Genomic DNA, 943,789 nt, shown 5'->3' with positions numbered 1-943,789 from the left:
TAGTAGAGAGAGACTAGATGTTCTGAAAAGCCCCGTCTCTTCAAAACACCTGGATACGAGACAAATCCGAGCAAACATACCATTCAAATTGCCTTGCTGAGCTCACAGGAAAGTGAGGGAAGTCCTCACGTGCCAAATAAGTGAGCAAAGCAGAAACCAGAGTGGAAAGCAAATGAAGAAATTAGGGCTGACTTGAGGGCAAATGTAGATGCCAGGAACTTGAAGCTTTGAGATAAATGGCCAGGCAAGGACTGAAAAAGTAAATAGCTGGACGGAAGACTCGCTTACCCCCTAAACCTGAAACCCTCCAAGGTTCACACACTCTCAGCGTGAAAGGGTGGGACTGAAAATATCTGCCTATTGACAGCGGGGAAGAGGCACAGAAATCTTACTTTCTTGATGCTTCTTTTTGGGGGAAAATAGTCTCCCACGAATTTGTAGCCGCAATCTAGGTCTAAGTTTTAAATTTATACTACCAGCCTGGTTGAGAAATCCCAAGACAAGAAACCAAGGTTGGCGGTACTCCATTATCTTTTACTTTATGTTCTTTTATTTGAGGAAGAAGAGTATAAAGATATTAATTTTAGACTTTATAAAAAATCAAGTACGCATAGCAAAATTTCAAGGATAATTACTATAAAAGTAATATAACCACCAAATCAGTAGAAAGGAGAAGAGGAATTAAAAGCAATAATGACACAAAACAACTTGATTGATCCAAAAGAAGGCAAGAAAGGAGGGGCTGGGGGAAGCATAGGGAAGGTGTTTAAACAACATGATAGAGGGGAATCCATATGTATCATATATGTATGTATGAATCCATATGTATCAGTAATCACAATAAAAAGGAAAGGTCTTAAACGGGCCAGTTGAAATACAGACATTTTCAGACTGGATTTTTAAAATATCCAGCCATAGGCACATCTGAAAAGACACAAGGACACAGAAAGTTTGAAGGTAAAAGGATATATGGATAAATAGGAAATAATAACCAAAAGAAAGTTGATGTAGATGTGTTAATACCAGATAAAAGAGACTTAAAGGCAAATGCATTGTTAGGAATACAGAGGGTCGCTACATAATGTAAAAGCTTCACTTCATTGGGAAGATAGCACAGTTCTCAATGAGTGTGCTACAGACATCACCACGCGTGAATCTCATGATGCAGGGTGGAAAAAGCCATATGTGGTTTAGGGTCACAAATATAATAGTACAAGAAATTTAATTAAAAGGAAATTATTATGCTTATAATGTAAGAAAACTATAAGAAAGAGCAAGGGGTGGTAAACACAGATTCAGAATGGCATTATCCTTGGTAAGGGAGGGAGAGAGATGTCATCAGGGAGACACAACAGGAGGCCCAGCACTATTGGTAATACTCTGTTTCAAGCTGGATGGTAGCTGCCTACATGTTTGGTTCATTATTTTTCTGCCCAAGTTTACATTATGCATTTTATCTGTATGTATGAAATATTTCATAATTTAAAAAATTATTGCTACGAGTTGATTGTTTCTGACAATTTTTCAATTCATTTTACCTAGCAAAGGACAGTGACTTATTTTGCTCATGTTGTCCGATATATATGTGTGGTAAAATATACATGACATAAAACCGACTACTTTAACCATTTTTAAGTGTACAGTTCAGTGGCATTAGATACTTTCATATTGTTGTGCAACTGTCACCACCATCCATCTTCACAACTTTTCATCTTCCCAAACTGAAACTGTACCCATTAGACAATAGCTCCCATTCCCCTCCCCCCAGCCTGGCAACCAGCATTCTACCTTCTGTCTCTATGAATTTGACTACTCTAGGTACCTCACATAAGTGAAATCAGACAATATTTGTCCTTTTGTGTCTGGCTTATCTCATTTAGTATAATGTCTTCAAGGTTCATCCATGTTGTAGCATGTGTCAGAATTTCTTTCCTTTTTAAGGCTGGATAATATTCCGTTGTTTGTATAGACCACAGTTTGTTTATACATTCATCTTTTGATGAATTGTTGATGAGTTATTTCCACCTTTTGACTATTGTGAATAATGCTGCCATGAACAGTATAAATATCTGCTCCAGCCCCTGCTTTCAATTCTTTTGAGTATATACTCAGAAGTGCATTGCTGGATCAGATAGTCATTCTAATTTTAATTTTTTGAGGAACCACCATACTGTCTTCCACAGCATCTGCATCATTTTGCTGTCCGAATATATTTTGACAGGACCTTTTTAGTTGTTGTGCAGTTGTTTGATTTCTTTTGTGAAGGCTCAGTGGCCTCATGTCAATGGAAAGATGGCCCAGCTCTAATTAAATAGGCTTCCTTGACAGCAATACCAATGATAACCCTTTGTCAGTATAGAGCAAACATAAGAAAGCCTTTGCTTCACCTTACTGGCTCTTCGAACAACTATTTTGTGATCTCTCTTCATTTGGGGGCAAAGAATATCTAGTAAGTTTTTCATACTTAGTGTTTTTTCTCAATGCTCAGTCCTTGTTTAACCTCTTGCAGCTTCTTCTGCTATCACCATTCCATTGGTCCCTTAAAGTCATCAATTACATCTATTAATTTCTTATCTGTGCCAGATTAGATAAAGTTACAGGGAAGAAATAAATTGGACTCCATATTAGATCCGCTTGTTTTACATTAGCCTTTGTATTCTATTGCTTTTGTTACAAGTATAGACTGTTACTTTATAGTCTAAAATATGCAGGGTAGCCCATTCTCAAACCTCTGACCTTTAAAGTTGCAGAACAGAGAGTAACATTTGCCTTGTTGGAGGTTTGCAGGAACATGGTGACCTGACCGGTGACCTGACCTATGTGGACAGCTGCAAGAACAAAAAGATTCTGGCACCAGGAAGTCTGCAATAACCAATAACACCCCCTCCCCTTTTTAGTATAAAAGAAGCATGAATTCTAACTCAGGCAAGGTGGTTTTTTGACAGACACGAGTCTACCACCTTCTTGGTATGCCGGCTTTCCAAATAAAATCGTATTCCTTGCCTCGACACCTCGTCTCTGATTCACTGGCCTGTTGAACGGCAAGCAGAGAGAGCTTGGACTCGGTAACAATAATACTGTGCTAAGTATTCTGTGTACATTTTTTCACTTAATCCACAAAATACTCCTGTGAGGTAGGTTGTATTATCACCATTTTACAGATGACGATGAAATTAAGAAAGATGATAAAACCTTTGAAATGACATGTAACAAATAAGTAACAGGCAGGAATTGAACATACACAACGTGAGGCTGGAGATGGCCAGTTAAATATGACTGTCATTCCTTTCTTGAGGCTTTCTCTTTTTTTGATGTCATACACATTTTCCTCAGCACCCCTCCTCTGTCTCCATAACTCTTCTTCCCCCTTCCTCCTGCTAAGCAAGACTTAGCAGTCTTCCCAAAGCTCAGTCTCTAGCATTCTGCCATTCTTGGAGAGCTCACAACCTCTCATGGCTTGCAGCCACCACAAAAGTGGTGTTGATTGCCCTTGTTGGTCCACCCCTGACCTCTGACCTGTGCTACATTTCACACTTCCTACTGCCTCCAGGACATCTCCACTAAAACTCCTTCTCCATCTCCCAACTAAGTCCCCTCTCCAGATTTGTTTCTAAACACGATGCCACCATGCCCTTAGTCATTTGGCCTCAAAGCCCTGGAGCCTCTATTCTCTTTAATTTGTTGAATCTGTCACTAAATCCCATTGATGTTTCCTTGGAAATGTGTCTCCAATCCATCCCTTCCTCTCTTTTTCCACCTCTTTTACTCTGGTTCAGCCCATCGCCTCCTTAGGGGCAACCCTGTCTTGGGTCATTCTCTGGTCTATTCTGGCCAGTGTCTGTCCAGATCTATCTTCTACTGTTGTTAAGAGGTCAGAGAGCCCAGCTGACAAAATGATAATCATATCCCGACTTTCAAAATTCTCCATGATTTATACATATAATTTTACGCTATAATTTTTTACTAGTATTTACCAACACAAATTTCTAATACAGAGTCTACCCTGGCCACGCTCCAAGAAATTATATATTCAAAGCTTCACACTTTCTTATCCATTGTTAGCAGTACCCTATCCTCAGTATGCTGCTACTTCTGGCTGGCTTACTTGGGGTGCCCTCCCTCTTCCTTTCCACCTGTTAAACCCATGAACACCGCCCCCCTCCAAGGTCCACCTTGAGTCCATACTATGCCATAAGCCTTCCTATAAAACTTGAGTGTCATCAAATATTATTGGTAGTGCACATTGTACCATTTCATCCTATGCTGCCTTTACAGATTTCTAAAGCTGAGCATCCCACAAGTGGTCATGGCAGGGTGGGTTACAGGTGAGCCATGAGAGACTGTTGGTTGTGAACTTTTCATAGTGATACAAAATTTACAACCATTTTACAACCATTCACAAATTTATAACAGTTGAAATTATATTTGGATACTGTTTCACTCAGTCAGTAGACTTCCAGATTTCAGTAATTATTGTTTTTGTGCTTAAGGTTTTATGCAGAGCACCTGCCAGCAGAGATGTTTATATAGAATTTCCCCCTTTAACCACCATGTTAAAACCATCTCTGTAAGTCTGATTATTGTTTAATTGCAATGTATTTATTGTCAGTGGCAATCTTTTGTGTATAAGTGTTTCAAATACTTCGTTCTTCCTTTCATTTAATTTGCTCCTATTTTTAAAATTATTTTCTCCCCAAAAAGGCATAGGTTTTCACCATCATCATCATCTTTTGTCTCTAATAAAATATAATTGATTTTGTTCATTTTTTAAAATTGTGGCTTGATATATATGTTTATTTATCCTTGGCTTTTGATGTAAAATATCCAAAATCTGATTCTGAATGGAATTTTATAATGACATTATTTGTTTATAGAAATAAAAAAAGTTTGCTTCTAAAAGCAAATAATAGTGGAAAATAATTTAATTGGTTCAGTAAAGGGACTGTAGGCTTTTAATATCTTATAAAAATATTTTTCATAATATTTTAACTATACTTGAGTATAAATAATATTTCTGTTTTGTGGAAAATTTAGCATTTTAACTGTTAAACTAAATGGTAATATTTCTAAAAATTCCCCTGATCAAATGTTTAATTTTTCAAGTTTTGTGATTTATTTAAAAATATTCTTAAGAAAATGAACAATCTTATTTTCTCTGAAAACTGATTTGTTGTAGTAAGAAAAGGCCTATAGTCTCCTTAAGTATTTTAAATATATGATTTATTTTCCCACTATAAAGTATAATTTTTAATTAAATATTAACATCTAATTATAGTTTAATACTTTTTAGAGATTCACAGGCATATACCCATAGTCCAAAATATAAATTTAAATCACTTATTAGGCAATATAGTGAGGATTATTTCAAATTTGGATTTGTTTCCTCTGATAATTTTTTTCTTTATCCAAATATCTGCTTAAATGTCTCATTTTCCTGGAAAAGTTATCAAATGAATAAAATGGCACCAGGTAAATTAAGCCAGAGCCTGAATAGAAAATATCTATATTATACAGATAGTCTTTTAAGAGATTAATTCTTAAAGTTTTTGATTTCAGCACCCGTTGCATTCTAAAAGTTATTGAGGACCCTAAAGATCTTTCATTAATGTGGGTTATATCTTACAATATCTACCATTTTAGAAATTTAAAAATATTTATTTTAAAATAAAAATAACTCCTTTATATGTTAGCATAAGTAACATATTTTTATGACAAATAACTACGGTTTCCAGAAACAAACAAACAAAAATCCTTAATGAGAAGCGTGGCATTGTTTTACATTTTCTGAAAATCTTTTAATGTCTGGCTTAATAGAAGACAGCTAGATTCTCACATCTGCTTTGCATTCAATCTGTTTGATTGACTTCAGTCACATATCATATAGCTTCTGGAAAACTCCACTGTACACTCTTAAGAAGAAAAGTGAGAAGGACATACAATGTCTTAGCATTATGACCAAAATAGTTTTACCTTCATGGATTCCTATCCCCTTAAAGTCTCAAGGATCCCCAGAAGTCCTTGAAACCACACTTTGAAAACCACTGTTTAATGAGACTGTTTCCAGCAGTGTTTACAACTACAAAAGTAGTGTACATCAGATTGGGTTCAGGAAGCTAATTAAAAGGTCGCATAATTAAGAACCAAAGCCAAAGTGTCTCCCACAATTACAGAATCACTCATTTTAACAGCCTGCCTTAGAAATGGCCATGTTGGGGGCCAAATAACGCAAAGGAAATATAAAAAAGGAATATTGCTATTGGAAGATGCATTGATGACAGTCTCCACAAGACCAAATCCAAGTGTTTCCTCAGAGGGTGAGGAATCTACAGATGTTAGTGACGGTGGTCAGTTAATAGCACTTGTTAGAATCCTGGGAGAGGAAGGCTCTGAAGCACACTGACTTGCCAGAAAGTAACAAACTGCTCAGGATCAGGTATTCGGAGCGCCACTGAATGTTTTAAAACAAATAAGATTTTCGGGATTATTCAAGCACAATGGTTTCTATACTGGTGGGAGGGCCATGATGACAGGATGGTGGGAAGGCTTTACATCATATCTGTTTTCCATGTTTTGAACACCTGAGATGCAAGTAAGTATTGTTTTGTTCACGTAGAGCTCTTGTCTATATGTTTGTCTGTAGATGTGAATTCCGTATGAAAGGATGTTACTAATAAAATCCAGGCTGCTATGGTTCTGTCTGTTTTCAGCTTTATGTGAAGAAACAGTCTGCTCTGCTGTTACCTATCAAAGGAAAAGCCTTTTTTTTTGGAGGTAAAAGAGAAATTGAAAAATGTCAATGATCCTTATTGCAGAGTTGTTGAGGAGAGTTTATTGTCTTCAGAAAATTGGCTTACTTGACATTTTCGAGCACCAAAGTGAATTTAATCAAAATCACAATGAATGTGTGAAAATATAATAAAGTATACCAACAATGCTCATGGATTCAAAGGAAACATGAGGTTAGAAGTAGTTCAGTGGGGAATTTAATAGTCTAACTTCAACCCTAAAGAAAATGGTAGCAAAACATCTGTTAGGTGTCACATTACATGGAAATGCATGATATGAAAAAGTTCAAGTGCATTAGAAATCCATTCACATTATCATAAGAATTTCAGTCAAAGACAGAAGAAATCAAATTATTCAAGTTCTGGTTAATAGTGAGAAAAGAGTTTCTGTCAATTGGAGAAAAATCAATAAATACCACCTTAACATTTGCTAAGACCCATCTCTGAGACAAACTTACTCACTGATGGTGACCATAAGAATTACAAGAGACCATCATTAAAAATTTTTGGTCAGGAATTCATGTGGTTATTTCAACACAAAAGTTTATATAAAGCAAAATCTTGGTAAGAAAGTGAGCTTTATTTCTCTTCAAAAGTTAAACATTTTTTTATTTGGAAGTTTTACTCAAAGTAAACATTTAATATCTTCACTGTCACTCTAACTTTTTATTGCAATTCTGTGATAAAACTATATTGAATTTTTCATAAGCTCCATATAGACCTCCCTAAACCCTATAGTGTACCCCACTGTGCATTACAAAGATATCTGTGTGCCACGATGTTGAAAAAGTTTGGGAAGCTCTGATGTCCAGTACTTCTGTTGAAAAATTTTGTTGTTTCAATGTTTTAAGATAATGTGTTATAGAAGAAATGCTGGTGATTATTGAGGTCAATTTCTGGTAAAAGCTGAGATTTATACGATTTATATATATATCTAATTCATATGATTTAAAAAGAATGCAATTAGAAAGTAAACTGTAAAAGTATTGGTTGTTAAGGCAACAATTAGCTTCTAAGTTAAATTACTCAACTAAAGTATTGAATAGAAGGCGGGAAGAAGGTTTGAGACAAAATAGCAAAGCAGATAAACTTCTTTTGGTAACAGAGAGAGAGTTCCCAGAATTTCACAAAGGCCAAAGACATCTGGTACTTTCTAAAGAAAGTAGGCATCAAGTGAAAGAAAGAGCAACAGCTAACACTGGCAGCAACACCCTTACAGAAGCAGCAGGATGAGGCAGTGTAACTAACCTGGCATTAGTTTATGAATAGGAACTGGGATTCCCTCAGGAGAATTCAAGTTGCTTTCTGAGGTTGGTAGAGGGAGGGGGTCTTTAAGATTTCTGACACCTATAAAACACCAAAGCGTGAAGAAAATTGTAAGATGGTCATGTGATTCTAAGATTGGGATAAACTGAGTGAGTTTGAAAGAACCCGAAAAGTAGGCTGGTATCAAGTTAGGCTTAATCTAATTGGTGATCACGTTCGGACCCAGGCAGTTCTTTAGATCTCACTCTATTTTTATTTGATAAGGCAATAACATCACAAAAGTCATCTTTGCAATATCATTCAGTCCAGCCTTGAATCACCTCTGCTCTCTGGCTCCTTCTCACCTGCTTCTGCATTGATCTTTGCCATCCTCCAAGAACGCATTTCTATTATTTAATCTCCAGGGAATGACTTTCCCCTCAAGCCCTACCTGAGATCAAGGATGCCAGAATGAAGTCACACTGCCGTCCTCTGCCACATCAGTCTACCTCTTTGACCTCACAGGCTTTCCTCTGCTGCTTGAGCTCTTAGTTCCTGCCTTGTCCAAGACCTGAGGAACGAGCATTTGACCCTCTATGTTCTCTAGAACCTTTCATCTTTTCCACCTCCCTGGCACCTTCTCTTCCATTAAATAAGCACTATCTGGCCTACTCTTTAAAACAATTTTTTTTTTTGCATTACTAACTTTGCCAATGGTCTAATTCTCTTTTTCACTGTCAAACTTCCCAAGGGCACTAAGCCCTTTCCTCTCCACATGATCCCTTCTCCTTTAATCTCTTATGAGGCTTCCGTCCTGATAACTGTCCTGATATAAATATCACCAAAGTCTCCCTGACTGCTAAATCTAGTGATTTTCCCACAACGCTTCTTCCTGGCTTCTGTGTTGCATTTGAGGACTCGATCCCTCTCTGATGAAACACCTCACTCCACTGGAAGATGGTTGTGCAGGGTCTTGCTTGCCCCAACTCTCCACTGTTCCTTGTTCATTTCTGTTCCCCACTTTTGTCTCCATCATCACTTTTTAAAAGTATTGCCTAAGGCTCAGTCCCTGGATGTTTGTGTTTTTCTCAAAATGTTCAAGAATTTTGGTAAATGTTCCATGTGTGCCAGAAAAGAACGTTTACTCTGCAGTTGTTGGGTGTAATGTTCTATATACGTCAAGAGGTTTAATTATGTCGTTCAAATCTTCTATCTCCTCATTTACTTTTTCTGTCTGCTTATTCTGTCAGTAACTGAGAGACGTGTGTTTGAAATCTCCATTTTAGAGGTGGTTTTATCTATTTCTTGTTTTAGTTCTGTCAATTTTTGCTTGATAAATTTTCAGTCTGTTATCGGGTACATAAATATTAAGGATTTAAAATTTTTCCTCTTGAATTTAACCTTTAATCATTATGCAATACCTCACTTTGTCTTAAAGTCAACTTCGTCTGCCAGTTTTCTTCTAATTTTTGCAAGATTGCACATTTTTTCCAAACTTTTCCCTTCAAGTTTTTGGTGTCTTTTTGTTCAAAGTGTGTCTTTTGTAAACACCGTAAAAAATACACTCTGAACATTTTGTCTATTAATTGCCTTCCCTTTTTTTTTAAAAGGACATAGTCACTGAGTACAGAGTTTCTAGGTTAGCAACTTTTCCTTTCAGCACTCTAAGTATGTAATCCTATTGTCTTTTGGTCTCCATAGTTTGTTAAAAATAAGCCAGATGTCTTTGTGTTGCACCTTTGGAGGTAATGTACCTTTTCCCCTCTGGCTGTTTTTATGATTTTCTCTTTAACTTTAATTTTCAGTAGTTTGATTGATTTGCCCAAGTGTTCCTGCTTGAAGTCACTGAGCTTCTTGGATCTGTGAGTTGGTATCTTTTACCAGTTTCGAAAAGTTCTTGAGGATTACCTCTCCAAATACTGACTGTGTCATTACCTTCTGGGACTCTAATTCTCTTTCTCTTTACCTTCTGGGACTCTAATTCTATTTCAAGCCATACATTCTGTTTTGCCATTTTTTAAAAAAATTTAGCTTGGATATTTTCTATAGAACATTGAATTCACTAACCATGTCTTCTGCTACCCAGGCTGCTGTTAAATCCATTTAACGAATTCTTTATTTCAAATACTATATTTTGAGTTCTAGAATATCTGGTGTTTTTATACATGCAATTTCTGTGTCGAAATTCTCCGTTTTCATCCATTTTTGCATCTTTTCCTTGATTTTCCTGAACATATTATTTTAGAGTTATTTTAGAGTCAATGTCTGATAACTCCAGTGGCTGAATCTACCTATGGATGGCCTCTTTTTTTTTTTTTAAGATTTATTTATTATTTTATTTATTTATTTTTGGCTGCGTTGAGTCTTCTTTGCTGCGTGCGGGCTTTCTCTAGTTGTGGGGAGCGGGGGTTACTCTTTGTTGCAGTGCTCGGGCTTTTCAGTATGGTGACTTCTCTTGTTGCGGAGCACAGGCTCTATGCATGCAGGCTTCAGTAGTTGTGGCACATGGGCTCAGTAGTTGTAGCTCATGGGGTCTAGAGCACAAGCTCAGGGGTTGTGGCGCATGGGCCTAGCTGCTCCATGGCATGTGGGATCTTCCCGGACCAGGGCTCGAACCCATGTCCCCTGCATTGGCAGGTGGATCCTTAACCACTGCACCACCAGAGAAGCCCCCCTATGGATCTCCTCTTTGATATCTATTTTTCCTCCTGGTTACTAGACACTTTTCCTGCTTTTTTGTATATTCAGTATTTTTTAATTGTATGTCAGACATTATGTAAAATCTAGTGTGTTGGGGTGCCTCAAATTTCTAATCTGTCATGTTGGTGCTGGTTGACTACCAGGCTTGCTGGTTTCTCTTTGCCCCAATGAAATATCTCTTCAAGGGCCAAGCACAATCTTGAATCCATATCCAAAGTTGGCAAAGGTGCTCAGAGAAGAAAATGACTTATCATCCGTTCACCTTGGAAGGGCTTGGCACTCTCCTGGAATTTTAATTAATTTAGTATTCATTGCTTCTAAAGCTCTGAGGTATTTACAATATTTTAAAAAACAATTTTTCTAGATTTTAAAATTTGTTGCCGTGGGTGGCTTGAGCTGCTGCAACCTACTATATTCTAACTGGAAGCAGAGGTCTTTTTTTGTGCCTTTAACCAGAGCTCTATGCTGATGACTCCCAAATCTGCAATTGTAAACGCTCAACCATGCTACAGTCATATCCACCAGCTACCTACTGCAGAGTCCCCCTTCCCCATAAAAGCATCCAAAACAAACTTCTTTTACTCTCTCAATTGCAGTAGTCTGATAGATCACAGCCAGTGTTAACTCATCCTTCTCTTTCATTCCCCACTTTAGTCCTGGTGGACTTTAAAAAAAAAAAAACTGTCTGGAAAATAACAAGGAATATCTTTTCCAAAAAAGGAAGGGACTTAATTTGACTTACAATATAGTTCAATATATTCAATTTACAAATGCATTGACATACAAAAAGGTGAAGTGATTGGCACAAGCTAACAGTCTCTGTTGGAGCTGAATCAACAACGGAGTCTCCTTCATTGCTCTCCCACACTATTCTGTACTCCTCTCAGAGTAAGGCAATTACACATCATGGATTTTCTCTAGGGCAATCCTAGTTTCAAACATTATGTTTGACTCTCTCCATAAATCACTGAAATATCCTGGATATTCCCATTTGCATCATGAAAAGTACATTTTTAGCACCTTGAAGTGGAACGAAAATTATTTGTCAGAGTATGTCCTAATTTTTTGTCCAGCAAATATGATTGTTGTCTTGTTAGTCATATTCCATACAGTTGCAAAGAATGGAAGGGTACCCAGTGTTAAGACAGCCTTGAAAGTCAATTGCACATTCCTCATCTCAGTTAATCCTTACAGCAATCTATAGGTAGGTTCTAACATTATAATCATTTTCCAATGCCAGGAAATCGAGGTTTAGTTTTCCCAGATAGAATGTGTTAATCACTCATGTTATCACATCACTTTAGTGGATCTTCGTTTCTTTTCTCATCAAAACGATGCCCTGTCTGACTTTCAAGCTCTCCATGATTTGTCTTATTCTTACTAGCTTGCCTCTCCAACTTTATTTCACAGAACTCTGGATCTTTTTCTACCCTGGGCCAACCCAGCATTTGGATGCCAACAGCAATGTTACTAAGAGCAGTCCTACCTGAACTTGTCTTTTTTTTTTTTTTGAGTAGTGGTTTTTGGCTCTGCTATTAGCAAATTTCTCCAAATTGCTTATATATCATGCCAGTACCACCTCTTGAAAGTTATGAGTTCCATGTGTTTATTATTTAACAAGTGAACAGCTATCTCTTTCAATGTGTGTCAGCCATGTTCGTATTTCAAAGATATCCCCCATGTTCATATCACGGTCCCCAAGCCCAGGGATACCATTTACAGACTGCTGTGTTAACTGTGCTCCCTAAACATAGTTACAGTGCATATAGAACCCACAAGAGAAGCCCCTTCCTCTTCCAGGAACACACCCCCTTGATTTGGGGATCCAGCATTCAAACCTGGGGCCACCTTAACCTTGTCTTTCACACATAGGAAAGTCTCCATTTCTTCAGAGTGAAGAGGCAGAATATCCCCCACGTCATTTGCATCCACTTACTTGTTCTCCCTCCTTCTGATTTCATCAGAGCATTCCTGTGATCCAGGACTCAAAGTATACAAGGGCTATGAGGGGTGAATGCATCATAGTTTTCAACAAAAGATCAGGGCTTTGTTTCTCTCCTCTTTCCACTACCATTCTGGATGATGTTTAATATTGCAGTTGGCTTTTTCTGACACAAAACACAGGGCTGCTGTCCTTCACCGATTTCATAGGGTGGATCAAACTCTAGTGAAGAAGCACTCTTGACCATGAAATAAGAGACCAGGACTCTGGTCCTGACCTATCTTTGACTAATTATGTGAGCCTAAGCAAACAATTAATCCAATAAAACCTTATGTGTCAGGAATAGCACTGAATAAATACTGGGATACAGAAATAAATGTCACACACCCTGCCCTCAGAGAGCTCATAGGGCAGTGGAAGAGACTAACAGGGAAATCAGTGATTAAAATAGGGTACAATAAGTGTCAAGAAGTCTGTACTAGATATAGGAGAATAGAAACGCCTAGATGAGGTATCTAACTCATCTGAAGGCTGGAGAAGGTGGTCAGAAAATACTTCCAAAATAGTGATGATATTTGAACAGAGACTTGGGGAAGCCTCGTTTGTTCATACCTGTTATTTCCAGCAATACACTGTTCCCAGAACAGTGCCAGGTACAGAGTAGGCACCTGGTAAGAGCAAGGGGGGAATTCTTTGTGGCTAGAACTACCTAGACAAAGGCGTGGAGGTGTCAGAGGACATGGAGAATTCAGGGACTTGTAAGCCCTCTAGCATGGAGGGCTAGAGTGGATCAAGATGGAATGGTTGGGCTTAAGGCTAGAAATATAGCCCAACACCAGAATATAAGAGGCCTGCTTTGCCATGGTAAGGCTTTTGCACTTTATCTTAAAGGCAATAGGGAGCCACTAGAGGATTTAAGCACTAGAATCACGCAATCAGATTTTGGTGTTCACTTGGTGCTCCAGTTGTCAATTGATTGCCTCTCTGCTCCAAATTCACCCTGCATTGCCTTCTCTGCAAAAACAGAACTAGGTCCCTTAGATACCTCTCCTTTGCCAGCTGGCATAATGTTAAGCTTTGTCAGTAGAGGGCGCTGAAGGGATACTGGAGGAGGAAGGGGCTTTGCCTGTGGGTTCCACATGCTCTTCCTGCTAGGCTCCGGAGGGTGCAGTTTCCCCAGTGCTGGGAGCCTGCAGTGCACAACTTCTCCAGCATCTGCAGTATGTAATCTCTTAAGTGTCCGATGGCTGCAGTGCACAGCAGTCAGCAGTGCCCAGCGGCTAGTCGCTTCCCCCACACCTCTCTTGGGAAGCCTTGCAGCAGAGTACAACCAGTGTACTTTCACCTTTACATGAATGGCCTGTTTGGCATCCCAGACAGTGGATTGCTGGCTGCCTGGCACCTCAGCAACTTCTCTGCCATCTAATGAGCTGTGGCTACACCCTCTGTGACACACTCTTGGGAGGTCATCTCTTTCTTGGATGATCTATCTTATGGGTAGTGATTACTTCCTATATCTGTGATTCTTGTATACTTTGGATCTTTACGTCTTGCTAACCAATCTTCCATTACTCCAACCCATCATACTTAAACATTTGTTATATTGAATTCTCTTTGTTAAATTGTATGATTTCTTTCTCTCTGCTGGACTCTGAAACACACATTGACTGAAAGCCGTGGAGATGGGCTGAAGAGAGTGGAGCGAAGCTTTACACAGGGAGCCTGGTTAGGGGAACATGGCAGCACTTTTAGCAATAACACTGGAGAGCATCATTGCCTTGAAAAGCAGTTGCAGTGGGAAGGGACAGGAGAGACAGGATCTATAGGGCTTGGTAACCACTGGGGGAGATGGATGAGAAGAGAGAAGAGTTTAGGGTGACTCCCCACTTTCAAGCTTTGATGACTGGCTAGATGGTAGCACCTCAGCAGAAATGGTGAGCACAGGTCAAATTCCCCTCCCACATCCCCATGGGACTCTCAGGACTTTATGTACTTTTGAGCCACAGAGACTCAGGATCATAAACTCCTTAGGTTGGAAAGGCAATGAATCCAAATGTTTTCTTTTTGGCAATATGGACATTTCTGATAAAAGAAGTGGGGAAAGGTCCATTCTATCTTAACATTCCATGATTCCAATGCTTTGTGAAGTTCTTCTCTGTTCTTAAAGCTCTCAGTATGGTAGGCCTCCCTCAATTATCCATCCATTCCAGCCCTGCCCCCCAAAATCTTAAAATTCAACAGATTTCCTCTTATGCCTCCCAATGTGGAAAGGCAGGCCAACACATACATGCTTAGTGCTGAAGAATATAGGTCTTTTTTTTTTTTTTTTTTTTGATTTTCCATTAACTATTTATTTCCATAAAATGACAACAAAAAAGTTTGGGCGCCTTTACATGCCAATTACTGTGTGGTGATGTGGAACCTTTCCTTTAGCATTGAGTCATGATAGTTTAATGAAATGAAAACTATATTGGGAACCAAAAGCCCTAGGAATTTAGACTCTTGTCACTAAATAATTTCATGTAGGTCTTATCAAATATGAAATATAGATTTGTTTCTGCAAATTCTCATTTGGTTTAATTGGTACGGGCTAAAGAGGGCCTCAATTATATAAACGAACGCCTGCAGTTACCTGAATGAAAGGCTCCAGACACCAGAATCTCAGAGGGAGTTTCTCTGAATGGCTCTTAGAACCAAGGACCAGTGCTTGCTTGGGTTTGGAATAGGAGATAATGGGTTTTGGACACACGGTACCCTTGTTTGGATGAACTCACCTTTCCATAGGTTTTTCAGGTCTCAGATCAGCTTTCCTTGACCTCTTTGTCAACTCCCTTATACCCTCTCAGAGCATCACTTACTCACCTTTCCTTGACAGCACTTAGCTCAGCTCTAATTTTACGTTATTTGTGTGACTTTTTGATGAACACCTGCCTCTCCCAACAGACAGTAAACTTGAGGGCAGGGACTGTTACTTTCTGCTTAGAAGAGAATCCCCAGTGCCTAGCCTGATGCCTAGAGTACAGTCAGTACTCAATATATATGAGGAAAATGAATGAATGATAGCAGTTTATAAAGTACTAGTCATGTCCTTTAGCCCTCATGGCCATCGCCCCATGGATATTCTTATATCCATAACAGAGACGAAAAAGCAGAGGTTTGGCTAGTCAATGGGAGGATCTGGTCCCAGATTCCGTTGTGCTTCCAAGTCACTGCCCCCCTACCCCTGTGTAAGAAATTATAAAATAGTAGTTCTAGGTACAGAATACCATATACTTCGGGCAGAGAGCAGTAATCATCCGTGGTTACGTTCTCTTAAAGATCACAGTCCCCTCCACTTGCTCTGTGAACACGAGGGGTACAGAATCCAGGTGGGCCCACCGGGCAGGATTCTTCGCTCTGACCCGAGCAGCCGTGGGGGCGCTCAGGGTGCTCTCCTCCCTCCACTTCCCCTCGGGGTGGCTACCTGAGGTTCGCTCCCAAATGGGCTATCCGGCACTTGGCGACACCTCGCGCCCGGCCCTTCGGCGGGAGGAAAGCAGCAGACTCTGGGCGGGAAGGGCGGCACCGGCCTCAGCCTCGAGACGCAGGCGAGGTGGGGCGGGACCGGCTTTGTTAGCGCTTCGCCTTCGTCTGGCAACGCCGACGCCGACTGCACTGCCTGGCAACCGGGCCGCCGGGGCGCTGCGCGACCTCACAGAGCCGCCCCGCCCCCCGCCAGAGGCTCCGTCCCCGCCCCGCGGCCCCGCCCCACCCCGCGGCCCCATGCCCCTCCCCCTCTGCCACGGCCTCCTGCGGAGTCTGGGCTCCCGAAGTTTCGCCCGGGGCGGGGCGGGGCGGGGCTGGGAGACGTAGCGCCGCTTTGCGGTTTTTTTGTGGCAGAAGGAGCAGAGGGCCTGGGGGGGTGAGGCTGGGGGCGTTGAGAAACCTGGGGGGATGGGTAGCAGTTTACAGTGGGCTTTGGTACATTAAGGAGCGCAAGTGGAGGCGCTTTCAGTGACCTTTCGGCTCTGTGGAAAGTGAGCAGGTGAGGGGAAGGCCTGGGGAACCACTGTCACGGCGCTTCTTGCAGTGCCTTTTTTTTGTTTTTGTTTTTAAACATATTAACTCGCTCAATCCTTACAATCACCCCGTGAAGCAAGTACCCTTATTATCTTCAGTTTTACAGGCGACAGAACAGCACGGAGCACTCAAGTAACTTGTCCAAGATCACAGCCAATGATAGGGTTTGGATTTGAACCCACATTTCGTGTTCCAGAGCCCTCACTTTTAACGTCCATGTTGCTGAGAAAGTGTGGATAGGAACGGAGCTCAAGATGCCAGAGGCAACAGGGAAAGAAGCAAAATATTCACGTGTAGAGTGACATACAAGTCTCACGGTAACTCTGGAGGTAGGTATCAATATTTACCCTCATTTTAGAAATGAGGCAGACTTCAAAGGTTGAGTAACTTGCCTATGGTCAGACAGTTGGCAGTGAGGCCAAATTTGACTCCAGGTCTTCTGATTTCAAGGTTTTTCTTTTTTAAGCTCCCAAGGAGGCAAGAAAAGCCCCCTCTTTCTTTGCTTTAACCCTTGTCACTTCATACCCATTTTTAAGGTGCCCATTGCATTATCCACTCTTTTGGTCCAACAGTAGTGTGCACTGGTCTAAATCAATGAGTTAGCTCATCCGGGGCCTTCAGAGGTTTCTGTAGTTGTGAGATGAAAGCTGTTGTCTCTCCTTAAAGCAATTTCAAGCATCAGTGAGCAAATGGGGGAGCGGAGTTTTGGGTTTATGTATGCAGAATGCTTTCAGAGCTTGCTGTCTGTTGGCATTTGTCAAAGTCCTGCAGGTGCTTGCACACTTGGAGAATTCTGGATGACCTGAGGATGGCCAGTTGTCCACAGGCAAGATTTGGGATTAAAAGAAGCAGAATCACTGGCTACCGCCCACCTTCCTGAGCCCTCTTTGAGGGGCCACCGGATGTTGGTGTAGGCATCTGCAGAGCAGTGTGTACCTTAGGGTTGGATGAGGAGGCTGGAGGTTTGAGGGCTACAGGTGCATCTTCCAGGATAAAAAGAATGCTGTGGTCCCTGGGGTCTGTTGTGTGTGGACAAGGGAAGAAGCTGTGCTGGGCCCTTCCTGCTTTCATGCAGGGTAAATGATACAGAGAAGAATGAATAATAATAATTTTTGTGCAGAAGAAGTGGTGTTTCAGGCAAAGCTAGAGACAGAAGATGAAAAATGGACTTTTAGTGTGGGAGGTTAGTTGTAAGAAGGTACTTGCATGTTACTGTCTGATGGAAGTGGTCTGACAGTCTGCAGGAAGCCAGGTTGAAGTTCTATCAGTCAATAAATACAACAGAATGTGGTGAAGAGAATATAACTTTACAAGAAAATGATAATCATAAAATTCAGGAAAGTTGCTTTCTTCTAAGAGAGAGGCGGGGGGGATGGAAGAGAGAAGAGCACCTGGATAAATGTGGTTGGTGGTGGTCTAGCTCTTGGTGTAGGTGGTGGGTTTGTGGGTGTTTATTTTGTTTCACAACTTACATATACTTTAAAAAAATATTTCAGATATTAGTCCCTAAGATCTTTCAAAGTAAACTCATCAAACAGGTCAGACTAATTTTGTCTCTTTTCTTGTGTAATTGAGAATTGACTATATATGTTTTCATCATTTCATTTTCCCTTTATTCCCATCAACATACAAATAACCTGTAATTTCTCCCATCATATTCTCCTCCAGCTTTGCCCCATTTCTCTGCTCCCCTTATTGCAAAGTTCTTTAAAGAGCTGTCTGTACTTGCTGCCTCTAATTTCTGTCCTCTCAGTCTCTCTTGAATCCACTTGAATCAAGCTTTCATCTCATCACTCCACTGAAGCTATTCTTGTCAAGATCTCAGACAACATGATGTTAAATCAAAGGTTGTCTCTTAGCCTTGGCTCAACCTACAGTAGCATTTGACCCTGTTGATCACTCTCTCATCCTTGAAACTCTTTCCTTGGTTTCAGGACATCACACTCCCTTGGTTTTTCTCCTTTCTCATTAGCTTTTCCTTCTCCATCTCTTTTGCTGGTTACTGTAGAATGAATGCTGTGTCCTCCCAAATTCATATGTTAAAGCTCTAAACCCCAATGTGATGGTAGTTGGAGGAAGGACCTTTGGGAGGTGATTAGGTTTAAGTGAAGTCAGGAGGGTGGAGCCCCATGACTGGATTAGTGACCTTTTAGGAAGAGGGAGGGACCAGAGCTGCTCTCTCTGCCATGTGAGCGCACAGCAAAAAGGTTTCAGTCTGTAAAAGCCTTGATTTGGGCTCTCACAGGGACAGAATCTGCCAGAACTTGACCTTGGACTTCCCAGCCTCCAGAACTATGAGAAATAAATTTCTGTTTTTTTAGGCCACCCAGTCTACAGTATATTGTCATAGCAACCTACTATTCTGCATCCAGTTTCAATGTGTACAGTTTTTCCCCTACACAACAAGCAATTCTCTGACACCAGCTGGGTGTCCTACAATTCCACTCAATTCTGACACCATGTACCCAGAGAGAGCATCAGATTCTACAGGTAAGGGCTTGGTCCCAGAAGACTGCCCTCCACTTCAGATGCTAGTTTCAAATCCAGGTTGTGCTTCTGACTGACTGGGTATAAATCACAGGTTCCACAAACCCCTCCTTGAGTTCAATTAATTTGCTAGAGCAGCTCATAGAACTCATGAAACCAGTTTACTCACTAGATCAGGATAATTACAAAGGATATTAAAGGCTACAAATCAACAGTCAGATGAGAGATACATAGGGTGAGGTCCAGAATAGAGGAACTTTTGTCCCTGTGCAGCGTGGGGCCCAGCTCCGTGGCATGTAGATGCCTTCTGGTTCATCAACCTGGAAACTCTCAACTCTGTCCTTTTGGGGTTTTATGAAGGCTTTATTACAGAGGCATGTTTGATAAAATTATTACCCACCATTAGTGATTGATTCAACCTCCAGCCCCTTTCCCCTCCCCAGGGGTCCGGGGAGCGGTACTGACATTTCCAACTCTCTAATGACATGTCTAGTTCTTCTGGCACCTAGCCCCCATCCTTAGGTGACATCCAAAAGTCACTTTATTAACATAACAAAAGTCACCTTTGTCATTTTCATTACTTAGGAAATTGCAAGGGTTTTAGGAGCTCTGTGCCAGAAACAGCAAAGATCAAATATATATTTTTATACATCACAATATCTCACAGCCCAAACTGACTAAGACACTGGTCCTTCCTCCCCTCCCTGACACCTTCCTGAATGTTGGAGTGTCCCAGGATTTACCCTTGGATTTGTCCATCAACACTCGCCCCCCCCCCCTTTTTTTAATCTCATCTGGTCTCATGTTTTCGATTCCAAATTTATATCTCCAACTCTAATCCTTTCCTAAACTCCATACCAGCATGTCCAGCTGTCTGCTTGATAGCACCACTAATAGACTTCTCAAACTTATCGTGCCCCACGCTGCACTCCTGATACTTCTTTCCAAACCAGCTCCTCCAGTCTTCCCAATATCAGCAGATGCAACTCCATCCTTCCAGTTGCTCAGGCTAAAAACCTTGGCATTATCCCTGGCTGCTTTTTCTCTCACACCTTACATCCATTCTGAGCAAATACTGTTAGCTCTACCTGTAAGAGATATCCAGAATCTGAGCACTTCTCTCTACGCTAGTTGAGTAAACCTCATCTCGCACCCGGACCACCGCAGTGGCTTCCCAACTTGATTCTCTGTTTCTGCCCTTGCCCCACTATAGTCCATTCTCAGTACAGCTGCCAGAGTGATTCTTTGAAAACCTGACTGATCTCGTCACCCTTCTTTTCAGAGTCCTCAATGGCTCCCACCTCTGCAAGGCCTTAAATTCTCTGAACCTGTCATTTTCTCCTTCCTCATTTCCCTCCAGCCACATGGGGTGTCTTGTTCTTCTTTAGCAAGGCTAGGCCGTTCACTGCCCCAGGACCTTGGCATTTGTATTTCCTTTGCAGGAACATGATTTGCTCAGATAGCCACGTGGTTCACGTCTCAGCTCCTTCGGGTCTATGTTCAGATGTCACCTTTTGAGGGAGACTTAATGGACCCCTCTATTTAAAATTGAATACCAGCCTCCCTTCCAGCTCCTTTACTTTACTATCACTACACGCTATGTATTTTTAAAGATTTGTCTTATCATCTTACCTATATTCTCTCACTGGAGTGCGTGGGTTTTGTTTTGTTCATGTGTGTTTCTGGGTCCTCGAATAGGACTGTACCATGATGGGCACTGTAGATATTTGTTTACTGAATAAAGTTCTCCTCTTCTTCCTCTCCTTCCACTTTTCTTCCTCCTCCTTCCTGTTTCCAAGAGGCCCTCCTGAAAAGTGATACTTCAGTGTCCATTCAGCTTTTCTAGCTCAGCATTTTAGGGGCTAAAGTTGTATTTGGCCAAGTAAGGACAAGTGTGTCTCAAGGGTAGGACTCCTGACCGGCCTTGTGTCACCACCATCTCAGCTCAGGAAGTAAGTTCTGCCTCTCCTGTGTGGCTTATACATTCCTAGACCTTAAGTTCAAGTTTGCCATTTCCATCCTACAGGCTGTTTGGGTCCCGGTGAGGCTGGGGCTGAGAGTGCTGATGGTTGCACCACAGTCTGGCTCTACTCAGGCCCCGTGTACTCCTGGGGCTCAGCTGTGTGGTGTGGTTGTCAGTCTCCTTGTGGAGCCCATACCCGCTGTGGACATAATTTCTCTCCATGAAGGCGTTTGTTTTCTTTTGTTGTATAACAACATATCACAAATGACACAAAGTTATGATCTCAGTGTCCTTGGGGCAGGAACCTAGGAAGAAGCTAGCTGGGTCCTCTGCCAAGGGTCTCATCAGGTTACAATGCAGGTGTCATCTGGATCTTGTGTGAGGCTTGGGGCCCATGCTCCCTGGTAGTAGGCAGAATTCAGTTTCTTGTGGTTGTAGGACGGAAGTCCCTGTGTTCTTCCTGGCTATTGGCCTGGGGTCTCTCTCCACTCCTAGAAGCCACCTTCAGGCCCCAGCTGTGTGGCCTCTGACAGCGTTTCACAGCATAGCTGCTGGCTTTCCTCCTGTCAGCAGAGAGCAGCTGCTTGTTTGTATTAAACACTCATCTGATCAGGTCAGGCTCATCCAAAATAGTCTCCCTTTTGCCTGAGTCAAAGTCAACTAATTAGGGACCTGAACTACATCTGAAATTCGCTTTTGCCGCATGACGTTACTCACGGGAGAGGTGTCCCATCGTATTCACAGGTCCTACCCACACTCAAAGGGATGAAACTGTACAGAGCACATACAGTAGGGGACCACAGGCTTGGGGGCCATCTGAGAGTTCTGCCCATCACAGATTGCATTTTGTGAGGAAAAGAAGTAAGAAGATCCATCACCTTTCTTCAGAGAACCACAGAGACAGACGAGCGCAGATACCCTTTGTGTTTCTGGATGCCCTGCTCCTCCTGCTTACGTCTGTGTGTGGCTTTATCTTCAGAACTCTAGGGGATGGTACGTCCTAGAATCACTCACTTATGAACAAACTGTTCATTGCACTTAAGTGAAAATGTCTACCATCAAAGTCCACTTCTTTACAGATTTGAGTGATTAAAAAAAAAAGGACCATTAACCACTGGGAAGGTGGGGCCAACAAGGCTTATCCCTCCTTGACACTTGTGGCTTCTGTGGGAGCTTCGGGTCTCCTCCGTGCCACCCCCAGCCTACATGGCACCTTTGTATATATTGCAGAAAGGTGGCTCTCGTGGCAGGCATAGTCCCTGGGACAAAGGAACTGACAAGTGGGGCGGGAGCTGGACTTCAGCCCATTTTCCCCCTAAGAAAACTGCCTGGTTTTCTTGTCTCTGGAGCCTCTGTTTCCATCCCACATTCTTCTTCTAAATAGGCACACGATTCCTCCCCACCCAAACCCGCCTCTACCCCTCCCTCCCCCAAAAGAAAACCTTAGTCCTTGGTTTTCTCTACTTTTCCTTCTATCCATAGGAAGATAGAAGTCTGTCGCTGTATGGATAAGCGACAGATTTACACCTCTAGTCCCAATCTCCCTTCTCAACTAAGTGCCTTGTCTAAACATCCTTGGGTTCCTTCAGATATGTTCACAAAAGATGCATCATCTTTCCCTAAGACGATCCTCAGGCCTTCCTTGCTCTGTGGAGACGTCATCCTCCCTGATATCCAATCTGCAAACCTGAAAGTTACCCTCGACCACTCCCCTCTCTCCTCGCACAGCCTGCCTGCTCCTCTTTGTCAGGGTCTGTGTCATTTGTCCTTCTCTTGTCCATCTTACTGTTCTGGATTGATCTAAGCCTTTAGAATCTCCTGTCTGCCCTGTGCTTCAACAGATTTCTGATTACAGTCTCCTTCCTTTCTTTTCCCAGTGCTTCTCAACTGGTGACAATTTTGCACCCCCTTAGAAGACATTTGGCAGTGTCTGAAGACACTTTCAGTTATCCTAACTGGGGGCGGGGGGCTACTGAGGCCAAGGAGGCTGCTGAACAGCCTGTAGAGCACAAAGACTTACTCACCCCAGCGTCCACAGTGCTGAGATCTAGTTCTCTGTGTCTGTTCCTCCAAGCTTCCTGAAGTTATAGCCTGCCTCATCTTAGGAAAATACACTTCACCCACATTCCTTGGCTGAAAGATAAATTATTTCCCATTTCCTATATGTGCGTGTCTTTCTCTGCCCAGGATGCCCTCTCCCTTCCATTTCTATGCCAAGCAATATCCCCTTTCTCTTAAAGCCCATAGTAAGGTGTCCAGCCTGTGTGCTGGGCTAGGCTGGATTTGCCCCCTGTGTCCACACTCCACTCTTGTCTCTCCTAATCTGTGCCCCACGGCTGTATCTCCCAGCTCCCACCGGTTTCTGGTTGGGCCTGTGGGAGGCAACAGCAGGTGACCAGAGGCTGGGGATTTACTCCCCAACCCCCATCCTGAGCTTCTGGCCTCAGCTCCTGTGGAGCACCCCCTCTTCCAGGCAGCAGCACTCGGTGGGGCTCCATGACATCGTTCCTCGCTTTGCCCTTCAGGCCAAGAATGGTACCGGCCTCCCACTGCTGCCATCCCTGTTTGCCGCTGTGATTGGCTGACTTAACTCTGCCCACACCCCAGTCAGTATTTCCTTCAACTCTGAGTTAAATCCTTTGCGTGTGCTGTCTGCTTCCTGCTGGATCCTCAGTGACACGTCAGTCCCTTGAGGATTCGCCTTTCAGTTGGCTCTCACACAGAGCTTAGAGGCAGGGCCGTTGCCGTGTGGTTGAGTGTGTATGCCTCAGACTGCTGTGATCCATTTACGTCTAGTGTTTCTCATGTTTCCCAAACACGTCGCAAACCCCTGTGGGCTGACCTGTTGAACACATCGTGTCTACCCTCTTGGCACAGGGCCGTGCTCTGTAAATGTTTACCAATGAAAATTACAATAAAATGTATTGGAAAAATCTCCTCATTGAATAAACTCAGAGTTTGGAATTTAAATTACTTATTTCCTTTTGTACCGCAGGTATTTGGGGTAATTTGAACTCAGTAACTTTTCCTTGATGTTTTAAAAATGACAAAGGCTTGGGCTCTGTGACTTGAGGTTGCCTGCTCAGCTGATCTGTTTTGCTTACTTCCTGGTACCTGATGGTGGTCCATTTATTTGTGGCTGCTGAATGAGGGACTCCAAGTAAAACGGGGTGGGGGTGGGGGGAATTCTGCCCTGGCTTCCTCCCTTGAAACCAATATTCTCTCCCTTCAAGTCTTCACTACATTGTTCTATTGCTGGTCTGCAAGGACCAAATATTCCACTGGCTCCCTAAGTCTGCATTCATGCTGCATTGTGCCCAAACATGTGCTTTGTAAGTGCCTTTTGGTCCCACAATTCAACTTGAGTTTTTATTTAAATATTAATGATGCAAAAATTGGTGTAAGTGCCTCCATAGGGAATCTTGGGAAAGTAAAGGGATGTAATCAAATGTTTTGCAAATTGTACTTATTTATTTATAACTCTAATTTGAAAAGAAGGACCAGAGTTATTGAAGGGGATGTTCACATTTTACAGAAACCTATCCTAAGGAATAAGGGATGATCATTCTTAAGAAAAGGGGGAAATGCCAAGTCATTTTCTAGAGTTAGGGCTTCTTGTCCTTCCTGTGTTGTAATGGTTGTTTGTGTGGGTAATTAAAAGACCTGTTTCTTCTGCTCTCTGCTAAATATGTCTCCATCTGCCTAATTCTGCTGTGGGGGGTCTCAGTCTAACCTCATGGCTCTGAGTATCTGTCATGCCAATTAGCCACACCCACGTTCTGTTTCCTTTGTACCAGAAAGATCAAGAGGATGAATAGAGAGCGATGGTAGGCATTCTGGTCCACAGTCCACCTTGGTGATTTCATAGGAGGGCCTGGAAAAAATGAAGCTGATATAGGCTGAGTGGGGCCACATTATGACTTGCATGGATTTCAGGTGCGTTTGCTTTTGTGGGTCCCTCCTACTGTTAAAAATATCAAAACTTATATTTCACAACTGTGTTGGCATATGGCAAATACATGAATATAATATGTTAAAACATTTTAGTGGACCCTTGGAAGTATTTTGGTCCCTAGACACTGTGTCTTCTGTGCCTGATGAATTAGTCAGCTCTGTGAGTGAGCAGTGGGAAAAGAAGGTAGCTTGACTGCTTCTTTCAGGGTCTAAAGATATGTGGTTCCAATCTGTTCTCAATGATGCCTTTGTTGGGAAGTTATGATCATAAATAAGGGGAATGAATGTTCTTCCTCCGAGAGGCTTGCAGAGGGGCGATGGGGCCTTGGGCAGCTGTGGACCACAAAGCTCAGCCACCTCCCAGATCTGGGCTGCTAATCTCTTTACCTTGTCCCCTATCCCTTCTGTGTATGATAGTGATGGTGTTACAGCCTCTGCTCTGAGAGGGTCCAGGGTGATTGGCCCATTTCGTACATGGAGAGCTGAGGCGTGGTGAGATGAGCCTGGGTGACGTGCTCTCCTGCAGCTGATCCACATTTTAATGCCTTGCTGCTTTCTTGGCAGCGCAAAGAAGAAACACTTAAAATAATTTTTTTTGAACTATAAAAGTGATACTGGTTTATTATGAAATTTGGAAAAAAAAAAAGTTAAGAGCAGATTTAAAAAAGAAAACTCCTTTTAATCCTGACTCCTAGCACCAAACACTGCTTGCTGCCTTGTGAAGTTGTATGAATGGGTGAACCCAGCGCTGGTGGGACAGGACTGGTCCAGCTCCCAGGAGCAGACCCAACCGTGCTGGTTGTTCTTGCCATTTCTGCCTGATACTCACCCTCAACTATAAGATGACTGGATTTTACCAAACCCTCCCACCCTCCAAGGCTTATAACTACAATGTTAAATGAAAAAGACAGATTGCAAAATGTATGTACACTATGATCTCAATTGCATAGAAACATGCATAAAAATTGAGGAAGGCAATAGATAATTATGTCAACAGTGGTATTGGTCCATGGAAATTCCAGTATGGGTGAGGGGCAGCTTTTTGGGAGGATGGTAGCTTTTCAGCATCACATAAGCCCTCCTCCACAGGCACTTTCCTATGCGTAGGAAATTTCCTATGCAATTTCCAGGCAGTTTCCCATGAATAGTGTTCTGCTGTTTATACTCCTAGAAGAGGTGAAGGGGATGGCAGTGATCCTTTCATGCGTAAACCCCAAACCTTTGGAGGTAGCTGTCCTCCTTCATGTCCTTTCTCTTGTGCCCACCCATGAAGCAGCAGTTTCTGCAGGCTCCTGTTTGTATTTGGGGCTGGCAGTGGGTTTTCCCAGCTATCCTCTTGGGAACATGATTCTATTCTCTACATAAAAGCAAGGATACAATTAAAGCTACGCATCAGAGAGCAATCAAGGGAACGAAAAACTCCACGTTACTGTGAAGAGGATGCCACTGAACGAGGATTAGTTTCTGCAGCAGACTCTTCCTGCTGTTACCGCAAATGCAGAAGAGCAGCTTCTGGTGCCCCTGCAGACCCTCAGAAGCAGAGCATTCCCAACAGGCAGGAATATGGCTCCTCCCGGAGAGATGGGGACCTGCATTTGAGATATTTTGTTTTCTTCAGTGGCCTGGTCTAGTATCTTAGAATGTTTCCTTTAGTTCTAACCTAAATCCTGCCCCTTAAGGTTTCATCCCATATCTGTTTTCCTTTATGAAAACAGAAACATTAGCTTGTGCGTCCCCATCTGATAACCCTCCGGAGCTTGATGCTGGGTTTCTTCTGACGTGCGTACATCCAGCCTGGAAAATTAGAATAATACCGGGTAAGGAAACTGAGTCTAAATGGCACATTCAATAATTTAATTCAACAGATATTTGTTTGAACACCTACTGTGTGCCAAGCAGGAAAGAAATAGACAAGGGGACACAGACTGAACCAGAAGTTATTAATTAGCATGTGCTACTTTAGATGGTGTGTTCAAAGACCCCATGTCCTCTTTCAGTTTTTAAAATGAGCTTTAAAGGCAGATAGACTTGGGCTGAATCCACTTAGTCTTTCTGTTACCTTGGCCAGACTGCCAACATGAGTCTCAATTTTGTTACCCCCAAATGAGGATAACAGTACCTATTTCAGAGGTTGTAAAATAAATTTATTTATATTTTTAAATTTTTATTTGTTTATTTTGACTGTATTGGGTCTTCGCTGAAAGCGCAGGCTTTCTCTAGTTGTCGTGAGAGGGGACTATTCTTCATTGTGGTGTGTGGGCTTCTCAGTGTGGTGGCTTCTCTTGCTGCCGAGCACGGGCTCTAGGCACGTGGGCTCAGCAGTTGTGGCTCGAGGGCTCTAGAGCACAGGCTCAGTAGTTGTGGTGCACGGGCTTAGTTGCTCCGCTGCATGTGGGATCTTCCTGGACCAGGGATTGAACCCATGTCCCCTGCATTGACAGGCAGATTCTTAACTACTGCACCACCAGGGAAGTCCCGGTTTTTATTTTTAAAATATGAATTTTAGTATGTATTGTTCACTTTGTGGATCAGCTATAATTCCAAATTGGCGTCCTACAAACTCAGTTATGACCTATTATTAATATGCCAACATTCATTCACCCACCCAACAAGTATTTCTTAAGTATCTTTTATAGTGTAGTCAGTGTATGCTAGGGGAATAAAAAACACCTTTAATGTAAGCTTGGTGCTAACATGATCAGGAAGTGAAATCTGCTAGGAAGAAAATCCTCTATTGAAGGAGTTTCCAGGACAGCAGAAGATGGGCTCTGAGAAGCACAGATGCCAGCAGAGACACTTCTCCAATGCTGGCAGCAACACTGCTAACAAATGCCTGCCTACAGAAGAATCCTGGGAGCCTGAACTTGCCGCTCATTCTTGAATTGCATTTATTCTGGGAACTAAGCAGAGTGCTGCGTCAATCTGCTAAGAAGGAGGCAGAGTTATAAATAGGATATATGCTGAAAATAGGAAATAAGATGAAAGATGGCATTTGGGGCTTTCACGGCTTCTCCCCCCGCCCCCTTGAGCAGAGGGAGGAAAGCCATCCATTTTGGTGGGGGCAAGAAATTCAGGGCCCATCATTCCAAGAGAAGTGGAAGGGAGAGAGGAAATGGGAAGTGAGTGGTGAAAAGTGGAGAGGTGGGAAGAAGTGAGTGAGATGTGAACAGAGGGGTGGGACGGTAAGCCATTCCCCGCACCCCCAGGCAGATGAGATGAAATTAAAGAGGAGAATCTTGTGCTGGGATGAAGAGTGGAGATTTACCCCAGCTGGAGAGAAACTTGAAATAGCAAGATAGTAATCACACAGGCCACAAAGGGGGATTGGGTAGGAAAAGAGTTAAAAAGCTTAAGCTATGAAAATGGAATTAGGTGGGAAGGCTGATATGATTGTGAGATGAAAGACCAGACTTGGTCAGTAGCGTTCCCAGGTAGTGCCATCTACCCTTTCCCCCAAAGCCGACCTTGACACTCAGCCCTCAAACTGAATATCTTCAAAGGCATTAGTGAATCAATAATGGGGTGTCCTCCCATCAGGGGTGGGCAATGGTGTTCTAGCTGTGGTTGAAGCAGGTTTAGAGTTGGACTTGGATTCTCGTCTCAGCATTGCCATCAACAGGACATATGACGTCAAACAAGTGACCTGACCTCTGTGAGCTAGGTTTGGGTTATAGACTCTGCCATGAACCGCCTTTTTGATCTTGATCTATTTACTTCCCTTCTGTAGACTTCCTTTTCTCTATCCATACAGTAATGGATATTAGACTGTGTCTTAAAAGCTGCTGCCAGGGGTAAAATTCTATATTTTAATACTTGGATGAATGCTGGGGGTGTGTCAGGGGCCACCGCAGTGTTAGCCCATGCAAGAGCGTTTTCAGCAATTGCCCACCCAGGGTAAGGTCGGCAGGAGACCTAGAGAGAACATAAAGCGGGGGCTCCTCAAGGAGGCCTTGGTGGAAAGAACGTAACAGCACTCTGCCAGCGAGATGAGGTGGACCTGTGCTTTGTTCTTTTACCTTCCGCGTCACACTCGCAGTTCACCCTGATGCAATCATGTGTCCTCTCGTTGGTCCCTGAACTCTACGAAGCTGGTTTCATTGGCCAGAGGTCCCTATCAAGATGATCCAGGTTACCTGTAGAGATGCTGTTGCTTCCTGCTGGTCTCTCCCCACCGCCCCAAAGGAGCTAGTATGCAAAAGCGTGACCCTGTTCATCAGATAACTTTGAATCTTAATCAGCCTTATTCCCTTCCCTAGGGAATCCTTAAATAGCTCACACCTTATGAATTTCTGACAATAGGTACGGATCCAGGTACTGGGTCACTGGGTCACGGTCTTGGGGGTGTCAGCCCTGGATATGGGAAGTCCTGGTCTAGGAGACAAGCGACTCACAATTATATCAAGGATTTTAAATACTCCATATCTAAGCATGAATTTGAGTCTTGGTCAGAAACCTTGGTGGGACACCAAGGCCATTACCAATAGGCAGAGTGTGCCCTCTGCCACAGGTGTTTTGTCAGTGACAAAGTGTGATGTTTGGCAAACTGATTGACTACCATCACCTCTTAGATGGAGGCAAACCCTTCATAAGGAGAGATTGATGGCAGGGTCAGACTGAGCATTGCTTAGGGTTAGAGCTTTGTTTGGGTTAGGGCTGTGCTCCTCCAACTGCTGACCTGGACGGGCAGCATCTGCACCGCCCAGGCGGGAGCTGGTCAAAAAGCAGAGTCTCAGGCCCCATGCCAGACCTACTGGATCAAAACTGCATTTGGCAAGATTCTCAGCTGTTTTGTATGCTCTTTAGAGGTTAAGAAGGCTGCTCCTTTAAAAAAGAAGGTAAACATCTCTTCTAGAAGGTTACCATAGGCCAGTCATTTACAATGTAATGAGAATGGTTTAAGCAGATTACTTCTCATTTATCCCTTAGCTAAAATAAGCCAGAATGGGAATTTTATTTGAAAGGGAGGGAGAAGTCATTAAACTCCCCATCCCTGACCCCTGCTCTAACCTCCGCTCTTACCGCAGGGATCCGGTGTATAGTAGGACTCAGCACAGTTTTGTTTGTTTTTGTTATTTAGCTGAGTAACTGACTTACAGTAACAAAGGGTATGTGGTTTTGTGGTTATCACAATTTGCCATATGCCCAGGTGTGGTAGGCAGAATAATGGAGCCCAAAATGTCCACATGGAACCTGTGAATCCCTGAAACCTGTGACTATGTTAACTTACAGGGCATTGGGAGTTAGACGATTTTGAGATAGGGAGATATTTCTGGATTATCCAGGTGGATCAGAGTACTCACAAGAGTCCTGAAAAGTGGAAGAGGGAGGCAGGAGAAAAGGTCAGTGTCAGAGAAGGACAGGTAAGAAAAACTAGACCTGCCTTTACTGGCTTTGAAGGTGGAGGAAGAGGGTCGTGAGTCAAGGAATGTGGGTGGTTCCCACATGCTGGGAAAGGCAAGGACACGATGCTCCTTTAGAGACTCAAAAGAGGAATGCAGCCCTGCTGACACTTTGATTCTTGCCCAGTGAGACCTGTGTTGTTAGAACTGTATGACAATAATTTATGTTGTTTTTAAGACAGTAAGATTGTGGAACTTTGTTTCAGCAGCAATAGGAAACTAATACATCACACCAGGGAACAGTTAGTTCATTCATTTTTGAACGTGAAAGGCAAAATCAATCAATCTATCTATCATCTACTTACCTATCACCTATCCATCTATCTCTAATTTTTTTTCTTTTTTGTATCCTTTGGGATTCAGGTGCACATGCTTGAGTTAATCCCATTCTCAGTTCATGGAATATCATCATCTATTCTTGGAATGACCCTCTCTCTTTTTAAAAAAATTTTTAAAATTTTAATGTCTTTTCCTTCATCTGCCATTTCCAATCTCCCTGCCCTCCTCGCATAGGCATCCACTCTAATATATATAATATAGTTCTTCCAGTCCATCTGACAGATGTTTATTTAGATACATGAGCACCCTTACAAAAATATACAAGGCTGTTTTATGTGAGTGTGTATTACATAAATGGAATTGGCTATAAATCTTAATCTGTTTTTACTTTTTTTCTCTCAACTCTCTTCTTGATCTCAAGCCAGGTTTCTGTACGACTGTCTAGTTCATTACTCTGCTGCATCCATACACCACGTTTTACTGTACGTGCCTTAGAGATGGACATCTAGGTAGCCCCCAGCACTGAGGCAAGGTACCTCCTTAGGCACATGTCCTTGTGTTCCCTAGGAAGAATTTCCCGGGGGTATACCTAGCGTGGGCTTGGTAGATTTTAAGGTACTCTTCTGCATGGCTGCACAGCTATGGGATAGGGTCCGATTTCCCCCCCTCCTTGCCAGTGCTTGGTTATATCTGACTCAAAAAGCACAAATAGCCATGGGTGACAACTAGCTGTGAGAGGAAGTACAGATGATTTAGTGGAAACCATGCTGTGAATGCAGAATGGCTGGGGATAAATTAGAAAATAATTCTTGGAAGAAGAGAGTCTCACGAGAAGTGATAAATGTGGTTGGGAAGAGGAAAGCCTTCTGGGCAGGAAGGATGTGAGTAGGGCTCACGGGCTAAGACTGATCACTGTCGAGTGGTCCTTATGGGCAGAGATGATTTTTCCTCCTCTGACTATAGTCATCGGGCCCTCAGTCCAGCCTGTTTCCAACCTCCCATCACCCTCCCACCCAAGGAAAGAGATCTTCTCCGAATTTCCCAGGGGATGTGAGGGGCTCTCAGCTTCCAACTCCCTCTCTTCCTTAACTGTCTTTGCCACTTTGAAAATTTATACAAGTTGATGCATTTTGACAGATGCATACTCCTGGGAAACCACCATCACAATCAATTCATAGGCGATTTCTAGCATCCCCGCCACGTTTCCTTAGACATATTTGCAGCCCATCTTTCCCTCTGCCCCTAGCCCCACGGAACCACTGATCTCCTTCCTGTCACTGTAGGGAAGTTTGCATTTTCTAAAATTCTACATAAATACAATTTTATACTATATACTCTTTTGTGTCTGGCTTTTTTCATCCAGCATAATTATTTTGAGATTCATCCATCCTATTGGCATATCAATAACTTATACTTTTTTATTGCTGAGTAGTATTCCATTGTATGAGTGCATGGCATTTTATCCATTTCCTTATTGAAAGACATTTAAGTTGCTTTCTGTTTGGGGCTATTACAATTAAAGCTGCTATGAATATTCATGTACAGACTTTCATGTTTGCTTTAATTCTCTTGGATAAATAGGAGTTCAATGACTGGATCAAATGACAGGTATATGCTTAACATTTTAAAAAATTGGCACATTCTTTTTCAAAGTGGCTGTCCCATTTAACAATATTTAACAGTAACTCTCCCAACAGTATTATAGGAGAGTTCCAATTAGTCCACATCCTTGTTAGCAGTTGATATGGTCAGTGTTTTAAATTTTTTGGCATCCTAATGGGTGTGTGATGGTATACAATTATGATTTTAATTAGCATACAACTAATGACATGGAGCATTTTTCATGTGCTTATTGGCCATTCATATATCTTCTTTCATGAAGTGTTGCGTCACGTTTTTTGCCCATTTAAAAATTGCATTGTTTGTATTTTTATTATTGAGTTGTAAGAGTTCTTTATATGTTCTGGATATAAGTCCTTTGCCAGATATATATATTGCAAATATTTTCTCCCATTCTGTGGCAAAACTTTTCATTTTTTAAACAATGTCTTTCAAAGAATAACATTTAAAAATTTTGATTAGGTCCAGTTTATTAACTTTTTGTTTTATCTTTTGTGCACACTAAGAAATCTTTTCATACCCCAAGGTTGCAAAGATTTTCTCCTATGTTTTCTTTCAGAATGGTTTAAGATTTTATAGCACTTGTGCATAATCTTAACTTCATTCTCTATTCTCTGATATCCTTGGGTCCATGGGTCTTTCCTGAAAAGGTCTGTAGCATCTCTTTTTATCTGTAATGGGATTAAATCCTAAGACCTGCCTAGAGTCCTTTGATTATATTATCAGTCATATGGGCTCATGGTCACACAAACATATAGAAGAAAATTTAGAAATTTCACTGAGTGGTTCTCTCCTACTTAGCTACTGTAATATAGAATATGACTAGTTGTCCCATCTGGAGCCTAAATGAATTTCATATCCCTCTGAAGAAAAGTGGGCAGGAGTACCAAGAGCTGTTTTGGCTAAAGGAAGAGGGAAGGTGCCCCTGGAGAGACAGGGGGATCAGAAGAAAGCAAGGTGTCTATCCTGGGTATTTATGATGCACCAAGTTCTTCAGACTCGAGCAGAAACTGGAAAACATGATTTCACAACTGATGCTGTGAGGCAGAGGAACACAAACAGATGCTACCTTGGCACCCAGGGGGAAAGTGCCCTACAGAGGTGGTCTTCTCCACCTCGCACAGACCCAGCATGGCTTTAACCAGGGAAAACTCTGGGAAGTGCAGGGCATCTTTGGCACCATGAGAATTTGCAGGTCTGGGAGCTCTGAGAGCCACCAGCCTTGGCATAGATGTCAGTGTGGTCACAGGAAAAAAAGAAGTGGGGACAGAGATGAAAAACAAGAGAGAGGTTCTTGAGTGCATGAGAGACTCGCCTGGGGAACTCTCCAAAATTTAGGAGTAGTGGGTTATTGCCAGTAACAAGACAGGAAAGGAGAGCTGGGTAAGCTTTAGGCGACAGTTACAATGGAAACGACTGGTCCAAGTGAGTGCTACAGGTTACTTACAGCCATTAGGAAGGAGGACGGGAAAGGTCAGGCATGGCATGATTTCTGCCTGTCGTGGCCATGGAAAAGTCAAGGGCTCAAAAGGCCAAGAGTTGTCTGCACTGCCCTCCCTTGGAGGATCGTGCATTCAAGATTTGACTCATTGATGATTATCCTTAGTGTTGATCTGTAGATGTTGCTTTCTCTAAGAGAGTTAAGAAGGTTTGATGATAATTTAAAAAGTATTCTGGTAAAAAGTATCATCTCACAAATTATTTGGAAGCTGCAAAGGCAAAAATATACTTTGTAATCCAGATATATGAAAGTTACCACTTTAACCAGAAGATCAAACTTAGCATCACCACTAGTGGAACAACCTGATGTTATATACCTCCTGCTGGGATGTATTATGAAGTACACAGCATCCTCTATAGTGTGTCCTTACCCAAAATGAATCTAATCAAGCTTTCAGGCCTGCACTGTCCAACAGAAGTATAATGTGAACCACATGGAATTTTAAAGTTTCTAGTAGCCAGCAATGGGCAACAAAAGAAAAAAATAAGTTGGACTACAGCCAAATTAAAAACTTGTATGCATCAAAGGATACAATCAACAGAGGGAAAAGGCAACCATGAGACTGGAGAAGATATTTGTAAATCAGGTATCTGATAAGGGATTGATACCCAGAATATATAAAGAACTACAACTCAACAACAACAAAAATACAGCTGGGTTAAAAAATAGTCAAAGAACTTGAAAAGATGTTTCTCCTAAGAAAGTATGCAATTGGTCTATAAGCACATGAAAACATGCTCAGCATCACTAATCATTAGTGAAATGTATATCAAAACCACACTGAGATCACACCCATTAGAATGGCTATTATTTAAAAAAATGGAAAATAAGTGTTGGTGAGCATGTGGAGAAATTGGAACCATTGCTGATGAGAATGTAAAATGGTGTAGCGTCTGTAGAAAACAGTATGGTACTTCCACAAAAAATTAAACATAGAATAACCACATGATCCAGCAGTTTCACTTCTGGGTATATACCCAAAAGAAGCAGGGACTCGAACACATGTTTGTGTGCCCAATATTCATAGCAGCATTATTTAATATAGTCAGAAGGTGCAAGCAACTAAAGTGGACGTCAGTGGATGAATGGATAAACAAAATGTGGGTATATGTTAAATGGAATATTATGCAGCCTTAAAAAGGAAGGAGATTCTTACATATGCTACAGTGTGGATGAACCTTGAAGACATTATGTTAAGTGAAATAAGCCAGACACAAAAGGACAAATATCGTATGATTCCACTTATGTGAGGTACGTAGAGTAATGAAATTGTATAGAGACATAGAGCAGAATGGGGGTTGCCAGGAGCTGGGGGAAGGAGGAGTGAGGAGTTGTTGCTTAATGGGAACAGTTTCAGTTTGGGAAGATGAAAAAGTTCTGGAGATGGATAGTGGTGACGGTTGCACAACAATGTGAAGGTACTTAATGCCACTGAACAGCGCACTTAAAAATGGTTAAAATGGTAAAAAAAAAACAAAAAAACAAAAAAACAAATGACATTATTGCAACAATTGGAGCTATTTGATATTATGGAATTATTATTAATTTTCTTAGGTGTAATGATGGTATCATGGTTGTATAGGACAATGTCCTTATTCTTAGGAGATGCACTCTGAAATATCTGGGGGATAAAGTGTCATGATATCTATGACTTATTTTCAAATGGTTCAAAACAAGAAAAAACAAAACCCCCCAAACATACACATGCAAACACACCATACATATAGATAAAGCAAATGTGGCAAAACATTAACAGTTGGTGACTCAAGGTCATGTTCAGCCCACCCTGCACTTCAAAAATACCTGAAACAGCTGCTCAGGAAGTAGGGGTACATTTAGCTTTCTTCTAACGTGGTTTTCCCATCTGAAAATATGAAGCAAGTAAGAGACACGGTGAGGCAGACAACACACATCTCTCAGGTTTTATCGTTTTCAGTGGGTTCCAGACAAATTCCAACTGCCAGTTTCTACAAAGTGATTCTATAAAGTGCTTGAAGACTTTATCTGGAACACTATGCCTAAGATATGTGGCAGCTCAGAAGTTCTGGAAATTTAATGCCCTCCCCCCACCCACCCCGAGCAGCTTTCAACCAATGAATGATGGGAGATGATGTGCCAATATCCCAGCAACCTCATCCCCTGGGTGGGATAATTCTGAAGTGTGTGTTTTATACTGTTTCCCTGTAGGCTTAAGCTATAGCTGTCCACTATGTAGTTGGCTTAATAATTCACTTTTTATTGGCTGTCTTCCCCTTCCTGACTCACTTCCTCACTCTCTTGCTGGTATTTCCTTGGATTAACTCCCAAACAAACTACTTGCTCTCAAAACCTTGTTTCAAGGTCAGCTTCTGAAGGACCCCAGATGAAGACGATTCTCTAGTGTAAGTTAGCATCATTAAACACACAGTGCTGAAGAGCCGCTAAATGGGACAGACACCCCCTCCTCTTCTTGCTCCTCTGTTTTTATCTGAGGCAGTGGGGACTGAACCCAGAGGTTTGTGGGGTGTGCTATATGTACTCTCCCCTGTGAAGAGCCTGGTATCATAACAACATGTTCACAGGCATTGGGGGTCTCCTCATTGTGATGTGTTTGATGAACATGGGTCCCGATGGGAAGAGAGTGATCCGATGCTGTGTTGATGGTGAGTGAGAGGGGCTGTGGTTATTGCGAGTGGCACACACTACACTGTCTTCCCTGGTGTTCTGGGAGATGCGTAATAAATGGAAACCCCAAAATAAAGTTCCTGTGGTCAGGTGCTTGGGAATCGCTGGATCAAGCAAAGACTATTTTATGGTAGGACTTCTCATGCCCTTTAAGACAAAGTACATTGTGATTCCCTGAGGGAGGGATCACATATGTGGTGTTTTTCCAAATCTCCCTGGCCATAGACTTTTTGAAGTACCATCTGTCAATACCCCATTGAAGACAGTTTGGGAAGTGATGGTAGAGAGACATGTATTTTCCCTCTCTCAGGTCTTGAGATGAGTGTTTTGAAAGGAGTCCTGGCCTCCATTGGAGTGACTGAAGTGTCTTCTGCCTTTTCCCTTGTCTGTGAAGCTGGGGTTGGAGAGGGGCTGTTCCTCTTTATTATATTTAAAGTACCATAATCATTATAAAACCCAGCAATTGCTTGGCCTTTGCAGTCTCCAGACTGCTTTCCCACACATTAATCCTCAGAACAACCACAAAGGTGGGTCATATAGATCCTTATTTAATAAATGAGGAAACTAAAGTTGAGAGGTTTCTCCAGGATTACTTGGTAGTACACCGTTGTAGGAAAACTGCAATTTGAAGCAAGCAACACAAGTGAGGGACTCTTATTCTCTCTACAGTGTCTGAATTTTGAGTAAATATTCAACTAACTTAGCAGATTTTTCTAAGACTTTGGGGTTTGAAAAGCTCTTTGGACCAGGCCAAGAAAGAGAAAGAGGAAAACACATCAATGCTCAGAGCATGATATATGGGATTCTTCCAGGTGCTCTGTGGGCTGGTTCCATTGCAGCCCAGAAGGTAGATGGCATTCTGGATAAGATCAGGGCTTTCCAAACAAACTCTGGGTTTGAATTTTTGCTCTGTCATTTACCAGCTGTGTGACTTGGGGTGAGTTACTTAAACAATCTGAACCTCATTTCCTCATCTGTAAAACAGAGAGAATAATATTTGTCATGGGGCTACTGTGAGGATGAAATTAAATAATGTACTTAAAGCTCCTCAGACAAGAGGTGCCTGGCATGTAGCAGGAATGATAAAGAAAAGTGAACAATCATTAGTAGCACAGTATCCATAACTTTTATGTTTTGGCGTGACAATATTTTAACGAAAACCAGAGATCATCTATGTTGTTACCTTACTGGAAACAGTGTTGTTTTCTAATGATTTCTGGCAGTAGTTTTTTTGTTTGTTTTTGTTTTTTAATTATTGTTGTTTGGTTTTGGTTTTGTTTTGTGTAAAAATAGGACTAAATGTGATAGGTCTTTGCAGTTTCTTTCTCTCCAACTAAATAACCCGTCAACACTCCCTAACACTCCACCTCGACCCCTGAAAAAAGGAAAAAAGAACAAATTGAGAACGCAAGGAACCACAGTTCAGAAACCTGAGCTTTTCGCATTTCAGCTTTTCTTGGAATAATTTGATAAAAAGCCTGTGGTGTGGTTTTAAATGGCATTGGGATGCCCATCTTCTGTTCTTACCCCTAAGCTCCTGAACATGATTTATGTTTCCCTATTTTAAGCTAGTGCAGATTTATGATACTTTAAACACCATAGTTGAAGTTATTGGAGGTTTAAAGGGATTAAGCAGGTCCAGCAGCACCTGGAGGTGTATAGGTGGTCAAAAAGAGTTATCAGCATTTCCATGTTAAAACCCACTTTTCAAGGATTCTCATAGTCTGGGTCTGAATGTGTTTATTTGGGCAGAGGGTTGAATTTTTAGGATTTCTCTCAGATTGAAAAGAAAGTCCATCCCTCTATTGCTTCCTGCTTTGTTTTTTGGGCTGTGCCTCTGCCCTCCACCTCTTCATCTTTCACGTCTAACTTGCTCTATCTTCTCAGGGGTTTCCCTTCTCTCTGGTCCTGTCTTCTCTTAAGCACTTGAACTCTTGGGATCCCTCTATGTTCATGTAGTCACAAGCTCAGCTCTGACCTGTGAACCTAACAGCAGCTGGAGGGAGCTGACACTCCAGGGCAGGGCTGTGGTGGATGATAGATGGCTGCGGGGGTGGGGATGCCTTGTGCCACGGGGGTGACAGATCCCTGTGTTTACACCAGAGGGTGCAATGACTCCATGGCTGAGAGGGGCTGGCTGGAGGCTGAAGTTTCCAAATAAAATGCCCATTCAAGGCAAAGCAGGCAAAATTCCCAGGCAGTTCGGTTTTGGAGAAGCCATATTGAGCAACACTGAAAATAGGGTCAGGGCACAAAGTGGGCACACGCTCTATGTCGTAGTCTACCAGTGCTGGGAAGAGCCCGCATTCTTCTTGTTGCCAGTAATGATTTTCACCAGCCTCTGCTTCTTACCTCTCAGGTTTCCTCCATGTCCTAGCTCTGCCCACCCTGTCAAATCAGTGTGGGTGCTGGAAACATGAACTCATTTTAATATCAGACTGAACCAGACATCACTGGGAAGGAAATCAGAGAAGCTATTCCAAAGTCAAGTAAAAATAACTTCTGTTGAGTACACACTCTCTGATTCCACTTACATGAAACCCTAGAAAAGACAAATCTAATCTATGGTGACAGAAAGAAGATTGGTGGTTGCCTGAGGCCAGAGTAGGGGAAGGCCGCCTGAGATGGGGCGCGAGAGAACACTTGTGATGCTGGAAATGTGCTTTACTTGGGTTATGGTGATGCTTGCACAGGTATATAACATTGTAAAAACTCATTACAATGTTAAGATGGGTGCAAATTCTACCTTGAGTTTTAAAAATGTATCTGCTGTGCATCCGCACTCCTTGTCCCCTCTGCTAGCACAGACAGTGGAAGCTGAGAACAAATCTTAACAGGAAGGCTCCCACATCCACGGAGGGCTGTCCAACCAGCCAAAGCCATGCATCCACACAGGGCACGGGGCGAATCCAGAGCAGCAGGTAAACACCCCATCGGTTATGGTTGACTTTGGAATGCTCTCCGTGCCTTCACGTTCCCTGAGTCCAACCTGACTCACAGGGGCAGGAGGGCGCAGGCAGCCGAGAAATGTGGCAGGGAAGCCAGATTAAACAGTTACCAGGGAGAGACAACAAAAGAGTGAGTGACCACGCAGATGATAAAGAAGTGTTGACTTTGTAATGTGAGCCCTGCATTGTGTGAAAGTGTAAAGGGGGTGGTGAGTTGGAGCAGATGCTCATTAGAAATCAAACCAACCACACTGAATGGTCTTGGCGTCTGGATAACAGGAGGTCTTCACCAGCTCCATCTTTTCCACATCTCTAATTAAATTTTTGGTCTTGCTTAAGTCAGGCACAGTGCTCTATTCTTTCTGACACCCAAATATCCATTGTAAAGTTGGCCAGGCTTACCCAGAGGACGATGTAATGAGATCAAGGATGGAGTTAAGATTTAGGACACTGGATTTTTGTCCCTGCTGTGTGACCTTCTAAAAAAATCACTCCATTTGTTCACTTATTCATTTATTCAGTAAAATTATTGAGTATCTGCCACAAATCAGGCTGTTGGCAAGACCCTGGGGATACATGGCTCTAGGCTTTGCTCGCCTCATTTGTAAGTGCTGTCCTGGGGCCCCTGCAGCGTCCTGTCACTGTACTGATGGAAAGGCACGGGTAGTGGTGTGGCCAGGCTCGGAGACCCACAGTGCTGTGCCTCAGTGACAGAGCGGCCCAGGAGGAACAACAGAGAGGACTCCTTAACTTCTCTGGTCTGTATCTTTCCAAAGGGTAATTCTAGGCCACTTAAAGCATCTTTGCTGTAAAAAGTTCCATGGAAATAAAATTAAGCATTTTAATTTTGTTTGTTGAAAAATATGCTCTTAAAACCCTCTAAGGTGGTTTTTAAATTAATTCCTTACTGCTTCAAAGCACAAACTCACAGATAGTTATAAATTAAGTTAACATTTGATCTAGTGCAGGGCACTAGACCGAGGCTTTTGTCCAGCCGTTCTCCCTGATTTGCAGTGTTCCCTGTTCCACACACCCTCTCCCCAAGCAAAATTTAGAGTTAACAGACACAAAATTGTTTCTCTTTTCAAAATCCTTCTCACATGTATCTTTAAGTGCACAAGATACGTTCCCTTTCAGAGCAGCAAACTAACTCTCAGAAAGGTCTGAGAGAGTGGGATTCAAGTTATGCTCTGTTCATTTATAATATGTGACCCAGGGAAAGTTCCCTAATCTTTCTGTGCCTTGGTTTCTTCATCTAGAAGTGGGAATAACAATATCTACTTTGAGTTGTTGTACAGTTTAAATAAGATAATGGATATAAAAAATACCTAGCATAGTGTCTAGCCAATGGTAGAAAACCAATTGGTGGTTCTAAAGCCTAACAGAAATGAAGTCTGGCGATAGGAGAGAGAAAGTTCACCATAGAGTAAGAAGTAGTCCACTGATTCTTGGAATGGAGGAACCAGGACTTTCAGCCTTTGTTGCATTGATATCTACTGTGGGGCATTGGACCTTCAGAGTATTAAACTCAGAAGAGTGTATTACAGTTGTCCTTGGGTATTTATGGAAGATTGGTTCCAGGACCCTCACAGACACCAAAATGTGGGGATGCTCAAGTCCTTTATATAAAAAGGTGTAGTATTTGCATTTAACCTATGCACATCCTCCTTTATACTTTAAACCATCTCTAGATTATTTCTAATACCTAATACAGTGTAAATATGATGTAAGTAGTTGTAAATATAATGTAAATGTGATGTAAGTAGTTACCAGTATGTGGCAAGCTCAAGTTGCTTTTTTTTTCCCTTTGTTAATTACGATCTTAGTCCTAAGGGATCTACAAGTTTTATAACATATTTTTTTAAATTCTATTTTTTATTCTATTTTTATTTTTTTGCCTTTTTATATACTTCTATTTCTAGCTAAGTTTTTGGTAGTACGGACAATATATCTCTCATACCTTCCTTTCATCCCTATCTTTTATACATTTCTATTCCTTTTTATTGCATGTTTCTAATCACACAACGCTCTTCTGTTCCCCTGTCTTCCATCCATTTTTAGTTTATTTTATCTTAACATACTTATAAGCAACACTATTGATCTGCTCAGACTCCTTGCTCTATTCTCCAGATGACGCACCGCCTTGGTATTTAATATTAGGTTTTTGTCTTCAAGTTGCTTTTTGAAATTTTTTCTGTAATTTTTTCTGAATATTTTTGATCTGCTGTTGGTTGAATTCACGGATGCAGAACCCACCGATAAAGAGGGTCTGCTGTATAAAGAAATATTTCCTTGCAGTGTGGCTGAAGCTTTTTAAAAAAGCCATTTACTTTACTTAGAATACTGATTTACACCTTGTTATAGGGGTGACCCTTCCTGTCATTTATGAGATACTACACTATACCTCATTTGGTGTATGTAGGCTCTTTTTTTTTAAACTTCTTTAATTTTTTTAAAAAATAGACTTCGTCCTTGAATTTCCTGTGGATACAGTGGGCTGTCTGTATCTACCTGGGAGAAGGGTTGACATTCTGAGAGAGAAAATGTCATCATGCGCCCTTGACCCGAGAGAGGGAGGGAGTTTTCTCTTTAATCCAGTCTCCAGCTATAGGAGGAATGCATATGCATCAATGCTGGAGGAAAAGCCGTGTCCCCACTAAGCTGCGATGGCTACAGCAGCAGATGCTATGTCAGTCAGATGACCTCCATGCTCTCCCAGGGGAGCCTGACATCTCCTGGCCCTTTCCAAGGAAGGCACTGTTCCACCCAAGAGGTCAAAATCTGTGTCACAAAGTGGGCTGAGAACCTGAAGATAGACTCTGCCTGCTGATCCAAGAACAACAGACGACTGGCTCAGACTGTGATTAAAGTTGGTTGGAATTCACAGCCGGCAGAACAATGACCACATTCACGCACTGAACTTCTGCTTACTCTCCTATTCTAAAGTCCTTCATCTTCCCGCCACATGAACAGCCAGCTGTGCTGAGAGATTTGTGGTGTTAGCACCTGGAAGTGTTGGATGGACTTGATGCCTGTGTAATAAAATCTAACTTGAATGACTTGAAAGTATAGTTAAAGGATGCAAACCTATTTGTAGTTACTAGGAGGCCCCCAGTAAAAGCCCCCTAGATTGTAGAGCTTTTGGGCAGCGACCACATCTGTTCTTTTTACTGCTTTATACCTGGTACCGAGCACGGAGCTTCTTGGGTAACAAACCATCTTGGTTTGCCTGGGACTCTCTGGTTTTAGCACTAAGCACCCTGCATCTCAGAAACCTCTTAGCACAGGCAAGTTGGGATGGTTGGTCTCTCTAGGCTTGGCACATAGTAGGTGCTCAAAAATTTTTTTGTCAAAGGAAATAAGCAGTAGAAGTGTAAAAGTTGGATTAACTGCTATAGATAAGGGTCTACCTTCAACAGATACTGCTTTGAGGTTGAGTTTGGTGAAACCAACATACTATTTTGATGGTATACAGGCCCCGTTTTGGGCTTCAGTTTATACATCTTCTTCGACTTCAGTTTATACATCTGGGCCGTTAGTCAGCAATAGGCTGTACAGTTTCAAAACTGTCCAAATATGGTCCAAATATGACTAGGATTTCTAAAGTCTGTTTTCCATTTGGTAGCTTTTCCACCCTATGTGCATGGAGGCCAGGTGTTTTAATATGGTGCGTAATAGGCCCTTGGGAAGGGAGGAACGTTTCTCCAACCGAAGTAATTCAGCAGTCCTTCACTGAGTGACTGCTCTGGGCAAGGTGCTGGGTGCTGCAGGGCATTCAGAATGAGGGAGGAAGATCCTTGCCCTTGGCAGCTCTCAATCTGGGAGCGGGGCGGTGTGTGTCTAAACATTCACAATTATTTATGACAGGAAGCAGGCTTGGCGTGTGCATGCTACTTTAATGATCTTGATTGTGCACTGTGTGACCACAGGAGAGAAGGAGATTAATCTTGAGACGTTACAGAATGCCTTCCTAAGGAGGTGGGCTTTAAGGTGGGTTTTGAAGGAAGCATAGATCTTTAAAAACTGGCTATGGAATGGGGGGAATGACTTCGCAGATAGAGGAAGGGTATTAATTGCGTTAGGCTACTCATTATGTAAACCTGACTATAGAGCCTTAGCTACACGGCAGCATGGTATTCTCACTCAACGAGAAGTTCAAGGCTGATGCAGCAGCTCCAAGGTGTCATCAGGGTCTCAGGCTCCTTCTCTCCTTCAGCTTCCCATCCTTAGCCTGTGGCTTTGCTGTCTCATGTTCCCAAGATGGCTGTTCTATCTCAAGCCTCCTGTTTGTGGACCAGGCAGAAAAAAGGAGAAAGGAAAGAAGGAAGGAAAGGAGAATGGAGAAAGGAGAGAGGCACGTGGACGGGAAAGGCAGGGCCTGTATGAGGAGGGCGCATACTTTCCCCAGCTCCCTAGCAGACTTTATCTGAGTCAGGTCTCATGACAAGACGTGGGTTACACGGCCACCCCTGGCTGCAGAGGAGTTGGGGGAAGGTGAACATTTTAGCTGGACACACTGCCCTCCTGGATGATGCTGCAGTTGTCTTACTAAGGAGAATGGATTTTGGGTAGGTAACCAGCAGTGTTTGTGCCTTTTGAACAGGAGCCTAAAAATGGGGACAGGGCAGGGCTTGCTGGATAATTGAGAGGATAAAGAGTAGAACCTTGTGCCTGGAGTCACGCGTGCGCGCACGTGTGTGTGTGTGTGTGTGTGTGTGTGTGTGTGTGTAGGCAGGACAAGATAGAGTGGTATGGCTTCATGGAGTTTGGGGAGGAGTAATCTGAAGAAGATGAGATTGGAAAAATATGAGCCAAAATGCAGGAGACATGTGGCTTTCACCTGGCTCTTTAGTTTCTTTGCAGAATCTCCAGAAGAGCCTAGATGACTCTGTTTCACGTTTCATAGGGTAGAACTCACCCTTTACTCCCAGCCTTTTTCTCCTCAGCCTCATGTTATCAAGCCCCTTGGATAGAGATATAAAAAAATACCACTCTCAAACATATACCCTCATGTTAATATCAGAAGAAGATAATGGAAACATTTAAACCATTTTCTTTCCCCAAGTTCCCCTGTTATTCATATCTCAATTTTACATTATTATTATTCATACAGTGATCAATTCCTTTAATTCCCTTGGGCACCAAGTTGTATTAATCTTTTCACCATGAAACCACTATGATTTTAGTAATGTACCAAATGTGATTTCAGCATTGCTAACATACTAATCAGGAAAAAATATATATACAGAAACAGTGCTTCTCAGAAATATACATATATATTTCTGTGTATAGGTTCCTGATTAGTATTTAGCACACACAGCTAAAATTATATTTCACACACATATACACATATATAATACACATATATATTTTCCATCCATAGCTATCTTTATGAGAGTCAGGTTTGTTCTTCAGCTTTGAGATTTGTCTTGTGTCTTGGTGCAGTCTTGCTTTGGTCACTCTTGAAGATACAGCTCAATGATTTTCCCATTGCTTGGCTCTCACCTTGGTTTCTTTCAGGATAATACTTTCTGAAGATAACTTTAAGCATAAAGAATGGTTGAAGAACCAGGGAGAGCTCACTAGTGTGAGAGGAAGTTGTGACATTATTGTTCTAAGTCAGGAGTCAGCAAACCTTTTTCGTAAAGGCCAGATAGTAAACTTTTTTGACTTTGCAGGCCACAGGTCTCTCTGTCACAACTACTCAGCCTTGCTGTCATAGCACAAAAGCAGCCATAGACACTAAGTAAAAGAATGTCATGGTTGCGTTCCAATAAAACTTTATTTACAAAACTTCTGCTCTAAGTGAACAGCAGGAAGACATTCTCTCCCTTTCTCTACATCTCTTTCCACCTCTCTCGTGCGCTCTCTCCTGTTTTCTTTTTTCTCATCATCATCTGTCATCCACCTTTGTCTTTATTCCTTTTCCATCCTGACCTGTCTGTTTCTCACTTTCTTTTTCGTATCTTGATTCCTTTCTTGTCACTTGCTGCAAGACATATATCACTGCAGGATGTTGGGCAGGTCCTCCTAGCCTTTGAGGCGGCACCAAAGAGGAGACTTACTCTTCCTTGAGTCCACTTAGTGACACAGAGAGGCTCCTGGGCTGACTGGATTGTGTCTCATCACTTTTTAAGCACACATAACTCTTCTTGGGTAGCTTCAGATATGCTTTGGTTTATTAGCTGTGTAATTTCTTCCGGCTTCCTTGGGACCTGAATCTCTGAACCGTCTAAGGAGGTCTTTCTCTTAAAATGTCAGTGGAAATTGAGGTATATTTGAATGTTCTTTTGTCTTTTTGAGTCTCGCCCTCTCTTCAGGGTAGGCAGGGCTGACAGGAACATGGGCATGGAGTCTGTGAGGGCAACTTCCTCAGGGTCTGGAGGAAATTCGTATTACTTTACCTGTTGCAGATTTCCTCATGCGGGCAGGCTTTTTGGCCACCACATGCTTTCCCCAAAGACAGGATGAGAGGGAATGGGCTTCAGTTGCAGCAGGAAAGATTAAGAGTAGAGGTCAGGAAGAACTTTGGTTCTGTCACAGCTGTATATCAAGCAAGGTGAAGACCAGGGGATGTTTTGGCGTTCCCTTGAAACTGTTAAAAGAACAGGACAGATTACTTCCTATGCTCATTCTAAACAGAAAATGGTGTGACAAAGGAAACAGCTTTGTGTTAGAAATTTCCTGTGCAGTATGGACGGAGGGCTGGGAATCAAGATTTGAGGTCCAAATATCTTCCACCAGCTTCCTCTATGCAGACCAACCCTCAGGATGCCAGCTGATCCCTGCAACAGGGAAGGCCACTTGCCCATCCAGTTTCTGTGATGATGCTTATAGCTTTCCAGCTTCAGAATTTTTAATCCCTCTAGTATTCTCTCAGCTGTGTCTTTCAACTAGCACAGCTAGCTCCATTTTGAAAAACAAATCGGAATAAACATTTGGACACTTGACCATCCTCTCTAGCTACTGTCCTAGTTTCTTTTTTCACTGCCCAAACTTCATGAGCAGATAATTCAGCTCTGCTCCTCCCATTGTCTCCACACACTGGCTCCTGTCCTGTCTGTAGTCGGGTTCCACCCTCTACTTTGCCCCCTCACTACATACTCTCTCCTGCAATCTGGTTCCAGCCTCCTTTTTCTCTCTCAAAAGTGCTTTGAAATCAATCTACCACTTACCCAAATCCTGTCTCCATGTCCCAGGCTTTGTTGCCCCACACTTATCTGTGGCATCTGCCATTTTCAACCCCCGTCTGCCTCCTGACACCCTCTTGTCTCTTGTCTCCAAAGCCAGCATGTTTCTGTGACTTGTCTGTCTTGTAGGCCTATCATTTCTTTCAAGCATTGGCTTTCCTTCCCCCCACCTTACTCGGGAAGCCAGTTGACAAGCTTTTGTGGAAGTTCAAGATTACAGAGCTGAAGGCTGGGCTAGGATGGCATTGGAGGGAAAAGGGGGCAACAGATGACATTTCAAAGGAAAACTCTGGCTTGATGATGGCATAGATGGTGGAAGTAGAAGAGATGGAGAAGCCAAGCAAGTGTCCCAGGGTTCTAGTCTGTGAGAATGGAGTAACAGGGTCAGGAAAGTCGGGGAGAGGTGCTGGTTCGAAGGCAAATTTGATTTGAGTGAAAAGCAGACATACAAGTAGATAATACATCTAAAAAGGAAAATTAATGGAAATGGATAGGAAACCTCTTATCTCATGTGCTCTGTGGCTTCAGCCAGCTCCTAGCTCCTTAATCAATATTTCCAACTCCTAACCCTCCCAGGCTCTGCACTGACAGTTCTAATTGCCGATTAGACATTACCACCTGGATGCCCATCATCACTTCACATCCTCAGGTAGGAGGAAATGTGTTACAGGGAAGCAGCATGGAAAACTGGCCTAGGAGGCATGAGTTCTAGCTTCTGCTGTGTGACTTTGAACAAGGTATTTTACTCTCTAGTTTTCTCAGTGATGAAATGAGGAGTTAGAATAAGTAATCTCATACTAAATCACGTTCCCATCTTTCCCTAGATCGGTTTCTCCTCTAGATTTTTTCTTCTGTCAGTCATTCTCTGTTACCTGGTGCCCAGCAGTGTCTTGAACTCTAGTGTGCAGCCTCTCCCTCTTTCCTGCCCACTCCTGCTCCACTCTACATATAAGCCAGCAGCACCTGCTGCTGCCTTTCCTTCCTGTTGACTTTCACAACTTTCTGTTTTCTTCCTACAGCCACACCCTCCTTGAGGTGCTTACCGCCTCGCTCCTTGATTGTTTCTGTGAACTCTGAGCTCCTCTTGAGACAGGCTGGGACCTGGGGCCTGGGATCCTTTGCTGCAGTGCTTGCACCTTGACAAATGTCTCCTTGAGCAACAAATTATAAAGAAACTATAAGGGACTAGAATTAACTGCATACATGCGCAGTTGGGGCAAATTATGAACAATAAGATACAAAAAGGCCAAAATCCAACTGCCACTTCTGAAGTGCCAGGAACAGAAGCAGGGTTCCTGCTCACAGCACCACTCAGGGGTGGGGCGGACCACCTAAATCAGCCCTCCGACCAAGCCCAAGATCCGCCCCACCCTCACCCCTGACCAGCTTGCCTCTGCCTCAGGGAACAAGCAAGGGCACATGTTACTTCTTCTCACTCCCTCATGCTGCAGCTGGAGTCCCAGTAAAAGCCTTGCCTGAATCCCTCTTCTGGCCTGTTATCAGTTTCTATTGATTAAAGAGTCCAAGAACCCAGTTCAGTAACACTCTGAAGTCTTTTGGGCACATTACACTTCATCATTCTTCCATCTAGTCTTCTGTGTCATCCTGTCCCCTTCCTCCTTAAATCTTCAAAGGGGTGGAGAGAAGGGCGTGTCTGTCAAGTTATTTGAGAGTTTTTTCTAAACACTTGGACCTGGACATCTCTCCTCCTTCCTCCACCCTGAATTCTTGTGCACCGTGTGAAAAAGTTTCCCCAGGTCATGATTCTCTCTCTCTTTCCTCACTGTAAAGAATTCATATTATGAAATATAAAATATATATATATATATATATATTATAGTCCATAAAAATCCCATATAATCCCCTCAAGATAATCCTTGTGTATAATAGCTATAGCTTTACCTTTTTCTTTTAAAAACTTGTTGTTTTTTTAAATAGCTTCACTGAGGTATAACTGACACTTGATAAATTGCATGTATTTAAAGCACACAATTTGACCAGTTTTGACATAAGCATACACCCATGAAACCATCACCACAGTCAAGAACATATCCATCATCTCCAAATTTTCCTTGTTCCACTTCATAACCCTGCCCTCTTGTCTCCTGCTCTGGTCATCTCCAGACAGCCACAGATCCACTTTTCTACAAGTATAGATTACTTTGCATTTCCTATAATTTTATATAGGTGGAATAATTTAGTATGGACTCTTTTTTTTTTGGTCTGAGTTTTATTCATTGAGCATAATTATTTTATCCATGTATTGTTGACAATTCATTCCTTTTTATTACTGAGTAGTATTCTGTATTGTGAATATATTGCAATTTGTTTATCCCATCACTTGATGAATTTTGTGATTGCGTCCTGATTTTGGCTATTGTAAATATAAAGCTGCTATGAGCATTTGTGTGCAAGTCTTTGCATGGATATATACATTTATTTCTCTTGGGTAAATATCAAGAATGACTGGACCATGTTACAGGAGCATGTTTATTTAAGAAATTGCCAAACTGTTTCCAGAAGTGGTTGTACCATTTAACAATCCCACCGGAAGTATAGGAGAGTTCCAGTTACTCCACATCTTCACCAACACTTGATATGAATGTCTTTTTATTTTAGATATTCTCATAGATTGTAGTGTCTCGTGATTTTAATTTTGCTAATGACTAATGATGCTGAGCATCTTCTCAAGTACTTATTTGCCATCCGTTTATCTGCTAGGGTGAGTGTCTATTCAAATCTTTTGCCCAATTTTTCAAAATTGGGTTGTTTTCTTGTTTTGAGAGTTGGGGAAGTCTTTATATAGCCTGAATATAGCCTTTCATCAGATATGTGACTCTCAAATATTTTCTCCCGATGGCTTGTCTTTTCATTTTCTTAACAATGAACTTCTTAATTTTGATGAAGTAAAGTTTATCATATTTTTCCTTTTAAGGATTAGGCTTTTGGTGTCATAGCTAAGAAATCTTTGCCTGCCAAAATCACAAAGATTTTCTTCAATGTCTACTAGGAATTTTATAGTTTTAGGTACATATTTAGGTCTATGATCCCTTTTGAGTTACTTTTTGTATATAGTGTGAGACATTGATCTAAATTATTTTTTTTGTATATGGATATTGTGATAGAATAATGCATTTCCCCAATGTCTACCTCCCAGAACCTGTGATTATGTTACGTTACATAGCAAATTACATGGGAATTAAGGTTTCAGATGGAATTAAGGTTGCTAATCAGATGACCTTAAAATAGGAGGTTATCCTAGATTAGAATTCTGGGTGGGCCCAGTATAATCACAAGGGTCCTTAAAAGTGGAAGAGGGAGGCCAAAGAGAGATGGCAGTGTGAGAGGCCTTGGGTGGTTTTGAAGATGGAGGAAGGAGGACAAAAGCCAAAAAATACAGGAGGCTTCTGGAAGCTGGAAAAAGCAAGGAAACAGATTCTCTCCCAGAGCCTCCAGAAAGAACAAAGTCCCACTAACACATTGATTTTAGCACAGAAGTCCATTTTGGACTTTTGACTTCCAGAACTGTAAGATAATAAAATTTGTGTTGTTTGAAGGCATTAAGTTTGTGGCAATTTGTTATAGCAGCCAATAGAAAACTAATACAGATTTTCAGTTTTTCAAGCACCATTTGTAAAGTCCATCCTTTTTACACTGCATTCCCTCTGATCTTTGTTGCAAAGCAATTGACAATACATATTTGTGTGTTTCTGTACTCCATTCTATTCTGTTAATCTGTTTGTCTCTCTTTATACCAATACCACATTGTCTTGATTACTGTGACTTTATAATAAGTCTTGAAATTGGGTAGTGTAAGTCCTTCAACATTTTTCCCCTTTTACTTGGTTGTTTTGACTTTTCTAGTTTCTTTGTATTGAATCAGTTTGTCAATATCCACAAAAAAATCTTCTGGAATCTTGATTGGGATTGCATCAAACCTGCTGATCAATTTGGAGAAAATCAATGTCTTAAGCATTTTGAGTCTTCTAATCATGACACAGTATATTTTTCCATTTACTTAAGTCTTCTTTAATTTCCTTCAGACTGTTTTGTAGTTTACACTGCATGGGTCTTGCATGTCTTTTATCAGATTTAGCCTTCATATTTCATATTTTTCCAAGCTAATATAAATAGTGATGCTTTTAAACTTCCATTTACAATCTTCATTACTAGTGTATAAAAATACAATTTATTTTTAAATATTGGTCTTACATCCTGAAATCTTGCTAAACACATTATTAGGCATTTTGATGGATTTCATGAAGTTTCTAAATAGGCAATCTTGTTGTCTATGCATAAAGACAGTTTTACCTCTTCCTCTTCAATTTGGATGCCTTTAATTTCTTTTTCTTACCTTATCGTACTGGCTAGAACATCCAGTACAATGTTGAGTAGGAGTGAGAGTGGATATTCTTGCTTTGTTCTGATCTTAGGAGGAAGCATTTATTTTTTTTGCCATTCAGTATAGTGTTACTGTAGGTTTTTTGTAAATGCTATTTATTCAGTTGAGGAAGTCCTTTCAGTTCCTAGTTTGCTGAGAGTTTTGATCAGAAATTGATGTTGTATTTGGTCAAATGCCTTTCCTGTATCTATTGAAATGATCATATGGTTTTTCTTTTAAAATGGTATATGAATTTTCTAGGGCTACCATAACAAAGTACCACAAATTGGGTGGGTTAAAAGAACAGAAATTAATTCTGTCCCAGTTTTGGAGGCCAGAAGTCTGAAATCAAGGTGTCAAGCAGGGCCATTCTCCCTCCGAGTCTCTGGGTGGAATCCTTCCTTGTCTCTTTGTAGCTTCTGGTGGTGGCCAGCAATTCTTAGTGTTCCTTGGCTTACAGCTGCATCATTCCAATCCCTGCCTCTATTGTCACATGGTGTTTTATCTGTGTCTCTGTCCTCACATGGAGTTTTTCTCTTCTTATTAGGCCACTAGTCATATTGGATTAGGGCCCACCTTAATGGCCTCATCCAAACTTTATTACATCTACAAAGACTTTATCTCAATATAAGGTCACATTCACGGGTAGCTCAGATTAGGACTTCAACATATCTTTTTGGGGGATCCAATTCAATCCATAACATATGGTAAATTACATTGATAGATTTTCAGATGTTAAATCCATCTTGCCTCCTTGGTATTAACCTACTTGGTCATGTTGTACATCCTTTTTATATGTTATTGGATTCAGTTTGCTAAAATTTTATTAAGGGTTTTGCATCTATGTTCAAGAAGGATAGCAGTCTGTAGTTTTGTTTTGTTCTTTTCTCTTACATGGTCTTTGTTTAATTTTGGCATGACAGTAATGCTGGCCTCATAGACATAGTTGGGAAATATTCTCTCTTCTTCACTTTTTCTGGAAGAGTATGTATGGAATTGGTATTGTTTCTTACTTAAATGTTTCATAGAATTCAGCATTGATGCCATATGGGTCTTGAGTTTTCTTTGTGGGAAGCTTTTAAACTACAAATTTAATTTCTTTAATTGATATTGGCTATTTATCTATTTCTTCTTGAGTGAGCTTTAGTAGTTTGTGTCTTCCAAGGAATTTGTCCATTTTAAGTTGTCAGATTTGTTAGGCATAAAACTGTTCATAATATTCCCTTATTCTTTACATCTATCTATAATCTATAGTGATGCCACATCTCTTATTTCTGCAGTTACTAATTTGAGTCTTCTCTCTGTTTCCTTATTGCAGTCTGGCTAGAGGTCTGTCAATTTTATCCATCTTCTCAAAGAACTCATTTTTAGTTTCACTGATTTTTCTCCTTTGTTTTTCTGTTATATATTTCATTTTTTTATGCTCTAATCTTTTAAACTTTCTATTCTTCTGCTTTGGATTTCATTTGCTCTTAAGGTAGAACAGGAGATCATTGATGTGAGACTTCAAAACAGGCATTTTAGTACTACAAATTTCCCTCTATGTACTGTTTTAGCTCCATTTCATAGATTTGTATATGATTTTTTCATCTTTATTCAGTTAAAAATTCTTTCTAATGTCTCCATTGAGTTCTTAGTTGATCATGGGTTATTTAGAAGTATTTAGTTTTCAAATATTTGGGGGATTTTTTCATATATTTGTTGTTAATTTCTAGTTTAATTCATTGCGCTCAGAGAACATTGTACGATTTTTTAAAAAACTACTGAGGTATAATTTGCATATCAGTTTGCATGGTGTTAATCCTCTTACATTTATCAAAACTTGTTTTATGGCTTAGCATATAGTTTATCTTGTGCAGTTGATACCCGTGCACTTGAAAAAATATATATTTGTTGTTATTGAGTGGAATATTCTATAACAGGCAAGTTGGTTGATAGCATTGTTCAAGTCTTCCATATCCTTACTGATGATCTGTTTCCTTATCATTTATTGTGCAAGACAGATGTTAAAATCCCTGACTATACTTTTGAATTTGTCTATTTCTTCTTATTTTGTTCTGTCAATTTTGCTTCATATATTTTGAAACTCTCCTAGGTACACTGATGAATTGAAATGTCCCTCTTTAGCTCTAGTAACAGCTTTTGCTCTGAAATCTTTGTCTGATATTAATATAGCTATGAACATTTAAAATCTTAATAGAAATTGCCAAATTTCCTCTCAGAAAAATCTGTCATTACATAAGGTTTTCTCCTATTCTGGTCCACATCTTTTGAAAATTTGATATGAACCTTTCTCTAAACATGTAATGTTTTGTCTGAATTTGGGATGAGCTAATGCTCTTGCCAGGCCTCTGGTTCTCTGTCTGCACAATGGTGCCAGTTAATAGCAGCCCTGCCACCATGTGCATGTGTGGGAGTGCAGGCCAGGGGTTTGGCTCAGGGTAAAGGGGAAGAAAGCAAAATTTAGAAAAGGCAAATGAGAGGTACTTTTATTGTCAGGGAAGGTGGTAAGAAAGGGGGCCGCTGGCTGCTTTAAGGCAGTTCAAGCTATTAGGCCCATATGAATTAGATCTCATGGCAATGAACTTATTTACTCTATAAATGATTTTTAAGAAATGGGGTCTGATAAATGTACCCAAGATTGGAGACCAGCAGCTGTACTTGTTTTTTTCAATGGATGAAAAAAAAAAAGTGACATTCAGTAAAGAAAGTAAGAAGTACAGGGAACCAGAAAGGGTTCACTAAGAACATATTTAATTAATCCTATTTGCTGTTAGAGTTAGCTGGTTAATAGATCTGGAAAGGTTCCAGGTGCTTTAACCTGGAGAGAGATGGAACCAAGTAGGTTGTCAGCAAATACAGATCCAGGAGATTCCGGCTGGTGGGCAGCAGGCCATCAATTTTACACTAGGACCTGGTTTTCCTACTAGGTGTGTTTTAACACATTAGGTCAGGCCACAGCCTCTCCATCTGTCTGGCTGAGGCAGCAACAACAGCCCCCAACACACCACATTAAGTACTCAGGTCTAAAGAGCCTCTGTTTTGTAAGCTTTGCAGTCACTAGGACTATAAACAGAATACTGGCTAATTATTGTTTAATTATTGCTTAAAAACCAATTGGCACAATACAATCACTGCATTAATTACCCCATACAGCATCTGCTTTCTTTTTTGAGGTCTTCCCCATTCCTCCCCGGCCCCTCTCCCCACTTTAATTGAAATTCAGCTTGCTGTAACACCTCCTTTCTCCTGGCCAACTGGATCTCTCCATTCACACGAGGGAGAAGAACAAAACAGCGAAGGCCCCAGGGATTAGGGAGTTCTGACAGCTGTCCAAGAGGAGCGCTGAGATACGGGCCAAGTATCCAGGCAGGACAGGGACAGATGAGAGACAGAAGAGAGTCACGGGAGGGAAAGATAGGCAGGGACACATCGCAAGAGGAATGAACTGGACAAAGACTCACAGAGACAGGCGGCGATGTTGAAAGGGGCGCTGAAAAGGGGAAAAAGGAAGAGAAGAGCTAAAAAAGAAAGGAACTAAGGAGAGTTGGTGAGGAAAAGGCGAAAGGCTCAGGAGGTGAAGGAGACGGGAGAGGGCTTGCCGGGAAGGAGAGGGAAGACGTCCAGCCTGCAGGGACAGGCAGCTCCGGTGGGGGTCACACACCTGGGAGCGGGGCGGGGTGCAGGAGACGGCCGCCGGGCCCGGAGCCCGGACCGCGCGAGGCGCGGGGCTGAGGCGGCGGGGCCCCCGGGGCGAGCGCGGCGTGCGCCCGGTGCCCGGGACTCGCCCGGCGGCCCCGCCCCCTGCCCGCCACCGCCTCCGCCGGGGCTTTTCCTGCCGGGCTCAGGAAGCCGGCCCAGTGCGGCCGCGAACAATAGCTCGGGGCCGGGCTTGGCTCCGGGAGGGGCCGGCGCGGGGAGGCGGGGAGGGGGGCGTCCGCGCTGCCCGCGGGGAGCCCCCGGCCCGGGCCCGAGCGACCGCGGAGCTCGGCGCTGCCCGGGGTCATTGTTGGCCGGGACGGAGGAGCGGGCGCCGGGGGAGGAGCTGCGCGGCGGCGGCGACGGCGGGAGCCAGAGGGGGAGCCCGAGAGCGAGCGAGCGAGCGAAAGAGGGAGGGAGGCTGAGAGCGAGCGAGCGGGCGGGCGGGCGAGCGAGCGAGGGAGGAGGTAGGGAGACAGGAGGGTGGGAGGGAGGAGGAAAAATAAAGAGCAGAGCCGAGCGGGGCTGAACAATAGAGACAGGCGGACGGGCGAGCGGGAGCGCCGGCGGCCGCCGCTGAGGGAGAGCGGGCGCCCGGGCGGCTAGGACCCCGGCCCTGCCACACCGCAGGCGGCCAGCGCCCCGGGGAGGGGGCCATGGGGGAGCGGGCGGCACGCGCCCCCAGCCCGCCGCGCGCCTCCGCCTGAGGCAGCCTCGGCGTCCTCCGCCCCGGCCCCGCCGCCCCGGCCGCCCTCCAGCCCGGCGTCCGCTGCGCCGCGCGCCCTCCGCCCGCAGCGCGCCCAGCCGCCCCCGGCCCCAGGCTTCGCCGGCGCCCGCTGCCCGCGCACGCCCTCCCCCAGTCATGAACCCCCCGGAGGGGGCAGCGGAGGAAGGGGGAGCCGCCGACTCGGACGTGGATGCCTTTTTCCGGACAGGTAAGCTGGGCGGGGCGCGGGGGGCCGCGGAGGGGGCTGCTGCCCCGCGGGCGGCGTGTCGGGCAAGTTTGGGGAAGGAGGGCTGTGGCTGGGGTGTGCGTGTGGGAGGCAGTCCCCCTCGTCGTCGGGCCGGAGTTGCCGAGGTCCCCGTCGTTACGGCAGTGCTGGCTGCATTTTGGGGAGCGGTGGGGGCTGGGAGCTCGGCGCCCCTCGGCCTTCACCCCACTTGCGGGAGTCCGTGCTGGGGCGGCGGGAGGCGGTCCCCTCGGGCCGCCCTCTCCCGGAGCGCGGGGATGGGGCGATGTTGGATCACTTTGCAGCGTGTCGCCCGCCCCTCCCGCGCTCCCCCATCCCCCCTGCGCCTGTCAGCCGGGCTCCCGCCGCCCCGGGCCGGCACCCCTTCCCCTGCCGGCGGCCCCGGGCCCCGAGGTGCCAGGGGGACGGTGGGGACCGGAGGCGCGCAGGCTGCAGACGGACAGTCGGGAGCGGGGCGGACCGAGGACGGTCGCGCTGGTGCGTGTGGGGAGCCAGCGTCTCAGACTTGAGAGGCAGACCCGGCTTGGGGGGCGGTGGGCGCCTGGGACCTCCTCCTTGTCCTCCTCTTCGCCAGTTCTGGGGACGGAGGAGCTTTTCATAAGCATCGCTCCTTGCTGGAAGTGTGAGTTAGCGTCCCCCTCACACACACCCACTGAACGTTTGCTGGCCTGTGGTGTGCACAGCCCCTCCAGATCTGTCTCCGCGGCTGTTTTCGGGCCCTGCCCCCTCCCAGCCCCCAGGTCTGTAGCTCCTCACATTCCTTGGCTACACAGCCCCTTTCCTGGAGCAGACACCGACCACCCTCATCTCCCACCACCTGTGGCCCTGTTTCTCTGTTGACCAGGATTTCTCCATCTCCTCTTTACCTGTGGCTTCCGCCACCTCGGTAGGTAGGGATCCCCATCTTCCATGTTTGGAACCATTTTGTCTGGAATCTTTGTCCCGAAGATTGCAGTAAATTATGGGGACCCTGGGCATCTCTCCCTCTTTCTGTAAATTGAATTGGAGGACCTGAGCTGGTGGGGTCAGGAAGCAGGTTAGCTCTGAAGACTCCCTGCACACCCATTTGTTTCCTAACCACTTTGCCTTGCCCTGGAGGTCATCTCAGGCAAGGGGTGGGGTGTTTTGTTGGGGGGACTTGTGGCTTTAGAAGTCAAGACTTGGTCGGCCCCTATGTTTATTTTCTAGTTGGTCTGAAGAGGAAAGAGCTGGAGGATAGGAGCTGATGCCACGGCCTAGAGAAAGCAGAGGGAGTCCCTGTTATCCTATCCTGCCTCTCAGGGCACAGCCTTGCCTCTCTCCTTCCTTTTCCCCAGATGAGGATTTTAATATACATCTTCTTCATCTCTCTCTCTCTCTCTCTCTTTCTCTCTCTCTCTCTTTCTCTCTCTCTCTCGCACACCCCCCCCAACCCCCCCCCCCCCCCCCCCAAAGCCTGAATTCTAAAGAGGTGCTTGATCTGAGTTTATAACCTGAGTTTATAATCTAGGGGAGAGGTTCTGGGGGCTAAGTGATACCTGGAAACATTCAGCAGGACATCTTCCTGATAGCCCCCCCCCCCCCCCCCCCCCCCATCTGGCACAAAAGTCTGTCTATTCTTAGCTCTGGGGAAAACTCTTGAAGTGTGAGCTTTCCCACCTTTCCTTTCTGGACCCACTTTTATCTTTTGACACCCATTCCTGCTTCCCCTTTTCTACCATCCAAACACTAGTTCCTGTCCATTCTCTGCCCCAGGCCCTTGGAGCAGATCTCAGTTTCTGGAGGAGTACTAATTTCTGAGGAATGAATTCACAGGGTGTTAATGGTGTTAATGGCCTATAATGGTCCAATGTGTTACTTTTCCCAGGGCCTTTCAAAGCACAACATGGGGCTTACATTGTCTCCCCTGGCTCAAATCACAGAGTAAATAGCAGATGGGGTCTGTCTCCTATGGAATCCTGTTGGAGATATTCACCTTCCTTCTTGGGCAGCCTTGTTGAGGGATGGGTGGGGGGGCACTTCAAATCAGAGAAGGGTGAAATCTTCAACGCATAAGGCTGGAAATGACTGCTGACCTGTGACAGGTTGTAAGAGGGGGTGCAGGCTGCCTGTGGTAGGATCTAGGACCACCACCCACCCTGAGTGGCCCTCTGTGCTCTGTTTCCAGATATTACCCCCTACTAGTCTTTAGCCTGGGCTTTTGCTGGGGATTCTTAAACCTGGAAAAGGCCATATTTCTTAACCGTCTCCCTTCTGATTCCCCATCTCTATGGAACATAGCACTATACCTGATAGGCTGGGCAAATTATAAATTTATGTAGTGGAACAACTGAGAAAGCTTTAAACACATTTGCAAAGTCCCTAGTACCAGGGTTACCCCCTACTTTCTGGTGGAAAATTTGGCACACACAAAGACCAGACTGGCAATAGCTTTGTCAAAACCCTGGCATACTGTGTGTCTATTTAGGCATGTTTCGAATAATTCTGTCAATTTGGTTCCTTACTTGTCCTCTTCTGAGTATTTTGGTATTTCAGTTCTTTTGACCACTGATTAAGCTACATTCCTTAAATCCTACATCCGTACGTGTTCAGGGACAGACAGACAGAAACACACTCCCACATCCCTATATCTTAAAGATTGGTGTATCCTATGTTGTCTTTCTGGGAATTCTCTGATGCAAGCCTGGGAAAGTGTGTCACAATAATTTTATTGATTATGATATGAGGCAGAGGAAGGGAATATGGAGGGGAGGGGAGCTGAGAACTGGGAATAGAAGCCAGTGGGTATAGAGGTCAGTTGGAATAGAAAACCAACAAGGACTTTTTAGCTCCAACTAGGAGCCTTCTGCTGTCCAGGGTGCTGTGGGATACAGAAGAAATACTCCAAGTGGTCTTTACCCTCCAAGAGCTTTTAAAAGAAGATTGACAATTACTGCTCAGTTGGGGTTTACTTAATTGCTGAACATTATGGTGCTATAAGATAAAAAGTTGGCAGAACTACAGAGGAGTGGAATTGAGGGTAGCCCTTGAAGTGGAGATGAAGGGTGGGAAGACAGCCATGGGCGAAAGCTCCAGGAGGCTGAGGCATTGACTCTGAGGATCCCAGAAGACCCAGTGGCAGGTGTAGCCTAGGGAGGAATGGGAAGCAGGGCAAGACCAGGTAGGGGGAAGCCCAAGAGAGGAGACTGGATCTGATTCAGGGTTGGTAGGGAGTCACTTTAAGTTCTTGAGCAAGGGCACATCCGGAAGAAAGTGGCATTTAGGAAGGTTCATCTGGGGGTCATGTGATGGATGAAGTGGAGAAGAGAGAGAATCCAAATGCAAAAGTGATCCGAAACTGAGGGAGAGGGGCTTGGTCTGGGTTGGTGGCAGAAAGGATGGGGACTCAGGGGCCACTCTGAGAGACATTGTCAAAGGCAGAAGTGTGGGTATTTGTTGACAAACTTGTTGTAGAGGGGATAGAAAATTAAGCCCATGAGAAAATGGGGGTAGCTGGATTGAAAGCATAGAGGACCAACAGTGTCCTCACTGATGCACTCTGGTTGAGGACAGGCGCTGGTTTTGCAGGGCAGATAATGCTGTTAGCTTTGGATGTGGAGAATTTAGAGGTGATTGAGGAGCATCCAGGTGGAGCTGGTTTGTGGAAGATATGCGACTCCAGACAGGAGCCCAGGCAGGAGGTTAGGGCTGGCAGGCAGCATGGCCTTGGAAGCCTCCTGCATCAAGGCACACTGCAGCTGAAGCTTTGTGAATGCATCAGCTCTCAGAGGGAGGGGGTGAAGGGAAAAGGAGAGGGCTAAAGTTAGAATTTGGGGGAGAAACCCTTATTTAGGAAGTGGCAGCAAAGGATACTTGATCTTGGAGACCCCAGGGAGTCAGCGTGGGTTCTGATGTGATGACAGGCTGCAGACAGGTTGAACAAGAGGAGCACGGGCTAAGTGTCACTGGATGTGATAAAAAGAAGGCCATTGTGAGCTCTTGGGAGCAGAGTATTAGAAGAAGCATTCAGAGTAGGGATTTGGGGGGTGAGTTTACCAGTGAAAGGAAAGAGTTTGGGTTCAAGTCAGACAGCATGTTAGTATCAAGAAAAGGAGTTTTCATTTTTTTGTCGGAGAGTCAGGACTCTGGATGTGGAAGGGAGGGAGCTTGTGGGCAGTAAGAAATGGGGATGCTAGATTGATGGTTGAGTTAGATCCCTGAGCTGGTGAGACAGGAGGAGGTTCCCTAGCAAAAGTAAAATCTTGACTTTGGTGAGCAGAGGAGAAATCTTTTTCTATAAGACTCAAAGAAGAAAATTCAGAGGATAAATTTAATGAGATTGATGGGGAGATAGCTTCTATCTTTCTCTTGAGCTTTGGTCATGTGAGTCCAAACATTTTTAACTGGACTGTTTGCTGTTACTTGGACTTTGGTCAGCCTCAAACTCAGCTCTGTCTTTCCAAGCCCCTAAGCTAGCTTCTCTTCTTGTCTTCCTTAATCCTGTGAGTGGCACTTTCCCTTTCCTAACCATGGTATTTAACACTTTGGTGTTGTCTTTTGAGGAATCTCTCTCTTCTAACAAACTCTATTGAGTTATCTTTCCTAGTGAGCCCATGCTGTTCATCCTCAGGGCCTCTGCCCTAGGCCAGGAGACCCATTATGGTGCCCATGGATCCCTTTAGTAGCCTTTATTCTTGGCCCTTGGAATCGGCTCTCTCATCCCCACTCCAAATTGGCATCTGCAGGCAGGTTGCACTTCCTAAAGTAGATGGCACTACTTTCATCACACCTGGTGTATGAACCTACAGTAACTTTTTAGTGCCTTCAGGGTCAAGTCTGTTGTTCACGCCTCAGCTCTAGCCAGGCTGCTCTTCTCACCATCCAAGAGCACTTTGACTCATGTTCCCTTTAAATCATCCACCCTGCACCCCTACTCTGTGAATGCAACGCATTCGTCAAGACTTGAGTACCACATTTTTCTGGAAGCTTTCACAGCTCACAAGACCAACTCTGTCCTCTGAATTCCTAAAACACTCACTTGTCTAGACTCATTTTCTCACTTCATCAGAGGTATTGTATTGTTTTTAGCCTTTTCATACAATGAAATGATTTGTTCTTTAAAAGATCTTTTTAAAAGCTTGCGATTCACCAAAACCAAACCAAAACAAACCATCTCCCCCCAGTGTAGATAAAGCAAACACAACAGAGCATAAGCAGTTGCTGAATCTAGGTGGTGATATATTGGTATTCAGTGTACAACTCTTTAAATTCTTCTCTCAGATAAAAACCCCATCCCACCTAGACAGAGAACGGGACATTGTCAGGTCCAGCTCTCACCTGGAATAAAAACCTATGTTGGTGTGCAGTTTTTTGAGTAAATATCACCACCCTGTCTGGGCATTGCCAGGCACCTGAAAGGGGTGGAGTCTTTTACCTCCTGAGCTCTCTTCTGCAGCAAAGGAAAACATCTCTTTTTGATGTTGTGTTTGATGCTCCAGAATGTAAACATGATGCTTAATTCAGTATTTAACATTCCTTCTTGATTGTCCTCCACTTCTACCCATCATGATTTGGGTTTTGGTCACGCCATTTCCTAAGAACATGTGACAGTATTGAGAGGACCTTGTTGTTCTGAAGAGGGAGTGTTGTTAATATTTCTAATACTGTATTTATATAGGCTGTTTCTACATTAACATATTTTGTAACATATCAAAAACATCTAGGCACACCTCCATAATATTTGGGAGGCTTTGCTTTATCCTTGTGCCACCAATCATCAGTAACTCAATTACTGGCATATTCTGTCCAATTGTATTTGATAATCCCTTGGGGATGGAAGAGGTTTTGGGATAAACTGAAGCTACAGAAAGAAATTAGGTGAGAAGTGAAAAAAATCTGGGTGAAATCAGAAGGCTGGAGTCTGGGCCTCAGCTCTTTTTCATTCATTCATTTATTTAATCATTTGTTTGACATATATGATCGACTGCCTCGTGCAGCCATGTACTGTGCTCTGGGAGTGTATAAAACCATTGCAAGAAAGAATGTAGAGCGGGAGGAAAATGAATATAATTACAATACCCACCCCAGGGAGCACGTGAATTTAAGGGGTGGGAAAGGGAGAAAAAGCCTGTGAAAGAGGCCAAGGAGGTCAGGCAGGAGAGCAGGAGGTGAACCCTCTCCTTTGCTCCATACTTATCTGCATGACTTGGGCAAGTGAATAACATCTGTGTAAGGCGAGGATAATGCCCCCCTCCCCAGTTTCCTTAAAGGGCAGTTGAGAGACTCAAATAAGATACTGTATGTGAAAGGTCTTTAGAAGTTGTACAATTCTATCCAAATATATGTAGATGGTTCCTTCCAAAAAGAACATTCTTTTACTCTAAGTACCTCTTCTGACAAGTATTATCTTATTTAATCTGACCTTCGTGGGACCTTTTCCAATCCTTCTCAATTTGGTTTCCCAAGGGGACTGGATGGGCCACCCTCCTTACAACAGATCAGGGCACTCCTGTTCTCTTCTCCTCCACAAAAGTATAAGGATGCCAGTCCCCCAGGCCCTGGGCCACATGGCCCCATGCCGTCTGGAGGAGCCCAGTGGGGGGGAGGGGTTCCTCCTCCCGCTAAGCCTCAGGTGGGTGCAATGAATCAGTCCCTTTCTGCTGCTTCTCTGTCTGTGTGCAGTTCAGATTCCTCCTGCCACTCCTTTGAGTGTGAATGACTGGCAGCAAAATAACTAGGAAATGATGACAGCCACAGGGCTGTTGGATCAATAGAGCTGCTTGAAATCGTGTCTGCTGAAGAGTGAGGGAACAGAAAGAATTAGCTGGGAGGACAGAGGAATTTATACAGGGAAGTAAAGAAGAAACTGTTGGAGAATTAGCTTTGTCTACTCCTCTTCTGTCCCATGGCGTTATTAGAAGGGAGCTGGATATTAGCTAGAAAACACAGATTCCAGGGATAAACAAGGAGAGTGAAAAGTGGCCAGTGAACTGTGTTCTCAAGGAAGTAGTTACTTCTTGAGTTGAGACTTGAAGACTGGGTAGGATTTGGATGGGGAAGACAGGAAGTGTTGGGACAGTGTTAGAAAAAGGTGTGACCATCCATGACATATTTGGGGGCAGTAAGTGGTCCAGTTTGTGTGACTTAGAGGATTCAGGTGGAAGACTCATGGGAGATAAAAGTCAGAAGGGGGTGGGGACCAAGTTGATTGATTGCTTCATGTATTAAACATTTACTGGACTCCTAGATAACCAAGGGCTTTGAATGGCAGGCCAAGGAGTTTGGTCTTTCTGCAGTTTGCTTTCAGGAGCCACTAAAAGTGTCTGGATGGGGTGGTGGCATGATCAGGAAGATAACTGTGGCAGCCCTGCACAGGGTCTGTTGGAATGGGAGAGGAATTGCTAGCCAGCGTTGGATTGGGAGACCACAGTGATAGGTTAGGAGGGCCTGAGCTTGAGACAGTACAGTGGAAATGGGGAGGAAGGGATGGATATGAGGGAGCTCGTGGATGTAGCATCTATAGGACTTGGTAACTTGAATGTAGAGGTGTTCAGAAAGAGGCAGGGCTCAAAGATTACTCCAAATCTTAGAGCTGGGTGACTGTGGAGGATGGAAGTACCCTAAATGAAAATTAGGAGTTAAGGAAGAGAAGGAGCAGCTGTGGGGAGGCAGGAGGAGAGGGAGGATTCAGGAATTTACTTTGGGACATGTTGCTTTTCAGGTGTCAGTGAAATAGCTTAGGGAGGTGTTGATTCAGTAGGCAGATAACGGAGGGAGTCTGGAGCTTTGGAGGAAGGCCAGGGACGGAAATACAGATTTGGGAGATATCCGTAAGAAGTTGTGGCTGGAGCTATCAGAATAGATGAGATAATAAATGAAAAGCATATACAGACTTAAGGGCAGAGGGCCAAGGACAGGGCTGTAGACTCAAGTGAAGAGCTGGAGGAGAATCAGGAGAGAGCAAGGCTTGGAAACAGTCTGGTCATCAACAGGGTCTAATGCTGCAGAGAGGTGGAGGGAGAGGGAGACCGAGCAAACTCTGTGGGTTCTGGAAACAGGGAGTTCACTGGTAACCTTTGAAATAACAGTTTCACTTGTGTATGGGAGGTGGAATTCACATTTCAAGGGGAATGGGGAGTGAGTGGATGGAGAGGAAGTGGTGGGAGTGCATATAGATGATTCTTTGGAAAGGTTTGGCTGTGAAGGGAAGGTTAAAAATAATAAGGTAGTTGGAGAAGGGTAGCAGAGTTGAGGGGAGGATTTTTTTAGGTAGGGAAGATCTGTGAATACCTAGGGATGGGGAGGAGGGAGAGGCAGGCTTGGGGAAGGGAATGGATATTTAGAAAAGAGGAGCAATTGAAGGAAGAAGATCCTGGATGAGCCTGCAGGGGTGGATCTCAAGGTTGGCTTGGGGGTGGGGGTGGGGGGAGGTGAGTCTTGGGCCAGAGGCGGAGACTGGGGGAAGGCAGACTTCAGTAGCATAGTAGGTCAACACCCTAGCACGGAGAGCATCGGCTGGCTGGCAGTCGCAGGGGCTTGGGCGGATAGCGCCGGCTGAGGACAGCTGTGAAATGGGTGGGCTGGGTTGGTGTGGCTCTAGAAGGCCCCTTGGGCAGAGAAGCTAGAAAGCAAGGCTGGGAGATCCCAAAATAGCGATCCTTTTAGAAGTGCTTCCTTTAGCAGGCTGAGGTAGGATTTGCTCCAGGCTGTGGAGGGGTCTGTGGAATCACTGCGTACAGAGTGTGAGTCAGAAAGGCAGGTTGCGGGGGTGAGGGGGTGGAGAGTGAGGGAGGGGAGGACAGAGGAGGAGGACTCAGGCAGGAAGGTGTAGGGGCAGCCTCCTGAGGAGGGGTCCGTGGCTGGCCATCGGGTGCTGTCTCTGTCAGGCATAGACTTGCTCTTGCATTTTCGGTTTCCTTAATGCCTCTAGAGGTTCTAGAAGAAAGAGGAAGCAGACCAGGCGTCATGCAGGAGCCTCCTGCCCATTCTTCTCCATGAAGAGGAACCCTTCACACCAGCGGAGAGATGCCAATAAGCACACCCGTTCCTTTGGCCCCAAAGCACTCCCTTCAGCTCTCATTTTAGGGGCAAACCCAAGAACGGTCATCAAGTGGGGTGTCTTACATGGCTCTCTAGGGGTGGGAGTAGGAATCCAGGGGCTACTCTCCCCAAAAGGTGGGCTTTGGGGGACTGAGTTTGTATTTCCTAGAGTAGGAGGAGGTGGCTGTTTCCTTAGGTGTCGCTCAGTTTCAGAATCATATAGTCTTGGAACAGGAACTTGCTATAGCTGTGTGATCTTGTGCAGGGTACAGCCTCGCTGGGCTTCAGTTTCCTCATGTGTAAAATAGATTAAAAAAAAAGTCCTTACTGATCAGGATTGCTTGATTTAGTAGATATAGGTTGTGATAGTTATATTCATATTGCAAATAGCACTAGAAATGGGATTATATTACTAGTAATAGAATATGGCTATATATATAATATTACTAGTAAAACTATATTACTATATTATGTATAATCATATTACTAGTTAGATTTTCCAAATCATGAAAATGATGCTTCAGTAGCTTGCTTCCTCCTGTCCCCTCCCCTCCAACACCCTCCCCATCTTTCCTCCCTCCCTTCCTCCTCCCCCCATCCTTCTTCCCTCACGTCCTTCCTTCTTTCCTCCCTCCCTCCCTCTCTTCCTTCCTTGTGGGTAGTTAGCTAGGGACATGATTTTTAAGCTTGCAGTTAGAGTTATTGCAGGGCATGGCAGACGGGACTGGGAATGTGGCTATACCCCCTGCCTTTTTATACTCTTACCCTGCAGCCCAAGGACAATGGGCATCTATGGGGAATGGGGGTGGGGAAACACAGCATTCAGTTGGCAGCTGGACAGTGGGCCTAGAGGGAGACCCAGGAGACTGGCAGATGGTTAATTGGATGTGACAAAAGGGGGCTGGGGGAGGGGTCTGGGGCTCCTGGGGGATTCCTGTCTCTGACTTCTTATTCTCCTGGAAAGGAGATTGTGGGGAGAGGAAGGAGTATCTCCAGGAGCAGTTGGGAGAAAAGACTGGCAGGACTCCATGTTGAGTCTGTGGCCGTGGAAGAACAGAGTGCCATTGGGAGTGATGTCACAGCTTTAATTTGTAGAGTGGGCGCAAGGTGTTGTCTCTTCTCTGTACCCCAGTCCATTGGCATATAACAGGCTCAAATACTTGGATATAAAGAAAACGCTTAACCAACTATTGGAACAGTATAATTTTCCAGTCATTCTTCATGATCCTAACCATTGAGTTCTGACAGCTAAATATCATGATTACTTTTGATGAGAACTGGACAAAGATTGATCAGTTTTGGCGAACGCTAGATTTCAGTGAGTGGATCTCTTCATTCATGCTTGCATTTATTCATTCAAGTGTCAGACAGCAGCTGTGAACCTAATAAGTGCCAAGCACTGGGGCGACACCAGCAAGTTAGAAACCATCTTTGGTTGCCTGACACACAAAGAGTTGCATGTTCTACATTGAGAACACAGAGGAAAGATCAGCAGCCTCACCTGCATGGCTGTTGAAGGGGTATTTTGAGAGTCCTGGTAGTCTTCTGTTTCTTGATCATAGGTGTGATCTGTTTGTGAACTTTCAGTGAGTTGTAGACTTAGGTGCAATTTTTTTTTTTTTTTTTTTTTTTTTTTTTTGGCACACGGGCTTAGTTGCTCCGTGGCATGTGGGATCTTCCTGGAGCTGGGATCGAACCCGTGACCTCTGCATTGGCAGGCGGATTCTTAACCACTGCGCCACCTAGGAAGCCCCACTTAGGTGCAATTTTATGCATGCAAATTATACTTCAGTAAAATTTTTTTAAAGGTTATCAGGTCCAGTGAAGTTTTGTTTTGTTTTGTTTTTAAGAGAGAGAAAAATCTTTGAGTGCTTGAAAAAATCACAGGAGGAGATAGTGGTAGACACTGAAGGTGATAGAAGGTGGTATGTGCAGGGGTGGGGTGCCACAGTGGGCACTAGCTTCTTCAGAAGTCAGAAGAGGATGAGCTTCCCAGGCAAAGAGGTTATCTCTGGCACGGAGGGACAATTCTTCCTCTGTGGCTATGGGAAAAGACCAGGTGGTGTTCAGGTCAGGTATACGGGTCAGGTGATAGAGCCCTGTTAAGCTCATTAAGAAGACTGACCTCGGGCTTCCTAGGTGGCGCAGTGGTTAAGAATCTGCCTGCCAGTGCAGGGGACACAGGTTCGATCCCTGCTCCAGGAAGATCCCACATGCCACGGAGCAACTAAGCCCATGTGCCAAAAAAACAAACAAACAAAAATAAATAAATAAAGAAGACTGACCTCAGTCTTCTATGTGATTGGGAGCCAAGGTCATCTGAAGGACTGAGGGGTGCTGAGATCCTATGAAGAGAGGAGATGGATTGGATCCATTCTCTGGAGAATAAGTGAGAATTGCATTAAAAAAATGATCTGTCCAGTTGAGCTCAGGGTGGGCTAGGTGTGCAGACTTCTGCATCTTGCTCAGCCCTGGAGCCTCTGGAGTAGAGTTGAAAACAGGATTCTTGAGTCCTTGTTTGGTGCTTGGATGAGATGTCCAAAGTGGAGGTGAGGTGTGCACCAGACATGTTTGGACACTAGTCTCTTTCCAGAATTTTACTCAGCATTGATGACTCCAAGACACTTTGGAAGCCCTGCCTTGGAAAATGGTCATGTCTCGTTTACCAAGTAGGCTGTACCTTTTCTTTTGGACTTACCTGTCTTCTTCTCAACACTCAGTTTAGTGCCTTGCAGATACTTGCTTGATTGGTATTTGTTGGCTTGATTTTTTTTTAAAGAGCTATTTATTGCTGTGTAGGTCATTTGGGAGTTTTACAGTGAAATGTTATGCTAAGGAAGTGAATTTTTTTTTTTTTTTTGTGGACAGGCAATTCTACCTTAAACAAAAAGACCTATGAAATCAATATTTACTGTGAAATGTAGCGAACAACTCTTGTTTATTCTGGATTAATTAGAGGGGAATCCTGTTTATTGCTTGTTTACAAATATTCCATAGGCACTGGAAAACTAAAGAAGTACCCTTCTTTTGCAAAAATCCGCAGAGGGAAGTTCAAACATTCAAATGGATCAACTAATCAATACTGACTACGTGTCTGCAATGTGCCTAGTGTTATGCTGGATACTAAGGGGGCTGTTGAAGATGGATAATAAATGGTCCTTGTCCCTGAAGAGTTCATGGTCTTGTTGGGTTAGGGGGAGACTGGCATAGAAAAAATGGCTAATTGGAAGTCAATCAGAAAGGGAATTTCAATCATTCATTGATTCATTTAATATGTGTTTATTGTCTATAAGCTAAAAGATAATTTAAGTAAGTGGTAAACAAAGTTTCATTTAGATTGATTTGATTTTCGGTGTACTTTCATAGAACATTTATTTAGACATTTAGGCTTTTTCCTAAATGAAACCATTTTCCCCAGTTAATTTAAATGTATGATGTATCAGAAGACACGTATCTATTGAGCAACATGAGTCATTCACAAGCCAATACCCTTTACATGGGGTAACGTAAGAAGACAGAGGATCTGTTGGTTGTCTGGAGGGGTAAAGGCATTGCCACTTACTGTTGTAAGAAATAGCTTTTTTTCATATTTTAACAAAAAAAAGAGAATCATACTATACCTGCTATTCTGCAATTTGTTTTTATCACTTTACAATCATGGACATTTTTCCATGTCAGTGCATATGTTCTCCTCGTTTGTTTGAAGAGTTGTGTTACGTTTTGGTGTGTGGATGTGCCGCATTTTATTTACCATTCTCTTAATGATGGGCATTTATAACCCAGCTTTTCTGAGGGCCGGTGTTTGTCCTGGGACATTATTTGGCACAGAGAGTAGCAAGAAGTGTCACCCATTATTTGATCCTTTTCATAGTTGACTGTGGGACAACTGTAGAATCAGGATGTTTCTTCTGCTTTTATCCTCAGGAGGGGGGGAGAACAGCCAGTCCTGTTCTCTGGAGGCTAACTTTCTGTGCAGTGTTTACAGATGCTTTTATTAATGACATTTAAGTAAACGGTAGAGCCCATTCTTGGCTTCTTTTTCTGTATGCCTTTAAGTGACTTAGGAGCCAGATTTGCAGACACAATTAGCCAAAAAAAAGCTACATATGTTTTGTGGGTTTGAGTGAAAGTTAATTCCAATACCACAGGTATGGAAGTGCTTTAGGTTGTGTGTGCAAAAGCCAGAGTCTGTGTTTGGCTAGAAGAATTCAAGGATGTGATTTGGGAGACCTCGGTTTCCAATTCTGCCCACCACTAATTATCTCTGTGACTTGGCCAAGCCAGTTAAAATGTCTGTTTTTACAGATGGGACCTGTCTTTCCTCATCTGAAGAGGGGTACACATACTTGCCCTGCCATACATCACAGGCGTAGTATGAGATAAAGTGAGCTAATAGAAGGAGAATGCTGCGGACAAATAAAATTGCTGACTCAGTGAAAAGGGTTTTTGTTTGCTGCCTTTCTCTGGGGTCTCCCTTGGTTTTGAGGTAGTTGAAAGCTGAGCTAGGGGACTTGAATGGGAGTGACAGCCATACCGCCTTTGAGGACTGTACATTTTTTCATGTCTGGTAGGAAACTGGCAGCACTAGAGTTGGAGTGAAACATTTCATGATATGTTCCATTTGCTTTTGGTAAAGAGACATGTGTGAGAGTGGAAAAGTGGTTCCTCTAACTGCCCAGGACGGCTGTGGGTTTCTTTCTGATCGGTGACTCTGCAGCTAGTTGCACACTCCTTATCACCCATACGTGCAAAGAAAATGTAGTTTTTAAAATTTTCTAATGTGGAGCTAATCTCCCTCCATCCCAGCTTGGCTACTTTATAGTATGTCATGTGTGGGCTTTTTTTCCCCCCCGGATCAGTCTTTTTGGATGACTGTTTCTTTCAGGTAAATTTCTCATTCACTTGGATTTTATTCTGTTCTCCCACTTCTCCGGGTCTGGGTGTGTAGAGGTGTGCCTGTGAACTTGCGGTGGTAGTGGCGGGGGCAGGGGAGGGGTGCCTGGCGCCGTGGGGTGATGGCCGGACTCCCCTGGCCTCTGCTTCATGGGGGCTGGGCTGCTCTGCTCTGATCCCTGTGCTGGTGTCTTGCTTTCTGGGCTGTCGTGCTGATACCCAGCACTAACGTTCATGTCTTGACTATTTGCCTGTGGGGTCAAAGTCTCTGCACGTGGCAGCCTCCTAGTCCTGACCCCAGGCTCTCTGAGCATCTCTGAGTACCGTCATCAGGGAGTGAAGGAATATGTGGATCCCCAGCTCACTCAGTGCCAACTGTGAAAAGACAGAACCTCTCCGCCTGGCTCGCCTACCTAGATACCCACTTGGCCAGTGCTGTGTTTTCACCCCGTCACCTCTGCACCAAGTGCATCAGGGTGTGGGACTGAATGGCAGCTGTTGTCCTAGAGGCCTGCAGCCTCCTCGGGAGTGACTTTAGGGTCCTCAGGTGACTTCACACCTGTTGAGGTGTTATATTCTGAAGCTGCCCCCTTCACCTCAAACCCTGGTTGGGCCTTGAGGTGCTGTGTCGGAGGAGGCTGAGACCCTGGTGTCCGATCTCCTGGACTGCGTGTTTGCCACATTCCCCTGATGCTTGAGGGAGAGGGCTTCTTACCCTTCTCTTGTAGCAAGGATCTCCTTCATGTGGCATCTGGAGTACTGTTTATCTGCGGTTTAAAGTGATCTCTGTGGTCAAGTCCCCCCATTTTGGGTCTTGATGTATTAATTCCCACACATCAAGATGTGTTGAGAATTCACGCTGCACACTAAAAAAATCCCATCCAGGATGTCAACAGCTGAACATGGACACTTTCTCTTTGTCTGCTACTAAAACTATCCTGAACTTCGCTGAGGCAAGTAGATGCTTCTGACAGAGTGAGGGGGAGGTCAAATGTATGTGAGGACATGCAAAAGAGAAAAATACATTGTATTTTTAAACAGCATTACCCTAGTTAAAACAATAATTTTGGGGAAAAATGTTTAGAAATGGGGCTTCTAAGACTGCCTTCACTGGGATTCTGTCTACATACGTGTACATGTTTACGTGCATGTAAGCATATGGGAGCATGGCAGTGATTCTTCCGGCAAGCACTTAGTGAGCACTTCTTCCGTCCCACGCACTGTGGTCCAGAGGGGAGCGTGGCATGGTCTCTGTCTGCAAGGAGCTCCCAGCTCTAGGAGGGTGATGGGTGGTGATGCATCACTTACAGAGCCGCACTGCTGACTCCTGTGTTTCTATCTGGTGAATATGACTAACGTTTGAGTTAGGGGCCTCTGGTGGGTCTGGGTTCCCTCCTACCTTGCTAGGATCTGCTTTCCGAGTCTCTTTAGCTTCCTAAAATGACCAGTTCCAGTCAGTTTTACTTTTTCCAAATAAAGCTAATTCCTTTAACATCAGCCTGGGTTTTAATGAACATGTATTCTATAGAAAGTATGTGTTAAATAAGATCAATTGAAATAGATAATAAATAAGTAGAAAAATGAAGTCCAGCTTAGGGCTATTGCTCTGCTTCTTTTGCAGTGAAATTGCTTATTTGCTGTTGTTTTAAACCAAAATTCTTCCACTTCTTTTAATATAGGAAGACTTTTGTGTTTTACATACTGTCTCACTCTGGGGCTCTGGAACTCAAGTAGCCGTAGTAGCTATCTATGAGCAGTGTTTCTCATTTGACTAGGGAAAATGAGAAATCTATTCCCTGTGAAGGTGGTCGAAACCGGGAGACTGGCAAACCAGGCAGGCCAGGAAGGTGCAGAGAAAAACTAAAGAAGCAGGCAAATGATGGAGCCGGATGGTTGGGTTCAAGTGGAAAGAGCGGTGGGCTGGGCATCAGCAGCACGGTGTTGTGACTGATGAGGTTGGTAAACCGCTTTTCCTCTCTGGGACCCGTGAGGGAGGTGAGCTAGGGGGTCTCAAAGGTATCTTCCATCTTCAGCATTCTGAGCTAACGCGACAGCAGTAAAGCCAGCAGGGATGGAAACCATGTGGTGAGTGGTCTCAGGACCCTTATGCCGTGGTTCTCTGAAGGCGTTCCATCCTTCTGAGGCCTTTGGTCTGAGCAGCTCTAGTATGCTTGGTCAGACCCCGATCCCAGAGCTCACAGGTGACCCCACATCCTTGCTCTGATTCCCTTGAGGAGAATCATTCTGATGGTCAGCAGTAGCTTCAAACTGTTTTGGCCCTTCGTACCTTTTGAAAGAAGGGCCAGGTTTATGGGACTCCTGGCTCTGTGTTGAAAAGCCTGCACTCCTCAGCCTGTTCCTTTGGACCCCACGTCTGTCACTCGGGATGTGTCTAAACGTTTACCCTAGAGAATGCGCTCACCAGGGCTCCGTCAGAGCTGCCCTGCCAGCTCTCTGAAGGCATGGGGAGGACTCATGTAATACTTTTCCTGCCAGCTCATGTTCTTGAACTTTTCTTCTTTTGAGTCACCCAGAGAAGATGGTGAAAGCAGTCCAAAATCTTCGTTTCCTAGGGCATGTGCAAACCGAGGCCAGCCACATCACCTCAAGAGGAGGCACTGGGTAATTGAGCTGCTGTCTTGGCTTTCTTTTGTATTTTCTTCTACCCAGAACTCCATCTCGTTGCCCTCACATTCTTTAGATCTTCAGAGAACTCACATTTTTTTTCTTTAGGATTTTTTGATGTGGACCATTTTTAAAGTCTTTATTGAATTTGTTACAGTATTGCTTCTGTTTTATGTTTTGTTTTGTTTTTTTGGCCGCGAGGCATGTGGAATCTTAGCTCCCCAATCAGAGGTGGAACCTGCACCCCCTGCATTGGAAGGCAGGAAGTCTCCCGAGAACTCACATTTTGATAGAGGGAAACAAATTAGGTTTTTTTTAAAAGTATATTGAAACATCCCAAGTATTTGATATGACTACATTCGTGGAATTCAGGGACGTAAACAGGGGAGTGGTGAAGCCTATTTTGGCAGATGTGGTAGTTGTTGTAGAGTAGGAGATGCTTGAGTGGCATTTGGAAGATGCGTTCATTATCCAGTGTGACAGGGTAGGGAGGGAATTCCTGGCGGAGGGAGAAGGGTGGGCAAAGGCAGAGGGTTGTGTGAGATCATGGGGAATTAAGAGGTTGTGGGTGCTTTCACCAGACCTGGCACCACAGGGATCACATTGGAATCACAGAAATATTTCACAGGCTGCTCCAGCTTCCACTTTAAAGGGGTTTAGCACTGCTCTGCTCTTCAGTCTCTTAAAGCATTTCGAATACAGAACATAAACAGAGTGATGGAAGCCTGGACAGTGATGTCCGCAGACGTGCTTTCCCATGAGGGTGGTGAGTGCGCCTGCCTGTGTGCAGGTGTGTGCTGCGTGCACGTGTGTGGTGCTGCTCATGCCTTGGGTACGAATGTGTGTGCTTCCTCCATCGTCCTGGGTTCTTGACACAGTATCATTTTTCAGCATTAAAATTCCTGTCACCTCCCAGAAGTGCTCCTTTTAGGGTCCATTTCTGCTTGGCTCCTTGTGCACAAACATTCCAGTGGGATTGATTGCTCGTGTCAAATTAATTCTTTTCCTTCCCAGGGAGAGTGTCTACCATGTGCAAAATGGGGAAATCCCCAGGCCTCCAGCCAAATGTAAGCTCAGATAGAGGAGAAAAGTCAGGTTTGGGTCAGGAATGGGTCTAGGGAACCCACAGAGACTGTACCTGGAGACTTAAGCTACCCTACCCAGCATGCGTTGCGACTGTTCCTAGGCAACAGGAAAACTCGGGGCTGGGTGGAGATGGCTGCATGTGAGAGGCTTGGGTCTTTTCAACATTAGCTGTGGTACCATTTCTTCTTCTGTGCCCCAGCTTCCTTTTACTGCTTTATTTAAAAGATTGCAGAAGCCTCTGGAAACAAGTGGAGAACATGCTGTCATTCTCCACCTGACTGTGTGCAAGCATCAGAGAGCTCCGGGGTGGTTTTCTTCTCTGCCTCCGTCCTGATGCTTCCCTGCAGGCTTTGGTGGACCCTCGTAATATACCTCTGAGGCCTTTCCTAATAGCTAACCCCTAGATTCATGGCGCCCAGGCCGCTAGCCTTACCACATTGTGCCTGAGTCCAGACACCAGACCAGGGACCTTCAGACTATCCTTTCAAACAGTCGGAACCATTGATTTACTGACCTGTGAACAGCAGGGTGGTTTAGACTATACTGTCCACCGATGAACTCATTAGTGTCTTGGCAGTGGGAGCTTTGTGAGTGTGTGTAAAGTCTCCCTAAGAATGGTGCTGTACTCTTCCCATAACCTAGAATTCTGGGTGTCCTGATTAGCACTTACTCACTTTAAGGTAAACGTTGTGGGCTATGATTATCAGTAGGTCTAGCCAAAGTTTCTCTCAGAGTTTATTGTCTATAGCCTAGTTGAAAGCAGCTCTTTAATTAGTGGGGTTATGGCAAATATCTTAGCTCACTCAGTTAACCATTAACCTCAGAACCTTTGAAACTTTAAGAAGAAGGCTAGTGACTTCCTCATCCCAAAGGGTAAAAATGCTACATTTCCATATTATCTGGTGTTACAATTACTTTTTTGGGAGGGAGGTGGGATTTGAATTCTAATTGCCATCAACTTTTATGTAAATCAGTAACAGAAAGGATTTTTAGCATTTCCCAACAGACTCCATAGTGCATCACTTCGGGCTTGGTTATACAATGTAGTTCTCTGTAATTCTCATAGAATCTGATTGTAATGTCTGATTTTGAGCTGGGACATCTGAGCTGCTGGAGAGGTGCAGGGCTCACAGAAGTCTGCCGACTGTTAGCCAGAATGCTTCCTCTGCCCAGCTCCTGATGCCACCCTGTATGTCTGTTGAATCCAAGCGGAGACCACCTAGTTTCTTCTCTCTGCTCTGGCCCATTTGCTAAGCTCTTATAGCCATTCAGTTGTTCTACCTAGTTTGTTTAGAAGATTTGTTTGATTTTGTTATGCATAGAGGTAATTCTTAGAGACTTTTTTCAGACCACCCTAATTATTCCATCTAGCACCAGGGTAGGTTTTGAATAAGCATGTTTGTGATTTCCCCTTAGGTTTTAGTTTTCCTCATGACAAAGATCAAGGCAGATTGCCGCTGACAGACCCATGGCCCAGTGTGCAATCATGTGGTGCCTTAGGTGTTGCAGGCCCTCGGGCCGCAAAGCTCGAGACTTGGCAGGATCTGACGGCAGGAGTGGCACCGTCAAATCCAACTCTAAATCTCTTTGAAGGGGTGCAGAGGGCCAGTCCTTTTAGGACTCTGTCAAGCACTCTGGCGGGTGTCACTTTTTTCCATGCCAAGACTTTTCAGTTCTTCTCCATTTAAATGGTTCTGCTTCCAGGTACACACTTTATTCATTCCTCCTAGGACCCTCAGTATATGCACTACCAAGGCTTTGTTCTCTGGAACTTTTCCATTTCAGGGCTGTTGGATTCAGTCTGATTTCCCCATAAGTCAGCTTAAATGGGAGAGCCTTGTGAATTCCTGGAGAGCCTTTGTGGAGGTTAAGAACAAAGGCGGTAATTTATCTCTTCAAGTGTCTGGACTTTTAACCCTGTGTTTTTCACCCTCTGCTTCAGGGTTGTTTACGCTTCCGCAGCCCCTTGCCTTGCATGTCATGTGTATTCTGTGGTTGAGGCTGCACTTTCCAGGCACTGCTCAGTCCTTGACATGAAACTTATATATGATTGTCTTTTTCTGGGGGTGGGTGGGAGGACTCCCCAAAAGTCTGATCAGTGGAAGTTGGCCCAGCTTTGGATGTCAGTGGAGATCTTCACAAGTCGTCTGGCTGGCTTGTGGCTCAGTGCTGGCTGCAGTGTGGCACAGAGGGGTTAGGAGAGCCACGTGCTGCTCTCAGCTCTGTGCTGGGCTCCCCTGTGATCTGGGGCAGGACACTCACCTCCCTGCCTCCGAGTCTCTTCCCTGGAGACGGAAGGTGCTGAAATGAGTGACTGTCATTTTGAAAGTCTACAGTGTCTCTCTGAGAATGTTTTTCAGGGGAGGGTCCTCATCTGCTTACCTCCGCTCTGAGGAAATGCCAGTCCTATAAAGCTTGCCTTGTGGTGAGGGGGGTGGGGGTGGGGGTGGGTGGGGAGGGAATCACACAAAATTCAGAATAAATTGTCACTGGCTGATACCTGTCCGCAGCCATTACAGATTCAGCAACGACAGACTCCCAGTCCTGCCCGTCTCTGGGTGAACTGTACAGGATACATTCTGAGCCAGTTATAGTATCCTTAGTCCATTCTTTTATAGGACCCGCCAAATATTTATAGGCTTCCCAACAAAGTGTGGTCAACAATTTTGGGGTAGCCGTAATCTATATGTAACAAGTACTCTTAAACATGATTTGTTTCCTCTCCTGGTCTGTAGAGAGGATTTTTGAAAGGAGAAAAGTTCTGTTTCAGTTTTCTCAGAGCCTCCAACTTCTTTAAATTGGATATTTGCAAATCTTCCCCAGAGAGATGTGTCTTGGCTGGCCCTGCCAGATCTTTCCCTCCCTAGTAGAGGGGGTTTTAACGTCCACTGATTTATCCTTTATCACATTTGCCTTGGTGAAGAGCTGGTGGGGAAGGTCATCCTCGGAGTGCTTCTTCCTCTGGAGATTAAGCCTCCAGGACCACTTCCTTTTCTTTTTCTTAGAGCTGCCTCTATTGCACTCCCTCTTCTGCCACTCTGTCTTCAGATAGGAGTAGTATTCTAGAAGCTGGGCTGAGGATAAGAAACTGGAATTGAGGAAACACAAGTAAGGTTTAAAGGTTAAGAAAGTCTCAAAGTTTATAGAATGACCAAGAGAGGGTGACCAGGTCAGAGTACACCCCCAAGCCAGATTCAGGACAGCAAGGGGCCAGACACAAGGAAGGTAGTTAATGGGCAAGAAGGTGAAATGGAGTAAGGTCAGTCAAGGAGAGTCGTGAAAGACTTACTGAGCATCTGGGCACCTGCAGAAGCTGAAGGGGCCGCAGGAGAGTGGGACACACGTGAGCTCTCGCCACCGCAGTCCTTATTGACTGAGGACTCTCCTTGCTTTGCCCCTGTCCCCTGGATGTGTAGGCACTAGCTCTCAAGCAGGAGGAGCCCAGTGAGAGCACCTGGCTGGATGTGGTTCTTGATGTCATCAGCTGCTGTCCCTATACTCCTGTCTGCATCAGGTCAGGCCGTGAGGTTCTGCTGTTTGCACTGCCCACGGATGTCCTCTCCATTCAGTGAGCCTGCTGGTGTCCAGGCATATCCCTAAGCCCAGGGTTACATGGTTCAAACCATTTGACAATATTAAGAAAGTGAGACACTGGGCATCCAAATTTCCCACAGAAGGTTATCCTTCAACCCTAGAGGGTCTTCATATATGTGAATTTCCCCTTCAGTTCATGGTAACAGAGCTACCTGTATGTCTTCCTCTGTCTCTTTGGCTGATGCCACATCTTGGTGTTCCTGAGGCCTTGGGTGGGGTTAAGTCATTTCGACAGGTGGGCCGGTTGCTCTTTCCGGCCACAAATAAAACAGGTTGTGACCCGAAGAGGCCCGTTTATCTTCAAGCTTTTGTTCTGTCAGCATGGAAGGCCCTGATTGCTTTTTGATCCAAACTCTTCTCTCAGTTATTTTTTTTCTTCCCTCTCAAGCTTGAACGTTTTGAAGTTGCCCATTTCCCTGTGGTGCCAGAGAGCTTCAGCCTTATCTGTGTTCTGGCTCAGCATTGCAGGCTTCATGGCCTTGACCTGCAATTGGGTTTTTCTGTGATTTCTTACTAGAATTGATCCAGCCCAGTTAAATCAATGAGCTTCCCTCTGGTCTCTGTCTTTGCATCCTTTACCTGTGGGTTTAATATCTCCTTCAGCCTTTTCCACATTGGACCATTCATCCTCCAGGCTGAAGATGAAAGGGTCTAGCTTTATTATGTTTTTGTTTTTAAACATCCAGGTTAAAGGTTGAACTTCGGGAGTGGCTTCTTTAAGTGTAGCGTGAGAAATGTCCCTGTGCCTGTTGTTGGCATGTACCTGGTTGAGTCTAGCTCTGGTTCCACTGAGTACGTGTGCCTCACAATCCTTGTCCTGGCTTCTCCTTCCAGAGACTTTCATTATATAAAAAAAGGGGTTGTGTAGCACAGAGGTTCCTGAACTTTCTCAGTTCATGCTTCTTTAACGTCTCACTAATTTTTCCATGGCACCCTTAGGCCACACAAGGACTTGATGGATCTGTTCATTAAATATTAGGTCCAAAAAAACTTAAGAAATACTTATGTCCTAACAGTGTAGTAGTCATTTGAAGAAGTAATACACATAAATTCAAAGAAAAGTCTATTTCATTCTTAAATAACTATGGTTACTTAATGCTGAGACGGATGTCCCTGTTGGACACTGCACAACTCTCAGAACTTGAAATCAGTTTGGATATTACTTTCTTCATTTCCTGTTCTGCATTTATTTTTGTGCTATGCTTGCTTTTTTCATAGCAACTGCCCCAAATCTAGTTTTGCAAAAATATGATGTTTTTGAAAGGAATGAAGTGTGATTTAATGCTGTAACTGAGAACTATTAATACCTTGTGCTGGTAGCTCATGTGGTGTCTGACAGATGTCAAGCATTGATGTATTTCCCTCAAAAATGTAAATATCTCATGGAACCCCTATGAATTTGCTATGGTGCTCCAGGGTACCTTGGACATACAGTTTGGGAATTGTGGGAACAGTGGCATAAACGTTGGGAAGTCTTTTCTGTGGATGATTTTAATCCTTTCTCTCCTCAGCCTAGTTGCCATTCTCTAGGTTGCCAGACATCTCCTGAGAATTCCTTTGCTTCCACGTGGCCTTGATTCTCAAGGGACTCCTCTTTTCCACTCTCCATTAGCTTTCCTGACCATTCTTGGGGCCAATTGGTACTTATCAGGGATTCCTTTCATGGAAAAGATCTAGGTCTTGCTCCCTCAACATGAGATGAGGGGGAGGTGAAAATAGCACCAGGTAGGGGAGTTGGGGCGGGGGGAGGTGCTGGAGACTGATAGAGGCGCTACATAATTTGCAGGACCCAATGCAGAAAGAAAATTCAAGGCTTCTTGTTCAAAAACAGGGAAAAAGTGCTATTACAGTTGTTAAAATATAAAGCCTTTCCTTTTCCCCAGTCTCTCTCTTGACCCGTCATGGTGTTTTAACTTTGCTATTTATTTATTTATTTATTTTAAAAAATTTATTTATTTTATTAGCTGTGTTGGGTCTTTGTTGCTGCACACTGGCTTACTCTAGTTGAGGTGAGCAGCAGCTACTCTTCGTTGTGGTGCGCGGGCTCCTCATTGCCGTGGCTTCTCTTGTTGCAGAGCAAGGGCTCTAGGCATGTGGGCTTCAGTAGTTGTGGCACACAGGCTCAATAGTTGTGGCACACGGGCTTAGTTGCTCCGAGGCATGTGGGATCTCCCTGGAGCAGGGATCAAGCCCATGTTCCCTGCATTGGAGGGTGGATTCTTAACCACTGTGCCACCTAGGAAGCCCTAAATTTGCTATTTATTTTATTTATAGCTCTTTATTGGACTATAATAGCTTTACACTGTTGTGCCAGTTTTTGCTGTACAACAAAGTGAATCAGCTGTATTTATACATATATCCCCATATCTCCTCCTTCCCACGACTCCTTCCCACCTTCCCTATCCCAGCCCTCTAAGTCATCACCCACGTGTTCCCTTAGCAGGGGGTACTCAGGGGGCCAGCACAGACTCTTACAGGTGCCTGGCCCCCTCCCTGCTTGTGATGGTTCATGTGGGGTTTCGACTGCTGGGACCCCCCCCTTCTACCAGCTGCAGGACTGACCCTTGGCCGGGGCAGAGAAGTTGAGTCAGGCGATTCCACTTCCCGTGGGCTCACTGCTTCAACCCAGAGTGGACGGGCAACTACCAGGGAGACTGCAGGCACAGGGGCATGCTGGCTCCCTGGACTGCAGGTGGAGAGATGCGTGCTCCTGTGGAGTCGCCCTCTGAGAATGCTGTGGTGCAGCCAGCCCAGGGGAGGGATGGCTCCCTGCTCTGCCTTGAGGCGTTGTGTGTGCCTGACCTTGACCCCTTTGTGTCCAGGCTTCTGCTGGGCGACAGGGATGGAGAGGCCAGACGAGACCCAGAGCCCCAGAGGGTGAGGGAATGGGGGCCTGAGAATCCATCCCTGGAAGGTGGCGGGAGGTGGACTGTGTGTAAGCCTGGGCCCCAACCCCCTGGCACGTGCTCCCTTTGCGCATCAGCCTTCCCTTACAGAACACATATGCAAAGATTAAAGTATTAAGAATTTCGAGACTGTGACCACAGAGCGTTAAATCCCAAGCACAGGGCCTTCTCAGTTTGGGAACCTGTGTGACTACATACTCCCGAAGCTGGCCCTGCTGATGGTAGGATTCCTAAGTGGGTAACAGGTACCCAGACATAGCCACTGATGACACATGCCCCTGTCACAAGCCATACTACCTGCACTCGAGATGCTGCAAGACAGATGGAAAAGACGGAGCCAGTAACTTTTTTTTTAAATAAATAAATTATTTATTTATTTATTTATTTTTTGTTGGCTGTGTTGGGTCTTCGTTGCTGCACATGGGCTTTCTCTAGTTGCGGCAGCGGGGGCTGCTCTTCATTGTGGTGAGTGGGCTCCTCATTGCGGCAGCTTCTCTTGTTGTGGAGTATAGGCTCTAGGTGTGTGGGCTTCAGTAGTTGCGGTACATGGGCTCAGTAGTTGTGGTGCACGGGCTTCGTTGCTCCGAGGCATGTGGGATCTTCCTGGGGCAGGGATTGCATCCATGTCCCCTGCATTGGCAGGTGGATTCTAACCACTGCGACACCTAGGAAGTCCCAAGGCTGAGCCAGTGATGTTTGTGTGTGTCTCTTTCTCCAGAGAAGGCTTGTGAGCCTTGGGGAGGCAGTACAGTAGACAGTTCTAGCTTGTGACTGATCAGGCTGAACTCCTCAGTGTTTGCGGAATTCGCTAGGCTGTGGTTCATTGGCAGTGCTCACACCTCCGGAGGTATTTATAGCCAGGCTGTGTTGAATGCTCACCATGTGCCAGGCATCGTGTCAAGTACTTAGTGCCTTTTCTTTCATACTTTACTGTAGCAACTCATTGAATGTTCATAATAACCCCATTTTACAGATGAGGAAACTGGGCTCAAATGACTTGCTCAACATCCCATGGTCTGTAAGTGATGGAGCCGAGTTCTGAGGTCAGACAGTGTGGTGCCAGAGGCTGCCTCTGAGTCAGGAGGCCATTCTCCTTCTGGGTGTCATCCAGTGTTGTTCATAGTAATGGTGCCCAAGTGCATCTTTATTTCCCAATTCCAAACAAAACCTTTTGTTCACTTCTACACGTATTTCCAGACAAGGGCATTTATTTTTAATTTGAAAGTTTTCTTTGAAATGAAATAATCTCCTCATTTTCTAAATATGCTTTCTTTTCTTTTTTTTATAAATTTATTTATTTTATTGGCTGCGTTTGGTCTTTGCTGTTCGCGGGCTTTCTTTTTTTTTTAGTTGCAATGAGTGGGGGCTACTCTTCGTTGTGGTGCGTGGGCTACTCATTGCCGTGGCTTCTCTTGTTGCGGAGCACGGGGCTCTAGGTGCGTGGGCTTCAGTAGTTGCAGCACATGGGCTCAGTAGTTGTGGCTCACGGGCTCTAAAGCTCAGGCACAATAGTTGTGGCACATGGGCTTTAGTTGCCCCGCGGCATGTGCGATCTTCCTGGAACAGGGATCGAACCTGTGTCCCCTGCATTGGCAGGCGGATGCTTAACCACTGCGCCACCTACGAAGCCCCTAAATATATTTTTAAGAAAACTACGTGGCTGCATCTTTTTAAATCCTTTTTTACATTTCGTCATCTCATCTCACTTTTCACCGTGGAAGTTTCAGTAACAGGGCTGAAGCTTCAGGAGGCTTGTTAGTCCCCTTTGTTCTGAGCTCCACCCCTGCTGGCTGTCAACAGGTGATTAGTGGCCTGAACCTGGAGGCAGCAATGTAGCAAGTCCATTCACTTCACACAGGGCGGCCCAGGGAATCCGAGGTACTCGGCTTTCTGTGGCACAAGTGCTCACTGTAAAGAAATAGACCATTTATTTAGAACAACAGGAGTGCAGTTATTTCAACTTCTAAGACCTTGCTCCTCAAAGGGTGGATCATCAACCAGGAGCATCAGCATCACCTGGGGCTAGAAGTGCAGGATCTCAGGCCCCCCAGACTTGCTGAATCAGATTCTGCATGTTAAAAAGAGCCTCATATAATTTATTTGCATGTTAAAATTTGGGAAGTACCATTTTGAGCTTGTGTTTGTGTGTGTGTGTGTGTGTGTATGCGCGCGCATTGGTGTACTTATTTTGTTTACTTCTATGGAGAAAAGACATTCTTTGTCACTTATGTTAAACACTCTGCCTTAGACTTGTGGCCTTGGGTAGGTAATTAACCTCCTCTGAGCTTCAGTTTTCCTTTGTTAAATGAAGGAGTGAGACCAGATAATTTCTGCAGTGTATCCTGGTTCTATGGTTTTAATAGAAATCCCTAAGCAACAGAGCTTTGTAACAGTTTATTGCTTCTATTTAAAGCCACCTTTGGGCATTTTACACATTTTTAGCCCTGTCATCTTTATCCTGTACCCAACTGCTAAGACCCAATTTTTCCCAGAATGTGACATGACTATTTGTATCAGAATCACTTAGGGACGTTGTTAAAATGCAGATCCCTGGGCCCCAGCCCAGACTTCCTGAAGTGGAATCTCTGGAAGTAGATCTTAGAAATCCACATCTTTAATTTCTGTGTTCCAGTGTAGGTGTTAAACACTTCCTGGCTACTTTCCAAGTATAAAAATCTCTACCGGTTCTCTATTTTCTCTTGTTTTTTTGGACATCGTACACTTCCTTGGTGCCTTAGAGAAATGGAGGCACAATGGAAGAAAGGAGGACGTTGGAAAGGGAGCTAATTTGGAGAGGGATGACATTTAATGTGAGGTGACAGCAGGTGATTAAAATGCAGTTGTCTAGAACATGTTGGAGGCTGTGGGGCTGAAAGTATATGGAAGAGAAGAGGGTTGAGCTTTGCATTTAGGAGTGCCTGATGTAGGACTGGGACACTGAGGGATGCAAAGGGGAAAGACTGCCAAGCATTTAAATGTGAGGAGGTGTTTATGCACAAGGCAGTGGAGCCTTCCCAGGAGTGGGAGTCCCCGGGCCATGTGAGGAGAGCGTTCACAGATGACTTCAGGACAGCTCAGATTTAGAGGGTGGGAGGGATTGAGGAGTCCATAAGACATCCAAGTAGAATTGGAGAGGCAGAAGGAGAGCTAGGACAGCTGGAGGGGAGGACTCCAGAAATGAAGAGTGTGGAAGTGGTCACCAAACACTGGAGGCCAGTCAATCTGTCTCCAGAAGACTCTTGCATTTGGAATGAGGGTCTGGTGTCTTTAAAGGTGTCATGGCAGCCAGATTGTATGTGATTTAAGAGGGCAACGGGAAGAGAAGCAGAGGAGGGAAGGGCAATTTGGACTGTGTTGGGGTTGGCACTTTTGTGGAGGGGTGAGCCACTGGGACACTTTGATAGCGGGCTTGTCCAGGGTACAGAGGCGGTGGCGTCACCTCCTCGGTGGGGGTGGATATTTGCCCTTGGTGCCCACATAATGCTTACATAGTGGTGCCTGTGAAGTTGCCAGCTCGGGAAGGAAGTGATGTGGATGCAGTGGGGGGAGATGGCTGGTAAAGACACTAATATTCGTGGCCAGTTGGCAAACATTGGGAGCAGCAAACTGGAGGCAAACAGATGTCAGTATTTAGAACAAGATGTTTGGACATTTTGGAAGGCCCTTCTCTCTGCTCACTTCCAGGAGGGATTGGTAATTTTCTTCCTTGCTTGAACTTTGTTGGCTATTTAACATGATTCAGACACACTGTAGCTGTATTTGGCAGATGGTCAACTTCTCCAGGGAGCTCAGATCATGGACATCATCAGGTCAGTTCAACAAGCGCTTCTTGAGGGTGTGCTGTATGTAAAGCTCTGACTCTGGTGTCGCAAGGATCAAAAAAGGCCGGGCCAAACCTTCAGGAGTCATGGTGTAAAAGGATTGACGTACAAAACACTAGTAAAGGGCAGGCTTACTTCTCTATATGTGCAGACTCAAGTTTTCAGGATGTGTGGTGTTTTCCAGTTACTTTGATTATCAGATGAGCTACTGAGAAGTAACTAGGAATTTTTTTTTAAGTAAAGAAAAAAAACAAAAAAACAAAAAACACCCTAGGAGGTGGTTTTGGGAGAAATGCTAGAATTCAGTACATTTTGACCAATACTTGTTAAATGATTGCTGTATGACAGGCCTTGTGTTAGGGACTGAGGGTACAGAGATAAGTAAGATGTGGTTTTAGCCTCAGGAGCTTGAGGCCTAGGAGGAGAGACAACCAAGGAAACAGATAATTACAGCTCATCATGATACATCCTGCAGTTGGGTCATCACAGGATGCTAAGGAGGCATAGATGAGGATGTCAAACTCAGGAGGTGATTTTGATTAAGCCTTAAAGAACAAGAAGGAGTTTAAACTGCTGAGGGATGGTAAGAGACTTTAAAAAAAAAAAATCAGTGAGTGAAAAATGCCATGATTCCTCTGGCAGGCCTTTGGAGGCAGGACCTACGGTTTTGGTGTTTAGAGGTATGTTGGGGACTTTAGCTCCTAAATGGTAGACAGGGAAGGCTTAGCTGATGCCCTCTTTTCTGAGCAATTCTTCCTCCACTTCTCTCCTCCTCATCTTTCTCCTCCATCAAAGAGGTCAGAAGCAGGATAAAAAGCAACAGTAATGGTGACCTGTTCTTGTCAACCCCCCCACTGCACACACTGCCCACCCGGGGTGGGAGAAGATCTGAAGCTTGTTGAGAGGGTGCCCAAAGCTGACATCTGACTAGGAACAAATTATCTGGGCCCTGGGGAAAGAGCGGGTGTGTGTATGAGGACTGCTTTTGGTTGGGGTCTAGACTCTCAGAGGCGGCCCTCTGCACCTGGAGTGGCCCAGCCTTGCCTTTCCTTTCCACCTGACACCACTTGAGCTGCACACACATTGTTTTCAGAACAAGAGTGACAGAGGCAAAGACCTGGAGCAAAATTTGCCAATTTCCTCCTTCTTGGCAAAAATACTCACCCCAGAGAGACCTCCACCCATCTCTGTAGGAGCCTCCCCACCTTAATCCTTTTCTTTGAGTTGATCACAGTGACGTAAGCAGTGCTGCGTCTTGTGCATGCTGTCTGTTGTTGCTCTTACAGGTCTCGGCTGCAGTGCAGCGGTAGCTAAATTGGGGAGGTTGGTCTTTTCCACCAGGAAAGACTGGTTTACACTAGATTCATACATGAACTGAGTGGAAGGAGAACTGGAGTAAGAGACAAGATTTTTCATTTTAAAAGACTATTTAAGGAAGAAAAGCACAGCAAGGAGCAGGTCGCATAGTGGTGGTAGGATTGGGTGCAGCATATGGACTAAAACTGGAATAGTTCAGATGAGATCCAGCCGATCCTGTGTGAGGATGACATGCAAACTCATGAAGAGTTCTACGTTTTGTGGGAACAGTTGGGGAAATTTGAATGTAGACCGGTTATTAGATAATATTAAGGAATTACTGTTAATTTTGTTACGTGTGATTAGGAGTATTGTGGATAAGAAAATGTCTTTATATCTAGGAGATGCATATTGTATTTATGGGTGAAATGTTATGATGTCTGCAAATCACCTCAAAATAGTTCTGTAAAAATTAGGCAGATGCGGCAACAAGTTAATAACTGTTATGTTTAGGTCGTGAGTATATGGGGACTAGTTATACTGTTCTTTCTACTCTTCGAGATGATTAAAACATTTCATAACAAAATATTTAAGAAAAAGAGTAAAGGGTCTGGAGCCAGACTTCACAGGCCTGAATCGTGGCGTGTGGCTTGACCTCCACGCCATTTCTTTTCCCTAAGATGGGGTAGGATGACAAAGGTACCTGCTGCATAGGGTTGTGTGAAGACTGAATGTATAACACACAACATGCTTAGATCGGTGTCTGGTACACAAGTACTCAATAACTGTTTTATTAATATTACTACTGTTATTATTAAAAGGAAACCATCTCAAGAAGTAGAGATGTTAAACTTAGACTGGGAATGAGAGAGAACATAATTTCTCCAGAGGTAAAAGGAAATCTTACCATTTGTGACAACATGAATGGACCTTGAGGGTATTACGGTAAGTGAAATAAGCTAGCTAGAGAAAGACAAATACTGTGTGGTATCACTTATATGTGGAATCTTAAAAAAAAGAAAAGTTAAACTCATGGAAACAAAGAGTAGAAAAGTGGTTGCTGGGGTTGGGGGTGGAAGAAGTAGGGAGAGGTTGGTAAAAGGCTACAAACTTTCAGCTATACAGTGAATAAGGTCTGAGGATCTAATGTACATCACAGTGACTATAGTTAACAGCACTGTACTGTGTGATTGAAATTTGCTAAGAGAGTAGAACTTTTGCTGCCTCATAAAAAAAGATAAATACATGAGGTGATGGATGCATTCACTGTATGGGGGGGTCCTTTCACATTGTATACATGCAACAAGTCACCAAGATGTAAATATCTTACAGTTTTATGTGCCAGTTATACCTCAGTATAGCCGAAATTAAAAAAAAAATTCTCTAGAGGCCAGACAGAAGCATTCACTTTGGGTTGCCTTCCAGCTTGTGGTGAGTCCACGGGGCAGAGGTGGAGCTGGGTTTGATGGGGATCCCGCATCCTTGATGACATCCTTTTCTATGGCAGGGTGGGCTAGGTGTTGTCTGGGAGAGGCTTATAAGTGGGAAGATGTTGATGTGAGGGGCAACGAGGCCATCTCCAGGGAGAGATGCTGAGTCACCAGATGTTGGGTGGAAGAGCTCATTGGACAATGACGTGAATGCTGTACTCCTCATCCACGCACAGAACTGAGGTCCTTTTAGTCATTGTGAAATGTTTTTCAAGCAGAGCAGGAAATTTTGCAGGTGGGCATGAAAAGGGCTACAGAGAAGAGAGGCAGCTCAGCTTGTGTCTGGGAATTCAGCTGTACCAGAGAAAGTCTGCAGTGTGCAATGTGCATTGCATAGGGCAGGGATTTTCAGCTTGAATCAGTCCTTCCAAGATGGGACTAGAGAGAAAATGTGTTCATTAGGGACACCAGTCAGGGACCCAGCAGGAAGCAGAGGGCCAGCCGTGCCGGATCATCTGAGGAAGGGTTAGTGAAGGGCTCTTTACGTAAGTGAGGGCAGAGACAAGTAATGAGGAGGGTAGTTTCCCTAGACCTGATGGAATGGGGAAGGAGTGGTGCCAGAACTTGAGGACAGAGAGTGTGTGTTGAGGGCTACCTGAAATGGAGCTGGGACTTTAGGTCAGGGGACACAGCCAGCCCATCAGGACCCCAAGGGAGGTGGAGGAGAGGTAGGGGATATCCCAGCCTCACTCTCCTTGTTTCTCTTGATCTTCTGCTAGGGCTTTCCAATGGCAGAACACAGCAGGATGCCGAAGGGCAAGAGAGCCTTGATGCAGCACACCGCAGGTCAGCCTCCCTGACCTGGAGCTGGCTAGAGAAGGGCAGAGGCTGACCTAGAACAGGGTGCAGAGTGGGGGAGGGTGGATCTGGACATCTTCATCTGGCCCACTAGGAGGATATGAGGCTTTCAGGAAAAAACTTTTTTTTTCCCAGCCTCACTCTCAGTGACTTCCCCATGGCTAGTGTGCAGAGGAGCCACGCAGCCTCTTGCACTCTACTACGTAAGCACCAGGAACTGTATGCAGATGCCAGTTTCTAAGGATGCACTGTTAGCTGCGGTGTGCAGGCTGGGAGCAGACTTTAAATCCCCAAATGGGAGCTCCGGAAGGGATATTAGAGATAATTTAGCCTAACTGCCTCATTCTGACAGGTAACTGAGTTTCTGAGAGGCAGAGTGATTTGTCTGCAGCTTCTTAGTGGCAGAGCCCGAAAGAGAACACTCACATCCTGGCTCTCAGTGAAATGGTCTTTCCTCCAGGACCTAATTCTACTCTGAGCTCAGACATGAAGTTGTCACACTTTCTCTCTTTCTGCATTCCCTGACCTTGACTCTTCAATGTCACCACCCCACGGGGCCTTCTTGTGATAGGAAATTACCTTGATGCAATGGTGGCCTCCAGATGTTTTACACATAGTTGGTGGGCTGTCCTGAGGTCGTAGGACTGAAAACTCACAGCCAAGGACACAGGTTGGGTTTATATACTTGGGATGGGGTGTGAATGGGTGGACAGACCATATCCCTAGCTTCTTTGTTATACAGAGTCAGAGGTCATATCTGTCTCTCTGCCAGATCAGTCTTCCCCACTGAAGATGTGGTTATGGAAGCCAGGATTGAGAGGTGAATGAAGGGGACAGTAGGCAGAAGGTGCCTGTGGCCAGCACATACTTGTTTTTCCTTTTTTTTTCTTTAAGAACTTTTATTGACATACAATTGACATAGAATAAACTGCATATATTTAAAGTATACAATTTGATATATTTTTTTTATTAGTAATGTACATATGGCAATCCACGTCTCCCAATTCATCCCACTCCAACCACCTCCCCCACTGCTTTCCCCCCTTGTGTCCATATGTTTGTTCTCTATATCTGTGTCTCTGTTTGTGCCTTGCAAACCGGTAGATCTGTACCATTTTTCTATATTCCGCATATATGCATTAATATATGATATTTGTTTTTCTCTTTCTGACTGACTTCACTCTGTATGACAGTCTCTAGGTCCATCCATGTCCCTACAGATGTCCCAATTTCATTCCTTTTTACAGCTGAGTAATATTCCATTGTATATATGTACCACATCTTCTTTATCCATTCATCTGTTGATGGACATTTAGGTAGCTTCCACGACTTGGCTGTTGTAAATAGTGCTGCAGTGAACATTGGAGTGCATGTGTCTGTTTGAATTATGGTGTTTTCTGGGTATATGCCCAGCAGTGGGATTGCTGGGTCATATGGTAATTCTATTTTTAGTTTTTTAAGGAACCTCCATACTGTTCTCCATAGTGGCTGTATCAATTTACCTTCCCACTAACAGTGCAAGAGGGTTCCTCTTTCTTCACACCCTTTCCGGCATTTACTGTTTGTAGATTTTCTGATGATGCCCATTTTTACCGGTGTGAGGTGATACCTCATTGTCATTTTGATTTGCATTTCTCTAATAATTAGTTATGTTGAGCAGCTTTTCATGTGTCTCTTGGCCATCTGTAGGTCTTCTTTGGAGAAATGCCTATGTAGGTTTTCTGCCCATTTTTTGATTGGGTTGTGTGTTTTTTTGATATTGAACTGGATGAACTGTTTATATATTTTGGGGATTAATCCTTTGTATGTTGATTTGCTTGCAAATATGTTCTGCCACTCTGAGGATTGTCTTTTCGTCTTGCTTATAGTTTCCTTTGCTGTGCAAAAGCTTATAAGTTTCATTAGGTTCCACATATTTATTTTTGTTTTTATTTCCCTTACTCTAGGAGGTGGGTCAAAAAAGATCTTGCTGTGATTTATGTCAAAGAGTGTTCTTCCTGTCTTTTCCCCTTAAGGGTTTTATAGTGTCTGGCCTTACATTTAGGTCTTTAATGCATTTTGGGTTTATTTTTGTGTATGGTGTTAGGGAGTGTTCTAATTTCATTCTTTTACATGTAGCTGTCCAGTTTTACCAGCACCACTTATTGAAGAGGTTGCCTTTTCTCCATTGTATATCCTTGCCTCCTTTGTCATAGATTAGTTGACCATAGTTTATCTCTGGGCTTTCTATCGTGTTCCATTGATCTGTATTTCTCTTTTTGTGTGGGTACCATACTGTCTTGATCACTGTAGCTTGTAGTATAGTCTGAAGTCAGTGAGTCTGATTCCTTCAGCTCCATTTTTTCCCTCAAGATTGCTTTGGCTGTTCAGGGTCTTTTGTGTCTCCATACACATTTTAGGATTTTTTGTTCTAATTCCATAAAAAATGCCATTGGTAATTTGATAGGGATTGCAATGAATCTGTAGATTGCTTTGGGTAGAATAGTCATTTTCACAATGTTGATTCTTCCAATCCAAGAACATGGTATGTCTCTCCATCTGTTTGTGTTGTCTTTTATTTCTTTCATCAGTGTCTTATAACTTTCTGAGTTACAGGTCTTTTACCTCCTTAGGTTTATTCCTAGGTATTTTATTCTTTTTGTTGCAGTGGTGAATGGGATTGTTTCCTTAATTTCTCTTTCTGATCATCCATTGTTAGTGTATAAGAATGTAAGAGATTTCTGTGTGTTAATTTTGTATCCTGCAACTTTACCAAATTCATTGATTAGCTCAAATAGTTTTCTGGTGGCGTCTTTAGGATTTTCTATGTATAGTATCATGTCATCTGTGAACAGTGACAGTTTTATTTCTTTTCCAATTTGGATTCCTTTTATTTCTTTTTCTTCTCTGACTGCTGTGTCAGGGACTTCCAAAACTATGTTGAATAGTAGTGGCGAGAGTGGACATCCTTGTCTTGTTCCTGATCTTAGAGGCGATGCTTCCTGTTTTTCACCATTGAGAATGATGTTTGCTGTGGGTTTGTCGTGTATGGCCTTTATTATGTTGAGGTAGGTTCCCTCTGTGCCCACCTTCTGGAGAGGTTTATCATGAATGGGTGTGGAATTTTGTTAAAAGCTTTTTCTGCATCTATTGAGATGATCATGTGGTTTTTATCCTTCAATTTGTTAATATGGTGTATCACATTGGTTGATTTGTGTATGTTGAAGAATCCTTGCAATCCAGGGATAAACCCCACTTGATCATGGTGGATGATCCTTTTAATGTGTTGTTGGATTCTGTTGGCTAGTATTTTGTTGAGGATTTTTGCATCTAAATCATCAGCGATATTGATCTGTAATTTTCTTTTTTTTGTAGTATCTTTGTTTGGTTTTGGTATCAGGGTGATAGTGGCCTCATAGAATGAGTTTGGGAGTGTTCCTTCCTCTGCAACTTTTTGGAAGAGTTTGAGAAGGATGGGTGTTAGCTCTTCTCTAAACGTTTGATAGAATTCACCTGTGAAGCCACCTGGTCCTGGATTTTGTTTGTTGGAAGATTTTAAATCACAGTTTCAATTTCATTACTCGTGATTGGTCTGTTCATATTTTCTATTTCTTCCTGATTCAGTCTTGGAAGGTTATACCTTTCTAAGACTCTGTCCATTTCATCCAGGTTGTCCATTTTTTTGGCATATAGTTGCTTGTAGTAGTCTCTTATGGTGCCTTTTATTTCTACAGTGTCCGTTGTAACTTCTCCTGTTTCATCTCTAACTTTATTGATACGAGTCCTCTCCCTCTTTTTCTTGATGAGTCTTGCTAGAGGTTTATCAATTTTATTTATCTTCTCTAAAAACCAGCTTTTAGTTTTATTGATTTTTGCTGTTGTTTTCTTTGTTTCCATTTCATTTATTTCTGCTCTGATCTTTATGATTTCTCTCCGTCTATGAAGTTTGGGTTTTGTTTGCTCTCCTTTCTCTAGTTTCTTTAGGTGTAAGGTTAGATTGTCTATTTGGGATGTTTCTTGTTTCTTGAGGTAGGATTGTATTGGTATAAACTTCCCTCTTAGAACTGCTTCTGTTGCATCCATAGGTTTTGGATTATTGTGTTTTCATTGTCATTTGTCTCTAGGTATTTTTTGATTTCTTCTTTGATTTCTTCAGTGATATGTTGGTTATTTAGTAGCATATTGTTTAGCCTCCATGTGTTTGTGCTTTTTACAGTTTTTTTTTTCCTGTAATTGATTTCTAATCTCATAGTGTTGTGGTCGGAAAAGATGCTTGATATGATTTCAGTTTTCTTCAATTTACCAAGGCTTGATTTGTGACCCAAAATGTGATCTATCCTGGAGAATGTTCCACGTACACTTGAGAAGAATGTGTAATCTGCTGTTTTTGGATGGAATGTCCTACAGATATCTATTACATCTAGCTGGTTTATTGTGTCATTTAAAGCTTGTATTTCCTTATTAATTTTCTGTGTGGATGATCTGTCCATTGGTGTAAGTGGGGTGTTAAAGTCCCCCACTATGATTGTGTTCCTGTCGATTTCCTCTTTCATAGTTGTTAGCACTTGCCTTATGTATTGAGATGTTCCTATATTGGGTGCATATATATTTATAATTGTTATCTCCTCTTCTTCGATGGATCCCTTGATCATTATGTAGTGTCCTTTCTTGTCTCTTGTAGCATTTTTTATTTTAAAGTCTATTTTATCTGATATGAGTATTGCTACTCCAGCTTTCTTTTGATTTCCATTTGCATGGAATATCTTTTTCCATCCCCTCACTTTCCGTCTGTATGTGTCCCTGGGTCTGAAGTGGGTCTCTTGTAGACAGCATATATATGGGTCTTGTTTTTGTATCCATTCAGCCAGTCTGTGTCTTTTGGTTGGAGCATTTAGTCCATTTACATTCAAGGTAATTATCGATATGTATGTTCCTATTACCATTTTCTTAATTGTTTTGTTTATGCTTTTGTAGGTCCTTTTCTTCTCTTATGTTTCCCACTTAGAGAAGTCCCTTTAGCATTTATTGTAGGGCTGGTTTGGTGGTGTTGAATTCTCTTAGCTGTTGCTTGTCTGTAAATCTGAATGAGATCCTTGCTGGGTAGAGTATTCTTGGTTGTAGGTTCTTCCCTTTCATCACTTTAAATATATTGTGCCACTCCCTTCTGGCTTGCAGAGTTTCTGCTGAGAAGTCAGCTGTTAACCTGATGGGAGTTCCCTTGTATGTTATTTGTCATTTTTCCCTTGTTGCTTTTAATAATTTTTCTTTGTCTTTAATTTTTATCAATTTGACTACTATGTGTCTTGACGTGTTTCTCCTTGGGTTTCTCCTGCCTGGGACTCTCTGTGCTTCCTGGACTTGGGTGGCTATTTCCTTTCCCATTTTAGGGAAGTTTTCAGCTATAACCTCTTCCAGTATTTTCTTGGGTCCTTTCTCTCTCTCTCTCCTCCTTCTGGGACTCCTATCATGCAAATGTTGGCAGCACTTACTTTTTTTTAGAGAGAAGCTGGGGCAATAAGCCTGGTTGGGGCAGTTCTGATAACAGCTCTGGATGTCGTGTGGGCAGAGGACTCATGGGGCCTGAATGGGTGTCATAAAACAGCAGTCGATGTCCAGCATAAATGTTAGGTGTCTGCTTGGTCCTTTCCTTGCTTCCTACCTTCTCTTCTGCATGTGCCTGCTTTTATCTTATCTGTGTCTAGTGTGCCTCGTGAGCTGCTTGCCTCCTTATTGCCTGTGCTTAGTTTTATCTGTTTTCATCTATCTTCATTTTGTTTGTTTCTCTTGTTTTCTGTAGAGAAGAATTGAACATTCTTAAATAACAATCACAAATTACACCCTCCATAGGTTTAAGAGGAATGTTTATATTTTGTACCTCAGTTTCTAGGATTTGGAGGTTAAAGAAACAGCCTAGGTCATGTCTTTAATTTCCAAAGATAAAAAGGGCAAGAGGGCCCTCAAGTGACTTTTCCTCCACTGAAGTGACCCCCATTTGCCAACCTCATGGATCTCAGAATTGGATCATTATCTCCAACTAATTATGACCTGTGAAGACACTGTCAGCAGGCTACTCCCATGGTGTCCTCACTACCCACCTGTCTCCTCGTGTCCTGCATGTATCTTCTCTGGAATTGTGCTGTTAGCTCAGCTGGTTAGCAGTGACCTTGAGGAGGCTAGCTATGGGTCTGATCCTGATAGGGCCCAGCTAGTGTTGCATGCAGAAAAACATGGCTTCCCCTTCATAAGTGATGCCTCCTTTAACCCTGGGCCACTATTCTGACAATCCCTTCACCAAGGGGGCAGGATGACAAAGTGTGGATAGTTCAACCAGATCCCAGTTCTAGGAATGAGTAGAAGTCAGGGAAGGGGCATGGTCTTCCTTCCAGAAGGAAACCACCCATCTCCATCTGTGGAACTCGAGGGCACTTGCGTGGGCCTTTGTCAGCCTCCACCTAGTGTACCCTGCCTTTCCATAGGTAGCACCCTAATGACATCATGCCAGGTCGCAACTCTGAAGTATCCAGATCACTTTGTGAAATTAGGACAAAAACCAGAAAGGTTAGTTGGCTCAGTGACACCAATGACAGCCCCAGACTACGCTTACATTCTAAGTTCCTGGGAGGCTCTTTTGCTGAGTGTGCTACAGAGTGAGATTTAACCTTTAGAGTCCATCTAGTACTACCCCCTTATTCCTACCAAGCATACTCAACATTTGTGTTTAGCCCAGAAACACAAATATGAGGCAGCTAGAAAACCCCTCTTCCCTGGCTACCTCCATCACAAACTAACAGTTCATTTTGCATCTGAACATCAGGAACCCCACCCCCTGCCCTGTCGTGTCTGGAGATGGTAGAGGAGCTGGTGGATTTTATGTATTTATTGATTTAGACTCCCCCCCCCCCCCCACAGTTGAAAAATGCTTATTGACGGAAGCACTTGGGACATGTTATTTTTACAAAAGGAAGAAAACATCATGGCTCTCAGAGGAGCTGGTAAGGGGTGAAGAGGAGCTTTCTCTGACTGGTAGTCTGAGGAAGGGACAGTGTGTCGTTTTCCACTTAATGTATGAAGAAGCAATGTGATTTGTGTTGTGGAAAAGGCCTCAGTCCCAAGCAGTACCTGTGTTGAGACTTGATACTGATAGATATCCAATATCTTGTAATAAACTATAATGGAAAAGAATATGAAAAGTAAATCAATAACTTTTGTGGTTCTCATTTTGAAGATAAGAAAACGAGGACTCAGAGAAGCTAGAAACTTGCCTAAAATCACACAGCTATTAAGTGGCAGAGCTAGGATTTGAACCAAGCAGTAGTACATATGTCGACTTCCAGAGCCTGTGTTCTTTCTATTGAATTTCCCTGGGGAAAAATAATTCATGGAGACTTAGGAGGATGCGGAGAAAGAAATACTGAGGGGACAAAATTAAAAAGACTGAGAGACTGGGCCTCTCCCAGAGCTGAGTGTGCGTGTGTGTCCATATTTCTGGTGTGCAGCCCAGGGACAGTGCTGGAGAGAAGTACACAGAATCTGCTGCTCGTCTTTTACTTTTAGCAAAGAACAGGGCATGCTTGAGGAAAAGTAGGCAGTTTGATCAGCAGGTCTGTAGGATGAAAATAGGAAATGAAACTAGAGGTATATGGGTTGTAAAGTGAGGGATTCCTTCACTGTGTATGGGGGGCCACTGAGTGTCTTTGAGTGAGGGAATGACATCATAGAGCTGCTTTTCTTTAAGAAAATTGTTATTATAATTTTTTAACAGTGTTTAGAGTGGTGTGAAATAGAGTACGTGTTATAAAAGGGTGGATACCACATGCAGTTGAAGCTCAGAGGGGAGGGAGGTGGGCTTTACCAGGAGGAGTTAGGGAATGGTTTGTAGGAAAGGTGACATGTGACTTAGGCCTGGAAGGATGGATTTGGAGAATCTGTGATGGGGGTGCCAAGGTATCCCTAGAGGAGAGACTGGAGAGCTTCTCTTGTTAGGCTGCTGTGTAAATGAGCTAGACCAGCAGGCATGCATTTAGATACCACCTTGCTTGAAAAAAGAGTTACAGCAGCTTATAAAAAATATGCACTACAACAGGATAAAGTAAGGAGGTGATGAAATAAGGACAGGGAAAATTAAGGTAAGAAAAGTGAAAGGAAGGTGGCCTTGAGGTTAGCACAGTTAACTGGACCCGTCCTCTTTTTTTCTGGGGACATATTCTCCACAGCTCACAGAGACTGGTTTAAAAGATAGTGTGTGTGTGGAGCAAAGGTACAGGCTGTGAAGAGGCGGTGGCAACACACACTTTAGCCCTGTGGGCAGCGCCAAGGATAGCTGGACAAGCCTTTGTGCAGAGCAGAGGTGAAGGCCGCTTCAGTGATGGGGTGGTCAGAGCCTGGTGGAGCCCAGATGAGAGTGGGTCATGGAGTGTGTAAGAAGAGAGAAATCTGAACAGCCGCCTCCATTGTCATGCATGTGTACATGCAGGTACATGTGTGTGTGCGAGACCTCAGTGTCATGGTGATTGCTGAAAAACTTGGAATCCTCAAGTCTTTGCTCTGCGTACCCAGCTCCGTGTTCTATGGTAAGAGATCTAGGAAGCAGCCAGGTAATAGTTTCCAGGTTCTTGGAGAACCTGTCGGAGGCTCTCTCTTCACTGGCTTGAGAACACATCACACTCGGGCTAGACTCCAAGACTCTGCTCTTGCTGGAACCTTTGCTTGAGGGTCCTTTCCATCCTAGCTATGGTCTATTCATAGTCTACCCACTTTGCGAGGCTCCAGCATTGTTCCACTCCAGATGGGGATGAAGTCTTCTGTGACATCATTCTGTTCCCATCTCTGCTCTCCTTGAACACATGCCAGGACCTGTCATCACAGACCTCCTTTCACTGTTGCTGTTGCACGTGCCAGGTGTTTTCTCCCCAGCTTGACAGATGTTAAGCTCCTGGAGGACAGCTGGAAACTTTTTTGAAAGTCTTAGTGCCTATCCCAGTGTTGTTTATGCAGTAGAAGCTAAATAAATACAAGCTGACATTCCCTTTCTCTGGTATCTTGCCTTGTGTGTCAGCTTCAGTGGGTGTGCAGTGCAGGACGGTGAGTGAAGACCTTGACCCAGTCAGGAGGTCTTGGTTCTAGGACTAATCTATCATTGATTTTGGATATCGATCTGTCATTGACTTGGATCTGTCCCTTGTCCTTTCAAGGTCTCAGTTTTCCCACCTGTAAAATGAAAGGGTTGCACTGAATGATTGCTAGGGTCCCTTCTACACATACACTCATGTGGTTGAAATTGCCTTAATTAGGGTTATTTTGTGCCCTGACTTGTTCTCTTCACACTACCTGTGTGTGTGTGTGTGTATACTGATGTCTGTCATTGAAGGGTTTCTGTTCCTGTTTGAAACTCTGGACCCAGGAAGGTAGCATTTCCACGTGAAGGATGACCAGAAAGAGAAGGGAGGCATCCTTGTGCCTGTTTGGATGCCGTGGGGGCATGGTATTCCCACTTGTTTAGGTATGCTGGGATGCTTGGTGCTCTGAGCCTGTCAGGTATTACTTGGTGGTGACTTCTCTAATGGTAATGTCTTTGCAGGTGCCAAGTTAGCCAAAAGTTCCTTGTAAGAAGAGCAGCCATTGATTAGGCACTTTTCAGATGTCATCTGTAGACCTCCCCAGACTCTGAAAGGTAGTATTTCCTCTTGTACTTTGAGAGATCAGGCTCAGAGAGGTTAAGTGATTTGTCAGAAATCGTCAAAACCAGGATCTCACCCAAGGCTGCCTTGCTTCAAACATGGACTCTTTTCATCAGCATTGCCTTGCAACCCAGTTAAACCCAGAAGAAAACAGAAGACGTCCATGCCACAACCACGTAGGAAGGCAAGAATCTCCCAACCAGCAAGGTGTCTCCTTTGTTAGAATTTTCCTCAGACACATCAGTCCTTGAGCCAGATGGATTCCTGAAGGACCTCTTGCATCTGCCTATGAAGTCAGTGATTTGTAGAATAACACATGTTTCTGTCCCAGGCTCCAAGTTTCTTTCTTCTGAGAGCTAAAGCTGAATGTTCTTCCATGGGCCGTTAAGACACCAGGGAAGGAAAAGAGGATGTTGGCCAGGATAAATGTGGTAGAAGATGAGCTGTTTCTTTCTAAGTAGTGAGTATCAGTTTTCTAAATACAACCCAGGGACATGTTATGCTTCCTTCTGCAAGTCCTTGTAAAGACAGCAGAGACAGCAGCTCAGTGTACCCTCTTCCTGGTCTTGTTCTGTTCCGATTTGCTCCCTGAATCTGCTCTCTCTCACCAGTGCTTGAAAAGTGGTCTCTTCCTGTTAATGAAAGCACATGTCTGCAGCGTCACGTAACAGGTCAATCAGCGCCATTGATGAGGTGCCTAGTGCTGATGAATTCTTGTTCTACTCACTAAAGAATAAACCGTGAAATAAAACAGAAGATGAGGATCCTGGCCTGGGGGAATTTTGGCCCATAGAGGTTTCATGGAGGTAACAACGAAGTCTCCCAGGAACCTGCAAATAATAGAAACGAAGCTGCCTCTGAGGGTTAAATTAGGCCCGTCCATCCATCCTACATGGTTGTGATCCATCGTCTGCAGCTGTGGACCAGGAGATGTTCTGTGAATGTGTGAAGGAAGAGAACAGACTCCATCAGTATGAGCTGGGAATAATCTCAGGGATGCTGGGCTGTAATTTAGTAATGCAAAGCCTAATTAATTGCACCAAGGGCAGCCCAGGGAAAGACTGCGTACAGAAGTTGCTAGTCAGCTGAGGCACTTCTGAAAGGCAAGTGATTAAAGAGACAGAGCTGGTAGTGCCCATTTGGGCTCTGACCACAGACAAGGAATCTTTGGTTCTCTGGCAGGTCTAGCTCTAATCTTGGGTTATATATACCAGCCCATTTTGGTCTGCTGCCCTTGGGCTGGGAATTATCCTGCAGACTCCTCTAGCCTTGCTTTTACTGACACATGCTCAGTAAGCAATTTTTGGGTGATGGTTTGGTTTCCCCAGTCCATCAGCCTCCGCAGACTGTGCTGACCTGAGCACTGCAGGTCCTGTCACCGTTGTGTTTTGTTGTTGTTTTTGGCACCCAGTGAATGGAGCTTCTGGCTTATACGTCAGCTTTGTGAGCTTGGTTAATGAGTCTTCACCAACAACGGATTTGCTCTTAAAGTGCCGACAAAGTCTAGTTTCAGAGTGCACCCCCTTTACCTCAACAGATTAATCAAAAATAGTGTCATATATAGACTCTTTGGAGGCAGCTAGTGGCCCATTACTGGTAAAACTAGGCTTTCTGCCTGTTTCCATGCACACTTTACCCAAGAACAGGCAGCAGTGACACTGGCACATGGAAGGCACTTCACAGTGCATAAAATGACACACAGACAGGTCTAAGCAAATACAGCACAAGAAGATGGCGAAGGGACTGCTGAACACCGAGGGGCTGTAGAACAGAGGCAGCTAGAATCAGTTGCCTCTTGAAAAAGCAGGCTTTTAAAAGCTCCAGTTAGACTGGGGAGAAAATTGAGAAGGGAATCGATCTGGTAGATCTGGAGGAAAGGAGACATTGTTAGTACCAGCTACATTTTGTCCAGTGTTTATTATGCACCAGCTCCTGTATCAAGCCCTTTATAAGCATGACCTCAGTTGATCCCCAGAACTGCCCTTTGACGTAGGTAAACATTATACCATCCATTTGACAAATGGGGATGTTGAGCTCTGAGTTACCCAACTAGTGATTAGTAGAGTTACGATTTGAACCTATGCGTATAGCCACTATATTACGTTAGAACGAGTTTTAGCAGGTGACACACTTTTGTTTTTGCCTTCTCCATGACAAAGCACTGACCTTAAGCCCAGAATGATAAAGTTTTAAGCTCCCATGATGCTAGGGGGTAACTGTGGGGAGAAGTTGTTTTGCCCCAGGTTTTGAAGGAATGAATGGACTTGGTTAAGCAGAGATGGATGCTGAGAAAGTGGGGCACAGCCTCTTACATGTGGCTGTCACTCATGTTAGAAGCAATGGGAGAAGCAGGGTAAGCAGATGAGATGGGTCACAGGGAATGGTGGGGCCAGTAAGAGATGCTGAGCTCACTCAGGTTTGCATTTCTCTAGTTAGCTCCCTGCTATATGCCCGACATAAGATACAATAACAAATGAATTCAAAGGAGTAGGTAAATCCAATTATACTCTTGTTTGTTTTAGAATTTTTAGTTCATATCATCAGAATGGCTTTCCAATGGATGTCTGCCTTGGGTTTATAAACCTGAAGTTCTGTACTGAATGGGCACTGCAGGTAAGGGAAGAAGGGCCAGCCCATGGTGAACCTGACTGGTCAGGGTTTAACCAAATGTGGTGGACGATCTCCCTGTTAGTCTAGCCAGAAGCATTTTCTGTGACTTAAATCTGGATTTGTTCCTATTTTCCAGGCATATGTAGGTTTTGGAGCCCACATTCATAAGGTCCAGGGGATGGAGCCCAGAATTCATCTTAACAAGAGAGAGGAGACTAAGGAACTGTCACGGGGCAGATAGATCCCATCACACTGACTCAGTCACCTCTCTCACATCAGTTCTTAGAACCTGAAAAGACCTTCCTATCGTTTTTCTGGATCAGCAGTTCTTTTTCTTGCCCGGGAGAGTGCAGACCTGTGGAGTAGCTCACCACTAACTCCTTCCAACAGATTATTTATGTGTTATATAACACCAGTTCTACTGTTCATGCCTTAAAAACTCCGCTTTTTTATTTCTTAATTTGAAGATGTGTCAATTTCCTTTTTTTTTTTTTTTTTAACTTGTTTCTGGTCTCTAAGTCAGCTTACTGAAAAAGTGTTTTTCCTGTGGCATTATTCAATTAAAAAATGTTTTTACTATAATCCCTTGCTAATAATTTCTTGGAAATTTATGTAAGTTACACCCACAGAGTCTCTTTAATTCACATTCATATTTAATCTTTTAAAAATTCTTAAATGCATGCTTTGCTGTTATGAGAACTGTCCTGTCTTTTCCTCTGCTAGGTCACACTTGCTTACATGCTTAGTAGTCCTGTTCTTCACATATATTTTGCTGACTTTCCTGGTTCAAAAATGAGAATTCTCCCTGGATTTTTTTCTTATGAATGGAGGCTACATGAGTACTCTCGCAGTTCTAGGGCACAAGTGACTTTGTAATAAGAGGTTACACATTTTGGCTAGCAGCTCTACAATTTCACCGTTGAATTCCTTTAGGACCGCCAGGTGGATGCCATATGGTCCTGGTGATTTATTTACATCTCGTTTGTCAGTCAGGTTCCTGAGCACATAACTGCATTTTCAGCCCTGACCTCACTCCTGTCAATGGAGTTGGGAAGGACTTTCTTTCTCAAGGATACTTCTTGTACCAGGAGCATCACCAACTTGTCTCCTTGATTCTCCATCTCATTGTGTCCCTTTGGTGGAACAAAATAACCTCTGTGATTGACCTTGACATCGGCATTCCTCAGTTTTATTTTTGGCTTAAGTTCCTTGGTTGTTTTGTGTTTATGTGCTATTTCTTCTTCTGTAGCCTCTTTGAAATTTCTGCCTAGTCATGCAGGGATGCTTTCCTCTTTGAGGGTCTGCTGTTGTGGTCCCTGACCTCATCCTATCCCTGCTGGGAATTCTAATACTATATTTTAAAATTGCCTTCAGGTTTCTGTGGACTTGTGACTTTATAAACTCTGCAGTCTCCCCTTACCAATGTGTGTACATCTCTCTCTGACACTTGGCACTTGGGGTTTAAGGTACTGCTTGAGAAAGGACCTGGAGCAGGAGCAAGGTGAGCTGGGCAAGGGAGGTACTGTGCATTCTACTGAGAGGCATTCTGTCCAGGGCAGGGCAAGCCCCACTTCCTGAGAGTTGTTCTCTGAGTCAGGATCTGTGCCCAGGATGTGCCAAGGCTGCCAGCCTTGCACATGGCCTGCAACATGGACTCTGTGCAGGCTTTCCGTCCACACCCCAGCTCCCAAAGAGCCAGAGAAGTGACTGACTGGAGCATTCTGGCCTGACTTGCTTCCTGTGGTGAGGCCAGGATCTGTGCAGGACAGACTCACAGACAATGGGCTAAAGCTGCAGTAGGTGAAACTGATTTTGGACACGGGGAGAATTTCCGAGGAGCTCAAGTGGGAGGCTCCAGGAGAAGGTGGAACCCCTTTGGAGATATTGAGAATATCTGTCTGTGTGTGCCGAGAGGCAGACCAGGGGGAAGTGAGGGCGGTGCGGGAAAGGACCTCGTGAGGCTTCTGGGCTGAAGCTGCGGCCGGTCAGGATCGCGTCTCTGCTCCAGCAGCAAGGGCCTGACCAGGGTTGTTAAGCTAATTGTTAAATTAGAGAGGCTGGGGAAGCAAATTGCTTCATGATGGGGTTTCTCTGACTGTGTCCAAGGCTGATGTCATCCGTGAGTTCCTCCTTGATGGGGTGGGGCTGGGGGGATGGTGGGCAAGCCTGACACGTGTCTTCATAAGCCTTCGTTAGCTGCAGCGAGCCCCTGCCTCTCCGAGAGGCCTGCACCTGCCGTCGTGGGGAGTCCACTGCCAGCTTCCCGGTGCTTTTGTTTATTGGGTGAGCCTCATGGTGGTGGTATTTTAGATCATCTTCCCAGGGGTTGTGAACGCAGGTGCCCAGGGGAGCCCGTCCATCAACCTAAAATATTGGAATGGGCCACGTGTCGATGGTGAGTGGAGACTATCAGGGAGCAGGAGAGAGTAGTGGGGACTGTGGCAGACTGGAGAGCGGTGCCTCATCTCGGGGGAGGGGGTGCAGCTACTCAGCTTCAGCTGATTGGTGCCATGTGGGAATGTGAGTGCTTTGTTGCCATATCTTCTTGTTTCAGAGAGGATTCAAATATGTATTTTCTTTGTGAAATAGCCTGATTTTTAAGTGTTGAAACTAATTCCATTAAGAGACATTGTGTTGGTCAAACAAAGTCCATTAGCAGAATGAGTTTGGCCTGTGGGCCTGCAGTGTGTAACTTCTGATTCTGGTCCAAACTGCTTGTCTGATAGATGAGGAAACTGAGATCCAGAGAGGTTAAGCCTTTGGCCCAAGGTTACAGGGAGTCAGGATTACTGCCTGGCACTCTTCTGCTTCTTGGTGCTGATTTGGGATCAGGTATTCTCTGTGCTGGGGCAGGCCAGCTGGAGGAGAGTAGACCTGGGTGAACATGATTAATGGCTTGTGGCGTGTTATTGCTTTTGTGAGTTGCTAGGGCTCAGATGCTCCAGGTGGGTGGGATGGTTAGGGGGAATCAGGGTGCTTTTGCAGGTAGCAGCAGTGCATAGTGAGAAGGGGGTGGGGTGGGGATTAGGCTGCCCCCTGTTTTGGAGCTCAGCCCATGCATGCACTCATTCCTACCCTTTCCCATAGGCGCCGCACACACGTGCACAGGCTCTAGGCAAGCAGGCATATGCCCCTCCCAAATCCCTGTCTTTTGTCACTCAGGTGTACACCTTGGGATCATCCTAGGCTGTCCCTACTCTTCCTCTGGATTCCTCAGCTTGGAACCACCTTTCCAGTCTTGCTGCTTCTCTCCCAGTTCAGGAGTTTCACGATACAACATTGGGACCAGCTGTCAGTCAAGCGTGACTGCCCCAAGCCCATTCTCCATTACTGTCTGATAAATCCTCCCAAGCACAAGCTTTGACCACGGCATATTCCTGCTCGGAGTGGCTCTGCATTGCCCATTGGATAAAGTAACAACTTGGCATCTCAGGCTCCCAAGCCCTATGGTACTGCAGTCATCGTCATCAGTCTGGCCTAGGTCTGGGTCCCAGCTCTGCCACTTACTGGCTCTGCCTCCTCAGGCAGTTTTCTTGACTCCTTGGAGCCCGTTTCCTTCTCTGTAACAGAAGGGTTTTACATAGAATCATTTCCAGAAATAAATGAAATCATGAATATAAAGCACTTAGTTTAATACACACTGATTATTTAATTGAAGGTGTTATTCAAGGGCCTCCAGCTCTGGTCCCAGTATTACCTGTCCCACAGCCTTAGCGCCGGCTGTGTTGAACAACTTGGTGATCCCAGTACCTTGGCCATTTTCTCATTCTCTATTATCCATCCTTCTTTGGTTTTGCTTTGTCTACTTTGTAGCATAGGTATCAGTGTACTTGCCTTGACTTCCCCCGTTGTATGCTCTTTGAGGGCAGAGCCTAGGTTTGACACATCCGGTACCACAGTGGCACAAGAGATGCTCAGGAAATGTTTGTGGAATGGATGAATATTATCCTCAGTTGGGCTCCACATTACGCAGTTAATTGATAATGTGTGTATTTATGATAGTTTCATGAGTATTTATTGCATCCTACTGTGTTCAGGGGATTCAGTTGTAAATGAAATGGATACAGTTCAGGTCTTTATGACTCCTGCAGTGTAACCAGGAAGTGGGCTGGTACAGAGGCCATTGAAGTAAGTGTGGTAAGGACGGTAGCCTGGCAGGGGCAGGGCTGTGGCAAGGCAGGTACAAGCTACTGTTGGTGCATATAGCACAGGCAGCCAACACAGTCCTGGCCTCCTGAGAGCCTCCTGCTAGAAGAAGAGGCATTTCACCTGAGACCAGAAGGATGAGTAAGACCTTGACTGAGGTACATGGTTTATTGTGATGAAACTGCTTTAAATCTCAGTTTTAAGAAAACCTTGCCTTGTTTTCATCACGCGCAAGCTCTTACAGAAATACTTTGTGAGAACCAGGTTGTCTGAAGAGATCTGTAACCAAGGCCGTGTTATAGTTTTAGGTTGCTAGGGACTGGGACAAGGGTTGTTGATTGTATTCAAATTTTAAGCAACACCCAAGCTGACAGCTGTGGCTAGAGGAGCAAAGTGTCTCCTTTCTTCAAGAGCTGGGTGGAAGATTATTGTCTTCTAATTGGGAAAAGATAATCATATACTTTCATGCCGTCAGGGTGTGGAGATTCAGCGACTCTGTTTATTCTGTTTTTGTTTGTTGCTTTCTTGTTTTGTGGCTTCAGCTGTGTGGATACAGGGGCAGGAAAGCTAGAAGCAGGAAATGGCTGGGGTGTTTCTCTGACCCTCCTGTTAGGTCTTCTGCTCGGGTCAGGAAGAAAGACTGTAGTAGCAGACATGGTCTGCAGCTGCAGAGGAAGCAGAGGAGATTTTTGCATTAAGAGGAGACTCAGGAATCTGGAAGTGTGTGCAAGTCAGGAAACTTGACACCAGAGAGAGGAGGCCACAGAAGAAGATAAGGTTCTCTTTGTAGATCCTGGACAAAGGAAATGTACAAGAGGAAAGCAAGTGATTAAGAATCATTGTGATAGAATAATCAGAAAAATTATGAATTATACTTACATGTTCCTTTGAAATGGGCTACTTTGGGGCTTAATGCTTGCATCTGTTCTTTTTGAAGTTTTATTTTAAAAATTATCATAAAACTGTGCTAATTTCTTTTTCACCACAGCTAACATTTAGGACCCAGAGTCCAAGGCATCTACTGCCACCTGGTGGCAGAGTACACCACCTGTGGGATTTGAAGCTGATGGGGGTACACATTGATTAAAAATTGATTCTGCAGGCAAAATATGGACTCATAAAATATTAGAGTTGTTAGAGATCTTAAAGATCATACAGTTTTGTTTCTAATGAAATCCAGTATGTTTTCATATAGAATCTCTTACTTGAATGCCTCCAGTAACAGGGAGCTCATGATCTTGCCTGACTGTTCTGTTGTCATTCATTCGATCAGAATGTTTCTTGTTTTTATTTATTTTTAATAGGAAGAATTACTTGTTTTTATTGATCTTAGTCTTTACCCCTGGAAAAACCCAATATAAGTTTGCTGTGTCACCGGCATTATAAACTTCAAATATTTGAAGCAACCTGTCTCCCCATGATCTTCTTGTTTTGAGATTTAAAACAGTTGTGGTCCCTTCAGTCTTTATTCTGAAGTCATGCTTTTCAGACTCCCCATAGCACTTCTTTCTTCTAGCTGCTTTCTACTTTGCCAGTGTCCCTGCCTACTTGTGCTGCCAGGCTTCGATCCAACACGGTGCTACAGACTTGATCAGCTAAGTGATTCCTGGTACTTGCAGGCTGCCTGGACACCAGACTTCAGATGCTCTCTGTGCAGTATAAGAGCTTTTTGCAGCCTTTACACAAGGCTGACAGCTCTTAGGTTTGTGGTAATGGAAACCCAAGAATTTGTGTCCTTCCTTATGTTTTCGAACTTTTTTTTTAAAAGCGAAAAGGAAGACGACTTTAAAACGAAAGCTGAGTCACACAGTTTAACAAAATACATTCTGAATTTCAGATGTTACAGGTAAAGTTAAAGGGCTTTTTGACTTCATACCAGCTTAATTTCTCCCTGGAGGTAGTTTTTGGTAGCAGATGTTCCAGGGACCTTCTAGACCTTTCCATGCATTTACATATGTGTATATGTATATCTATCTATCTATATATATATCTGTAGAAATTTGTAAATATCTCTCTGTGTGTGTCTGAGGTTAATATATCAGGCTTTTCATTTCATTTTGCAACTTTTTTTTTCATGCAGTGTCATGTCTTGAAAATCTTCTGGATAGTATTTCTCATTGTGGATATTCCATAGCTATTTTAGCAATTCTTCTATTGTTTCTGTTTCTTTTACTTTTATTTGTTATTCTTTTACCATTATAAACAGTGCTGCAGGGAACATTGGTGAACAAGCATGACATAAGTATTTCTCTAGGGTAGATACAAAGGACTGGAATTGCTAAATGAGTGATCGGTACATTTTTTTTTATTTTAAAATGTAGATCTCAGGCATTAAGCTTGCCCTTGTTAATTTTAACCTAGTGTTCAAATCTGCTGAGGTAAATTTACATATTGATTTTGGTCATCTCTTACAATATCAAGCTTACTATACCAGTTTTGCATCATCTGTCCATACTATAAGCATATCTTTCCTCTTGTCATCTTAGGAACATTTTTTTTTTTTAAGTCAAACACAGCAGTCAAGGGAAGAGCTTTGTGGCTACCACCAGAGCCACAAAGCTCAGTATATTGTCCTAATAAACACTCTTTGGGTCCTGTAATTTATCTACAGCAATTCCATTCAATTTTACTCGTATCCTGTTCATTTTTCACTATCTTATCTACAAGAATATTGTGGGGGGCACTTGCCAAAGGTTTAGCAGAGATTCAGACATACACTGTGTGATGTTCTCCTGCACGCCCACCCTCGAGTGCCTGCCGTGGAGGGAAATGAGGATGGTACACATTGCCCAAGATGAATGTCATTGAAAGTATATGCAGGTAACACTGTAATGAGCAATGTTTTTGTGTACCTCCACGGAAGTGTTCATTCCATCTCAAAGATATTAGGAAAAAATAAGCTATCTGTTCTCAAATTACCCTTATTACCTGTATGTTCCCAAACCAGTTGGTCTCCCAGGGAGACTGTGTCTGGTGGCAGAGACACAGCAGCCTTAGTGATAAGCTCAGTGCCTAGGGTTAGATTTCCAGTGTTATTCAGGCTAGTTTATGATATACAGAGATACAGTCACGTGGACACACCCACACACATAGGCGCATGGACAGGCGCATTGACGCACAGCCATGGGCAGTGTTTTCTCTGTCTCGTTCTCGTGGTAAAAGGACATTTTCTGAGTTACAGGCCTTATTAGCTTGCTCTGCCTTATCCGTAAGAAGAAAGGAAATGATGAGACAGATAATTTCCAACTCACTTTTATCTGGCTTTGAAATCTGTATTTATGACGTGCCACAGATGACCCTCAAAATGATGAGGATAGTGGGACCAGAGTCCTGGATGGGTGATGGAGGATGAAGGCACTACAACTCTTAAAATCCCGCGGGACAGATGTGCAGTCACATCACCTCAGCTGTGTAGGGTGGTGGTCCTCGGAGTCCGCCTGTTCCCCAGGCTGGGATTTGGGAGCTCTATTGCCCGTCTAGAGGTGGCCAGGCTTGGACTCTTCATTAAGGAAAAGAACCTCTGTTGCCTCATTTTTAGGGCATCTACTATGGAAAACATAACCTCAAGTATCTATGATGTAATCTCCAAGGAAAAAATTGCTTTGGCTTTTTCTTACTGTAAGTAGAAATTCTGTTTCCTTTTTTTCCTTCAGTGAGCCTGAGCTATCAAAGGCTTCTGGTAAAGTTACAGCCAAATAGATCTCCAAAATCCCGTAGCCGGCTTTATTTGCGGGATGGGATGGTGGTGGTGTCAGTCTGCTTCAGAATAGAAAAATAGAACAACAAAATATTCCTTTAACTCCTGATGTTTCTTTTTTCTTTTCCCTTAAGTTAATAAACAAAACAAACATAAAAACATAGAAGTGCAGAAGGCAAGAAATGATACACAATGAGTGAGCTGTTCCCCGTTTGCATCTGCAGTGTTCCTTTACCCTGGACAAGGCACTGTGCTAGGTGCTAGGTGCCTGTGGCAGGCCGGAGTGGAGTGGGACACAAAAAGGCACCAACTGTGGTCTCTGTCCGTAGGACTTTACAGTCTGGTGAAGACAGTCTGCAGACAGCATGGATGCAGTGAACTGACCAGTGTTTCTCTAGGAAGAGTTCGATTGATAGTACTTGGATAAATAAACCACCCTCATAAAGAAAAATCCACTTTTTGTTTTTCATAGGTCTTGCAAAGCTACATTTGTTCTTCAAATACAGGGAAAATAAACAAAGTCTTAGGTTCAGGGCTTCTGTTGATTGCTTTGAAATAAACAGACCCACTCTGGACAAACCTGTATTTCCCTCCAAGAACCACCCTTTCCCTCTGGGACCTGATGACCTCCTGTCTTGGGCAGGGCTACACCTACCGCCTATTTCTTCTCAAGTTACTGCTAGAAGGCAGAAACTCTGCTTTTCAAACTGAGTCCTTGGGGAGTCTCCTAGGTGTTCTTCTTTTTCATATACTTCCATGCATAGTCCAGGATATGACATAGAGTGGAAGAGATGAAAGCTTCCCTTTATCTATTCTTCATTCATTCATTCATTCATTGAACACATGTTTATTGATTGCCTTTTCTGTGCCAGGCCCTAGGGATACAGCAGTGAGTGGGACCTGGTTGAGGAGACATATAGACAGTTGGAATATAATATGACGTATAATGGGTTTAATATGATCCCAAGGAAGAGCAGGGTATGATGGGTACGTATGCAGGGATACCCAGCCCAGCTGGATGGGGCAGGGAAGGCCTTCTAGAGACTTAGAGAATTAGCACAGATAGCTTAGGTAATGACAGGCAGGAGACAGTGTAGGAGACAATGTTCCACAGCATGGGAAGAGCACGTGCAGCGGACCACAAGGAGGAGCGAGCTGAGCGTGGAGAATCATCATAGCACGTACAGTGTTCACTGTGTGCCAGGTGCTCCTTCAGGCCCTTTGTATTTCTTATTTAAATACTGTTCGTATCATTCTCATCCTGCAGATTGGAAAACAGGCACAGGAGGTGAAGGAACTTGAACAATCTCACACAACTAGTGAGGGGCGGAACGGGCATATGACGTCTTGGCGGTGGTGCGGCATGTGCGCCTGGGTGGGGGTGGGCTCTGACCCCCAGTGGGAATCCTGCTGCTGGATGTGGATGAACAGGCGCCCGCGGTAGCGGTCCGCTTGGAGCATGTCTGGCGCAGACGGTCAGGGCTTCTGGTATATCCTGGTCGTCCCGTCTGCCTTCATCAGACAGATGATGAGACTTTGCGTTTCCGCTGTAGCTGGTTCATTGTGTCTTGTCGTCTGTGAGCAGACTGCGGAGCAGAGTGTCCCCAGCCCCCTGGGGAGAGTGGACTTGGGACAACAAAGAACAGGTAAACTTTGGGCGACCGAAGTGCAGCCTCCACTGTGGATTTCCACCCCTAAATGGGGACGCGAAGAAGGAGAAGTGGTTTGAAGACCTCTGCCCCCCAGCTGGACCCCTTCTCCTGGTGCTAGGCCACTTGTTTGTGATTGTCAGGGCTACGGCTGGTGAGGGATGGGTGAGGAAGGAAGCGCATTTGAACTGATTGCCGCTGGGTGCCTAGAGAGTGGGCCTGAAAAGGGGCGGAGGTACTGGTTATGCCTTCTCTCTTCCCGTTCGGAAGTGAGTGATCCACCCCAAGGCATCAGTGCCCTCACTGCCTGGTACAGCCCCTCCCTGTGCTGGGTCACGAGCCTTCCCCCGAACCCCCTCAGGCAGACCCGGCTCAGAGGGTGTCCTTGCAGCCTCCTCACAGCCTGCTGCCACTCGCTCCGGAAAAGCGCAAGAACTGCACATTGGTGTTCGGAAAAATGAATGCTTTCAAGATGAGCTCCACACAGCCTTAGCACGTCTGTCTCTCTCTCTCTCTCACCAGCTGAAAGAAAAGAAGCATTCTTAGACAATTACTTCCCAAGGGAGCCCAAGGACTGGCTTTGTTTATTGAGTGTTTTTAGTTACAACACGTGAAGTTCTGAGATTTTTTTGGGCTTTGGGTTTTTTCAGGTTTTGGTTGTGGGGATAGAGAAGATGAGTGAATTCCCAATGAACAGGGTACTTGGACGGTTCACAAGTGTGAAACATGTTTTCTTATGTGGGCACAACTGTATGTCCTTGGGTTAAGGAACTGGCTAAGACCTGACAGATGGAACCTGGGCCCTGGGCCTGCACTGTACCCAGATGTTCAGAGCCTTCCATCTGCAGCTGTTGGGGGCACATCTCCACCTGTTAGTGGCTCCTACCCCTTTCTCAGGTTCTTCTCGCCTTCATTCTGTCTTCTGATGGACACTGCACTTATGATGCAGCCATGGTCCTCTGTCACCCTCCTTCACCCTCAGCCCCACCGCCTTTAGTCTCCACCCACCAAAGTAACAACAGTCGCAGTAGAGACAGTGGATTTGAGAGTATCAGTGATAGAGTCAGAGCCCACTGCTCAAGGCAGGGATGGCAGACTTGCCAGCCCACGTGCCATGGCTCTTCCGGCCGTGTCTTGGCAGCCGTCACTAATTGACGGTGCCACTCTTTCCACATCCGTCTTGCCTGTGACCTCAGGGTTGTTCCTCCCTGCCTGGCCATCCCCTGCATAGTCTCAAAGATATTTATTGATACAAAGGGGAAGATGGGAACTTTGTTTCACACAAAGCTCTGGACAATCAGTGCCCCTGATTAGAGTTGGAACTTGAGATGAAACATAGTCGCCCTCTCTGGCCAAAGTCCCACACGATGTTTAAGTGGCTCACGAGTGAAGGAGCTGAGAAAAGTTGGGTTTTACTGGGTGCTCCTTGAGGTCTCGAAGTGCCCATCCAATCCCATTGGTAAGCGAGGGGTAGAGCGCAGTGCAGGAGGAGCTGCCTTTGCTGGCCAGGGGACAGGCGCACGAGTCCAGGGACTGGTTACGATGGCCTGTGAGTTCTCTGGGGACCATCTCACATACCAGACCCTGTGAGTGGGAAGTGGAGAAGGAGCTTGCTGTCTTGGCGCTTGGGGACCTCTCAGTTTTCATAAGAGGCCTGAGCTCTACTTCAGTCAGCCTACAATGCTTTGAAAATTACCAAAGTAACACATGCTTATGGTAAAAACTATAACAACATAAAACTTTATTAAATACTGTTCTCTAACCACCTACCCTCATCTTCTAGGGATAACCATTGTTAACAGTTTGGTGTATGTCCTACCAGAACTCCTTTTCTATGCATGTTGAAATACATACTCAAAGTGTGTATATGTCTGTATTAATATTCCATATCTATTCTCACCAAAAAATGGAATAATACAAGTTATTTCAAATTATCTTGCAGATTGTTTTCTCCCACCCAATGATATATCGTGGACATCCTTAAATGTCACTACATGTAAAACTGCTTGTCCTTTATAATGGTTTCAAAGTATAATGTGGATTGTATCATAATTGTAGTGTAATTTATTTTACTAGTTCTTTATTGTTGGCTTTTTAGGTTGTCTCCAGTTTTTTTGCTTTTTTTTTTTTTTTGTAGAATACACTGAAATGTTTGTGTGAGTGCAGGAGGTGAGACTTTTATAAGTAGAATTGCTAGATTGAAGGCTATGTACTTTAGAAATGTTGATAGGTACTGCCAAATTGGTTTCTAAAAATGTTATATCAATATACTCTCCTGCCAGGTTATATATATACATTTTTCAATATGATAGGTAAAATATGCATGCTGTTATGTTTTAATTTGCAATTTTCTGATCATTAGTAGAGGTTAGTATCTTTTTACTTTTTATCAATCATTTGTGTTTCTTCTCTGAATTATCTATTCATATTCTTGACTCATTTTTATACTGGTTTGTTTCACTTTTTCTTACTGGTTTTAGGAGCTCTTTGTAAATTCGAGATATTAATCCTTTATGTGATATTTTATTGCAGTGTAGCAAATATTTGTCTCCTAGGTTATCTTTTATCATCATTCATATTTTTGCAATTTTATTCATTCATTTTTTTCACCTCTGAGGACTTAAAAAAATCCATGAATATAATACATTCACATTGTTCAAAAATTAATACAATATCAAATATGACCTTATGCCCATCAGTCCCCTCCTTCCATAGGTAACTATCCATGTTATTTTCTTGTGAATCCTTCCAGTGTTTCTTTTTGAAGATATAGGCAAATCTGAATCTATACTTATTTTACCACTTTCTTATCAACGCTGAGTGAATACCAACTTTATTGTTCTATGCTTGGAAGATGTTTTCACATCTGTGCAGAAAACCTTATCATTTTAACAGCTGCATAATATTCCATTGTGTGGGTATACCATACACAGTTCACTGGGCTTCAGACTTTTTGCTTATGTATGCCTTAAAAGAATATTGAAAACTATATACTCCCCTCACACATCTCAGTTGACATAAAACATTTTTTTTTTAATTTTATTTTTTTTGGGGGTACACCAAGTTCAATCATCTGTTTTTATACACATATCCCTGTATTCCCTCCCTTCCTTGACTCCCCCCCCCTCGAGTCCCCCCCCCCCCCCGCCCCAGTCCTCTAAGGCATCTTCCATCCTCGAGTTGGACTCCCTTTGTTATACAACAACTTCCCACTGACTATCTATTTTATAGTTGGTAGTATGTATATGTCTGTGCTACTCTCTCGCTTCGTCTCAGTTTCCCCTTTACCCCCGCCCCCTCCCATACCTTGAGTTCTCCAGTCCATTCGACATAAAACAATTTTTTAACCATAAGTTTGGTTGCAAATAAAATATTTTCTAGCATGTTGTATATCATATACAGGCTATAAATATATTTTCTTAAAAATCTTGGAGCTGCAAATTCAATGATTTGGAAAAAGCAGCTCTCATTGTCAAAGCAAGCAGCCAAATCAGACATATATACTTCCTGTCAGAGAAAATCTGACTTTTTAAAATTCAAACAAGCATGTTAATTAAACACCCCTGTGATAACTCTGTCTTCAGAACTCAAGTTGCAAGATAGGTAGATATATAGACAGATAGATATGGTCGTGAGACGAGACATGCTTTTCTCTTCTAGATGAAATGAGGTACAGTCCTTTTCGATACTTCCTGTGATCTCATCCAGTCTCGTGGCTTTAACTTCTCTCCATCCACCAACGACTCCCTGTTTCATTTATCTTTACACTGTGACACACCACCCCTGGTCTTAGTGACTTACAACAGTAATTTGCCATTTCTCACGACCATGAGGGTCAAGCAGGCAGTTCTGTTTCACGTGGTGTCTGCTGTGGTGCTGGGATGGCAGGAAGCTCCAAAGTGGCCTCACTCACGTGGACAGCAGTTGGTGTGGGTGGGGCTGGGACTAGCTGGGCTTCTCAGCCTGGATCCTTGGTTCTCCTTAATGTGGTCTTTCCGTGTGGCTTGGGCTTCTCACATCATGGCAGCTAGACTCAAACAACAGTTTTATTTATTCTTGACTGCATCATCTTAAAATGTTAAGTACATCTTTAGAAACTTAGGTACAGTCCAAGGGTCAAAATTAAAAAGTTGTAAAAAAATATCCAGGGAAAAGTATTCCTTTCAATGTCGTTGTCCATCCCCTGTTCTCCTTAGGTGACTTGTGTATCCCTCCAGAGATTTACAAAAATGCACACACAAGCTGGTATGTTGAGCTTTGTGTCTTGCTTAGGAAAACCTTCCCACCCTAAGACTGTAAAAGTTTTTCTTCTCGGAGTTTTATCATTGGCTTTTTCACATGGATATCTTTAACTAGGCTTTCCCATGTGCATATTTCGAGGCCAGGATTGATGGACTTTTAGGGAAGCTAAATCATTGGCGTTTACTGCATGGAAATTCCATCAGGGAACTCTGTAAAGGTTTCCATCTCCTCTGTCCTGAGGGTCATCCACATGGTTCACGTGGGCATAGTCAAAGGATTTCTCATAACTGAATTTCTCTTGGAACTTTGCAACCTGTGTTAGGGCCGAGGGAGGAAGCCAGGTGAGTTGGGGCAGTTAGGCAAGTAAGATGTAGGAATCTGCCCCAACTTAAAGGGCAGGTAGATGCACTGTTGGTGGGAATGTAAGTTGGTACAGCCACTATGGAAAACAATTTGGAGGTTCCTTCAAAAACTGCAAATAGAACTACCATATGATCCAGTAATCCCACTCCTGGGCATATACCCAAAGAAAACCATAATCCCGAAAGAAACATGTACCATAATGTTTATTGCAGCACTATTTACAATAGCCAGGACATGGAAGCAACCTAAATGCCCATCAACAAATGATTGGATAAAGAAGATGTGGCATATATATACAATGGAATATTACTCAGCTATAAAAAGGGATGAGATGGAGCTATATGTCATGAGGTGGATAGACCTAGAGTCTGTCATACAGAGTGAAGTAAATCAGAAAGAGAAGGACAACTATTGTATGCTAACTCACATATACGGAATCTAAAAATGGTACTGATGAACTCAGTGACAAGAATAAGGACGCAGATGCAGAGAATGAACTGGAGAACTCGAGGTATGGGAGGGGGCGGGGGGTGAAGGGGAAGATGAGACGAAGCGAGAGAGTAGCACAGACGTATATATACTACCAACTGTATGATAGCCGGTGGGAAGTTGTTGTATAACAGAGTTCAACTCGAGGATGGAAGATGCCTTAGAGGACTGGGAGGGGGAGGGTGGGGGGGACTCGAGGGAGAGTGGGGGGGGAGTCGAGGGAAGGAGGGAATATGGGGATATGTGTATAAAAACAGATGATTGAACCTGGTGTACCCCCCCAAAGTAATAGATAAATAAAATTAAAAAAAAAAAAAAAGAAACTTCATACCTATTATGTCATTCCCATCCCCCTGTCCCCCCCCCAAAAAAAAAAAAAAAATAAAGGGCAGGTAGAGAGCTGGGGGATTTGGAGTCATGACTTGTCCCTAACTCAGAACTTCACAAGGGCTACTTGGCTTACAGCTGTCCTCAGTGGCAAAGCTGATGTAGTTGGGGTTTTTTTGGTGTGTTTGTTTGTTTGTTTGTTTGTTTACTGGCTTATCTGTCCACTTAGATTCCCAGGGATTGAGAATTTCTGTCTGGTGTGAGCTTGATTTCTGTGGTAGGAGTACTCACTAACTTTATGAAGCACCTGCTATGCTAGGTCCAGTGCTTAGTGTTTTATATGTTTTGTGTTTCCCTCATGCAGGTTGTTCACATTTGATAAGGTCAGCCTTATATTCATCGAAAAAATAAAGACGCTGAGATTTAGGGAAGTTAAGTAATTTGCCTCAAGTTAGTCAGCTAGAAAAAGATTTGGTATTTGAACCCAGTTAGTCTGATTCAGCTCAGGTCCTTTCCCAACACCTAAAAGGCTTCAGATTAACTGGATAAACAGGTCATAAAGAGGTTAGTTATACAATTATGGGAATCAGTTATTTTTAAGAACCATAAGCAGAATTCATTTGCTGAAAAGCAAAGTGATCATGGCAATTGATTTTCTTTTTAAAAATAAGAGTCAAGGAGGAGAGAATTCAGACTGGCTCGTGTGCAGGTCCTCTGGTGTGTGTGTGTGGTGTGTGCGGGGTGTGTGTGTGTGTTGGGTGTCAGGGCGTTCAGGTGAGTCAGGTATTCTGTTTGCCTTATGGAACACACGCAAAGTATACCTTTTGCAAAAAAGGAAAAACCCAATAGTTATAGAAAAAACACGTTTAGTTCTAGACATATGCTAGTCAAAATTTAGTATTTCTTTGGTGGTGCAGGGGGCTCCTTTTGACCCTGTTGAGCTTCACATCTGTTACCATCAGCCATGTGCGTCACAGTCTGGTGCCTGATTTTCCCGGGCAGATGTGTGGGGTGAGGGGGAGGGCTGTTTGGAAACGCTTTCAGAGAAGATGGAGAAGGCGTGGGATGAAGAGACCAGGGAGAGGATTGTCCGCAGTAGGATTCCCCACGGGCTGAGGGAGGCATGAGGTTTCAGCTGTGGTGACCGACATGTTTTCCTGATTCTTAGTTGGTGAACTGTGGGACTTGTGAGAGGGGAGGAGCAGTTAAGAAGAGCCAGAGCTCAGGGGGGTGAACAGCCCCCAGACAGGAGGGCCCTTGGGTCACTGAGTCACACAGCCTCCTTTGATGGGTGAAGAAGCTACTGTTGGTGGAGGGGAGTGGGAGGCACCCCTTACCGGCTGTGGGGGAATCAGAGGAGGCGGTCATGAGCTCTCTGGGTTGCTGGGCCTCTCGGGTCCAGTTCTGAGTTGTCCACGCTATTGTTTTTTGTTTTTTTTTTTTTTTTTCCTTCAAGAAGAACTACTTTATAATTTAGGTATCTGGAGAGGGCAGCCAACCATGTTCTGGGTAGGAAGTGGGAGATCATGGGAGCGAGTGTGGGAGGCAGAAGAGGCACCAGGTCCCTTGCGTTGCCTTCATCAGGTCGCCTGGCAGGCAAATGCCCATGGAGCTTAGGGAAGAGAGCCATGGACCCTCTTCCTTGCCCCCAACAACCTCACCCCGCAACTGCTTATCTAAGGCCTGGATTTCTGCTCCCCTACTTTTATTTTTTAATGATTGAATAAACTTATCTGTCATTCCAGATCATAGTTGACACAAATTAAGCTCTTTGACTTAAGAATATATATATGTATGTATATATAATACATGTGTGTATATGTATGTATGTATATATAATATATATGTGTGTATCTATGTATGTATATATAATATATATGTATATATCTATGTTTGTATATATATGTATATGTGTGTGTATATATATGTAAAAATCCTCAAAATACAATGTTACTGTAGCACTCCTGGTGATGGTAGAAATATGCCATACAATTTTTTTTCCATTTCACTTTTAAAAAAAATTTGTGTATAGTTGACACACACTGTATTAGTCTCAGGTGCACAGCATAATGATTTGTATATGTTGTGAAATGCTCACCGCAGTAAGCCTAGTTAACGTCCGGCACCATACATAGTTGCAGATTTTTTTCCCTTAGATGAGAACTTCTGGATCTGTTCTCATAGCACCTTTCAGATATGCAATACCGTGTTATTAACTATAGTCACCATGCTGTCCATTACATCCCCGGGACTTATTTATTGTATAACTGGAAGTTTGTACCTTTTGACCCCCTTCACCCACCTGCCACTGCTCACCTCTGACAGCCACCAGTCTGTTCTCTGTATCTATGAGCTTGGTTTTGTTTTTCTTCTTTGTTTTCTTTCCTTTGACCTAAGGCACTATATTTAGCCAAAATGTAAATATTCCCTGAGGGTCTGAATATTAAGCTCTCATCATGAAAACCTTGGAGGGGATGAGATGATCATAATGCTTTTCACAGGCCCAGGAGGGGTGAGCTCTGACAAGGCAGAGCAAGCGGGGAAGGCTCTGGCTCTCGGGGCCCGCGGTGGGGGGTGGGGTGCTGTGCCACGGCTGCAGATCCAGGGCAGCCTGGGGGTTCTGGCGATTGGTGGGGGAGGAACAAATGCCCAGGGCAGGGCTCGGGGAGGGACTGCATTTCCCCTGCTTAGCAATTTGGTTTAGAGCCCAGTGTGGCGAAGGGTGGTGAGGTGTCTCCAGGCCACCCCAGCCAAGGGAGAGTTAAAGATCCCAGTGGAGGTCAGAGGTGAACAAGGGTGAAAGCGACACAAAAGCTGGGCAAGGCAGGCTAATTAGCTTCCGCCTTTCCCTCCCGCTGCCTGGCCTGATACGTGAGGTGACATTTCCAGCCTCTGTGCAGACGAATGCTCTCTGGAGCCTGTGGAGAGGTGAGCCTAGCCCTCCGCCTCTTGGCTGGCAGCGCCTCGGCCCTCCGTCTGGGGCCTCTGCTGGGCCTTGAGGGCAGGCGGGGCCTCCCTTTACCTTCCGGGAGACTCTTCTAATTCTGGACTCAGAGTCCTCCTCCCTACTGGACTCTGAGGGTGTGTGGGAAACGGGGTACATTCTAGAATTCAACCAAAATAGTTCCGTGAAGTAAGAGGCGAGCAGGGACAGAAGCAGATAGATCACCGTTTCAGACTCACCTGGGGAGCTTGTTAAAAATGCAGGCCTCGGGGACTGAGGCCTAGTTATCTGCATGGATAACCAACCCTCTAAGGTGATTCTGCTGCCCATTAAACTTTGAGAACCTCTGAGATAGAGAATGAACGAGGTTAGCTGGAAAAGGCCTCTTGGGAGAAGTGGACTTGAATGTCAGTGCGACAGGTGATACCTGTCTTAGGTGCCAGCCTCAGGTGTGGACCTAGGGAGCCTGTTCACCTGGGGACACCAGGCTTTCACAGGAGAGACTGGCCGGTGTCCTCCCATCCTTGGGTGGCGTCGCTGAGACTGTGCTGCCGCAGGGCTGCGCTTCACCACTTGGGCGCTAATCGCCAAGGGGACAGAAGTGGTGTGGGAGGTGGCTGAGGACGGTGTCTGCTGGAGTGTGTGATGCATGTTGCAACTGAAGCACAGCTTGCAGGGCAAAATGGCAGCCTGGTGGAGCCCACTTCCTCAGGCGGGGCGAGGCAGGACAGGGCGGGGATAGTCTCCTCCCTGCTGCGCAGACTAGTGACTGTACCGCCTCCCGTGTGGCCTTCCCTGGTCAGGCAGCCCTGTGTGTCTGAGAGCCCGCCGGCGCCGCTGCGGGAACAGTGGTCATTGCCCTGGGGGATGAGAGGGGAAGATTTGGGACACAATTGCTTCTCTCCTCCCTCCGTGCTGGTTGCCTTCTGCTCCGAACACTCGTGCTGGCTTTATCTGATCAGGAACACAGTGTTTCCGTGTTGGGGCGGGTGGAGAAAGGCAGAAAGAACAGCGCCGAGTGAGAAGAAGGAACAACGAAGAGAAGGGAACGCATCTATGTTGTGACACCGAGTACCCGGAGACCGTCCAGATGGGCATCCGCCCTCTTGCTGGCCTGGGGATGCTCCTGGCTCCTGCGCAAAGGTCCCCGTAGCCAGTCAGGTGGGTTGAAGGAGCCACGCCAGTGGGAATGGCCATGCTTGCTTTGACCACGATGCGAGGAGGGGCCGCTGCAGGAGCTTTGTTCAAGACAGAACAACGACAACAACAAAACCTAATAAAGCCCCTTCCTGGCCCATGTCCCGTCCATGCTAATTGCCCTGCAGCCAAATGGCAGCTCTGACAGTCTCTTGGAACATTTTATTCAACTTCTGCAGGGGCTGCGTTGAAAACATGGCTTATGAAGCTCTGTGGGAGTGGGAGAAATGAGCAGTGGTGGGCTGGGGAGCTCCCAGGAGCCCAGCTCGATGGATTGAAGCCAGTCTTTAGTAACACTGCTGGCCGAGTGGGCTCATCCTGGGCCTGACCCCCCAGGTGATGCTTATGTTCTTAGGTTCACAGTTTGTGGGGAAGTCCTTGCACCCGTGTTGTTCTTTGACATCTGTATTCTCTTTCTCTCTTTGAAAACGAGGCTGTGTGGAATGTTTGGCACTTGATTCCTAGAAGCAGGGACACGGGGCCAGCTTCCTTCTCCAGGCCCAAGAACGGGATGTGGAATAGTAGTATTAGCCCTGTCAGGGTACTCTAGTTCACAGGGCGTCCACACAGTCACTGGGACGTTCTGCTTCACAGACAGGTGCTCTTGCCAAAGCCCATCTCTGTCTAGGTCTCCTCATGGTGGGAGCCATGTGTGCGTCACTCCCATCTCAGATTTCTCCCGGGTTGGGTAGACAGAGCCATTTTTGGCATTCTTATTTGGAGATGCTCTCCCTCGGCAGCCACAAGCCAGGAGCTAAAGAAAAAGATGAAAGGCTAATTCAGTAAGAGGCCACAGGCAGGCCCTGTGCTGAGACTGCGCTCAGGGCTTGTCAGCACTGCCCTGGGGGTCCTGCCCTACTGTGAGTGCCTCCACCTCCCTATGAAAGACATCACAGTTCCCCAGGAAACAATGCAGAGCCCCAGAAACTGTCTTCAGCAAGAGACAGATGGCCCATATTTCTTCCTCAACCCAGCCACCTGCTAGATATTTGACCATAAGCAAGTTATTTATCCTCTTGGAACATGGGTTTTCCCTTCTGTAGACTGGGGAAAGTGAGTCCCATCCTACAGACCTTGCAGGGCGGCTCAGAGGCCCAAGGGAGATGATGGATGTGAACGTACTTCATGAGCTAAAAAGTACTGGCCACACCTGAGTGATGGAGCTTGTTATTCATGAAGGGAGGGGGAGGCTAAGGGTCAGTGCACTTCTCCCTGGAGAGGGAGGAGGAGGGGTGTGCATTCTTGTGTTAACTGCACACTGGAGTCTTGTCCATTTAAGGTAATAGTAAAATAACACCACTAGAGCCTGCGAGGTAGCTTTTGGGCAGTGGTGTGTGCTCAGTCCCAATGCTGCCCTTCGAGAAGGAACCACTGTGCAGTGGTGGAGCAGGGGCAGGGCCAGGCTGGTGGAGTCTGGCTCTGCTTGCTTTCTCCCTCTCCCTCCCAGCTCCTGCCCCAGGACATGCCTCCTCCTCAGTCTGAATTCTGTCAGAATCTGCAGCCTGTGTCATCTTGGAGGCCTAAGCCCCCAGGAAGAGCTGACGCTGAGGAGGCCTGCTCCCACCGGTTGCAGGAAGGAGACCAGAAAGCCTGGGATGCCAGCGTTTCTGTTGGGACAGCTGGAAGGCATTGCTTGCGTGGCCTGGGCTGAAACAGAAGCTGTGATGAATGTGCACCTGGCTGCTGGGTAGATTTTAGGCTTGGAGTCCAGAGTTGTTCCAGACCTGGGGTCCCCTCGATTTCACTTCTGTGAGCAGGACTTCTGGTCATCTGAGGGCACAGCTTCACTGTGTGGGTGGCCAGCACCCTGTAAAATGGGTTCCCAGCAAGGCAAGGCCAGGGCACCCTGTCATCCTTCTATAGGCCTTAGGTGGTGCCCAGGGACTGAGGCCTTTGCTGTCTGCGCCTCTTCCTGACTTAAAAGTGAAACCGTGTGGGGTGCACAGAGCCATTTGCCTCTTCACTCATTCAGTTAGTGAATACTTTAGCACTGGCAAAGTTCAGGATACTTCAGGGGAGGCAACAATGATCACAGCGCAGACCTTCATGGAGTTTGTGGTCAAGTAAGGGAGCAGAGTCCTATAAAAGGAGGGAGTGGAATGCAATGTGGAGGGGGAGAGGGACCAGGGAGGGCTACCTGATGCTGTGGCATTTGAGCTGTATGTTGGGAAAATCAGGAGGGTTTGGCCACGATGAAGTGGGGGAGTAGGGTGGCCGTTCTCTGGCAGGAAGGACAGGGGCAAATGCACAGAGGCAGGAAAGCATGGGGTGTGGGGGTGTGGGAGCTGAGAATCTGGTGAGAGGAAGAGGGGCTGGGGGGAAGGGGCACTTGAGCACCGCCGTTCACCAAGTGCTGGACCAGAGATGTTAGGTCCTTCCTTCCCTGGGAGCCTCACAGTAGCTTGGTGAAGCAGCCGCTGTTGTCTCTAGTTTCCAGAGGAGGAAGCTGGGGCTGAAGTAACTTGATCAAGGTAGGCAGCTGTTAAGTGGTATCAGGATTTGAACCCATGACCGTATGACTCCAGAGCCCGTGCTGTCTCCACTATAACAGAGGACCCACGAAGGGAGACGGGGTCTGTGGCCTTCTTCTGGCCGCATGGGTCCAGCAGCCTTGGGCAGAGGGTGAGTGTGGTTCCTGTAGAACAAGGCAGTGAGGCTCTGGCTCTTCTGGGCTGGCCTCGGAGTCCAGGGTGGCTGAGCTCCTGGTTTCCCACCCCTGTCCTGTTAGGGGAGCCGCTGGCCTCTGGCGTGGGAGGCAGGGGAAGCCAGGATGGCAGGAGATCCTGGAATGACTTTGAAGATACCGCCTTGACTGTGGGTTTTCATTCCCAAGACCACCTCTCCACTCCCTTCTTTGTGAAAGTGCTCCCTGGCCGCCCTCCCCTGCATCTGTGACCTCCCCTTGGGCCCGTGCAGGCTCGGTCTGCACAAGGCGGCAGTGTTCCGCACTTGTTCCTTTGTTGCTGTGAAACAGGCTCCCGGCACAGTCAGCCTCTGTGTGGGAGGACTGGTGGCTGTCTTCGCAGGCAGGCATTTGCTTCGAGCAGGCTGCGCGGGAGCCCAGCGTCAAGTAATTCCAGCCTCCTCGAGTCGGCGGTGGTGGGACGAGGCTCTACTGAGGGGACTGGCTGTGAAGGATGAGTTCAGGGGGGGATGACGGACCGCTTCTGGGACCAGTGGTATCTTTGGTATCTCCGCTTGCTCCGGCTGCTGGATCGAGGTATTCCTGGGGAGGGGGAGAGAGAGAATGAATATGAGAATGTGTGTGTGTGTATAAGAGAAACAGAGGGAGTTATGCACACATAGAGAGATTTCTGACACAGAAAGAGACAGAAACAGAGACACACACACAGACACAGTAGAGAAGGGAGCAGAGAAGAGGGAATGAAACAGGCTGGTAGCCAACCCACAGAAAGGAAGAAAACGGCTGTTTCTCTGGGGACATTTGTGACCCAGCTGGGAATTGGGAGCTCAGGGCCATTTGGGGAGCATGCGTGTATCAGGATCTCATTTCTTGTTGGGTTGATCATCAAGCTCAGTACTGTAGTCAGAGCCAAGTTAAGCCCTGTCTTGCAGGGCTCTAGGTGGAACCCTGAGCAGTGCAGCAAGGAGAATGGTCCCTGAGCAGGAAGCTGGGGGGCAAACAGATGTGGGCTTACATCTCAGCTCTGCCACCACCAGCTCTGTGACCTTAGGGTGATGTACGTGACCTTTCTGAGCTTGTTTCCCCATCTGTAAAATGGGCATGGTGAGACCTGTCTGCTGGGGTTGTTGTGGAATTCTTAGTTAATTCATACCTGTAAAACACAAAACATAATGTCTGGTGCATAGTAGGTGCTTTGTAAGTGTTCATTTCCTCCTTACAGTGCCCCTCAGCATCATGGAGCTATATAGTACCTGTCCGGAGGACAGCTGCCTTTGTGGGTTAGCTGTAGATAGAGCCAGTCCAGAATTTGCAGTTCGTGGAAAAGGAAGGGAAAGTCTGTTTTATTCCTTAGGTTAATCTGACCTTAATACATTTTACCATCAGATATTCATGTGATTTAAATCTCCTGGTAATGTGATGCAAATCCAGGCATTCTGTTGTAAGGAAAAGCCACTGTTAACTTGACTGAGTAATTGATTTTTTTTTTTTTTTTTTTTGCAATGTTGAGTGTTATTTTTAAAAGCTTTGGCTCCTTTAAGAGGTTTTGGCAAGAATGAGATCAAACCTCTGATGGAAAAGGTGGCCCAGGGGAAGCGCTGCTGCACAGCCCCAGGTGTGCTCCTCTTCACCAGGATAGTCTTAGGTTTGCCAGGCGGTCCATACCAGGTGGAAGCAGGGAGCTGCACACAGCAGGTGAAGCAGGGCTGCTATCGGGGAGAAATCAAAGATGGAGGAAGGCAAACCTGCAATTTTGAAAAGCAGTCTCTCACTAGCACTGAGAACAGGCCAGTGGGAACCCAGACTTGAGGCGAGATGAGAGTGTTAGGAAGAGAGCCAGAACTTGTTACTGGTGGAGATCATAGACCAGGGGAAGGAGAAGGAGACCACAGGTGTGAATCCCCCTTATCTGTGTGACCTTAGGCAAGTTACTCAACCTCTCTGTGCCTCCTTCATTGTAAAAGGGAATGATGATGACCGACCGTAGCACCAACTCAGAGGGCTGCTGTCGGGGTTCAGAGAACAACTGTAAGTGAAATACTTATCCCAGTGCCTGGCATGAGGAAAGTGCCCCTTCAATGTTAGTTTTCATTACCAAGGCAGTTACTCCTCACTGTCTTACTGACGTCTTAGAAAAGACAGGAACATGTGGCATCTAACAACCAGGAGTTGAGAAAAGTCCACTTAAGGGTTCTGAGAAGCTTACAGATAATTCACATTTATGTAAATTAAAACAAGATTCAGACTAATGTATGATGCTAATTGTAAAAAGAAACTAGATGTTAATGTATAAGCTATGTTAATATTAGCTTGGTTTTATTTTTTAGAAAATGCTTGAATCCATGAGTTGCAAACTTAGGTTCAAGTTTTGGTTGCATTACTTTCGAAGTGTCCTGGAATAAATGATTCATCCTCAAACTGACCCTCAATTTGTTAATCTGAAAAATGGGAATGTTAATAATAATAATAATACCTACATGGTAGAATTTGGGGGGGGTGGTTATTGTGTTTGTGCATGTGGAAGCGTCAGGCACTCTGAGAACTGTCTGGTTAACGACTTTGCGGATTGACTGATGAACCTTTCCCCTTGCGGAGCAAACGCTGGCTGCCAGGATGGTGTGTTCTTCCATGCGTGTTTTGTCACCGTGTGTGACTGTATTCGGAAAGCTTGTGGTCTTTCATAAACAGCGTCTCCAGGGTTTCCTTTAACATGAGGCTTTAGCCTGGCAGCTTCTGACTGCGTAGGGCAACTTGCTTCTGGGCCTTGGGGGTTGGGGCGTGGCTGTGCAGCCCAGTCCTGGTTCATGGGTATCACGGTGTTACACACGTGCGTGTGCGGTGCCCACAGACACGTTCAGGCAGGGTTCTAGGATGCAGCAACTTCCCTCTAGTAACTAACGTTAGCTCACTTTGTGTAGACAGCGGTGTGCTTTACTGTGGCGTGCTAGACAGAGCTAGCTCGTGGGAAATGCTCAGTAAATATTTGTTGAATGAGCGGATGAATGATGAACCCATCTTTCTGGGCAGTGAACAAAATTCCCTCGGATCTGTCTCTAGTGGAACAGAATTTAGCTCCCTTCATCTTTTTTAGGATTTTATGTCATTTTCCCCTTATCATTGTCATGCCTCGTGTCATTTTGAAAGTAACAGACCTCAAGAAAGTGAGCAGGGGATAAGCAATGGGAAGAAGTGGGAAACGATAAGTTTAGCCCAGGAAGTTGAAATAATCGACGAGCTGTGTGCCAGCCTGAGTCATTCTCTTGGCTGTAACTGGGGGATAAGTGAATCTATGACTTGACACACCTAGGAGAAGGGAGGAAGTGTTGAAGCACATCACGGAGCGGAAGTAAACTTTGTGAAGAAACGGCAGTGCGCGCTTGGTGATTGCAGACGAATCTTTTGTCTCCCGCATCATTGTTCATTAAGGGTAGGGTTAAGAAAATAAAAGCGGTTGTTTTCTAGGACTTAACTTTATGTGAGGATTTCTAAGATAAGGAAGGTTGCTCAGGCAGGATTATTTTGATGATTTCTTTCATTAATAGCAGATGCTGTTTTTACAGTGTTTCTTACTGGGCATTTGTCAGCTCTGCTGGTTGGGTTCTGTGCTTTCAGACAATGACTAAGGAGATGATTCCTGTGGTGAGGACTGTCTATCGAAAGAAATGTGCTTATATGGATCAGAAAGATGAGTGTGTGCATGAGAGGAGTGACGCTGCATATTGTTGTTGGGCTTTGATGTATCCATGGGGACCTGACAAGTGAGGTGGGGGTTTACATTTCTTTGTTTACATCTAATTTTTTTTTTTTTTGGTTGTGAAAGGGGAAAAGTGAAAGGACTGATGCTTTTTATTGATAGAGCATCAGGCAGTATTTCCCAGTGAGCTACCACTGGTAGCACATGAAATGATTTTAGGCAGTTTACAGGTGTCGCTGGACATTTTCTTGCCTGACACTGTGTGGAGGACACCCTGTTTTGTCCAGTGCCTGCTTCTGTTATGCTGTCCACCTCTGCCTGCCCCCCGCCCCCCATCCAGTGCAGGCCCTCCTTAGCCCCACCCATCCCTCAGATCTCCCCTCATTCCCACCTCTCGTCTCCCTTTTATCTTCCCACCAGCCCTACCTGGGCCTTCCACTCTGCCCTGCCTTCATCTCTGGCCCCAGATATCTGCCTTCTCGTGCCCCCCTGGTCCCTCAGTCCTCTTTATCTGTCCCTAGAGCTCCTTTAAAGCACGGCCCTGTGCCACCTGTGACCCCATTCCATGGCATTCTCTATTATTCTCTAACCCATCAGCAAGACTTCGTCCCTTCTCACCGCTATGCCCGGGCAACCTTGGCCCCATGGATCCTGGGCCCGCGCATCCCTGACTTCTAACTCTGTGTGCTTTTGCCTCTCAGGAGCCACTGTCTTTCCTTCTCTTGCTCCTGACTTTTTATGTTACCTTGCCATTACCCCCAGGCTACTAGTTTCTTCTAAAAACAAATTTAAGTAAAAGGTGGAATTTATTTAAAATGATATCAAGGAAATAACTGTAGGAGGTATGTGGATATGGTGAAATGGTAACAGAAGTACAAAAATGACTGGTGTGTGGAAAACTTAAGTGATGTGTTGAATTATATTACAGGCTTTAACTTCTTCTTGGTGCTTTGTCTGCATTCCTCTAGCCTACCACAAAGTGCTTTGGATTCTGGGCCGGAAACCAACTGATTCTCATCCCTGGACATGTACTAGAATCATCTGGGAGCTCTTAGAAAGCATGACTTCCAGCTCCTCCCTTCCCACCCCCCTGCCCCAGCCCCAGCCCCAGCCCACTAAATGAGAGTCCTTGGAAAGGGGACTGGACGCTGGCCTTTTTGAGGAGCTCTGCAGGTGATTTTAATGACAGCCACAGTTGAGAACTGCTCATTGCCATGCTTTCATATGGATGCCAGAGAGTAAAGGCAAAATGACTCTTCAGCAAAATAACAAATTAAATGAGAAAATCAGTCACTACGTGAGTGTAGTAAACATAAGAGTAGACATAGAAATGTACTAGGGAACAACATTTAGAAGAACACAATCTTCTGGATATAATTCATGCAAGTTTCTACAGAAATTTAAACTACAACCATTTTCTATCACTACCTAACTAAATCTTTAAAGAAATTAAAAAAAAATGTTGTGTTTAATTTTTATTTTATGTTGGAGTATAGTTGACTAAGTGTTGTTAGTTTCAGGTGTACAGCAGAGTAATTCAGTTATGCATGTACATGTATCTATTCTTTTTTAAAAAGATTTTTTTAAAGCTCTTTATTTCAATATTATTGCTTTACACTGTTGTGCCAGTTTTTGAGGTACACCAAAGTGAATCAGCTGTATTTATGCATATATCCCTATATCCCGTCCCTCCCGCGATGTCCTCCCGCCCTCCCTATCCCACCCCTCTAAGTTATCACTCATCATCGAGTTGATCTCCCTGTGTTATGCAGGAACGTCCCACTAGCCATCTATTTTACATTTGGTAGTGTATATCTGTCAGTGCTACTGTCTCATTTCCTCCAGGTTTCCCCTTCCGCCCCGCCCCAACCCCTTCCTCAAGTCCGTTCTCTACATCTGCATCTTCATGTATCTACTCTTTTTCAAATTCTTTTCCCATTTAGGTTATTACGGAAGATTGACCAAAGTCCCCTGTGCTCTACAGGAGGTCCTTGTTGGTCCTCTATTTTAAATATAGCAGTGTATACTCCCAATCTGTCCTTTCCCCCACCCTTCTCCCCTGGTAACAGTAAGGTCGTTCTCTAAGTGTGTGAGTCTGTTTCTGTTTTGTAAGTAAGTTCGTTTGTATAATGTTTTGTGTTTTAGATGCTGTATGTAAGCGTTATCATGTGATACTTGTCTTTCTAAACCTTGACTTTGCTTCATGTTCCCGGGAGAAACATTGGATGGGTGTTGTGTGGCCACAGCCTGCCTTGGGTGTGCTGCGCTCTGTTCTGGCTGCCTAGGGCTCTGGAGATAGGGACGGTGGTCTGTCACTGCAGATGTCAACAGTCTTTCCTTACTTGCCTAGACTGACTCCAGTAGGTGGGCACTGCCCATATTCAGCTATAAATAGAGAAGGAAAAATCCCTTTCTCTCTTCTGGATAGATGGGCCATGAGAACAGTAACTTTCCTCAAGCGTTCATGGTGTTGGGCTCTTCTTCGGCTGGGAATTTACTTGTCTTTCTCACGAACGTTCACCTCTCCCTGCGTGGCCACTCTCTGTTGCCACAACCTTGAACTCTCCCAAACGTTCTACCCAAGCATTGACTCTGCCCAGGTGTAGTGCAGGGTCAAGAGGCATCTGGCCCTCATGGCTGTGGCTCTCAGAGCAGCCTGATCTGTGGCCTCACCCTTCCTGTGCCTGCAGCCCACTTCCTGGCCCCTGGCTTCCCATCCGTGACAGATGCCCTGTCTTTGGCTTGCTTGCTGTGCAGTTACCTGCTGGCGCTGGCCACTGGCCGGGTCAGCATTGGTGTCTCTGCGTTGTCTGACCCTCGCTGGCCCTGCACTCTGCGTGCTCCCCTCGGTTTGGCTTGTCCTGTTCTTGTTACCTGTTGCCCATATGTGCCCAGCATGATATGTAGCTCCTTTGTGCCAACCTTCATGTCTTGTTCCTCCCTTTCTGTGGTTGGCAGGGAAAAAGAAAAGCACAGCACGTGTATGAGAAGCACATAGGCTGGTTCTCCTGTGTGGGAATTTTCTGATTAGAGATTAGGTTGTAATCACCTTCCCATCTGAGCTGAATATTCATACAGTATATAAAGAAGTTACCTTAACTTAGCTTTTAAGTCAAAATAGATATCTCTTATTCAGTTGGCTTCTGGCACAAAGCTACTTTCCTAAAGGGACCGGGCCCAGTTTGTGTACAGCACCCTTGAAGCACTGTCTCAGGACAGTTCCCTGTCGCCCCACACCACAGCCTCCCCAGCAGCCTGCGTATTCTCCTGTGCCTCCATTCGAAAGGCCTGAGCTTCCCTTGTTGCAGTTACTGCACATCCTTCCCCTTCCAAACCACCGAGCCCTCTTGTCCTCCAGAGAGAGTCCCCCACTTCACCATCCTACCTGCTTCTGTTCAGAGACACGTGGGCACTTAGGTGCGAGGCCAGCGTTCTGTGATTCATGATCTGCCCTTGTGGGTGGTAGAAGGACATGCCTCATGGGGTGGTTGTGACCATGAAGGAGTTAGTGTGTGTGGCCGGTGCCTGGTGTGAATGCGTGCTCAGTTAGAGCATGCTTCCCTCCAGATTTCCCTTGCTTTGAGGAGCTTAGTTGCTTTGGAGGGTGGGGGGTTGGTCCTTCTGCTTCATTGCAAGTAGAGCTTCCCTGAGGGCAGGTCCTTGTCCCCCCATCGCTTTGTGTTCTCACCCAGACACCTAGTTCAACGTTGTATCCTGTTAGGAAACCAGCTACACAGGGCTGACAGGACATCTGAACTCTCCAGGGAACTCAGAGACAGTGCTGGTTACCATGGAATTGTTAAGTGGGGGAGAGAGAACTGTGAGGATTTGACAGTTCCAGTATCTTATCTTCCTTGGTCCTCACTATGTCTCTCTGAGAGAAGTTACTTTAGTTCCCATTTGACAGGTAGGAAACTGGCTTGTAGAGGTTAACGACTTTGCTGTATCACAGAGCTGCTAAGGGCAGAATCAAGTGCAGGACCCCCGACTCTCATTTGGGATGAGTTCTCTCCTCTACCTGTTCTTGTACAGGTGGGGGGACTACCACCTTTCTCTCTCTCTCTGGAACACGTGTTAAACTGGGGTGTCTGCCCATCTTCCCTGTCAGCAGAGTAGAGTGTATCACCGGGATGCGATGTCTGCGGTGTGAGATCACTAGACAAGATATATCTAGGCCAAGTCCGGGGGGAAGGACACCGATAGCTGTGCTGTGAGGTCCTGGTGTGGTGTTTCTACCCAGTGGGGAGGAGGTGACTGTGATGTGAGAACAGTAAGGCAACACTTCCTGGGCATGGCATGGCCTCCTAGCTCCTGTTCTTCTGTTGTGGCATGTTCAGTGATGGGTCAGCGCTGGGGGCAGTGGGGTAGACGTGTCCCTGGATGATCAGAAAGCCACCTGTGGATTCCCAGTGCTGGTGATGGGCTTGGTCTTCACCTTGTGGATGGAGGTGGTATGTTACCAAAGAAACTGTCAAAAGAATAGATAGTATTGTTCTTATTAGTGGCGGTAGTAATACTATCTACTGAGGGCTCCAGGTATAGCAGGGAATGTTCGGGGTAAGAAGTAGGATTCCTGCCCTCAGGGAACTGATAATTCAAACTCCTGAAAGATCTAGCACCAGCAGTAACCTCTCTGAGTCTCTGTTGGCCCTTGGATCACATGATGGATTACTGATAAGAAGGATCCCTCCTAGCTGCAGTGTTCCGTGGTTCTCTGTGGACAAGACCTGTAATACCTGCAAAATAGTACACCTACAATACCTATAATATATCTGTGTGATCCTGCAAGGTATTTCATGTTGAATTGCTAAACGAGTGCTCTGCATTCACAAGGGAGAGAAATAGTTGGGTCTGAAGGAAAGGGGAAATGGTCACTCCTTCAACAAGTATCTTCTGAGGACCTGCTATATGCTGTGCCCTATTCAGAGGACTAGGAATACAGTGCTGAAGAAGACAGTGTTCTTGTCTTCACAGAACTTTAGGGTTTAGCAGGGGAAATAGACACTAGCAAATAACACAGGAAATAATACAATGGCAGATAGATTAAAAAGGAGAGAACTGACTTAAGCTTTAGTAGTACTTAGTGATAAGGATGGAAGTTGGAGAGTACAGACTGCCTCGAACATCTGTGTGGTAAGAGTTAAATTTGGAAAGATAGGGTGGGGTCACCTTGTGAAGATTCTTGCTTATGTATCAGGTTAAAGGCAAATAATGGTAGAGCCGTGACGTTTAATTTTTTAAAAATGTATTGAACAATTTCCATGTACCAAGCAGTAGACTAGGTGCTGAGAACACAAAGAAGTATAACATGGTGTAACAAAATGCACGCCTCCTTCATGCAACATGCCTATGTTTCTAGAGAGTTAGGGTAGGAGATGCATGGTTTTGAGTCATCTGCCTCCAAAATAATAGTGAAATTGAGAGACAGGAAAGACAGTAGAGGGGAACGTGTGACTAGTGTAGATCGGTTTTGGAAAGTGTGGACTTGGGGACACAGCATCAAAGGGGAGGGAAGAGTATTCCTAAGGTTAGGAGGAAGCCCGGATACAGTGTATTCATGGGAGTAGAGGATAAGGGGGAGTTAGGGGCCCCATCTGCAGGGAGATGGGGCAGTGTGAGGAGCTTGGCGACAGAAGGCATTGGTGACTACTCACAGCATTGTTTCAGCAGCCTTGGTGAAGAGGAACCAGATTGTGGTGGGAGGAGGTGGTGAAGATGAGGCAGCCGCAAGCACATATTGTTTGTTTGAGAAATATGCCAGAAAATGTAAGGTAAAAATAGAATGGTGGTTGATGGGACAGTAGGGTCAAGTGACGGTTTTGTTAAAGAAGGGAGGCTTGAACGTGTTTGAGGCTGGGGGAGGGGCCAGTGACGGAGAGAAGTTTGAAAATGATGAATCTATTAATCCATTCAAGAAATAGTCATTGAGCGCCGATGGTGCTCCAGGCACCATGCTATTTGCTGGGGATACAGAATGAATAAGGCATGAAATCTTCATGAAGTTTACATTCTGATGAGTGAGGCAGACAATACGTGAGTCAAGCAACAGTTGAATTTAGAGAAGAGCTTGTGATGAGTGCTGTAAAGTGCAGCAACAACCTGGAGGAGGTAGGGATGGGTTGACTAAAGAGTGCAGATGGAAGTGGAAGACTGGAGGAGGGAGGATGCTTCCTCTGCTGGAAGAAAGGAAGAAGGGGGTGCTTAGAGAGCTATTTTTAAGTAGGAAAAACGAGGAAATGCAATTCAGATGGCCTTGATATTCTTAGCAAAAGAGTAGGCAATGTCATAGGCTGAGACTGGAGAGGTGGGTAGTTCAAGACTTTGGATAGGTTCTTACCTGCTTCATTCAAGCCTCCAAGGGCTGTGTGTAGGGAGTGTTACTGTCATCGTACAGGTGAGGTAACTGAGGGGACTCAGAGGGACCTACATCTAGAAAATATAGGGGCGAGGAGTAGTCCGGCACCTGGATACTCAGCCATTGCATAGCTCAGAGGGGACTGCTAGTGAGTGGAGCCTGTCAGTGCCATCAGGAGATCAGCCCCTGCGCCCTCCTCTTATACAAAGTCCTGTACTGAGCCCTGGGGGAGACCGTTGGAGAGGAGATGACACCTGTGCAGGGACTGTGTTAAAAACTGATAAATCAAGCCATCAGCATGTACTTACTATTAAGCGCACTGTCCTTGTGTGTATTCGGATTTTTAAGGATTTGGATAGAGCAAGGGAAAAGGGCATTCAGGGTAAGAGGGAATGCAGTGCGAACAGTCTGGTGATTCAGAGGGAGATGTAATCAGAGAAGGCTGGGGCTTTATCAGATAAAAAGTGAATTTACTGGTTCAAGAGATGGTATTGGGTCAAATAAGATCAGCGGTAAGAAGAGGTTTTTATTTCTCATTCTCTTTGTCTCCATAGTTGTACCCCCCACAAAAGAAAAGAGAGAAGAGACCTCTCATTTAAGAGATAAGGAAACTGAGCCCAAAGAGATGATTTCGCTTCCTAAAGTCACACAGTTAGTTGTTGGCTGAGCCTAAATTTGAAGCAAGGACGCAAAAAGTCCTAGTTGAGGCTTCTTCATTATATTCCCCTGTGGTTTCAAATCAATTCTGCCCCTTTTACGTGCTCAGCAGCCCTGAGAGAAGTCATTGTATGTGGAAGAATGGGCAGACTGGAGAATTCATAGGTTTGAGGGGTGTCTAGTTTGGATTAGGCTTTTTAAGACTCTAGGAAAATTTTCTAAGAAGCCCCAAAAGCAGGACTGTATTTCTTTCTCTATCCTCCCTTGTTATTATTGTGAAAAATAAGCTGAGTGGAGTTGGAAGTGGCACCTCCTGGCTCTCCCAGTCTATTGCAGAATCACGCTCTGAAGAATTCAGCCCTGAGCAAAAGCAGAGGAGTGTCTTCCTTATAAACCCAGGCTAGGAGGAAGAACTGGCATGGGGCTTTTAATCTACATTCATGCCAAACGAAATCTGTTAGATGGGATAATGAGCTCCATACTTTATAGACTATTTTAAGCCTGTCTCAAAATAAAGTACAGGGCTAGGGGTGGAGGAAGGATGTAAGTCTTGGAGAATAAATGCCATGGCTTACTCATCAGTGTTTTCATTTTAATGATCCCAACCTCAGTACAAGTCCCTTAGTGACACTGTAATGGAAACCACAGTTTTCTTTCCTTCTGGAAGTTTCAGGATGAACACAGCCAAATGCTTTGAGGCATAATTAAGGTTACCAACTTCTATCCCCAGTAATACACAGACCTTTCACCCCAGGGGGCTCAGCTAGATACAGTGTGGTTGGAAAGCAGTTGAAATTATAGAGACATTTCTTCCGCCAATCTCTGGCTCACCACAGCTTCTTTTCTGTGCCCCCCCCCCCCCCCCCGCAACCGCTACCTCATCCCTGGGAAGGACTAAACCTACACATAAATAAATAAGAACCCCAAGGTTGACTCCTTCCCTGCTGCAAAGAGAGAATCTCAGGTAGATGCTGCTGTGTTTGCAGGAGGATGGACAGGGCTGGCAGAGGCAGGACACACATGGCAGCCAAGGGAGCTTGCCAGTAGGTGTGGGGTATGGGGAGGGCGGTGGTGCATGTGTCATCAGTAGGTGTGGAAGGAGGTAGGGAATATTCTGCACATTACGGCTGGAAAATCCACCTCATTGGAAGGTCTTGAGGACCCAAGAGAACAAGGTGGCCCCTTCTCCTGTGTTTGGACATGATGAGTTGAGAGCTCTCTCAGTTTGCATCTCCTTTGCCTTGGCAGGCTTTCTGAATCTATGTAGATCAAAGTTAAGAAACTTGGCATGGCTAACTCGGTTACGTGGGCTTATTTCTTCCCCCCTCCTAACCACATCTTGAACACCTGGAATATATAAGATAGTGGGAACCCTTCATGCATGTATACAAACTCTCTCTCTGGCCAATGTCAGTCCCACCTTATCCACGTAGCAAAGGCTGTGGTTAGCACAAGGAACAAAGGAAGGACTAGGATGTTTTCCCCCTGGCTGCTTTGGTCCCATACTCTGCCCCGACACTGGTAATTCTGGGATAGAGCATGATGAGACCCAACTAGGTACTTTGTTTGTCTCCTTATAGATCATATCACGTCTCCATTTCTCTTCTCACTACCCCCATCACCAAAGGGCAAATAGTCATGTTCATAACATTACCTTCAGAAGATGTATTAGTGTGAGTACATTCTCCATTCATCTATCTAACATGTATTAAATACCTCTCTGAGCCTCAGCTTTCTCATTTGAAGAACTAGGGTCATATCTATCAGTGATCATCGTAAGAACCACTCACTAAATATTTCCAGCTCTGCACCTTCCAGGCACACGATACAATTGCACTTCCCTACACCTTTGGCCGTGTGACGTGCTTTGGCCGGTGAGATGTGAGCAGAGTCAGGTTTTTCATTTCCACGTGGAAGCTTTAAAAGTAAAATACCGTTGACTTTATTCTCCCACTGTTTTTATCAATGATAGGAACTGCATTGGGTTTTAAAGCATCCGTCAGCCTGGGACCCTGAGTGACTATGAGCATGGCCCTCTCCTGAGCTATTTTGAAGATGTCATATGAACAAGAAATAATTATTTTTTCTGTAAAGCTGCTGAGATTTTGAGGTGGTTTGTATCCATAGTCTACCAAGCCTGTATTGGCTGATCTGTACTACCTCTTAAGACTTTGTGGGGAATTCCACAAAATTGAAATCTACATGTTGTGCATGTCACATAACAGGCCTTCAGTAAATGGTGGATACTTTATTCTTACTATGAATATCATTTAGGATGCTTTTGGCTGCAGGTAACTGAACCTAAACTCAAAATTACTTAGAGAGTAAATAATTCTCCTCCTCTCTTCCTACTTCTTTTCTCATGCTTCTTAACAAGAAGTTCAGAAGTTGGGCCATTAACCGGGAGGTGCAGTATAACCGGATTCGCTCTTATTTAGTCTGCTTGGGTTCATTAGATTTCTGACATCTACAGGTTATTGCAATTCATCAGTTTTGGAAAATTCTCAGCCATTACCTCTGTTCTTTCCTTTCTCTCCTTTTGGGATACCAATCAATTAAAATGGAAATTTCTTGAATTTGAATCCATTTTGAAAGTGATTGATATTGTATGTCAATTATACTCAGTAAAAGTTCTGAAAAAAAGAAAGTGATTGAAGTTGAAATTTCTCACCATATGTTCTGTATTTCTTATCATTCTATATTTTTCACAATCTTCTCTCTCCATGATGCATCCTAGTTTCCTCTGATTTCTCTTCCAGTTTATTTTTTGTTTTTTTTCTTTATTTTTATTTATTTTAATTGAAATGTAGTTGATTTACTATGTTGTGTTAGTTTCAGGTGCACAGCAAGGTGGTTTGTTTCCATTATAGGTTATTACACGATATTGAGTATAGTTCCCTGTGCTACACAGTAAGCCCTTGTTGGTTATCTGCTCCATATATAGTATGGAGTATACTTTAATCCCAAACTCCTAATTTATCCCTTCCACCCTTCCCCCTTTGGTAACCGTAAGTTTGTTTCCTATGTCTATGATCTATTTCTGTTTTGTAAATAAGTTCATTTGTATCATTTTTTAGATTCCTTGTATAAGCAATGTCACATGATATTTGTCTATCTTCTAGTTTATTAATTCTCTATTCAGCTGTGTCTAATCTGCAATTAAATTCGTGCATCGACTTTTTAAAGTTTTTTTATTGGAGTATAGTTGATTTACAATGTTGTGTTAGTTTCAGGTGTATAGCAAAGTGCATCAGTTATAAGTGTACATCCATCCATCCCCCCTTTTTTTCTAAGATTTTTTTCCCATGTAGGCCAGTACAGAGTATTGAGTGGAGTTTCCTGTACTATAAAGCAGGTTATTATTACTTAGTAGTGTGTATATGTCAGTCCTAATCTCCCAGTTTATCCCTTCCCCCCACCCCCTGGTAACCATAAGTTTGTTTTCTACATCTGTGACTCTACTTCTGTTTTGTAAATAGGTTCATTTGTACCCACCCCCACCCTTTTTTAGATTCCACATATAAGTGATATCATATGATATTTATCTTTCTGTGTCTGACTTACTTCACTCAGTATGACAGTCTCTAGGTCCATCCATGTTGCATTCATTGACTTCTTAATTTCAAGCACTATATTTTTCAGTGCTAAAATCCCTACTTAATTCTTTTTCAAATCACTTTAAAAAGTTTTCAGTTTAATAAAACATCTTTTAAGCTTGTCTTTTATTTCTTTGAACATGGTATATTTGCTTTATAGTCTCTATTTTATAATGCTAATATCTGAAGTCTTTGTGGGTCTGTTGCTATAGTCTGCTGTTTCTAATGGTTCTTGCTCATAGTGTCTTTTCCCTTGTGTTATCTTTGATTGTTTCCTGGACACTATTTTTGAAAAGGATTTTATGAGAATAATTGGAAGGCTAGAATGGTAACTTTCTCCTACAATGGTCATTTTCTTTTGCCAGACTCCTAAGGATACGACTAGTCCAGTTCCACCTTAACCCAAGTTGAATGCTTGAGGTTCCTTGGCAGTTGTGTTTCAAGTTGTCATGAGAGCTGACTTGTTTCTAGATTTCCTTTACCGTGAGGGTGAATCCCTCCATCTGCGAGGAAGCCCAGCTTAGTGTGGGGTATTGTTTATTGGAGTTCCTTTGTTGGGCTGGACCTGAACTTTGATTTCTGCTCCCCTTGCCCGTCCTGGCTGCCAAAAGCACACCTTAGTTTTGCCACTATTTCTTACAGATTGCCAAGTGCTCTCAGGGCATTGCTTTGTGTTTTGAGCCTATTTCTTTGGATTCTTATCTTCTTCAAGGTTTTGGCCTAGTTACTTGGCTCTTTAATACTTTAAGAAGATAAAGAAAAAACACCACAAACTTTCTTCAGTGGAAGGGTTGGTCCTAATTGCTCAACCAGCCGTTACAAGAAATGAAGGTCCCCTATTTCTCTGCACCCTTCCACTCCTTATAGTCCCAAGATGGCTGTCACAACTCCTTGTGTCTCATGGAGAACTCACAGCAACTGAAAGAGGCTGTTTATCAAGCATGTATTCCTAAACAAGTTGCCAGAAAGGGGATGCAGTTTCCATGATTGGTGTAACAGAGTTAGCATTTACCCTGTGGGGCTGAGAGTGTCTCTGCTTCCCCTGAAGCACACAGATACTTGATTCCTGAACAAAATCTAGGTCCTGTGAGCCAGGAAGGAGGTAAATGGCTGCTGGGCAGGAAACTAACTGTATCTATCATGCTCTGTGCTTAGCTGGAGTTAAGGGTTAAGAAGTGTAGCCATGTCTCTTGCCCTACTTGGGGACCTACACGCTCTGAATGATGCAGAAAAATGTAAAGTGAAACCCGAATGGAAAGGATTCAGAAGTGTTGAGGGCATATTTCTTGAAAACTCACTTTGAACCTAAAAACTATGAAAATTTGAGATAGCCTGCTATCAAAATATAATAATTTTATTTAATCAAAATATTAAAAGACAAAATTCTTAAGTAGAAACAATGGCCTCATGGAAATTTATTCACAAAATTTAATTACACTACAAATTACTTTTATAAATGCATATTGCATAAAAACTAATGCATATCATATGACTCCACTGGGTGAAATGAGTCCATCCAGGCATTTCTGGCAGAAATGGGATGCAGCTTGCAGAAGAAGGCTTATATTAAGGTTTAAGAATCCTCATAGACCTTGGGAACATGGACATCACTTCCCCAGCAGGGCTGGAGGGCTGTCCTTGCTCTAATACACCTGCCCTCGTTACCTAGGAGCAGAATTGAAGGGCACAGAGTGAGGTCTAAGGGCACCAAAGACAGCCTTTCTTGCAGGCTGCTTACTCCCTACCTTTGAGAAGCCAGATGGACTCTATATCCTCTCTCTGGGACAAGAGGACCCATAAGGAGGGACATTTACCCCCCTGCCCTGTCTGGCCCCTCCATAGTTTCCATTTGAGGAGAGGAGGTCTAATTCCTGAACCAGTGTCTCCTGCAGGTTCAGGATCCTCCTCTTTTCCATACCCCATGTCTATGGTTTGACCTCATATTAGAAGTTCCCCTTATCATTACTTGCCACAGGTTGCTAGCTCTTGGAAGTCCCTCAGAGAAAACACCCAAAGAAGGTGTGCCAAGCAGGTTGAACATGTACATATTTTGGTCATGGGCAGATGAGTGCAGCTGGGTTTTGGGCCAGTGGTTTCAAGTGGGGGGAAAGTGAATTGAAAGTAGGTTCTATCCTCTTATATCACCTCCATGCTCTTTCATCCTTAAACTATACCAGTTAAAGCTATTGATTTGCATGACCAGGCTCCTTTAAAAACCAAAGAAAAACCTGGAGCTTAATAAAGTTTGGAAGCATCAAGCCCAGTGGCCAGGCTGAGTTTGCTGATGGACTTGCCTTTAAGGGAGTATGTGGAAGGGTTCAGTGTGAACCATAATGGTTCAACTCTACCACTCACGACTGCGTAATGCTGGGTGTGTCAGTCAGCCTCTCTGGGCCTTAGTTTCCTCATTTATGAGATGCTGATAATATCAATATTTGCCTCATAGGGTTTTTGTGTGGATGAAGTGATGTTACACATGTTAAAAGCTCAATAAATGTTAGCTGTTAATTCTTAACCTGTATTGCCTAAAATTTAACTTTTGGATGAGCAGAGGATGGTGGAATGGTCAGGAGGGGATCTGGGGCCTAGCAGCTTAGGTGCGCAGGTTTTGAAGAGGTGAGGGGACCATGTGCTATGAGTGCTGAGTGCCGGGGCTCTGAGAGAGGGCAGTGGAGAGTCGGGTATAGGGGAAGGTGGCAAAGACCAGCCTCCACATGCCTGGAAGTTTGGCCTGAGGCCCTGGGGGAAAACTTCTGCCTCAGGCCGCCCTGTGCCCCTTGGTGTGACTGGGATGTTTTCCTGCAGGCGTGGAGCCATCCATCAGTTGTTCCTTTGAAGACCCTGCCTCCTTACCTTGAGGCTACCTGCCAGGCGGCTAAGCTGGGCTGCCTCCGAGGGGCAGCTCCCCTGCTCTCTCCTGCGGGCTCAGCCTTCAGCCCAAGGTGCTTCCGGCTGCACTGGAGTTCCTCCTCCATTAAGTAGATTAAGGGTTTGGATGACCCAGCCCAGAATAATGCACACATGAATTGGCAGGCGTAGAGAGCCCCAGCATTAATAAATCTTCAGGCCCTGGGCAGTATCTGCTGCAGTCTAATCTTCTCGACCGCTTCTGGAGAGAAGGACCTGGGCAGTGGTGAATGCCTATTGGAGGAAGAGAGGGAGGGGCTGAGGCAGCCGGGTCCTCGGAGGTGCAGGATGGGTAGAGTGGGCCCTGGGCAGAGGCATTGAAAGAAGGAGGAAGGCAGAGGAAGGGTTTCATGTTTTTAAATAGGAAAGGTGGTTGCAGTCAGCTCTTCCTCTTCAGCAGCACACACAGGGGGACAAAGAATGAGGCCTGAGGCAGCAGATTGGGGGAGAAGTTATATCAGAGACAAAGGTGCGTAGCTAAGCGTACACTGTGGCCACTGTGAGCACTTGGATATGTCCCAGCCACTTCCTCAGAGAGGCAAGCAGCCCAGTGCTGCCTGCTGATGTGATGGGTTTGAATGGGAGGAAGGGGGAGATAGGGTTTTGGAGAGACCACGCACTCTGTTTCCTAGACATGCATCTCTAGCCCCTCCACGGGCTGGCGTGTGAGCCCTGAGGGGAGGGGCGCTGCGCAGGAGCGGGAGGAGCTGCTCTCAGGAGGGCTCTGTGGGACGCGGGCGCACCACTGATGCTTGTCTCGTGGACAGAGTGGGGAAGGGGTTAGGTCCAGGGGCAGGTGGGGCTCCAGGGAGCTCACCCATTTGCACTTGAGCGTCGGGGACTGGAGAGCCTGGAGCCAGCACCCTGGGTCAGACGCAGGAGTCCTCGCTGAGGTCACCTCAGGCGTCCTCCAGCAGCAGGGGCAGCCAGAGCAGGAGAGGAAGACACCGCAGGTGTGGCTGGCAGGCCGCCTGGGGAGCACAGGCGAGATGCGAGTGCGACTCCTGGACACAATGGGATGAAACTTGTCAGGGGCTGAGGTGCCACATGAGAAAGGAAATCAGGCCAAAGCCAGTGGGCCTTGAATTGCCTCAGTTAACAGGGACTTCTCATCTGCTGGGGACTAAAAAACTGAAGTTACAGAACAAACGTCTTGGCACTGAGGGACTCCTTAAATTGACAAATATTTATTAAATATCTGCAAAGGTACTATTATGAGAGTGAACAAGGCAGGCAGTCTTTGTCTTCATGGAAATTACAGTGAGGGGAAAGGATTATTTATTTGAGAAGTGCCATGGGAGCAGGGAAGAGGGAGAGAAGAATTCCAGCTGTGGACTTGGCCTTGAGGGATGGGTAGAGGCTGGACTTGTGGAGATGGAGGAGGGCGAGACAGGAAAGGTGCCGAGCGGGAAGGTCTGGAGTTTGAGAGCAAGTCTTCAAGTGCAGTCGAGGGTGTGTGCGTGCGGGAGATTTGGCATAATGAGACAGAAAGCTGGAAAGGCTGCTCTGTGTTCCACACTGTGGAGATTTCGGATTTTATTCTGTAGTTTATAGGTAGCTATTGGGAGATTTTGAGCAAAAAAAGTAACGTGCTCAATCCTTTCCTGTCCCTGGCTGAGGTAGCTTACTAGCAGGGCTTCAGGCCGTGACTGCTTCAGTATGTTCTCTTCCTGGCTTTCTCACAGGGCAGCAGTCGTCGTTTTATTTTTACCCACGTCTCTGTTTTGGGCATGCGTCAGATTAGCGGCTCTTTGCCTCCGGTTGGAAGAGAGCTTCTGTTCAAAGTGCTGTGTGGGTGGAGTCCTTCCGCCACTGTCCGAGCCCTGCTGCCCCTCCTGGGTGTTGACCTTGGCTGTACAGGGTGTGTCCCTTGATTTAATGCCGTTTGCTTCCCCTGCTTTTTCAGCTCCTTCCGGGTGCTCCTGAATGAGCCAGGTTCCTGCAAGAAGGCGGAGCAAGGGGCAGCCTGTGGCTGGGGTGTTAGCTAGGGGCCGCGACCAACAACTGAACAGTCATCTTGGGAATGCAGATCTTTGCTTCAGCCAGATTTACTTCCGTTTTATCATAAATACAAGTGGCTTCATAAATTTAAATTGGTTTCCAGAAACAGACCCTGGTTCCAGGAACCTTTCTCAATATGGAAGGCAGGATTGTCAGCAAAGATGGGGATGCATTTTTAAAGATAAGAAGATCTGTTTACCAGGACATGATCTACAAAGAAGCAAATCTGGTGGCTTAAAACTTCTCTTCTGTATCCCGATGAAGGGGATGGTGCAGATTTATCTTCCAGTGACAGTGATGTTTTAAAATATCCTTATGGTGCTGTGGGCGCAGTTGGCCCCAACACGGTGTTCATGAGGGGAAGGCTGTGGCTCAGTTATCTGCTAGGTGGTTTCTCTCTGGGCGTAGCTGGAGATGACATCTTCCATTCCAGTAGTCTCTCAGTAGCTTTTTCTTAATCATTCAAGGGCCACCAAAGTACTATAGACAGGGGACAAAAATCTAGACCTTCTACTAGAAAAAGAACCCAGAGAGTATGACCTGTTGATAATGGTTGTGTTGTAATTTAGAGTTTTGAGACATTAAGTACTGCCTGTGTGCCAGGAACTGTCCTAGGTGCTTATCTCAAACCTCACAGTAGTATTGTCCCTATTTTACAGATGAGGAAACTGAAGCTCAAAGAAATATATGACTTGTCCAAGTCATTCAGCTTATATAATGATGAGTCAGGATTCTAACCTAGATTTTCTTATCCTAAGCCTCATGTTCTTTCCACTCCTCCATTTGAAAACTGATGAAAATACCTATACCCTAGATACCTGGAGGCAGAGTTAGATGTTGTACCATTCAGTGACATCTTGGGGTCTTCTCTGGCCACCAAGGTATATTTGGCTATGACCTTAGGCCTCTTCTTGCTTTGAAGGAGAGTTACATCTCTCCCACTGGGTTAACATCTGCCATTGCCAAGTGGACCCCTGGAGACCTCTCTTGCTCTATCTTCTAGCCCCCAGCCCCCTGCCAGATTGGGGAAGCGACAGATGGAAGGTCAAGTGGCAGATGGAAGATCAGATTTCAGACACTGCAGGCTTCATTCTGATCTGCAGCAGCTCTGAGGGAGAGGAGGGGGCACTGGCTGGTGTGTGGACAAGTGCATCCTGTTGACCTGCTGCCCTGAGCTGTGGGGTCTTTACTGGGGATTTCTTTTATGGAAAAGAAAAATGGTGCTGTTTTCCCCCTTGAGCATGTTGGGGAAAGAAAATCAGAAAATTATTTGATATTTAAATAAGTAAAACATTTATTAAGAGTTATCTCTGGGGAAGGCAGAATTGGTGTTATTTGAAAGGTGCTAGGAAAGTACTCCAGCTCAGAATCTCTTTGACCCTGGCAGTGCCTTGGCGCCCAGAATGGTTCATTCATTCTTTTGGGCTAATATCACTCAGCTAATCCTTTTATGAATGGGAAAATAATTCACCCTGGTGTTAATTTAAGATTCCTTGGCTCCGGAAGAAGTAGAGGAACATGAAGGATGTGTGTATGTGTGTGTGCAGTGGGGTGGGTGGTGTCTAGAGAGGATGGAATGACTCAGACGTGGTGGGAGATATTCTGGGATGGCTTCTTAGAAAAGTACTTAATATGATGTGGTGGCAAAGAGGATTGTTCTTTCAGGAGCTGTGGATTGGGGCATTCACCAGGTTACTGAACATCGGTTATAGTTTCTCAGATAATGGAATTAGCTCTAGTAATACAAGGTGCAAAGCCGTTATTAACTTATAAGCCTTTATAATTACTTTTCAGAAGTCCTTTTTTGCTTTGGCATAGTAAATCTTTCTCACAGTGCCAAGGATTTAAAAATTTTAGGAATGGCAATTAATGCAAAAGGTAAAATCTCTTTGGGTTTCAAGCTGCCTTGGAAATCTGCTCATTCTCCCTCCTCCCCCTGGGCTCACCCTTCTCTGTACCGTCCTGGGAGCCCCCCAGAGGGTGAGGGCAGGCCGGGCGGGAGCAGAGGCAGAGGAGAGTGCCTTCCCTGAGGATGACTGCTGCACTTTCCGAGCCCAAAGGAGGCACTGCCATCTGTACCAGGAGCCAGATTTTGGGAGGCTGAGTGGTGAGCTCTCAGCTGGGGTCAGGACAGAGGGACCACAGATGGCAGACGGCTCTTCCTGCCACTGGATGGGAACTGTTCTTGGGGCCATGGGGGTGGGAGTGGCTTAGACTATGTCCCCTGTGATGGAAACAGGGAATGCTTTTCTTGGTATCTAAGGAAGCTGTAGCAACTGAGCGAGGCCTGTGCCATCTCTGCAGGAGAGAGAGTATCTTGAGGAGATTGTGAATATGCATGTAAACGTGAACAGCTGAAAAGTGCAACACACACATACACAGCGACCCCCTGCCCCTGACATACGTCCTGGATACCTGCTAAGAGTTCCATATGTCTATATGTGGGAGTAATGGAAACATTCACTTAGGCAACATGTAAACAAGTTAGTCAGTGAGACCTCAACAGTCATTGAGCTCTAATAAAAGTAAGCAAATTTCACTTCTCATATTTTTGTAATAAGTTTGTCTTATTTGCGTATTTATTATATAGCAGGTTTGTCCTAACCACTGGAAATATATCTTTGTATTCAATCATCACAACCCTGCGAGGGAGCTATGCTTTACAGTGTGTGAAGGACCTCGGACATCTCACCTGATTCTTCCCACAATACGTATTTCCCCATTATACTAGTGGGGAACTGCCAGAAGTTGTGACATGGGAACTTGAACTCAGAGGTCTTTATTTCAATTCCATCCTCCTTTTTACCATATCATAATGTCCGGCACACCCCCACCCCTATTTTATAGAGAGTTTTTCAGGATTCTGTGTCTAGGAGAGAGGTATCTGAGCCGGGTGAGCTTTAAGAATGTATGTAGGGTTGAGAGAATGTATGCAAGGTGAGAAGGAGCAGGGAATGGAGGTGGATTGGCAGGGCTCTGGGGCATGTGCCAGAGACTGTAAAAGCATGGCACAGGCTCCCCACCAGGAGGGAGCCAGAAAGGAAAAACTCCCACTTTGGAGGAGAACAAGGCTCTTCTCAGCATCTTTGCATCTGCGAGGGGACTGATGATATGAAGACTCACTGATGAATGGGCAGAAATTTTCAGACCCAAGAAGATATTAAAATAAATATTTAATTGGAACAAATTGTGCTGTGAATCATTAAGACAAACATAAATCTCATGAATAAGGTTTCTCTTATTTCTCTGAAACTCAATGAAATATTTATTGAGGAAAATGAAGTCAGCTCCCTGCGTTGCATGAGTAAATGCCATTGCTGGCTTCCAAGAGCAGCTTCAGGATCCATGCTGGGTCCCAAGGATGGGGAAGGAGGCAGGAATACTTTCAGGCTGACACAGCATGAGCAGGGATCAGACTGCTCAGACCTGGGAAGGCTGAAGCAAAGCCTGGCATTGTCTGTGATCGAAAAGGGCATGTAGTTTTTGGTCATTTAATGTTGATTTTGAAGGCCCTGGGGCACTTTCTAATTTGGGGAGTGGGGAAGTTGGACTTCTGAGTAAATGGGTTGAATTTTCAGGTGGTAAATCCTGAGATGTCCTATGAGGATGTCCAGAACTTAGAACTTTAATGCCCCTATAGGTGACACACAGATGTCGTATGCCATTTCCAGGCTGGGTACGCTCTGCCACTGCTAATGATGTACTCATTGGTGGTCTAGATGATAGGACCCACAGATGCCCGTGGGGGTTGGGAGAGCATCATCAGTTCAGCGGATCTCAGCTAGGGTAGCAAAGGATAGGTCTGTCTCCTCACAGAGGTCAGCTCCATCCACTGACTTCTTTAGCTGCGGCATCCCTTAAGGGTTATCAGAACTGGGCTAGATATTCCAGAACATGGATTTCCAGAGACAAAACCAAAAGACAGCATAGGTACATACCCGGGGGTCTGGCCTCTGTGGATTGGTTTGGTGCAGCTGTACCCCGGACAGGGTAGGTGGCCCTGACTCCTGGGTTCATGGTCTTTTGGCAGGTAGATCCTCTGTAGGTCACATGATGGATGTTTCCATGGGTAGTCTTGTTGTCCAAAGTCAGGCTTACTGCTCCAATTTCATCTTGGTTTCTTCTTGCAGTGCACAGGTGGCTTATGTCAGTCCTCATGGATGAATGATGACTTTATTTCTTTCGCACAAACACAGTGCTCAGGTTTGAGAGACAGCTTAGCCAGCATGTTGGGAGATCGTAGGTCACTTGGACTGATTATATTGTTTTCCTTGGCCTTAGGCTCCCCGTTTTCTAAATCTAGGATATGATTAACAGGATTGGCATGGGAGAGGAACTCCCACTGCAGACAGCATTACCGAATTCAACCAACTATGTATTTGGAATGAGCCATGTACCCAGCCCTAGGTTGGGTGCTCTAGAAGAAACAGAAATGTTAACAGAGAAATTCTTGTCCTTGGAGAAGCTTACAAGCTAGATAGGAAAATTAAACATATTTATTTATTTATTTCACACAATTAGCTAACTATTCATTCCACATATATTTACTTAGCACCTTCTCTTACTACACCACAAAAGAAATCAGAAATGCTTTTACCTCCATGCTGCTTAAAAAGACATGTTCATAATTATTATCAGGTGGAGAGTAATATGAGTTTTGGGAAAATGCTCTCTGTGAAAGACTGTATTTGATGTAGGGGGTATAAACACTGCTTCTATGAATAGATCAGAGGATGGAGCCACCAGGCAGAGATTTTAACTGTTTATATTGTTCTACCCCCAGAACAGCATAGTACAGTGCCTGGTACACAGAGATGCTCAATAAGTAAATGTTGAATAAATGAATGAATGAATGAAGTTTTTCCAGGCTGGAGAGATCAGAGAAAGCCTCATGGAAGAAGTCCAGCTTGTGTTAGGTATTTATAACATGATAGAACTTGCGTAGCATTGGGGAGGGCATCCCAAATTTTTCAGGGCAAATCACTGCCACCTCTACAGCACGCTGATATTGATATCTTTCGTGTTTATAAAATATTGTCCAAGTCACTCATGAGCACTCAGCCATTTCTTACTTCCTTTATCAGACCATTAGGGGAGGGTTGACTCTGGGGCCTGTGGTAACCTGGTTGTACAATAAAGTGCAAGAAAGTGATTTATTTCTAGTTGAAGCATTTTTATAATTTGGGGATACCTTTGGAGCTCTGTTGAAAGAGGCCGTGGATTGGAATTCTCTGTAAGGCCATTAATTATTGAATTTGCTTTGTGTAAAACAAAGCAGCTGCTTACTGGTGTCAGCTGTAGAAGATGCAGAGCGAGTTAGTATCACTCTAAGAGCTTCTAATAACAGGCGAACCTGTTAGCAGACACTCAGGGAAGAAGGAAAGATGGGCAATTAGTGGCTTCAGGTGTCACATCGCATCCTTCTCCCTTTGGTCTCCCGGGTACTTTCTGTTGGGCAATCAGAGATTTTAGTTATGACTCTAAAAAAGAGTCCCAGTGAGAGAATTCTGGGCTATTAGCTAGCCAAATGGTGAGGTGAGTGGTGCCAGAGAGTTTGGCTGCAGTGGTTGTGATGTTGGTTCTGCAGGTGGTGGTGCTAAAGAGGAGATGAAATTCCTGGGTGCAGGGGCATGATTTGTCTCTGGGCGGCTGGGCTGGATATATCGCGTGGCCTGCAGTGCTGGAGGAGTGGCGGCGCTAACCTGCTGCTGCCATCACGTCCTCGAAAGGCTCTGAGGGATGGATCTGCTCTCCTGTCTCCTGTCTGGGGGTGCATAAGGCCGGGCTACAGCATCCTTCTCGGTAGGCATCTTTATAGTGATATGCATGGCTTCTGAATGTACATGGTAAAGCTGGGGAGAAGGCCCATGTTAGCACTGTGGGGACAAGGTGGGCATTCAGTGACATTTCAGCCAAATCTATGGCTGACCCTGCAGAGGGGGTGCGACCCTCGTCCAGACTCTGGAGTATAAGGAAGACGCATGGTCTCTGCATCACCCCCAACAGAAACAGGGTGCTTTACAATTTCCAGAAAGCTTTCACATAGCTTATCTCATTTGAAATCTATGTCGCCCTTTTCCAGAGACTGCAGCTCAGCAGGTGAAGAGATTTGCCTAAGGTCACCCAGCTAGCAAGGAGAAGCCATGCCTTGAATCCAGGACTGCAGATAGCATGCCTCTTGTTTTATTCTGTTATTTCACACTGAGTTCCAAATCATGAGAACAAAAAATATGCATGACCTGACTCAAAATGCTAGTACTATTGTGAAGAGGGAGATGCACAGTTAGAGATGGTATGGTGAGTAAGCAAGAGTTCTAGGAGCAGGTGATCTTGAGCTGTCATGCAAAGGACAGGAAGCCCTGGTTATGGTGGGCAGAGGGCTGTGTGTGGTGTTCCTGGCACTGCTGGCAGATGTTGTTATTCAGGCCCATTCTTCTTTCTTCCCCAGCGTGCAGGGAGCCTGGGGGGAGTCAAGGACACCGAGGGCCTAAATAATTGAAATCAGAGGAAACACAGATGCTCTTTTTAACTTACAACATAATCCCCTTTTCCTAGAAATTCTTTCAACACACTGCCCACAAACAATAAAATGCCTTGGAATGAATTTCTTCCACTCCTTGTCCTTGATTCCCCTGTGAGCAGGAAAATACTTGGGAGTGCAAGACGAGGAGATGTCAAGAATCTGGACAAGCCACAGTTGGGCCATCAGCCCCCCTGGTTGATTGGGCCTGGGCTGCACGGATCAGGTGTTTCCACTTGAGCAGTGGTGGCTCCAGCTTGTACCCAAAACTCAGCAGCTCACCTACACTCTCTTCCTCTTCTAGGGTGCCTTTTAGGGACGCCTCTTCTGCCTTCATGGTTTACCTTGATGTTCACGATAGAAAAGTTGAATGAAGGGGGATCATGGTTTTGGGAATTCCTGGCCAAGAATAAGGAGAGACTTCCTTGCTTTTGTCGGTCCTCAAGTTAATGATTCTGTTTTCTCTCTGTCTCTCTCTTTTTAAAATAAGTCATGAGCAAAAACTTCTGAACTTGAAAAGACAGACCTTAGAAGGATTTTTCAGCCAGTTCTCTTTAATTTTTTTCCCAAAATTATGTGTACAAATAATTACCCAAACTATTTTCCCAGCCACTAATGGTGAGGTTTCTTTCCTTCAACCATTGACCTGTTTCAAAAGCCTGATCAAATATTTGAGAACACTTTCCTGCTCCCCACCACTGCTCCATCTTAGGAGAGGCGAACAACAGAAGCTGGTCTCAGGACGTCCCCTGGCCACTCCTCTCCTTCGAGGTGATTTATCTCCCTGTTTTAAACTCAAGATAGTAGACAGGGATGGCATCCAATCACGACGTTCCCTTTCTAATTTGAGGGCACAACACAAGGATGCATGCTTGCAAGAATTTCTCAAGGTGTAACACAGCGTGTAAAGGCTGTTCCCTTGCTGTAACTTAGGTAAATTTTCTTGTGGAAATGGAACGGTCCCAGCCCTGTTGTACCATGCTCTCCGAGTGATAGTTTCATCAAGTCCATATGTTCGTGGATGAAGGAAGTGTTGTCACATGGCAGATGGCCAGGAGAGCTCCTGACCTGTTTCTGCAGGATTGTCCAAGAGTGCCTGGCACATTCTACTCCTCAGTTACTCCCATCAGTCGTGAACAGATGGGCACAGTACTCTTTAAGTCATAGTACAGTGACTTGGCCATTATCCAAGCAAAATGAAAGAAGGTACTGTTGTCCCTCTGGCTCAGCTACAATATAAGATTCATAGAATAATGACCCCTGATTTGATAATGACAAGAGTCCAAGGCTGCCAGGATAGGCGCTTTCGTGGCGGCTCTCAGAGACCACCATTCGCAAGTTTCAAATTGGTTACAGATTTGTGGGCTAGAGTTGCCTTGTTGTTGGCTTCCTTTAATTTCCAGCTCTATAGCCTCTCCATATTGCATCCACTTAAATACCTGATACAGTTTTCCCATTTCATCTTGATCTAGGTTAGGATTATCTGTCAATTTGGGAAGGTATCAATTTACTCTAAATAGACATCTCTGAGAATAGTACAAGGGACCCTAAAGTGTCCCTGACACAGTTATACAGGGTGATTGTTCTAATCCCCTCCCTTTAGTAAGGTTTCTGCGTCCTACACTCCAGGGCTCACAATAGCAACTAGACTAATTTGCTAATTCCATGTTATCTCCTTCCCAGTCTGACTCCAAACTCTCCTCTTCCAGGAAGTCAGCTTTGTTTGACTCTATCCACTTTTGACCACAGAGTTCTAGATTCACAGAATCTTAGTTATGAGGGAGACCTTAGAGTCCATTGAGCCTAGCTTCCACTTGAGGCAGAAATTGCCTCTGGACGATGTCTGAGTAGTGATGAACCATAGCTTCTTGACTCCACGTGACAACTCATTTTAGTGTTGTACAGAGCTAACTGTTAGCTATCTTATGTAACTGAAATCGGACTTTGTCTGATTTAGGCACGTTGATCTGAGTTCAGCCCTCTAAAGTAATACGGAGCGATAAAATTTCATTTTTACTTGCAATCCTTCAGATAATTGAAGACATCAGCTATTATTCCTACACAGTCTATGTGGAAGTGCTTTAGGCTTTTTGGTTGATCTTGTGTCTCCTTCATTTTGTTTTCTTTCTCTGATGCTGCATTACTTGATTACCCTTATTCCACGGTCTTACAGGCGAAACCTCTCCATAATTTTGTGTCTCTTCAGAATTTATGCCTTTGATGTGTACGGTATGTTTTAAATTACTGAATTATTTCCTTCATTCATGTGTTTCCTCAGTTAACATTTATTCAGTACGTTTGGGCAGGTCTGTAGTAAGTGCTAGAAAGACAGCAATGAGTAAGGCCAGCTCCCTGTCCTCAAGAAGCACTTACTGATGGGCACTGTCTGACTTTCCTCAAGCTGTTCATTGTACCTGTAGTCAGACTTATCAGTGGAATCAGATCAGTCAGTGATCAGAGAAAACAGAAGCCTGGAATGTTGAGAGATCAATGCTACCAACTAATGTTACGTTTGTCTAACTGATGGCTGTTACTTTTTGTATGTTAAAAGACACTTGTCCCTGAAAAAGATGTGTTTCCTACAGAGATTATTTAGATAACAAACGTGCAGAAGGATTGAAGCCTGAGGTGAAATAAACTTTGGGGGTGAGAATGGAAGTCTCAGGCGCATCCCCCTTTCCTGATTGGCTATTCAAAACTGGTAGTTTTACTTTTGCCACATCCAGAGAGGCGGTGTTCCCCCTGAACTGATAGTACAGGGAAGCAGGAAAACCAAATGAAAATTTAAACCAAGTGGCAAGAAGTAGATGGTCCCTCAAGATGGAATGAGACTACAGATTCCTGAAAACAAAAAAACAGAATGTGAATTAGGCCCCAGGGCTTCCCTGGTGGCGCAGTGGTTAAGAATCTGCCTGCTAAGGCAGGGGACGTGGGTTTGATCCCTGTGCTGGGATGATCCCACATGCTGCGGAGCAACTAAGCCTGTGTGCCACAACTGTTGAGCCTGTGCTTTAGAGCCCATGAGCCACAACTATTGAGGCTATGTGCCACAACTACTGAAGCCCACGCACCTAGAGCCCGTGCTCTGCAACAAGAGAAGCCACAGCAATGACGAGCCTGCGCAACACAACAAAGAGTAGCCCCCACTCGCTGCAACTAGAGAAAGCCCATGTGCAGCAATGAAGACCCAACACAGCCAATAAATAAATAAATTAAGTAATTTAAAAAAATGTGAATTAGGCCCCAAAAAGATATCTGGAGAAGTGAGCTTGATGGAGGGGAACATGGTGATTTAACCGTGTCTTCGTGTGGGTGGCTCTGGTGTGGTGTGATGTGTTCCCTCTGCCCCTACTCAGATGCTGTGTCCTCCCTCTTCACCGGGTCCTGAAGGGTTCTGGGGTTTAGAGTCACTTTGTGTGTCTCAGCCTCCTGTGCCTGTTCCCTGCCCCTCCCCCACTCCTGAGCGCCATGTCAGCGTGGTCACATCTCTGCACAGGGACAGAAGCAGCTTTCTGGTCTGGAAAAGCCATGGAGTTGTTCTCAGTCGTTTGCACTGGACGTCTAGAGAGCCATGTGAGAAACTGTGAGTTGAGAAACGGAGAGCTGTAGAGCCAGTGAGCACAGTGGTGCACAGCCGCATCCACCTGCTGACTGAGGGTGCTTCTGAGACAGTCCCCAGAGCTCTCAGCCCCTGTCTTCAGGCAGCTTTAGTTTGGGTGAGGAAGCTAGGCCCTAGCTAGGAGCAGTCGGTGCATCGTCCCCAGCATCATAGTGCTGTGGCGGTGTGGCAGGCCTGTCCTGTCTGTTAACAGACTCTCAGAGGCCCCTGCTTCTCCCTGCTTGTGTCCTCTGCTCTCCTAGAGGGCAGAGCACTTGCCACCATTGCGCCACTGCTCTTCCTTGTCTTGCCTGCACGAAGCACCAGCTCAGGGCCCTTGCGTTCTTCGCCTGCATGTGCCGTTTCACAGGGACGCCTCTTTAGACTCAGCCGTGCGTTTCGTGCTCATCATCGGTGTGTTCTTCAAGGTCGGTATATTCTGTAAGGTCAGGGAATATGTCTTGTCATGGGCACATACTCCCTGGTGGTGAGGTGGGGGCGGTGACACCTAGAGAGAGTAGCTGGGGAGAGAGAAGGTGGGCAGAGGTCAGGGGAGGAAGGGATAGATAGAATTTGATCTTGTTCTGAGAGAAGGCTATAGGTTACAGTCATCACCTTCTATCATCCATTTACTCTGTCACCCATTGCAGGACATTTGGTCCATGCCAAAAGATCCTTGATATTTGGTCCTATCCAAAACCATTTGGCATGGACCAAATATACTCTTGGATGTTTTATACAGGATCACATTTCAAGGACCTTTTGGCATGGGCCAAGTGCCTTATGGACGTTTTGGATAGGACCAAATACCTGCTAACCCCACCATGGCCCTATGGGCAGGCCCGTTCTCCCCTCTTCCAATTTTCATTCTCTTAAGACTTGCTTTCCCCTCCAAGGCCATCATTGATGTTTATTTTAACCTCATTTCATCTGTGAAAGAGTTTGTGTGGGTAAAGTGAGGAGGGGAAGGCAGATGATAACATTCCATATGACTTACCCCAGGGCTCTGGCCCTCAAGGGAAATGTTGATTTTCTTTGTGGCTTCCAGATTGTCTAGCTCAGTAACATTAAATACATGCTTTATAGATGTGTGTTGATTGATAACTGGGTAACATTTGCCAAGCCACATAAAAAGAAATGAAATGAATAATAACTCACTTATCTATTAATGGGGCAACCTTCACTATTCTAGACATAGAAATAGCCTTACAGCAGCAAAGAAGCCCAGGTACAAGGAGACTAGAACTTGCCAACTTATGATTATGCGTTAATTAAAATTCCTGATTGGGCCATCTTCAGTATTTCCTAGAAGAGCGGTTAGAAGAAGTTGTATGGTCTGCTGATGCTTTAGTGATGTCTAGCCATGAAGGAGGAGACAGTGAAATTCCTAGATATTTAATATAAGGGCAGACATCTCTCTGCATATCTCAGTATGGTTTGCAAGAATTAGGTGGTTAACTCTGTTCAAGAAGTAAAATTGTTAGAATTAAAAAGAAAAGCTGCTTTAAAGACTAAAATCAGTTATGTGGAAACCTAACTGGGATACCTCCTTCCCAGTGATACTTTATTTTATTTTATTTTTTTTTATTAGAAATCTTAACATACATTTTTTTTTTGGGGGGGGGTACACCAGGTTCAGTCATCTGTTTTTATACACATATCCCCGTATTCCCTCCCTTCCTTGACTCCCCCCCCCCCGAGTCCCCCCCACCCTCCCCGCCCCAGTCCTCTAAGGCATCTTCCATCCTCGAGTTGGACTCCCTTTGTTATACAACAACTTCCCACTGACTATTTTACAGTTGGTAGTATGTATATGTCTGTGCTACTCTCTCACTTCATCTCAGTTTCCCCTTCACCCCCCGCCCCCTCCCACCAGTGATACTTTAGAAAGGAGTCTTTACCAATAACATAAAATGGTGAGGATGTGGAGCTCCTGGAACTCTCTTTGCAGATGGATGCAATCACTTTGAAAACATTTTGATACTATCTATTATATATACCCTTATGATGCTCCAGTTCTGCTCCTGGATATTCCCAACTAACAGGAGGGTTTATCTTCATCAAAACAGGCACAAGAAGGTTCATATCAGCTTTATTCATAACAGTCACAAGTTGGAAACAACCAAAGCGTTTCTATCAACAGTAGAATGGATAAACACATTGTTGTATGGTATACTGATGCAACAGAATGTTATATACAGCAATGAGAAGAATCACTCTTGGCTTACAAACAGCATAGAGAAATCTTACAAACAGAATGTTGAGTAAAAGAAACCAGGTGTAAAAGAATATATACTATATTCTCTTATTTATATGAAGTTCAAAAACAAGCAAAACGTATTGTATGGGGTAGAGGTCAGAATAGTGATTATTCTTGATTGGAAGGGGGATGAGGGAAGCTTCTGGGTAGCTATAAATGTCCTAAGTCTTGGTCTGGATGGTTACATCAGTGTGTAAATATGCAAAAATTTACCTAGCTCTTCCCTTAAGATTTGCACACTTTATGGTGTGCAATTTATACTTTAATAAAAAAGCAAAAAAAGAAAAGAAAAAGAAATAAAAATAAAAAGGGCTGGGCATATACCCAGAGAAAACCATAATTCAAAAAGACACATGCACCCCAGTGTTCATTGCAGCACTATTTACAATAGCCAGGTCATGTAAGCTACCTAAATGTCCATCAACAGATGAATGGATAAAGAATATGTGGTACATATGTACAATGGAATATTAGCTGTAAAAAGGAATGAAATTGGGACATTTGTAGAGACATGGATGGACCTCGAGACTGTCATACAGAGTGAATTGAGTCAGAAGGAGAAAAATATCGTATGTTAACACGTATATGCGGAATATAGAAAAATTGTATAAATCAACTGGTTTGCAAGGCAGAAATAGAGACACAGATGTAGAGAACAAACATATGGACACCAAGTGGGGAAAGCGGGGGTGGGGGTGGGTTGGGGTGGGGTGAATTGGGAGATTGGGATTGCCATATATACATTACTAATAAGAAAAAAAAATCAAATTTGCACTTTAAATATATGCAGTTTATTGTATGTCAATTGTATCTCAATAAAAGTTCTTAAAAAAATAAATAGAAAGGAGGTATGACTGAAGTGTGATTCTCAGTAGTTTGCTCCTAGGCCCCTGTATCTTCTGTTTGCCTTCAGGTTAACAAACAATGTCCTTATGGCTCTTGCCCCTGAAACAACTTGTAAATTTTAGCTTTTTACTCCTACTCCCAACTTGCTCTGGAAAGAGCTTGGCTCTGGGAGTCAGGAGGGCTTTGCTGGTCTCTCAGCCCCACTTGCCAGCTGTTTACTGATGGGAATAATCAGAAAAGTCTATGAAATAGATGTCTCAGCCCTTTCACTACCTTTAACCCATGGGATTTGGTGAACAGAATGTTAGGTACAAGATGTCAAAGAATTTTGTAAAAAATCAAAAGGGCCACCCAAATAGTAAGAATATTATTTTACTTGAACTTGATTACATTGATAACAGCTACTGCTTTGAATCAGATAAGGTGCTGCTATGAAAGACCATGCTTTGATTTCAAATAATTGGGCAGTGATTTATGAATCATTTTGGTGCTCGACCTAGTGCAGTCAGTAGCACATGAGGGTGACTCTTGTGTAGGGAAATGCGGTAATCACAGAAACCGCCACTGCCAAAAGACCTGCAGGGTCCTGGCAACACACTCATCAGTATCAGGGGAATGATGATGGATGATGGTTCTTTTCCAGGAGAAGCCCTTGGACCATTGTGACCAAGTGAACAGGGCTCTGCTTAGACCATCCAGCTCTTGTTGTGGCCCTTCTGCCCAGTGGCTGTGTAGTATGAGGCAGTCACTTCATTTCCCCGGGCTTTAGTTTTCTCATCGGTAAAGTGGGGGCTAGGTCCCTCTCAGCTCTGACATCCTATGTGTCTTTCCCATGCAGTCAGTTCTTAGTTATTTCTGGATGTCTATTATATGGTCAGTTTTAAAGCCTGGACTGGCTTCCTCTTTTCACGTGGTTGTTTTCTATCCTTCCTAGTCTTTGTATTCAGGAAACGCAAATTCATTTTTGAACAAGTAGATTCTTTGCAACTTTGCTGTGAAAAGTCATGTTGTCTCCTAACAAACAAGGCCCGTGATTGTGGATTATCAGCTGTCCATGATTTCGGTTGTGCTGTATTTCTTTCCCCCATCAGTGCCGACGACTGCGTACCACTCGATGACACACCCTGTCCCTGTCCCTCCAGCAACCCTTTACCCATTGGAGCCCCAGCCTGGCGTGCCTTGGTGGACAGAGCTATGCATTGCTAATGGTTATGAGGGCCACTCAATTAGTGCTTCCAGAGCCCAGGGTCTGGCACCCCGGCCAGTGAGAATGCTGGGGCGAGGGGGAGAAACGCAGGGAAATCCAGCCAGCCCTGGGGAGGTGAGCACTGAGGCACAGCACAGCACACTTGCGGGCTTCTTGCCCGGCCAAAGCTTTTTAAGGCTGAATGAGAATGCAGAGCCAAGGAGAAAACATCTCATTCTCTTCTGGCCAGCCTGGGCTGAGGTCTTATTTTGCACGTGGCAGGACGTGGGCGGCGGGGGTGGGGGGAGTGATGGGGCCAGGAGAGGGTGACTTTGTGGTGTCTGGGAAGGAATCCGGCCCTCGTGTTCCTGCTCGGGGAACGGGGGAAAAGCTGCGTGGCTCTTTATTTTTCCTGTTTCTCCAGGAGAGTTTCTGCCTGGATTTTTGTTCCTGTCTCATGTTCCAGATTCTTCTGTGGGGGCTCTGTGGGTCAGGGGCAGGAAACGAGGCCAGCCTTTGGCTTCTGAAGACAGTGTCTCCCTGGCAGCCCACGCCTCTGTGAGGATAGGCCTGCTTCCTGCTTCTGGGTGTCTAGCCCGCTTTCTCTGAAGTCAGATCCCTCCTTGTTTCTTGTCTGCCTCCCACTCCCTCCGCTGGGGATGGGGATTTGGTTTCTAGGCCCCGTGTAGATGATGGCATGACGGATGCTTTACTGACCACCACCAACGGAGGGGGTGCTGCCTTCAAAGCAGGCCCCCTGAGAGGAGCTGAGGCCAGGGGCACCACCCATGTTCAAACTCTGTGGGGTCTGTTTCCCACTCTCATGGTTCAGGGGTTTTGTTGTTGTTTGTTTTAAATCATTCTTCATGGGGACAAAACTTTATTCTTCGAGTGCTGATTTGATTTTTGGAAACAGCCCAGCTTCATTTGAGGAAATGTAGGGAAGAGGAAACCAAATCTGGGCAAGCTGAGTGATCACGTTTTTAGTTTTTAAAAAAAAAAAAAGCAAGGTTTGCCTACGAAGTAATGACGCAATTTGCTTTTTTTTTTTTTTTTTTTTTTTTTCAAATGACAGTGGAGGCTGTTCTCAACAGGAGACCAAAAATGTTTTTAGCATCTGCTGGGATAAGCATAGAGCCCAAGGCGGCAGCTACAAAGACAACCCCCATGTCTCTGCTCTGTTTGGAGCCATGGGGCTGCCTGTGGGTCTGCAGGTCAGCAGCACTAAGGGAGGCCCAGGGTGCTCTCTGTGACGGCAGACCCACTCCTGTGCCTCGAGGGGAGGGAGGGGAAACGAACTTGGCTGCTTTGGCCAAGTCCCCAGTAGGCCTACATTCAGATGCTGCTGAGGAGGGAGATGGAGTCATGAAAGGTTCTACATCAGGGGGTCTGCCTGATGCAGAGAGAGCTTCCCCTGAGCCAGAAGACCTGCCTGGAACCACAGGCAAAACTTTGAGAGGGGGCAGGTGTAGGACCATATATGTTTCCCCAGTGTAACTCGAGAGGCCTTGGTCGAGTTGTTTTAGAGAGCTGTTCTTTGAAAGAGTTGGGGGTGTCAGAGGGGAGTCTGGGCTATGAGCAGCCCTCTGGGGACTGTCTGGTTTCCGAGGACCCAGGCTGTTTTCCAGGACAGCGACTGAAGCCTCTGGGCATGTTGAGATGGCTGCTGAAGAGAGGTCTTGTCCAAAGCTATGGCGAGCCAGGAGATCTCTCCTCAGTGGGGCCGGGTTCTTGACGATCGACTGATGTGGGGCATACTAAACACATCAGTCCCGCTGCTGAGCCCAGAGTCAGCAAAGGGCCTGGTCTGGGTGAAGGAGGGATTGATGCCGACACTTAGCATCTACTTTATACGTACGTCATCTCATGTAGGGTGGATGTCGCAGTCCCCATTTTACAGATGAGAAAACAGAGGCTCAGGTAGCGAAGCCACTTGCCCTGATCTCCTCACTGCCTTCTCCCTTCTCACGTGCCTGCACATGTATTCAATCTTTGCATTCAGCACATCGCATCATGACTATTTACCCATTCCTAGAGATTCTAATGGAATTGCTCTAGGATGGGGCTGGGCTTTGGTGTTATTTTAAAAGCTCCCCTGCTGATTTTAATGTGCGGCCAGGGCTGAGAACTGCTGGTCTAGATTGTAGGTTCTTCATTTTTGTGTATTTCTAGGGCCTGAATCAGTGGTCCTCAAATTTGAACGTGCATCAGAATCACTTGGAGAGATTGTTAAAACACAGGTTGCTGGAGTTTCTGATTCAGCAGGTCTGGGGTGGGCCCAAGAATTTGCATTTCTTAGAGTTACAGATGTAGAAAATAAACCCATGGTTCCGGGGGGTAAGGGTGGGAAGGAATAAACTGGAAAATTGGGATCGACACACACTACTATGTATAAAATAGCTAACTAATAAGGACCTACTGTATAGCACAGGGACCTCTACTCAGTACTCTGTAATGGCCTATATGCGAAAAGAATCTAAAAAAGAGTGGATATATGTATATGAATAACAGATTCACTTTGCTGTACACCTGAAACTAACACAACATTGTAAATCAACTACACCCCAATAAAGTTTTTAAAAAAAGAGCAGTTCCTGAGCCTACCAATCAGAAAAACAAACAAACCAAAAAAAGAATTTGCATTTCTAACAAGTTCCCAGATGCTACTGGTGCTGCCGGTGTGAGGACCGAACTCAGAGAACCGCTGATCCCTTAGAACAAGAGCAGCCCATCAGTAGATGCTGAGTGACGTGGGCACATCACCAAGTCACCCAAGGATTTGAACCCTGGACTGCCTGGTAGCAGAGCCCACGCTCCTATCGTGACACTAGGCCGACTCTCGGGGAGCTTGGGGGAGGATGTGTGGGGTGGGCCTGACGTCTACTCAACCTCCAGGAGGAGGGTAGAGTTCTTTGGTCTTTACAGTCTACTCACAGGGAGAGACAATACCAGTTTCCTGCCAGGAAACCCAGTGGCTGTTGGAGGCCCAGAAATTCTGGGTAGAGGTTAAGGTAACTAAGAGGTCCTGGAATTCCAACCCAGGACACAGATTCCTGGTGCTGGGTGTGACCTGGAAAAGATGGTCATGGATGTGCAAGTCCCAGGATGTGCATGTTTGTGACAAAGCTGGTGACGCTGCTTTTAAGTTATACCTAGTTTGTGCTCCACAGGAAATTCAGGGGCCTCTAGTGAGGGAAACATGGCTCGGAGGGGGTCAGTGGTGGGGAAGTGAGGTCCCGAGCCATCGCAGATGAGTGGGGGCGGGGTTGGTGGGGTGGGGCAGCTGTGAGAGTTTGGGCAACTGGAAAGGATGTTTCAGGCCAAGCAGGAATGGTGTGTTTAGGAGAGGAGGAAGAGAGCTGCGCTGGGAAGTACAGCAGAGGGTGTGAGGAACTTCCATTCTCCTAGAGGACACCTGGAGACGTGAGTCAGCTGGTTTTGTTGAACAATGAATAATTTTTAAAAAAACCTGCCCTAAAGCAAATATTCACTTAAGTGCCTACTACGTGCACAGCACTGTTCTAGATGCTGTGTGGGGCCTTCAAGACAGTGCTGATGAAACACAGAGTGTGATGTGTCAAATGATTGGTGTAGTCAGGAGTGGGGAGAAGAGTCCTCTGGGCTGTGTGGCTGGGAAGGGCTTTGGGGAGGTGAGTCTCCTGGTCCTGGCAGGATGAGTGAGTGTGAGATGTACAGTGACGATGGTGTGAACGGGGGTGGGGGTAGCTCCCAGTGGGTGAATGGCTTAGTCTGGGCACAGTGGCTACCTGTGGGGTGCGATGGTGAGGATGTGGAGGAAGAGGGGAGATGAACGCAAGACGCCTTGTCCTGGATTGCTGCTCCCTCCCTCACAGCATGAGAGCTGGGTCTCTGGGACTGCCTGAGGACCCCTGACTCCTGGCAGTGGGGCTGCTGGTACTGACCACTTCTTAAAAAAGTTTCTCCAAGGAGTCCTTACAGGCAAAATTTCATACTGTTTTAACCTTTTCCAGAAATATTAGAGGTTGGAAGGAGGAGAGGAAAGCCCCTTCCCTTTTAGAGATGGTAAGACTGAGATTCAGGGAAGGGAAGGGGCTAAAAATGATGCTCTGGGGTGGATTGGGTGCAGGAGATGGCTGAGCTAGCCCTCTGAATGGGATGGTATCTGCTGAGAGACAGTCTTCCCCGAATAGCGCTGGAACATAGATGCTTGATCCTAAGTGTCTTCTGTGTAGTCTGTGTCTTTGAAGGTCTGGGGAGAAAGTGTGAAGAACAAGGGAGGGCAGAACAGCCCTAGACAGAGCATAAGGCCCCAGAGGTCTCCCAGTGGCCCCAGCAGGCTGGTATCTCAAGCACCTGTCCTGGGTGCTGTGGCCTGGCCCTGTGGTTTCGGGGGTCCTCTCCCACAATTCATGCCACCCCATCCTCCAGCAGCCTTCCCTCTGTCCCTGTTCTACCTCTGCGCCCAGTGGGAGCTGAGCATTTAATCAGAGCCGCAGAACCCTGTCTCTCTCCTGGATGGCCCATTAGGCAGCAACTTCGCTGGTCTTTGGAGGGACCCACTCTTTTCCATTCCATCCCCCCGTCAAAACCATTAATGGCCCCCTCAACTCTGAAATCAGCCACACCTGTCTAAAGGAGGGGGAAGGGGAAGACGTCTGAGCTCTATTCCACCAGTGGTATCACCCACGAATATTTATACCAAAATGGAGTGTTCTGTTGCCTTGGCAACTTTTTGCATGGGTTCTGGTGCTCAGAATATCTGACAAATTTCAATGTTTCACACTCAATGAGCAGAGGTGGAGGAGCAGATCAAAGGGTAAATCTTAGTAATCAGGGCCGGGGCCAAAGATGACAAGGGTGACTAAGACGGGATGTAAGAAATGGCTGAGCTCACAAAGGATTCACTCCAGTCCTTCCCTCTCCTGCCTTCTCTCCTTCCACCTTTCCTTATGTATCCATATCTCCCTGCCTATGAAGTTCCGGGGCCTCTTGGTTTTCCTTGTGTATCTCTGAGTCACCAGCATGAACTGGGGGTGCTCGTATGAGTGGAGTTCTGCTGGGAGCTGAAAGGAAGCAGTGGGTACATAGGGAGGAAGAGTCAAGGATGTTGTGTGACTCGTGGTCACTTGCTGTGGTCCTCAGAGAGCTCCGTGCTTGTTGAGGGCGAGTGTGGTCTTCCCCTCCACGGCACTTCTGCTGGGAGGAGACGAAACACATTGGTGTGAGGGAGCCCAGAGGTTGGGAGTGTAGTGTTCTCAGATATTGTTCATCTATGTGTGTATCATGGGATGTATAGTACAGATGTGAGGTGATATAAAGATGGCGTCACAAAGAAAACTGGTGCAGCTCAGGCAAGGGTGAAGGTCAGGAAGGATGCCGGACACTCGCGGTGGGGGTGGGGAAGCTGGCCAGAGGAGAAAAGTCCCTTTGTGGCCAGGAAGAGCTCTTCTCTCACGGTTCCATCCCTGGAACCTTTTTCTATGGAGATGCGGTCCTCTGTGAGAAAGTCTCCTTGGATACCGGAGGCCAGAGTAAGGAGGAGGCAAAGGGCCCTGGGGTTGACAGCACTCCCTCTAAGTTGTTCTCTGGAGAAAACATGCTGAACAGGTGCTTGTGGGTCAGAGTCAGGGTGTGTATGTCGAGGAAGGGAAGCTCCCTCAGAAACACAGCAAAGTGCTGTGCCGTCTGTGGCTCACGTCCTAGGGCGTCCTCTCCTGCAGCCACACTCTGGCCAGCATCCGAGTGCAATGGCTTCCTTTGTTACATCTGCAGTTTACTATGCACCGGCTGTGTGCTCGGCCCCATGAAGGAGAGACTCTTTGGAACCACTCCTTACTGCTCTGCGCAGAAGTGCAGGAAGCGGTTCCTCTGCCTTGTTAGGGACAGGGTGGTGCAGAGGAGAAAGGCAGAGCCCTGGGGCAGATGAGATGGAATGTGAGAGTGATCACATCGGGGCACCTGGGGTGCCTTCACGGGGTTGGGGTTTCAAGGAAGGTGTGGGCATTGGCCTTCAATCTGCTGAGGAGTGAGGTAGAACCCTGGGGTTCGGATGTTAGGACATCATGGGTCATCGTTGAAGGAACAGTTTCAGGAGAGCAGTGGGGCACAAGGAAAGCCTAGCTGGGCACAAAAGGAGAATTTCTGTGTTACCTAGAAGTGCTTCCTGGCTCCGACCTCAGTTTCCCCTGGTGCACCTTGATCCCCTTGATTTTGCTTCTGTGGGAGATGGAGATAGCTTTACATGGTGCTGTGCCCTTTGGAGAGCTACAGCCCCCCTGACTCTCGTATTGTACCCTCAAGGTCCCACATGGTCACATAGTGATTTCAGTTGGCAGAGTTATCTCCACTGTGACCCCTCTTGTTCAGCAATCAGCACTTCTCCCTGGTGAATTTGTGAAACTCGCTTTGCAGCTCTACTCAGTGCTCTGTGCTGACCTAAATGGGAAGGAAATCCAAAAGAAGAGGGGATGTATGTATATGTATAGCTGATTCACTTTGCTGCACAGTAGAGACTTAACATAGCATTGTAAAGCAACTATACTCCAATAAAAATTAAAAGAAATAAAGATCAAACTGCTACCAAAAAAAAAAAAAAAAACCCTCGCTTTTGCTAGGTCCTTTTGCCCTCTGGCCTTTAACTCACTTCAGTGGCCTCCCCAAAATGCCCTCCTCCTTTTCTCCAATGCATCAAAACCTTTTGATCTGGGAGTTTGCTTCCATTCTCCTATGATTTCTCTTATCAGGACATACAGTTCCTAACTCACAGAGCAGGTGTGTGGCCACACACCCTGCCCCCTGCAGCTGATAAATTAATGCTCATTTTCTTAGTTGTGACTGGTAATAGCTCAGTGGGTTATTCCTCGTGGGAGAATTTGTTATTTAAAAGAAGCATGTTAGGCTAACGAAATCAATCTCTCATGGTAGAATTTCATATGCCCCTAACAGTCAGGTGGAGGTGACATTTTGGGGCCCTCGGGCTGCATTTATAGAAGAGCAGTTATAGCCCCTCTCTGCGCTATATCTGTCAGACTTTATCATGAGGATGGAATTCAGTTCAAGGTGCCCCAAATCCAGCTTCAGGAGAAACGTAATCAACATTTGACGGGTGGAAGGGGAAGCTGACTTATTTTTTGTGCTATCCCAGAGAGTATTACCAGGCCTTCTGAGTAGATATTAATGGAAAAAAAAAAAACTGTATCAATGAGACCGGATCGGTAATGGAAAGGCCTGCTCTGGAGTGGGGGAGGAAGAAACTAATACTTAACCGACACCATCTAAACGCCCTGTACTGTGCCAGGCACTTCAGCTTGTCTTTTTGACCCATCAGAGAGGTTGGGTAACTTGCCTGCCCTCACTCAGGTGGAGCAGCTGTGATTCTCACCCGGATCTTTCTGACTCGGAAATCTTATCCCCTGTGTCCTACCAGGATGCTGAGTGAGGTCCCCTGTGATTCCCTGCCCTGGCAAAGGCGAATGATCCCTCTCTAGAGCACAGAAGCGATTACTGCTTGGAGAGGGAAATGGATTCCATTCTTTTGGGCTTGACCCTGATCGAGAGCCTCACTTGCTCTGTTGATGGGAACAATTACGAGTTGGCTCAGGGATTTTGTTTCCATTCTCCTGTGATTTCTTTTATCAGGACATACAGTTCCTAACTCACGGAGCAGCTGTCCCGCCTTCCCTGGGGGCTTAAGGAGCACGGGAGGGCTCATCTCACCCTGGACGATGGGTGAACCCCCCTCCCCTCCCCCAGCCTAAGGTTTCCTTTTCCTGAGTTTGTGATTCACGATTTTGGATATCCTAAAGGGACCTTAGGCAGAATGTCTAAAATGGAACTAGTCAACCTCATCACCATCCTCCCCCAAAGTTTTATTTTTTGCTAGGCTTCTCTAGTTCTGAATATGGCCCTGTCACTCTCTTGGTTTGAAGTTTGGGTTAACTTTGATTCCTGCCTTCTCCTGCTCCCCATTCATTAGGACCTTTCCGTTCATCTTGAAACACCCAGGAAATTTGTCCTTCCTTGCCCTCCCCAGGGCCACCCCCCCATTCAGACCCGCCTCATCCCACCCTGGCTCTCTGAGTGCTGCTGGTTGCCTTTACGTAAACTCCTCTTTAGCCTGTCTTTCCCCTGCTCTAGAGTGGTCAGTGGTTTCTCACAGCCTTCTGGTTAAGGATCAGACTCTTCACTCCATTGGCCAGAGCGCTCGCGTCTTGCCCATCACAGCTGTTTCCCACTAGCCCTCTCTTCTGAGCAGAGAGCGCATACTTCCTGTGTTCCCCCCCCCCGATGAGATTTTTCCTGTTCCAGATGTCCTTACCTCTCTCCCCTTCTCCCCACTGTCCCCGCCGGAATCCTCTAAGGCTCACATCCACTTGCCTTCCTCCGCAGATGTCCTGTGGCTGCCAGAATCGGAAGCAGCAGTGCCCCCACTTACAGTGTACTGTGATATACTTTTGTACACCTTCTTTGGCACTTTTTGTAGCACTTCACTAATTGTCAGTTTTCACATTTTATCTCCTTGGTTGCACATTAATTCAGGGTAAGGACTGGTTTATGTACCGTTTTCTTTTCTGTAGCATTTAGCACAATGCACGGTGTGGGTGAGGGACTGCCCGGTTCTCATTCTTTCTGCTCACCACACGCTCCTTTCCCTCACAGCCCCTGGGAATCTTCCCTTGTTAATCCTGGGGGTTTTCAAGCTGTCAGTGTCTTTGTCCATCCTGCTTCCCCAGGCTGCCTCATACCTCCTTTCCCATCCACTTCCTACCATATTAGAGAAGCAGTGGGAGCCAGTGGCAAGTACTGGCTTTGAAGCTTGGGTCTGCTGCTTACTAGCTGTGTGGCTTTGAGCAAGTTACTCAACCTCCCTGAACCTTGGCTTTTCAACTCTGAAAACCCTTCATCCTTAGGTAAAGGTACATAATAGGCCCTCAATAAACATCAGCCTCCCTCCCCCCGGCCCCATCTTCAAATCTTCCCTCTTCCATGTAGTCCCTCCTGAGTATTTTGTTGCGTACTCAGCTGTGCTCCCTCTGATATCCTGTAGTGTTTTTAATGACAAACACTCAGGCATGTCGGAACTGGAAGGATTGCTTAGCTTAAGTCTCATTTTACAGATCGGGAGACTGAGGCTCCGAGACCTTGAGCGACTAGCTGCAGGCTGCCCAGAGCCCACGGGGGCCGAGTCAGGTCCAGCACTCAGAGCCAGGACCCAGCAGTGTCTATCAGCACGGTGTTGGCCTCTGCCCAGCCAACACGATCTGTGCCCTCCCTCAGCCCTGGGGCTGCCTCCGCCCCCACAGCATCCTGCACTGAGCAGAATGCACACGGAGGAGATGCTTAATAAATACTTGTTGATGGGCTGTTTTTGTGCACCTGTATCTCGCTGCCCCAGTGGACTGTATGTTCCCCCAGGCATGAAACATGCCAGCCTTTATGCTGCTCTTTGTCCCTTTTTGGTATTCAGTACAGACCTGGTTATAACTGAAGGTTAATTTCAGGCGCAAGAACAAGGGTTTTTGCAGCCGGGCAGGAGGTCCTCTCAGTGGTTCCTGGGGTTGTCCCCACAGTATTCTGACTGCCTCTGGTGCATGTGATTCCATGCAGTGTCCATTTGTGAGCAGCTCCCTGGGGAGGGGCCAACTCCCACTCCTGCGGCTTCCCCCCACCCACCCTGGCTCCCATCTCCTCCCCCACCCACGCCCTGTGTGGTGGTGCTGCTCTGCCTAGAATAAATCATCACGGTTGCCTAGCAACAAGTTAGGTTTCCTTAACTCCTCCTCCTCCTCCCTCAAAAGTGCCTCAGCTCTAAATTTACGGTAGTGTATCAAGAGATGCTGTTACCCCACAAATGCCTCTGAACCCCAGCATTGTTCCGCTGATAACTGCTAGCTTTATGAAGGCAGAAGCTGACTGCTTGGTTCACCTCTATCCCCAGTACCTAGTTCTTGGCACATAGTCGGTGCTCAGGAAATACCTACTGGATGGTGAATGAATGAATCGTCTTCTCAGAATCCCTACAGTTAAAAGGTGCCTCTGGGACACATAAATGTTATTATGGACTCTGGGGTGGTCAGTAACTCACCTCTCTTGGCTGGACGCCTCCCTTCTTCCTTTCTCCAGCCACCTAAGAAGCTGGTGTAACAAGAGAAGGCACGTATCTCTTCATATCTCACAGGCATGTGGATGGCAAATATGGTTTCCTCTCTTTACTGGAAGCTGATGTCAACCCACGTGGTTTATGGAGCCCAGTGGGAGAAGCCAGTCTCATGGGGCTTCGTGATTCTTGCCTTGGGAAGCCCCTTTAGGGCTCAGGGCAGATTATTCTTTCTGGTGACAGGAGTATGAGACTTGCTTTCAGGGGAGGATGATCCTCTGTGAGCACTGAAGTCACAAAGTACTATGTTTGAATCCCAGCTCTGCCTGTTGCAAGCTGTGTGACCCTGGGTGAGTCTCTTCATGTAGCTCATGGGTTAGAAGGATTGTGTGAGAGAAACCACAGACAGAGTCTAGCAGAGTGCCAGGCAACAGGGGTGCCCAAATAGTGCGAGCTTCTTTTTCCCCTTTCGGTAGGGAGACAGAAACATCCTAGAAAATGCCCGTTACTGGTGACGAGATGCCCCCGATGCACAGGTGGGCAGGGAAGGGGAGACCCAGGGGATGTCTGCTGTGGGGGGCCAGAGGGAGGTCTCTCCATGGATCTAATGTATTTCCTTTTTTTTTTCCTTCCTGGTTTTAAAAGTAAGTGTTGGATTTCACAACTGACCTCGAGGCCACCCTGTGTTCATCTCCCTCCAAACCTCCCCCATGCAGCCACCCAGACTGACTGTGTAGGCATGTAGGCATCAAGGAGGACTGGAAACTCAGGGTCCAGAGGGAGAGTGAAAGTTCAGCGGCTTCTCTGGGGTCATGGAAAGAGGTTTGAAGGGGAGGCTGGGGAGAGGCTGCTGTTCAGCTAAAAATAGCAGCGGCAGCAGCAGCTCAGGGAGCAGCCGGAGGTCAGAAGCCGGGGCAGCTGCAGGCGCACGTTCTCAGCAGAGAACCCGGAGCTCAGTGAAGCTCTCCCCTGCCCCTTGGGTGGGGTTGCAGACACGGCCCGATCCGTGTGTCGCCTGTGCCCGCCGCAGTGGGCCGCCAGCGCCTCCTCTCCCTCCAGGCCCACAGGTTGCCTCACTTCCTCCTCCCCCCTGCCCACCCCGTCACCTCTCACGCTGCCCGCTGCCTGCCGTCTTGCTCTCCCTCAGCAGCACAACAGCGTCCGTTTACTAGACTTTTACAAACCAGGCACTTGGTACGAAGTGTTCTAGGGCCTCTGTCCTCTGGGGTCTGGAGTCTGAGATAGCATCATGGTCCCATGGACTGCCAGAAAAACAATCGGGAAACAGCCATTAGATAAACACAAAATAGATGAGATAACACGTTCCCATCCTGTGTGAGGGAGGCCAGTACTCTTTGTGGGGGGCCTTCTGGATGTGTATTCTAGAAAGTCCTGGAGTTTCCTGCTTGACAAAGGTGAGGATGGGCTAAGTTAGTGCTTTTTTAGGGCCAGTAATCCCTGGGAGAAACAGGCCCTCCTCCTGCTAGGAAGAGGATGGAAGGGGGTTGTTTCTGGCTGGAGTTTAAGGCTGGACCTTGGGAGAAGATGCACACTGGCGGTGAGGAGTCAGGAGCATCTCCACATTTGCCAGAAAGTCATTCTTATCCATTCATCCACTCAACAGACATTTAAGGAGCATCTGCTAAGTACCAGTGTGGGAGGGAGGGTGTTCCAAATCAATGGTTTTTTGTCTCAGCTGCACATTGGAATTACCGATGGAACCTGAAAAATACTGGTGCTCACATTTCATCCCTGAACAATTACATTAAACAAATCTCTGGGTCTGGGAGGCAGGCATGAACTATTTTTTTTTTGAAAGTTCCCCAGGAGATTCCGCTGTGCGCCAGGGTAGGAAAGCACTGGTCTGAATGGCCCGAGGCTCCTTCCTGTAACAGCACTTATTGCCCCTTTTTGTCTTCTGAGTGACACGATGAAGATGTGACTTGCAGTCACTGAGATGTAGCTGGTGCTCCGTGGTCAGTTCGCATAAACGTTTATTGAGCAGCCGTCGTGGGCCCAGTGGTAGAGAGAATAACAGTATCCCCTGGAAGTATTAATATAAGCACTCCATTTCCTTGAATGTTTATCTGGTGAGCCAGAGCCAGCTTTTCTGATGAATGGGATTTTCTGTGATTTGTCCTATCTTGTCCCTCAGTGGAAGAGGAACAGTGACTATATCTGGTGCGTTTCAGTTAAATGGGGATGTAGCAGGTGGTGAAAAAGACTAACACAAATCGATGGAAGACCGGCACATAATAGGGAGGGATGCTACAGGGACAGAATGTGTTCATTTGGCGGGTTTTCAAGTTGTCTAAATTGTGAAAAAGTAGAATAAAATAATAAATAATATACCTGCTTAATATTTGGATTATCAGCAAGGATTTGAGCCCCTATGAGGCACCTGTTGTATGCTAGGCACAGTGAACATGACCCTGGCACTCAAAGAACGTACACGCTATAGATTCAGAACACAGAGCTCAGTGTTGCCCTTCCAGAAAGGTGCCTTACCTCCTAGGGAGGGGCAGGGTGTGGATGTTGATCTGACAGTTCTGCTCTCTTCTCCTTGATACTCATTTCCAGAAGTATTTCAGTAGCTGGACCCACTCTGGTTTGGGCCTTTTTTTAGAATCTGAACTGTGCTGTCAACAGCTTTGGCCAGTATCATCTCATCTGTCCATTTGTTTTTAAAGTTTTAATTTTGAAATAATTATAGATTCATAGGAAGTTGCAAAGAAACATACAGGAAGGTCCTTACACCCTTCACCCAGCATCCCCCACTGTTAACATCTCACACAACGATAGCACAATATAAAAAACAAGGAAATCGACATTGGTGTAGTCCACAGTCCACATCTGCTTTTTGTCTATTAATTTTTAAAAAAGACTTATTTTTTTAAGAGCAGTTTTTGGTTCACAGAAAAACTGAGAGGAAGATACAGAGATTTCCCAGTTACACCCTGCCCCCACACATGCCTACCCTCCCCCATTGTCAGCATCCCCCACCAGAGTGGTACATTTGTGACAGTTGACGAACCCACATCGACATGTCATAATCACTCAAAGTCCGTAGTTTACATTAACGTTCACTCTTGGTGTTGTATATTCTATGGGTGAAGACAAAAGTTTAATGTTATGTGTCTACCATTATAGTAGCGTACATAGTAATTTCACTGCCTTAAAAATCCCATGTGCTCTGCCTCCCGCCCCCTAACCCCTGGCATCCACTGATCTTTTTACTGTCTCCACAGTTTTGCCAGAATGTCATATAGTTGGAATCATACAGTATACAGCCTTTTCAGATGGACTTCTTTCACTTAGTTGGTTTTTTTTTAAGAGCTTTTATTGAGATATAATTGACATACAATAAACTGCGTATGTTTGAAGTGTACAATTTGATATTTTTTTCTTATTAGTAATGTGCATATGGCAATCCACGTCTCCCAATTCGTCCCATTCCAACCACCTCCCCCACTGCTTTCCCCCCTTGTGTCCATATGTTTGTTCTCTACATCTGTGTCTCTATTTGTGCCTTGCAAACCGGTAGATCTGTACCGTTTTTCTAGATTCCGCATATGTGCGTTAATATACGATATTTGTTTTTCTCTTTCTGACTGACTTCACTCTGTATGACAGTCTCTAGGTCCATCCATATCTCTACAAATGTCCCAATTTCGTTCCTTTTTACAGCTGAGTAATATTCCATTGTATATATGTACCACATCTTCTTTATCCATTCATCTGTTGATGGACATTTAGATAGCTTCCACGACTTGGCTGTTGTAAATAGTGCTGCAGTGAACATTGGAGTGCATGTGTCTTTTTGAATTATGGTTTTCTTTGGGTATATGCCCAGTAGTGGATTGCTAGGTCATGTGGTAATTCTATTTTTAGTTTTTTAAGGAACCTCCATACTGTTCTCCATAGTGGCTGTATCAATTTACCTTCCCACCAACAGTGCAAGAGGGTTCCCCTTTCTCCACACCCTCTCCAGCATTTACTGTTTGTAGATTTTTTGATGATGCCCATTCTAACTGGTGTGAGGTGATACCTCATTGTCGTTTTGATTTGCATTTCTCTAATAATTCGTGATGTTGAGCAGCTTTTCATGTGTCTCTTGGCAATCCGTATGTCTTCTTTGGAGAAATGCCTATTTAGGTTTTCTGCCCATTTTTTGATTGGGTTGTTTTTTTGATATTGAACTGGATGAACTGTTTATATATTTTGGGGATTAATCCTTTGTATGTTGATTTGTTTGCAAATATTTTCTCCCATTCTGAGGGTTGTCCTTTCATCTTGTTTATAGTTTCCTTTGCTGTGCAAAAGCTTATAAGTTTCATTAGGTCCCACGTATTTATTTTTGTTTTTATTTCCCTTACTCTAGGAGGTGGGTCAAAAAAGATCTTGCTGTGATTTATGTCAAAGAGTGTTCTTCCTATGTTTTCCTCTAGGAGTTTTATGGTGTCTGGCCTTACATTTGGGTCTTTAATACATTTTGAGCTTATTTTTGTGTATGGTGTTAGGGAGTGTTCTAATCTCATTCTTTTACATGTAGCTATCCAGTTTTCCCAGCACCACTTATTGAGGACGTGCCTTTCTCCACTGTATATCCTTGCCTCCTTTGTCAAAGATTAGTTGACCATAGTTTATTTCTGGGCTTTCTATCCTGTTCCATTGATCTATATTTCTGTTTTTGTGCCAGTACCATATTGTCTTGATTACTGTAGCTTTGTAGTACAGTCTGAAGTCAGGGAGTGACTTCTTTCACTTAGTAATAGGCACTTAAAGTTCCTCCATGTCTTTTCATGGCTTGAGAGCTCATTTCTTTTTAGCTCTGAATAATATTCCATCCTCTGGATGCACCACAGTTTATCCATTCACCTATTAAAGGACATCTTGGTTGTTTTCAAGTTTTGGCAATTAAGCATAAAGCTTCGAGAAACATCTTTTTGCAGGTTTTTGTGTGGATGCGAGTTTTCAACTCCTTTGGGTAAATACCCAACTTTAAGATGGTTATCTTTTTTTTTTTTATGTAATTGATACTCAACAATTTTTTTTTGAGGTACACAAAGTTCAGTCATCTGTATTTATACACATATTCCTGTATTCCCTCCCTGCCTCGACTCCCCCCCCACCCTCCCCGTCCCAGTCCTCTAAGGCATCATCCATCCTCGAGTTGAACTCCCTTGTAGGATGGTTATCTTAAAGCATCTTAAATTTGATGCTTTAAGAGAAGCATCAATAAGCCACAGTGTATCTGGAGGAGAGAGAGGGTAGGTAGTCTGGAAGCCAGGTCATATCCAGATTGGTCATAGGGACTAGTGTAGGAATCTTGTGTGTAGGTACCTTGCTTTATTTAGCTCTCCTGTCTTAGCCCCTAAATCAATATGAGGCATGTAGTTGACCCTCAGCAACTGTTATTTGAATTGAGTGTTTGATTCAGAGCAGAAAGTGTGCGTATAAACATAAAGGCTGCCTTCCGTATTGCTGGGCCTCCAATGTGGAGGATGGGTGAGATTTATCTATGCCCCCCTCCCTCATTGCTCTTGAGGGCAGAGCTAGGATTAGTGCATGGGAGAAGAACATAAGGGGAAACATGCCAGCTGGATTTATGGAGAACTTGACCAAGAATGGGAACAATGCAGGAGGGAAGTTTGTAGTCCTCACCCCTACACTGGAAGTATTTAGCCAGTAGCAGATCAACAGGGATACAGTAGAAATGATTCCTGCATTTTTTTGATATTGGGCCAAATGGCATTAATGGAAACCTTTCTAGTTCCTTGTTTCTAAGATTCTAAGAATATTCAGTCATGGACAGATATAGGAAAGTTGAGTAGGCAGACCAGTTTATGGGTAGAGGGTATTCATGGGGTTTGAGAGCAAAACATTCTCATGGAAGAACATCTGTAGATTTTGAATTTTTTTTCTTTTTAAAAGGAAAGTCATAGATAGCCAAATATAAGACCCTTTCTCTCAGCTTCTTTGGGTAACCTGTGGAATTTTCCCAGGAGATTGTCTGAAGTTAACTGGGCAATTGGATACTCATCTTTCTTTCAGGTGGCGTTTGGCAACATCAGTTCTAGAGAAAATTGTGGGAGCTGGAGTCTGACTACAGCTGACATGTTTTTGTCATGTTAATCATTTACTGAAATTAAGGAGAAGATTATTGCAATTTCTATTCCAGGAAATGAAGCAGGCGCTGAGTTAATCAGATTACTTCCAGGTGAAAAAGGAAAAAAAAAAATAGGTCAACGTTCTTAAATTAGGCCATCTGAGAAGGTTATTATATATTCATACATGATTATCCTGTAAGGTATGAATTTAAATGATTTATGTTTTTATTTCATTTTAGCTGCCAAGAAAGACACAAAATTGTCATATCATATGTTTTAAAAACTCACAAAAGAAAAGTAATCTTATCTATTTATTTTTTAAAGGAGGGAGCAGGGAAAGGAACTTTACATATATTATTTCATCAATTTTCACAATGATTCTGATGGGTAGGAATTATTGCTATTTTATGGCCAACGAAACTGAAACTCAGAGTTTCACTAGATGTGTCTTCACAAAGAAGAGTTGGAATTCAAAGCTAGGTCTGTTGGACTCCAAAGCCAGTGCTCTTTATGCTGTCCAGTACTGGGGATGTGTCATCTCTACCAGAATCAACCTCACTGTGTTTGTGAATGGATTTCAGAAGTATATGGTGTATATTTCAAGGCCACAAGTGTCAGTTCCATCTGCAGGAAAGCGTACCCGGATGGAATGTGTTTCCATCGTTGCTCTTGACCTTTGTGCAGTGGAGTTGGACTTAGGCATTCAGACCATTGCTACACTCAACAGCTAATTGCCCCAGTCTTGGCTTCTTCCTGTGCCTCTTCCCTTTCCTCCCAGTGCTTCCGGGATGCATGATCCTGAAGTTATGAACAGTGTTCTTGGGCTGGGGCACAGCTTCCAGCTCGCCTGCTGCCCAGTATCTAATAGTTCTACCCCAGTTTTTTTCAGGTCTTGAGATTATGTTCTCATTCTTACAAGCAGGCTTGGAGAGAAGCCAGGAGACCTCATGGTCGAGGAGACAGAGCACTGGGCCTGAGTGGCCTTATCCTTGCTGTGCAACTTTCTGGTCCTGTGGCTTTAAGAAGTACCCTTAGCTGGCTGAGCCTTTCTTTCATCAGCGAAAAGGGGGTAGTAATAACTTTTTTTAGGGTGAGCATAAGACTCAGATGATAGTAGTATCTTGGTAACTTTGTAAACCACAACTACTGGACAAATGTAGGTGTGGTGGATGGAAGAGAATGATTCCGTCTCCCGGAAAAGCTTTCCTGCAGAAGGAGCAGAAGCCAGCACATGGAAAACATGAGTTCTTTCTGGCCAGCCAGGCTCTGTTTCACCAGAGCAGCTTTGGCCTCTGTGGCCCCCTCTTTCTCCTAAACAGCATGGCTGTATTTCTTGGCTTGGATTATTGAGATAATTGCTCCCAATCTTCCCTTTCCAATGAGTGTGAGGCTGTTAGACCTGAACAATGGTCTCTGGCTGAAGCCTTCCAAAGATTCTGATTGGGTAGATTGTGTTCCACTCAACTTAATTTGCTTCCTGGTTATGTAAATACTAGGGTGGTTAATCTTCATTAGAGGGTGTTAGCCAAGAAAAATTGTATTTTTAAAAACTCATATGTTAACATGGGAAGAAAAGTAAAAGTAAACCAAGCAAAATTTAACAACTTTGACATCCTGAAAGCTTTCAGTGAAGACTAAAAAGCCTCTAGTGTGTGTTTGTTCAATAAATAAGATGGTGGCTTCGAATTTTTTCTGAAAGTGAGGCCTATATCTTAAATAAATAAAAAATCAAATTTCTGTTTGAGAACAGAATAATCTGAACAATTAGAAGGTGTCAATTTTGCTGTCATTTAATAGAATAGGTTTGAATTTGCAAGGCAGATTTTATGTTTCCCCCCCACATAGACTTTACGCCTTAAGTTTATTTTGTGTTTATATTTTCTCATGGTAAACTTTTTTTTTTTTTACTGAAATATAACATACATATGGTAAAGTGCTCAAATCCTAAGTGTATGTACAGCTCAATGAATTTTTACCCAGTGAGCACACCTGAGAAACCAGCATACAGATCGAGAACCAGAGCATTAGCAGCACCCAGAACACTGGCCCCCAGGGTCCCCTCCCGTTCACTAGTCTCTCCTCTCAAGGGCAATATCTAGGTGACTTCCAGCCACATAGATTAGTTTGCCTGTTTTGACACTTTATATAATTGAATCTTAAAGTATGTACCATTTTCTATGTGTCCTCTTTTGTTCAGCATTATATGTGAGAGATTAATCCGGGCTGTGTGTAGCAATTGTCTGTCACTTTCACTGTGATGTAATATTCTACAAATACTACAGTTTGTTTATTTTACTGTGTGTGGGATGTGGGTTGTTTCCAGTTTGGGGCTGTGGTGAATACAGCTGCTGTGAGCACCTTTGTGTAGGTCTCCCGATGAATGCATGTCCCGAGTGCTGTGGAGTACATGCCTGGGAGAGTAACTACTGAAGTCCAGAGGATGAGTATGTTTAGCTATAGTAAGCATTGCCAGATATCAAGTTTCCTAAAGCAGTTGTAACAATTCACATCTCCGCCAGGAGGTAGGAGGCTTCCAGTTGCTCCACATCGTCACTAATGCTTGGTGTTATTTGTCTTTTGCATTTTAGCTCTTCTGGTAGGTATGTGGTAACGCCACATTGCGGGTTGCTTTTTGTTTGTTTGTTTTCGTATTTCCCCGATGGTGAATGAGGTCTAGAACCTTTGCATGTGTTTATTGGCCATTTGGATGCTCTTTTTTGTAAAGTGAATCTTCATTTGTTTTGCTTAGTCTTTGCTGTTGAATGATCTGCTTTTTTCTTATTGAGTTGTAGGAGTTCTTTATGTATTCCGGGTACGAGTCCTTTGCAGAATGTGTGCGGTGTGAATATCTTCTTCCAGTCTGTAGCTTGGCTCTTCATGCTCATTATGAAGTATTTTGATGAAATACATTATTCATTTTAATGTAATAACAAGTTTTAATCTACCAAGTTTTTTCTTTTATAGTTAGCAATTTTTATGTCCTTTTTAAGAAATCTTTTGTCTACCCTAAATTTTTTTGTACTGAAAGCTTTATTGTTTTACTTTTCACATTTAGATCCAATTGGAAGTGCATTTTGTGTATAAGTAAGGGAAAGATTCTTTTCTTTTTCTTCCTGTTTTGCCATCCAGTGACTTAGCCTTTTGTTGAGAAGAGTTTTCTTTCCCCACAGCTCTGTAGGGTCACCTTTGTCATGAATCAGGTGATACATGTATGTGTGTGGATCTGTTTCCATGCATTAAAATTTGGAAGTGCCACCAAGTAATTGGTACTACTTTGAGTCTGATTTTATCAGTTAAGTGGCTAGTGAGATTCTTGGCACAGGTATGGATGGCTAAGAGAGGCCAGGGCAAGATCGGGGTCCAGCAAGTTCCTGGATGAACCAGTTGACTCACAGACTGTATTTAGGTATACTTCTCCAAATAAGATAACTCTAATAGACTCACTGGTTAACTATCCTCTCTATTAGAAGATTGATGTATCATAAGAAATGGAATTGGTAGGAATACGATACTTAGTTTCAAGTTAAATACAGTTTCTCACAAGATTCAACTGACAGTGATCGTTACTTTATCTAATGCCAGTTCTCTTCATAACAAGGGAATGCTTTCTCTCAAAATAGGCTTAGCTGGTGCTAATTCTTGGGGCTTATCACATCTGCCTGATTGTAGTGCTCAGGCATTAGATACCCAGAGCCTCTCATTGCTTGTTTATTTTAAAGACTCTGAAAAAATAAAATAAAATAGAGACTCTGTGGAGGGCCTTTTGTTTGTGTCCAGCTACCTCCAGCAAACCGAAATCTTCCAAGTTTTCTAACCCAGGGGCAGCTGGGTCTGAGGTGCTGCGGAGGGGTGTTTCCTCAGGTGGGTGAGCATCCCCTTTTCTAAAGGCCCAACCCGACTCAAGCTAGGGAGGATATCGGCCGCTGTCAGATTCCCCCGCACATCCAGATAATACAGCTCCTTTCCATCAGTGACACCCAGGGCGGTCGATGAAGTGCAGTTCTCCTTCCTAAGGGACTTGGACCTGATCCAAGCACACTTAAGCTTGGAGAGTTACCCCTCACTCCTGTTTCCCTCTCTTGGGTGACTTAGAAGTCTGAGCTGCCATGAATGGGAAGCATGGTTCAGCAAACAAGGGAGCAGTAGCTTCTTTGTATGTTTCTATTTGTCAAGGAATACAGTTGAGAATCTTCTCTGTACCGTCACTCAAAATCTGTTCCCAGCCCCGAGGGCTTAGGTGACTTCTGACTGTGTTAAATGATAGATTCTGCTTAAACTAAGGGCCTGACAAAAACCTTGCTGATGCTTGACCACAACTCTTGCCCACTGCTGTTCCCTGCCATGGCCAGACTTAGCTGCGTGTTTGGTGACAAGTGTCACTTGTCTGTCCCGGTATTATACCCCCCTTGTACCTTCATTGTGACTTCAGCTCATCTATGGCCTCTTAATCAGGATGACTCCAACTCCAACCTGATGTCAGATTTTGCATAGTAACATCCAAAGTGGGCGCCTGATGAAGTCCTAGTTGTCCTACCCAAGTTCTTAAGTATCTTGAGATGCTGCTCTGTTGCCCCAGGGTCTGCCGTGGAGCTGGGGAGAGAGCAGTGCCATTACTAAGAGAGAATTAATCTTTTTCGCATAATGCTGTCCACATGTTGGGATTCTGGGTTCCCCCTGTGCCTAGTGGCAAAAGGTACAACAGTAACATGGAGTTAGGAATGTGGTATAATGTCCCCATAATTGTCATGTCTTATTTCAGTCAGCAAACTGGCCTGATCACCACAAGTCTTTGCCACCCCAGATGTTGTATAGCTTTAATCTCATCTACTCGTTTTCTCTGTGTGTTGACAGAATGGCTAGATATTTTATTTTAGGCCCTTTAACTTCTTTTCTTTTAAAATGGGCATTTTAAAAAAGGCTCCTCTGTTTTGTTTGTTAAACATTTTTTAAAATTAATCTTTACACATTTAAAAACCATTGTATGTAATTGAATAACAGACTTTCAGAACCCAGAGATATTAGATATCATTAGTCCAGTCTTCTCATGACTAAATAATATTGTGAGATTTCTCTCCCTGGAGATATTTTTAAATGTCTTTTACAATCACAGGAAGTCAGAGCTGGAAGAGAACTGAGAACCGTGTGAGGCCAGCAATCTCATTCTACACATGAGGAACCTGAGACTGAAGAGGCAATGGCTGGATCACACGGATAGTGGTGTGATGAGATCCCGAGTCTCCAGACCCCCAATCTGGGGGTCTTTGCTTGGGTAGACAAGGCCACTTCCCACTTCCAATCCTGCTTCAGAATTGTTACCCAAAGACAGCTAGGAATCTATCACAGAATCTGTCAGTGTGCTTGTCATGAAACTTTAATCCATGCCAGGATTTAAGGCAACATAGAACTAGCCAAAATGTACCTTGGGCAAGAGCCAGGAGTCCCAGTGGGAGTGGGCTGGGATAAGTAGTTACATTAATAAAACCTTTCCACATCAAAAGTGTGAGTCAGATTCAATATATGAATACCATCGAGAAGTTACACACAGAGGGAATTTAATTTTAGTCCAAACAAATCATCCATTTGCATCTCCCTTCAGAAATAAAGGGGGTGGAAGTTATGTCTTTCAAGTTAGATTGATTGATGAAAAAGGGAAAACAATCTGGAGGAGGGTCCATTTCCTTGTGGACTGCTGTCCTGTGTACCATCTACTTCTGGTGGAGCCTGAACTTATAGGCCAATGGAGGCAGACGTGGAGAATGTGCCTTTTCTCTTCTTCGCCTTAGCTGCAGTCAGGAAATTCCACACGTGCCCCTTTTCCCTGTGGGTGCTTCTGCCCCAGGCTCTTTCCTGAGACCTGTTGAGCTGGGCTGGTTTACAGCCAGGCAAGGGTAGCTGTGGCTGTGGGGCCTGTAGGAGCTTCCTGTGATGGTGCACAAAACTTTTCTTAAGGAGAAAGGAAACCAAAGGAATCAGCCATCCTCCTGCTCATTTGTGCTCTCTTCTCACATTTCTCCAGGAAGGTCTAAGGCAAGAAAAGAGGCTCAGAGATGCGCCTTGAGGACTTCAGAGATTATTCTGCCCCCCACACTCTGGGCTTGCTCCTGCTCCATCCATGTTACCTCCACCCCACCCTCTGCTCCTTAAGGTCTCAAGCAGGGGAATTTGTGGGCAAATGAGGAGGATAGAGAAGGTGGGGGTGTGTTACAGCCTCCCCTGGGCTTCATGTCTGGTGACTGGAGGGACCCTGATGGAGCCTTATGGCAGAGACAGCTCACCCTTCCTGCGGAGCTCAGTCTCATGGGGAGATGACGGTCACCTGTCTGGTGGCCTCCTGTGCAAAGCAGTGCCCTGAGCTGGGGGTTGCTTCGTTACCTCCTGGATGCCAACACCAGTCCTGGGGACATGCAGAGGCGGGAGGAAGCTGGATCTGAGCTGAGATCATGATTCTGTCCTCTCTGGACAGGCTGTTGTCCATAAGAGGCATTCATGTGTTGATTTGCAAAGTACTCCTGAGCTCCTCTTTGGGGATTTTTGTCCGAAGGGTATCTCTATTCCCGGAATTCATTGAAAGCTCTCCCTGACGTGCCCTCTGCAACTCATCACGTTAATGGGAAGGGAGGGCTGGAGGGCGGCCAGGATGCCCCACCCCCCAGCCACATCGTGATGGCTGTATTGACTGCAGAGTCAGACGGAAGGTTGCGGCCACGGGTGGGGATTCACTGATAGCGGAGGAATAAAGCTCTGGCCCTAGAGCCTGTCTTCTTAACTGGGCTCCCAGCCAGTGTTTCCTTGCCAGCTCCCTACTCCCCCAAGCCTGTCATGCACACCCAACTAGATCTGGCTTCTCTGAACACCACTTAGTGAAATCCCCCAATTGCTTAGAAAACCTTAATGGGTCCTCTTGGCTTGGACTCAAGGCCCTACAGGATCAGGTGCACATCCACAAGCAGTTGCCTGTACGACTTTATCACTGATGAAGCCTACCCTTTGCAGCAGGTCCATCATCTAGTCAGATGGGGTCTACTCACAGCCCCCTGAAAACTCTAGGCTTGTTTGTAGCTTCCTGCCTTCTTCCAGCTTGTCCCCATGTCTTCTGCCCCTCCGCTACTCACATCCACTTCCTCCTTTGGTACCTCGCTCTCTTGCTTTGCTTTGCTCATGTAGCCATGCAATTGTCCATTTCTCAGCTGTACACTAAGTCCCCTGAGGGCAGGACCCCTGTACCCTCCAGTGCAATGCTGACTGTGAGGTGAATGCACACTAATTCTTGGGTGAACGGGATGAGATGAAGATGTGAAATAATGACCCCTCTGTGGGCAACTTTGTATTATTTGCTTCTTGACTTGGTGTTCGTGCACCCACTTAAAGTGAGGTCTGGAGATGTTGATTGAATGGGGTAGGGGTAGAGGAGGCAGATGCCTCAGAGACGGTTCCAACAAGGCAATGATCTAGAGTAGGATTGAAATAGAGAAGATGCTGGAGGCAAAAACACACAGAGAAAGAAAACAAGGAACTGGATTTAACATACCTTGGAGCTGGAAGGTGGGTATACTGGGTTGAATAAGTGTTCTCTGAAAAATTCATGTCTCCCCAAAAGCCTCAGAATGTGACCTTATTTGGGAATAGGACCTTTGCAGGTGTAATTGTACTGGATTAGAGTGAGCCCTAAATCCTGTGACTGGTGTCGTTGTAAGAAGAGCAGAGGATTCATGGAGAAGAAGCTCACGTGAAGGGGGAGGCAGAGATGAGTGATGAAACTGTAGGCCCAGAAATGACAAGAAGTCCTGGGATCTGTTAGAAGCAGGGAAGAGCCAAGGATGGAGTCTTCCCTAGAGCCGTCAGGCATTACCACCTTGATTTTGGACTTTTGGGCTGAACTGTGAGAGAACAAGTTTCTGTTGTTCTAAGCCATCCAGTTTGTAGTACTTTGTTGTGGCAGCCCTGGGAGAGGAATACAGTGAGGTTCACCATGCACTTGGGGTGTGTGTATCAGAAATTCAGGGGGTCAAATGCTTGGGTGCCAGTGTGTGTGTGCACTACTGTGACCAACGTTGTGAATCTGTTTTTGGTAAGAAGTCTGCACTTGTCATTCGTGATGCACTTTTGCCAAGAATTACACAGGGGTAAATTCACTCTCGGAAGTTCCTGGTCACCTGAATAGAGGTGGCCTGTGAAGCACTTGGGGCATCTTGAGCTTGATGGGACGTCATGGGCAGAGCCACCCCTATGAGGTACAGGAAGGAGAAGTCACATCAGTCAGGATCTCTTGGTCAGTCCCGTTTTTATGCAGAAGAAATCTGGCTAAACCGATCATCAGAAAAGCGACCTTCTCTATTCCTGTGTGTGGGAGGACCATAGAGAGAAGGGTGATGGGGAGTGTGTTATGGTGATTTTGTGAAAAAGTGGATGGGATGTGGGTTTGTTTTGATTCAAGTGAAAAAGGAAAGGAAGAGAGAAAGTGCTAAACAGCCAAGTTGGCGTTGGCAGTGGGTGCGGTGTAAGAGAGCTGCCTTCCTCTTCTGGGCTACCAGGCAGCTCTGGTTCTCTGTCGAGAGCAGTGAGACTCCCACAAAGCAAAGGGTGGGACGAGGGACAGGTCGGCCCTTGGAGGATGTCCTTAGGCACCAGGGCAGAGCCTTCTCACGTCCCCCTTCTCAGGTTAGAGGTGGTGAGGTGTCATGAGATGTGCACTGCAAGCCTAGCCAGGTTCCACCCACTGTCACTGTTTTGTTGGGGCAAGTCTGTCCCCCTCTCGGAGCCTTGGTCTTCTCCCTTTTACAGGAGGCAAATGAGGTTGGTGTGAGCATTGAGGAGGAACTTTGTGAACCTTAAAATGCTGGGTAATATTGTGTCTTAGGGTCCTCCCCAGGACTGAACAGGGCAACAGGTGGAGTCCTCTTCCTTTGGAGTTCTGGGGTGGCTCGTAGACTGTGTGAAAAGTAAGTCAGGTTTCAGCTGGGGAAGATGAAAGTGTTCTGGAGGTGGATGGTGGTGATGGCTGTATAACAGTGTGAACATACTTAATGCCACTGAACGGTACACTTAAAAATGGTTAAAACGCTACATTTTATGTTATGTATATTTTACCATGAACAGAAATCACAAGCACTTTCTCCCCAAAAACAAAAGAATACAGATACTGGAGAAAATTGATATTCAAGTAAACTTGACACTCTAGGTGTTACAGGGTGACCATTGCACTTTGTGGTAAATGCTCACTATTTACAATCATTGTGAGGAATTAGTCCTGTTTACTGGGACTCAGTTAACACAATCTACTATTATTTCTTTTGGATGGTTCTAGAAGTTCCCTTGGGAGGGGGTAAATCAGATCTCAGTGATTGGATTGACATGAACTGTAGACCGTGCTTAATAACAGATGATCTGAGATCACCTTGCTGGTTCTGCCTCTGTCCCCAAGGTCATACTCCCTCCTCAGCTCTACTCTTTCCTCTTTCTTCCTTCCCTTCGGTTCACAGTTTGCTCTTTATCCCAGGAGGTCACCGTGGACACGGGTTTGCATCTGTAGCACAGAAATATGTGTGTTATGTGGCCTCGTGCACTTCATCAAAAATGTCCTGTACTATCGCAGACCCTGGCCCTCTGGCCCAGACTTTGCTCCCAGAAATGAGAGCTGTTTGCACACATCCCAGAACATTTCATCCTCCACATCAAAACCTCACAGCATTTCCTCCCAATTTTCTCCTTTCTCCAGCTGCTTCTGAAGATCAGAGCCACAGGCACTGCCGGGTGGCCTCTCTGCTTCTGAGGAGTCTCCCACAGGCTGAAGGCCCAGAAAATAACCCAGAAAGGAGCTGAAAGATGGGCATCTTTTGGATTGAGAAACTTTTTCATTGTAGCATAAAATCAAATGTCTAAGGTTTTGTGTTCAGATGTTGGGACCTGGCTTGCGCCTCCTCCACATCGTCTCTAACAGTGGTGCAGAGCACTGCTGAGTGCAGAGCTGCCCATGGCACCAGGTGCCGTCAGGCATGCACGGAGCCAGGCCCGGCGCTCAGGCGTATGGTTGCACGCGTTTCTATCTTCAGGGCAGGCAGCCCATCTACTAAGGGTGGGTTGGGGTAGGAAAAATCAGTGCCTTCTTTGTGGGCTTCTTCTTGTTGAATTTTGCTCCACAGGTTGGAGGGCAAGTCCAAGTCCTCCTAACTAGTCCTTTAGAGTCTGGGTGACGCGGACGCTCACTGCAGGCTTGGAGGCTACAAAGCAGGGAGCTTCCTGCCTCCTGTGGTCGGGAGAGGCAGGAGTAGAGCTGGCGTGAAGGTGCAGGAGCTGGAAGGAAGTTGGAAATCAGCTACTTGAGGCCCTTCACTTTGAGATTCACAAAGGAAGAAGAGATGTCTCCTCACTGCAAGGTAAGAGTTTAAATTTACCTAAATGGAGTATCACAGTCTATTTTAGCCACAGTGGCATCTTTCCATAATGTATGTAAATTCTATTTGAATTCTTGTGAAGCCCTGCTCAGAGGCAAACTGAGACACTAACCTTACTCCTGAGGTGGGGCCCTCAGAGCTGGAATACTGCTTAGTACCCTCTGAGGAGGCTGTTATCAGGGTTTATATGCTGGAGAAATTTGTCTAGAAACATGAGAGGCACTAACTACAGTTTTGTCCTTTTCCTCCTTAGCAAAATGAAGCCCGAGAAGCCCTTCCTCACTGCAGGTTATTCCAGAGGAGAGGAAGGAGCATGACCTCCAGATACCGTCTAAGGAAACAAGCGTGTCTAAAGGAGATGAGTGCACCTTTGTATGTGGGACGTGTCTGCTGCATAAACAGTGCTTCATGAGTGAAAGAAGGGGCACAGCAAAGCCAACGCCAGCACCTCCTCCTGGCGCTCAAATCCCCATTCTTGCTGCTGCTGTGTGTGAGGCTGCAGCATCCTCACCAGGGCCACAGGGAGCAGATGCAAACCGCCCACAGTCCCCTTAGCTGTATTCAAAACACATCATAAATAAGATGATGTCTGAAGATGAGAAAGATGAAAAAAAAAAGAGCGCTGTGTTCTCCTGGCGTGCTGGCGTGAGTGCCTGAAAGCGGGCCTGGGGCGGAGGTCTTGTGTGCTCACCGGCCCTGGGTTTGGGAGACATCTTTAGCAGACCTCTTCAGAGCGAGGGTGAGAACACAAGAGCGATGGAAGCATCCATGGAGACCAGGCAGCTCCTGCAGCGGGGGGTCGCTCACTCGCACAGAGAGAAGGAACCACGAATTCCATTACATGACACTTGAACCATCTTTTGTGTTTCCAGAATCATTAAAAATAGACAGGAACCACCATGTATGGAGTAGACGAAGTCTTCCAGAGAAGAGTGGTAAAGTATTTGTTTGGAGAACTCACCTTGCAAGTGAAAGCAGTTCAGAGAAAAATGTCCTCATTGCATGCTGCATCACAGTGTGCCTCCCATAGCCTAAATCTGTTGATGACGTTAAAAAATATTTTTATGGGTGTTCTTTATAGATCTTTATAAACTGGATGCACTCCAGAAAATAGGTAGGAGAGAAAAATAGGTTCTTAGACACATAGAAAAATAGGTTCAAGAATTGAGGCTGCGTAAGAAGTAAAGGAAATAATACAAAGGTAGAAATGTATAAATATTACAACAGGACACTGAATTTTAGGACCTTTACTCAGAGATTTAAAAAAAATGGATAGGTTTATAAAAGACACTGAGAAGCTGTAGAAAGAAACTAGATAATGTGGAGGATTGGTGTCCTTTAGGGAGTTTAAGAAAAAGCAAATAAATTATTGAAGAAAGTAATATCTGAGGATCTTAAAGGACCATAAAGAGTAGTTTCATGGCTTAGAAGATAACTCAGTTCTGGGAACCCTTATGTCTATCCCAGACAGTGGTAATCTTCTGGGTCTAATCTAGGAAGATCCGGAGATAATTTCAGAGGATTTCCGGCTGAAGAACACATACTGATGACTGTCCTGATGAGCTTGGTCCCTTTAACATCAGGAGTGGCCACCCCTGGGCTGGGTGGCCCTTGACCATGGTCCTCATATTTTTCACCTACAGGCTTGCTCTGGGCCAACTTCCAACCTTGTGATCCTCCTTCTGAGCTTCCCTGCATGCAGTCTTCTCCTGGGCCACATGGCTGACTTTTTAATACCTGAGGATTTGCTCGCATCTCCGCACGACCAGGCCTTGGCCAAGCCACTTTTTCTACTGATTCAACACCAACGTCTGCTCCTGCTGGGGCTGGCTGCAGCTTTTGTAGCTCACACGTGGTCCAGCTTGAACCCAGTCTCTTCTGTGGGTATCCTGAGCAGCAAGAAGCACTGTCTTTTAGATTCACTGCAGAACTCACACACCGAAATGAACAAAATCAATTTCTGTAGCTACCACTGCATCCAGATTGGACAGTGACCTTGGCTGAGCCACCCCTTACCTCTGTTTCAGATAAACTCAGCTGGCAACTGAAATCTTGATGCACTTCCTCCAGCTTGTCCATATGAAAGTCAAGTGAAAGATTTCATCAAGAAATGGAGAAGAACCACGTGGCTGGCTACTGCTGCTGCGTGAATCTTGGATCTTGAACTCAAAGATGGCAGTAAAAATGCAGGTGGCACTGCTGTTACATTTGCCTGGCAGACCTGTAAAACATGCAGCATATTTTAGCCTTCAGTGTTGGATTGGTATTTCCAAATATAGGCTCAAAAAATCCTCAAGTGTTTGATTCTAACGTAGAGCCAGGGATTCTGTCCTGCAAATGTATCCTGCAGCATGGGGAAAGGACCCAGTCTTCTGTGTCTCTTGCTTCAAATTCTTCCATCTTCTGGAGGCTGGAGAAAGATGTGGGTCTACATCTTGAAATATGCGCTTTGAACAAGAATTAACTAATCTGTAGAAAACCTGTCTTACTTTGAACAAATTCTGTTTACAGAAGCCTATCAGAATATCAAAATAAAGCATCAGAAGGTCATAAACTAAGGAGATAACCTGAAAAATAAAGTTCTATGTGCCCCAAACCGCTTTTGATTAGTTTGGATTTTCATTTTTCATCCTTTTTCTCTTTTATATTTCTCTTCTAAAACTAAGTGCTCTTTCGTGATCTACTTAATATTGTGAAAAATGCCAAGTCCAGAAATTAGGATGGCTTTTCTCATTTGAGTAATAAACCGGCAGCAGCGTGGTGTGGTGGGGAGAGCTTGGGTTCCAGGTCTGTCTTCGCTGCTGACCCTGGTTAACCTTGGCCTTGTCGTGGCTCCTCTCTGGGCCTTTCTTTTTATATCTGTAAAATAAAGGGGCTCTGAGGGGTGTCTTTCTGGCTGTAAAGTCCATCAGCTCTATATTGCTGATAGTTTCTTCTGTTTAGATGTTTCTAGATTTCTCATAAACTGTCATAAGAGCCAGAGTTCAGGAGGGGTGGAAACTCGTGACTCCATTTGCAACAGTGTTCGAAACTTTAAAATGCAAATGTAAGTAATTAATTTGTCATCTTTGCCTGAATATATTATACTTTAAAAATACTGCATTCTAAAATAATCTTTAGAAAAACAAACCTGTTATGGAAAATAAGTAATTGTTGCTGCTGGTCTCAAACCCTTCAGGACCCCTCAGTCATCACCTGCAGTGGTGGTTTTGAACCCTGGCCAGGCGTTGGCATCACCCAGAGGGCTTTTAGATGTACTGATGCCTGCCTTCCCACCTCAGAGGTTCTGATCAAATTGGTCTGGTGTGGGGCCAGGTACCAGTATCTTAAGAGCCAAGTTAAGAATCAGGGACCTGAGGCTGGTGTATGAGGCCCCCCTGCGTGTACCTACTTGCACTCCACGCTGACTACCTGTGTCCCCTCCAACGTGCCATCATGTTTCACATGTGTCATTTCATGTTTCCACACCTTTGCAGCTGTCTTTATGGCCTGGAATGCCATCACCCTAAGAAGCCTAGTCTTTTTTTGCCTCCCTCCCTGCAGTGTAGGTTTCTTTATTAGCACAGTTCCTATCATACTTGATAATGGCCTGCTTTGCAGTCATCTTCCTGTATTGTAAATATTGTATCCATAATGGAAGTATTTCTATTCATAAATCTGGTTGTCTCTCTCTCTCACGCTTAACCCCCCCAGTGTCTTCCCGTGTGCTAGGAATACCATCCATGCCTCTCACCGTAGCCTGTCAGGCACTGCATAGTCTGAACCTGCCTCTCTCTCAGACCCCTTCTCCTACCACGTCCCACGTGTTCACTTCACTGCAGCCAGTCCTCTGTTCCTAAAACCTACCAAGCTTGTTCTCATCTCAGGGCCTTTGCACGTGTTCTTCCCTCTCCCTGGGGCATCATTTACCTCTTTCCCAACCGTCAGGCCTTAGCTGAAATGTCACTTCCTTAAAGCAGCCTTTCCTGGACACTGAAGCTAAGGTAGCACATCCTCCCCTCCACCATCATGTTCTATTCCTACTGCTTTTTTTTTTTTTAAGAACTTTTTATTGAGGTACAGTTAACATACATACAGTAAACTGCTTATATTTAGAGTGTACAATTTGGTATTTTTTTTCTCATTAGTAATGTATATATGGCAATCCCAATCTCCCAGTTCATTCCTCCCCAACTCTCCCCGCCTTCCCCAATTGGTGTCCATGTTTGTTCTCTGCATCTGTGTCTCTATTTCTGCCTTGCAAACCGGTAGATCTGTACCGTTTTTCTGTATTCTGCATATGTGTTAATATACGATATTTGTTTTTCTTTCTGACTCACTTCACTCTGTATGACAGTCTCTAGGTCCATCCATGTCTCTACAAATGTCCCAGTTTCATTGCTTTTTACAGCTGAGTAACATTCCATTGTATATATGTACCACATCTTTTTTATCCATTCATCTGTTGATGGACATTGAGGTTGCTTCCATGTCCTGGCTATCGTAAATAGTGCTGCAATGAACATTGGAGTACATGTGTCTTTTTGAATTATGGTGTTCTCTGGGTATATGCCCAGCAGTGGGATTGCTGGGTCATATGGTAACTCTATTTTTAGTTTTGCAAGGAACTTCCATTCTGTTCTCCATAGTGGCTGTATCAATTTACATTCCCACCAACAGTGCAAGAGGGTTCCCTTTTCTCCACACCCTCTCCAGCATTTACTGTTTGTAGATTTTGTGATGATGCCCATTCTAACCGGTGTGAGGTGATACCTCATTGTCGTTTTGATTTGCATTTCTCTAATAATTAGTTATGTTGAGCAGCTTTTCATGTGCCTCATGGCAATCCTTATGTCTTCTTTGGAGAAATGCCTATTTAGGTCTTCTGCCCATTTTTTGATTGGGTTGTTTCTTGATATTGAGCTGGATGAACTATTTATGTATTTTGGAGATTAATCCTTTGTCTGTTGATTCATTTGCAAATATTTTCTCCCATTCTGAGGGTTGTCCTTTCATCTTGTTTATAGTTTCCTTTGCTGTGCAAAAGCTTATAAGTTTCATTAGGTCCCACGTATTTATTTTTGTTTTTATTTCCCTTACTTTAGGAGGTGGGTCAAAAAAGATCTTGCTGTGATTTATCTCAAAGAGTGTTCTTCCTATGTTTTCCCTTAGGAGTTTTATAGTGTCTGGCTTTACATTTGGGTCTTTAATGCATTCTGGGTTTATTTTTGTGTATGGTGTTAGGGAGTGTTCTAATCTCATTCTTTTACATGTAGCTATCCAGTTTTCCCAGCACCACTTATTGAGGACGTGCCTTTCTCCACTGTATATCCTTGCCTCCTTTGTCAAAGATTAGTTGACCATAGTTTATTTCTGGGCTTTCTATCCTGTTCCATTGATCTATATTTCTGTTTTTGTGCCAGTACCATACTGTCTTGATCACTGTAGCCTTGTAGTATAGTTTGAAGTCAGGGAGCCTGATTCCACCAACTCCATCTTTCCTTCTCAAGATTGCTGTGGCTATTCAGGGTCTTTTGCGTTTCCATACAAATTGTAAAATTTCTTGTTCTAGTTCTGTGAAAAATGCCATTGGTAATTTGATCGGGATTGCATTGAATCTGTAAATTGCTTTGGGTAGAATACTCATTTTCACAATGTTGATTCTTCCAATCCAAGAACATCTGTTTGTGTCTTCTCTGATTTCTTTCATTAGTGTCTTATAGTTTTCTGAGTACAGGCCTTTACCTCCTTGGTTAGGTTTATTCCTAGGTTTTGTATTCTTTTTGTTGCAATGGTGAATGGGATTGTTTCCTTAGTTTCTCTAGAAATGCAAGAGATTTCTTGTGTTAATTTTGTATCCTACAACTTTACCAAATTCATTGATTAGCTCAAGTAGTTTTCTGGTGGCATCTTTAGGATTTTCTATGTATGGTATCATGTCATCTGTGAACAGTGACACTTTTACTTCTTCTTTTCCAATTTGGATTCCTTTTACTTCTTTTTCTTCTCTGATTGCTGTGGCAAGGACTTCCAAAACTATGTTGAATAGTAGTGGCGAGAGTGGACATCCTTGTCTTGTTCCTGATCTTAGAGGGCATGCTTTCAGTTTTTTCTCATTGAGAGTGATGTTTGCTTTGTATACGGCCTTTATTATGTTGAGGTAGGTTCCCTCTGTGCCCACCTTCTGGAGAGTTTTTTCATAAATGGGTGTTGAATTTTGTCAAAAGCTTTTTCTGCATCTATTGAGATGATCCTGTGGTTTTTATCCTTCAGTTTGTTAATATGGGGTATCACATTGATTGATTTGCATATATTGAAGAATCCTTGCATTCCAGGGATAAACCCCACTTGATCATGGTGTGTGATCCTTTTAAAGTGTTGTTGGATTCTGTTGGCTAGTATTTTGTTGAGGATTTTTGTATCTAAATTCATCAGTGATATTGGTCTGTAATTTTCTTTTTTTGTAGTATCTTTGTCTGGTTTTGGTATCAGGGTGATGGTGGCCTCATAAAATGAATTTGGGAGTGTTCCTTCCTCTGCAATGTTTTGGAAGAGTTTGAGAAGGATGGGTGTTAGCTCTTTTTGAAATGTTTGATAAAATTCACCTGTGAATCCATCTGGTCCAGGACTTTTGTTTGTTGGGAGTTTTTTAATCACAGTTTCAATTTCATTCCTTGTGATTGGTCTGTTCATATTTTCTATTTCTTCCTGATTCAGTCTTAGAAGGTTATACCTTTCTAAGACTCTGTCCATTTCATCCAGGTTGTCCATTTTATTGGCATATAGTTGCTTTTAGTAGCCTTTAGTGCTTTTTATTTCTGTGGTGTCTGTTGTAACTTCTCCTGTTTCATTTCTAACTTTATTGATTCGCGTCCTCTCCCTCCTTTTCTTGATGAGTCTTGCTAGAGGTTTATCAATTTTATTTATCTTCTCAAAGAACCAGCATTTATTTTTATTGATTTTTACTGTTGTTTTCTTTGTTTCCATTTCATTTATTTCTGCTCTGATCTTTATGATTTCTCTCCATCTACTAACTTTGGGTTGTGTTTGCTCTTCTTTCTCTAGTTTCTTTAGGTGTAAGGTTAGGTTGTCTATTTGGGATATTTCTTGTTTCTTGAGGTAGGATTGTATTGCTATAAACTTCCCTCTTGGAACTGCTTTTGCTGCATCCCATAGGTTTTGGATCATTGTGTTTTCATTGTCATTTGTCTCTAGGTATTTTTTGATTTCCTCTGTGATTTCTTCAGTGATCTGTTGGTTATTTAGTAGCATATTGTTTAGCCCCCATGTGTTTGTGTTTTTTACAGTTTTTTTTCCTGTAATTGATTTCTAATCTTATAGCGTTGTGGTCAGAAAAGATGCTTGATACGATTTCAATTTTCTTGAATTTACCAAGGCTTGATTCATGACCCAAAATGTGATCTATCCTGGAGTATGTTCCATGTGCACTTGAGAAGAACGTGTAATCTGCTGTTTTTGAATGGCATGTCCTACAGATATCTATTACATCTAGCTGGTTTATTGTGTCATTTAAAGCTTGTGTTTCCTTATTCATTTTCTGTGTGGATGATCTGTCCATTGGTGTAAGTGGGGTGTTAAAGTCCCCCACTATGATTGTGTTCCTGTCGATTTCCTCTTTCATAGTTGTTAGCACTTGCCTTATGTATTGAGATGCTCCTGTGTTGGGTGCATATATATTTGTAATTGTTATCTCCTTTACTTGGATTGATCCCTTGATCTTTATGTAGTGTCCTTTCTTGTCTCTTGTAGCACTTTTTATTTTAAAGTCTATTTTATCTGATATGAGTATTGCTACTCCAGCTTTCTTTTGATTTCCGTTTGCATGGAATATCTTTTTCCATCCCCTCACTTTCTGTCTGTATGTGTCCCTGGGTCTGAAGTGGGTCTCTTGTAGACAGCATATACATGGGTCTTGTTTTTGTATCCATTCAGCCAGTCTGTGTCTTTTGGTTGGAGCATTTAGTCCATTTACATTCAAGGTAATTATCGATATGTATGTTCCTATTACCATTTTCTTAATTGTTTTGTAGGTCCTTTCCTTCTCTTATGTTTCCCACTTAGAGAAGTTCCTTTAGCATTTGTTGTAGGGCTGGTTTGGTGGTGCTGAATTCTCTTAGCTGTTGCTTGTCTGTAAAGCTTTTGTTTTCTCCGTCGAATCTGAATGAGATACTTGCTGGGTGGCGTTTTCTTGGTTGTAGGTTCTTCCCTTTCATCACTTTAAATATGTGATGCCACCCCCTTCTGGCTTGCAGAGTTTCTGCTGAGAACTCAGCTGTTAACCTTATGGGAGTTCCCTTGTATGTGATTTGTCGTTTTTCCCTTGTGGCTTTTAATAACTTTTCTTTGTCTTTACTTTTTGTCAATTTGACTACTATATGTCTTGGCGTGTTTCTCCTTGGGTTTCTCCTGCCTGGGACTCTCTGTGCTTCCTGGATTTGGGTGGCTATTTCCTTTCCCATGTTAGGGAAGTTTTCAATTATAATCTCTTCAAATATTTTCTTGGGTCCTTTCTCTGTCTCTTCTCCTTCGGGAACCCCTATAATGCAAATGTTGGTGCATGTAATGTTATCCCAGAAGTCTCTTAGGCTGTCTTCAGTTCTTTTCATTCTTTTTTCTTTATCCTTTCCACATCAGTGGTTATCACCATTCTGTCTTCCAGGTCACTTATTTGCCCTTCTGCCTCAGTTAATCTGCTGTTGGTTCCTTCTAGTATGTTTTTCATTTCAGTTATTGTGTTGAGTATCACTGTTTGTTTGCTCTTTAATTCTTCTAGGTCTTTGGTAAACTTTTCTTGCAACTTTTTGATCTTTGCACCCAGTCTTTTCTCAAAGTCCTGGATCATCTTCACCATTGTTATTCTGAATTCTTTTTCTGGAATGGTGCCCATCTCCTCTTCATTTAGTTGTTTTTCTAGTGTTTTATCTTGTCCCTTCCTCGTACAAAGTCCTCTGCCTTTTCATTTTCTCTATCATTCTGTGGCTGTGATTTTCAGTTCCACAAGACGACATACTGCTGGTACTGCTTGATACTGCTGTCTGCCCTCTTGTGGAGGAAGCTATCTAGGAGGGTCTTGCGTGCTTCCTGAGGGGAGGGACTGATTGTGGGTTGGGTTGGGTGGGCGGAGCTTAGTAAAACTTTAATCTGATTTGGTGGGTGGAGCTCATTAAAACTTTAATCTGCTTGTCTGCCAATGGGTGGGGCTGTGTTCCCACCTTGTTGGTTGTTTGGCCTGAGCTACCTAGCACGGGAGCTTACAGGCTCTTTGGTGGGGCTAATGGTGGACTCTGGGAGGGCTCATGCCAATGAGCACTTCCCAGAACCCCTGCTGCCAGTGGTCCTGTCTTCTCAGTGAGCCACAGCTGCCCCCCACCTCTGTAGGCAACCCTCCAACACCAGCAGGTAGGTCTGGTTTAGTCTCCTATGGGGTCACTGCTCCTTCCCCCGGGTCCTGGTGAGCAAACTTTTTGTGTGCCCTCCAAGAGTGGAGTGTCCGTTTCCCCCAGTCCTGTGGAGGTCCTGCAGTCAAATCCTACTGGCTTTCAAAATCTGATTCTCTGGGGATTCCTCCTTCTGTTGCTGGACCTCCAGGATGGGAAGCCTGATGTGGGGCTCAGAACCCTCACTTTAGTGAGTGGAGTTCTGCAGTATAGCTGTTCTCCAGTTTGTGAGTCACCCACCCAGCATTTATGGGATTTGATTTTAACGCGGTTGCGCCCCTCCTACCATCTCATTGCAGCTTCTCCTTTGTCTCTGGATGTGGGGTGTCTTTTTTGGTGAGTTCCAGTGTCTTTCTGTCGCTGATTGTTCTGCAGTTAGTTGTAATACCGGTGCTCTTCAAGAGGGAGTGAGTGCATGTCCTCCTACTCCGCCATCTTGAACCATCTCCTCCCTACTACTTTTATGGTCTTTAGGACTTACACTATCTGAAGTGACATTTTTATTTTGTACACAGATTATGGAAAGCCTTTCGTTACTGGGACATAAGTTCTGTGAAGACAAGAACTTCTGTGTCTACTGGGAACTCAATAAATATTGAATGCTCGGATGTTGCTTTTCTACCCTACAGATAGCACGATGGCCAGCGTAGTGCCTGGGAGGACTGTGTTCAGTACGTGGCTGATGAGTGAATGGTTATAGGCCACAGCAGTATGGCCGGAGGTCTCTAAATAATACAAACATTAGACTGTCATACACAGTCATTCTTCTTAATTTCTACTTTAAAAACCAGGGAGAACAAATATTGTTTTTGCAATTTTGGTTGTATGAGATCTTCTGCCAGCATTCAGCAGGTGTCTGTGAGAATTGTTCCACATGTAGATGTATTTTTGATGTATTTGTGAGAGGAGGTGACCTCCACATCCTTCTGTTCTGCCATCTTGATCTGACTCCCCCCAGATATTTTTCTTATTACAGGAAAATTAGATTCTGTCTCTCCATAACTTCAAAATCTTCATTTCTAGGACCTACAGTGGTGGGCACTCCCTCTCACCAGGGATCCACGCAACAAATAAAGGGAAGGACGTTGCTCTGGGAACCTGTTTGCCTGTGACCACTTCCCTGAGCCAACGTGAGAGGAGAGCATGGTTCTGAACATCTACATTTGGAGGTTTACAGTTAGGTGGCTGACAAGTGAAGGTGCAGGTGGGCAGGAATAAGAGAGATGCCTGGGCTCTGCACTGAGAGTCTAGGCCCTGAGCTCCTGCGGCCCTTTCTCCGAGGTTTATCCCCGCCTACGGGCCCTTGTGGAATCCTTGAGGAGGAGAGTCAAGGTGACAGTTGTAACTTCTTGTCCCCAGTGTGGCTCTCACCCTGGGATACCTACAGGTGGAGAGTAATTAGGAAGGTTGTCAGAAACTTTGGGAGCAAGTACAGAACAACGCTGGACCCCCTAGAGAACACAGATCTGTCAGGTATAATCTGAGAGAAAGGGGTAGCAATTCTGTTTTCCCATTTATAAAATGAAGGGGTTGGGCTCAGTGGTCTTTTGTGGCTCCTATTTCTAACCTGCTTAGTCTGTAAGCATTTGTAAGCATTTTATTATTGAAGAGACCAATATCCATACTGTTGGCAAAGGTAATGCAGTTAGCCTTCTCATCCTGTGATTCTTTCAGCACATGTGCTGGGTTTCCTCTGTGTCAAATTCCATGACACCCTTTGGTCTGTGGGACAATAGCAAACCGAGGCAGTAAATTACCTTTGCAGTGAGGTCTGGTTGGGATGCTACTGTCTTATCCTGTAGTCACAGCACATGTGGCTATTAAAATTAAAGTGATTTACAATTAAAATGAAATTTAAAATGTCAGCTTCTCAGTCGAGTTAGCCACATTTCAAGTAATCAGTCACCATATGTGCCTGGTGAGGACAGTGTTGCACAGGACAGATGTGTGCCTGTCCATCGTCACGGAAAGTTCTGTTGGCCGGCGCTGGCTCAGAGGATGGGAGATGCCTGGCTAGAGAGCCGCAGAGCCCGTGCGCCTCTAAGCCTGGGTGACTCTGCGGCTCTGTATTGGAAGCATTGGGTTCCTGCTCTTCCTCTGCTCAGGCTTTTGGTCTCCAAAGGTGTTGAGGCTGCTGGGGTGGGACAGAACAACTGCAGGGAGTTCCTGTCTGCCTGAGGACATTGTCATTCACCCCAGGGACTACAGCAAGATTAAGAGGTGATGAGATGATGCTGGAAAGCCCTTAGGAAAGTTGAAGAGTCGCATGAGTATAAGGCATGATGATTGTTAAGTGAACGCATTAGACACAAGGCAGCTTGGTCCCAGCCCCTCCTTGACGTCCATCCCTCCAAACCAGAGTGAAGTTGGAGTCAAAGCAGTGGGATTTGGTTGCCAACGGCAGTGGCCTCTCTACCTTGTCTAAGTTCTTGGAACCTGGGTTAGAGAGACTGTAGGAGAGTTCAGGGAAGAGCGTGGAGGGCTGGCTTCTGCTCGGGAGAGTTGTTTGCCTTGGCTTTTAGTGAGCTCCCAGAGTCGTGGTGAGAATCCTAAGGTGCTCCCGAATCGGGGCTCAGCCTGGTGTGAGAATCAGAGGAAGCTCCCTGGGGAGAGGCTTCATGGTGCCACCCTCCTTCCCAGGTGAAGAGTGAGCTCAGAGAAAAGGGGACTCTGTCCAGCCTCTCTACCCTTCTGCTGCTTCTCAAGCCTTTACGTCATGGTCTAAACTCCTGTCATGACAACATAGTGTGTTAAATATTGTAAAAAATGAATCATTTTTGAGGACTATGGTAACTATGTTCACATGTCCTCTGGTGTGGGTTAGGTCTCAGCCGGCCTCTGATGGAGGAGGACTCTGGGAGTGATTTGGAAGACAACCCCATCTGTCACCATTGCCAGCCCTACCACCAAACATGACAGTATGCTGGAAGCTATAGGAAACCGGTAACTGAGGTACAACCCTGTCCTGGGTGGGCAAACACCCAAACGTAGGTATATTCAGAATACATACCAAGAGAGTGCAACTCTAAATAATAACTGTTGGGTGGAAAGTTATGGACCTTGATTCTAATCCTATCTATGGACTGTGTTATCTTAAGCTCTGTTAGCCTCAGTTTACTCATATGTGAAATGCAAATAATAATGTCTTACTCAGAGGTATGCTGTAGGAATGAAAGATGAACACATGTGTAAAGGACCAAACAGAAGTCTTGGCACATTGAGTCACTTAAATTATTTCCATTCTCTTATGAGGAGTCAGTGCTGCGATTTGGATGGGAGCTACGGTGCAGCCATGGGGAGGCCAAGCTTGCAGAGTCCATGCTGGAAACCACTCCATTTCACTAAGCATGTGGGCTCTCTGGCTGTCTAGATGATGGGGTAGGGTGTGTGGGGGTTACTGAGTCAGGGAGGCCCTTCCACAGGATACGGGCTCACAGGTATGAAGGCGCCTATTTCCCTTCAATCCTGAGCCAGTGGTTAACATTTGAGCACTTGTAGCTTCTGCCCAACTGTAGGCTCTAGTTGGGCAGGGGTTGATACTTGCAGACAATCTACAGCTACCCTGCAGTAGAATCCCAGGGATTGGTGGAGGGGCAGCATGTTTGCTTTCAGCGGGAGGAGAGGAGGATCTCCATAGCACCCTGGCGCCTCACATTCAGTGAAAAGCTGCTCTAGTCAATGGTATTAATTGGTCTCTGATGGAAATGTAGTTCTCTTAGTTCAGTTTCCCATTTTACTGTAGCATTTCAGTGTATATTTGTGTGAGAGAGACAGGAAGGAGTTATGACCAACAGTGGACTGACTTTCCTGTCCATAGGGGAGCAGGTAAGGGAAGAGTTGGGGGTGAGTCTCTCTGGGACTCTCAGTCGGCCTGGATGTGGGAGTGGTGCCTTGCTGGGGTGGGACCAAGGAAATTAGGATTGAAGTTTTTTCCACTCATGAAACTAGCTATGGAGATGAGAACAGTCCTAACATGGGATCAGTGTTCTGAGTGCAAGAGGCAAATGCCCATTTTTGGGTAGGAGGGGTAAGGAGAGAGGAGGGTGGCTTAGATAAAATGCAGCCGAGAGCATTTCAGAGTTCCCTTCTCAGAAAATACCTTGGCAGAGCTTTGGGTAGCTGCCTGATTGCTGTGTAGATGTAGTTGGGATGTGCGGTAAAAAACAAAAACCAACAATGACACAGAGATGTAGTCCATCTCTTTGGTCCTTTCCAACCACATCGTTCTTCAAGGTATATCTTTATCCTTGCAGAGTCTCAGGCCATGAGCCACATCATCTACCTTGCCTGAAATGTAATTTACAGTCTTCCTCAGTTCCCACATTGTTTATGCTCTCAGAAGTGATGGGTGTGTGCACTGGAGTAATCTTCTGTAAGGTGATTTGGGAAATTGGACTCCAAACCACTTTTCTCCATGTTGCCCATTTATTCACACTTCTGCCCACCATGGGCTCATGCTGTGGTGCATAGCTCAGCTGGGCACCTCACATTTCCCTTTGTGTTGCTGCTGTTTGGGGACTTGGATTTCTGACATCCCTAATACTGTGAGTTGATTGAGGGGCAGAGTCCTCAACTCATGCATTTTTGAATATCCTATGTCTGCCAGCACAGCGCTGGGCTTGTAGGATACACTGCATAAATATTCACAGAATGAAAGTGATTATCAGCAATCACCTTCTGAGAGAAGTCCAATGCAGGGGTTGCTTAGAACCAAAGGAGATTCTTCACTGGGTAGGTGGGTGGGTATTGCTGAGAGGAGTAGGTGAGGGAAGTATTTTCAGAGGCAAAAAGAAGGTTGTATCAGTTACCTATTGCTGTGTAACAAAATACCCAAACCTTAGCTGCTTAAAACAACTGTTGATTTTCTTACAGTTCTATGGGTCAGCCATTTGGGTTGGGATCAGCTGGGAAGTTCTTCTGCTGGTCTCAGCCGGGGTCACTCACGTAGTAGTCATTTGACGGTTTGACTGGGGCTGGATGGTCTAAGATGGCTTCACTCTCACCTCTGGCAGTTGGCACTGGCTATCAGTGGTGTCTCTATTCATCCTGTGTCCTCTCATCCACCAGAAGACAGTACTGTGTTTCCTTAAATGATGGCAGAAGTGTTCCAAGAAGACGAAAGCAGAAGCTGCAAGACCTCTTGAAGTCGAGGTTGAGACGTCACACAGTGTCTCTTTTGCTATATTCTGGTTAAACCAAGTATCAGCCTAGCCTAGATTTGGGAGGTTAGCAGATAGATGCCACCTTTTGATAGAGAGATAGTCACATTGCAAAGGAGCATGCACACATGGATGGCAGGACTTGATATGGCCAGCTTTGTAAACAATCTACCACAGAAGACTTCTGTTTTCCTGACTCTCTCTGAAGCCTGAACTACATGTTCCCTGAGGAATTCCTGCCTGTGGAGGGAATTAGAATTTGGATTCCCAGGTCTAATAGCTGTGAGCAGTTTCCATCAGGGTCCCTGAATAAAATCATCTTTCTGGAGGTTCTGGGAAAGGTTCTGATCGGTGTCCTAAGCATCCTCTCCCCAGATCTTGCACTACCCCCATATGTTTTTGGACAGTTAGTAAAGAGGGCAGCTTGGTGGTGTGGAAAAGCATGGGTTTGGGAGTTGGACAGACCTGGGTTCAGCCAGCTCAGCTTTAGCTCTGACTGGCTTTGTGGCTCTGAGAAGATTACTTGACTTTTCTGAGTGTTATTTTCCTCATGCATAATACAGCTGTATCTGTTTTGTATGATTGATGTGAGGTGTCATTTTTTCAGTAGAGGGTGATGATGTTCCAGCAATCATTAGATTCCATTCTAAGGGCAGAACAAGCTCAAGTTCCTCATTCAGAGCTCCTAAATCAAGTTGGTCCCACCCCTACCCTATGCCCCTTCACCTTAGTCAGCATACTGGCCAGTAGGTCATGAGTTTTCACAGATCTTCCTGTTTTATTGTCTTGATTGCTGTGAGCAGGGAAGGTCAGAATGGGCCCACCTAGCTCATCCTGGGCCCCTGCAGAAAGGCCAGAGGAGGAAGTTTAAGAAAAACAGCCAAAAAGTCTGCTCTAGACAACAAAAAATTCTGCGTGAGTACTGAACGGAACATCCAGAAATGATGCACAGAGAATCAGGTCACTGCTTAGGACAACAGAGTGGGATTTGGATGCAGAAGACCTGGACTCTGGGCCTTCTAGAAATGAGGTTTTGAGTAAGCCTTTTAGCCTAGCTTTCCTTATCTGTAGAATGGGGATCTGAATTTGTTTTGCATGTTTGTTCAGAATAGGAGAAAAAGATTTGCCAAGAGCCTGGCAGAGATCCTGGAGCATAGTAGGTGCACAGTAAGGGACAGCATTGCGATTCTTCTCGACTCTCTCGACACTGTGCGTCACTGTTGCCTGCGTGCGGGGCTGTGCCACCCTCAGGAGATAATGATTCCACACTGTAAATGACCTGCCTCCTGGGATATGATAGCTGCGTTTCAAACAAGTTGTGTGTCACATGGATCTTTATAAGCTGAATTCTGTTTCTTTGCTGACTGACCTGATGGCTGATCTCCGTGAAAGCATTTATTGGAAAGCAGTTGTAATAGGGATGAGCAGAGCCGCCACTATCAGCTTCTACGCCCACTGCCGTTCTAGCCAGGAAATTGGGCTTCGTGAGATTAAGGAAGTAACTTGCCCAGGGTCACACAACTGGTAAGTGCCAGAGCTGGGCAGTCAAGCTGTCAGATCCAGATGGAGAAAAATAAAGGAAAAACGCACAGCAAGTAGACTAGAAGGAAATTTAACTTAAAAAATAGAGTTACCATATCAGAGGGGGCGGGGCTTGAGACATTAGGTCATTTTATTCCCTGTGTCCGTTTTATTTTTCAAACTTTCTATACTGAACATGTATTGCTCTTGTAATAGCTCAAATGAATTTGATAAAAAGTAAATTTGGAAAGAGGAAGGTCGGGAGGGCAGAGTCTAAGTGGTGGCCTGTGTTTAGATCACGGACGTGGGTGTCCCAGACTGGATGGAAGGGCATGTAGTGGGCGAAGGGCAGACACAATTGGGAGTAGACACTAACCCTCTGTTAGGCTTTGAGGATGGAATATCTCGTGGAAATGGTGTTTAGGTTGATTCGAAGATCGGGCAGGGGGTGGGGGGTGGGGATGAGGGGAATGTAGGGTCAACAGACCATTGCACCGAAGCCTCCTCCACCTCCTTTGTCTTTGCCTTGGCCTCTTGGCCCAGTGATAACTGGGGGAAGGGGGAGTAGGAGGGAAAGGGTCAAGGTTTCCTGTTATTTTCAGTGGCCACGTCTCAGGGCCAACTGGCGGGGCCCGGGCAAGGCCTCAGAAGGGCTTGGCTAGGCAGAGATGAAGGTTCTCCAGGAACTTTGGGAAAAAATATATAAAGCTTGTTGTTTATACTGTGACGTGCAAAATGGCCCACCACTCATCATTGCCAAGCAGTTCCTGATGTTCCAGCAGACTTTCTGCAGCAGCGAGGTGGGAGCTTTACAGTATTTATCCCTTTTAGGCACAAGGCTTACTTATTCATCGCTGCCCATCTTCCCCTCAAGTTTGGGTTGTCTCTCCTGGGCCCCTCTAGCAGTGACTCCCATGTCAGCCTCCTTTCTTGGAGCCAGCTGGGCCCCTCCTGCCCCCCTAGGATTTCAGGCCCCTGGGCAAAGTGCCGAGAAGTCTGAAATCGCAGCCCTGTTCCTGGAAGAGGGCATGAGTGCAGGGTTCCCTTTGGGTACCCACGCATGCGGCCTGGTGCTGGGTCTCTGCCAGCTCCCCTCCCCCTGCAGAGCAGACCTGACCTGACTAGGGCCCTGTCAGCAGAGCATATCCAGAGGACAGCCTTCCCGTAAGAGGGAGGGAGGGGGCAGCCTGCAGCCATGCTGGAGGTTTCTAGAAGTGTGCTGTGGGGACAGAGTCTCGGGTGTGAGTGCAGGACTTTGTTGCTGAGGTCTGTTACAAAGCTTAGGCGCTCAGCTTCTGCTCCCTGATCATATGAAGAAGGGGTGGGGTGAACCACACCGGAACCCCCATCTCACCTGACGACTCAGAGCTTTATAGTACCGCCAGCAAATGCAGGCCTGCGTGTTTCTTAGGCATTCTTCACTCCTCATCATCTTTGCTGGCTTCTGCCTCAGACAAAAGGGAAAGAGATAGACCTTACCTTTTATATGTTCCAGAGTGACAGTAACTCTCTAGAGGTTGGATGCACCTGTTTGTTTGAGGGATATATCAGCATCTGGCTGTCAACTTGTCTGCTTGAAGGAAAGGTACAAACCCTGCTATTCTCATTACAGGGGTAGGTGAGGAACAGCAAATAGTGGGACTTTGCACCGGGGTCCAGGGAGAGGTAGGAAGGCTACGTGGTCAGGAGCTGGAGGTGGACATTGGCCCAGGAGGGTCCTGTGTGTGTGGCCTTAGCTGCAGGTAGAAGGGTTTGTGGCTTGGAGCCTGGAGAGTCTTGGCTTCCCTTACTGGTCAGAGCTCTTCTTCCTTTTTGATTTCAGCGCTTATAATCCTTGGCAGGGAAGATGTTTGTGGGATGGCTCGGGTCTTGTGAGCTGATCGCCATCTTCAGAATTGAGAAAACAATGGTAGGGTTTAATCCACAGAGGTGTTTCCTTTTCTGCCTGGTCAGTCTGTGTGGGGACCTTGTGTTGTCCTCCTAAGAGAAGGGGGCATCTGGCAGGACCCCATGACCCTGGGCCGGCCTGACTTCTGCTGTCATGAAAGCTAATGTGGTGGGTGAGACAGTTGGTGGGGCCCGGCGTGTGCAGCCAGAGGGGGCTTCGGTTCTGTGTTTCCACGTGCTCTGTGCTGGCTGTGGTGATGCATGTGGAATAACAACACACCACGTTCTCTGTCCTCAAGACGCTTATAGCATGTTAGGAACATAAGGCACACACGTGGAGGCACTGAGAGCCCTGCACGGTGTGTGCCCTGCTGAGCACACAGCCTGCTCTCTGGACCACCATGGATGCGTCCACCTCGCTCACATCTTTTAGATTTCAGGCTCTCTTCTCCAGCTCTCTGCTCTGTGTGAGCTCTATGTGACTATCCGGTTCAACACGTCTAAAGTGAAATTCAGCCTCTTCTCCCAAGACACATGGTTCCTGTTTTTCAGGAACCTTGAGTTTCTTCATGATTTTCTCCCCCATGGCTGCCTCATCTTAGTCTTCACTTAAAGTCGCTGTTTATAACCTCTTGCCTGCCTCCCTTCCTTTCCACTCATCCCAGCTTTTAACCTCATGCCTAGCTGCTTCAAAATCCTCCTGACCAGCCTCTCTGGTCCTGCCTTTCTCCCTTCCAGGTCGCCCGGATCAGTCTTCCTAAAACAGTAAATATGTTCAGTCGCTCTCCACCTCCTAGTGCAGTGACTTAACGCAGGATTATGTCAGAATCACCTGTGAAGAGATGGAGTGGGATGACTGGGGTTACCAGGGAATCCATCCTGAGGGAGCCCGTTAATAGTATTCAGTGAAGTGATCATTTTTATTACTCAGCAGTCTCTACATAAATTACCCACATTGTGATACATTTATGGTGACTTGTAAAATCTGGGGCTGGCTTCTGTCTGCCTCTCAGCTGTGGCCATGGTGCCTGTCCTCATCATCCAACTGGTGTGTGCTCAAGATTTTGACACTTCGGGGTATTAGCTGGAACCCAATACCGCTACGAGGGTAAAGCCGCTGCCGCCGCCAGCGGTCAGGTCCTGTACTGCCAGGCCCAGCACGGCAGACCCGAGTCAGGGAGGGGTGCAAGCCTGAGCAGCCACGAGCGCTGGCGCCAACCCAAGTTCAACCGTCAGCCGTATCACCTTGTCTTTAAGTTGCTCCTCCAATCTGGCCTCATTTTCTTCTGATGTAAAAGAAGGTCCAATTCTGGATTATTCATACCGCTGCTCTCCTCTCTTTTCAAGGGAATTTGGGAGGTGACTGCTTTTGCTAACTTTATGTCAGCTTTCTCCGTGCCTCAAGCCAAACAGCATCCTTGGGCCTTGGCTAAAAGGAATTGTGGAGTGCTGGTGCTGGGAGGGACCTTGGAGAGCATCTGATTCAAACTCCTACCTGATGGGCATCTGTAATATTCAGAAAGTAAAGGAGACAGCAGATTGATTTCCTGTCAGGCTCCTGGGGCCCGTTGGGTCCCAAGGGCTCAGAGCACTTAGTAAAGATTAGCTGACCTTCCCTGAGAAGAGGTGGAGGCAGTCTCTCTGCTTTTAGAGATGGGCAGACCCCCGGGTGGGCACCACTCTGGGGGCAGGTGTGCTGATGGCTTCCTCTGTTCTCCCCCTGCCTTTCCACAGGACCTGGGGGGGCTGGGAGCTCTGCTCTGTGCAGATGGAGACCTTTGTGGGTGCCGTCCCTAGGGGAAGGCCAGCTACCTCCCATGCACTCAGGACAGGACCATTGCTTGGCAAGTGTGGACTCAGGCAAAGCCCTCTATTTTCTCCCTGCAGCATTTTATTTTATTCAAGTTATTTTTATTTAATTAATTACTTTATTTATTGGCTGCATTGGGTCTTTGTTGCTATGCATGGGCTTTCTCTAGTTGTGGCGAATGGGGGCTACTCTTCATTATGGTGCGAGGGCCCTAGAGCATGTGGGTTTCAGTAGTTGTGGTGCGCAGGCTCAGTAGTTGTGGCACGCATGCTCTAGAGCGCAGGTTCAGTAGTTGTAGCGCACAGGCTTAGTTGCTCCGCGGCATGTGGGATCTTCCCGGACCAGGGCTCAAACCTGTGTCCCCTGAATTGGCAGGCGGATTCTTAACCACTGAGCCACGAGGGAAGTCCCTCCCTGCAGCATTTTAAACACAGTGAATATCTGACAAGCTTGAGCACAGTCTGTGGTCCAGTAAAAATATCAGGAGTGGCAGTTAGCTGGGAGCAGTGTTAGAGAGAAGGGGGTCATGAGGAGCAGTGAGAAGGTGCTTGTGAAGTGCCCATGAGGAGTAGGGGTGAAGTAGGCTGGAGATCATTGTATTTTAGTGGCCAGTAGCCCAGTTTTTCTTATCCTCCAACGGTTTCCTCTCAGTGTCTTAAGCCCCGCATATTGGCGAGCAGTCCCAGTCTAGTCAGTGTGTGTGTGTCACAGGTGGGCTTTTCCATAGCCACTCAGTCCGAGCTAGTGTTTCCTAAAGTGGGTTTGGACCACTTGCATCTGCCTCATGAGGGAGGCTCTTTTCCAAGGCAGGTCCTGGGCTCCACCCAGGCATGCAGGTCCAAGCAAGTGGTGCCCATGTGTTTGCTTGAGATAAAAGCTGAGCAGGTTCTATATCCCTCTTGTCAGATCCGCAACATACCTCTTTATTAAAAGCATGATGTTTAAACAACACTAAGCAAGCAAGTAAAAGGAAGATAATTCTTTCCGAGCAAACATTTTAAAGAAGCGAATGCCCAGGATACGTAGCTGTATCTTCCTCATTAAGCTGTGGCTTCCCCGCATGCAGTTTCCCCCAACCATAATCACATGCACACACTTTGATCAGGACGAATCCAACTGTGTGCCGGGGGTGGCTGGCGGTTAGCTTGCTCTCATAGCTCTTCTCAGCTGCTCACCTCGCCTTGGCCCTACTCTGCTAGGGCTGCTGTTTCTCACCTGCCCAGGGAGGCTGTGGTGGCTTTGGGAAGGGGTGCCCAGGCTCTCTCCTTCCAGTGCTTCTGAGCAGCCTAGTCCCAGCCCTCCAGCTCCTGCCATAAAGGCCACACAGTTTTCCTGGATTTGGGAAATGTAAACTCTTTGGTTCCCAGACGTTCTCTGCCATGTTACTCTTGTGCTTTAGCGTTTCCTTGCCCCAACTTTCATCGAGAAAAGTGGGAGAGGCACTTCCCTGGCGGTGCAGTGGTTAAGACTCCGCCCTTCCAATGCAGGGGGCACAGGTTCAACCCCTGGTTAGGGAACTAAGATCCCACATCCCATGTGGCACAGCCAAAAAAAAAAAAAAAAAAGAAAAGAAGAAGAAAAGTCGGGCCACCTACCCCCTCCTGTTTCTTCACCTAGATGAAGTTAGATGTTTCCACCCGGGCTGTTAGGAGTCCCAGAGCACCTAGATGAAGAAGGGAGTGGGTGGGGGCACAGGGAAGTGACCAGAAGGTCCTTGCTGGCTGTTCAGAAAGAGCCCAGTTGGAATCTTGGCCCCAACACTTATGAGCTCTGTGACCTTTAGCAGGTCACGTAAACTCTCTAAGAACCAGTCTCCTCATCTGAAAAATGGCAGAAGATGCCCTACTCACAGGGCGGAGGTGAGGATTCCGTACCGTAATAGGAGAAAGCTCCAGCTCAGTGCCACTCACATATGAGTTACTCAGAAATCATGGTCCTTCCACTCCCCTCCCCCGGTCCTCTTTCCCACAGAGCTCACTCCACTCCCTGGTCTCCTTCCTCTCATTTCTGCTTGGCCCCCTTGCCTGTATTTACATATTCCCCTGTCTCTCATCTCAATTCCTTGATGAACAACGCCTTTTACACCCTACTTACGTGTGTCTGTGACCCCAACTTACAAGTGGGCTGTCTCAAAATCCATTGATAGATCAGGTGTCAGAACGAGTCTTGTGCTTTTCTAAAAATCACATTTATGCATAATGGTTAAACATTCTTAAGCTAGATGCAAGATAACTCGCCACATATCATACATTTGCAATGAAAGAAAAGGTAGAGAACAACATTGTTTTTAATAGTACGCATAGAAAAATCTCAGCAATGGGGAGTCCTATTTTATTTTTTCTGGAAAAAATAAAAGCTGCTTATGATCAAAAAGCAGGTTAAGTTAAATTAGACAATGAGGAGGTGGGTGGTTGAAGCTTTTTGTAGAGGCTCTGATGTTGATTTGGGGGTGCTTTCAAGGGCTTCAGAGTCACTGGCTTTGGTTATTAGCTCTAATTTACTTCAAAATGTATGGTTCTGCCTTTTTCCTGAAACAGGTGTGAATCTCTGGCACTGATCTTGTACTTATCAGCCATGATTAGGGTTATTTTTGGCTCAAAATGGAACAAAGCAGGGAGGAGAAAGTAGAGGGGAGGGAGTAGGAAGTCTTTTCCTGAGGTAGTTTGGAAAGAATAGGAAATTAAGAAGAGAGACAGGCCTACAATGATATGTACGTGTTGTGAAAATACAGTTTGTAGTGGCAAATGATTCCTCTGAGGGATATAGAACAACATCTTTTCTCTGATGGGGAAGAAAGGAGGCAGTAGAAAAGGGAAACCAAGTCAGATGGGAGAGTAAGTGCCCTCAAGTAGTTTAGGAACAGGGTACGGTGGCCTTGTGGCCGATCGGGGTGAGAGTCTTGTTACCAACCCAAGTTTGGATGTTTCCACATGGCTGTTAGGAGCCCAGGAGCACCTTTATAATGACTGTATCTTTTTGCAGTAGGAAGTATCAATCTGATGAAAATTGTATACAAGGTAAAATTATCCTAAGGGAATTAAACACAAATGTGGATATTGAAAGATACATTAATTGGTCAGAAGTCGAAACAATAGGGTGGAAAATACTGGGGGGGTTAGAGAGAGGACTTTAAGGTAGTTTATTAGTTTTCTATTTCTGTGTAACAAATTAAAACGTCATGGCTTAAAATGACACACATTTATATCTCACAGTTGCTGTGGGTCAGGAGTCCAGATGCACCTTTCTAGGTCCTCTGCCTCATGGCCGCTCATGAGGCTGCAATCAAGGTGTCATCAAGGCACCCGTTAGACAGTAACTCCCTTTTCTCTCCTCCCCCAGCTCCTGGCAACCACCTTTCTATTCTTTTGCTCTACGATTTTTCCTAGTCTAGGCACCTAAAAAAATTGGAATCATAAAGCATTTGTGTTTTTGTGACTGACATTTCATTTAGCATAATGTCCTCAGGTTTCATCTATGTTGTAGCATGTGCCAGAATTTCCTTTCTTTTTAGGGCCAAATAATAGGCTAGTGTGTATGTACCACATTTTGTTTATTCATTCATCTGTCGATGGACACTTGGATTGCTTCCACATTTTACCTACTGTGAGTAAGGCTGCTATGAGCATGGGTGAGCCAATATCTCTTCAACACCCTGCTTTCAGTTCTTTTGGGTGTATACCAAGGAGTGGAATTGCTGCACCGTATGGTAATTCTATTTTTAATTTTTTGAGGAATTTACCACAGCAGTTGCACCATTTTACCTTCTCGCCAGCAGTGCACAAGGGTTCTAGTTTCTCCACATCCTTGCCAACGTTTGTTATTTTCTGTTTTTGTTTCATTTTGTTTTGTTTTATAGTAGCCATCCTAATGCGTGTGAGGTGGTATCTCTTTGTAGTTTGATTTGTGTTTCCGTAATGATTAGTGATGGTGAGCATCTTTTTGTGGCTTATTTGCCATTGGTAAATCTTCTAAGTGTCTTCTTCATGTGTGATTGCCATTTATGGTTGGCTCTGGGGGGAGAGGACACGTCTCATCCGTCACTGGATCCACACAGTGCCCGACCAGAACCTATTGCAAGTAGGTGCCCAGTTTTTTACTGAGTGAAATGCTGAGATCTCCGATAACTGCCGCCAGCTTATATCTCCATTAGGCAGGGGCTGAGGCTAATAACCTTGTAGCTGTTTCCTAGGAATAAAAACCCTCTCACTGTTCCCTTAGAGAATCTCTCCCTTCAGCTCAATCCAGTCCACGTTTTGACCATTGACATTCCTTTGACGCATGCATTTGACATAAGGTGTTTCCCTGGCTGTGCCTGATCAGTGCTCCAAGCCTGAGTGTGTCAGATTCCTCCTCCGTGGGGGTTGGCAGAGGTGACTGTGGTGAGTGTGGGGCTAGTTTTCCTTCTGGGAGGGGGCATGGCAGGAGAGGGGAATGATGCTGGAAGAAACGGCTAGCGATCTATTATATCAATGGATCTCGGTGACTTGGCAGTGCTGTCCAGAGCTCACGTTGGTGGGGGTGGGGCATAGCTTCCTAAAAGGCACAGCGAGTGGGACAAGCATGGAACACGCAGACTGTGCTGTCTTTAATCCACGTGGAATGGAAGCTGTGTGTTATTCTCCTCTCTCCTCCCCATAATGAAGTCAATGTCTTATGTTTAGAGATACCCAAGTAACCCTCCTGTTAAGTGGTGCCCTCAAGAGCGTAGTGAGAGGGAGGCAGGTCCTCCACGTCAGACCTGCTGAATTTAGTATCCGTGTAGAGGCTTCTGCAGCACCCTGGTCACCCATCCAGACACAGGGGATGTGTCGGGGAGGACATGCAAGGATCTTTAGCAGCTGTTCAGACTCCACTTCCTCAGCAAATGTTCCCAGGCCTCCAGCATGAAGGGTTGTGTTCCCCTGGAGATGTGGGTGTTGACGGATGGGCGCAAAGGGAGGGAGGCATGGAGAGTTGACCACGCATGGCAGAGTAATAAGTCAGAAGGAACCGGTGGTTGCTGAAGACATCTGTGGCAAGGATCGTAGGGGTTGGTGGATGGACAAACTGTAGATGGATTAATCGGATCCCCAAGGTGGAGTGGAAGAAAGGCAACGGGCCAGTTGGCTCTACGTTGTGGGGGTAGATTTCTATGGTGGGTGATTTAGTAGAGAGTTACAAGTGGGGGGAATTCTTAAGATTTATATTTGAAGGGAGAAGAACTAAATGAGCTTGTTGAAGGGTAACTGGGGTGTTGGAGCAGAGGAGTATTGGAGAAAACTCCCCATTACGTGCATTTCCACCTGGTTCCCATTTCCGATAGCGTAAATTTTGAACCTTGACTGCAAATGGAATCTCCTAGGAAAGCGTTAAAGAAAACCCATGCCCAGGCCCCACGCCAGAGAAGTTAATGAGAATCTCTGGTCTGGAGCCCTGACATCCTGTTTTCAGGTGCCAGGACTGAGCCCACAGTGTTGAAAACAAGTGTTAGCATACCTAATACCTAAGGACCACCTGGGCACTTGTGGCCAGTGCGGATTCCAGGACCCCACCCCCAGAGACTCTGACGCAGTAGGCCTGGGGTGGAGCAGGCACCTGCAGTTTTCACAAAGTCTCTAGATAAATTGCTCCTGCAGTTTAGACGAGGGATTGGAGGATGTGGGCCTTCAGGACAATAAGAAAACACTCCGGGGGGTCGGGGTGGTGGAGGAGAAAAGCTCTATAGAGAAAACATTTCTGAAAAGATTTTGCTTCAGAGCAAAAGCTGCCTTAGTCAGTATCATTACCGCTCAGCACGGCTGGTGCTGACAGAAATTGGTGTCTAGCGCTCGAATTAGTCCCTTAATTACATTTACCTTCAGCTTCTCTTGTCATGTGCGGTGGGTTTGTCATCAAGGCTTTGGCGTAAGGAAGTACTTTGGACGGGAAGTGCGGGAAGTGGAGCAGGCGTTTCGGGGGTGTGGGGTGGGGGGCGCGTGTGTATGTATTCCAGTACCTAGTGGCCCGAAACTCCAGCTCCGAAGGGCGTGAGATGTTACCTATCTGCACGCTGACTAGCTGGCCTGGGTCAGAGCCGAAGGACTTAAGTACTCACGGCAAACCTGGAGGCGCGAGCTTTAGCGTGCTCGCCTTGGTAGCCTCGCCCCCACGTCCCACGGCGGCCATCCAGTGGGGCACCACAGACGCACAGCTGAGGGGCACCCACCTTGGGGAACCCCAGTCTTTTAAAGGGGCTGCAAGCACATCTCCCTAGCCTTTGTCCCAGAGGGAGACATTGTCTTTATTACACTGGTCAGCAGACAAATCTGCTCTCTGCTTCAGAGGGAAAAGGTGGACCGGGACAGAAGTTATCAGGGCCTCCGCTCATAAGGCAGGAAGAAATGTAGAACACCGTAGAGAATCGTGTGATACCTGCCCAGCGAGTAGGCGCTGCACAGAGACTCTCCTGGTCTCCTCACTATATGTCACATGCCCCAGGCAAGGCTGAGCACACAGGCTCGCCTTGGGATGGAAGATGGAGTGGGGAGTGTCCTGGGATGGTACTCCAAGTACCTGTAAGGGTTCAGGTCTGGAAATATGGATACTGTATGTGATGTCAGCTCATACCCTCGGAGCATGCAGGGGGTTCCAGGAGTTTTGAAAGAGGCACAGGAAGTAGGGAGTAGAAATGCTTCTCCCTGTGACCGCCCAGTTCTTGGCTCTGGAAAAGCCTTACATACAAGGGTGCATAAGAAGAAACATACAAGGGGAAAAAATATATTTAAACAGTGCTTAATAATTCATAAGTACTTTCCCAAACTACGTTATTTTAGTCCACATTTATTTTCCCCAATTCCTGTGCGTGGGCATTGAGAAAATGTAGGAAATACTTACACTAGGAAGCAAATTTTGAACAGAGTTGGAAGGTGATGAAGGGATGGGATGGAGAAGAGAAGGGATGAGAGGAGCAGAGGGCATTTGGAGAGACACAGTGTTTGTGTGCAAGCCCAAAAGCTGAAACAAACCAGGGAGCTTGGGAGTGGTTGGCCTTGCCCAGTTCTCCTTGAACCTTTCCAGGGCTCTGGCTTTCTCCGCAGCGTTTATATGTCTGAGTGCTGTCATTGCTCTTCAAGACCCTATGTGTTCCCCTTCCCACCATCACCAACACTGACATTCATGTGTGGGCAGGTTACTTGATGTACAGCCCTACCTGAGGAGGCTGGGGGTGGACCAGGTCACTTCTGAAGACTCTCAAATCACTGGCAAGATGTTCCTTTAATTTATTGATGACCCCAAGCCATAATGGCCTGAAACAAAAACCATCTTATTATGCTTATGATTTTGTGGGTCAAGAATTCAGGCAGAGCACAGTGAGGGTGGCTTATTTCTGCTCCGTAACGCTTGGGGCCTCCGGGGTGGCTCTGATAGTTAGAGATGGCTGGGACAGAGAGATGAGGGCTATTTGGTTGGGCTCCCATTTTGCCTGAATCTAGCGTCTTCCCCACCATCTTTCGCTTCCGCAGCACGCGCACTCACACACGTCCGCTGAGGCCGGGCTGTCCAGGATGACTCTTCATTCCACATCTGATGCCAAGGAGAACAGCTGGGCTGGGCAGCCACTTTCCTCTCTTCGTGTGGTGTCTCCACATGGGTAGCTGAGGCTTCCTCATATCATGTGGGGATCTCAGGGTGGTCAGATTTTGTACGTCACGGTTAGCTTTCTCATTGTGTGTTTCAGGAGGCCTGGGAAGATGCTTCAAGGCCTCAGAAGTCCGAGAATATCCCTTTGATTGCATTCTGTTGGTCAAGCAAGTCACTAAGGCCATCCCAGATTCAAAGGAAGGGGGATTGGACTCTGTCTCTTCATGGCAGGACAGTTGGTTGCCATCTCTAATCCACCACACTGGGTCTGGGCAGATCTAACACATAGCTTCAGGCAGGGGCCTGGGAACCTGTGTGTTTAGCAAGCGACCCCAGGGAACTCCTGCCATCAGGAATGTTTGGGAAATACTGCTGTTGAGAGTTGACTGTTAAAGTAGAGTCTGTGTTTGCCTTGAACTAATTGTATGTGTATAAACGTAGGTTCTCCTGAAAATTGTCAGTGAATGTACTTTTATTCTTTATTGACCTGACCTAGAAGTTACTTGCTTTTTGATCTAGTTTTACCCCCTTCATGCTGGTCCTGAGACAGTTTGCTTTCAAATTCTCCTCCCCCAACCTCTCCTGCCCTGCCCTGTTTTGCGGGGCGCCAACCCCTGCAGACTGTGTTTCCCAGACCCCATGAGATCTGGCTCCTGGCTGAGTTTGGTCAATGGAAGTCACTGCAGGAGCCTGAAGCATGGAGAAGCAAGCAAAGGGGAGATAGGTGTATCCGTCCCTTCTATCTCTGATGACTACATTTTCTGTGTGAAGGAAATTAGGCTCACCTCTCCTGGGTTCCGTTTCCATGGGTGACCCTGGCTCCTGATACTCTCTGGGTTTCCCCTCCATCCTGTTTGGCTTCTTAACTCTTTTGTCATTTGGGTAACCAGTTTCCTGCATTGAATGCCCTCCATTTTTAATTCCTAGAGTGATTTTTTTAAATCTGTTTGGGCCCTGAATGAAATATTTTAAAAATATTTTTTCTTAATTTTACCTTTCTTCACCACCAAGCTCACTCCCACTAACTCCTCTGCAAATAGAATCCAATTTGACTTTCATTCTGGAATTTCTTTAAAGCTCAATTTCTGGCATTTCCAAAAGAGAGACAGACAACTAAATGGAAAAATAGCAATCTTTAATAGTCTCACCAGCCAGAGATAACCCCTCTTTAACCTTTGCTGTATTTCCTTCCAGTCTTTATTTTCCTTTTTTCTTTAATATAGTTTCTCCAGTATTTTTATGCACTTTATATATAGTTGAGCTCACACAGTATATCTATTTTTGCATCCTGTCTCTTTTAGCTTGACATTTTATCATAAGCATTTTCCCATTTCTTTAGAATTCTTCATAAGCACCACTTTTAACTTGTGAAAGGAGCCAGAAAGGTGGACTTAGGGAGAATTCTGACTTTTGACATTCTGTACTCCAGAAAGAGGGTGCCAATTACAGTTTGCATCTGCATCTCTCAAACTAATTGTTCACTAGTCCTTGCAGTGCCCATGGCATAGCAGAAGTGAGAGAAAGTGACCCAGAAGCAGGACTGGTTCGGAAGCCAAGAGGTCACACATGAGGCAGTTAGAGAGAAATAGAGTGAAAAAAATCCGATGCGAGGTGGAGTACTTCAGACTGTGAGTGTCATCAAAGAGCAGAGGAAGGAGAGATCAGTATGAGCTGGACTGGTCCCCCAAAGGCTCTTCCAGTGATGCCACTGGAATGCTGAGTCACATGGGCAGGGTTCAGGTAGGTCTGGAGGAGACGGAAGGAGCTCTAGGGCAAGGAGGGTACAGATTAGGGGCTTTGGAGTCAGGCAGACCTGGCTCTAGTCCTGGCTTTGTCGTCTCTACTAGTTGTGTGATGGTAGGCAAGTTAGGTGCCTCTTAGGCTCCAGTTTCTTGGTGGTCATGATACTGCTACCTACTTGGAATGAAATGCAGTATTCAGAAGAGTTACAACCTTATTTCCTCCCACCAGGATGAACACTTTCCTCTAGGTGAGCATGGAAGTAAATGATCTTCACGTAAGCACTTGCTGTTAGTTGTCACCTGTCGTTAAAAATGCATCTCCATGTGACTGGAAGCATAAATGGTCTTCCCTACAAGAGCAGGAAAAGTTAGTTCTGCATTGAGTTGGGAGATGTATCTCCTGGTGCACTGGGGGGAGGCTCAGTGCCCCTTGTACACCAGGTGACTCTATAAGGCCAGGGCCTCTGGGTCAGTGTGACTTCTCAAATTTCAGGTGGGCCCTTATCTATAGCTTCATGGAAAGAGGGTTGTATACTGGGGACAGTGTGTTTTCCAAGGACATGTGTTTGAGGACCCTGAGCTGGTAGACCTGAATGTCAGGAAGAGAAGGGAGTGATGGAGGGGTGGGGGTAGGTGGAAGGTTGGGGGAGTGACAGGCATGAGAACATGTGTATGTAGTTGTAGCAAATATTGCAGCCTGGGCTAAATGTCTGTGGACCCCCGAATACCTTTAGATTCTGTTTGCAAGTTGACTTATTGTTACTACAAGGAGAGACATAGGGAGAAGAATTAGTGAGAAGGTTAAGACAGGGAGAGACCACGTCCACGGATGCAGAAGGCATGAAAGAACTTTTCCTGTAGCCCCATGTTAATTAGATCTCTCCTGGAGCTTAGCCAAGCTGCTGAAGGCTTGCTTACAAGACTTCACAGGGCCTTGTTCTCCTCCACAGAGTCCCTCACCTTCCTCAAGACCTCCTATGTGGCATGGTCCTTGGGATGCTGCCTGCTGTAAACGGATAGGTTGGCCATTCCCCTGTTGGAAGGATCAGACTGATGATGCATGTGGAAGCGCTTTGTCGATGATGGAGAGTGGACCCTGACCTTCTAAGAGCCCCAGTGGAGCATGTCGTCATTTCCAGAACCTCCCCCCGAGGCTTCCTGTGTGGACAGGGTGGGCGGATGGAAGAAATCTTTTCCTTCTCCTCCCCAAGGGCCTTATAGAGCCACCTGTCTTATCCAACCTGCCCTGAAAGGGGAAGGTCTTAAAATACAGAGCCTCAATGAATCACTGCCCTTGGATGCTTATTCCTGGGCATGGAATTGGCTCCACAAGAGCCCCTCTCTTTGCCTCCGCTCTCATCTACCTCTTGACTCCATTGTTTGGGTAACAATGCGGAGCCGAGTTTAGCAGCGAGCGTGGGGTGCTTTGTCCACGCTTATGCACAAAAGGACAGCTGCCGAAGCCTGCAAAGACCCGCCTACCTGCCAGGAATCTAATTTCAGACACTTGCATCAAACTCACCGGCACTCACCGCACTCCTGTAATTGTTTCAGTTCTTGACAAAATTGCTCTTTTGCCTTGGGAGGAGGCAGAGCTCCCCAGAGCCCAGAGGGAGGGAACTGGGGACCTTTCTTTCATTTGCCAGCTTTGTCCGCAGGGCGTGGAACTCTTTCCCCAGCTGTCCATTCTGAATACTGGGAAAAAGTGGGAAAGGGGATGAAGTGTTTTCCATGACCTCACTGGTCAAGAAGCCAAGAACCCTCAGAATTGTCCCTCACGTTGTGTGATGTCTGCACAATGTACGTGGTCCTCTCCCGATTTGTGTGGCCTGAGCGAGCATCCTTGGTTTACTCATTTAATTTCTGGACCAGAGGAGGTTGTGCATCTCAGACTGGGACAAGCAGCAGGTGGGGTCCTACTCAGGGTCAATGCTCAGGGAAAGGTTGTTTTAGAGGCCAGCTGGCTGTGTGAAGTACTCTGAGAAAAGGTGAGGTGCTCCTCCCATGAGAGGTTTGCTGTTGTTCTCCTTGGTCATACTGGTAATAATGGAGGCTGCTGTTGGCTGTTTGTGAGATTGGAGAGATCCAAATCCCAGTTCACAGATGGAGGACAAGAGAGAAGAAGGTCAGGGTGGGGGCGGGGGTTAGCACTGACAGCCAGGAATTTTCTATAAGCTCACATCAAAGAAATTCCTCAGCAGCACACTCCTTTAGAGCTTTTTCTGGATGTATTGAAGTTGACCTTTCTTTTCTTCATTTCTGAGGGCAAAAGTTCTTTCCTATTCTCCTTGGCTATTCATTTCTGAATTTTTATCTCATTTTCTTAATCATCTAAATACATACACATTGAAACTAACACAACATTGTAAATCAACTAAACTTCAATTAAAAAATACATACACATATAAAACATACATATAAACAACTGTATAAATCCATGAATAAGAAAACTAAAGCATACATGCTTTATAATCTTCTTTGTAAAATCCAAAACAAATTGTTTGTAAACATCTTTCAATATCATATTTCTGCAAATTATTATTTATTTATTTTATTGGCTGTGTTGGGTCTTTTTTGCAGTGCATGGGCTTTCTTTTAGCTGCGGTGAGTGGGGGCTACTCCATTGTGGTGCGCGGGCGCCTCATTGCCGTGGCTTCTCTTGTTGTGGAGCACGGGCTCTAGGTGTGTGGGCTTCGGCAGTTGCAGCACGTGGGCTCAATAGTTGTGGCTCATGGGCTCTAAAGCACAGGCTCAATAGTTGTGGCACATGGGCTTAGTTGCTCCACAGCATGTGGGATCTTCCTGGAGCAGGGATCGAACCCATATCCCCTGCATTGGCAGGCGGATTCTTAACCACTGCACCACCTAGGAAGCCCTCTACAAGTTATTTTTAATGGCTCGGTAGGATTCTATCTTATAAATACATCTTGATAATGATGACAAAGCTACTAGGTAACTTTATGGAATGATTTCTTGCTATATAGTTATCTAGGAATGTATCAAGTGCTGTTCTAAATAGTAATACCAGGAGGCACTTTCTATAATCTCGCCCGTTTACAGGTGAGGAAATGGAGGCTTAAGGAATGTAAGTAATTTTCAAAAGGTCACGCGGTTCTTAAGTAGCAAAGCCAGAATTTACTCTAAGGATTCTGATTTCAGACCCCACACACCTCATAATTACTCGGATAGCCATGATTTATTTAACTGCACTCTTATTATTGAACTTTTAGGATTATTTTAACTTAAAAATTATAAACCCTTATTTAATCTTTGCATGCATCCATAATGATATTGTTGACTAGAGCTGCTTTATATCATTCTAGTATCTTTGAAGAACATGGTATCCTGCACGTGTCACATGTTAAACTTTTTATTTGTAGTCTGTGTTGTAATATTTTATTTGGTTTCCTTGAACATCCATGATGCTGGAGGGAGTGGCCCACCTTCAGATGCTTCCGTCAAGACCCGCCCTCTTGCTTACCAAGCCCTTGCCTCTGGCCTCTGAAAGCAAGCCCGGGTGCCAGTTACAGAGAGACACCCAGCATGCGGTCTTCTCCTGTCCCCTCATTTGCTCCCAACCTGCTTTCACTTGGTCTTGTCTCCTGGATTCCAGGCTCTGTCAACCCATACCTTGACTTGGTCCCCACCCCTGCCCCTCCCAAGCTGTGGCCCTCTTCCAGCTATGGGTGACATCTTTCTGGGATGTTCTCTGCTGGGCTTACTCTCCAGCCCAGCCTCAGCATCTCGCCCAGGCAGCGTGTGAAGATAGTCCATTCTAAAGGCCACGTCCAGTGCCCGGCCCTCCAGCAGCCACCTGACAGGGTAGGGCTCCTCCTCTGCTCTGACCCCGAGCCACTGCAGTGTTGTTCATAGGAAGGAACTTCTCAGGCGTTGTCTCGTCTTTTTTTCTTGATATACAGTTTATCTGGGAATGTTCCTTCCGTCTGCCAGCTAGTTTTCCTCATTGCATCTTCAAGATGCTCCCGAGCATGTCCCCTGACCCGTCTTCAGCTGCTTTCCACTGTTTCCTATTGGAGTGCTCCCTACCCCTCTCTTCTGGCTCACATTCAGTGACTCAGGTGACAGTTCCATGAACTGTCCAAATAGCAATACCACATTTATATAGAACCAGAGAAATGGATGTATAACCATGAAACATTGCTTCTCTTTTTAGCTAGATTTTTTATTGTGGAATTAAAGGCTTTGTGCAGCATGGAGGGAGGGGTAGATTTTGGGAAGTGGCCAGGGGAGTTTTCCTTTGCTTCCTCCTAGAGGTAAGCTAGCTTGGGAACTGTCTAGCGTGTGGTGCACACAAGAGCAGGCATGGGGCCTGGACAAGCCTGGATTTGATTCCACACTCCATAACCTGCTGTGCATTTGTGTGACCACAGTGGATTCCTTAACATCTTTAGGCCTGATTTCCTCATCTGAAAGGGGAAAATACCTGCTTCACAAGTTTATTGTGACGATTAGATTTCCATAAAATGTATGTCAAGTCCTTTAGCTTCCCACAGCTTGTCACACAGTAAGCGCTCTGTGTTTTTCTTCATTAAAAGCTTCCTAAGTGGGAGGGATCAAAGAGAAAATTTGTGTTCTCACTGTTCCAAAAGCTTCCCTGTGGGAAGGAAAAGCTGAGAGTGGCCTGGCTGGGCCACTGGGGGCTTCTCCCAGGGAGCACAGCAGCCCTAAAACAGAAGTTGATCCTAACCTTGGGCCAGGAGTTCTTATTCTGGGTCCATGAGTGGGCTTTTTCAGAAGCCTATCCAGCTCCTATAATTGCATGGAAATTTTGTGGTTGTGTGCACATGGGCAGTTGTGGCTGGGACAAAAGCCTGTGGCTTTCATCAGATTCTCAGTGGGGTCATTGACTCCAGAGAGGCTAGGAACCGCTGCTTTACAGGCACCTTTGGCTTTTGCATCCTCTTCCTCCATCAACAGTGGCTGGGGGCTGCAGTGGGCAGGGCCTGGGAATGGATCTCAGTGCCTCAGCTAGACTGAGGGAGTCCCTGGAAGTGTGATGGATCAGCTAGGAGAGAGTCAGGGACAAGGGGCCAGGGCAAGGCAGTAGGACAGACTTAAGGAAGCTAAGCGAAGGCATGAGAGGCCAGAGGCAGGGGGACTTTGAAGTTGGTCCAGGCTGCCTGTGTGGCTGTGACACTGATTCCCTGAATGGGGGCCCAGGTAGTGTCTGGCATTCACTCTTGCCGCTTCCAGGCTGAGCTTCTTCCCATTTCCCTTCTCCTCTGCTTTCCTTGCACCAAGAGTCCTGCCTGTTAGAAGTTCAGATCTCATTTCCCTCTCCTTCTCACACCCCCACCCACCCCAGAAATGCAGAAACATCACCCCCAATGCTGCAGATTCCAGCCTCCTTGGGTCTTGCCTCCTGAAAGATTTGTGCTGAATGGCTCAAGTTCTACCCTCCCTGGGATCTGTGGAGTCCTAATTGGGCACCCACCAGAGTGACCAGCCGCTTCTTGTTTCCTCTCTGGTGAGGGCAAAAAGAAACGTACAGACACTATAAGAAGAAGAATTGATGTTTTGCATTATTTATTTGAATATTTTTTATTAAGAACTTACCATGTGCCAGGCATCATGCTAGATGCTGGGGATACAATATCGAATTAGACACGGTCCTTTTTTCTTAAGGAGTGAAGGGTCTTGTGTGGAAGTCAGAACAGTGGCCAGGCAATTACCATGCAGGGATAAAAGCGCTCTGCTGGAGGAGTACGTGGCCAGCCTGAGCAATGCCCAGCCTGTGCATCTACCTGCAGCAGGGGGCAGTTGCAGACGTGCCAGGGAACTCCAGGGTCTGTCCCTGCAGTCTGAGGAGGGTGGAGTGGGGGCTGTGGAGCGGATGACCACTGGGAGGCATCTTCTATTCTTGGATTTGGTTTTTTAGAACCTCTTTTGGGTGAGCTTTAGGAGAGCGAGATGCACGTTCTGTTGGCAGGAGTGAGACATTCCTCATCTTTTTCAACCTTTTATGGTGTTTGCCAGATTCCCCAGGGCTTCGCTTCTCCTTTTGCATTAATCTCACTTTTAAAAAGGGAAAGGATCATCGTAAACAGAAAGGGTGGGGGATTTCAGCAGTAGCGGAAACAGGCATGGAAACAGGCATGGAAACAGGCACGCAGCGTAAGAATGACCAGTGGTATAAAGAAAAAAAGCACTGACCTGAGACTAGAAACCTGGGTTTAGAATTTGATTCTGCCATTTATTAGCCATGGGCATTCGGCATTAGCCTCTCCTTCTTTATCTGTAACAGTGGGATAGGTTACCTGTGCCCTAGAGAATTGTAGTGAGGAATACATGAGAGAATGCATGTAAAAGTGACGCAGGATGTTCAGTGGGAGGAGGCACACTTGGGACCCTGAGAGGCTTTTCTGAGCCTGAGGTAAATTTTTTCACAGCCCTGCACATTGGAGGGAACAGACAATCAAGAGGTACCCTGTATCATCCTTCTTGGGAGGGTGTGAGTGTCCTTTTGATTTGCTGATCTGTATGTATGGTACAGACACTGCAGGCTGATGTACTTAACATCCACTCCAAAGACATGCTCCCTTTTCTTCCTTTGTTATAGAGGTGGAGAGTGAGACACTTACACTTCCAGCTTCCCTTGCCGTTAAGGAAGACTGTGTGACACGATTCTGTTGCTATGTAGGCACAAGTCTATGGGAAGGCCTTCTCTTCTCACGTAAAGATAAAAACACCCAAAGAGAAAGCTGTTTGCTTTTCACCCTTCTTCCTTCCTGGAATGGGGCCAAGATGCCAGGAGGTCTTGCAGCCATCTTGTGACCAAGAGACAAAAGCCATGTGCAAAGGTGGTGGATCAAGAAGTTAGCCGCCATTGGAGTGGCTCCAGATTGCCAGCCTCAGGCTTCTTGTTTCTTGAGACAAGCACCTTACTTGTTTAAACCATTATAGTAGGGCTTTCTGTGACTCTCAGCCAAACACAATTCTAACCAATGTAGGATATTGAGGTCTGGGATGTCCCAGCTGAACTGGGCCTCAGAGGGTGGTGGAGACATTGCGTGGTGCAGGCCATCCTTCATAGCAGGAGGAACAATGGCTTTCCTTGACTCTGGCTGGCTGAGCTCCTGGTCACTCCAGGTCTTGGCATTCCCCGTGGAAGACTGGAGCCTTGTGTGTTTTCTTTTTTAACAGACGTGACTAGTTTTCAGAACTTTTCTCTTCCTGGAGAAGAATCCTTAGGGAATAACAAGGATTTAAAATGCCATCTTCATCAAAAAGTATTTACAAAGCCCTGGTATAGGCTCTGCTGGGGTCCGCATAGGTTGATAGGTGTGACTTCTATTCTCCTAAAGCTCCTGGTGGGAAGGGAAGAGGGTAGAGCTACCCTTGGGAACTCTAGACCTGATGGAGGACATAGAACATAAAAAAGTGATAGACTTGGGAACGTTTACTTTTGGAGAATGTTTAACTTTTAAGGATATGTAAATTAATTTGGTATGAATTAAATCTATAAATGCAGCCAAGGGAGTTACTCCAATGATGTGGCTCCCATCTTGGGAAGAAGTGACTTTTACTTGAACTATCTCCTCATCTATTGTTAGACTTGGCCCTTGGAGCTGTGACCAGGAGCTGCTGGAAATGAGGAGCATCCAATCAGCAGGCTAGGGCCACACGGGCATTTCCTGTCACATCATCACTCTTACCGCCTCCCCATCTCCTACCTCCCTTCACCGGCAGTGACGGGGGTGGGGGGGGTGCGTAGAGAAAACAGTGTCTTCAGAGCTAGCGCAAGTTGGAAGTGTGAAATCCCATGTGTTTGGTGTACTTCATTTACAGGGAAGTGATGTAGAAAATTTACATTAGAAAGAAGTCGGCGTGGAGGTCTGGAATCTTCTCTCTCTGGGTTAATAAGTGGCAGCCACTCCACGCTACTCCTTCAGTGAGAGTTTGGGTAACCTAATTTTTTTGAACCCTCCATCCTTCTCCTGGTCACTCTCCTTCACTCGTTTTCAGGCTGCATTTTCACAGACACATCCACCCTTTCCCTCTCCCCAGGCCTGCCTTCTCCAGCGCATGGCCTTTGTTTGTCTCTCCTGTGATGACCTCTTACAACAGATACAACTGGGGTCCTTCCCTCCTCATTTTGCTTCATCGCCTTTTCTTCAAGACATGCCTCTTTTCCTCTCTGGTGGGGAACAAAGTGCCCTTCCCTTAATTCCTGAGACTTCTGGAGTCTCTGGAGCTCTCACGCGGCTGCGGTCCACCGCGGCTGCGGTCCACCGCGGCTGCGGTCCACCGCGGCTGCCCTGCTGCTCCTGGCTGGCCGCGGCTCGTTCCTGGTGTGTTGTGCCAGGTGGCGGGGGGGCCAGCAGCATTCTCCGCTCTTAGCTTTGCTTGTTCCCTGTACTCCCTGACGTGTTCTGGTGGCGGCTCAAGTTCCATTAATGTTTTATGTGCTGCCCTCAGGAACCTTGGTTGCATTACTCAAGGGAAGTTTCCCATCCTCCCTCCTCCTCACTGCAGAGCTCTGGGGCTGGAGAGATCATTTTGTTTCCCAGAAACTGGGTGTCCTCTGTCATCAAGTCTCCAATTAGCGAAGCTCAGTGCAGCAGTTTGGGAGTGCCAAGCATCTCCCTGACCCAGGAGGGAGGGAAAGCTCCCGGGGACGGTGACAGACTGGCTTGTTATCCCTGAGCTGTCTGAGGCTTCCCGTTAACCCATTTTCCTGGGCTCTTCATTAGCGCTTTCTGGCCAGGACATGTTCTCTTTGATTGTGCCCATTTGTCAGGACTCGAAATTAAGACCAAGGGAAGCAAAAGGCTGGTTCAAGGTCACGTAGCGAGTTGAGGGCAGAAAGTGAAAGCCGCTGTCTTGATTTTTGATCGGGTGCAGTGATGAGCTTTCTCTGTCATCCTCAGAAGGTACTGTGAGCCCGCTGTAGGCTGCTGCAGGAGAAGGAGCTTGGAGGCACCCAGGTAGCAGTTTCTGTAGCGTTCTGTGCTTTGGCAGGGGATAATGTTCCCAAAGCAGGCTGAAAAAGGGAAAATAATAATAGAGCAGTAACTAACAGTGACCTCCTCTGTGCCAGGAACTGTGATAGGTGCTTTCCATTCTCCAGCTGCCTCGCAGTCTTGGCCTGAGTCTCCCCATTTCACAGACGAGGATTCTGGAGCTCCTTGAGATTGTCACTCACCCTCCAAACATAGCTAATAAGTAGCAAGTAGTCTTCCTCCCTTATGTTCAGAGTTCTGCTAGATCCGGATGTAACCTCTTCAAAAACTGTAATCCCCTTCAGACCCTCTGCCCTAAGTGTTTTTTCCCTCCCTGGCTGTGCTTGGGTTGGTTGGTCAACCTTACTTAGGTTTCTTCTTAGGGTCCTTTAATCCTTTAATAATAATAAATTGTTTTGATGTTATGCTTTTATGAGTCTTTCAGTTCAGTTCTGGCAAACACAGTTTCCTACACTCACTGAATCTAAATCTAAATCTAGACACCAGCGTCTATATTTAAAAATTTTTTTCAACCAAATTTGATGATAAGCCAGGTTTGGGAACAACTGCTTTAGGCCACAAATAAAAGCGCCAATGTCTTTATTTTTCACATGGGGATTATTTTCCACAGGGGATGTGTTTACTTAAGAAGGAAAAAGTGAATGCAGACTGACTGCCCTTAACCACTCTGTAAGCTTTTACCCTCCTTTCCCCAAATACCATATATGCGTACGCTCATCTAATTAAGATGTGCTTTGATTACAGAAGGTAAACCGTGTGCAGTTGATCAAAGGAAACATTCCAGTCATTTGTCTTTGGGTTTGGAATGCATCATGTGATTTTATCTTCTGCTTTGGATTATCTGTGCATTAATGTGCTAACCACAGGTTTTAGGGTTAAAAAAATTTTTTTTTAATAATTCCTGTTTCAGAAGTGACCTCAAGGGGCTTGTAATGCCTCCCTCACCCCTTAGTTCAAAACTAAATCTCTAAGATCTTTCTTTCCTTTGCATTTCTCCACATTGCCCCAGATTTAACTGCCCCCCGTCCTAAACTGGTGTCGTCCTTCCTAATTGTTTCTTACCAGTTTATTAGGAGAGCTCCTGTGGAACTGTCAGAAGCTTGAGCTGTGTTGAGAGACCCATACTTCTTCCTCACTCCTTTGTGTCTTTGTAATATTTGCCATCACTTTTGTTAGGTTTTTGTTTACAATGTCTGCCATCAGGTGCTTTTTCCTTCTCCTTATCCCTGAAATCTCAACAGAACAAGTGTTCTCTTGCCACGGTGGTCCAAATAGAAAGGTGTAGTTAGTGATGGTAAATGTTTCCAAGGAGGAATGAAAGCCCTGATTGTAGCATTTGTAGCATTTGCCGATTTCCGTTGTGTGAACACTCCTGTCTGTGGCAGATTTCAAGCTACCAACCTGTTTAACAACCAGCTGGCGAGAATCCTGACAATCACCGTTCGCTCCTGGGAGCCAGCACAGCAGGCTGCAGCGCACCGCCAGGTGTATTGAGCTGCGTAAGGAAGCACTCTCATCAGTTACGGGTTCTACATAAATGACAAAATCATTCTTGCAGTCCGAGTTACCAGTTGTGTGACCTTGACCAAATCGTTTGACTTCTGTGTCTCAGTTTCCACATCTGTGAAATGAGATAATGACATCTATCTCGGGAAAGAATGTGAGAGGATTTAATGAAGTAATTACTATAATTATAATGTATATATAGAACATTATATATTAGAATTATTATAGATGGATCTGTCATATGTTAGGTGTGAAGCAAATGATATTCCCCTCTGTGGCAGGATGGAGACACAAAGTTGAGAACAGAGGAAGTTTTGAACTTTGCATCTAAATGGAAACACCTGTTGGTGGTTGGCCATGCAGCTGGAGCTAGGCTGGGTGAGAGACAAGACCACGGACTTAGATTTGGGAATCAGAATGATAATAGTGCTTTGTGTTGACCTCTGAAATGTACCTGGTACTCTTACACGTGTTTGTCAGAGGCATGGGAATGGATTAACACTTTCAGAGAGGAGAATGGAGAGCCCGGCTAACTACTAAGTCCTAAGCAGTGCTAAGTCCTCTCAAATTTCCCCTTTTTCTGTGTTTATTGGTCTCCTTCTCTTTGAAGTTCTCCCACAGTTTTGGTACCCACATCACTGCCATATCCTTATTGCTTTTGAAAGAGACCCGTCCACCCTTTACACGTTGACACTAGACAGAGGATTTTGGAATGCAGAGAGAAAGTAATGTCTTCAGTCTGCACACTTTACCATCATGATATTTCACCCAGAATTATGTCAACAATGTCAACAGTGTTTTCTGCCAGTGGGTCAGCATAGATTGACTGCTGTAATAAGCTGCAAATACCAGGGATGACATACTAGAAGCTTATTTCTTGGTCATGTCACGGTCTGCTCCAGATGTTCCACTTCTGTTCAGGGACTCTGTCATGCCTTGACGTCCTCTAATGGGACCTCTGCATCCAGCCTCCAGAATAGGGGAGAGAGAGTGTGGAGGACACACATGTGGGATGACTTCATGGGCTAGAGCTCAGTCACCTGGCTGCCCTGAACTGCAGGGGAGGCTGGGAAGTATAAGAGTTGTGTCCATCAGAAGAAGAGGGCGTGGGCTTGGCGAGCATCCAGCCAGGCTCTGGCCCATCCTTACATGGCTTGGTTGAAGCCGTTGCCACCATGGACGTAGGACAACCCAGGTCACCACAGAAGACTTCTTGTGCTTGGCCTCCAGGCTTTGCTAGGAGTGTAGCACGTTCGCACAGTCGGACAGAGAATTCCTCGAAGCTGGATCTACAGTTGCTGGATTTACTGTATTACTCGAGTTCCCGAATTTCCCAGGCCTGGAGTGTTTTGCTGCCTGTACCAGCTGGTTTCACGTTAACACTTGAAGGTGGTAATAATATTTGCTGTTGTGTTTATAATTATCATGTCATTAACAGTCAATGGGGTGGAGAGATTCATGGGAGTTCTCATTTTAATTTAGCCAATTGTTTTTGACTGAAATGCTTCAGACAGTCTTTTGTGGGTTGTTTTAGTCACTTGCTGACATGAAGAAAACTGCCTTCCCACTTGAGATCAAGACTGGCATCGGCACTTCTGAAAGGGTTGGCAGGACGTCTGGCTGAGTGCTCAGGGGCTGTGGGGCCAGCCTGGAAGAGGCAAACGGGCAGCTGTGAAACACATGGGGTCCAATGGAGCATCACGAAAGGAGGTCTCCTTCAGGCCAGCATCCCCATCTGAGGTGGGGGAGGGAGATTAGGGCAGTCCTGAGAGGGGGTGTCACCAGAGTCTGTAAGTGTGAGAGACCCTCAGCGCCAGGGGAGCCTGTGGTCCTACACTGTGGGGCCATCAGTCCATTCCTGGCAGGCCCCCAGACACTGACCTGGGGGGACTAAGACACGTCCCTCCAGCCTGCTGCGGGAGAGGGGCGTGGCAAAGGGTGAGCAAGGCCCTGAGCAGTCAGGCCGGGTTTCAGAGCACAGTGCTCAGCAGGAAGCTGTGGCGGAGGCTCAGCCGTCCGGCTGTCCTCTGCCTCCCTAGAAACTCAGGCCCTGGAGGCTCATCCCGGACGCATCAAAATGTGCGTCTGGGGCTGCAGCACACGCGGCTAGATGGCCACCCTAAAGGGACTGACGCTCCAGGTGCGCCTTTACTGGGGTGCTCGGGAACTATGAGACACAGATCCGTGTGGCACGAGGGTGTGTGCCCAGGCTTTGGAATGGGGTAGACCTGAGTTCAGATCCTGATTTCATCCTTTCCTCGCCCTGTAACTGGGGGTAAATTATTTGATTTCTCTAATCTTTAGTTTTCATCTGTAAAATGTGGAAATAATATATATCCCACAGGGTAGTTGTGAGACTTAAACAATATCAGGTGTGAAAGGCACCTAGGGCATCCACCCCTAGGTCGTTGCCTTTCATCTGTGGTAGCAAACATTTACCGCAAACTCCCACAAAAAGCGGGAAGAACGAAATAACAGCCAGACAGGGCTTGCAAAGGCAAGAGCTGACATTTGGGCTCTTGCAGTGCTTGATTGACAAAGCCTGTGTTTTGTGAGGTATGCTGTCCGCAGAGGGATGGAGGTGCCTTGGCTATGCCCGCTGGTTTCACTAGCTGGGCTTTCCACAGAGTGGCTAACTGTGGGGCTGGGCCCGTGCCTTCGCCCCCAGTTAGGTGCCTTTAAAATGGAAAGTAGGACTGTTAAGTCAGCCCACATCCTGGCTACTCAGCTTCTTTGGCACTTTCCACTTCCCAGCTTGAGGGTCCGCCCTAGCTCCTGGCAGCCTGTGATGTAATTATCACACATTGTCTTCTCACACGTATGTAACTAGAAACACAAAGATCCCTGAAAAGGTAGGAAGGGGCTTTTCCTGTGCTGGCACTCAACTCCCAGTAGTTGGAAAGTTGACATAAATTGCTCTGACCTTGAGCTTCAAGTGGCTGTGAAGTCTTGAGGGCTGCCCACGCCTTGGAAAGGGGTTGGTCTTCACTTTAAGACGAGCAGCGTGAATTATGAAAGGAAAGGGACTTCTTCAAAGGAGCTTGATGTTTAAAGGCCTTATGCAAAAATTTAAAGGGAGGGCAGGTAAATGGATTAAAGCCAGCAGGAGACATGCTTGGGAACAGTAAAGATAGAGGAGGGTTTTGGTTTTCTGCTTGGAAAAGTTGGTTTGTCTTGAAGCGAGATAGAGGAGGCAAGGGTCAGGCTTGTCATCCTGCTTCCACTGTCTTCAGCCAAGAGGATGTGCTCCAGATTGGAAAATGCAAAATAGATTATCATTACCCATACAAGAACTGATGGCCAAGAAAGGTGAGGGCATAGTCAAAGCACCAAGCTATTGCAACAGTCATAGCTGCCATCGATCGTCTGCCTGCTGTGTGCCAGCTGTCTCTGTGTGAGGCTGGTGTTATTAGCCTTGTGTTACATGTGAGTCCACAAGGTACAGACACGTTAAGCCTGCCGTGTTCCTAGGGCTAGGAGGATTAGCACCCGGGCCCTGCTGCTCTGTCCACCTCGGCACACTGCTTTGAGAATGCTCTGTATCTCAGTCCTGAAGCAATTGCATCCTGGAGCACTGGAGGAACTTGCCTATGTGATCACAGGGAAATTACTAAGAAATCATTGTGTAAAAATGGGAAATGCCTAAGATGTGAAAAGGCTGGAATTGGCAGGTAACTGTAGACAGGTAAGCTTGATCTTATTACCTGGCAAAATTCTAGACTCCTATCTTTCACACTAACTGGCTGTGTAACCTTGCACAAATGACATAACCCCTCTGGGCTTTAGATTCTTTGTCTGTAAGATATGTGCTTGTGACACGTTACCTTTAAGGTCCCTTCTAGCTCTGAGTATTTCGGCCTAATAAGTTCCTTTAATGTAATCTTACAGTTTCAGTTGTTTCAGCCCTGTCTCCATCAGACACTCCATTTTCGCTTTGCATCAAATGCTCCAGCCTTATTCAAAGGGTAAAAGGTTAAGAAGAGGGAGTTTGGAGTGAAATAGTTAACGGTTCAAATCTCACCTCTTCTTATGGACTAGTTAGATGACCTTAGGCAAATTATGTCAACCCTCTTGCCTCAGTTCTTTCCCCTGTAAAATGCTGAACTTTCGTAGTTTCTCTCTGATAGGGTTGTTTTAGGGTTAAGTGAAATAATGGCTAAAACGCTTAGCTCAGTGCCTAGATTATAACAAGTACGCGGTAAATGCTAGTTCTCATTTTCCCTGATTCTGAGATTCCCTTTCTCCCCTCACATTTTGCCATCTCTGAAATCAGGATGCATCTTGTAGTTTATGGTGTATAGTAGTTTTATTGCAATAGATTTTTTCTCTCTCTTAGTGGTACGTAAACCAGTGATGCATTTTATAACTAAATATGGTATTTTCCCAGCATGGTTCTCACCTGCCCTCTGGGATGTCCCCCTTCTCGAACTTCTTTCCCACCATTATCTCTTCTATAGCAAACCAGAGTCAGGCAGCGGAACAACTCGGCAGGGGACAGCCTTGGTCATCATCCTGTCTGGCGTGTTCATTTTACTGGTGTTCAAAATGCAGGCCAGAAGGGGGAAGAGACCTTGAAAAAGCCACAAGGCGAACTCAGGTGTCGCGATTCCCAGTCCAGGTTCTTGCCATGTCAGAAACGTTATTAGCATGAGACAATACCACAATTGTGACTCAGTTGCTCTTTACATACCTGGATTCAAGTCAGATGAGGAACACTTCCGAATCTACATGCAGATTTTGATGGAAAGATTTTAATCTTAGAACCCGAAAGCTGAAACGATACAGAATCATAAAATTTTAGAGTTGAAGGGAAGATTTTTTTTTTTTCATGGGGAAACTGTAATGTCCTCACCTTTGCAGTAGCCTGAATTTGTAAGGCATGCTTTCTGTAGGCAGCTTATTTCCTCCCACTTAATGTATCTACAGTGTCAGGAGCCAACAGCATGTGGAGGACTGTGTCTTAAATTGTGAATGGTTTCTGAAGTTTGGCTCCTTCCAGGTTTGTACAGCTGAGCCCAGTGACAAATCAGTCACACAGTCCAGACACTTCATCAATTCATTCATTCACTGTTCATCACCTAGCACTTACTGGACTCCTGTTAGTACCAGTCACAAGATATGCACATAATCTCAGTCAATTCTCACAATAGCATTATATGGGGTTGGTGTTACTTACATGTTGCAGATAGAAAAGCTGAGGCACAGTGACACCAACGTTTTGGGGGGGTTGGACATTGATGAATCCTCCTTGTGGAAAACAGGACTAGAGCACTCCAAAGCAAAAGGGAACTGTATTGTTATAAGAAAAATGTCTTAAAATTGAAATAACAAAGTAACTTATTATATACTTCTGTGTGAACTAATAAAAAATATACTTATAGCATATAGAAAAGAAATCAAGTGTTAACTGAGTGTCTTATGAGCTCTGAACATCAATTATATCAGTCACGTTAACTGAGCCAGTAGAACTCAGAGAAGTTCTTTTCCTTGTCTCATGTATAGTTGGAACTTCAGGTGTTGAAAATATGCAGGGATAAATCAACTATACTTCAATTAAAAAAATAAGGAGATAAATATCCAGGGGGCCTCGTCTTTTCCTGACCTCTGTAGGCTGCTATTCTCTCTTTCCTTTGGGCTCATTTTAACAAATGAACCTTTATATTAAAAAGGATTTCTTTATTGGAGGCTGTACATCCAGAAATGTCTAAAACATTTTTTTTTAATTGGCAAACATATTCTTAATCAGGTTTTTACTCAAAATTTCGAATAAAGCAGAACAAGGCAAGCCTGTTTGCAGAGGGGCTTTTTCCTCAACAGAATGTTCAGCCAGTCTTTTGAGGAACTTCTCACCTTGTGATGTGTTGGACTGTGGGCTTCCAAAGCCATCGGACAGGCTGGCTTCTCGCTGTAGCATGGCAGCCTGATTTTCAGTGTGACCAATAAGCTTTTCGTTGGCTTGACGGAGGCTGATTGGACACTGCAAAGTAAGCAAACACACAGGGTTTCAAATTGCCTCTTGAAAATGAGAGGTTAGTGAAGATTTTGAGGATTTCCTTTCTCCTCTAGGCTTCCTGGCCTCCTGCACAGCCACTTCCCAACGTGGCTGAGGCCCAGAGGCATCTGTACGAGGCTTGGCAATTAGTACCAGAAAACTTTGATACCCATGGGAAAATTTGATCAAGTTTCAAAAATTAATAATCATGCTTTTTGCAAAAAGAGGTGAGGAGACAGAAGCTACTTGTTTCTTCCCAAGGCTCCTATGCTTAGACCAAGGAAGGCCGTTGTCTCTGTGGCTCCTTTGCATGGCCAATCTGTGTTTCATGGGCTCAGGGTTTTTGCCAGCTGAGCCACTTGTTGGTTGTATCATAGGCTGTTCTTTCGGTCATTCAGTCATTGGTTGTGGAATATGGAGAACATTCCCAGTACATCTCCAAGGGAGCACTTGACACAGACCCTGCCCTCAGGGAAATTTTTTGTAGGGTGTCTGTCCCTCTAAATGATTAGCACTGTCACTAGAACTTTTCTGCAACAATGGAAATGTTCTCTGTCTGTGTTCTCCAATATGATAGCCATTAGCTACTTGAAATGTGACTGAGGAACTGAAATCTTAATTTTGTTTAATTAATTGAAATTTAAATAGCCTCCTGTAGCTGGTGGCTACTGTGTTGGATAGCAAAGGTCTAAATTATCATCTACACATCCTTGCATTTTAGTATGAACGCATCTGTAGCGGGGGTGCTCTTCAGGCCAGGTGGTACGGAGCAGAGAATGCTTGACTAAGACTGGGTTTCTAGACTCATCTGTGAGCTTGGGTGCCTTCCCCTCACTGGACCTCAGTCTCCTTCCCTGTAAATGAAGGACTAGCAGTCTCTAAGGGCTTTCCAGCTCTGGCATTCCACTTGTTCTACTTGGTTCTGGCCCCTGATGGGTGCCCTAGGAAGGGGCATGTTTTGTCACAGCCCAGTGCTCTGAGAAGGGAGGTTGTCACTGTTAAAGCCACTGCCAGGGGCTGTTTGCAGAGCCTCTGGGTATGCTCAGGAGTTCTTTTCTGGATGAGGATCATGGGAGAGGGAGGTGAGAGTGAGTGATGCTGTACTCTGGGAGGCTGGTGAAGATGTGGTGGGTGGAGGCCCTGGCCCCATTCCTGGGATGGTGCCCCATCTGTTCTAGAGGTTGTGAGGATACATTCAGTTGTCAGAAGAGAAAGAGGTTGGAAGAGGTAGCAGGGCTCTACTGGGGCTGGCATTTCATGAAGAACTGAGGCCGTCTCCCAGGTTTCACTCATCTGCTTGTCCTAGTGGCTATGCTGAGACAATTGCACATGTAGGGATGTACCTTTGGTTATTTTAACACAGTTCTCACCCCACATGGGGAACCATGTTCCTTGTGTTCCCCGAATGGGAATGGGAGCATAGCCACATGGTTACCCAGCGTCTGTTCCCATACTTGCCCTGCAGACTAGTACCTGCCTAGAATTCAGGGTCACAGTCAGCACAGTTATGTCCTCACACCTGGGACACTAGAGCAGAGCAGGTAGATGGGATGAGCCAGGCTTTCTCTGATCATGGTTATGAAACAGGGGGCTACCTCTTTCCTGAGGTTGGTGGTAATGGTGGCAGTGATGGGAGGGCTTTAGCCAGAGCCTAAAAGCACAGGCATGCTTCAATACCAGAAAAGCATAAAATCTGTAATTGCTTCCACAAAAAGGTGACAATACAGGCATGATAACTGGTACCTTACTTTCACATAGGGCTTTCCAGTTTGGCAACTGCTTTACCTTACATTTATTTAATCCTTACTGCTGGGGTAGTATTGAAATATCCACTTGAGGAAATTGAGGGCAGAGAGGGTGAGGAACCTCCTCAAAGTTGTGAAGTTTTTTTTGTTTTGTTTTGGTTTTGGTTTTTATTTGATGGGGGCAGGGGTACACCGTGCTGCACATGGGATCTTAGTTCCCCTACCAGGGATTGAACCTGTGCTCCCTGCGGTGGAAGCACGGGGTCTTAACCACTGGACCGCCAGGGAAGTCCCAAAAGTTGCTAAGTTGATATGAGTTGAACACAGATTATCTGACTCCAAGTCTGATGTTCTTTCTGCCACTCTGTGGGGCCTAGGAGCTCCGTGACCACTCACGGAATAGTCGAGAAGTGCTGGGAGAGAACGTGTCATCAAGAGGTCCTCATCATATAGCGGATGAAGATGCCAACAGACATCTAGCAAGAATAGAGAGCACAGTAGGACGTCAGGCTGCGGGTGAGGATTCATTCTCAGCAGTGTGCTGTTGGAGGGAAGCTGCTGTCTGCCTTCCCCCACGCCTGTGGGTCTTTACCTTTTATCTGTGATCCTACCATGGGACAGGGCAGAAACCTCAGTCTCAACTCTAGGCGAGGGACAGTGTGACACAAGTGGAGAGGACTCCGAATGAGGAGACTGACTGCTTTCCTCTCCTGTGGTACCTCTGCTGACTGAAGAGCATGGGGCCACTTCTTGGCATTAGAGATCTCATAACTCTCACGCTTGTTCTGGGAAGGCTTCCTAGAGGAAGGGGGCTGACAGCACAGGTCAGACCCTTTCTAGGGCCCTGCTTCTTTTGGCGGGGGTGGGGGGGGGGGAGGTTAATCCCAAAGAGCTAATTACAGAACATGCGAATAAATGAAAAGAGACCTAGATGACGAGCATGGAGATTAAGAGATCAGTGAGGCAGAGGACTGTAACATCCAGACAAGAGGAAGCGGAGGCGGTTTATTACAGATTTGAATTTTGGAAGGTTCTTCATATGGTCTTCACATAATTATACAACTTTAAATTTTTAATACATGTTCATTGAAGAAATTTTTACAACTATAGAACAGGATAAAGAAGAAAATAAAATATCTTCATAAGCCCCACAACCCGGAAATATATTATATCCATATTTGGGATCATACCAAAGGGGTATTTCTGAAGGTTAAAAAAAAAAACCAGTTGAGCCTCAGCAATTTCGTGTGATTCCACCCAACATTTGTATAGTACGTGTATCCTATCTCTTACCTTACATATTGTGAGTGTTCTTCATGAAATTATAAATTACTCAGAAATCAACACTTTAATGGCAGGTTGGTGTTCCCTTTAGAGCTATCTCAAGTTTATCTAACTAATCCCCGTCTGCTGGACCTTTAGGCTGTTTGCAGTTTGGGACCACATAAAAAGTGCTGCTTGAAACCCCTTCTCCTCAAATATTTGCCCTCATTTTTCCTTAGTTCCTTAGATGGATTAAGGAATTACTAGGTCATTGTTTATGTAGATTATTATTCATGATTCATATTACCAAAGTGCCTCCTGGAAAGGTTGCTGCCATCTTCCGTGCACTGGCAGAGACAGAGGCAGAGCGGGCTAGCCCTGAACTCTTGCCAGCGTTGAGGATTGTTGCCTTTTCAAAATCTTTGTAGATTTAACAGAATTTAAAACATCTCATTGTTCAGTTTGCACTTCCTTGATTACTAATTAGGTTGACTGTTTTTTCTTGTTTATTGCCATTTCTCCGTTTTTTTGAAACATATTTATATTCTTTGCCTGTTTTTCAGATAGGGAGTCCTATCAATCCTTTGTCAGATTTGTTGTGAATATGTTCCCCAGCTTGTCATTTACAGTCTATATTTTCTTTATACTCTGATGTATAGTTTTAAAATTTCCATAGACAAAATAATAAATATTTTCCTTTCTTATTTCTTTTAGTGTTTTCATGTCTAAAGAGCTCTCTCTCATTCAGGGGTCTGTTAAATACTCACCCATATTTTCTCTTATGGTGTTTTTTTATATGCCATTTTTAAGATTTGGTTTTCTAATCTGTCTAAATTTATTTTGGTGTATAGTGTGAAGTTATGAAGATTAACTTGATTTTTCTTTTCCAACAAGTCTATTTTTACGGTGCCATTATTGAATAATTCATCTTTTCCCCATTTCTTTAGATTCTCCCTGTATCATATATTAGGTTCTTAAATATGTCAGATCTGCATTAGGTCTATGAATCAGGCTCCACTCATTTGTATGTTAGTTCTTGTGTCTGTGCCACCTTTTAATAATTGTACTTTAAAATATATATTTTTTAATATCTAGTAGGGCAAACCCAACCCATTATTCACCTTTTTTCCAAAACATGTTTAATTATTTTTATTCATTTATTCCTCCAAGTGAAAGTCTAGTTGAAAATCCCTTTGGCACATAATACGTACTTAGAGATTCATTCAACTGATATAACATTTAGCTTTTTAATCCAAAACGATGTTGATTTTATTTGAATTTTATTTTACTTGAATCTTCTTTAATGTCTTGCCTTCCTGAGATAAACCCTATTTGCATATATAGAAAATCTTTAAATGGTATTTAATGAAAAATTAATTTTCTTTTTATAGCTTATTTGGACTTCATTTCTTTCAGTCGTTAAGGCAACTTTATCTGTGATGTATGGTAGCCACTTTCATTTGCCACTGAATTGCATCATAGAGTGAACAGCTGCATAACACAGTTGTCCTAAACTTTAAATAAGTTTGATTTTAAAATGCTGTTTGCAGATAGTGTCATAACCACAACCTAATTATTAAATGTTTTAAGTGCATGAATATTATATAAGGATCCTGTATATGAAAGATTAACATACAAAAGAGGGAATTTACTCTTCTCAATTATTTCAAGAATAAATAAGAAAAATTGGACAGTGAAAAACATAAGAGAAACATGAACAACATTAGTCATAATCTCATTTTCCAGAGGTAACCACTGTCTACATGTATATATATGGTTTTTATACACACACACACATACCAGTGTATATAAAATTCGGATAAAGTTGTACATGCTGTTTTAGAATCTGGCTTCTCACTTAACAATATACCATGACATTTCCCATGGCATTAATTATTCTTGTACATTGTCATGTTTAATGGCTGCATAGAGTGGATAGACTGTGGATAACTTTACCAGTCCCCTGTGGTTGAACATTTAGGTTTCGTGTGATTTTTCAATAGTGTGAAGCCATGATGAACGTCATTACTCTGTGCTCTAAGATCATCCTAGTCCTTAGTATATAAGCTGTGTTCTGAGTACATGTGCGCGTTCATCCATGGACAAGGCAGCCTCACGGCTCCCTGGTCATTGCAAGGGCTCCTCTTCTTCAAGGAGCTGGAATAGAGCAAAGAGGACCAGCTTTCCCAGCCTCCTAGAGGTAGTCTGCTCAGATTACCGGAGAAAATTGTAAGTATTGGAGAATTAATGAGAAAAGACTTTCAGGGAGCATGGAACAGAGAATCTTAGCAGCTTGGAGCCATTTATTCTGTGCAGCGAGTGGATTAAGGGTCTGATTCACCAGGGTTTGTATTTGCCGCTCCTCTGGACTCCACACCTAGCTCTGGGACCTCTCTAGCCCTTTTTCTGCTCTCAATGGCCTGGCAGCTCAAGGCCAGCCAAGGAAAGGACCCACAGGGCATGGAATCCCTCAGGCCTCTTGTTTCTCCCTGCAGGCTGCTGGGCTCCTCATGGCTCTGAAGATTCTGCCCACGGGTAGATGTGAGGGCTACCTCATCTCAGATGGTGGCCTTGCTGTAGGGATGTGTTTTCAGTAGGGGTACTTCTCAGAAATGCCATCCGGACCAGTACACCTTTGTCTGGAACCTAGAGCTGTGGGGGGAGAGCTGGGGAAGAAGGGATGAGGCTGGCCAGCTACAGGCTCTAGCACATAGAGATTAGTGTGGGAGGGGTGCCCAGGACCACAACCCTCTGGACGCAGGAGGAGGGGCAAGCACTCAGCCAGCAGCTGCCCTCCCACTGGGGACAGGAGGCTTTCTTTTGCACCTGGAGAACCTGGCTGTGTGCCAAACAGCCCAGACTGGGTGGGGGAGAGACAGTGAAAATTCAGAGTAACTACAAGAGGAGTGTGAGTAACATGGCTTACAGGTGTGTAGTGGGACGGTGGAGAGGCAGTTATCAGCTGCTGTTTTCTTTTTTTTTTTAAGAGCTTTTATTGAGATACAGTTAACAGACAATAAACAGCATATATTTAGAGTGTACGATTTGGTATCCCAATCTCCCAATTCATTCCCCCCAAACCCTCCCTGCTTTCCCCACTTGGTGTCCATGTGTTTGTTCTCTACACCTGTGTCTATTTCTGCCTTGCATTTCCTCTTTCGTAGTTGTTAGCATTTGCCTTATGTATTGAGGGGCTCCTATATTGGGTGCATATATATATTTATAATTGTTATCTCCTCTTCTTGGATGGATCCCTTCATCTTTATGTAATGTCCTTTCTTGTCTCTTGTAACACTTTTTATTTTAAAGTCTATTTTATCTGATGTGACTTGCTACTCCAGCTTTCTTTTGATTTTCATTTGCATGGAGTACCTTTTTCCATCCCCTCACTTTCCGTCTGTATGTGTCCCTAGGTCTGAAGTGGGTCTCTTGTAGACAGCATATATATGGGTCTTGTTTTTGTATCCATTCAGCCAGTCTGTGTCTTTTGGTTGGGGCATTTAGTCCATTTACATTCAAGGTAATTATTGATATGTATGTTCCCATTACCATTTTCTTAATTGTTTTGGGTTTGTTTTTGTAGGTCCTTTTCTTCTCTTATGTCTCCCGCTTAGAGAAGTCCCTTTAGCATTTGTTGTAGGGCTGGTATGGTGGTGCTGAATTCTCTTAGCTGTTGCTTGTCTGTAAAGCTTTTGATTTCTCTGTTGAATCTGAATGAGATCCTTGCTGGGTAGAGTATTCTTGGTTGTAGGTTCTTCCCTTTCATCACTTTAAACATATCGTGCCACTCCCTTCTGGCTTGCAGAGTTTCTGCTGAGAAATCAGCTGTTACCCTTATGGGAGTTCCCTTGTATGTTATTTGTCATTTTTCCCTAGTTGCTTTTAATAACATTTCTGTCTTTAATTTTTTGTCAGTTTGACTACTATATGTCTTGGCATGTTTCTCCTTGGGTTTATCCTGCCTGGGACTCTCTGTGCTTCCTGGACTTGGGTAGCTATTTCCTTTCCCATGTTAGGTAAGTTTTTGACTATAATCTCTTCAATATTTTCTTGGGTTCTTTCTCTCTCTCTTCACCTTCTGGGACCCCTAGAATGCGAATGTTGGTGTGTTTCACATTGTCCCAGAGGTCTCTTAGGCTGTCTTCAGTTCTTTTCATTCTTTTTTCCTTATTCTTTTCCACATCAGTGATTTTCACCATTCTGTCTTCCAGGTCACTTATTCGCCCTTCTGCCTCAGTTAATCTGCTATTGGTTCCTTCTAGTGTATTTTTCATTTCAGTTATTGTGTTGCATATCTCTGTTTGTTTGCTCTTTAATTCTTCTAGGTCTTTGGTAAACTTTTTGATCTTTGCATCCAGTCTTTTTTCCAAGTCCTGGATCATCTTCACCATCATTATTCTGAATTCTTTTTCTGGAAGGGTGCCTATCTCCTCTTCATTCAGTTGTTTTTCTGGTGTTTTATCCTGTCCCTTCATCTGGTACAAAGTTCTCTGCTTTTTCATTTTCTCTTTCTGTGGCTGTGGTTTTCAGTTCCACAAGATGCAATACTGCTGATACTGCTTGATACTGCTGTCTGCCCTCTTGTGGAGGAAGCTATCTAGGAGCTCAGCTGCCATTTTCTGAATTTATTCCGTTCACTTACTTATTCACTCATTCATCTATTTATTCACATAATCAATACTTTCATTGAGCATCCACTATGTACTAGGTCCCATGCTGGGGCTGCCGAGATGAACAGGGAGGGAAGGCGTGTTATGCTGACGTAGCATCAGCTCTGTGTATGGTACCTTCAGATAGATTTTCTCCTTTAATCATCAGTACAGCCTGTGAAGTAGGGATTTTTACCTTTGATATGGAAATAGACCCCATGAGGTTAAGTAAGCTGTCCAAGTGAACACAGTTAATAAGTGCTGGAGCTGGGAGTCAGACTTACTTCTTTCTGAATCCAGAGCCTGTGTTTTACTCAGGGCTGTGAGCTGCCTCTTGGGATGTTCCTGCCCTGGGAGGGCTCACCATCTGGTGCAAGGTGGCTTGATGAGCGCATAGTGGCCAGGCTTGCTCTGCTGTGGCTGCCTGACTAGGAATACCCAAGGGCCTCCTTCTCAATCTGCCACGATCCAGCTTTCAACGGATCTTGTTAAATAAGTTTGCAGACCCCCTCTCCTCATAGTCTGGGAGGGGTCTTGGGTCAAGCTGTCATCACTCTGCTAGCTGGGGTTAGAGGCCAGGGAGATCTGCAGTTAGGAAGGCTCCCAGGAAAGACAGTGCCTAGACATTTATAAAACTAATTTCAGGGACTTCCCTGGCGTCCAGTGGTTAAGACTCTGTGCTTCCATTGCAGGGGGCGCAGGTTTGATCCCTGGTTGGAGAACTAAGATCCTGCATGCCAGACAGCATGGCCAAGAATAAAAAAAAAAGAAAAAGAAAAAGAAATAAAACAAACAAACAAAAAAACTAAAGAAACAAACTCATTTCGTGTTTAAGGTCACTCCTTCTGACCCTCGGTAACTCTGTAACGAGAGAAAACCACCTCTGAAGCTTATCCTTGCAGCACAGAATCCGGTGCATAGACTTCACCTCCTGCCATCTGCCTCAGATTCCTCTTACCTAAGCTAAGGAATCTGAATCGTTTCTGTTCTCTCATTACTTCCTCTTCCAGCCCAACCACCACACTGGGTCTCAGCTAAACCGTGAGTGAGGCAGAGGATGGGTGACAGGATTTAGTGGTTAGAACTCAAAACAGATTGTAAGGTCTCATTTTGACTTTACTTTAGACCAGTGGTTCTCTACCACTTAGGGAGCTATTGACCCTTTTGAAAATCTCATGAAAACTGGAATCACACAGTTCTCAGAAAAATGGGCACATATGGATATATATGCAATAACTTGAATGCAGTTTCAGAGGTTGAAGGCCTTTCCCACGGCACACATTTTTGAGGGAAGGTTGGAAAGCTTGTTTTGGTTTACCAGGTGCTCCTGGAATGTGCAGCTCAGTATGTCCTCTGGTGAGCAGAGTAGAATGTTACCTAGGCAACCCTTTGCAGACAACCTTTCCCCCCCACCCCAGCTCCTTGTTTTCCATGCTCTGGAGAGGAATTCTAGCTTCATGAGATATTCTGATTACCTTGGTTTCCTATTTAACACTTGACATGGTTTGCTTCATTCTAAAGAAATAGCCGGCATCATGAGTCAGACTTTTCATGATCCTGGTCATTTCCTAACTTAAGCTGGCTGCTCAGTATGCTAGGTCTGCAAGGGGAGCTTTGTTGCTTATCTCTGGCAAACACTAACTCATCTCATCTCTCTGTTACTGTGGAGAGGGTCTGGGTTGTAGAGGGGAAGCCATCATGTCTTAGCTACTCTTCTCTGTTCTCTGAAACCCACCAGAGAGACTTTAGTACTCACTGCTGCCCTGTCCAGTGCAGGACCTTCCTGAGGTTCCCATAACTCACTGCCTCTTCTCTAGTTACTGCTCCTTCACTTTTCAGATACTTTCTTAGACCTTGAGTTTTATTAGTCCTTTGGGATTTTCGGAATATTTGTCCCGTGTATGTATTGGGTTGGCCAGAAAGTTCATTCAGCTAGTGATTATGTTGTTCAATAAAGTTCTTCGTGAAAATGAAAAATGTCTTTATTTTCACTTACAACTGAATGAACTTTTGGCCAACCCAGTACTTCTATCATTGTGTTTCTTACCTGATATTAAAATTACATGTTGATGTGTCTGAGTCTCCCTCTAAATTAAAAGCCCCTTAAGGTTAGAAACTCTACATTTTTTATCATTATACCCATAGTAACTGGGACTTGACTTGGCACTTATAGATGTTCAATTAATATTTATTGACTTGGCACATATAGATGTTCAATTAGTATTTATTGAACTGAATTGGGTAGTGATTAGATACTCAGGGTAATAACTTAAGGAGAGATTTTAAAATTCCCTTAATCTCTTAAATCTTTCCATGGCCAACCCGTCTATGTCAGTTTACCCAGAAACCTAAACATAGTATTGGGGGACATAAGGCGTTCATGCTGTCTCATTTCCATGGGAGGAGGGGTGTGTGTGTGTGTGTGTGTGTGTGTGTGTGTGTGTGTGTGTGTGTGTGTGTGTGTGTGTGTAATGTGCACAGAACTTTCTTTATTGGTTACTGCAGTTACTTGAAAATGATACCAAAACAAGTCTTTTAATTCTCTCCAGTAATCTCTGAATGTCTGCGTCCTTCAGTACTTTTTCATATTTGTTTATCTCTTTGATATATCTTAATGACTCTTTCATCTCTGACTCTTTCTCACTTGGTTCATTTATCTAAGACTGGCTGGACAGCAGCCACTCCGAACTACACAGCTAGCTCAGGACCAAGGACAGCAGCACATAATCCTTGAAGTGGGAGAAGGGACTTTAGTTTGCTGAAGTTTGTTCAATAATATGACCTTTGAGTGTGGCCCTTCTCACCTGTCAGGCTGCACTTGCAATTCTGCAGACTGGTTATTACTTTCGCCCTAGTTGTTCTGTGTCTGTGGTGGACCTGTTTCCAATCTGTGCCCAATATATCCCTCTGGCATTGCTTCCGCTGAGGGGCATGGTAGTGAGACTAGGGCAGGAATGGCACAGCTGTGGAATCAGAAAGCCTGGGGGTGGGAGGAGAGAGAAGCTCTGGGCTGAGGTGAGAGAGACTGCTGCGGGAGCTGCCCATGAGGGTCTCCTTTTCTGAGCTCTGCAATCAGCCATTGCTGCTTTACTGCAACCCACCCCTGAATTTCGGGCCATGGGGGTGGGGGGCAGGGAGGAGAGAGGCCCTGGGGTCGCACTGGGCCATTTCACATTTGGATGCCTGCCTGAGTGCCTTCCACAATGACAGAGGCCAAAGCTGGCTTTTCAAAGTAACAGTTTCATTTTTAACTAAAGTAGTAATATCCTGATTACATTAAAATTAATTAAAATTAAAATGCTATTGATAGGCACACTGGGGAAGAGGGAGAGAGACCGAGAATGAGGGTCCCCAGGAGTGAACCTTTTACATGTCTGCATTTCCACAGCACACACCTCCTGCCTCTGAGTATCTCTGCAACTCTCTCTGAACATATTTATAAAAGCAAATATACTGCTAATGTTCAACAGCTGACTTATGTTCATCACTGACTGATTCATCGCGGCTAACGTGTGTGTTACTTTGAGGACCCATCCAAGAGCAATGCTCAGTGTAAGGAAAAAAGACACTCAATCTACCACTGTCACTGCCATCCGTGAGGTATGAGCACTTTAAATAACCTGGTCACTCAGCAAAGGCTGTTTAAAAAAAAAAGTGATGAGCAGATAGAATCACTTCTGAAGTGGCCGTTTCCTTGTGTCCAGAGTATGTTGAATGATGGTGACTTTTCTGGGAAGGGAGGGAGGGGAGGGAGTGAACCTGTGTATTGCAGCTGAGGTCTCAACTCAAGCTAATATTAAAGCTTGTGAAGAATACACAGAAATGATTTGCTCATTAGCTGGGCTTAGAGAGGTGTTACCCACATGTTTAAAGTGCTAATTATTAGTGATCTTCAATGGAGCTAATTTAGCAGTGGTAAGTGTTACACATTTCTGCTCTTCAGAAGGAACCCATGAGCTAGGCCTTTACGTCGAATATTGACTCTGGGAAGTTAATATTGAAATAGGCCACAATTAGAGTTCATGTGAAGCATGAGAGAAAGATGGAGGTGGGGACAGAAAATGGCACAGAGAGGAATCAGGGGAGGAAGAGACACAGCTGCTGCTGAGCACATTTTGTGTGGAAGACACTGTGGATGAACAAGATTCAGTTCCTGGGTCGCTCATGAAGCACCAGCCGTGTGCCAGTCCCTGCCCTCAAGAGCTTCAAGTCCCTAGAGGGATCCAGACGCAGGAGTGGAGATGGCCTGGCAGGGAGGTGCCTGCCGTGTGATGTACAGAGGAGGGAAGCCAGGCCAGCCTGGGGCTGGGGAGGGGTTCGGGAAGGCACCCTGGGGAAGGGACACAGCTCCCTGTGGAGCAGGCCAGAAAGCAGTCATTGTGAGGAGTGACATTCAAACACACGTCAGAATTCAGAGAAGGTAGACATGGCGTCCCTCTTGTGTAAAGACGGCTCAATCCGGCCATCATCGCAAGTCCCTAGCTACTGCCTCACACTGCATAAGGCCTCGTCATTTTGTTTGGAAAAGCTTAGGATTTAGCAGTTGCTGAGAGAGGAGCCCTTGTGATTTTTCCTGTCCCCTTTTGCACAGAAATCAGGTGAGCTGAGACGCATGCATGTCCTTGTCTCAGAGGGCTGGTTGGCCTGGTGCTGGGGGAGACCCTGCCGCATCACTGCTCCCGCCTGGCTGCCGCTCAAGGGGTGGGAGGGTGCCGCCGCAGGCCTGACGTTTGCGGGGGTCGGTGGTGGAGGACGCTGCGGGGGGGCGGTGGACCCCCCCCCCCCGACCCTGGGGGGAGGCAGTGGATCTCCACGCTGTGCTGTGCTGTGTGTCTGCGGCCGACCCAAATCTGCCCCGTCTCTTTCTCGGCCGGATTTATTCCTTCCGCTCAGCTCTGCGCACACTTCCGGCCTCAGTGGCAGGTGTCTCAGGAGAGCTCCAAGGACCTATTATAGTTCCGGGAGGAGTTTCCCACAGGCGGTTGCGTCAGTAGCTCATTAGCGTCTGTAAAGAGGAGATAAGACAGTCACCTCCTTCTGTGTGTGTGTGTGTCTTTTCCTCCAGCTCTTTATCTCTCCCTCTTACCCTTTCCCCTCTCATTCGTGCCACCTCTCTCTTTTCGTGGGTTAGTATAGGAAAGGGGGAGGGAGAGAAGGGACAGTGAGGGGGATAAAGATCACGGCCGATAGGCTCCCTCTCATCCCAGCTGCACTCACAGCCTCTTCTCCCAAGGGGTTTCCCCTTCTAGTCCTTGCTCAGAAGGGGCCACCTCCTTAAGTCTCTTCCTTTTATGAATAGTCCACATTGCATCTTCATGGGGTCTTCCACAAGCTCTCAGCCTGGTTACTGGCCTGGCAGGCTCCCAGGAGGTACCTAGCAGACAAAGGTTCCTCCTGCCTCTTTTGGAACCTGGGGAGAAGATAAAAAGAGGCCAATTTCTAGTGCCCCCTGCACCCCATTCTACCACACACCTCAGCCTGGGCTGTGTGTCCCATCCTCCCCTGTCTCCTTCAGGATAGAACAGAATGTAACGTGGAGGTTGGAGTCAGCACCTGCTAGGTCCAGCTCTGTTCTGGAACCACAGCCTTCCTTTGGGACCAGCCAGATTCCACAGCTCTGGCCCTCGCTGCAGCACAGTCCAGCTCTCTGAGCTTCTGCAGGCACTTGCGGCCACATCTTTACCAGGGCCTTCTCAGGAGCCCACCCTGTTGAGATTGATCAGGTTTAGAGTGAGATCACGGAGCCCACCTACCACCTCCATGCCCTCCTCTCCATCACTCCCTAACCCTGCCTTTCTGTTCAGCCAGTAAGCTCTCTCTATCTCTAGCACACAGCTTGTTTGCCCCTTCTTCTCTGCCTTGGCACGTACTATGTCCACCAGGGCACTATTCCTTCCCTTATTCAAAACCCAGTTCAAAGATCACCTCCTGGGGGAGCCACCCTGATGAACTGCCTCCAACTCACCACTCTTATTAGTCTCCTGTCTTCTTAGACCTGCGTGTGCCCAATTTCAGTTCAGTATTTCTTTAGCCTCTTTTGTTGGACAGGCACTGGGGTAGAACACCTCTTTTGTTGGACAGGTGCTGGGGTAGAACACCGAGTAAGATGTGGTCCCCACCCTTGGGGTGTCAGGAGCAGTTCATGGGGAACAGAATGAAAATGCAGCAATGCCTTTCAGGAGTGACAGAGCACAAGGTACAGTCAGGGACAGCCAACTTGATGGGGAGGCCAGGGAAACTGCCCAGAGGAAGTGGTGGATTAGAGAAAGATTTAAGAGGTAGAGTCAAGAGAACCAAGTGACTGGATTGATATTTGCAATGTAGGAGTGGTTGTGGGGAGGGGGAGTCTAGGATATGCCTCCCAGATTTCTGTATGGGTAACTCAGTGGATGAGGACACCGTAACCAGGGTATAGGGGTGTGGGACAGCCATGTTGGCGGCAGGATGGGAGGGTCTTTATCAAAATCTCAGAGTCTTAAGTTGTTTTTTAGTATAGTGTCTGGTAGTTTCCTGGTGTCAGGGGAAATGGGCATTAGGTATTTTATCAGGCAGGGCAAAAATTGGGTCTCCCCTCTAAGGAGCAAGTTGTGTGAGATGAGCACTGTGTTCTCCTTAGACGTGGAGCTCCCTAGGGTGGGGCACCTCTCCTTCCTCTGTTTCTCATCCAGTGTTGCCCAGTGTCCAGGGCTTTGCACCTGTGCTGGGAGTGCAGGTGTGATAAGCAGGCATAAGGCGCCTGGCTGCTCTGTCTGTCCTCCAGGGCCATCTCAGAGATGGCATCTTGGCCTGTAAATATCATCAGTGACAGTGTTTATGGTACTGTGAGCAGCTAGAGAAAGGAGAGGGCTCTGAGGGTTGGGGTAGTGAGGAAGATTTGTTGTGAAATTAAAATATTTGGTTCATGAGAGAGTGGTTTTAAGCTATCAGAAGCAGTTTGGACAAGAGTTATTCATAAATATTCCTACTGCCAAAAAAAAGACATGGCCCAGTCTCAGTGCCCTGGAGGGGGATAGCCCTCCTGAAAAGCCATTTTATTTCAGAGCTGGATTTGAGTTCTGGGTCACAGAGTAGTGGTGGAATCTCTGGAATCCTGGGCAGGGAGGAGGGGTCTTCACATGGTGGGAGTGGGAGGCGTCGTGAGCTGCAGCACTAGGTCAGATTGTAGAGGTTCTCTTTAGACTGGGCCAAAGGATGCTTTTGTCTCTCTGTGCCTCTGAGGCAACCCTGGAATGGAAAGACAGACTTTAGGGTATAGCACTTCCATCGACATAATGCGTATTCATCACCTGGGTTTCTTGTTAAAATACAAGCGCTGATTCTGTAGGTCTGGGATGGGGCCTGGGATTCTACATTTCTAGCAGGGTTCTAGTTGGTAGGTGATGCTTGTTACTTTAAGTTTGGGACTCATCATTAGGAAGCCTTTCCTTTGGGCTCGCTTGCATTCTGTACACTTGATGTCCTATCCCTGATAATAGCTTATTGTCCTGTCTGCACACCTATCTATCTCTGCCTGGAAGGTCCCTGGAGAGCAGGGTCCATTTCTTACTTGTCAAAGTATCACCACAGCCTAACATAAGGCCTAGCACGTAATAGGTGTCCAATAGAGAAATGATAAAAGAATGACTCTGGGAATAGGAAATTGTCCGACTAACGTCCAAACCAAGGTTTGGCCTAATGAGCTCTTGGGACTCTCAGCTGTAAGCCAGATTTCTTTAGTATAGCAGACCCGTCAGTGTTTGAGTGCCACTGTGCTCAAGCCTCCCACGCTGGACAGCACAGGAATGGGTGGAAAGAGGAGGCAGAGACCTGAACATTAGGAAATTTGCTGTCTCAGTGGCGAAGCATCCCCCCCATTTGATGCAACATTAGAATACTTAGACAGTAACTTCTTACTAAGTGCAAATTAAGGGAGTGTGACTGAGAACCAAAAGGAAACGAAGAGCAACCCATTGGTACCCAGGCAGCTGGCATCTCCAAATGCTCAACACTTGTTTCTTCACTTGTTGAAATTAGGATTGCATCCTAAAGGAGGTTGGCATGGACGAGGCACCCAGCTGCGCTGGGAGACTCACTGCCATCCCAGAGCCACAAAACCACAGATGGGGCCTGTGACATGAGGGCCGGCCCTGCTCCTGCCATGTGGGGCCACACAGAGGTTGGGAACGAGAGTGACGTTGACTGGCATCTTCCAGCACAGGAACAGTGACCAGGAAAATGTGGAGAGGAGCAGGCTGCAGCAATGTGAGCGTGTCCCGTTTGGAGTGAGGAGGCGGCAAGAGTGGGGCTTGGAGAAGAGCCATGCTGGAGATCCTGGGGAGACGGTGGTGGTGATTTTTACTTCCCTAATAGATGCAGAGCATTTCAGCGTTGCTAATTAACAGAACCGCAGGCGTGTAATTCTGACAGCAGCAGGACACGAATGGGGTGGGATTAGCACTGAATGCCAGCGAAGTGTGCCTTTGTCCTTAGGATAAAACACAGCATTCGTATTGGGTCAGGCCTGTGAGGGTGCCTTCGGGTTCCTTCTTTTCCTGCAGTAACCCCAAGCGCACAGAGGCTTTTGTTTCTTCTTAGGCTTTCTTCAGAGGCAGCATGAGGCGTAGGGTTTATAGGCTAATAGTGCTATCAGATATACCTTGCATCAGAGAGAGGGATTGCAGCTCAAGGCTGCCTCCCTCAAGATGTGTATGCACCCAGAAGTTCTCCTCCCGTTTTGGTAGCTTGGGCTGTCCGCAGAATGGGGTGGTGTGTCCTGAGCTTTCCGATCCCTAAACTGATTCCTGGGAAAGAATGGGCTGGGAGACCAGGGAAGAGTTGTTGTATCTTCGCAGAGTGCACTGAATCTTGTCAGGGAATTGCTTCCCAGTACTTTCTTTCAAAGCATATTGATCTGATAATATGAGGATCTTAAAGGCCAATAAATATGAAGAAAAGGTTTAAAAAGTCTCAGAGTACTAGAACTGAGTGCTACCCTGGAGATCAGCTACTCAGACCACCGGCACTTGGTGTGACAGATGAGGCCACTGACCTTGTGCAAGTCACTTTAGGAAGGGTTAACATTTCATTCAGGTATTTATTCTTTCATCAAATATTTATTGAATATTTGCTGTGAGTCTGCCCAGACATGTACCTGGGAGTGAAAACATGTTGCTATTTCATTGGTCCTGTTTGAGTTAGCATTCAATGAAGTTCCCCTTTCTTATAGATTCTGACAGCTGGTTTCACAAGGACCTTGGGGGAATTGCCACATAGGATCTTTAGCCAGTGCAAATAGGTTTTCTATGCAAGGTCACCAACTTCTGAGCTGCTGGGCTAATTAGTTTAGCTCCACTTAGCTTTACATAATACATACATTGTTGAAAAGTTATTTGCAATTCAATTTTTGGCAAATGAGAAACTAATTCAAACCACTAAGGCAACTTTTATTTGAAGAGACCCTGGAGCAAATCCTTTTATAATGTGAAAAATCTTCTTGTTGCTGTTGGAAATGGTTATCCCCTAGTTAAGGATTTTGTAAATCTGGACACTTTAGGCTTTCTTATGGTGGGCACACAACCTGGGAGATAGCGCAGCTGTGGTCTGAACCGGATGAGGGAAGACCCTGGCCTGAGAAGAGGAAGCCCCCTGGAAGTCTTAGAGCAGTCCAACCCAAGATAGTGACGTTTACTCCGGCCAACAGTTGCAAGCTGCCTGGACAAGCTGCTCCCCTTCTCTCAGCTCTTGGAGTCTGGAGGGGAGAAGGAAGGGGCGGGGCATGATGGGCGGGGGGTGCAGGATGAAATTCCAAACCGTCTCTCTCTCCACGGGTGGGAGTGGGCAGGGGGCAGGATGGGGAAACTTTTGCTTCTGTTAGAGCAGATTTCAGACTCTTCCTAATGTCTGGGGACCGTGTGGAATTAGAGCCGTCTTGTATGCTTTCACACAGTGGAGGTGGGAAGAGGAAGAACAGTGGGAAAAGTGGGGCCGGAGTTTTGGGGAGGAGAGGGTTATGCGGATTCTTACTTTACAGTAAAATCTCATTAGTTTTGGTCTTGCTGTTTTTGAACTTGTAAATAATCTAGACAAAGACAGGACTGAAGTTTATCTTTTCATATTAAAATTTTTTTCTCTGGAAATTAATAGTGTATGTAGTGACGTCAGGGAGAGTGTTTTAAAACTGATGTGTGGAAAGACATGGTCCATGTATGAAAATAAACTGTTTTGATGCGGAAGCATCATTCTACGTAAGCAATTCACATGTTAAAGATGAACCTTGTCTAGCTGGTATATCCTGTTAGGACCCTTCCTTGTCCAGGAAGCTGAAACTTCTTCTTACTGCATCATGGTGAAAATTTACCTGTGTATCTATTTGTAATTTCTACAGTGATTTATATTGATCCTAATTAGTTTCTACTAGTGAGGTTTAATAGCTTTCCTGTGTTGGAAGATGAAGTCAGAGCATAAAGAGCTATAGAAATGAAGATAGAAAGTACAAAACCATGCTTATAGTTAGAACTTTCTTTCTTATGGTGTTATTTTTTTCCCCTATTCATGGTCTTCTCTAAGGGAGCCTTGCAGCTGATTACTTCAGCAACAGCTACTCTGGGCCAGTTTGTAAAGAGAAGCAGCTGATGAATAAAAAGCCTCCCTGTCTTCATTTAGTGAATAATGAAAAAGAAGAAATAGGTGAAAGGGTCAGAAGCTCTTTGGAAATTTGTTTTAGGTTAGGGTATGACTCTGACCTTGGAAACGGGCATTCTGAGGACACGTCTCCTCTTTGGTTGACTGTGCAGCTATCTCATTTCCCTTCCATAGGACAGCGATCTTCGTCCTTGGTTGTTGCCAAAATTCCCAACAGTTCTGGATCCTTGAAACAGTCAGTCTTTAGGGATTGAGACAGCCTGAGCGGGGCCATCCTGCCCAGCATGTTTCTCCCCTCTGTAGATTGTCAGGTTGGGACCACAGGGGAGTAAGCCATAGAAGGGGTGTCTGTGGTCTCTGGTTCTCTTTCACTGAGCTGACACAGGGCTACCACTCTTCCAGGGTCCCTCTGTACCATGTTCCTAGAGGTGGTACCCAGCAGAGATTCCATTACAGCCTGCAGGGCTCTGAGTGTGGGCTGGCCTGAGAGTCCTTGTGGGGTACTCGGGGTAAACGACAGGGGTGCAGTGGGCTGGCCTGGATTTTTTGTGAGTCCTCCCTTCCCACGCATCTTCTCACTGGGCTGGGTTGTCCTTTCCTCCTGAGGCTGCTGTTTCTCCAGGCACATTGCTATTTTCCATTCTGTGAGAGCCCCAGGCCTCTGCCTCCAACCCCCTAACAGGAGCTCAGCTGGACCCCAGAAAGGACTTTCCAACTGAGAAGCGAGATTTAGGCAGAGAATGACTTGCTGAAGAAGGGAGTGTGTCTCCTGCCCATGGGATTGGCATCGCTCACCACTTGTCCATTGTGGACCGAGGATGGTGATGCTGAAGGGGAGGGAGAAGAGCTGGGGAGGGGCGTTGCACTCAGCTTTGCTCCTCACTTGGGATTTTTGCTTTTCCCGTCTGTAAAATGAAGGCAGTTGCTGTGCTACATAGAGGAAAGGCAAAGAGAATCATTTAGGGCATTGTGGTCCATCTTGATGTTAATTAATCTGTTCAGCAGATACGTACTGTCTGCAGTGCACCAGCCACTGTGCTAGCACTAGCAATACAAACATGATTTCTAAAAAGCCCCCATCTTCAAGTTCACAGCAACAAGGCTGTAGTTGTTGCCTCCAGGGCATGGAGCATTGTGTATGTTTTGGGGGCTGACTTGGACTGGTCTCTCCTTGAAAGGGACCTGGAGGACCACACCCTTGGTCACCCCTATGATCCTGACATCATGTGGAAGTGTCTTTTCTGTTGTGGAGCCTCTCCTGCTCTTGGGCTGGGCTGTGGGGCCTGAATAAGGCATGACTTTCTGGCTCATGATGGGGTTGGGAAACTGAGTGTGGAACCCAGGGATTCAGCCATTTGGCCTCTTTCACCCTGATTCTGTTTTGTTCTCCAACAGGGTCTTTTCGGAATGATGGTTTGAAAGCTTCTGATGTCCTTCCCATCCTAAAGGAAAAAGTGGCCTTCGTGTCTGGTGAGTGTCTATGAAGCTTCCTGTATCGTGGACCTAGAGAGGGGGTGTGTGTGTGTGTGCGCTAGTGAGAGGGAAGTGGGGGTGGAAGCGATGCTCAGAGCAGCTGCTTCCTCTCTACAGAGGCAGGCAGAAAGGGAAGGGAGCCCTCCGGTCCCTGCTGGGTGTTCTGCAGGATGGTCACAACAAAATGTGGGTGCCCTCCCCTCATCTTGCACCCACATACACCCACCTCACTCCACCCCACCCTCCCAGGCCTGTCGCGGCTGCAGGAGCTGCTGAGGCCCCTCTGAGAGAGGCTCCGGCTGGAGGGGCCTGTCCCCTTCACACACTCCCAGAGATTTTATTTGGGTTCATCTCTCAGTGGGTCGTGGACAGGAGATTTAATTTTTTTCTTGCTCCTTCTTATCTCTCCTTCCAGCAAAGGGAACTCAAATGAGTGTATCTATTTATTTATTTTTCTGAATTTATTTTTCTCATTTCTTACTTCTCTCTCCAACCCATCTTATGCACCTAGTCCTTTTAGTGTCTAATTCAGGGGTCATCAGACTGTAGCCTGTGTTTTGCTGCAGGCCAGCCACCCGATTTTGTAAATAAAGTTTTATTGGAACATAGCCATGGGCATTCATTTAGTAGTGTATTAATTAGGTTCCTATTGCTGCTGTAACAAGTTGCCACAAAGCTTGGTGACTTACAGAAACAGAAATGTATTCTGTCACAGTTGTGGAGGCCAGAGTCCAAAATCAATTTATTGGGCTGAAAGCAAAGTGTCAGCAAGCTGTACTCCTTCGGGAGGCTCTAGGGGAGAATTTGTTTCTTGCCTCTTCCAGCTCGTGGGGGCTGCCAGCATCCTTGGCTTGTGGCCACATCACTCCCATCTCTGCCTCCATGGTGGTACTGCCTTCTGTTCTTCTGCCTGTGTCAGATCTCCCAGTGCCTCACAGTCAGGTTACCTGTGACTGCACTTAGGGCTCACTCAGATGTTACAGGATAATATTCCCCTCTCAGGAGCCCTAACCTAATCGGTATCTGCAAAAGCTCTTTTTCCAAATAAGGTAACATGTATAGGTTCCAGGGATTAGGACCTGGTATGTTTGGGGGTCATCATTCAGCTTATTACCAGGATTGTCAATGGTTGCTGTGTTGCTATAACAGCAGAGTTGAGTAGTTCTAGCAGAGATCAGACGGTCACAAGTCTAAAATGTTTACTGTGTGGCCCTTTAAGAAACAGTCAGATGACCCCTACGGTAATTGAAGCCAAACTGTAAGGTGCCCCAGCATCACGCTGGGTGCCAGTTCTAGGGCATCAGCATAGGCCTCCTGGATCGGAATCTCTGGCAGGGGCTGGGGAAATGAGTGTGAGTAGCCAAGGACCACATTTTAAGAAGTACACCCAGGTGCTTAATACATCTTTGTGGATTGAGCCTCTGTTTCTGAATGATTGTGGTCATCTACAAGGAGTGGCGATGGAATCACAGGGAAAGAGCCAGCACAGTGCCGCAGTGCAGGGGTTCCCTCCACAGGCACTGCTGGCCTCGCTGCGGGGTGATCGCCAAGGTGGAGAGAAGGGAGAGAGAGGAAGGGGTTTTGCGGAGGAGAAACCAAGTGGCAGGTGTCTCCCACCTGAGCAGAGAGAAGAGGCGAGAGGGCAGATGTGTGATGGGAGGATGTAAGCCTTTGTGAGGTACTGAGTGCATCCCCTGTTAGTAGTAGTAGTAATAATATAGTGTTTTATCATTGTTTTTGCTGTTAGAGATAGTTGGCCGTGAAGCTGCCTTTCCCCATAGCGTTAGGTGCTGGTATATCTTAGTAGGTGGTGAGCCCCTGTCACTGAAGATGCTGCAGCTCAGGCTGGTCCCTTGGCAGGATCACGTGACAGCAACGTCAGCATGGGTAGAGGAGGAAGACACCTGCAAAGCCTCCGTAGACGTGGATGTGAGTGCTTGCTGAGCATGCGGGAAGACCTTGTGTGGAAGTCCTGGGGTGCCGGGCAGGACCAGGCCTCTGATCCCAGCTGCGGCCCATCATCTAGGTTCCCAGGACCTGGCCCACAGCTGTCTAGAGAGCCAGAGCGGATCTTTTCTCTTCTTCTTCAATGCCTTGAGCCTATTTAACCTGGTGTCCACCCTCTCCCCGGGTGTCCTGCTAATTCTCCCATTCTCTTATGCCTGATGCTTCCTCTGTCTGCAGTGTATTCCCCACACCTTCTGCCAGTTTGAGCCTTTCCTCTCCTTCCCAAGTCGGTTCGCACTTTGCCGCCTCCAGGAGGTCTTCCTGGCTTTAATGCATACCCTCTGAGCACTGTTCTGTTCCACATCAGTTCAGGGCATATGAGTGCAGACACGGTACATTCTGACGTCGGGACCCTTGCTTGATTGTTTGTGGTTTATTTTTTTCCCATGTGAATTCGGTCAGAGCCCTGGGGCAGGGCCTAGCCAGCCCTAGAAAAGAGCTTCCCAAGCATAGGGAGCTGTCCTAACAAAGAACAGAGCAGCAATGTGCCAGGAAGGCAGTTAGTCAGGCACAAGGCTGCTGGCTGTTTCCCAGAGTAGGACCAAGGGGACTGGGGCTTGCAGCTCACGCCCATGCGTTGATGTGGACCAGGCAGCCCGGGTTAGTCTTTTCTTTTTCTTTTTTTTTTTTTAATTTTATTGAAGTCTAGTTGATTTACAATGTCTTGTTAATTTCTGCTGTACAGCAAAGTAACTCAATTATACCTATATATATTCTTTTTCATATTCTTTTCCATTGTGGTTTATCACAGGGTGTTGAATATAGTTCCCTGTGCTATACAGTAGGACCTTGTTGTTTATCTGTCCTATATATAATAGTTTACATCTGCTAATCCCAAACCCCCAGTCCATCCTTCCCTCCCTCTCCCTCCCACTTGGCATCCACAAGCCTGTTCTCTAAGTGGGGTAAGTCATATTCATCTGCACGTGGTGCCAAGGAGCTTTGGGGCTCGGGGAACGTTGTCCTTCTGTGCCTGGGAAGGACGCTGGGGAGGCCAGGGAGATGACTGGCTGCATCTAAAAAAAACCCCAAACAGAAAACAAACCAAAAAAGGCCCTTGTATCCTAAGCTTTTAGACGACAGGACACAAAAATAAAACAGAATAAAGAAACCCAGAATTAAGTAATGCCGCGTAACGGTTACATTTCTCTCTACGAAGAAGCACTGCAGAACGTGCTGGTTGAGCCCCCTCCCCTGCTGGTGCCTGGCGTGGCCGTGCTGCCATGGGAACGTGCATCTGGAATAACCCAGGGCAGCCCACCAGCGTGTGGGCATGTGCGCGCGTGTGCGACAGCATCTGTGGCTGTGCTCAGGGGCCCCCGTGGTTTCAGCCCTGCCCCGTGCTGCTGTGTGTTCTCAGCCAGGGGCTCTCCCTGTGCCCTCTCTCCAGCTCCTTCGTGTGCTTCCACCTCCCGCTCACAGCGCCCACCGTCCCTTTTATCCAGCCTTCTGTGCAGGTCCATTTCACCCCTGCTCTCTGTGTGCGGCCACACCCTCCTTTTGGCCCCCTCCTGATGTCCCTCTCCGCCCCCGATCTCCCGTCACCATCGTGCCCCTGTCCCCAGAGAACCTCTGCGCTGCTGCGGCACAGTCTTTTATACTCCAGTCTGTGTCTCAAGCGTGTTGCAGAGAGCAACAGTCACGTGAGGTGATCCTCAGAGAAGAACAAGGGGTCTACTCTTAAATAAGTTTGGGAAATGCTGCCTATTGCAGCCACCCTCTTGGAGATTTGCCGTGTTCCTTAAAGCACATGTCCACCAAGCACATGAAAGCGTTTCCCAAGCTACAAATAAGGCATTCCCTTAAAAACACATGTGTCCATAAACATTTTGCAGAACTATAGTTACATGGGTGAAACTTTTGCTGTGATTTCCTAGATGTATTTTCTTGTCCTTCCCCCAAAGTACCCTAATCTGCTTGCCATAATTGGAGCCTGACTCCCCCTGAAAATGTGAGCTCCATCTTCCTCCACCCCACTCAGGGAAGCCTTAACTTCCCCTGCTTTCGGCCTTGCCTCCTCTCCAGCCCTGGCCTGCCCTGCCTTTGTGGAAAGGGACCAGTGCCTATTTCTAGCCCATCAAACCACCCCTTCCCTCTTTATTGTCTCCATTCTTTGTCCTAGAACACTCAGCACCAAAGCCTCAACCGAGCAGGCAAGCAGCAGGCGTTGGCTGAGCAGGGGGATGGCTGTGCTGCTGAAGATCCTGCCACCCTCTCTATAGCCTTTTCAAAACCTGGCTCTTTTGTCTCCCACCATCTGGGGTTCACTTCCACAATGCACGTTGGCTTTAGCAAAGGGTTCTCATTCTCTGTCTCTGCGTATTGCCCTCTGGAATTTCAGCACACATGTCAATTATCAGTCAAATCCTACAGCTTCATGGCGCCTCAGTCTCCTTGGCACCAAAGTCTTCAACCAACCTACCCTGGCCATGCACACCCAAGACCTTGATAACGTCTGTCTGTGGCCTTAGCCTCTTACCTTGGACCATTTCTGGTGTTCCCTTATCAGCTGGGGGAGTATAGACATCAGATAAATAAAACGCATGCTGTTCCCTCTCCTCTGGGAACTCGTGATCCAGCAGGCCATCTCCGACCCTCACGGAGCCCTCCCCACTTAGCCCATGTGTTAGCTCTGTTCTGCCTTCGCTCAGTTTAGAGCCTAGCATGGACACCGTGGCTGGACCTTTCAACAGAACTCTCACCATGTCCGGAAACCCTGCCACCTACCCTCCAACCCACATCATACCCAGTCCTGCTGTCCATTCTCTCCAAAGAAGGTCCATCCTTCTTTTTCCCAGCACCTCGACCCCACCTTGACCCTCAACACTCAACTTCACCTGGAGAAACAGTGTCCCCCTCGGGGCAGGCTGAACTCTCCCTCTCCATAACTTACCTTCGTTTCCTCCTCCCTCTTTGGGTTCTATCCTTAGGGCCGCAGAGAAAGAGGCAGAGCCCCTCTGCTTGTACCTGCTCTGAAGCCTTGGTCCATCTTTTGTCTCCACTCTTTCCACTCAGCATAGTGATCCCCTTCCTTTATGCCTGTTCCTCCTCTTCTTCCTACAATCTTGCAAGTTCATCTTCTTTCTGAAAAATACCTGGCTTGAACCTGCTGGCCTCTCTGTGTTCCGTGTTCATTTATCCTGGAGGAAAGGGAATCTACTTCCCCAGGTTTTCTTCCCGTACCCCCTCTCCCCTGCCATCTGGAACCCTCTGCAACAAAGATTATGAAACTCCTGTCTTCCAGGGAAGAACTGGCTCCCATTCAGGAGGGACCATGCCTGCAGCCCTCCAAGCCTTTGCCATCAGAGTAGCCTTGGCTCCCCACGTTCCCTTAGCTCTGCTCTTAAATCGTCCACAGAAAGTCAGTGAGAAAGGCAACAGCTGCAGTTAAAACCACCCAAGAGATAGAAGTGAACCTAGTGGCAGGGCAGAAATAGAGACACAGATGTAGAGAATGGGCATGTGGACACAGTGGGGAAAGAGGAGGGTGGGACCAATTGGGAGATTAGGATGGACACATATACGCTACCATATGTAAAATAGCCAGTGGGAACCTGCTGCAGAGCACAGGCAGCTCAGGTCGGTGCTCTGTGATGACCTAGATGGGTGGGATGGGGGGATGGGGGAGACGTCCAAAGGGAGGGGATATATGTATACATAGAGCTGATTCACTTTGTTGTACAGCAGAAACTAACATAACATTGTAAAGCAATTATACTCCTATTAAAAAAAAAATCACCCAAGAGTGAAAATCCTTCGGGTGAGGTCACGGCTGGGGTTGGGGGTCGGTGGGGAAGGTTGAAAGTGAAGGAGAACCTCCCAGCTTTGGGAAAACTTTCCACTTGATCCCTTCACTTCCTTCTCCCCATGTGGAAAGCAGTTGGGAGATGGGGATCATTTCCAAAGCAGATGAGATGAGGTTGGTTATCTGTATATAGAACGAGAGCCGGTGGTTTAGAAGGTTTGGAGTTGGAGGTCAGGGTCCACCTCTGTGGTGTATCTACACAAACCTGCCTTGGCGGGGGCAGGGAGAGAATGGTGGTGCTAGGAGGGGATGGTGGTGTTGAAACAGTTTTTTCTTCAGGGTCAAATCTCTCAGTGGTTGTGTCTTGTCCGACCCTTTTTTTCTTTGCAGCCTCCTTATTTCCTCCTCAGGAGTGTCCTGGAATGGATTGGATTTTGCTTGTTGAGACTGCCCTCTGTCTTGTGGTTTCTGGGCCCGGCAATCAGAGGGAAACATCGTGAACTCATACTTGGGTGGGGCCCTGGGGGGCTCTGCTTTTCCTTGGCAAAGATTCTTCTTCAGGGGGCTGAGCTTTAAGCTTGTTTTCCAGTGTTGGTGGTGGCCGAGCCAACCCTTCCTACCTCTGGCACTGGCTCCCTTTGGGGTCCCTGTTCCGGGGGATGCATGTGGGATGGGGTGTCTGTGATGGTGACGCAGAGTGTTCCTCGTGGAATAGCCAGTGCCTGTACGGACGCGGTTACCACACCTTAGCCTCGTCCTCCTCTAACCTTCCTGAGAAACTTGGTCCCGCTTCCTAATCATAGCATGCGTGGATGAACAGATTTTTAAATTGTAGAATAAATAGTGAGTAGGAAGTTTGGAAAATAGAGGAAAGAAAAAGCAACCATGTAAAATCCCAGCCTTCTGATAGCAAACAATGCTCATCATCTCAGTTACTCCTTCCAGCTTTTTTTTTAAACCTGATATTTAGAAAACGTTTGTAATCATAGTGTGTACATATGCATTTGAAGCTATTAAGACCTTGAGCATCCTATTTCCAATAAAAGTTCATGTGCTTCTGCAGCAGGAGTGACGGGTGGCACCTCAGGCAGGCAGGCAGGCAGGCAGGCAGGCAGGCAGGCAGGGGTCGATGCTTGAGGAACACACTTGGGTCTCTTCTGTGAATCTAAAAAGCTCCCAGCAATGACGTCCTGGCTGGATGCTTTAAGGGCTTCTCACCATGGTATTCAGTTAATCCTGGGCACTCCCTGCCTGTAGAGGTCTGCAAAGAGAAGTGAGCCGGAGGTTGAATTTCCAAAGACCATAGCGCTTTCAGTGGCTTTATTTTCTCAGTACAAGCAGCTGTCACCTCCTTCATTATTGTCTCAAGTCCATAGAGGGTACTTTTCAAAGTGCTTCCCCGTGTGCCAGCCCTGTAAGTCGTTATCATTACTTTCATCTGCATTTTGTAGATGAGGCATCAGGGAAGTCAGAAGATTTGCCCGAGGTCACACATGCTCCCCGCATCCAAACCCCACGCTCTCGTCCTAAGCAGAGACCAGATTTCTCTGGGCACCATCGTTCTGCCTGTTTCACCCAGCAGCCAGGCGAATGCTTTTCCTTCTGTGACACCGTTTCTAGCTGGTTTTCTTAAACTCCCTTCTCTTTCTCCCTGCAGGGGGCCGTGATAAGCGAGGTGGACCTATCCTGACCTTCCCTGCTCGCAGCAATCATGACAGAATAAGACAGGAAGACCTGCGGAAACTTGTGACCTATCTGGCCAGTGTGCCGAGGTAAGATGAATGTCCTGCAGGGGAGGGAGGGGGAGGCTGGGCTGATGCAAGTGAGCTGGAATGAGCCTCCATCCCTGCCAGGGGCCTGGCTGTTTCTGCCCTTGGAATGGATTCTGATTATTTCTGGAACGTCATCACCCATTGTTCACCTCATTCCCATCATTCCAGTTGTTACTGCTGGGATCCATGTGGATGGAGTGGGAACGAGACGTGGGAACTGTGGGCGGAGGTGAAGGTCCCAAGCTCAGGGGACCAGGATAGGCCCTGGAACAGGTGAGCATGTGGCCTGGGGCACAGAGATGGGAAGCTGCTCTTTACCCTGCGAAGTGGGGATTCCGGCTGATTCCACTCTGGCTTGTGTAATGGATTTTTTCTAAAACCTCTGGCTTGTGAATACGTTTGTGGCTTTTAGAGTTTGGGGCAAATAAAATAGCTCCACTTATATCATTCAAGAGGCAGCCTTAAGTTCAATCTAGGTCATGCATTTTCAACAGGGGTAGTATTGCCTCCAAGCTGGATGAGAGTTGGTTCTTGGGAATGGCAACAAAACAAAACAAACACAAAAAACCCTACTCTTTTATGTATTAAGCAGAGCTATACACATAGTACGTAAGCAGATATATACAATATATTCGTGGTGTTAAGATCTCATCGGGTGGGTGATTAAGAAAATAAAGTATAAAATGTCTCTTTTGGGGCAGGGGATGATGGTGATTTTAAAAAAATGTTGAGAAGCACTGATTTCTGAGCTTTTCTAGGTGGTGTTGGCCTCAAGGGTGGTAAGGAAGACTTGCCGGATATAGATTTATGGTCTATGTTTTTTGAGAAGGAGGGTGGCGAGACCTTTGCATAGTCAGAGACTCATAGGATGTGAGAGGCAGAAGAGCCCTGAGAAGGAATTCAGGCAAATACACGTGGTGTTCTGCTGAGGAAACAGGGTCCAGATGAGATTAGAGTTGCTTTCAGGAGTGGTGCTGGGGGTCAGTGGCAGCGCTTGGCTCAGAACCCTCCTGACTCCTGCCCCAGTGCTCTCCCCACCCTTACTCGTGGCCAGCGAGAACTCTGTTCTCTGACTCTTATTGGGGTTGGAGCCTATCAAGTGTTTGTTGTGGCAAAAAAGAAGTGGTGCCTGGGGCTTTTAGAACCTTCATCTTATCTCTTTGCATTATAGGGGAATTAGTAAATTACAGAGAGGAGCTCTGTTTTTGCAGGGAGACCTTGGATAATTGTTGAACGTGCTGATTGAATTCTTGAAGCAGGTGTCAAGTGAGGCAAGCACTACATTTGAAAGAGCTCTGGGGGAGACACATGTACAAGGATTGGTGGATGGTGACAGGCAGGTCGTAAAGGGGATTTGAGAGCCGTCATCAAATGCTTGGAAGGATGTTGAATAGAATGCGGAGCCCTGAAGAGCTCCGAGCAGAAGGCTGTGAACAAACAGACATCCAGTGGTGTCTTTTTTTCTTTATGCTATCCACAGGGAACCCGAAAAAAGGTAAAAGGTCTTAAGCTCCAATGAAAGGGACTTAGGTTGTATCCAAAGAAGAACCTCTAAACTTTGAGTGCATAATAAGACTTGGATAAAGAATAGAATAGAAGATTTTTTCCCCAGAGGTCTTTATGCAGAAGAAATATTCCCATCTGTCTTGGAGGCAAGGAGATGGATTAAGTAACCCATGATTGATGTAGGTAATTTAGCAATTTAGCCATCTAGGGGCTAAGTATTTTTAAAGGCATCTTTCCCAAGTATGCTACTAACAGGCGTAAAACCAGGCATTTTCTAAAGCAATTTACAGGAGAAGTTTTCTTGGGGATCCATGACCAACTGTTAGTTCTTTTAGAGACAGAAGAAATTTAGGATGCTGAAGGCTGTGTTTTTCTTTTTGGTAGGTTTATCACATCCCTGCAGCTAGTGCACGCTCATCTTTTCTTTAGAATAGAAGGTGAAAGAACTGGAAGAGCATTTTCTTAATTCTGACTTGTTAAGCATGGAATAGGACAAAACAGATTGAAAGCGTTTGAAAAGGAAAAGGTTTCTGCTGGGTGAAGGGGAACAAAGCCCAAGAGGGGCTGGGAGGGAGGTCATGAAAAAGGAGAAACATACATTATGATTGGAGGAACACACTGGATGCAGGCTCTCTGCTTCCCAGTGGGTGGTCACAAGCATTGCATCCCGGCCTCCTGAGAACAGAAAAAGGTTCTTCACGGGTTCTGGCAGGTGGGAGGCGAGAATCCTATTGCTACTTTCAGTGGCAAGAATGGTTCAGGGATGCCTGCTGCCTCCCTCCCAAAGGGCCTGCGTTCACCAGGAGTGTGTGTACCTGGCAGTCTATAAAGAGTTTACCAGCTAGTTATGCCCTCCCATCGCTTCCTAATTTTGTTGGCCACAAGTTCATACGTGAAGACTGTTTGAAGGAAAACCTGGAACAGGGCTGTTCCAAAAACAGTGAGGTCTGGGGAGAAAAACTGAAGGACTCAGTGCATCAGATAGAGTTTGCCACTCCTCTGCTTAGCCATGGCTTCAGGGGAAAAAGGGAACTGTGGAAATGAATAGCTAGAGTAGGAAGGTGACACTGATGAGAAGAAATAGTCTATTCTGGGCCATGACCAAGGAGGCTAGAAAGATAGACTCCTGTGGGGTGGAGTGTGCTCTTCAGACTGGTGTAATCACCTGTGGGTGACATTTGACACTCATTTATTCAAGCATTTATTTATTATTTATTTACTTAACAAATATTTAGAGCCTACATAATCCAGGCCGATTTAGGGTTCATGGTGAGCAGGAACAGGCATTTTGAGAAAGTTAGGGAAAACCTGGATATTTCCCTACCCAGTGCCAAACCGATGACCGTGAAGGACAGCACAGTATATAACTGTGCTGGTAGCCTAGGGGATGGAGCAGCCAGCAGAATACAAGCAAATGGGACCAGTAAGTGATGAAAGAGAATCCCAGACTCTCAGGAACCAATCGGCTTGATGGCCAATTTGGGCACCATTCTAAAACAGGGGATTAAACAGATGGTTGTAGTAATTTATGAATGATCACGGTGTACCCTTTATGAATACGAAGGGTACGTTCCTCTTTCGGTAGGTTTATCACATCCATGTAGCTAATGAACACTCATCCTTCCTTTAGAATAGAAGGTGAGAGATTAGAAGAACACTTTTCTTAATTCTGACTTGTTAGGCAAAAATAGGACAAAACAGATTGGAAGCAATTACAAAGGAAAAGGTTTCGGGGGCTGGGGAGGGGAAGGGGATTAAGGGGAACGAAACCCAAGAGGGGCTGGGAGGAAGGATGGTTGTGTGAAATGGATGGGAAGAAATTGTCTCACTATCCCGTGTGAAGGTCAGGTCACGTCTGGACCACCGCATTCAGTTCTGTAACATTGAACTGTGCCAACCCTTTTTAGGAGCTACGTGGCCCTATAGAGTATTGTCAGGAGAACAGCACATTGAGGGACCCACAAACTGTGTCTCTGCAGTTGAAGGATGGAAGGATGTTTTCTGGCCTGGGTGAAAATAGAAGAAAAGTGATTCCTGACTTCAGGTATCGGAAAGCTGCCCCAAGGAGGAGGGAACAGGCATGGTCTCTGTTGCATCAATGGGTAGAGGTTGGTGAGATGAGGTCGCTGAAGTGGAGAAAGAATCTGCCCAGGTGGGAGCTGTCCAGCAGTAATGCCGCTGCCTCTGGAGAAAATGAGCTTCCTGTCGCTGGAGACCGGGTGACCTTCTGTTGGCGATGCTGTAGGAAAGATTCCTCCAGTGGGTTCGAGGCTGGATTAGATCATTTCTAAGAAGATTTCCTGCCCTGAATTCTGTGTTTCTATGATATTGGGAAAGAAATACATCACAAAATCTAGAACCTCAAAACAGAATTACTACTCCACCAACATACACTCTCTTTCTCAGGTTCCCTAAGTAATATAAGGCCTAGAATTTCACTTCAGGTCTTGTATACATCTTAAATCCTAAGAGAACTGCTTTCCAGTCCCCTTGGACTCTGGGTGGGAATTTCGAGGTATCACCTGGGGCCAAGCATCATCCTGGAGTGTGACAGTTTGTGACAGTACCAGTTACTCTTTTGGGATCCATCTCAGCCGATGAGTCCTCTCCCACTTCCCTTTCTGGCCTTGATGAGTTTGAGCATCTATCTCCTGGGGCTTTCACAAGCTATCTGTTATCTTATCCTGAGGAATCATGGAATATTAGGAGAGGAAGAGAGGCCGTAAAAGTCTTCTAATTTCAACTTCCTGTAAACTCCATTCTCTCAATTCAATTAATATTTATTGAGTGACTTCCATGAGCCAAGGCACAGATAGGGATCTTGGTGAACTCCCGTGTTATCGTTTCTGTCATCCATCCTACACTTATCTAGCTTTTTTGTCCGTCTGCCCTGCTATCTGCTTGCAGTTACTTGTACATGAAAGGAGTGAAAAGGAAATACTCAGAAACAGTCAGTTGATGAATGTCCCTAGAAATTGAGAGACAGATAGAAAATCGAGGCTGAGAGTAAACAATTGCCCAGGTATAACTCACAGTATGGATAACATACCCACTGTGATTATTGGGAATTGATCATGTGCTTGGGATAGCAATTTCTAAGTATCTGTTATAGTGAAGAAATCCCAGGTTATTTTTCTTGCACTGAATTCCTCCCCTTCTTCGTCTTTGCTGTCCTGCTTTGTGGTGATCAGCTTTCTGCTGCTCCTGAGGGCACTGGATGTTGGCCTCTTGATGTATCTGCCACTTAACTCTCTTCTTAGCAGTGCTACTCAGTTGCTGAGCGTTCTGGCAAGGAACGCAGGTGTCATACTGGTGAGGAAAGACGGCAGGAAATCAAGATGGGATATTCTGCAATGTCAACCAAACCAAGGTGCCAATATCCACAGCTTATTATTTGATAACATTTGCTCTTGTTCTATTGGTTTCAGCAAGAGATAAATTGGGCTTGTAGCCAGCACTGTCTTTGTGCAGCATCACCAGAAAATAGAAGTAAGCAGGGAGAGCCAGAAAGACCGGTAAAAGATGAGGAGGTAAAAACTGCAACGGTTTCCTCCCATTATACTCAGCACAAGAGAACCCAAGCTATGGAAACTGTCATCACTGAATGTGTCTGTTTAGGGGCCTGTCGAGATGCATCGCTGGCATCCTGTCCTTTGCTCTGGGATTATCAATTAAAGGAGGATGCGGGAGTAGTGATGGAAGGTTCAGAAAATAGAGCCAGTGGGGACATTTGCCCGAAGCTTATCCCTTTCCAGATCCCTTTTTAATTTCTTTTTTTGCTTATGTATGAAGTGTTTATAATTTCTATTAGACTTCCCACGTTCTACGCAAATTTCTTAGCAATGTCAGTTAAGTGTTCCTATTGTTAGGTGTATGTAGTCCGAGCCCTGAAGAGCAGGTGGTGTTCTGCTCTGCTGCTAAGGAGCATAACATCTCAATTGTAACAGCCATCGTCAGTGATCACCTTCCTTGGAGCCATACGGCCCTTCACAGCAAAGGAAAGAGAGGCACCTTCGGATAGATGGAAGGCACTGGGGTTCAGGTCCCAGCCCCACCACTCCCGGGTCAGGAAACATATGACCACTCCACCCGGGTTATCTGAGAAGAGTTTAACAAAGGCACACTTGACAATGATGCGCGTAGGCAATAGGGAAAGCAGCGAGGTTTGGATTTCCAAGTTATCGCAGAGCTGGCAGCAGCAGGGAGGGAAGACATTATGACTTCTAGGCCTGAAGGGGCAAGGTGAGGAGAGGCGCATAGAACCTGGAGAGGTAGCTGTATGAGAGGGCCATTTGATAGGAGTGTGGCCTTCAGCAGAGAGATGCCACCAACTCATGGTGATTCCGTGATGGGGGGCAAGGGGAGTCGATGCTCTTGCTTCACCCCACTCCCGTTCTCTGACTGTGTCATTGTTTGTCATTGACTGAACGCAACCAAAGCCAGGTGACGGGGGCTCATTGAGACAGTCCATGTGGGTCAGCCTCCCATAGTATCAGGTAGAGGAGTGAAGATGGAGAATGGACTCAGATGGGCAAAGGAAGATATTTGGCACAAAGTGCGACCTTGGGCATATGACTCAACATTTCTGAGTCCAATATTCTAATTTGTAACTCGGGAAAACAAGGGTGCTGTGAAGAACCTATGTAGCAGTCTCTCTGTAGCACTCAGGCGTTCCGCACTTGATAGCCTGTCTCCTAAAGGAGCCTAATAATAGTAATAAGAGTAAGTACATGTGCATATACGGCAGTGTTTGCTGCATGTGAAGGAACAGATGTGATGCATGTGTACATTATGAAGCATAATAACAGATTGAACACCTGAGAGCCCACGCTCAACTTCAGCGGCAGAACACCACCTCTGCTCTGGAAGCTACCTGTGACTCTTCCCCACCCTAATCCCACCTACTTCCCTCAGAAATAACTATTATCCTGAGTTTTGTGGTTATCTTTGTCTGGCTTTTTTGGTATAGTTTGCCACATGTTTGCATAAACAATGTATTGTTTAGTTTTGCATGTTTTTTAGCTTTATAAAAATGGTGTTATATCATATATAGTTTTCTGTGACTAGCTTTCCTGAACTACTGTGATATGCAACAACATGGATAAATCTTCAAACATAATTTTGAGTTAAAAAAGCACTTAATGCTTCCAACTTCTGGAACGATCTAGTAAGTAATAAATAAACGCTAGCCGTTATTATTATCTTCAAACCTACATTATTGCACCGTTGTAAGTATTCTGGATACATTAACTTAGTTTTCACAGCTTTTGGAGATGGGTATTATTTATTCCTATTTTGCATATGAGGAAACTGAGGCTCAGAGAGGTTAGATAATGTGCCTATGGACACACAGCCAGTGTAGTTTGGAGCACCAGAACCTGAGCTTTTATCCATGGAATCGATGAGGAGGCCAGGGTGAAGGGGGCAGTGGTGATGGAGTGCAGGGGACAGATTTGGAGAGAGACAGCAGGGAGGCCCTGAAGGACAGGCTAAGGATTGGAGGAGCAGGACAGTAGGAGAGGGCAGTAAGGAGATGAGGGGCAGATGGATGTAATTATGGTGAGCAGTGGCGCCCTGTCCATCAAACCTGCTTCCTCCAAGGTTCTCTTTGGATTCTAAGTGTGAAGGTTGCTGCAGGTGGGAAGTGCAGATGGCGATTCCCTGAAACCCAGGTTTCTGCTGTCCAGGACAGCAGTGGTGACTGTGCGCGTGCAGGATATGGAGGTGGCGGGGGGGATGCCTCAGACTCCCCCCGCCCCCAGGTCTTTGTGTTCAGCTTTAGACGCACAAACGCTACTCGTATATGCTCCTCTGTGGATGATACTCAACTACTTTTCAGTAACTAACTTACACTAAGGGATGTGGTTGGGGAATAAAAGCACTGAAGACCTTGGAAACTATTTAAAGAGATGAGTAAAAGACCGTCTGTAGGAGGGACCCTGACCATAAAGCCTGGACCGGTGGGGGTGGTCTCTGTTGTGTTCTGGGGCGTCATCCTGTTCTGTTTCCTTGGGTCTGTTTCCTTGGGTCTCAGCCACCTGCCTGGTTCCATCTTGCATTGTCTGGCATCGGAAGCACAAGTCTGATATTACTTAGCAGTCAGCTGATAGGCATTTTGAAGTTAGTTCACTTCCCTGATCGTGCCACTGCTGGACTTGACAGGTCTGTGTCTGTGCTGGTGCAGTTCAGAGGCAGAGGAGCCAGAGGGGCTTGTGGAAACCCTGTGAAAAGCAACCGTGTGTGTGCATGTGTGTGTATGTGTTCAGAGCAGGGAGGGCCAGCCATGATGCTTCACATGCAGAGACCAGCATTTGTGATTCCCTGGAGAGCAACAGCCTGGACAATCAGAGGCGGAAACCATGTGGTCATGAAGTAACTATGAGAAGCAGCCCTCGTTATTCCCGAAATGCTTGCAGTGAACGCCTTTAGGTGATAAATCAAGGACCCAGCATTAGACAGAAGGATTCCTGATGGAAAGGGGGGTGGTGGTGTTTCTTCACATGCATCTTCAGTGTGACCCTTCGAAGGGACTTTGGACATTGCCACTGACGTGGTGGGAGTGGAACTGTGGATGAGTGGAGGAGGAGAGCAGCCCTGAGGATGAATGCTGATCCTGGAAACTATGCAGGGGGTTCCATCCCAGGAAGGGTGAACTCCTGCACCCTCCCCTCTGGGAGGAGAAATGTGCACGCAGCTGACAGACGTCCTCGTCTGTAAAATAGGCGCAGAGACGTCACCAGATGTGAGGATTGTGAGGATGGCGTGAGAACACGTGTGAGGCACCTAGCCTGGGACCGGGCATGCGGCAGGGGCCGATGGCAAGCGCTTTCTTTCCCTTTCCTCGTTTGGCAGTGGGGACCTTGTATTGTCACTTGTCCTTCCTTGTCTCTAGCACAGCTTTGTCAAAGTCAAGGTCAGGGTGATGGTTAAGGTTAGGATAAGAGCTAGTAGGAATGGTATTAACAGTAATAAGGTCAGTATCACCTAGCAGACTTGTAATAAATACTGAATGAATAGATATATGTGCCTAATAGTGTGATAAAGTCTTGGCCTCTTTTTCAAATTGGAAAAATATTTCTTTATTATAGAAAATAAATGCAGAAAATAGAACTTTAAAAAGCCACTTGTAACTCTACCCTCTAGAAATAGGAATAATTAATATATTGACATTTTTTCCTTCCTATTTTTTCCTTTGGAGATTTTTAAAAGCAGAGTTGAATCATATTGTTTATTTAATTTTGCTCCTTATTTTATTGCACTTAATATTATACCCTAAGAATATTTTCATAACATTAGAGACTTTTTATGCATAATAGTGTATCTTGGGATATACCATATTCTAACTAACCTTGTCATTAGATGTCTAAGTCATTTCCCAAACTTCATTAATGTAAATAACTCTCAGTAAACTTCTTTGTGTATGAACCTTTGTCTATACTTTAAATGCCTTCTTTGGGATAGATCTGTGGCAATCATGGATTTTTTTAAGGCTGTTGATACACATGGCCACATTTCTTTCCAAATTTCCCAGTTTATACTTCCAGTGTGTCTTGCCATAGACTTCCAAGTCTTTATATTTCTTCAAACTTAAGTGCATATGTTCCTCACTGCCCAGAACCCACTGTGCAAACACTGTTGTTACCACCCTCAAGAACCCTAATTTAGGGCCATATTTATGCACCTAAATCTGACCCTGGATTTGAAAGAGTAAAGGAGTTGGCCACAAGGCCTGCTCTTTGGGGTCTTCCTGTAACTTGCTTAAACTAATAGGCATATTAAAGGGGGCCGTACATTAAAGTTGAGGTCTGATAAGAAATCTACAAAGACTTAATTGTTTTTTGCCCTTGGTGAATCTTTAGTTCTGCCTCTGGGTGTATTTCAGCTCCTTGGCTGGTTGTGCAGTTAGCTCCTGGCTTGGCACAAAGTGGTCGTGAATCTCCTCTACTCTCATCTGAACTGAGGTCCTCATCTGCCTTCCACTGAGAAAGCTCGGCCTCCGTGGCGTTTGCCTCTGGGCAGCAATGTTGAATGAGCCTCTGAAGCTTAGGTGGGGCCATGTACTTTCTTTTTGCGGCGTCTGAAGTCTGTGGCTCACCAACAGCAGGCTGATTGGGAAGCTGATGTTTCTGGTTCCACTTAGATGAGGTAAACCTCAGCATTGCAGGTGAAATAAGTCCCAGTATATTCAGGTTTTTTAGGAGTTCATGCTGGGGAATCAGGATGATTTAAATGTAGTTCAGCTTCATTTGGCTGGAATGTTGGACGTGAGGGAGCTCCCTGAATATGGATACTGAAGAGTCAGCCTGGCATTGGGGAAGAACGATGTGTTTTTCACTTGGTGGGTTCCAGATTTGGGATGGTTTCTCCCTGCCCTATTATATAACTATTTTCAGCATGTTTTGTATTTCTCTCTTCACCTGTCATTGGTTAGGTTCTATCTTGTGCCCCTCACTGGTATTTGGGGTTGTGTATGTTTTGGGGGCATATATTGGTTGCTGACATTTCATGTTATGAGACTGCCTTTATTATGAGACTGCCTTTGTTCCTGATGTGTACTTCTGGCAGTTTAGGTATGCTGCCACCAAGTGGTGGAGTACGTTAGCTCAGCTGCCTGGAACATACAGGTGGGTTTCTTCACAGGCTCCAAATGGTAATATTCTGTTCTCTCCTCATTAGGCCTTAGATTTTCTAGGCTTTACTTTTTAAATTTTTTATTAAAACATTCAAGTTAAGTAATCACTAAGTGACAATGACTTTTCCTTAACTACAGAATGGGTTTAATGTAATCTTTCTTAGACAATTGTAGTAAATATTAAATAATGTTCGTAAAAATATTTAGCTTGAGTGTGTAATAATTGCCAGTTGAAACTAAGAATTTTATAATGATGCTGTTGTGGGGGGAAATGCTTAAATAATGTGGAATTTGTATATCAATTCTTAACTTCCTTTTATGAAATAAAATCCTTTTTAAAAATTAAAAAAAAAAATCATTCCTATTGGTTTGTCTTCAGTCTTAGGTAGATTTGAAGTCACAGTGCCCCAGGCATACTTGTCTCTTGAAATTTCTACTGTTCCCCTCACTGTTTGCATCAGTCACAAACATTGAAGATAAAAGTCAATTTGTCTTTTTAAACCTTCCCTGGCAGATTCTATTTTCTTTCTTTGCACGGAAAATGAGGATGAGAAAAACATCACTACCTAGGGCTTTTTGGTGCCGAGAGTATAACGCTGGTGAATACACTTACTAGTTGTGGGAAATTTCTGTACCAGTTTGCCACTGTAGCTTTTCCTAAAAGAAGAAGTTTTCCCTCTCAGCTGTTTCACTCCACCTCATCTCTTCTTGGATTGCTTTAGATAAAAAGACTTTTCAAAAATTGCTCTCTTAAAAGTTCGGCATCACCTATACATAACAAAATATTTGAAGAAAATCTGAAAAAGACTTTGAAACTAGAAAACTCATCACGTAGTGGTGATGGGTCCCATCTCTTCCATGAGCCCTGATTGTCCACAAGGCCTTCTCCTCAACGGATGGCACACAGCTGGAGGGCAGGGACAGTGGGTCTTGCTTGGCAGGGAGTTTGCGGAGCACACCCTGCACGTGGGCTGAACTCCCTTAGACTGGGAGCGCCCCAAGAGAAAGGGCCGGTGTCTCACCCCTGGGCCCCTTGGAGCCAATGCCAGGCTCTCTTTTCCAGATGTGAAAACTCAGGTCTCCTTTGGGATGTCTCCTCTCCTCTGTAAGGGGCTGTACAGACAGGGCGTGCCCGGGCCGGGTGGGTGGGCTGGCTCTGCAGCAGGGGAGAGGCAGAGCCCTGGACCAGAGGACCGAGCGTGGGGGAGCCTGCGAGGGAGTGGGGGGTGGCTGCGGTCACCCAGTTTCTAAACTGAGCAAGCGTGACAGCCAGCCCTGTCTCTCCCGGAACCCAGACAGGAGCACTTTGTCAGAGCCACCGTGACTCAGCTAGGACAAATGTTTTTCCGAGTCATTTACTGACATCATCCTAGGGTGCATCCTGATGGTCCTGCTCCCTCTCTCCCGTTCTCTCAGAGCCTCCCTCCCTCCCCCCACCCCCCACCCCACCGCCTCCTTCTGGGTCAAGTAAGGACCAGCCTTGGTTTTGAGAACCATCCAAAAACCCTAAGACCAATACCTTTCCCTCCCTCGTGTCTCAGACTGTTCCGTGCAGTCCTGAGCTGGAATTTCTTCTGTTTCCATTCCATCAACTTGTGTGCCAGGTTTTACACAGAAACTCCTCTTGGCCTGGTGCCTGAGGCAAGGTCTGAACCTAGTGCTGTGACACTCTCTACCCTGATTCCCTGTCCTGGAAGAGACCGTCCTCTCATCTGCAGACTGGAGGCTGTTTTCCTTTGCAGAAACTCAGGCTTCAGAACTTATTTGCTGAAGAGGAATTCTCTGTTTTGGACCTGGAGGAAGGCAAGAACCACTTCCCCCCCCGACCTAGCCCCGACTGGGATGCAGGGCTCTGTTAAGACGCCTGCAGATCGGTCCAGATTTAATTCTGTGCATCGATGGGACAATTGTTTAGTTCTTACATACACATCAACTTAGGGATAATGGTCAAATAATCCTCTGTTTTTTTCATGCTAAACTTGCAGACTAACGAGGGGGACCCAGTTCTTGCCCTTGGGAAAGCTTGCAGTCTAGTGGGGATTCAAAGACCCACTGGGGAAAACAAGCTGAACGTCTTCCAGGCAGTTGTTAAATAAGCATAGCTGTTCAGTGGACGTCATCAGAGATAGTTTATTGGATGTATAATCTGAACTGAATTTTAAAAGTAGATGGATTAGAATCCTGGAGCTTGAGGCAGGAAGGGCTTGTGGAGGTCAGCCAGGTCAACCCCTTCACTTTAAAAGGGTGGAGTGCTGTCCAGAGCGCGTGGTGAGATGCCCAGGGCCCCCAAGCTGCCCAGTGGTGTTGCTGAGGCTGGTTGCTGCAACCCCACAGGACCGGACCTGTGGGCCAGCAGAGCAGCATGCGGAGGGGTCAGGGCCTCCCTGGGGTCTCGTGGGGGCCTATCCACTCACCCACGAGCTCTCACGGCCTCTGAGCTCTCTGTGGGTGGGCTAAAGGCCCGCTGGAGCCCTTCCTGTTTAGTTCAAATTCCAAACACGTCCTTCTCTCTGGGGTTTCTCTGCTAGCTTTCCGCCACCTCCTGTGCTGCTCTCAGGTTTGCACCCGTGCCTGAGCCGTCACAGGGTTTTCCACCACGGGAATCACAGGGACCCTGGCTGGTGTCAGAAGGCAGGGAGGCTGGCTCTGGCTGAGGCCGCTTGCTCTGAGCGGAGCGGAGCTCCTCATGGGCCAAGCCTAGCGGGCCTGGCCCTGAGGGTGACGGTGAGGGCAGCCGGGGGTCTGCACGTGTCTGTGTGTGCAGGCAAATAGCAGCAGGCTCTCAAGAAAGCGACTGTTACTTGGGGAGGAGGAGAAGGAGTGGAGGCTGCGCAGGCAGTTTTCACCAAAGGTTATTTCCTGGAGGAAGTGTGTGGTGCATTAACGAGGATTCCACCTGCCCTGCTAGGAAACCAGAGCTGAGCTGGAGAGGGGGAGCGATCCCCGTGAGAGGGCGAGGAGAGGTGGGGATGCAGTGAGAGGAGGAGAAAGAGTGGCGATGGCAACAGAAGGAAGAGTCCCTGCCCTGCGGGCGGGGCAGCACACGGCACCACTCTCCTGGGTTCCTTCTCCCCTCTGCCTCCCAGCTTTGGAAAAGCTCCCTATGTCTTATAGTTGGGGTGACTGAGACACTGTGGTCAGACAGGTTACAGCCTTTGGAGTGTGGATTCAGTCTTTGGTCCACCACTCACAGATGTATGAGCAGTGATGATAATGACATTTTTTTAAAGTTAAAAAAACGACGGATTTTTCTTTCCTGGCCTGACTGTGAGAAGAGAAAGAAGGGGTGGATGGTAAAGGCTGGAAGAGCATGGCCCTGGGGTTGGTCTGCGGAGCGCAGAGAAAGGGCTATGTGCAGAGGTTGTGGTTTTCCGTTCACATTCACTCTTTCTTTCCCATGCTGCTTTGGTTTCCATTTCATTTCTGCTTCGTGTTCTGAATGCCCGAGGAAGGGACGGACCGCTCTATGAAGGAGGGTGGGAAATAGGACAGGAGACTGCTGCTGGGAAGTGGATATGTCAGTTTCCATCCCAGCCCCCTGAACCCGCCCCTCTGCCACCTGCCCTCCCTGGCCAGCCAACCCCAGACTGGGAGCAGTGGTTCCGGTCCTTCTCCCAAGTTTCCAAGCTCCTTTTCTCCTAGCTGAGAGGAGCTCCTTCCAGGTGCCCTGCCCCGGGCCTGTCTGGGTTAGAAAGCGGTCTCTTCCTTTAGTGAATGGAAGCTGTGTCTCAGAGCCTGTGAGACCGTGAAGTAATAACCTGAGGGGTTAGCACACACTGGGTTTATATGCAGCTGAGCAGGCTGGTCCCGACGGGACCCTTCCTTTGGAAGACTGCATCCTTTTACCTTGGTGCTGCTGTCAGCCGGGCCACTTCTGGAGCTCTCTTTGGGAGCTCCTTTCAGCCTGTGGCATGCTCCTTTCACTGTCTGCAGGTTGGCAAGTTCTTGTTCTTTCAGAGCTTTTTTGGTTCTTGAATTTTAGAAAGTGTTTTGTTTAAAGACGGCCTCGAGGACAAGTCAGTATGTGAGTGCAGAGGTCCTGCTATGTTTCTTAGGTCACGGACCTGTTGCTTTACACCCCACATCCCCAAATATGGCAATAACTTGGGCCTGAGTCTTCACCACACCTTGTCAAGGAATAGAAAAGAGAATCAGCTGCATCTCTGCCCTTGGCATGGCTGCAGTCACAGTTTTTTATTTTTATATTTTTTTTAAGCAGCTTCATTTGGGCGGAATTAGGTAGCAGACTTTAAAGCGGTGGAAAATGTAAACCTTCCTCACTTGGACTTCACTGTGAGGTCTTCCTGGGATGCTGACTGGGCAAGAGTTGGGTTTTCTTCTGGTAAAGTCAAGGGTGGGAAACTGGCAAGGGGGAGATCCTAGACCTGGAAATGGGCAGGGAAATCCCTAGAACCTTTATTGTAGTGGCACCGACCATGGCTGTACATTCACATCACCAGGGAACTTTTAAACACTGCTGAGCCCAAACCCCAGACCAATTACTCAGTCTCCGCACTTTACAGAGAAGGGATTGAGGCTTCAATCTAGGATAAAGGATCACCTTTGAGCTTTGCCCCTTAACTGGCATCACACGTCAGAGGTGCAGAGGCAAAAGATGTGTTGTTAAATGGGTAGAAAAGACACAAATTGTTTGGAATAATCATGGCCTGGAAAAGTAGACAGAGAGTGTCTTCCAATAAAACAAAACAAAACAAAAAACAAGAAACAAAATATACAAAAAAACCTCTGGGTGGATTAACGTGGTTCCTGAAGAAGCTTTGATGGTATAGCTGAATCGCCTCATGACTGGAAGCCAGCTGATGGTGGACAGTCACCTGTGAGCCTGCCGAGAGGTATGGGGCAGGTACAGGAGCCCTCCCACCCCTCTGAGCTCCCCTGCTCCTCCTTTCCGCATCCAGCCAAACGAGCCTCCACGCTGTGCAGGATGAGCACCAAAGTCTCACTCACTCAGGACACCACGTTCCCTCGACTCCCCTATTTCTCTATAAGGCACCGCTCCTCCCGTGTTCTTTTTACTGCTTCTGATTGTACCAATGAGAAAGCTTAAAGCATGTGCTAATGTGTCTTTAACACTTTTCTTTAACACCTGCTGATTTCTGGTTGTTTTAGAAAGTGGGTGTGGTGTGGTTTGGGGCAGTCAGCAGGGAGCTGCTATTAGAATAGCATGAAAGAGCAGAAAACGGGGTGACACAGATCAGTGTAATGGACAAAGGATCAAAACAAAACCTGGACCCCACGCCAGGCACTGTCCATGGCCTGAGAATGGCTTGAGAACTTGGGCACAAATGGGTCAGGGCATCGTTTTCTCCTCCGAACTCCAAGGACACTTTTTGTTCCTCCGGTTCGGAGTGGAGAATTCAGCTCATGAAATGATTTCAGGGAGACATGGGTGCAGCTCAGTTCTAGGGAAAGTGTGACATGGGCGACTTCTTGGGGCTGCTCTTCCTTCCGCCCTCTGCCACTTTCTGTTTGCTCTCCGCGACCTGTCTGCGCACCGTTGTGGTAAGCCTTCTCTGTATCCCTGCAGCTCATCCTGCGTTGCTGGTCCCGCTTGCTCCTGTGGGGCCGGAGCCGTGTGTGGCAGGGCCCTGCCACCCTCGTGCAGCAGGAAGTCCTCCGTCTGTCTTGGCTCTCCTGTTGCTTGCCCGCTCCTCGGCGGTCCGTCCAGCACTCTGCCCCAGTGTTCAGTTTGTCTCCTTCCTTGGACCACTTAGTGAATAGGTCTGATTTGAAAGCTGCTTCTGCTCCATCGCAGCCTAAGCGCTGGGCCTTCCCAGGCTTCCATACTAAGATCCGGACACCCTGTACCCCACAGCTCGCACCAGCTGATCAGCCCCCAGCAGCACACGCTAAACACAGACCTTGTGGCCCCCTCGCCTGGTCTGCTCATTGCCGATCGCTGCTCCCCAGCCTGCCACCAGAATGGATTGATGTTACATTTATTCCAGCAGCTGTTTCAAGTGAGAATCTGCCAGATGTTCATAGACATGGGGTAAATCTCAGGTGGCATCACAGGAGCTGGGGCAAATGGGGTCAGGCCACCTCTGGCTGCTGGAGTGAACAGGTTGGTCCTCATTCCTGGGGAGGGAGCTTTGGTACTCAAAACAGGATCCCCTAGGCCTCTGAACCACATTATGTGGTGTCTCAGTTCCAGAGTTCTTGTGCCTTAATAGAAGACCAGACATGGGGAGATTGACACCTGGATGTCTGGCCCAAATGACAATAACATCCACCCAACTGTGCCACCCTGAGCAAATCGCTTCCCTCCTCTGGTGTTTGCTGCCCTCAGCCCTGAAGTGAAGGATTAGCAGGAGTAAGCATTAAAGTTTCTTCAGGCTCAAGTGTTCTGTTTCTCTTTGAGGTAAGGTAGCATGACAGATAACTGGAATCAGACTAGATTCAAAAATGATTGTACCTTTTTCTGGTGGCTTCTCTGGGCCTCAGTTTCCTTAATGACAGGGTAGGATAATAATAGCAGCTACTTGTGCGTTTCATGTGAGGAATAAATGAAATAATGCATATAAAACCTTAGCAGACATAGATTCTCATGTGCTCAATTACTTTTATCATTAATATATGTGTATGTCCCATTTTAATGAAAAAAAAAAATAGTTGCTCCAAGTTTGGCTCTCGTTTTATATTTCCCTCCAGCTTAAGGTTTTGAGCTCCTCAGGATTTAGAGCCAGGTCTGGCTGCTGGCCTCCTGCTCCCTCATGAATTTCACCACCCCTACTTCCTTCCCGTAGTGGAGGAGCAGCCCCCACACAGGTGCTTTTCCACCCCAGGACCTTTGCACAGGCTGTTCCCTCTGCCTGCATTATTCTTTTTACAGAGTTTGCTTAACTAGCTCCTTCTCATAGTTTTGGTCTCTGTTTAAATGTCAGCTCCTCATAGTGGACTGACCACCTGATAAGTTGTTAAGACATCACAATTTACATTTATTCTTTTTATCCAGCTAACGTCTTGTATCCATCTCTCCCCCTAGAATGTAACCTTCATGTTTCTATCTCATCCACATTTATATCCTTAGTACCTAGTACTGGGCCAGCCACAGAGTAAGTGCTCAATAAATATTTGTTAGATGAATAAATTAAATTAATGAATTAACGGGTAATATGATATATTTTGATGATACCATATTGTTCATGAAACCCCTGCATAACTAAGCTCTCACCGTGAAGCCATATAAACCTCTGTGTGGGATACAGAAATTGCTCGGCCAGAGCCCGGCTGTAGTTACCCCACGTGTGGCAGCTGCCATGCAGGTAAGCACAAGGTTATGGCAATGCAAGGGGAGAGCCCTCATCCCAGTGGAGATGGAGCGGCATGGGATGGGGACTTCCAATGAGAGAAGACTTCTTGGAGGAAGAACTTTGAAACGTGAATAGAAGTCATCTAGGCAAAGAAGGGGTTGGGCTGGGCAAGCACAGAGGCATAGAGGAATGAGAGGCCAAAGTCTAACACAAAACTGGAACTAATAATGAAGTTAATAGAGATGTAGATAACATATTGTTTGCTGCAGTGAGGGGGGATCAGGGAAGACCCCAGGGAGGAGGTGGCATTTGAATCTGACCCCTTAGCCAGGTGATAATGGGAAGTATGCAGTGTGGTTCCCTGATGTGGCCTGGATGGAAAGCAGAAGAATAGTCTGGGCTTCACTGAGCCTGGGACCTGGGGAGGAGCTGAGGAGGCAGGAAGGTGGCACTTGGGTCCCTGAGGCCAGACCTGTAACCCAGGGCAAGCCCTGGCCTGGGATTGTCACTGACAGATACTCTGCCCTGCCGTCCAGGTCCCAGGGCAACCCTTGGCTTGAGACACTGGTACCTTAGCCCCTGCTCCCCAAGCTAAGGCCATTGAGTCTTGTAATGTGTGAAGCAGGGCTGGGAAATAACAGCAGTTAAGACAGAGGAGCAAATCCACAGGCCAACAAACATGTCATATGAGTGTGTGAATGAGCTGGGAGTGGTTTAAAGAATGAAGCGTTTAAGTTTCCTCCAAAGGCACTTGAAAGCGTTATAGGTCACAGTCACAACTGTGTCTAGTAAAACCACTTTGGGAGACTGGGTTCAATAGTGGGCTGCTAAATTATGATCTCTGCTAGCATGGGGGGGGGGGGCTACCAGGAGTGCAAAGGGTCAGGGGTGACATGCCTGTTCATTGGTTCCTCCCCGTCCACCATGGAGGCCAAACCTGGGAGCATCCTCACAGAGTTCTCAGCCTAGTGGGTCAGGAGATGACTCTGGGGCACCAGATGCGGGCGGGACTTACAGGCACCCAGAGAGACACCCAGAACTTGCCCAGAAGTTTAAATGAGGCTGCTAGGTCAGGTGCATGTTAAGAAGCAGGAAGTCCATGGTGATTTCTTGGCAGTTTAGAAGTACAGAGGGAAGCTCAGGAAGGCACCTCTCCAGCGGGCATCTGGTTGAGGTCAGACAGCTATGTTGGGGAAGGCAGCTGCCAGGCCCTTCAGGGAAAGTCTCCCTAGACCCACAGAGGAGGATCTCAGTCTTTGCAAAAAGAACCAGAGACATGCACTGCAAGGAATGAACTCCTCCCAAGCCTGGGCCTGCAATCAATGACTCCCTTCGAGAGAGCGGGAGGCCATGGAGAGAGAAACCCGGTAACATTTTTGACAGAATTCTGTATAGCATAGCTGTCGGTCCACCTTGCAAACATTGTTCTGACTGTAACGTTTTGTGCTGCCTCCCGTTTATTAATGCACGTCCTCATCTGATTTAGACAAAGTGCATTAAACTCTCACAAACTTATAGCTCTCACATAAATTCTCACAAGCCACACCTAAGAGAGTCTAGGTGTTGTCCTTGGGAGACTCTCACCTAGGGAGACTCCTGGGCCTCATCCCGGACTGGTTTTCATCAGAATATCTGAAAGGGGTCACTGACATCATTTTTTTTTTTTTCTTTTCTGTTTTCTTTTCACTGACATCATTTTAAACAAGGGTCCTGGGTGATGAGGACAGTAAAGTTTGAGAAGCATTGGCCTAAAGTGGTGCCAATGCTGTTTTGAGGCAGCACAGGCTCGCTGAGTGAAAACAGCCTCAGTGACGTGTAACGAACAAAAGAGTAAATGGTGTAGAACTGAGTACAAGAATTGTCTGATCAGTCATCCAGTCACTCAGTATACATTATGTCCTGGGCCTGAGAGCCCCTGAGAGTCCATGAAACTGTTCACACACAGCTCAGTTGGGAGGGACCGTGGTTTATCGCAAAGGGTGAGAAGCTGGCCAAGGAGGCCCAGGTCTCAAGCCCCAGTCGGGAAACTAGTGGGGCAGAGGGGATGGGGCAGTGGCTGTGTTCTCCCTCTAAAGCAGGGGGCATGATGAGATGGGGAGGGTTGCTCACCCTTCTTTCCCCTCCTTAGTGGACGTGAAGTCCTGCTGCTCCAAACTTTACCTTTCTGTGCTCCCATCCTCACCGTACACAATGCAAATTCTGCCCCTGCAAATTTGCTCTAAGTAACATCACTGAAAAGGGAAGAGGAAGGCTGCCTGTTAGTTATGTTCCAGTGTAAGTGGGTTTGCTCCAGCTGCTCCCCATGGAGCCCACTGAGTGAGAGGAAGGGCGGTCTGGGGGCATGCGGCTCGGGGAAGACGCAGGCTGGGGAGCATCTGCGGGGCTGGGGGTAGCCAAAGAGCAGTGCGTGGACCCTGGTTGTTTCCAGAGTCGGGGAGACAGGGCCAGGGAAGGGTGCGCACCAAATGCCACCTCTGGTGACTTTGACGTTTCCTCCCGTCATCTCAGAGACCAACTAGGAAGCGTGCTAACCTGCTCCACCCAATTCCTGCCTCAGCACCCACTGACACTGCCCTGACTGACCGGACCAAGACCCCGTAGCTGCTAAATGCAATAGTTCTCATCTCAGCTGATGACCTGCAGCATCCGGCACTGTAGGTCCTCCTTGAAATCCTCTCCTCGCTGATTTCTTTGCCTTCACTCCTCTCCTGGTTTTATCTAACCTCTCTGTGTTTGTTCCTCAGGCTCAGATACTTTCTCCTCCCATCTCTTAAAATTGACATTCCTATCAGTTCTATTCTGGACTCCGAAGACGGTTCTTTTCGTCTTACGTGTCTTCATTGGGTGATCTCACCCACTTCTGTCACACCTACTGCCCCCAGTCATGGATTTATTCACTCGGCAACTGTCATTGAATGCCTGCTGTGTGCTGGGCACAGTGTGGCTCACAAGTCGAAATTTACAGCCCAGATTTCTCTTTTACTCTCCAGACTATATTTCAGATTGCCTTCAGAATTTCATATGTGTATGAAATGTATGCATAACTGTGGCTGTGTTTCTTGAGACAGGGATTCAGGTACCGATGACTTATTAAGGGCATTCTCTTCAGGAAAGACTCGTAAGGGAGTTGGAGGAGCAGAGTAGGAAGGGGCAGGACTGAGTAAGGATGTGGTCTCAGATGAAGTCTAGCCAGAGACTGACCAGGGGAGTGAGAAAGCTCTGGCGCACAAGTCACACTTCAAAGTTACCCCGCCTCGCGGGAGAGGCACCCTGTATGAGCGAAGCACTGCCCCCGGGGCAGGGGTATAACTGATGCCCACCAGGGGTAAAGATGCCTGGGCGTCTTTTGGAAAAATGCACCCATCAACCAAAGACAAGTCTCCTGAGATGATCTCAGGCGTAAACTGATGGCTGCACACTTTTGGAGCTGGGCCTGGGTGCAGTGGTCAACAAAGGGGCCCTTGATGGGACCCCAGCAGTGTCTCCTCCAGCGGCTAAGACTCCGTAGGACAAATGTGGATCTGGCACAGTGTAAGCACTTCATGTATATTAACAGACTGAACCTCTAAAGTAACCCTGCAATGTAGTTACTGTTATTCACGTTTTACAGTGAAGGAACTAAGGCACAGAGGTTAAAAGTAACTTGCCTAAGGTTCCTCAATAGGTAAATGATGGAGCTGGAATTCAGACTGAGGGAGGTTGTCGCTCAATTCCATACCCTCAGCTGCCACCCCTCCTTCCTCAGTGTAGCAAGTCTCAGCCCGCCCCGGGCACTGTGGGCACCGGGCAGTGACATCAGCACAAGCAGCCCTGCCCCACGGAGGCTACCCTCCAGTGAGGGAGACTGGACGATAAGTGAATGAGTGTAATATGTGATCCAGATGGCGATCAGTGCGAAGGAGGCCAATGAATCAGGGAAGGGAGCTAGGCAGTGCTAGGTGACAGCCGCACTGTAAATTGGGTGGCCCAGGGAGGCCTTCGTTTAGGAGGCATTTTAGTCCAAAGGAGGCAGTTTCTCTGCTTTTGTTCTCCCACTTTGTCGGGTCGACCCCGATTTGCTCTCCTTCAGTACGGCTGCAGGGTAATCTTCCCAAGTCACCTGATCCTGTCCCGTCCCTGAGTGACACCCTTCGGTGGCTCCTGATTGCCCTTAGGGTAATGCAGCGCTCCTGCCGTGGTGCGAGACACGTCCGGTTTTGAGACCTGCTTCCACTCCTGCCTCTGCTCTAGGAGGCCCGCTTCTAACATTGCGATGCCCGGGCCGGGCAGGAGTACAAGTGGAAACCCACATACCCTGTGTCTAAATATTGCACATTAATATAGGAAGCTAACGGACTGTTAGATAAAACGTGTTCTACCCTTCTGCCTTGACATATATATCTTTATAGCGACCCAGGAGGCCCACTTCAGATTCAGGTTTGTTGGACTCCTCCGAGTTCCATGCTAGGACTTGGCAGTACAGGGAGCTCTGCCTTCGGCTCATGCTCTGCCTCCCTTCTGTGCCCACCACCCAGCTCTGTCCTCCACTGTGGAGAGGCCTGACGTGCCTGTGGACCCCCGGCACATCCCCGCTTTAGCCACATCCTTGCAGGCAGAAGCTCTCTGCCGCCTCTCAGGCCGAGGTGCTCATACTGGTGGCGCTCCTCACCCTGGGGTGACTGGACCTGGGAGAGAGGTGCATGTGGACCCAGGAAGTGGGCTGAGGACCTTGGAGCTGAGAATTGTAGGGTTTCAGGTACCAGGACCTTGATCTAGTGGAGGGTGGGGGGCAGCATGGACTCTGTGTGGCACGTATCCTTGCTCCCTGGGGGGAGGGTGTGCAGGAGGAGGGCCGGAACCCAGAAGAGGGCTCTCTGAGGCACTCAGCGTGCTGTCCTCATTCTCTGCCTCTTACCCGTGTGCCTAAACCCAAGTGAACTGCTTGCACTTTCTGCATATGCCATGCTCTTTTGCTTCTGTGATTTTGTGATTTTGCAGACTGCGGAATGGAGGCCATCCGCTTGGATTCCTTGCCCTAATTTCCCCATCTCCTATGAGCTCCCTAATCTTGTCCCCTTATCACGGACCCATCATCCCACACCCAGTCACAAAAGCCCCTCACGTAGTGGCGATATGGTTTCTGTAATGTGATATAGTGACCTGAGTGTGGACTTTGGAGTCAGTGGTCCTGGTTTTAACTCTGTGCTGGGTACTTACCAGTCTTGTGAGTTTAGGCAAATTCCGTGCCTCTATGTCATCATCTCTTACATGGTGATAGCCATGCCATGTTTATAGGTCATTGTGAGGATAAAATGAAATCATGTATGTCAAATACCCACCACAGTCCCTGGCACAATAAACATGTGATAAAAAAATCCCTTCCCCAGCTATGCTCCTTGCTTCACACCAAATACAGAAAGCACCTTGGTAGATTAGCTATTTCACAGAAAGATGCCAGTTAGGTTCTCTCTCAGCATTCTGCCCCTGGGCCTCTTTCCCCATCTCCGGAGCTAGTGAGAACTTCCTAGAGAGTATTAGTACCTGATTTCTCTTTTAGCTGTCAGAAATTATTCGTTAATAGTGTGTAAGCTATAACTGATGACCACATTTAGATACTGGGATAGTGGAACTCCAGCTCTTGGTAGCAACACTGATTCTCTGTTGTTAGGGACAGGGTTTCTTCATGTCAGCACAATTATGTTAACAGCGATGGAGCCTGAGGAGCAGGTAAACAAGGAAGTGGGTCATCTCTAAGGAAAGGGAAGACCCACAATTACTGTGCAGTGCCTGGCATAAGTGGGCGTGTGTTGCTGAGAAAAATCTAGCCTCTGTTCACTGATGCCGAATAGAATTCGGAGACAGAGCTTTGGAGGAGTAGAAAGGAATAGCTTTATTACTTTGCCAGGCAAAGGGGGAGCACAGTGGCTAGCGCCTCAAGAACTGTTCCCCCCCCCCCCCCCCCCCGCCAGGGAACGGGGAGAGGTCTTATAGTCGGGGCTCGTGGTCAGGGGTAGGCCATAAGGATCAAGGCAGTCACAGTCTTGCATCCTTCTGATGGGCTGGCGGTGAGCTAAGTAGGAGTCAGCGTCATCCACCTTCAGGTCCAGTGGGTCTGGGGTCTGCATGCTTGTGGGCAGCACACCATCGTCCATCATTAACTTCTCACACCTGCAGGGGGTTTCAACGTCTGCAAGATAGCTCAAAGATATTATTGTGTGTGTTGTTGCCGGGGAAACAGGACCTGCCCCAAGGCTGCTCTTGCCTGTTTCTCGCAGGTCTTGGGCATCCCCTCCCTTCATTAATCAACTACTGCTTGAATCTGCCCACTGGAACTCAGGGTAGGTCATGGAGGCTGAATGAAGGCTGTTTCCTATAATCAGAGAAACAGCGGACACGGAAAGGCTCTGTGTCCAGGAGCCCCGCAGGGCCCTGCTCAGTATCACATGCAACAAATGTGAGTCAGGCTAAACAAACTAAGCTCAATGAGAAAAGCCATTAAATCGCAATAGAAAGATAGATAAAAGAAATGATCAGGTAAGTCACAGAAGAAATTCTTATGGGCCAATAAACTATAGCCAGGAATCAAAGAAATGCGAATTTAAATGTAATGCAATATTTTTCTTAGAAAATTGGCAAAGATTTTTAAAAATTCAGTGACGGGCACTGGTGAGGAAATAGGAAAGGGGGGGCGGTACTCTCAGCACAGACACGTTGATGTGCCCTCCTGTAGAGCAATGATGAGAATGGTTAAATAAGCTGTAGTGTGGGTATAAAGTGGACTATGTGTTCTTAAATGTAACAGTTTCAAAGAAATTTTAGCAGAAGAAACTATGTTACAGTGAAAGGTAGAGCACTATACAGTATGAAAATTACATGCACAAAAAAGACTGGAAGGAAATAGGCCCGAGTATTATATATCCCTACCATCACTGTCTCTTATACAGATCTTTGAATATCTTAACTTTTCTATAATTAGCAGGTGTTTTCTTTTAATGGGAAGGAAATTCTGTAATTTAAGAAAAAGTCACATTACTTTCAGACAATAAAGTAGAGGGAATTATATTTGTGGAAGACTCTGGCCACTTACTGACTCACTGTCAGAGAAGGAGAAGAGGTAACTCCTTTCCTTTGGGATATAGGATTTGCAGGGAAACAAAAGGCTCAGCCTTCTCCCTTGCTGAGTCTAATCCTTTGTGTCAACAAGAAGAAGTGGAAGAGTGTCTGTCCTCTCCTGGGGAGTTTCCTGTGTAACTGGGAGGCCCCAGTAAGCTGCCTTATGGTTGAGACATTCGCACAATTGCAGGAGCTGTGGTCTCTTCAGAAGTCTGTGACGTTTTTATCACTCGTTGAGATTTAAGAGTGAAGCCTGAAACTGGGTTTTGTTTCCTTTTGTAGCCTAACTCCTCCAATTGTGGCCTTACCTCCAGTAGCTGTAAGCGATTGGTAGGTGGTGGTGCGTGACTAGGGGGCACGCAACACGCACAGGGCTTTAAGCGAGTACAGTCTGGGTAATAGGAAATTAAGCCAAACACCCTAATGAAATGCTATACCAGTATTTGTATAAACATGTGAATTAACCAAAGTCTATTTTGAGATAGAAAATAAACACATAGGTTAAATAAACCAAGAAGGCTAGAAGGAAAGCCCCCTAACGACCAGAACATAGACTTTCTTCCAAACTGAGATGTTATAACTGTTTTGACCTTCATTTTTTTTTCTTTCAGTTCTTACGAGTTATCAAGTCCAAGTGTTTAAATAAACTTTGCCGCTTAATAAGTTATATAGCAACATCTTGATTCATTTAGGCTGATTAGTTTTTGGTTTTCAAGTTGATCACTGTCACTTCCTCTGGCTTTGATTTCAAGAGTAGGTTCCCCTCTCTTCACTTCCCGAAATGTGCCTTTCTATACCCTGACGTATAATGGAAGTACATGAGACAGCGGAACCACGTCCTCCGTTCTACCCTGTCCCACCCTTGGCAATCTGAGAGTAATCAGCATGACATAGCAACCTGAGTTTTTCAAAGTTGACATACAATTTGAACTACAAGTAATACATCTTAAATATAGTGGTATTATCAATATCTTGTGTACCATCTCTAATTAATTGATAGAATCAGCCTAGACCCCTTTATTGAAAAAGATTCTTTGGCCCAGGTTGGGTTCAGAGGTAAAGCATACCAGTGGCTGCCATTGATGTGGGCTCTGGGAAGGACAGCATTCATGCCAAGGACTTTCCATCGCAGATCTAAGGGCGGCAGCATCCCTGACTCTAGAGAGCTTGTATTCAAATGGAGAAAACATGATTCATCCCAGGAGCAAGAGAGGGAGACAAGAATGAAAAGAAAATCAAACACAGTAGTGAATACTGAAACTGTAAACATCCCAACAAGTGCTGTTGACTACAGGGTAGGCTGAGTTATTTGCTAAGTGCTGGGAGAAGGTAGATGCCCTTGGTCAGATGGGGTTAATCTTGAAAGGTTTTCTGAGGCAGTACATTTCCAGTTGGGTTGGAAGGCAGCCAGGAGACCTGGCGTGAAGTTGGAAGTTTGGTCCAGATTAAGAGGAATGCAGGTTTCCAGATGCTTTTTGACTGTGTACCCCAAAGCCTCAGCAGCCCAGAGTGACCGTGCCTGACCTCTGACCTCCCCACAGTGAGGACGTGTGCAAACGTGGCTTCACCGTCATCATCGACATGCGGGGCTCCAAGTGGGACCTCATCAAGCCCCTCCTCAAGACACTGCAGGAAGCCTTTCCAGCCGAGATCCACGTGGCCCTCATCATCAAACCCGACAACTTCTGGCAGAAACAGAAGACCAACTTTGGCAGCTCCAAATTCATCTTCGAGGTGAGGCCGGCCTCTCTCTCAGCCTCCGTTTTCCTTCCCCTCTGCCACCCACCCATTTTCCATCTGCACTTCTCCCCCTCCCTGCCAGCCCCAGCATGTCAGGGACTGGCTGGTAATTCAGGATTCCTTGGCCCCTGTGGCCTTGCCGGTGAGCGTCTCAGAGGAATAAGAGGCTCAGGAGATTGTCCCAAGGGCACAGAGTCATCAGGCAGCCCTGTTACTACTGCTGAGTGTAAGTCAGGGCAGTTGTTTCTGGGGGCAGCTTTGTGATTTGCGTCAAACACCTTAAAAAGAGTTTATATCCGCTGATCTCTTAATTGTCCTTCTAGGAAGATATTTTTAATATAAAAATTAAACAAAACAAAAAGGTGAAGAACTAGTGATAACTATAAACAAAAAATGCCTACAAGGACGTTCATCACAGTGTTTTCTGTAATAATATGTACGCATGTGTACACACACATTCACATATATACATGTATATACACGCACATAGGTATAGGTGTTCCCAGAATGTCTAATTTCAGCAACATTCATACACAAATACTATGAAGCCATTAAAAATCATATTTAGAGCAATAGCATTGTTGAAAAATGCACATGATATATATTTTTTTACATGATATATTTTTAAAAAGACGAGTTATAAAATCATATGGGCAATGTAATTTAAAATTGGTTTTTAAGTGTGTAGTATATGGAGAGGGAGACTGAGAGATACATGAAAATGGTCACAGTGCTTTGTGTGTGTGCCTGGACTATAAGTGATTTTTATTTTCTTCATGTTTTTCTACTTTTTTTTTAAAGCTCTTTATTGGAGTATAATTGCTTTACGTGGTTGTGCCAGTTTCTGCTGTACAACAAAGTGAATCAGCTGTATTTATACGTATATCTCCATATCCCCTCCCTTCCATGATCTACTTTCTTTTGAGAATTTTGTATTACTTTTACACTCAGAGAAAACATGTTGTTTTTTAACTAGATTTTTCCCGAGGCCATATGTGTCCCCTGAGAATTTTTAATGACAACACATTAAACCAATGATTTAGGAACCTTTGTTCCAGCCAAACCCGAGCTATTCCCCTTTCTCGGAACTCTGGCCCTGTCTGCAAGGGGCCGAACCCTGTGTACGTGTGTGCTGGAAAGGCAGAGCTGCTCTTAACCTAGCAGCAGCTTCCCATTCCAGATGCTTGTCCCCAGGGGCCAGGAGTGCCTGTGGGTGGGGTGGTGGCCCTACAGCAGCCTGACCACCTGAGAGGCAGTTCCCTCTGTGTAAGAGGAGAAATCTGACTTGATGTCCAACAGCTGGCTCTTAGGCGCCTTCAGCGCCCCTTCCCAGCGCTAGGGGTCCCGCAGGGAAATGAGTGCTTTGTGTATTTCTGGTTCGTTTATACAGAGGCAGTGACAACAGGCCTGTAAATTTATTAGCTGACAAGTCTTGAAACTTTTGCTCCGGCATAGCTGCCCAGCACTTCCCGTCTCCCTGCACTCCCTTCACCCCGAGTTGAGCAAGCTTGCCTGTGCCCCCTGAACAAGAACAGGAGAGTGAGCTGGGGGCTTCCCACTTGGAAGAATATTTATGAAGTAGTGTTTTACAAAGAGTAGATGGAGTATTAGTGCAGACCGAGGTGGAAAGTGCTGCAGACGTGAGAGCCCAGGCTTGCTCAATGGCAGATGCTAAGTGACTACTTAGTGAGTGGAATCACGGGAGACTTCCTAGAAGTGGTAAACTTTGAGCCAGATTCAAAGGGGCAAGGGCTCTCAAACAGGGCTTCTTAGAGTTTAATACACAGAGTCCCCTGGGGATTTTTGCTAAGTGCAGGTTCTGACCCCGTCGGTCTAGGTGGGGCCTGAGATCCTGAGAGTCTAACGAGCTCCCGGGTGGTGCCAGTGCTGCTGGTTCAGGGGCCGCAGTTTGAGCAGCAGGGATCTAGATCAGTGGAGGTTTGTGCCGCTGGTTGCACATTCGGAGCGTTTAAAACTACCCACGCCCAAGCCCCGGTCCAGGCCAAACATGTTAGGGTTTCTAGGGACGGGGCTTGCACATCAGGGTTTCTGTAAACTCCCCAGGGGACGCTGATGAGCGGTCCAGTTTGAGAACCCCAGTTGTAGACACAGGCAGCTCCTTCCTGTGTCTTTGTAAGGAGGTAAAGGGAAAAGGGAGAAAAGGAGGAGATGAACTGCTTTTAAGGGTCCCAGAAAGGATGCAGCCTTGAGAGCATCCCGATGCTGACAGATACTGAGCACGCGCTCCATGCTGTGCCCTAGGTGCTTTACATACTGTCAAGTGTAATTCCAGCACAGCCCTAGGAGAAAAGCATTGTTTTCTCCATGACACAGAGGAGGAAACAGGCTCTGTGAACTTAGTTTGCCCAGTTCACACAGTTAGTAGGTGTAGGGCTGGACCCTGGATCCAGATATTTCTTTAGTAGCCTCTCCTTCTCCAGGAGAGAGCATCAAGAAGTCCCGCAAGAAGGAAAAATATCTTTCTTGGTACATCGGGGTGGTTGCCTGTGCCATCATTTGCTGCTCTGCGTCCTGGAGACAAACATTCTCCACTCTTCTCTCCAAGAGCTTGTATGGGGCTCAGTGAAAACTGAAGGCCCAGGTTCCCTGTCCCCAAGCCCTGTCTGTTCACTGCACCAGAGAAGGGCATCTACTCATGGGGAGAGGCAGGAAGATCGACTCTGAGACCCTTTCTGCTCAAGACTGCCCCACACCACTTTATCCAACCATCGTGATATCCTGGGTTGTAAAGCTATTGAGAACTAGACCCCCCCAGAACTAGACTCAGTCTATTATTCCAGCTTCTGATTCTAGCATCCTAAACGCTGTTGTGGTGGACCTGGGGGTGGGGAGGAGGAAGATGAGGGCAGTAGGAACATAAAGGCAGTCTTCCCTTCAGTGCCAAATGGTGTGCGGCTTGCGAGGCTTTTGGAACCAGCCAGCCAGTCTGTTGAAACTGCTGACCTTGGCCGCATGTGGCTACTGACCACACCACTGACCGGGGGGCTGCATGTTCTCCCATTTGCCCTTTCCAAGGCAGGCTGTGGTCTTTATTATGTGGACTTATCTTGGCCTTTCCCCTTGACTTTCTCTTTTCTGCCCATGGCTGCTGACCTGCCCCCGCATCACTGAGTCCCCCTCTCTGTGTCTGCCCATCCCAGACGAGCATGGTGTCCGTGGAGGGCCTCACAAAGCTGGTGGACCCCTCGCAGCTGACGGAGGAGTTCGATGGTTCCCTGGACTACGACCACGAGGAGTGGATCGAGCTGCGGCTCTCCCTGGAGGAGTTCTTCAACAGCGCCGTGCACCTGCTCTCGCGCCTCGAGGACCTGCAGGAGATGCTGGCCCGGAAGGAGTTCCCCGTGGACGTGGAGGGCTCGCGGCGGCTCATCGACGAGCACACGCAGCTCAAGAAGAAGGTGCTGAAGGCCCCCGTGGAGGAGCTGGACCGGGAGGGGCAGCGGCTGCTGCAGTGTATCCGCTGCGGCGACGGCTTCTCGGGGCGCAACTGCATCCCGGGCAGCGCCGACTTCCAGAGCCTGGTGCCCAAGATCACCAGCCTCCTGGACAAGCTGCACTCCACCCGGCAGCACCTGCACCAGATGTGGCACGTGCGCAAGCTCAAGCTGGACCAGTGCTTCCAGCTGCGGCTCTTCGAGCAGGACGCCGAGAAGGTAGGAGGGCGCCGGCCGAGCCTGAGCGGGGCTGGGGTGGGGGGCACACCTAGCTTTTTAGGGAAAAGGACAGAGCTGGCTCTTCCAACTTTCAGACGCTCCCCTTGCAGAGTGTTTATTATGTGCCAGGTACTGTCCTGTGCACCATGTGTAAATTAACTCCTTTTAATCTGTCCAGAGTCCTATGAGGTAGGTGTATTACCATCGTCTTCTTTTATCAATGAAGAAACTGAGAGGCTAAATAACTTGGCCAAACGAGGAGGTGCAGCTTGGCGGCAGAGTCCGCGCTTTTGCGCTGTGGGTACTGCCCCTCGCAGGGTGTGCTGTGAGTGGTTCAAGCCGGCAGAGCAGCAGAAGTAACAGTGCAGTTACCACCCGTGACGACAGGACTTAGCGGTGATGGCCCTGCAGTGTACTTGATTGTTGACAAAGCACTTTTGCATACAGTCTCGTTTAGTCCACGCAGCCCTCTGGTCCTTTGGGGTGGGTGGTGGTGGATGTTCTTTGATCTTGGGGCTACAATGACAGACTTGACATAGGGATCCAGCTCGCTTCCGTTTGAAGTCCTGGACTCTCTTCCTGCCATACCACTTCCTTCTGGAGGTTTTCCCTCAGCTGCTGTGCATTTTCTCTAGCAAGATATTTTTCTAGCCATGAATTTTCAAGGCTTTCCCCTTATCAGGGGAGATATGAGAAAGTGAAAAAGGAAAATACCATATAGTGCTTATTTGCTGAGGATGCAAAAGTATCTTCTCTAGATGCTCTCCAAGGTAAAGAAGAGAGTTTACTGTTGTAGGAGCTTTAAGAAGAGTGAAAGGGGTTCTCCTATCAGTTTTCTGGGAATAACGTATTTAAATGCACAATACCACTCGTAGGAGTACCGTGACTCTCAGTAAGCTGTGAGTTTTACAGACAGTGTCTGATATAATGGTTTTGTGTCTTTTACGAGCCCACATTGAAAGTCTCTGTAGGTATTTTAAGTGATGAAATCAGCATATAAAACTGTATGTGTGCCAACATAGGTATAGGTGGAAGAAAATTCACTACAATATTAATAGTTTTGATTTCTAGGGGCAAGGCTTATGGTTGATTTTAATCTCTCTGTGTAAATTGTCTGTGCTTTCCAATCTTTCATAATTTATAATCAGATGAAAATCAATATGTATAATTTTAAAAGAGTGCATGGCCGCTTTCTACAACAGTTTCTGAACATTATTTAAGCCAGAGTTTGGAAGAGATATGTATGTAAAGGAGTTTCCTGTACGACTTTAGGAGTTGCAGGGTTTCCTCTGGCGTTCCTGAGCGCTCTCTGCCCAGTGGCCGGGCAGCCTGGGTCTGACCCGGGCCTGGTCTGGGTTTGGCCTTGGGGGCACTTGGACTGCAGAATCCCCATCTCATTTCCAAGTGAGGAGAGACTCCAGTCAGGAGCCAGCTGCTCTGTAAAGCCAGAAGCAGGTACTTTGGCTCCTATGACCAGTGTTGCAAAGGTCTGGAATATTTCCTTTGTACTTGAGGTCTCTTCTGCTCTGGGGCAGGAGATCTGCTTTGCATCCTGGCCTGGGGGCCTGTTTCAGTGAGCTGACACAGAAGGGGAGGTAGGGGACTTAGGTCTGCCTAGATGTGTTTGAGTTTGAGGCACTTCACTTCGTCCCTCAAGTTCAGGAAATGGGAAGCCTACTTAGGGCACAGACAGTGCCTGTCTCCAGCACAAAGCAAAACAAAACAACGTCACATACCTGAGCCCCAGAAGCCCCCAGGTAGGGGAGGCTGCCCCAGAGTCAGCCAAGTGCCTGCCAGTAGAGCAGTAATTGCTGCCACACGTATATCCTGTCCATTCATGCTCGTGAGGATTGTCTGGTATATTATTATTCCTAATTCACAGGGAAGGAAACGGGAGCGCAGAGAGATGAAGCGGTGTGCCCAGGATCACGCTGCGCGTTGGACAGAGCCAGTATTTTGTCTGTCTCCAAAGCCCACCCAAGCTCTTATCCAATAACCCTACTCTCCTGCTGCCCCTGAGCACCGCCAGTTAGCCCCCGCGTCCCCCGGCCCGTGATGCCTCTAGGGAAAATCTCAGACCCCACCTTCTTATGCTCACGCGACAGCAGGGGCGCCTCACCTTTCTGTGCTCTGGACCCCTTCGGTCTGGTAAAGCCTATGGACGGACCCCTTCTCAGAATAATATTTGTGAATGTACAAAATAACATATGGGATTGGAAAATAATTATTCAAATTTTTTAAGTATAGCAACATATGTACTTCTTTAGGAACATGTTAAACAACAAGATGGACTTGAAGTCTTATAACTACCATAATTTTGAAGTAGTGATGACTGTAAATGATACTTCATGGCAAAGAACCCTGATGTGATATGAAAATGAGTGTTTCTATGGATGCCAGAGGCCCAAATATTGGTAACATTAATGAAGTTTCTTGCCTCTGTTCATGATTGAAGAAAATGCTATATTTTAGTTATAGGTGAGTAAAAATAAAGGCATATTTTTTTCCCTATTCAAATCCATGATCTCTGAATTCTGTGCACAGACTCTAAGTTAGGATCCGTGCTCATACCTTAAAAAGAAGGGTATGTGCATGCGTGCGTGCGTGTGTGTGTGTGTGTGTGTGTGTGTGTGTATGTAGAGGGGGAAAGAATATCAAAAACAACACAAGGGAGTGAAAGGCCGATGGGAAGAGGGCAGCCCAGGAATATTTCAATATTGAGTCAGTGGCGAAAATGCCGCTCAGGCTTGACCCAGCTGCCACAGAAATGTGCTGGGTAAGGGGCAGGGGAGAAAAACAGGCCTTTAAATTGCTTCAAGATTAATTTAAAATATGTGTGCAGAACTAAGTGCCCCAGCCCTTGACGTATTTGGCGTTTGGGAAAGGGGGCGGGGAGGGTGGTGGTTTGGGTGGGAGTCGGGTGTGCAGAGCCACGTCTAAACAAGAGCCTGAGGAAGGAGCTCCCACGTGAGCCACGTCTCAGCCTCCTCCCTGGTGGGAGGCTCGTCGGAGGCCTCTGATTCCAGATCTGGGAAGCTCTTGGCAATTGGCAGAGTCTGGTGATCACGCAGCTTCTATTGTTAGAAAGGGGTGGGCGCAGAGTCTCCCCTCTGACCCTGTGGGTGACGGCTTCTTTCCTAGGCCTTGACTGGTGGGCAGTGCTCCCCACTTACCAGCTGGCCTTGGGAAGTGACACAAGCCCTCCCCACCTCTCCCTGACCTCTGCAGGGACCCCGTGCGTGCGCCCCTCATCTTGAGGGTGGCGGGGAAGGAGCCGTTCTCTCTCCCAATTAAACATTTAGGGAGGAGGGACTGTGTCTTATAGATAGCTTATAAAGCAGGCCACCCATTCACCTAGCAAACTTCTGCAGAGCAGCTGTCAGGAGCCCAAAACAAGGCGCTTGGATAAAGATGAGTGGGCCAGGGTTTCTGTTGTGGAGCAGCAAGCTGTCATCACGTCCTGTTTATTATTTCTTATGTCTGCCACGCGCACCTCACCGTCCTAGGCACGGCCTCTGTGATTAGGGAGCGCTCAGAGAAGGGGAATGTTGCAGCTCAGGAACGACAGGAAAGCCTTAATGAGCAATTTGTGGGAGGGCTGGGTGATTCAGAGGTGGTGCAAGGAACGCACACGGTATCTTGTTGGAAGATGCACCCTGCTGCCTGGACCCGGTGCCCTCTGGTCTGTAACTAATGGGCCTGTCCTCCGCTGTGTTCACAGAGCGCAGGCCGGTCGCCCCTCATTAGCCAGGCCCAGATTACGGCTCTCTTTGCAGCCTGGTTTCACAGCCGGTGGCCCCCCACCCCCAGCTGCCGTGGCCCCTGTGTGATGCAGATGTCTGCCTTGCAGTCACACCCTGTTAGCGGAGAGAGGGGAGGCCTCTTCTGCATTAGGGGGCAGTTTGTGGTGTTAGGGGTCATTCAGTAGCCTCGTGTGGATGTCCCCGTGGAAAAGGGAGTGGTGGGTGCGGCTCAGTGGAGGGTCCTCCCTACCCCCTCCCCTTTCCTGGGTGCCTGGGGCACATTTTAGAAAGTGGAACTGGAAGGGACGGTGAGATGGAAAAATTTACCCGCCAAGCACTGTGGGAAACCCAGCCTTGTCACCCTGCTGGCCGCCCTTGTGCCCTCCTGCTACCCGTCTGTGTGCTGATGCCAGCCGTCAGTATCAGAAAGTGCCAAAGCTGCTGCACCACCTGCCTTCCGCTCTGGGGAAGGACCACTGTCTTCCAGTCTTTGTAGGGAAGGAGACGCGCTTAGGAGGGCTCCCGGGCATAACTGGACTTAACTGATGGAGGAACATTTGTTTGCTTCGCTTCTGAATAAAGGAGGCTGTACTGATGCTTACCTGGAAGTCCCTCTAATCTTGCCCAAAGCCATTCTGGAAAGAAAGAGTATATTCCCACTTCCTGTGAGAAAATCCCCCAAAGAATTAACAGAGCTACCCAGCGGGGCTTCCAGTGTTGAAATTGTGCTTATTACCAGTTTATACAGCATGTTGTTTGTTTCATGTGGGACACACCCAAGACTAGATCTTTATCACCCCACGTGGGAGGATATTTAGGTGCCTACCTCCTCTGTGACCAAGGCATCTGCCCAGGTGAGAACCTCTCATTTGCTTAGAGGCTGCCCTCACCACGCCACCTGTGGAAAAGCTCCCTTTGGAGAACCTAATTTTAAATGCCTTCTGGCATATTCATCCTTGCGTGGTAAAATCCTGTTCACAGCCACGGGTGCCACGTCCGTGCTGAAACGGAGCTGTGTGAGTGGGGGTTTGAATGTGTCCTGGGGTGCCACTTACCACTTGGGAGACCTTGGGCACATCTTGAACCTCTGACCCCACTTAGGTTCCTTACAAAACAAAGATGAAGCATTTGGGCTAGTTCAGTGTCTTTTGACTTTTTTTTCCTGATTGCACACAGCACTCTTCTCACATATCATCCTCTCTCTTTGTGGAAATGTCTTTTAGTGGGAGAAGTGGGGTGGCAGGGTGTGTGTGGTCACGGTGACGGGGGAGGTGGTGGTGCTGGTTGAGAATAGACGTGTAGGGGGATGTATCAGAATCCCCAGGGTGGCCTGGGAAAGACCCCCACCCACCCCAACCCACACATGCCTGCTGTTCCCCCTCCTTTGAGACTTGCCGCAGTACGTGGTGTCTAAGACCTTTTAGAGTCAACAATTCTGAAGTAATTTTTGCCTTTTTTGCTGTTCGTTCTCCCCTGTATATCTACAGTTGGCTCGTCTGTCTTCAGGGTTGTCGCCTTGGGTAATGATGGAAAGTAAGAAACTTTTCTCAGCAAACAGAACCATAATCTGTTCTTTTCCTGCTCAAACACCCCAAGCTGCTGGCCAGGCCTGTTAGGAGAATTGCGTGGGATGATGTGTGGAGGTGCCGGCCCGTGCCTGGCCCAGCATCGCTGCTCCCCAGACCTTGGCTTCCTTTCCTCCTCCCTGTGCTGTTTGTCTGGATTTACTCCTCGCATTCGGCGCCCGTGGAGACCCTGCAGAGTGTGATCGAGGCTACCTCCCAAGTGACTTGCTCCAGGTGATTTTCAATGATCCCTAATGGAATAAAGCTAAGAGTCAGGTTTTGACAGAAGGTGGCAATTATGATGTAGGTTCATGGGTGTCTCCCAAGATCACTGGATTGTGTGGTGCCCCTGGGTGAGGCAAAAGAGAGGAGCACCCAAGTCAATTTGGGGTCCTGTCTGATGGGTCAGGGTTGGGGGAGCCACCACAGGGAAAGGTCTCTGGGAAAACAGTGTCCTTGAAGCAGCCATGGAGGAAAGCGATTCTCCCCAGGGGGGTGTGATCACCCCTCCCCGTGCACCTGCTACATCTAAGACACTCATCACCTCTTGCCTTGCATTATAGCAGAGAGAGTGTTTGTCTTATTCTCTTACAAGCTTGCGGCCAGAAGCACTTCCTACAGTCCATCCAAGAAATATGTCTATACATTTTGATCTTCTTGGAGGTCTGTGCAAATAAGACAATGTCACTTTCACGTTAGTTACCATGAGAAAATCTCTGTGGGGTCCACTGAGTGAAGAGCATCCTGGGTGCTGTTTGTGTGTCCTGTTAACCGTATTAGCCATTCAGGACATCCCCAGGGTACCCTGTCCCTGGGGCAGAGTATCCACTGCTGTTTCCTGCCCTTTCCCTCTGAGGCGTAAACAGTTCTGATCGCTCCCCAGGGCCCAAAGCAGGACCCTAAGTCTTGTTCTGCCCCGGGGGACAAGAACCGGCGGGGGCCAGTGTGGGGGAAGTGCACTGCCCCTCCTCCCTGCCCCACACTTGGCCCGCTGCCTCTTCTCTTCACTGCCTCTCCAACCCGCACGCCCCTTGAGCCAGCAGTGTCATTTGTCAAACTGAAGTGCCATTGTAGTCATTATAATACGAAATATTTTTTTGAATGTCGGTTTTTAAAGTGTTCTCACACCCCTGACCTTAGAGATTTTCTGATCCAGCCCTTCCTTTTACATAGAAAACGTTGACCCAGAGCAGAGACCCACCCAGAGTCACCCAGTGGGCGGTTCCTCATGTGGTCTCCCATCTACTTTGGGGAGTGAATGTGAGCATCTTTCTACGTGGGAACGCCGAGACTTGGTGAGGGTGGGCGGTGTGCCTGGGATAGAGCCAGGTAGGCAGTGGGAAGGTGGGCCATCTGCTCTGAGGCTGGGGCTCCTCCCCCTCCCCCAACACACGCATGCATGCACACACACACACACACACACACACACACACACACCCCCCAACCTGACCCCTGCATGCCAGAGAAAGGGTGCATGAGCCAGCGACCTAGGAGGTGGCTAGAGGGGCAGGGGTGGAGTGGAGGCTAGTGGTCACCTGACCTGTGTCCTTACTGCTGCTGTGCTAAGAGGGCAAGCATTGGTTGGGCCTCTCGGGGGCGTGCTGTCAAGTCTCCGTGATTCATTTGCCTGAGCCCTTGGTGTAGGGAGGGAGGCTTCCAAGAACTATGACCTTCTTCAGGGCAAGGTCTTTACTGAGTGGTTTGTAATTTTCTGCTGTTTTTGGAGAAGGGCTCTCGATGCCCCTTGCTCCTGCCCTCCCTCCTCCTACTGGGGCCTGAGCCACCGCCCCGCCACCTCCTGCTGACTGGGCTCAGGGCAAGGAAGTGTGTCCGTGTCCCACCCAACAGAGGACGTGGTGTCCTGTGTTATTTCCAGCCTGCTGGTCCTGGGAATCTCTACGTACTTTTTCTCATTTCCTCCCCTTGAACATTAGAAACATTAGATTCCAAAAATAATCCAAGTCACAATGTTCTGCAGCCTGCATGTGTGCGTGTTTTTTCCCGAAGCTGTTTTCCTCCTCCTTCCATCCTTTCTCCATCTCCCTCCTTCCCTCTGCTGCGTGTTCAGCCCCAGTGTCTGCGGAGGTCGCCAGGCCTGCACGAGAAGAGGGTGTGGAGAGCAGAGCGGAGCAAGGAGCGGCCGGGGCGCTGGGCACGGCAGCCCTGGCTCCCTCCCAGGTCTCTCACGAGGGCCGGCAGGGGCCGAGGCCTGTTGCGTGTGTCGCGGATGGCCTCCACTTGTGTGCCCCCCACCGCACGGTGCCCCCCACAGTGACCCTTTGGAGCCGGGAACACGGACACTGCGTTAACAGCGCTTTCCAGCATCCGGGTTGTCACCCTGATTCTGTCTGCAGCGATTTAGGTGTTGGAAAGTAGGATCCTGATCAGAGATAAAAATTGTATGGGGCACAGAGAAGGGACAGAGAAACATTCATTGATTCGTCCTTTTGTCCACAGGCATTGAGCGTCTGCTATGTGTCTGGTCCTCTGCTTGGTGCTGGCCTGTCCCCACCCCCAGCACTGGGCAAGGAGTCGTGCGGGCAGGTATAAGGAAAGTCAGGGTCAGCATTGATGTGATCCCCGATCCTTGTATGAAAAAGATGCCTAAGAGGTAGCAGCCATGCCAGTGGTTAGAATCTGGTTGGATATCAAGGTCTTTGTTGCTTACCGGGCAGGGGTTAGAATTGGGGGTGTAGTGTGCTGGTGGGGAGAGAGTGGGGAGGTGGTCCAAGAAAAAGAAAACATGTCAGCCCTGCCCCAGTAGGGGAAGTGGAGGAGATGTTTTAAGTACCCTTTTTGAAGAGTGAAAGATATTCAGGTACAATTTATAAAGTGAAAAAACAAATTGCACCTGTTTGGGGTAAGGAGATTTTTCAAGATTTCTTCCCAGACATTTTTCCTTGAAGAACCCACTCTCCCTCCTTCCCTTCTCCGCTGTCCTCCCTGCTGCACCCCTTCTACTTCCTGTCCCACGTGTGACCCTCTGCCCTGTGCCCTTGCGCTCCCCACAGCCTCTGTTACCCCAGCCTCCTAGGGTGCATTCATTCTCTTGGAACTGGTTGCTTCACTTTCCTTTTGTGGATTTGCTTCTTTCCTTGGGTGGTTCCCTGTGTGGCTCAGGCCTCCCACCGGGAGCAGAGAGCACAGGCCAGGAGACCCAGCCAAGTCTTCTAGAAAGGGCGCTGGCTTTGCAATCACGGAGACTTGGGTTTGAATCCCCGCTTAGCCACTTGTTAGCTAACTGACTGTCTGTGGCCAGTTCCCCCCCTCTGAGCAGTGTCTTTATCTGTAAAATGTAGATTTCGGTACATGCCTTAGGATTGTTGTATGGATTCTAGAAAATGTGTGCACAGCATCTAGTGTGCTGGGAGCCCAGGAGGGGCTCAGCAGATGGCAGGCTTGTGGAGAGCAGCTTGAGCTGAACCATGTAGATAGATGGGATCAGGAGTGGAAGAGAGGCGTGGGGAGGCTTTCTTCCAGGGCTTGGGAGGAAGGGCAGAGAGTACATGGTCATCTACAACAAGAGCACTGGAGCAGACGGTGGGCAGCAGAGCATGGAGGTGAGATAGGGCCCTGGTGCCTGGAGAAACTAGTAGAAGGAAAGGGAAATTAGAAGCATGTGCCCGGGTTGGCGAGATCTTAGAAAGGTTGGCAAGATCTTAGAACACTGTTGCTGAAGACAAGCCAATTAACTAAGTGCCAGATACTGTGCTGGGAACAGGCAATTGGAAGATGAGCTGGAGCTGGGCCTTAGAAGCGGGGGGGGGGGGGCACTGGCAAACAGACAGCTGCTGCGTAGGGAAAGTTGACCAAAGTACCTGTCACTGCTGTGGGAACAACAGAAGGGCAAACGTTCAGCCCAGGTCGGGGTGCAGGTCAGGGAAGAACGTGAGCAAACACATGGCAGCCGCAGAGGTACAGGGCAGGTTCTGGAAGCATCGACCGTCTGGTGTGGCTGCAGCTCAGGCTGCACGGGGAGGAGTGTAGGAGGGGAATGTCCATGCCATGTTGCGTACCTGGCGTCACAACAGGGGGTCAGAAATCAAGTTGCGCCACTCCCTGTGTAACCAGGGACCCCAGCAAAGCTGGATTCTTGCCTTTTCTTGGTATAAAGAAAAAAGGCATGATGGTTTCCTCCATGCAGATCAGGTGGACGGACTGGTCCCACCTGAGAGTGGCACTTGTCCTTTCCTAAAAGATTTCCCTGCAACACCCCTTGTCATGAAGTGTCCGAGGAGGTGCAAACCAGAAGGCCCTGGAATGGAGAGTGAGACCGAACGTGAGCCTTCAGCCCCCATCATCAGGACATTCTCTTCTGTGCTTAGCACAGGCCCACCTTCTCAAACCTGTGTTTACACAGATCTCCTTCCCATCTGCCTATTGAAACCCTACCCTAGCTGGAGGTCCAGCTACTGTCCCCCATTCTTCCTTGCTGGAGGTTGTCTTTCTCTCCTCCAGGCATCTTTCCATGGTCTTTGTCCAGCCCCCTCAAACTGGCCCTGTTCCAACCCAATTATACTGCAAATTCCTGGAGATCAGGGCCAGCGTCTCAGATAACTGTGTTCCCCAGAGGCACACAGTCAGTGCCAAATAGAGAGTGGTCCGTGGCAGTCTGTACTCAGCAGGCTGCCTGGTGGAACACAAGTTTCGTGAGCACTCTGAGCTGGCACAAGAGCACCACCTACTGCTGAGTGGTTTCAAGGGATGTCACTCCAATGCTCTTGCTTAAAAAACAGGTGTTAGCAGATTTCATCTTGTGATGGAGAGAGAGATTTGAAGGCAGGGAAACCAGTTCTGGTCCTTTTATGCTAATCCATGGATGGGCAGATGAGGTGACAGTGGGAGTGGAAAGGAAGAGGGGCAAACCCTGGAGATACTCTAAAGGAAAGAAAATGGGACCAGGTGACCAGCTGGAGTTCAAGGTGGAGAGCTAAGGGAACCGCAGTGTTATGTCGTCATGTTAGGACGACAGCCATAGGATGGCGATGGAAAGAAAGCCCAAAACACTTTGGAAGAAGGGTGAATGACTAAATTCAAATGTTAATTCCTCTTAAGGCGCAGAAAAGTCAGAGAAGTGGTGATGAAGGTTACTGAAAACATTACCAGGCGTTGTCTGATTATTGCATTTCTGCCCTACTCTCAGGGACAGTGGCATTACCTAAACACAGGCATTTACCTTAGTCCTCTGAAGATTGTTAAAGAAATGGAGGGTTTTGGAGATGGGGCTCTTCATTCCTAAGTCTCTCCTGAGCTGCTGTGGGGTTTGCTCTGCCTGGTGGGGTCTGGACGCTGGAAGCATGACTAAGCATCTCCTCCTGGATGTGCCCCAGCCTGGCTCCCTCATCGTCCCTGCCTGTCCGAGCCCCATTGTTGAAGTTGCTGCAGGAAAAGGGGAGGAGGGAAAAGGGAGGTGCTAGCTTTCTTCCTCAGCTCAAGGTCAAGCACACCTAGCACAGACCTCTTCCAGCACAGCAACTGCCCCCTCTCTCATAGAGGGACTCCTCAAGGGAGGGCCACCTCCTCCTTAGCCCATGTGGAATTTTTTTTTCCCCAGATGTGCAAGTAATTGCCACAGCTGATTTTAGGATGCGTGGGAGGACTGGGTGAGAACATCCAACAGACACTCCATTTTTGCAGTAACAATAATAGTTACCATTTATTGAATGTATCTTGTAGGCCAGGAGCGAGCATTAGCTTATCTAAATTAACTTGCCAAGGGCCAGAGCTCAGTTTATGCCTGAATTTAGCTCTGGGATAAAGTTGGGCACTATTTTCTCAGCTTGAATTAAATCGGGTTTGACCTCTTCAATTTTACATTTTGGGAAGTGAGTGAACATTCCCTCACGCTGTTCCTGAAAATATTTTATCATCATCTGTGGTTCAGATGGAAGGAATTTGGCCACTCAGAGTCAATATCCCGGGGCTGCCCGGGCTGACTCCTGGCTTGGTTGGTCCTGTTTCTCGTCTGCTTGACTTGCTGGCTCCTGGATGACCATTCCTCCCCCGCAGTGGGGTGGTGTGCATGTCACCAGGGCTGCAGCAGATTCAGTCCATCCAGGCAAGCAGACTGGAAATCAAATGCAAAGAAGAAAAAAACAGTATTCAAAGTCTGAAAATATTTATATTAATAGACTTGGTGAGACTTTTCATTACATCACTTAGCATGAGGAGGGCAAGCCTGAGCAGAGTAGCCTTTTAAGGCCTAACGGGAGTGTGCTTATTTTCAAGGCCAGTGTGTGCTTTGAGCATGAAGAGTTGCAGCCTGGGTTTCTCTAATCAGAAAGCAACTTCTTTTTGTGACGGCCTGCTTATCCTGTCTGAACCCTGGGGCAGTGGGAAGGAACGAGCGTGCTTTCAGCAGCTACCATGTGTCATGCACAGTGCCAGGCACCTTTCATATGTCATCTTTATCTCCTCCTTTCTATCTGTCTTCTGCGACCCAGACATTGAAGGGTTTTTAAGAAATGTGAAGAGAGGGGAAAAGAAGGGTGAGGCAGGGGTGGGGGGGAGGCGAGAACCCTCAGTTGGTGAGAAGTCTGTAATGTGTTAGTTGATTTTGCTTTGTGAGCTCAGGCCTGGCTTGGACTCCTCTTTGCAATGAGATAAATGACTGTGTATCTGGGGGCTTCCGTGTAGACACCCAGTTCAGGGTTACAAGCAAATTTGATCTTATTGCTCTCCTTCCACGGTTCCTCATTGCCACTGAATCAGGGCCCAGTTCTTCTGCCTTTCCACCTTTGCCTTTCGACCTAAGCCCCTCCCTGCCTTTCATCATCCCTTCTCACTCCCTGTCACGTCCTGCTCTAGAGCTCTGAGTACCTCCTCTCATCCCATGCTGTTTTTCAAGCTGTTTCCTCTCAACCAGATGCCCTTCCCGTCTACACCTTCTTCACCTGACTAAATCTTGTTGTTTTTCAAGTATTGTTCAGCTGTTGCCACCTTCTGGGAGTCCTTCTCCCAGTATCTACCTCTGACAAGTTGGACCAAGTCCTCCTCTACTATCAGCCCATCGTATACACTTTCCTTTTTTAAAAAAATTAATTTATTTATTGACTGCATTGGGTCTTTGTTGCTGCGCGCAGACTTTTTCTAGTTGCCAGGTGAGCAGGAGCTACTCTTCATTGTGGTGTGCAAGGCTTCTCATTGTGGTGGCTTCTCTGGCTGCGGAGCACGGGCTCTAGGCACGCAGGCTTCAGAAGTTGTGGCACGTGGGCTCAATAGTTGTGGCTCACAGACTCTAGAGCACAGTCTCAGTAGCTGTGGCGCACGGGCTTAGTTTCTCCGCGGCATATGGCATCTTCCCGGCCCAGGAATCGAACCCGTGTTCCCTGCCTTGGCAGATGGATTCTTAACCACTGCGCCACCTGGGAAGTCCCGTATACACTTTTCATAGTACTTTTCACACTATTGAATACATTTATTTCCCTCACTAGACTCTGACCTTGACCTTTTATCATCAGCCCCTAATCCAATGTGTGGAATACAGTGGACACTGAATAAGTGAATAAAATCCTGTGGGCATGTGACTATTTCAAGCAGAATGCTTTTGGCTGCAAGAAATAGAACATTGGACTCTGTTGCCATGTTCCATCTTTTAATGCATTTTGTCCTTTTCCCTCCTGTATTCTTTAAGATGTTAATCATGGTTCTTTTGAAAGTCTTGTCTGTTAAATCATAGCCTGTTCATCTCCGGATCTGTTTCTATTGACTATTTAATTGTTTTTTATTCTTAGTCATTTTTCTCTGCTTTATATGTTGAGTAATTTACTGGTTATTATAGATGATGTATTGTACAGACTCTTGATTAGGTTCTCCTTCTCTAAATATTGTTAAGTTTTGCCCTGGGCTGCAGTTCAACTACAGATCGTGATCCTGTTGAGCCTTGGTTTAGGCTTCGCCGTGGACATCTACTTCCATCTTTTCTTTAATCCTAGGGTGTAGCCCTTATTCTTAGAATGTGGCTCTTACTCTTACAGTCTGGTCTTTCTGGGGTCCCAGCTGAGTGTCCAGAGTGTTCACCAAAGTCTCCTCACACTGTTTGACTGAGAACTCCTAATATTTCCTCAGCACTGTGTAGCCCCTGGTGTGTCTGGTCAGCTCTCAACCCCCACAGCTATTCTCTGCTACACCTTCTAGAGTCTCTCCTCGCCTATGCATAGCTTAGGATTTGGCCAAGGACCTGAAGGTGATTTTGGTGAAGATTTTTAGGGCTCCTTTTCTTAGCTCCGTCCTCTCTTAATTTCCATCACCTCACCAGCCCTGAAGTCTAATCTCTGGTGTGTCGCACCCATGAAGCTCTCTGCTCAGCTCCTGTTTCTCGGCCCCTCAGTCTGGAAAATACCCTCAGGGAGAAAACCAAGATGGATATGGGGCTTACGTTGTATGTTTCCCTTCCTTCAAAGATCATTGGTCTATGTTGGTTGCTGACTAATGCTTTTAACTAGTTTACATGTGGTAGAGTTAAGTTCCATACCAGCTACCCCATTAAGAACAGGCTATAAGTCCACGTGAACTGTTTCATAAAAATGCAAGTGCATCAGAATTGCCTGCAGAGCTCCTACGGAGTCAGAAGCTCAAGGGTAGGGCCTAGGAGGCTATATTTTTTAAGAAAACACTTTAGGTCATTCTGAATGAAGGCTAGGTTTGTGGACTATTGTGGTAGATACTCGAGCAGTGAGTTTGGAGGAAAGAGAAGTCAGCATGGGCTCAGTTGGTCAAAGAAGGCATCGAGAGGAAGTGAGACTTCGGTTGTATTTTGAAGGGCAGAAATAATTTGACTGTTTAGGTGTGGAGTATTTCATGGAAGGAAAGATGTGAACACAAACATGGGGGTGGCAGTGAGCATGGTATGATGTATTTGGATGGCAGTGAATAGAATATGACAGGAAAGGATGCTTGGTGTAGGACAGTGGTGTGAAAGAATGGGGGAAAGGCAGATTTGGGCCAATGGAAGGTGGCGGGGAGGTACCTTGAATGCCAGAGTCAGGAGATTGGATTTTGGGTTACAGATATTAGATAGCAACAATAATTTTTTGTGTGTGTGTGTTTTGTTGTTGTTATTGTTTTTCTGGACTGAGGGGATGACAGGGTGGAAGCAGTGTATTAGAGCAGTGAACCTGGTGGGGGCAGATTGCTTGGTATAAGGAAGAAAGCAGAGTCAGGGAGATCAGTAAGGGAGTAATTGCAGTAATCTTGGCAGGAGGGGCCGAGTGGTGAGTATCAGTAGCAGGGAAAGTGAAGGGTATATTTCAGAGTGATTTGAGGAAAGAGAGGGAGTCAGCTTGGGGAGCGGCGGGGTGAAGATGTGGGGAGTCAAGAGAAGGTAAGAGTTTTCATAGAGAAGGCAGAGTAGTGTGAGATGCTGGCGGAGCAGCAAAAGGGTATTCATGTTGAATCCATGGTCACCATGTGACTAGCAATAAGCTGGAATTTGGGTGTGTATTTGGGGGACAATTGGATAGTGGTTTAAAAGCATGGACTTTGGAGTCATACATACTTCAATTTGAGTCTTTAATATGCACCCTGACTGTGTGACCTTGGCCAAGTTATTTGATCTCTCTGAATCTTTTTCTTCAACTAGAGGGAGGTGGTGATGATGGTATCTGCTACCTCGTAGGGCTGTTATGAGGCTTGAGAGAATATGTGTAGAGCTCATTGTGTGCAGCCGGGCATGTATTTATTTTTCTCAGTTATCAGGGAAGCTGAGGTTAGAGAGCACCCTGGACCAGAGGAAATTAGGTTTAGCTGGACACTAGATTCTAAACTTATCTCCATCACTTACAAGCTGTGTGATCTTGGGCACTTTACTTCAGCTCTTTGTACTGAGTTTTCACTAAGTTGAAAGTAGAAATAACAATACCTTCGTTTTGCAGTGTTATAAAGACTACATGAGATAATCTGTGGAGGGAAATACTTGGCACAGAGCGTGTCCCATGAAACAGGAAATACTATTTGTGTTGTGAGCCTGAATGGATTTTCAGATGGACAGAGCTGATGAATAAAAGGCAGAGGGCTGAGGGTAAGGGTATGAGGGACAGGAAAGAAAGCCATGAAGGGGCAGCCAGAGAAGTGGGGGAAAGTTTAGATAAATCAGTGTAGAATTGAAGGGTTGGTGAGCTTTTGCAATTAGAGCATTCCTACTGGTTTTGTCTTGCTGAGGCTAGGCATGGTATGTCAGGGAAGAGAGTGTGAGCGTCTGAAAGCACTGGTTCTCCTGGGAGAATGTAGTGTTGGGTAAAGACTTGTGAAAGCAGGAGGGGGAAGCTGATCATGTCTGCAGCCGGACGGCCTGCCGCTGAAAAGAGCTGGTGTAGAGGGCCAGAGATGGTCAAGTTTCAGAAAAGACTGCATTAGATTCTGATGAAAGATAACGGGAAGGATCGAGACCTCAGAAAGTTGGAGGCGATTATTTTTCACAGTGGCTGCACACTTAGGAGAGCAGTAAAGGTAGAAGGTGTTACAGGGGGTTAGAGAGGAAGTGGATGGAGGGGAAACAAAAGCAGCAGTGGGGGCGGAGCGCACTTCTGAGAGTTTGGTGGTGATGGGAAGCGGAGACAGAATGAAGCTCTGAGCAGTTTGGGAGGTGGAGAAACAGGGTAAGAGCCTCAGCCCTGGGTTTCATCTCGGCTCTGCCACTTACTAGCTTTGTGACTTTGGGCAAGTTAATTAGCCTCTCTCTGTGCCTCAGTTCCCCAATCTGTAAAACGGAGGTGATAATATTGGGGGTTAACAGTGGGGAGATAGTTCGGAGGTTATTAAGAGGATTGAATGAGTCAACAGTGCCTGGCACGGAGTGAGCGTCCAGCAAGCGTTGTTGTTACATGGTCATCACTGCTGTTACTGAGAGAAGGTGAAGATGAGAAAGGAGAATGGAGAAGGGGAAGACAGGGAGAGACTACATACATGCAGTTTGGCTCTGCAATGTGGATGCCACACCTACCACGGAGTACTAGACTCCACTGAGCATTCAGACTTAAAGGCTATGGGGCACCTTGGCACTGGTCCACTCAGGACAATATAGGACGGGAGCTGTGGTTTCCCAGCAGGACAGTCCTCGCAGCGTCCAGCTCAGGGGCGTGGAGGCCAGATCCATGCTGGGCGGCTGCAGAAGCTCCCGTGGCCCAACAACCCCTGCCCCACAGGAGCCCGTATCTCTTATAACAACTCTGTTGGCACAGCTTCCAGGGTTCTTGCAATGGACACGTCAGTTACAAGAGTCACTCCCTTCAGGGAAGATCAAGGAACGGTGTCCCCATCAGGTACTTACAGTTCATTGATAGCCCTTCCAATCCAGATACATGTTATCAGTTGGGGATGTTTCCACCATAGGCGACATGATCTAGTAACATGTTGGCATACACTATCTTAATCTGTTTCCAGGGAAACGGAACTGGGGTGTTAACCGAAGGTCAGGTTAGCATGCAGCAGGGGAGAGGGTTTTGTTAACTCCTTGCTCACAGTGGGAGCGAACAGGGGCGTTTGCTGGTTTTATAGAGAAACTGGGGCAGTTCTAGATGTGAGCAGCATGTTAGGATGTTAGAGGTGAGATGTGAGAATTAGGGAATTTGGGGATGGAGGGGGTAAGAAATATGCTAGGGGGTCAGTAGCATGTCTGCAGGTGAGAGAGACGGCCTGGCCGGTGAAACTGTTTGGTGTCCTGGCTGATTCCTGAGGCTACAGTGCTGGGGTCTCCCAGGGAACTGGGCTGAGCCGCTGTAGCCTCCAAGAACGGCTGGATTTATGGTGAAAGATAAAAAATGGCTTCTATCTTATACCACACATACAAGAATGCCAGCTGACAGTCCACAAACCTAAAGGAAAACAGGCAGGGCCCAGAACACCTCTCTCCCTCAATAGGTGTTTATTGACAGTCTGTCAGGCACAGGTCCCAACCGCCTTGCCTGTCTGTAGACTCCAGTGTAAAGACAGTCTTCCAGAACCTTGGACTCCCTATGGCCTGCAAGCCTGCAGAATACAGAAGAGGCGAGGTGTCACACTGCCTTCAGTGAGGAATTCTAGGAACCTAGAAACTAGGTTCAAATTTTGGGGTCCTTTATTTGTTCTTTCTCCATCCTGCTTTGGAAAAGCAGGAAAGCTCAATCCTAGGTGAATGGATAATTGAAAACAAAGGCTGAAGGGTCTGAAGGGTCCTAGGCCAGAACACACACATGGGGTCTGTGTGTTGCCCTGTGTGCCTGATGACCTGTGCCTGGGTCAGTCAGAGTTGTCAAGTGGGGAAATTTGCCCTTGGTTCCCACCCACTTCTCATTTTAGGGCCTCTCTCCCTCCGTCTGGGGCTCTTCTGCCACCCCATTCTAGGATCTCACCCTTAGGTTGTGTTCACAAAGGGCCTTACTTTCTTAATGAGCCCTTTCTGTATCCAGGATAAACTAATTCCAGGAGGGGTTGTAGGAATGATGCTTTTTAGCAGGAGTCTCTCCTGGGTGAAAAACTGTTAAGAGCCAAAGGAACCGAGTCTCTAATAGTGAAAGGGTTGGGGTGTGGCAGAGAGGATGGGAAAGGGGGTGTTGGGAATCGAGGCAGGAGGGGGTGAGATCCCTGGTCAGGCTACACAGGGAGGGCAGGAGGGGACGGTGCCCTCAGGCATGGCCCTGAGAGAGTGTGCGGGGCCCTGAGTCCTGTGTGGACAAAGGCACCAGAGGGCCCTGAGTGTGTGTCAGGGTGGGGGCTGCGGGAGGATGCAGGGGTGTCCCTAGTCTGTGCAGTACCCTGTGGTGGCACTGGGAGTGTGTCTGTGGGAGCGGTAGGTATATGAGCTGCAGGTGTGATTTCCATTAGCGCATGGTGGTTTTGCAGGGTGAACATAGTGCGCTTTTAAATCTACACCTTTCATCTGTTCTGTGCTCTAAAACAAAGCATTAGGGAAATATATGCAATAGAATATGCTCACTGTATAGATTTTAAAATCTATCTGGGATATAGCACTTACCAAAGCATGAAACCCTTATCTTATTTGAATGTCACTATTACGTGAAGGTTAAAATAGTGTAAATTGTTATCCCCATTTCACAGATAAGGAAACTGAAGTTTAGGCCATTAACCTAACTTGTCAAAGTTTATAAAGCAGATCTGCACTAGAACCCAAGTCTCCTGATTTGAAGCCTCTGTTCTTTGTGCTATAGCACACATGGCATTTTATTGTGGAATTGACTGCACACCAAGTTTCCAGGTGCAGCAAGGTTCTCTGACAAGGAGGTTGTTAGTATTCTTTAGGGCACAGACTTTTAAGGATGGGTTGCTGCAGTGTACAAGCAGGGTGTAGGGGACACAGGTGATACTAGAATTTGCATATTTAGGAAAGAAAAACCACTGGTTGTCTTCTATCCTCTCAGTCAAGTCCCCAAACCTGAATATGAGCAAATTAAAACCAATATAATCTAAATTACAGATAGTATAAAATACTACCACTAGGTGGTAAGGTGGTTTGAAAGTTAAAATTCTAAATCAGATGCTGCTGCTAAATTTGGCAAATGAAGGAAAATAAGCCCAAGATCCTTATTTAATATCCTTGCTCTATGAAATAGTTTATACTTTATTAAAAACAGAACAGAACAATAATAACCTTTTAGCTATCCCCACATTTAAAAGGAGAAAAAGGTTTCTGTTTATTTTTCTAATTTGCATTTAGATTCATTTATCATTTATTATATATTAAGAACTAGATTTTTATGTTTTCACTTTTAGCCCTCATAAAAAAATTGCTTTGTAAAACATGAAAGAAAAAAAAAAAACCAAGTAGCTTACATGTAACATCTATCTTCTTAATGAGACAAAACTAAGTTGGTTGCAAAACAAAGAGATAAAATGTCATTATTTAGACATGAACTTTCCTCCTGCAGGAATTTTGTTGTTATATTTTGTTGAACCTACCATTTGTAGCTTCTCAAAAAGAAAAAAAAAAAAGAATTCAAAATGTTTGAAACCACTGTGGAGATGTTTTCTTTAGTTTTTTTTTCTTTAGATTTTTATTCAAGTGTCTAGTTCAAGTGTCTTCCAGTGAGCTCCAAAATCATAAAATGTCTTGGCCTGAAGGAAGCTTAGAAAAGGCCAGCTTGTCTGGAGATTAGCAACCCCAGAGCCTGTGACCAACTTGCTCATGCATTTCTTTCATTCACTAAGTATTTATTAAGAGAAGCAGAGCTGTTTGAGTCATCTGTCCCCAGGCACTGGGGGCAGGGGTGAGGCTGAGAGGAGGGGGCTGGGCACTGGACAGTGAATGGCCCCACCTGAGGGACAGTGTTCTGCCACAGCTGGAGCCCCACGGTGCCCTGGTGGCTGCCTTTTAGGGGGGCAACTGCTCTGTGGAGCCCAGGCAGAGGAGGTCCTGCCATCACATGCAGGAGGCGGGGCCGTGTCCCAAGAGCCTGGATCAGCAGACACTCAGTGAATGTGCCTTGGGTGGAGTGAACGAAGCCCATTGGGTGGGTGTCACGTCTCTGAACCTGTTTCCCATCTGTAAAGTGGGCCTGATGGAGGCAGTGAAATGATGTGTGCAAATGGGCATTTTGAATTCTCAAGATGTCAGGGGCAAGACTAAGAAGCTGCCTTTCTCTGGCTCTCAGAAACGATGCCAGTTTTCTCACGGACATTCTTTGTATTCAGAAGTTAGAAATGTAAGTTGTAGCAATGAATATGCATTCTGATCCAGGAGACCCAATAAAACTAATTTTTATTTTGAATGGAAAAAAATGCATTCCGTAAGTTTCCAGATTAAGCTGACGGTAAACCAGATGCTTACCTCCATTTTGGGTACCGCTTATCCCTCGCAAATTGAAGAGAAACCTGGAAATGGCGAGACTTGCCCATGGTCTCATGGGTAGTTAGTGACAGAGCCAGGCCCAGAGCCAGCCTAGTCCTCACCCTGTGTAACTGCACACGCACGCGGGCTCACACACACTCTCTCTGCAGTCCCTTCCACTGCATGCAGCAGAAATGCTGGCGACACATGCAGGCAGCCAGGCTCACAAAAGTGAGGATTCTATACAGTTAGGCAGGAGACTGAGGCCCAGAGAAGACTTGAGATGGCCCCTACGAAACAGCCATGTTGGAGAGACCTTGGTTCCTGATATCATATAGACTATTTGGCCTCTAGAACAGCACTTTTTCTCTCTGCCTGAGATGAGTGTCACCTTCCTGGAGCACTGCCTCCGGCCTCTGGCATAGCTGAGCTTCCCCAGAACGTGCAGCCCCCAGAGACAGCGCGCGTGCTCCAGCGCGGAGGGCAGAGGGAGGGGAGTGGCCTGGGCGTAGACCTCGTGGTGTGAGAAGCCCACTCTGTGAGGCATGCGGTTCCTCCTCTCTCCACGCCCGCCGGCCTTTTGCTCACTCTTGTTACTGCTTTCCTCCTTAACTGGCCCTTGTTCAGCTCTCCGTGCTCTGTAGTCCAGCAGGGACTGGTGCGAGCACATACCTCTCAGTTTATTAGCATATCTAAATAGTCATTTACCAGAAAACACAGGCAAGGTCACTTCTAGGCCGCCCGGATGGCCTAGAAGGTATAAGGAGTGAGTACTTTTCATCACAGGTTCCCAGGACTTCAGGCATTTCAGATTTTCATTAATTTTACTGACTCTTTTGTCAGCAAGGAAAAGAGATGAGAAATTATTTTAAAATGGGGGTGAGAAGCAGAATTTTAAAAAACAAAAATTACATGATGAGGTTCCTTTAGACTCCTGGGGCACGTATCTTCTTCCCCCCTTGTCCTTAATAATAATTTTAAAAAGCCCCCACTGTGTGCCTGCGGTGTGGGGTTGGCTTTGGCTGTCAGATCCAGAGCAGCGCACACCCCACCACCGATAGCAGCCAGCCTCCGCAGACGCCCCCAGCCTGGAGCACCTGGGGACACTCGAAAGCAAAGGATGATCCTTTCGCCCTTTATCTGTGTAGGTAGCTGGAAGTGACCTGGGTCATTCAAAAGAGGGGAGCATCTCTGAATCAAATCATGCCCGTTTGCCTTGGGAAGGCGGTGTGTTTATACTTAAGTGTGGCCTGTCATAGCTTCGAAGTCTCTCTCCTGACCTCCTGACAAAACTCTAGCTGCCCACAGGACCCCTCCTCTTGAAGCTCTCCTAAGCCTCTCAAAGTCAGCGTCTGAAGCAGAACCTGCTATCTCCCCTCCCCCACCCCAGCTTCTTCTTCTCTGGAGGTGATGCCGTGGTGTCACCTTATCTTACAAGGACCCAGGGCACCGTGCCAGATGCCTGGCTGTTATCCCTCCCTCTTCTTCTCTCTCGCTCCCCAGAGAGCTCAGTCTCTTCCTAGAAGCTCTCACTCTGCCTGCTTCCTTCTCAGACTCCACTGGCACTCCCCACACCTGGTTTTCCAGGTTCACACCCTCACTCCTCATGCGTACAGCCTCCTAACCACTCTCACTGCTCTAGCTCTCCCCACCAGCCCACATCCCGCGCTGCTCTCAGAGCTCACATCACATCTCATTACCCAGCTTACAACCCCTCGCTGACATCTTGCTGCCCACAGTATACGGTCCAGCTTTCCTAAAGCCTGTGTCCAGGGCTCTCCATGGTCCCATCTACCTCCCCAGCCACATCTCCTCACATCAGGTCCAGAAACGCAGAAGTGGTGCTTTCAGAGCCCTCAACACACTGGGCTACCCCACGGTTCTGCCCCTTTGATCTCCCCTTTGCCTGGAGCACACATCTCACTCATCTTTACCTGGCTCATTGCTACCTGAGTCAAGGTCACGTCAGGTGTTGCCTCCTCAGGGAAGGCTTCTCTGCTCTCCTGTGTCTCCACACCACCAAGAGAGGCTGCTCCCTTGATATTCCATATTGACCTTTATCTTGATAGATTTCTTTTTGGAGTTGTGATTTTAATCGTCATATGCCAAGCTGTGCTAACATTGTATCTGAGTCTGTATTTGCTTTCCACACTGGCTTTTAAGCCACTTAAACTCAAGAACCACATATCAATAATTTTTGCCTTGGACAGTGCCTGATATATAAGTGTCCGATAGATATTGGTTAATTGTAACTGAAAAAGTAAATTCACTTTTTCTGTTTAAAGTGGAGAAATGGAATGAGGCTGCAGTTCTGCCTCCAGGAAAGGTGGCGTGATCTTTTCAGCTTCTCAGCCTGCACCTGTGCTCAGTTCTTCCCTGCTCTACTCTGCAACTGGGCTGCAGCAATTAGTTCATTCCAAAATACGGAGCATGAGTTCCAAGTATAGCAGTCCCCTTCTCCAAAGGTTGAACACATTTCCTGGCTATCACTTGACTGCTCTGGGCAGAAAATTACAGAAAATCCAGCTTAAACTGGCTTGACTAATAAAGAGGATTTCTTGGCTTAGGTACTAAGGAAGTCCAGAGACAAGGTGGAGATCAGGCAAGGCTCAATCAGGGCTCTGCCTGTTTGCTGCCATTGTTTTGGCTACACCCTTTCTCTGTGCCTTGGCTTCACCCTCAAGCTGCCAGCAGAATGGCTACAGCTATTTGAAGCACAAGGTCACAATGACAGTATCAGAGAGAGAAGTCATATCTAAAGAACTACAGTTCTGTTTTTCCAGAAGCTTCCAGCAAACTTCCCCGTGTGTTTTATTGTACTGAATTGGATAACATTCCTGATTCTAAGACAGTCCTATTGGTCAGGAAATGTCATACACTGATTGGCTTAGATATGGTGTCCTGAGGAGGGATAACCAGGCTTTCCCTTGGAACTGAGGTTCTGGTCAGCTCCCCTAAAAGTGAATGGGCCACCTGGGGGAGAGGTGGAAACCTAAATGAAAACCAGGTGCAGAGCCATGGGGAGGAAATGGCTCAGTGCCCACTGTGCCAGGCAGTATTTACTCTGCCCTTAACATCCTCCTCTTCTGGTTCCTCATGGGTCATAGCAGAAATCCTGGAATTGTGAGGCTGTGGAGTCACAAGAACAGTTGATTCCATTCAGAGTCAGTTCAACAACGTGTGGTCAGACGGTGCAGTGGGATGGGGCGTGTTAGGATGCCCTGTGGCTACCAATGGGGTCTCTCTCTCTCCTGCTGGTGCAGTAGGGAATGGGTTAAACCTCTCACCTGTCCCCTCATCACCTGTCCCTAAAGCACTCATGGGGCCTTTTTGACGATTTCTAAAAGTTTTTTTTTTTTTTTAATTGGCGTATAGTTGCTTTACAATGTTGTGTTAGTTTCTGCCATACAACGAAGTGAATCTGCTATATGTATACATATATCCCCTCCCTCTTGGATCTTCCTCTCACCACCCTCCTCATCCCACCCATCTGGGTCACCACAAGCACTGAGCTCAGCTCCCCGGGCTATACAGCAGGTTCCCACTAGCTATCTGTTTGACGCACGGTAGTGTGTATATGTCAATCCTAATCTCCTAATTCATCCCGGCCTCCCCGCCCCCCACCCCACGTCCACATGTCTGTTTTCTGTCTGCGTCTCTATTCCTGCTCTGCAAAGAGGTTCATCTGTACCATTTTTCTAGATTCCACATATATGCATTAATATATGGTATTGTTTTTTCCTTTCTGACTTCACTCTCTATGACAGTCTCTAGATCCGTCCATGTTTCTAACAAATGACCCAATTTTGTTCCTTTTTATGGCGGAGTGATGTTCCATTGTATGTACGTACCACGTCTTTATCCATTCTTCTGTGGATGGACATTTAGATTGCCTCCAGGTCCCGGCTATTGTAAATAGTGCAGCAGTGAGCACTGGGGTTTTAAGAGGGGAAGTAACTAGGGGCAGTGAGTCGCTTCCTCCCCCCCTCCTTGGTCCTCTTCCTCATTTTCTCTCTTGGCCTAGGCTCTGTAGGGAAACACAGAGGCTGATGATGGGGCCGTCTGCTGAAAGGGAGGGCTCTGCTAGGAGGCCAGGCTGTGGACCACCCCCACCCTGAACACGATGACTGGTCCTCACTGGGCACCAGCAGAGTGGCTGTTTTTCTTCCAGTAGCTCTGCAAGTTTCTTGATGTTGGATCCATAATGCTTCTGATCACTCTGTGCCGTCTTTCTCCCTCTAGATGTTCGACTGGATAAGCCACAACAAGGAGTTGTTTCTCCAGAGCCATACGGAGATTGGAGTCAGCTACCAGCACGCCCTCGACCTCCAGACGCAGCACAATCACTTTGCCATGAACTCCATGGTGAGTGCAGGGCCTGTCCTCTGGCGGCAGGAGAATGATGAGGGGGGGCATGGGGCTGGGGTGGAGATGGCAGAAACAGACCTCCAAGCCGAGAAGGAATGAGAAACTCTAAACATGCGGCCCCTTTAAGCATTCCATTTGCCACGATGGGGAAGTGTGCAGGACATGTGGCGAGCTGGCTGTTCCTGCAGCCGATTATGGCTGCATTTCTGCCTCTGGACCCTGCTTTACATGATGAAAGGAACATGCTGGGGTTGTGGGAGCCATCAGCCCAGTGCAAGACTAGAAGGGAGTGTGCCCGGTTCCACTCTGCTGACTTAGCTGACTGGCGTGTGTGAGTCACTGAGCTGGGATGGAGAGGGACCTCAGGCTGTGGCATGTCGGAAATGGTTGAGTGAACTGGGCTGTTTAGACTAGAGAAGAGGAGCCTTGGGGAACATACAGTTGCTGCCTTCAGATGTGTGAAGGGCTGCCTTGGAGAGAAGAGGGTAGAATTGTTTTGTGTTGGTCTAGGAGGAAGAACTGTCCAGGGGACGGCACTTGGGGGGGGAGGCAGGACATGGCTCCAGAGATGGGATGTATTGGAAGTTTGTGAGCCCCCATGATGGGGAGAGTTTAGCAGATGCTGAATTCAGAGAGGGTCATTTGCTAGCTGGGTGGCCATAGGAAATGTACCTCTCTGTGCTTAGTTTCTTCATCTGTAAAATGAAAATAATAATAGCTACCTTATAGGGTTGTTGTGAGGATTCAGTGAGTTAATTGTAAGGTGGCTGGAGATGTGCCTGGTACTTAGTCCATTATCAGTAAATATTGGTATTATGATAAAGATGATGCTGGTGATACAGGAATCCAGTCCAGATAACACCTGTGATTCCTCGTAAAACTAACACTTTGAGGTACTAATTTTTCCATGTGGTCACCCCAAGACTTTGAAACCTTGTCTGCCCCTTGAGCCCATTGTATTTGAAATGTCTGCAGCTTGAGTACGCCTCAACATTCTCTCCCCTCTGCCAGCTCTTCATGCCTGTACGACTGGTCCCAGAGAATAGCTCCACCACTCCCCGCATATCTGAGCTCCAAAGATACTATATCATTTCAGCTGGTGATGCTGGGAGGCGGGCGGGTGTTAGAAACACGTAAACACAGAGGATCACAGAGGCCAGGAAGGAAGACAATTTCATTGTCTATGGAGTTGATTTAACTACGTTATACACTGGACCGTGTTATACACAGAAATAATTCTGACCTCAAGTGTTCAGTGTCTAGTTAGGGAGATAACTCAGACCGTCATGGTGCAGCTTGTTATGTGCAGTGATAGAGTTGCTGAGTGACCTAAGAACCTCACAGTCTCAGTGGTTTAAAGCAATAGAGCTTCATTTCCTGTTCCTACCATATGCCCATCACTGGCTGGTGGGGGCTCTGCTTGTCACGGTCACTCCGGGACCCAGGCCGAGGGAGCAGCCGCTGTTTCAGGTGCAGCCAGTGCCTCACCAGACAAAGCACGTAGCCAAGCACACACGAGCTTTGAAACCTTCCACCTAGAAGTGACACATTTCAGTGCGCAACACCAGTCACACGGCCGCATCTAACTTCGTGGGCGGAGGTATATGGTCCTACCTGTACATGTTGGGGAGGAGGGAGTGGGTGTTTGTGAGTGGCCCTAATGATTAGCACAGGGAACCGCTGCAGGATGTAAGGTGGAGATGGACAGCATGAGATTTGCATGGGAGGGTGCCTCTGGCTGCAGAATAGAAGGCTGTGGACCAGGCAGAGAGAACATCGATCCTGCCTGTGTCATCAGTTTTGGCCACAGCAGTCTTGCCTTCATCTAAATGTAAAGACTCATTCCCTTCCAACTCGTCTCCTGTAATTATGTCTCATCCCAGGCTCGCTTTAGCCACAGAGGAGCAAACCAGTTGATCACAGGCGATTAAGAATGTGAACTCAAATCTAGTCAGGTTTGATTATCTCTGTGCCTTGTGGATTTCCCCTGGTGAATTTCACAAATTCTGTGCCAGAATCTTCATGTCACCCAACTGCCTGGCCCTAAGGCAGACAAACTCATTTTAATAAGAAGCAAAGACAAACATAATTAGGGAGGTAAGTGTGCCACCAAGCCCCTCGAAACAATGAACTACAAAGTTAAATAGAAAGAGCCTTTGGCTTTGAATTATCTGCACCACTGCTCTTCTCTGTTAGTGTGGATAACTGAGAGTTAATGACACATCAAAAACCTTTCCTCTGACAGATTTACTTTTGAAGTCTCCATTTTCAGGACAAAAAAATAAAAACGAGGAAGGAAATTTACTGCAGGGAAGCATCTTCGGAGCTGGAAGAGAGGAAGAGGAGATTTAATACACAACAGCCAATTAGCAGGTCCCAGCCCATCTCTAGTCTCCCGCTACCCTGAGTGCCTGCAGCGCGGAGGCCTGTTTAGCCTGATCAGGCTGGCTCTCCTCTCTGGCTGCAGGGCAGGGGACGGAAAATCCCAGAGTTGTTTGACAGATTTGGCCGAACTGGTGTGTTATAAATGCAGCCCATGCCTTTGTTAACTGGGAGGTTTACAGGTTTGTTATTAAGGGAACTTACCCTAAGATGGATGTCAGCATCCTAAGCAGGTGAAAAGAGGGAATTACAGACTCCTTTCTTCTAGCCTGAGTGATGGATGTTGCTGCCAAGAAACAGATGAATTTAAGCAGCTACTGCTGGAGCCCACGGACTGTAGGAGTGATCAGTTACTCAGCGGGAGGGAATGTGGATTTTCTGTAAGTTCACTGAGGCATTTTCTTTTCGGTTTTTGGAAAAGAACCTGTACACATGCCCACACATCTGTCCATGTAAAGGTACATGCAGCGTACTTTGTTTCAGGCTACAGGTGAGTTCTTTGCTGCTGAATCCTGTTTTATCACTGAAATAGGCCAGTGATCCCTTACCTTTCAGGGGAGGTCACAGACCCCTTTGAAATCTAATGAAAGTTATGGGTCTTCCCTCCAGAGAAATGTATGTGAACAACTTTTTTAAAGGCATTTTCAGGGGATTCAAGGGAATCCTAAAGCCTGTTGATCAGCCTTCCAATTTAAGATCCCAAGAATCTCATGACTTCTTTCTTCACTCGTTACACAGATAATTAAGGGTTGGACATTGTGCTGAATGTCGGGCATATAGGGGTGAACAAAAGAGAGATGGTCTGTCCACGGAGGTTCCAGTGGAGAGACAGGTGATATTATATCATCTCATAAGTAAATATATAATTACAAATCAATAAGTCTTATGTTGGGAAGAGCAAAGTCCGCTACAGTTAAATGAGGGGAGGTCAGTATATTTTTCAATTAATAATCAGTATTGACTTAATGCTTACTGTTCATTCATTGATAGTAATTAACGGTCTGTGAATGAATTCTTTAAAGTACCAATTCTTCTTGATAATGTAAAGAAGCCCTAGGTAGGGCTTCCTAGGTGGCGCAGTGGTTAAGAATCCGCCTGCCAATGCAGAGGACATGGGTTCGATCCCTGCTCCAGGAAGATCCCACATGCCGCAGAGCAACTAAGCCCGTGTGCCAAAAATAAATAAATAAATAAATAAATAAATAAAATTAAAAAAATAAAAAATAAAAAAGATGTACCCTTAGGTTGGTTTTAAAAAAAAAAAAGCCCTAGGTATATTGTTTGGTAAGTGAAAATGATCTAGTTGTAATTTGTCTGTTTCTTAAGTTTTGTTTTCATATGTCCAGCTTTATGTACTGGTTAAAGACCCGAATCCAGCTGAGGTGACCATTACTGAGAAATAGTTGCATGTCACTAAATCATGGAAGAAAAATAAGAAATTTCCTAAATTTCATCTATGAATTGAGAGCGATAAAGGCTCTCAGTTATTAACCTGTGGAGAGTGTGGGACTGATGCCCCACTGAGTGTCGTGCATGGGCAGCTCTGAAAGGAAGACGTTAAAATTGGTTGATCTTTGGCTTTTTGATATAACATGTTTTCTTGCAGATTCCACTGGGGAATCCTATTCTTTTGATCTTTAATAATAATAATAATAATAATAATAGTAACCCACCTACTAAATCTCAGTAGGAAAACATTCTCTGGCTTCTTATAGTGCCTCATAAAGCCAGGCTTCCTGAGCTCCCTGGGGTCCTCCTTTTTCTTCATTCTGCCTTCTGTTGGGAAAGGCTTTCTCACCAGTTCTCCTTCCTGTGAGTGTGGCCTCCTCCTCTGCTGGGAGAGTGGGCAGATGGAAGTAGGGCCGGGCTGTATCGCAATATGCAGTAGAACAATCATGTAGCCATCTATCTGGTTCCTCAGGAGAAAGACACTCACAGCAACACATGCAAACGTAACAGTCTTATTTACAATTTTAATTAGCCGGTTCTTTGGGAAAAAATAAATTGCTAATGGTTTCTGTCTAGAGTTTTAAAATATGAAATGATATTCATTTCTATTATTATGACTGTGAGGACTCACATTAGTGATACCCATGTGCAGCTGGGCAGTAGGAAGCCTTTCTGCTGTGGCATGTTGATAGCTGCTTTAATCCTATTAATTTGCTCACCAGAGGCACATACTGCCACTTGATGGTGTGCAGATCGGACCAACTGCAGCAGAGCCTGTGGTGCTCTCTTTGTTTTGAGGGAAAGTTACAACTGGTAGCACCAAGGAAAAATCAGATGTGGTGCAAGAGAGATAAAGATTCTGAGAAGGTTTCCTGACCTCAATTTGAGAAGCCTTGCTCTGGGGTCCTCTGTCATCTTTGATTCTCAACGGCTCGAAACCATGAATCTGCAAGCATTCCCTACCCCCAAACAGGCAGCACTTCCTATAATGACAGTATTTCTAGGTTTTGGTGAACACACACACGAACACACAAACACACACACACACACACACACACTATTGTCATGTTTAATAGCCAGGATTTGACCCTGTCATAGTTGCAAAGCCTCTTAGTCGGCACAGAACCTATTGAAAAAGAGAAGAGATGAGTCTCAGCTGGTATGCATTAGTCTTTTTAGTACATTTTTTTTCCAAAGAATCATGTATTGGACTTGCTAAAAATGCACATTTCTTTTTGGCTTCCACCCCAGTCCTAGAAAATCATAATCTCTGGGAGATGAGGCCCCCAAACCTCCATTTTTTTAAACACGTTTCATGGGTGATTTATGTACACGTTAAAGTTAGAGAACTGTTATTCTGTGGAGATGTATATGTATTTATAAAATAGCCACACCCTAAAATAAAGCATTACAAGTTCTGTGGGAGAGTCCACTTCCAGTATGACAGCATGAGGAGCTATGCAGACCTACTCTCCAGTGAACCTGGTGGACGTTATTTTAAAACAGCCATTTCAAGCCTCTAGAAATGGTCCTCAGTGCACAGAGCAAATGTAGAAACATGTATGCAAGAAAGTTTACTGAAACTTGCGAAGAACGTGACTGTGTGGTATTTGAATCAGGACCCTCTTTCCTCCCCGCCACAGCCCCCAGCTCAGTGAGATGGAAACTCTACTCCAGCCCAGTGCAATCAGGAATACAGGGCCCCTTCTCTCCCCAGCTCCCAACTGAAGGGCTGCCTCCCCAGACAGGACGGTTCCTATCCTGCTCCAAGCTCCTGTGGCTGAAGTTGAGTTCTAGGTGAGTGTGGCCAAGAGGTGAGGACTCCCTCTTCTGCCCAGCCCCCCCCCCCATGGAGCAGAGGCTAGCCATGGGCAAGCTCTGCTGAGAATAGTGTTGCCTGGGAGTAGAAACAAACTATGATCTTTTCCCAAGGCACATGCCTTTATTTGCAACAGGAGTGGAGTAGTTCAAGCCAATAGCACTCTCAAAAATGCCCTTGGGGAAGTTATGGTGACAGCCAACTGGGAGAAGATTGTCACAGTCACTGGAGATACAGGATGAATAGTGGGCAGGCTAGTCTGCTAGATAGAGACCTCCTGGGGCCAGAACAAATCTTAAGTACTGACCTCAGGAACTATCCCGTCAAAGGAGCTTGGATTTGATTGGATAGATCTGTGGAGCAATTTGTACCCCGGGACATTGTTGAAATCAATAGAGTAACGAGCTGAAAATTAGTGAAATTGAACAGCTGGGTGTGGTCAGGAAAAGAGAAAGTTAAAGAGAGGACTGCGAAGACCAGTGTCGTCCCAGGGTGGCTGTGGGCATACCCAGGGCTGCACCCCCTGAGGAACAATATCAGAGGTTTCCCACTAAAATAACCCAGCCAGTCACTAAACAAATACGCAGGCAGATAGCAATAACAAGCCCCAGAGGTGGGGGAATCAGTACCAGCGATGCTACAATATATTATCTAAAACATCCAGGTTCCAACAAAAAATGACAAGCTATGCAAAGAAACAGAAATGTATAATGGGGGGGAGGGGGGAACAAATGGATAAAAGACACACACTGGAAAAAGCAAGAAACAGAAAATGCCTATAGAGTGACCAGATATCAGATTCAATGATGATTTCAAAGTAGCCATCATAAATGTGTTTAAAAAAAAAAAAAACCCAAAACTAAAGAAAACTATAATTGAAAAAGTAAAAGTAGGTATGATGATGGTATCTCATCACACAGAGAATATCAATAAAGAGATAGAAATTATTTTTAAAAGTACCGAAAGGAAGTTCTGGAGTTGGAAAATACAATCACTGAAATGAAAAATTCACTAGAGGAGGTCAACAGTAGGTGAATTGGCAGAAGAACCTTGAATATAGAGCAACAGAAATAATGCAATCTGAAGAACAAAAAGAAAAAAGAATGAGGAAAAATGAACAGGGCCTCAGAAAAATGCAGGACATGATCAAATGTCCCATCATGTGCGTAATGGAAGCACTAGAATGAGAGGAGAGAAAGGAACAGAAAAAAAATTTTTTTAAATTATGGCTGAAATCTTCCCAAATATGAAAAAAAAAAATCTACAAAGCCAGGAAGCTCAAGGAACTCCAAGAAGGATAAAGGAAAGAGATCCACAAACAGATTCATCATGGTGAAAATACTGAAACCCAAAGATGGAGAAAATCTTGAAAGCAGCGAGAGAAAAATGAATTGTCACAGGGAAATTCCAATAAGAATAATAACTGATTTCTCATCAGAAACAATGGCGCCCAGAAGGAAATAGGATAATGTATTCAAAGTGCTTAAAGAAAAAAAAAACTGTCAGCCAAGAATCCCATATTCAACAAAGCTACTTTCAAAAATGAAAGTGAAATACAGATATTTCCACATAAACAAATACTGAGGAAATCTGTTGCTAAACAAATACTGAGGAAATTTGTTGCTAGCAGACACACCTTATGAAAAACAATAAAGGAAGTTCTTTATGGTGAAAGCAAGTAACCCGAGACAGTAATTTGAATCTATACGAAAAAGACATAGAGCACTGGGAAAGGAAATTATATAACTATAAAAGACTGTATACATGCAGATTTCTCCCTTCTCTTCATTGATTTAAAAACCCATTGTATAATATAATATGTATACAATGTACTACTGGGACTACAACATATAGAAATGTAACATATTTTCCAGTGACAACATAAAGGAGGTGAGTAAGCATAAAGCTGTGTAGGGCTAAGGAGATTACTCCAGATGGTAACTTGAATGCACAGGAACAAAAGAAAAGATGCAGAAATGATAAATAAGGTTACTATAACAAGAGCTATAAACTTGTATTTACTCTGCTTTCTTGTCTCGGCTTCTTCAAAAGACATAAAATTATAAAAAGTGATATAATCTAATGTTGGATTTATAACATTTATAAATGTAATATGTATAATAACATCACAAGAAGTGGGGAAAGGGAATAAAGCTATACATTTTAAAGTGACATTTTAATATCTCACTGGGATTAAGTTAGTATACATCTGAAGCTGATTCTAAGTTAAGATGTTCATGGTAAACCCTAGAACAAGAGCTAAGAAAATAACAGAAAATATATAGTGAAAAAAAGATAGCAAAGATATTAAAATGCCACATTATAAAATATTCACTTAATGCAAAAGAAAGCACTATAGAAAGAACAGAGGTATAAAGAAAGACATGACATAGAAAAAGTAAAATGGCAGACAGACATAAATCCAACTATATCAATAATGACAAAGAAATAATAAAGGGATTTCCCTGGTGATCCAGTGGTACAGAATCCTTCCTGAAATGCAGGGGAAGCAGGTTTGATCCCTGGTTGGGAACTAAGATCGCACATGCCGTGAGGCAACTAAGCCCATGTGCCACAACTGAGCCTGAGCACTCTGGAGCCTGTGTGCCACAACTACAGAGCCTATACACCCTGGAGCCCATGTGATACAACTAGAGAGAGAAAACCCGCATGCCACAACTGGAGAGAAGCCCACGACCTGCAACAAAGAACCTGTGTGCTGCAACAAAGACCATCGCAGCCAAAAAAAAAAGTAATTAAAAGGGAAATTAGAAAATACTTTGAAATGAATGAAGACACAGCATATCAGAACATATGGGCTGCAGCTACAGCAGTGCTTAGAGAGAAACGTTTAGCTGTAAATACCTGTAGTAAAAAAAGAAAAAAAGTCTAAATTAATATCCTAACCTTCCACCTTAAGGCACTAGAAAAAGAAGAGCAAACTAAGCCTAAAACAAACAGAAGGAAGGAAGTAATAGAGATTTGAGTGGAAATTAATGAAATAAAGAAGAAAAAAACAATGGAAAAAAATCAGTGAAACCAAAAGCTGGTTCTTTGAAAAGATCAACAAAATTGACAAACCTTTAGCTAGAATGACCAAGAAAAAAAATTACTGAAGTCAGAAATGAAGGAGGAGGACTTCCCTGGTGATGCAGTGGTTAAGAATCCCCCTGCCAATGCAGGGGACACAGGTTAGATCCCTGCCCCAGGAAGACCCCAGGAGCAACTAAGCCCATGTGCCACAACTATTGAGCCTGTGATCTAGAGCCCATGAGCCACAACTATTGAGCCCATGGTCCACAACTACTGAAGCCTGCGCACCTAGAGGCCGTGCTCCGCAATAAGAGAAGCCACCATAATGAGAAGCCCACGCACCACAACAAAGAGTAGCCCCCACTCACTGCAACTAGAGAAAGCCCGTCTGCAGCAACGAAGACCCAATGCAGCCAATAAATAAATAAATAAATTTATAAAAAAATAAAAAGAAATGAAAGAGGAGATATTACTACTGACCTTACAGAAACAAAAAGGATTGTAAAGGAATACTATAAACAATTATACACCAATAAATTAGATAACTTAGATGAAATGGACAAAAGCCCAGGCCCAGAGGGCTTTACTGCTGAATTCTCTCAAACATTTAAAGAGTTAATACTAATTCTTCAGAAGCTTTAAAAAAAAAGAGAAAAGGAAGGAATATTCCCAAATCTTTCTGTGAGGCCAGTATTACTTCGATACCAAAACCAAACAACATTACAAAAGAAAAGAAAGCTACTGACCAATATTACTTACGAATATGGATGTAAAAATTTCCAGCAAAATGCTAACAGCAAACCAAATCTAGCAACACATAAAAAGAATTATATACCATAACCAATTGGGAATTACCCCAGGATTGTGAGGTTGGTTTAACATCAGTAAAATAAAAAAATTAAATTATGTGATTATCTTAAAAGACTCAGAAAAACTGTTTGACAGAATTCAATAACCCTTCATAATAAAAAAACACTCAACAAACTGGGACTAGAAGAGGACTTCCACAGTCTGATAAAAGGCACCTACGAAAAACCCACAGCAAACATTATGCTTCGTGGTCAAAGCCTGGATACCCTCTCCCTAGGATCAGGAGCAGGACAAGGATGCCACTGCTAATTAACACTTGAAGTTCTAGCCAGGACAGGTATTCAGGAGAAAGAAGAGGTATCCAGATTAGAAAGGAAGAAGGAAAACTATCTCTGTTTTCAGATGTCATGATTTTGTATGTGTTAAATCCTAAGGCATTTACTATAAAATTATTAGAAGTAGTAAATTATTAGAACTAAAAAATGAGTTCAGATTTCAGGATATTTCTACACACTTACAATGAACAATCTGAAAGTGAAATTGAGAAAACTATTCCATTTACAGTAACGTTAAAAAGAATAAAAAACTTGGGAAAAATTTAACAGAAGTGCAGAGCTTGTGTTCTGAAAACTATGAAACATGGTTGAGAGAAATTTAGGATCTAAATAAAGGGATAAACATCTCATATTTATGGAGTGAAAGACGTAAACGTTAAGATGGCCATGCTCCCCAAATTAATATACAGATTCAGCACATCTCTATCAGAATCCTAGCTGGCTTCTTTGTAGACGCTAACTAGTGGATTCTAAAATTTGTATGGAATTGCAAGGGACCCAGAGTAGCCAAAATAATCTTTAAAAAGAACAAAGTTGGAGGACTCATATTTCCTGATCTCAAAATTTACCACAAAACCGCAGTAATCAAAATAGTGTGGTACTGGCATAAGTATAGACATGAAGATCAATGGGATAGAATTGAGAGTCCATAAATAAAGTCATATGTCTGTGGCCAACTGGTTTTTGACAAGGGTTCCATAACCATTCAATGTGGAAAGAATAGTCTTTTCAACAAATGGTGCCGGGACAACTGGATAGCCACGTGCAAAAAAAATGAACTTGGATCCTTACCTCGTACTACATAAAAAATAGATAAATTAGACTTCATCAAAATTAAGAACTTTTGTGATTCAAAAGTTACAGTCAAGAAAATGAAAAGGCAACCCACAGAATGGGAGAAAAAATTTGCAGATTGTTTATCTGATAAAGGACTTGTATCTAGAATCTATAATACAGGATAAGAGAATAAAGAACTCTTCCAACTCAATCACAGAAAACAAATAACCCAGCTGAAAAATGGACAAAGAATCTGAATAGCCATTTATCTCAAGAATATATACAAATGGTCAATAAGTGCATGAAAAGATGTTAGTCATGAGGGAAATGCAAATCAAAACCACGAGATATCTTTTCACATCCTCGAGGATGGCTATAATCAAAAAGTCAGATAATAGCAGATGTTGGTGACGACCTTGAGAAACCAGCATCCTGATACAGTGCTTGAGGGACTGTGACATGGTATGGCCATTTGGAGTACAGTCTGGCAGTTCCTGAAACCCTGTGACCCAGTGATTCAACTCCTGTGTACATACCCAAGAGAAATGAGAACCTGTGTCCATACAAAAGTCCATACGTTATATACACATTTAAGGAAATTAAACATAACCGAAAGGTGGAAACAACCCAATTGTCCATCGTCTCATGAATGTATAAACAAAATGTGGTATATACATACAATAGAATATTATTTGGCCGTAAAAGGGAATGGAATGCTGATACATGCTTTTAGTAAGTGAAAGAATTCAGTCTCAAAAGACCACATGTTTATATGAGTCCATGAACAGTCTAGAATAGGCGAACCTATAGGAACAGAAAGTAGTAGGCTTGGGATGGGCGGAGGATAGAGGAACAGTAGTGAAAGGAAAGGGTACAGGGTTTCTTTTGATGATGAAAATGTTGTACAGTTGACTGTGATTTTGGTTGCACATATCTGTATACTACATTCTATTACATTAAAACCCACTGAGTTGTATACACTGTTCCAATGGGTGAATTGTATGGTATGTGAATTATATCTCAATGCAACTGTTAAGAAGAAGGAGGGGGAGGAGGAGGAAGAGGAGAGAAAGACAGCTGGAGAGTGAATGTTTTGTAAATGGGTTCCCACTACCTTTAAGATATAATCTTAATGGTTAAAGAGAATGACCATGACAGAGCCTGGACACCCACTGTGGCGGTGGTGGCGAAGCTGAGATAGGAGGATCTGGGTGCACCACTTGGCACTCACTCACTGGTGTGTTCAACAGACTTCTGCTGTTGTGTTCTCTTTGCCCTTTGCTGGACACTAGGGACAGCAAGACTCTTAAGACACAAAGCTGTCTTCAAGGAGCTTGCAGTTTAGCCACCCATAAATTCATGTGCCTAATGTGAAGAGAATTTTGCCCACTAGGATATAAGCTCTTTAGGACAGAGCTTTGTTTCACTCACCCATATCTCCAGGGCCTGTGACAGTGTCTGGCACCTGGTAGGTGTCTAATAAATGCTTGTTGAATGAGTAGGATGTTAAGCATGCTACAGCATCTGTCACTAACCTGGAGCAGGGTTTGGCAGCCAGGATGCAGGACTGGGAAGGCATGGCCTTTACTTTTGAGAGAGCCCTGCAGGACATGACGTGAGCAGAAGCTGAACAGCCATGAAAAGAAGGGGCATGAGAGCAATGGTTTCCATCGGGGTGGGCCTGGGAACCAGCATGCTCACAGGTTCCCCAGGTGAGGCACAGTGAAGTCCAAGAACCACTGGATGGTCTTGTAAGTTCCTCCTGACCTCAAGCATCTTTGTTTCTGAGGTTCTCCTCCTAAAGATGAAAGTAAAGCCCTTAAAATGTGTGCTTCCCTGACAAGAATGAATGTGATCCAGTGTTTTCTGTTAACACTGAGATTCCCTAAGGCAGGCCTTCTAAGGAAACCTGTGCCTGTAGGATGCTGCACGTGTCACCAGCCAGCCCTATTCTTAGTAATCGACTTGAACAGGATGCTGTGTTTGTATCTCCACAAGCAGCCTTGTGGGTGGAACTTCCCTTTTCTTCCAGCTCAGTAAGGGGATTAGGTTTATCTTCTGATCTGCTCAGGATGCATTTGTGACCCTTGCTCTTGGCACCGTTGTCAGCATTGGAATTGTCCTAAGGAGAAGGCGTGTGCTTTCAGCTAGGCCCGGTGAAGCTGGTGCACGTGTCTAAGGCAGCAGTGTGTCATGCTGATGGCCCACTGGAGTCACCTGGGGAGCTTTGACAACACACCACATCTGGACCCCATGCCCTGGACTCTGATTTAACTGTGCTGGAATGTCTCCCAGGAAACCTGTACAAGGTGGAGAACCAGTCTGAGAATCACTGGACCAGGTGGAGAAAATAAGCCAAGTGACATTATCCCTGTAGTCAAGCGCTAAAGCTCTTGGATAATTAGCCTGTGGAGTTGGAGGACTTCCTTCAAGGTCAGGAGTATCCAGAGAGAAAGAGTATCTGTCTTTACTGTCTGTTCCTTGCTCCCTACTCCAGCTTCTCCAGGTGCCCTGTTTTCCTTTACCCACTGGAGTCTAATCAGCCGTGTTTTGGGGATTGGCTCCTATTCAAACCAGAAACAGAGGGAAGCTCCTTGGCCTAGGCCAAGCATCACTTGGTATCACTCAGTATCACCCGTGCACAGTGCAGGCTCCCCTTACCTGCTGCCCGGTCACGTGGCCTGGGTTCCTTCTGAAAGGCTTCTCTGAGCTGACCTGCAGGGCTTGGCTGACCACACAGATTTCCGACTCATGGCCGACACTGGCCTGGTTCAGCCTTCTCTCCCGATCATTCACCCCCTCTAGGGCCCAGATGTCCCCCCTCTTCCCCCTTACTCCTGGTTCTCTGCCCAGCACCCCGGTACCTCTTTTCTAGCTTCAGTCCCCTGCTCTTGGAAGCCCTCTGTCAGCAAGTTCCTTGCCCTCAGGGTGTTTGCTGTGCTCTTTAGGTGTTTGCCCCCTGAGCCTTGTAGCTTAATTTACTCACACACTTTGACAGCCTCACATGCAGCCAGTGCCTGTTCTCTGCCAGGTCTGTAGCTGCCAAGGAGTTAATTTGTCTGAAATTCAGCCAGAGCTGACTCATGCCTCTTCTCTGAGGTCTCCTGGAGCTGAGTGAAAGGCATGACATGGTCTGTGAAACCTAGCACGTCAGATGAGGTCATGTACACGAAAGGGCTTAAGCTGTACAGCACGACACAAATATGAATAAGCAGAGGCAACATCGCGTGTGTCTTTCTGGGGTGTGGCTGGTGACCGACCAGGAGCACCAGACGAGGGACAGAGACTGATCAGGGACAGACAGGCAAGATGTTTGCAGATCAGCGGATTCAAGAACTGAGAGGTCAGGACTAGATAGGCAGATGAGAAGGAAGCAGCACAAAAGGCAAACAAATGGTGGTCAGAGTTCGAGACACAACCAGAGGCCCCGAAATGAGGAAGAGCTAAAGGATTTCCATCGGCAACTTCTTTTGGTTCTACTCTGCCTGGATTATTGTAGTAGCTCCTATCTGGTCTCCCTGCTTCCACCTTTGTTTCCTCACAGTCCATTCTCAACATCGCAGCCCTAGCCATCCTGCCAAAAGTGTCACTGCTGCGCTCAGAATGCTTTAATAGCTTATCCTCCTGAGGATAAAAGCTGACGTCCCTTACCGTGGCTCTGTGTGGTCTGGGCCCCCGTTACCCCTCCAGTTTCCTCCTCTGCCACCTCCTCGTCTGCTGTAATCGCCCTGGGCTTCGTGCTGCTTCTCGAACGCGCCAAGGTCCTTCCTGCTTCATGACCTTTGCCCCTGCTGTTTCCACGGCCTCTTCCTAGCTGTTCATTCTCTCACTTCATTCGGGGCTAAGCTCTGGTGTCGCCCTCGATTTCAGGGCTCAGACTGCCCTGCCCTCCCTATCCTAAGTAGCACTTCCCAGCCCATCATGCTCTGTCCTTTTCCCAGCTGTATTTTGTATAGCACTGAAGTAAGAAATACATAGTAGATATTACCTTATTGGCTGATGCTTCTAAATGTGAGCTCCATGAGCACAGGAGTTTTGTCTGCCTTGTTTCCTCTTGCACAGTGCCTTGCATTTTTGGATGAATGGCTGAATAAACAAATAGGATAGCAAATTTAAGACTCTGAGAATAAATCAAGATATCGAGCAAAGGGGCAAAGAATTGCCTTAATCCTGAGCTTTACTGTAGTTCTGTGGAGACAGGAACCTGTTCCCCAACATGACTGGCTTTGGATTTACAGGTAGAGGTTATTCCTCCGGGGATGAGAGGACAAGAAAAGTCCACCTGCCAGGCTCCTGCCCATTCTGGAGCTGAGCTATTCTGAGAACTCCAAGAGCAAATCAACAGCTCCAGTGGGAAGGCTTCAGAGAATTGGAAATTCTTACTGAATTCTCTCTCCAGGAGCCCTATTTTTCTGGGATAGGAGTTTTTGAATCTTCAGGAGCAATTTCTCTTCATCATCTCCCTTCTCCCCCGAGGGACATCTTTGGCCAGCTCAACTCCTGTCACATTTACGGCGAAAGAACATGGGCACTTGGTGCGAACCATGGCTCTGTTTCTTTCCTAGTTTTGAGATCATAGGCAAGTTATTTCAACTTCTCAGAGCCTCACTACCTCATCCATAAATGGGGGATAGTGATAGTACCTCTGCCAGGGAAGCTGTAAGGACGAAATGTGCTCATGCATTCTAAGCACAACATTTGGGATGATGTTATGCTTGGCAGGTGTTCAGCTCTTGTCATCGTCAGGGTCAGAAGTGCTAGAAGAGACAATTCTCCTTGTTCGGGACAGCTTCTCACAGTTCCCATCTATAGAGCATCTCAAACTTTAGCGTGCACGTTTATCGCTTGGGACAATCTTGTTAAGATGCAGATTCGGATTCAGAAGATCGGGAAGGGGCCTGAGATACCGCGCTTCTAACCAGTTCCCAGGTTGTGCTGATGCCACAGACCAAACTCTGAATAACCAAGAGAAACACAGGAAAAAGGCCTGAGAGAGAGAATGCTGGTGAATGTGTTTCTGTGAAGTTTTATAGCCTCTGATTCCAACCTTGAAGGCAGCCTGAAATTACTACATCCTAACCCAGAAGAGCTACACTGTTTCCAGCCTCTTTCCCTGCTGGTGTCCCTGAATCTGATTCCAGCTGATACTCATCCCTTCCTACCATTTCAATCCCGCAATGATGCTTCATACAAAGACACTCACCCTTTTAAGGAGGCTTCACTCGGAGCTGAGAGAGGAGAGAGCGAAGGTTTTCTCTTTTACTTAAATCTGCTCCTGGGTTTCCTTGGCCCTCGGACATGTGGCCAGGCGTTTGTCTTCATGGCTGCTTAATGATTTGTAAGGCAATTGCTGGAGGAAACATTGCTACAGCAAGCCAGGCGAGAGAGATGGGGATTCACGGGCCAATATTATCTTTGCAGAGCACCAGGGCTGTTCCAGCTTCTTTCCTCTCTCTGCCCAACAGTGACAGATGGCTTCCACATGGTTTGACCTCCTGTTTGGCCAGATCTGACCAGATAGTCATCCATCAGCTGCCCTGTTTGGCCCCCTAGAGGGCACCCTGTGGTTGGAGGGAGGCAGAAGTTAGAGGTTTCGTTTAGCGCTCACCACATCTCATGGCTGTCGTAGTAGAGTTTCAAGCATGGACACTTCTGATTCCAGATGTTACTGTCCTGGTGTCCATATGTCTCGAGGTGGGATCAGCAGGTTTACATGGTAATGTTCCACTAATTAATCACAAGCTGATGCTTTAGCAGCTTCAGGCCTCAACGCAAGCTTGGTGCTAGCAACGAGGTAAGCAGTACATATGGTGCTGTTAATCTGGAAAAAGGAGGTGAGGCTCAGCTTGTTTCCATTTCTTTGGCACAATCTCTTTATTACTGACTCTGAATGTTACTCATGAAGCCTCTGAAAGCTGTATAGGAAAACCTCCAAATAATTCTCCTCATGGCTCTCTTTGAGTGTTACAAAACAAAAACTTAAACTACTATTATCTGCAGGGCATGAGAAAAGGTAGTATAAGCAGAAGGATCGTGCAGACTAGAAATCGGGAGACCTGAGTTTAATCCCAGTTTGCCTCTCTTTTTGTGACTTTGAACACACCACTTAACTGATTAAACAGATTTGTTAAGCACCTACTAGGTAGAACTTGGCTTCTACAAACTTTAAACAAAGTGTGTTTATATTCTTTTCCTTCTTAAAGCATAATTTGCTCACTGAAACTTGCCTGTTTCACTTGTATATGAATTGTACTTTACTTGTAAAAAAATAAAAATGCTTTACCAAAGTAAAAAGATACGGGGACATTTGAATGATTACAGCCTTCATGGAATGCAGCCTGACCAAATCTATGAAAATAAAAGATACTTTAAAATAATTTTTAAAACTAAAAAATATTTAAAACACCAAATCTGTTGTTGCCTTGGCCCAAAAGTTCATTTGGTTTTAAGTAAAAATAAAAGACATTTTTCATTTCCACCAAGAACTTTATTGAACAATGTATTAATTGACTGAATGAACTTTTTGGCCAACCCAGTAAACTTAAAAATACACCGCAATCCCTAGCATTATTTGTAAAGGGAGAAAACCCCAAAGGCAAAAACTAGAAATAAACGTGTCTCAATAAAGAGAATGAGTTTGGTGAAAGTAGAAGTTTGAACATAAATTCCCCCTTAGCTCCATCACTCATAGACATTTTTCATGTGAATTTTTTTTAAGCTCTTTATTGGAATAGAATTGCTTTACACTGTTGGGCCATTCTTTGCTGTACAACAGAGTGAATCAGCTGTATTTATACATATATTCCCATATCTCCTCCCTCCCACAACTTCTCCCTACCCTCCCTGTCCCAGCCCTCTGAGTCATCACCCATCATCGAGTTGATCTCCCTTTGTTATGTAGCAGCTTCCCAATAGCTGTCTGTTTTACATTTGGTAGTGTGTGTATGTTAATGCTACTCTCTCGCTTCATCCCGGCTTCCCCTTCACCGCCCCCCACCCCTCCCCGTGTCCTCAAGACCATTCTCTACATCTGCATCTTTAGTCTTGCCCTGTCACTGCGTTTATCTGTACAGTTTTTTTTAGATTCCATATATATGAGTTAGCATACGGTATTTGTTTTTCTCTTTCTGGCTTACTTCGCTCTGTATGACAGACTCTAGGTCCATCCACCTCACTACAAATAACTCAATTTCATTCCTTTCCATGGCTGAGTAATATTCCATTGTATATATGTGCCACATCTTCTTTATCCATTCATCTGTTGATTTAGGCATTTAGGTTGCTTCCATGTCCTGGCTATTGTAAATAGTGCTGCAGTGAACATTGTGGTACATGTTTCTTTTTGGATTATGGTTTTATCAGGGTATATGCTCAGGAGTGGGATTACTGGGTCATGTGGTAGTTCCATTTTTAGTTTTTTAAGGAACCTCCATACTGTTTTCCATAGTGGCTGTACCAACTTACATTCCCACGAACAGTGCAGGAGGGTTCCCTTTTCTCTGCATCCTCTCCAGCATTTGTTGTTTCCAGATTTTTTGATGATGGCCATTCTGACCAGTGTGAGGTGATACCTCATTGTGGCTTTGACTTGCATTTCTCTAATGATTAGTGATGTTGAGCATCTTGTTATGTGTTGTTGGGTCTATATGTCTTCTTTGGAGAAAGGTCTATTTAGGTCTTCCGCCCATTTGTGGATTGGGTTATTTGCTTTTTTGGTATTAAGCTGCATGAGCTGCTTGTATATTTTGGAGATTAATCCTTCCTTTGTCAATTGTTTCGTTGGCAAATACTTTCTCCCATTCTGAGGGCTGTCTTCTTGATAGACAGTTGACGTTTTGACCTGGGAGGGAAAGGGCTGGGGGATAAAATAATGTATATTTCCTCTGTAGAGTTTTAAGAACATTTTCCCCCAATTTATATATATGCATATATACATATATAACCTCAACATTACTTTTTAAAAAAGCTTCTCTATACACAAGAGAATTAAGATGAGAAAAAGACCCTAAAGAAAAGCCTCCCCCCACCCCACTGCAACCATGCACATCTAGTACAAAATAGCATTCAATAACCTTTGGGTGTGCTTCCCTGGTTTATATAATGTTTTTCTCAGCTGAGGCTGTACTGTTTATATACTTCTATATTTTACATTTTGGTTTAACGTTCAGTTTTCATTTGACCCGAATGATTTTGCTGAGTACCCTGGCTCCTAGCAGGTAGTTTGCCTGGCCTCCCTCCCTGGACTTTTGGATTTGAGAAGACAAGGTCTCCAGGGCTTGTCTAGAGGACTGAGCTCTTTTCAGGAAAGTGGCCCCTCCGTGATAGCTGGCGCCTTCTGTGATGATCTGACAGATCACAACTTCTGTTTTCACGATGATAGTTTAAAAGCTGCAGCCCCATTGAGCAGAATGGAATTGAGAGCCCTGTGCCCAGGACTCACCCCTTGCGGAGATGAGACAGCTCTTCAGTGCCTCCCCGCTCTGTTCTGGAGATGAGGATGAGAAACGTCCCCCCTCCCCGGGACTACAAAGTGGCAGGCCCCCAGGTGACAGGCTTCAGCCACCTTCTGCAGTGTGGTCAGTGATAAGGACATGGATCTGTCCCCTTGTATGAACACGGGACATTCCCACTTCTGGGTGCTGTGTGTGGCTCACACACGTCAAGGTGGTGGGGACACCTTCAGGAGGCTATCCCAAGAGACAATGACCTCTACTTTTCCAACTTCAGGTTGAAAGGGCATGGCTTACACGGAGCTCGTCACTCACTGGCTGATTCTGAATTTTCCCACCTTTCTGGGTCAAAGAAAGACGCGTGGACAGTTCAGGGACCCAGACCCTTGAACCCTAGGGGAAGGGCATCTGCCAACACAGGGCCTCCAGTTGGCAGGGTGGTGGCCTGACAGGCAGGTAGGGCAGCTTTGCCTGCTGTGGGGCTGGGCCTGTGGGGCAGGCTCCTGTGCAAGGGACTCTTCCTCGGGAATGGTAGGGGACCTTGTGGCAAGCTCTCTGTGAAACACAGGGGGACTCTGGACTCATGGGAATGTTTATCTCTAGTTGAATAGTTGATAGATTTTTCTTTTGTTTTACGTTTTACTAACACTTTGATTTGGTTTGCTCTTAACAGTGTGCTGGACTTGGATGTGGGGAAAGATACGACATTCTCTGAGTTCTCAGTTATTCGCCAGGCACCTGACTGGATAGTCTCTGTTACCTCATGTAACCCACAGGAGGGATTTTATGATTCAGGGTGGGGACCTATGACCACAGGAGCATAAAATTCGCTCCTGATTTTAGGAGTGAAGTGAATGGGATTCAAATAATATACCTACTCAGAAACGATCTGCTCTTACAATCAGTCCCTGACACAGACCCTAGGGTTACCAAAATGATAGCTTGCATCAAATGATTATTTCTAGAAGAATCAGTATCTCTTTCAGAGAATACCACATAAGAGACTACACTTAAAGAGAAAACTTAGCTAAGTTTTTAAGTGGAAAGTTATCATTATCTTGCAAGCAACTTTGCATGTTTTTGTAGCCAGTTAGGGCAGCAAGGAGCCAGGTTCAAAGTGAGAGCCTTTGGCAGGGCTGAAAACTTTCATCAAATTCTGCCAAGTGATTCTTTCAGCAAAATGACTCCGTTCCATCAATTGCAGTTAATCACAGCAGGAGACAAGACCTCAGGAGAAGGGGCCAGCCATCCACCCTGTCATCTCCAATTAATGACCGCAGGCCTGAAATGAGAAAACAGAATTTTGTAGGCAACAAAAGTATGGGTAGGGTGTACATATAGAGGGTTTTGAGTTAGCAAGATTTTGCTGGAATTTAGTTATTTTTCCCATTTGTGACCAAAAGGATAGGAGGAAAGCCTTTGAGGGGAGACATTTGAGGGGAGACAGGGGGTGGGGTGGATGAAGCAGCAAACCAGTCTGCAGGTAGACTGCATTTTGCAGGGTAGATGGTGCTTAAACCTTGGACAATGCGATACGCTGAATAAAGATAATAATAAAAGCAGCACTGATATGGTGGGGGGTTTAAATTCATAAAGCAGTTTTGAGGTAAGGGTTTAAGAAAATCCTCACTAAGCCGGAATTATTGGTCATGTTGTTGACTTCTGGCCAGGGAAGCTGGTTAGTCTAGGCCGCTCGGCTCAGGGGAAGGGGCTGCAGAGAAGAGGGGGAGGGGAGCAGCTGGCCCTTGGTCACCAGCTCAAGCCGTGGCCCTGGCATGACAGGGCAGAGAGCAGAGCCGGGCTGTGGGGCTGAGGCACATGGATGGCCGAGGCTGGGCTACGTGTACCTCCGGGGTGGGCTGCACTGCTCTTCTTGGTCCTACTCCACACAGGCATCCCTTTGCCAGCCCTTTAGAGAACAGAGCAGTTTTTTGAAAGCATAAACCACATCATGTTACTCTTCTGTTTAAAAGCTTCTTATTGCACATGGACACTTGACACGTCAAGCTACCCTTGTTGCTTCAGTTTCTGCCCCACCTCCTCCATAGAAAAGGGTCTGCAGAGGGGAATGCATTTAGTCAGTATTCCCGCAGGCAGTGGAGATGAAACAGAAGAAGACTGTGACCTCCTAAGTCCTGTGTTCAATCTGGGCACCCTTCATGAACAGGGTACACCTAGAGGCCGGGTTATTTGTCACCTACACTGCTTACTCAGAAATGGAGTGTCTGAGATTTTAGTTCAACTCTTTCAACTTATAGATGAGGAGGCTGAGGCACAGAGGAGGTAAGTGACACCTTGAGTGAGTGCCAGGGCTGGACCATTCTGACTCACTCCCGACTCCTGGCCTAGCAACATTGATGCCCTTGACTGATGGGCAGCTCTGCAGCTGGAAGGGCACTGAAGGCTGGCAGGGAAGAATGGCAGAGCCAGACAGATGGGAGGGAGTGGAGGAGGCAGCTGGTAGAAAATGGAAAGGCCGTGAAGAGTCAAAATACCCATTACCACTGGCCACGTCCCCAGGACAAACATGAGTGCCAGATGCTCTGTAACAGAGGTGTACACAGTGGCACAGAAAACTACATGGAGGGATTGACCAAAGGCCACGGCATGTCATTTTTGCCTAACGTCTAAGCACCCTGTTTACTCAGACTCTTAACCTTGCTCTGTCCTTTTAAATCACGTGAGACCTTCTCTGCCATTCCTCTCTTGTCTTTTGGTTAGTGACTCCAGTCTAGAATCTGTCTGCCTATTTGTCTCAGGCTCCAGGCTGGAGGGAGGTAGAGAAGGTGATGATGAACTTGGGCCACGCGCCTTGCCTGCAGCGTTTCGCTGTTCTGCAGAGGGGCTGCAGAGAAGAACAGTGAGCAGATCCAGAAGTCACCATTATATTTATGCCTCTTTTGTGAGGAATACCGGCTCTACTTCTTGTGTGAAGCATAATCATATGTTAGCTTTAGTAAGACATCTTTCTGCCCACCGATAAGGAAACAGAAAGGCATTTACTGTGCTAGTCTCTAGAATGTGAAATGTAAGCTGTGGTCTTTTTTTGTTTGTTTATTTTTAGCTTTCATTTATGATCACAGGCTTAAGGGTTGAAGGGGGCCTTGGAGGACCGCCAGCCTCACCACCCCCTTCTGTGTGGGAAGCCCCTTCTCAACATCCTTGCCAGTGGTTCAGATCCCTTCCCTCTGCATCCCCACTGCAAGTTGCCTCTACCTCTGTCATAACACTTACTTCATTTTGCATTAAATTACAGTTATTTGAGGACTTTTTAAAAGCCTCAGTGGTGAGTCCCTGAGGGCAGGAATCCTGTCTCTTTCCTCTTTGATCTCCCACGGCCCCCAACACAGAGCCCGGCCCACTCTCCATAAATATTTGAAGGGGTGACAAGGTGTTAACAGCCTCCAGAGGCAGCCATAGTTCGACATCCCTAATAGCTAGAAAGTTCTTCCTAAAAGTGGGCAGAAACGTGCCTCCCCGAGTTCCCTGTGGGGAGGGGGTGCAAACAGGCCGTGATGACGAAGGGCCAGGCACCCACACGATGTACACTACACACCCTGGACACAGGCCAGGCCCTGCTCTTCCTGCTGTTCGTGCTGCCCTTCCGGCAAAGGATGGAAAGGTCCTTCCCAGGACAGGAAAACCCAACAACACCAGGTAGATCTGGGTAAATGTGTGTGGGTGGAGAGGGTTTCCAGAATTTGAATCCAGTTTGGAAGGACAGCTTTATTAGATGTTGTCAACGTCCCACTCATATCCTCTCAGTCCTCCCTGAGGGTCGTCTGCAGACGGTTCCCGTACACAGCGACAGCTTCCTGTGTTTCTCTGCCCATGGTCACTCTCTGACCTAGGGAGTGTGCTTGGCCTGTGTGTAGGTCAGGCTGGAGATGCCAGGGAGTAACTTCAGGAGGGACCTTCAACCATGAGCGATGGGACTTAGGCATAAATATCCCAGATCCCTCATCTCCCAGTGGGACACTAGGAAGTGTGTTCTACACAGTCTCTCAAAGGTTTCAGGAGGGATGACCCCCAAATGCTCACAGCAATAACCCCCTAATGAACACATCCTTTCTTTCTTTTTCTCCCTTTCCTCTCTGACTTGCCTACTCCCTCCCTGTGCTTCCCAGATAAACAATCTGTCCCAAATCCTTGTTTCAAGGTCTGCTTTGGGTGGAACCCAAGCAGGAAATTTGGTGGAAATCCAAAGGTTAGTCCCTTGGAAGACAGAACTATTAAAATTAGTATATGCCTTCCCCCCACCCATTTCTTTCCTTCTATTTCTAACTCAGAGTTGGTTTTTCTGTCAGTTCTATAAATGGAGTTTAATTTTAAGAAGAATCTGTGTCCTAACTCAGAAAACAGGACTGATACTGATTCCTAAATCTTTGAAGGATAGTTATTTCAAATAATAAGAGTTAGTAATATTCTAGTTCTATTCAGGAAACGTACTATGTCAGAAAGGTCTCAGGCCAGACTAAAGAAAGAGGTTACGCATGGGGGGTCATTGGCCATTGGGATGGATTTGTGTTCAGGTGCTTCACTTAACCTCTTAAACCTCCACAGAGACCCTTTAAATGAAGAGAGACCTTACCAACCTGGCTGAGACTTGGGCTGGAATGCTTGAGGTGGGGACAGTGAATATGAATGGGGACCATGAGGGAGGAGGGAAAGGAAAATAAAGAACCTTCATTAAACTTACCCATGATTAAGGAGCTACTGCGGAGCTAATAGAGCCAAGAGAAAATGCCGTTACTGAAGAATATTTATTATCACATGAGAGGATTCGTAACAGAGAACAAAGGTGTGCAAGCAACCTGCCGCCCTAGTCCTTCTTCAGACAGACACTGTGTGAGTCAGAAAAGCTCCCTGTAGGTGCCACAATATTACTTGGTTGTTTTGACACATCAGACAATTAATAGGAGGTAGCCGTTAAAGATCACCATGCTCACTACTGTCTTTGTCTGTGGGTTTTTTTTTTTTTTCTTTTTCCTTTTGTCCTGTTTCTTCCTGTAGAGTTTTCTGCTGGCCTAGTAAGAAATGACATACATGGTCATGAATTTTTAATTGACAATCAAAGATGGGAATGAGAGTAAACAAAAAACAGGGTGAGAGGAGTCAGCAGGGCCAAGAGAGCCCCACAGGTGGCTTCTCGGGGTCAGGTGGGGAGATGCACCTGCATCACACAGGGATAAGAAAGGGCTCCACAGATCTTATCTGTAACGTGGCCATTGTGGCTTCGTGTGCTCTCTCTAGTTTTTCACCTGCTCTCTTGGTGAGGGTCCGAGCAGGGGGCAGCACAGTCTTCACTTGGTGGTAGGAAGATGTGTCGCCGTCCTGCGCCGTGTGTCCTTTGCCCTCTCTGCTGAGCGCTGCTGCCCTGTTGTCGTCGGCAGTGATGCCCTGGGACGGCTCTCTCCTGAGTTGAGAGAGGCGCATTCGCCTTCTCCGGCTTCGTCCTGGTCTGAGCCGTTGCTTCCGGAGAGAAACTCTTAGAAGCAGCGTGCTGTCCCCGTGGCATGACCTCGTAAGATAATGTGAGGATTATTGAGGTAGTCCATGTGGAGTGACTGCATTCAGGGGCATTAACAGTTGGCACAAAAATACACTGGTCCTCAGAACGAAAGGGCTCAGGTACTGTACCCGCCACCTGCTGAAAGTGTGTGATGTAAACAAAGACCTCCTTTGGGCCCAAAATGGATCTGCTAATGTGGCTGATACTAGCCTCTCTGGGGCTGCCTATTGTGGGTGGCCTCCTTCCCACGTCCTCGCCCACCCCAGAGTGCTCCGCCTGCCCCACTAAGCGCCCGCCCTCGCTTGCTTCCCAGAACGCTTATGTCAACATCAACCGCATCATGTCCGTGGCTTCCCGCCTCTCGGAGGCTGGTCACTACGCCTCGCAGCAAATCAAGCAGATCTCCACACAGCTCGACCAGGAGTGGAAGAGCTTTGCGGCCGCCCTGGACGAACGCAGCACCATCCTCGCCATGTCTGCTGTGTTCCATCAGAAGGCTGAGCAGGTGAGGCCGAGGGAGTGGCTGCAGCTGGTGGTGGTGGGAGGCGGGGGGCCGGGGCAGGGCAGCTGGAAAGATGTACACGGAAGCGTAGAGAGCCCCTTCTCTCTTTCTGGAATACCGGAGACCCTGCTGAGCAGTTTTGACGATAACCCATGTTCTACCACTGTCACGGCCCCCGTGTACACAAAGAGACAGGGGTAACTCTTGGCGGCTTTGCTTGACATTCAAACAGGAAGGAACCCACAGCCTGTTCACATTCTGCTTAGGAGTTTATTGGGTGTGTGTGTGTGTGTGTGTGTGTGTGTGTGTGTGTGTGTGTGTGTGTGTGTGTGTGTATGTGTACTGCTTAGTTTGCATTCCATGAGCATAGACTGAAGGGGTGAAACTAAACTGATCATTGAGTCCTGAGAACAGGGGGAAACTAATTTTACATGAAGCATTTGCTGTGGCTAATAATCACGTAATAATAATATGGTGGACAGAAACAGTAATTGTTGCCATTTACGTCCTGGCTTTGCCCAGTGACGTTACTAACCCACTTTACAGAGAGGAGCAGGGAAGCTCAGAGAGATTAAGTCACCTGCCTAAGAGCCAGTGGCGTGTAGGAGCTGACTCCAACTAGCTTAGGGAGAGCACCTGGTTAAATTTTCAGGAATTTTATGAGCTGGTTGTTAAACATAGCCGTTACTTTAAATTATGTAAATTTAAATTAAATATATCACATTTAAAGCAAAGGTAATGAATACTCAAAACTCATCATTTTCAATTATTTTACTAGATTTTATTATTTTCTATGCTCTTGAGAGTATTTCTATCTATATTCTATTCTCTCTCTCTCTCTCTCACACACACACACACACACACACACACACACACACACACACACACACAACAATAAACTACTAAGCAGAATGTAAAGAGGCTCTGGGTTCCTTCCTGTTTGCATGTTAAGCAAAGCCACCAGGAGTTACCGCCGTCTCTTTGTCAGTATTTGTGTCTGTGGTGGAAACAGTGTACAGTTGTGTGCCACTGACCACCTCTTCCCAACTCCGCGTTTGGTAATGTCGCAGTGGTAGCCTGAAATAGGCCAAGATAGCAGTTTTACACCATGGAATTCATCATGTTACAAACCAGCGCTTGATTTGTTGTTTTATTGATTGTCTAGACTCTCAAGAAAATGAGAGAGAAAATAATTTAAAATGCAGGTTAAGCCTAAAAATGTACCCTGTGTATAGCTATTACATTGTGACTAGAACACAAAATTAAGGAAATATTCTTCTGATATTCAAAAACTATCATTTCATCCAGCAATGAAATCACTTAAAATCACTGACGAACGAGTAATGTTCTGACCTAAGTCTCTAGGTGTTTTTCGCTTTTGTCTTACACCTTAACAACAGTGGAAATATCAACAGCTTTTGTGCTAGAACTATATGTTTGTCATTTACAAACAGGAGCATCTGTGAGAATCCATTTGTTACATGGAATTCATCATAAGCATTTATGTGTTACTATTTGTAAATTATGGGCTACACAGCTTTTATAGCAGTAAAGTTTATAACACACTTGTGTGTGTATATACACACACATACAGGCTGGTTATTAAAAGTTTATTAATATGTGCTTGTGAAAACCACAATTAATCTATAGGCCTCTGGGATCAGGTGTGTCTTACATTAAAGCCTATGGTCTTAACCTCTAAATTTCTTTCTTTGTATGACATTTGTGTAGCTCACAGATAATATAGAGTCAGACACAAATATGTCATACCTTCAATCTCTTCCTCTGCTACCCACCTAACATGGAAGGTGGGCTGGAGTAGTTGAAAAAGTCTAGGTTTTGATGTCAGACACAGGTAGGTTCTAATCATTAACTCTCAGGCAAATCACTTCACCATCCTGAGCTTGTTTCCTCATCTCTAATGTGGGGATGATGGTAAATCTCACAGCGCTGTTATAGGGATTAGAGATGGAATATATTAGGTGCTGAGTGTGTTTTTTAAGTGGTAGACATTATTACTGCGGTATTTGTTCAACACACTATCTTGGTATCTTTGTATTTCCTCCACCTGTGTCTGTTTCTATCTGACACCTTCCCAAAGACTAAAATGCTTGTATTATAAGTCAAGAGTAGCCTTTTTCGTCATTTTTTTAAGATGATAGTGGTAGTAGCTGAGAATATGCACGTCTGATCTGTTCTCTCTTCAACCTTATTACTTGCACACTTTGTTCAAGGTTTCTCCAGATTGGCAAGGGAGATTCAATGCCTCCTTCTCTGTCTCTCTGTCTTTCTCTCCTTGAGATGACCATTTTGAGGGATCTGCTATAGGACTCTGGTTAGAGTACTACAAAGAAATCCCAAAGGCCTTGAAGAGGTGCTCTCCCCACGACTGACACATCCTGTGAAGTTACTTTCAGGTTCTATATAAAATGGTTGTTGATGGAGCAAAGAAGCTTCTGAGATATTAGCAAGCACATGCAATCTGATACAGGGTGTCACCCAGCACTCTTCCAGGATTGTTAGGAGATGGCTTAATTGCGATAAAAACATACAGAATGAAAAATCAACCACCACAGCCAACTGGCTAAGGACTGAATGCTGACATGATACCAAGGGGAGAACTCAAGCAGTTGTAGAAACACAGTACCTGAATTGAGAGCAACTGGAGGAGTCAACTTCTATTGGCCGTTTCCTGACTTAGTTTGGATGAGAAGCAATTTTATTTGTATCTATTTTTAAATGCAATTTCTCAGGTATTGCCAGTCCTTCAGGGAAACTCATAAACCATGCTTCTTTTTAGCTGGAAAACACACACACACACACACACACACACACACACACACACACCAAACAACAGATTCAAAGCTATTTTTTCAATGCGTTTATTTAGGCCGCTCTTTATTGTCCTCAGATGGGCTGTTCTAGGCAATGAGATAAAAAGGTATTTAGGCAATTAATTTAAATGGAGCTGTGCACCCAGGCAAGAAGAATCGCAGACAGAACCATTCCAGACTGTTGGGTGAAGAATTATTTGCATTTTAGAGGTGTATTTTCCACCCAATAAATCTGAGTGATTTCAGTTAGCTCACCCTTTGTGCATGGAGACCTGTAGTCTTCCACAGTTATTAATTTTAATTTCTAAATAATTTGATGTCTGTCAAGACCTATATCTATATATCACATCCCAGGAGCCACTCTAGACACAGTACAGTCTGTCCCCCTAAGCTGCCCTCCTCTCCTCTACTCCTTGGGGTTTGGACCCAACAGCAGTGATCTTGTTGAGTGTTAATCTCCATCCCCTGTGGGCATGGTCTCTGCAGGTTCCCTGGGGCACCGCTGGGGCCTGTATGAGGTGTTCTTTGCTCCTCTTCACAGCTCGATGTCCACACACTGTAAAGCGCATGTGTGGAAGCATCCCATTTCATTGTATGTGGTCTCTCACATGTGCCTGTGGGCGTGCACAGAACAAGAAGCTCTCACGTACACATGGAATGTAGACAGCTGTTTGCACACCTGTATTTTATACTCAGTGTGTGGATATAACCTGTTGAACATGAAGACAGCTCCCATCCCCAGCAGTTTCATAATAGTCATCTTTCTTTGTGGAAACCACACTTCCTAAACAGGTACTTGGTGTTTGTAGAATTAAAGAAAACACTCCCCCCTCTGCAGTGGTCTCTGAAGGCTTTCAGAGGTCCTGATGCTTCTTCTGAAGGTATCTGACTGTGTGTACGTACTCTGCCTGTTGCCCGCCCCCAGTGCTCCCACACTGACCCAGCCGGCATCTCCTTCCAGTTCCTGTCGGGAGTGGACGCCTGGTGCAAGATGTGCAGCGAGGGCGGGCTGCCCTCTGAGATGCAGGACCTGGAGCTGGCGATCCACCACCACCAGTCCTTGTATGAGCAGGTGACCCAGGCCTACACAGAGGTGAGAACCCAGCAGACACCCAGGGGTCCTGGCTGTGTACAGGGGTCTGGGGGTGGCAAGAGCACGGCCTGGGTGCTCTGAAATAGCCTGAGTTGCACTAAGAAGAAGAGAGGCCATTTTTCTCCCTTTGGAGACGTCTTTAAGGTCCTTGAGCTGTGAACGATGATGTCTCCAGCCAGGAAATTCACCCATCAGCGGGCACTGCCTTAGTGCGCATGCGGGTGCGTACACGCACGTAGACACGCACACGCACGCGCGCGCGCACACCCCGCCTCGCCCTACGTGTGAAGACCGGCCTGTCTCCTCTGAGGAGGGGCAGTGAGACAGCGGGGCTGCGCTCGTCCGCTGTTGCTTTCCGGCTGGTGAACGGCCATGCACACGTCAGGCCTGCCACCCCTTGTATGCAGCAGCTCATCACAAAATACCGCTTTTCTCACTGGAAGGTCCAGAGGACAACTCAGCACTGGGCGGAGGTAAGTGTCTGCAGGAGGGGAAGCTGCTGTGCGAGTGAAGGCCACGCTGGAGCCGCCGCTGCTGAGACGTCACGGGCTGGGAGCAGGGCACAAGCTGAGGAGGGAAAGCTTCCTTCCCGAGTGAAGGGGACGGGGCGTGTCGGTGTGTATCTGTGTGGACACTAAGCGGCGTGAACTCTGAGGAGGGGCTGAGGGAGGTGAAGAGGTGGGCTCGTCGGGGAAGCTGGCTGGGAGGGGAAAGGGGATCCGGCCCGTGGGTTTCCTCCGCGGCAGGGTCAGCGAGAGCACTGTTTCTCACAGTGGGGTCCCGGGCCACCTGCCTCAGGCTCACCCGAGGCGCCTGTTAAAGGTGCAGATTCCTGGGTTCCACCCCAGGCTGAATCAGAATGCCAGGAAGTAGGACCTAGAACCTCTGTTCTAATAAATATTTCCCCAAGTGAGTTGGGTGCACGTCGAAGTCAAAGAACTGATGGCGTCTGGGTGAGGGTACACGTTTTTGCCACAGTCAAAACTGAAGTTTGAATCCTGGCTCCCCTGCTTACCTGTGTGATCTCAGGCAAGTTGCTTAACCACCCAAAGCCTCAGTTTCATCCTCTGTAAAGTGAAGGTGATAACACCCGCCTGCAGTTTTAAGGGTTGTAAAGATAATTCGTGTAATGCACTTGGCCCAGTGCCTGACAGTAATAAGTGCTAAACAATGGTAACAGATTTCGTCGTTCTAGGAGGCAGGGGGGAGGGCTTGTGAGCCAATTCTGATCTCACAGCTCTGATGCACGTGGCCCAAGGCTTTCTCTTACAACAGAACTGTGCCTCTGCCCGTGGGCCAAGACTCTCTCATTTTACTCCTTATAAATTATAAAAATAGAGCAAATAAATGAGATTAATATTATACTTACACGTTTCACACTCGGGTGTGTGTGTAAGCATATGGAGAAACACAGTATTTCTCCCAGTTAATTCTCGGGCCTAGCACTGTGGGATGTAGACTCACTCTCCAAGCCCGCTTGAGAGGTCCTGGGCTGCCCCTGCGCCTACACGTGTGGGCTGAGGCAGAGGACTGGGACTCGGGTTGCCCTGGGTTTCAGGACTTGGCCTTCCATCTGGAACCACCCTGCCCTGAACAGAGCACAGTGCCGAAAGGCAGCATTGCTCAGAATTCCCTGAAGAGAGCTCTCCTGGGTATGGCCACAGGATGTGTCTTATTCACGTCTCTGTATTGTTTATGAGGTACTTCCTCTCTCCCTCTCCTGGTGATACATCCTAGGGGGCAGCACAGTGGGATGGGGTGGGTAGAGGTAGTCATGGAAACTGGCTGTATTCCTCCAGCCGTACTTCCTCTCCTGTCTCAGCTGCATTCTCCACTGATGCCTCTCTCAGTCACGCCCCAGCCCCACATGCACTTCTGTGGTTCCATCGACAGGGGAGTAACCGCGGCCTCTGTGATCCTGAATCCCCAGCCAAGCTATTACCTGGATGTGAAAGTGGGGGAGGGGAGGCCGAAAGCCCAGCAAAGAGCCCCCCACCCATCCTCATAGGACTGGAGGTGGGAGCACAGCTCCTTTCCCACCTGCTGGAAGGGAAAGATTGTTTCAACTCCAAACCAATTCCGACTTCTTTGTTAAGCAAATTAATTTGGGGTCTTAAAATTCCTATCAGTTCCCTAGTCACCACTGTTTTATGTTAGAAAGACACAGGCTCAGTGGATACTCTGCCAAGCACTGGTGAGCCACAGGTGTCAATCAGATGATGCCTCTTTCCAGAAATGTTGCCAGGACTCCAGTGAGGAATAACAGGGAATGTCACTCCCACTGGCTTCAGCACTGAGGGCGAGTGTCAGGGAGCCCAGGAGCATGGACATTGTGGCCACAATCTAAGGGTCCTTCCTTTATTCTACATGTTCTGGAATTACGGGGATGTTACAACTTTCAGGTGGGGAAAAAAAAAAGGAGATTGTATAGAAGGAGAGCAAAAGAAGGATAAGTATAAGAGAAAGAAAATGACAATGAAATAAAGGAGAGAAAAATGAGGATGATGGTGGTGACGATGGTGATGATGGTAATGATGGTGGTGATGGTGGTGAGGAGAGGATGGTGATGACGGTGATGGTTTTGATGGTGACAGTGACAGTGATGATGATGGTGATGATGGTGATAAGGGGGGATTGGCAGCCAGCACGACACACTGGGCCCTACTCTAAGTGCCCTGCATGTGTTAACTCTTTAATCTTTACCACAATTCTGTGGAGTATGTGCCATTCCTATTCCTCCTTCACAAACAGGGAAACTGAGGCCCAAAGAGTTAAGCATCAATAACTTGCCTCTGGTCACACATGGGAATTTAGAGCTAGGTAGAGGAAGGTGAGGACGGAAGAGGGAAGAGGGAGGGAGGTTTACGGTGTGAACTTATATTCAGCTTTTTTTTTCTGAAATGAAGTTCTGCTGCCTGACCTAGTCAGTGAGTCAGTCGAAATATTTATCAAGTACCAAGTGTCAGGCACTGTTCTAGGCATGGAGAGAGGTAAACAAGGCAGAGTCTCTGCCCTCAGGAAGCTGAAATTCAAGGGGGAGAGGGAGCGACTCGGGGTCTTGCTGACAGCTGGTTGCCAGCCAGCACCTCCCCTCCTGCAGGGTTCCTGGGTGCTCTGTCCTCCCCAGGCTGCAGGCTGGGCACTGTGGCGGCTCTGGTGGCATGCTCCTCGGTTGTCGTGGGTGTTGGCAGGACTGAGATTCTTGGTCCTAATCAGGGACCCCAGCAGGCTAGCCTTGCCCCTGTGCCCGCCTGACCCTCTGCTCCTTTGACTTGACCTCTTTCCCTCTTGCAGGTCAGCCAGGATGGCAAGGCACTGCTGGATGTGCTTCAGCGTCCCCTGAGTCCCGGGAACTCCGAGTCCCTCACGGCCACAGCCAACTACTCCAAGGCGGTGCACCAGGTGCTGGACGTGGTGCACGAGGTGCTGCACCACCAGCGGCGACTTGAAAGCATCTGGCAGCACCGCAAGGTGCGGCTCCATCAGCGACTGCAGCTCTGCGTCTTCCAGCAGGACGTCCAGCAGGTAGCAGACTGTGGCCCTGCGCCCGGCACCTGTCGCAGACAGGCAGGCAGGCGGTGCGAGTCCCTGACCCAGGCAATCAGGCCTGGGCATGCCTTATTTATGGAGGGAAGAGGCCAGTTCAGCCCCCAGCTGCCCCCTCCCACTCCATACCACCCTGGCTTGTTCATCAGTGCTTCTCACTTAAGCAGCTTTACAGACGGCCTTCTCACCCTCTGGCGTTGGGAAGGGAAGCTCAGTCTGAGAAACAGAAGTTCCTTGCAGTCATGACATTGTTTTCCTTGAGGGAAGCTTGAGCTTTCTGGACAGTTCTGGGTCCTGGGGTGCTATCTGAGCACTGTCGGGGCTGAGCTCCCTCAGTCGGGGATGCAGGTGGCCTGCTAGAGTTGGGGTGTGGTGGGGTACAGGGTCTTTATGGGATTCTTTGGCATGCTTGAACTTGGGAAACCAGATTTAAAACATAGGCTGTTGATAATTGTACGTTCTGTGATTAGAGGTTACTTCTGCCTTAATCTGTTTTTTTGCATTATTATAAGAGTCATAGCTTTTTTCTTTACCACAAATAATAAAGAAATGGTTGTTTCTAACTATAAAAGGACAGCCTTGCCACAAGTGCCCTTTTGGATAAAATGACCCATTCTTTTCTCCTCATACTTCCTCTGTCTGTCCCCTTGGGGACCCCTGGGAGCTTTTCTCTGCGGAGTGATAGCTGGGGGAGGGGGAGCTGGTTGGGAGCTGGAGACAGAAGTTAAGGTTTAGCATCATCTCCCTGCTGGTGAGAGGCAGGGGTGGGAGCACTTGTGTTCTCAGACTTTTCTGTGGCCACCTCATGATTTCAAGATTATGCATGTAAAATAACGTTTCACTCTCTTTCCATGCCTCCTGCGGTATTGACCCAGTGTGTCGAAACATAATGGAAAATTGAGAGGCAGCTGGACATGTCTTTGGAGCGTTGGTTCCCCTCACAGCTGTTGTTGGGGGGGTCCTCATACTGGGTACCCTGAGATAGAGGCAGGCTGGAGGCAGAGCGGGCATGCTGTCAGGGGCTGTTTGACACCCTCTGGGTGTGGGGTCACCACCGTGCAGTCCCTCCCAGGAGTTGACGGGCCTTTAGGAGTGCCCCTCACTCTTGGGCCTCCCTCACTCCTTTGCAACCCGCGTGCCCTGGCTGCGGCAGTGATGGGTCCCCAGAGGTGGCACTTCAGCGTCAGGACAAACGGGCACTGCTCCTGTGCCGGCCCAGCTCTGGGACCCTCGTGGGGCTTGCTGGGGACAGAGAAGCAGATGCATCAGCTGTCTCTCCTGCCCTCTGGAATCGTTCAGATCAATATGTCCTCTTTGAGCGCCAGAGAGCAGAGAGTTTGTGATTGAGACAGAGTTAGGTGCCTGCCTACAGGGGCACGCAGAGGGGGTGTTACCGTTTCTGTGAATGTCGAGTGACTCTGGGAGAGTTCCAGGCCATGGGTGGCGAAGCTTCCTTGGTGTGCTCTTTGCCTCCCTGCTGTCTGCATGGCTGCTGTACGAGTATGGGTGCTGGAGAGGGGCAGAACGGCTGTGAGGAGGACGGGTGAAAGCCCTCCCCAACAGCAGGGAGGCATCCGGACTCGAACTGTCTAGAAACAGCTGGTATCAGATATTTCTGCGACCACTGTGACATCGACACTAAAGCTGGGGAAAAGTGTGATAAAACTGCACCGGCTGGCTGTTGTATATCACGCTCTCAAAAACAAGAGCATTTCTGGAATGCAGGCCCTATGGGCTCATCTCCACCACTGCTGGCACTCGACAAAAGCAAGTAGAACATTACGAGGTGGATGTAAAGCGGTTTGGATTTTCCATGAGGACTGGATTCCCCAGGATGTTTAATACCACTATTCTCTTCAGGACGTGTGAATGTGACTTCTGGGGACGTGACGTCATTCACCCATCATCCCCCTCACTCGCACTCGCCAAGTATCCGACACTGGGAGAGATGCTCAAAGAAAAATGTGAAAAACAAGGGCTATGAAACCTGGTGATGGGTTTCAAATTCTTCCTGACACCCAAACGACCATCGGTGCCGGACTGGTACCTGAGCTGGTGCTTCAGAGGGTGCTGAACGTGATGCGCTCGGTGGTTCCAGTGACAGACTCCGACATTGGTCTCCCAACTCCCAGCCATGCAGGAGCCTGTCCTGGTTTTCAGAACCAGATTGGACAAGCAGTTGCCCTGCTTTGTGCACACATACTTCTATTTAATAAAACACACACTCACACACACAATAATGCAACACACCGGTGAAAGTGCTGTTGAAATTCTATATATTTATCATTTTTTATTTTGCATGCTTCATCTCTTCTATTCCAGTATCTCCTTTATTTATTTATTTATTTATTTATTTATTTATTTAATTGGCTGTATTGGGTCTTTTTTGCTGTGCGCGGGCTTTCTTTAGTTGCGGTGAGTGGGGGCTACTCTTTGTTGTGGTGCGCGGGCTCCTCATTGCCGTGGCTTCTCTTGTTGCAGAGCACGGGCTCCAGGCGCATGGGCTTCAGTAGCTACAGCACATGGGCTCAATAGTTGTGGCTCACGGGCTCTAGAGCGCAGGCTCAATAGTTGTGGTGCACGGGCTTAGTTGCTCCGCGGCATGTGGGATCTTCCTAGAGCAGGAATCGAACCTGCGTCCCCTGCACTGGCAGGCGGATTCTTAACCACTGCGCCACAGGAAGCCCCCAGTATCTCCTTGATAGTAGTAGCCATGGCGCTGCTTCTCTGTGCACCTTACAGCTCTTAGCTGTCTGGCATGGAGCCGGGGTTCTCTTTATATTTGCTGACTTGAGCTGAAATTATCATTGGAGGACCCCAGTTTCTGCTTCTGTGAATTGTACACCATCTCACCCTCCCTCCCAGCTACCTCTCGCTACGCACTGTAGCTGCCAGTGGGTAGCGAGAGTCTGCTTGCAGGAATTGTGATGTGAAAGTCTGAAGGGTCCCAGGTATTTACTTACAGCCCAGTCAGAGGACTCAGTGACATAACGTCAGCGCTACATCCTAGTGCTTGTCAGCTCTTCAGCAGGTGTGGGCCTGGCAGTGGGCCCAGCACTGCACTAGGTTCTGGCAAGATGCTCAGGTAGGTAAAAAGGCAGCGAGACATACGCACTTGGAAATAGAAAGGTCCATGCTGCCCAAGCATACCAGGCAGTGTGCAGGGGAATAGAATGCTGATGGGACATACAGACAGAGGCGTGAGAAGTCAGGGTTGTTGTCTTGAAGGAGGAGAGAGTTTATTGAACCATATGCTCTGAATCCAAGGCTCTTGAGCACATTTGGGGTCTAGAGATGTTTACTCTGCCGCCTAAGTGGGAAGATTGTAAGTGAGCATCGGTGGCTGGGGCAATACGGCATCACAGATAAGAGCATGGGCTCTGGAGCCAGACGGCCTGAGTTTAAACCCTGCTCTGACAAGTCTTGGCCATGGGACCTTGGGCAAGTGGCTTCATTCCTGGTGCTTCAGTTTCCTCACCTCTAAAATAGGAACCATCACATACCCATCTCATTGGACTGAAGGAGGTGCAAGCACAGCGCCAGCGTAGTGTGTAGGAGATCCTCCAGCAGTGTCATCTAGGTTTAGTCACATCCTCTCTGAGTGACACTCGGGTGTCTCCTGGTGCTTGTGCTGTTGGGAACCCCCAGTATGATTCTGCTGTTTCTACAATAACAGCTGTTTCGTGGGTCTGCTGAGTTCCATTTCATTCAGTGATAAAATCTCAGAACTACCAGGGACCTGGAAGAGCGTCCAGTTTCACCCACTGTAGGGTCGAGGAAATTGAGGCCCAAAGATGTAAAGCAACGTGGCGATAATCACACAGGTAGTTAATGGTAGTGCCAGGACCAGTAGCTAAGTCTTCTGGCTCCCAGTCCAGGTGTCCTAGAGAAAAGCCACACGAGAGAGACGCCAGGCAGACAGAGAAGGAAAACAGAAGAGATATGGGAGGCGCACACACACATACTAACATAGAGAGGGGAAAGATAGACAGATCACATACACACACCCTGAAACAGGGAGAGAGAAGGAAGGAGTGACAGAGACACACAGTGGGGGGTGGGAAAGAAAGGGAGAAAGATTTAAAGACAGCAGAGAAACAGACATACATGGGCTGGGAGGAGAAAGGGAAAGGAAGGTAGGGGGAGAGACAGAAGAGGAAGAGACAGGGACTCCTGCTAGTGGAGAGATGGGGGAGGGCCAGCCAGCCTCTCCCCACCCCATCCCCCTACTCCTTGTCCCATTGCCGTTTCTGGGGGTGGTCTTTGCCCAAGTAGGAATATCTTTCCCAAAGCAGAGTAAAGCAGAGAGGTCGAAACCAGAGTAGACACCAGTGAGAACAAGGTTCTGTTTAAACACCTGCAGCCAGAATCGGCCCTTCACATCATCTCTGTGCTGGCTCTCCGTTGGGTCCCCACAAGTGTCCTCTTAACATTCTCTTCTCCTCTGGGCTTGGGGGCACTGGAAATACGTCTCTAAGGATCGAACTGGAACTTGGGTTCATTAAGCTGCAGAAAGGCATAGATAGGGTGCATCTGCATAGTATTGCTAGTGGAATAATTTTCAGTGCTGTTGTTTTTCCAGTTTAGAGTGGGACAGTTCTTAGCAGCAGCCACAAGAGCACTCCATGACATCAGCCAACCTCCACCTTCGGTCTGTTCTTCTCTACTTACTCCTGTGGCTTCCCACGGAGTAAAGGGCTCCTTCCAAGCCCAGAGAGACCTGACTTGGTTGAGGAGAACAAGGAGTAGCTAGTCTGGATCTTTCTAGCAGATGTAAACTCTATTCCATTTTTTCAAAGCCAGAGCAATGGTTGTCAGCATCTCTGCAGCCTATCTTGTTCTGCCTCCCTTTCTTCTTCGGTGTGGGAGGGAGAAGAATAAACTGGCAAAGTGTTTTGGAACACCTGTGTGCAAGGCCTTGCACTAGGAGTTGGAGGTCTCTGGCCTGAGAGAAGACATGTACACCTGAGGATGTATGAATTGCACGTGGCTGTCTGGGGTCAGGGCCAAAGAAGCAAGACAACAGTAGGCTGGTGGAGTCAGAGCAGAGGAAGTTCCCTGTGGGTGGAATGGGATTTGCACTGGTCCTTGGAGCTCAGGCAGAGGAGATGGGGATGCTATTCCTGGGGAAGGCCAGAAAGTGGAGAGCTACGTTATAGCCAGGGGACAGGGAAGAGGAAATCTGAGTGCCTGCTCTTGGCAGCAATAGTGGGAGGTGAGGAGTGGGCTCAGTGGGGTGGGTGGGATGTTACCCATTTCAGGCTCCAGTGCCCTCCCTTAAAAGCAGTATGTTTTGCTTTTAAGTGGTGCAAAGGTGAGCTAGGGAGGGGCAGTGATGACTGAATTTTCTGGCTCAGTGACTTTCCATTCTGAATGAATGTATTAATATTAAAGTACATAGTTCTTGTACTACAAATGAATCTCACCTGTTTCTATCAGGTTTTTCTGGAGCCTCACATGGAAAATTATAGCTTTTACTGTGTCAGCTCTTGCCTGCCAAAGAATGTGTAAAAAGGATTTGAGAATAATTTTTTTAAAACTCTAGATATTCAATCTTTTACTAGCTGTAGTGACTAAAGCCCCTTAATCATACTAAACCAATCTGGGCATTGTATAATCCAGTTGACAGCTTTGCATAATAAAAGGTGAGCCCTTTGGGTTACACAGCATGCTTAGTTAGGAAAAAGTGCCTGGAATGATAATGGGTTCAGGAATATGATAATGGGTCCAGGAATGAGCTCTTCTTACAAGCAGGAAGGATTAAAGCATCTGAGAAGGAAAATGCTCACTTAGGACATAGTCCCAGATAGATGAGGGAACACACCAGGGCCCATCCTCAAAAATCTGGAACGCCGACTAGTTAGTTACTTGGTGGGTATGTTCGGGAGGAGAGTCAAACACAGAGGGATGTTGGATTCTAACCCTGAAATTTGGTTCCAGGATGAAATGTGTCTGTAAAAGTTTTATTGTTCATAGCTCAGGATCCATCATCTTTATGAGCAGTTGAGCATCTAATCTCTTCACTTATTGAATCTTCCAACACTATGACGCAGGTGATAGTTTGGTCCTTATCAATACTAATGATGAAATTGAGGCTTAGAAAGGTTAAATAAACTTGTACAAGGTCACACAGCTAGTGGCAGAGGAAGGCTTTAAACCCAAGTTCACTGGATGTCTCGGTCCATGCCCTTAGCCTCTCTGCTATGCCCTGGGCAGTATGCTAGGTGGTGGGAATGCAGAGAGACAGAGACCCTGCCCTTGAGGGCTTTCTAAGTTAGTGCAGGGCTCAGAGGGCCCTGGCAGACTGCTTGGTCCCAGAGGATGAGACTTGCCTTATAGCTGCTGACAGCTGAGATTCATCTCCAAACTGCCTGTCCAGTAAGACCCACACAGGAAGTCATACTCACACCCAAACACTCCTTCTCACCTGCTCCATCGTTATAAAATGACCCTGTACGGTTATTTAACATAAATGTCCCTGAAACAGGCACTACCCACTCTCACTTGCTTTTCACAACCATAACTATTTTAACTCAGTGTTGCTGATGCTTTCCTTTGTAGCATATATGTGGAGTAATATCCATTTGCCCATGGTAGTATTCAGCAGTATTAAAGTTTGCAATTAAGTGTTGATGGTGATAATCCAAGCATTTGAATATGTTCAAGTAGATAACAGATGATTCTTTGGGCAGGGTGAGTGTCCACAAAGTGAGCAGGGTTGAGGCTTGGCTGAACTGGGGGAGGTAGGGAGTGGAGAAAGCAAGGGCTCTGCTGGTCAGGGTTGCTTTCTGATTGGAGTGAGGATGGGGAAACTTCCTCGTCTGCCTCTTTGGTGTCACTGATCTTAGAAGGGGCACTATCCCTCTCCCCGTAGTAGGAGGCTGGTACCGAAGGGTCTGTCTGTGTGTTCTCCAGCTAGAATGGGCAGGGCTGGGGAGTGGGCTTTAGAGACCTGCCCCTGATGTGCTCAGACCCTCCTGCCTGGAATTTCATGGACCCTTCACACTCTGCACCTCACCCCCGTTCCTCTCTGCCTTGCTTTCTGCCTTCTCTTCCCTTCCCCATCATGGCCTTCTCCCTTGGTGCTCACTTTGATTTTCTGAATGCAAATTCTGTTCTCATTGAACAGTTGTCCTTCTGTGATGAGCACCTTCCAAGGACGGACCTGGGTGCCTCCATCTGGCAGGGTTGGGAGGCTGATGGGTCCCGTGAGGCAGTGAGAGAAGGTTCCTCCCTAGGAGTTACTGAACCTCAGGGTTACCGAGCTTTCTTGATCCACAGTAATTTTAAACACCTTTAATGTCCTCAATTCCTCGTTTATTATTACGTTAACGAGTGACCAGACAGTCACCATCTAAGGTCACTTCTTTCTGATAACCCCTGTGCTCAGCCTGTCCTTGACCTCAACAAGCTATTTCTGGAGCTTTGAATACCAGACTAAAGGATAAAAGACTCACATTTTATAACTAGTGGGGATCTGTTGAAAGATTTTGACCAGAGAAAACAGGTGATCAGAGTGAATGTCTGGGGCAATTTAGTGCCAAAGGAGGACTGGCTTGGAGTGGGAGAATCCTGGGGCCACAACCATGGGCCAAGGTGATGGGACAAGGGTAGATTTGAGAGTATTTGTGAACAAAAATCACTGGAAATTGCTGTCCATTTTGTTATAGAGAGCAAGGGAGGTGTCAAGTGTGAATATGGAGCTGTATTTTTAAAAGCGTCATTCTTGGACTTGTTAAAGAACCCAACTCAGGTCCACCTGTCCAATGCACAGCCAAGCCAATCTACTGACCCCGTGTTGTCGTGAAGGGAAGTACGACGTTTACTGCAGGGCAGCCAGCAAGGAGAATAGGAAGCTCGTGCTCCAAGGACCCCCTGCTGCTGGACAGCTTCCAGGGAGGGGCTTTTAAAGGCAGCATGAGGGATGACGGTCATGGTGTGTGCGGTCAGCTCATGGACATTCTTCTGATTGGTTGCTGGTGAGGTAACAGGGTGATATTTTAGGACTCTTAATCATCAACCTTCTGGTTCCAACCAGTCTGGGTTCTGCTGCTTGTGGTCAGCGTGTCGTCACCATCTTCCACTGGAGGGGGGTCTTAGTTTCTGCAGAACAACTCAAAGACATGCACCCGACTGTTACCTGTATCCCTGCAGGAGGAAACAGGAGTCTGGTGGCTCTGTTGTTCTAGTTATTAACCGCCTGAGCCTCCTCTTTGGAGGAGGGGCCGAACAAGAGCAGAGGACATGGGGGGGCTTTTGTACCCAGGAAGACCTCACAGGGTCCTGCTCAATTTCAGTTCCCCCTTTTCTTTGATGCTTCTCAGTCCCGAGGGGAACAGGCGGGACAAGAAAAGGAATACAATTTTGGATAAAGAGGTTACTTGTAAACTCAGCAGGGGGACTCAGTTTTAGGGGGACTCAGTTTCAGACCCCTGGCATTAAGATCATCTGGGCAGGGTAGGGTCTTGTTAACAGATTATTTGACCCTTTTCCACACTTTTTGATTCAAAAGCTGTGGGTAAGGTGGTGCCTATGTTTTAGAAAGAACCTCAAGTGATTCTGAAGCGTCCTAAAGTTTGAGAACCTCTGACTTGAGAGATTCAGTCCTTAGTGATGAAAAGTGTGGTGACACCACAAACGGGAATCAAATGCACCATGGTGAGGAGATGCTTTCTGGGAGGTACCAAGGACAAAGACAAGTTCCAGTCCCCTCAGCCCATTGGGAAGGGACAGATGTAGGCTGGCTGGGAGTGGAGGGGCCCACGGGAGGGAGATGGCTGTTCTCTTCACTGGCTTCCACCAGCATCACATCTGTCAGGGGACAGGAGCGTGGCTCTCAGGAGGAAGAGCGTGTACACCTGCTAATGAGTTTCAGCTGAGCTGTCTCAGAAAAATGATGGCTTTTCCCACCATAGCAGGACATTTATTTTGATCATACTAGTTCCATAGAGGGGACAGAAAATAAATTGTGGGTAATTGGGCTTTTCAAGTGGTGCCTGTGTGCTCTTCCTGTTGCGGCCGATGGGCAACAGGCTGATGCTGACAGAGCATCAGAACTCACACTCCGTGTGCTGGGTGAGGAGGCAGAAATAATGATGTGACGGACTGTCCCAGGTGCTCTCACACATCGTGTGTACTTGAGCCTTTAACAACAAAATGTGCTGTTGACACCAGATGGCATGTCAGCTCTCCTTCCCTGACCTCAGAATAATTGCTTCTACAGAGTTGAGGGGCGGCTGGGAGGTGGGAGCTGAAGGGGGCAGATCTTCAGTTTACTTAAAAAACAAAACATCCTGCCTGTTTTATCATGGATCAAATCGTGACACAAACTTAATAACATATTTCAGATAAGGGATTGATCAGGGAGAACCAGGGAGGGAATCAGAGAGTTGGAATTCTGATTTCACAACTCTTTGCTAAACATCTTCATTTCCTTTCCTGGTTTTTGCCCTTTAATCACACGGGAAGTTTTCAGATCAGGTTGGTTGAGTTCATTTACTCATTTATGCAGCAGATGCTCTTTGAGAACATAGCAGTGAACCAAGTAAAGCCCCTGCCCACGTGGAGCTTATACTCAGGAAGTAGAGAGAAAACACCAGCACAAAGAAACAAACATGTCATAGGTGCTAGAGTGACAGCCAGTGAGCTGAATGAATAAGCCATGGGTTGTGTTTAGGAAGAGGTTTCAGGGACTTCCCTGGTGGTGCAGTGGTTAAGAATCTGTCTGCCAATGCAGGGGACACAGGTTTGATCCCTGGTCATGGAATATCCCACATGCCACGGAGCAACTAAGCCTGTGCGCCACAACTACTGAGCCTGTGCTCTGGAGCCCGCGAGCCACAACTACCGAAGCCCACATACCTAGAGCCCGTGCTCCACAACAAGAGAACCACTGCACTGAGAAGCCTGCGCACTGCAACAAAGAGTAACCCCTGCTAGCGGCAAGTAGAGGAAGCCTACACGGAGCAACAAAGACCCAACAAGCCATAACTAACTAACTGACTAAGTAAATTAGTTAGAAAAAAAGAAGAAGAAGAGGTTCCAAGCATGTGAAATGGGACCTACAAAGTCCTTGGGACCAGACTGAGCTGGGTATGTTCATGGAAGCAGGACAATGGCCAGAGGACCCGGTGAATAGAGAGGAGGGGAAGGAGGTAAGAAGTTTGAGGAAATGCGCTGGGTCCAGCTCAAATCAGGCCTTATAAGCTGTGGAGGGCATCTGGATTTTCTAAGTGTTGTCACACTTAGAAACGATCATAGAGTCTCAGTAAGAGGAATGACGTGACTTGGTTCATGTTGAAAGCAGTGTTATGTTTAAAGGTCTGGCTACTGTGTAGAGGGGGTGTCAAGAGTGAAAGGAGGAAGACCACCTAGAGGGGTGGGGTGAGTGAGGGAAGATGGGGGCTTGCACCAGGGTGCTTGTGACGCGAATCCGTGTATAGGCTTGCAGCTGAGCAGCTGGGTGAATTGTGGTGTCTTTTGCTGATACAGGGAAAACCAGGAGAGGAGGGGAGTGGGGCAGAAGGGAATAAAGAGCTATGGTTTAGGTATGTTAAGTCTGAGGTGCCCGTTATAAACCAAGTTGGAGAGGAGGAGTAGGCAGCTGGGTACGTGAGTCTCAATCTCAGGAGAGGAGTTAGAGTTGGAACTGTGAATGTGGAAATTACCAGCACACAGATGATATTTAAAGCCATGGAACTTGGTGAGATTATCTTGGCAGTAAGAGAAGAGAGAGAAGAGGTCCAGGACTGAGCCCTCAGGCATTCCAAAATTTAGAGGCTGGGAAGACTAGGAGGATTCAGAACAATAGAGGACAATGGAAATCAGTGAGCTGGGGGAGTTCCCAGTGAGGATGGCCTCTCAGGAGCTAGTGAAGAAATGTTTCCAGAAAGAGGAGGCTGAGCATGGTAGGTATCTCTGCAGGGTGGGAGGGCCACAGTGACCCAGCTAGGTCAGAACCCGAGTGGGCTGAGGGTGGCTTTGGTGAGAGGGCAGCCCAGCGCAGGGAGTCCTCGAGGAAGGATGGTCCAGAGCAGCGCGAGGAGGGAGTGCCTGCGCAGGGACAGGCTGGGGCAGGTGTCGGAGCCCAGGCAAGGTGAGGCGAGGAGGGTGGCCTAACATAGGTGCAGACACCGTACAGTCCGGGAGGCCGTCCACGCGGGAGTCCTCAACCAGCCCTACAGGCGTTCTAAAGATTGCCCCGTGTTGGGGAGTGAGAGCTGGGCCTTTGTAGGCTGCAGCCCATCGCTGGGTGCAGGTCAGTATAGGAAAGGGCCTTGGGCAAAACTGCCCTCTTCAGCCAAGGGTAATAATCCCCAAAGGGAACTGACACCCGAGGGCTGTCTGCCTGCTGGTGGCACTCTCAGCAGGGTGGTGATAAGTCCTTTATGGCACATGACAGCATCTACCACCTCCGTGGTCCCAAACTACTTCTTCCAAATACTTAACTAATTACAAAGGAATAGAGCAACTTTCTAGAAGAAGGCTGGAAGACACCACCCTGACCCAGTGATCAACGTTAACATCACCAGTAATGGGACAAATTGAAATTATATCCCACCTGATAGAATGCAGTGGAAAGAACAAGCATCATTTCTGTGTTATTCGTGATTCTAATCCATGAGGAAACATAAGACAAACCCAAATTGAGGGACATTTGATAAAGTAATAGGCCTGTAACTCTTAAAAGTGTCAAAGGCAGGAAAGTCAAGGGAAGCCTGAGGAACTCTTCCAGATTAAAGGGACGACCAAGCGTGGCACATGTTTCTGGACTGCGTCCTTTTGCTCTAAAAGTCAGTGTGAGGAAATGCAAACAATTGAATCGGGTGTGGGAATCAGATGATAGCACTGCTGCCAGAATCACTTGGGTCTGAATTCTGGGTCCATTATTTGGTGAGCTTTGTGAGCTCAGGCAAATTAACTACCCTCTCTGAGACTCATTTTCTTCACCCAGACATGGGGGTAATGACTCTCGCCGTCCCAGGGTGGTGGGGAGGTAGCAGAGATGAGGTGGTGAGTACCTGCCCTGGCCTGGTGCTGGACAAAGAGCAAGCCCTCCACAGACAACAGCTTTTTCTCCTGAGGAGGGGAACTGCCCTACTCTCAGTGTAATAAAATCAAGAAATATTTGAGTTGGAAGGAGATTGAGAAAGATGGTCTGATCCAACAGTCTCATTTGAGCAAGTGAGGTTCAGAAGAGAGAAGGCATACTCCCAGCTGGGCCACAACTGGTTAGGGGCAGAGCTGGGACAAGAACCCAGGTTCCTCTGTGTGTTATGGTGTCTTCAATTTAGAATGATCCTGGTGGTGCCACGTTTTAATGATGCTTTAGGAAACTAAAGCACTTACATGTAAACAGAGCTTAGACACCAACTTAAAACTTTGTTCAAAAGTGGTTGCCTCTAAATGCGGGGGCTTCCCGCACTGGGCTGGGTGATCCTCGAGGTCTTCTCCAACACTAAGATTCTATCATGTTAGAAGAATCCAAAAAAGCAGAGTCCCGGGACAGAAAGCAGCTAGGCCCTTGATTTTCTCCCATTAACTCAGTTGCATTCATGGCCACTGTTCAGAAAATATCAGTAGTTCTCTTCAAAAGGACTTTTCTCTTCTCCTTAGGAGCTAGAAAGGACTGTCTCCTCCTCTGAAAAGTGCTCTGTCTTGATTGTATGCTGGTTGGGATAAACACAATTAGATGAGGAAGAAAGGGGGTGATTAGGGAATTATGCAGAATGGCTGTCAGATTGGCTCCCAGATCTGGTTCAGGATGTGAGTGTCTCTCTGGGAAAAGGCTGTTCTGGGAAAGGACTAATTCTGGTTGAAAAGTTGGAGCATGAGAAAGGAAGAAGAGCGTTACAAGTTGTTTGCAAGACTGCCTGCCTGCTGTCGTGGTGAGGAGTCCCGGGCTGACCAGGGCTGTTGTTCCCAGCCACAGGACAAAGGTCAGGCCTCCTGCTGGACGCGCAGCCACAGCTTCTCAGACAGTTGGCAGCCGTGTTTGTGCTTGACAATTCATGGCTATAGATGTTCGCTGAGTATATCCTGTGTGTGCAATGCTGATGGGGACACTGGGGGCAGGTGAGGGATTAAAGGGTAGGATACAAAGGTAAACCCCATACTTCTTCAGGAACTAACTACCTGCCACGTGGGGCAGTGGAGAGGGTGGATACACACAAAGAAAGAACTCTGAATGCTGGCTGTGAGAGGTACAGAGATAGAGTTACCTATCTAGGGAGTTTGGAGCTGGAGACATCCACCCCTAAGTTGTGTGTTGAGGGGATGAGTTTGAGTTGAGTTCATCGTGTCTGAAGCAAGCCCCTCTGCGCTGTGTACCACGCAGTGTGCAGGAATCACAGGGAGGTCAGTCTAGAGGGAGAGACTGGCCTGTGGGCAGTGATTGTGGTTTGAACAGAACAGAGAAGAGTGACGCCACCCCAGCCTGAGTGGGTTGTTAAAGAGAAGAGGGTTTCCAAAACTAGAGAGTTTGAGGTGGCTCTTAAAGGGTGAGTAAGAAGGAGCCTGGAAAGTGGATACAGGGAGAAAAAGGAAATGGACGTTTCAAGTGAAGTGGAAAACAGCAAGAACAAAACGAGGAGGTGAGAAGTAGGTTCGGGGGGTTGTTGAGGGGTGGGGCAGGAACTTGTTGGAGGTGGGGTTGGGAGGGGTGGGCCAGGCACAGAGGACTCTGCGGGTCGGGTTAAGGGGCCCAGTGCAGTGTCCTGTCAAGATTGCATGGGTTAATTCCACGTAAACCTAAACTTGTATTCTTCAGATGGATTTTGTGTCCCTAATTTTTTTCTCATTAGGATCCAACTATATTAACAATTTATAATATACTTTTAAGTCTCAATGTACAAAATTACCTCTTTGAAATTAAAGGCATATCTTGCCAGAATCAGATTGACAGCTATCATTGAGTGCTGCTTCCCGCTCCAGTTCAGAGGCTCACCTGTCCTTTATCAAAACCAGAGCGTGAGTGTGAAAATTGAAAGAAAACTTAAGAAAAACAAATCTGTCTTCTTTGTGCTCTCCCTTCTGACTCCCTTGCTTCTGCACCAGGGACAGGCTCCCCTTCCAGGGGTTCAGCCTTCCACCTGCCTCTTCATCACCCTCGTGCCTGGTTGCCAAATCCTGGCCACCCTCTCCCCTAAATGTACTCAAACCTCTCTCTCCTCAGACCCTGCCAACCGGCCTCATCTGAGCCATCATCGCCTCTTGTCAGGATTTGTGCAGGAACCTCCTGTTTTTCTCCCTTTTTTCCTGTCTCCCTCCAACTGATTCTCCACAAAGCAGTCAGAGCAGGAATTTTTAAGAGCAGATATGGTGGTGTCTTCCTCCTCCTTCAGCCCTTCAGTGGCTCTTGGGCTGAACCCTGGATTCAAACTCAGCGCCCCAGGCCTGGCTCAGCTCTATCTGATGCCTGCCTTCTCTGGGCGCATTTCCTCCTTACACCTACTCAAGCTGTGCTGATCTTTTCAATTCCTAACTTGGCGAAGTCCTACCCCTCTTGAGTCTCAGCTAAACCTCACATCCTCAGAGGGGACTTCCCTGACTGTCGGCAGTTAATGATGCATCATGCGATTTCATCTCTAGTGGTGGTTACCCACCTGACAGAGTTCCTGGAGCCAGGGCCGGGCCTGCCTTGTTTAATCCCACACCCTGGACCGTCCTAGTACCTGTCAGTAGGCCACCATGAAACTAATAATAAGTATCTATTTGAATATGTGACTAGTCATATCCCACACATGCTTCTCTGCATCCTGAAAACCCTTCCTTCAGACAAAAACAAATAGAAAAAACATCCCATTGTTGGAAACACTTAACTACCAATTCATAGTCATCAATAGGTATGACTAGCTATCACCCTGTACTATCCTAACTGTAACTGATAATTGACTGTTTTAAATAAGATCTTGTAGATGGGAGAAAGTAAATAGAGGGTGCTTATACTTTGATAGGGTCCAGGGTAAGGCTGGAAACTCAATTTATTCTTCCACCAGTGATGTTCAGATTCAGGAACTCACCAGACTTCAGATGCTGCACGTTACTTTACCGTGTGTCACGTAGTTGTCAGGCCCTGCTGGTGTCTGCTCAGGAGCACACTTCTCTGCCATGCAGTCCATGTAGGAAGCTGGGTGGTGTTCCCAGGGTTGGGGGCCATGAAGTCAACGGTCAGGAGAGCACATGGCCTAAATGTTTGTACCAGCCATGCTGGCTCTAAATGAACTGTCTGAAACAAAATTGTCAGAAATCAACATTTTGAACAGTACGTCACACATTACGTTTGTCTGTCCTCAGGTACTTTTTCAGTCTCTGTGTATTACTAAAGTAATTTTGTCCACTTTTAAAATCCTTTGCTTTTATATTTGTTACATTGATTTCCCTGCAGTCCCTGGATCTGCATTGAGGTTGCATGTGTTTTCCCCACAGCTCCAGTTCTAATGGTAGAAGTTAGACTAAATGGAGGCAATAAAACCTCACAGAGCAAAGTTACGTTTAAACTAAGGAAAAGCCTCTCAAATATGAAATAGATTTTTAAGTGGTTAAGGTAGAGCTAATTAAGTAAACTAAGTGTCACTAACTGAAAACAAATTGACATTTTAAAGAAAGCAAAATAACTTAAACAGGAAACAAATTGCTTTTTTAACAATGTTTAAAAGTTGTGAAAGCGCCCCTGGGGAGTATAAAAGCTAACCATTTATGAACTAGTAAATGAAAAACATTTCCATCTAACCAGTTTGCTTTGGAATATTATTTAGGATGCTTATTAAAGCTAGAGATTAAAAATGAAAGGAATAAAATAAAATTCATGAAAAAGGTGCCAGACAAGCAGCTTACACTTAACTGCTCAAAATGAATTTTTTTTTAATTGGTAATCTGAAAATACGTCATAAATTCCAAAGCACTCATGAAATGCTATAAGACAGCTCTTTTGTATATAAAAATTATCTCCAAGCTTCAATTCATTCTCAAAGGGGATTAATAAAAGTTTAAATATGCATAAAAATTATAACAGTACACTATCCATGGTACACAGTATATGGGAAACTTTGTGACTAGAGATGGTTATCTTTGACCTTGCATGCCCTCATCTGCTTTATGGTACAGAATTGTGGGATCAGATTACGGCAAGTCAAGGAAAAATGCACTCTCCTGATTGTTGTTGCTGAAGTAGCACCATAAGTAACTAGAGAAAAGTAGGCTCTTCTTTATTCTAAGGAATATTTAAAGTTCCTTTCAGTGCTGCCTTTCAGTGTTTGCAAAAGGTAAAAATTCACTTCACGAACTATTGCAATTTCTTTTTGCAGATGTGCTTCCAGAATATTAATATTGTCAGAATTTGTTAGTGTTTAAAATCTTTTCTTACTTGAAGTGTAGTTGATTTACAGTACTGTGTTAGTTTCAGATGTACAGCAGAGTGACTCAGTTATGTGTATATTTCTTCCGATTCATTTCCATTATTGGTTACTACAAGATATTGAATATAGTTCCCTGTGTTATATAGTAAATCCTCATTGCTAAAGTGTTTACAATCTTTACACTAAAGTTTGGATAAAGTCAGTTTTGAAAAAGCCTTTTTAAAAAGATATGTTTTAATGGACAATTACCAGACCTAGCTTTGTACCATGCATTTTTGTTAAACCTCATTTTTATATTTATATATGCATTTCTCTAACTAATATCTTGGTATGGCTTTATGACACTGCCACTGAAGACTTTGAAAGCTTCCATACTTTGTACAATTGCAGGCATTAATTTATCTCAAATGTCGGAGGAAGTGAAGCCAAAGGCTAGATTCTGTAGTACCAGAACTCCTGTGCCTGCAGTTCAGGCAATGATTTTTGCCACAGGGCAATCTGTAGACGAAACAGAATTAAAGTACCCTTTTAAATAGGCCTAGTTCATCTAAATCACTTTCCCGAAAATCCTTCTAAAATCTGAGAAAGCTAATACCTCATTAATCAAACGTTTAGTTGAAGTTTACTATAGTAGGAGTAGCGTGGGCTTAGTTGAGTCTTGGCAGGATCTGCAATAGGTGTGTCTGTGCTGTAATTCTGATTTAATTGTGGCCATTTGGTTTACTGAGTGCCAACTCCTCAGAGCCCAGATGAACTGCTTCCCTTCTCCCCCGGAGGCACACATTTTTGTTGGGTTATGTGGGCAAATGCAAAATGGACTAAAGGCTTTGATCCTCCCTACGTTTCAAGGCTTTTGCTAAGGGGTATCCACTCCACCTGTCAAGTGCCCCTCAGGACAACATATTTTCTCACCTTCTAAGCATCCCCTTACTCATCCCTCTACTGCTCCAGCCACCTCTTTTCCAGCTTCTCTTAACTGCAAGGAAAATGTCTTGAGGCCAATCACTAGGCCTTAAGCCTGGAGAACATGGAGTCTCTACTGCTACCCAAGAGCATCATAGATACTAAAGACCTTACTTTGGTTGGTTGGTTGATGTAGATTAGAGGAGAAGGGTGGAAAGAAGCCAGAGAGGGCAGTTGTCCTGGTGATCAGCTGTCTTGAGCATAGCTCCAGGTAGGGACTGACTGCTCTAGACGTTACCTCCCAGATTAGAAAGGGAGTCCCAGGGGAACAATGAGGCAGCATCCCCATGGCTTGGTGCCACTGCCATGAGCATTTTTATGGTGGAGTGAGGACCGAGGAACTGCTCTGACCTAACACTGCCTAATTTCCTGCAAATGTGCCTGATTTTATATGGTTGGAGTCAAAGTAGTGCGAGGGTTAAACCATACCTGGTGGTCTGTGTAGCTTGTTTAATATAATTAAGCTAAGAAAACTGAAAAGGTAATGAGGAGATATTCTGGAGATCAAAGAGGAAGAGCTGAACTTCGTTAAGGGTGGGATTGTTGTATTGCTGGTGACAGTAATGAGATCCCTGTACCCACCGTGGATTGAACATTTACACTTGGACTGCTGCTTTCTGATTGGGAGGAGAACTCTAATAGCCTAGCGGTCACTCATGTTGTCACGTGTCTTTCCCTTTGCCAAGAAATCATTCATTGTTTCTGTCTTCCTTCTCTGACTAGGTGTTAGACTGGATTGAAAACCACGGCGAGGCCTTTCTCAGCAAGCACACAGGGGTCGGGAAGTCTCTGCATCGAGCCCGGGCCCTGCAGAAGAGGCATGATGACTTTGAAGAGGTGGCTCAGGTGAGGTGCTGTGTGTGTGTGCGTGTGCGTGTGCGTGGGGCCCGGGGAGGGAGACCAGGGCTGTGGCTTTGGTGATTGGTGGGGCATGTTGGGTGGGTGTGGCTTCTGGGCTGCCTTCCTGCCTGATGCAAGGAGACCCTTGTCTGCTCTTGGATCACTAGGTGAGTGGTAAATAAATATTTTGTCAACTGTGATTAGTTGCAATAGAAAGAGTAAAGCAGGAAAGGGGCGGCTGGGAAGGGTATCAGTTGGGAACGGAGAGGTGGATGCTGCTGGGGTAGTGAGGGTGACAAAGCTGGGGTTTGCCACACCACAGCCTTAGCCAGGACCAGCTCTGATTCCATCCCATGCACAGTCCTCAGTGTGGGTGTCCTGCTGGGCATGGTCCAGAGCCCCAACCCTCGCCCAGGGAGGCGACCAACCCCAGACAGATGTGACCTGTGGGTATAAAAGGAGAGGGCCCGCCCAGAACCAAAGGAATCTGCTGGGGGACAGGAAGTAGTGGGAGCAGGCCACATCTCCAGGGGAGCCGCAAGTGATGCTGGAAAGTGAGAGGCCCGACAGAACCCAGAGAGCCCTGAGCCTGGGGAGGTGGGGGATTAGACCCCACCTGTAGGCTAAAGAAGACCTCACAGGGAACCTCTGTGCACTGGTGGTGAGAACGTGAGATGGCGCAGCCACTGCTGAGAACAGTATGGCAGTTCCTCAGAAAACTGAACATAGAATCACCACGTGATTCCACAGTCCCGCTTCTGAGTATATACCCCAAAGAATTAAGAGCAAGGTTGTGAAAAGATACTTGTACACCCAGGTTCAAGCAGCCTTTTTCACAATAACCAAAAGGTGGAAGCAACCTAAGTGTCCATCGGCTGATGAGCAGATAAACCAAATATGGTGTGTACCTATCATGGGATATTACTCAGTCTTAAAAAGTGAGAAAATATGACACATGCTACAGCATGGATGAACCTGAAAGATACTATGTGAAATGTCAGTCACAAAAAGAGAAATATCGTGTGAGTCCACTTATAGGGAGTACCAAAATAGTCAAATTCATGGAGAGAGCAAGTGGAATGGCAGTTGCCAGGTGCTGATGGGGAGGAAGGAACGGGGAGTTAGTATTCAATGGGTGCACAGTTTCGGTTTTGCAAGATGGAGAGCTTTGGAGAAGGCTGGTGGGGATGGTTGCACAACAGTGTGACTCTACCTAATACCACGGAACTTTACGCATTTTCTCTTATGTATATTTTACCACCACCACAGGAACAAAAACCAGCATCATTGCCACACAAGGACCTTTTGCAGCATGAGCTGGACTCTGCCAACATGATACAGACACAGGCCCAATGTGCCTTTGGTGGCCAGGATGTGTTACAGACCCAAAATATCTGGGTGGCCGGCATTCTGGGGCCTGTCCAGTCTGTTAGGGGGCGAAGGGTGGAAGAGGGCCATCCAGACTCCCTGCCTGCTGAGAGTGGGTGTTGTGGTACCTGGGACCATCTGTTGGAATAGAGCCATCCCATAGCTTTGGTGCCCCTGTCTTTGGGCTGTCCTGAGCCCTCCTTGCTTGGGAAGGACATCCCCAGAGCCACCCACCGCCCCGATCCAGCCCACTCCTCCTTGCTCTCTTCCTGCTGTGGCCTCATAGGCAATGCCACAGGCAATGTTGTAGGCCCATGAGGGGCTGTCACTTTTGTGTGTCATTACCACCAAGCAAGCCTCGTGGCCCCAACCTTAACCCCAGTTCTCTCAGTTTCCCCTCCACCTTCTCGCTGGTGCCTGGTATGTCCTTCCCATGCAACAATACCTTTCAGTCAGCGCCAGAGACACATTAACTTAAATTCTTTTTTTTTTTTTTTTTTTTTTTTTTTTGGGTGAGAAGAATTATTTATTTATTTATTTATTTATTTTTATTTTATTTTATTTTATTTTTTTTATTATTATTTTATTTTATTTTTTTTGGGGGGGTACACCAGGTTCAATCAACTGTTTTTATACACATATCCCCATATTCCCTCCCTTCCTTGACGCCCCCCCCCTCGATTCCCCCCCACCCTCCCTGCCCCAGTCCTCTAAGGCATCTTCCATCCTCGAGTTGGACTCCCTTTGTTATACAACAACTTCCCACTGACTATTTTACAGTTGGTAGTATATATATGTCTGTACTACTCTCCCGCTTCTTCTCAGTTTCCCCTTCACCCCCCGCCCCCTCCCATACCTCGAGTTCTCCAGTCCATTCCCTGTATCTGCTTCCCTGTTCTTGTCACTGAGTTCATCAGTACCATTTTTAGATTCCGTATATGTGAGTTAGCATACAATATTTGTCTTTCTCTTTCTGACTTACTTCACTCTGTATGACAGATTGTAGTTCTATCCACCTCATTACATATAGCTCCATCTCATCCCTTTTTATAGCTGAGTAATATTCCATTGTATATATATGCCACATCTTCTGTATCCATTCATCTGTTGATGGGCATTTAGGTTGCTTCCATGTCCTGGCTATTGTAAAGAGTGCTGCAATAAACATTATGGTACAAGTTTCTTTTGGGATTATGGTTTTCTTTGGGTATATGCCCAGGAGTGGGATTACTGGATCATATGGTAGTTCTATTTGTAGTTTTTTAAGGAACCTCCAAATTGTTTTCCATAGTGGCTGTACCAACTTACAGTCCCACCAACAGTGCAGGAGAGTTCCCTTTTCTCCACACCCTCTCCAACATTTGTTGTTTCCAGACTTTGTGATGATGGCCATTCTGATTGGTGTGAGGTGATACCTCATTGTGGCTTTGACTTGCATTTCTCTGATGATGAGTGATGTTGAGCATCTTTTCATGTGTTTGTTGGCCATCTGTATGTCTTCTTTGGAGAAATGTCTATTTAGGTCTTCTGCCCATTTGTGGATTGGGTTATTTGCTTTTTTGGTATGAAGCTGCCTGAGCTGCTTGTATATTTTGGAGGTTAATCCTTTGTCCGTTGTTTCATAGGCAATTATTTTTTCCCATTCTGAGGGTTGCCTTTTAGTCTTGTTTATGGTTTCTTTTGCTGTGCAAAAGCTTTTAAGTTTCATGAGGTCCCATTCGTTTATTCTTGATTTTATTTCCATGATTCTAGGAGGTGGGTCAAAAAGGATGTTGCTTTGATGTATGTCAAAGAGTGTTCTGCCTATGTTTTCCTCTAGGAGTTTGATAGTGTCTGGCCTTATATGTAGGTCTTTAAACCATTTGGAGTTTATTTTTGTGTATGGTGTTAGGAAGTGTTCTAATTTCATTCTTTGACATGTTGCTGTCCAATTTTCCCAGCACCACTTATTGAAGAGGCTGTCTTTTTTCCATTGTATACTCGTGCCTCCTTTGTCAAAGATAAGGTGCCCATATGTGTTTGGGCTTACTTCTGAGTTCTCTATTCTGTTCCATTGATCTTCCTTTCTATTTTTGTGCCAGTACCATACTGTCTTGATCACTATGGCCTTGTAGTAGAGTTTGAAGTCAGGAAGCCTGATTCCACCAACTCCATTTTTGCTTCTCAAGATTGCTTTGGCTATTCGGGGTCTTTTGCGTTTCCATACAAATCGTAAGATTTCTTGCTCTAGTTCTGTGAAAAATGCCATTGGTAATCTGATCGGGATTGCATTAAATCTGTAAATTGCTTTGGGTAGTACAGTCATTTTCACGATGTTGATTCTTCCAATCCAGGAACATGGTATATCCCTCCATCTGTTTATGTCATCTTTGATTTCTTTCATCAATGTCTTAAAGTTTTCTGCATACAGATCTTTTGCCTCCTTAGGCAGGTTTATTCCTAGGTATTTTATTCTTTTGGTTGCAATGGTGAATGGGAGAGTTTCCTTAATTTCTCTTTCTGCTCTTCCGTTGTTAGTGTATAGGAATGCAAGAGATTTCTGTGCATTAATTTTGTATCCTGCTACTTTACTAAACTCATCAATGAGTGCTAGCAGTTTTCTGGTAGAGTCTTTAGGGTTTTCTATATATAGTATCATGTCATCTGCAAAGAGTGATAATTTTACTTCTTCTTTTCCAATTTGGATTCCTTTGATTTCTTTTTCTTCTCTGATTGCTGTGGCTAACACTTCCAAAACTATGTTGAATAACAGTGGTGAGAGTGGACACCCTTGTCTTGTTCCTGTTCTTAGAGGGAATTCTTCCAGTTTTTCTCCATTGAGAACAATGTTGGCTTTTGGTTTGTCATATATGGCTTTTATGATGTTGAGGTAATTTCCTCCTATGCCCATTTTCTGGAGAGCTTTTATCATAAATGGATGTTGAACTTTGTCAAAAGCTTTTTCTGCATCTATTGAAATGATCATATGGTTTTTATCCTTCAATTTGTTGATATGATGTATCACGTTGATTGATTTGCGTATATTGAAGAATCCTTGCATCCCAGGGATAAACCCCACTTGATCGTGGTGTATGATTTTTTTAATGTGCTGTTGCAGTCTGTTAGCTAGTATTTTGTTGAGGATTTTTGCATCTATATTCATCAGTGATATTGGTCTGTAGTTTTCTTTTTTTGTGACATCTTTGCCTGGTTTTGGTATCAGGGTGATGGTAGCCTCATAGAATGAGTTTGGGAGTGCTCCGCCTTCTGCAATATTTTGGAAGAGTTTGAGAAGGATAGGTGTTAACTCTTCTCGAAATGTTTGATAGAATTCGCCTGTGAATCCATCTGGTCCTGGGCTTTTGTGTGTTGGGAGATTTTTAATCACTGCCTCAATTTCTGTACTTGTGATTGGTCTGTTCATGGTTTCTATTTCTTCCTGGTTCAGTCTTGGAAGATTGTATTTTTCTAAGAATGTATCCATTTCTTCCAGGTTATCCAATTGATTGGCATATAGTTGCTTGTAGTAGTCTCTCATGATGTTTTGTATTTCTGAGGTGTCCGTTGTGACTTCTCCTTTTTCATTTCTAATTCTGTTGATTTGCATCTTCTCCCTTTTTTTCTTGATGAGTCTGGCTAATGGTTTATCAATTTTGTTAATCTTCTCAAAGAACCAGCTTTTAGTTTTATTTATTTTTCTTATGGTTTCTTTCCTTTCTTTTTCATTTATTTCTGCTCTGATCTTTACGATTTCTTTCCTTCTGCTCACTTTGGGGTTTCTTTGTTCTTCTTTCTCTAGTTGTTTGAGGTGTAAGCTTAGGTTGTTTATTCGATCATTTTCTTGTTTCTTGAGGTAGGACTGTATTGCTATAAACTTCCCTCTTAGAACTGCTTTTGCTGCGTCCCATAGGTTTTGGGTTGTTGTGTTTTCGTTGTCATTTGTTTCTAGATACTTTTTGATTTCCTCTTTGATTTCTGTAGTGATTCCTTGGTTGTTTAATAGTGAATTGTTTAGCCTCCATGTGTTTGTATTTTTTGCAGTTTTTTTCCTGTAATTGATATCTAGTCTCATGGCGTTGTGGTCTGAGAAGATGCTTGATATGATTTCAATTTTCTTGAATTTGCTGAGGTTTGATTTGTGACCCAAGATGTGATCTATCCTGGAAAATGTTCCGTGTGCACTTGAGAAGAAAGTGTAGTCTGTCGTTTTTGGATGGAATGTCCTATAAATATCAATGAAGTCGAGATGGTCTAATGTGTCATTTAAAGCTTGTGTGTCTTTATTTATTTTCTGTTTGGATGATCTGTCCATTGATGTAAGTGGGGTGTTCAAGTCTCCCACTATAATTGTGTTACTGTCGATGTCCCCTTTTATAGCTGTTAGCATTTGCCTTATGTATTGAGGTGCTCCTATATTGGGGGCATAGATATTTACCATTGTGATATGTTCTTCTTGGATGGATCCCTTGATCATTATGTAGTGCCCTTCCTTGTCTCTTTTAATAGTCTTTACTTTCAAGTCTAATTTGTCTGATATGAGTATTGCTACTCCAGCTTTCTTTTGACTTCCATTTGCATGGAATATCTTTTTCCATCCCTTCACTTTCAGTCTATATGTATCCCTTGGTCTGAAGTGGGTTTCTTGTAGGCAGCATATAGAAGGGTCTTGTTTTTGTATCCATTCAGCCAGTCTGTGTCTTTTGGTTGGAGCATTTAATCCATTTACATTTAAAGTGATTATTGACATGTGTATTCCAATTACCATTTTCTTAATTGTTTTGGGTTTGTATTTGTAGGTGTTTTCCTTTTCTTGTGTTTCCTACTTAGAGAAGTTCCTTTAGCACTTGTTGTAAGGCTGGTTTGGTGGTGCTGAATTCTCTTAACTTTTGCTTGTCTGGAAAGCTTTTGATTTCTCCCTCAAATCTGAATGAGATTCTTGCTGGGTAAAGTATTCTTGGCTGTAGGTTTCTCTCTTTCAGGACTTTCAGTATATCCTGCCATTCCCTTCTGGCCTGCAGAGTTTCTGTAGAAAGGTCAGCTGTTATCCTGATGGGTTTTCCCTTATATGTTGTTTGTTGCTTTTCTCTTGCTGCTTTTAATATTTTTTCTTTGTGTTGAATTGTCGTTAGTTTGATTAATATGTGTCTTGGTGTATTTCTCCTTGGGTTTATTCTGTATGGGACTCTCTGTGCTTCTTGGACTTGGTTCATTATTTCCTTTCCCATGTTGGGGAAGTTTTCCACTAGAACCTCTTCAAATATTTTCACAGACCCTTTCTTGTTTTCTTCTTCTTCTGGGATGCCTATAATTCGAATGTTGGTACGTTTAAGGTTATCACTGAGGTCTCTGAGGCTGTCTTCTAGTCTTTTTATTTTTTTATCTTTTTCCTGCTCTGTGGCGTTTATTTCTTCCATTCTATCTTCCAACTCACTTATTCGTTCTTCTGCCTCAGTCATTCTGCTGGTTAGAGCATCTAGAGTATTTTTAATTTCAGTTATTTTGTTATCCATTGCTGTTTGTTTTTCTGAGTTCTTATGAACTGTTTCTTGTACTTTCTCTAATTTGTTATCGAGATTTTGTATCATTTTTACTATCATTACTCTAAATTCTTTTTCAGGCATTTTTCCTATTTCCTCCTCATTTATTTGGTCTTGTGGGTTTTTTTCCTGCTCCTTTGCCTGCATGGTGTTTCTTTGTTTCCTCATGGTTGTCCAAGCTTTTGGGGTTGCTTGTCCTGGTGATAGAGGTGTTTATAGAAGACTGTCCAAGCCTCAGACTAATGTCCAAGTATTGGATTAGATGAATATTCAGTCTTGGGTTTTTTTTTTTTTGCGTTATTCTGTGACCAGCAGAGGTTCCTTTATTGTTCGTCTGTAAGCCTCGGTGTGTGGGGAGGGAGAGGGTGCAATAGTGGCTCCTTCTCCTGGGAGGGAGTGAGCAGTGGCGCACTGTTGCTTCAGTCAGGCTTGGAGGTGCCTGTTGCAGAGGGCGCTGGTGGCTCAGGCGTACACAGAAAGTCTTAGAGTTGGGCCTCTCTCGGGGTTTTTTCTTTTTGATGCTGTTTTTTTTTTTTTTTTTCTCTCGGCAGCCTCCCTGCTGCTGGCGTTGCAAGGAGTTTTAATCTAGCCCCGCCCGAGCGCCTGAGGGTGCTTGTTATCCCTGAGCGCCTTATGTGGCCCCGCAGGGCGTCTCTCCGCTGCCTGTTGCAGAGGCGCAGAAAGGGAGAGAGAGGCTATGCGCGCGGCTCCTCCCCCCCCGCCTGGGAGCCTGCAGCCTCCAGCCGCCATCATGGCCGGGCAGCTCTCAGGGATCGGCACTCCTCTCCGCGGACCTCCTCCCTCCTGTCCTCTCGGTCCGTCACCCTACCGGCAACAATGTTTCTCCCCCTGAACCAGCTCTCCGGTTCCCACGCTCCCGCTCCTGGACCCTCCGTTCAGCCGCGGATCGATGTCTCGGTCCGGGAACGCTGAGCTGCGCTGCGGACCCTCCGTATGTTTCTCACTCCCTCCCGTCTGCCACAGCTCCGCCGCTTCACCCTCTTTGAGCCCTCGTAGATGCCTCCCTACCGGCTATGTCAGGTTCTCCGCAGCCCTTTCCGGTGTCCGAGGCCGTCTGCTGGTGTTCAGCTGGTTCTCTGTGGGAATGACTGTGTCCTTCCGTGCATTCCCAATGCATCTGTGGAGAGGGATGCACTCCACGTCTCTCTACTTCGCCGCCATCTTTTTTCCTCTAACTTAAATTCTTGCTAAAGAAAGAACAGACACATTTTTGAGAGCTTACGTGCCTATTATGTATTTTATCTCCCACCGACCCTGAACGATAGACGGTACCAGCCTTCTTTTTTAGAAGATGACACTAAGGCTCAGGAAGTCCTCCAGTGCCCGTGTCATCCAGCTTGTCAGGGGTCCTGTGGGGATTTCAACCCAGGTCTGACTCCAGACTCATGTTCTCACCCCAACCTCATGCTGTTCCTCCTTATTGAGGTGTAGGAATTAGGTGTAAAATCACTGCGTGTTTCCTCATGGAAAATACAGGACAAAAAGCAAGAATGGGGTGGGGAGGCTTCCCCTGTCACCGCCATTACTTTTCCCTGGTCCTGCCAGTGAGTAATCTCTTGATATAATCCACTTCTCCCTGCCTCTGCTTGCTGATAAGACGGTGTCTTTATGAGAGTTGTACCTGCCAAATGACTCCTGCTTTCAGGAGGAGTGTTTTAGGAGGATGCGGGCCACAGAGGGAACACCTCAGAGAGGGGCCATGAGATCGCCTCACCATTGCCCTGTAGATAGGCCTCTAGAGATGGGTCTCGTAGCCTGGAAATGAATCCCGTCTTGTTGCCTCATCCCCATTCTGGGGAAGGGCGTGGACAGTGGAGCTGCCTAGCATCCTAGAATTGGCCGTCCACACAGGGAAGCCACCTCCGACCATGGCCAAGGCAGGTGGATGTGCAGTACCCATCTGCCTCAGGCCTGCTTTGTCCTGTGCAGTGTGACCATCACACGCAGATGGTGAGAAAGGGGGCGACCCAGGCAGGAAAGTGCCCTCTCTTTCTTGCTTTTGTCCTCAGCTAGGTAAGGGCCTCTGGGAGGAGAGAAGTGAATTTAATCAGGAGTTGGATAATTCTTGAGTTAGTCAGAGATCAGTGACACACAGTGAAAGCCTTAGAAACCTGTTCCTGGTTGTTGTGGGCTGCGGGTTGTGAGATGTGGTCAGGAAGGGCATCACACCTGGTGAGGTCGGGGGCTGGGGGCCACTGGTCAGCAGCACGACAGAGGGTCATGAGTCAGGGAAGGAACCTCTTTCAGTTTTGTGATTTTATGATTCTTTGACCCGAAGCTGATCTGACAAGGGAATTCTGAGCTCCCATTCTCTGCATTCTGGTTTAAAAAATTGTCTTGAATCAAAGCAGGAAGGGAGCTGTTTCATCTGTCACCACTTCTGGAAATGTGCCCTTCTGCAGGGAAGAGCAGAGAAACGGCTACCCATGGGGAGGGGTCCAGGGGTGGCATAAAGCCCCTGAACGAACTCCTCTCCACTCTGGGGATGGTGGGGGCACCTTTGGTTCTCATCATTGGCTACTCTTCGGGGTATAGACACTTAAGGCAGTCATTAAAATAAATACAAATGATATCTGTGACGAATGAATGTACCAATTCATTGTCTGTCATTAAACTTTAACTTAAATCTTGTGTTGATTAGCTCTTGAACACATTTTAAATTCAGCTAACATTAGAAGGAAATGAATTAAGTATTTATGAGTCCTCCCTTCATCCTGCAGATGGTACTCTTTGAATAGCCTTCGTGGAAGCCAAGGCGCAGGAGGAAAGGGGCCTCAGTCATGACAGCCTGACAGGCAGGTGGTGAGGGACCAGGGCCAGGGGATGCACCAAGGGAGTGTCTCTACAGGTCTTTCTAGTCTAAGCTGCTGAGGTTGTCCATGTTCAAACAGATGAGCTAGGGACCAGTGGGAACCCCTCCTGGTCCAGTTAGATACCTGACTGAGATTGCCGATAAACTCATCAAATGACTCAGGCCATAGAATAAATCAGATTTTTTAAAAAACCCACTTATTACATATATAATATGTAATATATGTATACACACACACCCCGTGCGTGTGTGTGTGTGTTGCATGTTAGGTGTCATTGAGTATAAACACGCATAGGGATGGAGTTGCTGCCCATGAGAGCATAGCTGTCGGGGGATAGATGCATCCGTCTCTGCCCAGGAGGTACAGTGGGTGATGGCACTGCCATTTCGTCCTGAGATCTTTGCTGTGACTCAGTAGGGGAGTCCTCTTGTGCCTGTGGTTTAGAGAGCAGCTGTGCCTGCTCTGTTAGTGGTCTGCTTTATGACCTCATTATCTGACATGCCAGACTCTCTGTAAGCTAGTTTAGTCAGAAATTAGCAAGCATTTACATTCAAATATATATTATTTAAAATCTCAAAGCACCAAGTCACATTTAAGCAGCAAAGTATTAGCGTAACATTTTTGAAAGAACAGACCATTCAGAAAAAGATTTAAAGAAATTATAAAAACGTGGGCACAATTAAGTACTTCATTCAGTAATCTCTGGTTAGTTATTTTTCTAGCTGACCTTTGCTTTTTCCTCAAACTTGAATAGAATACATTTAAAAAAAAAACCTTGTTTTGCGTCTTGGGGTCAGAATAGGCAAAAACAGAAGGGAAGCATTTTAAGGGACCTATCAGTGACCTTGCCCATCAAAGATACTCAACGTGTAACCAGCTAACCTTCCAGAATACTGAGAGCAAATAGGATGGGGGAGTCCGCTACAGATGGAAAGGCTGTTCCCACAGAGCTGGACAGCTGCACTCAGTTTCCGTGTCCCATCGAGTCTCTGTGTTGGGCACTGTGGAAAAATGAGAGAGATGTCCAGTTTCTGTCTAGAGGAACTCACAATCTAATGAAAACCATGCAGCCAGCATATTCTAATCCTCTAAGAAATCCCACAATAAGAGAAACAATCTTGACTCTTTTCGGGTTTTCAAGGAGTTCATCTAGTGAAACCGAGATAAACCCTTAGTTCATTTGATGATCCAAAAAATACACCTGCCTAGCTGTAGTGTAGTGACCTTTGGAGTAAGTTCCATCTTTCTTTTCATGCCTGAGATAGTGACCAGTTATAGCAGCTGCAAATGCAATCAGAAGGAAAAGGGGGGAGAATTTAAATAGATACTTTTTCACACTCCAGTTTCTTAGAGATGATGAAACGTTCTTAGGCAGGATAAAAAAAAAAATAGTGAGAAAGAAAGCCAGGAAAATGCTGATAAATTAATGTCATGAAGTGGGCAAGTGGAAGAATGTGAAACGTCAGAGAAATGAAGGACAGTCTTACCCTTTGGATCTCGGCTGGCAGTCTTCCCGTTGGGGTGGACTCAGGACATTCCTTCCATAAAACACTAGGGAGGAGTTACTAGCATGAGCTGATGGGAGGGGTCTTGTGACCACTGTCAGGAAGAAGAAAGATGCTTCACATGGTGGATAATTCCCAAGCAAGGGTTTTGAAGGTCACATTGTATACACTTGATGTGGGAAATTGAGAAGGGGTCGGAGCCAATATCCAAGATGTTGTAGAAAGCCTGCCAAGAACTTCTTATCAAGACTTTGAATTGTCCCCCCACGTTTGCTGCTTCCTGTGTGAAACAAACGGCAAACTCAGAAGAAACTGGGACTGTATTCCTAATGACTTTAAAGTTCTGGGTAGCACACTGAAAGATTTGGAAGCACAGGTGGTGTTTCTGTCTCTTGTTGCATATGGTGGCAGTGACTATGGAAAAGAAGGGAGGCTGAGAAACAAATGGCTGCTTGTGTAGATGATGTTTTAAAAAGTCTTCTGGACTGTATCTTACGGAGCCAGGATGATGGACTTCGGCAAGGGGCAGAGTGCATCTTGTAAAGATTGGGAAGGATGTGCTTTGGCAGAAAACCTTGTTGATCTGTCTAGAAGGATTTAAGTGAATTTTGAAGTGGAAGAAGAAAATTACCCCAGTAAAGACAAAACCAGACATGTGAGGCCCACAGGTGACACAGAAAGAAGCACCTTCTGAAGGAAATGCCCTTAGGTCAAATTAGGTTTTAAAAAAACAAAGATACAGATTGCAAACAATATTTATAGGCTTATCTGTATATCAACAAAAGGCATATGTAACAAGTAAGGTACTTGAACTTTAACACAAGAATATAAATATCATAAATATTCCTGAGACTTTAGGGTTTTGAGCTAGTAAGTAAAACATGGCAGTCGAAGATGACTGTATGTTTAAAGGTCTCGTTTAGTAGGAGGGGTGAGGATATATCAGAAAGGTTCTCATCTATATGAGAACTAGAAACCTGAGGGTAGTAAATAATATGGAGAAAAAGCAGAGATTAAAGGAGAGCAAGCCAAAAGCCATGGTTGTGACTGGAGTGGTCCACAGTCTCCTCCATCAGATAGAGGGTATGGGAAATTCTGACATGATTTCAATTCTGGCTCAAGGAAAACTCTGGTGGTTATGAGAGCCCTCATATTTCCTGGCACCTGCTGTAAATTCTGTGACACCATAGATAAAACATCAATAAGTTGATGAGAGCTAAGGGTTCTATTATGTAGAGAACGGATCATTGTAGAAAAGCTCAGAAGAGTATAGGTTATGTCTAGACTCTTGAGAACCTTGACCTTTAGATTAAAGGGTTTAGGCCGCGCCTGCGCGAAGGGCCCGACGGCGTCCTGCGTCGTTACTTTTGAAACGAGTGGCGGGGAACTGCTCTGCAAGCCCCTGGTGTTGCTGTCTGCCGGGTGGAAGCCGCGTGCGTTCATCCGTGGGCCTGGCCATGGCGCTGCAGCTCTCCCGGGAGCAAGGCATCACCCTGCGCGGGAGCGCCGAAATCGTGGCCGAGTTCTTCTCATTTGGCATCAACAGCATTTTATATCAGCGTGGCATATATCCTTCCGAAACCTTTACTAGAGTGCAGAAATATGGACTCACCTTGCTTGTAACTACTGATCCTGAGCTCATAAAATACTTAAATAGTGTGGTGGAACAACTAAAAGAATGGTTATACAAGTGTTCAGTTCAGAAATTGGTGGTAGTCATCTCAAATATTGAAAGTGGGGAGGTCCTTGAAAGATGGCAGTTTGATATTGAGTGTGACAAGACTGCAAAAGATGACAGTGCACCCAGAGAAAAGTCTCAGAAAGCTATCCAAGATGAAATCCGTTCAGTGATCAGACAGATCACAGCTACAGTGACATTTCTGCCACTGTTGGAAGTTTCTTGTTCATTTGATCTCCTGATTTATACAGACAAAGATTTGGTTGTACCTGAAAAATGGGAAGAGTCGGGACCACAGTTCATTACCAATTCTGAGGAAGTTCGTCTTCGTTCATTTACTACTACAATTCACAAAGTAAATAGCATGGTAGCCTACAAAATTCCTGTCAACGACTGAGGATGAGATAAAGACAGTATAATGTACTTGTATTCTCAAATGTGGTTTTCCTGAAACCAAATCAACTGTAGTTGATATGTTTTATTTCATTGGTTAATTTTTAGATGGGGAAAACTTAACATTATGCTTTACTGAATCTGTGCATAATCGTTCCATTCCTTGGTACCTGTTTCACTTTCCATAGGGTTGACATAAGTTATTGCACACTGTTCCAAAGGGAACTAGCAGATTACATCAGCATTGTAATGTCAGTTCCTTTGACGATGGTAACTGTAGATGGAAAAACTTTTGCGATACAGTTAAATGTCTTTCTAAATCAGACCTTTTGGTCAAGCACCTTGACTCAGAGTATACAGAAATATCTAAATATAAAATAGAGCAAAAGAAATATGACTATTGAGAACATGTGTTTAGATCTTGAAAGGAACTAATGATAGTCCATAAGTAATGAAATATTGATCCTATTAGGTCCCTTTGCCATTTATTTGTATAGTTTCCATATTGAAAAGTTTTCCAATTATTTGATTTTAATTTATATAACTCGAATCTATGAAGCCATGGATAGTCCTGCTAGTCAAATTCCTGTGATACTGAACTTTTCAGAATGTCTTTTTATGTTTTATAAAATCAAGCTTTAAAGGACAATGATGAAATAAAGTTAAATGTGTATGTTCTAAATTTGTCTTAAAATATTCTTATATTGGTGTGGTGTTGATACAGTTAAATAGTTATAATGGATTCAGTGCAGCATATTATTTCTTGTGCCTACTATGGTTAGCCTAAGAATTCAAAGTTGAGTAAGTCTTGAGGTACTTTCACTTTAATGGACAAGCTTTTATTGTACCCCCTTCATCTCAACAGTACATTTAAAATAAATGTTCTTTTTATGAAATGAAAAAAAAAAAAAAAAAAAAAAAAAAAAAGGGTTTAGACACTGCTTTTAGAACAAAGGAGAATATTAAAGACTTTTGAGTGATGATGCAAATTAAAATATAATCTCTAAGCCAGAGAAATAAGGATTTCTTAATACGCTGTTTAGATCACATACGGAATATTGTGCCTAATTCTAGAAAGTATATTTTCGCAAGGATATTGACAAACTATGTTGTGATTGTTGGAAGGCTGCCAAGACAGTGAAGTTGAAGTAGCTGGATATGTTCAATTCCGAGTAATTTTTTTTGTTGGAAGGCGGGGGGTGGTGGTGTGTTTGATAGTTGAAAGCTTCCTATAGAGGAGATAGGGTGGAAGGTATTAGTGAAGCTAATTTTAGCTTAATTCACATATTATTTCCAACCCACAGTTGCTTTTTTGTGAGCTGTCCGAAACCAGAATGAAATATCTTGTGATGTGGTGTGCTTCTTATCATGGGAGGTTTTCCAGTAGAGGTGACCCTTTTTTCCTTAGGATATAGACATCCTCAAGTTTTTCCCATCTTAAAAACAAACAAACAAATAAATAAAAGGGAACCAAGACTACCTTTTCTGGACTCTACTTTCCCCTGTTTCTCCTTCCCTTGAAAGTCCAAGTTCTTGAGAGAATAGTTTATATTTTCATCTGCACTTCCTTACCTCCTAGATGCCCTTTGACCTTTGCCATCGGGCTTCTGTCTTCTCTAGCCAGCAGAGGTTGATCTTACCAAAGTCTCCACCTGAACGTTTCTTTTTGTTTGTTAAAACCAGAGGACCCTTTTCAGATATTAATTGGTCTTCCTGAAGCATTTGACCCTGTCAACCACTTCCTCCTTTTAAAATTCCCTGGTCCTCAGCCTTCCATGACACCTGGCTCTCTTGGTTTCCAGTGCTTGACTGGTCCTTCTTAGACCCTTCTTTTTCCCCAGGATTTGTTCCCCAGACCTTCTCTTCTCACTTTGCACTCAACCTGCATGACTTTATACTCTTTCCCACCCTCAGCTGCCCCCCTACTTTGATGACTCCCAAATCCGTGTCTCACTGTTGATCTCACTCCTGTGCTTCCCGTTTGAAAAGCCACTGGCTTTCTGGACACGTCCACTTTGATTTTTTAGAGCGTTCTCAAACCCACTGTGTCCAAAATTCATAGATCATCTCCTACCCCTTCCACGTGTGCCCTTCCCACTGCATTCCCCGCGCTGGTGAGGAGCACCAACCACCCCGCTGCTCGAGCCGGAAACTTGGGAGTCATTTTTGACTCTCACCCCTCAGGAGCCCTTTGAAAAGTCCTACTGATTCTGTGTCTTTAATATGTCCCTTTCCTTCCATCTTCATTGCTGCTGCCCTGGAGCAGAGTCTCATTATCTCTTGCTTGGATCATTGCAATTTACTGCTGTTTTCCCTGACTCGAGTTATGTCTCCTTAAATCCATGCCCACATTGCTACCAGAGTGGTTTTCCTAAAATGCACATCTCATCATACTGCTCCATTTGTTATGGAACTCACAGGTGTCCTCCCGTTGGAATAAAGGTCAAACTCTTGATGTTATAAACCTTTTATGACCTGGCTGCTGACTTCTCTGGTTTTACCTTTTATCCCTCCTGTGCTCCCTCTGTCCCACTCTGTACTCCTATGTCCCAGCGTTTACCTGAACACGTCGTGCTCCCAAGTTTCAGTGCTGTCTCCTCTCTAATTCTTCCCAGCTCTTTAACTTTGATTACCCCGACCAGCTTCCATTCACCTTTGAACACTCATCTCAAGTATCACCTCTTCAGGAAGCCTTCAGTGGCCTCCGTGGCTTGGATTGAATACCCCTTGTCTAAGGCATCCACTTTTTCTGGTCACATCCCTATCATGGCAGTTATCACACAGTGTCATAATCAATTTTATGATGGCCTCACTCCCCAGCTGTGATTTTCCTTAGGGCAGAAATTTTATCTTATTAGCCTTTTTGTCCGAATACCTAGCATGGTGAACCTAACTTGCAATTGGTACTTAAAAAATAAAGGAATGAATGGTATAGAGTGGATTCCTTTGTTGGTTGGATATCAGGCCAGGTGATGTCAAAGGTCCTTTCCAACTCTAAGGATAGTAAATAGAAGAGAGATGGATTAGATGAATCTTCATAAAAACGCAGGTGCCAGAAACACATAACCTGGGACCTAACTGTGAGCTGTCCTGATAGAACTAGCAGGATTGCACTGAGCTGGAGTTAGTACGACAGCCCCAGCCCAGAATCTGGCACTTGGGAAGAAGCATCTCTGGAGTCAAATTTTGAGTGAGTTCTTTGGACAATTCCATATTTTTTAACTGAAAAAAGCCTAAAAATTATTTCAGATGAGATTATTTCCTGTGAATTAGTTTCATAGGAAACCAGTTTTGACCAGGGGGCATGGTAATCCTTACTCGGCCCATTTCCCCAGCTTCACTACATTTCCATGATTTTCAGACTGGGATACTTGTCACACACGGACTGCTAGGGAGGCTTTAACCTTCTCCCTCTATTAGCTGAAATGTGACGAAGTTCTTTTTCCCTTTCAAAAATTCTCCCTTGTTAGAGATGAATAAGATTGGCCCTTTTCAAGGGGATCTTAAAGGCAACAACAAAAGAAAAAGGAAATTAGGCAAAAGAAGTGTCCCGATTTCATGTTCAGTGTATTGATTTGCGTCCAAGACAACTCTAGTCGTACTCTTTATCCAGTCCGTCATGTGCACCAACAGACATGTTTTCCTCCTCCCTGTTGAGGAGATCCTAATAACAGCAGTTGTGATAACAGCAGCACCTACTGAGTCCTTTCCATGCGCCAGACACTGTTCTCTTCACTCTCATAGCAGCCTGTGGGTTAGGTGTCGACATTCCCATTTATGGATAAGGAGTCTGAGGCGAAGAGGTGACATAACAGCTGAAGCTGGCAGAGCTAGTAAGGGGTGGAACTGGGATTCAGACCCCGGTAGTCTGGCTCCAGAGCCCGGGCTCTCAACTCCTTTGCCATAGAGTCTCTTGATTCATAATAGCTTCGGATGTCTCTGGATCAGACCTGGCGGGGTCCTCAGTTCCACCCTGGAACCAGTTCCTCGTCCTCTTTCTATGTGTGGATCTGGGTAACCCCTCAGACAGCCACGTGTTAGCACTGAGACTGCAGGACTGCTGAGTGACACTCTTTCCCGCCTTGTGTCTAATCATTCCCTTGGACTCCAGGGTCACCTTCATGATCCTCTATGACCTCTTCTTAACGTAAAAGTTCTGTGTGACCCCAGGGCTCTGGGAATCCTATGACTGCCTTTCACCTTCCTCTGTCTGAAACATGTACCCACGATTGGTGACAGCTTGCTCTGCTCTCTGCTGGTGCTTGGCCCATATAACAATTAACTTGGCCAGCATCTGGCCTGAGTCTTCATTTCCATTTTCTAGCACAAAGTGGACTACACTTGGCCCAGTCCAGGATATTATTTTGTCTCTTTCTTTTACCTTTTGCTAAGGTCAGGCTATCATTAACGAAATCTCCTTGTTTCCAGAACACATCCTCCTTGATAGCTCCACAAGCCTATTTGAGACATCTCTCTCAGTTCTAATTTCCCTCTATTTGCACATATAATATAGTGAAGAAAAGTGTAGCATGGTCAGTCTATTCTTTCCTTTCGTTGGCCTTGTGTCCAGTGACAATTTCCCTGAGGCTGTGTCCCCTCTAAAATGGAGGTAGTGACACCATCCCCAGAGAGTGATGTGGGGTTAGAAATAACACACAATGTGCCTAATAGAGAGTTTGGTCCACGGGAGGTGCCTGGTGAATGGTGGCCTCTGTGGCAGCAGTGGTGACCGTGGTAGTGGTGGCAAGGGGATACCTCTAGGCCTCACCCCCTCCCAGGATAGGCTATCAAGTACCATGCTGTCATCTGTCAAGACTGAGTGTGCTGTGGAAAGGGTAGTCTTATCCTTCGAGATGGGCCCGGTGCCAAGGGGAAAGAGCCGCTACAGGAATGAAGCTTGGCCCTCGGGTTAAGCATATGAAAGAGGTATCCATCCATTTTGACCAGTCAGAAGCAAGGAAAGGCAGTAGAGTAATGGTGCCTCCTGCCTTGGGGTGGTCAGTAGGGGATACCCACCACCGGGCATCCAGGAGCCAATGTATTCAGAGACCCAAGGAGGAGGAGCGGTGGTTTGCATTGAGAAGACTCTTAACAGATAGCAGGCTTCAGTTACTGGGCTGCAAATCAGAGGCAGGGTTGCTGGGGCACCAGTTAAGGAATGGATAGCAATCAAAGTCTAATTATCAAATGTGGGCACCAGGACAGGGCTGGAGTCGCTGCCAGTGGGCGAGACTGTTGGTAAGACGTGTAAGTCCACTGGATTTCTGCCATGGGACTGAAGCTGAGCCTGCCATAGGGCCTCAGAAAAGGGGAAGGAAGGGGAGAGAGTCTGAGGACTGAGTGAGAGCACTCTCCCTTCTGAAGGATTCTCTGACTCAGTGGGCCTGCCTAGAGGGCCCCGCATGTGTGGCCACTAGTTTCCCAAGGTGACAGCATCCTTACCTTGCACAGTGAGAATAACACACCTGTGGGAAGAATAAAGTTGCTCACTCTCAGAGAGCACTGACGTGGTTTAGAAAGGAAACAAGGAAAGCTTCCTCATATGTCGGTACTGATTCTGAAAGCAAATCATGTATTACCATGTCTTCCAATAATTACTTTCAATACATGTCAACCTGCCCAGATTAAGAGAAGCCAAATCGACTTCCTTTCTCTTCTGTCTTTCTTTCATTTCTGTGACACTGTGTCCGCAGGGTGGGCCTCTGGAAGCCAACATTTTCTAAGCTGAAAATAAGAGGAAGCAAGTGATGGATTTGCATACGGAGGGAATATATGCAAATGAAAATATTTCTCCTGAATAAAAACATTTTGAAAAGTATTTGCAAGGTTTTAAACCTGTGCTATAAACATGTAAGAATAAGTAATAATAATTGCCATTTATTGAATACAAACCTTTATAAAAAATAACTCATTTAATCCTTGAAACAACTCTCTGGAGTAGATTTTAATATTACCCTTAATTTCCAGATGAAAAATCAGAGCTAGAGAGGATCATTCAAGTGTAGGACACAAGATTTAAACCCAGACAATCTGACCCCAGAGCCCATGCTTCTAGCTCATGTACCTTCAGAGTAATGGGGAAAGCTGAGCTTATTCAACACTCTTTTTGATTTTTTTTTCCAAATGAAGTTTCTATTTTATTTTTATTTTTTTTTAATTTCTAATTACAAAACTATATATTTTCAGTATAGACATGCAGACAAGCAAAAAGGAACAAAAATAATCCACCCACTCAGTTGTCTAACTGTCTTAACAGTTGCTAATACTTTGGTGTTTATTCTGCCAGATACTTCTTTGTTTATACATATATGTACATTGGTTGCCAGCTTTTATCACTTAATGATATGTCCATGGTAATAGATACATATCTACAGTGGTTTTTGTTTTTGTTTTGTTTTTGTTGTTTGCTGGTGAAATCTTTAATATTGACTTCTTACTCTTTCCCAGATTCTAGTAACTTATAATTATAGGCTATTAAAAGAAGGTGCAGTTATAAGTGGGTAAAGAGAAGCAAAATAAGCATTGAAAACAGAGGGCTGCGTTTAAGCCAAACATCCAGAATCTTTTCCCAAGAGAAAGCTTCAGAGAATTGCAGGTGCATGTATATTAAAGGGCTATGAGGACCTTCTGAACCCCTAAAACTGGCTGAGATGATGGTGGAGATGGTGATGGTGGAGGTGATGGTGGTAGTGGTGGTGGTGGTGGTGGGTGGGGAGTACTTCAAAACAGTAGCATTTGTAGCTTCTTTCCTCCTCCCCCTTCCTTCTTCCTTTTCCTCTTCCACTACTCTTTCCTTAGTGTCTGTCCCATCTTCTCTTGGGAGATCCTCTCCTGAAATAGGGGCTCTAGTCAGGGCCTGGGATGCAGCACTTGGTTCTGGTCCAAGTGTGATTTCAGGTGGGCAGTGCTTTCCAGGACCCTAAGAGCTCTGTGAAGCGAATACACCCTTGCTATGGCATTTGGGATGATGGGTGAATCAGGATTGTCTGGGCTGAAGGATGAGGGCTTTTGAGAACTTGTGGGTGGAGATGCCTTGGGGACAGGGGATGAGTACCAGGAACCAGCACTTGAGGGTCCTGAGTGAAAGGGCTTCAGGCTATATATTATACAAACCAAAAAATAAACATATATCACCAAGAAGAACAGCCCACCAAGCACATATGTGTCTTTTTTCTCTGCCAGTGAGCGACTGGAGGTATTTCATGAACAGTTTTTTTTTTTTTTTTTGGAATAAGTTTTTAACAGGAGAAAAGCCTACTGCCAAGTTCTGACAGGAACAAAGCATCACATCTGAGTTGGCAGCCAGGTTTGGGGCAGAGGGAGCTGAGCTCTGGTGGCCTCCTGTGGTAGCAGGTGACATCCAAGCCTTGGCATTTGCCTTGTGTATCCTGACCAGCCAGCCCAAGGCACTGCCCTTTAGGGTTCAGTGGAGACTAGGGCAGCTATCCTACTATATTCTTGGAGCCGGCAGCATTAGACACTGGCAACCTCAGCTGTGATTACACCTCTCCATGGTGTTTCACGCTGTAGGCTATTTTGTACATTATATCTTAGCCTCAGCAATGCCAAGTATGGATTGAAATAGGTCTGGTGGACTTTAGTCCATCACATGCCTAGAATTTGAAAATAACTTCGAGGGAAGGGGGCAGTGAATAAGGCTAAAAAGGGAACTCCAAATCCATGTGATAGACATGTTTCAGCTTTCTTCTTCTTCAGGAGCCTTGGACCCTGCCTAAAATTATAGACTCTTTAGTTTCTTGGGAACTTAAAAGGTCAGTCTCATTTGCTTAAAAAAATAAAGCTAAAGAAGAGAGGGTTATTTGGGTGCAGAATTTGGGTCTGATTCACCTGCCGTAGCTGTCACTCTGATGAAAGTCTTACAGATTTATAAAGTTAGAAAGGTTGAGGTTTGAGGTTCACTCCAAGGAATTATATTCCATCATGACTTCAGGTGGTCAGGTGATTTGGTACCAGGTGACTTTGACATGGTAACTTCCTAGATTCTCTCTTTCCTTACCCTATGCCTCACATGAAGGCCACTTCAATAATTAAAGCCATAATCTCACCATCAACAAAATGAGAGTTACAGAATCTTTCTCCTTTTTTCCTTGTGGGAGGCAACAAGATCCAGTGAGAAGGAAGGATACAGGGATTAGAACACCTGGGTAGGAGGCCCAGAGCCACTCGCTGTTCATACAGGTTACCTAACCTCACCAAACCTACTTTCTACATCCACAACGTGGGAATAATGTTTATTCCATCATAACTGAAGTAAGCATTAAATGAGATGATGTGCTCAAAAGCACTGTAAGTCTAGAGCACAGAGCAGATGTGAATTATCATCATTATTATTCAGGGGATATAGAGACCGTGGATGAGATCATGTCTGGAACATGCTCAGAAAAGAGGAGCTGAAGATACAGACAAGATTGATGCTGCTGCCCTATAGCGGGTGTTTCCCAGGAGAGGGAATGTGCTGACCCGTCTCTGAGTCTCGCTGAACTCTTCTCGCCCCAGACTTCTCACACTGTTTGAGGGCCAGATTCCCATGCGTAGCAGGATTAGCCGGGAAACGTTCCACATTCTGAAGCTAAAGCTAGTGATTTCATGAGCCTTGTTCTGATGTTTATGTAAGTGCAGATCAGTGAGACTTCGGGGTCAGAGGTGGATTTCGGAAATGGAAATGGAAACAGCGTGATGCTTTACACATAGAGCACTCTGAGCACTTATCTTACGTGCCCTTCTGTCCGGAGATAACAAGGAAGCCCTGCTCACAGCTCATACCCAGCCCTCTCAGAGCGCCCTGGGGGCCTCCAGTGGCTCGTCCACCTACTTTCTTTGGGGTCCTGTGAAAGTACCCATGTCCTGCCAGGCCCTGCCTCCTAGCCAGCTCACTCCTATTCATTGTGTCTCCATTCACATAACCCCGTTGCTTACTTTCCCCTTTGTCGTGTTGAGGGTGGGTTTGTCCTGAATTACGCATGACTCTTGCCTAGGTTTTCATGACTTGAGGGTCATGGCTGTAATCTGTGGTCATGGAAGACACTTCTTGGCTTGTAAAAGTGAGGAACGTGCAAGCACTGCAGGTGATGAGGTGAATGTGGGACGTGAGCCTGGACCTCATGACCCTTCCTTGTCTCATGGTCCAAACTCCAGCCACTTGGATTCTACCCTTTCCTTTGGGGGCCATATGTGGGGAGACTTTGATCTCCTGCAGCATCTCTGCTCCAAGGAAATGCTCCAATGGGTGGGTCTCTTCACTCCATCACCTAAGGAAAGGAAACAAGAAGAAGATGTTGTTCCCACTTTGAAAATGGGGATCCTGGGGTCTCAGAGGACCCTCAGGCTTGGCAGGCGGTCTGTGGTGAACAGTCCTTGGTGGCCATATGGTGTCTCTTCCGTCCTAGTGCACATCTCTGAATCTGGCCTAGTTTGAGAAGGGTGTGCGGGTAGCCCCATTCTTTGTGTAGCTCTCCTTCCTCTGTCTCTTCTGCTCCCCTCACACCCCTCCCCACCACCGTTCTATACCACACGGCCACTGTCCGGGGCTTATCCCACAGTGAGGGCTAGAGCTGAGCTCCCTGCCTCCTGCACTGAGCTTCTCTGGGCAGAGGTGGGCTCTTCCTGCAGAGCCAGGAGCCACTTCTGCTTTACACTCCCAGGAAACTTCCATCAACAGCCCTGGCTCGAAGGAGGAAATGTCGGGACTGGGCTTCTCTTAGCTCCTCACCGAGACCCCTCACATCTTCCTAACTTCCCAGTCTGGACCTTTGCCCAAGTCATTCCCTTGCCCGGCAGATTCCTCCTCTTTGCCTTCACATTTTAGACTTTTTAAAGTTGGCTCAGAAATGTGCCTCCTCCTGAAAACTTCTCCAGGCCTACCCATATTACTCAATCACTCGTTACCCGGTGTGCCCTCAGCATCACATCACCACTTTGTACTACTGTCACACCGCGTTTCTTTCTTGTCCTTGGGGAACGAACTGTTCTATGTAACTTAATTTCATAGAGAACCAAGACTTAACCCTAAGCACTTCACGCGGAAACTTTTCAAATTTTGTCTTTATTGATGGTAAACTTTCTGAACTACAGTTTAAACTTTCCATGCCTATATACAGACTGTTCTGAACATAATTCACCATTTTTTTGGATGCCTCAGGGTACATGGCAGTGTTCACTAATTTCAGTCATGGGTAGAGAGACCTCCAAGGCCACTGCAGAGGCCACAGCTTTCCTTTTCCATTACTGAGGGTCCCTCTCAGTACCCTTCCAGGGCTGACTTGCTTTCAGGGGGCCCTGATCAAGGAATGTAGCCTCTAGAGCAGTCAGTGTCACTTCCTGTGAGCCCTGGAGCAGGCCTATGGCTAAAAGCCGTACTTCTCTTGGATGGTGATGGTGGTCTTAATGGTACACCTGGGGAAGGTGAGATGTAAGTGACCTAGGCCTTCTAAAGCAACTGAAACCCCAGTCCCAGAGTGCACCAGCAGGAGGCAAGACGGAGAACGATTCTTCTAGAAGTAGATCTCTCCTATTATTCCTTTGATCTTTGCATCACTCCGTCTTTATTTTGCTGATTTTTATTTTAAAGGGCCCTAAGCATTTCAATCACATCAGCTTGTCAGTTTCATACACATAAGTACTCAAGGACTGGCCCCTGCCTGTCACTCTGTGCTGCTGACAGCTCCATGCCATGGGCGTGAAGGCTTTGATATTTATATGATGGTGATAAAGAAGGCTTTCAACCAAACCCTATAGCCCCATTTCAGACAGAGGCTCTTGGCAGTCTTGTCTGAGAGCCTTTCTTGCTTTTATGTATTTTCAAATGTGACGTCTCTTATTTTTGACTGCTGAGGGAGACAACTCAGGGTCCCGAAGAGTTGATGCTGGCCTTGTGCCCAGGGGAAATAATTTCCAGTATTTCATAGGTAATTATTTTTAACTGGATCTTTTTTGCATATATATGTCATATCAAAATCATGTTTCTTCTAAGCTATGGTGAGCAGTGTCATAAAGTCCAAAATGAGAACAGTGAAATCTCTGATTGGGGCTATGGAGAGATTTTGCATTTTTGTATAACTGAATATTTCACTGTGGTTGGTCAAGCATTAACGTCTTCAGGATCCCAGGCAGGAAATGCATCCATCTCTAAGATAAATCCATTTGTTATGAAAGTTGTTTGTATTTCTAGATGTACTCAATTGACAGAAATATATCAGATCCTTATGTTTTCCTTTAAAATTTCTTTCATTTGGTATTTTTCAAATTTTGAAAGCGATTCCTATTTTTTGTAATAATGAGTGAAACGTTGCAAAGGTATGCATAAGAAAATGCTAATTATCCCTCCATTCCCACTTCCCAATCCCTTCCTACCAAGGTAATCACAGTTAGCTTGTACATTGTACGTTTTTCTTCTTACACATACAAAAAGAAGCAAACAAATTAAATATAAAATTTTGTCTATTTTTTGGAATAATTTCTAAAGAATGTCCTGCACATAATTTTTATACTTTGAATGATTTTTCCTTTTTTTGACTATAAAATTAATACATGTTCACCATAGAACATTTGGCAACAAGCAAATAGTGGAAAAGAAAAATCATCCCTAATATAATTTAGAGATAATTATATATAAACTATTAATATTTATTGGCAAATTTCCATTCAGCACAGCAGAATGCAAAGATTGTTTTGCTTGGAGTCAGATAAATGTGAACTCCACACTGGCATCCACCATTCGCCAGCTATGTGAGCTTACTCAAGTTCTTTCACCTTTCCAAGCCTCAGTTTTCTTATCTGTAATGTGATACAATAGCATAATCTACCACTGTAATAATGTTTGTAGGTGGACGCAAAACTGGCAGCAGTCATTATCAGTAGTAGTTTTTCCCGATAGATAGATAGAATCAGAACCGTACTTTGATTTATCCTGACTTGTTTATTTAACCTCATATCAGGAATACTTACTTCAATCACTAAATAGTCTTCAGAACATATTTGCGGGGACTGCCTAATGTGGGCATACCACAGTGTAGTAAACCATCCCCTGTTATTGAACATTTTGGTCTTCAGGAACATTACCATTCATTCAAAGCCTGTAGTCATCTAGGGCAAAAGACTAGGTTTCTCTCACCTTAGAATGTCAGCCCAGGCTGTGAGCCCGGTCCTCAGATGAGTGTTTTCAACCTCAGATAGTGACTGCAATTATCGTCACTTGGGGAGCTTTTAAAAACATATGCAGCCGGATAATCCCCTCTCCACCCTTAGCCCCCCGTTCTGATTTGAGTAATCTGGGGTGGGACCTGAGCATTGTTTTTCTCCCCCGAACTCCTTTACCTACCCCCCAATCCTGTCCTGTGAGAACCACAGGATTAGATGATTTCTAAAGGCTTCTGCCATCTGAAGGATTATCAGAAAAGCACTGTAAACTGAGGAGATTGTATGGGTTTCCTCTGTGGTCTTATGGTCTAAAACAGTGTTTCTCAACTGGAAGGCATTTTTGCCCCCCAGGGGACATATGTCAATGTCTGGGGACGTTTTTGGTCATGACATCTGGGGAAGGGGGTGCTATTTGCTCCTGTGGGTGGAGGCCAAGGATGCTGCTGCACATCCCACAGTGCACAGAACAGCCCGTGTTGGTTTCCTAGGGCTCCTGTAACAAAGTGCCACAAACGGGGTGGCTTTGCACAGCAGCAAAGTATTGTCCCACAGTCCTGGAGGCCGGAAGTCTGAGATCAAGGTGTTGGTAGGGTTAGTTCCTTCTGTGAGGGAGACTTTGTCCCCAGCCTCTCTCTCTGGACTTCTGGTGTTTGCTGGCAATCTTTGGCATTCCTTTGTGCCACTCCAGTCTTGGCCTTCATGTCACATGGCTCCCTCCCTGTGTGTATGTCCATGCACCCCTCTTTTTATAAGGCACAAGTCACAGTGGATTAAAGCCCACCCAATTCCAGTCTCACCTCATCTTAACTAATTTCACCTGCATCAACACTATTTCTAAAATAGGTTGTGTTCTCAAATACTTAAGGCTTCAATATATCTTTTTGGATGGACAGAACGTAACCCATAACAGCTCCCCCAACATAGAATTATCCAGCCTAATAGCGCTACTGTTAAGAAACCCTGTTGCATAGAATTTATGGCTGAAACCCAGGGAGGTTACTAAAGGTAAGAACAGGGCAGATAGGAGGGGGTCTGGGGTCTGCAAAGTTGAACGTGAGCAGGAACACCATCCATAAAGAGAGTCAGAGGTGGTGGGCTCCCTGCAGATCTATGTAGGACCCTCAGGGCTTTATGTGACCACAAGAGGGTGAAGGGCTGGAGGAGCACTGTGCTAGCTGGGGCAAAAGCAGGAGTGTGGGCCAGCCCCTCTGCTTGTTCTCCCCACCACCTGATCCCATTTCCCTGGGTCATGCACACCTTTCCCTATCCATCCTTTTCAGGGTGGAGCAGAAGAGAAAAATAAACCCACAAGCCCCAAGGTTTTCAGCAGCATTTTCAAGCCAACTGTCTTCTCTCTCTAAAGCCCTGCCTTCTCCCTCTCACACCCACTGCCTCCCACTGACAGCCAAACATAGAATATGGAAAACAGGGAAAACAGCAACACTGCAAAGTTACTCTTTTAAGAAAGAACATTGCTTTTTTTTTTTTGGGTACATCTCCCCCACCCCCAAATCTCTTGAATTGCCAAACCGTGAAGCAGGTGTCCCTGCTCATCTCCGTTCGGTGGGGATGCTGTCTCACCAACTGCTGTTTCTTTGGCTTTAAGAATTCCACATGAGAATGAACTTCTATAGGGCAAGGCAACCGGGCAGTACACAAATCCATATCTGAACACCTTGGTCTGCCTTCTTCACTTCTAAAATATTTTTGTCCTCATTCTTGTGGTGTGGTCATATGTTCCCCTTCATTATTTTGCCAGTTTGAACTGAGTGAGGGGAAGGAGGGGAGGGGAAGGATGGCCAGGGTGGAGACTGTGTTATCAAATTCTGAGAGTGGTGGGCTGCTTCCCAGCAGCAATGTGGATGCTAGCTGACTGCATCTGGGACTTGCTCAGCGGGAAGAGGATTAGGTGCTTCCCTCTGCGGTCTGCAGAGCTTTGCATCTGCACGACCCTCTGCTGCGTCTGATCTCCTGACTGCTCAGCGCCTTGGCATTCTCCTCTTAGCCCCAGCCTGCAGCTCCAGGCCCCTGTGGCCTCTAGGTCCTTCCTGTATGTACCATCTTCTTTTTGTTCAGTCTGAGCATCAAGCCTGCCCCAGTCTCTGCCTTCAGCTGCTCTCCATGTCCTGGAGGTATAAGTGGAGAGGGTCAAGGAGAAAGTCCTTCCTTGCTTTGTGTCTCAGTCCCCAGGGGTGGCCACATTTTCTGGAATCTTGCTGGTCTTTTCTTACAAGCTGGACCTGGTGTTTTCTGTCAAATTGTATTTTGTAACTTGTATTGGCAACCTCTTGGATTGACCCTGCCTTTTGGTCCAGAAATGAAGTGTTACTTTTTATTATTATATAAATTGATAATATGCTAATAATTAATTCTCATGATCTCTTGCTGTCTTGCCTGAGAGTGCCTAGATATTCAGCTTCCAGCCTGCAATGGAGAGAAAATACACTGAAGTTCCTTTAAAGCATAACATGTAAATGAAGAGGGTTAGTGAGGACTGTAGAAGGAGAGAGGAAATCAGTAAAGGAGAACACCCTAACAAAGAGCAACTGCTATTCTTTTCTCGGAATTCCTAAGCCCAGGTTCATCCTTAAACACCTAAAAGTTAGACTGTAGGAAATAAAACTTTACTTAAAAAATGTGGAGTTCTGAAAATACACCATTTATGGTTACTAGGAAAAGGTGTTGAAGCATTTTGGATATAGAGAGGAAAATGCTTTCCAGCAAATAGAGATGTGTATGCGAATGGGACAGGGTGGTGATTGTATGTGTAAACGTGATAAAGCCAGCATTTAGGTTCCCAGAGATGCCCTCAGCTCCCAGACTACTTGTGTTGGGCGGTATTGGCATCTACAGTAGTTATACTTGGTGTCAGTCTCAGTTAGTAGATTTGTAGCAGATTTGTACTGACCGTATCCAGTGTAAGGAGCATCTGATTAGGACCAGCCATTAGCTGCTCCTTGTTTGGACGTGCACATTGCCCTGATGCAGGCAACTGCTGCTTGTTCCCTTATTCAGGACACTCAGGAGGGTGTCCTCCCAGCAGGTATAATGTAAAGGGGTTTCCTCCTTTCCATCCTGTTGCTTCCCACCAAAGACCACTTTGCCATCGTCAGAGTCCATCCCTTCTTCCCCTGCAAGAGGCAGCAGACGAGGGAGAAATATGGCCTGATGCTCCAGCATGAAAACTGAAAAGCATTTTCCTATATCACCCTAGCCATACATTTTGGCTGACTGTACATGATGTGCTGTATCAGAGCTGTATTTTAAATACGCTGTGTGCTCAGCTGAATTTCTTTACTTAGTCCTGGGAATCTAACTCCCATTTACATGGAAAACACACTCTCTGTGCTAAATGAGACTCTTATAAAGGAATTTTGGATCACTACTTATCCTTAAACTCAGGACTAGTTACATTAGGAGATAAGGTAAATGTCCATTTCCAAGCCTTACTGCTGACAAGATGCTGGGCTGCAGAGTTTGGGGGTTGAGTACCTATTGAGAGCAGAGCACTGTGCTGGCAGGTATATTGATGAGTAGCTGAGGTAGAAAAGGTGAGTAAGATGGGACTCTCTCCTTCAAGGAGAATTCAGTTCTTTCTGGAAGTCAACATGCACACATTGGAAGTTTGTTGCAAACAAGGATAGCAGTTGCAAATGAACAATTATAATGTCATAATTTGAAAATCAAAGGCATAAGCGGGAGAAGCAGAGAGGATGGGGGTTTTACATTGAGTCTTAGAGAGATACATGGTTCAGTGAAAAAAAGAGCCTGAATGTTACAGTCAGAAACACAGCTTGCCATTTTCTGTAACCTTCTTCAAATAAGTTTCTTTACCTCTCCCAGCCTCAGTTTTCTCATTTGTAAAATGAAATTAATAATGTCTATCTTAGGATTGATCCCAAAGCTTGGAGGTAATGTACTCATAGACAGCATATAGTTGGGGCTTGCCTTTTTCTCCAGTGTGAAAATCTCTGGCTTGTGATTGTGGTACTTAGACAATTTATTTAATGTGATTATTGATATATTTAATTTTTGTTATTTCTGTTTGTTTCATCTATTCTTTGTTACGTTTTCTCTTTTTCTTCCTCTTTTGGACTAATTGAATATTTTTTATGATTCCACTTTATCTCCTTTGCTGGCTAAATAGCTTTCACTATTTAGTTTCTTTAAAGGTTGCTTCAAGGTTTATAGTCTTTGTCTTTATCACAGTTTACTTCAAGTGCAGGAAACTTACAGTTGTATACAGTTTGCCCAGTGCAGGTTTGCACTGCTCAGGTCCACTGATACGCAGGTATTTTTCAACAGGAAATACTACAGTACTTCATAGTCTGTGGTTAGGTGAATCTGTGGATGCAGGAGAACCTCAGATATGGAGGGCGAATTAACCCCCATGTTGTTCAAGGGTAAACTGTGTTTTCCGTTTCTCCCTTCCTGGCCTTTGCGCTGTTGTCATATGTTTTACTGGTGTATGTGCTGTAAACCCCACACTACATTGTTGCTGTTTTTGTTTAACCATTTGATTATCTTTTAAAGAGGTTTAAATAGTAAGAAAAAAAATCTTGTATATTCACCCATATCAGAGCACTTCCAGTGTTCATGCCTGTATGTGGATCTGTATTTCCACATGTTACCATTTTCCTACTTTCTGAAGAACTTCTTTTAACATTTCTTGTCATGCAACTCTACTAGTGAAGAGTTCTTTCTGCTCTTGTATGCCTTAAAGTGTCTTTATTTCACTTTTGCTTTTGAAAAATATTGTGCTGGGCATAGAATTCTAGTTCGACAGGTTTTTTTGTTTGGTTGGTTGGGTTTCTTGTTTGTTTTTCACTTTAAAGATGTTACTCCACAGTAATGCTCTTGATTGCATTATTTCTGATGAGAAGTCTGCTGTAATCCTTATCTGTGTTCCTTTGTGTATGATGTATCTTTTTTCCCTTGGTCACTTTTAAGAATTCACTTTCTTTTTCTACTTGATTTGATTTGATATTTTATGTGCCTTGATGTAGTTTTCCTTGTGTTTCTTATATGGAGGGTTTGTTGAGTTTCTTGGATCTGTGGATTTACAGTTTTCACTAAGCTTGGAACCTTTTGGTAATTATTTCTTTTTTTTCACATTTTGATAAAATTTAATAGGTTATCTTTTTTTAATCTTTATTGGAATATAATTGCTTTACAGTATCATGTTAGTTTCTGCTGTACAACAAAGTGAATCAGCTATATGTATACATATATCCCCATATCCCCTTCCTCTTGAGCCTCGCTGCCAACCTCCCCATCCCACCCCTTTAGGTCTTCACAAAGCATCAAGCTGATCTCCCTGTGTGGTAATTATTTCTTCAAATATCTTTTCCACTTCCCTCCCCCTCCTTTAGAGATTTCAGCTACATGAATATTAGTCTTCCTAAAGTTGTCCCATAGTTCACTGATGCTTTATTTTTTTTTTAATCCTTTTCTAAGCATTTTATTTATGTGTTTATTTGTTTGTTTAATGTATGGTTGATTTACAATATTGCGTTAGTTTCAGGTATGCAGCATAGTGATTCAGTTCTCAGCATTTTAAATAGTTTCTGTTGCTATGTTCTCAAGTTCAGTAATCTTTTCTTCTGAGATATGTAACCTGCTGTTAATACCATCCAGTATGTTTTTTTATCTCTAGAAGTGTAAAGTCTTTATTTAAAATGTCTTCTATTTCTCTACTTAACTTTTTGAACATATGAAATAGTTAAAACAGTCCCTGTCTGTTAATTTTAATTTTTGATTGATTTTTGTTCACATTGTAAGTTATGATTTCCTGCTTCTTTGTACGCTTGGTAATTTTTTACTAGATATCAGACACTGTGAATTTTACCTGTCAGTTGCTGGATATTTCTGTATTCTTATAAATATTCTTAAACTTTGTTCTGGGACACAGTTAAGTTACTTGAAAAAAGTTTAATCGTTTCAGGTCTTTCTTTTAAAATGTGTTAGGAAATGCAAACCAGTAAAGCCACTATGGAGAACAGTATGGACATTCCTTTAAAAACTGAAAATAGAGCTACCATATGATCCAGCAGTCCCACTCCTGGGCATATATCTGGAGAAAACCATAATTTGAAAAGATACATGCACCCCATTATTCGTTGCAGCACTATTTATAATAGCCAGGACATGGAAGCAACCTTAATGTCCATCAGCAAAGGAATGGATAAAGAAGATGTGGTACATATATACAATGGAATATTACTCTGCCATAAAAAAGAACAAAATAATGCCATTTGCAGCAACACAGATACACTAGAGATTTTCATACTTAGGTGAAGTAAGTAAGACAGAGAAAGACAAATATCATATATCGCTTATATGTGGAATCTTAAAAAAAGGCTACAAATGAACTTATCTACAAAATTGAAGTAGAGTTACAGGTGTAAAAAATAAACTTATGGTTAGAATGGGCATCATCAGAAAATCTACAAACAGTAAATGCTAGAGAGGCTGTGGAGAAAAGGGAAAACACTCTTTTGCATTGCTGGTGGGAATGTAAATTGATACAGCCACTATGGAAAACAGTATGGAGGTTCCTTGCAAAACTAAAAATAGAACTACCATATGACCCAGCAATCCCACTGCTGGGCATCTACCCAGAGAACACCATAATTCAAAAAGACACATGCACTCCAGTGTTCATTGCAGCACTATTTACAATAGCCAGGACATGGAAGCAACCTAAACGTCCATCAACAGGTGAATGGATAAAGAAGATGTGTTACATACATACAATGGAATATTACTCAGCTGTGAAAAGCGATGAAACTGGGACATTTGTAGAGACGTGGGTGGACCTAGAGACTGTCATACAGAGTGAAGTGAGTCAGAAAGAGAAAACCAAATATTGTATATTAACACATATATGTGGACTATAGAAAAATGGTACAAATCAACCTGTTTGCAAGGCAGAAATAGAGACACAGATGTAGAGAACAAACATGTGGACACCAGGTGGGGAAAGCAGGGAGGGTTGGGGGGGGGGGTGAATTAGGAGATTGGGATACCAAATTGTACACTCTAAATATATGCAGTTTGTTGTAAAAAATAAAAAATAAAATAAAAAATAAACTTATGGTTACTGAGGTATAAGGGGGAGGAGAGATAAATTGGAAGATTGGGATTGACGTATACACGCTACTGTATGTAGACTAGATAACTAATAAGGACCTACTGTATAGGGCAGGGAACTCTATACTCTGTAATGACCTATATGGGAAAAGAAGCTAAAAAAGAGTGGATATAGGTATAGGCATGATGGATTCATTTCTCTGTACACCTGAAACTAACACAACATTGTAAATCAATTATACCCCAATAAAATTGTTTCTAAAAAAATGTGTTAGAAAAAAAAATGTGTTAGGCAAGACTAGAGAAGTGCTCAGTCTAAGACTAATTATTTACCCTAACTGAGGCAAGACTCATCTGAGTAGTCTACCCAATATCCTGTGAATCATGAGGTTTTCCACTCTGACTGGTAGAAACAGGAGCTCTTCCTCACGCAGTGAGGGTATTGCATGCTGTTACATCCAGTCCTTTCAGGTGGTTCTTTCTCCAGTCTTGGGTAGTTTCCTCACACAGATGGATCTTCTGAAGATCTGCCCCAGATTGGGTGAGGAAGGAGTGTGAGAGAGATTTATTTGTCAACTGTAAAGTGCTACTCAAACGGCATTACTTTGATTTGCCTGGCATTCACTAATGTCAAGATCCAGAGATAAGTATATGCCTCCCCAGTGCCTGTGGTTCTATGTCTCTCTCTCTCTCTTTTAATGCTTGTGTCCTTTTGCTGCTTTCCTCTCACTGCTCATTGGTTCGAACAATGTCAACCTGGAAAAATAATCATCAGGAGGGAAGTTCTATCCTGGCCCTCTGCTAGTTACGTTCTTCGGTCTATACTGCCTCTTTTGAAATTATAAGAGTAACTTTTGGCCACATCCTTCCTCATCCCCTGAGCATAAGGCCAAGAGTGCTAACTTCATATTATCAAAGAAGTCAACTGTTAACACCAGAAGTGTTTTTATTCACTGCCTCTCCCACACTTTGCCTTTAAAAAGCCTGCCTCCTGTCCCTCTGCTTCAGCCTAAGAAGTCTGAAACCATAGCTATATTGCTGGGATGCCTGTGTTTTTAGAGACAGGTTATCTTAGAATGCTATTTCCTCCCTGAGGAAAAAGCAAAAAAAGTAAAGAGCCAAGGCTGAAGCAGGGGGAATGGAAGGGACGGGCACACCTCAGAGATATCGCAGGTTCAGTTACAAACCACTGCAATAAAGCGAATACTGCAATAAAGTGAATACTGCAATAAAGTGAATACCACAATAAGGCAAATACAGCAATAAAGCGAGGCACACAAATTTTTGTTTCCCAGTGCATATAAAGTTTTGTTTACACTCTACTGTAGTCTATTAAGTGTGCCATAGCATTATGTCTAAAAAACAACCAATGTATGTGCCTTAATTTAAAAATGCTTTATTGCTAAAAAATGCTAACCATAATCTGAGCCTTCAGCAAGTCATAGTAGTAACATCAAAGATGACTGATCAAAGATCAACAAAGATAATGATAATGAAAGAATTTAAAATATTGTGAGAATTACCAAAATGTGACACAGAGACATGAAGTGAGCAAATGCTGTTGGAAAAACAGTGCCGATAGACTTGTTCAACCCAGGGTTGCCACAGACCTTCAATTTGTTAAAAAAAAAAAAAAAATGCAGTATTTGCAGAGCACAATAAAGTGAGGATGAGATTTTATGCCCTTTGACATAAGGGCCGAATTATCTGGGGCATTTTACCTGGTGGACATGGCACAGAGAGAGGGAAAAATAGGAAGTGCTGCCGTCCATATGGCTCAGATCTCTGACTCTGGGCTCTGGCCACCACGAGCCCTGCTTGAAAGCCCCAGGGGCTGAGGGGCTGATGCCCCTGCACTCATAACCCATTTTTGCAATATCCACTAGGAAATGTCAGCAAGGGGTCAAACCCAAGACAGGGGCTAGGAGGCTGGAGAACCAAAGTACCTAGGAACTGCACTCATCGTGAGGCTGGACCCTGGCCTTGGGGCAGAAACTGTTGCTGACTTGGTCAGAAGTGAGCAGAAGCCTATTGTGACCCTTGCCCCAATTTGAGGCAATGACAGGCATCAGTGCATTGCTCTGTGAATACTTCAGTTGGTATTCTGTAAGCACGTTCTTATTTCAAGACTGTGCCAGGAGGTAGGATAAACCAAATGAGATTGAACAGTGAACAGGAATTCTAGCAGGTAAGGTCTTATACCAAGTAGTTGATGAGGGCCAAAGATTGAATATTCGGATTGGTGGGGATTAACGTAGTCTTTAATTTATTAGTTCATTCACTGAATTTTTATAAAGCACTTACTTGGTGCCAAGCACTACAGGAAAGAAGTGAAGGACTTAACCTGCTCCTAAGTGAATGAGGAAGGCAAACATTTGCGTTAGAATGTGGCAGGTACCAAGGAGGGGGCTGGCACAGATCACTCTGGGACCTCAGAGGAGTGAATCTAAGCCAGTCTCGGGAGAGAGGTGCATCTCAGGGTGCACCCCCTGGAGGAAATGACACCTGAGCTGGGTCTTAAAGGTAAGAGTTGGTCAGGTAGGGGGAAAGCGGCGGGGAGAGGGATGAAATGACAGATTGGGGTTGACATATATATGCTAATAGGTATAAAATAGATAACTAATAAAAAAAAAAAGTTACTACAAAAAAAAAAAAAAGAGTTGGTCGTGTAAAACATGTGGGGGAAGGACACCCCAGGCAGAAGCACAGGGGAAGACCCAGTGCTGTGAGTTTCTGGAAGCGTAAGCAATTTATTTCACAGGCTGTGTGTAGGGGAGTGATGTGAGTTGAAGCTGGAGGGAAAACCAAGTGTCAGGTGAAGAAGGGCCTTGTGTGGCACCCTGAGGTGTTTTACCCTGAAGGCAGCGGGAAGCCACTGAACAGTTTTACGTGGAAGAGAGGTGTGACTGGATCTGAATTTAGGAGGCCGTATCTGATCGCGATGGGGAGAAGGGCTGGGTAGTAGGTAGAGCAGGGAGCCTGGCTTTTAGTGCTGACCCTGTTGCCCTCCCCACCCCGGTCTCTCGCATCCCTCTCTCTCTGTGTACAATCTATTATCTAGCTCTTCCCTGCCTTATCCAATGTGCTTTCCTGCCTCTCTCCAATTTTAGTCAGGTTGGCTCAACTTATCCAGACATGACCTACTCATTCCCATCTCTGAGTCTTGTATGCCTTACTTACTGAGACATTTAGTAAGTGCCTGTTGTGTACCAGCCATGGTGTCTGGCATGAAGAACCAAAGATAAGTGAGACATGGAACCTGCCTTTAAGGGGTACACGGGCCAGTAGCGAGATACCCAGGGAAGCACATGGTTTCCGCGAGCATGAGAGCGGCTGTGGTATGTCCACGAGAAACCCCTCCTTCTCTGCTACATCCTGCCCGTCCTCAGGCTTCTGTCTTCATCTGTATAGAGGCAGGGCAGTATCTCTAGAGACTATACACCAGTCATACTTCTACCTACAGCTGTTCAGTGCTTTCCCGCTGCATCTGACCGAAACACCTTAGCATGGTATGCAAGGCCCCTCTTCATCTGATAGGGTCGTGTAATGGTTTGGAGCTTGGGCTCTGAAGGCAGGCAGCAAGATTTTAATCTTGGTTCTACCACTTTTGAGACATGTGACCTTAGCCAGAAATACTTTGTGCCTCAGTTCCTTTATCTGTAAAATGGGTCTGAATGGCTGTATTGACTTCCTAGGGTTATTGTGAAGATTAAACAAGTTAATATGCATGTGAGCCTTTAGAATGGTCCTTGGCATGTGAAAAATATTCAGTCATTATTGGCTACTGTTATGCTTGGTTTTCACTCATTTTCTTCTTAGCACCTATATCATGTCAAGAAATGTTAACCCCCAATTATTGTGTTGCTTGCCCTGTGTAATGCGTTGTCACGTTATTTCTCTCAAGGATGATTTTATTCTCCTTTGAGGCAACATACGTCGTATATGTAACTGTACTCCTGAGACACCTACAGTGTTGGATATGTGTTTCGTTGACCAGGCATCCTGATTTTCCCGGGACTGACGGGCTTTACAGGACAGGGGACTTTCAGTGCTAAAATCAGAAAAGTCCTGGGCTAACCAGGACAAGTTGTCCATCTTTACATGCAGTGGAAATTTCACTTTTGCTTTTCATTTACATCTTATTGCTACCAAACTTAACTTGAAAGCAGGCTTGCTTTGGCTTTGCCATAAATTTTTATTGCTTGTCTAGAAACTACAAAGTCACAACCTCGGGGTTTCTTTGGGATGTCTTGAGAGTCCCTAAAGTTTAAAGTAGAAGATTTGAAGGATTCTTGAAAAACACTGTCTCCCATCAGCTCTGGGTATATTTACTAGAAATTGCAGGCAACCCGCTAAGAGGCTTCCTTAACCTGGCCCACAGCCACAGAGGTCTCCTCCTGCCTATCATTTCCCATCGCTCCCGGCATCTCTGTCTTGACTCTGAGTGTTTCCTTCACCTGCTTTCCAGGGTCGATATGCTTACTTAACTCAGCGGCAAAGCCTCTTTCCTCTCACAAGTATCATCTGTTTTCCCATGACTCCCCCAAGCAGGGCAGAGGGTTTCTCTTCCTTGTCATACATGTCCTCAGCCCCAGCTCACCTGCTTTGGGACAGTGTTTGCCTTGGGCGCGTGCTTGTCAGATGGCACTCCTTCAGGGTCCACCGGGGCCTCTCTTGGCATCCTTTGAGGCCATGACCGGTGTTTGCTTCCAGCCTGCTCATCCTCTGCACCTCCATCAAGGAGCTGAGCCAACAGTCTCTGGGACGGTCCACCTGGTGTATTAGGGTGCTAGGGCTGCCGTGACAAAGTACCACACACTGGGTGACGTGAACAACAGAAGTGCATTATCTCACGGTTCTGGAGGCTAGAAGTCTTAGAGCAAGGTGTCAGCGGGGTTGGTTTTTTCTGAGGGCTGTGAGGGAGAATCTGCTCCGTGCCTCTCTCTTACCTTCCAGTGGCGTGCTGGCACTGGGCATTCCTTGGCTTGTAGACACATCCCCGGATCCCTGCCTTCAGCTTCACACGGCATTCTCCCTGAGGGTGTGTCTGTCTCTTCGCAGGGTGTTCTTTTTGTAAAGACAGCAGTCATGTTGAATTAGGGGTCCACCTTACTTCACTGTGACTTGATCTTAACTAATTACATCTGCAATATCTCTGTTTCCAAGTAAGGGTCCCATTCTGAGGTACTGGGGGTTAGGGCTTCAACATGTGAATTTAGAGGGGACACAATTCAACCTTTAACACCCAGGTCTTCAGGTGAGTCTAAAGAACTCTATGGGTCCAGAGGCCACTTCAGATATGAGCAGAGTAAAGCAGCACACAGTCATTGCTCCAAAACCCATTCCAGTTCTCCACTCACTTTGCATTTGATCCCGACTGTTTCTGCCACCAGATTCACATGGTCACCAGTAACCACTTGTTCACTGTTCCGTCGGTCACTGGGCCCCTATAGGGATAGGAAGAAATACAGTGCACACCTGAGTCACCAGCTCTAATTCAGGGTCTGTCTGGAGATCTTTTTTGAGGGAAGCCTACTGGGCAAAAGTGGTATCCATGGCATATGTGTAATAACTGGCAGATGTATACTGCAGAGGCAGTGATGGACAGTAACACAAGTTGGCTGCCTGTTTAAATACTCTGGAGAATACAGCCAGGGGTTGGAGGAGAGTGTGTGTGGGAGTGAGTGTGTGCATGTGTGAGTGTGTGTGTGTGCATGCGGTAGCTTAAGATAAGCTAGATCACCAGACTCCTCCCCAAGCTTCCTGCAAGCTTTAAGCCCTGGCTGGACACAAAGGGAATAGCCTGCATCTCCTCGCTCTCGCCGTGGCTGCTTCCTTCTGTCAGTTCCCTGAGTTGCTGACCCTTTCCCCTCCAAAGAGATAGCTCTGTTCCAAAAGATAAACACCAGTAGTTACAAGGGACTTGGGGGGGAAGTCAAGCAAGTCTCCCAGTTATTATTTCCCTGGTGTTCTCACATAGAAACCCAGCCGATCTTCGTGGGTGAGGTATTTCCAGCTCTGGCAGTTACAGCCCGAGGTGTGAGGAGAGTGATGGATCTCCATAAGGGTAGGGGGTCAGGGCGAGGCTGAGGAACAGGGATTCTCGCATGTCTCCTCGCTCCTTTCCTGATACACCCCACCTGGGAGAAATCCCAGGGACGCAGGAGGCACCTTGCTCATGCCCGCTTGTGCCGAGCTGCCAGGCAGGCTGCTGGCTTGTGGAGAGGCGGCGGGTGAGCTGGGCGTTCAGCTCCTCCGTGCCAGATCGGGGAGCTCTGGGCTCAGTGCCCACGCCCTGTGCTCCAGCTCTGGGCAGCCCGGGTGGGCTGGGGGAAAGCACAAAGCTCGGTTCCTGACTGCACGTTGACTTTCCCTCACTGTTGCTGGCAGAACACATACACCAATGCAGACAAGCTCCTAGAGGCGGCGGAGCAGCTGGCTCAGACGGGGGAATGTGACCCGGAGGAGATCTACAAGGCAGCTCGACACCTGGAGGTGCGCATCCAAGACTTCGTGCGCAGGGTGGAGCAGCGGAAGCTTCTGCTGGACATGTCTGTCTCCTTCCACACTCACACCAAAGAGGTAAGGGCAGCAGGTGGAGGAGGGCATTGGCTGGGCTGCTTTGTTCCCGCAAGGGTCAGGTTGGTTTCCTAGCCCCCAAGGTCTGGGGGACCTGGGTGGTCTGGGGGTTACTAGCCTCCTAAGGTTGTTGATATTAGCAATTCTCTCCTGACAACCTGTGCTGAGGTCTCAACCGATGCGGGGCAAAATTTCCCTCATCTCTAGTGAGGAGGGGGCTAGGCTGGCAAGTGGTTTGGGGAGTCAGTGAGAGCATTCGTCTGCAGCTGAAGGAATTTGGGAATCCCTGGTATAGAAATAGTTGCAGTAAGAGGCAATGTTAGAGGATCAGACTCCCTTCCCACCCACAACCAATTTCTCTTAGTTGCTGTTTTCCTGTCAGAAATCAGAGTCCTGCAGAACTTTGATCATCTTTGCTACCAGCAAGGAACATACAGAGTTTGCAAATCTGTCCTATGTTTTTATTTTATTTTTTAAGACAGAGGATTAAATCTTCTTAATGAAGTCTCCCACAGTGTGATATTAAAGTGGGATGGTCCTCACCTTTCTCATTGTGGAGTGACAGCCAGGGACGGAAGGGGGACTGGGGTGCCTTCCACGCAGGGGGAAGACAGCTGGGCTTAAATCTGGCCCCTGAAACTTTCACAGAGTGGAGACGGGAGAGGGGAGGATGGATCATGTTACATTGTTGGCAGGACAGAAGGGCTCACGGAGAGCAGGAGGGTTGCACACCTGCAGTTGCTTTTGGGTTCTGATTAACGCCAGCACTCTAAGTGGCCAGGGAGCAGGCACATTTATCATTTTCTGTAATAACACCCTTGGCAGATGAACTCATTAGGTGTGTGCACGCTTCTGTTCCCCCAGGAATTCATTTTAATGGAGTATTAATTAAAGTTGGATTGCTGCTCAGGAAAAAAAAATAACCCTACTTAATTAAGTTGATTTTTGATATTTGAAATGCATTAAGAAGCCTGGTTGTTACTCCTTCACAGGCTTTTCTGACACTTCGTGGGAATGAATGCAAATCATTGCAGTGCCTATCAGAGACAAACATGAAAAGATAATGTTTTCTAAACTGTGATTCCCCAGGCAGATGAAGGGCTGGGGAGCCCTGTGAAGCTGGCTCTGCTTCCTCTCTGTGGGACCTCCAGCCACTCTCTGATGAGTGTCTGTAAAGCAAGGGGATTAACTCTAATCCAGGTTTTCCTGCCTGGTTGTCTGCTTGCTTGTGGCTCACCGGAGTTTAATAATGGTCTCAGAAACCAAAGGCATGTGTGTTCTCTTTTAATTATGAGCCTGTGGGTGAGAGAAGGGGGCGTGAATGAACAGGAGTCATGTTCCTTGTGAGGGCTGTGGGGGTGTTGGCTACCAAGGGAGGTGGTGGACGAGGTCAGTTTCCATGGAAGTGCCACTCCTGGAAAGGTGACTGAGGCTCCCAGGAACCCTCTATAGCTGCATCTCCCACCTTCTGTACGTGGAATGAGGAGGCTGGGATCCAGTCCAGATCCTGCTGCTATAGAACCCTGTGAGCTTGTGCGATCACTATGTCTCTGGCCTGGGGTTGCCTCATCTCTAAAATTATGCAGTTGGACTCAGTGGCCCTAAGGCCCCTTATGGTTCCTTATGTGAAGGTCCCCTTACATGAATTCAAGATTCCTTTCTTTTTCTTCTCCTCTTCTTCTCTATTTGATATTGATAATAATAATAAATAATAATAATAGTTATTAAGTCTGAAGTGATACAGGTGATTTACCTAGCCTGAGATTTGGTCCATTGCAAGTACTCAGTGTGTATTAGGTAGTACTTTTTTCTAATTGAATACTTACTACTTGCTAGACACATACATCATCTCATGTAGCCCTCATGAGAATCTTATTTTATAGACTTCATTAAACATATATTCAAATGGGGAAACTAAGGCCCAGGAAAGAACTTGTCTAAGGTCACAGAGCTGCTCGGTGCAGCAGAGCCTTGACCTGTCTTCCTAAACTCTGCGCTCGTGCTTTTACCTGCCACCACTTTTCCTCTCTTGTATCTCCTCCTCTCCTCTGCTTTTCTGCCTTCTCCTTACTCCTCCTTACCTTTTCAAACCCCAAAGCAGGGGCTTGACGGGGAAGGTAGCTCTTAGCTGAGAAAAGTAAAGTGTTGCCAGGGTTGGGGGTGTGACAGGTAGGAATAGTCAGAGATGCAATTGTTCACCACTGTTTTCCCAGGTAGCTCTCAGACCTTGCTAAGCTTGGTCCTATTTGAACCTGAGCCTTGTTTTCCCACCATGGCTCAGTTTATACCATCACATTCACATGAAATAGTTCCGAAGGGAGCAGCGTGATACCAGGGCAGGTGCAGGAAAGGGAGAGGGGACTAGAGGGAGCAGCTGATACCAGGGCAGGTGAAGGAAAGGGAGAGGGGACCAGAGGGAGCAGCTGATACCAGGGCAGGTGCAGGAAAGGGAGAGGGGACCAGAGTGGGCAGTGTGATACCGGGGCAGGTGAAGGAAAGGGAGAGGGGACCAGAGGGGGTAGCGTGATACCGGGGCAGGTGAAGGAAAGGGAGAGGGGACCAGGGGGGCAGCGTGATACCAGGGCAGGTGGAGGAAAGGAGAGGGGACTGAAATGGATTTCTCTCTACTGTGTTCTTGACTGTCTGTCTAGTCAGTAGCCATGAGAATGTCATTTTTTATTCTAATTTTACAGATCAGTTAATAATTTGTCCAGGGTCTTGTAGTGAGGATGTGGTAAATGTAGGGATTGATCCCAAATCTCTCTGACTCCAAAGCCCAGGCTTTTTCTCATTTGCCTTTCATATAAAGGCCAGGAAACATAGACTTGGAGGAATTTTCTCCACCAGGGATTTTATTCAAATAGGAGGCTGTCAGGAAGTCAAATAGTCTCTTTCTTTGGGACCCCAAAATGTGAGAGAAATTAGAAGCATCCTGTCTGGATATAAAGGGATGTGTGACTGTGAGGCTTTTTCTGTTCAAGAGATCTACAGCCCTCAGATCATACACATTTTGACTTTTTCAGGCTGGAAAGAAAAGCATCATTTTGAGTGGCTCTCATGGAGGAGTTATTCATGGGGGCCATCCTGCAGGACTTTCTATCTGCCTGTTTTCTCTGTTACCTTCCCATCCCCAAACTAGTCTGTCTGAGGCCCCTTTTAGGCAGAGTAGAGAATATGACGTGTGTGTTTGTACACACTTATGCATATGTGCTGTACACACACATGTTAAGTACAGCAAGATCTTAGATGCCAGGGAGATCTGATTTCCAGATCTAGATCGTCACTGAGCATGCTCTGTGCCTTTGGGAAAACTACTTAGTCTGTTACTTTATGATAATTATGATGGTGACTATTACAAAATTGAGTAGTACAATATGAATACTTATTATTTTCCTAGTAGAAAACTTCCTCCCAAGTTTATTCTTAGAGCATCTCTAATGTAGGGTTGATAAGGAACTTGAAGACTCAATTCAGGCATCATTTTTCCTTGAAATTCTTCCCTGCAGCTTCCAACTTCCACCTGGATGAGGCAGGAGTACTGTGTGTGTACCTCATCGAGATGCTGGGATCTCACTGAGTGGGTTGGCACTTCCTCTTTAAATTGGAGGTGCTCGTATGTAGAGCACCGTGTGGTTTTAGATGTTTAGATTCAGATTCTCCTGTATATTTCTACTGCTGTGTCCAATACATAGTGATGCTGAATAAATATTGAACAGGTTTACTTGACAATGAGAAGCTAGTCATTTCGCCTATAAAAAAAAAAAAAGAAAATAGAAAAAAAAATGGCGAGGGGAAGCCCATTCAATCACATCATTCATCTACTCCAGTTCTTTGACTTGAACTCTACAGACAGTGTAAACAAAGGAGGGTAGGTGGGGAATCCACTAGAGCCTGTATAGCAGGCAGAAAGGGATTATTAGGTAGGCAGAAGTGAGTATCCTTGGATGGACTAATAAAGAAGGAACTCCTGCGGTTTGCTCTTTCCCTGCTCTGTTTAATGCCTCTCAGGATGCATCACCTCTCAAACCTTGCTAAGTGTGAGTCCTATCTGATCCTGGGTCTATTAACTCTTGACTCCTTCCTCTTGACTCCATAAGCATACTTCTGGGTTTTTACTCAAGGCAAGATTAGTAGCCAAGTTTACTAGTCTGCAAGTCTATGAGGGAATTTTGAGTTGCTGTGGATGTTTTTCTTTCTTACAGTAAATAGAGTGAGTGGAAGGATAATCTGCTGAGTTTTGCTAAAGATGTACTCTAATTAGGATCAGACAGGAAACAGAAGGAAAATATGAAGAAGATATCCTCCAGGCTCATTTCTTCTGCAGATTGAAGAGTCTGCTTGATTCTGTTTCCCTGCTTTGTGAATTCTTGGTGACGAAAGGAGTCTGGAGGGTTAAAGCCATCTAACCATTTCATTGCAGTGTTATTAATAACCTTGAATAATTAGAAACTATCCAGTTATTCCATGTTAAGTGATTCATTAAACAAATCATAGAAAATCTACAGAGTGAAATATTATACAGTTATTATAAATCACATTATCAAAGATCATTAACAGCATGATAAAGGGTTTGTGGTATAATATATAAAAAGCTGTATATCCATCATGACCACAATTTTGATCACACACATAGAATAAAGGCTAGAATAAAGAGGTTAAGAATGTTGTGGGTGGTTTAATTTTCCTTTGCATATTTTATTTGTTTTATAAGTTTTCTTCAGTGATATTTTCAATTGAAAATCAAGAACAATCCCAATAAATGTTATTTTATAAAAACAAAACTTTCCATCCCTACTTAGAAGAGTGATGTAATAAAGAGAGGTGACAAACGTGCTTGGAACCTTCTTATGTATCCAGAACCTCAGCTATTAATACAAATTGTGCTGAACTTTCAAATATCTTCTTTTTGCCTGGGGACAAGAGACCAGCTGGCTGTTTACTGGCCTGGAGAGCTCAGGGAGGATGTGGGGAGAAGCATTTACCCGAGTCCTCATTTTCTTTGTCTAGGGGAAAAGCATTTGTAGCAAGTGTCATCTGCTCTGCAGAGATTGTCCAGACAGAATTCTCTCTCCTTGCTGTGTTTCCATGGAAATGGTGCAATTGCTGGGTTTTCAAAATATCCATTTTTAGATGTTTTTGTAGTCATAATATGAGTCAAATTAACTAAGGAATGTGGCCAAGATAATAAACCTCAGCTCTTTATTGGATAGTTTAATTAAATGCCCATTTCCATTTGTTTATAACCCTATGAAATCATTCTTTAATGCTGTTTCCTGTTCAGATAGGTACACACACCACAGGTGCCACAGACGCTCACATATATACATCTTCCTCTACTCATCCCCCTGTAGAACCAAAACTAAATCAGTCTGCAGAAGAGATGATGGCCTCAAGAACAAAACTTCATCCTCTATTTCAGTTGCTGAACTGATTTGGTGTTTATTTAAGAAATAAAAGCTGGTAGTCAACGCCAAAGAAAAATGATTTCTTCAAAATGAGGGAGGGGCAATTCATCCCGTGGAATTGATGCTCTTTCTGCATCTCTAGGGGCCAATCAGCTGTATCAGCACAGCGACTACCAGAGCTGTGCAAATGGTACAGCCAGCTAGCAGGAGAAGGTGATGGAGTGAAATTACCTCTTTCCTTAGCCAGTCATCCCTAAGCCTCATTATTTCTGCAAACCTCCTAGTTTCTCGCTTCCTTGTCCCTCCCTTCCTGCCCTTTTCAGTTGCCCTTTTTCAGGCTTCCCCACTGTGCAAGCAGAATGGGTTCCATGTGCTGGCCCTTTCTGAACTCACTGGTTTCAGTCTTAAAGGTAACTGTATGTAGGGCCTTGAAAGGCTGCCTTAACCCCCGCCTGCCCGCCAGGGTTCTAGAAATTCTCAAATTAGGCTAATTCTTTTGGATATAGGTATTTGGGGCCGCAATTACATGTGTTCTCTGAGAGAAAGAACTAAGTGTATATATTAGCATGGGCCAAATAATTATTGCCAAGCAGAGAGCAGAACCCTGAAAGAATGGTCCTAGTACAGGTGTATTTGATCAAGGAGAGAGGGTCTGGCAATCCTATTTTTCTGTTGGCTCCATCTATAATTTTCCCTTTCTCTAATGTCCATGTCAAGTTTTGGTATCAAAATTATGCTTGTCTCATTAAGCAGGTTGGGAAGTAAATATGTTTTCCTATTCAATAGCAAAAAAAAAAGAAGAGAGGGTCAGGAAATGGCTGAAACAGGAGGTTCCTTCTGGGGAGCAGGTGGGTTGATGGCGGAGGTGCAGTGCTGACACGTTAGTCTCTAGGTAAGCAGAGGGCTAAGAGGATGATCCTAGGAGAGGGAGAGGAAGTGGGAGACTGCAGGGAGAAACGTGTGGTGGCTGCTCCCACGCGGCCTCCCTCACTCTGCGATCGTACCTCATGCCGGCCGTGGCTTGCGGTAGCCTGAAACGTGAGGTCATTCTGACTGCATCTCATTGGCTTCCTAATCATGAGTAAATTAATAATAGAAACGGCTCTCGGATTTGGATGCTTTTCAAGGCGATCTAGGCCTGCTCTTCAAGGATCGGGCAGACGGACACATGCACGGAAGGAGACCCACAGGACATTTAGACAGTAGAGAAGTTACAGCCCAAGGAATGGAATGTGGACCCTTCCTCCCAGTTCAGCAACACTGATATCTGTGTTTGCTCACATTATGCTTCAGGGGTGCTCACGCGAAGTTACGAGCCTGTGCTTTACGCTCGCTGACCCGGGGGCGGCCGTGTGCTTGTTTCTCGGGGTTTCCTGTGGCTCCCTGCTCAACTTTGCAGGTGGGAAATCGTAACTCAACTCGGTGGTGCAGTTCTCCTTGAACTGTGGCTAAACCCTCCGGACGTTTGGTGTCTTGGTGTCAATGCTGGACAGCTTGGAGAGGCATTTCTATTACCACCCTCTTCTTTACCTCAGCTTCGGAAGATAGAGTTAGAAGGCATTTCAGAGCTACGCGAGAGAAACCACACACACCTGCACACGCACAAAGGCGCATGCACTTTAAGTATGAGGTGATCGAAGTGGTTTTCCCAGGAGCATGGAACTAGTCAGACAAGGGAAGAATCAAGAATTATCCCCAGTAAATATCAGTTCAATTCAAGAACTCTTTTCTCTCTGGGTTGTTTTCTTGTTTTTGTTTATAGAAAGAAAAATAGAGAAAGACATCACTAACCCTTTGTCTCTGGTGCTGTAATCCCCTTCCCTATTTCTGAGTCAAATTCCCTAGCAATTTTATTTGACATTTTATCCTCTTGAAGGTAGACTCGCCCCTTCCTTTCCTTATCAGGCTGCTGGCCACTAGGCTGAGTGGCATCTAGTGTTGTACTTGGTTACTTTTCTCTTAGCTGATTCTCCATAGCGGTAGGTTTTAATCTACCTTAGACCAGAGTTTCTTTATAATGTAGTAGAATATATGGCCAGAAATCTGAGATATCAACTTCAGTTCATTAATCAGAGGATATTTGGGGGGGGATACTTTTTTTTAATAGTATTGACTCCTGAGGTCAGTGTATTATTGGACACACCTAATCTTTCTCTAGTCTTTCTGTTTGTAACACTGACACCTCATCATTGGCAAGTTTAGTTTTTGACTGTCCCTACAATTTACCTGTGTGACCACCAGGCGGAGGGAGTGTCGTGAGACATGGTGAATTTCCTCAGAAAGGAATGATGCTGGGCTTCCCTGGTGGCGCAGTGGTTAAGAATCTGCCTGCCAATGCAGGGGACGTGGGTTTGATCCCTGCTCCAGGAAGATCCCACATGCCGCAGAGCAGCTAAGCCCGTGCACCACAACTATTGAGCCTGTGCTTTAGAGCCCATGCACCACAACTATTGAGCCTATGTGCTGCAGCTACTGAAGCCCACATGCTTAGAGCCTGTGCTCTGCAACAAGAGAAGCCACGGCAATGAGGAGCCCATGCACTGCAACAAAGAGTAGCCCCCACTCACCGCAACTGAAGAAAGCCTGCGCACAGCAAAAAAGACCCAACACAGCCAAATTAATTAATTAATTTTAAAAAAAGAAAGGAATGATGCTGATTTTCTTCCCTAGACCAACACCATAGGTGTTCAAGTTCATTAAAGAGAAGGAAAAAAGAAACTCCAAGCTATGAAGCCATTAATATAGCTTAAGGATGGTACTGAGAACAAAATTATCTTAAATAAAATAAAATCCTCAGGATATCTGTAAGCCTGTGTCCTCTCTTTTCCTCCTGTAATGGCAGTGCCAGCCTCACCCTGCACAGGCTTCCAGCTCAGTGCTTATCCTCCGCTGATACGTCGAGTTTATTTTTCTTAAGTGACCTGTTTCCTGTTCACTATTTTAATCTCTCTCGCTCTCCATATAGTCTTTTCTTTTCTTGCTTTTTTTTTTTTTTTTTTTTTAAGAAATATCTAGACTTTTCAGTCTCTAGGCTTTCCTTACATATTCCAGGACAAAGCCGCAAAAACAGAAAAGAGGGGCCCGGCGCATCCTAACATATTGAAGGATCAAATCCAGTATTGATCTTTTACCAATTTCAAAATGAAGGAGTACTTCAAACTTTACCTCTGTCTTCTAGTGGGAGCTAGAGGTGGCTTGCATGAAAAATATCCTTTAAATATAATAGTATCTAGCACTTGAATAGCACTTACTATATGCCAGGCACTGTTTCTAAGTGATATATCTGTGTGTGGATGTCTCTGTGTGTCTGTACAGACAAACGTGTGTGTGTGTGTACATATATATATTCGTATATGTATAATTTATATAAATGTAGAGTATATATCTGCATACACACATATATCTCACTTATTTGTATATCTATACACACAGACATAACACACACATGTATATCAACTTATTAGTAATCCTTACAACTCTGTGGAGGTAAGAACTATTACTATTCCCGTTTTACTGACAAGGGAAACTGAGGTGCAAAGAGGGTAGATTACTTACTCAAGGTTATATAGGTAATATATGGTAGAACTGGAGTCTGAAACCCTTCCTTTCTCTTTCTTTTCCTTCCTTTCTTTCTTTTTCTTTCTTTCTTTCTTTCTTTTTCTTTCTTTCTTTCTTTCTTTCTTTCTTTCTTTCTTTCTTTCTTTCTTTCTTTCTTTCTTTCTTTTTCTTTCTTTCCTTCTTTCCTTCCTTCCTTCCTTCCTTCCTTCCTTCCTTTCTTTCTTTCTTTCTTTCTTTCTTTCTTTCTTTCTTTCTTTTTCTTTCTTTCTTTCTTTCTTTTTCTCTTTCTCTCCCTCTCTTTCCTTCTTTCTTTTTAATTGAAGTTTAAGTTGATTTACAGTGTTGTGTGAGGTTTGAAACTCTTAACCACTATGCTATATTGCCTCTCTATACAATAATTTTTCAGAGATTCCATTGCCTCATGCCCAAGGACTCCAGCACACTTGGAAAATGCTTTTGCTCTAGGCAAAATGACAGCCAGAAAGTCTGAAGTAACTTTAAGTTATAATGACCAACATCCTGAACTTCCTGATTTGATACTGATTTGAAATACATTCATACCTGTAGGAATCTGTATCCCAGCTTAAATGGTGTGGAAAACTTTTGTGTTTTACAACAAAAAAGCTTATTTGTAAAGAAAATAAACTGAATTAATTACAGCCAGACACAAGCTGCTGAATGACAGGAACACTGAATAATAATTTGTGTTCCTTGTAGATATCCTCACAGTGTTATAGATAGGCTTGTTGATAATGCTGTTTGTTTAAAGCAGCGGTAGTAAGTAATTTATTTCTCATAATCTTTAAAGTGAGCAGGGCAAATCTTATTCTTCCCATCTTGTAGATTAGGAAACTGAAGCTCAGAAAGGTTTTCAGCTGTCCAAAAAGAACATTCTTTATACCCTGTTATTTGCTACCTCAAGGGCCTGTTAATCTTGTGAACTCAACCTCTTCTGCCACACTCAGGGCCTTTCCTTTCTAAAGAACAGAGAATAACTTGTCCAAAATCCGAAGGCTACTTTTGTCTCCATTGCCTCTTTTCTTATCTCTTGTTACAAAGGCCATGCCATGATTTACCATACTGAGAACCAACAAGATGAAGTAGTATTCTTAAGGTAGATATTTATTCATATTTCTAACGTGGAAGACTTACAGAATGTTAGAACCATAAAGTAACTAACCATTTTATTTTATGTTCTCTCCAGCCTATTTGACACATGCAGTCTTGGTGAGCAAACGGTACAGTGATTACTCAAAGGCACCACGAGTTACAGGAAGAACAGAGGGCACAGTCCGTGTCTTCAGGCTCCTTCTATGAATTTTTTCTCTCTGCTGGCTTTTTTCCTAGTGGAGCCATGAGCTCATCTTTCCTGCTAGTCAAGCGAAGTTTCCTTGTTTCTAGGCAAACATCAGACTCATCTTTCCCCCTACAATTCATGAACATGCTCAATGAGAGCAGGTAGAAGTGGAGCACTGGGGCAGGCCACTGGAGATCTGTTTTCATCGTGAGGAAGAGCTATCAATAAACAAATTTTCAGTAATTCAATTCAGCTCCTCAGCACTTTCAGTACTTATTCCATTCAAAACGCTATACTTAACTCTTTTAACGTTGTCTGACCAATAATATCCTGACCACATTTCATCCTCTTGAATATCATGGGGGAAATATCTCATCCTTATACTGAAATTAAGATAAGCCACGTCTTTAGCATTCAGCTTTCTAACCACCCAAGCAGTCCTGAAAAGAACAAAATAATTTAACCTAGTACATATTTTCTTAATTAATCTTCACTTAGTTCTTATTGAGCATCACGTTCTTTCTTGCGTATTTTTAAAATCATGGTACATTTCTAGTAATCAGCATCTAGCTACTTGGAGGAAGTGTGCAGAGCCCTCCTTTACGGAAGATGAAACACTATTTGTCCATCACAGTTTCCTGTTCTTCCCAGTCTCTCAAAAATGAGTGAGCTCCCTGCTCAGAGACCACAGTTTCCCTAAACCACCGGGAAGTAAGGCTGAGGGTGGTTCCTGTCATTCGGGAATGCCGGCACTAATGGAGTAGACTTAGCAGAGACGGGTAGTGAGTATAAATACAGAAATGCAAACTGACCCATGGGGTGCTGATTAGGACAGTCTGCTACTGCACTGACCGGTTGAGGGTAGGTTGGGTGACCTCAGTTCCACACTCTTGCCCTTAACCCCAGCCCTGGCCTCTCACATGCCCTGAGTGGCGTCTCTGCTCTCTCCTTCACAGCTGTGGACATGGATGGAAGACCTTCAGAAGGAGATGCTGGAGGATGTCTGTGCAGACTCTGTGGATGCGGTCCAGGAACTGATCAAGCAGTTCCAGCAGCAGCAGACCGCTACTCTGGATGCCACGCTCAATGTCATCAAGGAGGGCGAAGACCTTATCCAGCAGCTCAGGTCAGCGCCTCCCTCCCTAGGGGAGCCCAGCGAGGCCAGGTCAGCATGGGCAGTGCTTTCCAGTGGGAAATGCCTCGGACTAGACGCGAGATAAGTCATCATGTCCTGGTCTTGGCTCAGCCGCAGCTAGCTTTGTGGTCTTGTGTGAGCTTCAGTTTCTCCATCTGTCAGATGTAAAAATGCCTACCGTGAATTTAGAGTGAAATAGTCAGTGGAAAAGCTCTAATGTTTCAAAGCATTGTGTATCATTGAAGACGTTATTCAGCGATCAATAAGTAATATAAATACAACAAAAATTTAACACTATTCAATAGGAAATAAATAGCATCTTCATTAAGAAAGATGGCATATTTGGTCATGTGGAGAAATAGCCATTATGGAATATAGTGTTACTTAGCATCTGTTCTCAGGCTAACTCTGAACTCTAGTGCTCCAGTCAGTAAAATGTGACCCCAAATGGTTATCTTTGGCCCTGTGAGAATGTAGAGAGTGTGTGATGTGTCCCACTCTGCTCTCCACTTACCCACATACGACCTTTCCACCATTCCTTGCTACCCAGAAAATAAAACTCCTTCTCTATCACCCTAAGCAAACATAGCTAAGAAGGAATCTTAGAAAATCCTGTCTGATACCTTATCTTCATTTAGAATCATCCTCACCATCACCTCCTTTCTGTTGGCATCACTGTTTAGTTTTCTGTCCCTGTCAAGGGCATCGGCTCCTCGGGTGAAGTGTCGTGAGGCCTTGAGCAAGCCCTCAGCACCCAGCCCCGTGCCCAGGTGCTGTGTAAATAGGATGTGATGGCACTAATGCTGTCTGCCTGCAGGGACTCGTTCCTATCCCAAATCACTGAGTGCCGGGACCTCCGCCAGCTCCAGACAGAAATAACCTCATCAACAGGCCCCAGGACAATCCTCGGGCCGAGGGAATTACTTCAATTGGAGAGGGCCTCCCCCCCGCCCCATACTGGCTGTCCAATTAAATAAACAATGAGAACGTACCTTAAGATGGCCCTGGCATGTTTTTCTGTTGGATTAATGATTTCTATTCCAAACATGCCCATGAGATGTTCTGAGTCCTTCCGTTGCATACTAATGAGACAACCTCTTCCATCCTTCCCCCACTTCATCCCCATGAATATATAATACATGGCAGTTTTGTCTGCCTGCCTAGGAAACCCCGCTGTTATTTGCTTCTGAAGAAAATTCCAAATAGCAGACAGCCTCTTAACCTCTCTGGGCCTCAGCTGCTTCACATGTGTGATTAAGGGGTTCACTCTAGGAGCTCGTCAGCTCCAGAATTATGTGACGGCTTTTGCATCCTTTCTCCAGATACTTTTTGCAAGCTTGGCTAGCCTCTCTGTGGGGCTGGGGCTGTGGAGGTGCCACTTGCTCTTACCCCCTGCCAAGCTCGCCCTGCGCCTGAGGGCTGAAGGCTCCTCAGTGATGGTAAAGGCAATGAGATGGCTGATGCCTGTCCCACAAGTGTAAGTTCCGTGGATTTCAGAGGGGACCATAGGCGTATGGCAAGAACCACGGATGACTGCTCATTCCTCCACCAGGCTGACTCTAGCCTGGGCTCCCCTTCCTGATATCAAGACCAGTCCAAGAAGAAAAGTAAACGGTGCCTAGTGGACATTGGCAGGATGCCTCACACACCCCAGCACACACATCTTCCCTAGGCCTCGCAACTCTGCTGACACTGATCACCGAAGGACCTGAGGGGGGTTTTACATCATCTCTGTGATTCCTAGTGAATGTGACACTGACACAGGTGCTGTACAAAATGGCCAGAAACCATCCTCTTCCTTCTGGAAGCTGTGTGGTAGAGGAAGACTGAGGGGAGCTGTCAGAAGAAATAGTCACATCCCCCCAACAGCAGCAGCGTCCTCGGCGAGTGGGTAGTGATGAGTCCTCCTCTTGAGTTCTTTTCATGGTTGGGGGAAGCTGTGCAGCAGTGGGCTTTCATGCCCAAATAGGCCAGGCTGAGAAGGCAGGGATCAGAAGCTCTCTGGTTGACAGAAGGGGAGGCTCTTGACAAACTGGCCTTGTGCTGCTTCCAGAAACAGTGTGAGCTCAGATACCATTGCTTCTGAGACAGACACAGGCCAGAAGGACCTGGTTTTCAGAAAGACTGCTGAGGAGAGCATTCAAAACTAATGGCTTTCCCCTCTGACTTCATAAATTGTAGCAGAAACCAAGATGTCACAAGATAAAGAATGTGCCTGTTTATTTCAAGTTTTAGGGCTCTAGCGTACTCACTCGTGGCCCTGTGGAATCTAAACGTCTTGACTCCGTAGTTTTCCTGCTATGACGGGCCCTGTGGAGGTGTCACCACCACCTCACTTGTCTGAGCACATCCATGTGTTTATCTCTTGGTTCCCCCGTGGCATGTCGCCTCCCCTCGCTCCTTTCGTGTGGACCCCGCCACTCAGAAAGCCCACCCTCCACCTACTCAGCTCATTCTTTTCTTCCAACAGCCAGTTCTGGGCTCATGTCTTGGAAGCCTTTATTGGTCATCCAGCCTCTGGTGCCCTAGCCTCTACCCCCAGCTGGACCTGTCCCCAGTCAGCACCTGACACGTCAGTGTCCTTTCAGGATTTACAGTCGTTCACATAGCGCGTTCCTGCTCACAGAGCCCAGTCACACATGCCACCTTATTTAACTGCCAGCCGTGCCGTGAACAGGGCAGGGATTATTAAGTCCACTTTACAGGAGGCAGCTGGGCCTCAGGGAGGTGATTTCCCAAGGTCACCAGCCCATATATGTCAGAGCGGAGACTTAAGCCAGGCTTGCAGCCTCATGCTTTCCTAAGTACAGCTTGAAGCCTGGTAATAACACCAGTCCATAACTTTGGCATAGAATTATAAAGGGGGATGAATAATTTTGGCAGCCGTGGTCTCGTTTTATTTTAACCAGATCCTGTGAGGTGAAACTAGGAAGGATGCTTTTTCCATAGGCCTTGAATTTGTCTACCCTTGTGTATTGCAATGTGTGTGTGTGTGTGTGTGTGTGTGTGTGTGTGTGTACTGAGATATGTATATATTACACTACGTATATGTATGGAGTCATTCCATTTCTGTAATATTTGTGGAGCTCTTTTGCATGTGTTACTTCATCGGATCCCCGTCACAGTTCTGCCTGAGGAGTAGACAGCAGCTAGTCTCGGCGCTACGGTGCTGTGAACCCCGGAGAGGGTACCTGTGTCTGTGGTTCACCCACTGAGCAGGCAGTGCCGGGCTCACAGTAGGAGTTTGTTGAACGTCTATCACTTGAGAGACTCAGCTGACTCCCACCCCTCTTGCTCAGACGAGGAAGGCCCCCTGCTCCTCTGTCTCTTTTAACATGTCCTGGCCCCTGCCTTCTCTCCTGCTCTGCCACAGGGACTCGGCTGTGTCCAACAACAAGACGCCCCACAGCAGCTCCATCAGCCACATCGAGTCAGTGTTGCAGCAGCTGGACGACGCCCAGGTGCAGATGGAGGAGCTGTTCCACGAGCGCAAGATCAAGCTGGACATCTTCCTGCAGCTGCGCATCTTTGAGCAGTACACCATAGAGGTAGAGATGGGGAGGAGGTGGTGGGCAGGCCAGGTGGAGCTGGGCTGCTCTGGGACGGGGAGGACTGCTGTGCAGTAGCCTAGGGGACTAGAGGGCGTTGTGCATCACGACACGTTTTTAGAAATCAGCAGATTCACGTTCCACCAAGCTGGGTTCCTTCCAGTTCCTGTCACCCCTGCTGCCCAGCGGGGCCCCTTTCCTCGCCCCCTGGCTGGGATTACTCTGCTGAGAAGGGCTTTGTTGGTTTGCACTGGACTCTCACTTGGCGCTTTAATTCCTGGCAGACCGTGGAGCGGGCTGTTCGGTGACTGAGGTAGACATACCGGATTCTGTAGCGTCATGAGTAGGAAGGTGTTAAAATTAGTTGGTCTCCTCAGCTGGTGCCTGTAGATCAGGGATTAGAGGGACTCACAGAGCAGCGAGGACGTCAGGAGCCACAGGAAGGTCGACCCGGATCCTCCGTTTGCTTTCTGCTTATTCAGAAAGTAAGCCTGTGTGAAGGACATTGGCTGGTTCATTGCACTGACCCCTCCCTTCATCCTGGGAAGGTCGGAACCCGGGGTTCTGGTACATTTATGTCCTCTTTGTGGTGCCTGTTAGTAGTGTCTGCCCCACATAATACCCCCCTTTTATTATTGTCTGCTTTGACACAGTAACTAAAGCCAGGCCAGTAGGGTTTCTGGGGTGTGAAGAGTATTCAACACCTATGGCGCTTTGTCCTTTTCAGGGGTGGCAAAGGGTTAAATTACAAGCTGTGTCTTCTCTTTGCTTCTGGCTGGTGTGTTGTGAAGGAAAACCAATTCTCCATCTACGTTCGTTGAAACGTTGCTTTGCATTCCAACCATCTCCAAATTGGGGTTTCTGGGGGTTGATCTTCCCAAAAATATCTGTGGAAACTTCTGTGGAACTGGTTTGGAAGGAAAATTATTATCTTTTCAAATGTTGAAAGCTCCAGTATCCCAAACCCAATGTCATTCCCAATCCCACACAGGAGCAGAAAACTGTCCTGGCAACAGATGCCCTCTTCAATACTGAGGCCACAAATGTTTATAATGAGAATCAGAAATGTTAAAAAAAAAGCAGTCCTAAAGCAATCCTTCCTATCCCTGACTCTCTTATGACCTTTCTCTTCTTCACCTCTATCCTGACTTCCTGGAAGCCACTGCAATGTTTGCTTAAATATGTCATGTTCTAAAAAGTGCTTTCTGGACACTTTCTGAAACAAAAGAAAAGTCTTTAAACCTAAATCTCAATTATCTTTCCAACTCATTCCATAACTTCAAATGAATTTACTTATACTTCTTATTTATAATTTATTTTGAATCTATACTCAAAGGGATTCCAGGTGGCAAACAGTATTAAAACATATTGAAAGAACAATGAAAATGCCAGTGGAAAATTAGAGACACTGGCTTGCAGAAAGGAATGAATGCAGGGTGACAAAGGTAATAAAGAAAGGAAAGAGGGGGTGTGAGTTATTATCCTTTGGTAATTGGGAGTGAGACTCACAGAAAGAAACAGGTAACGTCTGGTTGCAGCAGTGCTGGCCACAGGCACTCCTGCAGTCCTTACCCACTGAGAGTGACTGTATCCAGGGGAATTGTGTTAGCAGGTGTGGGGATCTGGCTGTTGTATTCTTTATTTACTCTTCTGTCATTCCAGGTCCACATCAAAAAATGCTTAAGGGGAAGGAAATAACCTGAGGGTTTGGATGTTTAGGGTTTATTTGAAGAGATGGCTGTGGTTTTGAGGTCTGGGTTGCTGGTTTAGTTCCAGAATGGGTCAGTTAGCTTCACTTTGCCACTTGGACTGTACCCCTGACGTCAGCCAGGGGCATCACTAGGGTGTGTTTGCCTGCAGTGATTCTGAGAAAATCTATTTCCAATCCAAAGCATATACAAAAAGATATTCTTTTTTTTTTTAACTTGACTGTAAATCTGATACTTTAAAATTGGATCCTAGTTAAATGTTGCAGTAGAAGAGCATGATATTTAAATTGTAGGATTTGCATTTCTCAGCCTTTGTATTGTATAGAAGTTTCCCCTCCCACCCTCCCAACAACTTGGACAGCTTGGTATGCAGCAGAGCAGAAGTAAGGAAGCAGTATGAGGGCCTAATAAAATGAGGGAGAGAAAAATAGTAAATAGATCAAATGAGGGAGACAAAAATGAGGATGATAAAAATTTGGTTCTGCACCCAGGTGTTAGAAAGGATCTTGTTCTCCATTTCGGGTGTGGCCCAAAGCTTGGGGAAATGCTGTCTTTCATCTTAGACAGAAATGGAAATCCTGCCAAATCTATGGAAGATTTCTCCTTCAAGTGAAATTGTCAGGAGCCATTTTTGAGGGTAATGAGGTGATTTCAAATACCAGCTAGTATTTCCCTGTGGGAATGAAGGGCAGGTTTCTAGAGAAGACTCCGAGTGTGAAACTGAGAGTGGTTTCTGTAATGAGAGATGTGCCGTAGCTGGTGTAAGCCAGGGCAGAGGCTGTCCCTGCAGGACCTACAGCTATGGTTTCCTTCCCTAAAGGAAGGCATTTGATTCAAAGACATACTTGGAATTCCTAGGGATTGCTAAAAACCAGAGCAGGCCTGCTCCCCTGACATCTGGGAAATCTAAGTATGAAGACCATGTCGCTGATCGCTAACATGGGCTAATTCATTTAAAAATTAAGGTAACACATGAGTTGCTGTACCAGTCTCCTTTTACTCAATTATATGGCTCCCAGAGTATACCTGGGATGGAGTCAGGGGGTAACCCCTCTGAGAGTGAAACTTACCCCAGTTGTATTAGGCAAATGTTCAAAAACCAGGACTGCAGCTGCATTCCTGACACGCCTCCTGAGACTCCCTGGAGACTAGATGAAGTGACCAATAGCGGAACGTGATATTCTGTGAAGTTTTCTCCCTGTAAGTTCAGCCTCCTTCTATGAAAGATATGTTATAGGAAAGAGTTGTAATGGAAGAGACACTTCACCAAATGCAAATATTGTTCATTTTGAGATGGTGAGAATATGGATAATTTCTTCTTGTCTTTGATGCCTCCCTCCATGCATTTCACCTTTTCTACAATTAATCAGAATGATCGGGAAGAAATAAAAAATATTTTTAGAAGCAAGAACAGGCTTGTGGTCTCCAAACTCTTTTGATTAGATACTCTCTCAATAAGATATTTTTGAACTTGCAACCCCCTATATATGCATCCATATTAGTTTATAAATTATATACGTGTTCTACTACCATTAATAATCTCAAAACTCACTGTTCCCTTAGGGTGAAGTTTCACTTTTTCATTAGAAGTTGTAGTTCCATATTTCAAATAGTCTTGGTGATAATTTTCAATTAGTTTTTGGTTCTGGTTTTTTGACAGGTCTGATTAGATTGTCATTGTTTCTTTTCACCCCGTAATGTGGCTGCCAAAGAGTTCAAAGTTCTCTTGTGCTTTCATGATTAGTATTATCTTCAGACGGCAATTGCTTTGAGGAACCTTGTTAAGCCACATGTCTTTAAGGTTAGTTTAGTTAAAACTAGATAATAGATAAGTCCATTTAACTGGGCACATGAAAAGAGCAATGATTTGAAATATGCTGAAAGCAGCTGAACAAATGAGCCAGTCAGCCCCTCCGCATTGAGGTCCTTCTGCTGGCCCCTGACGTGCCCTCCCCACCACACCACCTGCCGTGTGGTCCGAGGGAGACTTCAGAGCCGGTATACTATGAAAGTCCAGGGAAACTTCATATCTTTTTATTGGTTTGATCAAATATGTATGCATATAATATATTTGCACATATATATGCTTATTTATATACAGAGAATTTTTCTCTCTGTTATCAACAGATAATCTTGGGTCTCTCCTGGGGTGGACATACCCATGTTGGAGAGTACTAGAAATGACACCTGGAAAGATATAAGGGACTTTATAAAAAATGGGCCACAGTTATGGTCTTTCTTTTAAATCTCTGACTCTACAGTCAAAGTTTGTTCAATGCACCTGAAAATTAATCTGCATAATTAACCTGAGTAAGGAATAGAATAGCCAACTATGAATCTGTGGGGTTCACGTTAGGACAAGTTGGGGCCAGGCTGATGCTGTGGAGAAATGGCCTTCGTGGAGGAAAATTCTGCCTAGAGGAGAGAAAGCTGATTGTAATTTACTGGTCTTCTCAACGCTGCAATTGGTTGTATGCAGAGGCCTTTAGTGTTTTATACTTGAAAGAGATTGTTCAATCAACTTTTCACCTAATGGAAATTCGACTTGATAAACATAAAGTGAGCACCCACTGTATACCAAAAATTGTGCTGGGCATTGAGGATTAAACAAGCCCTGCCATCAGGGAGCGAGTTGGGGAGAACCACAGAAACAGAACCACCCTACAATGTGATCCTTCTACGACAGAGGCAGGCTTACAGTTTGATGAGAACACTGAGGCAGGAATGCTTAGCTTTGTCAGGCTGCCCGTAGAAGGTTTCCCAACGAGATGACACCTGGAGGACAGGTAAAAGTTGGTGGCTAGGATTTGGCATCTCTGAAGGCTGCCATCCAGCCTCTACCAGAGTATCTCCAGAGCCTAGAGGCAGGGTTGGGGAGAGGAGGGAGCTCAGGATCTCACTATTGTGTTGAACCAAGATCTCCAACCTTCTACCCTTTGGTCCTGGTTCTGCTCTCTGGAAAAACAGAACGAATCTGCTCCCTCTTATCTGACAGCCTTAAAAGTACTTGAAAATGTTCATCAGAGGCCTCTTTTCCTTTATATGAAAAGTGTTGAGATTGTGTAAGTTATTTCTGCAGTCCGCTCTGACTCTATAACTTCCATAACTACTTCTCCTCATCATCAGCCCTTTTCTGTGGGACATAGCTACAGTGTACCCACCGCTTCCTGGGTACACGTTGTACCTCTCCTGGTTGCCCCCTGCTTGCGGGACTCTAGCTAGCCAGCGGCTACACACACACACACACACACACACACACACACCCCACCCCGGGGAGCTGTGTGTCCAGGACGCTGGTGCTCTCCCAGCACAGCCCAGGAGATAGGGGCCTTTTCTGTGACTCCATCACCTGCCCTGTTGAGGCTTGTGCTCCCTTAAAAGCCCCTGGTTGTTTTTTCAAGGTACATGCTTCCAATACACCGACTTTTTTTGGTAAACTTAAATGAAAGCTTTTTATGACTTTTTCCTCTCAAATTTGACTCTTTTATTTTTTGGGGGGCGGGGGGGGGGGTGGAGCCCAGTTCTTCAACCTATCAAAATTAACTTATTATTGATATCAACATTTCAACAATTTGCAATACTGGCCAGGTCAGGCAGGGCTCCACGGCGCTTCACTGAAAGTTTTCCTTTGGGGACACAGAGCCATCAGCCTGCACAGTGATTCCTCCAAAGGGCCACATCACCTTCCAGTCCAGTGTCATTGCCCTTTCCTCCATAGATGCAGGGTGAGACTGCAGAGCCTTGCTGTTCTCCATGTTTGTAACATGCCTTAAATCCACCAACATAGCAACTGTGTCAAGAAAGAAAATGAGATCTGTTTGAGATCAGTCTTTAGGAGTTCCCTCGGGATCCTGATAGCATTTTCTAAATGTACCCCAGATCTTTTGCAAAAGGAAATGCAGAATAAATACAATAAAGTAAACCAAAATTCTCACTAAATATTTTTTTGATAGTTTCTTCTAGACTTTTGTCAAATTGGTTTCAGGATCATTGGGAGTTTCCCCTAATATCTTCCTTAAAAAAAAAAAAGGCATTATTTACATGGGTTTAGTATTCCAGCATGTCACTTGTTTTGGTTTTGGTAAACCATCAAAGGTCCCTGATGGAAGGTTTCAGATCTTTCTGTAATGGGTTGGGTAAGGGGCTGAAGTCAGGTGACATTATCAAGGTTCAAATGCTGTCTGCTTCTCCTTTCTGGTAAAGATGCAGGGAACTCAGTAGAAGGAAAGGATATAAGCTCCAGCACTGGGTGTTTAGCTTTCACAGGAGAAAACCCGTTCTGACACTCAAGCATTGACAAGTTCTAGAGCGGGTGAACAATATATATCATAGGAGCTCTTCAACAGAGGAGAGATTTTTTTGGAAAACAGATTCCAAGTCTCAAGCTGATTGAGGCAAAGATAAGGGCAAAATACTCAAGATCAGTCATTACTATTAAAGATCTCAGTTTTAATCATGACAATGAAGAAAAGAACATGAACTTGGTCCTAAAAATTGTGTTCCATTATCCAGTGTATCCAACTGGAATAGAAATTAGGTAACTGAACGTTATAACTCATTAGTTACAGTGTTGCAATATTTTCTTACTTTTTTTGCCAAAAATCAAAAAACAACTAAGTGGATTTCTTTACTGCTAAGTCCTTCTGCTTTTCAAGAAAACTCTTGCGGTATCCTCAAAGGTTTTCTTATAGCTATAAATATTTTAACTCTTTAGACAGGTTATATATATTTCTAACACAGAGGGAAATTCTGTGATATACTTTTAAAATAATCTGTATTGGAACTCACTAATCTCATCATTTTATAATTTGAGTCACAGAAAAGAACTTAACGCTAGACTAGACAAGGACAAATGACTATGGTAATTTAGTTTATTTTAGTTTCACAGTGGTAACGCGTATCAATATACATACCTATTATAGATAAAATAGCCCTTCCCATGCAATGAGACTGTCTCTTTAGCTGCAGTATGTCTTTCCCTATCAGCCAGCACTTGTGGGTCAGTGGAGAATATTTAGCTTTCACCTTTCTCATTTTAATACAAATAATGATGTTATAGAACAAAAAGATGTTCATTTGCAATTGATAACTCTTGTATTTCAGAGCATCTGATCACAGTGAAATGCCTCAGACCCTACCCCCGCATTGTTAGTTGGAATGGGACTGGACCTTAATGGACCATATATAGTGCTGATACATACACGCGCGCGCGCACGCACACACACACACCCTTTGCTGAGAGGCAGTATAGTGCAGTCATTGAGTATGCATTATTTTGAGTTAGAGTGGCTGGGCTTGAAACCTGTGTTACTAATTGTGTGATTTTTGGCAAGTTACTCATCTGGTTTCCTCACCTGAGAAGTAGGTATGAGAAAATAATTCCCAGTCCATAGGGTTATTGAGGATTTAACGAGAACGTTTTTAGTAACGCACCTAGCACTTAATAAACACTTTAATACATTGTAGTCAGCATTGTTATTATTAACAAAATACCTTAATAATATATACAAATGTACTATATATACATATACATGTGTGTATGTATTTGCATCCACATTTTAAGCAAACATCCCATCTTATCTCCCCCACTGCTTCTCTCTGAATTTGTTCCCCAGGGCTGTTAGGCAGCCCCTGAGTGTTCACGTAACTGCTGTGAGAGCCACAGGCACTGGCTCTTGCTGTACAGAGAACGCATCCATGCAGAGGGCAGATGACACTTCTCCTTGCCACAGCTTGTGTCCCCGTGTTCACACCCTATTTCCAGATTGCAGATGTCTCTCCTATTCATGGCACAGGCCCCTGGGGGACCAAAGAATTCTGGATAGGCTAACAGGACTTAAACTGAGTATAAGTACTCAGAGTCAATTTTTAAAATTTACCATACTCTTCAGCACAAATACCCACTGGAGGAAGGCTGTGTGTTTTTTTGAAAGGGCAGATTATTCTTGGCATTATATAAGGCCACAAACACACAACTTATTGATCCATTCAAAGTACATGATTAATTTAAAAGGTTCATGTGAAGTGAAGAAAATGGAGTTATCAGGAGTTTGGGGGGGTTTTTTTAGAGAAGAAAACAGGGGAATGGTTAAACAGGCACTTTTCTGAAGTGAGAAGAATAAAAAGAAATGTACCCCCTGAAGATAGCTCTTGGACCAGCTCTATTGATAGGACACCGTGGTTCAGAGCCCTGGACTTTGTGGTTGAAAGTCAGCTCTGCCACCACCCTCTCGGAGACCAGGAAGAAAATGACCTGACTTCTCTGTGCCTTCGTTTCCTCCTAGAGTTGCTATGAGGATGAAATAAATGAAAAGCAAACGCTTAACACTGTCTATCCCGTAATACATGCACAGTTCTTTTAACCACTATCACCAACATCTAAAAGTGACCTGAAGAAAAGGACTTTGCAGCTGATAGGAAAGAGCTGAGTGGATGGGAATAGACCACAGGAAGTGGGAAGAGAGGGGCGGGTGAGTTCTGTGTCAGGCAGGCACACTTGGGGGTGAGAGGAGAAAGTGTTCTCTACACATAACTACTGGGGAGGACTCAGACAATGGGAGGAGCCAGTGAGGAGGGCTTTTTGAGAGCAGAGCCCAAGGCCACTGCTAAACCAAGTCCCTTGGGTCAGTTTTTGACCACAGAATATTGGATTCAGTGAATCTCATCTGGCAGGAAAGCTTTGGGCTTCTTTTTGTAGGGCCTTCCCGTTTCCCACTGCCTCTTATCCTTTCTAAATTCCCGCGTAGCTTCTTCCCTGATTTCCCTTATGGCCGTGGCTCTAGAGTAGGTAATTGTGAGAACAGAAACACTGCCAGTGTATCTCTCAAAGAGGTCATCATATCCTAACACGCCAATTAATTCCCAAGAGTGAAGCAGAGAGAGGCCACCGAGCCAACAGAGGCACTGATGAGTGAGCCAGGAACCGAGATGGAGTTAATTGAGTGGAAGGAGAAAGCAAAATAGGTTGATTGAAAGCTGAATGCCCTGTGGTACCTTCTGTTCCATCTTTCTCTCATTTGGCTCAGGCCCTAGTTTCTGCCCAGAACAAATTCTTTCAGGTTTCTTTTCCAAATGGAGTTAGATCACCAGATTAGTTGCCCGGGCAGGCTTTTCTTTTCATGGTTTTGTCTGTGTATTAGCAAATTAGCCCATGTCCCTTGTTATGAGATAAGCTGGAGAAAAACATCAGGGTCTGGGGATTGTCATGAAGCTCTTCATACCAGAGGGTTGACTTTGAAGGGCGGTGAGGACCTGAGCAGACTGGGAGGAGGGACAAGGGTGTCTTAGGGCTGCTGGACCAGAAAAGGTGGCTGGAGAGGGCAGAGCTACCTTTCAGAATCAGAGAGTAAACCAGATGCCTGGTTGACATAACAGAAGAGCACAAGATGGAGCTGGAAAGCTAGGTTTGTTCATTAGCCATGAATGAAGTAAGCTTCAGGTTTGAAAACAAATTTTCTTTAAAAAAAAAAAAAGAGCTCCTGCTATGCGCCTGCCTTGTGACCCAGAAAAAAAGTGGAGAGGGGGACGCCAATGACAGAGTATTCCTTGAAGAAACAGAAAATACTCAGGAAAAAAAAAAAAAAACTCCAGCCAACATTAGAAATACATAAATCAGGCTATTTCAAAGCTCTGGGCATCAGTTCTTAGGGGTCTGGGAAGAGAGTCAGATGCAGAGAGTAAAGAGTGTGTAGACCCAGGGAGGGAGCCTTAGAAGCCAGGCTGTTACATCGAATAGCTCCTTGAAATTCTCATTCTTCAGACTTCATGACAGACTTGAGTCCTTCAGCTTAATGGTATTGGGTGGTGCGGGTGGAGAAGGGAGAGGAAGGAATATAGAAACACCAGATATAGAATCCTGGGCATATTTCACATTTGCTTTAGATTCAGATTCTCAAGATACCATACCTCTGAGCCTCACTCTCCCAACTAAAACACCTCACCTTTGCTCTGCCCTAACCAGGACCCTCAGCACTTCACAGACTAAGGCTTTGGGACCCCTCTGGGATCTTCCTGCAGCAAACAGCTTCTTCATAGACTCAGTTTCATGAAAACAAAACAAAACAAAAAACTAAAATGTAAAAAAGGGCAGACTCTTCCTTTCATGCTTGTCTTCTTATTTTTATTTCCCTTAAGTTTGTAGACAAGGAAACGGACTAAAAATGTTGTTTGGGCTATTTTCCATATATTATCTGATAAATGACTTATATCCAGCATGTATTAAGAACTCTTACAAATCTATAATCAAAAGATGACCTAGGTTTTGAAAAATGAGCAAAAACTCAACACTTTCTAAAAGTAGACACAACGGTCACTCAGCATATGAAGATGTGCTTACCATCACGAGTCATCAGGGAAATGCAACCTAAAACCATCATAAGGCATCACGTCACACCCACTAGCATGGCTAAAATTAAATAGACTGATAATACCAAATGATGGCGAGCAACTGGAACTTTCACGGGGGATGTGAAGTTCCTCTTGGGAATGTTAAACTTACACTCACCCTTTGACCCTACAATTGCACTCCTAAGTGACTCTTGAGAGAAATGAAAACCTATGTCTACAGAAAGACTTGTGCCAGAACTTTCACATCGGCCTTATTCATAATAGCCAAACACTGGGAGATCAACTCAATGATGGGTGATGACTTAGAGGGGTGGGATAGGGAGGGTGGGAAGGAGTCGCGGGAGGGAGGGGATATGGGGGTATATGTATAAATACAGCTGATTCACTTTGTTGTACAGCAGAAACTGGCACAAGAGTGTAAAGCAATTATACTCCAATAAAGAGCTAAAAAAAGAAAAATAGTCAAACACTGAAAATGATTCAGGAGTTCATCAGCTGGAGGTGACGAATCATGGTGTCTCTACACCACGGAACAGTACTCGGCAGTAGCAAGGAATGAACTGATACAACACAGATGAATCTTAAATACAGTGCGTTGAACATAAGAAGCCAGACATGAAAGAGTCCATACTGTTTGATTTCATTTGTATGGAATCTAAGAATCTGTGATGATAGAAATCAGAAAGTGGTACCTGAAGGGGGTGAGGGCAGGAACTGACTGGAAGAGGTGACTTCCATGGGTGATGAAAGGTTCTATATTTTGTTTTTGGTGATGGCTACACTGGTATCTAAAATTGTCAAAACCCGTAGAACTGAATACTTAAAATTTGTGTATCTTATTATGTGTAAATTATACTTCAAGTTTTTTAAATACAGGAAGGAAAAACATAGTTATAGGCCTAGTCTACAAAGGCCTATTCATTCTATAAAGTATCTCTTATAAGTTGTTGTCTCTCTTATTTTTCTCAGTTTAACTCCTTTCTCTAGTTAGAGAATAAAGTGCTTTTCAAAGTTGGGATATAACAGAAACCTGTTTGCCTGCCAACCTGCTGGTTCCCACATTCCCAAGGACTCCCTGTAATACGTAGATACTAGGTTTTACGGCTGAGTTCAGTGGATCCCTTCTTTGACCTGCAAAGAGGTGGCAACAGTGAAGGACATATTTTTACAGTTCCCCCATTTCTGCTTCAAAGAAAGCAACTGCACTTTCAGTGGAGAAAAGTCTTGCTGTTAGACAAAGAATGGAGTCCTGTGGCCTGGACGGCAGCCCCTCACAAGGGACTGCTCGCCGTTCCCATCCCAGTCTGTATGGCCCCCACACAGCATGGAACAGTACCATTTCCCAGCTGCATCAAGCTGGTCTTTCCTTCTCCTGGTCCCCTGATGCTCCTGGACCGCAGCGTTTGGTAACTGGGGAGGTTATGCCGCATGTCAGCTGGGATGCATCCCAGCATGATGGAAATGACTAAGCTGGGCTCTGGGCCGTGTGCTTAGGCTGCCTGGGCCATACTGCAACTGTGTGACCTGGGGTGAGGCTTCCGTTGCCTCTTTGCGGAAAAGAGGGTTACAGTACCTGTGCCATTGCCTTCAAAGGACTACCGCGGGGGTAGCATGCGATAACAGACCTGAAAACCGTTTTAGAAAGTTTTATATGATTCGTATATCAGATGGAATTATTATCCAGTTCAGTACTTCTGAGTTCTTACCGTGTGGATGATTGCAGCAATTTTAAAGGAAGTGTAGGATTCAGTCTCTATTTGGAGGCACGAATTTTTGAGTAAACAAGCGTGTGTCACGTGAGTGAAGGTGTAGCACAATAACCAGTTAGCAAATTCATATTAGGCCAACGTTTCCCTTCACCATGTGTTCAGTCTTCATTAGACTCATTCGTGCTTTTCAAAAGAGTATAATCTGCTTGGATTTCTGGAGGTAAGCTACACATTTATACCTTGTTTTGTGACCATTTCCTGGTATCAACCATTGAGTAGAGACAATCCTGTACACCAGAACATGGGAACCAGATCAGGACCCCTGGGTTTGGGGTCTGTCCAATTGTGTAACTTCAGGCCATTTACCAGGATTCTCCAGCCCTCTGTTTCTGTTTTTGGAAAAGAGTTAGACTCAGTACTTCATTTTGGAGGCACTCTCCAGTGATGAGGTCTTCAGAACAACAGTTATGGTGTGGAGGACAAAGTCTTCTGCAATCAGGAGAAGAACTGAGTTACGTCCTCAGGTCGTGCTCCTCTCGCATTGGGTGAACTCCGGGCAAAGCATTCCACCCACATGAGTGAGCATCAGCTTCCTCTTCTGTGACATGCACCTGGAGATCTCCACCCTGCCTGCCTCTCCAGGTTATTGTGGGGCGAGGACAGATGGAGTGTGCAGGACCTTTCTAAGCCATAATTCATCGCATAAGTGTTTACTGCTGCGGTAGGCATTGAAACCCAGGGAGAACACTTTTAAAGGCATGCTTACGTGGGTGCATGGCACCATTGCTTAAATGCAGTCCAGGGGTCAAAACATACATGCAAAGTAGAGACAGAGCTGAGGCTTGGGTTAGTTAATAAGGCTCGGAATCGGTGAGCTTCCACCTCTCAGTCTCTTGTGGACAAGCGAGCCTGCACTGATAGTGGTTCTCTCACAGGTGACGGCAGAGCTAGATGCCTGGAATGAGGACTTGCTTCGGCAGATGAATGACTTCAACACGGAGGATCTGACACTGGCGGAGCAGCGGCTGCAACGGCACACGGAACGCAAGCTAGCCATGAACAACATGACCTTCGAGGTCATCCAGCAGGGCCAGGACCTGCACCAGTACATCATGGAGGTCCAGGCCTCAGGTAGGCGACCCGTCCCGTGCTCCTGCTTCCGGTGGGGAGATGTTGACAACAAGAACAGCAGCTTGACTCCAAGGAGCACTTCCGCTCCGCTCATTCATTCTCTTTCCACAGGGACAAGGAACAGGGGTTTCGGCCCCTATTTTAACGAAAAAGAAACTGAACTGTGAGAGCTAAAATTGTTTGAGTTTGCCCAGTTAGGCTATGATAAAGATAGGAACAGGGCCAGTTTCTCCTGGTGCTGTGGGGAGAATGGGAAAAACCAATGATGGAAATTAGCACAGGTTCAAAAACATGGTGGTCTGGAGAAGTAAACCAGTTGGACTGCAAAGGCCGTCAGTCATCCTTGTGAATTGTATTCAGATGTGTGGACACTGCTGTTCCACCCCCGTGCCCTCCACACACTCTCCTGCCCTGTCCTCCACCCCTACGCCCAGCTCCTCATCTCCAGTCCATGCCTTTCAGAGTCCTCGTTTTTCTTATCACCGTCTGTGCATGCGTGTGAGAAGTACTGATAAAATTTATGGAAAGGTCACATAATTTTATAACTTCTCAAAAAACACGTGGCCGAGTTACCCAGACTTGACTTGTTTTCTTGCTCAGGATTTATTGTCTTTTTATCCAACAAATGCACAAACCCTTAATATTACACCTGCCACTTTCCAGAACAGCATTTGATGTTAGGACCGTAGAGAGCCATGGTGGTCCCCTGGTCCAGCTAGTCCAGAAAGAAGTCATTAATCTGGACTCACAGCAGTGGAGGAACCTGAGGAACCCAGGACTCCACACCCCCACCCACCCGTGTCCTACAGGAGGAGGCAGATAGGGGCTCAGGCCATCAGCTCTTTAAATCATGGTCTGTCCAGCTCCCTGTTGATTGTGAAGGATATTTAAATCATGAGATTTTCAGGCAGACTTTAGGAGTCACACTTGACTTTAGGATACTGTGTTTCTCTTAATGACCTGAAAGAGGACATACCAGCATTCAAGGGAACTTTACTTCTAACCAGAGGAGAGACAATGCAGTAAATCCTGTTCTCTTTGGTCAGCATAACCTTCGCTTGAATTTTCATTTGTTGTGAACAGGCTGCAGCTGCCTGTGAGACCCAGGCCTGTTTACAGGGTGCAGACCATGCTCCACACAGCTCCAGGAAGGCCCTTCCTTCACGTCGTACTCTATCTGGGGACCATTTTTCCAATGACAGTGCCCAGGTGCTCTGATTTAACCCCGCTGAGTGGGTGAGCAGAGGCTGCTCAGGTGGTGCCCCAGTGCAGCCAGGGCTGAGCACCACTACCTTCCCTGGTGATGGTTACATCCCAGCAGCTACATCTGTGATGTGCCCTGGGACAGCAGCTTCCAGATGTGCCAGATGAGCAGCGCCAGCATTACCTGAGACCTTGCTAGAAACGCAAGTTCAGGCGCCCATCCCTAGAACCTGCCACGTCGGAACCTCTTGGGGCTGAGCAATGTGTGTCTGCGTAAGCCCTCCAGGTGATTCTGATGCACTAACCTAGGACCCCTGATCTTGGACCAGCAGCACCCGCATCCCTCGAGAGCTGATTAGAAAGGCAGAATCCCAGACTTACGAAACTGAATCTGCATTTTAACAAGATCTTCAGGTAAATCATGTGCACGTTAAAGTTTGAGAAGCAGTGTTCCTGGCCACCGCTGTACCTTTTCAAGGCCTTATTAGGGAAGGGGTGAACTGTGATTGAGAACCCTATCCGGCCTCAGGGTTTCACCCCACAGCTTGTCCTCATGATGCTCGCCGCAGCTGGCTATCCAGCTAAGATGGGGAACCGTGAGAGAATGCAGCCATGGTACCTAGGAGAGAGGCTGTGCAGAGAAGCTCTGTAGGGATGCTCATCCCTCATCCCTTCATCCCTCAGTGTTGATGTGTCTGGCAGGCGGAAGCCTCAGCTGCCTGAAAACCTATGGCACTTAGGAGCAGGGTGCTGCCGTGACCTTGGCAATTTGCGCTTCTGTCCCAGAGCCAGGTATCCTTGGTAACAGAAAGACTGCTGGGAGCTGGCAGTCCCTGAAGACTGACTGTGCTTGGTGGCCACCGTAACCATGAGGGCTGAGTGGGTGAAAACACCCCAGGCAGATGGGCTGCCCACCCCCACATATCCTGTTGTAGGAATGAGCTTTGTCAAAAGAGCCTTGAATGGCCTCTTCAGCCCTCTCGGCTGGGCCTGGCTGTTCTCCTGCTTCTCTTCGGCTAGCTGTTCAGTCTGGCATAGCCCACGAGGCCCCAAGGCTCTCAGAGAAGCTCACTCTGCTGCCGTGTGCCCATCCTGCCAAGGGGGCGTTGGTCTCATCTCTGGCTCAGAGGAAGGGAGGGTGGCGTCCACGCCGTAGCTGGGGCGGGGGTGGAGGTTGGAGGTGGACCGAGAGTGGGCCTTGCCAGGAACCTAGGTGGCTGAGGTGTGTAGGACTTCAGAGACAGGATGAGGCAGTAAGTGGGTTGGGCACTTACCTTGCCTGTCTAATGAACTGTATTTAAACTAGAGGTGAAATATTGTCTCAGGAAAAGAACAATTAGCAAAATTTAAAATTTGGTTGCAATTCAACCTTCCAAGCTAAATTAATTAGGGGCTTATGTTTTGATTTTTATAGGAGTAAACGGAAGTAGGGAATTTCCTTACACTTATTTTCAGGTATGAAGTTTGTAACATTCAGCCAGGTTCTACTAAATCTGCCTGATGTGCCGACAACCCTAACCAAAGCAAAAGCCTTTGCTTAAATCCACATCAGCCTTAGGAATAGTTTGCAAAATAGGAACAGTTTCTTGACTTGCTCATTGTTTAGGATTGTCTGTAGGGCCTCAGGTTGGGAAGTGGCAGGATTTGCTGGAAAGAGTCAAGTTGGGGCAAACACACTGGCTGAATTCAAGGTCCAGCAGCACCACCAACAAGCAGTTTGACTTTGAAAGTCCCTGCTCTCTCTTTGTAGACCTTAGTTTCTTCTTCTGTCTACTGTGGCAGGTGGACCTTCATCCCTAAAGTCCTCTCCGGTCCTCACCTGCCATGATTCAGCCTCACTGCCCCCATTGGGTATGCCCCAGGTCATCTCCCTAATGTTATCGACCATGCGACTCTTACCCGCGACCTTAGGAATAAGACGGGAGCTGCATATCATCTGCATATATTGCTTTTGTGGTTTAATCAAAGCATCAAGTGCTCTCTTTATGCAAAGTTTTTAAGTGAAAACTCTTTAAGTGGTGCTTAAAATTTACTGTGCCTGGCAAGAGCCCAGCCCTGGAATTTAAGTGAGTTCTTAAATTAGGCTGCAGGGATCACTCTTCTCCTGGAACATGGAGGTTAAGGGTACAGCCAGAAGAGAGAGACTTCCCTTGTCGGGGTCCCGGCCAAATCTGTCACTACCTGGGTGTCCTTGAGCATGTTACTCATCTCTCTAAGCCTCACCTTCCTCTGAAAAACGGCAGTTGTAGGAATCCTGACCATGTGGAGTCATTGTGAGGATGCAGTGGGATGAAACACGAGCACGGCAAGGGTGGGGTAAAGCTTGATAACTTGTCTATTATACTGGTATTCTAGCTCATACTGAATTCTGTTGGGTTATTTGTGTTCCTGTAGCTTCTCCAGCAGCATGAGGGCAGGGCTTCTCCTTCCTTCTCTTTATATTCCCAGCATCCAGCAGAGTGGATGCCCATAGCAAATTCTCAATATTAACATTTGCTGAATTAATTAATTAATTAACAGTCTGGGGGAAACAGATATACGTAAAAATAATGGGCCACAAATAATTGTACCTGTGTCATAAAAGGAAAGAAAAGGCCTGTGTTTTTCCAAAATGGAAGCTACTCTTGGTGAATGAATGTGGATCTGAGAGAAAGGGAAGGGACATCGACATGAAACAGTGGTTCTCAGCCTGACTACATATTTGGAATCACCTGAAGAGCTTCTTGAAAATACCAGTGTCTGGGTCCCACCCCTTGGGGATACTTACTTAATTGGTCTGGAGTGGGCCTAGATTTTTTAAACTTCCCAGGTGATTCTAATGTACAGCCAGGGTTGAAAATACTGATCTAAAAACCTGATTAAAGGACTTTGAAGTTTCTGGACTGGATGTTATATGGAGGGTGTGACACAGAAAGAGGAGTGGGGAGGGGAGGAGAAAAGAAGATGTTCTCTCTCTGAGGCAGACACGGATATTTAAAGAACATACAAACAGTTGAAAAAACACTTAACAAGTATGGGCAGGATAGCTGGAAATACCTAACTCTACCCTAGACCACAGCCACCTCTGTCCTTGAGGAAATTCAAGTGGTAACCTTGACCTGGCAGCAAAGGAAAGCAAAATAACATTTTCTTATTAGCTGTGGCCTTGAGCCTAAGTCAGTGCAGTGCTGAGCATTCTGGTAACTGAGTGTAGCATAAGGAGTATCTCTGTCCCTGGATCGCTGACCATGGTACCATCTTCTTCAGTGGGTCCCAGTCTTGGTTGCATGTTGGAATCACTCTGGGAGCTTTAAGACAGGAATTCCTGATGCCTGGGTCCTACCTATAGAGAGCATGCTGTAATTGGTCCGGGCTGTGGCCAGGACTTGGTGACGTTGTCAGTTCTCCAGATGAATCTAACGTGAGCCGAGGTTGAGAGCCCTGGTTTAATAGCATCCAAATCAGCATCGTTTCTCATGATATACTTTAAGTTCATAAACACCTGATGGTAAGATTTTATATTTATATTTTATATAAGCCATTTAACAGTCCCATCGGTAATCAACAAAGAACATGTTATTTCCCCCAAGGGAAGGGAAAAAGTGGAGAAATGGGTGTTTTGAGCCTACTAAATGCCAGGCACTGTATCCACCTTCTCTCTCTTAGTCCTCATGACACCCCCGAGGACTCATTGTTGGGGTTTCCACCTTATTCAGACTCAGAGGGAATGTGGAACCCAGAGACTCACTGTTAATAGGTTAAAGACTGGACTCCAGCCTAAGTCTGTCTGTCCCCAGAGCTCTCAGGTGACCTGATCTCTTCTGTCAAGAGGCCGATTTGTTCACTGAACAGGTATTTGGGGGGTATTATCAGTCAAGCACTGTGCTAGGTCCTGAAGATGCAGAGACATGTGACATAGACATGGCTCCGGCATCAGGGAACCTGTGTTCCTTTGAGAACACAGGCAAGTTAGTCAGGAACTGACCTCAATGAAAGCTGATGGAGGGGTGTTGGCAGGACATTGTGGGGGCACATCAGAAAGAAATCTCAATACAGCTTTCTTTAGAGAGACTGAGAAACTATTTCATTATGAATACATTTCACTATTTAATGGAAAGAACAAACATCTTATTGCATCTCTGGAGAACCCCTAAGGAAGACAGGCCTTAGATTAGATTGAGAAATACCAACACAAGAAAACACTATTTGCTATTGATCGGTGGTACTTACCTGTTGATGGGTATTAGCTGCGACTCATGTCAGTGTGTTTGTGGACACCGGGAGAGGGGATGAGTTCCCGTTCTTCTAGGTGTGGCTGGAGTAACTCTTTATGTTGCTCCCATTCACTCCACCCACAACACGGTGAGTTGCTGAGGCGTGCAGAAGGGCAGTAGGCACCATCTTCAGCTGTTTTATTTCTTGTGTTAGTCTCACATTAAAAATTTAAAAAATCAAGCGAGATAGAGGCAAGTGAAGGGCTGGAGTCCCAGGGCCGGCAGGGAGCCTGTTCCGATGATGTTCTAAGCAGGTGGCTGGCCCCTTTGATGAGGCACCAGGCTTAGAGAGCCCATTTGCATGTGACGTGGCAGAGGTGAGCCATGGGCTTCCCACAGAAAGACACTTTGCCCAAGCCCGCATACTAAGCACCAGAGACATGTGCAGAATGAAAACGAGCTGGAAAAAAAATCTGCCTTGTGGCTGAAAGCAGGGCTCCACTTCTGCAGGTGGATCTTACATTACATTTTTAGAAAGTAAACATGGAGGTCAAGGGTCGTCCCACGATGCCTAGCACTGCAAAGGTAGTAGAAGTTTTTGTATTTCTTATTTTTTTATTTCAGTCAAGGAGATGCTCTACCTCATCCCCTTGATAATTGAAAATAGTAACTGGAGGGAGTTGACTGCCAAAAGAACAAGCCATTCTCTGTCTCCCACAGATATTTCAGGACCTGGGACTTGGAATCACGAAACTGACAGAAAAAATAAACATGAAAAGATACCGAAATTATTACCATGTAACACCAGAAAAAACTTGCCCACTCTCGCATATTGTCCTTATGTAAAACACTATTTTTGCCTCTATAATTGAATTTCCCTTAGCGTGTACAGACTTTCCATACACACCCCCACTGTATCAGGCAGGTGTGTGGGTGGTGACAGTGATGAGTTTCCGATGGCCTGAACCAGAATGAGGGGGAGTCTCCCAAGGGGAATTACCTTTATGTGGCCATCCGTTGAGATTGTCGGGCTCATATGAGGGTGGTCCCCATAGAAATACACTACCCTTCGCTACCCTTTGAAAGTGCTTATCTGCTGGGCTTTTGAGTTTGATCCAAGTGGTTGGTTAGGATTCCGTTTGTCAGTATCAGGACGACAGCTGCACTGGGTCATAGATTCCAGGATGTGGACCCCAGGAAAGGATCTGGACAGAACTAAGAATCTGCAGAGCCAGGTGGAGTCGGGGATCAGAAGGAGGCAAGCAGTCCGGAGTTAGGATTTTCCCGAAGCTAAAGGTCTGAGCAAGGCTGAATCAGAAATAGCTGGACGATGAAAGTCAAGAACTAATACAGGTTATGACTTGCGTGAAGGTGGAGATAGATAGGAACCAAGAGAGCATGAGTGTAAGAAAGCAGCAGGTTGGAAGTCAGGAACCAGGAAAGCCACTGGGACTAAGGAGCAAAGCATGTTCACTGTGATATATATATAACAGATGCCTTATATGCATTGTCTCATTTAACCCTCCCAGCCAGCTCCTGAGATAGGTAGGTACGTAAAATCCCATTGTGCGTATAAGGAAAGTGAGGTTCCTGAGAGCTTAGGTAACTTGCCAAGATCAGGATTCTGACGCAGAACTGGCTCTGCACTTTCCACCTGCTCTATCGCAGCTGAGTAAGGAATCAGGTCACCAGAGGACAGAAGGACCTTGATAACTAAGCAGTGCCTTTGCTCTGTCTCAGAGTTTCTCAGTGACCCTTCCTGAAGCAGAAGTCTGTTGAAGGAAGGCTTACTTCAAGCCTGCTGGTGATGATGTGTGAATAGGAGCGCTGGTTTGGAGAAGAGAGAAAGTGTGTGTGCGTGCATGCTTGTGTGTTGGGAGAAGCACACAGGAAAAGTAAGACAGGGAGGTGGCAGGTGGTACACAAGGAGTGGAGCCACAGCTTCTGCCCGGTGGATGTTGGTTCAAGTCTCCCATCTCAGGTCAAACAACTGGCAGTTCATTAATAAACATTGGGAGCCCTGGTCAGCGACTGGCTGGGCTTACACTCTGAACCAGTAGAAGGATGAGCAGACTCTGCTGGTGTGGGCACAATTTTACTGTGATGGTTTCTCTAAATGGAAATACCCCTATGGTATTGCTGGGGTATGGTCATCAGGCGTGTTTGTCTGTATTTGATAAACAACATAGAGAGCTAGCATGTATTCCTACATGCTTTTTTAGGGGGCCTAAGTAGTTGGCTAATAAAATCACGACTGGCCAACTACTCTTTTCAGAATGGTCTCAGCATCTACTGGTAAATTGCATCTGACCAGCTAAAAGAAAGCGTGCCTTTGGCAGGAGTTCCTGAGACAGGGTCTTTGGGGCTTTGTTTGGTGTTTCCCAATGTGATCCAGAGGCTTGGTTGTGAATATTCTGGGTGTAGGCAAACTGCCCAGTGGGGACCGCTGTATGTGGCCTTGTCTGGGGATGGGATCCAGAGAACCACCTCTTTGACTCCAGTTTTATCAACTGGTGCTGATCGTCTGTTGAAGAGTTGTTTCCTGGCAGTTAATCCAAAAGAGACAACATGGTTTGAGCGTCCCACACAAAGACCTGTTACGGTGATCTATCCAGTCTCACCGAGGGATACTCAGAGGTTGGGAGGGTGGCTGTTTCCAATTCCAGCTTTCATACACATATTGAAGGAAATGTAGTCTTTGTGGTACTACCTGGTTTTTAATTGTTTACATTTTGTTTAAATCAGGAATTGAGTTAATCTGTGAAAAAGACATTGATCTGGCAGCCCAGGTGCAAGAACTGTTGGAGTTTCTCCATGAGAAGCAGCATGAGTTGGAGCTCAACGCAGAGCAGACCCATAAGCGGCTTGAGCAGTGCCTCCAACTGCGGCACCTCCAGGCCGAGGTCAAACAGGTGAGCCTGGCCCTCCCCCTGCAGCCTGCGCTTCCCAGCGGCTGAGTCTGGCCTGGGCCTGCTCCTGGTGTGAGGTAAGGCATACAGAGCCACAGGTGTAACTAGAATTAGGAAATAGGTAAGTTAAGGAGTGGTTGTATTAGTTTCCAAAAACTAGGCTGCTGTCTGTTGACTCTAACAAACAGATCTAATGGTTCAGTGGCTCAAACTACAAATGCATTACTTCCCTGCCACATAACAGCCTAAGGAGAGCATCTCAGTACTTTTCCAAGTTGTCCTCAGTCACTGAATTGATTCTCTTCCTTTCTGTCCTCAACCCTGCACAGAGTTCATGGGAAATGCGGAGCCTTTGTCAATAAACATATTCAGGCTTTAGAGCTAGGTTGATTCATTTGGGGTACCTGTGTGCCGAGTACAGGCCCTGACATGTACTTGACTATCAGTAAGTGGTAGCCATCATTCAGTTCCCATCATTCATTTCAATGTGCGTTTGGTTCTTATAAAAATGTGGTTCTAGCCACATTAAAGCCAGTTTTAAAAAGAAAAGAGTTCTTACCTGTGTGCGACGATGTGATACTAGCCATTTTTCTAAAGGACGTCCCCGTACCATTCCTAAGGGTCTCTAGGAACATACACACAGTGACCGATGACACATTTTTAAAAATACTACATATTTACGTTAGGAACAGACTAAGTGGGAATTTTTAGCATGATTATTGGGGATTTCCTATTTAGACAAAGTGGGATTGAAGAAATACAAATATAATTCTAGTTCCATTTATTAAGTGTTGTGTGCCTTTTATACCTATCTCGTGATCAATCCTCACAACCATTCTCGGAAGCAGATATTACTCTCCTTTCAGAGGAAGGCACTGAAGCTTAGAAAAGTCACCAGACAAAGGTCACGCTGAGGAAGGAACTCACCATCACCCTCTGCAGGTCCAGGAGGGCTTCCAGGCAGGGCAGGCCCCGCAGCACTTCAGTGTCTGCTCTTTCTGCCCCAGACTCTCCCAAGCAGCCCACCCCCTGCTTCCTCTAGGCAGAGCCCCACCCAAAATGTCCTAAGCAGATACACATCTTCCTTTTTTAAATGTTTTTTTTCTTATGTTCAGTGACTGCTAGAGCTTTTAGATTTAAGTCCATTAATTTAGCACAGGGAACAAAAACATCATATTTTATTTAATTATTTCGCAGTCCCTTTTATTCAGGGTGTTCCTTGTTAATGCCTATGTTTTAGTTACTATATATTACTTATTATAGTGTGCAAAATTATCTTCTGTGCTCCCCTTCTTTTCCAGTCAGTACTCAGAGTCTACATTCTGTGCTACTAAAGATCAATCTTGAGCACAGGTGACTTCACTGAGCCCCAAGCAAAGCCAGATCACAACACTGCCATCCAGGTTGTTTTCTGTTTAATTACACTGGGGTCACACCTGAATATCTGGAGAGACTTGTTACTCATGGGGATGTTGTGGAAATCCTGGCAGCCCCAGAGCCATGACAAGTATTCAGATTCTGACCATCTTAACGATAATGAGAAGTACTTTCTCATTTCAAATGAGAAGTACTTTCTTGTTTGTGATCTCAGTTTAGGAGAACGGGCCCATGAGAGAACGTGGTGCACATTTACTTTACATATGAGGAAACTGAGGTAACATAGGATGAGTGCTCCCAGGGCCTCTTGACTACTTAGCTGAAACCTGAGCCCAGGCCTCCGAAATCCAAGGTCCTACAATTTGCCTCTGCTGGGCCCCACCCCCACCCTGGAGTTCCAGGAAAAATAGACAGAAACCCTCCAGCAGAATGCAGTCTGGGCTTCTCCTGGCCTCCGCAGCACCACATCTGAGAAGATGGGCAGGCAGGGCCTATACCTGGCAGAGGGGTGGCACCTGCCAGGTCAGGCAGCGGGCTGAGCAGGCCGCGGTGGTTCTCCTCTGCTCTTAGTTCAAGTCACGTCAATAAACCAAATAACAGGAAAAATATTCCTAATTGACTTTGAAATGAAATACATAATTTTGCTTTTGTTCCTGGTTTTTTATTTTATTTATTTTTTGCTACAGCATTCATCGTAGAGCCAACTTCCTAATTATGTTTTTCTTGGCTGAGATGAAAATGGAAATGAAATGAATTTTCATCCTCCAAGTATCCATTCTGTACAGGACGGGGGCGGGGTTGGAGTGCTGATAGATAGTTTGATGAGTGGGGAAGTAGGTTATCTATGTATGGTTCATCCCGGCTTGACTAGCATCTGTGTACATTCCCATTCAGTGCGTCATGAATCAGAGGACGAAAAAGAATTCTTCTGTAAGAGTGAGAAAATTCCTTCTCCTTCTCTCCACCACGGCAGGAATGACACACAGGGGGATTGTAGTTCAAAACGGTATTGGATGGCTGGGGTCGGCCTCTAGGAAACCCGCTAAGGTGGTGGCCTTTGGAGGTACTCAAGGACTGCTGCTCTGTTAAGCCACCATGCCTCATTAGACAGACTCGTTCTCCTTGTCAGTGTGGGCTCTTTCTTCAGGGAGTCGTCTGATCCAGTTTCCGAGAAGGCATTTGTGTTTGATGGAAGTTGGTGGAGCAGGAAATATTGACTTGGAAGTTGTTGACACTTGGAAAGAGGGAGTTAATTTAGATGTCAATATTGATCACTTGGGCTGAATTCAGACACTAGCTTGAGAGTTTCTCTTTTGAATATACTCTCAGAAAGAAAGAAAGAAAAGGACACCTTAATGGAAGTGCCATTAATGGGGACAGAAAGGGAGAGGACAACAATGTGTTATTATCCAGCTCTGCCATTAGAGCTCAGAGATTAAAGGTTTAGATTTGGCCTCCATAACCTCATGTGCGGTTACACCACAGTTATATTCAACTGAAGCTCTGAGGAGCGATGATGTCACAGACATTGAAAATTATTTGCAAGTATTTAGAACAAATGAAACTGATTCATGCAACTGACTTGCTTTCTGAGGGACTACATAGGACTCTGTATCTAAGATAAATGGCCCCAGCATCTCCAGAGAGATGCTGAATCTTGAAGGGAAACCACTCCCCTGATTCCCATGGTCCAGGGCCCTAGACCACCCAGATGCCCCCTTTCTTCTGGAAAAAATAGTTCAGATTATTCTCCAGACCCCACAGAATGCTCTGATTGCTTTCCAGGAAAATTGCTACTCTGGTAAGGATGACCTCACATTTATTAGATAATTCAGGAAGATTTGAAAAACCTATTTAATGGGCATAAAACTAAATGAATTTCCATACGTATTCCTGCAGAGCAAAGCATTTAGCAGAAAATAGGCCAGAATGGATTTATAAGGTGTTGGCACTGTAAGCTATGGGGAAAGAAATCATACTTATTTGTCTACTAAAGACATTGACTTAAATTGCCCCTGTGGACCAAATACGGGCCAAAATTTGCATATGATGAAGATGGGAATTTAAAACAAAGGAGGAAATATCACCCTCTCCTCATATTCCTGTAGAAAATACTGTTCAGTTCTATTTACTGTCCGTGAGAGTTAAGAGGAGTTGGAGTAGACCCAGAAGAGAGCAGCCACAGGGACACGTACTCTCCATTTGTTTCAAAATAGAGATAATTATGAAGACACACAGTTGTAGTCTATCAAACCATGCAGGATGAACACATATAATCTCATAAAGTGTGCATTTTTAGGACTAAGAAACACTGAAAATATGACAGGCTGCCAGTTACCACCTGCGGGGCTGATGATTTTCCTGTGGCTAGAGTTTCAGAAATGATTGTGCCGTGTGATAAGTCGTCTGCAGTAGCAGGAGTGAGAGTCAGTGTCCTTCAGCGCAGCATCTTAGCTTTCCTGTCGGTGTGACCTAGAGAACACAGCCATAGCCAAGCAGCTTCCCCAGACCACGTGGTCACAGGGGCCAGCTTGCCCAGCTTAGGTGGCACCATCATTTTGGACATTCACGTCCAGTTAACCAAATCCATTCTTCTCCTAACTCAGGGTTGTCTAAGCTTCCTTGGCCTGAGGAAGCAGTAGATCTCCATCTTCAGTTTCCCTCTCAGCTCTGACTGAGCTGAATGGGTGGCCTAGCTCCCAAGTCCCCAAGCAGCAATACTCTTCCCATCCCTCATTCCTGCAGAGCTAAGTTTCTCTGGTATCCTGTAGTTATGGGGGCAGGCTCTGAGTTTTGAAAGTATAGAATATTATGGCTCAAAGTGACCTTCAAAGACCATCTAACCTATCGATAAACTGTTGTCTAAGATGAATGGTCAACACAAAATGTTCATTTTATGGTTTGCAAAATACTTTTAATTATTTCATTTCATCTATACCCTGTGATTTACCATTTTACAGATAAGAAAACTGAGCCTCAGAGAGATTAAATGATGTTTCCAAAGTCACATAGCTCAAGATCAGTAGGACCAACGTTTTCTCATTTTTGTTGCAAAGTTTCTTCTATTACCTTTCCCTCATTTGGATGCTCACAGAAGAGTAAATAACCAATTTTATGAGCCAGGAAGATAAATGCTGGCAGTGGTAGAGAATTATACCACCAGAGTTGTCACTGATCAGAGCACAGAGACCGATGATAATGAAACAGCTCAGGTATCTACGTCACATCAGAGTATGCCAATAAGCTCTATAAATACTAGAATAAAAATTAATATTTTTAAACTTTTTCCCTTCTCATTGTGAGAGATGTAAATGAAGAATCATGGCATTAGCTAGCTTTGCCTCAAAACTAAAAATCACTACCACCACCAGCATCAGGCTTTGCATTTTACAGGGAGGGAAGGTACTGTTATCCGAGCTTTACAGATGAAAAAGCTGAGGCTCAGGGGAGTTAAACGGTTTTACCAGGTAGTAACAAAGCCAAGTGTTCATACTTCAGATTTTGTACTTTCCACACGATCGCAGTTCTGCTTCTGGTTCTGAGTCCAGAATTTCAACATGGGAGGTTTGACGTTAGGAAAATAAAAACGCTTGCTAGTGCAATCATTGGCATCCGTCCCACCCCTGAACCCAAGCCATCGATTAAACTACGGTGCATTTTTATCTTCCTTACATCAAATCTCCCATGTGAAAGTCCTGGAATGCCTTTAGAAACAACATTTGGGAAATAAAAATGAACAAGGATATCAAGGATATGGCACAATTTTATGAAAGATGTAGAGACTAAAACCTATAATATTTCTAAATGGAACGCCTGGTAAATGGGGATCCCACAACCACAGCTATAACTGATGTTTCCAGTTGGCCAAAACTAACGAGGAAAGCATTCCAGCAAGACTCAGGAGGCCGAGAGAGAGGCCCACTGCCCCTCAAGCATAGATTCGTGATGCACGTTGGGAAAATGTTTCTCTTACACCCTCAGGTGAATCCTGAACCAAGCAAGATGCGATGAATCCTGGCAGAAGGACTTAAGCGTAGTTCAAACATGTGAATTGTGAGCTCCATTTTCCAAAGAGGTGAAACGTTTGGGCATGCAATCTGTGGATGCATGTACCCAAACTTAGAGCCAGCATTTAGAAATCATTAGCACCTCTAGTCAGCCAGCTACAGTACACCAGTGGCATCAGAGATTCCACACATACTCTCTGAGCAGTTATTTCCTGCAGCTAATTGCTTTACAGATTGGCATCTCATCCACAGTCTGCCAGACTGCCCGCGAATTAACATCTCAATCCAAATAGCCCAGCTTCAGTGGGATTTATGCCCCGATGTTATCCATGCACAATATGGCCCCAGTCATTTTCTGCCCGAGGAGGACATTTGACAAATGCCTGTGAGGTTGTGGAATAGGAGACCAGGCTTAGTGTTTTTCTAATTGTGTAACATGAAGAAGTTGAGAGAGGGAAAATATCTTAAAAAAAAAAAAAAAAAAAAAAAGTGAAACAGATTGTGGTGTCTTCTGCTTTGCCTTGAGGAAACAGATGGATTGTATTTACTGATCTTGAAATTTCAGAAGAATTTTTATTTCCTCTCCAAGCAAACTCTCAGACTCCTTAATAAAGCAAATATTTGGCAATTTTCTGATGACCAAACCCAAGGTGGATTTTCAAGACCTGACACTTCCAGTTTGATTATTTGCACTTGACTCTGTTAGCTGGACAATTGCCACATCTCCATTTTAGCTGGGACTGTCTAGACAGTGCCAGTGTTTCTCCTATTCTAATACTCCCTAGCTGAGTTCTCTTTCCCCCAGTACTAATAAAGGTCACCTAGAAATTCTACTCAGCCTCACCAGAGCCTCTAAATAATTTAAATCAATTATAACGTACTCTCCCTTTTTCTAATGATCCGGTGTATGGATGATTCATGATATTTTGCTGGTTTTATTTCTCCTCCTTTTGGATTGTTTAACCATTAAAAGCTCAAACCTGTCTACTCTTGGCTATTTTGCATGGTGTAGGAGGTTGGACCTGCAGTTCAGGTGTGACTTGGGTATTTTCCACAGTGACTTGAGTATCTTCACTCTTTCAAAAACATTACTGCATACCCATCATATGAAAGGTACTGTGCTAGACACCGGGTGAGATTAAAGTATGACTCATATATTACTCTAGTTTTCCGTAAGTTTGCATTCTAAGGGGAGAAGATGAAACAAAAGTTGAAATAACTGAATAAGGCAGGCTTTGGTGAGTGCCACAAAGGTGGTACACGCAAAATGGTCTGGTTTCACTAGATGATGCAGAGATCATTTCTAACGGGAATGGTTAGGTATAGAAGATTTCAAGCAGTTGTTGATATTTGAATTGGGCCTTAAAAAAAGAGAAGGATGCCAACAGATGGAATTTATTTATTTATACCATACTATGTTCCATGAAGGAACCTCAGAAACATACATACAATGCAATCAGATAATGTTTAAATTAAGCCTGTGAGGAGCCTGGGATTGAGGAGTGATAAGGGTAGGAAAGAAAAGATGAAACTTGGGAATGAGGCTGGTATTTAGAATAAGTACCTTATGGCACAAGGTACCAGGTAAATTTAAGGAGATTTTAATTATCCAGACTCTTGCTGCCCTCTCTTCAACTGTGGGCAGGAGGTAGCGAGCTCTCTGACTGAGGGGCCTGTCACGGAAGGCCATTCACCTGCACTCGTGTCCCGACCCCCTAGGTCCTGGGGTGGATCCGCAACGGGGAGTCGATGCTCAGCGCCAGCCTGGTCAACGCCAGCTCTTTGTCCGAAGCGGAGCAGCTGCAGCGGGAGCACGAGCAGTTCCAACTGGCCATAGAGGTAACCCCCAAATCTGGCCGCACTATCCTTCCTTCCCCTCTCTGCTTTGCACCTTAGGCAGGATGATTCCTCAAGATGTGGGTGTTCCTTTAAGTGGTGAAGCCATTACTCTTTCTAGTGAAATGGGCCGAGTAGCCTCCCTGTGACCCAGGAGTTGATGGAGAAGCAAGTGCAGGGCTTCATCACCCCAAGGAAGCCTGGTATTAGAAGACAGGTATTCACACTCCAAATGTGGATCTTTCTTACTTATTGGTACCTTTAACCTGCAAGGCCCCTGGTCCATTGAGTTTTTTAATACATTATGGACTGTGCACTATGTGAGAAATGTAAAGCTAAAAGCTTAGAAGTCACCTCTAGTTGAAGCTCACTCAGAATTGAGGATAAACAACTGCAGAAGTCATTAGTAAATTAGGATTCCATTTTTAAACATTTGGTTTACATGTAACACTTAGATTCCATTGTTAGATCTGCCTTTTAGTAAGAGCAGTGAGTATGGAGCAGACTGCACTAGATACTTTGATTCACTGAAAGTAGTTGTTCAGTAATGCTGGTGGAAGCCATATTTAAAGAGTAAACTGAAACCAGAAATTCACCAAGATTTGTTTTAAAGGCTATTTTAAAATAAAACTCCACTTTTGAGGGTCTAATATAAATTTTGTCTTGCTTTAAATAATATCTTTAATTATCCTTTCTACTAGAAAATTTCCTTCCCAAAAAGACTTGAGCTGATTGCTCTAGAGTGGTATGGAGAAAAGAGTAAGAAATGGGGCATCAGAACTATGTTAAAAATAAAATAAGTTCAGTACCAAAGGGAAAAGAGATAAAAAGTGAAAACCCCAAAGATATCCATTCCTTGTGGTTCAATGTAAAACAACCCACTTCTCAGCATTTAAGAAATGCAAAGGTATTAACTTCTACTAAAAAAAAACCAACAGAAAAACACAACAATGATAAAATCCTAACTATCCATGCCAATAAGTGTATCTTTAATACAGTGATCCAATGATTGCTAGCCATTTTTAAACTAATATTGGTTGATTTCAACCATTTAATTTTGCCAAAACCATCCTGTATGTGAGTACGTAGCATTGATACGAACAACATGTTTCTCTAAGATACCTGATAACTTCTTAGGAACCATTGCTAGTACTAGAGTCCCATCTGAGGTTTGAGATTTAAAAATAAACTGCATTACAGACACAGTATGGACAAATCATTTTCTAAGGAAGAACTAACTAGAGGAAAGAATTTTTATTATCAGCAACTGTCTTGCATTTTACTGGCATGCCCAGATATGAGAATGTTAGGATCTATTCATTATAAAGAAAAAATCAAGATTGGGATTATAATCAAGAATTAGGCACACAGTGGTCAAAGCCCCATCAAGAGGCAGCAATGAAGAGAATGAAGGTTGAGCAGTCACATTCAAGGCTTGGCATGAAGCTGTGAGGGATGCTGAACAGAGAGAGGACGGCCCTTGGCCATACCTCCTTCTTGTTTACCTGCCCTGTCAGGTAGTTAAATTTTCAGTCCCTAATCAATTGTTGGGTGAGTAAAACTAAGTAAAACACTTGAGCATCAATGAGCTAGTAGAAAATAGTGGGTAAATGCATTAGCAATGCCTTTGAAATGAGTAAGTTTCACCTGACTTACATACACAGTGTGTATGAATTTGTTAGATGGTGTTGCATCCTTACCGAATAGCAGCTCACTAATCATCTATGTCTCTTTAATTTCATGGATGCAACTTGATCAGATATTCTTGGAATAGATGTTGAGACATAGACCCCTGTAGAGTTTATGTCTGTGGACTCAAGAGGATGTGGCAAAACAGATAGTATTTCTGGTAGATCTTGAAAATGGAAGGTAGGCAGGGTCTGCAACATGGCTAAAATAATGACGAGAACAGAGCCAGAATTCTAACATATGTTGCTTCTTCTTGTGGCCTTGTGCTTCTCTCTAAATGTGTCCGTTTAGACCAGGTTCTGCATTGGGGGAACATACACCAGGGAGGATTTAAGCAATTTGATAGGAGATCTAACTAGTCTGGCTTGATTTAACCCATTTTGATACTTCCGTACTTTGATACTAACCCATTCTGTAAAACCCATTTTACAGTGATCACTGACAGGGAACGTAATTTGACTTATTGGGTCCTAAGAAAGAACCCTGGGCTCCAGAAGGGAAAATAAAATAGCTGTAAGTAGGATGACCATATAATTTATTGTCAGAACTGAGACACTTTTAAGAGTGAAGGAGGGAGTTATTAATAACTAAGTCAGAAAAATCAGCACGTACTAGAACCCTCGGCAAACCAAGATGTTTGCTCACCCTGGGTGGAGTAACCTCATCAGTCTGAAGGTTTTGGTCTCCTTAAAGAAGGTCCGAATGTTTACATGAGGTAGCGCTGGTTACAGAAAAACTGCCCCAGAGCAGAGTGCAGAGCAGCCCACAGCCCTCCAGAGACGTGGCTTTATCAACAAACCCAGATTATTGTTTGTTAGTATCCACGTGTTGCGGCCGATGTGTCTTCAAGAACTGAGAACATCATAGAGACACACTTGATTTTAAAATCCATTTTTATTTGAAATCCTCTTATGCATTTTAAGCATAAGCATTACGATGGAAACAGTAGTTAAAACTGGATAATAAATGCAGTTGATTTGGTTCGGTTTTCTTCCATGTCCCCCTACTAAATATGAACATCCTTGATAATCTATGTCTCAAAGATACAGCACTCAATAGGATTAGATAATAGTGGAAATAAATGCAAAATAATGACTCAGGCTTAGCAAAGCAGAGACTATGTCATGTGCGTAAGAGTTTATCATTTAGGAAATTAAAGGGAAGAAGGGGCTCCCAGGACTATTAGATAATAATGAATTTCAGAATAAGGAAGAGGATTTGTTACATAGCATAAATTATAGGAAAATTAAAGTTACTCCTATGTTCTCAGAGGAAAAGATACAACAGGTTTATGATAACAACTGTATGCTGGTCTTATATATTGAGAGGCCAGATAATTATCAGAATCACTTGGTGAACCCTTCCTCTGAATGAGAGACTGTAGATACCGTTCTAATTGCTAGAGATGAAATGATGTGGTGTGACATGGTGGAAAGGACAGAGATTTGGGAATAGGTCAAACCTGAATCTGGTTTCATCACTTCCTTGGATGTACATTTTTGGGCAAGTCCCTTATCCAGACTGAGTCAGTTTCTTAATCTGTGAAGTGGGAATAATAATATCCACCTTGTAGTAGTGTCATGAGAACTAGAAAAAAAAAATGCATAAGTACCGTGCCTAGCATAGAATATACACCTTTTTAAATGCCAGCCGTTAAAGTAATTTTTTAAAACCGTCCTTGCCTTGAGAGTTTCACTAAGTACGGAAAATCAGCCAAGTGTTAGAAGAGTGATATAGGTATTCAGAAGAGGGTGGTTTTTGGTAAGCCTCAGGCTGTCCAAAAAGGCCTCTTTGAAGGAGGTCAGATCTGAGCTGAGTCTCCAAGGGAGACTGGATCGTAGATCGAGAGAGGCTAAGAGGTGTTCCTTAAACGCAGGGAGAATGAAGATGGCAAACAAAGTGCACAGTGTGTTTTCGAATGGTTTTTGTAAGGAAGTAGTACATGATAATGAAGTACTTGGAACCACAATGTTGAGGGGCTTTTAATGACATCCTCTAAAGTTTGGACTTGATTTCATAGCAGTGGAGGAACCATTGCAGGCATTTGAATTGAGAGGTGGAAGTGATGTTTCGAGCATAAAATTGGAGTTTTAGCACTGGGAAGGCTGTTAGGAAGTGCTTTGATTAAGAGAACTTTGTTACAGCGAATCTGTCAAAAATGTAAGGGACGGGTTTGATGGGTTAGAAATAGAAGGCAGGAAGAGTAGTTAAGCGACCAGCACAGCAACCTGGGCATGGAGTGGTGAGAGCTGGACCGGGATTCAGGGTGATGGATAGCAGGCAAGGGCAGTGACAAGACTGTGGTCCTAGACGGCAGCCAGGAGCGCACCATCAACAGGACAGTGGGCTGTCATGGGAAGACTGAGAGGGAGGAGGAGTTTAGTTTCAGATGTGGAACTTGAGCAGATGTCTGGGAGGAAGGTGGAGGCTCTGACTGGGCAGTAAAGCCATTTTCATTCCTTGGCAAGTGTTCCTCTTCTCTCTGGGAAGATCTTTCACTTCTACTGAGAATGCATCTTTGTCAGTGACTAACATGGGGCAGGCAGCTAGATCATCTGAATCAGTGCTACTGACCTAGGTGAGGGGTGTGGCAGGCAGCTCACCCTCACACCCAAAGACACTTAAAGATGAAGCTCAGATGTCAGGCAAGAAATATAGATTAGAGAGTCATTTACAAAGAGGAAATGATAGAAGCCAAGGGAATAGATGAGAACTCTATAGAAGTGAACCAAACCCAAGAGTGGACCTTGGGTACCTCCGCATTTAGGAGACAGGAAAAGAAAATGGTACCAATAAGTAAAACGGAGAAAGAAACCAGGGGTTTGTAGTGGGTCATTTCTATTTGTTGGTTTACTTTTTCTAGGTTCATCCAGCAATTAGGAACCCAGATGCTAATGTGGTCATCAGGACTGAAGGCTGTCTCAGTGGCAAAGCAAGGGAATAAAGGAGTCTAGTGCTGGAGGAGGTTGTGCTAACACTGCTAACACTGAGGACAGATTGAGGAGAGGGGGATGGGCGGCCAGGAGGTGGTTAATAGACTGTGCAGACTGCTGTCTGGGATGAAGATGAAGGGGTAGCTAGCGGTGAAAAGAGGGCAGGTTGTGCTCACACACCGGGAGGGCTGAATGGATGCGCTCTGGGGAACTGTCCCAATACTGCAGCCAAGAAGGGCAGAAATCATTCGGAAGCGAGATGCTGGGCTCCTAGCTGCTCTTTTCCACTGCCAGCTAAGCTCTGCTTTCCTGAAAGTGCAAAGGCCATTGGGCTGAAATGATCCCAGCGGCTGAAGCTGGGATAATGTTCGCTCTCTGAAGTCACATGGCTCCTCCACGTCAGTCTTTATTTGAATAAATTGTAATCTCAGTTGGCTCTCTCCCTGCCACCCAGTTCTCCCCACAACCTGTTCTCCCCACCTCCTACAGTGAAGGTGAACTCAGGAAATGACTCTTACCCCAATAGGAAAACGAACCTTCTACAATATAGATTATCCTAAAGGCAAACGTAAATAATGTGGTAACGTGGGATTATGTGTTGAGCTGAATTACCTGCTGTACTGCTCTGTTCCCTTGGTAACTAAGAAATGGTGTGAAATGCTACTCTTCTGCTTATTAAGCTGCCAAATGTCTTCCTTCCATTTTAAAATGGAACCCTTTTAAAACTGATCATTCATGTTTAAAATGATTGCATTGTTGGTAGAGATTTGTGTTACGTGGGGTTATTTTGTATGTGCTATGTTCATTTGATCTGCAGAATGGGACTATAGCAGTAACCTCCTTTGAAAACTCATGAGGAATAATTTTATGATTAGATTTGAAAAGGAAATTTAACTGATGTATGAATCAATCAGGAAGCACATTTATACACAACTGCATTTCTCTAGCATAGAAACTGAAATATCTTTAAAACGCAGTGATACAAGTAGAAGAGAAAGGAGTGGGGGCAGGTTTTAGGGACCAGAACGATTAGTTAATGAAAATGTTTGATATTCTTTTTTAAAATATGCTTTAAAAACAATGATGACATATTTGAATCAGTCATTTAAAGCTCTTTAACTTTTCTGCATCTTTCCACTCACGCCTCACTCCACCCCCTCCCATACCACGCCTGGGTCGTTCCCATGGACCTCTCTCTCCTCCCCTTGTGCCCAGTCCCTCTTTCATGCCACTTCCTTGCAGAAGACGCACCAGAGCGCCCTGCAGGTGCAGCAGAAAGCTGAGGCACTGCTCCAGGCTGGCCACTACGACACAGATGCCATCCGGGAATGTGCGGAAAAGGTGGCCCTCCACTGGCAGCAGCTCATGCTGAAGATGGAAGACCGGCTGAAACTGGTCAACGCCTCGGTGGCCTTTTATAAAACTTCTGAGCAGGTGAGGGAGAGGGCTGTGGAATGTGTGGGGCTGAGACTGATGGAGGTCTGTTTTCTGCATCACACTGCAAATCTGCAGGATCTACCTCAGCAAGAAGCATGTCCTCTCAGCACTAGCCTTTGAGAGTAGAAGAACGATTTGTGGAAACACCATGATTTACTTCCTTATAATCCTTTCCATTAGAGGAGTGGGCCATATGATTTGTTTCTTATAAATTTCTCAAACTCACAGGATCTAGGTGTTGAAGTAGAAGTTGGGTGGGTATATGCTGAATGCTAGATTTGAGTGATGTACCAGTTAGCTCTTGCCACAGTAATGCTATGTAACAAATCACCCCAAAACCCAGTGGTGTAAAACCATAAGCATTTATTCTTTTCCTAAGTATCTGTTGTTCAGCTGATCTTTGCTGAGCTTGGTAGAACTAGGCTCCAAGCTGCATGTTGGGTCTAGATCCTGTTCCTGTGTTTCTCCTCCTCCTTGACCATCAGCCACTTGAGACATAGTTATGGTGAAAGGCAGGCATACAAGAACCCTAAATCTACTGTGCAAGTGCATTTCAAGTCTGCTTGTGTCACATGCTCTAACATCCTTTTTTTAATATAAATTTATTTTATTTATTTTATTTTTGGCTGCATTGGGTCTTCTTTGCTGTGCATGGGCTTTCTCTAGTTGTGATGAGTGGGGGCTACCCTTTGTCTCAGTGCTCAGGCTTCTCACTGAAATGGCTTCTCTTCTGGAGCATGGGCTTTAGGTGCATGGGCATCAGTAGTTGTAGCTCATGGGCTCAGTAGTTGTGGCTCATGGGCTCTAGAGCACAGGCTCAATAGTTGTGGCACATGGGCTTAGCTGCTCTGTGGCATGTGGGATCTTCCTGCACCAGGGCTTGAACCCATGTCCCCTGCACTGGCAGGTGGATTCTTAACCACTGCACCACCAAGGAAGCCCTCTAACATCCTTTTGACCAAAGCAAGTCACATGGCCAAGGCAGCATCAATGAAGCATGGCAGTATATGCCTCCTGTGAAAGTCGGGAGAGGAGAGTGACAATTTGCTGAATATAATCTAATCTACTGCAGCCAGGCACTATGTACTGCTTGAAAAACATACAGCTCTTTCACTTGTGGGCTTCCCAGTCTAATAGGGGAAACACAGCTCCCTGTCACTGGAGAATTGTGAGCCTAGCTGGTAGGATGGTGCAGCTGTGGGAGAAAAGGCAGGAGATACCTACAGCAGGGCCATAAAGATGCAAACCCATTACTCGTACATCTGTACAGTAATATGCACAAGGGCTAAGAGGATTCTTAAATGATTTGGGTACTATTAGGGGACTCTTCTCATGAAATAGAGGTTTAAGACAGGAGTAATTTTATTCAGGGTAAAGTACTTTCCTTATTCAAATCGCTCCCTGGTAGAAATAGATCAGAGAAATATTCTCCTCTGGGTGACTTACAGGGAGCATGGGAAAGTCTGTCTCGGAGCAAATGTAACATGGCTGTGAGAGGGCCCTGCAGCCAGCGTTCATCTTCACGCATTCTCTCAGTCCTCCCTTCCAGTGTTTCAGAGAGATGATGCCTTTGATGGCCTCGGAAGTGGGAGCAGCAGGCCGATGTGATAAAGAGCTTCCCCAGTTGATCTATAAATTCAGCACACCCTAGCAATTGTTTTTAAAATAGAAATTGATAGGCTGATTCTAAGATGTACATGGAAATGCATAGAGCCTAAAATAGCCAAAACAGTCTTGAAAAGGAAGAATGAACTTGAAGGAGTTAGACTACATGATTTTAAGACTTACTCTAAAGCTGCAGTGATCAAGACAGAATGATATTGGTGTAAGAATAGATACAATGGAACAGAAGTAGACCCACATATATACAGTCAGTTGATTTTTGACGAGGGAATTCAGTGAGTTAAGTCTTCTTAACAAATGGTTCTAGACAACTGAATATCCATATGAAAAAAAATGAGGCTTAATCCCTGTCTAATATCATATTTGGATTTTAATTTGAGCTGGTTCAAGATGCTGAAGGAGACAAAGCACTAGATTAAGAGTCAGGAAAGTTGACCCTGAACTGACCTTACCAAAGGTCACTTTATCTCTCTAGGTTTCTGACTCTTCACCTATTAAATTAAAGGACTTACGCTGGATTATATTTCCATTTCTTCTAGCTCCCAAGTTGACTGGTTTTAAGTCCAATACTATCATGGAACAGGTGTCCAAGTACTCGTTTTCTTAAGGTTTTTGCGTGTGTGTAATCTGTTTCCTCTCAAGATGTGAGCCTCCTGCATGTTTTCAGGCCTTGCATCAAGAGAGGTGTGCAGTGCTAAAGAAACCAGCTGGAGTTCAGGCATAGGCCTTCTCATGACATGGGAAGCATGTTGGCTGTGGGGTGTTCTGCCTGGGACATCGTTCAGCTTTTTTTTTCAGCTCAGTTCATAACTCAGAAAGCATCCTATCCAATGCTACACCCTTCACCAAGAGAAACGACTTTCTTAAACAGAGGAGGCCAAGGGTAGTTAGAGCTGCTCTGCTCTGCCCTGCTGCCCTAGCCAGGCAAGCAACTTCAGTCTGTTGAAGGAAAGTATAGGAATGAGTTTTTATTTTTTGCATCCTTCCGTAAGCCCTGACACTAGGCCGCCCTGGGTCTCCTACTGGTGCACCCAACCTAACTCCCTCTGAGCCCCATTTGAAACGCTTTTGGTCTTTTCAGTTCATCTATAAGGTCACTTAGAGCATGGCCTCTCAGCATTTTTAGAACTGAAAAACCATCTTAACTATCTTTTATTTATTTATTTATTTATTTATTGTTTAATTTTTGGCTGCATTGTGCCTTTGTTGCTGTGCGCGGGCTTTCTCTAGTTGCAGTGAGTGGGGGCTACTCTTCCTTGCGGTGCGCAGCCTTATTGCTGTGGCTTCTCTTGTTTCGGAGCACCGGCTCTAGGCTCCTGGGTTTCAGTAGTTGCGGCACATGGGCTCAGTTGCTCCGCGGCATGTGAGATCTTCCCAGACCAAGGATTGAACCCGTGTCCCCTGCATTGGCAGGTGGATTCTTAACCACTGTGCCACCAGGGAAGCCCCTTATCTCTTTTAAGTTAACCCAAGTTTGTTATCCCTCTGAAGGAAATGAACATTTTGCAGTAGCAGGCCTGAAGATTTCATTGTCTATGGTAGTACCTTGAAACATTTTGTGCTAGGATATTTTCCCCAGGGAGGGAAAAGACAACATTCATTTAAGTCACATGACATAGGCAACTTCCTCTCTACCTCTGCTTGAGGCTACTTCCTATAGGGCAAGGACAGATGGTTGGACAACCCAAGTACCTTCTCCAAACCTCCTTTTCCTGTTCCACATAAGTCATAGATGTATCATAAGGTTATAGCAATATAATATACAAAAACACTTTGAAACCCACCAAATTACTAGTCTCTCTTCCTTTCTTGCTCTGCATACTATCCCTAGGTGATGTCATCAACCCCCATAGCTTCAGCCTTCAACCACCTACTGTCAGAACATAATTCCAGAATCCATATTTCATTTGTTATCTGTCTCCCGAGCTCCAGACGCTGGATTCTCACTGCCTTCTGGACTTTTCTTAGATGTCTCAGGGGCACTGCTCACCTAAGTCCACAAATTGAATTTTGAATGAAAAATGTCACTTGTATAAGGGTCTCTTGGATAAAGGTCCTCATGAAATACTTCTTAAATGGTTAATTTACTGACTCTTTCCCCCCATGATTCATTAGGTCTGTAGTGTCCTGGAGAGCTTAGAGCAAGAATACCGGAGAGATGAGGACTGGTGTGGTGGACGAGATAAATTGGGGCCAGCAGCAGAGATCGATCACGTCATTCCACTCATCAGTAAACATTTGGAACAAAAGGAGGCCTTTCTTAAGGTCAGAGCACATTGTCATCCAAGGTCTGGGACTTTAGCCTTGTTTTTCATTTGCTGTCTGCCTCTCTCCCCATCTCTTCCTCCCCCCTCCCCTTTCCTCCTCCTCCGCCTCCCTCTCCCTCTCCCTCTCCTCTTCCTCCTCCTCCGCCTTTCTGTCTCTGTCTCTGTGTCTCTCTTTCTCTCTCTCTCTCTCACTGCTTTATGTGGGCTTCCCATACCCCTGTATTTTCTAGCTTCTTATCTAAAGGGAGGCGTTTGTAGAGAGGATATTGGCTGGTTAATTTGAAAGGCTGAAAGGTTACAACTCAAATGTTCTTTATTTCTCTCAGCACTTGTCGTACGATTAGACAATTAGGATGCTCCATTTCTACTGGTGCCATGTGTAAATATCCTCATATCCCATCGATGTTAACTGAGAGAAAGGCATACTTTCACTTAATTATATTTTATCTATAAAAATATTTTAGTTTAAATATATAGATAGGAACTATTAACATACATCTTTTATAAATGGATGATGCAAAATTTAGGGTAAGAGTTAAAGAAATACATTTAGATATTTATTTATCAGTCTAACAATTACCAATAAATGTAACACTGTTTATTCTGCTGTATGAAGAGAAAAATACGTTATTTTGTTTGTTTTGCTTTTAGGAAAGCCCTAGCTTCCCAGGGAGGAGGCACAGTCCTACTCTGAACAGCTTTCCGCTGATGCGGGAAGTCCTCCCTAAGCCTCTTTCCTCCTGCCTTTGATCTTCTCGCTGACAGAGCCTTCAGTGTTAAAACTTATCTAAAGGCTCCATTTACTCTCAAACTCCTTGCTTTCATGTTCTGCTTCCTTTCAGGTTTCTGAAAACACAAAAGAGAATTTTTATACCCTGACATGTTGCCACTGAGTTTCTACAATTCTCTAATTAACTGTCTTTCTTTATTAGAGATTTTCTCTACTTGACCACCTCCTTACGTTTTATTTTTATTCTTTTTTAAAGACAACCTCCCCTTGCCCTCCTCCCATCTGTCTGGTATCTGCACCTGCATTTGATCAAAACTCTTAGTAATCAGCTCTTACTAATAGGATTAAATAGAAATTCTCCCATACAGGGCTTAAGATGATTTTAAAAGTCTTCCCTGTGATAAAGCAAAGTTTAAAACAAAACAATTTAAATAGGGCATGTCAAAGATTTCAAATAGAGGTATAAAGGTATTTCTTCATAAAATTAAATGTTTCTTTTGAAGAAGGAAAAAAGAAAATGTTCTGATGTTTTCCGTATGTGCCTGAAACCATAATTGAAAAACTCACTATTGTGCGAATTACAGCCCAGTGAACAGAAGACTGAGCTCTCCATTTGTATATGTGAGGTGATCTGTCTTGGATTCCTTAGCTCTGGACCACTGTCCAGCTGTTAAATTCATGGGCCTCCGAGTGGAAGGACCGTTCGTGAGCAGTCTTTTACCAGAGCTCCCAGAAGCCACTGCTGCAAATGCAACATTGAAAATAATTTTTTACTGTACGATTTGGAGAATCAGATGCTACCTATAAAAAGGTTTAAAAGTTTACAGTTTTGTCTAGAGATAATTTAATTCTGAAAACTGTGGATTGAAAATTAATGGACTAGTATGTATTACTTCTCCCATCAGGAAAAATACTTTTTAAAGAAATTCAGAAAATCCCTGGGCTTGAGAGAAACTAAAAGTACCCTGGCAGCAGACCTGGATTCTAGCCCTGACTTGCGTCGCGACTCCCGCCCTTGCTGGGCCTGGGTCTCCTCCCTGGGCCCAACAGCATGGGGCAGACCTGTCCTCTCTGCCACCCACTGCTCTTGTGAGTCTTAAGGGGGTGTACAATGGCTCTTACCCTTTACATGATTGCTGTTTCCCAGAAATAGGATGTTTATTACTCTCATTGAGGCGGGGTGGGTTTTATGAACAAATATGTTTCTAACATGTAGATAATTTCCATTTAGATTTGGAACATGTGGTTAATAGGTTTGGTTACTAAATTTGCTTTCTCGAGTCTAAATGAAGCTAATGTGAAAGTTGGCTTGCACCAGTGGTCATATACGAGGCGTTCTGGTGGCAGAGGGAAACCAGCCTGAGAGTGGCGGTGGTCATGCTGAATCAACACGCAGTCATCAGAGGGTGGCTGATTTCTGTTTTGTCTGTGATGGAGAGGGGAGAGGCACGGGGAGCTCTTCTTTACTTAGTAAGAGTGAGTAAGCCTCCTGCAGTGGAACTGGAGTGTCCATGGGCCGGAAGTGGCCCCAGGGCTCTGCTTACCCAGAGCCCAGAAGCCTCATCGCCGGAACCCCTTCTCAGGTGCCTTAGATCATGTGGACCTGCTGCACTGGGACTTAAGTGTGGGGCTTCACACCTTGTCTCCCTCAGGCCTGCACCCTGGCACGGCGGAACGCTGAGGTCTTTCTCAAGTACATCCACAGGAACAACGCCAGCATGCCTAGTGCCACCAGCCACACCCGGGGACCCGAGCAGCAAGTGAAAGGTCAGTGCAAGCCCTGCAGGCCTCGGGCCACTTCAGCCACACGGACCAGAGCTTGCGTACTTGGTCTTCATGTGACCTCAGATTTCCTGGTTCCCCTCTTTGGATAAGAAAAAGTGTGATGTGGGACGGTATGGGTGGTGGCAATTCATCAAGGTTTGAAATGGAAAAATGGCTATAAAATTTCCCCAAAGCTTTTGCATTTATCTTAGAGTTTAGGACAACACTAATAAAATTTTCTGAAATAACAAATGATCTATGTGTATCTACGCTGTGCAGTATCATAGCCAGTGGTCACATGTGCCCATCAAGCTTCTGAAATATGCCTGGTATGACTGAGGAACTAAATGTTTACTTCCACCAACTATTAACTCATTTAAATGTAATAGCCACACATGGCTACCACATCGAATAGCACAAGATTGAGGTATCTTACAGCCTGGAAACGAGACATGGACTGAGAATCATAAAACCGTGTTCTAATCTTGGTTTTATTACTTATCGCTTAAGCTTTAGAAACTTCAGTTTTCTTATTTAAAAATAAAGGAGGCTGTCTGAACTCTTGCTGCTCAAAATGTGGTCCCCAGACCAGCAGCCTTTTAAGAAACACAGTCTCAGGCCCAACTTAAACCTACTGAATCAGAACCTGCATTTTTGTCAAGAGCTTCCCCATCCCACCCCAAACAGGTGATTTTTGTGCACGTAACATTTAGATAAGCACTGGTCTAGATAATCTTTAATATTTCTCTGAATTCTATAAAATCTGTAATTATATGAAAAAAATTGGTAACCTTTAAAATTGTTCATTTGCTGACCACATTAAGCCTAAACTATTATTGGTGGAATTGCTCACTCTGAACCTTGTAGAAACTAGCCTTTGAGTGGGTGAGGAATTTAACCAGTGTCATCTTGACACAGCAGAGCAATACAGCCCTGGAGACCAAGGCTAGGGAGGGAAGGGACACTGACTTGGCGTGATCAGTGGGGGACAGGCTTGGCAGGCTGCTGAGTGGGCAGTGGGAAGCTCTGACCTCTGGGAAGGGCCTCTCTCCTGCTCAAGGAGCTCAGGAGGTGGGAAGATCAGAGGCCACTGGGAAGAATTAAACTTAGGAATCAAAGTTCCCTACAGAGAAGAGGGAATCGGAGTTCCTTTCCCAGATGTGGTACGCTGTTTGCAGCCAAGGGGCCTGTGGGTGGCTGGCATTATGTCACCTTCCCCTTCCTGCCTGTGTTCTGATGTCCGAATACAGGTGGCAGCTTGGTGAGGTCAGCTGCCTGCGGAGCGTGCCCACACCCTGCCTTTGCCCCTGTGTGCTGAGAGTGGCAGCCACCCAGGGAGAGCTGGGTGTGTGGCACCTTTGTGGGGGCCAGGGCAGGAAAGCTTACAAGAAGGGGCAAAAATGAAACCGGAAATGCATTAGGGTTTTTGCCTGAGCTGGGTTGGTTCTCTTAGCCATCACAGAGGGATCTCAGTGAACAAACCTCTGATGAGGAGACAAAAAGACCAAAGGAAATACAGGTTCTCACTGCCTCAGTGAAGCCCAATTGTAGCTTCCACCTGAGCAGGGACCTACAGGCTCTCCTGTATCTGTTTCCTTTCCACCTGCTGCCTGGACCCAAAGCCGGTACCACTTATTTTAAGTTTTTGTTACAGTAGCAATTATTGCTGTATAACAACCCCTGAAATTCAGTGGCCTACAAGCATAAGCATTTATTGTTCGGTGACTGCATTGCCTGGGGACCAACTGCCATGGCTGGGCTCAGCAATGCAGTTCTGCTTGAGGCTGCAGGTCTGGCTGGCTTGGCCCCTTCACTTGTAAGGTGGGGTCTCATCTGCTCTGTGTGGATTAATTCTGGGACCTTGGTTGAGGGGGCAGCAGTTACCCAGGAGGACTTCTTACAGAGGTGATGGTAGAGGTCCAAGGGGCAAGGTCAAGTGCACAAGCACACTTCAAGCCCCTACTTGTGTCCTGTCTATTAACAGCACATTTGCCAAAGCAAGTCATGTGACCGAGCACCAGGTCACGGGTGAGGAAGCACACTTTGTCTCTATGGAGAGGAACCAGAAAGCTACATAATAAGTATAATAAGGGAGAGGTCAATAAAAGGGACCCATGAGAGCTCTCAGCCTAAGGGTGGAGAGAGAGATTCTGTCCTTAGAGAGCCAAACTTCCATAGGGCATTAAAAGGAAACAAAAAGCTTCCAAGTACATGCACTGCAATTTGGGCTGTGTCCTTTTTGTCGAGCACAGTAACTTGTGCTTGACAGCCCCAGTAACCCAGGCGACCAAGATGGCTAAGAAGTTGGGCTCTGAAGTCCAACAGATCTACCCCTTTCCATCTGAATGACCTTGGGCGAATCATCTACCCCCTCTAAGCCTCAGTTTCTTCATCTGTAAAGTGGAGATAATCACCTTCCTTGCATCATGGAGTGCTATGAGAATATGTGCCTGCGTCCCAGTGAGTACTTAGTAAGCGCTAACTTTCTACAGCATCATTACTGTGTACTTTATTAGTATCTAACATAGTTAGCAGGAAGCAGGAGGCAAACAGTGCAAAATAAATTTGACTGCTTCAGGCTTAGAACATACTATTAAACGCTTCGGAAATCTGTGCACATAGCCAGCTGCTTCTGGAACAACAGGAGAAGTAGGGAGAGGGAGGGAGATGACAAGGACGAACGCGTCCTATGGCCACCACCGTGCTCTGCACCTCGTGCACGTCCTCACACTCACCTTCATCAGAGGTGACGTGAGAACAACTTTTAGCTTTTCTTATGATCAGATCCAAACCAGCATGGGTGTTTGGGCCTAGAGACGTGATTCCGTGACGACATGACTCTGATACAGCTTCCCTGTGGCCAGGATTTAGAAGTTTTAAAATTGAGGTTGTGCTGTTGAAGTGCTAACTGCACAGCCCCTTGAGTGGGGCAGAGTGTGGTATGTGACATGGTTGTCCGTGTAGTTACCCCAGTCCTTGTGCCTGCTCCCCTCTGGCCCTCTCCTAGAACCCTCAAGAGTGGCTGGGGTTCCTTTCAAGTCTGTTCACTCTCTACAGGCTCCAAGGGGCTGGTTGATTAGTTATTATTTTCAGCACCAATACATCCCCAGATCTCTTATCGTCAAGGACTAGCTTTGGTGTGAAGATAGTCAAGGTCACTTTTAAGTCAGCCTGGGGACAGCCTCTTCCCCCCTTCACTGATAGAAGCTCATCAGCAGGCCCTCCCCCAGTCCCCCAATCTTGCTCTCCTCTAGGAAAGTCTCTCTGGACCAAACTTTTGCTTCCTTGCTTCTGGTGTCTGGATTAGTTCTATGGGGAGACTTGAAGGTCACAGTTATCTGGCACCTAGGATGTGGGGCCGAAGTGGCCAGTCAGGGCCTTCCTGTGACCAGCGCCTTCTCTCTGCCCTGCAGCCATCCTGAGTGAGCTCTTACAGAGGGAGAACCGGGTCCTGCACTTCTGGACCTTGAAGAAGCGGCGGTTAGACCAGTGCCAGCAATACGTGGTGTTTGAGCGAAGTGCCAAGCAGGTATGTTCAGAGCTTTCCCTGGCGTTGCCTCAGTTCTGGGGACCATACAGAGGCCCAGATGACCAAGACTTGGGACAGTCCCAAAGAGGGTCATAGCAGCAGGCGGACTAGAGATGAAAAGAAGAAAGCATCCTTGAGCTGACCCGCTATTCAGCCTTCACCAAGCACTCTGTTTGGAGTTGGGGGCCAGGAGTTGGGAGGAGATGCTGGAGGCAGATTGCTCTAACTCATAGGTGACAGTGGACCTGGACTAGAAGAGTCCCTAGTCTAATGGACATTACACTCTTTGCAGGTGGGTTGTTCCAAGTCTAACAGGGGAGGGTGCATTCACAAAATCAACTTCTAGTCTATATACCAATCGAATCACGCCAGCATTTCCTGGGCCCACCATGCTGTCCCAAACCACAAACCTTCACATCAGAGCAGGGCAGGTCTTCCTCCCAGCAGCGGGCTTTTGGGGCACTGAACGGGTTGTTTCCTCCCACAGGCGCTAGACTGGATCCAAGAAACAGGTGAATATTACCTCTCAACACATACCTCCACCGGGGAGACCACAGAGGAGACTCAGGAACTGCTGAAAGAATATGGGGAGTTCAGGGTGCCTGCCAAGGTAGGAAACGTCCCAGAGCCCTCCCCCTCCACCCAGCACTCCCCAGTCTGGCCAATTTCACATTGCGGGAGGGAGAACAGCCTCCACACAGAAATGCTTGACTACAGAGGCAAGGGAGGACACACAGGTAGGATCGTCTCCTTTGGAACCTAGCATCCAAAAGAGATGCAGCTGTTGGTAGAGCCTCTACACAGGAACTCAGCTCCTATATGCTGTGCTTCCAAATAGCACTAGTCTTTGTGCTCCAGGTTCTGGAATCCGCTGTGTTCTTTCAGACCAAATAAGGCAAAGGAATGTATTCATGTGAAATGCACACCATGTGTGTGAATATCAGCCACATATCCTTGAATTTGAATGGCTTGGGAAGTCCACCTTTTGGGAGGGGCCAGTGGCTATGGGTGGGTTCACAAAGCAGGTTCCAGAGCTGACTACTTCCATCTGGCCTCGCCCTGCAGATGAGCCAGGCCGGGGTCTCTGGGGAGCAAAACATGCACTGGTGCACCTACTGCACACCCTCACACCCCCATTCACACTGAGGCGGCAAATGCTACAGTAGAAGGAAGTCTCCTTTTCATCTGTTTTCCCAGCCGGGATTTAATCTGAGGACCCTTAGGTTTGAATGAAATCTGATCTGTGTCAGGTCTGTCTTTGTAGCATCCTTGCCCCTCACCCTGGGCTCCCTGCGATGGAAGAACATCCTTGGCGTCACTTCCACACGTGACAGATGCCCTTCCCAGGATGAGAGGTGCTTCTGTGGGAGTCGGGGGGGGGAACATATTAATGCCTACCTTACCCAGAGATCCTTCTGACACTACAGCGAATTTCTCTCTAATTTGCTGCAACAAAACTAGGTCCTCAGCCTTGTTCCTGAGCTGGTATTTCAGAAGCGGTTATCCACTTTGTGAATCCTACACTTTGAACTCCTTGATAGTGGGGAGCCTTACCCTGCACACTTGTGAGCTTTGGGGCCTTTCCACCCAATATGAGTAACTGTCAATTCGGATGAGAGGTTCAGTTCAATACCAACTAGAGCAGGCAGCGCTAGGGACGGGGGAGATGCACAGACCCTTTCAAATCCCAATGAAAATGGTTTTGAATTACCCACTTTGCACCTGTCTGCCCCTCTCCAAACAGTGTCAACAATGAACCACTAATAGGCTGAATAGTATCAGATCCACTGGTGGTCCTACTCATGTAGGATGGATCACAGAAGATACCCAGAACTTCCTGGGATCACAGTCTGTCCATCATCAAAGTGGAAATGTGGAGAATTATTTAGTCAATTTAATTCATCCTCCCTCTACAATCTTCCTGTGTTTCTCTTTTCTATTCATATTGTTATCAGCCTAATTGGGTTCCATGCTTTTGACCTTTCCCTCCTTCCAACCCATCCTGCCCTTTATTAATGTTCGTATTTAAAACACTATTTTGGTCACATTACTACCCGGCTCAAGAGCTTTAACGGTTCTCCAGTGCCTTTGGGCAACACTCAGCAACTCTGCCACTGAGCCGCCTGACCACTTCCAGCTGTATCTTCAGTGATTTGTTTATGCAGTGCTCTAGCTGAATGGATATATTTTCTTACCCTCTGAGAGATACGTCATTTATTTTCTTGCCTCTGTATCTTTTCTATACTATTTGTCTACCTAGAATATCCTTCCCTTCCCTCTAGTTTGTACTTTTTAAAAAGACCCCACCTTTCTACTTCAGTGCCTCCTCCTCTGTGATCCTGCCTACAGGCCCGGTTACAATCTGGCCCATCCCTGCCCTGCAGACACTGTCTGTATAGCCCTTTAGGCACCTGGCCTGGACCTCCTGTTCTCCCAGTAGTGTGTGTGCAGTGTTGTCTCCTGTATGAGCCTGCAAGATCACGAAGGACCAGAAGCATGCTTTATTCACTTACCTAACTATATCTTATGCACTGAAGGGAGGCAACAAATATTTGAGAACATAAGGGAAAAACAAGTTTGGGTAGATGTCGACAAGCCCTCCTTTCCAAATCTCTGTTTAATATGATTCTTTTACTTTGGCTCTCTCTCTGTTCTCTCTTCCTCTTAACTATTTCTGTTAATGGGATTTCATCCTCCCATCTGTCATTTCCCAGTCTCTGGGCTATTTGTTATCAGAATATCTACAAGATAACAAATCCAGCTGGGGACCTTCTGATAAAATGCAGTAACCTCCTGCCCCACCCTAGTCCACTTACCAGAAGCAAACCTCTTTTAACCAGCCATCTTTGGTTTTAATCTCTGTAACCAATAAAGCAAATTTGAAATGGAAACCAAATTGACCTTAAACCACAAGACAGCAAGTACGGTGGACCTCATGACTGAACAGAGCAATAGCGTATACTGAGTATATTGAATTATTACACTCCATCCAAAGAAATAGATCAAGTAGAAGAAACACTGAGTATAAAAAGGTACTTCCTATATAGCAATACACAAATGTGAGAATAAAAATTAAAGAGAATTTTGGAGAGGATAAGAGGAAAACAAAATTTTCTTGTGGTATGTTGTAGACAATCTGATTAGAAGAATACAAATGATATTTTCCCATTGTGGGTTTCAAAATTTATAAGGGCTCAAGGTACATGATGATATGAAAGCTTAATTATCTTGCCACCCAGAAGAACTCTATTTTTTCTAATAGCAAAACTCTTTAGAGTCTTCTGTTTTCCATTTTTTACGATTCAGTGGTTTTTCATACTTTCACAGGATTGTGCAACCATTGCCCCTTCTAGTTCCAGAATATTCCATCACTCTCAAAATAAACCCCATACCCTTCAGCAGCCACTCCTCTTTTCTCCTCCCTTCAGCCCCTGGCAACCACTAATCTATTCTCTATCTCTATGAATTTGCTGCTGTGGACATTTCATACAAATGGAGTCATAGAATATGTGGTCTTTGGTGTCTCGCTTCTTATGTTTTCAAGATTCATCCGTGTTGTAGCAGTTCTTCATTGATGCTTCATTCTTTTTTTGACTGGATAATACTCCGTTGTATGGATGGACCACATTTTGTTTACCCATTCATCGGTTGGCAGACATTTGGATTGTGTCCAGTTTTTGGCCACTGTGAATAACGTTGCTATGAATATTTGTGTACAGGTGCTGGTGTGAACACATGTTTTCAATTCTCTTAGGAATATACCTGAGAGTGGAGTGGCTGGGTCCTGTGGTGACTCTGTATGTAACTTTTTGAGGAAATGCCAAGGTTCCTCAAGAAGTGTGAACACCATTTTCCATTCCCACCAACAGTGGATATGAGCTCTGACTTCTCCACGTCCTCTCTAAATTGGTTATCATCTGTCTTTTTTACATAGCCATGCTAGAGGGCGTGAAGTGGTACCTCACTGTGGTTTTTATTTACATTTCTCAATGAGTAATGATGTTGAGAAAACACTTTTTTAAACTGATAATTTTATCTCTGAAAGTGAAAGAAGCTATGAGATAAACTGGACTAAATTCTTCTTAACAAAAGAGAATTGTGATAATGAAAGTGACTGGAGCTTTAGCTGAACTAAATTATGTCTTTGAATTCAGATAGCCAGGAAAGGGAATGCTGAACTTGTCAGAGAGGCACTTTCTATGAGAAAAGTTCAATCTAAGCAATTCAGATAGAAGATAGGCATGTTTCTGAAACTCTTAAGAGGAATGAATAGAGCTCACATGTGATAGACATTTTTGAAAGGTTTAGTTTTTCATGTTTAATAACAATTTCTCTCTCCTGTGGAATGAATATGAAGATATATCTCAAGAAACTGTTTTTCCACACAGGGAGCTCAGTAATTCCATACTTGCAAAGAATGTATCAATAAGTACAAGGCAGATCAGCAATGAAAGGCCAGTTGGAAGCTTATAATGAGATGACACGAATATATCAAGAAGGCTAAATTTTAAAGAATTGTCAGATGTGCTAAACACACCGAAAGGGCTTTTTACAAACTATGTTCAGAGTAAGGCACTCTCATTAGGGGAAGATGGTATAATGTTAACTGATCAAAACAAAGAAGGAAGAGAAAAAGAAAAATAGAACCACTGAACCCTTATTTTTTTACCTCTGTCTTTTCCAGCAGATAACATAGAATTGAAAATGAAAGGGCAAAATGTGCACTAGGGGATACAAGAAGCCCAAGATAAGTGAGATGTCAGTTCTAAATTTTCAGGCCCACGTGAATTACATTCCCCAAAGGCTCCCTTTGTCTGTTAAGATCATGTCCATACTTCTGAACCTAACATGCAAGCACCTCTACAATCTGACCCCCACTTTATCAGTCTATATAAGTTACTCTCCTTGGTGGCAAGATTTGAGTTTCAAAGTGGCTTAAGTTACATAGGGGAAAAGATATTATATGGCCAGATGTGGAAATAAAGAAGACTGAAGCTCTGCAGCTGGACCTCCCAGGAGCCCAGGAAAAGCTGAATGTCTCAGCCCAAAGGGAAGAACAAGACACGCAGCATAGTCTCACCTCTGGAGGTGAACACTGAGATGTCACCCGAGACCAGGGACATTTCCAGCAGCCACATTACGTGGGCAGCTCATCACAGGACCAGGTGTACATGACCACCCCCATGTGATTCAGCTTCCCTTCTGTCCTCCTCTCTGCTGTCTGCTTTCACTTGTGCTCTGCAACCAGCTACCCAGTTCCCTGTCTGTGCAGTTCACATTCCCAGAAAATCCACCTTAATCTAGCCAGCGTGTTGCCCCTGTCCCTATTTAGTCAAAGCTTCTAGGCCAGGACACCTTGGAAGTCACTGGCTGCATATTGATGGGCTGCCTTCATGAGACAAGTTTTACCTCTATCTCATATGCCAGGCATGTGGCAGGCCACACAGTGCCACCACAGTCACCCATGTGTAAGAAGAAATCACTTCAGACTGCCCTTAGCAGGGGCTGTGGGCATGGCTGGGCTCAGATCTTTTTGTCTAATTCTTCCTGTGTAAACCTTCCACTCTCGCTGGTCTAGCTTTACTCACCTCCAAGCACAATATTTACTCACTCATCCATTCACTCAACATTTACAGTATACCTCCTAGATGTTGGAGATACAAATCAATAAGATAATCACACTTATCTTGTAGAAGTGCGTGGTCTAATGAAGGAGATGTGAAAACAGCGTGATACGTGCTGAAGTAGCAGCATGTGCGCGGTACTGTGGGAACACCGGGAAGGGCACCCCCCACTCAGCTTGCGGGGAGAAGAAGAGGCGAGGCAGGGCCATTGGGTTGAAAGCAGGGGTGAGGAGGAGCCACTCATCACAGCAGGGGGTTGGGGGCAGGCAAGGTTCAACACCGTTGCAGTTTAGGGCCACGGAAAGCAGTGGAGACAGTCACATGGGCAGGCGAGGCCCTGTGGGGAAGGGCTTGTCTGTGCTGCTCCTCTAGTGTCTGTCTTCTCCCCCGGGTTCCACGCGCACCTGGAATGCTCTCGCTCACAAGCCACTATCCCCGTTGACTCTGAATCAGTTTTGATGTTTTCGGATATAATTTCCTCTGACAAGGCTGCTCTGATAGGACTGCTGCTACCAATTGCCTACAAACCCCCATCTCATGCTCAAGTCTCCTTACCAAGAGCAGAGAATAAATGTGTATTTTCAAGACTATTATATGAAGATGGATTTCTCGATTATAGCCTCAGAAATTAATCTGTTTTAAGTAAATAACAAACCGAAGAAAATTTGTTTTCAGGAGGGAAAATAGCCCTAAGTGCAATAAATAGAAGTCCTTGGAGTAACAGGTATCTTTTATTAACTGAGTCCCAGTCTGTTATTCTTTGCCTTTTCTTGGTTAAGGAGGTGTTTCTCCTGTCCTCACACCAAAGCTCTTCTGGCCTCTTGTCTCCCCGCCCTGGAGACCAGCTCACTGTCCTGAGGTAGGAGAGGCTCAGACGTGTTGAGAGAATTGCCAGAGAGCGGGAGCCCTGGCCGTGTGGTGGCCAAGTCCTCTCCACCTGCCTCTCCAGCCAGAAGCCCGTCTTCTTTGGCATTTCTGGAGGGTCAGTCTCTCGTGGGAGGGTCTGTGGATGTGCCTGGAGAGGCAAAGGTGAGGGTGATGGTATAAAGAGAGAAAGGCTCTTCTCTCTGTTCCATGGTTGCTCCGGTGATTTTCTGTCTCAGTTTCCCTCAGTTAGCCAGATCGTAGCATGATCCAAACCTTGGAGACCTACTTTCCCCTAGTCCAAAGGATAAAGATGACTTCTCAGAATATTATTTAAACATTCTTCCCTTTCTCTTAAAATCTGTCAGGCTTTCCTGAAGATTTTAGAGTTTCAAAACCCAAATTTAGGGTAAAAGATGAGCAAGGGTTTGCTTGTTTGAACGGCCCTTCCGGTTCCATGTCTTACCCAGCGTAGGTCCCACCTCTCCCATGAGAGCCTTCCTGCCCCTGTCAGCCCACCTTCATTGTTTTCCTGTTTTAAAGTTCCTGCAGTGTTAACTGTACATACTTCTCTGTTTGACATTTAATTACATAACGCCCTGAGTTATTTGACTACTCTGTGTGAAAATATTGTCTCTCTAGGAATATAGACAGTCTGGGGGAAATGAGTATCTCTTTTTCTTCTTTTGTTTACCCTCCAAGTCTGCCCCACAGTCCTCTGCACAGTGGCGTGGTCAGAGTAGGTGCTGAACACACTCTTGTTAGAAGTGAAATTGACCCAAGTCAGGACTCCACCTGGCTTGGCCCTGTGATGGAGACCAGCTTCGTTCACTCCCCTCCCAGCCCCACCCCACCCCTCTCTCTCTCTCTCTCTCTCATGGAAACTAAAAATAAGATCCTGGTGGTGAAAGCAGAGTTTACTCTTAAATCTGCTACTTAGATTTCTTTAGATCCTGGCTGTGCCAACTCATCCAATGTTTAGAAAGCCTTCTTCAGGCTAGTATAGTAAAGGGAGAGAACCAGAAACTATGGACCAGAGGCCGACAGCTCTGTCACTTACAGGGTGTATGAACTTGGACAAGCCCTAAGCCTCTCTAAGCCTCAGCTTTTTTCATCTGTGGTTCAAAGAGACCCACACCACCTCCCTCCATTTGCCTCCTAGGGATGCTTCAAGACTCAAACGAGTCTCAGATGTGACATTAACATACTCTGTAAACCAATAAAGAACTGTATTAACATAAGAGATTCTTACATCAATAAGCATACCGGCTGGCATTTATTGCTTACTGAGTTCTTGCTGTGAGCACTGTGTTCCAGACACATCCTACATTGTCAGCTCAGCAATGCTCACAACAGCCCTGCGATGTAGATACTATTATGATCCCTATTTTGCAGATGAAGGAACTGAGGTACAGAGGATTTCAGTAGTTTGCCCAAGACCTCCCAGCTAGTAAGTGACAGCAGTGGGATATAAAGCCAGGCAGTCTGGCTCTGGGGTATCTATGGCTGCTGTAAAGAAGGAAAGAGGGATGGGGTGAAGAGTGTGAAAGTAAATGTAAGCTAGTAACTTACGACCATCTTTTGGGGCAGCAAACAAAGGAGAAGGTGAAGCTTCTGATTCAGCTGGCCGACAGCTTTGTGGAAAAAGGCCACATTCATGCCACAGAGATCAGGAAATGGGTGACCACGGTGGACAAACATTACAGAGACTTCTCCTTGAGGATGGGAAAGTACCGGTACTCTCTGGAGAAAGCCCTAGGAGTCAACACAGAGGTAGGTGTGGGGGTTGCCCAGCTGGGACATCCTCCGTCCTCACCTCTCTCAGCTTATTGCCATGGAAGGAAGCTGGATTTGCAGAGGAATGTTCTTGAGCTGTTGACACCTAGAGCACTTGCCTTGTGTGGTTTTTGTCCTGAAGCGGCTGGATCTTGCTGAGCCATTGGCTTCTAGCTCTCCAACACTGGTGCTATATATAGTGCAAACTTGGCTGGCCAGGGGTAGGGCCTATGGCTACAGAACAGAGTTTTCTCTGGTAGAGTTAACCGTTGACTTTGAGGATTACACCCTTTATCTTGACTTCATCAGTACCGTCTTCTACCCAATTATGTTAATCAGCAAATGACTAGAGTCCTCCGAATGTATAATAGTGCTCTTTCAAGAATAAGGAAGGCAATTCGTATAAAGTCCATTTGACATTTCAACTGAAAAGAGGTACTATTTGCCAGGAAGCAAAGGAAGACTGACTTTTAATCTCTTCTTCATTATAGGGGTCAGTAACCTATGAATTAAGAGCTAAATACAGGCTGGCAATTTAATTTTAGAATTTCTCATTCTTAAATCTTTAAATAGGTTCATACTCTGAAGCAGAGCAGACTAGAGAATAAAGTGGTCAGACCACAAAGATGGGGGAATTAACGTCTCCCCCAGGCTTTAAGCTGTGAGATTTTTTTTCCTGGAGGTTTTCATTCTATATAAATATCAAACAGTGGTTGAAGTAAGCATGGATGGGCAATTAGAAAATTCAGTAATTGTTCTATCATTAAGCTTTCTATTTCCAAGGGAAGTTGCTTGTGTAAATAAAAATATTTACTTTTATTATTTTCCCTTGACAAATGAAAGTTTTCTTATATCATTTTACATTTCTGTTTCACATCTGTTTTAATGGTTAATAATCAATATTGGACCAGTTTCTGTGTGTGTGTGTGTGTGTGTGTGTGTGTGTGTGTGTGTAGATCTAATCAGGGCCAAAGTCCTTAGGGAAATATGACACTAATTATCAAATGTGTTCATTCTTTTTCTTTGTCGTGGATATTATCCCTGAGCATTTGACCTGAACATTTTATACTTTTATTTGAAAAAAAATTATCCCATGAAGAAGAGTGCTTGTGGGTGATGGTTGGTGGGATTCCCCATCTTCTCATCCTTCCCATTATATCTTTCTCTGTTCTTCCCTTCCCCAACCTCCACCAACTCAGGTGAGTTGCTTTCCCAAAGCATCTCCAATGTGACCTCTGCGATCTCTCTGTGTGTAGGATAACAAGGACCTGGAGCTGGACATCATCCCAGCAAGCCTTTCAGATCGTGAGGTCAAGCTCCGGGACGCCAACCATGAGGTCAATGAAGAGAAGCGGAAATCAGCCCGGAAGAAAGAGTATGTGGCGGAGGAGGGGTGTGAGACGGTTCTACCCAACTGACAGGCTCCTCATGGCCGTGCTTGGTTTTCACTGCCACTGTCCCTTTGGACAGCTTGACCACCTGCAGAGGCTGGAATGGACAGACGTGATGTATCCACCCACATTTCCCATTAACCAAGAACTGTAGGGCATTGGACAGAAAAAACAATGAACCATGTCGACCTTGCAAACCATGTCTTGATCACTCTGATTTCTTTATATCAGTGCTACAAAGTTACACATAGCCAGAGATATGCAAGGGCTTTATGAAGAGTATTTTGACAGATTCCTTTTGGGTAGTGCAGGAAAAAAATAGTGTGTTCTAAGATTAAGAAGATCTTCCAGCTGGGCTTTCTCTGGGACACCAAATAGCCAGAGGATGGTAAAGGGTGTGTGGAAAGTAAAACAAAATGGGGTAGAGGGTAGTGAGTCTAAATTATGAAGAAAAACAGAAAAAAACTGCAGGAAGCAGATGGAGAAAACGGAGAAGGTAGAAGCATGCCAGAACCCAAGGCAGTAAAATCAAAGACAACTTCTCAAAGCACGTGGGATGATGTTCCTTCTGATCTTCCTTCTTTCCTTGTTTACCAGGCACTTGCAGTGTGCTAGGAACTTTCCTTACAGGGTCTTGTTTAATCCTTGCAGCAGCCCTGTGTGACCAGCTGGTTTATAAGTACAGAGTCTGGGGCTTGGAGAAGCAAGGCCTGCCTCTAGGAAGCGACAGTCATAATTCAGTTCCTCTTTGACTTCAAAGCTCATGGACTTTGCACTCTGCCAATAGAGCAAGACTCGTAAGAGAGTGGCTCATCATCTCCTGCAAAAGGGAGTTTTTTGAATCAGTACTTGAATAGAAAGGCCACTGCTAGAACAATGTTTTGCTGTAAGGAAAATCCCACCAAGATGAAGGTTCGGGGAAAGATGCTGCTCGTTTCGATATCTCTTGTGAAGTTTCCAACCAGGGAGCCTCTGGGGATAATCTTTCTCAAAATTTTTATGTGATAGAACGCCTTGTAAATAGGGATTCTCATTATGAAGTGCCGTGAAAGAATGACATAGAGAATCTAAGAAAAACATATAAAGATATACTTTGTGCTAAATTAGGTATTATTGCCTATCACATGCCAGCTAGGAAGCACCATTCCTAAAACAAATGTGTGAAAGAAAGAAAATGATGTAGGTGCACAACAGTGACGCCACACATCATGAGTTGAACCCCCCCGGGGACATTGTGTTGCTTAGGGGTCCGAGGAGGAAGGGCTCCCCTTGCACATGTGCAGCACAGCTTCTCTTCTGGGGAGACTGAAGAGCAGTCCCTCACATCTTTAGCTTGTGCTGCGCTTGGATCCCCGCTCAGCCCCCGGCACAGCAGTGTGTGATGTAACATAGTCCCGTTAGAAGCCAGAGGTCAGCACCTATGGCCTACAGGCCACGTTTGGCCCACCACCTGCTTTATATCATCTGTAAGCTAAAAAATATTTTTTATATCTTTAAATGGTTAAAAACTATCAAAACAAGAAGAATAGTTTATGATGTGAAAATTAGATGAAATTTTCTGCTCATAAGTAGTTTTATTGGAGCGCATCCAGACTTACCTTTTTTAGCATATTGTCTGTGGCTCCTTTCGCACACAGCAGCAAAGCTGAGTGGTTGTGACAGAGACTGAATGGTCCACAAGTAGTTACTCTCTGGCTCTTTACAGAAAAAAAGTTTGCTAACCCCTAGTCTCGGAGGTGGTGTCTTGGGCATCTGTTTCTGGCTTTTAAACCTTGTTTAACCTGTAGGACTGTGAACTGTTTTGGTGTGAGTCAGCTATTCTACTCAGCTGGAATCATCATTCTAGGAGCTACGGTAAAAGAAATGTAGGAAGCTGAGTCGGTGTCTGGTTGGTGGGAATGAATGTGAGTGGCGCTGCAAGCTCGTGCACACACACGCACACACACATGTGCAACTGAGAGCACACGTATCAGCACAGAATCACAACGTGGTAGAAGTGGGGTGGGGGGGAGGGGGGAGAGTGTGGAACTAGCAGAGCACAAACATGCTGAAGGGACATAGAGCGAATGGTCAGAGTAAGAGGGACTCAGAGGAAGAGATGCACAGTATATTGGTAAAGTCGGAAGATGGGACATCCAAGAATATCATAAATGCTAGGGATGGGAGCGGTGCCGTTTGAAGGAACGGAGGTATTACATCTCTAACCAACTAAAAGCCGGTTTGTTTCCTTCTAGATTCATTATGGCGGAGTTGCTCCAGACAGAGAAGGCGTATGTGAGGGACTTACACGAGTGCTTAGAGGTAAGTCTTGTGGTCATCATTTCTCAGCTATATTAGAAAACGACATCCTTGCCACGTCAGGTCCTGGAGAGGAGCTCCGTACTCTGTCTTCTCCTGGAGCTTGAAGAATAAAAAACCAACCAGAGGACAGCTTTCTTCCAGAGTCAATAATAATTGCATGGGAGTTTAAAGTACTTTAGAAAAGAAACTTTTCTAAGACTAGAACTAGACCCGGGGAAAAAAACAAAGCATATAACACACTTGAATTCAAAATAAAATCCATGACACAGTCAGTGAAGGTAAGTTGAGTCTGAAAATCTGCATCCTCCCCCGACACACAGTCAAACTCAAACACATTTAATAAATAAGAAGACTGTGGAGTTTGTGTTCTTGCTAAAGTCTGGTATGTGACTTTCCCTAGCAACTGTTCAAGATAATAGAAGGTTCAGATTTTCTTTCTTTCTGCTCTGCTTATTTACCATCTCACTGTTAGGCTCTACATGCGTTCCCGGGCTGAGCCTTACCCCGCAAATTCAAAGCCCTGTTTGTTTTGTGTGTGTTTCACGTGGCAGTGCTTGCCAGTGATGGAACCGTTGCTGTCTTCCAGACCTACCTGTGGGAAATGACCAGTGGTGTGGAGGAGATCCCCCCTGGGATCCTTAATAAGGAGCACATCATCTTTGGCAACATCCAGGAGATCTACGATTTTCATAACAAGTAGGTTGGTGGAGGGTTTCAGGAGAGCACACTCAGGGCCACAGATACCCAACAGCAGGGCTTTCCCAACAAGCGGACCAAAGCTGAGTGGGAAATCTTGCTGGGTAAAGTATTGCCTGTCAAATTTTCTAAGTCAGTGGCTATCAGACTTCTTTCTCACTCACCCCTCTTTCTCTGCAGTGGTCCAGAATTCCTAGTGAAAGGTGAAGTTAAGTATTCAGCCTTGTCCCTCCCCAGTGTCCTGAGGGATCTAACTGCCAGCATCTTCAGACCCAATCAGAATGATAGCCAGGCTTTGAGGAAGTAAAAGTAGCTTCTGCTCATTAAAACTGTGAGGAATCCTGACATTAGAATCCATCTGAGGCTAACTGCACTACTTTGTGGGCCTTAGGTTTCAGATTCCACTGACGTTTTCTTCCAACCTAAATATTTCCTCCATTTCCTCCCCAACTACCTCATCATCCCCACCCTCAACCAAAAGAACAACAGATAGATAGACAGACAGATAGATAGATAGATAGACAGATAGATAGACAGACAGATAGACAGACAGATAGATAGACAGATAGACAGACAGATAATCAAACTATCTAATAGAATATATTTCTTGACAGCATATAGGGAGAAAATCAATCAGCCCTCTATGTTTTGTTGAAATAAGGAGAATCATAGAGCCCTAAAACCTCACAACTCATTTTTCCCTGCTCCCAACTTGATTTAAATATCTTTTCCACAGCATACTAAACATGTTCCATCCTTTACAGAGGGTCAGCAAGAACATTGGTTGATTAGTTACATAACCAGCTTATGGAAATAACTCGGTTTCCAAAGCACAAATAGAAGGAAGCTCAAGACACAAGAAATAATGTTGACATAAAGTCCTAGAGCTCTCTCAGGACCCATTTGCAGATAAGGGCTGAGATAGAGGTTCAGTGTTGTAGGCAACAGTCCAGAGGAAGTCCTAGGGTCAGGCTAGTCAAGGCTTTGACTGAGTTAGGTAGTCATGCTGGAGATGAAACTGCCAGCTCGGAGAGTTCCTGAGGAGGCCGTGGACACCAGTGTAGCAGCCCCCCTGAGGCAAGACTCTAGGACAGCACCATGCCATTGAGCTCTCTGAAGTGATGGCAGTGTTTGTTCCATGTCTGTGCTGTCCAGTACAGTGGCTGCTGGTCCCTTGTGCCTAGTGAACACTTGACATATGACTAGTGCTTCTGAGAACTGCATCTTCAACTTTGTTTAATAAACATAGGTGGCAAGTGGCTACCATATTGCACAGCCCAGCTCTAGAAAATGAGACCTCAGTGTGGCCCTTTGCCAGGAATGACTAAGAGGCAAGTAAGAGTTGGGTATTAAAGGATCACGAGTTCTAAAAGGTCTAAAGAAGGGGTGGAGAGTCACTCTTCTCTTGTCAGCTCCTGCTGATTAAGCCCCTGTAATGTCATCAAATGGCATTAGTTTAAAGAGAATATAAAATATATAGCTCTCCTGTCAGATTATGAAAGCAGTAATGTCTAGGGTGAAAATACCTTCTGACTTTCTGGAGTACTCAATAAAAGTTCTGAGTCTTTTTTTTTTTTTTAATCCAAATTTTAACACTCTTTATGTGGTATGTGTGGAAATCTCCAGACATAGAATATTCTCTCTTCAAGTCTATTTAGCAAGATCCCAATAAAACCATCTTGACCATTGACCCCCAAATTCCATCATCTGAGCTCAACTGAGTATTGTCCCATCTCCCCAGGATATCTGGGAAGACATGGTCTTGGAAAGCAGTAAGTTATGTTACTTTTCTTTTCTGATTTATGATCTCTGGGATTTAGTCAAAAGTCTCACTTTCTTCGTATTCCTGCCAAATTAACAAGGTATAGCTATCTAGAGATCAATACATGTACTTCCTGTGTGCCTTGTTTTTGCAAAATCAGTGTATAAGGGGAAAGACTCTTCATTTCAAAATTGACCAATTCTAACAAAATATCTAGCATAACCATGCCTTTTTCTAGTTTAATGGTATCATTCCAATAAATCGCGGCAAGCAGTTTGGTAGTGTTTTAAATAGCTGAAAATCTACCTACCAGTTACAAAATATAGTTCCAAGAAACCCATAAACTAAAAAAACCAAGTTAAACCATATGGAATGTTGCATTCTATAGAGGAGTAAATTCAGTGATCAAGAACACGTTACCTGTGTATAACATAAAGAAACAAGAAGAAAGTGAAAACCAGCCTCTGAGCAACCAGAAGAGACATCATCAGGATAAAGTTCTTATCTTTCCATAGGCGCTCCTTTCTGTCCTCCCTAAAAGCCTCTTTACTTCTTGGTTAGATTGTTTCCAAGCCCATAGCAATTTAGAAGCAGCAAATAAGAATCAAGAACTTCAGCAAGTAGCTTGATACCAGTACCTGACAGGAAAGAAAGATAAACTGCCAAAAAGAAAAAAAATAAAAAGGCAAAAGAACCCAAAAAATCATAGTAGTCAAGGGCTATTCTGTATTGGTGCAAAGGATCCTATGTCCCAGTGTAGAGCCCAACACAGCCACAGTATTACAATATAGTGTAATAATATATTAGTAATAACCCTGAATCATTGGTATATTCCGCATGAGAAAGCAAGGAACTTATAATGCATTTAGAAAGCTATCCACCAAAAATATGTTTTAAATAATTCACAGTTTAAGGGAAGATGCAGGAAAATCAAGGTGTACATTAATTCCCTACAGGATCTAGAAGACTAAAGCTTTACACATAATATGTGCTTTCTACTTACGCCACACAAAGTTTGATTAATGCAGAAAGCATAACACCTCTAAAATCTCTAATAAGTAAGAGATGAAATGGCCATTAAGCCAGCTTTGAAAATACAGAAACTGTGAACTCCCTGAGAGACCATGTCTTTCACCACATAACCCCAGTGCCTGGCACACAGTAAACTTTAAGTCAGTGTTTGTTGGCTGGGTGGATGAATGGATGGATGGACTGAAAATAGAATTGCAATTTCCAGGCTTATGGCTAATGCCATTCAAGTCATACTTCAGTATTTTGTGTATGAAAATCTCAAGACATGGAAAACCATTATTTTTCCCCATCACTAGCAGCACCTCCTAGAAAAGAAAACATTTGCATGTCTAAATGAAGGAGTTTCCTGGGTACTTTTTTTTTTTTTTTTTTTTTGGCACACAGGCTTAGTTGCTCCGTGGCATGTGGGATCTTCCTGGAGCAGGGATCGAACCCATGTCCTCTGCATTGGCAGGCGGATTCTTAACCACTGCACCACCTAGGAAGCCCTCCTGGGTACTTCTTAATGGGAAGACCAGACACTTGTTTGCTCTTCAGGAATACTTTTCTGAAATGGTCACTTTTTAACCTGAAAATATCAAAAGGCTCTTTTTAACCCCAATTGCTTGCATCTTTTTACATTTATATTGAGTGCGACCTCACAGAGAAACAGACTCCTCGGATTTCTGGTGCATAGCTCAGGTTATCTGGCTGCACTCCAGAGAGAGAGTGAGGGAAAGGGGAAGGGAGGGAGGAAGATTGGGAGACAGAGACTGAGAGGCAGAGGGATCTCCATCCTGCATAACCACATTAGCTGAGTCACTAGGAAGTTAGTACCTAGACCAAGGGTAAATATGTTAAATATCTCAGCTAGTTAGTATTAATCCTTTTAAATGGTGTCACTTTGAAAAATGACAGTCAAGATTAGTTGTGTGTGTGTGATCTTTCTCTAGGACCTTTGTCTACATAGGTATTGAATGGAGAAATTCCCAAGTACTAAAACTTCTATAAAGAAGAACAATTCACTACGTAGAACTTAATACCTACAAGCAGTGATTTTAACACACATTGGAGGTTTAAGTGGAGTGATGCTTAGTTTTTACCCTCTGCTCTCCCTATTTTCTTACTGCATCTCTTTTCTATAGAACTAAATGTAGGGGTCATGAAACATCTACTCAAAAAACTGGATCCATTTCTGTTGCATTTTGCTAAGCATTCTGGGCACACTCAGATAAGGCAGTGTATCCCTCATCTACTGTTTGGTAGATCCCCCAAATGGTAATGGCTTTGTTGATGCTGTCTCCCTACTTTAACTGGCCTACAATGTGTGATGTGGGAACATCACTTATTTTCAGTTTGCCTTCTATTAGACTTTCAGCTTTGGTGAGGACAGCTGTTTGTTTACAATGCTCATCACCTTTGGTTAACTCCAAACTTTACTTTTTCCTTTTCAGTTATTGGAGATATGGCCATATGTGAGTTCAGGCAATAACATTTTTATAAAATCTCTGCTGTCAGGGAACAGAAGATCTTCCTGACCATCAAGTACAACCGTCTCCATTTACAGATAAGGACACTGAAACCCAGAGAGGGGCCAGTGACTTGCCCAATATGTGACATCTCCTTGTTGAAAGATTACGCGTAGCTTCCAGGGTCTGGGTCTCTCATGTCAGTCTCCCCTCCCTCCTCCCTCCCCCCCCCACCCCACCCCCCTCGACTCCATAGACCACCAGCTGGCACTGCCAAATCCGGTTGGCTTGATTCATATCTAACCAGCTTCCATGTGCATCCTCAAATTTGAGGAACACTTCAACCCATTTCTTCCATAGGTATGTCATCCAGGTCACACGCCCTTACAGTAATGACCTGAAATAAGTCAGGGTTGGAAAGGCAAGTAGGGGACCAACCACCAGGGCTGGATAACCCTTCTGCAAGCTCCTCCTCCAGACCCGGCCAGAAGCTAATAGATTTGGCCTCCGGCCACCACCCACTCCCCTCCCAGCCTGGTGTTCCCGGCCCGAGACTAAGGGAGCAGGGCCAGGGCTAAGTGGGACTGAGCTGGGACACTGGCCGGGCCCAGGGCAGCCTACAAGGGCACCAGTGGCCAGAGTCAGTCTGGAGCAAAGAGGATGGTGTGGGGGGAGGCAGGGAAAAGACAAGGTTGGGGAAATGAAGGGAGATGCCGGGAAACCACCGAACCAGGCCCACATTTCTGTGATCTTCCCAGAGTTCCAGCCTGGGGTCAGCCCTGTGCTGGTTTGGAGACGGAATCGGTACCCAGTGAGGACTCTAACCCAGGCTCTGCCCTCTGAATCCTGCGAGTCAGTGAGATATTGGTGATAAGGGTATAGGTGAGCACAAGTGCAGATCAAAGGGGCAAAGAAAACAGTCTCTGTTGGAGTAACAGGAAGGCTTCCCAGAGAAGGGGGCATTTGGGATGGAATTTAAATAGCAGGTGGGATTTGTGCAGCCAGGGACGACGCTCCCTTGGGTGATGGAGGAGAGTTTGAACACAGGTGCTCCCAGGGAGCAGAGTGGTGAAGTCTAGGAGGGAGGCCGAGAGGCAATGGGAGGAGTTTGCGAGTGAGTCTCAATCCTGGGCCAAGGATGGGGAGAGATCTGGCTGTCACACTTCCAGTTAGACTGTGTCTTGTCATGTCTGCTTCTGTGAGATTGAGGCTCAAGAGGGGAGAGGTGGTGGGTAGAGGTGGTGCGAGTCAGAAATGGTGGTGGAGGGAAGTACGAAGGAAGGGAGGAGAGACAGGGTGAGTGGGAAAGTGGGACAAAATACCTGGAGAGAGGAGAAGTGAGCACAGTGGATAGCCAGGGGGAAGAGGAGGTGGGGAGACGAAAGGGAGAGGAAGGGAGGGGAGAGGGCAGCATACAGAGGGAGGTGGCAGATCCACAGAGAGAGGAAGGGGGAGGGTCGAGGAGGAGAGGGAGGGAGGTGGACAAAGACCTAGACCTCCCTGCTTCCTGCTGCAGGCGGGAGTCAGCAAAGTGCTTTTCAAACAGTTTAGATCATGAACCAAAGGAAAATTATATATCATGTCCTGATACACGCATGCTTATACGTTATATGTGAGGAAAATTAAGTCCTCCAAAGTAGCACCCTCACTACATGTGCTGCACTCTGATATTTTCGATTAGGTTCCATTCTCCTTCCTTTTTAAAGCTGGTTTCCACCCACTAAATTGACTTTACAACCCCTTGAAACACAGAGGGTGGAGCTATAGCTACAAGGTGAGACGCTGGCTCCACCAAGTGGTGAGGAAAGTGATGTGCAGGCCACAGCCCCATCTGGAGGCCACAGGGCCAGGCTGCGGCTGTCCTCTCCTCTTTTGCCGCGCACACACACACGCACGCACGCACGCACGCGCACACACACACACCCCTTGCTTTAAAATATGTGTCTTCTGTGCTTTGTATGCTTCTTTCCCACTCCAAGAAAATCTTGTTCTCTTCTACTCCCTTGTTTTATAGACACTGGAGCTTACAAAGGTTCGTGACCTGCACAAACCAATTAGTAACACAGCCGAAAAATCCAAGGCTTCGTAACTCCCTAAGTCACACTGCTGTTTTCTTAATATTCAAATACCAAGCAAAGAGGAAGGGGAAGATTTGTGATTTTTCTTGGGCCCTAAACCCACACTCTAAGGGATAACTGAGGGCCTTTACACATCCATCAGAAGAGCCCTAAAAAAATTCAGCTGTGATTGTATCGCTGTTGTTTGTTTTTTCAGTAAGCCGTCAACACTGGTGCTGGTTATAGATACAGGGGAGTACCCAAAGCAAGACAGAATCTAAACATTCATTTGGGGGTGTCCAAGTCGTGTTCATTTCAGTTGTTCACACTAACTGCTTAGCGTACCTACATGCCTAGTTGCTAAATAGCATATCAATGGCTATGAATAACATTAAATGTGAGATTGTTATTTACTTTAACATTAAACTTATATTCATGCAATACTTTTTGATTCATCTGATCGTACAAGTTAAACAAAATTTGGAAATATTGGCAAAACATATTCAACAGGTAGCAGTGCAGTGAGATAAACTGCTGCTTGAGGTTGGAGGTGAGGGTGGGGCCTACGCTGAGTAGGAGCCCAGCCCTGCGCCCCTTTCCCTTTCATCTCTACCCTAAGCTGAACTTCCTGCCATAAAATGAAGGGACAGAGCCCGGTGATTTTCATGGCTCAGCCCAGGTGATCAAACTGTGCTGATTACACTGTTCTGTGAACAATCTGGCACCTTCCCTGGAGTGTGCATGGCTTTCCATTAGTCTAACAGCTGCTCAGTATGCCAGCCAGATATCCTGGCCTGCCGTCCAGAGCCTCTTCCAAGCTGGGCTCTGAATCTGTCTGGTCTCACTGATGGATCCCTTAGAAGCGATCCCTAGTGCCACGTGTATGAAAGCATTGGTAAGGGGTAGTGTCGTGGGCTGCCTGCAAGTGGTGAGCCTGACACCTTCCTCCCTGGCCTGCCTCCAGCTTTGTTTGTTTATGTCCCCTCCTCATTGTTCTTATCCACCCCACCCCCCCCCCAGTACCACAGCCCCCACTGCATTCCCCTTGCGCCAGCAAGTATGCACGCACGTGCACGAGACACACACACGCAAGGTCATCACATATCTTCCCCACATAAAGGTCCCGGTGAAGGACACACTTCTCCAGAAGCAGTAAGCATGCAGACTAAATTTACCTTTGGTGAGAATAACAAAATCAGAATGACTCAGGGTACCTTTGGAATGGTGCTGTTTCCATAGTACTTAATGATAAAGCTCGCAAAGCGTTTCTGTCAATAAATCCTAGAAGTTTCATTTCCCAGGATCCTGTCCAAAGCCAGAGGGAAGCATTTTCCTCATAAGGTAACTGCATAATGTGTTGCATTGGAATACTTTAATAATGACATTGCTTAAATCTTGACATTCCTTTTGTTATTGAAGTGTAGTTGCTATACACTATTATATGTTACAGGTGCACAATATAGTGATTCACAGCTTTAAAGGTTATAGTCCATGTGTAGTTATGATAAAATATGGGCTACATCCCCCGTGTTGTACAATACATCCTTGTAGCTTATTTTATACCTAATAGTGTGTATCTCTTACTCCCCTACCCCATATTGCCTACTCCCCTCCCCCCCACTGGTTACCACTGGTGTGTTCTCTTTATCTGTGAGTCTGCTTCTTTTCTGTTATCTTCACTAGTTTGTTGCATTTTTAAAATTCCACGTATAATTGATATCATATGGTATCTGAATCTTGACATTCATTTAAGTTTCATGCATTTCTGAAAGAACCTTAGACGTTCACACACCCACTTAAACTCCTTGCTGTGCTCATCCTCCCACAATATGTTATGTACTATTGTTGAAATGCTGAGGGCTAAGCTGTTGCTTTAGCACAGCTGAGGAGGAATATCCCATCATTTGTGAAGAGTATTGTGACCTCTTGTGCTTTAACTTAAACTTATCACATCTATTCAAAGTAGGTAGCATGATACTGATCAGACATATGTAACCTGTCATCTTCACAAGCTTCAAATTAAAAAGCAAAATAGAGTTTAATACTGCCACTTGCCTCCAATAGTTACACTGGATGGTAGTGCATATCTTACTCAAAGTTGTGAATTGATATGCCCACCCCAAGGTAAATAGCTTTTTTAATTCTTTGCTTTTTATTTAAAATTAAATCATATAGCGTCAGTATAGGCTCTGCCAACTGGAAGCACACTGAAATAGGGCAGTTGCCTTCAAAAGCTGATCTATGGAGTGGATGCATTAGAATTACCCAGGGAGCTTTGCTAAACAGCACAGATGCTCAGATCCCAACCTTAAAGCCAGTGCATAGACAGTGTGGGGACCACTAACTGAGGTTTTCCAAGCATGTTCCTTGAGACAGTCTGAGACTCCCCCCAAAAGTGTTCCACTTGCAAAGAAGTTTGGGAAGCACTGCATACTCTATCTACTTCAGAGGTTTATAATATGCCTCATTATATTATAGGATTTTGGAAGTCCTGCCATAAACAAACTAGTTTAGCCCAGCATTTCCCAAATTTAAATGATACGTGACCTTGAAATCCAATTTTTGCATAATACCCAATCAAGATTCTCCCAGGATATGGTTTAGGGGAAGGTAATCTATAGATTTTCCACCAGGGGCGTGGTGGGGAGAGCTCCCTAGGGATAACGCTCCGGGATTGGAGTTCACTAAGATTTGGAAGCCCTGATCCTGAAGAACTAATGTTTATTTAGTGCCTGCTATATGCCAGGCACTAGGTTGGGTTCTTTACCTTCGTGAGTTTATTAAATCTTCACAACATCCCCACAAGGTTATTTAAAGTTGAGAAAAATGAAACTTTGGAAGACCCCTTCACATCTGTGACTAGGTGTCAGCTCTGGTTTTTGACTTGACCTTGGTTGTGGGAAGAAAGGAAAGTGAGGCCTCAGATCAGGAGAAGGGTGGGCTAGTCGTGGCAGTTGCTGTTAAAACCTTCATTTTCTGGAAAGGCTTGAATTGTAGGAATGATATTCTGTGTACTTAATTCATTTTAAAGTGCTTTCATTTCTTGAGAATTTTCAAACAGAACGTCCACCCATAGGTTTTTGATACCTGCTGTTACCAAAAGTCGGGGTATTGCTCTATTTAAATTACCAGGATTTTAAATAAAATTCTAGCACCATCTTCAGCATCTATTATCAATTATCAACTCTGTAGGTATAATTACCACTGATTACTAAATCACCACTAATTACTAAAATTAACCTTAAGTGACCAGGCCACTGACCTTGGGTCATAAGTCAAAGAAAGAGGGAAACTCTCCCTGAGTCATCACAGAGTCCTTGCAACTTCTAAAGCGAGAATACAATTTTATATATTGTGTGGAATGTCATGATTCAGGCTGTTATTTCATTTATTTGCTCACTCTTAAAAGAGAAGGAGCTATATACCATGGGAGTCAGAGTGAAGGGACCAGAGTGAGATCCTGAGAGTAGGGAAGTGGAGGTTTCCTACAGCCAAGAGCATTTATCCTAGGTGCCCGGGGACTTCAGATTCTCCTCTTGCGTCTTCCAAGTACTCTTTTCCTGCTAGTCTTCCTTTCTTTAAAGCAGTTCATTTTCTTTCACCAGTCCTGTCCTAGAATAGCTCATCAGATTTTCTCCCCACCCCTCGCCAAACCATTCCAGCATCCACCTCCAGGCCCTGTTCAGCCCATCACAGCTCAGAGCTGGATCTCCAACCATTGCCTTCACGGAGATTATCCTGAAGGCCAATATGAGAAATGGCTATAAAGAATATCTCAGTACTTGAAAAACTACCTGTGAAGACTTTGTACCTTATATTATTTAGTATTCTCGTGGAAAAGAGCCACATAATAAATGTCTTTGAGAATTTAGTTCCAGAAATAAAAATTATATTAAAAATAGATTCATATTTTATTAATATACTAACATATTATGTACATATGGTGATGAGCCAGATTGCTTCTCTTTGCAACAAAAAAAGATGTTTTCTTTTTGGCCTTTCAGCATTATATAATTTTTTTCCTATTTCTAATTTAGAAGTCATATTAAATACATGTGTGTCACCTGCAGTTCTTCTAAGAGTAGCAATAAATATGATACTTGATTGATTTTTGAGCACTGCATGTTTGCACTTTGTAAGCCCAAATTGCGTTATAATCACTACTGTCCTACGATTCAGATCAGGATCCTCTAAAATTCAAGAGAAAGATGATTATCATCAAATGGGTACTACTAGGAGTCTTCAAAAAAATTTTAAGTGACTTTTGCTTATGGCTGAAGTGATACCCATTTGTTGTAGAAAATTTGAATGGCAGGTGGACAGAAAATATCATCTGTGATCCTATCAATCATTAGCACTTTGGCTTTCCAAATATGACTTGCCAAACATTTTTTAATTGCACATATATATTTCTTTTTTTAAGCTCCTTATTGGAATATAATTGCTTTACACTGTTGTGCCAGCTGTATTTATACATATACCCCCATATCCCCTCCCTCCCACGACTCCTTCCCGCCCTCCCTATCCCAGCCCTCTAAGTCGTCACCCATCATCGAGTTGCTCTCCCTGTGTTATGCAGCAGCTTCCCACTAGCTATCTGTTTTACATTTGGTGGTGTATATATGTCAGTGCTACTCTCTCACTTCGTCCCTCCTTCTCCTTCACCCCCACCCCCTCACCCCATGTCCTCAAGTCCGTATATATGTATTTCTTAAAACCAAAACCAACCTCTTTCTATGTCATTGAAGGGAGAACACAAAGAACATATATGTAGAATCCATAACCAATTGTAATTGTAATTATAATTGTAAGATGCTGCCAGAATTCTTGGACAGGAGGAATCAGGTAGTGTAAGTCAAATCAATAAAATATATTTGTGCCAGTGGTAGAGGTAAGTAATAGAATAATTCAGACCTACTTTATATCTTTTAATGTAATTTTTGAATTAATTTTAAAAATCAAAATTAAATGGTAAAGTATAGATTGAGAAGACCTACCCACCACTGTCTTCATTCACCCTGTTCCTTCACCTGGTTTCCTATGACTTTTTTAAAAATGTATTTGGTAGTAACTTTTTTAAAAATATATTTCTGTTGTTTCCAACCCACTTTTATTTCAAACAGTACTGTGGTGAATGCTTTTCCTTATAGTCATTTCACATATGTGCAAGTCTGTTTGCTCTTCTCTTTTCTTTATTGAGGTATAGTTGAGTACAGTAGTATATAACTTTCAGGTGTACAGCATGGTGATTCACGGTCTTTAAAGGTTATGGTCCATTTATAGTTGTAAAACATTGGCTGTATTCCCTATGTTGTACAGTATATCTTTGTAGCTTAATTTTTTTATACCTAGTAGTTTGGTTTGTATCTCTTAATCCCCTGTCCCTGTCTTGCCCCTCCCTCCTTTCCTCTGCCCACTGGTAACCACTAGCTTGTTCTCTATATCTGTGAGTCTGTTTCTTTTTCGTTACATTCACTAGTAGTTTGTTGTGTTTTTTCAGACTCTGCATATAAATGATATCATACAGTATTTGTCTTTGTCTGACTTCACTTAGCATAATGTTGCAAATGGCAAGATTTCATTCTTTTTATGTCTGAGGAGTATACCATTGTATATATATACCACACCTTCTTTCTCCATTCATCTCTTGGACACTTAGGTTGCTTCCATATCTTGGCAATTGTAAATAATGCTGCTCTGAACTTTGGGGTACATGTATCTTTTCAAATTAGTGTTTTTATTTTTTTCGGATATGTGCTCAGGAGTGGAATTGCTGGGTCATATGTGGTAGGTCTGTTTTTAGTTTTTTGAGACACCTCTGTACTGTTTTCCACAGTGGCTGCACCAATTTACATTCCCAGCAGCAGTGTAGGAGGGTTCCCTTTGCTCCACATCCTCGCCAACACGTGTTATTTGTGTTCCTTTGGGTGATGGCCATTCTGACTGCTGTGAGGTGATAATTCATTGTGGTTTTAATTTGCATTTCTCTCATGATTAATGATGTTGAGCATCTTTTCATGTGCCTGTTGGCCATGTGTATGTCTTCTTGGGGAAAATGTCCATTCAGGTCTTCTGCCCATCTTAAAATTACGTTGTTTATTTTTTTGATGTTGAGTTGTGTGAGCTGTCTATATATGTTGGATATTAACCCTGTATTGGTTATATCATTTGCAAATATTTTCTCCCATTCAGTAGTTTGTCTTTTGGTTTTGGGTAATGACTTTTTTCTAACCACTTCATTGAAGTACAATTGATGTAAAAAGCTGTACATATTTAGTATCACAACCTGATGCATTTGGGGATAACTATACAGCTGTGAAACCATCATCACCATCAAAATCATAGACATATTTATCACCTCCCAAAGTTTTCTTCCCTATTATTATTATGTAAGAACACAACATAAGGTCTACCCTCTTTGCAAATTTTAAGTATACAATACAGTGTTTTTAGCTATAGGTATTATGCTATATAGTAGATCTCCAGAACTTATCTTGCATAACTGAAATTGTACACTTTGACTGTTAGTTTCTTGAATTGGAAATGAGTATATATTCCTTACTTAGACAAAAGGCAGAATGTTAGATACATTCTTCCACACCTTGCTTTTTTACTTAACAGCCTTCCCTGGAGATCTTCCAAGTGAAAACATAAAAAGCTTTGCCATTTTTTATAACTATGTAGTATATGGTTCTGAGGAAGTACTGTAGTTCACTTTGTTATCTATAGACCATCTTTGCCATTATGAACAGTGCCACAATGAATATGCATGTATATACTTCATCTTACATATGTGTGACTACAACCGTAGGACATTTTCCAAAATTAAAATTGCAGAGGCAGGATAAGTACATTTTTTATTTTAATAGATATTATCAAATTGACCTGTGCAAAGATTATACCACCTTCCATCTCCATCAGAATGTTTTCCCACAGCCTCATAGTTATCTTTTATTTGAAAAACTTTGTGTGACTTTTAAAAAACAAATTCCATTCCAGTGATTCTGGCTTGAGTTTATATTCTCTGAGCTCAAACCAATAGTTTAATATACCAATTTGAAGTTGATGTAATCAACTCTTTATTATTTATTAACATAGAAAGGCAGATATCCATAATGGCAGATAATTCAGTACTAATTCAGTTCAGCTTTGAAATGTATTATGACTTTTCCCCATTAAATTTTCTTTCCTAACAATGTCAGCATTAGGAAACGTTAACTCAGTTTTTAGCACAAACTGGATACTGATGTAAAACATTGGAAAGAAGTCAGTGTAGGATTCAGAATTTTTCCACCTTACCTCCGGGATCATGATATTTATTTTGTTCTTTTGATACCTGTATCTGTATATTTTTAAATGTTACAACGTGCTTTGATTACTTGTGTAAAAAAAATAGTCATAGTTCCTGTTAAAATGAAATGCCCAACACAAGTATAATATTTCATTATTTTCAGCCTGAGAATTGTAAACCCTTAAGGGAAATGATATTAAGTAGTACTAATTAATCAATTAATACAAATTTTAATGAAATTAGTTCCAACATATTTAAAATTGCTCTTCACTACATAACGCTTAGAGAATGGAGAAGCCCCATGTAAATAATGGAGAGTGTACACGGTTGGGTTGACCTCAGGATAAGCCTCTGGTGGGGAGGGGGTCAGCAGTACAGAGATGTCTGATTCGGCCTTTCTCTCCCCTTGCAGCATCTTCCTCAAAGAGCTGGAGAAGTATGAGCAGCTGCCTGAGGATGTGGGACACTGCTTTGTTACCTGGGTAACCGACCTGAGCTTCTTCTCCTCCCACTGTCTCATGCTTTCCAGGAATGCAGATGGTACCAGATGGCATCACTGTTTGGTGCCTGAGCTAAGGATTAGTGTCACTGACATTCCAACACAGGACCAGGGGCTGTAGAGAGGGGCTGTGAGTAGATCTGAAAGAAGCAGCCTGTCCCTGAGGAGCAGAGCCCTCCTCGGCAAAGATCCTTAGATGTTGTGTCCAAGCTCCCCCTAAGTTCTCTAAAGACTTTCTAAAACTGAGATGTCAGGCGATTGGAACAAGACCACCACTCTTGGTAGAAGAACTACCCCAGCTCTATCCATGACTTGTTTTGTTTTTAACAGGATGAGGATTAGGGAATTGGAACTTTAGAAATCCACCAAAGCATTGTTTACATTTCTTCCTTACTAGAGAGCAGATTCCTTGGGTATCCATCCCAATTCTGACTTACAGGATGCATACCTAGTCATTCTTTCTTGGTGCTGTTGTCATGGTCCAAGTTAATGGGCTGAATGTACTAGGTTCTACTTATATAATCAGGAACATTAGTCTCCATTAGCATCTCCACACCACATTATCCTGAGTTCAGGTTCACGATGTGAGTGCCAACAACTCGCAGAAAGTCCACCTAGTACAATAAGTACAACTAAACCTGGAAGTCCTTCCCCAGGGCCAGGAGTTCTAATTTTCAACAGTTAACTAATTATAACTTCCACTCAAAATGGGCTAATTACTTTTCCAATGTCTTCACTATTTAGAGAGTTTGTGCTCTTAACAGTCCTATGGAATAGGCAGGGCTATGGTCATGTTTTATATTTTAAATGTGGAAACATTGCAAAGGAGCTAGGATGTTGACTAGTCCATTGACATGTAATTAATATAGATCATCCCACAACTCAAGACCCAAGTTACTTCCTTTTTCTGAAACCGTAACATTTGCTTCCTGACATACTTTCATTTCTTAAGGCAGTCTCAGGCTGCCATCTTATTTTGTGCTAATACATTTTCCACCTATAAATATGTGAGCCCATGCACAGTTCACATTGCGCTGATAAATAACTTATGATCCCTTGCACAGCCAATGTAAAGAAAAAATGAGACTGCCTATTAAGTGAAGGAATCTTTTTGGTATCTTGTTTCATACATTTTGTGGATTTGCCTTACCATCAACCATAAGTATCATTTATCAGCATCTCTTAGGGGTGGTGAATGCCTCCCAGGTAGTATATAAACCCTAAAATTGGTTTTAGAAAACCTTTAGTGATTGTATAAAATATGCGCATTTTGCCAAGAATTATCCCAAAGTGACTTTCTTAAGCCTTGTAATCTTAATTTATGAGTTTAGTGCAGGAGTAAAGGGTAGAAAGAGTTGTTTGCAATGTATTGAATGGCAACAGTTGTGACCAAGAAGCCTGAAGTCAGCTGGCCTGGGCTCCACCACTTTCTAACTATGGAAATTTAAAGTGACTTAACCAACCTTATGCCACAATTTTCACATCTGTAAAATGGGGATGATTATAATAGAACTCAGCACATAGGGTTCTCATAAGGATCAAATGAATTATATATAAAAAGCACTTGGAAAAGTGCTGGCAGAAATGAAACCTGCTATAATTAATGCATAGCTAGGCTGCTTTCTTAGAAGAGGACATCCCCAGCGTTGTGTAGGCACCAGGATGGGGAGCATTTCACAGATGGGAAAAGTGCTTGGTGGCTAAAGTACACACACCTTTCCTAGTGAAAGGCTGTGAAGCACTAACCCAGAGGATCCCAAAGACATAAGAAGTGAATTTTCACCAAACCTTAAGATTCTTGGCTTGAAGTAGCAGTCTGGTTAGGCCTTATTGTTCAGACCCTGCCCCAAAGGGCCACCCTGCTTTCCTTTTCCCCCATCATTGCTGCTGGGAAGTGGGGGATGGTGGCATAGGCGCTTGATGTTCCCTACAAACTGCCCCCAACGGAGACATTTGGAGTACGAGCAGATCTCCCTCCGGGATCACACTTCATTTTCATTCTTTGACTTCCGTTTTTAGAGCAAATGCTGTCATTTTTCAAGATGAGAAGCACAATTGTAGGTAATCCAAAAGGGGGGATAATCTCTCAGTAAGTTCTGTCCAGCTTCAAGATACACGATGATATCTGAATTGGTTTTTCTAATTCTGTCTGGCGCAGACTAGTATTAAAACTAGCTCCCTTGCAGCAGGCTTTCTTCCTCTGCTGATAGGGAAAGAGCATCCCCAAGTTTGTTAGGGGAGCACAGGCTCGATGAGCCCAGGACATCTACTGCAGAGAATTCTGTGGTGTGCGGTATCTGCGGGTTTCACTGCACGGGCCTTGCTGGCACAGCTGACAGAGGGAGCAACTAATGGGTGCTGATCTATTATTGTCCTTGTTTTTTCAGGCAGACAAATTTCAGATGTACGTCACCTACTGTAAAAACAAGCCTGATTCCAACCAGCTGATCCTGGAGCATGCAGGCACCTTCTTTGATGTAAGCTATGAATTTCCATTCTTGAGGCACTGATGAGCAGGTGGAAATGCTTCTCTACTTTGAGATCATGGGTTTTTAGCTATCCTTTGGCCCTCATTTTTCTTTACTGCCCCCTCCACCTCCACCCCGTAACCTCTGTCTCACGGAGAAAACATGGAGAAAAACAAAAGCAGTGGTTATCTTTTGTTTTACTCCATCCCACCTCCACTGCTGTGGTCTCAGATAAGGCACGTTTGCCGCCACACCGCATCCAGCTGGCCATAAACCTCACGTGCGGGGAAGGCGCACTGGGACGCCGGTGCGGCTTCAGATGTTCCGCTTCCACTGCACATACAGCTCCTCACACATGGGTCTCTCAAGGTGTGACCTCAGCCCAGCCACAGCAGTATCACCTGAGAACTTGTTAGAAATGCGTATTTTGGACCCCACTCTAGATCTGTTGAATCAGAATCCCGGGGCTGGAGCCCAACAATCTGAGTTTTAAGGAGCCCTCCAGGTGACTGATACCCACTCGAGTTTGAGAGTCACTAACTACTCTCTTGCAATTGTTTCAACCTTGGCTGCACATTGGAATTACCCAGGGAGCTTTGAAAAATACTGATTCTGGTCCCAGCCCTGATTTTGATATGATCGGCCTGGGTTTGGCCTGGGCGTTGAGAGTTGTAAACGTTTCCAGGTGAGAGTAACGTGCAGCCAGGGTTGAGCACCTGTGCTGCAGTGAAAGCCAAGAGAAGACTCAGAGCCAATGTGCCTTGTCCAGTCCTCTGGTTTTGGGTGAGGATGCAATTCTGTTGGTGAAGGATGGTGCATATGGCGCTGGTCCCCAGAGAGTGGCAGAATCAAACAGGTCACTGCAGGATGCACGGGAAGAACAGAGAGAGAAAAGAAATGAGAATAAAAAGTGAACTTCAGTGAGAAATCGGTGGTAGCAGTGAGAGCCATTCTGGTAGTCACATCAGAAGTGACAAACACTTGAAATTCAGAACATTTTAATGTCTATCAGTCTGAGTGTCTGCCTACCTCATTCCATCTATAAATCTTTGAATGTCTACTGTATGCAAGATAGTGTGTGAGGCCCCATGGGAGTCAGACATTCAAACATGGTTCCTGTACTCAAGTTTACAAAAGAAATCTTCTCTGAGCATCTTTCTAGCCTGACTTGCTGTAACGGAAATGATTCTACAGACGTCTGATTGCTCAGTGAAGGAATGACACTTGAATGGGTGAAAGCCAGGCAAAAGAAAACATACATGATTTTTAAAAATGGAGTATTACTGTGGAAATGGTCCCAAAGTGGAATTTCTGAGGTTATATTTGTTTAAACAGAAAACCCAAGAAAAGTCCTTCTCTAACTTGGTATCAGAATTTATTGGATACCATCTGGGATGCCCTATACCCCTATTATCTCTGCTTAATAATGTATTTCTCTTAAGATGTTTCTAGTTATTTATCAAAAATGTCCAGAAGGGTCAGACTGTGTCCTGTCTTCCACTTCACATTTTCCTGAATATACATGTTCTGTGCTCTGAGCAGGTCGCAGACTCCTGCATCCTTATCCTTGCTCACACTGCTCTCCCTGCCTAGCATGATTGTGAGCTCTCTGCACACACAGGCGCGCGTGCACACAGGTGCGTGCACAGAGGCACACACAGACACCCTGAGAAGTCTTCGTATCCTTTAAAGGTCACATGTTGCTTCCTGCGTGAATCCTTGGCTTTCACTCTGTATACTTTGTGTCTCTCCAAGGCATTTGTAACAGTCTGCCTTTTGGCAGGCAACAGTGGACCTTTCTGTTACATACACCTCCCCGACCTGTGAGCCCCTGGAGGTTGACTAATGGTTTGCCTGGTTCATTTTGTACATGTTACAGTGTCTGGGCTGAAGTGTATTTTTCTCTAGTCCTACATTCCTCATATCCCTGTTTCTAGCCAGTTTCTAGGCTTTGACTTGTAAGTCAGATATACCCCAGATTTCACACCCTACCCCCCATTGCCAACATCGTGCCTGATGAGCCTCTGCGCTAGTTGGGGAGGCCAATGGAAGCCAGAAAAGCAGCCCAGCAGGAGTTGCTGGAGCTTGGCCTGGAGGTGAGGAGGGAAAGCAGTAAACTTTCCTGATTGTTCCCAAAGCACTCCAGAAAGCATCAGCTTTTTAGCTTTTCCCCTTCCATCAGAAGGTTTCCCTAAATTCTATACTTAGAAACCATCTACTTTAGGCCCTCCTATAAGAAAGAAACCCCCAATAAAGACAGTCTTATTATCCATAACTGTAAAGAGAGTACAGAAAATTCAAGTCCAAGAAAAGCCCACACATTGACATGATCCAGAATTTTCTACCCCAGACGTGGAAAGTGTAAGGCTGTGGTGTCTGGTGCCGTGTTGATTACTAAGCTTGGTTGGGCTGACCCAGCCGCTGGAGGCCACCCCTTCCTCACTCTCCACGTGCAGCCTTCCCAGAACTGGCATCTCGTCAGAGAGGGAAGCCTGTCAGAGGTGCGTTATTGCCTGTGTTCTCCAGCCAGAGTCCCCGAGTAAACTCACAATGTTCTTTTGCCCAAATAGGGTAAAGCTGCTGGCTGTTTTGCCCATTTTCCTTGAACAAGTCCTGCTATAACTACACACCTCTACGGAAGAGGCAAATGAGTGAGAAAATTTCTGCTTTCTGGGTTAGTTGGCAGAAAATGAAATTTTTTTTAGTTATTATTATTCCCTCTTCTTCACCCTCCTTCATAGCTGCATAGTAGGTGCTATCTTGTCGAGCTTTAATGTGCTTCTTGTAATCCTCCTGGTGCCTTGTTCTCACTAATCTCCGTTTTTGGCAAGCTCCCACGTTACACACCTGGAGATATAGACGTATATTATACATCTATGGAAAGGGTACGATTTAATTGTTCTGGTATATTCACAGACATGTACAGTTGTCCCCACGGTCAATTTTAGAACATTTTCATCACCTCAAAAAGCAACCCCACACCCTTTAGCTATCACCCCTCCACTTTATCCTCCTGCCTACTCCCCCAGCCCTAAGCAATCAATGATCTATTTTCTGTCTCTACAGATTTTCCTATTGTGGACATTCTGTAAAAAATGGAATGACGTGTTCTTTTGTGACTGATTTCTTTCACTTGACATAAAGTTTTTAAGGTTCATCTATGCTGTAGCATGTCTCAGTATTTCATTCCTTTTTATGGCCAAATAATATTCCATTGTATGACTGTAATACATTTTGTTTTTTCATTCATCAATTGATGGACATTTGGGTTGTGTCCACCTTTTCACTACTCTCAATAATACTGCTATGGGGACTTCCCCAGCTGTCCAGTGGTTAAGCCTCCATGCTTCCACTGCAAGGGGCACAGGTTCAATCCCTGGTCAGGGAGCTAAGATCCTACGTGCTATGCATGGTGCAGCCAAAACAAAAACAAAAACAAACAAAAAAAACACCTGATAAAAAAATTTTTTTTAAATACTGCTATGAACGTTTTGTAGAAGTTTTTTGTGTGGACATATGTTTTGATTTTTCTCAGGTATATATGTAGGAGTGGAATTGCGATATCATATGGTACTTCTGTGTTTACACACTTGGACTTTTGCAGTAACCTCCGAACTGGTCTCTCTCTCTCTGTTTCCCAGCCTCCTCCCTCTGTGTTGCTATTAGGTTTATATTAATCTTTCTGAAAAATTGCTTTCTCCGTGTTTTTCTTCTGTTTAAGATCTACAATACTTCACCCCTGAGAAGCTCACCATCAAATCCTAATGCATTCTTCTAGCTCCACCCCATCAATGGCCTACATCCACCTTGCTTACCTAACTGTATTTTCAGTTTTTCTAGAATCTAGGTGTAATCCTCTGTACTGTCAGGCATGGTCCTCAGTATCATCTAAAGACACGATGATTATTTCCTGTGTGTTCTGGTGTATATGGTTTTCCCTTTATAGAGTGCCATTCCTCCTCCTTTCCCCATCAGAGAATAGCTTCTCATAGTTGTCTATCCTTTTTTCTTTTCTCCTCTCTCCTTAACCCCACCACCTCCTCCCAGAACACATATGTACACATGTCCCTCTGTGTCTAATGGTGCCCGTTTTGATCCCTGTAGGAGATACAGCAGAGGCATGGTCTGGCCAACTCTATCTCTTCCTACCTAATCAAGCCCGTTCAGAGGATCACCAAGTACCAGCTGCTTCTGAAGGTACGCCCCTCCCCGCTATGTCATCCCAACTGCACTGCTGACCAGGCCCAGGGAGTCCCAGCTTTGCCCAAGGATGGGAAAGCTTCTACCTGAAGACCTTTCCCCTACCTGGAGCAGAACTTCAGAGATGAACCCACACTGGCACTGCCAGCTCCAGACTGCACATTCTATCCCATGAAATTCCAAATGCTTGTTTGGGGGGAACGAGGAGAAATGCGAGCAGGAATGGATCGTGACTGTTTTCACATGCACCTACCACCGCACAGCTTTGAGGGACTGCCACCCCAGGCAGTAGCTGGCACACAGAGCCTCTCCTGTCCTTCCCTTTCGAGCAGATTCCTTCTGGTGGCCCCTGCTTCCGATGGGACCCAGAGTCAAGGTCTTAGGGGCAGTGCCAGTCTACATGGGCAGTGGAGGCCCAGGGCAGCACCTACCATTGCCTTAATCTTCATGTTTGTCAAGACTGGGAGGTTTTTAGAGGAACTAGTTAAAAAGTACATATTAACATGGTAAAACACGATACATGTAAAACACAATGACACTCTGTATCTGTAGGATGCCATCTGTTAGGAGTTCTTCTGGAGCCAAACAAGAGATTTGCGTTTTCTCCAAAATCTTTTCTTTAAAAGTCAAATAATCAAATTATGTAAAATACTAAGTGATTTGGGCTGATTCTTCTCAGAGAAGGTTACACTGACAGTCTGAAAATACGGCATTTCCTCACAGAAAGCCTTGGAAATCCATATCACAGGCAGTTATATAACCCGCATCTACATTAATTCTTAACGTGTAAAGGTGGAGTTTTCCCTAAATTTGACTATTTTGCTGGTCGCTCCTCAAATACAAAAGAAAAAGGATAGTGAAAGGCATATCATAAGTAGTATAGTTCCAGAGAAAATCTGATGAACTTGAGCTCTATGAGATGCTTGCTGAACCTCATGTTCTAGCTGCTTCACTAAAGCTGAAAACCAGTCTAATTTCAAATCTAGATTCTAGTCACGATGGAGTGTGCCCCCCTTTCCAGTCTGTAGGGTCTTCCTGACTCAGCACTTGTGGTTCTATAGTGAGGGCGGGGGGCAGCAGTGAGCCATGCCCTCACCTCTCTCTTCTCCCCTCCGGGTTTGCTGGGCCCTGCACCATCCTTCCCCTTGAGCCTCCTCCTTCACACCTTCTCCTTCCTCGACTCCGGGAAGAGATGATGGGCTTTACTTCCAGGCACTCCAGTCCCGCAGCCCTGCAGGAATGACTTAGAGAATCACCGCAGGGCATCACACCCTGGGCCTCTACTGAGGACTAGTCAGAAACAACTGTGGGCAGAATGTCACAGCTGCTTGGGCAGAACTGTTTTTGAAGATGCCATCCTGTCTGTTTTTACAGTGTCTTGTATAAAGACTCACAGAAATTCTCCTAAGATCTCAGAGTAGAGTGTGTGCGGGGGGAGGGGGGTTCTCTCCTGAAAAATTGGTGCACTTCCTACCTTTAAATCACAAGAGCTTGAGGTCCTTCTTTGCCTTTGACTGTCAGCATCCAGTTTTGTGGTTAGTTACAGGAGTTTCTCCTTAGCCCAGATTTCTGTGTGTAATTATCCTCTCCTTCCCTAGCCCACTTGATGCGTGACCCTTCTAAATGATTTTTCTTGTGCCAGAAGATTTTTTAAAATTTATTTTTGTGTTTTTCAAATTTGTATCCCAAAGCCCTTTCAGGAATTGATAGGGTTGTGAATTAAAACAAAACAAAACAAGACAAAACTGACTTGCCCATCCACACTACCAGGGTCTTAAATTAATTAAGATGCAATTCTCAAAGAAATAGAGCTTTTCACCTCTCCCTATTCACCTCTCCCTATTAATCCCATAAGGCTGAAGTTCCTAGGATGAATTTTGTGATATGGACAAGGGAAGGAAGTGGGGGTGTGGTGGGGCTGCCCTGTGTTTTGCTCTAGGCAGATGGAGGGGTGGGCTGTGGGCTTTCATTCTGTAATTGGATGTTTTAGGAAGAGAGGACTGTGCAGATAATTAAGAAGGAAGACAGTAAAGTAGGGAGAATTTGTTGTAGAGACATTGTAAAATTATTTGGAGAAAAAAAGATAAATTTGACCTCTTTTAAGTGTGCTGGTAGCAGAGTGCTTGCTGAGTAAAAGAAAAATAGTTTGCTGAGCTTTTACTATAAATAAATAATATAGGATTTATTTTCTCATTAAAGTCAGTTTTATTCCGAGTAAATTAATATTTAATTATCAGTATCCTCTGGGGTTCCTCCGTTTAGGTGTTGCATGAAAGTGAAAATCAGAGTGTTCAGTATTCTCCGTGTAAATCTGCTACAGCTGTCCTTTTGGAGTCTAAGTTAAATGTGCAGCCTTTTCCTTATCGTAAACTATAGCATGGATGTGAGGAAAACTCATTGGTTTTGCTGATTGATTGGAGGACTTGCCAAATTGCTTTGGGAGGTTAAACTAATTGGTGTTTTCTGTTGCAAGCTGAAGCGTATTTCTTATTTCTCTCTTATGTTCTGCCTAGAAGTTCCTTTGATGTTGTATGAGAACAGGTTAGGAGGGTTAAAATTAGGAAAGGGATGAGAAGAATCAGAGAACTTCAGGTTGGCAGATACAAATGCAGCTTTCTGAACAATGATGCTGTTATACTGACTGGAACCAAGGACAGAGCTGAGAACTGATTATGTCTACCTCCCAGGCATGTGCTCTGGGCACTTCACCCCTTCTTTGGATACTCAGAGCTCCCTTCTTCATATAGGAATGTATCCAAGATAACACAAAGGCTTGGGTTTTCATATCAGATGCTCACCAATCAGATATCTTACCAAGTGTAAAGCTTTACTAATAATTTCGAAGATACAAATAATCCTAAGAGAAAGGTAAAACAGAGAGAAGATCACCAATAGATCCAAGTCCTTTCTGACGGCGTCAGAATGTGCTGGGCCCTGATTAACATGCAAGGTTTCTAAATGATGTGTGTTGCATCCTATCACTTGCCCTGAAGAGAGCCGTTTTGGTCATGAAATATAGTCACTTTTTACTTCGACAATTGTGCAGCTTATGTGATACTGTCCCTAGATTCTAGGTTTGTTTACCATGAGAAGTCCTAGACAGACCAGCTATATCCTACAAACAGCACTGCATAAATAAGGACTCTCCTGCTAACAAGTACCATTAGTTTGTCAAGAGGTCTGTCATTATGTGTTTGTAAGGTTTGATCTTGTCAGCTTCTTTCTTTCCTGGAAATGCATCCCATTTCCTGGAAACTGATCCACCCATTCCCTGCCTTCCATCCCTCTGCCCCACAGAAGGAGAGAGTATGGATTGCAGATCTGTTGCTTAACTTTTTCCTTCACAGTGTCAAAGTGAGCAAGATATGATAACCCTGGTGGGAAAAATGAAAGCCAGCATTCCTCTGGTTGGGGTGAAATCATTCCGAGTGGGGTTTTTTTTTTTTTTTTTTTGGTAATTTATGTATATATTTTAAGCTCTTTATTGGAATATAATTGCTTTGCACTGTTGTGCCAGTTTTTGCTGTACACCAGAATGAATCAGCTGTATTTATACATATATCCCCATATCTCCTCCCTCCTGTGACTCCTTCCCACCCTCCCTATCCCAGCCCTCTAAGTTATCACCCATCATCGAGTTGATCTCCCTGTGTTACACAGCAACTTCTCACTAGCTATCCGTTTTACATTTGGTAGTGTGTATATGTCAGTGCTACTCTCTCACTTTGTCCCAGCTTCCCCTTCACTTCCTCCCACCCACTGTCTTCAAGTCCATTCTCTGCATCTGCATCTTTATTCTTGCCCTGCCACTGGGTTCATCTGTACAATTTTTTTTACATTCCTTATATATGAGTTAGCATACGGCATTTCTTTTTCTCTTTTTGGCTTTCTTTGCTCTGTATGGCAGACTCTGTGTCCATCCACCTCACTATAAATAACTCAATTTCATTCCTTTTCATGGCTGAGTAATATTCCACTGTATATATGTGCCACATCTTCTTTATCCATTCATCTGTTGATGGGCATTTAGGTTGCTTCCATGTCCTGGCTATTGTAAATAGTGCTGCAATGAACATTGTGGTGCATGTCTCTTTGGGGATTATGGTTTTCTCTGGATATATGCTTAGGAGTGGGGTTACTGGATCATATGGTAGTTCTATTTTTAGTTTTCTAAGGAACCTCCAAACTATTTTCCATAGTGGCTGTACCAACTTATATTCCCACCAACAATGCAGGAGAGTTCCCTTTTCTCCACCCCCTCTCCAGCATTTATTGTTTCTAGATTTTTTGATGATGGCCATTCTGACTGGTGTGAGATGATACCTCATTGTGGCTTTGACTTGCATTTCTCTAATGATTAGTGATGTTGAGCATCTTTTCGTGTGTTTGTTGGCCATCTGTATGTCTTCTTTGGAGAAATGTCTATTTAGGTCTTCTGCCCATTTTTTGATTGGATTCTTTGCATTTTTGATATTGAGCTGCATGAGCTGCTTATATATTTTGGAGATTAATCCTTTGTCCATTGCTTCATTGGCAAATATTTTCTCCCATTCTGAGGGTTGTCTTCTTGTCTTGCTTATGGTTTCTTTTGCTGTGCAAAAGCTTTTAAGTTTCATTAGGTTCCATTTGTTTATTTTTTATTTTCTTTCCATTATTTTAGGAGGTGGGTCACAAAAGATCTTGCTTTGATGTATGTCATAGAGTGTTCTGCCTGTGTTTTCCTCTAAGAGTTTTATAGTGTCTGGCCTTACATTTAGGTCTTTAATCCATTTTGAGTTTATTTTTGTGTATGGTGTTAGGAACTGTTCTAATTTCGTTCTTTTACTTGTAGCTGTCCAGTTCTCCCAGCACAACTTATTAAAGAGGCTGTCTTTTTTCCATTGTATATTCTTGCCTCCTTTGTCAAAGATAAGGTGCCCATATGTGCGTGAATTTATCTCTAGGCTCTCTGTTCTGTTCCATTGATCTGTATTTCTGTTTTTGTGCCAGTACCATGCTCTCTTGATCACTGTAGCCTAGTAGTGTAGTCTGAAGTCAGGGAGCCTGATTCCTCCAGCTCCGTCTTTCCTTCTCCAGATTGCTTTAGCTATTTGGGTTCTTTTGCATTTCCATACAAATCGTAAGATTTCTTGTCCTAGTTCTGTGAAAAATGCCATTGGTAATTTAATAGAGATTGTGTTGAATCTGTAAATTTCTTTGGGTAGTATAGTTATTTTCACAATATTGATTCTTCCAATCCAAGAACATGGTATGTCCCTCCATTTGTATTGTCTTTGATTTCTTTCATGTGTCTTATAGTTTTCTGCATACAGGTCTTCTGCCTCTTTAAGCTGATTTATTCCTAGGTATTTTATCCTTTTTGTTGCAGTGGTAAATGGGAGTGTTTCCTTAATTTCTCTTTCTGCTCTTTTGTTCTTAGTGTATAGGAATGCAAGAGACTTCTGTGCATTAATTTTGTGTCCTACTACTTTACTAAATTCGTCGGTTAGTGCTAGCAGTTTTCTGGTAGTATCTTTAGGGTTTTCTGTGTATAATACCATGTCATCTGCAAAGAGTGACAATTTTACTTCTTTTCCAATTTGGACTCCTTTTATTTAGTTTTCTCCTCTGATTGCTGTGGCTAAAGCTTCTAAAACTATGTTGAATAATAGTGATGAGATTGGGCACCCTTTTCTTGTTCCTGTTCTTAGAAGGAATGCTTTCAGTTTTTCACCATTGAGAACGATGTTGGCTGTTGGTTTGTCATATATGGCTTTTATCATGTTGAGGTAATTTCCTTCTGTGCCCATTTTATGGAGAGTTTTTATCATAAATGGATGTTGAATTTTGTCAAAAGCTTTTTCTGCATCTGTTGAGATGATCATATGGTTTTTATCTTTCAATTTGTTAACATGATGTATCACATTCATTGATTTGCATATATTGAAGAATCCTTGCATTCCAGAGATAAACCCCACTTGATCATGGTGTATGATCTTTTGAATGTGCTGTTGGATTCAGTTAGCCAGTATTTTGTTGAGGATTTTTGCGTCTATATTCATCAGTGATATTGGCCTGTAATGTTCTTTTTTTGTGACATCCTTTTCTGGTTTTGGTATCAGGGTGGTGGTGGCCTTGTACAATGAGTTTTGGAGTGTTCCTCCTTCTGCTATATTTTGGAAGAGTTTGAGAAGGATAGGTGTTAGCTCTTCTCTAAATATTTGATAGAATTTGCCTGTACTTTCTGGCTCTGGGCTTTTGTTTCTTGAGAGATTTTTAATCACAGTCTCAATTTCAATGCTTGTGATTGGTCTGTTCATATTTTCTGTTTCTTCCTGGTTCTGTCTTTGAAGATTGTACTTTTCTAAGAATTTATCCATTTCTTCCAGATTATCCAATTTATTGGCATATAGTTGCTTGTAGTAGTCTCTCATGATCTTTTGTATTTCTGCAGTGTCAGTTGTTACTTCTCCTTTTTCATTTCTGATTCTGTTGATTTGTGTCTCCTCTCTTCTTTTCCTGATGAATCTGGCTAATGGTTTATCAATTTTGTTTATCTTCTCAAAGAACCAGCATTTAGTTTTATTTATCTTTGCTATTGTTTCCTTCATTTCTTTTTTGTTTATTTCTGACCTGATCTTTATGATTTCTTTGCTTCTGCTCACTTTGGGGGTTTTTTTGTTCTTCTTTCCCTAATTGTTTTAGGTGTAAGGTTAGGTGGTTTATTCAAGATTTTTCTTGTTTCTTGAGGTAGGATTGTATTGCTATAAACTTCCCTCTTAGCACTGCTTTTGCTGCATCCAACAGGTTTTGGGTTGCTGTGTTTTCACTGTCATTTGTTTCTAGGTATTTTTTCACTTCTTCTTTGATTTCTTGGTTGTTTGATAATGTATTGTTTAGCCTCCATGTATTTGTATTTTTTACAGTTTTTTTTCCTGTAATTGACATCTAGTCTTATGGTGTTGTGGTCGGAGAAGATGCTTGACACAATTTCAATTTTCTTGAACGTACCGAGGCTTGATTTGTGACCCAAGATGTGATCTGTCCTGGAGAATGTTCCATGTGCACTTGAGAAGAAAGTGTATACTGTAGTTTTTGGATGGAATGTCCTGTAAATATCAATTAAGTCAAGATAGTCTAACATATCATTTAAAGCTTGTGTGTCCTTATTAATTTTCTGTTTGGATGATCTGTCCATTGGTGTCAATGGGGTGTTAAAGTCTCCTACTATTATTGTGTTACTGTCGATGTCCCCTTTTACGTCTGTTAGCATTTACCTTATTTATTGAGGTGCTCCTATGTTGGGTGCATAGATATTTACAATTGTTATATGTTCTTCTTGGATTGATCCCTTGATCATTATGGAGTGCCCTTTCTTGTCTCTTGTAATAGTCTTTACTTTAAAGTCTAATTTGTCTGATATGAGTATTGCTACTCCAGCGTTCTTTTGACTTCCATTTGCATGGAATACCTTTTTTCATCCCCTTACTTTCAGTCTATATGTGTCCCTAGGTCTGAAGTGGATTTCTTGTAGACAGCATACATAAGAGTCTTGTTTTTGTATCCGTTCAACCAGTCTGTGTCTTTTGGTTGAAGCATTTAATCCATTTACATTTAAGGTAATTATTGACATGTATGTTCCTATTACCATTTTCTTAATTGTTTTGGGTTTGTTTTTGTAGGTCTTTTCCTCCTCTTGTGTTTCCTGCCTAGAGAAATTTCTTTAGCACTTGTTTTAAGGCTGGTTTGGTGGTGCTGAATTCTCTTAACTTTTGCTTGTCTGTAAAGCTTTTGATTTCTCTGTCGAATCTGAATGAGATCCTTCCTGGGTAGAGTGTTCTTGGCTGTAGGTTTTTCTCTTTCAGGACTTTCAGTATATCCTGCCACTCCCTTCTGGCCTGCAGAGTTTCTGCAGAAAAATCAGCTGTTGTCCTTATGGGTTTTCCTTATATGTTATTTGTTGCTTTTCTCTTGCTGCTTTTAATATTTTTTCTTCGTGTTTAATTTTTGATTAATATGTGCCTCAGTGTGTTTCTCCTTGGGTTTATTCTGTATGGGACTTTCTGCGCTTCTTGGACTTGATTTCTTATTTCCTTTCCCATGCTGGGGAAGTTTTCCACTATAATCTCTTCAAATATTTTCTCAGACCCTTTCTTTTTCTCATCTTCTTCTGGCATGCCTATGATTCGAATGTTGGCGTGCTTAATATTGTCCTTGAAGTCTCTGAGACTGTCTTCCATTCTTTTTATTCTTTTTTCTTTTTCCTGCTCTGTGGCAGTTATTTCCCCCATTCTATCTTCCAACTCACTTACTCATTCTTCTGCCTCAGTTATTCTGCTGTTTATACCTTCTAGAGTATTTTTAATTTCAGTTATTGTGTTCTTTACTGTTTGTTTGTCCTTTAGTTCTTCTAGGTCCTTATTAAATGTTTCTAGTATTTTCTTTATTGAGTTTTTGAGCTTGTGGATCACCTTTACTATCGTTACTCTGAATTCTTTTTCAGGCATTTTTTCCTATTTCCTCTTCATTTATTTGGCCTTGTGGGGTTTTATTTTGCTCCTTTGCCTACAAGGTATTTCTTTGTTTTCTCATTTTGTCTCATTTATAGTATTTGCTGTCTCCTTTCCCTGTGCTGCCTAGTAGTAATTCCTCCTGTTTCTGTTCTTTGCCCCCTGTGGTGGGGTTGGTCCAGTGTCCTGACTAGGCTTCCTGATGGGAGTGTCTCGTACCTGCTTTCTGGTGTGTGGATCTGAGTCTTTTCCCTCTGATGAGCAGGGCTGTGTCAGGTGGTGTGTTTTAGGGTATCTGTGAGCTTAATATGGCTTTAGGTAGTCTGTGTGCTGATGGGTGGGTTTGTGTTCCTGTCTTGTTTTTAGTTTGGTGTAAGGTATCCAGCACTGGTAGTTGCAGGCAGTCAGGTGAAGCCAGGTCTTAGACTCTGATAGAGGCCTCCATGAGAGTTCTCTGTGGTTAATCTTCCCTGTGGCTGAGGACTTTCTAGTTGTCTAGCATCCTGGACTCAGTGGTCCCTCCCCAGAGCCTCCAACTTGACTTCTGGTCAAGGAATCCAGACTCCAGAGGTCGCTCATCCCGGCAATAAAGGGGATTAAAAAAGACTATCCCAGCCCCAGACTTATGGTAAAATGTTAAGTCAAACAAACAAATACTGAATCAAGGAAACACATGCACAAGAAAAACAAAAACAGAACCCAACAGAACATAAAGCACTAGAACAACCTGACAGAAGAACCCCAGAATGGAAACAGACAATTAAAGAGAAAACCAACAAAAATTCAAAACCAAAAAAAAAAAAAAAAAAAAAAATCAAAAACACCACCAAGGGAATTGTGAAAACGAAGACCAAATATAACAAGGAGCAAATATAGCAAAGAGGAAGAGAACAACCAGATAGACTGAATATCCTCAAAATGAAATCAAACGATTATAAGTAGAACTAAGATAAAGACAAAACCTAACAATGGAAACCAAAGCAGTGTGTCATCTGAAGATTAAAGCAAGGAAACAGAGCAGACCAATAATGTTGATTAAAAGTCTAATGAGATAAAATAAAAAGGGATAGAACACAGAGCAACAGAAGAGCATAGTATGACTGGAAATATAAAAAGAAAAAGAAAAAAATAGAAATGTTTTAAAGATAAAGAAGAAAAGAAGATGGAGATAAACAGCATTACAAAAAAGCTAGCTAGAAATAGAGGTATATAAAAAGGCTAAAAATAAAAAGTAAAGGTTATAAAACATGATGATCCCTTAGGACTAAGATAGTGGTTAAGAAAAGAAACAAAAACCAGAACTGACAACAGAATGGATCAGACAATTAGAATTAATAATAATAATTCTGTTTCCTTGGGGTCTCAACTGTAAGTGTCTGTGTACATGCCTTGAGCTTCAGGCCACCTTCGCCTCCCCCAGAGGTCCTCCTCTGTCTCTGGGTTGGACTCTGGATCTACTGCGGGTTCTGTGCCAAACAAAGGGAGCTGTCGCAGTCAACAAGGGATAGAAAAAGCCCCCTGGGGGGGCTGGCCTGGTGTGCCTGCGGCCGAGAGCCAGAAGAAGTCTGCAGAGTGGGCCAGCTCTGGAGACACTCTGCTTACACCAGAGTCTGGTGGCTTCCCTTTGCAATAGGCACCAGCAGTGCCACAAGGGCTCCCACGACCTGGGCAGGGCACTACTGCTGACTCACACACAGGGGAAGGAGCCACTATTGTACCCTCTCTCTCCCCACACACCAGCGCCTACAGACGAACAATAAAGGAAGCCCTGCTGGTCGCAGAGCAATACAAAAAGCCCCCAAGGGCTGCCCCTCAGGCACCTTGCACTGGCCACCAGTAAAGAACCACACTAAGGCCAGATTTCCTATACCTGTGGCTGCCAGCATCCCTGCACATATGGTGTCACCCTCTGGGCTCCCGTGATCCAAGCAGGGCAATACTGTTGTGTCACATGCAGGGAAAGGAGCCACTATCAAAGCCTCTCTCTCCCTACACACCTGCGTCTGCAGATGAACAATAAAGGAAACCCTCCCTGAGGCAGACCCAAAGAGCTCCAAGGCAGCCTCTGGACCAGACTCTGGTGGTTAGACCACACACAGAAGCAGAGACAAAACCAAAGCTGAACACCAGGAACGGGGGGCTAAGGAAGAGGTTCTAAAATCTTTCCATCAGATATACATGCTACAGACTAAATCCCCGTGATCAGCTAGGTAGATTCTGTGTCTTTGGAATATCTGAGCAGACAATGAATGTTCCCACAAATGAAAAAGGTCCAGCTCTGGCAGCTGTGGACTGTGGGAGCAAGCACACACAGGAATTGTGACAGATCAGAACCTAAGTGGACACCAAAAGAGGCTACAACGGTGGCTCCTCCCCTTTGCGTGTGAGTCAGCAGTAGCGCCCTGCTTGGCTCGCCGGAGCCCTGGAGACGGTGGCCGTGCAAATTGCAGAGGGAAGCCGGTGGACTCCGGTGTAAGCGAAATGCCTCCAGAGATGTCCTTCTCTGCAGACTTCTGGCTCTTGGCCGCAGGCACCCCAGGCCAGCCCCCCAAGGGGGCTTTTTCTATCCTTTGTCGACTGCGACAGCCCCCTTTGTTGGACGCAGGCGCCGAGAGAGAAGCCACACCCGCGGCTCCTCCCCCTGCATGAGTCAGCAGCAGCACCCTGCCGCCATGGCCGCCCAGCTTTCTGCGGTAGGCATTCCCCACTGCGGATTTCTTCCCTCCCGTCCCCTCAGTCCGTCTCCCCACTGCTAACGTTTCTCAGCCTGAACCGGTTCTCTGGTTCCCACGTTCCAGCTCCCAGACCCCCTGTACTGCTGTGAACTCACATCTCAGTGTGGGACATGCAGGGCCACGGTACAAACCCTCTGTGTGTTTCTCACCCTTTCCCGTCCGTCACAGATCGGCTGCTCCACCCTCCTTGGACCGGCCCAAAGGCCACCCTTCTGACCCAATCAAATTCTCCATTGGAGAGGGGGTTTCCCCAAGTTCGGCACTCTCTCCTCTGTTTCAGCTCCCCCCGCCCCAGGATATGGGACCCATCCCTTTCCTTTCTTCTTCTCCTCTTTCTCCTTTTTCTCCCCCCCTCCATCCTACCCAGTTATGTCAGGATCTTTGCAGTCCTTTCTAGTGTCCAGGGTCTTCTGCTGGTGTTCAGCTGGTTCTCTGTGGGAATCATTGCATGTTTTGATGTATTCCTGATGCATCTGTGGGGAGAGATGCACTCCACGCCCTTCTACTTCCCCGCCATCTTTTTCCACCCGAGTGGTCTTAATGGTCACTGAAATAGTTAGAAATTATCTTTTCTCCATCAACCAGATACTATATATCTTTTATGGACAAGGTAATGACCTAGTCTCCAATGAAGAAGTAAAAGAGAGGGCATGCTCCAGAAGGACAGAGGCAAGACAGGTTGGCGTGGTGGATAGAGTACTGGATTTGGGTTCAAGAGACCTGGATTCAAGCCCCTGCATGGTCTCTAGTGACTTCTATAGCCTGGGGAAAATCTCTGCCCCTGTTAATCACAGTGTCCTCATCTGACAATGCAAGGACTAGTCCAGAAGCCCATCTATGGGCCTCAGGTTAGGAACTCCTGATCCATATGATCTAAATATCTTTTATAACTCTGAAAAGCTACAAACCTGTAACGTCCATAACGCCAGGTTGCCCCCAGTGTGGTGGACGTCATTCAAGCAGTGGAGGTGTGTAAATGAAGTGGTCCTGGCAGTAGGGGCGCAGGGATGTATGAGTGCTGTGTGTCCTTTGCACACCCTTGTCTCCTCTTTGTGAGCACACAGTACTGCACCTCTGTGTGCTTTGCCAGGGGTGTTCCCTGACCTCCAGGAGGTCAGTCGAGTGACAGAGAATGCCCTAGTTGCTGACTTCTCATGCCAACCATTTGGAAGTTGGGTTGAATTGAGTTAGTTTGGATCAGATTGAGCTGAGGAAGCTCAGTCTGGGCAAAGCATGGTGGCTGAATGCTTTGGAGATCACCTCCCCACCCCACCCCACACTCCTCATATCTCAGAGGGGACCAGTACAGAGAATGAAGCTGGTGTATAATTCCTTGAGGAATTGGTACATGTTTCCCTTCAGAGGTTAGGTAGTGGGAGGGTGGGGAAGCTGGGGAAACGGTTCTAATTGTATCTGGACTTTTTTCGCAGGAACTTTTAACTTGCTGTGAAGAAGGGAAAGGGGAGCTCAAGGATGGCCTGGAGGTGATGCTCAGTGTCCCAAAGAAAGCCAATGATGCCATGCATGTCAGCATGCTGGAAGGTAGCTGTCCTCCCAGCCTCCCCGGGGAGCCTTCTCCTTTCCTAAGACCACAGAGCTTGCCATCGTGGGAGGGAAGTGGCATGAAGTCAGGCGAGGGGCCAGGCTGGAAGAGAGGAGAAACAGCAAGTTGTCACCTAAGTCCCGAGTGTGAAAGGAGATCCACGGGGCCAGCTTGGCTCGCACCTGCCTCTGGTAGCACCAGGCCTGTGCCACGTCAGATATGTGGACAGCTTGCTGCCTGAGGGGTAGAGTAGGACAGGCTATCGTCCTTATTATAAATGTGCTGGAGCCCCAACCTACAGCAGCCCTGTTCCTCTGCGTAGATTTGTGTTGCATTTGTCATCAGAATAGGTAGAAATCCTGCACATACACCCACCCACTGTCTTTAGCTTTATGCCCTTCTCTCTTTTTATTGTAGTAAAATATACATAACGTGAAGTTTACTGTCCCAACCATTTTAAAGTGTACACTTCAGTGGCATTAAGTACATTCACGTTGGTGTGCAGTGACCCTCACGCCCTTCCTGGCCAGCCAGATAAACCTGTTAGGACTTTGCCGAAGCACATTCAGTCTTCTGGAACCGTGTTCTGGGGACCCAGAAACCTGGTAGAGTGAGACTCCAGTAAATGCCCCAACATCGCAAAACAGCAGATACGGGTGGAGCGGGCTCATCGGGGTGGAAACTGTTAGATAAGTTGGCACTGGATATCTCAGCCTGGGCTGGCAAGCAGGTGAGCTAAGGGAGTGAGTCTACTCTGTGGTGCGCAGTAAACCTGTGGGGAGTTTTCTCCCTTCTGGGCTCCATCAGCACCCACCACTTTCCTTCCCCACTCCCTGCCCCAGCACCACCTAAAAGGCTTGGTCTGGTTTCAGTGCTTCCTAGGCCACCCTCAGCCCAGAAAGCACCACTTCCTTACGCAAAGGAGCCCTTACCTCCTCCAGACTGAGCACCGACCTTCTGAACGTATTCCTGCTGTCACACTCTCTCCACCTCCTTTCTCTTCTGTTTGCACCTGCTCCCCACCTCCATCCCTGCATGTCCACCTCTGTCAGTACCTGCTCCTCCAGCCTGTCCCTGACCTGTGTTCTGGATCCAGCTACTCCGGGTGTGCCCTGTGGACCAGCTGCTGCACCTGGGTGCTTGTCAGAAGTGCAAGGTCATGGGCTCCACCCCATACGTACTGAATCCCAGGCTCTTGGGAGTTGAGGAACGGGCAGGAATCTGTGTTTTCATATGTAATCTAGGTGATTCTTATACATGCTAAAGTGGCATGAGGATAAATTGTTGAAGGCTTGTGCACCACGCCGTACGGGAGCAACCCCAGGAAGAGTGCTAGGAATGGGGTGTGAGAAGTGAGGCAGCGACAAGTGGAGCAGAATCAGGGGCACTCAGGCAGGCAGTGTTTGTCCTCAGCCCCACTCCGAGCTCTAGTTCAGGGATAATGTGAGCTGTGAAGGGAGAAAGAGAGATGGCGTTGGCCCTTGTGGGAGGTCCCCAGCTGACAGCGGGCCTGGGGGCAGCTGTACGGGAGCTTTGCGGGAGATTCCCCTGATACCGGTTCTGTAGAGGAGACCTGGTGGAAGAAGAGCGTCCGATCGCATTGCTGTAGAGCTGTCTCCTCAGGTGTGCAGGAGTCTCAGGAATCAGCCTGAGAGAAACGTGCTGTGGGAGCAGAGGCCTCCCAGTTTGGGAAGCCTTACTCCAAGAGGGCGGTGGAATGTAGCACCTACATGTGGCGCGAGAAACCGCACAGGCTGGACACGGGTGTTTTTCAGGGTTCGACGAGAACCTGGACGTGCAGGGGGAGCTGATTCTGCAGGATGCCTTTCAAGTGTGGGACCCCAAGTCGCTGATCCGGAAGGGGCGCGAGCGACACCTGTTCCTTTTTGAGATCTCCTTGGTTTTCAGCAAGGAGATCAAAGACTCTTCAGGACACACGAAATATGTTTACAAGAACAAGCTACTGGTAGGTGGGGCAGGTGGGGCCAGATAAGACTCCCTGTGTGCGTAGTGCCCTTGGGCAGGAAGGGATCTTGAACACTCCGCTCACCTCTCCCCTGGTGCCACACCAGTACCGTCCTGGACACGTGGAAATGCATCCTAGTTGGAAAGCACCCCCTCAACGCCCACGTTCGCATCTTAGAGTTCACCGTCCTTCTTCCTGTTGGCTTCGGGCGCCTCCCTCTTCACCTTCCCTCCCTGTTACCTGCTCATCAGACACACGCCTGTAGGTCCTTTCATCCTGGGTAGAAGAACAGAACGACCTGTCCGTTCAAGTTTGATTGACAGAGCCCCTCCCTCGGTCCTCTCCTCTCTGTTGCCTTTCCCTTCCCACCCCAGCCCTAAGTCTCCCCACCGCCCTCCCCTTCCCCGCCTCTCACAGGCATTTCCTGTCTACAGACCTCAGAGCTGGGTGTGACCGAGCACGTAGAGGGCGATCCCTGCAAGTTCGCCTTGTGGTCTGGGCGCACCCCATCCTCAGACAATAAAACAGTGCTGAAAGTAAGTACTGCTCTCTGCTGGGCATGAGACCAGGGTTGGGGGTAGTCGAAGGGGGCGTGGAGGGTTGTGGGCAGGACACACCTAAAAGCTGGGACCTGCGGACTCCACCGGGCCACTGGGCTTCTCTCTCTCTGGAAGGGCAGCCTCACATGGGTATTGAGATGTAGATTCTATCATGAAAGTAGCCTGAAATCTCAAGACGCATGGTCTCCTAAGTCCAGGCACCTGTTGGAGTGTGGAGGGAGGAAGAGGGAGAGTGGCCTCAGCAGGGCCCAGTTAAGTGTGTTCTGTCCATACGGCCCCTTCAAGTGGCAAGGACAACAGTTGACCCTTGGGCAAATGGCACCTTGGTTTGCTCCACATTCATTCAACGTGTCTTTCCCAGAACACCTTCCACGTACAAGGTGTCCCGCTCAGTGCTGTGGGGATGACTGAATGGGGTGTGCACGCAGTCCTCTGGGAACTTACTTTCTAGAAGCTGGTGAATCCCACGAGCATGGGAACTACAGTGCTTGAGAGGAGTGTTGAGAGGGGGCATTGGGGAGTCACCTCAGCTCTCCAGGGTGCACGCAGCCTGGGAGCGAGTCAGTGCTTGTGGTCATGTTAGTGTAGCCGAGGAGAGATCCTGCACATGGTGCCCACCAGTCCTGTGCTCACCAGGGAAGCGCCCATCGACAAAGAAGGGGTGCCCTGACCAAGCCTCACAGTTGTTCTCTCCGAGTTGCTAGCATAGCTGCTCCCTGCTGTGAGGCAGCAGTACCTAGAAGAACCTCCATGAAGACAAATGGGATGTTTGTGGAGTGGTAGTAGTGCCTTCCATTAGCAGGTCTACCAGGCTGAAAACCTGGGATTGACTTTCAATCCGTACAAACCTACGTAGCCATGTAGGTGTTGAGCCTCCTGACATATGTTCCGTTATACCAGCTGGCAAATGGCTGCTGCCTCCAGATGCCCCCTTGCTGCCCCTCCCACTCTCCCCAGACCTCCCCAGAGTCCAGTATCTGAAGTGTTAATCCTTGGCCCAGCAGGAAGCAGAGAGATATCAGTGTTGGTCAGTGCCTCCCAGGTTATTAAATCCTTTGAAAATCACCCTGTAGAAGTCTACACTGAGTCTTGAGGTCGTAGCCCTGTTCTAGGAGTTGGAGAAGCATGTCCCTGGGATTGAAGGGTCACAAGTACAAAACAAGAGAAATAAACCCCTCCAACATTTGCTGTCCTTGAAGACGATGGATTAAGCCTACAGGAGGAGGGCTGAGCGCTGTTGCAGTGGATGGAAGGGAAGTGGGTTCTCACTCTCTCTCTCTGTGGCACTCCAGGCCTCCAACATAGAAACCAAGCAGGAATGGATCAAGAACATACGCGAGGTGATTCAAGAGAGGATCATTCACCTGAAAGGAGCTTTAAAGGAGCCAATCCAGCTCCCCAAAACACCAGCCAAGCAGAGGAACAATAGTAAGAGGTAACCAGTGCTTCTGCCCCCAGCACGGCCTCGCAGGCTTCCGGGAGTGAGGGTGGGGCAACCTTTGCTTCCCTGGGGCCATGCATGCTGCAGGCAGCACCCTCTCCACGACACCCCACTGGGTTCTGCTTAAGAGGAGTCTCCTCCTCTTTAGGGATCTCACCCGTTACTGTCAGTCACATTCAGCAGGGCTCTACAGGGCCCCTGTCCACTGATAGACACTGTGCTGGGTGCCCTGGGAAGATAAAAGAAAGTGTAAGATGAGTGCATTTCCCCAAGAACCATCTGACAGTCACGTCTCACACATGGAATAGTTAGACAAGAAGAAGCAGGACCACCCGCAGGGACAGGAAATGCTGCAGGCATCAGGGAGAGGGGACTTTGGATTAGTGCTAGAGTGAAGTGTCTGGGGAAGGCTTTGGGAAGGAGATGGCTGTGAGTGGGGGCTCTCTGGACTGGCTAGAAAGCCAAAGGACTGTAATGGGAGGGGAGGTGTATGGTGGGACTGTCTCTGCAGCTCTTACTGCAACCCCCCAGAGTCCTTACCTTCATTCCTCTGAGCTAAGCAATATGATTGGGCAGAAGAAGACTTATTTTTTATATCTTCATCTCTCTGGGCCCTTCAGAATCCCAGTTTTCCTAAGACCATGGATGACTGCTTAAGTATTTCTTTCTCAAGTCTCCATGTGACAGTCACCTACAATGACTCATGAAGGGCACTTCAAGAGAAAGTATATAAAAACTTCATATCAATTTTGGGAAAGAAAAAACAAAAGCAGAGTTCTGGAGGTTGTGGACATTGGTGACAACAGGCTATCCTCTCCTCTCCTCTCCTGTTCCTGAATGGAATCACTTCAGATTTAGTTGCCCCTTTGGTGCCAACCAGGATACACAAGCTTGAGGGCCACCAGGGGAGGTGCGTGCCAAAAGAAGGGTGTGGCTAAGGCAGAGAGAGATTCCTCCAGGGAGCAGGAGCCCCAAGACCAGCATGGCCAGCATAAGGTCCCCTCTCAGTGCTGAAGGAACAATTACGCGTGTGTTGCGGAGAGGTGGTTTTGATTTCAGTTACCTGTGTCCGGAGTCCAGGGAAGGGACAGACTTAGTTTAGCACTAGAGACAGACCCTGCTGTAGGAAGCCCCTGCTTCAGTAAAGGAGAGAGAATAGAAATAGTCATAAGAAACTGAAGGTCCAGGACCGTGATGGGAAAGGATATTCAGGTGAGGTGGTCTAGGGTTACCTTTTTCCTACAGTAGGAGAGTCTGAGCATCTCTAGCACATGGGATGGATATACCTTGGAAATGCCACACAGCTTTCCTCGGTCGTTGTCCTGTGTTGAGAGGATGAGAAACCTTGGCAGACTCTGCAGCGAACAGCCAGGCATTGTGTTATTTCATTAGCTTGGCTCCCTGCATATGGGGACAGAGTTTACGGAGGAGTGGCTTGGCTTGGGGAATACTGCCTACACTCCTGGATGGGCTTCCCACACGCCAGAGCTGACTTCAGCTGGAGTGGACCAGAAGGGCCTGCAACAGGCCAGGATAGTGGGAAGCAGAAAGTACAGCCAGCTCTCAACCGTCTACAAATGGTGGGGAGCGCTGGTCCAGATAGCTAAAACAACAGATGATGTAGAAGTCTTTTACTTTTGGTTTTGAAATGCATCACATAATTTCTTTTTACAGCAGATTATCCTTCCTACGAATGTGTGGCTTATATTATTGAAATAAATTGGCCTTTCCCAAGCCCACAGATGGTGGTGAGAGAACTGCTGACTTAGAAGTGTTCTAGGTGGGAGAAAACACTTTTTATGACCAGCAGACCCTATGTGTGTACACACGCACCGCATGTATGCCCACATGCACACACGTGTCCACATGCACTCACGCTCCAGACTGTAATCGTTTAGACTCTGAGGTGGCTTCCGTATATGGGATGTATTACCCACGGGGTAACACTCTCAGGCAGCGAGTTCCCATTTCCCCTAAGGCCATACTTCCCCATAAGCAGTATCAGGGGTGTGACTTTTACAAAGAACTCCATAGGGAGAGCTGTCACTTCCTGTGCTAGTTTATCCAACCCCTGGCTCACATCTCCAGTTTTTCCTGACACAGATCCTTCAGCCTTCATCAGTTCCCAGGCATCTCTTCCCTTGGCCCGGGCTTTGGGTTCAGTGTAGGATTGGGACTCAGTTTGAAAGCTAGAGAGTTGAGGGAGCATGTGAGTGGGACAGCTGTGTGACCCAGGGGCCCAGGAAGGGGTCCAGATGCCCGGAATGCACACGAGAGCCTGTCTTATCAGATGCTCAGGAGCACAGCTGGCTCAAAAGCTGCTGCTCTTATCTTTGAGAAGATGCCTTGGCCTTCTGTGTTCATAAGAAATCATCATAAATAAGCATGAGCTCAACAAGACCCACCAAAATGAAGGCAATAAACTCCTCCTCCAGACCCAGGAGTTAAGGGTCCGACGTCAGGACCTTCCCAAGGATAATCTTCCCTGGAGAAAATATCCCACCGCATTTTCTTGAGCAAAAGAAACACAGGTCAAAAAAACATCTTCTCAGTTCTGTTCTTTTTATAAGCTAGCTATAAACCACCCCCACCCTGTTATATCAGACAGAAAATCTATTTGAATACCCTGAACTCTGAGATTGTTACAGATGACCCAGGCAGCTGGAGAGAAGCCTAGGCTCTAAGAAGGACGTGCTTCTCCCTACTGCCTTTTATAGACCCTTTCCTAGTGAAAATAAGTAAATAGCTGCCCCCTCTGCACCAGAGGAGTTATGGAGAAGGAATCATTCTGTGTTCAGTTTTCAACATAATGATTATGTATTTGCTAAGTGCAAGAAAGGACATCATTGAAAATCACATGGGGCTGCTTCCTTTAGTGGGATAATTTTAGATAAATCCCTGCTAAAAAAGTGCTAAGGCTCTGCTCTGCCAGCCCAGCTGGAAATCCTTGTGTGCTCTAAACCCACAGTCGTCCCCCCCACCCCCACCCCTGTTGTTTTTCTCTTCTTCCTGCAGGGATGGAGTGGAGGATGTTGACAGCCAGGGGGATGGGAGCAGCCAGCCAGACACCATCTCCATTGCCTCTAGGACCTCTCAGAACACAGTGGACAGTGACAAGGTAGGACAGTGCCCCCACCTTCCTTCCCCAAGACTTACTGGCTTAACCACCCCTGGAGAGTTGCCCCTGGAGGAATTTCTCCCACGGTGGAGCCTGACCTCAGGAGCCAGTGGTCTCTTTGTGCCGGCCAGAGGGGAAAGAGCAGGGCTGGAGGAGGTGTGTCACAGCGTGGAGATCTTGTCTGAGGGGACAGGAGATTGAGGTGGCTAGCCATGCCTCTCATGTTGTGAGAGTTGAGCAGAACTGGCAAGGGTGAAGAGCGAGTCCAGGCTTCCTCTCCTTCTGAGGTGGCTCGCCAGCGCTGCTCGGACTGCTCTGCCTTCTGGGAGGCTGGAACTCAGGGAGCTGAGGCTGGGCTAGTTTCTGGAGACCTTAGGGGCTGTGATTGGCTCATCTCAAAGTTAGACCAAGACCATGATTTTGGGAATGGCCACAGAGATGCTGGTTGGAAGGGGCCTCCTATCCCAAGGGGCTCTGGTGGAAATGATGCCCTCCTCTGGCCAGAGCGCTGGGGCTCAGTTCCTGAGGAGCGGAGGACCAGGAAGTGGTGTTTGAAGCATCGTGGAGGGATGTAGTTGTCTCAGGAGAAAACCTTGTCACTTGCTTGCCTACATTTTAGAGCAAGTAGGCAAAAGCTAGCAGTTCTGATGGGGAGCCAGAGAAAGGAGAACGTAGCAGAGGCTCAGTGTACTTGCTCAAGCTAGGGGAGGAATTCAGCAGCTTGAAGGTGCAGCAGGGATGCGGACGGTTCTGTCTCTGACCCTGTTCTCATTTGCTTACCTCAGGGTCGGAAGAGTATGAGATGATCCTTTTCTGAATACTGGGGATTTTATTAATAAACCTATGGGTTTTCAAAGACCATTTGGCCCTAGTTTCTAGACCTAGTATTTTGGCCCTAGTTCTTCAGCCTCAGGCAACAGGCTGTGTCCTTGCTTCATTTTAGTTTTCTAAGTTAGGTGCATTTTTTAAAGATAACCTGCATTCATTAGGATTTTTCCTAATTTTTTTTTCTTACCGGGGGGAAAAAGAAGACTATGTCCCCCAAACCTCCTGAGATCATGGTGCTAAATCATGCTCTAGACTAGTGTGCAAGGACACACAAGGTAATTAATTCTATTTGACATCATGCTTTCAAGTTTCGAAGCCATTTTTGACTATCAGAGTGGATATGGAAAATTGTTTTTTTCCTACTTGTAAAACATACAGAGAAAGCTATTTCTGTACTTTCCTTTCTCCTCTGATCTGTTGTTTAGAAATATAACCTAGAGTGTCCCATGAATGAGAGTGTTTGGTTTTAAACAGTCAGTGAGTGGTGAGTGAAGGGCATGTTTCCGTGTTCAGACATAGTAGCCTATTAGTTCCACGGTCTGGGGGATGCCTCCCCTCCAGCTGCTACTTTGTCTTCCCGGCAGCATTTGGACAGACGCCTCTGCCAGAGGCCGTTGTCTTGGGAAACCGTGGGCTCCAGCCTTTCCTTGTCTTCTGGCAAGGTGAGTGCGGTAGAGTACAACACCTCTGACAGCAGGCATTTCTTTGTTAATGAGGAACCCTGCTACTTACACATTATTCACGAGTAAGAAAAATGACGCCCAGAAAGACTGGGTGACTCATTTAAGAAAATCCTCGTATTGAGTGGAAAAGCAAGAACCGGAACCCAGGTCTCCCTGATTCACTGTCACGTTTTTCCCTCAATCTCAAAGCACTGAGCGCCCAGGGCTAAGAAGCACTCAGCAGGCTGGCCCTTCTGCACATTGCACAGAAACCGCAGTCACATGTTTGTGAAAAAGCACCCACCACATGCCAAGCTCTGTGCTGGATACTGTAGAGACATGTGGACTCTTTGTTGAGTGTGAATCCTTATTTGTGTAATTTTTGTTGCATGTCTGTCTCTGTAGGCGGGCTCTTAAGCCCAGATGAGGGCCAGGATTGTGTCTGTCTGTGTCATGGCTGTACCCTCAGCACACAGCACACACGGATGCTCAGGAAGTACCTGGGGAATGAATGAACGGAGAGGGCAGGGAACTCCGGCATGAAGAAGAAGCGAAAACAGGTGGTCTGAAAGCAACCAAACATACAAATATTGCATTTTAAAGTATGCTAAGGAAGCGTAGAAGTTTCCTTACCTGTAAGCAGAAAACTGCAGGTAGTGTTCCCGGCCTGTAGGGGCCTTTTCAGGCCTTGGGAAACATGGGCAGCGGGTTGGCAGATGAAGCAAGATTCTGTGTTCCAACACGAAACCTGGTAAATCACTTAGAAATAGTCAAATAAAGGGAGGGCCTGTCTGTGACCATGCACTGTAATTAGAATGTTCTTACTCTTCTAACACTGAGCAGTGAGATCAGGACAGCCATGCTGTCCCTTGACCTGCACTGTCCTTTGTCAGAGAAACCATTTTTTGGTATCTTTGAATTCATAGATGTTATCAACAGTGTTAAATTTCCCCCTATCTATACCAGAAGACCGGAAAACTGGTCTCCATTGGTTTCCAAGTGGTCAGGTGAATGGATTCTGAAGAAGAGAAAGAGAAAATGGGTTGATTCAGGTAGGCTGAGCCATATTCAACAGAAGGGCAAATAGGGTGGCTGTGGGGAAAGGATGGGGAGAGACACCTCACAGGGATCAGGGTCACTTTATTGGTGAATTTCTAGGAAAGGCCTTAGGCTTTCTCTTCTAATCCAGAGGAGTGAGAATAGTAGTACTGTGGGCTGGGTACATGGTAAATATAACCACTAAAGGGCCATGGCAGATGGCCTGGAGGAGCTATAGGGCCCCAAGGCGCCTCTGCGACCACCCTGTGTGTCCTTTGTGTGCTGGGGTGGGGCGGAAGGAGTGTGGACACACCTGGGTTCAGATTCCAGCTCTGGCACTTCCCCTCTTCATCCCTTGCATGAGTTACTGCACCTTTATTTCCCTACCTGTAAACGAAGATAATACCCATCTCACTGAGTCCTTGGGAGGGTTAAGAAAAATATGTTTAGTTGGCACCTATCAGACATTCAGTAAAGGTGAACTTCCCATGCTTATTAGAGGGGAAACAAGTCTAGATGCTGTGAGTAAGAGTGCATAATTATTTAGCAGGCTGAGGATCTCTGGAAGTTGTTGAGTAGAGTTCTGCCCTTCGGGTCCATGATTCATGAACTGTAAGGTTTTTTTCTATACTAGACCTAATGGGATATAGCTGTAGTTTACTTGCCTATAAATAGAACAACTTTTCTCCTCTTCCCATTTGTTAGCCCTTAGAATCTAAGACGTATCTCATCTAATAACTTGTTATTTAGCATTGGCTCGTGGCTTATTTTATTATCTATGGGTTATGATCCATTACTGTCAGGTATTTCATTTTTATCTTCAGATTATATCACCTTTGGCCAGCAGTAACCCCTATGGCTTTAGATATTTGAAGACAGTTGTCTTGTCTTTTAATCTTTTTTGTTTAGAAGTCCTCAGTTTCTCCAACTGTTCCTTGTATGAATATATTTTCAGACCCTTCCAAATCCTGGTTGTCTTCCTCTGGTTTACTCTAGTGTGTAATGATCTGTATGAAATGGGGCCTCCAGAAGGGCATGTGGTACCTCAGGTGTGATCTAACCGATGCAATTTTAGCTCCTTGTTCCAGAGCTAGTATGCCTGTCCTCCTCCCTGAGAAGGTTCGCTGCCTCTAGTGGGTGTACAGTGCTGGCTCATAAAATCTTGCCTGTTTTCATGGACTGCCCTTAGTTTGGCAGGTGACTTAGTAACCTGAGTGTCAGACTACTTAATATCAATTAGGTTTTCTCTTGTTTAGTTCCGGCCATATTCCAGTATGTTTTGAATATAAATTATTCTGTCCAGTATGTCAGCTGCATTTCCCAGCATTATTGGCTAAACATACCTTTTGTGGCTTCATTCAAATTCTGACTAAAAAGACAAGATGGAGAGCAGAAGACCAATGCCTGGCCCCTCCTCATTTCCCACCCAGGTTTTGACACTTGGAACCCTCCTTGTCTGACTCTTCTTTCTAGGAAAAGGAACTCCTCCACTTTTCTCTGTAACAGGGAAGCTGGGATTGCTTGTGGTAAACCCTGCCTTGATGAGGAATCAATCTAATATTCCTAATTCTGCATTAAACACTGACAAACCAACATGGGTGCCTCAGTAAATAGCATGAATAACTTTCCCCAAAGTTGATTTTGTTCAGCTCCCAAATGGGTCTGCATAATTAGGTTGTACCTTACCCCGTGCCATGTAAAAGTGTCATTTTCCTGAAGGCAAATGGATGTGGTTACTTTGTTCCATAGAGCTCTGGGTCTGAGCCCCTTCCCATTCTGTCCAGAATATGCTCGTGCTACTCTGGGCATTCCACTGTAAAGACTCTTCTGCTTATACGTGTATCGAGTGATGGAGCTTGGCAACCACACTTCAGAGAAATCCAGAATTGTAGTCAAGCAAGGCTGAGTGATGAGGTGGCAGTGAAGAAGTGTCTTGTCATTGAGCATGATGGATGTCTGCCAAATGATTACCGGCTAATGGCACAGGAGCAGCCATCTGGACGGGGACAGTCCCTGTGCGTGTATAATATTTGCCATTTAGACCAGGCCTGTCGGAGACACTCAGTACATGCTGAGTGAATTGAACATTACAGACTCCTCCTAGTAGGGATGCTCTCCATCCAAAATACACTGTAAATTTCTAGACACACCCAGGCTGGCTGGAGACAGGGAAATTGAGTTGCCGGTGCTATTCTTTGCAAAAATTATAAAAGAAAGAACGCTGCTGAAACACCCCAGGGCTGGTTGTGATTTGAAGGAGGGATTTCAGAAACAAGCAAATGTGATCTAAGGTGCAGGGTGGGCTGATGATGGCAGTGTGCTGAAGGAAGACAGGGGAATGCCCGAAGAAGCCTGGAGATTTCAGGATTTAACTCAGAAGTTTTTTAACTCCTGTCTGTCATGACCAAGACTTTGTTTTACCATTTGGGAAGAAATGCTGTAAAGTCAAAGGATTCCTACAAGGTCACTCACTGCAGTAACAGGCCGCCTCTTACAAGGGCAGGGCAGCCTGGCAGCAGAAGCCTTCTGGGATTGGACTTCTAAAGAGCCTCACTTGGTTTATCACAACCTGGTAACCCTGACACATGCACTCTGGGAGCACAAAGCAGGCCGCTAGGTGCAAGGGCTGTAGTCAGAGAGGGTCCAGCCCCTGCATTGGTGCTTTGGTGAGGTCCCAGCCCCTGAATTGGCCTAGTCCATCTCTCTTCATCCATGCTCTGTGTTGAGGGCCTACTTGCTCCAGAGCAGGTGGTACTCTTCATGCAAAATAAGACTCTGCCATCCTTTGGCTTACTTTCCTACAGGGAGGAAAGGTAAAGATCCAGAAAGAGGAAGGATGGCATCCCTAGTCTTTTGCTAATAGCATCAGAGATAAAAGCCTCCTAGGTTTTTCTTATAAGAAGAAGTGGGCTAATGTTGCAATTGGAAGAACTCAAATTAAATGTAAGAAATTAGTTTCCTTGTAAGGATTAGTGTTGACAAGGGACCAATGACCGAGGGGGGAATATAGAATCTCTTCATTTAAATGGGTTCATAAATAGAAAAACCCTCCAGAGAATCAGGATGGATATAGAGTTTCTTGGGAAGAAGGAGAGCATCCTGGGTCCAATTCCCTAGAAGCAGAGTCTGAGACCAAGATTCTTGTGCGTGTAATTTATTGATAAAGAGTGTATTTTCAGGAAAAGGGGCAGGAAACAGGGCCCAGCGCAGGAGCTAAGGCAAGTGTGCATCTGGTTTCAGCTGGAGTGTAGCGCAGTCTGCTTCCTCGTGGACCTGGAGCCTAAACTGCACCCAGAGTTTGCCCCACCTGGAGGCAAGGGGCCTGGCCTTTTGTGATTACGGAGAGCTGTTAGCAGCCAACATGCATGAGAGTTGGGGCAGGGGAGCCCCCGCAGGAAAGAGGATCTGAGGGGGCTGCAAAGGCGTCTGCTGCACAGAGGGAGGGGGTGGGTTTGGGGATCAGGCATGGATTCAGTCCCTGATTGTTTACCGGTTGCAGGACCTTTAGTGGGTTTTTTAATCATTTCATGCTTCAGTCTCCAAGTCTGTACAGTGAAGGCAGTGATTTCAGCTTCCCAGGATTTTGAAGGACTAGCCAAAATTCTGTATGAAAGAGGGTGTGAAGCAGAGGAGACATGCAGTGGGTAGGTCGCTGTCTGGGTGACTGTAGGCAACTGGCATGCGAGAAAGTAGACAACATGCTCCTGGAATTTTAAGGGCCTACAGATCACTGCCTTTTGCCACTAAGGAGGAAAACCAAACATCTGGAAATATGGAGACTCAGCAGTGTCAGGACTAATAAAAAGTCACACGATGGAATATTTTTCACTTAACAAGTTCTTAAAAACCCTCAAGATGATGCAGTACACCAGCAGGATGTAACTTGTCATAAAGGAAAAATGTACAATGAGCCATATCCCTAGATTTGTGTGTGTATAATATACACAATTTCATGAGATATTTGGGTGAATGACCTCGGTTTTGTTGCTACTATTTTAGTTAGACTAGATTAAATAAAATTATAAAAGACATGCTTTTCTAACTCCCATATCTATGTTAATATACAAGAAGGTAGAAATAACCCAGAACAATAGCTAATAGCTATATTATAAAATGTATTACAACATATGATTGGGTATTTGAGAGAATACAGAGAGACCACTGGTACATTGAAAAACCAGAGTTTTTGTTTTGTTTATTTGTTTGGTTGGTTGGTTTTGTTTTGAATTTACCTTCAGACACATCTAAGTAAGACAATTTAATACAAGTCTACTCAAATATATCCAAAAGAATTTAATGGACAACTCAATACGTACGTGAGGAAGTCCTTGGCCTTAAAAATAAATGTTTGAAATAATTTGAAAAAAGATAACGTTATTGATCAACCTTAAAAAAAAAAAAAAAAGCCTTCAAGATGGCCCACCCAAGGTTGAGTCTGCAGAATAAGATTGTGATAGTGTGTGACGTTTAGCCATGGTACCTGGGCTGGTGACCTATCCGCTGGAGATGCAGCCTGTTAAATGCACTGTTAAAAGCTAGGGAAAAAAATTGTGAGGGGCCTCCAGGAGAGAGTCCTCACACTTCTGTTCCTCTGCCCTGCGTCTCAGGGCCTAAAGTGTTTGTTTAGTGGGAGAGGTTTATGTTGCCTCCTATCTAGTAACAAAGTACTTTCTAATCCTTAAACAAATACCTTTAAAAACTATATAATTGTACTCCTCGTCCCCAGCGTTTAGAAGGGATGTATGTGAAACCTAAACTGTAATCTTGAGTCTCAGTCACACCCCACGCCTGACAGTACCGTGGGTTGGAGTTGCTGTGTGAATCCCAGGTAGAGGTATTCTGGTGTTCTCAAGAACTTGGCAGTCACTCCCGAGTAGGACAAATGCCATCTCCACTTTAAGGTTTTAAACCCAAATTATGATTATTTTATTTATTTATTTATTTTAGTCTTCTGAATAATCCAAGTTCAGGACTGGGTTTGAAAATAACTTTTTTTCCTAGTGTAGTTCCTTTGTTACTTTGGTCCATGTGGGTGGGGCTGATGGCGGCAGGGAGCAACAGAGATTCCCTCTGGAGAGGATTCCCTGTCCTCCTCTCTGTGGCTGCTCTGTCACCTCCCAGAAGCCCAGCTCCATCCTCTCCTGAGCGACGTTCAACACAGGACTAATGTGCTGGCTCTTCAGAATGAAGCTTTAAAGTGCAAGGAGCTGAGGTCATCGGTTTTCCTCCACATGAAAAGTTGCTCAAATAAATGACTGGCTTCCAGCATCGCCCAACAGTGTGAAAGACACAGCCGAGGTTCACGGGGCAACATCTCTCATGAGAGCATTATTTTACTTAATATTTGACTTATGCTCCAGAGCTTGAAAACCTCCCTGGAGAGGCCCCCCTGTACCGTTACCAATCACCTGAAACAGCAAATAAGCTTCCTAACACACGGCAGCTTGCTGCGTGCAGGCAGGCCACAAGAGGCCTCAGCGCGCCATGCCGCACACTTCTCTTGGTGTCTAGTGGTAGCATTGCGCAACTGTGAGTTCCAGAAATAAGGAAACTGCAAAGAGTGATTTGCCGGTAGGTTCGATCTCTATGTGATAGCTGCAGGGGTGGCCAGAGGCCAGATTTGACTTGGGGGTAAGTTTGGAATTTGGAAATACAGAAGCTCAAGGAAGACTGGAACCTGAGAGATCCTCTAGCCCTCTGTCTCCATCCTGATTAAAGGAAACAAAGTGACCTGCTCAGAGTCAAAGCTAATTCATGGCACACCTCAGACTCAAACCCAAGTCACTCTCCTGCCTGTTCAATGGGATTAAAAACAGAGTACTTTTGTAGTAACCCTGATAGTTTAGATTCTAGAACTTTGTAGCAAAAAGCAAACTCAATTTTTACTGGCTTCTCCTCCAGCTGCCTCTACACCACCATACCCTGGCCCCAGCAAATCCACAGCAACCCAAAGTAAATTACAAAGTGGTTCTGTAAGCCAGTCCAGTGTCTCCAGGGCTGGAATATGGCAAAAGGGAAAGATAACTTCTTAAGTGTTAATGCCTGTCACAGACTCTTTGATACCAAGTACTTGTGACTCATATAGTGGCCTTGATGGGAGTGTGAGTCTGCCCCAGACAGAGTCTTCAAGCCTCTCAAGGCAAATTCCCAGTCGGGTTCTGAGAGCTTAGCAGTGAGCCCTGTGGCAAGGCTGATACCTCCCTCTAAGCTGCGTGGGAGCCGTGAGCCTCCAGAGCCAGCTCAGCCCTGCCGCAGCCCAGCACAAATGTAAATTCTATTTTTAAAAATTTTGGTGGAAGGAGAAAGCAAACTTGAGATCAAGCCAACATGTTAAAGTGGATTAGCTGGCAACAGTCCAAGGCAAACAAGACTCAAGTGAGTACCCCGCCGGCCGGACACAGTGGGGGTAGAAGGGGCACGGGACGGGGAGATGGCACTTGGGGAGGGGAGCAGGGCCAGCTCAGAGGCTATAGGCAGCGAGAAGTGGCCGCTCTCAGGGCAAGGGTTTTTCTGGAGTGTTCTGCACAGATTTCTTGGCTTGTCAATTACCCTTTTTTCCTTCTGTGTGAATTAGAACGTTCTTTTAGTGAAGAACTAGATGACTGAATCTACCTTCTTAAAGCTACTGGTAAGAGGGAAACAGGTTGTGGGAAATACTGTTCTTAAAAAGTTGTGTTACTGGATGACTAGGAGTGACACCGGGAGTTTTGGTAACTGGAGGCAAGCTCTTCTTGTGGGTGTGAAAATTAACTCTTTTAGAAATGTCAAGTAGAAGTATTGCTAGAAATGAACGTCTGGAGCCCAAAACAGTGAGATTATCATGGATGGGGTGGGGGAAGGTGGCTTTGGAGTGGTGGCTCTGCTTAGCTGAGCTACCTTCCCCCAGGCATGCTCTGACGTGTTTTCTGTGGCCATAACATAGGAGTCTTTGCAAAAGCCTGTTTTGTGCACAAGTGGATAAATATTACCCTGTTTCTTTACCTTGACCTTAGATTGAAAATACTTATTTGGGTTTTACCTGCCTGGAAGCTTAGCTTCACTGCCTCACTGCTGGTGACGGCTGCCCATCTCTCTGCCGTGATTAGTGGGATGTGGTGGATACTTGATGGGGATGGGGAGACCTAAGCATTTGTGGCATTGGGGTGAGATGATGTGATCCTAGTGCCAGAAAGCAGGAGCTTGTCAAGAGAAACATGTTTGCCTGTCCTCCGTGGTGGCCTTCCACGAGGAGCAATGGTGAGGATGGGACTCTGGCTCAGGGTCTCTCCCCAGGCTCCAAGTAGCAAATGCCCAGCAAGGGGAGTAGCCTGCCTCTGCCCTGATAGCTCTTCCTGTTGAGAGAAAGCTGCTGAAAGATGCAGAACTGTGAAGACACCCATTCCAGGTGTCTACTCCCTAGTTTCAGCCAGACCCTTCCCTCTGCTCATCAGTGTTTTCGTTCTTCTGCCACCATGTTCCACGTGGGTCTGGCTCTGGTTGTGTTGGAGCAGTCACTGCCTTGTTTCAGAGCTGCTGGTCAAGGTTCCAGCCTCCCCATATGTAAGGCCTTAGAGTTGAGTCTTCCAAGTTCAGAATGTTCATCTACTGTCATTGTTATTATTATTAATGCTGTAATTGATTCTGCTTAAAATTGCTGATTGCAGAGACATGTATACATTGATTAGAAGATCAGGAGAGCTCTTCCTCTAACCTGCATGGCCCCCGCTGATGCTGGCTGTGGGTTGTTTACTGAGGGCTCCCATAAACATTGCTCTCTGCATCACAGGCAAAAGCTTATACTCTTCTCTGAACTTTATGATGTACTGAAGGAAAAAACAAACAAACAGGCAGGCTCTGTATTTTTCTGTCTCCTGTCTCCTGCTAGCTGGTGACCTTTCAGCTGCAGAAATTGGGTTTAAAAAGTTTCACTCTTTGCTGTTACTCACTTACACACGGATGATAGTCTGACAGTGAGCACTAGAGGATATTAAAAATCATTACCTTTTCTTTTCCTCGTGATTTTTTAAAAAGCGTTTTGGCCACACTGCACAGCATGTGGGATCTTAGTTCCCTGACCAGAGATTGAACCCGCACCTCCTGCTTTGGAAGTGTGGAGTCTTAACCACTGGACCACCAGGGATGTCTTCTATCCTCATGATTTTAATGTATGCTATCTTTTTATATCACTGATTAATTTATCAAGCATTTATTGAGCTCCTACTGTATAGCAGGCGCTATTCTAAACACAGAGGATAAGGCAGTGAACAAAATAGACAAAGCACCTTGGCGGCCTCCTTAGAGCTTTCTCTTTTGTGCTGACGTGAACCTAAATACGCTCAATTTCGAGGTATTTAGAATGCATCGCAACTTCTATTTGTGTGTGTGTCTCTGTCACTGACAGCATTGCCACTTTTATCTTAAAAGAGTTCAGCAATTCTTTTAAAAAGATTACTTGGGAGTTCTTGAAGGTAGTCCCCCAATTTTTAATTTCCTGAGTTAAAACCAGAAATCAAACCAGTTAGATGTCCTGCCACCATCGGCTTTGGGCTGTAGTTGCAGTCAGCAGATTCCTGATTAGGGAAGGTTACCTTCATGGCAGGAGACATTCCAGACAAGGAGAAAAGATCAGGAAGTATTCACATACCCCCCAAATATTAAAATTACTTCTATCTCATAAAACAGGAATATCAAAGGAAAATTGTTCTTTTAAAGGGGGGAAAACTGTTATGATGGTGAAGATGAAGGATGTGAGGGGATGAGGAGTGGGGAATAGCTTGTTAAATGGAGTTACTTCAAATTGTAGAATCTGAAATTTGTAATACAGAGTCTAACTCATCTCCCTACACCACTTGACCCCACAACCTCCCAAAACAAGAACAGTCACAATTTTTATGCCTCTTTACACACAGGCTATTAAGAACCTTTATTGTATTTGTGAAAATTTTATTGAAAACTCCTCAAAGAGAGAGATTTTTATATGTTCTATACCATTAGATTTAAGACAATACTTATGATAGGGGCATATAAAGTCCAAACCACTAGATAGGTTATGTTATTTAGAGGGTAAATAAGGAGGCACTACCATTAACACTTGATCAAGCCAAAAAATCTGTTAACAGAGAAGAATGAAATTAGCTAAAGGCAAAAATAGAAAATTACTTCAAATATTTTGGTACACTGAATTCATTCTTTTATTCACCAGAATTTTATTGAGTGTCCACTGATGACCAGATACCATGGAGATTCAGGATATATAAGAACAACCTCTGTCCTTGTCCCAGAGTTTTCTGAGTTCACACCCCCAAGTGTCTCATACATGATGCCGAATAGGGTGGCTATATACGTGTTACTTGGAAGGAGACAGTTGTACTTAGCACTTCCTTTATGCTAGTTGCTGTGCTAGGCATCAGAAACTAGGAAGATGAATGTTAGGTGAGATACATACTTACCATACAATACGCTACATTTTGTAATGGAAATATACCCACTTTGGACAACAAAAAGCCTGGGAACCAGGGAAGGCTTTTTATACCAGAAGTGAAATTTGAGCTTGGCCTTGAAGTTCATCTTCCTTCTATTTCTCCTCCTTTGTATCAGTTTTTATCCCAGAATAATTATTCTAATCATGGACAGTCTGTAAAAAAGCTGTGCTGCTGATACATCTGTATCAATAGAAGTGTTTTGTTTTGATGTGGAATTAGGCTTTTTTTTTTAATGGCCTGTTAACTCTGATGGGAACTATTCAAAAGTTCCCTTAGAATTTTTACCAAAACTTTCTTATAGTTCCTCATTATAATCTAATTAAACCTGTTTTTCCTTAAGCATATGCGGTGAAGTTTTTTTAAGTGAAATTTTGAGGCAATAATACATGATTTAAAATGTGGGTATTTTTCCAGAGATATTATTTTAAAATATAAAAGTTCACACTTATTCTTTTTTTAAAATGTTTAAACAAGCAGTAGCATAAGATAAGTACTGTTTTATACTTTTTTCCTTGTAACAAATCTGGGTAGTTTCATAGCAGGACGTGTAGAGCTGCATCATTCTTTTTGATGGCTACAGAGTATTCCATTACTTAGAGTTCCATAATTTATTTAACTAGTTTTCTATTGATGGGTGTATGGGATGTTTCTAATCTTTTACCATTACAAACAGGTCTGTAGTCCTTGTACAGATAGTTTCTCCCACTTGTGAGTCATGCATATATTAACAAGATAACTTCCTATAAGTAGAATATACATTTTAAAATGTTGATAGACACTGTTAGATCACCCCCTATAGAAGCTAGACCAATCTATACTCTCTCCAGCTGAGTATGAGTGTCAGTTTCCCCAGTCCTGCAATCTAGTTATATCTTCAATATTTTTTATCTTTTCCAATCTGGTATCAGATACTTTAAAATAAGCCTTATTCATTATTTCTCTTGTATATATTTTGTTTGATAATATTACAATTATATTACTTTCTGAAATATATTTGAAATGTGCAGTATTTAACTTACACTATTACCTAATGAGAGTTATGGGCTTGTGTGATTAATTAGCTGTTATTTGTACTCTTATTTCTATGGATAAAATGCATTCCTAATCCAAAACATCTGGTTTGCATTAAACTTTTTAAAAAATTATTTAATGTAAAATATATGTGCTGAAAATGCATTAACAAGTACTAAACATGTGAATGGATAATTGTAAAGTGAACATACAGGTGATAACCACACAGGTCATGAAAGCGGGACATTGCCAGCTTTCCAGAAGCCCCGTGTCCCCTCCCAGGTCACAACCCTGTCTTCTCCCCAGAGGTAACCATTCTCCTGACATTCATAATAATACTGTCCTTACTTTTCTTTATTATTTTGCCTCCTATGTTTGTGTCCCCAAACAATATAGTTTCAGTGTGGCTGTCTTTAAATTTATGTGGCTAGATCAACACGCACACACTCTGTGTGTGTGTTCTCTCGCTCAACACTCATTTTTATGGAATTCATCCATGCTGAAGTGTGTAGTTGTTCATTCATTTTCATTGTTGTATAATATTCCATTGTATGAATATGCTGCAGTTTATCCATTCTGTGCGTGGGATATTTGGGGCCGTTGTGAACAGTGCCACTGTGAATATTCTTGTACACATATCCTTGTGCATGTGTACTTGAGTTTCACTAGGGTGTAAAGGTAGGAGTGAAATTTCTAGGTGGGAAAAAAAAAAGAAATTGCTATGTGATAGCAACTTTACTAGATGGTGTAATCTCTTTTTCAAAATGCTGATACCAGATTTCCACTCCTACCAGTATATGTGAGCTTTTCTGTTGGCCCACATCCTTGTGTATACGCGACAGGCCAGACTTTAAAAGTTTTGCAGATCTGATGGGTATGTAGTAATAGCTGCTTCTGGTTTTAATTTGCATTCCCCTAATCACTAGTGAGGTTGATGCCTTTCCATATCTTATTGGGCCTTTGGATTTTCTCCTTATGTCCCTGTTCAGTCCTTTGAGTAGTTATCTAGTGAGTTGTCTGGTTTTTTCTTATCCATCGTTAGGATTTCTTTATGTATTCTAGATATTAGTCCTTTGTTGGCTATACATATTGTAAGAATCTGCTATCACTCTGTGGCTAGTCTTTTCACTCTGTTTATTGTGTCTTGAAAAACATCTAATTTGACATTTTGAAGGCAGTACGTTTGTAAGTTAGAGACGTATATGGGGGGACATAATTTCTTACATTTAGTCCTTTAAAATAACAGTACATCATTTGTTTCTCCACAGAATAGTGTACCAGCATGGAAACTTTATATACAATGTAGGTTTCTGTCAATCCCTAAATTTACTCCTGTTTTAATAAAAGAATAAGAACTAGTTGACTTTTTAAAATGTTTCTGTTGCATTTTACTCTATTGTGTGACAGGTAATACAGTTAAAGCAATGAAGTGCATTAGAAAAAAAGATAATAAGGCCATTGGATTTAGAACTCAGTTGTCTGACAAACAGATCTAAGACTCAGGAAGGAAATCTTTCCATAGCAAAACTAAGCATCTATGCTCACAGGAAAGCCTCTCCAATACTAATTTTATATGTAATTCTTACCATCTTTGTCATCTAGTTACTTAGCCCCTAAGAAAATTAGAAAAGGAGAAAGTTACTTTTATATAGACACACTAATAGCCATGAAGGCTGAGCTACGAACTGCGAGAAAGGAAGCAGAAAAGCCCTGAAAGCAAAAGCTGATGGAGGAAATAAAACTCCAGTAGTTGGGTTCTGTTTAGTGAAGGTGCCAAGAGTGCTGTATGACTGGCATGTCTTACGGCACCCTTTGTATTTTGTACTACACCATAACTATTACTCATGTTGGTTTTTGTAATTGTCAACAGAAGGGGAAATTATGCTCAATGTACTTTGCTTTTTAAGAAGTCAGATGTAAAGATAGTCACAAAAAGATGTAAATGGGGAGAAACAGTTACTGTTACTGTTTACCTTTCACTGTCCAGAACACTTGATTACCCCAACAGGCACATTTTCCGAGGGCTGTGGAGAGCTGAGGTGACGTTGACTGTGATTTACGTTAGTGGAAAGATTGTGAAGGTGAAACTCAGCTCTTCTCAGTCCTAGTGATTGACTCCACAACACTGATCCTGCACTCCTTTGGGACTTACTGAGGGTCTACATCATCCACTCTAGTCCAAGTCACTGTCCTATCACACATGGCCTAAGGAAGAAGCCTCCTAATTGGCCCCCAGACATTCACTCTGACCTTCCTCCAATCTCTTCTCCACTCTGAGACCAACGTGGTCCTTTTAAAATGCAGGCTGTCTGCATCTGTGACTTCAAGCCCTTTGAGAGCATCCCTTTGCCCTTGGGATGAATAACAAAGTCCTCAACATGACCTGTGAGTGCTGCACGAACTGGACCTCAGCCTCTTCTCCTCACTGCAGCTACTCTTCCTCTTGTTTCCTGCCTCGTAACCTTTCTGCCCTTCCTTGAATATGTCAGTTTCTTGCGATCTCAGGGCCTCTGTTACCTCTGTCTGGAAAATCCTTTCTCGTCTTCTGTCACAGTCCATCCCTTTTGCTCTCTTTTCTTTCAGATCTTAGCCCGTCCTGACCCTCTGACTAACTCCCCTCCCCAAGTTGTATTTCACAGTGTTCTGTATTGTTATTTCTTGGAACCTATCACCATTTTTTTACTATTTAAGCATTTGTTTGGTTACACAGTTGCCTCTTCCACCAGATGTTAAGTCCATGAGGGCAGAGACACATCTGTTTTATACCCTACTGCATGGCCCAATCTAACAAAATACTGATTCACAGAAGGGAATCAGTCAATATTTGTTAAATCAATAAATGAAGACCAATAAACAGCAGGTGATGTGTTGAGCATTGTGGGTAAGAAAGAGAACTAGAAATAGGGAACAAATATTAAGAAAATCAAATTTACCTAGCTTGGGGAGATTAGAGATGATTCAGCATTAAACTTGACAAAGTGGGTAGAGTTTATCCAGGCAGCACTAGTATTGGCAGTGGGGAGGAAAGTCATCCTAAATGGATCAAACAGCGAGAGCAGGGACAGGGAGGAAGGAAAATATAGGATAAGTTTGGGGCATACGGAGTAATTATGCCTGATGAGGCGTGGAGTTTGTGAGGTGAGCTATGGGCAACAAGGCTGGAATGATTGGGTGGGTCAGATCACGGCAGATGCTGGACACCACTCAAAAGAATTTAGACTTTATTGAACAGCACCCAGGAAACACTGAGAGTTTTTTTCTAGCATGACGGTTACCGAGTTACTTTTATCTTCACCTTGACACATGACTGTATTTTTATTCTCTCATTCTTTCTCTCGACTTGGAAAGACTCTAAGGTTAACCTGTCCTCAGGCTCTGAATCTCATGCTTTGTACCCACCTCCATCAAGTACATCCATTCAACACCTCTTCTCTCCCTTTTGTTGTCAAGCACCTCCTCTCCCTCTGCCATCTCACGCCTCTTTGTTGCTTCCTGCTCCCTGCATTGGAACTTCTGATCCTTCTTTCTCCAGATCTTCCCCCACCTTCAACAATAGTTTCTGTTGCTTCCATTCTGATGTCCATGACAAGAGTTCCAACATGATATCCCTGAAGTGGTGTTACTCCTAATGACAGTTCCATAGTCATTGTCCATTCACGCAGCACTTTTTTGCACACCTACTGTGTGTCAGGCACTGTTGCAGGCTGGAGATGCAGGAGTGACACCAAACAGGCCCGTCCCCAGCCTTATGGACACTCAGTCCTGCTGCAGAGCCAGGAAACCAACAAGCAAAGATAAGACCAAGTAGTGACATAGCGCACACTGTTAGTGTAGGTCTTTCCAGTTTGATATAGGCTTCCCTCTGTCTCTTCATCAGAAAATTTTCTTTTTCTCTCAAACCAGCAACTTGGTTTGACTTCTCTCTTTGGGGCAGAAGCAGGATTTTCCAGATACCCAGGTTTGTATCTGTGGATCCACTTGAGGGCATATCCCCTGATAGCTGGCCTGTCTGTTGCCAACTCCCAAAGGTGATTTCCAAAGGGGAAAGGTCTGTCACATCACCCTGGTCAGGCCATAGTCTCCCTTTGCTTAAATTCTTCAAGTAGCCTCCTAAATGCCCCCCATTGCTTTCTGGGATTTTGCCCCTGCATTTTATCTTTTCTGCTGACACCAAATTCATCTTCTAAAACATCTCTTTCAACATCTCACTTGTCTGTTAAAAGCCTTCAGTAGCACATTTACTTAGGATAAAGTACAGCCCCATCTCCAAAGACATGCATATAGTTTTCCTTCCTACGCATGATCCTTTAGAGACCCTTATCTTTTATAAACACTATAACGCACTTACATTAGATTGAATCATATGAAACTGCTATTTTCATGGATTCAAAATGGTTGATTGACTATTGGCAGTTTATATGTTGCAACCTAATTGCACTTACCAAATAATTGGTTGCCTGTATGCCTCTCTCCCGTGTTACATTGTGAGTTTTTTGACAGTCATGTCTTGTTCTGAATGATGCTTCTGTCTTTACTGTCTGCTACAGCATCTGGCACATAGTAAACAGTGACAGTCGAGTGCCCCACTCATGTCGTGACCTACTCCTGCTGCTTCCATTTCCTGTATTGCCCACTGGCTTTACCTCATCACTTCCCACCCACGCCTCACTGCCAGCCTGACTCCTGCCTCCCTCGTGGAAATGCCCGCTACTCCACGTTAACCCCCCGCCATCACCTCTGAGCCGCCAGTAATGCCCCCCTGACCCCGTCAAAACCAAGTATCATCCTTTAACATCCAAAGCGTATATGCTCCACTTTGTATTTTCCACATTATTTAGCATGAAGTTGCACTCTTAACAATGAGTTGAAAGATGTCTGTTTCTGGCCCTTACTTTTCACTCTGGGAAAGGTACAATATTTCCAGCTGCCTGTGACATAACTGCTCTTGGATGACTCACTGCAGTTTACTCAACAGAACTGCAGCTAAGCTCATATGCCATCTCCCAGGTCTGCTCCTGGTCTAGTTCCCACCCACAGCTTGGTCTCTAAGCACCTCAGCTCTCCTCCATCCTCTATGCTCCTGAAATAACATTCCACTGCATCATCACCGTGATTGCACCTTCCTTAGCCTGGCTTTAGATTTTTATATAATATATAAAGCCTATCCCTAGGAGCTTCAAGAGGAGAAGCATGTCTCCCAAATCACAGCAATATTCTCTAGGACCTAGAGCATCCTGATAAACAGGCCCTTCCCCTGGTCCTGCCCCTCCCCTGGGTCCCTTGCTATCTGAAGACCTTTCCTCTTACATGTTTCCTGGTAGATGTGTGTGATTATCTTCACTAAAATACAATGATCTTTCAAATCATAATCACTTTTGTTAGTGTATGTCTAGCATATACTGCATCACTGTGTCTCCAAAATTCTCTCTCTGTCCTGATAGATGTGTGTCTGACCTCAGGAAGAATGTTGCTGGAACGCCCCTTCTTCATTATTAGAATGATCTCTGGAATCCCTTCCATCAGCACTTTGTGAGAAAGCATCTGCTTCCAGTTTGCTATTGTTTCCCATGGGTTAGTTTTTGTCTCAGAAGCTGAATCCTGAGACCCACAAAGACAGAGCTCACGTGTGATATCTTGTGTTATCGGCAGTGCGCTGAGATGGAGCTGGGCCTTCACAGAGGGCTTGGAAAAGACTTGTTTGAATATGTTTTATGTGTATAACTTCTGTTGGTGTATATTTATGAATTTTTATGTGTCTCTGAATGTGTTTCCCATATTGCTCTCTAAGAAGGATTTGTCTGCGTGGTTTGGGAGGCAGGGATAGCTTGAATGTTTTCCTCGGCCATCAGGCCCATGACTCACAAGCCAGTACACTGTGTGCTCCGGAGGCACCTGGGTGCCGCTGGCACAGGCGAAGAGCCTGCCTGAGCTGCAGCCTGGGGTTACTTTTCTTTTCCACCTGCTCGGGGTCTTCCTTTCTCCTCCAAATGTGAAAGGCTAATATTTCTGTTAAACATTAAAAGGAACATGGGTGTGTGTATATGTGTGTGTACTTGTGCTTCTGTATGCGTATATACATGTATTTGTATATACATATATGTATGCATGCATGTATGTATATATATATGAAGGAAATACACCAAAATGTAAATAGTGGTTATTTCTGAATGGTGGCTTTTTCCAAATTCTCTATAAGTCAAATTACTTTTATTAACAACAACAACAAAAGAAAACCTAATAGATGATATTTTTAAGGTTAGGACACAATTATTAGGTGGTTGCTGAGATCAACCCTCTGTGTGAACCAAGGTCAAAGGGACAAGCAGGTGCCTAGTAGGGAGCAGAGGGATGGACTCCTCAGCATCTCAAGATGAGAAAAGATGACCAGACCATGAATTTGGGCTGACTTGCAGGATGGGCCAAGGTTCCTCAAGGTTGTGAGCTGAGGAACTGGCAACTTTGTTTGGTTGTGAAGGTCAGGAGCCTTGGAGAGTGAAAGGAAAGAGAAGGAAAATGCGGGGCTTGGGGTGGGAGTGGAAGAGGTGGACAGTGAGTTCATCAGGGTTTCCCCCCAAACTTAGCTGTTTAGTAAAGTATGGAAAAGGTGAAGAAAAGCTTAAAATATACTTTCAAGTTCATGAAGAGATTTTATGAAGAGATATGCAGTGGGAGAGAGAAAAGGCAGACACGTTTCAAGTTCGTTTTTAACCCCCTGTGATTCCAGATGGAAGGGTTTCCTGACTGATCAGCATGGGGACACTGGGACCCGGGGTAGGAGGGATGGGTCACCTCTGCATGGGCGGCAAGGTTCCTATCAGCAGGTTCATTGTTAGGCCAACACACAGCCTCCCTGTCCCCTCCCGTCCCTCCTCCTCCCTCATCTCCCACTGTCTAAAGGCAGAGGGAAAGTTTCTGATAAGAATTCTCGGTAAAGAGACAGTTTCTAACCTTTCTGGACTTGGAACAAAAAAATTACATGAAACAAACATTGTCAAGGATGTTTCTCCCACACCCCCCAGTCTCATAGTTCTCTCCAAAACCTCCCTGAGCAGGAGCAATGGGAAGATGAAAAACAGGGAGATGGACTCTTCCTGCTGTGGCTGATTTCTTTCCTCTGGGGTGGTGTTCTGGAAGTGGGGACCACTAGCCTGTCATTCAGGAGGGGACACAGCAGAGCCTGGCTCTTTACCACCTCTGAGGCCTCCCTGCTCTTCACCAAAATTATCAGGAACCTCCTCACCAAGTTCCAGAGGCAGGGGCCCTGGGGTCAGTATGAGCAGCACACACACATGCCAGAAGCTGAGTAGGAAGCGTGAAAGAACAAAGAAGGTCACAAAAGTCAGTTTTGAAGAAGAACTAAACTGAAAATATGTTTCATGAGGTTTACATCTTTCCTGTCTGCACAGTTCAACATTTTTACTTCTCTGTACCTCAGTTTTTCATTCTGACGGTTACATCAAGGAACGTAACCAGTCTGGGCTCTAGTTTGAAATTTCAGGTGGAGAAAGGCTCTTTTAAACCAGTTACTAAGGGACTTGCAGTTCCCTGTGTGTAATGGAGGAGTGCAAACAGCAATGAAGTCCCCACCAAGGACACACCTGCCAGGCTACTGGGAGACATGCAGTCCTTGCCCTTGGAAGCCCCTGCTGTAACCGGGCAGGCCAAGAAAAGAGCAAAGGCTGCTGCTGTAAGAGAGCGTCCAGAACACAGACAACTGACAGTAGCAATTGTCTTTCTTCCTGAACTCCTACTATGAGCCTGGCGTTTTACGTATAATCTTTCATTCGACCCTCACAATTCTTCGAGGTAAGGTAAGTGTCATTATCCTCATTTTGCAGATGAGGAAAACGTAGAAGTCACGTAACTTGCCCAAGGTCACACGTCCAGAAAGTGACAGAGCTGAGATTTGAACCCAGGTCTTTCTCACGTCCGCTGTGTATGCTGCCTTCTGCTGGCCCAGCTCATGAATGAAAACAGTTAGGTGATTCAGGCAGAAACACACAAAGTCACATTTTGGCGCAAATGCTATCTTATCATGTCTCCCTCCTGACCAACTGAATGAAACGCACCTGAGTTAAAAAGCCAAGAATAAGGGGAGAAAAAGGATAAAAAACCAAGAATGTACTATGTTCCGTGTATTACAGGTGTCAACTGCTCACTGCTGTGCCTACCGGAACATGACACGAGTCAGAGATTTAGAGCAGACTGTTTATAAGACATGATTACCCAGGAGTAGTAATTCAAGCACATACTTGCCTCATTGGCTTACAGACCCATCAGACAGAAACATCTAGAATATATAGTCAACTATAGATGCGCTTAAAATATATGGCAAAATAGCTGCCTCAAATTCTTCGTGGAACAAGAAAGGCTGTAAATCTATAACATAACAAATATGCTCCCCATTTATGGCAATTTTTACACCACTGGATGTCCAGTGACGTCTCTTATGCACCCAGGGACTGTAGAATGTCTCTGTATAACTCAGAAAACTCGTATTTTGAGTGTCTAATATTAGAATGAGACCTACAGTATATTAAATAAATGTTTCTATGAAGGAGTCTGTACCTAAATAGAGGGAGATGGGAGAAATCTCAATATAGGAGCCCCTTCAAAAAAACAGAATTCTCGGGAGCTCTGGTTAATAAAAGCTGCCGTCCTATTAAAATGGGTTTCACTGATTCTTGCTTCTCATGGCAAATGCCTAAGTGCTTCTGGACAATGTATGCTGGCAGATATGAAAATGCAGTTGAAATGCTACAAAACTCAGGTTTTCCAAACATAGAGTGCATAGAAAAGGCCTCTGCCTTAAGAATTTTGAACAGGTGACCCTTACAATTACCAAGGAAACATTTCAAAAAACTCATCCCAGTCTCCTCAGTGGCCTGCTGAATAGGATGCCAAAGGTACAGGGGGATTGGATATGGGGTATCTGTGAATGCCAAGCAGAGAGTTATTTTCTAAATAATACAAATCATTAGCATTTCAAAGCAATCTAATGGCCTTTTTTTTTTTTTTAACCACACTTCCACTTAAACTTTTGCTACTAGTCTTTGCCTTAGGCCAGATTTTTAGAAAATCATCTCAATAAGATCACGAATGGCTATCATTTTTAAAGTTAAGAGGTGTGCATTGGTGTTTACTGTTTTAAGGTACCAACTGGACTGTATAAACGAATGGCTTCCTATGTAAACGTGTGTGCATTTTCTCAGAGTTTTGGAGAGCAAGTGTTTGGTTTGCCTACATGCCCTTATATATATAAGCAACCGTCATCAGACAGATTTGCAGGTACACAGAGACCATCACAACTTGAGGTTTAAAATGGGATAAAAGTTTTTGTGCAAAATCTAATGAATATACATAATGAAGTGACCCAAACCACTTCTAGTTAGGTCCTCAAGGATAACATGGATTCTCAAAACGTGAGGGATGCTTTCTAAGACCTTTGGAATCCACAGCATACACAGGTACAAATATCACTTAGCAGATGGATTCTCCTTTATAAAAGGCAACCTAGCACTGTGGTTAGGACAGCTTTGGAGTCAAACCAACCTCAGTTCAGATCTCAGCCCCTCCACTTGCCAATTGTGTGATCCTGGGCAGGACCTCAGTGCGCCAATCTGCAAAATGGGGGTAATGGTATTACCCACCCCATAAGGTTGTGGTGCAAAGTGCATGAAATGATGCATGTCAAACACTCAGCACTTCGCCAGGCACATGGTAAACATGCAATAAATATTAGCCATTAATAATCGTGATAATAAAAATGACACATAAATTAGCTATTAATAATGATGACACTAAAAATATTTTTTAGAAACCCTTCTCCCCCTTCAGAATTTGAACCATTGTATAAAGAGCCAAAAGTCAAACTCAGCACTTGTAAAACTATTAAGTTCTGCCACTAAATTCTGCCATAAATTCTGCAGATGTAACAGCCCATCTGTGAACTGGTACTGACAGTGAATTATGATGTGAGGACTATGTAACCAGGACATCTGATGCTACCCGCCCCCCCCCCCCCCCCCCCGTTAATGGAAACATTATGCAAAGGAAAACATGATTTAAAATTTTTGTATCCCCTTTGCCCTGGAAAAGGTGAGCCCAGTGGGCACCAGTACTTTGTCCTTTCACAAGTGCATGCGTACTGTCCCTGGCTTTACAATCTCATCTCCCTCCTGAATCCTTAGCACTCACTGCCTTCCCACAGTTCAGGGTAACTGCCATTGAACTTGATGCTGAAGTGTTTTCTCTCCCTTAATGAACAGTTTTTGCCTGGCTGGAGTTCTTACTAAGAGAGTCTCATACTGTTTTTCTCATTTCTCTAAGGCAGTCTTTGACACGATGAGCTGAGCCACACTCAGATGGGAGGTCATACTCTTTAATTCATCTTGAACTTCTCACTTGGCTAAGAGCCACTGCTTTTTAAAATATTTCACTCTTCCAATAGCACTAGAAATTGGTTCTCTTTGAGGGGCCATCATTCTTAAAGAAAGGATGATTCCATTGCCTCCAATAGCCCAGTAGAGATGGTGGAACCACACTGGAATATGGGGTCTCTGGCATGGCTCCCTCACTCCCTCCTCAGTAATCCATTCCCTCAACCGGCCTTGCAGCCTGCACGAGCCTTAGAAAAAGTCCAGATTACCACTTTATGGACCCTGGAAACACTTGAAATCAGGAACCTTAAGTACGTTACTGCTAAAGATCTGCTGTTTAAATGGGTGAACTTTTCTCAGTTTCTTTCCCCAAGTTGAATGTCAGGTAAGACTTGGTAGGGCATAGGGACCCTAAGAGAGTTGAAACAGGAAAACAAAACAAAAAGGGTATGAAATAAACACTAATGATCACTGCCACTGGACTTCATGTTTAATGCTTCCCTATTCATGTTACTCGTGGCTCTCCTCCTCCTAATCTGTCTGGGAAGTTGGAAAGCCACAGCAGGAGTGCTCTACAGGGGACTAATTCAAGGAAAAGTGTGCAGATTTGGGCTCTGACAGTATTTCACAGTTAAAAAGCAGCCAGTCAGCGATCCTCCTCTGGATCCTGGACCTGGTGGGCTTCTTCTGAACCTTCCGACAGAGCACTGTCCTACACAGCACTCTGCTTCCTCCATTTCCTCTAAAATAAATGACTGTGTATTTGCCAGGTTGCACTCTGCGTTGGGTGGCTAGAAAAACACCAGGTCACACTGATGGCTTCACTCTGTTTTCTGTAAAGGGCTACAGGATCTCATGGAAATTTTTGTAAAGTTATATGCAAATTACAGAGCCCCGGCCCTTTTCTTAACAGGATGGCAACCTTGCTCCTCGGTGGTACCTGGGACCTGGAGATCCTTTCTCCACTTACGTTTAGCGCGCAGCTCACCGGGTTAGCCGTGCCGCCGTTGGGACCTCCCACCTGGACTCCCATCACCCACCTCTCTTGAGACTACTCTGGCAGGGCTGGTGTGGGGTGCAGCCTTTGCGCAAAGGGCAACATGCTCCAAGCAAAATCTGCCCCCCTGGGCCATGGGCTCACCCCTCGGGGCCCCTTGCTTCTTTCTCTACTGGGTGCAATTCGAGGTTGCCGAGCTTCTCTCCAAAGTCTAAAGTGGTGGGACAGTAGGGACCTGTGAGAGGCCCCATGGCCTGATGCACCCCCCTCCCCCAGCTCCCAATCTGAACACCACGCACCCCCTGGGCCCTTGCTGCCCTAGGGGTCTGCCGTGTGAGTGGGCAGGGTCATTAGAGGGATGTACTTGTCCCTGGAGTCTTTCTCCAGGTTGAATGTTTCTATTGTTAGTGGCCCCAATCTAGAAAAACCCATCATTCCAATCCAGCCTGCCTGCCCCATATCATGAGAAGGAAGGAGGAGGAAGGAGGGACAGCTTATGGTTACGGTTTATGGAAAATGAGGGTCAACTCCAGCTGCTCCCAAACACTGGCAGGAACCACTTCTCCCAACAAATATCCTATCTGCTTCAGCCTACCCAGGCTTTGTCATGATTTTCTAGGACCTCCCTAACCTCACTCACTCCTGAGGTGTCTAGTTCAAAGATCACCCTCCCAGCCTTCCTTGGCTCCCAAATTATCCTGTTAGGTGGCAGGTGGAAAGAGGGGAAGAAATAAATGAAACAAACTGGCCACGTGTTGGTAATTGTTGAGACTAGATGATGGGTATGTGGGTATACATTATATCATTCTCTCCCTTTTGTATATGTTTGCAATTTTTCATAATAAAAAGTTAAAAAATTAAAAAAAGTCCTCCAACTTCCAAAACACTCAAGAGAGAGCCCCCACCCCTAACAGAGAGTTTCATGGAAACCCACACCAAGGCAAGAGGCAAAGATGATTCCATTACATATATATATGTATATATGTATATTCATTTTCTAATTTTTTTAAGGCCCACTGCTTTATTTTCAATAGACTAAACCTTATTTCTAAGAGGTCCCAAAGTTGGGCTTACTTCCCCCAGCTGGGTTATGGGGGAGGGCTTGGGTAAAGGGTTCCTTAAAATCCTGAAAGTTTACACTTCCATGTATCTCACAATCATATTGTGAGGATGGGACTTGTTCAGTGTTCTGAACTTTGCAAAGGAAATGTGCTCTCAATTCAAAGTGTCATTCTCTGGAATTGCACCTGGCTCAGGAAAGGACTGTCTTTGTACTTGAATTTAAATCCAATGGACAACCTTAACACGGGCATTTGCATGACTAAGAATTGCTGCTGTCTTTTTTCCATATGTCACTTTCTTGAATGTGTTCTAATAAAATGATTCTAAAGCAGGCTGTTGATATACAGTGATTTATAAATACTTTCTGCTGAGTGCTGAGGCCCTTAATTTTCTATCAAGAATTCACCCCACCCCACTTTCTGGAAAGATCTGTCTGCTGGGGACAGATGCAGTGAGCGTACGTCTGGCCTGGTGGTGGCACCACTGCAATTGCAGTCACTAATGAGAATCATGTCATCCACAGCGATTTTGTCCTCTGGTTGCCTAGCAGCAGAATTTGTTTTCCAGAATAAAGATGGTCATATGAAGTAGATGAGTGTGGTGGGGGGAAGTGGAGGGGGCGGGGCAGGAACAGGAGCAAGGCCGAAGGAGAGAGACAAAGGCTGCCAAAAAGAGAGGTCAAGTTCTAACTCATCCTGTTCAGTGATGAGTCAGCACGTTCAAGTGATTGTCAGTTGTTAAATTTTCTTTACAAAATTGCACCTTCTGATATCAAGTTAGAGAAAGTAACAAATCTCAAAATCTCAGTAAGCAAACTAGAAGCAAACAAAAATGTGTATTTCCAAAGGTAGATATTTTGAGAACCATTTTTGATTCCATTCTTTGTCCTCCTTCAGCCAGACTGGCTGGGGCTCTCCTATGAACCAGTAACCAACTTGGAACAGTTCTTTGGGACAGGAGGCTTTGTTAGAAACCTTGTAAGGGGGAGAGAAGGCAGGACGAGACAAGGAGGCTTCCATATACTGAGCACCCTTCTCACACCAGATGCTGGGAAGGCACTTGATATATATCAGCTCCTCTAGTCTTCAGAGCCATCCTGAGAGGTAGGCAGTACTGTCTTCATTTTCCAGATGAAGAGGCTGAAGCTGAGAGAAGTAAATAGCTTGTACAAAGTCATAAAACTAGAAAATAGCAAATCTGTGATTCAAATTTAGGTCTCTGATCCCCAGACCCACGCTTCTTCAGACCACAGGGTTGATGTCCAGTGTCCAACCTGGGCTCTCCCTTGTGCCTTGCCATGGTCTTTAATGAATTTTGCAACCTCTGTCTGCCCTAGGGGTTGGTGGCGGATGGCAGAGCCAGCATCCTGCTCTTCCTGTGTGTTTGGAGATCCCTTCCAGGCCGCGGTTTTGCAACCCACATCCACGTACCTGGGACTTAGTTTTGTAGAGCACAGGCTGGCGAGGCTGACCCCCCCACTTGGTTTTCACAGGAGTTTGCTCTCAGCAAATGTTTGAGTGCCCCCAGGTGTTGGGCATTATGAACTAGGTGGGCAAATATAGACTCAGCCCCTGTTCTCACAGAGCTCACCAGTGGAGGAGACAGACATTAATCTAGTTACCCTTGAATGGATATATAATTATAACTGGAAGGGACCTTGGAGATCATTGAGATCCACAGATAAAACTGAGACCCAGAAATGCTAAGCAGTTTGCTTAAGACCATATAGCTAGTTAGGGGCACGTGAGGACTAGAACTCAGTAGATTTCTCTTCTTAGACTGTCTGTTCCCTACTACGTCACACCCCAGTCTCTTGCACACACACAGACTGCCCCCAACCACAGCCAGCCCTGTGAACATATTGATCAGTCAGCACACTGTCCCCAGCCTAGGAAAACCAGATAGCACACTTTGTATGATAATCAAACAGCACAGTGACCTGAACCCCTGAGAACTGCAGTTACCCAAGCCTTGTTTGCAGAGTTATTTCAGAGCCCAAAGCAGAAACAGAGAGGCAAGTCTCCCATGCTATAAGGAGGGTGCTTGCAGGTGTCTCAGTGTTTTGGTCTGACTCTGTATTATCTCATCTCCCAGGTTCAGCAGTCATTCATTAACTTATTCAACAAATATTTATCAAGTACCCCCTAGGGACCATGCACAGTTCTCAGAGCTGGGGACACAGCAGTGAAAAAGCAGACTGCCCTCATGGAGTGAACATTCCAGCTGGTGGAGACAGACAATAAACGAAATGAATAAGTAAATATCAGCATATTAGAAGGTGATAAATGCTACAAAGAAAAGTATATCAAGAAAGGGAAGTGGGGGGTGCTAGGGGAGGAGGGTGATGCATTTTTAGGTAGGGTGGTTGGGGAAAAAGACGTCCCTCAGAAAATTGTGTTCTCAGTCATCATTTCTCTCACACACACACACACACACACACGACTGTGCAGTATGATTTGGAAAGTCCCATAAGCCTTCTCCTGCCTCCTTCAGAGAAATAAAAGTTTCTTGGTAGCATGTCCAAGAGTCCAATTCCTATCTTTCCTTTTTTTTCCTTTGAGCCAAATCAGTGGTTCTCAAACGTGAGTGTACACCAGCAACATTCGGAGCACTTGTTGAAACACAGATTGCTGGGCTCCACTCCCAGAGTTTGTGATTCGGTAGGTCTGGGGTGGATCCAAGAATTTGCATCCCCAGATGCGGCCGCTGCTGGTGGTCCAGGGACCTCACTTTGAGAGCCACTAGGTTAAGTATTATAGCTGGAAGATCTCTGTAAAAATCCTGAGACAGGATGTCTGTTCTTTGGGATCCATGGACGTTATCAAAGTAGCTATTCCTGGAAGAGCAGGATCCTTAAGATGTGTGACTTTTTAAAAACTGGGGTACGTTTCAGAAGCCACAGCCCAAGACCGCAAGCATTGAAGAGGTAGGACAGAGGACAGATTGTGAAAAGATGGTGACGATATTTCATTGCTTGTCTATCGATGTTTTGCATTTTCCTAGCATTTAATAATTTTACAAGCCCTTTTCCTCACTACTCTCTTTGGGCAGTTAACCTGTTAGGTAGGTAGTTACAGATGTCATTATTACATTTTGTAGATAAAAAAATTGAGACACAGAGAGGTTCCGTGGCCTCCCTTGGGCATCAAGGATGAGAACCCCAGTTGCCTTACTCCTAGTCCAGTGTTCTTTTTCTGCTCACACTCTTCCTAACTCGAGCTGTAGCTTTCTCCTGGGGCATCTACCCCGGGCCATTAAAATCCAGGACATGTAGTAGCTCTGTGCCTTTTGCTCTGTTCAAAATCCCACTTGCTGCAAGTCGATTATCCATGTGGGTGATTAACTGTGACGAATACTGAGCCCTGCATGAGTTTCCTCTACCATAAACACATTTCTCTTCTACTACCAGGTATTGTACAGAGAAAACGCTAACTCGTTTTCATGTTAGCCCAAGCTAGAACGAATCATCGTGAAAGCAAGCCTGCTGGGGGAAAAGCAGACATCATACTTTGCAGAGGCAACAGAAATGGCATTTGGTTATGCGAACCTTTGCTTCTGTCCCCTTAGTTAGATGATTGAAAGTCTCCTGTGACGCTAAAGCATGTGCTGAAAGGAGAGTGGATTCTGTCAAATCTGATGGCTGATGAATCACATTCTCAGGTATTTAAATATACTGAAAAAAAAAAAAAAGTCATGGACATTAAAGATAAAATTCTGCTTTCCAGAACTTGCCTTTCTTCCTTATTTTCTCCAGTCCTGCACTGAGTCTTCATAGTGAACGCGTAAGGTCTCCCACTGAATCTCACAGACGAGGACCCACGGGTTACAAGGAGCTGTTTCCTTTCAGCTTCCATACATGTTTTGACCATCAAAGAGCCCCAGGTTTTAGAAGTTTTATTTCTAAAACTGCCTTCATCTGTCTTTCAACCCATGATATTCTGACATTTTCCTCCTGTACTGCCATTGGGACCACTCATTTATTCAATAAGCACTCAATAAGTACTTACTGTGTACCAGACACTGTAAGAGCCACTGAACAGGCTATGAAAATGAGTTAGAAATAATCCTGTCCTCAAAGAATATGGCATTTATTAGAATCACTTTGTAAATTATATAGATTAGTCAACACTGAAGTATATTCTAGATGTAGGTAACAAACCCATGTGGGCGTCTCCCCATTTTAATTCTCTATATGCTCAAAGAAAGCTAATTAGTGAGTTATTTTAGCTTCAACATAAAATAGGCACCATTAGGAAAGAAAACTTACCTGGAGAGGAGAGTGGGGTAAGGAAGAATCTCTACTCTGTAGCTCTGAGCACACACTGAGATGTGTGTTAGCAACCCAAAAGCACGGTAACAAGGGGGTGGTGTAGGGTCGATATTCCACATGTAGACTGTGACAAATTGAATTTATGAGGATCATAAAACTTGGATGATTAGAAATTCCATATTGATGAAAGATCTGGTGTGAATGTGTTTTTGCTGAGCTTTAGACTCCAAAGTGTGCTGTAAAAATGACTATTCCTTAGAAATACATAGCTCATGCCCACTGCAATGCAAGGATTGAGCATATAAGAGAACAGGTTGGGCTGGAGGAGATGGGGTGGCGTGCAGAGGATTCAGGTAGCTGCCTCCGTATGAGAAAACCCACGAGGAGAAATGCAGACCACAGTTCAGCAATGTGTGTGTGCACGTGGGTGTGTACCTATGTGTACACACATACATGTGCACAGGAAAGGTGTTGAAGCCCAGTAAAAATGATTTTATGAGGATGTGAGCCCTTTAAATAAATTCCAAATCCATAATCCAAAAAGGAAGACAAGTTTAGAAAACCAAAATTGCAGTCAGACCAAGGGCTCAAGGAACACCGCTCACACAGCTTCCTCCTGTTTGTGTCGCGTCACCCGATGGTGTAACAGCCCTCACTCCCTCTGCTCCTTAAAGGAGCTGCCCAGGTTCTGACTCCACTCTGCTTTCGGTTGGGATTTGTGAGTAGTTGAATCCCAAGACAGGGGTTCAGGGCAGATATGCAGCTGGATCTCAGATCTGTCCCAAGAACCCTATTTCTGCCAGCTCTGCAAACCTGTCCTGTCCTGGGAGGCAGTTTTCACAAGTGCTGTATCCAGCTTTACCAGTGACCATTAAGGGTGCTAGTGGTGTGATCATTAGCCAGGCCTGCTGTGGGTGGGTCTGGTCATGGATGGAGGTAGCCACAGGGAAAAAGAGCAGTGATGGGGGGTGGGGGGGGTCTCCATGTATCTGCCTTTGAGTTTCTGGGGTGGCTGGATAAGGAGTGTTATTCTGTTTGTTAGGCTGTCCAGGGATTCTGTTGCCTGGTGTTGGTGACCTTTTAACAGGCCTTACACCCAAGCATCATGTGAAATTTTTAGATTTGGCTGTGCTGACTCCTGCTTGGTGGTTGCTGTGGCATCAGTCAGGGTAAAAGGACCCCAGGGTGAGAGTGGGGACTGAAACGTAGTTGATGTAGAAGCAGGGTTTCGATTTCACAGGTATGACACCCTCACTCTGAGAGTGACCCAGAGGTAAGGCCCTCCAGGAGTTGCTCTGGTATGGGGACTTGCATGGGCATCTTGGCCCTAAAAGGAGCAAGTGTTTAAATTGATTTACACAGTTAAGTTCCTCCAAGGCCACAAGAAGTTAGCAATGGAAATAGGAGGATTTGTACTTCCCAGACTCTTCCTTCATTCTCGTTTGGTATTGAAGATGCTGACATATTGCTTTATTTTTGGGGACAACTAACCAACAAACTCATTGGAGAGCCATCAATGTAGGTCTCAAAACCAGACCATCACAAATGATCTAAGTACTCTGTGTCCACCCTGCAAGGCCACACGGCAAGCTTAGAGATGGAATCGGTCATTAAAGGGGAGGCCCTTGAAGGGTCTGATTGGTTGGTTTGTGTTGCAGGATGTAAGTGATCATACTCCAGCTTAGTGGCACAGCACACGGTTGCTGGCAGGGCCGGGCAGGTGCATAGCCTTCTAGAAGAGGCCATCCAGTGAGCATTTCTAGCTTCTGAGGAATGAATGATTCAGAAATTAAAGTGAGAAGGTAGTTATCCCAGTGAGCCTGATGATGTTATAAATATGATTGCTTAGACCATTGCCACATGCCAGTTTCCCATCAGACCTCAAATTTGGCTATAATAGTCAGAAATCTGGCTGTTTTCTCCTGGATTAAATATCTTATGAAAGAAGCATACGTGAGTAGGGGTGGTGGTGGGGATCCAGAAGGTTGAGGTGGGAGAGTCTCAGTATTTACACCGGTCCGGACCCATTGGTCTCTTTGGCAAATGTTTGACATGGGGGAATGATGTCAAAGATTATGCCCAAAGTCATGTGATGATTTGGGTTCTGGAGGGTCCCCTTCACTATCAGAGACTATGGGAAAGGCTAATAAATCCAAGAGATCAATGAGGGGGTCATTTATCCAAAAAGCAAGAAATGAATATTGTCAATAAGGAGTGACCCTTGATAAATATTGAATACTAGATACCCATCATACCATTTATTCACTCAGCAAATACTTATTGAATACCAGCTATGTGCCAAGCACTATCCTAGCAACAACAAACCAGACAAGAATTCCTGCCCGCATGGAGATTACATTCTGATGGGAATACAAATAAATAAGTAAAACATAAAAAATACCAGGTGACGACACATGCTACAGAGAAAAATATAGCTTCAAAGGGATGTAAATAGTGCAGGGGCTGAGGGAAGAAGTGAGGGGAGGATCTGAGTCCTGGTGTCTGACCTAATCGGAGATGCAGAGTGTAATGAAATCAGGCCAGATGGTCTCAAGGCAGATGGTGGTCATGTGGCTGTGAGTGTGGGAGCAGGGGGAGGGTTGAGGGTTCTACACAGATCTTAGAAATCTCTCTTCATTACTCCCCAGAAAAGCGTGAAGACTTGGGGAGGAGTGGTCTTACCTAGGGAACAGGTAGGGGCTCTCAGGTAAGATGGTCTCTCCCCCAGCCTTCATGACTCCATGGAGCCAAGAGGGTGGCCAGGAATCTGCCTCAGAAGTCAAGTGGGACCCAGACTACTCCCCCAGCCTCCACCAGGGGTCCAGGAGAGCCTTTCTGATATGGCGTTAGCCTAGGTTAGAGGAACCTGGATTCCATTCAGTCTGATGAGGACTTCACCTGTGGTGTGACCAGGCATCCCTCAAAGTTCACATGGTGAGATTCTTGGAAATAAATCCAGGCATGGTCCAAGTATAAAATGAGTCCGGGAGCCAAGAGCTCATGGAATACACTATTCATAAATCTCTAGACACTCAGAGGGGCCCTGTAGATTCTGAGGAGTGTGCTATGATATTTGTTTTGCTCTTCATAGGCTTAAAATTTGAATTCCCTTTGGTTACCTCCCCTGGTTCCCAGCAGACTGCAGGACCCCTTAAGTCTAGCTTGATAAAGGTTCAGCAACAAGAAGAATAGTCTCCAGTCATGCCTGTTTGTGGACAAATCCCAGTTACCAGTGTAAAGGCAGAAGGAGTTCCAGTTCTCTTTATCAAAAACCAGCATGGAGCCCTGGGAAACCCTGCGAAGAGGCATAGGAATCATGCTAGAGGCTTAAGATATGAACTCAAATAGAATCTGTTCCTTGGGCCCAAGGAACAGATATGTTCACCCTAGATCTGAGTCCTTGGCAGCAGGAAGGTGGCTCAGTCACGGTTGTGGAGTAAGTGTAGCTTCCCCATTTCCTCTCCCCAAACCCCACTTCGAACTCATAGAACTTAGGTGGCAGATGGCGGGGGGAGGTTAAGGAAAAGTTGGCTTTCTCCTCCCATCTGCATCAGTTTGCCCTCAAGAGACAAGCCTTTGAGGTTGAAGGCAAATGAAAGGGGAGCTAGCACATGTACACACGTGTACACACACACACACACACACACACACACCCCCTCCCATTCATTGCGTAATAGCTTCCCACCTAATGCAAAGCCTCATTTCTAGAGAGACGCATTGTAAAACTACGTCCAGAGAGTTGTCTCCCTTAGTTATATAGAAACGTTAGTCTCAAATGGCATTGGTTAGCCCCTCTAGAAGAAGGGCTGCATGGAATAAGCTCATTGCAGCTCAGGTTTTAGTCCAGGAGCCAATTGATGCATGGCAAAAAAAAAAAAAAATCACATTCTCCGTGTGGCTATGAGAAATCAGATGTGATATTTGGTCAGGAGGGGGCTTCTGACCATACCTGGTATGAGTCAGCCACCTTTGGGCCTATCCTGATAAAAGTTTAATTTTGAACTAAAACTAAAACTATAGGCTGCAAAAACATTGAAACTTACATGTAGATGTAGATGATTAGCTAGATAAAGAACCAGTGTAGTTTTATAGGCTCCGTGTCAGATCATACTAGTCATTGGATTTGTCATTGCTACAGAATAAGTTCCATGAAGGCAGGGGTTCTTGCCTGCTTTTTTCACTGCTATATTCCCACTGCCTGTACTAGTGCCAAACACATAGTAGGTACTGCGAGTACAATTGCATGGTATAAAACAAGTGTAATTTTTTAGTGTGCAGAAATACAGAGAGAAACATTTCCCATTTTCAGTGCAACCAGACTGGTAGGCGAATACTCCATTGCACCGCTGGGGAGTAGGAAGAAGTTCTGCAGAACAATGTCACACTTGGCAAAAACAAGTAGCCTGCTGCTTGAGTTAAGGATAACGCAAGAGTAGAAGACAGGTTTGTGGGTGATCTGATAAGCAAAGCTAAAATCTGAGATCAAGGGCCGGGACTGGTAAACAAGGAAAGCAATTGAAAAGTTAGCAAAGAAGCTCCAAAGCCGTAAGCGAAGGAGCAGGCAGAAGCCCAGGTGCACAGGCAGGTGTGGGAAACTACCGTGTGGTTTGAACTCGGACAATTCAAAGGATTCTGATAAATGCCAACTCTCCTCTCAACAGTTTTTATGTATTACCCACCCATGAGTGTTTAAACGTATCGCTTGACTTTGGGGGCTTGTAGATCATTTCTAATTAAGAATGGCAAATGGGGAGATGGAAAAAGGAAAAGCACCAATGGCCAGGAGCAGTAAAAAGAAGAAGAAACCCAGCAGCGTACATGTCTAAAAAAGTGAAACAATTGCTCTGAAGAGTCAAATTTGAAAAAAGTCTCTCATTTGGTTTGCTTCACTGAGCTGGTCGCCAATGAGGACTACAGTTCCAAAGATAGTGTTGATTGCAAATGTGCTTCTGCTCACTGTCCGCCCCCACCACTGTGCTCCTGAGTCTCATTCAACATTCCTGAAGCTCCAGGAAATGAAAATGTGAGAATTGATGCATCTGTTGTGAGTCAGCCTAAGAGATGGCCAACAATGGAATCTGATGCCAATTCCCTGATGGCAAATGAAGCTGGCCTTCGGCTTGATTTTATTGAGCTTTAGAACTGTTCCCAAAGTACACACGAGGAAAATAAAATCTGGTCCTTAACTACAATTATTGTATAGTCCAATTGGGAGAGAAAAAATATAAATATTTAAAGAACAAAATTCACACTACATACAATGCATAGCTATTGCATTAGCCTAAGAGATCCCAGAAGCTAGAATTCGCTCTCCTCCCTCTGTTTCTCTGTCCAACACCAAGGATGACTCATAGCATGTAATGGCTGTAATCTTCAGGTTGTTTAAAAAACTAATAATAAAGCTAATAATAATAATCATGGTAGTAGTAGTAACAACAGCAAGAATAAAATCTAGTAGTTCTTCCCAAATTGCATTTAGTTTCTGCATGTCTATATTTGTCTTAGAATGGCCCCTATACATCTGTCTCCCTTTCTTAACTTTATCTTTCCTACAACTCTCTCAGTGTTCCTGGACTCCTCCCAGTATGTATCCCTAAGAAAATATCTTCTCTATCCAGAGAAAAGCATGAAAGCAGGTGTATCTGTCAGGACAGGCTAGGTTATGCTGTGGTGACAAACAACTCTAAAAATACTGGTGGCTTAGAACAACAAAGGTTTATTTCTTGCTAACACGGTATATTCATAATGAGTTGGCAGGGTGCTCTATTTCTCATAGGGAATCAGGGACCCTTGCTGATGGATCAGCTTCTAAAGTTGCCAGTTACCATCCCAGACAAATAGAATTCTGAAGGATCTTAACCCAAAACAAAATGATCCAGCCTGGAAATGACTCCGCTTCATTGGCCAGGATGAGTCACATGGCCCTACAAAACCAACAGGGGCCAGAAAAACAATCCAGTTATTTGTCCAGAAGGCAAAGAGCTAAAAATATTTGGCAAACATCAGAACTACATTAGTGGTAACATTAAGTCATATTTGCAAATAATGTACATTTTGGCTCTCAGATTTCAGGTACAGGGTCTATTTAACAAGTGCCTGTGTGTGTGTGTGTGTGTGTGTGTGTGTGTGTGTGTGTGTGTGTGTGTGAATTTCACACATATGTGTTGAAATAACGTTATCCTGTTGAAGTCACTGTTTGCTTTCTGACTGTTACTCCCACTGCCTGATTTTCACCAGGCTCCATCCCTGACTATTAGGCCCTGTATATATTGGGTCAGTGCATCAATGTCTAATCAGAGTATAAAGATTAGAAGGCTTCTTGTCCTTTGTGACACTTTTTCCAGACTTAGTTTTTGAGGATACAATGTCCTGATGAGTCTAGAGGGACGTGAGCTTTTTCGCATCTTAGGGCTTCATTTATTACATTATTTATATGCTAACCTGTAGAGTTCTCTGTTGGTATCTGGCATCAGACTCTACACAGTAGGGATACAAACTTATTGCATCCTTGTGGCAGAGTCACTGACTAATGTTTGAAAGGACATTTTATGTAAGTGCAAGAACGTGACCACGTGCCTCATTGCTCCTGTTGTAAGTAGTGCTATACGAGTACACGACCTTGTTCGAGAAACCACATGGTTACTCCATCGTTAAGCAGCCAGTGGTTTCACTAGGAAGCCAGGGCATACTCTACTGTGAACCACATTCAGATTGTCTGCAAATACATGGTATTGGATACAGGCAGACCTGGGCAAGAAAAGATAGCGCTGCAGTGGGAAGGAAGGAACCCTGGGTTGGAGTCAGGGAAGTTGGTTTTGCTCCTTATTCTGCTATTGACCAGCTGTGTGAGCTTTTAAAAATATTTTAGCCAAATCATGTCTTCTCAAAACCTGCTTCCTCATCTGTAAAATTGGGAGGTAATAGGAACTTATCTCTAAATTTCATTCATACTTGAACATTCTGTTTTTCTATTACTGGCTTAGTTGTAACCTGGAAATCTATGAGTTTTACTGGGAAAAATCAACAAGCATCCATCCTAAGTAATGTAGAATTGGGAAAATGATATTTATATATAAGGGATAACCTAATTTTATACATAATTATTGTCTGTATTGATAAAACAGTAATTTTTTAATGTTTAACTTTGAAATATAGGCAGAAAGTTTGTCATAAATTAAGATATATACTTCACTTTCTCATTTATTTATCTATTTATTTTAAAAAAATTGAACCTCTACCATGTAATTAGCTGGGTTAAATGAGCAGAGAGGGGCAAGGGAATTGAGAACATTGGCAAGAGCCATTACTGAAATAATGGATCATGGAATACAAGCTGTATAGGAAGGACAGTGAGGAAAGGAGAGTATCAACAGATTGGAAGACAGTAGAGGGTACCATGAACTAGAGGTCCCAGTGGGGTTAAAGAAAGGTCATAGTAAGAGTAATTAAATAAAGGGGAATAAGCTGTGGTCAGGAAGCAAGATGTGAGGCTTCTCCTTCTGACCAAGATAGAGAAGTAAGGACCAGATATACTCCCCTGCCCGAAGCAACCAAAAACCAGATGAAATATAAGAAACAATTTTCAATACACTGGACATCAGACAACAAAGGACAGTGTGATCCCTGAGAGACAGGAAACAAAGTGAGCCCTATGAAAACCCTGGCTTACTGACCTGAAATTCTCAGGACATCAGGTTGAGTACTCAGAAGGATCTTACCTTAGTAGTAAGGAATAATAAGCCCTAGAAGAACTAGGCTCTGGTTTTGCCTAATAAGTCTTAAAAGGATCGGACTGTTTCAAAGTAACTTAACTGAATGCCAGGACAAATCTCAAGAGTAGTTATAGGAACACATAAATGTTGAGCACCCAATAAGGTGAAATTCACAATGTCTGCTATCCAATCAAAATTACTAGGCATGCAAAGAATCAGGAAAATATGACCCATAATGAGGGAGAAAGTCTATTGAAAGTTAGCCAGAATTGACACACATGTTAGAATTAGCAGACATGGACATAAAAACAGCTATTATTAAATGTTCCATACCTTCAACAAATTAAGGAGAGACATGGAAGACATAAAGAAAAAAAAAATGTTGACCCTCTAGAGGTAAAACTACAATATCTGAGGTGAAAAATCCCTGGTTAGGATTAACAGTAGATTAGATATTGCAGGAGAAAACATAGGTGCACTTGAAAGCATAGTAATAGAAACTATGCAAAATGAAGGACACAGAGGAAAAAATATTTTTTTCAAAAGAACAAAGCATCAGTAAGCTGCAGAACAATTTCAGGCATCCTAATATTCATGCAATTGGAGTTTTCAAAAGGAAAAGGGGGACGTAAAAATACTTAAACCAATAATGGCTGAAAAATTTTCAAACTTGATAAATGCTATAAACATATAGATCCAGGAATCCAAATAAATCCCAAGCACAAGAACTAAGAAGAAAACTACACCAAGGCATATCATAATTACATTGCTCAAAACCAGTGATAAACTAGAAAATCCTAAAAGGAGTCAGAGAAAAACATACATGCTCTGCACAGAGGAACAAAGATAAGAAGACAGCATATTTCTCATTGAAAACAAGGCAAGCAAAAAAACAGTGGTGCCTCACAGTGGAGTAATGAAAACAAAAAGAAAACTATCAGCCTAGAATTCTACACCCAGTGAAAATCTTTCTCAAAAATGAAGGTAAAATAAAGATTTCTTTTTCTAACATAAAAATGCTGAAAAAAATTCTTCACTAGCAGAGCCACACTACAAGAAATGTTAAAGGGAGTCCCTTAGGTAGAAGGAAATGATATCACAGGGAAATATTGATCTGCACAAAGAAATGAAAAGCACCAGGAATGGTAAATGCGTGGGTAATATACAAGACTTACAGATAAAGAACAGTATGAAGGAGCCTTGAAACAAGGATGTTTAAAATCCTTCAATAAGTAAAGGAGGAATACTACATAGAAACAGAAACAAGTGACTATAAAACAAGAATGCACACTGATGAAGAGAATATTACTGATTTAGAAAACAGAAGTGAAGAATCTCCTAGAGTAAAACCAGAGGGATAAAAGAGATGGGATGAAAAATAATTTTAATAAGAATTCTGGGGTAAAGACAATTATTGTATGCTAACTCATATGTACGGAATCTAAAAATGGTACTGATGAACTCAGTGACAAGACAAGAATGAGGACACAGATGCAGAGAATGAACTGGAGAACTCGAGGTTTGGGGGGGCGGGGGGTGAAGGGGAAGCTGAGACAAAGTGAGAGAGCATAGACATATATACACTACCAACTGTAAAATAGCCAGTGGGAAGTTGCTGTATAACAAAGGGAGTTCAACTCAGTGATGGATGATGCCTTAGAGGAGTGGGACGGGGAGGGTGGGGGGGAGTCGAGGGACGGAGGGAATATGAGGATACGTGTATAAATACAGATGATTGACCTTGGTGTACCTCAAAAACTGGTACAAGAGTGTAATGCAATTATATTCCAATAATAAAAAAAAAAGAATTCTGGGGTAAAGTGGAGAGGATAGCAAAAAGACATTTTTCAAACAGATAATAACAGAATTTTCCAGAAACTGGGAAATTTAGAAACATTGTAGTGAAACCAGAGAACATCAAGAAAAAGACAAAAAAAATCTTAAAGTCAAGAGAGAGAGAGAAGTGGTTACATGAAAAGGAATGACAATCAGCTTGATAACAGGCTTTTCACCCACCACGACAGAGACTAAAAGGAAATGGGTAAAAGCATCAGTGTTCTAATGGAAAATCTTTGCAACGAAGAATTCTAGACCCAGCAAAATGATATTTTAAGAGTAAGGGTGAGATGAGTGTATTTTCCACATGTGAGAACTTAGACATTTTACTACTCATAAATCCTCACTTTTTTGCAGAAAGAAAAATGAACCCAGGAGGGAGGAATTAGATGCAAAAAGGTGTTATAAGTAAAAGGAACACTAAAATATTGTGGTAAATATAATTTAATGTTGAACACAGGTAACATGAATAAAAAGAATCATAACCATTGAAAACAAATGGAGTATTCTGAGGGAGGGTAAAGCAAGCTCAGATCGTTGTCTAACTTAAGAACAGGATAGAAGTAGGGATTAACTTAGACTTTGCTAGAAAAATATACTTTTTTTTTTGGCTGAGCTGTGTAGCATGCAGGATCTTAGTTCCCCAACCAGGGATCAGGCCCGGGCCCCCTGCAGTGGAAGCACGGTGCCTTAACCACGGGACCGCCAGGGAAGTGCCAGAAAAATATACTTTTTTAAGGGTGATGTAAGGATAGCCACTGGGAGAGAAGAAATAGGATATATAATTTAAATACTGGTAGAGGAAAGTAAGGAGAATAAAGCAATTTTAATCAATCTGAGACAGAAAAGGGAAAAAAAGAAGCAGAGAAAATTCATGGCAAATTGAAAATATAAACAAAAAGTCAGAAAGAAGCCCAAGTAGGTTGTTAATCACTATCAATGTAAGTGAATTTAATACATTAATTAAAATACAAATACTTTCAAGTATTTGTATTAATCAAATTCAAGTATACACTGTGTAAGAGAGATGCACGTCTAAAGCAGTGACACAGAAAATGAAGGGATGGAAAAAGATACACCAAACAAATATTAACCAATAGAAAGCTGGTATAGAAATTTTATTGTCCGATAAGATGTAATCATTTAAGTTCCCTTTTTCTTTCAATTCTTATTATGTGTGTTATGTTTATTGTTCCAGCTAAGCTAATACAGAAATTGCTACCTGGATTTGGGGCACTGCCAGTTCAAAATTTTTTTTCAAAGGAAAAAAAGAGCAACAGAAAAGGAGAATATGTGGTATTGGCTCTGGAAAGGGTCTGAAGTTAGAGGATAGTGTTGCTGGAAGCTGGAAAAATGGAGATCAAATTGTGCAATGGAGAAACATTTGGAAAACCATCATTTACAATAATTTGGAAGGCAGCTCATATATCCAATGAATTAGTAGATTAAGGTGAAGAGTCCAGGAATTTTTTAATTTTTTTTTTCAGGAATTTTTTTAAAGGAAATAATTGAATTGCGTAAGCAAAAGCAATAACAATGGTGAGTGTGACTTGTAACATATGTAGATGTAAATTATATGTCAATAATAGCATAAAGGCCAGGAAGGGGAAAATGAAATGACTATTGTAAGGTTCTTATATTATCAAGAAGTGCTATAATATCACTTGAAAGCAGACTGTCATAAGTTAAAAATGTATACCAGAATCCTAAAAAAAAAAAAAAAAAGTATACCAGAATCCTAACACAACCACCAAAGTAACAGAACAAAGAGTTATATCCAATAAGCTGTCTTAGTCTGCTTGGGCTACCATAACGAAATACTACAGTCTGGGTGGCAAAAACAACACATTGATTTTCTCACAGCTCTGGAGGCTGGAGTCTATGATCAGGATGCTGGCAAATTTGGGTTGTGGTGAGGATTCTCTTCCTGGTTTTTGATGCTGCCTTCTCCCTGTGTCCTCAAACAGCCTTTCCCCTATGCTCATGTGGAGAGAGCCCTGTTGTCCCTTCTAGTCCTGATAAGGACACGTATTCTGCTGGCTTAGAGCCCCACCTTCATGACCTCATTTATCCCTAATTACCTCCATAAAACCTTATCTTCAAATACAGTCATATTGGGGGTTGTGGCTTCAACATGAATTTGGGAGGTGCACAACTCAGTTTATAACATAAGCCAACAGAGGAGAGTTAATGGAGTCATAAAACATCCTCAGGCAGTCCCAAAGAAGGCAGAGAGGGAGGGGAAAGGGAGCAAGGAATGGCAAAGAAAAACAGAAAACTGATAGCAAGAAAATAGACTCAAAACTAATCATATTCATAATCACAGTAAACGTAAATGGCTTAAACATCCCAATTAAAAGACAGAGATGCTTAGATTGGATTTTTAAAAAAAAGACCAAACAAGACCAAAATAAAAAACAAGAGGGCTTCCTAGGTGGCGCAGTGGTTAAGAATCCGCCTGCCAATGCAGAGGACACGGGTTCGATCCCTGCTCCAGGAAGATCCCACATGCCACGGAGCAACTAAGCCTGTGTGCCAAAAAAAATAAAATAAAATAAAAAACAAGAGATGCACTTTAAATATGAATATACAAATAGTTTTTTAAAAAAAGATTTATCATCCTAACAATATAGCAAAATATATACGTATATTGAAGGCTACATTAATATCAGCCAAAGTAGATTTCAGAGCAAAGAACCTTACAAGGATAAAGATGGATATTTCATAATGATAAAAAAGACCTAACAACCCTAAACTTTTATGTCTATGATAATAGAGCTTCAAAATGCATGAAACAAAATCTGATAAAACTGCAGGGAAAAACTAGGCAGATCACCAATTACGATTGGAAATTTTAATATCCATCTTTCAGTAATTGACAAGATAAATGGAAAATTAGTAGGGATGTAGAAGACTTGGCAAACAGTCAACCAGCTTGACCTAATTGACATTTATAGAACACTTCACCCAATAATAACAGAATACGTATTCTTTTCAAATGCTCACAGATTATTTACCAGGAGACCATATTGTGGACCATAAAATAAGTTTCAATACATTTAAAGGGATTCAAGTCATATAAAGTATGTTCTTGGACCACAATGGAATTAAATCAGAAATAAACAGAAAGATCTCTGGAAATTTTCCAGGTATTTGGGAACTAAACAACACACTTATAAATAATCCACAGGTCAAAGTGGAAACCAAAAGGGAAATTAGTTGAATTGAATAAAAATAAAACTACAACATATCAAAATTTGTAGAATGCCCTTAAAGAAAGGGAGACGTCTACTTTAGTGATATGGGAGTCAAAGCAGTCAAATATGGTGACCATGGCCTGACCTTGGGAGGGGGCTGCTGAAGGTGAATGAAGGAGGAACTCAATGGAGATGAGGAGGTCTGAGAACCAAGGCTAGGGTGCTGGAGGGGCTGCCCACAGGCAGAGAAGTCACGCAAGATGATGATGGAACTTAGAAATCTCTAAGTTCTGTTCAAACCCTAGCATTCTGTAATTTATGCCCAAAAGCCATATCATCTCCTAGATGGCACTCACAGCCAAGCAGCAGTAGGGAAGATACTCTCCAGTTGCTGTGGACAGCCTAGAGAGTGTGAACTTGTACAGAGCAAATGAGGGAAAGGATTTTTCATGCCTCCGGAGTGGCCTGAGCTAAGGTTCAGACGCAGGAGCAGCAGAGCCCACAGAAATACATGGTGAAAAGGCTCCCATGGTTGGAAGCTGCAGGAGATAACACTGGGGCAGGTCAGATGAGATGAGCTGGGAGAGACTTAAAACCATGCAGGAGAGTCTCTGAGGACAGAGACGTCCACAGCAGGGGCCGTTTCCAGGGCTGCATTCACACAGGTATTCGGGGATCATAGGCTGCAGGACTACAGCTCATCCTGGAACAACACAGAATAACCAGAACTTACTGGTAAAAACAAGCATATGAAGGTACATGCCAGTGACACTGGGTTCAAGACTTTACAGCTGGCTATATGTGAACTTGAGAGGACAGAAATTGTCTAAAACTTTGGGGTTTGGGGAAACATGAAAAAGAAGTGGTTTCATTCAATATGAAGAAAGGCTCGTGAAGCAGAAGACTGGTAGAAGTATTTGACTGACTTTTTGGGGTTAAAGCTGAGTTGATTGACTCTCATGCCTATTTAATAGGCTTAGAAATTCAAGACAAGTCCTGCAGAGGCTAATTATGCCATCACTGGCACTTTTCCTGCAATTTTTGTAGCTCCTGGCAGGGGACTATTTGATTCTTTTAACAAACAGAAAAGCATCAAAAAGAGTCTCCCCAGGAGAGTAATTAAAAAAAAAAAAAAATCAGTACATGATCATATGGTCAGTTAGGCAGGTAGAGGGATATTTTGTATGAAGGAGATTTTTTTAACACAATAAACTTGTAAATACTCTTGTAAATTTTAAACTTGTAAACACTAAAATATATAAAGCAAAGCAAATTTGAAAAGAATGTATCACATACGGATACTCTTGCAAAACCTCAATTGTCATCAATCACTGTAGTTTGCCTTGTATTTACTTCTTACACTGACTTACAGCTTGTTTTTCATCTTTTCTTTAAGGCAGAGATTTTGGGGGCTCTGCTTGTACCAGCGGTTCTTGAGTTTTCCAAGAATGCTGTAGCATGGCCTGTGTGAAAACTTGCCCCTCTGGTCTGTTGCAGCCTGTTCTGGTCTCTTGGGTTTCAGAGCAGCTGAGTCACAGGCATTGCTGTCAGCTGTGCTTTCCTAATTAGTCCTGTGGCCTTCCCCTCACTCTCTTTTTTTGTCTAAGAGATACGGTTCTTTGATCCAAGCTGCTTTTGAATTTTTCCCTCCTGATCAGAATAGAAAAACATAGAGATTAAAAAAATTTCCAAACTTCCCCTTCCTACCTTCATAAGATCCTATTATCTATTTTGGTCAGGATTAGAAGTTTTAGCTACATATAAAAGCTCCTAATGACTGGTTTCAATAAGGTAGAAGTTTATTTTTCTCTCATATAACAGATGCCTAAATGTAAGCAGTCTAGGACTGCTGGAGAAGATCCACAAGCTCATCAGGTACCCACTCTCCTTCTAGCTTATTCCTCCACCATTTGCAGGGTTTGGCCTAATTCGTACTCCAAGATGGCAAGTGTTCCAAGGGGGAGCCTGGGCAAAGGAGAGGAAAGTCTCACGTTAAGGAGACTAGTTGCAGCTAACACTCAGGCGTATATCCCATTGGCCAAGACTTGATAATAGGGCTGCTTTAGCTGCAGGGGAACCCAGGGAATGTAGTCTTTTACTGGGCAGCAGTGTACGTCCTCCTCCTCCAAAAAATAAGTCCTTCTTACTAAGAAGTAAGGGCAGAGTGGACTTTGGGGGCCACCTAGAAGTCTTTGCCGTACTATCTCTTATTATCAGAAAAATGACAAGCTAATTCTCTCCTCCACATTTTGTGCTTATTTTCTACAGAAGAATATTACTGTATAGCAGAAGTGTCCTTGAGACTCACAACTCCTAAGTCCTTCCATATCTCATAAAGGATAGCTGTGTCTTCCCCCGTTAATATTTAAAACATATTTTGAAACAGATTAATTTTTAAAGAATTATGAGGAATTTCCTCAAAATTGATGATGGCCCAACGAAAATTTCCAAAATTGTAAGCCAGTAAAAAGCATTTAAAATATATACCCTCCCAATTTCCAAAAAGATCTGTGAGAGTTTAATTAAAACACTAAAAATGACGTGAAATTTTAAAATTAAACATGAGAGAGTTCATATGAAGGAAGCAAAGATGTAGAAGTTTCAAAAATGTGATGAAGCAGAGCACAGCTCATTTCATCTACTTTAGCAAATTTAAATCATCAATAATCGAAAATGCTTTCTGTGTAAGAAAAAATTTTAAACCAAATCGGCTCCACTATGAAGGCATTTTCAATCCAATGAAAGACATAGAAATGTAGACAAATATCCAAGGCAAAGATGTGCTATAATAGAGGTACAAATAGCATTTTCTCCTAGAAAGGGAGGAAAGAGGTTATTTGGAGCTGCTGTTGGTCATGGCCTGGGTGGGGGAGCTGCTTGTGGAGGGGTTCAGGGATGAGTCTGCCTTTGATCTGAGCTTGAAGGTGGGAAAGGACTTCCAGAAGATGAGAGGGGAGGGGAAGGTAGAACCTACTCCAAACTAAGAAAACCTCATAAATAAAAGCCAGGGAAATGGGAAAATATTGGGGTATGTTTGGGAATCGGCAGGTACAGCTATGACTTGGAGCCCAGGGTCAGTCTTGGTAGCAGGTGAGTTGGAAAGATTGAGGGGCTGGATCTGAGAGGCCTTAAATTAAATGCTCTTGGGTTTAGGCTGGTTCTCTAGGCAGGAGAGAAATAGGAAAAGAAGGAAGTTGAGCATGTTCTCATTTTAGGACCACTGTTCTCTCAGAAAGTAGTGTGCAAGCCTATCTACTGTTGATGAGAAGTTTGTTAGCTGAAAAAGAATGTAAAGGGTTTAAAGAAAAAAATTTGATAGGGAATCAAAAAAGGAATGAACAAAGGGTTGTGAGTCATTTCAGAGTCCCCGTGGAGGTGCTGGGAGTGACTTTGTCTTCAAATTTTGACAGCAAGAGCAAAAAGGCCCTGAAGGCTGGGCATGTCACTCCCAGAGAAAGAGGCAGCTTGGGGGGAGTGGTCTGTGGCCCGTGGATGAAGGGGAGCTGAGGGAAGCCGTCAGATGGGGATTTCAGGAAATATCCTCAAATGGTCTTAGAGGGTTTTAGGGAGAAAATCTACTTACCACCACGTTTCAGGGATATTAAAATGCAGTGCAAACTGCTCTCCTGCATTTAGGCTTCCTGTGCCTTTTGGGGACTGATAGATCTTCTTTCTAAAATGCATTGATCCTCTGAGGGAAATAGCCTACGATCAGAGTTCCAGATCCTCTCCCAGTTGAGAGGTGTTAAAACATGAGCATGAGAGCAGTTGCATGAACCACTTTCCCACCAGCTCCCCATCCATCGCTCCGAGGCCCAGGACCAGCGGCAGCCCCGCACACTGCCCCCCGCAGCTTTAGGGGTGAGGGCAAAGCAGAACTGGAGGGAATGTAAATACGCTGCCCAGGGCGTTCATGAGGTACTGAATGAAGATGGGGGTGTGACCACTGGTGTTTATAAGAAGACTGAAAGAAAGAAGGTGGATCAGCCTCAGGTTTTCCAGATTCTTTATAAAGGAGGTAAGGGAGAAAAAAGAGCTAGAAGTCAAAGATAAGTAAATTTTTATAGATTTGATCTTAAATCATTTCTTTAATAAGTTTATGTATGTATGTATTGGCTGTGTTGGGTCTTCGTTGCTGCACATGGGCTTTCTCTAGTAGTGGCGAGTGGGAGCTACACTCTGTTGCGGTGCGCAGGCTTCTCGTTGTGGTGGCTTCTCCTGTTGCGGAGCACGGGCTCTAGGCGTGTGGGCTTCAGTGGTTGCAGCCATGGGCTTAGTAGTTGTGGCTCGCAGGCTCTAGAGCACAGGCTCAGTAGCTGTGGCGCATGGGCTCAGTTGCTCTGCAGCATGTGGGATCTTCCCATACCAGGGATTGAACCCGTGTCTCCTGCATTCAGCAGGTAGATTCTTAATCACTGCACCATCAGGGAAGTCCCTTAAATTATTTTAAATGCAAGTGAGATAAGAAAGGAACCATCCAGGGCTTCCCTGGTGGCACGGTAGTTAAGAATCCACCTGCCAAGGCAGGGGACAAGGGTTTGAGCCGTGGTCCAGGAAGATCCCACATGCCAGGAGAAACAAAGCGCATGGGCCACAACTACTGAGCCTGTGCTCTAGAGCCTGCGAGCCACAACTACTAAGCCCATGAGCTGCAACTACTGAAGCCCATGCACCTAGAGCCCATGCTCCTCAACAAGAGAAGCCACCACAATAACAACTCCGTGCACCGCAGTGAAGAGTAGCCCCCACTCTCTGCAACTACAGAAAGCCCACATGCAGCAACAAAGACCCAACACAGCCAATAAATAAATAAATAATAAATAAATAAAATTATAAAAAAAAAAAGAAAGAAATGAACCATCCAAAGAAGTCTCTTTTATTTTCAGTCACCCATTCAAGCCCTTCTAGAAGAACAGTGTAGGCCACTATGGGCCCAAGTCTATCCATATAGAACAATTCTGATTTTTAAAAATCTGTCCTGGGGCCAGATCATGTGTCCTGGTTTTTTTGGTTGTTGGGAGTTTATAGACATACTGTGGTAATATGGTTACTGCATATGTGTAGTGAACAGCTAGCTGTGCACAAGTAGGTGAGAATCCTGAATTACACTAACACAATTTTAGAGCTGGAATGGACCTTGACGAGTTTTTATTTAGCTCATGCATTTTGTTGTTTAGGATGGAGTAACTGTGGCTTAGAAAGGTGAAGTTGCCTGTCTAAGCCATACCCAAGCCAGGCTGCGAAGTGACAGAGCCAAGAGTCATATCCAGGAGCTTTCATTTTCAGTCTGAAACTCTATACTGTGTCTGGATGCTGTGAAGGCCAATGTTCTGGTAGGTCAAGGGCTGCTCGGTGGTACCATTGAACAAAATGCAGCCTTTGATGAGGCACTGGTTTCCGTTCATCCCCAGGGACGTTTAGTCACTAACAAGACTCTTCCTTAATTGTTTGCCGGTCACACCCCATGGCAGAGCTCAGGACACACAGACGTCTTAGTCGGTCTTTGCATTTCTCTGGACTGATTTTCACCTCTTTTGCACAGTTAGGAGCAGTTTCTTTAAAACTGAAAACAAGCTGGTTGGTTCCTAGTCACAGCTCGTCCTTACGAAGGAGTAGAGTTCATGTCCTGTGTCTCGGGTGCCATGAAGTACAAGCGTTTTTGTTGTTTAATTGTCAGAATCCATGAAGCTCTTTGTGTATGTTTGTTTTGATTTAGAAAACCCTTATGATTCTTGGAATTTTACAGTCACACAGTTGTGTTTATGAAATTTCTCATCAGCTATGCCAGCTCTAGTTAAATTCATTTAGTTGCAAGATAAAGAACTGTCGAGAGAGAGAGAGAGAGAGAGAGAGAGAGAGAGAGAGAGAGAGCGAGAGAGAGTTCAAGGAAGAGATAAGTATTACCAGGAATCGATGAGGAAGGTGGACTCTCATAGGAATTGCATCCTAGTGGCCACAGTAGATTCAGACCCTGTGGGTCTGTAGGATGGCCCTGGATCCAGGATTGTTGTAGGGACCTCACTTGTGGTCCCAGTTTAAGTTCCTCTCCCCATGTCTGCTTTATCCTGTCCCAGTCTCTCTTTTCTCAAGAGAAAGGCAGATAGGTAGGTAGATCGATAGATGGATCGATCAGTCGGGAGATAGAGATATACACCTCTGCTTCACCTCATCGCCTCTGCCTACTCCACTTTCTGTTCCCACATAACCTTGGCTTGCCTGTGGCCCACTGTGACCCCTCTGACCTTTCTCCTCCTCATAAATACTTGTACTGCCCTCAGGTAAGTGCCTCATTCCCTTGCTGTTTTCTAGTTTCCATTTTTTAAGAGATGGCATCTAGTGGGCCCCGTTCATCTTTTTACCCCAGATCATGTCATTTGTCCCTGGTCAGCCTTTAGGATAGCTGTCCATGGGCAGGTGCCCACTCTGGTCCTCTCACCTGGGGGTACAGGATGGCATGGAGTTATGTGATAGAAGGTGTTGCTGTCTAAGGCCTGCCCTGGAAGCAGCTCTAAACAGGGCGGCTTCTTGCAGAAGGGGTTGTGTCATGCCAGGCAATGTCCGTAATATGCTTAACACAATAAATACATGGTCAAATCATCAGGCAGGCAGCTGAGAGTAGTGGAAAATAGAATTTCGTAACAAAGAATTTTTGGTTCAGGTCTCAACTCTGGAACTTAATAACTGCATGACATTGAGCAAGTTACCAAAACTCTCTGAGCCTCCACCCAGTCTGTAAAATGGAGATTTATGAGGATTAAATGAAATCAGGCACGAGAGCACATTGTCAGCAATGAAGCACCACACCCATGTAAAGCATGTTACCTCTCTAGGCCCCTCCTACGCATGGAATCTTCTGCTGGTGGAATTTTTGTGTATCCCTTTCTAAGATGAATATCACCTCCCAGAACGTCCCTGCACTTCTGGGTTCAGAGGATGACCTCCTTGCTCTCTGAATCTGCAGAAGTAGCCCAGAGATCAAGGCTGTTACATTTTACACATAGCTGACCTGAACTAGATTATTTCTAGAGTGTTCTGTTCAGAGAACATAGGATTTGAGGGCCGGCACTCCGTAGTCTTCTGACCCAGATCTCCTTTACCCACCGCTGAAGAACGAAGGCTTAGAGAGGTTCATTGACTCCCTCCGTGTCCGTGATGGAACCTGAGCAGGACTCCCTCAATTTCCATTGCTGTAGGACGAAGTACCTCAAAGCTTAGCTACTTAAAACAACAAACATTTATTTTCTAAGCGTTTCTGCAGATCTGGAATCCAAGAGTGACTTTGAGATGGGTGGTTCTGGCTCAGGGTTTCTCCTGGGGTTGCAGTCAAGATGTCAGCCAGAGCTGCAGTCCCCGAAGGGCTGACTGGGGCTAGAAGATCTGCTTCCAGGAGAGCTCCCTCCCGTGGCTGTTGGCAGGAGGCCTCCGTTCCTTACCACGTGGACCTCGCTTTTAAGTGTCCTCATGACGTGATAGCTGGCTTCTGCCAAAGCCAACGATCCAAGAGAAAGCAAGGAGGAAACTGCTGTGCTTTTTAATCTCCTAGCCCCAGAAGTCACACATGAACATTTCCACCATATTCTGTTCACTAGAAGCAAGTCTCTGAGTCCAAGCAACACTCAAGTGGAGGGAAATTAAGCTCCACCAACCACTGAAGGGTGGAGTATCAAAGAATTTACAGATATATTTTTTAAACACCACAGAAGGTTTTCTTTAATATATTATTTTCTCTGCAGACAAGTTTCCATAAGAGATCAGCTTCCACCACCCACCATCCCCCTGCCCCCCCAGTTACTTGATGAGGTTAATCTCATTCAGAAATTATTAGTGGAGGGGAAATTCATTTATGAGGATACCTTCTCAGGAAAGTATTAAGAAAACCTCTATTGCAAACAGGAAAGAAAAACAAGGAGAAAAAGGTATAGGAAAAAGAACATTGAAGGGGGAAAAACAGAAGCAAGGGTGCATTCGATTCTGACTTCTATGGGCAGAGCTCTCAATTCAGGAAACACTGTGTGCACAGAGGCTGCATAAAATATGTCCGGGACTGAAGTGTGAAGACACAAAGCTCTAGGGACCCAGATCCCAGTTGCAGAGGGTGACCCATGTGTGTAAATAGCCCCTGTATAAATACAAGGATGTTGAATACCGTAACTGAGGTACCTATACTGTGCATTGGTAGCATGTAAGAAAGACACAATTTTGAAGTAATGGGGTTTTGGAAGTTCTTGCAGAAATTACACGTACCCCACCACCTCTACCCTGCACCCCCACACACCAGACTTCCCATACCCTTTCTTTGTTCTCTTTTTCTTTTTAGTGCTTCTCACTAACCTTCTAACGTGCTGCTTATTTTGCCTGTTTATCTTGTTTACTGCCTGCCTCCCCTACAAGAATGCAGATTCCCTGAGGGCAGAAGTGTCTCTTTTGTTCAATGCTGAATCCACAGCCCCTAAAGGAGTACTTGGCACATTGTAAGCACTCAATAAGTATTTGTTGAATGAATAAATTAGACAGTTAATCAGGACATAAGGAAATTGAGCTCAGCCATAAAGGAGCAGGAGAACTTTGCGGTGGGCACTGGAGGGCAGGTGTTCCAGGCGGATGCAGCAGCTGACCAGAGGCCCTCGGGTGGGTGTTCAGGGTCTGGCCACCTGCTTGGCTGGGCTGTGGACTGAGGGCTGCTGTGGCAAAAAGGAAGGCTGAGGAGGCAGATGCTAGAGGAGGTTGTGCATAGGATTTTCTTATGCACTAAGGGGATTTGCTTAAGTTTTAAGGCCAGAGGTGATGTCTGCACTTTCCCGATGGTCTGGCTGTATCGAAGAATATACAACGCTAGGAAGGGCCCTACACTGCCTGTGTTACCTAACATTTGGCTTGCTGCATAGTGACCAATAATTCTGACTCCTTTACTGTAGCAATGAGCATTTCATTCTTCATTTTGTCTTTCTGGTATAGGAAGGGTGCAACTTTCTAAATATTGAGGTCTCTTATGTTCTCCTTCCTTTGCCAGTCTGCCTGAGGTCAACACTAGGCCTGGGAAATTTGGTGGCATTCGTGGCACATGTGACAGTGGCTTTATACCTAGGGAATGAATCATAAATTTCTTGCTCTAATTTTCAGCTTCCCTGATGTGTAAGGGGCCATTCTTTTCTCAAACCTCATGTGCTGAGATAAAAAAAATCCACTTTGCAGCTTCCGGCAGCAGCTGCATTGAAGTGTGGGAACCTCACACAGAGACACAGAGCTGCTCCCGGAAGCCCAGCAGGCGAGGGGCCTCTGCTCCCTGTGCTTTGCCAGAAAAGAAGCAGCCCCCTGGCTGAGTTCCCAGTGTCCTCCACCCAGAGGCTGTGGCAGGAGGCTGGGTGCCCCCTGATGTGAGGAGACTGCCACCCTGGTCATGGATGTGTCATTAATCTCTGTTCAGCCTTCACTGTTAAGGCAGGTGGGGGTCCATACCATGCCCCAGCCTGGTGGAGCTTCTCTGAGGCCCAGAGAGCCCAGCCCTCTCGAAGGGAACATGATGATGGATAAGGAGGGCTACTATGTCTTAACTCTGTGCAGTCTCCCCTCAGCCCCGCCCATGCCTGACTTTATGGTTGAAGAAGCAAAGACTGAGCATAGGAGAGTTTTTGTCCTAAATTGTCTCTTTTGTCTCATATTTTCCTTTATGCAAGCAGAAGCGGCAACCAAAAGACTAGAGAGTGTGTTTTATCATGGAAAAAGACACGCAGCCCAACAGAGAGCTCTCATCAGTCGCTAATTTAATTCCATTTTTTAAAAAAAAAGTCCTGAGATATTTAAGATTTAAAGCTATTTTCAAAAGAAGCAAACACCACCCTTGTTGTCCTTTTCATTGACAATTCATTGTTACCTTGTCAGAGTACCTAGTGGTTGCCAGGCACTGGTGATTTTAAACAGTGACTTCACCTGGACCCCATTGTAAATGAGGGTTCTTGGGGGGGTGGGGGGCAGTGGTGCCTCTGGCGAAGTGCAGGATCAGAAGTCTCCTTCACGAAGGAAACCTTGCACCTTCATGATACGCGAGATGGTCCTAGAGCCAAAAGCGCCCAGTCTGGATCCATGTTAGACACAGCTGGCCTGAGGGAGGGAGCATCTCGCAGAATCCCTTGGAGGTCTCAGGGCCTAAGGAAGGCTTTCTCGGGGAGATAGGAAGCGGGTGGAGGAGAGTGGTGGAAATGCAGTTCAGGAAGGTCTTAGTGGTGGGATGGAGCTGCGAGAATGTGGAGTATGTCCTTGCCCACAGATGCTGCAGAGATGTGTCTGTAGGATTGGGGTAGGCGTCTAGGGATTGCATTCTATCCTGGCTGTAGATCCAGAGGCAGGGGTACTTACTATATATGTGTTGAATGAATGAATAACTTGAGGTCAGCCTTAAAGGAGAAGAATTTCTACCTTTAAGTCTACCTTAGACTGTTGAAGCAGTCTTTTCCCTTCAGAAACCAAGATGGTTTGAAGTTGACTAAGACTGTCCAGAAGTCAAAACACTGAGAGAGGAATACCTCTTTGTACCTGGGGGGAGAGGTGACTGCTTCTCAGTTGGCATCCAAGGTATCGCCTATAGCTGAAGACCCAGGAGAGTGGGGAGGGGAGTGTGTGGGTGTGCATGGGGGCTCCCCTGTTGTGATGCTGTGTCTGGCTGTGCTCTCCGACTCATATACCAAAGTTTCTAGCTCCAGCAGGGGACTCCATCTTTTGGTCTGGTGTATAGGAAATACATCCCAAGGTTAATACTACTAACCATTGCTGTCATTAAGGGCTCATTCTCCTCCCTGTGTGCTAAAATTTGGGGCCTTGGCACCCTCCCACTGGTACAATTGCCAAGTTTTCTATAACTTGCCCAAGTGCCACTGTGATTTCCGTCTTTTCCTCAGGATATAAAGAAATCTCTCCACCTCAGTGTTGCCACTAAAAACTCTTAGCTAGGATGGTGTGTGCTCTGGGGGGCTGTCAGCTTCCTCACCAAGTCCTCCCCTGGCTTTCTTTGTTATTCTGTCCAGGATGTATTTCAAGTCAAGCCCACCTTTTCTAGCTACAAAACTCCTAATTACAGGGAAAGGGGCACAGGGAAGAAAGAATCATAATATTTTAAAAGATATCTAAGTTAGTTTTTCCTGTGCTTTCTCTGAAACTGTGTGGGTGGCTGCTCATCTGTATTTGGTGTAGTTGATTTATATTTAAAAGAAAATAAAGTTCCCATCTCTCCCCAGTTCTTGGAGGGTCAGTGATCTTGACTTTGAATGCTGCCATAGCTATTAAATCAGATGTTCTAACCGGACCTGCCATTTAGTTCTCTTCGTTAATATTTGGCTCCAGTTCTGCGGCTATCAGAAGGAAGTCAGAGTTATCCAATTCTTCTGAACCCTCACCGCTCAGAGCCACTCAGCAGGACAGCAGGACCAGAGGGTGTAGAGGGAGTGTTCCGGGTTCCAGAGCTCTGCTGTGCACCATTGTGCCTGTAGCTAACAGTACTGCCTTGTGCACTTAGAAGTGTGTCGAGGACAGATTTCGTGTTGTGTTCCCGCCATGATAAAAAGGAATGTAATGAATGATGGTTGTGGGGGGTCATGCCTGGAAGAGAGCGTGAATGAGGCTTCAGGGTGCTGCTCAGGTTCTTTTCTGGGGTCTGGGTGCCAATCGCGCAGATGTGTTCCGTTTGAAAAAATTCGTTGAGCCGATAGATGCACTTCTCTGTATGTATATTATCAAAAGTTTTAAAGCAAAATGAGTAATTTCTCTCTCTAAAGAAAAGGGACTGTTGCATCTATACTCAGTGACTCAACCAATCATACCAAATGGTAATGACAATAGTAATAAGAAGAATAATAGCCGTTAACTGGTTATCAGGTGTTTCACATGCATTGTCATCTGTAATCAAAATGGCAGCTCTGTTAATTTTAGTACCTCAATATTTCTGATGAGGAACTTGGACAGACCTTGTATCTCCAACATTTCCAAGTTAAGACAGCTGGTCAGTAGTAGAACTTGGATTCACACTCAGGCTGCTAAGTTCAAAATCCAGCCTGTACACTACCATGCTGTCCTGCAGTGAACTCCTAGCCCTACCAGTTCCTTCACCCACCTCTGCCCCATTGCCACCACTACCAGCTGAAACACACGTTCCAGATTACAAATATTAACATATCTTGGTAAAAACAAACAAACAAGCAGCTAAAAATGAAGACAAATGCTATGGCGTGGCACACACTCATTTTGGCTGGTACCAGACACACAGCTCTGGGATGTCCCATTGCAGAAACAGCACCGTAGACTAGTAGGCGAAAATTGATAAAACTAAGAAGGCGCTCTAAAAATGGCTGTTCAATAACTAAGCCAAATAGCCAAGCAATACTGTAAGTTTTCTAATATACGCATATACACACGCATCTAAAGTGAGGGATGTGTCCTTCTGACTGCTTCAGTATCAAACACGTTGATCGGACAACGTTAGTCCCAGGAAGGGAAAAGCCCATTGTGCAGACCACTGCCAGAGAATGTGAGAGATGTGAGATGTAGGAAGTCAAGAGCTTGCTTGCCCTTCAATGGTGGGGAAGATGGGGTCTGCAGAGGATAAGGGAAGCTTTTAGCTGGAGTGTCACCCAACCATCAATAGCAGCCCAGAGGTGGAAATGACCTGGAACTATCTGGGCACCAAAAAGAGAAAGCAGAGAAAATCTCTGGAGAAGTAGCAGAAGTTGGGTTGAGCAAGTGAGTGAGAGGATTATGAGGGGCTGGGAAGCCAGGCTGAAGCTGGTAGAATTTGAAGGGGCAGACACGGCAGTCGATGTGCATCTGAAATAATAGTGTTATGATGAGAGTGGAGCATGGAAGAGTAGGTGTGAGGAGACACCTGCAGAAATGCAGAGGTGGGTGGTGAGGGCCTGGATTAGCAAGGAGCTGTCCAAAAGACAAGAAAGAGGGTTTTAATAACCTGGCAGGACCAGGTGACAAATGAGATATAAGAGATGGAGAGAAGAGTCACAAATGACTGCAGTTTTGTCCAAGAATGTTTTGGAATTTGGTTGGACAGGTGGTTGATCTGTTGTGAATGGTAGAAGGGGGAGCAGAGAGGCAGGAGGAAATGGAGGAGGATGGGGAGGAGGGAGAGGAGGGGGACTGGTGTACCGTGTGATAGAAAGGCACGCTGGCCTGAGAACCAAGAAGACTGGGCCCTGACACTAATTTTGTGACCACATCATGTTAACTGGTCCTGGTCTCTGCTTTGTTGCATCTAAAATTAGGAAGTTCATCCAGGAAACATTTATAGAGCACCTGCTGTGTGCCAGGCACTGTGCAGCCATCTGTCTCATTATTTCCCACATGTGCCCCAGCCAGGGTAAGGTCCAGCCTTCTGGTCAAGTAGCCCAAGTGCGGGTTCCCTTTAGTAAATCTTAACTTTAGCCTCCCTCTGGTGGCCACTGCACACCATCAGCACTGTGCTTGTGCTCTTCTATTCCTGGAGCGCTCATCTGAATTGAAAGTTAAGGAGTCAAGAAGGAGCTGGGTCACCGATCACGCACAGGTAGCAGGGAACAGGTAGTATGCAGTGTCCAGAGGGCACCGCCTGATAGGTGGTAACAGGTGGGCAAGCAGTGGTGAGGAGAAGAGTGTGCCACGAACCAGACAGGAGGCACGGGGTGGCAGTCAGTCCCAGAGCAAAACCAGCCAGCGGCAGCAGATAGAAGCAGATAATCCCACTAGGACTCACCCAGGAGTGGGTGAACCTGGGCAAATAAGGAGTGTGGGGTCACAGATCGAGGCCCACCTTCATCCTGAGGAGGGGAAGATGGGACCAGGGATGGGGGAGATCCTAATGGTGATTCACGGACGGCGAAGACTTGACCACTTTTAGGGAAGCTGCTGTGAGGCTCTGGGAACCCTTCTGTTGCTGCTGCTCTCTGCTTGCTGGGCATGTGTTCTGGGTCATTGGTCTGCGGAGCTGGCATCTCCTCCAGCTCCTACCCGCCACCAGGGTGGTGCTGGCACAGTTGGAGATGGCCTGGTGGTGACAGAGCTGAGCAGGCAGGCATAGGAAAGAGGCAGGTGCTCTGGAATCTCCTGGCTGGTGGGAGTGAAGACATTGTCCACTGTCCTAGCCCAGGGAGGGGCCGAAGCTAATAAGAGAAACAGCTCAGAGCAGACACAGCCACGGCAGCAGCCACGGGGCAGCACGTCACTTCCGAGAGACCCCAGTCCTCATCCCTGAACCAGCGCCTCGTGTTTCCCCTGCCGTGACACTCAGGCGTTCATACGACGTGTGTTCCCCAGCAGGCAGTAAGCTGAGTGAGGGCAGGTCACCACAGCCATCTGCCTCGCTGCTCTGTGCGGCGTGCCCAGCGTGGCGGCTGGCTGGGGAGGGAGCGAATGAGCCTGGATGAGCGAATGGCCCTCCCTCGTAAGACTTGGAGTCCCGCCTTTGTGATTCGCTCTCTGTGACCCTGAGCCTGTCATTTTCCTTCGCTGAGCCTCAGTTTCCTCTTCTGGAAAATCAGGGATCCATGAGGATCGAATAATGCCTATGAAAGAGTTTTAGACCCTAGAAAGGGCCATTCAAATGTGAATGACCATCCTGTTCAGCTCGAAAATGAGAAATTAACAAGATGTCCCCTGGCGTCTCTTCCGGCCTAGGAGACTGTCACTGTGGTGTTTGCTTTCTGAGTCAAAGCATGGAGAATATGCTTCTTTTGAATGTGAATTTGTACGTCGCCCACCAGCAGCCGCTGGCTCTCTCTTCCATGCCCAGCAAGGGCTGAGACAAGCCCCTCTCTCACGGGGTCAACAGGTCACCCCTGAACTCCACCCAGGTCCTCTTCCCATTTCTGTCCTGCCTGTGCTCAGATTAGCCAGTGATCATCAGGCTGACTGGTGTTTCCTGGTTAACAAGGGGAAGTGTGGCCTCTTTCCAGGGATTATTTTGCCAAATTTCTATGTGTGAATGGTCACATCCACCGTATCACCACATTGTGTACGTGTTATCTCCTGGTTTGGCAAATAGTTCTAAGAAATCCCTTCCAGGCTTGAGGTTGGTCTGTTGTTTCTCTAGGAGGTCTGGTATAGGAAGAAGAGGGAAGTTCAATTCATGGCTCCCATAGAGGAAAACTGTAGCCCAGATCATATCCTAAACCTTTTTAACCTGGGCCTGGGAATGTATGGTTGCTTTTAATTTTTTTCCAGTCTACCAATTTCCTTCAATGTGTGTCATTAAGAATGCTTTGGTCCCAGGTTATAATCCTCAGGTTGGTGCAAATAAAATTATCCATTGGCGCAAAAAAAAAAAAAAAAAAAAAGAATGCTTTGGAAATGGATTTCTATTCGCTAGATGCAAGGTATCAGTGCAGAAAACAGGTCTCTAGCACATGGCCAAGTTGTGATTACTGTATAAATATTAGGTAACATTTGTTGGCATGTAATGTGTCAGCCTTACCTGTCTTAATGTGTGTAATCCTTGCAATAACTCTATATGGTAGGAATTCATAATACCCCTATTTTATAGATAAGAAAAATGAGCCAAAGCCAGGCTAGTTAACTTGCTCAAGGTTACACAGATAGCAATGATGGAGACAGATTCAAACCTAGCAGTCTGACTTCAGGCCTAATAACCCACAAAATGGGAAATGGTGACTCACGTGAATAACTGAGGTTTGGTAGCATTTTGCATTTTTGTGAAATCCTCTCTGGTTTTTGGCCGGATTTCCTCTGAGGCTCAATTTTTCAGTGCTGCACAACCCACACAATGGACAACTTGCAGGAAAGCCTGGGAGCTGCCCACAACTTCTTAACTACCTGGAGAGCTGCTGTTTGTAAACTTCTCATTTCTCCCAGCCACCTCCACTGCAAATAATCTCAGGGTTTCCAAAGCCATTCCCCTGGGCTCTTTCCCAGGCTATGGCCAGTGTATGCAAGAGTGCCTTCCTGCCCAAGCCCAGTCTGATCAGCAGTAGAGACAGCCCCGTGCAGGCAGGCACAGTTATCGCCAGACTAAGGGCCAATGTTGCAGAGGCCCAAATTCATTGCCTGGCTGTTAATCCTGCTGGCCCCATCTCTGCTGACAGCTTGTGCCTAGCCTGGATGGTTCCGAAGCCTGGGTATGGAGGACACAGGTAAGGAGCAGACCTCCGAATTCTGTGTCCATCTGCATTTCCTCCTCCCATGCTGCAGAGCTCTAACCAGCGTTTGATAAACTCATATTGAATGAACAAATGAATAAGTGTTAAGTTAAGCCAGATCTGAAGCCCTGTAACTTCCCCCCTAGGTGGGGGAGGGAACCGTGCCCGGAAGCTAGTGTAGTCTCTCCTCTGGGTGGATCTCGTCCATCTGTTAGGAGCCTACAGTGCAGTGTCTCTGAGCTCCGTCCTTGTTCCTATCTTTTTCTCCATTTTCCTCTCTCACTTGGGTAAACATATTGAAGCATAAATTGCAAGTTTGCAGATGACACAAAATTGGATGAGAGAATCCAGAACACTAAGCCTTAGCTAGAGAAATCTCATTAAATGAAGAAAATTCTCTGAGTTAAAAGCCTCAGAGCCCCAAGTAGAGAAAGGGGAGGAACAGGCTTGAGAAGACCCTGCAAACCAGATTGGGGTGTGCAGTAGATTCTGCTTAATAGACGCCAACAGTTTGACTTAATTAGGAGACTCTCGGACCGCGTGGATAGATGTATAGCGGCATCTCCTGAGAAGTGAGCGCGTGCCTTAGTCTGTGCTGGAAGACTCCCATCTAAGGGGTTGGGTTGAGTTCTAGGAGCCCCCTGTTAGGAGGCACAGTGACATGCTGAAGTGTACCCAGAACAAAATGAAGAAAATGTTGGAAACCACACATTCTAGAACCATTGGAAGGAATGTTTGGAAAAAAGAAGACTTAAGAAATCCTTGATCACGTCTTCACATATGTGAAGCTCTGTTGAAGAAACAGTTCTTCTCTACTACCCTAGAGAGCCAACTGAGAACCATGCATCCGAAAACCAAGAAAATGTTCTTAAAAGCACAGCCCTCCATCAGCAGGGAACAGTGTCATAAAGCAGACAGCAGGATATCTTTCAAAGGGTCCTGCCTTGGGGAGGAGGCGAGAGAGAAGCCCACAAAGGCCCTGGGCCCCTGTGATCTGTAATTCTGGCTCCCTCTCCCAGCTCTGCATCCTCTGCAGTTTGGATTTGAAAGTCCTCCTCCCCCACTGACATCGCTCCATATATCGAAGCGTTAGGTGGGAGTGTGGACTTAGTGCCTTGTGTTATTTTCCTAGAGCGATGCAGTCATTAATCTAGCAAGGTTTAGGGAAAAGTGTGCTGAGCCTAAATTGAAAACCTGAGTCCAGTCTTGGCCCCGCTACCAACTAGCTTGAGATCCTTAGTTTTTCCACGTATGAGTTAAGAGGGTTGGATAATCTCTGATTTAACTCATTTACTTACTAATGCCCTAATTCAAGCAACAAATGTTTATTGAGTTTCTACTCAATCTTCCAGACACAATCTTCCTTAGGTAAGTCCCTTTCTCTTTGGGGGGTTTGTTTTTCTCACCTGTAAAATAGGAGAGTTGGATCAGATGAACCCCCAGATTTCTTTCACCTCTAATAGGCCATCAATCCACCTAACAGTTTCATCATCATCTCAGCCCACATTTCATTGTTTTGGCTAAAAGATTATCGTGCAAGTTGCATGAATGCTTTGCTAAAATCGAAAACCATTTTGTGGTTCAGGCGTGTCTCAACACGTCTACCTATTAATTCCTTTTCTGTTAAAGGGAATGAAGGAACTCGTTTTGTGTATATCAAAGGCATATCACATTAAGAGAAACAAAATAAAGAGAATGAAAGGAAAATTGGGAGAACAACAGTGGTAATAATACCTACTGAATGCTTGTTGAGGCAAAGTTTTGAGTCTTCAATGTCTGAAAATGCCTTTAGTGAACCCTCATCTTGATGGTGGTTTGGGCATAGCATTCTAGGTTGGAAATCATTCTCACTCAGAATTTGGAAGAAATTGCTCCATTTTCTTTTATGTTTATGTTGTTGAAATCTGCTGTCATTATGGTTCTTGATTTGTTGGGTTTTACCTTTTTTCCTCCTCTCTGAAAGCTTCTAGAACACCCTTTTTCTGCCAGTATGTTCCAATGCTGTGCTTTAGAGGGTCTTTTTAAAATTAATTACAACATTGTTATCAGCTTGGCAACTCATGCCCTTCAGTCCTGGGAATTTTTCTTTACAAATTATTCCTTTCCATTCTATCTAAGGCTTGTTAGGTTGATTCTCTGATTTTCTTATATTTTCTCTTATTTCCCTCTATTGGTTTTCTTATTCTACTTTCTGAAAACCTTGACCGTGTCTCCAACCCACCTATGAAATGTTTCTTTTCAGCCATAGTTTTAGGTTCTGAGAGCTCTTTCTCATCCTGTGCGTTTCCCCCTTCCTGTCACAGCTTGTTCTTTTGTCATGGATAAAATATCCTCTCTTATCTCTCTGAGAATATTATAGTGTTGTTGAAGTGTTATTGTCCTGCCTGCATTTTCTTCCCTCTGAGTTCCTGGTCCTCTTTGTTTGCCTAGTTTGGTCTCTGTCAGAGAGACTTTTCTGAAAAGCCCGGTGATCCTTAGCTGAATCTTGAGGCACCAAGAAGCCAGCTGAATGTGCTGTGTGTGGACGGAGCTTACCGGCTGGCAGGTGTCACCGGCGTGATCTGGCAGGGCACTGCAGCTGTGGGGGAGGGGTCTCCGCCGTCGGAATTTGAGTTTCTGTACATCTTTTTGGTTGCTCAATGGAAGAGCCTCAAATCTGCCTAAAATGTTTGTATTTGGCTGCCGTTATCCTGGAAACCAAGAGGGACAAGGCTGTGGTCATCTCCTTAGTCTGTAGGTAGATACTCAGTGAATTTCAGTTTTTCAGGAAAGCGTACATTGGGTAGAGGGGGAGCTAGGAGTCTGCTCACTTTACAGACTCCCAGCCCGTCTTCCCTCTCTAGCGCCACCTGTGCTCCTGCCCTCTGTGCTGCCTGGTGCTCCCACTGCCTGAGGCTTTCTGCGGATCGTGCAGGGCTAATGCGGGGAGCTGGCATCTCACCGGCTCCGTTCTACCAAGTCAGATCCCACTCTTGTAGTGAAATTCCGTTATTTAAAAAAAACCTTGTTTTCTCTTATCTGCTATTACCTCCCATTTCTTTGTGCTTGTGGGTTTAAAACTTCTCCCCCTGATGTTGTTTTTGTCAGTTTTAGGAATTAGTGGAGATCTGGCCAGATGACTAAAGGGCAAGATAGTTTTTTTTGAAAAGGGTCTCAGAACATATACTGTGGGATCTGGAAGGCACGGACAGGAATAGGTGGGCAGCCAGCGAGAGAGACCTCTCAGGCGTCGTAACTATGCGTCTCAGCTACGTTTATTCACTCGTGTGTTCAGTGGGTGTTTATTGATCACCTGCCGTGTGCCAGGCATCCCTCTCGACTCAGGAGATGCTGCCGTAAGCAAGACAGAGAATGTGGGACCTTGCATCCCTGCCTGGATCCTACATTCTGATGTGTGATGTGACAATAAGTTAACAAATAAACAGGACGACACAGGAATGATAGGTGCCTAAGAAAATTACATTGGGCTGTGTGTTAAAGAGTAAATGTAGAAACTGCGCCGCTCATAGAGTATTAAAACTGGAAGGGGCTCTGAAGTTCAGTTTCCTCATCTTAAGAACGAGGAAATTCAGGTGTGGAGAGGGGAAGGGATTTCCCCAGTGTCACACCAGCGCCAAGGCCTCCCGAGTCCCTCCTTCATGCTTCCCACTGTTACTTACTGTGCAGTTGACGCGGACGACTGCCCCCCATCCCCCCACGCCCCGCTGTGGTTCTGCCCTCCGTCTCCGCACCTTGGGAAACAGCGAAACCAAGCAGCCGCCCCAGCTCCAGCGAGCAGAGATAAAGCAGATCGTCAGCTTTAGACTCATCTGGACCTGGCAGCTCCATGGGCACCCACGTGCAACCTGAAGACAACCCCGAGCTCCACGGCCGTACTCCTCAGTGCTTCACACCTCTGCCTGAAAAATGTAACTCTGGATAAGAACAGAGTGCTGAACTCCAGGAAAGGGACCTGAGAGCTCATCTGGGTTTCACAGGAGTGTGGGGACAGGGGTTTACAGGGACAGATTTTGAAGCGCAACAACACGGAGGCATCAGAAGCCACTTTCCGCTTTCCTGAAGCTCACGTGGTGGTCCTAGAGCAACACCGGGACGTGTGCATCCATCCACCCTCCTTTTTTCCCCCTGAAAGTATTATGCCTCCTTGGAATATTTGCGGGTCCCCCCCACCCCATTACGCGGTTGACTTGTCTTATAGGTTGTTATTGTTGATGTTCTGGTTGCTCTCACTATAAAATTATTTTGGGTAGGGAATATTGGGCAGTCCTGGAAATTAGAAAGGAGGGGGGAAATTGCTCAGAGTTCCTCACCCAACAAAGCGAATTTTAACATTTAGATGGATCTCCTTCCTGTTAGTTTCCTACGCCTGGAGTGGTTAATTGTTGACGTTCTTGGCATAGTTATGTAAGCAGCCTTACATCCTGTCCTCTTTCTCTTTCTTGCTTTGTGTGTGATGAGCGTTATCTAAGGGCTGCACAGGTAAGCACTCACCTGGCGGCTGTGTCACAGTTACTTAACCATTTCCTTCCTGTTAGGTTTTATATTCTAGTTTTAGGGGCTTTTCGGTGTCATAATTGTGAAGTTTTCCTCATTAAAAGTGCTGTTCTGAACATCTTCCTGCTTAACACCACATGAGCACAGCGGCCTGTCACCCGCATGCAGCTTCTCATCTTTTTGCTTGGAAGGGAATCATGAACACCCTCTGCTTTGAGGCGTTTTGTGGTAAGGGACATTACTAAGTGAGAGGAGATTAATCTCTGATGGTGGGATTTGGACCAGGAGTCAGCAGGCCTTCTCAGTGTCCCTTCAGCCGCATCAAGTAGACACCTTCTAGCCTGACATGTTTCTGGGCCAGCTCTGGCCTCCTGTGCTTCCATTCACATGTGGACGTTGGTTCCCAGAACTCCATGCCTGGCAGCGCCTAAGCGTCGCGGAAGAATTAGATAAGGGCGTCGGAGGGCAGGCTGCCAGGAGAGGAGGAGACCTGACTTATTTAATGGGCGCTCCAGAGCGTGGTTCCCTATCCGTCTGAGCGCCGGATCCAAGCGCTTGGTGAGGCCGTGTCCGAAGCTGATGGTCACAGTTAGCGGTAGAGTCAGGTGGCAGGTACCATGCGCAGTTAGACTCAGGGGAAAGGGGAGCTTCTTCAGATGGAAGGTTCACGGGAAGCAATGCAGAATGAAAAGGAAGCAGTGAATACTCATCTTCCATAAAGGGGCCTGGGGTCCCACCACTCCCTTATTTTTTTGTTTGTTTGTTTGTTTTTTATTTTTTACAATAAACTGCATATATTTAGAATGTACAATTTGGTATCCCAATCTCCCAATTCATTCCCCTCCCCAACCATCCCCACTTTCCCCACTTGGTGTCCATATGTTTGTTCTCTACATGTGTCTCTATTTCTGCCTTGCAAACCAGTTGATTTGTACCATTTTTCTATAGTCCACATATATGCGTTAATATACGATATTTGTTTTTCTCTTTCTGACTCACTTCACTCTGTATGACAGTCTCTAGGTCCATCCATGTCTCTAAAAATGTCCCAGTTTCATTGCTTTTTACAGCTGAGTAATATTCCGTTGTATGTATGTACCACATCTTCTTTATCCATTCATCTGTTGATGGACGTTTAGGTTGCTTTCATGTCCTGGCTATTATAAATAGTCCAATGAACATTGGAGTGCATGTGTCTTTTTGAATTAATTACAGTGTTCTCTGGGTATGTGCCCAGTAGTGGGATTGCTGGGTCATATGGTAACTCTATTTTTAGTTTTGCAAGGAACCTCCATGCTGTTCTCCATAGCGGCTGTATCAATTTACATTCCCTGGGAAAGGGAAGTGAAAGAGTCAGATGATGACTCAGAGGCAATGGGAGGTGATCCAGGTGGCAGTTAGCATCAAAGAGGTCAGCAGCCCTCACCCAAGACTCACACCAAGGCCGGACTGGGCCTCGCTGCTGGAGTGCGGGTCGCTGTGAAGGGAGAAAGATGCCAGATTAAAGAACCTGGGGTACGAGGTCAGAGAAGACTCCAGTACACCTGACTTCACGCTGAGTCTGTGCTCCCAACACTTCTCGAGCAGGAGTAAGTTTGGTCTTAATATCTGGAATGGGGTCGATGTCAGGAAGTCAAGCATCCATTGCAGGTAGTGTTAAAACATGCAGTAAAATCGCGATGCAGCCTCAGAGTTTTGAACAGGGCGTGATGGCCCTTCCTGGTGCCCATCGAGTCACCTCTGGCCTCTGTGGTGATGAGAGATGCGGCTGAGGATGCCCATCGAGTGGGAGTGTTGTTCATGGAGAGAGTAACCAACGAGCTTGTAGAAGAGACCCAACATACATCGTGAAAAGACAGAAAATAGGCCGCTGAGCGCTCATCTTAGAGAAATCAGGGGCCCTGCTAATGGAGGGAAAATGAGTTTTTTACATTTCAGTCAGTAAAAAGGGTCTACACAACAAGGCTTGCTTTTCTCTTGAGAAATAGTTGAAGAGGGGACCTGATCGTAGAGGTTTTGTCTTCTTTGAGGACAAGTATAACTCAGCTTGGTGGAGAGCAGGACATCTGAAGTGCCGGGAGAGTCAGCAACTGCCTGATGGCAGAGCTACATGGGGTGACTTCAGAGCGAAGCCTGCAGGTGAAAGAGTGCAAGGCCAAGATGACACGGTATTTACGGGCAGATGGCTGGCAGCCAGGTAGGGGCGGCGGGACAGGTGGTTGTTTTTGTTGTTTTCTTTTTTTCATTTCTAAACTTTTTTTTTCAGATCTTTGTTAGAGTATGTTACTTTACAATGTTGTGTTAGTTGCTGCTGTACAACAAAGTGAATCAGCTCTATGTATACACGTATCTCCATATCCCCTCCCTCTTGAGCCTCCCTCCCACTCTCCCTGTCCCACCCCTCTAGGTCATCACCAAGTATGGAGTTGATCTCCCTGTGTTATGCAGCAGCTTCCCACTAGCTGTCTATTTTACATTTGGTAGTGTATATATGTCAACGCTACTCTTGCTTCATCCCAGCTTCCCCTTCCCTCCCTGCGTCCTCAAGTCCATTCTCTACATCTGCGCCTGTCACTGGGTTCATCAGTACCGTTTTTTTAGATTCCGTATATATGCATTAGCATACGGTATTTGTTTTTCTCTTTCTGACTTACTGCACTCTGTATAACAGACTCTAGGTCCATCTATCTCACTACAAATAACTCAATTTCGTTCCTTCTGATGGCTGAGTACTATTCCATTGTATATATGTGCCACAGCTTCTGTATCCATTCATCTGTTGGTGGACATTTAGATTGCTTCCATGTCGTGGCTATTGTAAATAGGAGAGCAGGTAGTTAAAGCAGGCAAAGGGGGGCCAGGGGTACCGAGGAAATTTTGAAAGTAATTGAAGTTTAGAGCCATGAAATGGGAGGATGGGGCAAGACGAGGGGAGAAAAGAGGCATCAGAGAGGTAAGAGTGGAGGCTAGTTAGGGGGAAACAGCTATTCAAGGAATTGACAGTTTTAAAAAGTCATCTTTAAGTTGGAATGTGGGAGAGAGAGCCATTGAGAGACGGAGAGAGTGTTAAGACAGAGGAGCTTCTGTGCTGCCCCGGTGTGAATGGCTCTACAAGGAGGGGTCAAGTGGCCAAAAGAGAAGCCCAGTAGGGAGGCAGAGAGGGTAAGTGGGCAGTGGTTTTCCAGCTCCCTCCATGTCTCCATGGCTAGTCAGGCGGGGGAACAGCTGAGAGACAAGTTGTATGTGACAGCTTTGTGCTGGGAAAGAACAAAGGGGGTCATCTCGGACAAGGGAGTATTGAAAATGAAGCCAGATGTGAAAAATAATTTGCAGGCCTAAAAGGAAAATTTAGAAAATGAGTATGCAGAGAAATATAAAACAAAAATCTAAGGATTTGCAAAGGGAGGACATTAAAACAGTTGTTAAATGGCTGTAGAGAAGAAAATAATTAGATGAAAACAAGAAATGTTCTTGTTTTCAGCTTTTTCTACAACAGGTTGTTTGGATAGACCTATGTAAGTTCCTGGGACCAGAGATGTAGCTCAGGGAGAGAGGCGGGAACTTCCCGAACGTGCCACTCAGTGCAAAGGCAATGAGAAGCCGTGAGGGTGGGGACACACCCACTGCTCCTTTGGAACTGGGAAGAGAAGAGAAAATAACGGTCCTGGGGCTCTGTGAGACACACGCCAAATTGGACAGAAAGAAAGAAAAAAAAAAAAAACACATGTACTTTTCTATGAAACTGCTAATTTAGTATTTGTGAGGGATTCGGGTTTGTTGGTTAGTGAGGGGCACACTCTGTAATTAACATTCCATAGGTGGTGTGACGCATCGCAGCCCAGAAGACATAAAGCGTGAAGCTGGGTGGATTACTTTAAGGATTGTGAGGAAAAGCCTGCAGTGTGCCAAGATTACTCAGAGATCTCTTGGCCCCCTGGCCTTGACCCTTCCCCTGCCAACAGCGACTCTTAGAACTTTCCAGGACTGATTCCATCATGGGTTCTCTGAAGCGGTGTTTCTCAAGTGTGAACCCCAAGTCCCCCTGTGCACCCTAAAACTTCCCTGTTGCTCTGGGGAGAGGATAAGAGATGGTTTGGCAGTGGGGGGGTGGTGAGCCGTGCCTGACCCCTGCCTCATGCATTTCTCCAAACCCACTCAACTGCCAATCTTTGGAATTCCCTTATTGCCGTTGGGTGGGGACCCTGAGTAGTAATCTCTCTGGCCAAACGATTGAAGTGAGGGGAACCAGGACATGCACCCTGTATTTGACTGTACTGGGTCTGGCTGGATCGAGAGCTTGAGCAGCACAGAAACGCCCATCCCCCATCTTCCACTTCCTCCTGCATCTCTGGATGGGGCAGCCTGCAGCAGGCAGACTGCACCACCTGCTGGTGTTTCCAGGCTTCTCTCCAGGAACTGCATCTTTGATTTGTAGAAGCACACAACCTGGCTCTATGCTCTCTTACCCCAACCCTGGCCCCTCACCTGCCTGTGGGTGGGCCTGGCTGTAACTTGCCCTAAGGGACGGCGGGCCTTATGTCTGGTGACCCTCTGGGCTGTTTGCAGCCAGAGCCTCAGGCCCCCTCTGCTTTGCCTCAGCAGTCTGCAGCGGGCCACAACCAGCCCTGAAAAGGCTGCAGTTTACATCTCAGGCCCTGTGCACCCTTGGCTCCAGGAAAGAACCTGAGAGTACCTGAGGGTGGCACAGAGGAGAACCCCACAGAGGCATAGAAGCTCAGCAACAGAACTTCTCAGAGTTAAGGAAATTTTGTGGTCATCTAGCCCAGCATCCTACAGGTGGTCCATTAGTGGAAAGTGACATCGATTTAGTGGGATGCCATCAGCATGTCTCAATTAAGAAAAAAAATTAAGTAGAATATCAGAGTGAAATTTGTGTTTCAGTGATATAGTTATTCATATGCAGTGTAGACTGGGCAAGAATTGCAATCCAGAAGTTTAAGAGCTCGCAAACTGAGCGGCCCAGTAGCCCAGGTCGCTGATGTCTTCTTCTCTCCACGTGCCTCCCACCCTCTCCAACCACAGATACACCTGCAAATATGTAATTTGCCCTGTGGTGTGTGGTTTAAGGAGCATGGGATTCGTAGTCGAGGTCTGAGTTCAAGCCCAGCTGGGTGACTGTGGGACGCCATCTAGCAATTGTTTCTCAAACAGTTTTCCAGGGACCCACTTTACAGAATCGTGAGTTGCGGGGGTGGGGGTGGGGTTCCTTGTTAAAAATATGCATTTCTGGACCCTAACCCAGGTCTCCTGAATCCTAATCTGTAATTGGGGGCTCGGGCAAGGGAGGGACCAGATAGGGCGTCTGCATTTTCAGTAACCTCCCTAGGTGACTTTTATACACACTCAGTGTTCCAACCACTGATCTCGACATTTCTGAACTTAAATTTCTTGATATAAGAGATAGAGGTGGAGTGGATAATATACGTGAAGGTACTGTAAAAGAACTCTTCAAACTTGAGGTATTTCCATCCCATGACATCCTTCTCTAAATGACACTCCAGTGAAGATAGCACCAGGAGGGTGGGGTAGCGGGGTCTGTGCGCTTAATGGGACCAGGAAAGTTGAAGGGAAAAAATGAACCTAAACCATGTTTGTTTCTTCTTCTGTTTCTGTCCATCTCCCACCTTCTGCCCTACAGTGTTTGTTCTTGATGTAAGCCCGACGGCAGTACCGTGCCCGTCCGTGACGTGTTCAGAGTGGGCTCCGTGCCCTGTGGCTGGTGATGACACACACTGCAGCCATCAGTCTGATGCGTCCCTTTGACCTGTTCAAGCCCTCTGTAACATTCGAGTTCCTTTTATAGAAAACTCTCACAGTTCTGATTCTGAGCTCTTGTTCCTGGCGGGACTGTTGACTGCCTACTCCCTGTGGTGTTCGCTGTGTTTACCATTTAGCAGAAGCCTCCCCGAACCTGTGTGAAATAGCTACCCAGCAAATCTGGACTAGTGCATTACTGCGGCTGCAGGCCCTGAAGGCTTAAATCGGAGAAGTACAGGCTGAAGGCGAGGCCCCTGGAGGTGGTAGGGGGCTTCCCCTTGAACCTTAGAGAACAGGCTGCCGAGCCAGGTCCCTGGGCCTCCCTTTCCTTCCCTTCCCTCCTTCTAACCCTGCCCCTAAGTACAGCAGCTCTTCCAAGAGGGAGGCTTTGTGCTGAGTTCTGGAAGACAAATGAGTAGCTAATGGTTTCTCACGGTGAGGGTGAAAGTCTCAGTGTTCAGCTAGTAGACAGTGTTCCTATCTCAGGGTCTCTCTGCCCAGTTTTATGGGTTCTGCCCCAGAAGCAGTGGCAGGCCTGGAGGGAGGACAGGCTGGAGCACTAAGGATGGTTCCTGAGGAAGATGTGCCCCTTCTTCCCTGCCCGTCTTCCTCCTGCTCCCCAGTGGCTGAGCTAGCATAAAACAGTTCTGTTCCTCTTCCGGATAAGCAGTCTTCTGCTTCTACCTTTGAGTTGAGGGCCCATCCCTTTTTATGTCACTAGTGCCTCCTGTTTATGCTAATGGCTCCAGCATGGGGTAGGGATGCGGAAGGTTGTAGGGGTGAGAGGAAGGGAGGTCATCTCTTCCATTATTCCCAGCATCAGCTAGAATCAGGTGAGAGTGAGCGAGTTAAAAATGATACCAGAAGAGTCTGAGGGCTGGCAGTGCAGGCAGGCGCGGGGCCCAAGACGGAGCCCTTGGAAGAAGTGAAGGGACGTACTGGGGAAGGGATTGGAGGACACAAGTAGCTGGAGACTTGGTAAAGGAATAATAATGGAAAGAACTCCAACCACATAGGAAGGAATTAGAAGCAAAGCCGGGTTCTGGGCAGGCTCCAGACTTGCTGCCGCTAGGAGGGCTGAATAATTGAATGGCACTGTGTTAATTTCTTGTTTTTCTCGTTTCCTTTCCTGTTCCCAACTCCCTTTCCCATCTCCTGCCTTCTCTCCACCCTGAATCCCATCTTTTCTATTTGTCTTCCCCCCTCCTCTGCTCTCCTGTACACGTTGCCCCCTTCCCTCCCGCCCGCCCATCTCCCCCCCCCACCATCCCCGCGCCTTCATGTTTTACTCCACCCCCACCCCCACCCCACCCCCAAGCTCTCTGGCGGCTGTGAGTTGACCGTGGTCCTCCAGGACTTCAGCGCAGGCCACAGCAGCGAGTTGAGCATCCAGGTGGGACAGACCGTGGAGCTGCTGGAGCGGCCGAGCGAGCGGCCGGGCTGGTGTCTGGTCCGCACCACGGAACGGAGCCCCCCCCAGGAGGGCCTGGTCCCCAGCAGTGCCCTGTGCATCTCCCACTCCCGAAGCAGCGTGGAGATGGACTGCTTCTTCCCCTTGGTGAAAGGTAGGGAGAGCGGAGGGGGAGGGATGTGGACCGGAGGCCGCTGGGGACGTGGCCCGCGCGTTAGAAGAGCATCATGGCACTCACCTGTCTCATGAACTGATTTTGACTTTGTGGGATTTCTCTGGGACCCACTTGTGAAGAAAGGGGGTTGGGAGCTTAAAGGGAAAGAGCTATGGAATGGCCATGTGTCTTTGGAAAAGTCGTTTTACCTGAGTCAGTTTCATCTTAAAAATGAAGGTTGACTTAGATGACCCTTAAGATCTCTTCTAACTCTCCCATTGTATCACCCAGTCTCCAGAAAAGTCTTCTACCCGTGGCCCAAAGCCTAGACTCCTCCTTTCATCGCTGACTCCCTCCCCTCCACAGCTACTGCAAGCTCCCCGGCCCCCTCACTCCTACCCAGGTGTTCATGCTTCACAAAGGACCGACCAAACCACGGGGAGACGCACAGCACAACCGTGGTCCCCTCAGCCCTGCCAGGGTCTGAGACACTCATTGATGTGCCTTTGACAGACACGTTGCTGGGGCCTTGGCTTCTATTTTGTATAAGCTCTGTGTTCCTTCCACGTGCTTGTTTATTCACTGTCTCTCACACCAGGGAGACGGAACCGCTGAGAACAGCGATGGTCTCCCGCGTGAGGGGTGTCTCCGGACTGGCAGCATCAGCATCCCCTGGGAACTTGTAGAAATGCACATTCTCAGACCCCACTCCAGACCTTCTGGGCCAGAAACGCAGGGGTGGGGCCTGCAGTCTGCGTCTTAACAAGTCCCTAGGGGATTCTGTGCACACTCAAGTACGACAGCCACTGGCTTCAGAAGTCAAGGCTGGCAGGGCTCTTGAGGTCACTCATTTTACTTTGAGGAAGCAGACACAGAGTTCTCTTAGTTCTGAGCTTCTTTTTGTCACTGGTCAGATAATCAGCGTGGGGGTTTGCATGCATACCTGTGCCAGGTATTTATGGAATGGGAAGAGGGAGGGACCTGGTTCTGTCGGGAGGCAGCGACAGGGGTCGCCAGGGAGACCTGTTGATGCTACGGACTAATTAAACTGTGAAATGTTTTCGTTGCTGGAATTCCATTGGGTCCATCTCCAAAGCCTGACTTCCTCCTCTCGTCCGCGAGGTGGCGCCAGCGGGTTGCATTATTGGTGCTGCCTGGCTCTTCCAGGGGCCTCGACGGGTGGAGGGGCGCGTATTTCCGTCTGGAGAATGGCAGCTAAAACCCGATTCTCTCACACACACACACACACACACACACACACACACACACACACACACACACACACACACACACACACACACACACACACACACACACACACACACACACACACACACACACACACACACACACACACACACACACACACACACACACACACACACACACACACGTGTGCTGCGCTCCCCCAGCTTAGCCACTGCGCACTTCTCCACCTTTCCTCTGTGTCAGGAAGCTGTGTGGACTCTGTAACTGCAAGTGCAGCTCCTCAGCCCCCTGAAGTAGCCACTAGGGAAGCTTGTGGTACCAGGAGAGGGAAAAGCAGGGGATCTCGGGAGTACGGTTCTGCTTGAAGTCTCACCATGGGAAAAATGGGGGCATAAAGAGATTAGAATTGTGCAGGTGAAATGAAATAGGGTGTACAAAACACTTAGAACAGTGCCTGGCACTCAGTGCATGTTAGCTGTCATGATAAGTTATCGTTATTATATCACTTCCATAGATTATTCAGCAAAATGACTAAAAAACTCCCATCTCCAGAGACAAAACCAAGGACAGCAATTTATTTGCTGGGAAAGGCTAACTGGTCACTCATCTCCAAGTGTGGGGCGGTCCATCAGGAAGGACTGGCTTCCAGGGAAGACCTGAGGCTGCTTGCTGTAGGTCTGGGCTCCCCGGTCCCTGGGTGGGTGCACCCCTCGCTGCCCCGGCCCAGCGGGGAAGGTGGAGGCATTCAAGGTAAGAACTCCAGGGGGAGGGGTGCTAGTGGAGAGTTCACTGAAACTGGAGTGGAGGATGAGGGATGCAAACTAGAGGCAAGAGAGAACACAGGGAGTCTGTCACAGAAGTCTCCAGCTAACTGCCGCCATCCCAGCCTCTTACAGGCACGACCCCCAGTGCCAGTCACCCATTTCCTTGGCTCTTCCTGTTGGAAGCTGTTTGCTGTCTCCCAGCATAAGCCGATTAGGAGAGACCTTCAGTTGGCTGGCTGTGAACTCTTACTGGCCTCGCACATGCGTGGGCTCAGGATATGCAAGTGCCTGCCTCCTGGCAGCCAGGCTTAAGTCTCGTTTCTCCACGAGCATCCTATGGCCCTAACAAGGCCTCGGCTGGAGGTGTGTGCCTCAGCTTGGTAAAGCCCCTCCCTCTCTGCAGGGCCCGCCTGGCGCGTCGGCCTCTTAGTAAGCTGTTCCTGCTCCCACCCAGCTGTCTGCCTGCTGGCCACCGGCCTTCTCTGCTCTCAAGTGATCGGTCCCCAGTGTGCGCTCCACCTTCTACGTTATGCCCAACGGGACTGAGCATGAGATGTTCTTCTGGGGTTTGTGGAAAAGGACAGGGCCTCCTCTGGTGTCACCGGAGGTCCGAATCCATTTCTTTTCCAGTCCTTAGAAGGCAACTGGTCCTCTTAACCTTTGAGGGAGCATCAGGCCAGTGCTCCCACGGGCTGTAAGAGGCAGGGAGGTGTCTGATATGCTGAGCACTCAGGCCATGACTGCCACCGCCAGACACGGGGGCAGAAGAGCTCTGGGATGTCAGCACCGAGGAGGGAACTTGGAGAACCACTAGCGCGGGATTCCCAACCCTGGCCACCTAGAATCACCTGAAAGCTTTACCAAAGGAAGAGGCTCAGGCCCCACCTAGACCAAGTGGAGTCAGGATATCCAGAGGGGGCCGGCGTTTTTTAAATGCTCCTCAGGTGAATCCAAGGGACAGCAGAGTTGAGAACCATTGCACCGGCCAGTGTCCTCTGTTGTAGGGGCCCCTTCGGGCACAGGAAAGCAAGGTGACGTCCCTGAAGTCACAGGGGAGTTGGTGGCGGAGCTGGAAGACACCCAGGGCTCCTGCCCCCTCGCCCAGTGCTCCGCACCACACACTGCCTGCTGGGCTTCCTAGAGGCCGCAGGGCCTTCCTCCGGTCTTTCCCTCCAGTGCTTTCTCGGGAGACAGTGGTTGCTTGTTTTCTCTTGATATATCTGTGGTGGGGCTGGGTGACCGAGTAGAGAGGCCTGCCTTTCCTGTTATTTTAACGCGCCCCTGACTTGGTAGAGCTTCTCCCTGTGGCTGGGCCCTGGGGACCTAGTCGTTCTCTCCCTAGTCCTGCTTGCTCAGCAGCAAGTGCAAGGGCAGCACCTCCCAAGGGACAGAGACTTTGTAGTGGTGGTTTCAATTCTGGGTGCATCTTAGAACCACCTGGAGGAGACTAGAAAGGACTGATGCCTCACACCCCATCCCAGGCCAATTGATGCAGAGCCACCAAAGGCCTAGGCATCCGTATTTTTTAAGTTCCTTGGTAATTCTAATGGGTTGAGAGTCACTGCTTTAGGGGTTTGCCACCCCCCCAAGGGTCACGCATAGGAGGGACTTAAAGATCCATTGGTAGGGGTTAATATGCAGCTATATAAAGAACTCCCGCAACTCAACGACAAAAACAATTCGATTTTAAAATGGACGAAGGACTTGAATAGACATTTCTCCAGAGAAGGTAAACAAATGGCCAATAAGCCCATGAAAAGGTGGGCAGCATCCCTGCTCATGAGGGAACTGCAAGTCAGCACTGCGATGAGAAACCGCTTCATACCCACCACACACCGCAGAAAATAACAGGTGCCTGTGAGGCTCTGGAGAAATTGCAACCCTCGTGCCCTGCTGGTGGGAAAGTAAAAGGGTGAACTGCTATGGAAAACAGTATGGGGTTCCTCAAAAAATTAAACATAGAATGACCACATGATCCAGCAATTCCACTGTTGGGTGTATACCCCAAAGAATGGAAAGCAGGGGCTCAAAGAGGTATTAGTTGTACACCCATGTTTATAGCAAAGGTAGAAGCAACCCAAGTGTCCAACAGATGCATGGGTAAACAAAATGTGGTATACACATGTAATGGAGTATTATTTAGGCTTAAAAAGGAAGGAAGATCTGACACATGCTACCACATGGATGACCTTTGAAGACAATATGCTGGGTGAAATAAGCTAGATACAAGAGGGCAAATACTGTATGATTCCCATGTGTGAGGTAACTATAGCAGTCAAATTCTTAGAGAGTGAATTCCCCTCCGGGCCGGGGGAAGGGGGGGAATGTGGAGCTAGTGTTTAACAGATACAGAGTTTCAGTTTTACGAGACAAAAAGTTTTGGAAATGGGTGATGGTGATGGTTACACAACATTGTGAATGTACTGGATGCCACTGAACTGTACTTAAAAATGTTTTTTTTTAAAAAGCATTGGTCCTGGGTACTTTTGCCCCAGGCTCCAAAAAAACAGTCTAGATTCTTCTCCACCCAGCTCTATAGGATACCTGTGTTCCCTTTCTTTTCCTGTACAGTTTTTGCCCTGGCCCCAGCTGAGTGCCTGCAGAAGCTATAAGGCAACACCTGTTTGCTTAGTCAAACTAAAGCAGGGCCAGGTGAGCCCTGGAGCAAATGTCCTGGAAGAGAGGGCAGTGTCCATGGTGGCCCAGGCTTGTTTACAAGGAGTCCTGTCTTATGCGGTGTGCTGATGATTTCTCCTTTTACGGCCTAGATGGCCTCAGGAGCAGCTCACCCAGCCTGGGAAGGTGTGAAGGTAGAGAATAGTGGAGAACCATGGGCTCTGGGGGCGTGTACCACCAGCAGGCTGAAGATGCTGAGCAAGTCTGTGATACTGTGGGCTTGTGTTAAGTGTGACGTCAACTTGTAAAAATACCTGATCTTTATCAAGGCTTACTGTGGGCCAGGCTCTGGGTTCATGCTTCAGTGTTTTCCTCATTTTACAGACAAGGAAACCAGGTCTTATAATGATCAGGTAACTTGCCCAGAGCCACATAGCTTACTAGTGGTGGGTCTAGATTTGAACTCAGGTGTGTCTGATTCCACGAGGTCTTGCTCTTCACCACAATGCTCTGTGACCTCCCAAGTCTGAAGGCACTGGAGACAGCTACTTTAGCTTATTGTCCTTCCCCCTGACTCGGCTCCCTTGGATTTAACCAGTCTAATTGGGTGAAGGTTGAAAGAGCGTGAGCCGCGTACGCACATATGGCCCTCCCACTCTCTCTCGCCTCTCTAGCCTCCTGTGCCCCCTTCCCTATGGGCAGCAGCAGCAGACAGATTTCATCCTGTGTGTGCTGTGCTCACAAGAAAGAGCCTGTGTCCCTGGCTGGAGCAGAATGGCCCTGAGCAGCACTCTGGCTAGCAGGCTGAGTGGGGTCCAGCTCTGCTAGGGGTCGGCCGACCCCTGGAGCTGGTCCAGCTGATTCGCTGTGGGATGGGAACTCCCTGCACTCTCTGCTGCCAGGAGCCAAAGTGCACTTTTCCTATCCCCTCTGCTGTCTAATCCACATACTTAAAGGCTCCTCCTGCCTACCGACTCTAGAGATTCTACTACAAGTCTCTCTCGCTCGCTTTTCAGTGTAATTCTGCTTTAGGAGCAACTAGTCAACAACTAAACTCTCAGGGTTTTCTTTTACTCCATAATGCCACACATGGGCCTTTACCTTGGGAAGCTGAGAAAGGAAATTGAAGGATGAATATTCCCCAAACATTGCCTTTCAAGAATGAAGTGACATGTTAAAACTGCCACTCCTGCTCCATTTGTAGAGGACCACATCTGTAATGGACCAGCTGGGAGGCAGCCACTTTGAAATCCAGAACTCACCCCCCACCCCACAGGACAAAATTATATATGAAAGTGTGATGAATGAGGACGGGAGACGTTTCCCTGCTAGCCTACAAAATGTTATTTAAGAGCAACATAACTGAATATAGTATGTTTGCAATGAAAAATAGTGGTAAGGCTGTTTTTAAAAATCACTATTGAATAAGAATAACTAATACCCAAAAATAATATATTTGAATGAGAAATGTAATTAACTTCAGTGTTGACACTTCTTGAAGAAAAGTGTTTTAAGATAGATGGAGATGTATTTGTAGAGACTCTAAGAGGAGCTCCTTGTCATTTTTCAGAATTATAAAGCTTAGAATTTAAAAATTTCTCTTTTTATAATTGAATAAAAGTAGTCCTTGATTAGATATCATTTCACTTCAGAACACTGAATTTTAAGGGTTCTTAGAGTCTTAGAATTGAAAAGCACCTTGAAATTATTCTGGTTCACTCTCTCCCCTACTACAGGACCCCCTTTTAAAAGGTCTCTGTTGGGTGGTCAGCCAAGCATTACTTGAGCACTTCCCGGGATGGGGAGCTCATTACTTCCAGAGGAAGCCTGTTACATTTTAGTACAAAATTCTTCTTACTTAGTGCTGAAATCCAGATACTTCCTGCTCATCCCTCTTCCTGTTCTCCCCTTCCCAGTCCCCTACTTGAAACCCACCAGTCCTAATTCTCATTCTGCATCTCCTTCTGATCTTTAAAATGAAGTAATTTGATTTGCATCTGAAATGATAGACCTTCTTTCCTCAGGGACAATTTAATAAGAGCCTAGCAATTTCTCCATACATCTTTTATTAAATCCTCAGAGCAGAAAAAAAAAACTTAATTTGATAACCCTAACTTGTTTAAGGTGATTATTTGTGTGTGTGGTTTTTAATTGAAGTTTAGTTGATTTACAAAGTTGTGTTAGTTTCAGGTTACAACAAAGTGATTGTTTTATATATATATAGTCTTTTTCAGATTCTTTTCTATTACAGGTTATTACAAAAATATTGAATCCAGTTTCCTGCGCTATATAGCAGATCCTTGTTGTTTATCTATTGTGTGCATAGTAGTGTGTATCTGTTCATCCCAAACTCCTGATTTATCCCTTCCCCACTTCCTTTCCCCTTCGGTAACCATAAGTTTGTTCTCTATGTCTGTGAGTCTGTTTCTGTTTCATAAGTAAGTTCATTTGTGTCATATTTTAGATTCCACATCTAAGTGATATCATATGGTATTTGTCTTTCTTTTTCTGACTTATTTCACTTAATATGATAATCTCTAGGTCCATCCATGTTGCTGCAAATGGCCTTATTTCATTCTTTTTTATGGCTGAGTAGTATTCTATAATATTCTCTCTCTCTCTATATATATATATAGTACATACATATGGTATATATATATATATACACACAGTAGTATATGTATTATGTATGTATGTATATATATACAATAGTATAGAATTCTATTATATATATAAACACACAACCACATCTTTATCCATTCATCTGTCGATGGACATTTAGGTTGCTTCCATGTCCTGGCTACTGTGAATAGTGCTGCTATGAATACTGGGGTGCCTGTATCTTTTCAAATTAGAGTTTTCATCTTTTCTGGATATATGACTAGGAGTAGGATTGCTGGATCATATGATAACTCTATGTTTAGTTTTTAAAGGAACCTCCATTGTGTTTACCCGTGCACATTAGTGCCCCTGGCCTCTCACACACCTCTGATCTCGTCTCCTTTTCTCTGGGCTCAGGACCTAGTGGTAACTGCCTTCCACTCTAAGGCTGTCTACGGGCTGGTCTTTTTTCCTGGTTATTCCCTACAGTCATTCATATTGTTTCTAAAATAGCATTTTTATTACCTTCCATCCGTATCTTCCTGATTTACCTCTAGAATCCATTTCAGTTCTAAAAATGTCTGCTTTTTTTCTCTCCATATCAAGCAAGTACCCTTAGTAACCTAAAGTGATTAACAACCTATGTCCTATGTTCAGTCCATCTGAGCATAGCATAAATATCTTCACTTTGAGGTACAATTTATTAGGTTGAACCACATGAAATTGCCATTTTTGTAGTCAAAACTGGTTGAAAGTCAGCAATTTTAAATGGTTCAATCTAATGTGTTACAATCAGCCTATCTTTTTCATAGAAGCGTACTTGAAAATTTTTGAGAAAACAGGGGAGCATTTGGTACTCAGGGAGTCACATGGGCCAGGAAGAGGAAAGGGTGTAGAATGAGTAGAAAGTCACTTCATCTTAGTTTCTGCATCTGTAAGGGAAGCTGACAATAATACCCATCTCTCAGAGTTGCTGGGAAGCTCAGAGGAGGCAATGTTAAGTAAAAGTGCTTTTATTTATTTTTTTTTATTTTTTTGTGGCACACGGGCTTCGTTGCTCCGCGGCATGTGGGATCTTCCTGGAGCTGGGATCGAACCCGTGACCTCTGCATTGGCAGGCGGATTCTTAACCACTGCACCACCTAGGAAGCCCGTAAAAGTGCTTTTAAACCGTGAAGTGGGTCTTTCTGTTACTTGCACAGGCAGGCTAATTGTTTAGAATAAAACAAAAGTGACACTGCTACGAACGAGGCTTTACAGTGGTGTATAGTAGACCATACAATGGCATGATGAGAGGTGTGGAATAACTAAGAGTCTTTGGGTGGAAGATCTGGGGGGTCTGAATCCTGACTTAGCCACTGACTGGTTGATCGTCTTGGACAAGATACTTGCCTTGAGTTAGACTTCCAGCCGACACGTACCACGCTAGAGACAGTTAATTAATGTTCATTTTTCTGCTGGCCCCTTGTCCCAGTTCTGATACCTCTATAGGAATGCAAATAGAAAAATATTTCCAACCTGAATCCTCTCCAGGGCTGTTCAAAGGGTCGAGGTTCTGTTTCTAGTGCCATCCAAAGACCTGACATTGTCTCTACTCTTGCCCCCACTGCTCAGTTTCCATTCCTGGCCTACCCTGGGCCCTTTCTGCAGTCTACCAACAGCAGGTCCATCTGGCTCTATAATTTCCCAAGAAACAAAGGTTTACTCCTCTCTTCTAACTTTCTTTTGCCTTCTCTGCAGAGGGTGGAGATCAGATATGATATATTTGTGCTGAAAATTCAAGTTATTATTTGGCTGGTACCTCTCAATGCTGTGTTCTCTTTCAGTGATTAACTCTGGTTGTTGAAGGTAACATTCGGACCATACCACGGAGATGGGCTGACCTATGTGACAGGGGGCTGTGCTGAGATGTTGGGTGTTGGGCTGGGCATGAGGGTGTCCTCCAATTCGAAGAAGAGAAGGACAAAGGGCAATTGTAAAATTGCCCTTTATTTTATTTATTTTTATTTTGTTTTATTTTTAACTGCTTTATTAATTTTAAATTAATTAATTTTTTAATTAATTTTTAACTGCTTTATTTTATTTTTAACTGAATTTTTCCCACTTACCTGTCTATGTTAGGATGCGCCAGAGATGGCTTAATAGTTATTGACCAACTGGGAGCCCTCCCAGGACAATTTCAAAAAGAGGGAGATGTAAGTACCATCCAGTCCATGCTTTCTGCCCCCTTTTTTAAGACTGAGGAAGCAGCAAAAACAGTTAGAAATGGCCTTAAGCCTCCTTTGTTCTGGGTGAGATGTCCTGCCTGGGACCAGCTACCATCTGTCTGATATTTAGGACGTCAAAGGGCTTGGAATCAAGGCCTCAAATAGGAACGTGTCAGGCCAGGCCACATCCTCTGCTAAGTACACCCCAGTATGGGGCTGCCTCCAAGGAAAACTGGCGCAGGGGGAGATGTTGTGTTATCAAGAGAAAGAACTGATGTCTCTGGGACCCTCCGCAGAGATCGGCCCCTCCTTTCTGTAGCCAGCCTGCTGAGACTCAGCTGATGCCATAACGCCTGTTTCACCAGCACCTTCTGGTGCCTCCTGGTGTCCGCTGTGAATCTGTGAAACGTGCGTGAGGATGATGCCTCTTATCCAGAGGGGAGGGAGGGTGAGGCTTGAATAGCATCTTTGCTCCTTGGAACCCCGTGAGCCACCTCAGAGCTGGTGGAGCTCAGAGCTAAGGCGAGAGCCTCGGATGCAGCCCCAGAGAGCAGAGGCTGCCACCGATGGTGCCTGCTGGGGAGAAGCTGGGGATAGATGCCAGAGAGGAGGTCACCCCGGAAAACAGAATGTTCCCTGAAGAGAAGATGATGCAGTGCTCTTTTACGGGAGCTAGCTGAGCTGAAACCACTTCCCCCGCAAAAGAGCAGGGGACCCAGAAATGACACACACTGGACGTGGCTTGGGAAGCAGAGAAAGCGCTATAGTGGTCTGGCGGCCGGGGGTGTGCCCACCCTGTCTGCTCAGGGAAGGTCAGAGGTGAGAGGATCGTAAAGGTCGTGAGGACAGCCCTTCAGTCCTCGGCCGGAGGAGCGCTCAGCAGTGGGATTCTGATGCTCTTGGCCAGACAGTGGTCAGGAACCTGCTCTTGCCACCTCCGTGTCTTCCCCTGCGTCACTCGGACCTTGAAAACAACTCCACCTCCTCCAGGACCCCTGTAGGATTGAAACTGCAGTCTGAACCAAACCCTGCAACGAGTGTGAGGAGTCCTTCCGTCTGCGAGTCTTGCCGTGTTTAATACCAGCTGCTTGTCCTCCAGGAGCAGAGATGCCGTCCACTCATGGACCAGCCTGCTCCTTTTCTTGTCCTTGCCTTTGGCATAGGACTGGGCTGCCTGGTGTCCCCACCATTGTCCCCCAGAAACAGAATCAGCCGGGAATGCTGGTTCTGATGCCATATCCACTTGCCTTACTCTCCACAAGGCCCTGAAGACCACAGGAGGTATGGGTACCTACCTTTGTACACAGGTGGGCACGTAGATAATTACCTTTCTGGCTCCCGGCTGCAGGGAGGAGGCCTAGGCTCAGCTCAAACAGTCCAGAGCTCCTGTCACACTTCGAGTAACAACAGAGTCCCTTCTGTGGCTGCAAGGAGGCTTCTACAGAACCTGCCGCAGAGCCTGTTCTCTGACTTCATCTCCTCTGTCTTAGTTTCCTTCTGCTGCTGTAACAAATTACCACAGACTTAGTGGCTTCAAACAACACATGTTTATCCTCTTACAGTTCTGTAGGTTAGAAGTCCAACATGGGCTCTAGGGGAGAGGCTGTTTCCTCACCTTTTCCAGCATCTAGAGGCCACCCGTGTTCCTTGGCTTGTGGCTCCTTCCTCCATCTTCAGAGCCAGCAATGTTGCATCTCTCTAGTCCTTCTTCCCAAGTCACATCTCCCTCTGAGCACGGTGGGAAAGGTTCTCTGCTCTTAAGGACTCATGTGATTACATAGTGCTCACCTGCATAGTCCAGGATACCCTCCCCATCCCAAGGGCCTTCATCACATCTGCAAAGTACCCTATGCTGTGTAAGGTAACGTATTTGCAGTTTCTGAGGATTAGGGGTGGACATCCTTGGCGAGGGGACGTATTCTTCCCACCACATCGTACCACCTCCTGACCAGCCTGCGTGACGGAACTCTTCCCCAGCTGAGCCCTGCACTCTCCCACTTAGCACCCACACCTCAGTTCCCTCTGCCTGGAACATCAGATACCCGGACGGCTTGTCACCACACTTCCTGCACGTCTCTGCTTGAGCGTCACCTGATAGAGAGGTCTTCCCTCACTCTCACCTTCTCCCAGCACGCTGTGTACCCCTTTACCTGTTTTACTTTTCGGCGTTGCAGTTATGGCACTACATGACGTATTTATTAACAGAGTCCCTGACAAGTGAAGGAATTTTGCCTGTTTTGTTCATTACTCCATCCCTGGGATCCAGAACAGTAGCTGGCATATAAGTTCTCAGTAAATATTTATAGGAAGGAGGGAGGGAGGGAGAGAGAGGGGGAATAAGAAGGAAGGAGGAAAGAGGAGGGAGGGAGGGAGGAAATAAGAAGGAAGGAGGAAAGACGGAAGGAAGGAGGGAGAGAGAGAGAAAGGGCCACGTATCAAGGACCCCTGAAAGAGTTCCTGTGTGAAGGACGAGGCCCAGTATATCCTCCATCCCTAAGAACTGTAGAGGAAACTGGTCAAAGCTTTATCAGGAGGACCTGAGGTTGGAGATAGGGAATAATGTTCTAATGCTAGGAGTTCTGACTGAGAATGTCTTTGAAATCCTGCTTCCTGGGAAGCTGGGATGGTTGAAAACTCAGAAATATAAGGATGGGCAGGGTCTTCCACATCCCTCCTATTAATAAAATCTTCTATAAAGTGACCTGACTTACATCAAGGCAAAATCCACTTTGCATTTAATGTATCAGAAGCCTCTTCCTCACACCCGTGAATCTACATGCTGCTGCAGCTGCTACTTTTGCCTGTGGGAGGGGAGAGGGCACTGATAGTCGGAATGAAAATACCATCCCTCTTAGTGGACACTGAGCAAGGGCAAGCCTTCCCAAATTGGAACTCAGTCAAAGTGATAGACCGGCACTTCTTACTGCCCTACTTTGGGAACACTTTGACCTACTTAGAAGTGAACATTTTTGGAAGTAGATAAAACCTGGAGTGGTTTGTTTTTAGTAACTCCAGCTGCAGTCATCTCTCACTTTGATAAATAGCTTGTCTTCTCCTGAGCTCGGATCTCCACGAACCTGTCCTGGCTATCTGCAGCTCCACCTCACTGTCCCCCAGAAGACCATGAGCCCTGGCTGTTCTGGGGAGGCACCCGGGTCCTTTGTGGAACCCCACAGCCTTCTCACCATTGCCTGGACCACCCTTACCTGGGGCTTGGTTCAGTCCAGAGAGTGATCAGTGACACTTCCTTCCTGAAACACAGAGGGTGTTGGCAGGGCGAGCCAGGGCTTAACTTTTTGAGCATAAGTGAGACAGTCAGAAGGAGGTAGACAGGGGTCAGCTGGGCAGGCAGAGAGGGAGGGAGGGACACATTTACAGGGCATAGTTGAAAACAGGTAGGACGAGCTCAGTGGTGGTTTGGTCCTTGGCGTCTGGGAGCTGTTGCTGGGTGGATGGAGACACCCACGGGGCCAGCAGTGGTGCAGGGGTGAGACCACACTAAACATAGGAGAAGAGATTACTATGCATAATGGTGGCAATTGTGCTTTTTCTGTAGACATTAGTATTAAATAAACACATATACCCTGGGGATGGTTATCTACATGGACATTATACCATTTTGAAAGACATATTTGGAGTTCAAATTAAATATAGAAGCAACGTACACATTGCACCTCCTTTCTTTTAATCTTAAGTGTTTCTGGTCACTGACGATGATGATTCTTCACACAAGGATGAAACCTCTACTTTATGTTTCGGTCTTGGTCTGCCTCTAGTTTCCTTTTTCTGCCGTAAAAAAAATTGAACCAACCGCTTTCCTAGAACTCACCTTGTGCTTCTTTGTCTTTGCTCAGGGAACAGTCTTATTCAATTTATGTTTCTCATGTAAGTTTCCCATATAAACTCCCATACACGGGTTAGCTTAGTCACTTGCAGACAGTAGATATTCAGAAGCTAACTTTGTTGAATAAATGATCAGCACCTGGTACGAACCTCAGAGTTTGAAGCCACAGTCATAAATGGAGGCCAGGACAGGATAATTTGGGGAAGATTATGAACCACCCTGGTATCAGCCATCAGGCAGTTTACAGGCCAGAAGTCTGCACAGGGAAGATGAGGATTAAGGAGCATGCCGTTCGTAACTGGAGAGCTAGCAGGTCGTGGGGGAATGCGTCAAAGGATCAGCTGTCACAGTTTGAGAAAGTGAAAACATTTGAGTCCAGCTGCTCCCTAAACTCTGTATCTACCATGCAGGAAGTAATCCCAGAGTCCCAGGTTCCGTGGTCCTTAGCCATGACTTCATGTGAAAATCACCTGCAGAGCTTTTTTAAAAAGCTCTAGATGGGAATCTGGGTCAGAATCTGGGAGTGGGTGCCAGAAGTGAGATGTACTGCTGGCGGAAAAGGCAGGTAAGTGACTGGCTGAGGGGGTGCTAAGGAAGGTGGAGCTGTCCACAGTCACCAGAAACCGTGCCCACAGCCCTCTCTGGGCGTGTTCCATGGGAGGCGTGTACTGCTTTTTGCTCTAAGAAGGTTCTCACAGGAATCTCCAGGCCAGAATTGGGGCACATTTGCTATTGCCTTCTGTCTCTGGGCTGAGCTCTCACTAGGAAATCTGGATAAATGTGATTTTGAAAAACTCAAAGTTCCTATACATCTGTGGAGAATAAGTCTAAAGAACAAAATTGGACACGTGTCGGTGAGAAGGGCAGACGCCTGAGGTCATGGTCCAGCATTCCTGAAGCCTGTGGCTAACTTGGGGGCAGAGGGCAGACCCACTAGTCCCTGGTACCAAGCCCAGCATTGTGGTATACCAGGCCCAGTATGTCTGCAGGCTGATAACAGCAGGAATTCTTTGGTGTTCACTGTTGTGGGAAGTGGAGATGAGATAAAATGGACACATGGGTAGGTAGAGAGCCTAATTCACGTAAGATAGACTTTGACTGGAGGTATCACTGAAGACAAACTCTGCCAAAAATAAGAATGAGACTCAACCATCTGTTTGGAAATTAGAAACACTCTAAAGACATTGCTATAGCTCATTGGTTCTTAGCCTGAACTTTGGGAGTGGGTGTGGTGGAATCCTTGAGGTGATAGACATTCAACTGTCTTATACAAAAAAAAGATGTTTATTTGGGGGGCTCAGATAAGGTCGAGGCATAGAGAAGACTTTGGGGAAAAATGTTTTCAGGTGATGTCATCCACACACACACACACACACACACACACACACACACACACACACACCTACTACTCATTTCATCGCTTTCCTCCATGTTGGCTTTATTCTTAAGCAGCTTCTGCCTTAGTGGTTGTGGCAGGATGGCCTCAAGCTGCTTTAGGTTAACATTCCACCAACTTAGAAATCTTCTGGGAAGGGACTGCTGCTTTCCTGGTAGTTCTTGCAAAGTTCTCCAGTTTATGGTCATTGGCTGAAATTGGGTCATCTGCTAAATCTGAACAGTCCCTGTGGCTGGCTGGCCAAGCCCAGGACATGGGCCCATCCTTGGAGTGGAGGGTGCACGGAGAGAGGATGTCAACTACATCCCAAAACATGGGCTGAGAATGGAGGAGGGTTGGTTCCTCAAAGCAAAATCAAGGTGCTGTTACAAAAAAGAAGGGGGTGTATATTGCAAACAGGTGGGGGAGATTTCTCTACCTAGTGATTCCCAAGCTGCGGTCCCTGTACCAACAACATCAACATCACCTGGGAACTTGTAGAAATGCAAATCCTCAGGCCCCACCTCAGACCTACTGAATCACAAAGTCTGGGAGTGGAGCCCAGTAATCTGTGTTTTAAGTCCCTATCCAGGTAATTCTGATGCACACGCAGGTTTGAGAACCACCATACCACACAATGGTTCTCAAACTGTGCTGCATCTTACAAACACCTGGGGAACTTTAAAAAATACTGATGCCCAGCCTCACCCAAAGTGAATTAATCTGAATCCTGAGAGGGATGGGGGGAGGAAGACGCAGGCATAAATGATTCTTTTTTTTTTTTTGCAATAAATTTATTTATTTATTTATTCGCTGTGTTGAGTCTTTGTTGCTGCGTGCAGGCTTTCTCTAGTTGTGGCAAATGGGGGCTACTCTTCACTGCGGTGCACGGGCTTCTCATTTTGGTGGCTTCTCTTCTTCTGCAGCATGGACTCTAGGCACATGGACTTCAGTAGTTGTGACATGCAGGCTCTAGAGCGCAGGCTCAGTAGTTGTGGCGCACAGGCTTAGTTGCTCCTCAGCATCTGGGATCTTCCTGCACCAGAGATCAAACCCGTGTCTCCTGCATTGGCAGGCAGATTCTTAACCACTGGACCACCAGAGAAGTCCTAAATGGTTCTTAAACTTGGTTCCAGCCTGGAATCACCTGGAGAACCTTAAAACAAACAAACAAAAAAACTAATGCCTAGAATTTAGAAAAGCTGTCCTGAAGGTTCTAATAAGCTTCTGTGTTTAAAAACCATTTCCCTACCATCCCCTCCAAATTGTCCTGAGGACAATTAAAGCATCTAGATGTAAGTTAGAGGTTTCAGGCACCTTTTTACTTAAACCCCCCCAACTCAAAACTTGGTCAAATATCTGACATTGATTTCCTTATCTTTCACATTCGTGTTGCGTCTGTCCGAGTGGGTAGCTCCACAAGGGCTGGGATTGTTTTTGTTCATGAATGTAGACCCAGTGCCTAGAACAGAGCCTGGCACATAGTAGGCCCTCAGTAAGTGTTTGCTGAGGAAATGAATTGGTCTGAAATCAGTCAATGTCCCAGTAGTGTTCAAGACTTCCTCGCCTGGTTGTAGACATCACTGGTATCCTTCTGGAAGGAACACAAGGATGGCAGTGGGACTCTTGGGTTATTGATGCCTAACCAGTCTCCAGCATGGCCCCAATGTGCTGACCATATCAACTTAAGATGGGTAGGTGTTCCCAGTGGCTTTATGCCTTTAAGTTGACAGTAGGATGTATTCCTGGGTTATAAGAACCAGTGGAAACATGCCTGATGGATCCTTTTCATGGAGACTAAGACTACTTTAGGGTCTACTTGTACTCTGATCCTTATTGAAGTATAGTTATACAATATTATAGAAGTTACAGGTGTACAATATAGTGATTCACAATTTTTAAAGGCTGTTCTCCCTTTATAGTTGTTATAAAATATTTGCTATATTCTCTGTGTTGTACAATATATCCTTGTAGCTTATTTTTTACCTAATAGTTTCTGGTACTCTGATTTCTGAAGCAAGGGCCGAGTCTTCCTCAGACATCTAATTCAAGCCAGTTTCTACAAGATGATGTTGTCAGCCTCTTACAAAAGATTATGATGGAAAGATGATCTAGTGTCACTTAAACACAAAGCCCCAGAGGTAGGCTTAAGTAAAAGAGGAGCTGGTTACTCATCAAGCACTTTTGAAGCATTTTTGAATTCCTATCAGAATGCCCCAAAAGTATTCAAAGAAGTGGATTGGTGGGTAGGCCAAATATGGACATTGATTCCCTTGTGCTCTTGCATCATAGCACCCAGGCAGTGGATCACAAGCAAACAAAGCTCGTTTTTAGAAGGGCTGAAGGTCCTGGCCATTTTCGGCTCTGGGCTTGCAAGAACAGCAAAATGGGTGTTATATTTGGTGATATGGAAAAGAGAACTAGACTGGTTGCCACAGGTCAGAACTAGAACCCGGGATAAATATCCTGCCGTAATTCAAGCTGTCAAGATGAGACTGACCAATAGGATGATCAGTGAATTCAGGAATCTGGGGTGGGGCTGCATGAGCAATTTGGACTTTCATTTCTCTGTTTCTTATGTGGAGCACCAGGGGCACGTTTCCTGCTCGACATGAGATTCTTATATAACACCTGCCAGGAGAGACCATCAGGGAGATGGCAGTGGTAGACCTAGAAGTTAGATTTTGACTTTCGGTTCTGCTCTTCCTATGTGGTAAAGCTTTTTAGAGTTTCTCTTTAGAGTTGAATCATTGAAGCCTTATCATCATTCATTCATTCAGTTTCTTCAGATTTAAAAGAGGACCCTATCTTATAAGGCTTTGGGGTGTGGATAAATGAGCTGATGTAGAGAAGGCAACTGGGAAACTGCTTGGCACAGATGAATGCTCAATAAATGCTAGCTGTTGTTACTCACAAAGTTGTGCTACTGTAGTTACTGAGCCTCTACTATGTTCCAACCATGTGGCAGGTGCTGAAACACAGATAAATAAGGCACAAAACCTAAGCATGGTTCAAACTGAGAAAGGAAGCCTCAAATCCTGGTAACTCCTAGAAGTCTTATTCTGTAGCTGTCTTTCTGTGGGAATTGAGCAATCAAGCTTCTGCTTTTTATTCCTCTCGCAAGCTTCCTTTTTTTTTTTTCCCCCTGATGAATGGGCTCTCTCTATGAGTGCTGTATGTTTCTTGCCATCTCTTCCCCTAAATCTGGACAGAAAGGAGTGGGAGAGTTGCTTTGTGAGTGATAAACACAGCGGTTCATGGGAAGGGCCAGTTGGTGTGGTCCAGGTGAGCTGCTTAGGGGGTAGGGGAGATGTGAACTTGACCCTGAAATATGAAAAGACTTACAAAGGAAACAGGGATTTAAGTAAAGGGATGATAGACCCACTGAGTGTGGTTAGGGGAGTGAATGGACATCTTCCTCCACAAGTAAGGTGGTCTGCCGTTTCTCTGTAGATACTCACTCAACTGGAACTATAAAACATCCAACAGCTACTTCATGGATATGTCTTTTAAAATTCCCTTAGCAATCCTGTACCATGGGAATTCTTTTTCCTTCCTTATTTATTTTTTAAATGAGGAAACTGAAGATAAAGTGAAATGACTCACCTAAGGTCAGACAGCTACTAGGTGACAACACAGCTTTGAACTTCGGTCTTATGGTTTCTTTCCAATGCTGAGCTTTCACACAACATCATTACTGCCCCAGAGCCAATAAAAAGGGGAGGCACTATTATTGTTAGCATTAAATATTGAAAAGAAGGAAAGAAAAGGGTAGGTGAAGGTTTTTTCAACACAGAGGGTGCTGTCCATGTACGGAGGCTGAGGAGGAGGGGGCGAACCTGTTAGAGAAAAAGCACTATGCATTGGGTCTTCCTTGCTGCACTCGGGCTTTCTCTAGCTGTGGAGAGCAGAGGCCTATTCTTCGTTGTGGTGCATGGTCTTCTCTTTGAGGTGGCTTCTTGTTGCAGAGCACGGGCTCTAGGCTCCCGGGCTTCAGTAGTTGCGGCACACGCGCTCAATAGCTGTGGCGCACTGGCTCCGTTGCTCTGCAGCCCGTGCTACTGAGTCTTGAACCTTCTAAATCTGCTGGTCTCCCACGTCTCCGGCCTCATCGGATCGTATCTGTTAAGGCAGAGCTGACGGTGGCGGCCTCAGAGGAGTGGAAGCGGCGCTACAGGAGGGTACCTGTTTTGTGCCTGGTGTGTGGACGCGCCTCCGCCCCTGGCGCGCCCCAGCCCGGGCGCAGCGGCCGCACCAGCTGCCCAAGGCCCTGGGCCACGCCGCCAGGAGCCGGCACACAGCGGGACTTCGGAGCCACGCCCCCGGCACGCCCCACCCCTCCGCCCCGCCCCCCGCCCCGAGGTGGCCCCGGCTCCCAGCAAGTCCGAGCGCGGCCGCGGGAGGGGCGGTGGAGGGACGCGAGACTGCGAGCCGGGCCCGCTGGCGGCGCCGAGGTGGCCTGCCCGCTGCGCCCCCACGGCTGCCGGCACCCGGGTCATGCGGGAGCGCCGGGGCCGCGCGGCAGCATGAGGGGCGGCGAGCGCGCGTACCCCCGAGGTCCCTGCGTGGGGTGGCTCCTGGCGAAGTGCTGCTGCTGCTTCCCGTGCGGGGGTGAGTGGCTGCCGGCCCCGGAGCCGGGGCGGCCGCGGTGCTGGGAGGCGGGTGGGGTGCGGGAAGAGCGGGGTCCGGGCAGCGGAGCGCGGCGGGGGCAGAGTTTGCTCCCGGCTGTGTTCCCGGCGGGTCCTGCAGCGCGACGCGGGGCGCGCGCTCCTCCCAGGCAGCTTCTGACTGGGATGCGGAGCTGCCGTTTGGGAGCTCGGTTACTTTCCCGCGACTTTGGATGTGGGGCGCCAGCCTGCGGGGGAGGGGCGCGGGGACGGGGGCGCGAGGAGGCCACTTGGAGCTGTGCGCGTCCCTGCAGTGGCGGAGTCACACGTTCCTGCCCTCATTTACATAGGGACCTCAGCCACGGGCTTAACCGATGACTCTTAGCCATGGGAATGTGTTTGACACTTGCCTCTACACCAGGAACTATTTTTGCCAAGTGACAACTTGCTTTGGGGACTGGAGAGGGCTTCTCTCTGCCTGGACTTTGGCAGGCCAGCGTGAGTTTGCAGCTCTGGGCCGTAGCTTGGCTCATTAATTAACCAAGAACTCTCTGTGTACCCAATTAGGACTGTATTTAATTATTCTGCTAATTTTAGTGTTGTGGAGGAGACTTGCAGGAAGCAACTAATTTCGCCAAAATCAGCCTGCAAAATAAGATGGTGAGAAGAATGACAGAAGGAAGGTTATCAATGTGTATAGTCTATCCTGGAAAAGAAATCGAGCCCTTCCTAGACAGAGTTAACAGATGTTCCTAAGGCAATTCATGTCACTTTGACACCTGTGCTTGAAGGGAGGGGGAGATTCTGTTTCTGTGTAGTTAGAAGTGAGAATTTAGGCTCTCGCTTGATATAGGCCCTTTTAAAATTTCACCTATTGGGTGTCTCGCCTCCACCCCTATTTGCAGTGCCCCAGTCTCTGTACCCATCCTAGCCTAATAATGTCTCCATGGAATTCTCTGGGACTTACTGGTAAATAAACTTCATCCAAGTGACCACTGTCCTTTGTGCCCACCCCACACATCGCCTTGACAGATTCTCTATCCTAAGCAAATATAAGGCTACAAAAGCTAATTAAATCTGAAGGACCTTTCCCCAAGTCATTAAGGTTCATAATCTCAGCATTAGATGCTCTCAATCTCTGCATGTAATTAGAACAGCTTGGAACTGTGTAGTAGCTAACTCTAAAAATCAGAATTCAGAGAGAAAAGGAACTTTAGGAGGCCAGGGACCCTTACATAAATCCAAGCCTAGTTCAGAAATACTCAAAACCAAGGCTGGGAATTGAAGGAAGAGGGTATTAAAAGGGAGAGGAAGCAGGAAATGGGCAAAGGGAATCCAAGTGGGTGGGTTTGCACTGAAGGCTGGGCTGCTTTCACGGTGAAGGATTTCCAAGTAGGATTTCTTGGGAGTCCGTTTCCTGTCCAAAGGCAGAATTTGGGAACTTGGGCGGTGCTTATCTAAAGGCCCTGCAGCTGCCTCCTGGAGTCCAGATGTGTGGCAACCCCAGCTTGCTTACAAAGTAATTCTCCAGGGGTCTCTTAGCCTTTGCTTCTGGCCGGCCCTCTGTGTTGTGGTGTGAGGAGGGGGCAGGCAGCCCACTTGGGGCGCCTGCTGGGTCTCCTCCTGCCTGCAGGACTGGGAAGGCGGTGACTGCAGGCTCTGTGGCTTGGAGAGGGGGTGTTGCTGGAGCAGAGCTGGAGGAGACCGTCGACGCTCAGCCGAAGATTGAGGGAGGCAAATGGCCCGAGCAGTGGAAGCAGCTTGAAAGGGAAAAGGAGGGTAACAAAGGTGGGTGCCTCTCCTCTTCTCCCACTTTACCCCTTACACTTTGCTAGATCTGAAACGCATGGAGATGGAAAACCGGGGCTCAAATCTGAGGAAGATGGTGGGGGACATGACTTAGCCAGCCTTCAAAGAGCTCCTGGCTGCCTCTGGGCAGGGTGATAGCGTCTGAGGTGTTGGGCACTGCCGGGGGCTCCCCAAAGTCTGCTCTAACAGAAGAGAAAGCTCTGAGTCCCTGCCCAGCCAGGAGGCATCTATTCAGAAGCAGACTGAAATGGGAAGGTCTTATACTGAGCTTGAATGCATTGTCCACAGCCCACAACTCCATGGGAGGAAGCTTGCCCAGCCGCAACACAGAGAAGGGCTCAGGGGAGAGGCTGAGAGGCTGATGGCAGTGCAGGGCATCTGTGCCAGGGACGTTGGCCTCCCTCTTCAGTTAAACCAGTTTCTCTGGTTGTACAGACAACACTGTGAGGCTAATGGTTCAGAACTCACTCCTGTGGTTCCTGAGTTAAGGGGCCTTGGCTAACTGGCTTCCAGTCACTCAGCATTTAAAGGACACCTCCTTCTCAAGTCTGCGAAAAAGGAACCAAGAGGACGCAGAATATTCTGGTTATTTTTGACACAAAGCTAAGCTATCGTGGACTTGCTCTGGTGAATCCTAAGTGGCTGTAATTGTTAACACTAGGGAAAGAGTCAGGGATTTAGTGATGTACCTGTGTGGCCTTTAAAGATCGTATTTAAGAAAAATATGGATGAAGTTAGTGGAGCTTGTCTTTGGGTTTGAAAAAGTGAGGAAGGCTACTCTCTTGTGTTCTGTTCCAGTTTTTGGTTCTGTTGAGCATGGGCGTGGCAAGGGGGTTTGATGGTAGGTGATCTTCCTTCCCTACCTTGAAATTAGTGTTGAAGGGCAGAAAAACTGAAAACCAAGGGTAGGATGGAAATAGAGATGGGTAAGAAGGAAGAAGGACAGCAAGTACATTTATAACAGCGTTTTTGGAAGTGAAAAATCGCCAAACATGAAATAATGGCACGTGTGTGTCTGAAGGGTGATTAATCACTGATGTCACGCTCTGTGGGAAGTTTCAGGATTTCTTTGGCTACTTCGACGTCCCCCTGTACCTAAAGAAGTGGGTGCATTCTGGATTCTTTTTTAGTGACCTTAAAATTTTAAAAAGCAACTTGTTTCCAAGTGACAAAAAGGATTTCAAGTCACCTGGAGGGTTGCTAAGTCACGTGCTGCAGACTGGAATTTGTGACTTCTTAGATCACAGAACCTAGAGATTTTTCAGGCCTTGGTAGTTGGAAGCCAGTTTTAGAACCTATTAATTTTCTAGTCAACTTGTAATTAACTTTGGGTATATGGACAGAAGTCCCTTCTTGGAAACCATTCCTGACTACCGCCCTCCTCTGCTTCTCCACAGTGTGCATGGCGTTCATTTATACTTGCTTACTGTTGCATCTTTGTCCTTTTTGCATCTCCAGCCTATGTGCCTTCACGTCTCTCCGTTTAGACTGTGAGACAGTGCGTGGTTCAAGAGCCTGAGTCTCTCAGAGGTGAAGAGAGGAAGGGGTGGTGACTTACCCAGGCTGAATCAGCTCACGGGAGAGGTGCCGGGATCACATTCCCATGGCTCTTTCATCACAGGGGCAGTTGGGTCTGACATCACAGGGTAGGGGTAAGGGTTACGGGGATGTACAGGGCATCCCAAGTCATCTTCATCTGTACTTTCTTTTTCTCCCCTGCCTTTTCCCAGAGTCGCTAAGCAGGAATCTTATGATTGTGTGTGGATATCCCTTCTTTGGCCCATGAATTAATACAGCTCATTTTCTAAACTGAATTTAATGTGTGAAACCATGACACCAACTTCCTTTAGCAAGGTGTTGGTAACCTCAGAGAAGAACAAAAGTAACATTCACCTTTGTTTACTTTAGTTCAGCATGCAAGGGTCAGAGACCTTGAGGTAAACATACCTCTTTATTTCTTTATCTTCCAGGAAGTGCCTTTACCACTATGAAAATTGAATCAACCATTTAGCATGTGTGTTTTTCCATTATATCTCTTGGTTTTCTCTGCCTCCTAGGGATATAGCTTAATATGGAGAGAATTTCCACACACACATACTGTCCCCAACCTTATGCTTTTGTTCCCACACTTGATTCTCTAACTAGTGAGTAGTGACAGGGATATCACTTACTCCCTGCCTTCCAGTCATAGTGAAGCCTGTTTGAAATAGGAGCGCATGAATTTGGTTGGGGTGGGGGGAGATTGAAAATGGAAGCCAGATATGTTCTTTTGATACAACTGTGTGTCCAGCAATCACTGATCATACTGTAGGCATGTCACCCCAGGGGTTCCATGCGCTGCAGGTTGGTAAGTCCTAACCTGAGATAAAAAGATAGAAACTTGGACTCTGTGTTTTTATGCAAAATAAAAGCTTGTTGTTGTTGTTGCTGTTTTTGGTTTTTTGTTTTTGTTTCTTTGTGAACATGGGGGATTCACTTCTGAGCCCAAACAAAGGCCTCCCTTAGTCTGGAGTGGTGTTTTTAGTATTCAGCTTGGTGAAGTTCCTCTTGAATCTTGGTGCTTCTCTTCTGCCATAAAAAAACTGCCTGTCCTTTTGAAGCACTGCTTGTCTTCAGTGAGTGTGAGTGGCTGCACGGCCTGCCCTCTGCCTTGGCTTTTCCGTGCCCTAGAAAGAGCACGGGTCTAAAAGCTGAGAGGGGCTTCTCAAGCAGAAGAGGCCATGGGAAGTTAGAACTGGAAGCAATCTTAGAGATTATTTGATAGGTCTTTTCTTTTGCTACAGGCGGAAACTGAGATCCAGCCATTTAGTAGCAGGGTCAGACCTAGAGCCCTTTTCCAGTGTTGCTTCCGCATCTCCATCTGTGTCTTCCTGGGCATGCAGTTTCTCTTACAGAGAGACAAAGGCACGGCTGACCCAACTGAGAGGGTAGAAGCTGACCCCAAGCTGGAACCTGGGTGCTGGCTGGAATGATCTGTGGTTCTGGGGGGTGACTGCATTGCCTGGACCCATTGGGGTCTGGACCTGCCTGGTCTGCTTTGAGCGACTGTTCTGTCCCCAGACCACAGAAGGCAGAGACTATAGTCACATCTGTGTCTCTCGCAGAGCAGCTTCTGCATGTTGTTCCTAGTAAATGTCTATCCATGTTTTCCCCTCTGGTTCAATTCCGAAGGTCACTTTCCCCCTCTTTCTTTCTTGTCTCTTTTTGTGAAGTGTACCCTTTTAGGTGGAAATGAATCAATGAAATGCATTCTTGTCATTCCATTTTTTTTTCCAGTTTGTATTGTCATTCCATTTCTGAACATCACTGGTGTTTATGTAACACAGTGTTTTAATTCATTTGACAAATGTTTATGTGCTGACTGCCTGCCAGCCGTGGGCTGGATGCTGGGAGAGAGTGGATAGGAATCATGATGGCACTGACCCCACTGGGCTGTTGTGAGGATTAGTTCAGATAGTGTATGTAAAGGGGCTTAGCATAGCACCAGGCACACAGAGTGCTTTAGAAAGGTTAGCTACTAATGGCAACAGTAGCAGTAATACTAGAGGTAGAACCCATACTCAGCTAAATATCTGTGGGGCTTCTAGGTGGTCATGCTGCACGTCTACGTTCCTAAGCAACGTAGCGGTCTTGGTTCAGACCATTGTCAGCTGTGCCTCAATGCGGTAGAGTTGCCACTGTGGGGAAAGAAAGCTTGTGATCTACAAGTATGGTAGGGATTTCTTTCTTTCTCTTTTCTTTTTTTTTTTTTCACTCAACCAGTTAAAAATGTAAAAAACATACGACACTTCTAGTATTACAACCAGTGTGGTTATGTAAAAGAACATTTGAGAGAAGGTACTGGCAAGATCACCTAAGCATCCTCGAGTTCTTCTTCTCTGAGGGGAAACACAGTGTACAAAAATTGGAGCGTGGCCGCACCAGTATTGAAGTTGAGATCCCGAGGACCTGTGTTATGTGAAAAGACGTCACTTCCTGCCTGCCCCTTGACTTTGACCAACAATCTAATGAGAGCCGTTCTTCTGATCCCATCAGCCAACGTTCATTGCAAACCCTACATTTGCAAAGCTTTGGAGGTCCTCTTCAGGCTGTATTTGCCTAGGTAAAAACCATGACCTGCCCACATCAGCCCCCGAGGTTCTGGACATTTCTCTGCGGTTTGGCCAGTATCTTGTGTATTCCTTGGGGATGGGAGACATGGGTAGCTTGGCTCCCCCTCTTGGCCTATTCAGTGACTAATGGAGTTCCTTTTTTGAGGTTGACAACCTCTGTGTTACACTTCCTGGAAAGAGGGAGCCCTGGTTACACCTGTGAGGCAGCCAGGAGGCTGCCAGGTTGGCGTTAGCCAGGTAAAAGAGTCATGGAACAGGTCCTTTCACATTCTTCTTGCTTTCCTGGAGACCATAGTGAGGAAACTGGCAAATTGAAAAGAAGGAAAACCCCTTCTGCTGCTCAGTTGAAACAGTACCTCATAAAACATCTCTGTATGCAGGAACCTGCTCTGCTTGGGGCAGGATTAGTTATAGGCATCTGCTTGGTATCTTATAGCACCTGGTGTGTCACAGGCTCTCAGGACAGTCCCAGTGTCTGCCCTCCCACCATTAGCTTCTCCATTATTGCCCCCAGGGAAGAAGGGGTATTATCTTTCCCCATCCAAAGGGGACCAAGCCTCACTGTTAAAAAGAACTGCAACCATTCCACTTCCACACAGATTTTGGATGTCAGCCACACACCTGTGCGATGCCTCCTCCTCTTCTTTCCGTACTTCGAGCAGACATTCTCCAAGAGTGGTCACCACCAGAGAACATGTTGGAAATGCAGATTCTTGACCCCATTGACTCAAACTCCAGAGTGGGGCCCAGCCCCCCTCCAGGGGGCTTCATATTTTTGGTTTGCTCTTTTCTCTCTGCCCTCCCCACCTTCCTTCTCCTTTCCCCCTGCTCCAGCAAGGGTGTCTGTGGCCTGCTTCCTGAGGATTCTTTTTTGAGCAGGTGGGGAGGCCCTTCCCACCCACTTTTACTTGCTGGGGACGGGGTGGGGGGTGGAGGGTGGAACTGGAAATCACCTACATCTTCCCTGAGTCCGTCAGCCCCCAGGGACGAGTTAGGGCATCCTTCTTCCCATTTAAGACTCCTTCACTCTTATGTTGGTTTTCCTCAGACTCTTAAAAGGTAACTGTGCTTACTTCAGAAAAAAATCAAAAGTTAGGCAAACAAAAAAGACCATAAAAGCATAACTTTTTAGCGTAATCCTAACTACCTCTTAACAACTACTTAATCACTTAATGTATCCTTTTCTATGTTTATCCCCTTTTAAAATAAATGGGCTCATATTTATAAATATATTCTGCTTTAAAACATGATTTCACTTAATCTTCAGAACATCTTACTGTGTAGATGCATTTCCAGGATCTTTTTAGTGACTACAAAGGGTTTCGCTGTAGACAAGAATTGCACTTGACAGTTGGTACTGATTTAATGTAATGGCTAAAATTTGGTGAGAAGAGATGAGGAAGAGCCCTGGGTTAAGAAACAGATCTTTCCGGAATCAGACTGTACAGACAGATTCTTGTCCTGGAGTTTGCACAGCTGCACTCCCTGCATCCCTCCCTTCCTTTCCGGGAGGTATAATTCACCCCACAGGAGAGTTACGGCCTACCCCTCTCCCCTGTGAGACCAGTGTGCTCGGGGCTAGGGCCACAGGTTTTACCTCCTCAGCCTTTGTTGCTTTCATGGTGTTGGGGATCTCCTCATCCCTGAGGCTTCTAATTGTGCAGTTGCTTTCATGAGCAGGTCCAGAGATTTTTTTTTTTTTTGAGACATGCCTCCAAAGATAGGTCATTTCAAAATTATTGTTATTGGGAAAGAGAACCTTGATTTATTTCTTTCTGCCTAGCACAATCATACATAAACATTGGGAAAACATTTGAAAATATAGATAAGTGAAGATAAAATCCCATTACCTAGAGAGAACCATGTTAACACTTCGAATATATCCTTTTAATTTTTTTCCACGTGTGTATCTTTTCCAGAAATATGATGTGACAGTGTTGTAAATTTTTTTCAAGTAACCCACTAAACAAGTTTCATGACGTTTTTGTGGATGCTTTCAGTACTGTGCCAGCTGAGCTCAGGGTGGGACAGTTAACTATTCAGGAGTTTGAGAGCAGATGGTTCAGCCATTGGTACCTTGAGCTCAGCCACTGTGGGAGTATTTATACTAAGGACGTCACCAGACTCCACAAATCAAGGGTTTTTGTTTTATTCAAAGACCTGGTTTATCAGCATACCACTAGATACTCATTTTATCATGTGTAAATATGGTTTGTTTTTTATTTTCAACCTCCCTATTTTTGGTTGTTTCTAATTTTGCTATTATCAACAATATTGTAATGACCATTCTTATAGTTAAGTTCTTGACACACACCTGTAATTACTTCCTTAGAGTAAATCCCTTGAAATGGACGTCCTGAATGAAAGGAAGTCCCAAATTTCGAGACTTACTTGTTGCCAGTTTTCCCCAGTTTTATACCCTTTGAAGGGAAGAGTGTACTGTTCTTTATTTAAAGAGGATTTATGAGAAACATCCTCTGGGACCAGGAATTTCATGTCTCTCCTATTGTTTACTTCTGTTTGCATTTTCTGAGTTAACTCTTTTTATATAAGGAAATACGCTGGCTGAAAGCCTTTGATTCGTAAGTTATATACTGATAAGTAGGGTGTAAAAAAATACATTTTGTGGTTGTTCTGGGTTGAGAGGCACTATACCATGATGATTAACAGCTTAGACTCTGGAACCAGAACCAATTTGAATCCCAGTTCTGCCATTTACCTGTGTGAGTTTGTGCAAGTTACATAAACTCTGCCTTGGTCTCCTCATCTGGAAGATGGAGATGATGATGGAATCTAGTCATGGAGCTTTACAAGGCTTAGACAGGTTGACATTTAGGTAGATCACCTAGAACTGGCCCATGGTGAGGGCTGTGTACGTGTTGGGTTATTCGTAGCATTAATGAGTATATAGAAGTCTCTGTGGAATTGTGCCAGCTCTCACATTCTGATGATTTCATTAGTTCCTTAATCATATGAGAAATTGAGCTGTATCAATCCCCACATATTTGAGTACCATGTGGCAGCAACCACAGAGAATTTAAGATGTTTCAATGCCCCTGAGAATCTTAGGAGCTGCCCCATGAGTATGAAACAGTAAATAATGACCCCAAAAAAAAAAAAAAGGAAAGGAAAATAGTTGCTGAAGACAATAAGAGGAAAGATGCCTCAAGGTCCTGCCTGATTTCTGACTAAAATAGTTATGCGGAAGCTGAGGTGGGAGCAGTGCCTGGGGTGATCTGGGAGGCCTTCTCAGGAGATGTAGGGTTCTCTCAGGGCCCCACAGGAGTTTTTAAAGGGCTGAGTATATGGTGTGAGCAGAGCAGCAGGGACGTGCAGGGGACCACAGCGGAGAGGTGAGACCTGCTTCTCAGGCTGTGCTGTCTCATCCTGTGGCCACTGGCCATACGTGGCTATTGCAGGCTCAAAAGGAGGCTGACTCAAATGGAGCTGTACTGTAAGTATAAATTACATACCAGATTTCAAAGACTTAGTTCAAAAAATGTGAAGTAGCGCAATGATCTTTATATTGATTACATATTGAAATGATCACATTTTGGACATATTGGGTGAAATACAATATATTAAAATTAATTGTGACTGTTTTTGCTTTTTATTGTGACTACTGGAAGATTTTAAATGATATAAAATTATATAAATTTAGTTATTATATAATATAAAATACGTGGCTCCCATTTGTGGCTTGCGTTATATTTCCTTTGGATGGAGCTACCCTAGACCTTATAGTCCATGATACATTGACGTGCTGGAGTAGAAAGCATATAGAGTTAGAGACTTTCATCCCATTCCAGGGCCAGTCCGAGGCCATCCTCCCAGCCCCCTCCATAATTCCAGGACGATGACGGTCTCTCTGGTGCCTAAAGATGCCTGCAGACCTTCTCCAGTGAAACTTTCAGGAAAAGCAGCTACACATTTTCCTTCCTGAGCAACATAGTTCGTAAGGAAACAAACAGGACTGAAATTGTCAGTTCTCCTCGAGCTCAGATTAGCCAGCTTTTAGGAACAAAATGAGGGAACGTCCTGAAAAGAATAGTGAACAGGAAGAGTGACAGTGTGCTACCAACTCCCAACTCTCTAACCCCCCGCTGACTGACTTCACACCAGTCCTGCCTCTAAATATGACTTAAGAAGTGTGGCTGGCCTGCCGTCCCCAGGGTCTGAGGGATAAGGTGGGGCTGTGTGGCAGAGTGGGGGGGCCCGCTGCTCTGACTCAGGACTGAGGTCCGGAGGAGACATGACTGGGGCGGGGGGGGGTGCATGCAGCTCCTGGCTGAACTCTGGCAAGTTTCATTTTGCCATTTAGCTGAGTGACGTTTGAGTGTTTGATTGATTCATTCTGAGCAGCATGTCTCATCCCATTTTTGTCCTCCTGAAGCATCACTGAGTGCCTGGCAGAGTGCAGTGCTGTACAGGCTATCGGGACCATCTCCCTCTTTGTGTAGGGAAAGGTGTATATGTAGCACGCCTTGCTTGTATGGCATCATAGGACACCAGCATTTTACAGCCTCGAAGAACACAAAGATGTCAGTATTATCCATGAGAAGAGCACTTTGGAAAAGAGAAGACTTGCCTGAAGTTTCAGCAGGTAATGAGTAAAATGATAGCATTCTGTCTGTAGCATAGCGCTCATACCTTTATAGAGAAGACAGTGAAATGCAGAATAGTCCTGCCCTTTTGTTTGGGGATGGGGAGGGTAGAAGCACTGAGTCAGGTCTTCTGGGAGATCCAGCTCTTTGGAAGGAATCTGGGGTGGGGGGTGGGGGGGCAGGGATCCCTGTGAATCAGAAATCACTCTCAGGTTCCTGAAACTGTGTCCTAGCCGCCTGCTCTAGATTTGCTCCCATAGGACTCTGTCCTACAGTGGCCACTTGCATCTGGGGTTTCTAAATGTCTAGAGGGATTCTGGGGGAACTTGAAGCACTCTGACGTCACAGCTGGATTCCCAGAACCTAGAGCTGAGGGCTGGGTCCCACAGGTCCTGATGAAATCGAGAGCTATTCCACCGGCCTGGAGTCTCCAAGCGAGGCCAGGCAATACAGGGGACCTTCTTTAGGCATATCACAGGGCCTTCCTATAACCTTCCTGGTCTGATGGAAGGTTGATCCGAAGGCAGGCCCAGATAGCCAGTGTGCTCCAGTCTAATCAGGGTCCCATGAAGCCCTCCCAGACAACCCAGGGAGATCTGTGGCTGCCACAGTGTTCTGGGGGCCTTACTTGAAGTTTCCTGGACTGGTCATCTCTGACTCCTCCAGGACTGGGGGATAATTGGAAATTACAGCCAGTGAGTAAAGTGAACGTAGCATTGTCCTTGTAAATTTACAGTTTAGGGAGGGAAGCGGATCTCTCTCTCTCTCTCTCTCTCTCTCTCTCTCTCCCTGTGTGTGTATGTGTGTGTGTGTGTGTGTGTCTGTCACACACACACATCTTTATAAGTGTCTTCAAAGGATGCTGTGAGAGTATCTGTTGGAAGGAACGGGGAGGAGGTAGAATTTACACTGGGGCAATAGGGACCTTGTATGAGGAACTGACGTAAGAACTGAAAGTCTTGTTACTACGATTCTTCTGGTCCCCAAGTGGGTATCATCTGCATTCTGGACCACATTTAAAGAGTCTTTCCAAAAGGTTTTGCTAAATATCATGGGAGAACACAGGGAAGTAGAGTAAGAGAAGCCTAAGTTTATGGAGGAGACAGTTTATGGAGGTCACCTTGCTTGACGCTGGCTAGCTTCCGGAGCTCAGGTGCCATTCTTTGGCCTACAAGCACCTGGGGAACCTGTACTGTGTCCACAAAGGATCATTGCGGAGGCCCTCGCTTCCTAATTCATGACCCAAGTCCTAGGGAGCTGCCACGTTCCTGCATGTTTTGACACTGGGACCCAGGTGCAAAGGGCCCGATTCCTATTCACCATCACCCACCTTGGGCTTCCCTCTGCTCTAGTTTCTGCTCTGAGGCGTTGCTGTCCACAGCTGCCGCCTCCTGCAGGGACCCCCCCAGTCACGCATGAGGACAGGTTTCAGCTGCTTGGGAGTGACTCTCTCCAGCAGCCGTGTAGACTGGACTCTGCAACATGCAAGCCATTGTACTCAGTGGCCTCTGAGACCTTTGCTGGTTCCCCTTCCACAAAGGGGTTTAAAAAACAGAGACAATCCCATCTGTTTACTTGGATTCTGTGTGAAAGCTGAGGAAGACCTCAGTAACCTTTTGAGGTTGTTTCCATCTTTTCTAATCTTTAAGCCCTGTTTCTTTGTGCTTTGGTTTGGAAATCATGCCCCCTTCCCGATTTAACTTAAAGCTTCACCACCGAATAGTCCTTCCACTTTGGAGTGTCGTCAGCCACCTCTCCCATAGTGTCTGTGGATCTCCTCAGTCAGCCAGTTTCCCAGCTCCTTCACAGTGAGGTGGTCAGGTCTAAATGTAACTGTGACCTTGTGCCAGCATATGCACGCCGGGGCTGCAAGAGCAAAGTCAGAGCCGGTCTGTTCTCAAGGGGGGGTGTGTGTGTGTGGTGTGGGCACGTGCATGTGTGCGTGTACGCCACGTCGGAGTTAGGAGAGCAGGTGGGCAAGGCTCCCCAGAAGGCCAGATCAGCTGAGGAGTCAGGGCGGGGAACAGTAGAGTCATCCCAGGTGACGATTGGGGTTTATCCTGACTTGGCTGGGTCCCTGGGAGAAAGTCAGCCAAGTTCCCCACCCTCTCGGTTTCCTCCCACTGTGAGTATCAGCGCCATAACTCACCTGGATTTGTAATTACCGTGGCTTTCTGCCAAGTGCTGTGCCACAATTATGTGCTCATGCTTGCCTCTTATTCCAAAGTCACCAATCCCAGATTCATGAGATACAGTCTGCGCGTTGTATTGTATAGGTTTCAGCCCTTGTTTGGTTGTCTGGGGTGCGTTTTTGTTGGGTTTGCATCTTTTTCTGTATCAATGTGTACATATCTCAGAGACAGGACAGAGGCAGTGTCTGTAATTCTGTTGGTGGAATAGCTTTGCACATTTTTATACTAAAAATGTGTAAATGCAAAGGACTGAAATCGATTTGGTTTGTAAAATGTTTATTATAATGTAGTCACACCTCCAATTTGTGTTTATAGTCTTGATTAGAAGCCTATACCACAAAATTCATACAGACATATGTGGCGTTTTTAGAATGGTATCAGATTGTGACTTAAATAGGACAACCTTATTTTTCTATTTGATCTCTTTGAACAAACAGTGGCAGGTTTGGAGAGGCCACGTGGAGTGTTTGTGTCTTCCCAAAATGCCCTAGCTTGCACCTGAGAAGAGAACCAGGTCACAGAGCTTCGGGAGCTGGGGAGTCTAGCACTTTGTGGCAGTGTCTGGGTTAGTCTTACACGCAGGCACTTGACTAACAAGGGAACAAGGGCCTTTTAGCTCTCTTGTGCTCATCTGTCATTTTCTGTAAGTAAACCAGAGGGATTTTGAGGACGGTTCTTTCTTGAGCTCAGGTCTCTAAGGGAAGAACATGGGTTAGAAAGGGTCCGACTGAGTTCCCATCCTGGCATTAACGTTTACTAAATTGCACTAGTCTAGTTACTTAGCTTCTTTATACTAACTGCTTCATCCCTGTACTTGGGAAAATACAGCTATCTACTGGAGCGCATGTATGTTACCTAGTATAATCTTGGCTTTCTGGCTCATAGACTGTACTCAGTAAATGCTAGCTTATAAAAATAATATTCTTTTTCATTATCAAATATTCCTCTGACTTACAGGGCAGTAATTTGAGATGAACCATTAAGTCAGATGGAGGATTAGTGAATATTTTTCAAAGCTTTCCGGGAAAACAAACTTGTATCTTGCTAGACCTCTAATTACTCACCTTTTGCCCAATTTTTGATCCCTGGGAGTGTCCTTGTTCAAAACAAGCTGCTGATCCGGTGGGTCCTAGGGCTGATTCAGGGTGACAGTTTTTCTTATGTAAGAGGTAAAAGTTCTCTTCTCTATACCTGAAGGGCAGTGTATTGAGTTCTTAAGCAATTTCTCAGCAGGTTACCACTAAAGACCTTTATATTTATTTGTTTAGTTTGTACCACTATCCTATATTCATGTCCAAAGTCAATCGTCTTGGATGTTTTCTTTAATTACTACAGTTGTCTGCTGTGCTCTGGTAAATATCTGGTCTTCCATTTATGGCTCAGAAATGTCTTTTCTGTCCTCTGCAACCAGTCAAAGCTTCCTGTATTCCGAAACCACATTTATCACTATTAGACAAAAACAAAGAAACGACATTTTGATTAAATGTTGTTATAGGTTAGATTTAGATTACTTTTTCCAGTAGTGAAACTCACTTTAGACCTTTATATTTAGTGGGAAGGAGGAAGTCAAAAGTCCCCCAAATTGATTCTCTTTGGCCCTATGTGGAGTCAGACCATGTGTCTGTCCTTGGCTTAATCCCCATGGCCCAGGGAATAAAATATTCCAGTTATTTTAGGACCCACCCCTGGGGTGGGGGTGGGGCTGGATGTTGAGCAGGGACAAGAGTTTCAGCTCACAAAGCTAGGAAATCTGGGGTGCTCTTGTGAAGGGGAAAGAAAGAAGTGGGTGCCTGGGAGGCAGCCAGCAGGCATCCTCTTTGCTGACCTGTGGACCCTCAGTGAGTTTAAGGACAGCTGAAGTCCCCCTGCCTCTTCTCTTGTGTGTGCTCAGGGGACAGCACGGCCAGCTCTTCTGGGGGAGTGAGGAAGTTGTGTGCTGGGGAGACCTGTGAAGAGGCAGCACGGGGCATGGGTCTGGAAGGGTCAGGAGGGATACTCTTCATCCAAGAAGTTGGGCAAAGGAAACAGCATGAGGAAGGAGGTAGGGTCCTGGATGGGAGTGGAGTCTCTAAGGAAGTGATTTATCATGTGGTACTTGAGTCTCCCCTTTGTTCTTCTTTGGGGAGTCAGCCAACACAATTCACATATGAGAAGATGGAGGCTCAGATAGATGCAACGATTTTCCCAAGAGCACGTGGTTAATAAATTGAGTCCTGGTTTCTTCTCAGTATTCTGCTCTCTCTCCGCTTTCCCTGCTGCCCTGCTCAATTCTGATCCTTATACCAAGTTCTGTGTTTTTTTATTACTGTAATGGAATTTGGTACAGGTCCACATTGTGTCCCTGAAACTGGAGTGGGTTAGCAGTTCCAGAAGCAGCTCTCTCCTGCACGGTATTACTTTTATTTGCATGTGTAAACCCTGTGCCGCCAAAAGCTCTTAACATAAGCCTCGCCTGGCGCACACACGCACACACACACTTTTACATCCTAAATAGCGGAGGCCTAGAAATGTTTGTCTACTTCTGCCAACATCTGACTGTGATTATCTTTAACCACAGTCACACTTGTTTGTCTCTTAAAATAGTACTGACTCTCCCAGGGAGGCTGTTTCTCATCATCACAACCTCCCTGAACCCTGTGTGTGCCACCTGCCTTCTCCTGGTAGCCAGGGCAGCCGGTGATGGACTGTGCTTGATCTCCCTGCTCCCTTGTGTTGACACTCCTGAATTCTCCCCTAGGGTTCCCAGACCTCTCCTAGTGCGAGAATTAGATTTCACCTCCAGACCCCACCTGTTGAGTAACTGAAAGTGTAGCTCTCCCTGCGATGTCCATCAGCCTGTCTTCCTTCCTGTCCCTGCTTCTGCCCACAGGCCCTGCCACTATGCAGGGGTCAGCTCCCCCAGAGGAGAGCCGCCTGTAGGCCCAGCTGTGTCTGACCTGTTGGAGGGGACCCAGCCATTTTTTCAAGTGGAGTATCCCTGCCCCCTGTTCCTCAGCCTGGATATTAAAAATGTGTGTCCTTGCTTTGGGATTCTGTCTCAAAGAAAGTCAGTATCCCCCTCTGCCAGCCTGTCGGCTTCCTTTGCTTTAAAGTAAAAGTTGCCTCGTTTTGATTTTGAACTTGATGAGAGGTAGAGGGGAATGAAGGTGTTTTTTTTACCTCACAGTTTTTATCTACACATCACCACGCTCCCTGCCCTCCCCCTCCCCCTGGAGTAACACACCATCCCAAGCTGGGAAAACTTGCTCTCAGATGGGGCCTGGTGGTCTTCGAGCAGGCCTCTCACAGCATCACTCACACGTGTGATTCTGGGTGACGTACTCTGGACTTGGACCCCATCGCTAAGAGATCCCTTTTCTGAAATAAGGTGTTTGTGGGTGGCAAACACAAAAAACTCATGGTAAGGACTGAAAAAAAAAAGTTTCTCAGCATTGCTTTCCCGTTTTGCAGACTTGCTCTCTGCTTTGAGCCGTGTGTTCTCCAGAGTAGGACATGGAGGTCAACCCACTGGGCTCTGGGAAGAGCCACTCCTGGTGCCACTTTTGGGCTGTATTGTTTGTTCCAAACCACAGAAGCTGTTTCTGCGTAACCTTGTGATAGTAGAATTGAAAGGTGAGGCGCTTAATGGTAGAAAATAGGTTTGGGAGATGTGGGGTGCAGATGAGCTCATGAAAGCCCTATAAATATTTTTATGATCCTTAAATTATCCCACTAAATAGAATGAGTACTGTGTAATTTCCATTCTCTTGGGTTAGAAATAGTTCAGAGTTTCCTCCCTTGAAATTTGAACTGGAAATTTTTGAATTCATGTTTGTGTGTGCAGATAATAGGTGCGTTAAGACACTTTCACCTCTACCCCTACCGTGGTCCTTCATCCAGATGAGGCTCAAAACTGTAAGAGTGCAGATTTTGGAGTCCAGCATACTTGCCCTAAATACTGGCTCTGTCATTGACCACCCCTGCAACCTGCCAGAAGGGACTTTGCCTCTCTGTGCCACATTCCCAGTGTCAAACAGGCATCATAGTAGTACCCGTGGTGCACACAGTATTGCAAACGCTACACGAGACTGGAAGTGAAATGACTAGCGCATCTGTCATGTTGTAAGTTCTCAGCAAAGAACAACATGTAAACTGTAGATGATGGTGATGGTTGCACAACAGTGTTGTACACTTAAGTGGTTAAAATAGTAAATTTTATGGCATATGTATTTTATCACAATAAAAGGAATTTTTAAACCATACCGCCCCCCACCCCAAAGTAGATGTAGGTGTGAAAGGGAGCAATTTATTAATGTGTAAAAGAAATGAAAGTAATTTACCGAAACCTGCTATCTGGAAGGATTCTGGGTGATTTTTTTATTCTCTTCTTTAAAATTTTTTGTTGTTTGAAAATTCCTACAGTAACATTAGTTACTTCCACAACTAGAAAATATTAAGTTATAACAGAAGTGTAAATGAACAAAGCATAGCTACGTCAATGACAGGCCACCCACATTCTCAAGCAGGTCCCTGGACTCTGTTTTCCACCTGCCGTAGTGGTTCTTGGGGCTGGTGGGGGCAGGGTGACAAATGCAGCCCCTTCCTGTCCCGCCCCACATGACCTTTAACCTAGTCGCCTGTCTACCATATGCATGGCCACGGTCACGGGAGGGGGGGGGTGGTTTGGTGGGACAGTGCAGATGGCTTTTTTGGCCCACCCCATTGAGCTTCAGTGACTACAGGTGCCACATCAGTTTTTGACTCCCAGTTACAGAGTTTCAGTCACTTAGGGTTTTTTGGTTCATGTATTTAATAAAGATGCATATGCACTCACAGGTGTTTTTCAGCCTCTGTGCTTCACCCATGACAGTGCGATGTGTCCAGGACACCCAAGAGCAGGGCAGCAGTTGGCCCTGCCTCCATCGGTCCCCTGCCCTTCCACCCCCGCTCTCCATTACGCATGACTGGGATTCCCCTCTCCTCCAAACACACACCACCAGCATGTTACTCTTGCATCTAGCATCTCTCCTGAGGCTTTGCTGGAAAACCTACTTCTCGTTGACTTTAACCCCCTGTATCATCTCAGTGCCCAGCCGACTCCTGACTGTCCCCATCCTGAATGATTTAAAGGTTTGACTTATTATGTTCATGCATTCATTCAGCAAATACTTGTTGAACCTAAATATACTGAAACTTAAGACAGAGAAATAAAATCACATTTATTGGAGCTTTTGCATGAGGGGGAGTTATGCTTTGGAGTAATTACTATATTGTCCTCACATGGGGCGTTCCCAGGTTCTTAAACTTGGGCCTTATTCGATATTTAGACTGCAGTATATCCTGTCTTAGATGGGGACCTTCACTGGTGACGTGTGACCCAGAGGAGCACGTCATTGCCCCCAGAGCCAGAGCCTGAGCCCTGGGGCACTGGGGCCGTGAGGATACCCAGGCTATGAGATGTGGGGCAAGGCTGCTGTGCTTCATCCTCTCTCATAGTCCTGTCTCCTTAAAAATGCCATGATTTTGACTTATAAAATATGGGAAGCTTATAAGACAAATACAAAATAGAGGTTGTTTTGAAGTTTAAAATATTTTTCCTGACATTAGAGTAAGGTAAATTATGTCTTCAAATAACATTATACATAAAAATAAATTCCAGGTGGATTTCAGGCAGATGTAATAGGCACTCTGAAGAAAGTTAAGACAAATGATAGACTGAGAGAAAATACTTGCAGCCTACATAACAGGCAAAAATTAATATCCAGAATGTATAGAGAGTTCTTGGAAATCAATAAGAAAAAAGACAACCACCCAGTAGGAAAATGGGCAAAAGTTAGAAAGAAGCAGGATTTTAAAAAACAAAACAAAACAGTAGTAAACTTTTGGAAAAGATAGTATCAGTAGAAATCAGAGAAATACAAATAAAAATAAGAATTTTTAACCCTTCAGATGAGCAGAATTAGTGGTAAGGGTGGGGAGAAATAGTCGTACCCTGGTGGAATATAAACTGATCGAGTCTTGCTGGGGAGCCATTTCGCAGCATCTTTAAAAACTGAACATGTGTATGTCTTTTAACCTACTTCCAGGAGTGGACCCTAGAGAAGTTCTCCATTTGTCCCAGGATCCTCAAGTGGCAGTTTTTGTTACCCGCTAACAAGGGGAGGGCGGGAGCATCATCTCCAGCAGGGGGTTGGTTGTGGTGCAGTTTTCTGTGGAATACTCCGCAACCCCTGAAACAAAAAAGAAAACATAGACATGGGACGATCTCCCACTTGTTAAGTAGAAAATATATATGTAGAAACAGTCGACTGTACAGTATGAACTGCTTTGTGTAAGAACAAACTCTGTGCGTTTGTGTGTGTGCATGGATAGTCGTCTGAGAGCTACACACTGAACAGCTGTGGTTACTAAACAGGTAGGAGAGTGGAGTTGGGGTATGGAGGGGTAGCTGGGAAGAAATTAGAGATGGAGGACATTTTACCCTATAGTCTTCTACAGTGTCATTTCAGCTTTCACGAGCGTTTATTTATGTTTGATGTACTCTTAAAAGTAATATGTATTTATAGCAGATAACTTGGAAAACATAGGAAAAATTAAGGAAAATATATCACCCATAATCCAAGACACACTGACTTTAGTTACTTATCTCTCAGTCTTTTTTCTGTGTGAACTCTCTCTCTACCTATATATGTATATAATCACAGCTAGTTCTGTTTTTATACTCAACACTGTATTCTGCTTCTTTAACTTGATGTTGTCTAAGCATTTCCGCACAGTTTTACAAATTCATAGTCTCTCATGCTACCTTTAAATGTTTATTATAAATTCAGACACTAAGGCTCAAGAATAGATGCCAGACTATGCAGAACAGTATAGAGGTTCCTTAAAAAACTGAAAATAGAATTACCATATGACCCAGCAATCCCACTGCTAGGCGTATACCCAGAGAAAACCATAATTCAAAGAGACACATGCACCCCAGTGTTCATTGCAGCACTATTTACAATAGCCAGGTCATGGAAGCAGCCTGAATATCCATCAGCAGATGAATGGATAAAGAAGATGTGGTACATGTATACAATGAAATATTACTCAGCTGTAAAAAGGAACGAAATTGGGACATTTGTAGAGACATGGATGGACCTAGAGACTCATACAGAGTGAAGTGAGTCAGAAAGAGAAACACAAATATCGTATATTAACACATATGCGGAATATAGAAAAATGTTGCAAATCAACCAGTTTGCAAGGCAGAAATAGAGACACAGATGTAGAGAACAAACATATGGGCACCATGCAGCAAGTTAGCAGTAAGGCTGGAATCCTTCCCCTGGGGTTCTTTGTATGGCCAGTACTCTTTTTACTATACTGCATTTTTCTTCTCCTTGGGAGTTGGGAGCTTTGGGCCTGACCTAGGACCGTGAAGGTACCATGAAAGGGATCCAAACAACATTCAGGCTGCCTGGAGCCCTGAGATTTAGCCAAAGGGACAGTGGGCTGAAGAAAGGTCATCTGGGCTTACGTTTTAGTTCATTCATCCAGCAAATATCCTGGTCTAACATATGCACAGAGAGGGGGGAGATGTTCTAAAGATAGAGGTGGAGTTATCACATGGTGCTGGGATTACAGAAAGCTTTCATTTTTTTCTATTTTTTCCTGTAATGACTACCTATTACTTTTGAAAGCTTGATTTTGTTGTTCAAGTCCTCTTGTTCATCTGAACATTTTTATTTGTTAAAGTCATGCTATACCTCCTAACTGTGAAGTGAGAAATGGGTGGGAAAACAGGCTCATGGTTCTGGGGTCTCCAAGCTGAGTTGGTGCACATGCTAAGCATGTCATGCTGCTCACCCACTCATACGTGTCCTGCGTGTCTGTGAGCGCATTTGTGGGTTTGAACCTGGGGGCATCTGCTTCCGGATCTATGACTGGCAAGGAGCAGCAGCTTTTATAGTGGGAATAAGGGGTGGTGGAGCTGCTCGGAAGAAGGAAGTGCATTCTCGCTTTGCTGCCATCCGGGAAGGAAAGTGAGAGAACATTCCCTCATCAGTTGACACAAAGCACAGCAGTCTGATGGCTGAGGATCAGCCTCTGGCAGGCCTTAGGCCCCCTGGGCGTTACTCTCTTACAACACAATACTATGTGTTGTCATTCAGCAGTCACTGTCGTCATTGTTTATTGTTATATAATAACTTTATTCATGTAAGTAGTATGGGGCTTCCCTGGTGGCGCAGTGGTTAAGAATCCGCCTGCCAATGCAGGGGCACGGGTTCGATCCCTGCTCCAGGAAGATCCCACATGCCGCAGAGCAACTAAGCCCATGAGCCACAACTACTGAGCCCATGTGCTGCAACTACTGAAGTCCACACGCCTAGAGCCTGTACTCCGCAACAAGAGAAGCCACGGCAATGAGGAGCCCACGCTCCACAACGAAGAGTAGCCTCCCCCTCCACCACAACTAAAAGAAAGCCCGAGCGCAGCAATGAAGACCCAACACAGCCAATAAATAAATAAAATTAAAAAAAAAAAAAGTAAGTAGTATGATCTCAGAGGTAGGCGTTGGTTATCCCCATTTTATAGATGAGGAAATCAAGGTTCAGAAAAGTTAAGGGGTAGAACCAGAAGTCAGCTCCCAAGATCATCTCCCTCTCCCACTTGGCTCCGTATTTATCGTGCATGCACAGACAGGCACCTTGGCTTCCTATCTATTTAATATTTAAAACATTTATTGAGCACTTTCTGTGAAATGTTTTTTTCAACACTTTTATTGGGTGTTTTAGTTTTGTGTCAGGTACTCTTCTAGGTACTAGAAGCTCGACAGTGAGTAAAAGCAGACAAAAATTCCCTGCCTTCAAGGAGCTTATAGTCTAGTGAGGGGAGTAAGAGAGACAAATAATAAGTAAATTCTATAGTAGGTATTTTTAAATGTAGTGTGTTAATAGAAATTTTTGAGATTCATTGAGGCCAACAGATCAGGAGTGATCACCACTGAAAAGGTATTCTGTCACTCACAATTCCAAGAGGAAGGCAGCTCATCACATGGGGCCAGGGGAGAAAACACTGAGGTTGGTTGCAGGGAGAGAGAGAAGGAAGTAGGGGGCTGAAGCCTTTGAGAAGTGAGTTAGAGAAATCAGGTTTCAGATTAGCTAGTCTGAATAATTTCAGCAGGCTCTGGAGTGTAGGGGCTGTCCTAGTGGTCTGCTCCCTGGCCAAATTAGGGATGGATAGTGGCCCAAAATGAGAGCCTGCCAAAGAAGCTGGTTGGGAGTATGGGCTCTGGATTGGTGGCTTTGCACATGAAAGGCACAATCAAAAGCAAGTTGTTGGCTGTCTCTCAGAATTAGCTCACCCTGAGAGGGACTTTCGCTCCAAGGTCAGCGAGGCCCCAGATATCAAAGCATCGGAATACAGAAAACTAAAGTTAATACAGTAGACTAAATGAAAATAAGTGCTACAGGGAAAATAAAAGAGAACGGGAATAGAGAGTGTCAGTGTCAAAGGATGGGATGTTGTTTTTAATAGAATGGTCAGGAAAGACAGGGGAGGTAGCATTTCAATAAGACCTGAAGGCAGAGAGGGAATGAGCCAGGTGGGATCTGGGGGAGAAACTTTCTAGGCAGAGAAATCAGCAAGGTCAGAGGCGGAAGCATATCTCATTGATAATATCACCTACAGCTGCATCAATATGCCTTAGACCATAGCAGGAAGATTATAACTCAGAGATCAGGTGACACGTAGGTGTCAGAAACACAGGCTGATAGCAGGAAGGTTGGGATGGCCTTATGTGTGTTGAATACAGAGTATTTTGTCCAGAGGCCAGATTTGAGTATCTTGATATTTCCCATTCATCCATATTTGGTAAGATGCTTCCCTCCAAATCCTTTTGGAAGCAAAGGTGATTCATGGTGGAAAGGTGATACGAATTCATGAGAAATTTATCCAACCATACAACATGGACTAATCAGAAATTAAAGACTGTCAGAGTAAATCACATCTTATCACCTGTCCCTCCAAAGGTTTCCCATTGCATTTAGGATAAAGTTCCAACTCTCTGCCATGGCCTGCAAGGCTTGGAGTCTAGCCACTGCCTACTTTTCCAGCTTCATTTGACGTGTGTCCACCCACCAACCGTGCTCCAGCCACAAGAACTTCCTGCACGTAGCTTGAGCATCCCAGACTCCTTTCTGACTTAGGATTTCTGCACAGGCTGTGCCCTTGGCAGAAGGCCTTCTCCCCATCTTTACATGGGTCCATCTTATCATTCAGGTCTCAGCTTAGTTCTGAGACTGTCACCAGCTGCTCACTCTGAAGAGGTTATAAAGGCCCTCTCTAGCCCATTAGCCAGTTTCATTCTCTAAAAGCTGCTCAACAATACCGGGAATTTTTCTAACTCATTTCTTAGCTTATTATCTGACCAACCCCACCCCAACTAGAAGCTCAGCTTCCTAATATCAAGGACTTTGTCTCCTTCACTGCTGTAGCCCAGCATTGGGAAGAGCACTGGGTACACAGATGGCACTCATAGACATTGGTTGAATGAATGAATAGTAATACAGTATCTTTAAACATAAAATATAAACCTATAGGACCCGGCTCTTAAGGAATAAAAGAGCCATCATAGTGGGGCAGGGTCTAGGCAGTCTTCTAGGAAAGAGATGTTCTTATGGAAATAGTCTAATTGTGTATTTTCCTTGCAAAGGATATTTGCAGGTTATCTGGGGCACTGGATGATACCCCATCCCAGTCATTGCTGATCGGGAAGCTGGGGGTTCCAGCTCTAGTAATGAGGAGATGGCCGTGTTGCCATTGGGGGTGCACGGCACCGCAGCAGCCCGTGGGCCTTTGGTCCCAGGTGCGTGGTATTTGGCAGCAGAGTGTTTGGATTCTTTCTTCAAACAGTAATACGAATGTCTTGTGCAGACCTGCACTCTCCATTTTGCCACTCCGTGCCTCTCCTCACTGTCCTGTATCCAAACTCTTCTCGTGTTTACCTTCCCTATTAATCCCCCTAGGACCTCTGAGCTTTGACCCCTGCCCTGTGTGAATAAGTGCCCAGTTTGGGATGTTTTCAATGATTGGAGGGAAATTGAAATACTACGGGAAAGACTCAAGAACCAGCTCATGGTTAGAGGGCAAGGTGTCAGCTTGTGTCACCTGCCCCAAAGGCAGGGAACGCCTGCTAAAGGGAGCTCTTGGTCCTAATTATGCAAATAACCTATGGGGTATAATTAGGAAGTGACCCTTCCAGGGTCCCTGCTGTGTGGTCCCAACCCAGCCTCTCTACCTAGCTTTTCCTATGCCCTGAGGGCCAGCTAAGGTTCTCACTGATTATTCCCTCATCACTTACTTGCCATTTCTTTCACCTTTAACACTCACAAGTCTGACTTGTGAGACAGGAGATGCCACACTGTCTACCAGTATCTTAGCATCATGTTTCCATTCTTCAGCCTCTGGCCTTCTTAGCTGGTCAGCTCACATACTCAAGACTAGAGCAACCAGCACTCTTTGTCATGATGATATTTCTGTACTTATTAGTAAAATATTATAAATAATTAACAGAGCTAGTCAGAATTTTATGCCTCCCTGCAAAACCTCCAATATCGTTTTCAGTGACAATTTCAAGATCTATAGAAGGCACTCCTGGGCCCATTTAGGAATGTGAGTTTCATGTGGAAACTTCAGCTTGACTGATTTTATATACTCACAGGCTAAAATCAACTTTTTAAAAAATTAATTTATTTATTGGCTGCGTTGGGTCTTCATTGCTCTGCATGGGGTTTCTCTAGTTGTGGCAAATGGGGGCTACTCTTCATTGCAGTGCGCAGGCTTCTCATTGTGGTGGCTTCTCTTGTTGCAGAGCACAGGCTCTAGGCACGTCGGCTTCAGTAGTTGTGGCACACGGGCTCAGTAGTTGTGGCTCACGGGCTCTAGAGCACAGGCTCAGTAGTTGTGGCGCACAGGGTTAGTTGCTCCGCGGCATGTGGGATCTTCCCGGATCAGGGATCGAACCTGTGTCGCCTGCATTGGCAGCTGGATTCTTAACCACTACGCCACCAGGGAAATCCAAATCAACTTTAAATAGCATGTCAAATAAAGCACAACTTACAAAATTTTAACAAAATCTAGTTCTAGCCTTTGGCATAGTCACTATTTTCATTATACATTGTTCAACACAGAGGGATGTGGAAGGAGACCTGGGCTTGGTTGGGAGGCCCAGACTCAACAAGTCTTGTTTGCCTGCTGCTTTCTTCCAGGCCAGGTAGCAAGGCCCTAGAGGAAAACTTACTCGGCCCAGGTCCTTAGGAGAGACGGGGCCAGGCTAAGACTGCAGGGTCTCAAGCTGCGTTCAGTCCTGGAGATCCCAAATCTTACCTTCTTTCCTACCCGCTCCCCACCCCGCCCCGCCCCGCCAAAATGTAGTTTCCCAAAAAAGGACCCTGAAAACCCAATCATGGACCACCTGTTTCTTCCTCCAGATATGCAGTTTCCTCCTCTTTCTTCTTCCCTCAGGTTCTCTAGGAGAATTTCCATTGTGACATTTTCAAGTTAAGTAGCATTTAATTACAGTCTTAGATGTTCCAGCGGCACCCTGCTTAACTCTTTCCCTCCGCCTCTGTAATTAAGCCTGGCATGGTTGCCTTTGGTTAAGGTTCCTATTGAAGGGCACATTGTAAGTTGAATCCAGGTCGGGCTTCCCACTGGCCCCTGGATAGACTCTGACGTGATAGTGCGTAGCCGAAAATAACTGGCCTGGACTGTAAACTTATCTCCTACTTTGGTGTTCATAAGAGGTTTTGAGTTTGGCTGTCAACCCTGCTGTCAGGATACCACCTTCAGGAGTCTGATTCACCATTTGTATTCCAGACTGAGATGTAATAGTAGCCAGGAATGATACTAACCACACCGCTTTCTACAACATATTAATAGAATTTGGTAAGTGTTCCTTTTAGAAAGTCATCACCTACATGAGCATGTTAATTAGCATATTGAAGGTTCCTAGAAGTCCTGCAGAAAAGAAACTGGTAACTTCTTTAACCCATCACAGTTGACTGGGCGACACTTTGAACATCTTAAGGAACAGGAAGCACTGGCCTGTATTGATGGTCACATTGCTCAGTTTAAGAGGTGAGCACCTCAGCAACATGGACTTGACTTAGAGGTCTCTGGGCCTAAAAATAGTCAGACTCCAGTGATTTCTCTTGCTTTGTCCTTAGCTATTCATCACCATTCATTTAATGAGCTGCTCTATGACTGGAGAGTTTGTGCTGGGGATGCAAAGATGGAAAATATCTCTGTCCTCAAGGACTTTCCTTTGAGTTAGGGAAGTAAAGTATATCAGTGCCAAATGAATGGTGTGAGAGGTACTCCCAGAGAAATAGGAGAACATGCTGGGCTTAGTCATCTAAGAAGTCCTAGGTAGGCTTTAGACAAGCCTACCAAGCTTTAGACAAGCTTGTCTAGGCTACAGGATGGTTTGAGCAATGAGAAATACAACATGGGTGGTGCAGTGAAATGAATAATTAGCCTAAAGCAGATGATTCAAACAGAAGAGTTGTTTCCAGACTTTAACATAGATCAGAGTTAGTTGGAGGGCTTGTTAGCACACAGTGCTGGGCCACCCCCATAGTTTCTCATTCTGGTACCTCTGGAGTGGGACCCAAGAATTTGCCTTTCTAACAAGTGACGACGTGATGGTTACATTGCTGGTCTGGGGACCACAGTTTGAGAACCTTGGATTATCAAAGAGTGGACGCTCAGAGTGCTGGAGAGGTGAGCTCAGGCCTGGCCAGGTGAGCTCAGGCCTGGCCATGGAGTACCTTAAATGGCAGGCTGACAAGTTAGACTTAGTTAATCAAGTTTTGAACAGGGACTGGCCCAAAGTAGTAAAATTCTTCTGGTAGCAGAGAGATGTCCAATGAATAAGAGAAAAAGACTAGCTGAAGAGAGACCAATTTGGAAGTTGGAGTTAAAGCAAGTGGATTTAAAAGCTCTGAATTAGGGCAGTGACAGCAGGAATGGAAAGAGAAATATCCTTACAGAAATCTTTGTGAATGAAGAATCAGCTTGCAGTACAGGAAAATGGAAAGAGAGTCTTGGTCATTCTCTAAGAGAGCCTTCAGTTATATACGGTAACTTGTGTTATGTCATTTGAGGCTTTGTGTGTGTTACTGGAGCTGAACTTGTTTATGTTCACACATTCTGAAAAGTGGAAAATGTTGCCATGTAAGGTAATAGGGTAAGCTGTTTTAGAGAGCTTACATTTAACCTACTTGAGGGCTTGTTTGAAGGCCTAGGAGAAAGCTCTAGTGTGGTTACTTCCTGGGCTCAGGAGTGGCCCTACTTTACCATGGAAATTTGGCTTCCCTGCCAGGCATGGTGCTTGGGAGGATGGCATATAAGGAGAGGAAGCCAGAAGACGATACCTTCCCCAGTCTTGGGACTTCACAGGTACTGTATGTCATGATCAGAAGACTTCCTTGTGCTCTTGATATCTTTATAGAAGAAAACAGATCCCAGGGGACCTCAGTTCTGACTGATCCACTGATTCTTGTAGCCCTATCACCAGTAGAAACCATTACTTAAGTAAAAATTCTGTATTGAGGTTTTATACTAATAAGGTGTGTTGTTTCTTCAGTCTTAATTTGGGAAGTTTTACCACACTCTTTTGGTGGTGATGTTTTGAACAGTTCAGAAGCTTTTTAGGAAAGTTCCCTACTCCACAGTTTAGAAGAAAATGTGCATTTCTTCTCCAGAGGCTGTGGACAAGTCTGGGAGAATGAAATGGGCATATTGATGGAAATAATATCTAGAATATTTACTATTGGAAGAATGACAGAGCTGCTTTCACTGACTTTTACCTGATCTGATGTGTCAAGCTTCAGAATCTACCCCTGGAATATAGAAAGAGAATTTTTAGCCCTTAATTTCTACTTTATTTATTTTATTTATTTATTTGGTTGCACCAGGTCTTAGTTGTGGCATGCAGGATCCTTAGTTGTGGCTCAGCAGCTTCTTTAGTTGTGGCATGTGTGCTCCTTAGTTGCGGCCAGCAGGCTCTTTAGTTGCAGCTCGCTGGCTTCTGAGTTGGCTCCTTAATTGTGGCATGCAAACTCTTAGTTATGGCATGCATGTGGGATCTAGTTCCCTTACCAGGGATTGAACCTGGGCCCCGTGCATTGGGAGTGTGGAGTCCTACACACTGCACCACCAGGGAAGTCTTTAGCCCTTAACTTCTAAAGCCAACTAGGGGGAATAGAGAATCATGTGAGCCAGTGCCTTGCATATTTAAGATGTGCTTATCTGGGGTGGGGGGAGGGGATGGCCTCAGTGCCCTTTGAGGTCTCTCCTCCCTCTGTTTCTGGCTCAGAGAGAAGATTACACAGGGGAAACTGAGGCCAAGGAGACCTGAGAACAAGCAGTTGGAACCTTCATTTTACTCTGTGTGTCCAGTGGCATCCTGATGGAGGTAGAGCAGAGAGGGTGGGGATGGGGCCCTGAGGAGACAGCAGTAGCTGGGGGAGATCTGGACTGAATTAGGACACAGTTCTAAAGAGTTCATCTAGATTAAAGCCAGAGGTGCTGACTTTTCACCCTCACGGAGACTGTTTTGTCTGTTGGAGAAGATCCTGATGTGAGGAGCTGATGCCTAATGGGCTCTGAAGATGAAAAGGATTCCTGCCCTACATGATGCCACTGGATTCGGAGCCATCCCTGTAGTTCAGATCTCTGTGCACATGATACCAGATTAGGAACAGCAGTATAGGGAAGAGAAGGGGACTAATAGATAGAAGTAAAGTTAGATAGAACCCAGTGCAGTGTGCTTTTGAGGCTCGGAATGGTCCTTCATTTTGTATTCTTAGTTTAATGGGAAAAATCAGACACAGATGTTATAAATCATAGAGATTTAAATGTTAAACAGTGTGTTAAAAAATGCTTAAAACCTGAGTAGAGTGGTGAAGTAAAGAATGGTGAGTTGGCCAAGGACACATTGGAGAAGAAACTCTTGAACTAAGTTTGTAGCAGCTGTGGCTCAGCAAGCAGGAGGCAGGACTTGCACTAATCATTTGAGACATGAATCTGGCCAAGGGATGGGGAAGGCATATCCTGAGCCAAGGTGTTTGCCAGCTTTAGTGTAGTGCTGTGGCAGGAGCAATCCCAAGGGCAGTGTTTCCCAGTGTTAAGAGACAGTGTTTCTGGACCAGGCTGATTCTCGCCCTCCTCCATGTCCTGTTGCTGTCACCATAGCAGCTTTCTTCTGGCACCAAGTGGCCCAGACACCAAGATGGGCAACGAAGTGGTTTTCAGGGAAGCCAGCCATGTCAGGAACTGGTGGTGCGTAGCTCAGGACCTCAGCTGAAAGTGCAACCAAGATATAGGCTTTGCTAAGCATTCTGCTAAAAGACTTGCCAGGGCCCTTCTCTTACATTATGAAGGATGTGGTGAAACTTACTGTAGGTTTTGTGCTCTCCATGCTTACAAACAATTGAATTTATGGATTTATTACCTAGAGAATTTTTACCCTTGACCTTCCCATCATACACCCTTCTCTAGATGCGCAGTTTTCAGTGTGAAAAAAAGTGTGATACTCCTATTATTTTGATATTGTTAGTTATTTACAGAAAGCCAAAGGAAGCGAGAATATTTGGGTATGTAATCTCCTCAGACAGATGTATTGAAATGCATTTGCCTTATATAGTTCGAGCCAAGGAGAGCAATAAGGGTGAGTTTACAAATATTCTTGTATCATTGGAGCTAAAGCAAGACAAAAGAACAGGAGTTTAAGGACTTTTCTATAAATATGTAGTGATTTTAGGAATTTTTATGATTTCTTGTAGTTTCAGCTACTGGAGACAAAGCTTCCAGTACAATATTATGATGGATACCAGGGAGATTTTTATAGACCTATTGTCCATCTAGATGGTAGATGATGAGGTATGATTAATAAAGAACAACTAGACCCCATATCTTTTAGCAATTACGTGATACAGAATGTGAAAGATATGCCTTTGGGGTGTGATTGAATGCTGAACTGCAGAAGAATGAATGGAAATGAATTTTCCTTCTTGAGTTGTGCCCTTGAAGTCAATATAGAAAAAGGTGGGCCAGCTTAGTGAGTTATAGGTAACTTATAACCCACCAAAACCTTGGATGCCTCCTGTACATAAGTGTACTCTCAGGGGTCCCAGCCTAGCCCTTGTAAGGGCACCATTCCTGGTCTTTGGGGCTATAAACCCACAAAACTAATAGAACTGTCTTCTCTTTTTGTCTAGGAGATGTGGTCCTTCTTTACTTTCAACTCACTTTGAGATCGGTGGAAAGCTGAACCAATGTTTTGTGATTAGAAAAATAGTAGATATCAGTCCTCTAGATGCAACCATAAGGCATTTGCGATATCCTCAATTTGCATTCTTCGGTGACTTGTACACAATGTATTCTTTCAGAATCCTTTCGCAAAATTTACCCTAAACCCAAACAGGTAGAGGCCATTTTTTAAGTGTAACATAAAAAGTGAAAGAAATATGAGGCGAAACATTTTAGAAAGAAAATTGAATTTATAAACGAGCAAAATTTCTAGTATATTCAGTCACTATCCATGTTGTATACAAATATCTTATATTTTGATTGCTAATGAAGGGCTACCCAACTAAAAGAATGTTTGGTGTAGACGATGGACTTATTAGGATGTGTTCAGTGTGTAAACTCTCATGGGCTTTATTCCAATTTTCATCTTTATGTTAAGCAGACAGCTCTCATCTCCTGTGCTGCTTAGAAACATGCTGCTGTGATTAAAATACCTAAAATTTTGGAGCCTTGGTCCTAGAGCTTAGGCTAATAACATTGACGTGTTTATTCTAACCCCATGATGGTATCTGAGACCCTAATATCAACAGCCGTTTAGAGGCTCCCATTTTGAGCTTAGATAAAGAGGCACATGTCATCTGCAGAGAATTACCTGTGCTGCCTAAACTTCTTAATGGTGGTGGGGTGGGGGGGGGGACAACAATGACATGGTAGCCCAAGGATGTGATTACCTTAGTCCACAGTGAGATTTCAGGCATTGATTGTAGGAGTGGGTATTTGAAGTGAGGAGGGAGAATAACACAGAATGGCAACTGGAAGCCTTAAGTTTTTCTTTGTTTTTGTGAGGCACTTTGAAGCTAAAAATGGCTTACATTATTTAGTCTAGCCTTCAGAACAGACAGATGGAGTAAAGGAAGACACAGAATAGAATCACATGGATTCTAGGGGAGATAGTTATGGTTTTATTGATTTGTATTTAACTTACATGGTACTTCCACTGGAACTAGACACTGTTGTAAGCACTTCACAAATAATAACTCCTTAATCCTAATAACAACCCTATAGGGTACATACTAATGTTATTTTCATTTATTGATAAGAAAACCAGGATACACAGAGATCGAGTAATTGGCACAGAGTCACAGAGCTAGCCAGTGGTAGAGCGAGGCTTTGAATGCGCTCTGTCTAATCTGTCCATTTTGTAGATGAAGAAACAGAGGCCTCAGTGTCTGTCCAGTGCTGCCGTCTCTTTGTTGTAATCCATAGAGTAGGCACCAGTAGATTATTCTTGAATCATATCATCAAGGCAGGAAAATTATACCAAGAGAATTTTCTCTTTTAATCAACTGGAACAAAGTATCATTAAGAGATGAATGTTGGCGTCAAGAATTCTCTAGTCACTGGTAAAGCTTTGGAATGTGTTCTGTGGCCATGCATCGTGTCATCTTTTCATAAGTATTAAGGAAGAAATTGGGCAGTTTAGAGAGGTGGCTTGGGAATTGAAGTATGGATAAAAAGTAGTATGGAAGTCTCCTGGTGGATAAGAGTTTGTTGCTTGTTGGCATATTTATTTAGATTTTCTTGATTTCATTAGTATCTTCATATTCCCATGACCAATCATGGGAATTCATTCAACTCATGCAGTTCAGAGTCTATGAAGTTGGACCTCCAGCCTCATGGATTACCCCACCAAGCTTCCTATTTTTCCAGCCTGTGGCTAAGAAACCAACTATAGGATGCATTTCCTATTGATCTAAAGGCACTGGTTTTTACCTTTTTATTTCTTCTCCTTGAAATATTCTATTTCATCTCAACTTCATTCCTTGAAGTAGGTGTTTTGGGTTAGGGAAAGCACATTTAGTTTTTCCAGAGGAAAATTATGTACTAGTGGTGCATATTGAAGCACCTGGGAGAATACAGGAAGGTGAGAACTTTTGCACATGATTGGTGGGAGTGAATCAGAGAACAATCTGTGATGTGTGACGCTGGTGATGTGTATTCACTAAAACTCAGCAGTTCCACTTTGAAATATATGCTTTAGAGTTGAGAGCAATCCTACTCAATGTGCAGTCTACAGATGGTGAAGGTTTGTGATCTGTCTTTCCAGTCCACAGTGAGATAAGTACAGAAAATGAAAGTAAGCATTTACTATACTGTTTTTGATACTGTAGCTTTGTAGTATAATCTGAAATCAGGGAGTGTGATACCTCCAGCTCCATTCTTCTTTCTCCAGATTGTTTTGGCTATTCGGGGTCTTTTGTGTTTCCATACAAATTAAAAATGTTTTGTTCTAGTTCTATGAAAAATGCCATTGGTAAGTTGATATGGATAGCATTGAATCTGTAGATTGCCTTGGATAGTATGGTCATTTTAACAATATTGATTCTTCCAGTCCAGGAACACAGTGTATCTTTCCATCTGTTTGTGTTGTCTTCAGTTTCTTTCATCAGCATCTTATAATTTTCAGAGTACAGGTCTTTTGCCTCCTTAGGTAGGTTTATTCCTAGGCATTTATTTTATTCTTTTTGATGCAGTGATAAATGGGATTGTTTCCTTAATTTCTCTTTCTAATTCATTATTAGTGTATAGAAATGTAACAGATTTCTGTATATTAATTTCGTATCCTACAATTTTACTGAATTCACTGATGAGCTCTAGTAGTTTTCTGGTAGCATGTTTAGGATTTTCTATATATAAGCATCATGTCATTTCCAATTCGGATTCCTTTTATTTCTTTTTCTTCTCTGATTGCTGTGGCTAGGACTTGCAAAACTGTGTTGAATAAAAGTGGTGAGGGTGGGCATCCTTGTGTTGTTCCTGATCTTAGAGGAGATGCTTTCAGCTTTTCACTGTTGGGTATGATGTTAGCTGTGGGTTTGTCATATATGGCCTTTATCATGTTGAGGTATGTTCCCTCTATGTCCACTGTCTGGAGAGAGTTTTATCATAATGGAATGTTGAATTTTATCAACAGCCTTTTCTGGAACAGGATAGAAAGCCCATAAATAAACCCATGTACTCATGGTCAATTAATCTACAACAAAGGCAAGAATATACAATGGAGAAAAGACAGTCTCTTCAATATGTGATACTGGAAAAACTGGACCACTGCATGTAAAAGAATGAATTTAGAACATTCTCTAACACCATATACAAAAATAAACTCAAAATGGATTAAAGACCTAAACATAAGACCAGATACTATAAAACTCCTAGAGGAAAACATAGGTGCAGAATACTCTTTGACATAAATCACAGCAATATTTTTTTGGATCTCTTCCCTAGAGTAATAGAAACAAAAGCAAAAATAAACAAATGGAACCTAAGCAAAAGTAAAAGCTCTTCCACAGCAAAGGAAACTATAAACAAAATGAGAAGGCAACCACAGACTGGAAGAAAATACTGCAAAGGATGCTACTGACAAGGGATTAACTTCTAAAATATACGAATAGCTCATACAGTTTAATATTAAAAAAACAAACAACCCAATCAAAAAACGTCCAGAAGACCTACATAGACATTTCTCTAGACACATACAGATGGCCAACAGGCAACTGAAAAGGTGTTCAATATTACTAATTATTAGAGAAATGCAAATTAAAACTACAATAAGGTACCACCTCACACTGGTCAGAATGGCCCTCATCAAAAAGTCTACAAATAACAAATGCTAGAGAAGATGTGGAGAAAAAGGAACCCTCCTACACTGTTGGTGGGAATAGAGATTCCTTAAAAAACTAAAAATAGAATTATCATATGATCCAGTGAATTTTCTTCTGGGCAGATATCCAGAGAAAACTCGAATTTAAGAAGATACATGCACCCCAGTGTTCATAGCAGCACTATTTACAATAGTCAAGACATGAAAGCAACCTAAATACCCATCGACAGATGAATGGATAAAGAAGATGTGGTATATGTATATACAATGGAATATTACTCAGCCATAAAGAAGAATGACATAATGCCATTTTCAGCAACGTGGATGGACCTAGAGATTATCATATTAAGTGAAGTAAGTCAGACAGAGAAAGACAAATATCATAGGATATCACTTATATGTAGAATCTTTAAAAATGATACAATGAGCTTATTTACAAAACAGAAACAGACTCACAGACGTAGAAAACAAACTTATGATTACCAAAGAGGATGGGGAGGGGGAGGACAAATTGGGAGTTTGGAATTAACATATACACACTACTATATATAAATTAGATAAACAGTGAGGACCTACTGTGTAGCACAGGAAACTATATTCAATATCTTGTAATGGCAAAGAATCTGAAAAAGAATATATATACACATATATGTAGTATGTACATATATGTGTATATATGTACATATATGTATATATACACATATGTATGTATAACTGGAACACTTTGCTGTCCACCTGAAACCAACACAACTTTGTAAATCAAATATAGTTCAATTAAAGGAAAGATTTTTTGAAAAACTGAAGCAAATATGGCAAAAATGTCTACATTTATCATATCTAGGTGGTGGGTACTTGGATGTTAAATTTTTTCTATATTTTTCTCAATTTAAAAAATATCTCATAGTGGGACTTCCCTGGTGGTCCAGTGGTTAAGACCCCGTGCTTCCACTGCAGGGGGCATGAGTTCAGTCCCTGGTTGGGGAGCTAAGATCCCACATGCCACATGGAGCAGCCAAAAAAATAAAAAAGTGAAAAAAAGAAAAACATAAAAATATCTCATAGTAAAATCAGCCTCTGAATATTATTTTTTCTGATCTAGAAAGCAAGTTGGACATACCAGGGAACTTTATTCCTGCAGTGTCCAGGGACACATTTGTCTTCCCAGTGACTTAAAACCAGATACCAACCTTATGGGCAGTTTTTAATGCCTCAGGGCTGAAGAGGAAGCATTGGTTCAGAACCCTGAAGAGATGTAGAGGTGCCTGGATTCTGGTCCGAGCTTTATGACTAACCAATTTGTGACCATGAATTTCCCATATACAAGCATTCATTGCCTTATCTGTAAAATTAGTGACACTGAGATTGTTGTTAGCATTGAAATTTAATAACATATAAATTATATATATATGTTTATTTGAAATGTCACATAGATTAGCAACTTGATGTTCCTTTTTACAGTAATTATAGAGGCTAGAAGAATTCTTGGAGTAGACACAGATGTTGGAATAAGATTAAATATATGTGCAGTGGAGTCACATCTGGGGTTAAACTTTGCCTCACTGCTGCTTACCCATGATAACCCTTAGTTTCCTGGGACACTTATTTCCTAAGATGATGCTGGTACTTACTATCTGTCTCAGCTTGGAAAGATTTGATGAGGTAACAGTATTACTGTTGCAGCTGTTACACATCAGTCAGTTAACTGTTGTGCCCGGAAAGGTAGAATAAATTCTCAAACAGCTCATTGCAGCCATCTTCTAAAGATGGGATGAGTATCACATGCCAATTATTCTTTGAAGTAGCAATAAATTAAGTACAAATTTTCTAAACTAAATGATGCCACATTTTTTTGTAACCATGCATTCAAAGTAGTTTAGAAATAGTCCTGTCTCAGTACAAGTCCCTAACTAGATGACAGGTTAGAGATTGCTACCAACTCTTGAATTATCTTTTATGTGGTCTGTGGTTGAATGGCCTTAATTGTTTACACAGAATAAACTTGAAACAAAATTGAGAGTACTCTTGATTTTTAACTTGTACTTTGTAATCTGTACGCTTGCCATTATTTTGTACAGAATGCACCAAAGCAGAATCAGAGGACAGAGACAGAAGAAGAATGGTCCGTCAAAATTTGCATTCGTGAATCTCACAGCCAGGCTGTGGTTTGTCACAGAACAGAAAACGTAGTCATCCGTCTTGCTTAGTAACACAAGGCACAGTTAATGTGGCTGGGCCTTTAGCTCTGCTGACACAGCAGATGCTGATAAATCTAAGTTTTGAAGGCTTGGATTTAATAGAGCCTCATGGTATCACAGGGGCCTGGTGAATGAAAAGCCTCTACAACTTATCAGCAGAAAGATAAGAGGCCCTGGTCCCACTACCAGGGCTTTGGAGATGTTTATCACCCAGGCTTCTGAGAACAGGAGTTTGACCCATACCAAACACTTCAGAAATAATGTCAACACACCCAAGACCATGGCCAGCACAGAATTCTCTGAGATAAGATTACAACTTTGTCCTTAAAGGGACGTCAACCAAGTCAGTCGATCCCTAAATATTCCCTGAGCTGAGCAACCCTGTGAGTTATCCTTCATACCAGGGGGCTTTAGGAGCTCAATTTTTAAATCTTCTACATGCAAATATTCTGCTCTTGTTTTCTAAAGTATGCACAGAACTCTAACCATATCTAAGAAAGTTCCCACAGAGTCAAGAGCCTGAGAGCTTGGTGCCCATGAGATCAGCTGGTTATAGAAGCTGGAGGCAGCTCTCCATCGGCAAAAGCATTTATTTGTTTTATTTTAAGATTTTGTTTCTAATGTATTGGCCAGGTTTAGGCCATCAGGCCTCCAAGGTCAGGTTAGACCTCTAGTCTAGGTCTAGGATAAAGGCATTATAGGAAAAGATGATTTGGTCTTTGAGACAAGTGGGTCTAATAAGGCACTGCAATACTTTGTGTAAATACCTAGTCATGTGTTTGGTTTAACTACCAGTGTGCAAACAGGGCCGATCAGGGGTTGAGGTGAAGCTGGTCGGGTGTTCTCCCAAGGCCTTTTTGGCAATGAGAAGCAGCAACGTAAGAGAGACAGCTCACCTTTGTTGTGTCATCCAGATACTAACAGTATCACTTCTTGCCTTGAAATGCCTCACATTCATTCTTTTGTCCTGCCCGTGTGCTCCTAGTGTGGGCTTCTGGATTCCAATCCCTCTTCCCAGGGCTGTGTTGTCTGTAGTTACCAGATGAATTAAAAAACAAACAAGCAAACAAAAGCCCTTTTTGTCATCCCATTTCCCGTTAGCGTCTCACAATAAAGTTCATACTCCTCTAGTTTATTATTAAACATTTTCACTCTTCCTTCTATCCAGTTTCTCCTTCTCTGTTCATCTTTATTTCATTTAAAGGATCTACTTAAGGGGTTGTGTGAACTTATTTTTCCATTTTCCTGCCTCTGTGCTTTTGTTCCCTCCATCTCCCCCTTTTGGAATTCCTTCTCCCTTCTCTTCTACTCCGACACATCTCTTCCATTAAAACTTTTCAGACCAGTCTTGCCTACACTGATCTGACCCTCCTCTGAACTCTGCTTCCTTATCGTCTAGAGCCCATGCCTGCCCTTTGGCAATTAATCACATACTGCTTTATGCATTTATCTTTATCTTGCATGCTCTGTCTTGCTCTTTGGCAAGAGAAGACTCTTTGCTTGTGTGAGTGTGTGTGTGTGTGTGTGTGTGTGTGTGTGTGTGTGTGTGGCTAGATAAGGGGTCTATGAAAATAAAATCTGTCTTATACAACTCTAGAATACTCACAGGTGCTGTACACATTGTTATTGGTTGATGGTTCTTGCTTAGAATCTTGATTTTTTTTTTTCCATGAAGGCAGGAGTCTTTGTTTTCTGTCTACTCCCGTATCCCCAGCACCTGCGGATTGAGTGTCAGCTGTTACCCTCTAGAGAGGGTTTCCTTGACCAGGATCTGTAGCTAGCCTTGACGTTCTGCCTGTGCCCTAGCTTCCTGATGTTGTGGCTGTCTTTCTCCCAGGTTGGCAGCCTGTCTTAAGTGCCCCTGATATGACCATGTCTGTCTGTTCTTTTTCCTCAGATGCGTACTCTCATTCCTCAAGTGAAAACGGAGGCAAGTCCGAGTCGGTGGCCAACCTGCAGGCTCAGCCCTCCCTGAACTCCATCCACAGTTCCCCCGGGCCAAAGCGCTCCACCAACACGCTGAAGAAGTGGCTGACGAGTCCCGTGCGCCGGCTCAACAGCGGGAAAGCAGACGGAAACATCAAGAAGCAGAAGAAAGTACGAGATGGTCGGAAGAGCTTTGACCTGGGATCTCCCAAGCCTGGGGATGAGACAACCCCTCAGGGAGACAGCGCTGATGAGGTACTTACACAAGGCCCCAGAGCCTTCCTTCGTGAGGGGCTTCTGCTGTACCTCCTTCCTGGAGCCTCAAAAGGCATCCTTCCCAGGGGTTTGTAAGCTAGCCAGACTCTAGTTCCCAGTAGCTGCTCTTCTTGGGCCTAGGTGATCTTTGTATTCTCAAAACATTGCCAGTTTGAATATAGTTCCCTGTGCTATATGTTAAAACCTTGTTGTTTATCCATTCTAAATGTAATAGCTTGCCTCTGCCAACCCCAAACTCCCAGTCCATCCGTCTCCCTACCCCCCTTTCCCTTGGCAACCACAGGTCTGTTCTCTATGTCTCAGGGTCTGTTTAGTTCAATTAAAAACACATCAAAACAATGGGGGGGAAAGACATTGCCAGTTTCATTTGTGACTGGTTTAGAGACTGACTGGCACCTAGAATATCCAGCATTTTGCCAGATTTGGAGGTGGGTGTCTGGGCCCACAGGGAGCCAGCTGGTCACCAGGTCTCCAGCCTCTACTAAAGACTGCATTAAGCCTGCGAGGCATATTTACAATAAGAGTAAAAGGATGGAGATCATTTCACTTGGAAAACAGAAGACTGTCTTGGGAGATTATGGCTGTTTTTGAGTGTGTTGAGCAGTGCCACGTATAGAAGGGAGTAGATAACTCCTGGTTGCTCCAGAGGGGAGACACATGATTGACAGGCGGAGGTTTACAGTAGGCAAGGTTGCAGCCTTTAATGGGGGCTCAATCAGTGATGAAATGGGGCTTCATGAAAACAAATCAACACCCGTACTGGAAAGGTTTGGGAGACTGTATGACCTCACATAACAGTCACAGAGACCCGTGTTGGCCGAAAGGTCAGACTGAGAAATGACCTTTCAAAGATGGGATTCTGTGATCAAAATGTAGTGGGTAGTTGGTTGGGGGATGGCATAACTCTTTTATCTGACAAACTAACCTGCTCTAGTCATTGACACGGCTAAGAAATTCTTCCTGATGTGAAACCAGACTCTGTTTGTAGTTTTATGCTGTGTGCCTTTTCTCCCTCTGAGAATGGCAGTAGAGCCTGGTGACATTTAGATTGTAGTTTAAGAGTCCTTCATAAACTTAAAAAGTTAATTTCTCTCCGACCACTCTCTCAGCCTTCTCTTTTCCTGCCTAGTCGATAAGGTGGATGTTTTTCGTGTGTGTGTGTGTGTGTGTGTGTGTGTGTGTGTGTGTGTGTTTCCACCATTTGGTTCTCATTGTCCTTTGAGAGAAGCAGGTGTGCCCATTCCACGCAAGAGGACCCTGAAACTGGAAAAATAGGAGTGTGTTGAGAGAGGAGGGTATCTCATATGTTTCTTTTTAAAAAATCCCAAGTCCTGAATCAATTGGCATCTTTACCTCTAGGAAACAATGAGTAATGCTGCCCTTTTGTTCTAGAAGAGCAAGAAGGGTTGGGGTGAAGATGAGCCAGATGAAGAGTCACACACACCCCTCCCTCCGCCTATGAAGATCTTTGACAACGACCCTGCGCAGGACGAGATGGTAGGACTTCCTTCTCCCCTGGGAGAGCCGTGTGTAAAACACGTGATTTCTTTTTGCGTGCGTGGTGGGGGTCGTCACACTCTCCCTTGTTATTTCTCATGCCGCGTGAATGCAAGGTGTTGCAGATTCTGTCTGTGTTGGGTAGGGGTCCCCTTCCCCAGCCCTGGAGGTCTGACTTCATTCTGGGCAGTATAGGGGTGGGTGTAAAATTCTCCAAGGGGGAATCTGTCTTGTATCTCGTCCTGTTGATGAAGGGTAATGGCTCTGTCTTCGGAAGCAGCAGATCCCAAAAAGAACTATTGTCGCAGAGAGGAGCCCAAGGTGGTGCTAGATCATGATTATTTTGTTGTACCAGACTGTTCAACCAGTGTTTTAGTTGATTATTTTCCTCAGCCTCAACTCTAAAATCCAAATCGTGGTAACTTCCGGTCAAGCCCAGTGCAAACACCGCAGGAGGGACGGAGATGCTGCCAAAGCAAGGTTTTGTCAAAGGTGGACAAACCTAACATGCCGGGTGGCCCCAGTTCTTTGATTTGCAAAATCCCCTGGCTCACTGGCTTGCAGAGACGCGCTGGTGTCCAGAACTTGAACGTGCACCAAGCCCCTGAGCCCAGGGTGGTGGTCCCGATGGTTCTGGAGCGGAGGCGGAGCTGAGGCTCGGGCGGGCCCTCTGCGTCCGTCGTGCCCTCCGTCACTGGCTTCCTCACTAACCGGGCTCTCCCTCCATTGTGTCTGCCTTGCCTCTCTCAGCCTTGTTGCCCTGGAAGGTACCAGGGCTGAGGCGGTGCTTTCGGGTTTTGATCGTGCTTTGCATTTGCTTTCCGGAGCGGTGTTTATTGTGCTGCTGCTGCGGGTGGTTGCTGTGCCCCCCGGGGTCTCCTTTGCTCTCCAGTGCTCCGCCTTGCAGTCAGCAGCCCCTCTGAGGTGGTGGGCCCAGCCTGCGCGGGCAGGGAGCAACCTTCAGCACCCCACCCGGGAGACAGTTCCGGAAGTACTGTGCGCAGTTGCCTTGGTGTTTCTGCGGATGTCCCAGATCTTGTTTGAAGTCCTTAGGCTTTGCATCTGGATCCGTGGCCCCCACACATTAGTGGGGGTCTTCCTCTGTGCTGAGCTAGAGGGACCTTTTCCAGGGACAGGCCCATGACGAAGACGCGGCCGCTGTCCCCCTCTGTGACTCCCCATGACCAGCGCACCGTTACGGCCCCTCCTGGGGTGGCGTTGGTGGTGCTGGTCTCCAGGGCCGGCGCTGACCCTGGACTGCTGGGAAGTAGAGAAGAGAAGTAGAGGAAGGGTGGCATGACGCCTGTCCTGGCTTCCCACAGGCAGACATGCCTGCACTTCACCTTGAGATGGGAACGGGACCCCACCTGCTGTGTTCCCAGAGGCCTATTGTAAGGTGTTTTAGAAACAGTGACAGTTTGGGGGGAGCAGGGCGCTCAGGTCACATTATCTGCCACCCCACACGGCCCTCCGCAGGGAGGTGCCAGCTTACATGAGATAAGCGAAGGTCACAAACCCTCCCCCCTCGAAGTCCCTCAGACACGGTTTGTTTTGGGGAAAGGATGTTATGTTGTTTCTGGATAATTTTTAACTGAGGTTGTGGACTTACCCCCAGATATCTCTGTAGCCCTTTTCTTAACCAGGTTTAGGGAAGATGGCATTAGCCCCTTTTTAGACATGTGGATCTCCTCAGTCCTGCTGTTTGATTTCTGAACGTCTGTGTTTCCTGGAATACTTGGGAGTGGGATGAGCTTCAGAATTTCTAGCAAATGGAGTTGGATTTATTAAAATAATTTTTACAGCGGTGTAAAAGGGACTTTTAAAAGTTCACCTGTTCTAGTGTTATGCGATTACTTTAATTCTCCATGTTTACTTCTATTTGTTCATATACATGTGTTTCATTTTTATGATTATAATAGGCATATGATGTGCTCAGTGTCTTATATTTTTAATATTTACAAAATTAAATATTAATAATATTGATTTCCTAAAATCTTATTAATTTTACCTTTATAACTGTAATTTTAATAACTGAGGAGTATTTCACTTATCTGACGTATCATAATTGGCTTGACCAGCCTGTTTGGGGATCTCCTGGGCTGCTTCCAGTTTTTGCCACTCTGGGTGATACTGCTGCAAGATCACGTGGTACATACAGCATTTGTTCTTTTCATTTCGGTCCTTGGAATAAGTTCCCCAGGGGTACGATTACTAGATCAGAAAGTAGATAACTTGGATTTCCAAAGAGACTTAAGCACTTTTCCTCCTTTCCCCAGGAAAAGAGTGTTGCTCTCTCTTAATTACATTCATTTGATTTTTTTAGCCCATCTCAGAAGCAAAGACCTAAAGTAAGTCTTAGATTAGACAACAGGAAGCTTCCTTTTTGAAACTCTTTCCCCATAACTTAAGGGACAAACTTAAAGCCAGAGCCCAGCCAGGATGTTCAGCTTTCTACTCCCACAGTCACTATGCCCCTGCATCCTGGGGTGGGTTAAAGCCTTGCACGTGCATGTAGGGTTAACCATGTCTCTCCCAATCTCTTCTCAAGTAGTAGAAGGAAGAAAAAAAAACCCAAAAAACAAAACACCATTCCTCCGTGAGCAGGAGTTCCCAAACCGTTGACCAAACAGTCCCATGGACCAGCCCTCATTGCTGGTGTGAGGGGGCGAGGAAGGCCCTGGGCTTGAGCCTCCTTTCACCGTGAACAAGCTAGTCCCTGGTTGCTGCAGCACAAGATGCACAGGTGCTGCTGAAGCCCTTTATTACTTCCCTAGTGTTTCAGTTCGGGGGCCTTACCAGAAACAGCTGTGTTTGTGGAGGAGCGAGTGAGTGTGTGTGTGTGTGAGTGTGTGTGAGTGTGTGTGTGAGTGTGTGTGAGTGTGAATGTGTGTGAGTGTGTGTGTGTGAGTGTGTGTGAGTGTGAATGTGTGTGAGTGTGTGTGTGTGAGTGTGTGTGTGTGTGTGAGTGAGTGTGAGAGTGTGTGTGTGTGTGAGTGTGTGTGTGTGTGAATGGGGAGGCAGTCTCTGGTCTCCAAGTGCCCTGCCCCTAGCATTTCTGCTTGACTCACAGTGACAACCTATACTGAAGATCTACATCTATGTAAAGCAAGGACAGTTTCTCTCCTTTGGACACATTCGAGGCTAGATTTATTGACCCCTCATTTCCAGGAACAGCAGTGGGCAGCCCTGTAGTGGCCAGAGTACTGTCCACCCCCTCCCTGTTGCTGTCAGTGGGCCCAGCCCTTCCCTGTTGGCATCCTGGGAACTCAGTGACCCCTCCCCTCAGCTCCTCTGGAGGCCTGACTGAAAAGAGCCTCGTCCCACCCCTGCTTTGCTGCTGGCCAGAACTCCTGACAAGGGGTCATGCAGGCTGGCCCCACACCCCCACTACCCCCTGTCTCCCTCTGTCATCTCTTCCCTCTAAACATAGAGCTTGCCCCCCTTGCCAGCCTCGAGCTTTGGACCTGCTGTGTCACTTCCTAATCGCTATTCCTCATTCCTCGCTAATCTGCTTTTCCTTTGCTGCTCAATGTCTTGCAGTCCTCCTCTTTGCTAGCAGCCCGGCAGGCTTCCACCGAAGTACCTACTGCTGCAGACCTTGTCAGTGCAATAGAACAGTTGGTCAAAAACAAGCTGGTAAGTGGGGGTCCTGGAGGCAGTTCTGCGTGTTTCACCTCTGTGCAGCTCCCTGGGCCTGACCTCGATCTGCCTGTTCTCCTTTGCACCTGTCCCCGTTGCTCCTGTAGGATTGTTTCCAACTAGTGATGGTTTCTAAAAAGCTGCACCCCGGAGTCCTTTTTGGCTTTGTTTGGGAATGCACGTGGGCAATTACCAGGTCCTCTTGGGATTGTGACGTTGATAAAGGTGAAAAGTATCCAGGACAAAATAGCCTCCCTGTAAGTCTGCTCCACTGGGCTGCAGGGAACTGGCATCTGCACAGTGACTGACGTGCGTCTGGTCAGCCTGAAGCCAGCTTTGCTGCTGAGACACAGAACATGGGTTGGATCTTTGAAAGCACTGGGTAATTTTATTTGGGCACCTCAGACAGTCTTCTAGCTTGCACAGTCTTGCAAAATGATAGAAGTCTTGCTGATGATAAAGCGGAATGGGCAAAAGTGTGTGGACACCTCATCACAAGAAATTAAGGGAGGCGGTGCATCTCCCCATCGTGAATGTACACCACTGAAAACTGGTCTAGCTTGTGGCCATCTCATGGACAAATCAGACTGTTGCAGGGAAGGGTGGTAAGTCTGAGCTCATTCAGGCTTTTGGCATGATGCCGGTGAAGGAACTCCCTTTTGGATAGCTCATTTGAGCAGGGCTGTCCTCTCCTCCCATATTTTTACATTTGAGTGTGTCACAACAGGATGGCAACTTGAAGCATTTTCCTCTCCTTTGCTCTCATCCATGTCACTCATTTGGTTTTTCCTGCAACTCTCATTAGGATAAGTGTCTGTGCTCCTGCCAGACTTCTGTTGGGCATTCCTGTCTGTCACTGCCGTTGAAAGCCTTCTCCACTTGGAAAGTGTTGGACGCTTTCTAGGGAAAGCTGCCTGATCACAATTTTGATTACAGTAACTCCTTTTCAAATATCCCGGCTTACAGAGGACCAGTGAAATTTAACACATATGACTTTCTTCTTTTCTTTCTAATGTTCCTTACTAATTAAAAAACAAAATTTAGCTTTCATTGTTAGTGCTAGTGTCAAATCCCTGAAGGTGGCCCTTTTCCTGCCACCTCTCCCTGTCCCACGGTGGGGGCAGGGGGAGTTGAGTGCTCTCGTGGGCACTGCATTGACTTCTCAAAGCTTGTTTCCCTGACTACTCCTCACTTACCTCCATACGCCCTCTTCATTCTCCAAATAACCATTAAATATTTTTTCCTTAAAAAATCATCCTTTTTTTTGCATTTTCTCTTTCACCACCTGAGCACGGGCCCTGACCTCATGCCCAGAATAGCCATTGCTTAATCCTCTCCCCACCATCTGCCTCCTAGCCTCTACCCCCACCCCTGATTGCCTCCCTCCTCAGTGGGGGCTCCCTGCCTCCCTCTTGCCTACACGACAGTGCTCTCCAATGTGGGGGTGCCTCGAGGTACACAAGATGGTTTTTTGAGGTGCTGGAAGAAAATATTAGAATCTCTTTAACTTATCATTTTAAAATGTTTTTGTGTACAAGAATACAGAAATATAATTTATAAATAAGTTACATGTTTTGGGAGTGCATAGCCAAAATTGTGTTTACTAATAGAAGTATATAATCAAAGTTTGGAAGTCCCTGGCCTGTAAAGTCCACGCTTACCCAGTAGTCTAATGTTCTGCAGTCTGTTCTCCAACCTGCCTTTCTGACATCCATGTATTACTCTGGTTGATGAACTCAGCTCCAGCTAAATTGTTTTCTTCACTGTCCCCAAACATGCATTTGTCTTTCCTCCCCCCCAGGTTTCTGTTCATACCACCCCACTTCTCTGGAATTATCTCCTTCTTAGTTTTGCTTGTCTCAAGTATAACAGCCCCTCAAGGTGCCACTCAAATCTCATCTCTCCACGAGGGCTTTCCTGGCCAGCCCAGGCCAGATGTCTTCTGCAGTCCCACAGAAGCTTCTGTGTAAGCCACACGCTGCCTGGGACAGCTCTTAAATGGTCCCATTGTGTTAGTTGTTAAAATATCTTCATCTTTTCATTTGCAGCTTACCTCCACAGCTAGATGATTAGTCATTTCGGACATTAGTTTCTCCTCCTTGTATGAGTATATACGAGTCTTTTACACTTAGATCAGTACACTTGTTTCCAAAAGTCTGTATTTTTCATATTTTGGATTACCATTTTTCTACTGCTGCTGTTGGGAGCTGCTACAGGCCTCTAGTTTGTGTGATCCATGAGTCAGGTGTTAAACACGTGGTACAGATGCTGAGAAGTCCCATTAGACCAAGTGTCCCAGAGCAGAGGGCGTATAGGATCATGTTGGAGTTGATTGATGCTATAACAGGCTCTCTACAAATGGCTTTTGGATGAGTGGCCTTTTGGTGGTGATTTTACCACAGTAAGGGCTTTAACTTCTTTTTCCGCCAATAGCTACTTCTTGCGGATCTGCAGTGAACCCACAATTATAGAGGTTTCTTTGGCCAAACATATAAAACCAAGCCTGTGTCATTGACAGGAATGCAAGAGCAGCGATTTGATTTCTCAGAATCTTCTAACCAAAATTCCATCCTTTCTCCTTTCCTCTACTTTCTCTTTCTTCCCGTCCCAATACGTACCCACTGTGGGGACGTGATAGAGCACCACAGGTGGTTCTTTCCTCAGCCATATTTGAGCGTACGGAGATGCGTCTTCACCTCTGAGCCTGGTAGGCCTATTCCTCATGAGCTCTCTAGCATAGAAGAGGATAGGATCTAGAGCCTGGAACAAAGTTCTGGAGTTTTTATTTGACTGTAAGTCCAACAGTGTGCCAGCTGCCAAAATAACCAGTGTGGCCTTAGGCTGGGTTAATGAAAGTACAGTGTACAGATCCAGGGGCGTAATAGCCCCATTGTACACAAAGCTCTTCAGACCATGCCTGTCGTGGATTGTGTGTGTCATGCATCAGGTTCTGGACGTGGCATTCTAAACTGTTCTTGAGCTCAGTGGAAGGGCTCTGGAGGAGATAACCAGTACCATGTTGTCCATGTCTTTTTTTTTTTTTAAGCTCTTTATTAGAATATAATTGCTTTACACTCTTGTACCAGCTTTTGAGGTACACCAAAGTGAATCAGCTGTATTTATACATATATCCCCATATCCCCTCCCTCCCGCAACTCCCTCTTACCCTCCCTGTCCTGGCCCTCTAAGGCATCACCCATCATCGAGTTGATCTCCCTTTGTTATACAGCAGCTTCCCACTAGCTATCTGTTTTACAGTTGGTAGTGTATATATGTCTGTGCTACTCTCTCACTTTGTCCCAGCTTCCCCTTTGCCCCTCGCCTCCCCAACCCCATGTCCTCCAGTCCATTCTGGTCCATGTCTTTTGAAGGAGAGTTGCAGAAACAGAGGTTAAGAATGCGGAGAAGTTAGGAGAGAGAAGACACACAAAAGCTTCTTCTGATAATTGAGCACGGCTGTGGGGAAGAAGGGCTGGTCTCACTCTTGGTTGCTGCGGAGGGCAGAACCTGTGGGTGGAAATTAGCTCAGTGTAAGGAGAACGTATAAGGCGCTTCCCAATTTACAGAGTCTGGAAATGTTACAGGAGTATCCAGTGTACTTGGACTTTTATATTTAGGGCTTAGATTCTTTCTGCTCTCTTTTTTGGTTGCTCAAGAGATGACACTAAATGCTGTAGTTAGAAATCATTTCCAGGCAGGACCCTGAGTCAGAATGATTGGCCAGAGACAACCCAAAAACTGACCCTGTTACCATAAAACCTGAGACTTCAGGCCACGTGGCAGAGCTGTTCTGGGTTCCCTCACGCTGCTGCTCTCCGCCTGGGTGCCCCTTTCCAATAAAGCCTCTTGCTTTCTCAGCCAAAAAAAAAAAAAAACTTGTCCCGCAAGCTCCACCCAGAAGCCATGAGGTCCCTCGTGCCCCTGAGTCCCAAAGCTGCGCTTAGTGCTTTACGGTCACGTGGTCATGGCTTCATCAGGGCTACAGCCTCCAGGAGTTGTCATCTCTGCTGCCGGAGAGCTGCTGTTAGGGGACCAGGACAGGGGTTCCCCACTCATCTGCAGTGCAGATAAAACCCCAAAGACCCCCGGAAACTCCTTTGGCAAGTCCCCCTTAACATTAATGGGTGCTTCTGAGGTCTCACCTGCCAGCCTTGGTCTTTAATCAGCGCTTTTGTTTGCCAGGAGAGCATGCGGACCCACCTCCCCGCAGAAAGGGCTCAGATACTTTCTCTGCATTTTATACCAGGGTACTGTCTTTAACTCTAAGCCAGGACTGAGGCTCCCCCTGCTTTTCCCATGTGATTTTTAGTAAAGTTTTTCCTAGACGTAGGGGCTGGCTGTGCTGGTGCTTAGTGTGTAAGCAACCAGAAGACCTAGATGTTCGTCCTGCCTCTGCTGCTTATTGTATAGCCCTGGGCAAGGTACTTAATCTACTCCGGCCTCTCTCTTATCTCATTCATCAACAATGATGATTCTGTTCACTTGAATCTAATCTCAGTTACGTTGAAGACTGAGTAAGACGTGAATACACTTTGTAAACTGATAAGTGAGCATCCCACAAACTTAGCTCTTAGCCAGCCACAGCATTTGCATTGTGAAGGGCAGGGAAGGGGAACCAGTCATACTTTATCTTCTGTAGTCACACCCTGAACACAAGGACACAGTATTTGTCAGTCACTAGTTCGGTGGTTGGGTGAATGTTGCAGGATAATAGCTTAACAACCTATGTGATTTGGTTTTATTCCTCAAGTTTGAGAAGCAAGAGCTTCCTGGCCGTGTGGGAACCCCCTGTGTTTTTAAATAGCCCAGGATTCTACCACCTGCCTGAGATGAAAGACTAGGCCTCTAGAAAGAAAGCCTCCTTCCTGAGCTCCTGTCCTCAGGGGGCACATCACAGTGGTTCACTGGGCTCTGGGTGGCACTGATGGACCCTTGGCTGAAAATCTTCCATCTTTAGGGAAGGGACTGGCCAGGACTGAGCTCTTGTTTGGTCTACCTGGTGGCCTGGCATCCTGAGAATTAGTCTTACCTGCTTCAGCAAGACTTCCTGCCCTCTGGTTCTCCTACTTTGATAGCATGCACCTCCCTAGGTCAGCCTGCGGGCCACAGAGCACGGCCAGGGCCGGGCTGCATTTGTGTGTGTGCTTTGCTCTCCTTTAGATAACTCAGCTTGCTTTGTCAAAGGTAAAGAAGTTCGTCATCCAGAGGGAGGAATCATATCCATTGTGGAGATGTATGCTGTCAGGAACTTAGTTCCTCTGGCATCCCCCTGTGGAAAAGATTTCTGGGCTTGTTAAAATAGAATGGTTTAGATTTCCATCAAAAACTTTTAGCCCAAAGTCACAAACCTGTATTGCCATTTGCCTGGAAAATCCAAACTTCAGTTTTTCTACTACTTTTATAATAGACATGTGTATTATTTTATGTCTTCCCTACCCCTGCTCCCAATTTGCGTGGGAATGACTAATCTAATACTTTTTGTCAAGGGATTTTTATACAAATTTGGGCCACCAGAGAAGTCCCCCCTTACCTGTTTTATCAGATGAGCTTTGACCTCTCCGGAAGAGTTTCGTATAAACTCTTTATTGAGTTTCATTCAGTAAATTCTTGGAGTCCTACTATGTGCCAATCCTGCCAGCACAGAACCTTCCTTAATGGAGCTCCCAGTCTAGGATTGGTGCTCAAAATCCTCTCCTTCCTGGACCGTTGCAACGATTTCAGCCTGACATCTCTTCACGTGACTGCCAGAGGGATCTTACTTTTCTTTCATTTTTCCTTTTTTAAAAAAATGTTTAATAGTTCTTTTCTGATTAATAAAAGCATTATATGGTAATCCAAGAAAAATTGGAAAAATGACAAGAGTAAACACAAATTATATCTTGTAATAACATCTAAACATATTCAGTGTTGAAATTTAGATATATTTTTAAAATAATGTAGCTAATCACAGAGTATATGAAACTTAAGTCCTGTTTTCCTTTACTGTCATATCAGAGACATTTTCTCAAGTCATGAAAGCTCTTAGGAGCATTAAGACTATTCTTTCTAAAACTTAAATCCAATCATGTTACTTCCCTGCTTAAAATTCTCCTATCATTGGTTCCTAGAAGGTAAAGTCTCTACTTTTTTTTTCTAATTGAGTTACAGTTGATTTACAATCTTGTGTTAGTTTCAGGTGTTCAGCATAGTGATTTGGGTTTTTTGCAGATTGTATGCTACTCACAAGGCTTCACCTTCTCCAAGGCTGTCTGCTTCACTCGCTACTTCTTCTTTCCCTCGTACCCACTCCCCCCAACTTACATAACACACAGATACTTGCTAATCCGCCTCTCCCCTCACTTCACACTATATCCTGCATATACCAGGTGGCTTTCAGCCTCCCAGGCTACCCTGTGTCATTTCTCAGTTCGATCCTTTACTCAAGTGCTCCTCTGTCTGGATCGTCCTCCCATTGGTGTATCCAGTGAAATCCTTTCCATTTCTCAGTACTCAGTTCAAGCGTTGCCTCTTCCATTAATCCTTTCCCTTCCCTCTCTCCCCCACCATAGAGCTGCCTGCTCCTTTTTTCCGTCCTCCCCATGGTACACCTCCCGTCTAGAAGAAGGGCCATTGTAGCATAGATTTTGGTGGGCAGGGAACCATATCTTATCCATCTTCATTTCTCCAGCACTTTGCAAATATTCAGCATGTAGTGGAAGCACAATAAATATTTGCTTAAGTACAAACAAATCAGTCACAGCACTGTGTCATAAATGCTGTTCAGGGGTATGTAAAGGGCGCTTATAGGAGCCCAGAGGAAGGGCATTTTATGGCTGTGTGGTCCAAGATTGAGCTGACAGGAGATGTGTTCATTTTTATTGTGGCAGTAGCCTTCCTCCATACCTGATCTACTTTTTTGAATCCTTTTTGCGTTTCTGTTCCCTGCCCTGGCACCAGCTCTAGGAGCAACCATTTGCAACACTTGTTGCTTCCTCCTTTGCACAGCTTTTCCTTTGTCTATTGAGCCTGAGCCCCAAACAGGGCAGGAGTCCACCACTCCTCAACCAGCCACCACTGCCCATGTCCCCCAAGGAGCAGCACAGACAATCGCAGGTCACCCATAGTTGCCCTTGGCTGGGACCCTGTGTCCCAACCCTAGCACAGATAGCCAGGTCCTCGGAGAGACTCGCTCTTGAATTATTATAAGTATTTATAGCCAGTGCCATGATTGGAGACAGATTACCCATCATACAGTTAGCCAGACCTTGTATTTTCCTCTTCTTCCTCTCTCACTTTCTCTGCTTTCCTTCACTCCATCCCAGAGAGTCCTTCCCCAGAAATAACTTGGGCTCTTTTGCTCATGTAACAGGTCAGGCACGAGGAGATGGGACATACTTCCCTGTGTGACACTTCAGATGCCTCAGGTGTCCCTCACTCTGTAGGAGAGGTGAGAGTGGACCACACTAAGATGGATGGAAGGGGCTCGTAGCAGAGCTGTAAGCCCATTTCCCAGGCCTTGCAGCCAGCACTGTGCCAGCCAGCAAGCTACAGAACAAAGGCTGCAACAGGACAGTGGGGACGGGGAGGGGAAGTAAAAGGCGTGTAGTCAGATCAGTCACCAGCTGGGTCCATCTGCCTGGGGAGCCTGTCTCTGGTGGTGGCACCGGGGGACATGTCACGTGTCGTTGGAAAGCCTGTCCAGTGGCTTGTCAAGCCTCAGCACCAGACACTCATTTCCTTAATAACTGGTTACAGATCCTGAATCTATAAATTTAGCTAAACTTTTCCTGACCTTTCTGTATTTTTAGCCTAGGCTGCGTCTTTGGATGGCAGCTTCCGTGGTTGATCACTTGGTCTGTGAAATAGCTTCACGTCAAGTTAAAAGAAGCTCTCTCTCGGGCTTGAAGACCCTGTCCCCTTAATGCTGGGTCTAGTGTTGGTAACAAACCATGTTGGCCCTCAGCACAGGCTGTTGACTTGGGGGTGGAGTACGCGAAAAGAAGGTTGACATCTCTTCTCAGCTTTAAGCTTTTCAGCCTCCAATTCTAATAATCCCCACGTGTTCTCATATAATGGCCCATTGGTCCCCTCATTCACTTTTTGTTTCACTTACCTGGACTTTTCCTACCGCTCTTCAGCCTATGTTGAAATACAGCAGCTAAGTGAGTTTATGACAGATACTCTACGTGTGGGTTGTTGAAGACCATACTGAAGTCTTTTGTTCCTGCTACCTTTGGAGACACTTCTTGATCTTTGTGCCTTTAACCTTAGGGCTGATGTTTTCAAAGGCTGCTGAAGTAAAGCCTTGCTTTGCCGGCAACAGGGGCTGTAGTAGACAGTTGCTTTGTGTGGGTGGTTTGGATGACTTTCCCATATTTGTCTTCAATTGCCCACCTTAGCCTTGGTCTCCAGTCTTACTATTTATCCACATGGTTTCTGCCAGTTTACATAATGAAATGCTAAGTGTCACTGTGTGCTGTTTCTTCTACAGCATTCATTAAAATGTTAAGATTGACTCCATTTTTTAGCATCCTTATTGTTAATAGTTCCATCCATGGGGGCAGCAGGGGAAACTCACCATTGTAGAGCATTTTAGATTTTTCAAGGGGTTGTACACCTATTGTATCTGACTGTTCCATAAGAATCTGTAGAAAGGAGAGACCCATTTTGAAGATTGAGAAAAACTGAAGCATGGAATGATTTTAGCTGTCTCTAGATCATCCAGGGACTGGCAGATCTGAGATTAGAATCCTTTACCCTTAGCTCTTTCTAGAGTAACATATTAATCCCTTTAACTTGTTTCTTAGTCCTGCAGCACCTTAATTAAAAGAGATGAAAGGATCAATCAATAAAGAAAGCCCTTGGTAAATAACCTTAGCAAAGATGTTTTTAGAAAAGGCTAAATCTGTTTACCTCTTCTTGTCTACATCTCATTGGCCTCTTTAAAGAAAATCGTAGCTGATTTAACAAACGTGATTTTATAGAACAAATTCTCCTATCACTATTCTCCCCTCGTCAAGTCGCGTTTGGTGGTCCTGTGGTTGATTTTCTTTCCTCACTGCTTGTTTGGTGTAGAATTGCGATAATTAGCTTTACCTCTGAATCAGTCACTTTGACAGTGTTCATTACGTCTGGGAAATTGGCAGCCCCTGATGCCGAGTACATCCTGATTGCCTGAGAAGATGGCATCTCTGGCCTCCTGGTGCTTCGCTGAGGTTCAGTGAGGACAGCCCTGGTTGCTGATCTACCAAGTTGGCTGTGGCTGGGCTGGGGGGACACGGGGACTTGCATACAACTCTCCCACGTACACTTCTCTAAGGCTGTTTATTCTTCTCTTTTCAGAGTCTGGAAGGAGGCTCCTACCGGGGAAGCCTGAAAGACGCCACAGGCTGCCTGAATGAGGGCATGACCCCACCCACACCTCCTAGAAACCTGGAAGAAGAGCAGAAAGCCAAGGCCCTGAGAGGCAGGATGTAAGTGCTTCCCCAGACGCCAGCCTGGTGCACGTGTGTGCAGTGGGCAAGGAACGGGGGTCCCGGGAAGTTTGGGGAGAACTAGGATTCCCCACCTTGTGTTTCCATTGGTATCATTCATTCTGAGTAAAGGTGACTGGTCTGTACAGTGTGGCACTGATCAGCAAGGAGCTGTTTGGCACCGACTTTAAGAGTTTTCAGCTGAAATATTTTCTGAGATAGGGGCTCTTACCGACAAAGGGTGGTTATAACCAAGGCCTGTTAGGAATTTAAAACATGCTGATAAAAAGAAAACAACGAAGGTCTGGGAACTATGGGACCATTACTGTGGCCCCATATCAAAGAATCCATGGTAGAAAGTCTGATGGAGTTTCCTCTGAGGGAACGTTTCCCCAGATGTAGGAAAGTCACATGCAGGAAAAGGGAGCTGTTGGGCTATCAGGCTGGGTTCTAGCTCCACCCCTTCTCCAGAGGTTTTATTTATTTAAAAAAACATATTTTTTATAGTGATATTTGTTTTTTATTTTTTGTCTTTTTTTTTTTACAACCCAGTTTTTTTATTGAGCTGTAGTTGATGTATAATATTACATAAGTTACAGGTGTACAACAGTTATTCACAATTTTTAAAGGTTATATTCCATTTATAGTTGTTATAAAATACTGGCTATAGTCCCTGTGCTGTACAACATATTCTTGCGGCTTATTTTATGCATAATAGTTTGTATCTCTTAATCCCCTCCCCCTATTTTGCCCCCCCCCCCCGCACCGGTAACCACTGGTTTGTTCCCTGTATCTGTGAGGCTGTCTCCTTTTTGTTATACTCACCAGTTTATTGTATTTTTTAGGTTCTACATATATGTGATATCATACAGTATTTGTCTTTATCTGACATCTCACTGTGGGCTGGGTTTCAGGAGAACTTCTTTACTTCTTTAATGGTTAGGGGTAAATACAATTCACATTGCATTCCACTTCACGAGAACCGATATGTTATGCAGGGATTGAGTTACTACCCTGATGTGAAGTCAGTCTTCTCTTACTTGATTTGATTACAAAGATAGTGATACCATTAAAGCAAAACCACAATCCCTCCACAACTTCAGTTTTCCTCTTCAGGGTTTGACTCTGTGTTGGATGCAGAGCTGCTGATGGGTCTTCAACATAGCTTGATGTGTGAGAGATGGTAAGCACAGTAAGGACAGGATCTGCAGGCGGGAAAGGTCCCTCCCTGTTGCTCATTAGCCTGCCAGTCTCCCTCAAATTCGTCCCCCCTTTAGCCTGGTTATAGACATGAAGATCAGCAAAAATAAATGAGGCCAGTCCTTCTGTTGCCTGGAAATAGGCAAAGTGACCATTTATGACTGTATCCTAGGAAACATCACTGCCAGGGCCTGGCCCCAGAGCAGGGCTGTCACCTCCTAGTGGAAATAAGCAAGTGGCATGTAAGTGCTCTGGTTCCATATTTACCCCCTTAACTTTGTGGGTGCCCAGGGGAACCCCAAGAATAGAATAGAGGTAAAGAAATACCATCCCCAAAGGGAAATTTCTTAGGACTTATACAATGCTGATTCTTCTTATCTTTTCAGGCTGTTTTTACATAGGAGGAGGCAGGGTTAGAGCTGATATTCCAGTCTTGTCGAGCCAAAGCAAAACTTGTATCAAGAAGGTGAAAGCTTATATGAAGGTGACCTTTGAGGTGACAGGTGTTCCTTGGCAAGGCCTATCACTACTCTTGTAAACGGGCCTGTAAACAGACAGTTAAGCCATTGTCATGACACTGTCTAATTTTCCTCCAAGAGGCAAAAGTTTGTTGCCTCTTTTACCTACCTTACTCATTTCTTCCCCCCTTCTCACTCTTTCACCCAACTCCGCATCTCTCCACATCCTGCACTGTTCCGAAAACCCAGCTGTTAGAATGACTCACTCCTTTTACTGTACGTTGCCCTTATTCTGCTATAATTTATGGCCACGATGAAAGTGAGGATGTGTAGGTGTTTAGTTGTAAACACCGCGTGAGGCTGGAGGCTGAGGAGGATAGAGAACTGAGACTCAATCCAGTAAGACCTTAAAGGGTTAAATGGGAGCTCCGTGCAGAAAACATGAAAACAGATGGTTGTTTGTCCAGGAGAAGAACAAAGCCAAGAATGGACTTAATTATCTTCAAGTTTTAGCCCTCATTTATTCAACCAATATTTGTTGTACACCTATTGTGTACCAAGTGCTTGGCATACATCAGTGAGTAGAACAAACAGTAACAACAAAAGAAAAGTCCATGCTCTCGTGGCAAGTTTACATTCTAATGGGAGAAATCATAGAAGAAACAAAATATAAGATAAATCACATAGTATGTTAGGCGGTGGAAAAAAGAAAAAGTGGTGAGGGAGATCAGGAGTACGGATGAGGCCATGCTGCAGTTTTAAATGGTTCTGACTAAAGGGTCTACACAAAGACCAGAAGCAGGTAAGGAATTAGCCTTGAGCCGTGGAAGAAAAGCATTCTCAGCACAGGGAACAGCCAGTGCAAAGACTGTTAGAGATTTTCTGTGGAAGACCAGCCATTCCCTACCACTGTGAAGGGTAGAGGTCAGCAGCAGGTCAGATCTATTGCTGAAAGAAGTTTAGTTGGACCAAAGAATAACATTGACTTTGTTTTTTTGTTTTTGTTTTTAATTTTTTTTATTTATTTTTATTTATTGGCTGCATTGGGTCTTCGTTGATGCGCACGGGCTTTCTGTAGTTGCGGAGAACAGGGGCTCCTCTTCGTTGTGGTGCGTGGGCTTCTTATTGCGGGGGCTTCTTGCGGAGCACCAGCTGTAGGCGCACGGGCTTCAGTACTTGTGGCACTTGGGCTCAGTAGTTGTGGCTCACAGGCTCTAGAGCACAGGCTCAGTAGTCATGGCACACGGGCTTAGTTGCTCCGTGGCATGTGGGATCTTCCCGGAACAGAGCTCAAACCCGTGTCCCCTGCATTGGCAGGCAGATTCTTAACCACTGCGCCACCAGGGAAGCCCAACATTTACTTTGTAAATAACCTTTACTCACAAGAACTGAACGTGAAAAAAACTGCTTTATTATCAGTTCAATTTATTTGGCAATTATTTGTGCACTGCCTTGAGATGCAGGTAGTTTACATCTTTTATGTACCTTTTCAGAATGTCTTTTAATGTCATTATCTCTCCAAGTGTTTTTCATCAGCTCTTCAAGGGAGGAGATGCTAGGTCCACTAGCAGCACCTAGTCCAATCCCCTTCCTTAGAGGCTGGAAAGCCCAGGACACCCTTCAGTGTCAGCAGGTAGCCTAGGAAAGAAGTGCCATCCAGAGCCAGAGAGCTGGACTTCATCTCCAGAACGCCCTTCTAGCCCCAAATTCCCACTCTAACTTTCCTGTGGTTTTTCTTTTACCACTTTCTTTCAAGCGGTAACGTGGACCATGCTAAAGATATATTTAAATGCTTTTATTTGGCCTTGCCGGTTCCTTCCTGTGGCCTGAAACACATAATTGTGTGTATCAGGGGGTGGGAGCTGGTTGGAAGTGCTGGGCACGCTGATAAAGAAGCATGAGTTCCTCTTGCCTCCTTCCCATCGCCCTGAGGCTCTGGGCCCGGGGACTCGGCTTCTCTGTGCTGCATGGAACAAGAATTTCGGAGGCCTTGCTTCCTGGGTTCAGAACAGCTACCACCCTTGGGCTGGAGCCCCTCTTTGACATCCTAGAACTTGATCCCTTCTGCCACTCGGGCCAAAAATGTAGTTGTGTGGCTCCAGGCTAAACCCCTCAAACTTAAATAATACAAGTCAGACTCCATTAAGCCACATACACTACCCTGCTGCTGTGCACAGCCATACGTGTTTTATGCCTAGCTCTTTACTGTCTGGACAGAAAGAAAGAAGTGTTTGGGTTTGACGCCTCAGGGACTCCCGAGAGCCAGTCTGAGTAGTTTAACCAGGCAGTGGGCAGCAGTGAAAGGGCAGAGTCTTTGGACTGTTGTACAACTGGGTTCAAATCCCAGCTCTGCTTCTCCTGTTGTCATCTTGAGCAGTACCACCTCAGCGTTTTCATCTGCGTAAACTAGAGGTACTACAGTACTTACCTTCTCAGAAGCTCGAGAAAAGCCAGATGAAGCAACTGGCACAAAGGCAGGTGCTCTAAGAGAAAGAAATCATTAACAAAAAAGAAACCAAGAGAGTAAATGTCCTTATAGCGGTTCAGTCCCACATCTGGTGGAGGGTGGCACGTGGCCGCACTGAAAGTGGTGATTAGGGAGTCTTTCTGGCCTTGACGGGGGATTTCGCAGGCCAGTTACCATGGACACCTGTCTGAATAATTGTAGCTTCTGTATCTCACACGCTTCACTTGATGATGGTGTCTCTGAGGTCCAAAGGGTGCTTATCAAACAAATGTCTTCCTCTTCTTGTGAAGCAAAGAACAGAGCTGACATGAAGGAGGAAAAGTCTCGTGCTGATCCCTTGGCTCTGAAGCTTTCATAACTGAGTTTTGCTCGCGTGGCTGTTATTCCTTCTGCCTTGTGTCTATACAACTGTTCAGTTACAAGTGAGGGAGGAGGAGGCGGAAAGAACAGAAAGATAGGCGCTGGCCTTGAGCATTGCTCTCTGGCTGTTGCTGCTGTCTGGGAAGGCCTTCTCAGCCCGGGTGCCCTCAGCTCCTCGGCAGCGGGGGCCTCTCGTCCAGGGAGCACCAGCCCGCACCTCCCTCAGGCTGCCCAGTGTGGGTTTGGGTGGTCTTGTCATAGAAGCGCCAAAGGGACTGTCCTGTGAACTTCAGTGTGAAGAGCCCTTGCTTCACAATGAAGAGGAACCCTCATTGTTCTTAATCTCCTGCTCAGGTTTGTCCTGAATGAACTGGTACAGACAGAGAAAGACTATGTCAAGGACCTGGGGACTGTGGTGGAGGTGAGTACGCAGCTCAAGGTGGGTCTGTGGTCACCCACCCAGGGGCGTATTGGACCCTACCTGGGCCGTATATAACTTGACAGTATGTATTTTACTCTCCCTGGGTATTTGCAGAGATGAAACTAAAAATGATAGCAGATAAAATAGAACATGTAGGTGAGTTTTTTTTGTTTTCCCCTTGAAATGTTATAAGAGCTTTAGAGGAGGGCAGAGCCCCAAATGTTGCAGCCTCTTAGTTAGACCTGAATCCATTTCACCTTGTTTTAGGTGACCAAGTTATTGTCTCCAGAGCTTTTCATTGGTATCTAACCAACATATATACTAGTTATAAATAAATAAATATCTAACCATGTATATAAGAATATATGGACATATATTCTTCACAGCTATGAGCCACCACGGCCACTAAGCAAATCAAGCAGGTCACTCTTAGTGAAACCTTGGGGCTTCTATGTTTCCCTAGATTTGAAGGAGAGCGTTTTGCTACCAAGAGGACAAAGAAAAAACCACCAATAAGGCAATATTGGCAGGTCCACAGTTACAAGTCAGATTGATAGTAACAGCTGTCTCTCCATAGGCGTTTACTTTAGAGGGATTTAGACGTTTGGAGGAGAAAGTCTAAGAAAGTAAATGGAAAATTTAGATGGCTTAGCGCCCTACTGTTAATCATCTTAAACAAAAGGATGTGAAGTCTAAAAAGTGAACGCCTGATATCTGAATCACCTGCTGGTTCCTTACATCGGGTCTGTAAGTCCCCGTCCTGTGCAGTCTGCTGATTTATGGGTTCATGTTTGCCTGTCCTAAACCTTGGATACGCAGACTAACCTGGAATGTAGAGGACTGAATTCTAACTTACGGAAAGTTATCCTCTTCTCCAAGGTGAGGAAGGGGGCAGCTAGAGGTGTAGCAGCCTCCGTGAGCTGTCCAGCCTGGGAGCGGAGGGCTTGGGCATCTGGAGGCTGGGGTCCAGGGAAGTCAAGCATCAGTGGTATAACTTGGACAAATCACATAACTCCCCATACACTGGCTTTCTCATCTTTTGATGGGGATAAATGCTGCTGGTACCACCTCAGAATCTGACTTTAAAGCTGAAATGAGATTATATATGATAGCACTTTACAGAATCTAAAGTATTCACATATTAAGACGTTTCTAGGTCAAACACATCTAGCTTGAAGCCTTTAAAGACATAATTAACTTGGATTGGGAGATGGGAGAGGAACAGTCAGCTGCTGCTTCTTTGTCCTGCTTTCTTAAGGGGGCTGGAGACAAAGAAAGGGACCCAGAACTTCATAGAAGTTTTGTCTGTCACTCTGCACAAGGGTGAAGTCCTGGTTGAGTGCTGAGAAACCACAGAAGCCTTTGCCCTCCTACTCACACAGAGGGTGGGCTTCCGCTGGGCTGCAGTGTGGGGCTTGGCCTGGAAAGCCTTCTTGTGAAAATGCTCTACTCACCTTTGCCTCCACCCTGCAGGGCTTCATGAAGAGAATAGAAGAAAAGGGTGTCCCTGAGGACATGCGAGGAAAGGATAAAATTGTGTTTGGAAATATTCACCAGATTTACGATTGGCATAAGGAGTAAGTGCAATGGTGCCCTGAGGATCAAGGTGTCCTGGAATCCAGGACTCTCCTGTCCTCCCCCAAGTCTCGGTGGGGTTTGGGGGGGAGTCTCCTGTCATTTATCCCACCATTGAGAAATAATACGGTTCTGAAGACTGTGGCTTCCCTCTCTTCTCTCCATCCCTTTTCAGTGTTTTCCTGGGTGAACTGGAAAAATGTATCCAGGAGCAAGACAGATTGGCACAGCTCTTTATTAAATATGTGAGTGTTGCCCTGCACGCCTCCCCTCGCCTCCCACCAGGTCATTCACATGCACTTGACAGTCCCTTGCCTTCTCTGCTCTTCCTCCCCATCCCTCTCTGCGTTGGGGCTTTTCTCTGTCTCGGCAGTTTGGGAGAAGGGCTCTCGCCCACTGCATTTACTCCTCCATCCTTGATACTTAGCCACCTTGGTGCGTCCCCGGAGCGCAGCCCATGTCGTTGTCCTCTGTCTCCCTGCACAGAGACCGGCTGAGCACTCTGAGATGGAGTGCGAGGCACAGATGCCTGAGTGCCTTTCCCTCTGCCTTTGCAGGAGCGGAAGCTGCACATCTACGTGTGGTACTGCCAGAATAAGCCGCGCTCCGAGTACATCGTCGCTGAGTACGACGCCTACTTTGAAGTAAGCTGCTCCGGCTTGGCTGAACCAGGGTGGGGGCGAGAAACTCAGGCGAGGACCACCCCATTCAGAAACACCAGCCGTCATCCATCCTCAGGTGGCCCCCTCCCAGCACTGCCCATCTCTCAGGACAGGGAGAGCTGCCGGAATAGAACCGTGAGCTTCTTGGCTGAGTTCTCACGAGCCCCTGGAGAGGAGCGGAGGCAGCCGCGCAGGAGGTCTGCTTTTAGAGCCCCTGCTGGCAGAATGACTGTGTCACTCAGAGACCTCCTCCCGGGACCCCGGAGCCCACGGTGCCCACCTCTTTCTCTCCAGTCCCTGGAGGCTGCTTGTTGAGGACCCTCCTCTTCCCGGAGGTGCTCACGGGCACCTCGTACATAGCCTCTGCTCCCGTTCCCAGAGGTCTGACAAGCACCTCAGAGTGTTTGTCCTGCCCCAGCCTGGAAGTGTTCATCTTGCTGGAGGAGAGGCAACACCATCACTTGGAAAGAGCCCTCAACTGAGTGTTTGCAGATCTGAGTTGAGAGCCCAGCCCGTAGGCTTGTTGTGTCCCAGAGGAAGCCCTTCATTTCGGACTTGGCCCTGGAGTGGGAGAGGGAACAGAATACCCGTGCCAGCTTGTCCCCGGGACTGGGGTGAGGACACAGGGTGTGACAGAGCTTGATAGGTAAAAAGGTGGTGTTGAGGTGTGCGGTGCCATTAATAGCAAATGAGCTGTTGTGTAGGCAGTTTTACCTGTTGGATGGTTTGAAGATCCTAAAGCTTTATTGGCAAACACGAAGACCTGTGTTCCTCGCCTTTGAACCCCAATCCAGAGCACCCCAATCCTTTGGTTCCTTTTCCCCTAATGTAGCTCTCTTGTGTTCCAGGAAGTGAAACAGGAGATAAATCAAAGACTGACACTTAGCGACTTTCTTATCAAGCCCATTCAGAGAATAACAAAGTATCAGCTGCTCCTCAAGGTAAGAGGGCTTCGAGCCTGGCCCAGGGCCAGAGCAGGGTCTTCATCAGGCTCTGAGTTAGAGAGCAGGTCAGCCTGAGGTTCTGTCTGTGACCGGGCAGGCGGCGTGTGGGGGGTTTTGCCATACTTGCGGGTTATCCGTGTCAGCCCTGCCCCCAAGTAGGTTGCATGCCTGTTGTTCTTGCCTTTAATTTTGATTTTCTCTTTTCCAAATCACTTTCTTTGTTGCCATCACTGACTTCGTACCTTTAAAAAATAAAAAATAATAAGAGCATAAAATCACAGTAGAATACACAGGGAAGGAAAAAGGAAAGGCATGAGCCCTAGAAACCTTAAATGAGTAAGACCTAAAATTTGATCATTTTTTACTTTTTAAAATCATTTAATTTGACTTGTCTTACAGAAATATGAGGCGAATGGGAGAGAGATTTAACTGTCTTGTCTCCCGTTCCTTCTTGTCAGCGCCCCCTTTTGTCCCTACTCACACGCTTTCTCTCCCCTTCGCCCCTCCCCCCCTTCCCCCATAGCTTTGAATCTGTGCATATTCTGGGGGTTTTCTCTGGGTGATCGTGTCCACCATGACTCATAACTTCATATCTCAGCTCCTACAAAGCATTGCCATCTCTGTGGGGAAGGAACGTCTTCTGTGTGTCATCTTGGTTTTTACAGTGCTACGTTTTTTATAGTGCTGTATGTTCCTAACCGGTTTCACCCTCCCCACACCCTTCCCTGCCTCCTCTACTTGCTAGGACTTCCTGAGATACAGCGAGAAGGCTGGTTTGGAGTGTTCTGATATCGAGGTGAGTTTTCTACTTGTAATGCTGGCGGTTCTTAGGGACAGTATTGGATGTCTGCCTCTAAAGGGGAAAGATTGGCTCTGCAGGATACAGGGTCCCAGCTGGCTCCTCTTAGACAGCAAGAGCCCTTTTCAAATAGCTGCCAGGTGGGATGGGGAGTGGTGAGCGTGAAGGTGCACATTGAATGTCTTTCTAGAATCTGGTCCTCGGCCAGACCAGAGCTCAGTCCTGCTGGTGGTCTCCTTGTGGCTCCCAGTGGTATGTGGTGGGAGGGGTGGTATCTGAGCCCCCTAACAGCCTGCAGAGAGTGGGTGTGTCAGTGTGCAGCCTCAGACATGAATCCAGGTACTATTTGAGGCTGACATATAAATTATTCCATTTTTCCCTCCCTCCCCCACCCCCGAGGATTACTCGCTAAGTCAAGTCCTAGGAGACAGTGTCACCATGGGGATTATTGTAAGCCAGAGAGGTTACAGACCATTCTGGCAGGTTATTTTAGGTTAAAACCTCTAGTGTTTCACAGGCGAGGCTAAGCTGTTGCTTGGGCAGCCAAGAAGCAACAAAGAGAGAAAAGAAAATGTGAGAACGTAAAGCAAATGGATAAGCAGAAGTGGGAAGGTAGAAAAGGAAGGGCTGGATAGCATCCTCCCCGCGTGTGGTCACTGATTCACATGGAGCTCCTGCATGGATGACCAGCACCCTGCCAGCCTAGAACAGGAAATCCCTCCCTCCTCTGAAGCGGGCAGTAGAGCCCAGTGTGCTTTCCTAGGGTTAAGGAGCCAGCAGGAGGCCCCCCACCTTCCCGCACAGAATCGTCCTGAGCCCCCTGCCGGCATGCTGCTCCCCATCCTGACTGCTGTTGTTCTTTCCCACAGAAAGCAGTGGAGTTAATGTGCCTTGTTCCGAAACGCTGCAATGACATGATGAATCTGGGACGCCTGCAGGGCTTTGAGGTGAGCCCTTCAGAAGCCTTTTTAGTCCTCTCCCTTCAGGGCAGCAGGAGCCCAGGCTTCCCTTTGAACCCTCTCTGCCTCCTTCCCTCGCCATCTATGGCTTTGTGCCTGGGCCCCTCCGGTTCACAGGGCTAGAAGGTGCACCTGTTTAGGACCTCCAGGGATAGGGCGGTCATCAGAAGTCAACCAAGCTGCAGTGGGAATTCCAAGAGGGTTGGAAAGACCCCAATTCTTTATAGCTATGGGCCTGCCAATGACCTCTTCCCTTTCCTTTCTTGCTTGAGAAATGCTGGGAATGTGAGGGAGAGCGGGACTATGTGATGGAAGTAGAACCAGAGGGAAGATGGAGCGCCTTTTTTTTGAAAGAGTGGTTCTAATAAACAGGTCTACATAGTGGCTGGCTTTTTAGTTAAATGAATGTTTAAAGCTCAGAGACATCACAGTGTACATTTCTGTTCTTTGAAGAGGAGAATCAAGTCTCGGGAGAAACAGCTAGATGTACATAGGGTTTGGGTTTCAATGAAAACGCTAGTGTGCTGGGGCTGCTGTAACCAAGTACCACAGGCCGAGTGACTTAGACAACAGAAATGTATCATCTCACACATCCAGAAGCTAGAAGTTCGAGAGCAAGGTGTAGGCAGTGGTGGTTCCTTCTGAGAGCTGTGGGGAAAGGGTCTGTTCAGGCCTCCGTCCTTGGCTTGTAGATGGCCATCTTCATGTTCACGTGGCATTCTTCCTGTGTCTTCACATCGTCTTCCTTCTGTACACATCTCTGTGTCCAAATTTCCCCTTTTTATAAAGACACTGATCATGTTTGATTAGGGCTCACCGTAATGACCTCTCTTTAACTTGATTCCCTTTGTAAAAGACTGTCTTTCGATAAGGTCGCACTCTGAGGTGCTACAGGTGAAGACATCAACATCTGAATTGGAGACGGGATTCAATTCAATCCAGACCAGGGAACCTTAGAAGAGCAAATTGACTTTCCTGATTTAAACTTAATAAAAGTGGCTGTTACTAGTTTATATCCAAACTTCATGTATTAACTAAACATAATATGTTTTAAATATTAATATGATAAAACTGGAACTGACACACTTATTGAGTGGTGCTTAGTTGTTGTTGAACCCCTTAGAGAAAGATGTGGATCTTCTAATCCTGTTTCCCAGTAATCCTGCGAGAGTGGAAAAAAAGGGAATTTTTTTTTTCTGGCTGAACTAGACTAAAATAGACATAAGGCAGACTGGTATATAAGTAAAGTTGGAAATGCTGTATTCAGGTTTGGGTTAATGAGTTGGATTCGTGATGGTCTTGAGCCAAATTCTTCTGTCCTTTTTGCCCTTGCAGCCCATCCTGGTGTCTCCGTCTGATTTCCATTGCTTTGTTGTGACCAGGAACTGTGTGGTGGGTCCCTTCTGCTGCTCGTATTTTCATAGGTTCTTGTTCTCCACAGTAGACTTGAGGCATTTGAGAAGTAGGGTCGTTCAGCAGAAATACACCCTGAGTTCTCACACAGTGTTTCTTTAGTCATGCTAGATGACGTTTGACACTTGTCCCCTCATAATTATGCCAGATCTGAGGCTATTCTGAAGAAGCCAAGTAATTCCTTTTGCTCTCCATCTTTGTCCCCATGTTTTTCTGAGCAGGGTATGACTTGACTTCTTCTTGGTCTCTGGAGGAACTGACCACAGACAGGAGGAACAGCATCCGCTATACCGTCTGACCCAAGTCATGCTTCACAGGAAGTGGGTTGTGTGTGTTCACGTGTCCACAGAAGGCCACACACAGGAGGGTGGAATTATTTTCTAAGTCAAGCACCACCATCTCCTTTTTTCATCAAGCCCCAGAGAATCGGCTCTGCATTCCTTTAGCTAATTGGGAAGGACCATGAACATACCTCCATTCTTTCAGAAGTCCGTAGCTTTGCATCAGGGAGAAGTTAGCCCTTCACTTAGATTTTCTCCCTTTTAAACCCTCTACCTTTCGCTTTAGCACTGGCAGGGCTACATCTCATGGGTCAGGCTCTTATGTATTTTTTTTAAATACTGCCATATCATCTAGTATACAGTACATCTTCAGATTTTCTCAACTGTCACAAAACCTTTTTTATAGTTTTTTCCTGGATCAACAATAAAAATTACCAAAAAACCCCACAAAAACCAAAAACAGTTTTGTGACTCTTGTGTAATATTAATAGAGCTTTTAGAGCTGGTCGCTGGCTTAATATTAACTTTGGACCAGGGTAGAGATAAGCCTGTTTGGCTGCTGACCTTGACAGTAGGGAACCATGATCCAAGCAAAGGGCAGGCGTGTCTCAGAAACATGAAAGGAAAATGCCCTGTGTGTTGGGTAATGTTTGGAATAAGGCACTGCGTGCAGAGAATAGCCCACATTTGCACTAAAGGGCACAAGTTGTCACCTGTAGAGTTCAGAGGAGGCCCTCTGGCCACTGTCGCAGGTGTCAGTGTCTTCTTGTTGCAGAACAGTAGAAAAAGCAAAGCTCTCCAATAGTATCCATGAAGACTTGCTGGAGTGGACCATATTCCCTTTGAAGATGTGACGATGTTCCTGAAAATCTGGCTAGAACTGGCAAACCAAATAGGCTCCACCTTTTACCCTGGGTGTCAGGTGATCTGGCAACTGGAGGCATTTTAAGAAGGATTGCAGGACCAGAAAAGTATCTATCAGCTTACAAAATATGGACACCTGTCTATAGTACCTCAGCTGTGCCTCCTGCCTTAGCAGGAGACTAAGACCTCAGAATTTTCCCCATCCTGAAACAATAGAAGAGAGGGGCCCAACTCATCTGATTGTGTGTGTGTGTGTGTGTGTGTGTGTGTGTGTGTGTGTGTGTGTGTGTGTGTGTGTGTGTGTGTGTGTGTGTGTGGTCCCGCCTCCATCACTTCCCTTGGCCCCAGGTTGGTACTCGGTTCATGACTACGAGACACCCCAGGTACTGGCTGCAAGGGCCAGGAAGGCACACCTCTCAGAGCTCCCAGGACAGAAAGGCCACTTCCAGCTCCAGCATCACCTACTTTCTGTTCTCCGTTTAATAAAAAACAAGGGCCAGGATAATTCCTGAGCATCTTTTCAGCTAATAATTTTCCCTTCCTTCTGGTGTCTTCCTGCAGCTGCTTGTTAGTGGTTCCATAGCCCTCTTTCCCTTCCTTCCAGGGCCCTGTGTGAACAGGAGGGTGACCACAGTCACCCTAGAGGACTGGGTGGGCCCTGATTCAGTCTCTTGCTAGAGCCTGAGGCTTTTGCTATCAGGTCTGTTGTCCATGTCCCCAGAGGGGGAGGTTCTGTGACCCAGAGGGCTGTGGTCATCTCCCCGTCCTTCACTTACTTCACCCCAGCCCTTCTTTCCATCAGGGCACCCTGACCGCTCAGGGAAAGCTGCTGCAGCAGGATACGTTCTACGTGATCGAGCTGGATGCCAGCATGCAGTCACGGACCAAAGAGAGGCGCGTGTTCCTCTTTGAGCAAATTGTCATCTTCAGTGAACTGCTCAGGAAGGGGTCTCTCACCCCAGGCTACATGTTCAAAAGGAGCATCAAGGTGAGGACCCGGATGGGGATGAGAAGGGGCAGGAAGAGCCACACTGGGGGAGTCGCTTCCCTAAGACAGAGGCCCCAGCACATTGAGGATCTTTCAACCTAGAAACCTTCAGGCTTGAAGGTTGATTGTCTCTGAGAAAAGGTGACAGGCTGGGTGCCAGTCTCTAACGTGATCCTGCAGGTTCTCCAAGATCATGTCATTCACTCAAAGACAGAAATCAAAGTAGTTAAGCTTTTGGATCCAGGGTACATTTTTGGAAACATCTCCTGAAATAAAAACTTTGAGGAACTGTAGTTGTTGATTTTTTAAACTACTTAGATGTGGAAAGGGTCACCTTGGTTTCCTCCAGATGAATTACTTGGTCCTGGAGGAGAACGTGGACAACGACCCCTGCAAGTTTGCACTCATGAACAGGGAGACTTCGGAGAGGGTCATCCTACAAGCCGCCAATGCTGACATCCAGCAGGCCTGGGTGCAGGACATCAATCAAGTCTTAGAAACACAGCGAGACTTCTTAAATGGTAGGTACTGGGTCTGGCTTCTAGCCGGGCCGTTTTCAGGGCACCCCACACCTCTGAGCCTCCTTGGGTCTAGGCTCGTGGTGAGGTGTGAGCCCTGATCACATTTATATGCATTCCAACTTTGTAGTTTTCAGAAACACTTTGTGCAGAATTTTTCTGAACGCAAATATACAAGTGGGCAGATGGGGCATGCTGAAGAAGGCCATCTTTCCAGAAGAAGAGGTAATCTCCTACAGCTTTGACATTGGGGGTGTGCCTTGTGCCACCACTACCAGCTGGTAATAATTGGGGCAAGAGTCTGAAATGGGCACATCCTCTTTGTCTCAGAGGCCAGCTATCAGTGACATAGATTTTTCCATTTGGTAACCAATGGCTGATAATCTCAGATGTTCTCTTGTGTTATCTAGAGATAACCGAGGGTTCAGCAGATCAGCTCAAATCCCCCTTTGCTCCCAACAGAGGTGATTGCTAATTTGAAATTTTAGTAATGCCTTGAAGGTTCCCAGAACAAATTGCCAATTACACAGAGAATGAAGCTCTCTGTGGACCTGCAGGAGTGCTGTGTGGCCATATGTGCTCCCAAGTTTACACTTACACGTCCACCCTTGGGCGTGTCACCTGGTCGCTTTCAAATGATGCAGATAGAGCACCTGCTGGTTGTCTAGCATGGAACTGAATGCTGTGGGGAAAGATGAAAGGTGATGATGCACTCATTGAGGACCTTGGGCAAGTCATGACGTTTCTCTGGGCCTCCATTGGCTTTTTTTATGAAAGATCTACTCTCCTGCACTGGAAGTGGGAAAACACGGCACACCTCCCACACAGAGCGTCATTCTCTGTGTAATCATCAATCTATTTTGGGAAGTTTTAAGGTATTGCTGAAATTTAGAGTTAGCAATCACCTGTGTTGGGAACAAAGGGGAATTTGAGCTTATCTCCCGAACCCCCAGTTATCTGTAGATAAGACCAGAGAGCCTTTGAGATTACCAGGTATCAGTTGTACTCCATGGTAAGGGATTTAATAGATTGTGTTTATTTCAAAACAAATAAAAAGAGATTATGTAGCAGAATGCCTTGACTTTTTAAGATAGAACATGAGACTTCAAAGCAATTACACACTTAAAGGGAGGTTTTGGGGGCCCTCAACTGTAGAACAGTTTGGTAAAAAAAAAACTAAACTAAGTGATCTCTAGGGTTCTTTCTCATTCTAAAGAGTCTAAAATTAAACAGCAGCCCAGCCCTGAGGGAAAGTAATGAAAGCTGTATATAGTTCACAGTTTTTGAATATACAACTGTGAATTAACGCTTATGTAGATAGAATAAATTTAGGCAAAAATATGTGCATATATGAAATACATTCATTAAGTTGCATTCTATTAGGAATTTCTGACATTCTAAGCTGCAATGAGGTTTTTAAGTTCATCAATTCAGGACAAAAGAAAAATAAGATAGGACAATAAATTGAAACCAGAAGTAATTGAGTAACAATAATGGCTCCCATGTATTGAGTCCTTTCTCTGTGCAAGGCACAGTGCTAAGCATTTCACGTGTTACCACACTTAATCCTCACATCAGCGTGGAATGCTAAGTAATATCATCCTGTATTTCTCAAGTGAGGAAGAGGAGGCTCAGGGAGGTTAAGAAACTGGTCCAAAGTCACAAAAACAGTAGGTGCTAGAACTAGAACCGGAACCCAGAACTGTATGACTTAAAATTAGGCTCTTAACCCCAAAGCTGCAGTATAGTTGCTAGTGGTAGGGCAACACATTTGTCTATGAGCTCCCCAGCAAACAAAGCAAAAAAAACAGGATCAGATATAAGATACTGTATCCATCAGCCAGATGCAAACCCTGTCCGAAGACGCACAACTTTTCTGATCCTAAGACCTATGTTATGCAGACTGAGGCTGCTGGAAGATGCAGACTCTCTGTGGAGCTTATTTAAGAAGACATACTATTTTCAAACACTTTAGCACAGTTATTGTGTATAATCAGGTAATACCCCAGTTCCATGAGATGGGTATTGATTCATTAAATCGGCTTCTCCGGCCTGCTTCACAGCTGTCTGCTATCTGCTTCAGACTTGGAACGGCACTTCTTTGGGCATAGTCAGTTATCCGGACTTGTACGTGGTTCCAAGAGACCTTTTGCCTAATTATAGTGAATTACGGAGCTATTACTGAACTCAATTCTCAGTACCTAAATGTTTAATGCTCTCCATGGAGAAAGGCTGAAGTCTGGCCGCAGTCTGTTCTGCACTTTGACACACTCAAAAGACAAGGATGTGACGATGGACTGGGCCAGGCTTTTGCTTGTAGATACACCTGCAGGCACCTCAGAGCCAAACTTTCCCTCCTGAGACCTCAGATAGAAAGCAAGTGTGGGCCGTACGTGGAGTCTTATTAAAGCACATACCTATTACTATAGAAATATCCTTATAATGGAAAGTTCTCTGGGCCCCAGCCATTAACCCAATTAAATATTTGTTATAGCGAACACTGATAGAAACAACATAATCGGCCAGCCTTGAATCATTGTTACAGAATTTGACCTGTCTGGATTTTGCCTGGCTGTACTTCTTTAGTACTCAGACCTTGGAACTTTATCATCTTAAACTCAGGAAAACAAAGCTCACATCTTTCCCTTCAAAGCAGCTTTCTCCTGTCTTCTGAGATCCACTGACCACCATTCTCCCCGCCTCCAAACCCGAGCAGCCCCGGCTTCCTGCCATCTGTTCCCGTGGAGGCTGTGTCAGCCTCCACGCCCTCCGGAGCGCTTGCCACAGCGCACCCTTCCACGTTCCCACGGCTCTGCTCAGGTCCAGCCTCTCCTGTCACTGTCTCGTGGCTCCTCATCAGCCCAGCCACTCCCTTCCCACCGCTGTAAGGTTCATGTTCTTCAGGTGTGCTCTGGTGCTGGCACCTGCACTCGAAACACACAGGTTCACTTAACTCAGTCACGTTCCATGAACTTCAGAATTACATCCAGACTCACTCACCTGCTTTCCAGATCTTTCACCCCATGATGCCGCCAGTCTTCCTTTCCTGTCTCGTCTCCTCTTCTCCACGGAGACCCACGGCCCTGCTCCAGGGAATCGGACTCCATCCTGTTCCCCAGACGCACTTCCCCTTTGCTTCCATCCTGCCCCCGTCCCTGTGTCCACCCATACGCACACGTACTACAGAGCCCCCCTCCCTCCTTTTGCACCATTTTGTTTTTGCATTTGCATCATTTAGACAAAACTAAGAATAGTTCTCGGTAGATTATACGTTCCTTAAAAACAGGGCAGTCTCTTCCTCACGTGTCCTCACTCTGCCTCGCACAAAGCCTGTACCTCATAAGCCTCCAAAGCTTGTGGGATTTCCAAAGCTGAAAGTAACGGTCTGCTCTTCCCCTGCAGCCTTGCAGTCACCCATTGAGTATCAGCGGAAAGAAAGGAGTACAGCTGCCATGAGGTCCCAGCCTGCTAGGGTCCCCCAAGCCAGCCCCAGGCCCTACTCCTCCATCCCCGTGGGCTCTGAGAAGCCCCCAAAGGGCTCCAGTTATAACCCACCTCTGCCACCCCTGAAGATATCTACCTCCAATGGCAGTCCGGGGTTTGACTACCACCAGGCTGGGGACAAGTTTGAGGCCAGCAAGGTAAGTGACAGCCCACTGCCACCAGCCTCACCACTTTGAGGGCACAACCTCTGGGTTTACTTTATAAAGTAGCATCTTTCTATGCTCATCATTTTAGCGGGGAAAATACAGCCTAATCTCAGTGGTTTCGCTTTCTTCCCCTGCAAATTGAGTTAAACCAGTTCCCCACCCCCACCATCCAGATACTCTGTGTTAAAGGGCTGTTGTCATCTGCAGAAATACTATAAAATATGGTAACGTTGTAGTGGCAGTTACGATTTGTAGCAAATAGAGGAGCTGGGGTGTGGATTGTCTGAAGGTCAAAACTCCAGGGTTTATCATCTTGAAGAGACTGCCCTCTCTACTGCTGAGCCTGGAGGGAGCTCACACCCACGGGCTGATGTGGCAAGAGGATGCAGGCCATCAGTGCGTGAATGGGGGAGGCTAGCCTCGGATTAGACGTTTATCCCAGGTAACCCACAACTGAAGTGTCACCGTGAGGACAGTCATCAGTGTAACTGTAGATCCAGTCTATACAGCTGTTTTGACCCCACAGAGTAGTAGGGATAACAAGTGGGAAAAGTGCTAGATCAGGAGTCAGGCAATCTGGTTTCCATTCCAAACTATGCAACTTGGAACTCTGCGACTTGCTCTAGAACTCAGCAGTTTACTTAATCTCATCAGGCTTGTTTGCTCTAGAACTAAATGGGTCTGTGAATCGGAGCGTCTGCATTTTTTACCTCCGTGTTCCCACCTTATAGTTTTATTTTTCTTACCCCAATTATTAGATGATGTTGGGTTTTGTGTGTGTGTGTGTGTGTGTGTGTTTTTTTTTTTTGGCCAAGCTGCACAGCTTGCAGAATCTTGGTTCCCCGACCAGAGATTGAACCCAGGCCATGGCAGTGAAAGCACTGAGTCCTAACCACTGGCCCACTAGGGAATTCCTGATTTTTTTAAAATTAACTATTAATGTCTAAGTTCTGTGTAAGAGTAACTGTACTGACCTATTTTATCACATCAGCTGGAAATGACTTTTTCGTCTTAAAAATCCCCTGCCCTTGTGCAGAAGTTGAAGTCATTCACTTACTGAAGAATTTCTGGCTCTCACCATGCTCTGTGAGGCAGCCAGGCATCTGTAGGAGTTACAGGTCTATCCAGAAGCAGCTTCACTGGTGCAGTCATGTGAAAGGGTCACAGATGCAGGACCCTTCATATTAATGAATACGGGGGACCAGAGTTCTCTTCCCACAGGAGCTGGGTCAGGGTAGGTCATGGCCTTGCCTTTGAATTGGGTGAATGTCTCGTTGTTACTCCTATCTCAAGGAGGGTCAGAATGCAGAGTAAGACCAGTGCTTTTTCAAAAGGAAGAAACAAAAATGTATCAACAAGCCTGTGTTCTTTTCTTGGGGGAATCGTGACCGCTGACCTGACCTCCCTCTGCCAGGTGCTAACGTGTCGTTGTGCCTGTACCACACTCTTCCTCCCGTGAGCTGGAGGATGTTGGCGGGAAGGTGCATAAGGAGGGACTCCCAAGTGGAAGGCACGTTCATACCTTTACCTAAGGCTGGGCAGTGTCTCCACCTTTGCACCCTCAATTATAACATTAATGAGACATTGCCATAAAATACATTTTCAGAGCCCGTTTGTGAATATAATTCCATTCCTGAAGATAATCTTCTGCCTGCCACTTACCTGCTAGTGGGGTGGGGGGTTGGCTTTTAACCACGCTTCAGGATGCAGAGCAAGCCCGTGTGAACCGGCCTTCCTGTGTCTGTGTCCTTCTCGCCCTTGTCTCCTGGCAGAGCGACCTGGGAGGCTGCAATGGGGCCTCACCCATGGCCGTGATCAAAGATTACTATGCGCTGAAGGAGAATGAAATCTGTGTTAGCCAAGGTGAGGTGGTCCAGGTCCTCGCCGTCAACCAGCAGAACATGTGCCTGGTGTACCAGCCCGCCAGCGACCACTCCCCTGCCGCCGAGGGCTGGGTCCCGGGCAGCATCCTGGCACCCCTCACCAAAGCCGCGGCAGCCGCAGAGAATAGCGACGGAAGCATCAAGTAAGTGCCTCGTTGGCTTCCCCGGGAGAGGAGTATGTGGATTAAAAAAAAAAATTCAAAACCAAGAACACAAAAATGCAAACACACGGTAGGGAATTACTGCTGCGTGTTCTCAGCACTCCCGGAACCAAGGTCTGAGCGCTGGAACCACACGCAGCAGGGGGCGTCCGGGCTGGATTGTTCCAATTTTTTTTTTTTTTTTTTTGGTGGTGGTAACGGTGGTGGTTTTTCTTTCCTTTTCATTTATAATTTTCTGTTTGTTTTCTTTTCTCCTGCCCTCATTAAGAAAAGAACCCTACTGAAACCCTAGGTGACAAAAGGCATGCCTCCTGTTGCTCCATTTGACCCACCACAGGATTCACTGGACTGGACTTCTATTTATATTGTATTAAGTTACTGAGATATATATATATATATTGATTGACACCAAAAAAATTACCTTAGCACAAATGCCAGACCTGTATAGGTCAGAGGCCTGCTGCTTCTCCCAGGAGAGAGGGAACTTTTTGGTTGTCTATGGCAATTCCTCTGTACAGATTGTAACTTTTTTTTTTTTAATTTTCCCCCTCCCCTGTCACTTTAATATATGATCTTGGTCATTTGTAAGATATTTCTTTTCCTTATTTTGGTTGCGAAGACCCTTCCACACACATTCCTGTATAAAGTATTTTACACTATTTAAAGACACCCGCGTGGATGAAGTCAGGCTGTGCAATGTGACGGGGAGTCACAGTGTTCATCGTCATACCTGTAATGTAACTAATAATTTTAAATGTACTATTTTAAATATGTAAAATAAATTTTCACCATGAGCATGTTTTAATGAGGTTAAATACCAGCGGACCCTTTCTCCTCATTGTGCTATTCTGGGACTTTTAAATGTACAAACGATCCCTCTTCTTTTTCATTTTTTCTTTAAGAGTTGGTTGAATGCACTGGCAGTTTTTTCCTACACAAGAAGTGCCTTTGTCGCCAAAGCTCCAACCCTAGCCTTCCCTTCGAAACAGCCCCGTGGGTTCTCTCTGACCTCTTAGTTGAGGGCTGATGCAGATCGAATGCTGTCCACCTGGGCAACCTTGAAGTGCTGACACACATCAGCGGCTCGTGTAGAAGGTGGCGGGGTGGCTTGCAGCCCCCACTGCTCTCCCCGCCGCGTGGTCACCCATGGGTGGGGGGAAAAGAGCCTCCCGTAAGATATCTGAGCAGCAGCGCCAGCAGAGCTGCGCCTCTTTGGAGTTTTCTTTACTCGGGGGACAGAGGCTGCTAACCCCACCCTGGCCTTTCTAGGTAACCGCAGGCCCAGCTGGAAATCAGCAGTGCCCCCTAAATGGCAATAGGCCCGATTCATTTTATCCTGGAGACATGTGGTTTCAGTACCTTTTACAAAGCCTTGGAAATAATGGCACTCAAAGCATTGAGGTGCTTATTGGTCATTGGCTTACAGAGCTGGCTAACTCGTAATGAATTGTGATCTGATGATCCAGGCACTCAGCACTTCCCCCTTCTCACCCTTGCATCTTTTAGTCACTTTCTCACACCTCCTATGGGAGGACTGGTAGGAAGGGTGTCAGGCTGGGCGAAAAAGAGCAAATTCAAATACCAGTTGGTCATTTGGTTCCTTGTCAGCAGCTCTTGCACAAGGTTTGGTGGGAATGGAACCGAGCAATGGACTAACAGCAGTGGTCACTATCTCTCTGAAGGACACTCACCGCACCCTCCCCAGGGCTGCTGTGACCACAGGGGTCAGAGTTGGTTGTGATGCCTATGGGGTACATGTCACTGAAATCCTGTTTCTACATCAGTCCCCAGCTTGTGGCTGAGAGATGGAAGCTTCCCAAACCGTTATGATGCTTTCTTCTGGGAAGAAGAATAGAAATTGAGTGTGTCCGGCCACTTGTACTACCCTGAGTCTCCTTCTCAGCGTGACGTGTAGCATTTCTAGTTTCTCACCAAGCATACTGAGCAGCCCAGAGGGTTGTGATGAACCTAGGAACACACCCCCATGCTCACGCACACACACACACGCACACACACGCATGCACACACACTGTGCCAGCTGCCCTAGAAGTCTTTTCAGCAGGGGCCTCCCTGACTCAAGATGTTCTCAGAATGAGGCAGGGACAGGGCTTCGGGCATAAAGATATGGGATGAAAGCCTGTAGTTAAGACTGATGTTGTCTGAGGTTAGTTTCCACGACCGGTTCTCACTCAGGATCAACAACTGGAGTGAGGAGCTGGTATGCAAGGGATCCTAGGGAGCCTGCCTACTTAGGAGGTACAAGAGAAGGTCTGGCCAAGAGATTCTTTCTTGCCTTTCGAAGGAGCCGCTTTCCAAAAAAATTTTGAGGACATGAGTATTATTGCTCTTTCCTACTCAGAGAGTTGATTGCTAAACCTCCACGTTTGTGATAAATACCTTCCGCAGGGCATCCTAAAATCCCTGACATTTGTGGAGTTTGTGGAGGAGACGCTACACGTTTTGGAGCATTTTCCTTCCGCCTAAATCTCACAGGCCTCTCTCTCTCTCCCCTCTCTCCTTTAATGAAGCCTCTTTTCATTGAGCCCTGTCTATGTAGGCCTAAATTTGATAAGGAGACACTGAAAGGAAGCCAACCACACTTACTCCAGACATGACAGAACTTCATCCAGACTCTGTGACCACACCTGAAACTGATGCCTGCCCAGGGTCCCTGATGCTATTTGTGACTTGGCTTTTGGTGTCTTTGTCTTTGAATCCTGACTTATGTGGCACTCAAGAGCTCTGCTCTGAGCCTCTCTTTACAGGTCTGTGAAGAAATAGCTCCTAACCCCCTTGTGAGAAGAAAGATGTTAGGATAGTGTGAAAGGCATTGCCGCCCTCATCTCCCTGAGAGCACGTGTTGGGTCTTCACCCAACAGGAAAACTCTAGGACCTGTTAGTGGTTGACAGAGCCCTGTATTCACAAACACTGAGTGATGTGGAGAACATAGACCAAGCAACCCTTCATCCTGAATAATACAGGTGAATGAGTGGTGCTCAGCAGTTTATTAAGTCAGATGCCCTGGAACTTCCTATCTGTACTATGGTGTTTGGGAGTGGCCACAGCCCAAATGCAAATGATGAGATGGAAACCTCCAAATCATCATTTTGAGTCTTTATGTCCGACCCTGGAAAAGTACCAGTAGTTTACGCACTATAGAATATGCTTCCATTATCTTCCCTATTTTATCCCTGCAGCCCAGCCCTCCCCCACCCCCAGTCTTCTCCCGGCCACCACACCCTTCAGGGAGGGAATTCCTGAGTCCTGTAGGCCTCATCAGTATGATAGAAAAACTTCCCTCAGTAGAGTTTAATAACTCAGTACTCATACTTCCCTCAAATGCTACAACCAACCTTGCACATCTGTTGGAAAGGGTCAAAGTTCATCCTCACTCACTTCCCGTTGGAGGCGAGATCCACTGGCAGCTGCCGCGGAGCTGGTGTGCAGGTCTGGGGCCTCTGAAGCTGGGGCTTGACAGCAGCACCTCACCTGCTCATTGACCCGAGGGTGGCAAGCCCACCCCCCGCCTCACTCTGCCCTGACCTGCCGTTTTGATTGGTGCATTTTTTGGTACAACAGGAAGTCATGTTCATGGCATACTCTACGCATGAGAAAGCGGGCGGAAGTGGAGAACACGGGTAAAAATGAAGCCGCAGGGCCTCGTAAACCCAAGGATGTTCTGGGCAGCAAAGTCTCTGTTAAAGTGAGTAAGGTATTCCGGAGCTGTGTCTGACCTCTCATCTCCTCCCACCCTGCAGCATTCTCACAAGGCAGCTTGGGTGGATGGGACCAGAGGGGAAGTAGTTGAGTAGGATTTTGCATGCAAGATCAATTTATTTTTTATTTTTTATTTCTCCTGGCATCTTCGATTCAAATAAGTAAGTATCTCTTTTTTTTCTTTTATACCTTCCTCCCTATACTGTGCAGATGTTTTATAGCAAAATTATCTGCAGCATTATTTATTCTCTTAGAAATGCAAGATGCTTGATTCATACTAAAAGTCCTCAAAGCCACCCGTTCAATAGCCTAGGTTTCAAAATACATGCCGGGTAAAGAGGTTAGAAATGTTTTCCAAACCTCCAACCCTTTGAAGTCTGAGGTTTGGAATTCAACGGCTACTGTGTCCTTGGTAAAGTTTCATTTCTTTTCCCCAGAATTCAGATGACATCACCTTCAGGCCTACGCATGGGCAGAGAAGGGAGCCCAAGTTATTGCTTTGTAATCATCCAACTGTGATACTGAACTCACTGATTCTAAGCTTTGGCAGACCCACGTTGTCCCCCATCTAGAAACAATGTGATCTGTTTTTTTCACAATGGGCCCTCAGGAAAGATCTGCCTTTGGACAATGTTTAATATTGTTATAATGTGTGATTATCTACCTGAGTCTTCCTGAGCAAGATAAGAACAGTTGAAACCCATTCTAATATCCTTCTTGGGGAAAAGAAATTGTCCTCTCTGCCTCACCCTCATCTGGAAGTCCAGCCTCACGGAAGACAGCAGTTTAAATTTGACAGCACCCATGCTTCATTTGGTTGCTTCCATTGCTGTTTCCTGTGAGATGAGCGGCTGACACGACCCCAGCCTCCTCTCCCTGAAAACAGCATATGCTGCCGCCCTGGGTGGTCCGCACCCCACCTCAGTGGCACCTGGCTTTTCTCTGCCCCATTTCCCATTGTCCGTGCTTCTTTCAAGTCCTCCCCATGGTCTAGCCAAAGCTGCCTGTGTTCTAACTGTGTTTTTTTTCTCCCCTTCCTCATGCTGCCCGTCAAGGAGACGAACAGTTCCGAGGAGTCAGAGTGTGATGATCTTGACCCTAATACTAGCATGGAGGTAGAAGCAGCTGTTGTTGTCCTCTGTCCTACAGTGACTGTCTTTTTCCATGTGTTCTGTAACAGTGACCTTGCTAAAGGGACCAGTCAAGGGTACATTGTGACAGTGGGGCATCTCTGGGTGTCCCATCCAGTGTAAAGCAAAACTTAATTCAGTTTGATTTTGGTAGGAAAAAAACTCTTCCCAGGTGCATTTTTAAAACTTCCGGTTCTCTTGAATGCTTGCTTAATATTTTCTTCTTTGGCAGATTTGACTTTGTGTAGAAAGCATCCAGCTTCATAATTGGAAACTTAGAAAACATTTTTTCTCATAGAAAATAGTATTATGAAGAGTGGATAAGAACCCATTTGTTTCAGTTTCTCCTTCCTCCCTTTCCCCTCTTTTTTTCTTTCCCCTTTATGCTCTGTTTCTTCTGGGACTTATTCCTCCCTGAAGGCTCCAGTACAATCAAGGATGAGGGATGGTTTGGGGATGGCCTGGCCCCTAGTCGCTGTGTACAGCTGGCCGATAGCAAATGAGGAGCCGTGGCAGGAACTCTGGAACCCGCCCTTCCCCAGCCCCCAGGGCTCCTGGGCAGTGGCTGTTCCTGCTGGGAAGGAAAAGGGCCCTGGGGACAGCCTCCCTCCCTGGGCCTAGCAGAGGCCTCTCTAGAGACAAAGAGGCTGAAATCCTGCCTGTGAACCTTTCTCATACTCCAGGGTTACAGGGACGTGGGAGTGAAACCAAAACCTCCACCAGCAAGAACATCCAGTCAACTTCCAACTCCTTCTAGGCCGGGAACTCTTTGGGGTTATAGAAATAGGACTCTCGTGTGGCTTGCCACTGAGTGACAAGGGACATAAATTTACAAATCCTACAGAATTGAAGCAAACCTGGCTTTCCCTGCCATTTTGTCTTTCAGAGTAAATTGAAATGTTTTTCTCCAAATCTGTGCCCGCATCCCCCATAATGGATAAAAGTTTAGAGATTTCTTCTGTGCACAAAATACAGAATATTTTTTTAAACCTTTTCCTTTTTATAGCCCTACGCTTTCACTTAACTAGATAGACCTTTATTATTCTTATTCTCATTTGACCTAATCCCAAAGAAAGCCACCACCACATTGTGACAAGCACCACAAAGGCCAGGGAAGACCATGTGACTCCAGCGGGGGGTGAGGCAGCAGTGGGAGACGCCAACTGAGTTGAATCAGGACGGAGACGAGTGGCTGAAAGTGGGAGTTCTGCCAGGGTAAAATAGTCGCCTGTGGCTCTGGGGTGTTGCCACAGAGCTAAATCTGGCAGATGTGGGCCAGTGCAGTGCTCCTCTGTGGGAGGAAGTGGATATGGCATTCGTAGCCTAAATGTAGCTCAGAGAGTGAGGAAGGCGGGGGAAATTTCTGGCTCTGCTTTCCTTGCATTTCATAAGATAGGCCCCAGCTCCCAGGGAGCCCACACCTGACAGCTTAAAGATGCCCCATGGCACCTGTATCTCCAGACCTAAGTGTTGCTGGCATGTACTGAAAATGTCATCTGCAAATCCCTGGAGGAAGGCCAGGCAGAGGGGAAAGCCAAGTATCTGGCAATTTGGGGCCTTTTTCACCTGTGGTGGACTGGGGGAGAAGAGTGACATTCCCACTCTGCTCTTCAAAGGAGGAATTGGGCACAGGGAGGTGTGGGACCAGGTAGGCAACATACACGGAGAAGGTTAACTGATGTAATCTGATGCTCCATTCAGCATTTAGAGAAGCGAAAGCTTGCACGTGCACTTGTCTTAGTCCTGCTTTGTGAATTGCACACATTTCTAGGGTTCTTGTTCATCCGGAGCTTGCAGCCCTTTGCCTGAGCTGAGTGGATGGGTCCCAGGGAGGTGCTGTGGGTACATGTGGAAAAGTGTTAGGATGTCAGTGCTGAACAGAAGAGAGCCAAAAATTGTGTTGATGCATGCCTGAGAAGTTTTCAAGTGTAATAGTTGAGGCAGAACTGGAACTCTTGAGGGGGCAGGTGGTTGGAAGCTGCAAATATTCTGGTTAACCCAATGTTTCTGTAGTCGGTGTGCCTGCAGCCCTCGTATAGTCCATGTGGATCCTTGCAGGGACCAGCGAGCTCTTCTGAACCGTGTCGCCGTGTTGAAATTAACTCTGAGCACATAAGCAGGTGCCAAGGAAAAGCAAGCATCTTGGCAGTGCTAGTATTTTCAGACACAGAAAACAAATAAGATATAGAAAGCCAGCCTACTTAATGTGAGTGGAGAATTTTCTCAAGGGATAGGTAGGTAGCGCTTTATTGAAATGTCCGTCGTAGAAGAAAGTGGCTGGGGGTGCCTACTGAAAAGAGTTATACCTGAAAGACCCAGTTTGAGAAATAGGTGGGCCGGCCAGCTCATAAAGGACTCTTGCTATTAAACTGAGAGCTTTGGACATTGCTACCAAGCCCAGCCTGGCCCCCAGCCTCACTCTGGGCTTTTGAACCTGATGACTGCAATAGGTGTTGTCTCGCTGGCAGCATGTCCCTGTGCCCTGCTGAGCTGAACTGCACCTCCTGTGGCCTGTGCTAAGATCCCCTGGGCCTGGTCCCCCAGCTGACGCCTCCGCCACTTACCCCGTGCACCGCTCAGTGTTAGATCTCTGAATGCGAAGTCCTGCCCTGCTGACTGCCCACCCTTGACCTGATACCAGCACGTTGATTCCAAGTCTATCCATGCATAGGCTCTTATCTGTGTGAATGTCACTTCCAAAGCATTCTTTACTTGTTCTCAATTGGCGGGTTGAAGGGTTCCTTTAAGGAGCCGTTTCCTGGGGTCTTTGCTTACACACCAGCTGCTTGCTACCCTCAGGACGGGCATATGTCCCAACATACCATTTTAGGGAGACATACAGGCACGTCCTTGAAAGCTAATTAAGAGGAACATAGAGCACTTTGAATCCTAACAATATGATTTACAAAACTTTCCGAGAACACCCACTTATGTAAAGGGAGGCAATTCTGCTCTAATGTGTACAACTTTCCCCTTCCCTTGTAGAAAGAAACACACTCGTGAATATTCTCAAGTACAACTCCCTCTCCCACTCCCGGCACCACAGGCCACGCCACCAGCCACTGCAGGGTTGGCTCTGGGTCTGTGCAGTCCCCTCGTGGCCCACAGCCCCTTCCCTCCTGCTGACCCATGAGCACACCTCAGAGGGGACCATTCTAAAGATAACAAGGGTCTGTCCGTAGTTCAGCTTTCTTCTTTACACTGCGCTGATTACACTTTGGGGGTGACAGTGGATGGGGACGTTATACATGAGAGAAATGTCTCTTTGTGGAAGGAGAATCAAATCAGGCTGAAAAATCAGACACTGAGCTCTCTTGGGAACAGGTGAATCTGAATTCGTTTTTTCCAGTAGAACTTAGATTGCTGATGGCCTTTTATCGGTAAGGTGGGCAGGCGTGATGGTGAGCTGGGCACCACATGCCCACCTGCCAGCTCCTGCCCCTGCCCTGCCCGGTGTCTGCACTGACACCCTGGCTGGAGTCAGGGCTGGAGGCTTCAGGCTCAGCACCTGCGCTCTCAGTGAACACCCGTCTCGGAGAAGTCTGGATTTTTTTCTGAGCTGTGCGGGATTTCTCCTAGGACCTAGGCTACGCAGGGTGGGTGACGTGTACCTACCAGTACAGCTGGATTCCCACATCCGTGCTACCTCTGAAAGGTTGTTTGAAGACCGTCGGTGCTTGGGTTTTGGCACCTACCCTCCAGCCCCAACACTGCCACTTGCCCACAGCAGACTCAGGAGTAGGAAGGCCTGACCCAACCTCCCAGACTTGGGCCTCGGTCTTCAGCTCACCTCTTATGTGAAGTCCAGTTAATGAAATGCATCTTGATTTTTTTTAATGCCCAATACCACTTTTAGCAGAGATGGTCAGTCCATCAGAGTAAGAGGTTGTCAGATTCCAGAAAGACTGCGTCTCTGCCCCAGCCATTTGACGTGGGGCCAGCCTCATCCACAACACAGGCTAAGTGCGGTCCCAGTGCCAGCCACGAAGTATTTAGCTCAGGGGGTGCTTGCTGTGTAAGAACCGGCTTGGGATCCTGTGGGAGAGAAAGCACTTGGAAAGGTAAAGCTAGTTTGGAAGGAAATTTATAATTAGGGTAAGAATCATAGACTTTCAGAGTTGACAGAAACTTGGAAACCTTTAGTTAACCCTATACCCTTCATGTCTTTATTTTTTATTGTGGTAAAATATACACGACATAAGATTTACCATTTTTATCTTTTTTAAGTGGCATTAAATGCTTTCACAGTGTTGTACAGCCATCACCATTCATTTCCAGAACTGTTTCATCATCCCACACTGAAACTGCACCCACTGAGCAATAACTCCCCTTGACTCTCCATCCCTCCAGCCCCTTCCGAGACTTTTTAAAGAGGGAACTAAGGCAGAGGAAGTTGAAAAATGAGCAGGTACCCTGGGTGCAGTTTCCGGTTTTCGCTGGCCCTTGTTCCCCCCGACATCATCGTGCTCCCCCCTTAGAGTCCCCCCTCTTCACCTCCAGGTTGTTTTTAATCTAAAACACAGATCCTTGCAGACAAGAAGACCTGCCTTCCATTGCCAGTTTTCCTCTGTGAATGTGTTATTCAGTTTTTAAGCTCAACGAAAAGGAATATCTTTTCTGCCCATCCCAGCCCTCCAAGGCTGAAGTAGGACTTAAAAACCACACAAAGGCAGTATCACATGGAAAGAACACTAGAACGGGAGCAGAAAACCTGGACTCAAGTCTGGGGACTGTGTGCTGTGAGGTCTCGGGCCAGTCGGCATATCTGAGCCTTGGGTTTCTCTGTGGGAGGTCGCACAGCTCCGGGGGCGCGGGTGTTTATGTGAACCCTTTGAGCCTCGTGCAGATCTAAGGTGTGACATCAAAAGCCTTGGCTCTCCTGAACTTCTGACTCTGAGAACAATGAGACCCCAACAGAAGAGAAAGTAGAAGATTCTGTGCTTTGCCCCTGAAACTTGCTTTGCAGGAGGTGTGGTGGGAATGGCCTCAGTACAGTTCCTCCCGAGACCCAGCTGCAGTGTCCACTTCCAGCTCTGGGAAGGACTTGAGTGGCCAGAGCTGACCTTTCTTTCCCTCCCCAAACCCACAATTCCCCAGGCCCAGCTTCCACGTCTTCAAAGAGCTAGCCTGCTGCTCCCACCTCAGCTGCCTTGGCGCCTTGTCCCAGATTCAGAGCTTCAAAATAACCTGGCCAGACAGATTGAAGGAAACTTTTACACCCCTAGTCGGGTGACTGACCTCCTGGCATTGCTGGTGTTTCCACCGGTGTCTGCTTCTGCATTTTATAAGAAGAATTTTTTAAAAAAATTTTATTTTTTATGAAAAGAGCTCTTTGGAGAAAAGAAAGTGAAGCATCACATTCCTCTGTTTTATTTTTAGAAAATATTTTCTTCGTAATAGATCTAGTGGGTTGAGCCTGGAGACGGACTCTTCTTGCCTAGCTTTGTTCTAACTCTACCTGCGGACTGCTTTATATTCTGCCTCTGGGGAGCAGGGCGCTTAGCTGGCTGGAGCTGGCATTGCTCCCTCCTGGGAGAATTAATTACAAGATCTTCTACATGTCTGCTATGCTTTCTGTTTCTTCCAGCCTCTTGGTGAAGATGGGGTTTTCTTACCTTCTTAGAAGAAACAGGTTCGGAAAGGTCGTGGTCATACAACCAGTGGAAAGCACAGGTCTTGATTGTGGTGCTTTGAGAGACCGCACTTGGTGTGTGGTAGGGAGGAAGCCTGCTCTCCGAGTGAGGCTCGAGTACTTTCTTAAGGAGGGTCAGGTTCAGGCCTCCCCTGTTGCACACTTGCTTGCTGGAGGTGTATTTCTTCCTCAACAGCTTTTTTAATCCCTTGACAGTTGGGGTAATTATTTGTCCCCACCACACCCTTGCCCAGTGACTCAGGAGTCCAGCCGTAGCAGCCAAGAAAGAGGTCCGACCTCAAGGGCTGGAAACGACTGAATGGGTTTCTCAGGCCCGCACAGTCACCCGGCACGCCCTCAGCCGCGTCTGCAGGCCTGGCCCGTTTCATTTATGTCACACACTAATGCGATGACAAGGGGCCACTGACCCAGGAGAAGTCGCTCTAAGAGCCGGCTCTTAGAGCAGCAAAGGTCACCACCTCCCTTGCCCACACCCTGTGCCATCAAGCTCCACCTACAGGCTCGCTCAACGTGATTTCCTAGTCAGTCCAATTTCAAGAAAACTGGCTGACACAGGCAGTGCAGTGAGTGCTATGAAGGGCCAACAAATTGTGTAAGATCAGGCCCCTCCCAGTGCTTACCCTCAGGTGGAGGGAGGCAGCTTTGGTTACATGCCTATGTTACACAGCAGACTTTGACACTTGCTCTGATGGAGGCCTGCAGCCATTCATGTACTCATTCAGTGAATATTTAAATACCCACTCAGGCACTCGGCTAATAAGGGTAGCTGCTGTTCTTCAGCCTTTCCAACGTACCTGGCTCCACACGGAATCCTTGCCTCCCAATGGCACCGTGACATGGCTACTATCATCATTGTTTTTGTTTTATGGGTGAGAGAGCACAGGGAGGTTGAGTAACTTCCCCAAGGCTGTGTATTCACACCTGTCTCCCCCGATGCCTGTGAGCATGGTCGTTGGTTTCACACGATGGCAGGGGCTGGGTTGGAGGGACGGATAGGACAGAAACAGTCTTGAGAGGTTGAAGGGTGAGGAAAGGGCTTGAGCAAAGGTATGAGAGCGCCTGGCACACTTTGAGAAGAGACCGCTGTCTGGGTACCTGGGGTTTAGGTGTGTGGGGAGAGTGGTAGGAGCTAAAGCCTGACAGGTGAGTGGGAACCAGAACCTGAAGGCCTCAGGGGACGTAGGAAGCCTGGCCCTGATCCAGCAGACAGTGAGGTGCAGTCAAAGTTTGCTGGGCAGGGTGCGGATGATTCATTCCGGACTTTAGGGAGATCACTGGCACCTCACTGAGAACAGTGGGGACAGGCGGGCGTGTTGGAGGGCTGATGTGATAGATCTAGTGAAAGATGGTAAATACCTGGCCCTGGTGCTGGACAGGGAGAGGAGGGAGAGCTAGTGGAAAGGCAGGGAAGCAGCCGTGGGGGAGGTGGGAACGACAGCAGCTGAGTACAGCTCAGGGGTGTCAGGGAAGGGGCTTTGGGCCTGCAAATTCCCACACATCAGCCTTCCACTCTCCCCTGTCCGAGCACATTGTAACCTGCTGTGGCTCTGCAGACCCTGGGAAGGTGTTTCACTCAGTAAAAGAAGTTTGGGGGTGGGCTTCCCTGGTGGCGCAGTGGTTAAGAATGTGCCTGCCAATGCAGGGGGCACGGGTTCGAGCCCTGGTCCAGGCAGGAAGATCCCACATGCCACGGAGTAACTAAGCCCATGTGCCACAAGTACTGAAGCCCACGTGCTAGAGCCTGTGCTCCGCAGCAAGAGAAGCCACTGCAATGAGACACCCGCATGCCTCAGTGAAGAGTAGCCCCCACTCACTATGAGGAAAGCCGGCTCGCAGCAATGAAGATCCAACACCGCCAATAAAATTCATTCATTAAGAAAAAGAAGTTTGGGGGATAGGGGTATGGTCAAGGTCAGATCATTGAGGAAGGAGACCTCAGAACATTCATCCATAAGGACTTTGAATGTTCAAAGTCAAGACCTTGGCTTCCAAGTTGGAAATGTGAGTTAGAGAAGGGACGTGATCACCACCGCTGCAACCCCTGCCCCTCCCGACAGACTCCTCTGTGCTGACAGCACAGGGAGACCAACGCATGCACAGCAGTAAACCACCTTTTCGTTCCTTTCGCCTCTACTATTTTGTGGGACAGGTGATAGATTTTTTTTTCATTATTCTGTTGAAGTCGTATTTTTATCCTTTTTATTTTTGAACACACTAAATGGTCTCTAAGCAACATACCAAGGAGGCCTAGGAGAAGGGTTTGGACTAGGAATTCCCATGAAACAATGTACTTGACACGTGGACATTCATAGCTCTACCCACCAATTAGTGCTTAGCATTCTCAGGAACACGTGGAACTTTTTATAAAAATTGACCATGTACTATTCATAAAGCAAGTCCCAGCAAACATCAAGGAATCAGTATCGTATAGACCACATTCTCCAACTACAATGCAATCAAATTAGCAATCAGTAGCAAGAAGATACTTTTTTAAAAAATCTCATATATTTGTAAATTTTAAAACATATCTTTTACAGTTGGGTCAAAGAAAAAAATCATGGTTGAAGAAAAGTACTCAGAACTAAATGATAATGGAAACACTTGGGAAGTGAAGAACTAGTTCAGAGAGAATTCCGTTGCTGTTCAGGATTGGGTTGCATTCATATGTTTTTTTATTACAACTTGTTTTACATCGTCTGAGAAATGAGCAGAGGCTGGAATATTTTCTAAATTTTTAGAGAAATGTTTTCTGGTATCTGTTCATTTTATTGCCAAATCTCATCATCTAAAATAATCTAAAATCCCTTTCCTCGTCTGAACACAGATTCACGTGAAATAAGCACAAAGAGAATAGAAAGAAGAGACAGAATATAGAAATTTTGTTTCATTCAAGGTAGCTCTGAGTTGAGTTTAGGACATTTGGTTTGCTTTGACCATTTTTATCCTCTCAGCATCCTCAATATGTAGTTTTGAACTGTGTTTTGTGACAGGTGATGAGGGATTTGGAAAAAACAGGTATTTTTCTTCTGGAGTCACTTGACACCTGGTTATCTAGACAGATGGGATTTTACCCTCACTCTCAGGTCTTGGGGTCAGAAACTTGGACACTGGCAAGAAAAATAGACTCCAGACTTCCTCAACGTTCAGCTTGTTATTCATTGCTGGTTGACTTCACCTGTAATTCTTTCCTGTCACCTCACTGCCCTCCCATCTTGAAGAAAAATCAAGAAAACAATTGGAATTCTCCCCAGAAGGAAGAATCTGAGTTGCTGATGGGCCTCATTGTGGTGGTTCTAGGAGGACACACTACCACCTGCCGCCCTCTGCTGTTCAAATAAAACCAGATTCCCAAGCCGCTCTTTCCCACGCCGTCTATACTAGCCTCCTCCTGGACTTGGGTCCCCCGAGAGAGAGATCGTGCATTTTATGCAAACAACGTCATCCCTGCTCCACTGCCGCTTCCATTTTGGATTCCAGATCTCTCCTCCTGCCCCGCCACCACTTCACATGGGCCCCCAAACTGTTTCTGAGGAAGGAAAACGTTAGGTTTCAAGAAATATGTGCATCTGATGATTAACCCTTGGGGTCCCAGGCTGATACCACGGGTCTCTGCCCACACCACCGATGGTCTTTAGACCCGGTGGTCAGGAGACCTACATTCTAGTCTGCTCATCGAGTGACCTCAGTTAATGCGGTTTGACAAATTCTACTTGACCTTCTGCTATGTGCAAGGTGCTGTGTGAAGCAACATGACGAAAAACACGTGAACAGGTTACTACTATCTTCAAAGGGTTCGGTGCAGACCTCAGCGGGGGCTGGGAGAGAAAGCCTGGTGGGGCAGTTAACATGCAGGGAAGGTGTGCTCACAGCTGGCAGCATGTGAGCAGAGCCAGGGGGCCCAGCCTCTGGGAGAGCAGAGAGGAGGGCAAGGTCACTGCTGGCTGAATCTCAGACGCTAACTGACCAACAAGATTCCACGTCACATTCCAGATTAATGGAAATAGGAAAACACTCCGCGTTCACGGCAAGGCATTTTTTCTCAACTCTCCTCCCCCAAATTAGGACCCCACCGTTTCAAAGTTTCATGGGTTTGGCAAATATCAGTGGAGCCCTTACGGGCCGGGTGCTGCGCTAGGCTCCGAGGCAAGGACAGTGAATGAAACGTGGTCCTTGCCCGCGTGGGCCACGGCAGATACAAAGACACAGGGTGAGAAGGCTGGCGTGACTCTCCTCCCGTTCACACTCGGACTTGCTTCAGAGCAGGAAAAAGCAAGGGAGGACTCTCCGATGGGCATACCCAGAGTCACAGTTAGAAAAACAAGGTGGGCTTTTCCAGGCGCCTTGTCCTTGCTGGAGGCGTTTGAAGAGGAGGACTGGGTAGAGATGAGGTGGAGAGCAAAGATGGGGAGCAAAGGTCAGCAGGCAGGCCTTTGACATCGATGACAAAGCCTCACGATGCTTTTCCCAAGACCTTGCCTCTGCCCTGAACACGGAGGCTGAGGGGGGAAGAGCTCCGGGAGCCAGTCCCCCGTCACCGTCTCCATGATGTTACGCTTACTTCCCTGTCTCCTCTGGAAATGAGAATCAGTAACAGCTGCTCGGCACTTTCTCCCAGGGCTTTGGAGGAGCAAAGGAAGGAGTTTGGAGGAGTTTATGCCAACCATGCAAGGCTACACAAATCAGCCATGGTATCACCATTATCAGCAACATCCGGACCAGCCAAGAGGCAGCGGCGTGAGGACGGATGCCTTCCACACGCCACCCCCAGGCAGAGAACCTGCAGTTAAGCCGCACCGGCAGCCTTTCTCTCCAAGTCCCCACTGAGGTGTGCACTGAAGCTGGGAAGATTTTCTTTTTAAACGTTGCCTGTGTTTAATAGTACATTCAACACAGTTGGGGTTGTGACGAGAACGAGGAATAAGGTAAGAAGTTCTCTAAGCAGCCGTTTGGGGTGTTTATAAAAGCACTGCCACAGGGCAGGTTTGTGAAACCCCACTTTTTTATAATGTAGGAATCTGCCGTTTGTCTCTTGCTTTTGTCAGCTTTCTCCTCCCTGCATCTCCTGGTGTGGACTCGCTGTCTTTTTCCCTCGTGGATTCCCGTCAAGATGGGAAATGCAGGCCATCGAGCAAAGCTGTCAGCGTTCCCACATCTTCTCCACGCTGGAGTCCTGGTCGAGCGGGGATAGGATGAGGGCGAGGGCGGTGCTCCGTGTTTGCCGGAGGCTGGCTGTCGACATCAGCCAGGCACCGTCCCGGACACTGCGTGTCATTTAATTCCATCTTTCCCACTAGGCCGTTGGCCCACTGAGGGTGGTGGGCATTCTGCCTCGCCCCTGCCGGCCACCACCGCCTAACCACGGGTCAGCTCAGGAAACCGTCATCAAATAGATTGAGCCCTTCTGTCAAACAGCTGTCCAGGTTCGCGTTATCGTCCCCAGTTTACAGATGAAACCGAGGCCTCAGCTGCTTGGGAATGCTGTTCGAGGCAAGAAAGTCTGTCTGGCTTAGGGTCTGGATATCGTGTGCTCTGCCTGCTCCGGGAGTTTACCGCCCCTCCTGCGCCCCACACCGCTAAGACCCTCCTCTCTCAGGGGCCATGGCCGCCGTGGATTTTGTTGTTTTTTAATCATTTCCCAAAAAGCTTGCATTCCATTGTGTTTGAAAACAGACTCTAGTCAAGTATTTTATTAGTAATATACCCAGAAGTAATTGTGTTACAGATCTTTTGGCCCTATTTCCAGATTCTATGTATGAATCTGTCCTAAATTCGTGGGAGAATGGAACTGAGGACATAGGTCAACTGTTCATTCAACCCACCTGTATTAAGTGCCCATGGCGTGGCAGACGGGGGGCTCTGGGCCTGAGGCACAAAGAGGAATGACAAATGATTCCTGTCTTTGAAGAACTTACAGTCTAATAACTCTCACTGAACCTTTTTTCCTTTAAAAAAAAATTGTTACAAAAGTGAAACATACTGACTGCAGAATATCTGGAAAGCCTAGGTAAGATGAAAAAAAAAAAATCACCCAACATTCGGATGTTTTATAAATCCTGAGGTCAAGGACCTATGTCTTAGCATCTCTGTATCCACAAAATCTTACAGCAGCCTGGAGAAGCAATGTGTTTTCAATGCGGGACAGCAACCCTTCATCGCAATCACCCCAAGAAAACCACTATTAACATTTAGGAAATACTCCTGGTTTCTTTTTCTTTGTGAAATGACTGGTTCAGTGTCATCCTCCCACCTCACCTAAGCCAGGTGGATCCACTTATGGCTCCCTTAGCACCCCCACAAGCGATGCTGGGCTACCCACCACGAGTTCTGGTAGTTTAGTTCGTTTTTCAACTGGAGCAAATCTTTACACTTCTCCCCCTACCGTGCTCCAGGGTCTCCTCACAGAGAGGGGTTTCTAAGGTGTGGGAAAAGTAGTCACTTTTACCAAATGCCCCCATGCATCCCCCACTCCACCCCAGAAAAGTCTCAGGGGCAGGAAGTTGCTTTACCTGAGGTCTGTTCCCTTGGATGGAGGGGAACTTTCGGCAGCTTTCCTCGACAGGCTGCACGTGGGTTCACCTGACGCAGCTTTTAAAACTGCTCATCCCAACCCCACTTCACACCAATTAAAACAAAAGTTCTAGGCATGAGGCCCAGGCATTGGTTTTTAGTGTGTTTTTAAAGACACCGGGGTCAGAGATTGAAAACCACTGATTTAAAAGCAGGCGGGGCAGTGGTGTGAGTGGCCTTTGGAAGCTAGCAGAGGGTAGTGTGATGGTCAGAGTCTTGAGACATTCAACCCCAGGACTTGGCATTGCAAGAGTTTTCTTCAGCCTGCTTTGTGAAAAACCTGAGTGGTAGACTCAGAGGGGAACTCAGAGGAGGAGATATCTTTTTCCAAAGGGCTCGTATAGACGCCTGTATAAGGTAAAACCACACATAAGCCGAGTTCCTATGACTTGGGTAAATTGGGGAGACAAGTGTGACTGCCCCAACAGGCAATTTGCAAGGTACACGAGCCTCCTAGCTTCCTTACGCAGGAAAGGAGAATTTTGCAAGATAAACTATTAGAGACAAGCCACTGCAACAATATGCCTCTTAGCAGAAGGGAGATGATTAGAATTAGATAATCTTTAAGTAGTCATTGAATACTTGTTATTTGTCAAGCATTGTGTGGCATACAAGATTTCATTTAATCTTCATGATAACGCTTTGTACTAGGTATTCTTTATCCTCATTTTATAGTGATGATAGTAAATTTTAAATAGCTAGGATAAACTCACATTAAACAGAAAAGGTAAGCCCCAGCCTCTTCTGCTGGGAAGCCCAGGTTTTGTTCACCCCACGCAGCTTTATGACCCAGATTGTAGGATTAGAGATAATGCAAAAGATGGGAGAAAATTAGGGCAGCCGTCTTCTCAAGAAGGGGTAACGGCCAGCCGACTGGAAGGTTTTCGGTGAAGATACATGTGTCACGAAGCAGACATCGGTGTGTGCAAAGGGCTCCAGCAGTCCCGCTACCAACCAGCCATGTGACCAGACAGATCGCTAGCACAGCCGAAGTCTCTGTTTCATCACCTATGCAGCCAAAAGGGCTGTGCGGTAGTTTTCAGGTTGCCTGATAGAGGCCTGGGCTACAGGAGGAGTTCGGGGGGTCAGGATGGACATACAGGACTTCCCTCTTCCCCCTTCAACCAGACAAGCGCTGCATTTAGCTGCTTGAAGGAAACCACTGGGTTAGTTCATGTCCACGACTCTTCCAGTTTAATAGATGTCAGTTCCTCTGTTTTTTGAAAATTCCTGATGCTGGGAAGAATCAGGGCCGTCACGATGCTTGAGTGCTTATTGAGGTGGGGGAGAATGGGTTTTTATGCATGTGGCGGGGAGGAAGAACAAGTGAGGTGACAGAGGACAGCAAGGCCAGCTGCAGCCAGCCCAGCACTGCAGTCACAGTAAACCTGCCTGGGTCCCAGGCTGCCCAGAGGGAATGTGAACAGTCAGAGGCTACGGGAAAGTAAACCAGGTGCCCTTGTTGTTACTGCAGTAGTGATGCGGTCACAGAGCACAGGGGCTGGGCTCCGGGCTTCTCGCCCCAAATTGCATTTTCTTTTTACTCACTAGGATAAAAGTCTCCTGTGCTCTTTTAGTAGTTTAGGATTTAAGCAATTTTCTGTTTCTTTGTGTTTTTCAGATCTTAAATCCAAATTTCATCCAAGAAGGTGAGTTAAAAAGTGAGAGAATTGAGTATGTCGGGATTGGCTAAGTAAATTATGGCAAATGCAGCACCAAGGTAGCGCCTTTAAACAATAGGGTTTAGTTCTGTGCTTATGGACAAGGAAAATGCTTACGATACACTGTTAGGGTGAAAAAGACCACACCTTGCGATGTGTGTAATGGGATCCACTTTTTGTAAGAAAAGATGTGTTCATATACAGTCTAAAGGGATATATACCAGACTGTTCACAGTAACCCCTGCGTGATGACATCAAGGAGATTTTGCTTCTCTTTTTCTAATCTATATTTCCAAGTTTTTCTAAAATAAACATTTATTAGTTTAAAAATACTTTTCCACGGGGCACAGGTGACTCTACTGTGTTAAGCTGAAGGTTATTTGAATCATTAAACAACATGGGTGGGGAATGAGAGGGCTGTGTTATAAAATAGCTGTTTTTATTCTGTTTGTCCTGAATGATGCGAATTTATGTCAATGTTGATTTGACCACAGTGGCACCAGAATTCCTTGTGCCCTTAGTGGATGTGACCTGCTTGCTTGGGGATACAGTGACACTGCAGTGCAAAGTCTGCGGGCGGCCAAAGCCCACCATCACCTGGAAGGGTCCAGACCAAAACATCCTGGACACTGACAACAGCTCAGCTACATACACCGTCTCCTCCTGGTAAGCTGACAGCCCCACCTCAGCACCCCCAGCACTTCAGTGCGGTACCCGGAGGCACTACCCAGGTAGAGTGCGGTACCCGGAGGCTACGTCTGGGATGCAGCTCCTGTTCCGGTTACTTAGTCTCTCCAGAGAAGAGCTGCCCTGGAGCCTACTCTAGCACAGACCCTTTGTGCCCACCGGGATCCTGTGAAATGGTGATATACTCAATTCCTCCATTAACTTAAAAACAATTTTCTTAGAAGAAAAAAAATGATTTACTCCAAAGTGTGCAATGGAAAACAGAAAATCCAGCCACAAGCATGCTTCTACACAAAGGCTATTTAACAGCACTTGGCTGACTGGCTCCCAATTCTTCTGTTAATATTTATTGCTACTAATTAAGAACTTTCCTGCACAGTGCTGCTTACAGAGGACACGCAGTAACAAGCCCCAGATGCTTAAGAAACATTTATGGAAGAAACAGCTAGGATCAAGACACTTCATCCTTTTTTGCGTGTGAAATGGTATTCCCAGCAGAGACTCCCTGGCCAGGTCCTAAAATAACGGTGGGCCCAGGGAGCTTAGCGTGAGTCAGTGCATGTGAGGGCCGTGAAGATCACCAGGTTATGTCACGGCCAGTGGGAAGGGAGTGGGCTGTGACCTCTGTACTTAACCCTTTCAGAGCAGTTCTTCCCTTGATGTCCTGGACCCCAGGCTGGGACTACTGGGAAAGTTATTTAGTAGAGGAACTTGTCTTTAAAGTCACTTAAGTATTTTGAGGGTCCCACATGTAGAATGTGAAATACTTGAAGATTTCATGTCTTGCCATTTTTTGGTACCACTCATTATTGAGTGTGGACTGAAAATATTTTAGGACCAAGTTGCCTGGTGGCAGTAATACTAGTAATATTGGGGACCAGTATTTGTATAGGACTTTATATATTTCAAGCCATGTTCTAATTTTTATCTCATTTTACTCCTCTACTGTCCCTTATTTACAACCAACTTGAGAGATAGGCATGGCAAGAATTTTCTTCCTCTATGTGGAACTGGGGAGATAGAGAGGCAAGGTGTTCACCCAAGTGTGTAAAAAGGTAACAGAACAAGGATTAGACCTTGGTCCTAAGGACTCAGCTCAGCACAACTTGTACTTTGATAGTCAGTTGTCTCATTACTGCAGTTTGAAGGGCATCCTTTTCGTGTCCCTAGTGATTCTGGGGAAATCACTCTGAAAATCTGCAATCTGATGCCCCAAGACAGCGGAATTTACACCTGCATAGCAGCAAATGACCATGGTACCACGTCAACCTCTGCTACGGTTAAAGTGCAAGGTACAGTCTCTTTGTTAGTCAAACTTTTTTTGTGCTTTAATATTCATTTTGTAATTGTGGTAAAATACATATAGCACAAAATTTGCTGTCTTAACCAGTTTCAAGTGTACAGTTCAGTAGTGTGAAGTCCATTCACACTGTTGTGTAACCCATCTCTGGAACGCTTTTCATCTTGCAGAGCTGAAACTCTGCACCCGTTAAACGACTCTCCATTTCCCCCCGCCCTCCCTCTGGCTCCTGGCAACCACCGTTCTACTTTCTGTCTCTATGAGCTTGTATTAGTCAAACATTTCACTGGACATTACAAGGGCTCCCTCAGACCTGGGGAAGAAGAGGTGCATTGTGAAAATTCCAAAGCAAAGTTCCAGCAAACGGGAACGGAATGAATCTTTGATAAGAGCTGTCCGTGCCCTGCCGCACACCTCCTAAAGCCTAGTTTTCTGACCAAGCTTTCTCTCCAGTGTGCAGCACTCAGTCTGAGGAAGAACTTATGACAGCAAGGTGTATCTCCCAGGTCTCCCTCGGGCCTAGGGAAAGGTGTGCCACTTGATGGAGAAGGTCATAGGAAACATTTGAGACCCAGGTTAGGTGTCAGCATTCCCTAGGTGACTTTCAGCCTCGGTGTAAAGTTCCAAGTTCTGCAGAAATAGCATGTGACCCTGATTTCTGTCCCCGCAGGTGTTCCCGCCGCCCCTAACCGCCCCATTGCCCAGGAGAGGAGCTGCACCTCCGTGATTCTCCGCTGGCTGCCTCCCTCCAGCACAGGAAACTGCACTATTTCTGGTTACACAGTGGAGTACAGAGAGGAAGGTGCGCCACCTCCCCCTGCACTTCTTTTTCTATCTTCCTTCTCTTAAGGAGGTCCTTCAGAGTCATAGAACTATTTGCCTCCACGCCTTCGTCAGCTGTTCCTTCTCGTGTCTCCCAATGCAGCACAAAGGCCTCAGTGCTGGGCCACAGCCACCTCTGATCTCAGACACTGAGCAGGGTGTTTTGCCAACATGATAATGACTCATGGCAGGTTGCCAAGTACCTTCACGTGCACCTCCCTACTCAACAAGCCTGATTACCCAGATAGGGACCATCACACCCATTTTACAGATGAGGAGGCTAAAGCTTAAAGAAAGTTAAGAAACCCAAGGCTGGGGTTCATAGGAGGCAAAGCTGGCATGAGAACCCAGGTCTCTCATTTGCTAACCTGTGATCTTTCTCCCAGAGTAGTAACTAGGATACCAAAAGCTGAGCTTTACCCCACCCCCACCCCCCAACTTTACCTCCAGACAAAATTCAGAGATCACTGTAGATGTATGATGACTTTGTAAATTGTTCAGTTTTTAAATTTGTTACACTTACATGCTAAGAGTGCATACATTTCCTTAGCTGTTAGAAACAACTATTATCAAGAAGAATTAGTTGAAATGAGAAGCTGCTACATAGCTCCAGTTGTTAATTCCACTTCTCCGAACCACATGATGAATCACACACCTGAACTGAAAGCAACTATTTGCACCTAGAACCAGAATCCTCTGTTTAATCGACTCTCCATTACTCTTCTTATTTTAACCCTGCTTTCTTCCCTTAAACATGCCCTCTGCTATTATAAATCTACTTACGTTTGCCTCTCTCTTTAGCTGTTCACTGTCTTCCAACTCAGCTCAAAGGTACCACTGCTGAGCTGAGAGACACATCTCTCCAAGCCTGTCTTTCCCTTGGCACTATACAGGTCATAGCTCATCTTGTGGACTAGGTTCTCTTGGGGAAGTTATTTAATCTTTCTGAGCCTCAGTTTCTTCATCTGTAAAGTGAGATTAATGCTCCCAACCTTGTCGGGTTTCTGAGGATTTAAGTGAGAAGGTTAAAAGAGAGAATTATGGGAAGACTCCTTCCAAAGTATTTTACGTGTTCATAGTGCTCAGTACATGTTCATTTCCATTCTGTTTCAATTTCCAAATGCGTATTTTCTCTCACTCTTATTAATGTACCTTATATTTTTCTGGCCTTATTAAAAACATGCCATGTGTTCCTCTGTAAATTCTGCATGCTCTATGTCTTTTCACTCTCCCCCGTGCCCATTTGAAAATGAACAGACTCTACAGGCCAGCTGCTTTCACCCCACTCGTGATGTATTTAGTCTCTTAGGAGACTGAACCCAAACCTGCCACAGTTAGCCCACAGCCTTTCAAGGCCCAAGGCGGTGATCACAACTGTCCCTTGAATGGAATGTGTCACTTTTCCTTTCTTTGTTTGCTGAAGGTCTTTGAAACAATGTCCCTCTGGCCTTTTCTCTTTCCCTCTCCTCGGAAACTGTGCCCTAGGTTCCCAGGCCTGGCAGCAGTCGGTAGCCTCAACCTTGGACACTTACCTTGTCATCGAGGACCTCAGTCCTGGGAGTCCTTATCAGTTCAGAGTCAGTGCCAGTAACCCCTGGGGCATCAGCCTCCCCAGCGAGCCCTCGGAGTTTGTGCGGCTTCCAGAGTACGGTGAGTCCCAGCCACGCCCAGCACCCAGGTGGGGGAGATAAGACACCTGGCCGACTGTCACATACAGACTGGCACTGGCGCCCGCTGGCAGTCAGGTCACTGAGCTAGAGGTGACTTGGATTTGCTTGTCGACTTTAGCATTTCAGAGGCCTGATGAAGAGTGTTTCCATGAAGTTTGGGGCTCAAGTTAGATCTGCCACCCATGTCTACCCTGGGCCTGCCAGGTTGCTGGTAAAGTGTTTCTCCAGGAACCAGGAGGGGTGGGCAGGAGCCGTGAGTCACATGGTCACATGGATGCTCCCTACGCCTCTTCTGAGAGGGGAGCACCGAGCCTCCTCTTCCCTGGGAACCGCTGCCAGCCTGAGTGTACCTCACAGCATCAACGACAGCCCCACTCATCAGTCTAAAATGGGGCGAGGAAAGCGACCTGCTTGAAGGATTTGAGTCAAAATGCGTATCCTGTGGTTTCTCTACCCCCAACCCTCCCAGAGTATCTTTGTTTTCAACGTGGATACATTTTAACGTGGATACGTTGAATAAGATATGCATTTAACTAGCTGCACATGAGCATTTTGCAAACGTGGCTCTTATTTTACCCATCTTACCAAGCCACCTTGGTCCCTGGGACGTTTTGTAAGAGGAAACTTAACCTAAAGAAATCTCCAGGTAGCGAGGTTTGGGGCAGTGCAGGGCAGTGGACTGTGTGTGTTGCGGCAGGGGGAGGAGGTCCCTGTAGTTAAAAGACAGTGAACCTGCGTCTTTGGGTTACAGGCATCCCGGAGTCTCCAGGGAGCTGTGGACCGTCTAGGGCCCCCGTCTGCAGCCTGGCCCCCCCGAGGTTAACTCCGGAAATGCTTGCCAGGCCCTCCCCACTGGCAGCCGGGCTCAGCTCTGCTCCCAGGGGCCTGTGACTCACTGGGAAACCTTGGCCCCGGTTCTCTATTTCCTTAGAACTCAATATGGGTAGAGCCGTGTCCAGCCGCAGCCTGGCTGTGTCTGGGCAGCCTGAGGTGACTGGGGTCAGAAGAGACGTGGTGCAGCTTGACTACTCTTCTCCCAAGCCGCTGCCTGCATCCCGCCCAGGGGTGCCCGCTACCTCGGTTTTGCTTCTTTTCGTGAGCCTTGCTCCCCAGCAGACAACATAGATATTGGTGTGCGTACTTTTGTGTGTGTGTGTTTATAAAGCATTGCCAGGGAATTAATGCATCACACAAGATAATGCCGCCAAAGATTCTGCCCAGCTGTATATTTTCTCAGTATACTGGATAAGCTCATTAACGCTGAGAACAAAGGGGTGAGAAAGAGCAGCGTCTGGCATGTTTTGAGCACGTTCCTTTCCGTTTCTCCTTGGCCCTATAACTCTTCCCCTTTCCTCTCTGCTGTATCCTCCCCGCAGCCCTGATTCTCACTGGCTTTTCTAGGCCTTTCAAAGTGTTTGTCTTTCTCCCTTTTAATTTTTTCTACCAGATTTCTATTTGAAAACATCCAGAAGTCACATTTCTGGTTGTTCGGAGTTTTCCCTTCATTTATGGAGATGGTATGGGGAGTCTGACTCTGTCGTGTCAGTTTCCCCTTGGATAATATTTTTTTAAGATAACATTTCAGAGAATTGTGGCATTTTCCCACTGAGTTAGATTCCATATTTAGTCATGAGAATTACTTTGGGGGTGATGCTAGAGCTTCTCTGTTAACTTTTTTGTTATTCTTCTACGACTTTCTCAGTTCTATAAATGGATTCTTTCTCTTCCAAAGATGCTGCTGCCGATGGTGCCACCATTTCTTGGAAGGAAAATTTTGATTCAGCTTATACTGAGCTGAATGAAATTGGAAGGTAATAACCCAGTTTTCTGGTCCTTTATTCACGAACACTTAACAACATCACGTCATAATCATAACTTTTCCTGTTTTTTGTTTCTTTCACTAAGTGCATTTTCTCTATACTAAGAAAAAACTGGAGTATTTATGTGTATTTTCTATGGTTCTTCTAACTTCTTAAGTTGAAGTTCTCAGCCTTTTTGCTTTTCTAATATAAGAATTTAAGGCTCAATCTTTTCTAAATGTACAATTTTAGCTATATCTTACGTTCTGATATGTGGCATTTTCATTTTTCAGTTCTAATAAGTATTTTTCATTCAACTATGATTCTTTTCTTTGACCCAACTGTAGTAATGTTTTAAAATTTTCAAATGTATGAGATTTTTAAAAATTATCTTCTTACTACTGATTTCTAATTTAATTGCTTTGTGGTTGGAGAATTTGGCCTATATGATACTGATACCTTGATTTTTGTCCGGACTGGCTTTGTTGAGTAGTATATGGTCAATTTGCATAAGAAGTTCCATGTGTTCCTGAGAAGAATATATAAGAACCAGTTGTTGGGTACAGGTCTCTCTCTTTTGGTTAGAAAAATATATCCTCAAAAATGAAAAGGATAAAAATGTGACTTCTAATAGAATAGTGAAAAATAATGTATCACCTGTCTCACAAAATCCTTGATGGGAAGGAAAAAAAAGGGGTTCATGCCTGTGATGTATTGGTCTCCAGGTGGTCTAGGTGAAAGAATGTGGGTAGATCTTGCAAGTCACCCACCCTCCTGTGATGTGTAAATAAAAGAGCACCAACTAGCAATGGGCCATTGGCATCATCTCCATCTCTGATTGATGCCTGAAATTTCCTAAGTGGCTGTGACTGGAGGTTGTGGAGAGAGCAAAAATGCTCCTTATTCCCATTTCTTAGGCGGGAGTCACAGTGTAATTCACTGTCTTTTGTTACAGCTCCTTTCATCAAAAACCAGCTTTAGCTCTACTTTCCTGTCTTCTTTGTGTAGCCAAACAGAAAAAAAAACAGGCCCGTGGAAATTTGCATGGTGATGGTGACGATGGTGATGCTTGTTGAGTAATACAGTATCTGGATACCATGCAGATATTACATAAAAGTTATTTAATCTCATCCTTACAACACCACGAGGTAGTATTTGAGTAGATTTCCAGTAAAGGAAATTCAGGTTCAGGAGGTTAAGTAACTTTCTCAAGATCCCACAACTAGGAAGTGTAGAGCCAGGAATCAAACCCTAGGCTACCTGACTTTTAAGCCTGTGCTTGTCTTACTAATATATGTTGTTTCCCATCACAGCAATTTCTGTCAAAAATAGGTTCTAGTAATGGAAATCTAGTTTGCTCCATGATATTAAAGTTTGTGAAGCTATATGTGACCCCAATAATAAGCAAATCAAACCCCCATCTGGTTCTCAATGAAATTGGCTCCATCACCTGGGTGTACCAGTTAATTCCTCCACGAAGCCTGTATTTGCTGTTGATAGCCATAGGCTAAGGCATGTTTTACCTAGAAGAGATGGATGTTTTGATATTTCTTAAGAGGAGATCAATTTTCTGATCTGTTCAAAGCAATCAATTTTTTTTTAATTTCATCTCCAACAACCTGAAGCTTGTTCTCTCTCCCAAGTATAGTCTTCATATTTTTAGAAGATCCTTTAAAACGCTGTATATTAACAGAATGGAGATATAACATATAGGTACTTACATGAGATACGTAAATGATATCTGTGCCAGGGCCACATAAGTGAGTCAGCTTTGTCTATCACACCTAAACCTAGAATTCTAGATCTATATGACTATCTTGTTAAAAATAGCTCTCCAGTAATTAAGTATTACAAAAAAGAAATAGATTCACTTCCATAGCCCATCCACAGAAGCAAAGAGCACTTGAGCATGGCATACTTAACAGAAATAAACTATATAGGCACCATTGCAGCTTAAAGAAGCCAAAGAGTTATCTCTTGGGAATGCTACCTGGTTACCTGTACAGGATTGAAAAAGGTAGCCGTACCAGGCCTCCAGATAAGGATGGCAGGTTGGACACAGGCATCCATTCTCATTCCCTCCTGAGACTTCACTGAACCTACAGTAAAGGATTTTTTTTAAACAGGCACATAAGGATGAGGACATTGGAAGAAGAGATAGGAAGTATTAGAAGCAGAAAAATAGGTGAAAGGACAAATGACCAAGAGACCTGAGAAACTCAATCCAAGTCAGTTGTGGGATCAAGTGAGAACCAATGTAACTTTTGCAGCAGAATTCCACAAAGGCCCAGGTACCGGCAGCATCCCATACTTTTGGAAATATGTGTAAAGAAGATGCTAAAATTGGAAGGTTGTCTGAACCTCGTGCGAGAGGAAATTGTGGCTCCAGATCTCCTCTCCAGCTTCAGGTAGCTGTGTGATTGTCCTTCCCAATCTAGGAAAAGACTGGAGGTTTATCCTCTGGAAAGGGGGAAACAGAGTGCCTCTGTTCTCAGGGACACCAGCACAATTGAGGACAATGGAACCATACTCCAAACAGGGCCATTGTGGGAATATATACATGCTAGAGACTGAGGACCCCTGCCCTCTTACTCACCAGACCTCCAGAGATGGACAGCCAGGGCTCCACCTTCTAGGCAGAAAGTAGGAGGGTCTTTCTCTGGGGAATCTGACCAATTCAAGAGGAAAGACTTAAAGATACTGGCTTTGGAGTTTCTCCAGACTAAACAGTCCATTCACATCACACTACAGTGAAGGTCAAGTTGACAGGCTCCATTCACATACTCAGAGCTTCCAAACAGCTCTTTAGTCCCCAACTTTTAAAATGAGCCAACTTCTTTTCTTTTTTAAAATTTTATTTATTTTGGCTGCACTGGGTCTTGGTTGCAGTACTCGGGATCTTCATTGCAGCAGGTTTAGTTGCGGCATGCGGGGTCTTTAGTTGTGGCATGCAGGCTTTTAGTTGCAGCATGTGGACTTCTTAGTTGTGGCATGCATGCGGGAATCTAGTTCCCTGACCAGGGATGGGACCTGGGCCCCCTGCACTGAGCGTGAGGAGTCTTACCCACTGGACCACCAAGGAAGTCCCAAAATGAGCCAACTTCTGATGCTGGCCAAGATAGAGTAATCCCATGGTAGCCTTTCTCTCCCACTGACTACAACTAGAATTCCTGAATGAAATACAAATAGCAGCTATCTGAGCATTCTGAAAAGATTGGGGAGGGAAGTTAATTACCTGAAAAAAGAAAGACAGTGGCAGTGAGTTTTCTGGCTTTTTTCGTTTTGAGGGGTTTTTGTTTTTGTTTTTTTTCCTTGATCTCTTAGCTTTGACCCGAGGGTCGGACAAATCAATGAACGGTGCAGCATGCACAGAGAGCAACATCTCCAAGAGAAACCCATCTTTATGGCCAAAGACAGGAAGAGAGCAGGGAGATTCCTACCTTTTCCCCTTTCTTCTTTCCCTTACTCTTTTACCCCCAAGGGCATGCATGTAGAAGTGTATGATGATGCCAGAGGCTAAAACTCTGACAGAATCCCATATTTCTGGCCAGCACAACTACAGAAAGGGTTCGCTTGAGCTAAAGAATGTAGGAGAAATCTCAGTGAGGAGAGAGCTAAATATTTTTATAAGGATCATATGCAAAGGACTAGGAATAATAATACTTTGGACCTTAACAGTTAATATCATCAATCACACTAGAAGTTAGAAGGCAATAGAATAATTCCTTCAAATATTTTTCAACCTAGAATTATATCCAGCTAAACTAACAAATATAAATATAGAATAAGCATGTTTTAGATATGCAAATCTCCAACAACTTATTTCCCATGCACTCTTTGTCAGAAAAGGTTGAAGAATGCATTTTACCACTTAAAGGGAAAATAGTCATAGTTTACTAGAGGTTTAACTGTGACCAACACTGACATAGTTGCAATAATGGAACACATTATTGATTACGTATAATTCTCTTGGGGAGACAGGGGATGGGAAAAGTGGTTATGTGATGGGGACAAAGCAAGGAGAGACTGAAATCTCATCTTCCATAGTGGGATGTCAACAGGTAATAACTAAAACTGAAAAATCAAGAAGTAGCCATACAAAACATACTGTATTTGGTGTCATAGAAGTAAATACTTAAATAATCAGCAAAATATATTAAAGTGATATATGAATCTGCCTCTAGAGGAAGAAAAATGGGGGTGGGTGGAGGATGAGACTATTGTTTTTATTTTTTATTTTTTAAAATAAATTTATTTATTTATTTATTTATTTATTTATTTATTTATTGGCTGTGTTGGGTCTTTGTTGCTGCACACGGGCTTTCTCTAGTTGCGGCGAGCGGGGGCTACTCTTTTTTGTGGTGCGCGGGCTCCTCATTGCCGTGGCTTCTCTTGTTGCGGAGCATGGGCTCTAGGCACGTGGGCTTCAGTAGTAGTGGCACATGGCCTCAATAGTTGTGGCTCACAGGCTCTAAAGTGCAGGCTCAGTAGTTGTGGTACATGGGCTTAGTTGCTCTGTGGCATGTGAGATCTTCCTGGGGCAGGGATCGAACCCGTGTCCCCTGCATTGGCAGGTGGATTCTTAACCACTGCACCACCTAGGAAGCCCGAGACTATTATTTTTAACAACAAACTTTGTTAAAGATAATTGACTTTTTAAACTATGGGGATGCATAACTTTGATAAACACAAAATATATTTTAAAAATTAAGGTAGCAGTGCCTAGACATAACCACTCATTTAGGAGATCTCTCCTCAGCAATCAATTGTTATCCTGCATCCAAAGTCCTCTGGAAGGCGTGACCTATAAAAAACAAACAAGAGAGAGTGCTTTTAAAACCCAAAATGGCAATTTCTTAATGGATGATGTAAAACAGAACTGTCATTTTGACCAAATACTTGTTCACTGTGCCAATAATGATGTCTGGCATGTAGTGGGCATTCAGTTAATATTTGTCTAATACTTGCTTTATTAATTAGGGCTTTCTCTTCTTTGGGGAAAATCTATAGGGAAGAAAAATTATTATTATCAGGGAGTTGCTTGGTGAACACAAAGCCGGGTCAAGGAGTCAGTGGGACAATCTTAGTAGTGACCGTGGTGTCTGATGCACTCGTTTCTGCTGGGTGAGTGGACTGCTCATCCCTCTCCTCTTGGGTTAGGATACCTCACGGACAGCACCTCATGGATGGTGCTGCCTTGTCACCTCTTTCCCTCCGTCTCTCCGCTTCCATTGCTGACCAGTTTCTCCTTCTATTTCACTCTCTCACTACCTTCCATAGGCCTGCAGGTGAGTCTGGGAACCATTGTGTCTATTTCAGGTATAGTTAACTTTGTTAGGTGTAAAAACGGCATGGTGGTCATATATTTTTAAGTGTCCTTGCCAACTAGAGCTGCAAACCAAGTATTTATGCAAGAAATAACATGCACGTAAAGCACTCCAGAGAGAAAAAGGGCAGGAGGTGGGAAAAGAATAGATGAAAGGTTGGCAAAATGTTGATAATTGTTGTATGTAGCTGCGGGGTACGTAGGAGATCTGTTCTACTCTTCTCTCTACTTTTATGTATATTGGAAATTTTCCATAACAAAAGGATCATATATATAAAATAAAATGAAAACATTGCTTCTTTAGAAAATGTTTTGAAATTGTCATAAAGCAGAATTCCCTTCTTTAATATTGTTAGTTATATTTTATAGAAATATATTCTGTGCAGAAAAGAAAACTGAACCCATAGTTGATGTTCAAAAATGACACAAAAATATATCGACTGAAAATATTTAGTTTTTTGCAACTCGAAGAGCCCTAAAATGCTAAGGAAGGAAAATGGTTTTTCTGAATGATAACATTATAATTAAAAATACGGAAAAGTAGATTCCTAATAAAATGTTACTGTCTAACCACTTTGGATAAAACTTCTCACATCCTTGAATAAAATGATACCTAGTTGATTGAGGAATCTTGGCAAAATACTTTTGCCCTTTTGTTTTCCAGAGGCCGGTTCTCCATTGTAAAGAAGTGCATTCACAAAGCTACTCGCAAAGATGTCGCTGTGAAATTTGTTAGCAAAAAAATGAAGAAAAAAGAGCAAGCTGCCCACGAGGCGGCGCTACTTCAGCACCTGCAGCATCCCCAATACATCACTCTCCATGACACCTATGAGTCCCCCACTTCCTACATCCTGATTTTGGAACTGTAAGTACAGGTGTCGTCTCTCGAAGGTGGTCCCCCAGCTGTTTGGGTTATTTCTTGCCCACAATTAATGGAAATGGCAGTTACATTAATTAGTGTCTTCTAGTTTACAGCATATTGTGTGTAACATGTACTCTCCCCTCCATCATATAAAAATGTTATTCTCATTTTATAGATCAGAAAATCAAGGACAAGGAAGATCATTAAATGTAGCTCCTTAAAACTAGGAAATGGAGAAGCTGGGACTTGTACCCACGTCTCTCTCACTCCAGTTTTCATCCTCTTTCTCTTACAGATTCTTGGGCTGGGCAGAGGTTTCGGGACAGCTTATTGACAATGGGTTTATTGACAGGGGTGGATCTGAAATGAAAGGGAGGGGTTTGTGCCTCTATCCACTGCCATAGCATCCCCAATCGACCACCCAAAAAATTCTTTTAAGGGCAGAATCTTACCTTCAAAAGCTTCCACTCATTCCAGATTTTCTAGAAACTCAGGCAAACCACATACTCGGCCATATACTTTGGGCTGCCTTCTGGGCCCCAGAATAGAACAATAAGGTCACATCCTTCCCACTCCTTCCCCAAGCTAAGAACAGAGATCATGCTCTGTGGTTTAGAGAAATCTTACAGAGGCTAAAGAGAACAGTCTTTTCAGAGGCATGGAGCCCTCACAGAAGTGTCGTCTGATTGGTGCTCGTGAGGCCCTGGACCTGGAGAGGAGATAGATGTTTACACTGGAGACCAGTGCTGTGTGCGGCTCAGTAGAGAAGCACCTCCGTTTACAGCTTTCAACTGTCATTTTAGTCTTGCTCTCGTGTGCTTATTAGTCTAGGCGTATGGTGGGGGCGGGGAGGCTTTGAAGCAGTAATGTATCATAAATTTATTTATGGTGGAAAAAAGAAAGCCAAAATGCAAACATCTTAGGCTACATTTTTTAATTGGTTGAAAAGAGACAAGAGGAGACAAACTATCACTGTTAGTATTTGTAATCCTTTTGTGATACTTAACTTTCTAATAGCTGTGTAGTAGCTGGTAAGATTGTCGCTTTGTTTTTCTTTTTTTTCAATTGATAAAAATAAGTTTAATTTATATGCATATTAACCACATTCTGAACGCCTGCTTTACTATTTACTGTATAGTTAAGATTGTCACTTTGGACTTCATAAATACACTTACAAACAGGCTTTCAGAGCCTAATGGGTTTGTTAAGAGCTTCCTAACTCAAAAGGTACATTCTGTTGACAGTGAACTACCTTTGTTTACAAGTAACAACATGTTGTACTTGAGTTCCAATAAAAGGTATTGTCACTTGTGTACCAACCGCCGTGGTACCGCAGACCCCCCAGAACCTTTGCCCCTTCAGACTCGTCAGTCACCATTCTGAGGAAGGTGTGGATTAGCAGGCTGCCACAGAGTAATGGAAAGAAGTTGTTCTTGGCATGGATAACCTGGGTTCTAACTCCAGCTCTGTGATTTGGGGCAGTGTATTTAGTTTCCTGGGCCTCGGTGTCCTCATCTGTGAATGCTGAAGTTGTTTCTACTTCTCAGAGATGTGGCAGGGATTAAATGAGATGAATACTGCATTGAACTAGTTTATCAAATATGTGCTGAGCGCTCCCTGTGTGCTACCCACTGTGTCGACCTGGGCCTCGGTGTCAGGAACCAAGATGAAAAATTGTATTTCTTGCCCCGGAAGAGTTAGAAGTCTAATGAGAAGGTCTACAGATAAATGAGTGATTTCAGCATAGCATAGTAAATGCGTATTTTGGAGAGGGTTGTGTGAGAACATAGAGATGGGCTTGGCCGTGGAGGTTCAGGGGAGATTTGTGGAGAGGTAGTGCCCAAGCGTAAACCCTGCTTATGCCATGACTGCAGGTACCCCTTTGGTGGCCATCCAAATCACTGGTAGAGCTTTCCTCTATCAGGCAACCAACATTCAGATTCCGTAGTCTAGGGCGGGACCTGGGTATTTGCATTACCCAAGAGCTCTAAGGATACACTTGGTGGCTGAGACTTTCGGGTCCCGGAGCAGTGCTACTGTTAACTTCTCCTAAAACGCTCCAAGACATTCAGGGGGGTGCATCTAACAAGGCCAGTCCCACTCTGCTCCATGCTTGCCACTCCCACCCCACCCTGGCAGGGACAGGGGGAGGCAAAGGAGGCCTTCATGGGACCTAGCCTTTGATCCTGTCGGGAAAGCAGGAGAAGAGAACAAGCTTGCAGGAAGGAACAAGCTAGAGGAGAGGATGGAAACTTGGCAGGGGGACGTCAGCTGTGACAGTGTTCAAAAGTAGTTTCTGATCCTGGCTCAGGCTCCTCTGCCCGGGCCTCTCCTGGGGACGGGCCTTCATGGTCTAGTGCATCTTAGAGAACAGCCGACTGACATCTGGTCACTCGCTGCGAAAGAGGGCACAGGGCACCTGAACACAGTTGCCGTTTATTGCACACTTACTGTTGCTGCCAGTTATGCTTAAACGCCTCATTGTCTCACTTTATCCTTGGACAGTCCTCAGAGTTAAATAGGTATTATTATTGTGGCTGTTGTTACTCTCACTCTAAAGATGAAGAAACCAAAACACAGAGAGTTTAAATGACTTGCTGCAAGCCCCCAGCCTATAAGTGGCAGAACCAGGATTTGAATCCAGGTCTTGTACTCTCAGGTATAGTTCTTAAGGTTGGAAAGTTGCCCAAGAGTGATAGGACTCAAAAGGGGGTCAAGAATGCCAAGGTTAAACTTTGCCTACTTTCTATTTTTCCCCCAACTAAAAATTGACAAGTAAAAGCAATTTGCAAGACCTATGTGAGGTTCCTTGAAGCCACCAGATTCCAGTTATTCAGATAATTGCAAGATCTTTCTCTCCCTCCTTTCTCTATTTTGCCATCTAAACCTCTCTTAAAGGGGTGTCAGACTTTTTACCTTATGAACAATTTCAAAAGTTAATAAAACATAATATGTCTTAAGGTTATACAGATTTCTTCCCTGATGCATGCATTTATCTATCATCTATCTATCATCTATATCTATCTTTCTCCTATCTATCTATACATATATCTCTATCCCTCTATCTCATTCTCTTTCTTTCTTCCTTTCTTTCTTCCTTCCTTCCTTCCTTCCTTCCTTCCTTTCTCTCTCTCTCTTTTTTAATATAAGTTCTAAACATTGTACTAACTTTGGGCTCTAAAATACACGTGTTGCAACATTGATCTTCATTTATAATAGGGAATAGAAGAAATATTAGCGAACTTTCAGATTTGTGTGTGTTTTATTTTCCTGTTTTCTTTACAAACATATTTCCTTTGCTTTTTCCTCCCTATTTTCAGGATGGATGATGGCCGACTCTTAGACTATCTTATGAATCATGATGAGCTGATGGAAGAAAAAGTAGCTTTCTACATACGTGACATCATGGAAGCCCTGCAGTACCTTCACAACTGCAGGGTTGCACATTTGGACATAAAGGTAATAAGAAACAGCAACCTTAGCAGGGAAATGGTTAAATCCAACCTGCCAGTAATTACCCTTGAGGGATGTAAATTCTTACTTTATTTACTTACATTGGAATCCCTATAAATATTAAACACAAAATGAGTTGTCACACAATTTAAGTGTATTATTCATGAATTAATGAGAACACACCAGAGTCACACAACACCTGGAGTTAGAGAAGGTAGGGAGGCTTTAACCACTTTGTCTAACTTTATAGAAGGAATCCACAAAATGTCACCATCTTTTTCAAAAAGAAGCCCCTGTTCTCCAAAATAAATAATTTATTCTTTTCTTGATTTAGCGTAGAAGTAAAGGCTAGTTAGGACATGATTTTCAATGTCAAACACCTTCCCTGAAGTACCATCTAACCTCAGAGTTTAGTTCAGTTTGAACATAGGGAATGTCCCATACAGTACAGATTTTAACAAAGAATAGCAGAACCGTGTTTGAATGGATGGAGTCCTACTGGTAGTCAGAACAGAGAGTTGAACTTGCCTTCTCTTACCCTGCCTCCTTGGATCTCTGCAGCCTGAAAACCTGCTCATTGACCTACGTATTCCAGTGCCTCGAGTGAAGCTCATTGACTTAGAGGATGCTGTCCAGATCTCAGGTCACTTCCACATCCACCACCTGCTGGGGAACCCTGAGTTTGCTGCCCCAGAAGTGATCCAAGGCATCCCTGTGTCCCTGGGCACTGACATCTGGAGCATTGGGGTTTTGACATATGTTATGCTGAGTGGGGTCTCCCCCTTCTTGGATGAGAGCAAGGAGGAGACATGTATCAACGTATGCAGGGTGGACTTCAGCTTCCCCCATGAGTACTTCTGTGGTGTGAGCAATGCTGCCAGAGATTTCATCAATGTGATCCTACAGGAAGACTTTCGGAGGCGGCCCACGGCAGCCACCTGCCTGCAGCATCCCTGGCTACAGCCCCACAATGGCAGCTACTCCAAGATCCCCCTGGACACCTCCCGCCTGGCGTGCTTCATAGAGCGCCGCAAGCACCAGAATGATGTGCGGCCTATTCCCAACGTCAAGAGCTACATTGTCAACCGGGTAAACCAAGGGACGTAGCCATCTCCCAGTCCTTGAGGTTTCACATGGAAGTGCAGTGTGAACCAAAGCAAGACTAAATGTGTCTGTAAATAATTCTGTTCATTATTTCCCTCCACACGGTTCTCTGGATTGAGAGATAAACCTCTTAAACCTCCTCAGTGGTTTTTCAGGGTCGGACCAGCAGTCAAATCACCCTAAATCCGGGGACTTTCCAGAAGGTCATTCAGAAGAGATACAGATGCAAAGAGTCACGGAAAGTGTTCAAAAGAGAGGCAAAGATAACAAGAATAGCAGCTGTCATGAAGTTGTAATTGCACGTTCCAAAATGAGTGGTTAACTGGGCAAAACTTAAGCTCACTGAAGTTAGTATAATAGGTTTCCGCCTTTGCTGAAATTTTAAGCAAAAATTTCTATTTAACAGAGGTGTCATGTATGTCAACTATACTGGTTTAGATTACTTAGATATAGTTTCTTAATAGGATACATGTACACATACAGTAAAATATATTGCATTCAGCTTTCAGAGTTTTATAATATAGAGATATATATGAAATCACTCGTAAGTAACTTTGAGTGCTCCAGTTGAGACAGTAACTTATTTACCGAAGCATTACATTGTTTTGACTAAGCACAATTAGATGACAGGTTTTTTAGAGCATTTTATAAATCTTGTATAGAACTCTTTTACCAGAACCTGTGCATTAAGAGAAAGCAATGTTACCCTTCCGCAGTCTGTGAACGAGAAGATTTTTCTCTCAGTCACAGGTATTTGACTAACCTAGGTTCTGCTTATGAAATGCTATCCCCAGATTCACTGGCAGCTCAGAGTTCATCTGGCAGGAAAGCCTGCCAGGAAATAAGTCCAAATACAGTAAGAGTCGTGGGGCTATTTTTTATGTCTACACGTGGTTTGAAATAGGTAACGAATACAACAGGTTCATACAAAAGTGCAAATAGAAACCTTTCCTCCAGTTCCTGTGAACAATGTAACAACCCTTTCTGGTGTCTTCTGCAGCGGTAGAAGGCAGTCCTTAGAAAGCTGACCTGTTCTATTTCTAACCCCTTATGGAAGTGAAGGGGTGCTTACCAAAAGGAAGCAGCCATACAGGCCTTTTAAAGGCCTGGTCCCAAGTCCTTTTTGAAGCCATGGAATAAAATCTGATACATCACCCTAGCAGAGCATCGAGTTTTAACTGTGATTGCAATATCTGTCACCACTCAGCCACCAATATTTCCTTGGACTAAAAGGACTAATTGCACTTTGAGGCCAGTGCTGCTTTCTGGTGTATATTCTCTGTACAAGATGATTATGAACTGCCCTTTTTTCCAATGGTGGAAAAAAAAATTAAACCTGGCCATTTTATAGTTTCTTTCTTCCTTTCGTTCTTTTTTGTTTTGTTTTGTTTTGTTTTGTTTTGTTTTGTTTTGTTTTTTGGGGAAGAGCTTTTGTTTTTGTCTTTGTACATGATCCACCCTTTGTTTCCTAGAATGTGTTTTTGAAATTGCTGTTATGCGAGTGATATTTAAAAAAAATAACTTGTGTTTGTTCGAATCAGGTTTAATGGCATTGCTTCTCTCCTATAGTAGGATTGAGAAAATTAAAATCATCAGCACAGAAGTGCAAGCAGAAAGTTTATGAAGGATAAATAGAACTACAGACCTATCTTATTGAAGAAGAATGATGGAAACTAAGCCTGAACTTTAATATATAAAAACACTTATTCCCATAGTGGAAATGTAAAATTAAAAATACTCATCATTCTTTTCCATTGGTATCAAAGTCAACTTCCTCATCCACTCTCCACCTCATCCCATCCAAGATTATAGATTAATAAATTAGTAGAAAGTACAAGCAATAAGACTAGATAGCACTTACCTATTTTCAGGATTAACCAAATATGTGGAAACTGATTCTGACTGTATTTGTTTCCTAGTTTTTGAATGGCCCTGGGTCATCAAGGCTCCCTTCCTCAGAGCTGTCTCTTGACTAACTCTTCATATTCTTTATTTAAACCCATAGGTATATACAAATACTATATGATACAATATTTTGAAATTTAAAACATATTTACTAAAACTCTTTTAGTAAACTTGTCTTCATTATAAGATATAGCATAAAAGAAGAAAGTCTAGTCCCTAGGGCTCATCATGGGACAGATTACAGGCACTGAGGATTGCAAGTATCTGTACAGTGTGGCTTGGCAAGTTCTGTTCGGTCCACTGTGGATGCTGACTGAAGAGCCCCCTGCTGAGCCATTGTGAGTTTTTATGACCATGTAGGAGACAAGCTGAGTTTCTTTCTGAGAAGGACAATGGTGTCCACACTGCACAGGAGAGCATTAATGAAATCGCGTTGTCGGGAGGGCAGGTGACAGAATATTAGAGCCAAAGCTTTTAAAGCAGGTTTTACATCAGAGTTGGGTTGGTCCAGATGGGAAGCTGTGTGGAATCCCCACCAACTACACATGTTGGGGAAGTGAAGAGACAGGAGAGGAGGGACAGAGAAATGAAATGACTTTGTTAACCGGAGCCAAAGTACAATCATTAGAGTAGAATGAATTTAATAGAGGCCCCCAAAGAAAGGGTGTATATTTTATATAGTTTGATAACTGAAGAAAACTAACAGGGCGGCATCCTGTCTGCAAAGCTCCTGGTCCTTCCCAGCAGGAATAAGAGGATAGGGTTCCTGGTTCAAGAATTCTCCATAGCATGTTGGAAATAACAAGGCATCCCAGAAGAGGAGGCTGCGAAATACACTTTAGGTTGTTCTGTGGACAACTGTGCTGAGGGATGAAGGATTAGGAATCACTTTCCTGTACCTGTTTTGGCAGCGATATTTATTACTTTGTGGTAGAGAAAAGGGGAGAGACAAGACAATAGTCCCCTTCTACTATAATTATGGCAGTTCTTGCAATCAAAACTTAACTAGGAATTAGTAAGAGTGAACTTCCAGTTGAAATGGGAAAAATCAATGTTGGTTAAGGTCACAAGTTTTTTGCTTGGCTTATATTCATTGCATAGGGTTTTGGGGGTTTTTGTTTTGTTAGAGTGGGATGCAGAAAGAAGGAAAAGATCAGGGACAACCCACAATAACTTTTCTAACGTATAATTTACTGCATCTTTTACATTTGTTTCAAATTAAGTAGATTAATATCCACTTATAGCTGAATGTGGGAAAATTTTTAAGAAAAAAAATCATAACGTTGGATGTCTCTCACAGCCATAAACACTCTTGGGGGGTAGAGGAAGCAGAGGAAAAGCTGGCTGCACCGCTTTGTGATTCACAAGTTTTTATAAATAGTAGTGCCTTTCAGAGGGGAGGATGGGAGATAAAGTAGTTCATTGTATTTAGATTGACTGATATTGCAGCATTTTTTCCTTATTTTAAAATATCTTTTAAATGAAACCTTCTGAACATAGGGTGAGCCCAGGAATTCTTGAGTTTCAACCTCAGCTATTCCTGATTCTTCCTTTCTTACAGAAAGTATTTGTTTTTTCTGCCCCAGAGGTCCCCATTGTTAAAATGGGAGTTGGGGGGGAAGGAGGGAGGAATTAATCTCATAGGAATGTTGGGAAAATACCTTAGTTGAGATGTCTAGAAAATACTTTGATTTTTTTTTTAAAGTGCTACACACTGCCAGTGCTAAGAATTTTATTGATAGTAACTTTGAACATTCCAGGATTTCAATATTTATGTCTTTAGATACTATTTGCAAACTCATGAGATTAAATTCTGTAAATTGATTTTAATTGGAAGTAGTAGGTGCTCTTTGTCTGAATGTTATTTGGTCTTAGCCTGTAATTATGATCATTTAAAAGCCTGTCTACAGAAAAAGGTTAGGAGAGCTGATGTAGTGTTTGTCAATAACTTGTGTTCTCTAGTATGTCTATGGCAGAAGCAAAGAGTGAGATGCCCTCCAAAGCAACTGCCACGCTCTTCTCAAGCTTTATGCTCTAGGAAAATTGACAGAGAAGAACCCAAACAGCTACTTTCCTCACTGGGAGGGCAGAAGTGAGAATAAAGTATTTTCTGATACCACAACTCATTTCTTCAGAACCTCACAGGTATCTATAATGAGGCAAACTGAACGCACAGGTGTAGAAATGAATTGGGCTGTTAGTTTTTGGAGGGAAAACCTTGGATCTTTTTTATTATTATTTTTTTTAGATAATTAGGTATTTCAGGAGTAGCATATTTGCTTTTCCATAGACTCCATTATTTAGTGCCCATGAGTTAGTCATTACTTTTTTCTTGCCTCGTGAAAGAGCATGGACATTTAGATTTGTGAGAATATGAGGGAGCAAATATGTTATAAACTAGATGGTGGTTATTTCTGTGTATTAACTAAAACTTTGTCCCATGAATTTGATAAAGAAATATTTCAAACATAAGGGGTCTCTGTAGTAGGGCAAAAGTGCAAACTCACCACTTCCTTGTTCAGTTTTGAGGAATGTGGGTCTTATTTATTTCTCTCCTGTGTAGCATCTCTGTGGAGTCTGGGTTAGGCAAACATAGTATGTGAGCTTTCAGTGGATTTATTTGCATTACAGCTTTTCTTAACTATTTAAAATCTAGGGATCATTTGGAAATGAATGATTAAACCCTGGGTGGGGTTAGGAAAGGTAGTTTACCCATTCTCCACTAAGAAAAGGGGAGCTACCATATTAATACCCATTTTCGAAAAACTATAAGGCTCTTAGTTGTTTCATTAATTCTAGAAAGTTAAAAATGGCTGGAATTTGTCCATAGCATTAGACGTCTTTAATAGAGAATATTATTCACGTGAGAAATCTGTACAAAAATAATACAACACAGAAATATCACAGGGCAAATTTTCTATGAAAGAGATTTCCTCCTCATTTTCAGTACCTGTAGAAGTTAGAGGAGAGGAAAAAACAATTACCCTAAGCCAAATTTTCATCTTGAAGGGACATTTATGGAAAGACTGAAATGAATACTGATGGGCTATTGTGTTTCCTGTCAGCCTGTTTGCTGGGAGATTCTAAAATGTGGTCAGATTTAGTTTTTGTTCAAATGATCAAGATTAACTGTTCACTCAAATAACTGTTAGTTCGGATAGTGAGGATGGCTGAGGAAATGGGGGGTGGTGGAAAAGACTGCAGCGAACAATTCTCAGAGTCCCAATCCTGAGGCTTAATCTCAGCAAGCGAATCTGCTAGCCTGGGAGTAGCTAGCATAAGAGTTCCATCAACGCCCGAGTTCCATCAACGCCCAATTTCCATCAAGAAATGAAGCCACATCCTAGAGTATCACGGGGACTGTTGCTGTGATCTCCAAGACTGTGGTTATGAATTTGAAGTTAAAACATACATCTTCTCTTACTAACTTAAGCCATATCTGTCATCTCTGTGTTTGATTTTTTTGACCCTGGTGCTTTTACTTCTATTTCTGCCAAACTTCAGCCTACTCTATGGGGAAGGTGAGTAAAACTAGTAAGGACAAATGTGAGGACTGTGAAAAAACTAAACCTGTTCTTCCGAATGAGATCCTAGTCAGAGGACAGCAGTGATCCAAGTGCAAACTGTTGGAAAATATGGATATATGTACATCTGTACATGTATATAGTGTATAATATGTATGTATATGTTATTGCTCATATGCAGAAATCTATCCATTTGAAGACAGCCCAGGTGGGTCAGTTTTTCTAGTAGAAAACCAGTAGGGCCATTCAAAACCATTAGGGCTGATGGGTAGAGTTAGATTCTACTCACTGGGGAATTACTTGCTGTCTTTTGAAGTCTACAAAGCCAAATAAACAAAGCTTGAAACATAATGGGACCATCATTTAGGTTATTCTGCTACCTGGAGTCAGAAGAATCTTTATATTTGAATATTTAACAGTTGGTTTGCAAATTTCATTGGCACCTCTTGGTTTTGAGTGACCCCTCCCCACCAAGTCTTTTGAGAGTCTGGGGTGGGCTTCTCTGGCCATTCAGATAAAGGGCCTTATCCATAAGTGGACAGGTTTCCCCATAGGGACCATTACACATATACATATAAGTACATACTTCCATCAGGCTTGTAACAGTTGATTTAAAATCACTCCACAGTATTGATAAATAGCTCTGTATTTTCAAGGTGCAGAAGAATTCCACAGCCTTAATTATTTCAGTGTCTTGCTGGTCTGCCTTAAGTGTATCTTCTGGGTTTTTTGTTGTCTCATTATTTTTAAATTTTTCTGCAGTTGTTCATTTTGTATGCACACGACGTCGTTTTGTAAAGGTAGGTTGTAAATATTTTATTTGTAAGTCAAAATCACTCACGTGTAATGTTGTAAAGTGAGGATCTGCTGTCTTGTTACTACAGTGAATGTTATAAGTTATGGATGAAACTTCAAAATGTACATCTCAAGTTATGCATTCCTATAAATATACTATACTGAAGATATGATTTCTGGTGGTCTTTTGTTTTCTTTCTAATTAAAACTTCTGGTAAAAAGAAAAGAGTAATTTTTTTTTTTTTTTTGCTCTTCCTCCAAATATATGAAAGCCTTTGACAAGGTGGAAATATTGCCTTATTATTACAACACAGTTTGCCCAGCATTTTGGGAAAAAGCAACAATTTTGTTGCCCAGAGAAGTATTCTAAGGCATTTCTCTATCCAAAAAGTGCCAAATAAGCCTGGATGTGTGTTGTTAACTTCATTCTGGTGTTTTATTTGTCAACTTTGTTAGAAAATTGGCAGACCATTTGAGATGGATCTCACAAGTTTATGCAACATGTTGTAGACTCCAGGAGCCTGGATTAGACTATGCAGACATGATCAGGCTTTAAAAGAGTCTGTGTGTGCCACTCAGGTACAAGTAAAATTGATTCATACTGTACTGCCAATTAGCTGGAGTGTGTGAAAACTAACAAGGGAAAATCTCATTCAAAGTGGAGTCAGGAAGCCCTGAAGGAGGAGCTCTCATGCATGCACAGGCACATACCACCCCTATGCAGCTTACTTTACATCTCTGGGCAGGAAGACGCTTATGTAACTTTCCTAGCATGAGGACGGAAGATTTTCTCCTTACCCACCAACAATGCAGCCAATAAGAAACTGTCACCACCGTGAAATCTTGGTTTCCTCCAATGGACTTTCCTTCAAAGCAGCCCCCTCCCAACTTCCCCTGTTTCTCTATAAAGTAATGTTTCTTGCCTTTGTTCTCCAGACTTGCCTATGTTTTGCCATAGCTCCATGCCTCAAATGCGATTCCTCTGCCATTCCCAAGTAAAACTCATTTTTCTGTTAAACTAACTGGCCATTTTATTCTCAAGGTTGCCAAGTATTAGGAATTGAAGTATTTTGGTTAGCTTATTTTGCAAATCAGAACAAAAATGTTTTAACATTGGGTTTCTATTTCATCAAGATTTTACTGCATTTATTTGAAATGAGAACTGTCAAAAAGCATGGGCGCCTTCACATTGGCTGGTCATCTTGTCTTCAGAGAATACATAAAGAACATAGAAACAGAAATGACACGAGAATCAATCTGATGCGTAACAATCATGAGTCTTATGGTTTTAAAGGCAATTATCCTTAAAGTATTCCCTGCTACCCATAATGGGAATTTCCCCTACTTTAAGGAATTTATTTGTGAATACAAAATACGCTTAGATTTTCAGATTGGCTGGCATGATTATCCTCCTGGGTAACCGTGATACCAAGGTATCAATTCATCCTCCTCTACTCTCCTCCCTCCCTTCCTCACCTGCTATACGCGTACCATGTGGCCAGCACTGGAGCTGCTCTAATGCGAGTAAACACACGTGCTCCTCCAGGCGCGGAGGGCTGACCGAAGAAGTAATGAACGATGACCTGCTAAGCGCTTTATAGCCCCATGTGCAAATTGCTATGACACTGACATCTGCCAAATGCCATGAAGTGAATAAAAGAATTGAGCAAAGGTCCCCGTCTTCCAGAACTTACACTATATTTGGAGAAAGGGGAGGGAGGGGACAGTGGTGTTTAATAATGGGCAAATAAAGACATGCTCGCCCAAGAAGTAGAATTCAGGGGACACCGAGCTATAAAAACCAGGCACGATTCATACGAACTCTCTTGAGAGCCCTGATTTTATGATCCTGGGGACAATCTAACAGTTGGGGCTTCAAAGTCCAGCGATCTCACCCACAGGCAGCGTCGAGGTGAAGCGCGCTACCACTCCCCGGGACCGGACCTGAAACCCTGCACTCCTGCTCCCTGAGACCCGGAGCCGCGCCGAGCGAGCTCTCCCGGCCGCCGGAAAAAGGGCCGGAAGAGGCGGGGTTTCTCGGGTGACGTCATCGGGCGCCGCGGGCCGGCGGCGGTTTGGAGTTTGGAGTGAACTGGGAGAGTGGGAAGATGGCGGCCGACGATGCAGCTTTGGAGTCGTTGGTCACGGGTCTGTACGACGTGCAGGCTTTCAAGTTCGGGAACTTCGTGCTGAAGAGCGGGCTCTCTTCTCCCGTGTACATCGATCTCCGGGGCATCGTGTCTCGACCCCGTATTCTGCGTCAGGTACCTGCTCGGGAAAGGAAGGAAGAGCGTTGGGTGGCGGGGATAGGGACCCGCAGGAGAGGTCGGGGACAGGAGTTGGGCCGTGGGCGAGAGCAGGAGAGCCAGGCGGGCGGGTCGGCCAGCTGTCGGCCTGGGGGAGTGGGTTTGCGACGCCCGGAGACCAGGAGCTCTTAGGCTTCTGAGGACCTAGAGGGCAGCCTGCTCTGTGGCTCGCCCTGTGACACGTGCTTTGCTAGGGAGCCGGGAGAGCCAGTTTGGGGCCTTGTCTCGCACAGAAGTAGTTGAAGGAGTTACGCGCATTTAAGCTCGTGAAAATGGGGCGGCGGGGGGGAGGGGAGGAACAGGTGGGTGGGGGCAGAATTTGGTAGCTGTTTCAATACTTGGAAGGGCTCGCGCTCGATCCTGCGCCGTGTGGCCAAAGGGTGGACTTTTCATGGAGGCAGTTTTTTGGCGAATAAAAGGAAAAAACTTTCAACAAGTTAGAGTTTTCTAGCACAGTGCTTCTCAAACTCTGAGTGTATGTGAATCACCTAGAATTTTGTTATAATGCATGATCTGACTGAGTAGATTTGAGGCAAGACCGGAGGTCATGCGTTTCTCACAAGGTGCCAACAGAAGCTGCAGACCACAGTGTAAGTAGAAGAGTCTAAGTGTCGTGTCTAATAGAGTTTCTACTAGCCACGTGAATATTGAGCGTTATGAGTTTTTTAAATAGTCACATGCGACCAGTGGCTACCTCATTGGATAGTGCAGACAGAGAACCTTTCCATTATCACAGAAGTTCTGTCTGGAAGACATATGTAAGTTTTCTCCACCACTAAGGGTTTATGTTCGTTCTTTGTGAACCCCACTCTGTGATGTTATTATGGAAAGGACTGAAGCACTAATTTAAGTGGGTTAGACTGTTCTCACCATCCAGAATCTTGCTATGGTGCATCTCATCAGTGCTGAGAAAGTGAATGACTAGGGATCTTCTTTTGAAAAATTGGTTTATTTTTGAAGAAGTCATCAGTTGACGGATGACTACAAATTATTTTTTGGTACTAGATGTTGGGGTGTGTGTGTACATGTGTGTGATTTTTAGGATTGTAAACACTGAGAGATCTGGCTATAACAGAACTTATGAAAGGAGTTTATACAAACAGCGTTTCTTACTATTTGCACCCCCCCCCCCCCCCCCCAAAAAAGCAAAAGAACTTACACTGAACTCTGAGTTCCTAGTAGTAAGTAATAGTCAACCACAGTAAATGCATAAATTAATTGCCAGGGTCAGGTACCATTCATCTCACTAAGAACAACATTTCCTAAATAATCTGTTCTAAGTAAGCTTCTATCAAAATTTGTAGTTTTAGTTAATTTTATGCTCATAACAATTATAATGATGACACAGGATTTTTAACACTTAGAGACTTATGGTTAGGGGAAATTTTTTTTAAATTTACAATTTAAAATTTCAGTTTACATACATTTTTGTTGTGGAGAAGTATCATAGAACGATCAGTACAGGTTTTTCAAGCACAAATATATATTGCATTAGACTAAAATTCTGTGGAGGCAATGAAAGGAAAATATGAGTTCAAAAAATGTAAATTTTTCTGAGTTCATAATTCAGCATTTTCTTTCTTTCTTTTTTTTAATTTATTTTTTGGCTGCATTGGGTCTTTGTTGCCCAGCGCAGGCTTTCTCTAATTGTGGCGAGGGGGTGGGGGGCCTAACTCGTTTCAGTGCATGGGCTTCTCATTGTGGTGGCTTCTCTTGTTGGGGAGCACAGGCTCTAGGCACACGCGGTCTTCAGTAGTTGTGGCTCCAGGGCTCTAGAGCTCAGGTGAGCTAGTTGTGGCACACCAGTTTAGTTCCTCTGAGGCAGATGGGATCTTCCCGGGATCTTCCCGGGATCTCACCTGTGTCCCCTGCAGTGGAAGGCAGACTCTTAACCACTGTGCCCCCACAGAATTGCCTATTTTTTTTTTTTTTAAAGAAAATGTTGAGTGTCAAATCAGTATGGTGTTTGGATCCCATTGTATTCACTTAAAAGAGTGATGTAGGACTTCCTAGATGGTGCAGTGATTAAGAATCTGCCTGCCAATGCAGGGGACACGGGTTCAAGCCCTGCTCTGGGAAGATTCCACATGCCACACGGCAACTAAGCCCGTGCGCCACAGCTATTGAGCCTGTGCTCTAGAGCCCGTGAGCCACAACTGTTGAGCCCGTGTGCCGTAACTATTGAAGCCCATGTGCCTAGAGCCCGTGCTCCACAACAGCAGAAGCCACTACAATGAGGAGCCTGTGCAACACAATGAAGAGTAGCCCCCACTCTCAGCAACTAGAGAAAGGCTGTGTGCAGCAATGAAGACCCAACACAGCCAATAAATAAATTAAATAAATTAATTAATTTTTAAAAAGTGATGTAACAGTTCTAGGATAATATGTTAATTTTTTCAGTACTATAGAAGTTACATTTTTTGCAGCTTAAAAATATTCATAAATTTTTCAAATCTTTAGACATGAACAGAAAATTTTGAACACCTCTGATCTAGTTAACTAAGTAACTCTTTGCTTTTCTTACTTATTAAAATAAGATGGTATTGGGTATGCATTCTAGCATTAAAATGTGATAATTTATGTGGAAGGGGATATTATCAACTAATACTTCACACATTAGGCTCTGTATTTATGAGAGCTTTAAAAAACACTGGTTTATATTCTTACATTGATTTTTTTTTAAATTGAGGTATAATTAACATATAACATTATATTAGTTTCAGGTGTACCACGTAGCACTCTATTTGTATATAGTGTGTAATGATTGCCACAGTAAGTCTAGTTAATATGTCTGTTCATAATTACAAATTTTTTTTCTTGTGCTTAGAACTTTTAAGATCTCTCAGCAACCTTCAGCTATGCAATACAGTGTTATTAACTATAGTCACCATGCTGTGTATTACATCCCCATGACTTATTTATTTTATAACTGGAAGTTTATACCTTTTGAATCCCTTCACCCATTTTGTCTACCCCCTACTCTCTGACTCTGGCAACCACCAATCTGTTCTTTGTATCTAGAACTTGTCTTTTTGTTTATTTGTTCTTGTAAGATTCCACATATAAATGAGATCATGAACTATTTGTCTTTCTCCATCTGAGTTACTTCACTTAGCATAATGCCCTTAAAGTTCATCTGTGTTGAGCAAATGGCAGCATTTTACAGTTATCATAGCTGAATAATAATAACGTGTGTGTGTGTCTGTCTGTCTGTATACATACCACGTTTCTTTATCCATTTGTTCATTGATGGTTGTTTTACAACTTAGGTTATTTCCATATCTTGGCTATTGTAAATAATGCTGCAGAGAACATGGAGGTACAGATGTCTTTTCAAGATAGTGTTTTCATTTTCTTCAGATAAATATCCAGAAGTGGAATTGCTGTATCATGTGGGAGTTTTGTTTTTAATTTTTTGAGGAACCTCCATACTATTTTCTACAGTGGCTGCAGCAGTGAACATTCCCACCAACAGTGCGTAAGAGTTCCCTTTTCTTTACATCCTCACCAACATTTATTATTTCTTGTTCTTTTGATAATAGCCATTCTGAAAGGTGTGAAGTGATATCTCATTGTGGTTTTAATGTGCATTTCCCTGATGATTAGAGATATTGAGCATCTTTTCATGTGCCTCTTGGCTATTTGTGTCTCTTATTTGGGAAAATGTCTATTCAGATCCTCTGCCCATTTTTTGGTCAGATTTTGTTTTTTTTTGTTGTTGTTATTGAGCTGTGTGAGTTCTATATATATTTTGGATACTAACCCCTTTTCACACATATGATTTGCAAATACCTTCTGCAATTCAGAAGGTTACCTTTTTTTGTTGCTGATGGCTTCCTTTGCTGTGCGAAACTCTTTAGTTTGATTAGTCCCATTTGTTTATTTTTGCTTTTGTTGCCATTGCCTTTGAAGCTAGATGCAAAGAAATATCACCAAGAGTGATGTCAGGGAGCTTACTAACTATGTTTTATTCTAGGATTTTTATGCTTTCCAGTTTTACATTCAAGTCTAATCCATTTTGAATTAATTTTTGTGTATGGTATAATATAGTGGTCCAGTTTCTTTTTTTTTACATGTAGCTGTCCAGTTTTACCAACACTGTTTTATTGAAGAGATTGTCCTTTCCTATTGTATATTCTTGAATCCTTTGTCATGAATTAGTTGAACATATGTGCTTGGTTTTATTTTTAGGGTTTATTCTCTATTCTGTTCCATTGGTATGTTTATTTGTTTTTATGCCAGTACCATTCTGTTTTGATTACTATAGCTTTGTAATATAGTTTGAAATCAGGGCGTGTGACGTCTCCAGCTTTATTTTTCTTTCTCAAGATTGCTTTGGTTATTTGGAATCTTTTGTGGTTTCAAAGAAATTTTAGGATGTTTTGTTCTATTTCTATGGAAAGTGCCATTGGAATTTTGATAGGGCTTGCATTGAATCTTCAGATTGCTTTGGGTAGTATGGACGTTTTTACAACATTAATTCTTTCAATATGTGATTGTGGAATATCTTCATTTATTTGTGTCATCTTCAGTTTTGTTCATCAGTGTCTTATAGTTTTTAGTGTACAGGTGTTTCACCTCCTTGGTTAAATTTATTCTTAGGTATTTCGTTCTTTTTGCCAATTGTATATGACATTGTTTTCTTAATTTCTCTCTCTTATAATTTGTTGTTAGTGTATAAAAATGCAACAGATTTTTGTATATTGATTTTGTACCTTGCAACTTTACTGAGTTTGTTTATTCTAGCAATTTTTTGGTGAAGTTCATGTTGTCCACTTAGTTACTTCTTCCTTTCCAATAAGGGTACCTTTTATTTCTTTTTCCTGCCTAATTGCTCTGGCTAGGACTTGCAATAGTATGTTGAGTAAAAATGATGAGAATGGGTATCTTTGGCATGTTTCTGATCTTAAGGAAATAGCTTTCAGCTTTTCTCCATTGAGTATGGTGATTGGCTGTGGGCCTGTCATAATATGGCCTTTATTATGTTGAGGAACATTCCATCTCTACCTTTTGTTCAGTCTTTATCATAAATGGTTGTTGAATTTTGTCAAATGCTTTTTCCGTACCTATTGAGTTGATCATATGATTTTTATACTTTATTTTGTTAACGTGATGTATCACATTGTGGATGTTGAACCATCATTGCATCCCTGGGATAAATCCCACTTGATCATAGCTTATTGTCTTTTTAATATATTGTTGAATTTGGTTTGCTAATATTTTGTTGAAGATTTGTGCCTGTAAATTCATGTGCAATATTGGCCTGTACTTTTTGTTGTTGTGTCCTTGTCTGGTTTTGGTATCAGTGTAATGCTGGCCTTGTAAAATGAGTTTGGGAACATTCCTCCCTCTTTAAATTTTTTGAAAGAGTTTGAGGAGGATAGGCATTAAATCTTTTTTGAATGTTTGGTACAATTCAGCAATGAAGCCATATGTTTTTTGTTGTTGTTTGTTTATTATTGATTCATTCTCCTTGCTAGTAATCTGTTTATTCAGATTTTATATTCATGATTCACTCTTGGAAGATTGTATGTTTCTAGGAACTTACCCATTTCTTCCAGGTTATTTAATTTGTTGATCTGTAGTTGTTCATGGTTAACTTATGAGCCTTTGTATTTCTTTGGCATCACAAGATATTGAATATGGTTCCCAGTGCTGTACAGTAGGACCTAGTTGTTTATCCATCCTATATATAATAGTTTGCATCTGCTAATCCCAAGCTCACAATCCTTCCCTCCCCCATCCTCCTCCCCCTTGGCAACCACAAGTCTGTTCTCTGTGTCTGTGAGTCTGTTTCTGTTTCATAGATATGTTCATTTGTGTCATATTTTAGATTCCACATATAAGTGATATCATATGGTATTTGCTTTTTATGTCTGGCTTACTTGGCTTTGTATGATAACCTCTAGGTCCGTCCATGTTGCTGCAAATGGCATTATTTCGTTCTTTTTAATGGCTGGGTAATATTCCGTTGTATTTATGTGCCACATCTTCTTTACGCATTCATCTGTTGATGGACATTTAGGTTGCTTCCATGTCTTGGATATTATGAACAGCACGGCAGTGAACATTGAGGTGCATGTATCCTTTCAAACCATGGTTTTCTTTGGTTATATGCCCAGGAGTGGGATTCCTAGATCATATGGTAGCTCTGTGTTTAGTTTTTTAAGGAATGTCCATAATGTTCTCCCTAATGGATGTACCAATTTACATTCCCACCAACAGTGTAGGAGGGTTCCCTCTTTTCCTGTTGTTTGTAGGCTTTTTGATAGTGGCCATTTTGACTGGTGTGAGGTGATGTCTTATAGTTTTGATTTGCATTTCTCTAATTAGCAATGTTGAGCATCTTTTCATGTGCCTCTTGGCCATCTGTATGTCTTCCTTAGAGATATGTCTAGTTAGGTCTTCTGCCCATTTTTTGATTGGGCTGTTTGTTTTTTTGATTTTTGAACTGCATGAGCCGTTGATAAATTTTAGAGATTAATTCCTTGCCAGTTGCATTGTTTATAAATAATTTCTCCCATTCTGTGCATTGTCTTTTCATTTTGTTTATGGTTTACTTTGCTGTGCAAAAGCTTTTGAGTTTAATTAGGTTCCAGTTGTTTATTTTTAATTTTATTTCCATTACTCTGGGAAGTGGATTGAAAAAGATGTTGCTGCAATTTATGTCAGAGTTTTCTGCCCATGTTTTCCTTTTAAGAGTTTTATAGTATCCAGTCTTACATTTAGGTCTTTAATCCATTTTGAGTTTATTTTTGTATGTAGTGTTAAAGAATGTTCTAATGTCATTCTTTTACCTGTAGCTCTCCAGTTTTCCCAACACCATTTATTGAAGAGACTGTCTTTTCTCCATTGTGTAGTCTGGCCTCCTTTGTCATAGATTAATTGACAATAGTTGTGTGGGTTTATCTCTGGGCTTTCTGTCCTGTTCCATTGATCTTTGTTTTTGCTTGTACGCCAGTACCGTACTGTTTTGATAGCTGTAGCTTTGTAGTGTAGTCTAAAGTCAGGGAGTCTGATTCCTCCATCTCTGTTTTACTTTCTTGAGATTGTTTTGGCTATTTGGGTTGTTTTGTGTCTCCATACAAATTTTAAAATGTTTTGTTCTGGTTCTGTGAAAAATGCCATCAGTAGTTTGATAGGGATTGCTTTGAATCTGTAGATTGCCTTGGGTAGTATAGTCATTTTGACAATATTGAGTCTTCCAATCCAAGAACGCGATATATCTTTCCATCTGTGTCATCTCTGACTTCTTTCATCAGTGTCTGATTGTTTTCAGAGTCGAGGTCTTTTGTTTCCTTAGGTAGGTTTATTCCCAGGTATTTTATTCTTTTTGATGAGGTGGTAAATGGGATTGTTTCTTTAATTTCTCTTTCTGACTTTTATTGTTAAGGTATAGAAATGCAAGAGACTTCCGTGTATTAATTTTGTATCCTGCAACTTTACCAAATTCATTGATGAGCTCTAGTAGTTTGCTGGTAGCATCTTTATGATTTTCTACATATAGTATCATGTCATCTACAAATAGTGACAGTTTTACCTCCTCTTTTCCAATTTGGATTCCTGTTGTTTCTTTTTCTTCTCTGATTGCTGTGGCTAGGACTTCCAAAACTGTTGAATAAAAGTGGTGAGAGTGGATATCCTTGTCTTGTTCTTGATCTTAGGGGATGCTTTCAGCTTTTCACCATTGAGTATGACATTGGCTGTAGGTTTGTCATATATGTCCTTTATTATGTTGAGGTAGGTTCTCTCTATGCCCACTTTCTGAAGAGTTTTTATCATAAACGGGTGTTGAATTTTGTCAAAAAGCCTTTTCTGCATCTATTGAGATGATCATATAATTTTTATTCTTCATTTTATTGATGTGGTTTATCACACTGATTGATTTATAGATACTGATACTGAAAAATCATCATCCAATGAGATAAATTCCACTTATTCATGATGTAGGATCCTTTTATTGTTTTGTTGGATTTGGTTTGCTAGTATTTTGTTGAGAGTTTTTCTGTCTGTGTTCATCAGTGATATTGGGGTCTAATATTCTTTTTTTGTGATATCTTTGTCTGATTTTGGTGTCAGGGGGGTGGTGGCCTCATAGAATGAGCTTGGGAGTGTCCCTTCCTCTGCAATTTTTTGAAAGAGTTTCAGAAAGATAGATGTTAACTGTTCACTAAATTTGATAGAATTCTACTGTGAAGCCATCTGGTCATGGACTTTTCTTTGTTGGGAGTTTTTTTTTTAAGAACTTTTATTGAGATACAGTTAACAGACAATAAACAGCATATATTTAGAGTGTACAATTTGGTATCCCAGTCTCCCAATTCATTCCCCCCCCAACCCTCCCCGCTTTCCCCACTTAGTGTCCATGTGTTTGTTCTCTACACCTGTGTCTCTATTTCTGCCTTGCATTTCCTCTTTCATAGTTGTTAGCATTTGCCTTATGTATTGAGGTGCTCCTATATTGGGTGCATATATATTTATAATTGTTATCTCCTCTTCTTGGATGGATCCTTTGATCTTTATGTAATGTCCTTTCTTGTCTCTTGTAACATTTTTTATTTTAAAGTCTATTTTATCTGATATGAGTATTGCTACTCCAGCTTTCTTTTGGTTTTCATTTGCATGGAATATCTTTTTCCATCCCCTCACTTTCCGTCTGTATGTGTGCCTAGGTCTGAAGTGGGTCTCTTGTAGACAGCATATATATGGGTCTTGTTTTTGTATCCATTCAGCCAGTCTGTGTCTTTTGGTTGGGGCATTTAGTCCATTTACATTCAAGGTAATTATCGATATGTATGTTCCTATGACCATTTTCTTAATTGTTTTGTTGTTGTTTTTGTAGGTTCTTTTCTTCTCTTATGTTTCCTGCTTAGAGAAATTCCTTTAACATTTGTTGTAGGGCTGGTTTGGTGGTGCTGAATTCTCTTAGCTGTTGCTTTTCTGTAAAGCTTTTGATTTCTCCCTCAAATCTGAATGAGATCCTTGCTGGGTAGAGTATTCTTGGTTGTAGGTTCTTCCCTTTCATCACTTTAAATATATCATGCCACTCCCTTCTGGCTTGCAGAGTTTCTGCTGAGAAATCAGCTGTTAACCTTATGGGAGTTCCCTTATATGTTATCTGTCGTTTTTCCCTTGTTGCTTTTAATAATATTTCCCTGTCTTTAATTTTTGTCAATTTGACTACTATCTGTCTTGGCATCTTTCTCCTTGGATTTATCCTGCCTGGGACTCTCTGTGCTTCCTGGACTTGGGTAGCTATTTCCTTTCCCATGTTAGGGAAGTTTTCAACTATAATCTCTTCCAGTATTTTCTCAGGTCCTTTCTCTCTCTCATCTCCTTCTGGGACCCCTATAATGCGAATGTTGGTGCGTTTAACATTGTCCCAGAGGTCTCTTAGGCTGTCTTCAGTTCTTTTCATTCTTTTCTCTTTATTCTTTCCTGCATCAGTGATTATCACCATTCTGTCTTCCAGGTCACTTATTTGCCCTTCTGCCTCAGTTAATCTGCTATTGGTTTCTTCTAGTGTATTTTTCATTTCATTTATTGTGTTGCAGATCTCTGTTTGTTTGCTCTTTAATCCTTCTAGGTCTTTGGTAAACTTTTCGATCTTTGCATCCAGTCTTTTTCCAAAGTCCTGGATCATCTTCACTATCATTATTCTGAATTCTTTTTCTGTAAGGGTGCCTATCTCCTCTTCATTTAGTTGTTTTTCTGGGGCTTTATCCTGTCCCTTCATCTGGTACAAAGTCCTCTGCTTTTTCATTTTCTCTCTCTTTCTGTGGCTGTGGTTTTCAGTTCCACAAGACGAAATACTGCTGATACTGCTTGATACTACAGTCTGCCCTCTTGTGGAGGAAGCTATCTAGGAGGCTCCTGTGTGCCTCCTGATGGGAGGGACTGATGGTGGGTAGGGCTGGGTGGGTGGAGCTCAGTAAAGCTTTAATCCGATTTGGTGGGCAGAGCTCCATAAAACTTTAACCTGCTTGTCTGCTAATGGGTGGGGCTGTGTTCACACCTTGTTGGTTGTTTGGCCTGAGGCCACCTAGTGCTGGAGCCCACAGGCTCTTTGGTGGGGCTAATGGCGGACTCTGGGAGGGCTCACACCAATAAGCACTTCCCAAAGCCCCTGCTGCCAGTGCCCCTGCCTCCTCAGTGAGCCACAGCTGCCCCCCCACCTCTGCAGGCAACCCTCCACCACCAGCAGGTAGGTCTGGTTCAGTCTCCTGTGGGGTCACTGCTCCTTCTCCCTGGGTCCTGGTGAGCACATTTTTTTGTGTGCCCTCCAAGAGCGGAGTCTGTTTCCACCAGTCCTGTGGAGGTCCTGCAATCAAATCCCGCTGGCTTTCAGAGTCTGATTCTCTGGGGATTCCTCCTCCCGTTGCTGGACTCCCAGGTTGGGAAGCCTGATGTGGGGCTCAGAACCCTCACTTTAGCGGGTGGACTTCTGCAGTATAACTGTTCTCCAGTTTGTGAGTCACCCACCCAGCATTTATGGGATTTGATTTTAACGCGATTGTGCCCCTCCTACCATCTCATTGTGGCTTCACCTTTGTCTCTGGATGTGGGGTGTCTTTTTTGGTGAGTTCCAGTGTCTTTCTGTTGATGATTGTTCAGCAGTTGTAATTCCAGTGCTCTTGCAAGAGGGAGTGAGCGCACGTCCTCCTACTCCGCCATCTTAATCCTATCTATCCTGTTGGGAGTTTTTAATCACAGTTTCAATTTCAGTACTTGTGATTGGTCTGTTCATATTTTCTGTGTCTTCCTGGCTCAGTCTTGGGAGATTGTACCTTTCTGAGAATTTGTCCATTTCATCTGAGTTGTCTATTTTATTGGCATATAGTTGCTTGTAGTAGTCTCTTATGATCCTTTGTATCTCTGTAGTATCTGTTGTAACTTCTCCTTTTTCATTTCTAATTTTATCGATTTGAGACCTCTCCCTTTCTTTCTTGATGAGTCTGTTGAAATATTTATCAATTTTGTTTATCTTTTCAAAGAAACAGCTTTTAGTTTCATTTTTCTTTTCTATTGCTTTCTTTGTCTCTATTTCATTTATTTCTGCCCTGATCTTTATGATATCTTTCCTTCTACTAACTTTGGGTTTTGTTTGTCCTTCTTTCTCTATTGCTTCAGGTGTAAATTTAGGTCTTTTATTTGAGACTTTTTTTTGTTTCCTGAGGTAAGATTGTTCTACTCTAAATTTCCCTCTTAGAACTGCTTTTGCCTCATCCCATAGATTTGGTATTGTCATGCGTTTGTTTTCATTTGTCTCTAGGTATTTTTTGACTTGCTCTTTGATTTCTTCAGTGATCCATGGGTTGTTTAGTAGCCTGTTGTTTAGCCTCCACATGTTTGTGTTTTTACAGTTTTCTTTCCTTGTAGTTGATTTCTAATCTCATAGCATTGTGATTGGAAAAGATGCTAGGTATGATTTTAGTTTTCTTAAACTTACTGAGGCTTGCATCATGGCCCAGGATGTGATCTATCCTAGAGAATATTCCATATGAACTTGAGAAGAGTGTGTATTCTGCTGCTCTCAGAATGTTCTATAAATATCAGTTAAATCCATCACTTCTAATGTGTCATTTAAGGCCTGTGTTTCCTTATTGATTTTCTGTCTGGATGATCTGGGCACTGATGTAAGTGGGATGTTAAAGTCTCACTTAACTATTGTTGTGTTACTGTTGATTTCTTTTATGTATGATAGTATTTACTTTATATATTGAGGTGCTCTTATTTTGGGTGTATATTTATTTACAACTATTCTATCTTCTTGGATTGATCCCTTGATCATTGTGTAGTGTCCTTCTTTGTCTCTTGTAATAGTCTTTATTTTAAAGTCTATTCTGTCTGATATGAGTATTGCTACTCCACGTTTCTGTTGATTTTCATTTGCATGGAATACCTTTTTTCATCTTCCCACTTTCAGTCTGTATGTGCCCCTAGATTTGAAGTGGATCTGTTGTAGACAGCATATATACGAGTCTTGTTTTTGTGTCTGTTCAACCAGTCTGTGTCTTTTGATTGGAGCATTTAATCCATTTACATTTAAGGTATTTATTTATGTAGTTAGTTTTTTGCCTTTTAATTTTCCCTGCATTGGTTGCCTTTTAATTTTCCCTGCATTAGATCTTTGTTGCTGCACTCAGGCCTTCTCTAGTTGTGGTGGGGGTGGGGGGGTTACTCTTTGTTGCAGTGTGTGGGCGTCTCGTTGCCGTGGCTTCTCTTGTTACAGAGCACAGGCCCTAGGCACATGGGCTTCAGTAGTTGCAGCATGCAGGCTCAGTAGTTGTGGCACACAGACTTAGTAGTTGTGGCTTGCAGGCTGTAGAGCTAAGGCTCAGTAGTTGTGGCACACGGTCTTAGTTGCTCCTTGGCATGTGGGATCTTCCTGGACCAAGGATCGAACTCATGTCTCCTGCATTGGCACATGGATTCTCAACCACTGCTCCACCAGGGAAGTCCCTAAGGTAATTATTGATATGTGTTCATATTGCCATTTTGTTAATTGTTTTGGATTTGTTTTTGTAGGTCTTTTTTCTTCCCTTCCTCTTTTGTTCTCTTCTCTTGTGATTTGATGACTGTCTTTAGTGTTGTGTTTGGATTCCTTTTTCTTTTTTGTGTGTGTATCTATTGTAGATTTTTGTTTTGTCATTGCCATGAGGTTTTTTTATTTTCTTTTTTCAAAAATTAGCTATGTTGGGTCTTTGCTGCTGCGTGCAGGCTTTTTCTAGTTGCAGCAAGTGGGGTTACTCTTTGTTGTGGTGCATGGGCTTCTCATTGCAGTGGCTTCTCTTGTTGCAGAACACAGGCTCTAAGCGCAGGGGCTTCAGTAGTTGTGGCTAACGGGCTCTAGAGTGCAGGCTCAGTAGTTGTGGTGCACAGGCTTAATTGCTCTGCAGCATGTGGAATCTTCACATCCCAGGGATCGAACCTATCTCCCATGCATTTGCAGGTGAATTCTCAACCACTGCGCCACCAGGGAAGTCCCTACCATGAGGTTTTGATATAGCAGTATATCAAAGGTTGTTTTAAGTTGTTGGTCTCTTAATTTTGAGTGTATTTCCAGTATCTTGTGTTTGTACTCTCCTCCTCTCACGACTGTTAGTTTTGATATCATATTTGTGTGTGGATGATTTCCTACCTTTACTGTGTGTTGGCCTTTATTGGTGAGCTTTTCCATTCGTAATTTTCTTATTTCTAGTTGTGGCCTTTTTTTTCTGCCTAGAGAAGTTCCTTTAGCACTTGTTTCAAAGCTAATCTGGTTGTGCTGAACTTTCTTGGCTATTGCTTGTCTGTAAAAATTTTTATTTCTCCATCGAATCTGAATGAGAGCCTTGATGGGTAGAGTATTCTTGGTTGTAGGTTCTTCCTTTTCATCACTTTAAATATATTGTGCCACTCTCTTTTGGTCTGCAGAGTTTCTCTTGAGAAATCAGGTGATAACCTTATGGGGATTCCTTTCTATGTTATTTTTTGCTTTTCTGTTGTTGCTTTTAATATTTTTTCTTTATCTTTTAATTTTTGTCAATTTTATTACAGTGTGTATTGTCATGTTCCTCCTTGGGTTTATCCTGCCTGGGACTTTCTGTGCATCCTGGACTTGGGTGACTGTTTCCTTTCCCATGTTATGTAAGTTTTCAGCTATTATCTCTTTAAATACGTTCTCAGGACCTTTCTCTCTTCTCCTTCTGGGATCCGTATAATGAAATGTTGGTGTGTTTAATGTTGTCCCAGAGGTCTCTTGGACTGTCCTTATTTCTTTTCATTCTTTTTTGTTTATTCTGTTCCACAGCAGTGATTTCCACGATTGTGTATTCCAGCTCACTTATCTGTCCTTCTGCCTCCATTATCCCATTACTGATTGCTTCTAGTGTGTTTTTCATTTGTTATTTTATCATTCATCTCTTTTTGTTTGTTCTTTAGTTCTTCCAGGTCTTCGTTAAGCATTTCTTGTATCTTCTCAATCTGTGCTTCCATTCTTTTTCTGAGATCTTGGGTCATCTTTACTATCACTCCTCTGAATTCTTTTGGGGGTAGGTTGCCTATCTCCACTTCACTTAAGTTGTTCTTCTGGGGTTTTATCTTGTTCCTTCATCTGGGACATATTCCTCTACCATCTCATTTTGTCTAACTTTTTGTGATTGCAGTTTCCATTCTGCAGGCTGCAGGGTTATAGTTCTTGCTTCTGCTGTCTGCCCCCTCGTGGATGAGACTGTCTAAGAGGCTTGTGCAGGCTTCCTGGCAGGAGAGACTGGTTCCTGCCCACTGGTGGGTGGAGCTGGGACTTATACCTCTTGTGGGCAGGCCATGTCAAGGGGTGTGTTTAGCAGGCAGCTTTGTGCTCAGGAAGACTTTCTGATGGGTGTGGCTGTGTTCCTGCCCTGTTGGTTGTTTGGTCTGAAGTGTGCCAGCATTGGAGCCTACCAGCTATTGAGTGAGGCCAGGTCTTCATAAGAAAATGGCAACCTCCAGGAGGGCTCATAGCAGTGAGTACTCCCTAGAACTACTGCCATCAGTGTCTTTATCCCCACAGTGAGCCACAGCCACCCCCCACCTCTGTAGGAGATTCTGTAATACCATCAGGTAAGTCTGGCCCAGCCTCTTATGAGGTCACTGCTTTATCCCCTGGGTCCTGGTCACATGAGACCTTTTGTGTGCCCTCCAAGAGCGGAGTTTCTGTTTCCCCCATCCTGTGGAGTTCCTGTGATCAAACCCTGCCAAATTTTCTGAGGGCCGCTCCTCCCATTGCCAGACCTCCTGGCTGGGGAGCCTTATGTGGGGCTCAGAACTTTCACTCATATGGGAGAACATCTGTGATATAATTATTTTCCAGTTAGTGGGTCACCTATCCAGCAGGTACAAGTTTTGATTTTATTGTGATTGTTTCCCTCCTATTGTCTCGTTGTGGTTCCTTCTTTGTCTTTGGGTGTAGGATATCTCTTTTGGTAGGTTCCAACGTGTTTCTTTTTTGTTTTTGTTTTTTGTCGTTGGTTATTCAGCAGTTAGTTGTGATTTTGGTGCTTTTCCAAGGAGAGGTGAACTGAAATCCTTCTCTGCTGTCTTGTCTCCACACGCCGCCGCCCCACCCCACCCCCAGTCATTATTTCTTCACTTCTTTTTACTCTTCTGGGACTCCTATAATTCCTAACGTGATGTTATTCTCCTCAATATTATTCCCTAGGTCCACTAGGCTATTTTTGCTTTTTAAAATTCTGATGTTTTGTTCTGTTTATTGCTGCTCCGTTTGGGTGAGTTCCATTGCTCTGTCGTCCAGATTATCGATCTTTTCTTCTCCTTCATCTAGTCTGCTGTTGAACCCCTCTAGTGTATTTTTCATATCAGTTATTGTATTCTTCATCTCTTTGACTTCTCTTTGGTACGTTTTTATATTTTTTGTCTCTTTGTTGAAGTTCTATGTTCATCCATTCTTTTTACTATTTTGGCGAGCATCTTTATGACCATTACTTTGAGTTCTTTATCAGGTAAGTTAGTTATCTCTGTTTCATTAAGGTTTTTTCTTGGGGTTTTATCTTTTTTTTCCTTTGGGACATATACCTCTGTCTCCTCATTTTCCTTGACTCTGTTTCTATGTTAGGTGATACAGTTATCTTTTCCAGTCTTGAAGGGGTGAGTGACCCTGTGTAGGAAATGAACCTTACCATTTAACTTTGCCCTAGTTTTTGGCTGTTTCTCAAACTCTGTCTTTAATTGTTTCATACCTGTGCGGCCCAGAAATGCAGGCCTCCCCACCCCTCTGGCAACCAGAGCACACACTCAAGTGGTATCCCCTGTTTGGGCTACATGTGCCCAGTGGGTTTGGTGTGTGTCACTGGTGTGGCTGCAGGATCAGTGAGGGGGTAGGGGGACAGGCTGCAGCAGAAGCTTGGGGAAGTGGTGCATTCACCTGCCACCTGTGGTGGGGCTGGGGCATTCGTTCAGGGAGGGGCAGGCAGTAGTAAGTTAGAAAGAGAGTGTAAAAATGGTGCCTGCCAGTGGCTCCATACCTGGAGAGACCCCCAACAGAGCTCCTCTGGCAGACACTTTAAGATTAGCAAATGAATGTACTTCACAGATGATCTAGGCTCTTTGCAAACCTCTGCTTTTGAATGCTGGATCCCAGGGTGAGTGAGTCTACACACAAGCCATTTAAGAGCAAATCTTTATTCCCTACATCCATATGGTTTTCCTGGATGTAAGCCCCATTGGTTTTCAAAGCCAAGTGTTTTGAGTGCTCATCTCTCTGGTGCAGGTCCCAAGGGTTAGGGTGACTGATGTGTAGCATCAGGGAGAAGTTCCACATTTGTGAGATCCCTCCTGGTTATGGGTCACTGAAGGTGGGGATGAAGTTTTTGGTGAGACTGTGTCTCTAATTCTCCTACCTATCTCCATGTGCCCTTTTATCCTTTCTTGTGGAGTCGCTCTTCAGCTAGTTCTCAGGTTCTTTTCAGAGGGAATTGTTCTTAGTGTAGTTGTAGATTTGTTGTGTCCATGGTAGGAGGTGAGTTCAAGATGTTACTCCACCATCTTGAACCACCTTCCCACTTCTTTAATTGTTGGTTTTGTTGTCTTTTCTTTTGGTGTCAAATCTAAAAAATCGTTACTAAGACCAGTATCAAGGAACTTACCACCTGTTTTCTTCTAAGAGTTTTATGGTTTCAGGTCTTACATTCAAGTCATTAATCCATTTTGAGTTAATTTTTGTGTATGGTGTAAGATAGTAGTCAAGTGTTCCCAAAACCATTTTGTTGAAGAGACTGTCCTTCTTTTTGTATATTCTTGGTTACTTAGATGTAAGTTAATTGAACATATATGTGTAGTTTTCTTTCTGGGCTCTCTATTCTGTTCTGTTGACCTTTGTGTCTGTTTTTATGCCAGTACCATAGTGTTTTAATTACAATTACTTTGTAATATACGAGGGTGAGTCAGAAATTATCCTCACTCTGGCTGTAGAATTTATTTTAATTAACTTTTAGAAAAGACAAATACATCATTTTTTGACATAATCTCCTTGCTTTTCACTGCACTTTTTCTGTCAACAAGCTTTCCTATTCCCTCATTAAAAAATGTTTTAGGCTGAGCTGCGAGCCATGAATGCATCACTGTCTTCACTTCTTCATCAGAAGTGAATCCTCGTTCTCATAGGGCTGCTTTCAGGGGACCAAACAGGTGAAAGTCCGATGGAGCAAGATCAGGACTATAGGGAGGATGCTTTAACACCTCAGAACAAAGTTTTTGCAGAATATTGACAGTGTGGGCAGAAGTCTGTGGACGTGCATTGTCATGCAAGATCACAACGCCCTTGGATAGCAGTCCTCTGCATTTATTCCGAAGTTTAGGCTTCAACTCTTCAATAAGCATCTCACTGTAATGAGCACTGTTGATTGTTGAACCTTTTTCCTGATAATGTTCCAATACTGGCCCTTGAGAATCCCAGAAAATTGTAAGCATCAGTTTTCCAGCTGATGGTCGACTTTCAGACTTTTTCTTGGTCGGCAGTTGACGATGTTTCCATTGCATACTCTTCCGTTTACTCTCAGGCTCATAGTGATGAATCCATGTCTTGTTACCAGTAATGATTCTCTTTAAGAAACTTTCACCTTCCTTAGAGTATCAGTCCTAATTTTGTTTGCAGATATCCAAATGCCTCCATTTATGCTCTTCTTTGAGTTGTTTTGGTACGCATCTTGCACAAACTTTTCAAAACCTCAGTCTGCTGTGGATTACTTCGTTTTGAGGTGTTAAAGCCTCCTCCCTACGAGAACAAAGATTCACTTCTGATGAAGTGAAGACAGTGATGCATTTGTGGCTCTCAGCTCAGCCTAAAACATTTTTTAATGAGGGAATAGGAAAGCTTGTTGACAGATAGACAAAGTGTAGTGAAAAGCAAGAAGATTATGTCAAAAGTGATTTATTTGTCTTTTCTAAAAGTAATTTAAAATAAATTCTGTAGCCAGGGTGAGGATAATTTTTGACTCACCCTTATAGTTTGAAATCAGGGAGTTCCAGCTTTGTTCTTCCTCAAGATTGTTTTGGCTATCTAGGGTCTTTTGTGGTTCCATACAAATTTTAGGATTGTTTGTTCCATTTCTGTGAAAAATGCCATTGTAATTCTTTAGAAATTGCATTGAATCTGTACATTGCTGCATTGGGAGGCAGATTCTTAACCACTGTGCCACCAGGGAAGTCCCAGTATGGACATTTTAACACTTTAATTCTTCTGATCCATGAGCACAGAATAGTCTTCCATTTACTTATGTCATCTTCTTTGTTTTTTTTTTAATCAGTGTCTCATGTTTTTACTGTACAGGTCTTTCATTTATTCGTAGGTGTTACTCATTTATTTATTTATTTTTTCATTTGGCTGTGTTGGGTCTTTGTTGCTGTGTGCGGGCTTTCTTTTAGTTGCGGTGAGTGGGGGCCACTCTTTGTTGTGGTGCACGGGCTCCTTGTTGCCATGGCCTCTCTTGTTGTGGAGCATGGGCTCAGGGCACGTGGGCTTCAGTAGTTGCAGCACATGGGCTCAGTAGTTGTTGCTCGGGCTCTAAAGCACAGGCTTGATAGTTGTGGCGCATGGGCTTAGTTGCTCTGTGGCATGTGGGATCTTCCTGGACCAGGGATTGAAGCTGTGTCCCCTGCATAGGCAGGCGAACTCTCAACCACTGCGCCACCTAGGAAGCCCCTCGTTTTTTTTTGATCTGCACTGTACAGCATGTGGGATCCTAGTTCCCTGACCATGGATCAAACTAGGATCCCTGCAGTGGAGGCTCGGAGTCTTAACCACTGGACTGCCAGGGAAGTCCCTGTTTTATTCTTCTTAATGTGATCATTTTCTTAGTTTCTCTTGTGAAACTGCTTAATTGAAGACATCTGTTGGGAAAATAAAACGAGCAGGTGATAGGTTTAGACATGCAAAACACAATTAATTACTAAGGAAAACTGTGAAGCCTAGGGGTCATCCTTAGTCTTCAGGGTCAACATCATAGCCTTTCCTAACACAGTCCATGTTACCCTTAGAGCAGCCCTGAGTCTCGCTGAGTAGGTTAATTCTTATGTTTTTATATTTGTAAACTGGGTTTTGTGGAGAGGATAATTTAACAAAAAGGCATTTCTGTTTTTCTGATCAGGTTTGAGATGCCTTTGCTGGGTTATTACTGTCTTTATGTTGTTACATGATTTATACACCACTTAAAGTAGTAATAATAATAGATTATTTATGTGTTTGTTTTTTCACAGGTTGCAGAAATTTTGTTCCAAACTGCCAAAAATACAGGAATCAATTTTGATACTGTGTGTGGAGTACCTTATACAGCTTTACCACTGGCTACAGTTATCTGTTCAACCAACCAAATTCCAATGCTTATTAGAAGGAAAGAAACAAAGGATTATGGTAAAGTAAAAGTATAAGCATTAAATTGATATGTAACCTGATACTTTTAGAATTTGTTCTTCTAGGCACTGATGTTCATAGTCACCTTGAATATTCTTCATAGGTCCTTTAAATTGTTATGGCCGGTGGAATTTGTTAACTGTTGTTCTAAATCACCTCCCTTTCCTTTAGAATCTAAGGGCGAAATGCTTTGTATTAATTAGGCAATGTAAAAAAGTGCATTTTTTGTGCAACAAATTTATGAAACCCAACATTTTTACCAGCACTTCCCTCATCAGCAGAATGTTCTAAGAGCACGTACTTTCCCAGTGTATTTATATTTAAACTGCATGAATAAAATTACTCTCTTAAAACAATGTAAGGGAATTTCCTGGCAATCCAGTGGTTAGGACTCTGCACTTCCACCACAGGGGGCCCAGGTTCAATCCCTAATTGGGGAAGTAAGATCCCACAAGCTGTGCAGCATAGCAAAAAAAAAAAAGAGGTAATGTAAATGCCACATGAAATTGTAAATAGAGATTTTTTTTTTTATGAGTTCATGGCAGTAGGTTCTCAGATGGGTGTTTTAAACATGTGGGCTGCTTTAAAACTAAATCAATCTAAAAGTAGTGGTAACTAATTTCATATTTGATGAGCTTAAGAATTAATGATTTTTTTGGTGTTGTTTTATGTTGGTGTTATACTGCTTTTGTTACTTTTTTTTTGAAAAGAGTCCTTTTTACAGATGTGTTCTAAAAGTTTTATGATGAAGTCATATGATGTCTGGGATTTGTTTCTAAAAATTATGGGGGGAGGTGCAATTGGAATTATAACTGAAACAAGATTGCCCATGAGTTGTTACATAGCAGTGAGGTGCTATATTTGTGGAGGTTTGTTATACTGCTTTGCCTAGTTTTGTTTGAAATTCTGCATTATAAAAAAAATTAGAAAAATATTTTTGCTATTTAGTGGCACAGTGTTTATATGAATCTCTACCACAAAGAAAGTATTGTTTCTATGGAGTCAACATAATTTTTTTCTTTTCTAGGTACTAAGCGTCTTGTAGAAGGGGCTATTAATCCAGGAGAAACCTGTTTGATCATTGAAGATGTTGTCACCAGCGGATCTAGTGTTTTGGAAACTGTTGAGGTTCTTCAGAAGGAGGGTTTGAAGGTCACTGATGCCATAGTGCTGCTGGACAGAGAGCAAGGAGGCAAGGACAAGTTGCAGGCGCATGGAATTCGTCTCCACTCAGTGTGTACATTGTCCAAAATGCTGGAGATTCTTGAGCAGCAGAAAAAAATTGATGCTGAGATGGTTGAAAGAGTGAAGAGATTTATTCAGGAGAATGTTTTTGTGGCAGCTAATCATCATGGTTCTCTCCCTTCTGTAAAGAAAGGACCCAAAGAACTAAGCTTTGGTGCACGTGCAGAGCTGCCTGGGATCCACCCAGTTGCATCGAAGCTTCTCAGGCTTATGCAAAAGAAGGAAACCAATCTGTGTCTGTCTGCTGATATTTCAGAGTCGAGAGAGCTGTTGCAGCTAGCAGATGCTTTAGGACCCAGAATCTGCATGCTCAAGACTCATGTAGATATTTTGAATGATTTTACTCTGGATGTAGTGAAGGAGTTAACCACTCTAGCAAAACGCCATGAGTTTCTAATATTTGAAGACCGGAAATTTGCAGATATAGGAAACACAGTAAAAAAGCAGTATGAAGGTAAGTGTTATTCAGTAACCAACAAGAATAACAAATCCAGCTTAAACTGGCTGAAGAACAAAAGGAAATGTATTGGCTCACATGACGAAATTCAGTTGTAGAGCAGCCTGTCAAGCATGGTTGGATCCAGGAACTTAAGTATGTCTTTTGGGGTTACTTTCTCTCCAAGTCTCAGCTCTGCTTTCTTCTCTGTTAGCTTCTTTCTCAGGTAGGCACACTCCTCATGCCTGCCTCAAACCAGTCACTCAGCCCTGGGGTATAGAATGTCTTTATTAGCTCACCTGGATAATATACCCTGCTTCTGGTGATGTGAGGCTATTTTTTTTTAATTAATTTTTATTGGGGTATAGTTGCTTTACAGTGATGTATTAGCTTCTGCTGTACAGCAAAGTGAATCAGCTATACGTATACATATAGCCCCCCTGCCTTTTTTTTTTATTTCTTCCTCATTTAGGTCACCACAGAGCATTGATTAGAGTTTCCTGAGCTATACAGTAGGTTCTCATTAGTTATCTATTTTATATACATAGTATTAACAGTATATATGTGTCAATCCCAATCTCCCAATTCCTTCCACCACCACCACCCACACCCCCCCTGGCTTGGTGTCCATACGTCTGTTCTCTACATCTTTGTCTCTCTGCTTTGTAAATAAGGTCATCTGTAACATTTTTCTAGATTCCACATATAGGTGTTAATATATAATATTTGTTTCTTTCTGACTTACCTCACTCTGTATGATAGTCTGTAGGTCCATCAGTGTCTCTACAAATGACCCAATTTTGTTCCTTTTTATGGTTGAGTAATATTCCATTGTATATATGTACCACATCTTTATCCATTCCTCTGTTGATGGCCATTTAGGTTGCTTCCATGTCCTGGCTATTGTATAATAGTGTTGAAGTGAACATTGGGTGCATGTGTCTTTTTGAATTATGGTTTTCTCTGGGTATGTGCCCAGCATTGGGACTGTTGAGTCATATGATAGTTCTGTTTTTAGTTTTTTAAGGAACATCCATAATGTTCTCCATAGTGGCTGTATCAATTTACATTCCCACCAACAGTGCAAGAGAGTTCCCTTTTCTCTACACCCTCTCCAGCATTTATTGTTTGTAGATTATTTATTTATTTATTTACTTATTGGCTGTGTTGGGTCTTTGTTGCTGCACACAGGCTTTCTCTAGTTGAGGTAAGCAGGGGCTACTCTTCATTGCAGTGTGCAGACTCCTCATTTTGGTGGCTTCTCTTGTTGTGGAGCATGGGCTCTAGGTGTGTGGGCTTCAATAGTTGCAGCACATAGGCTCAATAGTTGCGGCTCTTGGGCTCTAGAGGGCAGGATCAATAGTTGTGGCACATGGGCTTAGTTGCTCCGTGGCATGTGGGATCTTCCTGCAGCACGGATTGAGCCCACGTCCCCTGCATTGGCAGGTGGATTCTTAACCACTGTGCCACCTAGGAAGTCCTTGTATATTTTTTAAATGATGGCCATTCTGACGTGTGTTAAGTGATACCTCATTGTAGTACTGATCTACATTTCTCTAATAATTAGTGATGTTGAACATCTTTTCATGTTTGTTTGTCACCTGTATGTCTTCTTTGGAGAAATGTCTATTTAGGTCTTCCGCCCAGTTTTTAATTGGGGTTTGTTTTTTAGTTTTCTTAGATTTTTTGTTTTTGTTTTTTTTTTTGTTTTTATTGAGCTGCATGAGCTGTTTGTATGTTTTGGAGATTATTCTTTTGTCAGTTGGCAAATATTTTCTCCCATTCTGAGGGTTGTCTTTTCGTCTTGTTTATGGTTTTCTTTGCTGTGCAAAAGCTTAATTAAGTTTAAATAAGTCCCAATTGTTTATTTATTTTTTTTTTTAATTTCATTACTTTAGGAGGTGGGTCAAAAAAGATCTTGCTGAGATTTATGTCAAAGAGTGTTATGCCTGTGTTTTCCTCTAAGAGTTTTATAGTATCTGGCCTTACATTCAGGTCTTTAATCCATTTTGAGTTTATTTTTGTGTATGGCATTAGGTAGTGTTCTAATTTCATTCTTTTACACGTAGCTGTCCAGTTTTCCCAGCACCACTTATTGAAGAGGCTGTCTTTTCTCCATTGTAGTCTTGCCTCCTTTGTCATAGATTAATTGACCATAGGTGTGTGGGTTTATCTCTGGACTTTCTATCCTGTTCCATTGGTCTATATTTCTGTTTTTTGCCAGTACCATCCTGTCTGGATTACTTTAGCTTTGTAGTATAGTGTGAAGTCAGGGAGCCTGATTCTTCCAGCTCCGTTTCTTTTCCTCAAGATTTCTTTGGCTATTCAGGGTCTTTTGTGTTTCCACACAAATTGTAAAATTTTCTATTCTAGTTCTGTGGAAAATGCCATTGGTAATTTGTTAGGGATTGCACTGAATCTGTAAATTGCTTTGGGTAGTGTAGTCATTTTCACAATATTGATTTTTCTAGTCCAAGATCATGGTATATCTCTCCATCTATTTGTGTCGTCTTTGATTTCTTTCAGCATTATCTTATAGTTTTCTGCATACAGGTCTTTTGCCTCCCTAGGTAGGTTTATTCCTAGGTATTTTATTCTTTTTTTTTTTTTGCCATGGTAAATGGGATTGTTTCCTTAATTTCTCTTTCTGCTCTTTTGTTGTTAGTGTATAGGAATGCAGGAGCTTTCTGTGTATTAATTTTGTATCCTGCTACTTTATTAAATTCATTGATGAGCTTTAGTAGTTTTCTGGTAGCATCTTTAGGATTTTCTGTGTATAGTAAGTAGCATGTCATCTGCAAACAGTGACAATTGTACTTCTTTTCCAATTTGGATTCCTTTTCTTTCTTTTTCTCCTCTAATTGCTGTGGCTAGGTCTTCCAAGACTATGTTGAAGAATAGCGGCAAGAATGAACACCTTTGTCTTGTTCATGGTCTTAGAGGAAGTGTTTTCAGTTTTTCACCATTGAGAATTATGTTTGCTGTGGGTTTGTCATATATAGCCTTTATTATGTTGAGGTAAGTTCCCTCTGTGCCTACTTTCTGAAGAGTTTTTAATCATAAATGGGTGTTGAATTTTGTTGAAAGCTTTTTCTATGTCTATTGGGATGATCATGTGGTTTTGATTCTTCAGTTTCTTAGTATGGTGTATCAGAATTCTTGCATCCCTGGGATAAACCCCAATTGATCATGGTATATGATCCTTTTAACATGTTGTTGGATTCAGTTTGTTAGTATTTTGTTGAGGATTTTTGTGTCTATGTTCATCAGTGATATTGGCCTGTAATTTTCTTTTTTTGTAATATCTTTGTCTGCTTTTAGTATCAGGGTAATGAGTGGCCTTGTAGAATGAGTTTGGGAGTGTTCCTCCCTCTGCAGATTTTTGGAAGAGTTTAAGAAGGGTAGGTGTTAGCTCTTCTCTGAATGTTTGCTAGAATCTGCCTATGAAGCCACCTGGTTGTGGACTTTTGTTTGTTGGAAGATTTTTAATCACAGTTTCAAGTTCATTACTTGTGATTGGTCTGTTGCTGTTTTCTGTTTCTTCCTGGTGCAGTCTTGGAAGGTTGTGCTTTTCTAACAATTTGTCCATATAGTCTAGGTTGTCCATTTTATTGGCATCTAGTTGCTTGTAGTAGTTTCTTATGATCCTTTGTATTTCTGTGGTGTCAGTTATAACTTTTCCCTTTTCGTTTCTTATTTTATTGATTTGAGTCTTCTCCCTTTTTTTCTTGACAAGTCTGGCTAAAGGTTTATCAATTTTGTTTATCTTCTCAAAGAACCAGCTTTTAGCTTTATTGATCTTTGCTGTTGTTTTCTTTGTTTCTATTTCATTTATTTCTTTTCTGATCTTTACTATTTCTTTCCTCCTACTAACTTGGGGAGTTTTTTTGTTGTTCTTCTAGTTGCTTTAGGTGTGAGGTTAGGTTGTTTATTTCACGTTTTTCTTGTTTCTTGAGGTGAGATTGTATTGCTGTAAACTTCCCCCTTAGAACTGCTTTTGCTGCATCCCATAGCTTTTGGGTCATTTTCGTTGTCATTTGTTTCTAGGTATTTTTTTAATCTCCTTTGAGTTCCTGAATCTCTTGGTTATTTAGTAGCATTGTTTAGCCTCCAGGTGTTTGTGCTTTTTAGTTTTTTTCCTGTAATTGACTTTTTTTTTCTTAAGCTCTATTGGAATATAATTGCTTTACACTCTTGTACCAGTTTTTGAGGTATACCAAAGTGAATCAGCTGTATTTCTACATATATCCCCACATCCCCTCCCTCCTGCGACTCCCTCCCACCCTCCCTGTCCTGGCCCTCTAAGGCATCACCCATCATCGAGTTGATCTCCCTTTGTTACACAGCAACTTCCCACTAGCTATTGTACATTTGGTAGTGTATCTATGTCTATGCTACTCTCTCACTTCATCCCAGCTTCCACTTCACCCCCCACCCCAGCCCTGTGTCCTCCAGTCCATTCTCTACATCTGCATCTCCACTCTTGCCCTGTCACTGGGTTCATCAGTACCATTTCTTCAGATTCCATATATATGAGTTAGCAAACGGTATTTGTTTTTCTCTTTCTGGCTTACTTCACTCTGTATGACAGACTCTAGGTCTATCCACCTCATGACATATAGTTCCATTTCATTCCTTTTTATGGCTGAGTAATATTCCATTGTATATATGTGCCACACTTCTTTATCCATTCATCTGTTGATGGGCATTTCGGTTGCTTCCATGTCCTGGCTATTGTAAATAGTGCTGCAGTGAACATTATGGTACATGTTTCTTTTTGGATTATGGTTTTCTCTGGGTATATGCCCAATAGTGGGATTACTGGGTCATGTGGTAGTTCCATTTTTAGTTTTTTAAGGAACCTCCAAACTGTTTTCCCTAGTGGCTGTACCAGCTTACATTCCTACCAACAGTGCAAGAGAGTTCCCTTTGCTCCTCACCCTCTCCAACATTTATTGTTTCTAGATGTTTTGATGGCTGTTCTGACTGGTGTGAGGTGATACCTCTATGGCTTTGACTTGCATTTCTCTAATGAGTAGTGATGTTGAGCATCTTTTCATGTGTTTGTTGGCTATCTGTATGTCTTCTTTGGAGAAATGTCTATTTAGGTCTTCCGTCCATTTGTGGATTGGGTTATTTGCTTTTTGGATATGAAGCTGCATGAGCTGCTTGTATATTTTGGAGATTAATCTTTTGTCCGTTGCTTTGTTGGCAAGTATTTTCTCCCATTCTGACGGTTGCCTTCTTGTCTTGTTTATGGTTTCTTTCACAGTGCAAAAGCTTTTAAGTTTTATTAGGTCCCATTTGTTGATTCATGATTTTACTTCCATGATTCTAGGAGGTGGGTCAAAAAGGATCTTGCTTTGATGTATATCATAGAGTGTTCTGCCTATGTTTTCCTCTAGGACTTCTATAGTGTCTGCCCTTACATTTAGGTCTTTAATCCAGTTTGAGTTTCTTTTTGTATATGGTTTTAGGAAGTGTTCTAATTTCATTCTTTTACATGTTGCTGTCCAATTTTCTCAGCACCACTTATTGAAGAGGCTGTCTTTTTTCCATTGTATATTCTTGCCTCCTTTGTCAAAGATAAGCTGCCCATATGTGCTTGGGTTTACCTCTGAGTTCTCTCTTCTATTCCATTGATCTACCTTTCTGTTTTTGTGCCAGTACCATACTGTCTTGATCACTATGGCCTTGTAGTATAGTTGGAAGTCAGGAAGCCTAATTCCACTAACTCTGTCTTTCCTTTTCAAGATTGCTTTAGCTATTCAGGGTCTTTTGCATTTCCATAGAGATCGTAAGATTTCTTGTTCTAGTTCTGTGAAAAATGCCATTGGTAATTTGATAGGGATTGCGTTGAATCTGTAAATTGCTTTGGGAAAGATAGTCATTTTCACAATATTGATTTTCCAATCCAAGAACATGGTATGTCTCTGCATCTGTTTGTATCGTCTTTGATTTCTTTCATCAGTGTCTTATAGTTTTCTGCATACAGGTCTTTTGCCTCCTTAGGCAGGTTTGTCCTTAGGTATTTTATTCTTTTTGTTGCAATGGTAAATGGGAGAGTTTCCTTAATTTCTCTTTCTGCTTTTTCGTTGATAGTGTATAGAAATGCAAGAGATTCTGTGCATTAATTTTGTGTCCTGCTACTTTACTAAATTCATGGATTAGTGCTAGTAGTTTTCTGGTAGAGTCTTTCAGGTTTTCTATGTATAATATATCATGTCATCTGCAAAGAGTGACAATTTTACTTCTTTTCCAATTTGGATTCCTTTTATTTCATTTTCTTCTCTGATTGCTGTGGCTAAAACTTCCAAAACTATGTTGAACAATAATGGTGCGAGTGGGCACCCTTGTCTTGTTCCTGTTCTTAGAGGGAATGCTTTCAGTTTTTCACCATTTAGAACAATGTTGGCTGTTGGTTTCTCATATATGGCTTTTATTATGTTGAGGTAATTTCCTTCTATGCCCATTTTCTGGAGAGTTTTTATCATAAATGGATGTTGAATTTTGTCAAAAGCTTTTTCTGCATCTATTGAGATGATCATATGGTTTTTATCCTTCAATTTGTTAATATGGTGTATTACATTGATTGATTTGCGTATATTGAAGAATCCTTGCATTCCAGGGATAAACCCCACTTGATCATGGAGTATGATCTTTTTAATGTGCTGTTGGATTCTGTTAGCTAGTATTTTCTTGAGGATTTTTGCATCTATATTCATCAGTGATATTGGCCTGTAATTTTCTTTTTTTGTGACATCTTTGCCTGGTTTTGGTATCAGGGTGATGGTGGCCTCGTAGAATGAGTTAGAGTGTTCTGCCTTCTGCAATATTTTGGAAGAGTTTGAGAAGGATAGGTGTTAGCTCTTCTCTAAATGTTTGATAGAATTTGCCTGTGAAGCCATCTGGCTCTGGGCTTTTGTTTTTTTGGGAGATTTTTAATCAGAGTCTCAATTTCCATATTTGTGATTGGTCTGTTCATATTTTCTATTTCTTCCTGGTTCTGACTGTACTTTTCTAAGAATGTATCCATTTCTTCCAGGTTATCCAATTGATTGGCATATAGTTGCTTGTAGTAGTCTCTCATGATCTTTTGTATTTCTGAAGTGTCAGTTTCTTCTTTTTCATTTCTAATTCTGTTGATTTGCATCTTCTCCCCTTTTTTCCTGATAAGTTTGGCTAATGGTTTATCAATTTTGTTTACCTTCTCAAAGAACCAGGTTTTAGTTTTATTGATCTTTGCTATTGTTTCCTTCCTTTCTTTTTCATTTATTTCTGATCTGATCTTTATGATTCCTTTCCTTGTGCTCACTTTGGGGTTTTTTTGTTCTTCTTTCTCTAATTGTTTTAGGTATAAGGTTACGTTGTTTATTCGATATTTTTCTTGTTTCTTTAGGTAGGACTATATTGCTATAAACTTCTCTCTTAGAACTGCTTTTGCTGCATCCCATAGATTTTGGGTTGTTGTGTTTTCATTGTCATTTGTTGCTAGCTTTTTTTTTATTTCCTCTTTGATTTCTTTAGTGATTTCTTGGTTGTTTAATAGCATATTGTTTAGTCTCCATGTGTTTGGTTTTTTTGCAGTTTGTTTCCTGTAATTGATATCTAGTCTCATGGTGTTGTGGTCAGAGAAAATGCTTGATACAATTTCAAGTTTTTTGAATTTACCAAGGCTTGTTTTGGTACCCAAGATGTGATCTATCCTGGAGAATGTTCTGTGTGCACTTGAGAAGAAAGTGTATTCTATCGTTTTTGGATGGAATGTCCTATAAATATCAATTAAGTCGAGATGGTCTAAAATGTCATTTAAAGCTTGTGTGTCCTTATTTATTTTCTGTTTGGATGATCTGTCCATTGATGTAAGTGGGGTGTTCAAGTCTCCTACTATTATTGTGTTACTGTCGATTTCCTCTTTTATGGCTGTTCACATTTGCCTTATGTATTGAGGTGCTCCTATGCTGGGTGCATAGATATTTACAATTGTTATATTTTCTTCTTGGATTGATCCCTTGATCATTATTTAGTGTCCTTCCTTGTCTCTTGTAATGGTTTTTACTTTAAAGTCTAATTTCTCTGATATGAGTATTGCTATTCCAGCTTTCTTCTGACTTCCATTTGCATGGAATATCTTTTTCCATCACCTTACTTTTAGTCTATATGTGTCCCTTGGTCTGAAGTGGGTTTCTTGTAGTCAGCATATGTAAGGGTCTTGTTTTTGTATCCGTTCAGCCAGTCTGTGTCTTTTGGTTGGAGCATTTAATCCATTTAAATTTAAGATGATTATTGACATGTGTGTTCCTGTTACCATTTTCTTAATTGTTTTGGGTTTGTTCTTGTAGGTCTGTTCCTTCTCTTGTGTTTCCTGCTTAGAAAAGTTCCTTTAACAATTGTTGTAAGGCTGGTTTGATGGTGCTGAATTCTCTGAACTTTTGCTGGTCTGTAAAGCTTTTGATTTCTCCACTGAATCTGAATGAGATTCTTGCTGGGTAGAGTATTCTTGGCTGTAGGTTTTTCTCTTTCAGGACTTTCAGTATATCTTGCCATTTCCTTCTGGCCTGTAGAGTTTCTGCAGAAAGATCAGCTGTTATCCTTATGGGTGTTCCCTTATATGTTATTTGTTGCTTTTCTCTTGCTGCTTTTAACATTTTTTCTTTGTTTTTAATTTTTGTTTCATATGTGCCTTGATATATTTCTCCTTGGGTTTATTCTGTATGGGACTCTCTGCGCTTCTTGGACTTGATTAATTATTTCCTTTTCCATGTTGGGGAAATTTTCCACTATAACCTCTTCAAGTATTTTTCTCAGACCCTTTCTTTTTTTCTTCCTCTTCTGGGATGCCTATAATTCGAATGTTGGTGCGCTTAATGTTGTCACCAAGTTCTCTGAGACTGTCTTTCATTCTTTTTCTCTTTTTTCTTTTTCCCGCTCTGTGGCAGTTATTTCCCCCATTCTATCTTCCAACTCACTTACTTATTCTTCTGCCTCAGTTATTCTGCTGTTGATTCCATCTAGAGTATTTTTAATTTCGGTTATTTTGTTATCTGTTACTGTTTGTTTGCTCTTTAGTTCTTCTGAATCCTTACTAACTGTTTCTTGTGTTTTCTCTATTTTGTTATTGAGATTTTGGATCATCTTTGCTATCATTACTCTGAATTCTTTTTCAGGCAGTTTTCCTATTTCCTCTTCATTTATATGATTTTGTGTATATTTACCTTGTCCTTTCATCTGTGACATATTTTCTTGTTGTCTCATTTTCCCCCAACTTTGGATGGGCGGGATTGTGTTCCTGTCCCACTGGGTGTTTGGCCTGAGGTTTCAAGCACTGGAGTTTGTAGGCTGTTGAGTATAGCTGGGTCTTGGTGTTGAGGTGAGAACTTCTGGGAGACCTCACTCTGATGGATATTCCCTGAGAACTGGGATTCCCTGTTAGTCCAATGTTTTGGACTCTTAGCTCCCACCTTAGTAGCTCAGGCCCGACCCTGGGCTTGTGAATCAAGATTCCACAAGCCATGTGGAGCAGGAAAACAAACAAAAAAAAAAAAAGTAGGAGAACAGCAGAACAATAGCAAGATAAAAATACAATATTAGGAAACTAACACATGTGTTAAAAATTTTTTTTAAAGTTGGAGCAACAGCTGGAAGCTAAAACAACTGCAGTAGCCTGAGTGAGGAGGTGGGAAGAAAAGAAAAAGAAAGAAAAAAGAAAAAAAAAAGCCAGAAAAGGCCTTGGCTATAGGGGCGGGGCTTAGATAAGGGCAGTGGTGGGGAGGTGGGGGAGAAGGTTAGGCAACCAGCAGGGCCTACGCTTGGAAAAGGCCCTGGGGGTGGTGCGGAATGGGGCTTAGGCCCAATGAGGCAGAGGGGCCCAGGAATGGCTCTGGTCCTGGGGGCAAAGGACCAGGTGAAGGTAGCCAGCGGGCTCCCTGGGCCCGAGTTGGTGGGAGAAATGCTAGGCACCTCCTCTAGTTCTCCAGTCTTGGAGGGTCCCTCCCCCTTGGGTTCTCTTCTTCCTCACCCCCTCCCTCCTATTCCCTTAGGACCCTCGCAGCTGCAGGGGGCACTGGAAGGCAGGAGACCAGACTCTGACTCCCAACAGGCTTCCCCGGGCCAACTGGGCTAGGGTAACACCTGTGGAACTTCCCCCAATCTCCCAGTCTTGTAGGGTCCCTGTCTGCCTCTCTTCCTCTCCCCAGCCCCCCACTCTCCTAGGTCCCAAGCAGCTGGAGGGGCCCTGGAGTGTGAAAGACCAAGTCCTTGAGCCTAACTGGCTTCACAGGGCTAGTGGGCAGGGGAAACACCTTCTCCGCCTCCCTTGATCCTCCAGTCCCAGAAGGCCCCCTCCCCTGCCCAGCTCTCCTCTTCTCCCCTTCTCCCCTGCATTCCTTCTACACCCCTAGGACCAGTGAGATCTAGAGGGGCCCCTGGAGGACCGAAGACCAGGCCTGGGGGCGCAAGAGGCCTCCTGGTGCCAAGCGGGTAGGGAGATTTCCCTCAGCATCTCCCCTGATCCTCTGGTCCTGCAAGGTCCCCCCACAGGTGTCTGCCTCTCTTCCTCTTCTCTTCTCCTTCCTCCCTCGCATGCCTGTATGACCCACTCAGCCAGAGAGACCAAGGGACCAGACTCAGGAGCCCAGCAGGCCCACCGGGCCCAAGTGGGCAGGGGAAAGGTCCTCCACACCTCCCCTGGTCCTCTGATCCTGGAACGTCCCACCACCGGTCTGCCTCTCTTCCTCTTCCCCTGCCACGCTCCAATGTCCCTGGGACCAGTGCGTCTGGGAGGGAACCCTGGGGGGTTGGAGACCAGGCCCGGGAGCCCAGCAGGCTTCCTGGGCCAGTGGGCAGTGGTAATGCCTTCCACTCCTCCCCTGACCCTCTGATCCCAGAGGGTCCCTCCCCACTTCTGCCTCTCTTCTTTTCCCCCTGCTGCTTCCCTCCTGTACTTCTAGGACCAACGGTTGGGAGGAGCCTTGGAAGGTGGAGGACCCGCCCAGAAGAAATACCTGGCGGCACCTCCCCTATTCTTCGGACCTGGAGAGACCCCTTCCCACCCCACTGTCTGCCTCTCACCCTCCCCCCATTTCCCCCCTTACACCCCCAGGACCCTTGTGCCGGAGGGGGGCCCAGAGAGTAAAGGACCAGGCCCAAGAGCCCAGTCAGCCTCCCTGGCTGAGAGGGCAGGCAAAACGCCCTCTCGCCTCCCTGTCCCCCAATCTGAAAGCCCCCACTCCCACCTGTCCGCCTCTCCACCTCCTCGCCCCTCCTCCCTCCTTCCCACACCCCCAGGACCCAGGCAGCCCTGAGGGGGCCTTGAAGGGTGGAGGACCCCGCTGGGGAGCCCAGCAGGTCCCCAAGCTGGGGAGCTCAGCAGGCCTCCTGGGCAGGAGAAACCCAGTTGCGGTTTCCCGATCTCCCCAGCCCCTAACGGTCCCTCCAGGCGGGAACCTCCTCCCTCACCCAGCCACCCCCCAGGGGCACCGGTCCCATCCGGTTTCCCCTTTCCCGCCCCGCTGACTTCTCCCAGGTCTCCCCACGCTGCCATCTTGACTCTGCCCTGTAATTGACTTCTAATCTCATAACATGGTTGGAAAAGATGCTTTTTTTCTTAAATTTACTGAGGCTTGATTTGTGACCCAGAATGTCATCTGTCCTGGAGAATGTTCTGTGTGTAGTTGAGAAGAAAGTGTATTCTGCTGCTTTTGGATGGAACGTCCTATAAATATCAGTTAAGTCTATCTGGTCTGATGTGTCATATAAGGCTTGTGTTTCCTTATTAATTTTCTGCCTGGATGGTCTATCCATTGGTGTAAGTGGGTTGGGTGTTGAAGTCCCCCACTATTGTTGTGTTACTGTCAATTTCCCTTTTTATGGCTGTTAGCATTTGCCATATGTATCGAGGTGCTCCTGTGTTGGGTGCATAAATATTTACAATTGTTATATCTTCTTCTTGTATTGATTCTTTGATCATTGTGAGGCTATTTATGTAAACTTCCTGAATGCTGAGGTATAGTTAGGGGTAATTTCCCTAAAGAAAATGGCTGTGCTGATGCCAGACTGCAGATCTGGGAAACAAGGAAAAGGTAGTATAAAGTAAGGTTTATTTTTAGGAAAGAGATCTTTTGATAGACATCATTTTTAAAATATTTTGTTAAATAGGAACTGAAGGTAGAGCAAACATTAGTTGAAAAAACTGCTTAATTCTTTACCCATTCATTATGCAAATTTCTGTTTTATCTTGTATATCTCATGCTTTTTTCACTTAACCTTACAACAAACATTTATGTTAAGTTATAAGCATTTTTGAGATAACAGTTTTTCTTAAAGTAATGCATACATTTTCTTAAGCTGTCTCTTTAGGATAGATTTGTCTGTAGTGACTTTCTTTATGTTCATAAGATATTGACTGTTGGGACTTTCCTGGTGGTTCAGTGCTTAAGACTCTGAGCTCCCAATGCAGGGGGCCCAGGTTCCATCCCTGGTTAAGGAGCTGGATCCCATATGCTGTAACTAAGAGCCCACATGCTGCAACTAAAAGATCCTGTGTACCACAACTAAAGATGCTGCATGCTGCAATTAAGACTCAGTGCAGCCAAATAAATATTTTAAAAAAAGATATTGACTGTTGAAAGAGTTATACAAACTTTCTACAAGTTTGCATATAGCTTTTTTCAGAAATCTACTTGGGTTATTGTTGTCTGCCTTTAAAATGAATACAATTGCCTATTGAAATTTGAAGAGCTAAAGAGACCTAAGGAACAAGTAGATGTGAATGATGGTAAAGTTGCTGAGAGATCCCTACAGAATGAAAATTTGTCATCTTCAGAGGAATTTCAGTTGATATCTTTGACTCAGCAAACACCTATTTCATTGGTGTCCCTTTCTGGTTGCATAAATCTTATTGGTGGTCACAAGCGTCAGACTGCAAGGAAAAACATCTTTATCAGTTTTGCTAGTAAACTAAGTGTAGAACTTGCAAGATTTTTTTCTCCTTGTGATCTCTCAACTAGCTAACCAGGTGGACAGATAAATTTTTCACAAATAGGTTCACTGATAAACACTAAGATTCTTGAAATGCTTCACCATTTCATTAGCATGTTACTAGGAAACTATTTTCATATTGTATTGGTTGGTTGGGTAAAAAGTTAAAGGTTTTTGTTTGGAAATTGACAAGTATCTTTTTTCCTTTTCCTTAGGTGGTGTCTTTAAGATAGCTTCTTGGGCAGATCTAGTAAATGCTCATGTGGTTCCAGGCTCAGGAGTTGTGAAAGGCCTGGGAGAAGTAGGCCTGCCCCTGCACCGGGCATGCTTACTCATTGCAGAAATGAGCTCTGCTGGCTCCTTGGCCACTGGGAGCTACACTGAAGCAGCGGTAAGTGACAGAGGAGAGGGACTGGGGCGAGATGTTTCAGGGGAAGAAAATACCTTGGTTTGGAGTCTACAGAATTGCTGCCAAAAACAAAAAGTTAGCTGCTGTTAGTGTGACAGTGTATTAATACTGTTGGCTAGAATGCCCTGATGATTAATAGCATTTTATATCTTGTAGTGGACACTGATGAGATTTGAATTTTATTCCAAGAGGGAAACATTGAAACAGATACTGGGTCAAATAAAGATATGTCTGTATTTACCTGGCCTTTGAGATAGAGGAGTTTTTCCCCATCTCACCATGAGTTGAAATTGAAGAGCTTTTTCACAGGTATGCAGTTTCTTGGAATCTCCCGAGTCACACAGAGATGCACTTTCTCGTGACAGCAACCCACATGAAGTGGCTTATCTTTTCAGTCTTTGATATTGGTTGGCATTGTATAGAAGAGCTCTTAGAGTCCAGACACATTGTTTCCTTTAGTAACTCCCCATTATTAAAAAGTCCTATAACACTATACATGTTAGTACCCAGCTCCCCACCCTGCACTCCAGAACAAAAATGAGAGATGGATAATCATCTAGTTATAAAGGTCCTCTTCACATTCTCCTCTGAGCAAGTTTCATAGTTGGAGACTCACCTAGAAAGATATCAAAGGGTCCATGAGTCTGCTAATATTTGGCATTCTGGATCTGGTTCAAGGACTTGATTGTTGGTAGGTGGTAGTACTTAGTGGCAAGAATGGAACAGTTTGGGCCTCAGCAAAGAGCTAAATTAGAAAATCAGGCAAACCTTCTAGGGAAACTTCTATGAATGTGAGATAATGGTAGAGAAATTGTGGAGACAAGTTATTGGCAAATGTTGAAGAAGAGGGAAAGCCGTAGAGGTGAGATTTCTTTAGCTAGCTCTTAACAGCATAGTGGTTTTTTATGTGGTGGCTGTCCTTGAATATCTGTGTAGATAGGCAGTAAGTCAGTGTGGTTTTATACCATTATAAATGTATTCTTGAGTACTAATCATATCCTTTTTGGAAGTAGGTAGGTCCCCAAGCATTATTACAAATAAGTAATGATGCAGCATCTAGATTTTAGTTGCACATAGTATAGGATTTTTAGTGTTTGGTTATGGGAGAAGGGGACAGAAGGAGGTATTTCAGGGTCTTAATGGAGCAAGTATGTAGATTCATATCTAAGATTACCTGTTTTAGATATAATGAGTTTAATATGAAATGAGGAGATGCATCTATAAAATAGCAAATTTTCTTACCTTCTGTGTGGTTAACTGCTTTCTTGTAATCTGTTTATTACATTCCATTTAGGTGAGAATGGCTGAAGAGCATTCTGAATTTGTGATTGGTTTTATTTCTGGCTCCCGAGTAAGCATGAAACCAGAATTTCTTCACTTGACTCCAGGAGTTCAGTTAGAAGCAGGAGGTAAGTCTATTCATTGGTAATGGTTCTTCCAAAATGCTTATTTACCCAAGTCAACAGAATAAAACCTAGATATGCAGAATAGCTTGCAGTCCAGTTTTAGGATGAAAATCTAGAAAGCTACTTTTTGTTGAAATATGCCCAGAAACTATTACTTTTAATTGTTTCCCAACTGAAGTTCTGAATATGCTGCCAAAAAAGGTGTTCTGTGCTTAAGGAGGAATGCGCTAGGCTAAACAAAATCAGACATTTGTTTAAGATTTTTCAGAGCCTTTGATGTGCTCTTTGTTGTGGCTCTCAGTGTGGAGATACATGGTTCTGCATGTCTTCCAAACTTATCTGAACACGTTAACACTTGTAGCCATATGAGAAATGCAGTTGCAGTGGCTAAAAAACAGTGCAAACTTTCTCATTGATCTCTAGTCAGTGAAGGAGTAATCTAGGTTATTAACTATGCTGTGGGACTCAAAGCTTTTTTTTTTTTTTTAACTTTTAAAAATTGAAATATAGTTGATTTACAATGTTATGTTAATTTCTGCTGTGCAGCAAAGTGATTAAGTTACACACATATATATTTTTTTTAAATATTCTTTTCCATTATGCTTAATTACAGAATATTCAATGTAGTTCCCTGTGCTACACAGTAGGACCTTGTTGTTTATCCTTTCTATATGTAATAGATTGCATCCGCTAACCCCAAACTCCCACTCCATCCCTCTCTCACCCCTCCTCCCACTTGGCAATCATAAGTCTCTTCTCTGTTTTGTGGATATGTTCATTTTTGTCATATTTTAGATTCCACATATAAGTGGAATCATAGGGTATTTGTCTTTCTGATTTACTTCACTTAGTATGATAATGTCTAGGTCTGTCCATGTTACTGCAGATGGCATTATTTCATTCTTTTTTATGGCTGAGTAGTATTCCGTTTGTGTGTATGCCCGCCCCATCATCTTTTTCCATTCTTTATCCATTCATCTGTTGATGGCCCTTTAGCTTGTTTCCATATCTTGGCTATTGTGAATAGTGCCTCTGTGAACACAGGGGTGCATGTATCTTTTGAATTATAGCTTTGTCCGTATATGTGCCCAGGAATGGGATTGCTGGATCATGTGGCAGCTCTATTTTTAGTTTTCTGAGGAACCTTCTTACTGTTTTCCATAGCGGCTGCACCAACATACATTCCCACCAACAGTGTAGGAGGGTTCCCTTTTTTCCACACCCTCTCCAGCGTTTGTTATTTGTAGATTTCATAATGATGGCTAATCTGACCAGTGTGAGGTGGTACTTCATTGTAGTTTTGATTTGCATTTCTCTTATAATTAGCAATACTGAACATCTTTTCATGTGCCTGTTAGCCATCTGTATAACTTCTTTGGAGAAATGTCTGTTTAGGTCGTCTGCTCATTTTTTTATTGGGTTGTAATTTTTATTGTTGTTGCATGTTTGTATATTTTTGGAAATCAAACCCTTGTCAGTCACATTGTTTGCAAATATTTTGTCCTATTCCATAGGTTGTCTTTTCATTTTGTTTTCGGTCTCCTTTGCTGTACAAAAGCTTGTAAGTTTGATTAGGTCCCATTTGTTTATTTTTGCTTTTATTTTATTGCCTTGGGACTGATCTAAGAAAACATTGATGTGATATATGTCAGAGGATGTTTTGCTTATGTTCTCTTCTAGGAGTTTTATGGTGTCATGTATATGTTTAAGTATATTTAAGTCTTTAAGCCATATTGAGTTTATTTTTGTGTATGGTGTGAGGGTGTATTCTAACTTCATTGATTTACACGTGGCTGTCCAACTTTCCAAACACCACTTACTGAAGAGACTGTCTTTTCTCCATTGTATAGTCTTGCCTCCTTTGTCAAGATTAATTGACCATACGTGTGTAGGTTTATTTTTGGGCTCTCTATTCTGTTCCATTGATCCATATGTCTGTTTTTGTGCCAGTGCCACACTGTTTTGATTACTGTAGCTTTGTAGTATTGTCTGAAGTCTGGGAGGTTTATGACTCCTGCTTTGTTCTTTTTCCTCAGGATTGCTTTGGCAATTCTGGGTCTCTTGGTTCCATAGAAGTTTTAGGATTATCTGTTCTAGTTCTGTGAAAAATGTCATGGGTAATTTGTAGGGATCACATTAAATCTGTAGATTGCTTTGCATAGTGTGGCTGTTTTAATGGCATTAATTCTTCTGATCCAAGGGTGTGGGGTATCTTTCCATTTCTTTGAATCATCTTCAGTTTTTATTAATGGTTTATAGTTTTCTGCATATAAGTCTTTTACCTCCTTGGTCAGATTTATTCCTAAGTTTTGTTTTTTTTTTGTTTTGGGGGTTTTTTGGTGTGATTTTAAAGGGTATTGTTTTTTTACATTCACTTTCTGATATTGATATTGTATTGCTAGTGTAAAGAAATACAAACCATTTCTGTATGTTAATCTTGTATCTATCCTACTACCTCAACTGAATTTGTTTATCAGTTCTTTAGGGTTTTCTATAGTATCATGTCATTTGCATAGAATGACAGTTTTACCTCTCTTCCCTTCTAATTTGGATACCTTTTCTTTTTCTTGTCTGAATTCAATACTGTGTTGAATCTAAGTGATGAGAGTGGGCATCCTTGTCTTGTTCCAGATTTGAGCAGGAAGATTTTCAGCTTTTCAATGTTGAGTATTATATTGGCTGTGGGTTTGTCATAAATACCTTTTATTATGTTGATATGTGTTCTCTCTATACCCACTTTGGAAAGTTTTTATTGTGCATGGATGTTGAGTTTTATCAAATGCTTTTTCTGTATCTATTGAAATGATCATGTGATTTTTTTGTCTTTTCTTAATGTGATGTATCACATGGGTTGATTTGTGTATGTTGAACCATCCTTGTGATTTGGGGTGAATCCAACTTGGTTGTGGTGTGTGATCTTTTTTATGTGTTGTTGAATTTGATTTGCTAATATTTTGTTGAGAATTTTTGCATCTATATTCATCAAAGATATTGGCCTGTAATTTTCTCTTTTGGTGGTATATTTGTCTGGTTTTGGAATCAGGGTGATGGTGGCTTCATAGAATGTCTTTGAGAGTGTTCCCTCCTTTTCAATCTTTTGGAAGAGTTTGAGAAGGAGTGGTATAAGTTTCTTCTTTTATGTTTGTTAGAATTTGCCTTGTGAAGCCACCTGATCCTAAACTTTTGTTTGTAAGGAGTATTCTGGGTTTTGTTTTAATTACAGATTCTATTTCACTTCTAGTGATTGGTCTGTTCAAATTATCTATTTCTTTTTGATTCATTTTTGGTGGTCTGTATTTTCTAGAAACTTCATTTCTTCTAGGTTGGCAAATTTGTTGGCATGTAGTTGTTCATAATATTCTCTTACGGTTTTTTTGTATTTCTGCAGTATTGGTTATTTCTTTTTTATTTATTATTTATTTGGGTTCTCTCTCTTTTCTTCTTGATGAGCCTGACCAGAGGTTTGTCAATTTTGTTTACCCTTTCAAAGCACCAGGTCTTGGTTTTACTGATTTTATCTATTGGTTTTTTTAATCTCTATTTTATTTCTTTCTTCTCGGATCTTTATTATTTCCTTCCTTCTGCTGACTTTAGGCTTTGTTTGCTCTTTTTCTAATTCTTTTAGGTAGTAGGTTAGGTGGTTTGAGATTTTTCTAGTTTTCTGCGGAAGGCTTGTATCACCTTGAACTTCCCTCTAACAACTGCTTTTGCAGCACTCCACAGATAATTATGGTCATGTTGTCATTGTCATGTGTCTCAAGGTATTTTTTAAATTTCCTTTTTGATTTCATCGTTGACCCATTGGTTTTTTTAGTAGCATTTTGTTAAGACTCTATGTAATTGTTATTTTCCCATTTCTTTTTCTGTGGTTGATTTCTAGTTTCATGCCATTGTGGTCAGAAAAGATACTTGAAATAATTTCTGTCCTGTTAAATTTGTTGAGGCTTGTTTTGTGCCCTAGCATGGGGCCAGTCCTAGAGAATGTTCCATGTGCACTTGCAAAGAATGTGTATTCTAGGTTTTTTGGATGTAATGTTCTGAAAATATCAATTAAGTCTATTCTGTTGTATCATTTAGGATCTCTGTTGCATTATTGATTTTCTGTCTAGATCTGTCCACTGATGTGAGTGGGGTGTTAAAGTCTCCTACTATTATGGTATTCCAGTCATTTTCTCCCTTTATGTGTTTTAGTACTTTATGTATTTAGGTGCCTCCTTTTGGGTGCCTATATGTTAATATCTTCTTGTATTGATCCTTTTATCATTATATAGTGTCCTTATCTTTCTTTATAGCCTTTGTTTTAAAGTCTATTTTTTCTGATATGAGTATTGTGACCCCTGCTTTTTTGTCATTTCCACTTGCATGAAATCTTTTTCCACCCCCTCACTTTCAATCTGTGTATTCTTTGCCCTAAAACGGGTCTCTTGTAGGCAGCATATTGTAGGCTCTTGTTTTTTTATCCAGTCTGCCACTCTGTGTCTTTTGACTGGAGCGTTTAGTCCATTGATGTTTAAGGTAATTCTTGATAGATGTGTATTTATTGCCATTTTAAACCCTTTTTTTCCAGTTCATTCTGTGTTTCCTCTTCTTCCCCTTTTGTTTTTCCTTTTGTGGTTTGATTTCCTTTTATTTTATGCTTGTGTTCTCTTCTTCTTGGTTTTTGTGAATGTGTTGTGTGTTTTTGACTTATGGTTACCCTGTTTTTCAAGTATGCTAACGCCTTCATATATCTACTTTCTTTAGACTGGTAGTCATATAGGCTCACATACGTTCTGAAAAAAAAAGAATCTACATTTTCTCCACTCTCCTCCCAACCCTGTGTGACTTTGGCGTCCTCTCTCATGCCTGCACGTTTACCCTTTTGCTGTTCATTGTGCTTATCATCGCTTTCACACCAAAAAATTTTTTTATTTTTATTTCTTTTTAATCTATATACTGGTGTATTTAAGTGACTTACTTTTTGATTGTAATTTTCTCTTTGATGTAGCTTCTTGCTTTTCTGTTTAGAGAAGACCTTTCAATATTTCTTTTATGATAGTTTTAGTGTTGCCGTATTCTTTTAGTTTTTATCTGAGAAATTCTTTCTCTCTCCTTCTATCCTAAATGGTAATGTTGCTGGGTAGAGTTTCCTAGGTTGTAGGTTTTTCACTTTAAGGAGTTTGAATATATTTTGTGACCTCCCTTCTGGCCTGCAATGTTTCTGTAGAGAAACATCAGCTGAGAGCCTTATTGGTGGTGGTGGTGGGGGTGGGTCCCTTGTAATGAGCTCTTTGTTTTTCTCTTGCTGCCTTTAGAATCCTCTCTTTGACTTTTGCCATTTAAATTATAATACACCTTGGTATAGGCTTGTTTGGGACCCTCTCTGCTTCTGTAACTGGATATGTTTTCTTCTTTAGGTTTGGGAAGTTTTCAGCCATAATTCTTCAGATACATTTTTGATCCCCTTTTCTCCCCACTGGTGAGGGGGCTCCCTGGGGTGCAGGAGCCTTTCCTCTTTCACAGCTCCCTCCCAGGGGTGCAGGTCCTGTCCAGATTCCTTTCTCTCTCTTTTTTATCTTTTGTCCTGCCTGGTTATGTGGAGGTTCTTTTTGTCCTTTCAGAAGTCTGAGATCTTCTGCCAGCATTCAGTAGGTATTCTGTGAGAACTGTTCCACGTGTGGATATATTTTTTGATATATTTGTGGGAGGAGGTAAGCTTCATGTTCTTCTACTCCACCATCTCGATCGCTCTGCTTTGGTTGTGAATGGGGAAGAAATGGTTACCTGGAAACATTTTTCCTGAATTGGTTATTGTACAAGAAATCTTGCTTATCACAGGTATGGGAGCTTATTCTATCCCACTTTCCATCTCATTCCTTCCTTAAGATTGGAATTATGAACATCTGGTTCTCAGCAAAACAATTTAAGATGAAACCAACTCTTTCATACAGTATGGAGCATGTTTTTGTATGTGCTGCTATGTTACATTTCCACATTTAGAGTTACCTTTTTGCAACTCCATAGTGTATAGTTTCAGTTGTGCCTGTAATATGTTTAATCATTCCCCTGTTGATGCACTTGGACTTTTTACAAACTGAACATCCTTGTATATATTTTACACATGTAGAGTATTTGGAATACTCTCCTACTGGGCTACAAACTCCTTGAGGATGAGAGCTCTTTCTAAAGAATGCATATCCTTTAGCACAGTATGCCTGTGCGTCATAAATGTTCTATAAAAACTTATACAAATGTTGAAGGGGTGGATAATATGCTGTATAGGAGCAGATGCAAGAGTTGGTGTTTCTGTGAGTGGAATGATAACACTGAGAACATAATGATTGAAACTGTAGATTTGGTAAACCTTGTTTTTTTTAAAACCTTGAAATCTGAAATACTAGAACTGTTGGATACCTGTTAACCTTGAAGGAGCTAGTTATTTTATATAAATAATATAACCACACTTTTAAAAAAAAGATACTACCTTTTGGGGGTTTTGCTTTCAATTAAGTATACTTTAAATAAAAAACATAGAAGGTTAACCAAAGAAAAGTAGATGTTCCCCTTGGATTAGGCAGTATTGGAGGTCTCTGTGCCATTTCTCAAGTCTCACAGTGCAGATTTTATATACTACTAGAGCAGGCCTCAGCAGAATGACTTGCCTATCTAAGGCTTTATAATTGTTGCCTTAGTACTCTACAATTTTTAAACTCTACATTTGTGCTAAACGTTTTATGAATTGGGTGGATTTGGATTCCTGGCCCTTCCAGTATCTTTGGACAAGTCACTTCTCTTCTTCAGATCTCATTTTCTTGATCTGTAAAATGTGGATAATAGCACTGTTGAACCTCATAGGGTTGTTGAGAGGCTTAAATGAGATAATGTATGTAAAACAACTTAGCATAATGTCTTGGCACAGAGTAAGCATTCTTTGCTTGGCAACTGTTAATGTTCACTGGAAGCCTCCACAATCTTTGACTAGTAGTACAGTTAAGATCTAGGCGTTTAGGGATCTTTAAAGTATCTTGAATTTGAAAGATAATATTAAGCCATTTATATGAGGGTGGGTCAAAAATTATCCACACTCTGGCTGTAGACTATTTAATTTGTAGACTATTTTATTTTTAGAAAAGACAAATACATCATTTTCAACATAATCTCCTTGCTTTTCAATACACTTTGTCCTTCTGTCAACAACCTTTCCTATTCCCTCATTAAGAAATGTTTTAGGCTGAGCTGTGAGCCACGAATGCACCACTGTCTTGACTTCTTCATCAGAAGTGAATCTTCGTCCTCATAGGGCTACTTTCAGGGATCAAACAGGTGAAAGGCCGATGGAGCAAGATCAGGATGGATGCTTTAACACCTCAAAACAAAGGTTTTGCAGAGTAGACTATAGGGAGGATGCTTTAACACCTCAAAACAAAGTTTTTGCAGAGTGTTGACAGTGTGGGCAGAAGTGTGCAGACGGGCATTGTCATGCAAGATCACAACACCCTTGGATAGCAGTCCTCTGCATTTATTCTGAAGTTTAGGCTTCAGCTCTTCAATAAGCATCTCACTGTAATGAGCACTGTTGATTGTTGAACCTTTTTCCTGATAATGTTCCAATACTGGCCCTTGAGAATCCCAGAAGCATCAATTTTCCAGCTGATGGTTGACTTTCAGACTTTTTCTTGGCTGGCAATTGAGGATGTTTCCATTCCATACTCTTCCGTTTACTCTCAGGCTCGTAGTGATGAATCCATGTCTCGTCAACAGTAATGATTCTTTTTAAGAAACTTTCACCTTCCTAAGTCTGTTGTGGATTACTTTGTAAACAATCCCATTTACAACTGCATCAGAAAGAGTAAAATACCTACAAATAAATTTAACCAAGGAGATGAAAGAGCTGTACAGCAAAAACTATAAGACAAAACCATTTATGAACAAAATTGAAGACAGATAAATGGAAAGATATTTCATGCTCATATACTAGAAGGATTAATATTGTAAAGATGTGTGAATTACCCAAAGCATTCTACAGATTCAGTGCAATCCCATTAACATTCCAGTGGCACTTTTCACAGATATAGAACAAAGAATCCTAAGATTTCTTTGGAATCACAAAAGATGCCAAATAGCCAAAGCAGTCTAGAGGAAGAACAGCAAAACTGGAAGCATCACACTCCCTGATTTCAAATTATATTACAAAACTATAGTAGTCAAAACAGCATGGTATTTGCATAAAAAGAGATGCACAGATGAATGGAACAGAATAGAGAGTCCAGAAATTAACCTACACATATATGGTCAAATAGTTTTTGACAAAAGGGCCAAGAATATACAGTGGGGATAGAACTGTCTCTTCAATAAAATGAGGTTGGGAAAACTGGTTAGCCACATGAAAAAGAATGAAACTGGACCACTACCTCACACCATACACAAAATTAATTCAAGATGGATTAAAGATGTGAATGTAAGATCTGAAACCATAAAATTACTAGAATAAAACACAGCTGGTAGTCTCCTTGACATAGGTCTTGGCAGTGTTTGTTTCTAATCTGATTCCAAAACAACCAAGTTAAAAATAAGCAAGTGGAACTTCATCAAACTAAAAAGTTTCCACACAGCAAAGGAAAAACCATCAACAAAATAAAAAGGCAGCTTACTGAATGATAGAAGATATTTGCAAATCATATGTCTGATAAGGGATTAGTATCCAAATACAAAGAACTCACAAACCTTAATAACAACAACAACAAAATAAGATTGAAAAATTGGCAATGGATCCAAACAGACATTTTTCCAAAGAATATGTGCAAATAGCCAACAAGTGCACGAAAAGATGCTCCACATCACTAATCATCAGGGAAATGCAAAACAAAAACACGATGAGGTATCACTTCCCACCTTTTAGAATAGATATTATCAAAGCTTTTCCTCTGTGATCAGAAACAAAATAAGAGGGGGCCTATCCCTGGTGGTGCAGTGGTTAAGAATCCGCCTGCCAATGCAGGGGACACAGGTTAAATCCCTGGTCCGGGAAGATCCCACATGCTGCGGAGCAACTTAGCCCATGTGCCACAACTGCTGAGCCTGTGCTCTAGAGCCTGAGAGCCACAACTATTGAGCCCATATGCCACAACTACTGAAGCCTGTACCCCACAACAAGAGAAGCCATAGCAATGAAAAGCCTGCATACCGCAACAAAGAGTAGCCCCTGCTGGCCACCACTAGAGAAAGCCCACGTGCAGCAGCAAAGACCCAGTGTAGCCAATAAATAAATAAATATTTAAAAAAAAAGAAAAGGAAACAAAATAAGGGTGCCCATGATCGAAAGGCAAGAAATAAGAAGTGTTGGTGAGGTTGTGGAGAAAAGGGAACCCATGTGTACTGTTGGTGAGAATGTAAATTGGTTGCAGCTCCTTATGAAAAGTAGTATGAAGGTTCCTCAAAAAATTAAAAATAGAGCTACCATGTGATCCAGCAATTCCACTTCTGGGTATTTATCCAAAGAAAACAAAAACACTAACTTGAAGAGATATCTGCACTCCCATGTTCACTGCAGCATAATTTACGATAGCCAAGATATGGAAACAGCCTAAGTGCCCATTGATGGATGAGTGAATAGAGAAGATGTGGTGTAACAATGGAATATTACTCAACTATTTAAAAAAAAATTATACCTTACCATTTGTGACAATATGGATGGATGCCTTTGAGGGTGTGGACACTAAGTAAAATAAGAGAAAGACAAATACTATATGATCGCATACATGTGTAACCTAAAATCAAAACCAAAAAAACAAGCTCATATATAAAGCAAACAGATTGGTGGTTCCCAGAGTTGTGGGGAAGAGGTGTATGGAATGGGTGAAGGGAGTCAAAGGGTACAAACTTCCGTTTATAGAGTAAGTCATGAGGATGTAATGTATAGCATGCCAGCTTTGTTTATAAAACTGTATTGCATATTTGAAAGTTGCTAAGAGAGTAAATCTTAAAAATTCTCATCACAAGAAAAAAAATTGTGATTATGTAAGGTGACGGAGGTTAACTAGACTTATTGTGATGATCAGTTCATAATGTATCCAAATCATGATGTACACCTGAAACTAATGTTACATGTCAGTTACACCTCAAAAAAGAATTTTTTTTTTTAAAGAACAAAAAAACCAGAATTAAGAATTAGGGTTTGTACATAATCTAAGCACTTGGTGAGGTTGTGACAGAAAGGTTCACATGTGTGGTTGTGGTCAGGTTAGATGCCTTGTGAGGACTCATCCAACAGCATGTCACAGTAATTCTGAGATGTGTACTAAAATTGTCTTCAATTGTGAGGCAGTTTTTATTGTATTTTATTTGGTATTGAACCTTTTTTGGCAACATAGGAGGTTTCTTTTTTGATACCATTAAAGTCTAAATGCTCTAAAATTAGACATTGGGAAGGAATTTGTTAGCGTCTGTCTCTACTGTGGAGGTCTCTGGCCAACCCAAGGAGTCTCTTCACCTGCTTTTATTCACTTGCTGTATAGAAGGGGCGTGGTGAACAAGAGCATATTTTTATTTAAAGCAGGTGAGATATGTTTTAGAAAAGTCACATGACAGGTTTTCTGATTTTTCTGTGTTAATTGAACTTTTGTGTTTTTGTAGGTGATAATCTTGGCCAGCAATACAGCAGCCCACAACAAGTGATTGGCAAACGAGGTTCTGATATCATCATTGTGGGCCGGGGCATAATAACAGCAGCTAATCGTCTAGAAGCAGCCGAGATGTACAGAAAAGCTGCTTGGGAAGCTTATTTGAGTAGACTTGCTGTTTGAGTGTCTTGGATACATTTTTGTGAAGGCCTTGAAGATAACATGCTCTCCTGAGATGCCACTGTTTTGGAATAATAAGCAGCCTTTAATACTGCTTGGATTCTTCCACAGGTCCTGTGTGGAATGACTTCTGGAGTTACCAGGGCCTACAGGAAATATTCAATGAGTTGTAATCACTGCACTGTCACTATAATCAGTTCGTTTTCAAGCTTTCTTTTATTGAAACTGATGTTGGTTAGGCAGTCACAGTCCTGTCCTGTTAGAATCTTGCACATTTGAGGATACCCCCATCTCTAGATCAGACTTTTATTTTTTTTAATTGCCATGAGACAGAAATTTTAGATCATAAAGAGGCTAAAACCAGTACAACATTTCTTGTGTCCTTTATTCTTTGTCTAATGTGGTACCCTAATATTTAAATATTAGCTGCTCTCCTCCTCTTCTGCTTAAAAGTAGTAATTCTGATGTCCAAATGGTGCTGGCTCTCAGCACTGCCATTGCTCACTCACCAGAGGGGGCCCAGTGGGGAAGCAGGAGGTGACTGTAGCTGAGCCCCTGAAGCCAGTATCTGACTTTCATTTCAAGGTGGGGAGGCTTCTGACTCATTTCTTCTCTGGGACAGCAGTTTGAACCTGTGCTGAACCCCAGTCACCGATTCCTTTTACCTTATTTCTCTTAGAAATGGAGCAGCCGCTCCTTTGTTTACTTAAATAGACAGCAGTGTCAAGAGGCCCAAGGTTTCATTTGGAAGTTCACTTGAGGATCCTACATGATTGTCCCAAACACCATTGACAGAGTGGGATGTCAGCCTTCACATTTAGAAATAAAGGGGCTTCCTAGGTGGCGCAGTGGTTAAGAATCTGCCTGCCAATCCAGGGACACGGGTTCGAGCCCTGCTCCAGGAAGATCCCACATGCCACAGAGCTTAGCGCCCGTGTGCCACAACTATTGAGCCTGTGCTCTAGAGCCTGTGAGCCACAACTATTGAGCCCATGTGCTGCAGCTACTGAAGCCCACATTCCTAGAGCCCATGCTCTGCAACAAGAGAAGCCACGGCACTGAGGAGCCCATGCACCACTACGAAGAGTAGCCCCCACTCACTGCAACTAAAGAAAGCCCACGCACAGCAAAAAAAAATACCCAACACAGCCAATAAAATAAATAAATAAAAAAGAAATAAAGAGAGAGGAGCCCAGCAACAGAGCTGGAGTTGTTAGCAGCCATCTGGTGATTCCGCTGCGGAGGGCTGGGCACGGCCACCTCCTAGACTCTGCCTTCACGCACGTGGCAGTTAGGCAGCTGTTTCACTCTGGTCCCAAGTGCGTTTCTCCTGGAGATTCCTCTGAGTTTCTGGATGATCCTGTTCTCCAATACTCATCCAGATTTTCTCCATTTCTGTATTTCTCTGGTCTGTTCAGGACGCATCTTGGAGGGAGGGGAGTGAAGGGTGTGGGTGCAGGTGATCATTTTGAAATGGCCCCTCTGCACATTCAAGGTTCTGGGGGCCTGGAGCAGGGCCAGGTGGCTCTCAGTTCTGATTCCACCAGCACGCTCCTGATCTGCCGTTCTCATCTCAGTCATGGCTACAAGCAGTGGCAGGTGTCAGAGGAACATGCCATTTCCTCAGGATGGCAGCTGTCCCCATCCCTGACTGCCCCACTCTTCAGCTCTTGTGACTCAGATAAAGCCTGTTATGTCACCTCAGGTTCTTATCTTGGAGTCTGCACTTAATGGCTTCTCTGCTCTAAAGTCCAATTGAGCTTCAGGTCCCAGTGCTGCAGCTCCAGAGACGTTCCCTCTGGGAAAGGCAAGTTATAATGGCATAGGCCGGAAGGAAATGGAAGAGGTGTGGCCTCAGGGCTACTCTGGAGGAGCTGAAAGGAAGAGGTGGAAATTTTTCTAATAAGAACTTACAGGAATTTCTTGGTTATCTTCAAAGTCTTGGTGACCTCAAGACTGAGAGACCTTTACTGGACTGACTGGCTCTCACACTTCAGCATGCATCAGAATCACCCAGTTTTTAAATCAGATACTGGCCCAGCTCCAGTGTTTCTGACTCTGGGTAGTTCTAGGATAGGACATGAAAGTTTGCATTTCTAAGAAGTTCTCAGGCACGGGTAATGGTCGTACAGGGACCACACTGAGAGCACCACTGCCCTGCTTAGTCACATTTTCGTTCTGCAATGAGATTGTCTTCTGCCATAAGCAGTTCTGTTACCGAAGCTCACTCAGGGCCCCTCCTGGGTGATATGAAGAGAAATCAGAGGCACATCAAAGAATCACCTGGGCCCCACCATCAGTGATTCTCTTTCAGCAGATTTGAGGTGAGGCCTAGAAATCTGCATTTCTAACAGGTACTGCAGGTGATTTTGATGTTTCTCAGTACTAAGCCCAGCACATTCTGGAGTCACAAAACTTTGGAGCATAAATTCATTGAGACAAAGAAGAACTTGGCTGTCTAGGACCTATAAGGGGCTATTCAGCATAGAAGTATTTTTAGAGGCATTGATAGTTTAGCCCTTTTTTGGTCAAGAAGTGTTTACAGAGCATGAGCTCTGAGCTCACAACACTGGTCCTAGTGTAGGAAATGAAAATAGTCTTCACAGGGTACCCAGAACAACATCTGTAAGACTAATGGGAGGGACTTCCCTGGTGGTCCAGTGGTGAAGAACCCTTCCAATGCAGGGGACGTGAGTGCGATCCCTGGTCAGGGAACTAGGATCCCACATGCTGCGGTGCAACCAAGCCTGTGCACCGCAACTACTGAGCCTGCATGAATAACTAGAGAGCCTGTGCACTGCAACGAAAGATCCCACATGCCCCAACCGAGATCCTGCATGCCACAACCAAGACCCAACGCAGCCAAAATAAGTAAATAACAATTTTAAAAGATACGAGTGGGAGTGGAGAATATCAATACTGCCTTCCTCCAATCCTCTAGGTGTTTAGTAGAGCATAAGCCAGTCAATCTGTAGTGCCACAGGAACCTACGAACCTGGTCTGCTGTCCTTAAAGCTATAGGCCGTGAAAAGTAAAGGCATCTGCTCACAACCAGCTTGTGAGCAACACAGGCCTGGGGTCTCAGACCCAACTCAACTCACACTGATGTGGACTGTGTGCATCTGGAAAGGGGCGCTGGAGGGTGAAAATGGCAGCCTGAGGCACACCACGGCCACTCAGCCACCTCTCCTGAACACATGCTGCTGGGTCACATAGGCAAGGCCCAGAAGCACCACCATAGCTCTTCCAGGATTTCCAAAGAAGAGGATAGATACAGCGTGTCATCTCCTTTGACGGGGGTGGATGCAAGGAGCAAGAGTGGGGAGGCTCAGAACTAGGGTGTGTGTGCACTGTGTGTGTTGGGGGTGTGTGTGTGTGTGTGTACACATCAGAGGGCCAAGTGGATGTCCCTGGCTCGGAAGGAGCTGAGGTTTCTGACAGCGCATCCTGGTCCGTGCAGTGCTGGCCCCTGGGTGCAGTTTGGGGAGGCTCCCACCAACCATGGGTTCGCTGCTACGTGAGGGTCCAGCGCCCTGAGGGGTGGGCAAAAGAAAATACTTGAGGAAATCCAACAACCAAGGGAGGAAAGCAAAGCAAACTACCTGTAACAGGTGTTAGCACCAAGAGAGCAGGGATTTCACTTTGTGTTCAGTGCAGTAACAGCACCTGGAATGGGCCCAGCAAATGAATGTGAGCACGGGTGCCCTCCGGTGAAGGGGAGCTGCCACAGGAAGCAGGCCTGCTTCAGAATAACAAAAACAAGATGACAATTTGTGTGTGTTGGGGGAGGGGGGAGCTAAAATGAAAATTTTAGTTTTGAGTGTGAAAATCAGATGGAAAAATTTCAAGATGGTATAATGTTGAGAACTACGTCTGTGGGCAGGAAGATCAAGTTGGAGAAATACCAAAATTCAAAACAAAGGGACAAAGAAATGGAAATAATGAGGGAGTAGATGAGAGGCTTGGAGGACTGAGGCACATAAAGAGAAGACGATGGGAGGACAGGAGATAATTACAGAAGTAATTGAGGAAATTTTGCACAGTTTGAAAAAATACTTGAGTCAGCAGAAGCATACACCTCTGCACATGCTGTCAAAATTACTGAACTCCAAGGATGGGAAATTTTACAAACATCTAGAGGAGTAAATTACTTGCAAAGTGGAAGGAATCCAACTAGCAGCAGACTGTCGTCTGTAACACTGGAAGCTTGGAGGCAGGTAGCGACATCCACAGGCCCTGAGAAAGGCCTGTCACAGCCAGGAGTCCCGAGCCCAGCCGTGTCGGGCTGTAGCAGCCTGGTGGTGAGCGAGGGTGCACCTCAGTGCTCTGACTCCATCACACGGTGAGTGAGTGAGAGGCACCGAGCACGTGCCTCTGAAAAGGCTGCGAGTACACAGGTAGAGTGGGGGTATCTGGCCAACAGAAATGGGATGGTCAGCCGCTGAAGCGGTGACTGTACCCCAGAATCTTAGGAAACTGATACTGGGAGCTCCTTAGAGATCATCTCATCTGATCACCCCATTTCACAGGTGAGATTGAGGCCCATTGGGAAATCACGCAAGGTTACAGAAGAGCCAATTACAGGCAGAGTAAGGACTAGAACCCCTGTCCTTATCCTCCAATTTGGTATTTTTGTTATTACACTTTTTATCCCCTTTCTGTACGGTAAATATATTCAACTTTTTTCCCATTTCTGTCAACGTGTAGATACGTACTATACGTATAATATTCTTTCACCAATTATTTATTGAACCTGACATACATCATCACAGCCCTTGGTTTCCAAACTAAACTTTCCAAAGGACTTCCATATCAACCTAAGAGACAGCAGCCAGTCTTTCCTACTCATCAGTCACAACTCAGAGACACGAGCTTCATTGCTACTAGGATTCAATAAAACGTACCCAAACAAGTGGCAGTTCTATTAATGTCCCCATTCTTCCTCCTTCCCTGAACCCATACACTTTGCCTTGTGGCCCAGCAGTTCCTCCCATTTGAGGTTGGAGAGTATTTCCAAGCACCACTGATGTTGGGCTCAGCTGTGTAACTCTGGCCCGTGAAATGTGGAGGGATGGGATAGGGTCCCAGTTCTGAGCCTAGATTCGTTTTCCTGTTCACCCCTTTCACTTCTGCCACCACCATGAAGAGAACATGCCCCGATGACGCCCACGTGTCTCAGGAGAACAAAACCCGCAGAGCCACACCAGCCTGCCACAGCCTGATGCCCAGGGGCCCCACCTGGTCCGCAAGCCTGTGCACATGGTAAGAAATGTTCATCGCTGTCTGCCACGGAATTCGGGGTGGGGGGCTGTTGGGCAGCAACAGCCAACTAATAGATTTGACAATGTGCAACAGCTCCCCCACGTCCAGGCCTGGTCAGCAGGAAGACAAAAACGACTCCACCAAGACTCAGCCTTCCTCGCCTTCCCCTTCGGCTGCTTTTGGTGATCTCTCCAAAATAGCTACTTGTAGGAATACTGTGCTTCAACAGTGAGCCCAGGGACTTCCTTGGTGAAGAATCCGCCTGCCAATGCAGGGGACATGGGTTCCATCCCTGGTCCAGGAAGATCCCACATGTCGACCACTAAGCCTGTGCACCACAACTACTGAGCCCACATGCTGCAACTACTGAAGCCCGTGCCTAGAGCCCATGCTCTGCAACAAGAGAAGCCACTGCAATGAGAAGCCCATGCACCGCAATGAAGAGTAAACCCTGCTGGCCACTAGAGAAAGCCTGCGCGCAGGAACGAAGACCTAACACAGCCAAAAACAAACATAAAAAACAGTGAACCCAGTATCAGTCAGTGAACCCACGGACTGCACAGATTGCTTCCTGAACCCCTGAGCAACCATTGGCTGACCAAGCATGGGCTAAGAGGCCAGGGGAGCAAGGATACAAAAACATGTTTTTTGAAGGAATATGGTATTTTTTTTTTAAAAAGGGGGGTGGGAATCAGGACTCCTTGGGCTCTTTATTTTATGGTTAATGTCTTATTAAGTGCTGTTTTTATTTTAGATTATAGGATATGGGATGCCATATCTTTTTTTTTAGATCCTAGGGCCTTTAAATTTCATAATCTGGCCTTGTATAAATTATCAAGTGATTTTTTTTTCTGCTCCACAATCTGTTTTCTCCATAGCCCTTCTAAGCCCACACTTGGCCTTTGTGCCTCAGGAAAGGGATGCCACAATGGAAATACAGAGAAACAAAACAATTAGAATATTTTTTAACTTTTAAAGTTCAAGGTCTTGGCATAAGGACTGGTTTGGAAAAACGTTTGCCACTCTCCTTCCCACCAAGGGAGCAGGAAAGGAGTGTCTCTCTGGCCTGCGAAGAGGAACAGAAGGTGGAGGGGTGGTCACAGTCAGCTCCTGGGGTGGGCTGTGGTACAGAATCTCCACCCAGACAGGCAGGGAGGGAAGAAAACAGATGCTCAGACAACAGAGGAGCTCTGGGCCTCACTTTTCTAGCAGGAGCCCAGGAGAGCAGTAACACCAGAGACCCCACCCCAGCACAGAGCATGGCAGTGGACTTGGCAGCCACATGCAGCTGGGGCAGAGCCTGAGACAGCCTGAGCTTCCTGTGGCTCTGGATGATATGAGGGAAAAGCCTCATTTCCCTGAAAAGGGCATGGGAGTCTGAGAAACAGATCTGGTGGACCTGAAGGCTCTCTCCCCCACCGTGCAGGGACATTTCAGCAGAAAGTGGTCCTGATGAGGACAGTGACGTCTTAGCAGGTGTCATGTGCACAGACAGCTCTGTGGGCCAGCCTCCAATGTCATGATGAGGCACTTGGCCTGCAGGGTGGGATGCAGGGGGACCCCTGAAACAACTGTGTTTAATAAGACACTGTCCCTCTTTACCTAGTAACTTTGAATCTCTTGAATAGAGATGGTGTTGTTAAAAATAATAATAAAAATGTTTTTTGCACACCCGAATGATGGCCCAAAGAGTCTTATTCACCTCACAGAATCTGCTCAGGAAAAAACAGCCTTGTCAGTCTCTGATCTCCTTCCCTCTTCTATGCTTTTCTCTTTCGCCCTCACCCCTGCCATCCTGCTTCCCTTAGACGTCCCCAAACCCCTGTGGTTTACTATTGGGCTATAGCATCCCCTCTTCCTCCCTCCTGTTGCCTTCTTCCCCTTTAAAACTCCCGGTCCATCCGATAGGGGCTGTCTCCCAACTCAGGTCAAGCCTACAGTCCCCGAGGCTTGAGCAAAAGAAGCCCTCAGGGACGGCCTGGCAGGCAGAGAGCGAGGCAGCCCCGGCCTCCTTGTTTCTCCTGGGGCCTCTGCCCAGCTCTCCCACCTACCCAGGACCCTCACAAGGGTGCAACCCACAACCCCCAGTTGATGGTGTGTTCTGTTCAGTGCAGGTTTTAAAATATTGTTTTATGGTCGCAGGCCAGGATGTGAATGCCATCACACACAACTGCTCATACAAACATTCCATTCTCGCAGGGCTGGCTGCACCAGCAGGGAAATGAGCCACAGACCAGTGCCTGCACCAACACCACCAAGGAAAACAGTCTCGAAAATGTTGAACGTTTGTGCCAGGAATCATGAAAGGTCTCAGTTGTCATCTTCTCTCATTTTTTAAATAGAAAATTTCCTTGAACTGTACCTGGGTTTTTGGTTACACACATGTACCAGAGATTGCTCATAAGATGGAGATGAGAAAAAGATGCAAGGAAGAGGGAGGGGGAGAGACATTTCATAATCTCTTCATCTGCACATAGAGGTATTTCATTTAATTTCAGTAGAGATGTGTGCCTCCAAGGCAGAAACTCATCATAGGTGACCTAGTCATACCGCAGAGTTCTGAGATAAGAAACGACAGTCCTGCTTTTCCCGGAGGGCGCAACACAGAGGAAAGAGCATCAAACTAGACCCAGGATCCCTGAGCCAGGGTCTCACTTGCCAACCTTCTCTCCAGGGGGACTGATCTCAATTTCCTCCTTAATAAGCTGGGGAAATGCCTTCCCTGAGTACCATGTGGCCTACTGTGAGGGGCACACGAAGGGAGGCTGCTTTTGTCTCAGGTGTTTGGCGTTCGATGCAGGTAGGACCAATGAAGATGTAACTGGCAAGCCTTCCAGGGGGTTTCCTTTTTTTTTTTCTTTTTTCTTTTTTTTAAATAAATTTTATTTATTTATTTATTCAATTTATTTGTTGGCTGCGTTGGGTCTTCGTTGCTGCACATGGATTTTCTCTAGTTGCTGAGAGCGGGGGCTACTCTTTGTTGCGGTGCGCAGGCGCCTCACTGTAGTGGCTTCTCTTGTGGTGGAGCATGGGCCCTAGGTGCGTGGGCTTCAATAGTTGCGGCACATGGGCTCAGTAGTTGTGGCTCACAGGCTCTAGAGCGCAGGCTCAATAGTTGTGGCGCATGGGCTTCACTGCTCCTTGGCATGTGGGATCTTCCCAGGGCAGGGCTCGAACCCGTGTCCCCTGCACTGGCAGGTGGATTCTTAACCACTGCACCACCTAGGAAGCCCTCTGGGGGTTTCCGAAGTCAAACTGAGATGGTAAATGGTAACCAGCTGCCCTGATGAACAGGCCCAGGCCTTTTAGTGTGTTCCCTGTTTACACATGTGTGAGCATTACTCTGACAAGGGGTCTGTAGCGGTCACTAGCACACCGGAGTGTCACCCACACGGAGTGGTTAAGAGCTTGTATCCTAGAAGCTGCTATGGTTGCTTGCAGTGTAGCACCTGCCTGTTTGCAACAAGAACTTGAGGGCACTTAACCTGAGGACACTCTGCGGCATTTGTCAAAAGGATCACAAAGCGTGTGTGGAGGTGGAGGCAGGGCGAGCACGGGGGCAGCAGAGGGGGCGGGGTTCGGTGGAGAGGATGGGGAGCCCAAGAAGACCTGGAGGCAGGTTCCGCCTCCTGACACGTAGCTCCCAGCCCCCGACAATCAGACACCAGAGCAGGCCAGATCACACAGGCCCCGTAACGTGACAAAAGCAGGCTCCGAACGTCCCAGCGTGGAACTCAGGGAAACCAGTTGGGTACGAAGACCGCGTATCTCACTGTGCCACAACCCCCAACCCGTCCCCAGGGCGGCTCTGTCAGCTGGGGCCGCCTGCGCAGCCACCATCCCTCCTAAAGCCGCACGCGCGGCAGGGGGAGCCGGCGGGCTGAGCGGCACGGGCTCTCCCTTCCCAGCACCGCCGCCGGCGCAGCGGGCACGGTCATTCCGCCTCCATCACGTCCTCCCCCAGTGGTCAGAATGGAGCCACGTCCTGCCTGAGGCGGCTGGAGCCCCTCAGCTGGGCGAGGACAGAAGCCGGGGTGGGGGGAGACCTAGCCAAGCCTCCTCAGACCCCACCGGGATGCGGGACGGGCGCGCCACATTCACAGGCGCGCTGACAGCCGCAGCTGGACGAGCTCCCAAGGGGGCCCTGAGTTTCCTCCACGCTGCTGTCCTCCTCCTCCGCGCCACGGCCCCGTCCCCACCAGGCACAAAGGCCTGCGGACGCTGTGGGCTCCAGGCTGCCCTTCTCAGAGGCGACAGGAGCCCCACACACCGGCTGAGAGCCCTCCAGCGAGGTAGGAGCTATTCAGCTAAGAGATGTCATGTGAACAGAGAAAAGGACCTCCTCTCCTCCCCTCTGATCTTCCTGTTTGCTGTTACCTGAAATGCCTCCCAAGAGTTTCATGATAATCACCTCCAGCTTTGATCCTAATTAAGCAAATAAAAAAAAAAAATGCCTTCTCAGAAGAGGCAGCTGAGAGTTACTTTAAGTACTAGTCAACCAAGTGGAATGAGAAGCCCCAGCCCTTTTTTTTTAATATATTCTTTAAGGTTTTCATTTATTTTTAATTTTTGGCTGCATTTGGGTCTTTGTTGCTGCGGGTGGGTTTTCTCTAGCTGTGGAGAGCGGGGGCTACCCTGTTACAGTGTGCTGGCTTATTGCGGCAGCTTCTTTTGTTGCGGAGCACAGGCTCTAGGCGTGAGGGCTTCAGTAGTTGCAGCACACAGGCTTAGTTGCTCCACAGCATGTGGGATCTTCCTGGACCAGGGATGGAACCCATGTCCCCTGCATTGGCAGGCGGATTCTTAACCACTGCGCCGCCAGGGACGTCCCCCAGTCCTCTTTAAAAAAGTGACAGTATAATCCTGATTTGGTTAAAATTACACATATATGCACAGAAAAGAAAACCAAGATGTGGTCCACAAAAAGGGCAAGAGCCGTTACCTCTGTGGGGTGTGACTGTAAAAGATTTTTAATTTCTTCATGATCTCTTTATTTTCCATCTTTTCCATATACTACTTTTGCATTAAAAAAGTAAATTGTTACATCAATAAAAGTAAGTACTGTTTGGAAATCTGTATTAAATCAATCAATAGATTGATTATAAAAGTAAAAAGCCATTCCCCACTCTTCCTTTCCAACAAACAAGTGCATTACTGACCATCTTTCCAAACAGATACAAGTGAAGAATTTTCCAGAAACCACAGGTGCTCCTTGCGGGGGGCCCCTGCGGCCACACAGCGGCAGGTCCCTTTGCATTAAGAGACTCACTCCCATCTGTGCGCTGCCGCAGCCCAGCAACAACAGCAAGGGCCTATCAGCCTTGGGTTTGAGAAAGCTCTGCAACCCACCTTCAGCTCCTGCTCCGTTATGTGTTAACTGGGTGCCGTGCGGGTGTGGCCAAACAGAGGAAGGACATAAGGGAATCACATACTGGGTCCTGTCTCTGAACAGCTGTTCCCAGAGCTTCCAGCAGGGGGCAGCAGGGCATTGTGCACGACAGCTCTGTCAACGGGCCTCTGGTGTCTCGGAGGAAATAGCCCTAACTTCCACATCAGGTGGAAGCCTGGAGCAACTCATCTTTTCTGTCTGTGGCTCAAGAATGCTGTGCCCTTACAGAGCTGCCCGATAGAAAGTGAGACTTTGAACAAGTTAATGTCCAGGAAACCCACGATCAAACAAAAGAGTAACCCAAAGTTTCTTCCGAAATCATATTTTTCTGTTTAGAAAAGTCTCAAAACCACCACGTGACTATTTTGTATATTTATCTACATTTGGCTTTCTTTCAAAAAGGATTTAAGGCAGCTTCACCAAGGCACAAGGTCTGTGTTTCATCCTAATTACACAGGACAAAGGAAATGCGGAATGTGTTCACATTTGCCCCCAGGTAATAAATAGGCTGTTTACTACTTGAACACCCCACTTACATCAATGGACAGATCATCCAAACAGAAAATCAATAAAGACACACAAGCTTTAAATGATACATTAGACCATCTCGACTTAATTGATATTTATAGGACATTCCATCCAAAAACGACAGACTACACGTTCTTCTCCAGTGCACACGGAACATTTTCCAGGATAGATCACATCTTGGGTCACAAATCAAACCTCAGCAAATTCAAGAAAATTGAAATCATATCAAGCATCTTCTCAGACCACAACGCCATGAGACTAGATATCAATTACAGGAAAAAAACTGCAAAAAATACAAACACATGGAGGCTAAACAATTCATTCTTAAACAACCAAGGAATCACTAAAGAAATCAAAGAGGAAATCAAAAAATATCTAGAAACAAATGACAATGAAAACACAACAACCCAAAACCTATGGGATGCAGCAAAATCAGTTCTAAGAGGGAAGTTTATAGCAATACAGTCCTACCTTAAGAAACAAGAAAATGATCGAATAAACAACCTAACCTTACACCTCTAACAACTAGAGAAAGAAGAACAAAGAAACCCCAAAGTGAGCAGAAGGAAAGAAATAAAGATCAGAGCAGAAATAAATGAACAAGAAAGGAAAGAAACCATAAGAAAAATAAATAAAACTAAAAGCTGGTTCTTTGAGAAGATTAACAAAATTGATAAACCATTAGCCAGACTCATCAAGAAAAAAAGGGAGAAGATGCACATCAACAGAATTAGAAATGAAAAAGGAGAAGTCACAATGGACACCTCAGAAATACAAAACATCATGAGAGACTACTATAAGCAACTATATGCCAATCAATTGGATAACCTGGAAGAAATGGATACATTCTTAGAAAAATACAATCTTCCAAGACTGAACCAGGAAGAAATAGAAACCATGAACAGACCAATCACAAGTACAGAAATTGAGGCAGTGATTAAAAATCTCCCAACACACAAAAGCCCAGGACCAGATGGGTTCACGGGCGAATTCTATCAAACATTTCGAGAAGAGTTAACACCTATCCTTCTCAAACTCTTCCAAAATATTGCGGAAGGCGGAGCACTCCCAAACTCATTCTACGAGGCTACCATCACCCTGATACCAAAACCAGGCAAAGATGTCACAAAAAAAGAAAACTACAGACCAATATCACTGATGAATATAGATGCAAAAATCCTCAACAAAATACTAGCTAACAGACTGCAACAGCACATTAAAAAAATCATACACCACAAGCACAGACCCGAGTGAAGATGATGGGACCCCCGGTAGGTCGCTCCGGGAAACTCCCTCCCCCGTTCTCGAACCGGTTGAGGGCTCCCAGGATGAGGAGGCTGCGCTTCCAACCCCGCCCCCGCCCCGGCCTCGGCCCCAGGGAAGCGGACCGCCGCCCGCAGCCCCCACCCCGCCGCCGCCGGGGCCCGCGGTCCCGAAAAAAAGCGACAGACCCGGCGCAGAACCGACGACTGGAGGGCGCCGAACAGACGCGGAAACTCACGCTCTCTACGGCCCGCCTGCGTCCACACGTCTTCGCGACCACGTACGTCATCACGCACGAGCGCCTGCTCCGCGACTCTCCAGCTCCCCGCGGCCTGAGGGGCGGGGAGAGAGCTTGGTTGACTTCGCGACGCAGCTCCCACGGTCCTCGTCTCGGGAAAGGAGGGCCGTAAAGCGGGGCGGGTGGGCTGCGGCGCATGCTCAGTTGGGCGCATCCGCGCTCTCTTCCCCGCGGGGTGAGCTGCCCGACCGTGGGCAGTGGCGGTGGCTTCTTGGAGGTTCGTGGGACACGACGACGAAAGGATCGCGGCCGAGAGCGGAGTGAAGGGCTTCTACCTTCTACTCGTCCTCCAAGCTCCGAGTGCCACTTAGGTAATAGTGTTCCTTCTACCATAAGTAACTATTGGCGGCCCACCACGGCCTGCATTCGAGGGGCCGGACGTGGGATGGGGAAGCGGCGAGTGGGCCGCGTGGCGACTGAGAAACCGCCTTTCCTGGCCCCAGCCCTGCCACAGGTTCGAGACCTGCTGCGTGGAGGAGTCGCATACTACTTGTGAAGCGGATGGTGGCAGAGACAGAAATCTTCATGTTATCAGACAGCGGGAGAGCGGCCCATGTCCTGTCTCAGGGTGGAACCCACGGTTACAAAGCAGGCCAGCAAAACAAGGTCGTGGGGGTGCATGTCACTCCCCAAACCTTCCATCTGAGGCTGCATTTCTCTTTGCCCATTTAAGGCTTCAGGTGTTAAGTATTTCGGTTAATGTATCATTTGATACAGTTTTGATTATGGTTCTGTTTTTGCTCTGGAACAGGTTTTATGTTGGGTTGTAGGAGTCCGATTAAGTGCTGTATTTCATACAATATGAGAAAGCTATCTTATTTGATACGGAATTTTCTAATAACTGGGGGAAAATACGTCTTTTCCAAGGAAGAAACCAAGTGCAGGTGCTTTTATGCTGCTCTGTGTTTATTGAAAGTTGTGGCAGCTGTGTTTAGATAGTCTACTTAAACAAAAACTGCCAGAATCAGAAGAGTTTTGATTGTCCTTTGTTATCGTGTATTGCACGAATTCTTCATGGAAATGTTTATTTTGGGGTTTGGAATTTAAATGAAGATTTGGCTCACGTGCAGGGTATATAACAGACTTCGAAGTGGTAAAGAAGAATCTTAGCCATTTGCGACTATGCTCCTTGAGCCTTACAAGTTACCCCTTTCTCCTGAAAACAATATGCTGATTAGAAAGTTTGGCTGACAACGAGAAACTGCATTTCTGGAAATAGAAATTCAACTGAAGGGTGGAGGTGAATGGCCAATAGAAGTATTTTGTATATTTGCCTAGAAAAAAATAAAATAATTTCTCAAAAAAAAAAAAATCATACACCATGATCAAGTGGGGTTTATCCCTGGGATGCAAGGATTCTTCAATATACGCAAATCAATCAACGTGATACATCATATCAACAAATTGAAGGATAAAAACCATATGATCATTTCAATAGATGCAGAAAAAGCTTTTGACAAAGTTCAACATCCATTTATGATAAAAGCTCTCCAGAAAATGGGCATAGAAGGAAATTACCTCAACATAATAAAAGCCATATATGCAAAACCAAAAGCCCACATCGTTCTCAATGGGGAAAAACTGGAAGAATTCCCCCTAAGAACAGGAACAAGACAAGGGTGTCCACTCTCACCACTATTATTCAACATAGTTTTGGAAGTTTTAGCCACAGCAATCAGAGAAGAAAAAGAAATTAAAGGAATCCAAATTGGAAAAGAAGAAGTAAAATTGTCACTCTTTGCAGATGACATGATATTATATATAGAAAACCCTAAAGACTCCACCAGAAAACTGCTAGCACTCATTGATGAGTTTAGTAAAGTAGCAGGATACAAAATTAATGCACAGAAATCTCTTGCATTCCTATACACTAACAACGGAAGAGCAGAAAGAGAAATTAAGGAAACTCTCCCATTCACCATTGCAACAAAAAGAATAAAATACCTAGGAATAAACCTGCCTAAGGAGGCAAAAGATCTGTATGCAGAAAACTTTAAGACATTGATGAAAGAAATCAAAGACGACACAGATGGAGAGACATTCCATGTTCCTGGATTGGAAGAATCAACATCGTGAAAATGACTGTACTACCCAAAGCAATTTACAGATTCAATGCAATCCTGATCAAATTACCAATGGCATTTTTCACAGAACTAGAGCAAGAAATCGTACGATTTGTATGGAAACGCAAAAGACCCCGAATAGCCAAAGCAATCTTGAGAAGGAAAAATGGAGTTGGTGGAATCAGGCTTCCTGACTTCAAACTATACTACAAGGCCATAGTGATCAAGACAGTATGGTACTGGCACAAAAACAGAAAGGTAGATCAATGGAATAGAATAGAGAACTCAGAAGTAAGCCCAAACACATATGGGCACCTTATCTTTGACAAAGGAGGCAAGAATATACAATGGAAAAAAGACAGCCTCTTCCATAAGTGGTGCTGGGAGAACTGGACAGCAACATGCAAAAGAATGAAATTAGAACACTTCCTAACACCATACACAAAAATAAACTCCAAATGGATTAAAGACCTAAATGTAAGGGCAGACACTATAAAAGTCCTAGAGGAAAACACAGGCAGAACACTCTTTGACATACATCAAAGCAACATCCTTTTTGACCCACCTCCTAGAATCATGGAAGTAAAATCATGAATAAACGAATGGGACCTCATGAAACTTAAAAGCTTTTGCACAGCAAAAGAAACCATAAACAAGACTAAAAGGCAACCCTCAGAATGGGAAAAAATAATTGCATATGAAACAACAGACAAAGGATTACCCTCCAAAATATACAAGCAGCTCATGAAGCTTCATACCAAAAAAGCAAATAACCCAATCCACAAATGGGCAGAAGACCTAAATAGACATTTCTCCAAAGAAGACATACAGATGGCCAACAAACACATGAAAAGATGCTCAGCATCACTCATCATCAGAGAAATGCAAGTCAAAGCCACAATGAGGTATCACCTCACACCAGTCAGAATGGCCATCATCACAAAGTCTGGAAACCACAAATGTTGGAGAGGGTGTGGAGAAAAAGGAACTCTCCTGCACTGCTGGTGGGACTGTAAGTTGGTACAGCCACTATGGAAAACAATTTGGAGGTTCCTTAAAAAACTACAAATAGAACTACCATATGATCCAGTAATCCCACTCCTGGGCATATACCCAAAGAAAACCATAATCCCAAAAGAAACTTTTACCATAATGTTTATTGCAGCACTCTTTACAATAGCCAGGACATGGAAGCAACCTAAATGCCCATCAACAAATGAATGGATACAGAAGATGTGGCATATATATACAATGGAATATTACTCAGCTATAAAAAGGGATGAGATGGAGCTATATGTAATGAGGTGGATAGAACTACAATCTGTCATACAGAGTGAAGTAAGTCAGAAAGAGGACAAATATTGTATGCTAACTCACATATACGGAATCTAAAAATGGTACTGATGAACTCAGTGACAAGAACAAGGATGCAGATACAGAGAATGGACTGGAGAACTCGAGGTATGGGAGGGGGCGGGGGGTGAAGGGGAAACTGAGACGAAGCGAGAGAGTAGCACAGACATATATATATTACCAACTGTAAAATAGTCAGTGGGAAGTTGTTGTATAACAAAGGGAGCCCAACTCGAGGATGGAAGATGCCTTTGAGGACTGGGGCGGGGAGGGTGGGGGGGACTTGAGGGGTGGGGGAGTCAAGGAAGGGAGGGAAGATGGGGATATGTGTATAAAAACAGATGATTGAACCTGGTGTACCCCCCAAAAAAATAAAAAAAATTAAAAAAAAATAGGCTGTTTACTGATAGCCTTAGTGTTTGCCAAGGTGAAGTAAAGGGAATTTGGCCCAAGGCTGAGAGCAGATGAATTTGGGATGAAAGTCCAACAGCCTTGAAGTGATTCCAGCAGCAGAAAAGTGATTAGTGAAAGAGATTTTACAAAAAGGAGCAGGTAGCAGGAGGCCGGCACTTTGGTTGTGAGAGCTGGCCCTCTGTACCAGCTTGTCGCTGGTTAGCCTTGTGGCACCTGGGAAAGCCACTGCCCTCTCTAGCAATCTGTTTCCTCTTCTATAAACAGGGGATAGGATCTGGTAACTTTTGAGTCAGGTATGGGAACAGAGGGAACTTAGGGGCCCTGCAGGGAAGGACAGCTGAAATGGGTTTTGTGCTTTGGGGCCCAGGAGTTTGGCTAGGGAGGTCACTGGAAGGAAACTGCTGTTAACAGTAACGTGCAAGAAGCAACTTTGTATGGAAGCCACATCTTGACCTTCTTCATCTGCACCATCTATTTCCAGCCTTCGCACCTGGGAACAGGGGTGGGCGGCCAGATGGGTGGTCTTCACAGTTTCTAGCCTAAACTTTAAGTAAAAGCTGGGAGGGTCCAAAGACATCTCCTCAGCCCTCCCTGGAGCCACCCCAGCTGCCCCCGAGCAGTGCACGAACCCTGCTCTGGAGTATTGGACTGGCTTGCGTGGCGTCCCCTGAGTGGGTACACAGCCACTTCAATCCCCACCAGGGCAGCAGTCACCTCAGAAAGGAACGTGCACGCCATAAAGAGTGGCAGGCAAACACAAAATCTTTTGGTTTTAATCTTTACTTTCAATCCCAAACAATCTCTTTCCTTTTCGTTACAAAAGTACTAAACAGACAGGAGAAGGAAGTGGACATCTGCAAACTACGTGCCTTCCACAGGCGTCTCAATAATCCCATCACCAGCACCCACGTGCAGGGCAGAGACTCCAGGTAAGTAATTCTCAGCAATCGCAACTATACCATAAATGCACGGTCATTTTATTTCATATAAAAATGGTCGCCAGGAGCAACGCCAGACTGTGTGGGTTTTACTCACTCTGACGCTCCCAAGAGCCTTCTCCTCTGGCCAGACTGGAGGCCCAGCCCCCCGGAAGGCAGCTCACTGAGACGGCAAGCTGGGTGTGCTGAGGAAAGCCGAGAGCGCTGTCGCCGGGCTTGGAGGGGTGGCCAGGTGGCACGGCCGGGCGCCTTCCTGTGTGGGCTCCTCGCCCAGGCGCACCGGAAGGTCTCTGTGCTCGGCCGTGCAGGGAGCCGTGATCAAGCCGAGCAGCTGTCCAAAGCATGTCAGTCTCTGGCTTGACCGCGCGCCCCTCCAGCCCTCTAAGCGGAAGGAGCTGTCAGTCCACTGTGCCGTTGTAGGATTTGTTGAACTTGTTGAAGGTGAAATCCAGCGTGTGTGTGGAGATGGGCTTTCTGTACAGAGGGTTTGAAGCCTAGAGAACACAGAAGGTAAGAGGACGTGTCAGTTCATTCATTCATTCCAACACGCAGGGTTGGAGGCCCTTGTGAGGTCAGTCACCCGGGAAGGCAGCAGGCCCGGCACGCAGGAGGAGGCGCTGGCCTTGTGCTGCAGGACTGGCTCCTCTAACCCGCCGGCCTGGGACGGTCCTGCCCTTCCCTGAGCTTTCTCTCTCCATCCCTGAAGTGACGGGCTGTGTCTGTCAGATGGTCTCTGAAGTCCCTGTGGCTTTGACAAATTAACCGGGGAGTCAAGAGGCACTCACTCTGCGCTCAGTCCTTCGGGAACGTGCAGTCTGCTCGGGGAGACGAGACACACACGGACACCGTGAGCACGTGGGAGCCTCTCCTGCCCAGATCGTCTGCACTCTCCCTGCTGAGGTTGTGCCCGGTGCCTCTGCCCGTGAGCCTCTCGATGGGGGCAGGTGCAGGGCTCTGTGCAGGGCGTCCAGAACTGGGCACGCACTGCCTCTTAGGTTTTGCTTCTTTTTGTTTGTTTGTTTTGTTTTAACTTTTTGGTTGCACCATGCGGCATGTGGGATCTTAGTTCCCTGACCAGGGACTGAACCCGAGCCCCCTGCAGTGGAAGCGCGGAGTCTTAACTGCTGGACCAGCAGGGAAGTCCTCGCTTCTTTGTTTTGAATGCCAAAGATGTTAGTGGGCCTCTGCTTGAACTCAACCGGACCCCCAAGCTTGACATTTTTTCTACTTCTGACTTCCTACTGGCTTACCATCTCGTAGCGGGCCCTGGATCGCTCGCTCTGGAACTTGGCGAACTCTCTCCGGTCGTGGATGGTGACGAGCAGCTTCCAGATGGCCAGGAGCGCGAGCCCAATCAGGAGGATGCTGCCGACCACAACCAGGAGGATGGTCGTGGCGTTGGGGGCGGTTCCACACTCTGGGGGGGACCAGGGCATGTGAGCAAAGCCACCGCCGTCACCGCGCCCTCACCCCCCGCACTTAGGCCCATCCGCTCTCCCCAAAGGCCTTCCCTGGATTCTCTGAGACCCTCACATTGCTTCTGGGAGACTTGGGTGGCAGGCAGGCTTCTCCAAGGCACATGAAGTGAAAGCTTCAGAGAGGGCTGGTGACTGTCCCAAGGCCACACAGCAAGTCGATGGCAAAGTCCAGGAGAGCCTTGGGGGCTGCTCCACTTTCTCCCACACGCTGCGTGTGGCTGCATCTCCCTAACTCGAAGCACCCACGCCCCAGCCTGGCCCTGCCTTCCGTGCAGGACGCTGGACCACGTCTCAGCTTTCATGTAAACAGTTTCAGAAGTAGACCGGGTGGCAGGAGGTTTCATGAAGCCGCTTCCACCAGGGCTGGGCCAGGGGCCAGCCAACATTTGTAAGCCCTTAGTGTGGAGCCTTTGGAGCAAATGTGCTTATTTTCAAAGAACCGCAAAGACGGCGCTTGGAAACAAAGCCTCATTCTTACAGGCGTGCATCCTGGGCTGGGACCACAACACTTCCCTCTGCCTCTGGCCTAGGGAAGGCACATTATGTGGTCTGGCCCCATTTGGAAAAACAGCTTGCAGTGCTGTGAACTGAAGAGAGCAGATCTTTTTCCGTACCCACCCCCTCAAACTCCTCCAGAGAAGAATAAAAGGGGTCATACCAGAAACCCTACTTACCCCAAGGAAAATGGCCATTGGTCCCTGGGCCCAGAGCGTGAGGCAGAATTGCCCATGCTGGATTAGAGTGTGCTGTCCTCAGGGGCCCAGGAAGCTGGACACGGCACTTGTGGGAATGTTAACCCAGTGCTCCATCTGCCCTTCTTGGACCCCACGCCAGGAGGTGGCAGCCCGGCTAGGGCTGTGTGTGTACCCAGATGCTCCTGGACGCCCAGCCCTGCCCGTCCAGACCTGCCCTGCACGCCCGCACGGCCATCAGCCATGTAGGCTGTGCTCTGTGCTTACGGTCACCCTTGTGGCCCCTCCTTCAAGATGAGACGCTCCCCCGGGGCAAGGCCCTTTCCTCCAATAATTCCCATTCCCCCAAGCCACGCCCTCCAAGCTCTGCCCCAGCAATGGGCCCCCGGATCTGCAACCATCCTCCTTCTAAACTACAGCAGATGGGCAGAGGCGACCTGAGAGCCTCGTCTTTATAAGGGACCTGTATCCCTCCTCTCTTGGGAGTTTGGAAAGGACGGTGAGGAGAGAACGGGTGATACGTCTGAAACCGAGCCCCCGGGGCAGCAGCCGGAGCCGGCCCTCACCCACCTGGCTCCCGGAGGACTGTCAGGTTGGACTTCCCACTGGGGAGCTCTGCATAGGTGAACATCATCACACAGTCCTTGGCGGTTTTGTAGAAACAAAGCACAGCCTCCTGGTCATCTTTCACTGGAAGAAAACCAAGCAGAAACGTCCTGAGTGTGTCTGTGAGTGACTCAGGGCTGCTGAGGGACGGGGTGAGAGCTGAACCCCACAGGGAACAAAGAGGGCACAGAGAGGCGTAAAGGGCAGGCTGGGCCTTAAAAGTAAGTTCAGGGACTTCCTAGGCGGGCCCGTGGTTAAGAACCCGCCTGCCGATGCAGGGGACACAGTTCGATCCCTGTCCTAGGAAGATCCCACGTGCCGTGGAGCAACGAAGCCCGTGTGCCACAACTATTGAGCCCGTGTACCGCAACTACTGGAGCCCACGCACCTAGAGCCCATGGTCTGCAGTAAGAGAAGCCACGGCAATGAGGAGTCCGTGCACCACAGCAAAGAGTAGCCTCCGCTTGCCACAACTAGACAAAGCCCGTGTGTAGCAACAAAGACCCACACAGCCAATAAATAAATAAATAAATAAATAAATGATAAATAAATAAATATTCAGGTTCCTCACATCAGGAACGCAGGCTGGGGGCTACGCTAGGCTGCCCCGGGGACGTGAATTCCCTTCCACGCGAGGGGAGGCCTGTGGGACGCGCGGGAGGCTCCCGGGGCCCCTGCAGCGCTCGCCAGGGAGCCGTGGCAGGAGAGGAGGCGCTCCTGCCGGGGCGGAGCTGGGTAATGGAACCGGGTAAAGACGACGAAGGGCCGTCCTGCTGCCCGTGGAGGCCTGAGTGAGAGTTCCCCCCGGGGTCCCCCGGCTGAGAGCCGGCCGCAGAGGCCAAGAGTCGGCAGTGTTTTCCAGAGGTGGGGAACCAGAAAGACCCACGGGGCGGTGAGGGGGAGGGCCCGTGAGGCCGCCCCCCGCCCCCACGGGGCACACCGCTGGCCTCGCTCCCCGGAGGAAGCAGCCCCTTCCTCCAGCTGCCTCGACACCTGCTTCCCCCACCCAGCTGTCACCTGAGGTGACGCATCACCACCCCGACCCCCCCCCAGGCATTATCTGCATTCCAAGGCTTCCTTGGGGCAGGGCGAGGAAGCAGGGGAGAGGGTGATGTAAGAGGGAGGCGGGCGATACGGGAATGGCCCGTCAGTCCTGAACGACAACTGCAGGTTCTGTGACGTGGGGGGGGGGGGGCGCTTTCCAGCTCTGCTCTTTGTAACCCTGTCACCCCAAGGAGTCTCCTCCTGGAACCAGACAACGTCGCGTGGTTATCAGACACGGAGGCCTGGGCTTTTTCTCTCAGCCCCTCATCCTAAGCCCAGTCTGGGTGTGTGTCAGCACGTGTGTGAGCGTGTGTGAGTGTGAGTGTGTGTGTGTGTGTTGAAAAGCTGGGGGAAGGAAGGAAAAGGATAACGGGTGAATTCGAAAAGAAGCCTTCTTTGTGAAGCAGTGGATTCAGGTGAAAGGGACAGACGGAGAGGCAGCTGTGCACGGACCGGCAGCACCGGCCCCACGGCGGGTGAGCAGCCGCGGCCGGGGGAGGCAGCGCCCTGTCTTTCTGCGGGTGCCCAGTCAGGGGCAATGGCCCCAGGTCTGTAGGCAGAACTTGCTATGAGCCAGGCCTCAATCACAAGACAGAAGCAGAGCAGGAGAACGGGCATGAAAGGCTGGAATGGGGGGCAGGGCAGGGGCTCCCCACTGGCTCCCGCGTGCAGAGGGCAAGCCCTGGCGCACAGTAGGCGCTCAGTGAATAGGTGTGGGCGGAACACATGACTCAGCATCCTCAGCAGCCACACCTTGGGCACACCGTCACTCACGACCAGGGAGGCGGGAGCAAGGAGCGGGGAGACCTGCAGGAACAGGGAAGAGCCAGGGTGGCGCTCGATGCCGGTGCATTTGGACAGGTGTGCGCTCGGCCTCATCGAATGCCCGCAGCATCGCCAGAGCTGCACTGGGCTGAGGCCAAACAGACACTGGCCAGTTTGTCACCGAACACGGTTTCCTGGGCACAGCTGGACGACACTTCCTGCCATCCGCGAGGTAACTGTGGCTGGACGACAGCTCTGGGGGGGATGCTGTGTGCACCGCTTCCAGGCCCCACTCATGTAAACCTCCCCCGTGATCTCTCCCCACGTGCAGACTCAATGGAGAGAATTCTGCGGACCTGGGGGAGGGTGGAAACACAATCTGGAGGGTACCTGCGCTCCCGGAGGACCCCAGACAGGCCTGGTCAACCAGGAATATCTTCACTGGACTTCGAGCGAGTGACAAACTGATTTCTGTTTTGTGAAGTCATCGAGGTTTGGGGTTTGCTTCTTGTGGCAGCTAACAGTACTTATTCTAGCTAGCATACCAATTTCTCAGGAAGCCTGGGAGAAGGTGCAGGAAGGGGCTGGGCTTCAGGGACGGGAAAGAAATTTATGAACAGGAAGGTCTGATACCCTGGAGAGCCCAAAACCTATGATCTAGCACAGGTACCCCGCGTCCTCCCGGGGAGGCAGCAAGGACCGGCCAAGGACGCTGAGGCTGCTTCCTAACTCAAGGCTAAAACTACCCTCCTGTCTGCCAGGCAACCCTGAAGATCGTCCCCCAGGAGAGAAAGTCTCTACATGTCTGCCAAGATCCGAAAGGGGCCGGCTGCCCGGGGCCGCGGCACACACTCACCGATGGTGTCCACCCGTGTGACCGCCTCATCCTTGCACAGGTGTTGGCAGGTCTGGTTGTCCGCTGAGCTCCCCGAGTGAAGCAGCAAGCACTCGACACAATCTCTTTAGAAAAGAGGCCATAAATGTGGGCGTTAGGTGGTGGTGTCGCTCCACGCATGTCCCAAGAGTGCAGGTCCCCGCCCTCCTGCAGGCCCCTGAAGGCTTTAGCTTCTTCCACGTTCAGATGTTCGGCCTCCGGTAACGTTTCCACTCTGTCCTTCTTGTTGCTATCATGCAGGAAAGCCCGAGGGTTCTTGGGGGAACATATGTGAGTTTAGAGGCATGTCTGGTCCACAGGTCAGGTTGCAGGTTAGAGACCGTTCAAATTCTGCCACCAGGAGCCAAATCCACCTGCGCTCTGGTGCATCTAATGCCTCACTGAGGGGTCTGCCCCAAACAAGAAGTTTCTGACAATAAAAAAGCCTGGCCTCGAGGAGGGGTCCTCACACCCCCATGGTCCCAATTCCCAGAATCCCCACCAGGGGACCATCACCCAGGCAGGGATCTCAGCCCCCCTGCACATTAGACTCTCTGGGTAGCTTTCAAGACAAAACACCACTACCTGGGCCCAACCACACCCACAGAATCCTCATCTCTGGGGCCGGAGCCTGGGCTTCCAGGGATTCTGAGTAAAGGTGAGGGCTGAGAACACCTTCCTGAAGACTCTCACCCTCTTCCCGCTCCCAGCAGAGCCCACCTGGCAAGGGAGCTAGGCTCTAAGGGTGCGTAAACCTTGTGGTGGAGAGGAGAGAGGATCCCTAACCCCTCGGGGGGAGACTGTGGTATGGGGGAGCATAAATGGGGGGTGAGAACTCAACTCCAAGGAAAAGTGGGTTGGAACAAAACAACCAGCTGATGGTGAACTTGCAGGGACTTTGTGAGGTGATGGTGCTCTGTGGCCTGCAAAGAGGGTGTGAGACCCCAACACAGGAGCTTCCCCAGGAAACGGGGCGAGGACCCCAGAGCCAAGTGTGCTGGGAGGGCCACTGCCTCCCTGCAGCTGCCCCCGGCAGCAGAGTGCAGGTGCTGGTTGGGGGGTGTGGCTCACAGAGGCTCAGCTACATGGGGGAGAGCAGCCCGACCGCCCCCACAGGCGTGTGGGGACTAAAGGGGTTGTGTGTCGGGAAGCTCTCTGGCCAGAATGTGGAGGGATGTACAACCACAACGCGTCGCCTTTGTTATTACCATTTTTAAAATTCCTTGGGATGGAGAGACCAGCTACTACATGTCCAGGGCGGAACCTGTGGAGTGGACATCTGGCCCGAAGGGAGCTGGGAGCATGTCATCAAGGCGCCCTGTTTTACAGGGGAGGGAAACGAGAAATCCACGACAGCAGGAGGGGCCAGCACCCAGGTGCCCTGCCTCTCTGTCAAGTCCCTCCCCGAGTCCTCACTCCACTTCGTGAACACTGAGGAGGAATGGGCGAGTGAGTAGACTGTGGAGAGAAAGCACATGAGACTTTCTTACCAGGGCTCTAATACGCTTAAGAATTCAACTATCCCAGGATTGGCCACAAAATCCCACTCTCCTGGGAATGACTTCATGGAAACACTCTGGAGTTAAACAAGTCGGTAATTTTTGCATTTCCCCTCAGGCCAGAGTCCCAGTGGGCAGGCAACTGAGACTTGGCTGGGCACCAGGAAGGCGTGGCTCCAGCTCTGGTCCCCACCGGATGCCACTGCCCCTCCTTCGCCTGGATCTACACACTGCAAAGAAAGGTGGCTGCTTCCGGTCTCGGCTAGGATTCACCGAGCCCCCATCTGCACACCCTGTTGTCACGAAACCACGGGGCCGCTCCCAGGGAACATTCCCTGATGATCCATGTGGACACATCCGTTTAACCTGTGTGCTCCGCGGACTGGGCTGAAACTTGCGATCTATCGTAGTCACAGTAGTCACGTATTAAAATAAGACCGACCTTTAAACAAACAAGTTGCCGAGAGAGACTTTGCTCAGGGAGCCTGTTCATTGAAATCAGCTGAGCTGCATACGAACTCACCCAAGGTGAAGGGCATGTTTGGTTAGTTCTAGAAAGCAGAGATTGTCCGGCTCTGAAACCCCAGGAAAAAAAAATGGACATAGGCATTCAAAACCTGGTGGCCCTCAGCAAAGCAGCAAGTAGAAAAACAGCCTGAAATAATGCACTATCAAAGGGACTTTGTTTAAAAAAAAAAAAAAAAAAAAGTTACAACTAGCCTGTGAAAGAGACATAGTATCAGTGTGGTCCAGAGACAAGTAAGAAAGGATGGTGAGGTCCCCTTAGGGCATCTCTTTGCCCTCCTAGCTCCTTTGGTATTGCTTAATGGGTAACAAATCATCAAGTCTATGTCTTCTTGGAAATGAATGCTTTAAACACTTAAAGCTATCTTTTAAGTTGTCTTCCCAAGGGGCCTTTTAAGTCACCTAAGCCAACCCTACATTGCCTTGCTGCTCCAGAGGAAGGGAAGAAACGGACTTTCTCCGCTTTTATTGGTTCCGTGTGTGCTGTCCCAGCTTGGCGCCCACCCCCCATCAACCTCATATGCCCCAAGGTCTGGCAGCACACACTCAAAAGGCTTCCGCTGCTGGGAGCTGGGGGAGGGCACGCCCTCAGGCACTCAACGTTGATACTGGCGGGACTCCAGCTCACATGGCCGCAGCTATTTGGGCTCCGGATCCAGGACCCTAACCTCCTCCCCTGAGATGTTTCTATCCGGATTTCTGCTGTTTCTCTGCTCCTAGCAGGTCAGAAGAGGATCTGTGTTTCTCCCCCTTACTCTGCCTGGCCTCCCCCGCATTACACAGGATGAAATCTGGCCCTGTCTATCCTGTCTCTCCATCTGCAGCCAGCTTTCAATTACCCACGCCTGGATTATTTGTGGCAAACGTCCAGCCAGGGGTTCTGCCACCCAGAACTTTCCGGAGCGCGGACGGACCAGCAGCCGCAGCCGCTCAGGGAGCATGAACTCCTCTCATTAGGAGCCCGAGCCAGGCGTTTGGAGGGGAAATCTGCCAAAAAAAATCACACAGCTGCATTTCCCAGCCAGAGAAACAACGTCCGCATTATTATTTGTTTCTGGTTATCTGTGTCCCTCCCTCCCGGGCCCTTTGTGCTCGGATGCTGACGGCACAGCTGGGTCTCCAGCAGAATTCGAGAGAAACTGTCACTCTTGCATTCCTGATGGCAAAACTCCCTGATTTCTTTAATTCCCTCCCATGCGCACTCTGGGAGAGCGTGAAGGGCAGAGCTGTGGGGAGGTCAACAGGGGAGCGTGACCCCGTGGCCGGGTCAGAGGAGGCCTGGAGCCCGCGTCTGGACCATCTCTGCGTTCAGTGGCAGCGCGCAGACCCGCTCCATTATCTGTACAAATGGAGCGGAAAATTCAAAAGCCATTGCGGTTTGTTCCTGGCACGCCTTATCTAGGTCGGTGCCCTCCAATTTACCTTCCGATCATGTTTTGTTTAAAGCAACATTTCCCATAGGGGGGGCCTGTGAAACATTGTTTGGGAGATGTTAATGGGGGGGGTGTTGAATTCATGTGGAAAACAGATGCATGCTGAATGTCCTTCTGAAATGCTCAGTGACACGCTAAAGGCTCAACAGGACGCTATTCTGGTACCAAAATCAGTTTAATTTCTTTTAACTCAGTAATCCTGTAATTTCTAAACGTGTTTAGGAACAGAAAAACAGTCTTTTTTGCTGTTGTTATGTTTTGATTTTTTTTTCTATTAAACAAAATCCCCATGGAACCAGTGTTTTAAAGACCCTGATGCTAATGCTAGTAGCAGTTTCGCTCCCCAGCAAGGCTGGGTGGGGAAGATGTGGGAGGTGGGAAGTGAGAGGCGGGCTGCCTGGCCAGATGACAGGCCTGGTCTGGGGGAGAAGCGGGGGGGGGGGGGGGGGGGGGGGCTGTGGAGGGCTTGGCGGGGGCTTTACCTCTTGGTGCTGCAAGCATCCGGGCAGGTTGGGCACTTCTCACATGTCTCCCCAAAGGCCCCTGGCTCCGTGCACTGGCACTGCCCACAGACGCAGTGCCCACGGTCGCTGCAGATGTGGCCATCCCTGGCCTGGCATGTGCTGATGTCTGTCGAGCAGTTACAGTTGTCCCCGATGTACCCTGCGTGGCACTTGCATTCTCCGCAGTGACAGTCACCGTGGCCTAAGAGGACACACACAGCACATCAGCACCTGCCTGCCCGTACAAACACATAACCAACCACCCAGCGCCTTCCACTGGCCGAGCACTGGGGATCCAACAGAATGAGACGCTGGCTGTGCCCTTGGAGTCTGTCTGGGCAGACGGAGAGGGCCTGGTGCCGACACGGGGTGGCAGCAGGGCGCCTGGGCGGTCAGTGTGGCCCAGCTGGGCTGCGTGCTGCTCCAAGTCGGTCCAGACCTTGGCCAAGTCGTGCCACAGGCCCAGGACACCAGAGAGCTTCTTGCTGCCTCCCGTGTTACGTGATCAATGGCCCCAGAACCTGAGAATGTGACCTCGTGTGGCAAGTGTGCAGTGTGATACGTGAAGGATTTTAAGACGGGCGAGATCCTCCCGAGTTATCCAGGGGGGCCCGAAGGGCCATTACAAGGCTGCATGTAAGAGGAAGGCAAAGGCAGATCTGACTATAGAAGGCAGTGACAACGAACGAAAGAAGCAAGATGTGTGCTGCCAGCTGTGAAGATGGAGGAGCCCAGGAACACAAGGAACGTGGCTCTGCAAGATGGGGAAGGGAGGCGAGGACCCTCCCCCAGAGCCTCAGGAGGGAGGGCGGCCCTGCTGCCACCTCAGCCTCAGCCAGTGAAACCATCCCTGACTCTGACCTCCGGAACTGTAGGAGAGCACGTTTGAGTTGCTTTCCGTCCCTAAACCTGTGGTAACTTGTCACGGTCACCAAGGAAACCAACACCGCCACTGTCCCTCAGTCTTAGCGAGATGCTGATTCTTGCTCTGGCCTTGGAGCCGCGGCCCAGAGCAGGGTGGCTCAGGAAGGGGGCCGGGGCGCAGCAGCGGACACTGAGCTCACTACACGGGTCAGGCTTAAGAGCGCGAACTCGAGGGATTCTGACGACTATCCTTTGCTCACGAGTGATGAAACTGACCCACAAAAGGATGAAGCGGCTTCTTGAGGGTCAGACAGCTAGTGGCTGCAGGGCCAGGACCCGAACCAGGGAGTGGCTCCAGGGCCCGTGGTCCGAACTCCAGGGTTTGTGGCCTCTCAGAAGAGGACAGAGTAGGCCCCGATCATAAGAACCAGTGGAGGGCCCCCCTGCTCCCCCTTGCGGGAGGAACCCTTCCAGAGCCTGCAAGGGACGAGGAGCTGGGCACCCGGTTCCGCAGGCATCACAGGCAGCGGAGCTGCTGGGCTCAGAGGACTGAGAGAGTGCGTGCACTGGGCACACGCGTGTGTATGCTGCGCAGTGAAAAGCACGGAGAGCCCCAGCCTCCAAGGGGTCCAGGAGCCCGGCAGGTAGTGGATTCTCTATTTTCTGCTAACAGAGGCAGAAAGCAGTACTACAAATGGCCCTTAATTTTTAAACATCTTCCTTATACTATTACTGCAGCATATTTTCCTTTCTCGTGCCATTTTGCGAAGCCTAATAGTAACAGGACCAAGAATTTGTACTTACTGAGAACCCACTGACAGACTAGCAGGAGACCAGACAGGCAGGGGATGGCACCAGACAGGGGGACCTTGCATTTTATTCCCACCACTCTCGGCCAGCTGGAGCTCAGCACCTTCTGAGACCCCCTCCCCCGAGTGTGACCCACGATTTAGGTCAGGACCTAAGCCCAGAGAGCCTCTTCACCCCCACTTCCTTCCTGTCTCCCTCCCTGCCCTGTCTGCTCTGCACTGCCTAGAATCTGCAGGAGGCAGGGAGGCCATCTGGAGCCGCCAAGCCTTCCCTCCCTCCCATGCACGTGGGACAGCCTCTCTTGTGTGCAGAGCCCCGGCAGACACTGTACGGGGAGAGAGCGCCCTCCCCCTTCACAGGCAGCGCCGAGGCATAAGGCAGCCCTCTGGGGGAGGTGAGGAAAGCCAGGCCCCAGCCAGGTGGAGGCTGTGGAGTGCAGTTGAACGGCCTGCAAGTTGGTGTGTAATGTGTGGGCCACAGGAGAGAGCAGCACCCCTGCTCACGGGTTACAGGGTGGGGGTGGGTGAGGGGGGTTAGGGGGAGAGGGCAGCAGAGCCCACAGCTCACCCTGGGAGGAAGGCCTGCACACCCCTCCTCTCCACCAATCCCTGAACAGCCCTGGCAGGCAGGAAACCACCCTCCACAGGAAGTCTTCCCAAACGAAATGGATCCAATCTGCACAGCTCTCTCACTCCTGGGCTCAGGACCACATTGATCAAGAGGCTGTTTTAAATTAAAATGGTTCACTGTCAGGGTCACTTTCCCCCCAATATTTTATTAGGAAAATTTCAAACCTGCAGCCAAGTTGAAAGGACTGTACAGAGAACATCCATCTACCTACCACCCCATCCCGCCATCAGTATGTTGCCGGCGGCTTTATCACACAGCAACCCATCCCTCTATCCGCCCATCAATCCATATATTTTTAAGTGCATCTCAAAGTGAGCTGCAGACATCAGTGCACTTCAGGGGTAGGTTTTTAATATGGCTCTGGCCTCTCCAGTGGCTGTACATCACGCCATCCCACAGAGCAAAAACACAAGAGGCATGGTTGGTGGCACAGACACGAGCAGCAGAGTCACTGCTCGGGCCAGAGGGGCTGCTCTGCTTGACACGGTGAGTGTTGTTTTCCTTCCTGCTCCGTTTTTTGGCAGCAATAGCAAATGAACCAAATATAAACCCGATGCAACATTCCAAAATGTCAAAGGTTTGGAGAAGAGGTAACATATCATTTTGTTCTGGGTGACGTGTGGGTATGTGTGTGGAAGAAAGAACTTGCTTCCCGTGGTGACTGGCATCTAATGTGAGAAGCTCTGCTCACTGAGAAGATGGCAAAGGTGCCAGCTGCTCTGTACTTTCCACCATGATCGTTAACTGGCAAGTAAACCCAGCTGCCTTGGGTGCATCTGACACCATGAAGGCCTGAGAGCTCTAAAACCCAGTCCGAGGTCAAAACAGTTGGGTGTGTCCCTAGATCTGGGGTGCACGTAGAGAGTTAGGGGTCAAGAGCAGGAGAGAGTGGGAGCTGTAATTCACCAAAGGTCACCGTGGCTGCTTAGAGAGGGACAGGACTCACCGCCAGAGACATACGCTGTTCCTGAAAGCCTCCCACAGCACCTGAGCAGCAAGGGTGTGGCGAGAAAGAAACACTGTGCAAAGAACCTGTGAGAGCACGAAGTGCGCCGGCCCACGGTAGCAGGGCGGGCAAGCAGGTGGGAGCCACTGATGGCTGTGGGATATCGGAAAGTCCTCATCCACGTGGCTCTCCGGCCTCAAACATTTGCCAACCCCGAAGCAAATTCCCAGCAAGTCAAACCAGGCAAGGAGCCACGCTCGGTGAAATGGCTGAAACCGCTTGTGCTCAGGGACTCCTGTGACGGTCCCAGTTTGTCAGGTGGTCCATCACCTCTAAGAGACAGTGGAAAGCAGGTCCAGCAGAGAGGGGGCGCGCACCGCCTCATCCTCCTTCACTCCCGTGGCAGGCCATGCCGTCTCATCAAGGGATTCTCTGCCAGGGAGCCTGGGCTTGGCCTCAGAATCCTCCTCAACCCTGTCCTCCAAGGAGGTTCTACTGACTGGTAGGAGCCAGCATACAAGATACAAACACCGCTTCGGTTAAAGTTTCCAAGTCTCCTTTAGAAAGTCTGACCCATAGAGAGTGTCATAAACTACATAAATCTAGTCACAATTTGTCCTAATCCAAACGTCTCAGGTCCTGCACTCGGGCCTCAACCTGTACACACAGAGATTTCCACATCCTCAGGTCAGCCCTTGGCCTCTCCCAGTGCCCTAGTAGAAACACACGTTATTAAAATGATGAGGGTCATTCAGTCCCGTCCCCAGACTCAATAACCCATCAATCCCCAGGAGAACTGCACGGGGAATGGCAACATGACCTTGGCTGACAGCGCTCAGAGGGCCAGAGCAAGGACTCTTTGTCAAAACAAAGCTCATTTGTAGTACCTCCCCAGCACCTTGGCAAAGTGCGCTGAATTTCATGCTGCCTGTTTAATACCGTGCAGACATAAAAATATTTTCATTACACATAGATAGAGACACCGAAGGGCACGTGAAAGCGCTCTGTAAGCTGTAAACTGCTCCACGTGCAAGTCATTATTAGTACCTTTGTTAGAATGATGGATAGCTAAATGGACAGGAAGTTGTAAATGTGTCTGTTTATACAGAATTTCAGCTCCGCAGAATTCAACAGCTTTCCATCAGCAAAAGGGTGCTTGTGTGGGCTATGGGCCAGGATGCAGCCCCTGCCTCCCTTGATAAAGTAGAATACTGGCTATTCAGAGGCAGGGCGCCCTTGAAGCAGGCTGGGAAGGAGCTGCCAGAGGGCAGGGAGGGGGCATGGGCGGAAGCCCCAGCACCAGTGCGCTTGGAGGTCAAGAAGGGCAAACCCTGCAGGGCAGTGGGGTGGTGAGGGTGGAATCCACCGGTAGTGCAGTGACGAAGCGGCCACGGCGAGCACGGCAACTCCCACAAGGAATCTGGTCGTGCAGGGAAAGGAAGAGATGGGGAGGAAAGAGGCTGGGGATTTGGAAGAGGGGATATTTGAGCATCCTTCTGATTAAAGAGATACAGAAGAGAAAATTTGGGAGGACGTAGAGGGATCAAGAGAAGAACAAACTCTCAAAGAGATCATAGCAGAGAGATTAGTGGGCGAGAGAGAGAGAGAGAGAGAGAGAGAGAGAGAGAGAGGGAGCGGGAAAGAGAGGGAGGGAGAGAGGACGCAGCTTGGGGGGTGAGGGCTGAGGCCGGAGGAGCTCAGGATAACCCTGACCAGCTGCATGCAAGGACCACGTTCAAGTGTGTCCTGCATCACTGGCTACATCACCTTGGACAAGACCCTAAACCTGACTGATGAGCGTTTCCTCATCTGCCAGTGAGGACAATGCCTTCTTCGTGGGCGTGTCATCAGAAATACTAGTGTTAATGGAAATCAAGCCCCTACTGCCGCGGCTGGCACACGACCACCTCTGGAGCTGAGCAAGCGGGGAGCTCGGAGGCCGGTGCAGCAGGCAGCGGTCACGGCGCCACGCAGGGGCGACCGGAGGGAGGGATGAGGAGACGTCGGGATCATGCAGTGGGAGGGCACAACCTCAGAAGTGGGCAGTTCAAGGGGGTGGGAAGCAAGGATCTGCGGGAGCGGGGCGGGGGGGGGAGGGGGGGCTGACGGGCGGGAGGAGCCCCCCTCGTCCTCAGGAAGGGGAGGGGCGGGCATTCCTGCAGGAGGCGGAGGATGAAGGGGAGCCTGTTTACCACGGAACATGGGTGGGGGACACCAAAGCAGGGATACAAGGAAACGTGGAAAATGAGGCAGGGGAGTGTGGTGGCTGACATGTGGCTTCTGTAATCAGGAAGCCTGGGTTGGCCTCCTGAATCCGCTATTCACCAGCAGTAACTGATTTTTAACCCTTCTACATTCTGGTTTCTTCACTTTAAAATGGGGCCACTAGGGACTCTCCGGGGGTCCAGTGGTAAAGACTTCGCCTTCTACTGCAGGGGACACGGGTTCAGTCCCCCACGCCGTGGGACGACTAAGCCCACGTGCCACAACTACTGAGCCCGCACACCGCAACGAGAGAGCCCGGGCGCTGCAGACTACAGAGCCCATGCGCCCTGGAGCCCGCACGCCGCAACCAGAGAGAAGCCCATGTGCCACAATGAAGATCCCGCATGCTGCAACGGAGACCCCATGCAGCCTAAACAAATAAATAATAAATAAAATAAAATGGGGCCAATAGAGATCCCCCAATAGGGTTGTTGTATGAGTCCAATCACTTAGCCTGTCTAAAGTGCTTCGTGTTTGGCATATAAGTGCTCAGTTAATGCCAGCTAGCCTCAACATTGTTGCTGCCGTTATAATGGGAGGGGGAGGATGGGAAACCTGGAGTAGATGATCTCAGAGGATGGGAGAGGGAATACTTTCTGGGAGCTTGGATGAAAGAGCTCCAGGCTTAGGGAGCTCCCTGACCATTCAGTAGTTAGGACTCAGAGCTTTCACTGCCAGGGCCTAGGTTCAGTTCCTGGTTGGGGAACTAAAATTCTGCAAGCTGCACAGCATGGCCAAGAACAGAAACCAAAAAACCTTCCAGGGTTAAAGGCCCCCATAAGGTTACCTAATCCCCATCCAGCCCAAACACCCAGGGCCTGGTGGAGATGCTCACTGGACCCCCGAGACTTGGCTGGGAGGCTGACACCCGATGGCACCGGACGCCCTGCTTGGGGGGCGCTCGGGCCCCCAGCAGGAAGGGGACAGCTGGATGTCTGAGGCAGGGCAAACACGGCCCTCAGCCTCAAGCTGGACTCCAGTCTGCAGAGGCCCGAAGCGGCCCCGGGCTGACCTCAGAGGACTTGTGTGAGGGCCCTGGGGCTGGAGGAAGGAAGGAGCCAGCCTGGGACGGGGCAGAAACAAGACGTGGGTGTCTTCTCCCCATCCTGGCCTGGCTCAGCAGCAAAGGTCACAACCAGGCAGCCGTCAGGCCCTCGGGGTGCAAATCGTCTCTGCACAGCTGGTCCAAAAGCAGCTCCCATCCAGCTGGGGAGCGCACCGTGCTCCCCTCACTGGCCAGCTTCCGCCCCTCCCCTCCGGGAGGCCATCCAGGCTGGGAGAGGGCACCGTGCTCCCCTCCCTGGCCAGCTTCCGCCCCTCCCCTCCGGGAGGCCATCCAGGCTGGGAGAGGGCACCGTGCTCCCCTCACTGGCCAGCTTCCGCCCCTCCCCTCCGGGAGGCCATCCAGGCTGGGGAGCGCACCGTGCTCCCCTCACTGGCCAGCTTCCGCCCCTCCCCTCCGGGAGGCCATGCAGGCTGGGAGAGGGCTGCGGAGGGGAGGGCCGCGCTCCGCTCCCAGCTCGCTGGGCAGGAAGGGCGCTTCCCTCGCTCCTGCCTCTCCCTCTCCCTCTCCCACTGTCCATGTCCCTCGCTCACTCAAGCACACACTCGCAGTTTCTGCCGCCCCCACAGCACCCCCACGGGCATCTCTCTCTCCCACAGCCCCTGGCATCCCTCCTCTCACAGCCCTCAGTCTGCCCATCGTCTCTCCCTCCTCTCTCTCCCCTCTTCTCAGGACAGGCAGCCTGTAAACAGGAAGTGGTTAAGAGAGCTGTGGGCTGGAAAGCCTCTGCTCATTTGGGTGATCTCCCTGCCACGGGTAAGTCAGGTCTCGTCTGCAGTGTGGACACCTCTGGGTGACACCCTGGGCCCGGCTCCTGGAACTCTCCGACAGCCGTCTTAAAAGGAGCAGGAGAGCCAACCAGAGCTCTCTGTGCCTCCAGCCAGGGCTGCTGAGCCACGGGAGGCGCACAGCCCTGCCTCCCTGAGCATCGAGCGGGTGCCGGGAGCCGCTCGCTGAGCCTGTGGACACAGACGTCCTGGGCACGCGCATAACCTCCATGGGGCACCGCAGCCAGACCAGGCTGACCTGTGGCCAAACGCACACACGGGCTTCTCAAGGGCCCGGCCTCTGTGTCCGGGGCTTTGGACGGGGAAGGGGAAATCCCTCCTAAGAAGCACTCTTCCTGGTGCCTGGCTGATGAGGTTAGGATTACACAGTGGGCGGGTGTTCTCAGTGTCTCTGAGTCTGGTCCCAATGGGAATGCACCCCTCCCACTGTCTCAGTGTTCCCTTCCATGCACTGGCTTTGGTGCCAGAAAAAGCAGAGAACAGAGATTTTGGAAATGCACAGGACATCTACCCAGTTCCCTCATGAGGGATCTTAGTTAGCCTGGCTCTGGGCACCTCCGAAGAAACTAAATAAACCTCCGGGGCTAGCGAGAAGTTGCTCTTGAAAGGCCATGTCCTTCTCACCACCGGCTTCCCAAGCCTGTAAACACGGCCTGCTCTTGCCAAGGATGAGTTACTGGCTGGAGAACTTGCCAACTGAGGGCTGCTCCTCCCAAAGACAGCACAGCACTGCTCGCTCAGCACCAGCCCCGTAAGCCAGCTCTCTCACAGTCTCCTCAGGCCAACTCAGTCCTGGTCTGTCACTCTACTGGGAACCTCTCTGCTGGGGATGCCTTTTCTGGGCAGCGGCTACCACGCAACCTCACCTAGCTACTTGCTGGCCCTGGGCAGCGGTCCAGTTTCCTCGTCAATGAAAGAGGGACGGTGGCTTGTCTATCTCACAGGATTCGGGAATTCTTTGTAAATTTGCAATAAAGAAATGCAAGGTTTACTGCTTTCAAGAAATTTCTAATTTCACTGAGACATCAAACCATCAGAATCTCTTAATAGAGAATGGAGTACTCACAATAGGATAGGCATTGTTCTAAGCACTTTACTTGGATCTTCTCATTAGTAGTCCCGATCACCCTACATGGTGGTACAGTTATTACCCTAATTTTTACAAATATGAAAAATGAGGCAGAGAGAAACCAAGTAATTTATCCAAAGTCAGGCAGCAGACAGGTGTCAGCACTGGGATCAGTCATGACTAAGTGATAAAAATTGAAACACATAGGATAAGTATTCAAGGTGACCCAGGCTGTCTTTTAGCTTAAAAATGTACAACACACCCTTCCCCAAGGCTGGTTTTTTTGTTTGTTTTCTGTTTTTTTTGTGGTTTTTTGGCTGCGCCATGTAGCATGCAGAATCCTAGTTCCCTGACTAGGGATCAAACCTGCACTCCCTGCATGGGAAGCACAGAGTCTTAACCACTGGACCACCAGGGAAGTCCCAAGCCTGGCTCTTTTAATCACTGACCCTTCAATCACTCTTGGCCTCCACTGTCCTATCTGTAAAGTAAGGGCGGTAAGTACTGAGCTCTACCTTTCCTCCACCACTGACATTTACTATTCCAGGTCAAAGCAGGGAGAAACCTGGACAGCCTGGGCCAGGCTCTAGCTTAAGCTACAGGTCTGGGCGTAGTAGAGGAGAGAAGGCATTTTGGGTGCAAAAAATAAGATGCACTCATCTGTGAGGATGGATAGAGACAGTGGGCAGCCTGGAAGGGAAATATTTGAAAAGGAGAGGCAGACACGAACGGTACCCAGGGGCGAGACGTGGGCCTGTGTGTATGCTTGTGTGTTTGCAGGCATGCATGTATATAAATAGACAGAAGGAAGGGAGAGAAGGAAGGAAGGGAAAGAGGGAGTGAGGGAGGATGACTGTGGAGGAAGGAGGGCCTGGGGGCTAGATGGAGGAGTTTGAATTTATCATTTAGCCCCCAAATGGCCTGACAATAAACTCCCATCACTAGAGGGAAGCTGAGCACCTCGGCTGGACACTGCAGCGTTCTCCTGGTTGACTGCTCACGTTGTGCTCTGCCCCTTCCCAAATTACTGTCCACGTGGCCTCCTCCATCATTTTCCTAAAATATAAACCATGTGACGACATTCTTTTGCTTAAAACCCTTCAATGGCTCCTCACCACCAAAAGCACAGTTTCCACATTTAAGCTGTGCCCAACATACAAGGCTGTTCAGAGCCTACCTCTCGAGTCTCTTCACTTGCCCCTGCGCCCCCAGGCACCCCAAGTTCCCAAACCACTCCAAGCCTCTCAAACATGCTGGACTTTAGCATATTTTTGTTTTGAAACAATTACTTTGCAGCGTGGGGAACAGACGAACTTGGATGGTGGTAGCACAGGTGGGGAGAAGACAAATTTCAAAGAAATGTAAGAGGTGAGTGGACAAGACTTGGTGGCAGATAGAACGCAGGAGTTGAGGAGGAGGTAGGAGAAAAGATGACTCCTGGGTTTCTGGCTTGTACAGCTGGATAGAACGTGGCGATAAGGAAAATCAGAAGAGGACCACGGCTGGCAGCAAGGTCATGAAATCAGTCTGAGATATCCTGAGACTGAGGTGCATTTAAGACATCCAAGTGGAGCTAGAGGGAGCTCGGGAGCAGGTCTGAGAAACTGAGCAGCACAAGGGTGACTGAAGGTATGGGCGGGTGAGATTCCAGAGAGAGATTCCGGGGGAGCAGACAGCAAAGCCGTGCCTTGGACAACCCCAGCACTGAACCACAGACTGCCAGAGGAGAAGGGTCCCACAAACGCGCCTACACAGTTTTGACTGACAGTGGGGAGAGAGCTTTCCAAGGTGGGCGTGGTCAACATCAGCTGCAGCTCAACACAGGTCTGAATCCAAACTGGACTGCAGTGAGGGCTGCCCTGGAGGTGATACATGAAATCAGTGAGTGCAGACACATGTTTTGAGGGATATGCCTGTGAGTATAGAGGAAAGAGCAGCTTGCACTGCGCGGGGGTGGGCACTGAGGGTTTCTCTTTTTCTATTCTTTTTTTTTTTTCTTAAAGATTGAAGAGTCCTGAGCTGACCAGAAGGCTTGGTTAACAGGGTAGCTAGAGGTATACAATCACTTATCACAGGGATATATTTGTTTACCCATCTGCCTCATCTCATTAGCCCTCAAACCCATTCAAAATCAAAGGAGGTGTTTTATTTTTGTTTGCCCAATGTCTAGCACGGTGCTGGGCACACAGTAGGTGCTCAGAACATGTTGTTGGCCGTTGGGGGCTGTGAACACCATCAGGACAAGCCTGGAGCCCTGGGGAAGATATCCAATGCTGGAAACTAGGAAAGGAACAGAAGCGTTTTTGATGCCTATTAACTTAAACACTTGAGATATTTCAAATTCTTAACAAATGCCCAAGAAACCCAGAGAGTTCAGGATGACATGAGAAATACAGATTAGGAATTCTCTTTCCTGTGGCAACACACGGTCACAGTCGAGCAGAAGTCAAAGGCTTTGCATCCGCTATTGTTCTTGCATATTGTTCAGATTTCTCCAGCAGAAGGCTCTTCAGAGATGTGAACAGGGATGCATCCTCAGTCCCGGGGCCAGCTGCTCCTCTGTCCTTGGCTTAGTGTCAACGAACCCGCCCTGACACGTTCAACTGATGGTGCTTCCCAATAGATGATGACCTGACAAGCCCCTCACCCTCTGCCTTCATCTGCTGGACTGCACGTTACATTCTGTATCTGAGCAGCAAAATATGATCACTGCTAAGCAAATAAGCTGATGCTGCTTTAAGCAAGCTTCTGCAAACCTCAAGATTACTTTGAGATGACAGCTCTGGCTAGAAAGCCAAGACTCCATTGTCAAAGGCAATAGAGCCCTCTCAAAGGATATCGTCACCTTTCTTTTCTTAGCCTTTCTTCACCTGATTTCTCGATGCTGACGCCCAGCTGCCAAGTCCCTCTAATTACTCCTGGATTTCCCAAGAGGGCACGCCAAGGAAAGGACTTGGTGTCTGGCCCGGCTCTATCAATCACAGGGAGATTAAGGCAGTGGAGGGAAGATGGAAAATCCCGAGTTCCTTAATGAACTCACCTTTCCAGTTTCACAGAAGTCTATCGTCAGCTGAGTGCAATGAACCACAGTCCTCACAGGACTCTGAGGATGCTGACTCAGAAAGAAAAACAGAAGGCCCGTGGCCAAAAGAAACAGGTGCCTCAGATCAACTTCTTGAGTTTGGCTTCACCTGCCCGACAGGCACTTCCGGGGAAATGCCAACAGCATCTGGGGAGACATGGATTCACTCCCCTTTCCCCTGGTCACTGCGACAGGATGAGAGGGTTACTATTTTCAGCCCGGGAAACTGGCATGTTGTTGTGGTTGGTTAACAGTTGCCACATTCCATCCTCAGCTGGCCACTGTTCAGAGCCTGGAGCAGTGCTCGCAGTGGACAGAGCTGGTTTGGCATGTCACACGAGTGGGCCACGCTAAAGCCTGGCTGCTGGGAGCCCAGCCAAGCCGCAAGATGGTAGGAAGCAGCCGCCCAGAGAAAAGCATCCCCTGAGGGTTCGGGTAGGTGGGCTTTTCTCAGGTCAAGGCTTTGGGCCAACCACCGATGGGAAGCGTGGCCAACATGCCAATCTTCTCAGCCACAGCCTCCGCCACTGGGCTGATCAGTAACAGGCACCTCGACCTCCTGGTAGAGGAACAACAACCAAATGAGACCATTCGTGCCAAGAGTGTTTTATAAATTAGAATAGGCTAACAAAGGTTCATTTAAGGCAAGTTGGTCCAGCCTCATCAATAACAGCAGCCAGACACCCACTGACTACTAAGAGGAACGCTCTGTGCTTTTCATGAAATAACCGTCATAAAAGGACAGGTACCTCAGCTGGTTTCTTGGTCCAGGAGTATCCTTCAGACTGGCCTGCGGTGTCTGATCTATCCTTATGTAACCCAGAGAAACTCAGCAAAACAGAGACTAAATGTTTCCTAAAGTTTTGACCAAAATAAAGAGCTCTTATGAGGTAAGACGTGGAAAACGTGGGCCAAACACTTGAGTGGTGGCAGGAAGGGCGGAGCTGGTAATAAAGAGATTCGGGAAGGGTCTCAAGCTAATCAACACGCGTAAAATTCACAGAAACGAGGTAACTATTTGCGAGGTTTTCCTCCTCTGCATCTAGAATCAAGAATCTCAAGGTGCTTTAGTCTAGGTTCTGGACCTCCGTGTCCCACAAGTTAAGCAGCTGATGCAGGTCACAGCTGACCCGCCGTGTGCGTCTGCTGGTGGTAGGAAAGGCAAGAGGTGCAAATAATCGATTCTGCGCTTGCTCATGAAGAGCACAAAATACTAACAAATTAGCCTCAGTGTGTTTCCCAGGAGAAAACCTCAGTATACCAAAGAAGTGTTACAACAGATCCTCCTCCTCATTATTATGACATTATCATCATTATTATTCCATTTGCCTAAAGGCCGACGTCATGATGTCGGATAGCATACCAGCCTGGGAAGTACACGCCTTCAGCTTAAGGGCACTGGTTCACCTGATCAAGACTTTTGGGGCAGAGTGGTTCTGGGCTGGGGTGATAGGAGGTCCCCTCTCCTGGGTCAGAGGGCAACAGGCAGGGCTCAGGAAGGTGTCCAGGAGAGAGTGAAACTGAGTAGGACCCTGTGGGGTCTTCCAGGGACAGACCTTCCTTCTGCCCTCTGTCCCTCAACTCTTGTGTGTAAAAAAGCTTCAGCCTCCCAAGCCTTCCCCAAGTTTCAAAGAGCAAATTTAATCAGAGAACTGAGAGAATGCAGAAACAAAAGAAAGCAGTCAAGAAAGACAAAATAATACCAGTTTAGCCATAAAACAAAGTCAAAGACACTCAGCTCCTCCTCAAAGGCTATGGACAACATCCTGAGCCATATCCTTGAGTAGTTTTACAGACACTGAAACCCCCGCCAAGCAGAGGAGGGTGACTGCATGCTCACCACCAGCACACAGTCCCCAGACCAGCTGGAGGCAGAAAATCGTTAACTGAGATTCCCAAAATATCACCCTGTTACCTTACCATGAGCCAATCAGAAGAAGGTCCATGACTGATCAGGCAACTCTGCAACCCTCACCCCTAATGTTGCCTTTAAAAACTCCTCCCTGAGGGCTTCCCTGGTGGTGCACGGGTTAAGAATCTGCCTGCCAATGCAGGGGACACAGGTTTGAGCCCTGGTCCAGGAAGATCCCACATGCGGCGGAACAAGCAAGCCCATGTTCCACAGCTACTGAAGCCCACGTGCCTAGAGCCCGTGCTCCACAACAAGAGAAGCCACTGCAATAAGAAGCCCTCACACTGCAATGAAGAGTAGCCCCCGCTCTCTGCAACTACAGAAAGCCCACATGCAGCAACAAAGACCCAATGTAGCCAATAAATTAAAAATAAAATAAAATTTAAAATAAGAAAATATAAATAAATAAATAAATAAATAAATAAATAAATAAATAAATAAATAAATAAATAAAAAAAACTCTTCCCTGAAAACCCTGCCGGAGTTTGGGTCTTTCAAGCACAAGCTGCCCATTCTCCTTGCTTGGTGTCTGCAATACACATTGTGTTTCCTTCACCACAAGCCAGTGTCAGTAGATTGGCTTTGGTGCATGTTGGGGTAGCAGACTGCAGTTCCTTTTGTTGACAAGAAGATGCAAAACTTCTGGCAGGTTGAACTCAGAGCAACTTTCAGACACCAGGGAGCATGTGGATCTGGGTGGAGCTCTTAGGTCAGTGTTCTGAGAGTCAGGAACACTTACCCCAAAGGGAGACAGGGCTCCATCCAAGACCGCCCTGCCCCACCCAAAGCACTGAGCCACTGAGCCCTATCAGCAGTTATGTCACAGTTTCCAAAATCGAGACCAAACTCAAAGTGACAGCTCAACACCCAAGAAATGGAAACAAAGGAACCTTAAGAATAACTATTTCAGTCACCAGAGGTCTCTCATTGTTTTCAGTTTAACTAAGAATGGAAAATTTTCTAATGTGTTAATATTCTATAGCAGCAAAAAGTTAATGCCACCCAATTCTACACAACTTAGATCTTATCTTTGGCATTCTCGTGGTTTTCCTAGGATTTTCCTTTGTTTTTTAAGTTTCATTATTTCCTTCACAAGCCAAACTCCAAGACCTTGGATGAGGCCTGAAGTTCAACAGCATGGGCAGAGCCCATATCACAGGCTCTCCTGTCTGCACACTTCCCTTTCCAGGTAGAGAGTAGGGCGGTGAGGTGAGGTCCAATGCTCAGATTACCTCATTTGTCACAATCACTGGTAAACTGTAGCTTACAACATTTCTGGAATCAGGATCTGAGCAGTGAGCACGGGCTGTAGGAAAACTCCACTCCCAGAGCTGAGCTCAGAGCATGGAACAAGGCAGGTCCTCAAGATGGCTTGCCAACACGCTTCTTCTCTCTCAAGATCTCACCTAAGTCTGGATGGTGAAGCCAGAAACGTACGTGGTTCATATGCCCATTCCTCAATCCCAGAAAGTTTCTGAGGGGTGGAAAACTTTAGGGACAACATTTAGAAATTAATTCAATCTGTGAGCAACTCCAAGTCTGTACCCCTGGCACCCAGCACAAAACCTGGCACATGAGAAATGCTCAGAGAGCTCTTAAATGAGATGAATGCAGGACTTTACCTAACACAAAATGACCTCAGTGAGAGACCATTGTCTTGCTATCTGTAGCTGCACTAAGATCAGATACTTATTACACTACATTTTTTCCAAAGAGCTTTCTCCAACCTCAGGCTGTGAGAGGCTGGATGACTCTAGAGCTGAGCAGCCCAGCTCACCTGGCTCGTGCAGCCAGTCTGAAAGGTGCATTGTTTTGTTGTATGACTAGGTCCTAAATTTCAGTACCTTGTTGCCTTTCAAATGAACTCATGCAATATCTGGATGCAGATGGAATTCTTAGAGAATTCCTGACCATGAGATAGATGCCTATTGAGAACTTCCAAAACCAACCTCTTTTGATGCCATGAATGTCTCTGATGCTTATCTTTGTGGAAGAAATGGTCCTCCAGGAAGGGAGGAAGGAGGAGGACAGCTCATAATATTTACTCAACACCCCGAGTGGGGAGGCAGTGTGCAAGGAGCTTTACAGTTAATGTCCTATTTGATGCTTATAACCACCATCTGGGGTATTTGACAGATAAGAAAATCTGTCAGAGAGGGTAAATGAAGAGTCCAAGGTCACAGAGGTGTAAAGGGGCAGTGCCAGGTTTAGAATCCAGATTTGAATACGCACTGGTCCTCAACCATCTTGGTAAATGGTCTTTTTGTGGAAGTATCTTTACTAATTACAGGTGTATCATTCCTTACAATCATAGTTACTAAAGAATACTCTAACAGATTCTGTTCTCATATTCTGAGCACTCCAAAATGGAATATGACTCTCTCTTGCGCTTTGCCGTCACGTGCATAATTAGGATTTATATATTACCAGATGAAGAACAGTGCAATGAGGATACTCCTTAGAGGGAGAGGACCACTTTCTCTACAGATCCTTGTATTTGCAAATAGCATCCTAGTAACCGTTAAGAAACTGAGTAGAGACTAATATACACGAAAAGATGTGAAGAATTTTCTAGGCTTTCCCACCTGAGGCACACAGTGGTAGCAATCCCACCAAGAGGCCTCCTTTTTCTTGGGAAATTAAGTATGTCAAATCTTCGTTCATTCAAAAGGTACTTTTTGAGGGCTTTTTCATGAAGCCACACTCCAGAAGGTCCTATAAGTCATTTGTGAGATATGCAAATTGTAATGCAGTGACAGAAGGTAGAGCTGCGACCATAGCCCCAGAGACGGCCACCAGGATACTTATTCTGAGTGTGAAAATTACATTTCTGAAGAAAACAGTATAAACAGGGTGAGAAGTACTTTTATAAACATATCTGGATAACTGCTGCCATGGGAGGTGTTTCATTTGGCAAGAATCAAGAAGTCCAGAACTAGGCCTTATGTCAGAGGCACTTTTAACAGGAGAGGCTTAATATAACCCTGGAAACCTTCTGGAAACCATCAGCCCAGACCAGGAACCTGTGTTTGGATGTTGGCTCTGGCCACCAGGAATGATGCCACCAGTGTCACTCTCCATTTTTTTAACCTCTGGGAGAAAACTACAGATGCCCCTTGACCTCTGATTGCCTGCCACATGTTAAAGGATATATATGTATGTATAAAGTGGCCAAATAACCTATTAGATGAAATAAAATGCAAGAGACCTTACCTAGATGTATTTTTGGGATCTCACAGTCACAAGACCAAAAGCGTTCTGTTCAAAATTCTATATCCTATTTGACATAAATTTTCTCAATATACGAAATCCAAGAAGTAGGCTGACTATTATCAAATCATTCCACGTGACCCAGTGCAGGCATTTTAAGTACAGAGACTGCTGAACGCATCAGGGTTGGGACTGGTGTCAACAGTTTACCATAACAGAATAACTCAAATCCCAGGAAACGCACTGTTTGGATACAGAAACCAACAAAGAACAGCAAAGTTTGAGCACTAACCTTTAATCACAATGAAAACAACTAAACAGACCACGTCCTACTTCACATGTTCTATTAGCAGAGGGATTCTGAAGGCTCAACACTTTATGAGACTCAAAAGAACAGAAACCCTCACGATGGCCCTGTAGCTCCCTTTGTACACACAGCAATAGTCTGTGCACAGAACCACTCCCTAAGTTACGCTGCCTCTGAAAGCCAGGGAGGAACAGCAGCCGTGGCTGCACACACATTCCCCTGACAGTGTGTCACAAAAGTAATAACCAAGTTGTTTGATTGCTTCCAGACCTTAGTCGGATTTGCTTCACTAACTTTTATGATGTATAACACATCACAAACCTGTCATCTCTTGCCTGTCCCCTCGCTTCTGTCTCTTGGTTGGGGGTAAGGACCAGAAGCCTCTCACAGACGGAAAGACCAGACAGAAGCGGAGGAGCTTCTCCAGGACATCCACACCGGTGTGGCCTGGCTCTGCCTCAGCCCCCGTCTGAAGATGGACCGCGATCACACGGCCCCCGCAGGCCCGGCTGCAGGGGGAAGGGCTGAGAACCACCGAGAGAACGCTGAAGTCAGCTGCTTGCGAGTCTCTGAGTCAGCATCTTCAAGACCAGAGCGGTTGTTGAGAAATAAGACTTCTCCCCACAAAAACCCCAAATGTAACAGCCATCCAAAAGCTCAAAACCAGAGCGCACAATTCCGGAGTGGGAGCCCTGAGCTGACCACAGGAACAAGGAACCAGGGGTGGACCCTCACCTACCCACCGCTCCCCCCGGAACAAGCTGCAGTGTTTGTGAGACAAGGGACGAGGAGCTGGGCGCCACACGGACGGGCAGGGAGGGTCAGTCCTGCCTGGAGCTGGACGTCCTTCCTGGATGGGAGCGCACCACCATGACCTCATCCCAGAAACCACTGTCTCCAGGTCTTCCTTAGACAGCTTCAACCAGTTGTTGCTTTCAAAGTGAAGGGGTGGAGGAGGCTAACTGGGGACACAGTGGAAAGACAGTCAAGTGTTCTAAGTACTGATGTATTCAAGTAATTCAGCTTCAGGTGCTTCTTAGGGTTTATATTATATGAAAAAAGTAAGACATGAAATTGTATACATACACACACTTAGAAAAAAATTTAGAAGGAATACCTCTTAAAGTATGAATGATGCAACAATGGACAATTTCTTTCTTTCTCTTAAGAACATTCTAGACCTAAGAATAATCCTGCAGCTAGCTGGAGTTATTCTCCTGACTGAGGACACACTTTGGAAAGGAATGCGTGTGAGCCAGTGAGGGTAGAAGAAGTTCCTTGTCTGGTTCACCAGACGGTCCAAATTAATCCTGGTCACCAAGAAGGAGACACACAGCTCAGACTGATCACACATCCATGGACTCCCCTGTATTTTTCAAGTTTTCCAATGGGGAACAAAAGGCATCCCAGCTCAGCAATCCCGGGGAGTTAGTGACTCAAAGCACCGCACATGTGGGAGCCCCGAGGGCATCCCGAACCTCCTGTTTCCCCACCGGGGGACACGGGAGAGTCTCCCAACACCACAGGGTGAGAAGGGAGGAGGGGAGTAAGCACCCAGGGTCTGGCAGAAGCCTGAAATGCAAGACCAGCTCAGGATTGTGGACTCTGTAGGGTTCACTCAGCTACAGAACACTCCGGTTTCCAGAATGACGAGCTTTCCTCACTAAGGCCACGTGCATCTCCTGTACCACCGGCGCCGCACCTCTAGGCTCTGTGCTGTATTATTTCTGGAGGAATGTGACATCTGAGGGAGGGAGAGGAGGCAGCCCCCATGCGCTGGGCCCTGTTTCCTGCCAACTACCATACCGGGTCCTTTATCCATGTCTTTTCTTTTAATGATGCAGAAACAGGAGTGCTGGGGTGTTTTCAGAGACGTGGAAACCCAAAGTCCAAGACAAGCCAGGCAGTCGGCTAATAAATCATGGAGATGGGATTTGCATAGGTCATCCGACCGAGCAGCCCTGGTTCCCAGGCAACACAGACACAAGCAGCCTTCTGGATGAAGACACATCAGAGGACTATTTCTGGTACCCGAGGGGAAAGAAGGGAGTTCCATGATAATACTTGCGAATATGTTTTAAAAAAAAAAAAAATCACTGCTGAAAGCCAATTACAGACACAGCCAGGCTTCTTAGAGTGTTTATGGCGGCTGCTAAAGGGAATGGGCAGTCCGTCTACCCCGCCACGCCGCAAGTCCTCAGCCAAGCCCGACTCACAGGTAGGGCAGCCCCGTCTGCATACTGGACAGCAGCGGTGCCTCCCGGAGGGTGTGGCACTGACCCTTAAAGGAGCCAGAGGTCAGCAAGGCAACGTACTGGCTGCCTCAGACACGTTCTCTTCCTGCTCACAACAGCCCTGGGCCCAACGTGACCCACCACGTGGTGGTGTTGGATTTAGGCCCAGACCTGCCCCAGCCTAAGCACTTTTTCGGCTAATCCAGAAAGAACCAACCATCCAATCTATCAGAAAGAGTGGATCCCTGTGGCCTGTTCAGCACATCAACTCCTGACTCTACCAGCTAGCTGAGTCTTCTGTGACATCGTACGTCTCACCTGTTCGGGAGCAATTCCAATTTTGAGCATGCTGGCTCCGCGGCACCTATGATGAGCACATCCTGTCTCACGGTGCCCCTGGAGGCCTCACGGGCTTACCCTCATCTGTGGCACCCTCGTACTTGTTTATCCCAAGGAGGGCTGGTTACTCCTCCCACAATGACAGATCATTTATATGTCCTGATTTGCTTCACCTGTTTTGTGCTTTATCTTCCCTGCCGTACTCTAAGTTCCTTTTATTTATTTTTATTTTTTTAAACCTTTTTATTGGAATATAATTGCTTTACACTGTTGTGCCAATTTTTGAGGTATACCAAAGTGAATCAGCTGTATTGAGACATATATCCCCATATCCCCTCCCTCCGCGACTCCCTCCCACCCTCCCTATCCCAGCCCTCTAAGTCATCACCCACCATCAATTTGATCTCCCTGTGTTACGCAGGAACTTCCCAGTAGCTATCTGTTCTACATTTGGTAGTGTATATATGTCAATGCTACTCTCTCACTTCACCCTAGCTTCCCCTACTGGGTTCTTCAGTACCATTTTTTTTTTAGATTTCATACATATGAGTTAGCATACAGTATTTGTTTTTCTCTTTCTGGCTTACTTTGCTCTGTATGACAGACTCTAGGTCTATCCACCTCATTACAAGTAACTCCGTTTCATTCCTTTTTATGGCTGAGTAATATTCCACTGTACATATGTGCCACCTCTTCTTTATCCATTCATCTGTTGATGGGCATTTAGGTTGCTTCCATGTCCTGGCTATTGTAAATAGTGCTGCAATGAACATTATGGTACATGTTTCTTTTTGAATAAGTTCCTTTTAAATCAACACTTCAGCACTGGAAGACCATTCACAAAGAAGGAATCCTGGAAACAACAGAAACAACAGAATATACACAGAATATATAACAGAATACACAGCAGCAGAAGAACCTACAATCCTGCCTAAAATTGTTCTGCTTACTCGATTTCCAGGTGGACGGTGTTGGACAGAATGACCCTTTGGAGACATGATTTTAAGTATCTCATCGGAATGTAACTCCCAGAATGGGAACTGCCAAACTGTAATTTCACTGGAATCCATGTAAAGCCCTATGCTTAGATTCAAAAACTTCAGTGCTCAAACGTGACACAGCAGAAACCTTGCTTGGATACAGTTCACTCAAAATATTAAAAATCTTCATCCTTTGGTATAGTAACGTTAAAACCAAAATCAACAGTACAATGTGACTGTTTAACAGAAAAGAAAAAGTGAGTGTTGTTAGGATGTGTTAATGGAAGTGGAATGTTCAGGTCACAGGAAGCAAATGTTTACCTAAACTCGAGGCTGGGCCCTCGTTACCCAGGTGACAAATAACGTGCCTGATTCTGAGAAGCACACTGAACAAAATGACAGAGCCTCAGAGAAAGAGACCTGGTGTCTAGCCTGGATGAGAAAAGAGAAGAGAGAAACACAAAGACGTTCTCAGATGTTTGACAGGTTGTCATGCAGAAGAGGGAGCCCTAAATGTGAACCACAGGGCGGAAGTGACTGAGAAACAATTTTCTGTTCGATAAAAAAGGGAAATTTTCACATCATGTCTGTGGGAGGCAGAACCATGGCCCTCAACGATTTGCACAGACTAATCCCTGGAACTTGTATCGGTGTTACTTTACATGGTAAAAGGCACCCTGCAGGTGTGATTAAGTCAAGGGTCCTGAGATGGGAGATTCGTGTGGATTATCCCATGGGTCCGTGCAGTCGCAGGGCTCCTATAAGGCGGAGGCAGGAGCATCAGAGCAAGCGGAGGTCAGAGTCAGAGAAATATCTGAGGATGCTACACTGCTGGCTGTGAAAACAGAGGAAGGTGCTCCAAGCCAGGGAATGCAGATGGCTTCTAGAAGCTGGAAAGGGCCAGGGAAGATTCTCCCTTAGAGCTTCTAGAAAGAATGTAGCCCTGCTGAAGCCTGGATTTTAGCCAAATAACATCCATTTCAGACTTCTGACATTCAGAACTACAATAGAATAAATTTGTGTTGTCGTAAGCCACTAAGTTGTGGCAACTTGTTAGAGCAGCCATAGCAGACGAGTGGGATTCTAACAAGGCAAGAACCTCTTCCGGCCCTAGGGAGCTCCCTGTCCCCAGGGGCAGTCAAGAAGAGGCTGGTCACCTGCGCGTCAGGAATGCTGTGTGGGTAAGTCCTGGATGACCCACAGCTGACCCCTCCAACTCTGAGAGTCCACATCACGTAGCATCTCCTGCTTCTGTATCTGACACGTTGGTCCCACCCCCCAAGGCTTGCCCTCGGCTTCTCCCAGGAGGACTGCGGCAGTAAGTGAAAGGCATGCTTTGGGGATGTTCAAACGGCACCCGGGCCTGTCCCTGCCTCAGAGCAAAAGTGCTTGTGGGGGCGCCTACCTGAGCAGAGGACGCCTTTGTTCCTGGCGCAGGAGAAGTTGTCGCACTCACAGAAGGGCCCGTAGATCTTCCCGAACTCACTCTCGAAGCAGGAGCACTGGTTGCAGCTGCACTGCCCACGTCCGCTGCACAGCGGCTTGCCCTCCGCTTCCCGACACAGGTTCTGGTACCCGCTCTGGCTCTCCCCTTCCTGGCACTCGCACCTGGTGCCCAGGTAGCTGGGATTGCACTCACACAGGCCGCAGACGTACGTCCCGTTGCCGCTGCACCTGGTGCTGTCCGGCTCCAGCACCGAGCTGCAGCCACACCCGCAGTTGTAGGTGACCCCCACCTCCAGGCTGTCCCGGAATCCCACGGGCCGCAGGGCGAGCGTGTGCTGCACATGTTTGCCTGGGCAGCTCCGGGCTTCCACTGACACCTCAAAGGACGCCTGGGCGGGAGAAAGAGAGGGGGTGTCGTGGCCATGGTGCATCTGGGCCTCCTGTTATCCCCACCGGCCTCCGGGTCACCCAGGGGCCCGGCCCGACCATAACTCCTCCAAGGACCTCCATGAAGATCTGGGGCCAAATCCAGCCCCTCCCCAGATTCAGGGAGGGCCCCTCCAGCGGCCTGAGGAGTCAGCAAGCCCCTTCCCTGTACGCAGGAAGGGCGAACTCAGGTGTGCCAACATTCGACAGGCATTGTGCTTGGCTCCTTAATCTTCATTATCCCTCCCACCCCCCGAGGAAAAGGGCTTCCACAGGAAGTAGGAAGATTCACTCAAGGGTTACACGGTTCTCTTCCTCCCCTTTTTTTCACTTCTTTCTTAGCCTCTCCTCATCTCCATGTTGAAAGTCAACACAACAGTCAACAATTTACTAAGCACCTGCTCTGTGCCAGGCTAGACGTGCTCCCTGAACTCGTGGGGCGCTGGGGGGGACAGCCCCTGGCAGCTGCCAGCCCTTCTGCAGGGGTGTTTTCGTCCCTGCTGGAGAAGGGGGGAGATGACTCCTGGGTCCCTGCCAGAGCATCTCTCTCCTCACAGACGGCAGAGCCTCCCTCCACCCCAATTTCTCTCTGCATGGTCCTCACAGCCATGTCTTTCACAATCACCCCACGGCCCTGAGGTTGTACTCAGAAGAGGCATCGCCACGCACGTGGACAAGCTTTTTCTTTTTCTTTTCTTTTTTTTTTAAGAACTTTTATTGAGATACAGTTAACAGACAATAAACAGCATATATTTAGAGTGTACAATTTGGTATCCCAATCTCCCAATTCATTCCCCCCAACCCTCCCCGGTTTCCCCACTTGGTATCCATATGTTTGTTCTCTACATCTGTGTTTCTATTTCTGCCTTGCAATCAGGTTGATTTGTACCATTTTTCTATAGTCCACATATATGTGTTAATATATGATGTTTTTCTCTTTCAGACTCCCTTCACTCTGTATGACAGTCTCTAGGTCCATCCATGCCTCTACAAATGTCCCAGTTTCATTGCTTTTTACAGCTGAGTAATATTCCATGGTATATATGTACCACATCTTCTTTATCCATTCATCTGTTGATGGACATTTAGGTTGCTTCCATGTCCTGGCTATTGTAAATAGTGCGGCAACGAACATTGGAGTGCATGTGTCTTTTTGCATTATGGTGTTCTCTGGGTATATGCCCAGCAGTGGGATTGCTGGGTCATACGATAACTCTATTTTTAGTTTTGCGAGGAACCTCCATACTGTTCTCCATAGTGGCTGTATCAGTTTGCATTCCCACCAACAGTGCAAGAGCATTCCCTTGTGGAGAAAATGGACAGGCTTTTTCTTATTAAACAAAGCACGTAAAAGAGTGTTGCTAACTCCCGAGCTGCTTATGAGTTGCCATGGAAACAGGCAACAAGATGGACCTCGCTGGCAGATGGCAATAGAAGAAAGATTCCTGTTAGCTGCCGACACGACTGGGATGTGAGGAAAGCAAGGACACCACTCGCTGTGATTCTCCCAGGAAGCAGAGCGTGTCTCCACCTCCCCTCCCCGCACCGTGCGAGGAGAATCACCCAGCACTGCCCCCCAAGCAGGGCACTGTGGAAATCTGCACAGGTAACTGGTACCCCCGACCAAACACCATGCTGAAGTCCTTCTCCCCTAAACGCACAGAGGCCTGGGCCCACTCCAGAAACGGACCCACTGCCTCTGGCCCAGATGTCTGTTTTTCAAAAGGCCCCTCAGAGCATTCTGGAAGCTCAAAACAAGTTAGGAACCACTTTTAGCTACTGTTATTGCTAATTCTATTATTTGGGTTGGAATAGAGCTGATTTTTAAAAAGTCATCAATAATCTACTGGGTACTCTCAGGTAATAATGTATATTTTTGGAGAACACTCAAAATATATTTTTCTAAACGTTCTACAGATCCCTATCACTTTGGGATCTTCACTAATTCTAAAAGGTCTCCCCACAGATTCTGTGACATCTAGGGGACCCCCCCAGGGTGGGAGCCGGAGCGTGTGAGACTGAGCAAGAGACCCAGCTCTTTAGGTCCTGGAGAGAGTCCTGCTTGGCAACAAGACACCAGGAGTCCGCATTAGTGAAGGAGTATCCCAGGTGATGCTGTCAGACAGATGAGCTGAGGACAGGGACCAGAAGCCAGGGTCAGAGGACACTGGGAGGACCAAGCCAGCTGCAGACAGTTGGGACTGGCCCACCCCCACCTCCACGCGGGGGGCGGGGAGCAAAGGGAGAGATTGACAAAAGCAAGTTCAAGATTAAGTCCCAAGGCCCCCAGGTACAGGTGGGCTCTTGAGGTAAGGAAGCAAGATGGGGACCCACCCAGGGCACTGTAATCTGGCCTCATGGTTACCAGACGCTGAGTACTACACGCAGCAGGTACCACGCTGGGCATCTCCACAAGCATCTCACTTGCACACCCTAGGAGGAGGCATCCTCATTTACCAGAGAGAATGTGGGGCTGATGGGCTCGGGGAGCTTAGTGCTGGTCGCACAGCTGGCAAGGGGTAGGGCTGGGCCTGTGCTCTCCTTGGCATGTCCTCCTAGAAGTAGGGAATGAGGCAGATGTCCAGTGTCCAGACCTGGGTATAGAGGGAGAGGCCCGGCTCACACAAGGACTGCTAGATGGTGACCCACCAGGTAGTGGCCAGAGGCTCCTGGTCACTTTCAGTCTTCCCACCTTGGGCTGGGGATAACCTGAGTCTACAGATGGAAGGACAGGGAGGCTGCACCTGACGGAGGCGCCACGAGGCATCAAGAATGTGGAGTGAATTTCCTTCCCTCTGAGGCTCGGACAGAAGACTACCACTTCCCAGGGGAACAACTTTGCTGGACTCATTAAATGGAAAGCCCTGCCCCTGCAGAGGCAGCTGGGGGTCAGAAATGGAAAGAATTACAAAGAAATAGCCTGGACCAAGAGCCAAAGGCATTTAATTATTGCAAGACTGGAATGTCCATCTGTGAGCATCATCTTCCCCCAGGAAAACTTGCCTGCACCTAGGGATCAAGTAACAAGAGAGGGAACTAAACTCCTGGGACATGCCGACGTGTCTGTGCTTGTTGGGGAGGAAGTGGAGAGGTTAGGGCCCCTGGATCAGAGCTGGCGGCTGATCATCCAGGACTCAGAAAGGCTCAAACACGGTCTGCCCCGTCTGCCTGGCTGGAGGAGCAAGGAGGGCCTGGCTTCTAAGCAGGTGCCGGTGCCCTCCCTCAGCTGAAGCTCTGGTCTAACAGAGGTCCAAGCTGTCGGGCCCCATCCAGCTAGTGTGTGGCTGGACACCCGATAACCAGAGAAGGGCTCTGTCTCAGCCACTGAGTCTCAGATCCCGCTGGGCACAGGAATGCTATAAAAAGCACTTCGGCAACAGCAAGGAAATCGGTTCTGCTCCCCTCCCTTCAGAGTCCATTTCCCCGAGGGATCAGGAAAGAATCCAGAGTTTGTCAGGCGGCTGGAATGAGGCTTCTCTTCCCTGATTACTGTGGACTCTGATAGTGGAGGCTCCCCAGTTCCGGGAGACTCTGTTTTCCCACTCCCAGATTCCAGAGGAAGGTCACAGACATGGCAGCCCTGCCTCCCGCCCAGTCTCGTTACTTGAACCTCATTGGGATGCTCCTGGTTCCCCTGCAGGGCTGCTGGCCTGATCCGCGCTTTCAGAGGGGCTGCCCAGCCCCCACCCAAACCCAGGCTGTGAAGATGCCAAATCCACTAGGAGCTCGTTTAGACAAAGCGCGGGGCGTGGGCATGGGGTGGAGAGCCCCGGGGGAGGGGACGGGAGAGGGGGACGCTGTGGGAAGCCCAGGAGGGGGCTCGCTGGGCCCTTTGTACTGGGCGTGAGTGCCGGCTGCACAGCCAGCCACTTGCATGCTGATTCGTCAAAGCCGGTTCATGAGAAAACCGACTCCCAGTGGCCGGGCCCGCTCCGTCAGCCCTGGTTGGTGTTAGGAGGAACATTAGGGAAAAAACAGAAATCACTGGATTTGGGACGTCAAGATTTCACTTAAGGAATATTTCTCTGAGGACCACCTTTGTTCCTCTCCCCACACCACCTCCCCTGCTTCTTGCCTGGACCCATCTCCTAACCCAGAGAACACAGGACAGGTACATAGGACGTGACCATGGAACCACTGCCCGCCCACCCCCAGCTCCGCGGGAAGCTCTGGGCACACACAGGCGAGAGCCGTCTGGACGCCACTGAACCCGGCTGTCCCGAGGCTCCCCCCGCCCGGGGCCATCCTTATCCACAGGCCAGACCCTGAGACACACCCGACGGCAGTTACGCTCCGTCTGCTTTCCCGAATCCCTCTTCTTCAGGCAAGTCCCCAGGCCCCTCCAGCTGTGCTCTATCCTCCTGCCTTACCCTCCTTACCACCTCCCGACTCACCCAGAGTCCTCCCAACCCGTGGTACCAAAGAACGGAAACACCTGCCCAATAACACCCAGACCCGGAGCGTGGCCCGATCCTGCCCCTGCGGCCCCAGCTCCAGCCACTCTCCCCTCAGCTGCTTCCCACCCGCAAAAGGGCGACACTTCTTTCGTATCCTCTCCGACTCACACCCACTAACGGGGCCTCCCCACCCTTTTTCTAAATCTGGAAAACTCTAAGCCTCCATTCAAAGAGCACCCCCTCTGCAATGCGGGGCCCTTCTTCCTTGGGGCCCTGCAGCACCAGGCCCAGCTTTCATCACTGCCCCCCACTCAATGGGGCTGACTCCTCTGCACGCATGTTTCCTCCACCAGATTTGTCCCTGGAACAAACGTCAAGTGGGAAATGCCCACACACTCAGGAGCAAACCCAAGTCTAATTGTCGATGCTTAGGAGAAAGTTCAGCCTGAGAGGAACAGGAATACATCTCTCCTTCAGCAAAAAGGGGGTTGAGGGGAAGCCCCCAACTCCCCCCGCCCAGACCGGCTAGGTGGGCTCATGCCCATGCAGCCACACAGGGCGCCACACTCAGAAGGGCCTGTGCTTGGTTCAATGCGCTGCTGTTGTCATGTTGAAATTCTTTATTTTTGAACAAGGACCCCTCATTTCTATTTTGCCCTGGTTTCTGCCCCCTCCTGCCTCCAAGGCCCTCAAAGAGCTCACCTCGGGTGGCAGGGGAGCAGGACCAGGTCTGGCTATGGCAGGCTGCTCTGTGCCAGCCTGTCTCCATCCACAGAAAACAAAACCTCACAGCCATGGGACTGTGGCCTCTGGGGCAGAGAGAAGAAACAAGGAGCCAGCACGGGAGGCCCGCCTTTGGGCCACCGTCTCAACAGGGCACGGCCCCCGGGAGCCCGAAGGAGGCTCCCTCTTGCCCGCCCATGTGGAACTGCTGTTGAGTGTGTGGGAGAAGCACCCTTCTTCTTGTTTCAAATGCTCTAGAAAGCGTCCAAATATGTCTGAGATGTTGCACTTCTGTGAAAAAATGTCACTTAAAATCCTTTCCTGGACTTCCCAGGTGGCGCAGTGGGTAAGAATCCACCTGCCAATGCAGGGGACACGGGGTCGATCCCTGCCCCAGGAAGATACCACATGCCGTGGAGCAACTAAGCCCATGTGTCACAACTATTGAGCCTGCGCTCTAGAGCCCATGAGCCACAACTATTGAGCCCATGTGCTGCAACTACTGAAGCCCACGCACCTGGAGCCCATGCTCTGAAACAAGAGAGGCCACCACAATGAGAAGCCCGTGCACCACAAGGAAGAGCAGCCCCCACTCGCCGCAATTAGAGAAAGCCCATGTGCAGCAACAAAGATTCAACACAGCCAATTAAATAAATAAATAAATTTATTAAAAAAAAAATCCTTCCCTGTCTTCTGGACAATGTTTTTCCGAGGTATCCTAGCAAAAACCAAAATCTGTAAACTAGAGTGTCCATACAAAAGTGGTGATGATACCACCTTTCGCTTCTCTGAAACTTTTACCTCCAAAGTGCACAAGATGTAAGGAAAAACACATGGACTCTGGCATCAGTGGCTGCAGCTCTGACTCCTGGTGCCTGTGCTCACCAGCAAGTCTCTCAGCCCCACCCTCCCCCGAACCTCAGTCTTTCTCACATAAAACTGGGAAGTAATGTCTACCTGCCAGATGCTGCAAGCAGCAGAGGAAGCCGGCGGCAAAACCCCAGCACAGCATGGAGCGCATTACAAATTCCCATGCAGTGGTAACGCGTGTCATTCCCTCCACAGCCAGAAGGCAATGACTAGACGAGCGGGAGCACCCGGTTTGGAGAGAGCCATGAGTCCCTGCCCATCTGTGGGTGATCCCACCTCTCAGCGATACCCGGCAGCACTGAGCCCCAGCGGGTGTGCACACAGCGTGGTGAGGCGTTCCCTGCCCGCCCTCACTACAGCTCTCTGCTCGGAGGCTTCTGAACAGGTATGATGGAACAGACTCCTGGGGGGCAAGAGGCCAGGGAGAGGGGGAGTGGGTGCTGGCGACAAGGCCAGAAAACCTGGCCTTGAACTGTCACTTTGCTACTTACTGGCTGTGGAGCCTTGAGCAATGAACTGAATTCTTCCTGCCTCAGTTTTTCTCACCTGTCACCATGAATAACTATCTTCCTTACAGGGAGCTCAGTGAGGAACACGGCGCTAACTCCTTGCCCAGTTAGTTTCCAGTCCTTCCCAAGCTAACTGCATTGCCCCCATGGGTCCATGAGGGACCCGATATTCTTATAATAATTTCCCCTTTTTTGCTTACGGCACCATAAATTGGCTTCAGTTTCTTGCATCCAAAAAGAATTCCAAAACTTTATGCCGTTATTATCAACAAATACCAGGTTCCATTGACCTTCCTGCCTTCTAGAGACCTCATCATGATAATTGCTTTTCCCTTGCCCTTTGGGAAAAAAAACAAAACAAAGCTAAAAACTGAACAAAGAACTCCAGATGCGGTCTGACCCACATAAAGAAGAGTGAAACCATTATCTCTGGGGTTACATGAACGCAGCCTCGGTTGGCTTTTTTTTTTTTTTTTTTTTGCTTTTTTTAAAGCAAAAAAGGCTTTTTTAAAGCCTTTTTTTTAAAGCTCTTTATTGGAATATAATTGCTTTATACTCTTGTACCAGCTTTTGAGGTACACCAAAGTGAATCAGCTGTGTTTATACATATATCCCCACATCCCCTCCCTCCCGCGACTCCCTCCCACCCTCCCTGTCCTGGCCCTCTAAGGCATCACCCATCATCGAGTTGATCTCCTTTTGTTATACAGCAACTTCCCACTAGCTACCTATTTTACAGTTGGTAGTGTATATATGTCTATGCTACTCTCTCACTTCATCTCAGCTTCCCCTTCACCCCCTGCCCCCCAACCCTGTGTCCTCCAGTCCATTCTCTGCATCTGCATCCTTATTCTTGCCCTGTCACTAGGTTCATCAGTACCTTTTTTTTTTTTAAAGATTCCGTACATATGAGTTAGCATACAGTATTTGTTTCTCTCTTTCTGGCTTACTTCACTCTGTATGACAGACTCTAGGTCTATCCACCTCATTACGTATAGTTCCATTTCATTCCTTTTTATGGCTGAGTAATATTCCATTGTATATATGTGCCACATCTTCTTTATCCATTCACCTGTTGATGGGCATTTAGGTTGCTTCCATGTCCTGGCTATTGTAAAGAGTGCTGCAATGAACACTATGGTACATGTTTCTTTTTGGTTTATGGTTTTCTCAAGGTATAAGCCCAGTAGTGGGATTACTGGACCATATGGTAGTTCTATTTGTAGTTTTGTAAGGAACCTCCAAACTGTTTTCCATAGTGGCTGTACCAACTTACATTCCCACCAACAGTGCAGGAGAGTTCCGTTTTCTCCACACCCTCTCCAACATTTATTGTTTCTAGATGTTTTGATGATGGCCATTCTGATCAGTGTGAGGTGATACCTCATTGTGGCTTTGACATGCATTTCTCTAATGATTAGTGATGCTGAGCATCTTTTCATGTCTTTGTTGGCCATCTGTATGTCTCCTTTGGAGAAATGTCTACTTAGGTCTTCCGCCATTAGCGGATTGGGTTATTTGCTTTTCAGGTATGAAGCAGCATGAGCTGCTTGTATATTCTGGAGATTAATCCTTTGTCCGTTGCTGTGTTGGCAAGTATTTTCTCCCATTGTGAGGGCTGTATTCTTGTCTTGTTTATGGTTTCTTTCGCTGTGCAAAAGCTTTTAAGTTTCATGAGGTCCCATTTGTTGATTCTTGATTTTATTTCCATGATTCTAGGAGGTGGGTCAAAAAGGATGTTGCTTTGATGTGTCATAGAGTGTTCTGCCTATGTTTTCCTCTAGGAGTTTTATAGTGTCTGCCCTTACATTTAGGTCTTTAATCTATTTCAAGTTTTTTGTGTATGGTGTTAGGAAGTGTTCTAATTTCAGTCTTTTACTTGTAGCTGTCCAATTTTTCCAGCACCACTTATTGAAGAGGCTGTCTTTTTTTGCATTGTATATTCTTACCTCCTTTGTCAAAGATAAGGTGCCCACATGAGCTTGGATTTACCTCTGGGTTCTCTATTCTGTTCCACTGATCTACCTTTCTATTTTTGTGCCAGTAGCATACTGCCTTGATCACTGTGGCCTTGTAGTATAGCTTGAAGTCAGGAAGCCTGATTCCACCAACTCCGTCTTTCCTTCTCAAGATTGCTTAGGCTCTTTGGGGTCTTTTGCGTTTCCATACAAATCGTAAGATTTCTTGTTCTAGTTCTGTGAAAAATGCCATTGGTAATTTGATAGGGATTGCGTTGAATCTGTAAATTGCTTTGGGTAGTACAGTCATTTTCACAATGTTGATTCTTTCAATCCAAGAACATGGTATGTCCCTCCATCTGTTTGTGTCGTCTTTGATTTCTTTCATCAATGTCTTATAGTTTTCTGCATACAGGTCTTTTGCCTCCTTAGGCAGGTTTATTCCTAGGTTTTTTATTCTTTTTGTTGCAATGGTAAATGGGAGAGTTTCCTTAATTTCTCTTTCCGATCTTTCGTTGTTAGTGTATAGGAATGTAAGAGATTTCTGCGCATTAATTTTGTATCCTGCTACTTTACTAAATTCATGGATTAGTGCTAGTAGTCTTCTGGTAGAGTCTTTCGGGTTTTCTATGTATAATATCATGTCATCTGCGAAGAGTGACAATTTTACTTCTTTTCCAATTTGGATTCCTTTTATTTCTTTTTCTGCTCTGATTGCTGTGGCTAAAACTTCCAAAACTATGTTGATAATAATGGTGAGAGTGGGCACCCTTGTCTTGTTCCTGTTCTTAGAGGGAATGTTTTCAGTTTTTCACCATTTAGAATGATGTTGGCTTTTGGTTTCTCATATATGGCTTTTATTATGTTGAGGTAATTTCCTTCTATGCCCATTTTCTGGAGAGTTTTTATCATAAATGGATGTTGAATTTTGTCAAAAGCTTTTTCTGTATCTATTGAGATTATCATATGGTTCTTATCCTTCAATTTGTTGATATATCACATTGAATGATTTGCATATATTGAAGAATCCTTGCATTCCAGGGATAAACCCCACTTGATCATGGTGTATGGTCTTTTTAATGTGCTGTTGGATTCTGTTAGCCAGTATTTTGTTGGGGATTTTTGCATCTATATTCATCAGTGATATTGGTCTGTAATTTTCTTTTTTTGGTGACATCTTTGCCTGGTTTTGGTATCAGGGTGATGGTGGCCTCGTAGAATGAGTTTGGGAGTGTTCCTCCTTCTGCTATATTTTAGGAGAGTTTGAGAAGGATAGGTGTTAGCTCTTCTCGAAATGTTTGACAGAATTCGCCTGTGAAGCCATCTGGCCCTGGGCTTTTGTTGGGAGATTTTTAATCACAGTCTCAATTTCCGTACTTGTGATTGGTCTGTTCATAGTTTCTATTTCTTCCTGGTTCAGTCTTGGAAGATTGTACTTTTCTAAGAATTTATCCATTTCTTCCAGGTTATCCAATTTATTGGCATATAGTTGCTTGTAGTAGTCTCTCATGGTCTTTTGTATTTCTGCAGTGTCAGTTGTTACTTCTTCTTTTTCATTTCTAATTCTGTTGTTTTGCGTCTTCTCCCTTTTTTTCCTGATGAGTCTGGCTAATGGTTTATGAATTTTGTTTATCTTCTCAAAGAACCAGCTTTTAGTTTCATTGATCTTTGCTATTGTTTCCTTCATTTCTTTTTCATTTATTTCTGATCTGATCTTTATGATTTCTTTCCTTCTGCTCACTTTGGGGTTTTTTTGTTCTTCTTTCTCTAATTGTTTTAGGTGTAAGGTTAGGTTGTTTATTCAAGTCTTTTTTTTAAAGGCTCAACTGTTTACAATGAGACTTTGAGAATTAGAATCTACCAGATCCTTTTCTTAGAAGCTACCATCGAACCAAGTTCCCTCTATCCTATTAATATTTGGAACTAAATACAAGATATTAATCCTGATGATTTCAACCCAACCCAATTTTTTAAAATGTTCTTAAATTTTGGTCTTCCGGCTTTATAAGATAACCTGTTTTCTCCAGCTGTGTGACCTCCCCACCTCTGATAAGCAGCTCTCCTGCTAGTTACTCTCAAGCCAGTAGTAAATATGAACAGACAGGAGACAGATGGAAACTCAGTCAAGTCTTCCTCCAGCTGACCTTATCAACACACTTAGAAAACAGGTTTCCTCAGCTATGCATCTGCCCAGCCGTCTTATCACCAGCCCACCTTACTTATCTTTGCATAACGATGTCATTAGGAATCGTCAAGAGACTTCCTGAAACCCAGGCTTCTGGTGTGTGTGCTACACATCCTCCTCCTCGCCTCTGTTTCACTGTACCTATTTCTCCAAGTAAAGTGTTCCTTGTTAGGGTGTTTTTCATGCAAGATTTTTAGCTTTCCTGACACATGGCACCAAACATCCCATCCGCAGATCTATAGAATCCACTTACATGTAGTTTTTCCTGGTTAGTTCTGCCTCCTTCCATTTTTCATAGCTGTCTCTTTAAACCCAGTGACTATAAGGCTTTTGTGTTTCTAAAAATATTATCTGGATTGATTTATCACTGCAATTGATCAAAACAACAAATATATCACAAAATTTGACAAGTATTAAAAATAAAATTTTATTGGATGTGCCACTTTAATGAGACGGGACTTTCCCCACCCAAATAGTCCATGTATGTTGAACATATTATCTATTGCTAAATAAGACAGGGATGAGCATGAATTCTACTGTTTTCTATTTGTATAGATGAAAGCACTCTCTCCAAAATTTGTTCACGTCAATAAGAAGATGGTTGTAGGAGTTTTGTCACTTTAATCTATGAGTACCTTCTGAGCTAAAAGCCATAAATAATCATTTAAAATTTTTAACAATGCATCATCTGACAAGTTGACTAAGCCAATCTTTCAGTTTTTTTCTTTTTTAAGCAAAATGAAACTTGGAAAAAAACCTGCGTTAGAAAAAGATTTGTTACCGAGTCATTAGAGTCCTTCACTTTCTCAACCTAGACACCACATTCTCAGCTGTCCCTTTGCTGGGGTGAGGCACCACCGTAAGACTTAGAATGGGTGAGACGTACGCCTGTGGGTGGTAAAGTGGGCGAAGGGCAGTTGGGAACGGGAAGGAGGGAGAGAATCAATCATAGCCTGTGAGGAAGCCCCAGAAGACCACGCTGCGGTGTAAGTGGCCATGTGGCCACACCTGTGTCTTTCTGAGCTGTTTCCTGGAGTCCAAGGTATGTCTCCTTACCTCCACCTTGGCCATCATTAGTGCTTATGAAAGCCCAGAAGATATGGTCATGTATTTTTAAGGTCCCTATAATTTTTCTGGTCCCAACCGGATTCTTTAATTACAGAAGAGAACTTTCCCTCACTGCCTTTCTATTTTCTGAGCAATGAAAGTGCCAATAAAGCGAGGACTGGATCTCACAGTCTGCTTCTGGCAGCAGGAATCTCTAGAAGTGAAGGTGGCTCTCCAGCCCCACTCTGCCTGCCTCTGAAACTGTGTTTCACCTTTGTGGTCATCACCCATACATCCTCCTCCCCCCCGCAAGTCCTTGGCTTGGTACACATCTTTATATGTAATGTTTCTTCCCCATCATTTAATTATATCTGCTTAAATCCACACAAGGCACCCATGCCCTCTACTGCCACAGAGTTATCTACTCCATCTCATCAAGTCAGAAGAGGTGGATGGCTTTCTTCATATCTTCCAGAAGGGAAAAGTGAAAGTCCGATTACTCAAGGCACAAAGCTGAAGAATAGAAACGAAGGTGGGGTCTTTTAGCTTCCCACCTAAACTCTTCCACCCAATTTCATCCCTGTCAAGTAAAGATAATGATGGTCTGAGACACCAAAGGCACAATGTCAACTTGAGGAAGCCTTACGTGGCAATACACTGAAAGGTGTGTATTGACTGGATGTTTTTAACAAGTCCACCTGCATCTTGAAAGCACAGCACGGAGCAGGCTTAGGAAAGTCCCCCCACATGCTGAGCTGGAAGACAGAATGCAAACTCCTAAAAGCCTCTAATAAGTCATGGAAGTTATCAGAAGCCAAAGAGCGATGACCCACATTAACACGTATAAACAAATGGGGGTGAGAACTTACCGTGTCCCCGATCTTCAGGCCCTCACACTTCCTCTGACCAGGGTAGGATACACCGTCCTGGCAGGTAGCAGTGAAGAAGAGGTTCAGATCCTCAGGCTGATCCCAGACGGACAGCTCCACTTTGGACCGGATGCTCTGAACAGAGAGAGAAGATGAAGCCAGGACCACTTAGTAAAGGCTGCAGCCGAGGTGCTCTCCACACTGGTTCTGTGATGCCCACGTGACTTCCCCTAACTCTGGGTCTCAAGCCAAGGCAAGAGCCAGCGGGTTAAGTTTGCTGCCCCTCCTTTATCCCTCTCCTTCTTGCCACACCCACACGCCATCTTACTAACCCTGGCCTGAGGTCTCCCTCTGGGAGCTCAGACAAGTTCCTAATGGTCCACCTGCCATATGATAATCTCATGCGCTTCCAGGGGTTGATGCTCTGTCCCTGCTTGTCTCGGCAGAGCCACCTCTCACCCCCACCCTCAGCTTCAGACATGCAGCTCCTCAAATCTTGCCATGTGCTCTCCAGACTCTGGGCCTTTGCACATGCCTGAGATAATGTTCCTTTGCTCAACGGCTCCTCTCTCTCCTCTCTCCTCCCCCCCATCCCCCACCCGGGTAGCTCCTTATCATCCTTCCCCATTAGCTCAGCAGGCACCTCAGAGGAGGTCCCCATTCATGAGCTCTGAACTACATTCTGAGAGACTAACACCTTATGTGTGGATTCTGTTCTCAAGACAATGGATGAAACAAAGATCAAGCCAAAATTACCCATCAGAATTGAAAAAATAAAAGACTAAACATATCAAGTGTTGGAAAGGAGTTGGGGCAGCTGGGCCCTCACTCCCTGCTGGTGGGAGTGTGAACAGGTACAACCCATGAGGAAAACATCAGGCAATACCTACTAATAATGTTCGGGTCAACTGCTGTGAACAAGCAATTCACACTAGGATTACATTCAACAGAGGTGTGCACCGAGCAGAAGACACAAACAGAATGTTCACAGCAATGCTGTCTGAAACAGCCAGAAACTGGAACTATCCAAGTGCCTATCAACAGAACAGACTTTTCTCTTTTTTTTTCAAATTATGGTGTGTTTACATAGGATATCATACAAGGATCAATGAAATGACATGTCACGACACACATGAACCTTATAAATATCACATAGTCCGAAAGAAGCCAGACACAAAAGGCATACTTACTGTATGGTTCTATTTATATGAAATTCAAAAACAGGCAAAACTAACCATTACCCCTGGGGGAAAGTAACAGAAGAGGACACAGGGGTCCTGGATGCTAGTAATATTCTGTTTTTTGGCCTGGGTGGCTCAATACTTGGTTGTATTTAGTCTGTGAAAAGTCTGTACAATCTTGTATGTCTCTAAGTTAAAAAATCGCCCCTGAAAATCTCTAAGGAGGATGTACTTTGGAGACTGAGGCCAAATGAAGTAATTGGCTTGTAGTTAGGGCACAACTCACAAAAAGAATTTTTTATACACTAAACGCACTCAGAATACCAGGATGCACACACTGCAAGAGACACATGGACATGCGGACGACCCCCCATCTCCCATCTCCCTTCTCAGGCGCACTCCAGAGAACAGGGTGTTAGACAAAGAATCAGGCAGAAGTGCCTTTTGCTGTAGTGGGGTTTCTCCTCTTTCTTTTTTGCTGAGCAGGTAGTGTTAAACTTGAATTAGTTACATATGCAGTTTTCCCAACACATTCACAGCTTGTTGAAAACACTCTCTGCAAAAAATAGTCTCTCCCTTTGCAACAAATTGTCTAAGTGCTTCTACAACTCTAAAAGTACTCTCTCTTAAATCCTCTTGTTAGGGCTAGCTTCCACACACACAGCTCCCCTGCTGAAGGTGGTTAGTTGTTTACAAATCTGTTCTTCCAACTCAGCTGTGAATTCCAAGGACCATATCATATTTCTCTCCAGGACTGAACACAAGCTTTTGTTGGATGGATGGATGGATGGATGGATGGATGGATGGATGGATGGATGGAAGGAAGGAAGGATGGATGGAAGGAAGGATGGATGGATATTTTAACAACAGCTATGGTAGGCAGCTCAGGCCTAGTGGAAGAAAATTTCTGAAAGACAAGGTAAATTAAAAATTATGTATTTTAATTGTGAATAAATATGAGGATGAGGCAAAATAGTTTATCATTAAAGGGCCAGGCAGATCAGAGCTATTTAAAAATGACTTGGGATCAGCCTCCTGAAAGACGAGGGCCCCGTGGCTCGCCAACAGGACGTTGGGGGGAAGCATCAGCACTTTCAGGATCTGCGGAAGCCGCACTCATGGGGAACCTGGTGGAGGGAGAGAGAGCACGGGGACAGGGACCCTGTTCAACGAACTGGTAACTATAACGGATGGAACAGACTCCTGTGTTCTACTCTGGACGTGAGACACCCCCCCGCCCCCAGCTCTGTGTGCAGATCTGAAGTTTCTATTATTCCTGATCCCCACGTTGCCTCTGGAATCAGAAACTCTTAAGATGTTAGCGGGGTTAGGAACCATGGAGATTATTCAGTTCAAACCTCATTTTATAGAAGTGGGGATTGAGGCCAAAGAAAAGGCCTCATCCAGGGCCACACAGCTGCCAGGTGCAGGCAGGAGCAGAACCGGGCCTTCTGGGTCCTCCTGAAGTGCTCTCTGTAGTCACCAGACCAGACACTTCTTTGGTCAGAAACTGGTTCTGACCTTGGAGAGTGCAGATTGAGTCAGTCTCCCCTCAAAGATTCTGAGCTCTTGGAGGGCAGGACCGTCTTCTGTTCTGTGTTTTATTCCCATGGTGTAGTGGGATGCCTGCCACACGTTAGGCCGTGAGTATATATTTGTTGAATGAATGAATAAATGGATGGAGTACAGGATATAGTAGAGGATCAAAGCCACAGCCAATGCAGTTCTGATGCATGAAAACTTAAGTGTCATAAGTTAACTATCCAAAATTCAATTAACTCCTTTCAAACCTGCCACTGAACATGATTCCTTACTTCTCACCCTAGGACAAGAAGACAATGTCAAGAATGTCACAAGTTTAAAGGCTATGAAATACTCAGGCAAGGTCACATCTGCAATCGCTTTAAGTCAGGCCAGCTGTGGAGTGTTGGGAGCAGACTTTATGGCAACAACAAAAAGAGAAACGTGCTCGGCGAGGAGGCCTCTGATGTTACCCTCCACAGGCAGCTCTAGTGGTTTCCAGCTCATTCTGTTCTTTCCCACTCTGAAAAGAGACCCCCGTGATTTCTCTCCGAGTACTACCCCCCCAGTCAATGTGACACAATGCTGGTGTTGTGTGTGTGTCTGCGCGTATGTGCGCACCCAGGGCCCTACCTCCGAGCTCTAGAAGGGGACCTCGCCAGCACCCACGGTACAGAAAAGCTCCACACTGGTGATTTCTCACCGTGAAGAATCTGGCACAGCAAGAAAAAAATGTAGAAATCGAAGCCCGGAGGTAAAGATTTCACACTGTGAACGCCGAGAACGACAGACTCGATTCTACGAGATGTTACGTGAAACGTGCCCTTTCTGTCTTGCCCCCTCCCCAGCCTAGAGTCACGCCGCGGCCGTTTCTTCTGTCCCATGTGCTCCGCTGCAGTGCTCTCAGGATGTCCCCCCAGATGGTGCGCCAGCTCTAGGGGAGGCAGACGTCAACACCACACTTGGTCATGTGTTGCATGACTCACGGGAAATCCACCACAAAGTGCGGAGGCGGTACGGTGACACAGAGAAATGCACACAGTCCGATCAGAGTCATGCGCTGACCCCGGCTGGGGAGAGAAGCAGGTGAAAGGACAACCAGAGTCCCGACCACGGGCCCAAGTGCACGTCTGCACGCACGCACACACGCGTACACTCACACACACAGGCCCGTGCAGGCTCAAATCCAGAAGTGCGGGTGACTGAGGCCCAGCACGGGCCCTCCCGTTTGCCACGAAGGATGGCAGCCAGCGCACTGGGTGCAAGTCAACATCAAGCACCCCCAACACGGCTTCCACCAGCTAGACTTGCTCCGAATACCTGGCTGCTTCACATTTCTATATATAATACATTTCCTTAACATTTCCACTGAAGGCAAGGGCAGAAGTAGGGAGTTACCAAGGGTCCCGACTTTTTAGGGGGATGGACACATTCACTGTCGTGATGTGGTGATGGTTTCATAGGTATGTACCCATGTCAAAACGTATCAAAGTATATATACTTTAAATCTGTACACCGTCTTGTTTCCTAATTACCTCTCAATAATTAGTCTGTTCTGGGCTTCCACCGAATGTGAATAGTTATGTGGGCAGTTTTCCAGAAACGCCCACTTTAAAAGGCGAGTTTCACACGTTCTTTCATGAGTCACACGTCTCATTTCCTAGCGTGTTCTCTCACAGACACACCAGTTTAACTCAGAGTCCAGCTCCGGTACCAGGTCCTCAGACGTCCTCGGGGGGCTCAACTGAGGTTCCAAACGCAGCTCCTGCCTGGAACAGAGCCCCCTCTCTCCTCCGCTGGTTCCCGAAGCTTCAGCCGCAGACAGGGCCCCCCAGTTCTCCCCTGACCTCTGCCTCACCAAGGCCCCCAGGTTTCCATTAAGCCAATGCATTCATCTACCGTGAAGCCTGCTCAGGGCCAGAGCAACATGCCTCAGAGGGGGCACAGCACTGAGCGCTTACGAGACCCCACCCAGGGAGCCACCGCCACCGCCACCGCCTTGTGTGCCCCTGGTCTTCAGTGGACCCGCGTGTGAGTGTGGATGTGCAGACCGCTCGGCTGCACGGAACGCTGACTGAGCAGAGCGCCTCTTCCCGGTGCTGGTGGGCACCACCCTGCCAGTTCTACAGAACTGGGTGTCACGATGCCCTCCTGTACTAAAGCCACGAGGAGCAGGGCCCTGGGCCTTTGGCAGGAAACGATCCCGGGGCACCCCAGGGCTGTCAGCCAGCCAACCAGGGCGTCGGAACTCAGGAGCTGAGGATGGAAATGCCGGCAGGTGGCTCCTCCCCAGAGACCCAGGAGAAATCCGTGCCCAACGCCGGAGCCCAGGATGTGGTTGCCTTTCAGCCGTCTCTTCCCCAAGGGCCTTGGTCTGGCAGGAGGCAAGCGGTGGTCACCGCCCTGTTGAGAACAGGTCCAGCAGCAGTCCCCCTGCTAATCCGGGGGTCTCCAAGCCCCAGGACCCCAGCAAGACGGGGCAAGCAGCCCAGGGCGGGCCTCCCGGCTCTCACTCTGACTCCTGTGCTCACGTCCAGAGCGTGAGGCCCAAGGCACCCTCGGGAGGGGGTGACAAGGCATCACGGTGAGGAGCGGCCCTCGGGAGGGGGTGACGTGGGCAGGGCCCCCCCATACCCGCTTCCCAGACTCTCTCAGCACGTTACACTTCCACTCACGGTGGGACTCTGTAAACCACCAAGGGCAGTTAACCTGGCAATCTGGTCTCCCTGGGTTCTGAGGAGGCCACTGGACACGATAAAGATTAAAGGTCAGGGATCAGCAAAGAGGATGTGAGTACACGGGGAACAAGTTAGGAAAGGAGAAGGAAGTCCAGTTTCTCTCAACAGGAAGTGCCGGGAGCGGGGAGGATCAGGGCAAGTGTGAGAGGAAGAGGACCCTCGGAGACGGGGGGCGGGGGGAGGACAGAAAACCAGCCACAAATCCTCACGGCCCCCCACGCAGCCCCTTCAGGATGCTGAGGCTCCCGGAGGCCAGGTGAGGGCTGGGCACCTCCGAGCTCTGGGTCGCCTGTGGCGAGGGCGTCCCCCAGGCTCCTGGTCCAGTCGAGCAAGGACCCAAAGCAAGGCTGCGTCAGTAGGGTAACAAAGTCAACCGGAGAGGCAGAGCCCCAAATGCGCTTTGTGAATCAGTCGTGGGAAAGTAGGAAGGTTCTTCTAGCACGCACGTGATGCCAGAGCAGTTAATCCCGCTCCCAGGTTAGCACACACGTCTATCCTACGGACGTTCAGGACTATCAGAGCTGCTTAAACCACCCCGACTCTAGGCTGAACTCTGTTTTAACAGGAAGATGCACTCTCAATTCCAATTTGGGAGTTACCGGGCCTCAAGAGGGGCTGGGTGGGCACTGGAGGCTTCGCAGAGAGGGGACCGCTGAGGGCACATACTTCCCAGCACAAGAAAGCACGCCTGTCATTTTCCCAAGAAAAGGTACGTCTGAGTCAAGCACTTCTTGGGTGTTAGGAATCGAGGGCATGGAGGGTGGGAAGGAGAAGGACTTGGGAATCACGGACGACTGACTTGGGGTGTGGCGGTGACGCCCGAACCACCTCCTTAAGGGCTGTACTTCCCACAGCAGAGCCGGTGAACAGGAGCTGTTAGAATAAGTGCACAGAATTTACCAGGCCCACACAGGCTCCCTCCGAAAAGACCTGATTACAATCAGATCCTAAGTGCGCAGACTCCCTTTAGTCTGCAGATCTATGCAGAGCTCCAGGAGCCTGGGGAATTTCAGTCCTGCCCACTGGGAGGCGAGGTCCGTGTGTGTGACTCTCGCTTCTCGCCACAGGGAGCCGAGTGGCAGGGTGGCCCAGGCAACCAGATGGGTGAAGAGCACCTGTGCCCACCCAAGCGTGGTGCCCTGATGGGGCCCAGGGTTATCACGAAGCCGGAAGCTAAGCACATCCAGGGCCACCAGCCTGAGCCTGACGGAGCATCTGCGGCTTCCCTGGGCTCAGCTCATGACGCGAGTCACGGTGGCAGAGGCGAGGGGAGGGCGGCGTGCCAAGCAGGATGCCTTCTCCACCCCGAGCCTGGATGAAGGAGGCAGGCGCCAAACTCAAGAGGCAGAGAGCGAGAAGCAGAGCCGAGCACACCAGCGCGATGGGGCGCTACCCCCCCCCGAGTCCACACCAGCTCCCGGAGCCTCTGTGCGAGAGGGTAGGGGTGGGAGGGAAGGTGGGGGAAGGAACCGGTGACTTACGTTGTATGCGTTAATAATCAGTTGAATTATATTTTTGGAGTCTCCATGTAAAATCTCCACTGTCGTTCCAGGTATCAGGGCTGTAAAATTCTTGGGGGAAGCAAAAAAAGAAAAAGAAAACAAATAAGCCCATTTTGCCCTTCCATACGGTCAAAGAGTGAACACTGCCCTAATGAGCTCGCACAGTCAGGGCCCCCGGCACTGACGCTGCCACTCTCTCACACTGTGAACTGGAGAAGATGCCACAAGCAGAGGCAAGAACTGGCACGAGGGAATGGCGTTGCAGTCGACTGCAGAATCTCAATTCTCCAAGGTCTGAGTGGAAAGGGCCCGACAAGATCTGCTTCTAAAGGATAAGGTCATGCTTCTTCTCGGAGACCCCTCTTCTCTGGCATGTAATGGACAGCTCTGGAATTCCATCCTCTAAAGTCAATATATTCCTGACGTTCTTGCCCTCTCTACCCTAGACTCCGTAGGTATTCCCAGGTTCAGTTCAAGGATGCCCTCAACCTGTCCAGCAGGAGTGAAAGGGGAAACTTTTCCAAGGGTCTCAATTACAGCCTCCTTTCCTAGGAGGGAACTGAAAGTGAATGGTGCCTTCCCAAGGAGGTCTGGTATCTCTGGGTGAAGTCCTTGGCAAAGCAGGCAGCCTTGAAGTGAAGCCTCTTTCACTTGTACCAAGGCCCGAGTATGTCACTTACTAAAGTGGCAGAAACATCTAGAAATACCCTCTGCCTCAGCCTGCCTTGGACTGGACTTGTCTCCTCCCTGAGTGAGAGGTCCTTCGGGCTGAGCAAGGCTGGCTTAAGCCCAGGTAGGTCTCTTCCCTCCTGAAGCACCTGGCAGCATTCTCAGTACCGTCTGTGCAGTGAATCTCCCTAAAAATGGTACTTGTAAATGGATACGTTCTAGACTGCTGTCTTCACTAAACAAAGACAAACAATCTCCTTCCCTTGTTTTCATCTTCTAAAATTGATTCAGACTAAAAGAAGATAAAGAACTCCAGAAGATGTAAGTGGCATTTTATCCATGATAACCTCAGGCAGGAGCAGTAGAAACATACCATCAGACGAAGGTTTTTTTGTAGATACTTAAGAGCAGTAAAGACAGGGGACCAGGGTTGCCTGTTCTAGAGGTAGGGAGTAATTTCTCGTAGCCTCTCAATTCAAAGAATGTCAGAGGTGAGCTGGGCTTCACAGTTAGCTCACATGCACACTGCTTGAGCATTCTGGAGGCGGGTTCTAGTGAAAGGTGACTCGCCTGTGACCACGGGGAAGAGCACATTCACCAGGGGAGTGTGTAATGGTGGCCCACGGGATGACCTGGGAAAAGTCTCGCTCAGACAGAATAGACTCATATACACACTGCTCTGTTCACCCAAGACATTTATTGTTTCCTTCGGAAATTCCTGTCCCAACTAACCCACTGGTCTCCCGCACTCTGTGGGAAGGCACAAAAACTCTGGAATTGGTGATGTGGCCTGCCTAGATGCCTAGTTTTCTCTCTGCACATTTTCGTTTTATATTGTCTTTCCCTATTCCCTGGGTGTTTCCATTTCATCATCTAGAAAATAGGAATTGGTACTATTTCCAAAGTTTTTCTTATTATCAAATTGGAAACCATATGTTTAACGTCCTTGGCATGTACTGCTATATGAACACTTAAGGGCTTTCTTAATACTATTACTTTCCACTAGACCACGACAGTGCTATACTCCACCCTCCTCTGGATCTCCACCCACAAAGAGCAGGGCTGTTAACACGCCTCCCCCAGCCTCCCCACACTTCACCTGACCCCACATTCCAATCTCCCATTCATCTCAGGGTCAGCAAGGCCCCCAGATTCAGGCCACCAGCCTCCCTCCCTCCCTCCCGGTGTACCTTGTAGAGCATGTAGTGGTTTTTCGTCACTGCAAAGATGAGGTTGATGTTGTTTTCTGCCAATTTCTCTCCAAGCAAGGCAAGCGACGGATAGTCCTAGGGCCAAGGCAAAAGTCAAGGCTGTAAGGTTTCTCGCAGGCTGAGACAGCAGCACCTGACTCCAGTCACTCATCACTTGCCAGGATACGCATCCCGCCCTGGTAGCCCCTTCATAACCAAGCCCCCCGGCAGCTCCTTCCTGAGAAACTGTAGGGGAGAGTCCCCAGGAAAGGACCCTCCGGCACCTACTCAGCAAGACTCACTCCTCCTATCCCTCCCAGCCCAGAATGGAGGAGGGATGAACGGAGATTTCCCGTACTTGGTCAGCATTTCCATCCCTTCAACAGGAATGCGCCGAGTGGGGAAGCCCCCAAAAGAACAGCCACCACATCCTACCGGCTACCATCAACACCTGTCCCCCTCTTCCCTAAGACTTTTATCTTCCTGATCTCCTTGCCCTATTTTTCCTTTTCCTATATCCAATGTTGGGCCTGCCAATGTCCCCCACAGGCTCTGTTTGGTCCTCTCATGGCTCAGCATGTGCAGAAGAGGCTGCTGACATTTGGACTAAAAGCTGGGCTGTGGTGTGGCGGGGTGCAGAGCAGGGAGGGAGGGAGGATGCTGCGAGGCAGCTTAACAATGTCCTGAAGGATTTAAGGGCTGATGATGGGTGCCGGGCTACTCATCGGTGAGGTTCCACAGTTATCAGGTTGTATAGTTAGCAGTTCTTCTTCCAGAATCCATTATTCTTGATCACCTCTTAAAACTGGAGAAAATGGGCTAGTCCAGCAAGAATCAGAAAGAATTTCTCTCTAGGCAGACACCAAATGGATTCGAGAAGGAAGAGGGTGTAGACTTTGGGAGAAAAAAATTGTATAGCAAATGCGAAGAAATCTTAGTGGTTGGATGTGGGTGACAGTTAGGTAGACGTTCACTTCACTGGTCTATTATATATTTGAAATTTGGCATAAGTTCTGTTTAACTGCATGATCACAGGGACAGACTACTGGGAGTGGAAGGTCCTTGGGGCTTCTCATCCCCTGTAAGACACCTGCCACCCCATCCGTGACACTGACAGAACTCAGGGCCTCAGGAAACCCCTTTCTAGAAGTCAGGAAGTCTTGTCTTCGTTGGTCTTGCCCCATAACTTCTATCCCAGTTTTGGCTCTGATGGGACACAGTCCTCTCCCTTGTGCAAAATCACCTCTCCCCTTTGAGATCTATCCTGTCTCACTGGGTGCCCCTACCTTCCACTAAAGATGCCCCATGTGCGTGCACAACCGCAGAAAGATGAACCAGCTACAGAAATCCCCGAGAAGTGTTCTCAGGTAATGGCAAGGAGGCGTTCTGGAAGCCCAGCTGGAGAAGATGGCATAAAAACCCAGTTCTGAGAGTGGACTGGAAAGTCGGTGAGTAGAGGCCCAGGGGAAGGTGGCAAAGGCCGGGCGAGGCCTCGGACCGCAGGCGGGGTGGCGGGAGAGGTGCCGGGGTCCCTGGCCTCACCATCTGGTTGGACGCGGTGTACTCGTTGGCCTCGTTCAGGTGGCACTGGCCGTCGTGCGGCTGCACCAGGCCCCCCAGCTTTCCATCCAGCGCGATATGGGGCACGTCATCCGTGGTGAACACCAGCAAGTGCAGCGCGTCCTTCCGCCAGCCGATCTTCTCCTGCGGGACAGAGGCTGGTGGGCGGAAAGCCTTCCCGGCTGCGGCCCAAGCATGTCCCAGGGCGCTGGACGGGGCGCTGGCCCGTCTCGGGGTCGTGGTGTGGATCAGAGGCCACCCTCTGTGTGCGCCGCTGGGGAGCACTCTACAAACACGGGGGGGGGGGCGCCCCCAGAGCTCAGAAGAGCCCCAGCCCGACTGGCGAAGCTGAGCTGCAGAGGCACATCTCCACGGCGGAGCCCACCTGTGCCCGGAACCCCTCCCTGCAGCAGGCCATCCTGCCCCTCCCTGCTCCTACTCCCTACCTGATGGCCACTCCTCCTGGATGCCTCCCCTGTTATCATTCCTTCCACAGAACAGCCTTGTGCCCACCCCAACCTCCCTACAACACACGCAGCTGGCTGCCCTTTGCTAAGATGACTGGCAAGTGACCACTTCCGTCCCCCAATGAGACATGAATCACTCAGAACAGAGTGCTCAAGTGACCAACAGGCAGACCTATCTCTAGAGGATCTGGTAAAACCTGCCATCTTTCTGGTAGATGTAAACCACTTCAATCATTAATTGAGCTACTCTGGCAGCTAAGGTCAATCAGATTAGCTCTTTTCTTCCTTTACTGCTTCACTATATAGAAGGTATCCACTCTTCAGACAGAGGCACGGCTCATATGGGCTGTACTGCAAGGGAAAGACTATTTTTCATATTTAGAGACTGTGGCCCTGACACTACGCAAAAGTACCTCCAGGCATTATCATAGCAGCTAGACCCTGACCCAAGGCAACAAAAACTGGGATAGGGTTGCCTTCGTACCCGTAGTGAAAGGACATCCCCAAATACATGATGGATATAGGAAGATAAATACAGGAAGGGTTTAAATACTGCTGAGTTATCTACACACGTACACTTGACACTGAGGTAGGAGACTGGATTCACAGACTTTACAAGTTAAACGCTATCACCTTACAGCACACAAGGGACTGAGGGTATCATCCTCCCTTTCTTATCACCACAATGATGGGTAAAACAGCCTTCGAGAGCTATGACATTTTCTCATTAGCTCCAAAAGCAGCATGGAAATAAGTCACAAAATGTCAGAGTAACACAAGGAAGAAAAGGGGGTTTGAAAAGAAGCCAGTGAGGACCGAAAAGCCAGGAGGCCAGGTGTGAGCAAGGAATTCACCTTTAGGGAATGTTTCCCAGACTCTCAGCCTTCACCCAACAGACAATTACTGACCTCCTACCACACGCAGGCCCCACGGAAGGCGCTGGGTCTATGAAACAGCCTGGTCCAGACCTCAAAAAGCTTGCAGTCAAGTGAAAACACAACTTTAACAGATTGCCATAAGCGTGCTAATGAAGGTCAACAGAAACCCGGAGAGGGGAGGAGGACAGAAGGCTTCCCAGGGCAGAGCTCAAGGTGAGGAGAACCCTTCAAGGAAACTGGAAGAAGAAATGAGGGAGGAGGCAGAAGCTGGGGGAGGGAGGTTATTCTCGGCGCTAGTAAAGGCACCATGTCAAGGCCAGAAACATTTTCAGAACCCAGAGGAGGAAACCCGGAAGGTCCCTCAGAGCAATGAAATTCTAAGCCGTGACAAAACTAATTTATGGTATTAGAAGCAGAGATGAGTGGTCCCCCTTGGAGGCAGGACTGGGTATCTGTTGGAAGGGGGTTAATAACTGGAATATATGGAAAGACAAACAATGAAAACTCATCAAACGATTTTGAGAGACAACAACAAAGTTGTGGGATTCGTTATCTAAGGGCAAGACTTACTATAAAGTTACAGCAATTGAGACAGTGTGGTACTGACAAAAGGACAGACACACAGACCAGTGGAACGGGATCGAAACCAGAAATAGACCCACACACATATGGTCAGTTCGATAGAAGGTACTGGAATAATACCAGCGAAATACCACATGAAAAAAAAAGTGAAGCTCATTGCATAGCTCTCACTACATATAAAAATGAACTCAAAGTGGACCACAGACCTAAAACTATAAAACGTCCGAAGGAAACAAAGGAGAAGAGCTTTGTGACCTTGGTATAGGCAAAGATTTCTTAGATGATTCACAGGATAAAAATTTGACAAATTGGACTTTGTCAAAATTAAAAACATCTGCTCTTTGAAAGATACCACTGAGAAAATGAAATGACAAGGCACAGATTGGGAGAAAATGTTTGCAAAAAATAAAAATCTGAGAAAGGACTTGTATCCAGAACGTATAAAGAACTCTCAGAGGTCGATAACAACACAAACAACTGAATTTTGAAAGACAGAGACGTGAAGAGACATTTTACCGAAGATGAGATATGGATGGAAAGAAGCACACGAAAGGATCATCAACATCATTAGTCACGAAGGACGCTCACATTAAACTCATGAGGAGGTACCATGATATAGCTATGCCAACGGCGAAAAAACAAAACAGAAAAAACAACAAAAAACAAACGAACAAAAAGCAAAAAGTAAAAACCCAGCCCTGAAAATACCAAGTGCTGGAAAGAATGTGGAACAATCTGAACTCTCATAAATTGCTACTGAGCATACAAAACGTTTGGGCAACTTTGGAAAACAGTTTGGCGTATTCTTATAAAGTTAAATATACATTGACCGTCAACTCAGCAATCCCACTCATTGGTATTTACCCAAGAGAAATGAAAACTCATGCTCACAGAAAAACTACTCTGCAAATATATATATATTCGTGATATATATATATATATATGTATATATCAGCTATTCGTGATCACCAAAACTTAGAAACAACCCACATGTCCATCAAATGATGAATACACAGACATACCGTAGTGCATCTCTACAATGGAATACCACTCAGCAACAAAAAGGAACAAATGCTGCCACACACAACTTGGATGAGTCTCCCAAGCAGTAGGTTAAGTGAAAAAAAGCCTGACTCAAAAGGCAACTTACTGCCTAACTTCATTCAGAAGATATACATGGCAAGACAAAAAAATACAGGGACAGAAAACAGATTGGTGGTTGCCAAAGGCGGAGCGCAGAGGGAGGCGTCATGGACATTAGGAAACTTTCTGAGGTGACAGAAATCATCTATATCTTTTTTTTTCACTGTTTTTTTTTCTTCATCTATATCTTAATTGTGGGGATGGCCAGAAGACTTTATATCTAAAAAGGGTGAATTTTACTCTATGTAAATTATCCCTCAATACATGTGACTTTAAAAAACCCTTAAAGAAGTATACATTTTTTACTCAACGATTCTACTTCAGGAGACTTCATCTGCAAGAAGTATTCTGAAGTGCACACAGAAGTATTTTTACTGATGGTGACAAAATGGGAAAGAGGTGAATATTCTACTATTCTGGAACAGTTAAGTAAACTGAGATCTCTCCTCTCCGCAATTAGAAATTATGTTCATAAATGTATGAAGTTATGGGTAAACATGTATAATATAAAGTGAAAAACAACAAATACAGTAATTACAGTGTGACTACAAACTATGTAAGAAACAAGCATGGGGACTTCCCTGGTGGTCTACAGTTAAGACTTCACCTTCCAACACAGGGGATGCGGGGTCAATCCCTGGTCAGGAAGCTAAGATCCCACACGCTTCGGGCCCATGAAAACCAAAACATAAAACAGAGGCAGTATTGTAACAAAGTCAATAAAGACTTTAAAAATGGTCCACATCAAAAAGAAGGGAAGGGCAGGGGAGGGGAAGGAAGAAAAGAAAAGAAACAAGCATCAGGTTCTATTAAAAAGAGAAGAGAGACTGAAATGTCATACAGGTTGAGATTAGAGGCGGTATCTTTTGTTTTTCCATTTTTTCCCCAAACTATCTTGAATAAGTGCTACTTTTAAAAGACCAGGCTTTGAATGCTGACCCCGTCATGTAACTTTTTCAGCCCCCCTTCCTTCCATGCCAGCTTCTCAAGGGGCGTGTAGGAACCTATGAGGGTGACAGCGAACAGACAGAACAAAGTGGAACTTGGAAGCTTGAAGGTGGGCATGGGAGCTCTGTGCCACCACCAATGACCTGTGTAGCTCTGACCACATTATTTAGCACCTCGAACTTCTTTTCTTGCTAGTAAGACAGGAATAATACTACTTAACATTTATTGATCACCTCCACCATTCCATCACATCTTCACTGCAACCTTTCTGAAGGAGGTGATATATTGCCATCTTGTAGATGAGGACGCTGGTGTTGAGAGACTTTAAGTCACTAACCCAAGGTCACGGAACCAGTAAGGACCAGAGAAGTCAGATTCAGATGACCTGCCTCTTACCCACAAAGCGAAACTACCCAATCACATAGAGAGAGGAGAGGGTGTGTAATAATTGAGATAATTCATCAAAGTACATGCTAGGCTCTCAACTAATGACTGCTGGATCCAAGATAAATGTTTGCTGAACTGGAAGATTGCATCTGAAACAGAAATAGCTCCACAAATGAAGAGCAGCACAGCATAACAATATTAATTTTGTCTTCTCTGAAGTGGACTCTTGTTATGTAAGTGATGTTAAGAAACTTGGCCCAGAGGTCGGGCTGCAGAGAATGACACGCTTATTCATTCACTCAGGCTTTTGGGCTTGGAGATTTTTACAAGCACTGACTCCACAGAGAATTTACAATAGAAATAATTTTCCTACCATCCGCTTGGACTATTTTGAAAGCTTAAGTTGTGTGTCCATGCTTGGGGCAGACAGCAGAGTGGGCAAGTTGATTTTTTTTTTTTAAAGGAATAACTACAAAATGGAGTGTGGCAGGCGGGCCAGCGTGCGAGAACTTTGGCACCGACAAGGCTGAGTTCAAGTCTTTGCTTTCCGAGACCCCGCGTCAGTCACTTCATCTCTCTTAGCCTCAATTTCCTCGTCTGTAAAATGAAGATAATCCTACTTTGCAGGGCTGATGCTAGGTTAACGAGTATTTAGTACATAAGACAGGCTAAAAAAAAAGGTCTATAGTTATTACTCTCAGGCTAGCAATAAGTTTTACTCTTCTCTTCTCCTTTTACTCCTTAGCGTGTGAGGCTCTGCAGTCGCTACAGGGACCGTGAAGAACTGCATGCCGAAAAGTTCAAAAGCCCTGTGTTAATTAAAACCACAGTGGGATTCCACTGCACACCTAATGGAATGGCTAAAAATTAAAAAGACTGGCCACATCAAATGCTGAGGGCGAGGAGGAGCAAACACAACGGCAGACACTGCCCATAGGAATGTAAAGTGACACATGTACTTTGGAAAACAGTTTGGCAATTTCTTAAAAAAGTTACACACCTACCACACGACCCAGCCATTCCACTCCGAGGGATTGACCCCTGAGAAATAAAAGCACACGTCCACACCAAGACATGAACACATGTGTAACAGGCAAAAACTACCCAATACCCAAAACCACCCAAACAGCCATCAGCAGGTGGATGGCTGAGCTGTGGTATATCCACACAATGGAGAACCACTGCGTAACAAGAGTGAGTGCGGACACGCAGCAGCACAGATGAATCTCAAAGCAACTGTGCTGAGTGAGGTAAGCCAGGCCAAGAAGAATACATACTGAATTTATAAAATTTTAACAAATGCAAACTCATGTGTAGTGACAGAAAGCAAATTAGTGGCTTCCTGGGGTAAGAGGGCAGGAGACGCAGGAGGGAGAAATGACAAAGGGGCACAAGTACTCTCTGGGGAGAAGGATGGAAATTCATCACTTTGATTATGGAGACTGTATAGCTCACGGGTATATATGTGTGTGTGTGTGTCAAAATCTGTCAAATTGTACACTTGCAGTATGTGTAATTTATCATACATCGATTATACCTCAATAAAGTTTTTTTAAAAGAAGGCTTGGCTGGCTCAGAAAGCCCTTCAAATATAGTAAATGAGATGACCAGACTGAATATCAGTTCTGTGCTGGGAATACCAGTTATGCATCTTTCTTTGTTTGCTGACAGTGCCCACAGAGCAGCTGGGAGCGTGGGCTCTAATGTCTGGCAAACCTCAGTTCATGCCCACATCTTTGTGACCTTGGGCAAGTTGCTTAATCTTTCCCAGTACCAGTTTCTCAGCTATAACATGGAGATAATAACAGTACTGACAGAATGGGCCCGTTGAGAGGATTAAACAAAACGATACACAAGGAGCACCCAGCTCAGTACCTGCATGGAGTAAACAGTCAAGAACTGAGTGATTGTCCTCAGTATTTCCATGGACCTGAAAATCTGTGACTCAGATCTGTAACCAGAAACACATAGTCTTATTTTTGGATTGTAGGGTTATGAGCAATGTTTATCTCCTTTCTGCTCTCTGCATTTTCTAAATTTTTAGATTGAATATATTTTTTTATACGAAACTATTTTAAGAGAAAAAAAAGACAGACTTATTTGTTTAGCTAAAGAAACTTTTCTCCAAGTCTCTGGGTAAAAACAAGATTTTTTAAAAGCCAATCTCACCAAACATGATAGAGGTCAGCCCTCAGATGAAAATGTCAGGGGTGGGCGGGACGGAAACACATTGACTCAGAAGCCAGAAACCCAGCATCTGGTCAAGACTGCAGTTCACTTGCCCTCTCTTTGGTCAAATCTGCATCAGATCCAGCACAAGGTCTGTTCCAGGTTTCCAACTCCCAGCGGCCACGTGTGCTCAGGTGACCAACAGACACAGGTAACAGGACTCGCCTCCTGGTCTATTCCAGGCGCTCAGCGTCTGGCTCCACAGCCTGAGGATGCCTTTCCATCATAAATAAAAGGGCATACTCTGGCCTCTCCCCTGGTCTTACTGCTCTAAAGGAAGGAGTGCTCTCCCTCCTCGAGGAAGAGCAGCCCCCAGATCCCACCCTCCCTGAAGCATCCCTTCCATCAGTCAGTCTCTCCTCTGCTTCCTTGCCTTGTGCCTAAAAATATGCTCATGACCCACTTATAATATATACCCTGCTTTTGACCCAGCATCGCTCATCACGTATGTCTAAGACGAGCAGTCTGGCTGCCTCTATTTCCTCTCCCCAGTTCCGTATAACCCAACCTCTCCACACGCCCCCACACTCCACACGCCTCTTATAAGCGGTTTTCAGCAGCCCATCTCCCTCCCCAACACGCACAGTGGGTCTCCGCCCTGGCTGCACACGAGGATCCAGATCCGTGAGGGGGCGTTAATGATGCTAACGCCCAGGGGTTCTCATGTGACCTGCAGCCCAGCCGCCGGGGTTTTTAAAGCTCCCAAGTGCGTCTCCTGTACAGCCAAGTTTGAGAACCTCACACTGACGTGCTGTTGCCAACCCCACAACCATCCTCTGGCCTTGCTCTCTGGCTCCTGTGCTGCCAGCGAGGGCCTCCCTCGAGCCCTCCTGCCCTTGGCTTCCTGGACACTGCACCATCCGACACCTCCCCTCCCCTCTGGCTCCTCATGGATTCCACCTCCTTTCCCAGCATTGGATGAGGTCAAAGGTAACACCGTCCTTAAGGAGAATGACCCAGCTTCCGTGCATCTGCTTGAACAGCTCACAATTACCTCTCGCACTTGATCTCCTCCCTGAGCTTTAGTCCCAGGTGTGGACCAAAAGCCAGACGTATCTGCTGTCACTCGAAACTCAATGTCGCCAAAGCTGATGCACCATCTTCCCCTCCAGGCTTCCCCACTGCTGCCAAAGGGGCCATCAAATGTCTTATCTACAAAACTTAGAACTACCCTTCTCACCCTACTTCCCTGGTCCCCCAACAATACCCATCCAATCCCGAACTGTCCATTCTGTCTCACCGTCCATTCCCACGACCCGGGTTGAGCCAGAGCCTCTGGGCAATGCTACACGTTTCACCCTCCTTTTCGTACGCCCACTCTGGGTGAGCAGGCCTGAGGCTCACCCCTCTCCCGGCCACCCGCCTGCACTCTGCCACCCGAGGGGGATGTGTCCTATGACCCACGTCTACTCGAGCTATTCTAGGCAAGTCACACACGTGTGTAGGAGACCACGCTACGTGAAGAGCAGCCACCCACAGACCCTGGACGCACAGGTCAGGAGTAATGAGCGGTGGGGGCACAGTCACCAAGCCCTGAGTCTCTGACTCCGTCCACGTCTCAGGGGGCAAATCCTCTGGTTTTGCGGGGACCAGCCCGTCCAAGCCGTGCTGGGGCCGGAGATGACTTCTCTGAGTGGAACCTCAGTGGAGAAGTTACCAAGACTCTGCCCTGTCCTCAGAAAGCAGCAGAGATCCGGAGCTGAGAGAAGAGAGCAAGGGGTGTGGGGCCCGGATTACACAGAGCACTGCTCCTGGCGTATAGCTGCACTCAGTGAGGAATGAGCAGGAAGTGGACACACAAACAAGATCAGGGCTGGGTGACAACACCTCCCTCGCAACGTCCAGAAGTCTTCAGTCACATCGCTCCCAATTCCACCAACTGTTTAATATGCTTTGGAATCCAACAAACATCTTCTTTTAATCATATAAATATGGGAAGCATTAAGGGACTCACAAGTGAAAATATTTCATCAAATTACCTGTCGTGCGCTGAGGTCTGAGAAAACTAACAGGAACTGCAGAAAGGGTGGCCGCAGGGCCAGGGGATCATCTGATACAAGCTGCAGGAGGGTGGAGGAGGGGAGAGGGGCCAGGGAGGTCAGTGGGATGGTTCTTGGAGGCCCTGGGCAGCCAGGCCTGGCAGTCAGCTTGGGAGACCTGGGACTCTGAGATGGGAAAGAGGGAGCAGAAGTCCATGAAAAGGGGAAGCAGGATGGAGACGGAAGACCAGGCCTTACAGCTTTCAAGAAAATCAACAGGAAACTGGCTCCTCCCAAGAGGAAAGACAGATTTGCTGGCTTGTTAACCTCCGACATCTGGCCCCACAGAGAGCGGGGCGGTGGGCGGGGGGGGGAGGAGGGGGACAAGGGGATAAGGGTGTGGGAGTAAGGACGTCATTTCTCTGTTTGAGGACACGAAGCTCTGGCCTGTGTGGCAACTTGGTTTCTGGGGTTGGAACAAGTCACATGCAAGGGGCTACAAGGTCTGAGGAAGAGGAAGGTCACTAAAGGACCAAGAACAGGCTTCCATCCTCCCCCGCCCACCTCTAGACTGTCCCTGGGTCCCCTTGAACAGCCGCCCCACCCCACCTGGACTTTTACCACGGGGTAGGGCGGCTCCCTGGGGAGGCCATCAGGAGTGGAAAGCTTCTCTGGGCGCCAGCTCCAGGCAAGCTGAGCTTGGCACACAAAACGAGTGTGCATGGCAGAGCTCACGGCCAGAGTTCATGGTGGCCAAATACAAGTGCAGCTTAGAGTGAGCAGTAAGGACCAGAGAAGACAGGCTAGAAGGGGCCCCTACAGGACAGAAGCACCAGTGGGCTACCGGGCGGAAGAGCCACCTCAGAGGAGACACGTAGCACCTGAAGTCTGGAAGGCACCTCCGAGGTTGGCTTGTCCACACACCATCCAGGGCAGGGATCCTTCAGCGGGCACCCCCACCGCCTGGGCCTGGGCCCCTGCACAGACTCACTGCCCCATGTGGAAGCTTGCCCCACTGCGGAGCAGAGGTCTTCGTTAGAAGATTCTCCCTCGCCTTGAACACAAACCTGCTTCCCTGTGGCTACCCGAGCTGGTCTCCTGAAGCAGCCCTCTCCTGCAGTGGGCTGAGGTCCGGTACCGCGCTTCTTCCTGTGGTGTCTCTCCTCCTCGTTAACTGTTAACCACTCCTCCGAGGTGCGGTTTCCACCCCGGCACCATCCCCTCACCCCTCTCTGCTCTCTAGCAATCAATGCCTGTCTTAAACACAGCCCTGGAGGCAGGCAGACGGAGGTCCCGGGACGTGGTCTGGCTGCAGAGAAGGTGGGGCTGGGACTGCGTGTGGCCTGCGGGCCCTGCAAGCACACGGCCTGGGTTTGGCCACTGAATCTTCGTCATAGGAGCCTGCGGGCCCCGAAAGCCACGTGTGTCCCAGTGGCTTGCTTACACACAGGGACCGTGGCCACGCGTGACGAGTGTGAGAGGGTCGGGGACGCGCTGTGGGAGGGGGAGGGGGAGGGGCGGCGATGCTGACTCCCGGGAACCTGAGGAAAGCTGACGCCCGGCCCGGCAGCCTTAGAGGACGTGGGTGGTGGCCCCCACGCGGCTGGTGCGCTCACCTCGGCTTGCCTGCTCCGGGACAAGGCCCACGATACTCTCTCAGGTAAACACTGTTTAATACAGGGAAGGCCTAGATCAGGATGCCGTCCAGGAAGCAGAGGTGCGGCCGAGGACAGAAATACTAGCTTTTAATGTTGGGGTTCTCTGTTCATGACATCGGTCTATCTAAGTAAAATCGATGGTCACCCAAACACCTGGGTCCTCCAGCCAGGTATCCACACAGCCCGCGGCTCCCTCACTGCCTCGGCTGTTACTGAGGAGTCACCGCCCACGTGCTCCCTCACTGCCCTAAAGGATGTACCATCTGAAACAGTGTCTCCACAGCACCACCTGGGAGAGCCCAACAGCAGAACCCGTGGCTCCAAGACGCTGTGAGTTATGAGTGAGAAGGGCGTATCAGAGCTCCCATCTCACAGATGGGGAAGCCAAGGGCAAGGACAAGCAGGCTTACGCAAAGGGCTGGGCTCCCGCAGCACACCGACGTTGGGACAGTACCCATGGTCCCACTAGAAAATCCAGAGGCTGCCAGAGCCACGTCATAAGTGTTTCTGATCAACAGGAAACTCTGAGCTCCACAGAACAGCAGCATGTACCAGTCTCCCCTGGGACAGATTCAGTCCTGGCTCTACGGTCAGCAAACTGGGTCACAGAGGAGATCGAGATGGTTCCTTACATGAGGACTTTGCCCTCTTTGGAAGCACGCCCATTCCATTTCCCTGCTCCTGTGTGGCCACAGGACAGGCTAAGGTCAAGGTTAAAAACTCTGTCTTTGGAGCCGGGACGGTGGGTACAGTTCCATCTCTAGCTCTGTCATTTCTAGCTGCAAGACCTTCGAGAAGTTACTCAACCTTTCCAGGCTTGTGTCTTTACCAGAAGGGACAGTAAAACCACCTTCACAGGATTAAGCTAAACAAGCCCCATGAAGTGCCTGGCATAAAGCCTGGCTCTCACAAAGCACTCGGCCAATGGTAATCAATAACATCACCAGCGTCACGAGCTTCAGGGCAAACACTGGGAGGCGAAGAGACGCAGGTGGCCCCTTGAAGGGGAAGAACACTGCGATTCAGCCACTGGATCCTGCAGGGCCAGACCTTCTACAGTCTGGACACTCCGTCGGCACCTTACATCGTGCACAGGCGGCTGTCATCCAACCGCAGAGGTGCTCACAGGGACAGCAGCTGTGGCTCAGTCATCTGTGCATCCCTCCCAGCAGCTAATGGGGCATTTTCCACACAGTGAGCGCCCGACGAATTTCTAAAAGTCAGAACTAAAACACCCTGTACACTGACCTCTCAGGCAAGCACGGAGAGAACAGGTTTGGGGAAAGCAACGAGGGAGGAAAGGGGGCTGATCCGACCCGCCAGGGGCAGACCCTACAGCAGATCTGAGCTTGGAGACTGAGGCGTCTCGATTCCAAGGCATACAAGGAAAAACAAGGCTGCATTCTCGCTGTGATTCGCTGCCCCCAGTCAGGCAGACACTCACACCTATTTCTGTCCTTTTGTAACAACAAGCACATTCTCATTAGTCGTTTGTTTCTCCTTCTTCCGTCCATGCTCTGCAATGAAAAATCTTTTTTAAAAATCTGTGGTTCAACTTAAGAAGGGCAAAAATGTTGTATTGCTTTCCTTAGGGAAAAGAAATCACGGCCTATGACTCAGGATTTAGACATTTATCTGGAGCCCAAGCCCTAAAAACGTTCAACAGAACATTCTGATGTAGACTCTACAGTGAGCCCAATCTGAACTAAAGAAAAACGTTTGTAGTATGTAAGGTGGAACCATACGAGTTTTCTGTTTTTGTAGGAGAAATTATCAATAGTCAAATATCAAATTTCATTGATAGTCAAATGTCAATAACTTCACATGTTTACAAGTAGGTTGTTCTATTTCCCTTCTACTGGATCTGTAAGCTCAAATGAAATGTCAGGATGGGGACTTTTCCTCATCTTTAATTTTCCTCACCATACCTGCCATGGAGCACTTACTGGGCACACAATAAACATTCCTGAGTTGGAAAGTATTGCCAAGTAACAGCATTTCTGGTCCTGCTTTCATGGACATGTGAAACACATGTGAATGACGTGGAGCCTGGTATAAGGCGAGGGAGGATGTGCGTGGAGCCAGGCAGACCTGGGCATCCTGAACTTCAGAAGCATAAAGGAACTGATGAGAACAAAGCATCTGTTTGTTCACTAAATGTTCAAGGAAAACCTGCTGTGGGCAGGCAGTGAGCTCGGTGTTGCAAATACATGGTGGTATGAAAACAGACGTGGTTCCCGGCCTTCAGGAAGTTTCCTGTCTCAAAGGGGAGGCAGACATCAGTTAAGGAGTAGCTCAAATAAAAAGAAAATGTAACTGGCATTGATGTGACCAAGGGCTTGGTGCACAGGGACTCCAACCTCTTCAGGGGGATCCATCAGGGAACGCTTCCCTGACACACAGGCAAGCAAGCAGAGCTCCAAAACATAAGTAGGCAGAGGTTAAACATTAAAAGAAAAGCAGGTTGATGGGAGAAAAAGGGAGGGATGCGTGGGCACTGAGAACACTCTGTGATATGGCAGCGGGGGGACACATGTCATTATATCTGTCCAAACCCACAGAATGTACACCACCAAGAATGAATGCAGTGTCAACTACGGACTTTGCCAGATAATGATGTGTCCGTGGTTGTTCACTGATTGTTACAAATGCACCATTCTGGTGGGGGATGTTGCTGGTGGGGGAGGCTGTGGATAGGAGGTAGGCGGAGGGTATATGGGAGCTCTTTGTACTTTCTATTCAGTTTTACTATGAATGGAGAACTGCTCTTAAAAAATACAGTCTATTAATTTTTTTTTTTTTAAGAAAGAAATGCAGGAATATAGGGGAGGAGTATTCCAAGCAGAGTAAACAGCACGTGCAAAGGGCCTCACGTGAGTCAGAGTAACAGACTCAGCTCATTGTGGCTGGAATGCAGAGGCCGTGGTGGAGGCTTGTTGCCAGGAAAGCCCGAGAATAAACCCTTGTTGCTTTTCCTGTTTGCCAAATGTACATTTAGAGCAAAAATAAGCCCATAATGTGAAACACTGACGTTTTCGCAGGTACAGAAATACAGCTTCAGTCATCAAAGAGGCCTTCTAACTTTCCCCAGCATGAGTCCTCCCTGCCGTCGTCAGCCAAGGGAGCCAAGGTGTACAGACACCTAAGCAGACAACAGAGGTTTACACTGGAGGATAAAAGGAGACGCGAACTCTCACTTGTGCCCTGTTGATAATTCTGAGTTATGACTGTCCGTCCCCACCCCTCGTGTAGAACCAGCAGCGGTGAGCAGGGCAGAGACGCCTACAGCACAGCTCACAGGCAGGAGGCAGAACGAGGAAATGTCCCTCCAGGGATCAAAACAGTTGAGGGATTCAAAAGTATGCATTAAACCACAACCATGTGCAAAACAGAAAGCCAAGGAGAGCCTGTACCACCTCCGACAAAAACACAGACGGGCACGGGGGGAGGGCCTGTGTGCCTGCCTGCACAGCCCCACAGCCTCCGTGGGCCACAGGGAAACCCGATACTCTCACAGGCTTCACGAAGACACTGAACCGGAGCAAGAGCTAGCAGGACTGGCTGCACTGAGCCCCAGAAACTGCGCTGTGATTTGCTGGCAGAAACAGCTCGCACATGCCGAGACAGGTAACCAGGACTGGGGGCACAGGACATGCGGGGGCACCCCCTCGGGGGGCATGCAGGCGTCAGGGGCCACTGCCTTCCTTGAGGAAAGAAAGGCAGTATTCCACATTTCTCAACTCGTGCTTGGAAAAATGACACGTCTCAGAGCTAAAAGAAATCAGGCAGCACGTCAAAAGAAGCCAAATCAACTCCTGGGGAGCCTCAACCTTTCATAGCTGAGCCTGCCTCCAGGAACGGGGAATTCTCCACCCTCTGCTGGTATCTGCAGCAGCCTCTGCCCGGCCTGGGGCTCAAACCTGAACTGAGACAGATAAGAGCAAAATCAAGGGCCCTGGGCAAAGGGGTACAAGGCTGTGACAAGACCTTTGTGAAAAGAAGCACTGACCAGCACAGCTGGAGGGCATCCTGGACTTCCTCCCCTGCAGCCCCACCTCCCTGCATCCTCCAGGTGAGCGCTCGGGCCACCACGGAGGCAGCTGGTAGCAGAAGAGGCATAGCTCGCATTGGGACAACAGGACTCTAATTCAAGTCCTCTCTGCTCTGCACGGCACTGTCGCTACTTCCCAAAGCACCCGCTACCAGGTAACAGACAGGCCTTGGGCATTAGAATAAACTGGATCTGGTTCAAATCCTGGCTCCCCCTACCTTTCCAACAGTAAGGATAAGGAACCCTGGGATAAGGAACCCTGGGATACTCAGTTTCCTCCCCTGTAAACTGGGGACAAGGACCACCAATGCCCTGAAGGGCTGTCGTAAGACCCGGAGATAGTGTATGTAGAACACCTGGAGCACAGATGATGGTAGTGCAAGGGTAGCCATCCTCTTGTTTCCAGAGACCCACAGAGTCTGTATCCTGCAGATAGTCTTGTCGGAGGAAGCTGTCCCTCCAGCATCTCTGGGGCAGTGGTGTCCATTTTAGATGAGGATGCTCTCGCCAGCCAAGGAATAAAGGACCCAAGCCACACCAAAACTTTTTACTCAGCACGCAAGCTTACTTTGTTTGCTTTGAGACTAACGTATGCACCTGAGAGAACATACAGTGCTTTAAAAATTTAATAAATTATGCAAAATTAGATAAAACAGAAAGTCTGTCTGAAGGTTAAATGTCAGGGGCTAGAAGATGAAGCCAAAAGGGAGACAGGCGGGGCTGCCGAGATCTGATTCTTCTGTCCGACGCGAGAAAGCAGCCCATAAAATCCGTGTGGCCTGGATGTACCCAGCCAGGCTGAACATTGCAGGGAAGCTCTTTAACCTGAGAGCCATGGAGAACAGCAAAGCCGTGACGGACACCTCAGGGCTCCTGGGCCACGCTGCCCTCTGTCTCTCCAGGGCACCAGCACTCCTTGTTTTGGGAGAACAGGAAACCAGCCATGGTTCCAGTCGGAACCACTCACCACACTTCCACCTATACAATTTCGGAATAAACAACTTAGAGTCAACGTCTTGAAAGTCCCAGGAGAGCAATAGAAGCAGTAATCGGAGAAACTATTGTTCAGACCAAGAAAAAGCATAAACAAATTTAATAATAGGTTTGCAGGTAAAGATAAGAAATTAGGGGTAGTGGCATCCCCTCGCCCCAACCCAGGCTGGTAGAGCACTTGGTTGTATGCCTGCATTGGTGACAGAGGGGCTCCTTTGCTGTGGATGCTCTACGATGGCCTCTCCTAACGATGTGATCTGCTGTGGGGGGGAAGATGGCAACTCAAAACTTCCACTTGTGGAAGCAGAGTTCTACTTATCCTAAATAGAATTCTAAGTAGAAACAGACTGTTTCCTTCTTTTTGCAAAGAGCAGCTTCCCAAGAAATGTAAAGTTGGCTATGGGGGTAGGATTTAAGACCAGTCATGTGAGCATTCCATACCCCTAAGTCCCTCAAGTTGGTAATCAACAGTCCATCCCAGGGAAACCAGAGTGCGACTGAAATCTGAACAAAGAGCCCCTGTGGGCTGCGAGGCAGGCCTGTTATCAGCTCCATCTCCGGGGCCTGGGGTCAGAGGAAGCCGGGCGTGCACGGGCTGCCCAACCAGCTCCAGTCTGCATGAGATGCCGCTCCAACTGCAGAGATTACAGGCCTGCTGGCTCTGTCACATTCAGTTTGCAGGATTAAGAGGAAGGGCCTTTAATCTGGGCAAATCAGGAGGAGGCAGAAAATTCAGTCAACAAAATAAGGCGTGCTTAGGGCTTTTAAAAAAAGCTTCAAAAATCTAATTATCATTGAAATCTAATTAACATTAAAAATCTAAATATTATTGAAACACATGATATCTGGGATTTACTTGAAATAACAGTGGTTAGGAATGCAAATGAAACAAGAGTAGCTACAAACTGGTAACTGTCCAAGATAGACCCTGGGTACAGGGGGTTTTATTTCACTGTTCTCTCTACTTTTATGTGTTTGAAATGTTCCATTACAAATTTTAAAAATCACACATTATTTACTGTGAAATTTTAAGTAAACATAAAAACAAAAAAGAAGAAAATAAAAACCACGCATAATCCTATCACCAGGTGCTGGTGCTGTTAACACTTTGGTCTATTTATTTCCAATCAGTTCCACATTTTTCTTTCTTTTGTTTGTAAAATAAGGTCATACATCTATGCTGTTTTATCACTTGCTTTCCTTCCCTCTCAATTTATCTTAAGTATTATTCAAATGCTCAAATATTCTTTCAGGGTATGATTGTTAAGCCTTTCATCAATAGGCCATAATCTATTTCCAATATTTAGCTACTATAAATAAGGCTGTGGTCAACCAGAAAGATGGCATTTGTTATAAACAGGTGATTTCAAGTGAGTAAGAAATTGCTTGATCGGTACCCAAATGCACAAAGGAAAAGAAATGGTGAAGGGAAAAGCTGGGGTCTCGTCGACTGCATAATTCAAAGCAATTAGTATTCAATAACTTTCCAGGGGCTCCCCATGGCAAAGGCCAAGGTTAGGAACAGGGAAAAAATGCCAAAAGATATAAAACTGAAACACACGCTAAAATGCCTCTTGGCCAACAATAATTCACAACCAGGTGCGGGCACTGAGTTTAAGAGATCTGCCAGCATCTCCTTTAAAACGCTCAAGTTGTGAAATACTGTTTTCAAAGGGAAGGATGTTTTCATGGGTCTGGGATGGCACAAGGAGGTTCCATGGACAAAAGAGCGCATCAAATGGCTTCTCCCAGACCACTGAGCCTCAAGCATTCCATTATGCCATCCCGATTCACCTAATTAAACAGAATTCATGTAAGTGGACGGTGCGTAGGCCTGTCACTGGGTTCTTCCCCCCGAGCCTTAAAGACAGTTTCCTCCCCCAAAAAGAAAATCCACAAGATTCCCAAGATGGGGAGATGAGAGGGATCCTGTGTTTCCCCTGCACTACCTGTTCCCGCCAGGAAGTGGATTTGGCAGAATGCATCTGAAGGGAACACCCCACACAGTCATTATCTGAACGCCAGTCAAAAACATAATTCTTTTTTCTGAAGCAAATCCGTAAACTGTCTATTCTGTGACGCACTGGAAAGATTCAGAGCTGAGCCCATGCTGGCTGGGTCCCATCAGGCTTCCTCGGGCTGCTACAAAGCATCAGGGGCCTCTCAACCAAACCGGTCAGCTCTGGGCAGCCGCTGGGCGGGGAACACTCTGCAGGCATCCTGGGTCGGGGCCACTGTGAGCCCGTCCTCCCCGAGGCGGCCCCAAGGACACAGGGACGGGCAGAACGGCAGTGGGACCAAGAAGAGGACCGAGGAGGCTGTGCTGCTTTCTTCACATCTTTCTTGTGCCTTATCCCTACTGTCTACCATGTCAGTTTTTTATTTCAGAAAGGACAACCGTGGCTCTCTTACCATTTTGCAGAGGGCTGAGAGGAGAAAAAGTGAGTCCGTGAGACACTAAACACAGGTTCTCTGAGGTCAGACACACAGCCTCTCCAAACTGAGTTCTAACCCCCTCAGCCAGCCCTCCCCCAGACATGAGCATCCTGACCACCGCCCTGCTGCTGAGCCCACCAAAACGGTCAAGGAAGCATTACCAGTTCCGCGTAACGTATGATGACCACTATGGAAAAAAATGTTTAAGTATGTGCTGGGATAGCAAGTTTAAGAGTGATATTTATTTTTATCTTTCGACGTGTTATTGGGTTGTTCTGACATAGAAAATTACGTTAAGTATAAGTTATTACCAACATTGCATTTATATATTTTGCTGAGATTGGGACCTCTCAAAGCATGAGTTCATTTCTGACCTAAGTCTACGTCCTCCCTTTGGATTCATATATCACAGAGAAACATGAGAAAAACAAATAGAAACAAAACCAAAGATGACACGCGATTCTCTTTTTTAGCTGGTTTCCCAATAAAGCAATCTTTAATGTTTACCAAAATTGGGCCATAAAGCTCTACGAGATTCTATGCATGTGGCCTGACCTTTCCTTTCCCCACTCAACGCCCACCAAAAAGCAAGAGAGCCAAATGTAGAAACACAGAACAGCTGTCTGCTGGCAAAGACAACATCCCATTGTACACAGCCACACCCTGACACAGATACACACCAGCCCCAAGCTATCCCTGCACTCCAGCTGGTTTGACTGCTGCAGATTTTCCGAAGGGCCCACTGAGCTCACCCTCTGATACAAAAGCGGACAGGAGCCACAGGCTGGGGTGGCTCAAATTCTGCAGGCAGCGCCAACGCCCACACGGACGCCTCTTTGCTGACCTCCCAGGTAGGGACAGGACCAGAAGGGAAGGTTACCTTGCAGACGGCCGCCTGGAGCACTGCGTCAAAGCCACCCTCGGGGGCATCACGGTTCCGGGACACCCTCTGCTTCCGAACTTCCTCGTTGAAGCTGTCCACTCTGTCTGTGAGAGGCAGCAGATGGCGGAACCCAAAGGAGGGGACACAGTTTGGGAATAACTTGTAACTAGAGAGAAAGAGGAAAACAGTCACTTTTCCTTCATCGTCTCCGAATCTTAAACAACCCAGTACTCTGTGCATTTACTGAATACGTTGAGTGGCATCGACGAATACTCACTCAGCACCTACCGTGCGCCCCTGGGACAGGCAAGGCAGGGAGAACAGAGAAACGCCACAGTCCCTACTCTCCAAGCACAAGCCCTCAACTGCAGGCGAGACAGCACATACCAGGTTGTAAGTGCATGAAATGGACAAACGAGTCAAAGGAAGCAGAGTAGGCTACTGCAGTCAAAGGAAGACGTCACGGAGAAGCCTTGTCATGGGCCTTGGAAGATGCAAGGGCCTGGTGTACCGGCACCGCAGCCGAGGCAGCGCTGAGGGGAAGGAAGGTTCTTCCTGGCTAAGGAAGGCGGGCAATATTGAGTGAGGGCAGAGTGACTACGAAAACAGCTTCTCACAACAATCCTGCTGCTGCCACGTGCCAGAGGATCACACAACCCCTTCCTGCCAGCCACTCAGAGACCACGGGGTGTGCTGGCACACAAGCAAACGCTACGTGCAGCAGGGGTGAAAACGCTCTCTCCGTTTCTTCATTCATTTATGAATGCTGGAACGATAAACCATCCGCTCTCCTAGGTGCACGCAAAGAGACATCATTCAGAAACAAACCATCTTCAAATGGAAAATTCTGTCTGGAAATCTGGAAAAAGGGAAGTACTGCATCTCAATAGAAGGTTAATACCATGTCTTTCTCGTGAATGTTGGGTGTTCTCATCTTCAGTCTGAAGTAGAGAACTCAAGTGGCCCCCTTCCTGGAGGAAGTGAGTCCGATCACAGTTGCAGGAATTTCAGTTAGATACATAACCAGTGAAATAGGAAGAGGGGCCTTACTTGTTTCCAAAAGGATTCACTGGGGTAAAGGAGAGAGGGAAGTGCAAAGGCAAGGCCCCTGCAGCAGAAGGGAGCACAGAGAGCACCAGGGCAGAGGGAGGCCAGTGAGGCTGCAGTGCGGGGAGTAAGGACAAAGACAGGCTCTGAGGAGGCTGGGGAGGCCAGCTGGACCGGACTGGGCAGGCCTGTGGCCGTGTTAAAGAAGCCTCTCTTTCCGAACAAAGATAAAAACAAACACTGACAGACGGGCACGAGGGGAGGGCTTCGTAATGCAACTCCAGCCACCTGCGTGGGTAGGGAAACAGGCTTAGCAACTGCCAGGGGCTCCTGCCTAACTGCCGCCAAGAAGGGCGGCCAGGGCAGGTCTGAGAGGTTCCTCCATCACAGGGGCAACCCTGGCCTTGCTAAGAAGCTATCCCATTCCCCTCCAGGGCCTACAGCACCTGCTCAGTCAGTCACTCGCAGCACGTCGGCTCTGTACGGTCAGCCCCGCTGCCATTATGGCCACGACGCCCCCTGGACAGGGAGAGCGGCCAGAGGCTCTCCCCACCCGCCTCATCTTTGTTTTTCTCCCTCCCCCCCCCCCTCCACCCAAATCTTCACCCGCCCCTTGTGCTTGCACAGGTCAGGCTCTTCTATAACCCCTGCCTCCGGGCCACCCACACTTTCTATTCCCCTCTCAGTGTGCTGTGAAGAGAAAGGTCGCGGAAAGTGCGTTCCCAGCGGGAAGCGGGAAGTGAGCTGAGGTCCCATCTCGGTGATCGGTGATCGACAAATAGATGGGCCCAGGAGGAAGGAAACGCACAGAAACTCTCACTCCCCTCCCTCGCCCGCCCTGCTGTGCTGTGCGGTGCGGGTCCACGGCTGCAGACGTCGGGTGTTTACTGTCACGGTGGCTGGGGTTGGGTGAGGAAGAGGGGAGAGGGACAGAACAATGACTGCTGTGCAATGAGAAAACCAGAAGAGCTGTGAAAAGCTCAGCTAAGTTAGTTCAGCATTTTTCACCGCTTCTCTTCCCTTCTTGCAAATGGCAGTACGTAGCTACATTCTTACTGTGGAGAATGACTATCAATAATCAGGAACTAGAAAATGTGTGTGCCAGAGAGAAGCCTTCAGTGTAGAGAATTTATTATAACCAAACCAGAGTCACCTCTTAGAGGAGAACAGCTTTGTCACAAGGCTCTGTTGAATGTCTCCCTCATCGCTGGAGAACAATGTCACCTGTGACTAGTTATTTAATTTAACCCCGGAAGAGCTGAGTGAACTGAAGATTTGGGTGTCTGAGGGTCTCACGTCAGGAAGCCCTCCCCCCCCCACCTGTGTCTGTGCCATAGGACCCCAGTTTAGGCCTACTAAATCTTTACTAAATTAAGGATTACCAACCAGGAAAACAAATAAAATAGATATGCTTGAAGAGCCCGGGGGAGTGAATCCCATTTGCAGACGCTAGATCTAGGCAAATCCAGAAAACAAACTAATGCTTCAGGACAATACTGTGGACCATGGAGCTAACAGGGAAAGACCTCCCCTCTTCCTCTAAACTAAGAGAACTGTGGTGGGGGCGCTGTACACCTAACATCAACACATGTTAATATGTAGCCAAGACGGCAGCTTAGCGGGGCAATGCCAGGTGCCAAGAATTGAGAGGAAAGCACTGCACGAATGAATGGACTTAGACTAGGTGGGAAGTGAGCAGGGGTCTCTTGGCAAAGGGGCTCCCCCGACCCCAGTGTGTTGGGGCCTGACAATGGTCCAGGGCTTGGGGCAGAGTTCTAACAGGGACAGATGATGGACCTCAGGAACAGGGCTCTCTGCATAAAGCTGAGTGCTACAAAGAGCTGCCCCGTCACTAAAATCAAAACCAGAAAAATTCCAGCCACTGGCCTGGGAAAGAAGCAAGGAAGATGCACTCCTGGCCCACGGGCAAGATGAATCACCCATAAAGGTTGTAACTCCAGGCCTGAACAAGTCAGAATTCATCACTTTTACAGGGAAGGAACCCCCTGCTGAGAAATAAACAGGAGAACTAGTCCCACAGTGAAACCAGCAGAATCCTAGCAGTAGGGAACAGAAAAGCTCCCTGCAGGGAAGTAAGTACACCTGGGGCGTGGGATCCCCTGATGGAAAACCTCTGATGAAGAGGAGCTAATGAAAAGTTATAGACCCCATAAGAAATAAATCACATGAAGGAATGTCAGCAAATTCAACCAACTAAAGGATCTGCAGGTCAAGAAACAGATACAAAATTATCTAAAGTACTTTAAAACAAAAATATTTAAAACATTCAAGGAGAAGAAGGAATAAATACCAAAGACTAAAATGGGATATAATTAGGAAGAAAAAAAAATCAGAAGGCTATGAAAAAACAGTATGAAAAACAAGTCTGAAAGAAAGAACCAAATAAAAAATACTGTCACGCAAATTCAAAAATGAAACTTCAGTGTATGGATTAAAAAATTGATGAACAAGGTACTGGCACAAAAACAGAAATATAGATCAATGGAACAGGACAGAAAGCCCAGAAATAAACCCACGCACCTATGGCCAATTAATCTACCACAAAGGAGGCAAGACTATACAACGGAGGAAAGATAGTGTCTTCAATAAATGGTGCTGGAAAAACTGGACACCTATACGTAAAAAAGTGAAATTAGAATAGTCTTTAACACCACACACAAAAATAAAGTCAAAATGGAGTAAAGACCTAAATGTAAGATCAGATATTATAAAACTCTTAGAGGAAAACATAGGCAGAACACTCTTTGACATACATCACAGCAATATCTTTCTTGGGCCATATCCTAGAGTAAGGGAAATAAAAACAAAAATAAACAAATGGGACCTAATTAAATTCAAAAGCTTTTGCACAGCAAAGAAAACCATAAACAAAATGAAAAGACAACCCCTAGAATGGGAGAAAATATTTGCAAACGATGCAGCTGACAAGGGATTAATCTCCAAAATTTACTAACAGCTCGTGCGGCTCAATATAAAAAAACAAACAAACAACCCAGTCAAAAAATTGGCAGAAGACCTAAACAGACATTTCTCCAAAGACATAGAGATGGTCAAGAGGCACATGAAAAGATGCTCAACATCACTAATTATTACACAAATGCAAATCAAAGTTACAATGAGGTATCACCTCACACCTGTCAGAATGGCCATCATCAAAAAAATCTACAAACAATAAATGCTGGAGAGGGTGTGGAGAAAAGGGAACGCTCCTATGCTGTTGGTGGGAATGTAAATTGGTGCAGCCACTATGGAGAACAGTATGGAGATTTCTTAAAAAACTGAAAATAGAGCTACCATATGATCCAGCAACCCTACTCCTGGGCATATACCTGGAGAAAAACATGGTTCAAAAGGATGCATGCACCCCAATGTTCACTGCAGCGCTGTTTACAATAGCCAAGACATGGAAGCAACCTAAATGTCCATGGACAGATGAATGGATAAAGGTGTGGGAATTCCCTGGCAATCCAGTGCTTAGGACTGTGTGCTTCCACCTCAGGGGGAACGGGTTCTATCCCTGGTCACGGAGCTAAGATCCTGCAAGCTGCGAGGTTTGGCAAAAAAATAAAAATAAAAGTGTGGTACTTACATACAATGGAATGTTAGCCATTAAAAAGAATGAAATAATGCCATTTGCAGCAACATGGATTGACCTGGAGATTATCATATTAAGTGAAGTAAGTCAGATAGAGAAAGACAAGTATCATATGATATCACTTACATGCAGAATCTAAAGAAAAAAATGATACAAATGAACATATTTACAAAACAGAAACAGACTCACAGACTTAGAGAATGAGTTTATGGTTACCAGGGAGTAAAGGAGTGAGGGAGAGATAGATTGGTAGTTTGGGACTGACATGTACAAACTGCTATATTTAAAATAGATAGGGACTTCCCTGGCAGCCCAGTGGTTAAGACTTCACCTTCCAATGTAGGGGGTGCAGGTTCCATCCCTGGTCAGGGAGCTAAGATCCCAGGTGCCTCGCAGCCAAAAAACCAAAGCATAAAACAAGCAATACTGTAACAAATTTAATAAAGACTTTACAAATGGTCCACATCAAAAACATCTTAAAAATAAATAAATAAATAAAATAAAATAGATAGCCAGCAAGGACCTACTGTAAAGCACAGGGAACTCTGCTAAATATTCTATAATAACCTAAATGGGAAAAGAATTTGAAAAAGAATAGGTACATGTACATGTATGTATAAGGGAATCACTCTGCTGTACACCTGAAACTAACATCATTAATCAAGTATACTCCAATATAAAATAAAAATTTTTTTTAAAAATCGAAGAACGAAATGGTGAACTGGAAGAAATTTTCTATTATGCAGCTAAGGGAAAGAAAGAGGTAGAAGTTATGGGAGAAAAATTTAGAAACATGAAGTTTAGAACGAGAGGCCCCAACACATACTTAGTACTGTTAGAAAGAAAATGAGAGAATCGGAGAAAGGAGTCAGATGATGTCTGACAATTTTCAAGAATAAAGCTACATTCTCAGATTAAACAAGCACAGCAAGTTCTGAACAATGCAAATAAAAGTACTGAATCCAAAGTAGCCACACTGGAGTGCATATCATTACAGGACATGCAAAGCACTGGGAAATATTAAAAGCCACCAGAGGGCTTCCTAGGTGGCGCAGTGGTTAAGAATCCACCTGCCAATGCAGAGGTCACGGGTTCGATCCCAGCTCCAGGAAGATCCCACATGCTGCAGAGCAACTAAGCCCGTGTGCCACAAAAAAAAAAAAAAAAAAGCCACCAGAAAGAAGGAAAACCATTAAACAGCAGACTTTTCATCAGCCACAGGATGTTTCAGAAGACAATGAAATAATACCATCAAGGTGGTAAAGGAGTACCATGACCTCTTGGAAGAAATACAAAGGGTAAGAAAAAACATAAATAATGAAGGATAAAATGCATTATCTCACTTGCAAAGATTTTTATGTATGTTTTTCTATTTTTGTGTGTGTGTGATGAGAACATTTAAGATCTACTCTCTTGGGAATTCCCTGGGGGCGCAGTGGTTAAGAATCCGCCTGCCAATGCAGGGGACAAGGGTTTGATCCCTGGGCGGGGAAGATCCCACATGCTGTGGAGCAACTGAGCCCGTGCGCCACAACTACTGAAGCCCACAAACCTAGAGCTCAGGATCTGCAAGAGAGGCCACAGCAGTGAGAAGCCCGCACACTGCAAAGAAGACCCAAACGCAGCCAAAAATAATAATAATAATAAAAAGAAAGAAATCACACATTTAAAAAAAAAAGAGACCTACTCTCTTAACAACTTTCAAGTATACAATTATATATTTCAAGTGTAGTATTGTTGCCTACCCTATCGCCACCACGCGGTCCATCAGAGCTGCAGAATGCATTCATCTTATAACTGTACGTCTGTACCCTTTCATCAGCATTTCCCCCTTCCCCCACCCCCTGGCAATCACCACTCTACTCTCTGTTTCTATAAGCTTGGCCTTTTTAGATGCCACATATGAGTCCTGGCATGTATGTCAGCAGCAGCCCAATATCTCTAACAAAAGAAGAAGTGTTCAGAGCCAGAAATAACAGGCCAAATTAATCCATCAAACCCTGTATCAGTGACTATCAGGTGACTCTTCCCAGGAACACTATTTCTATTTGTCAGAATAGCAATCAAACAGTTCTTTAATCTCATGATTAAAAGTATTTTTTGTACCTTCTTACGGCAGCCCTGGTACTACTTACTTCAGTTCTGGCACTTCTGGTTCATTCTAAGATGGGAGGGGATAAGCCTAGGATTTTGATACTCTGGCAGAAACATCTGCAGAAGGAGGAGGGACAAACCTCAGGAAAGCCCCATGAAAACCTGGTTTTCTTCTGAGATGTCCTGCACAGGTGGTTAAATCACTCCCCCTGACTCCCCCATCTCCCCAAAACTTCCTGGGGCTACTGCTGCTGCTTCCACACCACCACAGGGGAGGAAAACCTCACAGAAGGTACCACTGAGAGAGAACGCTGTGATTTTTCTCTCCACATGAGCTGAAGGAAAAGAACAGACAAGGATCACAGACAGCAACTACGGAGCCAAGTGTGGAACTCAAACTGAGACAGGAAGACACGAGTACAGCCATTTTGGCAAAGGACCAACGGAACGGCCTTGAGCAAGCGGGCTTGACAGGCCAGAAAAACAGCGCCTAAAAGCTAGGACTTCTGAGACTACCATCAGAGATCCACAGGAGTGAAAGATTAGCTCTATCAATGTTCCACTGATGACCGTACACGGTTTCCAAAGGACAAAAGCAAAACTATAAATCCGCCACCTAGCAGAGTTGCCAAAATCCCAGTTCCCTGAAAGATATAGATAAAAGCTTGACACACATTCCTAAGTTGTTTTTGCAGGAAGCAGGCCCCCGCCAGATGAAAACTGCTGACTGTAGGCACACAGACCCTAGACTGGTTGAAACCAGAGAGCTGATGATGCTCAAAGCTTCGCCTTGATGCCGACTACTCCAAGAATTTAGCACAAGCTGCCCAGGCACCCTGCAGCCCCCTCCCTCACACTACCTTTAAAACCCCTTCCCAGAAAGTCCTCAGGGAGTTGACATTCTTTTCCACCTTCTCCCTTGTGCACACACTTTATCCTTTGAATAAAAAGCTTTTCTTGCCTAAGAGTCTTGTGGGAGCAACGTGCGTTTCTATGGTACTGCTGTTCAAGAATCTGGAGAGGGCCCAGTAACAGAAGCAGTGAAGCAGAGTCAGCTGGGAGACAAGAGGGAGTGGTAGGGACTGTGGAGGCCAAACAACATGTGGGACAAGGCTGGCTTTACTAGACCACCTAGTTTTTTGAGAAAACCTAGAAATCCTGGCTATTTGTTAAATCTTCTATTTTGAACTGTTGGTAACTAATTCACAGTGCCATTAAAACTGAGGAAAGCAAACAAAGCACGTGTACAGGCTGGATCAGGAACAGAGACAGCCTGATCACATCCCCCCGCTCGCTCTGTTCTCCGCCAGGAGCAGGGCTGAATCTCCAAGGACACCCAGGCGACGGCACACAGTCCACCACCTGGACGCAGGGAGATACACTCAGCCTGCTCACTCAGCCATGGAGTGACTCCCTGAAGTGCTGCCCAGCTTAGGGAAGAGAGATCTGCATGACCACACCTGATGTTTCCTTCCAAACTCCCATTCTTTCACCGGATTTCCTGTCTCCCGAGCAGCTTGTCAGCGCACTCATGGTCAAAAATCCCACTGTCTACATACAGTTGGTTCTGCCTTCTGGGGCTTGGAGAAGTAGCTCTGAATAAGGAGAGTGTAATAACCTTGACTCTTCAATGCTGAGGGCCCTGAGCCAGCCCTTCATCCCTGCCGGCTTCCAATCTAGCATCTGATAGTTCGCTAATGGTCCCCAGGAGAACCAAAGTAGCATAACCAGAGGGCAGAGGTGAAAGGCAGCAGACAGAATCACTACTCCAGGGGAACTGAAAAAGAATTTTGGTTAAGATGCTATTGCCCCTGGTAAGTAGCGCATCTCCAACAACAAGACATGTGGCACTGGGACGCAGCTGAAAAGGGCCTTGGGGACAGGACCAGAGTAACAATAATGCCAGCAGCCACCTGTGTTCAGGAGGAAGCTAAACCCAGCAAATGAGGACAGCTAGTGCCTGTTGGTGGCTGAGGAACTTAGAATCTCATTTGTATCTAATTTTTTTTTCTTGTCTTATTGTTTTTTCCACCATTGTGTTGCTGCAATCCCTGGGGAAGATCTAAGTTAGCTTCTAGGAGAGTGTATAGAAGGATCAGGAAGGATTCAGAACGTATAATACCAGCATAAATACCACCTCGCCCCAACCCTCACCCAGCCCAACCCAGAACTGGGAGCTGTTGAGGCTGCCAAAGAGGAGCTGAGAGGTTAGACAGGCTCAGGGGCTTAAGCGTGGCCCTCCTCCCCCAGGGGCATCCAAGGAGACAAGAATCGAAAATGACATCACAAGATGCCTAAATCCCTGAGTCACCACTTGAAGAAGGACTGCCACAGAAAGCAGCTCTCATGAGATTTTGCACAAGCAAGAAATAAACTCTCACTGTGTTGGTTCCACTGAGATCTGGGAACTGCTTATTACTGCAGCACAGACTGACATCACCCTTAGGCAAGTGCCTAGAAGGCTGGGTGCTTTTGGAATGGGTATTGTTACTCAAACTCAAGTAAAGCACCCGTGTGGCAGTGTGATTTGGATGGGGGAAAAGGAAGCATTATATTAATGGACACAGACTCTGGAAATCGTTCATCTTGATCGATATTCCAAGTCTACCCCTTACTAGTTGTGTAATCTTGGGTAAGTTACTTATTTCTCTCTAAGCCTCAGTTTCTTCATCTGTAAAATATAACTCACTTTTAAAGAACTCGAAAGATTGCTACGAGATTTAAATGAGATAATCCGTTTAAGGTATGAAGTGCAGTGGGTGCCTGACACTTAGTGAGAACTTAAGTCTTAGTTATTCCTTATCTAATGACTGTTTTGGGGCCACACATGCCAAAGCCTGACCAAAGTTGAACATGGAGGTGAGATGAGAAAAAGTTGGAGGTTATCAGTTACTGTTGTCACACTGCATAATTTTGCCACTTAAAAGAACACCTGAAAGCCTAGAAAGGAAACAAACCAACCTCACAGACGGTGTGTTAGGGGAGGTGGGGGAAGTGACCCTCCACTTCCAATACACAAATGCACCAGGACAGAAACCTATTCACCAACCCCCTTTCCTCTTCTACTGTGCACAGCTCCCATATCCTTGCTAGAACCCAGCTCCGTAGAACAGAATGTAGGAGCAAAGGCCACTCCAACCTTGTCCATAGGATCCTTCTATGAGCAACCCTCCAGGCGTGATGCCCTTACAAGCCACGTGTGAACCAATGGAGCCTGGGTCCCCAAGTCACTGCGCAGAGGACGGGTGTCCACTGATCAGGAGACCCATTTGCACTTAGGGGAGCAGAAAATAAACTTCCATCAAGTTTAAGCCATTACATACTTTTGGATTTGTTCACTGCAGTAGTTAGAAACTCCTGTTCTCTAATAATTTGTTGACTATTTTCTAATTCAAGTACTTATGTTGGGAAAAAAATCATACCTATAAAGTGCAGGGTTTTCATTTTGTTTCGTCAAGGTAAGTTATAGTTATTCATAGAAACAATAGGAACAGACTCTAAATTCACTTATTCCAAACATCTCAGTCACTCCAAACAAGGGGAAAGTTTAAGTTGTTCTGCCTGCTCCCTCCTTGACCATAGATGTCTGTCGCTTCCTGAGAACCCTCTCTAAAATCTATTAATGCAGAGAACTGTGCTACCTCACGTAGGCAGGACAACAAATGAGCTATCATCATTTTACCTTTACACGGCCTTGTAACAATGTATTTCTTCCCCGCAGAGGGAGGACTGAGCCAGATCCAGATCATCCTTCATCAAACTTAACACCGAAGCCAGGTTCCCTCCCCCCACCCAGATACACCCTCCCTAGTCCTTGTTTAGGCTCAGTCTTCCCACTAATCCATTAAATACCCATCCTTAAACACCCAACAGAAGGGCAGCTGGTCACTCACCCAATGCAGGGGTTGGTCTGGTACCTCGGAGCTGTGTAGGAGAAAGGAGAGATGTTCTTATCTACAAAAGAGCCGAACCCCAGGCGGAAGTTGCTGGTGAGCTTCCTCATCTCCTCGGCGAGCTTGGTGCCCAGGCTCCGGATGTTGTCTAAGTCATCCTTCATGGACAGAGAGAGGTCCATCAGGTAGTACAAGTCCACAGGATAATCCTCCACCTGTCGCACCTGCAGCTGGAAGGAAGTCTTGTCACCTGTGCCAATAGAGAGACCATGTGTGTTAGAGGTCATTCAACTTGCTGGGGCTGAAGGGATGGGTTTTGCTTTCAAAGCTGGTCACCTCTGACTTGACTTTAGCCACTGTGTGCCTCTCAGAAAACACCTTTCTCCTGGAAGCAGAGTGACTGAAGGGAATACGGGTGCTGGGGATGCAGCTCTGGGTTCTCCTTTCACACACAGGGCTCAGCATCTTTAAGGAAACTCTTTAAGAACCAGTCTCCTGAGTAGTGTTCTGTTTTCTCAGCAAAAAGCACCCTTAGGTAATTGGTAGACAGTGAGCTAGACAATTCCACGGACACAAATTGGGTGAAAGTAGCCTACCAACCACATAACAACTTCCAAGAAAGCAACAGCCAAGATGGGAATGTGGCCAGGAGACTGTAAGGGTGTGTGTGAAATAGAAAACAGGGGAGAAATGAACAATAGAACGGTACAGACAGGAGTAAGGACTGAGGTGGGGAATATAGGTGTACAAGGCAAAGGAGAGTGGAAAACAAAGATGGTTACTTAAAATACCCCCAAAGGGCAAAAATGTTTATGCTTATGCCGTGTCACCTATTTCTGCATCCCTAGCCATTTATCAAACAATAATATTTAGTTCTTGGGCATTTCTGACATCACAGACACAAATCATTACTATCAAAAATTATACGTATAAATACATGTTCCGAATTTTAGCACCATCAAAGAGAAAAGAAACAAAAGAAAAAGAAAAGAAACACTACTAGACTTGTCTACAGCTACAAGAAAGAGAAAATAATTTTTGGTTCTACAATAAGACTGTCAACAGACAAAGGAAAAAGAAATTGATTCAGAGGAAAAGAACAAAGAGGAAAAGGCAGTGTCTGGGAGGCGTGGCCTCTGCAAGCTCGCTCTTGAGGTGTGCAGAAAAGCCCAAGTCAGCGCAGTAACTGGAGGACACAGGCCAGGATAATGATCCTTCATCATTTCATAATCTCTGAAAACACACTGCTCAGAAATAACTTCAGGAAGTAAATTCTATCAGGTGAGTCTATCTGCCCTCAGGCTCATTAGCCTCTCAGAGGTACCAAGCCATGTCCTTGAACTCTTCGGGTAGAACTGTCCATACACATTTGAAATCTGGACGTACTCTGCGTGTTCAGAGGTGGCCTCCCATACGCCCAAGGGTCCACAGTCACTGCCTCATCTGCCCGCAGTCACGTCTCAGAGGAACCAACCTTTCACCTCAAGCTGACAGCCAGCGAGCTGAAGCCTCCTTAAACGTGCAGGAGAGGGAATCGAGTGCTCTGTGCTCCCCCAGCCTCCTCCCACCCCAGACGAGGCACACGTCATTGCCTGGACTGTGAAGAATCAAAGGACCAAGAGATTTCAGTCCAAGTTCCAGCTCTGCCCCTCAGCGAGGGGTGCAGCCCGAGCCTCCGTCTCCTTAACTGTAAAATGGCAACAACAGCAGCACCACGGCAGTAAGCTCGGAAGCGCTCACGTGGGAAGGAGCGTTTGGTAAGCGGCGAAGGCCTGCCCAGATGCAGATTATTATAATTACCACTGTGGTCTGAGCGAGAGCCGAGCCTGCTTGCCCCGACTTGTCCCTGCATGGGCTGCTCTAGGTGCCTCAAGACTGATGTAGTCTGGGTTGCCTGTTGGTACGAGCCTATTTTTAAAAACCACTGGCGTCTGATTCAAACAGAGGAATGTTCGAGATTCCTTCCAGAATGAACTCCGGACTGCTACAGTATCTGTCTCTGGTTCCCATGAGGCAGACAGCAGGTCCCCGCACCGGGCCCTCCCCATCCTTGGATGCCACACCACAGTGGGGGAGGGGTGGGAGGGCCTGCGATTGTGTCCCCTCTGTCCCAGCCCATGGCCTCTTCTCAAGGTCTTCTGTGTTTTGTTACCTGTGCCCCTCCCCCACGTCTCCAGCTATACCGTCTTTTAACCCACGTCTGCCTTTGGGGGGATGACGGCAATCACAGAGACGCACTTTCGGACCAGGAATCAGGGGGCTAGCTTGGATTCGGGGAGGCTGGGAGGGAAGTGGAGGCTAGCCTTGGAGAGCAAGAGCAGGGAGGGAATCCAGACCGTGTCACCAAGGCCTCAAGACCTCAGGCTCCTTTCAGCTTGCTGCTCAGTTTCTGGATCAGTAAAATGGGATGCTAATTACTGCAGGTATTGAGGAGACAGCACATATAAACACCATACAAATGCTTCTACGTGAGAAAAACTTCGACCTCGGTTCCCCTGAAAGTCAGTTATTAAAGCCGTTTCCTGCGGGGCTAAAAAGAAAGAACATTCTGCCAAAAACTTGAGTGTGAATGGCTAACAGCCTTGGGTATTATATTTAACTCCAAATTTTCCAGACATGAAGGCAAAGAGGGAAACAAGATGTGATCCATAGGTCTCTTTGTATGCTGAGAGGCTATCTGTTTTGAAGTAAGAAATCTCTTGCCATTCAATTCTAAGAGAAATTGATCACTAAAACACACACACACCTCCCCAAAGGGAGGCTGCAAATGTTAAAAAAAGTTTCTCTCCCAGTTTTCCAAGAAGGGAGGGGTGTAAGAAAAAGGGTAATATCATTAATGTTCCGAAGGAGGGTTTATGGCCACCTTATCTATGCTGGATCTTAATGCTACAAACTCTTCAGTGGGCCTTGGCAATAATGGAATGTTCTCTCAGTGTAATATAGGGAAGAACCTCTGTATTCTGCTACAAATTAATCACTGAAGAGATGTTGCCTAGAAGCTTAAATTATACTTACCGGCCCATCTCTGGGAACTCTGACTCCCAGGTAATGAGCATTAAGCTAAAATACCTTTGTTTAGCTCACAGGAAACATCCTGACCAGGCCTGCCTGTGAACAGCTGCAGGAAGGAAGAAATTAACACATCCCCTTCAGAGTCTGGTGGGAACCAGGACTTTACCTCCTCCCCTTTTAGTATTAAAGAAGCCTGAATTCTAACTCGGGGAAGATGGTTCTTTGGGATACTAATCCACCATCTCCTCGGTCTGCTGGCTTCCCAAATAAAGTTGCTATTCCTTGTCTCAACAACTCGTCTCTCGAATTACCGGCCCGTTGTACAGCAAGCAGAACGAGCTTGGACTCAGTAACATCAGCATATTTTGGAGGGACTGACATTTCCGGACCAGTTCTCAGGGTGAGTGCTAAGCGTGCCCCAACTCCCCAGCGAGGGAACCCCCATGGTTGGCTGACTGAAGATGAAGCCAGTGCCACGGGCCAGGGGCACCCTCTTCCGGGAGAGGGTCTGGTGACCTCCTCCATCTTTGGGTACACTTCTGGAACCATGCACACTTGACACACTCAACAATACGTGCAGCCACCCAGTTCTGCACCACCCCAGACTTTAAACCAGTCACCACCTCCGTGAGTCCAGGCGCGTGAGCGCCGAGCTCGCCTTCACTGCGAGTGCTTAAGCTGTGCCCGTCTCTGGTGACACCACCCCAGCCCACACGTCCCCTCCTCTCTCTCCACATAAGACCCCTACAGGCTCCTCTCCCCGTGTGGCTGCAGCCCTCCTCTCTGCGGCCATCCCCCACAATCCCCGCCTCAGGACCAGCAGCAGGATCAGAGAAAGAGGATAAAGCAAACCCCAAGGAAAAGCTGATCACCTCGCACTTGTGAGGAGGAAGCTACTCCTGCAACCAGCCCCTCCTGTGCCCTGCTGGTTTTTCCTGTTTCCAACGCACCCAGCCCCAGCTGTATTTCGCACAGAATTCCTGCCACTGCTCGGTTCCCAAGTGTAGATTCTCCCACCCTAACCAAATATCAACCCGCATTCCCTCTGAAATGTATTTTTTAAAGCTTTCTTCTGACGTCCCTTCAATAAAAAGTGAAAAGTTAGCTTTTTCCTTAGGAACATATTCCAGATGACAAACATTCCCAGAAAATGAAAGTAGAGAATTCTAGCAACAGCTTTTGGTTTTTTTAAGATTGATTTTTGTCAAACATTAAGACAAAGTACTATCTCAACAGATAAATACTCTTGCTATCCCCAATATAAGCAGTTTTTCATTCCCTAGAATTATACTTCTGTTCTAGAAACTGAAACATTAAAATCAGCTATGTTATAAATGGACTGCAGCTGAACAGGGAATCAGGGCCCTAGTGCACAACCTCTAAGATGATCATCCAGCTCTTTGTTCACTGCAGCACACGGCAGTTAGTGCCCAGAATTAAATCCAGACCCAGAACCAAAGAGCTGCCCCACTGGCCCAGAACAAGGCTGCCGTGTTGCACCAAACACCACTCCCTGCCTCAGAATTCTGACTCCTGACAGATGGAACCACTGGAAGACGTTATTGGCCTTTACAGTGTCGGACCCCAAGCAATTAGGTCTCAGCATTTCTAGTCTCCTTGAAAATAATCTTACCTTCGTTCTGGCTGCTATAACAAGTACCATGGACTAAGCGGCTTATAAACAACAGAAATTTATTTCTCACAGTTATAAAGGTTATAACTCCAAGATCAGACCAGCATGGTCAGGTTCTGGTGAGAGCCCTCTTCTGGGTTTCAGACTACAGGCTTCTTGCTGAAGGGGGGAAGAACCCTCCAGGGTCTTGAGGGGTTTTGTTTTGTTCTGTTCTGTTTTTATAGCACTAATCCTATTCATGAGGGCTCCACCCCACAACCTCTTAAAGGGCCCACTTTACTTCCCAATACCATCATATTAAGGGTTAGAATTTCAACATATGAACACTGGAGAGAGACAAACACTCCGTCCACAGCAAAGCACTATCCACCCATCATCACGTCTTCTTAAGCGTGTGCACTGTCAGTCTGGGTAGCGGAAGCAATAACTAAGTCAGGTACCTAGCACCTCCAATCAGAACATGGGAGAGGGGAGAAAAGCAGTATACACACAGGGGGTGGCAGGAAGCCCACCTCAAAAGCCACCTATCACCTGCAGTTTAGTTAATAGTGTGATACCCAGGTCAGTTTCCTGGCTCTGATAACACATTCTGGTTACGTAACATGTTGTCATTGGGAAAAGCTGAGAAGGGTACACAAGGAACTCTATTATTTTTGCAACTCTCGCGACTTTACAATTACTTCAAAATAAAACGTTAAAAAAAATGTTAAAGCGACCAATCAAAGGTCATTCTTTAAGAGGCGAAGGGACGGAGGCATATAAAGACTTAAGTAAACCTTTTCTAATTGCTCCTCTAGCTTTTTACCATTTCAATACGCTTTATTCTAAAGTATATGTCCTTTCTTAAGGATTTTATGTTCTTTATTAAGGTTTTTTTAACATTGTCATCCTGACGTACAGTTTCCAGGATTGGAAACAAAATGGAAAACATGATCCTGTGTTTATACAAAACCTTGCTTAAAGTTTGGCAGTTCCTCAGAAAGTTAAACACAGAATTACCATACGACCCAGCAATTCCAATCCTAGCTATATACTCAAGACTATTGAAAACATGTGTCCACACAAAAATGTGTACATAAATATTCATGGCGGCATTAGTCATAACTGTCCCAAAGTGCAAACAGCCCAAATATCCATCAACTAAAATGTGGTATATCTATAAACATATAATGGAACACTATTTGGCCACAAAAAGGAACGAAGTCCTTATACATACTACAACAGCAATGAATCTTGACAATATTTTGCTTAAGTGAAAGTAGCCAGACATAAAAGACCACATATTATCTGATTTAAATGAAATGTCCAGAGTAAACAAAATCACAGAGATAGAAACTAGATCAGTGGATGTTAGGGCCTGAATGTGGCGTGGAGGCAGAGGATAAGGAGTGACTATTAACGGGTACAGTGTTTCCTTTCGGGGTGATGAAAATGTCCTGGAATTACATAGTGGTGATGTTGTATTACCCTGTAAATACACTATAAACCACTGAATTATATACTTCAAAATGGTGAGTTTTACAGTATGTGAATATATCTCAATTTAAACAAAACAAAACAAAAAATTCTGCTTAAAGGAGGGGAAAATTTATCTTTCTTTTTTTTCCAGGCTTATCCTGGAACAATAAATAACCTTGCCTTGGTGAAGTACCTCATGTATTGTGCTGAAGCTTGTCCCTGACTAATCTAGCATAAGGCTAGTAAAGTGCTACATTTCACTCAACAAATACCTATAAATGAGGTATGAGGGAGCAGGGCAAAGGAGGAGACACGAAAGCATTTCTAAAAGTATATAGTGGAAAAACCAACCATTACATACCTGAACACCTCTCTCGGAGTCATGAGGGCATTACCTTGAAGTAAGTGTGCACTTGGTAAACTGCAAATGTTGCTAACTGCAACGTACCATTCTCCTCTTCCCCCAGATAAATATCTGTTTGCCTGTACTTCTCTTTATAAATACTGAAATTTTCAAAATTTTAAGAGGCATCATTGGCTTCAAGTATTTCTATATTTGAGAAGCATGTTCACAAGGCTCTAGACCTCTAGGAATGTGGATTTTCATCAGATCTCCTCCTAGTCTTCATCTCTACAGAATGAAACACCCTCACAGCTTGGGTGTGTCTTCACAGGGCAGCCAGCCCCTCCTTCACCTTGACCCCTGCAACGCGCTCTCCTTCACCGCACCTTCCGTAGGACCAGAGCTGCACATAGCACTCGCACCACAATCTGGCATAAACACAGGATCATGTTTCCCATTTTATTTCCAACACTGGAAACGGAATCATCATGCTTAGTGAGAGATACTATCCCAAATAAGACTGATTTCTTTCTTTAATTGGGCATACGTTGAGCTTCGTGCAGAAATAAGCATAAATTTGATGCATGAGAAGTCTGCCCTAGGAAGCTGCCCTCACTCAGATCACTTCTTTGGGGGCTGTTTTAAAAGCCAGTTGATAAGTCAACCCAAACAGTCTCTCTGCCTTCGAGCCACACCTTAATTCCGACTTTAAAAACTGGAATTGAAACTGTGACATCTCTGGCTTTGTGTGACCTCCAACTCTTCCCTAAATTAAATCTACCCTAAAGAATAAGGAGTTGCCACCATGAAGAATATTTGCTTGGAGAGCGCACCACAGGCTCAGAGCAATTCTAGGTGAGGAGTTCCAAATGTAAAAACCACGCTCGATGATGACCCTCAAAGCATAACTCTTTTGGCGGTGTTAACTTTGGTCCTTGTTTTCAAAAATTAAGTGAAAACACTATGCAATAATAAATATATTACTAGTATATGAAACATATGAACACGTATATAAAGACAGAAGATCTAGTAAAAATAAAAAGCAGTATTAAAGTGGATGACTTTTCAAGAATTTTCTTGAAGTGACTGTTGCACTGTTATGATAAAAAGGAAAGTACACCATTGATGTCAGTCGATAACCATTCTTCTCATGCACTGTGTCCTGATATCTTAATAGTCCACAACAACGCCTACATCCCCTTCTAGGTCAGAGCCCTGGACCCTGAGCCTGACTCCACGTAGGGAGAGGCGTTCGTCTTCCCCCAGAGGACACCACTGGACATCGGCCAACAGAAAGACTCAGCTTCCTCTTCTCTGCCCAGTCACACAGCTCTGTAAGGGCTCCCTTCTCTCAACTCTGGATCTCACCAAACCAAAGGCAAAGCATCCCTTCCAGTGAGATGACGTGTGAAAACAGTAACTGCAGCTACTCTCAACACTAATCCCAGGACCGTCCTGCAGTTCGTGCTGCTCTATGCCTCACTAATACCCCCCTTCTGTTTCTTATTTCCAAGACAATTCAACAGGCAAAATAAAACAGTTCTCAAAGGTGACTCAGAGCTCTTTCAAACAACAAGAAAAAGAAGCATTACTGAGTGCTTACGATGTACGGGGCTGTGCTAGACCCATTTCTGAGACATGAGAATCTCTATCCAAACCTAGATGTGGCTGACTCCAAATCTGCATCTTTGGCCATTACTCTTTGAAAATAATTAAAAGTTCTTAAAGTGCATTACACAAAAAGTCTCATTTAAGCCTCTGAGTGTGGCTGTGAGGCATGAAGGTGACAAAGACCCTCAGATGCTTAAGGAGTGGAGCAGCTTGCCCAGGGCCCCCGAGTTAGGAACAGAGCCAGAACCAGAACCCGGGACGGCCAACCAGATCCCTCATCTTGCCACTGCCCCAGCCGCCCTAAAGTCTAAACAAACCATCTGGAAATAGTTCTTGCCAGTGGTTTCCTAGACAATGAGAAAGAAGAAAAGGCTAAAAATCAATGGGATTTGGAAAATAAAAAACCTGCCTTCTCTCAACAATGTGATACTTTCTAATTTGGCCACATTCACATCTTCCCTTGACATTGCAAGGGACCTAACACGTAGAATATGAGACGACAAAGGTGGTGAACTAGAAGCAACCGTGAGCTGTGCAACCACAAAGACCCAACACTGAGTCAGGTTCGCAGCTCTGACTGGAGCCCTCGAGCACCCAGCTCCTCAGGTGTAAAATTACGTCAGCTACCTTCAGGTAGGTCAAGTGACTAGCACATAGTACGTGTGCAAAAACTGTTAGTTCCCTTATATCACAGTCAACTCCAGGGCTGGTGGAGGCTCCACGGTCATAAAAAAATATATATCTCTACTCTGCAAGTTTGTCCCTTCAGAATGCTACTGATTCAAATGGAATTTACTGGCTGGAAAAAATGCTTTCACCGGGCAGTAGCACGTTCTCTGAGAATCTTGCACTAATTAGGGAAAAAACCTACCAGCGTCCTCCCATAAAAAAACAAGGACATTCTTCACAATAGTCAAAAGGTGGAAACAACCCAAGAGTCCATCAATGCGTGAATGAAATTAAAAAATGAGTCTATATGTACAACGGAGGATTATTCAGTTTGAAAAGGAAGGAAATTCTGACACAAGCTACATCATGGCTGAACCTGGAGGAGGTTACCCCAAGTGAAATAAGCCAGTCGCAAATGGACAAACATGTGAGTCCACTTATAGGAGGTACCTGGAGTAGTTAAACTCACAGAGACAGAAAACAGGATGGTGCTGGCCCGGGACTGTGGGGAGAGAGTGCAGGGTTAGTGTTTAATGGGTTCAGAGTTTCAGTTTGGGGTAACAAAAAAGTTCTGGAATCGGACAGTGGTGATGCTTAGACAACATTGTGAATATACTGAATGCCACTGAACTACACACTTAGAGACGGTTAAAATGGTAAATTGTATGTTACATCTATTTCATAATTTTTTAAAATACCCAAGATACTCTGACCATCCACAAAGGCCTCGGACTCTGCTTCCTGGGGTCTGGGCCATGCCTTGCCGTGGCCCCCTCCCTGCCGGGCTCATCTTCCCACCATGGTGAACAGGTCCCCCCCCAAGGGCACTTACCCGGCCGCAGGTTCACCGTGACCTCCTGCGGCGTCATCTGGATGACGTCGGACCCCGCGGGGCTGGAGCCCTTGCTGCTGAGAGGCAGGCTCCGCAGGACCTGCGTGCTGCTCACCGGGCTCTCGAACTCACTACCACAGCCGTTCCGGACCAGGTTTGCCTTCAGGTCGCACCGGGAGGTGACTGAGCGCAGGCTGCCGAAGTCCTGGAGGCACGGAAACGGGGGGGGGGGGGGGGGGGGGGGGGGGAAGAGGGCAGGCGGCGGTCAGGGCGGCTCCGGAGCACTGGGGCTGTGGGCTCAGCGCCGCCCCGCGACCTCAGACCCTCTACATTCCGTTTCCTAAAAGCGGCAACATGATAATCCCCGCCCCACGCGCCTCACCGAGCACCACGAGGATTCAGTGAGGGGCTGCCTGTGAAAGCACTTTGTAAGCTGTAAACATGCACAGTAAAAATGTTTGGTCTCATTGTTATTTTAATGGTCAAAATGCTCATTTATAAAATGTGCCTGTCTACATGATAAGCAGGAGAAAATAACTGATACGGTCAAAAGTTGCATAACTAAAATTTTTTGAAAGATACCATAGGAGTGGCCGAGGAGTCGTCACTCAGACATCAAGAGTTAACTTCTGAGCCGTTCCCTCATCTACCATGCAGGCCCAACCCACCTCCAGAGCAATGCGATGATACACACTGTACCCTCTTGACCCCATGGGCTCCTCCTAGGGATTTACCGGGAGAAAATTATCAAAAGGAAGGCAAAACTGGACAAGAAGATACATAGTATGTTCTTTAGAATAGCACAATCATAGACCTGTAAGCCAGAGTCTCTAAACTGGAAGAAAAATATGGTATATCACCTCAACAGATGATATAATCATCACAAATAATTACGAAGACTAAGCAGAAATTTCAAAACATTTATCCTAAAAAAAAAATCAGAAGATAGAGTTGCATCTGCATTAGGATTCAAAAGAAAAATTAAAAAATGAAGATAGTGGAGGTGTTGGGGAGAGAGAGAATAAAATGGTATTTTCTTTTTATGTTTATTGTTTAATCAATAAAGCTACATTGATAAAAATCTTTTCTTAAGTTGGATGTAAGAGAAGGTTGGGTATCAGGATGACCCACCCTCATCTGCAGCACTAGAAGTTTGGGCCATTTCCTTTAAAAAGAAATTACATACTTTGTTATAAAGTAGGATACCTGCAAGTACTGATCATTTCCCAGTAAGGGAGTTCTCAGTGGCAAAGCAAACCCTTTCATTGCTAGATGTAGAAAAGAAGATCCCCTCCTCCAGCTGGCCAGACTGGAATAACGGCTGAAGAAGTTAGACACTCTCTTTTCCTTCCCGCACTGTAAACACTCTGCCAAAGAGCCTCAGATGAGTCAAGAGTCCCCTGACCGCAGAGGGACCGCCCTCCCCCTGCAACATGGTCTAGGATGCCTGAAGACCAATCAGTGCCCACTGGGGCTTTGCAAGATTCAAGACCAAGAAGTCAGGAAGACTCTGCAGTATTTTTAAGTAAGTAAAACCAGATGTGTTGTTCTGGGCCTCTGTGATTTTGTTTTCTTTGTTTGTTTATAACTGAATTTTTTTTTTTGTTCTGTATATTGCACCTGTGACATGACAGCAGACCTTGCCTGTCAGCAACCTCAGGGACAGCACTGTAAGTATAAATGACTCCACAGACACTGTGGATCAAGGTGAGAAAAATGACTATTCTAGAAATCATAAGATTTCAAAGCTAGGGTTTCTAAACTGGGTTCAGAACAGTCAAGCTTGGCTCTGATAAAGCAATTCTGATGAAGCAGTAAAAAAAATCATAGGGATGGGGGAAGGAGAGAGAACTTCCTGAGGGCCTCACAGGTATCAATCAGGCTGTCTCAAGCCCTGTGAAGCAGAGGTTGAATTCGCTGTCCAGAGCTGCAAGGGCTCAGGGCCTCGCCTGCTCAGAGCTTACCTGGCTAGGAAATTTCTGAACTGCCCGGCGGCACACCGGGCCTTGCTGCCACCTCCTCCAATTCCGAGGAGCTGGCTGTCCTCCACCCAGTTCTGACTGTCAAAGAGCGCCTGTCTTGAGCAGACCAGTGCGCATCCCCAGCACCAGGCTGGCGACCAAAGCATCGTCAGTCTCCCTGGAGCAATGAGAACCCCCAGCGCCCCTCTGCTTGTCTGGGGCAGCCTGCCTTCTGGAACAGACCAGGTCACAGAGCCAACCTGCTTCGCCCTAAGCAGGAGGCAGCTGCATGGTTCCTGGCCCGCAGCTTCAGCCATTCGCGTCATCAAGATCATCCCCTAACGCCTGGACAGCTTCACCAGCAATGGACTTCATCCAAGCTTCCCAGTCAGTCTGCTCAGAGGAGGTTTTTGATAGACACTACCAGTCCCTGAGGGAGGACTTGTACAGGGCCACCTGCTGCTCAGGGAAGATTACCTGCTGGGCTCCTCAGGAAACTTCATGTCCGGGACATACTTCCCAGACCCAAAGAGCTGAGAGGCGGCCCCAGAGTGCCAACTGCAACCTTGTTCGTGCAGCTGGCTTTCCTGCCTGTACTCTGGGGCTTCGTTACTCTCTAGGATGTTAGGAGCAAAGCCCTCTTCGTGCCCCTCACTGGGAACAGCTTTCCCTTCTTTCTCCTTAATAACACTCTTCAAGGTTGTGGCAAACCTCCACTCCAATGCACAAAGCTTCCTTGAAGTTTGCTGCGCCAGCACAAAAGGCCCTGAACTCCTGTCACCCGGCTGCCAGCACTGAGAACCACCACTGACCACATTAAGATTGCCACTTGCATGATGACTTCAGAAGTGCCAAGCAGGTCAGCAAGGACAGTACAGGGGGCTCCCTTCTCCGCAGCTCCAGCTTCACAGGCAGCAAGAGACAGCCTACTATGGCACTCACACCAATCTCAGACTTAAGTCTCAGGGCCATCCACGTCTGTCATGTTTGTCAACCTTTTCCTGTGTCAGAGTTCAGTGTCGTGCTTCTCAGGGCAGCCCCAGTGGTTTTACTGATGCACTGGACAGCCTTTGAGACCTCTTTACCTATATATCGAGACCTGTCATTGTCCCAGACCTTTAGGGCCTCAAAGATACTGGCTGAGGCACCTCTGGGCACAGCAGGTATGGAGAACCTTTTGAGAGTAAGGCAGCTACCTCGACAGCAATGAAGGATGCCCACAATAGTTGAAGGTCTCTCTGGCACGGAGTCTGAAAACAGCCATGACTGATTTCTAGCACAGGCTCTGCTGCCCAAGAAAGGGACAGACAGCACTGCAGACCCAGCAGGGAGGGGTAACCCCACCAGCCCAAGAGCTTCTCCTCTATTCCCCTGAGCACCTCTCTAGATATTTTAATTTTGAATAAGGACAGATGCATATTTATAGAGAGGAAACCAAAACCACAAAGACCAGGGGCCTATATCATGATGATTACGACCCTCCAGGTACACAAACGTTATAAATGATGACAATGTCTCCATACCTCCATTTCCAGGCTTCAAATTCAATGAATGCAGACGCCCCAAATTATAAACCCTTGGAGGAAAGGAAGACTCATGATTAAGAAAATCTTCCTCCTCGCATGAGTGACATCCTGAAGTCCGATGTGCTAAAAGCCTTCAGATCCCAGAGACCTGACCCCTGACCTCTGCCAGGTGTCAGAACACAGCAAGTTCCAGGGGGAAGGGACCTTGGATGCATCACCTGGTGCCAGCCCCTCACTTCTACCGATGAGGAGTCGGAGGCCCGCACGCCTAAGTTCATGCCGGTGTCCATCTGAGAAGTTTAAGCTCCTCCGGCCTCAGCTTTCTGGGCGCAAGCTCAGTGTTCTGTGCATCATCTGCCTCCCTTCTCAGCCAAGGTCTCTGCTGAGTTCCAGAGTGGGAAACCAGCTCTGGGCCCCCAGACTCCATCCTCTGAATTTAGTATTTCCTTGCTACCCCAGCTGCTGAGCTCTTCCTGCCACCTCTCAAACTCAGAGGATAAATATCCACTTGATGCAGAAAAACAGGTATGAGATGTCATCTCAACACGGAAAAATGGAAACCAGTTTCAGGATGGGGCAGCGCAAATGCTCACAGGCGCTCACAGCTCTGTGTTGGAAGGGGTTTCAGTTCGTGAAGGAAGCGTGTGCCCACGGTCTCCAGAAACACCTCGTGAACCCTCCAGAGGGCTCACGAAGGGTAACTGCACAACAGGCAAATCACCAAGAGAGGCAACAGAAAGCACACTGGGATTTGAAATATCCATCACGGCTTTTAGTCACTAAGCAGTAATAATATAAAAAAGAAAAGGGAGCTGTTCCAAATTCTGATGGCTTTTCCTTTGTTCCAACACTGGCGCTCAGAGTTGTTACAACCGGGCCCTCTCTGCTTCCTCCATCGCCTGTTACACGGAGGATATAACGAGGTCCACTGTGCGCTGTAACGCTGAACTCCCGTACATTTTGTTAACAGAAACGCCGCTCCGGCAGCCAAGGCCAGCGCTCCACGGGCTCTGGGCCGTCCTGCACCGCAGCGGGGCACTCAGCCTGTCTGCCCGCGCCACTCTGGTCATCACATCCTCAGGGCGCCTTGCTGCCTGCTGCGGAAGGCCAAAACTCAAAAAAGATGTGGGTGGTATTTGGGGGAAAGGACGAGTTCTTGTTTGTTTCTGAAACAGCAGGGTGGAAGAGTTGAGAAACTGCAGGCCTCGGGGAAGAGGAACTTAAGCGAGAAAGGGGCAGACGGCCCGATCCTGGGATGAGGGGGAAGAGGATGCAAACCAGTGAAAAGGCAGAGAGCCCGGCAGAGACTCGGGCAGAGGCAGGGAGCTGGCTGCCCTCTGAGCCCTCCTGGATCTGGGTGTGGGGGAGGAGAGGCAGAGGGTAAGTGATGACAAACTGAAATCTGTGCACCATCAATACACCATCACGTGGCTGGCCTGCCTGGGGAACGGGGCATCCCTGTTAGCTTCCGCTCTGCTCTCTTAATGCACTGGACAAAGTGGTCACTTAGCACCTACAACAGGCCGAGACGCTTCCTTTCACGACCAGAGAGAGATGTTCTCTCACAGATCTGTGTTTTATTGTGAGCTGGGGCGGACGCTTGTGTGTGTTTCATTCCTTCCCAGCTCAAAGGAGAATATAGGTCACGTCCCCTCCCTCTCCTCTCCCTGCCACGGTAATCTCCCAGAAGGTCCAGTCGGCCAGTCTTGCTTCCCAGCCTCTAATCCGTCTCCTTCCTCACATTCCCACCTCCAGTCCTACTGATCCCTTCATTCCTTCTCTCCACGTCCACCTCCAAGGCAAAGACCCTTGCCCGCAGCCCAGGTTCCCCAGTCTCCCACATCTGCCCCTACATCCACCATCCAAGCGCCCCAGGCCTCCCGGTTCTTGTCCCAGTGAGATTCCAGCTTCCACAGGACAGTCCTGCCTGCCCCGTCCTTCTCCCTCTGGTTTCACAGCAGCCTAGACCTCCCACGCCACATCGCCTCAGGGTGTCCCACTTTCACACCCCAGCAGCCTCCCTCGCCCCCCAGCTCTGAGCACCACTGCCCTGCCTGCCTCTGTCTCCTTTCCGGCTCCCACAGCCCTGCTTCCTGTGCCGGAGCGGTCCCTCAGCCCCGCACGCTTCTCCCCAAACACTGTCCTCTGTCCTGCACGCTGGCCTCCCTGCCTCCGGCGCAGGCTGCTGGCCCACAAAGCCCCTTCCCCCGCGGCACACAGCTAGATTCCGTCTCCCAGCTCCCACTGCACTGAGGCCCAGCAAAGTGACTGGTTTTAGACGAGAAGACGTGAGTGGAAATAACGCGGGCTGCTCCAAGCCCCTGCCGTAAAAGCATCCACACACGTTCCTCCCCGCACCCGCCTCTTCGCGGCCAGCTGGGTTACTGTGAAACTCACTCTCTCAGAGCAGAGGCAAATGCCTACTTCAAAAAAATGAAGGACAAAATAGCTGCCGGAGCCCGCTGCACGTTTTATGCCGTGCAGTACAAACAGCACCGGGCGTGTTTAAGCTGGCCCAGCACAGCCCGGCGCTGCGATGAAGGGCAGGGGACAGAGGCCGAGCCGTGTGGCAAGAACCAGCAGCAAGCCCCCCACCCCCACCCCCTCATCCAGGGTAGGAGAGAGTCGGGTCTTGAAGCCAGAGGGTAAGGTCTAAAGCCACCAGGGACAATGAAGCCACGGTTAGAAAATGAAGGCAGGAGAGCCAGGCGCACAGGGCCACGCGGCAGAAGCAGGCAGACAGAAGCAGCATGACGTCTGGGGCGGTGGGCCGGTGAGGGCACTGGCTGACTCCAGCCCCACACCTGGGGGAGAACACGGCCACGGGAGGGAGGACGGGGTCGAGGGAGCGGCGACAGAATTAGGTTCGCGTACAAGCAGCGTTAGACGTAGATGCAGAGGAAGGCGTCCCCACCCCCACCCAAGTAAATAAGGACGCCACTGTGGGATCTGGAGCCGGGGAGTCCGGGTGGAGTGTGCTGGGGGCGAACCTGTGGGGGTATGCAGCCTGGGCGCGGGGGCGACGGTGGACCAGCACCCACAGGAGCGCACGGGTCAGGGAGGGACCTGGCCCTCCCCGGCCCTCCACTCGGTACAGCCTTGCGATGCTCGCTCCTCGCGCGCTCTTGGCTGACGCCGCACGTGTCTGACGATGGCCCGGGATTCGGTGAAGGCACTCGGCCACACTGATCCTGTCTTGCTGAGGGGCAGGGGATGATCAAAACTATTCCTGAATGCCCCAAACCCAGCTCTCTGAAACACACTCACCCCCAGAGAGGATGGGAAGACGTATCCCGTGCAGGCATCACAGGAGGTCCTTCAGCCGAGACGGAGGGCACAAGCACAGAGGGAGCCCCGGTGTGGGCCCGGACAGTGACGTGCTCCTCGCGCTAACATCAGTCACTCCCAGTATCAGGACGTCAGACTTGGGAAGTACTAGCACAGGAAAGGAAGAGACCTAAAGCAGACGACGCAGCCCAGCTTCCGGATCCCTCTGCCCACGTTCCACTAGAAAACATCCACAGGTGATGAGATTCAGGAGGCTCAGTTACTTAGCAGTCCACCTACAAGCCCGCGCGTGAACTGATCTCATCTTGCACTCCCAGAATGCTGGGGGGTGGGAACTGTCATCTTCATCTTACATATCAAGAACCTGAGAGTAAATCATGGTAAAACTGAGATTTAAACTTTGGTTTTCTAACTCCATGTCTTTTTAGCGGGCCTCTGTTATTAAATATGAATTCCTGCCAGGTTCTTGGCCAGATCTGAAGATGAATAAGACAGATGCTCAAGGAGATAATGATTTCATTGGAAACAGGCATGAAAACAAATGCACAGAATAAGAGGTTATAAATGCTGCTGAAGGAGGACAGACTACAGGGAGACAAAGAGGTGGTCATGGTCTGTAACCCATGAAACCCTTCCATCAATCTTACGGAGCAACTACATGTGCCAGGCACCACTCTGGGTGTGGGGCATCCAGCAGTGACGAAAACAGAGAAAACCCCTGCCCTGACATTCTGGTGGTGGGAGCTTACATTCTCATTTCAGATGGATGGATGGCTGGACGGATGGATGGCTGGACAGATGGATAGATGGCCGGGTGGACAGACAAATGTGTCTGGGGGCAAACCATGAAAGTTTTCAGTCTTGAACTAACTCTCGAAAACTGAAGACAAGGTGTTGGTCAGGGGAAGAAGGGGAAAGCCGGGAAGGCCCTCCAGGAGAAGCAGCAGCGCGGGGAAAATCACGCGCGTGTTCATCAGTCGGGGCTCTCTGGACACCTTCAGGTCCCTCCCTGGGGCTGCAGCGCTGGAGGCAAGCAAGGGATGAAGGTGGGGAGGCAGGCGGGGGCTGTGGAACTTGGATCTGTCATGCAGGTCATAAGGAACCAGTGAGAGCTTTCAAAGAAAGCTGGTAACAAAGACAGGACAATCAAGCACCGGTACAGTGAGGAGTTCATGTGTTGGGAACAGTTCTCTCTCAAAGCAGTTTGTTTAGTGATCTCACTCTCTACCAGAAAAAAAGTCTAGAGCAGTCACGTGCAAGAGGCAGTGTAGCCTAGAGGAGAGAGCTTGGGCTCAGAAGTCCGAGAAGCCAGACTCAAACCCTCGCTTTGGAACATGGTGTAGCCTTAAAACAGTCTTGAAACTTCACCTCTCTGAGACTGAGATTTTCATCAATAAAACAGGCACTTTACAACCCACCTGACGGAACTGTTGTGCGGATCAGAGATACAAGGTACAAAGTGTGTGGCATCAAGCAGGGGTCCCCACACCATCATTTTTAGCCATCAGAAGCTAAAGGAATCCCTAGACCTCTGGGGCTGCTTCATGGCGAAGAGGTCTGGCCTCCCAGGAGCCACCCTCGGCCCTCCTGCTGCGTACACACACTGAACTGCGGAAGCTGAGCAGTCCCAATGGCAAGTCTTGGGCTCTTTTAAAAATAACTGTAACGGTGCACTAGTGCAAAAAGGGTTTGTGCTCCATGGTTCTAACAATGGTTTAGAAAAGTGACCCAGAAATTTCTCCCAAGACAGGAGGTTTAGAAATTGAATATTTCCTGATTAGCCCACCAAGCACCCATGCCTATCACTGCCCCAAACTTGCATCCCTTCCTGCAGGGTGTGAAGAAACAGCAACCATTCTTTACAAATAAAAATTGTTTCATCAAGGCCAATTCATAATATGCATCCTCAGATAAGCCACTCCACAGTGGTGTCCCCCAACAGGCCACCCACCCGGGCGTGTTTTAAGTCTTTACGCGACAGACTCACTTCACAAGCTCACGTCTTTGACCAAATAGCAGAAAACTGTACAAGAGTCATAACTGGTTCCCCCACAAAAGGGAAGGAAGACCTTGTTGCCCTAAAACAGGATTAAAACATTCAACTATACCTAGAGACCCAGCTTGTAAAAATGCAGCTTTTCTTTTGTCATCGCCTTGGGAGAAAGAGGAAGTGGCCACGTGCAGAATCTGTGCACGCTGTTTCCGAACAACTTCTGTGCTGTGGTACAGCCCACCCCACGCCCACCCCACCCTCACAGCGCTCCTCCTCTCCTCCACCCACTTACCTCTTTGGAGCACCAGGCACATTTTGGGTGGATTAACAGACATTCTTCACACGAGGTGGCACTTCCACTAGTGCAGATGTTGAGACCTTCAGAGAAAGATGAAGAGGCACCAATTAGTTTCTGGCCATACACTCTACTAATGAGGCTTTTGAACGGGGTGGGAGGAGGAGTCACTTCCTTTTTTAACAGGGGGCCTCCGTGAGGCTGAAGACTGCAGGCTCCTGTGCTAACTGCAGGTGAAGGCTCCCTGGCCAAAGCTAAACCCGGACAGTTTTTGAAGCACCCACCACGTGCACACTTGTGTTAGCTACCCCCACTACTTCTGTTGTACCCACTTAGACTCCCACTGCCTTCTCCCAGAACACAGCAGGTCCTCCCTCACTGAGGGGGAACCAGGCCCCTTTACACTTAGTCCAGCCCAGAGGACAAAAATAGGACAAAAAAGCAAAGAAAGAAAAGAACAGATCCATCCTCCTCGGGCATAAGAAAATCCTACATCAGGTAATGTTGCACCGAGCCCACAGTACAATGAAAGCAGCCAGCACAGCCCTTAGGGAGGGAGGCATCCCAATGCCAGCTTAAGATATGAGAAAGCCATTCATTCAACACATCTACTTGTAGGTCAAGAAAGGAAAAACACATCACCTCCGGAGGTAATAAAAAGGCATCTGATCAGATTCAAAACCCATCCCTGATTTTTTTTAAAAAATCAGAAACTAAGATTAGAAGGAAACTTCTTTATTGCTATAAAAGTCACTTCTTTCCAGCCCAGGCCAGCCCCTCCACCCCCTGTCCCAGTCATCTGGGGAGGGGTCTCCTGAGGCAGGCGCAACTGTGGTACTGAGGTTAGAACAGATGTGGTCGGTTTTTCTCTGAATAGAAATAACTTTCTTTTGTCCTCACAGCACTTAACAGACCCGCTGGTCTCTTCTGGTCATTGCCTAGGGTACATGGGATAAATGGAGAAAAGGAAAAACCCAGGGCCACCAGCCCTAGGAAGAAGGGCTCAGACCACGAAGGGGAAGAAAAGAGTCATCAAGACAGAGTGGAGGAGAAAACACTGGGAGGTGGAGACTGTTCCCTAGCTCCGCTAAACAACATAACAATATTGGTTGTAAAACATCTGAAAAATGTAACATTTCCCTAAGTTGCTAATTTTAACTCCCTACTTCTTCTTTGTCACTAGCAAAAAAAAACCCCACAGAAATTGAGTGGCACAAGAATCTGCACTGTGTCACCGCGAGAGGCACTAGAGGGAATAAATGCCATTTGGGATAAGACTGGCAGCTGGGATGGAAGGCGGAGAAGCTGGCAGGACCTGAGGTGCTGGGAGGAAGGAAGGAAGGGAAGCTTTGGGAGCCCACAGAGGGTGAGAATGATGGTTTTCCCCAGCCAGAGACCCCAACCTGGAACCCTGGGGCCCTCATCCCCACCAGCCATCGCCCTGTTGATGCCCTGCCTCACACCCCCGGAGCTGGGGGACCACAATCTCACTGCCGGGCCTTCAGCAGGACCTCCTGGGTGCAGTGCTGGACTCCGAACTCATTCTCCAGGAGAAACAAGCTGGGACCGACCGCTGTGCATGCCTCATTGCAGGAAGAGTCCTTCCCAGGTCCAAACACTCACCAAGAAGGTTTCAGGATCCAGCCCACGGGGAAGCTGGGCTGGCTTGCCTGCTGCTTGCATTCACAACTTCCTTTCTCATTTACAATGAATCCACTCACGTGGAGACTTTCAAATAGACACCTTTAAAAAAGCCTTTTAAATAATGCCATTTGCAGCAACACGGGTAGACCTAGAGATTGTCATACTGAGTGAAGTCAGACAGAGAAAGACAAGTATTACATGACATTGCTTATATATGGAATCTAAAAAATGGCTACAAATGAACTTATCTAGAAAACAGAAAATAGAGTTATAGGGGCTTCCCGAGTGGTGCAGAGGTTAAGAATCCACCTGCCAATGCAGGGGACACGGGTTCGAGCCCTGGTCCGGGAAGATCCCACATGCCTCAGAGCAACTAAGCCTGTGTGCCACAGTTACCGAGGCTGCAGTCTAGAGCCCACGAGCCACAACTACTGAGTCCACGTTCTACAACTACTGAAGCCCACTTGCCTAGAGCCCATGCTCCTTAACAAGAGAAGCCATCACAATGAGAAGTTCTCATATCACAACGAATAGTAGCCTCCCACCCTCTGTAACTAGAGGAAGCCCGTGCACAGCAACGAAGACCCAATGCAGCCAAAAATAAACAAATTAATTTAAAAAAAAGAAATAGTTACAGATGTAGAAAATGAACTTATGGTTACCGAGGGGTAAGGGGGAGGAGAGGGATATAAATAAATAAATAAATAAATAAATAAATAAATAAATAAATAAATTGAAAGTCTTTTAAAAAAGAGAATGATTGCAGGAAAAGTTTCAAAACGCCAGTTCCATGTTTTGGTCAATCTCCTTACCTGAATCACTTTGTTGTACAGCAGAAATTAACAAAACATTGTAAATCAACTATACTTCAATTTGAAAAAAAGTTCCCTAGAATACTTAGCTTGAAGTTGATGTGGATAATTAGAAGAAAAAGAAATCTCCTTACCTGTCAGAAACCACTACCTGAGGGGGGAAAAAATCAAAACTAGAATGAAAGTGACTTTTCTCCTGCTCTCCTCAACCTTGTCAAATACACACTTAGGCCCTTGTGGCATGTCATTTGCTTTGAGGTATAAAATCATTTCTATTAAAGAATGGAATTGCAGAACCTTGGAGCCAGAAATGCTTTAGGATGAGCTCGTCATGTCACCTCATTTTACAGTTGAAAACATAAGAAAACAAGAGTGACTTGAAAGAAGGAGCCCAGTCTCCAAGTAAGAGGTCAGAAGGGGCACCGGCCAGCAAGTGCCTATATGGGGTACCTGCCTGGGGGTCCCTGCGCCATCCCAGATGTGGGCCGTGTGACCAGTGAGCTCCAGGGTCCTCTGGAAGAGAAGTCCAACAGGCCCTCAGTCAGAAAGGAATTTGAGGTTGCATGTCTCATTTATGTCTCTGCCCCAATCCACATAAATTCAAACACCACTTTCTCATTACCAGGGCCTCATCGCTGAGCTCTGGGACCTTGGGTCAGGGATGTCAGGTTCAGGGCATTAAGGGCTCCTCCTTTCTGACCCATATCAGACTGGGCTCTGGTCTTCTGCTTTGTCAGCTTAAAAGACCTTGGACATAATCCTGAAGATTATGCCTGTCCAAGGATGTGACAGGCATCTGGTATGAAAACATACTGAACAGCTGTAAAATACCTGTCATACTGCATTCTTAATTATTTCTGCTACTCTTACATATTCACATGCAACAGTAAAGTAGTTTTACTGTACTCAAAATGATTCCTCTAAAATCAGGGTGCTATGTTTTATAATAACTGTAAGTGGAAAGTAACCTTTAAAATTCATACAAAAATTACAAATTTATTTTAAATACAAAAATAAAATTAGGTTGCTGTTGGGACAAATTCAAATTCAAGAAGCCCTGTTCTAAGCATGTGCTGAACACCAAAGCACTGGACTAGGGGATGCTAGAGATACAGAGATGAATGACCCAGGCCTTGCTCCCCGGGAGCTCACAGTCTGCCAGGGACCAGGTAGCAGCCAGGCACTCAGGGGACCAGAAGCACAGACTTGTGTGCTGATACGTGCCACAGTGACAGCCTTACTCCCTTCGGTGTCTCTCCTCTCTCCACCTATTAATATTTCAGTGAGTTTGGGTTTGGCTGGATGAGTCACTCGGCATCAATAGCATTTCGAAAGGAAGGAAGCAATGAATAAAAACATTAAACAGCTGCAGTTCCCAAATGTCAGAGTGTTGTGTCTAGGTCACGGTAATAGGCACTAACAGCCCAGACAGTGGCCACAACTTTTCTTGGTTACTGTTTGCACAGTGACCATTCCCAGCTCAACGTCAATTGCCTGCAGCTCTTAATGTCTCTGAAGCTGGGGGTTTACCACAAACCGTCATCTGAAAATACGCCCTCCTTCCGAAACACATTGACTCATGCCTCCCTGCCATCAATCACATCCAGGCAGCCACCATGTCGGGCCCATCCTTCCTTCAAGATGCATGAAATGTTTCTCCCAATCCAACCCTTCCTGCCTGCACCCTCCTCCAGCCAGGCGAGAGAAACACAATCCCAAATTACATTTTACTCATTGTCTTCAAGACAACAGAAAATAAAAACATTTCATCATTCTTGTTTGGGGGGGAAAAAAGTGGTAAAGCAGTGGAGTGCTTCTCCCATGCTCCCATACCCTGAACTGCATCCTCACGTGTGACAAAGTCTTTCCGGTGCTGAATCTAGCCATTAAGTAGTCATCGGTCTAAAGATGTTACCATGAAGTGTAAATATGTCCTAGGGAGGATCTGTCTCATTCATATCTTCACTGCCTTTCTGAACGCCAGACACCTGCAAGACACTCAGCAACGTCAGCTTTACGGATATCACTTGTTTTTTTTTTAAGCACTAATTCATACACTAGAATACTACACAGCTTTAAAAAAAGAATGTGTATGCTGTCTATCTCTGCTTACTGATATGAAGCTCACTCTGATACATTTATCATTAAATTAACATAAAAGGCAAGGTGCAGGACTTCCTAGGTGGCGCAGTGGTTAAGAATCTACCTGCCGATGCAGGGGACACAGGTTCGAGCCCTGCCCTGGGAAGATTCCACATGCCACGGAGCAACTAAGCCTGTGTGCCACAACTATTGAGCTCATGTGTCGCAACTACTGAAGCCCACGCACCTAGGGCCCGTGCTCCACCACAAGAGAAGCCACTACAGTGAGGAGCCTGCGCACCACAATGAAGAGTAGCCCCCACTCTCAGCAACTAGAGAAAGCCTGTGTGCAGCAACAAAGACGCAAAGCAGCCAATAAATAAATTAATTAAAAAAAAAAGGCAAAGTGCAGAACAGTGTGTTTAGTGCTTTCAATAAAAGCACTGGGGGAGGGCGATTTGTAATAAATGTATAGAAAACACTATGGATCCATAAGAAACTGACAGGGATGGTCTGAGCAGGGAAAGGGGTTGGGGCAAGGTCCTAGACTAATGGACAACAAGAATGGAAGAGAGATCTCTCACCCTACACTTGTTATGCTCTAAAAAAGTATGTGATGATTTCCCTGGTGGCACCGTGGTTAAGAATCTGCCTGCCAATGCAGGGGACACAGGTTCAATCCCTGGTCCAGGAAGATCCCACATGCCACAGAGCAACTAAGCCCGTGTGCCACAACTACTGAGCCTGCGTGCTGCAATTACTGAAGCCCGCGCGCCCAGAGTCCATGCTCCACAAGAGAAGTCACCGCAATGAGAAGCCCGCGCCCCGCAACGAAGAGAAGCCCCCTGCTCGCCACTACTAGAGAAAGCCTATGCAGAGCAATGAAGACCCAACACTGCCAAAAATAAATCTTGTTTTAAAAAAAGTATGTGAATATTTCACCTATTCAAAAATTTATTTTTAAAAAGACAACTGATTACTTCTATGATCTTCCTCCAAAAACCCATACCTCCAATCTAATCATTAAAAAAAAAAAATCAAACTCCAGTAGAGGGACTGTCTACAAAATATCTCCTCAAAACTGTCAAGGTTATTAAAAGCAAGACTGAAAAGTGTCACAACCAAGAGGAGCCTACAGAGACATGACAGTTCAATGTAATGTGGTATCTTGCATGGAATCCTAGAACGGAAAAAGGACCTTAGGTTTAAACTAAGAAAATCGAGGCATGGATTTTAATGAACAATAACATATTGATGTGGTTCATTAATTGTAACAAATATGCCACGTGAATGCAAGATGTAAATAATAGGGAAAACGAGAAGAGGGGCATATAGGAACTCTCCGTACTACCTGCTCAAGCTTTCTGTAAATCTAAAACTGTTTTACAGATTTAGAAAGCTGAGGTTTGTTGGGTTGTTTTTTTATTTTAAGGTAATTGAAACCATGGTGGGAATGGGGAGGGGGTTAGGAATCAACTGAGCACCAATCACTGTGACCTTATCAGGGACCTAAAGGTAAGTGAGACCCAGGCAATGTACCACGTAGCGGCTGAGGCAGAGCCCCTCCAGCTCCCAGTCTAACAGACAGAATACGCTATGAGCGCAAGAGAAGAGGAGGCCAGTTCTGCTCTACCTGAAGGATGCAGACAAGGCTTCACAGAGGAAGGGATATTGGGGCTGAAGTCATGGGATGAGGAGAGGATATCCTGGCATGAAAGATACAAGTACTTGTTCTGTCACTTATTGGCTACATGGCCTCAGGCAAGTCACTTAACCTTTCCCGGCCTCAGCATCCTCATGCAAACAATTCCAGGGGTGGACTCAACGGCCTCCATCATAGATTCCAGCTGAAAAAATCTTGACAGTCAAATAAATTCTCTCCTTTGCACAATGTTTCTTCCTAATAAGCTACATGCATAGTCCCTGACCTCAAAGCTAGTTGTAGAAGGCGGCAAGGAGATGAGGATGGGACACTCCGTCTCCAACACACACACACACACACAGTACCAAGATTCGTGTTCAGCCATTCATTCAACAAGTATGAGTTAGACCCTCTTCTAGGCACAGAGGACACAGTTACAAATAAAACCGACCAAACTCCCTGCCCTTGTGGAGCTTACATGCTGGTTGGGGGCAGAATGCTCACAGGAGAAGATGGACCATAACCCAGATAAGCAAGTACATCAGATGGTGATAAGGAGTGATAAGTGCTAAGGAGAAAAAGCAAGGAAGGCAAGGAGACAGGAAGAATCGTGGGGCGCGAGGCTGCAGCTTTGGCTGAGCTGCAGACACTGAGCAGAGGGCGGTGGGGGAGCCGCACCGTGCAGAGATCTGCAGGCAGAGCTATCCGGGCGGAGGGAAAGCCCCAAGCTTAAAGAACAACGAGGCCCAGCCGTGCGGGACTGAAGCGCATGAGGGGAAGTGGTGAGAGGCATGGAAGGGCAGGGGAGGGAGAGGCATTCGTGGAAAGCCTGGCCGGACACGGGCAGGACTTCTGGAAGCCACGACAGGGTTTTACGCAGCGCAACACGCTCTAACGTGAGTTTTAACAGGATCTCTTGAGAATAACTCTGTAAGAGACAAGCAACCATCTCTGAAAAACTCTGGTGGGGGTGGGGGAGGGACCTTGCACAGAGGGGAGCTGCGCTCTACAGCACCGCCCCCCCCCCCCCAAGCATCCGCCACAGGGGAGGTGTCAAGGCCTGTCTGGAAGCAGACTTTTCACCATGTGGCCCAGGAATCAAACCCTGCATTCAACAGAAGCAGCTTCACAAACAAATGGGCGCTTACAAATAGCGTTCCTTTACATTTATAAAGGCCATTAACCCCATTCCAACTAGAAAGAAAACACACCACAGCCCTCAGCCCCTGCTAACTGAAAATACCTGTGAAGCGACCCGACCTCATTAACCCAGCTGCACACCACCACGTGAAAGGGGCACCATCATTTAAGTACTGTGTAATCGTCCCATATGACGTTAAAACTTCTCAGGAGATTTCCATGAGCTGGCTGGAGGAGAAAAAGTAGTTACCAGGGTAGGCAGGCACAAAGGGCCCTTTGCCAACTACTTAGATATTTTAATTCTCTGTTGCCTCAGTAGCTAAATAAGCATGGAGAACAAGCAGGAGAGGAATACTAATTAGAGCTAATTAGGCCCTGCCCTCTTCTGCCTCAATCCCCTTTATTAAAAGTCCCCCTAATTCAAGGATGATGGCGCTAAAGTGTAAATACCTAGGGTAAACAGCTGCCAACACACCAAGCCCCCGTTTGCATTTCTAAACCTTTGCCTGGTTACCTGAGGAGAGCTGCAAACCCAAGGCCAAATTCCAACAGCCCCATCACAGACCATGGAAATCGTGGTGGGGGGGGAGTGCTGCCAACAGGAGTCCAGTAAATAGGATAAAGGGCTCTTCTGGGACTTAGAGCATCCTCATGTGCAGGGCATTCACTGAAAAGAACATTTCATTGTTTTTCCTTTAATATACACTATGATAGCAAACATGACTCCAGTTCTGCAGCCCAATCAGTGCCACACTCCTCCCTCCTTCCTAGTGAAGAGCAAGGGCCTCACCCCAGAGAAACCCTTCCCTGGTTCTGTGGGAAGAGTATATCCCTGGGTCCTGTCTGGAGCCTGTCTGGCAAGGGGATAATAAGGAGAGCAGATAACCCTGGGGTGGGGCATTGCCAGCCTGCCAGGGACTTGTTTGAAGTGAGCCCCCTTAAATTAAGTCTGTTTCCTGCTGGATTTAATACACAGATGAAAGCGTGGTACAAGCAATAGACTGGCAATGTGACCACTGATCTAGGGACACCCAGGCAGGCACGACCCTGCAGATCACCTTTTTCTTTCACAAGGTAAGGAAGGTTTTTCTTTCAAATCCTCTTCCTAGTAGCAAGACAAATAAATTCTGGAGAAACTACCTGCAGTGCTTCAAGAAAAAAAAGGGGGGGGGAGGGATGAGAAAAGAAAAAATGTTTCAAACTGTGTTTGCAGTTGGCTCAGCAACATTGGGAAACTAGGAGAAATCACACAGATATCAGTCAGCCCCTTCTAACCTTGAGAAGCTCCAGGGCACTAAGAGGGAGGTGGCTAGGTCTGGAGGCCAGTGATGGGCTTGCTCTACCACTGCTCTGCTAATCCATGGAGGGCTGGCTGCCTGAGCTCTAAGGCAATGGCAGGAGAAAAAAGAGCACTGAAGGAGTTGAAATAAACCACCGTAGCTCAATGCTTTTTTCTCTACCTAAGCTGTGTCATGTAGGACAAAGGGCCCTGGACCCTAAGGCTATGAGGCCTGTGGACGAAGAGGGTGTGCAAATCACTTCACCCTCTTGGGCCCATCCAAAAAATGGAGATCACTGAGAAGATGTACATAAACTTTGAAAAACAGAAATCACAATGCAAATGGAAAATAATGTACTGAAAGAATTATTTGCAACTGGAAGTATTTAAGTGTTTTATTAGAATCAGAACGTCAAACTGTAAGGAAACCAAGAGGTCACCTCCTTCAGCAGTTCCCAGACTTTTGGATTTTACAGATCATTACAATTTAAAAAGAAAACAAAACGAAAAGTTAAAATTTATATAGGATTGCCAGGTTTTTTCTTTTGCTCAAAATGAAAAACTCTCTATTATCACTACAATTTATTAAAAGAAGTTTTCCTACCAAAAATAAGACATAATTCAAATTAAAGGACAGTCCTTGTGAAGCAGCGGGTTGTTGGCAATGATATACTCCTGTATGTGACAGGCTACATCCTTCTCTTTGCCTTTCCCTGCGGACCCACAAATACATCAGCAAAGGGCACTCACTGGTTGCCAGATGGGTATTTGGAAACCAGCGATCTACTCCAAGCTCTGGAGTGAAAAAAGAAATCTGCTACAGTAATAAGTATGAATTTAGGGCCTGAAGAAAGTTTTTGCTTGCCCACACCTCACCTCTCTCTCAGACAGAAACCTCCACAGCCTTCACGTAAATGAGACGCGGTAGGGGACAGTCCTCCCCTCCCTCACAAGCCAGACACTTGGTTCACAAGAGCAACCAAGAATCTCGGGCTTGAAAGTGAATGCAGCACCCCAACACAATTACCTCCTACTGGAAAGGAGAAAGTTTGGAGCTTCCTGCTTTTAGGGGGGACGGAGTGGGGGTAGGTTATCTGCCGGGCAGCCCCAGCGCCCGACAGAGCATCCTTCCTCTGCAGCCTCCCAACTGCCACATCCAGCCCTCTCCCAACTCGGGAAATTGAAAGCAGGTACCTGAGGGCTCCTCACACAGCCCCCAGCCCCGGGCAGTATCGCGCGAAGGCAACGGCACGCTCCCTGCCCTCCACTCCGGAAGCCTCTAGAATTAAGGGAGTGTGCGGCACGGGGTGTTTGCAAACTTCCGGATAAAGCCAGTCAGAAGGAATCTGATCGGGATGCCCCAGGTGGGGCTTGGTTCCCAGGTGGGCCTGTGGTTTGGGACGCGGGTCTCCCTGCGGGTATGCGGGGGCCTCCGGGAGGAAAGAGGTTACATCTTTAAAGGAAGGCAGCTGGCCTAGGCGCGGTGAAACTCTGGGATTCTCTACCGGGCCCCGAACACCCGCGGTCCCAGGAAAATAGCCCTCGGGAGTAGCCGTGGCTCCCCGGCTTTGGCTCCAGCGAAGACTCCGGGTGGCGCGCCTCCAGCTACCCTTCGCCTCCCCGGGACCAGAGCACCGGCGGCATCTCTCGGCGCCTCCCAGCAGCCCGGCCGCCCCCCGCCGGCCACAAGGGCCGCTTTGTGCCGGGAGTGCAGAGCCCCCATCCCGATGCGGGGCCGACCGCGGCCCTCCCCGCGCACTGGGCGCGGGCGCTCGCGGGCTGGGTCAGCAGACGGGCAGGGCTGTTTACATGGGAAGGCTCCTCCTCGCCCGGGAGGGGACCGGAGGCCGACGATCGCCCGGCGGGGTGGCTAGCGCACGCAGTTCGGAAGCCCCCCACCCGGCCGTCCCCAGCGGCTCACCACCTGGGAGGGCCCCAGGGACGCCTCCCACCGTCAGACAACCCGCGTGCGGCTCGGTGCGCCGCAAACTTTCTCTCGGAGCCGCCTGCGGCGCGGCTTACCTGGGAGCCGGGGCACGAGGGCGCAGAGCCCGAGGAGGCAGGCGTACAGGGGCGCGCGGGCCCGCGGCATGGTGGGGCGCCCGGCTCAGCTGCCGCGCGGGAGGCGGACTCCGCGGGGGCGGGGGGCCGGGGGCCGCGGCCGAGCGGGAGGCGGGGGCGGCTGTGCTGGCCCGCGCCCCGCCGCCACCATCCCTCCCGCAGCGCTCGCCGCCGAGTCCCGGGGCCGCCGCCGCGCCGGCTTGCCGGCCGGGCCGCCCGGGGTGTCGCCGCTTGGGACGGCCCTGGCGGGCGGCTCTGGGCAGGACTCGGGCTCCGGGACGCACCGCGGGCTGAGGCTCCCCAGCGCGCCGGCACACTCTGCCGTCGCCTCCGCCCCTTCCCTCCCCTCCCTCCCTCCGGCCCGCCGGGCTCCACTTTCCTCCTCTCCTTACTCCTCCCCTTCTCTCCCCTTCCCGCCCCCGCCCGGCTGCCACACGGTCAGTTTACGGCGAGGCGGGGCGGGCCGAGCTCCGCCCCTTGCGAGGACCGGCCCGGGACCGGAGGCCGAGGGCACCCAAGTGGAAGGTGCTTCCGGCGCACCTGGCGGCCGGGGCAGTGATCGAAATGCCGGGGTGGGGTCTGGCCCTGCTTTCCTAGCAGCTGGGGGCTGCGGGAAGGGGGCGGGGCACGCTCCACAGGCGAGCCCACGTTACTTGGGCTTGCTGGACTGAAGGAGGGAGAGCGGGTCCCGGGGTGGGAGGTGAAAGAGAATCGTGCCGCAGCGGTCTAGTCCTCCCAAAGCCGAGCTCATCGGGGGACGGAAGCACCGGCAAGTGTTACCGCGAGGATACCGCGAGGCGACGCGCTCTTTGGGGAGGTGAGCGCACGTGGGACGTGGAGGCATATACAAAAAGCACTTTTCCGTCATTAAAGTTTTGCCCCTTACGCGGATTCAAGACTGACCAATATGTCACTATTCTGCGTTTTTCTTATCTCCTTACGCTGGCGGTTTTCGTGAAGCCAAACAAATAAACTGAAACATGAGATGCTCAGGCTTTCACCTTGTTCTTTACATCTGAGTTGGTTTTCCAATTGACTGTAAGGGGTAGGGCTGGGGAGCGTCCCCTAACAGCGCGTGCAAAGGGCCAGGCGAGCTTGGGCCACGATGAGTGGGTTAAGACTGGAATGGTTTACAGGCAAGAGGAGAAGAGGCGGCCTAACACGTAGAGTACAGAGAGCACGCAGCTAGCCAGGGACTGATATGTAAATACTTACCTTGTTAATTCATGAAATCCTCTCCACAACCATACCATTATCCAGGTGAGAAAACTGAGGCACAGAGGGGTTAACTTGCCAGAAGAAGTGACAGAGCTGGGTGCATTGTCCAAAAGTCTATAATGCCTTGACTAAAAACAGAAGCAGTAAGAAGTAAAGAGCAAGGTGATCTGACTGTTGCAGGTCAGGAACCAGTTGGGCAGATGTCTCCCAGGGGGCAAGCAGTTCTAATTGCCCACATTAGGGAGTTTGGAGTATAATTGTGCACTCCCACCCAACACTCTACCCAGGTGGTGCCCTGATGCCAGAGGAAGTAAACTTATTCTTGTGGTATAGTGTGCATAGAGGCCAAGCTCCGAATTCCACTTGAAGAACAGTTTCATCCTTAAAGTGCAGGCAAATATCATTGTACTCTAAATACTCCCCATGTTTATTCTGATGTAAGAGTCATGCTTGTCCCCAAACATTTCCCAGTAAAATTGGTGCTGCAGGGGCTGCCCCAGGTTTATCTTGGGTCTTTCTGCCTCAGCAGAATGGCCTTGGGGCTACTCTTATCCAAGCTTGAGAGGCAATGATTATAAATAATGGGCAGCCAGTGAAAGAGCTTGAACTGGGAGGTGTCAGTGCCAAGTGGTAATTTTAAAAGATTTGTCTGATAGGGATGTAATGGATAGATTAGATGGAAAGAAAGTTAGGTTGCAGAAACTGGGTAAATATTGCATTGATACATACAGTGAAAACTTGCATTTATCAAGCATCCATTAAGTTTAGGCCCTGTGGTGTCTGATCTGGACATCACCTTCCCCACCCCAACATGGTGCTTCACTGTTCAGACCCAATGCACACCCTTTTTACCTGGGCTGCACCTGGAAAATGCTGCAACCAAATCTGTCCTCCTCCTGTCCCACCTGGTGGTTTCCAACCTGCCCAGACCTGCCATAAACCACTGAACCCCAAGTGATGACAGAATTCTTCCACGTTCCATTATCTCAGAACTCATTTGGAGATAGAGGCCTCTTCTAATTCCTCCCAAGCTTTTTTCTGGTGTATGGCTTTTTCTTGTCGAGTCATCCTTCATTCTTTTTATAAGCTGGAGAGTGGAAGTGCCCTTCAGATGCTTTGACTTCCTCTGATCAGCAAAGTCAGCATGCGCTGATGGCCCGCCCTGGGGGGGAGACAAGGCAGTGCTTGGCACAGCCACTGGAACAGTTCCCTTTGCGGTGCCTCCACTACATCCCCTTTCGGATCACTGCTGAGCTTCTGGGCCCAAAGGAAGCTGCTGGTTTGAACACAGATAACCCAGAAGAATTTTATGTTTCTCAGTAGTTTGAAAATAAGATTAATTCCTCAAAAAGTTAAATATAGTATTACCATATGATCCAGCAACACCAACTCCCAAAAGAATTGAAAGCAGGGCCTCAAACAGATAGTTATACACCCATGTTCATAGCAGCATTACTCACAATCACCAAAAGGTTGAAATAACTCAGACACCCATCAACAGAGGAATGGATAGATGAAATGCAGTGTCTACATACAACGGAAGGTTATTCAGTCTTAAAATGGAATTAAATACCGACACATGTTACAACACACATGAACTTTGAAAACATTACACTAACTGAAATAAGCAAGACACAAGAGGACAAATATTGTATGATTTTACTTACATGAGGGACCTAGGATAAGCAAATCCATAGAGTCAGAAAGGGTAACAGAGGTTATTAGGGGCTGGAGAGAGGGCTGAATGGGAAGTTATTAATGAATGAGTAGAGTTTCAGTTTGGGATAATGGCAAAGTTCTGAAAGTTGATCATGGTGATGGTTGCACAACATTGTGAGAATACTTAACGCCACTGAGCTGTACACTTAAAAATTATTAAAATGGGAACTTTTGTGTTACGTATATTTTACCATAATTAAAAAAGAAAAAAACACTTGAAGTCAGATTGGTTAAAACTTTTCTGTTTCACAACTCAGATTTACATGCTCATTCACTGCCACGGTGAGGCGTCATGTTGTGCAATTCAATCTGTAATCCAGGTCCAAAACAGTTTCCTGACATATAGATGCAGTGTAATGTGCAGGGAAAGACAGCAACCCTACAGGGTTCACCGTAGTTTAGGTAACACGCTTCGTTTACTCTGCTGTTAATTGTCATGCCTGGGGTTTGTCACAGCACCAGAAATGAATGACCCTGATGACAGAATATTATAAAATTCTTTTGCAGCAATTGATAGGGCTATGAAATGTATAAAATTGTCTTTAATGTTAATGTTAACTTTTTTTTTTTTGGCGGGATTTCAGTTCCCTGACCAGAAACTGAACGAACCTGGGCCACGGCAGTGAAGCCTGGAATCCTAACCACTAGGCCACCAGGGAACTTTCTAACATTTTATTTTAAAAATACAAAATTATATTCCTTTTTTTTTTTTTTCAAGTTCTAGGTATTGCTTTATGGGGAAAATAGTGATATAAATGGTGACAATTTTTTTTTTATATATATATATTTTATTTTTTTTTATTTTTTTGGGGGTACACCAAGTTCAATCATCTGTTTTTATACACATATACAAAAATGTTCTTTATAGGTTTTTCTCCCCCTTTGTGATGTGGTCCTGGTTCAGAAAAAACACTCCCTGTGCCAGCTCTCAGAATTTGCAGTCCATACAGGACGGTCAAGGACAGACCTAAAGTAACCATCCACATAGTGGATGAACACAGGAGATGGGCAGATGACAGCCCATGGTGAGCACAGCAGGTTCCATTTTGGTGAAAATAGCCTGTTGTGTTAAGTGGATATAGCAGATCGCCCGGTCATTTTTGTTTGTTTATTTTGAGGTTAAGCATGCACGTTGCAGTTATGCCAGAGCTGAGGTGGGTGGAATTTCACACTGAGAGACGGAATACAAAACAAGTCTTGATGGAAATTTTCAACAATGAGGAAAGGTATTTCTGTTTGTTGTTGTTGCTTTTAGTGTACAAATGTAAGGCATAGAAATGTCACACTTCTCTGAAGCTGTTAAGAAGCACACACAAACATTTTAAACTTATTTATGGAGCAGCTAGCACACCCTCGATAAATAAGTCATGTGTCTTCAACCTCTCTGTTCATAGAATTATCAGTTCTTAAAACAAATTATTATATTTTTCTGTGAGCAATTTTTCAAAGGTTACTTTTGAAAATATTTTAAAGATTATATATTCCAGAGGGAATGTATGCTTTCCAGCTTTCATGAACTGAAATATTTTAAAACAGTACCCATTAATAAAATAATAGTACAAGTTGTGATATTTTTCAATGAATTTTGGCATGTCTGTTTTCCTTTTTAGAAAACTTTTCCTTAAAATTGTCTATATGGCTTCCCTGGTGGCGCAGTGGTTAAGAATCCGCCTGCCAATGCAGGGGACACAGGTTCAAGCCCTGGTCCGGGAAAATCCCACATACTATGGAGCAACTAAGGCCGTGTGCCACAACTACCGAGCCTGCGCTCTAGAGCCCGTGAGCCACAACTACTGAAGCCCTCATGCCTACAGCCTGTGCTCTGCAACAAGAGAAGCCACCGTAATGCGAAGCCCCTGCAACACAACAAAGAGTAGCCCCGCTTGCTGCAACTAGAGAAAGCCTGTGCGCAGCAACGAAGACCCAACACAGCCAATAAATAAATTTATAAAAATATAAATAAAATAAAATAGAATAGTCTATAGAGCTAAGACCCAGAAGAGACTGCTAGAGTCTTTCTCTAAATGCTCCTTTTCCACTCTAGCAAAGCCATTACAATTTATCTTTTTCAAAATATTACCTCACACCACTTAAAAGGCACAGGTGCTTTTCCAGTTATTTAAATAAAAAGTACAATGAATGAAGACAAGTACACACACACACAGACACACACACCCCTTTTAAATGAATCATGTCTAGAGAATTCTAGCATAAATGCCAGGGAAAAAGGAGTGATTAGGGAATGGGGAAGGGGCACAGAACAGGTATGGTCCATGCAAATGTGGCCTGGGAAGATATGCCACAGAATGAAGGGATGGGATAGAGGGCAGTGAATACCACAGATGCGGGCAAGGATGGAGATACCTGAAGACCAGAAGGAAACAGCCGGGAACTTGGGAACACTCTTGGAAGCTGAGCCAGCATTCTGCCTTGGCCCTTGAGTACCAGTTTTTTTTACTCCTCCTTTTTGCCTACAATCCCTTCCTTGTCATCCCCCCACCCCCCCACTTCCGTCTTGCCTTCCTCTCCTGCCACGTCTTAGCTCTATCAGTGACCCTTAAGACAATGCTTAGCGAGGCATTCATCAGCTTCTCAAAAGGTAGGACAAGCTTCTGACCCCTAGCCCTCTCTGGGGGCCAGGTTTTGGGGTGTGATGGGGGCTGGAGGCTGAGCAGCTGCTCAAGGACCAGGTCTGCAGAAATCAAGGGCCAACACCCCTGCTAGAAGCCTCCAGCCTGGGAGCCACCTTTGGCCTGTGTACAGGGGCTATTGCCCCTCTTGTAGACTATAGCTCCTCATATTTAATTGATAGTGGAGGAAAACTATACATCGGGACTCAGAATCAGATGAATTCAGTTCTAGTCCTCAGTGCCATCAACTAGCTGAGCAACCATGCAATTGCCCGTCACTCTCTGGACCTCAGTTTGCTCACTTGGAAAGCACAGGATCTGGTCCGTGCCAGAGCTGGCTCTATAATTACCGCTTGTGAACTCGCATGTGTTTGGCATTTGGCAGCAGGCTCTGGTTTACATAACCTGTCCTACCAACTAAAGATTGTCCTTCGGAAAAACCACCGCCCTTTAACAGGATGCAGGACTTGGTTGAACACATTCTCTATGTGGGAAGACTGTGAGGGCCTGTCTTGAGAGTGGACTCTGACAATGACGACGTCACCTCTTTAAGGGATGTCCCAAGGAGCCCCCAGCAGCTCCCTGGCTAGTCCACTCCGATTACTTAATCATCAATCACTGCAAGTTCTTCATTCCATGTAGCCCAAGTTTCCGCTTCCTCAGCCTCACTGGAGACAGGCCGCTATCTGCTGCAACATTTCAATACAATAAAACTTGATGCCTTCAGTACCTACCAGAGGTTCCTCCAAGGGTCAACTCAGTATTTAGCCTCACAAGCCTTCCAGAGGCCACACTTGGCTTCAGTCAAGAAAATGTGGGGAGGAACCACACCTGGCTGGCCTGGCAGCACTGAGAGTTCATCTCATGGGAGCTCTGCTCTCAGCCTAGCGTAGCAGTCAGCTCAGGTGTAGGAGACAGAGCCTCGTTGCGCAGGTGTAGGCGCCTCCCCAGCTTAGAAGCCATGATACTTCTTAGAAGCCACAGTAACTCCAGGACTGTAGTTTCCAGGTTCCTCACAAAGACAAGCACATTTCAAACAGTCACCACACTCAGAGAGGCCCAAAGAATGGCGCCCCGTCAAGTATTTATAGTTCAATCAGGTATTTACAGTACAAATCAATGCTGTAAAACATACTTCATTCTCCCCATTTGGACTCTGGGGCTTAGAGGAGTGATGATAAGTGATGAAGCCAAGATCTCATGACTCCGAGGTCCACGTTTCTACCTGTTTTATCACAGCTGCCTCATTTTGAACGGAGCTCCAATCTTCACTATGACTATGACATAGTTTTAATTCAAGTGTACTTAAAAGAAATATATCTTAATATTTTCTAAAGTGCAACATTATCTTATAATTGGCCTTATTTGTGATCATTTCAGAAAATATTTACATGCAGGTTAAATTAGCAAATACATCTGAAAATGCCTGGCACACAGTAGGCATTCAGTAAGTATTCATTGAATCTGCCTTGTACTTCCTAAATTGGGTCCCCACATACTTTCTTAGGGTGACAGCTTTGACCCACTAGTCTTCTAAGCCATGTTATGTTATACAGGGTGGCCATCCAGGGGCACAGCAGAAACCTTTCATTCCATGGAGCTCCAGCTTTATAGCTACCCTTGTAACACTCATCCCCAAACCACAAGTAACAGCAAACACAGGGCCTTTTCCCCTTAGGTCAAGAGGCTGAAGTGTAGTTAGCTGTGGAGATTTGTGACTCCCAGACTAGGCCACCCAAATCATGTTTTCCAAATGCAGCTGAAGGACAAAGCCAAGACAGATCCAAAGCAGGATACCCACAAAGTATAACTTGAGCTGGCTGGGCTCTCTGCTTCCAAAGGGACCAGGGAGGTCACTGCAAGTGTCTCCACTCAAGAAGGCAGGACTTGAGTGAGAGCCTTACTGGGTGTAGTTGTTCAGCCTTCTCTTCCGAAAAAGCAGGCAGGGCACACAGTTGTATAACTGAAAGCTCAGCACACCAGGAATCAGGTGATTATGCAACACACAAGGCCCTCCCTAGCCTGGCCCTGACACCCACACTCACAAACACATTCTCACCTTTGCACACCAGTTTCTTCTCCCTAGATGGCCATATCCCTGATCTTTCCAGCTAGGAAACTTGACTCATCTTTCTGTACCCAGCTCAAGCCTTCCAGAACTGATGTTCGTAGAATGTTTTCCTCCATGTTCTCAAAGGGTTCGGTCCTTGTGCCATCAGATGAGTTGAATTTGAAATGACTTGCTTGTGGCATGACTGACTCTCTGATTCAATTGAGAATTGAGAGTAGGGGGCTTCCTAGGTGGTGCAGTGGTAAAGAATCCGCCTGCCAGTGCAGGGGACACGGGTTCGAGCCCTGCCCTGGGAAGATTCCACATGCCACGGAGCAACTAAGTCCGTGTGCCACAACTATTGAGCCTGTGCTCTAGAGCCCATGAGCCACAACTACTGAGCCCATGTGCCGCAACTATTGAAGCCCACGCACCTAGGGCCCGTGCTCCACAACAAGAGAAGCCACTACAATGAGGAGACTGTGCACCACAATGAAGAGTAGCCCCCACTCTCAGCAACTTGAGAAAGCCCGTGTGCAGCAACGAAGACCCAATGCAGCCAATAAATAAATTACATACATAAATAAATTTCAAAAAAAAGAGTAGGCACTCAAGTATTTGTGGGACAAACAACAAGGCCCTACTGTATAGCATAGGGAACTATTAATATATTCAGTATCCTGTAAGAAACCATAATGGAAAAGAATGTGAAAAAGAATATGTATGTATAACTGAATCACTTTGCTGTGCAGCAGAAACTAACACAACATTGTAAATCAACTATACTTCAATAAAATAATTTTTAAAAAAGTTTTTGTGGAATGACTCATTTACTTAACAAATATTCATTGAGTGTCTACTCTGGGCTAGATACTGTTCTAGGTTAGGCATGGAATAGCGATATTTATGCAGAATCTTGAAGGGTGAGAAAATGTTGCAAGGTAAAGGGAGGGAGAAGAACAGAGACAGGATAGCTGTTCACAAAGCACCCATTTCCTGGTCTTCCTGGACATGCGGCTGCTATATTCCTCTGCCTCCCCTGGCATGCTGGGTGTAGTCATGTGACTAAGTTTTAAGCCAATGTGTTGTGGGAGGAAATGAGAGGTATTATACACCAGGCCTGACCCATAAAACTCTCTCTTGCATGATCCTCCATGCTCTTTCCCTCTCCAGTAGATTGACGCAGATGAGTACAGCGTGACCTTCAGAAACATGGTCACAATGAGGAAGCTGTAGCAGGAAGGAGCCTGGATCCCCACTTAGAGGAGAGCAGAGGGCTCGTGAGGAGTAAGAGTAGACGTCTCTGGACTATCATGCAGTCCACGGTCCAAATGGCTATTTGTGTTGACTCTTAAGGTAGGGGTGTGTGTGTGTGTTTTAAGCTTGAGACTTAGAATAATAACAATAGAAAAATTTAAAAGATTAGTTTCAAATGAGATGTTCTATTATGGAATGAGAATTAGGTACCATTTAGAGAGTATTATATAAGTTAATTCTCCTCAAGAAAATGGTAAAGCTGGTTAGTTAGGGCTGGCTAAGAGAGGTTTCCTGTTAGGGACTAAGCTTAAAAAAGAAAATCTGAAAAGTATCATTACAAATAGACATTTGGACAATTGACCCTATTATAATCCAGAGACTTCTCTTGTTTTGCCCTCATTCTATTCTTTGCTATCAGGATATTCTTTGCTCAAGGATGTTCCTTCACTGACATAGGGCCTTCATTCTTTCATTCAGTGAGTCTTGTTGAAGACCTTCTATATACCAGAGAGATGAGACAGCGGGTTTTTCTCCAGAAGCTCGGGAGCAGAGAAGCACTGGCTGATAAAGGTAGTACTAAGAGGGGATGGAGGTGCTCAGTGTCAATCCAGCAGGGGCTTGGACCCTGTCAGGAGGTTATTGTTTGCAGCATAAGGAAAGAAGCCTCAACCGCATGTGGGCAGGATACCACAGCTGGGCAGAGAGAGAATGGAAAGACTTCTCATTAGAGAGAAACTGGAGGCCCCACCCCGAAACAGAGAGGGAAGCCACAGCCACAGCTGGGGACATCAGGAATACACAGCAGACATTTTGCAGATGGTTTTAAATGAATTACTTTAATGGAAAAAATACGTACTGAAATCTGAACAATTGCATAAGGACAGAGTTTTTCATTTTTGCTAAGTCCATTAACCTATACGCTCCAGGAAGCCCTGTTTGTGTATGGCGCCAGGCCTAGAAAATATAGGACACTCTCAGTTTCAAATATATGTCTCATTGTCTCTAGGAACCATTGAAGTATCCTACATGTGTTCATATTTTGGCATTAAATGACAGAGAGGTAGGCTCTGGAGTCCGAATGCCTGGGTGCAAACCCCAGCTGTTCTAATTACTACCCACACAACTTGGGCAGGTTTCTTGCCTCTATTTCCCCAACTATTGAACAAGGGTAATAATAGTATTACTTCACAAGTATTGTGAGAATTAAAGTAAGAATTGTGCCTAGCATATATTAAATACTCCATAATATATTAACTATCATTGTTGTTGTTTCTTCAAACTGGCTTTCATCTGGAAGCATGAGAGAATTCTTTTATTAGACCACATGTCATGATTGTGGGCTCAGAAAATGTTACCGAGCCTGCAGGAATAATGAAGACTTTGATGGTTTGCTCCAAGCATCATCTTTGAACAAAGGTACACACACACATCACAATCTGGAGTTTGAAGACAAGATCCCCATACTGTGCCCCAGGATTCTTTCCAACATCATTCTCTAAAAAATCCAGCCAGACCTTGCTCACCTCATAAAAGCTGATGAAAGACAGAAACATCCCACTGGTGGCCTTTTTTTTTTTTTAATCTAAAATGATGAATTTTTCAGTGCAAATGGATTTATCTCTTTTTTAAATTTTGAAAAGCCATTAAATAAAATATAGATTATCTGAATAATTGTAGCAAATTTTATGCACCATTAAGATAACATCACCATTACTTCAATTCTTAAGGTATTATTGGGTGGCTAGAAAGAAACAATGTATGATCTCTAATGATCCAGTAAAAATTATGCACATAGTGCAACAAGAGTGAACTGATAACAGTCATGTTTCCCTGACACAAGAGTGAGGAATGAAGAGACCAAGAAAAAGTCAAGGGGGAATTATTTAGAATTGTTGCATTAAATTGAACAATTTCAAACAAGGCTTTTAAAAGAACTGTCCCACTGAAAGTTGGGTTTTTGCAAGCCATAGGAGACAGTGCCACCTACTGGCCGTGGAACTTGCCCAGCGGCTAGGAAGAGGGAAGAGGGTGATGGGTAGTTCACGCATCAAACTGCCCCAGAGATTTAAGTTTCAAGCTCTTTAGGTGTTGATGCCACCTGGACGCCTGACCGCCTCCTCCATAAGGAAGATTGGAGCCCACTGAAACTTCTTGTGCATAACAGACTCCTGGTTTCTTGAATCTATGTAGAAGGAATGGGAAATTATGTGATCTGGGGCTTGACCACAAGGAGCCAAGCCGCTGGTAAAGAGCAGTGATGCTCAAATGCCCCAGCGCATTTGAATCACCTGCTGAACTTAAACAAGCGTGATGCTCTAGACCAGGGGTCCCCAACCTTTTTGGCACCAGGGACCGGTTTTGTGGAAGAAAGCTTTTCCACGGGGGGTGGGGGAGGATGGTTCGGGGGTAATGTGAGCAATGCGGAGTGATGGGGAGCTGAAGCTTTGTTCACTCACCTGCCGCTCATCTCCTACTGTGTGGCCGGGTTCCTAACAGGCCATGGACCAGCACTGGTCTGCGGCCCTGGGGTTGGAGACCCCTGCTCTAGACCAGTGAAGTGCTCTGGGTTGGGTCAGCGATCAGTGATTTTTAAGTGACTCCAATGTACTGCCAAGACCTGCTGCTGTCGGGGCAGTGGCCCATCCCCAGCTGGTTTTACCCAAGGCTGACCTCAGACAGCCTCAGGCTGAAGCAGAGATCAGCAGAATGACATGTTTGTGCTCCTGTGCTGTCTCAGGGCAGTGATCAGAGGATGCCTCCCTCAAAGTCAGAGAGGCTCCCACATGAGCGTCCACAGCCCCATTAAAAAAAAAGCTCTATTGAGGTATATATATACAATCAACTGTGCATTAAGTTTTTTTTAAGATATTTTATTGATATAATTGACATACAATAAACTGCATATATTTACAGTGTACAATATATTTTTCTTCTTATTAGTAATGTATATATGGCAATCCCAACCTCCCAACTCATCCCCCCCAAACCCTCACCACTTTCCCCATTTGGTGTCCATATGTTTGTTCTCCACATCTGTGTCTCTATTTCTGTCTTGCAAACTGGGTGAGCTGTACCATTTTTCTAGATTCCACATATATGTGTTAATATACGATATTTGTTTTTCTCTTTCTGACTCACTTCACTCTGTATGACAGTCTCTAGGTCCATCCATGTCTCCACAAATGTCCAAATTTCGTTCCTTTTTATGGCTGAGTAATACTCCATTGTATATATGTACCATATCCTCTTTATCCATTCATCTGTTGACGGGCATTTAGGTTGCTTCCATGACCTGGCTATTGTAAATAGTGCTGCAGTGAACATTGGGGTGCGTGTGTCTTTTTGAATTATGGTGTTCTCTGAGTATGTGCCCAGCGGTGGGATTGCTGGGTCATATGGTAGTTCTATTTTTAGTTTTTCAAGGAACCTCCATACCGTTCTCCTTAGTGGCTGTATCAATTTACATTCCCACCAGCAGTGCAAGAGCGTTCCCTTTTCTCCACACCCTCTCCAACGTTTACTGTTTGTAGATTTTCTGAGGATGCCCATTCTCACTGGTGTGAGGTGATACCTCATTGTCATTTTGATTTGCATTTCTCTAATAATTAGTGATGGTGAGCAGCTTTTCATGTGCCTCTTGGCCATCCATATGTCTTCTTTGGAGAAAAGCCTATTTAGGTCTTCTGCCCATTTTTTGATTGGGTTGTTTGTTTTCTTGATATTGAGCTGGATGAACTGTTTATATATTTTGGAGATGAATCCTTTGTCTGTTGATTCATTTACAAATATTTTATCCCTTTCTGAGGGTTGTATTTTCGTCTTGCTTATAGTTTCCTTTGCTGTGCAGAAGCTTTGATGTTTCATTAGGTCCCACTTATTTACTTTTGCTTTTATTTCCATTACTCTAGGGGTGGATCAAAAAAGATCTTGCTGTGATTTATGTCAAAGGGTGTTCTTCCTATGTTTTCCTCTAGGAGTTCTATAGTGTCTGGCCTTACATTTAAGCTTTTCATCCATTTTGAGTTTATTTTTGTGTATGGTGTTAAGGAGTGTTCTAATTTCATTCTCTTACATGTAGCTGTCCAGTTTTCCCAGCACCACTTATTGAAGAGGCTGCCTTTTCTCCATTGTATATCCTTGCCTACTTTGTCATAGATTAGTTGACCATAGTTTATCACTGGGCTTTCTATCCTGTTCCATTGATCTATATTTCTGTGTTTGTGCCAGTACCATATTGTCTAGATTACTGTAGCTTTGTAGTATAGTCTGAAGTCAGGGAGCCTGATTCCTCCAGCTCCATTTTTCCCCCTCAAGATTGCTTTGGCTATTCAGGGTCTTTTGTGTCTCCATATACATTTTAGGATTTTTTATTCTAGCTCTGTAAAGAATGCCATTGGTAATTTGATAGGGATTGCATTGAATCTGTAGATTGCTTTGGGTAGTATAGACATTTTCACAATGTTGATTCTTCCAATCCAAGAACATGGTATATTTCCCCATCTGTTTGTGTCATCTTTAATTTCATTTATTAGTATCTTACAGTTTTCTGAGTACAGGTCTTTTACCTCCATAGTTAGGTTTATTCCTAGGCCTTTTATTCTTTTTGTTGCAATGGTGAATGGGATTGTTTCCGTAATTTCTCTTTCTGATCTTTCATTGTTAGTGTATAGAAATGCAAGAGATTTCTGTGTGTTAATTTTATATCCTGCAACTTTACCAAATTCATTGATTAGCTCAAGTAGTTTTCTGGTGGCATCTTTAGGATTTTCTATGTATAGTATCATGTCATCTGCAAACAGTGATAGTTTTACTGTTTCTTTTCCAATTTGGATTCTTTTATTTCTTTTTCTTCTCTGATGGCTGTGGCAAGGACTTCCAAAACTATGTTGAATAGTAGTGGGGAGAGTGGACATCCTTGTCTTGTTCCTGATCTTAGAGGGAATGCTTCCAGTTGTTCACCATTGAGAATGATGTTTGCTGTGGGTTTGTTGTATATGGCCTTTATTATGTTGAGGTAGGTTCCCTCTGTGCCCACCTTCTGGAGAGTTTTGATCATAAATGGGTGTTGAATTTTGTCCAAAGCTTTTTCTGCATCTATTGAGATGATCATGTGGTTTTTATCCTTCTTTTTGTTAATATGGTGTATCACATTGATTGATTTGCATATACTGAAGAATCCTTGCATTCCAGGGATAAACCCCACTTGATCATGGTGGATGATCCTTTTAATGTGTTGTTGGATTCTGTTGGCTAGTATTTTGTTGAGGATTTTTGCATCTAAATTCATCAGCGATGTTGGCCTGTAATTTTCTTTTTTTGTAGTATCTTTGGTTTTGGTATCAGGGTGATGGTGGCCTCATGGAATGAGTTTGGGAGTGTTCCTTCCTCTGCAATTTTTTGGAAAAGTTTGAATAGGATGGGTGTTATCTCTTCTCTAAATGTTTGATAGAATTCACCCGTGAAGCCAGCTGGTCCTGGGTTTTGGTTTGTTGGAAGATTTTAAATCACAGTTTCAATTTCATTACTTGGGATTGGTCTGCTCATATTTTCTATTTCTTTCTGATTCAGTCTTGGAAAGTTATACCTTTCTGAGAATTTGTCCATTTCTTCCAGGTTGTCCATTTTATTGGTAGATTTCCTTCTAGTATTCTCTTATGGTGCTTTTTATTTCTGCAGTGTCCAGTGTAACTTCTCCCGCTTCATTGCTGATTTTATTGATTTGAGTCCTCTCCCTCTTTTTCTTGATGAGTCTTGCTAGAGGTTTATCAATTTTATTTATCTTCTCAAAGAACCAGCTTTTAGTTTTATTGATTTTTTGCTATTGTTTTCTTTGTTTCTATTTCATTTATTTCTGCCCTGAACTTTATGATTTCTCTCTTTCTACTAACTTTGGGTTTTTACTTGCTCTTCTTTCTCTAGTTTTTTTTTAAGAACTTTTATTGAGATACAGTTAACAGACAATAAACTGCATATATTTAGAGTGTACAATTTGGTGTCTCAATCTCCCAATTCATTCCCTGCCAACCCTCCCGCTTTCTCCACTTGGTGTCCATGTGTTTGTTCTCTACACCTGTGTCTCTATTTCTGCCTTGCATTTCCTCTTTCATAGTTGTTAGCATTTGCCTTATGTATTGAGGTGCTCCTATATTGGGTGCATATATATTTATAATTGTTATCTCTTCTTCTTGGATTGATCCTTCGACATTTATGTAGTGTCCTTTCTTGTCTCTTGTAATATTTGTTATTTTAAAGTCTATTTTATTGGATATGAGTATTGCTACTCCAGCTTTCTTTTGATTTCCATTTGCCTGGAATATCTTTTTCCATCCCCTCACTTTCCGTCTGTATGTGTCCCTAGGTCTGAAGTGGATCTCTTGTAGACGGCATGTAAATGGGTCTTGTTTTTGTATCCATTCAGCCAGCCTGTGTCTTCTGGTTGGGGCACTTAGCCCATTTACATTCAAGGTAATTATCAACATGTATGTTCCTGTTACCATTTTCTAAATTGTTTTGTTGTTGTTTCTGTAGGTCCTTTTCTTCTCTTATGTTTCCCACTTAGAGAACTTCCTTTCGCATTTGTTGTAGGGCTGGTTTGGTGGTGCTGAATTCTCTTAGCTGTTGCTTGTCTGTAAAGCTTTTGATTTCTCCATTGAATCTGAATGAGATCCTTGCTGGGTAGAGTATTCTTGATTGTAGGTTCTTCCCTTTCATCACTTGAAATATATCGCACCACTCCCTTCTGGCTTGCAGAGTTTCTGCTGAGAGATCAGCTGTTAACCTGATGGGAGTTCCCTTGTATGTTATTTGTTGTTTTTCCCTTTTTGCTTTTAAAAACTTTTCTCTGTCTTTAACTTTTGTCAGTTGGACTACTCTATGTCTTGGCGTGTTTCTCCTTGGGTTTATCCTGTGTGGGACTCTGCACTTCCTGGACTTGGGTAGCTATTTCCTTTCGCATGATAGGGAATTTTTCAACTATAACCTCTTCCAATATTTTCTTGGGTCCTTTCTCTCTCTCATCTCCTTCTGGGACCCCTATAATGCGGATGTTGGTGCATTTAACATTGTCCAAGAGGTCTCTTAGGCTGTCTTCAGTTCTCTTCATTCTTTTTTCTTTATTCTTTTCCTCATCAGTGATGATCACCATTCTGTCTTCCAGGTCACTTATTCACCCTTCTGCCTCAGTTAATCTGCTGTTGGTTTCTTCTAGTGTATTTTTGATTTCAGTTATTGTGTTGCATATCTCTGTTTGTTTGCTCTTTAATTCTTCTAGGTCTTTGGTAAACTTTTCAATCTTTGCAACCATTCTTTTTTCAAAGTCCTTGATCATCTTCACTATGATTATTCTGAGTTCTTTTTCTGTAAGGGTGCCTATCTCCTCTTCACTTCGTTGTTTTTCTGGGGTTTTAGCTTGTCCCTTCATCTGGTACAAAGTCCTCTGCTTTTTCATTTTCTCTATCTTTCTGTGCCTGTAGTTTTCAGTTACACAGAAGGAAATACTGCTGATCCTGCTTGATTATGCTGTCTGCCCTCTTGTGGAGGAAGCTGTCTAGGAGGCTCCTGTGTGCTTCCTGATGGGAGGGACTGGTGGTGGGTAGGGCTGGGTGGGTGGAGCTCAGCAAGAATTTAATCCGATTTGGCAGGCAGAGCTCAGTAAAACTTTAATCTGCTTGCCTGCCAAAGGTTGGGACTGTGTTCCCACCTTGTTGGCTGTTTGGCCTGAGGCTACCTAGCACTGGAGCTTACAGGCTCTTTGGTGGGGCTAATGGCAGACTGTGGGAGGGCTCATGCCAATGAGCACTTCCCAGAACCCCTGCTGCCAGTGCCCCTGTCTCCTCGGTGAGCCACAGCTGCCCCCCCCCACCTCTACAGGCAACCCTTCATCACCAGCAGGTAGGTCTTGTTCAGTCTCCTATGGGGTCACTGCTCCTTCCCCCTGGGTGCTCACCAGTGAGCACACTATTTTTTGTGTGCCCTCCAAGAGTGGAGTCATTGTTTCCCCCAGTCCTGTGGAGGTCCTGCAATCAAATCCCACTGGCTTTCAAAGTCTGATTCCCTGGGGGTTCCTCCTCCCATTGCTGGACTCCCAGGTTGGGAAGTCTGACGTGGGGCTCACAACCCTCACTTTAGCAGGTGGACTTCTGTGGTATAACTGTTCTCCAGTTTGTGAGTCACCCACCCAGCATTAATGGGATTTGATTTTAACGCTATTGTGCCACACCTACCATCTTATTGTGGCTTCTCCTTTGTCTCTGGATGTGGGGTGTCTTTTTTGGTGAGTTCCAGTGTCTTTCTGTTGATGAATGTTCAGTAGTAAGCTGTAATTCCAGTGCTCTTGAAAAGGGAGTGAGCACACATCCTCCTACTTCGCCATCTTGATTCTCTCTCCTCTAATAGGCAGTTTCTGAGCCATGAAAAGTCACACATGCCACACACTGGGCCCTTTCATGAGTGAATTTGGCTCCCCAGAGGGTCTGAATGCAATATATGGCCTAAGCGAGGGAAGGCCCTAGTAGGCCCAGGAATTCCTGGGACCTGCCATTGCCTAACACTGCTCAGGGAATAGCTGTCCTCTTTCCTCAGGCTGGATGCAATAGCGAGTTTCTGCTTGTGGTAGAGACAAGTGAGGTAGGAGATCCATTTGGGAAGGCAAAGCACAGAGCTTTTTTCCTGTGGAGCTCCAGCTCCCTCTGCTGGCTGACAAGCATACAAGGATAAGCCTCTCTAAAACTGATTGCTGAGGAGGAAGTTTCAAAGCAGGAGGAACTTTGGCTACACAAGCTTTCGAGTCCTGCCTAGGCCTTCACTCTTGCAACAAAGATGATCCCAATGACATGTGGGTTGGAGGATGCTCACAAGCCACAGGACAGATTTTTGGCGCACAGTGTTCTCTGATGGAAATCCGTGAAGACCTGATTGCCCATGACTCCATCAAGGATTTCTCACATGACAGCAGTACATTGCTGAATGGTCATGGAAAGTATTGCAGGCCTTTCTGGGTAGAAAAGCTGCAGCTTACTTGGAGACTATTCATCAAGGTTCACATGTCCTTTCAAATAAGAGTATTGTAGGATGAGCTCCTAGCAAGGGATAACAAGCAACTTCTTTGGTTGGAATAGAGTGGCATTTCCACAAAGTGGCTTTCCAGCCGTGATGGAAGGTCAAGCAGCAGGGTCTTCTGGTATGCAGCTAACAGGCCTCATGACTCCTGCCTGAAAATGGGGTAATGAGTGATTTGTCATCAGGCTGCAATGTGAACGTTGACACACAGCCTGTGTATCTGCAGATTCTGAGCAGTGAAAGAGACCCACACGCAACACACTGGCAGCTATTATAATGAACTTTGCATCATCAAAGGACTGCATGCTGTGTATGGCCAAAGCAGAAGCAGGCCCTAGGTAAGCTAAGGACACAATGGGGCTTGCAAGAGCCTCACAGTGGTCAGGGAAGACCTGTCAGTTTTCTTGTGGCTGAAGGCACATTCAAGGCTCTACTTGAGGTGGAGACATTTCAGGTACGGCTTCCCATGGTGAATGCTAAGCACAGTGCTTTCTCAGAGCACATCCAGGTTCCTCACTTGGACCCAGCTGCCTGCCAGTCATAGACTGCATAGAATTCAGTTTCTCAGGCAGTTTGACAGTATTGAAGTTTTTCTCTCCTAGGAAGGGAGGCCTGCTTTTAATATCGACTTTCATATAGAAGTGATTCTCTTGGACCCTGGTGCTAGGGAGAGTTTCCTCACACAGGTTAGATTTTCCACACACATCTTCCCCCCAGTGGAATGTAGTGCATAGCCGAGCATCCATTTGCTAAGAATGGCACTCTCCCATTGAAGCTCTAAGTTCACTATGATTTCATGAAATCTGCTGCAAGACTTTCTGGTTGCTTGACATTTCTTCACTGCTAGAAATCCTTTTTGTAGAAAAGTCAGTCTATCTCAACCAAAGAAGTTATTTGCTATCCCTTGCTAGGAGCTCATCTTACAACACTCATTCTAACGGATACATGAATCTTGATGAGTCGCCTGCAAATAAGCTGCAACATTTCTGCAAAGAAAAGCCTGCAGTACTTTCCATGATGGTTCTGCAATGGAGTGCTGTCACACTAAGATACATTGGCGAGGAATGGGCTATCGGTTTCCATCGGAGAACACTGTGTTCAAAATATGTGTCCTGCAGCTTGTGAGCATCCTCCAATCCACAGATAGTTGTGATGGGCTTTGTTTCCAGAGTGAAGGCCTAGGCAGGACACTATAGCTTGTATAGCCAGAGTTCCTGCTGCTTTGAAACTTCCTCAGCAACCAGTTTTAGTGAGCTTATCCTGCCATGCTTCTCAGCCAGCAGAGGGAGCCAGAGCTCCATGGAAAAAACTCTGTGCTTTGCCTTCCCAAAGGGATCTCCTACCTCACCTGTCTCTACCACAAGCAGAAACTCCATACTGCATCCAGCCTGAAGAAATAGGACAGCTATTCCCTGTGCACTGTTAGGCCATGGCAAGTGCTAGGGTCCTCTCAGCCTACTAGGGCCTTCCCTCGCTTAGGCCATATATTGCATTCAGACCTTCTGGGGAGCAAAATTCACTCATGGCAGGGCCCAGTGTGTGGCATGTGTGTCTTTTCACTGCCCGGAAACTGCATCTATAAAGGCTGGCTGTCCACTTGGAAATTGGGGCCTGATGAGAAAAGGAGTCCTTACCCATTTGGGAAGCAGGGGAATGGTGGACTCCAATGTGCAAGCAAATCACCCTTGCTGACCGTCTTATCTTCTCTGCTGCCAAGCATCCCTGAGAAGAAGAGAGTCTCATGAAAAGACTCAGGGGGTTCACCAATCTTAGCAAGGACTTCATCCTACCACACTGTTGAACTCGAAGTTGAGTGAAACTTGACCAATGGGTTCCAGGGGAGCTGAAGACTCTCTCTCCAGAAAGGCCTTCAGCAGTTACCTTGACATCAGGGTTCATGCAGTTCTTCAATGGGAGAGTGCCATTCATAGCACATGGATGCTCGTGTTTGCAAAGCTTTCCATTGGGGAACAATGTGTGCAGAAAATCTCTCCTGTGTGAGGAAATTCTCTCTAGCACCAGGGTCCAAGGGAATCACTTTTGTATGGAAGGCAATGTTCTAGGCAGGCCTCCCGTCCTTGGAGAGAAAAACTTCCCCAACTGTCAAACTGCCTGCAAATCATATTTCTAGGCAGTCTATGACTGACAGGTGGCTTGGTCCGAGTGAGGAACCTGGATGTGCTTGAGAAAGTATTGTGCTTTGCATTCAACCTGGGAAGCCCTATGAGAAATGTCTCTGCTGCAAGTAGAACCTTGAATGTACTTTCAGCTAGAACTGAATTGACAGACTTCCCTGAATGTGAAGAGGTCCTGGCAAGTGCCAGGGTCACCTAAGCTTTCCTAGGGCCTGCTCCTGCTTAGGCCATGCAGGGCATGCAGACACTCTAGGGAGCAAGGTCATGGTACAAAGTTACAATGTGTTGCGTGTGTGTCTCTTTCACTGCTCAGAAGCTGCAGGTACACAGGCTGTATGTCAACATTCACATTGAGGCCTTGTGACAAAACACTCATTACCCCATATTGAACTGTGATTGATGCAGGCTACAAGCTATATGCAAATTATCTTTGCTTCTTGCCCTTTCTTCACCTCTGGAATGCTTCTTTGTCCAAAAATTAGTCTATTCCAAGCCAGAAGGTGCTAGCTGTAATTTGCTAGCAGCTCATCCTACAACACACTTGATCTGGAGGACACATGAAGCTTGATGCCTAGCCTCCAAGTAAGCTGCAGCTTTTCCACCCAGTAAGGTCTACAGCACTTTCCATGACTCTTTGGCAATGTACTGCTGCCATACTAAGAAGCCTTGGAGGAAGTAGTGGGCGATTGGGTCTTCATGGTTTTCCATCGGAGAACTGGGTGTGCCAAAAGTCTCTCCTGCAGCTTGAGAGCATCCTCCAACTCACAGGTAGTTGGGAACGACGATGTTGCCAGAGTGAAGGCCGAGGCAGGATTCTTTGGCTACTGTAGCCAGAGATCCTCCTGCTTTGAAACTTGCTCAGCAACCAGGTTTAGCAGCCTTATCCTTCCATACTTGTCAGCCAGCAGAGGGAGCTGGAGCTCTATGGAAAAAAAACCTCTGTGCTTTGCCTTCCCAAATGGATCTCCCAACTCAACTCTCTAACTGATGCAGAAACTCAAAGTTGCATGCAGTCTGAAGAAATAAGACAGCTATTCCCTGAGCACTGCTAGGCCATGGCATGTCCCAGTGTCACCTAGGACTACTAGCGACTTCACTTGCTTAGGCCATATATCTCATTCATACCTCTGGGGAACAATTTTCACTCATGGAAGGCCCCAGTGTGTGGCTTGTGTGTCCTTTTGTGGCTTCGAAACAGCACATACAGAGGCTGGGTGTCCACTTTAATACTGGGGCCTGATCAGAAAAGCACTCATTACTTGTTTGGGAAGCAGGAGAGCTGTGGCCTCCATTCTGCATGCCAATAACCCTTCCCATGCCTCTTATATTCTCTTCTGTCAAGCGTACCTTAAAACAGATGTATCTAATCAAAAGAAGCTGAGTGCTTGCCATTCTTTGTAAGGACCTCATCCCACAACCTTCTTGAACTTGAAGGTGAATGAAACTAGATTTATAGTCTCCAGATGAGCTGCAGTGGCTTCATCCAGATAGCCTGCAGCATGTTTCATGAAACCTTGGTTCCTGTAGCTGTTCAGTTACAGGAGAGTGCCATCCATAGCAAATGGGTGCTCAGTTTGGCAGCATTTCCCAAGGGGGAACACTGTGTTTGGAAAACCACCCCTGTTTGCAAAAATTCTCTCCCTAGTTCCCAGGTACCCAAGGAATCATCTTTCTATGCAAAGTAATGTAAAATTGAGGCCTCCCAACCTTGGAGAGCTAGACTTCCCCAACTTTCAAACTGCCTCAGGAACACAGTTCTTGGGAATCTCTGACTGCCAGGCTGGTTGGCCAGAGTGAGGAACCGGGAGCTGCACTGAGAAAAATTCTTTGCTTAGCATTCCCCCTGGGAACTCCTCCCTGAAGTCTCTGTGCCTCAAGCAGAACCTTCAATGTGTCTCCAGCCTGAACTAAACTGACCACTGCTAGGCCCTGGCAAATCCCAGTGTCACCTAGACCTCCCTAGAGCCTGCTCCCAATTAGGCCATACACAGCATGCAGACCCTCTATGGTGCAAAGTTCATTATTGAAGATCCCAGTGTGTGGCATGTGTGTCTCTTTCACTTCTTGGAAGTTGCAGGTACACAGGCTGTATGTCCACATTCACATTGTGGCCTGATAGCAAAACAGTCATGACCCTATATTCAAGCAGGATTCATGCAGCCTCCTAGCTGCATGCCACAAACCCTTGCTGCTTGACTTTTCTTCACTGCTGGCAAGCCTCTTTGTGAAAAAGGGAGTCTATTCCAAGGAAACAATGTGCTTGCCATCCCTTGCTAGGAGCTCATCCTGCAACACTCTTGATCTAGAGGACACATGAAACTTGAAGACTGGCCTCTGAGGAAGCTGAAATTTTTCCATCCAGAATGGCCTGCATCATGTTCCCTGAAACCTTCATCAATGTATGGCTTTCATGCTCATAAGCTTTGCAGGAAGAATTGGACACTCGGGTCCACACCATTTTCCATGGAGAAACACTGTGTGCTGAAAGTCTGTCCTGTGGCTTCAGAGCACCCTCCAACCCACAGGTGATTTCACAGGCAGGAAGCAGTAAGTGGCTGCTGGCAGAAAACATCAGTGAGCAGTAGCTAAAAGAAAGATCTTAATTCTTAATTCCCAGACTGAGTGTCCTAACCACTGGACCACAGGGGCCAGTGGCTAGGGCCTGGATGGATTCCTAATTATTGAATGCCTTGTCAAGAATTAATTCATGTGAGGAGGCAGAATGTAAAGAGAAAAGGAAAAATGTTTATTGGAAAAGCAAATTAAATATGGAAACACTCAAGGGCGAGCTCAGGGAGAGTCCTCAGAGTCACGCCTTTGGGGAGTTTAAATTCATTATATGCTAGCACTAATTGATGAGTTTAGTAAAGTAGCAGGATACAAAATTAATGCACAGAAATCTCTTGCATTCCTATACACTAACAATGGAAGAGCAGAAAGAGAAATTAAGGAAACTCTCCCATTCACCATTGCAACAAAAAGAATAAAATACCTAGGAATAAACCTGCCTAAGGAGGCAAAAGATCTGTATGCAGAAAACTTTAAGGCACTGATGAAAGAAATCAAAGATGACACAAACAGATGGAGGGACATACCATGTTCCTGGATTGGAAGAATCAACATCGTGAAAATGACTGTACTACCCAAAGCAATTTACAGATTCAATGCAATCCTGATCAAATTACCAATGGCATTTTTCACAGAACTAGAACAAGAAATCTTACAATTTGTATGGGAATGCAAAAGACCCCGAATAGCCAAAGCAATCTTGAGAAGGAAAAATGGAGTTGGTGGAATCAGGCTTCCTGACTTCAAACTATACTACAAGGCCATAGTGATCAAGACAGTATGGTACTGGCACAAAAATAGAAAGGAAGATCAATGGAATAGAATAGAGAACTCAGAGGTAAGCCCAAACACATATGGGCACCTTATCTTTGACAAAGGAGGCACGAATATACAATGGAAAAAAGACAGCCTCTTCAATAAGTGGTGCTGGGAAAATTGGACAGCTACATGTAAAAGTATGAAATTAGAACACTTCCTAACACCAGACACAAAAATAAATTCAAAATGGATTAAAGACCTAAATGTAAGGGCAGACACTATAAAACTCCTAGAGGAAAACATAGGCAGGACACTCTATGACATCCATCAAAGCAAGATCCTTTTTGACCCACCTCCCAGAATCATGGAAATAAAATCAAGAATCAACAAATGGGACCTAATGAAACTTAAAAGCTTTTGCACAGCAAAAGAAACCATAAACAAGACAAGAAGGCAACCTTCTGAATGGGAAAAAATATTTGCCAATGAAACAACACACAAAGGATTAACCTCCAAAATATACAAGCAGCTCATGCAGCTCCATACCAAAAAAAGCAAATAACCCAATCCACAAATGGGCGGAAGACCTAAATAGACATTTCTCCAAAGAAGACATACAGATGGCCAACAAACACATGAAAAGATGCTCAACATCACTAATCATCAGAGAAATGCAAGTCAAAGCCACAATGAGGTATCACCTCACACAGATAAGAATGGCCATCATCACAAATTCTGGAAACAACAAATGTTGGAGAGGGTGTGAAGAAAGGGAACTCTCCTGCACTGTTGGTGGGAATGTAAGTTGGTACAGCCACTATGGAAAACAGTTTGGAGGTTCCTTAAAAAACTACAAATAGAACTACCATATGATCCAGTAACCCCATTCCTGGGCATATACCCAGAGAAAACCATAATCCCCAAAGAAACATGTACCATAATGTTTATTGCAACACTATTTACAATAGCCAGGACATGGAAGCAACTTAAATGCCCATCAGCAAATGAATAGATAAAGAAGATATGGCATATATATACAATGGAATATTATTCAACTGTAAAAAGGAATGGAGTTATATGTAATGAGGTGGATAGACCTAGAGTCTGTCATACAGAGTGAAGTAAGTCAGAAAGAGAAAGACAAATATTGTATGCTAACATATATATGGAATCTAAAAATGGTGCTGATGAACCCAGTGACAAGACAAGAACAAGGACGCAGATGCAGAGAATGGACTGGAGAACTCCAGGTTTGGGGGGGCGGGGGGTGAAGGGGAAGCTGAGACGAAGTGAGAGAGTAGCATAGACATATATATATATACACTACCGACTGTAAAATAGATAGCCAGTGGGAAGTTGCTGTATAATAAAGAGAGTTCAACTCGAGGATGGATGATGCCTTAGAGGACTGGGACGGGGAGGGTGGGGGGGAGTTGAGGGAGGGAGGGAATACGGGGATATGTGTATAAATACAGATGATTGAACTTGGTGTACCTCAAAAAAATAAATAAAATAAGAAAAAAAGATTCATTATAACGGGGTAGTCTTCCGGGTCTTTGTCTCCTTCTTAGCAAATCATATTGTTTTGACCCCAGGGTTCATTTGCCTCTGGACCCTCCCCTCGGTGTACATGCACTCATCTTGTGATAAGATGGACCTTATCACAAAGTCCTCTGTGAGAGAGTTAGCAAGACTTATTATGGTCTGGCTTCCACTGCTTTCCTGACCCCATGAAGGCTATTACACATGTGTAGTGTCTCCCTTGTCCCAAAGGTGGGGAGGGTATGACCTCTTGATCTCTCCACAGGGTTTAGCCCCTCCCAGTCCCTGCCATAAAAGTGTCCAAATGTCCAGTTATTTACCCTATTTCTGTTGCTGTTTCTTATAGTGAGGTGCAAATCTCAAAATATAGACAGATGTCCAGTCATAAATATGTAACCCGGAGCCTAGTCGTCTCTTGCTTTAGGAAATGGAAACAGGGAACTGGTAATGGATGTCTGGCCTGGAGCTCATCTTCTTCTCACCCAAGAGCTGTGAACAGGCCAGTTGTAAATACCTAGCCCAGGAGCCATCTATTTCCTCCCTCAAATCCTCCCTGAGAGATGTGCACCCCAAGAAACCTTTATTGGGAAGATGAAGGGTGAAGGTCTGTCTTCTTTAGCTTCCTCAGGCTGGCATGGGGCTCATAAATCCTACCTAATTGCTGCCATGGAACTCTCCCAATGCCTGGTCAAGGGGCCCCAGGGTGGCCTCTGTTGTCATTTCAGTAGGATCTGTGGTGGGCGATGGCTGGAATCCCTGCATCACCATCATCTTGATGTGGAACAGCTGGAGTCTGGAAGTAACAAACTGAGCAAGTAGGTTACAAAGACAAGGGCCAAAGATTAATAAAAGAACTATTGTAACTAGAGGTCCAAGGAAGGGTAAGAGCCAGGTTATGTTTGGTAACATCCCTTTAACTGTATTCCAGAGAGTGTCAGCGCTTGCGTTTCCCTGTCCATAGGAATGAAGCCATTTAGCATGGTCATATATCTTTGTTTTTTTTTTAAATTTTATTTATTTATTTATTTTTTTTGGGGGGGTACACCAAGTTCAATCATCTGTTTTTATACACATATCCCCGTATTCCCTCCCTCCCTCAACTCCCCCCCCTTGAGTCCCCCCCATCCTCCCCTTCCCAGTCCTCTAAGGCATCTTCCATCCTCGAGTTGAACTCCCTTTGTTATACAACACATGGGCATATATCTTTTGGATGTCTTCTACCAACCCAGTGCTATTCATAAAGGAGCAGCATCCTTTGTTAATAACTGCACATATTCCTCCCAGTTCAACCACAAGGAAGTCTAAGCCAGCCTATTGTCAATCACTACATCAGCCAAGGGACTTAGAGACAATGAAAGACTGGAGAGTGCATTTCCTGTGGACTTCCTCAAGGCAGACAGGGTGTCTGAGAGATTCCAGAGTGTTGCTTCGTGATAAGCAAAACCTCCCCAAGGGGCCACAAAGCCAATAGCAGCTTCAGTACCTGCTGAAATGAGGCCAATTGCCCTTTTGTCCCGAAGGTGAGTAATGTCATAGACAGTAATACCTAGGTCTGTTTGGTTATTCATTTGGCCTATCATCCATTGTCCCTTAAACAGGGCATTGTCTCTACAAGGAAAGGCCACAGCTAATTCCACAAAAGGGAATGAGGCATTGGGGTTGTTATGATGCAGTGGTGAATGTATATCTTCACCACAATGGACTAGATATCCAGGAGGGGCACATGCTTGATGCACTGTCAGAGAACTGAAGAAATTGGGTAAAGAGTTTGCCCATAAAGGGGTTCCCTAACCGTTTGGAGAGAGAGGCCCACCATTATAAGAGGGTGTGTGAGGTGTGGAGGCTTTCCCATAGGCCTTGGAGGGGGGCATATATTATGCGCCATGCAATTCAAGTTTTCCCTGACCAATAAGTGCATATTCCATGTGGGCCTTGCCCTGGTTTTAGCTTTTGGTTGTATTTGTGGAGAGGGCACCAAATGGGTGAGATTTCCATGGGTATGAGAACAATCGAAATGTGGGGTGATGGAAGAAGCATTGATCAGAGTCTGGAATTGTCCCAGAATTGTATTGCAAAAGTTTTGTCTGCTTGAGTAGGGGCAGTGAGAGCAAGACATATTAGACTGCTGCAATTTAGAATAAGTGTGAGATATTTATTGGACACATTAATGTGATGGTTGAGTTCTAAGCATGGAAACTGTGTCTGCGGCTGGAAGTGGACCGTAAGGGGAGCAGGGTTAACAGAGCCCTTTGCTAGAGTAAGACTGAGAATTTGTTCTTCCTGGGTATATACATAAGATGTTTTTGTTTTTAAGCACCACTTTGAGGAGTAGGATGGCAAATCCAGCATTGAGATAGTTTTTCTCCCTGGGCAAGAATTCTTGAGATATTCACTAGTGAATTGGTTTTCCATTCCCCTGGCATTGATTTCCTAAGGAGGGAAAGAGCGGCTAGGGTGGTTAATAGTTTCCTAGTGGCACTAGTGGTCAGTATAGAGTCCTAAGGTTTTAGGCAAATCTTACGCAATTGCCCAGGGTGGGCAGAGGAGTTCTCTCTCAGGAAGAGGTGTAGGATTACAGCAGCACTCATAACAGATTCCGAGAGTGAGAAGGAGAACAAGGACTATGATTCCCCAAATCCACCAGAGCATATCAGTTAGTTGGTGGGTAGGCTGGAGTGTTGGGAAACAAGAAGAAACTGTTGGCTGTGAGTACTTAGCTAGGTCTGTGAAGTCTTCTTGTCCTTTCTGAAAAAGAATGTTAGGTCCTGGAGAGGCTCACTTGTCTCTCTGGAACTTTCTGATTGTCTGAGGTCCTCTGTGCCTTGCAAGACTCAAAAGCAGGGGCAGGTTCACAGGGATGGCTGGGATGTGTTTCTGCAGCCTCCTGTAACATATCAGTGGAGACAGATTTAACCCTAGACAGGTGGACCCAACTAGTGACTCCCTGGAGTGTGACTGCTGCAGGGTGCTCAGCAGGACTTGGGAAGGACCCTTCCATTTGGGGAATAGCTGATCACTCGGGGACTCATTTTTCCAGGACTTTGGAGAGGACCCAGGCTCTTGGGATTACAATGGAGTGTCTGAAGCCGTTATCTGGAGAGGCCTGAACTCTCTTTCCATATTCCTGTATGGCCCAAGTTAATAATGGCCTTGAGATGGGCTTGAGTTTCTGGGTCAGTTAAAAGGTCTAGGGTGAGGAATGGTCTTCCATAAGTCATTTCAAAGGGGCTTACATTAGGAATTGTCTTAGGAGTTGCCCTGACCCTTAAGAGAGCTATTGGCAGTAGGCAGATCCCATGGCTCTGATGTTTCTTGGCAGGTTTGGCTCCAGGTTTTCTTTAGAGTATGGTTAGCCTGTTCTACTTTTCCTGAGGACTGAGGTTTTCAGGATGAAGGCAGGTGGGATTTAATTCCTAAGGCCTGTAAAAGTTGTTGGGGGACCTTTGCTATGAAGGAAGGGCCTTTGTTACCCTGGAGATGGCGGGGCAATGCAAACCTAGTAATAATTTCTTTGAAAAGCATCTTAGCCACTTCAGTTGCCTCTGCTGTCTTTGTGGGAAAGGCCTCTATACATCCAGTAAAAGTATCTATAAAGACTAGTAAGTATTTGAAGCCCTGGGTAAATCTGGGTAAAATCTATTTGCCAGTCCTCTCCTGGGTCGGTCCCATGACATTGGACTGGGCTGACAGGCGGTGGGGGAGGCTTGAGGTTGCCTTCTGGATTGTGGGTGGCACAGAGAGCACAAGCTCGAGTAACACTCTTTGTTGTTTCTGAGAGTCCTTTTCCTGTAAAAAGTCAAAAAGCAATTGTAGACATTGCATCTCTCCCCAGAGGGAGAGAATCATGTAGCCCTTTGATAATTTTCCATTGGTCAGAAAGAGGTATGTGCCACCAGCCATCTCTTCCCTTAGTTCCTCTTCTGTCCCGGGCCCAGGTCTCTTCAGAAGTGGAGTACCTGCGTACGATGTCAGAAGGGACAAGGGATGGGATTAATGTCGTTTCTGCTATGGGCATTGGGGCAGCTTTCTTTGGTTCCAGATCTGCTCTATTGTTTCCCTGGATCACTTGAGAAATTCCCTTTTGGGGTCCACAGCAGGGGATGACTGCCACTTGTTTTGGCTTTTGAACAGCTTCTATGAGGTGTAGAATCTCACTCCCATAGTTTACACGGGGATTTTTTGCATTTCGAAGTCCTCTTTCTTTCCAGATAGCTACATGGCCATGTCAAATACGGAAGGCATATTTTGAATCTGTGTATATATTTATAACGTTTCCTTTCCCTAGGATTAGGGCTGGGGTCAAGAGCTATGAGTTCAGCCTCTAGGGCTGAGGTATTGTGTGGCAAAGGTTTTGCTTCTATGACACTGTGAATGTGCACAATAGTGTACCCCGCCCTTCTGACTCCATCTTTAATGAAACTACTGCCATCAGGACCCCATTCTTGCTCAGGATTTTCTATGGCTTGATCTGTTAGATCAGGCCTACAGAAATAGATCTGGTCCAAGGTTTCGAGATAAGAACATATAAGTTCTGGGTCTTCAGCAGGCATCAGTGAAGCTGGGTTGAAGGTGTGACAAGTTTTGAGAGTCACTTCTGGAGAATCAAGAAGGAAAGCCTGGTACTTAGTAAGTCAGCCTCCCATTAGCCAGTGATGGCCTTTGACCTCCAGAATTCCTTGCACTTGGTGGGGGGTCTGGACTTCTAGTGGCTGTCCAAAGGGAAGCTCTTTAGCTTCTTCTGCCAATAAAACAGTGGCAGCTACTGCCTGGAAGCAGTCAGGCCAACCTCCAGCTATGGAATCTAGTTGTTTGGAGAAATAGCCTATGGGTTGGGGAAATTCCCCTAGCTTTTGTACTAAGACCCCCAGAGCTGTTCCCTGTTTCTCGGTTCCACACAAGATGAATGGGTTCTTTAAACTGGGGAGACCCAGTGCAGGAGCTCTGGTTAGTGCCTACTTGAGATCATTAAAAGCCTTATGCTGTTCCCCAGTCCAGAGGAAAGGCTCTGTATCTGGGCCTTTAGTGACTTCATACAGGGGCTTGGCCATCAGTCCAAATCCTGGGATCCAAATTCCACAAAACCCTGCCATGCCTCAAAAGGGACAGAAATGTTTCTTAGTCTTTGGTGCACATAGGCCCAATGGCCCAATAGAGCTAGTGTGCTGTCTGAAGATAGCTATCTACTCCCAGGATTTATAATATATCTCAGATATTTAACCTATTGTTTCAAAATGTGTGCCTGTTTTGGAGACACTCTGTAACCTTGGGTTCTGAGGAAATTAAGAACCTCAATCATATTTTGATCAGAGGCTTTCTTTGTGGGGCTACAAATGAAAAGATCATCTACATACTGTAAGAGAGCACCTTCTTTTAAGTGAAGTTCCCTTAGTTCCTTTCCTAGGGCCTGGGCAAACAAGTGTGGGCTGTCCCGAAACCCCTGAGGCAATACTGTCCATGGATATTGTTGCATTTTGCCTGAGTCGGGGTTTGTCCACTCGAAGGCAAACAGATACCATGATGATGGATGAACTGGGATGCCAAAGAAAGCATCCTTAAAGTCAAGTACAGTAAACCATTTAACATTTTCAGGGACCTGGGCTGGGATGGTATACGGATTGGCCACAAGGAGATGGATGGGTATCACAGCATCATTTACTACCCTAAGGTCTTGGACCATCCTATAGTCCCCATTTGGCTTAACAACTGGCAGAAAAGGAGTCTTACCTGGAGACTGACAGGGTGCCAAGAGACCACGCTTGAAGAATTTATCTATGAGGGGTTGTAACCCTCTTTTTGTTTCTAGTTTAATGAAGTGCTGTCTCTTGTTAGGGGAAGCAGCCTCTGGCTTAAGGCTAAATTTTACAGGTTGGGCATTAAAGGCTTTTCCAGGAACTCTTTGGTCCCACATGTTAGAGTTCACTGCTTGTAGAACATGGCTGAGAATGAGATTTTGCTCTTTGGGCTTGTTTGCCTCAGTTAGAGTCAAGATAATGGGCTGCTTGGGGCACCCTAACCAGAGTATGGCCCCGAGAGAACGCCGAAGATCTTTTCCCAGCAGTGGGGTGGGACACTCAGGCATAACTAAAGAGGTATGTGAAATCAAATGCTGTTGAAATTGGCAAGTGAGAGGCCCAGTAAAGTAATGAGTTCAAGGCTTTCTGTCGACACCAGTTACAGTACAGCTTTTGGAGGAAAGAGGTCCAGCTTGAGAAATTAAGACAGAGGAACTGACTCCCATATCAATTTAAAAATCAGTTTTCTTACCTGCTGCATCAATGACTACCTGGGGCTCCTTGATGGAATTGGACACCTCTTTGCGGGGAGCCACCAGAATCCCCGGGCAGCCTCAGTCATCCAGCATGGCCACGTCAGGAGCAGGAGCCCTCCTTCCCCTTCAGGACTGAGGGAAGTCCCTCTTGCAATGGCCTGATTGTTGGCAGGCTGGGCATGGCCCGGGGGCCTCTTTCTGGGATTCTCAGGCCCAGTGGCTTGTTGATCTGCAGTTGTAACATTCCACCTTGTTTGTTTCACCTACAGACCGATACTCAAACCTTTTTGTCCCCTTTGGGTTGTCCTGAGGTCACAACGCATGGCTGACAGCAATGGTTATCAGGTTTATGTGAGCCCTGGCCTGTCTTTTCTCACCTTGGGTCTTTTGGTTCCTCCTCAGCCTGATCTCAATTGTTAAATACCCCAAAAACTACCTCAAGGAGTTGGGGCATGGGGCTTTGTGGGCCAAATTGTAACTATTGGAGGTTTCGTGTAATGTCAGGGGCAGACTGGCTGATAAAGTGTTGTCCCAGCAGGGACCGACCTTCGGAAGTGGAGTGATCTAGGTTAATATACTAAATGCCTCCACAAGCCCCCCGTGAAAGAGGGCCTGGTTTTCTTTTTCTTCTTGGGTTACCTCTTTAATGTTTTCAGATTTGACTGGCTTTTGGATGCACTTTCTCATCCCCTCTAATACACATTGGATCATATGTCTCCTGGCTCCTGTTCCTGCCTGGGAATTAGAATTCCAAGGAGCTTCCTGATTTGGGACTGCATCTCCACCCATAGCATAATGCTCGGGTTGGTCTTTGATAAGCTGGTCAGCGTGCCCCTGGGCTGTCACCCAGATTCTCTGTTTTTCCTCAGGGGTACAACAGGTGGATAGAGTCACTTGAATATCCTTCTAAGTTAAGTCATAAACCAGAGTTAGGGCCTGAAACCCTTCCACAAACTTATTAGGGTCTTCAGAAAATCGGCCCAGCATGTTTGCATTGGGCCAAGTCCGTTAAAGAGAAGGGCACTTGTACTTTGATTGTCCCTTCACCATTTGCCACTTCCCTAAGAGGGCATAATTATTCTGCTCCTGGGAGATAAGAAGCCCCATTGCGGGTTACCCCTGCAGGACTAGTTGCTCTCATCTGGGGTGTCAGAGGGTATAGAGGGACATAGGGAGGCGGAGTTTGGAGTTGGTCAGAGGGATCGGGAGTAGCGAGTGTCTACGCAGAAGTGGGGATACTGCTGGGAGTAAGAAGAGCTGGGTTTCCCTCCTGAGAGAGGAAAATGCTGAGAAGAGGATCATCTAAAATTTCAGGAGAGTTTTCTGATTCCCCAGGGTTTAAATCATGAGGGCCACAAAGGGAGGGATTTTGGTAAAGACATATGAAAGCTTGAACATAGGGAACCTCAGTCCATCTTCCTATTTTACAACAGTAAAGATCCAATTGTGAAATAGTATCATAATTTAGAGACCCGTTTTCAGGCCACTTTTCACCCTTTCCCACCTTATATAAAGGTCAGGCGCTGCTACAGCAAAACTTAAGTTTTTTCTTTCTCAGCACTTCTGTCTTAAAATATTTCCAATTCTTAAGGATACGCTCCAGAGGTGTTTCTTCGGGCTTGGAAGGGGATTCTCCCATGTCGAGTAACCTCCAACTGAGAACAAGAGACTCCCAGAAGGGAATCCAGGGTCCCAAAAACACTTACTAGGAAGCGCGAATCCCTAAAAGGGATTTGGGGCATCCCCCTATTACCCTTTGAACCTGGTGGGGCTTTCTAGCTGTGTCCCCACCAAATCCTGACCAAACGTCTGTGGTCCCCATGGAAGCCTTGAGCAAGACACCCAATCCAGCACGGCCAGAGAAGGGCTTTTGAGGCAGTGTAGGCCAGTCGCCAGGACTCTTCTTAAGACTCTTCTTAGGAGGGAGGGATCTATAGAGTCTATGCCCTATGATAAGTTTTCCCATGCTGGGGTGTATTCCTCGAGACTGAGCTTCTATACAATTTGTAATTCGGGCCTGTGGGTAATGGCCAGCCTGATAGGCTGTCTGTAGCAGTGTGTAGGCTGCCAAGGCCTGGCATGAAGGCGTTGTGATAGATGTAAAGATGAACCCTTGGAGACATTGGAGTTGGGCGCTATGGGAGATGGCACGGGGTTCAGGGTTCGAGGGCCAGGAGGTGGAGAAAACCTCATAGCAAATTTCTTGGCATTGAGTAATGTGACAGACTAGACAGCAGAAACATCCAAACTCCTTGGCCCTATTGGTGTCGCAGCTAAGATAGAATTGGGAATCATCTGATGATTTTGTCTGAAACAGGCAGCACTGTGTTTGGCAGGGGTGGGGATGTAGTTTACGAATGATATCTAGGAAGCCCTTTCCTAAAAGGGCTTGGAGATATGAAGTGAAAAAGAGCCTTGTTGTGCAAGCAAAGTGGACAAAAAAGGCATACTGGAGGGTTTAATATGGGACAGAGAGTGCAAGAGAGTCAGCGAGCAAAAGAGCCAGTGCAAGAGAGGGAGTGAGGCAGAGAGGAAGTGCACTCGAGAGAGGGAGAGCGAATGCAGGAAAGACTCCTTGGTCTCCTGTGAGGTTAGAAATCATATTTCCACCATGTCCCAAAGGACAGCATCAGCTGTCATTCAAGCATTATTTGAATCTGCACGGCCTGGGGGATTTCCCCTGCCACCCTCGATTGTTCTTGGGGGGAGCCATAATGCTGTGAGCCAACAGAGTTTATGCCTTTCTGGTCTTGAAAAGGAAAGTCAGGCAGAGAGGGAAAATGAGAGAGAGAACAAAGCAAGTGAGAATTAGTGCTTTTTGCAAGTGTGAGGAACGGGGAGAGAGAGAGAGAGAGAAAGCATGAGAGAATTTTGAGGACTTCTAGCTGACTTGGCTAGAAATGGAGGGTAGAGCAAAAGATGCCATAGGATCTAGAGCCAACAGTTTGGGCAAGACGTGCAGTTTACCTTCATTTCCTGGGTGTCAGCACTGAGCTGATTTCTGATGTGGCAGCAGCAAGAAGTAGCTGGAAGCAAGATCTTAATTTTTAGTTCCCAGACTGGAAGTCCTAACCACTGGCCCCTCTGGGCCTGGGTCCCTAGTTCTTGCCTGCCTTATCAAGAATGAACTCAATGTTAAATGCTCCAACATTCGCATTATAGGGGTCCCAGAAGGAGAAGAGAGAGAGAAAGGACCTGAGAAAATATTGGAAGAGATTATAGTTGAAAAATTCCCTAACATGGGAAAGGAAGTAGCTACCCAAGTCCAGGAAGTGCAGAGAGTCCCAGGCAGGATAAACCCAAGGAGAAACATGCCAAGACAGATAGTAGTCTAACTGACAAAAGTTAAAGACAGAGAAATGTTATTAAAAGCAACAAGGGAAAAACGACAAATAACATACAAGGGAACTCCCATCAGGTTAACAGCTGATCTCTCAGCAGAAACTCTGCAAGCCAGAAGGGAGTGGTGCGATATATTTCAAGTGGTGAAAGGGAAGAACCTACAACCAAGAACACTCTACCCAGCAAGGATCTCATTCAGATTCAACAGAGAAATCAAAAGCTTTACAGACAAGCAACAGCTAAGAGAATTCAGCACCACCATACCAGCCCTACAACAAATGTGAAAGGAAGTTCTCTAAGCGGGAAACATAAGAGAAGAAAAGGACCTACAGAAACAACAACAAAACAATTTAGAAAATGGTAATAGGAACATACATATCGATAATTACCTTGAATGTAAATGGACTAAATGCACCAACCAGAAGACACAGGCTGGCTGAATGGATACAAAAACAAGACCCATATATATGCTGTCTACAAGAGATCCACTTCAGACCTAGGGACACATACAGACGGAAAGTGAGGGGATGGAAAAAGATATTCCAGGCAAATGAAAATCAAAAGAAAGCTGGAGTAGCAGTAGTCATATCAGATAAAATAGACTTTAAAATAAAAAAATGTTACAAGAAACAAGAAAGGACATTACATAAAGATCAAGGGATCCCTCCAAGAAGAGGAGATAACAATTATAAATATATATGCACCCAATATAGGAGCACCTCAATATGTAAGGCAAATGCTAATAACTATGAAAGAGGAAATGCAAGGCAGAAATAGAGACACAGATGTAGAGACAAAACACATGGACACCAAGTGGGGAAAGTGGGGAGGGTTGGAGGGGGATGAATTGGGAGATTGGGGTACCAAATTGTACACTCTAAATATATGCTGTTTATTATTGGCTGTTAACTGTATCTCAATAAAAGTTCAAAAAAAAAAAAAAAAAAAGAATGAATTCAGGCAAGGAGGCAGAAAGTAAAGAGAAAAGAAAAAATGTTTATTGGAAAAGCAAAGTACATGCGAAATGATGCAAGGGCAAACTCAGGAAGAGTTCCCAGAATCACGCTTTTGGGGAGTTTAAATTCTTTATAAAGGGGTGGTCTTCCGGGTCTTTGTCTCTTTCTTGGCCAATCATATTATTTTGCCCCCAGGGTTCATTTGCCTTTGGAACCTCCACTGGGTGCACAGGCACCCCTCAATTAAGATGGACCTTAGCAAGACATTATGGTCTGGCATCCCCTGCCTTTTTGACCCCATGTAGGCTTTTACCCATGCGTAGTTTCTCCCTTGTCCCAAAGATGGAGAGTATATGGCCTCTAGATCTCTTAACAGGGCTAGCCCCTCTCTGTCCCTGCCCAAAAAAGGGTCCAAATGTCCAGATATTTACCCTGTTTCTGTTGCTGTTTCTTACATCAAGGTGCAAACCTCAAAATATAGACAGGAGTCTGGCCATAAATATGTAATCCAGAGCCCAGTTGTCTCTTGCCTTAGGAAATGTAAACAGGGAACTGGTAATGGATGTCTGGCCTGTAGCTCATCTTCTTCTCACCCCAGAGGTGTGAAAAGGCCAGTTGTGAATGCCTAGCCAGAGGCCCATCTATCTCCTACCTCAAACACACTTAAGATCGGCTGTGTAGTCAGAGTGAAGGCCTAAGCAGGACTCTCTAGCCTGCACACCCAGAGTTCCATCTCCTTTGAAACCTACTCAGTACCCAGCTCTAGCAAGGCTTTTCTTTCCCTGCTTGTCAGTCCCTACTGAGGGACATGGAGCTATAGGGAAAACACTCTGAGATATGCTTCCCCTGTGGATCTCCATCCTGACCTCTCTCCATGCCAAGCAGAAACTCAAAATTGCATCCAGCCTGAAGGAAAAGGACAGCTTTTCCCTGAGCACTGCTAGATCATGGCAAGTCTCCCGGTCCCCTTGGCCTACTAGGGCCTTCTCTCGTATAGGCCATGAGTGGCATTCAGACCTTCTGGGGAGCAAGATTCATTCATGGAAGGGCCCAGTGTGAGCATGTGTGTGTTTTCATGGATTGGAAGCTGCAAAAACAGATGCTGGCTGTCCACTTTGAAATTAGGGCCTGATGAGAAAAGCCATCACTTTCCCCTTGGGAAGCAGGAGTTGTGGTCTCCAAGCTGCATGCAAATCACGCTAGCTGCCTATCTTTCCTTCTCTGCCAGCAAGTGACACTGAGAACACGTGAGTCTAATCAAAAGAAACAGGGTGCTTGCCATTCCTTGTTAGGACCTCATCCCACAACAACCTTGAACTCAAAGGTGAATGGAAATTGACTGAGAGCCTGCAAATGAGCTGCAGTGTCTCTATCCAGAAAGGCCTGCATCAGGTTCTATGAAACCTTGGTCCATATAGCGGTTCAGGGAAGGGAAAGTGCCATCCATAGCAAATGGGGGCTCAGTTTGGCACCAATTAGAGTTTGGAAAACTGTGTGCAGAAAGTCTCCCCTGTGTGCAGAAACTCCCTCTAGAGCTCACGGCCCAAGTAATCACCTTTGTATGCAAAGCAATGTTAAAGGCACACCTCCAATGCTTGCAGAGCTAGAATTCCCCAGCGTTCATACTGCCTCAGCAACACAGTTCTAGGGAGTCTCTAACTGCCAGGCTGGGCGGCCCAAATGAGGAAAATGAAGCTGCAATGAGAAAAACAGGGTGCTGAACACTCCACCTGGGATTCCTACATGACATCTCTCTGGCTCAGGCAGAACCTTCAATGGGCCTCCAGAGTGACACACATTGACAGGATTTCTCTGACCACTGCTAGTCCCTGGGAAGTCCCAGTGTCACCTAGGCCTCCCTAGGGCATGCTCTGCTTAGCCCATACACAGCATGCAGAGCCTCTACAGAGAAAAGTTCATTACAGAAGGTCTCAGTGGGTGGCATGTGTGTCTCTTTCACTGTTCGGAAGCTGAGGTACAGAGACTGTGTGACCTCGTTCACACCGGGGCCTGATGACACAAGAGTCATGACCCCGTTTACAAGTGGGATTCTGGCGCACTATAAGCTGCATCCCAAACACCCTTGCTGCTTGACATTTCTTCACTGCTGGCAAGGCACTTCGTGGGAAGGGGAGTCTGTTCCAAGGAAACAAGGTGCTTACCATCCCTTGCAAGGAGCTTACCATCCCTTGCAAGGAGCTCACTCTACAACATTCTTGATTTAAAGACAAGGGAAATTTCACCAATGGCCTCCAAGGAATTTTCAACTTTCCCACCCACAAAGAAGAGCAGCAAGTTCCCTGACACATGCAATCATGTACAGATCCATGCTCAAAAGCCTTGCAGGAAGAAATGGATGCTAGGGTCCACGACATTTTCCATGGAAGAACACTGTGTGCCAAAAGTCTCTCCTGCGGTTTCAGTGAACCCTGTAATCAACAGGCATATTGGATCGACTGTGTTAAGAGACCTGTGGCATAAGCAGGACTCTATTTTGCTAGAAGTATAGCCAAAATCCACCTGCTTTGAAACTACCTCAGGAAGCGAGTTCTAGCCAGGCTTCTCATTCCATGCTTATAAACCCAGTTTTGGGAGGTGGAGCTGCACAGAAAGCACGATGTGCTTTGGCTTCCCCCATGGATAGCTTTCCTGACCTTGCTCTACCTCATGTTGATACTCAAATCTGCATCCAGAATGAAGAGAAGGGACAGAATTGTCTAGAGCAATTCTCCTCCATGGCAAGACCCAAGATCTTCTAGGCCCACAAGGGTGTTCTCTCACTAAGGCCATACGTGGCATTCAGACACACTGGGGGAGCAAAATTCATTCATGGAAGTGCCCAGTGTGTGGCAAGTGTGTCTGTTGGTAGCTGGGAAGCTGTATAAACAAAGGCTGGCTGTCCACTTTGAAAGTGGGCCCTGATGGGATAAGAAGTCACTTCCTCATTGTGCAGTTAGATAGCTGTGGCCTCCAAGCTTCAAGAAAATCACACTCTACCCGTCTTCTCTTCACCGCTGACAAGTGTCCCAGAGAACATGTGGGTTTACTCAAAGAAACAGCATGGTTGCCCTTCCTGGCTTGGATGGCATCCCACAGCACTCCTTAATTTGAGGTGTAAGAAAAATGACTGATAGTCTCTAGGTGAGCTGCAGGTTCTCCATCCAGAAAGGGCTACAGCTCAAATGGTCTCTTAAGGCTCCCTATGCAGAGAGATTGTAGGCCGAGAAGGCATAACAAAGTTAAGGACCTTGGGAAGGCTGGGAATCCTGGTACTTGCTGAGGCCTAGCAGTGAAAAGGGAAAGTGTGTTGCAGTTCTCCAGGTAGGTGATCAAATCCAGCTTCTCTTAGAGGAAGGGAGCTCTCCAGTAGGAGCTCCCAGGCAGAGGGCTCAGCACAGAGCTTATGCACCACTGCTCAGGTGTTCTCACTGAGAGCAGGAGGCCTGACTGACATGGAAAGCAGGGCCTAGGTGTGTGTTCCTGAGGCTGCTGGAAAGCTGGGGACATCAACCTCTCTAAGAATGAGAGCAGGGGGAAGCCTTTCCTTCAGCACACAAACAATCTGATCCAGAGGCCCCTGTGGCTGAAGCCTTGTTTCTCAAAAGCCGCACACAAAGCTTATGGCAGACAGCTGTTCTCTGTGAAGAAAGGGGCACACAGGAGCTCGCATAGCCTCCTGAAGGCACAGAAGTGAGAAAGACCACCATTCCATCCGTTATTAGGAAGTGCTGCCTGTCTTGCTAGAAGGGAAAAGGGCATATTCTCTGGGGGCTGGGGGTCAGGTTGCATGTAGCCTCCAAGGAAAGAGGCTTGAGGGAAGAGTGCCCTCCAAGGAATTGCAAGCCCCCTGTTTCATTTGGGAAAACCCTCTTCTCCTCCCAGGGGCTTTCCAGCTGGGAAGACTAGTCAGGAAGCAAAGGTGTTCAGAGGGCACCTGTGAGGCTGGGAGCCTTGTGCCCTCCAAAGGGAATTTGACTGCCTTCCCTGGCAGGCACCAATGTCCGGGTTAACACACAGCATCTGTCCCTGCAGTTTCTGAGCTGTGACAAGACACAAGGCCGCACCCACAGTCTGTGCATGAAGACACTTTGCAGGCACAGAGACTGCAGGCTGAGAGGTTACAGAAAGTTAAGGCCCTTGGGAGGCCTGAGGCCTCTGGCATGCCGAGGCCTGTCAGTGCAAAGGGAACATCTGTTGCGCTTCCCCAGGGAGGTGATCAGATGCAGCTTCAGCTCCTGTCATAGGAGCTCCCAGGCTGAGGGCTCAGCACAGTGCTTATGCAGAGCAGCTCAGCTGTTCTCACTTTGAGCAGGAGGCTTGCTGGAAGTGGAAAGTAGGGCCTAAGTCTGTGTTCCTGAGGCTTCTGGAGAGACAGGAACATCAACCTCTCTAACAAGGAGAGCAGAGCAGAGGCTTTCCCTCAGTACACAAACAAGCTGATCCAGAGGCCCCCGTGGCTGGAGACTTGTGGCTCCGAATTCCCAGAAAACGCATTTGGAACACAGTGGTCCTGCATGGAATATGGTGCCCATGGGGGCTGACACAAACTTCAAGGGAGCACAGAATCATGAAGGCAATCCATGGAGAATAATGACCAGGCACCTGAGGCATGCCTTGCTGGAGGCAGAAATGGAACCTTACCTGAAGGCTTGTGGTCAGGTTTCATTTCCCACTTAGGGAAGGGGCTTGAGGGATGAGTTCCTACCAAGAATGCCAAGCCCCATGTTTCTTGTGGGAAACATCTATTTTCCTGCCAGAAGCTAGTCAGCAGTGCAGAGAAAGCTGGGAGCAACAGTGTTTGGAGGGCCGCTTGGAGCCGGCAAGACTCACACTGTCCAAAGGGGACATTGTGTTTCCTTTATCCCCCCAAATGCCAAGGGAAGCTACAGCACCTGACCCTGCAGTCTCTCAACTGTGACAGGATACACAGTCCCAAGCCACAGCCTTCAACAGCAAGAAAATATCCTCGGCAGGGAGATGTCAGGCCTTGCATTGCATAACTAAGTTAAAGCCCTAGGTAGGCCTAGATTACTCTGGGTCTTGTGAAGGCATAGCTGTGCAAAGGGAAAGTGTGTCCTGCTTTTCCAGGCAGTTTGCCTTCTGCTGGAGGTAGATGGACCTCTGGAAGAAGCTCCCAGGGTGAATGTGAAGCAGAGGGATTTCTCTGTGCAGCTCAGCAGTTCCCACATAGAGCAGGCCTAAGTGGCCCAGAAAGAAGGGCCTAGAGCTGTGTTGCTGAGGCCGTTTGTAAAGCAGACAAATTAGCACTTTAGCCAGAAGAGCAGGGCAGAGCCCTGAACTCCGCATACACAAGCTGTGGCCAAAGGTCACTGTGGCTGAAGGTTGCTAAGAACCCCCAGAAGAAGCTTTGGTCACTCAGTGCTCCTCCATAGATCACTACTTGAGAGATGCTGTGTGCTTGCCATTCCTTGTTAGGACCTCCTCCCACAACACTCTTGAACTCGAGGGTGAATGAAAATTGACCCATGGCCTCCAGATGAGCTGCAGTCTCTCCTTCCAGAAAGGCCTGCAGCAGGTTCCATGAAACCTTGGTCCAAGTAGTGCTTCCATCGGAGAGTGCCATCTATAGCAAAAGTGTGCTAGGTGTCGCACCGCTTTCCATAACCGAACACTGAGTGCGGCATGTCTCCCCTGTGTGTAGAATGTCTCTCCCTAGTGCCCAGGGCCATGGATCAAGTGTGTATGCTGAGCAATTTTATAGGCTGGTCTCCTTGATTGGATAGCTAGTCTTTCCTGACTTTCAAACTCCCTCAGAAACACCTTTTTAGGGAATCTCTGACTGCCAGGTCTAACAGCCCAAAGGAGGAACATGGATCTGCACTGAGAAAAACACTGTGCTTATGTTTTACCTTGGGAAGCCCTACCTGAAGTCTTTAACCTAACCCAACACCCTAGCCCTAAGCCTACACCATAAGACCTACCCCAATACCCTACCCTGACACCCTACTGCAGCACCCTGACCCTAACCTGGCACCATAATCTTATCCCTAATCATAACACCCAAACCCTGAACCTAACCCTACCCAGATACCCTAAAATGACACCCTACTCCAACACCATATACTGACTCCCTAACCCTAAACTGACACCCTAAAACCCTAACCCAACACCATAACCCTAACCCGACACCAAACCCTAACCTGACTCTGTAACCCAACACCTGAACCTTAGACCTAACCCTTACCCAACACTGTAACCCTAACCCTAATCTGACTCCCTAACCCAACACCTTAACCCTAGACCTAACTCTTACCCAACACTGTAACCCTAACCCTAACCTGACACCCTATCCGGATACCCTAAGCTGACACCCTGACTCGACATCCTTACACGACACCCTCACCCTAACCAGACACCCTATCCCAATACCACAACCCAACACCCTAACCCCTTATCCCTATTCAGGCCCTGAAACAGGCCCTGACACTGGTCCTAACACAAGCCCTCTGTCTGGACTGCATGCAGGCCCTCCCGCTGTGCCTAACTCAGGCCCTGATGCTGAACCTAACTTAGGCCCTAATCATCTCCCTAACTAAGGCCCTCACACACTCCCTAACTCAGGCCTTGATGCTGAACCTAACTTAGGCCCTAATCATCTCCCTAACTAAGGCCTTCACACACTCCCTAATACAGGCCCGGATGCTGAACCTAACTCAGGCCAGACACGGATCCTAACGCAGATCCTGAAGTTGTCCTGATCTCAGGCCCTGACCCTGTCCCTAACTCCGGCCCTGAGGCTGACCCTATCGCAGCCCTGAAGCTGGTCCTAATTCAGGCCCTTACACTGTCCCTGTCTCAGCGCCTGACACTGTTTCTATCTCAGGCCCTGACGGTGATCCTAACTCGGTGCCTAACACAGTCCCTGACACTGAGCCTGATGCAGGCCCTGACTCTGTCCCTACCTCAGCCCCAGACACTATCCCTAACCCAGGCCCTGAGGCTGAGCCCAACTCAGCCCTGAAGCTGGTTCTAACGCAGGCCCTTATGCTGTCCAGCCTCAGGCTCTGAAACTGTCCATAAATCAGCTCCTGACACTGTCAGACCCTAATGCTGAACGCAGCTCAGGCCTTGCAGCTGGTCCTAACTCAGGCTCTAGCACTCTCCCTGACTCGTACCCTGACACTGACCCTAACTCAGGCCCTGAATCTGTCCCTAACTCACACCCTGTCACTGGTCCTAACCCAGGCCTTGACATGACTCCTACCTCAGGCCCTGAAGTTGTCCCTATATCAGGTCCTGATGCTCTGTCTAACTCAGGCCCTGACACTGTCCCTAATTCAGGCCATGACACTGCCCCTAACTCAGGCTCTGACCCTGACCCCAAATCCTCACCTTAACCATAACCCCTAACCACTAACCCGAACCTCTACCCTTGACCATAAAACCTGACCCTGACCTTGGCCCTGACCTTAGACACTGACCCTGATCCTCACCCTAAACCCGAAACCCTAAGCCTAAACCCTAAGCCTTAACTCTATACTCCTAAGCTCAAAGTCCAAACCCTGCCCCAACACCAAACCCTGCCCCAACCCCAGCCGTATGCCCTATGCCCTATCCCTTAAGGAGGAATGACATGGTGCCTTTCTGAGGGACACAGTAGGGCTAAAAAAGGGACACTCTCAGGGCCTTAGTGAAGGATACCATAGTGCCTTAGGTAGGAGCAGCGTCAAGGCCTTAGTGTGGTCCAGTATCACGGCTTAAGCTAAAGAAAGCATCAGAGCCTTACAGAGGACCAGCATAAGGGCCTACGTGGAGTGACAGCCTCAGGGCCTGTGTTGCAGCATCAGGGCCAAATTGAGGGATAGTGTAAGGGCCTAAGGAAGTGACACCACCAGGATTTGAGTGAATGACAGCATCACAGCCTAACTAACTGAGTTACAATGTTCACATACCATGTTATTGAAAGCAGCATTCGAAGTAAACGTGTTCTCTTAGCAGAGAGGAACCAAATCCAGCCTGGAAAAACTTACTTTTAACAACAGCATCCATTTCCCTAAGTTTAGTTTAGTTTCAGCCCAACCATGCATAAATTTTTTTTTTGCTCAACACACTTATCCCACCTTCCTACTATATACTGAAATGTGTTACTTTTAATTATGTTTTTATTTTTAATTACATATTTCGATAATAATCCTCAACACTTTAACACCTGCATTTTAATGAATACCAAGAAGCAAGCAATTGTGAGCTGGAAGTCATACCAGCATTCCTGATTGGAAACGTATGCTTTCGTGACCTCCTCCTAAGTAGGCCAAGGTAGGGAAACATAGATTTGCCCAGCATCCAATGTTCCAATCCTCTATCCTCTTTGAACTGACCCAGATAGTCAACGAATTCTTGCCATTTAACTTGGTTAAGTTTCAAGGTACCAAAGTCTAGAGAGGCAATTTAGATAGACAAAGTTTCATCATTTCAACTTATTGTCCTTGCTGTCAAATTTGCAACAGATATAACATCTTTTCTGATCTCTAATAAATCTAGGTATGGCAGAAGGTTTATACTTCAGAAACCAACAAGCTTAAGGCAGCTTCAAAAGGAGATATCAATTCAGTACTAGCTCTTTGCAGATCATGAGGACCTGAAATACAGTTAGGACAATTTTCTCAATAGTAGGAAGTATTTAATTGGTAAGTGCTTCCTCTTCAGTTAAATAGAGCTCATTTACACGTCAACTCATCACTTTATATCAATTTCCTTATACCTGAAAATGGTCCAAATCTTGAGAATGCACCTGAAAGGGGTGCATTGGGGAAACACATTTGAGTGTCCCATAGCCGGAACACTTTCACACAAAACAAATGGCCTCTTTTGAGGCCAATACTAGCCAGCAAAATACCAATGACCAGGACTGAGTGGGGACTAAACTTAAAAAGCTATAATGGCAAAAGCACTTAAAATTTGGGAATGCCTCCCTAGAAAAACAGCGAGTGTTGGGATTTGTGCTTCATTTATACCAAAGTTGGAGAAGTAAGATTTAAGCCCAGGCCAGTTTTTACTTTATGGATATTAAGTAAACAAGTATATAGGTTCCATAGTGGATTTAAGCACTTTGCTGGTGGAAAGAAGCCTGGTGTTATAGTTTTCATGGACTTTCAAAAACTGTTCACATTTGTAAAAATGCACACACTCATCCTCTGAGTCAAAATTAAAATCTCAGTATATTTGACAAAACCTAGTACACAGAGCTACAGAATTTTTGCGCATCTAATTCCACCACTTATTCAGAAGCTTCTTAGAACCTTGAAATAGATCCCCTGCTTGAGGGCCAGTCCTCTCCTGTTTTTCAAATGAGGAACTTTTGTGATCACCTTGACCTCTTCCCTCATTTAACATGTCTTCCCAGAAAGTACACAGATTATTCTGCTTTGATCATTGTGCCTAATGTGGGTTGTTCCTGTTCCTTCTTTTTTTTTTTTTTTTTTGAGTGTTAAAATGATGCAGAATGTATCAAAGTTGTGGGATGATGTGGTCGAAGTGATTTAATTCTTTCTTTTAAAACAATTATTTTTCATTTTGGCAACATACCAAACCGAAAGAAAATAACCAATTTACTTAAAAAAGAAAAATAGACAGTTAAGACAAAGGATACTAAGCCAAGGAGAGGCAAAAGAAGTAATGCATTTAGAGGTCTAGGTCCAGACCAACTCTCAGAGCTGCCTCTGTTTTCAGTCTCTGTTCTCATCCCTGCTCTCCCTCTCCCTTCCCTCAAAGATTAAGCCCACCTGCTTCCCTGAAGTCTTACATCAACCACTCCTCCCCCGACCCAGGGCAGAGAAACCCATCTACTTCATGGTCACCCTCTATTTCCATCCCATATGCTATCTTCTCCTGATTTTTACTTTTATTAGGCAAACAATCCATACTCATGAAAATAATTATAAAATGAAAAGTTGTGGGTGGCTGAGCAACTTCTTCACAGCCAGCTCTGTGATTTTCGTGAGGATTTAAGGCCCAGTTTCGTCTCACATGTACAGCTTTTGGGCTGTCCCTTTCACAGTTCAATTTCAAGCAGTGTCTCCTGTCATAGATTAGGGGGGAAAGATTTAGAAGGAACTAACGTGTGACCTCTCAGTGAATCCGTTGACAAGACTTAGGAAGTCTTTTAAATTTACATTATTAACCTCACATTTTGAAGGTGTCTAAATTGGCTGAAAATAAGTTTTCTTGGTGCCTTATTGGTTTATCCTTGCAAGCGTCTGTCGTGTTTTCTCGTGGTCATTTCCAGGGATGGGCCTGTGTGTGTGTGTGGTGTGTCATTGTGCGCATGTACAAGCTGAAATAATGTGCCGACAACACTGTTTCCAAGTTGGTCTTCATGAGGCCGTTTCCTCCTGGGCTAGGGCTGCGCTAATCCTGACACTGGCTGCCAGGAGAAAACCTCGTGGATTCCACACGGAACCGTGATACCAGCATCCGTGACCTGCCGTCTCAAGCACAGAATGGGAACCCCAGAGCTAGGAAGTGTCGTGGTATATTTTAATGAACTGCTACCCCTGCTAAAGAGGCTCCTTTCACTTTTGTGCTCTACAGAAAGACCAAGCGGGTAGGAGGGACAAAGCTTTGCCTAACTGCTTCCTAACACCGAACGTGGCCAACAGGACAGAGACCGTCACAGATCTAGGCAGGTGTGAGGGACAGTGGCTGAGAACGGCCCGCTCCCCCCGTGGGTCCTTTCTTGCCTCCAAAGGCCAATCAAGGGATCCTGGGAAAGAAATACGCCTGGGCTGAGGAGGCTGTTTCTAAAAGAAAAAGCTACGAAGACGCTAAAGCAGGGTGAAGGGTAGGCAGGATGAAAGCAACTAAGGAACCTGACTCAGAACCTTCCAAAGCTTCTAGCAGCTTGATGACCATTACAGGATTTATTTCAGCCAGGATAATGTCTGTGGTACATCATTTGAAGACAATATTACTTCATGTTGCTACCAATTGTATGTATAGTGTGTGTTGTGGGTGTGTCTATAAATAATATATGATATATATGAGATTTAGTGACTTTTGATACGGGTTTGGTGCAGGTGAATGTATTGCTGAGCCAAATGAGGCACATATCGAGTGAGTCGTTTGAGTCCAGGGCATTCAATACTTTTGCTGATTTCTGTATACGTATAGTGCCTGTCCCACGTGGTCTTGTCGGTGTCATGTCAAATCCAGAACTCACAAAGCAGAGCCAGCGATGTTTTATTTGTAGACAATCAACTTAAACCTATAAATTATTACTGGCAGACGATTATAATTCTGAATCCCTAACACTAACAAAAGGAAACCCAGAGCATCTTGAGAAGAAGTTTTTTGTTTTTGTTTTGTTCCTGGAAGTCAATCGAACAACAGTTGTCTGGTTATATTAGTTTCAAGATACTTAATTTGGTGACCTTATTATTTCAGAAAAAAATTTGTATGTATTATATTTGTGGGAAGCTAAAATAATGGTTTGAGATTTTTATCAAATATGGAGAGTAGCTATTTATGAAAAACCAAGAAATGTCTATATTTGTTCCTTTGTTCCCAATTAATGTAGATAAATGTTAACGTACATTAAAGCAATGGTAAAGCAAATAGAAAGATGCTGTACAAGTATTTTTCTCCTCATGCTTTTATGGAGAGACGCACTGCTTTCTCAAGAGTATCTAAAGGAGATACGTGGATTCTAACTTCATGATCAGACTCCTCAGGTTTACTTAAAATATAAGCAGCAATGTTTTTATTGATAATAAAGTCAAGCAGATTTCAATCGCCAGAAGCAGAACTAATGAAAACATATTTTATTTGACTATACTTCATAGGTCCTCCTGCTGATCCTGTGATTGATTCACTTGAAGAAATGAAGGGAAATACACATAAGAACAGATGTTGCCTGAGATGGTGGTCTAGTTTATCAACACTCCGTCTATACTCTATACTGAAGCAACTTGGATAGAATTAGTGCTGTTCTGGGTGTCTGGCTGGCAGTCAGGAACTCCCCCGACTTAATCATTCAGCAGTTAGATCCACAACATGGTATGAAGGTCTAAATACAAATCAGGGAGCCTAGATAAGAGGATGTATAGCTCTCCCTCTATATTTGTGGGGAATTGGTTCCAGGAGTCTCCCTCTCCCCACCCCCCACCCAATACCAAAATCCATGGATGCTCAAGTCCCTTATATAAAATAGTATCTAAGAGCACTATGTGCATATAACCTATGCACAATCCTCCCATCTTCCCCCGCATCCTCCCGTATACTTTAAATCATGTCTAGATCACTTATAACACCTAACACAAATCCTAAGTAAGTAGTTGTAAATATAATGCAAATGGTTAGTGGTGTGTAGCAAATTCAAGGTTTGCTTTTTGGAACTTTCTAACATGTTTTTCCCTAAGTATTTTCAATCCACAGTTGGTTGAATCTACTGACACAGAACCTGAGAATACACAGGACCTAATCAACAGTAAGTTGATTTAGAGTTGGCACTTCCCTGACAACCTGGTGGACAGATGCTTAGTAAACCAGAAATAATTACTTTAGTGTCAAAGTGAGTACTATGAGCATTATTAGATTGGTACCTATTAGAGCATTTGGGAGAATGGAAAACACAGCAGTTGAGCTGCATCCTGGGGGAAGATCCACTGTGCCTTATCTGAACAGGTCTCTGTAGTTGGCACATCTTCCCAATGCTTTCTCATTGCTCGTTTCCTCCCAGTGGAAAAGGGGGGGCACCGTTGGACTTAGGAGGTTGGAGAAATAGATAATGCTTCTTTTAGTGATTTAGTTACAGAGCTCTTTCATTTGTCCTGCCCAACAGAATGAGAGGCAGTAGAATGGTTCTGTGCATAGAATTGAGAGCTATACTGACTAGGGATTCAAATCCCAGCTCCATCATTTATGGGCTGTGTGATCCTCGACAAATTACTTAACTTCTTAGTACTTCATTTGTGTACTTCATCTTAAGACTTTCTCATCTGTGAAAGGGGGATAATGACAGGACTTATATTTTAGGGTTGAGAGGACCTAAAAGATTAAATCAGGCTAAGGTAAGTAAAACAAGGAGGAAGCAGCCATTCAGGAATAGAATGGAAAGAGAACTGAGAGACTAGTTTTCAAATTTGTATCTGCATAAGAATCATTTGGGGTTCCTATTCGAAAGCTAGCTTTCCAGCCTTCGGCTCCAGAAATTCATTCCAAGAAGTGGGCCTTTTTGTTTGCTTGTTTCAGTACATTTTTAGAATTATTTTAGGTTTACAGAAAAGTTGCAAAGATAGATCCATTTTATCCTAATACTAACATGTTATCATAGCACGTTTGTTAAACTAAGAAGTCAACATTAATACCTTACTGTTAACTCCGGACTTCATTTGGATTTCACCAGATTTTCCACTAATGTTCTTTATCTGTTCCAGGATTCCACACTGCATTTAGAGAAGCTTCATTTCTTACAGGCACTTTCAGCCCATGAGAGGCAGGTGGTCTGGGGGCCACATCTTGCGAAACACTAGGACATGTAAAAGACTGAGGAAGGTCAAATTGCCCCATCCTCATGTTGGGAAGATGAATGCAGTTTTGAAGCAGAAG

At 45.5% G+C, this 943,789-nt stretch overlaps 4 protein-coding genes and 1 long non-coding RNA gene across 13 annotated transcripts; 4 read left to right on the top strand and 1 right to left on the bottom strand.

The window, feature by feature from the left end:
- The first annotated feature begins 55,387 nt into the window (after positions 1-55,387).
- KALRN (kalirin RhoGEF kinase) lies at positions 55,388-709,133 on the top strand. Of its 7 annotated transcripts, XM_057696213.1 has the most exons (57): positions 254,266-254,367; positions 280,413-280,605; positions 283,773-284,285; positions 308,594-308,716; positions 333,600-333,791; positions 337,584-337,715; positions 341,010-341,240; positions 359,303-359,425; positions 398,352-398,543; positions 409,757-409,965; positions 413,309-413,483; positions 426,183-426,378; positions 434,520-434,686; positions 441,787-441,906; positions 447,768-447,959; positions 451,701-451,850; positions 454,235-454,349; positions 457,760-457,875; positions 458,363-458,485; positions 465,954-466,136; positions 467,396-467,514; positions 469,765-469,831; positions 470,418-470,527; positions 484,530-484,599; positions 487,004-487,093; positions 491,189-491,281; positions 503,939-504,050; positions 505,827-506,017; positions 506,452-506,553; positions 507,870-508,012; positions 511,034-511,136; positions 581,304-581,550; positions 638,524-638,807; positions 640,221-640,325; positions 653,286-653,416; positions 658,256-658,322; positions 659,796-659,899; positions 660,073-660,142; positions 660,455-660,541; positions 661,408-661,500; positions 662,249-662,299; positions 663,172-663,249; positions 666,622-666,807; positions 667,157-667,328; positions 670,728-670,966; positions 672,748-673,001; positions 676,600-676,723; positions 677,793-677,852; positions 691,709-691,736; positions 692,243-692,414; positions 693,606-693,727; positions 694,406-694,537; positions 696,043-696,207; positions 697,960-698,038; positions 704,017-704,217; positions 707,535-707,673; positions 708,229-709,133. In XM_057696213.1, the coding sequence occupies exons 2-57, from the start codon at positions 280,453-280,455 to the stop codon at positions 708,772-708,774; spliced, it is 8,541 nt and encodes a 2,846-aa protein (XP_057552196.1). In that variant the 5' UTR covers positions 254,266-254,367; positions 280,413-280,452; the 3' UTR covers positions 708,775-709,133. The 7 variants fall into 7 exon arrangements, with proteins under 7 accessions (XP_057552200.1, XP_057552199.1, XP_057552196.1 ...); XM_057696214.1 differs by lacking the exons at positions 676,600-676,723; positions 677,793-677,852; positions 691,709-691,736; ... (6 more) ...; positions 707,535-707,673; positions 708,229-709,133 and adding an exon at positions 673,293-673,808; XM_057696215.1 differs by lacking the exons at positions 676,600-676,723; positions 677,793-677,852; positions 691,709-691,736; ... (6 more) ...; positions 707,535-707,673; positions 708,229-709,133 and adding an exon at positions 673,288-673,808.
- Positions 371,974-373,570, top strand: LOC130829752 (mitotic spindle assembly checkpoint protein MAD2A). Its single transcript, XM_057696220.1, has one exon. The coding sequence runs from the start codon at positions 372,100-372,102 to the stop codon at positions 372,715-372,717; it is 618 nt and encodes a 205-aa protein (XP_057552203.1). The 5' UTR covers positions 371,974-372,099; the 3' UTR covers positions 372,718-373,570.
- Positions 709,134-717,041: 7,908 nt separating the features above from the next.
- Positions 717,042-764,301, top strand: UMPS (uridine monophosphate synthetase). 3 transcript variants are annotated; one of them, XM_057696743.1, is made up of 7 exons: positions 717,121-717,259; positions 720,662-720,775; positions 736,535-736,688; positions 737,716-738,387; positions 751,563-751,738; positions 753,051-753,165; positions 763,774-764,301. In XM_057696743.1, the coding sequence occupies exons 3-7, from the start codon at positions 736,655-736,657 to the stop codon at positions 763,941-763,943; spliced, it is 1,167 nt and encodes a 388-aa protein (XP_057552726.1). In that variant the 5' UTR covers positions 717,121-717,259; positions 720,662-720,775; positions 736,535-736,654; the 3' UTR covers positions 763,944-764,301. The 3 variants fall into 3 exon arrangements, with proteins under 3 accessions (XP_057552725.1, XP_057552726.1, XP_057552727.1); XM_057696744.1 differs by having other exon boundaries at positions 720,662-720,779; XM_057696742.1 differs by lacking the exon at positions 720,662-720,775 and having other exon boundaries at positions 717,042-717,259.
- A 17,168-nt stretch (positions 764,302-781,469) lies between these two features.
- ITGB5 (integrin subunit beta 5) lies at positions 781,470-895,084 on the bottom strand. The gene is made up of 15 exons (XM_057696341.1): positions 894,684-895,084; positions 884,060-884,145; positions 875,000-875,204; positions 865,442-865,691; positions 854,789-854,957; positions 836,140-836,301; positions 834,598-834,693; positions 832,718-832,807; positions 825,797-825,931; positions 812,772-813,201; positions 790,847-791,069; positions 786,890-786,993; positions 784,189-784,308; positions 782,699-782,865; positions 781,470-781,942 (listed from the first exon to the last, which is right to left on the bottom strand). The coding sequence occupies exons 1-15, from the start codon at positions 894,751-894,753 to the stop codon at positions 781,847-781,849; spliced, it is 2,403 nt and encodes an 800-aa protein (XP_057552324.1). The 5' UTR covers positions 894,754-895,084; the 3' UTR covers positions 781,470-781,846.
- On the top strand, positions 785,623-790,643 carry LOC130829789 (uncharacterized). Its single transcript, XR_009047660.1, has 3 exons — positions 785,623-786,265; positions 786,365-788,356; positions 788,525-790,643. It is a non-coding gene; the product is annotated as an uncharacterized LOC130829789 (long non-coding RNA).
- Positions 895,085-943,789: the final 48,705 nt, after the last annotated feature.

Source organism: Hippopotamus amphibius, chromosome 10 (assembly GCF_030028045.1).
Source record: "Hippopotamus amphibius kiboko isolate mHipAmp2 chromosome 10, mHipAmp2.hap2, whole genome shotgun sequence".
Classification (NCBI taxonomy): Eukaryota; Metazoa; Chordata; class Mammalia; order Artiodactyla; family Hippopotamidae; genus Hippopotamus; species Hippopotamus amphibius.
This window is presented reverse-complemented; position numbering and strand designations above follow the sequence as displayed.

What these genes read in the sequence shown, in the direction of transcription:
- KALRN (XM_057696213.1), top strand. Translation starts at nt 280,453, where the DNA reads ATGCGGGGCTCCAAGTGGGACCTCATCAAGCCCCTCCTCAAGACACTG. An exon ending in ACATACACCGTCTCCTCCTG is followed by an intron (nt 692,415 to 693,605) that starts GTAAGCTGACAG and finishes TCGTGTCCCTAG; the next exon opens with TGATTCTGGGGAAATCACTC. An exon ending in TGTGCGGCTTCCAGAGTACG is followed by an intron (nt 696,208 to 697,959) that starts GTGAGTCCCAGC and finishes TCTCTTCCAAAG; the next exon opens with ATGCTGCTGCCGATGGTGCC.
- LOC130829752 (XM_057696220.1), top strand. Translation starts at nt 372,100, where the DNA reads ATGGCGCTGCAGCTCTCCCGGGAGCAAGGCATCACCCTGCGCGGGAGC.
- UMPS (XM_057696742.1), top strand. Translation starts at nt 717,104, where the DNA reads ATGGCGGCCGACGATGCAGCTTTGGAGTCGTTGGTCACGGGTCTGTAC. An exon ending in GACCCCGTATTCTGCGTCAG is followed by an intron (nt 717,260 to 736,534) that starts GTACCTGCTCGG and finishes GTTTTTTCACAG; the next exon opens with GTTGCAGAAATTTTGTTCCA. An exon ending in GGAGCTACACTGAAGCAGCG is followed by an intron (nt 751,739 to 753,050) that starts GTAAGTGACAGA and finishes CATTCCATTTAG; the next exon opens with GTGAGAATGGCTGAAGAGCA.
- ITGB5 (XM_057696341.1), bottom strand. Translation starts at nt 894,753, where the DNA reads ATGCCGCGGGCCCGCGCGCCCCTGTACGCCTGCCTCCTCGGGCTCTGC. An exon ending in CAAAGGCGTCCTCTGCTCAG is followed by an intron (nt 791,070 to 812,771) that starts GTAGGCGCCCCC and finishes GTGTCCTCTTAG; the next exon opens with GCCACGGTGACTGTCACTGC. An exon ending in CACACGGGTGGACACCATCG is followed by an intron (nt 784,309 to 786,889) that starts GTGAGTGTGTGC and finishes GTTTTCTTCCAG; the next exon opens with TGAAAGATGACCAGGAGGCT.